Source organism: Chlorocebus sabaeus, chromosome 5 (genome assembly GCF_047675955.1).
Source record: "Chlorocebus sabaeus isolate Y175 chromosome 5, mChlSab1.0.hap1, whole genome shotgun sequence".
NCBI lineage: Eukaryota > Metazoa > Chordata > Mammalia > Primates > Cercopithecidae > Chlorocebus > Chlorocebus sabaeus.
In genome coordinates, this window is record NC_132908.1 from 43,738,861 (window position 1) to 44,892,293 (window position 1,153,433).

Sequence of the window (1,153,433 nt, forward strand, 5' to 3'; positions counted from 1 at the left end):
ATCATTAACAAATTTGGAATCAGAATTCAGAACTCCCTGATCTGGATTTTTCCCAAAGAGACACACCCTGCACATGGTCCTGCACCCGGATTTCTCAAACTTTAGTGCATATCAGAATCCTAATTACAGGAACATTCCTGGGCCAACCCACCCCTGGAATTTCAGAACCAGCAAGCGTGGGGCAAGACTCTGGAATCCGCATTTTAAGCAAATGCTCAGGTGATCCTTGGACACTTTAGAATCACTACCCTGGACCATGAGCCAAGGCATTTGATTAATTACATACTATTTTTTTTCTTTTCTTTTTTTTTTTTTTGAGACAAGTTCTTACTCTATCACCCAGACTAAAGGGCAGCGGCACAATCATGCTCGCTGCAGCCTAGAACTTCTGGGTTCAAGTGATTCCCTGGCCTCAGCCTCCTGTATAGCTAGGACTATAGGCACACACTACCACGCCCAGCTAATTTTTTAATTTGTAGAGATGGGTCTTGTTATGTTGCCCAGGCTGATCTCCATCTCCTGGCTTCAGTGATCCTCCTGCCTGGGCATCCCAAAGAACTGGGATTACAGGTGTAATCCCACCTGTACAGGTGTAAAGCCACCACAGCCGGCTGAGAGCACTAACTTCCATCAGGCTCCATTGGAAGCAAGGGACTAAGAGTTACCTTTGAAAGAGTTCCCCAAGCCTCCAGACCGGTGCGATCTGGCATTCTGGGAGGTTACCGTCCCTCCTTGCCAGCCCCACGGTGCCCACCTGCTCTCTCAGAAGATTCTCTCACTTTCTGTTCTGCTCTGTGGTTATTTATTAACAGCCTTCACTGCCTCTAAGGACGGGATAGTGCATTCTTGGGGGCTTCCCTTAGCATAGTTACCTACGCCACTCAGCTCCTGCTGGACTACAGATATCTGGAGAGCATGGACCTTACAGAATCTACTTCCATATCCATTCAACATTTTACTGAAGACCTGTGTGCCAGGTAATATGCTGGGTGTTGGGGACACAAAAGAACCTATCCACTTCCCATCCCCCACACCCTGGTCCAGGCCAACGTCAGACCTTGTTGGAGTCACAATTAATCCTCCTGCAACCTCCCTTGCACCCCTCCAATCCATCCTCCATGCAACATAATTTAAAACAGAAATCTGATCATGTCACTCCCCTGCTTTAAGGCTTCCAGAGGTTTCCATTTATTCTTAGGATGAAGACCAAAATTCTTACATTCAGGACCTGGCCTACCTGTCCTGACACAGCTCACCTCACTGATTCCCGTTTTGCTTAACTGTTTGCCCTGCAGTCCCTCTGGCCTTCTTGGAGTTCCTCAGGGTCTTCAGTGGTCCCAGACTGGGAAGCCATCCATCTCACCACTGACACTGAGATGGGGTGTAAGGTGCAAAATGGGCATTAGGGATCAACTCTTGCAAGAGGAAGTGGGAGAAAGTAGGATTGGGCAGAGAATGAAAAATAGGCCTGACAAAGCCTCAGGTAACCTGCTGGGGAAGCCCTGGAGCTATGGAAACGGCTGGATTCTTATATGCTGAGTACCTGCCTCTTCACTTAGGGCACCACGGCAATCCCAGGCTAGGCGCATCTCCACACTGGCCAGGAGTGATGTCTCTTATCAATCTTCCAGGGCTGGGGTGGGAGCAGCTCATGGACCACCTCATTTGGGAAATCTTTGCACAGACCTCTGAACGCTCAGAAAACTCCATCCTTTTTATCCCCAGGGGTTATGACAGTTTGTAATCACTTGTGATGACCTCCGCCTTTCCTAAGAAACTGTATGTTCTACACAGGTAGGAACAGTCGGCTTGACTCTTCGTAGTCCCAGAACTCAGCCTCATGCCTGGCACAGGATAAGTGCCCAAGAAGAATTAGTTACATTATGGAATAAAGATGGGTATTATGTCTTGCAAACATATGACTCTCCAGCTATGTGGGTTGACGTTGACGGGACCTTGCTGTGTATTTGAAGCTCTCACTCAGCTTACAGGAAGGGCTTTAATGATCATTTCAATCAGGTTTTAGCTTTAATATTTAGGAGCCAGCTCCTATCCATCCCCACCTGGTCTAGAGGGCAAAATAAAAGCAAATCATTAGGCTGGGTGAGGTGACTCACCCCTGTAATCCCAGTACTTTCTTTTTTTTTTTTTTTTTTTTTTTTTTTTTGAGATGGAGTCTGGCTGTGTCGCCCAGGCTGGAGTGCAGTGGCCAGATCTCAGCTCACTGCAAGCTCCGCCTCCCGGGTTTACGCCATTCTCCTGCCTCAGCCTCCCGAGTAGCTGGGACTACAGGCGCCCGCCACCTCGCCCAGCTAGTTTTAATCCCAGTACTTTCAGAGGCTGAGGTGGGTGAATCACTTGAGGCCAGGAGTTCGAGACCAGGCTGGTCAATATCGGGAAACCCTGTCTCTACTAAAAATACGCTCCCCCCCAAAAAAAAACAAATTAGCTGATGCACGCTTGTAGTCTCAGCTACTCAGGAGGCTGAGGCAGAAGAATTGCTTGAACCCAGGAGGCAGAAGTTGCAATGAGATTAAATCGTGCCACTGCATTCCAGCCTGGGTGACTGAAAAAAGACTCTGTCTCAAAAAATAAAAATAAAAATAAAATAAAAATAAAAATCAGACAAGAATAACAAAACAAAATGAACACACACACACACACTCTTGGACTGGGTTAGATGTGTAAATAAATAAAAATAAAAGCAAAGTTTATGCTATTGCCACCATCGTCATCACAACCACCACCCAGAAACTTTTCAAAGGCTTTGTTCATTGTAATGGCAAGCTTGAATTTCCAAACCCAGAGAGCTACACAAGACTGGTCCCTGCAGGCATGGGCTGTAGCACTGGGTTAGAAATCACAATTCCTGCTCTCCCATTTGGCTGCACCACCTGAACAGGTCACCTAACCTCTCTGAGCCTCATCTATAAAGTGGGAATAATACTGCCTGTGCTTTGGGGTAAGAAAGTGGTTTGCAAATTGTACAGTGGTTCACAAGAAAGCAAGGAAGCTTTTCTCCTCAAGCAATCTCAGATAGATGGGTTGGCAGAGGGCATGTTAGGCACTTGATGTGTTTTTCACAGTGACGATGTGGGAGCACACATAAGAAGGCTGTGTGCTAGTTGTTGTTCCCAGTTGTGGAAATAGATTTGTGATCACCTCTCTAAGCCCCTCCTCCCCTGTCCCTACTGATCAGAGACAGAGACAACGGAAGAGCATAGCACACTGACCTGTGGGTGGACAGCAAGGGACTGCATGGACATCACATGCAAGTCAAGGTCAGCGTTTTTTGGAGGTGGAGGGTTATGTTTGTGTCTCCTCAGCTGGGCAGTCGATAATGACGACACTGAAGGAGGAGCTAAGCTCACTGGGGAAGACTTTTACCTGAAGACTGAATGAATACCCAGCCATCAAGACCTAGTGTAGACAAAGGTGCGGGGGTGGAACCAGTACATGAGAAGCCCAAATATCCTTCCAGGGCCTTTGGTGGACCAACCCACTTTGCTGACATAGGAATACTCAAAGATATCTTCGGTTTCTGTTGTTCTCCCTACCTCCTTTCGCCTTTTATTGGCAACCAATGTATTTAATCACAGTATGAGGCAGGTGTTACCCTGACTTTACTCATAGGAAAACTAGGCTTTACCAAGACGAGGTAGTACAAACTCAGTTAAGCAGTGCACAGCTGTAAGCAACTGTGGATATTCCGACTCAGGTCTACCTTCTCCCCTACACTGCTGCCCCAACTTTCACAAACTGTGAGTGTGTGTGTGTTGGGATGTGGGAGCTCTGGGATGTTTTTCTGCTTGAAGACACCCAGACTCACAGAATTTCCAAGAGAAAGGACCTTAGAGGGTATTTAACCCAATTTATTTTGCACATGGAGAATCTGGGACCGAGACGGGATTTTGTAGATTCTGTATTTGTATTTTTTGATTTTGTAGATTTTGGTGTCTCCATTAGACCCCGAGTCTTCCAGAACTCCCTTTGCGCCACGCTACACCTCCTCCTAGTCTTGCCCTGCTCTTGGTCTGGGCAAGCCAGGAAACCTTTCGCCAGCAGACACGTCACCAAACATAATAGCCCCCTTGTGCTGGGCATTCATTCTTCAACAAATATTTACTGAGTGGCTCCTCTGTGGCGGGAACTGTTAGAGGTGCTGCGAATGCCATGAACAAGAAAGACACTACCCCTGCTCCTCTAGAGCTCGCACGGTTAGTCGGGGGAGGTAAACCATAATCCAATAAAAAGTAACCGAAGATAATTTCAGATGCTAGGCAGAAAATAAAACGTTAGTGATGGAGGTCGGGGGTCAGACGGAGTGGTCGGGAAAAGCTGATCGCTTGGCAGATGGTCCTTGAAGTCTCACAACAACCCTCAGAGGCCGTGGGCAGATCCCCGTCTTGCTGAGAAGGAAACTGGTGTTCGGGAGTCAGGGCGGCGTGGCCAAGTCCCAGACTCCTCACCCCGCTTCCTGCCAGCTCCGGTGGGCAGCCGCAAGCACCGTGTGGCCTTGGATGATGAAACTCAGGGCGATGACTACACCATCCAGCAGCCTGCGTCCTCGCAGGTGCTGGCAGTGAGGGCACTGGGGGGCGGACGCGCAACTAGGGAGAGGCTGCTAACAGCTCTAGCTTCGCAGACGCGACAGATAGCACGGCCCCTGCCGGGCCCCTCCGGGCTCTCCAGCCCCTCAGCTGGGACAATGAGCCCGCCCAGACCCCGCCACGTTCGGACTAGCACTCCCGCCTACTGTCCGGTGCCCGTCCGGCCCCGCGCGGGGTGCTGTGGGACTTGTAGTTCGCTTCGCTCTCCGCAGCCGCTCCAGAGCGGCCAGGAGAACTACAGGGCCCAGGAGGCAGCGCGCAGGCCCGGGGCGGCCCCGACGGCGGTGGGTGTGCGAGCGCAGGGGCCGGGCGGCGCGGGCGCCGGGTGCGGGGATGCGGCTGCGGGCGCCGGGGCTGGGAAGCTGCTCCAGGCGCGCGAGCTAACCCGGCGCAGCGAGGGCCTACCAGGGGCGACAGGCACGTTGCATGCATGCCTTGGGCGCAGCCTTTGCGAAACCCGGCTGGGTGCGCGTTGGTGCTTCAGCGGCGCGGTGGAGGGTCCCGGTCGCCGGGGGACCGAAGCCAGGCTGGCACCGCTCGCTGAAAGAGCCCTTGGCTGGGCTTGTGTGTGGGACTGCTGCCCGCCTAGGGCAGTGCGCGACGTGTTTATTCTCTTTCTCTTTTTGTGCCAAGGTTTCCCTCCGCAAGCGCGCGATGCAGCGGGCGGCGGCGCTGGTCCGGCGGGGCTGTGGTCCCCGGACCCCCAGCTCCTGGGGCCGCAGTCAGAGCAGCGCGGCCGCCGAGGCCTCGGCGGTGCTCAAGGTGCGGCCCGAGCGCAGCCGGCGCGAGCGCATCCTCACGCTGGAGTCCATGAACCCGCAGGTGAAGGCGGTGGAGTACGCGGTGCGGGGACCCATCGTGCTCAAGGCCGGCGAGATCGAGCTTGAGCTGCAGCGGGTGAGCGCGCGCCGGGCCTCCGGGAGGCTGGGGCCGCTGAGCAAGGGAAAAACCGCAGCAGACCCAGCTGGGGTCCTCCCCACGACGTCCACCCCCATGCCAAGCCTGGCTAAAACGAGAGAATGCCTCCTCCCGCCCCTTCACTCACTGGTGCCCAGCACCCGGCACTGGTGAGGCCTTGCAATACGGTTCACTTGTTGAATTGAATTCAATTGTTGAGCAGCCGGTGCTGCCAGGCACCGCACGTTGTGTGTCTGCCCTACCCCCGTGGAACCAAGGTCCAGTGGAGGGAGGAACATAAGCGAATGAAGAAAGAAGCAGTAGAGTCTCAGTAATAAGTTCTTGGAAGAAAGTAAAAAGGAAGAGGGTTGGAATGGGGGTGGTGGGAGGGAAACCATTTTAGGTAGGAGGGGAGATGGGGGGCGGGGGGGCGCTCTGCGGAAACTCGGGTCTGTTCCCCAGTCTTTCTCCGTGTCTTTGGCCCTTAGGGTCTTTGCCAGTCCTGATTCCCGGAAGAGTCGGCAGAATTCCTTCCTGTAGGCCCCTCTGGAGCCTTGGCCGACCAGCCACTTCTCTGGTCTGGTGACAGTCACCGAGGTGGGGAAGCAGAGGGTTGGGCCTGTCCAGCTTTGGTAAGGGGGCCCTGGGACTTTCTTCACCTTGGTGGCCAGCTGGCTGGCTGGGATCTTGGCTTGAGTTTATAGCTTCATGTAAGGTGACCCCACAGCCAGGAAGGATTTCTGCCTCCCCACAACCAGGATGTCTGGGGTTGGGGTGATGGGGGGTCCCTGTAGGAAAGAGTTCTAGCCTAGGTGGAATTCAGGAGGCAGAGCCGAGAGGGGTTATCTTAAAAAGTAAATACTCCTAAGATTTGTAAGAAGCTAATAATCACCCAGCTGCTTGCTAGAGAGAGTCTGACTGAGAATTGAGGTGGGAGGGGGTGTTACTTGATCTTACCCTCACCTTGATCACTTAGTGCCCCATGAATGCATGGCAGTAAGCTTCAGGGGGATCATGACACTTGACCCCATTCCGGTGGGAACTTGGGGGTTTTAATGAGCTCCTGGCCTCCTGAGACCTGGTTGAGACACTCAGTTCTGCTGACTCAAAACAGTGAGCTGGACAAGTCAGAGTCCAGTCTCCTGCGGACTCCTTGCAGGGCTAAGTTTGAAGCTGGCCGGGAGGAGGCTGGCTTTGTTTCTGTGCCTCCCTGGCCCAGAGGTGGGCCCGGCAGAGAACACGGGCTGTTGTTGTCTGGCAGGCTGGAGTTGGCCCTCCTTGAGGCAACAGCCTCCCTGCTAAAACACAGCTGGGATTAACGTGTTCCTGGTTTATCACGTTACAACTGATTTCTCTGGTTCCAGAACTGGCAGGGGTTCCAGGAATTACCTCTGCCTTTTGCTAAATAGCAGCTCCTGTGTTGGCTCCATGAGGCTTGAGGATGATGGGGACAGAAGGGCACTGTCTTTGCCTTGAGGAATCTGATTGCTGCGTTATTCTCTGAGCCTGAGTCCCCCTCCCCCGATTCTTTAAGAATGTGTTGGGATTTTTTAGCAGGCAGAATATGTGAGAGCCTTCCAAGTGGGAGCAGTGCTGTGAGCAACAGCAGGAAGTTGGGGAGTTCTGGGCATTTGGGGAAGGGGGCTGGTGCTTTAGTGGAACACTAACAGAGAGACGTGGGAGGTGAATGAGACAGAAAAGGTGGACTGGAGTTTTGTGTGCTGGGATTAGGATGTCATGGTGCGTTTTGGTTGGAGGTGGGAACCAGAAAGGGTTTCCAGCAGGGGTGTGGCTTGATGATTGCAGGTGGGCAAATATCTTGGTTACTGGGCCAGGGACATCTCTGATTTCTGAGACAGAAGCTCCACACCCCCATATCCTACTCCTGAGTTAGTTGAGTTTTTTTGGCCACCTACATTCTGGTACTTTCATTCAAGCGCATCCATTCTCATTCTCTTCTCACTGTGAGTCTCAGTTCGCTGGCTGTGGGTGCTGGCTAGACCAGCTTAGATAGCCTCACTGAAACCCTTCCTTCTTGGGAGACAGCCTTGCTTCTCCTTGCCAGCTTAAACAGTGCCCTTCTTGCAAGAGCCACATTTCCTCAGTCCTTTCTTTTTAGTTATTTCTGGCTTGCCTTCTCTTTGTGCAGCTTTGGTTTTTCTACTTCTGTTTTGAACTGTCGTGCTCAAAACTGGTTGGTTAGAGGCCGGCCACGGTGGCTCACACCTATAATTCCAGCGCTTTGGGAGGCCGAGGTGGGTGGATCACCTGAGGAAAGGAGTTCGAGGCCAGCCTGGCCAACATGGCGAAACCCTGTCTCTACTAAAAACACAAAAATTAGCCGGGCATGGTGGTACACACTTGTAACCCCAGCTACTTGTTAGGCTGAGGCAGGAGAATCGCTTGAACCCGGAAGGTGGAGGTGGCAGTGAGCCGAGATGCACTCCAGCCTGGGCAACAAGAGCGCAGAACGAGACTGCATCTCAAAAAACAAACAAACAAAAAAACTGATTGGTTAGAGATTTGATGGGCTAGGATTTGTAGGGAGTAGGGTGACTTAGGGTGAATCCTATATCCATTCTGGACCTCAGGTTCCCTAGAGTATAAACAGATGTGGCCTGGCTGGGCCAGGGTTCTCCCTGTCCTCAGTTTTATACCTCCTTGTCCATTCAAAACTGTCCTTGGGGACTCAAGGTGACTCTTGGTGGTACCAAGGCCTTCATGCTGGCTATGAAATTCTTTCACCAGGTGTTCTGCAAACAATGTGGGCTGTTTGGGCATGTGGCTCTGGTGTTTGACTTTGGGTGGCTGGCTGAGCTGAATCCCTGTCCTTTCTGCTTCTCTGGCAGTGGAGCCTGAAGGAGGCAGGGAGGTGGGCTAAGGGCTGTGAAGAGGGCCGTTCTCCTGCAACCCCAGCTCTGTGCTCTTAGAGGGGCCTTGCTTCTCCCTGAGAGCAGCTCCAAAGGGGAGAACCTATCTTAGCTTTTCAGATCCTGGTGTTCACTGCAAGCAGCACTTAAAAATAAGCTGCAATTAAAAGGAGTTTTGAAAAGATCTGACAGTTCTTTCTCAACCTACTTTTTCCCTTGCTTTATTGGGGGATGGGGGTTGGGGATTGGTACAAGTGGAGACAGGAATGGCTTTGCTTCTAGCTGTAAGGCAACAGTCAGGGCAGATATTCAGAACTGAGGGAAAGAGTGACGGTTACTGGTCATGTCAGTATGTGTTGCATCCAAACAAAGGTAAAAGCAGAGAGTGCTAAGGCACGTGGCTATAGTTAGCTAAGAACTAAGATTGGAAACCCTGTATGTGCCAAGCACAGGTGGTGAATCTCACTCATTTTCTGTGGCATTTAGATGCTTATTTATTTATTTATTTATTTGTTTATTTATTTATTGAGACTGAGTCTAGTTCTGTCACCCAGGCTGGAGTGCAGTGGCACGATCTCGTCTCACTGCAACCTCCGCCTCCTGGGTTCAAGCAATCCTCCTTCCTCAGCCTCCTGAGTAGCTGCGATTACAAGTGCCCGCCACCACACCCAGCTAAATTTTTTGTATTTTTAGTAGAGACGGGGTTTCACTGTGTTGGCCAGGCTGGTCTTGAACTCCTGACTGTGATCTATCTGCCTCGGCCTCCCAAAGTGCTGGCATTACAAACGTGAGCCACTGCGCCCCACCAGATGCTACTTTATTTTTTAAAAGACAGGGTCTTGCTCTATTGCCTAGGCTGGAATGCAGTGGCACAATTATGACTCACTGCAGCCTTGAACTCCTGGGCTCGAGCCATCCTCCTACCTCAGCCTCCTGAGCAGCTTGGACTACAGGTGTGCACCACCATGCCTGGCTAATTTTTAAATTTTTTGTAGAGACCAGGTCTTATTATGTTGCCCAGGGTGGTCTCAAACTCCTGGCTTCAAGTAATCCTCCCACCTTGGCCTCCCAAAGTGCTGGATGGGTGGGCATGAGCCACCACACCCAGCTACTTTTTCTTTTGTAATTATTATTACATAATAATACTAATTATTATTGTTAATTATAGCTGTTCAGCCAAACAGCCCATACTGTTTGCAGAGCACCTGGCAAAAGGATTCCATAGCTCTATCATCCAGGCAGGAGTGCAGTGGCGCAATCTCAGCTCACTGCAGCCTCGATTTCCTGGGCTCAGGCGATCCTTACACCTCAGCCTCCTGAGTAGCTGGGACCACAAGGTGTATGCCACCATGCCTGGCTAATTTTTGCATTTTTTTGTAGAGACAGGGTTTGCCATGTTGCCCAGGCTATTAATTTTTTTTTTTTTTTTAATGAGACAGGGCCTCACTCTTTCTCCTAGGCTGGAGTGCAGTGGTGCAATCATAGCTCACTGTGGCTGCAAATTCCTGGGCTCGAGTGATCCTCCTGCCTCAGCCTCTTCAGAAGCTAGGACTACAGGCGTGTGCCACCATTCTGGCTAATTTCCTTTTTTGTAGAGATGGGATCTTGCTTATGTTGTCTGGGCTGGTCTCAAACTGCTAGCCTTGGGTGATCCTCCCATCTCAGCCTCCCAACGTGCCAGGATTACCTGTATGAGCCACTGTGCTTGGTCTAGATGCTACTTTAAAATTTGTAGTGCAGGCTTCCAATAGGAGGAACCCTCCATCTACCCAGCCTGCCCAGGTCAGTCACCACACATATGCTGGGCTCTGCCTTTGTGTGCTATGGGCCTCAGACAAGTCATTCAGCCTTGGTTTACTCATCTGCAAAATGTGACCGGTTTATTTCTCTGAAAGACTAGTTTGAGTCTTTGATACTTTGATGATAATACTTTGAACAGCTGTGAAGCTAATTAGAACTGCCAGGTCTTCCTTCTCAAGCTAATGAGAGTGGTCTAGGGATAAGAAGTTCTGAGGGTCGCTTGTCTTTCCTACCTCCTGAGGCTCTGGGTCTTGGAAGTGCTCTGTGGGACTTGCTCTTTCCTCCTGGGCAAGCTGCTTGCTGTTTTGAGCAACTCCCACTATCCTGTTTGGAATTTATTCAGCTTTCACCCCTGCTTCTGCCTTGCGAATCTGGGCTTCTATAGTTGACCACCCCACGGACGCCCAGAGTTCAGGGGCCTACACCCTGCCTTCCCTGCCTCAGTGATCTGGCAGCTCAGCCTTGGGGACTCTGGCCTATGCTCTCAGTCACAGACGTGTGTAGCTGCAGCTCCGGTTTCTTCTGGTTTCACTTGTCTTTCTGTTTTGGGACCGGATCTTGTGCTGAGCCTCAGCTGTGAAATGGACCTGCTTTCTGGGACTGTGGGTCTAGTTGGTGTTTGTCTCTGGGACCTCTTGTGGGAGCTCTCTGTAGGACTTTCTGCCCGCCCTCGCCCCAGTCAGTGCCCTTTTTGGGATCAGGAGCCCGGGAGCACTTCCGCATCATGCTCCTAGGGCTGGGGCCTGCAGGTCCTCTCTCCCACGCCCTGCCCTTCTCCTTCCCCGCACCCCATTTTTATTCTTCACCAGCCTGAGCTCTGGAGGGTGGCGGTCTCATCTGTGCTGCTCATGGCTGTCACTGGGGCATGGGTGACCAGTATTTGTTGAATTGGAGGAAAGTTCTCTGTCAGCCTTGCTGCCCACAGGCCATGTAAAGTGACCAGAGCCATCCCTTGCATAAGGAAACAGCCTTGTGCCTGGTTTTTTCTCCCCATTTTTATTGAGGGGGAGACAAATATAATTGACAAAGAAAAATTGTATATATTCAAGGGACACAGTGTGGTGGTTTGACATTTATATACACTGTATATGTAATATGACATGGAGATGATTACCACAGTCAATTATTAATACTCCATCCTTTACCACACAGTCACCATCTGTGTGTGTGCACCTGAGACATTTCAGTCCTGTTCTCAGCAAATTTCAAGTAAAAAATACAGGTTTTTTGTTTTGGCTTTTTGTTGTTGTTGTTTGTTTTGGTTTTGAGATGGAGTTTCGCTCTTGTTGTCCAGGCTGGAGTGCAATGGCGTGATCTCGGCTCACCCCAACCTCCGCTTCCCCGGTTCAAGCGATTCTCCTGCGGAGTAGCTGAGATTACAGGCATGTGCCACCACACCCAGCTAATTTTGTATTTTTAGTAGAGATGGGGTTTCTCCATGTTGGTCAGGCTGGTTTCGAACTCCCAACCTCAGGTGATCCATCTGCTGTGGCCTCCCGAGGTGCTGGGATTACAGGCATGAGCAACTGTGCCCAGCCGAAAATGCAGTGTTATTAAGTATAGTCACCATGCTGTACATTAGATTCCCAGAACTTATTCATATTTTTAAAAATTATTATTTTTTTGAGACAGAGTCTCGCTCTGTTGCCCAGGCTAGAGTGCAGTGGTGCGATCTTGGCTCACTCAAACTCCTGACCTCAGGTGATCCTCCTGCCTCAGCCTCCCAAAGTGCTGGGACTACAGGCATCAGCCGCTGTGCCCGGCCTGCATTTTTTTTTTTTTTTTTTTGAGACGGAGTCTCGCTCTGTCGCTCAGGCTGGAGTGCAGTGGCCGGATCTCAGCTCACTGCAAGCTCCGCCTCCCGGGTTTATGCCATTCTCCTGCCTCAGCCTCCCAAGTCGCCTGGCTAGTTTTTTGTACTTTTTAGTAGAGATGGGGTTTCACCGTGTTAGCCAGGATGGTCTCCATCTCCTGACCTCGTGATCCGCCTGTCTCGGCCTCCCAAAGTGCTGGGATTACAGGCTTGAGCCACTGCGCCCGGCCTCCGGCCTGCATTTTTTAAAGAAACAATGAAATGAAAGTTTCTGGAGGCTAAATTCAGCCCCCTTTATTGTAATCTCAAGACAATGTTAAAATTGCCTTGAGCCACCACGCCTGGCCTAAACATTATTTAATTTTTGTGGGTATGTGGTAGGTTTTTTTTTGTTTTTTTTTGTGTTTTTTTTTTGAGACGGAGTCTTGCTCTGTTGCCAGGCTGGAGTGCAGTGGCGCAATCTCAGCTCATTGCAGTCTCCACCTCCCGACTTCAAGGGATTCCCCTGCCTCAGGCTCCTGAGTAGCTGGGACTTCAGGTGCGTACCACCACGCCCGGCTAATATCTACTGACCTACTGACGCCTGTCTCGGCCTCCCAAAGTGCTGGGATTATAGGCATGAGCCACTGCGCCAGGGCGGTAGATGTATTATTTATGGGGTACACCAGATATTTTGGTGCAGGCATGTAGTGTATAAGAATCACATCAGGGTAAATGAGGTATCCATGCCCTCCAGCATTTGTCCTTTGTCTTATAAACAATCCAGTTATATATACTCTTAGCTTTTTAAAAAAATATACAATTATTGACTATAGTCACCCTGTGTGGTGTCAAATACTAGATCATTCCTTCTACTTTTTGGTACCCGTTAACCATCCCCACTTGCCCCCACCCACCCCTCCTGCCCTTTCCAGACTCTAGGAACCATCCTTCTACTCTCCATCTTCATGAGTTCAGTTTTTAAAATTTTTAGCTCCCACAAATAAGTGAGAACATGCAAAATGTGTCATCTTACAACTGAAAGTTTGTACCCTTTGGCTGACATTGCCTCATTTCCACTCCTGCAACCCCGTGGCTGGCAGCTATCACCTCTGCTTTTATTAGTTCAACTTCTAGATTAGTTTAACTTTTTTAGATTCCACATATGAGTGAGATCATACAGTGTTTGTCTTTCTGTGTCTGGCTTTTTTCACTTCACATAGTGTCCTCCAGGTTCATCCATACTTTTGCAAATGACTGGATTTTCTTATTTTTTAAATGACTGAATAATAGTCCATTGTGTATATGTACCATATCTTTATCCATTCATCAACCTGATGGACACTTAGGTTGGTTCCATGTCTTGGCTCTTAGAAATAGTGCTGCAGTGAACAAGGGAGTGCAGACATCTCTTCAAGATACTGATTTTATTTCCTTCAGATCTGTACCCAGCAGTGGGATTGCTGGATCTTAGGGTAGTTCTATTTTTAGTTTTTCAAGGAACCTCCATACTGTTTTCCATAATGGCTATACCAATTTACATTCCCACCAACGGTGTGCAGGGTTCCCTCTCCCCATACCCTTACCAACACTGATCTTTCAACTTTTTATAATAACCATGCTAACAAGTATGAGATGATATCTCATTGTGGCTGTGATTTGTGTTTGATTAGATGTTTTGCGTCTTTTTCATGCATCTGTTGACCATTTGTATGTCTTTTGTGGAAAGTCTCTTCACGTCCTTTGCCCATTTTTAAATCAGGTTTAATGTTTTTTTTTCCTTGAGTTGTATGAATTCCTTATTTGCATATATTGGATATTTGGATATAAGGATCCCCTTATCAGATATTTTATTTACAAATACAGTTGTCTCTCAGTATCCAAGGAGGACCTCCCTCAGATACCTAAATCCAAGGGTACTCAAGTCCGTGATATAAATGGCATAGTATTTGCATATGACCTATGCACATCCTCCTGTATAATTTAAATCATCTTTACAGCCTCTATAGATTACGTATAATATGAGTACATATTGTGTAAATATGGTTCAACTCTATTGTTTAGGGAACAATGATAAAAGTCTGTATGTGTTTAGTCCAGGTGCAGGGTTTTTCCTGGATTTTTTTTTTTTTTTTTTTTTGAGACAGAGTCTCGCTCTGTCACCCAGGCTGGAGTGCAGTGGCGCGATCTCGGCTCACTGCAGGCTCTGCCTCCTGGGTTCACACCATTCTCCTGCCTCAGCCTCCCAAGTAGCTGGAACTACAGGTGCGTGCCACCATGCCTGGCTAATTTTTTTGTATTTTTAGTAGAGACAGGATTTCACAGTGTTAGCCAGGATGGTCTCGATCTCCTGACATCGTGATCCACCCGCCTCAGCTCCCAGAGTGCTGGGATTACAGACGTGAGCCACTGTGCCCGGCCCTTTCCTGAATATTTTTGATCCGTGGTTCATTGAGTCCGCAGATGCTGGAGACACGGATGCAGAGGCCGACGATGTTCCCTTCCGTGGTCCGCCTTTTTGTTGATTGTTTCCTTTGCTGTGCCTTGTTAGAATCATCCATCCGCCTGTGACCCTCATGCTGGTGAGAGGTCTGTGGGCTGGGGAGGACAATTATTCTACCTGCTAACACCCTATGAAATATGCCGTCCCCCGGGCTGGGGGTGGGGGGATGGTGCCCTCCCCCGATCCCTGCTTGAACCAAAGTGGCGGGAGGGGAGCCCTCCCTGGGAAGGACCTTCCGTCCATCTGTGCCGCACAGGGGAGGTGGCTCTGGGCGGGATGTGTGCAGGTGGATTCGAAGGTGGCTCTAGAATGCCGTGAGAGGAATCAGGATGATACAGCTCCTTAGCCCCTCTGAGCTGGCAGGGCCCTGAGGGCAGGGCAGGGGCAAGGTTCCCATGGGTGCTGTGCCTGTGGGCTCTGGACAAGTCACTGTGGGAGTCACTATCGCGAGTCTACCCCAGGCTCTTGGTATTTCCCGCCCCACGTAGACCTTGAGTGCCTGGATGCAGGAGTGTGCTCAGAACAGTCTCTTCTGCATGGTGGCCCTTAGCTGGATGGGCTGGTTTCTTCACCCATTCAGGGTAGCCAGTGTCCTGACCCCCAGCTCATCCATCATAGCAAAATGTCCAGGGTCTGCAGGCACTGAGACCCAAGAATGGAGATGCTGTGTTCCTAGGCTTCACCGCGGTGGCCCTGCGTTGGTTGAGCAGTGCGGCGAAGGGCACGGGAAACGAACATTCAAGGCTCTGTTCCAGGCATTATACTCTCCCTGTGTTAGGCTGGCCCAGGGCCCACAGCTGTGTGTTGGTTCCTGGGTCTCACAACTGTGACAGATTTACTCCCTATGAAGAATGGGCTGTATCCACACCCCAGAAATCACCCAGGTTCAGCGAGCTAGGCCTGGGGTCTGCAACAATTCAGTCAGGCTGAGCAAGGACCCCATGCCAGGAGTCCAGGCCAGTGCCAAGCAGTGGATTGGGCCCGCCCCTTTGTACACAGAGGCTTGGGTAACTGCCCATACGCTCAGCCTCTGGGCTCCTGGCTGTGGGATGAGTGTGGGGGCTGCACCCTTGCAGCCAGAGCCTCTCCAGAGTGCCTGTACCCCCATGCAGTGGGCAGTGCCGCCCTGGCTCTCCAGATACAGTGGCTACGTCTGGATGCCACTGGGAATCTTTTTTTTTTTTTTTTTTTTGAGATGGAGTCTTGCTCTGTTGCCCAGGCTGGAATGCAGTGGCGTGATCTTGGCTCACTGCAAGCTCCACCTCCCAGGTTCACGCCATTCTCCTGCCTCAGTCTCCCAAGTAGCTGGGACGACAGGTGCCCGCCACCACGCCTGGCTAATTTTTTGTATTTTTAGTAGAGACAGGGTTTCACCGTGTTAGCCAGGATGGTCTCGATCTGCTGACCTCGTGATCCGCTCGCCTCAGCCTCCAAAAGTGCTGGGATTACAGGCGTGAGCCACCGCGCCCGGCCGCCACTGGGAGTCTTTATCCATGTTGGCCAGACACTGAAGAACTCAGCAGACGGGCCACAAGGGGCTTAGAGGGCCCCCTTCCCCTAGAAACAGCTTGTAGGACTTAGGCCCTGTTTATGATGGCCCAGAGCTACTTCAGGGGCATCTTCCTCAATTACTCATGCCTCCTCACATAGGGCTTAGGGGTGGCACACTAGGGCCAGAAAAACGTGTTTGGCTTCTGCTTTTGTCTCTCCAGCCCACTGGTTTGTTGTTGTTGTTTTTAGGAGACAGGGTCAGGCCAGGCGAAGTGGCTCACACCTGTAATCACAGCACTTTGGGAGGCTGAGGCGGTGGATCATTTGTGCTCAGGAGTTCGAGACCAGCCTGAGAAATGTGATGAAACCCCGTCTCCATTAAAAATACAAAAATTAGCCGGGTATGGTGACACTTGCCTGTAGTCCCAGCCACTTGGGAGGCTGAGGCATGAGAATTGCTTGAACCCGGGAGGCGGAGGTTGCAGTGAACCGAGATCACACCACTGCACTCCATCCTGGGTGACAGAGGGAAACCCTGTCTCAAAAAAAAAACCAAAAAACAAAAAACAAAAAAAACCAAACCCAGGGTCTCACTCTGATGCCCAGGCTGGAGAGCAGTGATGTGATCATAGCTCACTGCAACCTTGAACTCCTGGTCTCAAGTGTGATACTCCCACTTCAGCCTCCCCCAGTAGCTGGGGCTACAGGCATGTGCCACCATGCCTGGCTAATTTTAATTTTTTGTAGAGATGAGGTCTTGGGCAACTTGAAAGTGTTGCCCAGGCTGTTGTTGAACTCCTGGCCTCAAGGCATCCTCCTGCCTTGGCCTCCCAAAGTGCTGGAATTACAGGTATGAGCTACCACTTCCAGTCACTAGTTTTTACTTAAGATGTACATTACTGATTTTGGAAAGGCCATGTCTTCTAAGGTTGCTTTTATTCACACATTGCGTGAAAAGGAGAAAAGACAAGTATCACAAGCACAGAGTTATATCTATAAAATTTGTATTTGGGGTACCTTTGGGGAAGGGGCAGCTGGAGACAGGACAATGGCCAAGCCCTCCCACCCGGGCTGTGGCCACCACCTTGCTGAGCCCGCTTTTCCTCCCACTGTGACCCTGGCGACCTTGTTCCTGGGCTGGCTTTTGTAAGATGATATTTGTACTCTGCTAAGGGCTTTCACACTGTTTGTTTCAGGTAATCCTTTCAGCTGCCCTGGGAAGTCCTTGAACCTGTTGTTGACTGCACTTCTCCCAGTGGCTGATTGGGTTTATCAGGGAAATGTGCAGGATTCCTACATTTCCAGGTCCCTGTAATTCTCTTCATCAAATTCTGCTTTCGCCTTTGCAGCAGCCAGGGTGTCCTTCCATCATGTCCCCAGTGACGTCGCAAGGGTCTTGGACTTCTCTCTGTGATCTCTCTTCTGTGCTACACACATTGCTCAGGCAGTGGCCTCAATTTGCTCTTCAGTCAGTCTTTTTATCCCTGATGCCTTTTTTTTTTTTTTAAATGTGAAAATCAGCCCACATTTTTCATTCTGCAAAGAATGGGTTGCAAGAAAATGACCCTGAGGATTCCCTGCTGATCCATGTCTTATGGGGAGGGTTTCCTCAGTGTCCCTGGCCAGTCACTTAGGCCATCGCGGTAGAGCTGTGCCTGGGGTAGGATGCAGAGGAGTCTGGGACCCTGTGTCCCTGACATTTGTCATGTTCTGCTGCTGACTGCTGCCTCCCTCCCACACAGCTGGCCTGGAGCTGCCTTTTAGACTTCCCTGTGTGGTGGCGGTCAGGCAGCAGAGTGGCAGCTGTTTGGGATGCTTGGGCAGCCAGGAGAGCTCTTCCAGCCCTTCTGGAAAGTGGGAGGCAGAGGAGGAATATAGTGGTTAAGAAGAGTGACCTTGGAATCCGGCTTCCTGTACTTATATTCAGTCCCAGCACTTACATTAATCAGTCATGTGGTTGGGCACAGTGGTTCACCCCTGTAACCCCAACACTTTGGGAGGCCAAGGTGGAGGAGCCCAGAAGGTCGGGGATGCAGTGAACCATGATCAGACCACTGCAGTCCAGCCTGAGTGACAGAGTGAGACCCTGTCTTTACAAAATAGTAATAATAAGTAATAAATAAAATTATGTTGGCCAGGCGCGATGGCTCATTCCTGTAATCCTAGCACTTTGGGAGGCCGGGGCGGGTGGATCACATGAGTTGGAGACCAGCCTGGCCAACATGTTGAAATCCCGTCTCTACTAAAAATACAAAAATTAGCCAGGCGTGGTGGTGCACGTCTGTAATCCCAGCTACTTGGGAGGCTGAGGCATGAGAATTGCTTGAACCCGGGAGGTGGAGGTTGCAGTGAGCCGAGATGGCACTACTGTACTCGATCTTGGGCAAGAGAGCAAGATTCTGTCTCAAAAAAATAAAATTATATGACCTTGAGCAAGTTTTCTAACCTTTTAGAGCCTTGATTTCCTCATCTGTCAAATGGGATTAATACTAGTTCTTCCTCATGGGATGGCTGTGAAGGTTAAATGAGACAAGGCATGTCAAAGGCCTGGCACCAAGTCAGATACTTGGTAAGGCTCAAAATAGGGTTGTTTATTAATATCCTGCGGGAACCTTGCCTGGCCTCTGGAATCCAAGGTTTAAGAGTTTCTAAGTAACCACCTGTTGCTTTCTATCTGCCCAGGGTATCAAAAAGCCATTCACAGAGGTCATCCGAGCCAACATCGGGGACGCCCAGGCTATGGGGCAGCAGCCAATCACCTTCCTCCGGCAGGTGAGCCACCCCCAGGAGCAGAGGCTGCAGGAGGGCAGGGCCCTGGGCTGGGCCCGCCGTCGTAGGGACCATCCTCTGCCCCCTCGATGTGCAGGCCCTCCAGGCCTGATAACCTCTGGCTGTCTCCCTTAGCCTCCTTCCTGCCTTTCTGAGGTTGTTGAAAATTTCCAGACCTGTTTTGGGGTTGCTCCGGTGTAGGAGGCTCCTGGGGAGACTCTTCCACAGGGTAGGGTCCTGGGACCTGAGTTAGGAACTTGGTGGGCAAAGGCAGTGGTGGGGTAGGTGGCAGCCCAGGGGACAGGAAAGGCCGGCTGGGCTGGGAGGAGGCGTCGGGGGGCAGCAGGAGGTGTCGTGGCGGGGCAGGATGTGGCTTCCCACTTGAGGCCCTTCTGGGTGTGAGTGTGGGCTCTGCTGCCTACCAGCTGGGTGACTTTGGGCAGGTAGAAGTTGGCAGATTGCTGGGCCTTGGTGAGGCGAAGAGTGCAGAGGCCTCCTGGGGCCCAGCACAGGAGCTCCAGATTGGGGACGGCCGCTGTGAGCTGCTGCGCCCCGGCTGCCTCTGCAGTGACCCAGCTCCCTCCTCAGGCTCCAGGAGAAGGTGGCTTCCACATTTCAGTCTGAGCACTAACCTCAAGAGTGCCGCCTGGGCCGGGATTGTGGGATTGTGGGATTGGTGGGCTGGAGGTGGTGGGGTGGGAGATGCCCCAGAGCAGAACAGAGGCGGGAGACCCGGTGTGTGACAACTTTTTCTAGAAGGACTGAGGCTGTTTTGTTTTATTTAGGTTTTGGTTTTGTTTTTGTGTTGAGATGGAGTTTCTCTCTGTCGCCCAGGTTGGAGTGCAATGGTATGCTCTTGGCTTACAGCAACCTCCACTGCCTGGGTTCAAGCAACTTGCCTGCCTCAGCCTCCCGAGTAGTTGGGATTACAGGCATGCACCACCACGCCTGGCTAATTTTTGTATTTTTGGTAGAGATGGGGTTTCACCATGTTGGCCAGGCTGGTTTCAAACTAACTTCAAACAATCCGCCCGCCTCAGCCTCCCAAAGTGCTGGGATTACAGGCATGAGCCACCGCGCCTGGCCTGTTGTATTTAGTGTGTGTGTGTGTGTGTGTGTGTGTGTGTGTGTGTTTTTGAGACAGGGTCTTGCTCTGTTGTCCAGGCTGGAGTGTGATTGTCACGATCTCTCTGTAACCTCAAACTCCTGGGCTGAAGCAATCCTCCTGCCTCAGCCTCCTGAGTATCTGGGACTACAGGCGTATGCCACCACACCCGGCTAATTGTTAAAATTTTTGGTAGAGACAGGGTCTTGCTGTGTTGCCCAGGCTGGTCTCGAATTCCTAGGCTCAAGTAATCCTTTCTTGTCTCAACCTCCCGAGCCACTGGGATTGAGGCCCATTTTGGATCAAAATGCAGTGCTGTGTGTGGTTAAGGTTCATGGGCTAGGGCCATCAGGGAAGTCGAGCCCGGGAACCACAGTTCCCTGTTCCTTGCCTTGCTCTCTGGGGCAAAGGGCTGGGGAGGGGCTGGAAGGGCTCAGTCCACAGTCCCTGAGGGAGTTGTCACAGGGCAGTGAGGGAGAGGAGCTGAGGCTGGGCCTGGTATGGGGGGCGTTCACTGGACCTCCCTCCCACGGCCACTGCTGCTGACCCTCGGAGCAGGCCCGCAGCCCTGGATGTTAGAGTCCCTATGCGGGGCCCAGGAGGGGGAAATGAATCAGACCACACAGAGTGGCTCTACCAGGGAAACGAGGTGGGAGGAGGCCAGAGGACCCTGACTTCCCTGGAGCGTGAGCTTTGAAGGGGAGGGCCAAGCAAGAGTGACCTCTCAGGAGAGGTCCCCATATGGGCCTGGGTTTAAGTTGTGGCAGGCTTCAGAACAGGCTTCACTCAGCCTTATTTGCTGGAACCGTGTTCTCAGGTCCAGCCCTGCCACTGTGCATGGCAGGCCCAGCCTCTCCAGCCTAGTGCCAGCTGCCTCCAGCCTTCACACATCTCCTCTGATCTGCGCAGGTGCCCCTGGGAGGCGGGCAGGCCAGCTCACTGCCCATTGTGCAGATGAACAGAAACCGGGCTCCGTGAAGCCAGGCGCTCGCTAAAGTCACCCCGCTGGTGTCAGAGCCACAAGTTCTGACCCCCTCAGTGCACCTGGCTTGGCTCCTCAGTGCCAGCCTCAACTTGCCGGGCGAGCTGGGGTTACCGGCACTTTTGTACACGTTTGCTTGCTTAATCCTCTTAATTTGTGGGGTTGGGGTTATGTTCTCTGTTACTGAGAAGAGAAAGCTAGCCCAGTTTTCATCTGGGGAGGAAAGGGGGTGATGAGGAATGCAGGGGGAGGGGGCCTATGGCATTGGGGGAGCTCAGGCTGGGAGTAGGGGGGGTCTGCAGCCCTGCTCCACCCAGCTGGGCATCGATCGCCTGCCCCCTGCTCTGCGGGCCCCCGATTGTGCCTTGGGTGTGTAAGCCCACTGTCCCTAGTGGAAGAACTTGGGCCAGGGGCGGAGGAACAGCCTCACTCTGATCATCGACTCCTCTTCCAGCAGCCCAGGTCATAGTGCATCCCAACTCTCAACTTCTCCCTTTCTGCTGCAGAGAGCCCAGCGTCTTCCCCTCCTGCCCCCAAGCTCCCACAGGCTGAGTCCTCGCAGAGAGGCTTGTGTCAGCCCCATCCCTGGGAGCTGTCGTCCTCCCAGTGGCCTCTGTGCCCCTCCCGGAGCTCTGGGAGTCGGGGTGCTGGGAGCTCAGCCTGCGTCTTGTTCCCCCAGGTGATGGCACTGTGCACCTACCCAAACCTGCTGGACAGCCCCAGCTTCCCAGAAGATGCTAAGAAACGCGCCCGGCGGATCCTTCAGGCTTGTGGCGGGCACAGCCTGGGTGAGGCCCCAACTTGCCAGGCCCCGGGACGTGAAATGAACGAGTATTCCCGGGGGGGCCCCAGCCTCAAGCGAGAGTCATGCATGCAAATGGGTGTGTGAATGTGTGTGGGTGGCTGACAGCATGCAGAGTAAACAAAAAACAGCGTCCTCATCCCACTCGCGCCTTGCTGGCCTCCTGTTTATTAAGCGGGTGGTGCTGGCACCACCTTTAGGTGCAAGTGCCTACATCATGCTGGGTGTGGGTCCTACTCCCTGGAGCCAGCCTCGTTGGACAGCAGCTGAGCCTGCCTTTGTCACAGCAGGTTTCACCCAGCAGCTGGAGGCTGGGTAGAAGTGCAGTGCCCAGTTTGTTCAGCATCCTTGCCTCTCTGTGGCCCCCAGCTCTGAACATGTCCCTGCACTGTCTTGGAGATGGCAGCCAATTGCTGGGGAAGGGAAGCACCTTGGGACCCCTTCGGCCCCTTTCTGTGGCTTTCTTGTGTCCAGTGGTGCCAGTACCCCCAGGTACTTCATGGTGTTCCCCTCAAACTGGCCCTCACTCCCCTTTTTGGGGACGCATGCCCCAATGTCTGCCTCCCGACGTGGCACCAGGCTCCGCAGAATGGACCTGGAACTTGGCCCCTGTAGATGTGAAGATGATTCTCTCCCCCTTCCCTGCAAGGATGGAGTTCCAGCCTCTGGGCCTCCAGCTGTTTGTTCTGTCATTTTCTTTCCTCTGTTTATTTCTGCTGGTTCCTTTGTGCAGCACCCACGTTGGGAATCCGGCTTCCCTCGCCCTGAGGAAAGCTGCTGTTCTTAGAATCTTCCTAGGATATGAGCCCTGATGTTCCCGAAAGTGGAGCTGAGGGTGGGGACAGATTCTGGCGACTTGTTCAGCAGGGAAGTGGCCCCCCCCTTGTTGTCTCTATCTCCTGTCACCCCCCGCCAACTTTTTCTGCTCTGTCCCTTATTGACGGCCCTGTGCTCACCCTCCTGGGTGTGGCCCCACTGCTGTCCCTCTGAGTCTGGGCACTGTCTCTCTCAGGAGGGGGCCAGTACCCCCTTGCTTTTCCACCTGCCAGCCTGGATGGGGTGTGGGCTGGGGCCTTGTGTGCCACGACCTAACCACAGGCTGGCAGAAAGCAGCTCTGCAGCCCAGAGGCCCAGCTGCCAGGCTCCTTTCCCCCCTGCACGCTCTGCCTGGCCCCAAGGGCAAAGGTGTTTCTCAAAGACCCCCATGGCTATGGGCCTAAAACTCCTGGAAGCCCCCAACTGAGAGGCAGGGGGAGGGCAATGTGCCTTTTGTGTGTCTGATAAGAGTGTCTGGGGACGGAGTAGGGATTTTTCTTCCACATACTAAGCCTCATCAACAGGTTTTTGCAACTTCATGTCAGCCAGAGCTGGAGTAGTGGGGCTGAGAGACTGTGTCCCTGGGAGTTCCCTCGTGGGGTGTTACAGCAAAAGACCAGTTGGCCCTCATGGTTTTTGGGACCCACTCTGAGCCCTGTTCCAGGACCTCGTGAACACAGGTGAGGTAGGAGTGCTTGGAGTCTCCCTCATCCTTCAGCTAGGAAGTACTTTGTACCCACCTTCTGGGCTTGTAAGGAAGGTTCACGTGTGCTAAATCCGCTTGTTAGCTGTAGAGAAGCCCTGCGCGTTCCAGGGGGCAGGACAGTGTGGTCCTTGGCATGACAGGGACATAGTGGTGTCGCTCTCTGTTACCTACGCTCTGGGCAGCCTGAGCACTTTTCTGCCCACAGGAGTAAAAAGAAATGGAGCATGTCACTATGCTCCAGGGCCACCCTGACCCACAGGGAGATTATTAAATGTGTATACAAAGTCTTGAAGCTCACCCAAGAGATTTTTGTTTGTTTTGTTTTTTTGAGACAGTGTCACTCTGTCGCCCAGGCTGGAGTGCAGTGGCGTGATCTTGGCTCACTACAGCTTCTGCCTCCCGGGTTCAAGCGATTCTTCTGCCTCAGCCTCCTGAGTAGCTGGTACTACAGATGCACGCCACCACACCTGGCTAATTTTTGTATTTTTAGTAGAGATGGGATTTCACCATATTGGCCAGGCTGGTCTTGAACTCCTAACCTTGTGATCTGCCCACCTCAGCCTCCCAAAGTGCTGGGATTACAGGCGTAAGCCACCGCGCCCGGCCACTCAGGATGTGTTATTATCATGCCCTTTAAAATTATTTCTTGGACTGGGCATGGTGGCTCACGCCTGTAATCCTAGCATTTTGGGATGCCAGAGCAGGTGGATCACCTGAGGTCAGGAGTTCGAGATCAGCCTGGCCAACATGGCGAAACCCTGTCTCTACTGAAAATACAAAAATTAGCCAGGCATTATGGCAGGCGCCTGTAATCCCAGCTACTTGGGAGGCTGAGGCAGGAGAATTGCTTGAACCCAGAAGGTGGAGGTTGCAGTGAGCCGAGATTGTGTCATTGCATTCCAGCCTGGGTGATGAGAGTGAAACTCTGTCCCCTCCAAAAAAAAAAAAAAATATATATATATATATATATATATATATATATATGTGTGTGTGTGTGTGTGTGTGTGTGTATATGTGTGTATATATATATACATAATTTCTTAGCAGGGCTTCATTTTTTTTTTTTTCTCTTTTTTAAGAGTTAGGGTCTTGCTCTGTCACCCAGGCTGGAGTGCAGTGGTACAATCATAGCTCACTGTAACCTTGACCTCCTGGGCTCAAGCAATCCTGCATCAGCCTCCCAAATAGCTGGGACTACAGGCATACACCACCACACTTGGCCAACTTTTATATTTTTTGTAGACATAGGTTCTCACTATTGTCCAGGCTGCTCTCGAATTCCTGGGCTCAAGCAATCATCCTGCCTTGACCTCCAGAGTAGTTGGGATTACAAGCATGAGCCACCACACCCAGCAACTTCATTTATTTTCTCTTTGATGACCAGTTTGGTTCTCAGGTGTGTCCTGGATCTTAATGGGGTTGAGGTACAACCTAGCACCTGCCTGGGGCAGGGCAGGAGCTGTGTGCCCTTGTCCAGCCCCTCCCTGAGCACGTACCAGGCTGTGTTCTAGACATCAAAGACACTAGTGAGCAAGGTGGGTGGAGCTTCTGTGCTCACGAAACTATCAGATTTGGGAGGAACAAACATGGAAAAGAATTTCTACGAACGTGTAATCACGATTTCTCATGAGATCTTGGAGAGAGCTGCGGGACTGTAACAAGGGGCTGTATGGAGAAGAAGAGGTCATGGGGAGGATGAGTAAGAACCTGCAGATGCATGCTGGACCAGCGAACAGTATGTGCAAAGGCCCTGAGGTCGGGACCTCTGTGTGATGAATGAAGGGGCCCTAGGGCAGTGGTGTTCAGTGAGGTGGGAGTTCGGCAGTGGGTCCTCAGCAGGGTGTAGTATAGCGCAGCCTGCAGTGGGCGAGGTGCTCTGGGAGAAATGCACAGAAGAAATGGGTAACATCCCCTGCTCAGGAGGAACCAAGAGTCAAGAGTCAGCATGGGGAGGGCAGGGCTGCTTCTGTACAAAATAACTGGAGGGGCCAGCACAGTGGCTTACACCTGTAATCCCAGCACTTTGGGAGGCCAAAGTAGGAGAACTGCTTGAGCCCAGGAGTTCAAGGCTGCTGTGAGCTATGATCGTGCCGCTGCACACCAGCCTGAGCAACAAAGTGAGACCCTGTCTCTTAAAAAAGCAACAACTAATAAATAGTAAAGTAACTGGATAAATTATAGGCTGAGACTGGCTGGAGGTGGAGCAGAATCTTTAAGGCAAGCCTCCTGGAGACAGACTAGAAATGATCCTAGAAAGATCAGTGTGTTTTGGAGCATAATGTGAGATCTGAAGAAAAACCCAGGAACCTCTTTGGAAGGGCAGAAAGTCTGTGACCGCGGAAGTGTGACTCAGAGAAGCAGAGGGCTTGCTAATGGGTGAAGGCCTGGGCGTTCAGGGAGGTGGATGCTCTTAGAGGCAGGAAGAGGGGAGGCCCTGAGGAGAAGGTGGGGCATTGAAAAGGGGTGAAGGGAAGCAAGGAGTCCTAGAAGGTCTCTCTTACAGAAGCTCAGAAATACCAACTAAATCACCTAGTGGGGGTGGGCTCTAACACAAGCATCTGCACCTCCCCTTTTTTAAACTTACAAAATACTCCAAATGTATTAGAATACTGAAAATAGCATGACAGAAGCCCATGCCTACCACCCAGAGTGACACCAGTTAATGTTTGCCACTTGGCACCTTAGAGTATTGGTCTGGCTGCTCCTCTTACAGCTGTGCAGAGCCCAGTGCTGTGCAGAGAGGCTGAGGCAGAGCTGGGGGATTCCAGTCCAGGGCATTTTTTTTTTTTTTTTTTTAAAGACGGGGTCTCAATCTGTCACCCAGGCTGGAGTGCAGTGGTGCGATCTTGGTTCACTGCAACCTCCACCTCCCAGGTTCAAGTGATTCTCCTGCCTCAGTCTCATGAGTAGCTGGGATTACAGGCACCTGCCACCACACCCGGCTGATCTTTGTGGAGATGCGGTTTCACCATGTTGGCCAGGCTGGTCTTGAACTCCTGACTTCAGGTGATCCGCCTACCTCAACCTCCCAAAGTGCTGGGAGTAGAGGCGTGAACCACTGCGCCTGGCCCCAGTTCAGAGCATTTGACTGTTCCTCCTTGATGCCAGGCCTGGACTGATGCATGCTGAGGCCCCAGAGGAGAATCTGCTACTTCCATTTGCCATCCTGCCTCCTGGGGGTGGTTTTTGCAGTAGCCACAGAAGGAATAGTCTGGTTTTCTTTAAATGTGGTGTATAATTCAAAAGGTCTAAAAGAATATACAATGAAATGTCTGCCTTCCACCTCTGACCCCCAGCCCCCATGCACTTCCACAGGGAATTCACCTCACTAGTTTGAGTCTTCTTCCAGAGAGATCTTGCACCTGTACAAATACATCTTTCCAGTTTATTTTCAAAAACCTAAATAGTGGCCTGACATTTAAAAAAATCTTTTTTATGGAGGTAAAAATGTTAATGTACAGCTGGAATACCTTTCACACATGCAAACATCGATGTCACCCCACCAGACTCTGGATACGGAGCTGCCAACACTCTTTCGTGCGTCTTTCTAGTCGATACCGCCACTCCAGAGCAGTTAACCACTGCTCAGCTTCTGGGACCATTCATTAGTTTTACCTGTTTTTGAACTTAGTATAAATGACTTTCAACCCTAAATGGCAGCGGGAGGGTATGTTCACATGGGACTGGGGGCTGGAGGACACCTCACAGTCCCAGGGATGCTGGTCAGAGCCCTGGGTGCCTGGGGCTGGCCGGTGGTGCTACTGTGGGGTTTTTGTTTTTATTTTTATTTATTTTTTCGAGACAAGGTTTCACTCCAGGCTGGAGTGCAGTGGTGTCATCATAGCTCACCGCAGCCTCTACCTCCTGAGCCCAAGTGATCCTCCCAGCTCAGCCTCCAAGTAGCTGGGACTATAGGCGCATGCCACCGCACCTAGCTGATTTTGTGTTTTTTGTAGAGATGAGGTTTCGCCACATTGACCAGGCTTGTCTCAAACTCCTGGGCTCAAGTAATCCTCCTGCCTCGGCCTCCCAAAATTCGGATTGCAGGTGTGAGCCACTGCACCCAGCCCAAGGGGTGCTATTTTGGAGCCTAAGTGTTGGCCCATTCTCTCAAGTCCATGTGTAGGCAACCATCATAAAAGCATGGGAATCCCAGCTCTAGTGACTGACAGCGTCACAGAACACATATAAATCCCAGGAGAGTGGGTGGAACAGGTTTGGGCACCATTTGAATAGAAGCCAGGGCCTAGAATAATGTGTGACACATGGTAGGTACTCAGTACTGGGTGAGTGTGTGGATGAGTGGATGGGTGGATGGATAGAGGGGTGGGTGGATGAGGCCCAGACACGTGGTTAAGCAGCTTGCCACAGTTCCAAAGCAATGGGAGTTGGGCTTCACCCGAGACCCTCATCCCAAACAGGCATCCCTCTAATTATATGGATATTAATTATATTGACCCTGTGGAGCCAGACATCCTGCCTCTGTTGCTATCTTGCCTGCTGTCTTACAGGGTCCTACAGTGCTAGCCAGGGTGTCAACTGCATCCGTGAAGACGTGGCTGCCTATATCACCAGGAGGGATGGCGGCGTGCCTGCAGACCCCGACAACATCTACCTGACCACGGGAGCTAGTGACGGCATTTCTGTACGTGTGAGAGTGGCTTCTTGTTATGCGGTGTTTACCCACATGAAGAGCAGCCTTGCCTGTTAGGGCCCAGCATTGGAACTGGCTAGCAGGGAGACAGGCTAGCAGGGAGGGTGGCAGCATGGGTGGCCACCTCTGGCCCCCCTGCCGTGGCAGCCTGCAGTCTTTGCCTCTTTTAGTCTTCATGAGCCTGGGCGCTATTGCAGCCTTGATTTCCATCCGGAGCACACACCAGCAGGTCCGGCTGCAGAGGAGCCAGGGGCCACCCGAGGGTAACCATTGGCCTTTCTGTGGTTCTGCACGTACTGGTGTTCCTCCTGTGCCAGGTGCTGAGGAGACAATGGGAAACCAAACACATCATTTGGCCTCTGCCTACACAGGCAGAGCAGATCAGCTGATACCACGAAAATAAATGCACATCACAAGCTTTTAGTTTCTCTTCTGCAGTAGAGAAGGACAGGGTGTTATGGGAGGGAGCAGTGGGAACTCCGACCTGGTGGGGCAGGGGCAGGAAGTCTCCAAGGAAGGCTGAGCAGACACCGACCTGAGGGACACACAGGAGTGAACTGGGAGAGGGGGTGTGCTCTGAGCTGAAGGTCACTATGTGCAGAGGCCAAGAGCTGGCAGGAGTCTGAGTGCTGGGAACTGGAGATGCTGGGGGATGAGTGCACAGCGAGGGACGGAGTTACCAGGCGTGGGCTGGCAAGGCAGCTGGCGTCAGTACAGGGCCTTAGAGGCCACGCTGAGGATTTGGGTCATTGTGCTAAGAACAACAGGGAGCCACTGAAGGGTTTGAAGGAGAAGGAGGTGGGGCAGTTAGATTTCTGTTCCTAAGTTTAAATTTTGGCTGCGAGGGGCACAGGAGGCAAGAGGAGGTGGCTCAGGTTGGGGTCAGCTACCAATGGGGTCGGGGAGGACTGGGGCCAGTGGTTACTTGCAGTTTGGAGTGCAGTGGTTACTTGCAGTGGAGTTTGCAGTCCTGGGCTTGGGGGACTGGTGGAGCCTGCAGTCCTGGGCTTGGGGGACCAGTGGAGGCTTCAGTCCTGGGCTTGGGGGACTGGTGGAGCCTGCAGTCCTGGGTTTGGGGGACCGGTGGAGTTTTCAGTCCTGGGCTTGGGGAAGTAGTGGAGCCTACAGTCCTTGGGGGGACTGGTGGAGCCTGCAGTCCTGGGCTTCGGAGACTGGTGGAGCCTGCAGTCCTGTTTGGGGGACAGGTGGAGCCTGCAGTCCTGGGCTTGGGGGACTGGTGGAGTCTGCAGTCCTGGGGTTGGGGACTGGTTGCCTGCCTGTCCCTTTCTGCACACCCCTCCCAAGGCCTGGCTTGGTGTTAGGTGCTGTTGACTCATCTATTCTCAGGGAGCCATGTGCTGTCTGAACTTTTCCTTCTTTAATGGGGCTGTCTTTGTTTCCTGACCTGTAAGGCTCTTGTTTGTTGAGTGCTTTGTTCCTTTCCCAAAGCCTTTCCTACACATTAAGCTCTTATTGGAGCCCATGAGAAATGGAGGCCCGGAGACGTTAAGTGGTCTGCCTGCCTTGAGTCAGTTCATGTGACATTTGGGATGCTAACACTGGAGCTCCAGCAACCAATCACATCATCTTCCATTGCCCTCTGCTGTCAAGGCCTCTCTTGAATCCCAGAAATGCCCAGTGTGGGAAGAGGTTCCAGAGTAGAGAAGGGGGCGTGTCCACAAGATTCAGCGGAAAGAATCAAGTCATTGTACTTCAAAATCTCGTGACATTTTTACAGCAAGGAACTGAGTCTGGAAAAGGACCTGTGCCCGTGTTTAAGGTGGAGACTCTCCCTGCAGAGGGTTTTGGCTAATTAATTCAATGAATTACTGGCACCTCCACCAATACCCCACAGGAATCGCATGGCCTGGTTTCTCAGAAATCTTAAACAAGCATCCTGCTCAGCTTGGAAAACAGGTCAACGCGCCACCTGGTGGCAGTAGATGGGCATTTTATCCCATTTTAAGAGTCCCTTGTTGGGGTGGATGTAGAGTGGGGTCTTTCCAACCTTGGGCACTGATACTGATAACACATACTCCTGGGCCCCACCCCTGACATAGGGAATCAGGATCACAGGAGCGGGGTCAGAATAATTCTGAGACAGGGCTAGTATGGGAACTACTATTTTAGAAGTATTAAAAATACAAGTATTGAGTCTTTTTAAAAATACATTTTTTTAAAAGAAAAATATATATTTTTAAATTTTTAAGTAGGGAGGTGGAGGTCTCACTGTGTTGCACAGGCTGGTCTCGAACTCTTGGCCTCAAGTGATTTGGCTGCCTCAGTCTCCCAAAGTGCTGGGATTTTAGGCGTGAGCACCGTGCCCAGCCTAAGTACTGAGTCGTTAACTACATGTTCTGCACTGTGCCGAGAACTTTAGAATGCTATATTTTGCTTACTCCTTGCAGCTTCCCTCATTTTACAGATGAGGAAACTGAGACTCGGGGGAGTAAAGTGACTTGCACAGAGTTGGACTGGAGGCATGCAGTGGGGCCACAGGTGAAAGGCTGGGTCAGGGATGGGAAGTGGTGCTGGCTTTCTACATGTGACTTCTGCGTTGCAGACAATCCTGAAGATCCTCGTCTCTGGAGGCGGCAAGTCACGGACAGGTGTGATGATCCCCATTCCACAGTATCCCCTCTATTCAGCCGTCATCTCTGAGCTCGACGCCATCCAGGTGAACTACTACCTGGACGAGGAGAACTGCTGGGCGCTAAATGTGAATGAGCTCCGGCGGGCGGTGCAGGAGGCCAAAGACCACTGTGACCCTAAGGTGCTCTGCATAATCAACCCCGGGAACCCCACAGGTCTGCACTTTACTTCCTCGCCAGTTTCGTAGAGTGTGGGGGTGGCTGATACACTGGCTGTCTAGAAACCAAAGAGTTAAATAATTAAAGGTTCTCTCTGCCCCTAGTTTCCCTTCCAGATTTGCTAACCTAAAGCCATAAAATTTGCCACAGGCCACCTCAAGAGGTGAGTAGGCCAGGTGTGGTGGCCCATGCCTGTAATCCTGGCACTTTGGGAGGCTGAGGCAGGTGGATCACTTGAGTTCAGAAATTGGAGACAAGCTTGGCCATCATGGCGAAACCTCGTCTCTACTAAAGACACAAAAATTAGCAGGGCATGGTGGTGTGCGCCTGTAGTCCCAGCTACTCAGGAGGCTGAGGCGTAAGATTTGCTTGAACTCGGGAGGCAGAGGTTGCAGTGAGCTGAGATCATGCCACTGCACTCCAGCCTGGGTGACAGAGCAAGACTTTGTCTCAAAAAAAAAAAAAAAAAAAAAAAATTAGCCAGGTGTGGTGGTACATGGAGTTCCAGCTACTAGGGAGGCTGAGGTGGAATGATTGCTTGAACCCAGGAGGCAGAGGTTGCAGTGAGCCGAGATTATGCCACTGCACTCCAGCCTGGGCAATAGAATAAGACCTTGTCTAAAAAAAAAGTGAGTAGACCGGGCGCGGTGGCTCACGCCTATAATCCCAGCACTTTGGAAGGCCGAGGTGTGTGGACCACGAAGTCAGGAGATCGAGACCATCCTGCCTAACACGGTGAAACCCTGTCTCTACTAAAAATACAAAAAATTAGCCGGGCGTGGTGGCGGGCACCTGTAGTCCCAGCTACTCAGGAGGCTGAGGCAGGAGAATGGTGTGAACCTGGGAGGTGGAGATTGCAGTGAGCCGAGATCGTGCCACTGCATTCCAGCCTGGGCGACAGAGCAAGACTCCGTCTCAAAAAAAAAAAAAAAAAAAAAAAAAAGTGAGTAAATGCAGATATTTTCTTGGGCAGTTTGAATAATTATTATTATTTTATAGAGATTGGGTCTTGCTCTGTGGCTCCAGGCCTGGCTGAAGTGCAAGTGGTATGATCATAACTCACTGCAGCTTTGAACTCCTGGTGATCTTCCTGCCTCAGCCTCCTGAGCAGCTCAGACTACAGGCAGCGCCACCACGTCCAGCTCATATTTTAATTTTTTATTTTTGTAGAGACAAGGTCTTCTGTGTGTCCCAGGCTGGTCTTAACTCCTGGCCTCAAGCGATTCTCCCAAAGCACTGGGATTGTAGGCATGAGCCACTGCACCCAGCCAGGGTTGTATTATTTTCGAGACTGGTTTTTTGTTCGTACGTTTGCAAAGACTTGCCTCCTTGAGATTATTTACTCACAAACTTACCATTAATCATAGGCCTCATTTTACCGTCCCTCCTCCTTATTTTTTGAACCAGTTTTGAGAATGCTGGTGTGTGTGTTGGTTTTTCTTTGATACAGCACTGCTGTGTCCCTTTGAGGCCTGAGAGGAAAAGTCATTTTCAAAACAAAAGCTACTAAACCAAAAAAGCCACGAATTTCCAGAAATTGAAAAGCACTCCCAATTTTGCATATTTTTCTTTAAAAAAAAGTCCGCAGTCCTGTCTGTTTTGATATTTCTGGGCTGCTGGCTTCATATGCCCCCAGTGCTATTTGGACACAGGGAACAAGGGCTCCTCTCTCCTCCTTTTTTGAGATAAATTGGGTCAGGGCCAAAATCCGTTTGAGTTGATTGTGGAATCTGTTTCTCGGGAACATCAAATGATGCTTCAGTCAGCTGAAAACATCCCTTGAATTCCCGCATGCAGAAAATGGGTGCAGCTGGCAATACCGCTGGCTTGTTTACCCCAGCTCCTGGGAGCGGGCAGATAAAGATTCAGTAGGAAAATAACATAGAGCTGGCTTCTCAATCCTAGTTGTACATTAGAATGCCAAAGGGAACTTTGAAAAATCTCAAAATCAAGGCCACACCCTAGGATCTCTGAGATATCGGTAGCCTGTGCTGCCGAGGGTGAGACCCACTGCCTCAGAAGCATGGTGCCCAAGCTGCAGGGCCCCACTTCAGACACTTGGATGTAATTGGGCCGGGGTATGGTTTGAGAGTTTGCATCTCTAACACATTCCCGGGTGATAATGATGCCAGGCCCAGGAGCACACTTGCGGTAGCAAGTTCTACAGCATCTTGGGAAAGACACTGTACCTAATCCACATCACAGAGTCAACACATTCTTGGCCAGGTATTTACATAAATCTTTTCACCTGACTGAGAAGAAGTCACTGTTCCAGAGACTCTCCTGCTCTGAGTAAAGAGGTCATTTTCTGTTAATCTGATATATTAACGTAAGTAATTTTTATAAAGTACTTTATGAGTGGGCAGGACCTGGCCTTGCTCCTGCGGTCTTCACTGTGTGAGAGTCAGTCAGCTGTAAGAAGAGGGTCTCTGGAAAATAGAAACCCACCTGTGGTGACCATATGTCTTGTCTGGACCACACACTGTGACCAGGGTAGCTTAAAGGTGTCCAAGTGGACTGGGTTCTTAAACCAGGGCCCTTTTGGTGTCAAGACAAGACCCAACTCGAGACTGAAGGGATTGGAGGGTGGAACTGTGGACTGCGGGGGTGAAGCAGTGCGCCTGAGTCAGAGTCCGTGTCACAGGAGCCTCAGTCCTTCCTCAGCTCTACCTTCCTCTGGGTTGGAGTCCTCAGGAAGAATCCATCCTTGGAGTGACTTCAGCACTTTCAGCCATTGCCATCAGCTGAGGTACCTTACAGCAGAGCCTCTTCCAGAGTTTCACCAGGCTGAGGTTGGGTCACCTGCCCATTCCTGAACCAGTCAAATCCCTGGGACTCTGATTGGCAGCTCTGTGTCCCAGGCCTCCGGCTGAAGTTCCCCATAGGCCAGTGGTATTAGGCCATTCTTGCATTGCTATAAAGAAATACCTGAGACTGGGTAATTTTTAAGAAAAGAGGCTTGATTGGCTCACAGTTCTGCAGACCGTACAGGAAGCATGCTGGTATCAGCTTCTGGGGAGGCCTCAGGAAGCTTCCAGTCAAGGCGGAAGGTGAAGGCGGAGCAGGCACATTGCATGGCAAGAGCAGGAACGATAGAGAGAATCAGAGTGGGGCGGGGGATGCCGCATACTTTCAGGGTCCGCCCCCATTACCCAAATACCTCCCACTAGACCCAGCTCAACATGGGGATTACATTTCAACACAAGATTTGGGTGGGGACAGACATCCAAACTACGTGAACAGTCGTGATCTGTCACTCAAAGGAGGATGCTCAGTCACAAGCTACAGATCTTGCCATCAGCTTTTGGAGAATTACTTTGGCCCAGCCTTGAAAGGTACTTGGGAGACCCCTCTCCAGCCTTTTGGCCTGCATCAAAGCGGTATCTCATGTCACCCCCAGCTGGGCACAGCTGTGCCCTGGCCCCTCTAATGCCATATATGACATTCCCTCCTCCTGCGCCGCTGTTCATGCACTTGTCTGTTCACTGGCTCAGTGGGCATGCTCTGAGGTGCTAGAGAGAAGTAAGTTCTGCCCTTATCCTCATGCTGACGTGGTGTGTAACAGCAGAATTGTTTGTACACACTGGGTCTCATTTCCTTTACTGGGCTGAAATCTTTTTAAGGCTCTGGTTCTTGCTTAGTCGCTTGTGTTCCGTTTAGTATTTAGTGAACACAGCTTTTCTGGTGCTCAAATCCTGGTTTGCATTCCAACAGGATACAGTTTGTGGCATCACAAGCATGGAAGGGCAAGACCAGGAGGAATTACAAGCAGGCTCTGCTGTCCTCAGAAGCCAGCCCTTCTCTGTGAGAATAGTGGCTGGTTTCTTATAGAAACTGGTGCCTGCCACCCTCCTGGCATCCCACAACCCTGAGCTTTTTAAATAGGAAGGCTAGTTGGTGCTTTCTTGGAAGAAGAAAAGTTGGTCCCTTAGTAAAGGAATTGGTTCATTGCTTAGCTAGTTCAAGATAGAAATTTTGGTGGAATCATGCCACACTCTTACAAGATACGTGTGTATGTTTTTTCCAGGCATATTTATATTTTTGCATAGACCAGAATATAGGTATTATTAACAAAAAGGTAAGATACTCTACATACTGTTCTGCGCATATATATATGTGTATATACATACACATATACACATATATATATGTATGTGTATATATGTGTATGTATATACACGTATATATATGTATGTACACACACACACAATAATAGGCTGGGTGCAGAGGCTTATGTCTGTAATCCCAGCACTTTGGGAGGCTGAGGCTAGAGGATGGCTTGAGCCCAGGAGTTTGAGGCTGCAGTGAGCTAGGATCATGTAACTGTACTCCAGCAAGAGTGACAGAGCAAGACACTGTAAAGAATATCCATGCATGCATGTATAGACATGTATGTACACACACTCAAGATATCTATGTAATATACACAGACATATAGTAAACAAACATGACCCTTGTTAAGAAGTTAGCAAGCCTGATTGTAGTGGTGGTTTTCCGGAGGATATTGTGAGCACATCAGATATTCCCGGTGCCACACTCAAAGCAAGTCTCAGGAAATACTGAGGGAAGGTCCCATTTCTACCTCGTTGTGTTTACTCCTTCTCTCACCTGTACCCATGGCATTTCATGTGAACGGATGGATCACCATCTTGCTGTTTGCACTCATTTCTCTAAAATGCGGGTGCGGTGCGGTGGCTCACGCCTGTAATCTCAGCACTTTGGGAGGCCGAGGTGAGTGGATCACTTGGGGTCCAGGAGTTCAAGATCAGCCTGGGTACATGGTGAAACCCCTTCTCTTCAAAAAATAAAAAGTTAGCTGGGCATGGGGGCTCACACCTGTAGCCCCAGCTATTCAGGAGGCTGAGGCAAGAGAATCACTTGAACCCAGGAGGCGGAGGTTGCAGTGAGCCAAGACTGTGCCACTGCACTCCAGCCTGGGTGACAGAGTGAGACTCAGACTCAAAAATTAAAGAGAAATAATAAAATGTGTTGTAAGTGTTCCCTGTTAGTGTTGAGTCCTGCAGCGTGCTCATCTTTAGTGATGCCGGGTAGCAGCTGACAGGAGACACCAAAGCTGGTGCCCGGGCTCATTCACTTAGCATTTATTCTGCAGTTATTTATTGAGTGCCTGTTGAGTGCTGTCTTTGAGGGCAGATCATGAGCGGGGAGAGGCCTTGTCCCTGCCTTGTGGAGCTCATGGGTGCCTCTCTGGGGAGAAAGGAGCTAACTCTTCACCCGGTGACCATAGCCAGTGCGAGTCTCTTCACCATCTGCTGCTGGTGTGCAGTAATGGGGGGAGGGCACTAGCTGATAGATTTAACTCCTGCAGTTGTATTTTCCCGTTCTTTGTTTTATTTTTGAGACAGAGTCTTGCTCTGTCACCCATGCTGGAGTGCAGTGGAACAGTCATAGCTTACTGCAGCCTCAAATTCCTGAGCTCAAGTGATCCTCCAGCCTCAGCCTCCCAAGTAGCTGGGACTACAGCCATAAGCCACCACACCTGGATAATTTTTATTGTAGAGATGAGGTGTTGCTGTGTTGCCCAGTCTGGTCTGGAGCTCCTGGGCTCAAGCGATCCTCCCACCCTGGCCTCCCGAAGCACTGGGATTACAGGCGTGAGCCATTGTACCGGGCCTTTTCTCCCTGCTCCTTATGATGCTTCCATGCCTCTCTGTTCTGAAGCGCAGACATACCACACACCACATACACACACACACCACAGAGACACGTACAACACACACATACTACACACACTGCACACAAACACCCACACATGCACGTGCGTGCACACACACCCCAACACACCTACACATACACCACATACACACACCCCACCACACCTACACATACACCACATACAGACACACACCCCACCACACCTACACACCAAATACAGACACACACACCCCACCACACCTGCACACACACACACCCCTACACACGCAACACATACCCCACCACACCTACACACAGACTCACACACCCCCACCACACCTACACACACACTACAGACACACCCCCACCACACCCATACACACACCTGCACACGCACCACATACACACACACACCCCACACACATACCACACAGACTTAGATACCATACCTACACACACACCACACACAGACACACACAGACTCACCACCACACCTACACACACACTACAGACTCACCCCCACCACACCCATACACACATACCACACAGACTTAGATACCGCACCATACCTACACACACACCACACACAGACACACAGACTCACACACCCCCACCACACCTACACACACACTACAGACTCACACACACACCCCACCACACCCATATACACACCCACCCACACAGCACATACACACACCCCACACACATAGCACACACAGACTTATACACCCGACCACACCTACACACATACTACATAGACACACACACCACACACACAGCCCACCACACCTACACACATACCACACAGACACACCCCACACACCACACAGACACACACACACACCCCACACCCACACACATACACACCACACCTACATGCACACCACACAGACCACACCCCCCCACCACACTGACACACATACCACACAGACACACCCCACCACACCACACACACACCCCACCATGCCAACACACCACACACAGACACTTGCACATGCGAGTGTATGCATGCACACACACCACCACACCTACACACAAAGCCTTCATAAAAATAAGAGAGCCAGGCTGGACGTGGTGGCTCACACCTGTAATCCCAGCACTTTGGGAGGCCAAGGCGAGTGGATCACCAGAGGTTGGGAGTTCAAGACCAGCCTGACCAACATGGAGAAACCCTGTCTCTACTAAAAATACAAAATTGGCCAGGCGTGGTGGCACAAGCCTATAATCCCAGCTACTCGGGAGGATGAGGCCGGAGAATTGCTTGAACCTGGGAGGTGGAGGTTGCAGTGAGCCGAGATCATGCCACTGCACTCCAGCCTGGGCCACAACAGCAAAACTCCATCTCAAAAAAAAGAAAAATAAAATAAGAGAGCCGGGTGAGAGCCCCTTCTTCCTCGCATAACTGGCTGAAGAGAGTCAGACACGCAGGCAGCTCTTCTGGGTGTCCCTGGAGGCCGACGACACCATCATGCGTGGCACTGCGGAGGGGGTCTCTGGGGGGCTTGAGGGGACACAGGGCACCGGAGTGATTCAGGATTGGCTTCTGACCTGGGGACAATTTAAACAGCATTACAACCAACATTTTGGTTTTCTTGGGGATTCTATAGGCCAGGTACAAAGCAGAAAGTGCATAGAAGATGTGATCCACTTTGCCTGGGAAGAGAAACTCTTTCTCCTGGCTGATGAGGTAAGAGTGTCCCCACTCAGAGGGGATGGGCACTAGCTTTCTCTTCTAGAGGGAGGTACCCAGCCGCCATTGTTCTGCAGCCAGAGAGCTGTCTTGGTGTTGGAGGAATGATTCTGGCCTAGGGTGAGGATGTTCAGTGTTACAACTTGTGAGACTGTGACCTAAATTACCCCTTTATTGGTTTGTACTCTTGGTTGTAAATTTCAGAAATTCAGCCCAAATCACTTAAGTTCCAAAAGAAAAAGGAAAAAGGAAAAATGCTGGTGGGGTCACAGGTGTGCAGCTGAATCCAGGGACTTGGACTTTATCTTTCAGGTCCTCTTTCCCTTTTCCACCCCTCTGTGTTGGCCTCATACACAGGCCTGTTATCTTCCCAGCCTAGAGATTCCCAGCATAGAAAGAGGGCTTTTGGCCCTGGTGGTTCCAGCAAGTCTCAGAATTGAGCCTTATTGGTTCAGCCTGAGTCTCACGCCCATTGCTGAACCAATCACTGTGATGTAGCGGTTCCAGTATGCAGATTGACCAGGCCCAGAGCCTAGGGTGGGCCATCTGCTTTCTTTTCCCAAACCTCCAGATAGAGAACCAAGGAGGGTTATTCCTTGAGGGCCAGCTGAGGGGCTCCTATCCAACAAGGGAGGGTGGGTTCCCAGTGGCAGAAATGACTGACACCCACTCCTCATAAAGCTGTAGTTCTATGCCTCCCAGCGCTTCTGTATCTACTGTCTCATTTAATTCGCTTACATCTTAGGAAGGGATCTTAACCCCATACCTGTTGCTTCTTGAACTACAGTTCTGGAACCAAAATCTGCTCATTCTTTTTCTGCTTTGAAAAGAAACTGAGGTTCCATCAAATCCTCTTTTTGTTTCTTCTTCATTTCTGCATGGTTTCCAGTGAGCTGCAGCTTCTAGCCTGCTGCCTTCATTTCTTTGCTCCTTGTCACCCCCCCAACACATGCCGCACATACAAATGCAGACACACACACACGTATACACACACAGACATACACACAGACATATACGTACGTACATACAGACACACATGCGTACACAGACACGCACATACATACACAGACACATACATACACACACAGCTTACCCATCAAATTGTTGCCTTAATTGTAGATGGGCGTGACATCTTCATTTCTAAAGGAGAGAGAAGGCAGCAGAGAGACCCATGGTTTTCCTCATGACCTGGTACACAGAACTTCCCTCTGGGTCTGGGAAGAGGAGGATGAGGAGGACAGGGCCTGGCTTGGCGATGGAGGCAGCTTGACCCTCCGACTGATCCCCAGGGCCCCAGAAAGGCTCAGTTTCTCTGATCTCCAAAACAGATGGGGAATTAACCTCAAAGGCCAGGGTGGGTGTCTGCCATCTGTGAGTGCTGGACTCTGGGACTGGAAAGAACCAAACGGGTGTAGGTGCTGCTCTGGCAGGGAAAAGTGGGCGGAAGAACACAATGATTCCACTCTGGGGGGTTAAGTGTTGCAAAGGAAACCCAACAGGGTTAGCTCTTCAAATAGGAGATCAGAGGAAAGGGGCACTAATGCCGTCATCACAGTGTTGGTAAAGCAAGGAAGCACCGTGCTTTAGGAGGAGAGTCTGCTTGGGAGGATGGGCGTCTCGGCACCATCACTGGTCAGATGGGGTGGAAGGGAAGTCTGGGGAGTGGGCGGGGATGAGTGTGAGAGAAATCAAGTGAGCTCCTGAGCTGTCTCAGCATCCAGCCTGAGGCCTTGCCTCCTTGCTTATTCTAGAAAGTTCCTTCAGGCACACTTGGCTCATCCCTGGAAGTGGCACAGGAGGCTGGGCCTCATGGCCTACAGCACCTGTGCCCTCCCTTGCCTTGGCCACACTGGGCAGCAGCCTCTTTGAGGGCCTTTTGGTGACCATCCCTGCTGTGCCCCTGCAGGTGTACCAGGACAACGTGTACTCTCCAGATTGCAGATTCCACTCCTTCAAGAAGGTGCTGTACGAGATGGGGCCCGAGTACTCCAGCAACGTGGAGCTCGCCTCCTTCCACTCCACCTCCAAGGGCTACATGGGCGAGTACGTGGGCCTCCCTTCCCTCCCGCCACTGCTGGGCCCACCAGATCCTCACGCTGCCGGCTCCTCTGCCCTGCGCCGTGGTCTACTCACTTGGATGGAGAGAAGGCTGCCCTTATCTGTTGCTTCTGCATCTCCCCAGCGGGAGAGCCATGGTGTGAGAACAGCCCTGGTGCCGGGCTCAAATAAGGACGTGCTCAGAGAAGCCAGACAACGGACAAATGATGGAGTGGAAACAGGACTACATGGCAGCTTGTGACACCTAGTGTTTTCTCTGTCACTGTTGTTCTGAGGTTGACTGATGTCTGAGGGGTCAGGGAGGGCGGATGCTGTTGCGCTGACGGGCCGTGCTCTGGATGCAGGGCTGCCTTAGGCACTGCGTGACCTCAGAGGCTAAAGGTCAGCTGTAATCCTGTGTCTGTTCATTCAGCTAATATTTACTGAGCACTTACGATGAGTCCGGCACTGATCTCAGTGCGGGGGATGCCACAGCGAACACCCTCCTGCCAGCACAAAGCATGGGTTCTAGTGAGGGGAGAGAGCTGTAGGCAAATGAGTAAATCGTGCATCCAACGGAGAACAGTCATTAGGAGAGAGGTAGGGGTGAGGTCGAAGGCTGAAGTGGTACAGCCTCACTGAGGAGTTGGCTTCTGAGTTAAACCCTGAAGGAGTGTGGTGGGGAACTGTGCAGATATCTGGGGGAAGAGCATGGCAGGCAGCGGGAGCAGCCTGGGCAAAGACCCTGTGGTAGCAGCACACCTGCCGTGTTGGTGGAACACACCTGCCATGTTGGCAGAACAGCCAGGAGCTGGAAAGGAGGGATGAGGGGGCAGTGGCAGAAGTGGAGATCTGAGAACCATAGGAGGCCGGGTCACCTGGGCCACTTTGGTGATTGTATTTTTCACCTGTGCTCAGCATGAGATAGGAGCTTTTAGAGGGGGTGTGGCCTTGCTTAGCTGGTGTGTTGCTCCTTCTGGCTGCTGTGTGGTAGGGGATGGGGTACAGATGGAGACAGAGGCCAGGAGGCTGTTACAGTCTCACAGGTGAGATATTGTGCACCAGGCAGAGATGGGGAGAGGATCCTGGATGTATTTGAAGGTGGAGTTGATAGGAGTTGTGGATGGAAAAGGCAGGTGTGGGAGAGAAGAGTCAAGGATGAATCCTGGCCAGGTGCGGTGGCTCACATCTGTGATCCAAGAACTTTGGGAGGCCGAGGTGGGAGGATCACTCAAGGCCAGGAGTTTGAGATCAGCCTGGGTAATATAGCAAGACCCCTTCTCTACAAAAAAATGTTTTAAAACTCAGCCAGGTTTGGTGGTGCACGCTTCCAGCTACTCAGGAGGCTGAGGTGGGAGGATCGCTTGAGCCCAGGAGTTCCAGGCTGCAGGGAGCTGTGATTGCGCCACTGCACGATGAATCCTTAGTTGTTTGTTCAAACAACGGGAAGGATGGTGTTGCAGTCAATAGATGAGGAAGACTGAGGGTGAAGCAGGTTTAGGGAGAAAGAGCAGGAGTTTGGTTTTGGACCTATTAAAGTTAAATTTGCCAGCCAGCTTGGTGTCCAGGTGGAGAGAGATGTGTAAGTCTCCAGGCAAGCTGACATCTGGTGGGTGGTTTAAGTTTGGGAGACATCTGGGTGTGAATTGTAAGATTGTTGGAGCTCTGAGCCTGGACATGTCTCATACTCACATGGAGTGAGGCCTGGGCCTGGGCCCCTACTGCTGGGAGGTTAGGGGAAAGAGCAGGAAGCCACAGAGACTGAGGAGAGACCAGTGGGTTTGCAGCAAAGGGCATGCGTTCCCAACGTGGTGGGATCCTATTCTGTGCCAGATGTCGGCATGGGGAGGGCTCTTGGTTGTTAGGCTGGAACAGTGTAAGCGTGAAGCTCAAAGGAATACTTCTGCCAGGTCAAGGGAGCAGCCCCCTTGGGATGCCTGCGAAACTGTTCTTGGGCTTCTTTGATCTGGGCGCAGGCTAACGTAGACTGGTCTTTCTGGTCTACACTGTAGCAGTCCTGGCACCTTCTTCACTTCCTTTTGCTCTGTAGCTCTTTTCCTAAACAAATCTGTTCTCGGTGAGCTCAGTTTTCAAACTCAAGCGTGTTTACTACACACTTATGCATTGCCCCATCTCAGTTATTGATTATGCTACCAGTCAGTGCCCTGATGTTGGGGTCCTGAGTCGTGTCCCGTGTTCTCAGATCTGGATGAATTAGGGTCTGACTGCTTTACTCATTTTGATTCTCTGCTCACCAGCAGAGGATTAAGCAGAAAGTTCTTTCTTTCCATTTTTGTTACGGGACACTTTTCTGAGATGTTAGAATTTATCTTCCCACCTTGGAATGTCCAGTCAAGGGATCAGATGGGAATCTTTGCCAGTTTTGTTCAGCAGTGTGATCCCAAAAGCATGTTTTTTTTGTTTTTTGTTTTGTTGAGATGTAGTCTCGCTCTGGAGCCTAGGCTGGAGTGCAGTGGCGCGATCTCAGGTCACTGCAACCTCTGCCTCCTCCCAATCTTGGTTCAAGCAGTTCTTCTGCCTCAGCCTCCCACGTAGCTGGGATTACAGGCATGTGCCACCATGCCAAGCTAATTTTTTTGTGTTTTTAGTACAGACGGGGTTTCACCATGTTGGCCAGGCTGGTCTTGAACACCTGACCTCAAGTGATCTGCCCACCTTGGCCTCCGAAAATGCTGTGATTACAGGGGTGAGCCACCGCACCTGGCCCCCCAAAAAACATGTTACTAAGCATCTCATCGTGTCAGGTACTCTGAGGCTGGGGGTAGGGGATGCATGGAAGAAGGTGACCAGGTTCCTGCCTCTGGGCACCTGCGTTCCTGTGGTAGTTAGTGTGAATGTTTGCAGCCACACACTGGAGAAGAAGATGTATGTTGCTGATTTGGTTTAGAAAGGTTTTTTTGTTTTTTGTTTTTTGTTTTTAACTCATTACATGTCCTCAGCTTATTTTCATATGATTTGAGTGTATCATTGAGGATTCTTTTGGCTATAAATTACAGAAACTTGTCATGGTGACTCACACCTATAATCCCAGCACTTTGGGAAGCTGAGGCGGGAGGATCGCTTGAGGCCAGGAGTTCAAGACCAGACTGAGCAACATAGCAAAATCCTATCTCTACATACATAAAAAGTAAAAAAATGAGCCATATGTGGTGGCACACACCTGTAGTCCCAGCTATTTGGGAGGCCGAGGTGGGACTATTGCTTGAGCCTAGGTGCTTGAGGCTGCAGTGAGCTATGATCATCCCACTACACTCCAGCCTGGGTGACAGGAAAAGGTCCTGTCTCTTAAAAAAAAACAGGAATTTGTACACAATCATCTCTATTGTTCACCTTCCATTGGCAAGAACTCAACCACACCTGGCCGTTAGGTGTTGGGTGTGGGGATGCTTTCGATTCTGGCTGTCCGAATGGCACTCTGTTGAGGTCTTTCTGTAACCGGTGGTCCTCTCCCTCTCTCCGGCCCTCTAGGTGTGGTTACAGAGGAGGTTACATGGAGGTGATCAACCTGCACCCTGAGATCAAGGGCCAGCTGGTGAAGCTGCTCTCAGTGCGCCTGTGCCCCCCAGTGTCCGGGCAGGCCGCCATGGACATCGTCGTGAATCCCCCGGTGGCAGGAGAGGAGTCCTTTGAGCAATTCAGCCGAGTGAGTCCACTGTGATGCGTCCACATCCCTGCAGCCAGGGTCACGAGAGTTCCTGCTGGGCCAGTGGCTGACCTATCTCCAGATGGCCAGACGGCAGCCTCCTGGGGGTGTGGCCTGCAGGGGCACGCATGGCTCCTCGGAGCCTAAACCACCCCCTTGAGTTGAAGTCCGGAGGTACAGCTGGGCATTGTTTGGAAGTAGGAGAACTGAGAGTGTGTGTGGGCAGGTGAACCCTTCCTCTTCCTCACGGCGAGTGTCGAGGAGGGAAGGGCGTTGTTTCCCGATAACACACTGGGGGGGACTCATGAAACTGAAAAGAAGATGAGGAGGTGGTGGGGCGCAGCATGGATCCCAGGCCCCCGCCTGCCTCTGCTAAGCCGTGTTCTCACAGCTTGACAGAGTCCTCCAGCTCTGACCAGCTTTGATCCGTTGATACAAAGGAATTTATGGGTCAGGTAACCTAGAAGTCAACTCCCAACTGGTCCAGGCTCAACTCTTTTTTAAAAAATTGTGGTAAAATGCACATAAAGTCGACCTTTTTAACCTTTATAAAGTACTCCGTTCTCTGGCATTGAGGACACTCACACTGTTGTGCGGCCATTACCACCATCCATCTCCAGAGCTGTTCCATGATCCCACACTGAGCTCTGCCTGTTTCCCACTAGTACCCCACCCTGCCCTTCCCTTAGCCCGGCAGCCACCCTTCTACCCCCTTCTCTCTGCACTCACCTCCTCAAGATTCCTCATATAAATGGAGTCATGTTGGCCGGGAACAGTGAGCGGTTCACGCCTGTAATCCCAGCACTTTGGGAGGTTGTGGCGGGTGGATCATCTGAGATCAGGAGTTGGAGACCAGCCTGGCCAACATGGTCAAACCTCATATCTACTAAAAATACAGAAATCAGCTGGGGATGGTACATGCCTGTTATACTCAGGAGGCTGAGGCAGGAGAATCACTTGAACCCGGGAGGCGGAGGTTGCAGTGGGCCGAGATTGCGCCATGGCACTCCAGCCTGGGTGACAAAGCGAGACTCCGTCTAAAAAAAAAGCAGAGTCATGTCTTATTTGTCTTTTTGTGGCTGGCTTATTTTCTTAATCATGAACCATGCTCCCCACGCGGACAGGCCACATAGTGCTTATGCCTCTACCTGCAGCCCACACCTTCCATGCCACTTGGCCAGCAGCACCTGTGGAAGCCCTGGACAGCGACTCTGCTCCAGCCGTGGACACATGCCCAGCTCAGGCCCAGTCACTGATCCTGACTTGCTCTGCCTGGGTCCTGGGCTGCATGCACACCACACAGACAGAGGGTGGGGCGTACTGGCCCCCAGATGCATTGGTGGGGCCTATCTGCAGAAGAATGGGCATGTGTCCTAGAAGCATGTTCTGAGGAATTCCCTCCAGAGCCGAGTCCATACAGACTGACAGGCAACAACTGGGTTTTCTCATTTTCTGGAAGGACATCCTGGTACGAGAATAGAACCCATGACACAGGCTGCCGGGCTCTACCCTTTGGCCTAGAACTCCCTGGTGTCTGTGTGCCCCACACCCCAGGGCATGTGGCAGCATCCCAAGGTGAGCCCTGTGGAAGAATTCCTGCCGGGAGGCCCAGCCACCTCCCTGTTTTGCTGTGCTTGGGCTCACGCAAGCTCTTCTTTGGTCAGTCTGTCTGATACCCCAGTGTCGAAGGAACACACCACCCCACCCACTCCGTCTGTGTGGCGTGCATGGGGCATGTGACCCAGGCAGAGCAAATCCGAGTCAGCGCCTGGGTCAGAGGAGACATACATTCAAAGCTGGAGCAAAGTCATCATCCAGGATTTCTGCAAGTGCTGCAGGAAAGATCAGTGGCTGGAGTGAATCTTTATCCAGAGACACTGACTGCTGTGCTGTTTCTATCTCTCATCAGGAGAAGGAGTCAGTCCTGGGTAATCTGGCCAAAAAAGCAAAGCTGACGGAAGACCTGTTTAACCAAGTCCCAGGAATTCACTGCAACCCCTTGCAGGGTGCCATGTACGCCTTCCCTCGGATCTTCATTCCTGTCAAAGCTGTGGAGGCTGCTCAGGTCTGGGGCATGGGCCGGGCTGGCTCTCTCTTACCAGGTTCACCTGAGACGCTGGGCTGGGGGCCCCTGCTTATTTGGGGAGCAGAAGTGCTGGCTCTGGAGGCTGTGAACTGTATGCACCTTTCGACCAGATGGTGTTGACCATGTAAAGATGACAGGTTCTCAGAGGCCCAGGCATGGGCTCTGATGATGGGCAAACATGAGGTGGGCCCCAGGAGAGAGGAGCTGATCTGGACTCTGTCAATGCTGCTGCTCCCAAGGGAGGTGCCCAGGTGAGATGCCTGCGGGGGAAGCAGCAGGAGCTGCCACCTCCACCCAGCCACTGCATCCTGGAGCAGCGCTTCCCAGACTTCAGTGTGTGCACCCATCACCTAGGGCCTTTTTTTTGTTTTTTGTTTTTTGTTTTTCCTTTTCGTGGAGAACGGGGTCTTGCTGTATTGCCTAGGCAGGTCTCAAACTCCTGGGCTCAAGCTATTCTCCTTCCTCTGCCTCCCTAAGAGTTGAGATTACAGGCTTGAGCCACTGTGCCTGGCTTATTTGTTTTGTTTTAATTACATTCTTATACAGAGAGATGGGGTCTTACTTTGTCACCCCAGGGCTGGCCTCAAACTCCTGGGCCTCAAGGGAACCTCCCACCTCAGCCTCCCAAAGTGCTGGGATTGCAGGCATAAGCCACTGTGCCTGGCTTGTTTTTTTTTGTTTTTGTTTTTTTTTTCTTAAAGGGTCTTATGTCTGCAAGGGACATAAGAGTCTGTGGTTCCACCAAGTTCTCAGGTACCACAGACCCCACTTGGAGGCTCACAGGGAGCGCAGTTTCTGCAGGTGACGTCCTCACCCACCCCCAAGCCTCCTGAACACCTTGTTAAACACCCAAGTCTAGGCCCCACCCTAGACCTACAGAATCAGAATTCCTAGTGTTAGGCTGGGTGCAGTGGCTCATACCTGTGGTCCCAGCACTTCGGGAGGTTGAAGTGGGAGGATCATTTGAGCCCGGGAGTTTGAGACCAGCCTGGGCAACATGGTGAAACCCTCTCTACAAAAAATTTAAAAATTAGCTGGGTGGTGCAGGCCTGTGGTCCCAGCTACTTGGGAGGCTGAGGTGGGAGGATTGCCTGAGCCTGGGAGGTTGAGGCTACAGTGAGCTATGATCATGCTACTGCACTCCAGCCTGGGCGAGAGCAAGACCTCTTAAGTTTTTAAAAAATCCGTGGGCCAGGTGTGGTGGCTCATGCCTGTAATCCCAGCACTTTGGGAGGCCAAGGTAGGTGGATCACCTGAGATCAGGATTGGAGTTCAAAACCAGCTTGGCCAACATGGGTTGGCCAAGTAGAGATGGGTAAAACCCCCATCTCTACTAAAAATATAAAATAAATTAGCTGGGCATGGTGGCCTGCAGTGTAATCCCAGCTATTCCAGAGGCTGAGGCAGGGAGAATCGCTTAAATCTGGGAGCCAGAGGTTGCAGTGAGCCGAGATCACGCCATTGCACTCCAGCCTGGGTGACAGAGTGAGACTCAGTCTCAAAAAAAAATTCCTGCTGTAGTCTGGGTGCGTGGTGGCTCACACCTGTAATCCCAGCATTTTGGGAGGCTGAGGCAGGCAGATCACTTGAGGTCAGGAGTTCGAGACCAGCCTGGCCAACATAGTGAAGCCCTGTCTCTACTAAAAATACAAAAATTAGCTGGGCATGGTGGCGCATGGCGTGCCTGTAATTCCAGCTACGCAGGAGGCTGAGGCAGAAGAATTGCTTGAACCCAGGAGGCAGAGGTTGTAGTGAGCCGCAATTGTACCACTGCACTTCCAGCCTGGGCAACAGAGGGAGACTCTGTCTAAAAAAATAAAGAATTCCTGGTGATAGAACCTGAGAATCTATAGTTAACAGGCTCCCTGGGTGGTCATGCAAACCAGTGTGTGAAAAGCAGTGTTGAGACTGCCTCAGAGAAGCTTGTTCCATGAAAATTGCATGCAGACCCCAGGGCCCCATTTTCAGAGAATTATGCGGCTTGACCTGCAGGAAGCCACCACTGATGCCTGTTGAGTGGCTGCCTGGGGATGGGCACTCCCCGATGACGGGCAGGAGCACCGCTACACCTGGCTGTCCTGCAGTAGTTTTCAGGTGTCTGTGCCTGGCACCGGCCACCAGCAGTATCCCAGCGTCTGGCCCTGGTCCTCTAGGAGTGGAAGAGGAGAAGGGCACTGCCGTGAGAGAGAGACCTGCCATTTAGATTACATTTGGCTTTGAGGGTTGAATGGTGTGTTTGCAAAGCCAGGAATGATCTTGAGCTCTGTCTGCTCCCATAGGCCCATCAAATGGCTCCAGACATGTTCTACTGCATGAAGCTCCTGGAGGAGACTGGCATCTGCGTTGTGCCCGGCAGTGGCTTTGGGCAGAGGGAAGGCACTTACCACTTCAGGTACGACTTCGTCTCTGCACCAGGGGCTGGTCCGGGGCTTGTCCAGGGAAATGTGGGCTTCTTGACATGGAGCAGAGGACTACTTCGGAGAGAGACGTGCGGAGACCCTGTCCCCCCTTGAGTCACCCCTCTCTGTCCTGCTGCAGAGCCAAGCTCAGACCCTGCCCAGGGAGTAAGAAAAACTGGGTGGGTGTCTGCTCAGGGTCGTATTCCCTGAAAGGTCTTCCTTGACTGTTCTGTCCCTCCCCTCCATCAGCTGTCCCATCGTCATCTGAAATGTTTCCAGTAGGGTGTTTTCTTATTTCGCTGTCCGTTTTCAACTCTGTGACGGCAGTACACAGCTGCCAGTGCCTGGAGTGGTGCTGGCACGTGCTCGGTAGCTCTTGGCGGCACCCTGGGCCGCAGCGCTGCCTGTGATCCCGGAACCTGCTGAGGAGCTGCAGTGGAATTCGCTCCACTCACGCCCAGGGCGTACCCCGTTCTGGCCCTGCGTGGACGGGAATGCCAGTGCCCAGAGCTGAGCTGGCTGGAGCAGAGGTTTTCCACTGAGGCCAGTTCTCTTCAGAACAGCATCTTTCCCGCGCATGTTGCTCTCGGATGTCTCTTGCGGCAGATGCTAAAAAGAAGAAATGGCATGAGCTGTTAGCAACCGGACCCAAGTCCTGACTTAGGCAAGGTCGTGGGTCGTGTCCCCTGGATGGACAAACCTTGTCCGGTTGGCCTTCCCACCCCTGGTCAGGCTCATCTCAGTGTTTGATGGCTCGGTCAGAAAGTGATTTGAGCAAGAAGGCTGCCGGGAAGGCCAGGGAGCATATTGGTGGACGAGAGGGAGGTGTTAGTTACTGTGGCAACTTGGGAATTCCTTTGGAGGCAGAGTTGTGACTGGAGGGTGTCTCACTGTCGACTGACTGGAGATAAAAAAGGCCCCTCAGGTGGGAGTGAAATCTCTCTCTCAAACTCTAGGAAAGAGCAAGAGTCATGCTCTAGAGAAAGTTCTGTTCAGTGGTCAAAATATTCCAGAGTGCTGAATGCAGTGGCTCGCACACTTCGGGAGGCTGAATTCAGGATTGCTTGAGTCCAGGAGTTCAAGACCAGCCTGGGCAACATAGCAAAACCCTGTCTCTACAAAAAGTTGCTTAAAAACTAGCCAGGGATATTGGCATATGCCCGTAATCCTAACTACTCGGGAGACTGAGATGGGAGGATTGCCTGAGCCCAAGAGTTTGAGGTTGCAGTGAGCTATGATCACTCTATTGCATTCAAGCTGGGGCAGTAGAGTGAGACCCTGTCTCAAAAAAAAAAAAAAAAAAAAAATGTGACCGGGTGCAGTGGCTCATGCTTGTAATCCCAGCACTTTGGGAGGCCAAGGTGAGCGGATCATGAGGTCAGGAGTTCAAGACCAGCCTGGTCAACGTGGTGAAACCCCCGTCTCTACTAAAAATACAAAAATTAGCAGGGCATGGTGGCAGGTGCCTGTAATCCCAGCTACTCAGGAGGCTGAGGCAGGAGAATTGTTTCAACCCGTGAGGTGGATGTTGCAGTGAACCGAGATCATGCAATTGCACTCCAGCCTGGGCAACAAGAGTAAAACTCCATCTCAAAAAAAAAAAAAAAAAAAAGTGATGCAGGCCTTCTGCAGTAATGGGTGGATATATCTTAGCCTAAATGCTGCTCCAGTTTATTGCTTTTGTTCACGTGTATTACTTGGGTGAAAAAACCAACATATGAATGAAGGGAAAAGTGGTCCAAGTGCTGGGTGCTGTCCGGTCTGGAGCTGTGGAAGCGGACCAGGTAGACCTCCCTCCTCCAATCCTAGAGGCAGTTGAGCTGCTGGATTCGTTCCTCTCCCATCTTGCAGAGCAGCCAGGCTGACACTGTTGTCTCTCCTGCCAGGATGACCATCCTCCCTCCAGTGGAGAAGCTGAAGACAGTGCTGCAGAAGGTGAAGGATTTCCACATCAACTTCCTGGAGAAGTACGCGTGAGGACGCCTGAGCCCCAGCGGGAGGCCCGTCCTCAGCTCTTCCTCCCAATGCCCACCAGGCTGAACTCGCCTCCCCCGTGACTCTGCCTTGGGCCTCACAGAGGCCGCTGGTCACTTCATCATCATTTTGCCCCCGGAGACGTCTTTCTTTGTGCCTTGATGTTGACAGCGCCTCTCTTTTGAGCAGACAAGCATTCTATATGCAACCAGAGTAGAGGGGACCTGCTCAGCAGGTGTGGCCAGGGTTCTCTGAATCTGTTACTGTTTTTGCTTCTGGAAAGTTTATTTGGGGTTTACAACAACTAGGGTGTGTTGGGTGAGATGTTTAAGATCTGGAGAAATGAGCAGGTGTCGGGAAATGTGTGACTTAACCGTGGTGAGGGCTGGAAATCCAAACTCACCACCGTGATCTGTGAAATAAAGCCCTTAGCGGTATGAAGCATCCGGTCCTTTGAACAGAAGGGCCTGGAAGGCCCCTGGGGCTGAGAGAGGTCCGCCCGGTGGCCTGGAGGCAGGCGGGGAGCACAGTAGCACGTGTACTGGGCAGGATGCTGCACTAGCTTGGGGTAGATGCTGGGGGCTGCGGCCACCGTCAGAGGGCCCCACGGTGAGGCATGGGGGTGAACCAGGCTGCAGAAGGAACCGGGTCTCCGCTTCCCAACAGCGCAGCCAGGCCTGAGAATTCTGTGCGCCCGGCTGGCTTTGGGAATGAGGGGTTCCCTTGAACATGTGTAGGCTGGAACCCCATCGGAGAGGTCTCTCTGAATTTCAGGGACACAAGGTGCAGCCCGGCAGTGTCCCAGTTCCGTGGAGAGTCCCACTGGAATGGTGTGGACCCATTCCGTGGGTGACCGGTGCCTGTTCTCCCGAGGCCCTGACCCAGCCTGTGTGCACATCGCCCCCTGCTGGCAGCAGCGGGGAAATGAGGGCTGGAAATATCCTCCCCTCAAGGGCAATTGCCGGACCTGCAGAGCAGCCAAGGCCCTGTCCTTTGTTGAATGGTGGCGAGCTGAATCTGGTCGGTTTCCTTGCTTTTAGGTGATAAAATTGCCTAGCAGCTTGGCTGCTGTGGAGGAGTCAGTGAGTCGTGATTGGAGGTTCGTTGGTGTGCTTTCATGCAGAGTGTTGCCTTCACGTTAGTTTCCAGCTCCCCTCCCAGGCCGCAGACTCTGACCTGTGGCATCAGTCCTCTCCCAGGCCAGGAGGGTGCCATCCCCCAGCATGCGGCTTCCCTGCCATTAGCAACCCTGGGCGGGCCGACCACACTCGAGGCTGCGGTGCTATGGGCTTAGCCCTCGCCTCCCTCACTAGGAGCCTCCCCATCCTCCCTGCCTTCCCCAGTGGGAAGTTAGGGAAGCTCAGGAGCCTGGGACCCGGCATGTCCCAAAATGGGATTGGAGGAGCTGGAGAGAAAGCGGAAGAGGCCGAGGAGTGAGGCTTAGAGCAGTCTCTATGCTGTGATTTCCACACCGGGTCCGTGTAGAGGAAACAGTCGGAAACTGTCCTTACCCACCGACATCACAGCCCCTATGAAGAAAATAGCCACAATCTCAAATAACAAAAGGGAATGTTCTAAAACTTTTCCTTCCTTAAAAAACGGAAAAAATTGCGCTTGCGCTTGCTGTGTGGTATATAAACCAGGATGAGTCCCAGAGTGGTGAGGTTTCTGGTGGAAAGGTTAAATCGTAGAAGCTAGTATATTTTTTATATTTTTGTAACAATTGCTTTTTTCATGGGGGAGGCTGGGTTAGTATTTATAGTCCTAACAAATCCAGTAATTTTTTATAAATCTCTTCAGATTATAAACAGCCCCTAAAAACTTTACAATATTTGCACAATTTTTTTAAAAGAGATTGTATACACTTGATTTGCTTTCAAAATAAATAAGGTCAGCTAGTTTAGGAGGTTAACGTCGGATAGGAATGCTGATCATGACAGGTTTGGTTTTCTACAGATTCTGTTCTGGTGCTTTTCCTGTCCGGGCACCACCTGAGAAAGTTGTTTGTCATTTGAGGTCGCACTTGGAGGTTACATCTGTGAAGTTTCTGTCATTCGTCCAGATCTGTGTGTGTAGCATCTGCTGAGGAAGCATGTGCTGGGCTGTGCCTCAGACAGCGCATCACTGCGCACCCAGAGGCTGGCCTGGCTGTTCCTGTTCTGGTGTGTGTGGAGTTTTGGGAGGAACAGACGCAGATTAACTTGTGGCTGTTTTCCCATCGAGGTTCTCACAGGCATCTCCTGACAAAGGTACTTAACAATGGCTCTGCTGGAAATTTCTATAAATAAAATGTCCAAAATGGTGACTGTGTTTAATTTTCATTGTAGTTTGAATCTAAACATTGAGGACATTACTAACTTTACAGCTTCACTCTTTGTAATTTTTGTTCCCAGCACGATAACGGGCATTTCCCTTAAACATGACAGAACTCCAGGCACAGCTTCTAAGCTTCCATGTCTTTTTTTTTTTTTTTGGAGACCAAATTTTACTCTGTTGCCCAGGGCCCAGGCTGGAGTGCAGTGGCGTGATTCTGGCTCACCGTAACTTCCGCCTCCCGGGTTCAGGCAATTCTCCTGCCTCAGCCTCCCGAGTAGCTGGGATTATGGGCGCATGCCGCCACACCCAGCTAATTTTGTATATTTAGTAGAGATGTGGTTTCACCATGTTAGCTAGGCTGATCTCGAACTCCCAGCCTCTGGTGATCTGCCTGCTTCAGCCTCCCAAAGTGCTGGGATTACAGGCGTGAGCCATCTCACCCGGCCTCCATGTCTTCTTAGGGCTTGATCCTAAGATGCCTGAGCTGCTATTTTGTTCACTTGTGGTGGAGAAACTTCATGGATTCTTTGAAATAGAATGTGATTAAAATGAACACAGACCGTGGCTCCCTGGTGGAAGAGAAGTAAGAACAAACAGCCTCTTCCCCAGGGCTGGGGAGGTGTGCGGGTGAGGGAGCACTGGGGGCTCATGGGCAGAGGGGGAATTGTCTATGCGAGGGAGTTCGTTCATTTCCCATATCGACATTTGATTTTGATGTGTGATTTTGGAATTCAGGACTTTTTCTCAAAACTAAAATTTCTGTGTCTTCACTAAAGAAAATTTGGTGGCCAGGTACAGTGGCTTATGCCTATAATCCCAGCACTTTGGGAGGCCACAGTGGGAGGATCGCTGGAGCCCAGGAGTTCGAGACCAGCCTGGGCAACCAAGAAAGATGCTATCTCTATAAAAATTTTAAAAATTAGCTAAGCATGGTGGTGTGCACCTGTGGCCCTGTCTGCATGGGAGGCTGAGGCAGAAGGATCAGTTGGGCCCAGTAGTTCGAGACCAGCCTGGGCATCATAGACCCTATCTCTACAAAAAAAAAATTGAAAAAATTAGCCAGGTATGGGGCACACACCTGTAGTCCCAGCTCCTTGAGAGGCTGAGGTGGGAGGATCACTTGAGCCCAGGAGGTTGAGGCTATAGTGAGCCATGATCACACCACTGCATGCTAGTCTGAGTGACATAGTGAGACTCCGTCTCTTTTTGAGATGGAGTCTTGTTGCCCAGGCTGGAGTGCAATGGCACATTATCGGCTCACAACCTCTGCCTCCCGGGTTCAAGTGATTCTTCTGCCTCAGCCTCCGAAGTAGCTGGGATTACAGGCGTGCACCACCATGCCTGGCTAACTTTGTATTTTTAGTAGAGACGGGGTTTCTCCATGTTGGTCAGACTGGTCTCGAACTCCTGACCTCAGGCGGTCCGCCCGCTGTGGCCTCCCATAGTGTTGGGATTGCAGGCGTGAGCCACTGTGCCCGGCTGACCCAGTCTCTTAAAATATGGAAAATATAAAAGGAAAAAATTACTTTAGTTGAAAGTGATAGAAATCCACTCAGAGTAGCATCAGCAGAAAGAGGAAGTATGGCCTCGTGCACCTGGGAAGGAAGCCTGTTTCGGTTTTCAAGTTCACTCTATTAAATGCAAAGTCTGTCTTGTCCAGCTTCACGTGGAAAAATCCCAAGGGAGGATCCTGATTGGCTGCCTGGGCCTGTGTGCCTTTCTCTGAGCCCGCCTCTGACCCATGAGAATAGGGAGCTTTGGGTGGCCCTGTTCACAGAGCAGGAGGAGGTGGAGCCCACTGGAGCCATAACACTGAAGAGGAGAAGCTGCTCCCCATAGGAAAGGGAGTTGGATGTGGTGCTGCCCCAGCAAAACCCATTTACCACAGGGCCTTTTCAGAGAGGGATGGAGGAGAGATAGGTGAGTTCAGGGTGGGTTGAGGGGCCGGGGGTGGTGGCTCACACCTGTAATCCCAGCACTTTGGGAGGCTGAGGTGGGAGGTTTGTTTGAGGCCAGGAGTTCAAAACCATCCTGGGCAACAGTGAGAACCCATCTCTACAAAAACTTTTTTAAAAAATATTACCCAGGCATGGTTGCACATGTCCGTGGTCCCAGCTACTCAGGAGGCCAAGGACAGAGGATCGCTTGATGCCCAGGAGTTGAATCATGATGGCACCACTGCATGTCAACCTGAGCCACAGAGCAGGACCCAGTCTCTTTAAAAATGTGGGGTGTTGGGGGGAGGGAGGAGGGATTGCATTGGGAGTTATACCTGATGTAAATGACGAGTTGATGGGTGCAGCACACCAACATGGCACAAGTATACAAATGTAACAAACCTGCACGTTATGCACATGTACCCTAGAACTTAAAGTATAATAATAAAAAAAAAAAGTGGGGTGTTGGGGACAGAGGTGGCAGTGAGCCAAGATTATGTCACTGCGCTCCAACCTGGGCAACTGAGCCAAACCTTGTCTCAAAAAAAAAAAAAAAAAAAGAATGTGGGTGATGCGTAGAAGGGAGGAGGGATGATGCTGTTTTCTACTGGTGGGCGCCTGCCCTCTTAGTGCTGTCTGCCGATATCCTGTCACTCTGCCCCCCAAGCCGGGAGAACTCCAAGAAGGAAGATGAACCTTACTGCCAGCCATCCATCAGCTCTCTTCCTTAGGAGGCACAGGTCAGCTGGAGAGTCATATAGAGATTTTATTTTCCACTTTAAAAAAAGACATACTGACTTTTTGGTTCTCCTCTCCAATTTCATCTGTGTTTGCTCTGAATGCAAATATTGGGGGCATCATTTAAACTCCTTTTGGAGATACTACATTTTAAAACTTTTTTTTTTTTTTTTTTTTTTTTTTTGAGACGGAGTCTCGCTCTGTCGCCCAGGCTGGAGTGCAGTGGCGTGATCTCGGCTCACTGCAAGCTCTGCCTCCTGGGTTCACGCCATTCTCCTGCCTCAGCCTCCCCAGTAGCTGGGACTACAGGTGCCTGCCACCAGGCAGGCTAATTATTTTTTATTTTTAGTAGAGACAGGGTTTCACCGTGTTAGCCAGGATGGTCTCGCTCTCCCAACCTTGTGATCCACCCGTCTCAGCCTCCCAAAGTGCTGGGATTACAGGCATGAGCCACCACGCCCAGCCAAAACTTTTAAAATGGATTCATACACAGTTTAATAAAAACATCTACTATCTCTCTTTAAAAAACTCAGGAGTTCGAGACCAGCCTGGCCAACATGGTGAAACCCCGTCTCTACTAAAAATACAGAAAATCAGCTGGGCGTGGTGGCAGGTGCCTGTAATCCCAGCTACTCAGGAGGCTGAGGCAGGAGAGTTGCTTGAACCCAGGAGGCAGAGGTTGTAGTGAGCCGAGATCGCACCATTGCACTCCAGCCTGGGCGACAAGAGCAAAACTTCGTTTCAACAACAAAATTAAAAACCAATCCACTTAATACCTCTAATCCCAGCACTTCAGGATGCTGAGGCAGGTGGATTGCTTGAGCCCAGGGTTCAAGACCAGCCTGGACAATATGGCAAAACCCTGTCTCTACAAAAATTAGGCATGGTGGCACATGTCTGTAGCCCCAGCTACTCGGAGACTCAGGTGGGAGGATCACTTGAGCCCCGGAGGTTGAGGCTGCAGTGAGTTGAGATCGTGCCACGGCTTTTAAGAGAGACCCTATCTCTTAAAAGCAAAAACAAAAAGCAACCCAGAGTCCCAGTAATGTTTAGAACAAAGTCAGACCATAAAAGGGTACATAACATAAAAGTGTGAAATTCTCAAAAAATATTTTATCAAAGTAAACGTTTATATGGAAAAACCAGAAAAAGTCAAAGAAAATGTGAAACCCACTGTGATCCTCTAACCAGAGTTAATCAAGTCTAACATTCTGGGAATATTTCTTTCCTGTTCTTTTCCTGAGAATATTTTTATGTGGTTGACGGGAGTGCATAGTTCTGGGTCCTGTTTCCCCTTGAATGTTACAACATATTAATAAAAATGCCTGATGAAAAACAAAAAATAGCTGGGTGTAGTGGCAGGCTCCTGTAATACCAGCTGGTAGGGAGGATGAGGCAGAAGAATTGCTTTAACCTGGGAGGCAGAGGCTGCAATGAGCCGAGATCACGCCATTGCACTCCAGCCTGGGTGACAGAACAAAACTCCGTCTCAAAAAAAAAAAAAAAAAGCCTGGTGGGCAGTTTCTATGGCTGCCTTAGCCATTCCATGGACGACTGTCATTTAGTTAATGGCACCTCCAGCATTTAGGTTGTATATAGTTCTTGGTTTCTAACATAATACCAGCCAGGTGTGGTGGCTAGTGCCTGCAATCCCAGCACTTTGGGAGGCCGAGGCGGATCACGAGTTCAGGAGATCGAGACCATCCTGACTAACACAGTGAAACCCCGTCTCTACTATTTTTCTTTTTTCTTTTTTTTTTTTTTTTTTTTGAGACGGAGTCTCGCTCTGTCGCCCAGGCTGGAGTGCAGTGGCCGGATCTCAGCTCACTGCAAGCTCCACCTCCCGGGTTCACGCCATTCTCCTGCCTCAGCCTCCTGAGTTGAGACTACAGGCGCCCGCCACCTCGCCCGGCTAGTTTTTTTGTATTTTTTAGTAGAGACGGGGTTTCACCATGTTAGCCAGGATGGTCTCGATCTCCTGACCTCGTGATCCGCCCGTCTCAGCCTCCCAAAGTGCTGGGATTACAGGCTTGAGCCACCGCGCCCGGCCCCGTCTCTACTATTAATACAAAAAATCAGCTGGCCGTGGTGACACACACCTGTAGTCCCAGCTACTCAGGACACTGAGGCAGGAGAATCGCTTGAACCTGGGAAGCAGAGGTTGCCGGAGCAAGATCGCGCCACTGCACTCCAGCCTGGGTGACAGAGTGAGACTCCGTCTCAGAAAATAATAATAAAATAATGCCATATAAGGAACGTTCTTACATAAAGAGGGTATTTCTCTTTCCCACCCTTGTACTTAGGATCACTGCAGGCCATTCTTAGCAGTTCCATTGTTAGTGGTGGAAGGTGCCACCACGCCCAGCTAATTTTTGTATTTTTAGTAAAGACGGGGTTTTACTATATTGACCAAGATGGTCTCGATCTCTTGACCTCGTGATCTGTCCACTTTGGCCTCCCAAAGTGCTGGGATTACAGGCATGAGCCACTGCGCCCAGCCCACCATTTTATCTCTTAATGCATGTGCCCAGGAAGTTGCTTCTGCCTGGTGCCTGCGTTCAATTAACACTTTAGTGCAACAGGTGTGGATCATCAGGAAATGGCCTCTCCCTGGCGTGGGCTCCCAGTTTATCCCTTTTAGAGAGGCAGTGTTATTATCTGACATTCCTAGTGGGTGGGAGACAGCCCTCTGCTGCCCCCACTCAGCCCTAACTACCTGTAACACCATGAACTCTTCCAGGCCGGTGTTCCCTACCAGGGCATGGCACCTCTTCTTCACTATGGTCTGGGAGGCAGAACACCAAAGGGACTGTCCCAAGAGCAGTGTCCAGGGTAGGTGGGCCATGGCGTGCACCTTGGCTCTAACCCTTACTAGCTATAGGATCACTCAGTGTTAACACTGTAAAACGGGGCTAACACCCACTCATTGGGTAATAGAGTAAGTGTGAGTGACTGGGCATGTGACTCATGTCTGTAATCCCAGCACTTTAGGAAGCTAAGGTGGGAGGATTGTTTGAGTCCAGGAGTTTGAGGCCAACCTGGGTAACATAGTGAGACCCATAGTGTATTATTTCCAAAAAATACAAAAATTATCCAGGCATGGTGGCACATGCCTATAGTCCCAGCTGCTTGGGAGGCTGAGGTGGGAGGATCCTGCACGCCGGGGAAGCAGAGGTTGCAGTGAGACAAGATGGCACCACTGCATGCACTCCAGTCTGGAGAACAGAGCAAGACTCTGTCTCAGCATAAAGAAACACAAATAGAATAAATATGAGAATTAAATGAGAGAAAAAAGTGTGTGTGTGTGTGTGTGTGTGTGTGTGTGTGTGACATAACTTAGCATAGTTCCTAGCAAGCAGATATGTTTGTTGAGCACTTTAGCTGATGATCTTTGGTTTAGAGCAGTGCTGATATAAGTGTGCAATATATGTTCAAATTGAAGGAAAAAATATGCCCTTAGTATGCCAAATACATTGTGAAAATGACATTTAGAGACAGCTAGGGCCATTTCCCAACATTTCCAACACATGAACGTATTCTGCTAGCCAGAGTGTCAGAGGCATTTGAAGCAGGGTGACTCTGTCTTGAATAGGGACTGGGTAGAAGAAGGCTGAGACCTACTGGACTGCATTCCCAGGAGGTGAGGCATTCTAAGTCACAGGATGAGATAGGAGGTCGGCACACGGTACAGGACACAAAGACCCTGCTGATAAAACAGGATGCAGTAAAGAAGTGGCTAAGGGCCGAGCGCGGTGACTTACACCTGCAATCCTAGCACTTTGGGAGGCCGAGGCAGGCAGATCGCTTGAGGTCAAGAGTTCGAAACCATCCTGGGCAACATGGTGAAACCCCATCTCTACTAAAAATACAAAAAAAAAAAAAAAAAAAAGTTAGCCTGGCGTGGTGGCAGGCGCCTGTAATCCCAGCTACTCAGGAGGCTGAGGCAGGAGAATCACTTGAACCGGGAGGCGGAGCTTGCAGTGAGCCAAGGTCGCGCCACTTTACTCTAGTCTGGGTGATGGAGCAAGAGTCCGTCTTAAAAAAAAAAAAGAAAAGAAAAGTGGCTAAAACCCACCAAAACCAACATGGCCATGAAAGTGACTTCTGGTGGTCCTCACTGCTCATTATATGCTAGTTATAATGTATTAGCTTGCTAACACTCCCACCAGTGCCATGACAGTTACAAATGCCATGGCAACATCATGAAGTGACCCTATATAGTCTAAAAGGGGGAGCAACCCTCAGTTCTGGGAATTGCCACCCCTTTCCCAGAAAACTCTTGAATAATCCACCCTTTGTCTAGCATATAATCAAGAAATATTCATAAAACTAGCCAACTAGCAGCCCTGGGGCTGCTCTGACTGTGGAGCAGCCATTCTTTTATTTTTTACTTTCCTAATAAACTTGCTTTCACATCACTCTATAGATTCACCTTGAATTCTTTCTTGCAGGAGAATCAAGAACCCTCCCTTGAGGCCTGGATCGGAACCCCTTTCTGGTAAGACAAGTACACAGGTTAGTTATTTTTTTATTTAGTTATTTAGTTCCTTTTTATTTTTTTGGAGACAGGGTCTTGCTCTGTCCCCCAGGCTGCAGTCATAGGTCACTGCAGCCTTGACCTCCTGGGCTCAAGTGACTCACCCACCTCAGACTTCTGAGTATCTGGGACTACAGGCTCATGTCACCATGCTTGGCTAAGTTTTAAATTTTTTGTAGAGACAGGGTGTCACCATGTTGCCCAGGCTAGTCTTGAACTCCTGGGCAGTCCTCCCACCTCCCACCTTGAATCCACTCATGCTAGGATTCAAGCATGAGCCATCTTGCCTGGTCTGCCTTTTTTTTTTTGATCCATTACACTATAATTGCAAAAAACATGTTCTTAAATTGAACCTACTGGCCATACGCAGTGGCTCATGCCTGTAATCTCAGTGCTTTGGGTGACTGAAGTAGGAGGATCACTTGAGGCCAGGAGTTTGAGACCAGACTGGGCAACATAGTGAGACCCGGTCTCTACAAAAATAAAATAATTAGCTGGGCATGGTAGTGCATACTTGTAGTCCTAGCTGCTTGAGACTACTTCGTGAGGCAGGAAGATGGTTTGAGCCCAACAGTTGGAGGCTGCAGTAAGCTGTGATCACACCACTGGACTCCAGCCTGGGTAACAGAGCAAGACCACATCTTTAAACCAAATGAACAAAGAAACCCAAACATAAATTAATTGGGCCTATCTAATGAAGACTAGTGCCATGGACATTTGTTTTTGGTGCAGATCTGTATTGATGTGTTGGCTCCAGTTAGGAACTAGGACCATTTGGACTTCTTGGCATTTACACAAGGTAAAGTCCTCCCCCAAAAGACCTTTGTGGGGCTTTCTTCTTTTATGGGGTAAGCTGCTGTTTGCCATTTCTAAACTAAAGCTTTAAAGCAAAATGACCCCAGTCTTTTGGGCCAGCATCATGACACACATTGGGTGTCAAAACCCCACTCACTCAAGGAAATATGGTGTATAAGTGTGAGTGGCTGGGCACATGAGCCACTGCACCTGACTGCCTGGAGTTTAAAGGTCTCATCTTTGTTACCTACCAGGACATCTGAATGAGTGTTGGCACATTTACAGATATGCTAACGCCTCATGTTATTCATTCATCAAACACTGGCTTAGCAGCTGTGCACCAGACACAGGGTTAAGTGATGGGGACACAGCAGTGAATAAGACATGGTCCCATGATTCATAAGGTTGATAACACCCCGTGCTGGTAAGAGAGGGGAAGCCAACACTGATACACTGTTAGTAGCGGTGTGACTTTACACAACTTTTTTTTTTTTTTTTTTTTTTTTTTTTTTTTTTTTTTTGAGACGGAGTCTTGCTCTGTAGCCCGGGCTGGACTGCAGTGGCCAGATCTCAGCTCACTGCAAGCTCCGCCTCCCGGGTTTACGCCATTCTCCTGCCTCAGCCTCCGGAGTAGCTGGGACTACAGGCGCCTGCCACCTCGCCCGGCTAGTTTTTTGTATTTTTAGTAGAGACGGGGTTTCACCGTGTTAGCCAGGATGGTCTCGATCTCCTGACCTCGTGATCCGCCCGTCTCGGCCTCCCAAAGTGCTGGGATTACAGGCTTGAGCCACCGCGCCCGGCCTTTTTTGAGACAGAGTTTCACTCTTGTTGGCCAGGCTGGAGTGAGATGGCGCAGTCGCAGTCTCAGCTCACTGCAACCTCCACCTCCTAGGTACTGCAGCCTCCACCTCCCGGGTTCAAGCGGTTCTCCTGCCCCAGCCTCCCAAGTAGCTGGGATTACAGGTGCCCGCCACCACACCTGGCTAATTTACAAGGTTTCACCATGTTGGCAAGGCTGGTCTCAAACTTCTGACCTCAGGTGATCCACCCACCTTGGCCTCCCAAAGTGCTGGGATTACAGGTGTGAGCCACCATGTCCGGCGGAATTTATACAACTTTTTGAGAGAGCATTTTGGTATCGTCAACATTCAATATACATATGCCTGTTCCAGGCCATGTGCAGTGGCACTTTGGGACGCCAAGGCTGGTGGATCCTTTGAGCCCAGGAGTTTGAGACCAGCCTGGGAAACATGGGGAAACCCTGTCTCTACAAAAGATACAAAAATTAGCTAGGTGTGGTAGCATGTGCCTGTAGCCCCAGTTACTTGGGAGACTGAGGTGAGAGGATCACTTTAGTCTGGGAGGCAGAGGCTGCAATGAACTGAGATCGTGCTACAGCACTCCAGCCTGGGTGACAGAATGAGACCCTGTCTCAAAAATAAAATAAATAAAACCATAGTACTCAGGACAGTCTGGTATTGCTGAAAAGGTAGACAAATAATGGAAGAGAATAGAGTCCAGAGATAGACTCCCATGCGTTTATCACTTTGGTGTAAAATAGACCACACATGTATGTGTGCATGCAATCACACACATGCACATATCTTTCACACACTTATATTGACAAGTATGCCAAAGTAACACAACAGGGAAGGAAAGTCTCTTTTTCTTTTTTTTTTTTGAGATGGAGTCTCGCTCTGTGGCCCAGGCTGGAGTGCAGTGGCCAGATCTCAGCTCACTGCAAGCTCTGCCTCCCGGGTTTATGCCATTCTCCTGCCTCAGCCTCCCAAGTAGCTGGGACTACAGGCGCCTGCCACCTCGCCCAGCTAGTGTTTTGTATTTTTTAGTAGAGACGGGGTTTCACTGTGTTAGCCAGGATGGTCTCGATCTCCTGACCTCGTGATCCGCCCATCTCGGCCTCCCAAAGTGCTGGGATTACAGGCTTGAGCCACTGCACCCAGCCTCTTTTTCTTTTGAGACGAGTCTCACTCCGTTGCCCAGGTTGGAGTGCAGTGGTGTGATCTCGGCCCACTGCAAGCTCCACCTCCCAGGTTCATACCATTCTACTGCCTCAGCCTCCCGAGTAGCTGGGACTACAGGTGCCCACCACCACACCTGGCTAATTTTTTGTATTTTTAGTAGAGACGGGGTTTCACCGTGTTAGCCAGGATGGTCTCGAACTCCTAAATTCAGGTAATCTGCCCGCCTCTGCCTCCCGAAGTGCTGGGATTACAGGCGTGAGCCACCACACCTGGCTGGGGAAGGAAAGTCTCTTCAATAAATGGTGTTAAAACACTTGGATGCTAAAGCATCCATATGGGGGAAAAAGTAAGCCTCAATGCCTACCTCTACATATGCAATATTTTAGATGGATTGCAGACCTAAAATTTAAGAGCTAAAACTATAAAGCTTCTAGAAGAAAACCTATGAGAATATCTTTGCAACTGAAATACACAAATCCCCTTCCCCTTCCCCTTCCCCTTCCCCTTCCCCTTCCCCTTCCCCTTCCCCTTCCCCTTCCCCTTCCCCTTCCTTCTTTCTCTTTCTTTCTCTCTCTCTCTCTCTCTCTCTCTCTCTTTCTCTTTCTTTCTTTCTTTTGGCAGAATCACTCTGTCACCCAGGCTAGAGTGCAGTGGCACTATCCCAGATCACTGCAACCTCTGCTGCTGGGTTTCAAGTGATTCTTCTGTTTCAGCCTCCCAAGTAGCTGGGATTACAGGTGTGAGCCACCATGTCTGGCTAATTTTTATATTTTTAATAGACATGCGGTTTCACCATGTTGGCCAGGCTGGTCTTGAACTCCTGATCTCGGGAGACCCACCTGCCTTGGCCTCCCAAAGTGCTGGGATTACAGGTGTGAGCCACCACGCCCGGCCAAGAGACATGCAAATATTTTTTAGGACAAAAAGGCACAAATTGGCCGGGCTCGGTGGCTCATGCCTGTAATGCTGGCACTTTGGGAGGCCGAGGTGGGCAGATTGCAAGGTCAGGAGTTCAAAACCAGCCTGACCAATATGGTGAAATCCTGTCTCTACTAAAAATACAAAAATGAGCCGGGCATGGTGGTGCGCACCTGTAATCTCAGCTACTCGGGAGACTGAGGAAGGAGAATTACTTGAACCTGGGAGGTGGAGGTGGCAGTGTGCTGAGATTGCACCACCACACTCCAGCCTGGGTGACAGAGTGAGACTCTGTCTCAAAAAAAAAAAAAAAAAAAAAGGCACAAATCATAAAACATTGATAAATTGGACTTAACCAAAGTGACAAAGAGAGAGAGGCTCTCTGAAAGAAAAGATACTTATTTGGGAATAGAGCATTGCCATGGGAATACACAGGCCACAGTAAACTATGTACATATGCAGGGAAGTAAAGAAATTCAAAAGCTTTTAAAGGAAAAAATGAGGATGATTACTTGTTTTGAAATAATTATCCCTGGCTACAAATATCAATAGCAAGGTTGATACCAGTCTGAGGTTGGACACGCAGCTGCTAGGTAGACATCCTTGCAGAAGTATTTGTTGTGTAAAACATGATGGCTTTTGTGCAGGGTTGTGGTTTTTGCTGTCTTCTGTGATAGTTTTTGTTATCAGGCATACCAACATGAAACCCTCTCTTCGTGACTTTCCCTGGCTCCATTCGTCAGGGATTTTCATTTTTACTTAAAAATATTTTAAACATTTTTTTCAGAAATGAGGGTCTTGCTATCCTGCCCAGGCTGCTCTTGAATTACTAGCCTCAAACAATCCTCCCACCTCAGCCTCCTGAGTAGCTGGGGTAATAGGCATGAGCCACCATGCCCTGTTTCTCAGGGATTTTTTTCCCCCCACAGACATTAGTGACTCCATTTTGATTCTGACAGCATTAACAAGTTTATCAAAATTAAGAATTTCTGGCCAGGCCCAGTGGCTCACACCTGTAATCCTGGCACTTTGGGAGGTCAAGGAGGGCAGATCACTTGAGGTCAGCCGTTCAAGAGACTAGCTTGGCCAATGTGGTGAAACCCCATCTCTACTAAAAATATAAAAATTAGCCGGGTGTGGTGGCAGATGCCTGTAATCCCAGCCACTCAGGAGGCTGAGGCAGGAGAATCATTTGAGCCTGGGAGGCGGAGGGTGCAGTGAGCTGAGATCACGACACTGCACTCCAGCCTGGGTGATGAGAGTGAAACTCTATCTTAAAAAAAAAAAGGAATTTCTGATCTTTAAAAGACACCAAGAAAATGAAAAGACAAGCCACAGACTGGGAGAAAACATATTTAGAACATCAATCTGATAAAGAACTTGTATCCAGAATACATAAAGAACTTCAACAACTCCATAACAATAAGAAAAACAACTGTAGAGCCAGGTGCAGTGTTGCAAACCTGTAATCCCAGCACTTTCAGAGGCCAAGGCAGGAGGATTGCTTGAGCCCAAGAGTTCAAGACCAGCCTGAGCAATAGAGCAAAACCTCATCTCTACAGAAAAATTTAAAGCTTAGCCAGGTGTGGTGGTGATGTTACCGGAAATGGGTTCCAATCCAGACCCCGAGAGAGGATTCTTAGATCTCATGCAAGAAAGAATTCAGGGCAAGTCCACAGAGTAAAGTGAAAGCAAGGTTATTAGAGAAGTAAGGAAATAAATGAATGGCTACTCTACAGATAGTGCAGCCCAGAGAGCTGCTGGTTGGCTATTTTTGGTTCTTTCTTTCTTTCTTTTTTTTTTTTTTTTTTGAGTTGGTGTCTCACTCCGTCTCATAGGCTCGAGTGCAGTGGTGTAATATCAACTCACTGGTAGCCTTTAACCTCTCAGGTTAAAATGATTCTCCTGCCTCAGCCTCCTGAGTAGCTGGGATTACAGGTGCACACCACCATGCCAGGCTAATTTTTGTATTTTTAGTAGAGATAGGGTTTCACCATGTTGCCCAGTATGATCTTGAACTTCTGTCCTCAAGTGATCCACCTGCCTCGACCTCCCAAACTGCTCGGATTACAGGCATGAACCACCGCGCCTGGCTGATTTCTTGATTACATGCTAGACAAGGGGTGGATTCTTCATGAGTTTTCCAGGAAAGGGGTGAGGATTTCCTGAACTGGGGGTTCCTGCCCTTTTTAGACCATATAGGGTAACTTCCTGATGTTGCTATGGCTTTTGTAAACTGTCACGGCACTGGTGGAAGTGTCTCTTACATGCTAATGTATTATAATTAGGGTATAATGAGCAGTGAGGATGACCAGAGGCCACTTCTGTCACCATCTTGGTTTTGGTGGGTTTTGGCCCACTTCTTCCCCACATCCTGTTTTATCAGCAGAGTCTTTATGACCTGTGTCTTGTGATATCAGTCTTGCCGACCTCCTGTCTCATCCTGCGACTAAGAATGCCTAACCTCCTGGGAATGCAGCCAGCAAGTCTCAGCCTCATGTTACCCAGCCCCCATTCAAAATGGAGTCCCTCTAGTTTGAACACCCCTGACAGTGCTGTGCACCTACAGTCCCAGCTACTCGGGAGGCTGAGGCAGGAGAATCACTTGGGTCCAAGAGTTTGAGGCTGCAGTGAGCTGTGATCACGCCACTAAACTCCAGCCTGGGCAACAGAGCGAAACCCTCTCTCTTAAAAAACAAAACAAAACATTTTAAAAAAGAATAGGGGAAAGACTTGAACAGACACTGTATAAGAGAATATGTACACAGGACCAGTAAGACTGTGGAAATATCTGAGCTTCAAGTCAGGGACATGTAAAAAAAATTAAATGGAAGCATGGAAAGATGCTCAACATCAGTAGTCCTGAAAAGGAATGCAAATTCAGAGCACTAGGGACCAGCCGAAATGACTGAAATGAGAAAGCTTGACAATGTTTTTTGTCCACAAGAATGTGGAGCAATCGAAATACTTACTGGTGGTGGGAATGAAAAAATGATAAATTGGCAGGGTGCAGTAGCCCACACCTGTAATCCCAGCAATTTAGGAGTCCAAGACGGGCGTATCTCTTGAGGTCAGGAGCTTGAGACAAGCCTGGCCAACATGGTGAAACCCCATCTGTACAGAAAAATACAAAAATTAGCTGGGCATGGTGACTACAAGTCCCAGCTACTTGGGAGGCTGAGGCAGGAGAATCACTTGAACCCAGGAGGCAGAGTTTGCAGCAAGCCAAGATTGTGCCTCTGCACTCCAGCCTGGGCAACAGAGTGAGATCCTGTCTCAGAAAAGAAAAAAGAAGAGGAGGAGGAGGAAGAGGAGGAAGAAGAGGAAGAGGAAGAGGAGGAAGAAGATGAGGAGGAAGAAGAGGAAGAAGGAGGAGGAGGAGGAAAGAGAGAGAGAAAGGGAAGGGAAGGGAGGGAGGGTGGGAGGAAGGAAGGAAGGAAGGAAAGAAGGAAAGAAAAGAAAAGAAAAGAAAAGAGAAAGATTGTTAAATGGCTGGGCAGGGTGGCTCATGCCTGTAATCCCAGCACTTTGGGAGGTCAAGATGGGTGGATCACTTGAGGTCTGGAGTTGGAGACTAGCTTGACCAACATGGTGAAACCCCGACTCTACTAAAAAAATACAAAATAGCCAGACATGGTGGTGCACACCTGTAATTCCAGCTACTTGGGAGGCTGAGGCAGGAGAATCGCTTGAACCCAGGAGGCAGAGGTTGCAGTGAGCCAAGATCGCACCATTGCACTCCAGCCTGGGCAGCAAGAGCGAAACTCCTTCTCAAATGGTTAAAAAGTTGCAAGCCTTTATTTGTGTTTAGAGCATTGCTAAATTAATCAGACTTGGTATTTAATTGCTTAATGTAACCTGTGTTACAAAGTGTGTACATCAGGCCAGGCGCAGTGGCTCACCCCTGTAATCCCAGCACTTTGGGAGGCTGAGGTGGGCGGATCACTTGAGGTTAGGAGTTCATGACCAGCCTCGCCAACATGGTGAAACCCTGTCTCTACTAAAAATACAAAAATTAGCCAGGTGTGGTGGCAGGCACCTGTACTCCCAGCTACTCGGGAGGTTGAGGCAGGAGAATTGCTTGAAGTGGAGAGGGGGAGGTTGCTGTGAGCCGAGGTCATGTCACTGCACTTCAGCCTGGGTGACAGAGTGAGACCTTGTCTCAAAAAAAAAAAGTGCATCAAAGAATTTTAATTTCTTAATTGTTGCTTTTAATTAATTAATTAATTTATCTTTTGGGATAGGCTCTTGCTCTGTCACCCAGGTACAGTGGCACAATCTCAACTCACTGCAGCCTTGAAGTCCCAGGCTCAAGGGAGCCTCCCACCTCAGCCTCCTAATAGCTGTAACTACAGGTGCTCACCACCACGCCGGGCTAATTTTTGAATAGTTGTTGCTTTTTAATAATATATGTTATGTTTATTGTAAAAAATTAGAAAAGGCAGATAAGAAAAAGAAGGGAAAATCACTCATGAAAATGTGAAATAATCTAAGTAGTGCAGAATACGAAGCGTTTATTGTTTATTTTGTTGTATTATAACGACATCAGAAACACATAAGAAATGTCCTTCAAAAAGATGCATGTTGACATTATGTAGGGATAAAAATCAGTGAGGTGTAGGATTTGCTTTAAAATACTTGCAAGCGGCAGGGCACGGTGGCTCATGCCTGTAATCCCAGCACTTTGGGAGGCCAAGGCGGGCGGATCATGAGGTCAGGAGATCAAGACCATCCTGGCAAACACGGTGAAACCCCGTCTCTACTAAAAATACAAAAAAAAAAAAAAAAAAATTAGGCGGGCATGGTGGCGGGCACTTGTAGTCCCAGCGTCTCGGGAGGCTGAGGCAGAATGGCGTGAACCCGGGAGGCGGCGGAGCTTGCAGTGAGCAGAGATCGCACCACTGCACTCCAGCCTGGGTGACAGAGCGAGACTCTGTCTCAAAAAAAAAAAAAAAATATTTGCAAGCCAGGGTAGTGGCTCACTCCTGTAATCCTAGTGCTTTTGGAGGCCGACACAGGAGGATCACTTGAACCCCAGGAGTTTGAGACCATCCTGGGCAACATGGTGAAACCCCATCTCTACAAAAAAAATACAAAAATTAGCCAGTGTGGTGGCCCACACCTGTAATGTCAACTACTTGGGAGGCTGAGGTGGGAGGATCGCTTGAGCCCAGGAGTTCGAGGCTGCAGTGAGCCAAGATTGTGCCACTGTACTTTAGCCTGGGCGACAGGTGAGATCCTGTCACTAAATAAATAACATACTTCAAGAGAGAGGGGACAGTTTGCAAAAATAATAATAATAATAATAATAATAATAATAAATAAAACAAGTGTAGCAAAATAAGAAATAATTAATGAATCAGTTGGGGCAATGGGCATATAGAGGTTCATTATATTATTCTCTCTACTTTTGTGTATAATTTTTTTTTTTTTTAATGTTTGAGACTGAGTCCCACTCTGTCACCCGAGCTGGAGTACAGTGGCATTATCTCAGCTCACCGCAACCACCTCCCGGTTCAAGTGATTCTCCCACCTCAGCCTCTCGAGTAGCTGGGACCACAGGCACCCTCCACGATACCTGGCTAATTTTTCTATTTTTAATAGAGACAGGGTTTCACCATGATGGCCAGGCTGGTCTCAAACTCCTGACTTTAAGTGATCCACCTGCCTCGGCCTCCCAGAATGCTGGAACTGCAGGCATGAGCCACCATGCCCAATCTGTGTATAATTTTATAATAATTTTTTTTTTTTTTTTTTTTGAGATAGAGTCTCGCTCTGTCGCCCAGGCTGGAGTGCAGTGGCACAATCTCTGCTCACTGCAAGCTCCACCTCCCAGGTTCACACCATTCTCCTGCCTCAGCCTCTAGAGTAGCTGGAACTACAGGCGCCTGCCACCATGCCCAGCTAATTTTTTTTGTATTTTTAGTAGAGACGGGATTTCACCATGTTAGCCAGCATGGTCTCGATCTCCTGACCTCGTGATCTGCCCGCCTTGGCCTCCCAAAGTGCTGGGATTACAGGCGTGAGCCACCGCACGCAGCCTCAGGCATATTTTTTATTGATATATAATAGGTGTTCATGTCTTCAGGGTCTCTGTGATAATTTACATTTGTAAAGATCAAACCAGTGGAACTGGGATATCCATCACCTTCAATATTTGTCTTTTTTTTTTCTTTTTTTTTAGACATAGTCTTGCTCTGTCACCCAGGCTAGAGTGCAGTAGCATGATCTCGGGTCACTGCAACTTCCGTCTCCTAGGTTCAAGCAATTCTCGTGCCTCAGCCACCCAAGTAGTTGGGACTACAGGTGTGCACCACCACACCCAGTTAAGTTTTTTTTCATTTTTTATAGAGACAGGATCTTGCCATATTGCCCAGGCTGGTCTCAAACTCCTGACCTCAAGTAATCCTCCTGCCTCAGCCTCCCAAAGTGCTGGGATTACAGGCGTGAGCCACCATTCTAGGCCACTGGTCTTTTCTTTACACTAGAAAAGTTTGAATTAATAGGCTGAGTGTGATGGCTCACGCCTGTAATCCTGGTGCTTTGGGAGGCTGAGGCAGGTGGATTATGAGGTCAGAAGTTCAAGACCAGCCTGGCCAACATGGCCAAACCTCATCTCTACTAAAAATACAAAAATTACCAGGGTATGGTGGCGGGCGCCTGTAATCCCAGCTACTCGGGAGGCTGAGGCAGGAGAATCATTTGAACCTGGGAGGTGGAGGTTGCAGTGAGCTGGGATCGTGCCATTGCTCTCCAGCCTGGACAACAAGAGCAAGACTCTGTCTCAAAAAGAAAAGAAAAGTTTGAATTTTTGAATTATTTTCTTTTAGCTGTCTTGAAATATATCTCCTGGGTTCAAGTGATTCTCCTGCCTCAGCCTCCTGAGTAGCTGGGATTACAGGCGTGTGCCACCATGTCCAGCTAATTTTTTGTATCTGTAGTTGAAACAGGGTTTCACCATGTTGGCCAGGCTGGTCTTGAACTCCTGACCTCAAGTGATCCACCCGCCTCAGCCTCCTAAAGTGCTGGGATTACAGACATGAGCCACTGCACCTGGCCCTCCTTGTGGTTTTGATTTGCATTTCCTTGATGACTGGTGATTAGCATTTTTTCATACACCTATAGGCCATTTGTAGGTTTCTTTTGAGAAATGTCTATTCAGATCTTTTTGCCCTTCTTAAATAATTTTTTTTTGCGATTGAGTTATTTGAGTTCTTTATACACTCTGGTTATTAATTCTTTGTCAGATGGACAGTTTGCAATATTTTCTTCCACTCTGAGTTGTCTCTTCGCTTACGTCTTTATCCATTCAGCCACTCTGTGCTTTTTTGTGTTTTCTTCACACAGGGTCTCAACGTTACTTTTTAATAACTACATAATATGCATTGAATGGACATAACAAAATTAAGCGGGAGATGTTCAGGTTATTTCCAACTTCTCACCATTATTGACAATCTTTCAATAACCATTCTTGTGTTCAATCTTGTTGCATAGCCATACTTCCCCATGATAAAAGTCTAAAAAGGAAAATTCTGGATGAAAAACTGTTTAAGCACCAGGGGGAGCTGGTCACCCATGTGATCCCCACCTGCAGTGCTGTGGGGTTAAAAAACAATTTTTTTTTGAGACAGGGTCTCACTCTGCCCAGGCTGGAGTGCAGTGGCACGATCTCTGCTCACGGCAACCTCTGCTTCCCAGGTTCAAGCGATCCTCCCACCGCAGCGTCCCAAGTAGCTGAAACTATAGGTGTGTGCCACCACATCTGGCTAGTTTTTGTATTTTTAGTAGAGACAGAGTTTCACCATGTTGGCCAGGCTGGTCTGGAACTCCTGGCCTCAAGTGATCTGCCTGCTTTGGCCTCCTAAAGTGCTGAGATTATAGGCATGCATCACTGCACCCCTCCTTTCCCTGAGCAGTTTCAGCTTTGGGCACACAGCTCGTAAACAGTACCTGGCATCCAGAAATGCTCAACAGAGCCTTTCATCTTTGAAACCCTACCCCTCCTTGCTGCATTCTTTAATGTGGACAATAGTTGTTTCTCCAATGCATAAATTGCTGTGTCCTTCAAGTCCCAAGCCCCTTTTACATGGAAAGGCTGGCACTGCACTGTCAGATCATTTAGAAGAGAATAGGCCCACCTCAGCCTCATGGTTGGGCATGTGACCCAGGCCCTGCCATTCAATGCACCATGTGCACCTTAACCACAGTGATTGGTGCGAGGATGGCACAAAACCCACACCAGACCAATAAGACCCTACCCAGGACCTTTGCTGAAGTGTAGAGAAAAGAGTTGCTACTTCTTCAGGGTTTGTTGACTTGGTTGTAAAGTATCGTGTTGAAGCACATGAGCTTGGGAGTTTGGACTTGAATTGGAACCCCCTCTCGATCACCTCCTGGCCATGTGAACTTTCTGAAATTCCTCAGTATCTCAGATATTTGGTGTTTGTTTGTTCGTTTGTTTTGAGACGGAATCTCGCTCTGTCTCGCCCAGGCTGGAGTGCAGTGCCATGATCTCAATGCAGCTTCCGCTTCCTGGATTCAAGTGATTCTCCTGCCTCAACCTCCCAAGTAGCTGAAACTACAGGCATGTGCCACCACACCCAGCTAAGTTTGTATTTTTAGTAGAGATGGGGTTTCACCATGTTGGCCAGGCTGGTCTCAAACACCTGACCTCAGGTGATCCTCCCACCTCAGCCTCCCAAAGTGCTGGGATTACAGGTGTGAGCCACCGCCCGGCCAATATCTCAGATATTTGGCTTCCTCATCTGTAAACTGGGGCAGTAATAATTTCTGCCTTACCGGGTTGTTGTAGATTTTGTGTGACATAACACGTGTAAAACACTAAGTGCTGAGCCTGCTACAGACAAATTATTCCATGATGCTGGCTGGCTGTTGCGACACAGTCCACACCCCAAGATGTGGAGGCAGCCAGTGTCCATCTCTTGCTCCATCTGCTGGTCCATAGTGCTACTGCCCCCTCACCAAACACACACACTTGTCCTTTTCTGCTATCAGTACATAAATGAGGCATCACCAGAGGGTGACCATAACCTGGCATTTTCTGGGAAACTTCCTATTTCAAATATTTGATTGCATTAGCAGGAAACAAGCTGCAGCTTCTGGGGAAAGGAACATAATTCCTGCCCATCTATGATGCCATTTCTTTGGGTGGGTGTTGTATTTTTTGTTTGTTTGTTTGTTTTTCTTGAGATGGAGTCTTGCTCTGTCACCCAGGCTGGAGTGCAGTGGCGCGATCTCCACTCACTGCAAGCTCCGCCTCCCGGGTTCACACCATTCTCCTGCCTCAGCCTCCCAAGTAGCTGGGACTACAGGCGCCCGCCACCATGCCTGGCTAATTTTTTGTATTTTTAGTACAGACAGGGTTTCACCGTGTCAGCCAGGATGGTTTCGATCTCCTAACCTCATGATCCGCCTGCCTCGGCCTCCCAAAGTGCTGGGATCACAGGCGTGAGCCACCGCGCTCAGCCAGGGTGGGTGTTTCTTTAAGCCAGGCCAGGAGAAAGAGTGCTTTCTGCTCAGCCAACCTTGTATCAGGTAGGACTCAACTGTTTGCCAAGTGACAGAAAACCTAACTCAAACAGAAGAGGAAATGTGTTAATGGGTAAATTATAAGTTAGTTCTAATTCACAAGGATTGAGAGTCAGTGAGGTTGTAGTCCCCTAGAGCAGAAGTGTTAAACCTTTCCTTATAAAGAGCCAGATAGTAAATATTTTAGGCTTCGCAGAACATATGGTTTTGTTGCAGCCGCTCAACCCTGCTATTGTAGCATGCAAGCATCATAGTAAATATGTAAAAGAATGAGCATGGCTATATTCCAATACAATTTATTTACAGAAGCAGAGGGTAGGCTGCGCTTGGCCCATGGGCTGTGGTTTGCTGACCCCTGACTTTAGAGGAAAATCAGAATGCAATTACCCAAAGAAGGGGAATTGAATACAGGTGGCAAAAGTACAAAAAGCACGCCCATGTTAAGCTCCAATTTCTCCTGGTGTAATCTTTTCTGTCCTCTTAAAGCAAATAAAGGGAAGTGAGATGACCAGTCTGGTCTGGGGATCCAGTTTATTTGGGTGAAACGAAGTTCTTTCTCTCTGTGGATCTATCTAGTATATCAGGGGTTTAAGCCCAGGACCTTGAAGATAAGTATGGTACATGCTGGGGAGCTCATGTGCTGAGGTTTTGCTTCTTCTGTGCCCACTCTAATTTCTTAGGCCAAACTCTGGATTTTTTTTTTTTTTTTTTTTTTTTTTTGAGATGGGATCTTGCATTATCACCCAGACTGCAGTATGATGGCGCGATCTTGGCTCACTACAACTTCTGCCTCCCGAGTTCAAGCGGTTTTCCTTGCCTCAGTAGCTCCTGAGTAGCTGGGATTACAGGTGTGCACCACCATGCCCAGCTAATTTTTTGTATTTTTAGTAGAGATGGGGTTTTACCATATTGATCAAGCTGGTCTCGATCTCCTGTCCTCGTGATCCGACTGCCTCGGCCTCCCAAAGTGCTGGGATTACAGGCGTGAGCCCCTGTGCCTGGCCCTAACTCTGGATTTATGATTGTCCATGATTCAAGATCATTGGACTTTCAATGATACAAGATAATGCATTACGGATTCCTCACCTTCCAGATGTGCCTCACTGCTGTTATGATGGGCGTGCTTTTATTCACTGGATTCACAAGATGTCTTAGATGTAAGTATGTACTGATCAATGTTAGCAGAATGTTGATGAACCACTGTATACTCATGCTTTAGAATGTCTTGGTCAGATAAAACCTTTGCCAATATAGCATTGGCAAAGGAATTGTAAAGATTTTATGCTGACCAAATATTAAATAGTTTGAGGGATCTTGTGTTGGGCAAATGTAGTCAGTGGTCCTCTGTGAGTCAATATAAAGAACATAAGGAAACTGTGGATAAAGTCTTTGAGATCTAAGCCACCCTAAAGGTGAGGAGTCAGAGCGTTTCTTTTTACCTTTTTTTTTTTTTTTTTTTGAGACAAAATCTCTCTCTATTGCCCAGGCTGGAGTACAGTGGCATGATCTCAGCTCACTGCAACCTCTGACTCCCTGGTTCAAGTGATCCTCCTGCCTCAGGCTCCCAAGTAGCTGGGATTACAGGCACACAACACCATGCCTGGCTAATTTTTTTTTTTTTTTTTTTTTTAGTAGAGACAGGGTTTCACCATTTTGGCCAGGATGATCTCGGTCTCCTGACCTCATGATCCGCATGCCTCGGCCTCCCAAAGTGCTGAGATTACAGGCATGAGCCACCATGCCCAGCTGCCTTCCTTTTTTTTTTTTGAGATGAAGTTTTGCTCTTGTTGCCCAGGCTGGACTGCAATGGAACGATCTTGGCTCACCACAACCTCCACCTCCCAGGTTCAAGTGAATCTCCTGCCTCAGCCTCCCTAGTAGCTGGGATTACAGGCGTGTGCCACCACGCCTGGCTAATTTTGTATTTTTAGTAGAGACAGGGTTTCTCCATGTTGGTCAGGCTGGTCTCGAACTCCTGACCTCAGGTGATCCACCCGCCTCGGCCTCCCAAAGTGCTGGGATTGTAAGGCATGAGCCACCATGCCCGGCCTTTTTTTTTTTTTTTTTTTTGGACAAAGTTTCACTCTGTTGCTCAAGCTGGAGTGCAGTGACGCGATCTCGGCTCACTGCAACCTTCACCTCCTGGGTTCAAGCAATTCTCCTGCCTCAGCCTCCCCAGTAGCTGGGATTACAGTCACGTGCCACCATGTCTGGTTGATTTTTGTATTTTTAGTAGAGACGGGGTTTCACTATGTTGGCCAGGCTGGTTTTGAACTCCTGACCTCGTGATCCACCTGCCTTGGCCTTCCAAGGTGCTAGGATTCCAGGCGTGAGCCACCACGCCTGGCCGAGTCAGAGGGTTTCTAAAGGAGGCTGGGCGCGGTGGCTCATGCCTGGAATCCTAGCACTTTGGGAGGCTGAGGTAGGAGGATCGCTTGAGTCCAGAAGTTGAGACCAGCCTGGGTGACATACTGAAACCCCATCTTTATTAAAAAATACAAAAATTAGCCAGGTGTGGTGGTGTGCATCTGTGGTCCCAGCTACTCAGGAGGCTGAGGTGGTAGGATTGCTTAAGCCTGGGAAGCAGAGGCTGCAGTGAACCAAGATCAAGCCTCTGCACTCCACAGCTGAGGCTGCAGTGAGCCCAGGAGATCAAGCCTCTATACTCTGTCTGGGCAACAGAGCAAGAGTGGTAGTTTATGCCTGTAATCCAAACATTTTGAGAGGCCAAGGTGGGCAGATCTCCTGAGGTTAGGAGTTTGAGACCAGCCTGGCCAGCATGGTGAAACCTTGTCTCTACTAAAAATACAAAAATTAGCTGGGCATGGTGGCAGGTGCCTGTAATCCCAGCAATTTGGGAGGCTGAGGCTGAAGAATCATTTGAACACAGGAGGAGGAGGTTGCAGTGACCAGAGATCGCGCCATTGCACTCCAGCTTGGGTTACAAGAACAGAACTCCATCTCAATCAATCAATAAAAAATTTTTAAAATGTTGAATCTCTTTTCTTTTTTTTGAGACGGAGTCTCGCTCTGTTGCCCAGCCTGGAGTGTAGTGGCGCCATCTCGGCTCACTGCAAGCTCCGCCTCCCGGGTTCACGCCATTCTCCTGCCTCAGCCTCCCGAGTAGCTGGGCCTACAGGCGCCTGCCACCTCGCCTGGCTAGTTTTTTGTGTGTTTTTTTAGTAGAGATGGGGTTTCACCGTGTTCGCCAGGATGGTCTCGATCTTCTGACCTCGTGATCCGCCCATCTCGGCCTCCCAAAGTGCTGGGATTACAGGCTTGAGCCACTGCGCCCGGCCGAATCTCTTTTCTTTGACAGCAAGTAATGAAGCATTCAAAGCCTAAACTTCTGTAATGAAGCCATTGTCATGAACATCTCTAAACTGTCAGGATACACATGGAAGATCCAACACTGTTTCTCTGTTATTCATGGGAGGATGATTCTGGGTATCCAGCTACTGACTGATGTCCAGGATCATGCCAGACCTCTCTAGCTCAGAGGGCTCTGGTCCTAAGGCCAGATCTTAGGACCTAGAACCTAGTGAGTTTCAGCCATGAGACATGTCCCTGAGCCGTTGAGGTGAGAAAATAATTGAATGGAGTTTCACCATGTTGTTCTGTCATGCCACTGCTACTCCCATTAACAGGCTTGTTTGGAAAGCCTGGGCATCAGGAGGGCTCGGGGCTAGGGACAGGCTATACACCTTCAGAAGGATTAGCTCAACTCTCCTGATGAGCTCTCTGGAATCGAGCTTTAGTTGCCTGGGCAAGGCCAGAACATTGTAGATGAGTCCAGCTGGAATCAGTTGCCAACAGGGGAACCCAGCTTCCTAATGACATCAGGATTGGTATTCCCAATGACATAAAGCTTGGTACTGGGTTGTCTTCGGGTGGATGTTTCCTTACAAGAATACCTGTATGTTTTCAGGAGGTGTCTATACAGGCATTCTCCTTCACTGAATCTTGTGTTCTCTAGAATTAAGTAGATCACCTTTAAATACAGACCCCCATTTTATAGGCTTGATTTTGCTGTGGGTCACATCATAGCTTTCAGGACTTAAAATTGTGCCTAAATAGGTAAAAACATTAGCCGGGCATGGCGGCACGCACCTGTGGTCCCAGTGACACAGGAGGCTGAGGCAGGGGGATCACTGGAACCCAGGAAGTCGAGGCTGCAGTAAGATTTGTTTGTGTCACTGCACTCCAGTCTGGTGAGCATGAGACCCTGTCTTCTTAAAAAAAAAAAAAAAAAAAAAAAAAAAAGTAGAAATGTAAGTAATCATTACTTGTTTGCCAAGCGAAATATTTCTGCATGAGGTCCTTGGTGGTGAAGAAGAAATCACTAGTGCCCTCCCATGTTGCACTATATTCTTGTAAAATATATTTTGGTTCTGTCCCCTAATCCTCATGTGCTAACAGGGATGTATTGTTTTTTCTAGAGTTCTTTCCAGGGATTTAGATCATTATTTCAGATCTTCCAGATCTTAGATTTGGTTCAAGAGGTCAAGGAGCACTTCCTTCATTCATAAATATTTATTTAGGTTCTACTATATGCCAGCATTCTATGCACTAGAAGCTTAACTTTGTAATCTGGTTTGATGCATTGTGTACAAATTCACAAAGATATGTATGAAGCTGTTATCCACAGAATTGTTTGTGTAACTGGAAACAATTCGAACATCTATCAATAGGTAGGAAATGGTTCATTCAAACAACAGAACTTTAAAATCATTAAAAGATCTTTATGTATTAGTATGCAAATATGTCAAAGGAATAATAAGACCAAAAGTTGTAAAAATAAGTTATTTTATCCCATTTTTGCATACACACACGTGAGAAATTGGTAAAAGTGATTGTATGTGGGAATAGGTTGGAAAATTTACTTCTATATGTATTAAAAAAAAAAAAAAAAAAAGACCAAAGCCCGGCGTGGTGGCTCACACCTGTAATCCAGCACTTTGGGAGGTCAAGGTGGGTAGATCACTCGAGGTCAGGAATTCAAGACCAGCCTGGCCAACATAGTGAAAACCCGTTTCTACAAAAACACAAAAATCGAGCCAGCCGTGGTGGTGCATGCCTGTAGTCCCAGTGACTCAGGAGGCTGAGGCAGGAGAATCGCTTGGACCCAGAAGTCAGAGGTTGCAGTGAGCCAAGATTGTACCACTGCACTCCAGACTGGGAGACAGAGGGAGACTCTGTCTCAAGAAAAAAACAAAATGAAACAAAACAAAAACAAAAAAATAGCTTTGCGTTGATAGTCTCATGAGCAAGTGATTTGGATGGGGGGGAGATTCATTTTTTAAAGTCGATAGTTCTGTTTTTTTTTGCTTTTTGGTTTTTTTTGAGACGGAGTCTGGCTCTGTCGCCCAGGCTGGAGTGCAGTGGCGTGATCTCGGCTCACTGCAAGCTCCGCCTCCCGGGTTCACGCCATTCTCCTGCCTCAGCCTCCCGAGTAGCTGGGGCTACAGGCGCCCGCCACCACGCCCGGCTAATTTTTTTGTATTTTCAGTAGAGACGGGGTTTCACCATGTTCGCCAGATGGTCTCAATCTCCTGACCTCGTGATCCGCCCACCTCGGCCTCCCAAAGTGCTGGGATTACAGGCGTGAGCCACTGCGCCCGGCCAATAGTTCTGGTTTTTTTAATGATCATGTATTGCCTTCCTAATAGAAAAAAATAATTTGTACACTATTTGTAGATTATGGAAAGGGATACCTATTCACGCATAGAATGTTAAGCTTTATCACTGAAGATTCTCAACCCGCTGCTGGTATAAGCTTTCTCAGGTTCTTTTCTTCCTATAGCTGGGAAGTCAGATTTTCTTTTTTCTTTCTTTTTTTGAGACAAAGTCTCACTCTGTTGCCCAGACTGGAGTGCAGGGGCGCAATCTTGGCTCACTGCAACCTCCACCTCCTGGGTTCAAGCGATTCTCCTGCCTCAGCCTCCCAAGTAGCTGGGACTACAGGCACGTGCCACCATGCCTGGCTAATTTTTTGTATTTTTAGTAGAGATGGGGTTTCACCGTGTTATCCAGGATGGTCTCAATCTCCTGTCCTCGTGATCTGCCTGCCTCGGCCTCCCAAAGTGCTGGGATTACGGGCGTGAGCCACCGTGCCTGGCAGAAGTCAGGTGTTCTAACGTGTTTAGCTTGACTCATAGTGGCACTGGCTACTGGTTCACTTTGACCAGAGATTTAACTGAACTTTTGGAAATTAAAAACAACCAACCATACTTAAAATGTTCCCTAGAAGTCTGTGCCAGGTGATGTAGGCTTCCTAATTTTACCAAATCTTTTGCAACTGAAGATTAATTACAAGACTTTTGATGGCCGAGCACAGTGGCTCATGCCTATAATCCCAGCATTTTGAGAGACCAAGGCAGGCAGATAATCTGAGGTCAGTAGATCGAGACCATGCTAGCTAACACGGTGAAACCCTGTCTCTACTAAAAAATAGAAAAATTAACTGAGCGTGGGGGCACGTGCCTGTAGTCCCAGCTACTTGGGAGGCTGAGGCAGGAGAATCGCTTGAACCCAGGAGGTGGAGGTTGCAGTGAGCTGAGATTGCGCCACTGCACTCCAGCCTGGGCAACAGAGCAAGACTTCGTCTCAAAAAAATAAAAAAATAAAAAAAATTATGAGATGAGATCTCTGTTTCCCAGGCTGTTCTTGAACTCTTGGGCTCAAGCAGTCCTTCTGCCTGGGCCTCCCAAAGTGCTAGGATTACAGGCATGAGCCACCACGCCCAGCCTCAATTATTATTTTAGAAAAAGGTTTTACAAATGTAGTGTATCCTAAGTGTACAGTGCTTACAATCTCTACAGTAATGGCCTATGCCTTCATATTCACTCACTGACTCAACTGAATCAGGACTTCCAGTCCTGCCAACTCTATTCATGGTAAGAGCCCTATCCAAGTGTACCATCTTTTTTTTTTTTTTTTTTTTTTTTTTTGAGATGGAGTCTCACTCTGTTGTTACCCAGGCTGGAGTGCAGTGGCATGATCTTGGCTCACTGCAACCTCTGCCTCTGGGGATGATTCTCTAGCCTTAGCCTCCGAGTAGCTGGGATTACAGGCTCATGCCATCACACCCAGCAAATTTTTGTATTTTTAGTAGAGACAGGGCTTAGCCATGTTGGCCAGGCTGGTCTTGAACTCCTGACCTCAGGTGATCTGCCCACCTTGGCCTCCCAAAGTGTTGGGATTATAGGCGTGAGCCACCACGCCAGGCCCTTTTCTCACATAAGGTACTTTTACTGTACCAAAAGGTAAACAGAAAACTACTTACCATTGTGTTACAACTGCCTACGGTAACAAGCTGTACAGGTTTGTAGTCTAGGATCGATACACTACACCATATAGGTGTACAGTCGGCTACACCACCTAGGTTCGTGCAAGTACACCGTTTGCATGATGAAACCGCCTAACCATGCACTTCTCAGAATGTATCCCTGAGATTACTGTGCAGATCTATGCTGTCAACAAGAATAAATCCTGAAAACATTAAGCTAAGTGAATGCATCACTAAAGGTCATGTATTTTGATCTAATTTATACAAAATGTCCAAAATACGCAAATATTTAGAAGCAGAATTAGCTATTAGTGATTACACCAGGAGTTGAGGAGAGAATGGAACAGAAAGTGACTTAATGGATTGGGGGTTTCTTCTTTGATGAAAATGTTCTGAAATTAGTGGAGATGGCTGAATATACTGAAATCAACTGAATTGTGGCAAATTTTTTAAAATGGTAAATTTTATGGTATATAAATCATATCTTGAATAAAGCTGTTACACAAAATTATCTGTGCTGGTGACCCTGTATGGTTGGTTCTCTAGGCAGGTGCTCTACAAACTAGAGCAAGGAGACCAAGTGAAATAACACACCTTAACAGCAACTCTCTTCCAAATAGTTTTCTTGCCTACAGTCAAAACACCTGGGTAGAAATGAAAGACAGACTACACTGAACAACTGTTTTATAAACCTTTATTGGAAAGGCTACAAACTTTATATTGCCACCGCATTTCTTATGTTTAAAGTGGTTGTGGGGAAGTAACCTTGGATACAAAACTATGCTGTTGAATCTTGCCCAGGCTTGTAAAATATTTTTTGTACAATGGAGGTAGAGTGGATAGGTCAATAATTTAAACCTCACAGGCCTTGATTAGTGTCAGCACACCTTTTTCATTCAGGTTTTCAGCTTCTAACAGACCTAGAAATAAACTACAAATACTAGATTTAGGCTCAGGGATGGCATTTAATACATTAAAAATTTTTCGTTTTCAGTTTTCCCCATTTGTTCCTTTATAAATGTAAAATGTGCATCTTCCCTCAAATAAATGTGTTCTACAAATACCTACTGAGAGTGAAATGGTAAAAACCAGATGATGGAAAGAGAAACACAACATCCTTTTCATCAATTTTACCTGATTTTTCTCATTTTCTTTAGTTTGAAATATAAATAACTACAACAATGCATATTTCAGTTGCCTTCATTCTTAAATTCTGAATAAGCATCTTTTCTATAAAACATTAAAGAAAATCAAAATAATAATCAATGGCTTCTCCAATTCCAAATATTCAACGTAATGGAGACAGAGCGTCTTCTACATTTAATGAAAACAGGATTTGAAGACGTTCTATGCAGACATGGTTTTACTATAGATTTGCTGTTACCTTATTTTTTTAAGGGGGTGGTGGTGGGGAGATACAGAAGTCAGGCTAGCCCATTGCTCAGGAGTTACAGCACTCAAGACACCCTGGCCTCTAGAGAGCATCACTGAAGCCACTGAAGACTGTCTCTACCAGCCTTTTGTCTACCAAGACTATAAGATGGGCACAGGCCTGAGATATAAGCTTCAGGCCAATGGGTTTTTATGGGCTGTTTAAGAATCAGTACTAAGGATACATTCTTTATGTTTTTCCCTTCTAAAAATGTGACACAAAAGAATAATTTACACCAACTGCTTTTTATTATCGAGTTTCAGAAACCTTTCACAAGATGGTAAAAAAAAAAAAAAAAAAAGAAACAAAAAGAAAAAAAAAAACCCAAAAACAAAAAAACTTTACAACCACAGCTAATGTAATTTTTTCCATTGTTCCCAGTCAGCTCCAAACCCATTGTGTGCAAAGCCCATTTTTTTCCATGCATCTAAATGATAGATACAGGCTATGAAATTCTTTATTCTATTTGTAGCAGCTTATGCAAGTGCAGCCAAACACAAAGCTTCAGGACAAATTATACAAACTTTACAATGTGGGATTTAAATTTAAAATATGAAACATAAAAATCTACACAAAACTGATAAAAATCAAGCACAGATACCAGGATTGAAACTTATAATATCCACATGTGAAAGGGAGTCTTGTTTCCTTTCAAGTGCTTTATTCTGCTATGGAACAGTCGAAATGAAGATGTAAAGCTTTGTGGTTAGTTTAAATTATACACTCTGTAGATACTATACCAATTTTAAAAGTTATACATAGACCAACAGATGTCCCTCAGTTCATCTGGATTGATAAGACATTCCAGCTGGATTGCTGAGAACAAATCAGGCAAATGTGGAAAGAAAATCCACCTGTGCAATTTGTTTGCAGAGTTTACTGATGGGCACACTGCACTCCAGGTCCATGATGGCTGCTGCTTTCTTCATCAGAGCTATCATTATAGGCTTCACGCCTCTGACCACCTCCTGAGCCTCGAGTGCTATCAAATTCCTGAAGCTCTACCTCCTCTGTTTCTCCAATTATGTTAGGAACTTCCGGTCTAGATGGCAGAAGATCTTCTAGTTCCTTTATTAAAAACAAACAAAAACCAGGTTGGTTGTAACAGTTTCATCAACTTTCCTTTTGATATATACAATCCAGTGTCGTTTCTTTAAGTGTTAAAAAAGGGGCTGGGGGTGGTGGTTCATGCTTATAATCTCACCCAGCACTTTGGGAGGCTGAGGCAGGTGGATGAGGAGGTCAGGAGATTGAGACCAGCCTGGACAACATGGTGAAACCTCGTCTCTACTAAAAATACAAAAAATTAGCCGGGCATGGTGGTGGGTACCTGTAATCCCAGCTAGTTGGAAGGCTGAGGCAGGACAATTGCTTGAACCCAGGAGGTGGATGTTGCAGTAAGCTGAGACTGTGACACTGCACTCTAGCCTGAATGACAGAGCAAGACTCCATCTCAAAAAAAAAAGTTAAAAAAAGGAATGTGGACTGGACTTTGAACTCTAAGTAAGAGATCACAAACTCATCACTCACAAGCCAAATCTAGACATCTTTTGTGCAACCTATTGCTTTAAGAACAACAAAAAAAAAGGTCATTAGCTGCCAATACCTTAACATTAGAAAACTTCTACAGGAGACACGCAGGAAGGCATGGACACCAGCTGATGAGAAGGGGGTAGTGGTCCCGCCCTCTGCAAGTGAGGAATCTGCTCTCTTCAGGGAGTGCTAGTCCTCACCACCACCCACACCGGATCTACTTTACTTCTCTACAATTCCCTGCTTGACCCCATCAACATTTACACTAGCAATACTCTATTTCCTAACAACTAGGAAAGCCTACCAATCACACAAATATACTTTAAAATTGAATGTTAACATGACTATTAAGAAACTTGAAGTCAGCTGGGCACGGCGGCTCACAACTGCCATCCTAGAATTTCGGGAGGCAGGAGGATTGCTTGAGACCAGTCTGGACTCATAGCAAGACTCCACCTCTATGAAAAGTTTTGAAAAGCATTAGCACAGTATGGTGGAGCACACCTGTAGTGAACCATGATCATGGCACTGCATGCTAGCCTGGGCAACAGAGCGAGACTCTCTTAAAAAGAAAGAAACTTGGCCGGGTGCAGTGGCTCACACCTGTAATCCCAACACTTTGGGAGGCCGAGGCGCGTGGATTATGAGTTCAGGAGATCGAGACCATCCTAGCTAACATGGTGAAACCCCATCTCTACTAAAAATACAAAAACAAAATTAGCAGGGCGTGTGGTGGGTGCCTGTAGTCCTGGCTACTTGCGAGGCTGAGGCAGGAGAATGGCATGAACCCAGGAGGCGGAGCTTGCAGTGAGCAGGGATCTGAGATCGCGCCACTGCACTCCAGCCTGGATGATAGAGAAAGACTCCTTCTCAAAAAAAAAAAAAAAAGAAAAAGAAAAAGAAAAAGCCGGGCGCAGTGGCTCAAGCTTGTAATCCCAGCACTTTGGGAGGCCGAGACAGGCGGATCACGAGGTCAGGAGATCGAGACCATCCTGGCTAACCCGGTGAAACCCCGTCTCTACTAAAAAATACAAAAAAAAAAAAAAAAAAAAAAACTAGCCAGGCGAGGTGGCGGGCGCCTGTAGTCCCAGCTCCTCGGGAGGCTGAGGCAGGAGAATGGCGTAAACCCGGGAGGCAGAGCTTGCAGTGAGCTGAGATCTGGCCACTGCACTCCAGCCTGGGCGACAGAGTGAGACTCCATCTCAAAAAAAAAAAAAAAGGAAAAGAAACTCACCAGGCATTGTGGCTCACGCCTGTAATCCCAGCTACTTGGTTGGCTAAGGCATGAGAATCACTTGAACCTGGGAGGCGGAGGGTACAGTGAGCTGAGACTGCACCACTGCACTCCAGCTGGGGTGACACAGCGAGACTGTGTTTCCAAAAAAATTTTTTTTAATTAGCCAGGCATGGCATCACACACCTGTAGTCCCAGCTCGTCGGGGGGCTGAGGTGAGAGGATCACTTAAGCCCAGGAGGTCGAGGCTGCAATGAGCCACGATCACACTACAGCACCCCAGTCTGGGCGACAGAGACCCTGTCTAAAAAACCAAAATCCAAACCCCAAACTTGGAAGTCAACTGTTGTTTAATTTAAAGAACACTTACGGAAAGCTTGTCTGGGTTGATCCAGTTGTTTTCAGGAAACTGCACATCAAATTTTATGTAAAGATCACCTTTTTCAAAGGGATTACGATACTGCGGCATCCCTTCACCTCGCACTACACGAACACATCCTATTAAGAGGAATGATGCATAATTTTACCCAAAAGAGGGGTTCATTTGTTTTTAGAGTTATGCAGTATAAAAAAATTACAAATTGTAAGAATACCTGAAAACCAGAATCAGACAAAATCAAGATTTACCTGGTTCAATTACTTTGCCAGGGGGGTATTTCACCACAATCTGACGTCCATCAAGGTGCTTAAATGTGAACTGAAATCCACATAGAGCTTCAACAAGTCCTATTTTATATGTCATGTGCAAATCATTCCCATCTCTCTGAAATACCTATAAATAAAGCACGAAAGAAATACATTTTCTTAAAAATTATGCAGCTACACCCTGCAGCATTATGTTTGTTGACTCAAATTCCAAACCTTATTTCTACCACTCATTTCCATGAGGAAGGTTTACTGGAACTGGTAAACAATGGCATATATAAGAGCAACAGAACTGGGGCCCCCAAAACAGGGCCAGGTGTATTCTGCAATTATGGCTCACTTTCAGATTCTGCCTCTGGTGAAAAAGGTATAGAAAGCCTAGAGGGCTTCTACAGAACAAGCTCATCCTGGAGTGCTCCCCAGACATGATCATAACAGGGAAGTGGGGGAGGGTCCAAGGTCAACATAAAAAAACCTCAACCAGTAACACCCAGCCAGCAAAGTCAAGTGGCTCAATTCTATGCTTCACACACGTACCAACAAGTTTCATATCTCACTAAAATGTAAAACTGGTTCATTCAATATTACACTATAAGCCTATGGACTAGGTAATGCAAAAGGTATTGAGAATAAGCACAAAGAATGTTTCTGGGCCTTCAATGTGTAGGAAAAATATATCCAATTTCACATGCCCAATGTGCAATTTTTGCTTAGGTTTTACAATGGTCACTCTTCTTGTAAAGAACAATCCTGGCTGGTTCACTTATAGAAAATCTGGTAGACAGGTTCTTTTCCTATGTTACTCTCCTAAATTTACCCATTAAACAAAGTTAAACCATTACCTTAACCAATGATTCTCTAAGTGTGGTTCTGGACAAGCAGCTTCAGGAAACTTGTTAGGAACACATATTCTTGGGCCCCACTTCCATTCCTGCCAGAAACAAGGCAGGCAGGACCCAGTATCTGTAGTCCTAACAAGCCCTCCAGGCATTCTTGCGTGTGCTAGTTTGAGATCCAAAAAGGTATATTATCTATGCACATTTATTCAAGTGTTTCTCACAACGGGACCAATAGTTTCTTTAATACAGGGTTTTTCAACGCATTAAAAATGCTAAGTACGCCAGGCGCAGTGGCTCATGCCTGTAATCCCAGCACTTTGGGAGGCCAAGGCAGGCGGATCACAAGGTCAGGAGTTCGAGACCAGCCTGGCCAATATGGTGAAACCCCATCTCTACTAAAAACACAAAAATTAGCCAGGCGTGGTGGTGGGCGCCTGCAGTCCCAGCTACCTAGGAGGCTGCGGCAGGAAAATCACTTGAACCTGGGAGGCAGAGACTACAATGAACCAAGATCGCGCCACTGCACTCCAGCCTGGGCGACAGAGTGAGACTCCATCTCAATTAAAAAAAAAAAAAAAAAAAGAAAAAAATTTTTTAAAAACCTAAATATAGGGTCAGAGCTTTGGGAGGCCAGTTCAAAACAGCAACATAGGGAGACAAAAAAATTAAAACATAAAATAGGCTAGTTGAGGCAGGATGATCCCTTGAGCCCAGGAGTTGGAGCCTGCGGTAGTAGTCCCTCCTCAATGACCAAGCCACTGCACTCCAGCCTGGATGACAGAAGGACATCCTGTCTCTTAAAAATAATAATAATAAATTTAAAATAAAATGCTAAGTATACTGTAAAATGCGAGTGTTCTAAGAACCATCTTACCAAATATCCTTTGTTAAAGTCATATTATTTTAGGACGGAAGCAGTAGCTCATGCCTATAATCCCAGCACTTTGGGAGGCTGAGGCAGGTGGATCACCTGAGGTCCTGGTCAACAAGGCGAAATTCTGTCTCTACTAAAAGTATAAAAACTAGCCGGGTGTGGTGGTACAGGTCTGTAGTCCCAGCTACTTGGGAGGCTGAGGCAGGAGAATTGCTAGAACCTGGGAGGTGGAGGTTGCAGTGAACAGAGATTGCGCCACTGCACTCCAGCCTGGGTGACAAAGTGAGACTCCGTCTCAAAAAAAATAAAATAAAAATAAAAAGGAGGGGCAGGGCATGGTGGCTCACACCTACAATCCCAGCACTTTGGGAGGCCGAGGTGGGCAGATCACTTGAGGTCAGGAGTTTGAGACCAGCCTGACCAATACGGTGAAACCCTGTCTCTACTAAAAATACAATTGCGCCACTGCACTCCAGTCTGGAGGACAGGGCGAGACTGTCTCTTTAAAAAAAAAAAAAAAAAAAAAAAAAAAAGGAAGAGATACGTATCATGTTCTTGTACAGGAGAGTTCAACTGAAAGTGATTTCAATAAAAAATGATTATCAGGATGGTTGTTGCAGTGGAGGGGGAGAAGCTAAACTGGATGCTAAAAGTTTAAACAGAATAAACAAGCAAGAATGCCAGAGTGTTCCTGAAAAACAAAAGTAATGAGGAGGGACTACCAAAGCCCTAGACCAGAAAACACTTAAAAGTCATAATTTTTGAATAACAAAAGCACAGGTTATAGAGGCGTGACTAACATCACCAGGTTCTGTAGTTTGATGCTGTATAACTGCATTATGGTAACCAGACCACCGAGACACACAAATGGGCACACTGACAAGTGACATGGCAAGATGATGACTATAGATGATACAGCACTCCCAAGAAGGAACTAGACAAACTTCCATTCTAACTTTTACCACCTTCTATTTTCTACCTTAGACAACCAGTTACATCTGCCTTCTGTTGAAAATTCCATGCCAATTCCACTGCTGCCAACAACTTTCAGAGACGACTTACTTCCCAACACCTCCCCACAGGCCCTAAGAAAGAAGCTTATTCATAATCTCATTTGACTCTTTAATATCCGAAAAGTCCAGGGAAGCCAAAGCTAGTAAATGGGGCCCAGACCTTACGTCCTTTGCCTCGAAATCCAATGATCTACTTTTAAAAAACCCAACTTATTATGCAGCAACATTAAAAACCAAACTTAGGAATAAAAAAAGGTTTTACCATCAGTTTGACATGCCTCAAACCAAAAAAATCATCTTTCTTCTGCAAATAAGCATTCCTTTTTCACTTCCTCACTACCGTGCTGCTGCACCTGCCAGACATCATTTGACAATGAACCCCAAACCACTCCAAGGATTCTATCAATGAAAATGCCTAGGCATTGTCTGTACCATTTTACAACACAGTCTAACCCACATCCAAGCAGAATTCCCAATTATTTAGTTGTCTTGCTAGCTTTCTCCCTCATATTCCTGGTATGGTGCTGTGCACAGCAGCAAGACTGAATGAACAAGGAAGTAGCTAAAATGTTAACAAATGGCAAATCTTGTATATATTTCATCCTATAAGACCCAAAGGCAGAATTCTAAAAACTACTCTTATTTTTTGACAACCTAGGAGATGTTTGCTATTTGCAGGGTTGGCAATTTCCACAAAAAGCCAAAATACATAATTTGTAGCTTTGCTGAGTCATGAAAGCTGACTAGCACGCCCTGATTGTCCAGGAGATCAAGTCTGACCTTGTGAGGGATTACAACCAAATTCCTAAAACATGGATCTCAATATGGCTTTGTTGTTCTCTATTGGATTCTTAAAGTGATTTTTAACATTTACTCTATTTGAAGAAATGACCACCACAGACGGATGATCTCCTTCTTTATCAAATATATAACCTTTAAATTACAAACAGATAATCAGCTTGCCCACCTTTTTAGAATTAAAAAGAATAACCTTTCACTGAACATAATACAAATTTACCATTTCTCTGTGTTGACTGGACTTATGCACAGGAGAAAATTTTAGGGCAAACTAAAAAGGTAGTTAACCTGTGATGTAATGACTTTCAGAGGAAAGCATGAGTAAATGTGATCAAGTACAAAGCTAGAGTCCTACCAAGTGCTTCTAACATTCAATAATTTAGGTGATTACTGGAGGGGTTTTTCATGACTAGCTCCAGATATATTCTTTATGAGTAAGGTCTACAGTATACAATATGCACATTAAAAATATACAAGTGCAATGCTAAAATCAAAATAACATATACTAGGCTGGGCATGGTGGCTCACACCTGTAATCCCAGCACTTTGGGAGGTTGAGACAGGAGGACTGCTTGAGCTCAGGAGTTCAAGACCAACCTGGGCAATATGGCAAGACCCTGTCTCTACTAAAAATACAAAAACAAAACAAAACAAAAAAAACAAACCCAAAAAAACAGATGGGCATGATGGTGCGTCAGCTGTCCCAGCTACTTCGGAAGCTGAGATAGGAGGATTGCTTGGGCCCAGGGGCAAACGTTGCCGTGATCCCAGATCACGCCACTGTACTCCAGCTTGGGCAACAGAGCAAGACCATCTCAAAAACAAAAAACCCCCAAAACATACACTAGTGACCACATTCTTCAGAAACTTCTAAAAAAATGTTTTTGTTTTTGTTTTTTTAAATCCCAGAACTCTTTCAAGGATAGCTCACTTGGCTACCCAATAAGTAAAAACTGAATCAACAGAGCAGCAGAGTTTCACAGTGAAAAAACAGGCTGCCTTAGTTAGACCAACTGGTCCAACGCCCAATGCCCTTATTTTCATAAACAAAGAAACTGAGACAGTAAGACTACCTACGGTTAAAGTGCTAATCAACGACCAAGCTAGAGGAGAACCACTTGAACTTGGGAGGCGGAAGTTGCAGTGAGCCAAGATTGTGCCACTGCACTCCAGCATGGGTGCAGTCAAAAAAATTCCATCAAAAAAAAAAAGACCAACGCTGGGTGCAGTGGCTCCCGCTTTTAATCCCAGCACTTTGGGAGGCTGAGGCAGGCGCACCACCTGAGGTCGGGAGCTCAAGACCAGCCTGACCAACATGGAGAAAGCCCGTCTCTACTAAAAATAAAAATTAACCAGGAGTGGTAGTGCGCGCCTGCATTCCCAGCTACTCAGGAGCCTGAGGCAGGAGAATCGCTTGAACCCGGGAGGCAGAGGCTGCAGTGAGCCGAGATTATGCCACTGCACTCCAGCCTGAGCAACAACAGTGAAACTCCATCTCGGGCGGGGGGGGAAAAAAAACAAGCCAGGACTAAAACTGACTCTTATAGTGCTTCTAACTGCACCTGCCTTGTTAGTCTTTCCTACACAAGCCTGTCATAGGAATGTGCCATGATTCCCTTAACTTCTCCAGTGTGCAGTGTTGCTCCAGGGACTCCAAACAGATCTAACCTATTTCTCACAAACAAGAAGTACTTCTGAATAAAACAAAACACAAAAAACTAAAAAAAGGAAAATCACCTCATGTTCTTTCTCCTGTAGCAAAAGAACAATGTCTCCAGGTTCCACTCCTGGGGCCTGGTCTGCTTCCCCAGTGAATGTAATTCTCTGTCCATGTTTCATGCCTTTGTCTACGTGGACTTCAAGAATCTTCACTTCTTTAATCACCTTCTTCCCTTCACATTTTTTACAGCGGTCTTTTTCATTAATTACCTCTCCTGGAAAAAGAAGTCATTGAAACTTTCAGCAAGAGTACTATACTGTACTCTTTAATACTCTTATCCTTTAAATATACTTTCTGAATTTCTTTTAATCGCTACCTAAATTTTTATTCAAAGCAGCATTCTGAGGCCAAGCATAGTGGCTCAAGCCTGCAATCCCAATATTTTGCGAGGTCAGGGTGGTAGGATCACTTGAGCTCAGGATCTGAGACCAGCCTAGCAATACAGTGAGACCTTGCTTCTACTACAAATAAAAAAGTTAGCCGGCATGGTAGTGCACACCTGTAATCCTGGCTACTCGGGAGGCTGAGGAGGGAGGACTGCTGGAGGTCGAGGCTGCAGTGAGTTATACTCATGCCACTGCACCCCAGTCTGGGTGACAGTGTGAGGCCATGTCTCAAAACAAAACAAAAAAAAGCATTATTCTGAATAACAAAAACTTACATCTTACTACTGCAGATTGCCTGAAGGACTCAGCTTCCCACTATTTCAGAATGTAATGTATCCATACCATGTTTAGGGCAACACGGTTTTTCTCTTCTATATATTCTTCTGAAATATTTAATTATGGTATAAAAAAGCAAAACTGTGATTATACATAGTATAGTGTGAAAAAATTGCGTCACTTTCTAATGGCTAATTACTGGCACATTTGAAGGCTTAGAAAGATGTGTATAACTGATTATTTAGGGGCTGTTTCTGTAACAGTACTTTTGCAAAGTATGTTCTGCGAAACACCAGTTCTTCAAAATGGTAATGGTGGCGGGGCATGGTGGCTCACACCTGTAATCCCAGCCCTTTGGGAGGCCAAGGTAAGAGGATCACCTGAGGTCAGGAGTTTGAGACCAGCCTGGCCAACATGGCAAAACCCTGTCTCCACTGAAAATACAAAAATCAGCCGGGTGTCATGGCGGACGCCTGTAATCCCAGTTACTCAGGAGGCTGAGGCAGCAGAATCACTTGAGCCAGGGAGGCAGAGATTGCGGTGAGCTGAGATTGCACAACTGCACTCTAGCCTGGGCAACAGAGCAAGACTCTGTCTCACATTAAAAAAAAAAAAAAAAAAAAAAAAAAGGTAATGGTACATGAGAAAAGATTTCAGTTAACTTTGGTTTCTTGATAGTAGGAGTTAGCAATTTTAATAAAATAAAAGGAGGCCAAGAGGGGTGGCTACACCTGTAATCCCAGCCCTTTGGGAGGCTGGGGCAGGAGGATTGCTTGAATCCAGGAGTTCGAGACCAGCCTGGGCAACATGGCAAAACCCCGTCTCTACAAGAAATACAAAAATTAGCTGGGCATGGTTGCAAGCACCTGTGGTCTCAGCTAATTGTGGGGTGAGGGGCTGAGGTGGGAGGATTGCTTGAGCGTGGGTGGTGGAAGCTGCAGTGAGCTGAGAATGCGCCACAGCACTCCAGCAAAACCCTATCTCCAAAAATAATAATAATTTTAAAAAATAAAGTAAAATGCCAAGATTCTCCAGGAAGCAAATATCATATGTAGCTTCTCATAATTATCTCATCACTTCCAATAGCAATGTGGAAAAGGATGCCCTTGAACTATACTGTCTAATGTGGTAGCCACTATCTACCTGTAGCTACTTATATTTAAATTAATTCAAATTTAAAATAGTTCCCCAGTCACACTAGCCACATGTGAAGTATGCAGTAGTCACAGGTGATTAATGGCTACTGTACTGAACACTGCAGATACAGAACATTTCCATCAACACAGAAAAAAATTCTATTGGATAGCACTGCTCTAGAATGGCAGGGGTGGGAGGAGCTACTTGTTTTTATAATTAAAATTTTAATCAGAACACAGCCATACCCATTTGTCTGTGGCTATAAAAGCACTAAAAGGTTAGAGGTGAGTAGCTGTGACAAAAACTATTTGGCCCACAAAGACTAAATTATTTACTTCTGTGAGGACAGTTTCAATCTCAAAATCAATTCTTTAAAGCTAACTAAAGGTTACAGTAAAATCTTCCACTTATCAGAGTAACTAAACAAGTAATTGTTTAGTTACTTGTTCACTAAACAATTACTTGTTTAGTTATTTATTATTTATTTGTCCCTTTGTAGTTTAAAAGGTTCTATTTGAGAAAGGAGATAGTCCTCCCATGGTGGTCATTTCTACAGAGACAGTATATAAAAGGTTATATTTGATAAAGAAGGAAATAGCAAAGGAACAAATAATCACCTTGCCCCTCTTTTCAGAATTAAGGAGTCACCTTTCACTAACACAATACAAATCTACTGTTTCTCTACGTTCACTGGGCTTAGGCATAATGGAGTAATTACTTTCATGCTTTTATTTTTTGCAACAGGGTCTTGTTCTGTCGCCCTGGCTGGAGTGCACTGGTATGATCACGGCTCACTGCTCCCTTGAACTCCTGGGCTCAAGCAATCCTCCCGCCTCAGCCTCCCAGGCAGCTGGGACCACAGACATGCCCTGAGCCCCTGATTACATATTTTTCTACACTTTTTTTCCTATAGTAATGAGGTCTCCCTATGTTGCCCAAGCTGGCCTCCAACTCCTGGGCTCAAGCAATCCACCTCTGTCTCCCAAAGTGCTGGAATTATAGGAATAAGCTAACGCATCCGGCCTCCTTTTTCTTTAATAAGATGTAAACAAATACCCTTTGAAATAAAAAATTGTAAACCTCTCCAATATCTGCATTCTCAATCCATTTCAACATAAAAGCAGAGAAGTACTGGCACACATACCTTCTCCATTACAATCAGAGCATACAGACTGCATCTGTTGTACCATTCCTGGAGCCAGCTGTCTGATCATGATGCGCACACCCCGACCTCGACAAGCACTACACTTCTGGACCGCTCCAGACTTTCCGCCTTGGCTAAAGCAAACACAAGTTATGCATTAGGTTTTTGTCCACAGACCACTCCAATAAGCTATGACACACAGAAATTGTGCTTTTACCTTATCTTGAACCCCAATAACTTGTATTTAAACACAATAACTTGTGTTTAAATTGACTTTCAGAAGTATCAGAAAACGTTCTGCTAACATTTATTTATTTATTTATTGAGATGGAGTCTCACTCTGTCACCCAGGCTGGAGCGCAGTGGCGCAATCTTGGTTCACCGCAACCTCCACCTCCTGGGTTCAAGTGATTCTTCTGCCTTAGATGATCCACCCACCTCGGCCTCCCAAAGTGCTGGGATTACAGGTGTGAGCCACTGCACCCGGCTGTAAGTTTTAACTCATAACAATTTTTACCTGGTACAGACAATCAGTGTGACACTTAAAGAACAGACGAAATGTACCCAATAAACCAGAGGACACACTTACCCACTGCATGCACTACAGAGTACATTCTTGCTAAGTTGGAGTTTGGTTGTCTTGCCATTATACAGATCTTCTAATGATACTCTGGAAAGAAAATAATCAGCTTCAATCAAATTTTGCCACATTTGCTCAAATACAAGATGTAAATAACAGCTGATATAGCAAATTCATTATCAACTTTTAAAACAGAATTCAAAAACACCTCATAATCTCACATTAAATCAATTCAACTGAGGTTTATTTTATGGCTGAAATTAACAGAAATATTTTATGACTACAGACAGTATATATGCGATACTCAAAGTCAGAGCCCATAGCATCAGGTCAACGATTTGCTGTGGTGGAATTTCTGATAAAGCTGATGACTTCACAAACTCAAACATCACAACTTTCTGTTCTGAGGCATAAGCCCTCCACCCAACTCCTAAGAAAAACACTTCAGAAGAGGTACGATTATTATTCTCATTTTATGTGATAAAACTGAGGCACAGAACAGTCAAGTAACTTGCCCAAGATCACATAGGTGTCTGGCTCCAGAGTCCCTGTTTGCTCCATGGACAATTTAGAAAGGTTACAAAGTTGTATTTCAGCTTAAGGGAGTCACTTAGATGGCATATGTCTTAAAAAAAAAAAATAAAAGTGGCCCTACCAATAGTATGACAGAAAGGAGGGAAAGAATCGTTTTTCATGCCAGGTGCAGTGGCTCATGCCTATAATCCCAGCACTTCGGGAGAATGAGGAAGGAGGATTGCTTGAGCCTAGCAGTTCAAGACCAGCCTGAGAAACTTAGCGAGACCTCATCTTTACCAAAAAATAAAAAATAATTAGCCAGGAATAGTGGCATGTCTGAAGTCCCAGCTACCCAGGAAGCTGAGGCAGGGAATTGCTTAAGCCCTGGAGATTGAGGCTGCAGTGAGCTGAGATTGCACCACTGCACTCCAGCCTGCGGGACAGAGTGAGACAAGTACTTATGTGTGGAGTTTTCTACTTGTGGCATCATGATGGTGCTCAAAAAGTTTCATATTTTGGAGCATTTCAGATTTCAGATTAGGAATGGTCATCCTGTAACGATTTGCTTTAAAATCCTGGGAGTTGCAGGAACAAAAAAATAGTTAAAAGTATTTTACAAAGCACCTATACTATTTTGTGATATTCAAACTTTCTCAAAATTGTTATTCTCAGAAATTTAAAACTGTTGTAGACAGGATAAGAATACCACATGTAAGGACAAAACATTACCAATAACACCGTCAAATAATGACCTATCTACAGCTGAGTCTTAGACAAAAAAGCTTGTTGCATCTTCTATACTCTCTGTAACAAATCATTTTTTAAAAATCGGCTTTTCCCCCCTACATATTAAATTACAACTGAGATGCACAACCAGTACACTAAGCCAGAAAAAAATACACATTTCAACAAAGAAGGCCAAGGAAAGAAAAATGAAGGTAATGGTTTGGCAGGGCTGGCACTCTCCACTAGTGGGGCCTAAACTGGCACAATCCCTCTGCAAGGCAATTTAGTTGTATTTATCAGCCTCAAAACACTCATACCTGCCTAGGAATCTCTGCCAAGGAGAAACAAAGCTCTACATAAAGATACTCATAGCAGCACTATCTATTACAGAAAAAAAAACCTGGCAATACCCTATATAAAAGGTAAACGATTAAATCATGTAATGCAGTATTATAAACACAGTATTTGTAATAACAGGAAAATGTGAAATGTTAAAACAGCAGAAAACTGTTTTACTATATAGCATAACATTTCTTTAAACATGAAGAACTATAAAGTACAGACAGCACTCTTTTGATCCTATTTTCTTTTTAGATCATTTCTATATTAAAGAAAAATATAAACGAATTAACCTGCACTGCACAAATATTACCATTGGAATGGTATTCAAATGTTAATTTCTGAGGGCAAATTCTTTTAAAAAACAAATTTAAGGATTCAATGAGACTCAAGTTAACAGATAACATGACTTCCTCTAATTTACTCAAGTGTATAAACTAGGATATTATGAAATATTTTAAGTACCTGAACTTCAGGCACTGACATTTGCTAATAAAATAATTTATCGGTCCACGAAAAAAAGAATGGGAAAAAAGACCTCCCAGATTTTGCAAAGTGAAATAGCTAATTTCATACTGGAGAGGGCTTGTGGATTCACAGTCTAAGATCAAGGTCAGGCACCATTCATGTGTTGGCAGGTTAATGTCAGGCTGGAAGCCAGCAAGCTCCATGGAAACCAACTTAGGAGAGTTCACACTGAGGATCAAGTAATGAGTGACTCTAACATGTACACAAAGTAGGCAGACAGTCACTCATTTTTAGTTTTTAAATAAAAGGTAACTTGGAAGATTCATATACTTCAAAGAAAATAGGCTGGGTGCAGTGGCTTATGCCTGTAATCCCTGATCACCTGAGCTCAGGAAATCAAGACCAGCCTGGCCAACATGGCAAAACCCTGTCTCTACTAAAAAAATACAAAAATTAGCCCCGCATGGTGGCGGGTGCCTGTAATCCCAACTACTTGGGAGGCTGAGGCAGGAGAATTGCTTGAACTTGAGAGGTGGAAGTTGCAGTGAGCCTAGATGGTGCCACTGCACTCCAACCTGGGTGACAGAGTGAGACTCCATTTCAAAAAAAAAAAAAAAAAAGATCAGGCATGGTGGCTCACGCCTGTAATCCCAGCACTTTGGGAGGCTGAGGCAGGCAGATTACCTGAGGTTGGGAGTTCGAGACCAGCATGACCAACATGGAGAAACCCCACCTCTACTAAAAATACAAAATTAGCTGGGCGTGGTGCCACGTTTGTAATTCCAGCTACTCGGGAGGCTGAAGACAGGAGAATCACTTGAACCCAGGAGGCGGAGGTTGCAGTGAGCCGAGATTGTGCCATTGCACTCCAGCATGGGCAACAAAAGCAAAACTCCATCTCAAAAAAAGAAAGAAAAGAAAAAAAATGATCTTCACACTTGAAATTTTAAGTCCTATAATAACAAGCAGCCTCAGAACCATATAAAACCACCTTCCTCTCATTAAAAAATATCTACCATCCTTTTAAGAGCTACAGCAAAATAGAAAAACAGTCAGATAATCAAATTCTATTTAGTCACCAAAAGAAGACAAGGCACATGAAAGTTTTTCTAATGAAGGACAGAACATTCTATGAGTTTTTTTTCTTCTACTGAGTCAATATTCCACTTGACAAAAAGTACCTAATTTTTTAACACAACAAAACAAGATATTCACTTGAGTGGATGCATCATGTCCTCTCCTCTTCTTCTGCCATTTCGACTTCTACTCTGATTGCCCATGAAGCCGAACAATCCCCCACCAAAAATGTGAGAGAAAATATCATCCATGCCACCACCTCCGCCGCTGCCTTCCCGAAGACCTTGCTCTCCGTATCTGTCATATAACTCACGCTTCTCAGGATTTGATAGTACTTCATATGCAAAACTTATTTCTTTAAACTATAAAGAAAAGATAAAAATAAAAATAATTGCATTTTCAAATAGAAGAGTGGGGAGAGGCTATAGGAATCCAGAATCCATTTAATTCTAATAAAAGGGACAAGTTACCTTTGACTTGATTCTGCTTCTATTTACCACCCACCACTCCTCAGAATGGTAGTACTCTTATTCTAAAACTAAAATACTCTTTGACATTATGAAAATGTGGCTGTGTGGGCATAGTTGGATTTTTTTCCTGCAACATTCCTTTTTTTTCAAGGAGGGCAATTTAAGTTAAAACTAAAACCCCTGGAATAAAAAAATCGCAAATAACTTACTTTGTCTCCTGCATTTGGATTCTTATCAGGATGATATTCCTTGGCTAACTTTCTGTATGCCTTTGAAAATGGACAAAAACAAAGGTTATAACTAAACACCAGTTTAAAGTTTTGTAATAACTTAACATCCACTTTTCTGAAAAGTAATGTTCTAGAGTTATAACCTTCCAAAAATATTTTCTATTCGTATTCTTGGGCACTTCCTCACGACACTGTTTACTAATGTAATATAACCAAGTAGACTGTAGCTATACTTGAAAATAATTACAGTGACGTGAAAATCAGATAAAACAATGAAGCAATACCATAGGGAAAAACAAAACGTTCAAACATTATCCATATTTTCCCTATCGTCAAGTGTCTGATGGCCAAGTAACCAGACCAAGACCACCCTAATAAATTCGAGATAAATGACTGTCAAGCTTTACGGACTGCAAAACATTACTGTAAATCAAGCTAAAGTCACAATTCCTGCTCCCGATGGCTCATGCCTTCCTTCTAACTGTAACATCATGAAAAAGTCAAGGTGGTCCCAGGTAGTGTCTTTAGGTGTTTTATTCGCACGTGGTGGTTAACTGGGGTCGTGGTGGCAACTTCGGTGGTAGTGAAGTTGCACACTCTCAACTAGGTGTTTGGGTCATACAGCACTTAAATCTTCATTCACGGAGGCTCGTGAATTATATAATACAGACTAGCATTTCCGGTAAGGTAACAGGAAGTCCACTGCACTCTTCTCACTGCCTAAGGAGCATTCTCATTTTTCTCGGCTTACAAATCCGGATGCTCTTAGCCCGGTGAGGATGCTGTGGGGCTTAAATGCCTCGTGTGCTTTGAAATCCTGAGATGAAAGATATCGCAGCATTGCAAACAGCGATAATAAGGCCTTCTATTCATGTTTATTGAACACTCAGACGTTTGGCTGGGACGACGGCTTATTCCTAAGCAGGTACAGGACATTAGCATTACCTGACCACAGAACAATGCATCCAAACACAGACCCACGCTACCTCCGGTCAATGGGCGAGGGAGGAAGAGAGGGAGGAGCTCCCGCAGCCCGCCGCCGGGGATCCCAGGAAACAACCCCATCTGCCCGAGGCGCTCTGTGGGGGCGGCCTCGACCTCCCCGCCGTTTTTCCCCGCGGAGCACCAGACCCGGGGCCGACGGCCGCGGGGTGGACAGCTTCTCTCCCGGGGCCGGGATGCGCTGAGCACCTCGGTCCAACCTGTTTTTCCGGGGTGGTGACCTCGACGCGGAGAGCCGGGCGAGCTGCTGCCTCCTGGGGGAGACCGGCCACCGGCGCTCGCCCGAGGAGGGAGGAAGGGCTACCGTCGTGTTTGCGCAGGAGTGAGTTTTATTTGCTGCATCTGCGGGCGGGCGGGGCCGGCGGCCCAAGGTCAGCCGAGGCCGGAGTGCGCGGCTCGCCGCGAGGCCGGTTCCGCCGCTGCCGCCGCCGATCCCCAGCCCGGGCCCGTCACGGCCGGCGCCGGCTCGCGGGCCGCCCAGTAGCGCGGCCTGGCTGAAGAAGACATCCCCGTCCGCGCAGGCCCCGTGCCCCTCACACCCGCCCGCCTGGCCCGCTCCCGGATACCTTCTTCAGCTCGTTCTCGCTGGCGCCGGGCGGGACGCCCAGGATGTCGTACAGCTTCGTGTCAGCCACGTTAGCCATGGCGGCCGGCCGGGCAGTGCTCAGGAAGAAGGTGGCGGAGCAGACAGAGAGGAGCCGGGCCCACAGGCGGCGTCGGCAGCGGCACAGGCCGAGGGAGACAGTGAGGGAGAAGCGGGGGCGGGGCTGAACTTTGACCGGGCGCACGTTGCGCCGTGACGTCGCAGTGCGGAGCCAGCCCCCGAACGCCCGAGGCGCGGCCACTGGGTCGGGGTAGTGAAGAGTGTGGCTGGTTCTCTGATCTCCTCTGGGTCCAGGCTGCTGTGCTGGGCAGACGTAGGAAATGAACTCTACACGGCGCACCCCAGGAATTCAGCTTCCTCTCAAAGGCCATGGTTGCGACGTCGCACTGGGTACTGAGGGGATTAACAGGCCTACGCGGCAGCTTCGTTAGCTTCGAGTCGGTCGGGAAAGAAAGTGGGCCCCGGCTCCTGCAGGCGGCCAGCCTGGCGCGCAGAAATCGTTCTCAGAATCCAGGACGTCGGTGGACCCTCTGGGTCTGGCTCCCTCGGGGCTTACGATGAAAAAAACTGGGGAGCGTGTGTGTGTGTATGTTGTGTTTTATGTTATGGGAATAATGAAACATTCAGCAAAAGCAGTCTATTACACCCCGTAGTGCAGTTAGCTACATTTTACCAATTTTGTTTCATTCGCTCCCCCATACATCTCTAGTGTTTTCAGGGAAACCGTTTCATTCATAAATACCCTGAGTGTATATATTTAAGACAACTTTTAAAAGCATGACGACGTAATCTCATCTAATGAAATTAACAATTCCTTAATCTAATTCCCAGTCTATATTTAGGTTTTTCAAATGATCTCATGGCCTTTTACAATTGGTTTGTGGCATTCCAGTCCAAACCAAGGTCCACATGTTGCTTCTGGACCACGTGTTTAAGCCTCTTGATAGCTTTAAAATTAGCTAATACCAGAGGTTTAGATGGTGTAAGGCAACTCTGGCCACCAGGTGACTTGATTTACATTCGTTTTAGTTTCGCTCAGAAAGTGAATGCTGTGCATCTACCACGTGCTATGATGTACAGAGGCCTGGTCCGGAGAGAGGAGTGTTACAAAAGTGCCTGCCTTCAACCCATTTACGGTTTACGGAGACAGAAAAGTAAGATTTTCTGATCCCTTGGAACCCGAACTGATAGCAAAGACTTCAGTATAAGCATCTTACTCAGGATAATGTTTCTTCCTTGGCGTTCCCCTTGACCTAGTTGTGGAGGGCCTGAATACCATGACAAGGACTCTGAAATTTAGCCCGAAAACCCTAAGAGTAATCAGTGATAAGTCATTGATAGTCCTTAAACCCTTTTCCTCAAATCCCATCTGAAATCCTGCTCCCTCTGTGAAGTTTTCCTTGACTGGACACTGGTGAACACTGCTGTCTCATTCGAGTTCCCATCACCCTTCGTTTATACCTTTTGTGGTACAAAAAATGTGCAACAATGTGGTAGGATCCCGAACTCTTTTTTTTTTTTTTTTTGAGACAGTGTCGTTCTGTCACTCAGGCTGGAGTGCAGTGGCGCGATCTCAGCTCACTGCAACCTCCACCTCCTGGGTTCAAGTGATTCTCCCACCTTAGCGTCTCGAGTAGCTGGGATTACAAGCGCCCATCACCATGCCCAGCTAATTTTTGTATTTTTAGTAGAGGTGGAGTTTCACCATGTTGACCAGGCTGGTCTCGAACTCCTGATCTCAAATGAACCACCCATCTTGGCCTCCCAAAGTGCTGGAATTGCAGGCCTGAGCCACTGCCTCTGCCAACCACGATTCCGTATAAATGCTGACATCCTCCTCATGCATGGCTGTGAAATCCAGTTCTCTACTTTTCACATTTTGAGATGTTCATAAGAGAAGGTGTAAAGTTGTGGCGAAGTTAGATTGTGTGGGTTGGTAGTCTGACTCTGTCATTTAGGAACAATGTGACCTTCAACAAGTTAACTTTTCTGAGGTGGTTTCCTCAGGTTAAGATGGGGCTTATTATTTTTTATATCGTTGGTTTAAAAGAGTTAATACATTTCTGTTACTTAGGGCTGGGCGCCGTGGTCTATAATCCCAGAACTTTGGGAGGCTCAGGTGGATGGATCACTTGAGGTCAGGAGTTTGAGACCAGCCTGGCCAACGTGGCAAGACCACCTCTCTACTAAAAATACAAAAATTAGCTGGGGGTGGTTGCACACCCCTGTAGTCCCAGCTACTCGGGAGGCTGAGGTGGGACAATCCCCTGAGCCCAGGAGGTGGAGGTTGCAGTGAGCCAAGGTCACACCACTGCACTCCAACCTGGGTGACAGAGTGCAACCCTGTCTCAAAATAATAAATAATTAAAATTTTAAAAATTACTTAGAAGCTAAAACAAATTAAGTATTAACTATTGTTTTTGGCCTATTTGCTTACATTGTCTTTACTCATTTAAATTTCTGGCTTTTCTACTGGGATTCCCTGACTTCCTCCATTACCTATGGGAAATGCCCGTCTGTCCCTTTTCATGACCTCGTCTTCCCAGATCTCCTCGCTTGTCAGTCTCATTTCTCTGTTAGTTCCTGCTCCACGTGAGAATATGAACTGAAAATCTGTCTTTATTGCAACCTTCATATTAATTTATCTTTTTTATTTCATATTGTTTTATCTTATTTTCCTTCTGCCCGTGAACAGTTTAAAAGGGCTGGAGTTTCCTATTTGTTTCAGTTTTACTCAGTTGTTTTTTTTTTTTTTTTTCCCAAGGGGAAAAAATTCTCTCTTGATGCCATTTTAGCTTCTCATATTGTAATGAAGAGTAGCTGGGTAAATTCCCTCTTTTGTTCTTGTTATTATTATTATTTTTTTTTTACCTGACTAGACCAGTAACCACAGTAACTATTTTTGAATTTCATTTTCATTTCTTTGCAATATTTTCTCCACTTCTGAGTATTAATTGTAGTCAGCATAATTTGCTAATTTTATGGCTTGAGTTATTTCCGAAGAACTTTGTGTGTTTAAACTGACACAGGCTCTTCTCCCAAGAATCAGAGACTGAGGTAAACCTGTGTCACTGTAATGTTTCAGCCACTAACTGTTTTGAGGTAGCATATTTATTTTGGCTTCATATTTAGCCAATGCTATGAAGGGAAAAGGACCTTTATATCATTTCATGTCTCAGGCACTGTAAAATGCTGAGTCACAGTGCACCTGAGCTCTGCAATGATCTAAAGTTTGAGGCGGCAGTGATTTCAGATTTCTGCCAGGCTTATATTGGTGTTCAATTCCTTTACTTTGATTTAGTATGCTTGTGTAACTGTGAGGGGTTGGGGTTGAGAGGAGGTGGATATGGACTGGGGCAGGGGGTATAGGAACTGTAGTATTTTTGAAGACCATTCATACTGTTCACAAGTAATTGGGAACTGTGTAATACATTACTTAGACAACTCTAGATATATCATTCAGGCAGTTCAGAAAGTGGTTTTGCTTTCTGCCTTTAGGTTTGAATGTATAGAGTAAGTGATGCAGGTTAAAATATTTTGGGGGAATACAGAAGAAGGTACTGATGGTTCTTGTTATGAGGGTGTCAGGACCACGTCATTTGATGATTGTTAGTGCTCTGGAAAGAAAAAATTGTGGGCCGGGCGCGGTGGCCCAAGCCTGTAATCCCAGCACTTTGGGAGGCCTAGACGGGCGGATCACAAGGTCAGGAGCCGAGACCATCCTGGCTAACACGGTGAAACCCCGTCTCTACTAAAAAATAAAAAAATAAAAAGCCCCAAAAAACAAAAAAAACTAGCCGGGCGAGGTGGCAGGCGCCTGTAGTCCCAGCTACTTGGGAGGCTGAGGCAGGAGAATGGCGTGAACCCAGGAGGCGGAGTTTGCAGTGAGCCGAGATCCGGCCACTGCACTGTAGCCTGGGCGACACAGCGAGACTCCATCTCAAAAAAAAAAAAAAAAAAAAAGAAAAAAGAAAAAATTGTGGGACTTGGATCACTGAATAATCTCTGAATTTCTTTTCAGTGCTTAAAGTAGATCATTCAGTGATGGGGCAGCACAGTTGTATGTGGTATTTCTAGCCCTGCTGCTGGCCTTTCAAACTCAGTCGTGTCAAACCCTGCCTCATTAATTAGCATTTTCCAAAGGTTCAGTTTGCTTATATAATTGCAATGGTATAGTAAGCAGAGAAATTGACCCAATAAATTTGGCCATCTAACAATTAGTGTGGGAAAAATAGTGGAGAAGATATGTCTATTGTGATGGGATATGAATTATATATATTCACATATATGTGTATATGTATACACATACACCTCATATTACTACTATAATATATACATAATATACATAAAGGCCGGGCACGGTGGCTCACGCCTGTAATCCCAGCACTTTGGGAGGCCGAGGCGGGTGGACCACGAGGTCGGGAGATTGAGACCATCCTGGCTAATACGGTGAAACCCCGTCTCTATTAGAAATACAAAAAATTAGCTGGGTGTGATGGCAGGCACCTGCCCAGCTACTCGGGAGGCTGGGGCAGGAGAATGGCAAGAACCCGGGAGGCGGAGCTTGCCGTGAGCAGAGATCACGTCACTGCACTCTAGCTTGGGCAACAGAGTGAGACTCCGTCTCAAACCAAAAAAAAAATTCAATTAGCCTGGACAACATAGCAAGACCGGTCTCTACAAAATTTTTTAAAAATAAGCTGGGCTGGGGAATGGTGGCTCACACCTGTAATCCCAGCACTTCAAGAGGCCGAGGTGGTAGGATAGTTTGAGACCAGGCTGGGCAACATAGCGAGTTTTTTTTTTTCTTTTTTTGGGGGGGTTGTACAGAGTCTCACTCTGTCACCCAGACTGGAGTGCAGTGGCATGATCTTGGCTCACTGCAATCTCTGCCTCCCAGGTTCAAGTGATTCTCCTGCCTCAACCTCCCAAGTAGCTGGAACTACAGGTATTTGCCACCATGCTCGGCAAATTTTTGTATTTCTAGTAGAGATGGGGTTTCACCATGTTGGCCAGGCTGGTCTCGTACGCCAGACGTCAAGTGATCTGCCCGCCTTGGCCTCCGAAAGTGCTGGGATTACAGGTGTGAGCCCCCGTGCCTGGCCCGCAAGATCTTATCTCTAAAAAAAAAGAAGAAAGAAAAAATTAGCTGGGTGTTGGCCACCTGTCATCCTAGCTATTCGAGAGGCTCAGCTGGGAGGATCACTTGAGCCCAAGAGTTCAAAGTTACAGTGAGCTATGATTGTGCCACTGCCCTCCATCCTGGGTGACAGAGAGAGACCCTATCTTTAAAAAAATACTTTTAATTATGAGAAGAAAAGAAATTCTCTGACCTATCTTGTCTGATTATAGGTCATGAGACTTCCATTTCTGAAGGGGTCCTGCCTCATATCCTCAAGAAGGGAGTGCTGTACAGAGAGGCCATGAGGAATCTCAGTAGACAGTCCTTGCTGGGTTTCCCCACTCAGTCTGTTAATATTAGATCATACCTTTTTGTCCAGTCACATTTTTACATGGTTGTCAATTATGCCTGTCCATTTAAGTATCCATAAAAGGACCAAGAAGACAGAGTTGGAGTTCCTGGATAGCTGAACATATGGAGGTTCCTGGAGGGTGGGGCACCTGGGCATAAAAGCTCTGAGCCCCTTCCCTCATACCTTGCTGTGTGCATCCCTTCATCTGTATCCCTTGTAACATTCCTTATAATAAATTGGTAAATGTGTTTCCCAGAACCACTCTAGCAAAATTAATCAAACCCAAGGAAGGGTTCATGGGAACCCTGATTTCTAGCCAGCTGGTCAGAGACACAGGTGAAACAACCTGGGGCTTGCTATTGGTATCAGAAGTTGGGGGACTGAGCCCTCAACATGTGGGATCTGATGCTACCAAGTAGGTAGTGTCAGAATTGAGTTGGAGGTCACCTACTTGGGGTCTACTGTATAATTGATTGCTTGCTTGTTGGTGGGGAGAAATCCCCACTTATTTGGTCACAAAAGTCGTCTGTGTTACTTGTCGAGTGCGAGAATCTGAGTTTTTTCCACTTATCTGTAGATTCATTCATTCAACAAATACGTGTTGTGGATCCTCTTTTGTGGCAGGCACTGTTTGGTAGGATAGGGGACAGCCATAAATGAAACAAAATCGCTGCCCTTACAGAATATACATCTAGTGGAGAGGGCAGGCAGTAAACAAGTAAATACATAGTGTATCAGATGGTAGTGTGTGCTGTGGAGAAAAAGAGAGTATTGGGGTTGGGAACCATTTTTATTTAAGGTGTTTGAGGAAGGTGACATTCAAACAGTGATCTAGAGGAAGCAGGGCCACGAGGATATGTGAGAAAAGAATTTCTCAGGCAGTGGGCCTGCAAAGGCCCTAAGGCAGAGCATGCCTGGTTTGTTAGAGGAAGGAGGCCAGTATGGCTTGGTAGCAGCAAGGTGGGGAGATCTTGGAAAGAGCTTGCATCAGAGAGGTTGTGGGGGACTCAATGAGGTCCACTATAAAGACTTTGATGTTTAATCTGAGTGAGCCGGGAAACTGTTAAAGGATTTTGATTTTTTTTTTTTTTTTTTGGAGACAGAGTCTTGCTCTGTCACCCAGATTGGAGTGCAGTGGCACCATCTCCACTCATTGCAGCCTCCACTTCCTGGACTCAAGTGATTCTCCAGCCTCAGCCTCCTGAGTAGCTGGGACTACAGGCATGTGCCACCAACACCTGGCTAATTTTTGTATTTTTTGTAGAGACAGGGTTTTGCCATGTTGCCCAGGCTGGTCTCAGAACTCCTAAGCTCAAAGGGATCCGCCTGCTTCAGTCCCGCAAAATGCTGGGATTACATGTGTTAACCACCGCTCCTGGCTATGCTATTAGAGGATTTTGATTATAGGAGAGACATACATGCATTTTAAACACATCATTCTGTTAGCTTTGTTGGGAACCTATTGTAATAAAACCTAGGTGAGAGGTGACTTGGGCCAAGATAGAAGAGGTTCAGTTGCGAGGAATCGGCTTCTGAATATATTTTCATCTTTGAACTGATAGACTTAGATGTTGGGCAGGAATGAGGGCAGGATGAAAATAAAAGTTCATGTTAATTTATTAACATTCAAGGAGAAATTTTTTTTTTTTTTTTTTGAGATGGAGTCTCGCTCTGTTGCCCAGGCTGAAATGCGGTGGCTTGATCTCGGCTCACTGCAAGCTCTGCCTCCCGGGTTCATGCCATTCTCCTGCCTCAGCCTCCCGAGTAGCTTGGATTACAGGCGCCCACCACCATGCCCAGCTAGTTTTTTAATATTTTTAGTAGAGACAGGGTTTCACCGTGTTAGCCGGGATACTCTCAATCTCCTGACCTTGTGATCCACCCGTCTCAGCCTCCCAAAGTGCCGGGATTACAGGCATGAGCCACTGCGCCCGGCCGAGAAATTTTTTAAATTAAATTTATTTTTGAGACAAGGTCGCACTGTATCACTCAGGCTGGAGTACAGTGGCAAGATCATAGCTCACTGAGCTCAAGCAGTTCTTCCACCTCAACCTCCTGAGTCACTGGGACTACAGGTGTGTGCCAACACACACTTGGCTAATATTTTTGTGTTTTGTAGAGACAGGGTCTTGCTGTGTTGCCCAGGCTGGTCTCAAACTCGTACAATTTTTTTTTTTTTTTTGAGACAGAGTTTCACTCTTGTTGCGCAGGCTGGAATGCAATGGTGTGGTCTCGGCTCACTGCAACCTCCGTCTCCTGGGCTCAAGTGATTCTCCTGCCTCAGCCTCCCAAGTAATGGGGATTACAGGTGCCTGCCACCATGCCTGGCTAATTTTTGTAATTTTTTAGTAGAGACAGGGTTTCACCATGTTGGCCATGCTGGTCTTGAACTCCTGACCTCAGGTGATTCGCTCACTTTGGCCTCCCAAAGTGCTAGGATACAGGTGTGAGCCACTGTGCCCGGTCCAATGTTTTAATATATGTATAATATACATTGTGGAATGATTATACCAAACTGACATATCCATCACCTTACATACTTATTTTTTTTGTAGTGAGAACATTTAAAATCTGTTCTTTTAGCAATTTTGAAATATACAATACATTATTGTTGACTATGGTACCATGTTGTACAACAGATCTTAAAACATATCTTCCTGTCAAACTGAAACTGTACACTTTGGTCAACATCTCCTCATTCCTCCTCTCCTCACAGCCTCTGATAACCACAACTATATTCTACTTCCATAAGATTTTTAGATCCCGTATGTAAGCAAGATCATGTGGTATTTGTCTTTCTGTGCCTGGCTTATTTCACTTGGCATAACGTTCTCCAGGTTCAATTCTTTTGTTACAAATGACTGAATTTCCCTTTTTGGCCGGTGTGGTGGCTCACACCTATAATCCCAGCACTTTGGGAGGCCAAGGAGGCTGATCACCTGAGGTCAGGAGTTTAAGACTAGCCTGGCCAACACAGTGAAACCCCATATCTACTAAAAATAAAAAAATTAGGCCGGGTATAGTGGCTCAGGCCTGTAATCCCAGCACTTTGGGTGGCTGAGGCATGTGGATCACCTGAAGTCAGGAGTTTGTGACCAGCCTGGCCAACATGGTGAAACCCTGTCTCTACTAAAAATACAAAAATTAGCTGGGCATGGTGGCACACGTCTGTAATCCCAGCTACTCGGGAGGCTGAGGCAGGAGAATCGCTTGAACCCGGGAGGTGGAGGTTGCAGTGAGCCGAGATCGTGACATTACACTCCAGCCTGGGCAACACGGATGAAACCCCTGTCTTCTCCACCCCTGTTGACCTCACCCTAACCCTTATAGTTTTTGCATAGTTCTTATTTATTCTTCCATTGTTTCTTTTTTGGGGGGAGGGGGAGGGGGAGGGGGAGGGGGAGGGGGCGGGGATGGGGATGGAGTCTCCCTCTGTTGCCTAGGCTGGAGTGCAGTGGCGTGATCTCAGCTCACTGTAACCTTTGCCTCCCAGGTTCAAGCGATTTTTCTGCCTCGGACTCCTGAGTAGCTGGGATTGCAGGTGCCTGCTACCACGACCAGCTAATTTTTGTATTTTTAGTAGAGATGGGGTTTCACCATGTTGGCCAGGCTAGTTTCTAACTCCCGACCTCAGGTGATCTGTCCGCCTTGGCCTCCCAAAGTGCTGGGATTACCAGCGTGAGCCACAGTGCCCAGCCTTAACATTTATATTCTTATCCCCAATACAAAAGTAGCATATATACTGTTCTGTTCTGGCTTCGTTCACTTAATGAATCTTGAAAATCTTTTCATATTGGTACATAGAAATTTTTCTCATTCTTTTTTGTTGTTATTCACTCAAAAAAAAATAGCAGGCCGGGCGCAGTGGCTCACGCCTATAATCCCAGCACTTTGGGAGGCTGAGGCAGATGGATTACGAGGTCAGGAGATCAAGACCATCCTGGCTAACGCAGTGAAACCCCGTCTCTACTAAAGAATACAAAAAATTAGCCAGGCATAGTGGCAAGCGCCTGTAGTCCTAACTACTCGGGAGGCTGAGGCAGGAGAATGGCGTGAATCCAGGAGGCGGAGGTTGCAGTGAGCGGAGATTGCGCCACTGCACTCCAGCCTGGGCGACAGAGAGAGACTCCATCTCAAAAAAAAAAAAAAAAAAAAAAAAAAAGCAACATGCATTGTGAAGATGTACCATGGTTTATTTAATCCGTTCTTTATTGCTAGGCACTTAGCTTGCTGTCTGGTAATTAAGATATGTATCTGTGCCAGAGATGAAAATCCCTTAGAAGTTATTCTTTATCTCCCAGCTTTTAGAAAACAGGATCTAATTCATTGGGGCCTTCTGCAAAGCTGAATCAAATTCTGAATTTATTTTTAATACTTTAATTTTTAAAGAAAGTTGCTTTAATCAAAAAATTTTGAATTTTCTTTAGAACAGAAGGAATTAATTTCAAATTATTGCAGAACTAAAGAGCTCCCAGTGGACTATCTAGTCAGCAGCCATCAGCATCAGTACTTGCCATTTGAGCTCAAAGTCATTAGCTTTCTCCTATGGTTCAGGGAAAGATACCTCGAAATCGTAAGAACGGTAGCATTGAATTACAGTTTCTAGGTCAAAGTAATGGAGACATTACTCTGGCTGTGGTTAGCTGTGAACTTGGCTGGTAGATTTTCCCTACTAAAGAAACAAGCTACTCAGGTCCAGCTGGAAAAATACACAGAAATCCAGACTGTTGGCCTTGGTAACGGAAACCCTATTTTCTTCTGAAAGAAAGAACAGTAAAATAGTCTTTAGACAGATCTTGGCTGGGCGTGGTAACTCACACCTGTAATCCCAGCACTTTGGGATGCTAAAGTGCGCGAATCGCTTCACTTGAGTCCAGGAGTTCAAGACCAGCCTGGGCAACACAGTGAAACCCTGTCTCTTCAAAAAATACAAAAAATTAGCCAGGCATGATGGTGCACGCCTGTAGTCCCAGTTATTTGAGAGGCTGAGGTGGGAGGATCACATGAGCCCGGGAGGTCAAGGCTGCAGTGAGATGTAATCATGCCACTGCACTCCAGCCTGGTTGACAAAGTGAGACCCTGTCTTAAAAAAAAAAAAAAAAAGATCTCCATGAGGGATGAAGCACAGTGAAATGATTGTAGTGTAAGTCTGTCTCTCCTTGGGAAAAAGATCGCATTCTGAAATTTTCTTTCAGCAAACTAAAGCTAAGCCATTTACATACTCTTTTCCTGCCAGATTGGTGGACTGACTAAGAGGAATGAATAGCCCTCCTTATCTAGAAAACCATCATTTAATGGTGGCCTTAAGTGAAGCAGCATGCCTCAACTTCTGCAAGAACTCTTTATGAGTTTTTGTGTCTCTCTTCTCAGCAGGACTAATGAAGTTCTAAATATTAGTTGTGACTACTCTTTTAAATGCCACTCTGGGGAAGGCCACATGTTGTGGCTCTTCTCCTTTGCTGAGCGAGTCAACAACTCACATTTATTATACAATAATAAATTCCCTATTTGCCAGGCACTGTAGAATAGGCATGGTCTCTTTCCTCCAAGCCCCATGCACAGTGAAGGCAACTTTCAACACTGCCAATGTTTTATAGCAATTGGATTCCAGATTTGGACAGACATTGAGAAGTGAGTGTGGTTTACCACTAATAAGATTTCATTGCTCTTTAGAGATAGGTGATAAACAATACTATAATTGTTAGGTTTCAAGACAGTCTGTAAGGGTATATAGATTTGTGCAGAATTTAGGTTTTTTTTTTTTTTTTAAGAGGCAGTCTTAGCTCTGTCACCCAGGCTGACATGCAGTAGCACAGTCATAACTCACTGCAACCTCAAACACCCAGACTCATGTGATCCTCCTGCCTCAGCCCCCCAAGTAGCTAGGACTACAGGCATGTACCACCATGCCTGGTTAAAGAACTTAGGTTTTTATGTCTGGTTGTGCAGTAAATTTTCTGAGTGTGAAAATTGTTTAAAGATTCATTCTCACTTTTCTGTAAGTTTCATGGAAGTGCAAACTATTTCTCTCTTATTTCCTCTCCTTTAAAAAGTGCTTTGTACATAATAAGCAGTCAGTAAATATCTATGGATTGAATAAACGAATTCCTTGTATAAAGTATTTTTGTGTTTCTCCATTTGTTCATTCCACAAAATTAATTAATTGATTAATTAATTTTGAGATGGAGTCTCACTCTGTTGCCCAAGCTGGAGTACAGTGGCACGATCTCGGCTCACTGCAACCTCCATCTCCTGGGTTCAAGTGATTCTCCTGCCTCAGCCTCCTGAATAGCTGGGATTACAGTCACCTGCCACCATGCCCAGCTAATTTCTTGTATTATAGTAGAGACAGAGTTTCACCATGTTGCCCAGGGTGGTCTCGAACTCCTGAGCTCAGGCAATGCACCTGCCTCGGCTTCCCAGAGTGCTGGGATTACAAGTGTGGGCCACCTTGCCTGGCCTATGAAATTTATTAAGTTAAATATATAGTTTTAGGCACTTGGTAGAAATATCAGTGAAACACATCTATATTTGATCTCTGCCCTCATGGAGTTTATTGGTAAACAATAAGTGTATAATAAGTGAGATAGTGATCAATGCTAAGGGGAAAAATATCAGGAAAGAATAGGAAACGTTGGGGGAGGGATATACAAGTTTATCCATGCTATTAAAATTTTAGATATGGTGGCCAGAGATCTCTCTAAGATGGTGACGTTTGAGTAAAGTCCTGGAGGAAGTGAAGGAGGGAGCTATAACATATCTGGGGAGAGAGCATGCCAGCCTGAGCAGAAGGAACAACAGGTGAACAGACATTGAGGCAGAAGCAGGCCTCTTGTAAGTAGAGCAGGAGACGAGGACAGAAAGGTAAGTTAAGGCAGGTCATGTAGAGCTTTCTTTTTCTTTTATCTGAGACAGAGTCTCGCTCTGTCACTCTGGCTGGTGGTCAGTGGCATGATCTGGGCTCCCTGCAACCTCCGCCTCCATGGCTCAAGCGATTCTCCTGCCTCAGCCTCTCCAGTAGCTAGGACTACAGGTGTGTGCCACCACACCCAGCTAATTTTTTGTATTTTTAGTGGAAATGAGGTTTTGTTATGTTGGCCAGGTTGGTCTTGAACCCCTGACCTCAAGTGATCTGCCCACCTTGGCCTCCCAAAGTGCTAGAAGTTGTGAGCCACCACGCCTGGCCATGTAGAGCTTTCTGTGCATTGTACAGACTTTGTCTTTTACCCAGGGTGAGATGGGAAGACATTTCTAGAATTTTGAGCAGTGAAGTAATGTGACGGGATAGACAGTTTCAAAGGTTTCTCTGACTGCTGTTTTGAGAATAGATTGAAGAGCAGTAAGTGCAGAAGTTAGGAAGCTACTACAATCATCCAGGCAAGAGATGTCCAGGGTGGTAGTGGTCCAACATATTTAGCAGTGGCTGAATTCTGTATGTATTCTGAATGCAACACAGAACATAACAGCTTATAGATCTGATGTGAAAGAAACAGGAGTTGAAGGGTGAGGACCAGTGTGGGCAAATGCATGTACGGTTGATATTGAGTTGTATCTGCAAACATACTCAGTATGTTGTATTGAAACAGTGTTCATATATGTAAAGCAAAAATATAAGACTTCCTGGAAAAAGTTAGTGCAAAGTAGCATGCCCTGTTCAATGTCTTGACTTTTGTACTTGTGCAGCTTAGCACTTCCCACACTGGAATATGTGCAACTTCAGGCTCCTTATGAGTAGGGTTTGTGGCTTTTGTCTTTATTTCTCTATTTCCTAGCAAAGAACCTGACACAGAGTAGACACTGAATATATGTTTGCTGAATAAATGAAGTTTTCTGAATATATTATGTTCCCAAGCATTTTCCATATCAGTTTATTTAAAAATCCTTGTTTGCAAAACAGGAAGGTTTTTAATGTTTAAACACACACACACACACACTGCAAGTGATAATAGGGTTCTACTCAGAAACATCTTCTGTGCTTTTTATTTATTTTTTTCTTTTTCTTGTGCTTTTAAAATACATATTATAATTCAATAATGATTTCTATTTATTTATTTATTTGAGACAGAGTCTTTCTGTGTCACCCAGGCTGGAGTGTGGTGGTGCAGTCTCAGCTTACTGCAACCTCTGCCTCCTGGGTTCAACAATTCTTCTGTCTCAGCCTCCTGAGTAGCCGGGATTACAGACGAACACCACCACGCCTGGCAAATTCTGTATTTTTGGTAAAGATGGGGATCCACCATGTTGGCCAGGCTAATTTTGAACTCCTGACCTCAGGTGATCTGCCCACCTTGGCCTCCCAAAGTGTTGGGATTACAGACATGAGCCACCGCATCTGGCCTATATGCCTTTTTTTTTTTTTTTTTTTAAACCTGCAATTGGTGTGTGACATAATAAGAAATAAATATTTGGTCTCTGCCCACCTTTCCTGGCACACTGCTCCTAAAACCCTGGAATCTCTAAAGTGAGAAGGGCCTTTGTATGCTAGTGAGATGACTGGTGGCCTGAAGTTCCTGGAGAGCCTCAACATTGGGACTGGTGTTCAGGGAACCAACCATGTGATTAGAGTGTGGGAACTTTCAGCATCCCCATCTCTGTAGAGGGGAGGGGGGTGAAAGTTGAGTTGACCACCAGTGGCCAATGATTTAATCAATCATGCCTGTGCAATGAAGCCTCTATACATACCCCAAAGGACTTTAACAGATGAATGGTTAAACTGACTATGGCACAACCATACTATAGAATACTGCTCAACAATAAAACAACAACAACTACGGACACACACAGCACGAGTGAATCCAGACACATTATGAAAGTAAAAACATGCTGGTTTTGTATATGGAAAGAAGCCAGTCTCAAAGGGTAAAACAGGGTTTAGAGAGTTCCTAGTCAGTGAACACATCCAAGTTATGGGAAGGTGGTGCACAGCAGCTCCACGGGGACAGAAGCTCCTGCACCCCGGACCCTTCTGGACCTTGTCCCCTGTACCTCTTCAGCTGGCTGGTCCTCTGTGTCCTTTATCATATCCTTTATAATAAACTAGTAAACATTACATAAGTGTGTCAGCTAGGGTTACTGGCTCACACCTGTAATCTCAGTACTTTGGGAGCCAGAGGTGGGTGCATCGCTTGAGGCCAGGAGTTTGAGACCAGCCTGGGCAACAAAGTGAGATGCCATGTCTACAAAAAATTAGCTGGGTATGGTAGTGGGCACCTGTAGTCCCAGTTACTCGGGAGGCTGAGTTGGGAAGATCGCTTGAGCCCAGGAGGCTGCAGTGAGCTATGATCACATCATCATAGCAAATGATAAAACCCGAGGAGGGGTTGTTGGGAATCTCTGATTTGTAGCCAAATTGGACAGAAGTGTGGGTAACTGGGAACTGATGTTGTAATTGAGGGCAGTCTTGTGGGACTGAGCCCTTGCCCCATGGGATCTGCTAACTGCAGGTAGTTAGTATCATAATTGTATCCTTGGTCACCTGTGTCCAGAGAGTTGGGGAACTGGTTGGGATGGGAAAACCAGCACACAGCTGGTGTTGGAATGGAAATTCCGAAAGTGTTGAGAATGGTAGTAGAATAGAGAGGAAGCACGAGTTTGCTTTTTCTTTTAAATGTATAGGAAAATTGGCCTTAAAACATGTTGTGGCAATTTCAAAAAGGCAGAACGGCCCCCTACCCTAAATTTGTTTTGGATATCATGACTGATGACATCACACACACACACAAACACACACACACACACACACACACCCCACAAGAGGGTATGAACATTTTATTGCTCCCATAGTAAGTGTTTCTGAAGAGAGCAGGGCAGGCTTCCCAAGATGGTCTGAAAATGACCTGAGAGATCAGAGGCAGGAGGGTGGCTTGGGGATTTTTTAATGGTTATGGAGTGGGGCCAGGGTGTCTCCCTGTGGTGTTTGAACCAAGGGAGGGAGCACCTGCTTTCTTAGCTTGCTCAGATGTGGGGTAGGAGCAAAAGATAGCAGCAGCCAAACACAAAAAGTGAAGTCAGACTCTTTCTTACAAAATAAAACAAGCAACATAAAAATATCACAAATCTGCATGACCCTGGCTTCAATTCAGGACCTATGTGGAAGAAATGGATGCATTTCTAGACTAGGAAATTAGAGTAGACACTAGAAGACTGTTTTGATTCAAACGATTGTAAACAATGAACATTATTTATATTTTTTGCCTTTTAACAAATAATACACTAGTATTATAAATTATAATATTGTTGTAAATAATTCAAATAGTACAAAATTTTTAGAGCCCTGGCTGGGTGCAATGGCTCACACCTATAATCCCAGCACTTCGGGAGGCTGAGGCAGGAGGATCACTTGAGTCTAGGAGTTCGAGACCAGCCTGGGCAACATGGTGAGATCTTGTCTCTATAAGAAATACAAAAAATTAGCTGGGTGTGGTGGTGCACACCTGTAGTCCCAGCTACTTGGGAGGGGAGAATCACCTGAGCCTGGGAAGCCAAGGATATGGTGAGCTGAGATTGCATAACTGTACTCCAACCTGAATGACGGAGTGAGAGCTTGTCTCAAATAAATAAATAAATGAATAATCCTAACAGTGGAAGTTCCCTTTTCCCCACTCCCTGGCCTCTGTCTCCAGCTTCTTATCACACTGTGACTAATTCCTGAGATAACTACTTTCAGCAGTTTGGTCTGTATCCTTCTGACCATTCTCCACAAATATAATTTTGTCTGTTAAAGGCATTATATTCTTTATATTATAACTATATTGTCTTAGTCTGTTTGGGTTGCTATAACAAGATACTTTAGACAGGGTAATTTATTTTTATTTTTTTCCTCTGCCACCCAGGCTGGAGTGCAGTGGCCTGATCTCAGCTCACTGCAACTTCCACCTCCCGGGTTCAAGCGATTCTCCTGCCTCAGCCTCCCAAGTAGCTGGGACCAGGTGTGCGCTACCATGCCTGGCTAATTTTATGTGTGTGTGTTTTTAGTAGAGATGGGGTTTCGCCAGGTTGGCCAGGCTGGTCTCGAATTCCTGACTTCTGACAATCCACCTGCCTTGGCCTCCCAAAAAGCTGGGATTACAGGCATGAGCCACCACGCCCAGTCATAGTCTGGATAATTTATAAACAATAGAAATGTGCTCTCAGGGCCGGGCGCGGTGGCTCAAGCCTGTAATCCCAGCACTTTGGGAGGCCGAGACGGGCGGATCACGAGGTTAGGAGATCGAGACCATCCTGGCTAACACGGTGAAACCCCGTCTCTACTAAAAAATATAAAAAAACTAGCCAGGGAGGTGGCGGGCGCCTGTAGTCCCAGCTACTCGGGAGGCTGATGCAGGAGAATGGCGTAAACCTGGGAGGCGGAGCTTGCAGTGAGCTGAGATCCGGCCACTGCACTCCAGCCTGGGCGGACAGAGAGAGACTCTGCCTCACAAAAAAAAAAAAAAAAAAATTAAAAAAAGAAATGTGCTCTCAGCCCTAGAGGCTGGAAAGTCCAAGGTCAAGGTGCTGGCAGATTTGGTGTCTGGTGAGCGCCAGTTTCTCCTAGATGGTGCCTTTTATGTGTTCTCACATAATGGAAGGAACAAACAGTTCTCAAACCTCTTTTATAAAAGGGCATGATTCCCATTAATGAGAGCAGAACCTTTATGACCTCATCACCTCCCAAAGGCCCCACCTCCTAATACTATTGCACTGGTCATTAGGTTTCAACATATGAGTTTGGGTGGGGCACAGACCTTCAGGCGATTGCGTGTGTTTTGCCATGTGCACCTCCACTATTAAAGGATTTTGAAAGCCTTTTAAAAGTTCACTGGCTGGGTTTGATGCACGTTGTTTGCATGAAACATCCTCTGGATTCCGGAAGCTCCAGAATGTGACCCACGTGAGTCTGATGATTCTGGATGTTGGTTGCAAGTCTGAAGTTGAATTATTGTGGCAATATAGCCAACTCAGAGACACTAAAGAGATTATTTAAAAATAGGCTTAGCGTGTAATCCTAGCACTTTGGGAGGTTGAGGCAGGCAGATCACTTGAGGTCAGGAGTTCAAAACCAGCCTGGCCAACATGGTGAAACCCCGTCTCTACTAAAAATACAAAAAATTAGTGGGATATGGTGGTGCATGCCTGTGATCACAGCTACTCCAGAGGCTGAGGCATAAGAATCACGTGAACCCAGGAGACGGAGGTTTCGGTGAGCCAAGATCGTGCTATTGCACTCCAGCCTGGGGGGCAGAGCAAGATTCCGTTTAAAAAAAAAAAAAAATGGGCAGGACGCGGTGGCTCAAGCCTGTAAGCCCAGCACTTTGGGAGGCCGAGGCGGGCGGATCACGAGGTCAGGAGATCGAGACCATCCTGGCTAACATGGTGAAACCCCGTCTCTACTAAAAAATAGAAGGGCTGGGCGCGGTGGCTCAAGCCTGTAATCCCAGCACTTTGGGAGGCCGAGACGGGCGGATCACGAGGTCAGGAGATCGAGACCATCCTGGCTAACACGGTGAAACCCCGTCTCTACTAAAAAATACAAAAAACTAGCCGGGCGAGGTGGTGGGTGCCTGTAGTCCCAGCTACTCGGGAGGCTGAGGCAGGAGAATGGCGTAAACCCGGGAGGCGGAGCTTGTAGTGAGCCGAGATCCGGCCACTGCACTCCAGCCTGGGCGACAGAGCGAGACTCCGTCTCAAAAAAAAAAAAAAAAATAAATAAATAAATAAATAAATAAATAAATAAAAAATAGAAAAAAAAAACTAGCCAGGCGAGGTGGCAGGTGCCTGTAGTCCCAGCTACTCGGGAGGCTGAGGCAGGAGAATGGCGTAAACCCGGGAGGCGGAGCTTGCAGTGAGCTGAGATCCGGCCACCGCACTCCAGCCTGGGCGACAGAGCGAGACTCCGTCTCAAAAAAAAAAAAAAAAAAAAAAATTCAGAAAAATTAACAGGTGTGGTGGTACACACTTGTAGTCCCAGCTACTTGGGAGGCTGAAGAAGGAAGATCACTTGAGCCCAGGAGGTCTAGCCTGGATGACAGAGTCAGATCTTGTCTGAAACAACAATAAAAAGCTGTATATATAAAATTATAAAAGTAGGCCAGGTGCAGTGACTCACACCTGTAATCCCAGCACTTTAGGAGGCCAAGGCAGGGCAAGCACTTGAGGACAGGAGTTCAAGGCCAGCCTGATCAACATGGTGAAACCTCATCTCTACTAAAAATACAAATATTAGCTGCTGGGCATGGTGGTGTGAGCCTATAGTCCCAGCTATGCACGAGGCTAAGGCAGGAGAATGGCTTGAACCCAGGAGCCAGAGGTTGTAATGAGCCAAGATCGTGCCACTGCACTCCAGACTGGGTGACAGAGTGAGACTCTGTCTCAGAAAAATAAAAAATAAATGTTTTGTTTTTTCTCTTTAAAAAATTTTGCCCTGTCTTATGGTGCTGAAAACATAATGTTTTTAAGCAAGTACACCAGAACATAGACCCTGAATGAGTGCTGGTTTCCAGACCGGTCATCTGGGTGGTGTAGGGGTATGGTGGGTGGGGGAACGTGCATTTGTTTCAGTGGTGCTGATGCTATTTCTACTTAAAAAGATTTTTGTGTACTGTTTCAAAATGTCCTCAAGAGGCAGTTATCCATGAAAACCAGACTTTAGACTCAGGTTTAAAAAAAATCCAAAATAGTATTGATTGACTCAGTTATATTTATTTCAGATTGTAAACATAACCACAATTCTTCATTCCTTCCTGCCTTCATCCCCCTTTGCAATGTGACTTTGCAGTTCCTCCCATCAAAATGTGGGTTCTGTTTTTTCATCCCTTGAATCTGGGCTGGTCTTCTGTGTTGCTTTGGCCAATGAGATGTGGTAGAGTGATGTTCCAGTTCCCTGTGTAGCCCTTAAGAAGCCCTGGCATGCTTCTACTTTCTTTTTCTTTCTTTCTTTTCTCTTTTTTTTATTTTTATTTTGAGATGGAGTCTCACTCTGTTGCCCAGGCTGGAGTGCAGTGGCGCGATCTTGGCTCACTGCAACCTTTGCCTCCCAGGTTTAAGCAATTCTCCTGCCTCAGTCTCTCCAGTAGCTGGGATGAGAGGCATGTGCCAGTATGCCCAGCTAATTTTTGTATTTTTAGTAGAGATGGGCTTTCACTATATTGGCCAGGCTGGTCTTGAACTCCTCACCTCAGGTGATCTGCCCAGCTCGGCCTCCCAAAGTGTTGGGATTAAAGTCGTGAGCCACTGCACCCAGTCTACTTTCTTATTTGGAACCTGCTGAGCTGCCATATGAACAAGGCCAGGCTAGCCTACTAAATAATGAGAGACATATGGCCTTGTCACCCGTGTCATCTCAATCAAAAGTTAAGTCAATTGTTAGACATATCAATCAGGCCTGCCCTCAGACTAACTGCCATGATCATTAGCTGTAGATTTATGGGCGACCCTGGGCAAGAACAGAAGGACCACTCAGCTCAGCCTGAATTGCCAACCCACACAATCGTGCACTAGCTATGACTGCTGTTTGGGGTAGCCACAATAGATAACTGGTATACCACTGTATACCCCAATCTTGTCCTGTAATACATTTTGTTGTTTTCAAAAAAAATTAACTCTTGGCTGGACATGGTGGCTCATGCCTGTAATCCTAGCACTTTGGGAGGCCAAGTTAGTGGGATCGCTTGAGCCTAGGAGTTCAAGACCAGCCTGGGCAATATGGCAAGACCCCATCTCAGACAGAAGAAAGAAAGAGGGAGAGAGAGAGAGAGGGGAAGGAAGGAAGGAAGGAAGGAAGGAAGGAAGGAAGGAAGGAAGGAAGGAAGGAAGGAAGGAAAGAACGAACCTTTCAATCAACTCTCATCCAAGGAAAAAGATTTATCAGTTGGACTGGGCGCGGTGGCTCATACCTGTAATCCCAGCACTTTGGGAGGCCGAGGTGGGTGGATCATAAGGTCAGGATCCTCAGACCATCCTGGCTAACACAGTGAAACTCCGTCCCTACTAAAAAAAAAAAAAGAAAGAAAAATACAAAAAATTAGCCGGGCATGGTGGTGGGTGCCTGTAGTCCCAGCTACTCGGTAGGCTGAGGCAGGAGAATGGCGTGAACCCAGGAGGCGGAGCTTGCAGTGAGCTGAGATAGTGCCACTGCACTCCGGCCTGGGTGACAGAGCGAGACTCCATCTCAAAAAAAAAAAAAAAAAAAAAAGATTTATCAGCTGGATGAGATGGCTAATGTCTGTCATCTCAGCACCTTGGGAAGCCAAGTTGGGAAAATGGCTTGTGTCCAGGAGTTCAAGATTATCTTGGGCAACACAATGAGAACACATCTCTACCAAAAAAAAAAAAAAAAAAAAAAAAATTAGCCAGGCCTGGACATGGTGGCTCGTGTCTGTAATCTCAGCACTTTGGGAGGCCAAGGCAGGTAGATCGCTTGAGCCTAGTAGTTTGAGACCAGCCTGGGCAATATGGGGAAATCCTGTCTCTACAAAAAAATACCAAAAAAAAATAAAAAGAAAGAAAAAAATTAGCCACATGTGGTGGCACATACCTGTAGTCCCAGATCCTTGGTAGGCTGAGGTGGGAGGATCACTTGAGCCAGGAGGTCAAAGCTTCAGTGAGCTGAGGTTGCACCACTGCACTCCAGCCTGGGCAACAGAATGAGACTGTCCAAAAAAAAAAAAAAAAAAAAAAAATTCGGCTGGGCATGGTGGCTCACGCCTGTAAGCCCAGAACTTTGGGAGGCCAAGGCAGGTGGATCACTTGAGGTCAGGAGTTCAACACCAGCCTGGCCCACAAGGTGAAAAATACAAAACTTAGGCTTGATTGTGCCTGCCTATAGTCTCAGCTACTTGGGAAGCTGAGGCATGAGAATCGCTTGACCTGGGAGGTGGAAGTTGCAGTGAGCCATGATTGCATCACTGCACTCCAGCCTGGGCAACAGAGTGAGACTCTGCCAAAAAAAAAAAAAAAATTTATGTACAGTGTTGGCACACGCCTATAGTCCTAGCTACTTGGGAGGCTAAGGCAGGAAAATCACTTGAGCTTAGAAGGTTAAGGCTGCAGTGAACCATGATTGTGCCATTGTACTTCAGCCTGGGTGACAGAGAGAGACCCTGTCTCAAAAAAAGAAAGACTTGGCCGGGTACGGTGGCTCAAGCCTGTAATCCCAGGACTTTGGGAGGCTGAGGTGGGCGGGATCACCTGAGGTCAGGAGTTCAAGACCAGCCTGGCCAACATGGTAACAACCCATCTCTACAAAAATACAAAAATTAGCCAGGCGTGGTGGTGGGCACCTGTAACCTCAGCTACTGGGGAGGCTAAGGTGGGAGAATCACTTGAACCCAGCAGGCAGAGGTTGCAGTGAGCTGAAATAACACCATTGCACTCTATCCTTGGTGACAGAATGAGACTCCATCTAAAAAAAAAAAGACTTATCACCGCTAAAGATATTTAAAATAAAATTTAAATAAAGTGATACGCTCTCAAGAAATCTAAAATTGGCACTTTCAGATTGTTTTATTCAAGTAGAACATTGTTAGCATTAAGTGATTGTCCTAAAACATTGCTGTGGTTAAGTTAGAGAGGAAGATAATCAGTAATTGGTATGTTGAAGTTCTTGTTTGTTGAAGTGTGTTTGTCTTGCACTGCTTTGTAGGCACCCCTTGTGCTTCCATAGAATTGTCGGCCTCTGCAACAGGAAAAAGCAGCTCTGGGGAAGTCGCTGGTGCTGACAACCTTTGCTCACGCCCCTACTGGGTCCCCCTCTGCGTCCTCTATCACCCTCATCCTGCTTCCTTTACCTAGAGTTCATTCTCAAGGAATCTTTTGGCCTGATAGTGAGGCCTCCTGCAAGGAGAAGGAAAGTCAGTGTCTGAATCTGTTTGGGCAGCTATAACAAACACCACAGGCCAGGTAATGTATAAAGAGCAGAAGTTTATTTCTTACAGTTCTGGAGGCTGGGAAGTCCAAGGCACTGGCATGTGGTGTCTGTTGAGGGCCTTCTTGCTGCATCCTCCCTCATGTGGCAAAAGAGATTGGAGGGCAAAGAAAAGGGCACAAATGCTGTGTTCTTACATGGTTTCAGGGCAGAAGAGAGTGAACACCTGCCCTCACTCTATAAAATCCTATAGGGTTTTACAGGAACCCTAATGCACCCCTGAGGGCTTCATCCTCATGACTTAGTCACCTCCTGAGGCCCCACCTCTCAATACCATCACATTGGCCATTAAGTCCCAACGTATGAATTCTGGCAGACAAAAGTAATTGGCAAAAATCACAATTACTTTTGGACCAACCTAATATCTATCTATATTTAGCTCTGTGTACATATAAACACACATGTATTTTTAAAGTTATTTTTTTATTATTTATTTTATTTTATTTTTTGAGACAGGGTCTCACTCTGTTGCCTCAGCTGGAGTGCAGTGACACAATCATGGCTCACCGCAGCCTCAAACTCCTGGGCTCAAGTGATCCTCCCAACTCAGCTCCCAAAATAGCTGGGACTACAGGCAGAAAGTTATTGTTTTATATAAGACATACTGATTCATTATAGAAAAATTGGAAAGTACAGATAGGCTTTTTTTTTTTTTTCTTTTTGAGACGAAGTCTTGCTCTTGTCCCCATGCTGGAGTGCAATGGCATGATCTTGGCTCACTGCAACCTTTGCCTCCCAGATTCAAGTGATTCTCCTGTCTCAGCCTCTCAAGTAGCTGGGATGACAGTCACCTGCCACCACCATGCACAGCTAATTTTTGTATTTTTAGTAGAGACAGGGTTTTGCCATGTTGGCCAGGCTGGTCTCGAACTTCTGACCTCGGGTGATCTGCCCACCTCAGCCTCCTAAAGTGCCTGGCTTACAGGCGTGAGCCACCACACCTGGCCCAGATAGGTTTTTTAAAAACAAAAATAAATTACATTGTCACACTCTTGCATTTGTACTTTATAACCTGAATTTTTACTTTATGTATATTTTTTGGTATTGATAAATGTACTTCTATTATTTTGAATAATTAATGCATTTACATTCTTCAGAATGTAAAATGTTTGTAAAGGTACACAGTGAGGCATCACTTTCTCACTCTAGCTCCCTGCTCCACCCCACTTCCAATACACTGCATTCCTTCTGAGTTTCTTTATGGATATACCAGAAAATATAAACATATGTATTCTGATTTTTTTCTTTTTTTGCATGGAAGGTAAATACCACATGTCTTGTTCTGCACTTAACAATATATTTTGAAGCGCTCCTTGTATCACAACATAATGTGTTTCTTCTTTTTTCCTTTTTTTTTTTTTTTTTTGAGACAAGGTCTGGCTCTTTCACCCAGGCTGGAGTGCACATCACAACTTACTGCAACCTCCACCTTCCACCTCCCAGGCTCAAGTGATCCTCCCACCTCAGCCACCTGAGTAGCTGGAAACACAGGTGTGCACCACCAAGCCCAGCTAATTTTTGTATTTTTGTCGAGATGGGGTCTCGCCAAGTTGCCCAGGCTGATCTCAAAATCCTGGGCTCATGTGATCCGCCTGCCTCAGCCTCCCAAAGTGCTGGGATTACAGGCGTGAGCCACCGTGTCTAGCCGACACCTATTTTTTTGTTTTTTTTAAGTTAAAACATACCCCTAGGAAACCCCATCTCTACTAAAAATACCAAAATTAGCCGAGCATACTGGCACACGCCTGTGGTATCAGCTACTCAGGAGGCTGAGGCAGGAGAATTGCTTGAACCTGGGAGGCGGAGGTTGCAGTAAGCAGAGATCATGCCACTGAACTCCAGTCTGGGTGACAGAGTGAGACCATGTCTCATAAATAAATAAATAAATAAATAAATAAATAAAATTAAATAAAAACATAAGCCATCGGGCGTGGTGACTCACACCTGTAATCCTAGTACTTTGGGAGGCCAAGACCTTCAGGCGATTGCGTGTGTTTTGCCATGTGCACCTCCACTATTAAAGTATTTTGAAAGCCTTTTAAAAGTTCACTGGCTGGGTTTGATGCACGTTGTTTGCATGAAACATCCTCTGGATTCCGGAAGCTCCAGAATGTGACCCACGTGAGTCTGATGATTCTGGATGTTGGTTGCAAGTCTGAAGTTGAATTATTGTGGCAATATAGCCAACTCAGAGACACTAAAGAGATTATTTAAAAATAGGCTTAGCGTGTAATCCTAGCACTTTGGGAGGTTGAGGCAGGCAGATCACTTGAGGTCAGGAGTTCAAAACCAGCCTGGCCAACATGGTGAAACCCCGTCTCTACTAAAAATACAAAAAATTAGTGGGATATGGTGGTGCATGCCTGTGATCACAGCTACTCAGGAGGCTAAGGCAGGAGAATCGCTTGATCTCAGGAGGTGGAGGTTGCAGTGAGCCAAGATTGAACCACTGCACTCCAGCCTGGGTGACAGACTGAGACTCTGTCTCAAAAAAACAAAAAACAAAAAACATATCCCAACGCTTAAAGACATAACTAGAAATGTATCATGAGAAAATAACCATGTATGTGCACAAATATTTAAGTAAAATCATGTATACAGCAGTACTAATTATACTAGCAAAATAGACACAGATGCAATAGGGATTTGTTAAATAAATAATGGGGTACCCATACAATGAAACATAACCCCACTAGTTTTTAAAATTGAGGAAACAGGAGAAGCATGGTGGCTCACACCTGCAATCCCAGCACTTTGGGAGGCTGAGCAGGCAGGTTGCCTGAGCCCAGGAGATTGAGACCAGCCTGGACAACATAGTGAGACCCTGTCTCTACAAAAAATAAGAAAAAATTAGCCAGATATGGTGGCACATGTTTGTAGTCCCAGCTACTCATGAGGTTGAGGCAGGAAGATCTCTTGAGCCCAGGGGGTTGAGGCTGCAGTGAGCTGTGATTGAGCTACTGTACTCTAGCCTGGGTGACAGAGTGAGACCCTCTCTTAAAAAAAAAAAGTGTATCAAGTCTATTAGCTATTTTTTTAGTGCTTACCCGTGTCCTTTGCCCACTTTTCTATTTGGTTGTTTAAGTTTTCATACAGATTTATGAGTGTTTATATATAATTAAATATATTAATGCTTTGTCTTATATATCCAATTATTTTCTCAGTTTATTGCTGGCCTTTTAGTTGTTTTTTTTTTTTCATATTCAGAAATTTTATGCAGTCAGATCTTTTTATCTTTCCCTTTAGTGGTTTTTGACTTTGGTGTCTTGCTTACACGATTGTGAATTTCAGGGATGCTGGTAGAGTGAACCTGAGATCTCATAGCGCATTACAAGCCCATGGAAGTTGATTTAATTGGCCAAAGTAGAGAAACTGGGCTGGGTGCAGTGACTCGCACCTGTAATCCCAGCACTTTGGGAGGCTGAGGTGGGAGAATTGCTTAAGCCCAGGGGTTCCAGACCAGCCTGGGCAACAGAGCGAGACCCCCTCTCACTTAAAAAAAAAAAAAAGGTAGAGAAGCTGTCAATACATGAGTTTTGCTTTCATTTGTGCTACCTTGGTATATGTTTTCATTTGGAGGAATCTTAGCAAAATCCCAGCCCTTTGGGAGGCTGACGTGGGCAGATCACTTGAGGTCAAGAGTTCAAGACCAGCCTGGCCAACATGGTGAAACCCCCTATCTACTAAAAATACAAAAAATTAGCCAGGCCTGGTGGCATGCACCTGTAATATTCCCAGCTACTGGGGAGGCTGAGGCAAGAGAATTGCTTGAACCCAGGAGGCAGAGGTTGCAGTGAACTGAGATCACACCACTGTATTCCAGCCTGGGCGACAAGCAAGACCCTTTCTCAAAAATAAAAATAAAATAAAAAATAAAATATACAAAATAATAAAAATAAACGAATGTCCAGAAACATAAAGTGATAGGCAATCAGGGCAGGGAACTCCTGTCTGACTTTATACAAAGGCATTTCCCTGAGGCTTTTCTAATGTTTCTGGTTCAGTTTCACTTTCTTATAATTAATTGATAAATATCTCCTGTGTGTTTGATGGATAAAACAGAGTAAAGGAACAAAAGCAGGGAGGCGACAGGGACAGTTCCAAGGGATCAAGTGATAACAAACAGATGCAGAGAAGAACCCAGTTGTGTGCTGAGGGAGTGAATTCAGCAGGATTTTCTGGACCTACAATGGGTGCTCAACTGAAATCAGAGTCAGCGACATCTCTGTGTAGAAAGGCATGTGTGGATTTCTCCAAGTTCAGCTGGGCATGTCTAGTCCCTTTTAAGGGCTCATCTGATTAGACCAGGCCCACCCAGGATAATTTCAAGCATGCAGTGAGTCCATAAAACCCATCCAGGTTGTTTTGCAACTGTTGATCCTGGAACTCTGCACTCTGCACCTCTGCATTTCTTAGTTATCCTCTTCTCCTTCTCCTTCTCCTTCTTCTTCTTTTTGTTTTTGTTTTGAGACAGAGCCTTGCTCTGTCACCTAGGCTGGAGTGCAGTGGCATGATCTCGTCTCACTGCTGATCTCGCCTCTACTTCCTGGGTTCAAGCAATTCTCCTGCCTCAGCCTCCCGAGTAACTGGGATTACAGGCACCCACCACCATGCCCAGTTAATTTTTGTCTTTTTAGTACAGACGGAGTTTCACCATATTGGTCAGGCTGTCTCAAACTCCTGATCTCAGGTGATCCACCCACCTTGGCCTCCCAAAGTACTGCGATTACAGGCCTGAGCCACCATGCCCAGCCATCAGCTAATTATTATAGGTCTGAAGTTTGGGCACAGGGTAGCTGGGGTGTTTGCTCAGGGTCTCACCTTGCCATCAAGGTGGCAGCCAGCAGCCTTCATCTGGAGGCTCCACTAGGGAAAGATCCACTCCTGGTTTCCCTCGGGTTGTTGGCAGAACTCGTATCCTTGCAATTGTAGGACTAAGGCCCCCATGGTCTTGATAGCTGTTGACTAGGGACCACTCCTAGCTCCTAGAGATTATTCTGTTATATCTGCAACGTGGCCTCTTCTCACACTTTAAATCTCTAACTTCCAAAAGGACTCAGGCCTTTTAAGGTCTCAACTGATTAGGTCAGAGCCAACTAAGATAAATTTTTTAAATTAACTCAAAGTCAACTGCTCAGGCACCTTAATCGTATCTGCAAAACCCCTCTTTCTGTATAAAGAAACATAATCATTATTGTGATATTTCATTATATTCATAAGCCCACTTGCAATCAGGCTGTGTACAACAGTGGGTGGGAATTTGGGGACCATCTTAGCATCTGCCTTCTGCAATATAGCATGGCACAGTGGAGTGGCTAATAGCAAGGGCCCTGGAGGAGGCTGCAGGAGTTCAGGGCTGAGCATGATTTATGAGCCATGTGACCTAACCTCTTCATGTCTTGGTTCCTCCATTTGGGAAATGAGGGAGTGATAGGTACCTACCTTGTAGAATTACTAAGAGTAAGTCAATGCAGGTAAATCCCTTGAAACAATTTCTGATGCTTAATAAGTATTGACTCTTATTAATACAGTTTACATAAGCATTTGTAAGAGTTATATATTCTGAGATGTTATTACTTTATCAAAGACTTAAAAGTAAGAAACACAAACATAGTAGAATAAAGTTGGACACATTGGCTCATGCCTGTAATCCCAGCATTCTGGGAGGCCGAGGCAGGAGGACAACTTGAGCCCAGGAGTTCAAGACCAGCCTGGGCAATACAGTGAGACCTCATCTCTTTAAAAAAAATTATTATTAAAAAAAATAGCAGAATGACATGTAACAACTCTGAGAAGCCATGGAAGAAATGCTAATTAGAGGAAATATCAAATAGTCTATGAGACTCAAGTGAAACACCAAAATGACATAGAGTGAGAACACTGAAGGAGAAGAATGACTAGAAAAGGAGAGAGTAAAATGTTCTAGGACTAATCAGATGCAAATAATCCACCCACCATTGCTGACCTAGAAACAAGATACATACATCCCAAATTGTCTGTATAAATATGTTCTTCTTGTTCAAAAAAGAAATCTTTCTATATATTTAAGTGTTTCAATGACTGTCTTAGTCTATTTTTTGTGGCTTACAACAGAATACCCAAAACTGGGAAATCTAGAAAGAAAAGGAATGTATTTCTTATAGTTATGGAGGCTGAGAAGTCCAAGGCCAATGGGCTGCATCTGGTGAGGGCCTTCTTGCTAGTGAGGACTCTCTGCAGAGTCCCAGGGTGGCGCAGGGCATCACATGGTGTGAGACTGAGTGTGCATGCTCAGTTCCATCTTCCTCTTCTTATAACGCCACCAGTTCCCATATAACCCACTCATCCATTAATCCAGTAATGGGTTAATCCACTCATGCAGGCAGGGCCCTCATGACCCCGTCACTTCTTAAAGGCCTCACCTCTCAGTACTGCCAAATTATTTGAGATTATATTTCTTTTTTTTTTTTGAGACTAAGTCTCGCTCTGCTGCCCAGGCTGGAGTGCAGTGGTGCGATCTCGGCTCACTGCAAGCTCCGCCTTCCCTATTCACACCATTCTCCTGCCTCAGCCTCCCGAGTAGCTGGGACTACAGGTGCCCGCCACCACGCCTGGCTAATTTTTTGTATTTTTAGTAGAGACGGGGTTTCACTGAGTTAGCCAGGATGGTCTCGATCTCCTGACCTTGTGATTTGCCCGCCTTGGCCTCCCAAAGTGCTGGCATTACAGGCGTGAACCACTGCACCTGGCCTGGAGATTATATTTCAACATGAGTTTTGGAGGGAACAAATATTTAAACCATAGCAATGACTGGGAGAGTTTTCTTATTATTTATTTATTTATTTATTGTTGTTGAGACAGGGTCTCACTCTACTGCTCAGGCTGGAGTGCAGTGGCACAATCATGGTTCATGGCAACCTCTATTTCCCAGGCTCAGGTGGTCCTCCCATCTCAGCCTCCTGAGTAGCTGGGACTACAGGCAAATGCCACCAGGCCGGTCAACTTTTTTGTGTTTTTTGTAGACACGGGGTTTCCCTATGTTGCCCAGGCTGGTCTCAAACTCCTGGGCTCAAGTGATTCTCCTGCCTTGGCCTCCCAAAGTGCTGGGGTTACAGATGTGAGCCATCATGCCCAGCTGGGACATAGGTTTGAGAAAACTTAATCTTCCAAAGCCTACATTTAGCCATTGACAATATACACTGTCCTCTTGGGAATTCGATTCTTGCTCTCCCTGTGGGTGCTTTTTATTTTGTTTGCAATAAAATATATCAGAGATCAGCAAAGTCTCTGATATATACTCTCTTTGGTCTGTGGGCCAAATCCAACTCTCTGCCTCTTTTTGTAAATAAAGTTTTATTGGAATACGGCCATGCCTATTCATTTAGTATTGTCTGTGGTTACACAGCACAACAGCAGAGTTGAGTAGTTGTGACAGAGCCCAAAGGCTTGCAAAGCCTAAAATATTTACTAGCTAGCCCTTTACAGAAAACAAATTACCAGACCCTGAAATATATTAATAAGTAAAATGCACCATCATATTAGCAACTATACAGATCTGCCAGAACAGATCGTATAAGCCACATGATACAGAATTCAGCCCGTCTGTTAGAATTGTGGCCAAGGGAAGGCAGGCGAGAGGCATCTTTGAAGCCCAGCCATAAACGGCGAAAAACACAGAGTAAAAAATGAATCCAATTCTTCCTGTTGCTAATGCGGAAAGCTGGTGAGCTGGAAGTGCTGGTTGAGACATCTCGTTTTCAAATCAGCCTTCCTTCCCAAAAGATTGATGACTTCAGTAAGGGCTCTTTGGATGGTAAGGAGCAGAGATCCCCTGGAGCCTACCCGTGTAAAGGTTTCGTTGGACTGCGGTGCACGGCGGTGAGCGGCGTGGAGAAGAAGCGTGGCCCTCTCGCTATGCTACCTCCCTTTCTCAGGCCCCAGGACATCCTCCCTGGTTGGCACCCGCGGCCTCAGGCCTGGGTCCCGCCCGCGGGTCCAGCAGACCCTGGCTCTCCGCGCCTGGATCCTTCCAGGGTCCGTCTCTGCTCAGAGCAGCCCACGTGCAGCGACGCGGCCTCCAGAGCGCATCCCCTGGGCGGGAGCCAGAAGAATAAGGAGAAAACCTGAACAGGGCCTCTGTGGCTAAAGGAGGCCAGAAGGCCCCAGAGAAACCCGCCCCAGAGGAGGGTCTCCCAAGCGCTGAGGCCCACGCGCCGCCGCTGGCCCAGAAACTGGCCGAGTGCATGGAACAGGTGGTGCAAAAGCGCATCCTGAAACAGGGAGAGCAGGCTATTGTGGCATCCGAACCCTGGCAGCGAAGGAACTTCCTGCCCCAGAAGAGACAGGGTCTCCCAGGCTGGAGTGCGGTGGCGCCATCTGGTCTCACTGCAGCCTTCACCACCCGGGTTCAAGCGATTCCCCCACCTCAGCCCCCTGAGTAGCTGGGATTACAGGGGTCTGACACCACGCCGGGCTAATTTTTGTATTTTTAATAGAGATGGAGTTTCACCATGTTGCCCAGGCTGGTCTTGAACTCCAGGGCTCAAGCGATCTGCCCACCTTGATCTCCCAGAGTGCTGGGCTTACACGTGTGAACCACCGACCCCAGCCAGGTTCAATTTCTTTTTGCTTTTCCCTTATCCTGGAACGATCCCCCTCCCTCGGGGTGGCCTAGGGGCTTGTCTTGAGCACAGAGCCTTTCCAGGACTTCCCTTGGCAGAGAACCCTGGAGTTGGCCTGTCCCTGGCCGGACCCAGGGTCTGGGATTGTTGGACAGGTGTGAGACTGTCAGACGGGCACAAGACCCCATTTATTTGCTAATGAAATGTCCCTGCTGCCAGAAGGAAGAGAGGTACATTTAGAAAAAAGTACAACAAATTGAAGTGAGTATTCAGTGTGTTGTAGAAAGAATATTGTACTCTATCTTCAGGATTAGATTAAGTAGCTGTTGGTAACAAGGATTAGTGGGGAAGCTATATAATCATACACTGCTTTTCACTTTTGAAAGGATGCCCTGTCAAATGCTTTAGTGCTTTATGCCATTATGTCACATTGACCTAATAAATCTCTATGTTTGATAAAAATGGAAAAAAATAATGTTTTGTTACAGGATTTACAAGGTTTGAACTCTGGGATCCAAGACTAGAAACCATCATACTATGGTTAGAAACTTTGTGTCCTCCCCAAATTCACAGGTTGAAGCTCTAACAGCCAAGGTGATGTTGGGAGATGGGCCTCTTGGGAGGTGATCAGTACTCTCATACAATTGGCCTGAGGGAGTTCATTCAAATACAGCAAAAAGTCATCATCGGTGAATCAGAAACAGGCGCTTGCCAAACACCAGATCTGCTCATGCCTTGATCTTGGACTTCCCAGACTCCAGAAATATAAGCAGTACATTTCTGTGGTTTAGAAGACATCAGTTTATGGTATTTTGTAGCAGCCAAAATGGAGTAAGACACATCACCGGGAACCTGGAACCAAAACTGTAGGAGCTGCGTGCCCGCAGTTCTGGCATCCTCCTCTGTCCTACTCTTTGCTCATGTGCTTCCTCAGCCTACTTCCCTAATAGTTTTGATCTACAGATGACCTTGGCTTTTTCTTTGGCTAATTGCTGATGTTGCTTTTAAAATTAAAGTAATACATGCATAAGTAGAAAATAGTTTCTTCCCTACTCTGGATTCCCAGTTCCCTCTTCCAGGAAGCAATTTATGTTAATAATTATCTCTTAGACATCATCTCAGATATTTTCTATGCGTATATATCCCCATTCTATTTACAAATAAGGGCGTGCAATGTACATCTTTCCATTCTCATCAAATTTTAATAAAAATTATACCCAAAACAGACAGGTTTATTATTTTACCTTCTGTGGCCAATGCAGAGTTCATATTAGAAAAAAATCCGATAAAACAGTTTGTACTTTTTCTGTAGTCTTATTCATTCTTTAGTTGTTCTTTTTCTTTTTCCAAATCAGATGATCCCTTGGGATGCATATTAAAGGATTTAAATTTTAGATCATAAAATAAACCACTCATTCCCAATAAGTAATACAACACCATGCGTTATTCAGACACACTGACCATGGTGTGTGTGGCAGGGAATGTTTTATGACTTAAATTCACAGTGCTGTCATTCGTGGCCAAAACTAGACCAATTTCTACTTTGTGGTGGATATACAGCTGAGGTGTTCAAGAAATAGAGCATTTTCTATTGTTCTATAATCTATTTATTTATTTATTTATTGGGATGGAGTCTCGCTCTGTTGCCCAGGCTGGAGTGCAGTAGTGCAATCTCGGCTCACTGCAGTCTCCGCCTCCTGAGTTCCAACAGTTCTCCGGCCTCAGCCTCCTGAGTTGCTAGGATTACAGGCATGGACCACCATGGCCGGCTAAGTTTTGTATTTTTTTACCAACCATGTTTGCCAAGTTGGTCTCAAACTCCTGACCTCAGGTGATTGGCCAGCCTCTGCTTCCCAAAGTGCTAGTGTGAGCCACCACACCCAGCCTGTAACCCAATTTAACTTCTACTTAGAACCGCCAATTGACTAAGGTTGAGGAAATGTGGCATTCTTCCCTGTCCTGGGGTATTGTCTAAGCCCCAGGGCTTCTGTAATACCAGGAAGTCGGGGTTTGTCCTCCATGTTGCCTACCAGGTGTCCACACAGCCATCCGTCCACGTCTGCCTGGTCAGGTCTGGTGGACTGGTCCATGCTGTTGTGAATAGGGTCAGGGCTATTCTTCTGTGGCCTCCATGGCTGTGCACAGGTGTAGGAAGTAACTGTCACCCCCTGTGACCACATCCCCCTAGACGCCTATGTGGTCATTTCCTCTCTGGGGTTTTGCAACTTTCCCACACAGGGGAACACAGGCCTCCTGTGCTCTCAGATCCTTTGCTTGCAATGTGTTTTCTTCCACACTGTCTATGGGAAAGCACTGGTTCCCTTTATCCACACTCATCACTTTCCCTCTCTTCTCTTTTATTGCCCCACCCAGTCTGCCAGCCCCTCAACCAAGGCCTCTTTTTCTTTTGTGTGGGATAAATGCAGGCAGGGGGTAGGGAAGGGCAAAGGTGGACTTTCTTCTACTACAGTGTTATTATTCTCTCCAGGAGGCTGAGGCCGGAGAACTGTTGGAACTCAGGAGGCGGAGACTGCAGTGAGCCGAGATTGCACCACTGCACTCCAGCCTGGGCAACAGAGCGAGACGCCATCCCAATAAATAAATAAATAAATAAATAAATAAATAGATTATAGAACAATAGAAATAAATACAGTGTTATTTATTTCTTTAGGTCTTAGTTCTGGGAACTGCCCGCCTGGTCTTCTCCTTCACCTGTGTCTGGTCCCATCTGGTTCCAGCAATAAGCCCTTCCTGTGACATCATGTAAAGAATAATCCAGGCTGGGCGTAGTGGCTCACAGCTGTTATGCCAGCACTTTGGGAGGCTGAGGCAGGTGGATCACCTGAGGTCAGGAGTTGGAGACCAGCCTGGTCAACATGGTGAAATCCCATCCCTACTAAAAATACAAAAATGTTTGCTGGGTGTGGAGGCACGACCTGTAGTTCCAGCTATTCAGGAGGCTGAGGCACAAGAATCACTTGAACCTGGGAGGCAGAGGTTGCAGTGAGCCAAGATCACGCCACTGCACTCCGGCCTGGGCGACAGAGTGAGACTCCATTTTCAAAAACAAACAAATAAAAAAAAAAAAAACAGTAAAGAATAATCTAGTAGAAATATGCTACCTGGTGCGCATTTAATTTTCCTGAGCGCTCTATGTCCTAAAGTTTGATCTTCTTTCTATCCCGTGTCATAGGGTTAGAAGGTGCAGGGTTTTGGCAAGCCTGAAGCAGAGGGTATAGATTCTGTTCTTTGTCTGCCCGGAGAAGAGAAGCCCTAAGGAGGGCAGCTCAGATGGTCCAGGCGGGTGGCAGAGCCACCAGGTCCAGAAGGTGGCCTGGATCAAGCCTGTGGTCTCAGGAGATGGAGTAGTTCCAGATGGGGTGTTTGAGGTCCCTGTGTCTCCCGGGCTCACACTGGTCCTCTCTCCCTGCTGGACAATTGGCCTTTGTGATTTCCCACCTCTGACTCCACTTTCCAGATACTTCTCTACCAACTCCCACTGACTGTAGACAGATAGATATAAAAGATTGTGAGTCCAAGACATAGTGTGTATGGCTCTTGATTTAGGGCTGTAAAATGTGGGGGATAAGGGATAATTTAGAAACACTTAAAACAAAGAAAAAATTTATTATAATAAATACAGACTAAAGTGGGATATACATTCTATTAGGCTGAAAAAAATCAGGTCCTTTTTTTGCTCTCTAGTGTTATTACAAAGTTTTTAGGAAAGAAGTGACAACGTGCCGTTTTGCTTAAGGCACAGACGTTAGAAAGTCAGTGTCCGACATAGCCTGAGCAGTTGGGATGTGGATGACTACGACATGCTCAGGTGCTGCCTGCGGTCGGAATGCCGGGGTGCGCTCTCAGTTGTGTTGCACCACTCTGCCTGGAGCAGGCTCTGTCATTTTCACAGCAAAGTTTCACATCTCTCTAGCGGTGCTGTCACTATGGTGAAGGAGGCAGTAAAGGCACTCAGATATCTGTTTCCCTCTTTCAACACCATTGATCATGCTTCATCGTCTGAGAACTGATGTTTTCTAAGCCATCAATACACCTCAAATTTAGGAAAACACCAAGTATATAATTTAAAGTTGCTAAGAGGCCGGGCAGGCGGATCACTTGAGGCCAGGAGTTCAAGACCAGCCTGACCGACATGGCCAGACCCCGTCTCTACGTAAAATACAAAAATTAACTGGGCGTCTTGGCACATGCCTATAGTCCCAGCTACTTGGGAGGCTGAGACAGAAGAACTGCTTGAGCATGGGAGGCAGAGGTTGCAGTGAGCCGAGATTGTATCACTGCACTTCAGGCTGGGTGACAGAGCGAGACTGTTAAAAAAAAAAAAAAAAAAAAAAGTTGCTAAGACTTCATAAGACTGGGACCACGGGGACTGGCTGGAAAGTGACTTTGTTTCTTGCCCTGAGTAGTGTTGTATCAAGAACCCCAATTTTGGCTGACAGCTTCGAAAGTATCATTTCAAAAGCAGAACACTTACAATAAAATGGTGTTGGGCCAGGTGTGGTGGCTCACGCCTGTAATCCCAGCACTTTGGGAGGCCAAGGAGGGTGGATCACTTGAGGCCAGGAGTTCCAGAGTAGCCTGGGCAACATAGTGAGACTCCCATCTCTACAAAAAAACTTTTAAAATTATTATTTTATTGTAGAAATGTGTAAAGTAATGGCTTTAAGCTTGTTTTATACAAGATTTGTGCAAGGTTCATTTTGCTTCACGTCTTTAGTGATTTTCTTTTTCTCTTTATGACATTTTAAAGGAAATCATTTAAACCAAGAAGGTATTTGATATTCTAGATCAGGACTGGGAAATTCGATGCACTGCAGAGAGGCACGTGCGGGGCAAACTGGATGTTGTACAATTTGGATCGAAGAGGACCGTGGTGTTCTGGAGGGCCCATATGTCAACTCGATGAGGAACCCTCTTTTCAGGTCCAGCTAGTTGTAGCCATATGGAAATGTGAGCCCCGGGTTGCCAGAACTGCTGTTTTAAGAGAATACAGAAGTCCAGATTTTCATGTAAAATTGTTTGATTTTTTTTTTAAAGTTACATGGGACTTACTAAAATAAACCTGTGTGCCGAATTTGGCCTGTGGGTTGCCAGGTTGTGACTTATTTTAGACTCTGGTTTATACTTCTTCTGTTATAAAAATGAAAGCATGAGACTACATAGGTAAGTTTTGGCAGCTTATACCAAATAAATACAGACAGTAGAGAGATTATTTTTAATCCAGTGAGAAATTAAAACTCCTTCCAAATGGTGGCACTGTTGGCATCTTTCTTCAGAGAACAAGCATAGAGCACAAATTTGCGCTGAAAAAACTTTGCACGTGGAGAAAATGCCTTTTAGAAAAGGACATGAATGACAACAGCTGCGGAAGGAGCCTTGGAAAATTGGAATGCATTCCAGGCACTAAATGCAGAGGAAATGCCTCCAAGGGTATTGATGGGATATGATATTTTTTCTTTTCCTTTACTTTTCTTTTTTTCCTTTTCTGTTGCCCAGGTTGGAGTTCAGTGGCAAGCTCTGCCTCCTGAGTTCACGCCATTCTCCTGCCTCAGGCTCCCAAGTAGCTGGGACTACAGGTGCCCACCACCATGCTCTGCTAATTTTGTTTTAGTAGAGACGGGGTTTCACTGTGTTAGCTAGGATGGTCTCAATCTCCTGACCTCCTGATCTGCTCACCTTGGCCTCCCAAAGTGCTGGGATTACAGGCGTGAGCAACCGCACCTGGCCAGGATATTTTTTCTTTATAATTTACACTTAATTTAAAACAAGCCTTGGCAAATTAGCACATTAGCAAATTAGCAGATGTTCTATTGATTTATTATTAGTCTTTTGTTTGTTTGTTTTTGAAACGAAATCTTGCTCTGTCGCCCAGGCTGGAGTGCAGTGGCACAATTTCTGCTCACTGCGACCCCTCTACCTCCTGGGTTCAAGTGATTCTCCTGCCTCAGCCTCCCGAGTAGTGGGATTACAGGCATGCGCCACTACACCTGGCTAATTTTGTCTTTTCAGTAGAGATGGGGTTTCACAACGTTGGTCAGGCTAGTCTTGAACTCTTGACCTCAAGCAATCCACCCTCCTTGGCCTCCCAAAGTGCTGGGATTATAGGTGTGAGCCACCATGCCTGGCCTTTATTATTAGTCTTTTTTTTTTTTTTTTTTTTTTTTGAGACAGTAGTCTTGCTCCTCTGTTGCTTAGGCTAGAGTGCGGTGGCGCGATCTTGGCTCACGGCAACCTCTGCCTCCTGAGTTCAAGCAATTCTCCTGCCTCAGCCTCCCAAGTAGCCGGGATTACAGGCGCCTGCCACTGCGCCCGGCTAATTTTTGTATTTTTAGTAGAGACGTGGTTTCACCATATTGGCCAGGCTGGTCTCGAACTCCTGACCTCGTGATCCACCGCTTTGGCCTCCCAAAGTGCTGGGATTATTATTAGTCTTTTTAGCATACCTTAAACTTGTAGTTGCTTCACAATCATTTTTGTTGTGCTTCAAGAAATGATAAAAATAAGGGATTCTATATTCCACATTCTGCTTTTAAAAAATAAAATAATGAAAAAAGCACCAAAGCCTAGAAGACAATGGGATTGTAAATAACAAACATTAGGACCATATGACCTAGAACCATTTGAGAGGAATAACATAGCACTTCTCCTTAAAATTACAAAATAGGCTGGGTGCAGTCGCTCGCGCCTGTCATCCTGGCAGTTTGGGAGGCCAAGGCAGGAGAATCACTTGAGGCCAGGAGTTTGAGATCAGCCTGGGCAATATAGCAAGACTCTCTCTTTACAAAAATTAACAATAATGAAATTTAGAAGTCTGGACATGGTGGCTCATGCCTGTAATCCCACGCTTTGGGAGGCCAAGGTGGGTGGATCACTTGAGCCCAGGAGTTCAAGACCAGCCTAGGCAAAATGGTTAAATGCCATCTCTATTTATTTATTTGAGATGGAGTTTTGCTGTTGTCACCCAGGCTGGAGTGTAATGGCATGATCTCGGCTCACTGCAATCTCCGCCTCCTGGGTTCAAGCGATTCTCCTGCCTTAGCCTCCTGAGTAGCTGGGAGTACGGGCGCCTGCCACCATGCCTGCTTAATTTTTGTATTTTTAGTAGAGACAGGGTTTTACCATGGTGGCCAGGCTGATCTTGAACTCCTGACCTCAGGAGATCCACTTGCCTTGGCCTCCCAAAGTGCTGGGATTACAGGCATGAACTACCCTGCCCAGCTCTCTGTTTATGTAAAAAAAAAAAAAAAAAAAATTCTTGTTTTACGTTTTTGTTTTGTTTTGTTTTGTTTTGTTTTGTTTTTGCACAGAATCTTGCTCTGTCACCCAGGCTGGAATGCAATGGTGCCGTCAGCTCACTGCAACCTCTGCCTCCCGGGTTCAAGAAATTCTCTTGCCTCAGCCTCCTGAGTAGCTGGGACTACAGGTGCGTGCCACCACACTCAGCTGATTTTTGTACTTTTTTGGTAGAGACAGGGTTTCACTATGTTGGCCAGGCTCGTCTCGAACTCCTGACCTCGTGATCCGCCTGCCTCAGCCTCCCAAAGTGCTGGGATTACAGGCGTGAGCCACCGTATCCGGCCAATTTTATTTTATTTTATTTTTTGAGACAAGGTCTCAGTTTGTTGTCCAGGCTAGAGTGCAGTGGTGTAATCATGGCTCACTGAAACCTCCACCTCCTGGTTCAAATGATTCTTGTGCCTCAGCCTCCTAAGTAGCTGGGATTACAGGCACACACCACCACACCCAACTAATTTTTGTATTTTTGTAGAGATGGGGTTTCCCCAGGTTGGTCAGGCTGGTCTTGAACTCCTGACCTCAAGTGATCTGCTTGCCTTGTCCTCCCAAAGTGCTGGGATTACAGGTATGAGCTACAGTGCCTGGCCTATTTTAAAATTATTTTTTTAAAAAAGAAGGAAAATACTAGGTGCAGCCCATATAGAGTGGGATGGAGGTTAAGCTCCACTTCCTGGCGGGGAGCATCAACATGAATTCTTCTTCGAGGAAGATTTGCCTCTTCTATTTATTAATCTTTTCCATCATAAATAAATTATCTTCAATTATAAATAAAAAGTGTATTTATATCAGTATGGACGCAAGTGTGTTTATGTTATATTTTAGGTTATAGTCCAAATACTATCATTATTTTGTTGCTCAGATTATTCCAGCTTTGGCTGTTGGGGTTCTTTCGGGTTGGCCCTGGGCTCCCTGTGATCTGCCCACATGCCCCCATCTTTTTTGTTTTTTAAGCTCTTTTAAACTTTCTGGCATTGCGAGATGCTCCAGGCTTATCTTGTATTTGCCTTGCTTTACTTCTAGCATCAACCATTTCTCCAAGGAGCCCTGGTCCCTTACATTGGAGAACATGGTTTAGCAAACAAGACCTGGATATTGGCTGTGGTCATTGCTACTGAGGCCCACTCAGTGGGCAGAGCTGGGAAAGATATACACACATACCAACACAAGCATGCACATAAATCTGTGATTATTTCTGTGTCTAGGTGTTTGTGTCTATATTAAGCTAAATATGAGCTCAGAATCATGTTAACCATCCTGTCTACTGTGTTCCTCTAAAACAAGGACAGTGAGCTTCCTGTTATCCAACGTGGTCAAGGAAGGCAGTGTTCTGGTTCATCAACTCGTCTAGACAAATGAGTTACCAGATGTGACTTTTGTGTATGATCACTCTGCCAATAATTAAACTATAACATTAAAATAATTTATTTTATTTATTTTTTTGAGACAGAGTCTCACTCTGTTGCCCAGGCTGGAGTGTGGTTGCTCGATCTTGGCTTACTGCAACCTCTGCCTCTTGGATTCAAGTGATTCTTCTGCCTCAGCCTCCTGAGTAGCTGGGATTACAGGCACCCACCACTACACCCGGTCAATTTTTGTATTTTTAGTAGAAATGGGGTTTCACCAAGTTGGCCACGCTGGTCTCAAACTCCTGACCTCAGGTGATCTGCCAGCCTTGACCTCCCAAAGTGCTGGGATTACAGGTGTGAACCACCACACCTGGCCTAAAATGATTTCTATGAAAATAGCAAAACTTTATATAGCTATGTGCCCAGAATTTATATTTATTCACTCCTGTAATCTCTGCAACCTTTCAAGTAGGTACTGTTATTATTATTATTCTAGTTTTACAGATGAGGAAACAGATACAGAGAGGTTAATGTGTCTGGTGTTTGCAGCAAGTGGCAGAGCAACTTGATGTCGGAGTCCACTCACTCCACCTCCTTAGCAAGCTTCGTCTTTCTTTGAGGATTCAAGGGACACCTCAGAGTCATGATTCTGTGTATCTAAGTACTCCGTAGATGCATGACCAAGGTTATGGTTTATTGAACATCAAGTAACCAAGAGTTTTACTTTCTTTTTGGTTATATAGAGTTGTCATATTTTCTACAACTAGTACCTATTAATTTTATACTAAGAAAAAATGTAAATATTATACACACATTTAGAATAACAGGAGCTGTCTACTCCTCCCCACCTAGAGATTCTCCCTCTATTTCCAACACTGGAAGATCAGGGTTTAATTTTATTAAGGTAGGGCAGGGCACGGGAGGTTCACTCCTGTAACTCCAGCACTTTGGGAGGCTGAGGCAGGAGGATTGCATGAGCCCAGCAGTTCAAGACCAGCCTGAACAACATAGGGAGATCCTAGCTCTACAAAAAATGTAAACAATTAGTAAACAATTAGCTGGGTATGGTGGCAGGCGCCTGTGGTCCCAGTTACTTGGGATGCTGAGGCCGAAGGATTGCTGGAGCCGGGAGGTCAAGACTACACTGAGCTGTGATCGTACCACTGAACTCCTGGGCGACAGAGTGAGACCCTGTCTCAAAAAAAAAAAAAAAAATTGTACTAAGGTAAAAAGTAAGTTTTTCTTACACTTGACAATGTTTTCTTCTTTTTGTGTGTGTGTGTGTGTGTGCGTGTGTGTGTGTGAGAGAGAGAGAGGGAGAGAAAGAACCTTGTATATATCTCATTTCCCTTTGGCTGTCAGGAAGCTCCATGTAACAATTACACAGTTTTTTCTTTTTTTGGACAGAGTCTTGCTCTGTTGCCCAGACTGGAGTGCAGTGGTGAAATCTCAGCTCATGGCAACCTCCACTTCCCAGGTTCAAGCAATTCTCCTGCCTCAGCCTCCTGAGTAGCTGGGATTACAGGCGCGCACCACCACACTCAGCTAATTTTTGTATGTTTAATAGACATGGGGTTTCACCATGCTGGCCAGGCTGGTCTCGAACTTCTGACCTCTTGATCCACCCACCTTGGCATCCCAAAGTGCTGAGATTACAAGTGTGAGCCACTGTGCCCAGCCAATTACACAGGTTTTTATGGCCTACTCTAAATTTTTTTGGTCTTATACTACTTAAAAAAAATAATGACTCTATGAGTTTCAGAAGGTGATACAATGAACTAATGTGGATCACCCTCTTCCTGCCAATAATAAATTTAAAAATATATTTTTTAGGCCAGGCATGGTGGGTCACACCTGTAATCCCAGCACTTTGGGTGGCTGAGGTAGGCAGATCACTTGAGGTCAGAAGTTCAAGACTAGCCTGGCTAATATGGTGAAACCTTGTCTCAACTAAAAATACAAAAATTAGCCAGGTGTGGTGGCAAAAATTAGCCAGGTGGCACCTGTAATCCCAGCTACTTGGGAGGCTGAGGCAGAGGTTGCAGTGAGCCGAGATTGGGCCACTGCACTCTAACTTGGGAGACAAAGCAAGACTCTGTCTTAAAAAACAATTATATATATATTTAAAAGTTCAAATCCATGGCCAAGCCATAAAGAAAATAATTTCCCAGGTACCAGCCATGAAGGCAGCTCGCACCAGAGTGGTACCCATGAGAACTGGTGCTATGATGGCTTAGGAAGAGGAGACCCAGCCTCCAGCATGCAAATGATGGGGAGCTGTAACTGGCCCCTGCTAAAATCTGGGGCCTGGAATGGCGGGACCACTGTGTCGAGGGGACTGGAAAACATTGCCTTCCTACCCAAGCATGGAAGTTAATTTTGCCCTAGCTCTGGGTGAGAAAAGAAAAAAAGCTTCCTTGAGACTCTGAACCCCCAAACCTGTACCACACAAGGATGTGGAATCCAAATGGACTCTTCCTGCTTGCTGTGGCCATAAGGAGCCAATAAATGAACATGAAAATGAATCATAGTGTGGTGAAATACTGGGGTCCTCAGCAGAGGCAAACCTAGAGCTGCTCTGTGGGTCCATTTCCACATACCAGAGCTCACGGGACACATGCTTGTGCCCACACACACACGCACACACACACACATGCAAGCACACACACACATGCACTCACACGCGCACACGTGCATGTACACGAGCACACGTGCATACAAGCACACACACACATGCACACATGCACACACACGGGCTCGTGTACACATATGCACACACATACACATGCATACATACGTGCTCGTGTACACATATGCACACACATGCACACGCACACACATACATACACACGCACATGTGAGAAAGATGCACTCATACGAGAAATGGACCCACCATCAGAGGGGATCAGCAGACACAGCATCAAAAGGACGAGTGCCCTTGAGAATTTGAGATAATTGAACACTGTGAAGAATGACCCTATGGAAAAAGAAGAGTCAGGTTTGCTGCAACACAGGAATCTCCGATTGAAGAAGCACTCTGAATGCTGAGTAGAAGGCATAAAACTTGGTGCACCCTTGAGGTATTTGTTTTGTCAATTCAGATTTTAATAAATGGAGTGTTCAAGTGGGGCCCACGGTACACAAATGGTGCCATCTGGGAGGCTCTGGGAATGTCTTCCAGCAGCCTTGACAAAACAGGTCACTGCTCTCCACAGGCCTGGATGAGGACTCAGGCCGCTGAAGCTCCATCTACCCTGGAGAATTTGCCACAGTCCCTGTCCCTAAGGGCTTGGTGGCCCACTGCACGTGTTCTCCCCCTGGTCTGCACAGGACGCTGGATTGAAAGGTGGTGGGTTCACACGGGAGGAAGGAGTAAAGGAATTGAAAATGAGTACTCGGTGGAGTGACATATACGAGCTCACATGACAGCTTCCTGCAAGGAGCTGTGGCTGACAACAGGCGGATCATCCTAATGAGGAGGGAGACAGGCGCTCCCAGTCACCACCGCCACCAACAGGCTTCACGGACCGGTCCACCGGGTTAACAAAAGCAAACACAGAAACTGAGAAAAGGAAAGTCGAGGATGTGTGCCAGGGAACTCTTCTGCCAGAAACACTTTCCTCAAGAGGAGATGACTTTTGCAAGCGAGAGGACGCCCCATCACGCAGGTCACACAGCATGTAGTGAAGGGCTGTGCAGCTATTAGCTGGTTGACTCAATCCCTACAGACAGTGTGACCTGCCACTTGTTCTCCTGTTCATCCTACAACACATGGCTGCAAAGTCCCCTCCTGTGAAACCTCTCTGCCTGTTCCTACCCCAAACTCAGTTGTGCCTCTTCCTCAGTGTGTAATTGGTTTATATCCGTATAGTATCTGTATGGACTAAAAGGCCACAGTGTCTAAATGCTCCGAAAGTGACCCTGAGCATCTGTGGCCCCTGGGGCCAGCAAATGCCTGGGCCTGGAGTAGGGGCTCAGGAAAGGGTGTGGAGATGAGCAAGGCCACACCCCACATGTTACTCAACCAGGGCCAGATGAGCAAGGATTAAGTCAATTGCACTAACCAAAGTTGATACACGCATCATCTTGATACCAATCAGGCAAATCACAATTCAGTGGAAAAGGGCTGAACAAGCTCCCTTCCTTCCCTCGCACCCTCCCTCCCTTCCCTCCTTTTCTTTCTTTTCTCTCTTTCTCTCTCTCTTTCTCTTCCTCTCTCTCTTTCTTCTCTCTCTGTTGCCCGGAGTGCAGTGGTGCCATCTGGGCTCAAGGCAACCTCTGCCTCCCATGTTCAAGCAATTCTCCTGCCTCAGCCTCCCAAGTAGCTGGGATTACAGGTGCCTGCCACCACCCCTGGCTAATTTTGGTATTTTTAGTAGAGACGGGGTTTCATCATGTTTGCCATGATGGTCTTGAACTCTTGACCTCAGGTTATCTACCAGCCTTGGCCTCCCAAAGTGCTGGGATTACAGGTGTGAGCCACTGCACCCAGCCAGCCTCTTTCTTTTTTAAGTTAGGGTCTTGCTCTGTCACTCAGGCTGGAGTGCCGTGGTACAATCACAGCTCGCTGCAGCCTGGAACTCTTGGGCTCAAGGGATCCTCCCGCCTCAGCCATGCCTGGCTGTTTTCCAGTTTTTGTAGAGAGTCTCGCTATATTGCCCAGGGTGGTCTTGAACTCCTTGTCTCTAGCGATTCTCCCAGCTCAGCCTCCTAAAGTGCTGGGACTATAGGAATCAGCCATTATGCCCAACCCAGACAGGTTTCTTAACATGGCATAGATGAGTTAATTCACGGAAAGTTCTACTCTTTATTCAACTGTTTTGGCATCATTTATACTGCTGATATTTTATCTGCCTTTTCCAGATTTAAAAATAAATTCTGACCGGGCATAGTGTCTCATACCTGTAATCCCAGCACTTAGGGAGGCCAAGGTGGGTGGATTACCTGAGGTCAGGAGTTCGAGGCCAGCCTGGCCAACATGGTGAAACCCATCTCTACTAAAAATACAAAAATTACCCAGGCATGGTGGCGAGTGCCTGTAATTCCAGCTACTCGGGAGGCTGAGGCACAAGAGTTGCTTGAATCCAGGAGGTGGAGATTGCAATGAGCCGAGATCATGCCACTGCACGCCAGCCTGGGTGACAGAGTATGACTCTGTCTCAAAAAACAAAACAAACAAACAAAAAAACCCTGCAAGTCTTAAAAAAAAAATCTTTTCTGGCCAACTCTGCAGAAAAGAGGCTCAACAGGAGAGCCAGCAATTTATTTTTAAATGTTTAAATATGGCTATATGACTATATATATATATATATATTTTTTTTTTTTTACAGAGTATTTAAACACTTACTTTTGCCACTAAGTTATTGCTCCTTAAGGCTTTCTGTGCATGATAGTTGAACACAATAGGGTTATAGTGTTTTATAGAGAGAAATACAGTCCTTATGAAATAAGCTACTATTTAGATAGACTCTTTGGCTTAGTAAAAGTGGTTCTTATCTAAAGCTCAGTTTCTGAATCGGGAAAGGCATTTGTTAGAAGTGTCATCTAGCACGTTTCAGTGCTGGAAACAGAAGCTGGGCAAGAAGTCCATAAAAAATCCATTTCTAAGCTCAATGAGTCTTCTTTTCATAAGCAGCAACTTGTCTCCTGAATTGGTTCAGACTCACAGTTCTGACTGTAGAGATAGTTCTGCTCTAGAAAGCTCTGACATGATTCCAGTCTATTAGTGCCTTGGAGTGCACAGAACTGTACCTTTAATGCAGCTTTTGGTCTAATCTTCCTGCCAGAAAGGAACCTGCAGAACGCCAGGAACCAAAATTGCTGCTATAAAGGTTGACTAGGAAAATGCCTTTTCCTATCAAGTCATATGTGCTGGGGTAAGAAACGTTTTCAATGTCTTTCTGTGCAGGGTGAGATGATAGGGGCTCAATTTCTGTCTCTAGAAGGTTATAGTGTGAGAAGAGCACAGGGCTGGAGGGGTCTGCAGTGTTTGTAGTCATGGAATAAGTGCTCTCTTAGAATACAGAGATTTCGTCAATAAATAAAGGACTTTATACATTGAGGTGCCAAAACCCTTGATTTGAAATAACATCAGGCATGATTTATGAGTTAGACACTGACTTGTTAGCCTATTGTGTAAAGCCAGTGGTTAAATTGGGCCAAGGCCACAAACAGCCTCATGGGGCCATTTTGTTTGGATTTAGCGAAACAATGGCTTCCTATAAATGGTAAATAAATGTAGCTGATCTTCAGGGTTGCCCAGAAAACTTTTAAAACACAAATTCTCAGACCCGTTCCCAGATGTACTGAATGAGGAGTGAAAGGATGGGGTCCAGGAACCCTGAGTTTGGGATTCAGGTCACTGGATGGAACCTTGGAGAAAGAGTTTAGGCCAGGCAGATCTGGTTTTCAATCTTGCCTGTGTGATCTTGAGCAACTTTCTTGACTGTTCTGAGATTCAGAACCTTTAAGAAGAGTAACTTTGGAGTGAGTTGATGAGACAGCACATGCCAAGTGTCTCAAAGGGTTAGCACCAAGGATGCTTTGCTCCAGCAAATGAACTAACAAGGGAAGATAAAGCACTCAGTCATTAGGAAACAGAAGAAGTCATTATCATCTCGTGGATCTACAGGTCAGGGAGGAAGACACTGTCAGCACACAGAGTTGCAGCAGTACCAGGAGTGAGGCTGCCTCACAGGAACTATAAACTTAATCAACGCAGCTACCAGCAAACCTTTTCACAGCAGGTAGGAATGAATATTCTGACATCTCCCCAGACATAGATATCATGATCTCTCTCTCCTGTGTTCCCCAGTCTCTCACAATGCTTCCATTGGCCATTGGTAGTCTGGGCCACTGACGCCACCGCCCTTTGGGATTTCTGTGGACGTGATGCCCAAGTAAACCATAATCAGATTGCCACAGAGCAGGTCAAGCCGCTGGCTGAATCTCAGAGAGGAAGTGTTTGACATCCTGGTTCTAATAACCTACAATTGAACCTAATTAAATGTGCGTCTGCCCACTCAAAAGCCAACAGTAGGCCATGCATGGTGGCTCACACCTGTAATCCCAGCACTTTGGGAGGTCAAGGTGGGCAGATCACTTGAGGTCAGGAGTTCAAGACCAGCCTGGCCAGCATGGCGAAACCCTGTCTCTACTAAAAATATAAAAGCTAGCTGGGTGAGGTGGTGGGCGCCTATAATCCCAGCTACTCAGGAGGCTGAGGCAGGAGAATCGCCTGAACCCCGGAGGCAGAGGTTGCAGTGAGCATGTGCAGATCATGTCACTGCACTCCAACCTGGGTGACAGAGCAAGACTTCATCTCAAAAAAAAGGCCAACAGCAGGATGGAACAGGTTGGGCAGGCTGGTATAGGCCTTGGGGCTTCCAATTGACTTGAGGGACATCACCTGCCCTGGGTCCCCCCAACATGTGATAATCATGCTTTGTGTTTGTAGGCCTCAATACCTCCAAGGCTCACTGGCTTCTCACTATAATTGGGTGAGGGGACTGCCTGTAGGCAATGTCCCCCAGACAGCTCCTGGCTGGCCTGGGATCTTCTTCAGCGATCAGAAACTAAGGGAAATTAGGGGCATTTGGAGGCACAGGTTAAAATGGCTGAGCTTCATGGATTGACAATTGTACTGGAAGCTTGGAAGGAACAGCTAAATTACTTATTTAGTGTTTGCTTTGTGCCAGGCACTTTTTTTTTTTTTTTTTTTTTTTTTTTTGAGACAGAGTCATCTCACTCTGTCACCTAGGCTGGAGTGCAGTGGTGCAATCTCAGCTCACTGCAACCTTCGCCTCCTGGGCTCAGGTGATCTTCCCACCTCAGCCTCCCGAGTAGCTGGGACCAAGGCAAGTGCCACCATGCCCAACTGATTTCTATATGTTTTTATAGAGATGGGGTTTCACTATGTGACCCAGGCTGATCTCAAACTCCTGGGCTCAAGCAATCCTCCCATCTCAGCCTCCCGAGTAGCTGGGACCACAGGTGCCATCCACGACACCTGGCTAATTTATTTATTTATTTTTAAAATTTGTTTTTGATAGAGGTGGGGTCTCACTATGTTGCCCAGGCTAGTCTTGTACTCCTGGGCTCAAATGATCCTCCTACATCTGGCTCCCAAAGTGCTGGGATTACAGGTATGAGCCACCCATTGCACCCGGCCTGTGCCAGGCACTTTTATCTGAGTAACGGTGTGATGAGGAAGCCCTGTGAGGTAGATACTATTATTATTCTTGTTTTACAGATGAGGAAAACACAAGAAACAGAGAAGTTAAGTAGCTAGGCAAAGAGGAAGCGGAAGGGACTGAGGAATTTGAGAAAAGCATTCCTGGCAGAAGGCACAGCATGTACAAAGGCCCCGGGGCAGAAAGAAACACAGTGAGTTTGAGGAAAAGAAAGGCCAGTGTAGCTGACCCACAGAGAGAAAGCAAGCAAGGCTGTTACATCATGCAGGGGCTTGTGGGCCATGGTGATTTTGGCTATTATCATAAAAGCAAAGGGAAGCAATTGAAATTTTGTTTTTAATTTAACTTTTAATTTTAATTTTAATTTTTTTAGACAGTCTCGCTCTGTCACCAGGCTGGAGTGCAGTGGTGTGATCTCGGCTCACTGCAACCTCCACCTCCCGGGCTCAAGCAGTTCTCCTGCCTCAGCCTCCGGAGTAGCTGGGACTACAGGTGTGTGCCACCACGCTCAGCTAATTTTTGTAGTTTTAGTAGAGACGGGGTTTCACCATGTTGGCCAGGATGGTCTTGATCTCTTGACCTTGTGATCTGCCTGCCTCGGCCTCCCAAAGTGCTCGGATTACAGGTGTGAGCCACAGCGCCCAGCCCCATTTTTAATTTAACTTTTTATTTTACTTTTATTTATTTTTAATTTTCTTTTGAGACAGAGTCTCACTCCGTCGCCCAGGCTGGAGTGCAGTCGTGCTATCTAGGCTCCCTGCAACCTCCACCTCCTAGGTTCAAGTGATTCTCCTGCCTCAGCCTCCCAAGTAGCTAGGATTACAGGCACGCACCACCACGCCCAGCTAATTTTTTGTAGTTTTAGTAGAGATAGGGTTTCACCATGTTGGCTAGGCTGGTCTCGAACTCCTAAACTCAAGTGATCCACCCGCCTTGGCCTTCCAAAGTGCTAGGATTACAAACATGAGCCACCGCACCCAGCCTAATTTGAGTTTTTAAATGGAATGTAAAAAAAAGACACACAGGGAAACTCAGTGAAAGGAATGAAACACACACTTCAGAAGGATGAGGGAGCATCATTCACCAGCCAAAGGCTGTTCCTGGAGAGTTCTAACTTCCTGACACCTCCAGTCTGCCTTGCCTAGGAAGAATGGCTTTTCCTGGCTTCCTTGTACAGATCCTGGTGGTTGGGCGTGTGCCAATGCCATGAACAAGGTCAGTCCTGTGGCATGTGGGCCAGGCACCAGCAGCATCTGCTATAGAGGCTGAGGATGAGGGAGGTGTCTCAAAGCAGACACAGGTAGGTGTCTGTAGGTTTCTGGGTTTTGCACTGGAAGGTTGGGGAATCCTTCCTTGAGACAGGGAGCACTGGAGGGGTAATCGGGAGGGGCAGGTGGGGGAAGTGTCTGAGTTTAGTTTGAACATGTTGAGCTGGGCTTGTCCACATGGAGATATCAAGATGGCAGATGGAGTTTTGGGTCTCAGGCTCAGGGAAAAAGTCAGGAGTTCGAGACCAGCCTGGCCAACATAGCAAAACCCTGTCTCTACTAAAAATACAAAAATTAGCAGGGCGTGGTGTCGTGCGCCTGTAGTTCCAGCTACTTGGGAGGCTAAGGCAGGATAATCACTTGAACCAGGGAGTCAGAGGTTGCAGTGAGCCAAGATCACACCACTGTACTCCAGCCTGGGCAACAGTGTGAGACTCCATCTAAAAAAAAAAAAAAAAAAAAAAAGAAAAAGAAAAAGAAAAGAAAAAAAGAAACCCTCTGACTCCCCACCTTTAGGGTGGCTTAGATCTCAAAGACTTTATCCACAGAATTTCCTTATCTTCCTTACATTGACTCACAGAGGACCACTGACTACACTTGCTCAACACAAGATCCCTCAAACTATTTAATATTTGGTCAGCATAAAATCTTTAGAATTCCTTTGCCAATGCTATATTGGCAAAGTTTTTATCTGACCAAGACATTCTAAAGCATGAGTATACAGTGGTTCATTAACATTCCGCTAACATTGATCAGTACATACTTACATCTAAGACATCTTGTGAATCCAGTGAATAAAAGCACGCCCATCATTACAGCAGTGAGGCACATCTGGAAGGTGAGGAATCCTTAATGTCCAAGGATCTTGATCCATGGGCAATCATAAATCCAGAGGTCGGGCTGGGTGCTGTGGCCCACGCCTGTAATCTCAGCACTTTGGGAGGCCGAGGCAGGTGGATCACCTGAGGTCAGGAGTTTGAGACCAGCCTGACCAACATGATGAAACCCTGTCTCTATTAAAAATACAAAACTTAGCCGGGCATAGTGGTGCATGCCTGTAATCCCAGCTACTCATGAGGCTGAGGCAGGAGAATGGCTTGAACCTGGGAGGCAGAGGTTGCAGTGAGCCGAGATCGTGACATTGCACTCCAGCCTGGGCAACACGGATGAAACTCCGTCTCAAAAATAAATAAATAAATAAATAAAAATTAAAGCAGAAAGTGGCTCCCAGCAGCCTGGCAAGTGAGGCGGGCACTTTGCCCCTTCAGGCCTCTAGGTTTGAACCATCAGACAGCAGGGCAGCTGGAGCCATCCATTCCCCGGCTTCTCCTATAAATGACCTCTGGTTCAGTGCAGCCCCCAGTCCTGTCCTGGCCTTGGTAGAAGCAGAGAGCAGACGGTCTAAAGTCCATCAGGGTCAGGCTGACCTCCACTGGCTCCCTCCACACACATGGCCCTCAGCTGGGGTAGAGGCAGAAGGAGTGGGAAAGAGATGTTCTAAAATACGTGTACAAGCATTGAAATTGTTTTTCCATCCTTATCTCCAGTTTCTGTTTCATGGGTCTTTCTATGGAAATAAAACTAAGTTTACTGGTGTGATTAAAACAGTGAATTTCCCCCTCCAATGGAGACAAGTGCAATGGCTGGAGTTTCAGAGTCTAATTACCAGGAGCAGTTAGAGTAGCTTAGTAATGACATAGATGTTCTTACATATTTCAATATCTATTTAAAGAAAGGGTGCCCAGCCTCCCTTAACATCCAGAGATGCTCCTAGAAGCCACCCTCTTTCCCATCATTAAGGTCAATCTGAGTTTCTAAACGAAGAGCAGGATAAATGAATTGGACCTGCCAGGCCCAGGCAGCCCTGGGCTCCTCAGCCCAGCAAGGGCTCCCAGTGTTGTTCTTTCTCATTAAAATGAAGGTCAAAGGAATCATGTGTCCTCTGGCTTTGAGAGAAAGAAATCTTCCCAGGGACTCCTGAGACAGAGAAGGGAAATGTGAGCCCACCATAGCAGAACAGGACAGACTCAGGCTGTGAGTCAATCTTGCACTTTCTTTTTCTTCTTCTTTTTTTTTTTTTTTGAAACAAGGTCTTGCTCTGTCGCCCAGGCTGGAGTGCAGTGGCGTGATCTCGGCTCACTGCAGCCTTCACCTCCTGGGTTCAAATGATCCTCCTGCCTCAGCCTCCTGAGTAGCTGGGACTGTAAGTACTCACTACCAGGCCCAGGTAATTTTTTTTTAATTTTTTGTAGAGATGGGGTTTTGGCATGTTGTCCAGGCTGGTCTCGGACTCCTGAGCTCCAGCTATCTGGTCACCTCAGCCTCCCAAATTGCTGGGATTTCGGGCATGAGCTAACATGCCTGGCCTCTTGCACTTCATGGCCTTACTTCAGGTCTTATTGGGCAGAATCTTTCTACTTTCTTTTCTTTCTCTCTCTCTTGTTCTTTATTTTCTTCTTCTTCCTTTCTTTTTTGAAACAGTCTCTTGCTTTGCTGCCCAGGCTGCAGTACAGTGGTGTGATCATGGCTCACTGTAACCTCCAATACCTGGGCTCAAGCAATCCTCCTCTCTCAGCCTCCCGAGTAGCCAGGACTACAGCCACATGCCACCAGGCCCGGCTTTTTAAAAGTTTTGTAGAGATGGGGTCTTGCTGTGTTGCCTAGGCTGGTCTTGAATTCCTGGCCTCAAGGAATCCTCCCACCTCAGCCTCCCAAAATGTTGAGATTACAGACATGAGCCACGGCACACAGTCTTTCTACTTTCTTCTGTGCTTATAAAGAATGTATACATATCAATTATCTCCTAAGCTTTGGTGTGGGCAGGTTGAAGTAATCTGAAAAAAAAAAAATGGATTGTGTATCTATATTACTGTAAAGCATTTAGATGGAAAGAATGCAGATGAATATGTTCTCTTTGCCATTGTGGAAAATTACATACCTGGCTTGCTATAAGAGTTTTGCTTTTTCCTTTTTCTTTTATTACAGGCATGAGCCACTGCACCCAGCCTTTTAAAAAACTTTTTGGCTGAGTGGTTTTATAGACTCATGCCTATAATACCTGCACTTTAGGAGGCTGATGCAGGTAGATCCTATGACCCCAGGAGTTCTAGACCAGCCTGTGCAACATAGTGAAACCCCGTCTCTATGAAAATATACAAAAATTAGCTGAGCATGATGGCATGCACCTGTGGTTCCAGCTACTCAGGAGGCTGAAGTGGGAGGAGCTCCTGAACCCGGGAGGTCGAAGCTGCAGTGAGCTGAGATCACACCACTGCACTCCAGCTTGGGCAACAGAGCAAGACTCTATCTCGAAAACAAAAACAAAACCAACTTTCAAATCCAGCTCTTTTGGCATGGCAAGGCGCAGACTGAGAGATTCCTATTTATTATAATTTCATGGCTGTTTTGCTCAGGAGTCATTTTCAATTTGAACATCAGATTTGGCATGAACACCAGCCAAAAGCAGCCAATACTATCTATGCGGTTTGGGTGTACTGGCTGATGGCAACCCCGGGCCTTTCAGCGGGAATTTCCTTTTGTGCTAATGCCTTGCTGTCAACAGGAGGTGAAACGATGCTGGTGAAGAAGCCAAGTGTCAGGTGTGCCTGGCATGTCCTGAGAATCTGATTCCTGGGGCTTACGCCTCCCTGGCTGCCGGGACCCGGGGCAGGCCTGTTGCTGTTCTCTCGGTCCTGGTGCAGGAGAACACAGATGCCGAGAACTTGGAATCTGAAGATGGATCATTCATGATATTTAAAATGACACTCCAAATCGGTTTCAAGTACAAGGATATTTCGTGATGGTGCTGGCGCTGATTGTCTCACCTGGCTTCATGCTTCAAATGTTTTTCGGTCAAATTAAGAGGCCTAGTAGCCATCAAACTCTTGTCCAGTGCAATGACCAGAAATCATTATAAATGAGTTCGAATACTGCTAGGGACATAGATGCACAGCAGTGGTCACGGGGAAGTGAGACCAAGAGATTGTTTCACCGAGGAAATGCCATTATCACATCACTTTCAGAGCCCGCGCCTTTGCTCAAGGAAGGGAAAGAAATCCCCCCAAGATGTCCTGTAATTGTTACAGATGCCACGAGATGTGGGAAAGAACTAGAATGCTGGAATTCCAGGAGAAAAATTAGTGGAGCTATCTATTGCAGTAAGTGCTGTTTGAGCAATAATAATAAAGGTTAAGGGCTCATATTTATGCAGCATTTACTATGAGCCAGCCATTGTTTCAGATACATCTATTAACCACCTTATAAGGTATGCTTAGTTATTATTCCCACTTTAGTGATGAGGAAACTGAAGCATGGAGAGGTTGCAGAACCTGCCTGAAGTTATGTGGCTGGAAAGCAGCACAAGCAGGCTCCACCTGGGTCACAGCTTTTTCTCTCGAATCAATTCATTTCACACCAAGTATTGATGCCCTCTAGGTGTCATGGGGGAAAGCGTCCCAATTTCTGTGCTTAAGGGTGGGGTTGGGGTGATTAATTTGGAGGAAATCTTCCAAGCGCTGGGTGTGTTCTGCAGACACAATTGTGAAGATGCTAGAGAGAGCGCCCCCTGCGGTTGGAAAGGCTAGAGAAAGCAACATTTTAGCAGAAGCTTGAGGAACAGGCAAAGTTTTCCTTGTTTTCACCACCCCTAGATGAGGTGGCTGTTAAGTTCCATGTAAAAACGTGAAGTTTGCATTACTGTTCTCTTCTCCCTGGCCTAAACTGGATTTAGACTCAGCCCTCCTGCCTTGCCCCAGACTCTCTGAGGACCTCTACCCATTCCCTCATTCCCCTAGCCCCATTGTGTTCCTATGGGTTTTTCATGGCCTTGACTCCACCCAGCTAGAGTTGTCAAATTTAGCAAATAAAAATAGAGGTCCGGGAGCGGTGGCTCATCCCTGTAATCCCAGCACCGTGGGAGGCCGAGGTGGGACGATCACTTGAGCCCAGGAGTTTGAAGCCAGCCTGGGCAACATAACAAGACCTTGTTTCTACAAGAAATAAAAATAGCCAGTTTCGTGGTGGTGTATGCCTGTAGTCCCAGCTACTCAGGAGGCTGAGGTGGGAGGATCGTTTGAGCTCAGGAGTTTGAGTCTGCAGTGAGCCAAGATCGTGCCACTGCACCACAGCCTGGTGACAGAGTGTGACCCTGTATGAAAAAAAAAAGGAGGCTGTCAGTTAAATTCAAATTTCAGATAAACAATGGAAAAATTTTAGTGTAAGTATGTACCATGCAGTATTTGGGACACACTTCATTACTATTTAGAAATACATACATATGTAAAATTAAATTTCTGTGGAGATGAGGTCTCACCATGTTGCCCGGGCTGGTCCTGAGACTCCTGGGATCAAACAATCCTCCCGCCTTGGCCTCCAAAGTACTGGGACCCCAGGTGTGCACCGCCGCGCCCGGCCGGGGCATACTTACACTAAAAAAAAGTACTTGCTCTCTACCTGAAATTCAGATTTGGGTGGGTCGCCCTGTATTTCTCGAGGCAACCTCTCAGCGTCCCTCGGAGGGGGGACTCCCTCCGCACGCCAGGCCGTCGGGTGGCGCCTTCGCTGGTTTATCTGTGGTTCACTTGCACCTTCTTCAGAAGTGGCCGAGAGCCCACCGCGAAGACTGCCCGGTGCCAGACTCTTCTCTGGGGATGAGACTCCGGGGATGCGCCTCTGGCGGGATCTCCCCTAGAAGAATCTGAGTCCGGTGGGGAGAGGAACACGTCCCGCAGCTGCCCCGTTCCACGGTGGGAGGTGCCACGCGGCCGGGGACACAGGCAGGCGGGAGACTCCGGAGGTGGCGGCCGGGAGGACCCCGCGGGAGGGCTCCGGGGAAGCCGGGAGGACAGTGCCGGGGGGCCTGCGCCCAGGCGAGCTGCGTCCCTCCGAGGCGAAGACAGGAAGCTACCCTGCGGCGCGCGGTCCCCAGGCAGGGCATTTGGGGGCAGTGTCAACATAGCCCAGCCTCGGCCCCGGCTCAGGCCGCCAGAGGGCGCGCGGGTTCGGGAAATGGCTTCCCCGCCGGAGGAGGAGGGCCGAGCTCCCCGCGGGGAGGGAGGAGGAGGGAAAGCCGCGGACAAGTCCGGGCTTTGGTGCGGAGGGTCTCCACCAAAGCCCCACGCGAGCACAGGCCGCCTGTTTCTGGTGAGAGGGGTCTCGATCGTGGCACCCACCGCGAGGCCCGACGCCCAGCGGCGTCCAGGAAGCAAGGGAGGGTGGGCGGGGAGCGGGGACACGGCCGTTGCCACCCGGCTCCTCTCAGGAGACCCGTGACAAATCGCTGGTCAGAGAGAGAGTGCACGGCCCCAAGGAAGGGAGGCACTCAGAGCCCTGTCCTTCCAGACATTCAGAGTATTGACTGATGGTTGGTCTAGAGGGGACAGGACGGCAGAGAGACAGAGAAAGCTGGCGAAGGACGTGCAGGATTTCAGATGTACTGCGTGACTCGGAGAGATTGCATAACTTCTTCCAGGCCTCAGTTTCGACGTCTGTCAAATGGGAGTACATTTTCCTTCAGCGGGAGGATCGTTTGAGTCCAGGAGTTTGAGGCTGCTGTGAGCCCAGATTGTGGCACTGCAGGACAGCTTGACGACAGAGTGAGACTGTCCCCCCTGCCAAAAAAGAGGATGTCAAAGTTAAATTCAAATTTCAAAGAGACAATGAATTTATTTTATTTTATTTTATTTTAATTTATTTTTGAAACGGAGTCTTGTTCTGCCCCCCAGGCTGGAGTGCAGTGGCTCAATCTTCGTTGACTGTAAACTCGGCCTCCTGGGTTCAAGTCCTGCCTCAGCCTCCTGAGTAGCTGGGATTACAGGCGTGCACCACCACATCCAGTTAATTTTTGTATTTTTAGTAGAGACAGGGTTTTGCCATGTTGGCCAGGCTGGTCTTAAACTCCTGAACTCAGGTGATCCATCCGCCTCAGCCTCCCAAAGTGCAGGGATTACAGGCATGAGCCACTGCGCCCGGCCAAAAAAATTTTTGGTATAAGTATGTACCATGAAGTATTTGGAACATACTTCATTACTATTTAAAAATATATACATATATAAAATTAAATTTATATAGGGACGAGGTCTCACTATGTTTTACAGGATGGTCCTGAACTCCTGGGCTAAAGCTATCCTCCCGCTTCAGCCTCCAAAGTGCTGGAACTACAGGCGAGTGTACCTCCGTGGTCAAATGAGAAAATCCACTCCTCAGGTGACTGTGTTGGTAAACCGTGAGGTGTGCAAAATAAGGAGCTGTTGCCCTCTTTTTCCTTCCCTTTCACCACTCTCTTTCCTCCCCTTCAAAAACATGGGAGGTGGCTCACTCCTGTAATCCCAGCACTTTGGGAGGCCAAGGTCGAGGGATTGCTTGGGCTCAGGAGTTTGAGAACAGCCTGGGAAACATAGTGAGAGCCCCCTTCTCTACTAAAAATCAAAACAATTAGCTGGGTGTGGTGGTGCCTGCTCATGGTCCCAACTACTCTTGAGGCTGAGGTAGGAGGATCGCTTGTCGCAGATCCAGAAGGCAGAGGTTGCACTAAGCTGAGATGGCTCCACTGCACTCCAGCCTGGGCAACAGAGTGAGACCCTGTTTCAAACAAAACAAAACAAAAAACCAGGGGAGAGAATATGTGTTGAATAAAAGAAAGGAACGAAGGGAGGAGAGTGGGAGGAGAAAAGACAAGAGGAACACAGTCAGGGTGGGCTCTGCCTTTCCTCCTTCTCCTCTTCCCTTGTTAAACAGTCCAGAGACACCGGGCCTTTAATTTTCTTATTTTTCAGATGAGAAGATTCTTTCATTATTCGGCAAGTATCACCAAACCCACAGTGTCTGCCCTCCCAAGAGAACAGAATCTAGCGGGGCCATAGTCCTGTCCACATAACATTTCCTCATGTGTCTACACTGCTTCAGATTTTGCAAAGCATTTTTACAGCCACTTTCTAATGTGTCCTCCAGGCAACCTTGGCCAGGTGCAGAGACAGGATTAATTTAATTGTCTTCCATTTTACAGACAGGAAGCAAGGTTCAGAGACACCAAGCGCTGCCCAAGGTGCTTAGTAGTGTGGGGGTCAATACGGCTTCTTTCCCAACAAATGCTTCAAATGTAGAGTTGAAAAACATAGCAGGAGGAAGTGACCTTGTTGTTGAATAAAAGAGCGAACGGCGAAAACTGGAAATAAGCTCCGTGTCCTTCAGCAGGGTGAAAAAGCGGTGGTCCGCGGAAGGCTATGCAGTTGTCCTTGTGGCTGGCTCATTTTGGAGGTAACAGTCACAGTTGCCATCATTTAGGGTCCTCTCTGAGCCGCGTGCTCTGCCAAGCCTCCCATACAGATGATTACTTAACCTTCACATTAGCACCCAAGGTAGGTACTCAGGCAGGAGGGTGACCTCCTCAAGGTCACATGGCTGTGGAGCGTGGAGGTGGGCTCTGGGCCCGGTCTCTCTGCCGCTAGAGCCTGCCCAGCACTGCAGGTGTTTGCAAATGTTTGTGGAAAGGCCAAAATGTCTTAGGCTGACTTGGTTCTCCTCTCTGAGCAAACCTTCGTATTGATGAGGCTGCTCTCTGTGCACTGGCTTGGGATAGGCCCTTGAGGGCTTGTTGAGTGAGTGAGAAAAAGAAGTACCTGTGTGTGATTAAAGAAAACACAATTTCATGTGGGCTCATATTTTTGTCTATGTCCAAGAATAACTCTAAGAGGATGCTAACCTATTTTCAGTGGTCACTTCTGTGGAGAGTGGAACTGAAGTCGGGGTGGGTTGAGGGAGAATTTCTGATACAATTCTATGAACTTTGTTATTGTCTGAATTTCTTGTAACAAGTATGGTGCTTTAAAAATCTCGGAGGCCGGGTGCAGTGGCTCATGCCTGTAATCCTAGCACTTTGAGAGGCTGAGGCAGAGGGATCACTTGAGCCCAGAAGTTTGAGACCAGCCTGGGCAACACAGTTAGAGCCCAGTCTCTACAAAAAATTTAAAAAAAATTAGGCCGGCATGGTGGTGTGTACCTATAGTCCTAGCTGTTCAAGAGGCTGAGGTGGGAGGTTGGCTTGAGCCCAATAGTTCAAGGCTGCAGTGAGCTATGATCGCACCACTGCATTCCAGCCTGGGTGACAGAGCAAGACCCTGTCTCTAAAAATAAAGTAAAATAAAATAAGATAAAGCAATAAAAACCTTGGAAGTGCATTATTTGTAATAGCAAAAATTTATAAACCACCTAAATGTTTCCCACCAAACCTGTGAATCCTTCCCAGCCCCTCCAGCCTAAGGCTGCCCTCCCAGCTCAACCTGGGGTGGGATTGAGGATTAAGGCACATCCAAGAATGGGAGTTGGGTTAGGTTTGAGTTCAAGGAAAGGGGGCTGGGTGTGGGGGCTCACGCCTGCAATCCCAGCACTTTGGGAGGCTGAGGCAGGCAGATCACTTGAGGCCAAGAGTTCGAGACCAGCTTGGCCAACATGGAAAAACCCCATCTCTACTAAAAATACAAAAATTAAGTCTGGGTGCTGTGGCACACGTCTGTAATCCCAGCACTTTGGGAGGTCGAGGCGGGTGGATCACTTGAGGTCAGGAGTTTGAGACTAGCCTGGCCAACATAGTGAAACCCCATCTCTACCAAAAAATACAAAAATTAGCTGGTGTGGTGCACACCTGTAGTCCCGGCCACTCGGGAGGATGAGACATGAGAATTGCTTGAACTCGGAAGGGGGAGGTTGCAGTGAGCTGAGACTGCACCACTGCACTCTAGCCTGGGTGACAGAGCAAGACTCCGTCTCAAAAAAAAAAAAAAAAAAGAAAAGTGACTGTGCGGCTGTGGCAGGACCACTCCCTCCCCCAGCGGTTGCCGGACTGAAGATGGAGGTCTGTGTGAGTGTGTGGTCACACTCATACAGACGTATAACCCTCCACCCCGCCCACACAATCTAGTCAGGCCTCTGCTCCACAATCCATGGAGACCCCGCCATGTGCACGGAGGTCTCACCTCCTCCTAGAAGCCTGCTCAAGGCTGAGGGGAGTAGATGTGGTCCTGCCTCTGTCGCCATCCCGAGGACCCTCACAGCTAAGCCTTCTTCCTGACTCGCTCCTACCCCTGACCCTGTTGGCAGGGATGGGCTGGGAGAGGGGACACAGGCTGGTTTGGTGTCCTGGAAGATCATCGCTCCATGCAGCTAGCAGTGGTCCCAGGTTCTCTCTCATTTTCTTTCTCAAGGAGAAGAAAGTCTTCCCCCGCCTTGTGGCCTCCACAGGCCTCCTCTTCTCTGGAGTAGCTCAGGAAGCGTGAGCTCCGTCTACGTGGGATCCCAGTTTTGTGGTGAGCATGTTGATATGTGTGGATATGTGACATATGTGGCTATGTCTACAGAGAAAACTTTGGGGAGATGCTGACCAAAATGTTCACTGTGGTTATTTCTGGGTGGGGGGATTGTGGGTGATCCTCGCTTTCTTCTTTTCTCACATGCGTGGTGTGCATGTGTTTAGTTTGTTTTCTAAAGTTTGCATACAGCCCCAGAGATAAAATCATCGAGAGAGGAAGAGAGAGAGAGAGATCTGCAAAAAGCCAGCAGGAAAGGCGAAGTGGTGAAGAGAGAGTCAAGTGAGAAAGAGGAGGTCTAGGAGAGGCAGACGATACCTAATGGGGAGGCAGAGGGCAGAGGGGACAATGGCTGTTTCCCAGAGGCCTGGGTGTGGCCCTGGACGGGAGCAGCTGGTGCCCTCAGAACCCAGTCTTTTTGGTTTTTTTGAGACAGAGTCTCTCTCTGTTGCCCAGGCTGGAGTGCAGTGGCACAATCTCTGCTCACTGCAACCTCCACCTCCTGGGTTCAAGCAATTCTTCTGCCTCAGCCTCCCAAGTAGCTGGGATTACAGGGATGTGCCACCACACCCAGCTAATTTTTGTAGTTTTAGTAGAGACGAGGTTTTACCATGTTGGCCAAACTGGTCTTGAACTCCTGACCTCAGGTGATCCGCCCTTGGCCTCCTAAAGTGCTGGGATTACAGGCATGAGCCACCGCGCCCTGCCAAAGCCCATAGTCTTTCCAGGGCCTACAGGCCTGGTGGTGATTGGCCCCACAGCTGCTCATGGGCTGCCTCCAGATGGCACGACAGTCTCGCTTCCCAGCCCTCCCTCTAGCCCTCTGGCTCTATAGGCAGCTGCGGCATCTCTGCTGGTGATGGAGGCAGCAGATGTTGGATGTGGCCACAGCCCAAAGTCCAGGCTGGGGCAGCTGTTAGGAGACAGGACCTCCATGGGCCTCACATGTCTGCACATCTCGTGAGCAGAGGCTGCCTTGGTTCCAGGTGATCTTTCTAGGATGTTTGTACAACAAACACCTTAGAGGCGAGTGTTAGCATTTCCTCCTGGAGCAAAAAGCAGATGTGCCCACTGCCCGTTATAAAATATTCTGCTCCCTGGCTGGGCACGGCGGCTCAGGCCTGTAGTCCCAGCACTTTGGGAGGCCAAGGCAGATAGATTGCTTGAGCCCAGGAGTTGAGACCAGCCTGGGCAACATGACGAAACCCTGTCTCTACTAAAAATACTAAAATGAGCTGGGCATGGTGGCACATGCCTGTAATCCCAGCTACTCAGGAGGCTGAAGCATGAGAATCACTTGAACCTGGGAGGCAGAGGTTGCAGTGTGCCGAGATGATGCCACTGCACTTCAGCCTGGGCGACAGAGTGAGACACCGTCTCAAAAATAAATAAATAAACAAACACATAAATACATAAATAAAAATAAAATAAAATATTCCGCACAGCCCCTAAGGAGGCCTAAGCTCAGGGCTCCTTTTCAGGAGGTTTATACTGCATACAACTTTATGTGGTATATTAGACTCTTCTCAGAAGCAGAGAGGCAGTGTAGCCTGGTGGTTAAGAGTGCAGACTCTGACAGGGAGCCTGTGTAAGCTCAAATCTCAGCTCTACCACTGCTGGGCACGTGGCCTGGAACAAGTCACTTAACATGACTTCCCTGCAGAAGGTGATCTGAGAGTAGACACTCAAAAGAAAGGGTAAAGCCAGGCGCAGTGGCTCACGCCTATAATTCCAGCGCTTTGGGAGGCTGAGGCTAGGAAGATTGACGCCAGGAGTTCAAGACTAGTCTGGGCAACATAGTGAAACCTGTCTCTCCAAAAAATTACAAAAATTAGCCAGGCATGTGGATGTGCACTTACAGTCTCAGCTACTCGGGAGACTGAGATGGGAGGATCAGTTGATCCCACGAGGTTGAGGCTACAGTGAGTCATGGTTGCACCACTGCATTTCAGGCTGGGCAACAGAACAAGACCTTGTCTCAAAAATAAATAAATAAAACATAAAAGAAAGAAAGAAAAGATGGGATGAAAACCGTTTGGCACTTGTTCTGTTAAAGATTAACACAGCCAGGCTCAGTGGCTCGCATCTGTAATCCCAGCACTATGGGAGCCCAACTCAGAAGGATTGCTTTAGCTCAGGAGTTTGAGACCAGCCTGGACAACATGGTGAGACCTCATCTCTACAAAAAAATAAAAATAAAAATAAAAAGTTAGCCAAACATGTTAGCACACACCTGTGGCTCCAGCTACTCAGGAGGCTAAGAGGAGAGGATCACTGACGCCCATGATTTCAAGGCTGTGGTGAGCCTGTGTGACAGAGCAACATTCTGTCTAAAAAAAGGAACATATGACTACCGTATGAACCAAAAATTGTACTCCTAGGCAGATACCCAACAGAAACACAGCCCTATGTGTGCCAAAAAACATGGACTAGAATGTCCAAGGCAGTGTAGTCATGACAGCCAGACTGGAAACTACCCAAATGCTCATCAACAGTAGATGAAAAACAATTATTTCCACAGGAAAGACTATGATGAAACAATGAGAATGATTATCTAAACTACATACAACCACGTGACTGAATCCTGCAGACGTCATGTGGGGTGGGAGAAGCTGAGCGCAAAGCATCTGTGGTAGGACTCCATTCACAGATACAGAAGCAAGCACGCATGTCGGCCATTAGAGGTCAGCTTTGGAGACAGTGACTGGAAGGGAAGTTTCTGGGAGCTGGGTGTGGTCTGTGTCTTGAACCAGGTGTGAATGTTAATGATGTACTTTTCTGTATGTAAATTATTTTCCAACGAAAATTTAAAAAGTGGAAGGCGATGGTTTGAATGGATTTAACTCAAGATAACGGGAGTAGGCCGGGCGCGGTGGCTCAAGCCTGTAATCCTAGCACTTTGGGAGGCCGAGACGGGCGGATCACGAGGTCAGGAGATCGAGACCATCCTGGCTAACACGGTGAAACCCCGTCTCTACTAAAAAATACAAAAAACTAGCCGGGCGCGGTGGCGGGCGCCTGTAGTCCCAGCTACTAGGGAGGCTGAGGCAGGAGAATGGCGTAAACCCGGGAGGCGGAGCTTGCAGTGAGCTGAGATCGGCCACTGCACTCCAGCCTGGGCGACAGAGCGAGACTCCGTCTCAAAAAAAAAAAAAAAAAAAAAAAAAAAGATAACGGGAGTGGGTTCTTTGGAACCTGAAAGGATTGTTTCAGAAAATTCCACAGGCTCCTGTTCTCTTACAAGCCAACAGTGCTGGAGCAGAGAGCATTTAGATGCCTTCCAGGAAGTGCTGTCCATAATGGGACTAAGAGGAACGGGTTTAATAACCTTCCTGTGCTGGCCGTACTTTGTGGTTTTCAAAGCACTTCCCCACATATCTGATCTGCATTTACTGAGTGTGGAAAAATTGTTATTTTAGTGGTTCCCACTTCTAAAGAAGGGCGCCAATTTAGGAAGTAAATTTCCCTCTCCTCTCCTCTCCTTTTCTTTCTCTCTCTCTCAGTCTCTCTCTCTCTCCCCCAACCTCTTTTATCTCTCTCTCTCTCCCCACATCTCTCTCTCTCTCTCTCTCTCTTTTTTTTTACCTCAGGGCTTCACTCTGACACCCACTCTGTCTGCTGGAGTGCAGTGGCATGATCACAGCTCACTGCAGCCTCGACCTCCCCAGGTTCTGGTGATCCTCCTACCTCAGCCTCCCTAGTAGCTGTGACTGCAGGTGCATGCCACCATGCCCAGCCAAGTTTTGCATTTTTTGTAGAGAAGGTATTTCACCATGTTGCTCAGGCTGGTCTTGAGCGCCTAGGCTCAAATGATTCACCTGTCTTGGCATCCCAAAGTGCTGGGATTACAGGCATGAACCACTATGGTGGGTCTGGATTGTCCAGTTGCTCAATAGAAATGAAAAAAAAAAAATTGAGTGAGGCTGGGTGTAATCTCCAAGGATTCACAGAAATCTTGGGGCACAGGGATGTCGGATTTCCATTAACAAGGGATCTGAGGTCCCTGCCAGTTTCATTTAAATTTCAAGAACAGGCTGGGAGCGGTGTCTCACGCATGTAATCCTAGCACTTTGGGAGGCCAAGGCGGGCGGATCGCGGATCACTTGAGGTCAGGTGTTCGAGACCAGCCTGGCCAGCATGGTGAAACCCTGTCTCTAATAAAAATACAAAAATTAGCAGGGTATGGTGCCACATGCCTGTGATCTCAGCTAGTCGGAAGGCTGAGGCATGAGTCTCACTTGAACCTGGCAGGCAGAGGTTGCAGTGAGCCGAGAGTGTGCCACTGCACTCCAGCCTGGGTGACAGAGCGAGACTCTGTCTCAAAAAAAAAATTTTTTTTCCCAAACAACAGCATGACTGCAGCAGGCTCACACCTGGGTATGGGGAGATGGGGAGAAAGGCTTTATGGTCCCGATTACACAGGATAAATCAACCCCAGAGAGGTTAAGAAACATGTCCAAGGTTACACAGTGAGTGTGGCCCTGCGGGATTTGAACCACTGGGCATAGAACACCTGGAGAGGATTTGGGCCCTGAAAGTCCTGCTCCTGCTGTCAGGTTTCCAGGCTGGCCTGACTCCTGCCCTCCTCCAGGCTGGGAAAGTCCATGCAGCCCATTTTTTCATCCATGAGCTGCCTGGAGCCTTCTGATGAATCACCTTCTCTGGCCTTGATAAGTTGGGGGAGGTTTCTGAGCTTGTCCTTGAAGCACCCATCTCACAGATGTGACGGGGCCTGCCCTGTGCCCAGCCTCAGCCTGGTCCTGGACATGCGGACCCAGCCCCTCTCCTAGAGGAGCTCGCAGTCAGGAGTGGAAGCAGGGGGCAGCTGTCTTCAGAAGGGGATGTGCACAGGCTGCCAGCTGCATGGTGCCTGATCCTGGGCTTGGCCAGTGACCACCGCCCTCAAGGAGCTGGGGCTGGAGTAGTGGAGGATGGGGAAGGAAGAAAATGTCCCTAATTTGCAATGACGGGCCTCTAATCTATAAATAGCTATCGGAAATAGAGCAGAGAGAGAGAAAGAGAAGTCATTTGCAGGCTTACATTCAATTCAACAGCAGCCTTTTTCTTCCTTCTGAGACAAGCTATTTGAGTCTATTCAAACTGAAAAAAACAAAAACCACTTTGAATGACCGAATAATCTATTCAGCCATCTTGATGCCTCTCCCAGCTGGGAATTCACATTTTAGGCAGCCTTTGTCCCAGGGGTGGGTGAAGGCAGGTGGGTTCTGAGTGTCGAGGTGGAACAGCGAATACCCAGTCCCCTTTCGGCCCCTCCCTCCAAGAAGTGTACCTGTAAACTCCTCAGCACCAGCAGCCGCCATGGGAGAAATTCATTAGCAGATCTGGTTTTGCATAATTTAGTAGCTAGCATTCACAAATTAAGTCTGCTGGCTCCCCTCGTGGTAATGGCCTTTAGAGAGATGTGAGGAAACACAGGCTTGTAATCCCAGTAGTTTTCTGGAGATGATAATTAATAATAACAGTAAACTGCTAATAAGACACATTAGTTTTTCCTTCCACTCATGTCTTCTTGCTCATTCCTCACCACTGTAGAAGAGGAAAGCAGGTGTGATGTCCTCCATCTGATAGGTAAGGGAACTGAGATCTGGGGAGGTGTGCCCAGTTGGGGAGGAGGCTGTTCTGGAAGCTGCCTCTTCAGCCAGACTGGGGAGGGTCCTGGTGCCCGCTGAGCTCAGGACCGTGGCCCACTCAGGAGGCCGTTGGGGGACCATAGGAGAAGCAGGGCTTGGGAGCACTAAGGCTCTACCCACAGTCTGCACAGCAGGAACCTCAGTCCTTGCTGGAGTCCTTGGCAGAGCAAATCCTTCTATTAGCAACACCATCAACAGCCGCCATAATCAAAGCTAATCTTTGTCAAGTCCTTTCAGCCACCAAACACTCTTTATGCATGCACCATCTCATCAATAACTCACAGTCACCCATGAAGAAGGTACCTGTCACCTTTTTGTTTTGTTTTGAGACAGTGTCTTGCTCGGTCACCGAGGCTGGAGCACAGTGGCTCAATCAAGGCTCACTGCAGCCTCAAACTCCTGGGTTCAAGCGATTCTTGCACCACAACCTCCTGAGTAGCTGGGACTACAGGTGGCACCACATACCCAGCTAATTATTTTTCTTATTTTTTTGTGGAGATGGAATCTCACTATGTTGCCAGGCTTGTCTCAAAGTCTTGGCCTCAAGCAATCCTCCTTCCTCTACTCCCCAGAGCACTAGGGTTTCAGTTGTGAGCCACAGAGCTGGCCAAATATCACTTCAATTCACTGGTGAGGAAACGAAGGCTCAGAGAGGCTCCAACAGACCCCAGTTGGAGTGGCTTCCTGGTCCCCAGAGTGTCTCCTTCTCTGGGATTGATCTGGACACAAGTAAGCCCGGTGGCTCTGCTTCTGACACATGGCCTTGTCCCCTTGCCAAAGCTGATTGGGCCAGGAATGGGCTACTGATCTCTGTTCGGCCAACCACAGCCTCTGTCTGGGACGCGTTAGGCTGGTGCTAAGGCAAGGGAGGCAATACCCTTCTGGCGATGGCTGGCGCCATGGCAGCCCTGCTCTTCCCCCGTGCAGGAGACCAGGCAGCAGCAGGAAGGCACCTTCAGAGATGGGGAGTGCAGGGACAGGCAGCATCCTGTGGTGTTTGAGTCCTTTATTCCAGTTGTCCCTGAGGTACCCCAGTGCTGACCAGCCCCGGTATCCTCTGAATAAGCCCCCTTTACTTGAGTTGGTTGGATTCAGGTTTCTGTCTCTTGAAACCATGAGTTGTAACCCAGGACCTTGGCTGGGGTCCCCCGGGAAGCATGACGTGGCAGGGACTGGAGTCTTGTCCCCTGTCCACCAAGGCTTCCAGGGCCTCCTGGGACTTTCTTCTTTGTGGGTCTCTGCGGGGACTGCGGCAGCCAGGGAAGGCCCTGTTCTCGATGCCCACCGCAGAGAGCGCCAGTGAAGGGCAAGTAGTACTGAGACTACGTCCTCTTTGAATCCCCAAATCACAGCACCAGTGTGGCACAGGGCTTATTCATACCACCCCTGTGTTCTGGGCAGGACTGGCCGAGCAGCAATGTGGGGCCTTGATTTTTTGAGGGAGAGGAGGCCATGGCCACCTTGGAATTGGAGGAGTTCGGGAGGCAACGGTGTCCATGAAGTAACCCCTGGCCTTTTGCCCTGGACAGGACTTGGAATCCCTGGAGGCTCTCACTCCAGGAATCAGGGTGGAGACGTCCCCTGCCTTCTCCCCACTCACCCTGAGGGCCTCCCTGAGTGATGAGGAATCCAAAGAGTGCTTTCCATGATTTGTGTCTCCTCTCCATCCCCCAATCCCTTGCAGAAATGTAACAGGCTCCCACTGCGCCAAAGAATCCCCCAGGTCAGCGCATGGGCAGCCCGCGTGTGCAGGACTGTGGTTGGACTGCCTGGGCTCACACCACGGCTCTGCCCACTGCCAGCCTTGGACCTTTAGATGCGTTCTTCAACCTCTGCATGTCTCAGCCTTCTAAATCCATCATGAAAAAAGATGACAGTAATAACAAGTAATAACCTTATGGAATGATTGTTAGGACTCAAAGACGTATTACAAGTCAATTGCAGTACTCGGTGAGCTCAGTAAATGCTCGCTAGAGGTAGCAGGCCAACAGAGGGAAAGGGATTCGCCCAAGGTCCCACTGTAAGTCAGGACTCAGCTGGTACCAGAAGCCAGACCTCCTGGCCACTGGTTGATCTCCTCTAAAGACCCAGAAAGCACCGCATTCTCTCCCCCGTGCCCACCCTACCACCCACCCGAGCTGCCAAAGTCTCGCAGAGGCACGTGGGATGCCCAGAATCGGGGCTTTATGTTTGCTGCCTTGGGAAGGGAATGCACTGGGGAAGGGGCAATGGGTTTCTGTGGATTGGAATTTATTTTTTATTTATTTATTTATTTATTTTTTTTGAGACGGAGTCTTGCTCTGTCGCCCAGGCTGGAGTGCAGTGGCCAGATCTCGGCTCACTGCAAGCTCCGCCTCCCAGGTTCACGCCATTCTCCTGCCTCAGCCTCCAGAGTAGCTGGGACTACAGGCGCCCGCCACCTCGCCCGGCTAGTTTTTTGTAATTTTTAGTAGAGACGGGGTTTCACCGTGTTAGCCAGGATGGTCTCCATCTCCTGACCTCGTGATCCACCCGTCTCCGCCTCCCAAAGTGCTGGGATTACAGGCTTGAGCCACCGCGCCCGGCCGGATTGGAATTTATAAAGTAGCAGTTGGTTCTGGTGATTCAGGCAGTGATTTGTGACTTATTGACACATCAGAAAAAGTTGTCAACCCACCCCAGTCAGCTCCTTCTCTGGAAGGCACCACCAGCTGGGAGCCCCCACCCTCACTCCACCCCTAAACCAATCCTTTGGAAGTGGGAGTGGGTGGCAGCCTCCCTCCCTCCCCCAGCAGGGGGATTGACGTTGCTGTCCACAGATGACCAAGGGACAGGTTGGATGTTATTTACTGAGGGGTGTGCGCTGTGAACTCTTTCCTTCCCTATGAACATTTCGGTGAGGCTGATGTTGCTCGCTCAAGGGTGTGCATGCAAGCTCATTTCCGTGAGTGGGGCAGGTGGGCACTTGGGGAGGTCTGGGTGTTGAGTCCTGGGCTGTCTGGGAGAACAAGGAACTGGCTTCTCAGATGCGGGGCTGAAAATGTAGGGTGGAGAGGCTCCAGCTGCCATCTGGAGGATGCGGCTGATGGGAAGGGAAACCTCTCCTTTTCCTCTTCTGCCTCCAAGACCTCTTCAATTTTTGTTCAGATCAGGACCGTTGGTTATCTTTATAATAACGGTTTTAAAAATCAATAAAGAAAATTTAGCAGCAACTGAGAAGAGGTCTTGAAGGCAAAATAGCTGGACGACGGAGGAGCAGATGACAAAGGGGTAGAGAGTCCGAGAGCACAGCCAGGTCCCAGGAGAAGGCCAGGAGTGGCTCTGGCATGTGGGAGAGCTTAGGCCATGACCACAAGGACAGCCTGGGAGTTGTGCCTTCTGTATGCAGGCCAAGGTCTCTGTGGTTCACACAGTCTTACATGTGGCTGAACCATATACACACCTGCAAGGAGGGTGGAACAAATGTCCCCATACTCCCATGTCACAGGGGAGAAAACCAAGGCTTGAAGATGCCATGACTTTCCCAAACTCACACAGGCGAGTCACGGCAGGGCCTTGATGGGCCCCCAGTAGCCCATCTGGCACGTTCGGGGAAACCCAGGCCTTCAGGTGCACAGCTGGCAGCTGAACTCTGCCAGACAGACATGGGGCACAAGGCACACAAGTGCACCCAACAGCCCTGGCCTGGGCTCGAAGCGAGGTCTCTGAACTCCGAAGGCCCAGCTCCTTCTGCCCTGCAAGAGCAGTCCCAGGAACGATGAAGGAGGACGAAGAAGGGCCCGGAACTCCATGATGGGCAGGCCCCTGGAGCACGCACTGAACCGTTTGGTTTTCTGCTGTCTGGTCCTGGGCCGGGCTTTTCTCTGGGTGGAGGTCATCGAGGCACACGCTGAGAACTGCCATGGGTAGGAGTGGCCTGCACTGTGTGCCTCTCCTCGACATGTGACCAGCTGATGCCCAGAACTTGGTGGAGACTTCACACTGTTTCTAAAACAAACAACAAAGCATCTTCTATAAAACGTCTATCTCCTGGTGTCATGAAGCCACAGACAGCACCAGAAAAGGGTGGCCTGTGGAATGTGGCCTTCAGTCAGGCACTGCCCTGGGAAATTTGTCCTCAACTCTATCCTTTTTTTTTTTTTTTGAGACGGAGTCTCACTCTGTTGCCCAGGCTGGAGTGCAGTGGTGCAATCTCTGCTCACTGCAACCTCCGCCTCCTGGATTCATGCCATTCTCCTGCCTCAGCCTCCCGAGTAGCTGGGACTACAGGCACCCGCCACCACGGCTGGCTAATTTTTTGCATTTTTCGTAGAGATGGGGTTTCACCGTGTTAGCCAGGGTGGTCTCGATCTCCTGACCTCGTGATTTGCCTGCCTTGGCCTCCCAAAGTGCTGGGATTACATGTGTGAGCCACCGCTCCCCACCTTCTATCCCCTTCTAAGTGGTTAAGTACTACAGCTGGAAAGGGGTAAGGCCAGGACCCGCCCCAGCGAGGACAGGCATTCTTTCCCCACTGTATGAAGCTTACTGCATCTGTCCCTGCTGCTGGACTCCAGCTCAAATGGTCAGCAAGAGGCCGGGTACAGTGGCTTACGCCTGGAATCCCAACATTTTGGGAGGTGGAGGTGGGAGAATCGCTTGAACCCAGGAGTCTGAGACCAGTCTGGGCAATGTAGCAAGAACCCACCTCCACAAAAAATAAAAATGTTGGCCGGGTGCAGAGGCTCACGCCTGTAATCTCAGCACTTTGAGAGGCCTAGGCGGGCAGATCACAAGGTCAGGAGATCGAGACCATCCTGGGTAATGCAGTGAAACCCTATCTGTACTAAAAATACAAAAAATTAGCCAGCCGTGGTGGCGGGCGCCTGTAGTCCTAGCTACTCAGTAGGCTGAGGCAGGAGAATGGCATGAACCTGGGAGATGGAGCTTGCAGTGAGTGGAGATCGCACCACTGCACTCCAGCCTGGGCAACAGAGCGAGACTCCATCTCAATAATAATAAAAAAATAAATAAATAAATACATAAATAAATAAATAAAATAAAAATGTAGCCAGTTGTGGGACAGCGCATGCCTATTATCCCAGCTACTCTGGAGGGTGAGGTGGGAAGATCACTTGAGCCCAGGAGTTGGAGGCTGTAGTGAGCTGTGATTGCGCCATTGCACTCTGGGCGACAGAGCAAGACACTGTCTCTAGTTAAAAAAAATAAAACAGCCAGCAAGAACTTTGTGAGCAGCCCCAGGTCCTGGCCTCCAGCCAGTCCTAGCAGGGAGAGGGGAAAAGGCTGAAGAGATGGCACACATGGTGGAAAAGGCTCAGTTTTAGGGGCCAGACAGGAGGCTTCAACCTGCCGTAACACTTCTGTTTGCCTGTGTGTCCATCTGTCCACTCATCCATCCAATACCCAGCACCTGCTTTGTGTAGAAGTTTCTGGTGGAAAGTGCTCGCAGACAGTGAGGAGAGAGGCTGAATCCAGGTAGCAGTTTTTCCCTGGTGAGTTCACCACAGTTCCTGGTCCAACCCTCAGCCCCAGGCTCACAGTCTCTACCTGGTCAGCATCTCAGACTCAGGAAGGTCAATGCACCTCCAAAGCCCTCAGAGACAGAGGCAGAATATGTTCTCACCAAGAGATCACCCACAAAAATGAACACTGCCGGGCAGACCAGAGATCTGTGTGGCCTGACCAGCCCTCTTTCCTTGCTGGCCAATGACGTGGCAGGCCTGGCTTCATGGTGGGCACATGTGACGGGAGTCGGTTAGGGATTCCAGTGACTTGTGCACTGGGAAGTGGTGGTCTTCTCCTACTGTGGCCCTGCCTTCCCCTGGAGCCCATCAGATCAAGCATTTCTTCTTTTAATGAACTGAGGCAGGGCCACTCGCTCTGCTGGACACTGTTCTGGTCTGTCTCTGGTGCTGGTTCTCCTCTCCTCTGCTTGCAGAGCTGGCCACCCCCTTCTCATAGACACATGCTGCCTTTATTTTTATTTATTTTTTTGAGACAGAGTCTCGCTGTGTCGCCTAGGCTGGAGTGCAGTGGCCACAATCTCGGCTCGCTACAACCTCCACCTCCTGGGTTCAAGCGATTCTCCTGCCTCAGCCTCCCAAGTAGCTTGGATTACAGCTGTATACCACCAGGCACCACTAACTTTGTTTTATTTTTAGCAGTGACAGCGTTTCACCATGTTGGACAGGCTGGTTTCAAACTCTTCACCTCAGATGATCCACCTGCCTTGGCCTCCCAAAGTCCTGGGATTACAGGTGCGAGCCACTGTGCCCATCCCTCCCTGTTTGCTAGTCTTCGAGGGCACTTAATTCACTTCAAAATGCACTCTCTCGGCCCAGGGAACACAGAGGTGAACAGTACACATCTCTCCTGGCCTTCCTTACTGGTTGGGAGGGAAGGAAAGCCATGCCCTGGCTCATCAGGGCTTCCTTTCTGTGCACTGCAGGCAGATCATTTGCTTGCAAGGATGCAGGCTGCCAAGGAAGCCATGGCCGGGCCTGGTGGCGAGCAGATGCCGGGGATGTTGCTGGGGCCACCGCTGTGGTATTCTGGGGTGCGAGGGCTTTGGCTCTCCTTTCCTTTGGGTGTCTTTCATTCTCGGGCTGTCCCTTCTGGGGAAAGGGAGGTCCCACGATTACTGATACTGTTACAGGATCTTTGAGGAGGATGTTGATATTCTTCCTGGAAACCTCTGTGGCCCGTGGGCCTTCACCTGAGTTCTAAATGAGGTACTCAGACAAGTGAAGGATGAAGAAGACAAAGAGAAGCTTTATTCAGTGTTAGAACAGCTTGGGAGGTCTGCAGTGGGTAGCTCATCTCTGTAGGCAGGTGGCCCATCCAGTTCAGCTCTCAGCAGGCCCTGGAAACAGTGGCTCGTCTCCAGGAGGCAGGTTGTTCCCACGTCTCTGCAGGTGTCTGAAGCTCTGAGCAGAAAGGATAGCTTCTCTCTGCAGCTGGTCTTCCTGTCCTCTCTCCGTCCTCCACCTTCTCTGCCTTGCTCTGACCATCCTCTCTCTTGCTCTGGCTGAGCCCAGGGCTTTTATGGTGCTCAGAGGGGAGGAAGTGCATGCCGATTGGTCCATGGGTGGCCATGGGTGGGCCTGGAAGAGGCACCATGAGTCCCCACTCAGGTCCGCAGTACTGGCAGCCCAGCCCCCAGCCTTCAGGCCCTCCCCGGCCTGAAGGTGGGGCCTTACTGGGGTCCCTCGCTTCCACCCAAGAATCTGTCTCCCGCTGCCATTCATGACCCCTCGGGCTCGGCCCCAACCCCTGCTCCAGTATCGGAGTGGGCGCTGGGAGAGGAGAGAGGCCAGGTAGCAGGAGCAGGGACAGGAGGCTGGGCGGTCTTCCCCAGCCGCCTTGAGGATGCAGGCTGCAGAGATGCCTGGGGCCTGCGCCTGGTAGGGTGACCGCAGCTGCATCTGGGAACTCCAGTCCCACCAACCCGGAAGGGGCAGGACTCCCGCTTGATTCTGGCTCCAGCCTGCTCTGTGAAGCGGAAGGCCCAGGTCTGCAGCCACAGTTTGGGGACTGCGGCTGCACCCGCAAGGGCAGATCCTGCCTGCTCCCGGGTCCCCCTCAAGAGTACAGCGAGTCTCGGATCCACAGCCGCAGTTTGGGCGACTGTAATCCTGCCCAGGAGGGCGGGGCTTTTGCCTGCTTCGTAGACCGGGAGGTCTGGGTCTGCGCCGCGGTTTGGGCAGCTGCAGAGGCAGCCGGGGAGCCAATGCCCCAGCTCTGAAGGGGTGGGGCTCCCACCGGTTCCTTGGAGTGTGCAACCCCCCGCTGCGCCTCCCTGCTGCCATCAGTATCTCCAGGTAAGGCGGGTCGCACTGGCTTTTGTGCCCTTCGTCCATCCTATACTCAGCCTAGAGGTCTTAAGGGCTGAAAATGGAGTCAATAATTTGCCTTTTAGTGAAATTTGTGGCTAAGTTCCTAATGGTGCACTTCCAGCGAAGTGGGCATGCTTAAGTCTTTGTTAGAGCTTCCAAAATTCAGTACCGTAGAAGTCTCTCTCTCACTGGGGGACCTAGGGCAAGTAATTGAGCCCCATCTGAGCCTCAGTTCCTTTGTAAAATGGGGATGAAAAATGCCAGAACCTATCCTACAGGGTCATTGTACGGGGCTTAGAACAGGGGCTGGCGTTGGCAGCCGGGCGCGGTGGCTCACACCTTCAATTCCAGAACTTTGGGAGCCAGAGGTGGGCAGATCACCAGGTCAGGAGATCGAGACCATCCTGGCCAATATGGTGAAAGTCTGTCTCTACTAAAATACAAAAAATTAGCCAGGCGTGGTGGCACGCGCCTGTAATCCCAGCTACTCGGGTGGCTGAGGCAGGGGAATCGCTTGAACCCGGGAGGCGGAGGTTGCAGTGAGCCGAGATCACGCCACTCACTCCAGCCTGGCAACAGAGCAAGATTCTGTCTCAAAAAAAAAAAAAAAAAAAAGAACAGGGGCTGGCGCTTGGGGCAAGTGCCCCCTAAATGTCAGCTCTTCTTATTACTTGGCCTCTCCTGGAAGCTGACTTTTTAAGGGAGCAGCTTTCTCTGCCTCTTTCTTTTTTTGGTTTTTATTTTCACCCATTCAAGTTGGAGGAGTAACTGTCTTTCTTTCATTCTTCTCCCTCCTTAGCCTCTGCCACATTCCTTGGGAACCCAACTCACTTTCTTCAGGAAAGGAAGCATCTGCAATGGGGTTTGGAAATCCCATTGCTTGGGGGCCACTGGGGGTGCTTGGGCAGTGATGCCCCAGCCCAGAGAAGACCCTGCTTTCTTCTTTGAATTCATTGAAATCTCTGCCTCCCATGAGTTCTTTTCAGGAAAATTGCTCTCAATCACTTACAGCTATTTCCCTTTCCGAGGGCCTAATTCCCCTAATTCCCAGAATGCTGCCCTAATTGTATTGTAGTTTCTGAGAAGGTGACCATGGTAGGGGCTGGGTGTATATGTGTGTATCTGTGTGTGTCTGTATGTGTGAGGGTGTGTCTGTGTGTGTCTCTGTGGCTCTCTGTGTGTAAGGATGTGTGTGTGTGTGTGAGAGAGGGTGTGTGTGTCTGTGTGTGTATCCGTTTGTGTGTGTCTATGTGTGTCTCTGTGTGAGAGTGTCTGTGTGTCTGAGAGGGGGTGTGTGTCTGTGTGTGTATCCGTGTGTGTGTCTATGTGTGTATCTGTGTGTCTGTGTATCTGTGTGTCTGTATGTATGAGGGTGTGTCTGTGTATGTGTCTCTGTGTAAGGGGGTGTGTGTGTGTGTGTGAGGGTGTGTGTGTCTATGTGTGTATCCGTGTGTGTGTGTGTCTCTGTGTGAGAGTGTCTATGTGTGTCTCTATGTGTGTCTGTGTATTTTGTGTGTGTCTGTGTGTGTGCGTGTGTGTTTCTGTGTGTATTTGCTGAATGGGGTTCCCAGCACAGGGAATAGGGATCTCTTCATGACTTACTTTTAAAGCCTGCATTTTCCTGGACACTGAAGGTGTCCCAAAGACCCTGGCCTTCTTCCCGAGCCTCATCCACTGACCTGAGACAGTGGCTGGGAAACAGGCCTGGGGGTGAGGATGAGGCCACCAGGTTTGACCAGGAATGAGTCAGAAATGTTGTGGACTTGAAGAAGGCCAGCTGGAGGCCTTGTTTTCAGCAGTCCCTGCGGAGGGCAGGAAGGTTGGCAGAGGAGATGGCATGAGCTCATGCCCAGTAGGACCACCGTGGCCCAGTAGGTCCCACAGAACAATTTCCTCTCCTGTCTCCTGCCTTTACTCAGGCCTCATATGGCCAACTACTGTGGCCTCATCTGAAGCAATGTCTGCGTGCAGGGAAAATTCCAGTTCTCTTCCACAGCTCACACAGAACTTCTGGCACCAAATATGTGGGTTTTTCCACACTAAGCAATTCTCCAATTCTCTGCAGATACCAACTGGGCGTCCTGTAACTCAATCCAACTCCCTCAGGCGGAGGGCTGCTGCATTATTCCATAAGACCATTTCCCATGTCAGACACCAACTGCAGGTGGTTGGTCCCCAGGTTACCCATGCTTCTGTCCCACTTGGCTATAAATAAGAGGTTCCCAGAACCCCCTCCTTAGATTCAATCATTTGCCAGAATGGTTCACAGAACTCAGAGAAGCATGATTACTGGCTTATTATAAAGGATATTACAGCTGGCTGGGCATGGTGGCTCACGCCTGTAATCCCAGCACTTTGGGACACTGAGGTGGGTGGATTGCTTGAGCCCAAGCGTTGGAGACCAGCCTGGGCAACATGGCGAACCCTATCTCTAGAAAAAATACAAAAATTAGCCAGATGCGTTGGCATGCGCCTGTAGTCTCAGCTACTTGGGAGGCTTAGGTGGGAGGATCACCTGAGCCTAGGGAGGCTGAGGCTGCAGTGAGCCATGATCATGCCACTGCACTGCAGCCTGGGTGAAAGAATGAGACCCTGTCTCAAAAAAAAAAAAAAAAAAAAAAAAAAAAAAGATATTACAACAGATACAAATGAACATCCGGATGAAGAGGCACGTAGGGTGAGGTTTGGAAGAGTCCTGCGCTCGGGAATGTCTGTCCCCGTGGAGTTGGGGGGGGGCCCTCCCAGCATGTGGATGTGTTCGCCACCCTGGAAGCTCTCCAAACCCGCAGCTCAGAGGTTTTTATGGAGACTTCATCACATAGGCATGATTGATTTTTAACTCACTCTCTAGCCTCTCCCCTACTCGGAGGATGAGGGTGAGGTTCAAGGTTCCAAGCCTCTAATCATGGCTTGATCTTTCTGGTGATCAGCCCCATCCTGGCACCAACCCAGAGTCATCTTGTTAGAACAAAAGATGTTCCTACCACCCAGGAATTTCCAAGAGATTAAAAGCTCCATGTCAGGAACCTGAGTCAAAGACAAATACAGTTGTCCTTCTGTGTTCATGGGGAATTGGTTCCAGACCATCCCCTCCCCCATAACCAAAATCTATGGATGCTAAATTCCCTGATATAAAATGGTGTAGAATTTGCATATAACCTATGTACATTCTCCCATATACTTTAAATAATGTTTAGATTAGTTATACCTAATACAAGTAAATAGTTGTTATACTGTGTTGTTTAGGAAATAATAACAAAGATCTATACAGTGTTCAGTACAGATGCAACCATCCTTTTTTTGTTGTTTGTTTGTTTCTGAGGCAGGGTCTTGCTCTGTCACCCAGGCTGGAGTGCAGTGGTGTGATCTCAGCTCAGTACAGCCTCGACCTCCTGGGCTCAGTGGATCCTCCCACCTCATCCTCCCAGGTAGCTGGGACTACAGGCGTGTGCCAACACACCTAGCCAATTTCTTTAGTTCTTATAGAGATGAGGTCTTCCTATGTTGCCCAGGCTGGTCTCAAACTCCTGGGCTTAAAGAATCCTCCCACCTCGGCCTCCCAAAGTGCTGACATTACAGGTGTGGGCCACCACACTCACACCTAGCCCATTTTTTATTCTGTATATTTTCAATCAGAGATTGGTTAAATCCATGGATGTGGGACCCATGGACATGGAGGGCTAACTGTTTAAGACCAAAAAAGATATATCTAGCATCCCTACCACTCAGAAATTACACGGGTTTTAGGAGTTCTGGCTAGGTGCTGGAGACAAAACACAAAATACATACTTCTTATTATATCACAATTATCACAGTCTGTGAAATCATGTATTTGATGAACTCACTGTATTTTTGTTTTGAGATGGAGTTTTGCTCTTGTCACCCAGGCTAGAGTGCAATGGCGTGATCTTGGCTCACTGCAACCTCCGATTCCCTGTTTCAAGCAATCCTCCTACCTCAGCCTCCCGAGTAGCTGGGATTATGTCAGCTAATTATGCCAGCTATTACGCTAGGCACACGCCACCACACTCAGCTAATTTCTGTATTTTAGTAAAGACGGGGTTTCACCATGTTGGCTAGGATGGTCTTGATCTCCTGACCTCGTGGTCCACCCGCCTCGGCCTCCCACTTTTATATTAAATATGTAACTATTGAAACAAAATAATTCTGTTGCATTTCACCTATAACCTCCCATCTCCCTAGTGGCAGCTGCCATTCTTTGGAAACTTAGCTTGAGCTTTGGGAGAGGGATGAGGGCTGAGTGCACATACAAAGTCCTCTTTGCCAGACTGGGAGCTGGGCAAGGACAGACTGTGCCCAGTCCTGTGCCTGGCACACAGAAGGTGCTTGTGGTGACACGGTGTGGGCAGAGGAAGAAGCACAGCCTCACATTCAGATCCGGGTTCAAAAACTGGCTGTGCTCTACCATCTGTGCAATTTAAGGGAATCTAATCTTGGTTTTCCAGACTGTACAATGGGGATACCATCTGTCTTACAGTAGTGTTAGGAGGCTAAGTGGGATGCTATATCCAGGACTTAGCATGGAGCGAACTCTTAATAGATGCTAATTTCCTCTCTTTCTCTCTCCTGGTATTTTATTAACCAATTGGTGCTAAGCTAGTGAGGTAATACGGCCATCTCCTTTCCCAAAGGAATCTACATGTGGCCTCAAGGATCAATCTGTAGTTCTGGGATAGCAGGAATCAGCACTATGGTGGAGGGGCACTTAGGCTTGGCAGGTGGCGCCTATTGGGACCAGAGTCTCAGTTCTCACAATGGCGGATCATGGCTGCTGCTGGCCAAAGAGGCAGGAGTTGCAATGGGGACCGCCTGCTTGTGAGCTCGCAACCTCAATTCTTCCAGGGGCAGGGTGGGTACTACAATCCGGCAGCAATAAAACTGATCACAGGACTGAACTGAGACAGTAGGGAGTGGTGGTGCTTGTGGCAAACTGGAGAGTGCCTAACACATTCAAGCCCATCTGAAAGCAACACCACCCTTACACTGGCTGAATGAGGAAGTCTGACCAGGCCAGGTGCCTCTAGTTGGAAACCCTGGAAGGGCTATTCCAGGCAGGAGTAATATTCACAATATTTGCCCCCCAGAAGACCTGGTTCAGAGACACCAGTAGCTCCCCATTTCGAGCCTCTCCACCACCTAAAACTCTGGGTAGAGGCAGGAACGCACTTTTCCCTGGGCCCTGAGGCCTGAAGCTGCCACGTTCTGCAGCCGTTTTACCCCCAGTCCATAAACAGTCAGCGCCTGCTGCACCCTCCCTGGGCTACTCTCTGGGCCTCCTTCTCCGAGGTCCAGCAGCTGGGAAGTGACTGCTTCCAGGCTGTGTGGGATCCTTGGCATGTGTGAGCTGCTCCCTTTACCCCTGGGAAGCCACATCCAACCCAAGCTGGCCTGGGCTGACCTCAAACCGGCCACCCTGCCAAAGGCAGCTTCCAGTCCTGGTTCCTGGAGCTCTATCAGGGGATCCGGATCCTTTTACTTCCTGCCTCTCAAGCTCGTGCCCGTTCCTGAGGGGAGGTCGGGTTTAGCAGGTGTGGCAGAAGCAGGCTAGGTGCGACCTTGTCTGAGACTTGGCCTCCTACACCCGGGGTCACTGGTAGGACTGAAGGAGATGCGGATCTCCTTGGCACAGTGCAAGCTCCGAATGTCGGAAAGTGAATCATGTGCGGCTTGCAAAGTCTCACGATCCACCCAGCTCTAATCATGCCACCAGGATGATCTGGCCCCTGCCCTGACCTCGTGCTGGGAAGCGTCCCTTACCCCTGATGTGCTCTGGTTTGGAAAGTGCTTCCACGTCTACACTCTACGGGATCCTGTTCACTGCCTCCAATGTAGGCAGGGCAAGAAACGTTCTATTTGTGTTTTAGGGACAAGCAGTCAAGGGGCTTACTTAAAGTCACACAGAAAGGTGAGGACAGAGTCAGGATGAGAACGCAAATGTCCTGGCTCCCTGGCTTTCCTCACTGCCTTCCACCCCTCATCCCACCTAAGCCTCCAGCTCACCTCTGACGCTCCCCTGCTGGGGAATGCGGGGATAGGAATAGGCACACTCCTCCCTATGAAACTGGTGAGCGGTGGAGCTAGAAGAGGGAACAGTGAGCATTTGAAGCCCAGTAAAAGACTCATATTTCAAGACTCACAGAGCACATCGTGTGTGATGCTCAGAGTACATCACCTGTGATGCAGCCTAGCCAAAAATGTGTAACTTGAATTCATCAAGTAGGGGATCCAACTAAATGACGCCACATGGAAGCAACCAGAAGATGGGGTGCTCTGCAAGACAAGTGGCCCACCCTCTCCATGTTTCATCTCATAAAGGGAACACCGTGCTAGACTAAAAGACAGCAAAGGAAGGTATCCACTAGGTGCAGTCTGTGGTACTGGATTGGACAGTGGTGTGGATGAAGTAGCTGTAATCAGGAAAGTCTGACTGTCGTCTAGGTATTACATGGCAGGAACATGTATTAAAATGGAAGGGAGACTGTGGACTGAACAGAGTTAGGAAGCTCCATGTTATCAGACAAATCCAAAAAGAGGACGCTCTGCAAAACAACTGCCTGGGCCATTCAAACATGTTAATCTCATAAAGGATAAAAAGGCAGGGGAAATCGCCATAGACAGAGTGTTCCTGTACCCCAAATTAATATTTTGAAACCTAATCCCCACCGTAGGGTATTTGGAGGTGGGGACTTTGGGAGGTAATTAGGTCACAAGAGTGATGTCTTTATGAATGGGATTAGTGTCTGTATTAGTCCGTTTTCACACTGCTGTAAAGATAATACCTGAGACTGGGTAATTTATAAAGAAAAGAGGTTTGACTCATAGTTCCACATGGCTCAGGAAACTTACAATCATGGGGGAAGGTGAAGGGGAAGCAGGGCATGTCTTACATGGCAGCAGGGGAGAGAGAGCAAGCAATGGGGAAGTGCCACACTTTAAAACCATCAGCCCTCATGAGAACTCACCTGCATGGCATGGAGGAAACCGCTCCCATGATCCAATCACCCCCAACCAGGTCTCTCCCTTGACACATGGAATTACAATTTGAGATGAGATTTGGGTGGGGACACAGAGCCAAACCATATCAGTGCCCTTAAATAAGAGGCCCCAGAGAGATCCTCCACCCCTTACACCATGTGAAGACATAGTGAAAAGACAGCCATCTATGAACCAGGAAGAGGCCGTCACCAGGTACCGAATCTGCTGGTGCCTTGATCTTGGACTTCTCAGCCTCTAGAACTGGGAGACATACAGTTCTGTTGTTTATGAGCCACTCAGTTTATGGTATTTTTGTTATAGCAATCCAAATGGACTAAGAAATGTTGTAATTTAAAGGAGACTGAAGAGATGTGATGACAATGTAATATGTGACCCTTGATTGGATCCAGAAGATATGGAGGTGTGCCACTCAGATACCCCCACAATGGGCTGCCTCCTGCAGAGAATGTGGCCAGCAGATGGCCTCTGCTGTTCGCTCTTTGGGATCTGCTTCGGCTGGAGAGCTGCCTTGCCCAAGGTCAGCCCCATGCATACTGATTCAGGAGGGGCCATCAAGGCCCTTCTGGCTCCATACAGGACAATGTGATGGGCAATTCTCACTTCAGAGCTTCCCCATCAAGTGGACTGAGGCTGTGTCAGGCCTGTGTGGCAGTTCTTCCTCTGCTTAGTCCTGCTTCCTTTCCCAGGCACAGATGCCTTATAAATATTTTGTACCCCCAGTCCATCTTGGTGTGAACTCCTTATAACCCAACCTTTAGTGCCAACTGTAAGGGACAGGATTAGGAGGTAAGGATTAGGCAATTAAGGGACATTGAATATCGACTGTGTATTAGTTAATAATGTTGTATCAGTGTGAAATATTTTTTTTGTTTTTTTAAGACAGAGTCTTGCTCTGTCACCTAGGCTGGAGTGCAGTGGTGTGATCATAGCTCACTGTTGCCTCAACCTTCTGGGCTCAAGGGATTCTCCTGCCTCAGCCTCCCAAGTAGCTGGGACTGTAGGTGTGCACCACCATGCCCAGCTAATGAAAAACTTTTTCATAGAGATGAAGTCTCATTATGTTGCTGAATTGGTCTCAAACTCCTGGACTCAAGCAGTCATCCTGCCTTGGCCTCCTGAAGTGCTGGGATTACAGGCGTGGGCCACATGCCCGGCCTAAATTTCTTGGATGTGATAATTGTGTGTGGTGTAGGTGTAGGTGAACATCCTTGTTCTCAGGAGACACATGCTGAGGTATTTAGGGGGGTCATGATATATGCAATTTAGTCTCAAATGGTTAATCTCTCTCTCTATTACTTTATCTATATGGGTCTCACTATGTCTGGATATAGATACAGAGAAATCTTTGTAGACATTGGGGAGACAGACAAGACGAATGTGGCAAAATGGCACCAATTCATGAATGGGAGCCATTTTTCAATTTATTTTAGGTTTGACAGTTTCACAATAAAAGTTGAAAGGAAAAAATCAATATGGTGTGACCTCATTTTAGTAAAAACAATACACACATATATTAAAACACAGAAAAACCTGGAAGGATGTAGATGGAGCTTATAGTGGTAATCTCCGAGTGGTTGGAAATGTGTTATTTTTATTTGGGGATCATCAGTATTTTCTTGTTTTCTAAAATTCACATATATTGCTTTAGTAGTGAAAGATTATTAAAATAATTAATAAAGGCCTATGGTGTAGGAAAAGCTGGCCTCCTTTTGATCCAGGAGGGCAGTGTCCTGGAGCAGGGGCTGACGTCTCTGCTCCTCCCAACGAGTGACTTTAAATCCCAATAGAGTCACTTTCTCCATTGGCTGTTCCAGCCTCAGACTGAATTGGCACTGGCTTGAATCCACAGCAGGGAACTGCTGAGGTTGGCCTCATGGTGGAAGGTGCTGGGTTAGTCCAGGGCTCAGGGCGCCCAGAGCTTGTCTATGGCCACAGTCACATGCAATTTTCAATTTCCAGTTCTGCTGGTGTGGGAAAAGTGTATGAGTATTGCTTTGAGTTATAAGTATAGTTGAATTTTTTGTTTTTCCTTTTTGAGACGGAGCCTTGCTCTGTTGCCCAGACTGGAGTGCAGTGGCGCGATCTTGGCTCACTGCCACCTCTGCCTCCTGGGTTCAAGCAATTCTCTTGCCTTAGTCTCCTGAGTAGCTGGGATTATAGGCGTGTGCCACCATGCCTGGCTAATTTTTGTATTTTTAGTAGAGATAGGGTTTCACCATGTTGGCTAGGCTGGTCTTGAACTCCTGACCTCAAGCGATCCACCCACCTTGGCCTCCCAAATTGCTGGGATTACAGGCGTGAGTCACTGCACCCAGCTTATAGTTGAAATTTTTAAAACCCTTTTTTTATTGCCTCTAGAAGGAAGATTTTTTTAAAAATCTTTTTTTATTTTTTTATTTTTTTTAAGAGTCATGGTTTATGTTGCCTAGGCTGGCTTTGACCTCCTGGCTTAAGCGATCCTCCCGCCTCAGCCTCCCAAGTAGCTGGGATACAGGCGTGCACCCCCCATGCCCGGCTTTTTCCATTCCTCTTGTGTGTTATTAGCCATAATCAGTTCTGATCTTTTTGTAAACTTGAAAAAAATCATCTCCTTCTTATCACATGTATTTCAGTCTGAGAAAGCTTTCTCTGCAATCCTTGGTTTACAGGGGAGATTACATTCAAATACTCCCAGTGTGAACTCCAGAACTGTGGGAAACTTCAGCAGTTTCTCAGTCCCCCACCCATGGCTGAGGCCCATCTGGAGGGCTCTGGTGAGCCTGGGGGTGGCACCACCCGTAAGGGAAGGACTCAGGGGGGCCCAGAACTGGGTCTGGGAAGGGCTTAGGGGGGCCCAGAACTGGGTCTGGGTCCAGAGAGCCCAGATAATCAAAACTGTCATTAAGAGGAGCAAAGGCTGGAGGAGGAAAGGGAGAAAGGAGGAGGAGTGAGACTGGTGGCAAGGAGAGGTAAAAGCCAGCCAGGAGAGGGGACAGAGGCGGGAACTTCGCTATGCTGAGCTCATGTGCCAGGCCCCCCGCCAGCGCCGCCCCGCTCGTCTCTGCTTCTCACCCCTTTCTTTGGCCCCATGCCGCTTGTTACGCCTGCCTCAGTTAGAATTCTTGTTTTTGTGGCCCATCCCTGGGAACCATCATCAATCAATCAGCAAATATTTGCTGCCCCCTTCTTAATTGCTTGGTGCTTAGAAGGAAGCTTTTTTGACAACTCAGCATGATAAGCACAGCGTGTAATTCTTGGCTTCCCGCGAGCAGCTCTTGTTTCACACAAAGCATCTTTTTAGCTCCCTTTCATCTCTTTTGCTGGCCTGGAACATTCTGATGACAAACCTGGATGTGTCAGCGTCACGTTCAAGGTGAACTTGGAGAGCATGGGTCCCTTCAGGCCTGTGCTGGCTGCGTCCCTGGGCACTGGGTCCGGTCTGGGTGGGAGAGTGCTTGCCCAGAGCAGCAGCAGGCCACACAATCCGAAGTGCGAGGCACTCATCTGGATGTCTCCAGGCCCTGCACATGCAACACGGCCCACTTTGCACTCATCATTTGTTCTTCAAACTATCTGCTGTTCACAGAGCCCTTCTCTGAGCACTAGACTGGTTTAGGGTCTTGCCACGTGCTCTTGAAGGCCCTTCTAATTCCTATCAGTCATCAGATTTTTATCTTATTTTATTTATTATTATTATTTATTCACTGATTTTTAGAAATGGAGTCTCATTCTGTTGCCCAGGTTGGAGTGCAGTGCTGCAATCATGGCTCACAGCAACCTCAAACTCCTGGGCTCAAGTGATCTTTCTACCTCAGCTTCCCGAGTAGCTGGGACTGCAGGCATGCACCACCGTGCATGGCTAACTTTTTAAAATTTTAGTAGAGATAGAGGTCTCCCTATGTTGCCTAGGCTGGTCTCAAACACCTGGGCTCAAGCAACTGTCCCACTTCAGCCTCCCAAAGTGCTGGGATTACAGCTGTGAGCCACCGCGCCTGATCTCGTAGTATTCTAATTGCTTACCATCAACCTTCTCTAAGGGCACCTAAGTTCACATGGACAGGGACCAGGTCTACCTTGTTCAACACGGACCCTTCCTACCTGGCGGTTGGTATTGCCCTGGCAATATTTGTGGAATGAATAACAGAATAAAAGTTCAAGCTACAGTTGAAGAGGGAAGCCAGAAATCTGTTCAGAAGGGAAGCAGCCTCACATACAGGCCCATGGGCATAGCCAGAGAGAAAATGGGGGACAGCGAGCCACGGTCAGGTGTGGGCTGGGAGGTGACACCAGGCAACCGTGGTTTGGGCCATAAACTCTGGGCAGGGGAGAGCGCTGGGATGTGGTCACACAGAGAACATACCTCACGGTGAGCTGGGAGCCTAGAGACACACTCCCACTGATCACCAGCCAGGTGTGGCTGAGTCCAGGAGACTGAGGCAGCAGCTATAATCATGCCATGGCACTCCAGCCTGGAGGGCAGAGTGAGACCCACCTCTAAAAAATAAAAATAAAAATGAGAAATAGAAATAAAAAACCCAAAAAACTGAGTTGTGTTAGGCTGTTATTATTATTATTTTCAAGTCAATGAGTCTTGACTAACACAAATGCTTTGTTTTAAAGGAGGGAAGGTGATTGTAGTTTTGTCCGTTCTGTCTTGAATGAGAAGGAACATTATCCCCAAGGGCAGACTGACCAAGATCAAAGGAGCCCCCATATCGTGGGGCTCGGGCTCATCGATCTCTTCTCGGGGCGCTCTGCAGCTGCATTCCCGCTGCTGACATGAGCTGTGGATTCTTTCCATCAAGTAGAATCTGAGTCTCTCAAGTCTTTGGAGTTATTTGAAGAAACTGTGGTCCTTTCATCTCTTCTGGTTTCCTTGGAGCTTGTTCTATTCCCTTTCATCTCCGACTCGTTAAGATGGAAAGGTGTAATGGTGTGAGATCCTGGAGTCTGGATGTGCATGAAACGTACACAGGCGATTTTGAGCAACCTCAATAGTCATCTGTGTTCTGCTTCCTTCAGCATCACAGGCTGCTTCTCCTTTTTTTTTCTTTTAATATACCTGGGTGAGTGGGACACCCCCAGCCCATACGGTCTGCTAGAGGTGCAGGAAAGGGGCTGCTTACATTTAGTCAGAGGCACAGTGGGTTCCTTCTTCCTTTCTTTCAGCAAAACCTTCATTTTAGCCCACAGTTCCCAATTTGTTGTGCACCTGAGGAATCCCCCTGCAATCTGAGTCTTATGGTTGTTAGGAAGCGTGCTTACCTCCTCCTCAGCTGGCCCCTCTCCTCCTTCAGAAAAGCGCTGCAAGCGCTGCAGGGCCTCCCTGCTTGATTCCTTCCCGGTCAGTCAATCCAGCATTTGTTGTTTCTTACCTGCTCTTTTATTTCTTTGAGTCCCCAGTGGATGATACATTAGTTGGGGGCAAGAACAGTGTATCCCTAGGTTTCCTTTAGGGACATCACAAAGGCCAGGCAGTGATTCAGGGTTTTAATCCCAGCTGCTCTGGAGGCTGAGGTGGGAGGATCTCTGAAGCCCAAGAGGTGGAGGTTGCGGTAAGCTATGGTCGCGCCACTGCACTCCAGCCTGCGCAACAGGGTGGGGCCCTGTCTCATAAAAACAAGTATAGGAAAATAGGGAATGAGGGGCTCAGGGCAGTTTAATGGATGCTGGGGCGTGTCAAGAGTTTTATCATCAATGTAAGAAAACTGAGCTGGAAGAAACTTACGCTGCAGTATGTACTTCTAGGTTACAAAGACTTAGAGCTGTGACCCACTCTGGGTTTTCTCTTCACACAATGCATAAGAAGAAATAAAAGATGATGTTTCTCTAGTCTCTACTTAGTTTGTCTTTGCTTTAATTTTTATTATTTTAATATAATATTATTTGATAATATTTATATTTCCTTCCTTCCACTAACTTTGGGGTTAACTTGTTCTTCTCTTCCCAGTTTGTTTAAGTGTGAAGGTGAAGTTAGGTAGCTGGTTCTTTTTAAAATTTTTTTTTAATTTTTGGAGAGGGTCTCACTTTGTTGTCCAGGCTGGAGTACAGCGGTATGGTCTTGGCCCACTGCGTCTTCTGCCTTCTTTGTTCAAGCAATTCATGTGCCTCAGCCTCCTGAGTAGCTGGGATTACAGGCATGCACCACCATGCCTGGCTAATTTTTCTATTTTTAGTAGAGAGAGAGTTTCACCATGTTGGCCAGGCTGGTCTTAAACTCCTGGTCTCAAGTGATCCAACTGCCTTGGCCTCCCAAAGTGCTGGGATTATAGGTGTGAGACACTGTGCCTGGCCTAGAGATCTTTATTTTTAAAATGTGTTTACTACTGTAAACCTCCCTCTGAGCACTGCTTTCACTACTTCACATACGTTTTGGGATGTTGTGTTTTCATTTTCAGTTTCTGTTTCAAGATAATTTCCAATGTCCCTTGTGATTTCTTCTTCGACCCACTGGTTAAGAGTGTTCATTTCCACATATCTGTGCATTTTCAGGTTTTCCTTCTATTGATTTCTAGTTTCATTCCATTGTGGTTTAGAAAAGATACTTTGTATGATTTTAAACTTCTTAAACTTGTGAATACTTGTTCTGGGTGCTAATGTGTGTTCCAGCCTGGAGCACATCCTGTGTGCCCTTGAGAGGAATGTGTATCCTGCTGTTGGTGGTGACAAAGACTCCTTAACTAAGCATCAGATTCCTCCAGCCTTCTAGGCCTCAACCTTGGAGTCTGTCCTTGTTCAGGCCTCCGTCACCCAACTGTAGCAGAAATCTTCATAAGTCAATGTGGAGGACCCCCATCCCCAACCTCAGTATCTAATCACCCTTGATATTGGCTCGAATTCTTCACCCACCTCCCACCCCAGGTAATACTGGCCCACTCTAACCTGCCTTTGGGGAAAATCCTGTTACATCAGATGAACCAGAATCCCTCCACACCCCTTGCATAATCTCCATAATTTTCCACCCGCTGCCCCCACCCTGCTCCTGGCCACCATCCCTACTTGTCCATGCTGTATTTGGAAGTGAGCCCAGTTCCACACGGAGAACTCTTTCCCCCATTGCAACAGTTCCTGAATAAAATCTGTCTTTACTGCTTTAACTACTGTCAGGCGTGTTTTTTTTTTAAAATTCGGAAGAGGATGGTTTTGAATATTCACATAAATGTGCCAGTGCCCACACAGGCTCTTTTTGGGCTTATCTGTTAGCATTTGCAGATAAAAATGGTACTACGTAACTTCACCACAAACTAGTCAACCCGTCACATCTGAACACAAAGTCAATGGCGACTTGCAGCCAATGCTCTGGGGGGTCTTTCTAGAGCTCCAGGGGGTTGGCAGGAGTTGTGGGCCCCAGGAGGATGTGAGATCAAACTGAAGCTCTTGATGGTATCTCTCTCATACTGTTGAAATGACCTTCTGGAAGGACAAGAGCCTCGATTGCTTCTTGATTCAACAAAAATAAACCATTTAGAAAAGATTTCAGGACAAATAATTTAAACAGACATCCCTCAAAAGAAGACATACAAATGCAACAGGTATATGAAAAATTGCCCAAAATAACGAATCATCAGATAAATGCAAATTAAAAGCACAATGAGATACCACTTCACACCTGTTAGAACGGCCATTAAAGGAAAACCTGTACACTGTAGGTGGGAATGTAAATCAGTACAACAATTATGGAAAACAGCATGGAGGTTTCTCCAAAAATTAAAAGTGGATCTACTATATGATTCAGCAATCCTACCCTGGGTATTATCCAGAGGAAATGAAATCAATATGTTGAAGAGATATCTGCATGCCCATGTTTACTGCACAGCACTATTCACAGTAGCCAAGATATAGAATTTACCTATGTGACCATCCGTGGAAGGAAGGATAAAGAAAATGTGGTGTGTGTGTGTATATATGCATACCCCCATAGGATAATAGTATCCCATTACATATATTAGGATACTACCGAGCATTAAAAAAGAAGGAAATTGGGCTGGGTGCAGTGGCTCATGCCTGTAATCCCAGCACTTTGGGAGGCTGGGGTTGGCGAATCATGAGGTCAAGAGATTGAGTCCAACCTGGCCAACATGGTGAAAACCCGTCTCTACTAAAAATACAAAGATTAGCTGGGCATGGTTGTGTGTGCCTGTAGTCCCAGCTACTCAGGAGGCTGAGGCAGGAGAATTGCTTGAACCTGGGAGGCAGAGGTTGCAGTGAGCTGAGATCGCATCACTGCACTCCAGCCTGGTGACAGAGCGAGACTCTGTCTCAAAAAAAAAAAAAAAAAAAAAAAAAAAAGGAAGGAAATCGGCCGGGCACCACAGTGACTCACGCCTGTAATCCCAGCACTTTGGGAGGCTGGGGTGGGCAAGTCACCTGAGACCAGCCTGGGCAACATGATGAAACCTTGTCTCTACAAAAAATGCAAAAAATAGCTGGGCATGGTGGCATGTGCCTGTAATCCCAGCTACTTGGGAGGCTACGGTGGGAGGATCACTTGAGCCCAGGAGATCAAGGCTGCGGTGAACTGTGATGGTGCCACTGCACTCTAGCCTGAGGAACAGAGCAAGATCCTGTCTAAAAAACAAAAACAAAAACAAAAAACAAAACAAAACAGTTAAATTGGTTAAAGAGGAAAAAAAGAGAAAGAAAAACAAAACACAGGAAAAGAAACCACTGAAAAAGAACAGGCAAATTTTTTAAAGAAGTAGGCCAGGTGCAGTGGCTCACGCCTGTAATCCTAGTTTGGGAGGCCAAGGCGGGTGGATCGTTTGAGCTCAGGAGTTCGAGACCAGCCTGGGCAACATGGCACAACCCCATCTCTTTAAAAAGAAAAAATTAAAGGAACTAAATAAGATTTCTGGAAATAAACAATATAATCATTCACATTAAGTACTAGTTGGGCAGTTATACAGAAGATGAGACGTGGCTAGAGAAAATGTGTATCACAATGAAAATATGAAGACATGGAAATATTGAAAGTTAAGAAACATGAAATAATTTTCCAGAATGATACTTATCTTTAGATTGAAGAAGCATATGGAATCACAAAAAATATATAAAAATAAATATACATGTAGACATACTGTAGTGAAATGGCAAAACAATATTGTGGAATCAGTTAAGTGGGAAAAGACAGATTAAAGATACAGGAACTTAGGTTTATAAAAGAAGTCAGATAATCATGAAATAAGCACTGTGGGAAAGGAACTGTCAATGCAGGCTTTCATAGCCCGATAAACTGTCATACAAGAAGGAGGAAACAGGGATTTTCCAAAAAGCAAAAACTGAACAGATCACCCAGCAGTGTCAATAAATAATTTTTAAAAGACGGCAGAAGGAAAGTGATGCCAGATGTAAGATCTGGAATGCAATAAAGTATGGAGAGAAAATGAACAGGTACACATAGAGAAAAATCCATTTACTGTAAAAACAAAAAACATTGGGGTGGGATAGTGGACTCAGCTCTGTCTGCTTAATGCCATGAGAAGTACCCGAATGCATAAGCTTTTTAATGCTGTAAAATATAGTAGCTGAAATTAAATGCCACTTTTTCAGAGGTGAATTAACGGACAGTCTGGTGAAATTCGCAAGCTTTCTGATGTATAAAACTTGACAAATGGAACAATTCCATCAATAGGCAAAAGTGTAACAACCTATTTAGATGGATACTATGTAATTTCTGCACAGGTCTCTGTTTAGTAAATATATCACTGTATACCTATCAGGAATCTTGCTCTAATAAAGTAACATAAAGATTTTAAAAAATTGGCCATTTTGGGGAAATATAAAAAACAAGTAACTAAAATATAGAATGAAAATAACATAAGATGGAAGAGGGGTGAATATGGCTCAGGCATTGTATGGTTCTTGTTTTGTTCAGAAAGAGGGTAGAAATAGCAGTTGTAGATTTGATGTATGCATGAGAAACTCTGAAGATCAGCCACAAGTGTTAGAGAAACAGCGGTTAACTCACTTCTAATACCCGCATGGGAACGATCACCACCACGGTCAGGATCTCTGGAGGAAAGTGAAGCCAGGAGAGGACCGCAGTGGGGTGTAATTGTGTTTACAGACATAATTTCTTTAGCAGGGTCCAGGTATGTTGGTGCTCATTGTTCTCCATATCCTTTCGTAAGTTTGAAATATTTCTTTAAAGTAGAATTCAACAGTTTTTAGTTTAGTTTTGTTTTCTATAGCAGTGATTCTCAACTGGACTTGACTTTGCCCCTCTCCATCCCTGTATCACCTCCTTGGAGGAGACACTGGCCATGTCTGGGGACAGTTTTGCTCATCACGGCTGGGGGTGGTACCACTGCACCTTGCAGTGCACAGGCTGTCCCCTCCCACCGTGAGGACTTACCCAGTCCAGAACATCTGCAGTGCTGAGCCTGAGAAACCCTATCCTTTAGGACAAGAATATGCATTTTTTCAAAAGTTAGATTTTCTCCTCTGCTATTTAAAAATAAATGGAAAAGCAGAAATAACACATGGTGACTTTGTTTGCAGTACTTTTCATGCACATAATCACTTTCAGAAAGCAAAAAATGCTCGATAAAGTCATCAGGAAAATCCTCAACTTCATAAATGGGCAGCATAATATTTTAAAGTGTTAAACATTAATCTTTGGTTGATTGCTAAAGTGGCATGAACATAGGCACAACTATGGTGGGATGCTCTTGATTGGAGGTTCTTTATAAGATGAAGTTTCCAAGAAACAGTTAATTGCTTTCAGTTTCTCCATCTTCAAGAAAGGGACAAAAAGGTAACTGATAAAGAAGCTGTTTCTGTTTTCTTGCTAGTGGAACATTAGTATTCAACAGTAGTACTGTACTAAATTCTGGGGCTGCTACTGAAATGTCATTAAATTCCAACTTTACACATCTGGCATGCTGCCTAAATGCAGCTCAGTGTGTTAAAGTGTAGATTACAGTCCAACAAATCAATGCTCTTGAATTGTGGGTTTATGTAAACCTGCAATTAAAAACAGTGTGCAATCACTTTCTTTGCCTACCTGATGAGGGAAAGAGAAGCATGCTGTTTTTTTTCAGGGCGAAGAGGTGAGAATGCCAGCTTAAAATAGAAGCATTCCCCGGCACATGCTTTAAGACGTGGCTTTGGATAAAGGCAGTTTCTGGCTGGGTGTAGCGGCTCGCGCCTGTAATCCCAGCACTCTGGGAGGCTGAGGCAGGTAGATCACCTGAGGTCAGCAGTTGGAGACCAGCCTGGGCAACATGGCAAAACCCTGTCTCTACTAAAAATGCAAAAATTAGCTGGGTGTGGTGGCGCACACCTGTAATCCCAGCTACTTGTCACTCCAGCCTGGGTGACAAAAGGAGACTCCATTAAAAAAAAAAAAAATCTGTGAGTTATTTGTGGGTAACGGGGAGAAGCCAAGAAAGGAGGCAGTGGCCAGGCGTGATGGCTTACACCTGTGATCCCAGCACTTTGGGAGGCCAAGCCGGGTGGATCACCTGAAGTCAGGAGTTCGAGACCAGCCTGGACAGCATGGCAAAAACCTGTCTCTAATAAAAATTAGCCAGGCGTGGTGGCGGGCACCTAAATATTCCAGCTACTCAGAGGCTGAGGCAGGAGAATTGCTTGAACCGGGAGGTGGAGGTTGCAGTGAGCAAGATCACGCCACTGCGCTCCACGCTGGGTGATAGACTCTGCCTCAAAAAAAAAAAAAAAAAAGGAGGCAGTAGCAGCAGGACAGGAAGAGCGAATGGAGTGGGGTGTGCTTATTTTTAAATGATGGCGAGAACACCCACAGGGCTCCTGCGGAAAGGCAGGCCTTTCTCCCACCCCTGCAGAAGAGCAGCTCAGTGAGGTCCTTCCAGAAGCAGAGACTGCCATCTAGCAATTAAAAATGGCAGGATGGGGGAACACCAGAGACTCATTTGGTGCTTCTCTTGCGGAGACTGGAGTACAAAGAGGTGCTTCCAAAGTAACAGGCGCCATACTATTTCTAGAGGCAAAGAGCTGACAGATTCATATTAGCAAAGGACTTAGGCTAGGCCGGGCATGGTGGTTCACGCCTGTAATCCCAGCACTTTGGGAGGCCAAGGAGGGCGGATCACGAGGTCAGGAACTCGAGACCATCCTGGCTCACACGGTGAAACCCCGTCTCTACTAAAAAATACAAAAATATTGGCTGGCCCTGTGGTGGCAGGCGCCTGTAGTCCCAGTTACAGGAAGCTGAGGCAGGAGAATGGCATGAACCCGGGAGGCGGAGCTTGCCGTGAGCCGAGATTGTGCCCCTGCCTGCACTCCAGCCTGGGCGAGGGAGCGAAGACTCCTCTCAAAAACAAAACACAACAAAACAAAACAACAACAACAACAAACAGAAAAGGACTTAGGCCATAACTATATCCACAGGGCAAAACAATGTCAGCAATAGCAGCTTCCTTCAAATGCAAAGGAAAAATTTATGCACTGATAGTTAAAGATACAATTTTATCTTTTATAGCAGGTAGCTGTGGCTGTCAGTCAGCTATCAAAAACAATTCAGAAAGAAAAACTTTCCTGATTTGGTCTTTTAATCATTTTGGCCAAAGCAAAAAAGAGCATTCTCTTCCAGGAAATCTTATTTATGTATATATATTTTTTCATAATAGAAAAATCTCTGTATAGAACTGCTTTCACTACACTTCTCATCTTGAGGGTAGAACGTGTTCTGGACACAAAAGGCTTTTCTTTCTTTTCTCAGTGACACACCTTTTTGTTGTGTTTTTAAAAAAATCACTTGTCCCAAGAATCTTCTCAATGATTGAGTTGTAAATTAGCCATGCCTTCTAGGAAACCCAACGTTAGTATTATATGATTGGAAATATGAAAGAACATAGAATCAGAATAAGAATTTTATCCTTTATTCATTTTTAGATAATTTCATCTTAAAGGAGATTTGGTGACTTAAAAGGGACAGTATTCAAGAGTTAGAGTTTAATTGTAATCTGGTTTACATTTCAAATACAGAATCATCAAATTTCAATATCTTTTGCTGTCCTTGAGAGAGATAATGTATTTGGTTAAGTGTTTTTATTTAAGGTAAGACTAAGGTAGCTGACAGGTGCTCATGCGGGAGGAAGACCAATTCTCCTTATTTCAGTTCTTCAGATGCTGGTAGCCTCATTAAGATCATGAAATTTGTATTATGCCTTTTTCTTTTTCTAGCTTTGTACTAGTTATCTGTAACTGCATAAAAATTACCCCCAAATTTAGCACTTAAACAAACATCTTGGTTTGTCTCTCACAAGGCTGCAATCAAGGTGTTGGCTGCAGTCATCTCAAGAGTTCCACTGGGGTGGATCCCCTTCCAAACTCATGTCTCGTTGGTAGGATTCAGTTGGAGGCTATTGGAATGAGGGCCTCAGTTCCACGTTAGCTGTTGGCTGGAAAGTTCTGCTTCTCGTCACATGGGGCTTTCCAAAGAACACCTCACCTTCCGAGCAGGAAAGCACAAAAGTAAGAGAGGGCAAGGAGACAGAAGCCACAGACTTTCTGCCACCAAACCTCACGAGTGCTCTCTCCCTTCCTGCTTCTGTTCTACTCCTCAGAAGCAAGCCACTAAGTCCAGCTCACACCCAAGGACAGGAGGTTACACAAGAGTGCACACCAGCGGGCAGGTTTCACTGGGAACCATCTCAGAAGCTTCCTACCACTAGTTTTGTTGTTTCAGATGAAAAGCTAATGACTGAGGAAGGGACTGCCTCTTCCTACACACATGGACTTGCAGGCTGCAGGACTACACATCGGCACCCGCTGCACATTTCCTATCTGTTCCTTGTGCTCATTCTCAGAGCGGAACTTTCTTATGAGGTGTACACATGACAGTGATAAAATAACTCAAGGGTACAGAAAGAACTCCCTGACTATTCACATAATTTTTTGGATTGAAATTTGTGAATACTTCACTACAGCACAACTTAATAGGACCAATATTATCAGTGGAAGAATAAAACAAGATTGGGAAAGCATGGCTGAATACCTAGATTTCTGATGAAAATTCCTTTAGCAATCAACAACTACTCAAAATCTTTCAATATGCTTGTAATCCCAGATCTTTGGGAGGCCAAGGCAGGATTGCTTGAGCCCAGGAGTTTGAAACAAGCCTGGGTAACGTAGTGAGACTCCATTTCTTAAAAAAAAAAAAAAAAAAAAAAAAAATCAGCTGGGCCAGGAGCAGTGGCTCACTCCCGTAATCCCAGCATTTTGGGAGGCCTAGACGGGCAGATTGCTTGAGCTCAGGAGTTCCAGACCAGCCTGGCAACATGGCCAAACCATCTCTACAAAAATAATTTTAAAAAGTTAGCCTGTGGTGGTGCGTGCCTGTAGTCTCAGCTACTAGGCAGGCTAAGGTGGGAAGATCTCCTGAGCCCTAGAGGTTGAGGTTGTAGTGAGCTGAGATTGCGCCACTGCACTCCAGCCTGGGTTACAAAGCAAGACTCTGCCTCAAAAGAAAAAAAGTTTCAATAAAATATGTACTGGCTCAGAGGCCTAAATGGCATCAGATATTGTGGAGTATGACAAAGGTTGGAGGGTAAGAGGACTTTTAAATAACACTTGTTTCTCAATCCTAAATAACACAAAGTAAAATTGCTCTGTAACTATTTACAGAGACAGACCAGTGGTAACTACCTTCTTTCTTCTTCCTTTGTGCCCTGATCTGTGCCTGATGCCTGTGAAACTCAGAGGAGTTTCTGCCTTCTTTTGCTTCCTACTCCGTGTTCACCTATCTTGAGGTCTACTCATCCATGTTTCTAAGCTGTGCTATGGCTGGGGCACTGTGCACCCTGAAAGGACAGCTTGGCTTTCCAGCCCACCCCGTGCCAGTCCTCACTGCCTCTTCAGTGACCGGATGCAGCAGACTGGAACCTGCAGGCAACCCGGGACAAAACCCATTTTTTTTTAGTTCATCTTCACTCAAAGATTAATTTGAAAACATAAAATGGTTCTAAGTGTAATAAAATAAGGTTGCTCTTATTATCATAACTAGGATTACTTTATTTTGGAAGCTAGTAGATAGGAAATGCCAACTTTGCCCTGGAAGGAAATACAGATTCTGTGGGCATAAGTGATCTAAATTCTTTGCCACTTCTAGACTTTAGAAATTGAGGCAAGCAAGGAAATCAGAACAAGTTTTAAATTCTAGTTCAAGAGTCAAAATTCTTTTCTGTAAAACGCCAAATCTAGGATTAAGCATATTCTCATATGGCCTGGAAGTTAATCTCTAATAAAAATCTACTGCTTTAAAAAAATTTACACTAGACAGTGCATACTAAACATGCACCTAGTCATTAGCTTTTTAGGCTTTTGTAGTAATTAAACCAATTGCAAAAATACATTTTTAAAAAGTTAATAAAGTAAAGCAAATTCAGAGTTTTGAATTATTAGCAGAGGTATATAAAACATAAGTGATTTTGCAGAAAGCTAAAAAAGATATCCAAGATAATCTTGTCATTTATAGTAGCTCGAGCTCCAATCGTTCTCCAAAACTCAAGAGATATGGCACACAAATGTTTAATTTCTAGAATACACGTCTCCTTTAGATTTAAAAAAGATCGGAAAAGCAAGAACACAAGAGCTCTTTCTGCCTAGTATCAAGCCTGTATACTGTTAACAAACATTGCTCAGTAAGAATTCACAGGTGCCAAGGAATCATGGCAACAAAACTGTAGAACAGTGTTACATACATTTAAATGGGAAACATAATGCATTGAAAAAATTATAGAATTACATTTCAATTCAGAATGACTGATAAGCTTACATGGAACATCTGGGCTGCTGTTTAGAAGTGCTTGACTTTTAAAACCTACAGCTGACAAAAGCAAGAGGCAGCAAAAAAAGAAAAGAGTACTGGGGTTCTTGGGACCCTGGGGCTGACTTCACTTCTGTGGGCTTCAGTCTTCTCATTAATACACTTGGGCCAGACAGTCTTTCTTGGATCTTTAAAACCACCAAAAACTCAATGATCCTTCTGGGTCTAATCAGTGTGGTTCAAGGCATATTATTTTTAATACTTGCAATAAAGTGACATGAACAATACATAGCAGACCCCATTTTGCAATAAGAGCATAATCTCCTTTGAGAATTATTCCTGAAATCACAACCAGGCTTCTCCCATCCCCTCTCATCAGTGAACACACTCCTGAAACAGAGAAGAATTCTTCTCATCAGACATTGGCAGAACCATACAAATGTTCTGAGGCAGACTTTTCAGGAGGTTCTTTTAAAGTCTAACAATTCTATGAAACATAGCAAAGACACTGACATAACCGCTGTCGGGTTAAAGAAGTCTTTGAAATCTTTCGTGATGTGAAATGTGAACATTCTCTGCTTTTTGTTAAACCTTTAGATTGAAACTCTCCCCACACACAAAAGGAATATCACACCTTATTCCTACATGCTTTAGATGTTGGGATTAGTAGGTTTCCTGCAATAGATCTGTGGGCATTTGAGGGATGATACGGTGAACTGTGGATGGAAGGTGATGGTGACAATATTCTACAGATATACTTAATACTGTTTCCGAATTGAAGATATTTACGCCTTCCAGATTTGCATCTTGTGTTAGATGTGTTTAACACTGGGGTACTGTGTGGGGTGACCTGTGGACAGTTAATACTGTGTAATGACTTCCACAAGATGGCTACATTTCATGTCTTGTTATTAAATTTTATGGCTTTCCTTTTAGTAAGCAATTTGTAAAGTTTTCTCACTGATCTCAAAGATTAAAGGCTATATATACAGCAATTAGCATTATTCTGGCAATAATGTCTAAGATGTATTAGTTCCATTCTCACCTCTTCCAAAAGCATAGACAACTTTAAGAAATAAATGAGATCTAATGCCCATCTATGATTCAACGAAGGCGTATAACATGTGATAGGCTAAGGCTGGCTTAGCTATTGATCATCTGGTTCTTTAGCTCTATCCCCGAAAATACAGACTGACCCCAAACCAGTGTTCCCAGATGACATTAAGTTGTGCCTTCACTGGGTGTTAAGATGCACCATTATAATCTCTCTCTGCATTCTGCATCTTTTTTCCATTCTGAAGAAATGTTCCTATATACAGACCCTCATGCTGTAGTTCAAGAGGAAATTAGCCTCTGCACATAAGTTTGTTTTCTACTGTGAAAAGCAAAAACTGTTTGTTTTAGCAGCCAGAAAATTCAGAACGAAACTTATTATCTCAACTTTACTTGCTACGTTGACTCATATAAAACTGTGTACTTCTGTTTTACTGTTACATGTCTTCTTTAAAGGCTCTGTATTTTGCAGGTATCTTCAAGACCTTATAAAATAGAAATCAAATTTCAAAAATAAAAAGTTACAAGTGACTACAGATAATACAGTTTAGCATACTGTATTATTTGTTACTATAAAGATTAAATATAGGTTTAACGGCTATTTTAAAAAATGAATATAATTTTACGTAGAAAATATGCTAACTTCCCTTTTATCATCATGAATGAGATCATAGTTGTTATATTAAGTATTTATTATGCTGTTCAAATGTTGGCTGGCATAAGTTACCTACTAAAATGCTTATTCAGCATAACTATTGAAAAAATTTAGCTGTCTCTGGTATTAGTTCATTGAATATTATATGCATCAGGTCTTTTCATGTTTCCAAGTTGTATTTTTAAAATAAGAAACTATGGTGACTTAAAAAAAAGTTTAAATCATGAATACATTACGTATAGGTTTTTCCGTCTCCTAAATACTATCTACTTTTTTAAAAAACATAAACTTTGATATAAGAAAGCATTCTGAGGCAGTGTATATCATATTTAAGGTCACAATTTTCACTAATCTGAGAAAACACATATATGTAATATTTAAAAGTTAATGAAATCCAGTGAAACTTCAACTTATTTCATTGAGAATTTACTACCAAAATATAGAAAACAAGAATTTACCTCTTTTAAATGGCATGTCTGTATTACTTACAATTTGATAAATGAGTTCCTTTCCATACATACCTTAAGATCCACAACCTCAGTAGCATAAATAACATGATTAAAGGGTCAGGTACAATGTATATTTTAATATAGGATTTGTGTAGTGATTTAGAGCAATAAATATCACACAGTGAAAAATTTATCACAAACTAAATACAGTAACAAAAGGAAAGAAAGAGCTTATGTCCACATTACCAAGGTCTTTACAATAAGTTACAGCGTCCAGGTCCAACACAGCATATTTGCATACAAAGCCGCTGATGTGAACACTGAAAGGAATCTGTCCTGTAGGTCTTTCATCTTGATTTAATAAAGTTTGTACAGTATCAAATAATATCAAAAGTCTAAAAAAACACAATGAGCATTTATATTATGTTTATAAATTATTGTTTATATACCATAAAAAAAGTCAAAAGTGCAGTTTAAAAAAAAGTGGAAGTTGTTATTCTTGATAAGAGCTAGAAAAATGTCCTGTCCCAGGTAAGAAGCAATCTCAAGGCTCATCCAGTTTCTAAGGAATTTTAACTCGCATCTAACCTTGGTTACCATATGTGGTAAGCAAAATCAGTAGAACAGGAGCTATGTAACAATCTAGCGAAGAGAAACATTGCAAATAAACGTAATTATAGGCCTCTCCCAAAGTGAATGAAATGACTTTGTTTACTGGAATGAATGGGCTGTTACTGAATGTGACTATACTTGGGAAACTTCAAAGGCTTGCTAGAAATTTTTATCTTTTTCAAATTGTTAGTCATAGTGGGCAATGGTACCTATATCCCAGGATTATGAAATTTTCCAGTATAACTGAGAAAAAATGTAATTGAAAGGTGACAAATACCATCTATTATTTCTCACAGAAAATGAGGAATGAGGGCCCAGTAATTAAAAGGCAGAAGCACAGAGATTAGCCAAGAAGAAACAGATGGATGAGATACAACTGGGTCTTAATTGGCACAGTAACTAGCTGTATTTTGACACATTCAAGAACAAATGCCTATATTGAAGTATGTGGTACATTAACCACTTGTATTTATGTAAGAAACTGAAATGGTAAAAGTATAGGCTTATAAAACAAATTAAATTTAGAGAAAGGAAAAATAAAATGTAAAGAAAAATCTTAAAGTTTATTGTGGCATCAAAATATTGACAGAGCTGTATCAGTCAAGAGCAGTCTTCCCGTTGCTAAAACGAATAGGCAGCCTGAGTCTGGCTCCATCCAACCACCTCTTCCAATGCTCTTTAACTGGCAGTGCTTCCTATAAATGATACCAAGCAATAGAGATGATTATTGTTTCCACTGAATAGAGTAAGTTCCTTGATTGGTTTAACATATATAGACTGCCTGAGAGAATAAAAACATCACCATACAATAGGTTAACGGTAAATCAAGGTCTTCGTAGTTGTGATGGGAGAAAAGGGTTGGCTGCTGGAAACAGTATGGTGCCCTGGAGGCCGCGTACATACATACTTAAGAATTCACGTCACCTTTAGCAGAAGATTAGAAGTCAATGGATATGGATGCTTGTGCAGAATCTTCTCGCCCCCTGACATAAATTTCACAGGGAATCTCCTCCATTACTCGGTCTTCCAGGGCCTGCTCAGGGCACTCATGTCCCTGTTTGAAAGTGTAACTACTTTTCTTGAAGGTGCTGTAAAATGTTTTCATTGGCTGTGGTTGTGCAAAGTCATTTCGGAAAGGAAGTTCCATGGAACTGAGGTTGGTCCTGCTTTGTTTGACGCTGGAGGCCTGCGACCCACAGTGGTGGTCATGGATGCAGCGGGAGGCGGTGGAGGAGCGCCGCATCTTCTGGTAGTTGTCCAGTTCTTCCGACAAGTCTGCCAGGTCTGCAGAAATCTCTTTGTCCCTTAGTGAAAACAGTTCATAATGAGGAGGATCAAAGACTTCTTGGAACCCGGTTTTATTAAAAGCAGTTTTGCAAGCCATGACCTTTTTTCGAGGCTGTTTCACTTGTACCAAAATAGAAATAATGAGAAGGACCAAGACAATCCCTGAAGTAACGCCAATAATTGTCCCATGAGTCTTAGTGATTTGTTCAAATACTCCTGCTTTTTTCTTTTCTGTAGAACGAAAATGAGAAATGTTAAGTGTTCAAAATACATTAATATGAATCCTGGTACAAATCAGTAAGGTATTTTTAGGTAAAGCAGAATACTTGGGCCAAATATACTACAGACAATGCAGTTTACAATTAGGTTTTTAAACAAATAAAACAACCCCATTAAAATTTCTGTCTAAAGTTACCAATCACAGTATAGATGGATAGATTACAGAAAAGATAAAGTTCTTGGTCCGTTTCTTCAGAAGACACACAGATACACACATTCTGCAAATCAAATCAAATACATAAATACAGACTATGCCAAATAAATACTCTTGTTCTATCAATTTTAGCTTTCTGCTTTATGGTAGGTTTGACCAACTGCCGTGTTCAGGTATACCCACATCTACTGATGACCACAGGGAGAGCAAACTAACAACGTCAGACTAACCCATCCAGTATATTATCATGACCTACTGTTTTTGAATGATTAACTGAAAACACTTCATGTCAAGTATTTATAACAGCCATATCAGATTGCATCACCTTTTCACAGTAAGATATTTATTGAACTCTTACAGCAGGGGTCCTCAACCCCTGGGGCCACAGACAGGAACTTGGTCTCACTGCAGGAGGTGAGCTGCGAGGGAGCGAGTGAAGCTGCATCTATATTTGCTGCTGCTCCCCATCACTCACATGACCCGGAGCGCCGCCTCTTGTCAGATCAGCAGTGGCATTAGATTCTCACAGGAGCAGGAGCCCTATCGTGAACCGTGCATGTGAGGGATATAGGCTGTGCATTCCTTAGGAGAATCTAATGCCTGATGATCTGTCACTGTCTCCTATCACCCCTAGATGAGACGTCTAGTTGAAGGAAAACAAGCTCAGGGCTCTCACTGATTCTACATTATGGTGAGTTGTATGATTATTTCATTATATATTACAATGTAATAATAATAAAGTGCCCAATAAATGTAATGCGCTTAAATCATCCTGAAACCAACACCCCTACCCCACCCCTGTCCCGTGAAAAAATTATCTTCCACGACACCAGTCCTTGGTGCCAAAAAGGTTGGGGACTGCTGTCTTAGAGGATAAAAGGTAGATCATCTTTAGTTCTGACACAGTGACCTGACAACCAGCTTGCAGACATTCAACCATTACCACAAGCTGCATTTATCTTTCAGTGAGTACACACTGGGAATACAGCATAGGAAATATTATGAAATAAAAAAAAGCAGTTCATAGAATGTTTGTTTTTATGTTGTAAGACAGAATCTGCAAGTTGATTTTTATTAAATAGTGTTTCCACATACTTCAGGCTAACCTCTAAATTATTTTGACAACTAAATAAGGTATGTTTACAATACAAATGACAAACCTCAACAACAGTAACAAAAATAGGGCAGGGCATACCACTATATCTTTTTTTTTTTTGAGACAGAGTTTTCGCTTTTGTTGCCCAAGCTGGAGTGCAATGGTGCGATCTCAGCTTACTGCAACCTCCGCCTGCTGGGTTCAAGTGATTCTCCTGCTTCAGCCTCCCGAGTAGCTGGGATTACAGGCATGCGCCACCACGCCTAGCTAATTTTTTTGTATTTTTAGTAGAAACGGGGTTTCATCGTGTTAGCCAGGTTGGTCTCAAACTACTGACCTCAGGTGATCTGCCTGCCTCAGCCTCCCAAAGTGCTGGGATTACAGGCATAAGCCACTGTGCCCGGCCACAATACACTTTAGAACTTAACAGTTTGTAGACAAAAAATGCTTTTGTTTAGAGTATTTTTGTTTTCACCACATCCCAGGTGTATGATCCATTTATATGTTTCCATTTCTGTCAAAGCAGCTATGCTAAGCACTGTCGTAGAGAATAACATTTTAAGTTCTTAATGAAGGGTAATAGCCACTCTTTTCTCAAAAAGGTTGGCCTTTACACCAAACTCACCTTTACAATGATTTTCATCCCAAGGGTATGCACAATTTTGGACACCATTGCAGACTAAAGAATTATTGATGCACATGTTGCTATGGCAAAAGAAAGTGCTGCTTGTGCAGGGAGCTGCAGGAAGAGAAAACAGTGTTGCGAAGAGCAGGCATACCACCCGATTTTGATTTATTTCATACATAACAAATCTGACTTTATGAGTACTTTCTTACCGCAAAGGCCTTTCTTTGAGTAAACTCTGTACTATTCAAACAATAAGACAAATGTCAATATTCTCTGATGCTGGCTCATTCCAACTTTTTCTTATGCTAGGCCCCAAAAGGTCACTTTTAATGTAATGATAATGAATGTATTTTCAATGGTTCTTAAGAAACCAGTATACAGTCTGGTACATTTTTTTTCAAAATTTTGGAAGGCAGTGTTGGCAAGGATGTGGAGACACTGGAACCCTTCTGTACTGAGGGTGAGAATGTAAAATGGTGCAGTCGTTGTGGAAAATTATCTGGAGGCTCCTCAAAAAGTTAAACATAGAATTACCTTATGATCCAGCAATTTTACTTTTAGCTACCTACTCCAAAGAACTGAAACCAGGAACTCAGTTACTTGCATACCAATGTTCACAGCAGCATTATGCACAACAGCCAGAAGGTGGGAACAAACAAAATGCCCATTGATGGGTGGATGGATAAACAATGTGGCATCTACAAGACAATGGAATGTGATTCGGTCATAAAAATAAATGAAATTATGATACATACACCACGGACAAAGCCACATATTTCACTTAGCATAATTATTTCTAATTACATTTTTTTTTTTTTTTTTTTTTTGGAGATGGAGTCTGGCTTGTCGCCAGGCTGGAGTGCAGTGGTGTGATCTTGGCTCACTGCAACCTCCACCTCTCGGGTTCAAGTGATTCTCCTATGTCAGCCTCCCGAGTAGCTGGGACTATAGGCACACGGCATGCCTGGCTAATTTTTGTATTTTTAGTAGAGACGGGTTTTCACTATGTTGGCCAGGCTGGTCTTGAACTCCTGACCTCGTGATCTGCCCGCCTCAGCCTCCCAAAGTGCTGGGATTACAGGGGTGAGCCACCGTGCCCAGCCCTATAATTACATATTAATTATTGTATGAGAAATATTGTATGATTCCACTTATTGAGGAGCCTAGAAGAGGCAAATTCATAGAGACAGAAAGTAGAATAGAGGTTACCAGGGTCCAGAAAGAGGCAGGAATGGGGAGGTGATGTTTAATGGGTACAGTTTCAGTTTGGGAAGACAAAAACTTTCTGAATATGGACAGTGGTAACAATTGCACAATAATGTGAATGTACTTAATGCTACTGAACCATACACTTAAAATGGCTAAAATAATACATTTTGTTATGTATATTTTACCCATAATAAAAAAATCCAATCTTCTGGATTCAAAAAAATTGTTTTAAGGACACTAAAGGTATATGGAATATATACCATATAATTTCCTACTTGTGTAAGTTGTTCTTTCAGCCTGGAATGGCTCCTTCTTTCTCTTCGTGGCGGCCACCTACTCATCTTTCAGTATCATCTCAAATGTTACCGTCTGTGAAAATCCCCTTGCTTCTCTGGGGTAGCCAGTCACTGCTGTGTGTTCCTGTCACACTCCACATACTCCTCTACTTGGCACCTCCCCTTGTATATGTAAACCTTTGTTAGAATGGATTATTAGTCAGTGTGCTTACTTCTGTTAGGAAATAAACTCCTAGCTTGGAGGCAGAAGTCCAACAGAGTAGTATTAAGTATTTCAGTGTAAAGAAAGAAACAAAACATATGAAAGTCAAGAAGTGAGGCAGCTTATTATTTTCCCATTCAGTACGACAGTAGCCCAAAAACCTTAGCCATTTTTTTTCGAGATGGAGTCTCGCTCTCTTGCCTAGGCTGAAGTGCAGTGGCGTGATTGCAGCTCACTGCAGCCTCTGTCTCCCAGGTTCAAGCAATTCTCCTGCCTCAGCCTCCCCGAGTAGCTGGGACTACAGGCACATGTCACTACACCCAGCTAATCTGTGTATTTTTAGTGGAGACGGGGTTTAACCATGTTGGCCAGGATGGTCTTGAACTCCTGACGTTATGTGATCTGCCCGCCTCAGCCTCCCAAAGTGTTGGGATTACAGGCGTAAACCACTGTGCCTGGTCCAAAAACCTTAATAATTTTGACTTCTAAAATTAGAATTGGACAAAATGTATTTCCTGCCTAAAAGGTTCTGTACTTGTGATTTTCAGAAAATATTTGCTGCACCAAGGAGGGAGAATCGAATATTGCTCTATATTATACTTACATATCTCAAATATTTTTTAGTTTTCAGAAGGTTTTTCAAGATACAGTTAGTATCTAAAATTTTACTTGACTAATGAGATTTTTTTCTAAATATTATCTTTCTTTTAATAAATATATAATAAATGTAATTTAAAAACAGCCATGAGCATTATTTGTTTTTTTCCCCTCCAAAGAGAAGACTCTTTAGAATCTTCTTCATAGGAAGAATTCATAGGAATTCATCCAAACTTCATAGGAAGTTTGGAATACCTGACCACATTCTCCAATTGCAGTACATTATTAATAATAAAACCGACAGTTTTTCATTCTTCTGTCTTACCCACTTTGTCTATTTCTCAATGGGCTGTGAACATGGGCTGAAAAAACAGGCATTTATTAGGTACCTAGATAACTCCAAAACATAATCTGACAAATATAGGTCCATAGTGAATATCCAAAATTGCTTTGCTATTAAGAGTATGACTATAATCTCTCTTTAAGCAGAATGCCCTAAATGGTATTATTCACCCAAGTTCCAGTACAACAGGTTAAAAATTTATAGTCATTATGAACTAGGGTTCGTTTATCCCCTCCCCATCCTCACTGTAAGCCAACCTGCAGTTGAGTTCAGATTTCTTTTTCTATATACAGTTCAACAGTCTTCACACTAAACTGTTAAGCTTGTTCACCTGCGGAGTACTCATCCGCTGCAGTTCAAAAGTATGAGAACCCCTTGCGGCTGACATGACTGAAGGAGTCCACAATAGCTATAAACTGTGAAGGAACTTGGGAAATAGCACCATGGAGCAGAAAGCAGAAAAAAACAACGGATTAGTAATCAACAAAAACGGTTTCTATCATCAGTTAATCCACATTTTAAGGTATTTAACCTCCTTGGGCCTCGGCTTCCTCTTTTAAAATGAAGGGGATGGAATACAGTGTATCTCAGACTTCCAGTTCTAAAATTTGATGAGATTATGGAAGTAGTGGTCTCAATCATGATACTTCTGTTTTAGATTTAAGTTCAAATGATGTATATATCTAATAAGTAATTTATCCAGAAATGGCTAACCTGTCAAAATGGTATCACTAAAACCACTGAAATAATTACTTCATGATTCTCAGATAACATTGATGGTTCCAGCTCATCGGAAAGACAACAGGTGTCAGTTACACAAACATGCCATCATATTGAGGGCTGGGGAGTGTATGGTGGTGTTTTATTCACGCTACAAAATTAGCTAGTGCATCTACTTGGGTTTGTCATAGATATCATAAAACTGTATTATACTGATGGGGGCACTGAAAAATATTAAAAAATGGCCAAGAGAAACATGCACCATTTTTGATTTCCTCATTTCTACAAACTGGAGTTTTTTTTTTTTATTTATATACCACACTGTAATTCTATTACATACAATATAATTGCATATTATGTTCTATTCTACTACTATTCTTCTATTTTGTGAACCTATTTTATCTAGTTCACAAAAAGGGGATGTAGGAAAGATAAGTAATTTTCAAGACAGGCTGAATGAGGTAATAAACAGCACTGTGGGTCCCTGGCATTCGGATTTCATGAATAAAACTGTCATTGGTTTTTAAGGTTTATCTACAGAACATTATGTGACCCCCTCTTTGATGGCTCTTTATAACTTCAAAGGTGGCCTTAAAGACAGGTTTACCACTCCATGTTCATCACTGATTGAGCAGTGAGAGGAAAATGTCTTCAGTTTTTATTATAAATTCTTTACAACTGCTCTCCATATTATTTAAAGTGGTTAGAAAACAGCACTGATATTGTCAGATTTTGTTTCACAGAAATGTGAGTTATATTAATAATTACACCTACATTAACCTTTATGGCTTTTCACTGGGTAAGCATGGCTGGTGGAAATGACAATCAAGCATCAGTTATTGATATAGGATTTTAATGGTATGCTTCAATTCAAATAATAACATGATTGAACTACAAGTCTTTATATAAATAAAAGACAGCAAAAATAGTGCCAGTTATTAACTCCACTTATAGCCTGAGGACTCTCCACTTTCTGCTGTTCCTCACTGCTGGGTCACGGTGTGGAAAGGAAGGGGAGGGCTGGGATTTTGTGTCTCCCCCAATTTCAAAGAGATATGGCAATGATGCTGAAGGATGGCTGTCCTTCAACAAAGCCTGCAGGGGGTCTGCGGGCAGTATGTCACCGAAAATCATATTACGGGTTTATTCTAATAAAAATGTCTGCTGCTGCTTTCACAGTTCTAGTCCTAGAAATTATTTTCCTAAAATCATATCTTTCTTAAAGAGTGAGGTATGTATTAGTATTCAGTGCCTGGGAAGAAGCCAAATATATCCTGATTGCTATTCTGTATCATCCATTTTAGCAAAATTATTCTATTTCAGTTATATCTGCAATCTACAATGGGTAGGCATGAACTGAATCTCTCATGCAGAATTAGCCCACTTATATAAATCTCTTCTGAAATACTAATTGTTTCCATGGGTGAAATCGTAACAATTACAAATCACAGCTTAGAGGAGAACAAAAGAAACAGTTCAATAATTTGAATTAGTGATAAGCATGAAAAAATTTACTAATTGGAGCTCTGAAATTTGCTTTCCAAATGGAAGTTTTTCCAGCTGGCTCTTGTTTTTAAAAAACTCTGTTAAATCCCTTATTTTAATCACACACACTTTTTCTGAAGGGGCGGCTTTCTTCTTGTTCTTGGGTGATAAAGCTAAATTTGGGATACAAAGTTAAATCTATTGCAGCCTTACAATTTAAACTTAAGTCTTACATTTGGTGATTAGTTAATATAAAGATATCACTTGAGGGAGGCTTTTCACCTGTTTAATTATCAAGATTTGTATTAACAACAACAAAAAAAAATTAGTGTATACAGAGAAAATACCTTAACTGAAACACATTAAAGAAGAATTTCTCATCATGGATATAGACCAGTGCTGTCCAAAATAAATATGTGAGTAAAAAATGTGAGCAAGTAGCCACATTAAAAAGTAAAAAAGAAATTGGTGGAATTAATTTGACTTATATAGTTTATTTAACCCAACATATCTGCACAGAAATAGTTAACATTATAGCAGGCCTGAGGGTGCTTGCTACCTTTGGAAGGTTCTGCTTGCAAGACTGGCCCTTGGGTGCCATCCATTCCCTAACTTCATTGTACCTAGACTTTGTATAAAAGATGTCATTTATGCCAAATACTTGCTTTCCTGATAAGAGTTTGAAATTTTGATACATGCAAAGCAGAGGGTGCCTATGTGACCAGATCCTGATAGGAAACTTGGGTGCTGAGTCTCTAATGGGCTTTTTTTTTTTTTTTGAGACGGAGTCTGGCTCTGTCGCCCAGGCTGGAGTACAGGCTTTTTTTTTTTTTTGAGACGGAGTCTGGCTCTGTCGCCCAGGCCAGATCTCAGCTCACTGCAAGCTCCGCCTCCCGGGTTTATGACATTCTCCTGCCTCAGCCTCCCGAGTAGCCAGGACTACAGGCGCCCGCCACCGCGCCCAGCTAGTTTTTTGTATTTTTTAGTAGAGACGGGGTTTCACCATGTTAGCCAGGATGGTCTCGATCTCCTGACCTCGTGATCCGCCCGTCTCGGCCTCCCAAAGTGCAGGGATTACAGGCTTGAGCCACCACGCCTGGCCTTCTAATGGGCTTCTCTGGGTAGAAACACTGCATATGTGCTACTGCATTTTTATTTTTTTTCGAGACAGAGTCTCGCTCTATTGCCCAGGCTGGAATGCAGTGGCATGATTCATAGCTCACTGCAGCCTCAACCTTCGGGGTTCAAGTGATCCTCCTGTCTCAACCTCCAGAGTAGCTGGAACCACAGGTGTGCACCACCATGCCCAACTTATTTAAAACTGTGTTTTTTTTTTTTTTTTTTTTTTTTTGTAGAGATGTTGTCCCATTATATCGCCCAGGCTGGTCTCAAGCAATCCTTCCACCTTGGCCTCCCAAAGAGCGGGGATTACAGGTGGGAGCCACTGTGTCCAGCCCATGCACATTTGCCATTGTTGGAGAAACAGGCATACTCAGAATGCCCCTCATGGAAAGGACGCGGTATGAGGACCTGCGCAAGGATAGGTCCAAACCCTGGCAGCTTGTCCCTGGTGGCTCCCTTTTGTTGTCGTCCATCCCAGCTGTGAGTGTAGTACAAATAAATGCTGGGTCCTAGAGTCTTCCAGCAAGGCACCTAACATGGGGGTGCTGCTGGAAGCCCTGAAACAATTTCCTAAATATTCTCATTTTAACATATAGCATAAAATACTGTTAGTGAGATACTTTACATCCTTTATTTCATACCAAGCCTCTGACATCTGGGAGTCATTTTTATAATGATAGCACACGTCAGGTTAGACGGGCCACGTTACAAGTGCTGAGGCTGCAGGTGGCTGGCGGACCCTGGACCGGACAGCACAGGTGCAGAGGCTGGGCACACAGAAACCGAGGGAAAAATAAGAAGGCTAAAAGGCTTTCTTGTTAGCTACGTCTTTGTATAAAGCACTGATTTGTAATTATTTGACATAGTGAAACAGCCTCTGCATAGTTTTTTAAGTCTGAAAACTTCTCAAATTTAAAAAAGTTTAGGAACATGCTTAGGTTCTCTCCCTGGTAAAGGAAGTGGCAGCAGCAAAGTTCACTCTCAGCAAATGCCACCATGAGCTCCTGACATTTCCAGCTGCCCAAGGAGCTCACCATGTCCAAAACATGACACTTTCCTCATCTTGTCTGTTCAGTTTTCATTTTCCAAGTCAGTCAGACTCAAAATTGTAGGTGTCTGACTCATTCTTTTAGCCTTCATTGAATGAGTCATTGAATCCTGTGGATTCCGTTTCCCCACTCTTCTTTGTCCTCACTGCCCCTGCTTAGGTTCAGACCTCCAGGGCTTTCCACTGTGACTATGGAAGTAAACTCTTAACTCATCTCCATGCCCCAGCTAAGGCACAGCGCTAAAGATGTTACTTTATAGTGCCAACTCCCTGATGCCTGTAAGATGAGTCTACATTTTCCCTTTGATTTTTTTCAAAGGGCTTTGTATTCCCTTTTTTTTTTTTTTTTTTGAGACGGAGTCTTGCTCTGTCGCCCAGACTGGAGTACAGTGGCGCGATCTCGGCTCACTGCAAGCTCCGCCTCCTGGGTTCACGCCATTCTCCTGCCTCAGCCTCCCGAGTAGCTGGGACTACAGGCGCCACGCCACCACGCCCGGCTAATTTTTTGTATTTTTAGTAGAGACGGGGTTTCATCATGTTAGCCAGGATGGTCTCGAACTCCTGACCTCGTGATCCGCCCGCCTCAGCCTCCCAAAGTGCTGGGATTACAGGCGTAAGCCACCGCGCCCAGCCCATATTCCAGTTTTAATCTACCTTTCCTGCCTCCTTTCTCTGCCACTCCCTCTACCACACACTTCTTGTAGCCCACCTTAGCTCTGCTTCAATGCTTTGCTCATTTTATTGCTTCTGTCTAAAATAACAGCCTCCATGAACATTTCTACCTTCAAAATATACCTACTCTCAAGGACACACTCAAAGGACCTGCACTCAAACACCATCTCCTCCATAACTGATGCTGCCTGTTCGAAGGAACTTGGATATTTAACAGGGGAACACTTTGTTTTATGTCTCAAAGGGTCTTCATTACGGTCAATCCTGCACTGTCACTATTTGCCTATGCCACCTTACCTAACTGACTGGAAAACCCTTTAGGGCATAGGGCAGGTCCTGTTCCATGCATGTTTGTATCTTCCTAGCATCAAACACAGTACCTCACACGACAAATGCCAAAGAAATGAATGGAAAGCAGGTAGGAAGGCTAGCTGACCAAACTGGCTTCATAACCCAATTGACCATTTGGCATCTCATGAAGACCTTTAAATTTCTGGATAGAAGAGTTCAGCTATAAGAAAACCTGTGTATGGTCATAAACAGTCTTGATTTTAATACAGAATCCATGGAATAATATAATGCCTTGAAATTATAAGATTGAGAAAAACAATTTTCAAATTTATCAAAAATATCTGATATCTTACTGTTACACTTTTGTATTTACAAACTCTGTATTTGCACAAATCATACAGCTTACCATTACACCACATTCATCAGTCAGGATATAAAAGCCAAAATATTTGTTTTTTTCATGACAACAGATAAGATACACCACTTATAATTTTAAAATAAATGTGAACATACAAACTTAACTATACCTGGGCAGTTCAGATGGGTCTTAAAATGGTATTTTTCTTCATATAGGAGATGAATCTGAGGAAACAGACAGTTGGGAGAGGCTAACCAGCCCTGCCCAAATGTAGATTAAAGTTAAGGGCCATTCGAATTCAAGTAAAAAAATGATGTTATATTGGAAAGCAGATTTTGCCAAAGCTACTATAATATGATCTGCATTTATGATAAGCAAAATTAAAAAAAATTAGTAAGTACTGATGCATCCCTTGGATTTTTTTTTTTTTTAATCCTTAGCTAATTGGCTGAGGAGTTTAAGGAGATAGAAAAGCAAAGAAATATAGCAGAAACAGTTTTTCCTGGTGGTATTTTATTCACTTGATTTTTCAGGAACCTAAAGAAAGGTTTTGTTTACTTATTTATTTTTTTTGAGACGGGGTCTTGCTCTGTCACTCAGGCTGGAGTGCAGTGGTGCAATCTTAGCTCACTGCAACCTCTGCCTCCTGGGCTCAAGCGATCCTCCCATCTCAGTCTCCTCAGTGGTGCATACCACCACGCCCAGCTAATTTTTGTATTTTCAGTAGAGATGGGGTTTCACCATGTTGGCTAGGCAGGCTGGTCTCAAACTCCTGAGCTCAAGCAATCCACCCGCCTCGGCCCCACAGAAGCTGGAATTACATGTATGAGCCACTGTGCCTGGCGTAGGAACCCAAAGAAGAATCCTAAAATCTGTCCTCAAAATTTCTCCACTTTTAAGTTGTGGTGGTTGTCTGTATATGAGCTACAACTTTTAATAAGAAAAACTTCCCACATGCTTACCAAATAGTGAAGATAATTTTTAAAAACTTAAGCAGTTCATAAAAACACAATATCCACGGTAACCACAAGAACATATTTATAAAATATACACAAAAGGAAATGTGAAGGGAATCAAAACTTATCACTACAAAAAAATCAATTAAAGAAAAGAAGGCAGTAGTGGAGGAGAGACAACAAAGCTACAGACACACAGAAAACAAGTAGCAAAGTGACAGAAGTGCTTCCTCATCAGCAATTAAACATAAATAAACCCTCCAATCAAAAGAAGAGACTGCAGAACTGATGGAAAATAACAAGACTCAACTATATGCTGCCTGTAGGACACTCACTTTAAAGATACAAAAAAGTTGAAAGTAAAAGGATGGACAAAGATATTCCATGCAAATAGTTGCTAAAAGACAGCTGGGGGGTGGCAATACTAGTCTTGGATAAAAAAGAACATGGTATATTTGGATAAAAAAGGACATGGTATATTGATAAAAGGGTCAATTCACCCAGAAGATATAACAATTATAAACATATATGGACTAAAAACAAAGGAGCCCTAAAATATACAAAACAAACATTGATAGAACTGATGGGAAAAGTAGATACTTGTACAATAGTAATTGGAGACTTCAACACCCCACTTTCAATAAAGGACAGAATGATCAGGCAGAATATCAATAAGAAAATAAAGGACCTGAACACCACTATAGAGCAAATGGACCTAACACATACAGAAAATTCCACCCAGTAACAGAATACACATTTTTCTCAAGTACACATCAGACAGTCTCTTGAACAGACTACGTATGTTCAGCCACAAAAGAAGTCTTAATATATTTTAAATGACTGAAATAATATAAAATTTATTTTCAAATCAAAATGGAATGAAACTAGATATCAAAAACTGAAGGAAAATGAAAAAATTCACAAGTCTGTATAAATTAAACTACACACTGTTACAAAACTTTTAAACTTGTGATTTCGAAAAAGAAATCCAAGAGAAATTATAAGATACCTTGAGACAAATGAAACCCAAAACATGCCAAAACTTATGGGGAGCAGTAAAAGCAATAGTAAAAGGGAAATTTACACCTATAAATGCCTACGTTAAAAAAGAAGAAACAACTTAGATCAACAGCTTAACTTTATACCTTAAGGAACTAGAGAAAGAAGACAAACTAAATTCAAAGCTAGCAGAAGTAACAAAATAATAAAGACTAGAGTGACAATAAATAAAACAGAAAACAGAAAAAGAGCAAAAACCCAAAACTTGGTTCTTTGAAAAGATCAACAAAACTGACCAACCTTTGGCTAGAATTAAGAACAAAAAGACTCAAATTATTAAAATCAGAAATGCAACTGGAGACATTACTACAGATCTTACATACATAGAAAGAATCATAAGTGAATACTAAGAACAACTGTATGCCAACAAACTGACAACCTAGAGGAAATGGACAAATTCCTAGAAACACACAATCAAACAAAACTGCAAAATGAAGCCAAAGAAAATCTGAATAGGCCTAAAACTAACAAGGAGATTAAAAAAAGAACCCAGAACTTCTCAACAAAGAAAGGCTCTGGATCCCATGGCTTCACTGGTGAATTCTACTAAACATGTAAAGAATTAACACCAATCGGTTGATTCCTGGGCAACATGGCTGAATAGGAACAGCTCCAGTCTGCAGCTTCCCATGAGATCAAGGCAGAAGGCAGGTAATTTCTGCATTTCCAACTAAGGTACCTGGCTCATCTCATTGGGACTGGTTAGACAATGGGTACAGCCCACAGAGGGCAAGAAGGAGCAGGGTGGAGGGTCACCTCACCTGGGAAGCGCAAGAGGTTGGGGCACTTCCTCCCTTAGCCAAGGGAAGCCACGAGGGATGGTGCATTCCAGCCCAGATACTAAACTTTTCCCATGGTCTTCACAACCCACAGACTAGAAGATTCCCTTGGGTGCCTACTCCACCAGGGACCTGGGTTTCAAGCATAAAACTGGTGGCCATTTGGGCAGACACTGAGCTAGCTGCAGGAGTTTTTTTTTCATACCCCACTGGTGCCTGGAACACCAGCAAGACAGAACCATTCACTCCCCTGGAAAGGGGGCTGAAGCCAGGGAGCCAAGTGGTCTAGTTCAGCAGATCCCACCCTCCCCGCCACCCCCATGGAGCCCTTCAGACTAAGATCTACTGGTGTGAAATTCTCACTGCCAGCACAGCAATCTGAAGTCGACCTTGGAGCTTGGTAGGGGGAGGGGCATCCACCATTACTGAGGCTTGAGTAGGTGGGTTTCCCCTCATAGTGTAAACAAAGCCATCGGGAAATTTGAACTGGGCAGAACCCACTGCAGCTCAGCAAAGCTGCTGTACCCAGACTGCCTCTCCAGATTACTCCTCTTTGAGCAGGGCATCTCTGAAAGAAAGGCAGCAGCCCTAGTCAGGGGCTTATAGATAAAACTGCCGTCTCCCTGGGACAGCACCTGGGGGAAGGGGTGGCTGTGGGTGCAGCTTCAGCAGACTTAAATGCTCCTGCCTGCCAGCTCTGAAGAAAGCAGCAGACCTCCCAGCACAGCACTTGAGCTCTGCTAAGGGACACCGTGCCTCCTCCAGTGGGTCCCTGACCCCCGTGCCTCCTGACTGGGAGACACGTCCCAGCAGGGGTCGACAGACACCTCACACAGGAGAGCTCCAGCTGGCATCTGGTGGGTACCCTTCTGGGACAAAGCTTCCAGAGAAAGGAAAAGGCAGCAATCTTTGCTATTCTTCAGCCTCCACTGGTGATACCCAGGCAAACAGGGTCTGGAGTGGACCTCCAGCAAACTCCGGCAGACCTGCAGCAGAGGGACCTGACTGTTAGAAGGAAAACTAACAGAAAGGAATAGCATCAATATCAATAAAATGGGCATCCATACATAAACCACATCTGAAGGTCACCAACATCAAAGAACAAAGGTAGATAAATCCATGAAGATAAGGAAAAACAGTGCAAAAAGGTTGAAAATTCCAAAAACCACAACGCCTCTTCTCCTCCAAAGGATCACAACCCCTCGCCAGCAAGGGAACAAAACTGGATGGAGAATGAGTTTGACGAATTCACTCACAGACGTAGGCTTCACAAGGTGGGTAGTAACAAACTTCTCCGAGCTAAGGGAGCATGTTCTAACCCAATGCAAGGAAGCTAAGAACCTTGAAAAAAGGTTAGAGGAATTGCTAACTAGAACACCCAGTTTAGAGAAGAACATAAATGACCTGATGGAGCTGAAAAACACAGCATGAGAACTTCGTGAAGCATACATAAGCATCAACAGCTGAATGGATCAAGTGGAAGAAAGGATATCAGGGATTGAAGATCAGTTTAATGAAATAAAGCAGGAAGACAAAATTAGAGAAAAAAGAAAGAAAAGGAACGAACAAAGTCTCCAAGAAATATGGGAATATATGAAAAGACCAAACCTACGTTTGACTGGTGTACCTGAAAGTGACAGGGAGAATGGAACCAAGTTGGAAAACACATTTCAGGATATTATCCAAGCAAACCTTCCCCAACTTGGCGAGGAAGGCCAACATTCAAATTCAGGAAATACAGAGACCACCACAAAGATACTCCTCGAGAAGAGCAATCCCAAGACACATAATCGTCAGATTCACTAAGGTTGAAATGAAGGAAAAAATGTTAAGGGCAGCCAGAGAGAAAGGTCGGATTACCCACAAAGGGAAGTAAGTCCATCAGACTAACAGCGGATCTCTCTGCAGAAACCCTACAAGTCAGAAGAGAGTGGGGGCCAATATTCAACATTGTTTTTTTTGTGTGTGTGATAGAGTCTCGCTCTGTCACGGCGGCGCAATCTTGGCTCACTGCAACCTCTGTCTCCTGGGTTCAATGGGTTCAAGCAGTTCTCTCAGCCTCATGAGTAGCAGGGATTACAGGCGCCCTGCCAGCACGCCCAGCTAATTTTTATATTTTTAGTAGAGATGGGGTTTCACCATCTTGGCCAGCTGGTCTTGAACTCCTGACCTTGTGATCCACCAGCCTTGGCTTCCCAAAGTGCTGGGATTACAGGTGTGAGCCACCGTGCCCAGCCTCAACATTCTTAAAGAATGTTCAACCCAGAATTTCATATCCAGCCAAACTAAGCTTCATAAGCAAAGGAGAAGTAAAATCCTTTACAGACAAGCAAATGGTGAGAGACTTTGTCACCACCAGGCCCCCCTTACAAGAGCTCCCGAAGGCAGCACTAAATACGGAAAAGAAAAACTGGTACCAGCCACTGCAAAAACATACCAAATTATAAAGGCTATCAACACTATGAAGAAACTGCATCAACTAATGGGCAAAATAACCAGCTACCATCAAAATGACAGGATCAAATTCACACATAACAATATTAACCTTAAATGTAAATGAGCTAAATGCCCCCAATTAAAAGACACAGACTGGCAAACTGGATAAAGAGTGAAGACCCATCAGTGTGCTGTATTTAGGGGATCCAACTCATGTGCAAAGACACACATAGGCTCAAAATAAACAGATGGAGGAATATTTACCAAGCAAATGGCAAGAAAAAAAAAATCAGAGGTTGCAATCCTAGTCTCTGATAAAACAGACTTTAAACCAACAAAGATTAAAAAAAAAAAAAGACAAAGAAGGGTATTACAGGGATCAATGCTGAAGGGTAAAGGGATCAATGCAACAAGAGCTAACTATCCTAAATATATATATGCACCCCATACAGGAGCACCCAGATTCATAAAGCAAGTTCTTAGAGACCTACAAAGAGACTTAGACTCCCACACAATAATAGTGAAAGACTTTAACAATCCATTGTCAATATTAGACAGATAACGAGACAGAAAATTAACAAGGATATCCAGGACTTGAACTCAGCTCTGGACCAAGCAGACCTAATAGATATCTACAGAACTCTTCAACCCAAATCAACAGAATATACACTCTTCTCAGCACCACATCACACTTATTCTAAAATTGATCACATAATTGGAAGTAAAACACTCCTTAGCAAATGCAAAAGAACAGAAATCATAACAAATAGTCTCTCGGACCACAGTGCAATCAAATTAGAACTCAAGATTAAGAAACTTACTCAAAACCCCACAACTACATGGAAACTGAACAATCTGCTCCTGAATGACTACTGGGTACATAACAAAATTAAGGCAGAAATAAGTAAGTTCTTTGAAACCAATGAGAACAGACACAAAGTACCAGAATCTCTGGGACACAGCTAACACAGTGTTTAGAGGGAAATTTATAGCACTAAATGCCCACAGGAGAAAGTGGCAAAGATATAAAATTGACACCCTAACATCACAATTGAAAGAACTAGAGAAGCAAGAGCAAACAAATTCAAAAGCTAGCAGAAGACAAAATAACTAAGATCAGAGCAGAACTGAAGGAGATAGAGACACAAAAAAAACCCTTCAAAAAAATCAATGAACCCAGGAGCTAGTTTTTTGAAAAGATTAACAAAATAGATAGACCGCTAGCCAGACTAATAAAGAAGAAAAGAGAGAAGAATCAAATAGACAATAAAAAATGATAAAGGAGATATCACCACTGATCCCACAGAAATAGAAATTACCATCAGAGAACACTATAAATACCTCTATGCAAATAAACTAGAAAATCTAGAAGAAATGGATAAATTCCTGGACACATACACCCTCCCAAGACTAAACCAGGAAGAAGTGAAATCTCTGAATAGATCAATAACAAGTTCTGAAATTGAGGCAGTAATTAATAGCCTACCAACCAACAAAAGCCCAGGACCAGATGGATTCACACCCGAATTCTACCAGAGGCACAAAGTGGAGCTGGTATCATTCCTTCTTAAAGTATTCCAAACAACAGAAAAGAGGGACTTCTCCCTAACTCACTTTATGAGGCCAGCATCTTCCTGGTAACAAAACCTGGCAGAGACACAACAAAAAAGAAAATTTCAGGCCAATATCCCTGATGAACATTGAGGTGAAAACCCTCAGTAAAATTCTGGCAAATTAAATCCAGCAGCACATCTTATCTACCACAATCAAGTCAGCTTCATCCTTCGGATGCAAGGCTGGTTCAGCATACGCAAATCAATCACATAAACAGACCCAATGAGAAAAACCATATTATTATCTCAATAGATGCAGAAAAGGCCTTCTACAAAATTCAACACTCCTTCATGCTAAAAACTCTCAATAAACCAGGCATTGATGGAATGTATCTCAAAATCATTAGAGCGATTTATGAGAAACCCACAGCCAATATCACACTGAATGGGCAAAAGCTGGAAGCATTTCCTTTGAAAACTGGAACAAGACAAAGATACCCTCTCTCACCACTCCTATTCAACATGGTATTGGAGGTTCTGGCCAGGGCAATTAGGCAAGATAAAGAAATAAAGGATATTCAAACAGGAAGTTAAATTGTCTCTGTTTGCAAATGACATGATTGTATATTTAGAAAACCCCATTGTCTCAGCCCAAAATCTCCTTAAGCTGATAAGCAACTTCAGCAAAGTCTCAGGATACAAATCAATGTGCAAAAATCACAAGCATTCCTATAGACCAATAGGTGTACAGACAAACAGAGAGCCAAATCATGAATGAACTCCCATTCACAATTGCTAAAAACAGAATAAAATACCTAGGAATACAACTTACAACGGATGTGAAAGACCTCTTCAAGGGGAACTATAAACCACTGCTCAAGGAAATAAGAGAGGACACAAACAAATGGAAAAACATTCCATGCTCATGGATAGGAAGAATCAATATCGTGAAAATAGCCATACTGCCCAAAGTAATTTATAGATTCAATGCTATCCCCATCAAGTTACCATTTGACTTTCTTCACAGAATTAGAAAAAACTAGTTTAAATTTCGTATGGAACCAAAATGGAGCCTGTATAGTCAAGACAATCCTAAGCAAAAAGAACAAAGCTGGAGGCATCATGCTTCCTGACTTCGAACTATACTACAAGGCTACAGTAACCAAAACAGCAAGGTATTGGTACCAAAACAGATATATAGACCAATGGAACAGAATAGAGGCCTCAGAAATAACGCCACGTATCTACAACCATCTGATCTTTGACAAATCTGACAAAAACAAGCAATGGGGAAAGGATTCCCTATTTAATAGTATTGGGAAATCTGGCTAGCCATATGCAGAAAACTCAAACTGGACCCCTTCCAGAAACTGGACCTTATACAAAAATTAACTCAAGATAGACTAAAGACTTAAACCTAAGACCTAAAACCATAAAAACCCTAGAAGAAAACCTAGGCAATACCATTCAGGAGATAGGCATGGGCAAAGGCTTCATGACTAAAACACCAAAAGCAATGGCAACAAAAGCCAAAATTGACAAATGGATCTAACTAAACTAAAGAGCTTTTGCACAGCAAAAGAAACTATTACCACAGTGAACAGGCAACCTACAGAATGGGGGAAAATTTTTGCAATCTATCCATCTGACAAAGGACTAATATCCAGAATCTACAAGGAACTTAAAACAAGTTTACAAGAAAAAAAAATCAATCCCATCAAAAAGTGGGTGAAGGATATGAACAGACACTTCTCAAAAGAAGACATTTATGCAGCCAACAAAGATATGAAAAAAAGCTCATAATCACTGGTCATTAGAGAAATGCAAATCAAAACCACAATGACATACCATCTCACACCAGTTAGAATGGCTACCACTAAAAAGTCAGAAAACAACAGATGCTGGAGAGGATGTGGAGAAACAGCACTTTTACACTGTTGGTGGGAGTGTAAATTAGTTCAACCATTGTGGAAGAGTGTGGAGACTCCACAAGGATCTAGAACTAGAAATACCATTTGACTCAGCAATCTCATTACTAGATATATACCCAAAGGATTATAAATCATTCTACTATAAAGACACATGCACACGTATGTTTATTGCAGCACTATTCATAATAGTAAAGATTTGGAATCAACCCAAATGCCCATTAATGATAGATTGGATAAAGAAAATGTGGCACATATATACCATGGAATACTAGGCAGCCATAAAAAAGGATGAGTTCATGTCCTTTGCAGGGACATGGATGAAGCGGGAAACCACCATTCTCAGCAAACTAACACAGGAACAAAACCAAACACTGCCTGCTCTCACTCCTAAGTGGGAGTTGAAGTATAAGAACACATGGACACAGGGAGGGGAGGGAACATCACAAACTGGGGCCTGTTGGGGGGTGGGGGTCTAGGGGAGGGATAGTATTAGGAGAAATATAGATGATGGGTTGATGGATGCAGCAAAGCAGCATGGCAGGTGTATACTTATGTAACAAATCTGCACGCTCTGCACATGTATCCCAGAACTTCAAGTATCGTAATAATAAAAAAAGTTAACACTAATCCTCAAACTCTTTGAAAAAGTTGAAGAACAAACACTAGTTACTCATTCTAAGAGGCCAGAACACTAGTTACTCATTCTATGAGGCCAGAATTACTCTGATACCAAAGCTAGAAAAGGTACACACAAAAAACTAAAGACCAATATCCCTTACGAATATTAACATAAAAATCCTCAAGAAAATTACTACTTCAGAATTCAGCAACATATAAAACGATTATACACCAAGAACAAGTGGGATTTATTCCCAGAATGCATGAGTGGTTCAATATACAAAAGCCTACCAATTTAATACATCACATTTACAGTAAGGGAAAAAAACTACATGATCAGCTCAATGAATTTTTAAAAAAGCATTTGACAAAATTCAACAGCCTTTCTTGATAAGAACATTCAATTAACTATGAATAGAAAAAAAAAACTTCCTTCACATGACAAAGGCCATATATGAGAAACCCAGAGCTACCATCATAATCAGTAGTGAAGGACAGAGCTCCACTGAGATCAAGAATAAGACAGATACCCAATTTCACTTCTATTGAATATATACTGGAAGTTCTGGTTGGAGCAATTAGGCAAGAAAATAAAATGAAAGGTATCCAAATTGGAAAGGAAGATGTAAGATTTTCTCTGCTCACAAATAACACATTCTTACATGCAGAAAACCCTAAAGATCACACCCACCCACCCACCCACACCCCCTGTTAGAGCTAATAAACTAAGTCAACAAAGTTGCTGGATGCAAAACCCACATACACAAATCCGTTGCATTTCTAAATGCTGCCAATTAACAATTAGAAAAGGAAGTTAAGAAAATAATTCCAGTATAATAGCATTAAAAAGAATAAAATATTAGGAATAAATTTAACCAAGGAGGCAAAACATTTTGTATGCTGAAAACTACAAAACATTGCTGAATGAATTAAAGATGAAAAATCATTGGGAATATACATCCTGTGTTCATGAATGGGAAGACTTCATACAGTTAAGATGACAATATTATTCAAAGTGACCCACAGATTTAAAATGATCCCTTTGAAAATCCCAACAGTGTTTCTGCAGAAATAGAAAAAGTCATCCTAAAATTCATGAAATGTGAATGAACCATGAATAGCCAATCCAATTTTGAAAAACAAGAAAAAAGTTGGAAGATTCACACGTCCTAATTTCAAAACTTATTACAAATTTACAGTAATCAAAACAATTACTGCTGGCATAACAACAGCCATATAGACCAATGGAATTGAGAGGCCAGAAACAAATCTTCACATAAATTTTTTTTTTTTTTTTGACGGAGTCTAGCTCTGTTGCCCAGGCTGGAGTGCAGTGGCGCAATCTCGGCTCACCGTGACCTCTACCTCCCAGGTTCAAGCGATTGTTCTGCCTCAGGCTCCTGAGAAGCTAGGATTACAGGCGTGTGCTACCACGCCTGGCTAAATTTTGTATTTTTAGTCGAGATGGGGTTTCGTCATGTTGGCCAGGCTGGTATCAAACTCCTGATATCAGGTGTTCCACCCACCTTGGCCTCCCAAAGTGCTGGGATTACAGGCATGAGCCACTGTGTCCGGTCTTTTTTTTTTTTTTTTTAAAGAAAAACAGAGATGGGGTTTTGCTATGTTGACCAGGCTGGTCTTGAACTCCTGCCCAGGCTGGTCTCAAACTCCCGGACTCAAGCAATCCTCCTGCCTCAGCTTCCTGTATAGCTGGGACTACAGATTGGCTATTCATGGTTCATTCACATTTCATGCCACTGTGCCCAGGTCTAACTGATTTTTGACAGGGGTGTCAAGACCATTCAATGGGAAAGGACAGTGTTTTCAAAAAATGATCCTGGGAAAGCTGGATATCCACATGAAAAAGAATGAAGTTGGAGCCATAACTTACACTATATACAAAAATTAACTCCAGATAGATCAAAGACCTAAACGTATTACAAAAGCTAAAACTATAAAACTCTCAGAAGAAAACGTATGAGAAAAGCTTCATGACATTGGTTTTGACAGTGATTTCTCGGATTATCACACCACAAACAACAACAAAAACCACATTAAATTGGGCTTCATCAAAATTAAAAACTTTTGTACGTGAAAGGACACTGTATCAAGGGAGTGAAAAGGCAACAAACAGAACGCAAAAGTCTGCTAATCACATACACAATAAGGGACGAATATCCAGAATATGCAGAGAACGTCCACAACTTAAAAAAAAAATTCAAAAGCGGGCAAAGGACGCGAAGAGACCTTTCTGCAAAGAAGATACATGAATAGCCAAGAAGCCCATGGAAAAATGCTCAACATTACCAATCGTTAGGCAAATCAAAACCACAATGAGATGCTACTTTACACATATTAGGATGGCTATTATCCAAAAGTATGAAAAACAACAGGTATTGGTGAAGATGTGGATAAACTGGAACCCTCTGTGTGCTGCTGGTCGGTGTGTAAATAAAATGGTGCAGCGACTGTGGAAAAGTTTGCTGGTTCCTCAAAAACTTAGACACAGATTTGCCATATGATCCAACAATTCTACACAGCAGCATTACTCATCATAACCCAAAGGTAGAAACAATCAAGCATCCATCAACAGATGAATGAATGTATAAAGAAAATGTGGCATTTACTTATGGAATACTTAGCCTTAAAAAAGAATAAAATTCTGATACATATGACCACAAGGATGAACCTTGAAATCTTTATGCTAAGCGAAGTAAGCCAGATATAAAAGGACAAATATTATATGATTCTACTATGAGTTACCTAGAATACGGAAATTCATAGAGACAGAAAGTAGAACAGAGGTTACCAGCGTGGGGAGAGAGAAAAAAACGGGAAGGAACTGTTTCATGGGTATAGAGTTTCAGTTTGGGATGATAAAAATGCTCCAGACAAAGTGGTGATGGTTGCACAACAATGAGCATATACTTAATGCCACTGATTTGTACATTTAAAAGTGACTGAGGGTAAATTTTATACCATGTATATTTTGCCGCGGTTGAAAAAAAAAAGCTACAACCCTCCTGCAAGGGTATTTGGCAATATCTAACCAAACTACACAACTTTTTTTAACCAAACAATCCCACTTCCAGGAATTTATCCTGATGACATGTCTCCAACAATACAGAAAGACATACACATAACATTATTCACTGCAGCTTGTTTATAACTGCAAATATTGGGAATAACCTATATGCCCAACATAAGTAGAAGATAAAATAAAGTTGGTATATACAATGCTCTACTATGCAGCTAAAAAATAAAAATGTGCTTTATGAATTGATATGGAATGGTTTCCAGGATATACTTTTTTTTTTTTTTTTTTGAGACAGGGTCTCACTCTGTCACACAGACTGGAGAGTGCAATGGCCTGATCTCAGCTCACTGCAACCTCCACCTCCTGGTTTCAAGCGATTTTCACGCCTCACCTTCCCCAGTAGCTGGAATTATAGGCGCATGCTACCATGCCCTACTAATTTTTGTATTTTTAGCAGAGACAGAGTTTCGCCATGTTGCCCAGGCTGGTCTCAAACTCCTGACCTCAAGTGATCCGCCCACCTTGGCCTCCCAAAGTGCTGGGATTACAGGTGTGAGCCACTGCACCTGACAAGGATATACTTTTAAGTTGAAAAAATAAAGTGTAAAAGAATAATGCTGTCCTTCAAGTAAGAAAAAATGTCACATAAGAAAATACACATGTATCTGCTCATTTGTGCAAAAAGAAATCCAGAGAGAGGGTAGAAATGGAAGGCAGAGAATGAAGGAGTCAAGCACACTTCCAAGTGTCCCTCTTGGGATGTGGGCTCTCTAGGAACAACAGTTATGTTCCCAGAACCCCCACATAAAAACAGTGTATAGAAACCATGATGTGAGGGCACAAAATGAAATAGAAACCACTAGCCTGAGTAACTGGAAAACAGTATCTTGACAGTAAAACTAAATACAAAAAGAACTGTACATAAGGTACTTTGTTAGGAAATTTCTCAAAGGGATATGGATTAGCAATTGTGAAGTTACTTTTTGTGTATATTAGGATTAAACAAATTAATCCATTTTAGATAAGTTAGTCAGGTTTCTCTCTGTAAGATGAAGAAAGGGCTCCTTGGAAATACAGTTGATCTAGGGTTGGGTCAGAGAAAACACAAGTTGAGCCTGGTTCATCCAGAATTGCCATAAAGTAAGAAAATAATTAAAAAACTATTAATTGGGTATGTTGAGAGGACACAGGAGGCAAACTGAAGGAGCTTCCAATGGCTGAAGCTTGGGTTTTGAGCAACAAAATAATGTTAGTATCATAGAAAAATAACTTTTTTTGAGACATTCTCACTCTGGTCACCCAGGCTGGAGTGCCGTGGTGTGACCTTAGCTCACTGCAGCCTTGACCTCCTGGGCTCAGGTGATTTTCCCACCTCAGCCTCCTGAGTAGCTGGGACTATAGGCACCTGCCACTATGCCCAGCTAATTTTTGTATTTTTAGTAGAGACGGGGGTTTCACCACATTGCCGAGGCTGGTCTCGAACTCCTGACCTCAAGTGATCTGTTGCCTCGGCTTCCCAAAGTGCTGGGATTACAGGCGTGAGCCACGATGCCTGGTCATAATAATATTATTATTAATATTATAACAACAGAATAAAATAAAATATCCATAAGCCCATACTGATGTAATTATTAATAACTGAATAAGTGAGGAAAAGGGATAGTTTTTCTTAGAGCAGAAAGTTAATTAACGTATACAGAAGGAATGATGGAAATAGAAAATCATGATCAGGTAAACCCTACAGTAGTAACTGTTACAGGCAGAAGCCAACAATGGATGCTAAAATTAGTGGGTGAGGAGATGTCGGCATAGACTCAAAGAGACTTATTAATTAGAAAAGAAAAAAAATAGCAATTTTTTAGTGAAGAAAACTGGCAGCACCTTAAGGAAGTGATCAAAGTTAACATTACCAGCAATAAGACAAAATGATACCATGTACCCCTGCTTCACTGACACGATGTAGTTAGAAGAGCACCACCGTTTCTGTGGTATTCCTGACAGAAATACACAGCCTCGGTGGAATCCCTAGGAAACATTAGACAAACTCAGACTGATGGACGTTCTACTACACTGGCTAGAACTCTTGACAATGTGCCAAGGAAAGACACAGACAGAGTAACCGTCACAGATGGAGAAGGCTAAGGATACTTGACAACTAAAAGCAATATGGGAAACTGGATCATAAAGAGGACCTTCATGGCAAAACTAGAGATACTGGAATTAGGTCTATAGCTTAGTTAATAATAGTGTTATCTGTGTTAATTTTCAGTTTCACTCTGGCTTTGAGAGATGTTGGCATTAGGGGAATCTGAGTGAATGGCACATAGGGAACTCTATCATTTTTATAATGTTCTGTAAGTTTAAAGTTATTTAAAAAGAAAAAGATCTATGGCATATCTAAATCTTTGATGACCATAGTTTCATGGATTCATAACTATTCACCAAGCTAAATTAATACTACTACTAAGTTAGAAAATCTTGAGAGAAAGTGTAAGTCTTCCCTGTCTGCAATCTCTACCACTTGTTTATACCTTTATAATGAGTGTTCCAATTGATATGCTAACATGGTTTTTTCACCCATGACAGTCCATTCCAAGAGAACAGGGACCAAGATACAGTTGCTTCTACCATGTGACTTGCATATTTTTGTCAAAAGTAAATGCTGTCTGGTATAGTGCCATGTGCCTGTAGTCCCAGCTACTTGGGAGGGTGAAGCAGAGGATCGCTTGAGCCCAGGAGTTTAAGGCCAGCCTGGGCAACAAATCAAGACCCCATCTCCAAAAATTAAATAAAATTTAAAACATTTTAAATTTAATATTCTTGCATTAAAAAGAGCTATAATAAAACAAAAAAAATACATCCTAAAATATTTTTAAAAAGTAAATGCTGAGTGCATTGCGAATGAGTGAACAATATGTAAAAGATCTCAATACTATAGGAATTATTTACTTACGCTCCACAAAGGAAGTAAAGAGCATTCGAAACCTGCTAAGCCGACTACCTTCATCTGCCCACATTCGAATCACTCCAATTCCTGTTTTAAGCATTACATCATTGGCCACAGTGCTGCAAAACTTGGCCTTCAGGTTTTCAATAGAACTGCTTCCATCATAGACTGCAACGAAGTTTCTCTTGCATTCATTTGAGTGCTCCATTTGATAATCTAGGAACCTCAAATAAATCTGTAGTATTAACACAAAAACACTGCTTTTAAAAAGATACATTAATTTGAATTTTTCTATTTCTATTTTCCACAGACAACATGGTACACCCAATAATAACAGCTGACAGAAAACCATAATAGATAAATGGCTGATGCCTAATAGTTAGAGGAACTAAGATTAATGATCTGTTTCTTTGGTTGTCTTAATAATGGAACCAAGCATTAAGGAACTTACTTTGTGTTTTGTCTATAAAGAGAAGAAACTTTTTGTTCACAAGGCATAACTATCTCACATTTTTCTCATTATAAAAGCAATCTCATGGTACTGGACAGGGGAGAAAATAAAATAATCACTCATAATTCTATTATTCCAACAATGCATGTGATTAGTGAATTTCTTTTCAGTTTTTCTGCACATTTAAAAAACCTGTGTTTAATTGTAAGATATACACATCCTACTTTGGCTGTATCATATAAAAATGTTTTTATCTGTATTCTTAGCCATACCTATTCCCAGATGTCCTATTATTTATTTACACAATAACCTACTGTTCTACATGGTTGCTTTATGATTTCACCTCTTAACAATATCTGCATTTTCAGACAGGCAGACATCAACTGTACTATCAAAGGAAGCTCTGTTAGCATCCCCCCATTCAAATTTTATAGCTAAATGGTACTAAGTTATTTCCTAAACACTCTCGATCCATTGTTGTTTGACAATTTCTCTTACATTGTGAACTTGGATTTTAAACATTAATCTCCAGAAGAGCCTAATGAAGTAGGTATCACGTTTTTTTGTGGGCAGAGATGAATCTGTTATTCGGTGGCAAGGATTAAACCCAGGTTGGTCTGACTCTAAATGTGCGTCCTTCCCATTCCATGAGGTGCTTTACATACTCACACAGTGTTCCCTGTTTGGGCTCTAGTTGCTCATATGTGACTCTACGATTAAAATAAAATTTGAGTGAGTAAATAAAGATTACCTTTGAATTGCCATTCAAGACATCTAATGAGTATTCACTTCCTAGCTATTACTCTGAGGGAGCAGTATGCCACCCCTATCCTTTAATTCAAAGGGATTAATAAAACAAAAATGTTATGTCATATATTCTCCCCCACTCCACCAAATACCTTGATGGCATAATACTAAGAGAGAACAACTTACAAAATACAGCTTAAAGAATTAAATTTTGACTAAATAATTTTGGTTTCTTTGAAATGACTGGTTCACCACTTCCGTGAGAGTGGTGGAAAATTAGTAATGAAAAGAGATTTCCAGTTCAAAACTTTACAAACTCTTCATGCATGTATTTTAACATAGAAGCAATATGTTTTCTTAAATACATCATCAGTTCTCATTAGTTTTCCATCACTTATATAACCCAAACCCTCTGCTCACACTCTGTGGTAGGGAGCACTAATGCTGTAATAACTTCCCTTTTCCACTAGACTGTGATGTCTTCCAATGGAAGGTCACTGGCTCAGTTTCATCCAGCATAATTCTTGCTCATGGCAGGCAATGAGAAAGTGACTAGGCTTGTAAAATTATGACTTGGTAGAAGTATCAGTAAAATAATCAAGCTGTCTCAAGTATTTATATTTACTCTCTGCTTTTCTTTTAATCCAAATAAATACGGTATTATATAAGGCTATAGTAAATGCTCTTCAAAGACATATTTTTTAAAAAACATGAAGATAAATTATAACAAATCATAGTACTTTTCTATTGTAAATATTGAATTAATTCAACAAATTTTTGGGAAATATTCATAACGTAAATCTGACAAATTGAAATGTTGGGAGAAGAGCATGAACTACTTTTCTTTTACTCCAGATTGCATGAGAAGGGATCTTTTATCAAGTAAGTGACCTCTTACCCTATCCCTGTATCCTACCCAGGGAGGCAGGGCAAGTTACCTGGATGGTGGGAGTTTGGTTTCTTTCTCCCTCCCCCCATAGGAAGTGGGACTGGGTAGGCCGGTCTGCTCTGCAGATGTGAACTTTCCCTGGAGTGGAATGGGCTGTTCTAGACTTCGGTGAGAGGTAGAACTGGTGGGTAAGGAGTTGGCAACACTAATTAGATCATCTCTCTGCGTTGCTCTCTCTGTCCTAGCTTTCACTATGGTAAAGAGGCTTTTCCGACTCCCTACATGCTGACACTTTTATTTCTCAATTTGTTCAGCACTCCAGCAGAGAAAAGGGATGCTATTTATTGGAGCCCCTGAAGACCCCAACAGAAATGAAATCCCCAGAAAGCTACTATCATGAAAAGGCCACTGATGAAAGTGGACTAAAACACTAATGTATACTCTTAAACACCAATGCCTTCTTTTGTATATTTATTTTTTAAATATATTTTTAATTTAAAAAATAGAGACAGGGTCTTGCCATATTGTCTAGGCTGGTCTTGAACTCCCGGGCTCAAGTGATCCTCCTGCTTTGGCCTCCTAAAGTGCTGGCACTGCAGGCATGGGCCACCATGACTGGCTTCCTTTTCATATTTATAAATGGATATTTTTCTTAAACATCACCCATTAACTAGTTTCTCACATTTAGTATTCAAGGGTTTTGGTGACCTTTACCATTTAATTTAGATTTCTTAAATAAAACCATCTATTTACACTTTTTTTTTTGTTTCCTTTTTTTTAGCCAGAGTCTCACTCTGTCTCCCATGCTGGAGTTCAGTGGCATGATCGCGGCTCTCACTGCAGCCTCCATCCCCCAGATTCAAGAGATTCTTGTGCCTCAGACTCCTGAGTAGTTGGGACTACAGGCGTGCACCACCATGCCTGGCTAATTTTTTGTATTTTTAGTAGAGATGGGGTTTTGCTATGTTGCCTAGGCTAGTTTTGAACTCTTGACCTCAAGTGATCCACCTGTCTCAGCCTCCCAAAGTGCTGGGTTTATAAGCATGAGCCACTGTGCCTGGCCTATTTACACATTTAAACATTTAAAATTTTAAAATTTGATCCAATTCCCATGTCAACTGTATAATTTTTTTAACTTTAAATAACTGATTTACTTTAATTAAAAGCAATACAACATTCTTCTATAGTCAATATTCCAGGTAATACTCCTAAAAAATTTGTGAATATGGAATTATCTTTTCATGAAATATTTCAATTTGGAGTAAGGAGATCTAATAAATATTGTTTAATTTCACTTAGTTAATGCACATTTAATATTTTCATACTTACATATCTATAAAAACATGTTGTATTGTTCCATATATTTTAAAACCTCATACCAATAATAGAAATAAATCACCGTGTATCCATTCTCCTATTGGGCATTTAGCTTGCTTCTACTTTTATAATTAGCTAATATTGCTGTAAACATTGTTGTCTTCTCATTATGCATAGGTATGACAATTTCATTTGGGTATAAATCTAGAAGTATACTCGTGTGGTAGCATGTGACTATTTTCAGCTTTACCACAGCACATGTGAAATAGCTCTCCAAAGTGGTTGTACCAATTTATATATATTTTTTCTCTTTACAGTTGAATCCTAATGAGACAATTTATACTTCTAAAGCAAATTCTTTGAGTCTGCTTGCTTTACTCAATCCACTACTCAGTCCTTGCTGACACTTCAAGAACAGTTCCACAACTCACTCAAATTCTCCTGTGCTGTTACTGTGCAGTCAAAACCCATCTCCAGTCTTCATCCCCGGTAAGCAATGATCTGTTCTTTGTCCTGTAGTTCACTTTTTCCAGAATTTCATATAAATGAAATCACACAGCATGTATCCTTTGAGTCTAGATCATTTCATTTAGCATGATGCATCTGGAGTTAACGTAGCTATAGTTTGTCCCTTTTTATTGTTGACTAGATTTTACTATATGGATGTACCACAGTTTATTTATTTCTTTATTTTTTGAGATGGAATTTTTGCTCATCATCCAGGTTGGAGTGCAGTAGTGTGATCTGGGCTCACTGCAACCTCCACCTCCAGGGTTCAAGCAATTCTCCTGCCTCAGCCTCCCAAGTAGTTGGGATTACAGGCACCTGCCACCAGGCCCGGCTAATTTTTTGTATTTTTAGTAGAGATGGGGTTTTACCATGTTAGCCAGGATGGTCTTGAACTCCTGACCCCAAGTGATCCCCCCGCCTCAGCCTCCCAAAGTGCTGGAACTATAGGTGTGAACCACCGTACCTGGCCTATTCTTTCAAAAGCTAAAGAACACTTGAAACATTTCTAGTTTTTGGTTATTACAGATAAAGTTGTTATGAATATTTACACACAGGTTTTTTCCATGAACATAAGCTTTCATTTCTCCCGGGTACCCATCCAGAAGAGACTGCTGAGTCACACAGTAACTTTATAGGAAACCACCAACTTGTTTCCCAGAGCGGCTCTATCATTTTGCACTCCTACCAGGAATGTAACAGAGTTTCAGCTGCTCTACAGAGTTCCCAGCACTGAGTGATTTTTCTAAATTACAGTTATTCTAACAGAGAATAGTGCCATCTCATTGTGGTTTGAATTTGCATTTTTGTATTGATTAAATCTTCTGTGGTGAAGTATCTGTTAAAATCTGTTTTATAATTGGGTTTTGTTCTTATTGTTGAGTTTTGAGTTCTGGATGAAAGATATCTTTTCATAGGTGATTTTTTTCCCTCCCAGTCAGTGGCTTTTTTTCCCCCCCACTCAACAGTGTCTTTCACATAAAAAAGCTTTTTCATTAGTCCAATTTATAAATTTTTATTTTTATTTTTCTTTTCTGAGATGGAGTCTTGCTCTGTTGCCCAGGCTGGAGTGCAGTGGCGCGATCTCGGCTCACTGCAAGCTCCACCTCCTGGGTTCACACCATTCTACTGCCTCAGCCTCCCGAGGAGCTGGGACTACAGGTGCCCACCACCACGCCCAGCTAATTTTTTGTATTTTTAGTAGAGACGGGGTTTTACCATGTTAGCCAGGATGATCTCAATCTCCTGACCTTGAGATCCGCCCGCCTCAACCTCTCAAAGTTCTGAGACTACAGGTGTGAGCCACCGTGCCCAGCCTAAATTTTTCTTTTATGGATACTCTTTTGGTGTTGCATCTAAGAACTCTGTCTAACCCAGTAAGATTCTTTTCATATATTCTCCTCTAAATGTTTTATAATTTTACATCTATGTCCATGATTTATTTTGAGTTAATTTTTAAATACAGTGTTGGGTGTAGGTGAGGGTTCATTTTTTTTTTCTTTGAATATGGAGGTCCAATTGTTCCAGCACCATCTGTTAAAGACTATCCTTTCTCCACTCAATTTCCTTTCAATGTCAAAAAATCAATGAACCATATTTGCATAAATCTAATCTCTGGACTATCCTATTCCATTGATCTGTGTGTCTGTCCTTTGTCAGTACCACAGTCTTGGTTACTGAAGCTTCACAGTAAGTCTTGAAATCAGGTAATGAGTCTTCCATGTTTGTTCTTTTTCAGAATAATTTTGGCTTTTGTAATCCCTTGCTTTTCCATTATGTTCTAGAATCAGTTTGTCAATCCTTACAAAAAATATAGCTGTGATTTTGATTGAAATTGTATTCATCTGTGTAGATCATTTTTATAAGTGACATTTTAGCACTACTGGGGGTCTATTAATACATTGACACAGTGTATCTATTTATTTAGGTCATCTCTGAATATTTTCATTATGGTCTTCTAAGTTTTCAGTTTACAGATATTACACATTTTTTTTGGTAGAGTAATATTTTAAATGATACTGTTTTCTTAATTTTGAACTCCAATTTTCATTGCTAGTATGTACAAATTCAATTGATTTTTTTTTTTTGAGACAGGGTCTGTTTGTTGTCCAGGCTGGAGTGCAGTGGTGTGCTCTTGGCTCACTGCAGCCTCCGCCTCCTTGGCTGAAGTGATCCTCCCGCCTCAGCCTCCTGAGTAACTGGGACTACAGGTGCAGACACCATGCCCGGCTAATTTTTATATATATGTATATATACACATATACAATTTTGTTTTTTTATAGAGGCTGGGTTTCATGAGGTTGCCCAGGCTGGTCTTGAACCAAGTGATCTGCCTGCCTTGGCCTCCCAAAGTGCTGGGATTACAGGCAGGAGTCACAGTGCCTGACCTGCAATTGATTTTTGTATACCGGTGTTCCATCCTGCAATCTTGCTAATCTGATATATTTGTTCCAGGAGCTTTTTAGATGCTATGGAAATTTTTATATAGACAATGATATCTTCAAAAAGATTGATTTCTTCTTTTTCAGTCTGTATGCCTTTTTGTACTGGCTACAACTTCTAGTATAACACTGAATAGGACTTAGCTTGCTACTGATTTTGAAGGGGAAAGAATTCAGGTTTTCACCATTAAGTATGGTGTCAGCTGTAGGGTTTTCTGCTGCTTCTTTTTTTTTTCCCCCCTAAGAGACAGGGTCTTACTATGATGTCCAGGCTGGCCTTGAACTCCTGAGCTCAAGCGATTCTCAATCCTCTTGTGTCAGCCTCTTTAGTAACTGGAACTATGGGTGCTTGCCATTGTGCCTGGTTTAGCTAGTAGGTTTTTGTAGATACCTTTCATCAGGTTATGGAAGTCCCATCTGTTCCTATGTTTCTGAGGCTTTTTATCATGAATGGGTGTTGAATTTCAATGAATGGAGACAATCACAGTTTTCTTTAGTCTTTATAGTGAATTACATTGATTTTTCAAATGTTGAACCAGACTTGCATTCCTGAGATAAACCACGCTTTACTATTATGTATTTTTTTATATTGTTGAATTAGATTTGCTAATATTTTATTGAAATTTTTGCATCTATTTTCTTGATGAATACTGATCAATAGTTTCCTTATAATATCTCTTTGTCCATTGGTATCAGGGTAATGCTTGTCTTACAAAGTAAGTTTAGAAATGTTCCCTGCTCTTTCATTTCCTGGACGATACTAAAGAATTGGCATTGTATCTTCCTTGAATGTTTGGTACAATTTGCCAGTGAACCCATCTAGGCCTAGAGTTTTCTTTGTTAGAAGATGTTTATTAATTCATTTTTGAATAAGCATAGGATGATTTGGGTTGTGTATTTCTACTGGGATATGTTTGGGCAGTAGTGTAGCTCAAGAGATTTACCCATTTCATCAAAGTCATCTGATTTTCTGGCATAGAGTTGTTCCCTGTATTTTCTTACTCCTTTTAACATTGGAAGGGTCTGTAGTGATATCCTCTCTTTCATTCCTGATACTGGTAAAATAGTTGAAATTTACCCAGATATTTGCCATTCGTTTCCCTTTAGTCATGAAGTTTCAAGATTTTTTCTAGTATCATTTATTTTATCTAAATAACTTCCTTTATAGCGAGTGCATAGGTGATAAATTCTCTTAGTTTTATCATTCTTGAAAGAAGTTTTGCAGGGTATAAAATTTGGACTTCACAGTTCTCCTTACTGCCCATCCGAGCATGTGAAGATTCTGATCCACTACCTTTGGCTTCCATCATTTCTAAAGAGAAAAAATAGTCATTCAAATCACTGCTCCCTTATACAAGATGCATCATTTTTCTCTGGTAGACCTCAAGATCTCAATTTTTGATTTCAAGTAATTTGATTTTGATGTGCGCAGGTATTGCTTTTTTTGTTTATCCTGTTTGGTGTTCACTGAGCTCCTTAAATCTCTAGATATATGTCCTTCATCAAGTTTGGGGCTTTTTAGCAATTTTCTTCAAATATTTATTCTGTGCCAATCTCTTCTCCCGCTAGGACTTAAACACCACAAATGTTAGGCCCTTTGAAACTGTCCCATGGACAGTTTTCAATTACTTTGTTTTCAATCTTTTCTCCTCTGTACTTCAGATTGGATAATTTCTACTGACTCATCTTCAGGTTCAGTGACTTTCTATTTTCTCCATTTTTCTATTGAGCCCATACAGTGATTATTTGTTAAAAATTCAGATTTTTCTTTTACTTCTAAATTTTTCACTTAAAAAATTATTTTATTTCTCTGCTGAGTCCTATTTTCCTACTCTGAGAGTGTTTACTGCTATCTCATGAAGCATGGTTCTATCATTGCTTTAGAATTTTTGATAATTCTGGCTGGGCATGGTGGCTAACACCTGTAATCCTAGCACTTTGGAAGGCTGAGGCAGGAGGATCACTTGAGCTCAGGGGTTTGAGACCAGCCTAGGCAACACTGTGAGACCCCATTTCTATTAAAAACATTTTTTTTTATTAAAAAAAGATTTTTGGATAGTTCTTAATATTTGGGTTAGGGTTGGGATCTATTGATTGCCTTTCATTAAAAATTAACCAGATTTTCCTAGTTCTCTGTAATTTTTCATTGTATCTTGGACATTTTAAATATTATGCTGTGTGACTTGGATCCTGTTAAAAATCCCTGGAGGATGTCGTTTTTTGTTATTTGTTTTGGTTCTGCAGACAACTAAGTTGCGTTCAGACTGCAAATTCTGTCTCTCTTTGTTTGGGTGGTGGTCCCAATGTTCAAAGACCTTGCTGTGCTGGGTAGGCTTGCCCAGTGTGTGACCCACTCAGGGACTTGGAGGTGGTTTATACTGTAACGTGGTTCCTAACACTGCTGCCACGTTTCCCTGGATCTGTTCCACACGCAGGCACCTCAGAAGGAAAGCCTGCATTAGTGCTTCCCTGCTCTAGCTCTCTCCTCTCCAAGACTTCCTTCATATTCTCCAGATGACAACATGGTCTCTTGTATCTAGTTCCTCTGGCCAGAAAGACAAGTGGTCCTTAGAATTTTAGTCTCCTAACCTGTTGTGAATTCTGATTGAGAGAGAAAAAAACAGGGATTCCCTCCATACTCTCCAAACATCACCATTTATACCCTTTACAAATCTACTGACAAATCATTATTTATAATATTCTCTTATTTTAATTATCTATTAAAATTAATTATTTTAATATCTCTAAAACATTTATTAAAATTTCAAAATATGTAAAAACAGACAAAATATATCTGTGTATCCAACTTCCAACTTCAGTAATTATAACCTAGCCAATCTTATTTTATCTGTCTTTCCTCACTTCTAACTCTTACACACTAGAGACAAATCTCAGACATTAAATCATTACATCTGTAAACATTTCTGTATCACTAAAGCCACTTAAAAAATAACCTTTATCCTATTATCAAACCAAACAAATGAATAATATTAAATACCAGTGTTCAAACTTCTACACGCCTCTTAATGTCATCAGTTCCCTCCATTTACAGTTTGTTTGAATCAGTAAGTTCACTTGACTTTTATATCTCTTTTAATCTATAGGTTCTTGTTTTTCCTTTCCCCCTCATTGTCATTGTCATTTATTTATTAAAGAAACACAGTTTCTTTCCTCTCTTGTTTGGCAGGTCTACTTTCTAGTTGGTTCGTCTCATAATAGTTTTAAAGCCTTGCTGTAGCTGATTTATAGCTTTTCCATTTCTAATATTATTTATGTCTTTTTTTTCCTTTTTCTTTTTTTTGAGACAGAGTCTTACACAGTTGCCCAGGCTGGAGTGCAGTGGCATGAACTCGGCTCACTGCAAGCTCCACCTCCTGGGTTAACGCCATTCTCCTGCCTTAAGCCTCCCGAGTAGCTGGGACTACAGGCGCCCGCCATCATGCCCAGATAATTTTTTGTACTTTTAGTAGAGACAGGGTTCACTAAACCAGTCTTGATCTCCTGACCTCGTGATCCGCACGCCACCAGGATGGTCTTGATCTCCTGACCTCGTGATCCGCACGCCACTGCCTCCCAAAGTGCTGGGATTACAGGCATGAGCCACTGTGCCTGGACTATTTATGTCTTTTTTTTCTAGATCAATCTTGGCAGAAGTCTGCCTGTTGTTACCTTTTACAAAGAGCCCATGTCAGGTCTCATTGATTTATTCTTTTTGTATCTTCATTTTTTAAAAAAATTTCTGTTTTATGATTGCCCTTTCTTTGGATTTTTCTTTTAACTTCTGGAGTCTTAACTAAATTTCAGTCTTTTTTCTCAAAGTACGGTTTTAGCTGTACCCCCACAGTTTTTTTATATGTAGTATTTTCATTAATGCATTTTAAATGTATTCAAATTTTCACACTGATTTCTTCTGTGTCTTACAAATTACTAAGTGGTATATTATTATATTTCCAAACATATGGAGTTTTAAAGTAATCTTTGGTTGCTGATTCTTGGTTTAATTGCATTTTTGTCACAGGATGCTCTGCATATACGTTCAGACTTCCTTTGTTAGCTGAGCACGTGTATCTGTTTTGATAATGTTTTATGAATGCTAGTAGAGAATGCCTATTCTCTGGATGTTGGGAGCAAGATACCATGTCCATTAAGCACATACTGTGTTATTTAAATCTTTTGAGCCATATTAACTTTTTGTATGCTTGACCTGTGAATTACTAAGAAGTAAAAAAAAAAAAAATTACTGACTGTGTTGTGGATTTGTCGATTTTCCTTGACAATCAGCAATCTATGTTTTGTGCATTTTAAGGCTACATTAATACCTGAGATTTATCTAGTGAGATAGTGACATTATTGATTTCTGTTTTAATAGTTACATCAGCTCTTTTTTGACATTTGTCTGTTATTTCTTTCCTAGTGTTGTATTTTCAAAACTTCCTGTAATTATCCTGTAAACAAGATACATTTGGATTTTAACTGTAGCATTTAATTCAGGTATTATTTTGCAGAGAAACACCTTAATTTTGCCCTCATTCTTTTATTTTTTATTTTTACGGGTATATAATAGATATATGTATTTATGGGGTGCCTGAGATATCATGATACAGGCATACAGTACATAATTACATCAGGATAAATGGGGGATCCATCATCTCAAGTATTTATCATGTGTTACAAATGACCCAATTACGCTTAAACTGTACAATAAATTGTTGACTGTAGTCACTCTGTTGTGCTATCAAATACCAGGTATTAATTTAATTTTATCTAATTATACTTTTGTACTCATTAATCATCCCCGCATCCCCGTCACTGCCTTCAGTCTTAAATGACAATGAACACTCTTAACACTATGAAGACATTATTCTATTGTCTCGGGCTTCTATTTTGCTATTGATAATTCTGGTGTCAATCTTAATAGCATCCTTTTGTAGGCTATTTTCTCTGTTGTTTAAAAACTTTTCTCCTTGTCTGTGAGGTACAATGCCAGTGTCACTTAAAATTTTTTTTCCTGCTTGGGAGTCACCCTGTGTCATGCTTTTTATCAGTTCTTGAAATTTTCTTTTTTTCCTTTTCACATCAGATAGGCAATGTGCCGACATGGTAACAAGGCTGGGGGGAGGCGCACATCACGTGTTTGCGTGAAGACCTGGGCATCAGGCTTACTTACACACTACAGAGTATCAGTTATGGAAAATCCTAATAAACTGCCACCTCTTCCAGTGATACGCTCTGGGTAATTTCCTCAGATACATCTTTTAATAGCCACTTTTAACTTATAGACCTCCTATTTGGTTATTTTAAAAATGGACGTGGTCATTTTTCTTTCTCATCTCTGTTTCCTTCTTGGAGGATATGTGAAACACTCTAGTTCTTGGGGATCTAAGGAACTCCTTCCTGTTTATGTTGGTGAACTCGTACCCATGGTGGGCTGTGAGCATAGGGGTTTCAGAATCTGGGGGCTGTGAGCTGACCTGCAGCAGTGTTTCATCCATGCCAACCCTGCAGCTTTCTTGGTGACTTTTAGATTTATTTTTGCCAGGTGACTCAAAGGTTTAATGCACCCAGGACCATTTTGTTAGTTTTTGGACTTAGTGACTCCTGGGTTGAGCAGGCAATGTAAATCCATTTCTCAAACCCTAATAAAGGCAGGGTTTCTAAGTATAAAGCTAGGGGGGACCCCAGCCTCACCCCCAACCTCACCCTGAGACTAAACCCAGAAAAACAAGCTTCTTTGTCATCAGTATGTGGCAGTGAAACATTTTTTCTAATCTATGCTTTCATGTGAGTTGCCACCCTTTGAGGGCTCCAGCTTCATGTGAGTCTCATAAAGGCCATGTGAACCCCAGGACTCTTCTTTTCTCAGTATGGGAATTAAAAGGGAGCTCTCAGTATGTCTACCCCTGTGCCGTAACAGGTTATGAAAATCAGCCAGGGGCATTTGTAACATCAATTTCAATTTATTAATTTATAGTTCTGTCTCTCCATTTCTCACCCATAAACATTACCCTCTTTTTCTCCTTCCTGGAGCCTACACATATGCTTTTAAAAGAATTATTTGTCATATTTTACCCAATGTTTCCATGTGTCTTCTAGCAGATGGGTTTTCAGGTTACTTATCTATCATATTACCTAATCTTTAAATCTGATTTTCATGATTCTTGAGAGGTATGTTTTCCCACCCTCTCTCCTCTTTTCCCTCTTTTTACATAATACACATTAAATATAATTTTAACTCTGTTGATATTCCTAGAAGTATAAATTAAATGCAGACGTAGTCAGTATCCAATCTCAATCTGTCGGAGTTATTTAAAAACATCCTTCCCTGCAGTTCTTTCCAATAAAAGCGCCCCATGAGTAGCAGAGGACAGCAGGGTAAGAACAGACTTGACACATTTGGGTTTCGTTTTTAGATTGCTACGACCAACTCTGTAACTTTTGAGAACACACTTTCACCTCTTGTGGCCTATTTTCCTCCTCATAAAGATGTTAATGAATCTATAATCATGCTGATCAATATGCACACCCACCAATTGGGAACTGACAGGTCTTAAGAATCTTAATCTTTTATAATTGAGAATCTTAATATACATGTAATATTCCTGAATAATTTCAGGAATTCCAGTTTATTTAACTATAATAATGCTGGGATCTTCGTAGGTGCCAATAAAGTAAGCGAAATAAAATACATTTTTAAAAAGTTGCAATATCAGTTTATGTAGTCAATAAATATTTTCCAAAATAACATATTTTGCAAATCATGCCTTATCATGATATTCTTCTCTGAAGAGACTCAACACATAATAATACCTTAGCTTTTGGAGTGGCTTTAATGGTCCAGATGCAATCAACGGCTTGGCCTGGTTTTGTTTTCTCCTCTTGTTCTACCTGACTAGAGCGCACTATTCCATCAGCTCCCGAGAGCTCAAACTGACAATCTAGAAGGAATACATGAAAGGTGTTCAAAGGAACATAAGACTGATCAAAAATGCCAAGAGGAACAAGTGGTAATATACTAAACCTGGAATGGGATTTAAAATACCTCCTAGGTAAGTAAAATCTGGATCTGTAACAGAAAAAAGAAGAAAGTCATTGGTACTGAGATAGTTACTTTAAGCTTTGATGTCTTACATTACATCTAACGCTCCATTTCATAGCAAGGTAAGAGAAGCTTTCATTGGTGAAAACGACACATTATTGCTCATTTATGAGCTCACTTACAGGATTGACATTTATTTAATCACATTTATATTTTTGATTCCATAGTGAATAATTTATTTATGCTACTTGAAAAGTCACATCAGCTATCAGAGCTGAACAGGTAAACAGAACATCACATATACAATATAATAGAATATTATTCGGCCTTAAAAAGGAATGAAGTTCCCTTCTCCTGAAGCATGTTAAAATTTGTCTTCTAAACTTTGGCATGGATGGTGGTGATGCTTGTGTAATACTGTGAATGTACTTAATGCCACTGAATTACACACTTAAAAATGATTAAACAGAGCTGGGCATGGTGGCTCATGCCTGTAGTCCCAGCAACTTGGGAAGCTGACCTGGGAGGAACTTTTGAGCCCAGGAGGTTGAGAATGCAGTGAGCAGAGAGAGCGCCATTGCTCTCCAGCCTAGGTGACAAAATGAGTCTTTTAAAAAAAAAAAAAAAAAAAAAAGGTTAAAGGGTAAATTTTGTTATGGATATTCACAATAAAAATAAATTTTTAGAAATTACAAACACAGGTATCTTTAAACAATTATTTTAAAGTTCAGATAGAACCTGTGTATATATCCAACTGCCAGAATAAAAAAAAAATTGCTGGGTAGTCTAAAATGTCTCAGATTTCTGGAAAATCTATTTCTTTATTTTTGTTTTTGTTTTTTTTTTTGAGATAGAGTTTCACACTGTTGCCCAGGCTGGAGTGCAATGGCTTGATCTCTGCTCACTGCAACCTCTGCCTCCCGGGTTCAAGCGATTCTCCTGCCTCAGCCTCCCAAGTAGCTGGGATTACAGGTGCCCACCACCACGCCCAGCTAATTTTTTATATTTTTAGTAGAGACACGGTTTCACTATGTTGGTCAGGCTGGTCTCAAACTCCTGACCTTGTGATCTGCCCACCTCGGCCTCCCAAAGTGCTGGGATTACAGGTGTGAGCCACCGCACTTGGCCTGGAAAATCTATTTCAATTCACAATTTAATTGTGTACAACTAGAGGCTCAATTCCTGTTAAAACTGTTGTCTTTAATTCCAGACACTTTAGGAAGTCATCAAATTACATATTTTAAAAAGAGGAAAAAAATTATTAGCTTATGTAGAATATATTTCAGCAACTGTTCTTTTTTAACTTTATAAACAAAACTTGTCCTTGCTAAAAGAGGACAACAGACGTTTCGGCTCTTTTGCAGAGAAATGTCAAAGAGAAATTGAACTCTTAAACAGCATGGCGGAGGGGAATCACAGGAACTGTCTGGCAAATTAATCAGAACTAGTTCACATGTATTCCAGAAATCTAGGATATTGTCATTATCGCATTAAAATGTCCATAATTATCCCAGTTACATCCAGGAACTAACAATCCATTAAGAGCCTCTGCCTCAGTAAATATCACCAATAGCTTAGAGAATTTCATTAAAAAAATACGAACTTCTCACCATTGTTAATAGGTTTCTTCCAGAATTACCAACTCCTAGACAAAACTTATTTTATTAACATGACTTGAAATAACATCAGACAGAGATATATTTAGCTAATTATGCATTGCCTATTTATTTTGACATGTGTTGGCTTTCTCTTTTAGTGATAAAATTGTGGACTTCTCATCCACATTTTTTTTTAATAAGGCTTTTCTTCAATGTGACCTCACCCACATTATAAAGGTGACATGAGAAGAGTAGGAAGTATTGCCTAGTGAATTGCAATCTAGTCCTCGATTTGCCATTCTATGAACTAAGAAAATCACTTAATCTCTGACTCAGTTTCCTCATCTGTAAAATATTATATAATCCTCCTGACATTACTGTCATTAGCACAAAATTAAATATAATGTCTATCAAAACTGTGAAGCACTATAAAATGCAAATGAAAGGTGATAAACTCTAGAAATCCTAACCATTTTGTTATACTTTGTCTATATTTTAACTATAGGCCATTTAAAGTTGCTCTCATGATCTATAACATGAATAGAGGAAAAAGAGCTACTTGACTCCAAAGTAAGTATATTTACATATGAAGTTGGCTGATCTTGTTTTTAAATATTTAAAAACACTATTCAAATAAGTGTATTCTTTGGATGTCTTTTTCTGTCAAGTAGTCCAAACTTATGTACAGTCATCATCTATTGTAAGTGTCTTCATGACACTAATGTTTCAACTACTTCAGTCAGTTGATTTAGTTAATAAAAAGAAAACACCTAACCAATTTAATCCAATCAGTCATTTTGATATAAACTATTGGTTCTCAAACTCCTGTGGACGATTTCACAAGGCAGGGCATCCTGTGTATCTTTCTTTTCCCTGCCACTGTGAAAAAAACAGCTTACTAGCTACTAGTTTTTTTTTTTGAGACAGATTCTTGCTCTGTTGCCCAGGCTGGAGTAGAGTGGTGTAATCTTGGCTTTCTGCAACCTCCACCTCCCAAGTTCAAGCGATTCTCCTGCCTCAGCCTCCCAAGTGGGTGGGATTACAGACACGCACCACCACACCCAGCTAATTGTTATATTTTTAGTAGAGATGGGATTTTGCCATGTTGGCCAGGCTGGTCTCAAACTCCTGACCTCATGTGATCCACCCACCTCAGCCTCTCAAAGTGCTGGGATTACAGATGTAAGCCACCGCACCCGGTCACTACTACTTTTTAATTGTGGTAAATTATACATAACATAAAATTCATAATGTTGCCCTTTTTTAAGAGACAGGGTGTTGCTCTGTCACCCAGGCTGGAGTGCAGTGGTGCAATCATAGCTCACTATAACTTCGAACTTCGGGGCTCAAGCAATCCTCCAGCCTCAGCCTCCCGAGTAGCTGGGATGACAAGTGTGCACCACACGCCTGGTTCCACCATTTTTAAGTTTACAATTCAGTGGCATTAAGCATATTTACAATGTTGTACAACCATCACCATTTTTTTTCAGAATTTTTAATCATCCCAAGCTGAAAGTCTACACCCACTAAACATTAACTCCCCTTCCCCCTTCCCCAACAAACCCTGATAACCATTCCACTTTCTGTTTCAATGAATGTTACTACTTTAGATACCGTATATAAATGGAGTCATATTTGTGTTTTTGCTTCTGGCTCATCTTATTTAGCATAATGTTTCAAGGTTCATCCATGTTGTGGCATGTATTAGAATTTACTCAAATGAATTAACTCATGTCCACACAAAAACCTGCACATGAATAGCAGCTTTATTCATAATTGCTAAAATGTGGAAGCAACCAAGATGTCCTTCAGTAGAATGGATACACAACCCATGGTACATCTAGACAATGAAGTATTATTTGGTGTGAAAAATGAGCTATCAGCCACAAAAAGACATGGAGGAAACTTATATGCATACTGCTAACTGGAAAAGGCTCCATACCGTATGATTCCAGTTACATGACATTCTGGAAATACCAAGACTAGGGAGATACTGAAGAGAACAGCGATTGTCAATGGTTTGGGGAAAGGGAAGGATGAACAGGCAGAGTACGGGGGACTGTTAGGGCAGTGGGACTGTTCTGTATGGTTCTTTAAGGGCAGATACATGTCATCATGCATTTGTCAAAACTCACAGAGCACACCCTACCGCGAGTGAACCCTAATGTCAACTATAGACTATAGGCTTTGGGTAATAATGATGCATGGATGTTGGCTCATCATTGGTAACAAATGCACCACTCTCATGAAAGATGCTGATGGAAAGGGAGGCAGGAGGCTTATGGTGACTCTACTTCCTGTGTAATTTTGCTGGGAACCTAAAACTGTTCTAAAAAATACAGTCTATTAGACAAATTTTACTTTTTGGAAATATCCTTTTGGCATTGAGCAAATAAATACTTGTTTGGCTATGGGGATTATAGAAAAAAAATTTAAAAAGAGCAGATATACACTGAAGCAAAGCTTAAAATTTCCTACATGAGTACTGACAGGGAAAAAAAGGTTGTTTATGTTTTTCAGGCAAAAAAGCAGATAATAAAGTTATATGTGTACCATAATCCCAATCTTGTATAACAAACAAAAGAAACAGATACAGAAAAACACTGGAAGGGATATACACCAAATTGTTAACACTGATTTCATATACAGGGTGGAAGAATTATGGATATTTTCTTTTCATTTCAATGTTTTAATTTTTTCCAATTAAATTTCTTGCATGAAAAATAAATAAAAGCAAAAAGATCATACAGTTGTTTTACTGTTATTTTTTCATATCGTTAGTGTGTAAGCTTGGTGAAGACAGGAACAGTAACTTGCACATCTCTGTGTTTCTGCACTAGGGATATGTACATGCCATAATGGACAGGGCTTCACAGTTCTCAGAGTGTTCTCACCTACTGTGAGGCAGGTAACAAGGTGGAGGAGGCTGATGGTACAGTAGCCCCCCAGTATACACACACTGGAATCCCCATAACCTGTGAGTAGTAGGGTGTATATATATATATGTGTGTGTGTGTGTGTGTGTGTATATGTATAGTTTTTAAAAAGAGTAAATGTTACAAGGTAAAAGATGCCATTAGGTTAAGGATCTTGAAAAGAGTAGAAAGAGCAGTGAAGAGGGAGGCTGAGACTGAAGTGATGTGGCCACAGCCCAGCAAGGCTGGGGCACCCACTGGAGGCTGGAAGAAGCAAAGACCAGATTCTCCCCCAGGTTCCTAAAGGGAATGAGGCCTTGTTCAATTTTGGACTTCTGGTCTCCCCAAATGCAAGAAAATCAGTTTCTGCTGTTTTAAGTGGCCAAATTTGAGGTAATTAGTTATGGCAGCATCAGTAAACTAATACAGCAGGCGTTCCCATTTTACTAATGGCAAATCTCAGGCATAATTCTGTGCTTAATAGTCTCATAGCTATTAGGAGGCAGAGAAAGAATTCAAACTCAGATTTTTGACATCCAAGTGCAGAGCAGTGTTCTTTCTATTGCTCAATATATTCTAGAGTATTTATTCAGTTGAGTGGTTAATTATAACAGCTAAATGAGAAAAATCATACAAAACAATTTTTGTGGAAATTCTGAAAACAAGACAATTTGTTGAATTATTTTTAAAACTGTATTTATTTTTAAATATATTTTAAATGTTAGCCTGAGCATGTGCTATAAGACAGAAAAAAATCTAAGAAAATGTGGCACCATCTCTGATATGCTTCAAATTTCAAGTGATACGTTTCTATGTCCAATTTCCATTAACTTCTTATTTGTTCATGGACTAATTTCCCTTTGACTTTGCTAATTTATTTAAAATCTTGACTTGATTAACTTGACCAAATTAATCTCTTTTCTAACCTTAAGATTCTAAAATCAGAGTTAGAGTGAGATGCCCAACCACTTAAAAGATAACTTATTCTTTACCTGGAATAAATGAGTATTTTGCTCGAAATCCCAGTCCTTCAAGCTCTTCATCAGAACTAAACTTAATCCACATGAATCTCCCTGTTGATCTAATTAATGGAGGGCTTTTCACACCACAGTAACGATCTATAAGAGGAGAGAAACCAAATGGCCCATCTCGAACTTCCAAGTGATCAAACCGACACTCAAATGATGGTTCTATATAATAATGTTCATCAAAGGTCAACTCTATTCTTTGACGTGGAGCAGCTAGAAAATAAGAGTAAGCAAATCAGGGCAACACAAACAAGAAAAAATATAAATGTATTGACACAAATGAGAAAAGCAGAACAACTGTTCTGCTAACTGCTTCATAGACAAAGGTTTTAGTGAGAATTGCTATACAAGTCATGATAAATGTTGTATCTTACAATAAAAATAATGCTACTCTGTAGAAGTATAGTAATCTTTTCCTTTGGCACATGCTATCTACTAAATTAAATATTTTTGAGTGATTCAAACTGAAGAGTCAAGAAGCTAATACTTACTTAGTTCAAGATACAATGTACCACAATACACAGAAAAATAAACAGAAGAAATGAAAGGAACTCACTTATGTGGACATAAATTTGAATTAAGCCTTATAAGGGATGCCAGTAAGTTTAAGTTTCTTATCAAAGAAGTTTTTCATATATACTAATGTACCTAGTTGAATTATACTTGGGGAGATTCAAACTTTCCCTAACATTTCTGCTAGTATCTTGTAAATGTATTCTATATGCAGAAATACTTATCATTACTACAGTTTAATTCAAATACATGTTAAATCTCATTCAAACTGGTTTACATAGGTCATTTTACCAACATATTTAGTTTTACAATAAAGTAAAAATTAATCCAAGAAAATAAATTGGTCAAATACCTTCCAAAATGTAGATACACTCCTTGTTTGGTGGATATGAGTCAGGATAATTTGGTGAAGCGAAATGACCTCCATTGCTGGTTCGAACCCAAATGCCACACTGGGTTGCAGGAATGTGCTTGATTCCAATATTTTGTCCATCTTAGGGAAAAACGGCATTTAAAACACTCGTTACAGCAAAAGAGAATCATTTTTCTCTTTCCCCATCAGTTTCCAAACAACTGCTCACTCTATGCTACATATATAAAATTTTGTAAGAACCACTGTCAAATTTAGCACAATAAATTGAGTATAGAAGTGAAAGAGAGGGAGGTAAAACTTGCTGGGAGAGGACAAGTTTGCCGTGTAAAATAACAGGGAAATAAAGGGCTTATACGCACTTAACAAACGGCAAAACCGTATGGGGGAACCTGCTAAGTCAGTAAGATGCAATACAATTCAGTTCTAACCTAAAAATGAAGGTATCCCAGGAACTGATCTCTGAGATGGGGCCCTCATACTTAGTTTAACACAACAGTAAAAGAAGATTCAAAGGTTACAGTGGGATTTTAGCCGAAGATTGTAGACTAAACACATGCACTTAGCTCTGCTCCTTCCTCAAACTCCACTTAAACAACAATAAAAGCATTTTTAAAAGGATATAAACTCTTAAATACAGAGGGGTAGATATAGCAGTAACAACTGGCTGTACCAGGAAGTTGGGTGGGGGGGTGGTAAGTGAAACTGGGCTTTTTAAAAACACAAGACTAGTTAAAAGTTTGTTTAGAATGAGTTGGATTTTCAGTACCCTTTCCTCCTCCACAAATCTAGCAGCTCTACAACCACATCAGAACACTAAAGGTGATTTCTTTGGAGAAGGTAAAACAGGGTTACTGGACTAGGGGACACCAGGCACAGCTGAGAAGGAAAACAGGGAGATGAGTGAATGTTAGCATATGTTCCAGCCTTCATTTCCTGCTGAACTCCCACAAAGGCCTCCTGATCAGATATTGAGCCTTTAAGCAGGAAAAGAAAAGATTCTTCTCTGTGAATCGAAACAGCCCCTAGGAAGGGCTTGATGCAGACGCAGAAGTTCCCCAATGTCAGATCTGTCAACAGGAAGAGCCAGTAACTGATCCTTGCCCACACCTGCAGACAGTTAATGATCAGTTTTTAGTGTCCCTCTTAAAATATGAGCCCTCAAGGATCACCAGACATTGGAGGAAAATCACTAATATAAATAAATAATTAATTTAAAAAAAAACTGAAGAAAAGCAACTCTGAGAAGATAAAGACTATGCAAGAAAAATATTTAAAAACCACCACCACCACAAAATAATCATTTAATATCCTGAGAAAGAAAAGCAAGTAAATCCACAAGACAAAAACAAAGTGTACAAACAGAATATTATATTCAGAAAACAGAACCAAAAAAAGCTTCCAAAGACAGAAGAAATGAAAAAATCAGCAGAATGTTTAGAGCAGAGTTCAGCAAACTATGACCCTGTTCCAAACATGACCTGGAGCCTGCTGTAAATAAAGTTTTACTGCAATATACCCATGCCCATCATTTGTGTGCTTTTGTTCCAGGACAGAAGAGTCAAGGAATTCGAAGAGTTGCTTCAGAGACTGTAGGGCCTACAGTGCCTTAAATACTTTCGATCGGATCCACAGAAAAAGTGTTCTAACTCCTGGTTTAGAGGTAAAGTTGAGGAAGTCTCAGAGAATGTGGAGCAAAAAGATGGAAAGCAGAAGAGCTAGAAACAAAAACCAAGAGGGCCATAACCAAGTAAAATTAATAGAATTCCTGAAAAGGCAGAAGAGAGAAAATGGAGGAAAGGGAATTTTAAAAATTAAAACAGAAAAAAAAAAAAAAGAAAACTTCCTAAAGACAAAATTCAGCTGAATGAGTGACTTAATGTAAATCCTGAATACTGAGTTAACCGGAATTATGACAGAACTGTGTTGAGAAGGGTGGTACAAATGCAACGTACAAGAACACTCATATATGGATGGAGTGGACAGTAGGTGCGTGAAAGAGCTAAATTCTTATCTTCCACGGTGAAAAATCATTATCTAATTTCTAAAACTGAAATAACCAAGAAGTAGCAATACAGCATGTTATTTAGAGAAAGGAAGGGAAATACCAAAAGAATCAGCTAAGAGTGATTATTTCCATGGAGCAGGAAGTTAAGTAGGGTAAGATGGGGAACTCATTTTTGCTAATTAACTTTTTAGGAATGCTTTGATTTTTATCATGTGTATGTATTACTTAGATGAAAATAAAAACAAACAGGGTTACACTGGAAATGTACTAAATTCAGACATAAAAATCTGGCTCAAAAAAAAAACAATCACACTAGCTAATCATCAATCATAAATCAAGACAAAAGAACAGGACCAAAGGACTTTGAGTAAGATATTAATTGAAGTGTTTCATTTGTTTAAATTAGAAAAAGGGACTTTTATTTTTGCTTAGTGATAAAATATAAATCTCATTTAATTTTTGGACATAATACACAGTATGCTAGGAGCTACTAGTGATGTCAATTTTTAAAATTCATCAGGGCAAGACTTTATGCTGACAATTTACTCTAGTTAACTGCAGCTAAACCCAGTAAAATTGAGGCTGATGGGTTGACAGAAAGCCTTAGGTCACTGGAACACCCCAAAGGGATTATGGAAATAGTACCCAAAAGTTGCAATCCTTTCAAATAAGCCATTCCATTGTCTCAAACATGCAGTAAGTCACCAATGTAAGTACTTTACCTTGGGTTTTTTGGGCCACCGCAATCCCTTCCACTACCAGTACTGTTATTAACAACACTAGAGAAATAACAGAGAAGAAAAGTTATGAAATTGAATCTATACTACATTTTACTAAGTCAATAAAGAAAATCAGATGACAAAAAAAGATGAACTAAAATCACTATTTATTAGTAAAATTCACTATCAAGATCTTTAAGCATTAAATGTAATGCTCTGATTTGCTACCTAACCCTTAAGATAACCCAAGAAAAGACAAGTGGTTTTGTACTCATTTATACAAGCATTTAATAATACATGGCATTTAAAGCATTTTTCAACTTAATAGCTTTAAAAAAAAAAAACACTTAGTTTTTGCAACAGACCTTGCTCATCCTAACTATTCCTCTATTTACTGTAGTCCATCTCAAAGTTTACATGCAGTATAGCTGGCTCTGCAATGTGCTATGGCAGTGAAAGTTCAATTAGATTATATCTGCTTTCTGAGAACATTCATAATCAAGACAGAAGTAAGGGGGCAGCAGTCTCCTAGAAATCAATTCAAACTGTCTTATCATCTTGCAGTTCTATGCTGTGCTCTGTGCTACAAAGGCTAGCCGTATTTAACACTGAAGCTTTTTTTCCATGTTGAACATTTCTGAGACCCAATGAACAACATACTGAATTGTTTTGTGTATGTGGTTTGAAGATTTAAAGAAACAGTTTTATGGGTGGTACACTCTCCCTTTCAATGGAAACCACACTGCCAGTCTGTGCTGAACTACTGCTGGAGTTATTCATTCAGTGAATAGGCACTTACAGAGTATCCACTGAAGAGTGGGCACCAAGGATGCACAGGTGTGGAGAGACAAACAGAGCAAAATGGTTAAGAGTGTGGACTTAAGGAGTTTCATGAATCTAGGCTAGGGTTCAAGTTTTGCCTTCTACCAGCTGTGAGGCCTTTCCAGCTCAGTTTACTTATTTGTAAAATGCAGATGACGTATAAATAGGTCAACCTCATTGGTGGCTGTGAAGATTAAATGAGGGAATGTGTATAGTACTTTTATGTGCCAGGCATTCTGCTAAATAAATGATGGAGATTAGGACAAACCAGCATCCACAAGGAATCAATGTATTGTTGAATCAGTTTAACTGGAGATATGCAGAAGGCATAACGGAAGCAGAGGGTCCATTCTGCTGGGGGTTAAGGGAAATAGAATGAGGAAAACTCCCAAAAAAGAAGGCATACTCTGGTTGGACCTTATAGTACTTGAGCCCAGGAGAAGGAGAAAGAAACAGGTTAAATAAGAACATGGAGGGCAGGGTGCAGTGGCTCATGCCTGCAAATCCCAACACCTTGGGAGGCTGAAGCGAGAGGACTGCTTGAGCCCAGGAGTTACAGAGGCCCTGTCTCTATGAAAAAAAAAAAAAAAAAAAAAATCAGCCAGGCATGGTGGCACGTGCCTATACTCCCAGCCACTTGGCAGGCTGAGGCAGGAGGATCACTAGTGCCCAGAAGTTAGAGGCTGCAGTAAGCCATGATTGTGCCACTGCACTGCTGCCTGGGTGAAAGTGTGAGACCGTGCCTCAATAACATAACATAACATAACACAACATAACATAACATAACATAACATAACATAACATAACATAACATAACATAACATATAAAATAAAATAAAAACATGGAGGCATGAGTTCTAACCTACAGCAGGTTTTGGGGAACTCTGAGTAATACGGTGTGGTTGGCAAGTGGAAGGCTACAGCGGTATAGTAGGTTAGAGAAAAGTTGGGTGAGATCTGATTGTAACAAGTTTTGAATGGCATGCTAAAAAGTTTGGACTTCTAACTATAATGAGAAGCCCTTGTAGGTTTTTAAACAGGTGTACGGCATTATCACTTCTGTGTTTTAGACCAATAATCCTAATGGTTGTGTGGAGTCTACACTTTTAATGAGAAGAGAGAAGACCATTGGGAAGGAAAGGTGATCATGTTTGCATTACCATCTTTGAAGCAGAGTGGTGGCAGTGGAAAGGGAAAGGAGGAGAAACTAATGACATGGTTCAGATGTACAGTCAAGTGCAACTTACAGGACGAGAGCGGTGAGGGAGGTGGAGGCACTGGAGTCTGCTAGTGCAAGTGGCTAGTAGACAGTTACCACTGTTCACTCAGCATGTACTGGGTGTCTACTACCAAAGTCACCAATGTAGAAATGGTTAAGAGGTAGCTCTTGTTATTCAGTTCACATCTTAAAATCTAATTATTTGACCTCTTCATCCTGGGTTTCTGGCATCCTTCCTGATCTCTGTGTCTCCTCTGTCTTTTCTCAATAACATTAATTTCCCCCTTCCCTTTCTTTGGTTGACGGTAGTGTTGGAGATCTCACGTTATGCTGAGATCTTTAACTCTTCACATCTCTACACTGGATCTGATTAGAAGAATGGAGTTGTGAAACATTTTTTTAAAACAGAAGATTTATGACCAAAAAGAAAAGTCAGGTAATAGTAGGTATTTGATAATTCAGCAAATAACTCAACCATTTGTATCAATTTATCTCATTAGAAGACACTATCTCCCCATATCATTCAGATCATATGCCACTGGTCAATATTTCGTGCTCAGTATACCGTTCCTCCTTAATCACAGGTGTAACTATTTACCAGTTTGACATTTACAAATCTATCTATAAGCAAATAACCACACAAAGCCAGCAGACAGGGCATGTAAGAGGCCAATAAACTGAAGGCAAGACAGCAATGGCAACTATGGCAAAGGGATGAACTGTGGCAGCACAATTATGGTATACAATGACCAATAAAAATGTACCTGTATAAAATAACTGCTTTATGAAATTTGCACAGAATACACAAGTAAGATAGAACAATCATACTGAAAATAAAGTTGCAAGGCCAAATAGCCTATTATATTCTTTTCCACTTTATTTAGAGGGCTGTGCAGTTTTCTTTTTTTCTCAAGTAATTACTAGCTATTCACAACTCAATCGACCAAATGAGCTGAGCCACTAAATATAAAAACGACGTATAAAGAATAGGGCGAATCTGCACGGCAATTAGGGATAGAAAGATTTACTGATACAGTTTTTGGTAATAGAGTTGTGACTATTAATCCATTCTAAATTCTGTATCATTATAAACACAGTTTCCTGAGTTGTATAACAAGGTCTTTGTATACTGCTTGAGTTATAACCAGGCTGAGATATTAAAACAAATTCCATTAATGCTAAACCCTGCCATTATTTAGCACATGAAGCAGTTCTGTGGTTCTTTGTTCTGTCTTTATTCCCAATCTAGGTGCCACTGTTCCCTCTTACCAAAAGGATCAATAACATCTCAAATACAGGAATATCTCAGACTTTGAATTCAACGATAATGTATATAGGAAGGCACTAATTCTACAAGGCAGAAATCTACACAAAAATAAAAATTCTAAACTCTTTAATCTGCAATTTGATTGTACAGAGAACTGCTTGTGATTTGATGCTTGAGAAAGATAGTGCCCACCATTTATGACATTACTCCTGGTTCGAGAGTTGAATTTACTCTTATAATAACCTGTGTACAGATCTGACCTAAAATGAAGTCACTCAGATGATAAAGATAGGTGCTATTCAGGCTGTAAAACAATCCTCAAAGCCACTCCCTTTATTCCTCCTCTTTTTACCCTGAATCACTGTCATTTTAGCTCTAAGCAGAGAATCCTGTTCCTAGACCTTCCAGTTTTAAGGCCTACTTTCCACTGTTTAAAAAAAAAAAAAAAAATCAAAGTCACATTTATTCTTTTCACTATTACTTAATAGTGGCAATTCTAGTGAATGCAATAAATACTGGAAAGAAGACAAGATTATTATTTATAGATTTCAATGTTATTGAAAACCTAAAAACCTCAAGAGAATTACTTGAAATATTATTACAGTTATTGAGGGAAGAAAGTAAAACTAAAATAAATAAACAACAAATATACTGAATGAAACGGAGCAGTAACATGTTTCTGAGTAGTAAAATAATGCTGCAAAGATAATGAGTCTTTCCAATAGGCCACACATTTAATAGTGGGTCCTGTTTTTGGACTTAACAAAATGTTTCTGATGCTCATCTTGAAGACTTTGTTATATTGGCCAAAGAAAATTTAGAAATCACATAAAATAAATAAAAACAATATATGATATAGTTATTGTAAAGCTACAGTATTTTAAAAATGTAGCAATGACATAGGAAGAAACAGATGATCTGTTAAACACATGCAGCAACCTATTGTCTAACAGGTAGTGATTCACTTCCTGGTGGCAATGAACCAAACAGACGAGGTCCTTATTCCCCAGCACCTTATAGATAAGAAAATGGGAAAAAATTAAAAGCTCATAAATAGATATATATATATATCCAAGAATTAATTTTTATTTATTGATTGATTGACACAGAGTCTCACTCTGTCACCTAGGCTGGAGTGCAGTGGCGTGATTTTGGCTCACTCAATCTCCGCCTCTGGGTTCAAGCAATTCTTGTGCCTCAGTTTCTTGAGTAGCTGGGACTACAGGCATGCGCCACCACAGCCAGCTCATTCTTTCTATTTTAGTAGAGACGGGGATTCACTGTGTTGGCCAGGCTGGTCTCAAACTCCTGGCCTCAAGTGATCTGCTCGCCTCAGCCTCCCAAAGTGCTGAGATTACAGGTGTGAGTCACCACACCCAGCCCCAAGAATTTATTATGATATACACGGTATTTGAAATCCTTGGTGAAAGGATGGATTTAATAAGTGGTTCTGGGATAACATATTAATTCCTTGAAATAAAAATAGATCTCACCTTCAAGCTAGAAACAAAAAATAAATACTAAATTGGAAAAAAAAAAAGGTGAATTATGTATATACTTTGGGGTGAAGAGCACCTTCATTTACTCACGATAGACACATAAATAAAAACTAATAATAACTGGGGGAGAAAAGACTAGACCATCATTAAAAACATGCCAAAACCCAAAAACTTCAGCCTTACAAACACACATACATATATATATATATATATATGTATGTACAGATTCTAGTGTTGGTCAGGCTATATATAGGAAGCTGACATACTCATATAATGCCATCGGATTGTAAATTGACACAACTTTTTGGAGGTTAATCTGGTAGTATATATTAAGGCTCAAAAATGTGCAAATCCCATCAGCATTTCTACTTCCAGGTATGGGAACTGAATCACTGTGATTGTGGTCCTCAAAATTTAATGTGCATCATAATCACCTTGGGTTTATTAACTCACAGATGGGAGTACTTTCAGAGACTCTGATCCAGTGGGTCTGAGGCAGGGCTTGATAATCTGCTTTTTTGACAGATTCTCTAGTGATACAGAAGCTGCTGGAGCCAGGACCACACTGTGAGAACCACTGCAACAGGAGCGTGGCAGATTACTGAAAGCAACAGCCAGAGGTGGCCTTTTCCCTCCTTTGGTAGTGGCAGGAGACATGTTTGGACCAATATGGATTGGGCAGGGCAGGGGTGGGCAAAAAGGAGTTGAGTCGATTTTGGAAACGTTGAACTTGAGGTGAATGCTCTACTAGCTATTCTTATGAGGGTTCTAACAAATACTTCTTGTTTCTGAACATCTGCACTTGCCAGGGACCTTGGACCTCTTTGCTTCCATGAAAGTACACTGTCTAAAACCTGCTTTCTCCAGGAACCCTTTCCAGATTAATTTCACTTGACAGCATTCAGACTTTTCACTTCTGATCATTCAACAGCTCTCATCTCTGTTTTTTATTTTTTTTGTTCTTATACTGATTACGCACACTTCTATGTTAGCATTAGGTTTGGCATGAGTAACATAAATACCTAAACTAACAGTTTAAAACAGGATAGAAACACATCGCTCTGTCATATGAAGAAGCTGGACATAGGGAGTCAGGCGTCAGAATGAAGGCTCTATCAATACCAGGACCTGGGTTCCTTCTGTCTCATTACCCAGCTGTGAGAGGCTCATTTCCAAGGTTACCCTGTGGTCCAGTATGAGGCTGGAGTGCTAGCTATTCTATCTTCACTATAGCTCCCATGTCTGCATTTTAGTCAGCAAGAATGATGACTTGATAAAGGGCATTCCCCCTTTCTTTAAAAACACTTGCGCAGGGCCAGGCGCGGTAGCTCACGCCTGTAATCCCAGCACTTTGTGAGGCTGAGGTGGGCGGATCACGAGGTCAGGAGTTCAAGACTAGCCTGACCAATATGGTGAAACCCTGTTTCTACTAAAAATACAAATATTAGCCAGGCATGGTGGCATGCACCTGTAGTCCCAGCTACTTGGGAGGCTGAGGCAGGAGAATCGCTTCAACTTGGGAGGCAGAGGTTGTGGTGAGCCGAGATCGTGCCACTGCACTCCAGCCTGGGTGACAGGGCAAGACTCCATCTCAAATAAAACAAAACAAAAACACTTGCCCATAATCTACAATGATTTCAAAATAAAAGTTTAAACAACAAAAATAACAATTCCCCTAAGTTGCACACATCATTTTTTACTTACATCTAACTGGCTAGACTTAGTCACATGGTCACCTAAACCAACAGGAAACTGGGAAATAGTCTTCATTTTGGGGAACTATGCACTCAGTTAAATTCAGAGAATTACTGACAGAATTAAACGGATATTTGCAGACAACTGGAAGTTTCTGCCACAGTCCCTATAGTGTACTATATACACAGCAGGCAGTGATCTTTTCAAAATACAAATCAGATCACATCACAGCCTTGCTTAAAATCTTCCAGTAGAGTCCCATTATAGTTAGAACAAATCCATGCCCCTTACTCTGACTTTGGAGGTCCTGTGTGACCTGGAGCCTGTGTGTCTCTCTGGCCTTCCGAGTACTCTCTACCAGAACACAAGCCTTCTTCCCATCACTTAAAACACATCAAGCTAATTCTTGCCTCAGGGACCAGCTGTGCCTTCGGCCTAGAATCTCCTTGGCTGATTCCTTCCTGTTGTTCAGGTCTTGTGAGGCTTTCCCAATTTCTAAATAAGCGCTACATTTTCTCCTTCGTTTTGCTTTATTTCACTATTATATTACCTGGTATTTTGAGGCTTGTTTGTTATCTGTTTCTTCTTACTAGAAAGAAGGGCCTTGTCTGTCTGATTCACTGATGCATCTCCACAGCCTAAAAGACTGTCTGGCCTCAACAGTACTCAATACAGACACGATGAACACATGGGGGTGACTGAGAGTGACTCCAGTGTATCTTCTTTGTATCCGCAACACATAGCACAGTAACTGACAGGCACACATTTTGGATGAACAAACAGTAGCCACACATGTGACCTCGCTTTTTAAAATGTAAGCACAAAAAATTTTAAAATGTGGGAATGGGAAAAGAATTGAGATTCCCCCCCACCCTCCTGAGATACCCTGCCACCACTGTTATTTTCAAGGTGGCTCAATTTACCTTTGCTAGTAATTAAATGTGTCTCTTTCTACGTCTTCCTGTGTTAAGCAACTCAGTGGTAAACATAAGGCTTTTAATATCCAACACAAGATGCTAGAACCACCTACCTGGTCTCTCTGCTCATTGCCATTTCCTATAATGACAGCAGAACAGAGTTCAATTAGAGTCCACATACTATTTGACATGGCAGTCACTTGTTTTTGATAAACTATGTTCCAAAGAACAGAAAAAGTACCCAAATTTAATCAAACTCAATCATACTTTACTAGTTAAGAACAAAGATGGATGGTGAACTTTGGGATTACTCCAGCCTACATATGCTAATCACATGCCAATCACTTTAGTAAGAAAGAGTAACTCTGTAGCAGAAGTGCTTTCTCTTTCCTGCAGAATGTGACAAACTCCTCCTTAGTGGAGCTGATCTGAGATGGCACTTTTGTAAGCTCTATTTTAATTACACATCAGTCCTCCTGACTGCACAGTGACTACCATCACCTTCTAACATGATCAGGTCATATTTGAAAGACTACTTGGTATCTTCTAGTACTGTAATTTCCAATGTTACTCCAGGCATATTTAAACCAACATGTCTTAACGTCATTTTCATTAGAAAGGATTGAACTTTCAGATTACGATACCCTGTGATTTTGGAAGCAATATAACAAACACGTTGAAGTGTCAGTTCTTGGTGCCACCCTGGTGTTGGAGGTGATTGAGAGGGCAAGGCCTCCCACCAATCACAGCAACTCTGTTCTTTTCTGTTGTCCTTTTTTTTTTTTTTTTTTAGTGCTTCCTCACAAGAGTTCCTTTGAAGTTTGGAAACCACTGGATTAGACCTCTTAAGATGCTCCTTTCCAATTCAAAGATCATAGTAATTTGAATCTCCAGTGCCTCAAGCAGATGTATTTCTAAGTATCAATAATTATTCTATAGAAGCGTAAGTTGAAAAATGATAGGAGATCATGCTGGATGGGTGGTACTCCAAGAGAAGGAGGTAGTCTATCGTTTTAAAATTTCAGATATGAACTTTATTTATAGTCTATCATTTTTCTATCTTTTCTAAAAAGGACTGAAAGTGGCTTTGATTTCAACTTGTTTTGTCATGCAGGGTTTTTCCTAAACAGTGATTGTAATTTCAAAATGAAAGATAAACCAGATTGCAGTTGAGGATTTACTACAACAAAACCATTATTTAATAAGAGTTTTCAATTAACAGTGTTAAAACAGTTCTTCCCAAACCCTGGAAGGAAAAGTCAAAAAGTTGATTTTTAACAAGGCTTTAGTATTAAAGGACAAGTTTTTCAGTACCACACTTATTTCTGTATAACTAGTTTATGTTCTTGGGTGAGATGTAAGAATGAAAAACAGGAGTTAATACTTGTACCGTCTCAGACAAGATTTTTAAATACAGTGCCAAGGAATATTTTTGCTCTGTTACAACACAAATTTAACCAGTTTCTACAGCTTTAAAGATCGCTGAGTTGAATAGATTCTCTTGAAGCAAGTGTGCAGAATAAGAACAAAAATGGATTTATAATCCTCATGTAATATTTTCATGGGACTATAATGCTTAGTTAACCTTGACAGGTTAACTCAAATTCTGTGAGGCCTAGAGTGATCACAAACAGTTAAAAGTGAATTATTTAGTTTCCACAACATAGGAAACGTTTAAAAGCCTAGTAAGGTTATTCTTTTGTCTTAACGGCTGAAAGTAAAACAAGAATAATCAGTGGCATCTTAAAGAACTAAAATTATTTTCTACTTAAAATCTCACACACTCATTATGGCTGATTTATTTTAGTAGAAACTGACCATAATATTCCAAACAAGGCGTCCGTGGGTAATATCTACAATTATGTAAATGTTAAATAGCTGCTTCAGATAAGCACCTCTTTGATGTTGAAGCAATTCACTTTATAGGATAAAAGGAAAACTTCTTCATGCCTTGGGGCACACAATGAGTAGTTAGTAATGGGAAAGCCCCAGTATCTTTTTAAAAGGCAATTTTTAAAAATCAAAATATTGATTTTTAAATAGGTTATACATGTGTTTGGTTAAAAAAAAAAATCAAGTGATACTAATGGGTGTGCAGTGAAACCAGTCTTCCCTTCATTCTTGCCTTTCAATCCCCTAGATTTCTGTATTAGAATCAACTACTGTTAACAATTTCTTGAATCTTTCCAGACGAGTTCTTGGCATTTATAAGTTAATACCACAGAAGACTTTAAAAATAGCTTGCTTTCTCTCTAGAAAGCCGCCACCAGCAGCAGCAACAACAACAACAATAATTCAGCTTGAGCTTTAAAAATACTCCAGCATGTAAAAATAGTGTAGGCTGACTAACACTGAAAAAAGAAAAGCCAGACACTATATTGTTTTCACCGTAGCTCTGCCATCATCAGAATCCTTTCCTGAAAGGTGCAACACTCAACGCTTCACCACGACGGCCACAGAGGGCAGTGTGCACCCACGGCAAAGGCGAAGGCAGAAACGGTGCAAATCTCACCATTGGAGGAGGCTCTACCAGCCTCTACCCTATCCAGCTCGATTTTAGCAAGTTCTGCAGGTAAAGTGGTGTGACAGATCTACGCGACTTCATCCGGGGGCTGCTCTCGGATGCACGGTCAGTAACATGCTGACAACCTTACCGTAGTGAGGGCGCCATCCGACAACGGCAGAAAATTCAGATAAGCAGCACGATCAGAAATCCTAGCGTGCATACGATTTATCACGAAAGAGTAAAACAAAACATTCCTTTTTCAGGAATTAAATTACTGAATCTCAATTACGAATTCAGGAATAACTGGAGAGTAGACAATATGTCCGATTAAAATCAAAAGCAAAATTATACTGAACTTTCTAATAAAACAAATTTGAAAAAAGTGTTGTTAGGGAGCAGGAAAAACACCATGATCTGTCACTCTACAGATATTAAGATACAGTGCTGAGTTACACATGCCACCGTCAATAACGCCTCAGCTGTACTCTCCATAGTTTTAAAAAAGAACATGTCAAAAAAGAACATTACAAACATGTCAACTTTCAATTTAAATCAGCAGGGGGGAAAAGGGAAGTCCTTTACTGAGTGGTGGTGCTGTTTTTCCTCTGAAAATTGAAAAGACGATTTATTCAGTCCGAGTTTCAGGAGCAACTTTGTATCCCATCCCTAATTATCTATGTATATAAATTTTCATCTAAATTACCGCCTCCTGGAAAATGCAAAGCGGGTGGAGTGTGTTTTAGAGCTCTGTGCTCTTGGCAAGCCAACTGTTTTAATTCCCGGTACAACAAATTAATAAGAACCGAACACTAGCGGCGGGGAATTCTGAGACCTCTGGGGAGCGCGAGGAGCGCGGTTCCGGGGAGCGCCGTGTCCCGGGAAGCGCCCGGGCTCAGCCCGAGCAGCAGCGCTCCCCGGGGGCCTGGCCGAGCCGGGTCCGCGGCGCCCGCGCGCCGCCCCCGGAGCCCGCAGTGGTGCCGCAGCCTCCGCGGCCGCAGCAGGTGGGACCCGGCCGGCCCGGCAGGCCCCGTTCCCCGCCGCGAGGTGCAGGCGCCGCGGAGCTCTTCGAAAACGGCTGCACGACGTCACGGCCGCAGCTTTTATTGTTCGCGTGGAATTACTTCTTGCCATCACATCTGGAGAAAGAGCGGCCTTCGCTCCACGACAGGAATCTCACAACTTTGCAAACGGATGCGCGGAATTCTACCGAAGCAGCGCCAGGGCGCCGCTCGGAGGGCCCCCCTGGGCCCATGGGCCTCCTGGCCGCCTTCCCGACCCGATCCCCCTTCCCACTCGCGCCCGCGAACGTCGGCCAGACTCGCAAGGGTCGGAGGAGGCGCGACCGGAGAGCCGGTGGAGCCGGGCAGGGCGCGCGCCCCGCGGTCCGCTCAGAGTAGCCGCGAGCCCCGCCAGACAAAGAGGCGCGTCGGGTCCCAGGCGCGTATAAGGGACGCAGAGGCGCGGGCAGGGCGGCGCGCTAGCCTCGGCCCGCAGGGGGCGCCGTCCGCGGCCCCAGCGCCGGTCCTTACCTTTGAGGACCGAGCAGAGCCGCTCCAGGGCCATGTTCCCGAGCTGCCCGGCGCTTCGCGAGGGGCTGAGGTGGCGGCGGCGGCGGCGCAGCGCTCACGGCCCGGCGCGGCGGCGGTGGCCCCGCTCTGTCCCCATCGCCGGCCAGCAGCTGCCTCCCCGCGGGGCAGGGCTCAGGTCCTGCGGCCCGCCATGCCCGAGCCCCCCGGTGGGCTCCCGCGCGGCCCGAGCCCCCCGACGGGCGCCGCCTCCTGCTCCGCGGCGCCCCGTCCCATCGACCGCCCGAGGGCCGAGGAGTGCGGGCGCGCGGCGCGGGACTGGCTGGCAGCTCCGCCCGCGGCCCCGGTGCGGGATCCACTGAAGTGGCGGGCGCGGGGCGCCCAGGCTCATTTAAGCAGGGAGCGCGAGCGCCGCGTGCCGGCCGCGCTGCCTGTGCGCATGTGCCCGACCTGCCCCGCCCCGCGCCTCGCGCGCCCGCCGCGGCCTCGCGCCCTGGGACGGCGTTGCTCCCCGCGGGCTGCCGTTAGGGCTGGGGGCCGGCGGGCCGCGGGGGCGCCTCTCGCTCTGCCTGCGCAGCGGCCTCCTCCGAGAGGCTGGGCGCCGGGGCAGTGCCCGGCCTGTGCCCAGCCGCCCGCGCAGGGCGCCCGGGGCAACTGGCCAAGCCCTCGAGGCCTCTGGCCTGACGGAGGCGCCCGGGAAGCGCCGCCCACCGCGGCCCCGCGCCCTTGCCGGCCTGCGCGGTATCCGCCAGCCCTCGCAGACAGAGGGGCGCCGGCCCTTGGTCCCCTAGACCTCCATTGAAGGTCAAAACTTTGCTCGACCCCGGGCAGGGAGGCGCGGACCTCGGCAGAGGGAGCCCGAGGCTTTCCGTGCTCTTTGCGCCGGTGAGTTCCCGACCCGCGGCGCTGCCGGCGTTTCCCCGGCGCCCGCCAGGTTGACGGACACTTTAGCACCAACTCCTGAGACTCCCCCTCATGAAGTAGGTTTTAGGGAATGGGAAAGTCGAGGCCAGAGAGGTGAAACCATTCGTCCAGAGCCACACAGCGAATGAGCGGCGGGGCTGTGCACCCTCCCCACGAGCTGCCCTCTTAGCAGCTAGCCACTACGCTGGGCAGCTTCGCCCGCTGATGGGAGTCTCCAGGTCTGCCAAGAACTGCCTGGCTCTTGGTGGTATTCTTGATCCTGCTTTATTTTCTCCATAGCGATTATTACACTGATATGACATTCCTTATTTATTTGTTCATCCTTTATATCTCCTTCACCCCCATACCATTAAGATGTCAGCTGCTTGCAGTCAGGGAGGCTGCATTCATTTTTTTCACTCTACACATATGTATTGGGTGTTAATTATGTGCAATAGACAATGATGGCCGGTGCTGGAGATACAACCGTGATCAAGGCCTTATCATAATAGACTGTTTATGCCTGTCTCTGTGTGTAGTAGGAACTCTATAAACGTTTGTTTAACCAATTGTAGCGAAAGACAATGTCAGGCAGCTGAAACATTTTTCAAGTATTAAGCTCTATTCTCTTACTTTGTATTCCTCCAAGAAAGACACAAAAGCATAAATCACGAGATTTACAAAGGAAAAACATATTTAACACCAATTAATACCCAGGTGTTTCTCCCTTTGCCGTGTGCTATGGATGGGGGTATAAAAGATGGGTACGTTTGGGTTCCTAAAGGTAACCACCTACTACAGTTAAGATCGCGTGCAAGAATCAATTAGGAAATTAAACATTTAAGAACTTTTTCCCATGGATATAAAAACGTGGCTCACGCGTGTAATCCCAGCACTTTGGGAGACCGAGGCAGGTGGGTCACTTGAGGTCAGGAGTTCGAGACCAGACTGGCCAACATGGCGAAACCCCGTCTTTACTAAAAATACAAAAATTAGCTGGGTGTGGTGGCATGTGCCTGTAGTCCCAGCTGCTAGAGAGGCTGAGGCAGGAGAATCACTTGAACCCAGGAGGCGGAGGTTGCAGTGAGTTGAGATCACACCACTGCACTCCAGCCTGGGCAACAGTGAGACTCCATCTCAAATAATAATAATAATAATAATAATAATAATAAGGTAGCATATTAGTAGAATAGGACAGTAAGAAGACCATATTAAGTATAAGTCACAGACAACAGTGAACCGAAAAAATTTGAGAGGAAGGGGCTCTCAAATAAGGGCCTCTTAAATTAAGAACATAGTAGGTTCTTAATGTGAAGTTGTTGACTGAAGGAAAAAAATCTGTGTGTGATGTCATCAGAGAAGGCTTCCTGAAGGAGGTGACACACAAACCGTGGAAATGCTTGGGGTGGCGAGAGGAGAGGAGGCAGAAGAAGAGCTCAGCAGGCAGGGAGCAGGGTGAGCCTGGAACGTGGGGTGAGTGTTGTGTTTTCTATTAAAGATGAGGTTGGACATGGTGGGCTTTGATTATGGAGATAGGTGCTCAAATGCTAGTTAGGTGAATGATTACTTTTAATAGTGGAGTAATGGAGTTCTGGGAAGATTCTTTTGGCAGTTGAGGTTGTAATAGAAGGGGAGAGATTAGAGCAACCACAAGAATACCAAAAGTAGATCTATAATACTTCTACATTTACATTTACTTTAGAAGCTCTTACTTGTATTATTTTGATTAAACCTAAAAAGTCTTTTCCTTTAGAATGTTGGCTTGGAAGTAGATTCCAACTGGGAATGTTCATTTTGTGGCTCCCTTTTAAGACACCTACCTTTTAGATGTGCTGGTGGAATCGTCTGCAGTCGATTTTTCGAGGAATGTAGGAAAGCACAGATCATAGCTGAGACTACTGTGTGGCCATATGTTAGCCAAATCAAAAGGGAAGCAGTTTTCATATCTCTCACTTGGGCGTTCTGTATTTGAATTATTATTTTCCTGGAAGATCACCCAGTGGCACCCCGTCTGTTCCCAGATTACCTGGCAGTTTCCGGGTGACTGAGGACTCGGCTTTCCTTGTGTCCTGCCGGTCTCCCAGGCATCCATTCAGGCCCTCCAACTCCTCACAGTCATTCCTATAGCTGGAATTGGGTTTTCTCTAAGTCTCATGTAGTACTTGAATGGTATTGCATGGCATTTACTTGTTACTAGAATGAATCTTTTTTTTTTCTTTTTTTTTTTTTTTTGAGATGGAGTCTCACTCTGTCACCAAGGCTGGAGTGCAGTGGCTCCATCTCTGCTCACTGCAACCTCTGCCTCCCGGGTTCAAGCGATTCTCCTGCCTCAGCTTCTCAAGTAGCTGGGATTACAGGTGCCTGCCACTACACCCGGCTAATATTTTTCTTTGTATTTTTAGTAGAAATGGGGATTCACCATGTTGGTCAGGCTGGTCTCGAACTCCCAACCTCAGGTGATCTGCCTGCCTGGGCCTCCCAAAGTGCTGGGATTACAGGTGTGAGCCACCACACCCGGCTCAATGAACCATTTTTTAAAAGGAAGCATTGCATTGCCATTGTTTATACACTTAACAGATTTTTGTTGTGTCTCTGTTTTGCTGTTGTTTGGGAGTGTTAACATTTTATTACATTACAGCCGAGGAAAGCAGGTTGTTGCGTTTGGAGATTGTTACTGTCTGTGTCCCCTCCTAGTTCATATGTTGAAGCCCTAACCCGCAGTGAGGCTGTATTTGAAGAGGAGGGCCTTGAGGGAAGTAATTAAGGTTAAATGAGGCCGTATGGGTGGGTCCCTGATCTGAAAGAAATAGTGTCCTGTTGGGAAGAGACATCAGAGAGCCTGCTGTCTCTTCATGCACAGGCACCAGGAAAGGCCACGTGAGGACACAGCAAGAAGGCAGTCATCTGCAAGCCAGGAAGAGCGTCCTCATCAGAAACTGAATTGGCTCCTGCCTTGATCTGGGACTTCAGCCTCCAGAACTTTGAGGAAGTATGTCTGTTGTTTCAGCTACCCAGTCTATGGTATTTTGTTGTAGCAGGCTGAACCAGCTAATACAGAGATTATAACTAAGGAAAGTAGAGGAATTTTAAAAGAACCAAACTTTTATGTGCAGAAACTATTTGTATATAATATGGATCTTGAACATTACAGGGTGCAAATATGGCTACAGCAATGGTGATGTTTAGTGAAAAACAATCAGGTGGGTTCTCAGTATATGAAGATTTCAGTGTTTATTACACAACTGTAGGTTTTTTAGGGGAGGAAGATTGTAGTTTTTAAAAAGTGCGTTCTATTAGTCTGCTCAGGCTGCCGTGGCAGAATTACAGTGTAGCTATAGACTGGGTGACTTACAGTGTAGAAATGTATTGTCTCAAGTTCTGAAGGCTGGTTTCTGCTGAGGCCTCTCTCCTGGCTTGCAGACTGTCACCTTCTCACTGTGTCTTCAGTGGCCTTTTACTCTTTCTGTGCGTACCCTGGTCTCTTCCTCTTCTCATAAGGACACCAGTCCTATTGGATTAGGGTCCAACCCTTCTGACCTCATTTAACCTTAATTATTTCCTTAAAGGCCCTGTCTCCAAAAAGTTATATAGAGGGGTAGGGCTTTGACATGTGAATTTGTGGGAAATGCAGTTCAGCCTATAAAATGCATGAACCGCAATGATTCCTGTGTTATTGATTTTGAAGAAGAGTTATCAGGGAGTCAAAGAGTTCTTTCAGTAACACTGTCCCCCAAACTTCTAAATTTCTGGTTAGCATAATTTTAAACAAAGAATGCTTTTAAGAAACATTGCTTTCTACTAATACTAAAATATTTCTTCTTTACCAGGAAAATTTCAAATTGTTAAGAAAATTTCTGGTCATTAGGAGAGAGGCCTCAGCAGAAACCAGCTTTCATTTGATTGTGAAAAACTAAGAAATGCCCTAATTTTAGTCATGTGCTGCATAACGACCTTTGGGTGAATGATGGACCACATACACAACTGTGGTCCCATAAGATTATAATACCATATTTTTACTGTACCTTTTCTATGTTTAGATATAATTAGATATACAAATACTTACCATTGTGTTGTAATTGCCTACACTATTCGGTACAGTCACATGCTGTACAGGTTTGTAGCATAGGAATAATACGCTAAACTGTAGAGCCTAGGTGTGTAATAGGCTACACCATCTAGATGTGTGTAAGGACACTCTATGAAGTTTGCACAATGATGCATTTCTTAGAATGTATGTCTGTTGTTAAGTGACATATGACTGTATATTTCTAAGAATAAAGTTACTAACATATGTGGTATCTTTTTTTTTTCTTTAAAACCAGAATCCCATGTTGAAAAGAGATGTGTTTTCTTAAACCTGTTTACTTTCTAACCTGGTGTTCTTTTATCAAAAAACAACACCCCCCTCTAAAAAAACCCGTATTTACTAAAAGCTGAAACAAATGCTATTTTATTGGCACAATATGAAACCATAAAGTGTAAATTCTTGATACAGTTATTTGGTAATGTTTGTTAAATAATAAAAATTTCTTATAAATTCAACTTAAGGGCTTAATGAACTATGAATATCTGTGCTGGCTTATATGCTTACGCTATTTAAAACAAACATGACTGGAATGCATCTATTCAACTATATGTCACTGTTATTTAATTGTTATATTTTGGAGAAAGGTATATCTAAATTATTGTACCGTTAACAAATCTGAAACTATTTTGTGCTATAAAATATGTAATCTAAGACTTGTAATGAAACTTCTGTTTCTGGATATATGATCTACAAAGGGATCTTTGGGAAAGTTTTATAAGATTTTTTAAAAAAATTGTGAAATATAATCCATATTTAGAAAAGCACCTTAAACAAATACGTATGTACAATTTAATAAAGTGAAGGGCCATGAAGATACTACCCAAATCAAGAAATGAAACATCGCTTATGTACTAAAGTCCTCCATGTGCCTCTGCTTGGTCATAATCTTCTCCCAGTTCCCTAGAGTTTATCACTGTTCTGACTTTTGTTCTTTCCTACCTTTTCTTTGTAGTTTTTAAAATAAGTATATCCTTAAACAATATAGTTTAATTTTTCTTGTTTTGGAACTTTATATGTATGAGTGGATCATGATGTGTGTATGCTTTTGTGTTTTGCTTTTTGGCTTAACTTTGTGAGATTAATCCATGTGGTGTGTGCAAGTATAGTTCATGAAATGTCATGGCTGTATAGTATTTCATTGTATAAAAATCCATGTAGATGGATATTTAGGCATTTTCTAGATTTTGGCCATGCTGAACATAGTTGCTATGAATATTTTTATACCTATAGCCTGGTGCATGTGTGTGAGAATTTCTTAAGAGGAGAAGTGACACGTAGATTTAGAGTATGCATATCTTCTACTCTAAATAAAACCAACCACTGCTTTTACTTTTTTTTTTTTTTAAACTTTGTCCCACTAAGAGTATATCAGACTTTTGTTGTGCCATATCCATACCAACATTTGGCTATTGTCAGCAGTTAATGCTTTTTGTCAATCCTTTTGCTCAATTTTTTATTGAACTGTCTTTTTCTTTCTAAATAATTTTGTAGGATTTCTAGATTTTGAATACAGTCATTTTTGTTGAAAATATCTTCTTTCATTTGGTGACTTGTCTCGTCACACTTTCAAACTTCTTACAGTTCTTGTGGATAGAGTTACTAATTTTAATATACTTCAATATATCAGAAATTTCCTTTATAGTTTTTTTTTAATGAATAGGAAACCCACCCTCACTCTAGTATCATGAAGTTATTAAATTAATTACTAGAAGCATTCGTATTTCACCTTCAATCCACCTGGAATTTGATTTTTCTGTGCGATGGGAGTGCCGTTATCTTTTAGTTAATGAATTGTCTCAGCTTATTTATTGTTAAAAGGCTGTTCATATTCCTCTGCTCTGTGGTGTTACCTCCTTCCGGAATCAAACGTCCATGTATATGAGTCTTTCTCTGCACTCTCTAATATGTTCCATTGGTCTGTGTCTTCACCAATACCACACTCTGTAAATCACCTTAACCCTTTTTTTTTTTTTTTTTTTTTTTTTTCCCCAGAGACAGAGTTTTGCTCTTGTCCAGGCTGGAGGGCAATGGCATAATTTGGCTCACTGCAATGTCTGCCTCCTAGGTTCAAGCAATTGTTCTGCCTCAAGACTCCCGAGTAGCTGGGATTACAGGCGTGTGCCATGATGCCAGGCTAATTTTTGTATTATTAGTGAAGACAGGGTTTCACCATGTTGGCCAGTCTGATCTCGAACTCCTGACCTCAGGTGATCCAACCATCTCGGCCTCTCAAAGTGCTGGGATTACAGGTGTGAGCCACCATGCCTGGCCTCATCACCCTAACTTTATTATTTTGTTACCTGGTAGAGCAGGTCCTTGTTCTTTTTCAAGATTATCTTGGCTGTTCTTGTTCTTTTATATTTCCGTATACATTTTAGAAACCTCTTAACAAGCTCAGCAACACAACACCCCATTGGGATGAGTGGAGTTGGGAGGGCTTCGACATCTTTACCATTTTGAGTCTTCCTGTCCATTAACATGGTACAGATGTGCATTTATTGAAAATTTCCTTAGTGTTTCTCAGAAAAGTTTTATAATTTACCAGAGATGTGTACCACATCCACATTAGCACTTTGAATTGTCAGCATTCTTTGTTTTATCCGTGAAAGCATTCTTTATTCATGATAGATATGTAGTGGTATCTCTTCATAGTTTAGTATTCATTTCCCTAATGGCTTATCCTGTTGAACATCTTTTCATATGCTTATTTGCTACCCATATATCCTCTTTATTGAAGTATCCTCAAATTATTGCCCACTCAAATTGTTTTTTATTTTTACTGGTGAAAAGATGTCTATTTAGAATTAGCCAGCTGGACTCAGTTTAGATGATTCCAATTTTGTTGGCAACATCCAAAGCATCATAAACAGGAGCCAGTCAAACACACGCCTTCTCTCCACTGGGCCTGATTGATCAGGCCACATCAGTGTCACAGATCTGCTCCACATCCTGTTCGCTCTGCTGCTTGTTGGCTTTGCCATCCACAATGACCTCAAGTGTGTCGTTATCTTCTGTCTTCTTCATGGCACACTCAATGGTCAGGGGGAACCAGGCAGAGTGGTCAAGCTTGTTTCTCCTGGAGGCACTCTTCTGAGGATATCTGGGTTGTCTCTAGAGCTGTAGTGTTTTGAGGTGCTGGAAGGTGGGTGAAGTGCAGACACCCCTTTTTGTGTGTGGCTGTGGATGCTTTCCAGCACTGCCTTCTTGGCCTTCAAAGCTTTTGCTTTGGTTTCAGCTTTGGGAGAGGCAGGAGCTGCCTTAGGTGTCATCTTGTCCGAGTTTTTGTATTGTTGAGTTTTGAGAGTTCTTTATAGATTCAGATACAAGTCTATTGTTGGATATGTGATTTGAAAATATTTTCTTGGCCGGGCACGGTGCCTTATGGCTATAATCCCAGCACTTTGGGAGGCTGAAGCAGGTGGACCACTTGAGGTTAGCAGTTTGAGACCAGCCTGACCAACATGGTGAAACCCTGTCTCTACTAAAAATACAAAAATTAGCCAGGCATGGTGTCACACACCTGTAGTCCCAGCTACTTGGGAGGCTGAGGCAGGAGAATTGCTTGAACCTGGGAGGCGGAGGCTGCAGTGAGCCGAGATCACACCATTGTACTCCAGCCTGGGTGACACAGCATGACTCCATCTCAAAAAAAATTTTTTTTTCTTTGCACATATAGCTTGTCCATTCTCTCAGAAGTGTCTTTGTCAAAGCAAACATTTTTAATTTAGATGAAGTCACATTAGTTTTTAAAAAGAATCATAACTTTGGTGTCATTTCTAAGAACTCTGCTTAACCCTAGCCTATGAAGATATTCTATGTGTTCTTTTAAAGTTTTACATTTTATATTTAAATTTATGACCCACTTTGAGTTAATTTTTGTGTAAGGTGTGAGGTTTAGATCAAGGTTCTTTTTTTCTCCTTTGCCCTTTGTATTTATGGCAAATACCGATGATCAATTTTTCTGACACTGTTTGTTGAAAAGACTGACTTCCACTTAGTAACTTCTACATCTTTGTCAAACATCAAATGTCTGTATTTGTGTGAGTTTATTCCTGGACTCTATTTTATTCCATTGGTCTATGTGTCTCTCTTTGCCAATACCACACTGTCTTTATTACTCTAGCCTTATAACAAGTTTTAAAGTCACATAATTTGATTTCTTCAACTTTGTCTTCTTTTTCAACATTGTTTTAAACTAGTCTATTTTCTCTTTCATATAAGTTGCATAAAATCTTGTCCATGTCCACAAAAAGATACTGCTGGGATTTTGATAGGGATGGCGTGAAATGTACAGATCACTTTGGGGAGTATTGGCATCTCCTAATCCATGAACATACTGACTTTCTATCGAAGTCTTCCTTGGTTTCTTTCATCACGTTTCTTCTTTAATATGTGCATCTAATGTTATAAATACCACCCCCCAGCACTGCCTCCTACAAATTTTGTTATGTTTTATTTTTCATTTGGCTCAAAATATTTTAAAATTTCCTTTGAGGCTTCCTGTTTGACCCTATGGTTATTTAAAATATCTGGGTATTTTCCATGGATCTCCCTAGTTCAATTCTATTATAGTCTGATAATCTACTTTGTATGATTTCTATTCTTTTAGATTTGGTAGGACTTGTTTTATGGCCCAGAATATGGTCTGTCTTGGTAAGTGTTCCATGTGCACTGAAAGAGAGTATTTTGCTGCTGTTGGTGAGTGTGTTATATAAATATCCACTAGGTTAGATTGACTGAGTGCTTTTCAGGTCAGCTCTAAGCTTTCTGATTTCCTGCCTACTTTTTCCTTCAGTTACCGTAGAAAAGTGTGGATGTCTCCCACTTAAATCGTGAGTTTGTCTGTTTCTCCTTACAGGTCTGTCGGCTTTTTAGTTTATGAACACTTAAGATTTTTATGTTAAGAAGAGGGGACTGATCTTGGGTGAGTCTGCTCTCCAGATGAGGCTGGCAGACGAACAGTGATGACACACCCAGAAATTAGGATAGTAAGTCCTTTATTCTTGATGCTGGATCTGGACACTACACCACAGCATCCACCAGAATATTTAGGGTTTGTTTCTTTTTATGTTTTAGTGATATTTTCCTAGGAATTGTTCCATTTTGTATAAACTTTCAGATACATTGGTATAAAGTTATTCTCCAAGTCTTCCTACTTTTAATAAATAGATTATCTGTAATTATACCCTTTTCATTTTTGATACTGGTTATTTGTACCTGTTTTCATTTTGTTAGAGGCCTTTGGGGCATCCTGTGCCCTGTAACTGATGAATGTGGGAATGTAAAGGCCCAGCCTTCATATTCTAACTTGGGACAGGTTAGGAGATAGGAGAGGTCATCCTATCTCAGAACTCGATGTAGGGTTGTTATGAGGCATTCCATTGAGAATGCATCACAATTTGATTTTTCTGCCTAATCTTGTTTCCTTCCTTTCCCTTGTACAGTTGTGGATCAAAAGCACTCCCTAATCTACTATCTATTAGCCTTTTAAAATAACTGGTCAGGTGCAGGTAATCACAAGGGCTGGTTTTAATTCATGTTTATCCTGAGGAGTAAGCCCTTAAATATCCTAGATCAATCCCAGGTATACCATCGAGGTCTGCTGGACACGATTTAAGTTTTTGTTTCTTTTTATGAGGTATTCTAGCTACTTGCAAGGATGGGGAAATGTAAAGGGCTAGTTCAAATAAATGGTGTATTAACGTATTTACAGTATCTTCAAAATGATTATTAATTCTTAATTACTCTTCCTAGCTCCCCAAAGATGGATAACACTAACATATAGTCAGTGGGAAAGAAATCTCAGAAAATGTTCATTTGTCACTGTAATGGGAAATGGGAAGGAAGAAAAACAGCACTTATCAAGCATCTTCTATGTACAAACTGCCATTTCAGACTCAGAGCAGTCCTTGAAGGTAGGTATCACTCACTACCTTTGTTTTACAGATGAAGAAACCAAAGTTCAAAGAAGTGACTGATTCAGAGTCATGAAATCGGGGAGTTGGGCCCTGAATCTAGATTGGTCTGACTTCAAAGCCTTGTTCTCTTTCCACTGCAATATTCAAAATTAAAATAAAGGTCTTGTTAGTGATTCTCAATGTTGTGACACTTTTTTTTAATCTGCTGTCCCTTAATAAATGATATTGAAGTTGCATTTGGAAATACAGAAACAGTATTAATGTCACTGATTGTAGTTTTAATTGTCATTAACATTTTATTTGTCTTGTAAACCCTGACTCCACATGAGTTTTAAGACTCAGGCTATATCAATAATGAGCCCAGTTGTCTTTGGGAAAGTGTCACATAGTGCCTAGGAGAGTGCTGTGGGTTGATAACTAGTGAATTTAACTGCGTATTACAGTCAGGAGAGTCCTATCTTGCCCCTGACCCACAGAGAGGCAGTGGGCAAGTCACCTTACCTGTCTCCCAGTCCAGATAAATGCTTTCGAAAGCTCTAAGGTCTCTTCATGCTCTGAAATAATTATTTAAAAACTCACTGAAATACTTTGTTTCAATAAGGAATATTTATTAAGAAGACATGTTAACATGCTTAGATACAAAGTAAAAACACATGCCATTCTCAGTAAACTGAAGAAAAAAATAAGAACAAAATTGTTTTCAGAGAAATTTTTGTGTTTTATAGGCATCACATGTCCATTTGCATATTAGAAAATTATTAGCATTGATAAACTTTTTTTCTCAGTCTTAAAGTCTTTTTAAAGTAACTTTTTGGAAATGTGAAATTCACAATATAAAATTTGCATTGAAGTCTGAATGTAAATTATAGACTTCTCCAAGCCTTTGAGAATAGAAATGTGATTGAAGATTTGCATTCCCAGATGCTGCCTACAGCAGTTTCCTTTCAAGAAATCAAATGTTCTTCATTATCACATGATAAGGATCAGTTTTCAGAGGAAAATTTTTAGGACACATTAATTCTTGGAGAGTACTATAATTTTTAGTTAATATGAGCAAGTAAATCTTTATATGTCAGTCGCCAAAAATTTAGCTTTTCCAAAGAATATTTCTTCATGCCTGAAAATAAAATTCTATCAAATCTACATATTTCTATAATTAGATGTATAAGTCTAATAAGATCATCTAAAATAGTAATAATGACAACTACCACATATTGAGTACTTACTCTGTGCTAGGCACCAAGCTAAGCACTTCACATACATCATCCCATTTAATGTTTACAATAACTCAAGCAAGTATCATTAGCCCCACTGAATAAACAAGAAAACTGAGGCTACACAGGTTAAATAAGAGTCAAGTTCAAACAATGACTTTGTAAGTGGTGGAATTAGGAGTTTAAGGCAAGTCTGTCTTACTGTGCTACCAAGTCAGAGCCCGATCACTATATTGTATGTCATCAGTGAGAGACCCCTGACCTGCTGTGATGAAGCTGAATGCATAATGACTCTGTGATATATTCACAAAAGTATAATTTGCATCATTAGAATAAGAAGCAAGACCAAGTCAAGTGGACACAAAAATTCCTGCTCATTTAATTATTTTTATTTACACACATCTTTTTCCATCATCATGACACTAATAAGATTATAAATACACAAACACGGGAGTACATGCAACACATTCCACAAAGGAACAGAAATGTACAGCACTACGGAATAAAGAACCCAAACTTTTTATATACAAAGTGCTTTAAAAAAAAAAAAGGACTTTGTGACATATTCAAACCATATTTATTTGAATACTTTCCAATAATTACCATGGGATACATCATTTATAAATAATATTTAATCTCCCCTATTTTTAAAGCCAGAATTTGTGTTTCAACTAATCAAGTGAACAGCCATTCCATTATGTAACATTAAAGGCAAGTCACATAGCATCAAAATGAAACCGGTGGGCTTCTTGTCGTTTTTCTCTATCATCTGCTTTCTGAAAAAGAATTTTAGACTCGTTTATAAATGGTAGAGAAATGTTACAAAAAGATTCATTTCTGAAATACACTGATTCATTTTTAAAAGTCTCCAGCAATTAGTAGATAATAGATATGATTTCCTAATTCTAGTATTTTTTGTAGTTTATAGTAGCTGTTTTATAATTAATGACTAATTGAATAAAAAACAAGAAATACTTGAATACTTAGGGCACATTAAATACTTAAGGTCCTTAAACACTTAGCTTCTTATCACTTACTATCTACTTGAAAATAGGAATAAGCATTAGATTCTATAAGGATAAATCAATGATTGCATTTTTCTCTCATTCTTAACACTGATGTTTAATAAACAAATCTAATGGCTGGGTGTGGTGGTGGCTCATGTTTGTAATCCCAGCATTTTGGGAGGCCAAGGAGGGCGGATCACTTGAGGTGAGGAATTCGGGATCAGCCTGGCCAACATGGTGAAACCCTGTCTCTACCAAAAAAATACAAAAATTAGCTGGGTGTGGTAGTGGGCACCTGTAATCCCAGCTTCTTGGGAGGCTAAGGCAGGCGAATCGTTTGAACCTGGGAGGCAGAAGTTGCAGTGAGCCAAGATTGTACCACCGTACTCCAGCCTGGGTGACAGAGTGAGACTCTGTCTCAAAAAAAAACAAAAAAAAACCCACACAAACAAAACCAAATCTAAACTAATTATATTAAAGTACTAATGTACTAATTATTTTTTCATTAAATTGTTAATTTAGCAGATATTCATTGGCCCTTTGCTTCCAATACTCCCAATACCAATACTGTGTTTGATATTTTAATATTAAAAAAACCTCAGTTTTGTATCTTGTTCTCCAAAAAGACAAACACAAAACATATTGTATAACTGTAATTCAAGATAAAAAGTGAAAAATGTTACCAAGTCTAAGAGACTACTTCTAGATCTGGGTGAGGAGAGGGAAAGCTTTGAAAAGACATGGAGAGTATTTGAAAGCATGGAAATGGGGAGAGTGGTATTCATTCCATGCTGGGGTTACAACATGAGCAATCATGAGAAGGCTGGAAGGAGCACGGATATGTGAAAGGAGCTGGTAAAAAGTAAGACTGTGGAGTCACATGGAAGTCATACGCAGGCCAGGCCAAGGATTTTATACATAAAAGGCAATGGATATTCACCAGAGCTTTTTGAGCAGGGGAGTGACATGATGAAGGCTAAACTGAATGATGAGTGTGCTAAATGGAATGGAAAGGGGAGAGAACGGAAAGAAAGAGACCAAGTAGGACGTAAGAAGGGGCTGGGTTAAAGAGTGCAGTAGGAATGTAGAAGTGGAGTCAGCTGTAGAACTCACAGAGGCAGAGTCCATAGGCAATTGATGAAATCTTGTAGGCAAGTAAGATAGATGAAGCTTTAGAATGCTGGTTTCGAGGTGGTGTAAGTCATCTAGGTTGAGCTATCATGGTGATAGTTGGAAATGGGGAAGGACCTTTAGAGATGAGAGCTGGGGATATCTGAAGCCATGATTTTTGATGAAATTGGCAGGTAAAGTGTTGAAAGAAGAGGGGCAGGGACAGACACTGGGGAAAGCTTGCAGTGAGAAAATGGTAGAAGGAGCCAGCCTGCTTAAGTAAAAAAGTGGTTAGAGAGGTTCTACCTCTTTGAGATACCACAGTGCCACAGGAGACACAGTATATACATGGTCAAATATATACTTGTACTTAAAACTTTAATTTTTGGCTACTGCATAATTATTGTTATAAGCATACAATGTTTATGCTGTAATCAGATCTACTGAGGAATTAATGAAATTAATTTCCTTTGCTTCATAGGTCAAGAACTATGGAATCTTTCAGTTGATATTCTGATACTCCTGGACAAAGTATGTATGGTTGTCCTTGATCTTACTCTTAAGTTGCAGTCTTAAGGTTAACTGAATATGTAACTGCATGTTACTGTTTTTGATATGTAAAGGAGTGATTTTTTAAAAGCGACGAAAGTATGAAAAAGAGAACATTTATGGAACAACTAATATGTTCTCTTTTTCATACGTTAGAAGAAAAAAGATGGTAATTTTAGTTAGCAAAAAATGATTATGATGGCATGACAATCCAGAGTGTAGGTGCAAAAAAAGAAAAACACCTTTCTTTGGGGCCACAAAGAAGCCCTATTTTGAGGGCACTGATTGGAACCCATATACAAATAGAAACTAGCTTTTTCACATATATCTAAACTGCTAATAAATTTACAGCGATAGCCTCTTTTTTCTTCACATAAACATTGCATAAAAATCTTTTACATATTTGGGAGTTTTGTTTTCAATTATTATTTAGAGTATTATACTAAAGAACAGAAATCAGTTTAATGCAAAGAATACTTAATAGATGAAAAAGATGTTTATGGCTTTTTTCTTTTTTGAGACGGGGTCTCACTCCTTTTGCCCAGGCTGGAGTGAAGTGGTGCAATCGCAGCTCACTGCAGCCTCAACTTTCTGGGCTCAGGTGATTCTCCACCTCAGCCTCCTGAGTAGCTGGGATTACAGCTTGCATCATGGTGCCTGGCTAATTTTTTTATATTTTGTAGAGATGGGGTTTCACCATGTTGCCCAGGATGGTCTCAAACTCCTGAGCTGTAGCAATCTGTCCACCTTGGCCTCCCAAAGTGCTGGGATTACAGGCATAAGCCACCGTGCCTGGCTGTTTATTGCTTTAGTTGTTACCTTCCACCTAAACCCTGAGAAAATAATTTAACCTCTTTTTACTCTAATTCTTTTCAAAGAGATAGCTGTTAATCCTAGCCAAAGAATGTCCATGACTTTATCAGTAGATACTGAACACAAGTTCATTTTTTAAAATCATTATTATTTTTCAGGTCATTATGAAATTGTTTCTAAATGCCTTTTGATTTCTGAATGATCACTTTATTACTATTGTACAGCATCAAACTTTTAAAGTAGACATCTCCTGTGATTTGTATGAATTGATAGGAGACATTAGTAACTTCCAGGGACAAAATAATCATCAATAAAATGATGCTTTGGACAGAACTTGAAAAATGATGAAATTCTAGTCATATGAAAAAAGTTTAAAATAAACATAGTGTTTTTAAAGAGCAATGTATGTATTACTAGAATCAATTAACCAAAGTTAATGTTTCATTTAAAGGAACAAACCTTTTCCTGCCAATGTAAAATGCCAATTATTGCCAAGATGAAAACACAGACACCGATGAGAGCTATGGCAGTAAGCAGAACAATGTTACTTGGTGTAAGATATAGTTTGGCACTCCAACTGTAGATAAAAACAGAACAAATTAAAATTACAAATTTTACTTAAAAATAACAAAGTTATATTGAGACCCCAAAGCAAAACAACTTATTAATTAATGAAACAGTCAATGTATTCATTAAACCATTCATTCATCTGTCCATTCATTATAAATAAAACAAAAGCAATTATAAATCAGATAGTGCTGAGAATATTGATGATGCTGTGGTTTATATTTCACCTAGACAACTGAAATAGAATTTTTGATGAAATATTTCAATGTTTTTCATCTTCCAAGTTTGATCCTGTGAGAATTATTCTTAGTAAACATATCCAAGGGTACTTTGGACAATCATGGACATTTTTTTTACATCTTGATTTACCTGCTTAATTTGAAATCCTGAACTGTAAAGCAAGGGAGTCACATGATCCTAGAAGCCTTCTGTATCATCTCATTTTTGACCTGTGTCACATATGTAATATGACCAACTAAAACATAAATATTTTGAATGTTGATGGCTTGTGCAGAACTTCTATAATTTTTGTATCATGTTGGAGCGATTACTACAATGACTTTTAGGTTCAGATCACTTACAAAATCATCTTTAGTCCCTCACTGTTAATGGCAATATATAGACTAGAGGTCTTCAGTAAACAGAACTAGCTCTTTCCTTCTAAAACAGTCTGTGTAATAGTATTTGCACACCCTGAAAGCCTAAAACTAAAGACTGTATCACCAACTCTGCAGGTTGTTATATACACATAACTTTTTGTTCTCCCTAGAAATAGGTAATGGCTATATTTTTATTTTAAAAGTTTAATAAAGGTAAGACTGTTCTGGTAAATAGCAAGTAGCTATTGACTTATTCTGGGATAATTAAAATTTATTGATCCATAAGTTAGCCTCTAGTCAATAAACCTCAAAATATACCTCAAAAACTAAAATCAATTTGGTTTTTATTACGAACATAAATTTGAAAAGAACATTTCTTTGGAAAGAGTAAGAGAAACATGAAAAATGTTGAGATTATGGAAAAAAGCTATGATATAATTTTCTAGAAATTCAGAAGAGTAAGTAAACCTTAAAAAACCAAATACTGTTAATTAGTTGAAAGCTACTCTTAGTGTTGTACTCATACTTAAGAAAACAGTTCTTTTATGAGATGTTTTTGCTAGTTATACTTTTAAAATAGATTTTTAACAAATCAGGAATATAAGTGTTTTGGTAAAAAAAAAAAGACAAAAGTCAATCCTCAGTTTTCTACTCAGAGGCAGTCACTCTTACCAGTTTCCTGCATATCCTTTCGGAGATATTTTATACATGTATGAACATGTATGTGTAGATAGCTTCTTTTTTAATCACAATGGCTGCTCATTACACATACTCTTCTACATTTTGCTGTTGCTTCTTTTGTTTGTTGTTTTGCTTACCACTCCATCTTAAGAGACTGTTCTATGTCCGTGGCAGTGAAAAAAAGTCATGCTACTGAGTTGTATAGAAGTACCCTACTTTATATAGTTTCCTACTCATGGTCCAGATTTTCTAGTTTTACTGTAAATTTCATCTATAGAAAACTAACACATACAATATAGGCTCATTAAAAAAATCTGAACCAGGACTATAACTGTTTCAATGATGTCATCTTATTCCAAGCATAAGGCTGCGATAAAGTTTATTTTCTTAAGTAGTTTGGTTCTAAAGCCCATTAATCTACCATAAAGTGCATCTGCTGGTATGCTGGTAAACTGGCTCTGAGGTAGAGAGGGGTTGGGGAAGCCCTGTTTATGGTACTTGCCAATTTTCATGGAGTAGATTCTCCCACCATAACTGATTTCAGTGTGACTTCACTGAATAGAGATGCACAGAGTCAGCTCATGAGGTGGCATAAGATGGTTTCGGCACTCAATACATTCGATCGAGATGTTTAATAAAGAATGATGAAGCTGGTATCTTCAGAGGGAATGTAACAAGCAGGGGACCCCACTGGTTACATATTCATAGATAAATTCACCATTTCTCTTTGGTTATTTTCTCATGTTGATATTTGTCTAGCATATTTTTCCCTATGAAATTTAAATGTTAGTGAATACTTTTATCACCTAATTTAAAAAGAATAGAATCAATCTAGAAATTTAAATAAAAATGAACAAAGATTATTTAAGGATTTAGAATTAAATGCTGTATTATGAAATGAATGTATTCTGTTAATAAGGATAAAAATACCTACCGTTCGTTTACCATATGCTCGGCACTGTGTTAAGTGTATTTCACCCTCAGATGCAGAAATTGAGTCTTGGAGAGGACAAGGACTGGCTCCTAGTCTTGCAGTCAGCCAGCAATGGAGCTGAGTTTTTAGCCTACATCTATTTAACTCCAAAATTTGTGCCCAACTACCGTGGGATATATAGTACTTCTCAAGTAATTTATTTAAAAGATCAGTGCTTTATACAAAGATTTAGTATCCTGAAATTTTGAATTTATAACTAGTAAATGGAAGAGCAGTTTATTTAAGCAGGATATGTATAAATCCCTAATTAGTTAACCTGCTGTTTTTCTCATAGGATTGAATTTGTTCTTCATGAAAAATGTCTGGAACCATTTACGTAAGTATGTTTAGTCATTTAAAGTTTGCCATAAGCAAATTAAGGATGGGCACTCATGGGAACACAGCAGGAATATGAGAGAGTTTAAAAGACATCACTGTATCTATAATTCAGAGTTAGCAGTGTCTTTACCAAATCAGTTCAAGCAAGGACATTACCTTCGAGGGACATTGTGAGGGTATGGAATGACAATTAGCTGGGAATTTGGAATGATTGCAGTCCACTCTTGTTTTCGTATAGACTGGAAGAAGAATTTAAGAACATTTAACATTTAGCACATTTAAAAAACACAATTACTATTCTAAATAAATAAGGAAAAATGTAGCTTCTTTGAGAAATTCAAATTCTAGGTATGGATGAAGCTATGTTTACCAGTATTAAGCCAAAAATAAGGCTTTTGTGCCATCTGTTGGAAAATTTTCTCATCTTTTCAAGGAAAGATTATATTTGTGTTTTATGAATTCATTCATTCAACAAATATTTATCAGACACTTATGTAGCAGGCACTGTTCAAAGGGCTATGTACAAATGCTGCTTGGAGCTAAAATTCAAGTTAAGGGGAAACTGACAACAAAGCAAGTAAAATAATATGATTACACATATTATATAAAGAATACACATATGTATAATAGTATTTATGTTAGTAAAATATTTATGTGCATGTTAGGTGGTGGAAAATGTTAGGATGAAAAAGCAGGATAGATGGATAGGTGAGGTTTATGGGCGAGGAGAGGGAAAAACTACACGGTATCTTAAAATCATGATGTGCTCTATGTAAGATAAACTGAGGTCACTACCAATACATTTTTCTTTATTCTTTAAAGGGAATAAAAATATTTGATTTATTTGAATTAAAATTCAATTACGTTCACATTATTTAATTTAAATACTTAAATAGTGAATATTAAAACATAGATTAATTGTAAACAAAATGAATTTTCACTCACTTTTTCTCCAGATGGACGGGGAATACCAACATACAGATGGTCAAGAAAATTTGCGCTCCGACCTAAACCAAGCACGTTGTATGGTAGTTGGAGAGCTAAATGTGCAGATTGGCTGAGTTGACCAGCTAGAATTATTCAATTAAAAAAAAACATTAAAAACATCTCTGGAAACATTGCTCCCATCAAATATTAAAATGATAAAATGTTAAAAATTTAGGTACTGGAACGTATCATGTTTCAAAATGTGAAGTGAAACATAGGACATTAATATTAATGATTCACTTTTTTCTTGTTCTGAGACATGGTCTCACTCTGTCACCCAGGCTGCAGTGCAGTTGCACTGCACTGAGCCTTGACCTCTCAGGCCCGAGCTATCCTCCTTCCCAGCCTCCCAAGTAGCTGAGACCACAGGCATGTGCTACCAGGCTTGGCTAATTTTTAAATATTTGTGGAGATGGGCTCTTACTATGTTGCCCGGCCTCCAACTCCTGGGCTCAAGTGATTCCCCTTCCTTGGCCTCTCAAAATGCTGGGATTACAGGCGTGAGCCACCATGCTCAGCCAATGATTCACTTTTTAAAGAAAACAGATTTACTGAGATATAATTCACATACCATACACATCACCCATTTAAAGTGTACAGTTAAGTGGTTTTGAATATATTCAAAGAATTGTTCAGCCATCACCACAATCTAATCTTAGAACATTTTTATCACTTGAGAAGTAACTCCATACACATTAGTAGTCATGTCTGTTTCCAGTCCACACACTTCCAACTGTATGTAATCACTAATCTGCTTTCTGACTCTATAGATTTGTCTATTCTGAAGATTTCATATAAATTGCAATCATACAATGTGGTCTTTTGTGACTGGCTTCTTTCGCTTAGCATGTTTTCAAGGTTCATCTATATGGTAGCATGTTTCCATACTTTATTACTGTTACTTGCCAAATAATAAATACTCCACTTTGTTATATATACATTTTGTTTCATTAATTAATTTCATTAATTGATGGACATTTCAGTCATTTCCATTTTTGGTTACTAAGAATAATACTGCTGTGAACATTCATATACAGGGTTTATTTTTGTATTTACTCTTGTTTTCCTTTCTCTTGATTATGTAGCTAAGAGTGTTTAACATCATTGGGAACTAACTAACTGTTTCCAAAGTACCTGCACCATTTTATGTTCCCACCAGCAATGGATAATGGTTCAAATTTTTCCACATCCTCAGTGACACTTTTTATTGTGTCTTTTGTATTACAGCCATGCTTGTGGTTGTGAAGTGGTATCTCATTGTGGTTTTTACTTGCATTTCCCAAATGACTAATAGTCGTTAGCCATGAAAATGGTCAATAAACACATGAAAGATGCTCACTACACACACACACACACACACACACACACACACACACACATCAATTAAGTAAAGCACCTGGCCCTGTAGGCACATTTTCTGTTGTCTTTTTTTTTTTTTTTTAAAGAAATGTGTATTAGCCTACTTTCCTGTTTCTTTGTATGTCTTATAATTTTTGTTGAAAACTGGACTTTTAAGATAATATTGATAACTGTGGTATCGCTTAACCCCACCCAAGGATTTGTTGTTTTTGTTACTGTTTGTTTAGTGACTTTTTTTTTTCATTTAGTGAATTCTGTGGATTCTGTATTCCCTGCAGTGGTTGTCCCCAAGGTCTTTTTAATTTTTAAAGTTTTTATTCTACATCTGGCTTCCTACTTGGCATATCTAGGTCAGTATTATTTAGTGGTCAGCCAGTGATTTGTTGTAAGATTTCCTTAAATCTCTTGCCTGTACATCTTCCACCCTTTGTCAAAGTGATTTGTGTGTGAAGGCGTGCCTTCAAAGTTCAGATGGTTTAAAGGACAACCTTAGTTTTAATTTCCTGCTTACGCAGGGCTTCATGGTGAAGCAGAAGGGAGCTGAGTATTTGAATGAGGTGTTTTCCTTTCTAGGAATTTGCAGTCTTCTAGATCCCCAAGAATATGCTGTAGCTTTTTAAAGCTGCCTATGTTTTCCAGTTTTCTAAGAATTCGTTTTATATTTTGACCAGTTCTTGTTTCCTCCACCTTTAATCACAGGCTTAGGTAGCTAAGATGTTGCCAGCAGATTACTGTTGTTTTTGGTAATGCCCTAGTCAAATGAAATAGCCAAGATGCTGAGAATGAAGATTTTCCAGGGAGTTGCTAGTTCAAAATGTTGATAGTAATAGGGATGGAGATTTTCATGCAGCTCCAAGGAGGTCAGTCATATCCATTGGCTGTGAAGCCGCTGGCTTTCCATGGCTACTGCACTACTCAGTTGAGAAGGGAGGCAGGATGGGAATAGCTCCAAGTTAAAAATGCCATAGATTCAGTGTCTTATCAAGGATCAGTAGTTTTCCCTGGAATAGACAATATTCAGTCCATTGTGTGGCTTTCGTTAATTTCCAGAGTTCTGATATGGTGGATACTATATGGTTGGCCAATATTTTTGTTGTTGTTCTTTTTGGGGGCTCTGGGAGAGCAAGTTTGTGTGGTCCTTACGCTGCCATTCCAATAGTCAGTCTTTCCCTATTGTAATTCACTTTTATAGAATGTATGTATTTTCTAGGTATTTTTCTACGTGCTTAAACTTAACATTTAAATGACAAAATTAATATATAAATATTTTAATATTCAAGGGGACTCTGCTAAACATCACTAATGTTATCTAAAAATATGCAATCACTGGAAAGTATATTTACCTGATTATATAGTTCTTAAGTTGGAAACAGTAAGGTATAATGAAAAGAAACATGAATTTAAGGATAGGCATTAATAATGTGTATGAAACTGAAAAGCAGTATAGTGAACAGCATGGGCTGCAGAATTAGTTCACCTGATTGAAAGATAATGTTTAAAAGTAGAGTACCTCACATAGTAAATAATCATGTTAGCTATCTTTATTAAGATAAAATTTATTCTTACAGAGTAGAATTAAAAATTAAACACAGGCCATTTATGCCTGTAATCCCAGCACTTTGGGAGGCCAAGGCAGGTGGATTGCTTGAGCTCAGGACTTTGAGACCAGCCTGGGCAATGTGGTGAAACCCCGTCTCTACAAAAAATACAAAAATTAGTCAGGCACGGTGGTGCATGCCTGTAGTCCCGGTTACGTGGGAGCTGACATGGGAGAATCACCTGAGCCTGGGGAGGTTGAGGCTGTAGTGAGCCATGATTGTGCCACTGCACTCCAGCCTGGGAGACAGAGTGAGACCCTGTCTCAAAAACAAACAAACAAACAAACCCAAAATTAAGCACAAGCTGATTTCATGACACTACTAGCAAAGACTGACTTAACAGAAGTAAACCAAAAATAAAATTCTAACTGTTGGACCCTCCCCTCAGGCATTCAAAAGTTAACCTGAAAAACTAGTTCAGGCCATGATGGGAAGTGAGGGTCAGATATGCCTCATTATACTCTCCTTTCTGTTGGAATTCAGGCACCGCTGACCAGCATTAACATCAATACAAAGCCCTTAAGACTGACAGAAAAGACTGTTTAAGGCTGGTAAGAAGCATTTACAATCTACTCTCTCTGAAGCCTGCCACCTGGAGCCTTCATCTTCATGATAAAACCTTGGTCTCCACAACCCCTTATATTAAAAGACTTAAAGTTTGACTCTTTTTGTCTACATGACATCAAACTAGGCTTCTGTTTTCCTCTTTATACTATTAAAATTGCCTATGCAATAAGCAAGCTTAAAAGTATTAAGGAGAATAATCAAAGTAAAATTATCCAGCAACTTAAAATGAAGAGATAATCATTACTACATTTTAGCATACTTTTGGTCACATGCTTTTCTTCTCCAAGGCAAGTGCATGCACAAATACATTTTAGCATAGTTTAGTACTATTTTCACTCAGTATTATTTATGAGTATTTAGTCATCATGAAAATTCTTGAAAAATAAATAAGCAGGGAGAAAAATGATGGAAACACCAAAATCCCATTAAGAGAAAGTCAAAGGAAACACAGTGAAAAGACATGTATTAGTATGTATACCTCTAAAATTATTTTTCTAAAGTGATATCTACCCAAACATTACAAAAATATAATTTTCCTGCCTATATAATATCTTATTTAAAAATTAATTCCTTATTGTTGGAAATAAAGGAATTTTCCTAATCCTTCACTATTAAAAAAAAAAGCTTCAGTGAACAACTCTGCAAATCAATATTTGTTTGCACCCAGATTAGTTTGTTTGATTCCTATATACAGAACACTGGATCAAAGAGTAGTAAGTTTAAAACTTATTGTTAAATATAGAAACCCTGTTTCCTAAAGAGAGGGTGCATCACTTTACATTTCCATTAGCTTTCAATGAAAGCATCCATTTCAATCCATTCTTATTTTCTAATTGAGCTGTAATTCAATTAACTATTTTAACAATTTACTATTTTAATAAAGTGTAAAATCAAATGGCCTTTAGTGTATTTGCAATGTTGTGCAACTATCAGTTCTCTCTCGTTTGCAAACTTTTTCATCATCCTATACCAACACCCTGTACCGGTTAAGTAATTACTTCCCCTTTTCTCTTCCCCCAGTAACCTCTAATCTGCTTTCATTCTCTATGGATTTGTCTACTCTAGATACCTCATATAAAAGGTACCATACATGTGACCAACTGTGTCTGGCTTCTTTCACTTAGCATAATGTTTTCAAGGGTCATATAAGTTATAGTAAGTATCATTACTTCATCTGTTTTTTATGGAAAAATAGTATTCCATTTTATGTATGTACTTTGATTTGTTTATCCATCCAGCTATTGATGGATGTTTGGGTCGTTTCTACCTTTTGGCTATTATTAGTAGTGCTGCTATGAACATGGATGTACAAATACCTCTTTCAGACCCTGCTTTCAATTCTTTTGAGTATATATTAAGAAGTAGAAATCCTGGATCATATGGTGATTCTAGGTTTAATTTTTTGAGTAATTGTCACATTGTTTTTCACAGCAGCTGCACCATTTTACATTCCCACCAGGAATGTATGAGGGTTCCTATTTTTCACAGCCTTGCTGACATGTCATTTTCAGTCTTTTTAATTAAAACCATCTTAGTGGTTTTGAAGTCTAGTTTTGATTTGCATTTCCTTCATGACCAATTATGTAGGACATCTTTCACTTTGGGATTCTTTGGAGAAATGTCTAGTCCTTTGTTCATTTTATAACTGGACTGTTTGTGTTTTTGTTGCTGAATTGTAAATTCTTTTTATAGTCTGGATACTAGAACCTTATCAGAGATAAGATTTGCAAATATTTTCTCCCTTTTCAGTTTGTTGAAAAGAAAAAAAAAATTTCTTTTCTTTTGAGACAGGCTCTTGCTCTGTCACCCAGGCTGGAGTGCAGCAGCACAATCCTAGCTCACTGGAGCCTTGATCTCCTGGGTTCCAGTGATCCCAACTCAGCTTCCTGAGTAGGCTGGGAGCACAGGCCTGTGCCATTGCCTCTGGCTAATTAAAACTTTTTTTTTTTAAGAGGCAAGCTCTCACTACATTGCCCATGCTGGTCTCAAATTCCTGGGCTCAAGCGATCCTTATGCTGTGGCCTCCCAAAGTTCTGGGATTACAGGCATAAGCCACTGCACCTGGCCAAAAATGTTTTTTAATGCAAAAAAGCTTTACATTTTTGCAGAATCTAATCTATTTTTAAATTTTGTTACTAGTGCTTTTGGTGTCAAATCTAACAATCCATTGTCAAATCTGAGGAAATGCAGATCTATTTCTATGTTTGCTTCTAAGAATTTTGTATCACTTATATTGAGGTCCTTGATCCATGCATGAGTTAATTATTACATATGAGTTATGATCCATGAATTAATTATTATATATGAGTTAATTATTTTATATGGAGTCCCGCTTCATTTTTTTTTTTTTTTTTGCATGTTATTATACAAATAAGGCACTCTTCTTTCTCCACTGAATGGTCTTGGTACTCCTGTCAAAAATTAATTTGCCATAGATGTTTGGATTTATTTATGGTCTCTCAGTTCTATTCCATTGGCTTATATGTCTATCTTTATGCCAGCACTATGCTTGTTGATTACTGTAGCTTCGTAGTAAGTTTTGAATTTGGAAAGTATAAGTCCTCTCAGCTTTGTTTTGGTTTTCCAGTATTGTTTTGGCTTTTTGAGGCCCTTTACAGATCCATTATCAATTTGAAGGTTGGCTTTTTATTTCTGCAAACAGACCACTTGAATTTGTAGATTGTTTTGGGGAATATTGCTATCTTAAAGTTTTCCAATCCATGAATATGGGATGCCTTTCCATTTATTAGATTTTCTTTAATTTCTCTCAGCAATGTTTTTAGTTTTCAGTGGATAAATCTTTCCATTTCTTGCTTAAATATATTCCTAGGTGTTTTACTCTTCTAAATGTTGCAAATTGAACTATTTTTTTTTCTTTTTTAAAAATTTCTTTGCTGGTGTATGGAAACAACTGATTTTTGGGTGTCGATCTTGTTCCCTATAACTTTGCTGAATTTGTTTATTAGCTGCAGTAGTATTTTTTTTAGTGAGTTATATGAGATTTTTCTGTATACAGAATCATGTCATCTGCAAATAGAAATCATTTGCATCTTTCTTTCCAATTTAGAAGTTTTTATTTCTTTTTCTGGCCGAATTGCTAAGTGTAGGAATTCCAGTAAAAAGGTGAAGAGGAGGAGTGAAAGTGGGCATCCTCATCTTCTTCCTGATCTTAGAAGAAATGCTTTCAGCTTTTCACTATATAAGATGATATTAGGTGTGATTTTTCTTATAACTGCCCTTTATGATGTTAAGGAAGTTCCCTTCTATTCCTAGTTTGCTGAGTGTTTTCATTATAAAAGGATGTTGAGTTTTGTCAAATCATTTTTAGTATCTATTGAAATGATCATGTATTATTTTTCCCTTAGTTCTATTAATGCCATGTATTACATTGATTGACTATCTTATGTTGAACAATCCTTGTATTCCTGGGACAAATCCCATTTGGTCATAATATATAAACACTTTTAATATGCTGTTGGATTTGCTTGGTAGTATTTTGTTGAAGATTTTTGTATCAATATTCATACAGGATATTGGTCTGTAGCTTTCTTGTGGTATCTTTGTCTGGGTTTGGTATGAGAGTAATGCTGGCCTCACAGAATGTGTTAGGAAGTATTTGCTCTTCTAGTTTTTGTAAGAGTTTCAATAACAGTGATGAAATTCTTCTTTAAATTGTTGGTAGAATTTCACCAGTGCAGCCATCTGGTCCTTGAGTTTTTTTTTTTTTTAGGAGGTTTTCAATTACTGATTCAATCTCTTTACTTGTTACAGTTCGGTTGACATTGTCTATTTCCTCTTGGGTCAGTTTTGAATTGTCTGTGTTTCTAGGAAACACTTTTTTTTTTTTTTTTGAGACAGAGTCTTGCTCTGTTGTCCAGGCTGGAGTACAATGGTGTGATCTTGACTCGCTGCAACCTCTACCTCCTGTGTTCAAGTGATTCTACTGTCTCAGTCTCCCGAGTAGCTGGGATTACAGGCATGCATCACCACACTCAGCTGATTTTTGTATTTTTAGTAGTGACGGGGTTTCACTATATTTGCCAGGCTGATTTCAAACTTCTGACCTCAGGTGATCTGCCTGCCTCAGCCTCCCAAAGTGCTGGGACTACAGGCACATCTTTGATTCATCTAGATTATCTTTTTTTTTTTTTTTTTTTTTTTTTTTTGAGACAGGGTATTGCTCTGCCACACAGGCTGGGGTGCAGTGGCACAATCATGGCTCACTGCAGCCTTGAACTCCTGGGCTAAAGCCTCCTGAGTAGCTAGGACTATGGGTGCATGCCACCACACCTGGCTAAGTTTTAAATTTTTTTGTAGAGACAAGGACTCACTGTGTTGCCTGGGTTGATCTCAAACTCCTGGCCTCTCAAAGTGTTGGGATTATAGGTATGAGCCACTATGCCTGGCCTAGATTGTCTAATTTGTTGATATGCAGTTGTTCATAGTGTTATCAATCCTTTTAATTTCTATAAGGTCAGTAGCAAAGTCCCACTGTTCATTTCTGATTTTAGTTATTTGCCTTTTCCCTTTTGTTTAAAACTCAGTTTAGCTAATAGATTGTCAATTTTGTTGATCTTTTCAAAGAACCAACTTTCGATTTCTGTGATTATTATTCTCTATTTCATTGATCTCTGCTGAAATCTTTATTATTTCCATCCTCCTGCTGGCTTTGAGTTTAGTTTGGTCTTCTTTTCAAGTTCCTTATGGTATAAAATTAAGTTGCTGATTTGAGATCTTTGTTTTTTTAACATTGCATTTACAGCCATAAAGTCCCTCTGAGTACTGCTTTCGCTTCATCCAGTTTGTTTGGTTTGGTTTTGTGTTTTGTTTTTAGTTATCTCAAGATATTTTTTAGTTTTGCTGATATATGTCTTATCTTCCTTAAGTTAACCATTCATGCAAAGTAGTGGCTAGATTACCTAAATACTCAGAGAGCATATAAAACATATTATATGAATAGTTTTGTATCTGCTTGCTAATGAATGTTTATTTCATTAATGTCTTTATTTGCACAGAATTTGGTTAGAGATTTTCTTTTATGTTTACTGATAGTAAGAAAAGTAGTTACTTTTCTTGGTAAAAAAAAAAATTGTAGTTACCAATGCTTGGTAACTACATTCTTTGATGGCTACAATAACTGTAGTTATTTATAATAATAATACAGTTATTGTATATAACTGTATTATTGTGTATATAGTATATTGTATATATTGTATATAATAATACAGTTATTGTAGCCATCAAAGAATGTAAGACTTATATGTAACTAACTTGACTTAAGTTAGTCCCCAACACTCCCAAATGTATAATTCCAGTATAGACTGCCAATCTCTGAACTCTAGGCTCTCATATCAAACTAAATGCTAAACATCAATATTTTCATGTCTAACACATATTACCAAATTAATATATTCAAAACATAATCTCTGGGGCTGGGTGTGGTGGCTCACACCTGTAATCCCAGCACTTTGGAAGGCTGAGGCGGGTGCATCACCTGAGGTCAGGGGTTTGAGACCAGCCTGGCCAACAGGGTGAAACCCTGTCTCTACTAAAAGGTGCAAAAAAATTAGCCAGGCGTGGTGGCGCACGCCTGTAGTCCCAACTACTCGGGAGGCTGTGGCAGGAAAATCACTTGAACCCGGGAGGCGGAGGTTGCAGTGAGCCACAATCGCACCACTGTACTCTAGCCTGGCCAACAGAGTGAGACTCCATTTCAAAACAAAACAAAACAACATAACAACAAAAAAAAACCCCATAATCCCTGATTTTATTCCCCCTACCTGCTCCATCTCAGTTATGGCCACTCCAACTTTCCACTTGGTCATGCCAGCAACCCTATAGTTATAGTTATAGGCCTCTCTTTTTCTTGTATCCTATATTCAATCTGCCAAGAAATTGAATATATATCTACAATTTAAAATGTGTACACACTCTAGACACTCATTTCTATTTCTACTGCTATCACCTTGGTCCAAGCCACCACCAACTTTTGCCTGAATTATTCTTATTTTTTACCCCAAATAGTTATGTTCCTAAACTGAAGTATGTTAATAGCTTCTAGTTAGTTTCCTTGCTTTAACTGTTGTTCCTCCTGTAGTCCGCAGTTTCACTCAGAATACAATCTTTTCCTATGTCCTACTTAGTGTACACTCTCCACCTCCCATTTAACTGTGGCTTCATTTTCTACTCTGTAACCTCCCTCTTTCATTCTGCTGTAACTTACTGGCCTCTTCACTGTTCCTTGGAAATTCTAGGAGTGCTTATATCATAGGGCCTTTGCACTGGCTTTCTTCTTTGCCTAGAATAGCCTTCCAAAGATAACTACATGTCTCACTCCCTTACCTCCTTCAAATCCTTGTTCAAATGGCATGTTTTCAGAGAGGCTTGCTCTGATAATCCTACATACAATCGACGACCCTCTGGCCCAGCAATCCCAATCCCTTTTACTCTGCTTTATTCCCTCTTCCTCCCACCCACAGTACTTAACACTGGCTAACACTAGAAAGTATTAAATAACTTACTTACTATGCCGATTGTCTGTCTTCCCCCACTAGAATGCAATCTCTATGAGGGCTGAAATTTGAGTCTGTTTTATTCACTTTTATATTCTAAGAGCCGAGAACAGGTCTGGCATGTATTAGCCACTCAATATATTTTTGTTAAATTAATGAATAATTGAAAGAAATTTTAATCCCCCAAATGTGTCAGACCTAACACTTGTAACATATTCCAGTTGAAATAAGGTATTACACAACAAAAAATACTACATCAATTTATACCACATAAATATTAGCACATCATGACTGTCTACCCAAAGGTAAAGTATCTGTGATACGTTTTTAATATTTTATAATACATTAAAGGCATTTGTGATATCAGACACTCCAACCACCAGATTCAAATGCCTGTGTTCTTTTGTCCAGGCTTGCATTATAGTCTGATTTTCCAATATACTTCAAGTACATGTTATTTATATAATTTTTAAAAAATAACAGTTTTCACCGGGCGTGGTGGCTCATGCCTATAATCCCAGCACTTTGGGAGACTGAGGCGGGTGGATCACTTGAGGTCAGGAGTTCAAGACCAGTCTGACCAACATGGTGAAATGCCGCTTCTACTAAAAACACAAAATTAGCTGGGCATGGTGGCACATGCCTGTAATCCCAGCTACTTGGGAGGCTGAGACATACACTATCACTTGCTTTCCTTTGCTGCTAGTCTAACTGCATTGCTAATAGGGTTTCTCATACATCTTCGTCTCTTCATCTTCTTTTTTTTTTTAAACAGAGATAGGGGTCTAGGTCTGTCACCCAGGCTGGAGTGCAGTGGTGTGATCATAGCTTACTGTAGCCTTGAACTCCTGGGCTCAAGTGATCCTCTTGCCTTATCCTCCAGAGTAGCTGGGAGTATAGGTACATGACATCATATCTGGCTAATTTATTTTTGTTTTTTAAATGTTTTAAGGGAAGAAGTCTCACTATTTTGCCCAGGCTGGTTTTGAGCTCTGAGCTACAAGTGATCCCCCCACTTCAGCCTCCTGAGTAGCTGGGATTACAGGTGTGAGTCACATCACCAGGCTGATGTATCTATTAAAATCTTCTCAGCTACAATTATCATACTCCCTTGTTTCTAAATGCCACCTTGGGGTAATAATTTGTGTTATTTAATGTGATGAGGCTCATTACAAATGTATATCAAATCAGATGATCTAGCCAGAAAAAAGTCTAGCAATTAAATTGGAGTTTATGGTCTACTCTGATAATGCGATTATTTCCTTGATATGTTTCAAAAAAGTGTTCCATATATCAAACAACTGACATGTAAACTTTTAGAAAAGAATATGTATGTTAGATGCTGCATATACATATTGTAATTCTATATATATCAATTAACATAAGGTGATTTTAATGACTTTTTATTTAAATATTTGTTTTGCTCTGATAACCCAATGCCCTGAATATTCTGGATAACAGAAGATCATAGTTGTTATACTAATTTCTAGTAATATCCTAGGGACCACCTTTTAAATAAAAATTATCAACTAGGCTAGAATATTGGCCGAAGAAAGCAAGTGATGAAATGTATTATAGCAGTGATGATTTTTAACATTTAAATTAATTGCTGAAGTATTTAGCTATTTGGATAACTAATTCCTATAATATAGAGTACAGTAATTGCTGAGGTTATTTATTGTTAACAGGATAAACTTAATTGTACAATATCATATTATAATTTGACCCCCAGAATTCAGAAGTGAAAACAAAAAAGGACAAAATAGATTTTGAATGTAAAAATAAGCCAAAGGATATTATGACTGAGAATAAAAATATTAACATTTAATTTTAAAATTTGGAGATGTTTTAGGCTATAGTCACTTGACATTTAAGACACTTGTTAAATCATACAGCTTATCCTCTTATTTTTCTGTTTTAAAATTCACTGACTTTAATTAAATGGATGGTTACCCACATAGAAAAAAGAACATAGCAGCTGGTCCCTGCCTGATGGTAAAATCTTCTCCTGGCCTGTACAACTAAGGCACATCATTTTACTTGGACTTTGGGAATATCTAGTTTCCAATGTGAGTGAATTCTGTGACAAAATTACAAATGCAAGACCTGTGTTACTTTAGTGTCACTATGTAAATGTTCCTGGTTTTAAAACAGTCCTACTTAGTGCTCAGCATAAAGACAAGAAATAAGCTGTCTTCACCGAAAGCCGTAATCCATGAGACAAGTAGTTATAATACCTTTTAAAAGTATGTGGTGGTACTAGGATCTCTAGAATGTGGCTCCAGAAAGATCTCAAATTACCCTAAGTGAATAGTATATGGGGAATTTGTGAGGCTCCATGCTGAAATGCTGAGTTCTTACATTTTGGAAGTTAGGATCATCACTGTTCATGGAAAACTTCTTAAAATGACAGTTGTCCTCTTTTCCTAAAAGTTGAGTTATGATTGTGAATAAAGGAATCCACTGACTGTTACTCCTTTGGTGTATTTTAAATTATATCTGAACTCAGTTTATAGATAGCTGATAGGATGAAGTGATGAAATATGTGGTAGACAGAAAAATGTTTCATTAAAAGAGGTGCTTAGGTACTTCCAGTCTAGGTAATTATTCATTTTCATGCTCTATTCCCGGGGAATACAGCATAGTGGCTGGCACACAGTAGGCACTTAGTAGAGATGTCTGCTGTAATAAACTGAAGGTTTGGGAGTAAATAAATTTGTGCAGTTGTTTAACTTTAGTTTTCCTTGAGGTCTTACAATATGCCATGTCAATGATCACTGTGGAAGACATCCACTTGGGCTTTGAATAATAACATGATATCAGCTTACCTAATGGGGCTTGAACAAATGTGTAGGGAACACAGGAGACTTGTAAATATGGTATTATGGGAAACACATGGGATTTGGATGCCAAAGGTATGTACTTCAACACTGATTTATTTGATCTTTAGTAATCCCTTGAGCCCCTTGAGCCTTAGTTTGTGTATTCATTCATCTAAACATTTAGTGAATGTACACTGTATGCCTTTTACACAGATGAGAGACAAACCTTGATCTGGAGATGCTTAAAGGTACAAAAACGAAAATATAATGGAATGTTTCCTCATTTGTAGAATTAGAATAACTATACCAAACAGTATCATCTACTGCATGGATTCAGTGAGGAAATTACCAGATGATAGTACTTAACTTCTAATGTATTATAAAAGTGCTTTGTAAACTACAAAGCAGTGCAGTGGCGCTATCTTGGCTCACTGCAACCTCCGCCTCCTGGGGTTCAAGCGATGCTCCTGACTCAGCCTCCTAAGTAGCTGGAATTACAAGTGTGTGCCACCACGCCCAGCTAATTTTTGTATTTTTAGTAGAGACAGGGTTTTGCCATGTTGGCCAAGCTGGTCTCGAACTCCCGACCTCAGTGATCCACCTGCCTCAGCGTCCTAAAGTGCTGGGATTACAGGCGTGAGCCACCACACCCAGCCCCATAAAAGGTTTTTAATGGAAGTTCTAATTTCTTTTTTGGAATAAATGAAGAAACTTGGAACCCTTGTTCAAGCTCTGTCAACCTACTTCCTAGTTATAAATTTAGAATGTGAGTAGTTTTTGTGTCTCTTCTTTTGTGTTAAATTGGTATATAATTCACATACCACAAAACCCACCAGTTTAAAGTGTACAATTCAGTGGTTTTTAGTACACCGACAAGGCTGTGCAACTGACACCAATTCCAGAATATTTTCATTACCACAAAAACAAACCCCACACCCAAGAGCAGTTACTTCCCATTTCTTCCTCCCTCCAGTCCCTGGTAACCACTACTGTCCTTTCCCCCTCTATGAAGTTGCATATTCTGGACCTTTCATATAAATAAAGTTGGACAATATGTGGCCTTTTGTGTCTGGCTGTATTCTCTTAGAATAGTTTAGCATGGTTCATCATATTGTTGCACGTTTCATGTTTTTGTGACTGAATAATATTCCACTGTATGGATATACTATATCTGTGGTTTATCCATTCATCAGTTTGTGGGCATTTGGTCTGTTTCCACTTTTTGGGCAATTATGAATAATGCTGCTATGAACATTCATGTACAAGTTTTTATGTGGACATGTTTTCTGTTCTCTTGGGAATACACCTAGGAGTGGAATTTTGAGTCATATGCTAACTTTGTGTTTAATTTTTTGAAGAACTGAGTAGTTTGATTTTGTTAACTGCTTTTCTAACCTTAATTCACAAAAGCCTCTAATGAAGGAATGGTAAAAAGCCATTGCAAATGTCTGTGAAAAATAATGCAAAGGGAAACAATAAAAGAAATCCACACAGCTCCCATAAAACTAAACTGTATTAGGTGTTATTGCTTGTGGAGTTCCAATTTAATGGTAGGTGTTCCTTTTGAGTTGCATTAGGGTGGTCAACTTTTCTGAGGTTATGTGCAATTATGTTTCAGCTGTCATCCTCTGGATTAAAAAAAAAAAAAAATCCCTCAGGTTCCAAAGTGAACAATGTTGTATAAATGAGCTAAATGGGAAAGCTTGACTTATGACTTAATGCACTCAATTTTCCATGTTGGAGATCTGTACCTCTCTGAGAGGGAAACCAATGGTCATTTCACTTATTTATAAGAGACCTTTTTTTAGTAGGAAGGAAAAAAAAAAAAGAAAAAAAGACAACGGAGCAAAACTGCTTAGTACTGGGACATGGATAAAAGATGCTTAACTACTTTAAAACCAAAGGTGAGAAGAGATTTTTTTAGTCCCAAATTGCAAGATAGGTTATTTTTACTGAAACATGTGATTTTAAAAGAAATGTTTATTAGACTAGGTAGCTATTATTACATACATGTGACTCAACCTGGAGAGACCTAGAGGCAATTACTAGCTATCAATAGACATAAAACACAAAAATACCTTCGAATTTTTCCTTTAGCAAAGTCAGTTCTCTCATGTGTACCTTCTTGCTAGAGGACATGATTAAAGTTGTGACTGTCAGTATGCATGTTCTTTTAAACTTTTAAATCATCACCTTCCGCTTCTCTACGTTTCTATCCCTTTCCTATCCACTCATGCCTGAGCTGCCCAAACATATGTCTTCATCAGTGTCAGTACTTCCATCTTTGTAAATTCGTTTATATTTGGCTCATGAAGCAAAGCAGAATACTACTTTCTTTCTTGCAATTATTGTTGTGTAACAAATTAACCTAAAATTTACTGGCTTACAACTAGAATCATTTGATTTCTCATGATTCAGTGGGTTGACTGGGCAGTTTCTGCTGGTTTTGACTAAGTCATTCATGTGGCTGCACTCAGCTGGTGTGTTACCTGGGGTTGGGGTTTGGTGGGTTGACTGCACTGGCCTGCCTCTTCATGGTCTTTCTTCCTGAAGGAGACTAGCCTGGCTGTTTTCACATGCTTTCTCAGGGCCACACTCCAAGAGGGCAAGTCCCACAGTATAAGGGCTATCAGAGTTCTACTTGGGTCATGTTTGCTGATGTCTCCTTGGCTGTAGGTTGGGGCTAACAATGGTACGAATACTGGGGAGGCATGAATTATTGGGGGCCATTAGTGTAGCATTTTATACCTGAATGTTCATTAAGGTAAACTGTATTTTTCTTTTTTCTCCTCACTTTTCAGTTGACGTATTTTCAAGGTCACTAATTCTTTCCTTGGCCATGTCTAAGTCCATCAAAGGCATTCTTCATTCATATTTACAGCAAGTCACTTGTCCAGCTCACAGCCCACAGGCCACATGTGGCCCAGGGTGGCTTTGAATGTGGCCCAATACAAATTCATAAACTTTCTTAAAATATCATGAGTTTTTTTTTTTTTTTAAATTTTTAGTTCATCAGCTATCATTAGTGTTAGTGTATTTTATGTGTGGCCAAAGACAATTCTTCTTCCAAGTTGGCCCAGGGAAGCCAAAAGATTGGACAGGCCTGTATTACAGTGTTTTTTATTTCCAGTATTTTTTCCATAAGAGCTCTTAGCATATTAATCACAGTTAATTAATTAATTTAGAGATGGAGTCTCACTCTGTCGCCCAGGCTGGCATGCAGTGGCACTATCTTGGCTCACTGCAACCTCCAACTCCTGGGTTCAAGCAATTCTCCTGCCTCCGCCTCCCAAGTAGCTGGGATTACAGGCACATACCACCATACATGGCTAACTTTTTTGTGGTTTTAGTAGAGACAGGGTTTCACCATGTTGGGCAGGATGGTCTCAAACATCTGAACTCAGGTGAGGCCAGAGGTCACTCTGGCCTCCCAAAGTGCTGGGATTACAGGCGTGAGCCACCGTGACTAGCCTTCATTTATTTATTTATTTATTTGAGACAGGGTCTTGGTCTGTCGCTGGTCTGGGCTGGAGTGCAATCTTGGCTCACTACAGCCTTGATATCCTAGGCTTAAGGCCCACCTCAGCCTCCTGTGTAACTGAGAATACAGGCAAGCACCATCATGCCTGGCTAATTTTTGTATTTCTGTAGTAATAGGGTTGCCTCATGTTGCCCACCCCAGTCTCGAACCCCCGGGCTCAAGCAATTCGCCTGCCTTGGCCTCCCAAAGTGCTGGCTTACAGGTGTAAGCCACCACACCTAGCCCACAGTTAATTTTAAATTCCCTGTCTCTATAATTTGACAGTCTTGTCTTTGCCATAACTGAGTCTACTTGCTTTATCCATTCAGAGTGTGTGGCTTTTGTTTGTTTTGCCTTTTAGTGTGACTTCTAATTTGTTGTTGAAAGCTGTACATGATGTATTGCATAAAAGGAACAAGGTAAATAGGCATTTAGTGTGAAGTTTTATGTTTATCTAGCTATGAGTTAGGCTGCATTTACTGGTAGTTGCAGCTGTAGATGTCAGAGGCGAAAACATCATCTAATGCTTATTTTTGTTTCCCCTGTAGTATTTGGGTTTCCCTAGAGACTCGTTTTTATTATTTATTATTACTGACTTCTTCATCCTCTCATTATGGAACACTAGAGATTCCTTCTGAAATAGGGCCTGAGCTTTTTTCAACTATAATCTCTATTATATAGCAGACTGATTAATGTGGTGGCAAAGTGTCGGGGGAGGGTAAGTGTTTAATGGTCCTTTAACTATTAGTCTTGTCTCCCCAACCACCCACCTGCCACCTTAGGTGAGACAGGCTAAAGGGGGCTAGAGTTGGGTATTTCACTTCTCTCATGTCAGTTAGACTCTGGTAAAACGCAACTTGGTTAGGTGTTGGTAAAATAGTTTCCCTTGAGGACAGGCCTTTGTTAAGGAGAGCAGTAGCTCTGGAAGTTTGTTTGTTTTAAAATGTTTACTCTCTTCCCTCTACACACACAGAAACACAAGGGCATTTTCCCCTCAGCTTTTGACTCTGAGAACTTGATAGGTACTCTAAGACTTGGCCTTCAGGAGTTTTTAATGTTTTAAACTAGTCTCAATCTCAGTCTCTAGCAATCAGTCAATCACCCTTGAAGTGTTCCTATCAGTTGCTAGCTCCAGCTGTGGCTTCCACTCAGTAATCTGTGATTCTCTGTATTTGCCTGTTCTAGTTTTGGGGACAGTGGTCTGTCCCGTGTCTTCATTCTTTGATGGATCTAAGAAGAGTTGTTGATTTTCAGTTTGTTCTTTTTTTTTGGTGAGGATAAGAGTACAGCTTCCAACCTCTTTACATGTTGGATGGAAAACCACAAGATCTCAAAACTGTAGTGGTTAAAATATTTTGTAAAATTTTAATTTTATTAAAAAAATTTTTTTTTTCAGATGTAGGCTTGCAGAGGTTAAAATATTTTTCACTCATCATTCATTCTTTTGTTCTTTCTTATCTATCCTTTACATTTAAGTGTATTTCAAAAAATGGGCAACCAGGCCTATTTTATTAAAAAATTTTCGTTTCTTCTGTTTCAACAAAGCCTACATTCAAAAGGCCTATTTTAGATTTTTAAAATGTAAAATATAGCACTTTGGGAGGCCTAGGCTGTATTTTGAGCCCAAGAGTTCAAGGCCAGCCTGGGCAACATGGTAAAATCTCACCTCTACAAAAAATAAAAAATAAGCTGGGTGTGTTGGTGCACACCTGTAGTCCCAGCTACTAGGGAGGCTGTGGTGGGAGGATCTCTTGGGCCCAGGAGGTTGAGGCTGCAGTCAGTTATAATCACACCACTTCACTCTAGCCTGGGTGACAGAGTGAGACCTTGTCTCAAATAAATAAATACAAATAAAGTAAAATCTTGAAATAAAGGAGGACTAATCTTCTCAATTACTACTTCTGGTGAATATACATAATTAAGTCAAATGCATTATTATAATGGTTAATAAACTGTTCACTAAACTGTAATGAAAAATAAATGTTTTGTGTAAAGAACAATTACAAAAATAAAATTCCAGGCTATTTACCAAGTTATTCAGAAATTCTACAGCAACTAAGTGAAACCAGTGGGAACATCTGTCTAGAATATGAGTTTTTCCTCAATGAAGTTAAGAAATAAAGAGAAAACATTTAAAGATATTATAGCTTTTGTGTCTCCTATAGAGTTAAAAAACCAGAACAGGATTTTTCTTTTTTGATTGTTAAATTATTTTTTTGTGTGTTCTCCTAATAAAGTTACATTTCTCATTATGTTGACTTTGCTAATGCTACATCTGCATTTCTTCTTCTTCACTTTTTCTGGTCCATGCATACCAATCCTTCAAATGAAGACTTCCTTCACAAAGTGTTACCCGATCAATTCAGCCAATAATGGTCTTTCTTTGAATTCTATTACACTTATTGCTTTGTAATGACTATTTACGAGGGTATTTGCAAATGTATATGTCTGGCTCCTAATATATAAAGTTCTTGATGATGGTAACCTCATCTAAGTATATTCTCATATTCACAGCACCTGGCAAAGCATCATGCACAGTTATCCAGCAAACAAGGTCAAGGGTATCAGATTTCTAGGAAGTCTTATAGAATATGGAATCCTAGTTCTTTCATAAAACTGCACTATGGACACTTAAGTTTACAGAAGAAAGGGCTAATGAATAGTGAAGTTAGTCATCTTTTAAATGCCCTTTTGAGAAATCTTTCATTAGTGGCTTATCTTATTCTCTAGTTTTTTTTTTTTTTTTCCTTATTTCTCGCTGCAAATAAATTATAGACTCTTTAGGACAATAAATATATTTCACACTTCTCCTCAATGTGCCTGGGATTACAGCTTGTATTTGGTAGATGTTCAATAAATACTTTTTCTACTCTCTATATATAATTTTAAGTTCCGGGATACATGTGCAGAACGTGCAGGTTTGTTACATAGGTATACATGTGCCACGGTGGTTTGCTGTACCCATCAACCCACTATCTAGGTTTCAAGCCCCGCATACGTTAGGTATTTGTTCTAATGCTCTCCCTCCCCTTGCCCCCCACGCCCCTCAATAATTTTTAAATAATAAAAAAATCTTCATAGAGTAACCCACTGTGGAGTTTGCTGTACATGTGCACTATCCCCCACACCTCCACAGCTAACACACACTTTACAAATGATTCCGATGCTCTTAAACTTTTTGTGTGTCCATTTTCTATGACTCTCTTAACAATTTCTATTTATTCTCTTGCTTTAATCTTTCTTTCACTTGCTCCTACTTATTTTATAGATTTGTCCTTATAAGTTTCTTTTTATTTTTACTACCCCTTACCCTTATTTAACCTCATCTCTTCTTTAGTTCTTTATAAATGTGTGGTTGTGTTTGTATGTTGGGGGGGTGGGTGGTGGTGCTACAAAATCACTCAATTTTGAAGACATAGGTTATTAAAGTTTTATAGCCCATTATTGTTTCACTGGAAGAGTCATCACATAAAACTGGTAGAAAGGAGACTCTTGATTGTCATTTCCAGGAAATAACCAGTTGGAGTAAATAACAGAGTACTCCCAATTTTCCCTTCCCATCTCTATGGCATTCCTGTCTCTCATGTCATTTATCCATATGCTACAATCACCTAGTACACTGCTACTATTATTACTTTAAACACAGTTTTTTTTAGATCAATTAAGAGTAAGAAAAATAAAAGACGTTATTTTACATCCACGTATTCCTTCTCTGATGTTCTTCCTTCCTTACGTAGATACAAGTTTCTGACTTATCATATTCCTTCTCCTTGAATAACTTATTTCAACATTTCTTGAGTGGTGATTAATTTCCTCAGTTTTTGTCTGTCTGATAGCCTTTACTTCTCCCTCACTTTTTTGTTGTTGTTGTTGTTGTTTGTATTTCTTCTAAAAAACAAAAAACAGGATACATGTGCAGAATGTGCAGGTTTGTTACATAGGTATACGTGTGCCATGGTGGTCTGCTGCACCTATTGACCTGTCTTCTAAGTTCCCTCCCCTCACCCCGCACCCCCCAACAGGCCCTGGTGTGTGCTTTTCCCCTCTCTGTGTCTATGTGTTCTCAATATTCAACTCCCACTTATGAGTGTATTTCTCACTCACTTTAAAAAGATAATTTTGCTGGATACAGAATTCTAGGTTGGTGGTTTTTTCTTTTGGCATTACAACATTTTAAATTTTTCACTGCATTTTCTTTTTACTTGCATGCTTTCTGACAAGAAGGTGGCTGTAATTCTAACTTGTTCTGCTATGGGTATTTTTTCCTCTGGCTTATTTCAAGATTTTTCTTTGTCTTTGCTTTTCTGCAGTCTGACAATGATATGCATAAGTGTAGTTTTTTTTTTTTTTTTTTTTTTTGGTATTTATCCTGCATGGTGTGTGGTCTGGGTGTCTCAAACCTGTGGTTTGGTGTGTGTCATTACTTTTAGAAAATTCTTGGCTATTAATTACTTCGCCTATTTCTTTTGCTCTGTTCTCTCTTCTCCTTCTGATACTCTGATTTTCCTTATCATCTGCTCTTGCAGTTTGTTTACTTATAATACTCCAGTATTATATTGTGCCCTGGGGGTGTGGTGGTAAAGTGCTGGGGTGGGGGGAAGCATTCTAAAATTTTATGATTTTAGAATAGTCAGTCTTGAAAACCAAAAATAAAATCCCAAGCCCCGCAACCAACTGAACTGAGCCCCCCTGGCCACAGGAAACCTGAAAACTGAATTCCCATTCAAGATGGGAAGGGAGGTTGCCCATGCTTTGCTGTACGCCCTCCCTTTTGGAGTTCAGGCACAACTGATCAGCATTAACATTAAAATAGGTATCCTGGCCAGGCGCCATGGCTCAGCCTGTAATCCCAGCCCTTTGGGAGGCTGAGGCAGGTGGATCACTTGAGGTTAGGAGTTCAAGAGCAGCCTGGCCAACATGGTGAAACCCCATCTCCACTAAAAACACAAAAATTAATCCCAGCTACTTGGGAAGCTGAGGCAGGAGAATCGCTTTAACCCAGGAGGCAGAGGTTGCAGTGAGCCGAGATAGTGCCACTGCACTCCAGCCTGGGTGACAGAGCGAGACTCCGTCTCAAAACAACAAAACAAAACAAAAAAACAACAAAATTTAGAGATCCTAAGGCTGACAAAACACATTCTCTGCCAAAAAGTTACCAGATTCCAGCCTGAGTCTGGTATAGTATCACATGACAGATAGCAGGCCCTGAAGGAAATAGAAGTACTTTACTCCAAAATATTAATGTATTTCTTTAACACATTTTGAAATGGCCATGCAAAGCTGTCTTTTGTGGAGGAAATGTTACATCTGTAGAGAATCTCCATTTATGCAGCTAGGCTTTTCTCAGATCTAGGAGAGATTAAGGGTCTGACATATTTTAAGGTCTGAAAACAGTTATTTACCTTCTAGTCTCTGAAGCTTGCTACCTATAGGTTTATCCACATAACAAGAACCTTGGCCTCCACAATCCCCTTTCTCTTAACTCGAGCCTTTCTTTCTACTAAGTTTTTAGCTTAACTCTTTCAACCAACTGCCAATCACAAAATCTTTGAATCCACTGTGACCTGTAAGCCCCTACCCTTCGAGATGTCTTGCCTTTCCAGGCCAAATCAATGTATATTTTACATGTATTGCTTTATGTATTTACCTATAACTTCTGTCTCCCTAAAATGTATAAAATCTAACTGTAACTTGACCGCCTTGCCACACTTGCTCAGGACATCCTGAGAATGTTCCCCGGACCATGGTCACTCAAATTGGCTTACAATAAACATCTTTAAATAGTTGACAGAGTTTGGCTTTTTCATCAACAGTGTTTTGGTAGCTCTACGTCCCTGGTCTGAGTTGCACAACACCCACTTGGGTGAGACAGGAAGGCTGCGGGCTTGGAGCCAGGTAAGTGCCTTGGCCTGAGTAAAGTCTGTTCCCTGGAGATGGAGAAAGCCTTGGCCACATTTCAAAATGGTTACTGTTTCTCACCCCTGCCAGAAACGTGAGGGGATCTTTTTTGTTTCTTCATCATGAGAACTACACGACAAAATAATTTTCTCTGACTTTACTTCAGTATGTTTGCCCTACTGATTTTGTATTTCAAATTAGGGAATGCTGAGATATGATAAGCTCTGTAGCATAATTTCTTCTTATAGGGCTCAGAAATTACATTGTGGTAGGTAGTGAAATGAAACTATTATTACAGATTGAACTTTAAGAAAACAGAATACTGGTTCTGTTGCAATCAAATCTTATAAGAAAATAGCAAAATTATTCAGCCATCAACCACAAAACTTTCAAATTATTCAGCCATCAACCACAAAATCTTTTCTCTATGTTTACTTGAAACAGTTACAGGATGAGTAACTTGAGCTCAATATTAGTTCCCAGCTTTGCCAGTGTATTAGAATGCCACATCAAATTACCATCATGCACTGTAACGACATTTCAGTCAACAACGGACCACATAAAAGATGGTGGTCCCATAAAATTACAATGGAACTGAAAAATTCCTATGGCCGAGTGCCATCTTAACTGTCATGATGTCACAGTGTAAGGCATTACTCACGTGTTTGTGGTGATGCAGGGGTAAACAAAACTACTGTGTTGCCAGGTGTATACAAGTGTAGCAATATAATTATGTACAGTACATAATACTTGATAGTGATAAATGATATTACTGATTTATGTATTTAGTATACTGTACTTTTTATCATTCTTTTAGGGTGTACTCCATCTACTTTTAAAAACAAAAAGTTCGCTGTAAAACAGCCTCAGGCAGGCCACTCAGTAGGTATTCCAGAAGAAGGTATTGTCATCATAGGAGACGGACAGCTCCATGGGTGTTATTGCCCCTGAAGACCTTCCAGTGGGACAAGATGTGGAGGTGGAAGATAGTGATGTTGGTGATCCTGACTTAGTGTAGGCCTCAGCTAATGTGGGTGTTTGTGTCTTAGTTTTTAACAAAAGGTTTAAAAAGTAAAAATAAAAAATTTAAAAAATATTTTTATACAACTGTACAATGTCTTTGTGTTTTAAGCTAAATGTTATTACAAAAGGGTCAAAAACTAAAAAAATTAAAAGTTTACAAGGTAAAGAAGTTACAGTAAGCTAAAGTTAATTTATTATTGAAGAAAAATATGTTTTAAAACAAATTTAGTGTAGGCTGGGCACAGTGACTCACACCTGTAATCCCAGCACTTTGGGAGGCTGAGACAGGTGGATCACTTGAGGATAGGAGTTCAAGACCAGCCTGGGCAACATGGTGAAACCCTATCTCTACTAAAAATACAAAAATTAGCCGGGCATCATGGCTCATACTCCCAGTTACTTGGAGGCTGAGGCAGGAGAACTGCTTGAACCTGGGAGGTAGAGGTTGCAGTGAGCCGAGATCACGCCACTTGCACTCCAGCCTGGGCAACAAAGCAAGACTCCAAAAACAAACCAAAACAAACCAAAACAAAAAAACAGATTTAGTGTAGGTTAAGCATGCAGTGTGTATAAAATATACAATAGTGCACAGTAATGTCCTAGGACTTCACATTCACTCGACTCACCCCAGAGTTAACTTCTAGTTGTACAAGCTACATTCATGGTAAATGTGGTAACATTTAAAAATCTTTTATACCCATTTTCACTGTACCTTTATCTTTACATACACAAATACTTACCACTGTGTTATAACTGCCTACAGGATTCAGTACAGTAACATGCTGTACAGGTTTGTAGCCCAGGTGCAATAACAGGCGATAGCAGCAGTCCCCAACCTTTTTGGCACCAGGAACTGGTTTTGTGGAAGACAATTTTTCCACGGACCGGGGATGGGGGATGGTTTTGGGATGATTCAAGCACATTATATTTATTGTGCACTTTATTTCTATTGTTATTACCCTGTAATATATAATGAAATGATTACACAACTCACCATAATGTAGAATCGTGGGAGCCCTGAGCTTGTTTTCCTATAACCAGGTGGTCCCATCTAGGGGAGACAGTGACAGATGATCAGGCATAGATTCTCATAAGGAGTGCACAACCTAGATCCTTGGCAGTGCTGCACAGTTCACAATAGGGTTTGCACTCCTATAGAACCTTATGCCACCACTGATCTGACAGGAGGTGGAGCTCAGGCCATAATGTGAGTGATGGGGTGCGGCTGTAAATACAGATGAAACTTTGCTTGTTCACCTGCTGTTCACCTCCTGCTGTGTGGCCCCTTTCCACCAGGCCAGGGACCCATATGGTCCAGGGGGTTGGGGACCCCTGGGCTATACCATCTAGTCTAGGTGTGAAGTAGGCTATACCATCTAGGTTTGTGTACGTACAATCTATGATGTTTGCAGATGAAATAGCTTAACAATGCATTTTGCAAAACTTCTCTCCCTGTTAAGCTATGCATGACTATACTTGAAAGTTTCACTAAATCTACCACACAAAAAATTAAAATGGCATTTCAGATTTAAAGGGACCACTGCTCATTATTCATTTGTACATTTCTACATAGTAGGGATTAAAAATCAGAAATAATTTGATAATTCTCTTTACCCCAGGAAAATGATATACCCTGAACAGATATTAACAAAAGTGATGATGACAATGATTAGTAACAATAACAGAAGTTTATTTCCTGCATTATATGTTTAGATGTCATTATACTTGACAAAAACTTTCAATTATGGGGATATGGAGAAGCTGAATGACTTATAGGTTATTTAGGTCAGTGGCTCCTAAATACCTATTAAACTTTAAACCAGAGAAAAAAGAGAAAACATAGTATGTATACTTCAACCTTTGTGTATAATTATAGTTGTAAAAAGTCCTTATCTGAGATTTCTCAGGCTCCTTGAACTCCTGAAGGAGCCCCTGGCATGTTGTTAGAAATGCAAATTCTGTGGCCCCACAGCAGACCTACTCAGCTGAAACTTTGGTGGTGGGGCCCGGAAAGGTGTGTTTTAATTAACTCTGTAGGTGATCTGATGTATGCTGATGTTTGAGAATCATTATTCTAATCAAAGCCAAAAATGTACTAAACAAACAATATATGCATCAAAGAGAAAGCTGTAATACATCACCAATTTACTAAATTCCTGCGTCATTTTCCCAATAATATGTTTTAAAAGTCCTACTAGATAATGACAACGGACATCAGGATTTTTATAAACAACAGAGTTTGAGAACCACTGCCAATAAGGAGAATATTTGTTCTCTACAGATTTAATGACAGCTGTACTATATACCTGATAGTGGGATCCAAACACTTATTTTCAGAATAATTGTATCATCTTTTCTAAAATTAATGAAACTTCATGAGAAGAAAGAATTTGAATTCATATTTAGGATAATTTTTTTTTTTTGAGACAGAGTCTTCCTCTGTCACCCAGGCTGGAGTACAGTGGTGCAATCTTGGCTCACTGCAAGCTCCGCCTTCCAGGTTCACGCCATTCTCCTGCCTCAACCTCCCAAGTAGCTGGGACTACAGGCACCCGCCACCACACCCGGCTAATTTTTTTGTATTTTTAGTAGAGACGGGGTTTCACCGTGTTAGCCAGGATGGTCTTGATCTCCTGACCTCGTGATCCGCCTGCCTCAGCCTCCCAAAGTGCTGGGAATACAGGTGTGAGCCACCGCGCCCAGCTAGGAGAAAATTTTTTTTTCCCCTTATTTAGAACTAAAAATATCTTACTGAATTTATATTTGTATCAAATCCTTATTCTCACAGTTTCTTGATTGTAAGACAACATGAATAAGGAGCTAACCAGTATGGTGGGATGAATTGAGGACCCATGAATTCCTACTTCAGTCAAGTTCTCAGTCAGCAAAAAAAGAAATTTATTTCACAAGGGTGCTCTATATATGTTATCTTACAGTTAATCATGTTATCATCTTTTCTGACAGTGGTCTAAAGTTTTATACAAATCTTAGCAGTAATCTCACTAGCCCTTTAGCAAAGGGGCTGACCTTGTATTGTTTATCTTTGTATCCTCATCAAGGGGTCTGGCACAATACCATATATAAACAGATTTTTCTATTAAATTTATCATCTTGACTGTGTATCTGATATTCAGTATGTTTAAAACTTTTCCATATAAGTAGAACTACTTTTAAAAGGTTTTCAGTGATACAAAATACTAAGTCTTACCATAGTAAGCAGACATAGCAGTGTTACTTACAGTCCCAGGTCAGAAATGTAGGGCTAACTCATCGGCTGAACGCTAAGAACTAAATAGTGCTCCCTGTTACATGTTTATATAAGGCTATTGTTTTTCTTTTATGTTGAACTAGATAATAGGCGACATTCATTCTTTAATTAATAAATAGTTTATAAGTTCTTTTAGTGATATCCAAATAAAAGTTGAGATCAGGTGGCTATTTATTATTAAGAGGTAAATTATCTCTTTCACCTAGCAAGGTACCATTTAATATACTCTAGTAGTTTAGGAAAGGAGAAACTAGTGGTCTGAAGAATTTAACATCGAAAGAAAATTACGCCACAACATTGATAAACTCAGGATTGGTTTTCAGATTAGAAAACTAAATATTAGAAACAAAGATGGCATAGATAAAATGTTAAAACCCCTTCTCATAATTATTTTTAAAATGTCTGCTATTCCTTCCCTGATACACACTAATCAATATTCTTTAATGTTCTCCTAGCATTAATTCATTCCATACTCTACCTTGTGAATGTGTAATTATTTGAAAGGCTGCTGTGCAGGTGTAACTTAAAAAAAGAAAAAAAAAGAAACATAATGAGAAAGCACTTAGATAACAGGTATTGCTTCAAGCAGAAATCTTAAAACATCTGGGGGTGCTCAACAACAACAAAACAGAAAAAAATGGGCCTAGGTCTTGAATACATATTTTTCCAAAACAGATATACAAATAAATGGCCAATAAGGAAATACAATATGCTCAATATTACGAAAATGCAAATCAAAACTACAATGGGCTCCCACCTCACACCCAACAGAATGGCTACGAAAAAGTAGAAGTAACTAAGTGTTGGCAAGAATGTAGAAAAGTGCACCCTGTGTACTGTTGGTGGAATATAAAATGGTGTGTAGACCCACCATGGAAAATGGTATGGTGGTTCTTTCAAAAATTACACAGAAGTATCATATGATGCAGCAAGTCTGCTTTTGGATATATGCCCAAAAGAACTGAAAGCAGGGTGTCCAGGTGATATTTGTACACCTATGTTTATAGCAGGATTACAACAGCCGAAAGGAAGCAACCCAAGTGTCCATGAACTGGGGAATGAATAGAAAAAAGTGTGGAATACACCTAAAATGAAATATTATTCAGTATTCAAGCACATTACATTTATTATGTACTTTATTTCTATTATTATTACATCGTAATATGTAATGAAATAATTATAAAACTCACCATAATGTAGAATCAGTGGGAGCCCTGAGCTTGTTTTCCTGCAACTAGACAGTTCCATCTGGGGGTGATGGAAGACAGTGACAGATCATCAGGCATAGATTCTCATAAGGAGCGTGCAGCCCAGATCCCTCACATGAACAGTTCACAATAGGGTTCATGGTCCTAAGAGAATCTAATGCAGCAGCTGATCTGACAGGAGGCAGTGCTCAGGCTATAATGTGATTGATGGGGAGCAGCTATAAATATAGATGAAGCTTTGCTTGCTCACCTGCTGCTCACCTCCTGCTATCTGGCCTGGTTCCTAACAGGCCATGGATCGGTACTGGTCTGTGGCCTGGGGGTTGGGGACCTCTGACCTAGAGTACTCAGATTCATAGAGACCGAAGGTAGAATGGTACATGCCATGGGCTGGAGCGGGAGGGAAATGGGGAGTTAGTGTTTAATGGGTACAGAGTTTCAAGTCTGCAAGGTGAAGTGCTCTGGAGATTAATAATGGTGACGGTTGCACACAATGTGAATACACTTAGTATTACTGAACTGTATACTCAAAAATGGTTAAGATGATATATTTTATGTTTGTATGTATTTCACCACAATTTAAACCAAAAATGAAAAGTCCCCACCCCTGCCAAATATGGGGGTGATGCTAAGAAAAACTGTCCATGGCCCCATATAAAAATATAATTTTGTCCAATACATATATTATTAGCATTTTTATCCCCAGTACAATCTTTCCATGGCATCTGACAGCCCACTTGTTATAGCTAAATCTTATCAACCACACCTATACCAACCCTGTCGAAGATTCACCCTTAGTAACCAGCTTCCATAATAAAAATTTCAAAACAACTACTTTATGATTTCAAAGTTTGAATTTCTGTGAGTCATTGCTTCCCTCAGTGACTCCAATAGGTACTTTAAAACTAGATGACTTTATAAGCTTAGAGTATTTCTAAGATACACATCATATTCTCTTTTCTTCCTAAACTGCTTCTAAAGATAAAAAATTCAGCAATTCAGCTAATATAAATGCTTTTGTATTCTGTTAGCTTTTGGTTTTTAAAACATCTGTTTATATTTCTATTATAGCTCTTTTAACTATTTCTTGTCTGACCGTTATGCTAAGGAGTTATGCATACACACATCATTTGTGCCAGGTGGTATTAAAAGTAAAATAAGGTTTAATGAACCACTGACAGGCAGAGCAGTAGCTGAATGCCTGGGTCCCTTTCCCCTCACCATCCTGTATTATTAAGGTGCACACATCAACTGCAGCAGATGCATCATGAAAAATACTCAAGTGCCCCAGTCTTTGTGGCATTTTAAATTTTATATGGACATTGGAAGAAGACTGGGAATATCTAGAAGACATGAGAGCTTCCTGGTTGAGAAAACTGTCTTTGTTACAAAGGAGGAGTGTCAGGAATTAAGCTTCAATTATTGGGCTGTTGTATTCTCTAAACTCATGTGCTGAGCCAGCACTTTGCCAAACTATCAAAAGATAGGTCCCAGGACCATCAGATGTATCTCTCCTGCCTCTCCAAATCTTTTCCCAATTCATCTGTCTGTTTACAGTGCCATATGATGCCTGGCAAATAATACTACTATTTACATAGGAAGGTGAGAAGGATTTCCAAATATCCATAGAAGTTTGGAATCATAGCTGAATATTTATAAGTTTATAAAGTTTCATGATATTTGTGAGTTTTATAGTCTGTATCAGGATTTCTCAAGTCAGCACTGTTGATATTTTGGGATGGATAATTTTTTTTGTTGAGGGAGCTGTTCTAGTTTGCTTAGCAGCCTCCTGGCCTCTATCCACTGGATGCCAGTAGCACCCTCCCAGTTGTGACAATCAAAAATGTCTGCAGACATTGTCAAATGTCTCCCGTGAGTCAAAATCACCCCTGATTGAGAACCACTGGTCCAAAGACAATTCGTACAAATTTTCAGACTCAGATTCTTACTGCACTCAATGAAAGTCAGTGCATTTCTGAATCGGGATGAGAAAAAGTAAATTAGGGGGTAAAAAGCCCTCATTTCCTGCATAATCAGCCTGGGAGAGCAGAAAAGGATCATTTTTATTGATCAAGGTTTTCTATGCTATGTGATTATTCTAATAAAGGTATGAGCTTCTAGCCTTCTGAAGAAATTTTCTGTGAAAGAAGTTATCTAACTACAGGAAGTAACCAGGCTTTCAGGATTGGAGCAACCAGTGAGAACTCCATACTTCAACAGACTTCATCCTAGGAACATACACAGAGATTGAACATCCACTCCCATCGTATCATCAACCAGTGTGCAATTCCGTTTAATTAATCAGAGTCATAGTTGTTTGTTAATTTCACCAGCTGGAATTAAATATCTATCTATCCATCCATCCATCCATCCATCCATCCATCCATCCATCCATCCATCGAGACAGAGTCTAACTTTGTTGGCCAGGCTGGAATGCAGTGGCATGATCTTGGCTTACTGCAACCTCTGCCTCCTGGGTTCATGCAACTATCCTGCCTCAGCCCCTTGAGTAGCTGGGACTACAGGCGCCCACCACCGTGACTGGCTAATTTTTGTATTTTTAGCAGAGACTGGGTTTCACCATGTTGGTCTGGCTGGTCTCAAACTCCTGACCTCAAGTGATCCACACAACTCGGCCTCCCAAAGTGCTGGGATCACAGGCGTGATCCACCAGGCCTGGCCAGGCATTAAATATTTAATAATAGTTAATATTTACTATCTAAGCTATAATAGCAACTTGATCTCTCCAGTTGGATCCAAAGGAACACATGATTACCTACCGCACCCCCGTCTAAACTGCTCCTTACCAGTCATCTTTCTCAGTAAGAGACAGCTACCCTACTACCTATGGCGCAAGCCTTCATATCCTGTGATTTATTCTTATTGAGATATAATTCACATGCCATAAAATGTACCTTTAATGTATACAACTCAGCAGTTTGTTAGGATGTTCACAGAGTTGTGCAAACCTGACCACTATCGAATTCCAGAACATTGTCATCGACTCAATACGAAACTCCATACCCATCAGCAGTCATCCCATTACTCTCACCAGCCCCTGGGAACCAGAATCTACTTCCTGTCTCTATGGATCTGCTTATTCTAGGCACTTCCTATAAATGGAACAATACCACGAAAACGACCTTTCGTTTGTGGCTTCTTTCATTTAGCAGGTTTTCAAGGTTCCTCCTCAGATTCACTCTTGATTTTCCTTTTTTCACCCATTCCATGTTAGTCCACGAAGAAGTGCAGCTGAGGCCATCTCCCTAACATATCCCTAGCCTGCCCATTTCTCCCCATCACTGCTACCATGTTAGTGTGAGCTGTGGGCATCTTGTGCCTGAATGCTTTCTATACTTCACCTGACTGACATACCAACAGTCATAACTCAACTCCTAAGTTTTCTACCCAAGAGAGGCCCTCCCTGACCAACCAACTTAAAGTAGCACTCAAACCACTCTCCATTACATGGACCTCTTTTTGCTTTTATTTGTTCATTCAATTATTCAACAAATTATGATAGTATTTCTCTAGGTGCTGGGAATACAGAAGTGAACAAGACAAAGATCCTTGCTCTCTTATATTCTAATGGAGGTACAACACAATAAAATAATTAGAAGGTGGCAAGTGCTTTGGTACAAGATGAAGTACAGAAGGGGAATAGTGAGGAGTGGGGAGTGTTGTGGTTTTCAAAAAAGTGATCAGAGAAGTGCTCAGTGAGGTGACAGCTGAACAAAGACATGAAGCAGGTAAGCCATGAGGATATCCAAAGATGAGTGTCCCAGGGAGAGGAGATAAGCTTGGTGAATGCAGGGCAGCAAAGGGGGCCTGTGTAACAGATGCAGAGTTAAGAAGGTGGGAGAGTAGAAGCAGATGCTGTCAGAGAGAGAACAGAGATCCAGAACTTGCAGGGCCCTGGGGGCCATAGGACGTTAACTCACTACCTGGTATTTTTCCATTTTCTCTCTCCCCACCCTCCTGCCCCTTCCACAGAATGTAAATGCGTTGAGAGCAACAACATTATCTGGGTTGTTCAACAGTATATACTTACTCAGCCAAGAACTGTACCAGACAGTGAACATTCAATAAATGTTTACTAGATGCATTTATTGAATAATTACTATGTACCAGGCATTGTATAAGCTCTTAGTATGCATTATCTCATAATTATTCTCACCATTTTACAGTAAGAAAACTGTAGTTTGGGGAGGTTAAATAATTGCCCAAGGTAACAAAGCAGGAGACTGGAAAAGCCAAGACTTGAAATCAGGAGTGCTGACTCCAGAAACTTTATTCCACTACCTTTAAAATCACTTATAAATACGAGGTCATATTATCACTTATTATAAAAGATGGCTAAGACTAGAGAACCTGGAGCCAGGCTGCCTGGGCTCTGCCTCATACTAGCTGTGTGACTCTGGGGAAGTCCTTAACTTCTGTATGAATCACATTCTTCAGCTCTAAAGTGAGGATGACAATAATGAACTACATTACTGGCCATTGTGAGACTTAAAAAAACTAATCCATATATAAGAACTTTAAGGTGTTTGGCACATTAAAAGTACTTATTAAGTGTAAGCTATTATTTATGCCCAGAGTCTTTAAGCCTTATATATCTTTCCAGCTATGAGACTAGTATGAGGCACTGTATCTTCTACAACCTGGAGCTGTACTTCTAGGACAAATGAAAGCACCTGACATAAGGTGGTTAACATCAGTGGGCACCAGTCCCTTACTTTAACTGTATTGTTTTTATCTTAGAAGTCAAATATTAATATTTTCTGTTGGCAACCATAAGAAAAAGTTTTGGTGGTAATCAATAACTTCTAATGTGGCTCCATGTTTCTCCTGTTTGAAAAATACAGGAGAAAGTAATTTCAGAAAAAGCTGATCATCTTATCTGGAATCACTTCTCATCCTACATAAGTGGGATACCGTTAGAGATAACCAGCTTCTCTGTGTTTGTTATTAGGTTTCTAAAATCAAGGTTAGCACATTTGTAAGAGTAAAACCTTTTGACTGAGGAAGTCAGATGATCAATCTATCTTCCTTCCATGAGTGCAATGCAAGGAGGGGAGCGGAAGGAAGTGAGGGTGTATGGGAATTGAGAGACAAGACAGATTTAAAAAATATCCTTCCTTACAATTATTCAATACTTTAATTCAATTCCTCATATTATTCAAATACTTTAAATGTGTACCATGGTCATCCAACTTAGAATAAGAAGGGGGAAAATATAAGGAAGATTGAAAAAACTGAGAATTAAAAATTGAGCCATGAGAAAAGTATTAAAAATCAAGATAGCCAAAGTTCAGTGAAATCTAATGAAGTGGTTCCCACCTACTTTATCACTAAAACTCTTTTACATGTTTCTTTTATAGACTTGAAATTGGAATACATTTTGTCTATCAAAATATATTTGATTTCTAAAATGTTTTCTATTTTAATTCAGTTGTAACTGTGAAATAAATCATATCCCAAGTATTCATTTAATATTATCTATCTGATCAGAACTATTGATCACTATATAACCAATATTACCATAGTATTGATATAATTTCAATAAAAGCAAAGAAGCATAATATATTGTTACTCTATGGAACCTTATACAAAATATACAATGGTATTTTAGGCTGCGAATAGTTAGATACTATTTTTACCACCACAGATCTTACAGTGATTTTTAAATTAAACTTTTTGAGATAATTTTAGATTTACATGCAGATGTAGAAATAACGCAAAGATCCCATGTACCCTTTATTCAGTTTTCACCCATGGTAGCATCTTACAAAATGACAGCATATTATCAAAGCCAGTAAAATACCGATTCTGAGGCAGTGAAGTCCCGAACATTTCCATCACCACAAGGATCCCTCATACTGTCTTTTCATAGCCACAACCACTTTCCTGTCACTCACACCTACTCCTAAATCCCTGTCTAACTCTAATTTGTTCTTCATTTCTATATATTTTTTTCACTTCAGAAATGTTATACAAATAGTATATAAACTTCTATATGAATCATATAGTATATAAACTTCTGGGATGGACTTTTTCTCAGTGTAATCCTCTGGAGATTCATCTGGGTTGTTCTGTGAAAAACAGTTTGTTCCTTTTCATCCCTGAATAGTGTTTCATGGCATGGATGTACCAAAGATTTTAATAAGCCACAGGAGGATGCCTGGGTTGCTTCTAGTTTAGGGCTATTATGAGTACAGCTGGTATAAACACTCGTGTGTAGATTTTTGAGTGAACATTTAACTTTTCATCTCTCTGGGATCAATGCCTTGGGACTGCAATTGCTGGGTCATACAGTAGTTTCATGTCTACTTTTTAAAGAACTACCAACATTTTCCAGAGTGACTAAAACATTTCACATTCACACAAGCAATATATAAGTGATCCACTGTCTCTGCATCCTCATGAGCATTTGGTGTTGTCACTTTATATTTTTAGCCATTCTGATAGGTGTGTAGTATATCTCATTGTGGTTTTAATGTGCATTTCCCTAATTCAATACTGTTAACATCTTTTCATGTGCTAATTGCTACCTATGTATCTTCTTCAGTGAAATGTCTCTTCATGTCTCTTGTCCATGTTTTAATTTGACAGTTTGGAGGAGTTATTTGTATGTTATAGATAATGAACTTTTGTCAGATATGTGATTTGCAAATATTTTTCTTTCAGGCTGCAGACTGTCTTTTCATCCTCTTATGAGGGTCTTTCACAGAGCAAAAGTATTTAAGTTTTGATGAAATCTTATAAATATTTCCTTTAATGGATCTCGCTTTTGGTGTAAAGTCTAAGGACTCTTTGCCAAGCCTTAGATCCAGAAAATATCCTCATGATTCTTGTTAGAAGATCTATAGTTTCATATTTTACATTTATGTCCATGATCCATTCTGAATTAATTTTTGTAATGTTGTGAAAAAATCTATCTTTCCTTTATTGCTTTTTGCACCTTTGTCAAAAATGAGGTAGGCATGTTTATATGGGCTTATTTCTGGGTTCTGTCTTCCATTTCATAATCAATGTGTCTGTACTTCTGCCAATACTATGCAGTCTTGATTACTGCAGCTATAAAATAAGTCTTGAAATTACACACACAAATTTCACCTATTTTATTCTTCTTTTTCCAATTGTTTCAGTTCTATTAGGTTGGTGCAAAAGTAATTGTGGTTTTGCCATTAAAAAATGACAAAAAGCACAATTACTTTTGCAGCAACTTAGTAGCTCCTTGGCCTTTCCATGTATATTTTCTAATGAAATTGCCTATAACTACAAAATATCCTTCTGGGGATGTGGAAAGGAATTGTGTTAAACCTGCAAGGCAATTTATGGAAAACTGATATATCTCTCTGTTAAATCTCCCAATCTATGAAACTTGCATATTTCTTCATTAATTTAGATCACTGATTTTTCTCACTGGCATTGTGTAGTTTTCAACATATAAGTCCTCTATATGTTTTGTTAAATTTATACTTAGGTATTTCACATTTTTTGAGTGATTGTGAAATGTATTTTTAATTTTGGTGTCCATGTATCCATTGATAATGTACAGACATACAACTGATTTTTGTGTTCTTGTATCCTGCAACCTTGCTGAATGTACTTCTTGGTTGCAGTAGTTTTTGCTGAGTGTGTGTTTTTTATTCCTGGAGGTCGTCTATGTATACAATTATGTCATCTGGAAATAGTGATGGTTTTACTTTTTTCCTTTCAAGTTGGTTGCCTTTTGTTTCCCTTTCTTGCCTTATTCCAGTGAATTTACAATTAGAGTGGTTAGAGGAGATATCCTTGCTTAGTTCCTAATCTTCGATGCACACCATTCAGTCTTTTATCATTAAGCATAAATTCAGCTGTAGGTTTCTTGTAAACATTCTTTATCAAATTCAGGAAATTATTATCTATTCCTATTTTTATGACAGTTTTTATCATGAATAGTTTAAACTTCAGTGCTTTTTCGGCATCAGTTGATATGACGAGGTGATTTGTTTTCTTCTTTACTCTATCAATGTGGTGTACTACAATGATAGATTTTTGAATCTTGAACTGGCATTGTGTCCCTTGCACAACCCCCACTTGGTCATGGTATATAATTCTTCTTATATAATGCTAAATGTGTTCTACTCACTAATTTTTTTTCCTTTTTTTTTTGGTAGAGAAGGGATCTTACTGTGTATCCCAGGCTGGTCTCAAATTCCTAGGCTCAAGTGATCCTCCCGCGTCGGCCTCCCAGAGTGCTGGGATTGCAGGCATGAGCTACCATGTTTGTCCCACTAATATGTTTTTCATGATTTTTGTATTTAAATTCGTGAGGAATATCTGTCTACAGGGATTTTGTACTGTCTGTCTGGTTTTGGTATCAGCGTAAACCTACAAACTAGAAAATGTTCCTTTTTTTCCAAAAGAGACTGTACAGAATTTGAAGTTAACTCTCTTATTTTTTTGAGACAGGATCTTGCTGTGTCAGCCAGGTTAGAGTGCAGTGGTGCAATCATGGCTCTCTGTAACCTCGACCTCCAGGGCTCAAGTGATCCTCCCACTTCAGCCTCCTGAATCGCTGGGACTACGGGCACATGCCACTACATCCAGCTTATTTAAAACATTTTTTTTCTAGACACAGGATTTCACTATCTTGCCCAGGTTGGTCCCGAACTCCTGAACTCAAGTGATCCTCCCAGCTTGGCCTCCCAAAGTGCTGGGATTACAGGCATGAGCCATCGCATTCTACCAGTTAACTGTATTTTAAGTGTGTGGTATAATTCTCACCACTTGGGTCTACCTATTTCTTTTTTGCAAGTTTAAAAATTATGAACCCAATTTCCTTAGTAATTTTAAGATTATTCAAATGATACATTTTATATTGGATAATTTGTGATTGTGTTTTTCAAGCAGTTTGTCCATTTCTTCTAAGATGTCCAATGTATGTGCATATTATTCCCTTATTATCCTTTTGATATCTTCAGGGTCCACAGTGATTCATCTGATTCATTCCTGACACTGACAATTTATGTCTCCTCTCTTTTTTTTTGTCAGCCCTGGTACCGATTTGTCAATTTTATTTATTTCCTTTTTAAATGATTTTATCTTTTGTTTTTCTGTTTTAAATTTCAATAACTTCTGCTCTTATTTCCTTCGTCTTGTTTATTTATGTTTGCTTTTCTTTTTAGGTTGTTGAGGTAGGTGCCTACATTATAAATTTGAGACTTAACTCTTTTCTATTATACACATGCGTTGTTATAATTTTCCTCTCAGCACTGCTTCAGCTGTGTCCCCAAGTTTTTGACACGTTGTATTTTTCTTTTCATTCAGTTCAGTGTACTTTAAAAATTTCCCTTGAAAATTTCTCTTTGACCCCTGGATTATTTAGAAATATGATGTTTAAGTTTCAAGTGTTTAGAGATTTTACTATATTTCTGCTGTTGATTTCTATTTTAATTTCATTGTGGCTGGAGAATACTCTCTATGGTTTCACTTGTTTAAATTTTTTGAGGTTTTTGAATTAAAATTTTTTTAATTGCCCAGAACTCAGTCTATTTTAGTATATGTTCCATGGGCATTTGAAAAGAATGTATTGCTGTTGTTGGGCAGATTATCCTGTGAATGTCTACCAGATCCTGTTGGTTGATAATATTGCCGAGTTCTGTATCCTTGCTGATTTTGTTTGCCAAATCTTGAGAGACAGATATTGAGGTCTCCAACTATAAATGTAGATTTGTCTATTCACCTTTCAGTTCGATTTTTGCTTCATACATTTTACAGCTCTGTTTTTTGATGCAATTAGAATTGTTATGTCACGGGAGGGGAGAGGGGCTGAAGGTTGAGCGGATTACTAATGGCCAGTAATTTAATCAACAATGCCTCCAAAATGACGCTTCTCTAAATCCCAAAAGGACAGGGTTGGGAGAGCTTCTGGGTTACTGAATACATCCATGGGCTGGGAGTGTGGTGTACCCCAAGTTCCACAAGACTTGTGCTCAGGACCCTTCTGAACCTTGCCTTATGTATTTCTTCATGTGGCTGTTCATCTGTATCCTTCATAATATCCTTTATAATCAGCCACTATATGTAAGTATTTCCCTGAGTTCTGTGAGCCATTCCAGCAAATGACTGAACTTGATGAGGGAGTGAGTCATGGGAAATGCCAATTTATAGACTCTCCATCAGAAATACTGGATGCCTGGACTTCTGATTGGCATCCAAAGTGGGGAAAATCTTGTGAGACTGAGCCTTTAACTGTGGGATATTAGTCTGCCTCCGGATAGTGTCAGAATTGAATTAAATTATGAGATACCTAGCTTGTTTTGGAGAACAGGTTGATGTGAGGCAAAACCCTACACATCTGGTCACAGATGTGTTCTGTGTTCAATGAATGCGTGTCGTAGGACACTTATTTTTTCCCCTAGATCACAGCATGTGATTGCTTAACATCACTTCTTGCATAGACTAAGGGCACACAGAAGACAAAGGTTACTTATGTTTTTCTCAGATATATTAACAAATAGTAACCACAGAGGAAAAAGGAAAATGATTTTGCTCTGGATTTAAACAGTAGGGCCAAATAAGTAATTTATGGGGTAGAAAAGCAATTCTTGGTCTAATAATGTTATTATTCATAAATGACCAACAACTCACTAGTCTACAAAATTTTGCCAATGTACTCCATTCTACTAAGTTCTTATCAATATTGTTTAGGCAATTTGGATGCCCATTGTGGATCCCTGGCTAATTTACAAGTGTAGTAAACAAAATCCTAGATTCAAAACCAGAGGAGTTTAAGCTCCTAAAAAGTTCATAATAAAAATACTTCTGTTTTATTTTTTAAATCTGTTACAGGAACTATTATTTAGAAAATTAATGACTCCTCTGTAATGTAACTCTCTAATAATGTTTGACCATTCAGGCTTTGCTAGGAAATGGAGTAAGACCACAGAGTAATGGGTAAGAATGATAATCTATCTGTAAGCAATAGTATAGTTGGGCCAGGCCTTTACTGAATAATATTAATTTATGATGTTGTTGTTGTCTCTCTTTGGTGACAACAAACTTTCAACTTTTCAAACTTTTCTGATCACAGCCCACAATAAAAACTACATCATATGTTATTACCCAGTGTGAAAACACACACACACACAGACACACACACACATACAACTAAATAAAAATTTCATGAAATAATACTTTACTATTTGGGATGTACTCTGATCATTATATTGTTTTCTATTGTTCTCTTTTATTCTATTAAGTAAAATACCCTAAAAGCTACTACATTAATTTTATGACCCGCTAATGGGTAGTGAGTGACTCTCAGCTGCTCTAGGAGAAAATCTAGGCTGCAGTTTCTGAAATACATAAATGTAGTCATCGTCTTCCTACAGTGGAACATTCTCTGCTGATGGGGTAGGATGGGATGGAAGGTATGGTTTAACCAAGTAATGTTTCCTTGGAGTTCAACATGCTTAATATTTAAACTGGGAATTTTCATCCTTTAAAATTTGGGGCAGGGTTTCATGATGGCACCCCCTTAGTCAATTAAATTAAGTGCTACTTCCTTGCTTAGAATACATTTTTATGCATGAAATACAGCACGTTTGAAATATTTTAAAAGCTTTTTCTTAAAAAGCAATATATATTTAGTAAACAAAAATGCAAACAAATACATAAAATCCAAAACCCAAGAGATAATCATGGTAACATATGTTATTTTGTTTATATATCTGTCCTACACACAGACACACTTAAAAATCACATACATACAATTTGCATTCCCATGACCAAGATATAATTGTGGTAACATTTTATGCGTCATTTTGTTTAGATATTTTTCCTATACACAGACAAACTTAAAATAATACACATACAATTTGGATTTTACATGCAGATATGTCTTCCTCCAACTATTATAAACATCAAAAGGTATCTTAAAATATTTTGTAGGCTGGAGAATATTATAAAATGAGATAATTTATTATATCTCTATTTATACACATTTAGATTTTGTTCAAGTTTGTGAGTGCTTTTTATTTTTGTTTACGGTGTTCTGCCATGAAAATTTATGCATTCATTTGATTTATGCACTCAACTGCATTTATTTTTACCTTAGATATTTTTTCATTTCCTTTTATGCCTACAAATTCCCTCCTAATTTCTACTCCAATCTAGAGACAGGTAAATATTAGATATAGTAAGAATAAATCCAATGTTCCCTTACTGTTTTAGGGTAGATTTTTAAAAATCATGCTAAGTAAATATTGTTCCATTCACTTAAAAAAATAGTAATGGGTAGTGAATATTACTGAATGGAGTTCAATACCAGGTGCCAATGCCTAGTTTGCAGTATAAGTTTGGTGAAAATTTTGTTGACTGAATCAACAATCATATTTTTTTTTGTTTGTTTTTGAGATGGAGTTTTGCTCTTGTCACCCACCTGGAGTGCAATGGCGTGATCTCAGCTTACTGCAACCTCCGCCTTCTGGTTCAAGTGAACCCTCAGCCTCCCGAAGTAGCTGGGACTACAGGCATGCGCCACCACCCCTGGTTAATTTTTTTTGTATTTTTAGTAGAGACGGGGTTTCACCATTTTGGCCAGGCTGGTCTCAAACTCCTGACCTCAGGTGATCTGCCCACCTTGGCCTCCCAAAGTACTGGAATTACAGGCATGGGCCACTGAACCGAGCCCATCTTTTTAAAACAATGAAAAAGAACTGAAAACTAGTCAACAGTTATAGAAATGTACAAAGTGGAAAGTGAATCTCTTGAAATTGTGTTCCTCAAGATAAATGTTAATTTAATGTTTATCCTTCCAGATCTTTTTCTATGAAGTGAGAATTATTTTTTTATTTTATTATTTATTTATTTACTTTTTTCGAGACAGTCTTACTCCTTCACCAAGGCTGGAATGCAGTGGTGTGATCTCGGTTCACTGCAACCTCTACCTCCCGGGTACAAGCGATTCTCATGCCTCAGTCTCCTGAGTAGCTGGAATTACAGGCGACTGCCACCATGCAAAACTTTTGTATTTTTAGTGGCAACGGGGCTTTGACATGTTGGCCAGGCTGGTCTTGAACTCCTGACCTCAAGTGAACCACCCGCCTTGGCCTCCCAAAGTGGTGGGATTACAGGCATGAGCACCTGGCCTGAATTATTCATTTAACTGCACACAAATATATGTAAATAGATGTTTACTGTTGTACTGTTGTATTATATAGTAAAACAAAAAATAGAGGATTGGCTAGAGTAGCTATTGTATCTTTATACAAAATAGCCCCCAAAGAAATCAGGATTATCTGTATGAACAGACATGGAGAGATGTACACAATATATTATTATATGAAAAAAAAAGAAAAAGAAAGTATTCAAAAAATTGATGCATTGCTATAACAATTAAGAGATTTTCCCATTTTAAACCATCAGTGCATTCCTTAGATAATCAACTTGATTATGTTAAGTAGGCAATTCTTTAAAAATACAGACAAATTTAAGTTGTTAGTTTTTAGATAGGATTTTCACTGATACCCTACCAGTGAACTTAGTTTTTGGTTTTGAGTATTCTGGCTCTACCCGAGTTATACTAGCTTCATGAAATGTAATAAATAACTTCATCTTGTTGTCCTGTATTCTGGAACATCTTACCTAGCACTGAAATCATCTGCATCTTCAAAGTCTAAAAGAATTAACTGATAAAACCAGCTGGTCCCAGAGCCTTTTTTGTAAAGGTTTAATATGTACATGAATTAAAAACATAAGGAAGTAATTTGTTCAAATTATCGATATCCTTATTTATCTTCAACTACAGTGACTGATAGTGGTATATTAAAGTATAATTGTGGCCGGGCATGGTGGCTTACGCCTGTAATCCCAGCACTTTGGGAGGCTGAGGTGGGTGGATCACGAGGTCAGGAGATCGAGATCATCCTGGCTAACACAGGTGAAACCTCATCTCTACTAAAAGTACAAAAAATTAGCCAGGCGTAGTGGTGGGCGCCTGTGGTCCCAGCTGCTCGGGAAGCTGACGGAGGAGAATGGCATGAACCCGGGAGGCGGAGCTTGCAGTGAGCCGAGATCGTGTCACTGCACTCCAGCCTGGGCGACAGAGAGAGACTGCGTCTCAAAAAAAAAAAAAGGTGTAATTGTGTTTGTCAATTTCTCCTTGAATATTAAAAAAAAAAAAATTGTTATATGGAATGTTTCTGTGCTGAAGCAAGCAGTACAACTGAGACTCTTAAATGTGTGCAATTAGCTAAAAAAGTAAACTCACTCTGGGGTATATTTGATTTAGTAAGGCCATTATATAACATGGCAATGTTCATATAATGAGTTCTTCCTTTTTTTTTTTGGCCAAAAAAATAGAGGGGTGACAGCAACTCTGCTTATACTTCTTCATGGTTAAAACTCTAGGCATCTTAAAAGAAGCATATTCAGATTCCTTTTCTTATTTAGATAACTAAAATTATCACAGTTGTATTTACTGTAATTTGGATCTAACCTCAGTCAGTCAGCCATCTGTTAAAAGCAGACATCCTTTGCTCAATCTTATTTCTTTTTTGTCTTAACTGCATTTTCCTTTATTATTTATTTAAATGTATAACCAGATTTTTTCTTTATAACAATTTATCAAAAAAACCCTCTCTATATATTGCAGCTTCTATTCTACATATAAAAAAACCAGTAGTAGTTTATATCATAGTATTAATTAGATTCTTAATTTTTACTTCTTCTAAGATGAACTTAATTAACTAATTTGCACTTCACTCTCTGACCAAGAAAACACAAGTAATTTCACCCAATCTCTCTGCTACTTCAACTAAAAAATAAGGATAATGAGTTGGCTCCATTGTAATAGGGATCTAAGAAGAACTGAAAGTGAACATTTTTTGTCATAAGAACCTTTTATAATCTACCAATGTAAGTCTATGGAAAGACTAAATATAATGAAAGTGAAGATTTTTTTAAGGAGTGTGAAAACAATTTTTTTCCACCAGTTTACCTTGCCAATATATTGACTGCAGAAGTTTTTATACATTATGGACATATATTATTGTATCTGGTCTTACCTGATCCATTTTTCAGATACCCATTTGCATCAACAGTTGTATACATGATATAAGGTCCAGGTTGATTCACTCCAAAGGGCTGCAATAGAAAAAAAAATAGTTAAGGCTTGGAAAGTAAGTGAATTACTGGAAGTTTCAGGCAAATCTCTTTCAAAGCAAAAAATTCTTACACAGATGACAGTTACCTAGAGACCCCTTTCATAAACAGATAGTACATCAAAAGAAAGCCTGCTGTTTCCTAGGATCTTAGAGTTAAAAAATAATACACAAACAAAAAGAAAAACTGATTAGTAGAAAATTCTTAAGACTTTAAATGATTTAATAGTTGCATTTATTTAGTTCATTATTTAACTGGGTATTTCTAAGATCAAATATTCTGTTGAATATAGCATTGCTTTTTCCCTCCAGGGAGGGATTGGACATGGTTTACATTTTCCCACTAAAATATCAACATAAATAAAATCCATCCACAATAATTACAATAGAATAAAAAATACTGATGATTAGTTCTACCACATTTAAACTCCTGCACATTTAGAGAATACATTATTTTTCATTTAAGAAAAATCTGATGGATTGACAATGCCTCAATTACAATGGTGAGATTTATCTCTATTTCCTATTTCTGGAACATTCCTCAAACCTTGAATAAAATGACATACTCCTTCTCTTTAGAAACCAAGGCTAATTAAATAGAACATAAAGAAACCAAGGATTGCAATGGACATCCTAAGATGACAGAATGTTTAAGAAATGCTTTAAGTTCTTTTGAATATTTTTCACAGCATCAAAATTCTACTGATCTTCCCAGAAAAGTACAGAAAAGTTAATAATGACATTTAGATAGGTTACTGATGCTTCAAAAATGATTTTTCTCTAGGATGATAAGAAGTAATATGATTTCATCAACACCACAATTGCCTGACTGATATTTTAAGATCTTTAGAAGTCCATATGCTTCCAATGGCTATGAGAAAATAGGTTGCTATAAGGATGGAATTACTCATAAGACATTACTAATTGATTAGATGATTCATGAATAAATCACACAAATATGCAAAATAAACTTATTAAGAAACATTTTTATGTGGAAAGATGAATATTACACTTTGTACTACACACTACTTTCATGACAGAATTAGCAAAATGTATCTACATTCTTATTTTGCAGATGGGCAAGGAAAAGCATTGTTCTCTCTCCTACGTGTATTCAGTTAAAAAAAAATCAGGTCAGCATGTGTCTGATAGAGTCCTAAAGCTGAAGTTCACCTATCATCATGAACCAGTCATTCTGATATTTGAAGACAAGGTCTAGAGATCCTGATCCAGTTCCTCTACACAGTGGTTCTCAAAGCATGTTACAGGGAAACCCTGGGGGTCCCAGAACACCTTCAGAAGGTCACATTAGGTAAAAACTATTTTCATAATAATACTAAGACATCATTTGCATTTTACACAGTGTTAACATTTGTATTAATAGAGCAAAAGCAAAGATGTGGGTAATTAGCAGTGGCACCAAACAACGGCTATTCAGACTTGGGTATTTAGCTAACATTTTCTTGAAAATGGACAAAGTGAGTCTATCACTTTCAGAAAACCAAATGAAAATGATAAAATTTGAGCTTGTAAGTGAATATTGTAATTTTGAAAAACTTGCATCTGCCACTGTGAGCCTGATATCTTTCCAATACTTAAGAAACTTATGATTCAATCAGTGGTAATATTAACAAATATTATTTAAAAATATTGTACAATAAAATGTGTTAACATGAGGAAGATCTGCATAACTCAGTAAACCAAAATTTCCAAAATTACCAATGCATGATAGTACAAAACCATTCATGGGTGAAAGATCCATCTAAAGTGCAAGGTAGACAAATACATCTTAGTGTAACATAGTAGTGTAGAATCACTTCTGGAATGGTTAGTAAGGACCTCAAAAAAATCTGCCCCTCAATAAAAGCAATGAGAATACTGGCAGAAAGTTGTTGAAATCAACTTTTTCAGAACTTTGCAAAAATCCAAGAAGCACTGATTTAAGAAAAATGCTGAATTTTGGTAAGAACAATTACCTCTGTTGTGTTTTAAATTGCCTTATTTCCATGCCTCTCTCCCCAGCACTGAACTAGCCTTGAAAACCAACAGCTTTGCAACTAAGGTAGCTATGAAAATGAAGAGCCTACCAGGTACTGGAGGGGGCAGAACAGGTTTAGAGCTCCCCAGATATCCATTCCCCGAGAAATGTCACTATATGACCTTTCCGGAAGCTCCCTGAAAAGCTCTATTCTCAGGTTGTGTCTTTTTTTAATGGACTGAGAGCTTGCTCTGTGTGAACAAGCTCCATCACTGTAAAGTTTCTTGAAAAGAATCATCAGCAATTGTTTAACACTGCAGTTGCCTGAGGCAGTGATTATCAGTGGGGGTTAATGAGAGGTTGACCAAATCTTAAAAGGAAAAACGGAAATGAGATATTCATAGGGGACTCTAAAAAGCTCTGACTTATTTCTGGGAATCTAGAAGTTCATGAACATATGCAGCACTATGTTCATGCCGCAAAAGACTGGAGAAGGGCCTGACCTCTCATTTAAGGAAATATCTGGCCATCACGGCTGGCCATTAAGCTGAGTGGCAACTTCAGTGGCCACACACAACAAAGAATGAAGACTACAGTATTAGTCTGGGAAAGTTACTGAACAAACAGCAATAAGAGCAAAAACCACAAACCCAGGCAATGGGAGAAATCTGGGAAGATTTCTGGAGTTGATATATAGTTAAAAATGTCTAGTTTTCAATAAAAAAAATTATGACATGCAAAGACACAGTATGGCTCATACATCGGGGAAAAAATAACAGTCAAAATAACTGCCTCCAAGGAAGCATAGATGTTAGATTTATTAGGTAAAGACTTTAAATCTGCTATAATAAACATGTTCACCAGTCTGGGCAATATGGGGAGGCCTTGTCTCCATGAAAAGTTAAAAAAATTAGCTGGGCGTGGTGGCAAGTGTCTGTGGTCCCAGCTACTCAGGAGGCTGAGGTGGGAGGATTGCTTGAGCCTGGGAGGTTGAGGCTGTAGTGAGCCATGACTGCACCACTGCACTCTAGCCTGGGCAACAGAGTGAGACCCTGTCAAAAAAGAAGACTGTTCAAAGAATTAAAGGAAAGGAAATCATGTCTAAATAACTGAAGAAAATTATGAGAACACTGTCTCACCACAGTATCAATAAAGAGAAATCACAAAATAGAACAAAACTGAAATTCTACAGTACAATAACTGAAATGAAAAATTTACTAGTGAGGCTCAATAGAAGATTTAAACTGGCAGAAGAAACAATCAGCAAAATTGAAGACATGTAAATTCATATTATCTAGTCTGAAGGACAGAAAAAAAGGGAATAAAAAAATGAACGGAGCCTCTGAGACATATGGAGCACCATTAAGAATACCAACAATAATGGGAGTCCCAGAAGAGAGGAAAGAGGTAGAAATAATGTGAAGCAATAATGGCTAAAACCACCTAAATTTAATGCAACATTAACCTGTACACCCAAAAAGCTCAATGAATGCCAAGTAGGGTAAACTCAAAGAGATCCACGCCAAGATACATCACAATCAAACCCTACCTATCATATCATAGTTAACATTTTGAAAGCCAAAGAGTGAATGTTGAAAGCAGCAAGAGACAAGCAATTCATCATGGACAAGGTATCCTCAGAAGGATTAACAGCTCAATTCTCATCAGAAACCCAGGAGGCTAGAAGGCAATAGGATGACAAATTCAAAGTGTTAAAAGAAAAAGACTGTCAGCCAAGAAGTCTAAAATCCAGCAAAAATATCCTTCAAAAATGAACAGGAAATTAACATATTGCCAGATAAAACCAGAAAGAACTTGTTATTAGCACACCTGACTTGTAGGAAATACTAAAGGGAATTCTGGCTGATCTGAAAGGACACTAGACAGTAACTTGAATCCACACAAATAAATAAAGAGTACTGTTAAAGGTAACTGTAAATATTCTGTGAAGACAAAGTTGGGGGAAAAAAAAAAAGGAACTGTAGGTAAATATGGTATAAATACATTTTTGTCTGCAGCTCTTTTCTCCTACCTGATATAAAAAGACTATTGCTTGAAACAATAATTCTAAAACCATCTTGCTGGTCTCATAATGCTTGAAGATGTAATTTGTATGGCAATATTAGTACAAATTGAGATATGTTAGAGCAAAGTTTTTATCAGCTACTAAAATTAAGCTGGAATTAATATGAACTAGAGTGTTTCTAAGTTATGATGTTAATTGTAATCCTGAGAGCAACTACTAACAAAATGACTTTTTTTGTGTGTGTGTGAGACTGAGTATCGTTCTGTCACCCAGGCTGGAGTGCAGCAGCTCGACCTCGGCTCACTGCAACCTCCGTCTCCTGGATTCAAGCAATTCTTCTGCCTCAGCCTCCCGAGTAACTGAGACTACAGGTGCGTGAGACCATGCCCAGCTAATTTTTTTTTTGCATTTTTGGTAGAGATGGGATTTCACCATATTGGCCAGGCTGGTCTCGTACTCCCGACCTCCTGATCTGCCTGCCTCAGACTCCCAACCAAAGTGCTGGGATTACATGCATGAGCCACCGCACCCAGCCCAAAATAACTTTTTAAAAATAGAGTGAGGCCGGGTGCGGTCTCTACCAAAAATACAAAAATTAGCCGGGCATGGTGGTGCATGCCTGTAGTCCCAGCTACTCAGGAGGCTGAAGCAAGAGAATCACTTGAGCCCAGGAGGTGGAGGTTGCAGCAAGCCTAGGTCATGCTACTGTACTCTAGCCTGGGCAACAGAGTGAGACTCCATCTCAAAATAAATAAACAATAAATAAATAAAATAAAATAAAATATAAAAATAGAGTGAAAGAAACAACAAAAGAATTAAAATCATATCCTAGAAAATGCATAGTATAAAAGGATGCAGTAATGGTGGTATTGAGGAACCAAGAAAATATGACATATAGAAAACAAAAAAATGACAGCCATAATCTGCCTTATCACTAATTTCATTTAATATAAATGAGTTAAATGCTCCTATCAAAAAGGCAAAGATTAACCAAATGGATAGAACAATATAACGAACTATATTCCACCTATGTTATATACACGTTAGATTCATAGACAACAGATAGGCTGAAAGTAAAAGCATGGAAAGGTATACCATGGAAAAAGAAACCAAATGAGAAACGGAATGGCTATACTGATATCAGACCAAATACACCTTAACTTAATACAAATTGTTTCTAGACACAATAAAAGACATTGTATAATGATAAAAGGGTCAATCCATCAAGAAGACATAACAATTATAAGCATGTATGCACCTAACCAGCAGAGCCCCAAAGAATTTGAGGGAGAAACAGATAATTCAACAATAATAGTTGAAAACTTCAGTGTACTCGTTTTAATAATGGATAGAAAAACCAGATAGAGGATCAACAGGAAAAAAAAAGATGTGAACAACGCTGTAAACCAACTAGACCTAACAGACATGTAGAGAACACTGCATCCAACTCTAGCAGAGTACATATTCTTCTCAAACACACATGGAATGTTCTCTAGGAGAGACCTGGAGAACATAAAACAAGGTTTATGTTTTATGGTATGCGAGGCCATAAAACAAGCTTTAGTAGATATAAAAGCATTGAAATTGTACAAATGATATTCTCTGATTACAACAGAATTAGAAATCAACAATAGAAGGAAATATGTGGAAATTAAACAATATTTTAATAAACAAATACCAATGAGTACCATAACAAAGTAGGAACAACTCATTGATAAAGTTTCAAAATCCACATTGCAATCAACCTTAAGAAACTGTCACTTGATGACTTTTTGGTATATATCGATTATCTGAATAGGATATTAAAACACTCCCTTTTATTTTCTTATTTTTGAGGCGGAGTCTCACTCTGTCACCCAGGCTGGAGTGCAGTGGCACAACCTCGGCTCACTGGAAGCTTTGCCTCCCGGGTTCAGGCCATTCTGCTGCCTCAGCCTCCCGAGTAGCTGGGACTACAGGTGCCCACCACCACACCTGGCTAATTTTTTGCATTTTTAGTAGAGACTTGGTTTCACCATGTTAGCCAGGATGGTCTCAATCTCCTGACCTCGTGATCCACCCGCCTCAGCCTCCCAAAGTGCTGGGATTACAGGTGTGAGCCCCCGCACCCGGCCCAACACTCCCTTTTCTATTACATAGTTATGTGAGGCTGAATTTTTTTCATCTATTTCAACCAAGGCAACATACCACAAAAATCTGAATGTAAAAGGAGGTAAGGGAACATGCTATCTTCTATTACACTAAGCATTAAAGAGATTTAAAATAACATAAAGCAATGCCTCTCTTTTCCCTAATATTTTAATATGAAAAATATAGTGTTTTAAAAAATAAAATAGGTTATGTTAATATAATGGGTTATCTTTTAAAAACAGTATCATTTAAAATTATTTCAGTTTTAATTTCAAATAAAGTAATGTCAGTAGATGTATCTCACATAAAGAAAAGCTCTTTGGGGTCCATAGACCAAGAAGTTTGAGAATTGCTCTTCTACACCATCTGTATAATGAACACTTCAATTCCCAATTTCCTTTCCCAACTGAAATGATACAACTGATACCTGGACCTATAAGTCTTTTGGTTTCTTATCCCATATGTCATAGCATTAAGCTTCATTTTTTTCTTCTAAAATAGTGTGATTTATCTCCATATGAATGTTTAATACAAAATACACTAAAAATAGCTATGCTCATAGAAAATGCCAAGAGATCTGGAATAATTTTTACTTTGTGTTTCTTCTATACAATAAAGGTACAAGGAGTATTGCTGTATCTTTCATACCTTTTACATAGTTGGGTTATATTAGGGCGTCCTTTTAAAGTCACATCTGATGCTTGTTCAAAAGAATTCACGGAAGTTAAATTTAAACATATTAGTGATGGTTCAATTTTTCATACTATCAGTAAAAAAAGACTATCATTGGCACCCTTTTTCTCATTCTAGGATGTGTCACACTGATGTAATGCAGTTTAGGTGTTGTATCATATAGATTCTTTCTAACTAACCTCATCTCTTGTGTGCCTACTATCATATAAAATTGGGGTTGGAATACCTCTGTTTTCTTTAGAGACTTTTAAAGTAAGCCAAATCTTGGTGGTTTCTATGTTAGTGTCAATTATCTGATTATCTAAGGGTTTGTTTCAAGGTCTTGGGCTCCTACAATGGAGTGCAAATAATACTTTAAATCATTGGCTCTGGATGATGAAATAAAAATGGAAAAACATATAAAAGATATTGTATTAGGTATAATCAATAATTAGGTATTATATGATATAAATTCATGATTCTAAAATATTAGAAAAATAGTTGACTTATAGAATGGACTTAACTTTTCTCAAGGGTAATTCTTAAAAATCCTGTTTATTTTTTAAGTGACCATTCACTGGCATTTGTCTTTATCTTCATTAACATTAGCTGTAATGCTCAATTTAGTTTAATATTGAAAATTTTATATTGTTTCTTACTCATTTCTTTAAGACATTAAATCAAATATCATTTCCTTTAATTCTGGTTATTTTCCTATGAAAACTACAAGATATTTTCCCTCTGACTAAGGTAAGTAAAGGACTGTAAAAAGGCATATTATATGCAGAAAATATCTGTTATCATCGTTTTTTCTATCTTTGGTACAGGAATCATGATATTACCAATGTCAGGAGTGACAAAAGAAAGGCAAACAGAATTAAGGAGTGAGTAATATTTTAAGGAATGTCAGATAAATCAGTTATAATCAATAAATACTGGTTGAAGTAATGCCTGCTATACTTTAAAGCATGGTAAAACTGTACCAAGTCAGATCATTCACTTCACTAAAATAAAGATAAGAGGGTTTTTTTTTTTTTTTTTTTTTTTTTAAAAGACAAGCTCTCACTCTGTTGCCCAGGCTGGAGCCCAGTGGTGCGAACACAGCTCACTACAGCCTTGACCTGTGCTCAGGTGATCCTCCCACCTCAGCCTCCTGAGTACCTGGGATTACAGGCGTGTGCCACCACATGCAGCTAATGTAAAACATTTTTATTCTGTAGAGACAGGATCTCACTATGTTGCCCAGGCTAGTCAGACTAGTCTCGAACTCCTGGGTTCAGGCAGTCTTCTGCCTCAGCCTCCCAAAGTGCTGGGATTACAGGTATAAGCCACAGTGTCTGACCCAAAGATAAATGTACTTGGCCTGTGCTTTGTCAGAATGTTCCTAAATAGAATAGGTAAAAGCCTGAGACCCCTTCTGATTGAAAAGATGAAAAAGTTAAAGTCACCTTGTTCTGTTGCATATATTAAAAATTAATTGTTGTAACAACGGAAAGAATTGTGTTTCATTAGGAGATATTTCTGTGAGCATTAATAGGGAATGTTTTTCCTTTGCATCAGAGCTTTTCCAGAAGGCATTTCTCCTGTAAATAGCTTGTAATTTATTTTTCAAGTTTTCATACTTAACAGTGAATATGCTATTGGGGTGAGAGATGCGATGGTAAACTTATCAACGAGGGCCCATTAAAAAGCAAACCAAATTCTAGAGAAAGCTCATTTATTCATACCTCAAATATTTATTATGTAACTGTGTCAGGCACTGTGCTGGGGAGTAAAGACTGAATAATCAATAAGACACAATCCTGAAGGGACTTAACACAGATACTCACCCACTTTAAACTATAAGTGACAGTAGCAGGACTAGGCATAGGGTGCTAAGAAGCAACAGAAGGTGCATCCAATTCTGTGTCAAAGGGAAGCCAGGGAATTCTTTCTTGGAGGAAATGTTGTCTGAGTGCCAACTCGAAGGTCACACAGAGCAAACTAGGAGAAGGTGAAGAAGACAAGGCTTCGGTACAGAGGCAGGTGTAGGAGCAGGAGGTGATAGAGGTGACAGAACATAGCGGTTCAGGGAGCTGATTATAGAGTTGTGGGGCGGGGCGTGAGGAAAAACTGCAAGAGATAAGGCTAAAGGGGTAAACCAGGGCTCTATCTCAGGAAGCTAGATTTAGATAATCTTTCAAGGGTACAGGGGAGCCACTGAAGGTTTGTGCTTTAGAAAGATCACTATTGTAGTATGTTTTTGAAGGATAGCTTAGATAACTGCAGCCGTCGGAAAAAAAAAAAAAGGCCTGAAATACAGTAACAGGACAGAGAGAAGGGACAGTTGTGAGGACAGAATGATAATCTAGTAGATTTGGGGGACAAGGGAAAGGAAAAAGTGAGCCAGGGAACATGGGAAGAGGACTGGGTTTTGGGGGTGGGGAACGTTAGATTTCAGGGTCCTTCCTTGTAAGTGACTCAGATACAAAGGTCTGATATTCAGAAGAGTGGTTGACATCATTTAAAGAGTTTAGAGTAGTCCCTGCTCATGTGCAGTTTCGTGTCCTGTGGTTTCAGTTACTCATTGTACAATACCATAATGTATTTTGAGAGAGAAATATTCACATAACTTTTATTACAGTATATTGTTAAAACTGTTCTATTTTATTATCAGTTATTATTGTTGTTAATCTCTTCTGTGCCTAATTTCTGAACTAAGCTTTATCATAGGTACGTATGTGTAGGAAAAACAAAGTGCATAGGGTTCAGTACTATCCAAGGTTGCAGACATCCACTGGGGATCTTGGAATGCGTCTTTGTGGATAACGGGGGACTATTGTATATACAGTGAGAAGAGAATCTAGGATGGAACCTGAAAATCACCAACATTTAAAAGATAGGCAGAAGAGAAGTCCATAAAGAAACCTGGAAGAATGGCCAGACAGGTAGGAGGAGAGCTGGGAAGAAAGAGCATGAAGGCAGCTGAGAAAAGGGAGTGTTCCTGTAAGTGTTGGCAGTATCACATGCAGCTGCAGTGGCATAAGCTCAAAGGCTAGACGATAACAGTGGGTTAAGGATACTGAGGTAAGGAATTTGAGAGATCCAAATGCAGGCCACTCAAGCAGTTTGGCTGAGAAAAGAAAACAGAGATGGGTAGTAGCTGGAGGGGATGTGGGTTTCAGAAGGTACATATGTATATATGTACAGATAAGAGACTTAGACATCCTTGATTGCTGAAGGAAAGACACCAGCAGACAAGTGGAGGCCGGATACATAGGTCAAATAAACAGTGGAACAAGGCCCATAAGGTTCCTGGAGAGGAGGCAGGTGTGACCTCACAGCACAGCTGGCACATTGGTTTTCAGTTAAGAGGAAAAGCAATGAGAATGGGTGTGGAGGAAGGGATTATATTTAGTGCTGCAGAGGTCAACTGACAAATTGTTATTATTATTACTATTATTTTTGGGATGGAGTCTCACTCTGTAGACCAGGCTGGAGTGCAGTGGCACAATCTGGGCTCAGTGCAAGCTCCGCCTCCTGGGTTCACGCCATTCTCTTGCTTCAGCCTCCCAAGTAGCTGGGACCACAGGTGCGCGCCACCACACCCGGATAAGTTTTTGTATTTTTAGTAGAGACAGGGTTTCACCGTGTTAGCCAGGATGGTCTTGATCTCCTGACTTCGTGATCTGCCTGCCTCAGCCTCCCAAAGTGTTGGGATTACAGGCGTGAGCCACCGTGCCCAGCCCAAGTGACAAATTATTAAACACCAGGCCCTCTGTTAGTTTCTAGGATATACTGGCAAGAAAAAGAGATACTGTTTTCTGCCCCCATGGAGCTCTGTCAAAGGAATGTGCACAGAGTCTTTTTGAATATGGGGAAGTCAAAGACTACTTTTAAACCATCTGCTCTCCAAGGGGAAAAGTACTTATCTGCCTGCTTCTAGATTCATAATCCACAAAGTGGAAAAAGTCACTAGGCTTTGGTGAAAAGAATTACCAAGTTACAGAGAAAAACACCATTATCTCCACTGACATAGTGAAAAGTCAGAATACGCCTTATACTAGGATTAAAAGATTTCAAAAATTAGTTGGATATTTGAAGGAAAAAAAATCAGAAAACAGGAATATAAATACTCTTTTGAGTCCCAGATATTTATGGTAGCACTCACTAATAATACTGATATTTATCATATCAATATTTCACAAATGTGTGATGTTTAAAAAGATTTACACAGTAAGAAAAAGTCAAGAAGTCTAGTATACCTCTAGTCATATCTGAAACACAAATGGAATACCAACATTTCTCAAAACATTTGGAACTTACTATCCCTACCAATACAGGGATATTATAGAGGCAGGGGTATAAACAATAACATTGACAAATAATAGCAGCTAAACTTTTTGAGTGTTGATTGTGTATTAGGGCCTCCTATGGTCTATCTACATTAATTCTCTAATTTTAACAATAACCTTAAGGTAGTGTGATAGGCAGAATAATGGTGCTCCAAAGATGTCCATGTCCTAATTTCCAGAGCCTGCTGAATATACTGCCAAAAAGGACTTAGCAGATGTAATTAAAGATCTCAAGATAGGGAGAGTATCTTGCAATATCCAGGTGGGGCTAACGTAATCACAAGGCTCCCCATAGGAGAAAGAGGAAGGCAGTATGGGTTAGTGTCAGTGATTTGAAGATGCAACACTGCTGGCTTTGGGTATGGAGGAAAGGGCCATGAGCCAAGGAAGATATGCAGCCTCAAGAACCTGGAAAAGGTAAGGGGATGTATTCTCCCCAAAACCTCCAAAAAGGAATGTAGGCTTGCTGACAACTTGATTTTAGTTCAGTGAAACATGGTTCAGGCTTCCAACCTCTAGAATTGTAAGAGAAAAAATCTGTGTTGTGTTAAGCCACTAAGTTTATGTTAATTTGTTACAGCAGTGATAGGAAACTTACACAGGTTAGTTTTACAGACATGGAGAATGAGGCTTAACAGAAGTGAAATAACTTCTCCAAAATTACTGTAGATAGTTGAAGAGATTTGCATTTTATGGATTATTTTCTTTTTTGAAGTAGGAGGGAAGGTTAACTACTGAGAACTGGAAACTGGGAAAGTAGAAAGGGTATTAAATAGTTCTTATGAAGAAAGAGAACTTCTGGTATGACAAGTAAAATGTGTATTTACAACACACGGAAGTATTTAGAGATGATGGATTAGCCTTAAAGTACTCTAGAGGGAGGAGTGGGTGGGATGGGTAGTAGGTGGTGGTATGGGTGAAATAAAATTGGGCATATAATGATATTGTTGAAATTGGGTATGGGCACAAGAATTTTATGTATTTGTTCTTTTTTTTTTTTTTCTTTTTTTCTTTTTTGACAGTCTTACTCTGTTGCCTAGGCTGCAGTGCAGTGGCGTGATCATGGCTCACTGTAGCCTCTACCTCCCCAGGCTCAGGTGATTCTCCACCTCAGCCTCCCGGGTAGCTCGGGTACAGGTGCACACCACCACCCAGGTAATTTGTGTATTTTTTGTAGAGATGGGGTTTCAGCACGTTGCCCAGGCTGGTCTCAAACTCCTGGGCTCAAGTGATCCTCCTGCCTCGGCCTCCCAAAGTGCTGGGATTACAAGCACAAACCACTGTGCCCAGCCAAGGAGTTTTATTACACTAATTTATACTTTCATAGATGTTTACAAATTTTTAAAAAGTTAAAAAAATCAAGATAGAGAGCAATAAGTGACACACAGGAAGATACACTGATAAAAGCCAGGAAGTAAAACGGACAAAAACAAACTTCAAATAAAGCAAAACCAGTAACAATGCAAGGAGAGCTTCCAGTTTCTGGTCTGACATATAAAGTTCTTTAATGTTGTCACTCTAGTTCTCATAATAAGAAAAAAGCAAAGAAATAGAAAATCAACAACTTTTTTTAGATCTTTCAGAGAACTAAGGTCACAGGACAAACTGCTACTCTGCAAACTGGAGAGACAGACAGGTGGAAACAGAGTCACAGCTTACAAGAAGCAGACACCCAAGAGCAGAAGATCAAAGATGGAGCCAATACAGGTAAGAAGACTTAACTGAAAAACTGCTGGAGGCTCAGTGTAGACTAGCTTGAGTGTTCAAAACTCCAAGGGTTCAGGGCAGGGGGGAACCCTCACACTTACATTTTTGTGAGTTTTACCTCCAGGAATTCAACCAGATTCTCACTGTGAAGACTGGAGAAAAATACCTTCATGTTTCCAGCAGCAGCATGAGAAGGTAACCATTCTGAAACATGCCCAGAGCTCTCTGTTCTCCCTAACAGCCTGCCTTCAAAGAAAACTTTTACTAGAGCTTAACTGACTTGGGTTTAAAAGCCTAACTGACCTGGGGAAAGGGAAATACTCAACTTCAGCTCCCTCTCATCTTCCTGTGTCACCTAAGAAGACAGGGAAGCTGAGAAGCACTTGTGAAGGTCACAGCCCAGGGACACAGGTTCACTAAAATAGTGAGACCTAATGACAAGATGACAGAACACTTTTTCTATCCCAGTACTTCATCAACTGGGCTCCTGTGTAACAGGGAATTACAGTCCAAAGCACTGCAAACATTATCTTTCATTTTTTTTTTTTGAAAGTATAAGTATAAAAAACCTTTAATTATGTTAATTATGAGATTTTTAAACTGTATTACTGGAGAAAAGAGACCAAGTCTCCTCGTAATACTTTTCTTTTTCTTTTTTTTTTTAAATTATACTTTAAGTTCTAGGGTACATGTGCACAACATGCAGGTTTGTTACATATGTATACTTGTGCCATGTTGGTGTGCTGCACCCATCAACTCGTCAGCACCCATCAACTCATCATTTACATCAGGTATAACTCCCAATGCCATTCCTCCCCTGTCCCCCCTCCACATAATAGGCCCCAGTGTGTGACGTTCTCCTTCCAGAGTCCAGGTGATCTCATTGTTCAATTTCCACCTATGAGTGAGAACATGCGGTGTTTGGTTTTCTGTTCTTGCGATAGTTTGCTAAGAATGATGGTTTCCAGCTGCATCCATGTCCCTACAAAGGACATGAACTCATCCTTTTTTATGGCTGCATAGTATTCCATGGTGTATATGTGCCACATTTTCTTAATCCAGTCTGTCACTGATGGACATTTGGGTTGATTCCAAGTCTTTGCTATTGTGAATAGTGCCGCAATAAACATATGTGTGCATGTGTCTTTATAGCAGCATGATTTATAATCCTTTGGGTATACACCCAGTAATGGGATGGCTGGATCATATGGTACTTCTAGTTCTAGATCCTTGAGGAATTGCCATACTGTTTTCCACAATGGTTGAACCAGTTTACAATCCCACCAACAGTGTAAAAGTGTTCCTATTTCTCCACATCCTCTCCAGCACCTGTTGTTTCCTGACTTTTTAATGATTGCCATTCTAACTGGTGTGAGATGGTATCTCATTGTGGTTTTGATTTGCACTTCTCTGATGGCCAGTGATGAACCTACAAAGAACTCAAACAAATATACGAGGAAAAAACAACCCCATCAAAAAGTGGACAAAGGATATGAACAGACATTTCTCAAAAGAAGACATGCATACAGCCAACAGATACATGAAAAAATGCTTGTCATCACTGGCTATCTTTCATTTAAGAAGGAAACCGACACACCAAAGGAGACAAAAACAAGGACACTAGGGGAAATATTTGTCTCCAACACAACAGCTACTGCAAACAGTAAATACAGCCTAATTCCTAGTCAGATCAACCTTAAAACTTCCACAGTAAAGGTCTGCTACCTTAGTTCCCTTCACTTAACACATCATATCCAGCTTTCAATAAAAAATTACAGGGCATGCTGAAAGGCAAAAGACAAAACAAAACAAAAAGTCCGAGGAGACAAAGCAAGTATCAAAACAAGACTCATATATAGCAGACGTTTTGGAATTATCAGACCAGGAATTTAAAATAACTATGATTAACATGCTAAGGGTGCTAATGGAAACAATTAGACAACATACAAGAACAGATGGTTAATGTAAGCAGAGAGATGGAAACTAAGAATCAAAAGGAAATAGAAATAAAAAATACTGTAATAAATGAAGAATGCCTTATTGGACTCATTGATAGATTGGACATGACCTAAGAAAGGATCAGTTAAGCTTGAAGATGCCAAAGGTGTAAATACACATAGTAGGAATACAAGAAGAAGAAAGAGAGAAAGGCAGAAGAAGAAATATTTGAAGTAATAATGATTGAGCAATTTCCAAAATTCATGACAGACCTCAAGCCACAAAACCAGGAAGCTCAGAAAACACCAAGCAGGAGAAATATTGAAAAAATCTATACCCAAGCATATCATATTTGAACTGCAAAAAATCAAAATCAAAGAGAAAATCTTGAAAGAAGCCAGAAAAAAGAAATGGAAGAAAATATGACTGGGATTCCATATAAAACTGTGATATAATACAAAAAGTGCTCATGTGAGGTTGAAAACCATGAATTAGGGTGATATGGTTTGGCTGTGTCCCCACCCAAATCTCACCTTGAATTGTAATCCCCATAATCTCCCCATGTCATGGGAGGGACCTAGTGGGAGGTAACTGAATCACGGGAGCGGTTTCCCCCATGGTGTTCTCGTGATAGTGAGTTCTCAGGAGGTCTGATAGTTTTATATGCATCTGGCATTTTCCCTGCTGGCACTCATTCTCTCCCCTGCTGCCCTGTGAAGAGGTGCCTTCCACTATGATTGTAAGTTTCCTGAATCCTCCCCAGCCATGCAGAACTGTGAGTCAATTAAACCTCTTTTCTTTGTAAATTACCCAGTCGTGGTTATGTCTTCATAGCAGCGTGAGAATGGACTAATACAGAGGGGGCCGTGCCAATACGTAGAGCTACAGGTTTTTCTTCAGAAATGCCCAGTATCTTAGGCATAGGAGGGAATAAGAGATAGCTGGACTAACCCAGGGCTGAAATTCTCCCAGGCAGGTACAGTGCAAAGTCAGTGCTTTATAGGAGTTCAAGGTACTGGCAGAAGTAATGTTGGTGTGTGGTAACTAAATAAGGAGGTGGGTAAAGACAATAGTGGGCTGATACAGGTTGAGAGACTAATGGTTTTAAAGTGGAACAGGTATAATTAGAGTAATAGAGTGGGAGAGCTGGAAAATAGGCTGTGGTCAGAGTTGGATAAATGAAATTAGGGTTTCAGAAGTGAAACCATTCTGGTAGATTAGGTTCGGGCTATGGCCATGGGAGTGAATAGCTAAAACTGAATATGAATAAAACACTCTGAAGTTTTCAAAATGGAGATGAAGGAATATGGGTGGGATCGGTTCATGAGCGGAGTAATTTTTTCCTCTTTCTATACACCTGATAGTCTGCCTATCAGGTGTGACAGAACACGTAACCAGCAGAAGAGCTATTCAACTCATGAATTAACTCAAGTGGAAGAGAATACTATATTGGATGTACATTTTCTCTCTGTTTCACACTGGGTCACATCCATTATAACACTTTTTACTATGATCTGATGTCAAAGGAATATGAAGAAGAACCACTTTCTCAAGAAGTAAATAATTTCACAAGTGGGCATACATTTGACATTTGTGATACTGGGTAAGTACACTGTGCATTTGTTTACATGCTGATAAAATTGTGATCTATGGTATCAGTAAAATATCAGAGAGAAGGAAAATGATATATGTGAAGGGCAGCTCAACACGATCTTAATTTCAAAGAAAGTCATAAATGAATTAATGGGAGGCAGATACATTATCTGCAGAAAAGCCCAAAGGTGCTGGGTGGTAAGGGTAGTCATTACAAAGGCAGCTCTGCATGCTGGACTTTACTTATGTGACTTTCCAAATGGTTCTGTTCACTGTAAGATAGAAGTGGCTTAATATTTTAAGATAAGGAGACAGGAAGCCTTATGGATCTTAGAAGTGTCACCTGCCTGGCCGGGTGCAGTGGCTCGCACCTGTAATCCCAGCATTTTGGGAGGCTGAGGTGGATGGATCATGAGGTCAGGAGACCGAGACCATCCTGGCTAACACGGTGAAATCCCGTCTCTACTAAAAATATAAAAAATTAGCCAGGCATGGTGGCGGGTGCCTAGTAGTCCCAGCTACTAGGGAGGCTGAGGCAGGAGAATGGTGTGAACCCGAGAGGTGGAGCTTGCAGTGAGCCGAGATTGCGCCACTGCACTCCAGCCTGGGGGACAGAGCGAGACTCCGTCTCACAAAAAAAAAAAAAAAAAAAAAGAAGTGTCACCTACCTTGGCTATACAGCGCTTACTATCAAACTTTCATCTAGAACTTGTAAGTAAAATCAGTGGTTTCAACTATAACTTTTTAAAGTTCTTTGCATGACCATGCAATAATCAAAGAGCCACAGAATGGAAATATGGTTAGTTAGAGGGAGAAATGTAGGTCTGAATGTTTCACAAAGTAGGTAGATAATATCTGAATGACCAAGTTAATCTTTAGGCTGATGAATCCCATCCATAGTTTTACAGTGATATAAAAGTATATGGGTTGGACCAAACATTCACATGCACATGGCAGTGACTGTGGTGATGCCTCATCCAGATCTTCTCTTCAGGACCTACACACTTATTCCTTGAGCTGGCCTGTGTTGGTTGCTAATAGCTCACAGCAGGGTTCCTACCTGGAGATTGTTCTTAGCCAAAGGGAGCTGCCTCATATAAATGTTAACACTTTCCTGGAGGCCTGTCTGGATGTGATGTGTGATTGATGCAAGAGTTCAAAGGCTGGGCCCCTCTGGCTCAGTTCGGGCCACATTTGAAGGATCATCTTAGCTCCAGAGCTCCCCATGCATCTTCTCCTTCTGCCACTGCTGCTTTCTTCACTACTTCAGAGGTGTTGCCCCCAATTTGAATCTAGATTATACCCCTGTGTCAGGGTCTGTTTCCACTTCTTAAATATGGGAAGTTTCCCAACTATACATAAAATATTGTCAATGTAATGTTTAATGACACTGTAAGAATATGAGACAATAATGAGAACATCTAGTTTGTATTGCACTTCCACTATTTAATAGCTCCATGACTTTGGATAATTTAACTTCTCTGTGTCTCAGTTTCCTTATCTTTAAACACTGGCTAATTTCTTTTGAAACAAGGATTACTACAAAGACCCCAAACAGTTCCCTGTACACACACACAAACACATGCATACTTTCAAATACAATATTCTTATTTCAGTTTACATGAATTGGTTCTGACAAAAACTAATTATTTTCACATTTGTTATTTCACTGAAACATTCTATTAGACAGCAAGTCAATATTAAGACTACACACAAAAAAGTCACTAATTGCCTACTATATGCTTGGCTCTGTGACCTATACCAGGTACACAAGATGACATGGTTCTTGACCTCAGGGGGTTACAGTCCTGTGTGGACAGGCATCTAATCTAAACAAGGGTAATGAAATATTATAAATGCCAAAATGTCTTAAAACAATTGGAGGGGTAGTCACTCCTCTAAGGATATCAGAAAAGACTTCATAAAGACGACCCTTCAGGTAAGACTGTTTTTAGGAAAGGTACTTTACTTTCAGCACAGTTTTCTTGAGTAATGAAGGATTCTTTACTGCCAAATAATAATGATATTTGATTATAATCTATAACAACTATTTTGTGTGAGTCTACTCATACAGAGAATTTTCATAGACACATTTATAACAGAGTTAAGTTTACTTACTGTTATCTTACGAGGACAGTCATTAGAACACAGACCACTAAGAACTGTGGAAAAATAAACAACAGGCAATTATTACTATTATAAGTTTATATTTAAAGTGAGCTCTAATTTTCTCCCTAAGATCCATTAATATACTCTATTGATTCATAATCACAAGCAGAAACCAATTCTATTTCTTTAGATCTGAGCAAATTAAAGTTCTGTTGTTCACTTTATACCAATATTTCAAAAACCTAAACTGTCAAGATGCTACTATTTGTGAACTATATAGGTAAGATGAATTATGATTATATCATACCATACCTAAAATAGAACCTTAGATTCTGACAGAGGGGTGCTAAATGAGAACCAACTAAAATGTATACTAAGAAAAACAAATAGAGCATTCAGCACTTTATATCTCAAACTAGACTTTTCCCATTATGTAATTCTGGGTCAAAGATTTTGGGTACCCTTGATAACTAATATAGAGAGCATAATTATAAAATAATTGATGAGTCTACAACAAATAAACAAAAATAACTTTGTGATACATTTATTCTATAATCAGCAAAAATAGGTTAAAATATCTGAACAATCTCTATCTAAATAATATGAGTTCTGAAATAAAACCATATTTGTACCACTTTTGGTGAAGTGATAGCTTTGATAAGAAAGCAGACATTATATGCTATTATTTAAAAATGCTATATGTTATAAGATAAAGAGCTGATAGTTCTTGGTAAGCACAAATTATTTTCATAATTATGAATATTTGTCTGTATATTACACATATCCAGAAGAAAATGGTTGGTTGATTGTTTATATTACATGACTATGGAATGACAATCATTCTAATACAAATGTTTGTCTTAGGCAGGGTGCGATGATTTGAATGTTGGTATCCCCCCAAATTCATATCTTGGAACCTAATACCCAATGTGACAATGTTAAGAGGTGGGGCTTTTGTGAAGAGATTAAGTCACAATGGTTACATCCTCATGAATGGGATTAATGCCTTGACAAAAGAGGCTCCAGTAATTTCTCTTGACCCCTTCTGCCATGTGAGGACATGGCAACAAGGTGCCATTTCTGAAGTAGAGGTGAGACCTTACCAGACACTGAATTTGCCAGTGCCTTGACCTTGGACTTCCCAACCTCAAGTACTGTGAGCAATAAATTTCTGTTGTTTATAAATTACCCTAAGGTTTTTTTTCTTTTTTTCTTTTTGAGACAGAGTCTCGCTCTGTCACCAGGCTGGAGTGCAGTGGCATGATCTTGGCTCACTGCAACCTCTGCCTCCTGGGTTCAAGCGATTCTCCTGTCTCAGCCTCCCTAGTAGCTGGGACTATAGGCGCATGCCACCACGCCCAGTTAATTTTTGTATTTTTAGTAGAGACGTGGTTTCACCATGTTGGCCAGGATGGTCTCAATCTCTTGACCTTGTGATCTACCTGCCTCAGCCTCCCAAAGTGCTGGGATTACAGGTGTGAGCCACCGGGCCCGGCCAGGTTTTTTTTTTTAATGTTAATAGCAGCCTAAATGGACTAAGACACAGAGGATGTAAGGTAAAAGGCACCAAGAAATGAGCATGACATATTTCATCACAAAAGAGAATACCTGTTCATTTACTATAGAATATTTGCATTAAATTCAACTTGAGGAAACAGTGAAATAAATATTTTACACTAGCAAGCAGTTTTCAATGTTTAAATTTCCTTCCCCAGCACAGTGCCTGGTTCTCACTCTTTTTTTTTTTTTTGTACTTAGCTATTTAATGAGGTTCTTAAGACATTTAGAACACCAATTTGTGTGAGGATAAATTCCATTCGTCAGGGCAAACACAGATCGCAGGCAGCCCTGGAGCTGAGGAACAGCTTTGATTTTTGGTAGAATTTGTGAGTCCACAGCTTTCTGATCAATCTTGTGCTGTTCTGTAATCTCGTATTTCTCTTTTTGTGTGTCGAAGATCTCACCTTCCTGGTGTCTGGGCTTCCACAGCTTCTTCTTTTTGAAGTAAGCATCAGTAAGATGTTTTGGGATTTTGACATTGCTGATATCGATTTTGGTTGAGGTGGCAATGACAAATTTCTGGTGTGTTCTTCGTAGAGGAACTCGATTGAGGACCAGAGGTCCAGTCACAAGTAACAAGCCACTAGCCAGCTGCTTCAGGAAAACCACCCTCTTGCCCCTATGGCGTCCAGTGAGGATGATCAGAACGGTCCCGGGGGTAATGCTGACTCGCAGTTTTCTCTCATGCTGACTGAAGGGTTTTTTGCCGTGGCTCAACAGCTTTCAAGGCACATCTTCAGTAGGATAATATCTAGGCATTTTGCGAAGTTTAACCACCCGGGTACCGCCGTTCTTGTCACCACCAACTGGTTTTGTAAGAGCTGCAAGAACCTTCTCCTCCTTTTTCTTTTCAACCTTGGATTTAGCAGCTGAGTACTTCCTCTTGTACATGGCCTTTCTGGAATACATGGCAGATCGGGAATACCTGCCAATTCCTCTGACAAGGACAGGGTTGCGGCTGCAATGGGGCTTCCCCTTCTTGGGCTTCTTAGCCTTGAGGTTACCCTTTTTCACCTTGCCACCAGCATCAGCCTTCTTGGCTTCGGGTTTCTTTAGTATCTGGCTTCTCAACTTTTTCACCCGCCATCTTGCAAGATGGGAAAGAGAACTAAGGTCTCGGCTTCTGGTCTATAAGCAATCCGGTTCTCACTCTTTTATTATGAAAACCCTCACTTCTCACTCTCCTTTTATCTTCTTCCCTAAAGTTTAGGTAGATATTGGTAGCTCTTTTCCAATTGTTCCAAAATGATTTGCACAAGCCTTCATTTAAACCATTATCTTGCTGACCCACAGTTATTTACGCACACATATGTCTTTGCACACAGATGTTACCTCTGCATCATTTTATTCCTTATTTTCTCAGGGTCTCAGCCAACATATTTGCTCAATAAATACTTGTTAAAGGATGAAAAAAGATGGTTTATTCAGGCTAGGCACAGTGGCTCACGCCTGTAATCCCAGCACTTTGGGAGGCTGAGGTGGGTAGATCACTTGAGCTCAGGAGTTTGAGACCAGCCTGGACAACATGGAGAAACCCTGTCTCTACCAGAAAAAAAAAAAAAAAAAATTAGCCAGATGTGGTGACATGCATCTGTGGTCTCAGCTACTCAGGAGGCTGAGGCAGAAGGATCACTTGAGCCAGGAAGCAGAGGTTGCAGTGATCTGAAATCATGCTACTGCACTCCAGCCTGGGTGACAGAGGGAGATCCTGTCTAAAAAAAAAAAAAAAAAAAAAAAAAAAAAAAAAAAAAAAAAAAAAAAAAAAGGTAGATTATTCAGTAAATGGTGCTGGATAATTGGTTACCTGGAAAAAAATAAAGTTAGAGTTTACCTCCCTATATAAAACGCATATTTGACAAAGACAAAATAATAAAAGAACTCTTAAACTTGAAAAATAAAAAGAAAACCCAGTTGACAAATAGGAAAAGGATCTGAATAGGTATTTCTCCAAAGAAGATATACAGATGGCCAATAAGCTCATGAAAAAGATGCGCAACATCATTAGCTATCAGAAAAATATACAGCAGAACCATTATGAGATGCATGCCCATGTTCATGGCAGCATTAGTCACAATAGCCAACAGGCGGAAGCAAGCCAAATGTCCACTGACAGATGAATGAATAAAATATGGTAAATACATACAATGGAATATTATTCAGCCTTAAAAAGGAAGGAAATCTTGTCATATATTACAATATGGATGAACCCTGAAGACATTATGTTAGGAGAAATAAGCAGTTATTGTATAATTTCCACTTACTGTATAATTTCATTTAATGAGTTATCTAAAGTAGTCAAACTCACAGAGACAAAGTAGAATGGTGCTTAGTCAGGGCTACGGGGAAGGGGAAAAACGGAGCTGTTTAATGGGTATAGAGTTTCAGTTTTGCAAGAAGAAAAAGGTCTGGAAATGTGTTTCACCACAATGCAAATATACATAACTCTACTGAACTATACCTTAAAAATGGTTAAGATGGCAAATTTTGTGTGACACGTTTTTAACCACAATTTAAAAAATGGTTAAGATGGTAAAAAAAAAAAACCCACAATGAGTTAACATTTTATACACACTAAGATGGTTGTAATAAAGAAGTCCAAGAATAACAAATATTGCTGAAGATGTGAAGAAACTGGAACTCTTATACATTTCTGATGGAAATGTGGAATGGTGCAGCTGCTTTGGAAAACAATGTGGCAATTCCTTAAAAGGCTGAACATAAAGTTCTCCTTTGACTCAGTAATTCATTTCCAGCCATAGTCCAAGAAAAACAAACAAGCAAAAATCCAAACAGAAACTTGTACATCAGTGTTCATAGCAGTATTATTTATAATAGCCAAAAGGTGGAAACCATCCAAATGTCCATCAAATGATCACTGGATAAACAAAATCTGGAATATATATGCAACAGAATATTATTTTGCAATTAAAAGGAATAAAGTACTGAATGCATATTACAATATGAATGAATCTTGAAAACATTATGCTAAGTGTAAGGGAGGAGACCATCCCTCATATTGTCTTATGCCCAATTTCTGCCTCCAAAGAAAGAAGAAGTAAAAACTAAAAGGCAGAAATGAAATCCACAGGTAGACAGCCTGGCGCCGCACCCTGGGCCTGGTAGTTAAAGATCGACCCCTGACCTAATCGGTTATGTTATCTATAGATTACAGACGTTGTATAGAAATGCACTGTGAAAATCCCTATCTTGTTTTGTTCCGATCTAATTACCGGTGCACGCAGCCCCCAGTCATGTAACCCCTGCTTGCTCCATCAATCACGACCCTCTCACGCACCCCCTTAAGAGTTGTGAGCCCTTAAAACCGACAGGAATTGCTCACTCAGGGAGCTTGGCTCTTGAGACAGGAGTCTTGCCGATGCCCCCAGTCGAATAAACCCCTTCCTTCTTTAACTCGGTGTCTGAGGAGTTTTGTCTGCCGCTCGTCCTGCTACAAGTGAAAGAAGCCAGTCACACAATATGACCCCGTTTATATGAAATGTCCAGCATAGGCAAATCAATGGATACATAAAGTAAATGAGTGGTTGCCTGGAGCTGGGGGATGATGGGAGCATGACAGACAATGGGTACAGGGTTTCTTTCTGTCGTGATGACTATATTCTCAAATGATTGCAATGATGGTTGCACAACTCTGAGAATATGCTAAAGCCATTAAATTTTATACTTCAAATGGGTCATGATATGGTATGTGAATTACATCTCAATAAAGCTGTTACAAAATAAGAAAGATACCATAAAATTTTAAAAGACTACTGACAAAGGGGGTGAACTTTTTGTGATGTAACAGTATAAAGAGATACTATTGCTAATATAAAAAGAATTTCTAGATATCAGAAGATAATCCAATAGAAAACAAAGGATTTCAAGAAGCAATATCTAGAAGAGAAAATGCAAATAATCAAAAAACACTGAGAAAGACACTCAACTGCACTAGTTAGGAAAAAACCAATATTATTCCCAAGAGATAGGTGAAAAAGAAAAGCATGATAAAATTGTCTGTAGGGAAAATAATAAATATATTCACAAAGGGTTCTTTAACATATACTGCAGTACATTTACAAATCCATTAGAAAATAAGAAAGGACAAGGACTATAGATAGAAATAAAGATACAAATGGCTCTTAAATATATGAAAAGATGCTGAACTTCATTATAAGAAAAACATGAAATAAAAATAGGACATATTTTTCACCTAACTGGCAAAGATAAAAAAGTTTAATAACCCCTTCGGTTGTTGAAGGTGTTAGGAAAAGAGCATTTTCATATATATGGTTAGGTGGAACTAGGAAATTATACAATTTCTGTGAAGGGATATCTGTTAAAAAATACAATATAACGTTCAAAACAAGGCAGAATTAATCTGTGGTATTGGAAATTATAGTAGCAATTACTTTAGGTGAACTGGGTTAGTAACTAATAAAGGGGCTGGAGGGCACATTTTGGATGTTGGTAGTATTTGTTTCTTGATCTGGGTGTAATTGTACGGGTATGTTTACTCTGTTAAAATTTATAGACCTGTGCACTTATGTATACTTTTCTGTATGTTATATTTCAATAAAATGTTTATTTAAAAATATATATGTTTTAACAATTCCATTTTTAATAATTTATTCTACAGGATATTCATTACAGTGGTATTCATAATAAGAGACTGAAAACCACATGATATATGTGAATAAGGAACTCATTAAATTATGTTGTAACCATACTGTATGATACTATTCAGTAAAGAAGTTTCAATTGCTTCTTTAACTACTGAATGTATTCTATATTGTACATATATATATATTTGTATATGCATACAATATCTTAGATACAAAGAGGTTGTCTCTGGGAAGAGAACTGTATCACTGGGAGATGAGTAAAAGGGAGACTTAGTTTTATCATACACCCATGAAATTTTTAATAGACCATCTGCATTACTTATTTTAAAAACAAATTCATTAGTGAAATAAAAATTTAGGACTCTCAGATGAGTATGTGGTAAATTGGATAGTGTTATATGCTGGTGAAAATATAAATCCCTACAACTTTCAGGGAAGATAATTTGTTATTATTGATTAACATTAAAAACACAGTCTCTTCAACTCATGTCTATGAAATCCGCTAAGAGATAAAGCAAAATAAATTGTGGAACATATATAACATTATGGAATAATACGGAGGTATCAGAAGAATGAGGGAGGCCTGTACGTGCTGACTTGTAAGGGGGCTTATACTTTATTAAGGTAAAAAACCCAAGACGCATGCAAATATGTTTCATAAAGTTCCATTTAAAAGTATGTGTTGGGCTGGGCATGGCGGCTCACTCCTGTAATCCCAGCACTATGGGAGGCCGAGGTGTGCGATTAGGAGTTCGAGACCAGCCTGGCCAACATGGTGAAACTCTGTTTCTACTAAAAATACAAAAATTAGCCGGGAGTGATGGCAGGCACCTGTAATCCTAGCTACTCGGGAGGCTGAGGCAGAAGAATCGCTTGAACCTGGGAGGTGGAGGTTGCAGTGAGCCGAGATCGCACCACTGGACTCAAGCCTGGGCGACAGAGGGAGACTCTGTCTCTAAATAAATAAATGTGTTCAATGAATCTCAGACATAGTGTTGAGCAAACGAAGCCAGGTGCCAAGAGCACATCCTGTATGATTTCATTTACATCATGTTCAAAAACGGCCTTATGCATACCCAGCCCCGTGCATCTCTTCCATCTGGACGTTTGCCTGTATCCTTTGTAATACCTTTTATAATAAGCAGGTAAATGTAAGTAAATTGTTTCCTTGAGTTCTGTGAGCTGCTCTAGCAAATCAAACCCAAGGAGGCGGTCATGGGAAGACTGATTCATAGCCAGTTAGTTAGAAGTACAGGTCCTGACCTAGGACTTGTGATTGGCATTTGCAATGTGGGGCAATCTTGTGGGGCTGAGCCCTCAACCTGTGGGATCTGACAGACTATCTCTTGGTAGACAGTGTCAGAATTGATTGGTTGATGTATGGAGGGGGAAGGCAGAATCCCTACATATTTTGGTGACCAGAGATGAAGTATTCTGTGTGGTAGTGATTGTGTGAGAGTAGACAGAACAAAGTTTGGTTTTGTCCTATCTCTTACATTATGCATAATTATGCATAATTGCATGGTATTCCATCGTGTGTGTATTTACCCCTCTTTATGTTATGGATTGAATGAGTACCCCCTCCCTCAAATTCATATGTTGAAGCCCTAACCCCCAATGTGGCTGTTCTTGGAGACACGGCCTCTAAGGAAGCAATTAAGGTTAAATGAGGTCACAGGGAGAGGATCAGTGTCTCCTAATAAGTGAGCTTGCTGTTTCTACCTCAATGCACACGAAGAGAACATGTGAGCACACGCTGAGATGGCAGCCACCTAGAAGCCAGGAGGCGAGGCTGCTCGGAGTGAATCTACCTTCCCAGCACTTTGATCTTTAACTTCCTAGCTTCTAAAACCGTGATAAATAAATTTCTGTTGTTGAAGACACTCAGCCTGTGGTATTTTGTTATGGAAGCCTGAGCAGACTAACACATACATACTTCTTTTAAAAAAATTTTTTAGGCTGGGTGTGGTGGCTCATGCCTGTAATCCCAGCACTTTGGGAGGTCGAGGTGGATGAATCACCTAAGGTCAGGAGTTCAAGACCAGCCTTGCCAATGTGGTGAAACCCTGTCTCTACTAAAAATACAAAAAAATTAGTAGGGCATGGTGGTGCGTGCCTGTAATCTCAGCTATGACGGTGGCTGACGCAGGAGAATCGCTTGAACCCAGGAGGTGGAGGTTGCAGTGAGCTGAGATCGTGCCATTGCATTCCAGCCTGGACAACAAAAGCAAAATTCCGTCTCAAAAAAAAAAATTATGTAGATGAAATCATACTACATATTATTGTGTAATTACCCCACATCTATTACTTCAACCACATAACTGCATGGTATTCCATTGTTTGTGTGTGTATTTACCCCTTCTTTTTATTAGGATCTTTAGGTTCGTCCCCTCCTCATACCCCAATTTTTTTCCTCCTAAAAACACCATTGGCAAGATCAGCTTTATGGACCTGGTACATTTATACATAGATCTTTGGCACATCTCTGACAATTTCCTTGGGATAAATGCATAAAACATAATTTCTGGGTTCAATCTTAAAGCTTTTGATGTACACAATGAAACTATTCTCCAGAAAAGACTATCAAACATCTAAAAAGACCATTTATTGATCTTCTGCTAAGTGCCAAGCTGTGAACACATGAATTTTCTTTTACAAATGCTCTTCCTTAATCTTCATATAAAGACCGTGAAATAATTCTAATTGTCCCTTGCCTCCCGCCTCCTCTTTTTTTTTTTTGAAGAGGAAACTGAAGAACTGAAGCGTTGGCCCATATTCATGGTCACAAGGTGAATGGAACTCTTTTGCAAGACTATGTGGCCACTGCTTTCAACAAGCAACAAGAAACTAACTCATTTAAAGAACACATTATCCTACTATGATAGAAGATGAGAAATGGATGAATCATTGGGTTATTTTCTGTATAAGATAAAATGTCTGTGTCTTGGTTAGCATAGAGTATTACATAATCTATGCTATCATATAATCACATTAGTATTAACCACATAATGCTAATTCAAAAATCATGTAATAGTTTCTTTCATTTTGTATATAATAAGCTAAAAACTCGGTTCTTGCACCTGTTTTTGTTTTTTCACAAGACCTCCTGTCAAATTTGAAGTTTCACATTACAACATTAGGATCACATGATAAGACTTAAATGTAACCTTAACTTTGCCACATCTTTTCTCCACTAAGAAATTTTATACAATAAAATCAAACTAGGTATTAAACATGAAAAAAATATGATACATATTTGCCATAGATATGTGTTATAAAAAGGGGTATCTACATAATACAAATAGAGTATGCATTTCCTTGTTTTTTGCAACCACAGATTCAAGGAGAAACAATACTAACCCTTGATTAATCATCATGCTGGTTCATAATATTGCTTAATTAGGAATTCTGAACTCTCAACGTAGTATTATAAAGGTTATTCTGTGTCCACTCAGAAATTATTTTACCTACAGAACGACTTGTCCTTTTCCCAGTGATATCTATATGACTATGCAGCAGGTGAGGCTGACTCAGACTGTGTGGCTTCTGGGCTCTACTAGCTACATATGTTTGATGTAAGGTAGGAAAATATGTCTTTAGCTATATTCAGTCATGATACTGCTTTTGTTAAGGAATGCTACAGAAGTAAGGATGAAATTTTACTTTTAGCTTTGGCTTTACCACTCAAATCCTCTGTGACCCACCCTTTAGTTTTCTTTTCTTTCTTTTTTGAGACAGAGTCTCACTCTGTTGTCCAGGCTGAAAGGCAGTGGCACCATCTTGGTGCACTGCAACCTCTGCCTCCTGGTTTCAAGTGATTTTTGTGCCTCAGCCTCCCAAGAGCTGGGATTACAGGCACCTGCCACCACACCTGGCTAATTTTTGTATTTTTAGTAGTCATGGAGTTTCACCATGTTGGCCAGGCTGGTATCGAACTTGGGGCCTCAAGTGATTGGCCTGCCCTGACCTCCCAAACTGCTGGGATTCCAGGTGTGACCCACCATGCCTGGCCTAGTTTTCTTATAAGAAAAAAAGAGGACACCTACTCTCATACTTATTATCTTCTTTGCCTCCTGAGTTAATGAAATTTGAAAATATCTGAAAAACATTAGGTTTCTTGAAATTTACAGACCATGTAAAGAAAATTTTTATTCTCATTTTTTCCCCTCTTATTGCTCAGCATATTAAAGGGACAGACTCATCAGGAATATGGTTTCAATCACAGTTTATTACAATTAGATATAAATTCTTCACAAAAGGCAGAACTGAATTAAATATTGCTGGAAAACACAACAGAGTATAAGTTTTATATGTATGTTAGTAGTTCATCCTCTGTTATTAATAATCTGCTACTAACAGAAACTAAGTCTTTAGGTCATGAGTGTTGATAAGCGTAAACGTCAAGGCAACTATCTGACACCAACGTTGGCTCAAAGTCATAAGCACCACTCCTTTCAAGCTTCCTATTCATTCAGCACAGAAAATCTCATCAAGTAGGGCCACGTCTTGCTGTATTAGCTAATGAAAGATGTGATCACGGACAAATCACTTCACCTCTCTCTCTTTTATGGTTTTACAAAAACATTTAAAGTAAGAGAGTTGGATGAAATAATTTATAAGGTTTATAAAAACCTCTAAACTGGAGTTTTTATAAACCTTATAAATTATTTCATAATTATTTGATTCCAAACTGGGTTCTACATTGTTATCTGGTAGTTTCAGGTACTTAATACCCTAGCTCAGAGGGAAGTAGCCTGGGTTTAAAGGGCTCTTTGTGTAAGTTTGCTCACATGTAACAAAATTATCTAGAGAACAGAGAGCCTTGAACAGTCTGGGTCTGAATGAATGAGGCTGGATCATGGAGGATGCATCCTCTCAATCTCAGAAATGCAGAGCAGAACCAGAAATGGAACTTGCTATTATGTAAGCTAATTTTCTACATTCTCTTTGTCCTTATAGCATATGTAACATTACATACATACTCACATATTTTCATCTAAATCTTATATATATGATATGATTATAGGAAGCAATCGTGTAAAGCAGAAGGCACATGATAAACAATAAACATTAGCTATTACTGTTTTGTTTTTAAAACAAACTATATAGTCTATCATTCTGTATTTCAGGATTTAGAGGCATCAGCTTTCATTGCTGCAGCTTCTTTTGGTGTGCCTGAAACTTCAGGAACCAGCAGAAGCAGGCGGAGAATGCTTAGTGCTCATGGTGGTTATATCTACTAAGTGGCAAAGAGCATAGCTTTTCTAAAATACTTTTCCAGACTTTCCAAATGTTTTACAATAGGCTCTCTTATTTTTGTAATCAGAAAACAAAACTAAATAATACTAAACCAAAACCTTACCAATAAAAAAAGAAATAATGTGTTAAAGTTCTCTTGCATAATCAAAAAAGTAAAAGGATAGACTGATGGTGTTTCTACAAATGTCACCCTGAAATTATAATTTAGAAACTCCATGTCAAGCTTATGAACAAGTAAAAATTATTTAAAGTAGTCTATTAAATGAGTGCAAATATATAATTTCCCCAGTGATATCAGAATAAAAATTTCATCATCTGTGCTTCAGTTAGGTTAACAAAAAAATAAATAAATAAATAAAAGCACTATTAAATGCTCCAAGGCTAAATTTACTGTGATTACAGCAAAAGCCCATTTTTTAAAAGTGGGACAGTTATATTACTGGTATAAAAATATGGGTTTATGGATGAAGTAAAATTTATTTTTTTAAGTATAGTAACTGGGAAGGTATGCTAAAATATATAAAGGGCCCATTATGGAAAAGGGAAATTTAACAGGACAGACAGACACCTGTATGCAATTCCAGCCTTCTACTATTTGTGTTCTTTGCCCCTGTGAGCTTTGTGAAGGCAAGAACTGTTTTTGTTTGATTTTTAAGTGTCTCTCTGTGTTGCTTAGTTCAAGTGTTACTGAATGTTTTTTAACTAGCTAATTTTGGCTAACTCTAGAAGTTTAAGAATTTTTAACCATTTCATAAGCTTTTGTAATTATATATTATTTGTAATCATATTACAGGCTGGGTGCAGTGGCTCATGCCTGTAATCCCACCACTTTGGGAGGCCAAAGTGGGCGGATCACTTGAAGTCAGGAGTTTGAGACCAGCCTAGCCAACATAGTAAAACCCCATTTCTACTAAAAATACAACAATTAGCTGAGCATGGTGGTGTATTCCCATAATCCCAGCTACTTGGGAGGCTGAGGCAGGAGAACTGTTTGGACCCAGGAGGCGGAGGTTGCAGTGAGCTGAGATCATGCCACTGCACTCTAGCCTGGGTGACAAAGCAAGACTGTGTCTCAAAAAACAAACAAAAAAAATTACAAAAATTGTACACAGGATTATTATAAATACCCTTTTAAATGAGCTGTTCCAAAAAGTAGTTTCTAATACTTCTAGGGGCTTTTAAAACCAATGGAATACTATGCAGCCATAAAAAACGATGAGTTTGTGTCCTTTGTAGGGACATGGATGCAGCTGGAAACCATCATTCTCAGCAAACTATCACAAGAACAGAAAACCAAACACCGCATGTTCTCACTCATAGGTGGGAACTGAACAATGAGATCACTTGCACTCGGGAAGGGGAACATCACACACCGGGGCCTATCATGGGGAGCGGGGAGGGGGGAGGGATTGCATTGGGAGTTATACCTGATGTAAATGATGAGTAGATGGGTGCTGACGAGTTGATGGGTGCAGCACACCAACATGGCACAAGTATACATATGTAACAAACCTGCACGTTATGCACATGTACCCTAGAACTTAAAGTATTAAAAAAAAAAAAAAGATTAAAAAAATATGAAAACAGCCTATTCACAATTAAATAAAAAGCAGTAATTAAAATACTTGATGAGCTATGTGAAATACTGGTTATTAGGAGATTTAACTTGTAGTTTAAAACATGGACAATAGGATGTGCAATTCACAAGTTTCTTTTAACAGGATAACGCTTAGGATTTTTATCATTTCATGTTAAACCATACTGTATATTATAGTCCATGTATTTTAAAATATATTTAAAGTATAAAAATTTGGCTTCTAGCATTGTGATTCAGTTTATATTAGCTATTTCACACAAATATCAAAACCAAAACCCAAATATGGCAATAACCGTGCATAAATACTGTAATGCTAAGCCAACGTGCAGGTTGGGAGAAGGATGAGTTAAATAGCCAAAGCTGTAAAGGTCAATACTGTATAATGGTTTTTGTTTAAAGTAAAACATTCCTGCCTGGATTCTGAGTGACTATTCATATTCCTTCTCTGAAAATGTCTTTAAGTTTGTTTCTTTAAGACACATGAACACAAAAACATTATCACCTCTCTAAAAATTACTCAAGCTTTGAGTACATGTGTAAAATCAAGTACCTGCCTCCAGACATTCTTGTCATTTAGACAACATTATTTTAGATATTCTGTGGAAGATTTTTTGGTCTGTTGTTGATTACCTTTCATTCAGTATTTTATTAAATTGTAAAATCATATGCTCTTTGTACAAAAAATACAGAAACATATAATGTGCTTTGAAGTAATTTTAATCTTGTTCTTTATGTGTACAAACATATTAAGTATCAAATATGGTAGTTATACAATTTATACCTATATAAATATATGTACATATATTTCATACACATATAAATTTGTTAAACTTTTTGCTAAAGTCAGGAGCAGTTTGACCTTTAAGAACAGACCGAATAAAAAAATGATAAGTATGTGACATGATGGATATGTTAATTTGCCTGATTTAATAATTTCATAAGGTATACATATACTAAAATATCACACTGCATCCCTTAAATTAAAAAAATGTTAAAAAAGGAATTAAAAACAGAAAACGTATTGGTTCCAGGTCAGTATGTTTGAAATAATTTCTAGTAGACAATTTCAGAAACAAATTATTTACCTTCCTTAATTCCCTAAATGTCACTGCAATGTTCAAAAATAATAAATGATAGATATCTTAAGACATTCTTAAAGGATACTGAATAGGTAAGATTGAGAAAGAGCTAATTAGTGTTGAGCAGGTCAGAGAGCTACTGGGGCAACAGGGGTGGACCCCCCCAGCAGCCCACTGGGAAACCTTTCAGCTCAGAGCTGCGGCAGCCGAGAGGGGAAGCATGCCAGGGCTGAATGGAGGGTCTCTGGAAAGCAGGCCCGAGGCTTGTGACAGGAAAAGCTGCATTTGTTACTTGCTAGTTCTTGCTAGCAAAGTAAAGTGGGGGATTTGCTAGTGCTTCTAGTCAGTGCCCTATATAACTTCAGTGTTGCCCAAAATACAAACTTTTTAGCATACAGGATGAAACAACACAAAAAGGCTCAGCAAAGCAGTGAGTTCCTCCCTGTAACATCCTCTCATTATTTCCCACTGGAAAGCACAAACGTGTTCAGACTCAGAGAGCCTGTCGACGCCCTCAGTTGAGGCCACAGGAGTAAGTCAGGGCTCTTGGGTCTCTTGCTAGTGACTTTCACAAAGAAGGCAGTTGGAGTTCAACTCTAAGGCATCACTTCAACTCTCCTGTCTGAGAGCCCCCAAGCCACCACTTTGCTCAAATATAGCTTCCACCCCAGGTGGGCTCCCAGCTTGTGAGCCCCAAAGGGGAAAGGAAAAAGGAAGCAGTGGCAATTGTCTGATGGACAGAAGTGTATAGTGACCCACCCCATCCGCACTACCCACCAACACTGATTCTTTTAAGAAATGTAAGCAGAGAAAAATCCTCATGCACAAGAAGAAAAGCAACAGCTTAAGAGAAGGAAGACTAACAGGAGCAACCATATAAATGGCCCCCCACCTAAACAGAACATGCACAGGAACAGGAGGGAATTTCAAAGATGACCGTATTACAGTAGCCCCCACTTATCCAAGGGGACATGTTCTAAGAGCACCAGTGGGTGCCTAAAACCGTGCAGAGCACTGAATCCTAAATATGCTGTTTTTTTTCCTATATAGACATACCTATGATAAAGTTTAATTTACAAATTGGGCATAGTAAGAGACTAACAACAATAAACTAGTAATAGAACAATTATAACAATAAACTACAATAAAAGTTATGTGAATGTGGCTTTTCACTCTGAAAATATTTTCTTACACTGTACTCACATCTTTTCAGAATACAGTTGACTATGGGTAACTAAAACCACAGAAAGTGAAACTGTGGATAAGTGGGGACTACGCCATATGCAAGAAGATAATAGAGCAATGTTTATAAAATTCTATAATAGCAAACTTAGTGTTAACAGTAAGAGCAAGAGAAAGATATTCTAAGACATACCAGTACTCAGAAAATATATTAACCTAAGTACAACTTTTCTGAAAATAACTTCAGAAAATACTTCACCAGAAGAAACAGGAGCTGGAATGAAGAAAGGGGAAAATGTGGTATATAAGAAAAAAGGTGGCAATAAAGCTGGTAAAATTTGTTTAATTACTGATAATATGGTTGTGAATTATTAACAAAGGATTTATAAAATAGAAGGCACAAAAAGTAAAACAAAACTAATCATCCAGAAATTAAACTTCCATATTATTTCAACAAAACCGGGAGGCAGGCAAGGGGAATAAAAGCTTTCCCATTACATGTCTGCTTTTGGTGAAAAAAGAAAAAAGAAAGCTTTCCCAAAGGAAAGGTCTCGTCTTGTTTGGTAAGCAAAGGTGAAGATACTGTTACAATTTTAAAAGTGCTAGGGGAAACAGGGTTCATCCAGGTTTGTTAGAAACGAGTTAAGTTCTAGACTAGAATGAAGATTCAGAACCTCCAAGTGTATCTGACAGGAATAACAATAAAAGATGAGAGCCGGTAACTAGTCTTGATTCAGGGGACAGGGGATCCCACAATTCTGTAATACGCAAGGTCCCTGTCTTCATGCAAGTGCCGTGGATCTGCTGTGCTGTGTGTAAGAGAGGCAGAAGAGCAGTTTACATTGCCGTGGCCACATATAAAAGCTTAAGTATCCCCAATTTCCTTAACTGAAAAACAGTGGCATTTAGTATAGGCTGGTTTGAAATTAGAGTAACAGAATAATTTAAGAGCAAAATATGCTGTGGACATTGCTGATGGCTGTGAAGGGTAATTACGTTCTAGTAACTGACTTAAGGCAAACAACTGATAATCAAAGGAAAGAGTGGAAGAGCATCTCAAAACAACTAGAAGGTTATTTTTCTTCCAAATGATTGCTTTAAATTGGGATCTCATTTCCTGTGACCTTTCTGTAAATTACATTATTAATATTTATGTTAATATCGTTAATGCAAAGTTATCCTGTTTTCTAAAACTAAAACCTCCTGCACCAAATTGGCTATCCATGGGTCTCAGCTTGGAGATGTGTGGAGAATCCTCTCCTCAGGATAATGTTACTGAGACTGCAGGGTGATTTGTCCTGATTTAGGCTGGGAAGCTGAAGGCCAGGGATTCCTAAACTCTCCAGATTAGAGATTCTCAAGACTCTCTTAGGTTTTTTGTTTTAACTTTTTACTATGGAACATCTCAAACAAAAGTACAAACATATATAAAACTATAATAGCAGAATGAACTTCACACACATTTCTCACAATTTCAAAAACTGTCAACAACACATGGCCAACCTTGTTCCATCTATACCCAGCTTCCACATCCCTGGATTACTTTAAAGAAGGGCTCAGACATGTCATTTCGCTGTCAGGTAGTTTGCTGTCTCACTATTTAATGATGTAAAGAAGGTTACGTTTTCCTGAGCAGGACCATGATTTGTTCTCAGTATTTTGTTACTATGATTGTAAGTTAAGGCAGTGGTCCCCAACCTTTCTGGCACCAGGGATGGGTTCTGTAGAAGAAAGACAATTTTTTCATGGATGGGGGTCAGATGGGAGATGGTTTCAGGATTGTTCCACCTCAGATCATCAGGCATTAGATTCTCATAAGGAGTACACAACCTAGATCCCTCACATGTGCAGTTCACAACAGGGGTCGCGCTCCTATGAGAATCTAATGCTGCTGCTGATCTGACAGGAGACAGAGCTCAGGCAGTAACGCCAGTGATGGGATGCAGCTGTAAATACAGGGGAAGCTTTGCTCACCCTCCGGCCATTTACCTCCTGTTGTGCGGCCTGGTTCCTAATAGGCCTCAGACTGGTTTGGGGACCCCTACGTTAGGGTCCGCTTTAACAATAAAAACTAGAGTAATTTTATTGGAACAATTTTTAAAAAATTCAACAGATACCTATAAAGGGCCTACTATATACCAGACATGAGTATCAATGGACAGAACTAACTAAATATGCACATTTTGACTTGAATTTTCTAACAACTAAACTGATTCATAAAAGAAGTCTGTGTTGCATTATGAGGCGGTGAGGTCTCCTTTAGAACAAAGCATTCAAGCAGAAGATGACTAAGATGTTGCATTAGGTTAGACGTGGGCAAGATGCCTTTTGAGATTTTCCCCATCTCTAAGATCTTGTTTTTGTAATTTAAAAAAACGTAAATGAATAAATGCCAAGGAAGAACTTGGGACCCTAAATTATATGCAAACATTTTTCCACATGGATAATTTCTAAATGATCAATATAAAAAAAGCCAGACCTTCTTTTGCTTCACCCTGAGAACTGCCTACTCTCTTTAGCATATTATTATTACAACTGGGAACTGGAATATCTTATCAATGTTACAAAAACCCTATGCTCTGATTCCCATCCATTCTACCTGGCTGGGGACCTCTGTGCGAGCAAGAACTTGCACACTTGAGCATGGAAAGCAGTGGAGTCACAGGCCCTCATGCTAGTCAGCAAAACTGTCACAAGTATAGACAGTTCAATCACATTCTATTGTAAGAGTATAAAACAGAACTTTTAGTATAAAAGTAGTTTCAAGGCTTGAATAAAAGAACTTGCTGAGCACAGGGAGAACTTGATTTAACAATATACAGATTAATACCTCTTGCACTTAAAATTTTCCTTAGTACTTAATGCCTAACATCTGTTCTAGAAAGAATTAATCTTAAATCTTTCCAGGTATGCACATGCACATACCACATTCAGATGAACTAAGTAGTAAATATATGTTATTTTTGTTGTTGTTGTTTTGTTTTTAAGCTTCAGACTTGAGCAAATAGTTCCTTTAAAGTACACTGGCTCCAGCCTGGCCATCACGGCAAAACCTCATCTCTACTAAAAATACAAAAAATTAGCAAGACATATCTGTAATCCCAGCTACTGGGGAAGCTGAGGCATGAGAATCGCTTCAACCTGGGAGGCGGAGGGTGCAGTGAGCCGAGATTGCGCCACGGCACTACAGCCTGGGCAACAGAGCGAGACTGTCTCAAAAAAGTTTACTGAAGTACACTGCCAAAATTCAAATGAAAGAAGGAAAAATCCCACAGTTATCTCATTAAACAGAAAGAAATATTTTGAAAGAGAATTATTAATTTAAATTTTATGCATATTTTTGAAGCAAATCACACTTATTCTAGGTTGGAGCAAAACGGTTAGTTTTACAGGATCCCATTAAAATAATGAGAGGAAAAACTCACTGTTACTCATCGTGTGTTACTCTTTCTGTGCATTTTTGGTGTAAGCCTGAAAAATTATGTACATTAGAGTTTCTAGTCACAGAGAATCTGCAAAAGATGGGTAGACTTGAGAAGTTAAACTAGGAAAGGCATTTCAATCTTTTCAAGAAATGAATGACTGACTAGTTGTGTCCCTAATAATCAGCAAACAGGTCAAGGTAGAAATCTGACTTTGAATTGGAGCTTCACCAATTTTGATAGAATGCTTTTTAGAGACACAGATGAGTCAGAGGCATCAAGTGTCGCTTAGGTACTAGAAAAGAAGGGAACATTGTTAATCAAGGTAGGCAATCCATGACTCAAAATATAGCTGGACATTTATTTGACATAAATTTCCTGAATGCCTTCTATGTACCAGACCCTGTGTTAGGCACCCAGCAATCAAAGACAAATAAGACAGATGATGCTCTTAAGTTACTTAGATCATTACAGTATACTAGGAGTAAGAGAGATGCTAATGTGAATGACACAAATAAATAAGCCTAGATTTCAGAGTGCTTGCCAAGTATTCTGAAATGGATGGAGGAAGGAGAGATTAAATGTGATATTAAAATAAATGAAGACTAAAAGTGTGCTGCTTTTCACCAAAAAGGATGATGCTCATGAGCAAAGGTAAAATAAGTGATTTTAGCTTTTTTTTTTTTTTTTGAGACGGAGTCTCGCTCTGTCGCCCAGGCTGGAGTGCAGTTGCACCATCTTGGCTCACTGCAAGTTCCGCCTTCCGGGTTCACACCATTCTCCTGCCTCAGTCTCCCGAGTGGCTGGGACTACAGGAGCCTGCCACCATGCCCAGCTAATTTTGTATTTTTTTTTTTCAGTAGAGATGGGGTTTCACCACATTAGCCAGGATGGTCTCGATCTCCTGACCTCGTGATCTGCCCGCCTCAGCCTCCCAAAGTGCTGGGATTACAGGCGTGAGCCACCGTGCCTGGTCCTTTTTTTTTTTTTTTTTTTTGTTTTGAGACAGAGCCTTGTTCTATATCCCAGGCTGAAGTGCAGTGGTGCGATCTTGGCTTACTGCAACCTCCGCCTCCAAGGCTACAGCCTCAGATTCCTAAGTAGCTAGGACTACAGTCACGTGTCACCACACCCAACTAAATTTCGTATTTTTTGTAGAGACAGTGATTTCACCATGTTGGCTGGTCTGGTCTTCAACTCCTGACTTCAAGTGATCCGCCTGCCTCAGCCTCCCAAAGTGCTGGGAGGACTGATTTTTTTGAGATGTTTTCATACTAGAAATTATGTGACTTCTGTTTGGTTCCCCTGGGAACCAAAATCTGCCTCAGTCAAATGACTGTATTGGATTTAGTAGTTTATCCCTAAGGAATCAAATTCCAAACTCTTACTCCAATATCTCTTTGTTTCAACTAACCAAACTGGGTTATTCTAATTACATACACAATTAGTGTTAGCGAAAGTTTCAAGAATTTCTTGCCTTCTTATCTAGAGGTGTCCAGTTGAAGAAGGACAGAGATAAGAAAATGTACTTCAAACTCCAAAATTAACAGCATACCAAATAAACAGCGTATTTAATTTTTTTAGCTTTAAAATAGCCAAATAAAACTTTCTTGAAAATGGCAAAAGAGAGGAAATTGATAATAAAAAGTATAGAAATGATTAGACTCATGTGTCAGTATTTTGTGGCTGCAGTAATAATGAAGATGGGTGAAACTCTTAGTTCAATTAAGACAATCTGCTGTTTAGAAAGGAAGGATGCATGTTATATCAGTTTCATCTCTCAAAAGAAATCTCAACACTAATACATTATTCTGTTGCTTTTCTGTGTTCAGCTATTTATGCTTATTTCAAAACTGTAATAAATATTTCTACAAAGTACATGTGTCATTTTTTTGACAAACAAATCAATATGGCTCTCTTGCATCACAATAGTAATGCAAAAACAGTCACCTCTCAAACACCAGTTCAGCACAGAAGTCTCAGCAAACTAGGAATAGGGAGAACCTCTTTAATATGATACAATAGAGCATCTACCAAAAAACTCTATAGTTAATATAACACTTAATGGTGAAAGACAAAATGTTTTCCTCTTAAGACTGGAAACAAAACAAGTATGTCCACTCTCACCACTTATTCTATATAGTAAATGAAAATTATAGCCAGCACAAGAAAAATAAAAGTCACAGGGATTAGAAAGAAAATTATCTCTCTTTGAAGAAGACAAAGTTGTCTATGTAGAAAATCCCAAGGAATCTTCAAAAAACCCTCCTAGAACCAGTTAGTGAGTTGAGCAAGGTCACTGTATACAAGATCAACACACAAAAATAAATTTCATTTCTATATACTAAAATATGTGGAAGCAAAACTTAAAAACACAATATCCTCTACAGTCATCTTAAAGAAAATAAAATCCTTAGGCATGCACTTAACAAAACATGTACAGGGTCTTTATGACAAACATGGGCTTCAGGTGGAGGATACTACTAGCATGGGTGGGAATCGGTTACAGTGAACAAATAAGTAACACAATGAGGAAAACTGAAGTCACATTTCTCACTGCTGGAAAAGATATCTACAAAAATAGACAAGATTAGATTGAACCCTGAAGTGCTCCATTTGGATTAAAAATGAAATTATTGCAACGAATTAATGGTTATATAGTTAGCATATACAAATATAAACAGATGTAAACATAGTTACAAATGTGTACATTTGTGTGTGCATATGTGAATCCATACCTGTAGTCTCCTAGCTGTGTCCACTGAGAGAACCTGGAAGAAATGACAACCCAGTAGCAAAGAGCACACTGGGCAACCATTTCAGAATGTGGTTTTGAAATACTGTTCTCTACTAAAAGAGAGAAAGGTCTGATTTCTTGGAGAAATGTCTGATTCCAGGTTTGGGACAAGGAGGGTACAAGATGAACAGTAGAATGTCAATTGATGGAAATACAGAATCACTATTTGACAAATGTAGAAGGTTGATTCAGGCAGTTGTCAATGTACTCTAAGGGTGCTAGGCAAAAGTTTCATAAAGAAAATACTATTAATGTAATATCTGAATATTGCCCCCCAAAACACTAATGAATTACAAAGGGGAAAACAGTGAGTTTAGGGTAGAGAAACTTGGTGATCATCAACATGATCAGGTGAGCAAGGTTAAGGTCATGGTGGTAGGACAGGTCAACAACATGTGCTTCCTGACATGATGCACTGAGAAATGCACAGCATCAATTCTGCAACTCCTTGCAGCAGAATTTCTGCAAATAATTCATGACCTAAGTTGGGTAATCAGGAAACAGTGCTATCTCACAGAATGCAAAGCCTGGATTCTTTAAAACTGATAAGGACATGAAAAATAGGAAAAGAGTGAGGAACTGGTCCAGATTGAAGAAGTCTGAAAAGATAGGACAATTAAATGCAATAGATATTTCTGGACAGAATCCTGGGCCAGAAAGAAAAAATATTGTTGGGACAGCTGGTGAAACCTGAATGGGATCTATGTATATAGACAGTATGGTGTTGTACCGGTTGATCTGATCTAGAGGGTTGTACATCGGAGTGTGTCCTTGATCTTTGGAATACGTGGAGACAGGGGAAGAGAAAGAGAACAAAATTAAATGTTAGTACTTTACTCACCAATAACTTTAACAAAATAAGCATCTGCTTCAAAGTTATTTTTTAGTGTATGGATGGCAAAATCATTCTTTGTATATCCTTTACTTAGCACTACAATGTCCAAGATTCCCTGGAGAGGGAACAAAAAAGCAAAAATGGTAAGAACAAACTATTAGACCAACTAAAAAAAATGACCATTAAAATGCATGTCACATTGTTTATAAAGTAAATGTAGTCTTATTTATTCATCCTCATGTTTAAAATAAAATCGCTATTAAAATATGTAGTATATGCACACAAGTTTCAATAGTAAAATATAAAGAAAATAAAAAACATCTGTAATTTTAGTCTCTGGAGATAATTATTAGCATTTTGGTATGTTTCCTTCCAGTCAAATTTGCATGAAGTTTCAAAGGCCCATGATGTGGACTTGCCAGACCCTTTCCAACCATCAGGGGGAGTATCTTTTTATCTCCCCTTGCCACCACAGCATTTTACCATTTGCTTTCAAAAACAAGGAAGCTTTGCCAATTTTGCCCAAGGGAAAAAATGTATGCTCATTTAAACTGATATTCCTCTGATTCTTTTCATGAAGTTGATCATTTATCATATTTTTAAACATGTCAGCAACTTGGGTTTTTGTAGTAAACTATGTTCTATTTTTGCAGAGTATTTTTGATGATATCAGTTTGTATAAGCCCTTTTAAATTATGAATATTAACTATTTGACTCTTTCATATAAAATTTATTTCCCAGATTTAAAACAATTTTAAATTGTATTCATTATGTTTTTGATGTACAGAAATTAAAAATGGATTTGTAGTCAATTCTCTTGCTTTGTCCCCTCGTGATATTTCTGTCAATTACTTTTATGGTTGGAATCTGCTAACGAAAAGTGAAATAACACAAGATCTGATTGCAGGAGAAACAGGGGAAAACAAGGACCTGAATAATTCATATAATTGAGAATAAGCCTCTTATAAAAAACAAAACAAAATAAAATCAAAAATGGGGTAAATGGGGACATAAATGTCCTATTGGGCATTTAACTTTTAAAAATAAATTATCTTACTAGGATACACTGTGATACATTAATTCTGGAATTTAACATTGCTTTTTTCAGAATTTATTATTTTTCAGAGTGGTAAACTAGCATTTCACTTTAAAAAGGGGAAAACCAGAACCTTGAAAGCCTTTCACAAGGTCACCTGGCAACCAAAGTCAGAGTCACAAGAATCTGTGGAAATAGATGCTACTCTGGTTCACAAAGATAAAAGTCAGCACTAAACTCATTCTTCTGTGATTTTGTGCAGATTCAAGGGTCTGTTATCTGTTGGCTGTAATTTTTTCTACTGTTGAACATTCAGATTTGTCAGTCTTAGAGCATGATGCTTTAGTGGTTTAATCCAAATATGCACAAAATGAGATAAGAAAGTTTTTCATATTTGACTGTACTGATCAGCCAATGTCGTCAATAGATTTGTTTCATCTGCCATTTAACATTAAAAGAGGCTTTCCTTAATTAACTCATTTGCTTTTGTTATGTTGTCCACATTTTCTGGTCAAATGGAATGAAGCTAAAGTGTGACAAGGTGAATGGCATTTAAACTTCAAACACACAGTGCAGGTCTGAACTCACATCTTCGTAAATGTCAAAGAAGGTGGCAACCATGGCATCCTTAATTTGATTTAGGTCTGTCAGCTCCCAGTAGACTTTGAACATTCGACGCGCCTCTTCACAGCTTGCATTATTACAAGGGACGTTCTCCAGTAAAAAGGCCTGCTGGTTGCTGTGCGCCAAAGGAAAGGCATTTTGTTAATATAAGCATCAACACTCTATAGCATCGGCTCTGTAGTATTTCCTAGATTCAAAGGAGATGGTAAATGGTACACACTGAAATTATATGAAAAAATCTCTACATTTTTTGTTTACAGTACTGTCATTAAAAAATTGTTGGCTATCCCTTTTCAACCTTTGGCAAAAATACTCTGATTTTGTAGGTGAATTGATTGCTGGCTTCTTTCCTTTTCTATGGAGTTTCCAAGTCTATCCCTTCTTCCTCATTTACTACTCTATAGTCATCGACCCTGAGTTCCTGGACACTGTCATTATCTGTTTAGATGTGTATTACTTTTCAATGAATATCTGCATTTTAACTAGAAAGTCTCATAAACTCAAAGCAATGAATCTATAACAACAGAATTTCAGCAGCTCTCATAGGCGGTAGGGCAGATATTGCCAAGCATCTCTCAGATAAAGTAAGCATCACATGTTGCATAGCCATGAAGTCTTCCCTCTTGAATCCTACTCTAGAGGCAAAGTATTTATGAGCTTAGATTCTGGAGCTAGATTACCTAGATTCAAATCCTGGCTCTGTTATTTGGCAGCTCTGTGGCCTTGAGTGAGTTATTTAACCTCTAAGACTCATATCCTCATTTGTAAGCTGTGTAGTAAGAGTACTTACAGCATAGGTTGTTAAGATGAAATGAAACACTGCAAGGAAAGTTACTTAGAACAACTCCTGGCATCCAGTTAGTACTCAATGAAAGTGTTTATATTATCTTCATTTTTACTATAGAGTGCAATACAATGCCATGTAAAAATATTTTCTTTAGATACAGAAGTAACTTTGTAAAGTGTGATTTTATGTAATAGCTCCTATTTATACGTGTTTTCCCCAAATATGTATATTCTTTCACTTTTCTCTATGCATATAGAAAATAACAGATGATAGGGCTTAAATTTTATTATTGTTTAATTTTTTCTAATAATGATTATTTTTCATTTTATTTTTCTTGAGACAATCTCACTCTGTCACCCGGGCTGGAGTGCAGTGGTGCGATCTCGGCTCACTGCAACCTCTCTGCCTCCTGGGCTCAAGTGATCCTGCCACCTTAGCCTCCAGAGTAGTTGGACTACAGCTGCGTGCCATCATGCCCAGTTAATTTTTGTATTTTTTTTTTTTTTTTGAGACAGAGTCTCGCTCTGTCACCCAGGCTGGAGTGCAGTGGCCGGATCTCAGCTCACTGCAAGCTCCGCCTCCCGGGTTCACACCATTCTCCTGCCTCAGCCTCCCGAGTAGCTGGGACTACAGGCGCCCGCCACCTCGCCTGGCTAGTTTTTTTGTATTTTTTAGTAGAGACGGGGTTTCATTGTGTTAGCCAGGATGGTCTTGATCTCCTGATCTCGTGATCTGCCCGTCTCGGCCTCCCAAAGTGCTGGGATTACAGGCTTGAAGCCACCGTGCCCGGCCAATTTTTGTATTTTTTGTAGAGACGGGGTTTTGCCATGTTGCCCAGGCCAGTCTCGTGATCTTCCTGCCTTGGCTTCCCAAAGTGCTGGGATAACAGGTGTGAGACACCATGTCTGCCCTCTAATAATTATTTTCAACAAATCTGTAAATAGAGATTTCTTTTGTTCACATAAAAATATTACTATGGCTCTGGGTGAGTTTGATTATAAGAAAGCAAAATTTATAAGTGTTTAACACAGAATAAAAACCAATGTTCCAAATATTCAACTTGGACGATGTCTAATAAATACATGATTGGCTTCGAACTATTTTTCCAGAGGAAAAATTCCAAAACAAATAGTTTACCAGGACGATTCTTTAACAAATGAAAAAAATCTTTCAGACCATAATGTTTACTTGGAAAACTCCCAGGTGACTTTGTTCATGGCCTATTATAGAACAGTATTCATCCACTAGAAAGAATAAATGATTTCTTCTTTGTCTCCTGTCTAACAGTGAATTTTAAAATTCTAATTTATAAAAATTTTTCCTGGTAACTTACCTATCCTACCCTTTTAGCTAAAGAAATTTTCTAGATATTTCACAGAGAGGCAGCACACTCTGTTATTAGACTGTATTAAAACATGAGAACATGTGATAAAAGCAGACTTTCTACAACATTCTATAATCAATGCATCATATGGTCAGCATTTGAGTGAGCATGCATCCTTACTTCCCTTTGCAAAACTACAGCACATATCTCATTATTATAAGTCTGGCCACAATTTCAAATATACAACAACCTACAACAAAAACTCTTTTGCAGTCATGCAATTTAAAATGTTATTCCTTCTTTTGCCCACACTAGACATGGTGCTGGTCAGCTTGTTGGAGAGGCTGCTACTTGTGAACCAGTGCAGGTTTTCTGGACTCAAAGTTTTTGCAGATCTCCTGGATCTGGGTCCAGGGAGTCCCAGGGATGGGCTGATCCTGGCCATGCCCAGCTGGGGAGTCTCAGATGAGCAGGGAATCAAAATGCTTCATGGAATCACCACCCTGGTCTTCAAGTTCTGGCATGGAGTCATAGTTGCAGCAGGTGGGTGCTTACATTGCCTCCAGATGGTAAAGAAGGTGGCACAGATCAACCCCTACCCGAAGCCATCATGGCTAGGGGCACAGCAAATTGTAGCTTCTGAGAATGGCTGTTGGCTCAGCAATGTCAAATGTATGAGCTTTGAAATAAGGAATGCATCTCTGTAGCAGCTGCCTTCCAGCTGCTTGCCAACATATTGCACCAGTACAAAGGCAGGGGGCTATCCATGGGCAACATGATCTGTGGCTGGGATAGGAGAGGCCCTGGCCTCTGCTACACGGACACTGAAGGGAATCAGATCTCGGGGGCCATCTTCTCTGTAGGTTCTGGCTCTGTGTACGCTTATGGGGTTATGAATCAGGGCTATTCCTATAACCTGGAAATGGAGCAGGTCTATGATCTGGCCCATGAAGCGAGCTACCAAGCCATCTATTAAGCCACCTGCATAGATGCCTACTCAGGAGGTGCTGCTAACCTCTACCACGTGCAGGAGGATGGCTGGATCCAAGTCTCCAGTGACAATGCAGTTGGTCTTCATAAGTATGACGGATCTACCCCATGAGAGAGGGTGATATGGCTGTTTGCATTTCTTGGGTGACTGTCATTGGTAATACAGATACAGTGCTCCATCTTATCTCTAGTGGAGGGGTCTTCAACTGTATCAACACTTTTTTTAAAAACTCTAGAACACTGACCTCTATGTGTTACCAGTCGTTAATGAGCTGCTGCAGAAGTGGCTATTTTACTTTCTTGGATGTTAACATACTCTACTCATTACTTTACCTGAATGAATGAATGAATAAATAAATACGTAAATAAATGAATAAATAAAATGTCACTCTTAATTTCTGATATCAGCTTGAAAAGATTATAAATGTCTTAGAACTCACTAGCTACTTTGGTCCTGTATTGTGAAACATGAGGTTCGTAATAGTTCAGTTCTTTAAAATTCTACTGAGCTCTACAAATAGAACCCAGCATCTTGCCTTTAAAAATAAAATCTGATGTAAGCCAAGGGGGGAGAAAACCTTGATCCATTTGGTTTAGAAATCCTTGGGGACAAAGACTCTTGCTTCTTTTTAGTCAATTTCTCTGGGTGTTCTTGGCAATTATAACTAATATATCTTAAATTTTTTTAATTCAAATTATTACAACAGCTATCGTAACATTCAATATGGAGATTTAAAAAGTCAAAATCCTTCCTTTCCAGGAATAATCAATGTTAATAATTTGGTGTTCATCTTTCTAAGCCTTCTTCTAGGCACATATAAATATGTAAATACATATATCCTTAAAGAAAAAAAAAACCTAATTGGGTTCTGATACATATATTTTTCTATAATATTTTTCTTTCCACCACATTATATAGCATACACAAGGGGGAAAGGGATATAGTCTGATTGAGGACTTTTGATCCCTATATTGAAAACTCCCCCTACAAGAAGGTGTACCAATTTAAGTCTCCAATTAGTAGCCTATCAAATTGCCTGTGTCTCCACAGTCTCATGTTTTTCTAATGGTTATTCCATTATATGGCTAAGCCATTATTCATTTTAACACGAGGCTATTGATGGTCAGGTTATCGCCAACTGTACTGTATTACACACACACACACACACACACACACACACACACACACACAGAGAGAGAGAAGAGAGATAAAGAAAGTTTTTCTTTGGGAACTTGTACAAGAAATTCCAGATGACAGTCATCTGGTCAAAGGATATGGATATTTTAAATGTCAACAGTTAAAGCTAAATGGTCCTCTGAAAAGCTATACCAATTTATATTTCCAATAATGTATGAGTGTCTTTTCATATCTTGCCAGTATTAGTACCATTGCTTCTTAGTCTTGACAGTTGAAGAGTTTAAAAATGACTTCATTCTTCTGATGATGACAGCAGTTAAGTATTACATTTATGTTTATAAGCCATTCACATTTTTCCGAAGAACTGCCAATTAAAATTATGTTCTCACTGATTTTTAGATCTCTTATTGTTAGAGACTTTAGCCACTTATCTGTTAGTCTCATATCCTTGTTTGTAAGATGGGAGTCATAATAGTACAATACCTTCAAATGGCTGTTGTAAGGATTGAATGAGAAAATACATCATAAAGTGTTCAGTATAGTGCCTGGTATAGCACAGTCCACATTTAATAACTATGGTTATTATTATTATTATTATCTACTGCTGTTATTATTACCTGATATGTTATAAATACTTCTTCCCAGCCTTTTATTTTTTTTTAAATTTTGTTTATGGTACCCTTCACTAAAAGGTTTTTAATATTTATATAGTCATTTATGTCTATATTTTTCTTTACAGTACTATAAGAAATGTTAAAGGAAGTCTATCAGGCTGATGGAAAATGACACCAGATGACACTCTAGATGTACACAAAACAAGGAACACTGAAAATGGCAAACATGTAGGCAAAAAGAAAAGTTTTTTTCTTACTACTTAAATTTATTTAAGGAGAATCAACTGTCTAAACAAAAACCAACATAGTATGGTGTTAATAAGGTAGCAGATGTAAAATGTGTGACAAAAACAGCACTAAAACTGAAGGGGAGAAATAGAAATATACTATCATAAGGTTCTGAAACTACACGTGAAGTACTATACTACTGTTTGAAGATAGACTAGGATAATTTAAAGATGTATAAACCCTACAGTATTCACTAAAATAAGATTTATAATGAATAAGTCAACAAAAAAGATAAAATAGAATCATAAAAATACTCAATTAATTTAAATGAAAACAGAAAGAGGACAAAAACAAGAAAGTATATTTTGACCATATCAGTACTGACACGAAAGATAAAGGGTCTAAACACACAAACTACAAGCTGTATGTTGTGAGATTGGATTAAAAAATGAAGACTCAACTATATATTGCCTACAAAAAAACTACCTTCAATATAAAGATACAAATAGGTAAGATGCAAAAGCAACGATAAAAGATAGATCACCCCAACGAAGGCAAAGACAACCCACAAAATGGGAGAACATTTTTGCAAATTATATCTGACAAAGACTTGTATCTGGAATATACAAGAAACTCTCACAATTTAATAATAAAAGACAACCTAATTTAAAAAATGCACTAAGTATTTGAATAGACATTTTTTCAAGGAAGATATACGAATGGCCAATATGCACATGAAAAGATGTTCAACAAAATTAGCCATCAGAGAACTCCAAATCAAAATCACAGTGAGACAACACTTCATATCCAGTACAACAGGTATAATTTTTTTGTTTGTTTGTTGTTGTTTTTTGTGACGGAGCCTCACTCTATTGCCCAGGCTGGAGTATAGTGGTGCGATCTCGGCTCACTGCAACCTCCGCCTCACGGGTTCAAGTCATTCTCCTGCCTCAGCCTCTGGAGTAGCTGTAATTACAGGCGCCTGCCACCATGCCCAGCTAATTTTTGTATTTTTAGTAGAGATGGGGTTTCACCATGTTGGCCAGGCTGGTCTCGACCTCCTGACTTCAAGTGATCTGCCCACCTCGACCTCCCAAAGAACTAGGATTACAGGCATGCACCACCACGCCCGGCCGGACAGCTATAATTTTTAGAAAAAGATAGATAATAACTAGTGTTCAAGAGAATGTGGAGTAACTGGAAGCTCATACATTGTTGGGAGACATGTAAAATGGGACAGCAGCTTTGAAAAACAGTCTAGCAGTTACTCAAAAGATTAAACATAGAGTTAAAATTTGACCCAGGATTTTATTCCTAGATATATTCCAAGGAAAATGCAAACATGGCTACACAAAAACTTATAGGGAAAAATGTTCATAGTAGTATTATTTTTAGGGGCCAAAAGGTAGAAACTATCCAAATATCTATCAACTGATGAATGGATAAACAAAATGTGGTATATTTACATAATAAAATTCTATTTAGCCTAAAAAGGAATCTATTATACAAAGACATGGCTGAACCTTAAAAATATGCTAAGTGAAAGAAGCCAGTCACAAAGGACAACATATATTCCACTTACATGGAATGTTCAGAATTGGAAAATCTATAGTGATGGAAAACAGATGAGTAGTTAGCTGGGGCTGAGAGAACTGGAGGAAAGGGTGAATGACTGCTAATGGGTAAGGGTTTCATTCGGGGTAAATGAAAATGTTCTAAACTTGAGGGTGATGGTTATACAACTCTATGCATATTCTAAAAACCATTGAACCGTATACTTTAAATGGGTGAATTGTATGGCAAGTGATTATATCTCAACAAAACTATTACATGGGTTAAAAAAAGATATAGCAAGTTAAGGCAAATAAAAAGAAAGCTGGAGTGACAATAAGAGAGAAGGTGGACTTCAGAACAAAGAATACCACCAGAACAAAGACAGTCATGTCTCTTTTAATAATTGATAAACTAAAAAGACATAAAATCAACGAGGATAAAGAAGACTGAAACAATAATAACCAATTTCACCTGATTGACATTTATTGACCACAACCAGCAACACCAGAATATATAATCTTCTGAAGTAACATCAAATATTTATCAAGATAGAGCATATTCTGGATCCTGAAATAAGCCTCAATAAATATAAAATAATTTAAGTCACACAAAGTATTTTCTCTGATCATAATGGAATTAAATGGGAAAGCAATTAACAGTTATTTCCAAAATTTCCAAATAGTTTTAAATTAAAAATAAAACACTACTAAATAAACCGTGAGTACAAAGAAAAATTCAGAAGTACTCTGAGCTGCATAAAAACGAAGCCATCAAGATTTGTTGTATGTCACTATAGTAGTATTTAAAGGGTTATTTATATCATTAAATACCTATAGTGAACAAGAAGAAAAGTCTCAAATGACCTCAGTTACTTTCTTAAAAACCAAAAATAGAAGAGCAAATAACACGTAAATTAAGGAGAAAAAAGTAAATAGTAACGGAGAATATCAATGAAATAGAAAACAGGAAAGAAATAGAGAAAAATCAATGAAAACAAAAGCTGGTTTCTTGCAAAAAACAATAAAATTGATAAGCCTTCAGTCAGAATGGCCATTAAAAAAATAAAAAGAAGAAAAGGTAAAAAGTACCAATATCAGAAATGAGACAGTTAACATCACTACAAATTTTAGTGATTTCAAAAGGATAAGGGAATGTTATAAAAAACTTTGTGCCAATACAATTGATGAGTTAGATTAAATGGACGAATTCCCTGGAAGTCACAAAATACCAAAGCTTACTCAAGAATAGATAAATTGAAATTGCAGTGTAACAGTCTCCAAAAAAGAAAACTCCAGACTGAAACGGCTTCACTGATGAATTCTACCAAATATTGAGAGAAGAAATACTACACGTACTATACAAACTCTTTAAAAAATAGATGAGAAAGACATAGTTCCCAACTCATCCTATGAAACCAGCATTAAACACCCAAATGAAATACATCATAAGGAAACTACAGACCAATATTCTTCATGAGGATAGAAGCAACATTTTAAAACAAAATTCTAGTCAATCAAATTCAATAATACAGTCATATCTTGATTTGACTGTATCTTGAGTCATATCATATCTTGATACAGTTCAGTGTTCATTGAAACGTGTGCAGTTTTTGAACCATGTCTCTGCTCTGTGATTACCAGCCAATCACATAAAGAGGACATATTTCTGATACGAGCGTGTTTCAGTGAACACTGTAGGAATATCAGAAATACTAAAATCATGACCAAGTTGAATTTATTGCAGGAATGCAAAGTTGCTTTAATATTAAAAAATAAATCAGTGTAATTCATTAGTTTAACAAACGAAAAAAGGAAAATAATACAATCATCTAAATAAAAGGCAGAAAAAGGATCTGACAAAATCCAAAACCCATTTCGGTTCTAAACTCTCAGCAAACTAGGAATAGAAGAAAAATTCTCAACACTGTAAAGGGCATCTACAGAAGACCTACAGTGAACATCACAGTGGAAGACTGAATGCTGTCCTCCTAAGGTCCCTGTTCTTACAAGGCAAGAATGCCTGCTCTCACCACTCAGCAATGTATATACAAGTTCTAGCCACTGTAAAAGGAAAGAAAAACAAAAGACATCCACATTGGAAAGAAAGAGGTAAAACTGTCTTTATTTGCAAGTTATATGGCCACGTACTTAGAAAAATCATATGAAATCTACAAAAAAATTACTAGAACTAGTAAGCTTGGCTAGGTGGGAAATACAAATACAATAGTCAAGAACAATGAAAACTGAAATAAAAAATACTGGCCAGGTGCAGTGGGTCTCACCTGTAATTCTAGCACTTTGGGAGGCCAAGACAAGAGGATTGCTTAAGGAGCCCAGGAGTTTGAGACCAGCCTGGGCAACCTAGAAAGACCCTGTCTCTATTTAAAAAAAAAACAAAAAAACAAATTTTTTTAAAAAAATATAAAGTACCAGGGATAATATCATCAAAAATATAAACTACTTAGGTATAAATCTGACAAAAGATGGGTAAGACCTGTACAAAGAAAACCAGAAACACTGTTAAACAATTAAACATCTAAAATAAAAGAGCTATATATGCACTACATTCATAGTCAGAGGATGCAATATTGTTAAGATGTCATTTATCCCCAAATTGACCTATCGTTTCATTGTAATCCCAGTAAAATTCTCAGCAGACTTTTTATTTTTATTTTGCAGAAACTGACAAACTGACCCTAAAATTCATAGGAAATGCAAAGAAACTAGAACAGCCAAAATAACTCTGGAAAAGAAGGAGAGCATATACTATCTGAACTGACTACTCATTTTAAACAATAGTAATCAAGTGTGGTACTGCCACAAAGATGGACAACAGATCGTGGGAACAGAAAAGAGAATGAAGAAATATACCCAAACATATATTGTCAACTGATTTTCATCATGGATCAAAGGCAATTGAATGTAAAATAAAAGTATTTTCAATAAACGGTGCTGGAACAATTTACAAAAAAGGAACTCGGATATAATGGATCACAGACCTAAATGTAAAATTCAGAACTCTTCAATTTCTAGGGCAAAACATTGTGTTAGGTAATGATTTCTTAGTTATGAAACTAAAACCATAACTATAAAAAATTGAAATACGGTACTTTCACAAAACTAGGTACTTCTGCCCTTTGAAAGACATTGTTCAGAGAATGAAAAGATAAGCTAGATATCTGCGAGAAAATATTTGCAAATAACATATCCAATAATAAAGGACTTGTATCCAGAATAAATAAAAAACTTTCAACATTCAATCATAAGAAAACAAATATCCCAATTTATTAAAGAAACTAAAATTAAAACTATAAGGAGATCTACTACAAACAGAATAGATAAAATTAAAAAGACCAACCATACAATTTTGGAGAAAATGTGGAGAAACTGGCATGTTTGGCATTTTCTTAAAAAGTTAAACATGCATCTTTCAAAAGACATAGCTACTCCATTCCTTGGTATTTACAAAGGAAAGCATATGTTCAGACAATAACTTGCACATGAATGTTCACAGCTATTTGTAGCAGTCAGACTTGATATAGATCTAATTGCTCATCAACATGTAAATGGATATAAGCAAACTGTGATGCATCCATACTATGGAATATTCCTCAGGAATAATAAGCAAAGAACTAAAGATACATGTAAAAACATCGATAAATCTCAGTATTATTATGCTGCGTAAGAAAATCCAGACATAAAGGAACAGATATTGTGTGATTCCATTAATATAAAATTTAGAAAATGCAATCTAATCTACAGTGACAGAAAGCAGATCAGCAGTTTCCTGTGGGATGGGGAAAGTGTTGATTACACAGGGTTAAGAGGAAACTTTTGTGAGTGATGGGTATGTTCATTATCTTGATTATGGTGATATTTTTATAGATGTATTTGTATAACAAAACGTAACAACTTACAACTTTTAAGATAAGTAATTTACTCTGTCAATTAAACCCCAATTAAGCTATTAAAAATACACGAAACTCTCTTGATAAAAGCACAAATAACAACAACAAAAATAAACTTGACATCACCACCAAGTTTGTGCTTTGAATACTATCAAGAAAGTAAGACGACAACCCCCAGAAAGGGAGAAAATTTTTGAAATCATATATTTAATAAGGGACTTGTATCTAGAATATATTAAAGAAATTTTACAACTCAATAGCAAAAAGACAACCCAATTATTAAAAAAGCAAAGAATCTGAATAGTTTTCCAAGGAAGAGATACAAATGGCCAACAACTACATGAAGAAAGCTCAACATCATTAGCCATCAGACAACTGCACATCAAAACCACAATTAAATAACACTTCACACATACTCGGATGGCTAAAATAAAAAAGACAGGTAACACATGTTGGTGAGGATATAGAAAAAAGAGAATACTTGTTTAATTTAGATGGGAATGTAAAATGGCAAACTGCTTTGAAATACAGTCTGGTGGTTCCTCAGTTAAAAACAGAGTTCTGGCCAGGGCAGTGGCTCACGCCTGTAATCCCAGCACTTTGGGAGGCCAAGGCTGGCAGATTACGGGCAGATCACGAGGTCAGGAGATAGAGACCATCCTGGCTAACACGGTGAAACCACGTCTCTACTAAAAATACAAAAAATAAGCCAGGCATGGTGGCGGGCGCCTGTATTCCCAGCTACTCCAGAGGCTGAGGCAGGAGAATGGCGTGAACCCGGAAGCGGAGTTTGCAGTGAGCTGAGATCACACCACTGCACTCCAGCCTGGGCGACAGAGCGAGACTCCATCTCAAAAACAGACAAACAAACAAACAAACAAAAACACCTCCCCCTCTCAGAGTTCCACCTCTAATGAATATTCTACTCCTAGGTATATCTCAAGAGAAATGAAAACATGTCTACATAAAAACTTGCATATGAATGTTCACAGTAGTATTCGTAATAGCCAAAAAGTGCAAAAAACCCATGTGTCCATCAACTGAAGGACGAATAATGAAATGTAGTATATCCATATAATGGTCTATTAACTGACAACAGAAAGAAAGGAATATTGCTACACACTACCACATGGAAAAATCTTGAAAACATTATACCAACTCAAAGAAACCAGTCATAAAGTACCACATATTGTACAACTGCATATATAAAATGTTCAGAACAGGTCCAGTTATAGAGAAAGAAAGCTATAGAGACAGAGATTAGTGGTTTCCTAGTCCTGGTGGCAGTGGACGAAGTCATAGGGGAATTGGAGAGTAACAGCTAAGGTGAGTGGGACTTCTTTTTAGGGTAACAAAATGTTCTACAATTGCTTGTGATGATGGATGCACAACAATATGAATACTTTTTTTTTTTTTTTCCTGAGTGAAGTCCGGCTCTGTCGCCCAGGCTGGAGTACAGTGGTGAGATCTCGGTTCACTGCAACCTCTGCCTCCCAGGTTCAAGCGATTCTCCTGCCTTAGCCTTCTGAGTAGCCACCACGCCTAGCTAAATTTTGCATTTTTAGTAGAGACGGGGTTTCACTATGTTGGCCAGGCTGGTCTCGAACTCCTGACCTCAAGTGATCTGCCTGCCTCAGCCTCCCAAAGTGCTGGGATTATAGGCGTGAGCCGCTGTGCCCAGCCTGAATACACTTATAAAAGCCACTAAATTGTATACAGTAAATGGGTGAATTGTATAGTGTGTGAATTATATCTCAACAAAGCAGTTAATACAAAAGTTAACTGCAGAACATTTCAACATATTTAAAAAACCCATGGTAAATGTTTAAGTGACATAATGTGTAAAATGTACATATTAAATGTTGCTTCTCTGAATACCCCAATATTTGTATATCTAGTATGTACTTTTTTGAGGCTGGTTTTAATTTATCTTCAAAGGCTATAACATTGGTGGTGTTACTCAATGCACTACCACTTGACGAGGTCTGGGTTATTCTAGGTTGTTAATGTGCTGTGAGCAACTGTCTTATTTCTCATTAACAGAGGTAGCTGATGGATCCTTTAACTTAAAGTTTGATTTTCTTCTTGGCTGCCCTGAGAGCTCATGTCCATTTTAGTCATTTCTATATTCAGTGAGTTCTCCTCTTCTAGATTGTCTTTAACTTTCTTCCTTAATTCCCCAATTTCATTATCAGCCTAGATTCAAATGAAAAGAGCTTCAATGTGGGGATATGTCTGACTTACTATGTAAACCTTGGGAAAGCCAGTTTTACATGGAGAAGAAAAACAAATTAAGAAGAAACACAAATAAGGCCATTAGGAATCCTCTAAACATGAAACATTAAAAACAATGATGCTCTGAAACCCATGCTGCTATGGTAAGTGCAGAATGCTTAGCTAAGCTGATAGAAAACTTTCACTTTGAAATACTAAATATTATTGAAGTGTTTTGCAACACATGCTACTGACAACGAGAAATAGTCAAAGGCAATTAATTGATATTTACAATAAAGTTCACTTTATCTCTGGGCAAATGCAATCCATTTATCCCCAGTCAGTGTCTAGGATATGTGACTCAGTGAGAGTGATAGTACATGTTACCTGAATGAAAAAAGGAAGTGAGCATCTTTTGTAGAGGAAGGCCAATAGAAAGGGAAACCTAACGGAATATAACACTGTGACTGTTGAAAAGTTTCTGTCAAATAGGTGAGTAGAAAATATTTTGTCATGTTTTAATTTATCTATATTCAAAAGAATCTATTAGATTATTTATTTATTTATTTATTTAGAGATGGAGTCTCACTCTGTTGCCCAGGCTGGAATGCAGTGGTTAGATCTTGGCTCACCGCAACCTCCTCCTCCAGGGTTTCTATGAAATATTCATTAGCTCATAAAAGGTAAGAAATCCATGTACTTTAATAACTACGAGACATAAGAATTAATCGGCTGGGCGTCGTGGCTCATGCCTGTAATCCCAGCACTTTGGGAGGCTGAGGTGGGTGGATTGCTTGAGGTCAGGAGTTCAACACCAGCCTGACCAACATGGTGAAACTCCACCTCTACTAAAAATACAAAAATTAGATGGGTGTGGTGGTGGGTGCCTGTAATCCCAACTACTCGGGAGGCTGAGGCAGGATAATTGCTTGAACCTGGGAGGTGGAGGTTGCGGTCAGCCAAGATCAAGCCATTGCACTCCAGCCTGGAGGACAGAGGGAGACTCCATCTCAAAAAAACAAAACAAAACAAAAACAAACAAAAAAAAGAACTCACCAAATTTAAGATTCAATCTTACCATCTTGAGAAAAGTTTGACAACATGCTGAGTTAACAGAATTGCACACCTTAAAAAGGGACATTTACCCTATCAATGGAAGTGTATTAAAGTAAGATTAAACCAGGAAGGTATATAAAATCAGCTATTAAATCCTTTGTTAAGAAGAGAACAGAACATTTAGACAATTAACTAAAACTTGGGCTGAAAGAAAGAACAGATATAACACAATTAGGCATTCTAGTATAAAAAACTGAAAACTTTTTTCCTTTTCAGGTCACTGTTGGCCTTGGGTCACCCCAAGTGACCCAATTTAAGATTTAAGCTTCACATGCTATGAGACGAAATTCTCTCTTCTTATTATAATGGTAGCTTTAAAACTGCCAAACAATAGAATACCTATGATAATGAAAATTTATAGAAAATATCAGTAATAAACTCACACTTCTATATAAGGATACTCTGCTAACAAGCTGTTGAAGACAGAGAGAGATGGAACTACAGTGGGAAAGGCCATGAGTCCAACATACGTTTTGTGGAACAAAGTTTGAGTAAGTCTGCTTAAATACCTTAGCCATAATGAAAAAGGCTTTCAGAAAGTCCACGATTGCTCCTTCACTCTTTAGAATTCTATTTCAAACTCTGTGGTATGTAAAAAATTGAAATGTAATTCAAACTCTGTTCACTATGGGAAGAAGGGGAGGGAAGGAGTTTCTAAGACAATAGAATTTTGAAAGTGTGGCTAACACAACCAGTGATTTTATCTGGTGAATATTACATATCACATGTCTGTTATTTTTAACAATTTTCTCTGCTTGGGTTCATGTTCGTAAATCTTTTGCTAAATTTCTACATGTACCTGACATGTATGAACCTGTTATTCTACTCTGTTTAGTTGACAATGAATGTCTACTTCCTGAAAGGACCTGGAATAATATATTTTCTTTGGATTTGAGAATCCCAGTCCTCTCCCTTGTTATTATATTTCTCCAACTGCTGTTTTTGTATTATACAGGACATTGTTTGTGAAATGTCACTTATGGGGCTAAATAACAATCCTATTAAGTAAATACACAATAATAGGTATTTATAAAATATAGTTATACAAAATACAGTACATTTTATACGAGATAGTTGCATCACACAAGCATAGCTTCTCAAGGTAGTAAGATAAAAATCACGTAAATACTGGAGTTAATCCACATAGACTTAACGTTCTGAATCCAACTGTATGCTTGGCATGCTATATGAGATCAATATATAATCTGTTTTTCACCAACTGTAGAGGTATAATAAAAAGGCTAGAGAATTGTGTTTTCGTATATAATCTTTTCCATTTTATCTTACAATATATATTACTGTATCTGTATAGGGAAGATGACACAAATCCATATATGTATATTTTAACTTGTGAGTGATTTAATGGATTTTAAAGAGTAATTTTGCCATTTTTAGACTGACTTTAAAACCTAATTTGTGATTCTACTACATATCCAAATGCAAACAGTGATCATCTCTGGGTGATTTTTAAGCTTTTGAAATTTGTACTTCCTAAATTGCTATAATCTGTGCTTATTAGAAGAATAAATAAAATAAAAATGCTGTACTACATTTACATTCTATTAAATCATACATGGTTCTGTTACACAATACAAAATAAACTCTTCTCAATAAAAAGAATGTATGGTCATGAACAAGTCAATGATACCAAATAACACCATGACTATTCAACATTGTAGTGAAGGTCCTGGCCAATGCAGGAAGACCAAAAAAGAAAGAAGAGATACAATACTTATATAGCAAGAAATCTAATTATTTTTATTTTCAAATGAAATAATTATCTTTACAGGAAATCCAAGAGAACATGCCAATTATTAGAATAAGAGAATAAAGTCAGATTGATGAATATAAGATCCACATACTAAAATCAATATCCTCTTTAAATCTCAATAATAATCATTAGAAAAGTAATAGGAAAAAAATCTCATTCAATAACAATGAAATCTCTAAGTTATAAAAAATAATCTAGCAAAAGCTGTGTAGGAGTTTTATGAAGATAATGGCAAAACATTACCAGGGGAAAGGTAAAGACAATGTGAATAAATGTTATTGAATGGAAGATTCAACATCACAAATATGACAGTTTCTCAAAAATTAATCTTTAACTAAAATGTAATCAAATCAATCAAGAAGCCAACAGAATTTTTTTGGTCAAATAATTAATTCTAAATTCATGTGAAGGGACAAAGGGACAAGAATAGTTGAGACAACTCTGAAGACAAAATTACATGGGAAGGTATTTCCCTATCAGATATCCAACATTATTTTAGAGCTAGAATGATTAATACTATGTGACATCAGTGCAGAGACTGATAAACAAGGTAAGGCATCAAATAGAAGGCACAGAAATAGGATCACACACACAGAGAAACTGGATACACACAAACGTGGCATTATAAGTCAGTGGGGAAAAATACACTACTCATTAAACATGGGGACAACTGGTTATCCAAGATAAATGAATGAAACTAGGTTCTTTTGATGCAATACACAAAAATAAAGTTTAGGTACATTAAAAGCCTGCATATGAAAAGTAAAATTCTAAAACTTTTATGACAAAATATAGGAAAATATCTTTATGACCACGAGATAGATGATTATTACCTAATAAGGTCAAGAAAAACTGAGATTGCATGCAAAATAACCTGTATTCATTCTGTGCACATCTGTAACATTAAGCTAGCTATAATTATCCCTATTCTCTCCCATTTTGTTTTGTCACATGAGAAGAGCCTACTGAATACCATTGGTTATCATTAATATTGTGGCAGTTAACACACAATTACATGTAAAAATGTACTAGATTATAATTTCAATTGAGCTATATAGATGATCAAACACATTATATTATCTTAAAATCAGTTTGCTTCTTTTATTGGAAATATAATCCACGCATTTTAATTTCCCAAATTGTAAAAATCAAATATAATTGTCCCTAGGTATACACAGGAGATTGGTTCCAGGACCAGCTCCCAGTCCCCATACCCAAATCCACACATAGTGAAGTCCATAGTCAGCCCTTTGGGGTCCAATGCCATAGGAAATATGTACAAGGGTTTGCATCCCACGAATACTGTATTTTCCATCAGTGTTTGGCAGTGGATGTGGAATCGGCAGGTAAGGAGAGCTGACTGTATTTATTGAAAAAATTCCACATAAGTGCATTAGCACAGTTCAAACTGGTACTTTTCGTGGTCAACTGTTTAAGAATATATTTCCAATATGGCAGTGAACACAGTACCTTGAAACTTGGCAAAAGAAAATTAGATATGACCATTTTAATATGCAACACAGGAGGAACTATTCACGTTCGGCTACTAAGGAATTGAAATGTGGCTATTCTGAATTCAGATGTGTTTTAAACTACAGAGTGGATTTTGAAGAATTAGTATGTACACACAAAAAATACTACAACAATACAACTGTGCTTTGAAGAATATGCTACTAAATTCCTTATTCTGTAAGGAGATGGCTGTGTGTGATATGCTAGCACATAAACTTATTTCAGCTGTTATATTTGTTAGAGACAAGCTTATGTTCCAGTTCAAGCTCAGAATTGCCCATAATCAGAACAAATATCTTGGGCAAACAGATAACCTTTAAAGTATATCACAAAATTATATATAAAATATAAGGCAGAAGAAATTTGTTTCAACATTAAACAAATTATTTATTCAAATATCTACCTCTCTGTGTTCCCTCATACTCCTATTGTCTAAAGGGGAGATTAAATTTATATCTGTTCATAGGTCGTGAGGTCTGCTTCCAGTCTTTATTTAAAGCAGTCTTACTTAACGAAGATTACAAATGGAGATTCTGTGTATAAAAGTGTCAGTGTTTAACATGTTTTCATGTAAACAGAAGAGACATAAAGAATAGTGGTGGCGGGGGAGAACACAAGTCACAGGCGTCTCAGTTGTATTGGAATAATCTGAACAAATGTGACCAAAAGTTAAGATTTCTCAGAGTGGTGGTGATTTGAAAGGTGACTGGAAGAGGTCACTTACAAATGGAGCTTCTTTCCAGGCATTGGGACTGGGGCTGAGTCAGTCTGGGTCAGGAACAGAAGGGGCAGCTGTGCTACCTTGCTCCACATTTCAGATGGCAGAGCATTATGCCCAAGTGTCCATGGTCCAGGCAGCATGCGAGAGATGAGAAAGCATGCGAAGCAGGCTGAGTTGTTTCTGCTCTTTCTATTCCTGCCTGGACCAGCAATTTCACTGTGATTCTGTGACAGATCTGTCACATACAGACTTAAATAAAAAATATTTCTGTATAGAAAAAAAAGTTGTGAAAGTGATATTTTTGAATTCCTAATGCTGTTACTCTAGGGAAAAGCCAGTAGTGGCAATGGGGAGGAAGGGAGAGACTTACCATATGTGAAGGGAAAATAATTCAGCAACTGGAGTGGAAATGATGATTATTATCAGCTAACAGGAATTATGTCAACCTAAATATTACTCACTGACAGCATAGCTATGTACAATTTATGATAAGGGAATAACTTAAGCAATGGTGAATACTTACGAAAGACTTGAAATTCTTACATTTCCTCTGCATTTAAAGTTTAACCTTCATAAAAAATTACGAACCAAGTTACATTCAGAATCTTCCTGTTTTTTTATTTTTTATTTTTGAGTTTAGAGTTTTTTATATATTGTGAATACAAATCCTTTGTGAATGAGATTTGCAATTATTATTTCTCCTAGTCTGTGGTTTGTTTTTTTCATCCTCTTTGCAATGTCTTTTGAAGAAGTAAAGGTCTAAATTTTGATAAAGGTCAACTTAGCCTTTTTCTTTTGTTGACTGTGTTTGTAGTGTCATGTCTCAGAGCTCTTCAACTAACTCAATCTAGGTTACAAAGACTTTCTATGTCTTCTAAAGACTTTCTATGTCTTCATAGTTTTATGTTTTACATTTAAGCTTGTAATGTATTTTGAGTTAGTTTTTGTGTAAGATACGATAAACCTCGTCAAGGTTTTCTTTCCCTGCTAGGGATGCCCAGTTTTTCCAATACCATCTGTTATAAAGACTATCTTTGCCCCATGGAACCATGACTACACTTTTCTCAAACACCAGTTAGCTGTACCAGTAAGCTGTACTTGTTAGGCAGTCTAAGTTATTCCACTGATCTGCGTGTCTACTGCTTTGCCAATACCACACTGTCTTGATTATTGTAGCTATATAGTAAAATCCTTAACATAGGGAGTGCGATTTCTCTAATTTTATCTTCTTTTTCAAAACTAATTCAGCTATTTTGGTTCCTTTGTCTTTTCATAAAAATTATAGAATCAATTTGTCTGTATCTACAGAAAAACTCTACTGGGATTTTTATAGGAATGACAATAACTCCACATATTGAGAGAAATGGTATTTTTGGATGTTGAGTCTTCCAGTGCCTGAATATGGTATGTCTCACCAATGGTCTTCTTTGATTTCTTTCATCAGCATTTTGGAGTTAATGACACATAGATACTTAATATGTTTCATTTATACTTAAGTATTTTGTTTCTTAATGCTGTTTTAAATTGGATTGCATTGATTTATATTTCTAGTTGTTCACTGCTAATGTATAGAAATGAGTGATTCTTGTGTATTGATCTTGTATCTTGCAACTATCTTAAATTCACTTAATAGCCACATGAGTTTTTTTTCCCTAATTCTTTGAAATGTTCTACACCAACAATCACGTCACCTGCGATAGGGGAAGTCTGACTTCTTCCTTTCCAATTTATATGTCTTTTATTTCATTTTCTTGCTTTACTGCACTGGGTAAGACTTCCAGTACTAGGTTCAATGGGAGTAGAGAGAGAACACAAACTTGCCTTATTCTCAGTACTAAGAGAAAAGCATTACTTTTATTTTCACCATTAATTATAAGGTTGGCTGTAGACTTTTTGTAGTTCTTTATCAAGTTGATGAAGTTCCCTTGTATTCCCATATTTCTTGAGAGGTTTTAGCATGAATGCATTGAATTTTGTTAAAGGATTTTTCTACATTAATTGATATGCTTTTTCCTTTATTTAAAATACTAAATGGAGGAATCAAATGATTTTTAAATATTAAATAACCATACATCCCTGGAATAAAACCCACTTGGTTGTGGTGTATTATTTTTGATATATTGCTGGGATTCTTTGGTATAATGAGAAATATGTATTTGGTCTTGGTCCCCAGTTCCTGGCATGGAGCTCCTAAATGGAATTTCCTGAGCAATAGCAGCATCTTTTGTTACTCATAAGAGGCCCTTCCAATTATCTGAGTTTATGCTAATGAGATGACTCCTAGAAGGTCCTTAGATAGCTTCAGGATGAGGCCTTTCACCAGAAAGAGCAATCTTTGATCAGAGGGTTGGAACTTTCAGTCTCACCCCCTAATCTTCCCAGAAAAGAGAGGATGAGCAGCTTGAGTCCAATGACCAATGGCCAATGACTGAATCAATCATGCCTATGTAATGAAGTCTCCCTAAAAACTCCTAAATGACAGGATTTGGTGAATACATGCAGTTGTGAGGGTGGCACACTGTAACTCCATGGGGACAAAAAGGCCATGCTTGTGACCCTTGTGACCCTGCCTCAATGTACCTCTTAATTTCACTGTTCACTTGCTTCTTTCAGAATAAACTACAATAGAATGTATAGCATTTTCCCGAGTTTGGTGAGTCTTACTAGCAAATTATCGAACATGGGGAGGAATGAGGACTCCTGAATTTGTAGCCAAGTTGGAGACAAATTTGGGTATCCTGGAACTGAAGCTTGAGATCGGGATGTGAAGTCAAGGCAGTCTTGTGGAACAGAATCCTTAACAAATGTGGAGTTGCAGGCTAACTCTGGGAATTTGGTGTCAGAGGCTTGGATCAGAGAATCAGAGACTCAATTTGCTAATTTGTTGTTGGGTAATTTTTCATCTCTGTTCATGAAGTATTAGTCTGTAGTTTTCTTTTTTTGTACTGTTTTTGCCTGGTTTGGCATTAAGGTTAATGTCAGCCTCTTAAAATTAGTTGAATTGAGAAGTGTCCCTTAGTCTTCTATTTTCTGGAAAAGCTTATGTAGAATTGGAATTATTTATTCTTTAAAGGTTTGGTAGAATTTGTTAGTGAAACTGTCTGGGCCTGGAGATTTCTTTTTCAGAAGGGCTGTGGGAAAAGTTTTAATCTCTTTAATAGTTATACAATGGTTCCTATGATCTATTTCACTTTGAATGAATTTTGATAGTTTGTGGTTTTCAAGGAATTGTTAAATTAAGTCTAAGTTGTCAATTTATGCATGGAGGGTTGTTCATAGCAACAACACTGATCCTTTAAGCATCTGAACATCTGTAGTAAAATCTTCTGTTTCATTTTTGTTATTGTTTAAAAAATAACAATCTTCTCTTTTTCCGTGAGTCTTGTTAGAGGTTTAATGATTTTGTTGATATTTTCCAAAAACCAGCTTGTGATTTGCCTTTGTTATTCTTCTGTTTTTACTATTTATTTATTTTTATAGATTTAAGGGCTATAAGTGCAGTTTTGTTACATGGATTTATTATGTAGTGATGAAGTCTGGGCTTCAGTCTGTGTGTGTGGGAGTGGTCTTGAGGGCGGAGCCCTTAACCTGTTGGATCTGACACTATCTCCGGGAGTGTTGGAACTGAATTAGGGGACACCCAGCTGGTGTCTGCTGCTTTGTGTGTGGGGATAAAAACCCCACACATATGGTCACCCAAGTCTTCTGTGTTAGTGACTATTGTGGTGTGAGAGTAGAGGAAAAACATAGGCAGAGAGAGTTTTTCCTACACAATTATATTATGTAAGAGCTGTAGAAAACAGTGGTAGTCAATTCATAGAATTTTGTAAACACGCGTTATAATATTGCTTATAATTCTTTCATGTACCCTCTGCCTCCGATCATGTATGCCTTAGCAAACGTTGCTCTCCCTGAAACGCACCCCCCAACTTACTCACTGCTAAATTATTTGTAATTCCTTTGACACTCAGTGTAAGTACCACCTTCTCTCAAAAGCCTTTCCTGATACTCCTCCACATGGCAGACTACAGAGGGAAGGGGCTCAGTACAGGGAGATTGGAAGTAACATCATTGCTTGGGGCAAGTTGGGCTCCCTGGGAAGGAGATTTGAGATGGAGACAGGACAGCAGTAAATTTATTACACTGAACTCTACATAGGTAGAGGGAGAATTTGGACTGTGATGCAGTCCTAACAAAGGCCTCAATCTACCCCACAGGAAGCTCTGAAGTTGGGATGGCCATTCCAAATTGTCCTCCATTATGGGTCCAGGGGCTGGGACTTAAACTGCCCAGTCAATTATATGATATGATAAAGGAGGCATACCACTGGAAAAAGTGGCCTTCTTTGTTAAAGATAATTGCCAGAGGCTGGGCGTGGTGGCTCACATCTGTAATCCCAACATTTTGGGAGGCCGAGGCGGGTGGATCACCTGACATCAGGAATTCTAGACCAGCCTGGCCAACACAGTGAAACCCCGTCTCTACTAAAAAAACAAAAATTAGCTGTGCGTGGTGGCGGGCGCCTGTAATCCCAGCTACTCAGGAGGCCGAGGCAGGAGAATCACTTGAACCCGGGAGGCGGATCTTGCCATTGCATGCATTGTGGTTAGCCGAGATCACGCCATTGCATTCCAGCCTGGGCGACAAGAGTGAAACCCCGAATCAAAAAAAAAAAAAAAAAAAAAGATAATTGCTAGAGAGTGTTAATAGCAAATGGCTGTCAGATGGCAGCCTTCTCAGCAGCCCAGGAAATAGGTCCTTAAGTCCTAAAGAGAGATCTGGGGGTAGCACCACACTGCTTATATACTATGTGCTAGGTACTGAGCTTTAATACATTATACAATTTAATTCCTCCAGTCTTGTGAGGTATGGATTACTATCCCTATTGTATTCACGAGATAAGCAAGGCTGAGAGAGGTTAAAAAACTCATTGAACATCTCACATTTAATATATGGTAAACTTACAAAATCTATATTCTTTCTCTTAATCACACCTTCCTTTCTGGTAGTTCACATTCAAGGAATGTTAAGATAATACATTTGTTCAAAAGTTTGGCTTTTTGAGGCAAGCAAGACCTTTATCAATATACATATTTTATATATATATAAATTACATATATAAATATATATAAAATTTATATATATAATATACATATTATATATATTTACATATAATTTTTTCTTAAATTAGAGGTGGGGATCTTGCTCTATTGCCCGGACTGATCTTGAACTCTTGGCCTTAAGTGATTCTCATGTCCTGGCCTCCCAAAGGGGGATTACAGGCATGAGCCACCAAGCCTAGCTGCTCTATTTTTTTTTTCTTTCTTTCTGAGGCAGGGGCTTGTTCTGTCACCCAGGCAGGAGTGTAGTGGCACAAACACAGCTCACTGCAGCCTTGACCTCCTAGGCTCAAGTGATCCTCCTGCCTTAATCTCCTGAGTAGCTGGGACCACAGGCACCCGCCACTATGTCTGGCTATTATAAAAATTTTTTTGTAGAGACAGGGCCTCACTATGTTATCCAGGTTGGTCTTGAACTCCTGGGCTCAAGCGATCCTCTCACCTCAGCCTCCCAAAGTGCTGTGACTACAGGTGTGTGCCACCATACCTGGGTTGTCTCAGTTTATTTTGGCCATCCTAGTGAGTATGAAGTGGTATTTAATTATGGTTTTGTTTTGAATTTCATGAATGACTAATGACGTTAAGTAAATTTTTATGTGCCTTTTAGTCCTATGCATATCTTCTTTGGAAAAGCGTCTATTCACTAAGGTGAAAAGTGAGAATTAACCTCTTCTGTTAGAATGCATGGCAAGAATAAATGTCTCAATTTACTCAATTATCTTCTGCTTTATACAGTGTCATCCACACATAAGAACTTCAACTGCTGACATTATTTCCTCCAGGAAGTCTTCCTATTTGCATCCCTGTAAAATAGGAGAAATGGTCCTGCTGTACATTTTTATTTTTTGAGAAAGAGTCAATTAATGCTTGGCGTTCACCTATTCCACCATAACCTCTATTTGAAGTAACAACTATTCTACTCCCTACTTCTGAGATAAACTATTTTAGCTTCCACATGAATGAGAATGTGGCTATTCACCTTTCCATACTTGGATTATTTCACTTAATATAAAGTCCTCCAAGCTCATGATGCTGTTATGAGTGACAACATTTCCACTTTCAATGGCTAAATATTTTCCATTGTGTTTATATACCAAATTACAAAAATCAATTCATCTCTTGATGAACAGTTAGGTTCATTTAATATCTTGGTTATTGTGAACAGAGTTGCAATAAACATGGGGGTACAGATATCCTTTTGATTTTCCTTGGGATAAATACTCAGTAGCGGGGCTGCTGGAACGTATAGCAGGTATGATAGTTCTATTTTTTGTATTTTTTGAGCAACCTCCACACTGTTTTCCAAAATGGTTGTATTAATTTACTTTCCCACCATCAATGTATAAGAGTTTCCAATTTTCTGCATCCTCAACAGCATTTGCTTTTGGTTTTCTTTCTTTTTTTTTTTTTGAGACAAAGTCCTGCTCTGTCACCTAGACTGAAGACCAAGATAGGAAGATTAATTGAGCTCAGGAGTTTGAGACCAGACTGGTTAACATGGTGAAACCCCGTCTCTACCAGAAACACAAAAACTAGCCAGTGTGGTGGTGCACACCTGTAGTCCCAGCTACTTGGGAGGCTGAGGCACGAGAATCGCTTGAACCCAAGAAGTGGAGGCGGCAGCGAGTCAAGATTGCACCACTGCACTCCAGCCTGAGTGACAGAGCGAGACTCTTAAAAAAGGTGAAGTAAAATGGGTATCCTTGTCTCGTTCCAAATCTTACAGGAAAAGCTTTCAACTTTTCCTCGTGTAGTATAATGTTGGCTGTGGGTTTGTCATATATATCCTTTACTATGTTGAGGTATATTCCTTCTGTACCTAAATTATTGAGAGTTTTTATGATGAAGGATGCTGAATTTTATCACATCCTCTTTTGACATTTATTGAGATGATCAAATAGTTTTTGTCTTTCATTTTGTTAAAGTGGTGTATCACATTTATTGATTTGTATAGTTTAACCATCCTTATATTCCTGGGATAAATTCACTTTGAACATGGTAAATGATCTTTCTAATGTGCTGCTGAATTCAGTTTGTAAGTATTTAGCTGAGGACTTCTGCATCTCAACTAACCTGACATAGTAAACTGTACTATTCTTTTTCTGTTGCATCCTTGTCCTGTTTTGATATTAGGGTAATGGTGACCTTGTATAAAGAGTATGCAAGAATTTCCACTTCTTAAATTTTCTGAAATACCTTAAGAATTGATATTAGTTCTTCATTTAATGTTTTATAGAATTCAGTACTGAAGCTACTGGGTCCTGGGCTTTTCTTTTATGGGAGACATTTTATTCATGATTAAATCTCATTACTTCTAATCGGTCTGTTCAGGTATTCTCTTTCTTCTTGGTTCAATCTTGGTGGATTGTATGTGTATAGGAATTCGTCCATTTACACCAGATTTTCTAATTTGTTGGCATATAGTTGTTTATAATAGTCCCTAATGGTCCTTGTATTTCTGTGATACTAATTTTAATGTCTCCCTTTCAGTTTGATTTTATTTATTTGGGCCTTTCCTCTTTTTTTTTTTTTTTTTTAATCTTGATGAGTCTAGCTATTGGTAAATTTATGTTAATCTTTTCAAAAACCAACTTTTTTGCTTCATTCATCCTGTTGTTTTGTAGTCTCAATTTGTAAAATTTCTGCTCTGATCTTTATTGTTTCATTCCTCCAACTAATTTGAGGTATGGTTTCTTCATGATTTTCTATTTTTGACATGCATTGTTAGGTGGTTTATTTAAAATCTTTCTAGTTTTTTGATGTTGGTGTTTCTATCAGCTTTTGCTATATCCCATAGGTTTCGGTATGCTATTTTCCTATTTTCATTTGCTTCAAAACCCATTTAAGACACCTTCTTAATCTCTTCACTGACCCATTGGTCATTCAGGAGCATACTGTTTAATTTCCATATATTTGTACAATTTCAAAAGTTCCTTTGGTTACAGATTTCTAGTTTTATTGCATTGTGTTCAGAAAAGATATTTAATATAATTTTAATTTAAAAAAATGTGTTGAGACTTGTTTTGTGGCCTACTATGTGGTCTTACCCGGGAGAGTGCTGATGGAAAGAATGTGGATAAAATGTTCTGTAAATGTCTGTTAGGTCCATGTGGTCTAAAGGACAATCCGAAAGCAATGTTTTTGTTGGTTTTAAGTCCAGATGATCTATCTAATGCTGAATGTGGTTACTGACGTCTCCATCTATTATTGTATTGAAGTCTATCTTTCCCTTTAGATCTAAGAATATTTGCTTTATATATCGGAGTGCTCTGGTATTGAGTGTATTTACATTTAGAATTGTTATATCCTGTTGCTGGATAAGTTCCTCAATAATTATATAACAATTACTTTGTCTCTTTTTAGAGTTTTTAAAAAGTCTGTTTTTTAATAAATAAATGTAGCTACACCAGCTCAATCTGGCCTCTGTTTATGTGGAACACCTTTTACCATCTCTTCACTTGCAGTCTATATGTGTATTTACAGGTAAAGTGAGTATCTTGTAGATAGGTATAGATGGGCCATGTTTGTTTTTAAATCCATTCAGTCAGTCAGTGTCTTTTAAGTGGGAAATTTAATGCATATACATTCAAGGTTATTACTGATAGGTGAAGACTTACTCCTGTCACTTTGCTGAATGTTTTCTGTTTTTTTCTGTATATCCTTTGTTTCTCTATTCCAATCTTGTTTATTAATGTGGTTTCATAGTTTTCTGCGGTGACAAGGTTTAATTCTTGTCTCTGTTTTCTTTTAATATCTGTTCTATTATTTTTCTCATGTTTTCATGATGGTGAATATTGTCTTCTGGCTGTTAGATCTAGAACTACTTTGACTATTTCTTGTAAGGCTGATCTAATAGTAATAAATTCCCTCATATTTTTTTCTGGGAAAGACATTATTTCTCCCTCTCTCTCTGCTGAACTACAGCTTTGGTGGTTATAGTATTCTTTGGTTATTACAGTTACAGTATTCTCGGTCATATCATGTAAAACAATTATTTTTTCTTTCAGCGCTTTGAATACATCATCCCATTCACTCATAGCCTGTAAGGTTTCTGCAAGAAATCTGTTATTCTAACTAGGATTCCTTTGTATGTGACTTGACAATTTTCTCTTGCTGTTCTTTTTTTCTTTTTCTCCTCATTCTCTTGCTGTTTTTAATTTTTTTTCTGTCTCTGACATTTTACCATTTAATTACAATGTGCCTTGGGGAGGACCATTTGCAGTTGATTCTCTTTGGAGACCTTTGAGATTCCTGAATTGAAACGTCCATCTCTCTCCACTGACATGGAAAGTGTCATCTACTATTTCACTAACCAGATTTTCAATGTAATTTGCCTTCTCCTCACCTTCTGGAATTCTCATAAGATTACTATTTGTGTGCCTATTGATGTAACTTAAGTTTTGTAGGCTTTCTTTCACTCTTTTGCATTCTCATTTCTTTTTATCTGTGACTGGGTAATTTGAAATGATATATCTACATATTTAGAGGTTTTTTTCTTAAGTTTGATGAAGCCTGCTACTGCAGCTATTTTATTATTTATTTTATTATTATTATTATTTACTGCAGCTATTTTATTATTTGTTTCATTCATTGAGTAATTCATTGAGTAATTAAGCTGCAGGATTTCTGTGTGGTTTTTATTTTTATTTTTTTTTTTATGATTTCTACCCCTTTGTTGAATTTCTCATTTAAGTCTTGTTTTTATGAGATTGTTGTCCACATGTATTTTCTTTTGTCACACTGAGTTTCTGTAATATCATTATTTTGAATTCCTTTTCTGGTAACTGTTGATTTCTTTTACATTGGGATACATTATTAGAGTTACGACATGGCATTCACGATGCCATTTTTCCTTGCTTTATTTTTTTTTGAGACGGAGTTTTGCTCTTTCTTCCAGGTTGGAGTGCAGTGGCGCGATGTTGGTTCACCGCAACCTCCACCTTCTGGTATCAAGAGATTCTCCTGCCTCAGCCTCCCAAGTTGCTGGGATTACAGGCACCTGCCACCACGCCCAGCTAAGTTTTGTATTTTTAGTAGAGACGGGGTTTCACCATGTTGACCAGGCTCGTCTAGAACTCCTGACATTGTGATCCGCCTGCCTCGGCCTTCCAAAGTGTTGGGATTACAGGTGTGAGCCACACGTGCAGCCTTTCCTTGCTTTTTAATGTTTTTTTCTGTGCCCCTATACTGATGTCTCTGCATCTGATGAAATAATTAGCGATTCCAAATTTCCTAGTGTGCCTATTCTAGAAAAAGACTTTAGAGTTTCATTTTATTGTGCCAGTTGGGAATAGTGTGGTGATTGTGCTTATGGATAAGTGTAGTAGTATAGGTTCTACGCAGACTTTTCTCCCTTTTATTTACTCATAATACTCAAGGCTACAAGTGCAGTTGTTTTACTTGGGTATGTTGCACAGTGGTAAAGTCTAGGACGTTAGTGTAATGATCACTTGAATAGTGTACATTGAACCCATTCAGTAACTTCTTATCCCTCAAACCCCCTCACCTTCCTTCCCTTCCAAGTCTTCAGTGACTATTATTTTACAATCTATGTCCATTCTGCATATTAGAAACTTCCCTTTGTTTCTGAGTTGTTTAAATTAAGATAATGGCCTCCAATTCCATCCCTGTTGGTGTAAAAGACAAGACTTCATTCTTTTTTATGGTTTAGTAGTATTTCATGCTCTCTATATACGATATATATAATATACAAATACACATATATACATTATATTATATACAAATGATATATAAATATATAATATACAAATGATATATAATATATACAAACATGATATAATATATATCATACAAAAATGATATATATTATATATAATATATATATTAGTCTCTACTATAAATATAAAAATGATATATATTATATACCATATAGAAATATGATATATCTCATATTTTCTGTATTCAGCCATCTGTTTATGAACTTAGGTTGATTACATATCTTTGCTAGTGTGAATACTGCTGCAATAAATATACAAATGCAGGTATCGTTTTGGTGTAATGATTTATTTTCTATTGAGTAGATATCCAGCAGTGGGATTGCTGCATCGAATGGTAGTTCTATTTTTAGTTCTTTGTGAAGTCTCCAAACTGATTTCCATACAGATGTACTAATAAACATTCATACCAACGGCATATAAGAGTTCCCTTAATTCTGTATCCTTGCCAACATCTATTATTATAGGGTTTTTGGTAATAGCCATTCTGACTGGTGTAGGACGATGTCTCATTGTGGTTTAGATTTGCGTATCTCTGAGGGTTAGTAATGTACATTTTTTTATGTGCTTCTTGGCCATCTATATGTCTTCTTTTGAAAAATGTCTATTTGAGTCCTTTGCCCACTTTTAAATGGGGTTACCTGTATTTTTTTTTTTTTTTGGTGGTTGTTCTTGGATTGAGTTATTTATAAATTCTGAATTAAGTCCTTAATCATTAATCAGATGTGTAGTTTAAAAATATTTTCTCCCATTTTGCCAGCTGGTCTGTTCACCCTGTTGATTATTTCTTTTGCTGTGCAGAAGCTGTTTAGTTCAATTAAGTCCCATACGTCTACTTTTGTCATTGTTGACTGTGCTTTTAAAGCCTTAGTCATGAATTAGCTGCCTTGTGGCCAGAAGAGTTTTCTCTCAAGGATTTATTCTACTATTTTTATTTCAGATCTTACGTTTTAGTTCTTGATCCATGTTGAGGAAATTTTTATGTATGGTGAGAGATAGGGGTCTAGTTTCATTCTTCTGTATATGGCTGTCCCATTTTCCCAGCAGCATTTACTGAAACGATTGTCCTTAGTGATTGTTTTTGTCTTGACAAAGATCAGTTAACTGTAGACTTTTGGCTTTATTTCTGGTTTCCATATTCTGTTTCATATTCCGTTTCATCGATCTATGTGTCTATTTTACTTAATACCAGTATTATGTTTTGGTTATTGTAGCTTTGTATTATAATTTGAGGTCTGATAATATGACTCCAGGTTTGTTTTTACTCAGGAGTGCTTTGGTCATTTGGGCTCTTCTTTTGTTCTACATAAATTTTAGGATGTTTTTCTAATTCTGTGAAAACTGACACTGGCATTTTCAGAGGAATTGCACTGAATCTGTATATTGCTTTGGGCATTATGGTCATTTTAATGACATTGATTCTCCTGCTCCAGGACCATGGGATGTTTTTCAATCTTTTTGTGCCATCTACAATTTCTTCCATCAAAGTTTGGTAGTTTTCCTTGTAGAGATCTTTCAACTTATTAGTGAAATATATTCCTAAGTATTTTATTTTGTCTTTGTAGTCAGTGTAAATGAAACTGCCTTCTTGATTTGTTTTTCAGCTTGATTTGTATTGGTGTATAGAAACGCAACAGAGTTTTGTATGTTGATTTTCCATCTTGCAACTTTACTAGATGTGTTTATCAAATCTATGAGTTTTCTGGAGAAATCTCGAGGATTTTTCCAGGTATTAGACCATATCTTTAGTGAATACAGATAGTCTGACTTTCTCTTTTCCAATTTCGATGGTTTTCATACTTTTCTATTGTCTGATTTCTCTCATTAGGACTTCCAGTATTATGTAGAATAGGACTGGTGAAAGTGGGTATACGTGTCTTGTTCCAGTTCTTAGGGGAAGTGCTTTCAATGTTTCCACATTCAGTATGATGTTGATTGTGGGTTTGTTGTATATGCATTTTATTATTTTGCGGCATGCTCACTATGCCTAGGTTTTGAGGATTTTTATCATGAAGAGATGAATTTTATCAAATGCTTTTTCTGCATTTATGGAGATAATCATATGGTTTTTAATACTGTTTATGTGGTGAATCACATTTATTAATTTGCATATGTTGAACCATCTTTGTATCTCTGGAATAAATCTTGCTGTGCTGTTGGATTCGATTTGCAAGTATTATGTTGAGGATTTTTGCATGTATGTTCACCAGATTTTCTCTTTTTGTTGTGTACTTGTGTAACTTTGGTATCAGGGTGATAACAGTTTCAAACAATGAGTTAGGGAAGATTCCCTTCTCCTTGATTTTTTGGGATAGTTTCAGTAAAATTGGTACCAGTACTTCTTTGTATATTTTGGAGAATTTGATTGTCAATCCCCATAGTCATGCAGGTCTTTTGTTGTTGTTTTGGGGAGATGTTTTTATACTGATTTCATCTCACCACTCATTATTGATCTGTTCAGCATTTATATTTCTTCCTATCTTGAGAAGTTATGTTTCCAGGAATTTACTCATTTCCCCTAGGTTTTCTAGTTTGTGAGCATAGAATTGTTCATAATATTCTCTGATGATCTTTCACATTTATGTTGTATCAGTTGTAATGTCTTCTTTTTCATTTCTGATTGTATTTATCTGAATCTTCTGTTTCTTGGTTATTTGAGAGAGTGGTTTATCAATTCTGTTCACCTTTTCAAACAACCAACTTTTTGTTGCGTTGATTCTTTGTATTTCTTTGGTCTCAATTTTATTTAGTGCTACTTTAATTTTTATTATTTCTTTTCTTCTGCTAGCTTTGGGTTTGGTTTGTTCATGTGTTTCTAGATCCTTCAGGTGTGATGTTAGTTTGTTAATTACCTTTGTTTTTGGAGGCGGGGTCTCACTCTGTTGCCCAGGCTGAAGTGCAAGTGGCACAATCGTGACTTACTGCAGCCTAGACTTTCTGACCTCAAGCGATCGTTCCACCTTAGCCTCCCAGGTAGCTGAGTCTACAGGCATGCATCACCATGTCCTGGCTAAGTTTTTTTTTTTTTTTTTTTAATTGTTTGTAGAGGTAGGTTTCACTATGTCGGCCAGGCTGGTCCTGAACTCCTGGGCTCAAGGGATCCTCCTGCCTCAGCTGCCCAAAGCGCTGAGACTACAGACATAAACCATCAAATACAGTCTTTTTTTTTTTTTTTTAAATGTAGGTATTTAACACTATAAACTTCCCTTTTAGCACTGCTTTTGCTATATCCCAGAGGTTTTAATATGTTGTTTCCATTTTCATTCTGTTCAAAAAAATTTTAATTTCCTTTTTAATTTCACCGTTGATCCAAAGACTGTTCTGGAGTGTGTTGTCAAATTCTGTGTATTTACATAGTTTGTTTTGTTTTTTTGAGATGGAATCTGGCTCTGTTGCCAGTGGAGAGCAGTGGCACAATCTCGGCTCACTGAAACTTCCGCCTCCTGGGTTCAAAAGATTCTCCTGCCTCAGCCTCCTGACTGGCTGGGATTACAGGTACACGCCACCACGCCCAGCTAATTTTTGTATTTTTAGTAGAGATGGGGTTTCGCCATGTTAGTCAGGCTGGTCTTGAACTCCTAACCTCAGATGATCTGCCAGCCTCAATCTCCCAAAGTGCTGGGATTACAGGTGTGAGTCACCGTGCCTGGCTATTTAAATAGTTTTGAAAATTTCTGTTGGTATTGCTGTCTAGTTTTATTCTGCTGTGATCTGAAAAGACACCTGACATGAGTTTGATTTTTTAAAAATTTTTGAGACTTTGTGGTATAACATATGATCATTTTGGAGAATGTTCCACGTTCTGATGAGAAGAATTCTATGGTTAGAATGTTCTACACGTGTCTATTAAATCCATTTGGTCTAGAGTCCAATTTAAGTCTAGTGTTTGTGGTTTTTCTGTCTCAATGTTCTGTCTGTTGCTGTGAGTGGCATGTTGAAGTTCCCCACTATTATTGTATTATTGTCTAACTTTGCCTTTAGGTGTAGTAATATTAGTTTTATGAATCTGGGTGCTCTGGTGCTGGGTGTATATATATTAGGATTATTATATTCTCTTGTTGACTTGATTCCTTTCTCATTATAAAATGACATTCTTTGTTTTCTTTTTTACTCTTTTCGATTTAAAGTATGTTCTATCTGATATTAATATAGTTACTCCTGCTTGCTTTTGGTTTCCATTCATGTGAGGAAAATATTTTTCCAACTCCTTTAACCCACAGTCTGTAAGTGTCTTTACCAGCTGAGTGGATTTCTTACAAGCAGCATGTAGTTGGCTGAGTTTTAAAAACCCATTCCACCAATTTTTATCTTTTAAGTGGAATATTTAAATCATTTACATCAAGGTTAATATTTTACGCTTTCCTGTGCTTTTATGGTGGTAAGTATTGACCCTTTGTTTCCATGTTTAGAATTCCTTTGAGTATTTCTTGTGGGTCCAGTCTATTTGTGACCACTTCCCTTGATGTTTGCTTTTGTGGCAAAGACTTTATTTCTACTTCATTTATCAAGCTTATTCTACCGGGATATAAAATTCCTGACTGATAGTTCCCCCCCCCCCCCCCTTTTTTTTTCTCTTTAAGAACTCAGACAAAATGCTCTCAATCCATTCTGGCTTGTTAAGTCTTATGCTGAGAAGTACACTGCTACTCTGATAAGGTTTCTCTTATAGGCAGCTAGACATCAGATTTTTTCCTACATGTTGACTTTATACAGTTTAATGACTATATTTCTTGGTGAGCTATGTCTTGCAATGCACTTTTCTGGTATTTGCTGGGCCTTTTATATTTGAATGTATAAATCTTTTGCAAGACTAGGAAAATTTTAACGTAATATTTCCTTAAATAGGTTTTCTAGTCTTGTTGCTTTTTCTTCTCTCTTGGAAATGCCAAAGATTCATAAGCGTAATCATTATTATGTAGTAACATAGTGAAGTCTTTGTTCATTTTTTTCTTTTTTTCTGACTCTATTAATTTAAAAGATCTGTTTCAAGCAGTGAGAGTCTCTCCTTTGCTTGGTCTAGTCTCTTGTTGAAACTTTCAACTGTCTTGTTTAATTCCTTCAGTAATTTTTTTCCTTTCTAGCAGTTCTGGCTTTTTTAGAAATAATGATATCCATCTTGTTGGTACACTTGTCATTCATACTCAAAATTAATTTACTGATTCATCAGTACTGGTTTTCAGATTTGTCTTTTATTTCCATGAGATTCTTTACAATCAATAATTTAATTGGTATTTTGGATATTTCTTTCTGGTTAGGATCTATTACCAGAGAATTATTGTTTCTTTGGGGATACCATAACCCTTTGCTATTAAATACTTCTGCATTATTACACTAATTTCTTTGCATATGAGAAAACAGTTGCTGCTTCTTGCTTTTGCATTTACTTTCTTTGGGGGGATTTTTTTTTTTTTCTCTTCAGGATGTGACTATGATGTTGTTGAGTAGGGCTGTTTTGGCTTTGCTTCTGGGTATGTTCAGTAGCAAAGACTGTACAATATTGGTTATAAATAGCTTTAATTTGGTGGATTTCTAAAATGGCAGTTGTAGGGTGGATGAAGAAGTCACTTCAGAATACTGAGAAGCCAGGGTGGCATGGGTGATGGTGGATGCAGAGGTCACACGAAGCCTGTCTCCTTCCTGAGTGCTGTGCATCTTTTTCAGCAGATTTGCCTTGTGTTTTGGAGGCTGACCTGGTCAGTAGGTGGTACATGCCAGTTACAGCAGGCGGCCATGATAGCAGTAGGGTTTATGTATGGTCTTTGTTAACACCTGGAGAAGTGCTTCAGTGTCCCAGGTGGTGGGTTGGGCCCTGGAGTGCTCAAGGGCTTGAGTCACCTTCACTCTAGGATGGGGTGGTAAAGCTGGGTAAAGCCAGATTGGGGAACCCTGCACTCAGGCCCCCCATGGCAGATGTACACACCAGCCCTGAGTGGGGTGGTGGGGGAGTCCTCAGGCCCCTGGTAAAATCTGCTGAGGTCTCCGCTTGGGGAGTGAAGGGCGGTACCAGCACCATGGCTCTGATAGGCAGGAATGGGATCTGCTACCTTTACTCGTCTTTGTCTGATGTTCAGAATATTCTGTTAGGTTAGACAATGCTGTTCCCTTTTAGGCTGCAAAACTATTTACTTCTAGGATGAAACTGTATCAGACTTTGTAGTGGTTGTGCAGGTTGATCTCCTGGCCAGTAGGTAGTGCTTGCTGGTGAGAGCCAGCTGCAGGGGTCGTATTAGAGTCAAGGCTTGACCTTTGTTAACCTGGAGATGTAGTTGGGTTTCCCAGGCAATGGGTTGGGCCCTGGAATTCTCAGTGGCCTCAGTCCTGTACTTTGCTTCCAAGGTGGGAAATAGAGGGGAAAGCTGGTGGTGTTGGGTAGAGGAGAAAGCAGGGTGGGGCTGAGACGGGCAGGTCTATACCTGGTCCTCCTAATGGCCAGCACAAGTGCCAGTCCTGATGCGGGTTGGAGGACAGTTCTCAGGCCACTGGAACAATAGTTCAGGGAGAAGTGGAGCAACTCTTTCTGTTCCAACTAACCAGCATGGGGAAGGTGGGGTGGCTCAGTTTCCATAGCCTAGCAGGTGGTAGTGAGATCTGCCTTGCTCTCATGCTCTCAACCTAGTGGAACACCATCCTACGGCCTGCCACTGGCATCATGCTGAGGCAGCCAGCCAAATCACAGGCTGTTTGTCTTTGGACTGCAAAACAACCCCAGGCCATAAAACTGTGGCTCCCAGGTGAAACCCCTCCCAGCCCAATTCCATGATGGGGAGGTTCCTGAATCCCATACCTTTGGCTGGAGCCAATGACACACTTGCTTATCAGTTCTGGCCTGGTTCCCAGGACTGTGCATAGTCTGCTAAAAGGTAGGATCAAGAGTGGTATCTTACGGTGGCCACTTATGTTTCAGAAAGGGCACAGGATGTTCTTTCCCTGGAACAGTTCCTTCTCATAGTCTCCTGGCTACTCCCTAAGTTAGATTCAGGACTTGAGAGGGACATGGTACTCTCCTATGGTCTGGATTGTATGATTCCCCAGTGGGAAAGTGGACTGCAGAAAGAGTCTCATTCACCTTTTCCTGTATGGGGGAATCACTCCCAGTTCCTGGCCCACTCTGGTCAAATAGGCTTCCTGTTTTCCTTCTTCTTCCTATTTTTTTCTTGTTTCTTTTCTGTTGACTTCTTCATGTTCCTTCTTGGAAAATGTATTCTAAGTGTAATAGTCTACATGCTGTTTTGCTCTTCGAAGTACGAGGTGTGCTTGAAATGCTTCTAGTCAGCCATCTCTACCACTTGGTCACAAGGGTGTGTTGGAGAGCTCTGACATGAATGGCTGAGAGAAGGTCCAGTTCTTCACACCCCTGGGGGCAGCAGGTAAGGGAAGAAGGATAAGGTCCCTGAGTAAAGAAAGACCTGGAGGAACTGGAGACTACTCCACCTTTCCTAGAGTGACAGTTCTGAATTCCAATGACTGTTACTTGGTGGTGAAATGGTATGTTTGGATAGCCATGGAGGCAAAAGCTCACAGCTGAAGGGCCGCTGCCTATGCGTCTCCAAGATTTTAACAATAAATTTGGCTTTAATGATTCTTACAATATACGTTAAAATAGAAGGCAGATGGCTTAAAAAGAGTTTAATATAAAAAAGACATCTTGAAACACTCGATGGAATTTCTGAATACAGAATGCTAGTGCTGGTACAGAGTGCCGAATTTCAGTTATTTATTTTCAGATTCTAGCATAATGCTCCTTCGTAATTATAGACAAATTATTGAATAAATACGTAGCACAGTGAAAAAGACTGTGCAATGAACTAGATCTACTTTTGAGTGATCCACTCAATTCTACTACTGAGTGATCTTAGACAAATCACTTAAGTTCTCTGTGCCCTAATTAATTCATAAATAAGTAGACTATGTGATTTTATATTTCATTTCAGCCCTAAAAGCCCAGGAGTATAATTTTTAAAAAGTATTGAAACACAGAAATCTATGTGCCTTAATAAAAGTAAATAACATTCACGACCAGAGAGATTTACTAAAAGACAAATGAGAATAAAACACAGATCAGTGAACAAAACAACCACCATTAGACAATCCTCCTTCCCATAGGAACAGTGTTCAAGATGATTCTTGGTGCAGATTTTCACTGAGAGACAACGGACTAAAAACTAGAGAAAATGTAAATTAATGTATTATAATATAAAAAGGTCAAACCTGTAAGTGCCTTATTGAGTCTGTGTTGATTTAGAGTGAAAATGAATTCTATTTCAAACTGGCAGTATTTCCAATGTTTCTTTTTCTTTTTTCTTGAGGTGGCGTCTCACACTGCCACCCAGGCCGGAGTGCAATGGCACGATTCAGCTCACTGCAACCTCTGTCTTCCAGGTTCCAGCAATTCTCCTGCCTCAGCCTCCCGAGTAGCTGGGACTACAGGCGCCCGCCACCATGCTGGCTAATTTTTGCATTTTTAGTACAGACAAGGGTTCACCATAATGGCCAGGCTGGTCTTGAACTCCTGACCTCAAGTGATCTGCCCACCTCAGCCTGCCAAAGTCCTGGAATTACAGGCATGAGCCATCGTGCCCAGCTATTTCCTATTTTTTTCGAGCTAAATATTTCATGACTGACAAATGATAATGATACAGGGAATGCCTGATTTGACAGATGATCAATTATAAAATGATTTTATCTATATCTGGTGCTTATTAATCTATTCAAAAATCCTCATTAAAATTTTGTTTAACAGGACTCATTTTATTGGCTGATCAAAATCAACCAGGTTTTTTATTATTAGACTATAGCACTGGATAGACTCAAGACTTAGCCCACTAACTCACTTCATTAGGTATTTTCTCAAGGATGCCAGATGCTGAAGAGGCAGCCAGCCATATAGATGTGACCTTGTCTAGTTTCCCCAATGAGTTAAAAAAAAAAAGTCTTTATGTTTCTGAGGTTTCTGATTATAAAAGCAATGCTATGGTGTAGTAAATGTGAAAAGCAGCACAAGAAAGAATAAGTACCTGCTACTAAAACAGAGAGGGAATTATTCTGGTTCTTTAAGACTCCTGCTCTCAAGGAACTTGTATTTGTTTTTTTTCTATTAACAGAAGGGTTACCAGTTACTTTTAAGAGTCAAAATTTGTATTCATATTTAAAAGACTAGAGAAATCTGTCTTTTAAAATAAGTCACGCGCACTGCTCCAAAATACTTCAGTTAAAAGAAGGCCTGCTGAGGAAAAGACCTCTTCTTTAGGTATGACATTTTCGGTATTCTTTTTTTTAGCAATGTTAACAACTAATACGTAGTATATTTAAATGATTATACTATGTCCAAGATCTTAATGCTGCAATCACTAGATGCAGGCAATTTAAACATTGTAAAAACTTACTTTGTGGGAGTAAAAAGCTGTTACCAATAAATTAAAGACATATAAAGCCTAATTTAATGGGACACCCTGTACTTTCCTCTCGCATTTATACTCTTATTTTGACAACTTCTCCGTAATGCACCAGAAGTATATGCTTCATTTCACAGATGAAGAAATTATGACGCTGTCAGGCTTTTAAAGCAAATCTTTTTATATCAAATCTAATTCTCATGCCACTGTACCACGTTGCCTTGCTACCTGACTTACATTTGTTATGTTTGCACATCGGTATGAAGAAAACACTTAGATCAGTCTGAACCAAGCTTCTTTTCTGCAAAAACAGAGACAAGGTCTTGATATTCTATTTAGATTTAGTGACAAATATATGATGAAAAATAGGCAATAGGCTGGGCGCAGTGGCTCACGTCTGTAATCACAGCTTGGGAGGCCGAATCACAAGGTCAGGAGATCGAGACTATCCTGGCTAACACGGTGAAACCCCATCTCTACTAAAAATACAAAACAACTGGCCGGACCTGGTGGCGGACGCCTGTAGTCCCAGCTACTTGGGAGGCTGAGGCAGGAGAATGGCGTGAACCCGAGAGGCGGAGCTTGCAGTGAACCAAGATCGCACCATTGCACTCCAGCCTGGGCGATAGAGTAAGACTCTGTCTCAAAAAAAAAAAAAAAAAAAAAAAGACAATAATGCTGATTTATATTTTCCTTATACATTCTTTCTGTATAGTATGTATTCTTTATTTCTGTTTTTGCTTATGAAGAAAGTGAGAAAAGGTCATGGGCTTATGTAAACAGATGTATCTTGCTACCAAAGACTTATTATGTGTTTTAAAAATTCACATACACAACACTGAAAACAATTATCCAATATAGCACTTAATCTACCAGTCTTAGGGGGAAAAGGTTACAAAGTGAGGATCTGTAAAGATTTTGACATTTTAAGCTACCTCCTGAAATCTACAGAAACACACTTCCTGCTGATACCTTTTAATTCTCCCTTTTAGTGTTAGTCATTTTCTTTTTCCTTGTTTTTTGTTTTGGTGATGGAGTCTCGCTCTGTCGCCCAGGCTAGAGTGCAGTGGTGCGATCTTGGCTCACCGCAAGCTCCGCCTCCCGAGTAGCTGAGACAACAGGCGCCCACCACCAAACCCAGCTAATTTTTTGTATTTTTAGGAGAGATGGGATTTCACCATATTAGCCATGATGGTCTTGATCTCCTGGCCTCGTGATCCGCCCGCCTCCGCCTCCGCCTCCCAGAGTGCTGGGATTACAGTGTGAGCCACTGTGCCCGGCTTCTTTTTCCTTTTATTTCCTTAGAGACAAGGTCTGGCTCTGTCACCCAGACTGGAGTGCAGTGGTGTAATTATAGCTCACTGCAACCTCCAATTCCTAGGCTCAGGTGATCCTCCTACTCAGGCCTCCTGAGTGCCTAGGTACCTGCCACAATGCCTGGCTAATTTATTTCATTTTATTTTTTGTAGAGATGGGGTCTCACTATGTTGCCCAGGTTGGTGTTGAACTTCTGGGCTCTACTGATCCTCTCACCTTGGCCTCTGAAAGTGCTAGGATTACAGACTTGAGTCACCACACCTGGCCTGTTAATAATTTTCTGTTGCAAGGGTTCAACTTATTCTACCTTTACTTAAATTAGTCTGATCTAAGTCACTGGGAGTTGGAAAAAAAATATTCTTAGATTGATACATTTTAACTTACATGTTTTAAATGTTCTGAAACATAAACAACCCTTTGGGATATATAGTTGTAGAAAAAGAAGAGAAATGAAATACCCATCAGTTCTTTCCGTATCAATAATCTGTGTAGTCTACAGTTGGTAGGAGGTGACCGAGCTGTTCACAGATCTCTCGGAATTAAAGTCATCACTCACATTGTGCCAGTCTAGCTTAATTATAGGTTTCTTAGTTAAACTTAAGAGGGAAAGGGAAATGAATGGTATTTCAATCTTCACAAGGAACTTTCAGGGTAGGTATAACCACCTTCATTTTATAAATTTACAGATACATAGACAGGTCAAATAAGTGACAAAAGGAAACAGAAGTACAAGTGGTGGCACTGGCATTTCAACTGAGATCCAAAGTACATGATCTTTATTTAATTCTCTTATCCAAAGGTGCATTTAACAGTAAACTTTTAACTGTATGTGAGAGATGATGCAGTGCATGTGTTTCACAATTTGAGCATAAATGTTGTCTGTACATTTGTAAAAACAATCTCCATTTGTGTTTTATTTCTCCTCTTATTAATATATGTGACTGAAAGTACATATATAACAAGAGAGGCCTGAATCTAAGTCTTGGCCTATTCACAGACTATTAGGAGAGGGATTTTCCATCGTGTCATCCTGGTGATTCCATACACAATAACCACTAGTCTGATTCATATAGGTAGTTAAGATATACCAAAAAAGAGTGCAGAATCTTCCACATCACTATTCTTTTGAAGAGGACTGCTAACTATTCCTTAGCAGTCATAAAACTTTGTGGCCACTATTCTTTTAAAAAAGCTGATTGATATTAAATAAAATGGATTTAAGTATATTATCTCAGAATGGCATTCTCCTTTCCCAGCATTGCCCTACAAAACACAAAAGTTAACCGTATATGTTGATGATTCAACACTAAAAAGCTTACTTTACTTTATCATAGTATAATTTTATGTAAAAACAAATTTAGAAGTGCACTCATCAGTGGACTTCATGGACATCATGGAAAATGATGAAATTTATCTTGGTACCACTAGTGTGTAAGTAATGAAATTTACCAACATAATTTGTATGGAAAGACAAGTATATACACTCATATATCATTTACTACTTTCTCTCTGTAATTAATGATGTGCTATCTTATACACATAAACTGCTTGGAAAATGATACTTCTTACCCAGTGTCTGTAAGTCATATTTTCTGGGTTGCTTTCACAGTGGTGACTAGTACACTTTGTAGTGAGTAAATTTCATTTCTGTCTTGTTCACTTCTATAATCAAGGTAGTCAATGAGCTGAATAAAGACATTTTTCCAGAACACAGCACAAAAGATACAAGTTAAAAAATGTGCGCGTATCAGGAGAGAGACAAGGAGGACAGACCTATATCTTCCCTCATGTGTTCTAATATAAGCTTTAGAAACAAATTAACAAGTAAACAACAATAATAAAAAAACTAAGAGAATGAAAGAGAAGACAAAAATAACAGAAATTTACAGGAGTCACAATTCAACTCCACATGATAACATTTCAAACTACTATGGATAAAGTACAAATCCAGTATCTTAGAACGTAAGAGGTTACCTGCAATGAACAATCAGATTATCACCAGACTTGACTAGCAAAAGTGAATATTGGAATTTAATGGCGAAGTGTCTTTAAGGATATGAAGTAAAATAATTTTGAATCTAGAATCCTGTACTCAGCCAAGTTAGCAATTCCGGCTGGAGGAAAATAAAGAAAATTTCAGACATGCAAAGTTTCAGAAAGAGGCTGCAGACTCTCCCAGATAGAATTACTTGATAATGTGTCCAGAAAAATGGAAACTGAAGAAAGAATGAAAGATATAATATTCAATGGTGATCAGAGAAACCAGTAAACCCTGTAGCTAAGTGTAAATAACTGTAGCAACAAAACGTGAAAATCATTCCATCAATTGATAATACCACCGAATGAGAAGTAATTGGGGTGGGGAGAGAGAGAACTAGAAGTGTCCTAAAATTCTTGCCTTACATATTAACTCCAGTAGTTCATTAAAGGTAAAATTTAAGTATAGGTATTAATATTTAAATGTAACCACTATGACAAAAACAAAAATTTTAATATGTTAACCCCCTTAGGAACTATAAAAGAAAATGTTGAATAATCCAACAAAAGGTAGAAAAGAAAATAAAAATAAAGATTTAAATAATATAATTAACAGGAATGATATTTCAGATAACCATTCACTGAGCTATTAAACTACCAGAAACATTTCAACAAGTTTCTAAAAGTATTGCATAAGCCACATTTATATTTGCAATGCCATACTAAAAGAACAAAAAATGAAGAGATAGACTCAAATCCAAAAAACAACAATAAATGCAACTTCCCAAACATATTTATGTGAACTCTTTAAAATACCTTTCTAAATAATTCTGTGTATATGTAAAATTTTAAATAAGAAAGAACAAAGAAACCACATAGTATCAAAATATATGACCTGAAGCCAAGCTCACAATATTTAGTCTTAAAAGCACTTAATAGAAAACAAGAGTAAACATCTATTAGTTTAGTATTCAATGAAATAATGTAAAAAATAAAAAATAAAAATAAACTTGAAGAAAGCAAAACAGGAAAAAATGTAAAAACAAACATAAAGAAAATATTCATAGAAGAAATTCATCTTACTGAAAATAAAGGTGATTCTTTGAACCTCTACAATACCAACAAAAACACAGACATGACTGAAATAATAAGACGGAGGAAGAAGCCTTTATCAAGTCTGATGAAAGAAATTAAAAAGGCAAATAATACTAAAAATGTGAAGGAGTCGTATCTAAAGACTTAAAGAAAATTTAAGAAGTATAAAGGAATGCAACTTTACACCTATAAATTTAGTGTGTAAGGGTATTTAATACTTTAAAATTGATTGCTGACAAAATAAATAATGTGTAATATATCTTTTAATGTATCTCCATTGGGATTAACGGTAGAATTAACTCTCACTGTCTACAAAGGTTTCTTCCCTCAGAACTAATTAGTGGAGTTCTTTTTCCATTTTATTATGGGACTAAGAATTTTAATATGGAATTCATTATAGTAGATGAATAGGCAATATTATTGAAAGAAAATTTTTTGATCTTTACAAATTCCAAGTTATGAAGTTGGAGTTGGTTAAGTGAAGGCTAGCCAACATAGCAATATGAGGTCTTCTTCAATAATGAGACACAATGAGTTTACATCCAGGACAATATTTCTTTCTTTCTTAACATTTATAATTTCAACTTTTATTTTAGATTCATAGGGTACATGAGCAAATTTATTACATGGGTATACTGCATGGTACTGAGTTTTGGGGTATGACTGATCCCATCACCCAGGTACTAAGCACAGTACCCAACAGTTAGTTTTTCAACTCTTGATCTTCCTCTCTTCCCTCTCTAGTAGTTCCCAGTGTTTACTGTTGGAATTTTTATGTCCATGAGTACATACTGTTTAGCTCCCACTTATTAGTGAGAACACGCAGTATTTGGTTTTCTGTGCCTGTGTTAATTTGCTTAGGAAAATGGCCTCCAGCTGCATCCATGTTGCTGTAAAGTACAAGATTTTGTTATTTTTCATGGCTGCATGGTATTCCATAATATATTTATACTATATTTTAAAAAATCCAATCCACTATTGATGGGCACCTACATTGATTCCACGTCTCTGCTATTGCGAATAGTGCTGCAATGAACATACATGTGCATGTGTGTTTTCGGTAAAACAGTTTATTTTCCTGTGGGTATATACCCAGTAATGGGATTGCTGGGTTGAATGGCAGTTCTAAGTTCTTGAAAAAATCTCCAAACTGCTTTCCACAGTGGTTCAACTAATCTAGATTCCCACCAACAGTGTATAAGTGTTCCCTTTTCTCTGCAGCCTCACCGGCATCTCTACTTCATAGAGAAAATTAAAAAGAATAGTGGCTAGAAATGTTCCCACAGATCAACCTCTATGCCTTTTTTTAAAAAGTAGAACATCTGCAACATAATGTAACCTTTCATTGATGAGTCAGGGTCATTAATGTAAAGGTAAATTATTGTATAAAGCTGAGGATGCGGATGAAAATGCAGATTATAACTGAATTAGGAATTCCAACTTACTAGCTGTATGATATTGGGTAAGTTGTCCGATTTATCTCAGACCATTTTCATATTTGTAAAATAAAGATAATAACTAACCTATGAAAAATGAGGCTAGAGTAATACAAAGTAAAATTATTTCATAAACAAAAACCATTTTTTCCCCAGCATTAACTAACAGGCAATATATTACATTTGGCCATTTACAGATGTACTTGCCATTTTATAGGTTTGGGATGCTCTCATAGCTGATACTCAGACTTCTGAGTGTGCTTCTTTGCCGCCAAAAACGTTTTTTATTTTTAGCTACTTCTAGGCTTGGAACTCCTATAAAAGCCCAATGGAAGCTCAGGTTTTGCTATCCAGTTTCATCCAGTGACTTGCAATATATTAGTAACAATAAAACTCTTCTTAAATATGTCAACATTTTGACTGTATCATACAAAGGTGATAGGAATAGTCAGAATGAAGACTAAGAGTCACACTCTTAAATGCAGTCACTAGATAAAATTCTCAAAAGAAGGAAGAAATATTCACTCTATGTGCTTGACATGATGATACATTACTAACATAACTTCTATAGTACCAGTGTTAAACAAATATTTATTTATTACTAGGAAATTACAATCTGTCCTTGAATTTTAGAAAATGACCTAACAAGGTCTAGAGCATTAATTTTAATATGATTTGTCAAATTTTCCAACAGAAATGTAACAGCAACTCTAAATAATATTCAGATTTAATTTAAAGTTAGGGCTACTTCTCATCTGTGATGGAATGAACACTGAGATGAACTGAACTCTATCCTTCAATTTTCATCTACCTTAAAAGAACAGAAAAGAAATAATTGATTTTTACACAACTGCTTTTATAATGGTATTAAGACTTTCATAAAAAAGTACAACTGCCTTTAGTACTTATTTTTCCTGCAGAACTAAAGTGTTCACTGCTGAGTTAGCAGTTGATACCATCTGTATTGCTAAATGGCAAAGGAATTGTTAACAAAAAACACTGTTGATAAAGAACTTTTATAGTAAAATATAAATTATTTAAATATTCTAAGGATGAGTAATCACAGGATTAAATGAATTTAAAATGTAATTTCTTATTCTTCTGAATAGACCCAATGTCTAAAATAAAGTAATTTTGCAGTTCTTTGTTTTTATGTGTCACTATGCTTTCAAAAGAAGTAACACTCACGTTCCATTCAGAAGTTTGTTTTGGCTATATCAGATCTGTTTCACACACGTAGGTTATAAGTACATATTAAACTCTGCATAACACCATGATCATGTCCTTGGAAAACTCTACAAACACGATGCAGAGACATTATAGTTTCAAACCAACGTGCTTAGGAAAGTTAACATATAGACTCTCCACGCTTTTCTATAAATAGTTTAGGAACACTCACTAATGATAAATATTTCTCTAAATATCAGATTTCCAGACAACACTGGTGTTAAAAGCAATAATAGGTCTGACTTTTTCTGAAGAAGTTGTTTTGTATCATGAGCCTGGTTCTGAATATGGAGCTGAATCACTAGTAATTCCAGAGTCAACAAATAAATTAATGCTCAGAAAAATAATGTAAAAGGAAAGAAAGAATAAGGGCCAAGGAATATCATTAATTGTGAGATGAATAAAACGATAAGGTATTAAAATTTAGGAACAGTCATATTTATGGCATCTGTCAGGATTCAAGCTAATTATGAGTTTAACTATATTGGTTTATCTATTGGTACTTCTATTTCAAAAATTAAAGTAATTGCAGCATTAAAAGTCACTGCTAATGCAATAAATGTACTCACAGTTTACACATACAGAAAGTATCAATAGTCATGGTGGAATTTCCAATGTCATTACAAAACAAGCAATAATAATGTAACAACATTTACCAAATGTAAAATCAATACGCCAAGAGTATCTTTCTAAGTCATTCATTTACTTTTACCTTATTTAATCTTTACTATAACTCCACGACAGAGGTACAATTATTACACTTATTTTACACATGAAGAATTTGAGTAATATGACCAAGGTCACACAGAGGGTAAGTGGTTGGACTGAGATCAAAGCCTAGAGTCAGTTCTTAACCACCAGTGTCTTCGGTCTCAAAATGTAATTGGGTCATTTGCCTATAAAAACTTTTGACCTCTTAAAGATTAAGTTTTACTGAGTGAAATATAACTTTTTACTTCAGACTGGGTGTTCATTTTTGTTTTACAGATAATGAATCTGTGGGAAAAAAATAGGTATTCTAAGCAGTTGTGAGAAGTGTAGGGATCAAATTAAAACACAGGAACTCAGCTCATCATGTTCCTTATTTAAGAGATTATAACATATTTAGGTACTATTCAGTTGCAAAGCACCATGGTTTGCAAATATTTCTCACACAGTTTACAAATATTTCTCAGTTAATTTTCTTACCTTCCAGATGTGTTCTTTAGTATGACCAGAGCATCTGGATAGCCATCCATATTGTAGTCTCCAATATGAAGGGTAATTGGAATTGGTATTTCAGTTGGTTGCTGTTTATCCACAAACGGCACAAAGCCCCAGAGTGTGCCCTTATTACTGAAATCTTGTAGGACTGGAACCCACTATGGATTAAGAGAAAAGGATCAGACTTTATAGTTATGAAAAAATTTACAATTTGCAAAACAAATGATCCATTAAGTTTTCAAGATAAGCATTATTTTACTTAACGTCTTTATCTCTACAATATGGTAGGGTATCATAATTTACTCTGGTGAATAGGTGACACTCTGGGGAAAGAAAAAAAGTGGTCTCCGTTAGAATTTATCCTAGTCATTTTTGTCTAACTGGCACAGAAAGCCTTAGAAAGTTTTTCACAATATTGCACGAATCTTAGGATTGAACTGATTTTAATACACATCTAGTCAGATTACATAATTTAAAACTGTGTCACATAGAAACACTCAAATGAATATTTTTAAAAAACTAGAGCAAACTGTAATATCATCTAATACTGATGTCCTTTTGGGAGGACCAACTTAGGAGGAAAGTTAGAACATGACAGAGACCCCCTTGTTCATTCTGCTGCTGTGCCTCTTACACATGCAGATGACTTCAGTCATTACCTTCCAGCCGAGCAGTTCCTGAGGCTTTGCAAACAACACCAGGCCTGACAGGCTTCATCAGTAACTGACAGGCAATTCTCAGCCAAGAAGAATGAGCTCTGTCACTAAAATGGCCGGAAGCTACATTTTTAGTAAATTCCTTTATTTCTATATTAATGGCCATGAAGAGAACAGAAAGAACAGGCTGATTTCAAAATAGGCTTTTAGAAATCCCTTTCTCTTCAGATAACATAAATCTTCACTTTTTAATAACTAGAAATCTGAAGAGTAGAAATCATGCCATTACAGTTATAGATGTGCCCACAATTTGCTGAGTATGAATGCTGGCACATAACCTGAAGATGTCTGAGCAGAAGCAGGCACAGCTGACTTGAGATGGCAGGAGACCAAACATGCCTAGAGATTCCTTTCCTTTCCTTCTAAGCAGGTGACTCATTTATATGGCTGCAAGTCAAATTATATTAAAGACGGTTTCTTGAAAAGGGGTTAATAAACAGAGTATCTGCAATAATTTATATATTTTCCAAAGAAAGTATAATTTACCAGAGAAAAAGGGAAACTTGGAAAAGACATATTTACAGAAAATGAGTGTTTTAAAAAAATTGGTATGCATCTTTAATAATTTTTCAATCCTTCTTTAAGCAAAACAGTATTATTTTATATATCATTAAAATGTTTCAATGGTTTCACTTGATTTTTAAAAAACTGTTGGGTTTTATTTTAGCAGATGAGATATTTCAATGCCACGTTATCACAAATTTCTGAAGAGGCTGACAGGTTATTAATGAGGATAAACCACACTGAATAAAGTATTCCTGTTAAAGTAAATGTATTAAGGCCTAAAATGTAAAAAGATTTTTCAGTATCAATATGACACTGATAATAGTCACCAAAGAACTGTGACATTTATCTTCCCAGAGAGAGAGATGACTGTATAATTTGAAAATATTCTTACAGTAGTCTGTCAACAGGCAATAATTACTAGGATTACTAATAATTATGAACCAATGATTAAGTGTTACTTGATCTAAAGTTTTAAGTGATTCAAAACCTTAAAAAAAGTTCAAGATAAAACTTATAGGTAGAACAGTTAAATGCTTTCATTTATTTTATTTTAAGGCTAGTAAAGTGAAGCAGTGGGGGTGGAGAAGAAACAAGGACATCCATAACTGGCTGTGTATACTTAACACCACGGTATTCAGACTGGTCAGTTAAACGCTTTTAGAATGTTGACTGTTTGAAGATTTGTTTTCACATAAAATATGATGCTCCCTTTCCAAAAGGGCTATAAAGTCAGTATGTTACTCTATCATTTATTACCCTCCAAAAGAAAATAAAACAATTCTAATAAGATTGTTCCAACCTATCATTCCCATATTAATCCTCCACTGTGACTGTCAGATTCGAAACTGCTTACCTACAAGTTACAGGTAAAAGTCAGCATGAGGTAATAAAATAGGTTTAGATAACACAAATAAAAACAACATCAGCTGCGAAAATAGATATAATGTTCTTCTACGTAACCTTTCATTATAGTGTGTTCTGTCATATTCCTGGCATATAAAAAGCTAAAAGATCATTTAATTATAGTATCCAGAATGGGTTTTCTTCACCAGAAATAATTATAATGATGCTTCTCCCTCAACAAATTAAAAAAATAATAGATTTAAATGCATTTCATTAAGTTAAAATGAGGAAGTTGGTAACTTAATTTTGGGGTTCCCTCTGTTCTGATTCTACAGGTAACTTTTCTAACCTTTGAAGATTTTTTTCCAAGCACATAAAAAAATGTTTACATTAAAAAGCAACTTGATATACCTGCTTTGTCCCAGATCTCACTAAGTAGATGGTACTTTTTTGGCAATTTTTATCTTCACAGCCTGGCAGTAAATGATCCATGTGTCCATCTCCATCTGCCAAAAGAAACTTCAAGAGTCCATTAATAGTCACAAAATAAAGTGTTCTTGTATGGTATATTACATTTATTATTTGTTCAAAGTCTACATCAATCTGGATACAACAGAAGAATTTGACACGTGGCTTCAAAATGAATATGATTTTATTCATATTCTGGCCCTTGCAGCTGATTATCTGGACTATGTCTTCTTCTAAATTGCACACTTTTGTGTGGTTAAGTATTTCTATAGGAGGGAGGGGGGCAAGGGCTGAAAAACTATCGGGTCCCAACCTTCAGCATCACGTAATATACCCATGTAACAAACCTACATATGGACTCCTTGAATTTAAAATAAAAGTTGAAATTATAAAAAGGAAAATGTATAGTGTTAGTAAGAGCCCCCATTTCAGCCTGTAATGTTAAAATCATCAATTTTTAAAAATGTAGTTTTGACTTATTTAAGTAATTATCACTGCTGCCATCGAAGAGAAAAATAAGCATTATCAATGGTAGTCCATTATTATATGGAGTATTTTAAATGTGAGACTCTTATCTTTATACACACGTAAGAGCCTTTATTCTGGATGAACTTCGATCCAATAGTTATAAAGTTCTCAGCACTCTGGCTTCTTAAAAGCACCAATAAATTTTTATCAATGAAAAAGCAAATGAAGGGAATATAGATATCCTTTCCAAGTGACCGTTTTTTACAAAGTTGCACAGTATTTAGCTAAGGCCTATAGAGGTGAGGTTATGGAGGAAGTTAGTAAGTTACTGAGGTTACTGAGGAGTCAGCTCCTCTAGTGCTCGCTCCCATCTAATGTCCCCACTACCTGATGGGGTTTACAGATTTTGATGTTCCAGAGTTAAGTCTCTTTATGTGGACATTCACAATGCACAGTCACTTAGCTTTTTAATTTGGGGACTGATTTTGTATTGTTTTAATCACTGAGTTATTTCCTATTGTTTATATTATTTAACTTGTACCTGAGGTAGTATATACACTTGGAAGAAAATAAAAGGATAATTAATACAGAAATATGCTTCATTGTATATTTAGTGAAGCATACTTACGTATTGAGAGCTATGTAATTATTGAAAGCCTATCGAGTCTCCAATAATGTATTCAAAAGGAAATAAAAAGAATTTCAGGCTGAGTGGAATTAAAATCTAGCCAATGGAAATTCACTTCAGCATGGAAAAGTAAAAATGCACAACAAAGTAAAAAATGATTTTTCATTTAATTTCATGATTTGATTACTTAGGATCCTCATGATTAACACCATTTATGATGATAAACTCTGCCTTAGAGGAGTGCAACATTAAATACAATAGTTGAATTAATAATAAAACACGTAGAGAACATCTGTAATTTGGCAACATATGGATTTGGACTACTGAGAATTACGTAGGTTGACAGATAAAAATGCAATTCTAGGCAGGAACACTTGAAAAGGAGAAGGTTTTCCAAGGAGATAAACATATATCATGGCTTAAAAAAAAAAAAAAAAGAAAGAGCTAGCCAAGTAAAAAAGAACTAATACAAAAATGTGATTTACAAACTGGCTCGAGTGATAACATAGACTTCATCAAAACCAAATCACTCTACTGTAAATCAATGGGAGAACAATTTGAAGAGCATTACCACAGTTTTTCCCTTCATTTTTAGCCCAATGACAAAATGCTCATATTAGAATCTTATTCATACTTTACTTTTCCCCTAGTTTCTCTTTCTTCCAAGTAGTTTCATATATCTCATGAATCTTTTGACAACCAATTGGTTGGTATTTTTTCAAGTGCTCTAACAAATATCTAGTAAACATATATCTAACTCATGTGTTAATGGCATAATCATGCATTTTAGTATAAATTATCAGTAATATTTTATAGATATGGTCACAGAAAACTAAACTCAATCACAAAATGTGTTTCTTGTGCTATTCTAAATGCTACACACACACACACACACACACACACACACAAAATTTATTTATTTATTGAGACAGAGTCTTGCTCTGTCGCTCAGGCTGGAGGGCAGTGGCATGATCTCAACTCATTGCAACCTCCCGCTCCTGGGTTCAAGCAATTCTCATGCCTCAGCCTACTAAGTAGCTGGGATTACAGGCGTGCGCCACCACGCCCAGCTAATTTTTGTATATTCAATAGAATGCGGGTTTTGCCATGTTGGCCAGGCTGGTCTCAAACTCCTGGCCTCAAGAGATCTGCCTGCCTCGGCCTCCTAAAGTGCTAGGATTACAGGCATGATCCACTGCCTCTGGCCTTATTTTAAAAAAATATTTAGGTGAAATGACAGAAATGGTTTTTGAGAGTACAATTTCAAGAATACAATTTCAAAGGAAATTTGCTCTTTTAAAGGAGAGAAACTTTTAAATTTACATATTTCAGTTTTCTGTACTTTTTTAAAAGCTTTTTTATTTGGTAGTAATTTATACTTAAAGTTGCAATAACAGAAATAGTAAAAGAAACATCTATTAAGCCTTTAACCACATTTGCCTATTGTTAACATTTTACCCCTTTTACAAAATCATTTGTGTTCTTTCCCTCTTTGAAATACATTTTTTTTTGAACCATGTATATAAGTACATACATTAAGGTCCTTTGCCCCTAAATGTATCAGTGTGCATTCCCTAGGAGTAGGGATATTCTCTTATATGACCACAATACAGTTAACAATTCACAATTTACACACAAACAATGCATTTATCTAATGTGCTATCTATATTTCAATTTTTTCCACTGACCTGTTGTCCCGTAGAGCATTTTTGTCCCTGCAGCACAGAATACAGTGCAGGACTAGAAATTGCATAAAGCTGTTACTTAATAGCCTCCTTTCATTTGGAATGTTTCCACAGCTTTTCTTTGTCTTTTATAATTTGCGTATCTTTTTAATCTCACACTACAGGAATATTTTATGTTTTAATATATTATTATGCCTGGGGAAGAAAGTATTTTTAATATGGGAAAAATCAGAGGTGCAAGGCTAGGAGCTAGAATTACTTTAAGCAAATTCTCAGAGAAATAATGTCTCTTTGTGAGTAGATTATAAAGAAGGGCATGCTGATGGAGGTGCTGGCCTGTGAACTTGGCATAGTACTTAAAGAACCAGGAATTTATAACTTCGGATTGTCTTTTCTTTGGGACTTCAGTAAATACGTATCTCAAGTTTTCTTTAAGGCCAAAATTCTTTCTCAAAAACTCAAGAGAAACTGCAACAGAAGGAACAGCATTTTGATTTACTTATATTTACAAAAAACAGTGTAAAAATCAGCCTTTTTCAGGACTGATCATCCTAAACTAACAAACATATGCTAACTTCCCTTTGATGGTAACTTTAGCCAAATTACAAATGAAATTCTTCTCTAAAACATATAAATACTTTATTGAAATATAATTAAGGGTTTAAAACGAATTTAGAGAAACTAAAACTGATTTAGAGAAAATTTTAAATTTTAAAAGCAAAACTAAAGTGTTACTGTTCTTATAAAAATGGATTACAATGAATTTTTATATATAATTTTGTTTTTAATTAAGCAGAGAACAAAAAAAGATACACATAAAAAAGGTTCACATATATCACTTATTCTCTTAAGCATTCTTAATATTTTCAGTCTAATGAAGTTAACTGACCTGTGGAATTGTTTAAGCAAATTAGAACTCATTGCTTTGCCCCCAGATTACCTTTCCAACTTTGTTAACCACAATTTCTCTAATGCAGTGGTTCTGCAGCCTCTGAATCAGCTGGGAACTTGTTAGAAATGAGAATTCTTAGGCTCCTGCCCAGATCTAATGAATCAGAATCTCAGGAAGAAACTAAAAAAAAAAGCCGTTTTACTCCATCCTGTGCTCCCCTCCAGTGGCAACCACTATAGCAGTTTCTTGTCTATCCTTCCAAGACAGTCTATGCAAATACATATACTACATATAATTTTGCACAAATAGTGTACTCTACACACTTTTTGGCATCCTAAATTTCTGACTTAATAATCTTTGAGATGGTTTCATAATGGTAAATCTGTATCTGTGTCATATAGATAATATAGTATTACATTGTATGAAGGTATCTCAGTAACTGATTCTCTACTGATATGCAAATACTGGGTTGTTTCCAGTCTTTTGATAATCCAAACAATCCAACAGTGAATAATTTTGAATAATATCACCTTTGTGAGATTATATCTCTAGTATAAATTCCTAAAATGAAAATCATGGTTTCAATTGTTACATTAAATTAAAATTTATATTTTACGTTCCATAGCGGAATAGTTCTCAAACTTTTAAATACTCTGAAAAACTGAAGACCCCAAAGAGCTTTGTTTATGTGACTTGTATCAATGCTTACTTACCGTATTAAAAATTAAGACAGAAATAGTTCAATATTTATTAAGTTAAAATAACCGTAAATATATTACATGTAAACACAAAGAACAATTTCATGAAAAATAACCATTTTACAAAACAAAAAGTTTTTGAAAAAAGAGTAGAACTGCCTGGCTTTAAAATAAAATTACATTTTAACACTGATTTTATATGCAATCTGTTGTAACATGTTGTTTTGGTTGACAAGTAAGAAAAAATGTAGTTGGTAGAAGTATTAAAATAGCCTTTTCAGATAACCCTGGGTATTATCCCATCTATCGCCAAACTCAACAAGTAATTTTTTTAACGGTTATTTGCAATGAGGAATCCAAAGCCATATCAATGAATTTTCCCTACTCTGTTAATTAAAACCATTGGTCCATCTTGCACATTGAATGAATGTTTCATATCCATCTATGCATTCATGTAAAATGTATGACTTTGTAAAATCACACATTGATCCTTTGAAAAATATTGGTTATGTGAACCTTTTAAATGTTGATACACTTCATGATACTGTATCGAAAATTCACATTTGTTGATATCACTGCAATCTCATCACAAGTCTTTAGATGTTGGGAAGCTGTCAGTTTATTGCAGATAGAAGTTTTCCAAAATTCAAATTTTTGCTTGAAAGCTCAAATTTTATCACTGACACCAAATACTGTCAGTTGTTTTCCTGATGTGACAAGCTCACTTCATTCATTTTAGAGAAAATGTCCATCAACTACAGAAGCTGGAATAACAGTAGTTTGTCAGTTGTTCTTTCAAGTAAGAAATGGTATTTTAAGAAGTAGCTAGTTTAGTTTGCAACTTAATCTCACCACTGCTTTTCGTCAACACAACCAACATACTTGGTACGCAGATGTGTTTCACGCATATTTTCCAACACAGACTATGATAAAGATGTATACTCAAGGGTTGAGACTTATTAAAATTATTGTTTTTTGTAGATTCATCAAAAGAATTACTAAGTGAAACTGACCATGTTTCTTGTTCCCTTCCTCCTCCTCCTCCTTCAGTTTAAAATTGTGAATGTATGGTGATGAAGAACACAATGAATACTAGTGAAGTTTGGTGCTACTACTTTGATTTGTGCTACACTGGAAGCAGCTTTATCCACCATTGTTTTGCTTTGTCATTGTAAATGTCAACACGTGAAAAAGTCAAATAATATTTTAGTATTAGTGTAAAAATAATTTTCACCTTGTGTAATCCTTGAGTTTCAGGGAGTCGCCCCTCCACAGGCTCATCTTTTTTTTTTTTTTTTTGTGAGACAGAGTTTCGCTCTGTCACCCAGGCTGGAATGCAGTGGCGCCAGCTTGGCTCAGTGCAACTTACGCCTCCTGGATTCAAGCCATTCTCCTGCCTTAGCTTCCCAAGTACCCGGGATTATGGGCGCGTGCCACCACACCCAGCAGAGGCCCACAGTTTGGATCACACAGAGAGGTTGCACCAATACCTCAATTATCAACTGTTTTAATTTTTTGCCAATCTGATAAGTGAAAATGGTATATCACTGTGGTTTTCATTTTTGTTTTCTAATGAATAACGCTGTTGGTCTTTTACCTGCCAGTGTGTAGCAGCCCTTTCAAAATTAAGAAAATTATTCTTTATCTGTGATTTATTAATATTTTGCTTTATGGCTCCCACATTATGCTTATATTTTATAAAGGCTTTTCCATTACACACATATAACTCTGTTTCCCCCACCCACACCCTGTTTTGTTCTAGTACTTTTGAGCATTAGTTTTACTTTTAAGTCTTAGATAAACCTAAAATTTATTTTGATGTACAATTATGAGTTGTACTGTACTTTTCACACATGGATGTCTCATTAGTTGTTTCACACCAATTACTGAATGATATATACTTTTCAGAAAAGAAACTAAATCTCTTTTGCTTTGTCTTTTATCTGTAAAATGATTAAAAGGAACAAACTTAGCTACCATATGTGATCACTTTAAGGATTAAATGTGGAAGAAAGAATTTGGAAAAAAAACTTAAAGCAGTAAACAAACATAAAGGAGTCCATTATCCCTACCTAGCCCTATCACCGTGGTATTCTGTGTATTTCATACAGTGGTGTGCTCTGCCTAGGACATAGGCAAAAGAGTAAAAAAATGCATTAACTCCTGGAAGGACAGAAGTACTTTTCCTACAGGGTTCTCACTTCAAGAACCCACTGCAAAGTTGTCAGTGGAAATACTAAAACACTTGGTCATGAAAAATGAAACTAACAATTTAGAATTTGACAAATGTTGCTCCATGGATGGAGAAAAAAATTGTAAGTGGAATGGCTAAATATTTCTATATACATTCTGGAACTCTGAGTTCAAAAACAAAAATAAATCAGTGATTTCTGATTACAGAGTAGAACATGGCACGACAGCTCACACAGGGAACAAGTCAAAATGCCTCCTTCCACCATCTGGAAAATCTACTCATGGATGACTGTAGCATAGATGAGATATAAATACCACAAATCACATGACTAATTAATGGTAGAAGGTTTTAAATAGAATTCAAGGCTTTTAATATGTGAGACCCAGGGCTGAAAGATTTCTACACAGGATCTCTGAAACTGCATTTCTTGCTAAAATGGACTCTGAATATAGACAGAAATAATGGCTTTCTCATTACATTTGTCAAGAGATAGGAGATATCTGACAGATAATGTATTTACATATAAAATGACATTTTCTTTTGTGATTCATTATTAATATAAAGTTGGAAATACAGGCTGAACTTTTTACAAATCCATTTCCTTTTTACTTTTGAAACAGTGAAGAATATAACTTTATATTTTTCAGAAGAACACATCATTAACATAACAGAAATTATTCTAACAAATATACAGAGTGGGGCATGGTGGTACACGTTAGTCCCAGATACTTGAGAGGCCAAAGCAGGAGGACTAGTTGACCCCAAGAGTTGGAGGCTGTAGAGCACTATGACTGTACCTGTAGATGGGCACTGCACTACACTCTGGGCAACACAGCAAGACTCCATCTTTTACAAACACACACAATGCTACATTTTTTATATCATAGGATACAACAATTATTATATAAACCAGGTTAGACACTTTTAGAGAATAAAATTAAGAATTTTAAAATAATTGAATAGTACAAAAATAGATGGCATGCATGAACATATTTACAATTCTTGATTTTTAAAATGCTCATAAACCAAATTATGACAATGTGAAACAAGTACTAATACAAATTGAAAAAAAGATAAAAAAGATCATATCATCTACATTACTATGTGGAAGGAATAAACAATTTCTTCAAAATATTAATTTGTAAATGGCATAAATGAAAGAATTATGAATATGTACATGGGTTTACTTACTCTACTTCAGATGTTAAATAGCATATAGGTTGATTTTAAAGTTCTGCACATATAAATATAGAATTAATGTACCTACATTATTGAAGACAAGTCCACAAACTACTAGAGCCTTAGTGGAACTTTAAAAATAAGAAATATATACTATTAAATAACTTGAGCATGATCAGAAAAGAAAAGCTATACTTCTGTAAGATGCTGCCAGTCACTGTCAGACATAGTAACGCTGTAAAGTGTGACACGGTACCAAGGATACACAAAGTTAACTAAATTAGCTTTAAATTTTTGTAAAAAAAATTATTAATTTTTAATTGACAAAAACTTAATACCTTTATGATCTACAATGTGATGTTTTGAAATATGAATATAGGCCAGGCGCGGTGGCTCAAACCTGTAATCCCAGCACTTTGGGATGCCAAGGCGGGTGCATCACCTGAGGTCAGGAGTTCAAGACCAGCTTGGCCAACATGGCAAAACCCAATCTCTACTAAAAATACAAAAAGTTATCCAGGCATGGTGGCAAGCACCTGTAATACCAGTTACTTGGGAGATGGAGGCAGGAGAATTGCTTGAACCCGGGAGGTGGAGGTTGCAGTGAGCCGAGATCACGCCACTGCACTCCAGCCTGGGCAATAGAGTGAGACTCTGTCTCACACACACACATAAAAGAAATATGAATACACTGTGGACTGGCTAAATCTAGCTAATCAGCACATGCATTTACTTACATATTTAACATTTTTTCTGCGTGTTGACAGAACTTAAAATCTCATCAATTTTCAAGTATATATTGTTATTAACTATAGTTATCACATTGTATTTAATATAAACTTAAGCTTTGTGAATACTTGGCCATCAGAAAGGACATTCAGGATGATTGTTTTTCTCTTGCCAAGGTCTGAGATAAATCATTCTATTTATTTTTCTGATTGATATGAATATTTTTGTTATTTAAATTCCCAAATAATTGCCAAGCTTCAATAATATCTCATGGATACTTATCTAGTGATGCTTTTCTATTTTGCTGAGTATACCGATTCTTTTACTACCATTATGATTTGAATATTTGTCCCCTCCAAAACTCATGTTGAAATTTAATCCCTAATGAGGCACTATTGAGAGGTGTGGCTTTCAAGACGTGATTGGGTCATGAGGGTTCTCCCCACATGAATGGATTAACTCATTCATGAATTAATTAATTAATATGTTAATGAATTCATGGGTAATCATAGTAAAGAACATGGGTTATCATGGGAGGAGAACCATAGAATTTTATATTTGGGAAGAAGATGATAATCAAAATCAAAATGCCATAAGAAAAGGAAGAGAGGCTGTAATCCCAGCACTCTGGGAGGCCGAGGTGGGCAGGTCACGAGGTCAGGAATGGAGACCATCCTGGCTAACACAGTGAAACCCCATCTCTACTAAAAATACAAACAATTAGCCGGGCGTGGTGGCGGGTGACTGTAGTCCCAGCTACTAGGTAGGCTGAGGCAGGAGAATGGCGTGAACCCGGGAGGCAGGGCTTGCAGTGAGCCAAGATCGCGCCACTGCACTCCAGCCTGGGTGACTGAGTGAGACTCTGTCTCAAAAAAAAAAAAAAAAAAAAAAAAAGAAAATGAAGAGAGGCCTGAGCTAGCACATTAGCAGGCTCAGCCCCCTAGTAATTTGATTCTCTGTGCTGCCTTGACTCTACAGAGTCCCCACCAGGAGGAACGCTATTACCAATAAGCAACAATGGACTAAGACAACTACTATACCTTGATGATTTTTTTTCCTAACTCAGAATTTTATCAAGCAAAGTCATGACCTATTCTTTGTCCTGTTCTGAGATTCCTCTGTTCTCTCTAATATGTGAATCAAGGTAAAAGCTGACTATCTCAGTCAGTTGGGGTAGTAATGGGGTGGACTGAGATTGGGTCTCAGTATACCCAATTCCAGCCCAGTCACCTGATGATGATGGAAATGTTTCCTAAACATTCCACATGGCAACAGCCTTGTTTATTTTACTTTCTGAAGTCTGGAAGAGAACAGGGAGAGGAAGATGGGACTAGATTATTCTTAAAATTCTTATGACTAAACCTAAAACTCTATGGCTATTGTTTTATATGAAGTATTAAATGTGCTATGAAATTATAATCATTTTAGCTTTCCTTACCAAAAATAAATATGTGTATATTTAACTATGCACAGATATAGTATAACTTTTCTATAATGTTCATATGTCAGAAAAAATGAAGAGAAATTTTTCTATCAATAGTGCTTTAAAATTTTGGGGTATATCTTTAAAAATCAAACCATATATTATTTAAAATTTGGAGTAAATGTGATAGCTGAGAAGAAGGAAATTTATATACATTTCCTACATACGGTGTTAAAATAGAAGAAAAACACTTAGTATATCCTTGTTGTATAACTAATTAGCTTAAACATTCTTATTTTCTACCAAGCAGAGTGATACTTAAAGGCTAATACTTCTTTTGTCTGTTTACTTCTGAGTGCTCTCAATATAACAGAAAATAAATTCCATTGGGGAATCATTTTAAGATTAGCACATTTAAATGAAAGAGATTAAACTTTTTTCTGTCAATAGTCTCTCATTTTACTAATAAACTAACCTATTATGACAAACTACTAGCTAACTCAAACCCATAATCTGAATTCTAAAAATAAGCAAGAAACTGAAATAAAATCCTATTTTTTGCTTTATATATTTATTCACACCCACCATACAAGGTAGGGAAAGGTGGCTGCTAGTCTCTTCGTCAGTACAATCCTGCATTCAAAATAAAGCCTAAGATCAAAAGAACAGAAACGTATGTAAATATAAAAATCCACACTTAAGGCAGCAAGGACCGAAAAATGGTTCATTCTTATTTTGATTAGAATAAACAAGCACAAAATGATGGTAAAGTAATATTATTTTAAAATGAAATTTTTGCACACAAAAGCTTTCATTTAATCCTAACAATCTAGGATTTTATATTTGGGCAGAAGATGAGAATCAAAATGCAAATGATTAAAGCTATTCTAAAGAATTCCTAAGAAAAGAAGCCATGCTTGGGGGCAGCAGAAAGGACAATGGGAAAGATATTGCTTTCAGGATTGTCTGTTACTGTGGTGCTTAGTCAATTCAGTATTTTTTCTATCTACAAAATGAGAAGGTTAGATTCCATGTATGACATTCCAAAATGCTACCAGCAGTCCACTTCCACTAAGGCCACAGTCCAGTTTAGGAGCGTGGGCTTAAGTCCATCATAAGGACTTGAGGTCAAATCTTGGCCATCACTTGCTAGTAGTGTGGCCTTGGGAAAGTCATTTATGATTTCTTAGCCTCAGTTTCTTTATCTGTAAAATGCATACTATCCCAATGTTTTCTTGTAAAGATTAAATGATGATGATGATGATGACAATGATGACACTAATAAGCAATCACTGAGTGTTTACTATGTGCAAAAAAGTTATGAGTTTTATATATGTATTACCTCCTTTAATCTTCATAATAACTCCAATTGTGTTATTATCCTATATTACGACCTCCATTTAACAGAAGAAGAAATGGAAGTACCAAGAGGTAAGTACCTTGCCCATGAACACAGATTTAGTAAGAGGCAGAATCAGAATACAAACTCAGGCAGCCTGTGTCCAGAGCCCATATTCTCATCCATGGCCCTTTGCATAGTTCTTGGCACATAAGAGCTAAATATGTGGTAGTAATTGTTAGAATAACAAACACTCAAAAGTGTCAAATGGTGACACTACATAAGCCAAATGTCAACATTTGGGCAGGGATGGGTTACAGATTCTTAGTTTCTTCTGGAGAGCATAAATGAAAGGGTGACCTTCAAAGAGGGTTGAAAATGCCTGGTACTGGTAAGAAATAGACGGGCAAGCCAATGGAACAGAATAGAGAGCCCAGAAATAAAGCTGCACACCTATAAACAAACAATCTTTAACAAAGTTGAGAAAAATAAGCAAAGGAAAAAGGACTCTCTATTCAATAAATGGTGCTGGAAAAACTGGCTAACCATAGACAGAAGAATGAAACTGGACCCCTACCTCTTACCATATATAAAAAATAACTGAAGATGGATTAAAGACATAAATGTAAGACCTCAACCTAAAAAATCCTAGAAAAAAACCTAGGAAATACTCTTTGGGACATGTGCCTATGAAAAGAATTTATGACTAAGTCCTCAAAAGCAAGTAAAACAAAAATAAAAATTGACAAGTTGAATCTAAATAAATTAAAGAGCTTCTGCATAGCAAACCAACCAACCCAAAAAACAAAAAACCCAAACTATCAATAGAGTAAAAAGACAACCTATAGAATGGGAGAAAATATTTGCAAACTGTGCATTCTAAAAGGGACTAATATCCAGAGTCTATAAGGAACTTAAGCAAATCAAAAAGAAAAACAAAAATAACACCATTAAAAACTGGGCAAAGAACATGAACAGATACTTCTCAAAAGAAGACGTACGAGCAGCCAACAAACATGAAAAAATGTCCAATATCACTAATCATCAGAGAAATGCAAATCAAAACCACCATGAGATACCATCTCACACCAGTCAGAATGGCTATTAAGAAGTCAAAAAATAACAGATGCTGGCAAGGCTGCAGAGAAAAGGGAAGGCTTAGCACACACTGTTGGTGGAAATGTAAATTAGTTCGGCCACTGTGGAAAGTAGCTTGGAGATTTCTCAAAGAACTTAAAATAGAACTACCATTCGACCCAGTAATCCCATTAATGGGTATATACTCAAAGGAAAATAAATTGTTCTACCAAAAAGACATCTGCACTTGTATGTACATTGCAGCACTAATCACAATAGCAAAGACATGGAAACAACCTAGGTGCTCATCAATGGTGGACTGGATAAAGAAAATGTGGTACCCGTGGAATACTATGCAGCCATAAAAACGAACAAAATCATGTCCTTTGCAGCAGCATAAATGCAGCTGGAGGCCATTATCCTAAATGAATTAACACAGAAACAAAAAGCCAAATACTGCATGTTCTGATTTACAAGTGGGAGCTAAACCCTGGATACCCATGGACATAAAGATAGAAACAGACACTGGGGACTCCAAAAGGAAGGAGGAAGGGAGGGACAGAGTGAAGAGGGCAAGGGCTGAAAAATGTCCTACTGGGTACTGTGTTCACTATCTGGGTAATATGATCAATAGAAGCCCAGATCTTAGCATCACGCAAATATACCCATGCAACAAATCTGCACATGGACCCTCTGAATCTAAACTAAAATTAACAATCAAATGAAATAAAACAAAAACCCAAAGGAAATGGCTCCATTAAAGTGAACATTGATAAAAACTGCGAATAAAGGTTATCCTAACTTCTGCTTATACTCTTCTTTCATTGAAATATCTATCTTTGGGAGATTTACCTTTCAGATCCTTTTATAACCCACAATATTCTAAATAAACATGGGTTAGTTTAAAAGTAAAGGAAGGGACAAGTTTCAGAAACAAGTAGACTAATTTGAAATAGTCTTTTGAAAAATGAAAGAACAGTCTCGTCATGCTAATTTTGAAATTTTCATGAGAAAAATATTTTACATGTTGTAATTTTTTTGTATAATCAATGAGCTAATTAGTACTTTTACTCAGAAGATAAACATCTTTAATTCCCTTCAAAACTGAAATTATAATTTCCACTTGCAGGTATTTTTGATCACCTATGAAACAACCAAATACATAATTTTCTCAAATACCCCAAATGTTATTAGGACATCAAATTCTTAGGTCAAAGCATCTTTAAGAGCTCATTTTGTCCTTTCAATAAGACTCTTACATATGAAATGTCTGAACCAGTGTGGCAGTTTTCTCACTCTAAATCCTTGTTTCACAAGTAGCTGTGAACTTTTTGCCAGAAGGGTAGAGGTGGATGAAATCAACAGCTGCTAACAATGATATTCCACGGATTTCACAGAATATTCATTTTCAGTGTTAAAATCTTTATTATCCATCCTTTCAAGGGAAAAATAGGGAATCAAATATTATGAAGCTGCTAAGTTCAAAAGCAAAGTGCACAAGGAATTCTAAGCTTTTACCTCTACAAGCACTTCACGGCCACTAAAAGTAAAATGTTCTAACTAATAACAAGTATAAAGATCCCTGTAACCTGGTGTTTCATTTACATATTTTGTTTATATTTTCCTAATGATCAATCCTTTTAATTTAAATAATCAGTCAACAGAATATAACAATCAGCTTTGACTTATTTCTCACTGATTTCAAATTATATGTTAGAACTATAAAGGGCCATAGAAATTATGTCCTTTATCTCCATCATTTTATAGATGAGAAAACGGAGACCCAGAAAGGTTAAGCCATTTGTCTGGGATCAGATAGACAGGGAGAGGCAAGACTTGATTCCAGTCACGGGGTCCTTGAACCATGCAAGCTCTATCTAGGAATGGCCCAGAACCAGGTAATTATTCAATTTGTTAGGCATAAGTCACTGAACAACATCAGGATTTTCATGTCAGGCTTTCCAACTAACTTCTGCATTACAGCGGCAGTTTATTCAAAGGTACTAGAGCAATTTAAGAGGTTATTCATGTATGAAATAATTGAAACATTTACTATCATATTTATAAACATACTTTAATTGTGTTCATAAGCACTGAATTAATCACTGAAGGGGAGAAAAACACCTACACATGCAGTTGTCTCAATTTTAATAAATATACAGTGCCCAAAGCTGTCATTCTCATTTTTTTTTTCCCCCTATTCCTATACACATGAAGGGTACGTCCTGGGATGGAAGAAGGAAACTGATAATTCCTGAATATCTACTAAGTCCTAGTAGAGGTTATTTTATATGTACTACATTACTATTTAATTCTGACAAAAACTATGAAGCACATAATATTATGCTTAATTTACAGATGAGGACATTGATGCTTGGTAATATTAATCACCCAGGGAAAAAGCCAATAAGTGGCAGGCAAAAGTGGAATTTTAACTCAAGTCTGTCTAGTTCATTATCCAAGGATGTCTCTTCTCTTCCTGAAACTGAAAAGTGTTTGTCAAAGGTTCACCCAGAATTAGAGACCTAGCAAGCAGCTGAAAAATACGTTTTTTCTCTGGATGGAAGGAAAATGGCCAATACTGGAGAATATACCCTTAAATATGACTTTGTACCTTGAGTTGATCAGTTTAGAAATAAGAAAAGCAAACATTCGTTATAAAATTTTTCTTTTAATGAAGTATATTAGCATTGTATTAAACATAATATAAAATGGCCACATAACTTTTATAAGTTCGTGAAGATAGTAAGGGGTAGAGCTGGGGTTCATATCAAGAACTGTTTGGCTTTAGGACTACAGGTATGTTATTGTACTTCCCTATGGTCAGTTTTCTAATTCACAAAAGAAGCAGAGCGGACATAAGGCCTGCTTTGTGCTTTAAGGAACTGGTTCTTTTTACCTTGGTCTTCAAGCAGGAAAACAGTCTTCATCATAGGCTAGGTCTTTACTAAGCAATATTAAATGTTGAAAAATATAATGATTTGAATTGAGATTTTAAAATTCAATGAACTGTGATGCCACGTTTACATGACTTCATTTTATATGAAATAGTGCCTTATCAGTTTAAATACCCACAATAGCATCTGGCACACCATTTACCATATTGGTATTTTGGCTCACCAGTAAGAAAGTCGTAAAATAATAGTGTTAGTATGTGTAAAGGCTTTTAATCATGTTCTATTTTATTAATCATTGATTTTGCTAAGTACAATGAAATCCATGAATGTTACTCCCATTCAAAGAACCTCTCAATGCATGAATATATTTCAGGCTAGGTACAGTGGTTCACACCTCTAATCCCAGCACTTTGGGAGGCTGAAGTAGGTGGATGGCTTGAGCCCAGGAGTTCAAGACCAGCCTGGGCAACATGGCCAAACAAAGTTAGGGTGAGGCAGTGTGTGCCTGTAGTTCCAAATGCTTGAGAGGCTGAGGTGAGAGGATTGCTTGACCTGGGGAGGTTGAGACTGCAGTGAGCTGTGATCTCACTACTGCACTCCAAACTGGGTGAAAGAGTGAGCCCTGTCTCAAAAAATAAAAAAATAAAAAATAAAAGAATAAAAAAGAAAATAAAATACATTTTATTCTATATTAAACAAACACTTAAATGTAGGAGCAGTGAACCTCAAAAAATTCCTAGAGCAAGTGATTTCTGAGATTTTGTTTCATTTTGTTTTGGGTCAATGATTCATTGCTTGGTTGAAGTCCTGTGTCAAGGCAAATTACACAGTTTTATATAGGTGGAGAACTGTCAGCTGGATTATAATGCTGACTTTTGGGTCTATATAATTTCAGCTCTGACAAACAATAAGTTCCTGCAGCTCCTTTCCCACCCTGAGCTATAGCAAATAATCATCAGTCAACATTAGACTAATTTTTCAGATAGGTCCCATTTTATGATATTACTCTCTATACATGCAAATACTATAATTAGAAAATATTCTAATAGTGTCCTGAGATGAGAAAAATTTTTTTTGATAACTATCAAGAATTTATTTAAAATTAATGCAAAATGACTCATAGACTTACAGAGTTAAAATCAGAAAACTTATAGAAGAAACTGGAAAAAATTTTTCTGTCCTTAGGTTATTAAGCAAAGAATTCTTAGATATGACATGAGAAACATGATATTAAAAGCAAAATTGGATAAACTTGACCTCATAAAAATTAAACATACACGCTTTTATAAAAACCTATTAAGATGGCTGGGCACTATCTTAATACGGCTCACGCCAGTAAACCTAGCACTTTGGGAGGCCAAGGCGGGTGGATCACCTGAGGTCAGGAGTTCAAGACCAACCTGGCCAACATGGTGAAACCCTGTCTCTACTAAAAATACAAAAATTAGTTGGGCATGGTGCGGGTGCTTGCAAGCCCAGCTACTCGGAAGGCTGAGGCAGGAGAATCACTTGAACCTGGGAGGCAGAGGTTGCCGTGAGCCCAGATCATGTCCATTGCACTCCAGCCTGGGTGACAAGAGCGAGACTCTAAGGAAAAAAAAAAAAAAAAAAGACAAAACAAAACAAACCCCCAAAACAACAAAAAACCCTATTAAGAATATAAAAAGACAAGCTGCAGAGTAGAGAATAAAAGAACTGCCAATCATGTACCTTATAAAGGATTTGTTTGAAGAATATATGAAGTCCTATAACTTAAGATGACACACAATGAGTTTCTAAAACATGGACAAAGAATTCGAATAGACATTTCATAACAGAAAAACCTACAAATGGCAAATAAACATATAAAAAAGATGTTCAGCATCATTAGTCATAAGGGGAATGCAAATAAACAGCAAAATAAGACACCACTACACACCAAATAAAATGGTTATAATGAAGAATGACAATACTAACTGTTGACAAGAACGTAGAGAGAATAGAAATCTCATACATTCCTGGTAGTGACAATATGGATAGCCACTTTGGAAACATAAAATGTTAAGCATACACTTATCATATTGACCTGGTATTTCCACTCCTAGGTATTACGAAGAAAAAGGAAACCATATATCTACACAAAGTCTTTTAAGCAAATGTTCACAGCAGTATTATTCGTAGTAACCCCAAACTGGAAATAATCTAAAGTCTCCATCAACAGTTTACAGATAAATAAAATGTCATATACTCATACAACGGAATACCACTCAGCAATGAAAAGGAACAAATTATGAATACATATTACAATATGAGTGAAACTTAGATGCTAATAAGTCGGAAATACAGTATGATTCTATTTACATAAAAAGTCTAGAATAGGCCAAAGTATAGAGACAAAAAGTAGATCAAATGATGTCAGCAAAACGGCAGAGTAGGTAGTTCCTGGATCCCTCACAGACACACAGAAAAAACAAGCTGAAACTATCAGAAATAACTATCAGAAATAACTGTCAGAACTCTGGAAAATGGTCAAAGGTTGACAGCAACCAAGCAAATGCTGGATCAAGAAAAAGGCAACTTGAAAATGGTAGGAACACTTGACAGCATTTTCCCTTGCCCTTGTCCTGCTGCTCTCGATTGTGGTAGCAGTACTGAAGCAGGGACAGCACTGGTCCCTGGATTCTGAGGAAATACAGCAGATCTTACTTATAAATCATTGTGTATTTCTGTTCTAACGTGTCTAGGTACTATCTGGAAGATGCACAGAAGGTGCTTGATTCTCTTTTGGCTAACTTGAAACTAAGGACAGAAAAGCAGCAGACATTACTCAAAACACTCCAAAGCCCACAGATACCTGAGGCAAAAGATGATGGATCAAGATATACAACTGGCATATAAGGCACTGAAGGAAAAGCTAAGGGAAATTCGTTAAGAAATTAGGGGCTGGCCATGGTGGCTCATGCCTGTAATCCTAGCACTTTGGGAGGCCAAGGGGGCGGGTCACTTGAGGTCAGGAGTTCTAGACCTGCCTGGCCAACATGGTGAAACCCTGTCTCTACTAAAAATACAAAAATTACCCAGGCATGGTGGCACATGCCTGTAATCCCAGCTACTCGGGAGGCTGAGGGAGGAGAACTGCTAGAACCCAGGAGGCGGAGGTTGCGGTGAGCCAAGATCACATCACTGCACTTCAGCTTGTGAGACAGAGCGAGGCTCCATCTCAGAAAACAGAAAAAGAAAAAAAGAGGCCGGGTGCAGTGGCTCATGCCTGTAATCCCAGCACTTTGGGAGGCCGAGGTGGGCGGATCACCTGAGGTCAGGAGTTCGAGACCAAAGTAGCCAACATGGTGAAACCCCGTCTCTATAAAAATACAAAAACTAGCAGGGTGTGGTGTTGGGCACGTGTAATCCCAGCTACTCGGGAGGCTGAGGCAGGAGAATCACTTGAACCTGGGAGGTGGGGGTTGCAGTGAGCTGAGATCATGCCATTGCACTCCAACCTGGGCGACAAGAGTGAACTCTATCTCAAAAAAAAAAAAAAAAAAAAAAAAAAAAAAAAAAAAAAAAAGAAAGAAAGAAATTAGGACAGCTGATGAATGCTGAAGATATAGATACTTGATACCCTCTTGTGGAAATTTTGATGCCAAACTTTCAGCTGGAAGGTCAGTGGAATAACTTTAAAAAAAGAATCACAGCTGGGCATGGTGGCTCATGCCTATAATCCTGGCACTTTGGGAGGCCAAGGTAGGCAGATCATGAGGTCAGTAGTTGAGGATCAGCCTGGCCAATGTGGCAAAACCCTGTCTCTACTAAAAATACAAAATTTAGCTAGGCGTGGTGGCAGGAGCCTGTAATCCCAGCTACTGGAGAGGCTGAGGCAGGAGAATTACCTGAACCTGGGAGGTGGAGGTTGCAGTGAGTCAAGGTCACGCCACTGCACTCCAGCCTGGGTGATGGAGCGAGACTCTGTCTCATAAAATAAAAATAAAAAAAGAATTACAAGGCATGGCTTTTTAGATTTTTGGTACATATGTTAAGGATTGTGAACAAACTGAAATGTCTGTGTAGTGATCCTCAACACAACCAATAAAATCGCGATTGCGACAGAAGGAAAAAAAAACACTTGTGTATGGTGAGATGTGGTGGGGGAGGGTTGGGGAGAGAGGTACGGTGGGGTTTAGAAAACCACATGCATTGCCAGGGCAAGATGTGTGCTCAGAAAGGGACCAGAGAAGACCCTGAGTTTTCACCTGGGCTGCTCCCTAGACTCTGTGCGAGCCCCAGTGCAAGTGCTGAAGAAGGGTCCTAGCACAGAGCCAGTCTGCAAAGACTGGGAAATATGACTGCTGTTTGTTTTATTTATTTCTTGGTTTCATGTTTGTTTGTTTGTTTTTACTTCCTGCTATTCCAGGAAATCTCTGTCAAAACATTAGATGAACACGCACTGAAGGAACAGAAATTTCAGTGACATACATGACAAGGAATACAGTGTTTTTAAAAAATAGTTTGGAAAATTACTAAACAAATGGCACTATAGGCCAGGCACGGTGGCCCACGCCTGTAATCCCAGCGTTTTGGGAGGCCGAGGTGGGTGGATCACCTGAGGTCATTAGTTCGAGAACTGCCTGGCCAACATGGTGAAACCCTGCCTCTACTAAAAATAAGAAAATTAGCCAGGCGTGGTGGCAGGAGCACGTAATTCCAGCTACTTGAGAGGCTAAGGCAGGAGAATTGCTTGAACCCAGGAGGGAAGTTATAGTTGAGACCACGTCATTGCACTCCAGCCTGGGCAACAAGAGCAAAACTCCTTCTCAAAACCAAACAAACAAAAAAACAAACGGCACTATAAACAATGAAGAAAAACCCCTAGCAAAGGGTGGGAGTGGGTGAGAATCTGATTTCCAGAGTTACATTATAATATCTAAATGTCGGTTTACAGCAGAAAAATCACAAGGCATAAAAAGAACAAAAAAAATTATAGCCTATTCAAAGAAACAAAATTAATCGACAGAAAAAATCCTGGAAGCAGCTTAGGCATCAGACTTACCAGACAAAAACTTTACTTTTTTATGTTTTTTTTTTTTTAAATTTTTAATTTTTGTGGGTACATAGAAGGTGTATACATTCATGGGTTACATGATGTATTTTGATACAGACATACAATGTGTAGTCACCTCAGGCATTTGTCCTTTGTGTACAAACAATCCAATTCTACTCTTCTATTTTAAAATGTAGAATTAAATTATTATGGACTATAGTCACAATGCTGTGCTAACAAATACTAGGTCTTATTCATTTTTTTCTATTTGTTTTTGTACCCATTAACCATCGCCACTTCCCTACTGCTATTCTGCCCAGCCTCTGGTAACCATCCTTCTATGATTTCCATGAATTCCATTGTTTTAATTTTTATATCACATAAATAAGTGAGAACATGCCAAGATATCACATAAATAAGTGAGAACATGCCAAGTTTGTCTTTCTGTGCCTGGCTTATTTCACTTAACAGATTGAACTTCAGTTCCCTCCATGTTGTTGCAAATGATGGAATCTCATTCTTTCTTATGGCTGAATAGTACTCAGTTATATACATGTACCACATTTTCTTTATCCATTCATCTGTTGATGGACTTCCATATCTTGGCTATTGTGAAGAGTGATAAAATAAACATGGGAATGCAGATATCTCTGTGATATGCTGATTTCCTTTCTTTTGGGCATATACCTAGCAGTGGGATTCCAGGATCCACATGGTAGCTCTATATTTAGTTTCCTGAGTAACCTGCAAACTGTTCTCCATAATGATTGTACTAATGTATATTCCTAGACAAATACTTTAAAACAACTATCTTAAGTATGTTCAAAGGGCTAAAGAAAATACAGGCAAATAACTAACAGAAATCAGGAAAATGATTTATGAACAAAATGAGAATATCAATAAAGAGATTATAAACGAACCAAACAGATATTCTGGAGCTGAAAAGTATAACTGAAACACAAAGTTCCCTAGAAATGGGGGGCCTCAATAGCAGATTTGAACAGGCACAAGAAACAGTGAACTTGAAAACAGGACAAATGACATCAAGTGCAAGGAGCACAAAGAAAAAACGATGAAGAAAAATAAATAGAGCAGAAGGGACCCAAGGGACACCATCAAGCGGATCACCATACGCATTACAAAAGTACCAGAAAAGAAAAGAGAACAAAGAGAACACTTGAATAAATAATGGCCAAAAACCTTCAGAAATTTGAGAAAAAAACATGAATCTACAAATCCAAGAAGCTCAAAAGAAGTCCACATAGGATACTCTCAAAGAGACACACACCAAGACACACAGCCAAACTGTTAAAGCTGAAGAGAAAATTTTGAGAAGAGAAAAAACAAACAAAAAACCAATTCATCATGAAAAAGGGATACTCAAATTAATAGTCCATCAGAAATGACAGAGGCCAGCAGGCAGTGGGGATGATGTATTTAAAGCACTCAGAGAAAAACAGTCAACCCAACATTTTATACAATGTAAAAATTTCCTTCAAAAACACAGAAGAAACTTAAGATATTCCCAGATAAACAAAAGCTGAGGGAGTTTTTTTTTTTTTTTCTCCACTATCAGACCTGCTATATGATAAATACTAAGAAACCATATGAAGAAAAAAGATTATTGGTAAAGGCATATACCTGGGCAAGAATAAAAGCCAGTATTATTGTATTATTTATCTGTAACACAACTTTTTATTTGCTATATGATTTAAAATTTAAAAAATAAATGCATAAAAATTATGCATTGAACACAAATTATATAAAGATATATTCTGAGACATCAATAACATAAAGAGGAAGAACACAGCTATACAGTAGCAGAGGTTTTGTATGGTATTACATTAAACTGGTTTCAACTCAACTTAGAAGGCTACAACTTTAGTTGTTAAATGTAATACCCATGGTAACTACAACACGAAAACATAGAATATGTGCAAAAAGAAATGTGAAAAGAATCAAAACCACTCACTACAAATCAACTAAACATAAAAGGAGGAGGAAATGATGGACAAAAAAAGTGAAAAAACATATAGAAAACAAATAGGAATCAACGATTGTGGAAGACAGTGTGGCGATTCCTCAAGGATCTAGGACTAGAAGTATCATTTTACCCAGTCATCCCATTACTGGGTATATACCCAAAGGATTATAAATCATGCTGCTATAAAGACACATGCACACGTATGTTTACTGCGGCACTGTTCACAATAGCAAAGACTTGGAACCAACCCAAATATCCATCAATGACAGACTGGATTAAGAAAATGTGGCACATATACACCATGGAATGCTGTCATAAAAAAGGATGAGTTCATGTCCTTTGTAGGGACATGGATGCAGCTGGAAACCATCATTCTCAGCAAACTATCGCAAGAACAGAAAACCAAACACCGCATGCTCTCACTGATAGGTGGGAACTGAACAATGAGAACACTTGGACACAGGAAGAGGAACATCATACACCAGGGCCTGTTGTGGGGTGGGGGGAGGGGGGAGGGATAGCATTAGGAGATACACCTAATGTAAATGACGAGTTAATGGGTGCAGCACACCAACATGGCACACATATACATATGTAACAAAGCTGCACGGTGTGGACATGTACCCTAGAACATAAAGTATAATAAAAAAAAAAACCCAAAAATATTCCAAATGAAAAAAGTAAAATATTTTATTAATATTTTTGTATTTGTTATATGTTGAAAAATAATATTTTTGATATATTGAGTTAAAATTAACTGTTTAAATTATTTTTACCTCTACTTTATTTTTGTGATGTGGCTAGTTGAAAAATTAAAATTCTCATCTGGTTTTCAAAAAATAAAAATAAAAAAAATAAAAGAAAACAATAGGAAAATGGCAGAAGCAAAATCTTCCTTATCAGTTAATCATCTTAAGTGTACATAAACACTCAAATCAAAAAGGAGATTGGCAGAATGAATTTTTAAAAAACATGGTCCATCTATATGTTGTCTATAACAGATTCTACATTGAAAAACACAAATAGGTTGAAAGTGAAAGAATGGGCAACAATGCTGGAGAGGTTATATTCATATAGACAAAATAGAGTTTAAGTAAAAAATTGTTATGAGAGACAAATAAGAACATTACATAATGACTAAAAGGACAATTCACCAAGAAGATATAACAACTGTAATCATACATACACCTAAAAATATAGCCTCAAAATATAAGAAGCACATTCTCTAATCACAGTGGAATTAAGCAAAAAAGCAATAGCAGAAGAGAAACAAGAAAATTCAAATACATGAAAATTAACATTCTAAACAACCAGTGGGTCAAAGAAGAATCACTAGGGAAATGAGAAAGTACTTAAAAGCCAGGCATGGTAGCTTAGGCCCATAAACCCAATACTTCGAGAGGCTGAGGCAAGAGGATTGCCTGGGGCCAGGAGTTTGAGACCAGGCTAGGCAACAAACAAAGCAACACCCCAACTGTAAAAAATAATAATAATAATAATAATAATAAAAAATTAGCCAGGTGTGGTGTGCACTTGTAACCCTAGCTACTCTGGAGGCTGAGGTGGGATGACCGCTTTAGCCCAGGAGTTGGAGGTGCAGTGAGCTAGGACTGTGTCGCCAAAAAAAAAAAAAAAAAAAAAAAATACAAAGGGAAGCCCCTCAGACCAACAGTGGATCTCTCGGCAGAAAGTCTACAAGCCAGAAGAGTGGGGGCCAATATTCAACATTCTTAAAGAAAAGATTTTTCAACCCAGAATTTCATATCCAGCCAAACTAAGCTTCGTAAGTGAAGGAGAAATAAAATCCTTTACAGACAAGCAAACACTGAGAGATTTTGTCACCACCAGGCCTGCCTTACAAGAGCTCCTGAAGGAAGCACTAAACATGGAAAGGAACAACCAGTACCAGTCACTGCAAAAACATGCCAAATAGTAAAGACCATCGATGCTAGGAAGAAACTGCATCAACTAACAAGCAAAATAACCAGCTAACATCATAATGACAGGATCAAATTCACACATAACACTATTAACCTTAAATGTAAATGGGCTAAATGCTCCAATTAAAAGACACAGACTGGCAAATTGGATAAAGTCAAGACCCATCAGTGTGTTGTATTCAGGAGACCCATCTCACATGCAGAGACACACATAGGCTCAAAATAAAGGGATGGAGGAAGATCTACCAAGCAAATGGAAAACAAAAAAAGCAGGGATTGCAATCCTATTCTCTGAAAAAACAGACTTTAAACCAACAAAGATCACAAGACACAAAGAAGGCCATTACATAATGGTAAAGGGATCAATTCAACGGGAAGAGCTAACTATCCTAAATATATATACACCCAATACAGGAGCACCCAGATTCATAAAGCAAGTCCTTAGAGACCTACAAAGAGACTCAGACTCCCACACAATAATAATGGGAGACTTTAATACCCCACTGTCAACATTAGACAGATCAACGAGATAGAAGGTTAACAAGGATATCCAGGACTTGAATTCAGCTCTGCACCAAGCAGACCTAATAGACATCTACAGAAGTCTCCATCCCTAATCAACAGAATATACATTCTTCTCAGCACCATATCACACTTACTCCAAAACTGACCACATAGTTGGAAGTAAAGCACTCCTCAGCAAATGAAAAAGAACAGAAAATGTAACACACTGTCTCTCAGACCACAGTGTAATCAAACTAGAACTCGGGATTAAGAAACTCACTCAAAAAATCAACTACATGGAAACTGAACAACCTGCTCCTGAATGACTACTGGGTACATAACAAAATAAAGGCAGAAATAAAGATGTTCTTTGAAACCAATGAGAACAAAGACACAACCTACCAGAATCTCTGGGACACATTTAAAGCAGTGTGTGGAGGGAAATTTATAGCACTAAATGCCCCAAAGAGAAAGCAGGAAAGATCTAAAATTGACACCCTAACATCACAATTAAAAGAACTAGAGAAGCAAGAACAAACACATTCAAAAGCTAGCAGAAGGCAAGCAATAACTAAGACCAGAGCAGTACTGAAGGAGATAGAGACCAAAAAAAAAAAAAAAAACCCTTCAAAAAAATCAATGAATCAAGGAGCTTTTTTTTTTGAAAAGATCAACAAAATTGATAGACCACTAGCAAGACTAACAAAGAAGAGAGAAGAATCAAATAGATGCAATAAAAAATGATAAAGAGGATATTACCACTAATCCCAAAGAAATACAAACTACCATGAGAGAACACTATAAACACCTTTATGCAAACAAACTAGAAAATCTAGAAGAAACTGATAAATTCCTGGACACATACACCCTCCCAAGACTAAACCAGAAAGAAGTTGAATCCCTGAATAGACCAATTACAGGCTCTGAAATTGAGGCAATAATTAAGAGCCTACCAACAAAAGGAAGTCCAGGACCAGACGGATTCACAGTGAAATTCTACCAGAGGTACAAACAGGAGTTGGTACCATTCCTTCTGAAACTATTTCAATCAATACAAAAAGAGGGAATCATCCCTAACTCATTTTATGAAGCTAGCATCATCCTGATACAAAAGCTTGGCAGAGACACAACAAAAAAAGAGAATTTTAGACCAATATCCCTGAGGAACACTGATGCAAAAATCCTCAGTAAAGTACTGGCAAACTGAATCCAGCAGCACATCAAAAATCTTGTCCACCACGATCAAGTCGGCTTCATCCCTGGGATGCAAGGCTGGTTCAACATATGCAAGTCAATAAATGTAATCCATCACATAAACAGAACCAATGACAAAAACCACATGATTACATCAATAGATGCAGAAAAGGCCTTCTATAAAACTCAACAACCCTTCATGCTAAAATCTCTCAATAAACTAGATATCGATGGGACATATCTCAAAATAATAAGAGCTATTTATGACAAACCCACAGCCAATATCATACTGAATGCGTAAAAACTAGAAGCATTCCCTTTGAAAACTGGCACACGACAGGGATGCCCTCTCTCACCACTCCTATTCAACATAGTGTTGGAAGTTGTGGCCAGGGCAATCAGGCAGCAGAAAGAAATAAAGGATATTCAATTAGGAAAAGAGGAAGTCAAATTGTCCCTGTTAGAAGATGACATGATTGTATATTTAGAAAACCCCATATTCTCAGTCCAAAATCTCCTTAAGCTGACAAGCAACTTCAGCAAAGTCTCAGGATACAAAATCAATGTGCAAAAATCACAAGCATTCCTATACACCAGTAACAGACCAACAGAGAGCCAAATCATAAGTGAACTACCATTCACAATTGCTTCAAAGAGAAGAAAATACCTAGGAATCCAACTTTCAAGGGATGTGACGGACCTCTTCAAGGAAAACTACAAACCAGTGCTCAACGAAATAAAAGAGGACACAAACAAATGGAAGAACAACCCATGCTCATGGATAGGAAGAATAAATATCATGAAAATGGCCATACTGCCCAAGGTAATTTATAGATTCAATGCCATCCCCATCAAGCTACCCACGACTTTCTTCACAGAATTGGAAAAAACTACTTTAAACTTCATATGGAACCAAAAAAGAACCTGCATTGCCAAGACAATCCTAAGCTAAAAGGACAAAGCTGGAGGCATCACGCTACCTGACTTCAAACTATACTACAAGGTTACTGTAACCAAAACAGCATGGTACTGGTACCAAAACAGAGATATAGACCAAGGGAACAGAACAGAACCCTCAGAAATAAGACCACACATGTACAACCATCTGATCTATGACAAACCTGACAAAAACAAGAAATGGGGAAAGGATTCCCTATTTAATAAATGGTGCTGGGAAAACTGGCTAGCCATATATAGAAAGCTGAAATTGGATCCCTTCCTTACATCTTACACAAAAATTAATTCAAGATGGATTAAAGACTTAAATGTTAGATCTAAAATCATAAAAACTCCAGAAGAAAACCTAAGCAATACCATTTAGGACATAGGCACGGGTAGGGACTTCATGACTAAAACACCAAAAGCAATGGCAACAAAAGCCAAAATTGACAAATGGGATCTAATTAAACTAAAGAGCTTCTGCACAGCAAAAGAAACTACCATAAGAGTGAACAGGCAACCTACAGAATGGGAGAAAATTTTTACAATCTACCTATCTGACAAAGGACTAATATCCAGAATCTACAAATAACTCAAATTTACAAGAAAAAAAAAATCAAACAATCCCATCAAAAAGTGGGCAAAGGGTACAAACAGACACTTCTCAAAAGAAGACATTTATGCAGCCAACAGATACATGAAAAAATGCTCATCATCACTGGCCATCAGAGAAATGCAAATCAAAACCAACCATCTCACGCCAGTTAGAATGGCGATCATTGAAAAGTCAGGAAACAACAGGTGCTGGAGAGGATGTGAAGAAATATGAGCACTTTTACACTGTTGGTGGGACTGTAAACTAGTTCAACCATTGTGGAAGACAGTGTGGCAATTCTTCAAGGTTCTAGAATGAGAAATACCTTTTGATCCAGCCATCCCATTACTGGGTATATACCCAAAGGATTATAAATAATGCTGCTATAAAGACATGCACACATATGTTTATTGCGACACTATTCACAATAGCAAAGACTTGGAACCAACCCAAATGTCCATCAATGATAGACTGGATTAAGAAAATGTGGCACATATACACCATGGAATACTATGCAGCCAAGAAAAAGGATGAGTTCATGTCCTTTGTAGGGACATGGATGAAGTTGGAAACCATCATTCTGAGCAAACTATCACAAGGACAGAAAACCAAACAGCACATGTTCTCACACACAGGTGGGAACTGAACAATGAGAACACTTGGACACAGGGTGGGGAACCTCACACACTGAGGTCTGCCGTGGGGTGGGGGGAGGGGGGAGGGATAGCATTAGGAGATATACCTAATGTAAATGACAAGTTAATGGGTGCAGCACGCCAACATGGTACATGTATACATATGTAACAAACCTGTACGTTGTGCACATGTACCCTAGAACTTAAAGTATCATAAAAATAAATAAAAATTAGCCAAAAAAAAAAGAAAAAATAAAAGAAAATATTTAAGACAAATGAAAATAAAAATATAACATATGCAGATTTACAGGATTCACAAAGACAGTACTTTGGCGAATTCACAGCTTTCGAAGAAAAAAGATCTCAAATCAAGAACACCTTGAGAAACCAGAAAAAGAACAAAGTCCAAACAGCAAAGATGAGGAAAGAAAATAATACAACTAGAGAAAGATAAAGAAAATGGGATAGACAGACCATTAGAAAAGATTTAAAAAACAGATGAACTTTTATCTAGATTGACAAAAAGAGAGATGTATATAACTAAAGTAAAAAATGAAAGTGGGTACATTACTGTTGACTTTAGAGAAATAAAATGCATTATAAAAATATTAACAATTCTGTGACAACAAATTAGATAACTCAGATGAAATGAACAAATTTCTAAAAATAAATTACCTAAACTGACTCAAGAAGAAATTAACATTCTCAGCAGACCTATAACAAGTAAAGAGATTGAACCATGAATCAAAAATTTTCCAACTAAGAAAAGTCCAACCAGATGGTTTCTCTTTTGAATACCACCAATCATTTAAAGAAGAATTCGCAGCAAACCTTCTCAAACTCTTCCAGAAAAAGAAGAGGAAGAAATACTTCCTAACTCATTTTATGAAGGCAGTATTACTCTGGTATCAAAGTGAGATAATGACATCAAAGGAAAATCACTGAGGAATAGATACAAAGAAACCCTCAGCATATTAAAATGGTTATACACCACAACCAAGTGGGATTTATCTCAGAAATACAAGGATGATTCAACATAAAATTGATCAATGTAACACATTACAGTAATGGAACGAAGGAAAAAGACCCACGTGATCATCTCAAGTGGCACATAAAAGGCACATGACAAATTCAACACACTTTCAGAATATCTCTCAGAAAAATGGAAGTAGAGTGAAATTTTCTGAACATGAATTTATAAAGAACCCACAACTAATACACTCAATGATGAAAAACTAGAAACATTCCCCCTAAGTTCAGGAAGTTAAGGATGCCCACTTTAACCGCTGCTATTCAACATACTGGAAATTCCAGCCAGAGTAATTAGACAGGGAAAGAGATAAATGGTATAAAAATTGCAAAGAAAGAAATAAAACTATTTCTATTTAAAGATGACATGATGCTATATTTAGAAAATCCTAAAGAATCCAAAAGAAAGTTAATGGAATTAAAATCAATGTATTCAGCAAAGTTACAGGTTCATCTTGTAATCAACACACAAGAAAAAATCAGTTGTGTTTCTATAAACGACCAATGAACAATCCCCCCAAAATTTAGAAAGCAATTTCATTTACAATAATATCTAAAAGAACAAAACACCTAGGAGTAAATTTAACCTAAGAGTTGAAATGCTTGTAAACTATACAACATTGCTGAAAATTCAAATTAAAGACTTAAATAAATGGAAAGGTAATCTGTTTTCACAGGTTGGAACTAACTAAATATTGTTAATTTGTCAATACTACTCAAAGCCATCACTTTCAATCCAATCACACTCAAAATTTCAATAGCCTTTTTAGCAGAAATGGAAAAGAAGATTCTCAAATTCATGTGGAATTGCAAGGAGCCTTGAATAATGGAAACAATTTTGAAGTAGAAGAATACAGTTGGAAGACACACTTCTGAACTTTAAAACTTACTAAAAACTACAGTAATTAAAACAACATAGTATTGGCATAAGAACAGACACAGACCAATGGAATATAATTTACAGTCTAGAAATAAACACACACACATATGGCCACCTGACAAGGGTACCCAACTCACTCAGTGGAGAAAGAATAGTCTCCTCAACAGATGTGAGAACTGGATTTCCACACAAAAAAGGACCAAGCATCCTTTTGTACTCATACCATGTACAAAAACTACCTCAAAATAGATTCTAACAATCTCCATTTAAGCGCTAAAATCATAAAACCCATAGTGAAAAGACAATTAACAGAATGAGAGAAAAGATTTTCCTATCACATCTGTTGACATAGATATGTTTAAATATCCACATAAAGGACTTAATATGTAGAATATATAAATAACTCGAAAATTCAACAATAAAAAGACAAACCACCCAGTTAAAAAATAGGTAAAGAACTTGAATTAAAATTATCCAAAGAAGATATAAAAATGGCCAATAAGAACTTAAACAGAAGATCAACATCAGTCATTAGAGAAACAAATGAAAGCCACAATGAAAAACCACTTTACATCTACTAGGAAGGCTCTAATAATTTTTTTAAAAAGAAAAATAGGACATGTTAATGATGATGTGGAGAAACTGGAACCATTATGCATTGCTGGTAGGAATGTAAAATGGCTATAGAAATAGTTTTTAGTTCCTCAGAAAGGTAAACATATAATGACCTTATATCCCAGCAATTTCCCTCCTACTAAAAATAAGTGAAAGCAGGGATTCACATAGACTGCAGCATTATTCACAATAGGTAAAAGGTAAAAACAACCCATGAGTTCATCAACACATAAACAGATAATCAAAACGGAAATGAAGTTCTGATACCAGGTAGAACATGGATGAACCGCAAAAACATTATGCTAGGTGAAATTAGTCAAACACAAAAGGGCAAATATTGCAGGATTCCACTTATATGAAATACCTAGAATAGGCAAATTCATTGAGACAGAAAGTAGATTAGAGGTTATCAGAATGAGGAATTATTGCTTAATGGTTACTGAGTTTCTACTTAGAGGGACAGAAAAAGTTATGAAAATACATAGTGGTTAATGTTGCACAACGGTGTGAATGTAATTAATGCCACTGAATTAATACACTTAAAAATGGTTAAAATGGCAAATTTTATGTTGTACATTATTTTAATCAAATTTTTAAAAAAGTAGATTAGTAGTCATCTGGGACTGTGGTAGGAGTGGAGACTGACTATATGTGGGCAGGAGGGAACTTTTTGGGTTAATGGAAGTATTCCAAAACTGAGATTGTTGTTATGGTTATACAACTGTCTCATAGTTTATTAAAACTCACTGAACTCTCCACTTAAAATGGGAGACTTTTATGATATGCAAATTTTACAATAAAACTGTTATAAACTTAAAATACTTTATTTATGCAGAGTTTTTTCCAAAGGAATTATTCAGTAAACATTTATTAAGGGTTACTATGTGTCATCCACTATTCTATTTTTATTTTATTTAAGTTTTAATGTTTGTGGGTACATAGGTGTACATATTAAGGGGTTACCTGAGATATTTGGTGCAGGCATTAACCATTAACCATCCCCACCTCCCCCACACCCCTCATTACCCTTCTCAGCCTCCGATAACCATCCTTCTACTGTCTATGTGCATTTCAATAGTTTTCAGTTTTAGATCCCACATATAAGTGAGAACATGGGATGTTTGTCTTTCTGTGCTTGGCTTATTTCACTCAACATAATGACTTCCAGTGCCGTCCATGCTGTTGCAAATGACAGGATCTCATTCTTTTTTATGGCTGAATAGTACTCCATTGTGTCATTTTCTTTATCCATTCATCTGCTGACGGACACTTAGCCAGCCACTATTCTAAACACTGGAAATAGAAATATGAAAGTTTATGGTCTCTGTCTTCAAGGAACTCACAGGTAAGTGGGGGAAAAAAGAAGTAAACAAATAATTACTATAGTGTTTAGCAAGGGCTAAAACAGTAGGTAAGGTAGGACAAAAAAGGAACTAGCAAGTCATCTAACTCAGAGGTGTCCAATCTTTTGGTTTCCCTGGGCCACATTGGAAGAAGAAGAACGGTCTTGGGCCACACATGAAATACACTAACACTAGTGATAGCTGATGAGCTGAAAAAGAAAACAAAATTGCAAAAAAACTCATTTTTTTTTTTTTTTTTTTTTTTACAGTGTTTCACTCTGTCGCCCAGGCTGGAGTGCAGTGGCACCATCTCAGCTCACTGCAACCTCCGCCTCCTGGGTTCAAGCAATTCTCCTGCCTCAGCCTCCTGAGTAGCTGGATTACAGGTGTGCACCACCTGGCTATTTTGTATTTTTAGTAGAGAAGGGGTTGGCCATGCTGGCCATGTTGGCCAGGCTGGCCATGTTGGCCAGGCTGGTCTGGAACTCCTGACCTCAAGAGATCCGCCCACCTTGGCCTCCCAAAGTGCTGGGATTACAGGTGTCAGCCACTGTGCCCAGCCAAAAAACTCATGTTTTAAGAAAGTGTATAAATTTGTGTTGGGCTGCATTTAAAGCTGTCCTGGGCCACACGCAGCCCACAGGCTGCAGGTTGAACGAGGTTGTTGTAGGCAATTGTAACATCATGATGAGTATTTGTGTGTCTAAAGATATGCAAACATAGAAAAGGTACAGTAAAAAAATGGTACCATAATTTCATGGGACCACCACTGTATATGTGGTCCATGGTTGACCAAAATGGCGCAATGTGGAATATGACCATATATGCACCCAACATCGGAGCACCTAAATATACAGAGCAAATATTAATGGACACAAAGGGAGAAATAAATAGTAATACAATACTACTAGGAGACTTCGGTACTCCACTTTCAATATTAATAAGGAAATGCCAGAATTGAATTTCACTTAGAACAAAACAGACCTAACAGATATATACAGAACTTTCCATCCAACAGCAGCAGAATACACATACTTTGCTGGTATACATGGAACATTCTCCAAGATGTGCACCATTGGTTTCGATATCAGAGTAATTCTGATCTTACAGAATGGGTTTGGAAGAATTCCTCCTCCATATGGTAGGCCGCAAAACCAGTCTTAATAAATTAAAAAAAACTGAGATTGTATCAAGTATTGTTTCCAACCACAACTGTATAAAAATACACATCGATATAGGAGGAACTTGGAAAATCATATAAATACATGGGAATTAAACAAAATGCTCCTGAAGAACTAATGGTTAATGAAGTAGTTAAAACATTTCTAGAGACAAATGAAAATGGAAATACAACATACCAAAACCCATGGGTTATAGCAGAAGCAGTAGTCAGACGGATGTCTACTGCAATAAACACGTATATCAGAAAAGACAAAAGATCAATAAAGGGAAGAGTTGGTTTTTTGAAAAGATATGCAAAATCTACAAACTGTTAGCTAGACTAAGAAAAAAAGAGAATACTTAAAATCAGAGAAGAAGCAGGCATTATAACTGATACTACTGAAATACAAAGAATCATAAGAGATTATTATGAACAACTATACGCCAACGAACTGGAAAATCTAGAAGACACTGATAAATTCCTGGATAAACACAACCTAACAAGATTGACTCATGAAGAAATATCACAGAAAATTTGAACAGGCCAATAATGAGTAATGAGATTGAATCAATAATAAAAAGTATCCCATCAAAGGAAAGCCCAGGACTTGATGGCTTCACTGCTGAATTCTACCAATCCATGTAAAGAATAACTAACACCAATTCTTCTCAGAGTATTTCAGAAAAGTGGAGAGGAGGGAATTCTTACAAACCTATTCTACAAGAACAAAATTACTCTGATACCAAAACCAGCCAAGGACACAACGACGACAACAAAACAACAGGCCAATGTCGCTGATAAACATAGATCAAAAATTCCTCAACAAAACACTGGTAAACCAAATTCAACAACACATTAAAGAATCACCACGATCAACTGGGATTTATCCCAGAGGCATAAGAATGGTTCAATACACACAAATCAATGAATGAGACTGACAATATTAACAGAACGAAGGACAAAAACCATATGGTCATTCAATAGATGAAGAAAAAACATTTGACAGAATTCAGTATCCCTTTGTGATAAAACCTTTCAACAAATTAGGCATAGCAGGTATGTACCTCAACATAATAAAAACCATATATGATGAACCTACAGCTAACATCATGATTGAAAAGGAAAAAGTTGAAAGAAAGCTTTTCCTCTAAGATGTGGAAGAAGACAAAGATGCCCAGTTTCACCACTTCTATTAAAAGAAAATACTGGAAATCTTAGCCAGAGCAATTGGGTGAAAGACAGATATTAAAAGACATTCAAATTGGAAAGGAGGCAGTCAAACCATTCTTGTTTGCAGATGACATGGTCTTATACAACCCTAGACTCCACCAAAAAAAAAAACCTTTTAGAACTAATAAATGAATTCAGTAAAGGTGCAGGATACAAATCAACATGCAAAAATCAGTAGCATTTCTATACACAATAATAAACTATCTGAAAAAGAAATCAAGAAAAAAAATTCCCACTTACAATAGTTACAAATAAGATACTGAGAATAAACCTAAGGAGGTGAAAGATCTTTATAACAAAACTATAAAATTGATGAAAGAAACTGAATCGGATACAAATAATGAAAAGATACCCTGTGTTCATGAATTGGAAGAATTCATAAATGTAACCGAAGGAATATGGTTAAAATGACCACACTACCCAAAGCAATCTACAGATTCACTGCAATCCCTATCAAAATACCAATGCCATTCTTTACAATAGTAGGGAAAGAAATCCTAAAGTTTGTGTGGAACAACAACAGACTTTGAATAGCCAAAGGAATCTTAAAATGACCACACTACCCAAAGCAATCTACAGATTCACTGCAATCCCTATCAAAATACCAATGACATTCTTCACAATAGTAGGGAAAGAAATTCTAAAGTTTGTGCAGAACAACAACAGACTTTGAATAGCCAACGGAATCTTAAGCAAAAAGAATAAAGCTGGGGGCACCAGAATACCTGACTTTAAAACATCCTACAAAGCTTTGGTAATCAATACAGCATGATACTGGCACAAAAACAGAAACATAGACCAACAGAACAGAATATGAATACAGAAATAAATCCATGCATCTACAGCCAACTGATTTTTCACAAAGGTACCAAGAACACACACTGGGGAAAGGACAGTTTCTTCAATAAATGGTGTTGGGAAAATTGGATTTCTACATGCAGAAGAATGAAAGTCAACCCCCATTTCTCATCATATTAAAAAAAATCAATTCAAAATGGATTAAAGACTTAAAGGTAGGACTCAGAACTCTGTAACTACTAAAAAAATACATAGGGGAAATACTTCATGACACTGGTCTCACCAAGGATTTTTAAAAATAAGATCTCAAAAGCACAGGCAACAAAAGCAAAAGTAGGCAAATGAGATTACAGGATTACAGCAAACTAAAAAGCTTCTGCACAGCAAAGAAGTAAGAGTGATGAGACAACCTAAAAAATGGAAAAAGATATTTGCGATCTACACATCTGACAAAGTGTTAATATCAGAATTCATAAGGAACCCAAACAATTCAATGGCAAAAAAAATTCTGATTAAAAAATGGGCAAAAGACTTGAATGGACATTTCTCAAAAGACAACACAGAAATGGACAATAAGTACATGAAAAAATGCTCGACATCATGAATCATCAGAAAATGCAAATCAAAATCACAATGCGACATCACCTCACTCTAGCTAGAACGGCTATTATGAAAAACTATAACAAGTGTTGGTGAAGAACTGGAGAATAGGGAACCCTGACATATTGTTGGTGGGAATGTAAATTAGTACAGCCATTATGTAAAACAGTATGGAGTTTCCTCAAAAATAATTACAAATAGAACTATCATATGATTCAGCAATCCTACTACTGGGTATATAGCTAAAGGAAATGAAATCAGTATTTCAAGAGATATCTACATCCCTATGTTTATTATAGCACTATTCACAATAGCCAAAAAGGAAACAACCAGAGTCCATCAAATGTATGAATGGATTAAAAAAAAAATGTGGTATGTATATACATACAATGGTTTATCGTTCGGACATGAAAAGGAATGTAGTCCTGTAATTTATGACAACATGGATGAACCTGGAGGTCATTATGTCAAGTGAAATAAGCCAGACACAGAAAACAAATACCGTATGAATTCACTCATATGTGGAATCTACAAAAGTAGATCTTATAGAATTAGAGAGAATAGTGATTATCAGAGGCTGGGGAGAGGATATGGATAGAGTCTGGTCAAAGGGCACAAAGCTACAGTTAAGATTGGCTGAATACTTTCTGGTGTTCTATTGCAAAGTAGGTGACTATAGTTAACTGTGATGTATTGTTTTATTTCATAATAGCTAAAAGAGATTATTTTGAAAGTTCTCACCACAAAGAAATGAAGTTTGAGGTGATAGATTTGCTAATTACTCTGACTTGATCATTATACAATGTATACATGTATTGAAACATCACATTGTATCCCACAAATATGTATAATTATTACATGTCAACTAAAAATTTACAAAAACCTGCAAAAATTTATATTCTGAAAGCCTGTTTTATTCCAACAGAAATCAATTTTAAATGAATTTTATATCAAAATCACCACTGTTGGGTTTTTTTTTCTGGAATCCATAAACACTATATATTCTACAATTACAGATACTTATAATCATATTTTTGAGATGGATGACTTGGGAGAGTGGTCAAAGAGTATAAAAGTTCTAAAAATAATACGTGAAAAACAGGGAGCAGATGGAGAAGATTCACTATCAAAATACATGGTTCTAAAGGCAAACAGCATATTCTAGTGGGTCACACTGTTGGTGACCATTATTGAACATGATAACATATTTTAAAATGTAAACTAATGCAGATGAAGAAGGAGTGGATAGTGTTTAAGGATGCAGCTTGTGAGACAGAGCCAAGGATCATGTCCCGGCTCTGCCACTTCCTCCCTAGCTATGTGCCCTTGGTCAAGTTTCTTGTTTCTTAACCTCTCTGAACTCCTATAACCACACTCTATAATGTGGCTGAATAATATTGTTCACCTCAGAAAGGTTTGGAAAGATTACTCGAGATAAATGTAAAATATTCCCTATAAAATAGTTTCTGCCAAAAATAACTATTTTTAAGCATTATGAAACAGAAGCAAAGAGACATCTGCAATACACAAAACTTGTAAATCCTTTCAATGTCACTGATTAACAAAAACTTGAAAGCTTTCTCTTGATTAAATTCAACATACATTAGTTACAGAGGGTGATGTGATGACAGGCAGGGGCTACTTAAATACACAGAATGTCCACTTGTCTGTGTGTAACAAGGACTAAAAGGGAACTGTCTTGCTACTGGGGAACAGAACAGGAAAACAGGATTGCTTTGTGAGAGAGGCAAAGGGAACGGATTGCTGTGAATAAGTGATAAGTAGTAAAGGGTACTTTCACCCATTCAGTCACTATCCATCCATCATCCACCACGCATTTTCCACCATCCATTCAACCCATCAATCCATTTTTCAGCTCTTCAATGGGTTAAGGTTAAGCACAGAAAAGCTGTGTGCGTGCCTACATCCAAGAAGCACAATTATGACTTTGCTTATCAATGAATGGGGCATTTACACAGAGTGAAAATGTGGAGTTGCAGAGGGGAAAATACAGGGTTGAAATGGAAGTCAGATGTGTTTGAAAATAGGGCAGGATATTTTCTGCTTAGGCATGGCACTAGGCTCTTCATAATGAGCTTCTATGCCACTCTGACTCATGGCAGGGAATTCCTCTCAGGTGTAATGTGCTACAGAGAAATAAATCTCACCACCTTTTGGTCCTTCCTAGGTATATGTATCTGTAAGGTCTAACAATAGCCAAGTTGTCTGCAATAATCACTTTCATAGTACTGTTGCAATAAAAAAACGAAGAGCTATGCATAGTTAACAGAACAGTTTAATGGGGTGCTCCATTTATCATAGATCAATTATACTAACTAGGGTAGGCTTAGAGTGACAAATATTCCAATTAATTTGTGGGTTATATTAGAAAGTATTAAACATACCATCTATTAAATTACAAAATATCAATATAATAATGTAAAATACAACATTATCCCATAGCATTTTTAAGTACGTTAAATTTAATATTGAAAAGGCCAAGTATACATTCAAAATACCATGCATCATAAAAAAAATTAAATGCGGCCGGGTGCAGTGGCTCACGTCTGTAATCACAGCACTTTGGGAGGCAGAGGTGGGTGGATCACAAGATCAGGAGATCGACACCATCCTGGCTAACACGATGAAACCCCGACCCTACTAAAAATACAAAAAAATTAGCCGGGTGTGGTGGCGGGCACCTGTAGTCTCAGCTACTTGGGAGGCTGAGGCAAGAGAATGGCATGAACACGGGAGGCGGAGCTTTCAGTGAGCCGAGATCATGCCATTGCACTCCAGCCTGAGCCACAGAGCAAGACTCCGTCTCAAAAAAAAAAAAAACAAAACTGAAAAAAGTTAAATGCGCAGTACAGTCTTGAGAATACAATATGTCAGAGATATATTTAGGAAAAAAACACTCTTACCTAGAAAGGCAAGAATTTATTATATTCAAACCTGTACAAAATGGCTTCAGGGATATAGAGTCCTAGTTTTTCCTCATATTTGTATACCTTAAAAGAAACTAATATAGCCTAGTCTGCTTTAGATGTTGAATATGTATAAAGTCAAGACTATGAAGCAGCCATTTTATAATTTTTACATAAATTATAATTTCCAATCAAAATGCATTCAAAATATTTATCAGAATCACATCTGGCATCCATGTCTCACCAAGATAGATGTCTCAGAGAAGTCTGCTACAAAGTAGAAACCCAGGAACTAATCACTTTTGCTGTGGTAACTATTGCACTGCAATCATCACAGATATGGAATGAAAAGGAACTACTAATGAACTGGGTTCATTATTTGTTTGAAAGAGTATTGCAAATATTAGAAGAGTACTCTAAGAACACCTCACCACTTTGGGTGCTTTATGGCAATGAGTGCACATAAAATATTTGTTTTACCAAAAATTTCTAATAGCATTTTCTTTTTTTGATGGGATAGGGGCAGAGCAGGCTGAGGGAGACAAAGGTCCTACAGGTTAGAGGGAGAACTGCTTAAACTGGTTATGATGACTTCAAATACATGGAAACAGAAGTGGCACTATAAAAAAAAGGATATTAAGAAGCTGTGCAAATACAGTTGTCTATTTAAATGCTAAATAATAGTAAATACTGTAGATAATGTAGGTTGTTATCTACTGGTCAGAATTTATGAATTAGAAAATGTAAATAGGAAGACTAAGAATTAACAATGTATAAGGATCCAGGATGTCTCCTACTGAAATCAGCACCCATGCATTTTAGATTCAGAACAATTTTTAATCACTTAACTTTAATCAAAATAAGTAAAAGTAATGATATGTTACTCTTTATCATACGAATGACTCAGAAGTTTTGGTTTAGGATTATAGTTGAAGGTCTTAAGACATCCTAAACTTGAGCTCAATTCTTAAAAACCATTTATAATATTTTAAAATTTTCAATGTTGATACTGAATAGTTAATATCCAATTGAATATTTTTCATTTAATTAAATAATTCATTTAAAATTATTCATTAGTATTTATAATGTGACTGGCACTGCTATAGGCTTGAGAGAGACAATGGTGGACAAAACACACCAATGGAGTTCTGGTGAGGGCACATGAGTGGAATGAACACCAAGTGAGCAACAGTCTGTAATGGAGAAAAACAAAGCAGGAAAGTGCGGCAGAAGTGCTGGGGGTAGGGTTTACAGTTTTACATAGTGTGGTCAGGGAAAGCCTCCAGGAGACAGTGATGTGGCAAAACCAGAAGGTGGTATGGGGTTGAGTCATGAGGAATATCATGCAGAGGGATAAGCAAGGGCAAAGGCCTCAGGAGGGACAATTTGCAGAACACCAAGAAGGCAGTGTGACTGGAGCACAGGTGCATTTATAATGTTAGAAAGAAAGGCAGGACGCTTTGGACACGCACTCCTTCATTTATCCATTATTTGTCTTCTAAATGGCAGTTAAACAAGGACATGCTAATATCCAACTCTGTGTCTCTCCAGAGCTTGTATCTCCTATATGTATTTCGTTTTGTCTTCTAATAGACATCTCAAACTTAACATGTCCCAAACAGAACTATCAATTAACAGAACTCCGGAGTTCCTCTTCCTACTCCTTTCCTACCTCATCAAATGGCGCTGAGTTGTTCAAACCAAATATCTAGAAATCATTCTTCTTTTTCTCTTCCCACCAACATCTAATCCACCAGCATTTCCTGTTAACTTTGTCTCCAGTATGTCCTAAATAAGACTACTTCTATCCATTTCCTGGTGGTTTCCCTGGTCCAAGTCACCATAGTTTTTCCCTCTTAACTAGTCTCCTTGAAGTTTCCAATCACATGTAGAATAAAATCCAAACTCCTTGTTACCTTTGTCTACAAAGCACTACAAGACCTGGCCAAGTGCCAGCCTTTTTATTTTTATTTTTTATTTTTTTGAGACGGAGTCTCACTTTGTCACCCAGGCTGGAGTGCAGTGGCGCGATCTCGGCTCACTGCAAGCTCCGCCTCCTGGGTTCACACCATTCTCCTGCCTCAGCCTCCCTGGCAGCTGGGACTACAGGCGTGTGCCACCACGCCCGGGTAATTTTTTGTATTTTTAGTAGAGACGGGATTTCACTGTGGTCTCGATCTCCTGACCTCGTGATCCGCCTGCCTCGGCCTCCCAGGTACTGGGATTACAGGTGTGACTCACCGTGCCCGGCCTTGCCAGCCCTCTTTTTGTTCCTTGAACATCAAGCTTATTTTTGCCTTAGAATCTTCACTTATGTGTTCCTTCTGCATGGAGCATTTTCCCCAAAAACCTTCTACAACTTCATTCAAGTCTCAGATCAGATGTAACCTCCAATGAGCTACTTAAAATAGCCCTTCTCATTTCCTATGATAGCCCTTTGTTTAATTCCCTCAGAGCTCTTACCACTTTCTTACAATTCCTTATTAATTTAATTATTTTTGTCTTTCTTCCCTCAATAGAATTTAAACTTCATGAGAACAGGGTTTTTGTATGCTTGAGGCTTGGCTATATGCCAAGCACCGAATACACAGCCAGTCCAAAGAGTAAGAACTCTAAAACTATTTTTTGAATTCATTAACCAATGCCTTGTACACAATAGAAATATTTCATTATAAAACAGAAAGGAAACTAAACGGAAGAAAAATGAATTGCTCCACAATTTTAAAGAATAAACAGACTGAACTATTTGATTGAATCCTGTGTATGTACCATACAATTCAAAGAAAATGAAAGTATTACAATGCAGCACTTATGTCTAATTTGCCCATATTACACATATTAAAGTACTCTATATTTGTATTTACTTGATAATTTCTGACTAGTAAGGATAGTGCTATGGAATAGTAGTACATTTAAGAAAGAATATCTGCAACTTCAAACACTTTTCTGCTTTATTGATTTTTGACTAGTGTTCAATGTCCCTTTTTAATGAAAAAGGGGCTACTTAACAAAAGAGCAGCCAATTTTCAACTATAAGAAACAAACACACACACACACAAAGTGTGCCATTAATGTAAGACTGTGGACCAAAAGCCAATCTTAAATGACTTACATAATAAGACCAAGTACAGAAAGCACAGCACCCAGAATTTTCTGCTTTCTAGCTTCTTTTGTAATATAATCGTCACCTATTTGAAGGCATTTGACTTTTAAAATTCTTTTGTGAGAGAGAATATGAACATTCAATTACCAATTAGCATTCAAACTAAATATAAAATTTACATTTCCATACACGGCTCATCCGATTTACTTTCCAGATCAAACATGAACAAAAAACAATTTTAATTTGTCAGATGGTTACTGAATACACCTAGCCATAAAACAAAGGGAGTCTAACTGCTATAAATGCTTTGAAATCAGCTCTACGATGGTTAATTTAGAATTAACATCTGAATCTTTACCAAATACTATAAGACTTCACAAAACAACTTTAATGTGGGGTGTCCCTACCTTTCTCCTTTACTAAATGTCATTGATTACTATGCTAGGTACTGGGTGTACTCAATTGAATCATATTTGGGGTTAACCATCAATGAGACTATCTTTAAGTTGTTCAAGATTTTCCAGTATGTTTATAACTTTCACGAATGACAGTTTTCCATTTTCATTAGCTCCTTTATTTTTTATAGGATTATCTAGATCTGACTGACAATTCCAAGTCCCAATTCATCATGCCCAGTATTCTCCCTTTACTTGAAGAAGAAAGTGTGATCTCCTTCTGAAGATGTGATACACAGCAGTTAGCATGAGATATGTATAATTTATAAATAAATTTATATGACATTTACAATAATTCAATCTATAAAAAATGATGACATTCTGTATAAGGTTTCTGTTTTTCCTTCAGTTTTATAGCTTTTATTGATTTCCACTACATCTAGTATTACATACAAAATTGATACCCATTTTCTGTAAGTCTAATTTCTATTGACTTTTTGTCCTATATAATTTAATAAGAGATAACACCTTATTTATAGGAACTCTAGATTTTGATATTCAGAGCCTACGTAGAAAGAGACTCAAGATTAACATACAGTTTAAAAGGATGATATAGTAGGGCAAGACAGAAAACATGTCTTCCAGAAGATACACCTTCCTTGATGATTTCTTAGCTGACAGACATTTATGGGTTGCAGATGTTCCAAATATGAGACTAGAGCCCAGAACCTCATCTGACACTTACCAGTAGCAGCAAGTATTTATTGGGTAATTTCTATGACTCAGGGACTGCTGTAAGAATTCTGCAAATGATAACTTTTAGGCCACTAATACACTGCTAAAATGAAAATCGAAAGGTCTTTTTTTGGTCTTCTTTCGCATTATATTTTAATACATGCCGATGGTTTCTGACCACCTTTTAGCATCCATTTTTCTCCCTCCTTAGCCCTCTGTCCACCTCCATTTTACACCTTCTTCTTTGGAGGGCTCATCTCAGTCTTGACCTCTTCCCTCTTAAAGGGCTCTCACAACTGCCTTGGCTTTTTCCCTCAGCTTAGGTCTGCTAAATGTGATGGTTTTGTTGTCTTTACAGCACGATTAATGTGATAAATTTAAAGTGTTTCAGTACCTAATTCAGCTCTCTCTCCTGATTCACCTATCTTTGTGAATGGTATTGCCCTTCTTTGGGTTATTCAGAGTCAGTTTTTTACTTTTTACTCTCTCTAGTGTCAAACCAATTAGAAATTTACTGATTCCCTCCACATACTGATGTAGTTCAGCTCCGGCTCGCACCATCTCATGCCCTGACCTGTCTCCTGAGTGGTTTCCACCTTTAGAAAATACTGTATTTCAAGATTGTTTAAATCTGCTTCTCTGTTAACATCAAAATCTCAGGCACCTCAGAGGTTCTAATAATCTTCCTCTGAACTCCTACTGCATGCTCAAGAAGCATTACATTATGCATATCCCACCAGACCAGAAGATTTTGTTCAACTTTACTCTCTGAAGTTAATAAAAAAGGTATTAACAGATGTTCAAAATTGTTCCACTACTTCCCATCACTTCTACAGAATAAAATCAACATTTGTTCATCTGTTACTCATTTGGTAATCCAATGGGTTCCCAGGCCATTTATTATGCTTCTATATTTTTACAGAAACTGTCGATTCAACCCAAAGTGATTTATTCACTAGTCACTAACCAAACCATTTTTATATCTCCACATATTTTAAGCAAACCTTAGATTTGTTTCAAAGTCCAGTACAAAATCTCACCACTTCCATGAGACTTTTGTACCCTTTCTCAGCTTAAGATGATCTATGTTGCTGCAAGACTTAGCACTTTTTCCATGGCATTAATTTCATAATCAACAATGAAATGCAGTTTGGTTTCTCTTATATCGTGGTAGCTTGTTGCTTTACTCTTGTATTTTTTTTTTTTAACATATTCATATTCTGTCTTCCCCAATGGACCCTCCCTCCTTCCCTCCTTCCCTCCCTCCTTTCCTTCCTTCCTAGGTTGGAGTGCAGTGGCACGATCACTGTTCACTGCAATCTCTGCCTCCCAGGTTCAAGTGATCCTCTCACATCAGTCTCCTGAATAGCTAGGATCACAGGCTTGTGCCATCATGCCCAGCTAATTTTTTTGTATTTTTGGTAGAGACGGGGTTTCATCATGTTGCCCAGGCTGGTCTCAAACTCCTGAGCTCAAGTGATCCTCCCGCCTCAGCCTCCCAAAGTGTTGGGATTACAGGTGTGAGCCACTGCACCAGGCCTGTAAAATTCCTAAAGGCAAGGACTTTACCTTTAAAATCAGTTTTCTTATATAGTATTCAGCACAATATTTAAAGCATAATAGAAATTCAATGTTTTTCTCAGCGGTCTAACTTTTGCATTTTATTTGGTGTTAAAGACCCTGTGAAACTACATAACCTCTTCTTTCATTCTTCAAAAAAAATTTTTTTAGAGATGAGGTCTCACTTGTGTTGCCTACGCTAGAGTGCAGTGGCTCGACCACAGCTCACTGCAGCCTTGACCTCCTGTGCTCAAGCAATTCTCCTGCCTCAGTCCGAGAAGCTGAGACTACAGGTACAAACCACCACACCAAGCCATACATGACCTTTTCTAAATGAGTCGTTCACGCCACTCAAAAAATAGTATCAATTTTACATGAACTCAAAAGTTCTAAGATAAAAATTCGAACACTTTTTTTACTCAGCAGTTAGTATATACTTTGGTTTCTTTCTTGCCATTGTTGACTACTACTTCTCTACAATTTACTTTTTCACTATTAAATTAACATATTATTCTAGCCACATAACAAAATTTGGAAAATAGGGAATAAGATAACCTATTTTGCTACTTTAACAAAACCATTATTACCCTTTGGCTGTGTTTCTTTCTAGTCTTCTCTCTTTTTTTTAGACAAGTGAGCTGGGAGCCTTTAAACACTTCTCTTTGGTACAGACTTCTTGTCACGTATATCATTTATTTTTATTTTTATTTTTTTTTGAGACGGAGTCTCGCTCTGTCGCCCGGGCTGGCGTGCAGTGGCCGGATCTCAGCTCACTGCAAGCTCCGCCTCCCGGGTTCACGCCATTCTCCTGCCTCAGCCTCCCGAGTAGCTGGGACTACAGGCGCCCGCCACCTCGCCCGGCTAGTTTTTTGTATTTTTTAGTAGAGACGGGGTTTCACCATGTTCGCCAGGATGGTCTCGATCTCCTGACCTCGTGATCCGCCCGTCTCGGCCTCCCAAAGTGCTGGGATTACAGGCTTGAGCCACCGCGCCCGGCTTATCATTTATTTAAGCATGTGCACTCTTTATCAACTGAATGGTAAATTTCTGGAATCATGCTGACTTCCTGGCTGTCAGTCACTTCCCTTGTTTTGGTTCAAATGAAGTAGGTGGAAAGGAAGACAGAGGGCTGGATGCAATTCACAAACGCATTCAAATGTACACTTTTCACAGGAAGAATGCATATTTTCGATATGTTAATATTCATATTTTTGAACCCAGCAGTCTTTTTTGCCAATATTCAACTAAAATGCCAATGTGTGATATTTATTAAAAGTGTACTAATACATTAAAAAAAGTTTACTGATAAACTACCGAAAACTAATAGAAACAGGGAGCAATAGTTATGTTTCTTAATCTGACTGTGTCTTATAATCTGCATATCTTAAAAACACTAACGTGTAAATGTTTATGTTTATCAAAATGTAAAAAATCCTCAAGGCTACTGATAATTTTGTTAAAAGTAAGGCATGTTATGATATAAAACACACGATCACAAAAGATATAACTTTAATTTGGAGTTTTTTTAACCAGGAGTTAAGGGGGTCAGAGACATCTCTGCACTCCCTGAGAATTATATAGTACATATATACTTTTTTCCTAAAGAGAGACTTGCAGAGAGAGCTGTTATTAATCTAGCTAATCAAATTAGTCAGCAAATTCGAAAAAATAATGTCATGTGCTCTACCACTTGACTATTGGCATTAAAAGCTGTAAAAGCAATAGAAATTTACTCAAAATTAACATAATATTCAATATAAAGATTCAGGTTAAAATTTCCATGATATGACATTATCAAAACTCCTGATGTAGCCGTGTCAGGACACATCCATATGACACTGAACAGTGAGTTGTTTTAGTCAGCTGTATAAAGAGCAGCAGAGGCAACAAGAACAAAAAACAGGTAAGTCCAATGAATAGACTCAAACTACAATTTGAGATGACGTTCCACTAGGTTGCCCGGGATAGTCTTGAACTCCTGAGCTCAAAGAGTCCTACCAAGTAGCTCGGGCTACAGGCAAGAGCCACTGTATCCAGCTCAAACTCTAACTTCCTGTGCTCTTGCTATAAGCCTGTCACTGTGCTTTATTTACATTGTGCTGTTCATAATAGCCTTTAGAGGTGGATATTATTGTCATTTCCACATTATATATGAGGAAACTGAGGTATCTGAACATGGTGATGTCTCATCTACATGTTGAGGAAAGCCTACGGTGTTTACTGGCATAATGAAGGATCGGCGGGACGGGAACAAGCACTGAACAGCTTTTAGGTAGGGGTCACCCAGACCACTTTCCCATCTAATATAATTACTTTGACAAATGATAAAAAGAGCCACACGTGCTTTGGAAGTTCCTGACCAATGTGAACTTAATTGTGCAGAATCTTACGGAAAACAGAAATTCATATGTCCTCTTTTGGGTAATTCATAATAGATATTACTCTGCTTTAAAATTAAGTTGTAAATAAAAATGGCTTTTAGTACTGGTTTTAAGAGGTCAGATTAACTCCTTCACTTCTATTTGTTCCGTATGTTGGATGTACATGAAGAATTTATGGTAACTAATACCTGGTATTCTTTAGAAAAAGTCTCAGTAGATTTTCTTGTTTTGCATATTACTTCTGCAAACAGTATTAAACTATTTTTTAAATACATCATAAATTTCTCCTTATTTCATTAAGGAATTGACATGTCATGTACCGTACTATTATAGAATAGGCATCTTTTGAAGCTATAATAGTTATTTCCTGCTATGGGGAATTAATATAAATAGATCAAAAAGAGGGAGAGAATTGGAAAGGCAAAAGCCATTTTTTTTTTTTTTTTTTTTTTTAACCAAATCTTACCAAAGTCTGCAAATGCTGACTGTCCAACCACCATCATATTTTGAGGTTTTTCCAATATAGTACTGACAGAGAAGTTTCCATCCTGTTAAATGAAGAAAACTTTGAATTAGACCATCTTAGTCCACTCATTTGTTAAATGTAAAACAAAGCATTCTAACTGAACTAGGGAAATAAATAACTTCAGGATTTTGTTGTGTTGCACAAAAATTATTCCAATCTCCTGTTCCACTTTTATTTTGAAGCAAAGGAAACTCCTGTGCGTTGAAGAAGAAAATATGAATCTGGTATGCTTTCCTTGCTGTCGATTCTGGTATCTTTTACCATTTCATCATCATAATTTCAGAGAGTAATAATTTCAAGTACTGTGGAAGCCTTTGGAAATATAAAGAATTATAAAACTAGTTCCTACCCTCAAAGAGCTTACAGTCATTTGGGAGATAGAATACAAGTCAGAAAGAAAGCTTTTCTGACGGTAACACATAAACAGTATAAGTATAAAGACATGTTTTGCAGATTTTAAGGGAAGAAGATTCTTTTGGGAACAATTAAGAAAAGATATTGAAATGAGAGGAGAATTCCATTGATCCTTAAAGTGACAATCCATCATCAACTCAAGCTTACGTATCAATTAGAAGGGAAGCAAAGGATTACAACAGCAGCCACATGCTAACTGAGAAGCAGGGGTGCCTAAGCTAAACAGAAAAGGAGAGCTTATTAGCGATCCTTTGTTTCACTCACTCTTTCCAAACAAAAACAGCACACATCTCACTACCAAAAACAATACGCATTTCTTTAAATTATTGTCTTTCCCTTCTATAATTTTAGATTATTACACAAGAAAAAGAAATCAAAACAATGAATTTGAAATTTTGAGCTCTCAGGTTTGTACAGAGTTCTTATCACCGACCTCTCTATTTTCTGTTTGAGATACTGACTCAGATTCCTACATACTGTATACAGGATATCTGTATACTTTAAAATGCGTTTTTCCTTCTTTGTTCCTCTAAGGATACTGTAGATCTGTCTGAGTGAAAAAACGAGCACTGGTTTTCTCCCTTATGCTCTCACACAAGAATCAACAGACATAAGACTTCTGTGACTACATGTGGGGGATTTTTCCCCGCTATAAACAAGCAATCATTTCTGCAGTGGATATCACCTGGCTGTCCTCTAATTCCACACGTTGAGGGCTCAGTTCCCCAAATTATCCTAGACACCAGTCCCCCACGTTATTTGGACCTCCAGTATTTCTGCCTGACCAGCTTCAAGTTGGGACTCACACCACCTACTCTTTGGATTCACAGCTGGAGTGGCTCGCAGAACTCTGGGAAACATGTTTACTGAGGATATTATAGAGGATATTATAGAGGATATTACAAAGGATACAGATGAAGGGATGAGTAGGGCGAGGTACGGAAGGGTCACAGAGCTTCCATGCCCTCTCTGGGCACTCCACCCTCCAGGAACTTCCCCACCTGTTCAGCTATCAGGAAGCTCTCAGAACCTAGTTCTTTTAGGTTTTTAAGACGGCTTCATTAGGTAGGCATGATTGGTGAAACCGTTGGCCACTAGTGATTACTTTAACCTTCAGACTCTCACCCGTCCCTGGAGGTTGTAGGGAGGGGCTAAAAGCCCCACTCCTCTAATTATGTATTGGTCATTCTGGTGACCAGCCACATTCTGAAGTTATTTTGGGGTTGCCATCCACCATTCAACTCATTAGCATACAAAAAGACATCCCTTTGGCGATTCTAGGTCTTTCAGAAGTTGTATGTTAGGAAATGGGGACTAACATCAAATATGTATTTCATAATATCACAATCTGCAAGTCAGTTTCTTAAGAAATCATTGCTGATCTTTACAGAGAAATGCACTGCTATAACAAAAGCACAAAACCCAAATGCTTGAGAACCATGAGTAAAGAAATAAGATTTTTCTTGTGACAAGCAATGTTCCAACCACTTTAACACTCCATTATCCCTGTGCAGAAACATGTTTCCCCTTCCATTATTAAATCATCTGATGTACTTTTCAATGATTTTCTACAGACATCTTATTTAGTAAGGGTATTAAGCCTTAGGCTTTCCCTCCAGTCTTACCTAGAACCTGAAACTGCATTAGAGATGTGTCAAAGTTGCCAAATCCCTAGCTGAACTGTCAAGTGCTTTTGCATTTTAGAAAGACCACAGCATTGGCTGGGTGCGGTGGCTCACACCTGCAATCCCAGCACTTTGGGAGGCTGAGGCAGGCAGATCACTTGAGGTTAGGAGTTCGAGACCAGCTGACCAACATGATGAAACCCCGTCTCTACTAAAAATACAAAAAAAATTAGCTGGGTATGGTAGTGCACACCTGTAATCCCAGCTACTAGGGAGGCTGAGGCAGGAGAATCATGTGAACCTGGGAGGTGGAGCGAGCAAGTGAGCCAAGACTGAGTCATTGTACTCCAGCCTGGGTGACAGAGCGAGACTCCACCTCAAAAAAAAAAAAAAAAAAAGGGAAGACAGATCACAGCACTGTGTAGAGTGTATACAGTGTTTCATGAATGAATGGAAAAATCTCTCTTAAAATATATCAGCCTCCTATGAGATAAAGCTGAATGTCAACTCAATATACTAACTGGAAGTGAACAAATTACCCCACTGAAGGTCTATTAATTTTGGTAAATATATCTAGAATTATATGGATATAACCTCATGATTTATCTCCATCAAGAAACATTGAAGTAACAGCCTTCCATGTCTTCTAAGATGCCACTTTTACACTGAACATCAATAGAAGAGCAATGCCCACTTCTAATTGCTGGAGGAAAAGAATACATTCTGACCACAGTGAGAGTAAGCAGAACACATTATACATATGACAGAGTTGGGGGAAAAGACAACACTTTATTAGACAACTTTTCCATTATTATCATTACTTGTTCTTTACTTTGCTTAGCAGTATAGACATATATAACTTCATTTGCATTCAGATTACTTACATATTTAATATGTAACAAAATGATTTAATAAACTGCATCATCAATATATTTTATCTCAATAGATAACACATTTTAAAGTGTAGCACAACTACACTCATTTTCAAAGATGAAGCTGCTCTGTTGCTATTAATGAGGGAAGAGAAACATGATAAATACTGTTTTCCATTTTGTACATATTCTGGGAGAACAGTCTGGTGCAAAGAACACCAGACTTGGAGGAAGGTGAGGTGAGTTCCAGTCCTGCTTTCATTGAAAAGTTATGTCACTTTGGGATAGCCACTCACTGTTCTAGGCTTCAGTTCTTCAGTTGTTAGAAGGGGTTAAATGTACTGTCTACTTGCAGGGTTCTGGAGAGGTCAAATGGAATGAAAGATAACAAAGGGTTCTGCAAAATGCAATGTATCAGGCACCTACATGGTACTGTCATAATGGCAGTCCTGTGCTTATGATTTGCAAGTACTTTTTTCACAGGCTGCCATTTGGTCCTCATTTACTCCATGGTCTGACTCTCTTTTTTACTTTTGGATTGGAATCTCCACCTATTTGTATATTTATATTCTTTAGTATGAGAGTAATTTTGCTATGAAACAAACAACATTACTTTTTTTTACACTGTACTATTTTTTAAAAACTGATAAATAATAATTATACATACTCATGGGGCACACAGTGATGTTGTGATACTTGTAATGTATAGTGATTGGATCAGGGTTATCAGCATATCCATCATCTCAAACATTTATCATTTCTTCCTATTCAGAATACTCAATATCCTCCACCTTTTTTTTTTTTTGAGATGGAGTCTTGCTGTGTCGCCCAGGCTGGAGTGCAGTGGCACGATCTCGACTCACTGCAAGCTCCGTTTCCTGGGTTCACGCCATTCTCCTGCCTCAGCCTCCTGAATAGCTGGGACTACACGCACCTGCCACCACACCCAGCTAATTTTTTTGTGTTTTCAGTGGGGATGGGGTTTCACTGTGTTAGCCAGGATGGTCTTGATCTCCTGACCTCATGATCTCCCTGCCTTGGCCTCCCAAGGTGCTGGGATTACAGACGTGAGCCACCATGCCCAGCCTCAATATCCTCCATCTAATAGTGGCAGGAGACAGACAAATTCCTAGGCAGATAGGGATGGGTCCCCAGTGAAACCCCACCTTCAAACCAAAGAAAAACTAAAGCCTGAATCCATGCAGCCAGTTTCGAGTAAAGTCCCCGACCAGAGTGAGAACTTCCTCGATGCCTCTTAGACAATAAAATGGTGCTTTTTCCAGGCCGCCATGGACCAATCAACATGCACTCCCCCATTCTGAGCCCATAAAAACCCCAGACTCAGCTACATGTGGGGATTCCCTGCCTTTGGGTAGGGGCTGCACACTTCAGGTCCCCTCTCCGCTGAGAGCTATTCTGTTGCTAAATAAAACTCTTCTTCACCTTGCTCAATCTCTGGTTGCCCACTGTAACACCCACTTTAGGGCCCTGCAGTTGCTGGTGTCTCCAAATTTTTCAGGCACCACCGTGCTCCCCTCATCCAAACTCTGGCACCTAAGTCAGAAGCTGCTTGTGGTACGCCTGGTTGTGCCTCAGCCTTGCATGGAGTCGGTGCCTGGAGTAGCTGCCCTGCACTCACTTGCTCATACACCCCTCATCACGCTGTGCCTGGCTTGCCCACAGTGGGTGTGAGACTAGGGCTGGTAGCGTGAGCCAAGCACAACCTGCCAGGTCGCATGGGCAGAGCCAGCCCAGCGGTTGTAAGTGAAACTTGAGCAGAGGCCCCACCAGCAGTGGAGGTCTCTAGCTGGTGAAGTGGCACTGAAAAAATCCTGTGTCGATTTCCAGTCAATTCCAGTTATTTGAAACTATATATTATTGTTAACGGCAGCCATCCTGTCAACTGCAGTGCTATGGAAGACTAGAAATTATTCCTAGTTAGCTGCAATTTTGTATCCTTTGACTGCAGCATTTTTTTACTGTGGTGTTCTTACCGATCTGCACTGTTTCCCTGCAATCGAAAATTCAACGAACTCACTAGGGGCTCTATTGCAGCCATCTCTTTACCTTTTCTTTTCCAAGTTGATTTCTGGAATTATTGTGTACTAATTTCAATGACTTAAGGGTAGAAGGTTTAGAAACAGATTTCCTAGTTCAACTCTCAGCTCCACTGTTTGCTAGCCATGAGGCAGGAATAAGTTAGTCCTTCTCTAGGCATTCCTTGACTTACTAAAAAATGTATTTTTACAAGGATTTTGAGGATTAAGGAGATAATCCATATAAAATGCTCAGTATAGTGCCTAGCACACAGCATGCATTTAGTTAACATTAATAATAGTGTAGTAGTAGTAGGAACACTAGTAGTAACTACTGCTACCACAACTACCAAAACCACTGAAGCAGTTAACCCACAGCTGTTGACAAGGAGACTTTCTCCCATTTTCTGCTTGAATTCCAACCAAAAGTGTCATGTGGTAGCAAGTAGCCTTTCATGGATGACTACCATTGCTTTGGCTTTCATGTTTAATATTTAATGTTAAAATTGCCATATTTATAAAGGTAAAAACTGACCATGAAGCAGTATGTAATGACGACTGCATGTTCCTATCTTTATTCATGTAAAGCAATGGTTCTCAACTGAGGCAATTTTAGTCCCCTGAGAACATCTGGCAATGTCTGCAGACATTTTTGATTGTCGCAACTGGGAGGTGGTTACTATGAACTAGTGAGAAGAGGTCAGCGATACTGCTAAACAACCGACAATGCACAAGACAGTTCTTCACAGAAAGAATTATCTGGCTCAAAATGGTGACAGTGCCAAGGCTGAAAAATTCTGACATAAAGGGTGTCCAAGGATCTGGTTTTGCCATTCTTAACTCTTTCTTCATGACACTTATCTACTTTCTTCCTTGAGTTCTGTTCCTACATTTCCAACCACTTCGTTGTCTCTGTTTTTTGCTTTTTAAAAAATAATTTTAATATAGAGATGAGGTCTTGCTCTGTCATTCAGGCTGGAGTGCAGTGGTGCAATCATAGCTCACTGCAGCCTCAAACTCTTGGGCTCAAGCAATCCTCCTGCTTCAGCCTCCTGAGTAGCTGGGAGACATGTCTCTATTCTAAAATAATTTTTTTTCCTGCCCCAAATTAGTTACTTCTTTTGTCTTTTCTATTTCTCTCTCTTTTAAAAAAATTTTTTTGAGATGGAGTCTTGCTCTGTTGCCCAGGCTGGAATGCAGTGGCATGATCTCACTGCAACCTCTGCCTCCCAGGTTCAAGCGATTCTTCTGCCTCAGTCTCCCAAGTGGCTGGGATTACAGGCAAGTGCCACCACACCTAGCTAATTTTTGTATTTTTAGAAGAGATGGGGTTTCACCAGCTGGCCAGCCTGGTCTTGAACTCCCAACCTCCAATGATCTGCCTGCCTCAGCCCCCCTATGTGCTGGAATTACAGGTGTGAGCTACTGTGCCTGGCCTCTATTTCTCTTATTGCTCACCAGAACAAAACGTAAGTAAGCATTGTGTTAATGGTCATCCTGTATTCTCATATCTAACCCTTCTTGTCTATTCTCAACATTTCCTTCTTTAATCATTCATCTCTTTCCCACGTTATTATAAATTCCTCCTAAATTTATTATAAACTTTAATCTCTCCACCTCCAGATGTTGCATGCTAACCTATCTGATATATAGTGGCCAATTTAATTGTAATAATGAAGGTTCTATTCATCTCATTCTCAGTCCTAAAACAACAGCTTCTCAGTAGATTTTTAAGAGATCAAATTACTTAGTTTAGAGATCAAAGCTCTTGCTGATCTTGCATAAACCAATTTTTCTAGTCTTACATTCCATTATCTCTTTTATGTTCTGGCCTAAACCAGCCACTTTCCACCATCTGGATGTGTCCTGTGTCTCCTGTGCAATTCCTTGCCTGCCTTTTCCTCTTTCTTTCTCACTTTCAAATCACTAAAATCCTTTAATTCATACTAGCCATGTTGAATACCACATCTTTTTTTTTTTTTTTTTTTTCCCTTTTGAGACAGAGTTTTGCTCTTGTCGCCCAGGCTGGAGTGCAGTGGTGCGATCTCAGCTCACGGCAACTTCCCCCTCCTGGATGCAAGTAATTCTGCTGCCTCGGCCTCCTGAATAACTATGACTACAGGCATGCACCACTATACCAGGCTAATTTTGTACTTTCAGTAGAGAAGGGTTTTCACCATGTTGGCAAGGCTGGTCTTGAACTCTTGACCTCAGGTGATCTGGCCGCCTCAGTCTCCCAAAGTGATGGGATTACAGGTGTGAGCCACCACTCCCGGCCTAAATACCACATTTTTCTTGAGGCCTTCACTGATAATTCTGCAATCAAATAGAAGCAACTGCTCTTTGAATTCCTGTAGCATAATGTATATCTCATCATACCAGCCAGGGTCATCCATACTCACATCCCAGCTCCTAGTCTACAAGCCCTATTCACTTCTGTATCTGCCAGAGCACTACCATGGGGCTGTATAGATAACTGACTGATATGTAAAAAGATTTGTTGCAGCTTTCATTCTTCCACTGGCTAATGTGGTTTTATAGGCTTTGAGGTTTCTTTGGCCAATTAGTATGCGACTGCAAAGTCTCTGTTCAATCTTTAATTGAAAATGATCATTCATTTTATGAAAACCACACTTTACCTATACTAGTTAATTCTGAATCTACTAATGATTAACTATTGTCACTGTGGAAACTGAGAAAGATTATCTCCTTGACCAAACTTTGGTTAGGCTCCTCTGAGAACTCTGCTTAACTTATCCTTACCACTGCCCAAGTAATTTCCCTTCCATTGACCCCCATCTTGCTCACTGGTTAAAACATCCTGATTTTCCTTGTTGTATTTGGAGGTGAGTCCAATCTCTTCCCCCTACTGCAAAACCCCACTGTACGAGCCCTCTCAAAGAAAATCTGCCTTACGATCTTTAACAAGAGTTTAAAAATACTTTTTTTTTTTAAAGTTACTTACTGACCCGGTCACTTTATAAGAACAGTCCTTAGTCCCCATTTCCTAACAGTGAATTTATTAGTTTTCTTTAAAGAAAACAATAATAAAAGACCCAACCAAAATCTGTTCTCTTCATCAAGAATCTTCTCCTATTGAGTTGCTTCACTCCATTACGTTTAATTCAGCCTAGACTGAAAGAACCTCATATACTTAAGGGTGCTTCATTATGTTCTATAGATATCCTACCTATTTATAATGAGGCTTCCCCCGACCCCCAGATACAAGTTAATCAAATACACCTCTCATTTTCTAATACTACAAGATTCATTTGTGGTAGCAATGAAAGACCACTTGCAAACAAACTTCCCCCAGCAGTGGGGACTTAATGTATGGCAGTCATAAAAATATAGCAACCATATTTCTATCATCAGAAAAACAAATATAACTACATTTTTTAAAAAAGTAGTACATTAGTCTTTTTTGATTTAGATGTCTTACTTTCCCTTGCCCCATTTAAAAAAAAAAAAAAAAAAGAATCAAATTGCTGAGCTTAGAAGTAGTCGGAAGCTCTGATCTCGTCTAAACAAAGCAACCCCCCATTGTAGTTTCCTTCCATGAAGAGATCTGAGTCATGACCAGCATCACCTACCACATTATGAGGCATGGCTAATAATGAGTCTCCTTCCATAAGTTTGTGCTTTACATTTCAAAAATTTGCTTATTTTTTATCAGCATTTTAATAAAATTTATAAAAGGTTACGGGTTTAATTTGGATTGAATAAAATACAATCAGGAGTTGCAGATGGGAAATAAACAGACCTAAAATTAAAATTCAATAAATGCCTACTGCATGTCAGGCATGATCTTCAAAAAGATCCTGCGAAGCACAGGCTCTTACGCCAATTTTGTGTGTGTGGAAAGTGGGGTTCGATACTTCGCCAATACTTCACGAATATCACTGTGATGGCCAGTTTTGTCTGGTAATTAACCCATCATATAACTCACATCAAGCTAAAAGTGAAATAAAATCATGACATCAGTTTGGGAATCTTCTACTTAACAATTAAACAAAACAAAACAAAACCCTATTGGGAAAGATTTCTTAATCCTAGTCAACCTGGCAGTAAGTTTGGTGTTTGTTGTCTTATTTCTTTACATAAGCCTAAAGGCAAAGGGGAAAAATTAGTCTTTCTAAAATAGTTTTTTTCATAAACCATCATGCTGACAAATTAAGTGACAGTAACCTCTCTCAACAGCTGACAGCATAGCAGGGGTCCTGTTAACATGCACATTAGGGCAGCCTGATTGGTTTAATTGGCAGTCATGCCTAAAAACCTGCAGAGGAATTGATGCTGAATGAATCACTTCCTCCAGCAATATTCAGTAGTTTTGAATGCAGCAATGCAACCAAAGGCTCTTAAAGTTTTCTATTTATTGTTGAAATCAACCAAGTGATTATTTTCATTTTATTTTCTAAAATTGTGTGCTTTTACTGAAAGCCATCATTTTAAAATGCTTCAAACAAAAGATTTCTTACCAAATTTTCCCATATCTCAAACTGGAAGGTACTAGAGGTGGCATTCAATGTCGTCAGGAATAAATCTACAAGGAAAAATAATAAAAAAAGTTTTGTAGTCTTACTGATGTGTACATTTAAAAACAGAAAAAAACTGCAATACATTAAAATAATACAATTCTACTTAAACATATTTTAAATTATATTTTAACAAGTTTCATCCCATCAAATAAAATAACATAAAAGCGGATGACCCTGTATTAAAGAAAATGTATTTAACAAGGATATTTGGTATTAGTCCTTCAAAAGCATTCCTTATTTTCAAGAATAGTTATGTGTAGCACTTTTTAAAATCGTATGCTTTTCAATCTTTTTTATTCCAGAGTGTACTATATTTTTTAAAACAGATATTCTGATCGCAATCATATTTGCTTTCTCACCCTGAAAGCAACACTTACCTATATATTATAGTTTTCAGCATTATTTTAAATCACAGTATTTCACCATCCAAAAGTTTTTGCACTCATGTTAAATGAACAATAAACTATGTTTCAAATTTTCAGTAATAGAATTGTCTTCATAAATTCCAGCTAACAAAAGGTTGTTTTATTGAAAAGTACAATAATTTTAATAAAATTTCTTTGGGGAAAAAAAAAAAAACAGGTTCACAGTCAAATCAAACATCCTGTTATTGCAAAGGCCTATTACTGCAAATAAATCTATTCTAGTAGCAGCATTTATTTATTTATTTATTTTATTTTTTATTTGAGACAGAGTCTTGCTCTGTCACCCAGGCTGGAGTGCAGTGGCGCGATCTCGGCTTACTGCAAGCTCAGCCTCCCGCGTTCAAGCCATTCTCCTGCCTCAGCCTCCCAAGTAGCTGGGACTACAGGCGCCCATCACCACACCCAGCTAATTTTTTGTATTTTTAGTAGCGACAGGGTTTCACCGTGTTAGCCAGGATGGTTTTGATCTCCTGACCTCGTGATCTGCCTGTCTCGGCCTCCCAAAATGCTGGGATTACAGGCGTGAGCCACCGCACCTGGCCAGCAGCATTTACTATGTTTGCATCATGGCAATTTTACTTAGTGAATATATAAGGTATTAAAATGATGAGGTGGCTTATAGGAATATTAAAATAACAGTACTATTTTATGCTTTAAAACACAAATTACTGGCCAGGTGCGGTGGCTCATGCCTATAATCCCAGCACTTTGGGAAGCCAAGGCAAGAGATCAAGACCAACCTGGCCAACAGAGTGAAACCCCGTCTCTACTACAAATACAAAAATTAGCTGGGTGTGATGGTGCACGCCTATAGTCTCAGCTACTTGGGAGGCTGAGGCAAGAGAATCACTTGGACCCAGGAGGCGGAGGTTGCAGTGAGCCGAGATTCTGATCTCCAGCCTGGCGACACAGGCAGACTCCGTCTCAACAACAACAACAACAACAACAACAACAACAACAAATTATTCCAGAGTGATGTGAAGGCCATAACTACTGAAAAAAAAAAAAAAAAGTTTTTTTTTCCTTTATTAGATATGCTCAGAAAACGATCATTCACATTTTAATGTGTTTTCTGTAAGGGTGTCATATGAATTTGATGAAGCTAATTTATCTAATACTTGTAATAATAAAGATTTTCATGGAATCACCCAAAAGCTAAGGAATTTATTTTTATAATTAGTTGAACTCAAAACTCCTCATTCCAAGTGGAACCATTCTTTTGTCCATGTATCAAATAGCTCTGTATTTACTTCCACAACAAGGAAAATGCTTTGCCTGTGGATATACAAATGTAGTTCTCTATGAACGTGATTTGTTTACTGTTACTGATGCATTCCCAATGATGTGTTACTTCCAAAGTCATTTGACATCATTCCTTTTCTTTCAAGATGAAGGGCAAATTCCTCAGTTGTTATGTGAAGGCCACCTTACCTACCTTTCCAGCCTCAAGTTTGTGCTACTCCCTCACAAGAAGATTGTGTTCAGACAGAGCGAAGTAGTCACCAGATTTTATCATGTTTTCTGACATCTGTTTGCCTCTGTACATGTCATTCCTTGTCTCTGTAGTGCCTTTCCACCTCACAGCCACCTGGTGAATGGATTCTTCAAAACTGTCTGAAATGTCCTCTTCCTTCCAGAGTTCCTTCCTCTCCCTAGACTAATAGCTTTCCCACCACTGTTATTCTCCTGTGCTACCTCTGTCATGGCGGTGATTACAACCTACCATGGTATTCTGGCTTCACATCTGTCTGTTGGCTCCCTGAGGGTAGGAATCATGCCTAACGAATTTTTCTATCCCTGCTGTTTCTATGAGCCAGGAAATATAACATGTTCAAATGATTGTTGGATAATTATGGACAACATGCTATATGTATACCGTAGTTCTTGCAAATTTGCTTGGACATCTAAAAATAACTGCTCTATTATGTCTTTAAATGGAAAGTCTTGGAAAAAGAAGGGTCTATGTTAAAGTGTTTCATTAAAAATAATCACACTGACTACTGTAGTAAGTATCTTTAAAAGGTGTTACATTTTTATAGCATCTAAAAATGTGAATAATCAGCATAAGAAAGTGATTAGGGATTAACAGCCAAAGAAAGTTCTAGGAATCACTAAGGGAGGCATGAGTGCAAGTTCTGAGCTACTTGAAAGAAGTAAAACCCAGAAAAGGGGCAAGCATGCTACTATATTACAGGTGAATTTGTTCAAACTGAAAATATCCAACTTTTGAAACTCTTAACCCATTTGAAAATAGAATAAATGTGGAGACATGTTTTCAACAAGAAATCAAAGGCTTGGTGTCTTGATAAGGCAGTTAGCATCATGGGATTAGAAGAATGACTCTGTGACCATATATGGTTAGGATATGGTTAAGGGGGATAGTTAGAGCAAGTAGTGTAACTACCAGCAATTTATCGCCACTCCTTGAAAAACAATTAAAAAATTTTTTTTCCACTGGTGTTCTATTAGTCACAATCTATATTTGCATAAAGGTGAAAATTATGCCCTGTTCTTTCATGCATATTTAAATAATTTAGGAACTATAACACACAATGCTGATTGTATTGCCATGGCTTCACTAGCTATTCATTAAAACTTTGAAAAGTAGTAAAGCTAGATGAGGGATTGGAAGTATCTTGTAAAATAGATTTTTAAAAAAATCTCGTTTTACTATTCAATTATGTAAAGGGGCCATAGAAAAAATAAATGATTCATTACATGGAGAAACAAAAACAGAGAAAACTATTAGTAATTAAATATAAAGAATCATGCCTCAGACTTTGAATGAAATGGGAATGAAGAAACTCCTAGAAGAAAATTTTTAATCAATGAAACAATAAAGTTCTCACCCTCTCACATGGCTAAGAGTAATTCACAAAATAAAATTAAGGAAATGTACTGCAGAAACTGTCATGGATATGACATGCCACCCAGATGCCCTTGTGGGAATTAAGGATTTATTGTCTCAGCTCCTAGAAATATTTCTGGTAGACAATCCTAAGTGGTTAGCCCTCTTTGGAACAACTTTGGCTGAAAAGGAGCTACCTTGCAGAAGGTTGCATCCCTTTCTGGGCTAGCCTGCATCCAATCAATGGTCAATTTGGAGGTACAAAGGCTGGACTCACTCACCACCGCTCAGGACAACTCTACAAGGCAATTTCACATTCAGAGCTTCCCAGGGGTCACGTGAGGCTTTTACTGACACTGAATCGCAGCCCAACTCTGTTTCTGTCTCATGCCTTCCACTGGTTTTGACTATAAAATGAAACTTCATGCCCGTGAATCTCAAAGTCTGCTTCCCAAGAAACCCAACCAACAACAGTTGATACCAAAAGTGATCTGAGAAAACAGACACTAAGATGAGATTCTGGACCAGGCGTGGTGGCTCATACCTGTAATGCCTGCACTTTGGGAGGCCGAGGCGGGCAGATCACCTGAGGTCAGGAGTTTAAGACCAGCTTGGCCAACATGGTGAAACCCTGTCTCTACTAAAAAGACAAAAATTAGCCAGGCAGGCGTGGTGGTGTGCACCTGTAATCCCAGCTATTCAGGAGGCTGATGCAGAAGAATTGCTTGAACCCGGGAGGCGGAGGTTGCAGTGAGCTGAGATGGCACCACTGTACTCCAGATTGGGTGACAACGGCGAGACTCCGTCTCAAAAAATAAAAAAAAGATGAGATTCTGTAGTTGGATCACCTATCATGGGGCAGGCAATATGGGTTCCTTCACTGGGGATAAGGCAGAGACAGCCCCCAAATAAAACACCTTTTCCCCCACTTATGTTTTACTGTTGCTGTCTTGTGACAGTATTCTGGTGAGAGGAAATCCACTAGTGGGGGTGTGATACTTTTTTTTTTTTTTTTTTTTGAGAAATATGAGGCAAACACTAATGCTAAGGACAGGGCAATTAGACAGCTATTGCTAAGCTCAACTGAGGAAGCACAAGACAGATACAAAGGCTGAACATGACTGATCAGAAATTAAAACCTAAATGTGAAAGGAAGAGGGTCTCTTGGGTAGCAAATAGAAGAGAGGTTCTTACATCCTGCACCAAAAGGGCAAGGAGGACTTTGACCCCAGTAAGAGTAGAAGAAGAGAACCCAAGAAGGTTAAATTTTCAACCACAGCAGCTCTGCTATGCTAAGGTTAGGCCCTATAATGGAAACAAAATACATGATCCATGGAAAGGGAACATCTAGGTTGATGAAGCAGAAACTTTTGAGTCCTCAGATTCATGCAAAACTTCACAGTCTGTAGAAGTAGCCCACTCTTCGCTGTTAACAGCTAGTGTTCTTTCTTGTTTGATGATGATGATGGAGCAGTTTCTGCCCTCATTATGTGATTCACACCCCCATTCCTATGCTCTGCCCACCTTATCTCCTGACCACTAAGCCAAAAAGTAAGGTTAAATTACAGTGTAAACTTAGCCAGGAATGTGATGGACAGGTAGGAGAAAGGGACTGCACTCTGAATTAAGTCCAGGACCTAGTGGACATGTACTGGCAGGAGCCAGGAGAGTGTGCACGAGACTAAGTTCTGCATGTGTTTGATGAAGGCAGGGTTGGGGGTTGGAAGAACAGGGTTGGTATGGGGAGAGTACGGTGAGGTGTGGTTTGGTATAAAGAGTTGGTGGCATGGCGACTACATTGGACCCCTTTCACCCTGGACGTGGCAGCAATTCATTTACAGGGACCATATATATTTTGGATATGAGTTTGTCTTTCCTGTCTTAAAAACTAACTTTAAAAATGCTAATAGAAACAACATAATGATAGCTGACATCACTGATATTCACTTGAACAAATACTCCATAACAAAAGATCACATCATGATTTTGTGAAAAATTCAGGATTTAAACTCCAAACTCAATTAAGTTCTTTCCCATTAGATTCATTTAACAAGTAAAATAGTGAAAATATTAAATGCACATGTAGTTTATTCCTCAGAAACTACATAGACATAGACAAGTGTGTATAAAAACATTAAATGGTTTATGCTTCAATTATCTCCATTCATAGCTTGAAAGGAGTAAGCTACTGCATTTTAATCTTTGTCAACTGCAGAGCTCTCCGGTTACAGCTGGCACTAAAAGGAAGTCTCAGGAGTTTTAGAAACTTAAATTGGAAGTCTAAATGAACTAAATCATGTTAGAAAAACTCAAAACAAAGCTTAATGATTAATCATGAGCATGTAATATCCTTTTGATATACTATGGTATAAAAGAAGATGTTGAAAATTGTGATTTCAGGCACTATATCCTTCAGTGTGATGTCTCAAGTTTTAAGAAAAATATTCCAATGGAAATTAAAAAAAACTATTCATAATATTATTTTGAGTTCCTGCATGAAGAAATTCTCCTTGGGTAATAACAGTTACTATTCACAAAGGAGTAATATTACGGGTTATTTTGGAAAAACATAGTTAATAAAACATTCTCAGTATTTTCTGTAAGGTGAAATGTCTGGAGACATTTCCACAAAGAATGGCTCAAAGCAGTATCATAACTTATACTGTTTCTACGCTCAAGCTAGGAGGCTATGCCAACCTCACGTTTATATTTGTTCTATAGTACTATTCAGTTTCTCTTAGGTCCAGTTATATTAGTGGAAGGGCAGCATAACAATGTAGAATAAAAAATCTTTAAAATAAAACACCTTTCCTCCCACTTACTCATTAAAAAGTATACTGAAGGCCATATGACTGCTGAAATCACTAAGACAAACCAGTTCATGCCAGCTTTCACTCTTTGCAGCAACAGTTTAATTGCATTCTGTAGCTCAGAGGTCATCAATTGAAATGCTATAAGGCATAAGGCCTTAACTTAAGTAAGTTAAGAGGGCCTGGTACAAACAAGATGATCAAATAGTAAAAAGGCAAGGGCATACAAACTGAATACACATCTCAGGATAAGAGAGACAGTAGTAAGTGAGGGAACTGGATGAAGCAAAAGATATCATCACTGACCAGAGGGGACAGAATTAATTAGCTCCAGACAATTGTTGTTGTTACAGAAATATGATTTTTAATATGAAAAATCATACTTTTAAAATACTGAAACTTAATTCAAAATATTTGAAACACAGCATGGGTCAAAAAAACTCAAAACATGTCTCCAGGCTGATTTTGCTCACAAGTATTGGCTTGAAACCTCTGATAGAGATGATTGCATTAGTCATATTTTTGTTTGCAGAAGATCAACCCTATTTCCTATATTTCCCTATATCAAATAATTCTGCCAGATCATATTCTATAAAGATGCACTAATTTGGTAAGATGATATGAGAAACGTGCTTGAATTGTTCCCCATTCACAAGTCTACATTTCTAAGAATCATTTTAAAATTTCAACTTCTAAGTTCATTATCTTCTATCTAGACTTTCCTTCTCTTCATTTCCTGAAACACGGGGACCAAAATGAAGATTCACCATACTTAGCAGACAGCTCTGATGATCTCTAATTCAAGAAGGTAGACAACAAGATACAGAGAGACGCAGACACCACACTCTGGAATCCAAGCACACAAGGCTGAAAGCCACTAATGATAACAATGAACACACTCCTACCCTGTCTTCCCTCGTCAGTCAAATCATGATCAGAAGTATTTTTGTTCTAAGTGGGGGAAAACAAACAAACAAACAAACAAAAAACACTGGCTTTATTTATTTCAGATTATATATAAACTAAAAATTTTAGGCAAAACCAATAAATTCCAAGTAACAGGCTGCTGGCAGCAAATAATGATAGGAACCTGTTAACCGCACTGAAATGGAATGTCTATGGGGATTATAAATTTCACTTGATGAGGGTCATTAAGAGGATTATTAACAAATGAGGAGTAAATATTTTTTAATTACAACATTTTTATCATAGGAATTTATTTTTCATAACTTGTATGTTGAATTGTTAGGAGAAATGCAATCAAGACAATTACGGTAAGTTAATGGTCCCCAAAGACTTAGCAATATTTTGACTTCTGGTGTTAAATGTATGTATCAAGTGAAGTCACATATTTCCTCTACCCCTGTGAGGTCAGGACCTTAAGGAATTTCAGGGAGATTTTGTAGCTTTAATATTTTCAATATTGGAATGTTTATATGGGTTAACAAACATTAATTCAAACTTCAAACATAAGACTCTCCACTTGCTCAAAAAGTCCTCTATGTTCCAGAAGGTAAAGAAGTCAACAGAGATAATACTTAATGATGTAAAAAACGGGAGAACAGGACCTTGGCATCAATAATTGCTAAGATTTTCTGATTTCCCATCAACTTTCATTTATGTAAATTAACTTAAATGAAGGTTTTAAAATATAAATTTTAGAATTATATTTGCCCTGATGTGTTTTTCTTGGGGCAATGAAGTCAGTCTACAATAATTTGGTTTCTGCACTAAGGTTACTAACTTCCTTTCATCCCTTTCATTCCAAAATCCTGATGCTTTCTTATCTTGTCCACCTGTGCCTCATTACAGATTTATAAAGATATTACACTTTCTAGTTGCTCAACAGCTGCCTACACAAGCGTTACTATCCAAAAATGTTTATTTTATTTTATTTTTTAGCAGCTGAAACATGGCATGTTGGATTTCTGAGTATTTATTTCCTCTAAATGAAAAGACTTGGCCAGGTGTGGTGGCACACGCCTGTAATCCCAACACTTTGGGAGGCCAGGCTGACCAACATGGTGAAACCTCGTCTCTACTAAATACAAAAAATTAGCTGGGCATGGTAGCGCATGCCTGTAATCCCAGCTACTCTAGCTACTCGGGAGGCTGAGGCAGGAGAATTGCTTGAATCCAGGAGGCGGAGTGAGCCAACATCCATGTTGCAGTGACCCAACATCGCGCCACTGCACTCTAGCCTGGGCAATGAGAGTGAAGCTCCGTCTCAAAAGAAAAGAAAAAAGAAAAGACTGTATGTCAGTTTATGCTGATGTTAAAGGACTTCCAAAAATTACATTTTTTAATGCATTTCTGTCTCCTGAGAGAAACATTTTTGACAGAACTCTAAATTTTCACTACATGATGGACTCCTAGTCATGGGGTATGTGTTAGAAAAAAACTCTTAATTTTATTCACAAAAATTGTGGCCACTTAAAATCAAATTCAACTTGCAAGTGATTTATTTCTTAAGTGTCACAATTCAATCAAGGTGATAATGCTCCAAGAGTTATAAGTAGAAGTTGCTGGTCTCTCTAATAACTGCTACCTCAGACTGAACTGCAAAACACAATACAGGTGGTCAGCTAAGGTCAGCAGTTTATTTATCTTGTCAATCCAAGGGAAGGATGGTTAAAAATACAAAATTAGTTATTTAAAATGATTTAAACTCATTGTAACTGAAAATCAAACCTCTAACAGTAGGCACTGACGCTCCATCCAGTCTGGAAACCTGATTTGTGTACTGTCTTCTTTTTTTAACTATTCTTAGTTCACTTTCTACACACCAGAGAGGCATTTTCTGCTAGAATAACCCTGGTCTTAATGAAATAACCTCTCTCTAAGGTTTCTACACATTATTTCTGGAACATACTGGAAGAGAATTATTTTTCCTGAATCTACAGCACTGTAGTAATAAAATGCCTGAAGTAATACAGTATGATAACTTGGAAAAAGTAAAGCAAAATGTTACCTTTCTGGACTTCACTTACTTGCCTATAAAATGATGTGAAAGAATGATCTTAAAAATTTTTTTCCATGTCATATCCACCAATGGATTCAAACGTCTTTTAAATACCTCTGACTGCGTGACACTCAACTAGGTATTTGAGAGATAAACACAAATCATGGTAGGGCATGGTGGTTCACGCCTGTAATCTCAGCACTTTGGGAGGTCAAGGTGGGGGATCACCTGAGGTCAGGAGTTCGAGACCAGCCTGGTCAACATGGTGAGGTTACTGTCTCTACTACTCCTCTCTACTCCTTCCTTGAGGAGGCAGATGTTGACAAATACTATGTGGTAATGGCTCTGCTAGAATTATGAATACATACTATTGGAACAGCTGGCAGAGGTACTCTCTTGTTGGATGAATTTGAGGAGGGCTCACTGAGGAAGTGACATTTGCACTGGTCAGAAACTAAATGGGCAATTCGTTTTTAGAAGTTATTATATTCACATTAGTGAAATGCTAATATTACCAACACGTGACATTGTGTTTATAAAGGTTTGTATGTTTTAAGTAAGTTAAAATCAAACAATCAGATTATTAAGAAACTTCAGGTTAAAGTAATTTATTAAAATAATGAAGTATACTCACGGCCTCTAATTTGCTAAAAAAAAATTAAAGTTTATTAATGTAAAATACATACTAAATACATTTAACAATTATAAAAATTGCTCTTATATGCATTCTAGTTGTACACAATCTGAAGTTGGTAATTCTGAGAAGTAAATAATTTCCTTAGCGTATGGCATTTGATTAAAGTAGTCCCTAAACTTTATATGTGATACTATAAAAAAATTTCTCTTGAAGCAGAAACAAGTATAATAGTGATTAAACATGAAAATGAAATGTATATTAAAAATATTAAAGCTTCCTTTCAAAATCTACATGAAATAATTTTAAAAACAATGTTAACTCTGAAAGTCTATCTTCAATCATTCTAATGCAGCAAAGAGTAAACCTTACAGTGACTAATAACTTCTAACGAGCCATCTTTTTCCTCAGTTTCCTCTGCCTGTTGTAATAGCAGAATGCTATTTATAGGTCATGCTGAGTGCTCACTTCAATGAGAAGACTTCAACCTTTCTTTTTTAATGTTAAAGGGCCTTACATGAGAACCAAAACTTTGAGCTTTTAAAACTGAAGACTTAAAAACACTGCACTAAAAACAAGGAAAGGCTGTTAAGCTAGACAGGAAAGTTCTAATGCTGTTTTGTAAATTGATCTAACATGGCAGAATATTCCTTTGGAGCATACATGATAAAACCTTCATCCTAAAAAAGCCACAGCCAAAAACAGTGAACAAAATTCAAGGCCACTCACTTAAACAAAAAACCATCTGTTATCCGGCATTAGGACTGATGACTTTCAAGTCAGCAAATGCCTACCAATTGTAAAAATTCCCTTCTGGAATGACAGTGTGAGAAGCTCTACAGACCTGCTCTCCAGTAAAACAAGCATAACTGGGGGAAATTATTTTAAAAAAAATTTACAGTCTCTGGAAATTGTTCTGAGAGCATTCAACAAATGAAGAAACATTTATTCAAGAAAATATACTAAAATCAGACAAGAAGAGCGAGAGCCTGTGACTTCTGAACCACTACCTGATCTTTCTCTTCTCCTCTTAGCTCAGTGTGATGGAAACTCCGCGTCAGGAAGCTGCAGCCAAAAACACAGGGCTCCTGCTCCACCCAGCTACTAGTCAATGACTGTGGTAACTTCTTGTGGGGCAGGCCACCATTTGTAATCCTCCCCGCTATATGTTGTAGAGGCTAGATTCCAAGAGAGTGAGGCCAAGAGGCCGGGGACACCCCTTCTTCAACCCAGCCCCTACTCACAAAGGTGGAGGATCTATCTCTCGTGCAGCACACTAAGAATAGCAGGGGCCTAGCGACTCACACACCAGCCCTTTTGTAGGCCTTTGGTTCAATGCCGGAAAGGGAAGCAAAGATCAGAAGCTACCACTCCAGTGCAGTGCTGTGTGCCGAAAGCAGGGATGCCTCTCTGGGGAAAGCGTGTCACTATCCTCACTCTCACCTCTGGAGCCATGCTCAGGAATTTTGCCCAGAAGTGTCAGGCTGTAACAGGCAGCTACAAAGCTGTCCCCTGATATTTAAAACAGAGTGTGGGGAAGTTCAATCCTAAGGGTATATTCAAAACAAATGGAGGTCTGATGGAAAGCAACAGAGAAGGCAGTCAGCCTCATGAAAAAATCAAACTAAATCACAGACCAGGGCTTAACAGAGAGAACTAGGGAATGAAGAACTACAAATAACCTTCCTGAAGTCTGGACAAACCTACAACTCTAACCTACAGAACAAACCTGAAAAGGAATCCAAACGTAATTATATCAGACCATGGAGCAATTTATGTCCCCAAGGAATTGTCAAAACTGGAGCAATCAGCTGGCAATTACTGAAGTCTAACAGCTGAGTGTGATCCAGAAAGAGAAAAAGAGAGCCCTGCTAAAACCACTGTCATCCCAGGATGACAAGGAACGTCTCTAAAGCTGTAGCCTCTGAGGAGCAACATCAAAGGCTTCACACTACAGGGAAAATACTCTTCCCTGAAATAATGTAGCCCATCACTACACAAATGAACAAGCAAACAACAGTAACAAGCTTTGGGGAGTGGAGGGCAGTATCCAAAGTTGCTACAGTATATTACTGTAGAAAAGAATCTGGCTACATTTTTAAATATTTGTCTGTTGACAGCTTTTAAATCTTACCCCTCCCTTTTCCTCTTGTGCCCTATATTTGGGCAAGCTGGTAAAAAAGCCAGCCTCCTTTGGTGCTGGTGGGAGGTTCATGCCCCTTAAGCCCTGCTCACGCATAGGAACCTCACCCAGGCCCCACCTCCAAACAGCACACAAATAACCTTCCAAGGCAGTCTCCTGTCCTTGATCTCGCAAACCATTTTCAGACCAGTTTGGAAGGCCTGCCTTGCAGTACCCACAAAGCCTCTTTATGTGATTAATAAAACTTCTCATACTTCTTGGCTTCTGAGCCAAATTTTGGAGGGAAGATTGTGCACACTTTTTCTGTGGAATGACCACAACAATTACCTAAATGTCCAATAAAAAATTATGAGACCCATAAAGAAACAAGAAAGTATAATCCATATACAAGAAAACAGAAAACCAAAAACCTGGCAACAGACAGTGCTCTGAGAGGAACCAGATGTAAGTTTCACAGACAAAAACTTTAAAGCAGCCACTACAAATATGTTAAAAAACTAAAGGAAATTATGCTTAAAGAAGTAAAGGGAAGTATGCCTTATCAAATATAAAATATCAGTAGATAGAAATGATAAAAAACCAAATGGAAATGATGGAACTGAAAGTAAATATACTGAAATAAAAAATTCACTTGAAGGGCTCAACATCAGCTTTGAACTGCCACAAGAATTAGCAAACTTCATGATAGATTATGCAGCCTGAAAAACAGAGATAAAAAAGGATAAGGAAAAAATGAAAAGAACCTCAAAGAAATGTGGGGCAGAATTAAGTACACCAAGATATATGTAATGGAAGTTCTCCAGTAGAGGTGAGAGAGAAGACAAAGAAAAATTTGAAGAAATAATGGCTAAAACCTTCCCAAATTTGATGCAAAACACTAATATTCACATCTAAGAAGCTCAATAAATGTGAAGCAGAATAAATGCAAAGAGATCGAGACCCAGATAGATAAATCATAGCAAAAATGCTGAAAACCAAAGAAAAATAAAATTTTTGAAAGAAGAAAGGGAAAAACTATTCATTATGTAGAAGAGAATCCCAATAAGTTTAATGGGTGACTTCTCATCAGAAACAATGGAGGCCAGAAGGCAGTGGGATGACATAGTCCAAGTGATGGAAGAAAAAAGCTCCTGTCAACCAAAAGTCCTACATTCAGGAAAACTAATTTTAAAATTGAAGAGGAAATAAAGACATTTCTAGATAATGAAAACTGAGATAATTCGCTGCTAGCAGACTCACCTTGAAGAAGGAATTAATGAAATCAACTAAAACCTAATAGTAGTAGTAACAGAAATTTTAAAATCCTCTTAAAGTTGCTGTGAAGTGTGACCCTGCCTTACACTCAAGTTAAAAGAGAATATTAACAGCCTGTCTTCTCTCTGTGGACAGTGGACCTTATCCATACTCCCCAACTCCACGTTCCTCAAAGTTTATTACAGGCCCAGCAAGTTCCTGCACAGCTGCAGGGTCACAAGACCGGTAAGTTTAGGTTGCAAGACATGTTTCCCTGAAGATGTAAGGAATGTTGTAATGCTGCCGTTGTTCCTTGCTTCTGTAACTCGCTTCCCGCCTCACGTAGTTCCCACCTTAAGATGTTTAAAAGTAGGAAAAGCCCTCTGTTTGGGGCTCAGACTTTCTGGACATATGTCTGGCTGAGCCAGCGATCACCTTAATTTTTTTTATTTTTTATTTTTATTTTTTGAGATGGAGTCTCTCTCTGTCGCCCAGGCTGGAGTGCAGTGGCGCGATCTTGGCTCACTGCAAGCTCCGCCTCCCGGGTTCATGCCATTCTCCTGCCTCAGCCTTCAGAGTAGCAGGACTACAGGCGCTCACCACCGCGCCTGGCTAATTTTTTGTATTTTTTTTAGTAGAGAGAAGGTTTCACCGTGGTCTCAATCTCCTGACCTTGTGATCCGCCGATCACCTTAATTTCATAAACTCTTTAGAACCTTTCTCAATCTCTCCAGTCTTTGATTGTCCTGCAACAATCCTATAAAAAATACTAAAGTTACTGAGGATGAAAGCAAATGACCCCGAGAGTAATTCAAATCCATAGGAAAAAACAGTGCAATTAGTATAGGAATTATGTAGTTATAAAAGACAGTTTAAATGTGTATTCATTCTCCTTTCTTAACTGATTTAAAAATGCAACTGTAATAAAACAATATGTATATAATTGTATCACTAGGCCCATAATATATAGAAATGTAATATATTTGCCCGCAAGAGCACTAAGAAGATGAGTGGGAGCAAAATTGCAATTGACCAAGAAAATGACACCAGATGGTAACTTGAATTCACAGGAATAAAGGAAGAGAACCAGAAACAGTAACTAAGAAAGTTAATATAACAAACACTGTAAATAATATCTGCTCTACTGTCTTCTCTAAGCTTCTTTAAGGGACATAAAGTTATATAAAGTAATAACAATGTATGATGGGTTTGTAACATATATAGACGTAATATGTATTACAATAAGGGGGAACAGAATAGAGCTATAAACGAGTGACATTTCCATATCTCACTGGAATTAAGTTAGTACATATCTGAAGTAGATTCTGATGAGTTAAGATATATGTAGTAAGCCCTATAGCAACCACTAATCAAAATAAAAAGTTAAAAAAGTTATTAAAAGGATTAAGATGTTACCATAGAAAATATTCACCAAAAGCAAAAGAAAGCAGTAAAGTAGGAATAGAAGACCAAAGAAAGACTGGGACATAGTAAACAAAAGGCAGATGTAAACTCAACTGTTGAGATAAGAACGTTAATAGCTTGTCAGTGGATTAAACAAGTCCACCAAGAGACAGAGCTTGTCAGACTGGACAAAAAATGTCTACCAAATGCAAAGATTTTAGTTTGGGTACAAAGCTAATGCTCTCCTTAAGCCATTTTCAGGTCCATGAACTTCCACGTGGAAAGAAAAGCAGCATGAGATGTGTATGGAGAAGCATTCCTTTCCAATCTGCTAAGACTGGAGCTCATCCATTCAGTTCACCAGATGGACAGTTATACACACTTAGATAAAGGTGGTAATCACTGAGAATCAGGACTGAATGTGACATAGGCATGGCATGGGCTGACATTAACAGTCATTGTGACAGAGAAGTCCTAAGGAAGTATCATTAGCTGAAAGTTTGTTGTGAGGTTTTAAGTCTTTGCTTTTCATTTGGTAATGAGCTCTGTATGTGAAATCAAGGGCAAAAGACAGATGAATGTTGCAAATAACCTTACATCAACTGACATAACTTCAGAATGAAGTAAAACCAGATATAATAATTCTTATTTATTTTTTGAGATGGAGTCTTACTCTGTTGCCCAGGCTGGAGTGCAGTAGTACGATCTTGGCTCACGGCAACCTCCGCCTCCCAGGTTCAAGCGATTCTCCTGCCTCAGCCTCCCAAGCAGCTGGGATTACAAGCACCCACCACCACGTCCGGCTAATTTTTAAATTTTTAGTAGAGACAGGGGGTTTTACCGCGTTGGCCAGGCTGGTCTCGAACTCCTAACCTCAGGTGATCCGCCCACCTCGGCCTCTCAATGCGCTAGGATTACAGGCGTGAGTGACCATGCCTGGCCAATAATGCTTATTAATAGAAAAATTTTGCCTGAACTGTACAAGGTATTACTTTAAAAATCCAATACTGAAATAGGCTCATTTGCTCTCTTAACAAATATTTAAGGAATATAACTGCATATAATACATTATACTTAAAGAAAAATCTAGTTCATGAGTGATTAGACAATTATTTCAAATACCTGTAATTCAATTTTATATAATTTTTACGTAAAGTTGAAGTGAAAAATATCATTTAGGAAGAGACAAAGTCCATGGGAATCCCAAGCCCACAGAGAATCTTAGCAGCTGGGGGGCATTAATAAAGTTTCATCAGGCCTTGAAGCACAGGGACTATCTAGACACATACAGGTACATGGAGAACCCACAAGCAGAGGCACAAAGGTGGGAAAGGGACATGGTAGAGAACTTCAGATCAGGTTACTCATGGAAATGTGTAGACTTAGTTATAATTTAATATTATGTCCTCAACTACTATACAAGGTACTTATACATAGTATACATTTGAGCAAAGTTTCTGAATGTTTTATAATCCTACAGTTGAAGATAGACTATATAAAGACACCTATATTTTCACAGAATTGAAGTTCCAAGTAAACGTATCTCTGTAGATGAATGTGGGTACTTTCTTCTATGAGACATCAAATAACTTTCCTTTTTTATCTTAGCTAACAATTTACTCAGAGTAAAATTTAGTGCACAAATTTTTTTCTTTTTTTTGAAACAGAGTCTTGCTCTATCGCCTAGGCTGGAGTGCAGTGGTGCAATCTGCACTCACTGCAAGCTCTGCCTCCTGAGTTCACGCCATTCTCCCGCCTCAGCCTCCCAAGTAGCTGGAACCACAGGCGCCCGCCACCATGCCCGGCTAATTTTTTGTATTTTTAGTAGAGACGGGGTTTCACTGTGTTAGGCAGGATGGTCTCAATCTCCTGACCTCATGATCCACCTGCCTCGGACTCCCAAAGCGCTGGGATTACAGGTGTGAGCCACCACACACAGCCTAGTGCACAAATTTTTAATGTTGCTTAAATGTTTAGGTTGTATTTAATGCCCAGGGCCTAACAACTCTTGGGATCTTTCAGCTCATCTCTGAGATGTTTTAAATTTTTTGTCCATATTTTGCAGCATGTATAGTGTTTCAAGTTGTTTCAAATTCTTTCAGAAACAGTAATAAAAACACTAAGAATGATTCTGTTATACTTATGTGACCTACATGAAAGGGTTCTGAAGACCCTTTTTGAAAGTTAGGATAAACATTAGAAATACATATGTGCATGCACCTTGTTAGATTACTGAAGGATTTGGTTATTAAATTATTTTCTGCCCACTCTGACACTCTTATATGGGAATCAGAACTGAGTTATATTACCTCTGATGCATTAATATCCTAGGAATTATTTCATTATTGGGACATATATGCATAGACATATACACCCATTCCTTTGTCCATTTTTCAAGGAATATTTATTGGGTGCTTAATATATGCCAAGTATTGTTCTAACTGGAAATACAAGAGTATTTCTTGGCAGAAACTTTTGCTCCTTTATTTTCATGTATAAGTAAGTAAAATAGGTCATGCTAAAGAGAAAAATAAAGATAAGAAGTGTCCATGTGGGAGGGGTGTTGGGAGGGGTGTTTGGAATTTAATGAAAGCAAACTTACATAGTGATACTGAGTAAAGATCTGAAGGAGGCTGGGTGTGGTGGCTAATGCCTGTAATCCCAGTGCTTTGGGAAGCTGAGGCGGGAGGATCATTTGAGCCCAGGAGTTTGAGACCAGCACCAGGCAACATAAAGAGACTCTGTCTCTACAAAAAAACCCGAAAACAACAAACGCCCACAAAAACCACAAAACAAATAGATGTGAAGGAGATGAGGAAGTGAGTCCTGTGGATGGATATCTGAGTGAAGAGCGTCCTGCCGGGCCTCAGACATGTAAAGGCTGGAGGTGACAGTGTGTCTCAGGAACACAAGCCATGGAGGTCTGTGTGGCTGGACAGGGAAATGGAGCAGGAGAGGAGGAAATCAAAAAAAATGTGAGGGGTTAGGCCGTGCAGAACCCTGCGATCCATTGTAAGGAATTGAGTTTTACACATTATGGTACAGACTGCAAAGAACACAGGTTTGGGAATCAGCATCAGTTGTGCCAGTCATTAGCTGTGTGACTTATGGGCCTTTGTTTTCTCTACTTCTTAATTAATTTATCAATAAAATGGGTATAACATCACCATTTACAGTAAGTTGATTTCACGCACGAATCGGAAAAGGGTGAAATAAAATAATGTAGGGAGACTGTCTAACACAGTGCTCTGTTGTAAGGGGCTTCATAAATCTTAGTTTCTTTGAGGTGCTATCACACGTATAGTAAGGAACAATATCTGACACTGGTCTCACAAAATTTACAGAGCCCTCCGGGACAAAATATTTAACAACCTAAAAGTAAGTAATAGAAAAATCACCCAGCCACAGGTTTTTGCTCAGAAAAGTAACTACTGACTAGCTCACAGGTATCTTCATCTAAGGCCACCCCTCCACAACTGACAGGTAACTAAAGAAGAGGCAAGCATGAAAAGCTATGTCCAAAGATGGATAATAACTATTTGTTGGACCAGAATTCTAAATGGAGAAAGACAGACGGCCGGGCGCGGTGGCTCAAGCCTGTAATCCCAGCACTTTGGGAGGCTGAGGCGGGCGGATCATGAGGTCAGGAGATAGAGACCATCCTGGCTAACACAGTGAAACCCCGTCCCTACTAAAAATACAAAAAAATTAGCCGGGTGTGGTGGCGGGCGCCTGTAGTCCCAGCTACTCAGGAGGCTGAGGCAGGAGAATGGCGTGAACCCGGAAGGCGGAGCTTGCAGTGAGCGGAGATGGAGCCACTGCATTCCAGCCTGGAGGACAGAGCAAGACTCCGTCTCAAAAGAAAAAAAAAAAAAAAAAAAAGAAAGACAAATTTGACTAGCTAGTAGAGGGAGGAGAAACAAATATCAAGAGATGCAGAGCTAGAAAAGAGGTAGCACTGCCATTTTAGGGCAACTAGAATTTAGATGCTTAGGAAGAGATAGGGATGGTGACATGGTCCCCATAGTTTTCTGGCCCTCTAACAAGAGCCAGCAACACCCCTTAATGTGTGTGCTTTTCTGACTACACTGTACTCTAGGGTGCCTGAGCCTGTATTCTTTTAGCATAATTAGATAACTAGCAGTGTGATGCTATGAGGCCGTGCACCATACACTATCCAAGGGGCTATACTGGCATTGAACTCCTAGCTGTTAAGGAGAAGATCCTTGGTAGATTGGAAAGATCCTTCAAGAATGAGCAGTGGCAGCTGAGTGTGGTGACTCATCACTGTAATCCCAGCACTTTGGGAGGCCAAGGTGGGAGAATCACTTGAGGCCAGGAGTTCGAGACCAGCCTGGCCAACGTGGCAAAACATCATCTCTACTAAAAATATAAAAATTAGCTGAGCGTATTGACATGGGCTTGTGGTTCCAGCTACTAGGGAGGCTGAGGCACGAGAATCACTTGAACTCAGGAGGTGGAGGTTGCAGTGAGCCATGATCGCACCATTGCACTCCGGCCTGGGCAACAGAGCAACTCTGTCTAAAAAAAAATTTTTTTTTTTTTTGTTTTTCTACAGCGACAAAGTCACTAAATACAAGACCACATAATTGTAATAGACTTCATCAAACATTTGGCTGTTACATGTTTTGGAGATTAAGTGGTTGCCTATAGGCAAACATAACACACTAACGTATCAGTGTCATTTAAAATGTATGTTTTAAGTCTCTTTATGTGAATTAAAATTTGGTCAACAGAATAGGTTACGACTCATCCTAAAGGATAACTCAACTTTTTAAAATACTTTGCTCTGTACACTGGAATTAGCATTAATTTCAGGATACTGCTAGAAATGCTTGTGAGCAATGGGAAAGATATACTCCACAGCAGCAGAATTTAAGAACTTAAATCATGTAGTACAGACTCTACATGTTTTTATAAGAGACCCCTTGTATCATGCTTTTAACGTGCACAAAAGATTCATTGTGGCCTAAGAGGACAGAAAAATTTAAACCTAGATTTATCAAAGCCATCTTGAAGATATAGTCTGTGCTGCTTTTAAGAAGAAAAAGTGTGTGTGTGTACATTTAGCATACTGATCAGAATTACTAAATCGATGAGAAAATATTATATACTTTTAAGTCAGCTGAGCAATTCTAAGGTGTTAAGTTATACCTGATGTAAATGACGAGTTGATGGGTGCAGCACACCAACATGGCACAAGTATACATATGTAACAAACCTGCATGTTATGCACATGTACCCTAGAACTTAAAGTATAAAAAAAAAAAAAAAAAAAAAAAAGTACCATCAACCTTAGCTCGCTTTGCCCTCCTGGTAGATTTGATAATTGCTCATGACTCATCGACATACATTATTTCCACTTTTTAAAGCTTTTTCAGAAACAAAATTCTATTTCTCTTTAGGTAAAGGCCACAAAAACACAAACACACACTGTCTTTGAGAATTCCGACAAAAGTACCGTGTCATGTGGACTATGTTTTCCTAGAGCAGAAAGGCCAAGTTTTCATTACTCGCCAGAAGCACTATAATTAAGGTGCTTCTAAAAATCTAAATGGAAAAAAAAAGATACATCTCTCTACAAATCTCTCAATTTGTAATAGGTCATCCTACATAATTTCAGCTCATTTTATCCCATATTTTATTAACTTGTATTTCTAAAAATGTGTACTAAAAACATTCTCAAGTAATAAGCACCTGATTCCTATGAATGATATCTGAGATCCTGAGTGCTAAGGGTGAAATGAGATCTCCAGTAATTAAAGACTAAAGTTTCATGTTACTCCATGATTTCAGTTAGTTTTCAAAAGACCATTTATGAAAAAAGTTACTTCTGTTGGTATTGGGAGATAGACAGGAGTGGTGCAGCTAAATAATACTTTTTAGATATTTTTTGTTTTTCATGCCAATATACAATATGAAGAGTCCATTATGATTATGGACAATTTCTACTAACAGAAATGTGAACATCTTAGACAAAACATTTTTACATGGCTTACTGAAGTTGAATGCTAATTTTATTTCCTTCTTAACCACATCAATGGTCTAGAACATTTAGTATTAATAGACCTTAGTTCATAGTAAACTAACTATATTGGATAGAAATAGACTTAGTTCATCTTCAACCTGACTAGATAAGAATTCAAACAATTTAAAGCTATTTACCATATATTATATTATATATTAAAATTATGATGACATTTTGCTCCACAATATATACAGTTCATTAAAGAGTCTAATTAGATAAAAATAAAAATAGAAAATGAAAATATCAATGAGACACCATGATCATTTATGCTCATTGGCATAATATATGCTGCTTAGGGATGCCGTAAATTGTCATTCTGATGAAACGATCTGGCAGGTCACACTGTCTAAATCATGTTTCATGCCCAGGCAAAAAGCTTCATTCAAAAAAATCTATATTACAATCTAAACTCATGAAAAAAGTAACTAGTAAAAGTTAAAACGTCAGAACAAATCTATCAATTATGATTGAAAGCAATCCCCTTAGGTGACTAAGAATCACTGTTCGGGGTAAATTAATAGATGGGAAACACTATAATAAAAGCAAAACAGTAATTCCATTTTGTTATTTAAAAAATGTGTCCTCACTTTATAGTAAGAGCTGAGTATTTACCAGCACCATATACCGTTTTTAAATGGAGTTTCTCTTCTAGAGTTCTCTTAATAATGAAAATATTCAATTTCAAAATGTCAAAAAAGTTTCAAAAACTTTCATGCATTTATGCAGAAAATACAATGTTATTGCCTCATGTCTATCGTCAACAGTATGCAATCCTAGATATCAGATTAAAAACACATCTATATTCAGAAAGCAGGTGTGAAGAAATATCAAACCATGTAACACAATCTGCTACTAAATGTCATATCAGTCTCTTGGTAAAAGCCTGCCTAATGTTTAGATATCTGAAGACCCAATTTACATCTACTCTGTTACCCAAAGGATATTCCTTTACTTTAGTCTATGTGATAGTAGCAGAAAACACTCATCTATCCCTTTCCATTTTCTTAAGTATACTGCGGTGGGTGGTCAGGAGAAGGAGAGATATAAGTCTACATTTGCCTCTGAAGAGAAGTTAATCTGCTGCAACTCAGAGCAAATACATTGTTAAATGCCAAAATGGAGCAGGTACAGCTGTTAGCTGTTGCTAAAATGTATGCATTGCTTGTTTCTCCAATGGGAGCAAAAGGGAGGGAGGAAGTAGAAGGGGAGAGGAGGAGGAGAGTAGAGGAAAGGAGCAAGACAGACCACCTGCCATACATGAAGATGAGAAAGGGGACTTCGAATTCAAACTGTGACAGAAATGAAGAAAAAGTTCAGGAACTATGAGAAAGAACACAATAAGGACTTGAATTTAGAATGTCAGACTGAGATCAAGGACAGTCTCCTAACCTAATATACTCTGTGTGTGTGTGTGTGTTTGTGTGTGTGTGTGTGTGTATGTGTGAGAGAAAGAGAGAGAGAGAGAGAGAGAGAGAGAATGAAGGTGGCAGGGTTTACCTAGAATTAGGGTGTCTGAATGTGAGAGAATGAGAGAAGCCAAGCATATCTGCAAGAGAGGGTTAGTAATAATTTACCACGGATAGGAAGGAAGTGGAGGCTGGATGGGGGATGAGTAGATATAAAGTAGCAGGATCAGTGGACTGCAGGCCCCAGTGAGATTCAAAAAGTGTTGTAGGGAGGGCACTCAAGCATGTAATCTAGAGAGATAAGGGTGGTAGTAGGAGAGAGGCTATGTGACTAGTGGTTTTGGAGATGGTATATTTTCTGGTACCTACAAGGTGCAGGAAAGGAACTGAGCTGGCTGAGGTGGGGAGGTCCTGGTGCTGGGCTGACTCATCTCCACAGACACTGAAATCACCTAAAATTATAGCAAGAGTTAGACAACTGCCCAGAAGATGTTATGTCTCCAGTGAACTAGAAATTGATAGATGCTAGTAATAAAAAAAAGGAAGATGACGCTTGGTGTAACTGGGTGGCAGAAACCTCCATAGGAGGAGGAGATCTGTAGACATTTCGGGGAGAAATAATTTGAAAGTGGTACTGGGGATTAAAGTTGCTGATCTCTAAACACTAAAATATGAGGCATGTGGCATATCATTAGAGACAGCTATGGGGGATACTTCCACAAGTGTGAAAGGAACTCTGTGAAAAGAAGCAAGACTACAGATGAGAGCTGATGGTGGAGCTGGCGTTCTAGAAGACAGAGTGGAAGTGTGGGGGAGGGAGCACAGGGGTCAGGGATGGGTAAGTTAGGAGACAGAGCTCAAGGGAATGGTCACTCTTACTGGGCATGGGAAACAGAGTGGCTAACAAGATAAGTAAGCAAAGAGAAAAGAATAACAAGTCTTAGAGGAAATAGCATTTGGGATAAAGCTTGAAAGAAAGACAAGTATGATGCAGACAGGTTGACAGCTTACTAGGTAGAACAATGATTCTCAACCAGGGACTATTTTGCCTTTTAGGAGACACTGGACAATGTCTAAAGACATTTTTGGTTGCTACAGGTATTTAGATGGTAGAAGCCAGGCACAGTGCTAAACTAAACATCCTACAATGCATATGGCAGCTCCTCAGCACAAACAAGGATCCTGCTCAAAGTGTCAACAGTGCCACGATTAAGAAACCCTGAGGTAGAGGAAGCAGCAAAGGCAAGGCAATGAGGAAAACTAGAGGAAACTGGGAAAAGGAGAGTTTGGCTGAAGCACAGGATGCCAGCAGGGGACCAGGAGAGAAGGCTAGAAAGGAAGAGAGGATCACACTGTAGGCAGGCAAGGGAACTAGTGTCTACCTTAGAGGATGAAGAGGAGCCACTGAAGGTCTTTGAGCAAATCAATGTTACAATATCACCGAGTTGGGAGGCTTTACGTACGCTTGGAGCCTTATCAATAATTTATCTTTTCAGTTTACAAGCACTCTCAAGTATGTCTTTAACCATTCTTTAATGCTTTATTAATGGCTCATCTCCTTATTAGAACAGTCAAGCCCTGGATGAGACACATCATGTCCCACATTTGACCGTGCATACAGTAGGCTAGCCTAAAATTCAGACTTTAAGCTGCATGGCTTTTAACAGCTTGTCACACACCTCCTTCAACTACTAAAAACAGAGAAAATACGAAACTTTAATTTCCTCTCTCTTCATCCCCAGTGACTATTTAGAGGCACTGATGAACAAAAGAAGCGGCAGAAAAAGAAAAAAAAAAGGCCCGAATCAAGAAGTATCTGGATTCCTCCTGAAAAAGTGAGCATAAACCATACTGCTAGATTTTGGAAATATTCACTAAAGCTAAAACATGGCTCACTAAATTTCTTCAATTATTTTAACCCTCCTCTTCAAGAAGGAAATCATTACTAACAACTTAAGCTTCTGGATTTGTACCAGTTTTTAGCTGCTCTGTAAGTTTGTCTGGATCACTTCAGTCAGCATTACTTTTGGTGATGATGGTAATTTATAAAAAGCAAGGCAATCTGTTTCTAAAAAGAAAATATTAAACTTGATTTAAGTTTCCTTTCCTGTTTTCTCTCTGAAAATAAATTAGACACCAAACAAGGTCAGCAAGGCAATAATGTCCCAAAGTGAATCAGATCTTTTCTGTCAGGTAAAGAATTTAATCTGCTGCCAGGTTTTCTCTTCAGAATGATACCACAATACCAAAAAGTCACTTACTCTTTCTCTAGTGTACCAAATGAAGCCCTAGTGACGTTAAAGAGCTAATACTATTTCAACAGCACTTTGTTTATACTTTGGGAAGGCTTATTCACCAGGCAATATTTCAGGGAACATTTATTAGAGATAAGCCCAATTCTTCAAACCGCACGCATGGATCAAGCTAGATAAATCCTACAATGGGAAGAATCTTCTATTATCAGGAAGGAGACAAGAGGACATCTCTCCCTTTACCCTTAATTAGCTCTGAGAAGTGCTTCCCTCTCATTACAGTCCAAAAGGAGGGCTAGAGGCACTCAGAGAGATTGCAGAGTATAAGAAATGTTACCAAAGGGTAAATAAATTAACTGGCATTATCTATTAATAGATAATAAATTCAGCAAAAACGAGATAAAGGCTAATGGAAGGATTCTATTAAGTGAATTTTTACTGAGATAAAAATAAAAAATTTTTATTTTCCTTCTTTAGGAAAGAACACTTTAGGAGATACACCTTTGTAGACAGTGGTTTCTGTCACAGAAAGTTAAGAAAGTGGCCAGGTGCAGGGGCTCACGCCTGTAATCCCAGCACTTTGGGAAGCCAAGGCAGGTGGATCCTGAGGTCAGGAGATTGAGACAATCCTGGCTAACATGCTGAAACCCCGTCTTTACTAAAAATACAAAAATTTAGCTGGGCGTGTAGTCCCAGCTACACGGGAGGCTGAGGCAGGAGAATGGCGTGAACCCAGGAGGCAGAGCTTGCAGTGAGCCGAGACTGTGCCATTGCACTCCAGCCTGGGCGACAGAGTGAGACTCCGTCTCAAACAAAAAAGAAGAAGAAAAAAAAAGAAAGTTAAGAAAGCTCACATTCTTTCCTATCTGTTATCGGTTAAATAAATTCTCCCTTCCATTTCATGCAGTACACACTTATAAAGCATATTTTTAATTTAGTTGAGTCTGACAGTCCTCTATAACGAGTAAAGATTTTGTCTCATATAATAATTGTATTTTTATCCAACTGGGAAATCAGTTACCTTTTAAAAATATTTTCAGGGGTTGAAGGCCATATATAATAACACGCCTCATATCTTAGGCAATCTCTGTCAGTGGGGTCATTTATTTCTCTACATATGTATGCTTTTATTGTAAAAAATAATACAGTGATAATTGGAAGGCTTTTGGGTTCTATTTGTTCATAGATCAGAATGGAAGGAAATCACAGCTAACCTTTATGATACACTGATTATGCTCCAGATGCTCTACTGGATACTTTGCGTGTGTTCTCTCATTCGATTCGTCACCTTGCAAGGCAGAAACTACTAACAGCCCCATTTCTACAGATGAGGCTAAATTTGCCCAGCTGGTCAGTGGTAGAACTAGGATTGGCACCCAGATCCACCTGACCCCAGAGCCTGCATTCTTAACCATGAGACTCCATTGTCTTCCTTTGCAACTGACTTGCTTGTACTTTCCCTCCTTCCTTCATTGAAATATGTACCACTAGAGACCAGGTGCAGTGGCTCAGGCCTGTAATTCCAGTGCTTTGGGAGGCCAAGGTGGGGGATTGCTTGAGTTCAGGAGTTCGAGGCTATAGTGAGCTATGAACATACCACTGTACTCCAGCCTGCGTGACAGAGTGAGCCCCATCTCTCTCTCTCGCTCTTTCTCTCTCTCTCTCTCACACACACAAACACACACACAAGCATCACTAGACACCAGCACTGTGTCAGGACTTGGAGCAAAACTAGTTAACAGGGAAGGCAGAGTCACTTTCCACACACACACACACACACACACACACACACACACACACACACAAAGGCATCACTAGACACCAGCATTGTGTCATGAGTTGGAGCAAAACCAGTTAACAGGGAAGACAGAGTCACCTTCCCCAAGAGCTGATATTCTACTAGGGGTCAAAGATAAGCAAATAAGCAAATACACAGAATAGTGGTTACTGTACTGGGGGTGAAAGTAGGCTTCCCAGAAAAAAGAGGTGTCAGTTGAGACCTGAAGGGTATGTAAAAGTCAGTTCAGTGAAAGGAGGTAGGGGAAGCAAAGAGGTAGGGGAAGATCTGGGGCACAGGAAACAGCATGTAAGCTCCATGTGGTAGGAGCACAAAGGAAGAGATGGGGGCTCAAGAGAACTACAGCTGGAGCACTGGGCAGGGACCAGACCAGAAAAGACCTTACGCATCATGACAAAAAGCATGTGAGTCTTTCTGTTGGTTATAAGGTACCACACAAAGATTTTAAGAAAGGGTGTGGTAAGATCCGATCTTTAATTTAGATGTTAGGATGTTGGCCATCTGGAGATTGAAAAGGAAGGGAAGGAGACTAGTAGCTATAAAACCAGTCTGGCAATTGTCATGATAAAGTAAGCAGGAGGTACCTGCAGTCGAATCCAGAGTAGCTGCAATGGAATGCACAGAAGTTGATGGTTTCAAAAGGTTTTTAGGAGCAGGAATCATAAAGATTTGGGAACTGATTGGATGTGAGAAAGAGAGGAGTCAAGAGTGACTCTTGGAAATGACCTGACAACTGTGAAGATGGTGTCACCCACTGGGATAGGAAACAGGAGAATGAAGAAGTTTTAAGGAAAGATCACCTGTTGAAATATCTGTGGGATATGGGGTGAAATCCGTGAGAGGTCTAGAACAAGATATATAAATTTGGGAGCTGGTGGCATAACTAATGTAACTGATATAAGCTGTGGAAGTAGCCAAGTCAATGAAGTGCTCAAGGTGAGTGTTTTACATAAAAAAGGAAAAGGGCTGAGTACAAAAATCCTGAGTTTTACCCACACTTATGGGACACTGAAAAGAAAAAGGGACACAAAAGTAGGAAGTGTCAGATGCTACCTAGAGGTTAAGTAAGAGCCAGAAGGGCAGGAGGTTGTGAAAAGTTCTGGGAGGTAAGGAGTTGGTATGTCCATGGGACTGGGTGTCTGAAACAAGGTGGAGGTGATTGACAATGCAGGTAACTATTAAATGGAACAGATAAGTATTAAAAACAATTTGGAAAATTATCTGTGCAAAGCACTCTTTATGTGTTTGATTATAACACATTCATTAAAAAAAAAATCAGAGACCTCTGGAGGCACGACTTAAAGCACAATTCTCAAGCTTGTCTGGTCACAAGCATCCCACTGAATCTCTCCCCCATTCTCACTCTGGTTCCTTTGGTTTTTTCCATTCTGGCATCAGCTGACTCCCACTACCCCCCATCCCATGTCCACTCTAAAGCCAATCCTCCTTGGTATTCTTTCATGGAGCCCCTTATGTGTTTTTTCACAACTCAGAATACTCTTCATGACGGCATATTTTCTCGTTTATTTCCTCTTCCCCAAGGGGCTGCAAACTCCACAGGGTAGAGACGCCTAGTTTTGTTCATACAGGCACATGATAACCATGCATAAATGTCTGGTGACTGAATGACCAAAATGGCAGCATCATTTTTGTAGCAGAATCTGAAACTCATCGAATCTTTATATAGTGTTTTCAAACTGAGGATGATTATCCTTCAGAAGGTCATGAAATAAATTTTATCAACATCTAAAAATTCACTTGTACCACAGTATAAATAAGCATTGTTATATAAAAATGTTTATATGCCTATAAATATATATCTGTAAAAGTGCATGGTGTAACTATGTGTGTACAGACTGTGATATAAAATATATTCTTATTATAGTTCTGTCAGTAACATTTTAAACCGCTGCATCAAATTACATATTATCCCCACTTTTACAAATTAGACAGGCTTAAAAGGGACTTGCCCAAAATCAAGGCTGTGGGGAGAACCTAAACTGTGCCATTTGGATGTCACAGCCCTTGCTCCCCACAGCATCCCGGCTCTTGCTGCCTGAGCCAGTGCACATGGGGGTTCATGTTCACTTATCTCTCTGGGATGACAAATATCTGAGAACTATTTCCATTTGGTATCAAACGCCCAGTTGACTAAAACGATTCTGTCTATCTCAACAGCTTTTATAGACTCAATTTGCTGGTCAGTGATTTAAATGACCAAATTAATCATGCACATAAAGAGACTATGTTTTTATTTCTAAAATTATATAAATGTGTTTCACATATCTTTGCATAGGACCAAAGAATAAATGTACAACATTATTATCTTGGATGCTAAAATATAATTCTTTTAAATACATGGGAAAAGAATCATACTTCATGCGACAACTACAAACTACCTGCACCAAAGAAAGAACCATAGACATTCCAGTGTTATTTCTATGCAATAACTAATACACTGCACAATTATAATAATAAGAAAAATAACAATATAAACTTACTGCTTTTTAAAAGATCACAAAGAAGGTCTATAAATGCTTACGGTCAACAAACTGCTGCCTGCAAAATTATAGTAATGCAATACGTACTCATTGTACTTGATAAATTTTTTTAAAAAGATGATACTTGAAGTATTTATAGAATTTTCCCCCTCCCTTTCCTCCTAACACATAAAATAATTGGTTTAGTCACTTAATTACACCAATTCCAAGCTCACTTACCTTTTTTTTTCTTTAACTGTAAGTAGGGTCTCAAACACTGTGTGGAAACAACCAGATAAAGCCAGAATGTGGGCCGTTCCAGGGTCCGTTGTATTATATTATAAGTGGCCCATATGGGCCAATTCTATAATACAAGTGTCCTGGACTCTTCAAAAAGTCATTTTCATTAAAAAAAAAAAAAAAAAAAGGAGGTGGAGGGGGTGAGGCTATAGCTACATTAAAAGAGACTATGGAGAAATAACCACTAAATGCACATGTATATTTTCATTGGCTCCTAAACACAGAAGAAAAGTTGTGAAAGATATTTTTAAGATAACTGGGAAAATATGAATATATGTTGGTTATTAGATGACATTATGCAATTACCATTGTCTTAGATGTACTAATGGCGCTGTAGTTGTACAGGAAAACATCCTTACTCTTCAGAGATGCATGTGCAAGTATTTTCTAGGTGAAGTGTTAAGATGTTTAACACTCACTTTTAGACAGTTCAGGGAAAAAAAAGTTGATTTTGATCTCTCTTGGTACACACACACACACACACACACACAACACACACACACACACACACAGAGGGAGAGAGAGAAATGCTTACTCTAGGTGGTTTCTCTAGGTCAGGGGTACCTAACCCCCAGGCCACGGACCAGAATTGGTTAGGAACTGGTACATCTGGTTGCAGGAAAACAAGCTCAGGGTTCCCATTGATTCTACCTTATGGTAAGTTGTATAATTATTTCATTACATATTACAATGTAATAATAATAATAGAAATAAAGTGAACAATAAATGTAATGCCCTTGAATCATTCTGAAACCATCACCTAGGCCTTGTCTGTGGAAAAACAGTCTATCAAGAAACCATTCTCTGGTGCCAAAAAGGTTGGGGGCCAGTGCTCTAGAGACAATATAAAAAATCCTCAAGAACACCGAGAGTCCCTTTATAGGCCAGATTATGTTAAGTGCACTTATTACTGGGAGACTCTCCAATCTGCCTTTAATGGCAAGGCTTAATAAGTTAAAAGAAATATACATAACACATAAGGGAGTATAATTCAGCTATGATCTAAATAAGGCACATCTAAGTACTGGGATGGAATGACTTCTAAGAAATTTGGTGAAAAATGAAGTTACAAAATAGTATAGGGCCCCCTTTTTTGGTAATCATTTAAAAAATGTGGAATAACTCATATAAGCTAAACAACATATTAGAGATATAAAGACTAATAAATACTCACTCTATTCCCTTAACAAACAGGTGGCCCCTTTGCCACTCAAATCTAGTATGTGTCTGATAAATCTTTTTTCTTCTTCCTCTACAAAGGTTACTTTAATTATTTCCCCACTGTTCTCTATAGTTTATGACGCATACACGTATGCACACACATGTGCATATATATGTATTATTTAGTTTTGCATGGGTTTGAACTTTACCTAAATGTTATCACTCTTCTGAAACATTTTTGCTCAACATTGTTTCTGAGACTCATCCATGTTAATGTGTTTAAGCTTTAGTTCTTTAATTTTGTCCACCTGTAAGCAAAGCAGTCTTTCCAATTAATACTTTCTGCAAATGTCACGAATGCAAAATGTTACCTTGTGGTTTTCACTTAATTTCTCAGATTTCTATAGATGTTAAACACATATGTTTATTAGCCTGTCCTATTTCTGATTTGCCCGTTTATATTTTTTCCCATTTTTTTCTAGTAGTTTGTCTTATTTTCTTGACTTATAGGAGTTCTCCACTTTGGAACTCAATTCATGGCTGGTCATATAATATATGTCACAAATATCTTCTCCCAATTTGTGGCTTTCCTGTCATTTTATTGTAACAACATCCTCTGATGAAAAGTGGTTTTATATTTTGATATACTCCCTATATCATTAAAAAAAAAACCCATAAAACCAAAACCTCATATAATTTCTTGTATGTAGAGAATACACGTAGAAGAACAATCTGGTATACACAGACCAAAGCAGTAGCTATATTAATATCTAAAGTTTCAGTTACTATAAAACTTTTGCTTTCTGCACCATATGTCTGTAACGTCTTGAGTATTTAAAGTGAGCATGTATTACTTCATTCTTAACCAGGTGACCACCTAGGGAGTTTAAACAGGTTTTAGGCTGTTTATGAATAGAACATTTTGTTTTTATGGGCAACATATATCCACATTTTCCCAGTTGTCTTAAAAATATCTTTCACAACTTCTTTTCTTCTTTAGGAGCCAATGAAAACGTGCATGTGCATTTAATGGTTAAAAAAAATTTATGTTAACATTTACTTTATATCAAATGAAAGTTTAGAGGCAGAAAGGCCCTTGGGCTCCATGGAGAAGTTGCTGAACTTCTGTATGTCAGTTTTACAATATGTGCACTGAGGTTCATAACAGAACTTACTCTGTAAGGTGATTGTGAGGATGAAAAAGCAAATACATATACAGTGCTTAGAATAGTGCTAGACTCATCTAAACGCTCAACAAATAGTAGTTATTATTCTCATTATTTATTCGGGACTGTATTTCAGATAAAGACTAAACATTTGTTGCAGGTTTGATGCTCTGATAGACTTTTTGGGGGGATGAATAAGGGGGGTTATTTCCTGGATTAAGTCCTGGTTCTAATAATAGATACTTATAACTATGAAATAAGCAGGTGTAATATAGCCACAACACAATATCTCTGTGAAGTTTCTCTCAGAAGTGTTTAGTCCAGGAATATATGTGTGTGCATATCACAGAAGTTACAGTATACTTGAAATAAAACATTTTCCATTACTTTGTCTCTCTGGTGCCCCTTCCTTATCAGAGAACATAATGTAACATTAGAAACAACTGCAGTTTTTAGTAAACAAGTCTTCATCTTTGCTGATAAAGATCAACTATTTTTTAGAACAGAATTTGAATCAGTTCAAATGATGCATTTCGAAGCGATTTGTACGATAACCTTACGATATCTTAAGGTTGGAGTGGTTTAATTTGTATTTTTAGAAAAAGAAACAAAATTCTTGAAATATGTGTCTGTTATTTTCTATGTCTGCTTAGATAAAATTCCCACAGCCAAAGTTTCTAAGCATTGTACATATTTCTGAAAATGTTCTGGAGTTTTTAAAAGGAAGCTCATTCAATAGTGTATGTTTGAACTTCTGCAAACTAACGCCAATTTCATCAAGAGTTCCTTTTGTTAGTTGTTAAATCTTTAGCTGAAAAAGGCCTACCAATTAGGGACAGTTTGAGTACTTAAAAATATGCTAGCTGTCCTTAAGGTTCTCTCCTTCCCCCAAAATGTGGCTATTCAACAGATATCTGTCAAGTCCCTATTTGGTGGCAGGCACTGTTCTGGGCACTGGAGAAATGACAGTGAACAGAAGAAACAAAAATCTATGCCCTCATGGAGTTTGCATTCTAGTATGGGAAGAAGCAATGAAAATATTAAGTATATAGTATTTTAGCAGGTGAAAGGGCAGGTGAAGCAGGTAAAGTATATTTAGAGAAATAACTTGAAGGAGGTGATCTGGATATCTGGAGGAATAATATTCTAGGCAGAGAAAATAGTTATTCAACCCAAGTCCTAAGGTTGGACCTTGTATTTAAGAAACAAGAAGGAGGCTGGTGTGGCTAGCTCAAGGCACCAAGTAGGAAAATAGTAGAATGGAAGGTCAAGGAGATAATGGCGGGCCGAGTATGTGTGGCCTAGTAGGCCATTTTAAGGACTGTGGCTATTTATCCAAATGTACTGAAGAAGCCACTGGAAGATTTTGGGAAGAGTGATTTACATTTATAACAAATAACGGGAGACAAGGGTGGAAGCAAGGAAACCAATAACTGAAACAATCCAGGTGAGAAATTATGGCGATTTGAACCAGGAGGTTACAGTGGAGGTGGTGAGCAGTGAACAAATTGTAGAAATATTTCAAAGGAAGAATGAACAGGATTTCCCCGCAGACTTGACGTTGGGTGTGTTAGAAAGAGGCAGCAAGGATGACTCCAATGTTTTTTATGTTTTGAGACAGAGTCTTGCTCTGTCACTCAGGCTGGAGTGCAGTGGCGTGATCTTGGCTCACTGCAACCTCTGCCTCCTGGGTTCAAGTGATTCTCGTGCCTCAGCTCCCCAATAGCTGGGATTACAGACATGCCTGGCTAATTTTTTTTTTTTTTTTTTTTTTGTATTTTTAGTAGAAATGGGGTTTTGCCATGTAGGCCAGGCTGGTCTCGAACTCCTGGTCTCATGTGATCCGCCTGCCTTGGCCTCCCAATGTGTTGGGATTACAGGAGTGAGCCACCGCGCCCAGCCAACTCAATGTTTTGACAGAATTGGAAGGATGGGACTGCCATTTAGTGAGACGGGAAGTTTAAGGGTTGAGCTGGTTTGAGAGGAAAGATCAGGGATTCAGTTTCAGAAAAACAGTCTGAACTGTCCATCAGACATGGACATAAAAGTGGACATGGCTAGTAGGTGGTTGGATATGTGGCTTTGCAGCACAGGGGGATGTCTAGCTTGGACATATATATGCATATGTTATTAGTATGCAGGTTATGACCCAGTAGATGGTGCTTATTAAAGCCATGAGATCACCAAGAGTGAGCAAAGAAAGAAAAACAAGACTCCCGTATAGCTCCACTAAATACACTACAAACAACTGATACTCGGAGTATTACTGTACATCTGGATCTGAAATTCCACCGCATTTTAAAATGCAAATCAGTGTCTTTCAAAATCAAGTTTAAAATTTTCAATACAGAATAAATAGAGTGATGCCAGGCTATAACCACGTCCTTGAGGTTCATACGCTTTAGTATTATTTAAGTCTGGTGATCTTGTTTTTCATCTTTGATTCCTAGCACAATGTTTGGAAGAGTAAAGTCTCAGTAAATAATTTGAATTTGATGAATGAATGAATGAAGAGTATGTACGATATTAAAGAAATTTTCAGGTTATGTTTCCCTTGACCAATGACATAATACTTGCCCTTTTAAATGCCCAACAGGTCCCATCCACTCTGCACAAAGAAGTTCCTAGGCAGGCATTCTGAGTGTGAGCTTTCAAGTTCTAAAAGTAAAACACATGCTTGGCTTGACCAATGAATGTGAGGCTAAAGGCCATGTAAAGAGACATCTTTCCAGTTTTATAAGAAGTAGACAAATGATCTAATAAAGAAAAAGGTAAAGAGTCCCTGGAGTCAAGGACTATATATTTAATATCTCATCAATAGACAGACTCTAATTCCTTTATCTCGGGGCCATAATCAGAACCATGATAACTATTTTCAAAAAAAAAAAAAAAAAAGCAAGAACAGGAGTGGTGCTCAGAGTGACAGTTCTAATTAATGTGACTTGTCACAGCCGAGATCTTATCTTGACTTGATGTATGTATATATTGAAGATATTAGATTATTCTTTCTCATTATTTTGGACAGTGATATCAATCAGCCAAAGGTAACTCTGTGTAGGGCAGGAGCTTGCAAGCATTTTAGTTTTAGGACCTCTTTATACTTTTAGAAATTATTGAGGACCTCAGAGAGCTTTTGTTTATGTAATCTATACTTGTTGATTTTTACCATATTAAAAATTAAAAGACATTTTTAAAACATATGAATACATACACATATACGTAACGTGTCAGAGTAATGAAGTCATTAAATGTTATAAAGTCTCTCGAAAATGCTAATACATAATTGTGAAAGAAAAACAGTGAAAAAAGCAAATAATTTTTTATGGGTTTTATGAAAAATTATTTTGACCTCCTGGATCCTCTCAAAGGGCTTGTGGCCTAGGGGAAAACTAGGGTCATCATAGAAAGACTGCAAAAAGAGCCAAAATTCAGCTTTTGACTTCTGCACTGAAGTTTTTGAGTCTCTCGAGAGAAAAACTATGGTAAAATTAGATCTGTGCTGCTAAATAAGGAATCCTCAGGGTCATCAAAACAGAGATGAATATCTAAAGATATAACCAAAATACCAACAAAAAAATCCAACTGGATCATAGATTTAAATGCAAATACATAATGACACACATACACTATATATATATAAAATATAATATATATATTTTTTATATATATATACACATATATATTTTTTTGAGACAGAGTCTCGCTCTGTCCCCCAGGCTGGTGTGCAGTGGCACGATCTCAGCTCACTGCAACTTCCACCTCCCAGGTTCAAACAATTCTCCTGCCTCGGCTTCCCGAGTAGCTGGGATTACAGGTGCACGCCACCACGCTGAGCTAATTTTTGTATTTTTTTTAGTAGAGACGGAGTTTTACCATGTTGGCCAGAATGGTCTCGATCTCCTGAACTTGTAACCCAACCACCTTGGCCTCCCAAAGTTCTGGGATTACAGGCATGAGCCACTGCGCCTGAGCCCCCCAAAAAATATTTTAAAACTTGTTTTAAAAAATCTTACATATAAATGGCACTTTCCAAGCATGACAGAAAACACAGATACCATGACAGAAAAGATGACTTTGATTAGTAAATATTTAACAATTCTATATAGCCAAAAAAACCTCTTACTCAAAGTAAAAAGTTATACAACAAGCTGCAGATATGTAGAGCATATATCAAAAAGCAGGATTAATTTCCTTAAGACACAAAGAACTTTTAGAAATAAATATTACTAAAGGACAAGAAAAAAACTTAGGTGGACGCAGTGGCTCATGCCTATAATCCCAGCACTCTGGGAGGCCAAGGCAAGAGGATCGTTTGAGCTTAGGAGTTCAAGACAAGCCTGGCCAACATAGTGAGGCCTCGTCTCTACTACAAAATAAAAAGAAAAATTAGCCAGGCATGGTGGCATGTGCCTGTAGTCCCAGCTACTCAAAAGGCTGAGGTGGGAGGATTACGTGAGCCCAGGAGGTTGAGGCTGCTATGAGCTGTGATGGTGCCCCTGCACTCCAGCCTGGGTGACAGAGCCCCTGCCTCTAAAAAAAAGAAAACACTCTAACAGAAAAATGGGCAAAGTATGTAGTAAATAAGCAATTCCAAGAAAAATAACTGTAAATGGCCAGTTAGTATATGAAAAGCTATTTAATATTAGTTATATAACTCAGGACATGCTAATCAAAATACGATATAGAGTGATTCAGCACAAGACGGCTGACTAGACACAGTCAGGAAGTGCCTCTTCCACTGAGAGACTAAAATATTGAGTAAATCAACATACTTTGAACAAATCTTTTGAGAGAAAACACTGAGAGTTGGCAGAGAGGTGATGCAGACAACAGGTCTGAAGAGGGGGGAAGCTGGGACCCTTGCATGGCCTTGCTGAGCACCAGGACAAGTTCCTGGCCCTAAACAGCTCCTAAGGAAGCTGTGAGAGAAGGAACTGTGGCGCAGCCCGCTGTCACCATGAACCTCTGCGATCTTGGCTACAAGACATCCCACAATCCCCACAGACATTGGAAGTGGCAGGCAATCTACCTGGAGAGTAGGCAGAGACAGATATTGAGCCTGCGCAGAGGTTGAGGGGTTTTGTGTGCAGGGCATCTGCAGCAAAACATAGCAACGGGGATCCATTCCCCAAGGCTCTCCATCTTCTTCTGGGTAGCTCTAATCAGGGCCAGGGAAAGAGCAGGGCTGTCTTTCCTGTGGGACCAGGGTATGTCTGTTTGCCCCCCAATCCGCCAGCCTCTCCCAAGGCCCCTGCCTGGCAGCTCCCACCAGAGCATGCCCACAGCACAACCTCCACTAAGCAGCCCAAGTTCTTTGCTGGCAGCCCTACCTGCAGGCTTGCTGGTGATCCGGGGACAGAGGACAAAGCTGCAGGATCAGGCTCCAGGTTGAGAGCACACAGCTCAGAAGTGCCAAGCTGATATCTGTGGCAGGCACTTGAATGGAGGAGTAGCCCTCACTCTCAGAACACTGAGAAAAGTGAGACACAGATTTGTGGACTGGCATGGGAACTGGGCATGCTTCCTTCCACAGGCATGGGCCAGGAAGGGTGTGACCCACATGCCAGCCACAGTCTGTGACTGCCGTAGTCCTACCACCAGAACACAACACCAGTGATCTGGGGGCAGGAGGCTTGGAAGACAAAACCAGCTGGTTGGGGCAGATACCAGGGAGGCCACCAAAAGGAGACTGGTGGAGGGAGGGTGTGCTGGGCAGTCCCAAAAGCTGTCTTGCTGAGTGACAATACCTTGGGCTGTGGGTGCTATACCAGCTGCACACTCAGGGCAATACCACCTTGCCCAGAGATCCCCTGCCCCTTGACCACTTGCAGACACACCCCATAACCTGCTCTGACTCTGCCAAGCACAGACGGATGACCAGCAGGACTCTGAATGCTGGTCTCATAGTGACCAACCTTCGACTCGGACAACCATTAAGGGAAGGGGAGGTACAGCCCATCAGGACCCCCACTAAAGCCAAGGAAAGATGGGTGCAGTCCTAATGATTGGAGATGGCTCCCATACGGCCTGGGAACAGGTCTGGCAAGGAGGTCATCATTGCCACCCTAGTCTCCCCCATCACAGAGTGCTCTTGCAAATGTAGTCAAACACAAAAGAGGCGCACTGCTGAGTTAAGTTTACCTGCTACACATTACTCTTAAGTGCCATCTACTGCATAGCAACCTATATTACACCACCAAAAAAACCTCTTCCAGCATACATTGACTGTGAAACCCAATGCAGAAATCTAGCCACAAATAAAGATCCCGTACATAGCTTTGGACCTCAGAAATAACCCAGAAACAAAGCCAATATTCAACTTAAACCACAGTCAAACCCTCAAAGGAAATACAGACTATAAAAACAAAAGGCACCATTGAAACAACAGCAAATTCAAAAAGATAAAGGAATACCAGCTCTCTCAGATGAGTAAAAATCAGCACAGGACTCCGGTAACTCAGTCAGAGTGTCTCCTTACCTCCAAATAACTGCACTAGATCCCCAGCAACATTTCTTAACCAGACTGAAATGGCTGAAATGATAGTCATAGAATTCAGAATCTGGATGGCCAAAAAAGCTAAATGAGATTCAGGAGAAAACTGAAACCCAATCTAAGGAATCCAAGAAAATGATCCAAGAGTTGAAAGATGACACAGTCATCTTAAGAAAAAAACAAACTGAATTTCTCAAGTCAAAAAATTCACTACAAAGGCTGGACACAGTCGCTTGAGGTCAGGAGTTCAAGACCAGCCTGGCCAACATGGCAAAACCCCATCTCTACTGAAGACAAAAAAGAAAAAGAAAAAAAATAGCAGGATGTGGTGGTGTGTGCCTGTGGTCCCAGCTACTCGGGTGGCTGAGGCATAAGAATCACTTGAACCCAAGGAGGTGGAGGTTGCAGGGAACCAAGATTTGCGCACTGCACTCCCTCCTTGGTGACAGAGCAAGACTCTGTCTCAAAAAAAAAAAAAAAAAAAAAAAAAGGAAAAATTCACTACAGAAATGTTATGAAACAGTTGGAAGAATTAAAAACAGAATAGAACAAGCTGAGGAAAGAATCTCAGAGCATGAAGACTGGTCCTTCAAATCAATTCTGCTAGATAAAAATAAAGAAAAAATAATTTAAAAAAATGAACAAAACCTCTGAGAAACATGTGCTTTTATAAAGAAACAAAACCTACAACACATTGTCATTCCTGAGCCAGTAGGAGACTGTAAGCAACTTGGAAAGCATATTTGAGGATGCAGTCCATAAGATTTCCCCCAATTTGGCTAGAGAGGTTGACAGGCAAATTCAAGATATTCAGATAATTCCTGTGAGATACTATACAAGATGACCATCCCCAAGACACATAGTTGTCAGAATCTCCAAGGCCAACATGAAAGAAAAAAGCAGCTAGAGAGAACGGTCAGGTCACATACAAAGGAAACCCCATCAAGCCAGCAGTGGACCTCTCAGCCGAAACCTACAAGCAAGAAGAGATTGGGGGCCTATTTTCAGTATACTTAAAGAGCAGAACCAACCAAGAATTTGATATTCTGCCAAACAAAACTGCTAAGTGAAGGAGAAACAAAATATTTTTCAGACAAGCAAATGTTAAGGTAATTCATTCCTACTATGTCAGCCTTACAAGAAGTCTTTAAGGGAGTGCTAAATATGGAAATGAAAGAATAAGACCTGCTAACCACAAAAACACTTAAGGCCAGGTCAAATGGATCACACTTGTAATCCTAGCACTCTGGGAGGCCAAGGTGGACAGATCACTTGAGCCCAGGAGTTCGAGACTTGCCTGGGAAACACGGAGAAATCCCGTCTCTAGAAAACGTTTAAAAATTAGCCTGGTGTTGATGGCACACACCTGTAATCCCATCTACTTGGGAGGCTGAAGTGGGAGAATCACTTGAACCCAGAAAGTGGAAGCTGCAGTGAGCTGAGTTGGCGCCACTGTACTCTGGCCTGGGCAACAGAGCAAGATTTTGTCTGAAAAAAAAAACACTGTAGTACATGTCCCACAAACACAATAAAGCAACTCCAAAATCAACTAAAATATCATTTGATTTGCAAAAAAATAAAACTGTAAAGTGCAGGGACTGTCTAATACTCCTAGGATTGCACAAGAACATAGAGATGTACTTATTCTCGCTCTTGTTCCCCAGGCTGGAGTGTGATGGTGCGATCTCAGCTCACTGCAACCTCTGCCTCCCAGGTTCAAGCGATTCTCCTGCCTCAGCCTCCCGAGTAGCTGGGATTACAGGTGCCTGCCCCCCAGCCCAGTTAATTTTTGTATTTTTAGTAGAGTCGGTATTTCACCATGTTGGCCAGGCTGGTCTCGAACTCCTGACCTCAGTTGATCCACTCGCCTTGGCCTCCCAAAGTCCTGTGATTATAGGCGTGAGACACCGCGCCAGGCCAAGACGTACTTATAAAAAGGTTTAACGGAGCAATGCTGCAAACAAACAAAAAGAAATACACAAATGCCCACCAAGAGATGAATGTTTAAATTTTACAATCTGTATGTAACGAAATAATACCATGGGTCTATTTTTTTTTTTAACCCAGTTCTGGGGGGCACAAGTGGGCAGATCACTTGAGGTCAGGAGTTCAAGACCAGCCTGGCCAACATGGTGAAACCCTGTATCTACTAAAAATACAAAAAAAATTAGCTGGATGAGGTGATGCATGCCTGTAATTCCAGCTACGAGGGGGGCTAAGGCAGGAGAATCACCTGAACCTGGGAGGCGGAGGTTTCAGTGAGCTGAGCTCCCGACACTGCTCTCAAGCCTGGGTGACTGAGTGAGACTCTGTCTTAAAAAAACCAAAAACACAAAAAAATCCCAAAACAACAACAAACACCCAGGTCAATCCATATGTGTCAATATACTAATATATCTGAATTAAGAAAGAATCGCAATTCTATACACAATTCCATTTGGATAAAAAAGGAAAATGTGCATGTATCTGCAAAGAACATTTCAGGAAGAAGAAAATGAAGATAGTAGTTGCCTCTCCTTTATACACTTTTGAACTGTTTTAATTTCTTACCGTAATTATACTACTCTTAAATAATTAAAAATAAAATAAAATAAATATTGAGTTCATAGCCTTCTGTCCTTACCACTATAAGTTCACCTCATTGAAGCTCAGCCATTTTCATGGCTTCAACAATCTGGAAGAATCCTAGACTTTAGGCTCTGACCTTGATCTGTTTTTCAGGCTCTCGGGACAAATTGAAACCGGTTGCCTGCATGAATATCCCATCCATTCCCTCAAATACACTGTTGTCTAAAATCACATTCTTCAAATCAAAAATATCAAGGGATATTAATGTTCCCATGTGTCTGCAGTGTTTCAACCATAACAATCTTCATTCTCAGCTGTCCTTATGATACATATATTCCATTTTTGGACAAGAATCTGGATGCTGATATTTTGTCATTGTTTCCTCAATGGAGATGCTTATTCTTTAGTTATGAAATTAGGTGAAAAGATGATAAGGTTGAGTTTCTTTTGCAAGAATAAAGGAATATAACAGAGTCTACTTTAGGTAACAGCCATTTCTGCTGTGCATGGAAGAGTGGGGTAAGTTACTAAAAGCCAGAATTTATTTTCTTAGATTATCGAAGAAAGTGAGATGGTCAGAATAACATGATCAAGTTACTATAAAGAATGGGGTATTAAAGAACTTCAGTTCTTGAAGACTATTTGGAAAGCTGTAGCAGAGATGAATCAGAATTGCCTGTGGTTGTATATAAATGCCTTGGTTGAAAGAATAACAGAATTTGCAAAGCAGAGAATTTAGGAAAAGCCAACAATCAGTAATAGAAAAAACAGAAATGGTTTTCACACATGAAAAAGGAATTCCGTTTCAATAATGTAAGATATGCATATCAAAATCATAATGAAATACCATTTTTTTCAATCATCAGTGATTGGATCCAATCATCCAATGATAATTCAAAAAAGGTAATACCTAGTGTTGGCAAAAATGAGAGAAATAAGCACTCTTATGAGCTATTCTTCAGGGCAAGATAAGTGTTTCACCTCTTTAAAAATATTGCCATGCACAGTGGCTCATGTCTATAATCTCAGCACTTTCAGAGGCTGAGGTGGGCGGATCACCTGAGGTTGGGTTCGAGCCCAGTTTGGCCAACATGGGGACACCCCGTCTCTACTAAAAATACAAAAATTAGCTGGGCATGGTGGTGGGTGCCTGTAATCCCAGCTACTCAGGAGGCTGAGGCAGGAGAATCCCTTGACCCAGGAGGCAGAGGTTGCAATGAGCCAAGATCGCGCCATTGCACTCCAGCCTGGGCAACAAGAGTGAAACTATGTCTCAAAAAACAAAACAAAACAAAACAAAACACACACACACAAAAACAAAAAAAAAACCTTTATACTTGTTTAACCATTTATTTTATATGCAGAAACTCTGTGAGATTATGAGCAATGTCCACAAAATCAGGCACCAGAGGAATAAAAATAAAATAAAAATTTAAAAAACCAGAAACAACATACATAATTGTTCAAAAAAAAAAAAAAAAAAAAAAAAAAAAAAAAAAAAAAAAAGAGATGTTAAATAAATTGTTATAATCATATAGTGGATAAGTCATTAGAAGTCATATAGGTTTGACTATTTAAAAAATTAAGAAGTAAAAACATTTAAAAAGAAAAAAACTAAGAATTCATATATATTACTTGTTTTTTCTTCAATAGGAAGTTCTCCTTATATTAAGAATTTCAGCTAAAGCTTATTGTTTGCAAAAGTTGTATATGTCTGATATAGTTTAGATGTTTGTCCTCTCCAAATCTCATGTTAAAATCTGAGCCCCAATGTTGGAGGTATGCCCTAGTGGGAGGTATCTATCTGGGTCATGGGAGCGGACCCCTCATGAATGGTTTGGTGCCCTCCCCATGGTTCTGAGTTCATGCAAGAGCTGACTGTTTAAAGGAGCCTGGCATTCCCCGCTCTCTCTCGGTTCCTGTCTCACCATGTAATGTGCTTGCTCTCCCTCTGCCTTCCAACACTGGTGAAAGCCTCCTGAGGCTTCCCCAGAAGAAGCATGGAGAACCATGAGCCACAATAAACCCCTTCTTTATAAATTATCCAGTCTCAGGTACTTCTTTATGTCAACACAAAAGGACTAACACAGTGTTCTAAGGAATGAATATATTCTGGACAATGAGAACTGTGTAATACCATTTAAAAAAAATTGGCCAAATTCTTAGCTAAATTTGTAGGACATGAGTCCCAAGATAGCGGGACTACTGCCTACTCTTACCTCTGTTATTGCTACATAGCAGTTTTTAACTAATATGCACTTATTTCATTCTGCAACGTATAATGGCTAGACTTGTCAGCTACTCCCAGTAAACTAAATTGTCTTTGATGGCTGATGGCACTTCTTGTCATCTTTATATCTCATACAATGAACAGCAGAGGCTTTGCATGAGGCAGGTACTCTGAATGTTTGCTGAAATGGTTTCAAAAGCAGAAACAGGATTCTATATAACCCAACTATAATAATTAAAATTCTAAAACTTCCTCATATAATTTAATTTCTGAAAGATCACTCATCAAAGATAATTTCTATACATTTTACACAACAGATTAAGCAAATGCCTCTGATACATATGTATAATATATAATGATCAAACTAGGATATTTAGGACATCTATCATCTTGAATATTTATTTCTGTGTGTCAGGAACATTTCAATTCTTCTCTTCTAGCTACTTTAAAATACACAATATACTGTTGTTGACTATAGTCACCCTAACGTGCTATTGAATGTTAGAACTTATTTCTTCTAACTGTATATTTATACCCATTAACCACCCTTTTTTCATCTCCCACTCTACACTTAGCCTCTGGTAACTATTACTGACTATCTGTATGAGATAAACTCTTTTAGCTCCCACATATGAATGAGAACTTGGGATATTTGACTTTCTGTACATGGCTTAATTCACTTAATATAATGACCTCAATACACATGTTGATGCAAATAACAGGCTTTCTTTTTTTACGGCAGAATATGATTCCATTGTGTATATATGCCACACTTTTTCCATTCATTAGCTGAAGGACACTCAGGTTGATTCCATATATTGCCTATTTTGAGTACTATTGCAATAATCATGGGGGTACAGATATCCCTTCGATATACTGATTTCCTTTCCCTGGGATAAATACCCACTGGTGTGATTGCTGGATGGTATGGTAGTTCTATTTTTAGCTTTTGTGAGAAACAGTCATACTGTTTTCCATAATGGCTGTACTAGTTTACATTTCAAACAATGTATAAGTGTTCTCATTTCTCTGCATCCTCAGCAGCATTTGAGATTTTGTTTTGTTGGTCTTTTGATAACAGCCATTTGAATAACAGTGAGATATTTCATTGTAGTTTAAATTTCACTGATGATTAGAGATGTTAGGCATTTTTTCATAAACCTATTGGCCATTTCTACGTCTTTTCTCGAGAAATGTCTACTCAGATCCTTTGCCGTCTTTTCAATAGGATTATTTGCTTTCTTACTGTTGAATTATTTGAGTTCATTGTATATTATGGATATTTGTCCCTTGTCTAATGAATAGTTTCCATATATTTTCTCCCATTATATAGGTTGTCTCTTACTCTGCTGATTGTTTCCTTTGAGGTGCAGAGGCTTTTTAGCATGATGTAGTCCTGTTTATCTTTCTTTTTGTTTTTGAAACTTTTTTTTTGTCTGCTTTTGAGCTTTTGAACTCTTAGCCGTAAAATCACTGCCCAGACCAACATCCTGAAGTGTTTCCCTTATGTTTTCTTCTAGTAATTTTATAGCTTTGGGTCATTCATTTTGAGTTGATTTTTTTTGTGTATCATGGTGGTGGGACTAATTTCTTTCTTTTTCATACTGATGTACAGTTTTCCCAGCACTAATTATTAAAGGAAGTTTCTATTCCATGATGTATAATCTTGGTGCCTTTCTCAAAATTCAGTTGGCTGTGGAATTATTTCTGGGTTCTCTATTCTGTTCCACTGGTCTTTGTGTCTGTGTTTGTTTTTATACTAGTTCTATTTTGTTTTGATTACTATAGGTTTGTAGTATATGTCTGTAGCACATGTTAAACTCAGGCAGTGTGATGCCTCCAGAATTGTTCTTTTTGCTCAGTATTGTTGACTACTCAGTGTATTTTGTTCTTTCATAACAATTTTAGGATTGTTTTTCCCATTTCTGTGAAGAATGCCATTGTTATTTTGATAGAGATTACACTGAATTTGTAGATTGCTTTTGGAAATATGGTCATATTTCTTATGATCCATGAGCATATCTATTTTTATCTACTAATATGCATATGTTGAACCATCCTTGTATTTCTGAGATAAATCCCACTAGTTCATGTTGTATTTTCTTTTTGACATGTTCTTGGATTTGGCTTGCTAAGTTTTTTTGTTTGTTTTTAGAGACAGAGTCTGTCGATGTTGTCCAAGGCGGAGTGCAGTGGCTAGTCACAGCTGCAATCATAGTGTATTGTGGCTTTGACCACCTGGCCTTAAGGGACTTCTTTCTTAATTCTTTTTTTTTTTTTTTTTTTGAGACAGGGTCTCACTCTGTCACCCAGGATGAAGTGCAGTGGCATAATCATTGCTTACTGCAGCCTCAGCCTCCCGAGCTCAAGCAATCCTCCCATCTCAGCCTCCCAAGCAGCTGGGACTGCAGGAGCATGACACCAAGTCCAGCTAATTTTTTAGTATTTTTTTTGTAAAGACAGGGTTTTGCCATGTTGCCCAGGCTGGTCTTGAACTCCTGACCTCAAGCGATCCACCCAACTTGGCCCCTCACAGTGCTGGGATTATAGGTGTGAGCCACTGCACCTGTTCCCTTGCACTTTCATGGCCTTACTTTAGGTCTTTTTTTTTTTTTTTTTTGAGATGGAATCTCACTCTGTCACCCAGGCTCAAGTGCAGTGGCACAAAGCTCACTGCTCCCTCCGTCTTCCAGGTTCAAGCAATTCTCCTGCCTCAGCCTCCCAAGTACCTGAGATTACAGGTGCCTGCAGTCACACCTGGCTAATTTTTATATTTTTAGTACAGATGAGGTTTCACTATGTTGGCCAGGTTGGTCTTGAACTCCTGATCGCAAGTGATCTGCCCACATCGGCCTCCCAAAGTGCTGGGATTGTAGGTGTGAGCCACCACGCCCGCCCTACTTCAGGTCTTATTGGGCAGATTCTTTCACCTTTTTTTATCTCCTCTCTCTTTTTTTTTTTTCCTTTGGAGACCAGCTTTTGCTTTGCTGCCCGGGCTGCAGTACAACGGTGCAATCATGGCTCACTGCAGCTAAATTCCAAAGTACTGAGATTATAGGGATGAGCCACCATGCCCTGCCTTAATCTATTGAGTATATGGTTGATCAAGAGCATGTTGTTTTATTTCTATGTACTTGTACAGTCTCCAAAGATCCTCTTGTCATTGATTTCTAGTTATATTCCACCATGGCATGAGAAGATGCTCGATATGATGTCAATTTTAAAAAATTGGTTGATTTTTTTTATGTGGGCTAACTTTTGGTCTATCCTGGAAAAGTACCCATATTCTGATGAGAAAAATACATATTCTGTAGCTGTGGGATAAAATGTTCTGTAAATGTCTGTTAGGCCCATTTGGTCTAATGTACAGTTTATATCTAATGTTTCTTTATTGACAGTCTAGATGATCTGTGCAACAGTGAGAGTGTGAGACTGAAGTGCTCAACTATTAATGTACTGGATGGAGTCTGCTATAGTTTGGAAAGCATGCTGACATTTGATTCACAATGTTGGAGGTAGGCCTAAGAGGAAGTGTGAGGATCATGGGGGCAGATCCCTCATGAACGTCTTGGTGCCATCCTCAAGGTAATGAGTAACTTCTGCATTAATTTCCATAAAAATATCCTCCAGATCCGGCTGCTAAAAAGAGACTGGTACTTCCCTCTCTCTCTCGTGTCCTATCTTTTGCTACATGATCTCTGTGCATATCAGCTCCCTTTCACCTTCCACCACAAGTGGAAGCAGTCTGAGCCCTTTACCAGAAGCAAATGCTGGTGCCACGTTTTTTGTAAAGCATGAAGAAATGTGAGCCAAATGAACCCCTTTCCATTATAAATTACACAGCTTCAGGCACTCCTTTATAGCAATGCAAATGGATTAAGACAGAGTCTATCTCTGCCTTTAGAAATAACAATATTTTTTTTTTTATGTATCTGGGTGCTCCACTGTTAGATGCATACATATTAAGATTATATTATCTTGCTGAATTGTTCTCCTTATTATTATATAAAAACCTTATATGTCTCTTTTTTGTTCAATTACCTTTCATCGAATATACGTATAAGAACTCTTGCTCATTTCTGGTTTCTGTTTTCACGGAATATCTCTTTTCACTCCTTAGCTTTCAGTACATGTTTTTACAGGTGAAGGGAGTTTCTTGTAGGCAGCATTAAGTTAGGTAGGTCATTTAAAAGAATCCATTTAGCCAGTCTAAACACACATATATATATAATTTTTGCTTTGTTTTGTTTTGCTTTGTTTTTTGAGATGGAGTCTTGCTCCGTCGCCAGGCTGGAGAGCAGTGGCGTGATCTTGGCTCACTGCAACTTCGGCCTCCCGGGTTCAAACGATTCTCCTGCCTCAGCCTCCCAAGCAGCTGGGACTACAGGCGCGTACCAGCACGACCAGCTAACTTTTTGTATTTTAGTAGAGACAGAGTTTCAGAATGTTGGCAAGGATGGTCTTGATCTCCTGATCTCAAAATCTGCCCGCCTTGGCCTCCCAAAGTGCTGGGACTACAAGGGTGAGCCACCATGCCCAGAGGAGCCAGTCTATATTTTTAAGTGGAAAATTTAAGCCATTTACAATTAATGTTATATTTGAAAAAAAGTTACTCCTTTTTAAATTATACGTTAAGTTCTAGGGTACATGTGCACAACGTGCGGGTTTGTTACGTAGGTATACATGGCCATCAATTTGTCATTTACACTAGGTATTTCTCCTAATTCTATACCTCCTGCAGCTCCCCAATCCCCGGACAGGGCCCAGTATGTGATATTCCCTGCTCTGTGTCCACGTGTTCTCATTGTTCAACTCTCACCTATGAATGAGAACATGCGGTGTCTGTCCTTGTGATAGTTTGCTTAGAATGATGGTTTCCAGCTTCATCCATGCCCCTGCAAAGGACATGAACTCATCCTTTTACATGGGTACACAGTATTCCATGGCATATATATGCCACATTTTCTTAATCCAGTCTATTATTGATGGACATTTGGGTTGGTTCCAAGTCTTTGCTATTGTGAACAGTGCCTCAATAAACATACACATGCATGTGTCTTTATAGTAGCATGATTTACAATCTTTGGGTATATATCCAGTAATGAGATTACTGGGTCAAATGGTATTTCTAGTTCTAGATCCTTGAGGAATTGCCACACTGTCTTCCACAATGGTTGAACTAATTTACACTCACACCAACAGTGTAAAAGTGTTCCTGTTTCTCCACATCCTCTCCTGTATCTGTTGTTTCCTGACTTTTAATGATCGACATTCTAACTAGCATGAGATGATTTGCCAGTATTTTATTAAGGATTTTCACATCGATGTTCATCAGGGATATTGGCCTAAAATTCTCATTTTTTGTTGTGTCTCTGCCAGGCTTTGGTATCAGGATGATGCTGGCATCATAAAAAGAGTTAGGGGGGATTCCCTCTTGTTTGATTGGAATAGTTTCAGAAGGAATGGTACCAACTCCTCTTTGTACATCTGGTAGAATTCACCTTTGAATCTGTCTGGTCCTGGACTTTTTTTGGTTGGCAGGCTATTAATTATTGCCTCAATTTCAGAGCCTGTAATTTGTCTATTCAGAGATTCAATTTCTTCCTGGTTTAGTCTTGGGAGGGTGTAGGTGTCCAGGAATTTATCCATTTCTTCTAGATTTTCTAGTGTTTCTTTTATTATTATTATTATACTTTAAGTTCTAGGGTACATGTGCACAACGTGCAGGTCTGTTACATATGTATACCTGTGCCATGTTGGTGTGCTGCACCCATAAACTCGTCAGCACCCATCAACTCATCATTCACATCAGGTATAACTCCCAATGCCATCTCTCCCCCTCCCCCCTCCTCATAATAGGCCCCGGTGTGTGATGTTCCCCTTCCCGAGTTCAAGTGATCTCACTGTTCAATTCCCACCTATGAGTGAGAACATGTGGTGTTTGGTTTTCTGTTTTTGCCATAGTTTGCTGAGAATGATGGTTTCCAGCTGCATCCATGTCCCTACAAAGGACACAAACTCATCCTTTTTTATGGCTGCATAGTATTCCATGGTGTATATGTGCCACATTTTCTTAATCCAGTCTGTCACTGATGGACATTTGGGTTGATTCCAAGTCTCTGCTATTGTGAATAGTGCCGCAATAAACATACATGTGCATGTGTCTTTACAGCAGCATGATTTATAATCCTTTGGGTATATACCCAGTAATGGGATGGCTGGGTCATATGGTATTTCTAGTTCTAGATCCTTGAGGAATCGCCATACTGTTTTCCACAATGGTTGAACTAGTTTACAATCCCACCAACAGTGTAAAAGTGTTCCTATTTCTCCACATCCTCTCCAGCACCTGTTGTTTCCTGACTTTTGAATGATCGCCATTCTAACTGGTGTGAGATGGTATCTCATTGTGGTTTTGATTTGCATTTCTCTGATGGCCAGTGATGATGAGCATTTTTTCATGTGTCTGTTGGCTGTATGCGTGTCTTCTTTTGAGAAATGTCTGTTCATATCCTTTGCCCACTTTTTGATGGGGTTGTTTGTTTTTTTCTTGTAAATTTGTTTGAGTTCTTTGTAGGTTCTGGATATTAGCCCTTTGTCAGATGAGTAGATTGCAAAAATTTTCTCCCATTCTGTAGGTTGCCTGTTCACTCTGATGGTAGTTTCTTTTGCTGTGCAGAAGCTCTTTAGTTTAAATAGATCCCATTTGTCAATTCTGGCTTTTGTTGCCGTTGCTTTTGGTGTTTTTAGACATGAAGTCCTTGCCCATGCCTATGTCCTGAATGGTATTACCTAGGTTTTCTTCTAGGGTTTTTATGGTATTAGGTCTAACATTTAAGTCTCTAATCCATCTTGAATTAATTTTCGTATAAGAAGTAAGGAAAGGATCCAGTTTCAGCTTTCTACTTATGGCTAGCCAATTTTCCCAGGACCATTTATTAAATAGGGAATCCTTTCGCCATTTCTTGTTTTTGTCAGGTTTGTCAAAGATCAGATGGCTGTAGATGTGTGGTATTATTTCTGAGGACTCTGTTCTGTTCCATCGGTTTATATCTCTGTTTTGGTACCAGTACCATGCTGTTTTGGTTACTGTAGCCTTGTAGTATAGTTTGAAGTCAGGTAGCGTGATGCCTCTAGCTTTGTTTTTTTGACTTAGGATTGTCTTGGCAATGTGGGCTCTTTTTTGGTTCCATATGAACTTTAAAGCAGTTTTTTCCAATTCTGTGAAGAAAGTCATTGGTAGCTTGATGGGGATGGCATTGAATCTATAAATTACCTTGGGCAGTATGGCCATTTTCATGATATTGATTCTTCCTATCCATGAGCATGGTATATTCTTCCATTTTTTTGTGTTCTCTTTTATTTCACTGAGCAGTGGTTTGTAGTTCTCCTTGAAGAGGTCCTTTACATCCTTTGCAAGTTGGATTCCTAGGTATTTTATTCTCTTTGAAGCAATTGTGAATGGAAGTTCATTCATAATTTGGCTCTCCGTTTGTCTGTTACTGGTGTATAAGAATGCTTGTGATTTTTGCACATAGATTTTGTATCCTGAGACTTTGCTGAAGTTGCTTATCAGCTTAAGGAGATTTTGGGCTGAGAGGATGGGGCTTTCTACACATACAATCATGTCATCTGCAAACAGGGACAATTTGACTTCTTCTTTTCATAACTGAATCCCCTTGATTTCTTTCTCTTGCCTGATTGCCCTAGCCAGAACTTCCAACACTATGTTGAATAGGAGTGGTGAGAGAGGGCATCCCTGTCTTGTGCCAGTTTTCAAAGGGAATGCTTCCAGTTTTTGCCCATTCAGTATATTGGCTGTGGGTTTGTCATAAATAGCTCTCATTATTTTGAGATACGTTCCATCAATACTGAATTTATTGAGTGTTTTTAGCATGAAGGGCTGTTGAATTTTGTCAAAGGCCTTTTCTGCATCTATTGAGATAATCATGTGGTTTTTGTCTTTGGTTCTGTTTATATGCTGGATTACGTTTATTGATTTGCCTATGTCGAACCAGCCTTGCATCCCAGGGATGAAGCCCACTTGATCATGGTGGATAAGCTTTTTGATGTGCTGCTGGATTCGGTGTGCCAGTTATTTTACTGAGGATTTTTGCATTGATGTTCATCAGGGATATTGGTCTAAAATTCTCCTTTTTTGTTGTGTCTCTGCCAGGCTTTGGTATCAGGATGATGTTGGCCTCATAAAATGAGTTAGGGAGGATTTCCTCTTTTTCTATTGATTGGAATAGTTTCAGAAGGAATGGTACCAGCTCCTCCTTGTACCTCTGGCAGAATTCAGCTGTGAATCCGTCTGGTCCTGGACTTTTTTTGGTTGGTAGGCTATTAATTATCACCTCAATTTCAGAGCCTGCTATTGGTCTATTCAGGGATTCAACTTCTTCCTGGTTTAGTCTTGGGAGAGTGTAAGTGTTCAGGAAATTATCCATTTCTTCTAGATTTTCTGGTTTATTTGCGTAGAGGTGTTTATAGTATTCTCTGATGGTAGTTTGTATTTCTGTGGGGTCGGTGGTGATATCCCCTTTATCATTTTCTATTGCGTCTATTTGATTCTTCTCTCTTTTCTTCATTAGTCTTGCTAGTGGTCTATCAATTTTGTTGATCTTTTCAAAAAACCAGCTCCTGGATTCATTGATTTTTTGGAGGTTTTCTTGTGTCTCTATCTGCTTCAATTCTGCGCTGATCTTAGTTATTTCTTGCTTTCTGCTAGCTTTTGAATGTGTTTGCTCTTGCTTCTCTAGTTCTTTTAATTGTGATGTTAGAGTGTCAACTTTAGATCTTTCCAGCTTTCTCTTGTGGGCATTTAGTGCTATAAATTTCCCTCTACACACTGCTTTAAATGTGTCCCAGAGATTCTGGTATGTTGTACCCTTGTTCTTATTGGTTTCAAAGAATGTCTTTACTCCTGCCTTCATTTCGTTATGTACCCAGTAGTCATTCAGGAGCAGGTTGTTCACTTTCCATGTAATTGAGTGGTTTTGATTGAGTTTCTTAGTCCTGAGTTCTAGTTTGATTGCACTGTGGTCTGAGAGACAGTTTGTTATAATTTTTGTTCTTTTACATTTGCTGAGGAGTGCTTTACTTCCAATTATGTGGTCAATTTTGGAATAAGTGCAATGTGGTGCTGAGAAGAATGTATATTCTGTTGATTTGGGGTGGAGAGTTCTGTAGATGTCTATTAGGTCTGCTTGCTGCAGAGTTGACTTCAATTCCTGGATATCCTTGTTAACTTTCTGTCTCGCTGATTTGTCTAATGTTGACAGTGGGGTGTTGAAGTCTCCCATTATTATTGTATGGGAGTCTAAGTCTCTTTGTAAGTCTCTAAGGACTTGCTTTATGAATCTGGGTGCTCCTGTATTGGGCGCATATATATTTAGGATAGTTAGCTCTTCCTGTTGAATTGATCCCTTTACCATTATGTAATGGCCTTCTTTGTCTCTTTTGATCTTTGATGGTTTAAAGTCTGTTTTATCAGAGACTAGGATTGCAACCTCTTCTTTTTTTTGTTGTCCATTTGCTTGGCAGATCTTCCTCCATCCCTTTATTTTGAGCCTATGTGTGTCTCTGCATGTGAGATGGGTCTCCTGAATACAGCACACCGATGGGTCTTGACTCTTTATCCAATTTGCCAGTCTGTGTCTTTTAATTGTACCATTTAGCCCATTTACATTTAACGTTAATATTGTTATGTGTGAACTTGATCCTTTGTGATATTAGCTGGTTATTTTGCTCATTAGTTGATGCAGTTTCTTCCTAGCATCGATGGTCTTTACATTTTGGCATGTTTTTGCGATGGCTGGTACTGGTTGTTCCTTTCCATGTTTACTGCTTCCTTCAGGATCTCTTGTAGGGCAGGCCTAGTGGTGACAAAATCTCTAAGCATTTGCTTGTCTGTAAAGGATTTTATTTCTCCTTCACTTATGAAACTTAGTTTGGCTGGATATGAAATTCTGGGCTGAAAATTCTTTTCTTTAAGAATGTTGAATATTGGCCCCCACTCTCTTCTGGCTTGTAGAGTTTCTGCCAAGAGATCTGCTGTTAGTTGGATGGGCTTCCCTTTGTGGGTAACCCGATCTTTCTCTCTGACTGCCCTTAATAGTTTTTCCTTCATTTCAACTTTGGTGAATCTGACAATTATGTGTCTTGGAGTTGCTCTTCTCAAAGAGTATGTCTGTGGCGTTCTCTGTATTTCCTGAATTTGAATGTTGGCCTGCCTTACATTCAAATTCAAAGGTTGGGGAAGTTCTCCTGGATGATATCCTGAAGAGTGTTTTCCAACTTGGCTCCATTTTCCCCCTCACTTTCAGGCACCCCAATCAGACATAGATTTGGTCTTTTCACATAATCCCATACTTCTTGAAGGCTTTGTTCATTTCCTTTTTTTTTTTTTTTTTAAATTTATTTATTATTATTAAACTTCAAGTTGTAGGGTACATGTGCACAACGTGCAGGTTTGCTACATATGTATACTTGTGCCATGTTGGTGTGCTGCACCCATCAACTCGTCATTTACATCAGGTATAACTCCCAATGCAATCCCTCCCCCCTCCCCCCTCCCCATGATAGGCCCTGGTGTGTGATGTTCCCCTTCCCGAGTCCAAGTGATCTCTTTGTTCATTTCTTTTTCCTCTTTTTTCTTTAGACTTCTCTTCTTGCTTCATTTCATTCATCTGATCCTCAATCGCTGATACTCTTTCTTCCAGTTGATAGAGTCAGTTACTGAAGCTTGTGCATTTGTCACATATTTCTCGTGTCATGGTTTTTCTCTCTGTCAGTTCGTTTATGGCCTTCTCTGCATTGATTATTCTAGTTATCCATTCTTCCGTTCTTTTTTCAAGATTTTTAGTTTCTTTGCGCTGGGTATGTAATTCCTCCTTTAGCTCTGAGAAGTTTAATGGACTGAAGCCGTCTTCTCTCAACTCGTCAAAATCATTCTCCATCCAACTTTGATCCTTTGTTGGCGATGAGCTGTGTTCCTTTGGAGGGGGAGATGTGCTCTGATTGTTTGAATTTCTAGCTTTTCTGCCCTGCTTCTCCCCCATCTTTGTGGTTTTATCTGCCTTTGGTCTTTGATGATGGTGAGGTACTGATGGGGTTTTGGTGTGAGTGTCCTTTCTGTTTGTTAGTTTTCCTTCTAACAGTCAGGACCCTCAGCTGCAGGTCTGTTGGAGATTGCTTGAGGTCCACTCCAGACCCTGTTTGCCTGGGTATCAGCAGCAGGGGCTGCAGAAGATAGAATACTGCTGAACAGCAAGTGTTCCTATGTGATTCTTGCTCTGGAAGCTTTGTCTCAGGGTGTACGCAGCCATGTGAGTTGTGGGATGTCGGTCTGCACCTAGTGGGGGATGTCTCCCAGTTAGGCTACTCAGGGGTCAGGGACCCACTTGAGCAGGCAGTTTGTCTGTTCTCAGATCTCAACCTCCATGTTGGGAGATCCACTGCTCTCTTCAAAGCTGTCAGACAGGGTCATTTGCATCTGAAGGGGTTTCTGCTGCTTTTTTTTAGCTATGCCCTGTTCCCAGAGATGGAGTCTACAGAGACAGGCAGGCCTCCTTGAGCTGCTGTGGGTTCCACCCAAAGCTTCCCGGTGGCTTTGTTTACCTACTTAAGTCTCAGCAATGGTGGGCGCCCCTCCCCTAGTCTCGCTGCTGCCTTGCAGTTAGATGGCAGACTGCTGTGCTAGCAATGAGGGAGGCTCTGTGGGCGTGGGACCCTCCCAGCCAGGTGTGGGATATAATCTCCTAGTGTGCCGTTTGCTAAGACCCTTGGTAAAGCGCAGTATTAGGGTGGGAGTTACCCGATCTTCCAGGTGTTGTGTGTCTCAGTTCCCCTGGCTAGAAAAAGGGATTCCCTTCCCCCTTGCGCTTCCCAGGTGAGGCAATACCTCGCCCTGCTTCAGCACTATCTGGTCAGGCTGCACCAGCTGACCAGCACCGATTGTCTGGCACTCCCCATTGAGATGAACCCGGTACCTCAGTTGAAAATGCAGAAATCACCCGTCTTCTGTGTGGCTTGTGTTAGAGCTACAGACTGGAGCTGTTCCTATTTGGTTATCTTGCTCCAGGATTTTCCAGTTTTTCTGCATAGAGGTGTTTATAGTATTCTCGGATAGTAGTTTGTATTTCTGTGGGAGTGCTTTACTTCCAATTATGTGGTCAGTTTTAGAATAAGTGTGATGTGGTGCTGAGGAGAATGTATATTCTGTTGATTTGGGGTGAAGAGTTCTGTAGATGTCCATTAGGTCTGCTAGGTCCAGAGCTCAGTTCAAGTCCTGGATATTCTTGTTAACCTTCTGTCTTGTTGATCTGTGTAATATTGACAGTGGGGTGGTAAAGTCTCCCATTATTATTGTGTGGGAGTCTAAGTCTCTTTGTAGGTCTCTAAGGACTTGCTTTATGAACCTGGGTGCTCCTACATTGGTGCATATATATATGTAGGATAGTTAGCTCTTCTTGTTGAATTGATCCCCTTACCATTATGCAGTTGCCTTGTCTCTTTTGATCTTTGTTCGTTTAAAGTGTTTTATCAGAGACTAGGATTGCAACCCCTGCTTTTTTTTTTTTTTTTTTTTTTTTTTTTTTTTTTGCTTTCCATTTGCTAGGCAGATCTTCCTCCATCCCTTTAGTTTTAGTTTGAGCCTATGAGACGGGTCTCCTGAATACAGCACATCAACGGGTCTTGACTCTATCCAATTTGTCAGTCTGTGTCTCTTAATTGGGGCATTTAGCCGATTTACATTTAAGATTGATATTGTTATGTTTGCATTTGATCCTGTCATTTGATCCTTTTAGCTGGTTATTTTGCCCATTAATTGATGCAATTTCTTCACAGCATCAATGGTCTTTACCATTTGGCATGTTTTTGCAGTGGCTGGTACTGGTTGTTCCTTTCCATGTTTAGTGCTTCCTCTAGGAGCTCCTGTAAGGCAGGCCTGATGGTGAAAAATCTCTCAGCATTTGCTTGTCTGTATAGAATTTTATTTCTCCTCCACTTATGAAGCTTAGTTTGGCTGGATAAGAGATTCTGGGTCGAAAACTCTTTAAGAACGTTGAATATTCTCCCCACTCTCTTCTGGCTTGTAGGTTTTCTGTCAAGAGATCCGCTGTTAGTCTGATGGGTTTCCCTTTGTGGGTAACCTGACCATTCTCTCTGGCTGCCCTTAACATTTTTTCCTTCATTTCAACCTTGGTGAATCTGACAATCATGTGTCTTGGGGTTGCTCTTGTCGAGGAGTATCTTTGTGGTGTTCTCTGTATTTCCTGAATTTGAATGTTGGCTTGCCTTGCTAGGTTAGGGGAGTTCTCCTGGATAATATCCTAAAGTGTGTTTTCCAACTTGGTTCCATTCTCCCCGTCACTTTCAGGTACACCAATCAAACGTAGATTTCATCCTTCACATAGTACCATATTTCTTGGAGGCTTTGTTCGTTTCTCTTTACTCTTTTTTTCTCTAACCTTGTCTTCTCACTTTATTTCATTAATCTGATTTTCAATCACTGATACCCTTTGTTCCACTTGACTGAATCGGCTACTGAAGCTTGTGCATGCGTCACAAAGTTCTCATGCGATGGTTTTCAGCTCTATCAGGTCATTTAACGTCCTCTTTACACTGTTTATTCTAATTAGCCATTCGTCTAACCTTTTTTCAAGGTTTTTAGCTTCCTTGCGATGGGTTAGAACACGTTCCTTTAGCTTGGGAGAAGTCTGTTATTAACGACCTTCTGAAGCCTACTTCTGTCAACTTGTCAAACTAATTCTCCATCCAATTTTGTTCCCTTGCTGGCGAGGAGCTGCGATCCTTTGGAGGAGAAGAGGTGCTCTGGTTTTTGGAATTTTCAGCTTTTCCCCTCTGGTTTCTTTTTTCCCCATCTTTGTGGTTTTATCTACTTTTGGTCTTTGATGTTGGTGACCTACAGATGGGGTTTTCGTGTGGATGTCCTTTTTGTTGATGTTGATGCTATTCCTTTCTGTTTGTTAGTTTTCCTTTTAACAGTCAGGTCGCTCACCTGCAGGTCTGTTGAAGTTTGCTGGAGGTCCACTCTAGACCCTGTTTGCCTGGGTATCAACATCAGAGGCTGCAGAACAGCAAATATTGCTGCCTAATCCTTCCTCTGGAAGCTTTGTCCCAGGAGGACACCTGCCTGTTTGAGGTGTCTGTTGGTCCCTGCTGGGAGGTGTCTCCTAGTCAGGCTACCTGGGGGTCAGGGACCCGCTTGAGGATGCAGTCTGTCCGTTCTCAGAGCACGGATGCCATGCTGGGAGAACCACTGCTCTCTTCAGAGCTGTCAGACAGGGATGCTTAAGTCTACAGAAGCTGTCCGCTGCCTTTTGTTCTGCTATGCCCTTCCCCCAGTGGTGGAATGTAGTGGCAATAGTCCTTGTTGAGTTGCAGTGGGCTTCTCCCAGTTTGAGTTTCCAGGCTGCTTTGTTTACACTGTAAGCTACTCAAGCCACAGCAATGGCGCATGCTCCTCCCACTGTCAAGCTGCAGCATCACAGGTTGATCTCAGACTGCTGTGCTAGCAGTGAGCAACACTCTGTGGGCGTGGGACCCGCCAAGCCAGGTACGGGAGGGTATCTCCTGGTCTGCCATTTGCTAAGACCGTTGGAAAAGCACAGTATTTAGGTGGCAGTGTCCCAATTTTCCCTGTACAGTCTGTCATGGCTTCCCTTGGCTAGGAAAGGGAAATCCCCTGATCCCTTGTGCTTCCTGGGTAAGGTGACACCCCACCCTGCTTCAGCTCGCCCTCCTTGGGCTGCACCCACTGTCCAACCAGTCCCAATGCGATGAACCAGGTACCTCAGTTGGAAATGCAGAAATCACCCATCTTCTGCGTCGATCTCGCTGGGAGCTGCAGACCAGAGGTGTTCCTATTTAGCCATCTCGGAAGCAACTCTCCTTTTCTCTTTTTTCAGACAAGGTCTTCACTCTGTTACCCAGGCTGAAGTGCAGAGGCATGATCTCAGCTCACTGCAACCTCTGCCTCCCAGGATCAAGTGATTCTCCTACCTCAGGTTCTTGAGTAGCTGGGACCACAAGCATGTGGCACCATGCCTGGCTAATTTTTTTTATTTTTGATAGAGACAAGGTTTCACCATGTTATGTAGATTGGTCTCAAACTTCTGAGCTCAAGCAATCTGCTTGACTCAGTCTCCCAAAATGATGGGATTACAGGAGTAAGTCACTGCACCTGACCTATTCTTTTCATTTTATGAATTGTTTTCTGGTTGTTTTGCATACGTATCCGTTGTTCATTCTTTATCTCTTATTGTTTATCAATGAGATATGGTGGTTTTCTGTACTGGTAACATTTGAGTCTTTTCTCTTTTTTATTTGTGTGTCTGAGCTACCAGTGAGTTTTCTACTTTTGTGTGATCTCATGATGGTAGATATTGTCTTTACACTTCCAAATGTAGGGCTCCCTTAAGAATTTCATGTAGGGCCATTCTAGTGGTAATGAATTCCCTCAGTTTTTGCATGTCTAGGAAAGACTTATTTCTCCTTCATTCACTTTGCTTGTGCAGATGGGTAGCAGCAGCCATGGTGGCAGCTTACTTAAATGCAAAGTCAGTATTGTTTAAGGAAGTCTCATGCTATTGAACTAAAAGTACATTTCTAAAACTTCATTAAGATAGATTTTTCCTAAAAAGGAGTTGTAAGAAACAAAAGTTTGGATGTGTGTGTATAACAAAAGTAAGATTAAAAAATGAACCTATAAATATAGAATGTTCTCATCTTGAAAAGCAAGCTTCTAAGACAACTTTCATTGCAATGTAGTCAACACCTTATTATTGAGGTTTCCATGTGATTTGGCATACCAGATAAACCACACTAAAAATAATCTGTTTTCTTTTCTTAAATTCTCCCCTCTCTTCCCAACCAAAACATACAAAACATATTCAAGTACCTAGAATCTTAGATTCCTAAAAAATTTACTAGATAAAAGGTTAAGTTTGTGGTTTTAACTCAGTAAAATCGACAGTGTATTTGGGCAATAAATATTTTTAACTTTGAAAACTATGTCAATAATGAAAATGTTGTAGCAAAAGTCATAATCAATCCAGAATTAAGAAGTTTAAATTATGCAATATTATTTTCTACCTGTTTCTCAATGAAAATTTGGTTTGCATCATGGAATACTTTTAAAGAAAATAAGTTCTATTGCATCTCACAGCCACCAGGCCTGCTTTACTCACTTGCAATTAGTACATTATATAAAAATGTAACTGTAAAATCAGACTGTTAAGTGTTTGAATGCTGACAAAAAATGGTGGGAAGTGGGAGCGGGGGTGGGGAAATCTATAATTTATCTTGCCTGTCTCAACTGTACTGCAGGTGACTAAAGAAGTGAGCATGGCAGGTCCCTCTTTTAACAGAAAATTTAGCTAATTATACCTGCAGTAGAGTGATAGATTCAGTGTGTCACAATTTTGCAACTCCTATTGAAATAATGGGCCTGACAATAATCATTCATACCTCCTAACCATTACAGAATACTGTAATGGATGATCTATGCTGAAGAAAACTGAACCTACTGATCAATTTTAATATCACATAAGAGAGAGAACTTAAACTACATCACCTAATGAGCTGAAACATACAGCAACACCTAGGAAATATTCTTGATATTCCCACTCCCACCACCCACAAAAGAATTCTGATTCTGTGGCTGGGCGCGGCGGCTCATGCCTGTAATCCTGGCACTTTGGGAGGCCAAGGTGGGCGAACTGCCTGAGCTCAGGAGTTCGAGACCAGCCTGGCCAACATGGTGAAACACCATCTCTACTAAAATACAAAAAAATTAGCTGGGCATGGCAGCATGCACTTGTAGTCCCAGCTACTTGGGAGGTGGAGGTTGCAGTGAGTGGAGACAGTGTCACTGCACTACAGCCAGGGCAACAGAGCAAGACTCTGTCTCCAAAAAAAAATTAAAAAAATTCTGATTCTAGGAACACAGTAACATGTAATATGTTAACTCCATTGGGATACAATCTGAAAAATCCACACAACTGTACAGCACAGATGTGTACAGCACAGATGGTTTCTCTACTTCTGCATGAACCTTGTTTAACTTCCTGATTTGATAAAAACATGTAGGAGAAAATCTGGGCATTTGAATAACGACTAGATATTCAATGACATTAAGAAATTGTTGATTGGGTGTGGTGGCTCATGTTGGTATTCCCACCATTTTGGGAAGCCAAGGTGGGCAGATCGCTTGAGCCAAGGAGTTCAAGACCAGTCTAGGCAACATGGGGAAACTTCATCTCTACAAAAAATACAAAAATTAGCCAGGTATAATGGCACATGCTTGTAGTCCTAAATGGTCTCGAGGCTGAGGTGGGAGGATAGTTTGAGCCTGGGAGGCAGAGGCTGCAGTGAGCTGTGATCGCATGCACCACTGTGCTCCAGCCTGGGGGACAGAGTGAGACTCTCTCAAAAAAAGAAATTATTGTTTAATTTTTTTAGATTTCAAAATGATCTGGCAGTTTTAAATAAAAAAGTCTTCACAATTTGAGATACAGATGGAAATATTTAAAAATGAAATTATACGTTTGGGGGTTAATTTAAAATTTTCTTGGATAGGAGGAACTTGTAGGTGCATTTACAGGGGAAACAAGATTGGGCCATATAATAATTGTTGAAGCCAGGTGATGGTTAAAGGGGCATATATTATGACATTCTGTCCAATTTTCTGTTTACAATTTTCCATAATAAGTTTTAAAAGTCTGTGAAATTCTTCTTGTACATAAGCTAAAGATTTTTCTTATCATTAAATTTGTAGCACATATTATTTTTTTTAAATTTTAACAAAAAAGATAAAGAAACAGCAGGCAAAATGTGGTGAAATTATCATGAATTCATAAAAAGTAGAGAATTCAAATTCTGAGGCAGTTATTAACAAACAACAAAAACGACAATAGCTAAAGACTTACTTATTACAGTCAGTACTTTTTCCATGTTTCCAAATCACTAACTTTCTAACGTCCTTTTAACATTAATTTCAACATTTACTTCATTAGCAATTAAATACGAAGTGTAGAGTAAATAAAACCCCATACTTCTTTGGCAACTCAAAACAATTCCAGATTCATGTGCAACTCACCTGCTGTAAAATCTTCAGTCAGATCAATAAATGCATGAGAATGTGGAATTCGCATTTTACTTGTAGTGGTCAATGCTGGATGCCATGATAAATTCCTAAAAAATAAAATAAAAATACTTTTCTTAAGGTAAACATCAAATGAGCATTATTTTAAAATAAAAATTTCTGCATGCAAAACACTTAAAAATTTATTTATTTTTATTGATACATTCAAAATACCATACAATTCATTCTCTTAAAGTGCCTTGAGTAGTTTTTAGTATGTTCACAGTGTACAATCATCACTACTATTTAACTCCAAAGCATTTTCATCACACCAAAAAAGAAATTGTGTACTCTATTTCCCTTCACTGGCAACCACAAATCTGCATTCTGTCTCTATTCAGGACATTTCACATAAATGAAATCATACAATATGTGGTCTTTTGTGTTTGGCTTCATTCAGTTAGAATAATGTTTTCAAGTTCATCCATGTTGAAACATGTATCAGTGCCTCAGCTCTTTTTATGGTGGAATAATATTCCATTGTTTGGGTTTTTACATTTTGCTTATCCATTCATCTGAAGATTTGGCTTGTTTCCACTTTCTGGCTGCTACAAATATTAATGTACAAGTCTTGATGTGGACATATGTTTTCAATTCTTTTTGTTATATACCTAGTAGTGGAATTGTTGGGTCATAGAGGAATATATGTTTAACTTTTTGAGGAATTGTTGAACTGTTTTTCCACTTCACCATCTTACATTTGTACCCAGCAATGTAGAATTCCAGTATCTCCAAATCCTGTCTTATTCTTGTCCATTTATTTTATTATAGCTATCCTAGAGGGTGTGATACAGTATTTCACTGTGGTTTGATTTGTATTTTCCTGCTAGCTAATGATGCTGAACATGTTTGCTGTGGTTACTGGCCATCTGTATATATTCTCTGGAAAAATGTCTACTCAAATTATTTTTCCATTCTTAAATTGTGTTATGTATGTTATGTATTGCTTTACTGCTATCCATCCCTCCCTCCCTCCCTCCCTCCATCCATCCATTTTTAGAGACGGGGTCTTGCCTTTTTGCCCAGACTGGTCTTGATCTCCTGGCTTAAAGGGATCTTCCCTCCTTGGCCTCTCAAAGCGCTGGGATTACAAGACCATTGCCCTCAGTCCCTGTTGGTGCATTTTAAGAGTTCTTTATATAATCTGGACATTAGGCCTTTAGCCAGTATATGACTTGTCTCCTAGGTTGTGGGTTGTCTTTTTACTTTCTTTTTTTTTTGGAGACAGAGTCTCACTCTGTCACCCAGGTTGTAGTGCAGTAGTGCGATTTCCGCTCACTGCAACTTCCGCCTCCAGGGTTCAAACGATTCTCCTGTCTTAGCCACCCAAGTAGCCGGGATTACAGGCATGTACCACCATGCCTGGCTAATTTTTTGTATTTTTTTTTTTTTTTAGTAGAGATAGGGTTTCACCATGTTGGTCAGACTGGTCTTGAATTCTGGAGCTCAGGCAATTCGCCTGCCTCGGCCTCCCAAAGTGTTGGGATTACAGGCATGAGCCACTGTGCCCGGACATCTTTTTACTTTCTTGATAGTACAAGTTCTTAATTTTGATTAAGTCCAATATATCAATTTTTCATCTTTTTGCTTGTTCTTTTGGTATCATATCAAGAATCCATTTTCCAATGCAAAGTCATGAAAATTTACCTGTTTTCTTCTAAGAGTTTTATAGTTGTAGCAGTCATATTTATTATCTTTAATCTTTTTTTAAATGAATCAGAAAATAAATGATTAATGTTATAGAAGGTTTTCTAATATTGTGGAAAATAATAATGAATCTCTTTTACAAATTTAATTCTAAAGTTTTGGACCATGCAGAAGAATAAATTTACGCCCCTACTTCACATTACATACAAAATTTAACTCAGAATGGATGAAAGAACTAAAAGGATCTCTGGAAAACAGTTTGGCAGTTCTTCAAAAAGTTAAACACAGAATTACTATATGATCCTGCATTTCTACACTTAGCTATATATCCAAGATAATTAAAAATAAGTAAACAAATACTTGAAAAATGAATGCTCTTAGCAGTGCTATTCACAATAGCCCACAAGTGGAAATAACACAAATTCGCAATAGTGGATAAATGGATGAACAAAAATGTCATATATCTATACAATGGACTATTATTAAGCCTTAGAAAGGAATAAATTACCAATACAATACAGACTAGTACAAAATGGATGATCCTTAAAAACATACTATGTGAAAAAAGGCAGAAACAAAAAGTCACGCACTGGAGAATTCCATTTACGTGAAATATTCATAATAGTTAAATCTATAGAGACAGAAAGCAGATTTGTGGTTGTCAGGTGCTGAGACACAAAAGGGAGTGACTGCTTAATGTAGGATTCCCTAACTCTTGGGCTGTGGACCACTACAGGTCCATGGCCTTTTAGGAACCAGGCTACACAGCAGAAGGTGAACGGCAGGCAAGTGAGCATCACCTCATGAGCTCTGTCACCTGCCAGATCAGCGGTGGCATTGGATTCTCAAAGGACTGTGAACCCTATTGTGAAATGCGCATTCAAGGGATCTAGGCTGTGCACTCCTTATGAGAATCTAATGCCTGATGATCTGAGGTGGAACAATTTTATCCCGAAACCACCCCTACCACCTGGCCTCCGACCCTGTCCGTGGACAAACTGTCTTCCACGACACTGGTCCCTGGTGCCAAAAAGGTTGGGGACTGCTGGCTTAGTGGATACAGGGTTCCCTTTGGAGTAATAAATGGTATGGGATCCAGATAGAGCAGATGGTTGTGCAAAATTGTAAACGTACTAAATGATACTAAATTGTACACTTTATAAATTATACAACTAGGGATTCTATGATAAATTTAAAGTTTTATGTTATGTGAATTTTATCTTACTAAGAAAAGCCCATAGCACAAAGTTTCCATTTATCTCTCATTCGACTTCCATTAATCTTAACATCTTATATAACCACAGTATAAATATCAAAACCAGAAGGTAACACTGGTAGTACCTCTATCAACTATAGAAGAAAGAGCAAGTTTAAATAAAGTCATTCCCCTATAATTTCTCACTAGGTAAGAAAACTCCCATTTACCAAGGCTCTACTCAAATCAGCTTTCTCCAAAAGATCTTCTCTCTTCTCTTAACTGTTTTCCTGCTACACCATTCCTTCCTAATAGCATTCTGGTTTGCATTAAAGTTACTTTAGGAACTTTCTCTTTGATGCTGTAAAGCTCCCCCAGAAATCCTGACTCATTAATATCTGTACCCACCATGCCTAACCAGGACCTGGCTCCCATGAAATGTCAGTGAATGCCGGCTAGACTGAACCTCAGTCTCAAGCAGCATTTCCGATTCTTCTCTACAGCAGTTAGAATTCACTACCGTTTTCATAATAATACGTTCCAGTCCAATATGAAACCACAGATATGTCATCTCCATAGAGCAATTTAAGGCTATTTAAGTCCAAGTTAATTGTCAACGCAGTATCCAACTGACTGGATAGCAAACAAGGTTTATAACTGTGAATCTGGTTTTGATGTCTTTGGAAATCAGAAAGACACAACGGACTAATTTGTTCTTGGCAGGCGGAATCTGGGAAAAAGAATAAGCATTCATCAGGAGAAAATTTTCTCTACACAAAATGTGTTCTACAAACAGCAACCTCTTTCCAACAGCCTTCTACACATATTTTAGCACAAGCAGGGCCTAAACACACTTTAACCTAAATAAGATAGTAAAATCAAAACCAAGCAGTATTCATACAAACTAATTTCATTATTTTAACCTGAACTCTATAATATAAAGTCATGGTAATAAGAAAGTATTAAAATGAATTGAGAAATTGCATTTAGCATATGTTGTAAGGTAATTCACGCCAAGCAATGGATTTGATTATTCTTTCACCATATATAAGGTTAGAAATCTTTAAAATAGTTTCATTTATATCCAATTTAATAATGACTGATTAACTTATTTTTAAGATAGACCATTTATTCATTAGTTCAATAATTTCTAAGAATTAAAGTATTTTAAATTACTAACAAAATAATCAAACTCGGGTTAAAGATTCTCTGACAAGTTTAACCCAAAGTCATTTCAGAAAACTTTCCTAATGTTGCCATCAAATTCATGTTATAGGCCAAGAATGATTAAAAACAGACTTTTATAGAGTAAAGCTCAATGAGGTTGATCATGTGGCTCTGTCTCTAACCTGAGCAGTTATTGATCTCATTCCCCATAAAATTTTTAGTAGGCTTACTATGAAATAAGGTATAGCTAGAATTTTGGAAAACCTCAACTACCTTGTGATATTTTTTCCTAGGAGCTATTTAACCAAATGTTTATTTCAAAGGAAGACTCTAGAAAAGTGATAAATCGAAAGTCATAAAGGGACAGACCATCAGCCAAATTGAGCATAAAGATGTGTTTTATTTGGCCCATATACTCCTTTAAGAATCTTGAATTCATTGCTATAACTTAAAAAGAAAATCTGATTTCATATAAAAGTCTGGATTTCCAGCTTCTCTTGAAATATCAGAAATATCAGACGGTCTGGCAATCAACTGGCTTTGTTGAGACAGAGCTAGTGTCTAAAGACAACCCTAGTGTTAATTTTCCCAAATTGCTTCACTCACTCTGGTTTCCTTGCTGACTCCTGACAAATATGAATTTGTCACTCCTAACAATATATTAATTGCAATCTTGCCTTTTTGAACATTTAAAATCAACATTTAAGTTCTTCACAGTATTTTAAGCTTTATACTTAGTGCCTATGCTTTGCTATTTTACAGTTACACCTCTTAAAAGGCAGCAGCTGATCCTTAGAGTTTATTTTATTCAGTGTCTATTTACTGTTCTGATGTTTACCAAAGGTGTACAGAAAATGAAAGAACAGTTGTTTGTTTTTGTGACGCATTTTAAGATGAATAAAAACTGAATATATATATACACACACATATATATAGCTGTCAATAAGAGCTGAAGTGAATAAAAAACTGAATATATATATATATAGTTGTCAATAAGAACTAAAGTGTTAATAGATTTATAGTAGAAAATAATATTCATTAATCCTTCTACCTTTGACGTTGCTCTTTGGAACCGGCTAGCCACATTCAGAAAATGGAAACTGGACCCCTTCCTTACATCATATACAAAAATTAACTCGAGATGGATTAAAGACTTAAAATATAAAACCCACAACTACAAAAATCCTAGAAGAAAATCTAGGCAATACCACTCAGGACACAGGCATGGGCAAATATTTCACGATGAAAACGCCAACAGCATTACAACGAAAGTAAAAATTGACAAAAGGGATCTAATTAAACTAAAGAGTTTCTGCACAGCGAAAGAAACTATCATCAGAGTGAACTGACAGCCTACAGAATGGGAGAAAATTTTTGCAATCTATCCATGTGACAAAGTTCTAATATCCAGAGTCTACAGAACTTAAACAAATACAGAAGAAAAAATACCCCATTCAAAAGTGGACAAAGGACATGAACAGATACTTCTCAAAAAAAGACATTCCTGTGGCCAAAAAACATGAAAAAAACACTCAACATCACTGATCATTAGAGAAATGCAAATCAAAACCACAATGAGATACTATCTCATGTCAGTCAGAATGACGATTAATAAAAAGTCAAAAAACAACAGATTCTGGCAAGGTTATGGAGAAAAAGGAACACACTTTTACACTGTTGGTGGGAGTATAAGTTAGTTCAATCATTGTAGAAGACAGTGTGGTGATTCCTTAAAGACTGAGAGGCAGAAATACCATTTGATCTACCAATCCCATTACTGGGTATATACCCAAAGGAATATAAATCATTCTATTACACAGATCCATGCACACATATGTTCCTTGCAGCACTATGCATGATAGCAAAGACACGGGATCAACCTAAATGCTTGTCAGTGATAGACAGGATAAAGAAAATGTGGTACATGTATACCATGGAATATGACGCAGCCATAAAAAGAATGAGATCATGTCCTTTGCAGGGACACGAATGTAGTTGGAAGCCATTATCCTCAGCAAACTGACACAGGAACAGAAAACCAAACACTGCATGTTCTCACTTGTAAGTGGGAGCTGAATGATGAGAACACATGGACACATGGGGTGGGGGGAACAGCACAAACTGGGGCCTTTCAGAGGGAGGGGTTTGGAGGGAGAGCATCTGAAAGAACAGGTAAGGGATGCCGAGTTTAATACCTAGGTGATGAGATGATCTGTGCAGCAAACCACCATGGCACACATTTACCTGTGTAACAAACCTGCACATCTTGCACATGTATCCCTGAACTTAAAAGCTAAAAAAAAAAAGTTACTCTTTGTACAAATTATAGTTTTTCAGCAATAAAAAGCAGATACCATATTTTTCAAGCAACTGAACTCACATAAAGTATAACCTTTTCATATATGTGCCCAACTCCATTTGAAGGCTAAGGTCAGAAATAAAAACTGCTCTGATTACAAAAAAAGAGAAACAGAAGAAAAAGTGGGCCATTCTAAGCCATGTTGAGTGTATTCATTGACATTCCTTGACCTCTGTGGAAAATTCCAATTACTAGCTTTTGCCCCACAAGAAACAAAATTATGTCAAAGTGTTCTAATTCGTGGGCATCATCTCCCTTAATCTCAAAGAATAGCATTTGTCAAATGATGAATTTAAATGTAATTAATGCCAACTGTAGCTTTTGGTCGCCTATAGTAACTGTTCTTTGTATGACTGCTAATCTGCCCACTTTTGAATGATCAGCTTATATTGAATATCATTATTTAAGATATCCAGGTAAAAGCAGTTACTAGGAAATGGCTCTGGCATGAAGAAGAATCTACTTCGACAGGCTGCCTAGTTCTTTAGTCCTGTGGTCTTCAAACATCTTTGCCCTAGATATGCTTCAAAATAATTTTGAAAAAACATATACCAGCTAACACATTAAATAATTTCTAAGAAAACAATCTAAATGTTTTCATCAGCACAAATAGCTGCAAAATAGGTAATATCTGAATCTATTAGAATTATTAAAATTTTAAAATAAAATGATTACTTTAAAAATGCATCCAATAGAATATAAACATAACTGAATTGTCATCCATCCCCCATCATCCACAAAAGAATTTCAAAACAAAACAAAAAAAAAACATGAAGGTCTTCCTGAATATTCAGAAATTGTACATCTTTCCCTTGTATCCTTAAACTTATACTTCCATTCCATTTTTCTCAGAAAACTTTATCATGATGTAAAATGATTTTATATGTGAAGTCTTTTTAGTGATGGTTCTGGGATAATTTTCCAAAGAAAAAATATATCTATGAACTGCTGTACAAAATACAGTTTGCATTTAATTGGTTTTGTTCATGGATCTCAGTGTTTAAAAAAACTCTCTTTGAAGTTGAATTATTTAAACTATTAGCATACAATTGATGAAAATACATATTATTACTGTGATAATTAAGACAAAGGTAAAATTTTATTGGAAATGCATTTTTAAGAGTGATGAATAAAGCTTTAAAATATATTAATTTATTTATCCTTAAAATAATATGCGTTCTTGCTAGAATGAGACAGTTTCCAGGCATACAGTCTATTCTCACTTTTCGTTTTCATAGATATAAACACTAAGAAATCTTGCTCATATAAAAAGGCAGATTAGAATGAAAGGAGGTTTATTACAGCAAGGATTCCCAGTTTTTTGAACCTCTCTGTAGTCAAATATAAAAAATCACAGTTACTATCAACAAAAATAACTTGCAGGGCTCTATTCATTAGGTCTTCTTCCTTTAAGCTGTTCAAAGCAAGCAGCTGGAAAGCCCTTGAGTTGTAAAAGGATGCATAATCCATTCATTAGACCCATTTACTTTCTCAATTTTTGAGAAGTAAAACAAAAGCATTACGTACGTTTATCAAATAACTATAAGCACTATTAAAAAAAAAACTATTAGCTATAGCAATTACTCTTCATTTAGAGGCACCCCATTTAATCAAGTAAAAGTATGCTAATAAAGAGTTTGAAAAATCTTTTTATTGTATCTTTGCCAATAATATACTGCTTAATAAAATATTTCTACATTATTGTATGCTTTAATATATTTTGATCAAAATATTACTGGAAATGTAATAATAAGAAATTACTCTCAGTTTTTTAGGTATGATGAACATGTTGTGATTATGTATTTTTGAAAACAAACCTTTAGCTGGGTAAGTGGCTGGCACCTGTAATCCCAACTTGAGCCAAGGGGTTCAAGACCAGCCTGAGCAATATAGTGAGATGCTATCTCCAACAACAATTTTAAAAAATTAGTCAGGCATGACAGCATGCATCCATAGTCCTGGTTACTGAGGAGGCTGAGGCAGGAGGATTACTTGAGGCCAGGAGCTCAAAGCTGCAGTGAGCTATGATCTTACCATTGCACTACAGCCTGGGTGACAGAGACCCCATCTCCAAAACACAACAACAAAAAAATGCCTTATCTCTCTTAAGGATATATGTTGAAATATTTATAGATTCAAAATATCCAAGGTGTAAAAAAAGGAAAATGGAAGAAAAGGTGTGGATGAAAAAATAACTGGGTATGAGCTGGTAATTGCTGAAGCTGGGTGACATGTACATTCTATTAGAAGCATATTCACTATCTCATTCAGCTACCTTTCTATATGTTTGAAATGTTCCATAATAAAATGTAAGGAAAAAACAAAAACAAATTTAGAACTGCTGATCTATTTCATTCAGTTTACAAAAAATGTCTGCCATATAACCCAATTAGCAAAGCCAGTACTTACTATAAAAGCTGTTTCCAAATGAAAGTTATTTTCTGCCAGAAAGAGTGTGAGCTTGTTTTTTATTTTCAATTCAAATAAATGTGCTAATATGTGTTTCAAGGAATATTATAAAAACTGCTGAGAAATAACTCAATGTATGTATATTGTAGGACACATTGTTAAAAGCAGTCAAGATTACAATAATGTAAATCAGATAAAATTGATTTATCTACTTTTATAAAATAGGTTATAAAAATAAGATTGTAAAGCAACATGCTATTTCTCATTAATTAACTTACAGCAATGCAATATAATGCAGCTAAAATAATTTATGTTACAAGAAATATGATAAAAGATGTAATAGTTCTTCAGTAAATGTATGTGCATAGTCTACTCTGGGTCTGGCTTCTGGAGTACTTAGTGTATTAAAAAAAGAAATAACACCATATCTTTCTCATTTCTTCAAATGTAACAAACTTTTCCTATGAATTTAATAAAAGAAAAAGGTGGCTGGGAGCGGTGGCTCACGCCTGTAATCCCAGTACTTTGGGAGGCTGACGTGGGCGGATCGCGAGGTCAGGATATTGAGACCATCCTGGCTAACACGGTGAAACCTGGTCTCTACTAAAAATACAAAAAATAAAATAAAATTACCTGGGCGTGGTGGTGGGCACCTGTAGTCCCAGTTACTGGGGAGGCTGAGGCAGGAGAATGGCGTGAACCCGGGAGGCGGAGCTTACAGTGAGCCGAGATCGCGCCACTGAACTCCAGCCTGGGCGACAGAGCAAGACTCCATCTCAAAAAGGAAAAAAAAAAAGAAAAAAAAAGAAAAAGGTATATACTGCAAAAAATTATTTGGCTCAGAAGCCAACATATAAATTTATTTATTAGGCGATAGCATTATTACATTAACAGGATACAGAAAATAGTAAAAATAAAATTTCATAAGATGCTCGACTTTAAATGGAATTTTCTTGATATGATATGATTTCTTGATATGATTTCTACAAAAGCATACCAAATATAAAACAAATTATGTAAAAGCTTTATCTACGAGTTTGATAGTCCTAGAGAATATTTCAGTCACATCTGCGACAATCATTGTCATCTTCCAAAATCACCTGGGCATGAAAGTTACCTTCTTTCCAATTAATGATGTGTCCTGGGATACAGTGCTAAGAACAGCTGTAAGATCTGCTTTTTGGAATTTGGTTTTTCTTATGGATGCTCTCTTTTCTTTGCTCTCCCAAGGGTCTCTCTCAACAATAATGGAATTTTTGACAATACTAAAGTAATGAAATGGCAAAGTCATTAAAACAAAAACTGTCATACTACCACAACTCCACTCCAATGCATCCGAATTCAGAATATATCAACGTGGACCATGACGCCTGCTTTTGTATGCAAGCTTCATGTTAAGAGAAATGTACATTAAAAAAAAAAAAAAAAAGAAGAAGAAAAACTGAAAGTTCTATTAGTTTGAGATATCTTAGTTAATCATAAGAGATTCCGGAGCTGTAGGGAAACGCAGGGCCGGCTTCTAGGTGCTGCCACCACCGCCGCCGCCGCTGCCGCCGCCATCACCACCGCCGCCTCGGAGCCCAGGCCTGGGGGGCGGTGGGGCCCTGTATGGAGACCCTGCCCCCCGGAGCTGCCAACATTGCCAACGCCACCGCCACGCTACACACAGGTACCCCTGGGATGGCGTGAGCACTCCCCCAGCGATGGACCCATCTGTGACGCTGTAGCAGTTTCTGCTGCACCTGCTGAGAGAGCAAGGCAATGGCCACATCATTTCCTGGACTTCACGGGATGGTGGTGAATTCAAGCTGGTGGATGCAGAGGAGGTGGCCCGGCTGTGGGGGCTACGCAAGAACAAGACCAACATGAATCACGACAAGCTCAGCCGGGCCTTGTGGTACTACTATGACAAGAACATCATCCACAAGGTGAGCGGCCAGAAGTTCGTCTACAAGTTTGTGTCCTATCCTGAGGTCGCAGGGTGCTCCACTGAGGACTGCCCGCCCCAGCCAGAGCATACCTCCGCCATGTCAAATGTGGCCCCTGCTGCTGTACATGCCGCCCCAGGGGACACTGCCTCTGGAAAGCCAGGCACACCCAAGGGTGCAGGAATGGCAGGCCCGGGTGGTTTGGCATGCAGCAGCCGGAACGAGTACATGCGCTCGGGCCTCTATTCCACCTTCACCATCCAGTCTCTGCAGCCACAGCCACCCCCTCATCCTCAGCCTGCTGTGGTGCTCCTCAATACAGCTCCTGCAGGAGCAGCAGCGCCCCCCTCGGGGAGCAGGAGCACCAGTCCAAGCCCCTTGGAGGCCTGCCTGGAGGCTGAGGAGGCCAGCTTGCCTCCGCAGGTCATCCTGACCCCACCCGAGGCCCCAAACCTGAAATCGGAGGAGCTGAATGTGGAGCCAGGTTTGGGCCGGGCTTTGCCCGCAGAAGTGAAAGTGGAAGGGCCCAAGGAAGAGTTGGAAGTTGCCGGGGAGAGAGGGTTTGTGCCGGAAACTACCAAGGCCGAGCTTCCACTCAGCCCGAGCCTGCTAGGTGGGCCAGGACTCGAACGGACCCCAGGATCGGGAACTGGCTCCGGCCTCCAGGCGCCTGGGGCAGCGCTAACTCCGTCCCTACTTCCTACGTATACACTGACCCCGGTGCTGCTGACACCCAGCTCGCTGCCTCCCAGCATTCACTTCTGGAGCACCCTGAGTCCCGTTGCGCCCCGCAGTCCGGCCAAGCTCTCCTTCCAGTTTCCGTCCAGTGGCAGCGCCCAAGTGCACATCCCTTCCATCAGCGTGGCTGGCCTCTCGACCCCCATGGTGCTCTCCCCAGGGCCCCAGAAGTCATGACTACTACCACCACCACCACCACCACCACCACCACTTCTGGGGTCACTCTATCCATGCTCTCTCCAGCCAGCCATCTCAAGGAGAAACATAGTTCAACTGAAAGACTCACGCTCTGATTGTGGGGGGGTAGGGATCCTTGGGAAGAATTACTCCCAAGAGTGATTCTCATTATCTCCTTCACAGAAAACACACAGCTTCCACAACGTCTCTGTTTTCTGTCAGTCCTCCAGTGGCCACCCTTACACATCTCCTACATCAATGGTAGGGGCGGTTTATTGATTTATTTTTTGAAGGCCACTGGGAAAAGCCTGACCTAACCTTTTAGGGTGGTTAAGACATCTCCCCCACCTCCCACTTTTTTCCCCAAGACAAGACAATCGGGGTCTGGCTTGAGAACGACCTTTCTTTATTTCTCAGCCTGCCCTTGGGGAGATGAGGGAGCCCTGTCTCCATTTTCAGATGTGAGTAGAAGAGTTAGTTTTGTTTTATTATTCCTGGCCATACTCAGGGGTCCAGGAAGAATTTGTACCATTTAATGGGTTGGGAGTCTTGGCCAAGGAGGAATCACACCCTTGGAATAGAAATTTCCACCTCCCCAGCCTTTCTCTCAGACAGCTTATCCTTTTTCAACCAACTTTGGCCAGGGAGGAATGTCCTTTTTGTTCTTCTTCCCCCTGAAAAGCCATTCCTTTGTCTGCTGACCTCCCTGGGGTCCTGCCTGTTTCCTCCCAATGGAGGGTTTTTTTGGGGGGTGGTCCCCATCTGGGGGGCCCCTCCAGCCAGTTCTCCAGGTCTCCCTGTCTCTCCCCCGCTGCCATTTTGATAGGATAATCTATTTTTAAATGGGACTTTTCAATAGGGGAGAGGGAGTCATCTCTTCCTATATTTGGTGGGGTGGGTGGGAAGCAAGGGATTTGGGGGGGAATATTCCTGCTGCCTCCCCCCTCCAAGTGTTTATTTTTGATACCAAACATGTATTTTCAGTTCCCTCCCTCCCAGCCCCCTAATTTCCTGCGGGCGGGTACAAAGGACCCTTTCAATGTCCCTGGAGTTGGGAGGGAGGAATGGGGGACATAAAGCCTGTCCTATCTCTATTCTAGGCAAGAGAGACTCCTGGGCTCACCTGTTAGCGCTGGCCCAGCCCAGGCCTCGGGACCTGGGGATTGGTGATTTGGGGGACGGTGCTACACTCATCTCCACTGTTTGTTTTACTTCCCCAAAATGGACCTTTTTTTTTCTAAAGAGTCCCAAAGAATGGGGAATTGTTCCTGTAAATATATATTCTTCAAAGTGAAAAAAAAAAAAAAAAAGAGAGATTCCCCAGGCCAGGCGTGGTGGCTCATGCCTGTAATCCCAGCACTTTGGGAGAGCGAGACTCCATCTCAAAAAAAAAAAAAGATTTCCCCTGTGTTTGATATTTATGGGTTTTTACAACCCAGCAAATCACCATTAGTAAGATTTAGGAAATTTAAGGAAGATGGCATTCTCATGTGAAGGAGAGTTACAGTGAAAATAGGTACATTCTCGGGCACATCAATTTTAGCTAAGAACACCTATGAAGCCTGAGATTCTAGAAGCTGACATGCTTAAAATGATCTGTATTTCCATATTCCTTTGCAAGTCTTTACTTATGGTAAAGTAAATAAACACAGGCTACTATGTTGTGTTTTCAAAGATGGTCACATTATTTCTCATCTCACATGCTCTTTCGCATTCAATTTTGCCATGCCTATATCAGGAGGTAGAGTCTATATTAATCTACTAACTTCACTGAATTTTAGCTAGTCCTATGACCTATTTTGACCAATAGAATATAAAATAAATGACACTTGTTTAACTTCCAGGATTGGGTCTTAAGAGACGCAGTTTCTGCCTACATTTCATGGAACGCTTCCTAAAAAGCATCCATTATGAAGTCCAAGCTAGCCACGGAGAGATAGGGGGAGGTCATATGAAGGAGTACCACTAAAGGCCCCCAGTGACTATAATAATGATGGTAATGATGGTACAAGAATGAAGGCAAAAGCACAGGTTTTAGAACTTGGATGATCCAGATTCAATTCCCAGATTTAGCATTTATTTACACATTTGTGAGCTTGTGCTAGTCCCTTAACCTTTGAATTAGACTCTTCAGTCACTGTTAGTCACACAAGCTATCTGTTGTAAGAAAGAAAAAAAAAGAGGCAACTGATGTTAAGTCCCAACCTCAGAGTTACTTAATAAACATTTAATGAAACAACAACAAGCTTGTCTGAGATACTCTTTGTCCTCTTCGTTCCCCATCCAACTCTGAGCCTCCAAAGGGACAGAAAAGCTGTACAATTCCGTGGTGTGCCTCCTCTGCAAGATATACAGGAGAAGACTGGGAAAAGCATCACTAGAGAACAAAGTCACCTGGGTAAATTCCTCATGAATCACTCACTCTGGGCCTCAATGAGAACAAAAAGGTGCGGTTCTGGATAAATCTTAAGGACTTTCCAGCAATAATGTCTCAGGTACATAAGAGAAAATATGAAGATTTCTTGCATAAGAGAAAATATGAAGATTTCTTTCAGTCATGTTTTTATTATACTTTGCCCAATACTCCTACCTTCCTAGGGTGTGCAAAAGTAACATGACACCTAAGAGACAGCACTGACTCCTAAGACAGGCAAATACAGTGGAAGAACAGGCAGTCTGAAAAGAAGCATGCGTCCCACAGTTGAACACACACCTACATTCAGGACTACTGTGAAACTCACTCAGGAACTGGAACTCAGAGCTTAGACCTCCGGGGTAAAAATCAAGTATTTGCAAAGCATTTTCAACAGTTTATATACACTTTGAAAAAATGCAACTGGAATCTAATGAAAGAGGACTTAATCTATATTTTCAGAAATTATTATTCTGATTCATTTCACCCTAAATTGAAATGGTAATATATACTAATCTTACTCAAAAACTGCTATATACATGGCTTTTTTAACTATATTAGTTTTTTTTTTTTTTTTTTTTTTGAGATAGGGTCTCACTCTGTCGCCTAGGCTATAGTGCAGTGGTGCAATCAAGGTTCACTGCAGCCTCAACTTCCCTGGATCAACAAGCTTCTCACTTTAGCCTCCCAAGCAGCTGGGACCACAGGAGCGTACCATCATACCGGATTACTTTTTTCGTTTTTTTTTTTTTTTTTGTATGTAGAGATGGGGTCTCCCTATGTTGCCCAGGCTGGTCTTGAACTCCTGGGGGGGCTCAGGTGATCCTCTTGCCTCATTCTCCCAAAGTGTTGGGATTATAGGCATGAGTCACTGCCCCTAGCCTATACTAGTTTCAATACATACACAAGTATTAACAGTAATGAAATAAAGCAAAATGGTTTCTCCCTGAACAAGGAAACAAAGTTTTAATATATGCCAATAAAAGGAAATGTTACTATCATTTTTTGCACAGAAACTATAACACTATACTTTTCTCAAAAGAAGCTGATCTTTCTGAATAATTACAAATATATATCTAAAAATTATTAAGATTTAACTAAAAGCAAGGTGAGTAAATTTTGATAACATCTTAAAACCATTTACTTAGAAACAATTTCACTTAAATATAATACTACCAATCAGAACATAAAATAAAGCAGTATAAGTTGCCAGGAAATCTGAGGTTATTAATTTTTAAATTTTTATTTATTTATTATTTATTTATTTATTGTTTTTGAGACAAAGTCTCACTCTGCTGTCACCCAGGCTGAAGTGCAGTGGTGTGATCTCGGCTCACGGCAACCTCTGCCTCCTGGGTTCAAGTCAAAATCTGAGGTAATTTAATTGACCCCTCCAACACATCTGGTGGGACTATAGGAAATAAAATTATAGACCCTTAAGAAATGAACATACCACTTGAAATCACCACCACATAGGTCATCTGCTAAAAGTTTTTCACTATTTCTGCAGTTTAACTTTGAAAAGAAAAAAGGTCTGGGTGAGAAACACTGGGAAAAAAAATTAATGTATCTCTAATAGCACAGTTCCTTTAGGAAAAAAGAAAAGTTAGAAAACTGATGTAATGTTTCCATGGAAACACTGATTAGAAAAGAATACCTGATCACTCAGATTTTAATAGATTCCTTTTAGCAACAGTATTAAAAATATGAATGTTGTACGGCATGAGAGGGAAGGAGGGTGCTGCCAGGGGAATTTGAAGAAAATATAAATCATCTCAAAGTTATCTTTTTTTGTTATGGGTATTAATGCTGATTACAAAGTCAAAAGCTGCCTTGAGTATTATTTGGTTTTATTTTGTGTTATAAATCTCATCATAATTTTCATATTCTTACTAAACAATAGATTTAAGTGATACAATATCATACTTCATTAAAACAAATATTTATAATATTTTCTGTAATGCATCAACAAACAAACAAAATCAACAGTAAAAATGAAGGGTGATTTAATAAATCAGTCATTGGTTATAATGTGAGAAAATATGAAAAGCTAAATGGAAAAATGGAGATTTATTTCTTCTGGATTGATAGTAGCTGACTACATTTAAATAGAGAATACAGCTTTTTTTAATAATGGAGGGGCAAAATCCACCCACACAACAGTTAAAAATGATTGCTTTCAGTGCTACTTATACTACATTCAATATTTTCATGCGATCACTTGTGATGTAAACAGTGTATGGCAAAGTATATATCTGTCACATACCTACATTAATATCTCCAACTATACAACCTGGGCCTGACCCAGAATGTATTTGAACTCAGTACGTGAGTCAGAAAATTTTGACAGACCAACATTGTATTTGGTTTTGACTAAAATTACAGGTACAAGTGTTTCCACTTCAACATTAAAAACAATACTCTGAATGAGTATCCAACATCAGTTTCCAATGTCCTCATAGAAAATGCTCATTAACAATAACGTCACATCACTGCAGAAGCAGTTGTGACACTTAATAGCTAGGTGTTATTTCTAAGTAATATGGCACATTATTACATTATTTCAAGTCATTATAAGTGAAGTTGAAGATCAAACTAAAGTCTCACCTTTGACCATTTAACACACTTCAATTATCTCCTGAACCTCATTAGATGCAGTGAGTGCCCTTCCTGTTCCTGTTAGATAACCCCACTGTACCAATTATAAGGAATTCTTCTGCTCATCACCACTGCTATTTAGACTGATCATCTGCACCTTTAGTCCAGCCAAACTGGTTCTGCTATCTCAGATTTGCATGTCTGCACTAGGCCAGGTTATAGCATGGGCTTTCTGCTATAATTCTACAGAAGCATTTCACACTCAATTTAAAGATCATTGCATGCTTCCCAAACCAAAGTCCTGGTCAAATTCAATTAAAGATAATCTTGGGTATGGCATACCCATAACGCATAATATTTAAGTAGTAAAAGGTAGATTTCTTGATAAATAAGATTAGGCTGCCAATCAAGATCACGTGAATAGCCCAAAATGTCAATGCTGATGACTTTTTCACTTATGCACCTATGCACATATTTTATCTGTTGTTTATAAAACTGACATGGCTTAAATTTATTTTTCATATTTTAGTAACATATTAATGTTTGCTCCCACAGGGGCATATTCAGCTTTCTGTTGTCTGAACCATGATATTGTTAGACTGCAATCATTCTAAACAATGCTAATTTCTGTCAGCTTATATATCTTCAAACTGGCATCAGGACAAATCTTAGATGCAAACTTATCACTTAGATATGGTTAGCTACTATTGTTTAATTTGTAACTGAGGTTCGAATGACAGATATCCTAAAATACCAGAGTATTATTACTGTAGTATATTGGATCGAATATAACATATAAAAAATAAAGCTGGACATGTCTTCAGGCATAATGTTTAAAATCTGAACTTGTTCATGAAGTAGAGAAAAAAAATCTAATACAGAATTAAGAACAAATAAAGAAGCTATGGCACTATCCCATAATATTCTAAAATCATTTTCTCGCAGATTAAGTAAAAAATATGTACAGGTAATAGAAGTTTCATTAATACTTTGTGAATATCAACAATAGCTGTTTCACTTTCAATTTCTAAAGGTCAAACTACATCAAATTAAAGATATTCCAATTATTCCCCTGACTAAAGTGAAGTTACCACAAAATAAAACAGGCCAGAAGTCACCATCACAATCTCAATCACATGTCTGCCTTTGAAGAGAGGAAAAGAAAGGACAAGGTTTTCTGAGCAGTCCCCATTTGCTGTGGAAGGAGTGCAGAGGCGGAGGGGAGTGGCCTGTGTTTTCCCCGCACCCCACCTGCACTCAATTCCTATTGGATACGGCCACAAAAGCAAATCAGGATCTCCTTCCAATTTGTCTCTAAAGCAAGACTCTCTTCAAGGTATTTTTCAAAGTTTGGAGAAAAAACAGGTTTCTCATTCAGGATTCACAATAATTATTTCAAAGTTCACTATAACTAGCATCAAAGTGCCCATATTCTTTATTAAAAATCTACAGAAAAAGTAATGGGGGATCTCCCAACCAAGCACTAACCAGGTCTGACCTTGCTTAGCTTCCAAGATCAGAAGAGATTGGGCGCATTCAGGGTGGCATGGCCGTAGACCAGAAAAAGTAATAGGAAATGTGAAAGTGTCTCTTCAGAATACCTTAAATTTTGACAATTTACTCCTCTGCATACCTATAAATCACATTTCAAAAATGAATCATAAAAACAAACTACTTCCACAAAACACAAAGAGAAAAGTCACTAGAGTTCCAAGTAGCTAGGAAAGACAGATTGACAAGGGTGGTCCTTTGTATTTTCAGAAAGACAAAAAAGTAAATAAATGTGTTCTGTACTCTTGAACTAAACTTTATCTTATCAGATACAGAAAAAAATTAACCAGGTTGAAGGTATCTTATGAAAAGTATCTTGCTATCATGAATTCTTGTGTTATGAGACCAGTTCTATTTAAATCCAGAGTAATTACAATGGATATCTTGGAATTGCAAGATTCCAGGCACTTTTCCCTAAGAATTGCACACTTAGGTAGTAAGAGAGGCCTAGCACACATACTGGTGAAGGACAATGTATATACACTGACAAGTTTCCAGAGCTTAGAGGAGGGCTTACATTACTAGACCATTATTGACCGCTCACTGAACAAATGACAGAAAGAAACAAATCTTATCAATTAAAGTCTAGCAGCTAACATGACTAAGGTAGGGAGGATCCACTCAAGACTGCGGGTATCCTCCCTATTTACGTGAAATCTATCCATTTCAAAAACATTTAATGAACCAATATGTAAATGGAGACCTGTAAAGTTTCAATCTCTAATTTTCAAAGAGATAAAAGGACTAAGCTGGCCCTTGGAAACCAGTTGCAGGCCAAATCCAAACTATTTGAGAAAGCTTACACATATAGAGCAAATGCCCATTTAAAAATCTTTAAAAACAAAGATATCCAATGAGCTATTTTTTCTCCAATGGTTAAAGTAGCAGCAATATATATGATTAATTACATAGTTATAATCATATTTACTTACCCTCCTAATAGTATCTGTGGCTGGTTGGATTCATTTGTGATACCAAAAATATCAGGAATTAGATCACCATTGAAACTGAAAAAAATTAAAACAATAAGCAGCTATTTCATTAAATTCTTACTTCTAATTTAGCTTTAAAAGAAACAATAACTTTTGGGAAGTGTGGTAGACATTACAATGCTTGCCAGTATCTAGTGATAAGTAGTAAGTCAAATGTCAGCACAAGTGACATGTGTCACTTTTACACCAAAGTGCATAATTTCTGTTACCGGCCCCTCCAGCCCTCTCCAGGTTTGCCATGGCAATGAGAAGACATTGTGATTCAGATGGACTAGCTACAAAGACAGTGAGGTCTCAGATGGCCTGACTCTAAGCAACAGCACAGAGCAGAGCCTGTTGTTGACCCACACTGGACATATAGTAAGAGCAAGAAAGATTCCTTTTGTGAGATTTTGGGTATGTCTGTAATCTTTGCATTATCTAGACTATCCTTGAATGATAAGGATATAGCACTAATTCCTAGAAACTTACTTCAGAATCATAAGCCAACTCATTTATTTAGATGGGCTTAGGAGAAATAACCCAGAAAAATAATCCTAGTTGGTATAAAACTTCATACTGGCCATTGAATATTTTAACAACAATGAAAAAATACACAACTATGAAAGAAATCTAGCGGGGCACCATTAAGAAGATTAATCCATGGATTTACAGTTCAGACTTCTAATGGCCACTGACACACTGCTGTATGGGTATGATTTCAATAACTCTAAGAAAGACAGTACTAGAAAAAAGAATGCGGCCAAACTTTGCTCTAGTCTCAGGAATGATCTCGACCTCTACCAAGATATACTGTCAGAAATTTATAAATCCAAATTTACATCAGTTATTTAAATCAATTATCCTGGTACATGAGTCTATACTGAGAATATAAATAATAACACAAAGGAAGAGTTATAAAAAGAACAAAAATTTCTCCTTAATATAGGAATCTTTCTAAATTTCTAGAGGAAATTGTATCCTACATACTAAACATAACAGTTATACTCAAAAACAGCTATCTTAATTCTTTCAGTAATGACAGCATAGATCCATAATGGACACATCTGAAGCTACTGAAACAAAAACACAAATCTCTTCTTTCCAAAATAATAAATTTCATTTTTCTTTGTCCTATCTGATGGCAAATAAATACAATATAATCAAAGGTACAGGCCTCTGAGTGAATTTAGTGTTTATATTACTAAGCAAAGTAGCTTCCTATGTGAAGATTTTATTTTATGTTTAAGTTTAAAATCATTTCAAAGGAAGCAAGCACATACTTACTCCATAATTAGTGGCTCATCTTGAAAAGTCCTATTGAGTATGGTCATATTGTTAGGATCTGCAAAAAGATATATAGCAGTCTTTTTATATTACTTTTGATATCTACACTTAGGAAAAAATATTCTTCTACTCTTTTCAAGATTTATCTCGAATTTATTCCAACTATTATTATTAAAGAGATACTATAAATCTAGTTCAAATGAACAAGCTTGCAAAGACAAAATATTGGGAAGTACATTCTACAGTGAAGACTAGCATTACAGTAACTTCCTTTTGAGGTACGCATCTAAATATTTGCTAGCTGAGTCTTTGTCTTTACACAATTTAGTACTAGAGAGGCTGACAATTAACAAGGATTTTGTGTAAAGAAGGCCATATATGCAAAACTTCCTGGCTCTAAAATGTACATGCTTATATACAAGCTTTGTACATGGTACTCCTTCTGTAAATATTTATTGACTTAATGAATATAATGTATTGAGGTTACTGTTTACATTCCCAAATGGTGCAGACAACACGACTGAAATTTGACTCCATGAACAAAGTTGCCTATTTAGGTATAACTAATTGGCTTTTCAGATATGGCTTGATGATTTGTGACTAGGGAAGGTAGACTGACTCTCCAACTATACTTCAACTTTGTTGTGCTTTCCGTGCTGAGGAGACTAGAAACCAAAAATAGCATTTTCCAGATATCGTTGCATCTGAGATGCTGAATAAAAGTTAAGCCTTGCCAATCAGATACACTGTGAGTCTTAAAGGCATGAATGAGGCAAAGGCTGTTTCTCTGCTATTTCTATCTGTGTCTGCTCACTGAATTTGGGAGTATCAAGAGACCAGGTGCAGCATTCATTTTGCTAGGAGAATCACTGCAGGCACAGCAAGCATCATTCTGGCAGCAGTTGTGTAACTAGCCACTTCTGATAGTGGAAAGAGGCAGAAGCTTTTCTGATGATACTGGGATTGCTCCTGAAAGCTTCTTCGTTAGCCATCCCAATAATTCTGTGAGCCATTAAAACCCTTTAATAAATCTCTGTCCTCTTTAAGCTAGTAAGAGTGAAGTTTGTTAGTAGAAGTAACCCCTGCCCAGTTCAGGGTTGAAAAAGAAAAATCAGGAAATAAACTTTGAAAAAAGTTTTTACAATTATTGACACCCAAGAACAGTATTTTTGAACTGATTTCAGAACAATATTTTGTTACATTTACCTTCATATTCAATGAGAAATATTAAAAATTTTAAAACAAATTCACCTAACGTTTGATTTTGTCCCCAGAAGATAACAGCTCCTAATTCACTCTTGGCATAATTTTTGGGAAGATATGTCAGAAGGACATCCATTTGAGAATCTCCATCATAATCCCCAGGGACTACACTTGTTATCAATGCACTGTGATTCCTAAAAGAAACAAGCATTTACAAACATCAGACAAGTTGTAATGGAAAAGGACAACTCTGTATTTCTACCATAAAAAAAATTTTCAATGAAAAACTTAAAACTTCACATAACTGACCGATTGCCTTCTCTTTCCAATCTTTTCACCCCAGATGTATTTAGACCTCTTTGGTTTACAAAAGAGTTCAGAATGAATGCAGAAGAGTCTCAAGAAACAAGAGAAAACTGAAATATGTCAAGAGAAAACGTGTTTATTATGTTCAAGCAATGGCTAGTATAGTCCTTCTATATAGTTCCTTTGTCAAGGACACTAAGACATTCGGATGGTGTTTCTAACAACTGGAGGCTCATAATTGCTAAAGCAGTAAGCAATATCACTGGGATTTTTTCAATTAAAAGATATTACTTATAAAATATTGAGTTTGGATTTTAACATAAATTCAAAATTTATAGTAAAAATTAAAAAATCATTTTATTTCTGAAAGCTAGTAAATTAAGAATGGAATTTTTTTTTTTCCAAACTTGGCAATCAATACAGCATCCAAACATATATATCTAATTTTATACACATATTTTTATTTTTTCCCTTGTCATAGGTATTGATACATTTTTATTAACAAAATAATTCTAAAATTATTTATATGAATCTTGAAAACTTAACATCCGGCAGTCTTGTTGTCTGAGTGACCCAAGCAAAAAGTAGGCCTTAAATTCATTTTATATTTAATACTACTCAGATCAAATAGCAAGACAACAAATTTCCAAGTAGACTATAGAAAAATACTTTCTTAATGCATCAATGGCAGTCCTTTCTCCCTCTCACTCAGCAAGGTAAGAACCAAGTGGTGCATTTCTTGAAAGTCTCAGGAATTAAGGATTTAAGTTACAGTAACGGGTAAGGTTTTGGCCTTAAGCTAAACACAGGAGTTAACTAAAAGTCTACAAAGGAACAATTTAACACTTGCCCACAGCTCTACCTATTTCTAGAATGTTAGTCCATCAAGAACATACATGCAGGGCAAAAGACAGTAGACAAGTCCCACTAGGCAATGCATTTCCAATTATTTCTTTAGCACCTTACTTGGAAATATGAGTAGACACCTGCCTTTTGCCTTCTGAAGAAAACTTTTGACTATTAAAGAGAGCTAAAACAAATAGCAATAAGGAACCTGAAGAAAACAGAGCTAATGCAACAAAAGAAAACTTCAAAATTACACTTTAGAAAAGAGAAAAAAGTATATATATATAAAGAAAAACAGTATGCTAAAAGACATCATAAGAATGATCGTAAAACATCAGTAAGAAAACAAAACAAAACAAAAAATCTCGGAAATTAAAAATGTGACACCTGGCTGGGCACGGTGGTTCACGTCTGTAATTCCAACACTTTGGGAGGTGGAGGTGAACGGATCACTTGAGGTCAGGAATTTGAGAACAGCCTGGCCAACATGCTGAAACCCCATCACTATTAAAAATACAAAAAGTAGCAGGCATGGTGGTGTGCATCTCTAATCCCAGCTACTTGGGAGGCTGAGGCAGGAGAATCGCTTGAACCCAGGAGGTGGAGGTTGCAGTGAGATTGGGCCAATGCACTCTATCTAGCCTGGGCAACAGAATGAGACTCCACGTCAAAAAAAAAAAAAAAAAAAGGACTTAGAATTTAGAAGAGAAAGTTGAGAAAACCTCCTGCGAAGGAAAATAAAACAAAACAAAACAAAACAAAATGATAAAATAAGAAACAGATAAGATAAAGGAACAAAGGATGAACCCAGGAAGACTAATAATCAATTGATAGGCATTCCTAAAAGAGACAAACAAAAAAATTTTTCAAAGAAATATTTAATAATGCAAGAGTTTCAAAATGCCCCCAAGGATAGACGTCTCTAGCTGGAAAGGGCCCACATAATGCCTAGCATAATAAGTAAAGAATAATCATTCCTGTAATTGCAGCATTTTGGGAGGCGAAGGTGGGAGGACAGCTCCAGCCCAGGATTATGTGGTTACAGTGAGCTATGATCATGTGACTGCACTCCTTTGTCACCTGGGTGACAAAGACCCTGTCTTTATCAAAAAAGAAAAACAAATCTATACCAAAGCACATCATCATGAAATCAGAACAAAATGGAAAAAGAAGAGACTCCAATAGCTTCCAAAATTAAAACAATTTACATTTAAAAGATTAGGAGAAATAATAGGATTGAATTTTAAAACAGCAACCCATGAAGCTAGAACACAATAAGCTAATTACAGTGTTAAGAGCGGGTAGAGGCTGGGTGTGGTGGCTCAAGCCTGTAATCCTAGCATTTTGGGAGGCCATGGCGGGTAGATTGCCTGAGCTCAGGAGTTTGAGACCAGCCCAGGCAACACAGTGAAATCCCGTCTCTACTAAAATACAAAAAAATTAGCCAGGCGTGGCACTGTGCACCTGTAGTCCCAGCTACTCAGGAGGCTGAGGCAGGAGAACTGCTAGAACTAGGGAGGCAGAGGTTGCAGTGAGCTGAGATCGTGCCACTGCACTTCAGCCTGGGAGACAGAGCGAGACTCCGTCTGTAAAAAAAAAATAAAAAATAAAAAGTGGGTAGAAAAAGGTTTTAGACATAACAGGACTTATGCATCCTTTCTGAGGAATTTCCTGGAGGACACACCCCCGTGAAGTAAACGAGGAAATTTCTTTTTTTAAATGGGGAAATTCCCCATAGAGTAAGTCTGCAAAAGGCCTGGAGAATGAATCCAGACTGGATAGCAATGCAGAGGATCCAATGGGAAAAAGAAAAATGCATGATAGGTATATGGCAGATATGACAGAATATCTGCAAATAAATTAAGGATATGTACATAGAAAACTATGCAATCTATTTTTTAAAAAGCAATCATTTATCCCAGCAGGACAAGCTCCACAAAAAATTAAATACTGTCCCAGCACGTTGGGAAGCCAAGGTGGGTGGATCACCTGAGGTCAGGAGTTTGAGACCAGCCTGGCCAACATGGTGAAATCCGGTCTTTACTAAAAATACAAAAAATTAGCCAGGAATGGTGGCGGGTGCCTGTAATCCCAGCTACTTAGGAGACTGAGGTGGGAGAATCGCTTGAACCCGGGAGGCGAAGGTTGCAGTGAGCTGAGATGATGCCATTGCACTCCAGCCAGGGCAACAGAGTGAGACTCCATCTCAAAAAAAAAAAAAAAAAATACTGTACATTATTTGGTTTTGAAGTACATAGACACTACATGGTTAAAATGTAAACAATGATTACTGATTCAACAAAAAATTATGATTTAACTACACTGGGACAATGTAGATAAATTAAGTTAATAAAAAACAAGAAATGAATAACAATGATAATTCAAGAAATTAGTGTAAAATTTTATTTTAAAATATGGTAATAAACACTAGAAGAATCAGCTACAGGTTTTAAAAGTGGTTGCATCTGAGAGAGAAATAGGGGTGTGGGGGAGTATAAGGGTGAAGAACAGATTATTTTTCCTTTGAAAAATATTCTAAATTAAAACACAAACAAGAGTTTCTAAGTTTTGAAAGTACATTGCATTCATTAAAAATTTAATTGGAATATTTGTTTTAACTTATCAGAACATACGCCATTTATATCCTTTAAATTTCCTTAATTTCTAATCAGAAAAAAAATCACCTCTATGCAGTTAGTCCACTTCTCATATACACTCATCAGCTTCAGTTTCTTCCCCACTCCAAGCATGCTGACATTCACTACCCAGGAACACTTCTCAAGGGAAATAAGTTCCTGTTTATCCATTTATAACTTTCCCCTCAAAGTTCTTGTTCAAGGCCATTTTTTTTTTAACATGAGTTTGAGTTTACTTAAAATACTGTAGAGTCTGAGAACTAATTAGTCCACACAGGGACTTTTTAAAAACAGTTTCCTAAGTAGTCTTGTAATCTTCTACAAACCAATTCATTCTGGACCTAGTTTACAAGGAAATCAATTTAAAATACTGTTTTCATCATCTCTCCTTTGCACAAGGACCTGATGATTCCCCTCTTCTAATGGGACTGCGTTCAAAGTCTTTTTGATATTTCTGAAGGCTACCAGTCTCATGAAAGCCTCTTATCTCATGTTCTTAGTCCTTAACTCCCTGAAGTGTACCTTCCACTTTCGTCAGGCAGATCTTTCTACCTCCTATTCACAACATGCTGTTGTTACTTTTACCTCTTATAAATGCTCTGTCCCCAAAGTTGAACGTCTTCATCTAACTTTTTACTTATACTAAGGTCAAGCTCAAGTTCCACGACTCTGGAAGCTGCCCCTTTGGCCTGCACTGACCCATCTCTTCTTGCTTGAATTCAGACTGTCACAAATGCTTGCTCCAAATGTAGTTTGTAGTTTCAAATGAATGTAGTTTCAAAACTGTGTTGGGTCACTATCATGGAGGTAGAGGTGTGGGAGTGGTCACTGTTTCATGCAATGCCAACCACAGAAAAGAAAAATAACTATTACTTGAACATTTAAAAGATTCAGATAACCAAACTTGAATTCTTTCCAAGTCAACCTTAAAAACTCACCATCTATCAGTCAATTAAACAAAAAAAATTAGAACACTGACTTTTTCCCCACTGCAAAATAGGCCACTCTTCCACAAAACACAACACATGGCTAACACAATGAGACTACTGTGAGTAACTGCTCCCTCAAGATGAGGCACAGAACGAGACACATTCAAGAAGGGGTATGAGATTGCAAGGAAATAAAGGGTGTTTATATAGAAACAAACCTGGATCCACTTAAATTTATTTCTTTAAAGTCATTTTTAAATTTTGGTATTTTCACTATTTTTCCAAAAAAATCACTTCCTACTCATCTCTCACAACTAGTGGTTTTGCATCCCAACATTACAGGTAAGGCTGACTTTAAAGACAATCCAATCAGCTACGGCATATCCATTATTACATTAATGACTAATTTTTATCAAAATAATCATATTGTACTTACTTGAAAGATACCTTTACTTTAGGTTTAAAATAGGGTGCATTCTGGTCTGCCAAAAAGACGATTAAGTCATTTCCTAAAGGAAACAAATATATGATATTAGAAAAACGTTTCTTGGTAAGATATCCCATCAGTGGTTACAAGAAGGTTTCTGGGCACTGTTTTCAACAAGAAAACTTTTATTCTACTCCAGTTCATCTGCCCTCTCAAGGATAGTTCCACTAGGCCAATGGAGAGGCCTAACATTATATCACAAGTTCAACGTTCAAAGTAGCAGAGGAATAGAAAGGATGAACATGGGAAAAAGCAGCTGATCAAGAGAAACTGAAGCCAGTGGATTCTGCAAGGAGTCAGATTGGTTGACTTAAAAGAACCATATAAAGAAGATGCCTTATAACTATACTACATGTCAAGACTTGTCTTCCCCGAATCTAGCAATGCTGCCTCTTGTAAGGCTGTTTGGTTCATTACACAGATGCATCACACCAAAGATGCAGGGACTCCCATGGTAGATATCTGACAAGGACATAATTAAGCATGTGAGCATAAAACGCTGAATCCTCCAAGACCCTCCTCCTATTGGGCCATCCTCTAGAGGCTGACACATTCTTGGAGCTCAATTAGCACTCATCGAGACAGACGTTTGGAATTGTTTAATCAAACACAGGCCATCTTTAAAGTCAAGGCTACTCTCTGTATCCAGTTTGGACAGAGTGGCAACAAGTTTTTGGCAGTACATTGCAAAATGAGGAGTCAAAAAGATTAGGAAAATATTCAGGGTCCGTAAGAGGCTCCTGCATCCTGGCAAGGGCCCCAAGAAGTCTGGTTCAGGATCCTATCAGACAAGCTCTGAGTAGCTCTTTCTTCCTTCCTTCCTTCGTGGCATTGATCTTTAAGCAGCACCTGCTTCTGTAGGTACTCAAGAACGCTAAGACCCCCTAATGCCCACCGTCAGCATTAAGATTTATAAAAAAGTTAGTTTAATGATGGTCAAAGGAAATAATTTCCAAGAACAAGTTAGCAAAGAAAGTAGAGATTTGGAACACTAAAGTGATGACCAAGGTGAGGAAAGTGTACACGAAAGAACAGGCAGCTCAAGAGAGAAATTTCTGTAGTTTGAGACTGCTTTCCCAAGGAGGCATTGGTTTTATCAGTGGTCCCTGCAAAATGCTGTGTGAGCTGTTGAGTGTTTACGCCCTTGGAAGGGTACATTTGCTTCAAAGAAAGCTGTGGCCTTGACAAAGGGGGGGGGGGCGGGGGGCGAATTAGGTAGGTGGGGAGGCAAGAAGCCCCCTATGAGAAGAGATTGTCAAGCTGCACCTTTTCCTGTTCATCAACGGGGAAGGAAGACTGAAGCAAAATAGAATGGAATGAGAGGGCCTTAGGAGCGAACGTTGAGGCAAGCTACAAAGATTCCTAAGAATCAGGAAGCACTTTGGAAGGCAGGTGATTCCATGGGGAGGAGGGGGAAGGGTGACTGGGCGAAGGCTGCAGACTTCTTAGGAAAAAAACTGGGGTGCTGTCAGAGGGTAGGTCAAACTGTAGGGTGGCTGGGTCAGAACTTGGGGTTGGAAAGGGTAGTGCAAAAGGACAAACTGTCAATAATGCTAAAGGGAAGGCCACAGGGCTGGGAGAGAAAGGCCAGGAAATGCTAAAGGACCGGCCACTGGGCAATGGGTTTGGGGAACACCGGGAGGGGCACACGGACAGCGAACAGAGGGAGGGCCCGGCAAGCACTGACTTTCCCGCAGCACGAAGAGGTCCGTCTGCTTGTCGGAGTTGAGGTCCCCGAAAGCCGCAAGGGTGCCCCAGGCCTCGGCCCCAAAGAGCTCGGCCGTGACGTTGTGCAGCGCCCGCGCTGGGACCGGCCCGACTCCCAGTAGTGCAAGCCCCGTGAGGAGCGGCGACAGGAGCGCCCAGGAGCTCGGCAGCCGGCCCGCCGCCGCCATGGCAGCCCCTCGGCCCCCGCCCGCCGGCCCAGCGCCGCGCTTGACGGCAGCCGTAAAGCACCGCGTTACCGGCCGAGAGAGTGGCTAGCAACCCCGGGACGCGTAAGAGCCGCTGCCGGATCCTTTTTCTCTCTCCCACTAGGGCTACCCTTCCGACGCTAAAAAGACAGTGGAGCTAGGGTGAAAGCCGCCCTCACGCTCACTTCCGGCAGGCGCGCCTCCCGACAGTGTCGTGCGGGGGGCGTGGCCGAGCGGGCATTGCTGACGGGCGGCCCCGGGGGCTGTGGCCAAGGCGGCTGCGGGAGCGCGATGGCGGGGGCGGCGGGGCTCGCGGCCGAAGTGAGCTGGAAGGTCTTGGAGCGAAGAGCTCGGACCAAGCGCTCAGGTTTGGCTGGCTGGGGCGCCGCCCCCCTACCCGAGTACCTGGGGTGGTGCTTCTCCTCAAGCACCTTGGTGGGAGGCAGGTGGGGGCCCTGGGAATGAACCTGTGCCCCGAGTTCTCCCTTAGAAACAGTTGGCGGCCCTGACCTTGCTTCTGATATCTTCATCCACCTCTAAAAATTAGGTGGCGGTGCCTACTCCATTGTGTGTGTGCCCCCGACTCTATTCAACTTATGATCCCCACTCGGAAAGTAGGCAGCGGTCCGGACTTCCCTTAGAGTCTTCTAACTTAAAAATCTGGCGGCGGCACATTCCTGGGAAGGGGAATGTGTCCTCCCTGTGAATGTTCTCCCCAAAAGTCAGATAGCTTAATCAGATCAAGTCAGATGTAACTACGATCTGGCTGCAGAAAGCCGGCGTCTGCTCCTTGCCTTATGTCTTATATCCCTTTTACATTCCCACAGGTTCTAAGCAGTAGACCTGTCATCTGTCTAGCAGAAATTGAAGGAGACTGGGCCTCAGGTCTTGAAGTGCATAGTTAGGGCTCAGAAGGAAAAGGGGCTCCTTAAGTGGTTCCAGGTTGTGTGGTTACCAAGCCAGAAAGCGCAGAGGTCAGAAGGTGCCTTGCAGGCAGTTTTAACAGTTTCAAGTGTCCCGAACTGACTTGTTCAAACTGCAAGTCATGACTTGTGGCATTATCAGCACTTATGGCTGATGACTCCTCTAAAAGCCGGGATTAAAACTTCCCGTATTCCTGGCTGGCTGGATATAATCTTGAGCAAAAAGCATGTACTTAAACAGGAAAGGTGGAAGGCAGAATACAGGTTTTCAACTAAGGAGCTTCCCTTTTAAAGAACTGTCATCATTGGGGGGGCGGTAGTGTGAAAGGCCTTAGCTAGGAAAATTAACTTTGCACTTGCATTGATATTAAGAAATTATTTTCGGCCGGGTGCGGTGGCTCATGCCTGTAGTCCCAGCACTTTGGGAGGCCGAGGTGGGCGGATCACCTCAGGTCAGGAGTTCAAGACCAGCCTGGCCAATCTGGTAAAACCCCATCTCTACTAAAAATACAAAGCTTAGCTGGGCGTGGTGGCGGGCACCTGTAACCCCAGCTACTCGGGAGTCTGAGGCAGGAGAATTGCTTGAACCTGGGAGGCAGAGGCTGCAGTGAGTGGAGGTCACACCACTGCACTCCAGCCTGGGTGACAGAGGGAGACTCCGTTTCAAAAAAAAAAAAGGAAAAAAAGAAATTATTTTCTCAGCTAATATGTCCCCCTTATGTTTTGGGCTTTTCCCATTTATGAAGTTCTTAGTTGTCTGTTGTGCACATTTTTTTTTTTTTTAATTTGGAGAAAATAAATCTAATTTCTGAAAATCTAATTTCAGAAATCATACACCCAACATTCTGTTTTTTATACCTTACAAAAAGTTCAGCTTTATTTACTTAGGGTTATAGTAAAATTACCAACTGTGAAGTATGAGGTAATTTTTTCAAAAAGTAGTCCTTAGTACTACTAAAAATCAATAAAGTGACTTGGAATAGTCAGATGTATTTGTTTCACACTTTTTCTTAAATTGTTTTTGAGTCATATAGAAATACTGAGTTGGCTACTAACAATGTGGCTATCTGGATATAAAAGTGTTATTGGATTGGTTATGTCTAAACAGAGAGTAACCGGAGTTTTCTTACAGGGACCTGAGTACTGCCCCCAACATATATTTTTGCAAGATTTCTCTTTTCCTTTCATAAGCACGTAGAGTTTATTTTCTTCGTTAGTCTTTGTTTCCTCTGAAATGCATGTCATTAACAGTAAGCTTTGAAAACCTTACTTCTCTTTTCTTAGCTGAGAAAAAAAATTTTAGTGTTAACTGTTGTTGAATGCAGTTATGTAAATCCACTTTTATATGCAAAGTGCATAGTATCAATGTTGAATGTTCCTGTATGTTTACATCCTAGTAGTAAAAAGAGATACCACTTGAATTCATTCCTCCAAATTAGTAGTTAAATTTGAGGTTTCAGATTCTTGTAAGTATATGAAGTACAGATGATAAAGTTAGTAACTCGAGTTAAAAACTTCCTGTGTCATTAAAAGCAATCAACTTGATTCTGTTTGTTACTTTTAGAAGAATATATAAATGGAGCTTTGTTAGAAACCGACTAACCTGCCTGGAGCATAGATTCCTCCCCACAGAGTTCTGAGCATTGTTACATAGTAGAATAATTACTTCACTGCACAATAGAGGATACTACTTTTATGTAATATTTAATAAGTGGATATTATATAGTTCCTGTCTCATTCATATGAGCAAGTGTAATTTATCAAAGCAAAGAAAATCACATATCCAAGTCATAAAAGAGAAAATAAAATTATAATGATCCTCAGTTACTGCCTTCGTTGCGCACTGCATCATGTTAATAACTGCTCACACTGCTTTCAATTAATTTAACACTGATTGCTTCTAACCTTTACTAAACAGTTTTAAAATTGCTGTAGCTTAGCCTGCGACGCTTATGATTAGAGCCAACAATTTGAAATGGCCTGCTCACCTGATGCAGTCGTCTCTTCGTCTTCTACTTTCTTAAGGTCTGGTAAGTGTTGTAGACCCCAAAAGGGTCACTTGGTAATTTTAAATACCTTTGTTTCTGACGGTTGATTTCACTATAAGATATCATTATGTCTTTATTTCTTGTTTGGTGGGCCCAGGCCTGAGTACCAGGCTGGTGTTAGGTTTAACTTTACATTGTGTTTTGAATGTGGCCTATTGTGTTCTTCTCATGTGGGGTTTGAAAAGGACAGAAAGTGGAGTGCCTGCCCTGATACTTGCAAGCTGTTTGAGCAGAGGCAGTTCCTCAGTGTCTGGGAGCTCCCATTGTCAAATGTGCACATAGTGTATTTCTTAAATGATTTTTGTCTTCTTGCCACAAAGGAAGTAACTTTTACAAATTAGGAATCTTTGGTCAACATCCCACTTATCTATTCTTCATCAGCTTACTGTGAAGCAGGTTATTAATATATACGTTTTCATAGACAGGAAGGGAATATTTCATAGACTTACCCCAGGGAATATTTTAAGGACACGTGCTTTGGCCTTTATCCTGTGCCATCCTGGTGTAAGGGCTGGAACAGATGTTGGCACAATGGCTCTTTGACCGTTGTGTTGATGCACCCCTTTGAGAGCTGGATGAAAGCTATGGAATTGCTCTCCAGATGTGTGCACAGGATTTTGAAAACAATCTGAGTGATTCATGGACCCAGACATGATTACCTATGCATTCCCATTAGGAACTAGGTCTTTGGATGTATTCAGTCTCACTTTAGGGAAGAAGACACACATTTCGTTCGGTGGCCACATAGCTGAAATGAAAACCGAAACATTTAGAGCACTTTTCTGTAGTTATGGCTTAACTTGGGCCATTTAAAACCTATTATGTGCTAGAAAACCCGGAGAAGGCTACTGGTAAGAGGCTACTTTTTCTATAATGCCTTTTAAGCAGAATATTTCAAGCCTCAGGACTCACGAACAGGCAAATGTGAGATGAGCACCCCCAAACACAGTGAAAACTCCTTGGCTTCACCATAGCCTTTCAGAAGTGTTTCTCCCTCTTCATTCATTTTCATTTATATTTCAAGTCCTGTTCTGGCAAGATAGAGGAGGAAAATCTTGAAGAAAATAAATAAGAAATAGCTTAAGGAAGAATCAAACAGGAGAAAACAAAAGCTCTTTAAGGAACTAAAATGATTTCTATCTCTGGGTGTCATCTGCTAAATGAGAAAATATTTTATGTAACAATGCCAATTGATTTCTGATTCTTTGAACTAAAAGAACAGCAGGACATATATCTCTAGACTCTGCTTTCTTTCATTATAAGCACTGAGCTCTGTTTTCCATCTTGGCTTTTCTACTAAGAATTAAAGTGGTTTTAAGCACTAGCAGAGTCATTCAGTAGTAATGGGGAAATAGAATGTTTAAAGACAGCTTTTATGCATCAACAGTCCTGAAAATTTCTAAACCCAAGAACTGTGCTTTAACATTACATAGAGTGTTTGAAGGCATATACAAGAAGCTTTTCCAGTACTGTATCATCAAATTGAAATAGAATGCACCAAGAAACAGACTAGAAAAATATCAAACTTTAGTGTTATAATCCATTTTAAAGAATGATTCTTTATAAATTACTTTCAGTGTTGACACTTTTTTGGGAGTTCATCTAACCAAAACTTACTAAAACTATAAAGACACACTTAAAATTTATATCTGTTAAAATAATAAGTACCATTCCTGCTGGTGTTTAGGCTTAACTTTGCATTGTGTTTTGAATGTGGTCTGTCGTGTTTGCATTTAAGTACTCTGAGTGGTTTGCATTTATAATTTCTTATTTAGAAATACTCCATTTATATTGGAAATGATTTGCTTTCCCCTATTGTAGTTCTTTAGACATTATCTTTTAGGCATATGTTTTATTGTGCGATTTCATTTGACAATTATTTTAAAGCATGTCCTTGCTTCACAGCTGAGCTTTTCATTGGTACTTTGGCCAGAAACTATCCAGTATTGCCAAACGTGAAAGCCAGTAGTATCTTGATTTTGAAAAATTCATTTTCAATGTACCTGTGTTGTTTTATGTATTTTAACACTTCATATTCCTTTTGGATATGTTTCTTCTTTTGGTTTTTTTCTTTATTTCTCCTCTTTATGGAATTTAGCGTGAGTCCTATATTTCTGTGTGTGCATACTTGAGCTGTGCTCTGACTGCTAATGTACTAGTATTTGCTGCGGTTGAAAGAAATTTGTTTTGACTGCTTAAACTGAAAGAGGGATCTAGATATTCAGGTTTTTCTTTAAAGACCTTTGAAGTAAAATGTACAAGACCATGAATTTATAAAGAAATTCAACAGCCAAAATAAATTAAATAATTATTAGAGAAGGGATGTAACATTCAACACCTTAGATTGCTTCCATTTCTCATGTGGCCACTACGGTTATATTAAGTTAGCAGAGTTGGTCAGCTGTAGCAATCACCTTGGCAATACAGTTCAATTACTTGGAATAATGGTTATAGCATATTGTGATGTGGTAAAAAACGGCTTGGCATTTTTGCTTTTATTCTTAAATGACAAAGATAATTTAAGAGATTATTCCTTTTTATAATGCCCCATGAGCTTATCTACCTTGGCTCCCTAAGTTTATCAGGCAGCTGATAAGTGAGCTTCAACATAGTACTCGAGTCTTTTCATTTACTTGTTTCTCTTTATGTTCTTTGATTAACTTTCTTTTGTTAATTTAATTTGATGGGCAAATCAGTACCTGTTAAAATTTTATTGTATATTCTGGGCAAAACAAAACTTTGAATTGTATATGCCTGACATTGTTTTTTTAAGGAATTTATATAGCAGCCTTGTTTTCAGTTAACTAATCTAACCGTCAACTAATCAAAAAGATGATTCTTGTGATTGGAAGAGAACATAGGCCCAAGTCTCCTGGACTCTTGTGGGTTGTGGCCTCCTTTAAGAGCCTAATGAAAGGGTGTACATTTGGTGTTCACCTACACCTGGGTCTGATTCAGGCTCTATTGTTTACTACCTGTATGATCCTGAGGAAGCTATATCTTTTTGAGATTCAGCTTCCCGCTTTGTAAAAATGATGTTAATAAAACCTACCCGGAGAGATTATTGTGAAGATCAAACAAGATGTTATATGCAAAACACTTGATATTTAGTAACTGCCAATAAATTTTAGTTATCTTTCCTAGAAATATGTGTCTTTTACAATATTGCTGATGTGTATTAAAGACTAATGACTTATATACAACAAATATGGTTTCTTATCTCTCTCTCATTTTGATATGTATGCTCAAAATAGCCATTTTAAGAAAATCTGTCATGCTTAAATACAACTAGCTTCAATCAGATTACTCAGAATTTAATATTAATAGAGCTGTGTTATTTAATATGGCCCATTCCATTTTGTAAATTTAGCTCTTATTTTACTCTATGTCCATCTTATTTTTGTCAGTAATCACTGTAACTCTAAAGAAATTGTTTCTGACAGTTTCCATGGAAACTCCTATTAGATAGCAGGTAGAGCAGTTGTTATTTTATGTGTACTTAAAAGATATTTTTGTCTCAGATATGCACTGGGCTCCCTTCATGTAGGATGGAATTCTCAGAAGCACTCCTTGATTGTATCCTACTTGGAACTCTGACCTCTTACTAGTACCTGCCCTGTAATCTTGTAAGATTTAGGAAATAGAGGCCATATCATATGACTTAACCCCCTTGGCATGAGTCTCATTGACCCTCAGGCTTACTCTCTTTCTGTGTCATTATGCCCAGCAAAAATTATGCTTCACATTTCATAAGTAAAGTGGTTTCATGAAGAGCGCAGCAGCTTGTCTCACTGCTTTAGATTATCACCAATACTCACATTGTGCATTCTAAAAGCTATTTTCCTCATGCTGTTTTATCTGCAGTGTCTTATGAAATCAGAGAAAGAGTAAGAAGAACTCCCTAGAATTCCTGATTCTGATCCGGGTACCTATGCACATTTCCAAATGGGTATATGATGGGCATTTCAAATGTAACCGGAACAAAACAGAACTCTTATTTTCTACTCCTATTCTTATCCCAATCATGTTCCTCCTTAAATATACTTTATTTCATTAAACTAAACCATTATTCTTCCAGTTACTCAAGCTAAAAATACAGAGGTTATTCCTCTCTTTCCTTCAACCTTTTTATTCAGTTAATCTCTAAAACCTTTCTACTCTACCTCTAAAACACATACCAAATCTGTTTTTCTCCAGCTGTACTCCTACCTCCCTAGTCCACTTTTATCTCTGGTCTACACTACAGAAATAGCCTGATTTCCTGTCTCCTCATTCCTACCTCACTACAGTCTGTTCTCTGCCCAGCAGTGAGATGGTTCTTTAAAAATTGTAAGTCAGCTCATGTTACTTTCCTGCTTAAAGCCCTCCCATTGCATCTGTCATTATCTTAGCATAAAATCTACATTCCCAGGTTCACACCTATAATCCCAGCACTATGGGAGGCCAAGGCGGGTGGGTTACCTGAGGTCACAAGTTTGAGATCAGCCTGGCCAACATGGTGAAACCCTGTCTCTACTAATAATACAAAAAATTAGCCGAGTATGGTGGCATGTGCCTGTAATCTCAGCTACTCAGGAAGCTGAGGCAGGAGAATCGCTTGAACCCAGGAGGCAGAGGTTGCAGTGAGCTGAGATTGCGCCATTGCACTCCAGCCTGGGCAACAAGATGAAACTCTGTCTCAAAAAATAAAATAAAATAAAATAACTAACTAACTAACCAACTAACTAAATAATAAATTCTACATTCCCTTCCCTTGAATGACAAAGTCCCAGGTGACATGGCTTTTGCCTGCCCCTCTGACCTCCTCACAGAATGCTCCTCTTCTTCTCCACTGCTATCTTTGGGTCCATAAGATGCAATCTCATTTGCACTTTAGGCTCTCTGTAGTATAGCTATTTAGGCTCTCTGTAATAGCTATTTTCTCTGCCTGGAAAGTTCTCCGTACTGCTCTTTAGGTAGCTTGTTCCTTCTGGTTGAGTTTTAGGTTATCGTCTTAAATGTAGCCTCCTTAGAAAGGCTTTTTCTGCCCACTCAATCTTAAGTAGCCCCCAGACACATCACTCTTAATTTTAATTCTCTGTAGTGTCCTTATTATTAGGTAATTTTTCCCCCTTCTTAGTTTTCCTGTTCATCTTCATCCACTAGAATATAAGCTATATAAAAGCAGGGACTTACTGGTTTTGTTCACAGCTGTATCCCTAGAGTCCAGAAGAGTTCTTGGAACATAAAAAATGTTCAGTAAATCATACAGTATATATCACACTGGAGACTGTCCTTCTTTTGAGAGACAATGTCATAATGTGGTTATTATATGGATGTTAGACTCATACAACTAGGCTCAAATACTGGTATTGATACTTACAAATTGTGTGAGCTCAGTAGCAAAGACATAGAATCAACCTAGGTGCCCAATAACGGTGGGTTGGACAAAGAAAATGTGGTACATATATACCAGGGAATAATTCGCAGCTGTGGAAAGAATTAAATCATGTCCTTTGCAGCAACATGAATACAGCTGGAGGCCATTATCCTAAGTGAATTAACACAAGAACAGGAAACCAAATACTACTGCATGTTCTCCTAAGTGGGAGCTAAACATTGGGTACTCATGGACATAAACATGGCAACAGTAGAAACTGGGGACTGCTAGAGGGGAGAGTGAGGAAGAGCGGCAGTGGTTGAAAAACTAACTGTCAAGTTCTTTGTTCACTGCCTGAATGATGGGATCATTCATACCCCAAACCTCAGCATCACGTGATACCTAGGTAACAAACTGGCATGTGTACCCCTAAATCTAAAACAAAATTTGAAATTATTAGAAATAAATAAACAAAATGTTTTCCCCCCAAATCCAAACAAATTGCGTCAACTGTTTTGCAGTTAATTTTTTGTACTATGGAATGGAGATAATAGTATATTCCTCATAAGTTATTTTGTGAAGATGAAGTAATGTCTAGGAAGTACCTAGTGGTGGTAGTAGTAGTCCTAATGATAATAATGATTTTTCATGCTATGATGATAGTGACAACTTTTTAAGCAGCTAATCTTTATTGATTACTTAATGTGTTACGGGTAGTGCTTTACATTTAAATCTCACCGAAGTCCTCTTTTGTAGGTGTTATTACTGTCCCCTTTTGAAAAACTCAAAGCACAGGAAAGTAAAGTAACTTACTTAAAGTCACCCAGACAAACTCTGGCAGACCCTATTCTCCTAGCCACTGCTGCCTTCCTTCTCTTCTTCATCTACAGTGCCTAGTACTCCATAACTAAACAACAGTGGTTACTATTGATGTTTTCTTGATGTTTACTGTTCTTCTTTCATTCATTTCTAATTAACTGATGTTTATTGGACCTCTCTGATGTAGGAAGTTTGTAATAAATAATACTGGTTGAGAGAGCTAATAGCCTGATGGAATTTATACAGAGCTCAAGGAGACCAGTGCTTTTGTATACATTCACTATGTGTCTCTCCTGGACTCCTCCCGTTGTTTCCTACTGAACTTTGCTACTAGAGCCATCACCTCTCCTTGTACTATCTCCCTAGTCAATGCACACTATTGTTGCCTGGGTGATTTTTCTAAAATGAACTAACCCTTAAGTGGTTGCTTATCTCCACTCATCAGCTCTCTATCTCCTGCAGGGTTGGGGTAGGGACTTCAAGGAAAGGGAGCTTAAAGTGATCTTTAACTCTTAGAAATAGGAGTCAGCGGAGAAGTTGGGGTAAGGAGGGCTCTAGGCTGAGGATCCTGGGGCTAGATAGAGCTGGGTATTTAAAGCCTACTGAAAAGGCCATTATGGGTAAAGCATTGTGAATGACAGGAATGGGTGAGAGGAGGGGCTGAGATGGGCAGGGTCTTGGGAGCCTTGAAGATGTTTGAATTTTATTATAAATGCAAGGGAACGTGAACATTTGAAGCAGTGGAGTTGTAAGGCTAGATTAGTATTTTATGATAATTCTCTGTTATGTAAAAATAGACTGGAAGGTGACAAAAAGGCAGGGAGCAACCTCATGGCAGAAGCTGTGTGTCGTATATCTCTATGTTTAACACACGGCACCATGCTGGGTGCATAGGGACACTCAATCTATGTTTGATAGTGAATGGCTGTGAAGACACAGATACTGAGTATATCATCATTCTGGATTCAGAAGATGTGGCCACCTTGATTATGCATTAGAACCTATATATCTCTGACTCAATAAACTCACTTTTGGAGGAATATTCCTGTGGCCCATTTCCTGTTAAGTGAGAATAAACTAACTTTAGACAGTGAGTTTATTGAGTCAGAGATATAAATGGTACGTAGGTTCTAATGCATAATTTAGGTGCATATATACAAATATAAAATGTATATGTGCGACGAGGTCAGGAGATCAAGACCATCCTGGCTAACACAGTGAAACCCCGTCTTTACTAAAAATGCAAAAAAATTAGCTGGGCATGCTGGCAGGCGCCTGTAGTTCCAGCTACTTGGGAGGCTCAGACAGGAGAATGGCATGAACCTAGGAGGCGGAGCTTGCAGTGAGCTGAGATTGCGTCACTGCACTCCAGCCTGGGCGACAGAGCGAGACTCCATCTCCAAAAAAAAAAAAAAAAAAAAAAGTATATGTATGAAATATATGTGTGTGTGTATATAGTAAAATGTTAGATACAGTTAGTTTTATGTCATTATGCTATTTTGTTTTCACATTTTAAAATGGCATATTGACCATTCTATTCCGAAGAATAGTCTGCAAAGCTACACAAGGTCCTTGATTCTTTGCTTGATTCAGGCAGAAGGATGCATTTAGACATTAATTTACCTCTTAAAAGATAATAGACTTGTGGAAAATATATGCAGTTAGGACATATCTTTTATGATTTTGGGACACATCTATTTTCAAATCCCTGTTTAGAAAACAACTGCCCAGTGTGGTGGCTCATGCCTGTAATCCTAGCACTTAAAAAGGCCAAGGCAGGTGGACTGCTTGAGCCCAGTTTGAGACTACATGACGAAACCATCTCTACAAAAAATACAAAAATTAGCCAGGTGTTGTGGTGCCTGGGATGGCTGGTTGGAGGTTGTGGCGGGAGGGATAGCTTGAGCCTGAAAGGTTGAGGCTGCAATGAGCTGAGATCGCATCACTGCATTCCAGCCTGGGTGACAGAATGAGACCCTGTCTCAAAAATAAATAAAAAGAAAGCAAGTAATAGAAAATTGCAACTGCTTATATTACGTATTTAGTCTTGAAAATGCTTTCTGATGGTTCATTGTAGCTTCTAGGATTTTTTTTTTTTTTTTTTTTTTTTTTGAGACAGGGTCTTGCTCTCTCACCCAAGCTGGAGTGGAGTACAGTGGCACTATCACAGTTCACTGCAGCCTCGGTCTCCTGTGCTCAAGCATTCCCTTCTGCTGGGCCTATAGGTGTGCACCATCATGCCTGGCTAATTTTTTTTTTTTTTTTTTTTTCTGTAGAGACAAGTCCTCTCTATTTTGCCCAGGCTGGTCTGGAACACCCGGGCTCAAGCACTCCACCCGACTCTGCCTCACAAAGTGCTGGGATTATAGGCGTGAGCCACTGCACCTGGCCTCTATAATGTATTTTGAATACATTCATACTTGTTTTCATTTTTTTTTCACATTAGGCCTTGGTTGCCTTGATTAGAAATAGTTTTCAAAAGATGAAAAAGTTGTTGCTGTTTTTTATTTTGTTATTTGTTAGCTTTTTCTTATAGACTTTATTAGTTTTACCAACAATCACATGATTATTAGTCCATGAAAATTTATTCTTTATATTTAACTTCTTGGTTTTATAGCTTTCTTCTCTTTCAGTTCATATTTCACAAATTTTCTTGAGGATGTGGGTTTGTGTAGATGAATGGATGTGACCTAAACATTAAGTGATTTCCAACAGCCTTAATGAGAATTTTTTTAATGTTATTTTTAATTGGCAAGTAGTAATTGTAGATATTTACAGGGTACAATATAATGTTTCGATATATGCTTACAGTGTTGGATAATTAAATCACACTAATTAACAAATCTGGCCCCTCACATACTTACTATTTTTTCATAATGAAAACATTTAAAATCTACTCTTTTAGCAATTTTGAAATATATAACGCTTTATGATTATAGCCACCATTCTGTGCAGTAGGTCACTGAAGCTTTTGCCTCCTATCTAACTGAAATTTTGTACCCTTTGGTCAACATTTGAGAATCTTGTGTAATAATTGAAATTTGTCATTTTTATACATTCTGATATATGCCATATATGCTCTTTTTTCAAAATATATATCATTGATCTTTCATTTGTCATATAAAATCTTTAAAAGTTTATTGTTTTACTCCCTTTGTTATCAATAGCCTCACAGTGTTTACATGGCCTTCCTTTTTGGCCATTTAAGATTCAAGTCTTGTAGCTCAGGACTGAAATAGGCACCCGACATAGAGATGAACACTTATGCTGTTATTTGGATTATAGATCAAGTCTTATTGCTAAAGCTGTGGATGGAGACTAGGAAGGACAGACACAGAGTCTGAGATTGGGCTATTGAGCTGTGGATAGTTCCTCTTCATACATACTTTAGCTTCCTGGTATGTTTTAAAAATATACTCATCAGGTGCTTAACTTGTATTCTTTATTATATTTCTGTCTTCCTCCAATAGTTGAACCAGTGAAGAATTTTCTATATATTAAAAAAATGTGGTACATTTACTTTGTATATTCACTTTGGTTACATTAACTTTGTCAGCTTGCTTGTAAATATCTGATGATTGATTAGTTATAAATCAACAATATGTCAAAAAGAATTAGCTTGTTGTGACGTCAGTCAGTGGACTATTTTCTTTCTTTCTTTTTTTTTGAGATGGAGTTTTGCTCTTGTTGCTCAGGCTAGAGTGCAATGATGCAATCTCAGCTCACTGCAACCTCCACCTCCCAGGTTCAAGCGATTCTCCTGCCTCAGCCTCCCAAGTAGCTGGGATTACAGGCATGCGCCACTACGCCCGGCCAATTTTGTATTTTTAGTAGAGGCAGGGTTTCACCACATTGGCCAAGCTGGTCTTGAACTCCTGACCTCAGGTGATCCGCCTGCCTCGGCCTTCCAAAGTGCTGGGATTACAGGTGTGAGCCACTGCGACCTGACTGTTCCGTTCTTGGGGTTTTCTGCTTACAGGACAGCTTATTGCTTACTTTTTATAATTCACATCTAAACTTTTAATGGCTTCTGATTTAGGATGATTTCAGTCTCATCTTTTTTTCCCTGCCTCCTAAATATGTTTTGTCGTGAATTTCCATCTTTGTAACTAAATGGGAGTCAGGCAAGTCTAACTCTTCACAAATTCAGGACAAGAGACTAAACCTTTAAATTTACTGTGATCTTTGATTTTAAATATTTTGATTTAAGTGTTTATGGATACATTTTGAAGATGGAAGTTGGGACATCTCAAGTTCTAGCACGCTTTTTCTTTCTTTTTCTATCTCGGTAACTTGACCACAGATCTCGATGTCTTAATAGAGGCAGCCTTATTATTTCCTGTGTCCTTAAGCAAAAACAATATGTTTAATAAGTTTTGAGTAACAGAACCTTCTATGGCTAAGTGATTCCGAAGTGGGCATCACTCCTAGGCTTTGGCCAACTTGATGCTATAGATTTGATTAGGGGACTTCATCTGGAAATTCGTAGTGAGAAACCTGGATGGAACTCTAGAGAAAATATCCTGTGTATCATAAGATTTTGCTAAATGTAGGAAATAGAACCATGCCCCATTTGGTGACATTTTTCTTATCAAATTCCCATGCTTCCAAATAACATTTAAAAATACATCTTATTTTTAAAATAATTATTAAAAAAATCTTAATTAAACAGCTTTATTTGGTATTGGGGTAAGCATTGATAGAGAGTGTTAATCATTTCTATTGATGTTCTTCCTGCTTTGACAGTTTTCCTGTTCAAATGGAGCTCCTTTTAACTGTGGCTTGTATAAACATGTTGATTTTATTTTTAGAGTCAGGATCTTCCTCTGTCTTCCAGGCTGGAATGCAGTCGTGCGGTCATAGCTCATTGCAGCCTTGAACTTCTGGGCTCAAGTGATCGTCTTGCTTCAGCCTCCTGAGTAATTGGGACTACAGGCATGTGCCACTACGCCCAGCTAATTTTTTTTTTTTCTTTTTTTGGAGACAGGGTCTTGCTGTGTTGCCCAAGCTGGTCTCAAGCTCCTGTCCTCAAGCAATCCTTTTTTCTCAGCCTCCCAAAGTGCTGAGATTATATGAGTGAGCCTTGATTTTAAAATGTAAGGCCTTAACTTTCATTAGTGTCAAGCAGATTTTATGTAGTCCACTGATAAAGTAGTTTTCATGATAAATATCATTAATATAGAGGCTTTTAAAATAAAAGCGTGTTTTCTTAACTTATGTATTTCTGAGGGAAATTATTTTTGTTTTGTGGAATCTTTTTATATGAATTTCTCTCTGTACCCATTCAGAGATCCTCTTGGTTGGTTATCTGTTTTTCGTGGAAATACACAATAAAGCCCAATTAATTTGTTAATACCCACTTTATCCTAATTCTTAATAGGCTTGTAGCTTTGATAATAATCATTTACTCAATGACCTCAAGGATAAAAAGATCTATCAGGATATAAGGTTTTAATTATTATAATTTGAAGAAATAAAAAAACTATTTAAGGGTTAGAATTTATCAATGCACTCTTTCTCCTGCTCTATTTCGTTCTTATTATATTGATACTTGTACCTAAGACCTATACCAAATTTAAGTCCTTCTTAGGTTTTTAAATTCTACTATTTAAATATTTCTTGAATATTTCCTTCCTTGTGCATTACTGGTGTCACTGTCTTAATTGAAGGCCCTAGAATGATTGTTTTTACCCAAACTAAACTTTTATGCCTAGGGCTTACTCCCTGTCTTACAGTCCTTTGCTCTGCCAACAGATATATCTTTTAGAGTTTGGATCATATGATGCCCCAGTGACTCTTCAGTATCTAAACGATAAAATGCACACCTGGAATCTGCTGTTCAGCATCCTCTCTATTAGACTTCTGGATACCTGTCCAGCCTCCTGTCTTCCTCACATTCTGTGCTGCAATGTTATTAATGTACCTGGTAGTTCAAAAGTGGGTCACTCTCTTTCTGGCTTCTGTACCTTTATCATGAAGTTCCCTCTGTAAGCTTGGTGCACTCCATAATCTTTTATTTTGCTCCAGTGATCTCTTGTTTTTACATATTTTCTGACAACTCCCTTCTCTGCATTTCAGGTTTCAATTAATTGCTCTGCTTGTTCCCATGACATTTTATACAGGCTTCTTTTAGCTCTGATGTTACTACATTGCTATTAGATAATTATATATCTTTCTTCTTTACTAGGCTATGAAATCCTTCAGGTCACCAACAAGATCTGTTGCAACTTTGTATAGCCCCTGATACAAGGCTTGGTGCTAGGGACTCAATGTTGAATAAGAATACAAGTTGAATGAATTAATTAATCATGTTAGAAGAATTAGTACAATTTTGGTTCAGAATGAACTTTCTAGCAGTATGTGTTGTCTAATAATTTAACCTTTTTACTTGGTGAATAAGATTCAATTTATTTATTTTCCTGCAGGTTTTGAATAAGAACATATTTTCATAGTAAAAAAAATCTTCTACTGGTCAACTCCAGAAAGGTTCAAAATTCAGGCTTATAAACTAAATGTAATAAATAAAATAGTGACCTGGGTTTATAATAGCTTTATGACATGGTGAGGGCACTTTTGATTTTTCTCTTAAACTGTGGGCAGCATCTCCAAGGCCAAAGTATGTGGCTCTGATTGCTTTTGCCCCTTGTATACAAACTTTGAGCCATCTCTGTGTACTGATTTTTTCTTTCCCTGAAGAGAAAATGGAAGAAATCACATAGATTATTCATCTACATAGTAATCCAAATGTAAGTCATCAGTAGCATGTTTATTCCTTCATGCATAGGGTGAGTCAGTGCTATTTAATGGGCCTTGTGTGTCATAGTGTAAACTTTACCAAAGATACCGAGGAATTTGAACTTAACCATTTCAATTTCAGGAATATGGTAAAGAAAAAGAAAATGATATACTTTTAAATAAAATAGAGAAAAATTTCCTAAATCTTGCCATCTAGAGTAAGTTTCAGAATAAGAAGTGATATAGCATCTATTTCTGGAAAAGTCTTGAACATAATGCTAAATAATGCACTAGAGAAAAAATCTATGTTTTTACCTTAGACTTCTTTAGAGCTAAGTCTAGCAATTATCATGTATTTAATTTACACGATGAGAGTTCTTTTTATTCTTGTGAACTGCAGTTGTCTTCAACTAATATGGTATTGAAATGGAAATAGAAAGAAGTGAAATCTAGGTAAAGGATAGATGGGTCAAGTAACGTGACAACTGAAATGGTTCATTTACGTGGCTGACATGGACAGAGTGCAGTGATCCAATACCAGAATTGCTTAGAAACCCCTTCATATTTTGGGGAAAATTGTCATTAAAGCAGTATTTCTGATTTAAATGTTACCTTGGAAGCAGGTTATGTATTACTGTGAACTTTTTTTTTTTTTTTTGCTTTACCTGAGAAAAAGAAACAAAGCATATTTCAGTGTTTAAATCCTAGGTCTTCCACTTGCTACCAGTGTGACCTTGGTTAAGTTACTAAACCCCATTAAAAAAAAACCTTTAGAATGGTAATAATAGTACCATTATTATTAGGAGAGTTATTGTGAGGATTAAATGAAATCATACATAAAAAGCTGTCAACACAGTACTTTGTGTGTGGTAAATGCTCTGATATTGTTAGTTCTTATTAGGATGCTGATAATCATACTATAATGATACTATTCTTAACCTTTTAGAGCTCTTCGGTTAAAATTAAATTTATGTGTTTGTATTCATTCTGGCATGTTGCATATTGACAGCACCCACTAAGCATGGTGTTCTGGGTACACTGGTGAATTATAGTAGCATAAAGCAATGTCCTTGTCCAGAACAAACAGACCAAAATAATGAATGTATTTTAAAAATATCAGATCCCTGAATAGAGTCTGGAGATCTTGTTTTTGGTGTTGGTTTTATGCTTAAAAAGCACTGCATCCTTGAGCAAGTTGTGAATTTCTTCCATGAAATAAGAGACTTAGACCAGAAGCTTGTTAATATTTTTTTCTGTTTCAAAATATTATGGCACTCAATCATTGACTGTCAGGGGAGTTAGGGGAAAGTACTTATATGGTTTTAGGGCTGAGGCTGGATGATTTCAAGGTAGATCTTACAAGATGGAGAACTGGTTGTGATTGTGAGAATTGAGTTGATGAGATAATAGCTTTGGATTTTTCAGTACAGTGATGCAAAGACCTTAAAGCAAGCTTTGATGAACAAGATGTTAGTTTTGATATTTAAGCTGTTTTAGTTGGTTCATGGCCTTACTTTCTAGGGATTGTAGAGCTAGATTTTCCTAAGACAACAAAGCTGCTGTTTAATTTTGATCTCTGGCATCTTCAACATCTTACACCCTCTCTTGTTCTCTCCCCTCTTCTCCCTCATTTTTTTTCTTTTTCATTTTTTTATTTTTTACAAGATAGTAGTACTATCACTGTAGAGCCCTGGATCTACTTAAATGCAGATCCGATTCAGCAGGTCTGGGGTAGGGCCTGAGAAACTGCTATTCTAACAAACTCCCAGGTGAGGCTCGTGCTGCCTGTGGATGGCCTGCACTTTGAAGAGCAGAAGTCTATCTACAGCACCATATTTGTTGAGCAGCAGTCCTTTGTGCCATCCTTATCTCTTCTCTGTCTTCTAATTCAGATTGCAGATCTTGGGCTCTGAATTAAGCATCCTCCTGTTCCAAACTTGAACTTATTCTTTGAATAAATATGTCATTATCTGCGTCCCTGATTCCCACTGGGCATAAACCCACAGTTCCTGGGTGTGATCCATGGCTGTTTTTGCAGCTTCCTTTCACTGGTCTGGCACTTTGCTTCTGTCAATTTTCTGGTGTACTCCAGGTTCTGACTTCTGGCCTGGATTTACCTGGCCCAGATCCTTTTACTTGTCTGAGCCCATTTCAGGGCTTCCATGTTGAAGCCATCGCTGTACATTCCTATAAACGTTAAAATTTCCAACTGTTGCTCTTGGAAATGAGTATATATATATGTCTGTATCTCCTGTCTCATCTGTTTATCATACATAATTGGTAATTGGTGATCCCTTCTGTGTCCTGAGGATCATGTAGTCCTTTCAGTAGGGAGCTCTGCTTCAGGATGTAATGACTGCCTCCATTTTCAAACAGTTGCCTAACCAATTGAATGGAAATGAGAGGTATAACTGGTTAGCACTGGAAGTTAAGCTGATTTCCACTGAGTCCAATTTATTTTTCCACATTTGTATCTTTGAGAAACTGATGTGCTAATTGCTTAAAGGTCTTTGTGGAGGATCTTGCTGGTGCTGGTGGGATTTGGTTCCTTTCAGCCTCTTTCATATTTCGTGCAGCTTATCATTTAAAAGAGAACAATACTATTAAACACTGGCTTTAAAAGTTCTTTTTTTCCTAGGTATCCTTGTAAGATTCAACAGTATTATGGAATGACCATAAAAATAGGGGTAGGTGCTTCAAGAAATATAATTTTCTTTGAAAAGTAGAGGAAACAGCAAGCAGTCTTCAAACTAACTACAAAAAACTGACAAGTTCAAGGCTGATTTCCATTATAGTTTCATGTTACAGAAATAGTTTAGTTTCATTTGCTGTAGTATAAGCTGAGTACCTTAAATATCCATTGTCATAACTTCAGTTTTCATTTCAATTTTTTGCTACAATGAAATTCTTATAACTAAATTATAATGCAAATTAAAGTACTGCAAAATTTTAATAGATGTAATGTTCACCCATAGTCACGTTCTTTCAGTTTCGTATTACATAAAAAACTAATAGTCCATAAAAATATTATAAAGTTAAGCTACACTTAGAATAGACATGAAAAAATTTTAAGCCAAACTAGATGGTCTGAATAGCATATTGAATGATGAATTAGAACTTAAAGAATGCCTATTATAGCTTTCCAGTTCTGTAATTTTAAATGTATTTATTAGAAAGTAGATTAATTTACATTTTGTTGTCTTCATTATAGTGTGGGTGTGGAAACTTCATACTCATTCTATACTTCTCTATGAGATATTTGATTCCACAACCAAGGGTCCTGAGTTTGCTTTGTCTCCCACAGAGACAGCTTGCTTTTCTGGGATGTTTGACAACTGGCTTTAGTTAGGCATGACGGTTGTTAGTGACTTTTGGTGGAATTAAGGTTAGCTCTGAATAGTCATGCTTCAGAAATAATCATTCATTTTGGTTATAAAATTTTTCTTGAAGACTTATTAGCATCACTCCTGTGTAGCCCAGGGTCATATTTTATTGGAGCTTTTATCCCTCATCTAATGTAATTAATGTTCTTCCCTCTGGCATGGTTAGAAAAAGTGGTAATCTTGTTTTTCTGCAGCTCCTGCTCATAATCACTGAACTACCTGTAGCAGCCCAAGGCTGCTTTAACTTCACATTATTTCACTTAGTTGTCTTTTTCTGTTTCTTAAAAATTACTGATTATTTAATTTGCTGATTTAAAAATCATTATGTGGGTCATCCATTTTTGCATTGATCAAGAGGATTCTTACATTAACCTGACAAAGCCAATTAATCCAGAAATCATTGTTTTCCCACTTTGTGCCCCAGTCCTGTCCTAAGTGCTGAGGTAGATGACAAAATTTAAGGCAAAGAGATGACAATTCATATTTAATATGCACTGTGTGTTGCTTTACTTAAAATATTTCACTTAAGCCTCACAATATCCCTGTGAGGTTATATAATTTTCTCCACTTTTCAAATGAGAAGACCTAGCTCAGAGAGAACCCAGGTCTTGAAAGTTACAAAATGATACAGCTGTGATTACGGTCCAGTTCTTCCTGTTTTCAAAATGTCATTTCCGTGACGTTTTTAGCTATGAAGACGTTCTCCCCTCCAGCAGTTTGTTGATACTCTGAGGGCTGGGGTAGGGGAAGGCAGTTTCTCTCTTTTACTTGATTTAACATTGGGTTTAACCTTATTCACTAAAGAATGAAAGTTGGCTTGTGAAAAATGTGGCTTGAATTCCATATGAGAAAGTTTGGTCAGTTAATGATTATACTATAGGTAGGTCTTTGCAAGGCACTTACTCACACGGATTCTCAGGACAGCATTGGAGCAAATCACTGAAGTCTAAGGGTTGTACGTAAGTATAGTGTGGGAGAGGCTAATGCCATCTCTTCCCTGTTTCACTTAGCCAATGAACAAAACTTCACTGTGTTTCGATTGGAAGAAAATTAACTAGCATTCATTACCTGCAAACTCTATACTGTCCTTCAGAAGTATGTCTAGTTTTATTCTGGTTTTTATTTACAGTCTGCTTGCTTTGCTAATTTAGAGTTTATTGTGATTTTTTTCTGCTAACATTCAAGACTTCCCATACTCATTTTAATTATACAGATTATAATTTCTATACAATTCCTAATTGTAGTAATAACATTCATATTAAATGTACTGCTGAATTTTGCCAAGACAAGAGTATAGAACAGGCTTCATCAAAGTGTAAATGAAAAATGGGAATAGTTTGGGTCTATTTTTCAAAATGCTGAATGACTTGAAAGTATTATTTCTGTAGGGCTTGTGTGGAATAACTAATGTATGACACAATAAAATGCCTAATATCACATCTGTATCACTATAATAACAAGACATGATACAAATACATTTTTTTTTTTTTTTTTTTTGAGACAGGGTCTGACTTTATCACCCAGGCTAGAGTGCAGTGGCAGTGATCTCCACTCACTGCAACTTCTGCCTCCCGGGCTCAAGCGATTCTCCCACCTCAGCTTCCCATGTAACTGGGATTGCAGGCACACACCACCATGCCTGACTAAATTTTGTATTTTTGGGAATGATGGGGTTTCGCCATGTTGTCCAGGCTGGTCTTGAGCTCCTGGGTTCACATGACTCACCCACTTTGGCCTCCCAAATTACTGGGATTACAGGTGTGAACCACCAAGCCTGGCCTATTAAGTAAGTTCTTTTTTTCTTTTTTCTTTTTTTTTATTTTTGGGACAGAGTCTTGCTCCATCACCCTGCCTGGAGTGCAGTGGCATGATCTTGGCTCATTGCAACCTCCACCACCTGGGTTCAAGCGATTCTCATGCCTCAGCCTCCTGAGTAGCTGGGATTACAGGCGCCCACCACCACACCCAGCTAAGCTTTGGATTTTTAACAGAGATGGAGTTTCACCACGTTAGCCAGGCTGGTCTCAAACTCCTGACCTCAAGTGATCCACCCATCTCGGCCTCCCAAAGTACTGTATTACAGGCATGAGCCACTGCACCTGCTTCTTTCTGTAAAGATTTAGAGTAGTATATAGTGAAGTTCTTTTCCCCTCTATGTAATTCAATTAATATAGTGAACTAAGACTCTGTCATTTAAGCCTTTGAAGTTTGGAATTTTAAATTTTTACTTGTAGTACAAGTATGAAATAATGATGCTGAGTTTCTCTTGAGAAATCTTATTATATGTTCAGATTAGTAGTATTCTCTATAAAGTGATCCACTTGTAAGGCTACATACGTTTATTCTAGTGGTGCTGCCATTGCTCAAATCGTTTTTTAATCATCTCTTTTTATTTCATTCCCATCTCCCTTTATAAGCAATAGAATAACAGAACATAAGAGAATAGAATAGAACACACTCAACATAAGAGAACAATGAATTACTTTGTAGTTACAGTTAAGGTTATTGATGAGTGAGTCTTACTTCACTTCATCTGCACTGATTCATCACCTTATTCATTGTGGCTGAGTCACAGTAACTTTTGGCAAGGTTTAGACATCAGTATAGTGATTTCATTTTGTTCAGTAAATACTTATTAAGCACTCACTATGTGCCAGGCACTGTTGGCACTGGGGTTACTTCAGTGAATAAAACAATTGCTATTTATAACATTAAATAACCACTTCTAAATGCATTTGTTTCCTAAAATGGAGTTCCAAAAACTTTGTAGAAAGATTAGAATTGTTGGAATACAACTCTGACCTCACAGAAGTCATACAAAATCATAGTATATTATGCAAGGTACTATAAATAAGAAAGGAAAATGAAATATCTAATTGAGTGATTGCTATTCATAAGGTCAACACATGAAACATCAACCAGGTTTAATATCCTGAAATAGATTTTATAGGCCATGCTCCTTCTCTAAAGGTCACTGGAAGAACTTAATACCTTTTTATTAAAAATAAAATGGGAATGGTGGAATGGCCTTTTCACATCTTATTTGGATAAGTTGAATAGGCAAATTTTACTTCCTTTTTATGAAGTTGTGTTATTTCATATTTGCCATTTCATATTTTACATGTGAAATATATTTCTTACCCACCTTGCTATCCATCATGGAGAAACGTAGACTCGAAATCTTGAGGGTTCAAATGAAGTATAATAATAAATAGGAGTTGTGAAGTAAAAGTACATATATATGTATGTATACATATACAAATAATTTTGGAGCAATCTCCTGTTTAAAGCAGAAAGTGAAAGCAAGGATTAAAGGCTCAATGCTTCTCAGTGAAGCATTTTTTTTGGTGAGCTTTTATGGTATAAGGAAAAGTACACATGTACAGTTTTTCTTCACAGAGCCCTGTTTTCAAATCAGACTGCCATTGAATAACTTCTGTGTGCCTCTATGTGGTATGACAAAGGTGTGATACCAGTCTCACAGCTTTGTCAGGATGATGGGATGGAATAACGTATATAAACTATCTTGTGCAATGCATAAGTAGTTAGGCATTCAAATTTCCTTTTTCCATTTAAAAAATTGCACAAGTAGTAAATGCATATAATATTTTCATATAGTATTTTTACAATCAGAACTATAAAGAATAAAAATCACACTCCTTTCCCTAGTGGTAATCATTTTTAACAATGTGGTGTGTATCCTTCTAGGCTTTTAAAAGTACTTAGCTATCTATATATGCATATACATTTCAAACGTTTTACGTATATAGTTATTGTTGCTTAGCTTTGCAACACCTAGGATCATGCTAAACATGTTTTCTTCTGTAACATTACTTTTCCACAGTTTAGTCTTTCATAATACTTATAGAACTACCTTATTCCTTAAACTGTTTTAAGATACTTCATTGAATGAAGGTTTCATAATTTATTTATTTATTACTCTTTTGAGGGCACGTTTATTCCATAATGTTTTAAATTTCTATGTATGGTGGAACTGTGCAGAGAATAAATCATGGTTTAAGTTTTGTTTCTTTTGTTCTCAAGGAGGTATCAGTCATCTTGAAGATGCTCACAGTGCTGAATCTATGTATAATATATTCAAATCCTTTTAACTATGGAAGTTAAGATGCATCCATTCTAAAGTGAGGAAGACAAATTTTCCAACTTGTCTAATCATGGAAATCTTTCTCAGGAGGTGGAACTACATTATTAAATCAGAGAATGTGTATGGGACAGTAGCAGGAGATAGGGTAGCCTATGAGAATAAATTTGTAAACTGGTCATCAAAAGTTTCCTGAAGCACTGCTTCTGGGTCAGGGTTTCATACATAGTAGAGCAACTCCCTTACTGCTTTCTTTGGTTGGTTCATATTTATTTATCGAGAGATAAGGTCTCACTCCGTCACCAGACTGGAGTCCAGGTGCATGATCTTCGCTCACTGTAACCTCTGCCTCCTAGCCTCAAGCAATCCTCCCACCTCAGCTTCCTGAGTAGCTGGGACTACAGGCGTGTACCAGCACACCCGGCTGATTTTTAAATTTTTTTTTGTAGAGATGGGGTTTCACCATGTTGCCAAGGCTGATCTGGAACTCCTGGGCTCAAATGATCCTCCTGCCTTGGCCTCCCAAAGTGCTGGGATTATAGGCATGAGCCACTGTGCCTGGTGCCTCACCACTTTCTGTTGAAAGTGAGGGTTGACACAAGATTAAAAACAAAAAGTAGTAAAAAGAAAAAAAGAGTTCCCTGAAACATATTTTTTCAGCTTCTCTCCTTTTTCTTCCTTCCTACTAAACATTTACTGTCACCTACCATGTACTAGATATTGTCCCTGTTATTGATCGTCTTCCAATGTAGTATGGAAAATAACACATTAATCAAATGCCAAAAATAAAATGTATTGTGATCACTTTTGATAAACAAGCACTGTGATTAAGGTTGCAGAAGATAGAACAATTAACTCTGCTGTGGGAATTAAAGAAGGCCTCCCCTGATAATGTGGATGACTCAGTTCAGTTCATAAATATTTACTGAGAACCTCCTATGTGCCAGCATTAGAGATCCAAAGTTGAGGATGTATTGGAATGACTTGTCCTTTCGCTAGTTTGTATCAGTGAAGGAGTAAACGGGAATTTTAAGAAGAAGAAAATATTGCCTGAAGATGATGTACTTTATATTTCAAAACTGCTTGAAAATGTATTGTGTCTTGTATACATGAGTCATAGGACAAACGTATAGACTGTTGTTCTATGGGAATGCTTGCTGTCTCAGCAGCTCAAATATTAATGTATTAATAATTTACTTAATAAGCCACAGATGTAGTTTTGCTGATAGACTGTGTGTTCATATACAAGCTAGACTGTGTGTTCATATACAAGCCTCTTTCCTCTGCTCTCCCATGCCTACCCTGTCTGCAACTTTCCTGCCTTCCTCATCCTCCTGTGTGCATGTATGAGTACCCGGAATATACAAACCTCCTGGAACTATGGGACTCTTTGACCCTCTATGATAACAGATCTTCAGATTATGCTTAGTTCTTGATTATTTTTTGGGGGAACATCTCAGCCCAGGGATTTGGATTATACACTGCTTCTTTGTACATACTTTCTTCTTAGTTTGTTAACTTCTGCAATGCAGTCTTCAAAAATTGTACACCTCAGCTTTCAGAGATTTATTCCTGATTCTGAAAAATTACTACTCTTTACATGTCCCATAACTGGAAGATTATCTAATTACAATTAGCTAAGGCAGGAGGAGAATCTGAAGTTGGAAATTAGAACTGGTAAATTTCAAGTTGCTCAGTTCCCAAAAGTAGAGAATCATTAATGAAACACAAATGGTAAACACTGACTCTGATTCCTTCCCTGGGGTAAGATTCTGTTTTCACAGATTTGGTGTATTTTTCTGCTAGAACCCAAAACCCAAAGAAATCTGAAAGTATATTGTTTGTGTAATATTTTTAACTTTCAGTATCGGTATCCAGTAGGCAGTGCTATATAAAATGTTTTTTAAATCAATATATTGCTTCAGGCAATAAGGATTTTTGCAGACATTAATGCGACTATCCATAAAACTCTGTTATCTAAGGTATTTGTAAACATCATACCATCATATGCCTGTGATAGGTTTGAAATCGTGCCTTAAAACATTATGTCTATGAGAAAACATACATAGGTCAAATGTTGTATTATTAGATACTAGAGTTTGTGTGTATATATATATATATTTTTTTTCTTTCCAACTTTTATTTCAGGTTGAGGGAGTACATGTGCAGATTTGTTACGTGGGTAGATTGTGTGTTGCAGCAGGGTTTTGGTGTATAGATTATTTCATCATCCAAGTAATGACCATAGTACCCAATAGGTAGTTTTTCGATCTTCACCCTACCCTACCCCTCCACCCTCAAAGAGGCCTCCATGCCTATTGTTCCATTCTTTGTGTCCACAGGTATTCAATATTTAACTTCCACTTATAAACGAGCATATGTGGTATTTAGTTTTCTGTCTTTGCATTAATTTGCTTAGAATAACAGCCTCCAGCTCCATCCATGTTGCTACAAAGGACATGATTCCTTTTTTTTTATGGCTGTGTGGTATTTCATGGTATATAGGTACCACCTTTTGAATGAATCCAATGTTGATGGGCTCCTGGGTTGAGTCCATGACCCTGCTATTGTGAATAGTGCTGCAGTGAACATACACATGCATGTGTCTTTATGGTAGAATGATTTATATTCCTTTGAGTATAGACTCAGTGATGGGATTGCTGGATCGAATAATAGTTCTAAGTTCTTTGAGAAAGCTCCAAACTGTTTTCCACAGTGACTGAAATAATTTATATTCCCACCAGCAGTGTATAAATGTTCCCTTTTTATCTGCAACTTTGCCAGCATCTGTCACTTTTTTGACTTTTTAATAATAGCCCCTCTCACTGGTGTGAGATGGTATCTCACTGTGATTCTGAATTGCATTTCTCTAATAATTTGTAAGGTTGAGCATTTATTCATATGCTTGTTGGCTGCATGTATGTCTTCTTTGAAGAAGTATCTGTTCATGTCCTGTGCCCATTTTTTAATAGGGTCGTGTAGCTTTTGCTTTTTTATTTGTTTAAATTGCTTATAGATTCTGAATATTAGACCTTTGTTGGATGCACAGTTTGCAAATATTTTTTCCCATTCTTTACATTGTCTGTTTGCTCTATTGATAGTTTCTTTTGCTGGGCAGAAGCTCTTTAGTTTAATTAGGTTCCAATTGTCAATTTTTATTTTTGTTTTTGTGGCAATTGCATTTGGAATCTTTGTTATAAATCTTTGCCATGGCCTATGTCCAGAATGGCATTTCCTAGTTTTTCTTCTAGGGTTTTTATGGTTTTAGGTTTTACATTTAAGTCTTTAATCCACTATGAGTTGATTTTTATACACGGTAAAAGAAAGGGATCCAGTTTCAATCTTTTGCATATGGCTAGCCAATTATCCCAGTACCATTTATTGAATAGGGAATCCTTTCCCCAATGCTTGTTTTCTTCAATGTTGTCAAAGATCAGGTGGTTGTAGGTGTTTAGCTTTATTTCTGGTTTCTCTAGCCTGTTTCATTGGTCTGTGTGTCTGTTTTTATACCAGTACCATGCTGTTTTCATTACCGTAGCTGCCTTATGGTGTTTTTGAAGTCAGGTAGTATGATGCCTCCAGCTTTGTTCTTTTCTTAGCATTGCTTTGGCTCTCCTTGGTTCCATATGAATTAAAAATTTTTTTTTTCTAATTCTGTGTAAAATGTCATTGGTAGTTTGATAGGAATATCATTGAATTTGTAAATTGCTTTGGGTAGTATGGCTGTTTTTTTATTTGTATTTGTATTTTTTTTGAGATGGAGTCTTGCTCTGTCACCCAGGCTGGAGTGCAGTGGCATAATCTTGGCTCACTGCAATCTCCACCTTCCAGGTTCAAGCGATTTTCCTGGTCAGCCTCCCAAGTAGCTGGGACTACCGGCGTGTGCCACCACACCTGGCTAATTTTTTGTATTTTTAGTAGAGATGGGGTTTCACCATATTAGCCAGGATGGTCTCGATCTCCTGACCTCGTGAGAACTCTGATAAGTTTAGAACTTAATGACAAATGTATGATATGTTTTGAAACATAATTTATCTTCCTCCAGTACTCATTTTTGTTAAAAGAAAAAAATCATGATAGGACTGAGTTGTTTGCAAAATAGATTTTAGTCTTATACTTGTCTTGATTATTTGCATTAAGTACAGCAAGAATAGCTATTTCTACATAGGCTTTTTAGATTGGTTTTGATGGAGCTCTGTTACACAAGGAATCTCAGATAAGACCTTTTAAAGCTGAGCCCAGCCATGGGTTTGTATCCTCAAATACCTGTGAATTGGGTGACCATCTCCTCTTAAGGTCCCAAGATAAACTTGGAGCTCGTAGGCCTGTTAGAAAGTGACATTCTTTACCAACCACAGGTCAGGAGCACTGTACAAGAACTGCGTAGGCAATGGTATGAGGCCAGTTTTTACCATGGGGCTTTTATTAGCTATGCAAGTTGAGCTTGACTCTTTAAAGGGAAGCATACCCTTCCAGTGAAATCTTGGTAAAACAACCAGTTTCTCCAACTGCGTCCTGCTGCAAAAGAAAAATGGATTCTTATTGCACTGATGCAGAAAACTATATTGCCATAAGTTAAGAATACTCACAGATAGTTTCCAAGTTCTCGAGGAATCAGGCAGAGAGAAACAAACAGGTCCAAATTTTATTCACAGGAATATACTTTACTCAATTATTAAAGACTGTAAATAATTTTTAAAAAGTTTCCTTAACACTGAAAAACAAAACAAGGATCAGCAATATTTCAACTAAAAGTCAAAAATGATTGCTTCAGCTTTCTGAATTCAGTCCATTTAGTTCTTGATTTCTTGAAATTCATGAACATTTCAGCTCTTCATGAGTCCTGTACATTTTTTCTTTATTCCAATGTTACAATCTACAAAGTTATCAGAAACCTGTATTTGAGAGCACCTGTCAAAGTTCTATCACTTATTGTAAACCATCCTTTGAAAAGAATTAAAGGAAGACAACAATTGTCTGTGAACAACAAAATGTCCAGGGTAGTTACAGTTAGAAACGTAATTGTCAAAGAAGTTTGGTCATCTCTGTGGTTTACACTAACTTAACCTTACTTATGATTGCTAACATATACTTAGATATTAGAATTTTAGAAATTCCATATAGTTTTGGAACAAATATTAGTATTATTCACCAAAATATAACCTTAAGAAGATTGAACATCATTTTGGCAATCCCATGTAACTAAACATGTCAAATGATCCTGTTTACCTCTTTTCTGGAGGTTCCAGGGGCGCTCTAAAGCCTCCCAAAAGCCAGGTGTCAGGAAAGGCAATTTTGAGGCTCAAGTTTGATTTGGGGAAGCCTGTTAAATATGTTAGAGGATTAAAACACTTGATGTTATGAAATTGATTTCCAGATTACCATAAATTATTTATTTTGCCAAAATGAAGACTCAGAAATTTTAATGAAGCAAAATCCTTTTATAACCCTTTCCAAATTTTGCCAAAGGTCAGATCAGTGCCCCAGGAGTACCCTGTTGTGCTTTCATTCCAATGCTCAACCTGCAGAGAAACCACATAATAACCCCTGGAATCTAGTCAATATGTTCACACAGAAAGCCTCTTCTGCAAGAATCATTTCCATGATTCTTCCACCACTTGTTTGAACCTTCAGCTTTATCTTATCTAATTCAAAACAATCCTTTAACCCTAGCCAATAATTTACATTTTCCTATCTTATAATAATCTTTCATTGAAAACACATTTATTGTTCTTATACACCTAGCATGTAAATCTATTTCCAGTAGTTTCAATTATGTGTTTTAATGGTAACTCCTAGCAATTTGAACTTTAATGTAAACCCTGGCAAGTTGTTTTAATTGTGTGCCAGATACAGCCAAGGTCCTTCCAGCATAATTAAGGATGTGGTTAATTCTATGTGTCTGTAAGGGGACAGACATATAGTTCTATATGTCCCCTTACAGACATATAGAACTATTTCTATATGTCAGTTGCCTTACCAGTTGTGGAGCAGGCAAGTCAAATGGTTCTTAAAACCCAAAAGGCAGTTTGAAACCTTAAAACATTTAGTGAGCCTAGTATCTAACCTGCATAATTTAGTCCTCCTATTTACATTTTGATGACATCTGCATTTTACTAATAATCTTTAAGGCTGTTGTTATTTCTCGAAGATTAAAGCCACATGAACTAAAAGGTACCATAGCTTTTATCTTCCCTTTAAAAAATATTTAATCCAAGCCCTTTTCTTCCTTTAGGCCAATTATTCAGAGCTCTTTTTATAGACATCACACTCAACACATATATAGCTACACAGACCGGTAGAGAGAAGAAGATTCAGTAGTTGCAAGACCTTTCATTTGCCAGTCTTTACATTTCTCTCATAATGTGAAGTAATTTCTGATCCTCCCCAAAGTAAAAAATTCTAGATAACACAATGTAAAACAGAACAGAACCCTAAATTCTGAGAGGGATTTATCTACTTCCAGTTCCTGTGGTTTCATGAGGAAAACAGAGGTGTTTTGCAAAATGGGATATCTGGCGCCCCCTGTTTTTCCCAAGGAGTCCCAGGCTGTTAGAGCTTGAATAGCTGGTTTTAATTAAACTGACTTTAGCCATAGCACTCTTTAATAAGGTCCTTTTAAAATTTCTTAATACCTAACTTTAGCCAGGCCAAATGACTGATATTTCTGGCTTTCAAACTTTACTAAAGGCTCAGAGAAAGGAAAATCCAAGGCAGTTTGTGGAGGGGCAGGGAATCAAAAAATGGCAAATGTCATGCAGATATCAAACTCGAAAGAACTCATTCCCTAAGGCCGGATTGAACTCCTGGCTACCATTGTAAGATGGCGAGGCTAGAACAAAACATTGCCACGTGGTTGTAGGCCTTACTCCCAAGGATGTGAAACAAGATGGAGGCCTGCTGCAAAGTTTGCTATGGAAAGATGCAGAAAGTACACTAGATTGACTACAGGTTAAGACCAGCCTCACAAATGCTTTTTCATAATTAAAACTCTACTGAGAATATAAACAGTGATCCTTATCACTCCTAGCTTAGTTAAAATGTCTTCTAAAAGGAAAAAAAAAAAAAAGCTCATTTAAAAGTCAACTCCTGATCTGGTGGAGAAAAGGAAAGAAAAAACCAGTGTAAAATGCCTAAAGAGGAACCTCTTATTTTTATGCAAATAGATTCCTCCACCAGTGAGAAAGACTTCATTACTGTCCAAGGGAGTGGGACCTCCTGGCTGGGGGAGTGGAAGGCTCCGTGGATGTGTGGCAGGGAGAGCTGCCTGCTGTTGGGCACCTTTGGTTCATGAGTCCCAGCCCTGGCAGGGAGGGGAGGGTGGCAGGAGCCCCTGCTCACCCTTCCATCACAAAAAAGAAAGGAAAATGCCATGGAGACTGAGGCTGACCTTCTCAACACCTGGGATTGATGGGGGTGGGGGCATGGTTTCCCCTACCCTCAGAAGTCTGAGGATGAAAAGGCTTAGAAATGAGAGAAAAAGAGATTTGGTTTGCATCTCACTCACCCTTTCTTAAGCCCTATGTTGGGTGCTAAACTGTTGTAGGACTTTCTCCTTAGTTCACCTAAAAATGGGGTCCTTGTCACATAGCCATGAAAGATTAGGCTTGCAGACACTTTAAAGGGCAAGAAAAATGGAATTTATCGGGCAAAAAGGAAAACAAAGGGAAACAGAGAGTCTCAGCAAAGCCAAAGTCCTGCTAGCTGGCTTCCTGCCTCATAGATTGAATCCTAGGTACCACCCTGGAACAGGGGAGATCAGGCTCCTCCCTGTGGCAAACAGTGTGAACTTCCTGAGGCTCCACCCACTGCACACTCCTCTCAGTGTGCAGGCCAGTTGGAGGTTCTCTGCGGACCTCTTTACACTTGCTGTCTCATTCCTGAAATGAGGCCAGTACACCAGGAGCAGGAGGAGGGAAGGGAGGAGCAGTTAGAATAAAGAATAAACAGAAAAAGGAGGAGGAACAATTTCAGCAGCATTTTTCATTTTAAAAGTCACTTTATACAATTTTACATTTTCCTTTTGCAAAGAAATAACTTTGTCAGAATCTCTTTTAGAAACTTCTAAGTATCATTGAAAATAGCTCTGCTCGTTACTTTATTTTAGAGCTAGCTTTTTAAAATTGAGAACACAGATAAACCAGTTGAGGTGTTTTAAAAGTATACTATTTCAACCATTGTAATTTGGGGTCATCTTTAGTTTTGTGTGACTAGTTTTCTAAATGGTAGCATGAAGAGGCACCATAAGCATTAAATATAAATCCAGCTGGTGTTTCTAATGGTGGGTGACTCCTTAAGGACAAAGTCTAGGTTTTAGAGATAGTTGTCCATAATTTTTGTTTTCCTTCCCGAATGACCAGAAACCTAGTGGGACACATAGAGAGCCTTTTATTATTTTGGTCACTCAAGAAGATTTTAGATTTGTCAGTTTTTAAAATTACAAGTTTTCCACTTAAGCCACAAAGATTCACTCCCTCTTTTCAAAGACCAAAGTTTAAACTATAGAAAAAGTTGAAAAACTCCAACTAGTAGTTCAAAATAACATCAGAGAAAATGAAAGTCACAGATCTGACTGAAAGTCAGCAGATCTCTAGAGAATAACAAATGAAACTCTTACCTTTTATAGAGCTTCACTTCCAACCTCAACTAGTTAAGACTATGTATGAATTGAATAAAGTCTTAATCCACAATCAAGACAGGTGGATTCACATCCCAACAGGGGCCTTACCAGAGAATCCTGCTGACTTTGGCAAGGTTGGGTGAAGGAGGACTTACCGCGTTGGTACCAAAGTGCCAATTGCTGGTAAAGTGGTGGTGGGGCTCTCTGGAGGTCCACTTCCGATCTCATCTAGGGTGCCAAAATGTTAACCTTAAATAACTAGATTCAGAAAATGTGATTCATTATAGAGTTTATTCAAGCCTGAATCTATGTGGAAGCATAATTAGAAGCTGCCCTGAATATATCCTCTGATTAGCATCAGTTACAAGTGAATTGTAAAGGAAGGAAGAGGTGACTTCTAAGTTGTTTACCAATAACTTGTAGTAAAATAACAAAAGCTATTGATTAGCTATATATTGTTCTTTGTATCACAGATTCCAGTAACTGGAAGATAATGGGTAAGGCAGCTAGTCAGGAACAAAAATGCCTGTAAACATAGCCCTTGGGTGTGGGTGCATAGGAAAGTGTGATTAAAGTCCCATACTCTTGTCTTCTTGAGCCTGGTAAGTTTTGCATACCTCACCTAGCTCAGTCTGCTCTGAGCTCTTTTTCTCCTGTCACTGATAAGTTTTATTTTACTTTATGATGCTTGTATATAGACATAATTCAAATGGGAAAAGCATGGAAAAGAAAAGTTAACATTTTACCATATCATTTCAATTGGAACTAATTATTTAGTAGAATTTTCTGTTATTTTGTAGCTCTTTAATTTGCTTTGGGAGTTCATGCTCTATTAATTGCTCTCTTCACATTTTTACTGGCATTGATGCTTTCCAGATGTTGTATTTTTGTTTAAAATGTTAACATTGATTACTTTTCCTTTGACTTAGATTTGTGGTATTGTTTACCATAAATTGTGTAGAACATCCTTGTTTAATTTTATGTAGTTGCTTTAGAAACAATACAATGATGATCACTAAAATAATAACATTTATCTAACCAAGCTGTTCTTATCATAGCCGTTCTTTGAATGTGTAATTTAGATGATTTTACTTTTACCCTTTCTGCTATACTTTGAACATCTTCTAGTTTTCCTATTACTGAATAGATTCTTATTTTCTTGAGAGGCCTGATTTTCCTTTTGTTTATTTGTTGTTGCCTCTAATAAAACTCTTTTTTTTTTTTTTAAGAAAAATTAGATGACAGAATCACTATAGTCCCTTAGATCTTAAATATCATACCACTTTTAAAAATAAATACTTTAAAATCTAAAATCTTGATTAAATATCATTAAAACAATCTTTCAAAATCAATTTACCTACCATTGTGATGCAGGTTGATTTCAGTTTGCATATTCTGTATCCATATGCTCATGTATCATTTAATTGTAATGGAATTATATACTCAACTGTTGGTGATATATTTTTTGTATATAAAGCAAAATACTACCTCTACTAATAGAGATCTAACTAAAAACAGAAATGTTACCCACAATTCTTCCACCCCAGCAAAGGTGTCCCCTTTAGTTTTTATATATACATATGCACAATTTATAAATTATGATTATTTGTACCTAATTTATTTTCTTTCATAGTGAATGAGCTTCACTGGGAGTGTATAGACTCCTAGAGCTTATTACCTTATGCTCTAGCAGTGGCATATTGTTCCTTTCTGATTGCTGGGCTACCCATATACTTATACCTGCCGGGAGCTAGTTAAATACAGGAAGGCAAGGGGCATGGCTGGGGGGTGGCTGGGTCCTTTCCTTTGAAGCAGGAAAGGAGTACTGATGCTCCATCTGTTGATAGGTCTTTCTGTTCCTCACTGTGGACCCATTCCTGTTGGTGCCATTGTGAATACTCTTACAAGAAAATCTTCTTTTCACTCAGAGCAAGCCTTATCTACAAATTACCTATCTTTTCAACAGAAGATAATGAGACTGTTGCCTGAATGTATAGGCCGTTTCTTTACTTTCTTAATGTTACTATCTGCCTAAACATAAATGCTTCCCAAAACCTTGGCTATAAACTAGCATGTTGGACATAGCAATTTTATGAGCATAAAGGCTTTAATTTTCTTTAAAAACAGAATCTTAATCTGTGCCAATGTGATTTCTGCCACTAGGTAAATTATAGGTTCATTTTTGTGCTGTGTTCTTAGACTATATGGTATACATTACCTGAATCCAGAGATGGATTAATTGTGACTTTGAGATGTTTATAATTTCTGAGTGCTTTTAGTACTTAGTCTGTCTGTTCAACAGAAGATAATGAGACTGTTGCCTGAATATATAGGCTTTTTCTTTACTTTCTTCTTAATGTTACTATCTGCCTAAACATAAAGGCTTCCCAAAACCTTGGCTTTAAACTAGCGTGTTGGCCATAGCAATTTTATGAGCATAAAGGCTTTAATTTTCTTTAAAAACAGAATCTTAATCTGTGCCAATGTGATTTCCCTCACTAGGTAAATTATAGGTTCATTTTTGTGCTATGTTCTTAGGCTACATGGTATACATTACCTGAATCCAGAGGTGGATTATTTGTGACCTTGAGATGTTTATAATTTCTGAGTGCTTTTAACAAGAATGAGAGACAGTACTTAGTCTGATGGCTGAAGGTTCAGATGTCTTTCTTTCAGTTAGCAGTTGAGAAAGTGCACTAGTCAAGTGAACAATTTTCTGTATCCATTTCGTGGTAAATTATCATGATTATTGTATATTTTCTAGCTTTTGAGTAGCTGACTCTGCTAATACCTTTGAGTAGTTTCCGAGGTTGAAAAGTAGAAATGATCTGCTTGTAGTCCAGATAATAAGGCAAGAATATCATCTACCTGGGAGAAAGTAAAGGATTAAGAATTCCAGCATGGAACCTAGCTGAATATTCGTGGAGTGGATGGCTTTGGAGTATGTGAACATTATCTTCTTTCCTTGAGGGTTTGGGGGTATGATCATTTGAGAAGAAAATGTGTGATGAAACATTAGCATAAGGAATAAAGTTTGGATTTATGGTCACCTAATTAGACATATTTCTTAATAACTAGAATCTATTGACAAATTGTTACCACCTGAGTATTAGTGACACTTAGTTGTTTGGATCATATACACATCAATTAGTTGGACTGAGTGCTGGAGGTAAGGGTGGGAATATCCCATGACATTTCAAGTTCTTCTGTATTTATTGTCAAAGGTACTTTATTCCCTCTTGTTCCCCCAGCAAAAAGATTTACAAGTAGTAAAGTATGGTACTTCACATAAAATAATGAAAATTAGATTAAGCACTGCTTCTTCATTTGTTTAGAGTTTTTCTTTGTTTATCTTTCTGAAAATGACTGAATTTGATGGGTTTTTATTTTTTCTTTTAGGCTCAGTTTATGAACCTCTTAAAAGCATTAATCTTCCAAGACCTGATAATGAAACTCTCTGGGATAAATTGGACCATTATTACAGAATTGGTGAGCAAAACCTGAGGAAAACATGTCCTTAGGTATCTGCGATTAGTATTCCCTTTGCCCTAGTTAAATCGTGTACATTATATGGATGATATTGTTCTGTCATTGGGATGTTGGGGTACTTTCAGTGCTTAAGTAGCTGTGTATTCCAATTGTATGTCAATACCAGGACTATAAAAGGAATCTGGCAGATCATATCTGGCCCTCGAATAATTTAAAAACTGTTGCCAATATCTTCTGTGTTTTTTAAACCTTACTAAACGTTACCAGATTTGAGACCTTGAAGATGTTTTTTGATTAATACACAAATATTTCACATAAGTATTAATTTGCTTATTTACCTAAACATGGTTCCCAGATAGTCCTAAACTTTTTATATCCATTTCTAATTCATTGAGATACAAGAGATAATCACAGGTTAGTATTATTAATATCAGGGCCCTGGTGTTTTGTTTATTTTGTTTTTCCAGGACCAGCCTTACAAATTTTGTTTTTCAATGTGAGTAAGCAACTTTCAGATATGTGTATATGGGCCTCCTCTTTGTTTGTCAGACCATATATTAGAATGCATATTAATCTTTTTGTCAGTTTACATTTTATGCCATTTTACTTGTATTAGTATGGCAGAAAACATAAAATTTGATTTCTCTCCCCCTAAGATAATGGATTTTTCATCTATTTCAACTTCATATAAAACTTCAATCTCACTTATTTTGGTCAAGATTCTTGCATGCATTAAGTTGCCCATTTTATTATCTTTTTGGCAATAACTAGCTAAAGATAACTTTTTTTAATGTAAATTGTGTACTTTGAACTCTTAGGACTAATTCTTTACACTGGGAAAAATAATAAATACCCTGATTTTCTGAAAGAAATTATTATGATAAGCTCAATTTAGAGGCCGGGCACAGTGGCTCACGCCTGTAATCCCAACACTTTGAGAGGCAGAGGCGGGCGGATCACAAGGTCAGGAGTTTGAGACCAGCCTGACCAACATGAAGAAACCACGTCTCTGCTAAAAATACAAAAATCAGCCGTGTGTGGTGGTGTGCTCCTGTAATCCCAGCTACTCAGGAGGCTGAGGCAGGAGAATCACCTGCACCCAGGAGGCAGAGGTTGCAGTGAGCTAAGATTATGCCACCGCACTCCAGCCTGGATGACAGAGTGAGACTCCGTCTCAAAAAAAAAAAAAAAAAGATAAATTTAGTCTGAGAAAAACAAAAAGAAAGTTTAATTCTTTAAATCTCTGTGACAGAACAGAATGTTTTTGACCTTTGAAAAACTATCCCAAAAAGTAGATAACATGGCTGGGTGTGATCTCTCATGCCTATAATCCTAGCACTTTGGGAGACCAAGATGGGAAGATTGCTTCAACCCAAGAGTTTGAGACCAGCTTGGGCAACATAACAAGCCCTCCTTCTCTACAAAACATTTAAAGATCAGCCTGGCGTGGTGGTGATTGCTTGTAGACCCAGCTACTTGGGAGTCTAAGTTGGGAGGATCACTGAAGCCCAGGGGTTAGAGGCTGCAGTGAGCTTATGATCATGCAACTGCACTCCAACCTGGGTTATAGAGCGAGACCCTGTCTCAAAACAAAAAGGTAGTTGCCAATCTAGATAGGGTTAGTGTAATGCGTTTTAGGAAAAGCATTACCCATCTATTTATAGTTAGATAGCAATAAAACAGCTTTTAGTAAATGTAATTTTAGTGTGTGTGTTTTCCTATTTTAAAGCCCATTTATAAAAGATAATAAAACATTAATTTCAGACTTATTTAAGTAAAATGTTCATAAAAAATTATTTATTTGCTGCTGTGTTCATGTTATATATGGATGGAATTCAGTTTTAAAATGTTAAACATTTTCCTAACCTGTACAATAAAGTAAAATGAATACTGTACACTCCTCTGAAGACCAGGCACAATTTAGCCATCAGTGAAACACAGGATTCCAGCCTGTTCTGTGATCTTCCCCTCGCCCTTCCTACATTGTTGATCATTTATTGTAGCAGTTGAGGTGGCTTTGTGATTTACTAAATGTATGCTACTCTTTCTTGTGCAGTTGCTTTAAGTTTACCTATTGAACTGATTTTTAAAAATTATTATACTTAGTCTTTTGCTTGATCTCTTTTTCCCTCTGTACCTGATGTTGTCCTAATAAGATTTCTAACACACATTGACATTACCGGGGATGTGCTAAAGGCTTTTTAAGTCCTAATTAGCTAAGTCTTTTCCTAAAAACTGGAAAGATTTCTTTGTGTAGGATGGATTCCCACCAAGGCTGGAATGACATGAAGTTGTTTCCATGTCTTCAGAAGTATTATACTATAGCAAGTTTAGAAACAAAGTTGTCAGAAATGGGATGAGGAAACCAAAGAAGATTAAAACATTTAGCCCAAGGGAAGTCGCTGGCTGTACAGTTCATTCTTTGTCTTGTCCTCAATTGCAGTCAAGTCAACATTGCTGCTGTATCAAAGTCCAACTACCGGTCTCTTTCCCACTAAAACATGTGGTGGTGACCAGAAGGCCAAGATCCAGGACAGTCTATACTGCGCTGCTGGGGCCTGGGCTTTGGCTCTTGCATACAGGTGAGCTGGTGTGTGCTCTCCTAGTAACTTTGAGAATGGATAATAGGGTTTTGTAGGACCAGGACTAATTGAGCAGCCATCTTTTGGCTCTACTGCTGACTTACTGTGCAACCTATGGCTGCTCACATCTCTTTTTAGGCCTCTAAACATTTTCATTTTCTTTTTCTTTTTCTTTTCTTTCTTTTTTTTTTTTTTGAGATGAGGTCACCCAGACTGCAGTTCTGCGGCATGACCTTGGCTCACTGCAACCTCTGCCCCCTGGGTTCAAGCAATTCTCCTGCCTCAGCCTCCAAGTAGCTGGGATTACAGGCATGCACCTACCACGCCTGGCTAATTTTTGTATTTTTGATAGAGATGGGGCTTCTCCATGTTGGCCAGGCTGGTCTCCTAATCCTGACCTCAAGTGATCCGCCAGCGTTGGCCTCCCAAAATGCTGGGATTACAGGTGTGAACCACCATACCCAGCCTAAACCATTTCATTTTTCTAAAAGCTTATATCAGACCAGTTCTAAGATTTTATGACTTTGTGAACAAAACTTTTTGTCTCTGGGTTTCTAAATCAGCATTATTAGTCATTGGTAGAATGAACTACCTACACACTCTCATTGTGTTGATTGGTTTCAATCAGGGAGAGAACTAATGATGACTAAATTTTGCAGGTAATAAAATTAGAGCCCTGAGTCCTTAACAAATTTGTTCCAAATGATGCAACTCGTTAATGATAGAGCCAGGGTCAGAATTCTTTTCCCTTACCCAGTTTCCGGTTTTATCACTGCACTTCAGCGAAGTATCTGTTATTAGGTCTGGTCGTAAGTGAAAAAATTGTGTAAAGTAAAAAAAGAAATAGTTTGACATTACAAAATTTCTCCTTTATTTATTTCATTATATGTAGAAAGCACTGAATGTGGATGCTAACACATAGTCAGTGGTAATACATTTTAACCATAATTAAGATTAGTAAGATTAACTTTCTGAATATTAATTTTCTGAAAGTGACCCATAGTTATGTTTCTGATTTAAAAATTGTATCTTCCACATGAACATGATTTATCTGTTTGAAATTACTGATGTGTTGGATTTTAAAATGAAAAACACTGAGATAATATGTAGTCTTCTTTAGCACACTTGAATGCTGACATCACTAAAAGCATTTCCTTACATATTCTAGGTAAGGACAATATGGCTTTATTAAATGTAAAACTGCTACTGATCTTAGGAGTACAGGGAGCATCAGTAGCACCTTCACCAAGTGGTGAAGCCAATAATGAGACAGACTGATGTTAATTGCTGTTCCTGGTTTGACACAATGGGAAATACACCTTGTGCTAACATCTTACCAAGTTATCTAACATGAGTCTACATATGAACAAAAAATTGGACAAAGCTGAATTGTGGCTATTTATAAGACAACTTGCCTGGGCTCTAAAAATGTCAGTACTACAGATGACTAGGAAATAGGTATGAGGATGGCTAGGTTAAAAGAGACTAAAGAAATACAACAGCCAAATGCAATACATGATCGTTAATTGGATCATGCATTTAAAAATACTGTAAAGTAGGCCGAGCGCGATGGCTCAAGCCTGTAATCCCAGCACTTTGGGAGGCCGAGACAGGTGGATCACGAGGTCAGGAGATCAAGACCATCCTGGCTAACACGGTGAAACCCCGTCTCTACTAAAAAATACAAAAAACTAGCCGGGCGAGGTGGCAGGCGCCTGTAGTCCCAGCTACTCAGGAGGCTGAGGCAGGAGAATGGCGTAAACCTGGGAGGCGGAGCTTGCAGTGAGCTGAGATCCGGCCACTGCACTCCAGCCTGGGCGACAGAGCGAGACTCCGTCTCAAAAAAAAAAAAAAAAATCCTGTAAAGTACATTTTTGGGACACTTCAACATTTGAGCCAAGACTATGTATTAGATCTTATAGTATCAGTATTAAATTTCTTAGGTATAATAATGGTATTATGGTTATGTAGGTGAATCTTGTTTTCTAGAGATACTTCTGAAGTGTGTAGGAGTGAAGGGTCATGATGTTCGTAGCTTACTTTCAAACAATGAAGAAAATGTAATAGAGAATGCAAGCTAATGTTAAGATGGTGAATCTAAGTTATAGCATCCTTTTAACTGTTTTGTAGATTCGAAATTTGATTTTTTTTTTTTTTTGGAGACAGAGTCTTGCTCTGTCACCCAGGCTGGAGTACAGTGGTGCGATCTCAGCTCACTGCAAGCTCTGCCTTCTGGGTTCTGCCATTCTCCTGCCTCAGCCTCCCGAGTAGCTGGGACTACAGGTGCCCGCCACCACGCCCGGCTAATTTTTTGTATTTTTGGTAGAGACGGGGTTTCACCATGTTAGCCAGGATGGTCTTGATCTGCTGACCTCGTGATCTGCCTGCCTTGGCCTCCCAAAAGGCTGGGATTACAGGCTTGAGCCATCGCACCCGGCCGTAGATTTGAAATTTTTCTAAATAAAATGTTTACATGAAAATTGCTTTAACAAATACAGGAGTACAGGCAGCATATGGACAAAAGTCAGATATTAACCTTTTCCCAGAATGCTTCTAAATCAGATAGAAACTTTAAAGTCCTTACTTTGCAGGCACACTGTCTATGTAGAATATGTCTCTATTAAAACACTTATGTCTGACCTCAATGGAAAAAGTACTGTATAGAGCAAATTCATGCTAATTTTTGTGCAGTGCCAGCATGAAAAAGAAGGTATGATGTGCTAATTATGAATAACTTACTTTTTACTGACATTCACCATACTGTGTCAAAATAATAATCATTCTTCCCAATAGTGAATGGTATATGTGATCTATGATTTAACTGGGAGGTAATTATAGTATACTTTTTAAGGAGAGAAGTGATACTTTTCAATGATGTGAGAATGATTATCAGATATTTTTAGTTAAGATTAAGTGAAACAATGAATAAGTAACTTATATGTTTTAGTAGTAGTTGACTCTCGTCCACCTTTGAAAAGTTACTGATATATAATAAAAAGCAACTTGTGGACAGAGGTAACATCTTAACCTAGTTTAATAGTTAGATTTTAGCTGTTCTTTATTTTTAAAAGCAAGAGATGTAAAATACTCTCAATTGATTTTAAATTAAAACCAGAGAATATAAAACTTTATGCCAAAATACGTCATGTATCATCCAGGATATGTGCTTAGTTGAAGGCATCCTTGACTGTGACTAAATGCCTGCCCTGACGGTATTGAACATACTGCAGAGCAAAGAAAGCCAGCACCTACCTTAACTTGTAGCTGCTACTTACATCCAAGTGGCCATTGCATAACCTACAGGGATAGGTAATAAAAACTGGCTTTATTTCATAACAGTGAGTTTAAAACAATCTGTTGCTGGGTTTTTTTCCAATGGAAATATTCTTTAAAGTTTTAGCCAAATCACTGTAGAAATATTGTATACTATTTTTAAAAGGAGTTGGCTTACCTCCTTGAAAGAAGGAAAAATCTACCTAAGTTTCATCATAGGATTTTTTTTTTCATTGCAGCATTTCTACTTTTGCTGGGAAAATGGAGTTTCACTGTGACAGAATTGGTAGATGTCACCAGAACACAGGATTAGCAAGATAGTTAAATACTTAATTATCAGAAGTTCTGCTTCCTTTTCAAATGCATTTCCAATTTGTTTCATGAGTTATCTCTCTCACCCAGGCGCATTGATGATGACAAGGGAAGGACCCATGAGCTGGAGCACTCAGCTATAAAATGCATGAGAGGAATTCTCTACTGCTATATGCGTCAGGCCGATAAGGTAAAACACTGTGGTGTGGACGGGAATTCTCCTATCATTCTGAAGGATTAATTTAACTAGTATAGCAATGGCTTCTTCTGAAGAAGAATGTGTACTTTTCAAAGGGAAAGCCACATCCTAGGGCGGACTAGATAGGTTAAAACAGCCTTTGCCATTCTAGCCCAGGGTTTGAAATCCTGAGATTGAAGGAACGAACACCTGAAGCAAGAGGTGATTGAGAATTGTTATTTAGACTTTGATTTGTTTGCGTTTTGCATCTGGTGTTGCTTGATAAAGACCCAGTTTCTCAGGAACCTCACAATATCAATAATTCTAACCAGTATTTTTCATTAGTTAAAGAATATCCTTGTCAGAATTACTTTTGGACACGTGAATTGCTCTGGCTTAAATGAACTTTAGTTTAAAAATGTAACACTTCGTTCATTTACATACAAAGAGACTAGGAATTATAGGCTTAGAAAACAGCTTTACAGGCCGGGTGTGGTGGCTCTTGCCTGTAATCCCAGCAGTTTGGGAGGCTGAAGCAGGCAGATCACGAGGTCAAAAGATCGAGACCATCCTGGCCAACATGGTGAAACCCCATCTCTACTAAAAATACAAAAATTAGTCAGGCATGGTGGTGCACACTGGTTTTCTCAGCTACTCGGGAGTCTGAGGCAGGAGAATCACCTGAATCTGAGAGCAGGGGAGGTTGCAGTGAGCCTTGATCATGCCAATGCACTCCAACCTGGGGACAGAGCGAGTCTCCATCTCAAAAAACAAAAAGAAAACAGCTTTAGAGGAATATGTGGAAATTAAAGAAAATAATATACATAACATTTTAAAAACTATAAAGCTCTATACAAATATAACGGCTATTCTGTTACTTATCTACATCTCCGTGATCCCAGGTCCTAATATAGTAAGTGCACATAGGTATACATCAATGCATCATGGGTCCCTAAGACGACCCACAGGTTTGATGCTTCACTAGGAGGACTCACATGACTCAGCAGATGATCATAATTGTGGCTGTGGTTTATTACACGAGAGGAAACAAAGCATAATCAGCAAAGGGTGAAGGTGCAAGGAACACAGTCTGAAGGAAGCCAGATGCCAGCACCTAGGAGTCCTCCCCAGTGGGGTCACACAGATGCACTTCATTCCCCCAGTAACGGATTGTGACTAATTGTAACATGTGTAAAATGTCTATCAGGGAAGTTCAATAGAAACGAGGTTTTTATTGTGCAAGGTTTTTATTGGTGGTTGGTCATGTAGGTATCCTCTGTCTAGCACTCACCAAAGTTTCAGACATCCAGAAGGAAACCAGGTGTGTAGTATCAACCACATTGTTAATGTAAACACTTTAGGTATAGTGAGCCACTCTTGTGAGGGAATAGTGGAAACCCTTTCATAATCTGAGTATCCACCTATCAGCCAAGGGGCAACCTTACAAACAGTTCTTTCTGAGGTTAGCAGTCTCAGGCCTACTATATTAACTCTTTTCGGGACAGTCAACATAAATGAATGTACTGGTTTCCAGTCTGTTTCCAGCTGCGCGATGTTGGACAAATTATTTAATTTCCATGTGCCTCCGTTTTTTTCATCTGTTAAATACGGATACCAACAATACCACCCTTATTAAGTTTTGTAAGGATTAAGAAATAAAGCACGTGTGAGTCAGTGTTTTGCAAGAAAGCTGCCTTGGCGCAGTGAAGGTGAAGGCCGGTGCACTCACTGGCTGAGATGGGATCCCGAGGCCTCTCCGGTCCCCTGAGGGCGCACCACTGGCCCATCTCACCCAGGGCAGTGCCCCGGAGGTGGAGCACCAGGGCACTTGTTAGGATCTGAAAGATAGTGAACTGTGCCTGTTCAGGGCAAAGCTGGAGGAAACTAGTGGAAGTCCCTAGCGGTCCTGAAGTGTAAATCAATCGGTCATTAGACCTGGGTATATATGGGTGAAAGACTGATGGAACCATCTAGTAGCTAGTTCCCTCTGAGGTTTCCCTCAGGATGGCTGGCACTCTTCCAAAACCCACCCCACGTGGTTTCATCCATAAAGCAAATGATTGGAGGTTTTAGGACCCGAAGGATCTCCACCTACTCTCACACTTTAAGTGGGTAAGAAGCCCGGCTTGCTGGTGTGTGGAGCTGGGTATGGAATGCGAGTGCCTAGTGGGCTACTTCTGGTAAGCATACCTGGCACTGTGGGATGAACTGAATGCCTGATTAAGGTGCTCAATGCCCACACACTCATCAGATCCCGAAAAAGGTTTTGGTTGATACAGGGGGAGGGCGGCCACGGAGATCAGAATGGGTGGGGGTGGAGAAGGGCAGATAATGTATAGAGAGAACATGGTGTCTGCCCCCATACCACCCTGAACACCCTATCTCATCTGATCCCAGAAGTAAGCAGGGTCAGGCCTGGTCAGTACTTGGATGAAAGAGAGCACATAGCACAAGGGCTGGTATCAGGTGAACATACAGTAAATATTTGTGTCGTTATCATTGGTAGTTTTCCCTCTCCCTTCTAAACTATGTGTTTCAGATGCGTTTCCAACTTCTATCTTTTAGCAGAGATGCACACAGGGAAATTTGCAGGCAGTTTTGATCACTTAATATTTTGTATTTTTTTATCACACGAATGTATTGTTTTAATCTACACTTGAAAATAATAGGCCAGGCACGGTGGCTCACTCTTAAAATCGTAGCACTTTGAGAGGCTGAAACGGGTGGCTCGCTTGAGGCCAGGAGTTCGAGACCAGCCTGGCCAACATGGTGAAACTCCGTCTCTACCAAAAATACAAAAATTTGCTAGATTTCGTGGTGCGTGCCCATAGCCTCAGCTGCTCAGGAGACTGAGGCACAAGAATCACTTGAACCCTGGAGGGGGAGTTTGCAGTGAGCTGAGATTACTCCATTGCTTTCTAGCATGGGCAGCAGAGGGGAAACTCTGTCTCAAAAAAAAAAAAAAAGGAAAAAGAAAAGAAAAAGAAAATAATAGGCTGGGCATGGTGGCTTACGCCTGTAATCCCAGCACTTTGGGAGGCTGAGGCAGGCAGGTCACGAGGTCAGGAGTTCGAGACCAGCCTGGGCAACAGAGTGAGACTCCGCCTCAAAAAAAAAATAATAGAAAGAGTGATAACAAATCTTCTTCTTCAGGCCTGTAATTCAAGTCAAAATAAAAAAAAAAATCATTAATATTCTGCCACCAGAATATGGCAACAAGAAAATGTTATAGAGAAAAAGTAAATAGAGACATATGAAAAGCCTTTAATTTGTCTACTGAAATTTGACTGTACAAATCAATATTGCAAAGGTTTTTCAGATGCTTGAAATGAAGTAGTATGTCACAAATTGACATACTGGAATTAAACTAGTATGTCATATGTTATGTTGAAATAATTGTGATTAAAGTTAATTTTTTCCTAAGTGTGAGATGTTATTGTTTATTTCATTTGTATCGTTTCATAAATGCATAACGTCTTTATTAATTCAACTTTTCTCTCTAGGACACACTGTGAAAATCATGATTTTCATGGGTTTGCCAAACAAGCTGACAAAGTAGAATTATCAGAAGGAAGTCTAATAACAGTTTAAGGCAGGGGTTTCCAATCTTTTGGCTTCCCTGGGCCACATGGGAAGGAGAAGAATTGTCTTGGGCCACACACAAAATACACTAACACCAACTGTAGCTGATGAGCTTAAAAAAAATTGCAAAACAAATCTCATAATGTTTTAAGAAAGTTTACGAATTTGTGCTGGACTACATTCAAAGCTGTGAGTCTGTGAGTTGGACAAGCTTGGATTAAGGTTTTTTCCTTGTGGCATGGTTAGCCAGTTGCTTTTTTTACTGTTGTTCGGCCGGTTTTTTGAGACAGGGTCTCTCTGGGTCGCCCGGGCTGGAATGCAGTAGTGTAATCACAGCTCACTGCAACCTTGACGTCCCAGGCTCAATCAGCCCTCCCACCTCAGCCTCCCAAGTAGCTGGGGCTACAGGCGTACACCAACACACCCAGCTAATTTTTGTATTTTTTGTAGAAACAAGGTTTCTCCATGTTTCCCCAAGCTGGTTTTGAAATCCTGGGCTCTAGCAATCCTTTCACCTAAGCCTCCCAAAGTGCAAGGATTACAGGCGTGAGCCACCATGCCAGGCCAACTTAAGCTATTTTAAATTCCTTAAATTATAAAGGATTATCATTTTTTTTCCTATGTAGCTATGATGTGTAGACCATTAGCACCTGGCCATTAGCCAATTGTTAGTGGCTTTTCTGCTGAGATTTGACTTTACAAAGGCGTTTTGACTTTATAATGGCATTTCTTACTCAATGTTACTAACTAGCATCGTAATTGTAATATGTTTTCTTCTAATACAGTTTGAGTGTGACCTAAGGTTGTTTTTGTTTTTTAATTTTAAAAATAGAGACAGGGTCTCAATATGTTGCCCAGGCTGGTCTCTAACTCCTGGGCTCAAGCAATCCTCCCACCTCGGCCTCTGAAAGTGCTAGGATTATAGGCATGAGCCACCATGCCTGACCGAGTTAAGCTATCTTAAATTCTGTAAATTACGAGGGATTATCATTTCTTTCCTGTGTAGCTATGATATAGGCCATTAATGTAAATATGAATTGTAAGGAGTATATTATTCTAGTGCATATGAGTGTGAGGGACTGACTCAGGGAGATTGAAGCATGCACCCAGCTCAAAGCCTCTCACCATACCTTCACATCTTATTGCTGCTCACTGTTCTTTTCCTCCAGTCTTGGCCATTTCCTTTACAATACTGTTGCAAGAGGGAATATAAACGTATCTTAAAATGTGAAATATTTCTCTGTTGGTCTTCCCTTGAAACTAAAGCAAAGCACATTTGTAGTGTTCATTCACCGTTTGACCTCTAGCCTCATGTTATCTTTTGAAGTAAAACCATGACCTAGAAAGTCTCCCTTCTCCACTTCTATTGATTTCTCATCATAAAACACGCTTCCTGATGTATTTTCTAAAAATATTAGCTAAAAGATATTTTAAGTTGATTATGAATTTGAGTGAATACGTGGACTTTTTCTTGATTTATTTACAGAATTTAGAGCAGTCTGTTTTCTGGGTTTTATTGTCTTGACGCTTATCTTAATGCCTGCTTGTTAGTGTCAGCTATGTTTTACCTCTCAGTGTGCAGATACCTATTCTCTTATTTACTATCTATTATAATTCTGCTTACAGAGAGGCATTCAGAGTTTTTCCGAGTTGATTCAATCTGCGATTAGTTTAGAGGACAGACGTTTGCTTTGTAATAGGCTATAAATGTTTCTGTATCTAATTATTTACTTAAATTTTTTTTGTTTGAAATGCTAGTTTCTAATTAATGAGAAATCATTAAAATTTTATAAAATTTGTTTTTCCAGGATTCCCTTATGAGAAGACTTTTTTTTCTCTAAATGCATGTTTTAAGGCTATAAGTTAAAAATGGATGGCAAAATACTCAGTTACCTTTTCCCAAATGATAAACTGTTTATTCACAATGATAAAAGTTTTCAGGAAAAATCTGAGCAAAATACAAGTGGAAGAGGCATAATTCTAGATTTATTTTAGTCTAGAAAATTTTGCTTTATTTATTATCTTAATTGCCAGATGCCAGAATCGTATAAAATACTAATTAGCATCCTCTTGTTTTTGTCTGCTTTCAAGATGACTTTTTGTTTGTAATTGACATACAGCATGCCCCATTAATCTACAAAGCTTATACTTTCGACCTTATTTTTTTCTGAAATTTTAAATTACTTGTCTTTTTAATGGCTTTAAAACTCAAAATGTACTTATATAATCCCCCATTTGGGTATCTTTAATCATTTAGTAGTTGCTTTTTCCCTGACATAGTGATTGAATATAAATTGTCCTGCTGGGTTCTTGCATGTCTTGAAGACAAATGACAAACACCACCTTGTCAACTGCAGGAGTCACTTTATTAAACTGATAAAACCTTATCCTTTTAGATCTGTATCAAGTGGTTAAAATGTGTTTTGCTTCAGTTTTACTATTTTTGTATAGGAGTTAAGAATAATATTCCGGACTTTGAGATAATAGTGTGAAAAGAGTGACCACATTGGTTTCTATTTGTGTAGGTTCAGATTACTACAAGCAGTTTCAGATATTGAGAAGGGATAGTCATCTTCTCTGAATTAACACCAGATGACTTTGTCACTTTATCAATAGAGAACTTACATCCCTAACTGTACCCATTCTCTAGGTCCTGATTATGTACTGATAGGTTCAGACTTTTATTTTGCTGATTAGGTTCTTTAATCATAGGGAGGGCTGTATTTGTTTATGTAGGGCTCTTGGAGACAGTAAAGATGTAACATCCCTCTAGAACAATATTGCCCAATAGAACTTTTTATGAGCATACAAATGTTCCATGTTACTCTTGAGCAATACAGTACCCACTAGTGACATGTGGCCATTGATTTCATGAAATGTGGCCATTGTGACTGAAGAGCTTAATTTTAAATTTAATATAATTAATTGTAATTTAATTTAATTAGTCACATGTAGCTAGTGGCTACTGTGTTGGACAGCATAGCTTGTAGAAGTTTACAAGATAGTGGGACTCTACAGCAATACTGTTTCTCTACTCACAACACTTCTGACACCAAATGTATGGATTTTCCACACCAAGCAGTTCTCGAATTTGAGACACCAACTGGGTATATACAGTTTGTTGCAATTCTTCCAGTAATGACCTGAAGTTAAAACAGATCCTACAGGTTAAGACTCAGTTCCACAAGACTACCCCCAACTTCAGACACCAATTGTAAGTAGTAGATCCCCAGGCTACCCACAATTCTCTCTGACTTGGCTACAATAATTCCTCGGCATCAATACTTTGTTACAGCAGCTCACAGAACTTGGGAGACACTTTACTTACTGTTACCAGTTTGTTTTAAAGGATATAAAACAAACACCAGATGAAGTGGTAGAAGGTGCAGAAGGTCCCAAGCACAAGAGCATCTGTCCGCATAGTGTCTGGGGTGCACTACCCTCTTGGCATGCAGATGTGTTCACTGACCCAGAAGCCCTCCAGATACCATCATCTAGGGTTTTTATAGCAATCACATTATGTAGGCATGATTGATTAAATCACTGGCTATTGGTGATTGACTCAATCACCAGCTTTTCCTTTCTCCACGTCCCCTGAAGTAAGGAGTGGGAGCGAGGAGCTGAAAGTTCCAACCCTCTGATCACTTGGTTGGTTCCTCTGGCAGTCAGTCTCCCATCTTGAAGCTATCTAGGGACCTATCAAGAGTCACATCATTAGCAAAAACTCAAGTATGGTTGAAAGGGACTTACATGAAAAAAAGACATTCTTTTTGTGCCTGTTGCTCAGGAAATTCAAAGGGTTCTTAGAGCCCTGTGCCCAGAACTAGGAAGGTAGACCAAATGTGTATTATGCCATTTCACAGGGAAATACACACAGCTAGTAAAAGTACGAAACAGGAAAAATAATTTTGAGTGACAACTACACTGATGTGGGAGTCCAGAGGAAGGAATTTTGGTGAGGGTTCAGAAAGTATAAAAGAAGATTTTTTAAGATGGTATTTTAAGGAGAAGAAGAATTTTTAAAGATGGAGAAGAAAACATAGTTCTATATAGTTTCGTAGTGAACTGAAACAAGGCAAGATTGCAACGACTTAGGTATTATCATCACTTATTTCTCATATTCCTCTTTAAAAGAGAATTATTGCATTTACATAAAGCTATATATCTTTCAATTCATTTTTTTTGTTCCTATTTATCTCAGACTTCCAGGAATTAGCACAGTATTTGTCACATAATTGGTGTCAGTAAATGTTTGCCACGTTGAATTGAACAGGCCCTAAAGAAATGGGTGGATTTTTTGTCCCCAGAGTTTTTCTGTTGGATTATTTAGGTATTTACTTATTCTAAAATGGTAAAATTTTTTGTCTAGCTAATAAATCATGGTGTGGCCTATATTCTCTTAGAGTTGATGTCTTAGTAATGAGTATACAATATATACGGAAGGGGAAATGAAAGCATGTTAACAGCAGCATACATTAAAATTTGCGACCCTTGGAGAAAGAAATTGTATTTGAACTTTGAACACTTACTGAACTAGAATTGGCCTGTGGTCCTTTTTCATTATGAGTGTCATGTAGGCATTTCCAAATAACAGTGCAGTGGAATACAATCACTGAAATCCTGTCTCACAACATAAAGCAGAATTGTACTCTAAAACAAAGTAAGATGCAAAACATTGCAAAAGCTATTGCTACTACGTTAACCTGCTCCATACAATACCTGAGTTGCTGTGCATGTGAAATATCAATTGAGAATCATGTTAACTTTATCAAGTTAGTAGTTATGAACTTTTTGTATTGTTTGTTTCTTGAGAAAAGGTAACATTTCTGCTTTGTTCGGTCCTCTACCTTAGCTTTGTTCATTAAACAGTTTCGTGAAAAATAGCTTATATAATCTATAGTCTCGGATAAGTTTATGAATTACTAACGTTGTTTAAATTTTATATTTCATTCTAGGTCCAGCAGTTTAAGCAGGATCCACGCCCAACAACATGTCTTCACTCTGTTTTCAATGTGCATACAGGAGATGAGTTGCTCTCCTATGAGGAATATGGTCATCTTCAGGTAAAAAGATATTGTAAATTTTATTCTCCTTTTATTCTGTAGCATAGAACAGTGATCCCCAACCTTTTTGGCACCAGGGCCCAGTTTTGTGGATAACAATTTTTCCATGGATGGCGTAAGGGCTGGATGGTTTTGGGATGAAACTGTTCCATCTCAGATCATCAGGCATTAGATTCTCATAAGGAGAGCACAAGCTGAATCCCTTGCATGTGCAGCTCACAATAGTGTTTGCGCTCCTCTGAGAATCTAATGCCACTGCTGATATGAGGGGAGGCAGAGCTCAGGCGGTAATGCTTGCTCACTGCCGCTCACCTCCTGCTGTGCAGCCTAGTTCCAAACAGAACGTGGACCCATAGCAGTCTTTGGCCCAGAGGTTGGGAAGCCCTGTCATAGAGGATTTGAGGCTGTTTAAAAATAATTTTTAAATTAGATTTTATAAATTGTTCAAAATAGAAGTACAGAATCAACCCTGAAATGGAGAAGAAAGTGAAATGGCAGCCACCAGGGCTGAGTTAATTGTGGCAATTGAACATGAAATCCGAGTAAATTCTTGGTCTTCAAGCAAAAAGGGTAAATGGATAAATTATAATATTATTAATGTGCAAAAGAAGGAAGCCTACAATTATTTCAGTGATGAAAGTTTTTACATGTTATCAAATTTAGAAGAATTTCAGCATTTAGGAACTAGGGGACAAAAGACAGTTGACAGTGGTGTAATAGCAAATCAGTTTTGTTTAACAGCAGTTCATTTCTTAATGTATCATCCTTCAGTAAAGCTAAAAACATGTCACTGAAATGTAATTCCAAAAGGTATTTCTGAAGTCCATAAATTTTGTCTTATATAATATATTAAATTTTATACCTATGCTTAGAACACACTGTGAGGTTTTATTTATTTATTTTTTTTCATTTTATTCCCCTCTCACATCTGTGTATTGTTTTTTAGCTGCACATTCTGTTGTTTCTGGGATACAAATATATTCTATTTATGTTTAATCGATTTTCTGCTCATCATTTGGTTCTCTGTCTTTGGGACAGAATACTTACTATTCTTATATTTCTTACTAAATTAAGAGTATCTCCTTTTTATAGTCCCTCTCACTCTAGAGATCTGAAATGTCTTACTTCAGTATATCTTCTCTAAACTCAGAAAGTGCGGTGCTCTCATTTCTATGCAGCAGAAACTCTTGTACTTATTTGTAAATAGCTCCTTGGAGAGTTAGTGTTGTATGAATATGTAGTTTTTCAACCTTAACCTTATAACTATAGCATAATCAGATTGTATGTGCCTTTTCCTTTGATAAATATGTTTGCTATCAGAAGTAGGGTTTTCAGAAAATAGCAGGTTATTTATCTTTTTATCCCAGAATTCAGCTCAGCACTTGGTACATAGTTGGCCTTAAATTTTGGTCAACCTGTTATATGGTAGTCCCTTTGCAACTTACGATGTACTAACATTTTCTCACAGAAGCATCCCACAAGTCAGAGCAGAGAGCTCTTAGAGGTGTTCCCTGTAAAAGGCTGCCCATAGGAATGAAATTTCTTCGAAGTCATTTTTGACAAGTTAGTGTCAATGCTGTAAGAGAACATCTGGGGGAGCCTGGCAGTGGGATGAAACCCTTCTCACCATACAACCATGTTTTAAGAAGAGTCACTAAAATGTTAGTGTAAATCTGAAAAACCTAAAACCAGAATACTGCATCTTCTTGTGTGGCCCACTTGGACCTTGATAAGTCCCTGACATCCAATGGACCCTTGAGTGCTGGAAAGTCAGGAGACACCTGGGATCAGCCTGGTTCCTGAGAGGGTCACCAGCAGTGCCAGGCCCTGGGCTGCTCTGCCCAAGGCCTCCAGGGCACCAATAATTTTCTGCCCCAATTTTCCATCTATTACTCAGTTGGGCCGGAGGAGACTCATGGAAGACATAGCCACTCGAGCTGTCAGAGGGAAATAATCTATGTTAGAATTCTATGGGAATAGAATTACACCTTGCTCTCTCTCTGTTTTTAACTCAGGCTTACAGTTTCCTGGCTGAGTGAAAGTTTTTCACTGCCTTTTTTTCTTATTTACTTATTTAATAACAGTTTTATTGAAATATAATTCACATAACATGTAATTCACCTATTTAAAGTATATAATTTGATGGTTTTTAGCATATTCAGAGTTTCTCAACCATTATCCCTATAAATTTTAGAACACTGTCATCACCCCAGGAAGAAACGTTATACCCATTACCTGCAAAAATAAACTTTGTAATCCCTATATTCTCCAAAGCCCCCCAGCTCTAGGCAGCAGCCAGTCTTTCTGTCCCTGTGGATTTGCCTACTTTTGGCATTTGATATACAATAAATGATCTTTTTGTGACTGGCTTTTTAAATTTAGCATTATGTTTTCAAGGTGTATTGGTCAGGATTCTTCAGGGGAACAGAACTAATAATGATGAAGAGAGGAGAGGGACAGAGAGAGAGAGGGAGGGAGGGAAGGAGAGGTTAGAGGAATTGACCCACACAATTATGGAGGCTGAGAAGTCCCACGGGAGGCTGTCTGCAAGCTGCAAAAGCAAGGATGCCGCTAATGTGGCTTAGTCCACATCTGAAAGCCTCAGAACCATACAAGCCAGTGGTGTAACTCTCCGTTGGAGGATGAAGGCCCGAAAGCCCAGGGGGCCACTGATGGAAGCTGGTTAACGTGGAGTTCTGATGTTCAAAGGAAGGAGAAGAAGGGCATATGAGAGCAAGAATTCACCTTTCCTCTCCCTTTTTGTTCCATCTGGGTGGCCCCCAGTCATTTCGGTGGTGCGTGCCTACCTTGAGGGCAAATCATCCCCACTCAGCCAGCCAACTCACATGCCTGCTTCCTCCAGAAACATCCTCATAGATGCACCCAGAAACAATGCTTTGCCAGCTGTCTAGGTATCCCTTTATCCAGTCAAGTTGACAGCTAAAATGAACCAACCAAGGGTTGTGCCTGTTGTGGCACTTATATTTCCTGCTTCTTTACCTGAGACAACTCACACATCCCATTCAGGATTCTGTGAGTATCCTTTTTTGTTAAAGTGGATATTAGTATTTTTTTGTTTAGATCATAAAATATCTATTTTTAATACACTAAAATAATACCTCCTTTGTTCATAAAACTAATTCATTCATAAACATATTTTAAATTATGTTATACCATTAACATTAATATGTTCCTGCAGTTGTTTACAGAAATTCTGTATTCGCTGAATATAAGACTGTTTTCAAGATGCACTGCCTATTGTTTATGGGGTACTGGCCTCATCATAATGTCTTGCTTACCAAATAACTTTTCTCATTTCCATATATTGGAGGTGGATTGGCATTTCATACTGCCTGTGGGGCAAAGTAGAAGTACTTTAGACCCAAAGCTTGAAAATAGATCTTAAAAAGCAAATGATATATTCCTATTTTTTCAAAGTTCTTTTTGCCATGTAAAGAAAACAAATGATGTAGAAACAATTGTTAACAGTTTTATTTGAAGCTGTTTCGGTAATCCGGTGTTTTCCATTACAATGAATTTGAGAATTTAGAATTTTGCATACAAAGCTGGGATTTTATTATGAACTAAATTCACAACACCTTTCTTTCACAGTAGGAAAGGAAATAGTTTTATGACACTATTAGAGCAAATGACTTGTAATTTTAGCCTTAATTAATTAATTTTAGAACTTGTTTTGGTTGTTTCCTTTAACCTTTTAATGTTTCTGTTTGTTGCAGATAAATGCAGTGTCACTCTATCTCCTTTACCTTGTGGAAATGATTTCCTCAGGACTCCAGATTATCTACAACACTGATGAGGTATCATTTCCCCAAATTTTCTACTACTAAATTTCACTTCTGAAAATATCTATCTTTTTTTTTTTTTTTTTAGTTTTCACAGCTATTTTTAGTTTACAAAAAATGTATTCCTATTACATTTATATAATCAGATATAGATGTTGGTTATTGAATGAAAAAGTCTTTATATCTTCAATGCATTGCACTTTTAAAATGAACACAATGTGTAACAGGTTGTAAAACTTTACTGCCATGAAGACTCTTATTTCAGGTGATCTAAAATAAAATCATGTAACTTTTACAAAATTTTAGTAACAATGAAAGCAAAATCGCATTTGCAGATTTTCTCAATTATTGTCTTTTTGTTTTGTTTTGTTTTTTTGAGATGGAGTCTTGCTCTGTTACTGGGCTGGAGTTCAGTGGCACAATCTCAGCTTGCTGCAACCTCTGCCTCCCAGGTTCAAGCGATTCCCCTGCCTCAGCCTCCAAAGTACCTGGGATTACAGGCATGCGCCACCACGCCCAACTTATTTTTTGTATTTTAGTAGAGACGGGGTTTCACCATGTTGGCCAAGACAGTCTTGATCTCCTGACCTCATGATCCGACCACCTCGGCCTCCCAAAGTGCTGGGATTACAGGCATGTGAGCCACTGCACCCGGTCTCCTTTTTTTTTATTTTTACATAGTTGCATTTTGTAACTTACCCTTTCAAAAGTAAAGAGAAACTTTTATCCTCTTACATTATTTTTATTTGTAGGACCTCAGTAGGGTTCTTCATGTTTTTCAAAAGACAAATACCATATTCTTATTCTTATTGGGAAAATTGTAAAGAATTCATATCCCAAAGATGAGAAGCATTTCTTTCACAGGCATTAATGCTTGAACAAACACATAGGCACATGTGCTGATATACTTTGAAATGTGCCACAGTGGGAGCAAAAAAGCTTTTATTACTTGGTACATGCAGTGAGAACTCTGTGAAAGAGTAGATGTACTATATATGCTTGTTACTATTCCTCACCTGTGATCCATGCAAGGGAGAACAGTTACATCAGACACTCAACACCAAAATTGTCATTGGACTGTGCTGAGGGTGCTTGCTACAAAATAGGTGCATGTAGCCCCGCCCTCTAGTAGTTTATATTCTCATACACACTTATAGTGTTTGAGTTTATAGTCTCATACAGTAAATAAATTCTGTTTAGAAGTGAACATAAATAATGAAGAAGAAATTATGGTAGTAAGAAAGTAATAATACCCAGTATGGTGTTTCTTCTATTTGATTTGTCAAAGAATTCTATGGTTTCATTTAATCCAAATAGTTGTTAGTGTTTATAATATTGTAAAGTGGGATTATTCAAGCATTTGGGGTCGGGGAGGAGCTAGGAAACTCCTGTTTTAGTCCAATTTTAAGGAGCATGCTAAAATATAAAACAAATAAGGGAGAGGAGCTGGGAAACTCCTGTTTTAGACCAATCTTAAAGAGCATGCTGAAATATAAAACAAATAAAAGAGGCATGACTCTGACTGAGGACAGGAGGCCTTCCAGAACCAGCCCACTTAGCTTCTCATTTTTTTCTACCCATAACATCTCCAAAGTACTGAGAGAAATATCCTAAATCCCTGTGGAACATCTTATGATAACCATTTACAAATAGTGGCAACTAATATTGCTTGCAATTGCTTTCCCACTAATGTTACTGGAGGTAAAATGGTAGTGTTGAAATTGCCTTAGTTAGCAGTGGCTTTGTTTTGTTCAGTAATTTTTTTTTTTTTTTTCCTGAGACAGTGTATCACTCTGTCTGCCCAGGCTGGAGTGCAATAACACCGTCTCAGCTCATTGCGGCCTCAACTTCCTGGGCTCAGGTGATTCTCCCACCTCAGCCTCCTCAGTAGCTGGGACTGCAGATGCACACCACCGTGCCCAGCCAATTTCTGTTGTATTTTTTGTAGAGATGGGTTTTACCATGTTGCCCAGGTTGGTCTCGAACTCCTGGGCTCAAGCAGTCAGCCCACCTCAGTCTCCTAAAGTGCTGGGATTACATCTGGGAGCCACCGCACCTGGCCTTGTTCAGTAATTTATTTTTAATTGTAAAAATTTTACTTTTTACTTTCTCAATTTATGTCATAATTCATTTTATATTTTTATTTGTCAACTGCCATTTTTCATGAATATTATATTGCTTTAGCCATTCCATTTGGTTTTATATAGCTTATGTAAGCTTTAAAATTTTTAGATATTTACTTTCCTTCTTAAACTCTTTTTTAAAAAATTTCTTATTTGTGGTTTTTCTTGGCCTTATGGTTTTTATTTACTATATGTGAAGTTTTTATGTAGCTAATTATCAATAGCCTTCAATATGTACACTTAAAAATCCTAGAGTAATAAAACATGTCGTTTCTGCTCACCATCTTTTTCCTTGAGATTCTATATAATGTGTTGGATCATATGGAGAGGCAGTAAATGGACCTGCATAGAATCAGTTAATGAAATTCTTTTTATCTAAAGATCTCAGATGATTTAATTCTTTGAAAAGTGGTATGACTTGGAAGCCTTTTCTTTTTTAACTGTATCTTAGGCTCTGGTTTGGCTAGTTCTTAACCCTATCACATCTTCAGTTCCTAGTTACATTTACATTTTAAGGCAATCTAAGGACCCAGAATGTCAGTGGGGTTATCATTTATTTTCTTCTCTATTTACTATAAAATGTAAAATTTGCCATAATGCTTATTTTTCTTAGGATTGAAGAATTCAGGGTTTGGAGATAAACATATGCGTGCACACACACATACACATACATACATACATATGTAATAGAATATGGTACTGCATTGTCTGGACTTTGGGGTTTTTGATAAGCCTTTCTTTTGCAGGTCATCATATCTTTACCAGTTCTGTTGTTTTTATAAACTTTGTATCTATACTGTAGTTCCTTTGGGAGAGGGCTATGGTCTTAAGGGTCATGTGCACCCTTACAAAGGGGCAGTGAACCTACTGAGTGACCATGTTTGTGGTGATGAACTTTGCTGGAGAATGTATTTCCTAAGGGCGGACGCAGTAGTGTATGCTAAATTTTCTAACATCTTTCGTTGCCCACACAGGTGTACCATGTTTCCTTGGTATCAGTATTTCCTAGTGTCTATAAAAGGCTTGCTGTGTACATTGGTCATACTCATTTTTTATTAAAAATAAAAACTTTGAAAATGACAAAGTTACGTAGTTCTGCCCTTGTACTGCTGTTTGCTTTCTTTATCTAGAGAGAAACTCATCATATATGTTAAACTTAGACCTAAATATAAATTTACCTAAGTCAGTCCTTCTAATAGAGATAACTTATTTACATCTCTTGGAGGGAGGCAAAGTAATGAACTGCTACATGGTGTTCCGTGTCTCATTTCGTGACATTCTCCATTAATAAATATTCTAAAAGTAGATTCATAGAGATAAGAAAGAAATCGTTTACAAGTGGGTCCAGAGAAACTTACTTCATTTAAAGTCAAAGTACCCCCTCAAATTTGTGTAACAATGAAATTTTGTTTTGTGTTTGAGATACTTTTTTATGTCTCTTACGGAAGTTATTAAGAGCACATTTAGGTTGCAAGCCTTATAATAAAAATTGTGCACAAAACTGTAGGTGCTCGTTCAACATAAGACCTGTGGAAGTCCCCTTTATGAACTCATGTGTCATTTACTTTTTTTTGCAAAGATGTTTTCTACCGTATGACCTAGCAGCTCTTTTCAAGTATGTCATGTTTCAGATTGGATTGACACATGGAATTTCTCTCTTACTGTATTAATCATCTTTTGCTATGTAACAAACTACCTCAGAACTTAGTGGCTTAAAAGATTAAACATTTATTATTTCACAGCCCATAAGTCAGGAATATGGGAGCGGCTAAGTTGGGTGGTGCTGACTTGGGGTCTCTTATGAAGCTGCACTTAAGATGTCAGCTGGCTCTGCACTCATCTGAAGGGTTTACTGAGACTGGAAGACCCACTTCTGAGATGGCTCACTCATATGGCTGTTGGCAGGAAGTCTCAGTTTCTCCCCAGCTGTTATTAGCAAGAGGCCTCTTCAACTGAGCTGCTTTGAGTGTCTTCATGACGTAGCAGGTGGCTTCCTCCAGAGCAAGTGATCCAAGATAAAAAGTACAGTGCTTTTTATGACCTAGCCTCAGAAGTTACATTTATTCAGTATCCTATTTATTACACAAGTCAGTGTTACTTAGTGTAGGCAGGGTTTTCACAAGGGCTTAGATACTAGGAGTTATGTATGATCGGAAGCCAGCCTCCTGTTTTTAGCAGTGGTTTTTAGTTCAACTTTGTTAGAGAGATTTTTTAAGGTGGGATTTTTTTTTCCTTGTATACTAAGACTTTTATTTTAAAGATAGGTATTTTATTCTATTATTTTCTATTACTATTTACTAAGTTGTTGTGTACATGTTTTCTCTTTAAAATGTTAAAAATTTTTTCTGGCTTTTATTTATTGTATGGAAACTTTGTGTCCTAGATTCTACCTTTTGCTATGAGGTGGTTATCAGGCTGAACTTGAGGGGTTTCTATCTCAAAAGTTGGAACAAATAAATCTTTTCTATAAGTAATCTTAGAGGCATTATAAGGTATTCTTAGCTCCTGCTTGTCATCAATTTACAGAGAAATAAGTAAGTTGCTCAAAACTATTTATGGATGGTTTTTCCTCTAAAAATAGAAATATAACACTGTCCTTGTTTCTAAAATTATATGTAGCAATAGTAATAATGACTTAACATTATATAGAACTTATGTGCTGTCACTGTTCAAAGTGCTTTGCATATATAAAAACTTATTTAATCCTTATAGCAACTCTGTCAGGTAGGTACAGTTACTATCTTCATTTTACAAATGACCAAAATAATGCAGAGAGTCACTAAGTGGCTTATTCCAGGTCGTACATGTAGTACATGGCAGGGCTGGGATTTAAACCAAGTAGTCTGACTCAAGAGTTCATTTTCTACGCTGAAAGTGTTAGATCTCTGTTTAACCTGTACAGATATGAGTGACATATATGTCATGTGGCAACATCATATTCAAGCTTCGAAGGCAGCCAAAGAGACCTAAGGCTTGCAGGTTTGTTCACGTATAGTTATTTGTATTTGTTCATGTATCCTTGCATGGATTATACAACTATCTGAAAAATATTTATTGAGTTTCCATAATGGGCTAAATAGTGAGAATATAAAAAATGAAAAAAGAGATTAGTCTGTAACATCATGCAGTCCATATTATTGTGGGGAAAACAGAGAATGGGTTGTGTTTTCATTTTCTTGATAATATCCTTTGAAGCTCAAAGTTTTTTATTAATTTTGATTAAGTCCCATTTGTCTAAGTTTTTGTTGTTGTTGCTTGTGCTTTAGGTGTCATAGGTCTTTTAAAATTTCTTTTAATATGGTTTTGGAGTTTTTAATACATTAGTCTTTCATTCTTTTAAATTATTTCTGCATATTTAATTTTGTATACTAGGTTAAATGGAGCTTCTTAATTTTATTGTCAGAATGTTCATTGCTACTATATAGAAATTCATTTGATTTTTGTAAATTGATCTTGTGTTCTGCAATCTTGAACTCGTGTTTAAGCTTTAATCGTTTTTATGAATTCTTTAGGTTTTCATACTACGTAGAAAGTACACTAGTAATAGTGTACTTCTTCATATCCAATATGGATGGCTTTTAAATCTTTTTCTTGCCTAATTTCCCTGGATAGATGCTCCAAATACAATATTGAAGATAAGGGATGCGAGTGGACATCCTTGTCTTGTTCCTGATTTTAGGGCAAAACCTTTTAATCTTTCACCATTACGTGTTACCTGTGGGCTGGGTGCAGTGCCTCACCCTTGTAATCCCAGCACTTTGGGAAGCCAAGGTGGGTGGATCACATGAGGTCAGGAGTTCAAGACCAGCCCAATCAATATGATGAAACCCCATCTCTACTAAAAATACAAAAATTAGCCTGGCGTGGTGGCGTACACCTGTAATCCCAGATACTGGAGAGGCTGAGACAGGAGAATTGCTTGAACCCAGGAGGCAGAGGTTGTGGTGAGCCAAGATGGCGACATTGCACTCCAGCCTGGGAAACAAGCGAAACTACATCTCAAAAAAAAAAAAAAAAAAGAAAAGAAAAGAAAAAAAAAGAAAAGCGTTACCTGTGGGTTTTTTTGGGAGATGCCCTTCATCAGATTGAGAAAGTTTGCTTCTATTCCTCATTTCTTGAGTGCTTTCATCATGAAAAGTTGTTGGATTTTTAATACTTTTTCTATATCTGTTGAGATGATTATGTGATTTTTGTTTTTTATTTAATTGATACGTACTACTTCGTTGATTGATTTTCTTATTTCGAACCTACCTAAAATATCTGGAATAAATCCTGTTTGGTCATGATGTATAATCCATTTTAAATGTCACTGCATTCATTTGCTGATACCTTGTTGAGTATTTTTACATTAATGGTCATAATGGATATTGATATATATCCATTCTGTATTTTGTTGGTTTATATATGTGGATGAGGTACCTTTGTCTGGTGTTGGTACCAGGGCCAATAATGGGCTCCTAGGATGGGTTAGGAAATGTTTTCTCTTCTATTTTTTGAAGTATTGGTATTAATTCTTTAAATGTTTGGTAGATTTTATCAGTAAAGCTTGCTGGGTCTGGGATTTTCTTTACGGAAATATGTTTGATTACTATTTCTCTTCAGATTTTCTATTTCTTCTTCAGTCAGTTTTAGTAGTTTATGTTTCTCCAGGAATTTGTCTATCTAATCTAGATTATCTAATTTATCTAATTTGTTGGCACATATTAATTCATAGTATCCTATTTCAATCCTCTTTATTTCTCTAAGATTGATGTTGATGTCCCTTATTTCATCCTTCCTTTAATAGTTTGAGTCTTATCCCTTTTTTTCTTGGTCAGCCTAGCTAAAGTTTATTGATTTGTGTTAGCCTTTTCAAAAAATCAACTTTTGGTTTTATTTATTTTTAGAATTATTTTTCTCTTCTCCATTTTATTTATTTATTTATTTTAGTCTTTATTTTTTTTTTTTCCTTCTGATTGGTTTAGGTTCATTTTTCTCTTATTTTTTCTAGTTTCTTGTGCTGAAAGATTAAATTATTGACTTGAGATCATTCTTCTTTTTAAAATAGAGGCCTCTTCAATTATAAATTTCCATCTACACTTTACTTATCTGCATCCCATTAGTTTTGATATTCTGTGGGTTTTTTTTTAATTCATTCATCTCAGTGTGTTTTTTGATTTCTCTTGTGAGTTTTTCTTTGACCCATTGTTTAGTAGTACAGTGTTTTAATTTTCACATATTTGTGAATTTTTCAAATTTCTTTCTGTTACTGATGTATAATTTCATTCCATGATGGTTGGAAAACATACTTGGTATGATGTCTGTACATTGTTGAACATGGTTGTTCACATTATTGCCCTTTTCAACTCAGAATTTTTTTTTTTTTTAGTAATTTCTATTGATCTTGTCTATTTGGTGTGACGTCTTTCTCAGGGGTTCCTTTTGTTCTTTGTACATGATTTCCTTCAGCCCTTTGAGCATATTGAGAAGAGTTGATTTAGTCTTTGTCTAGTAAGTCAAGTGTTTGGGCTTTATCAGGAACAGTGTCTATTAATTTCATTTTTCAGGTATATAGACCACAATTTCTTGTTTCTTTGCACATCTCATCTTTCTTTGTTAAAACTGGACATTTAGAATAATATATTAACTCTAGAAATCAGGTCTCCCTACTTCAAAGTGTGGTGGTGTTGATGTTTATATTTGTGGAGTTGCCTGTTTGTTGAGCATCTTTCCTGAAAATTTTCTGCGAATTATGTATTCTTTTGTCATAGGTGGCCATTGATATCTTTGCTGAGTTAGCTTACTGGTCAGTTAATGATTGAACAGAAATTTACTTAAATGCTTTGAACCAATCGGTCTCCTAGCCTTTGCAGAGGTTCTCACTGTGTGTGTTAGGCATAACTTGAAAGCTCTCATGAGAAGTGCCCAATTCTACTTGAGCTTTCACTTCCCGCTTTTGTAGAGCATCCAGTTCAGCCAGAGGTGTGAGAGTATTATCTCAGGTCTTTACTTATCTCAGGGTCTTTACTACAGGCCCACGCCTATGTGTGTGCATAGCTTTCTGACTTTCCAGGAGTATGTTGGAGATTTTCAGTGGCCCCTGTGGACACTTCATCCCCCAGTTTTAAGAAAATTTGTTTTAGGCGGCTGCAGTGTTAAATGGTTGCAACTGATTATTTCCTTTATATGCCTAGATAAAAAGGCCATTTGCATCTGTGTGAGCTCTGAGGTCATTTAAAGAAAAGCTCTGAATGCCTGTGTTCAAGAAGCTGTCAGACATTCAAATAGTAACAGTTTACTAAGATGGTGATTTGGGAGAGTTCTAAAGCTGTTCTGTTCCTCCTTCCTGTTTTTGCTAGTCTGCTGTTTTTCATGTGTACTATGATTTTGTGGCTGTTGATATATAAACCTACTACAGAGTTGGGGAGAAGGGTTGAGAATAGGGCAATTTCACATACCCCAAGCTCACTCTGCTTACTGAGATTTCAGCCGTTTTTCTTGATTTAATGTTTGGATCGTTGCATGCTCTTGTTTAATTTCCAGAGTTTTGAAAAAGTTTGATGATTTTTGTCAGTATTCTTACTGCTTGTGTGAACAATTCGATTTCCTGAGACCTTTCCTCTGCTATTCCATGATTTGAATTTCTATTAGTTGTTTGTTTTTTCATAATTATTGTTTATGTAACTTTACATTTGTACCTTCCCCTACTGCCAAAGAAAACCCTTTTATCCTGCAGTTCAGTCATTTTATAAGATCAATTAACCCTGGAGTCCTAATGTATTTTTTAACTCCCTTTAAAAAAAAAAAAAAAAAAAAAAAAAACACTTTAATATGCTGCATACATTTTGCTACATTTAAACATCTATTATACAATACTTTTAATGGCTACGTGACATTCTGTAACATGTGTCAGAAATATACAATCAGGCTGGGCGTGGTGGCCCATGCCTATAATCCCAGCACTTTGAAAGGCCGAGGCTGATGGATCATCTGAGTTCAGGAGTTCAAAACCAGCCTGGCCAACATAGTGAAACCCTGTATCTACTAAAAATACAAAAATTATCCAGGTGTGGTGGTGCACGCTTGTAATCCCAGCTACTCAGGGGACAGAGGCAGGAGAATCGCTTGAAGCTCAGAGGTGGAGGTTGCCGTGAGCCGAGATCATGCCACTGCACTCCAGCCTAGGTGACAGAGTGAGACTCTGTCTCAAAAAATAAAGAAAGAAAGAAAAGAAAAGAAAAGAAAAAAAGAAATGCACATCCAAATGCCTCTGGTTCATTTATTCTCAAAATATTTAGTGAACCCCTGTTGTGTACCAGGCCTTTGCTAGTACATTTAGGCTTACTGTAGTATATTTCTATTGTAAAAGTAATGCTGTCATGCTGCTGAATATTCGTACCCATTTTTGCATAGTATTTTTATGAAGTTCTTAGAATTCAGCTCTTACGTTGAGATTTCTGTAACTCCATTGATTTTACAATTGGGCAGTGAATTTATACTTATATCTGAATTAGTGTCTTTGATTTTTTTGAACTAAAGTTAAACTCTCAAGTATTTATGTAGAAATGTTTTTGTAATTTTTGTTGGATACATGACTTACCGAATAAAGTTTAAATTAACATATTTAATAAAGCTTATCATATGAATGACTGAAATTTATTTTTCAACCTGGCCCTTCTAAATTATACTTTGTTATGAAATGTTAGATTAACTCATCCCATATCTGTTGGGAATGACTACAGTGGCTTAAATAAAAAGGTGCTTATCTTTCTCATCTAATAAGAAGCCTGGAGATAGCTTACTGGTTAGTTGGTTAGTTTTCCTTTTCTTTATGACCTCAAAATGGCTGCTCTAAAAAATGCTAACAAAAAAGTTAATAAAAGAAGAGTGTTAGCTCCTTTTCATCAGAAGTCACATTTTTATTAGACATATCCAAAGTCTGTAGCAGTCCTCTGCTCATGCCTTATTGGACTGTGCTATTATAAGGCCATCTCCAGTTGAACCAGAAAGCTGGGAAAGTATGTATTTCTTTTCTAGCTTCTTACAGTTGTGCTGTTCAATAGAAATATAATGTGGACTATGTGTGTAATATCTAGTAGCTACATTAAAGAAATATGAAATCATTATTTTATATATATATATTTTTTGAGACAATGTCTTGCTATGTCACCCAGGTGGGAGTGCAGTGGCTTGGTATCGGCTCACTGCAACCCCTGCCTCCTGGGCTCAAGTCGCTTCTCATGCCTCAGCCTCCCAAGTAGCTGGCAGTACAAGTGCGTGCTACCAGGGTTGGCTAATATGTTTTTTTTTGGTAGAGATGGGGTTTCACTATGTTGCCCAGGCTTGTCGAACTCCTGAGCTCAAGCCATCTGCCTACCTCAGCCTCCCAAAGTACTGGGATTACACGCATGAGCCACCACACCTGGCCCAAGAGAAGATGAAATTATTATTATTATTTGTTTTGAGACGGAGCCTCACTCTGTCACCCAGGCTGGCATGCAGTTGCGAGATCTCGGCTCACTGCAAGCTCCACCTCCCGGGTTCACGCCATTCTCCTGCCTCAGCCTCCTGAGTAGCTGGGACTACAGGCGCCCACCACCAGGCCCAGCTAGTTTTTTATATTTTTAGTAGAGACGGGGTTTTACCGTGTTAGCCAGGATGGTCTCGATCTCCTGAGCTCATGATCCACCCACCTCGGCCTCCCAAAGTGCTGGGATTACAGGCGTAAGCCACCGTGCCTGGCCGAAATTGTTTTTAATAACATTTTATTTAATACAGTATAATAATGTTTAAATGTGTAATAAGTATAAAAGATTTTCAAGGAAATAGTGCACATTCTTTGTTTTTTTGCTGAATCTTCAAAATCTGGAATATGTTTTACATTGAAAGCCCATGTCATTTTTGCTTAGCTGCATGGCAACTGCTCAGTATCCACATGTAGCTAATGGCTACCTCATTTACTGCATGTGGTTGTTTGCTTTCTTTACCTGTCACTTATAAATATACTGAACTAAATTTTCATAATGCAAATGGACAGGAATCAGGAAATTTTTGTTAGATATATGGCCATTAATTGAATAAATTTAAGGTTTTCATGTTTATTAAAGCTTGTCATATGAATAATGGAACTTTATCTTTGGACCTTCAAAGTATACTTCATTATGAAATGTTAGATTGATTTATCCTGTATTTGTTCAGGATGAGCACTGTGAGATGTAGTCACTGAGATGTTTCTGCATTTCTGAGATGTTTCTTCATTTTTCCTGAGTTATCTGTTTTTTAAGTTACCTATTTTTTATTTTTCCTTAGTCATTTCTTTGCAGTATCTGTGTATTTTGAATCAGTTACTATTGACCACATATTCTCAGCCACCATGGGAATGAAGCTACTGATGATAAGATTGGGGCTAACATTAGTATTCATTTGTTTGATCTGCTAATAATACTCTTTGAGGATATTTTTTCCAGTTCTGAAATTCCTTCGTTCAGTGTCCCCTTGTTGCCTGACTGGGAAGTCTTAAAAGGGAACACTTTAACTATTTTTCTTTTACTGTATCATGAACATTCTACTTGGCTCCCTTAAGATTTTTACAATTCTTTTAAAAATTTTTTAAAAATTCTTTTGTGGGAATTTTAAATCAAATTATATTATTTGGTATCTAGTGTTATTGAAAGTGGCTATTACTTTTTAGTTGGCTTTAGTATCCTGAATCAGGCAAAGTTTGTGAATTTTCAGTAGAATTTTTATTATAATGATATACATTATCCATTTTTTCCCTAAAATCTTGAAATTCTTGGATGAAAGTTCTTTAGTATTGCATAGGGTTCTCTTGTCACCTGCAGGAGAGGGAGAACTCCTCCCCAAGGACGAACTATTTTAATATTTTGAGCGGGAGGCAGGGTACAGTTTAGCTAAGAAAAGATTTATTCTTTGATTTTAATATGTCTGGAGTTTTTGCCCACAAGTGATCACTGTTTTAGGAAGAGCGTGGCTTTTTCTTCAATAATGCCAGAGCATTAAAAAGGTAACTACTTTCTATCAGTGTTAACAGATGTATAAATAGGGAAAATGTATGAAATAAGGTAAATCTATTTCAGAATGGAGGGAATTGGGGAAAAGCACTATTTGAAGAGATGATGACTATCAATCTGAATTGAACAAAACACATCTTGTACAAAATAGATAAAAATAACTCTTTTTCTCCCCTGCCCAAGAAAACTCCTAGGGGACAAGAGATGGAAGGAACTTGGGTCCCTAAATGACCTTTGGCATTAATCCATTAATCTGCCCCTCCAACCTGTGTTTTATGAGCTTTAAGGGTTTTTTTTTGCTAGCGGAAAACAACGCAATGACGAAAAGCACAAGTCTTTGTTCATCTTAAGTGAAACGCCCAACTCTTCATTATTCATCTTTAGATGAAATTCACTCTCTTTGTTATTTATAGCTGTGAATGAGAGAAAGCCCCCATGTAGGACCACACAAGTTTATGCATGATGAGGAGGGGAGGGTTAACTAGGTTTCTTGGGCTCCCTATGGTTTAGCTAATTTGAATACCTTTTGTGGTTCCTGTGTATGGGTTTTCTCACTTTGCAGGATAGCTGGTCCTGGGGTAGTTAGGGTAGATACATAATGGTCCAGTGTGAGAACTAATCCAGGAAGTAGTTGGGGTATAGATCTGCTACTCAAGAAGAACTAACCAGCCTCTAACCAGGGCCTCAAAATTGGGTTAAAAAAAAATGACTAGGCCATCTGGGTGCGGTGGCTCACGCCTGTAATCCCAGCACTTTGGGAGGCCAAGGTGGGTGGATATCTGAGGTCAGGAGCTCGAGACCAGCCTGGCCAACATGGTGAAACGCCGTCTCTCTAAAAATGCAAAAATTAGCTGGGCGTGGTGGCGGACACCTGTAATCCCAGCTGCTCATGAGACTGAGGTGGGGAGATCTGCTTGAACCCAGGAGGCAGAGTTTGCACTGAGCTGAGATCACACCATTGCACTCCAGCCTGGGCAACAGAGTGAGATTCTTCTTAAAAAAAAAAAATTATTCACCGTTGCTGATAAGGTCAACCTTCAGTTCCTGTTTCCTTCCTGGAGGCTGAGAGTTGGGATTGAAAGTTTCAATCCTCTAATCATATAGCTGGTTCCCCTCTCAACCAGCCCCCATCGTCAAGAGTTCAAGGCTGTAGTGAGCTATCAGGACACCACTAAACTCTAGCCCGAGTGACAGAGCAAGATTCCATCTCTTAAACGACAAAGCAAAAAGAAAAAAAAAATAGCTTTTATTTTATGGTTTTCAAGAAAAAATGAAAATGGAAATTGAGAAATACTATGAAAGAAAAGTGAAAACACATCATATCAATACTTGTGGTATATAGCTGAAGTGTTTTTGGTGAGCAGTTTTTAGCCTTGAATGTTGTATTAGGCCGTTCTTGCATTGCTATAAAGAAATACCCGAGACTGGGTAATTTATAAAGAAAAAAGGTTTAATTGGCTCACAGGTCTGCAGGCTCTGTAAGCGTAGCACTGACATCAGCTCAGCTTCTGGAGAGGCCTCAGGGAGCTTTTACTCATGGCAGAAGGCAAACCGGGAGAAGGCAAGTTGCATGGCCAGAGCAGGAGCAAGAGAGAGTGGGGAGGGAGGTGCCACACCTTAAACCACCAGATCTCGTGAGAACTCACACACTATCTCCAGGAAATCACCAAGGGGATGGTGCTAAACCATTTTTAAGAAATCTGCCTCCGTGAATTATTCTGAGTTATTTGCCTCTAACCAGGCCCCACCTCCAACACTAGGAATTACAATTCATCATGAGATTAGAGGGGACACACATCCAAACTATATCACATGCAGATAGTAGAAAAGAGTTATGATGGGAAAATTGTTAAGTTAAATATTAGATTTTAAACGTTAGAAAAAGTATGCCTTCGTAAGCACAAGTAGAAGGAAGAAAGCACTAAAGATAAAAATAGGAATAATGGTATCAAATATAAAGGTAGGATAGAGACTCTCAAAACCAACAGCTTTATTTTTTTAAAAAAGATTAACAGTATAAACTGACCTTTTAAAAAATTTACCAAGCAGATAAGGAAGAGTTAAACAGAGAAACAATATTCACAATGAAAAGGAGAACATAACTGTAAATAAGTAGAGATTAAAAGAGAAAAAAGGAATCTGCTATAAGAAAGTACATGGCAATACATTTTAAAACTATCCAAATGGAATGTGTTCTAAAAACACCATAATTTACTGTTTTGGGTTGAATTAGGTCCCCTCAAGATTCATACATTCAGAATGTGACTGTTTGGAGATATAAACATAGTGTTTTAAAGGTAGGGTCTTTAAAGAGGTAAATTAAAATGAGGCCCTTGGGTGAACCCTAATCCAGTCTGACTGGTGTCCTCGTAAGAGAGGTAAATTTGGATGTAGAAAGGGATACCAGGGGTGTGTGTGCACAAAGGAAAGGCCACGTGAGGACAAAGTAGCAGGAGGATGGCCTTCTGCTAGCCAAGGAGCAAGGCCTCAGGAGAAACCAGACCTGCCAACACCTTGGTCTTAGACTTCCCACTCTCAGAACTGTGGAAAGAGAAATTTCTGTTACTTAAGCCACCCAGACTGTGGTATTTTTTATATGACAGCCCTAGCAAAGAAATAGTTACTATAAGTGACTTAGAAAGAAATAGAATAATGAAATAGACTTATAACAGTGTTTCTTAAGCTTTTTATTGTTATTTTTGTTGCCTCCAAGGAAGGGAAAACTATTTCATTTAAATTCTCCCTAATGTGAGAAATTAAATACTAAAGAGTAAGATTTTGTTGGGTAGAATTGAGCTTTGAGGGGCCAGACCTTATTGTAATAGCTAAGATTTTTTTTGCTCCTTGCTCTCTTGAACCTCCCTAGGAATGCATGATCACAGTAGCCTTTAAAGAAAGTAAATCATTTTTCAGAAATCTTCCTTTTTCTCTTCATCTTCTCCAAAAAGAGAATAACTCTCTAGCTAGTTAATAGGCACATTTTTATCAAAGCTTAAAGGAAGATATAACTCCTGCCTTATAAAATAGGAAAAACTCCTGAATAAATTTTATGAGATTGGTATAATTTTATAAAAGTTGATGAGGTTAGTATGAAAAAATCAAATTTTAAACCAGGCTCAATTTTTTTTTTTCATGTATTCTTTTGGAAACATGCAGTATGAGAATGTAAATGAGTCATGGATAAGGTGTCATTTAACGTTTCACTTGGCTACAAATAAAAGAAAACCCAACCAACAGTGGTTTCAATAAATAGAGGATTTTTTTTTTTTTTTTTTTTTTTTTTGTCAGAGTCTCTGTCACCCAGGCGTAAGTACCACGGGGCGATCTCAGTTCACTGCAACCTCTGCCGCCCAGGTTCAAGCGATTCTTCTGCCTCAGCCTCCCGAGCTGCGATTACAGGCACCTGCCACTGCACTGGATAATTTTTGTATTTTTAGTAGAGACTGGGTTTCACCATCTTGGCCAGGATGGGCTTGAACTCCTGACCTCGTGATCCACCCACCTCAGCCTCCCAAAGTTCTGGGATTACAGACGTGAGCTACCATGCCTGGCCAGGATTTATTTTATACACCAAAAACTCTGGGGATTGGAAGTGTTTTCCTAGGCTTTAACGGTCATCAAGGATATGGATTCCTTTCCTATCCCTCTGCTGTATTTGGCAGGAGACATTTATCCAAATAATCATAATATAGCTGGTATTCCTTTAGGTATCGTGTCTACACTTGTATGTAAGAATCAAAAAAGAGGAAGAGGCTTTAAAAACGTTTCTAGGCCAGGTGCAGTGGCTCACATCTTTAATCCCAGCTCTTTGGGAGGCTGAGGTGGGAGGATCACTTGAAGCCACGAATTTGAGACCAGCCTTGGCAATAAAGCAAGAACTCATCGCTACAAAAATCTTTAAAAAAAAATTTTTTTTTTTTTTTGAGACGGAGTCTTGCTCTGTCGCCACGCTGGAGTGCAATGGCGTGATATTGGCTCACTGCAACTTCTGCCTTCTGGGTTCAAGCGATTCCCCTGCATCACCCTCCTGAGTATCTGGGACTACAGGCACACGCCACCATGCCCAGCTAACTTTTTGTATTTTAGTAGAGACAGGGTTTCACCATGTTGGCCAGGATGGTCTTGATTGCCTGACCTCGTGATCCACCCACCTTGGCCTCCCAAAGTGCTGGGATTACAGGCGTGAGCCACTGCACCCAGCCACCCAGCCTAAAAAACATATTTTTTAAGTTTCTGGAAGCTTGGTCCCATGACATCTGTGTAATCTCATTGACCAGAACTTGGTCACATAACCATTCCTGCTGCTGTGAAGTCTTATGAAGTTAAAATCAGGGTTTTTTTAAGAAAGGAAGAGAGACTGGATATTGGTGGTCAGCTAGCATCATGTGCCAGGACCAAGTAATGTTTAATCTTAGAAATGCAAGGGTGATTTAAAATGAGAACATCCATTAGTGTAACTCATCACATTAGCAAATTAAGAAAGAAAGAAAAACCATATAACCATTTCAGTAGGTGCAGAAAACATATTTGGTGAAGAATTCATCACCTATTCATGAAAAGCATTCTAATAAAATGGAATTTTCTTAATCTAATAAAATATATCTACCAAAAATCTACAGCAGATATCCCATTAGAAGCAGACCCTTTAGTTTGAGGGACAAGAAAAGGAGATACTGATAATATAAACTCCTTTTTTTTTTTTTTTTTTTTTGAGACAGAGTCTCGCTCTGTCACCCAAGCTAGATTGCAGTGGCATGATCTCAGCTTACTGCAACCTCTGTCCCCCGAGTTCAAGCAGTTCTCATGTCTCAGCCACCTAAGTAGCTGGTATTACAGGAGTGTGCCACCATGCGTGGCTAGTTTTTGTATTTTTAGTAGAGATGGGGTTTAGCCAACCCAGTAGAGATGGGTTTTGCCCAGACTGTTTTTGACCTCCTGGCCTCAAGTGATCCACTTGCCTCAGCCTCCCAAAGTGCTAGGATTACAGGGGAAAGCCACTGCGCCTGGCCAATAAACTCCTGTTTAACATTGTACAGGTGACCTAGCCAAAGCAATAAGGCAAGAAGTAATAGGTGTGGATGACGATGGCAGAATTGAAAAAGTTTTCATTTCTAGTGAATTAAAATGAATTTCTAGTAAATGTCTAGTAAATTGAAATGAATTCTTAGATAAACTACTAAAAGTCACTAAAAATATAGTTGCAAAGCTGGATACATGATCAACATATGGAGAGCAATAATTTGTCTATAGAGCAGGAATAACTAGTTAGAAAATTGGTCTAATGTAAAGTAAATATTACACTCTAAAGTACCTGAGAAGGAACCTAATAGCAGATGGACAAAATTATAAAACTTTGATCATAAAATGAAGATCTAAATAAATATTAGCATAAATAATGTCAATACACAAGAATGCTTAATAATGTAAATATATTGATTTTTGCTATGTTATTAATCTCTAAACTCAACAAAATTTCCATAGAAGTCTCAACAGAATTTTCATGGAATTTGACAAACTCATCCTAAAGTTTATTTAGAAGAATAAACTGTAAAATACACAAGGTGATTTTGGAGAAGGAAAAATATGAAGGGAGACTTACTTTACCAGATATAAAGCCATACATCCATGGAAGTTCAACAGTGTGATATTGATATGGTGCTAGACATGTTGTCAGTAGAACAGAATTGAGGGTCCAGAAATGACTTATATACACCCCCCGTGCACACACATACATATATAGAGTTAGATTTATGGAAGTGTAGGCTTTCCAGAGCCATAGGGTGGCCTCGTCAATAAATGGGTTTCCATTATTTTTATAAAAGATATTGGAAGCCTCTTTTTATGTGACAATCAGTTCCCAGGTGTGAATTGTGAAAGGCACAAAGATTATACTTTTAGAGCAAGGGTGTTCCTTTATATTCTTAAAATTTTGAGAACCCCATAGAGCTTTTGTTTGACCTTGTATGTTTATATTTGTTTTGTGTGTGTTTATATCTGTTGATAGTTATTATATTAGAAAGTAAAAGATACATTAAGTGTATTTATGTTATTAATTTTAAAATAATCCATTACAGGCTAACATAAATACTTTAATAAAAATAACATTTCCAAAATAAAAATAATTGAGTGAAAATAATAGCATTGCTCTATATTTTTGAAAATATCTAAATTTTGGCTTAATAGAAGACACATGGATTCTCTACCTGCTTTTGCCATCAATCTATTGCAATATTATGTATATAATGTAGCCACTAGAAAACTCATGTTACGTTTGTGAGACAATGAGAGGCAAAATAGTTTTAACTTCGTTGTCTCTTAATTTTCCTATATCATAATCTGAGAACTACTATTGGAGAAGAAACTTTAGGACAGTATATGTTTCTGATTTTAGGGAAGGGAAGGCTTTCTTCAGTAAGACATAAAAATGTAAAATGCATACACACTTAAAATCAATTTGATTCATTAAAGTAACAATCTTCTCATCAAAAAACAACAATGAAGGAGTTGAAGAGAAAAGCCAAGACTTGAGAGAAGACATTTGTAACACATGTATCTGACACAAGATATGTATGTAGAATAAAGGACTATTACTTACCAATTTAAAAAACCCTCGTTACGGGAAATTAGGGTACCTAATTAGGGAAATTCAAATTTAAACCCTAATTGTATGCCACTTCACATGCATCAGACTTGCGTAACAAGAGTTAGATAACAGGATACAAAGTGTTGATAATTCCCTGCCCTCTTGAGGTGGGCATCAGTTCTTATAACTACTTTGGAGAGCAATTTGACAATATCTAGTAAAATTGAAGGTGCACTTGTTATACAATTCACCAGTTCAGCTTTTAGATGATACCTTAGTGTTATGGGATCCTTGGGGTGTTGCTTTTCTGGCCAGAAACCTCTGTGACCAGTGGCACCTTTGCCCAAGGTTTGCTCTAGCCCGCTGGGCTCATTCCACTTGGCTCACACTACTGGACTGGATCCCATGCCTGCCAAGGATGAGCCAGATGTGGAGCAGTGAGGGGTGTGTGAGCAAGTGTAGGGTCTGGACACTACACAGTCAGACATGCTGGCTGCTGCAATAGGGTGGGCAGCTCCAGGTGTTGGCATGGATTGTCAGCTCTCTGCAAGGCTGCAGCTGTACCAGGTGCACTGTAAGCAGCTTCCACAGCTGGCACTGGGGAACACGGTGGCACTCAGAAGCTTGGAGATGCCAGGAACCACAGGACCCCAAAGAGGGAGTCACAGCCCTGGCTCAGGGAGCTCCCAGGTCTGGGCTCCCCAAAGGGCCACAATGTGGTGGGCAAGGGGCATGTTTCAGCCCTATTTGTGTTACAGCTCTTTTAGCCCCACCATTTTTCGGGTCCCAAGTTCTTATCCTGTGATTGGGAAGAGTGAGGTATGCAGTCAAGTGGAGGGTGAGCAAAATGAAGAGGAGCTTTATTGAACAATGGAACAGCTTAGAGGAGATCTGCAGTGGGTAACTTCTTTCTGCATCCAGGTTATCCTGGTAAGTGTTCAGCTCCTAGCAGGCAGGAGACCATGGAGTGGGAAGCTCCCCTCTGCAAGCAGGTCATCCCATCATCTCTGCAGCTCTCAGCAGATGCAGCTCTCAGCAGAGAGGAGGTTTTGGAGTGGATTGCTTCTCTCTTTCAGCAGGTCATCCCATCATCTCTCCAGCTCTCAGCAAAGAGGAGACCCTGGAGTGGGGGAAGTGCATGCCCGTTGGTCCATAGGTGGGCTCAAAAATGGCACCACATGTTCCCACTCCAGTCCACAGGAATGGCAGTCCAGCCCCCAGCCTTCCACTCTCCCTGGCCTGAAAGTGGGGCCTCACCAAGGACCTGCCCCCTTCTGCCCAGGAACCTGTCTTCCTCCTGCCTGTTCATGGCACCTAGGCTATAGGTGCCAAGGAGGGCCTTCAGGCCAGCGCCAAGCCACCCTCAGCCCTGCTTTGGCTTCCCTTAGGTACTTATCAATGCCCAGAGTCTGGAGGGGGCCAAGGCTGCAGGAGGCTGGCATGTTTGCATAGCCCTGAGCTTGTGCACACCTGGCTGGGCTGTTAAAGCATCCGGGCTTGACCCTGACTTTGCTCCAGGATCATAGTGGGCACTGACAGCAGGGAGAAGCCAAGCAGCAGGAGCAGACACCTCCAAGCCTGCGAGGGCAGGGAGGGAGTTTCTTGGGCCCCCAAGAGTATAGAGATGCCTGGGTCTATAGCCACAGTTTGGGTGGCTGCAGCTGTGTCAGAGGTGCAGGGCTCCTGCCTGTCTCAACCCCCCAAGAGCACAGAGAGACCTGGGTCCACAGCCACAACTTGGGCAGCTGCAGCTGCACCTGGGAAGGTAGGAGTCCTGCCTGCTCAGTGGAGCAGGAGACCTGGGTCTGCAGCTACAACTTGGGCGGCTGCAGCTGCACCCAGGATGGTGGGGCTCCCCACTCTTCCCGGGCCCCAAGAGTACAGAGATGCCCTGGTCTTCAGCTGTAGCTTGGGCGGCTTCAGTGGCATCCGGAGAGCTCCCACCCCAACTCAGAAGGGGTTACAGATTTGCCATGGTAATGAGTCTTCATCCTAAAGGTGTTGGTGGGGCCTGGACTTAGCCATACCTCCCTGGCTGATAACCTCTGGCTGCCAGGAGTCTTGCCTAGTTACTTCAATGTATGTATAGAAATATTATTTCTATATGTACCATGATGTCAAAATGATTGGGAAGCTCTTTCGTAGAGACATACTAAAATTTCATTGCAGCACTGTTGCATTAAAAAACTGTTAGGATAGGATTTTAATTCATAAATGTAGAAATAAACAGGGAAATAGAAAATAAGCTTTAGGCAAGATCTAGTGATAATTACTGTAAACAAGATCCACTGATAAATGCTGAAATTAGTGGATAAAATTATGAGGAGAAACAGGATTTATACATAGTTCCAAAGCATTTTCCTCAAGATATTTATTAGCTACCAAAGGAAAGATGACAACATTATAAAGTAGGAGCTGCTGTAACTAAGTGATCATGGTTGTTACCACCAGTGAGAAGATACATTGGCATCATGAATCCTGTGCTATGATGCTTTAAGAAAGTCACAGCCTTATTCTGTGATATGCTTGCCAAAAAATGCATTACTTCTGTCCAATCATGGGCAAGTATTAGACAAATTGAAATTGAGGGACATGTGACAAAATAACATAAAATTTATTGAGGTCATAAGAAATGAGGAATGAGTGAAGAAGAAATAAGCTAAGGAGAAATGACAGTGAAATACAAAGAGGACTAAAACTACTTCACTTTGGGTATCAGGGAGGGTGTTTTTGAAGTAAATTAAGGTTAGGCAAAGCTTTGTTATTCTTGAGCAGCTACTGACTGCAGGTAGGGCTCAGTTACACTAAAGAATGTGTGAAATCATAAAAACCTTCAGTATTTAGCTGTATAAGACACAGGGGAGAAGACGTTTCAATCAGCACTTACCTTCATTAAGCCAAATTAACTGACAAATATCTTTTTGAAACTTGGGGAAGAGAAATCCTGAAATATTTCTAGTGGTAAAGGAACAGTAAATGGAAATCATTTGTACAGTACCCAGTATTACTAATTTAACATGTATAACAAAAATTTCCTTTAAACTTAACATTTGTGCTTGGTCTGAATTGTTTTACTTTAGTGAACATTCAGTGGTCATTTTTAAATTCAGTATCTCCTTATCTAATTTCTCCATAATAAATTTCTTGTTAACAAATTGTATTACCATAGATGTTTTTAAGAGCCTATCCCTCAGAATTGAGGAGTTACTATACAGTTTAGTTAATACTGATTTAATATACTGATTTATTATACTGATTGTTTTTAGCAATATATGGAGAGAGAGTTAAATAATTGTTTGCTTTGGAGTTTTGGTGAACTAACTAAAACTGTATTTTATACAATATAAGTCCCTCTCAATCTCTAACCTGTTTCTTAGCACACATACCTTAAATTTTATAAAGTCCATTAAGATTTTGATTTTTAGTACACTATTACTCTAATTCAATCTCAAATATTACTGTATTTGCATTTAACTCTGTTTTGAAAGTATTTCAGATATTGGCATTATTGTTTTAATGATACTCTTAAAATATCCTGAAAATACCATAGACGACGTTTGTATCTGGCTATTCTAGCTCTTTAAAATTAGAAATATTTCTCTACATACTTTTTGCAGAAGTGAATATCAAAAGTACATGCTTTCAAAGCAAGGTAACAGAAATTAGAAATTGGTATGAAGATGGAACAATGGACAAACAACATTGAGTACATAATAGAGTCAGAATTGAAAATAATACACAGAATATCCTGATCTCGGAAATGGTTATGATATTTTATTTATTTATTTATTTATTTATTTATTTATTTATTTAGAGATGGAGTTTCACTCTTGTTGCCCAGACTGAAGTGCAGTGGTGCGATCTCGGCTCACAGCAACCTCTGCCTCCCGGGTTCAAGCGATTCTCCTGCCTCAGCCTCCCAAGTAGCTGGAATTACAGTCATGTGCCATCACGCCCAGCTAATTTTGTGTTTTTAGTAGAGACGGGGTTTCTCCGTGTTGGTCAGGCTGTTCTCGAACTCCCTACCTCAGGTGATCCACCCACCTCAGCCTCCCAAAGTGCTGGGATTACAGGCGTGAGCCATCGCGCCCAGCCGATCTTTACTCTTATATTCTAGCAATGTTATACTTCCTCAACAGCCCAGTTCTTACTAAATCATAGTATTATTTGTGTGAGAACTACAAGAAATTTACATTTCTGAGTTCAGAGAAGTTATACAGGACCACAGTTTCTTATGTGAAGAAACATTTTGAACCAAATATGTTTTAGATTTTAAAACTTGCTGGATTTTAAAAAAACTGTTTTGATATCTTTTATTATATAATAACCCCAGCATGACTTAGGGCAGAATCTGCACCTTAATATTTTTGCAGTAAGACATATACATACTCACGCAAAGTGAGGAACATAAGGCAGCTAATCTCATCTCAGTTCTGGATTTTGCTGACAAATGAGTTAAGAAAAAACAATTGGATTTCAGAACTTGGGGCATTTTAGAATTACAAATAAGGGACGGTAGACTTGCGTACTAATTAGAGGTGAGGAAAAAAAAACACACATGGAACAAAAATTAAGAGCTGTGGTCTTGGCTGTAAGTATAGTGAGAGTTAGGAGAAATTAGAGACTTCACCAAGAAAAGTTCTGAATGGGGGCTGAAGGAAGATTCATAGAAAAGTGTTACATTTGGAAATGAGCAAGACTAATGGCCAACCAGCCCAATTAGAACCCAGGTTCCTGTCAGAGGATTGTGGAATGAAAAGAGTTCTGTGAGGACAGAGTGGGAAGATTATATAGAGGGTTTGAATGTCAAATATGAGAATTGTAATACTGTGTCAGGATTCACAAAACTTTTTTGATCAAAGAAGCAATGTGAAAAATAGCAGGCTTCCTGTGGAATGAATATGGGGTTAAAAGGAAACAGTAGTGTCAAAAGACAAAATTGCAACAATTCAAAAGATCTAATTGACTTTTATTAGTGACTCGTGAATCGATGGCGTTTCTTCCAAAGATCTAGTAAAGGCTCTCCAATGAGTTATGCTCAAGAGGTTGGCTTCATAGGCAGAAAAGAGTTGAAGAAAGCAGAAACGGAACAAAAAGCTGATTGGTTATTTCAAAGTTACTTTCCTTACAGGGTTAAAATATGGAGGACTTCCTTATCATGCCAGCTCAGGGAAACTGGGCCCCTTCTGATTGGCTGCTGGGAATCTCCTGTTTTTGTTTTGTTTTGTTTTTTCTTCAGAAAACTGGCCCCTTTCAACGTTTAGTTTGGCTGTGTGTCACCTAGCATAAGTGACTGCATTCTGGTTTGGTTTGGTCTCTTGGGCCTACTGCAGGAGCTCAGTACAAATCAATGTTGTCTTATAAATTTTATTGAACAGTAGTCAAAATTGATCTCAAGATTTCTAGACTGAGAGCCTGGAAAAGAGTGGTCTGATGGGAAAAAAGCAGAATTGAAAAGTTCTTCCAGGTGGAAGGGTTTAGAACATATTGTTTAATGGGAAATTCAAGTGGAAATATTTCATAATTGAGTGTAAAAGCAAAGGTACAGGTTATACATATTCAGGATTAGAATGGAAAAATCACTGAATTTTAAGCAGGCATTGTAAACATACATGGAAAATCTCTCTCTCTCTCTCTCTCTCTCTCTCTCTGTTTTTTTTTTTTTTTTTTTTAAGTTGAGACAAGGTCTCTCTGTCATCCAGGCTGGAGTGCAGTGGCGCAATCACAGCTCACTGTCCTCAGCCTCCAAGGATCAAGCAATCTTCCCATCTCAGCTTCCTGAGCAGCTGGGACCACAAGCATATGCTACCATGCTCAGCTAATTTTTTTTTTTTTTTGTACAGGTCTTGCTTTGTGGCCTAGGCTGATACTGAACTTCTGGGCTCAAGCGAACTGCCTGCCCCAGCCTCCCAAAGTGCTAGGATTGTAGGCATGAGCCACTGCACCCAGCCATGAAGCTTTAAACTTAGAGACGTGACAAACTATCAAGTATTTTCTGTATGTGTTTTAAAATCCAAGTAACTTTTAAGACCATGAAATAGCTAACATCATGAAAGTGAGCAGGTTTTTTACACAAGAAGGTTTCCCTTAAGGTATATAGGCAAGGTAGCCTGAGTCTGGTAAGCTGAGGGGACCCTGATCAATATTCAAAATTTTAAAAAGTTTACTGTGGGATGTACTGTTCTACTCTTGGGTGAAGTGGTCCTGGAATAGGTGCATGTTTTGGAGAAATCTAGAAATAACTCACACACTCTTCTATTTCTGTGAGGCCTCAACACCCTGGTTGCTCTTTCCTTCACTGAAATGAGGGAGGTATTCTTGCCCCTGAGGGCAGATGTCTCTGTTGGGGAGGAGAGTGTAAACATCATGGATTCAGGTGCCCCAGCCTTTCATCCTTCATGAGATAACCTGGGTAGACTGATCCCTGATCAACTCTTTATGTCTGTGTTTGTTGACTCTGAGCTTGTTTCTTTCTTAAAAGTATATACATTATATTAATTACATGTGTGTGGGGTGAAGGTGAGACATGTATATTGCCACTTCAGAAGGGTTTTGTGTTGAAGGGTGGGCAGATGCATGTATTCAGTTTGCCATGTTGAACCTAACACGATGACTATTGCATCCCCTGTGACTTGCATGTATATGCCCAGATGGCCTGAAGTAACTGAAGAATCACAAAAGAAGTGCAAATGCCCTGCCTCCTTAACTGATGACATTCCACCACAAAAGAAGTGAAAATGGCCAGTCCTTGCCCTAAGCAATGATATTATCTTGTGAAATTCCTTTTCCTGGCTCATCCTGGCTCAAAAATCTCCCCCACTGAGCACCTTGTAACCCCCACTCCTGGCCACCAGAGAACAACCCCCATTTGACTGTAATTTTCCTTTACCTAACCAAATCCTATAAAACAGCCCCTCCCTTATCTCCCTTCACTGACTCTCTTTTCCGACTCAGCCCGCCTGCACCCAGGTGAAATAAACAGCCATGTTGCTCACACAAAGCCTGTTTGGTGGTCTCTTCACACGGACACGCATGACATAGCCCACATAAGAAACTGTCCTTATGAAAATAAAGGAACTTTATTAACTAAGAATTTACCCTAATCTTTGTCTTCCATAGTTTCTTTTGAGAGTGTAAGTTTTGTCACATGTCTGAAATCTTTATATGGAAGCTCTGACTCCTGGCCCTTTGGTTGGAGCCCACTTCTACCTGTGAGCTTTGAGTACCTATAGCTATAGAAAAGGCAGGAGGAAGATTGGATTTCAGGCTTAATGAACAGACTCAGAACTTAAGGTGGACCCAGCATGGAACTGGCACTTTACAGAACAGATAAGTACTTTTTTTTTTAATCTCTGAAGTTTTAGACTAACATTTCTTATGGACATTTCAGATTATACATATTGTATCTAGTATAAAAACCGTGCTTTATACTTTTCTTAGTGCTTAAGATGTATAGTCCTTAAAACAATAATAGATACATTGTTGAAGAATGATAGTTGGAGCATTGAGAGGATTTAAATTTTATTTCTATACTGTATAATACTGGATTCTAAGCTTAAATGAGCTTAATATTAGAAAAAAATAGTATTCATAGTAATGTAATAATCACACAAATTTCAGCATATTGAAAATGTGTTGGGAGACAAGTATGTATTTGGTATGTAATTTTTTAGTATTTAAATGTCTGTTTTTTGTTTTTTGTTTTTTGTTTTTTGAGATAGAGATTCACTCTTGTTGCCCAGACTGGAGTGACAATAGGGCGATCTTGGGTCACTGCAACCTCTGCCTCCTGGGTTCAAGTGATTCTCCTGCCTCAGCCTCCCGAGTAGCTGGAATTACAGCCATACACCACCACACTTGGCTACTTTTTGTATTTTTTTAAATTATACTTTAAGTTCTAGGGTACATGTGCACAACGTGCAGGTTTGTTACATATGTATACATGTGCCATGTTGGTTTGCTTCACCCATTAGCTCGTCATTTACATTAGGTATTTCTCCTAATGCAATCCCTCCCCCATCCTCCCACCACACAACAGGCCCCAGTGTGTGATGTTCCCCGCCCTGTGTCCAAGTGTTCTCATTGTTCAATTCCCACCTATCAGTGAGAACAAGCGGTGTTTGGTTTTCTGTCCTTGCGATAGTTTACTCAGAATGATGGTTTCCAGCTTCATCCATGTCCTTACAAAGGACATGAACTCATTCTTTTTTTTTTGGCTGCATAGTATTCCACGATGTGTATGTGCCACATTTTCTTAATCCAGTCTATCACTGATGGACATCTGGATTGGTTCCAAGTCTTTGCTATTGAATAGTGCTGCAATAAACATATATGTGCATGTGTCTTTATGGTAGCATGATTTATAATCCTTGGGTATATACCCAGTAATGGGATTGCTGGGTCAAATGGTATTTCTAGTTCTAGATCCTTGAGGGATCACTACACTGTCTTCCACAATGATTGAACTAGTTTACACTCCCATCAGCAGTGTAAAAGCATTCCTATTTCTCCACATCCTCTCCCGCATCTGTTGTTTCCTGACTTTTTAATGCTCCCCATTCTAACTGGTGTGAGATGGTATCTCATTGTGGTTTTGATTTGCATTTCTCTGATAACCAGTGATGATGAGCATTTTTTTCATGTGTCTGTTGGCTACATAAATGTCTTCTTTTGAAAAGTGTCTGTTCATATCCTTTACCCACTTTTTGATGGGGTTGTTTGATTTTTTTCTTGTAAATTTGTTTAACTTCTTTATAGATTCTGGGTATTAGCCCTTTGTCAGATGGGTAGGTTGCAAAAATTTTCTCCCATTCTGTAGGTTGCCTGTTCACTCCGATGGTAGTTTCTTTTGCTGTGCAGAAGCTCTTTAGTTAAATTAGATCCCATTTGTCAATTTTGGCTTTTGTTGCCATTGCTTTTAGTGTTTTAGTCATGAAGTCCTTGCCCAAGCCTATTGTCCTGAATGGTATTGCCTAGGTTTTCTTCTAGGGTTTTTATGGTTTTAGGTCTAACATTTAAGTCTTTAATCCATCTTGAATTAATTTTTATATAAGGAATAAGGAAGGATTTCTCTTCTCAAGGAGTATCTTTGTGGTGTTCTCTGTATTTCCTGAATTTGAATGTTGGCCTGCCTTGCTAGGTGGGGGCTCCTGGATAAATTCCTGAAGAGTGTTTTCCACTTGGTTCCATTCTCCACATCATTTTCAGATACACTAGTCAAACGTAGATTTGGTCTTTTCACATAGTTCCATATTTCTTGGAGGCTTTGTTCATTTCTTTTTACTCTTTTTTCTCTAAACTTCTCTTCTCACTTCATTTCATTCATTTGATCTTCAGTCACTTATACCCTTTCTTCCACTTGATTGAATTGGCTACTGAAGCTTGTGCATGTGTCATGTAGTTCTTGTTCCATGGTTTTCAGCTCCATCAGGTCATTTAAGGTCTTCTCTACACTGTTTATTCTAGTGAGCCATTCATCTAATCTTTTTAGCTTCCTTGCAATGGCTTCAAACATCCTCCTTTAGCTCGGAGAAGTTTGTTATTACCAACTTTCTGAAGCCTACTTCTGTCAAATCATCAAAGTCATTCTCCATCCAGCTTTGTTCCATTGCTGGTGAGTTGCTGCGATCCTTTGGAGGAGAAGGGGCACTCTGGTTTTTAGAATTTTCAGCTTTTCTGCTCTGGTTTCTCCCCATCTTTGTGGTTTTATCTACCTTTGGTGTTTGATGATGCTGACCTACAGATGGGGTTTTGGATTGGATGTCCTTTTCATTGATGTTGATGCTATTCGTTTCTGTTTGTTAGTTTTCCTTCTGTCAGTCAGGTCCTCAGCTGCAGGTCTGTTGGAGTTTGCTGGAGGTCCATTCCAGACGCTGTTTCCCTTGGTATCACCAGTGGAGGCTGCAGAACAGCAAATATTGCAGAACAGCAAATATTGCAGCCTGCTCCTTCCTTTGGAAGCTTCCTGTCACAGGGGCACCCGGCTGTATGAGGTGTCAGTCGGCCCATACTGGGCGGTGTCTCCAAGTTAGGCTACGGGGGGTCAGAGACCCACTTGAGGAGGCAGTCTGTCCGTTCTCAGAGGACAAACACTGTGCTGGGAGAACCACTGCTCTCTCTGAAGAGAGAGAGTTTAAGTCAGACAGAGACATTTAAGTCTGTAGAAGTTTCTGCTTCCTTTTGTTCAGCTACACCATGCCCCCAGAGGTGGAGTCTACAGAGGCAGGGGGCCTCCTTGAGCTGTGGTGGGCTCCACCTGGAGCTTCCTGGCTGCTTTATTTACCTACTCAAGCCTCCGCAATGGCAGACTCCCTTCCCCAGCTGGGCTTGCTGCCTTGGAGTTCGATCTCGGACTGCTGTGCTAGCGGTGAGCAAGGCTCCGTGGCCGTGGGACCGCTGACCCAGGCACAGGCATCTCTTGGTGTGCCGTTTGCTAAGACCATTGGAAAAGCGTAGTATTTAGGTGGTAGTGTCCCAATTTTCCCTGTACAGTCTGTCACAGCTTCCCTTGGCTAGGAGAGGGAAATCTCCTGACTGCTTGTGCTTCCCGGGTGAGGCGATACCCCACCCTGCTTCAGCTCGCCCTCCATAGGCTGCACCCACTGTCCAACCAGTCCCAGTGAGATGAACCAGGTACCTAAGTTGGAAATGCAGAAATCGCCCATCTTCTGCGTTCATCACGCTGGGAGCTGCAAACTGGAGCTGTTCCTATTTAGCCATCTTGGAATGGACCCCTAATTTTTGTATTTTTTAGTAGAGATGGGTTTCTGCATGTTGGTCATGCTGGTCTCAAACTCCCAACCTCATGTGATCCGTCTGCCTCAGCCTCCCAAAGTGCTGGGATTACAGGCGTGAGCCACTGCATCCAGCCTATGTCCTGTTATTGAGTATGTCCTTATGTTTCATTTCTTTTCTTTTAGGTCTCTTTTATTCAAAACCTTGTATTTTGTGTGGAAAGAGTTTACCGTGTGCCTGACTTTGGTGTCTGGGAAAGAGGAAGCAAATATAATAATGGCAGCACAGAGCTACATTCAAGGTAATTTGCTGATTTCTGAGATTTTTTTTTTTTTTAATTGTGTGGAATTTGAATATGGAAAAATACTGACGCATTAGATTGGAACTGTGATTTATATGTTAATTTGCGACAATTTTTTTTTCTACCTACGATGCAGATGGAAGTCACTTAAAATTAACACAAAAGAGCCCATTCTCAGTGCCCATAAACAGATGCAAGACAGGAGTAGGTGTCTTTCCCAACCTGCCAAGGTGTCATTACATGCATATCAGCCTTCATCATTAATCCACAGCTTGGCCTTTCTGCTCAACCAAGTCATTTTCTTTTTCCTCTTTGAAATTACCTCATTTGAAATGTCAAGTACATTAAAATTTTCAAACACCAGTTGTATATGCACTGAATATAAAATTTCCTTCCATGTTATAGAACTGATTTTTATCTTGACCACAGATTCTTACACTGTTCACGTAAAACTTAACATTCATTGTCATCTGTAAGATCTGTGGTCAACATCTTGAGCTGTGGTTTAGTGCATTTGAATAAGCAACAATAGCTAATAACTGATATTAGTAGTTTATGAATTTCTTTTAATCCTTAGGGTTAAGAAAATAACTTTAGTGACTGATTGCACCTTTCCTAAATCCTAATTTTATGCCAAGGAGATTATATTTTAATAACAATGTAGTTCAATAAGTCCTATCCATGTTGCACTAAAAGATGTATGAATTTAAGCTAAAAGTTATTACTGTAGGTTAGTTTGGATTATTGAGACTTAAATGAAGTAAAGAAACAGTCTAGAGGCCACGCATGGTGACTCACGCCTGTAATCCCAGCACTTTGGGAGACTGAGGCAGGAGGATCACAAGGTCAGGAGTTCGAGACCAGCCTGGCCAACATGGTGAAACCCCATCTTTACTAAAAATACAAAAAGTAGCTGGGCATGGTGGTGCATGCCTGTATTCCCAGCAACTGGGTAGGCTGAGGCAGGAGAATGGCTTGAACCCGGGAGACAGAGGTTGCAGTGAACCAAGATCGTGCCACTGCACTCCTGCCTGCATGACAGAGCGAGACCCTGTTTAAAAAAAAAAAAAAGAAAAAGAAAAAAGAAACACTCTAGAAAACACTGGTTAAGAGGAATCCAAAGTGGTCTATATTTTTTGATAGACTAATCACACACACAAAAATAAGTTGATATATTTAGTAAACTAAAAACTGGCTCCAGATCACTAGCTATATAACCCTCAGCAAGTTATGTGACCTTCTTATGATTCAGTTTTCTCATCTGTAAAATAAAGATGATAATTCTATTTTATTTCATTGTTGTAATAATCGTTGTCATTGTTGTAGTAGTGTATATAAAGCATTTGAATGCCTAGCATAAGTAAGCACTAGAATGCTAGTGTACTTACACATTTAAGAACATTTTAATAAAAAATATTTAAATTAAAGGGACTTTAAGATTAATCCTTAACTAACATGGAAACATTTTTCTATAGGTTTTATGATTCATGTGAGGAATTTTTACAGTATAGACCAGAATAGTATCAATCAATGAAAAAGTCAGTGAAGTAGAGGAATAATTTGTGGTAAAGTTCATTTCAGACATTAAACAGATTCTGGCAAATACTGAAATTAGATAGATGATGTTATAATTCAGCCCTCATTAAAATTAAGTGCTCAGCATTCCAGATTATCACTCAAATAATAAGAAATTGGATCTAATTAGATACAATGATTTTTAAAATTTACCTTTTCAGTACGTATGATTATCAGATCTCTTCCTTCTTTTTAAATAAGCTTTTAATATATCAGTCTGACCCTGTTGCCATTATTTTCAGCGTGAAATATTTAGACTAGAAGTTTTTCTGTTTATAAGAACTATAGTAGGCCAGGAGCAGTGGCTCACATCTGTAATCCCAACACTTTGGGAGGCTGAGGTGGACAGATCACCTGAGGTTGGGAGTTTGAGACCAGCCTGACCAACATGGTGACACCCCATCTCTACTTAAAAAAAATACAAAAATTCGCCTGGCATTGTGGCATGCGCCTGTAATCACAACTACTTGGGAGGCTGAGGCAGGAGAATCTCTTGAACCTGGGAGGCAGAGTCTGTAGTGAGTTGAGATCGCACCACTGCACTCCAGCCTGGGTGACAGAATGAGACTCCATCTCAAAAATAAAAATAAAAACAAAAGTAAACTGTAGTAAACTCAGAAAGAACCTTAAATAAAAGTTACTACTGACCCTAGAAAGTAAGGGTGTTAGAAGGTGCCTGGTGACAAAACAGGCTCCAACTTGTATTCCTATAACTGAGGTGCCAGTCTTTAAATTGATTCATTAATGTTTTTGTTTGAAGGCTTGAAAAATCATTGTGTGATGTTCTTTGCCATCTTTTGCATGCAAAATTAATCTTAATTGTAGTCGGCCGATTTTGTTCAAATGGATGAGAGATGAAGTTTGTCATTTAAGTTTGGATGATGGGTTTTATACTTTATTTGACATTGATCTTGTAATTGTCCATAGTATAACACTTTAAAATTCCCAAAAAGAACTTTAACCTTAATTTTTTATCTGAAAGTTTCCAAGGTCAGGTCTTCTGTTTTGAATCTATCACCTCTGATGTCCAAAGGACACATTTTGAAACTGCAGGAGAATTGAACTCCATGTGCTCACGGAGGCAGTGACGGCTGTGGTAGTGGGCGGCCAGTATCTTTCTGCACTTAGGCCTATGTAGTGGAATGTAGGATCAAGTCACACCTCTTAATCTGTCTCTGCTATAGGATACCCCAGAATTATTTGGGGTTTATTGGATCTATTCTTTACTGCTTAATGCAGTATCCTTGTTATATCCTGAAGCTGTTCTCATAATTTCAGACAGCTTGAATTAATACATAGTAATACTTACCATAAGTACTTACACTTCCCTTCGTAGCCTGACACTTTCTCTACCACTCTCCTTTCTCTGTGCTGTACAGTCATCTGTACCAGGAGTCAGAGAGAGAACAGAGCATAATCTGAGTGTTGCCTTGGTGCTCACTAGGGCCTCAGTTGAAGTGACTGACTCTTCCTTTCCTTGACACATTGAGTACATCCCTTCTAAGTTGCACCTCGTATCAAAGAAGATTTCGACCCCTGGGCCCCAAAAGACGCACATGTACTCTTCTGAAGTCAGAGGCTATCTCTTCAGCATCCATGTCCAGCTGTCCTTTAATAATTGCAATCTGTGACACTGAACAGTTATGGAATATGTTTAGGCCAGGCCAGGAACCTTACTGCATTTTATATAGGAGGAAACAAATGTTTAGAAGACTTTGGGGTCCCCCCACACCTTACATCATATAACTCAATGGGTGGTAGAACCAGAACTGGATTCCATGTCATTGGCCCACAACTCCAAAATCATTTTTACTATGTCACATTGTATTTCAAAGTCATAAAAAGTTTCTCTAAAGTGTGAAAGTACTGCATGGTGTAAACGCTCTATAAAATTGTGATAAGTTTCAAAGATGATATCGTAGCTTAGTAATCAGTATAGCTTGATTCAGCTTAATGCTTTGGTGAGACCCTGTTTGCCCTCCCATTTCAACCCCAGATTGGCTGGTACCCTTTTAATTCAAATTCTTGAATTGTTTAGTATTCTTAGATAAACCCCAGAATTTTTTTGTTAAGAATACTCTCCTTACATTGATCAAAACCTCATTCTAACAGCAGCGTCACCCTTTCCAGGGCTTCAGTTAAGGGTCTATTGCTCTGATCTCACTATGATTATCTTGAAATGTTTCCTAAGTAACCATTCCCTATTCTTCTGAGTTTTCTGTTTGCTTTTCCTCAAATAACACACGCCTTTCAATTTTTCCTAAGGTGTCTGGAGCTATATTGGATAATGTTCTTCTTTTTTCCTGTTAAGTCTCTTAAGTCTTTTAATGCATGCCCATACTTTCTTAAATTCTACATTATCATATTTAATTCCACTTTCTTCCATATATCATTTTGGTACCTATTTATTATAGCAGTAATTCTGAATCTCCAGAGTTGTACGTCAGAGAAGTCCTCTCAATCTCTACAAATTTAATGCAAATATTTTAATCTTTAAATTTCTCCCTCCTCATTAATGTAAGGTTATTTCTACTCCTTGGGCTACCTTTAAACCTGTACCTGTGTGTTTTGAAGAAGAGATGAGTCTTTGTTACAAAATGTGAATTGAATTCCAAACCCTAATTTTGATTTTTTTTGGCTACTGGGAAACAAAAAGGAAAACTCTACTTAATAATTTACTAATGTGCATATGTGTCCAAATGTACAGAAATAAACTCCTAAGTAGAACTTTGTGTTTAACAGCATAATTTCCTGTTTCACTTTGTTAAGTCTTGTGTTTGTGATGTATAGAGGACTACAGAAGCAAAAGGAATTGAAGTCTGATTTTTTTTAGCTTTTTCATTATACTTAAAAGTTCTGGGGTACATATGCAAAATGTGCAGGTTTGTTACATAGGTACACATGTGCCATGGTGGTTTGCTGCACCCATCAACCCATCATCTACATTAGGTATTTCTCCTAATGCTATCCCTCCCCTAGCCCCCCGCCCTCTGACAGGCCCCGGTGTGAGATGTTCCCCTGCCTGTGTCCATGTGTTCTCATTGTTCAACTCCCCCTTATGACTGAGAACATGCGATGTTTTGTTTTCTGTTCTTCTGTTAGTTTGCTGAGAATGATGGTTTCCTGCTTCATCCATGTCCCTACAATGGACATGAACTCGTCCTGTTCTATGGCTGCATAGTATTCCATGGTGTATATGTGCCACATTTTCTTTATCCAGTAGTCTATCATTGATGGGCATTTGGGTCGGTTGCAAGTCCTTGCTGTTGTGAACAGTGCTGCAATAAACATATGTGTGCATGTGTCTTTATAGTAGAATGATTTATAATCCTTAGGGCATATACCCAGTAAAGGGATTACTGGGTCAAATGGTATTTCTCATTCTAGAACCTTGAAGAATCGCCACACTGTCTTCCACAATGGTTGAACTAATTTACACTCCCACCAACAGTGGACAAGCATTCCTATTTTTCCACATCCTGTCCAGCATCTGTTGTTTCCTGACTTTTTAATGCTCCCCATTCTAACTGGTGTGAGAGGGTATCTCATTGTGGTTTTGATTTGCATTTCTCTAATGACCAGTGATGATGAGCTTTTTTCATATGTTTGTTGGACGCATAAATGTCTTCTTTTAAAAAGCGTCTGTTCATATCCTTTGCCCACCTTTTGATGGGGTTGTTTTTTTCTTGTAAATTTGTTTAAGTTCTTTGTAGATTTTGCATATTAGCCCTTTATCAGATGGAAAGATTGCAAAAATTTTCTCCCACTTTGGCTTTTGGCTTTTGTTGCCATTGCTTGTGATGTTTTAGTCATGAAGTCTTTGCCAATGCCTATGTCCTGAATGGTATTGCCTAAGTATTCTTCTAGAGTTTTTATGTTTTTTTTTTTTTTGAAATGGACTCTTACTCTGTCACCCAGGCTAGAGTGCAGTGGCGCAATCTAGGCTCACTGCAAGCTCTGCCTCCCGAGTTCACGCCATTCTCCTGCCTCAGCCTCCCAAGTAGCTGGGACTACAGGCACCCGCCACCCTGTCTGGCTAATTTTTTGTATTTTTTAGTAGAGACGGGGTTTCACAGTGTTAGCCAGGATGGTCTTGATCTCCTGACCTCTGATCCACCCACCTCGGCCTCCCAAAGTGCTGAGATTACAGGTGTCAGCCACTGCACCTGGCCAGTTTTAGGTCTTATATTTAAGTCTTTAATCCATCTTGAGTTAATTTTTGTATAAGGTTTAAGTAAGGGGTCCAGTTTCAGTTTTCTGCATATGGCTAGCCAGTTTTCCCAACACCGTTCATTCAATAGGGAGTCCTTTACCCGTGGCTTGTTTTTGTCAGCTTTGTCAAATATCAGATGGTTGTAGATATGTAGTGTTATTTCTGAGGCCTCTGTTCTGTTCCATTGGTCTATATCTTTGTTTTGGTACCAGTACCATGCTGTTTGGGTTACTGTAGCCTTGTTGTATAGTTTGAAGTCAGGTAGCCTGATGCCTCCAGCTTTGTTCTTTTTGCTTAGGATTTTCTTGGCTATGCAGGCTCTTTTTTGGTTCCATATGAACTTTAAAGTAGTTTTTTCTAATTCTGTGAAGAAAGTCAATGGTAGCTTGATGGGGATAATATTGAATCTATAAATTACTTTGGGCAGTATGGCCATTTTCACGGTATTGATTCTCCCTATGCATGAGCATGGAATGTTTTTCCATTTGGTTGTGTCCTCTCTTATTTCTTGAGCAGTGGTTTGTAGTTCTGCTTGAAGAGGTCCTTCACATCCCTTGTAAGTTCTATTCCTAGGTATTTAATCAGCAACTAGGATTGCAATCCCTGCTTCCCCCCCCCCCCCCAAGAAATTGTGAATTGTAGTTCACTCATGATTTGGCTCTCTCTTTGTCTATTATTGGTGTATAGGAATGTTTGTGATTTTTGCACGTTGATTTTATATCCTGAGACTTTGCTGAAGTTGCTTATCAGCTTACGGAGATTTTGAGCTGAGACTATGGGGTTTTCTAAATATACAATCATGTCATCTCCAAACAGAGACAATTTGACTTCCTCCATTCCTATTTGAATACGCTTTTTTTTTCTCTTGCCTGATTGCCCTGACTAGAACTTCCAATACTATGTTGAATAGGAGTGGTGAGAGAGGGCATCCTTGTCTTGTGCCGATTTTCAAAGGGAATGTTTCCAGTTTTTGCCCATTCAGTATGATATTGACTGTGGGTTTGTCATAAATAACTCTTCTTATGTTGAGATACATTCAATCAATACCTATTTTATTGAGAGTTTTTATCATGAAGGCGTGTTGAATTTCATCAAAGGCCTTTTCTGCATCTATTGAGATAATCATGTGGTTTTTGACATTGGTTCTGTTTATGTGATTGATTTGTGTATGTTGAACCAGCCTTGCGTCCCAGGGATAAAGCTGCCTTGACCGTGGTAGATAAGCTTTTTGATGTACTGTTGGATTCAGTTTGCCACTATTTTATTGAGGATTTTCACATTGATATTCATCAGGCATACTGGCCTGAAATCTTTTTTTGTTGTGTCTCTGCCAGGTTTTATTATCAGGATGATGCTGGCCTCATAAAATGAGTTAGGGAGGAATCCCTCTTTTTCTATTGTTTGTAATAGTTTCAGAAGGAATGGTACCAGCTCCTCTTTGTACCTCTGGTAGAATTCAGCTGTGAATTCATCTGGTCCTGGGCTTTTTTTGGTTGGTAGGCTACTAATTACTGCTTCAATTTCAGAAGTTGTTATTGGTCTATTCAGGGATTTGACTTCTTCCTGGTTTAGTCTTGGGAGGGTGTATGTGTCTAGGAATTTCTCCATTTTTTTCTAGATTTTCTACTTTATTTGCGTAGAGGTATTTATACTATTCTCTGATGGTAATTTGTATTTCTGTGGGTTCAGTGGTGAAATCTCTTTATTATTTTTTATTGTGTCTATTTGATTCTTTTCTCTTTTCTTCTTTATTAGTCTGGCTAGTGGTCTATTTTGTTAATCTTTTCAAAAACCCAGCTCTTGGATTCATTGATTTTTTTGAAGGGTGTGTGTGTGTGTGTGTGTGTGTGTGTGTGTGTATGTGTGTCTATCTCCTTCAGTTCGCCTCTGATCTTATTTATTTCTTGTCTTCTGGTAGCTTTTGAATTTGTTCGTGCTTCTCTACTTCTTTTAATTGTGATGTTAGGGTGTCGAATTTAGATCTTTCCCACTTTCTCCTTTGGGCATTTAGTGCTATAAATTTCCCTCTGCACACTGCTTTAGCTATGTCCCAGAGATTCTGGTACATTTGTCTTTGTTCTCAGGGGTTTCAAAGAACATCTTTATTTCTGCCTTCATTTTGTTATGTACCCAGTAGTCATTCAGGAGCAGGTTGTTCAGTTTCCATGTAGTTGTGTGGTTTTGAGTCAGTTTCTTAATCCTGAGTTCTAATTTGATTGCACTGTGGTTTGAGAGATAGTTTGTTATGATTTCTGTTCTTTTGCATTTGCTGAGGAGTATTTTACTTCCAATTATGTGGTCAATTTTAGAATAAGTGTGATGTGTTGCTGAGAAGAATGTATATTCTGTTGATTTGCAGTGTAGAGTTCTGTCTATTAGGTCCGCTTGGTCCAGAGCTAAGTTCAAGTCCTGAATATCTTTGTTAATTTTCTGTCTCGTTATCTGTCTAATATTGACAGTCGGGTGTTAAAGTCTTCCACTATTATTGTGTAGGAGTGTAAGTCTCTTTGTAGGTCTTTCACAACTTGCTTTATGAATCTGGGTGCTCCTGTATTGGGTGCATATGTATTTAGGATAGTTAGCTGTTCTTGTTGCATTGATCCCTTTACCATTATGTAATGGCCTTCTTTGTATTTTTTGACCTTTGTTGATTTAAAATCTGTTTTGTCAGACACTAGGATTGCAACCCTGTTTTTTTGGTGTTTTTTTTTTTTCCATTTGCTTGGTAAATACTCCTCCATCCCTTTATTTTGAGCCTATGTGTCTTTGCACATGAGATGGATCTCCTGAATACAGCACACTGCTGAGTCTTGAGTCTTTATCCAATTTTCCAGTCTGTGTTTTTTAATTGGGGCATTTAGCCCATTTACATTTAAGGTTAATATTGTTATGTGTGAATTTGATCCTGTCATTATGATGTTAGCTGGTTATTTTGCCCGTTAGTTGATGCAGTTTCTTCATAGTGTCAATGGTCTTTAGCATTTGACATGTTTTTGCAGTGGCTGGTACCAGTTTTTCCTTTCCATATTTAGTGCTTCCTTCAGGAGCTCTTGTAAGGCAGACCTGGTGGTGACAAAGTCTCTCAGCATTTGCTTGTCTATGAAGGATTTTATTTCTCCTTCGCTTATGAAGCTTAGTTTGGCTGGATATGAAATTCTGGGTTTAAATTCTTTTCTTTAAGAATGTTGAGGCCCTGGTGGCTCACACCTGTAATCCCAGCACTTTGAGAGGCCAGGGCAGGTGGATCATGAGGTCAGGAGTTCGACACCAGCCTGGCCAAGATGATGATACCTTGTCTCTACTAAAAATACAATAAGTAGCCGGGCATGGTGGCAGGTGCCTGTAATCCCAGCCACTCGGGAGGCTGAGGCAGAGGATTGCTTGAACCCATTGAAATCAGGAGGTGGAGGTTTCAGTGAACTGAGATTGTGCCACCGCGACAGAGCAAGACCCCGTCTCAAAAACAAAAACAAAACAAAAAAACACAAAAATAAAACAAAGAATGTTGAATATTGGTCCCCACTCTCTTCCGGCTTGTAGGGTTTCTGTAGAGAGATCTGCTGTTAGTCTGATGGGCTTCCCTTTGTGGGTAACCCAGCCTTTCTCTCTGGCTGCCCTTAACATTTTTTCCTTCATTTCAATCTTGGTGAGTCTGACGATTATGTGTCTAGGGGTTGTTCTTCTCAAGGAGTATCTTTGTGGTGTTCTCTGTATTTCCTGAATTTGAATGTTGGCCTGTCTTGCTAGGTTGGGGAAGTTCTCCTGGATAATATCTTGAAGAGTGTTTTCCAGCCTGGTTCCATTCTCCCCATCACTTTCAGGTACACCAGCTAAACATAGGTTTGGTCTTTTCACATAGTCCCATATTTTTTGGAGGCTTTGTTCATTCCTTTTCATTGTTTTTCCTCTAATCTTGTCTTCTCACTTTATTTCATTAAATTGATCTTCAGTCTCTGATATCCTTTCTTCTGCTTGATTGATTCAGCTATTGATACTTGTGTATGTGTAATGAAGTTCTTGTGCTGTGTTTTTCAGTTTTGTCAGGTAATTTATGTTCTTCTCTAAGCTGGTTATTCTAGTTAGCAATTCCTCTAACCTTTTTTCAAAGTTCTTAGCTTCCTTGCATTGGGTTAGAACATGCTCCTTTAGCTTGGAGGACTTTGTTATTACCCACCTTCTGAAGCCTACTTCTGTAGGTTCATCAGACTCATTCTCCATCCAGTTTTGTTCCCTTGCTGGCAAGGAGTTGTGATCCTTTGGAGGAGAAGAGGCGAATGGTTTTTGGAATTTTCAGCCTTTTGAACTGGTTTCTCCCCATGTTCGTGGATTTATCTACCTTTAGTCTTTGATGTTGGTGACCTTCGGATGGGGTTTCTGAGTGGACGTCCTTTTTGTTGATATTGATGCTATTCCCTTCTGTTTGCTAGTTTTGCTTCTAACAGTCAGGCCCCTCTACCACAGGTCTGCTGGACTTTGCTGGAGGTTCACTCCAGACCCTGTTTGCATGGGTATCACCAGCAGAGGCTGCAGAATAGCAAAGATTGCCACCTGTTTCTTCCTCTGGAAGCTCTGTCCCAGAGGGGCACCCACCAGATGCCAGCTGGAGCTCTCCTGTATGAGATGTCTGTCGGCCCCTGCTGGGAGATGTCTCCCAATCAGGAGACACAAGGGTCAGGAACCCACTTGAGGAGGCAGTCTGACCCTTAGCAGAGCTCGAATGCTGTGCTGGGAGGCCTGCTGGTCTCTTCAGAGCTGGCAGGAAGGGACATTTAAGTCTGCTGAAACTGTGCCCACAGCTGCCCCTTCCCCCAGGTGCTCTGTCCCAGGGAGATGGAAGTTTTATCTATAAGCCCCTGACTGCGGCTGCTGCCTTTTTTTCAGAGATGCCCTACCCAGAGAGGAGGAATCTAGAGGGGTAGTCTGACTACAGTGACTTTGCTGAGCTGTGGTGGGCTCCGCCCAGTTGGAACTTCCCCATGGCTTTGTTTACACTGTGAGGGGAAAACCACCTACTGAAGCCTCAGTAATTAATGGTGGATGCCCCTTTCCCCACCAAGCTGGAGCGTCCCAGGTAGACTTCAGACTGCTGTACTGGCAATGAGAATTTCACACCAGTGGATCTTAGCTTGCTGGGCTCCGTGGGGGTGGGATCTGCTGAGCTAGACCACTTGGTGGCCTGGCTTCAGCCCCCTTTCCAGGGGAGTGAATGGTTCTGTTTCCCTGGCATTCCAGGTGCCACTGAGGTATGAAAAAAGCTGCTGCAGCTAGCTCGCTGTCTTCCCAAATGGCTAGCCAGTTTTGTGCTTGAAACCCAGGGCCCTGGTGGCACCCAAGGGAATCTCCTGGTCTGTGCGTTGCAATGACTGTGGAAAAAGCTTAGTATCTGGGCCAGAGTGTACCATTCCTCACGGCGTAGTCCCTCATGGCTTCCTTTGGCTAGGGGAGGGAGTTCCCTGATGCTTTGCATTACCCGAGAGATGACGCCCCACCCTGCTTCAGCTTGCTCTCAGTGGGCTGCACCCACTGTCTAACCAGTCCCAGTGAGATAAGTCAGATACTTCAGTTGAAAATGCAGAAATCACTCGCCTTCTGCTTTGGTCTTGCTGGGAGTTGCAGACCAGAGCTGTTCCTATTTGGCCATCTTGCCAGACTCCTGACTTTTTTAGCTTTTTAAAGTGGTTTTATATTCTATTCTCTTGGCTTTTCTAATAAAGAAAGCCATCACTAAAATATCAGATAAATAACAATCATAGCACCACTTTACTCAGTTTAAGAAGCTTTCAGTGACCCTTTTATTCCATATGGTGCTTATCACTTAAAGTAATGACTTAGTCTTCTTAAGTCATTTTTTATATTTTCATCATGGAACTATGATAGAAGCTACCGTCCAACCATTCTGCTTCACTTTATGTATCTTTGCCATACTGAACAAACTATAGTACCGTGAAGTCCTTGTTCTTCTAGGAAATATGATTGGGTAGCTCAGGGATTTAAAACAGTGTTAATGAGCAGAAGATTGTGAATTTAGTTCTCATGCCTGCCAGTTACTTTTGTGAATTACATGGTAGGTGTGAAATTAAATAGTAAGACCTATCTTTTCTATAACAGCTTTGATTTATGCAACAAATCACTATCTCTCAAACAAATGTTGCTTTATTTTAGCTCTCTTCAGTGAATATTAGAATAAAGATGTTAAGGTACTATCTTGCAATAATCAAATCAGCAAACATTCTGTTGATATTAGTCATCTACTATTAATATGTTCAATAGCTAATAATAGAATAATTTAGTTTCCTGAGAGTGTCTTGTACCCTTAAAATATTTTTAAATTCTTACAACAATGTATATTGCCAACAATAGAAATTGCCATTAAAATGTAAGATCATGTTATGATTGTGGTTGGGTTTCTAAATAGCTTGCTGTTGCCAGATATTTGAATAACTAGTGGATAATAAATTAACATATTTGTGAATTTTACTCTAGTTCAGGTACAGTATTTGTTTCTTTTTGTTTTTTGTTTGTTTTTGTTTTTTGTTTTTTTGAAACAGAGTCTCACTCTGTTGCTCTGGCTAGAGTGCAGTGGTGCGATCTTGGCTTACTGCAACCTCTGCCCCCGGGTTCAAGCAAGTCTCTTCTCTAGTCTGGGATTACAGGCATGTGCTACCAAGCCTGGATAATTTTTGTGTTTTTAGTATAGACAGGATTTTGCCATGTTGGCCAGGCTGGTCTTGAGCTCCTGACCTCAAGTGATCTCGCCCACCTCGGCCTCCCAAAGTGCTGGGATTACAGGCATGAGCCACCGTGCCCAGGCTTGTTTCTTTTAAAATGCCACATTTAGGTGACAATTTCCAAATTCATCCCATAGCTGTTTTTTTGTACCATTAAAGACAGAACCTTGGGCTAGCTACATTGTGTTTCTAAGTACTGAATTTCATGTGTGTTTGCCTTTTGAATAAGTTATTTTCTCTTTACATTTCAAAATATTGTAAATATTTAATAAAATATGTACCTCATACTGTAGGAGGAATTTTTCTGGTATTACTGGGTTAACTGAATGTAAATTTTTGTGCATTGGAGCCTAAGGGAGCTCCTGGGTCATCAGGAACATATTCTTAAGGAAGAAAGCCAGTTAACAATGAATGTTTTTACACAAACAGTCCAAATATACAACCCCAAGGGACTTTTCTAACCCTTAGGGTCTAAGGCTCTAAAATTCTTGTTCAGCTACTATGGTAATTTGGTTGCTATTTTACAGTATGCAAAATTATGATTGGCCTAATTGTTCTGGGTACTTGGTAGAGTTTGCAATCTGACTTAGATTTTTTTTCCAGTTACCTATTGTTGCAAATAATAACCCAAATTGTTGCAAATAAACCCAAACTTAGAGGCATAAAGCAACAACAATCTTTTATTATTATTGTCTTACATTATTATTTATTATTAAGATGGTAGACTGAGTTAAGCTGGGCAGTTTGTGTGCTCAGGGTCTCTAATGTGTTTGTCATCATTGTGACTGGGGCTGGGCTTATCTTGAAGGCTTTGTCACTTGGGTATCTGAGTGTTGACTAAGACCTTGGCAGGACTTGTCCCCTGGAAGGCCTATGTGAAGTTTTTCCATATAGGCTTTCTCACAGCACAGTGGCTGGGTTCCAAGGCCCAGAATCCAAGGCAGAGAGTTAGGTGGGAGCTGTTTTCTTATCTGTGACCTAGGCTCGGAAGTCATGCAGTGTAAATTCCACCACATCCTATCTGTTGGAGTCACTAAGACCGGTCTGTATTCTAGCAGGGGATATTAGACTCCACCTCTTGATGGGGAGGAGTGTCAAAGAATTTCAGACATGCTTTAAACCACCACAGGTCCTTCACTTGGATTTTATTCCTTTAGGTTCCAGCCCTTGTTATTTCTCTCTAAAACAACTTTGGACCTGCAAAGAGCCTGCTGCCATTAGTATGCTAGCAGTACATGTGAATTGTCATGAAATTTGTTTAACCTGTGGAAGCATCAAGTACTTCCTTCACTGGCAGGGAACCTTCACTGGCAGTGATATGCTAGGCTGCAGATTAGATTCATTAGGATACTATCTTAAATCCAGATTATTGGCTCAATTGCTCTTGAAAATCAGGGTAAATTGGTCAGCATAGATGCTAGTAGGGTACAAAGTTTTCACCAAAGAGCAGAAGTAAGGATGGATTTTAAAGCTGCTCTGATCTTGTTTCCTCATCTTAAAAGTAGAGGGGATTAACAAAATAAGTGTAACACTTGCATAGGTTCTTGTACTTATACATTGAAAACTACAAAGAAATGTTAAGAGATATTAAAGGAGACCTAAATAAATGGAAAGACATCCTATGTTTATGTAATCTATGTAAAAAATCCAACTGTCTTTTTTGCAGAAATTGATGAGCTTCACATGGAAAGGTAAGGGAACCAGACTAGCCAAAACAACATCGAAAAAGAACAAGATTGGACTCACACTTTTCAATTTCAAAACTTACTACAAAGCTACAATAATTAGAATAGTGTGGTTCTGGCATAAGGACAAGGAGATCGGGGAAACAGAAATAAGAGTACAGAAATAAATCCACACATCTGTAGTCAATCGATTTTTACAAATGTGCAAAGACAATTCAGGGGAAAAGGATAGTTGTCAACAAATAGTGCTAGGACAACTGGATGTCCACATGCAGAGGAATGAATCTGACCCCTATTTCACACCATATACAAAAATTAATATGAAATAGATCAAAGACCTATATGTAAGAGTTAAAACTGTAGAATTCTTTTTTACTCCAAAATGTATACATTTATTTTATATCAATGGAAAAGTAATAATACAATATGATAGGGATGGAAAGATAGAAGGTATATTTTATGGGAAGATTTTTGCAAATATGTATATATGGGATAAGGAAAAGGAAAATGGGATGAGCTGGGATGTTGGAAGGTGCTCGTTCAGTGTTCAACTGAAAACAAGTGATTTAAAAACATGATCCACAGTGGTTGTCTTAGTTTAAGGTGCCACATGTTCATTCTTTTGCCAAGAAATTTACTTATTTTTGGAAAGAACCTGAGGATTTAATCCAAATTCTGCAGACATTTTGGGAAAATTGTTCTCAGTGGAACACTTAAGGAAATGAAAGAAAAGGAAGAGTCAAATGGGCCTATGGAGATTTGAATCTTCAGTAACTGGACAGGTAGCTGGGTGGACCCATTCCAGATGGGCCTGGGCATCATTCTAGAGTTGTGATTTTCTTGTAAACCACCGTGACTCTTACTGGCTTGGATTAAAGAGGTTGCTCTGTTTTCACTGAAGCCTTCTGGCTGTTATCACAACTCTGAGTTCTTCCCAAAGTGGGAAGTGATGTCTTTTCCAAATATCATGAGGCAGTTTTCAATGAGAAATTGTACAAGAGAAACCTTTTTTTTGAATTCTCTTTTTTAAAATCAGAGTTATCACACTGGACTTTTTGTGAATTCATTTTCTAGTTTTGAGCTGCAGGAAGTAGACAGCTGAAGAATGCTTGGGGCTATACATGCTGATAAATGATAGGCTATTATCTGATTGGGTGAGGAATGTTCTATGTGTACACTCCAAAAAGGTATCTCAAGAGAACAACACTGGCTTTTGGCAGCTGGTCTAAAAGCCTCTGGATAGCAATTATTTTCTCCTATTCATTCCCTTGATGAATACACTAAGCCATTCATCATAGAGATTGGATGAAAATATACTTCCTTGGATATTCTTTCATTTAAGAATGATGTTTCCAGAAGAATAGACTCATTGTCCAAGTTCACTTTATCTCCAGAATTTAGTTTCTCCTTTAGGGTTCGATATGATTTTATATTTGCCGATTTTCTGAAGATACCCTCTGTTGAGTGGCCCTTTGGTTGATTTTAAAAGGCATATCCAGAGAGGGGTGGGTATGTTGTCATTCTCACAAACATCTGTGAGAGAAGCTCCAAAGAGCTGGCCCAGCTTTAAGGCTGGTAGAGTCGTGCACAGATTGTCCTGGCAAGTGTTAGAACCCTGCCAAAAGAAGGGCTCCTGAAAGGTGGAAGGAGAGGTGGAGTTCCCTGTCCCTGTGGCGGGAGTATAGTGGCTTGGGGATGGCTTATTTTAATTCCGTGAGAATGCATGCCCAGCGAGTGGACATGGGGCCTTTTTCATGCCAGAAGTGACCCACAGCTGGTAATCTTCAGAGTCCAAAATGTGGCCATGAAGCTCGCCATGGGCCAGCCCAGTAGAGATGTGGCCATTCCCCACTTTGTCCACATAACTAGCTGTCCACAGGTTATTCAGCAATATTTTATTTTTTATCTTAAAGGATTTCCTGCACTTGGTAGACAAAAGCAACAAATTGCTGAACAAAAAGAGATGTAGCTTCTGCCTCCTCCAGCCTATTTTGAGTTGAGAATCAGCAGGGTGAGATCAGCACCCTCCAGTGATGTGGTTTTGTCACTGTGGGTGTCCATCTTGGAAAAAGGACTTTGCCTTAGTTAAAAATACATTATTGCTTAAAAATGCTAACAGTCATCTGAGCCTTCAGTGAGTTGTAAATTTTTGCTTATGGAAGGTCTTGCCTCAGTCTTGTTGGCTGCTGACTGATCAGGCTGGTGGTTGCTGAAGATTGGAATGGCTGTGACAATTTCTCAAAATAAAACAACAGTGAAGTTTGCCACATTGAATGACTCTTCCTTTCACAATAGATTTCTCTGTAACATATGATGCTGTTTGATAGCATTTTATCCGCATTAGAACTTCTCTCAAAATCGGAGTCAGTCCTCTCAAACCCTGCCACTGCTTTATCGGCTAAATATATGAAGTATTCCAAATCCTTTGTTGTCAACTCATTAATATTCACAGCTCTTTACCAGGAGTAAATTTCATCTCAAGAACCACTTTCTTTTCTCATCCATAAGAATTAATTCCTCATCCATTCAAGTTTTATCATGAGGTTACAGGAATTTAGTCTCATTTTAGGGTCCACTTCTAATTCTGGTTCTTTTGGTATTTCCACCACATCTGCTTGCTCTTCTTCCATTGAAGTCTTGAACTCCTCACACTTATCCATGACAGTTGGAATCAGCTTCTTCCAAACTCCTGTTAATACTGACATTTTGACTTCCTCTCATGAATCTTGAATGTTCTTAGTGGCATCTAGAATGGTGAGTCCTTCCCAGATTTTCAATTTACTTTGCTCAAATCCATCAGAGGAATCACTATCTATGGCACCTATTGCCTTGCAAGACATTTCTTAAATAATAAGGCTTGAAAGTAAGATTACTCCTTGAGCCATGGACTGCAGGATGAATGTTGTGTTAGCAGAAATGAAAACATTAATCTCCTTGTGCATCTCCATTAGAGCTCTTGGATGACCAGGTATATTGTCAATAAGTAGTAATATTTTCAAGGGAATCATTTTTTTCTGAGCATTAGGTCTTATCAGTGTGCTTAAAATATTCAGGAAACCATGCTGTAAACAGATGTGCTGTCATTCAGACTTTGTTTTTCCATTTCTAGAGCACAGAGTAGGTTTAACATTCTTTTCAAATATTTGAACCCTACTTTCTTTTTTACTTTTTGTTTTTTAAATTGTATTTCTATTTAGGGATAGAAATGGCTTTTGGTTACATGAATGAATTTTATAGTGGGGAAGTCTGGGTGTTAAGGGTACCCATCACCCAAATAATGTACATTGTACTCAGTAGGTAATTATTTATCCCTCAACGCCCTCCCACCCTCCCGCCTTCTGAGCCTCCAGTGTCCACTATACCACTCTGTATGTCTTTGTGTACCCTTCGTTTAGCTCCCACTTATAAGGGAGAACATATGGTATTTGGTTTTTCATTCTTGAGATGCTTCACTTAGGATGAGGCCCCCAATTGCATCCAAGTTGCTGCAAAAGATATTATTTCATTCTTTTTTTTTTTGGCTGAGTAGCACTCCATGGTATGTGTGTGTATATGTGTGTGTGTGTGTGTCACATTTTTCAAAATCCACTTATGGGTTGATAGGCACTTGAGTTGATTCCACATCTTTATAATTTTGAAATGTGCTGTGATAAACATACACATGCAGGTATCTTTTTTATATGATGACTTTTTTTCCTTTGGGAGATATCCAGTAGTGGGATTGCTGGATCGAATGGTAGATCTACTTTTAGTTCTTGGAGAAATTTCCATACTGTCTTTCATAAATATTGTACTTTCATTCCCATCAATAGCGTATAAATGTTCCCTTTTCACTGCATCCACACAAATATCTGTTGTTTTTTGACTTTTTAATAATGGCCATTCTGGCTGGGGCAAGGAGGTATCTCACTGTGGTTTTGATATGCATTTCCCTGATGGTTACTGACATTAGTGGCATTTTTTTCATGTTGGTTGGCCATTTGTATATCTTTTGAGAAATGTCTGTTCTTGTCATTTGCCCACTTTTTAATGGGATTGTTCCTTTCTTGCTGATTTGCTTGAGTTCCTTATGGACACTGTAGATACCCTGTAGCAGGATTGCTGGATCCAATGGTAGTTTAGTTACATGTCATTTATTTATTTTTGTTACATTTGCTTTTGGGGTCTTAGTCATAAGTTCTTTGCCTAGGCCAATGTCCAGAAGAGTTTTCCCAGGTTTTCTTCTAGAATTTTTATGATTTCAAGTTTTAGACTTATGTTTTTAATCCGTCTTGAGTTAATTTTTGTATATAGAGAAAGATAGGGATCCAGTTTCATTCTTTGCATGTTGTTGTTCAATTTTCCTAGCACCATTTATTGAATAGAGTGTTCTTTCCCCAGTGTGCGATTTTATGTGCTTTTCTAAAGATGAGTTGGTTTTAGGTATTTGGCTTTTTTCTGGGCTGTTTATTCTGTTCCATTGGTCTCTGTGTCTTTTTTTTTTTTCCAGGAGATGGTGAGTTTTATTTTGTCTTGGCTGGATAGAGGTTTGATTTGCTCTCGAATGTTCCAGGGTGGAGAGAAAGTAGGAGAAAGCCCAGGATGTTGAGGTCTATTCAGCGTTATCTTCTCTCTTGTTTTCATTTTCACCATCAATGGAGACAGTAGCATACTTGCTTGCAGAACTGAACTTGGAAGCTGGATTTTCCTCAGGTTTCTTTGGCTCAGGTACAGATCTGGACTCTTGATCCTTTTTGCCATCTTTCATGTCTGACTCCATCCAGTGGTCTTTGTTCCCTCTGTCTCCTGGACCATGGCTAGAGTTCCCAGTTTGGCTTTTGGGACATTCATCCCATCTGCTTTATTTCATTCCTTCCTCAGATAGTTGAGCTGGAGCAACTTTTCCCCCAACATTTGTAGGGATTGCTGCTCTGTGTCTGAGCTCTGAAATCGAGTAGGAGGGTTAGAACTTCACTTCACCCAAGTGTTCTCCTTTGGTGGACTGGCTGGCATTACCTTTAGGGGCTGATCAGGTTTGGAAGGTTTAGAAGCTGGAGAGTGACAGTCTTCCTCCTTATTGGGTGTTTCATTTTCTAGAAACTTCTCACTCTCCTTCATGCATTTCTGCTGGATGTGACAGAGGTCCCAGTCTGTGATGACTCACTTCCTGTCCTCAACCGTTCCTGTTCCTGAGTTTCTTCACTTCGCCAGCTTGGGTGTCTCTCCCGAAGCCATCGTTCTAGTTTTGGCTCATCCAGCTGACGCTGCAACTTCTTGTTCCTTCTGTAGCCATTCTTCTACTTCTCTTTCTCTAGCACCTGTGTCAGTGGGCTTTGTCCCTCCAAAGATAGGAGCAGCTCGACTGAACTGGGAGGTACTAGCAGAGGAATCATCTTGCTTAGTAGTACTCCGAGGCTTTAGATTCAGTCTGGGTCTTTGGGGGGGACCTCTGTCATCACGCCTGTAATCATCCCGAGGGTAATCATCCCTGGAGCTCCACGACCAATCATCCTGTCTGTTGGATCAGTCTTCATAGCGGTCCCCACCTTCTGTGTAGTCATCATCCCTGCAGTACCCACTGCTAAATGCTTTTCTGCCATTGCCTATCTGGGAATCATAACCTCTATCATAATCTCTGCCGCCTTGGTCATCACAGCGTTCCCGGCCACCATATCGATCCATATCCCTGGGTGGGCCTTCCTGATACTTATTACGATACCGGTCCGAATCATAACGATCTCAATACTTGTCTCCAGAGCTGTCATCACCTCTTCTAGGTGAGTAGTCACCAAAGCTGTCTGTGGCAGGACGAGCCCTCCAGTCTGTATCTGTTTTGTCACAATCCCAATTTCTGTCACAGCCATAAGAACGATCGCCCCGTCTTTATCCTGTGCTTGATTAGCAATGTCCACTCGAATTATCTTGTTACCTAGAGACTCTTCATTGAGACTCAGGGCACTGAACAGGGAATCCAGGTCCTCAAATTCAGCATAACCAAACCTTTCAAATTATCTGGATTGCTGGGTTCATGTGTTAAACGCACTGCACTGATATTTAATCCTCTAAAGAATTCCTTAATGGACTCTTCTGTCACATCATAGGGTAGGTTCCCTAGAAAAGCAATGTAGGGTAGCAATTTGGGAATATGGCTCCAGTTGATATTGGGTTCCCGAGCAGCCCGTGAAGCAGTGAGAAGGATGGAACGGTCAATTGGAGGTGCCCTATACACATCTTCATCATTACTGTTACCTCCTTCCAGGTCATCTGTTTCATCAGCCCAGCTGACTGGCTTAGAAACATAGGTGCTTCCTCTACCAGTCCCCCCATCCTCAGCCAGAAAGTCTGTGAGGGAGATAGTTTTCCCCTTCTTATTATTCTTTTTTGCTTAGTTCTTGAAGGTCAATAATAGATCACACTGGAAACTGGTATTGTTGAGGCCGCCATGTTGGGAGAGGCTTTGTGTGTCTATTTGTGTACTGTTTTAGTTACTATAGCCTTGTAGTGTTTAAGTCAGGTAATGTGATGCCTCCAGGTTTCTTCTTTTTGCTTTGGATTACTTTGACTACTCAGAATGGTTTTTGGTTGCATATGAACCTTAGGATTATTTTTTTCTAATTCTGTGAAAAATGACCTGTGAAAAAATAATTAGTATTTTGAGAGGAGTTGCATTGAATCTATAGATTGATTTGGGCAGTATTGTCAGTTTCACAATATTGATTCTTCCAATCCCTGAGCATGGCATGTTTTTCCATTGTGTCATCTTTGATTTCTTTCATCACTGTTTTGTAGTTCTTTTTTTTCTTCGCAACTATTGTAAATGGGATTGATTTATTGATGTGATTCTCAGCCTGTTCGTTATTGATACATAGCAGTGCTATGGATTTATGTACTTTGATTTTGTAACCTGAGACATTACTGAATTTATAAAATCTAGGACTCCTTTGGAAGAGTCTTTAGAGTTTTCTAGGTATAAAAATCATATTAGTAAACAGAGATAGTTTGACTTCCTGTTTTTCAGTTTACATGCCCTTTATTTCTTTCTTTTGCCTGATTGCTCTGGCTAGGACTTCCAGTGCTATGTTGAATAGAAGTGATGAAAGCAGGCATTCTTGTCTTGTTCTAGTTCTCAGGAGAAATGCTTTCAACTTCTCCCTATTCAGTATGGTGTTGGCTGTGGATTTGTCTTATTTGGGCTTTTGTAATTTTAAGGTATATTTCTTCTATGCCTAGTTTGTTCAGGGTTTTTATCATGAAGGGATGCTGGATTTTATTGAATGCTTTTTCTGCATCTTTTAAAATAATCATATGGTTTCTGTTTTTAATTCTGTTTATGTGACGAATCAATTTATTGACTTGCATTTGTTGAACCATCCTTGTATCTGGGGGATGAAGCCCAGTTGATCAGGGTGAATTATCTTTTCAATGTGCTGTTGGATTCAGTTTGCTAGTATTTTATTGAGGCTTTTTGCATCTGTATTCATTAGGAATGTTGGTCTGTAGTTCTTTTTTGTTGTTATGTCCTTTCCTTGCTTTGGTATCAGGGTGATACCAACTTTGTAGAATGAGTGAGGGAGGATTCCCTCTTGCTCTGTCTTTTGGAATAGCTTCACTAGGATTGGTACCAGTTCTTTGAAATTTCTGGTAGAATTCAGCTGTGACTATGTCTGATCCTAGGCTTTATCTTGTTGGGAGATGTTTTGTTACTAATTCAATCTCACGCCTTATTACTGATCAGCTCAAGATTTCTTTATCTTCTTGATTCAAGCTTAGGAGGCTGTGTGTTTCTAGGAATCTTCCATTTCCTGTAGATTTTCTAGCTTGTGCACATAGAAGTGTTCATAGTAGTCTTGCATGATCTTTTGTATTTCTGTGGTATCAGTTATAATTGCTGCATTTTCATTTCTGATTCAACTGGTTTGAATCTTCTCTCTTCTTTTCTTGATTAGCTAGTGATCTGTCATTTTTGTTTATGTTTTCAAAGAACCAACCTGTTGTTTCATTGATCCTTTGTATTGTCTTTTGGTTTCATTTTCATTTAGTTCTGCTCTGATCTCTGTTGTTTTTCTTCTGCTAACTTTAGGTTTGGTTTGTTGTTTCTCTAGTTTCTTGAGGCATGGCATTATGTTGCCATTCTTTGATCTTTCTGTCTTTTTGATGTAGGCATTTAGCATTATAAACTTTTCTCATAGCACTGCTTTTGCTGTATCCCAGGAATTTGGGTAACTTGTGTCACTGTTGTTATTCATTTCAAAATTTTTTAAAATTTCATCTTGATTTTATTGTTGGCTCAAAAATCATTCGGGAGCATATGGTTTAATTTTCATGTATTTGTATAGTTTTGAGAGTTCCTCTTCGAATTAATTTCTAGTTTTATTCTGCTGTAGTCTAAGAAGACACTTGGTATGATTTTGATTTTTTAAATTTATTGAGATTTGTATTGTGTCCTGTCACACGGTCTATCTTGGAAAATGTTCCATGTGCTGATAAGAATGTATACCCTGCAGTTTTCAGGTCGAATGTTTGTGAATGTCTGTTAGGTCCATTTATTCTAGAGTCCAGTTTATATCCAGTATTTCTTTGTTGACATTCTACCTCAGTGATCTATGTAGTGCTGTCAATGGAGTGTTAAAGTCTCCTACTATTATTGTCTTGCTGTCTACCTCTCTTCTTAGGTCTAGTAGAATTTGTTTGATGACTGTGGGTGCTCCGGTGTTAGGTACATATGTATTTAGAATTGTTATATCTTCTTGATGAATTGTTCTGTTTGTTATAATATAATGACTTTCTTTGTCTTTTTATTGTTTTTTGTTTAAAGCCTGTTTTTTCTCATATAATAATAGCTACTCCTACTCTCTTTTGGTTTCCATTTGTGTGTAATATATTTTTTTTCATATCTTTCCTTGAGTCTACAAAAATCTTTATATGGGCTAGGTGGGTCTCTTGAAGGCAGCAGATGTTTGGTCTGTGTTTTTTAAAATCCATTCTGCCAATCTGTATCTTTTAAGTGGGGCATTACACCATTTACATTTAAAAATAGTATTGCTATGTGAGCTACTCTTGCAGTTATCATATTGATTGTTACCTAGTTGCTTTGCTTTCTTTATTGTGTTATTGTTATCAGCACTTTCATTTATGTACTTGCCTATGTGTGTATTTGTTGGGACAGAGTCACTCTGTCACCCAGGCTGGAGTGCAGTGGCATGATCTTGACTCACTACAACCTCTGCCTCCCAGGCTTAAGCGATTCTCCCACCTCAGCCTCCCAAGTAGCTGGGACTTACAGGTGCATGCCACCACACCCAGCTAATTTTTGTATTTTTAGTAAAGACGGTGTTTCACCCATGTTGGCCAGGCTGGTCTTGAACTTCTGACCTCAAGTGATCCACCTGCCTCGGCCTCCCAAAGTGCTGACATTACAGGCGTGAGCTACCACACCTAGCCTAGCCCTTTCATTTAGATGTTTAGAACTCCATTGAGCATTTCTTATAGGGCTGGCCTACTAGTAATGGATTCCCTCAGCATTTGCTTTTCTTTGATAATCTTTATTTTGCCTTCATTTCTTAAATTTAGTTTTGCTCTATGCAGAATTCTTATCTGACAGTTGTTCTGTTTGAGGAGACTAAAGATAGGACCTGAATCCCTTCTGGCTTGTAAGATTTCAGCTGAGAAGTTAGTCTGATAGTTTTTCCTTTATCATTTATTTGATACTTTTATCTCACTGCTCTTAGAATTCTTGCCTTTGCATTGACTTTAGATAGCCTGATGACCATATATGCCTTGGTGATCTCCTTTTTTCACTGAATCTCCCAGGAGTTTTTTGAGATTCTGGTATTTGGATGTCTAAATCTCTAGCAAGATTAGGGAAGTTTTTCTAAATTATTCCTTGAAGTAGGTTTTCTAAACTTTTGGCTTTTTCTTCTCCCTGAGGAACAACTTTGATTCTTAGATTTGGATGTTTTACATAGTCTCGTATTTCCTGGAGATTTTGTTTGTTTCTTTGTATTCTTTTTTCTTAATTTTTGTCTGACTGGTTTAATTTGAAAGCCTTGTCTTCAGACTCTGAAATTCTTTCTTCTACTTGGTCTAGTCTGTTGTTAAAACTTTCCACTGTATTTCGTAACTCCTTAAGTGAGTCCTTCATTTCCAGAAGTTCTTTTTTTTATTTATTTTAATATTGACCTCTCTAGAAAATTTCATTCATATCCTGTATTTTTTTTTAATTTCTTTATATTGGTTTCAACTTTCTCTTGAATCTCATTGAGTAACTTCATGATGAACATTTTGACTTCTTTATCTGGTATTTCAAGGATTTCATTTTGTTTTGGATCCATTGCTGGAGAGTTAGTGTGTATTGGGGAGGGGGTGGTATTGTAAATAAAACTGTTTTTTCATATTGCCAGAATCATTTTTCTGGTTTCTTCCCATCTGGATAAACTATTTCTTCTTCTTATTATTATTGAATTTACTTTTGATTTGACTGGGTTCTATTTTTTTTTCCCCCGTGAGGATGTGACTTGAGCGTGTATCATATGTGGTCACCTAGCTTCAGCTCTGGGTGTTTTCAGTGGCAAAGTCTCTGTTGAGTTTCTTGGTTATAGAGAATCTGTGTGCGATGGCTTTCTCGGGTGCTGGTTTTAGTAGCAGTGTACTTAATGTGTGGGAAGGTTCACTGTCTCCTGTGGGGCCAGAATGGCAGAGGTCTCAGGAAACTTATCCTTTTCCCCAGTAATGTGCACTACTCTACTTCCCAAGTCTTTTTCTCGCTAGGTTGAGTAGTTCAGCCTTCAGACCAGTAGGAGGCGCCCATGGGTGAAAACCAGCTGCAGCTGAAGCAGGTGGTGGGTATATGCAGTACCCCAGTGGTGGACAAAAGTCTCAGCCTTGACAGAGGCAGCTTTTCGGGGCGGGGGAGTGGGGTCCCAGTGAAATGCACTGAGGTCTTCACTGCAGGAGGGGAGGGAGCCACCTCAGCTTCACTACCAGGCCAGCAGGAAAGCAACCTCCCTGTCATGCCTCCCCCACCCCCCGTCCCTATATTCTAGATATTTAGATCAGACAAGCACCTCTGTCCATCTGCAGGAACACTGACATTCCACGTCCAGAGACAGTGGGACTCTTATCTCTCATGAAAGCCTGAGCCCAGAGGGCACTCCTCCCAAGGGGATGCAGTCACCCCAAAGTGCTTGAGAAAGGTCCTCCGTAGGTCTACCTTCACCGAGCTCCTGTGGGAGAAGCCCCAGCTGTATCTGCAGTGTTGGACAAGAGGGAGGAGAAACCCCTTCACAAGCACCGTGGCTCCTCCACTGCTAGGGTAGAACCTTAGTCTTTCCCCACTGAGCCCTGTACTGCACCTGTTCCTCTGCTGAAAGAAACTTCCCACAGGTGGGAAGTCGTGGTACTCAAGGTTCATACTTTGGTTTCTTTTGTCCCAAGGAGCGTTCCCTTGGTGTGGTGAACTGCCTGTTCCTGTGGGAGTGGTGATCTGTGTGGGCCAGACTACTGTGAATCCGGCTGCTTATCTGGGTTTAGCCGCCTCAGGGACTGCCATAATCCAGGCCTGTGCTGGAGAATTTCGGCAAGGGATATAGTCATGGGGAAGACACAAGGGCTGAAGGTCCTTAAGCAAAACAAAAGATCACAATGGATGCACGCCCAGTATGGTGCCTGTTACTACAACTCAGGACCAGTGGGAAAGGGAGGGGACTTTGTGTGAGCAAGGACCCAAGAAGTCCCCAGATTGCAGCCCACTCCAGCATTTGGACTCATGAGGGCAGAAAAGTTCTCCTTGAGTTTAGATACTAGCAGTCAAAGACTAGAGAATACCCTTTCCACAGAATACTAAATCTCTCAGGATTTGATACTCTGCCAGCTTCTTGTTACTATCTTTTGTGTGCGTGTTGTGGATCCTTCCAGTGAATTCTCCAATGGACTCCAGCCCTCTCCTTGTAACACTGTATTTGGGATGTGACTATTTATTTGTGATTTTGTTTCTTCCTTCTGAGGAGAATTGGTTACCAGCATCTCTAGGCAACCATCTGGAGAAGCTCTTTAGTGCTTCCGGCTGTGGACAGGTCTGTGGGATGTGTAGTGGTTTGGGCCCCGCTCTTAGCTGCAGAGGTGGGTGATGTTGGGTGGAGCTGGACAAGGCTGACCTGTCCTCTCATCTCAAAGGGGCCTGTGCAAGCACCAGCTCTGATGGTGACAGTAGGGGAGTGGCATGAACTCTGTAAGATTTCCTTGGTTATAAGTAGCCTTAGTGCAATGACTTTCTCAATTGCTAGATGTAGTAGTAATGTACTGGGCACATGAACAGGCCCAAGGCCTCCTGAACAGCCTGAGTGGTATGAGTAGTGGTGCTAGCTGAGGTCATGTAAAAGTTTTCTCCTTCCTGAGCACTGTGTTATTATGTTAGCAGACATTGTAGAGGGCTGTGTCAGTTGACCTCCAACTGCAATTTAGGGACTTGTTGAGGCCATTAGCTTCCTCAGACAAGGTCCCTTCCCTTTCTGGTCCTAAGCTGTAGTAGTGGGCGCCATACTGGATGCGTACCCATTGTGGAAGTTTGTTCTGCTCAAGTACCTTCAACCCTTGTGTCTTCCTATCACTAGATCCCTTGCAAATATCCCCCAGCACCAGACTGGCTTGAGACAGCTGCACAGGATAGGCAAATTCAGAGGAGCAGTAGGATTCACAGTGAGGTGGCACTAGCAGGAGAGAGCCAGATGCAGTGGTGACCATGGGGATTTATACTTGGCTTACATTGCCCTGGGGAAACACTCATATCCCAGGCAATGGGAAGGGTCATGGAACTCCCTAAAGTCCCTATCTGTGGCGTTAGGCTACCAAGATGGGCATAGGGGCATAGCCTGTGGGGCCTGGATCAGGCAAGTCCTCACTCTGGCTCACCAGGTGCGGACTCAGGCTGTGACCCCAGTAGGGATCCAAGGGCAGTTCCCCTGCCACTGGTGTAATGTTCCATGGAGCAGTGGAACTGCCTCTGTCGCATAAAAGAATCCTCAGGGAGGGGAGAGGGGTAACAGGCAGCAGGGAGACCCACCCAGCACTCACTTTCTTAACATATTGGGTCTCACACTCACAGACTTCTGGCAACAGCTGGCTGGGTCCCAGGCAGTCTGCACTCAGAATGCAAAACTGCCCCAGGTTGTAAGTTCTCCAGCCCAAGACAAAGACCAAGGCTTCCAGGCCACACCCCTCCCGGTTTGCCTGCAAAGCAGGGGCTCCCAGCTGCTGCCTCTGTGGCAAGAGCCTGCATCCTGCTCACCTCTCATTTCTGATCAATGGGGTTTATACATACTGTAGATTAGATTGCTTATTTTAGTTGGCAGCTTCTTCCAACCTATGACCACTGTCTGAGTTAGCTGGCAGAATTCTGCGAGGTCCCTTATGAAGTAGGATCAGCAATGGCTTCCCTCCATTCCTGCTAGAGTGTGGGAGTGCACGCAAAACAATTTTTTTTTTCTTTTATATATGGAGTCTTGCTCTGTCACCCAAGCTGGATTGCAGTGGCGCGATCTTGGCTCACTGCAACCTCCGCCTCCCGGGTCCTAGCAATTCTCCTGCCTCAGCCTCCTAAGTAGCTGAGATTACAGGCATGTACCACCACACCCAGCTAATTTTGTATTTTCAGTAGAGACAGCGTTTCGCCATGTTGACCAGGCTGGTCTTGAACTCCTAACCTCAGGTGATCCACCCGCCTCAGCCTCCCAAAGTTCTGGGATTACAGGCGTGAGCCACCACTTCTCATATGCTCCTTGCAGCACCAAATCAGCACCAGTGCTTGGTAGGGTTGAGACACTCCCCTGTGACCTGGATTGCCCAGCTCCCCAGTGTAAATGTGTATCACACCCTGGAGACAGATTTTCACCTGACTCACCATGCAGGTTGCCACCCACAGCTTTCAAAGTGTATGAAGTTTCTTTCACTTTTTCTGTTGAGTTTCTGTGTTTCTTCTTGGATAAAAGTTTACAGCATAAATCTCTGCATGTTATTTTGCTCTTTCCAAGTGGGTGAGGCATTCTAACAAAGCCTCCAATCTGGAGCCTGGGTGGTTTATAAAGAAAAGAGGTTTATTTGGCTCACAGTTTTGCAGGCTGTATATACAAGAAGCTCAGGAGAGAAGGCTAAGTGGAGCCGGAGTATAGAAATCACATGACAAGAGAGGGAATACGAGGTGCCAGGTTCTTTTTCAACAACCATTTCTCCAGGGAAGTCAGACTAAGAACTCACTCAATCCCATGGGAATGACACCAAGCCATTCATGAGGGATCTGCCTCCAGGATCCTGACACCTCCCACCTTGCCCCACCTACAACATTGGGGATCAGATTTCAACATGAGACTTGGCAGGATCAAACAAACCATATTCAAATCATAGCATATGTCATCTGCAAATGTATTCAAGTCATAGCATATGTCATCTGCAAATAGACAGTTTCATTTGTACCTTTCTAAGCTATATTCTTTTTTTTCCTTTTCTTGCCCTATTTTACCACGTAGAACTTCCAGTACTATGTTAGTCATGGTGAGAGCAGACATTTTTGTTTTGAGAGGCAGCATTCAATTTTTCTTTCACCATCAAGTAGAGTTAGCTGTAGAATTTTTGTAAATCAAATGGCAGAATTTGTACAAATGGCCAACAAGCATATGAAAAAATGCTCAACATCATTAATCATCAGAGAAATGCAAATTAAAACCACAATGATATATTGTCTTACACCCGTCAGAATGGCTGTTATTAAAAAGTCAAAAACTAACCTATTGGAAGGGTTTGGAGAAAAGGGAACACTGATACATTGTTGGTGGGAATGTAAATTAGCACAACCTCTATGGAAAACAATATGGCGGTTTCTCGAATAACTTAAAATAGCACTACCTTTCAATCCAGTAATCCCACTACTGGCTATCTACCCAAAGGAAAGGAAATTAGTACATCAAAAAGATACCTATACTCATATGTTTATTGCAGCATAATTCACAATTGCAAAGATACGGAATCAACCTACATATTCATCAGGATGATTGGATAAAGAAAATGTGGTGTATATGTACACAAATAAATACTGTTCAGCCATAAAATATATGAAAACACATCTTTTATAGCAACATGGATGACACTGGAGGCCATTATCTTTAGTGAAACTAAACTAATTCAGAAAGAGAAAGTGAAATACTGCATATTCTCTCTTAAAAATGGGAGCTAAATAATGTATACACATGGACATAGAGTGTGGAATGATAGACATTGGAGACTGGAGAGGGTGGAAGGGTGGGAAGAGTTTGAAGGATAAGAAATTACTTAATAGATACAATGTACATTATTCAGGCGATGGTTACACTGAAAGCCCAGGCCTGACGTGGTGGCTCATGCCTGTAATCCCAGCACTTTGGGAAGCCAAGACGGGTGGATCACCTGAGGTTGGAAGTTCAAGACCAACTTGACCAACATGGAGAATCCCTGTCTCTACTAAAAATACAAAATTAGCCGGGTGCGGTGGCGCATGCATGTAATCCCAGCTAGTCAGGAGGCTGAGGCAGGAGAATTGCTTGAACTCAGGAGGCAGAGGCTGTGGTGAGCCGAGATCGTACCATTGCACTCCAGCCTGGGCAACAAGAGCGAAACTCTGTCTCAAAAAAAAAAAAAAAAAGGCCCAGACTTCATCACTATGCACTATCTCCATGTAGCAAAACTGCACTTGTGCCCCTTAAATTTTTATAGATTAAAAGAAAGACACATCATTAAAAAAAATTGTGGAATTTCCCTCTATTCCTAGTTTTCTGAGAGTTTTGTCATAAATGGATGTTGGATTTTGTTTGATGCATTTTCTGCATCAATTGATATGACCATATTATTTTGTTTTGCTTTAGCCAGTTAACATGGTAGATTGTATTAATTGGGTTTTTATTATTGAACCGGCCTTGTTTCCCTGGCATAAAACCCTACTTAGTCATGGTGATAATTCATCTTACATATTGCTGAATATTGTTGCAAATGTGTTTTTAAGGATTTTGAATGTCAATGCTCATTTACTTCCTCTGTATCCTTGCTGGTTTCCTGTCTAGTTGTTCTACCAATTAGTGAGAGAAAAGTGTGCATGTATCCAACCATAACTGTGGTTTTATCTGTTCTTTCAGTTCTATCAGTTTTACTTCACACATTTTGCAACTCTGTTGTTTGGTGCATACACGTTTAGGATTGCAATGTCTTCTTGGTAGATTGACCTTTTTTATTATATATTATAATACCCTTCTCTCTTTGATAATTTTCTTTGCTCTGAAGTCTCCTTTATTATTAATATGGTCACTCCTGCATTATTTTGATTGTTTGTGTGATGTATCTTTTTCCATTCTTTAACTTTCAACATGTCTATATTGTTATATTTGAGGGGACTTTTTTATAGACAGTACATAGGTGAGCCATATTTTAACTCTGCAAATCTCTTTCTTTTAATTGGTATATTTCATGCTTTTAAGTTTAATTAATTTCCCATATGTTTGGGCTTAAGTCTTCCATTTTCTTTTTTATTTATTTCTTTTTAATGTTATTTTTAACTGTTTTCCACCTTTTCCTAACTTAGCTGATGATTTTTTTGTTTGTTTATTCTATTTTTCTTCTTTCTGTTTTATTTTTCCTACCTTCCTGTGGGTACTTTTAAGATTTTTTAAAATTTATTTTTGATGTATCAATAGTGGTTTTGATTGTATCACTTTGTATAGCTTTTTAGCGATTGCTGTAGGTAACACTTCAGTGTAGTGATATAATCATTTTATTAGGTCAAGTGAAGTATAGAAAACTTACTTTCATTTATGTCTTATTACCATTCTGAATTTATAATAGTTATCTTAAATATTTCCTCCATGCACATTTAGAATCATATCAGACAGTGTTATAATTTTTGCTTCAACTTTCAACATAAAATTCAAGAGGAGAAGAAACATCTATTGTATTTACCCATATTTATGCTTACCATGCTTTTTGTTTCTTTTTGGTGTTCTGATACTTGTTTTTTCCTCTTTTTAAAAAATTACCTTTCTGTTTAGAGAATGGAGTTTAGCCATTCTTTCAGGGTAGGTCTGCTGGTGATAGAATCTGTTTTTTTCCTTCATCTGAGATTGTCTTGGTTTCTTCCTGATTGCTAAGTGATGTATTTACTGGTATAACTTTCTGATGGGGTAGTTTTTTTCTTTCAGTCACTGGAAACTCTTGTGCCACATCCTAGCCTTCATGGTTTCTAATAAACAATCCATTATCATTCTAATTATTTTTCCCCTATAGGTAATGTGTTATCTCTGGTTACTGTCCAGATTTTATTCTTTGTCTTTAATTTTCAGAAGTTATGATGTGTCTTAGCATGGACATTTTAAATTTTATTCTGTTTGTGTTTCACTCAGCTTCTTGAATCTGTAGGTTTATGGCTCTTGCTAAGTGGGAATTTTTCTGCTTTGCCCTCTGTCTCTCTCCTTTAGGAATCTAAGTGACATGAATGTTAGATACTTTGTTATGATCCCACAAATCCCTGAGGCCCTAATTTTTTTCCATCCTATTTTGTTTGTTTTGTTTAAATTTCTGTTGTTCTGTCTTCCAGTTTTGTTATTCTTTCCTCTCTCCTCATCATTCTGCTGTTGAGCCTATCTACTGATCTTTTTATTTACACTATTATATTTTTCAATTTTAAAATCTTTGCTGATACTTTCTGTTTCTTAAGGATTTCTGGTTTTTTTATTTGTTTCAAGCATGTTTGTAATTGCTTATTGAAGCATTTTTATCGTGACTGCTTTAAAATCTTTGTCAGATAATTCTAACAACTCTTTCTTCTTAACGTTAGCATCCGTTGAGTGTATTTTTTTCATTTGGTTTGAGATCTTTCTGGTTCCAGGTATGAGGAATGTTTTTTGATTGACATATGAGTATTTTCGGCATAATAGCGTAAGACCCTAGATCTTATTTTAACTTTCTGTTTTAGCTGTATTTTTTTATACCACTCTGGTATAAGAAGGGGTGAGGGCACATCACCTCATTACTGCCAGGTAGGAATATAAGGCCATTATTTTTGTTGACATCCAGCTCCCCAGTAGGCCTCCACTGATACCTCATTGGCCGGGAAATACAGGAGTGCTTCATTACTGGTTCTCATTTGACCTTCTTTTATAGGGCAGGAGAAAAGGTGTGACCTCTTGATTGGTGATGAAGTGGTTTCTTATCATCTATTGGAAATGAAAGTGTTGACTTCTTCCTTGTAGTTTTCTGACACCACCATGACTGAGAGAGTTGGGAGTTGAACGTTGTGCCTCATGATAGACTCATGAATGTAGAAGTCTTGGTTTCTACTCAGCCTTTGCTGGAATGGTTGGGGGTAGGGTAAAGTTTTTTCTGAGTGGTTATTGTCTAAAAGTTTTCTTTTTGCTTGGCTGCTCTTTTCCTGTCCTTTGGCTAGAGAGACAGGCTTTTGCTGAGGATTTTTTTGTACGCATGTGCTGGCATTTCTCAGTAGTTGGCTCCTTTGACTTTAAGGCAAAAAGGAAACCTAGGGCACTTACCATAGTGTCGTTCGTAGAGTCCTGAAGTTCATAGCTAAGCTGCCTTCTTCTATCCATGTTTCTAAGTCTTTTTATGTTTGTTTTATATGTAATGTCCAAGATTCTTGGTTGTACTTAGTGAGAAGACTAGGGAAAATTATGTCTACTCCATCTTCCCATCCATGTATCTTTAAAATAAGTGTCTGACCTATTTATTGTCCTGCAATAAAAGTGATGATTTCTTAAAAACAGGTTATGAAACAACTTATAGGGTATAGATTATGATGACATGAATAGCTTAGATCAGTAGCTGTCAAACTTAAAGTGCATTCAAACACCTGGAAGGCTTTTTAACACCGATCATGGAGTCCTACTCCCAAGAAGCAATGAGAACTAGCATTTCTAACAAGTTCCCGGGTAATACTGAAGGTACTGCTCTGAGGACCATAGTTTGATAATCTGTTTCAGAGAAATGCTGAATAGATGACAGATCATTAACTTTAAATAATATTAATGGCAAATACAGTTGCTTTGAGTAAAACAAATAACAATTTGTGATAATTAAACTGGGTATTAGATATAAAATATTTAAAGGTAGATACTTAAAAGATGATATCATATTTTTAATGAAATGGGTCTTCCCATTTTCCAGCACTATAGTATATGGCATTTGAGAGGCCAAAAGAGTAGGACACTAAGGGAAATAGTATTCATTTTATTATAAAGGGAAGAATATAGCAAAAAATGAGAGATAAGGTGATCAGTTGTTCTGTGAGCATAAAATAATGCCTATTTTTTGGATCTTAAGCAAGAGTATTTGAAGAATACCTTAAGCCACACTCTGATAGTTGTATGATATGCAAGATCTTTCTTAAGACTCAGATTTGATGTCAGAAAAGCTCTGTTACATTGATCTGAACTAATGATGCCCAACCTGCTAATTACTGCACTTATCATCATAATATACTTTCCTCTAAAGTTCCTCTTTTTTTCTTGAGTTAGTGAATAAAAATGATTCTGGAATTAAAACTACTCCCATCAATAGTATGACCATTAGTTTAGATCAAGGTGAACCTAAAAATATTTTTCCCAGGTGATCACTAACTATAAAAAAGAAAAATTAAAATACTGAAATGTCAGAATGAGGTCTCTTAGACATTATTCTTACAGAATTTGTTATAAATGTTAATAAAGAAATTTGCTTTGAATATTCATCAGATAACGGTTCTTGTTTTGTAGCCACATACATTAGAGTAATTAAAGTATTTCCTTTTCTCTTTTAGCTCTGTTGGTTTAGCAAAAGCAGCTCTAGAAGCAATTAATGGATTCAACCTTTTTGGCAACCAGGTAAAAAATAAGAGCCCCAGAATCTTTGATTATTTGAATTGCACATTTAATTAATTTGACTATTCATTAACAAAGTCATTTCCGTATAATCAGAGAATGTCCAAAATTTATGTAGAAGCTCATGCTTGAACTTTTCCTTTGAAAATGATTTGCCAGTTAAAATTTAGTTTTCTAACTAAAGGCCATTGCTTAATTTCTTTAAAAATAAAAAGAAGAAAAAATTTTGATAAAAAATTCTGATTTCCTTGGTTCAGTGACTTTTCCCTCAAGTCTATTACTTACTTTGTAGAGAGTTTCACATTTTTAAATTTATTTGGCGTTGTATATTTATATTTTTATGTCAGTTTTCATGTTAGTTTCAATTTAATATGTTTCAATGTATATCTCATGTAGAAGAGAATTTGTGTGATGTGTTTAGCCAGATAGTTGGGAGTTTTGATCCTAGCTTCACCTTCAACTGGCTACCATCAAATGTCTAAAATCTCATTTTCTCTGGGGATGAAAAAGAAACCTTGAAGGTCGTCTTAAATTTTCATTAGACCTTTAGCCAGTTTTTGTGCTGAAAGAATCTAATCAAGTGACCATAGATTGAGTTGTCAGTGGAAAGGAATAAAATGTAGGAATAGAGGTTACTACTCTGGATCAAGAAGTAGGCTAATTTTCTTTAGCAGTTTTTATAAAGATTCCTAAGATGGTGAGGTAAAGTGGAGTCTCTAACTGATATTATAATTAATCTTAAGCTACTGAAATGCTAAGTCAGTAAAGAAACATTTTAGGAGGTTACACAGTTGTGCAAAAAAAATGACATGGTTTTTGTTATGGCAATTATAATACTATTTACTCAAGTCTTGAATTTAAGAATATTTTTAATTGTAGTATATTAATGCAGCCACCTCGCTTCTCCTTACATGCACAAGCACTCTTCTCACCCCAACTCCCTCTGGAGGATACATGGGCTCTGTCTACATGAAGGTTATGAGGAATTACCACACACTTTGGATCACACATTTTCATATTCCTGGATGGATGGATGGATAGATAGATAGACAGACTGACAAACAGACAGACATACAGGAGTAGGAGGATAAAATGACTTTAAAGAATGGCATTATATTAGGGGTCAGGAGACAGCATCACTGTATGCTCTGTGCTCAATTCCACCAGTGAGTTTAACTATTTAACTCAGCCTCAGCTTCCTTGTCTAAAAAAATAAAGATAACGATAATAGGACCTGACTCAGGAGGTTTTCATGCAAATAAAAGTTAATTAGCATAGTGCTTGGCAGAGATTAAACTTTTAATAAATGCCATCTCTTGTTGCTATTATTTATGAAGTAATGGTAATATAAAGGAAGAGAAATGAAGAGAAAGAACTGAAAGCTTTCTAGAGCATATATCAAGGAGACTGAGAGGAGGCATGGATTAAACCAGAGGTAGTGTTATCAGCAGTCTGGAAAGGTACAGGTCTTGCTAACCTGGCTTCTGTGACATACCAAATACTGAGCTGAGTGGAGCTGAGTGTCTCTTGGTTGGCTGTTACATGGTAGTAGCCAGCTCTTTTTTGCAATTGTGTCATCTCCTTTGAAGTACCTGAGTCTTAGTTTGTGTTGCTTACATACCTGTATGCACCCCTTCCAATTATGTGTATACTCACACACATACATACAAGCTACATTTCCTAACTCTACCCATCTTTCAGTGCTCTACTTTTCCCAGGAAGCTTTCATAGATTGCTCAGCTATAATTCTAAAATCAGTAAATTGCTTTACTCTGCATTTGGATTCTGAGTTATAACTGTATTGCTGATACTGTTCCTCAGCCAGTTTCTCAGTCTTGACTACACATAGGAGTCATTTGAGGAATTTAAAAAAATACTCATATATGAGCTCTACTTCCAGGGATTCTGATTTAATTGGTGTAGGGGGAGGCCTTGGCATTGAGATTTTTTTGGAACTCCTCAGGAATTCTAATATACAAGCAAGGATGAGAACAACTGCTCTAAGCTGAGCTAATTTTTGGCCTTGTTCAGGTCATGTCTATTTCCAATGGAGCTATGCACCAAATATTTGCTGAATTGACTACTACTTGATTATTTCAGATAGAAATATGGACAGATAATGTCTTATTTCTTTTTTTTTTTTTTTTCTGAGACAACTTCTTGCTCTATCACCCAGGCTAGAGTGCAGTGGCATGATCTCGGCTCACTGCAACCTCCACCTCCTGGGTTCAAGCGATTCTCCTGCCTCAACCTCCCAAGTAGCTGGGAATACAGGTGTGTGCCACCACACTAATTTTTGGATTTTTAGTAGAGGTGGGGTTTCCCCATGTTGACCAGACTGGTCTTGAACTCCTTACCTCAGGTGATCCGCCCACCTTGGCCTCCCAGAGTGCTCGGATTACAGCCGTGAGCCACCACGATGGGCCATGTCTTATTTGTTTAGCCACAAGAATATCACATGTTGCCAGTAAAGTCTCTTCATCTTCCATTTTTACAAGATAGTGTCAGTGTCCTAGTTTTACAAATTCCCTTTCATCTCTTTTTCTGATGTGGAGAATTGCAGAAATATGACTTTGAAAATGTTACTATTCCCACCTCTACACCAGTTAAATTAATAATGTGCCTGCTAAACAGTAGCACATTTAAAAGTGCATGTGATCTTTTTAGTGTTTAATCATTTTATAATGTCATTGTATATACTTAAAAGATCTGTGATCTAATTAAAAGTCAGTTGCTGGGAAAAGAATTGACATAAAAAATGCTTTATTCAAATGAAAATCCATAGAAACCACCTCAAGACTTGGGGGAATTTCAGATCATATTGATATTCACAGTTCTTTCTAAAGGCCCATTGGTATAAGGTTTTGGAAGACCTGATTGTGTATCTTTAACTGAATTAATTTAGAACTTTGAAAAAGTACATTCCCTCTTGGTGGCAACTTGAGAGTCATAGATCTTTGGAGATGGTAGAGCCCCTCTCTCAAAATGAATGATCAGAAGATTGAGGTAGTGTTTCTCACATCACACCACACAGGGGCAAAACCAGGAATTAAACCAATGCCACTCCATAATGAATCTGTTAATAGAAGATCAACTTGTTGGTATGGGAAATTTCAGCTGTTGGACACTTTCTACTTTTAGAACTGGGAGCTGTGCCTTTTCTTTGAAAACTCTTAAGCTGTTTTTTGCTTAATAATTATTGAGCTTCTGAAAGAGGTATCCATTTCACAAATAGTGTGAAAGGCTTGCCTTTTGCCCCTGGCTTCAGCATGTGAGATAAAATAAAGATTAATTTTATTTTTATGGGCAGTTGTTGGGTGGGAAAGTTTTTCGCTTTGGTTGTGGTTATTATGCGTTCCTATACTTCCTCCTTTTTTTCCAATAACAACTTTCCTTATTATTCAAGGGGAAAAAAAAACGCTTTAAATCTTCATTCTGAAACTATTTTCCAAATTTATTTTTCTTTGGGACACTAAGAATAAAATGTGATAAAATGGCCTAGTTTCCTTAATGATTTGTTTACAATAAAGGCTAATTTGGGGCAGAGCTACATTTAGAAACATATATAATCCTCAGTATGGGAATCACATATTTCATCATGATCTCAAATATATTCTGTATAAATTTCCTGACAAATATATTTAAATATTATTTAAATAATGTCTGATGATATTTAAACAGTAATATTTTAGTCTATCAGAATTTGTTTTCATCAAATATCATAGTCATAGTAAGCAACAGTTTTGTGTTTCCTGGGTTCAAGTGTCAGCTCTACTCTTTTGAGACCCTGAAAATTAATGTTCAAATTTAATCTTTCTCTGTAGTTTGAGAATTCCTTTTACAGTATGTGCGTGAGGACAAAGAAGCTTGGGTTGTGAGTAGGGCTGCTGGAAAGAGCTGTTGGGTCAGTAAGCAAAAGCTGGCTATTTACACATCTATTGCCACCATAGCCTTGGTGCAGAAGGGAAATTCCCATCAGTAAATACCCCTTCTGGAAGAATACATTTCTCCAGGATCTGCTACAGAGCTCAGTGGCAGCCTCATAACTGAACTAGGGGAGAAAATCTCCTGACCATAGTTTTGTGGTGTGGTTTTGTTCCAGAATAAGAATGTGAAGATCATGTACAGTAGGTAGATCTAATGACCAGTTGTACCTTGTTTTATTTTTTGATTCTAGATAAGGGTAGCAAGTCCCTTAGCTCAGGCTCCGAGAAGTGGTTAACGAAGAAAAGAAAGATTAGACAGTCTTTAAATTGTTTTCTTTTGAATTGAGACCAGTGAGATCAGCAAAGTCTTATGTTTACAGTTGGTACCCTTCGCCTTAGAGACTGTCTCAAAAGTGGTTGTTCTGGTCATGGGATTAAGGGAAGTGCAGTGCAGCCCTTCCCCACCACTGGAACTCAAGTCCCCATGACAGTGGTCAGGTTTCAGAATCATCTTCCAGTCCTAGCGCATTTACTAGAACTAAGACAATTATAGAAACTTGATTAGGGAGTAAAGTTTGAGCTGTCAGTCTTAAAATAAGCTCTTTAGGTGGAGTCAGGATATTATGGCAGAATTATAATGATTTCAGGAAATGGAAGATGAAAATAAAATATCCAAAGTTAATCAGATACTCTGAAGTGACATATACATGTAAAACATCCTTTCATATTCCTGTCCTTAATTGGGGAAATCAAGATACTGACAAATGAGCCGAGGCCAGAATCTAAAAGGTAATGACTAGAGAGATTGCTCATGTTATGTAAAGTGTTCAAAGCAGTTCAGACATCTAGCTTCCTTTGAAATTTCCAGGCCTTAAATTAATGTGTCTGATGATTTAAAGTAGGTGATAATTAATTCCATGTGTGGGTTCTCCTTGACGACTTTTAAAAAGACTTGCTTCTGGATTGGGAATAGCTGCCCATGACCTTGGGTGATTTTACCCTCCTGGAAATCTGGACCGTAATGCCTAAAGCATGGAATATTTTTGTGAGAAGACAACCACACAATATAGTTAATCACCCTTTGATCTCGGTGTTAAAATATGGCAACATTATGAGATTATTTTTCCCTTTGGGCATATTTCTTAGGTTGGCAGAGAAAAATTGAGAGCTGAATAAATACTTTGATGAATTTAGACAAATAAGCCACTTATTTGTGGCCAGAAAATAGAAGTTGACTGTTTACATTAATCAAGTAACGTAGAGAATTGCCAAATTTGCCATTTCACTTCGTTATTTATAAATTATCCTACTTAGATTGAATCTTTTGAAAATTTAATTCCAGGCCGATAGTTTGGTATGCAATTGACTTTATTAATTCTTGGCCTAAAGATAAATTATAGCTCTTATTTTTTGTGTATTCATAGGCTCCTAACATATTATGTCCATTTATTTCTCTGCTCTTTTGTTGTAACTACCCTACTTGCTCCCATTTCACCAAAATTCAGAGCCTAGCTATGGTCCTCACCTTCTCTATGAAGTGCCCCAACTTCCCTGGGGGCTTATTTTATAATCTTCTTCTCCCCCTTAAACCACTAACTTTGATGAAAGTAAGTCATGTGTTGCGATGTGCTGCCTTTTTGTTTTCTTAATAATCTTGTTCAGGACTGTCGCCTGGGTCAGCTCCTTGAGAGCACAGGTCAAATTTGATCTTGTTTGTTTTCCTTAAAGCAGAGTGCACAATACCTTGCCAGTGGCAGCTGCTGCATGAACCAGTAGAGATGGGAGGTTGGAACCCCGGAGTAATAGAAAGGACAGTTTACCATTCATATGGTGGTTGAGAGACAGCCTCACCGAATCACTGTTCATTTATTAATTTACTTGTCAGATTTTAAAAAGGTTTTAAAATGATATTCTGAATGAGAAATCATTCTATTTTATGAGCTAATTTTCATTAGCTCATAAAACATGGGCTACTAGGAAACAAATGCCTCTAGTGAATCTGACATCTGGATATGGGGTCTGGTGCTGCTAGATTTTGAAGTTCAGTCTAGGTGATTGGTTGTAGATATTTTTGTTTCATTGTGAATGCATCTGTGAAGTTGGTGAGAATTGGGATGAGATTCAGAAAATAGTATTAAAGTAACTTGAAATTTATAATTCTCTTCTCCCTTTCCCCATGTATTTTTCTGAGTATTCTCCTTATTCCCATCCCGTTCTATGTGATTTCAAATATTTAACTCCCCAGTAAAGCTGTTGAATATGGAATGCAGTAGTTTTAACCTGATTAGCAGATAGATTAACATTTTGTTACACCTATTCGTTTTATTCAAGCTTTTTTTTCTTTCTTGAAATACATATATATGTGTGTGTGTGCATATATATATATGGGAGAATTGTATGAAATATGTATATATATGGGGGAATTGTATAATCTAGTGTTTAAAGAATGGGCCTCTGTGTTAGAGACTTGGTTTTGGACCTTTGCTCTGTTAAAGTAAGGTTTAATGTCCTTTTCACTATATTAAATGAGACAATCCAGGTGACACATAAAGCATAGTGCTTGATGCAGTGAATATTAGTTCAGATTAGTTGCTTTATTGTTATTTGAGATTCTCCTGTCTTCATATTTTAATACAGTATTCTTTTACATTCATCTAGATTATATCTAAATTTGTTTAGTTTGATCATATAGTCAATATTCTTTATGAGGAATGTATAACTCAGATTTTATGAATCTGCATTCTCATTCTTTGTCATGTTAGCTAAACTAATTGTATTTTCATTAAAATAAATGTCACTAATATAGTGGCTATCTTGTAATCAGTACATTTCGATTGATAAGAAAAGTCAAGGAAAACTAGGGAAAACATAAAAATAACATTTTTATGATTATAAAGTTAATGTTTATTACAGGAAATTTGAGAAATATTCAAAGTACACACAAAATTTAAATCTTTTGGAACTCCACACTCAATGCAGTCAATGTCAGTATTTTTGTGAACTTTTCACAGTCAAAATGCCAAATGTTCTCCAAGTCTTTTTTTCTTAATTTAGGAAATGTTTTTCTTTTTCTCTTTCCAGGGCTGTTCGTGGTCAGTTATATTTGTGGATCTCGATGCTCACAATCGCAACAGGCAAACTTTGTGCTCTCTGTTACCCAGAGAATCAAGATCACATGTGAGACATTTAATAAAGATCATGAACTATTGTTTATGATTTCTATGTAGTTTTACCTTAATTTCCAATAAAGTACTCTAAAATGTTAGTGGTCGTCCGAAAGGGATAAGAAGACATGATAGATATTGCCCCTTACTCCTCTGGCCTGGGGAGGTCTTAGGAAATGGATGCGAGTTGTGGACAGGGCTGCTTTGGCCTTTGAATCTCTTGCAGGAGACTACAAAAATAGACTTTTCTTTTGGGGGAGTAGCAACATTAGGCCAAGATGAATTATTTTTTTGCCATGGTATATTAGAAAAATATTTTTCATAATGTATTTATCTTTTGGATAAAATAACCTTCCATTCCTTATTTCTTTTCTCTCATTCAATACACTTTTAGCCCCTTTCCTGATGAACTTTTGTATGCTTATCCTACCTGATTGTAGAATTTTCTAGGGACTGTCTGTGGTTCTGTTATTTAGAAAACACCCAAAATGGAATAATTTATTCAAAACCGTTTTGTATAAGTAATGTAAGATTATCATTTTTTAAAAAAGCTCCCCAAATAAGCAAATAATATAATACCCACTCATGCCACCACTCTGATACAATCTTGACAACATTTTGGTATATATGTTTTCACTTATTTTTAGACATATATAATATTTGTATTTTACAAAGCTATGAGTACTTTTTATATTGATTGATAACCTAGCTCTGTGAGTGGATATTGTCCCATACCAGTAAACGGATTTCTACAATATAAATTTTAATAGTTGCTAATTTACTCAACTAATTGTTAGATATTTCGGTTGTTTCCTCTTTTTCATTATTGTAAGCAAATTGTTGTGACAGACTAAGTTGTGACAACTATTAAATTTTTGCGCACCATTTTAATTAATATTTTGACATTTGAGCCCATTGAACCTTGAAAATACTATCAACAAATGAAGTTTTATCTCTTCTGTAAGGTTTCCTGGAACATGCCATAGAAACAGCTGTCTGATCCTGGGAGCAGAACGTGCTCACTTTTGACTGCATAACCTCACTGGCTTTTCATCTCTATCATTCTCCTTGGACTGTGTTGATCACATCACTGTGGACACTCACAGTCTCTCTTTCCCGTTGCCTCCAGAACACAGATGCCGCCCTGCTCCCCTGTATCAGTTATCCTGCATTTGCCCTGGATGATGAAGTTCTGTTTAGCCAGACACTTGATAAAGTGGTTAGAAAATTAAAAGGAAAATATGGATTTAAACGTTTCTTGAGAGATGGGTATAGAACATCACTGGAAGATCCCAACAGATGCTACTACAAGCCAGCTGAAATTAAGGTATTAAAAAATATTCCATGGTAATCGCATATCAGAGCAATCAAAAGCACAGATTCAGGAGACTGACCATTGGGTTTGAATTCTGGCTCTGCTGCTTACTGGCTATGTGGCCCTGGGCCAGTTAATTAACCTGTCTCTGTGTTTAATTTTTTTCATTGGGGTAAAATAATAATAGTACCTATATCATGAGGTTCTTATGACGATTAAACAACTTACATAAAAGTGCTTAGAATAGTGCTTGGCACATGGTAAATGCTCAGTAAGTGCTAGCTCTTATTACCAGTGAGGTATTTACTGATAATGGGCCATGCTGATTTATTGGGTGAATAATTTTTCTACTGCGTTTTCAGTCCTCTGCTTGCCTGATCCATACTCTTTGTCTTCTGTAATATTAAATATCTGTTTGCAATATTCCTTTCAATCTTTTAAGCAAATTCTTTTATTAAAACTGATAGGCCATTCCATCTTCCTTTATCTGTTTCATTTAGATACTTTCTTTTAAAATATAGTCCTCTGAATATTTAGTTTTAAAATATTTTGTATTTCAAAACACACATACCACTATATCTAGTTTTATACTAGCTGCCTTTAAGCCATCTAGAAAATAGCACCCCAAAAAAGTAAGAAGTCATGCACATTGCTGAGGACTTTGCTTTAACGTAGGGTATTGAAAGGTATTTTGTTTTTTTGTTTCTTTCCTTTTGAGATGGAGTCTTGCTCTGTTGCCCAGGCTGGAGAGCAGTGGCATGATCTCAGCTCACTGTAACCTCCACCTCCCGGGTTCAAGCAGTTCTCCTGCCTCAGCCTCCTGAGTAGCTGGGATTACAGGCACATGCCACAATGCCCAGCTAATTATTTTGTATTTTTCATAGAGATGGGGTTTCACCATGTTGGCCAGGCTGATCTTAAACTTCTGACCTAAAATGATCTGCCCTCCTCGGCCTCCCAAAGTGCTGGGATTACAGGCGTGAACCACTGTGCCCGGCTGAAAGATATTTTGTATGCATGGGCACAATTGGCTCACTCACTGAAGGTAGGTAAGGTCCCTAGGAATCTGTATATAGAAAATGTATAGGCAACATTGTACCTTTTAAGTTGTTTGGCAATTAACGTACTGTTTTAAAATTTGACATACACTTTTGCAGAAAAGCTAGACAAGCTATTTATCATTTTATTTAACTTCTTTTTTTTTTTTTTTTCCTTAAATAGAGACCAGATCCCACTAGGTTGCCCAGGCTGTACTGGAACTCCAGGGCTCAAGTGATTTTCCTGCCTCAGCCTCCCAAGTAGCTGGGAGTACAGGCATACACCACCACACCCAGCTTTATTTTATTTAATTTCACAGTTGACTATCACTTGGAAACCATTTTATTGTGTGCACTTTTGAAATTTTCAGCAGTGTTGGCAGTGTTACAATCTGTTAGGTTGGACCAAAAGATCCATTTATCTCTTAAACATCTTCAAATGTTTCTTTCCTATTTAATACATTTTCTGTGCCAATATTTACAGCACTTACATTTGAATTGGACCACCTGCAACTAACTACCACCTTGCACACTTCCAACTTTGGATCTGTCCAGCAAGTTTTCTGCACCTTCTGCTGAGCACCACCAAGGAAAGCCACAGCACTGTGGGTAGGAGCTGCCCCACAGACAGGAGATCTGTCTTGGTTCACCCTCATAATTGCTGTCAGTTCTTGTCAGTCCTGCTATCTGACTCTGCCAGGAACTCCCCTTGAAAGCTTTTCCAGCTTTTTCCTATTTGTACTCAAGTTTGCAGACTTTCCTTTTTATTTTCTACTTGATAGCCTTTCATTTCTGCATGGTCTCCTCCACTGTGTCTTTCCTTCATCCATACTTCCTTCTGTCTCTCTTGCCTCACAGAAGGAGCTCTCTGTTCTTTCTAAGGCTAACCCGTCCTGTGTATACCCCATCCTATTCTCTTTTACTTTCTTGACACCCTCACTTGTTTTCTTCTGTGATAGAAGGATATCTATTTCTCTTTCTTTTTTCTCCTCATCTTCCCCATTTCTACCTTCTCTGTCTTGGTTCCCCAACTTAAATTAGCTTTTTTCCTCATTAAGCATATTGATGTTTATCATTAAGAAACCAAACAAAACCTCAACCCTTTCCCTGTCCACCTCCATCCTCTTTCTCTTTGTGCCACACATCTGAAAAGCATGGCCTCTACTTGGTGTCTCCTTGTTTACATCCTGCTTACTCTTTCCCCTACAAACTGGCTTACTTCCCAGCACTCCCCAGTAGCTGTGCTGGCTTCAATCCGCTTACATTACTGAGTCGGAGTGGATGCTTTTCTGATTTCATTTCACAGAACTTCTTGGCATTTGAGTGTCTTTGCTGAGTCTTCTTTGTTGGAACATTCTCTATTGGCTGTGACCCCATTCTTTATTCTCCACTTCTCTCACTTCTTATTCTACTTTGCAGGTTCCTCTTCTTCTGCCCCCTCTTAAACATTGCACTTCTCCTAGGGTCCATCCACAGCCCTAGCCTCTCTTCATTCTGGCTGTGAACTCTCAGCTTCAGCTATAGCTGTTAACCACAGATCTCCATCCCTAGCTCATACCTCTCCTCAAGTGCCCACCCTCTGTACGCAGCTGCCTTGTGGACATCCTCGCTTAGGTGTCTTACAGTCTGCTTGTATTCAGCTTCCACTCCTGTGCCCAGGCCCTATACCTGAGAGTCATTCTAGGCACTTCCTTTCACCCATCTACCTTTGTCAATCACCAAGGCTGGCAGATTTAGCCTCCTAAAAATCCTAAAATTCTGTTTCTTCCTCTCTATTACTCCCTGGTTTAGGCTAGTGGATCTGGGGTGATTTTGCCCCCCAGGAGACTTTTGACAATGTCTGCAGACATTTTGGGTTGTCACAATATGGTAGGTACTACTGACATCTGGAAGGTAGATACTAGGGATGCTACTAAACATTCCTGCACCACACAGGGCAGCCCAACAACAAAGAATTATTTGGCCACAATGTCAGTAGTGCCGAAGTTAAGAAACCTCAGTTTAGGTTGTCATCTTTTCTCTTTGGATTTTGCTCCAGCAGAATTCCAGCTGGTCCTATCTCTTGCCCTACAACTCTCTTCAGTATTACCAGCTGCTCAGTCTAGCAAGTAAATATAATGAGTAAATCTGATCCTGCTGAGTATTCACCTGTGGTTCTCTTTTATTTCCAGACCAAAGTCTTAGCCACTTAGCATGACCTGCAAGGCCCTTCCTGATCTGGCTGGCCGGGCCCATCTGTTGGGTTTCAGTTTTTACTACTTTGTCCTTGCTTATTCCAGAAATACTGAATTGCTGGTAGATTCTTTAACATACTTTGCGCTTCTATGCATCTGTGGTTTGTAACTATTATTTCCTTTGCGTTGAGTTACTTTAGCTCATCTCCCCATTGAAGTCCATCTAGTGTTAGCTGAAACATCTCCTTTCTTATAAACATTCCCTGACTCCAAGGCAGACTCCGGTGTTCCACTCCCTATGAGCCTGACATACCATGTGTAGATATTTCCTACTGCATAGTAGTTGTTTATTTACATGCTGGCCTCCCTATTAGACTGTGAGCCTCTGAGGGAAGTTCTCTGTCTTTTTGGTTCCAGGCATTAGTAAGTATTCAGTAAATATTTATTGAAGGACTGCAGTTTGGTGGACTGAATGAGTGAGCTTTTGAATAATAAGACCTGAGGAAATTTTTTTTTAAAAAAAGAACACGGAAACTGCTTAGAAAATCAGTTCAATTTTATTGCTATAAGCAAATCTTTGACATATCACCTAACTATAGTTCTTCTAATTTAATTGTTAGTGGCTGGGCACAGTGGCTCATGCCTGTAATGCCTGTAACCCCAGCACTTTCGGAGACCAAGATAAGAGGATCTCTTGAGACCAGGAGTTTGACCAGCCTGGGCAACACAGGGAGGAGACCACATCTCTGAGAAAAAAGAAAGAGAGAGAGAGAAACAGAGAGAGATAGGCAGATACAGTGGTGTGTGTCTACAGTCGCAGCCACTTGGGAGGCTGAGGCAGGAAAAAGGATCCCTTGAGCCCAGTAGGACAAGGCTGCAGAGAGCCATGATTGTGCCACTGCACTCCAGCCTGGGCCACAGAGTGATATCTTGTCTCAAAATAATAATAATAATTTAATTGTTAGTGAAAAATATAATGTTTTGTTTTCTGTTTTAGCTATTTGATGGCATTGAATGTGAATTTCCCGTATTTTTCCTTTATATGATGATTGATGGTAAGTAAGCTTTTTCCTGAAATTTAAGCTATAGGATTTAAGTGGTTTAAAGAAGAGCAGAAATGAAATATGACTTTTTTCAGCTAGAAAAATAGACTGCACTTCAGTGATGTTAATTGCCCTGCATTTGTATATGTGACTCTCTTGCTTTCTGAGTGAATGCTAAATCATTTAAAGAATTAAAAAAAAACTTGGAAGCATTTAAAAAATGATACCATATATATTATTCATATTTACATAGAAAAATTTTTATTAGTAGAAATCATTAATACTGTAATCCTTGATAATGTGAGTGTATGTAACATTTATACTTAGGAATAGGGAAAATTCAATTAAAATTCAGTTTTCAATTCTAAATGCTAACGTGACTTTCTAAAACCAGTTTCTTGAAAAAATATCACACAGATTTGCATTACTTTTTTTCAATTTTAATTTTACCATTTGCATAGAAAATTACCAAAATAATTGTAACTGGGTTAATATATTTTTTCTAAGGTAAAATTTTTGAGATCCTTATTAAGCTCAGCTGCTACTGGATTTTATATTTTAGGAGTTTTTAGAGGCAATCCTAAGCAAGTACAGGAATATCAGGATCTTTTGACTCCAGTACTTCATCAGACCACAGAAGGTATAGTTGTCTTTTTAAGAAATTCTTCCTACCAACATTTCCTTAATGTTTATTTAAAATGTATAAATGAGTCCTTTGTAAAACACAATAATTTATATTAAATTGAAAAAATAAGTGATCCCTAAAATGAAATCAGAAAGAAGATTAAGCAAGACAAAGATGGAGATGAATCTAGGTGGGCATGGCTATAGTCATTCCAAAATGGTTTGTCAGGTAGACTGAGCTCCTCCATCTGTTACTTACTATGTAACTCCATTACTCTGAACAGTGTCACAATAATAGAAAGTGACTAGTTTTTATCCAGGTCACTAAAAATGCTATAGTCAAGTGAGTGCCCCCCGTGGAGGGCTACCTAGAGAGGTTCTGCCCTTGTCTAAAGGCACTAGAATTGCTGAGAATATTCTGGCCTCTTCTTTAGAGTTTTTTCTAGAGTCCTTAGCATTGTATTTTGAACATCTGCCATGGTGCTAAAACATCATCCTTTGAGGATGGATTTAATATTTTAGAAATGGTCAGAAGGCCCAGTCTTAGGAGTAAGGGTATATTGGTTTCAGTCAGACACCAGCAGGGACCCTCAAAAAACATAACTGAATTTTCTGTATAACTGGAAAACCAATTTTCAAAGGAATTCCAAATGAGATGTTCTAGATGTCTTTGGGTCTTAAAAGTACTGACAATCATAGCACTGAGCCCCATTCCTATCTCACATGAAATTTGTGATATTCTTTGGGGTTTTCCAGAGATATCTCAGAGTAAATACTTCATATTATATGCTCACTAACATGCTTATAATGTTAAAAGTTGTGAAATGTTTATGGATAAACATTGATTTCAAAGTGAATATTAATTTTTAAAAGTTAATTTTGTCTTTATGCTACAAAGAATCACTTGTCCAGTGTGAGAAATAATGCATTAAGTTTTGTAATGCATGTAATATTTGAAATCCTTTGAAGCAGATCTTTTAATGTTTAGTGTTAGATCATTGATGCATTAAGGTGTAGCAGTTTAATGTACCTCGCTTCAGGTTTCATCGTGTTCAGAGAGTGATGTTCAAAGTATTATCTGTATATCATAGACCTTCTTACTGATTTTAGACACAAATATTGTTGATTGTCTGATACGTAAGGAAGCAAAATTTTAGGGAAATCTATATTTCATTAGAAAAATTAAGTTTACTGTGGGCTAATATTGCAAAAAGTCTTCTGTAGCATCCTACATAGGTTGTTGATTATTTTCCCATTTTATCATCCACAAAGATTCTACTCTTAAATAATAATTTTAGTTCCTACCAATCCATTTTTAAATGGTCACAGAGAAGATGGCTTTTTCTCTTCAGTGATATTGAATGGTAGATAATGGGCTTAATGCTTAAATGGGGATTTCTTTGCTCTAGCAATGGCTCAGAGTTATAATTCTTCATTTAAGATTACACAGTATCTCATTTGTGAAGCTTCTGTAGACTTATCCTATTAAAAATAGCTTCCTCTATGGCTCTAAATATTTGCATACTGTATATTTGTTGATTCATTTAAAGGTATTAAAATTAAATGTTGTTGAGGGAGATTATGTACTCATTGTTAGCCAAAGCATAACAATCTGCTGTTGAATTAGTGTTTTAAAGTCAATTTTTTTTCTCCATGATTTTCACTGGCAATATCTGAAAGGAACCAGAATATCCGGCTTTCTATAGCTTATCAAATCTGTTGCCTCCTGCACAACAAGTCTTCCTCCCTGCTTTCTAATCATTACAGTGTCTTGAAGGGAACTTTTGGGAAAGACACTAATTTTGATATGGTTTGGCTGTGTCCCCACCCAAAGCTCACCTTGAATTATAGTAATTCCCGTGTGTCAAGGGTGGGGCCAGGTGGAGATTACTGAATCATGGGGGCAGTTTCCCCCATACTGTTCTCATAGTAGTGAATAAGTCTCAGGAGATTTGATGGTTTTATAAATGCATAAGCCCTCTTGCCTGCCACCGTGTAAAACATACCTTTGCTCTTCCTTCACCTTCCACCATGACTGTGAGGCCTCCCCAGCCATGTGGAACTCTGAGGCCATTAAAACTCTTTCCTTTATAAATTACCCAGTCTTGGATATATCTTTATTAGTAGCATCAGAGTGGACTAATACAGATTTGTTATATTTTAAATACTTATTTTTAAACTCCATAGGATATCCTGTTGTACCAAAGTACTATTATGTGCCAGCTGACTTTGTAGAATATGAAAAAAATAACCCTGGTAGTCAAAAACGATTTCCTAGCAACTGTGGCCGTGATGGAAAACTGTTTCTTTGGGGACAAGCACTTTATATCATCGCAAAACTCCTGGGTAAGTGGAGAAGGTTGGGAATGGTATTTTTTTCCTTGGTATTTAACTATTAGAAATAAATATGCCTTTGCTGATGTTTATGTTGGATTTGGGTGGTGTTTCATGCTCTTAGGAGGTCTTTGGGGAGTTTCTTAGTATCTAGTGGTATATTAATATAACTATTTCACTGAATGATAATGGACAGTTTCTGGGAAGAAAGCGCAATAGGTATGGGTACCATTTGTGATCATTTAGGGGGCTGCATTTGGCTTACTATATAGGTTTCCTGCAGAAGAGTATAGAAACTTTGAGTTACTTTTATATGATATATTAAAAATTCTGACTTAACAGTAACAGTCATGCTTGGTCATACCTTTAGTAAACCACTTGCCAAAAGGTATTGGTCATCTCAAAGTTCTCTTCTTTCCAATAAATACATATTGGCAATTTTAGTTGGAGGCTTAATAGGGCCATTATTCATTATTCTTTGAAGAATTATTTTTCATCTTCTACAACTTGAGCTGAATCATAGCACTCTTGGACGCTTTGAAATGAAGACAAATTTGATAAACACAGAGAAAGCATTATGCATCTTCCTGCAACATTCCTTGTTCAAATTTTAAATGTTATTAGCATTTACATCAAAAAGGCTATCACTTTAGAGTCAGAATTCCTTTATGGCAAAAAGATTATGAAATAGGCTAACTGTAAATACTGTACCTGCACTAAAAGAACTGCCTACTGTATAAAATACTGTTATGATTTTTGTTGTTTCTAGCATTACTGCATAAGTTCTAATAAATTTGTACCATAAGAGTAATCATCTTCAGTTTTTAAAAAATATTCCATTAGGGAAGAATATTTCACAGGACAGATTTCCAATTTGAGCTTTACGTAAATGATATGTAAGAGCAGGCAGAAGCTAACCAAATAAGTGAAAACTAAGTTAATGCTGTTTTCAGTTTGCTCCTTTCCTAACTCTATTTTCTGGGTCTCTATATATACCTAATGCTAATTTAAAAACATGAAGAAACATTTTCTTCCTCCTTTAAAGGGACAGCTTTTTGACAAGGTGTTGATATTATTTATATAGGCTTTGCTTTTAGAATTTCCAAAGTGGGGGGAAAGACACATGAAATAGTTTTCTTATAATCAACTCAAGTTTTGAAAGTTATCTCTGGTTAGATTGTTATTTCCATCTCACTAGCATAATTACAAAGAAGCTTTGTTGATACAGTTAAGTAAAACGTGTTTTAGTAGAGGACTAGTTAACTTTATGTAAGGATAAGAATTTTAACATTAGAATTTTTTAAAAGTTTTTAAAAATTTTAAAAGTTTTTATGTACTACGTTTGGAAATTACAAATGAGCATGAGGAATTTTTTCTGTGATTCTGAGGCTGAAAACTGGAACCTGGGATCTGGGATATGAAATTAAAACCTCCTTCATCCTGCTTTTTGCCGTATGTCCAGCGTGGGTTTAGTGCAACTAGAAAGAATGTTGTTTGAGCAAAGCCTCTAGATAAAATTGACAAGGCTAGTGAATTGAGAAGGTGGAATTGACCACACCCTACATAAGCAAATTGAGCTTTAAAAAAAGAAAAAGATTGACAATAGTATCAGTAAAAAAGCATCGAACTTTCCAAAATAAATGTGTTGAATGTAGACAGGTCTTGAGTGAAGATAGTATTTTCTCATATTAAGACCAGAGTGAATAGAAATGGCACAGGTCATGCCTCCATTTCTGTTTCTTGACCAAAAAGAATAAGAAATACTGCAGGGCTACTGTTAAAGAAAGTCAGTTTCTCTTTTCCCTGCTGATCTTCTGAAAAGGCAGCAAGAACATGCAGAAGGTATGTTGCATACTATGAAACCACATACTTATCTCCAGCTGAAAAAAAAAATATTGCATATTCATTAGTAGTCTAGCCTAGCTTTGTGTCATCTGGTTAACAGCTCACTGGTTAAGACGAATAACATCTCAGAAGACTGAATCATTTAGTTGCTCTTAACTATTGTATACTACCCCTAAGAACCATCACTTCTATGGATTTTCGTTCAGATTCCAGATACAACATTTACTTAAATTGTCTTTATTCATTAAAGGAGCCTCAGTTGGATATCTGCTTGACAACATTTTGTGGGCAGCTAATTGTGGTTACTGTTTTTACATGAAAATAATATAATAGTGAATCTTTAAAAATACTCTATAGTATGTGACTTTCACTAATTCGGGCCAGTTTGTATCTCAATGAAGTCTAATAATGTTTTGCTTTATGTGTGCCTAACTAAATAATTATATAACAAAACTGTGACTTCTATTCAATTGTTAAAGAAAAGACACAGTATGCTATATCCTGAACCAAGGCCTGAACTCCCCACTGTGCTCTTAAAAAATAAGTTCATTATTCACAGTATTTCCTTTTCTCTTATGAAATTTATACTTTTAGAAAATCAATATTTTCTATATAACTGGTAAATATATTATAAACATGTATACTTTAAACCCCCTAAGACATATCTTAAGATACATCGACATGTCTTAGAATAAAATGATCATTAGTTATACCTTCAACTGTTACTCAGATTTGCAAGTTTAGAAACCATTCATGTAAGACCAGTCTAAAGAAATCAGAGTACCTTTTTGAGCTCTTTGCAAAAAAACCTTAAAAGTACAGCCATTGATTGCTTAATGGTAGGGCTGTATTCTGAGAATTGTGTCATTAGGTGATTTTTAGCCTACAACATACCTAGCCTATAGCCAATTGCTCCTAGACTACAAACTTGTAGAACATGTTACTGTACTGAGTACTGTGGACAATTGTAACACAATGGTAAGTATCTGTGTACCTAACATATTTAAACATAGAAAAGGCATAGTGAAGATACAGTATTGTAATCTCATGGGATATCTTTATGCATCATCACGTGACTGATTTATTGCATTTAAAATCACTTGAGGCTGGGTGCAGTGGCTCATGCCTGTGTCCCAGCATTTGGGGAGGCTGAGGCAGGCAGATTGCTTGAGCCCAGGAGTTCCCAACTAGCCTCCCTAGAAGCTGGGACTACAGGTGCACGCCGCCACACCTGGCTAATTTTTTGTATTTTTAGTAGATACGGGGTTTCACCATGTTGCCCAGCCTGGTCTGGAACTCCTGAGCTCAGGCAATCGGCCCACCAGGCATGGTGGTGCATGGCTGTAGTCCCAGCTACTCAGGAGGCTGAGGCCAGAGGATCACCTGAGCCCTGGAGGTTAAGGTTGTGGTGAGCCGTGATTGCACCACTGCACTCTAGCCTGGGTGGTAGAGTGAGACCCTGTCTCAAAAAAAGGATTAAAAAATTGCTTGAAAATCTTGGTGTTTGGATTGAAATTTTTTCTTTTGAGATTCAGAAAACTAAAGAAATATAAAGTTAATGATAACATTACTCTAAAACCATTAGAAAACCATTATAAAGGCCATTATATAACTTTAATATATGTTCTTATTCAGTATGTCCTAAAAAGAGATACCAACATACCAGCTTTTAAAAATCTGACTTCTAGGGCCAGGTGCGGTGGCTCACGCCTGTAATCCCTGCGCTTTGGGAGGCCGAGGCAGGCGGATCATGAGGTCAGGAGATCAAGACCATCCTGGCTAACACAGTGAAACCTCATCTCTACTAAAAATACAAAAAATTAGCCAGGTGTGATGGCACGCACCTGTAGTCCAGGAGAATCGCTTGAACCTGGGAGGCGGAGGTTGCAATGAACCAAGATCGCGCCACTGCACTCCAGCCTGGGTGACAGAGCAAGACTCCATCTCAAAATTTAAAAAAAAAAAAAAAAAAAAATCTGACTTCTAGACTTCAGCTTGTCTATTCCATATGTGCAACTAACTTTTCTTATCCTGTACATCAGACATTCATAGTGGTGATCTTCATTCAGGTACTACTACATGATGCCGGCTCATTAAAGATTATAACTTTACATACTGTATAATTTAAGGCAGGTGAATACAATAATTTTTAGGGTGGATATTTTGAAAACATTAATAAACATTAATGGTTAAAACAAGATATATTCTCTTGGTAAACTTGAATATTAAGCAATTTTAGTTAACTACAACTTTCTCTCCAATATACACAAATGCCCAGAATACTCAAGTTAATGAAAATTTGCTTGAATCTCACAACAGAATTTTTTTTTTTGGGGGGGACGGAGTCTCGCTCTGTCCCCCAGGCTGGAGTGCAGTGGCGCGATCTCGGCTCACTGCAAGCTCCACCTCCCGGGTTTACCACATTCTACTGCCTCGGCCTCCTGAGTAGCTGGGACTACAGGTGCCCGCCGCCTCGCCCGGCTAGTTTTTTTGTATTTTTTAGTAGAGACAGGGTTTCACCGTGTTAGCCAGGATGGTCTCGATCTCCTGACCTCGTGATCCGCCCGTCTCGGCCTCCCAAAGTGCTGGGATTACAGACTTGAACCACCGCGCCCGGCCAGAATTTTTTTTAAGAGACAAGAGGGTTTCACTCTGTCACCTAGGCTGGAGTGCAGTGGTACGATCATAGCTCAGTGGAGCCCCAAACTCCTGGGCTCAACTGATCCTCCTACCTCAGCCTCCTGAGTAGTTGGAACTACAGGCACAGATCACGACACGTGGCAGGATCTGTTTCTTTTGGAGATGGGTATTATTTAATTTCTTTGGAACACTAACAAGCCACTTTTAAAGTGATAAAATAGATATAGAAGTACTTTCAAATTTCCAAAGTGTTATGTATATACAAAGTTCCCAACTTAATTTCTTGGGTTCCCAAAGTTCTTTGGTAAGTCATTGTTTGGAAGCCAATTTATTTTCCTGTGGAAATTATATTTTAAATGATTATTAACACCCAGCAAACTTGTAACCGTGGGGTTATGAATTATTTCTCTGACATTATCATCTTTTTCTTCTTTCTCCCTCTCTAGCTTCTCTTCCCTTTTTTTTTTTCTTTCTTTTTTTTGGGGGGCGGTTTGAATGTAAGATCTGCCACTTACTACCTGTGTGATTCAAGTTTTCTTAACTTCCCTGAACATTAATTTCTTTATTTTTATGTTATAAGGCTTAGCTGGCAAGGAAATACACATAAAGCATTTACTATGGGACAAATACATGTTTAAATGGTTCTTCCCCTTTCTGTTCCTACTTTACCATTCATCTACTTGTTTATCTCTGCTTCTATTTATAGAGGCCTACTCTTTGATAGTGACTATGGATATCCAGTAGCTCACTAACAAGAGTTATAGGAAATACTTCTCTCTGTCTGTCTCTCTCTAAGGGCAACCTAATTATTCTGACATACTACTTCCTAATTCCAGTGTTTGTCACAAAAATAAGCCCTTTTGCATTTGATTTTATTCATGACATTTCTTGCCTAATTGATCTCAAATATAAAATCTACAGATTAAAACTGGAAATCTAATGCTTTTTAAACTTAAAATCATTGATCAAGTGTCCCCTAGTGTATATAAGGACATAAGAAACTGAGGTCTTGATTTTCTTTGGTCTGTTGTCTTCAAATACAGTTGACTCTTCAGGATAGCACGTGATTTTGTTACTGCTCAGTTCAAGATAAAATGAATAGATAAGAATGTACAGTATATTTTTACATGTTGGTTGCTAAGAGATTTCCCAGTTGTTGCACTTCAGGAAACTTCAAGAATATTTTCATTATCTTTCTCATGTTACCCATGTGATGGCTAGTGACCTAAAGTGGGATTTCTGTGCAGCAGGCATTATAAACATCTTGAAGCACATGTAGTATTACTTTAAAGGCTTCACCTGGGAAGACTTTCTTTCTTTAGCTTCATGTATAAATAACTGACTTTCTTTTTTTTTTTTGGAGATGGAGTCTCGCCGTGTCACCCAGGCTGGAGTGCAGTGGTGCTGTCTCAGCTCACTGCAGTCTCTGCCTCCGGGGTTCAAGCAATCCTTCTGCCTCAGCCTCCCGAGCAGCTGGGACTACAGGTGCATGCCACCACGCCTGGCTAATTTTTTTTATTTTTAGTAGAGACGGGGTTTCACCATGTTGCCCAGACGGGTCTCAAACTCCTGAGCTCAGGCAGTCTGCCCGCCTTGGCCTCCCAAAGTGCTGGGATTACAGATGTGAGCCACTGCGCCCGGCTGATAACTGACTTTCTTAAAGCTAAAATGTTTTTGTTGAATTAGTACAAGTGCTAGAATATTTGCATAGACATTATTCTAATCCTTACATATATTAGTAAAGTTGAATATGAGAGTAGTAATAGACTCTTTGAGAGGGCTTTTCATACATGTTGTCACACTGATTTTCAGAAACACTAATAAAATATGTCACATTCTGTGCTCTGCCTTTTACAAACATCATCCTAAGTAATCCTAACATCTCTTTGAGATGGGTACTACGTGGCGTAGGTGAGGAAACTTAGGCCCACAAGAGTTTAACAACTCACCCAAGGTTACAGAGCTCATGAGTAACAGAGTTTATTGATTTATTCAGGAGTCTACAGGGTGCCTGTGTCACCTGTAACCTCTGTGGCATTAGATATTCCTATTAAAAACAAAAACATTGCTAACCTAATAAGATAATAAATCGAGTCTTGTTTTCATTTACATTCTGACTATTAGAAACATATTTCTTAGTCACTCTTCTGTGAATTGTCTAGCAATTTTGTTTTGCCCATTTAATCTTGGTTTTATGGTTTTTCTTATCAGTCTACATGAATGTTTTATATATTAAGTGTATAAAACCTCTCTGATATTTTCCTAGTTTGTCTTTCAATTTTGCTTTTGCTATATTTTCATGAGCAGAACTTAAAATCTTTACACACTCAGATCTACCAGTGTTTTCCTATTTAATTTTTGCTGTGGAATTTACCATTTAATTTTAGAAAGTCCATCGTTGTTGATCAGTTGAGTAAAATTCATACACACACACACACAGAAACACACACACACAGACACACACACACATACATATTTGGAATTTTTTGCTATAATATGAGGTTAAGGATCTGCATTTTCTTTTTCTCCAAATAGCTCATTTCATAATTCATGTGTTACTAATATGTGTCACCATAGCTGAGATTCAGCTAGGCTTTAAAGTACATAATTTTACCCTATAAATATCTGCTGAGCCTATTTTAGTATGTCCTATGTAATTTTTGTGTCATGATAAAAAATATTTGCTCTGTTAAATTTTCTTTAAATTATTATTTCATTAAAGAAACAGATTTTTCTTAATATTTTCTTTTTATGCTGGACAATTTTTGCTTGAGGTAAGCCCAGGGTATATTTTATAAACCTTCTGTGAAAAAAAAATTAATTAACTTAATTCCTATCTTCTAAGGAGTTAAAGACAGATATCTCTATTTTATAGAAATTCTTGATTATCTTGGAGGTGTGGTGCTATACTGTAAATGTAGAAAGCCATTGATCTCTTACCCTCGCTCTTTTATTTTCATTTTGAATATTCTGTAGTTTGTTGGATATAAGTTCCTTCAGGATTGTCACTCTTCACCAGAAAACCAGTTTCATTGAATTGGAACAACAAAGACCTCTATTTTTGCCTCCTGAATAATAAAAATCAATGCAGTGGGGAAAAAATATGCCCATAAACTTGAACTTTTAATGATATTTGTCATTTTTATACCATTATGGAAATTAAAGTAATGATTATGGCAATTAGCGTTTCTGTATTTGCTAACCCACTAATTTATTATTCTGCTTTATAAGTGTATTGAGAGCCTACTAGGTGCTGGCGGCTGTGCTAGGTACTGGGGCATCATGTATAAGAAGCATACAGTCTATGAGGTTATAGATGAGCACGTGGTGTAAGTGGGAACATCAATCTAGGTATAGAAGTGTGGCACAAAGAGAGAAATATGAAGGAAATGCAAAGAAATAAGCTTTCAAAAGACTTGGTTAACCATTTGATTCTTACCAATTTTAATAGATTAGCATTTATGCTTTACAATGATATAAGGTTTCTTAATTTATCTGTCACTATTTATAAATAACAAAATACTGTAATAAAGATAGAATTTAATTTCTGTAGCATGACAGTGAAAACTTGTTGGTTTTAGAAATTTTTTCACATCTTGGCGATCATATAATTGAGATAGGGAAATAATTTACTGCCTGTTTAGAATATCAGTGTGTTAATCAACCCTGTATCATGAGCTAAACTGAAATTAATACATTAAAATTATATGTTGATATCTGCTTCTTTTATTGATTTGGTTTAAATTTTTAAAAAGTAAATTTTTTTTCAGAGAGAAAGGAGAACATTGGTATTATGCAACTTGATTTAGATAAGAAAAATGCAGCATGTCTAAATAGTTTTTTTTATTTCATCCTCCTTCTGGTATTATTTTCACCTATGTAGTGTAGAATGTCAGTGTTCTTAAAGGGCAGGATTACTATGTGATTAAGAGCCCAGACTCTGGAAGCCAACTGACTGTGTCTCAGCTTTGCTGTATACCAATCACAAGAAAGTTGCCTAAACACTCAGGTGCCTCTGGTTCATCATCTGTAAAATGATAAGGTGGTTGTGAGAATTAATGAATGAATATATGTGAAATACTTAAAACAATGCCTGGAGCTTAATAACTGTGTAGGTATTGCTGCTGCTGCAGAGGCCGCGGTGGCTCTGGCAGACTCTGCTGCTGCTCTTCCTCCTTCTTCTTGTTATTCTACTATTAATACTACTTTAATTATTATTGGAAAGATCTTCCAAGAGTCACTAAAATCCTTTGGTGATTTTGTCTCAAATAACAATGCAGATGTGCCTGGAAGGTACCCCAGGATAGAAATCTAATGTAGAAATATTCCTAAAGCTGCAAAGAAATTTATAACCATTGATTCCCTGCTCTGTCATATTCACTACCTAAAAGCAATATATAAAAAGCTATGGAAAATGAACTGTTATCTTTTTAGTAAGTATTATACACAGGTACATTTATACAAAACTCAGCATAGTATTGTTTTTAAGTGATCAGCGTAGAGCCAAAGATCAAGAATGAAATGAACATGTTTTATGGCTTACATGCAGTAAAAATGAAGAAGTGTGCTGACTCACTTTAGAAGTTGGATTTTTTTGTTGTTTTTTATCAATTAATTTGCACATGTGTGAGCATAACTAAGATAACTTTATAGATGCAGACTTGCTGGGTTGGAAAATATGCTCACTGTAAATTTGTGTAGATAACTGACAACTTGCACTCCAAGGAGGTTTTGCAGAATTGCATTTCAGGGACTTTTCCTACCACCACCACCTCTCCCCCGCATATTCTCTTCCAGGCCCATGGAGAAATCCTGCTGTAGTGAGTGAGTCTCTGGTGCTGATGGGTATCCTTCAAGTGTGTTACAACAGAAGGCAGCAGAGAACCACAGACTTAGTGCCTTCCTCCCCACTGCCTTTCACTCTAAATTTCCGTCCATGTTATATCCTTGGATTTTATCAAAAGTTGCCATAAGGAACTACCATGTTAAAAGGGCTTCCATTTTTACAGTGCAACAGCAATTGAGGACGTTGCCTTCATGTTGGTCATTGCCCCATAAAAAAGGAATGCCCCTTCTCAGAAATCTCTTTTAGAATTTTGTATCAGGAAACACTGCTTCTTAACAAACTGATTTCCTTCGTTTATTTTTCTGATTTTTCTGAAAGAAATCTAACTGACTTCTTTCCTATTATTTTTAAAATAGCTTTATTGAGATATGATTTACATACCATATATTTTACCTATTTAAAGTTTACAATTCAGTGATTTTTGATATGTTTATAGAGTTGTGCAACCATCACTGCAATCAGTTTTACAATGTTTTCATCATCTTCCTGCCAAAAAACCTCATGCCCAGTAGCAGTCACTCCTCATTTCCCTCTCATCACTTCCCCCTTTCACCCAGCACTACACAATGGCTAGCCTACTGTCTAATTCTATAGATTTGCCTATTTGGGACATTTCATATAACTCGAAACTGATAATGTGGACTTTTGAATCTGGCTTCTTTCACTCAACGTAGTATTTTCAAGGTTTATCCAAGTTGTAGCATGTTTCAGCAATTCATTCTTTTTATGGCGGAACAATATTCCATTGTATATATACATTACATTTTATTTACCCATATCATCAGCAAATGAACATTTGGGTTGTTTCCACTTCTTAGCTGTTATGAATAATGCTGCTATAGACTTTATATAAAATTATTGTTTGACATATTTTTCATTTCTCTTGGGTGTATACTTAGGCATGTAATTACTGGGTCTACGCTAACTCTTACATTTAACATTTTGAGCAACTTCCAGACTGTTTTCCAAAGCTGCTGTATCATTTTTCTTTCCCATCAACACTATGTGAGGGTTTCTATTTCTCTACATCTTTGCCAACACTTGTTCTTACCTATTTTCCTTTTTCAATTGTAGCCTTCCTAATAGATATAAAGTGATACCTCATTGTGGTTTTGGTTAGCATTTCCCAAATGACTAATGTTGAGCATTTTTTCATGTGCTTATTGGTAATTTGTATATCTCCTTTGGAGAAATGCCTATGTAGACACTGTGGCTATTTTTTAATTGGGTTTTTTTATTTTTATTATTGTGGTGTTATGAGTTTTTCATATCTTCTAGGTTTAAATCCCTTACAAGATACCTGATTTGTGAATGTTTTCTCACCGTTCTTCGGGCTGTTATTTCACTTTCTTGATGGATCTTTTGTGGCACATAAAAGTTATAATTTTGATGAACTCCAGTTTATCTCTTCTTTTATCACTTTTGTTATGATGTCATAGTTTTGTCTAAATCAGTCACAAAGACTTACTCCTATAATTTCTTCTAACAGTTTTATTGTTTTAACTCTTACATTTAACTCTTGGATCTATTTAGAGTTGATATTTATATATGGTGTGAGGAAAAGGTCCAGCTTCATTCTTTTGCATTTGAATATCCAATTGTCTCTGCACTATTTGTCAATTAAAAAAAACATTTTTTGGCTGGGCATAGTGGCTCACGCATGTAATCCCAACACTTTGGGAGGCTGAGGCTTGAGGCCAAGAGTTTAAGACCAGCCTGGCCAACATGGCAAAACCCTGTCTCTACAAAAAACACAAAAATTAGCCAGGCATGGTAGTAAATGCCTGTAATCCCAGCTACTCAGGAGACTGAGGCACCAGAAGAACCTGGGAGGCGAAAGTTGCAGTAAGTTGAGATTGTGCCACTGCACTCCACCTGGGTAACAGAGCAAGACTCTGTCTCAAAACAAAACAAAGAAAAATCCTTTCTCTCCTTACTGAATTGTTTTGACACCCTTGTCAAAAATCAGTTGACTATATATGCAAGGGTTTATTTTTGGACTCTGTATTCTATTTCTGTGTCTATTCTTATGCTAATACCACACTATTAATTACCATAGCTTTTTTCTTTTCCAATCTGATACTTTTTATTACTTTTTCTTTCCCAATTTCCCTGGCTGGAACCTCCAGTTCAATATTGAATAGAAGTGGTGAGAGTGAACATCCTTGTCCTATTCCTGAACTTTGGGGAAAAAGCATTTAGTCTTTTACCATTGAGTGTGATATTAGCTGTAGCTTTTTCGTAGATGCCCTTTATTTGGTTGAATACATTTTATTCTGTTCCTACTTTGTTGAATGTTTTTATTCAAGGATGTTGAATTTTGTCAAATGCATTTTCTCAGTCTGTGGAAGTGATCATACAGTGTTTTCTTCTTTATTTTGTTGGTAGGGTCTATTAGTAATTGACTTTGTGATGTTAAGCCATCCTTGCATTTGTGGGATAGATTCTACTTGGTTATGATGTGTCATCCCTTCTTTATGTTACTGGATTTGGTTTGCTACTATTTTGCTGAGGATTTTTGTGTCTGTAAAACAGATTTTGCTTTGTAATTTTCTTGTGATACTTTGATTTTGGTATTAGAATAATATTGACCTCTTAGAATGAGTTGGGAGGTGTTCCCTCTTTTTTGGGAGGGGGAGCACCGTTTGTGAAAGGTTGGTTTTAATTTTTCTTCAACTGCTTGGTAGAATGCACCAGTGATGCCATCTAGTCTTGAGCTGTGTTTGTGTGTGTGTGTGTGTGTGTGTGTGTGTGTGAAGTTTCAATCACTTTATGTACTTTTTACAAATCTGTTTAGATTTGCTATTCCTTCTTGAGTCAGTTTTGGTAGTTTGTGTCTTTCTGGGAATAATTCATCCATTTCATCTAGGTTATCTAATTTGATGGCATATATTTGATGTGATATTATTCTCTTATAATCCTTTAGTTCTCTAGTAATGTTTCTTTCTTACATTCTTTTTTCTTTTTTTTAAATTATACTTTAAGTTCTAGGGTACATGTGCACAATGTGCAGGTTTGTTACATATATATACCTGTGCCATGTTGGTGTGCTGCACCCATTAACTCATCATTTACATCAGGTGTAACTCCCAATGCCATCCCTCCCCCTACCCCCTCCCCACAATAGGACCTGGTGTGTGATGCTCCCCTTCCTGTGTCCAAGTGATCTCATTGTTCAGTTCCCACCTATGAGTGAGAACATGTGGTATTTGGTTTTCTGTTCTTGCAATATTTGCTGAGAATGATGGTTACCAGCTGCATCCATGTCCCTACAAAGGACACAAACTCATCCTTTTTTATGGCTGCATAGTATTCCATGGTGTATATGTGCCACATTTTCTTAATCCAGTCTGTCACTGATGGACATTTGGGTTGATTCCAAGTCTTTGCTATTGTGAATAGTGCCGCAATAAACATACGTGTGCATGTGTCTTTATAGCAGCGTGACCTATTATAATCCTTTGGGTATATACCCAGTAATGGGATGGCTGGGTCAAATGGTATTTCTAGTTCTAGATCCTTGAGGAATCGCCACACTGTTTTCCACAATGGTTGAACTAGTTTACAGTCCCACCAACAGTGTAAAAGTATTCCTATTTCTCCACATCCTCTCCAGCACCTGTTGTTTCCTGACTTTTGAATGATCGCCATTCTAACTGGTGTGAGATGGTATCTCATTGTGGTTTTGATTTGCATTTCTCTGATGGCCAGTGATGATGAGCATTTTTTCATGTGTCTGTTGGCTGTATGAATGTCTTCTTTTGAGAAATGTCTATTCATATCCTTTGCCCACTTTTTGATGGGTTGTTTTTTTCTTGTAAATTTGATTGAGTTCTTTATAGGTTCTGGATATTAGCCCTTTGTCAGATGAGCAGATTGCAAACATTTTCTCCCATTCTGTAGGTTGCCTGTTCACTCTGATGGTAGTTTCTTTTGCTGTGCAGAAGCTCTTTAGTTTAATTAGATCCCATTTGTCAGTTTTGGCTTTTGTTGCCGTTGCTTTTGGTGTTTTAGACATGAAGTCCTCGCCCATGCCTATGTCCTGAATGGTATTCCCTAGGTTTTCTTCTAGGGTTTTTATGGTTTTAGGTGTAACATTTAAGTCTCTAATCCATCTTGAATTAATTTTCGTATAAGGAGTAAGGAAAGGGTCCAGTTTCAGCTTTCTACTTATGGCTAGCCAATTTTCCTAGCACCATTTATTAAATAGGGAATCCTTTCCCCATTTCTCGTTTTTGTCAGGTTTGTCAAAGATCAGATGGCTGTAGATGTGTGGTATTATTTCTGAGGACTCTTTTCTTTTCCATTGGTCTATATCTCTGTTCTTTCTTGCATTCTTGATTTAGTAATTTGAGTCTTCTCTCTTCTTGGTCAAAGGTTTGCAAAGCTAAAGGTTTGCAAGTTTTATTGAGCTTTTTAAGAAACTACTTTTGATTTCCTTGATTCTGTATTGTTTTTCTATACTTTGTTTCATTAATTTCCACTCTAATCTTTATTATTTCCTTCCTTCTGTTGCTTTTGATTTAGTTTGCTCTTTTTCATCCACTGTCTTTTTTTTTTTGAGACAGAGTCTCTCTCTATTGCCCAGGCTGTAGTACAGTGACACAATCTTGGCTCACTGCAACTTCCGCCTCCCGGGTTCAAGTGATTCTCCTGCCTCAGCCTCCTGAGTAGCTGGGATTACAGGTGCACACCACCACGCCCAGCTATTTTTTTTTTTTTTTTTTTTTGTATTTTTAGTAGAGATGGGGTTTCACCATGTTGGCCAGGCTGGTCTCGAACTCCTGACCTTGTGATCTGCCCACCTCGGCCTCCCAAAGTGCTGGGATTACAGGCATGAGCCACCGCGCCCAGCCGTCTCATCCACTGTCTTAGGGTGGAAAAATAGGTTATTGATTTGAGATTTTTCTTCTGTTTAATATAGGACTTTATAGATATAATTTTTTCTCTGAGCATTGTTTTACCCACATCTCATTGATTTTGGTGTTTGTCTTTATTTTCATTAATCTCCTCAGAAAGTATATTAGAATATATTTTCTCATTTCCCTTTTGATTTATTATTTGACCCATTAGTTATTTAGTAGTATGTTTTCATTTCCACCTATGTGTGAATTTATAAGATTTCTTTCTGTTATTGATTCCTAATTTCATTCCCTTATGGTCAGACAATATACTTTTTATGATTTCAGTCCTTTTCTATATATTGAGGCTTATTTTATGGCCTAGTATGTGGTATATCCTGGCAGAGGATGTTTCATGTACACTGAGAAAAATGTATATTCTGCTCTTGTTGGAGTATTTTCTAAAAGTCTAGTTGGTTTATAGTGTTATGCAAATGCATTTTCAGTAATGTCATTCCCCTTCTTTTTTTCAGCTGATGAACTAATCAGTCCTAAAGACATTGATCCTGTGCAGCGCTATGTCCCACTAAAAGATCAACGTAACGTGAGCATGAGGTTTTCCAATCAGGTAAAGAGATATTGTATTTCTTAATTTAGACTCGCCCAGAGACATTTAAGCTTAATTGAAGAGTATATTTTTGTTCTGAATAGGTTTTTTTGGTTCCTTCTGAAGGAAAGGTTTCTCCCTCTTCTGGTTAGTTAAGATTTTCTTGTGGTAAAGGGCTATTTGTTAATGAGGAAGTGCATTTCAGATGGGTCCAACAAAGTGCCTTCCAGGTAAACATTTCCATCTTCAGAATATTGAGTTTAAGGTGTCAAGTGTCTTTGAGAAGAAGCAGTGCATCTGGGTGGCAGGAGGACCAGTGATCGAAGGGAGTGAGATCCCCCGAAAGTCCTGTGCTTGATGTCTCCCCTGCACTGTGGCTCCATGACAAGGCTGAGTGACTGACAGAGTTGTTACAGCAACAGCGACTTGGTGACGTGTTGGGGAAGGAATACTTTTCCAATTTTTACATTTAGTAGCTATGGATTCAGACTGTGTTGTGTCAACAAAATAAGTGTTTGTAGGATCAGCAAGATTGATATTGACTTGAGCAAACCCTCAAGCATTAAATGATACCAGTAATGAGGACTGTTAAAATGAGAATGTTGTGGATTGCGGAAATTGCCTGAGGAGAAAGGGAATGAACCTGCATGTGTGCCTTGGATTCTAAGCAGTGAACATGCATTTAATAAGATTGGTATCAACACTTACAGAAGATAATCTTACAAATGGAAATGTTCCTTATATTAAAAAAAATACGTATTTTACACACACACACACACACACACACAGAGAGCAATAAGTGCTTGTTTTAATAAGAGAAAGGGAGAGCCAATGGCCCCATTAGATTGTATTGCACTGTTTCTCTGACTCTTTTGCTGGTCTTCAGCAAAACATGTAATGACTCTGAGTTATTTATGGATGAGAAGCTATTTGAGAGACTTGTAAATAAATGCTATGGTTTTCTCAAGAACATAAAATTCCTGTGTTAATATGTGATGGAAATTTCTCACTGGCCTGTTAGCTCCTTATATAAGAGGGGATTTGGCCTTTATCTTAGTTACCGCTCATGTTGGTACAATTGGCAGAGTTGTTCTCAGCACTTGGTGACGTGTTGGGGAAGGAGTCGTTTTTAAATTTTTGCATTTAGTAGCTATGGATTCAGACTGTGTCGTGTCAAGAAAACAAGCGTTTGTAGGTGCAGTGCAAGTGTACAGTCTGTACCGATTTGAAATACACCATTTTACTTGAAGACATGGCAAAATAGGGAATTTATCCAACTTCATATTACCAGTGCTGGGACTGAGCCATTTTAAGACTAATATGTATCACTTAAATAGTATTCCACATGTGTGACCCACTTCTCTAGAGTGACAAAACCTCAAAGCCTTTTCTTAGAAAATAAATTAATAGGTCACAGATTTGAGGTGTGCGGACAGGAGCCAGAGAACATCAAAGCATTTCATAGGCATATGGCTAACAAAATCATCAATTTAAACAGTTGTTTCATGCTTGACACATATAATGATGGCTGTGGGTTATGTGTAAATTTTGGTGTACAACATACTGCTTGCAACTCTTTCTCTCCTGCTCAAGAAAGCTTATCAGGATATGAGTGACTGAGAGTGAATTTTAAAGAGAATTCACTCTGCAGGTAGGTTTTATGTCAAAATTACTTTGTACTGCTGCTACTGAATTATCTGTATCATGCCTCCCAAGTGGAGCCACATCCTAGCTAAGAGAAATGTTCTTCTCCTGTAGCCACATGGCAGAATACCTCTGTGCAGTGTTGTATAGAGTTTCTGAGAGGGAGGTGATGGGGATATTTGCAGCAGAAAACTACTGGGAGTGGATATGTCGCCACGTGGTTGTGGTGATATATAAAATATTGAAGCTGCCTTGCCATTTTCTCAGCCATTTTAAGCAGTAGGCAAGACCTGGCATGCACATGTCTGTTCCCGGGACTGGGCGAAGTAGACTGATGAAATAGAGGGGCCAGACATATCTCCAGATGTGCAGCCCTCTGTTTGAAATGTTGGTGTCAGTAGCCACTTAGTCATGATTGAACAGGTGAGATTTTGTAACTAACTGATCTGTGGGAATTCACTAGGTGCTTTAAACCCTGCCACAAGTTAGGAAAGTAAATAGGGAGTAGTAAAGTCCAAGCAGTTTCTGAAAATGGTAGAAGTGCTTACCCTCGAAAGAAGGTATGTCAGGGATCCCATGACTACCCTCAGCCACTGTAATTCACTAGAGGACTCACAGAACTTAGAAGCTGTTAAACTTACACTTAGGGGTGATTACTGTGAAAGGATACAGAATAAAATCGGCAAAGGGAAAAGGCACATGCGGCAAGTCCTGAGGAACTTCGGCACAGGCTTCCAAGTGTCTTCTTCCAGTGGAGTCAAGTGAGATGCACTTAATTACTCTAGCGAGGATGTGTCAACACATGCATAGTGTTGCCAACCAGGGAAGCTTGCTCAAGCTTTGTTGTGTTTAGTTTTTACTAAAGGTCAGTTATGTAGGCATGCAGCATCTCAATTGTTTAAGCACCAGCCCCACAGGGAAAACCCAGATGTTCACTGTAAATCACATTGTTAGTGCAAACTCTCTGGACAAACTGGTACACCGTGGCCCAAGGCCTCAGGCATGCAAAACACTCTTATCATCTTGTGAGTCTCTTAGTTTTTCTCAAATGTTTTCTGTTTCTTTATTTTTGACTATATTTTACATTAATTGCATTTTATTAAAATTTTGTGTAATTTTGTGTAACCACCATCATGGTCAAGATACTTAATTGTACCATCCCATATCACCATAAGGCTTCCTTGTGTTACTCCTTTATAATCATACCCACTTCCTTCACCCCAATTCTTAACCCCTTGCAACGACTAATATGTTCTTTATTTTATAAATCTGTCATTTTAGGGGTGTTATAAAAATTGAACTGTACCTAACCTTTTGGGATTGGCTTTTTTCACTCAACATAATTTCCATGAGATTCATCCAAGTTGTTGCATGTATCAACAGTGTATTAGTCCATTCTCAACTGCTATAAAGAAATACCTGAGGGTGGGTGATTTATAAAGAAAAGAGGTTTAATTGGCTCATGGTTCTGCAGACTGTACAGGAAGCATAGCAACTTCCATGCTTCCAGGCTTTTGGGGAGGCCTCAGGGAGGTTTTACTCATGGAGGAAGGCAAAGCAGGAAAAGGCGTCTTATATGGCAGGAGCAGGAGAGTGAGGGGGAGAGCCTACACACTTTTAAACAACCAGATCTTGTGAGAACTCACTATGCAGTACCAAGGGGGAATGGTGCTACCATTCTTGAGAACTCCTCCTCCATGATCCAGCCACATCCCACCAGTCCCTACCTTCAACACTGGAAATTACAGCTAGACATGAAATTTGGGTGGGGACATAGATCAAAACCATATCACATAGTTTGTTTCTTTTTATTGCTGAGTTGTACGCCATGGTATGGTGGTACCTTAGTTTGTTTAACCATTCACACATTGAAGAAAATCCTGCAGGTTATTTGAACATTTTTTAGAATTCCACTTTAATTTATTCATAATGTTCATTTATAATGTTTTTTCATATATCACTTTTTAAATTTTCGTTAGTTGGTTGCTCTAGGAATTACTGTATACATTCATGTTATCAAAAGTGTAGTGGTATCATTTTGCCACTTTAAGTGAATTATAGAAACCTTACTTCTTCCATTAGTTTCCCTTACCTTTTTCATTTCTTAAACATAATTTTTAAAAATATTTCCTCTGTCTTCATTGAGCAGCACATCAAATTTTTGAAAATTTTTGCTTCAACCATAAACTTTGATTCAAGAAGTTCACGGGATGAAGGATAGTCTATTGTGCTGACCTCAGTTTTTACCATTTCATGTTCTTTCCTATCTGAATGTCCCAGCCTTCTTCTGTTATTTTCTTTCTGTTTGGAGACCTTCCTTTAGACATTATCTATGGGTAGGTGTGCTAGCAACAAATTTCTTAGTTTTTCTTTGTCTGAGAATATCTTTATTTCACCTTCATTCCTGAAGGGTAGTTACGTTGGATATAGGATTGCTAGTTAACAATTGTTTTATTTCAGCAGTAAGAAATATTGTGCCACTTCCTCTGGCTTCTGTAGTTTCAAATGAGAAATTCCCTGTCAGTTCAAATTTGTGTTCCTCTACAGGTAATGCCCCATTTCTTCTTGTCTTAAGTCTCCTTATGCCACTGGGTGGAGGGCCAGAAGCTACCCAGCTCAGCTGACATGGGAGGATCAGCCTAATTGCTGTTGCCCCTGGTGTGGAGCAGGGGTTGAGTAGGACTGTCATTGCTTTGAAACCTCTGCAGGTGAATTGGACTGCCCAAGGGTACCTGAGTAGTAGAGCACTGTGGGGTCAGGAAGCTCCCTGGGGCTGCAAATATGTTGGCCCATTAGTGCTCTGGTTGTGAAGCAGAGGTTCGGTTGGCTCACCAGGACTTTGAAGTTGCTGCTGAAGACAGATTGGCCAACTGGTATCTCAGTTGAAGAGCTGAGATTAGAGCTCCCCACTTGGTCTCTGTTGTGCTTTCCATTTCCCAGTCCTCTGGTGAGAGAAACAGATTTTTCTTTTTTCTATGCCTATTGGTTATTTCAGGCTGCAGACTCCTGCCCTGCCCAGCCTAGCATATATGTAGTCTCAAGAATCTCACTGTATTGCCATTCTTCAAGTGCTGAGGCCTCTGGCCAGCCCGGTCTGCTTTCTTTCCAGCTTTCAGAATCCTTTAATAGTTATCTGTCTAGGCCATCTTATTCCTACTTCCAATTTTTATAGTGGATAATGTATGTTCATAAGTCTTTCTACAAGTAAAAAGATTTCTTCTGTTCCTTTACTCATCTTTTTTCTTCAGAGTAATTTTTTAAACAATAATGGCTATCATTTATTGAGCACTTATTTTTAATAGCAGCTTTATTGAGGTAGAATTGCATCCCATACAATTCACTAATTTAAAGCATACAATTAAATGGTTTTTAGTATATTTACCAGAACCAATTTTAGAACATTCAGAACTATTCGGATACTATGGTCATTTTTTAATTGATTTGTTTCTTTTATTATTGTATTGTAACAGTTTTTTATATATTCTGAGACCTTTATATGATTGTAAAAATTTTTTCCCATTCTGTGGATTATCATTCCAGTTTCTTCTTGGTGTCATTTGGAGCACAGAAGTTTCTAATTTTGAAGAAGCCTCATTTATCTATTTTTTTCCTTTAGTTGCTTGTGCTTATGGTATCATGTCTAAGAAACCATTGCCTAATCCAAGGTCATGAAGATTGGTGTCTGTGTTTTCTTCTAAGAATTTTATAGTTTTAGCTCTTATATTTAGACCTGTGATCCATTCTGAGTTAATTTTATATAAGGTATGAGGTATAAAGCCAGCTTCATTCTTTGCATGTGGTTATACAGTTGTCAACATTTGTTGATTCTTCACAGTACATTTTTTCTTTTTTTAAATTAAAGTAAAATATATATGATGTATATAAATATTATATATTGCCGAGACTAGCTTGGCCGTAGAGACCCTAACCTAGCGGCGCTAGAGGAATTAAAGACACACACACAGAAATACAGAGTGTGGAGTGGGAAATCAGGGATCTCACTGCCTTCAGAGCTGAGAGCCTTGAACAGAGATTTACCCACATATTTATTGACAGCAAGCCAGTCATAAGATTTACTAAAAGTATTCCTTATGGGAAATAAAGGGATGGGCCGAAATAAAGGGATGGGCTGTGGCTAGTTATCTGCAGCATGAACATGTCCTTAAGGCACACATTGCTTATGCTATTGTTGTGGTTTAAGAACACCTTAAGCGGTTTTCCACCCTGGGTGGGCCAGGTGTTCCTTGCCCTCATTCGGTAAACCAACAGCCTTCCAGTGTGGGCGTCAAGGCCATCACAAGCATATCACAGTGCTTCAGAGATTTTGCTTGTGGCTGCTTCTCCCACTTCCGACCTGTCCTCCATTGTGCTTGCAAACCAAGTGCCCCTCTGGGTCTCTTCTAGTTGGTGGGTCAGCTCTCATACCTGCTGCAGCACTTTGGTGATACTCTAAGTGGTATTGTTTGTTTTATACAGGTTTTCTCTGCTCTGCTTTATTCATTAATGTATTTTTATTTGCCATCTTTTACACTAGAAATGTGTTTAAATACCTTGTTATCTCATGACCTTCTTTCTTTTTGTCATTGCTCTGGCTTAGTCTTTTTTGTTTATTTTAAATCTGTAGCCGGTCTTTTCTCTGGGATCTGAAGAGAGATGAGAACTGAGAGCATATATGCACTCTGCTCTCTGGAACTAGGAGCCCAGGCCTCACCTCCTCTGCTTAAGTCTTTCCTCGTTGTTTCTGTTGAGTGTCTTTTTCTCCTTCTATACCCAATGTTTCTTCAGTTGTTACGGAATAAACCGAACACTGTGATATATATGAGTAGAGGTAGATATTTACTAAATAGTTGTGATGGCCCCAAATAGATACAAACCAAGTAAATTAAACACCAGACTTACTAAATTGTCTGGGAAAGTCATATTTAAAGGAAAATTTACCACAAACTCTTCATTGGACCATCCTTTATTCTTATAAACAGGGTAACAATGTCTGCTTTTCTACCCCCACTTTTCTATGGCACATTTGATTTGGGGAAAATAAATTATACAAAATACTATATTATCCCATCCTACAAATTACTCCCGGGCAAGAAGTCACGTGTTTAGAAGCTGTGCCATTAAGACTGACTTCTTTTGCAAACTTCGTGTACAACACATGTCACTATTGCAGTTGTTGGTTTACATGCCTCACTTCCTCAAAGAGGTCCTGAAAGTAGAGAATGTGTCTTACTCTTGTCTTCTGTTATCCTAGTTTGGTATTTGACAGGACCAGAGAATAGAATTGATAGATACAATGATAATTACTATTGATTGTGTTTCTTTTGTTTATTGGCAGTGTACACTCCACTTTTATACACACTATATCTGATTTTAACATTTTTTTTCTGAGACAAATATTATATCCATTTTACAGGTAGACAACGTGAGTCTCAGAGAGGTTTAGTAATCTCTCCGAGGTCACACAGTTGTCAAGTGACAAAACCAATATGAAGGTGCTAACTGAAGAAGGAAGGAGGGAATGTCAAGCATTTGGAAGCAGTGATTTTTGTAATGGTGTGAAGGAGTTAACAGGAGAAATAGCTTGTTTCTTGAACAGCCTGGCTGAATATCACATCATAGGAACACAGTTGCACCTGTGCCTTACGATGCTGAGAGGCCTGTGGAAGTGATCTGAAAAATTAAATACAAAGATGCCCCATCAGTACAAAATGTATGCTGGGATTCATTATATCATCATGTTAATTATTTCCTTCTTTCTTCTTCCCTGTTATGCTAGGGTGAAACCAAGTCCACAGATCTATAACAGTCATTTTAGTAGGGATTTTCTTCTTCCTTATCCAAAGGAAAACACTTTCAGGAGGTGTTTACTCCCTCTCCCTGTTCACCCTAACTTGTTCCTATTAAAGGACCCATCATCTTCTGTTGCCTAGGTAATTCTGGTGCCAGGTACCCACTGATTATCTACGAATGAGACCTTCGTCGTTCGTACTGCAGCGCCTCTGCCGTGCTAATGTGAGATAATGGTTTCTTGAAGACTGTTGTTTCCAGCCTTTGCAGCTCATTCAAACTTGGGAGAGCTCTGGTTGCAGCAGAAACTGCAAGCAGCTGGCCATATGCATTTTATTGATTTATTGTATTTTGCATTACAGTTGTCCACTAGGGATAAGGTGATCCCTAGAGAACATCTATTTATAGTAACTAAGGGGTGGGTTTCTGGAGTTCTATAGCAAATGGACTTATTTTTACATGTGTATTATACTAATTAGAATACAGAAGATTCCTGGTTAAGTAGGAAAATACACCTCTTACCTTTTTAAATGTTTTTGGAATATTGTCTGAAACTATTATATTTAACAGGCAATAGCCAGCCAGGAATTGCTTTTTTCCCCCTTCATTTTGTTTTTAAATCAATTTAAGAAAAATTGATGTTTCTCAAAATTGATGTTGTTGGATAAAGCAGTATTTTTACATAAATAAGCCATTCTAGTGTCAAGGGAAGAATCATAGAAAAAAATTCTGATATGAAAATACTATTTCAATATTCAAGAGTACAAATAGGAAAGGTTTCATATTGTTTGGATGTTCTGCCTAGCAAAATGGTTAAGAATACAGGAGGTACACTGCATGCTTCTGAATCCAACCTTGGGCTTAGCCATTGTTGTTACTTGTATTTTGATAGTTCCAATGCAGACATGACAATTAATTGAGGTGCCCAGTAGTTAATATAAATAAAAGATGTAAGATGGTGTTCTATTGAACATGGTTCGTGGTGGAAATTAACCTATGGGAGCAGACAATTCTTAGAAGGCCAGGCTCCAGGCTTCATTCTTTCCCACAGTATAGGTAATGCGGATGGTGGAGTAAAGAGATGTTCTGGCCGGGCTTGGTGGCTCACGCCTGTAATCCCAGCACTTTGGGAGGCCAAGGCGGGTGGATCACAAGGTCAGGAGTTCAAAACCAGGCTGGCCAACACGGTGAAACCCCGTCTGTACTAAAATACAAAAATTAGCCAGATGTGGTGGTATGCACCTGTAGTCCCAGCTACTCAGGAGGCTGAGGCAGGAGAATTACTTGAACCCAGGAGGCAGAGGTTGTAGTGAGCCAAGATCATGCCACTGCACTCCAGCCTGGGTGACAGAGTGAGACCCTGTCTCAAAAAGAAAAAGAAAAAAAGATGTTCCAGGAAGGGCAGGACAGAGTAATCTAGCAAGAAGATTGAAACAGTGTAAGGTGTAAAGAATTTTGATGTATTGGTTCAGGAAGGCTGACTACCTCATTGGCTGGGAGGAGCAGCAAAGCACTGGCAGAAATTCAGGTGCTAGTTCTTTAGACCTTGTGTGATTTACCTGCAGTATAATCTGAGGAAGGACTCCTAGCATCTCTGGAGTGTAGTTCTCTAATCTGTAAAATTATTTGGCTGGGTTTAATTCGTAAATTCCCTTTTAGTGCTTCTGTTGCTGGCTTCCATAATCTAGGTTTTTGGTAACCTTTGAGTGACTTTAGTGGAGTAGCGTGCCCAGAAGCCAGACTGTAGGGAGTTAAAGAGCAGTTATATGGTGGAAGACCATGTGCTCAGAAAGTTGAGTTTACTGCAATCCAAGAAAGGTTATAAGCCCCTCCTAATTTAGTAGATACTTTATATAGCACTCCTACAATATGGACTTGTAGCTATTTCCGTTTTTAAAGTTTTGTTCCAAATCTATTCAGTTTTTAAAGATTTATTAGTCTTTAAAAAGATTTAAGGAAATTTAAGGTGGTTAAGGAAATTTTGCATGTGGCTCTGTTTTATTTGGCTCAGTTTATTCTAATGTTCTCAAATAGTTTAACCAATTTGAGACATAATTTCTACTTAAAAGATTAAAAGATAACAACAACAACTTCACTAGCTTGGCAAAGAAATAAAGTGTTCATGTGGGTCCAAAAACCCAAATTTATCTACAAGCATGGGAGTGAATTTCAGTACTGAATAGAAGTTCTTATGATTATCATAATAAAACAGAATAAAATAGTCAAGGCATCAAAGATGCTTCTGAGAGAGCCTAGCCTAAATATGCCACAGCCACACAGAGTTTCTCCTCAGGTAATTCTGTCTGCTGTCTTGAAGGGTAGTGAAAGGTTTCTTATCAATTGGTGTTTATACCTGAGCCAATTAAAATTCAATGCCTTGATAAAAAAAAATCCAGAACTGAGAAAACTTGAATTGGAAGTCAAAAAAATGAGCTTAAACACATTTAATAACGTAATTCTAATTAACCCACTTAACCTATTAAAATTAAAAGTTTCAATAATAGGCATGATGTATAATAAAATATTTCATCTACAGGATGGAAACTTCTTATACTCATGGCTAAAATGTAAAAGAAGGAAAAATAGAAGTGAGAAAGCAAGATTAATGGTCCAGAATAAAGACGTACAAGGATTATTGTGATCTAGTATTGTTTTAATGAATCTGTATTTCTGACATTTTTCTCTGAAGAAAGAAATCTCAGTTTTTCATAAATATGAATAAATTTATGAATTTAACTTGAAATTTACCTACTTCACTTTTTTCCTGTTTTGAATCCATTCGCAGTTTTTAAAGGTCTAGCGATCTTTGAGGAAAACCTATCAATTAATGCCTTCTAGCTCCACCATATTTAATAATCTATATCCTGACAAGTTGCCCCCTTCTAAGCCAGAGGATTGGGCTTTGGGAGCCCCTACTTTCTTGAGGAATGATTTTTCTCTCTGAAGTCCTTGGAGAGTTCCATGTATTTTTGCCGTCATGCAGGTGAATAAAATACAAGTATTTTTAGTCAGCTACTTAAGGCAATATTTTACATTAATGGCAGAATTATCATGATAGAGCAGATCATGTGTATTGACACACCCTTGAGAGAATTCAGTTTCATATTCAGTGACACCCAAGCTTTGACTCTGCGAAGTAGACTAGCCCATTTCATATGCCAATTAAAATGGATTGATCTACTTTGACAGTCTTTGGAGAAAAGGCCAGTATGAAAGGAATGCTTTTTAGTCATAAGAGCTTATTTTCTGTGCTGCAAGTTTCCAAATTGTGGATGAGAGTCAGTACTTGTTTGCTAAATCGTGTACATATTTATATAGATCTCAGCTAAAAACGTATATAGTACACTTGGTCTCTCATTTTTCAAATTAATGAGAAAGAGGGAGTTTCATGCTTTCTCCTCTAAAAATACAGATGCATACAGTTTTACATGAATTACTTTCTTAAAGATCAAAGAACACTGCGTATATATGTAATAAATTTTTATTTTTAAGGAAGTAATATAGTATAGTGGCTTTGCATCTCATACAGGCCTAGCTATAAAACCTGTCTCTTCCACTTATTAACTGTGTGACCTTGGACAATTAATCTTTCTAAGCCCCTCTTTTGTCATATTTTAAATGGGAATAATGATCCCTAAATCAGGGTTGTGTTTATGATGAAATGATAGTATCTGTAAACTTCTTAACCAAATGTCTGACACATTATGCAAGCTAAATAAATAATATTGCTGTTTTTTATTTCAATAATTTATTATATAAGTAATATTTCTTTCTCATTAAAGAGTTGAGAAAAAATCCTAAAAAGTCTGGAGGAAAACATTATATTTTCAGCGTTTTGGATATATTTTTTAGACTGTATTCAACTTAGAAAGAAATTAAATGTTTAGTATTTAACCTGTTAGATTTCTTTTATCCCTTTGTGTATCTCTGATTAAGACTATCACTGTATAGACAGAAGCCATTGTTTTAATGGCTTTTGAACTTGGTTTTTTGTTTTTTGGGTTTTTTTTTTTTTTAATTTGGTTCCATTAAAAAATTAGCTCCATATATTGACAGTTTTGATTTTTGTTTTGTTTTGTTTTTCTTAAGACGGAGTCTTGCTCTTGTTGCCCAGGCTGGAGTGCAATGGCACAATCTTGGATCACTGGAGCCTCTGCCTCCTGGGTTCATGCGATTCTCCTGCCTCAGCTTCCTGAGTAGCTGGGATTACAGGCACCCACCACCACTCCTGGCTGATTTTTTTTTTTTTTTTGTATTTTTAGTAGAGACGAAGTTTCACCATGTTGGCCAGGCAGGTCTTGAACTTTTGATCTCAAGTGATCAAGTGATCACCTCGGCCTCCCAAAGTATTGGGATTACAGGCGTGAGCCACTGCGCCCAACCTGACAGTTTTGATTTGTTATAGACACAGCTTAATTGCTTATTTCCTCTTCTCAGATTACATTATTCTGTTGTATCCTATACTTCTTAAGAATGGTGTTGAATTAGAAATATCAGAATATAATGCCTAAGAAACCTGCCTTTTGAAAATGATTTTCAGAAGCTCAATGAAGGCTACATATTCATATAATTCATATAATTTTTTTATATTTTCATGAATAATTTTCGTAAACTTTATGAATCTTCATGAGTTTTGAGCAAATATTTATATTTTAATGTTCTCCTCATTTATTTCTGTGAGCATCTTTATTGTTTCCCCAACCTTATTTAAAAACATCTTTTATGGGAGCCTGTGTTTTGTAGGACCAACTGATTTATGAAGATGAATTGAGAGGGACACTGTAACATGGTCAGGTATCTGGACACTGATTATGGCTCCTAATCATATCATTAATCAGAAGAAACTATGAATTCAGCCCAAGAATATGAATTTAGTATGGCAACAAAGAATGAATAACCCTATGGAGCAGAACATGAGCCCTTCCTTGTCAAAATTGTGCAAAGTGGGAGATGGAGCTTTAATTTCTCAGAAGGGTTTATAAAAATAAAATTAAAATTAGGCTAATGGATTCTAATACATGCTAAGATCATTGCCTCTAATTACAATTGGATCTCTTCCTCTGAATCCCAGAAGACTAAGATAAACCTCCATCCCCAGGCATTAACTCACCCAGCTTTTTTCCCTCTCCCTTCAGCTGTTCCAGTTGATATTCATTCTTTCCTCTATATTTTGTACCTTTTTCTCTACTTCTTTCCCTGACTGTATTTAAGTGCTCCGCAGCTATTCACCTCTCTCAAGGGCCTGTCTTACTTCCCTTCTTTCCTTCCCTTTCAGGCAGCTTAGAAAAATGCTTGCACCATCTTCATGTCCTCAATTCTCAGTCACTCCTTGTAATGCACAGTCTGGCTTCTTACACTGCCATTCTACAAAAACCACATGCAACGGGTTGTTAATCTCCTCCTAATTGATAACTCCAGTGATCTCTTTTCAGATGCCCGTCTATTTGACTTCAAAGACATTCAGCACAATTGAACACTCCTTCCTCCTTTAAACACTGTAAAAGCATAGAAGTAATCTTTGATTCCTCTCTGCCTGCCTCACCTCTTCTCTTCTAAATCCAGTCCTGTCAGAATTCTGTTTTCTAAATAGTCCCCAAATGTTTTCCCTAGCTCCCTCTTCCCACCTCTTCACTTCACTATAGTCCAGGTCACCATAATCTCTCAACTGCAGGCTCCAACTAATCTCGATATGTATACTCTGCCCCGTGTAAGTCATCTCTATATGGCAGCAAGAGAGCCACCATCATGTGAGTTAATATGTATGTAAAGTGCTTAGGCAGGGCCTGGCCCATATAAGTACCATATATGTGTTTATTACCATTGTTGTAGACATGTAGATTATATTGAGTCTTTTCCTTGTTTGAAACCCTTTTAATAGATTTTCATTCCACTTAGATGAAAGCCAAATGCCTTGTTGCCTGTAGGGCCCTGTGGGGCCTTAGGTGTCTCCACCCTTATCTCTTGTCACTCTTTTGCTTGCCTATTATGCTCCAGACACACTGGTCTCCTCTAAGTTTCTCCAGCACTTCAGGCTCTCTCCTTCTCAGGGCCTTTGCACACTTTTGCTTCTGCCCGAAGTGCCTGTTACCAGACCTTAGCACACTCCTTTTTGTCTCTAAGTCTCAGATTTAATGACACCCTCTAAGAGAGTTATTTTCTGACCATCAATCTAAAGTAGCCTCTATCTTTAGTCACTCTAATATATTACCCTTTACTTTTATTATGTTTATTTATATAAATTTAATCATCTCTCTCACTGAAATGTAAGTTTAATTAGAGGATTTTATTGTCTTAATGACACATAGTAAATGATAACTATTAACTGAATCAGTTCATTAATGGCAAGTTTTTATCTTCCAGAACAGCTCAGATACCTTTTCTATAAAGTCCTTGTCAATTCCCTGAGGCTAAGTTGGATGCTCCCTCTCTTGCCCTCAAAGTGCCCATTAAGAGCATCGTATTTAATATCCTATTGAACTCCATATGTAGTTGTCTTCTGTCTTACATGGTGAGTTCATAAAGAATAGAGAAAATGTTTCATTCATCTTTCTGCCATGCTAGTGCTTACTGAGTCTGGATGCATGAAAAAATTAGCAAACTCTCAAAGGTTTCTCGCTAGCAGAAACCTTTCTAGTGTACAAATTGTAGTGTTGGATTATCTCATTGATATAGAAAACCCTTATGTTTACTTGCAAAGAGTGATGGTAGAGTATCTCCTCTGCAGTTGGGTCCCCTGTGTGAATCCGCACTAGAAACAGTTTGGCCTCAACTCAGTGAAGATGGCTCTGCGGTGCTAAAGGCTCGGTGGATTCTAGAGTCTGCTGGGTGCCTCTGTAGTTGTTGGGTTTGACCCAGTGATGACAAATCTTGCCTCAAGTTGGCCCTTGCATTATCTTTCCAGCCCAGTCTTTTTGTCATTCAGATGATTGTCAAGTGCCAAAAGGAAAGTAGAGCAGGTTTTCGTGCCCTTCCCCTCCAGGGCCTCTCTTCTTAGGTAGCTTTCACACTGTAGTAACTTCTCATATGGCCTTTGTATTCATTTCCACTCCTAAGTGGAATGGTGCACTTGGCAATTCTCTAGTGAACTGAAAAGTTTATGGTACAGCCGGTAAGATGCAGCAGCCTGACTTAGCGAAGAGAACTCTAGACCAAGTCAGTCCAGAAACAGATTCTGCTTCTGGATCTGCCACTAACTTGCAAAAGGACCTGGGCTATTTCCCCTCTGTGGGCCTCAGTCTTCTCATCCATCAAGTGGATTACTGATTTTATCAAGGAAAGCCAATTTTCAGATAAAATCTTAAGTAGATTTTCAGCATATAAAATAGTTGTGCTGCTCTGGCTGAAATGGAGTCCTGCCACTAGTCTCTCTCATAGACCCCTCCTACAGCCAAATGATAGAAATGCCCCCCCTCCCATCTCTGACATTTTCAACTCAAATCCCAGGGAACAGATCCCATTGGTACAAGCACCCAAAGGAGAAAAATTAAAAACACATTGGTTTACTGGACTTGCTTCTTTTTCCCCCATGTTTCTAAAACCTGATTTCTTATGGTTTACAACTGGGGACCTTTCTTTGCTTATAACCTACCACCTGAGGTGTTTCTAAATGACCAAAAAACCTGAGAGTTAAATGCCTAGATTCTTGGCATCTATTCTTCCCTTTCTGCCTCTTCCTGCTCTGTTTCACCCTCATCTTACTCATCTTTCCTGCTGTTGATCTTTCCTGTTGTGTTTCTATGAGCTTCTCATCATTTGTTCTTCCCCTTTGTCATGATTAAAGCTATGAGAACACCATAGGTCAGAGTTTCTCCACCTGGGTTTATGTGGCCATTTTGGCATTGTTTCTAGGCAGTAAGCAAGACTGTTAGCACTGTCATTTCCTTAAGATAAAAATATAGAAAGACCAGTTACAGCAAGTACTTAGGAAGGGGTGAAAACAGTTTTACAAATCAGTTCGTTGTGACAAAGTGTTCGGTATTCTCTTCCACTATAATCGCAGTCATTGAAAGAACTGCTGTCAAAAAGCATTGCCTGATTTATTCATTTCGGTGTTTGAAACTCTGTGTTTGAGGTCTGGGAATACTTTTAAAAATTCATTTGTTTTCCTCTTAAATAGAAAGCTTATGTAATCACTAATCCAATATATAAATACACAGGGCCTAAAGGACCATTTTCTCCCAGGCCAAGTTGACTCTTGAGTCAAGTTTAGCTTTTTAACCATGCTTGATGTTGTTATTCCTCTGATATTTCTACTTAAGTTTCCTCTGCTTTCCTATTAATTTTCACATGTTGCTGCTTTGGCTTGGTTGGAAATGTCAGAATAAGATGCCAGTGTGTCTCAGTCAGGACATGGCTGTGCTCAAACTGCTGTAGCCTGTTACTTGGCTCCTATGGGAAAAATACTGGGGGTGCAGTGTTTCCAGTTGGAATTGAGATGTATAAAGCATCTGCCTGATATCTTCAGCTAATGAGGTTTTGCTGAAAAATGAGTGTAATGAAAAAATGCTGGATGTTGGCAGGACCTACTGATGAAGTCTAATGAGCATAAATGAGTGTTCTGTAAGGCCCCAAAGCAGAGGCATAGAATGTTTCAAATACACTGCCCTTGAGGCAAGACTAGCCTTGGAGGACCCATTTATTTGTTGGCTCCTTTTTCTTTCCTTCTCTCCCTCCTCCCTTGCCTTTCTTTCAATAAAAGACCTATGTAAGCCAGACACAGTAGATTATTTTATGCAATATAGGGCATATTAAAAATAAAACTACTTAGACCAGGGCTCAATACAATTGCAAAAATAAGAATTATGAGCTTTACATGCTATGTGATTTAATAGAAAAGGCAGTCATTTTTGTATTTGCTTGTCAAGAACTAAAGAACTATATTCTATCAAAAAGCAGATAAGGCCTGTAATCGCAGCACTTTGGGAGGCTGAGTTGGGCAGATCACCTGAGGTCAGGAGTTCAAGACCTGCCTGACCAACATGGTAAAACCTTGTCTCTACTAAAAATACAAAAATTAGCCAGGCATGGTGGCACGTGCCTGTAATCCCAGCTACTCAGGAGGCTGAGGCATGAGAATCGCTTGAATCTGGGAGGCAGAGGTTGCAGTGAGCTGAGATTTTGCTACTGCACTCCAGCCTGGGCAACAGAGGTAAAACTGTCGCCAAAAAAAAAAAAAAAAAAAAAAAAAGCAGATAAGAAAATAGGTGTTTTGTAAACAATGCTTGGAATTGAGTTTTCTTAAAACCTGATCTCAGGTGGCTGAAGAAGAGACTGTTGGTGGAATTTTGCAGACTCTGCTCCCCATGAATGTTACATGTTCCTGCACCCATGTTATTGTTAATTTATGCATCAACTTGTCTGGACCACAGGCTGCCCAGCTATTTGGTCAAACACTACTCCGAGTGTTCCTGTGATAGTGCTTCTGGATGAAATTAACATTTAAATCAGTAGACTGAGTAAAGCTTATTTCCCTCCGTAATGGGAGTGGGCCTCATCCAATCAGCTAAAAGTCTGAAAAGAACAAGGCTGACCCTCCACTGAGGAAAAGGAGGATTCTGCCTGCGAGACGGCCTTCAGGCTGGGACATGGGCTTTTTTCCTGTCTTTGAAGTTGAACTGAAACATCAGCTATTCCTGGGTCTGAGCCTGCCAGTCTTCAGACTGGAATGACACTGTCTGCCTTCCTGGGTTTAGGCCTTCAGACTCAGACTGGAACTAAACCGTCAACTCTCCTGGGTCTCCAGATTACCAGCTCACCTGTATATCCTGAGACTTGCCTGCCTTCGTAATTGTGTGAGCCAATCCATATGACAAATCTCTTTCTTCTTCTTCCTTTCTCTCTCTCCTGTTTCTCTAGAGATCTCTGCCTACTATAGCAAGCAGCACATAATCTGTGAAATACATACTGTGACATGTGCCATATTGACTTCAGACCTGGACATACGTGTGGTCAGGTTAAACTCTTATCACTGACTAGATGTGTGACCTTTGACAAATTATTTAACCACTCTCCACCTCAGTTTCCTCATCTTTACAATGGGAGTTCTTGTGAGAATACACAACAAAGCTCTTGAGTAACGTGTGGCACATAGCAAACTGTCAAGATGTATTAATTCCTTAACATTCCAAACCAGACTGCAAAACAACTGTAACCAAGAACATAATGAGATAATTCTTTTTTTTTTTTTTATTGTACTTTAAGTTCTGGGATACATGTGCAGAATGTGCAGGTTTGTTACATTGGTATACATGTGCCATGGTGGTTTGCTGCACCCATCAACCCATCGTCTACATTAGGTATTTCTCCCAGTGCTATCCCTCCCCTAGCCTCCCACCCCCCGAAAGGCCCCAGTGTGTGATGTTCCCCTCCCTGTGTCCATTTGTTCTCATTGTTCAACTCCCACTTATGAACGAAAACATGCAGTTTTTGGTTTTCTGTTCTTCTGTTAGTTTGCTGAGAATGGTGGTTTCCAGCTTCATCCATGTCCCTGCGAGGGACATGAACTGATCCTTTTTTATGGCTGCATAGTATTCCATGGTGTATATGTGCCACATTTTCTTTATCTGGTCCATCACTGATGGGCATTTGGGTTGGTTCCAAGTCTTTGCTATTGTGAACAATTCCACAATTAGTTCAACCAGTGTGGAAGACAGTGTGGCAATTCCTCAAGGATCTAGAACAAGAAATACCATTTGACCCAGCAATCCCATGAGATAACTCTTATCTACAAGCTGTCATGTATTTCCACATGTTGTAAATGGACATCTGTGCTTCTTTCTTTGTTACCCTCCTAGAAAAGACTCAGACACTTCTCACTGCCCCCTCCCCAAACCCAAACCTACTGACTTTTTCTTATAACAGTCATCTGGTTACCCATATAATCCAGTGGTAGCAATGCCTCTGAATGATTTAGTTTGAGTGCTTATTCTACTCTCATAAGCAAAATTAAAACTTGATATTTAATGGTGCCACTATATAACCATAACCATTTCCAGAGATTTTAGTGTAAAAGGTTGACTAGCCTTAATTGATTAAAACGGTGTAAAGATGACATTAATATATATGGTACATCTACAGAATGGAATACCAAGCAGAGTGAAAATGAGGACGTGTTCTATGTGTTAATAAATGAAAAGAGTTCCATGATATATAATTATTAACTAGAAAAAGGTGCTGAGAGTAACTTTTGTGTAGAAATGTAAGAAAATAAGAATATATATTTGCATTTGCTGTTGTAGGCATGAGGAAAGTGTAGAGCAAGACATAAATAATCATAGCAGTGACTGGTTGTTTGATGGAGGGGAACTGTGGGGATGAAGGCCCCAGATGGGAATGACATGTCACTGAAAACTTTTTCATAATTGTTAAATTTTTGAACCTTATGAATGAATTATCTATTGAAAAAATTAAATTAGAAAAAAAGAACAAGGAAAAGGAACACTATTAGGGCACATTCACATTAAGTTTTCTCTGTGTGCCCTTTGAAAGTTAGATTACAGTGTTTTATTTATAGCCCCCAGCTGCAGATCTCCTAGCTTTACTACTTTGACCTGATTGGAGTAATTTTAAAACTAGAATCTAGACAGGTAGACTTGCAGTGTCTTAATTACTGTAGTTTTAAATTTTGAGCATGATGAGTTGCAATATTAATATAGTTAGTGCCCAGCTTATAGAGAAGTTATACTATAAAAGTTCCTTTTCCACTGTACACTTAAAAATGGTTAAGACGTTAAATTTAGGTTATGTGGGGGTTTTATTACAATGAAAAAATGTTAGAAAAACACAATCTGACTTTATAGAAATGAAAAATTTGAATGAGACTGTTTCTCACTACAGGGTTTTGGTCCTCAGTCATATTGTTACTCTGACGTGTACACTCTTTTATAGTGTATATAAATGTGTACATTTTACTGATTATTTTCTTTTGTTAAAAATATCCTTGTTTACATTTGCAAACATTTGTTGGGTATTCTCAAGGGAATATTTGTGTATTGCTAATGAATGTAACCAGCAATACTAAAAAAAAAATGTTCTTCCTCCAGACCATCAAATGAATAACAATTGCTTTTCTTTTAGTATGAGGTATTGCCTACATCCTAAGTGAGAAAATTAAGCATGAGGGGCCCCTGTAGTTTCACAGACCACTCATAGACATTCTAAAAGCTAAATAACACTTTCAAAGGCATGGCATGAGGTGGTCCAAGACTCGTGCAAAGTGTCTCATACAGGCAGTGCCAGCTATTTCTAGTAGGGACAAAAGATATTTGGATACCCTGATGTTTGGGGGAGTTTGGGAGGAGACTAGGTTAAAAGAGTGAGTCAAGATCTGCATAGATAAAAGAATGGAGAGAGCAGTCCAAATGTAAAGGGACAGTGGACAGAAACGTGAGATGGACATGAGTGAACTGTTTTTTGATGGAGTGCTCTAAAACAGATGGGAGACCAACAGGAAACAGTAGGTCATCCCTGAGTTGTAAAAGTCCTCGAGAAGTTTGGGCTTTATTTGGGAAACATTAGTTTTGGGGTACAGTGGTAATATCCTAAATATTGCATAACTATATCTGTTTACTAACTCTTCTCTCTTCCCTTTCTTCATGCATTCGAGAAATATTTTTTGACCACCTCCTTTGTGCAAATCATTGATACAAGAAAATGAACCTGACCATAAAGCGCAGACAACGGGCAAAGGCAGGTGTGGAGCAGAAAGCTGAGGAAGCCTATTGCAGTGACCCAGGGTTGTGATTATGTTACTGGCATTGATAGATGGCTAATATTTTTTGGACACTTACTTTATGCCAGTGTTAAATGCTTATATATTATGTATTATTCTCATAAACCTAGGAAATAGATATTTTTATTATTCCCAATTTATAGATGAGGAAACCGAGGCTTATTGAGGTTAAGTGACATAGTGAGTCACACAGCAAATAATAGTGTAAGTATCATTGTGTAACAGATCAAAGTTTGCAAATATTTTACTTGCCCTCTTTTGTTTGATCCTCTCCTTTTGTGGTAGGCACTGTAAATATTTTTCCCATTTTACATATAAGCAAAGAATTGAGAAACTTGCCCTGGCAGTCATTCATCAAATACTAAGGATGACTACTATGTTCCATGCGTGGGGAGGTGGCAGTAGACCAGCTAGATCAAGTTCCCTGCTCTCAGGGAGTTACTTTCTGAAGGGAATGAATAACAATAAATGATATAATTTCTGTATCAGACAGGTACTATGAGGCAGACAAAATAAGGTAAAAAGTGGTAGACTGGGGTTGGAGATGCCTGAGGAGAACAACTTTGGCCATGGTGGAGAGAGGAGCCCTGTGTGGCAAGGATGATGGTTGAGACCTGTATGACCAGAGAGCATTTGTTCTGCAACCTGTAGGAGAAAACATACCAGACAGCTGTAACCAGTGCACTTGATGGGAACATAGTTGGCATGTTCAAGGGACAGAGAGGACCCAGGGTGGCTAAAACATGGTGAAGAAGAGAAGAGAGAATAAGAAAGAAGAGGCAAGCATGCCAGAGCTAGATTATGGAGGGCCTCTTGGGCCTGATAAGCAGTTTTGTTCTCATTCTACAGGAAGTTACTGGAGAGTTTTAGGCAGAGTGTGCATATGCATGTGCATGTGTGGGTGGGGTGTAGTAGTAGTGAGATGATCTGATTTACACTTTTTAATTACTGTTTTCAGGATGGACTGCTGTGAATGGGTGGAATGGGGTTTAAGACTGAGGTAAGTAGACAAGTTAGTTGACCAAGTAAAAGATCATGGTTACTTTAAGTAGGGTGGTATTAGCAGTGAAGAAGGAGAGAAGCAGTATGTTTGAGACATATTTTGGAGGTAGAGCCAATGTGATGACTTGGTGAATTAGCAGCACGTCACAGAGGCAGACAGTATACTATAATGGATAAGAAGTAGATTGGATTGCACATGTTTGAATCTCCATGTGGCCACTTAATAGCTGTATATATTAGCTTATGATGTTGGGTAAGTTTTTTAACCACTCTTTGCCTCAGTTTTCTCATCAGTAGATGAGAATAATTATAGTAACCTACCTAATAGGGATGTTTAAGAGTATATAATTTAATATAGCCACCTGATTCTCAATAAGTGTTCTCAGTTTTGGTCGTTGTTTTGTTTTGGTTTTTTTGCTGTTATTGGTTATGGGTTTTGAAGGAAAAAGGAATTTAGGATGACTTACACATTTTTTGGCCAGAGCAAATGAGCTCATAATATGGGGCCTGATAGAGATAAGGAGTGCTTTGGGAGTTAGTAGATTTAAGGATGGAGATCAGGTCAATTTTGTCCACAGTAATCTAAGGCACCCATCAGATGAGCAGGATCATTGCTAGAGGAAGTGACAAGATAGGACTTGTATGTAGATCTTTCAATCTAAAGTCTGCCTTCTTTCTGCTCTTTGAGAGGCAGGATAAGTGAGTGATTATGAACACAGAATCTGCAGTCAGACTGCCTGAGTCTGAATTCTAGCTCTGCTAGGTCTGTGTCCTTGGATAAATTGCTTAAACTTTCTGTGCCTCAGTTTTAAACCTGTAAAATGGGATAATAGTTTGATAAAGCACCGAAACAGTTCCTGGCATATGGAGTATAGTTATGTAAAGTGTTCGCTGTTGTTGCCACTTTTAAATCCTGAACATTGCTATGGAAATGCAAAGAAAACAACATTTAAGATACTATGCGAAGGAAGGATTCACAGGATTCTGGTGACTAATTGCAGATGGAGGTTACGTAAAAGAGAGGCATCAAAGATGATTCTGAGGTTCTGAGCTAGAGTGACCCATTGAATGAGGATTAAAGAATAAGAACCTGTTTGGGATGGAGGTGGGGTTGATGATGAGGAGTCGAGTTTTAGATCTATTAACTTTGGAAATAGCCAAGAGAAAATGTCTGGAAAACAGTTTAAAATGTGGGAACTAGAACTTAAGAGAAAGGTCAAGACTAGAAATATAAACATGGAAACATCTGCTTATAATAGCGGCGGCAACCTGTCTAGAGCAGCCACTGCAGGGACACCAGCTACAGTGTGGCCAGGGCTGCACACTCCATGGAGCCAGAGGGGGCCGGGAGCAGGCAGGAGCCCCACTCCCTACTGAGTTGGTGGGGTAGGAGCCCCATGCTCTCAGGTGCAGCTGCAGCTGTCCAGCCGCAGATCCAGACCCAGGCATCCTTGTACTCATGGGGGCTCAGAAGTGCCTGCTCCCGTTCCCTGGCCTCTCCCCACACCCAGCACCTGCTGCAGTATGGAACAAAGTTGTGACTGAGCCTGGGTGCTGATGCAACACAGCTGGGTGTGCACACGCTCAGGGCAGCATTGACATGCCAACCCTCTGCTGCCTCAGCCCCCTCTGGGCTTTGAGCACAGAAGGGAGGCTGGTGGGGCTAAGGGCAGCTTGTCGTGGGCCTGCAGGTACCCCTTGGCACAAACAGCCTGGGCACCCTGGACAGCATGTTGATGATGGCAGGAAGCAAACAGGCTCCTGGGCAGCAGGCGTGGCAGGTCCCTGGTGAAACCCCACCTTCAAACCAGGGATTACCTGAAGCCTGAGGGCTAGTTTGCCACCCCTGGGTGGAGTCTGCAGCCCAGAGTGAGAACTTGTGCTTTTTCCAAGCCCACCCATGGCCACCCATGGACCAATCAGCATGCACTTCCTCCCTTCTGAGCCCATAAAAACCCCCAGACTCAGCCAGACGTAGGGACTACCAGCTGCAGGAAAGAGCTACCCACTTCAGGTCTTCAGGTCTACTTGACTCATTGGGATGACCTGCATGCAGAAAGGAGCTACCCACGTTGGGTCTACTGAGAGCTATTCTGTCACTCAATAAAGCTCCTTTCTGCCTTGCTCACCCTCTAGTTGTCTGTGTACCTCATTCTTCCTGGACATGGGACAAGAACTTGGGACTCACCAAATGGCAGGACTGAAAGAGCTGTAACACAAACAAGGCTGAAACATGCACCGCTCCCCTCTGCCCGGCTCACCACATTGCTCACCCACATACCCCTCACTACCCCACGCCTGGCTCACTCTTGGCAAGTGTGGGATCCAGGCTGGTAGTGCAAGCTGAGCACAGCCTACCAGGCCACATGGGTGGAACGAGCCCAGTTGGTGTGGACCATATTCAAGTAGAAGGCTCCACTGGCCACAGAGGTTTCTGGCTGGCAAAGTGACACCCCAAGGATCCTATGACACTTAGAGATAATAGCTTAAAGCTACTAGAGTGGATGAGATTTGAGAAAGAGAATGAATAGAATGAATATGTGACCATAGACTTGTGTTAGGATTATATATCTCCAAAGACAGGGCAGGATAGATTGTAGAGGGCAGAAGTTCAGAGGCAAGAAAGGTAAGGACATAGTTATAGTCTTATGTTTGAGAAATGAAAGGAAAAAAAATGGGTAGTAGCTAAGTGTCTTAGTTTGTTCAGGTTGCTATAACAAAATACCATAAACTGGGTAGCATATCAACATCAGAAATTTATTTCTCGCAGTTCTAAAAGCTGGGTGATCCAAGACCACGGTGCTGGTAGATCTGGTGTGGGCCTGCTCTCTGGTTCATAAATGGTGCCTTCTCCCTGTGTCCTCACATGATGGAAAGGGTGCAGGGCCTGTTTTGTAAGAATACCAGTCATGCTCATGAGGGTTCTGCCCTCATGACCTAATTACCTCCCAAAGCAGCCCTCTCCATTCCCCAGCCCCTTATCCCTTGCCAATACCATCACCTTGGGGGTTAAATTTTCAACCTGAATTTCAAGAGGAACATACAATTCAGACCATAGCATTAAAGAAGGTGTTAAGTCACCTGAGGATGTCTTTAAAAAGACGTTCAGAATCATTTGGGGAAGAACTAGCCATATAAAAAAATAGGATGATGGATAATCCAAATGTCTTAGAATGGTGGAAGCCAATGGGATCTAGGGCAACATAGGCATTATAGCAAATCTAGACGAGGAGGGCAGCAGCTGTCCAAGGATAGGTGTGAAGATAACAATAAGCAAATGTGCAACTACAGCAAGAATTAGTGCCCTTTATTGAGTGTTTTTGTGTGAAATACTGTGCTTAGCACTTTGTTCTTTCCCTAAATCTTCAGCAGTTTTCTGAGATAGGGACAATTATTATATTCTCTGTAGAAATGAAAAATTGGAAACCATTTAAATGTCCATCAACATAAACATTTTAAAAATAAAGTATGGTATATCCACAGAATGTCATGTCCTGCAGTCACTTTTTTTTTTAATGAGGTAGATCTGCCAAAGAAAGATACCAGTAAAATACTTCTATGTGATAGTAAACACGTGTGTGAAAACTTATCTGTTATCCGTCTCTCCTAGTAGACTGAACTCCTCAAGGAGAGATATTGGATCATATTCATATTCTAACATGGAGTCTTGTGGATTACTGTCCTCTTGGTCAGTTGAATGAGTCAACAAATGTCTGTAAAATGAAGATTACTAGTACCACACAGGGCTTGAGTATGTGTATATATGTGTGTGTGTGTGTGTGTGTGTGTGTGTGTGTGTGTGTGTGTGTGTGTGTTTGTCTGTGACCTATGAGCAGAAAGTATTACAATATTATTAGGAAAAATGCCATTCAGAAAAGAAGGTATTAATTACTATTAGGAAATTGTCAAAGAGACTTCATGGGTTTTGAACAACAGTGGTGGTGGTTTGCTGGATGCAGTGGCTCACACCTCTAATCCCAACACTTTGGGAGGTCGATGTGGGCAGATCGCTTGAGCCCAGGAGTTCAGGAACAGCCTTGGCAATATGGTGAAATCTGTCTCTAAAAAATATATATAAAAATTAGTCAGGTGTGGTGGTGCTCACCTGTAGTCCCAGCTACTTGCGAGGCTGAGGCAGGAGGATCACCTGAGCCCAGGAGGTCTAGGCTGCAGTGAGCCAGGATCACACCACTACAATCCAGCCTGGGCAACAGAGTGAAAACCTGTCTGAAACAAACAAACAAACAAAGAAACCAATGGTGGTGGTTTGAGGAAAATGGTAAAAACAGAACAGATGGTTTCAACTTTGGCAGTGAAAGGAAGAGTTTAGGAGTGGGGCTGTCCGAGTTGAATTCTTTCTCTCAGTGGTGAATGGGGCAAAGGGTCCCATTTGGGCTGCAGTTCTAAGTCCAAGCTCATTGTGGTAGATGGTTTGTGAACCAGACTATCTGAAATGCTTAGTTTTTACAATGAAAGAGCTCTTCAGCTCTCTAATAGTCCCCTAACTAGATGCTCAGTATGATTCAACATGTATAGTGACCATTTTAGATCTGAGTACTCTGTTACACAAGTGGAAACAATATCCTAGACAGACCTATGATTCAAAAAGAAGATTCCAGTTTGCCAATTACAATCTATAAGTTGCCTTATTTATTGTTATTGAAATATCATCTGTATTCTAGTATGTTTTCATTTGCTTTTTATTTAAGAATCCCATAACTGTCCTGAAGATTGTACATAATGGCCTATTCTAAGGTTACTCTTCCTTTTGAAGCAGTAAATACTAGATCTCATCCAAGAGAAAGAGAGCTTAATTTTTTCATTTGTTGTTAGAAATCTTGATGAGGCTTTGAAAACTTAAGTTTTTTCTCATCCTTTTGAGAAACATTTAATTGTAAGGTCTTTATCAAGTAAAAACAGAATTTATAAAATTTTAAATGGGTATTTGTTTTTGTTGGATTGTTGAATCACATTTTCTCTTACACATTCATTTAAATCAAATGAAAGTCTGCCTGAAATGGCACTTTCACGATGATTCTGGGAACCATCCCTTTGATTGTATGGTATTTACTGCTGATATATGTATGCCGGTGTTTCTTGCCTTCCATCATACATAAATTTCAGTGGCATATTGAATACCATAGAGAGGAACTGATTGATGATAAATCAAATGTTTTACAGCATATTATTGGGACTGTTGGATTCATTACTATAAAAGAGTTATGTTTGATCAGTATTTTCAGAGCTCCCTAATACTACAATTTATTGGTGCTTCTTAATATTCTCTGTTAATTATATATAGGTTCCAAAATTGGGTTCAATTTAACATGTATAATACATGTTATAGTGAATCTTTATCACACAAAAAATGAGTAGCAAATATCCAACACTACCTTTGATTAGAACTATTAAGTCCAACAGCTTGTATTTAATGAACATAATGTTAATTACATAGTCAACTGGGTAGTTCATGATCTATTATAAGAATTATCTATTAGAATAAAGCTATTTAGATGTAGAAGGTGCCAAAGGAAAATTGGCTAACAAGAAAGGGAATAACCTTATATGTGGTTAAGATGTCAGATGAACAATTTTAACTCACGGTCCTTTTCTTTTTTTACAGAGAATACATAAATTGGGTTTTTATTTTTAGTTCCTCCTCTTCCCTTTAGAGTTAAATGATGGAAAATGACTCTCGGTCCCCAAACTACTCTTATGCATCATTCAAAATAGCCCTGACAGGCTAGCCCCTGTGGTAGTGATGAGGTTTACGGCTTTCCATTCCTTGGTGTTCCATTACTCTGTCTACACCATCAAATTGATTAGTAGGCAGTGGCGAGCAAGGAAAGAAAGGTGGCCGCTGAGAGCCAGCTAGTGCCCATCATTTTAATGAACTGCTTAGAGATGGTTAATATTGTCCTTGATTCTCATTGTAGTTGATGATGACCAGATCTTTTAAAATGTTTTCCCCCTCCCTTATTCTACATTACAGGGCCCACTGGAAAATGATTTGGTAGTTCATGTGGCGCTTATAGCAGAAAGCCAAAGGTATGAAATCCAAGTGGGTGGTGTGTTTTTTTGTGGGGAGGGAAGGGGAAATGATTGCTTTATGTTTACAATATTGAGTATGGTAGAAGAGATTAACTTCAGAAACTCCTTTACAGGCTTTCAGGGATATCATTAATGTCACTTTAAATGGCCAACATATTATTCTTTTCATGTTTAAAAATAATTTTGTTTTAGTTGTGAATATTAAAGACTGTGACCAGTGCCAGTGTTGCCTGGGTTGTAGTTTTGAGAAATTCGTGCAAACACATGGGATTACCAAAATCAGTGCTTACCCTCCCTGCCAGCCCCTCATGTTTCCATCTGATGCTTTGTGGAGGATCCATAAGGGCCTCTGAAGTCTAGTGCAGATGGCAAATTGCTAATACTAACAAATTAATAATGCCCTTCAAGTTAACATGTTCCCTTTTATCCTCCTCCTTCACTGCTTCCTAAACTGTAAATGTGTTTTCTAAAAACATCTCTTTTTTTCCCTATGATCTTTAGACTTCAAGTTTTTCTGAACACATATGGTATTCAAACTCAAACTCCTCAACAAGTAGAACCCATTCAGATATGGCCTCAGCAAGAGCTTGTGAAAGTAAGTGATTCTGCCTTTTACTTTCCTTACTTTGTAGAGGTACTAGAGCTTGATGGCTGGACTTAGTTTACAGACAAGTCGCACAGTGGAAATCTGATTCTGATATAGGACCAGTAATCCAAAAGCTTCTAATTAAATTGAGAAGTCCACTTTAGTGGACATTGTTACTAAAAAAACTTTGCACTCTGTGTGTGTGTGTATACATTATGTTTATACACACATAATGTATGTTGATTTCTACTTCTTTCTGAACTCTATTACTAACCTAGGATGAGCAGTTAAACAACAAGTTAGTCTTAATTTTAATAGAAATAAAATTATTCTTATATTTTGATTTGATTTTTTTCTCTTTTATCAAAATGTATTTTTACATTTTGATTTGATTTTTTCCTTTTATCTTTGATTTTTTTGTCTTTGATTATCAAAAAATATTTAGATGTGAGAAGGTTTGTTTAAAAGAAAACCTTCTCATACCTAAATATTTTTGATATTTACTACTTTCCTTTTTTGTCTTGCCTTCCTGTTTGGTGTCTGAAGTAATTTCAGCCCCTTTGGTTTGCTGGGTCTCAAAGCAATTATAAAGTAAAAGTAACATCTGTATGTATCATTGATGTAGTTCCATACGTATTTGGGATGGAATTAAAAGGTAACGTTTGAGGCCTTTTGCATGCACTGCTCTGTAGATGGATCTGTTATTGCCTATGCTTGTGAATATTCTTGCTCATTAGAGACAGGATATTGTTGACTCCCACCGACTACTTATTTATAAACTGCCATTTTTATTTAGTAATTGTTAAAAACAACATAAGAACAAACTGCTCAGTGTGTAGTAGAAGTCTTTATAACAGTATATCTCAAGAGGACATGATTAAGTTTATTAGCTTAACATAAATGGTTGTAGTCAAAGTCTTGTTGCTATGACACAAAAATGAAGGCTTAGAGAAGAAAGGTACATATTACATGGGAAAATGCAGGACTCTGGTATCAGGGCTGGATCTTGACATTAGGCAACACAAACCAGAACCTGGGTGTCAGGTCGCCAAGAGCACCAGCTCTTGGAGAGTCCTTACACCTTCTCTAATAAATTTAACCACCGCCACCCTGCCAAGAGATAAAGCAGAAAATACAAGGATCCCTAGAGTAGGTAACAATTTAAACTCGTACCCAGATGTACATAATGTTACAAGGCAAGGATTGGAAGCAACATGGAAGGAGAGGGAAGGATGCCAAAATCTAAGGCTCCCACGCTGTGCTCTTAGTATTTAGCTGCAGGCTGTCGGCTACTAATACACTTTTATGCTCTCCTGCTGAAAGCTCTAGAGAACGCCAACAAAGCTTATTCTTTGATAAACATACTCTTAAAACAAATTAACCCAAATCTGTTTTTTCTAGTCTAATTAATATTAGCAACTTATTTTAATAGTAGGTGAGTTTATATCCTACCAGACAACATGCAATCAAGATTTAAAAGGCTAACATGGAGAGCAAATAACTTGAATGTGATATTCATTCATTCAGCAACAAACACATGCTATATGCAGAGCACTGTGTAGGACACTCAGATGAAATGACTTTGTCCCTGTTCTCAGTGACCTCTGAGTTTACTGGTTTGACAGAAAAAAACAGTGAATTACAGTTCACTTTGGTAACTGTTATAATAGATGTTCATACAAAGTGCTTGTGGAATCAGAGGCAGTAGAAGGCCTTCTGTTACAGAGCAAGTGAAGACTTAAAACAGTTCCTGGCTTATTTTATATCTTGTTTTAAAGATGGTGTTAACAAACGACTTGCAATTTTGGTGTCGTGTGGCTAAAAAGACAGACTTGTGAGCAAGAGCCGACCTTCCTGTGCGTGTGTTGAGATGGAAGATTGTTTTTTGGTTGTAGCTGTAGCGTCTGTGTTCCTAAGTAGCTACTCTTTGGAATTCATCCTCTAAGATATATTGCCTAGTATTCTGCTCCTTATAAGTCTGCCTTTACCAAGTAAAGGTGTTCCCTCAAATCTTAGCTGATGCACATATTCTTATGCTAGCGGTTGCTCCCTTTCTTCTGAGAAGCCACTCCCTCCTCTCTTCAGCCCACTGAAGAGAATGTGAAGACAGACAGCTGAGAGCAGGGTTTTTACACGGCATGTGGTTAATATTCATGATGTGATGACTGCAGTGTGATTTGCTTCATGGGGATCGGAATACAGAAATCTGCTCTGTGGTACAGACCTAGTATGAAGTACTTCTGTATTTCTGGATAGTTTGGCCACTACTATGTCTTTCGGTGCACTAAATGTTATGAATGTGTACAACATGGGGGCAGTGTTATATGCACCCTGGAATGTGGGGAGCACTAAATAGTCACAGACCTGCCATACCATGGTTCAGAAAGTTAAGGAGAATCCTTTTACTGTAACAAAGAGTAGTATTTAAAGGAAACCCACCTAGATCAACACATTTTACTATACATTTATTTCTGAAAATTTGAAACTATTAATATATGAGGTAAAGGGGGCTGCATCTAGTGTTATGTGCTGTGGTTTCAGTGCAGCTATCAACATAATGCTTATAAAGCACCGTTTCTGGCCAGTTGACTTTGTCTAAAATCACTGCTATTCCAGAATCAATATTCACAGCACGTGTGGCTCAGGAGAATATTCAGTTGCTCCCTCATTCATCTATCAAGTATTTCCTGAGCACCAGCTACATACTAGGCACAGTGCCAACTTGGGCTGCTGTTCTACAGGAATGTACAAGTCGAAAGGAGAAAGAGATACAAACCCAACTCTCACATAGATGTGTGCACTATGTCAGTGAACAGAGAGCTCTGGCAACACCACTAATTTTGTATACAATGAAGTTATTATGTGAAATCGGTCCAAATCACAATCACTAGATTGTGTAGAGATAGTTGGTTTAATTTTCCATTTAGGAAAATATCGGTTAGATTTATTTCTCTCATTAAATGTAAAAATGCAGACAGATCAAAAATTGAAAACTTTTAAAATTATTCAAATATAAAAGCACTAGAATAAAAAATAGGAGAATATGTTTTAGCTGTTGGGAGGGGAAGTCCATTTTTAGAATGATACCAATGCCAAAAAGCCATTGAGGAAATGATTGACAAATACTGTATAACTAAATATAGCAAACAGCCTGACATATCAAAGGTGCTTGTGAAATTTCCTAGTAGAAAAATGTTTATATTGAAATACCACATGTTGAAATGAGATTCCACCTACTGTGCAGTCATTCTCACATTTCATAACAACACTGAAGAGGAGCAAACTGGGCAAAGTATTTGATTTAAGGGGCAATACTCTTAATATACCAAGATTTCTTAAAACAAAAAAGGATGCCAAATTCCCCCATAGAAAAGGGAACAAATGAAAAAAGTTACAAAACATACAAATAGTCATTAAATATATTAGAAAATACTAAACCACAAAATATTTTAATATAGTAGTTTAAAAGAAAAAACAAAATATTATTTTGACCCAAGAAGGTGGCAAGGCCTGTACACAGTTAATACCAGTATAAATTGGTACATTATTTCTAGAAGGTGACCCACCTCACATTATATTTCAAAGAGAATGTATTCTCTTTGATCCAGCAAGTCTAGAAAATTATCCTGCAGATATAATGACACACTGTCCAAAGATGTTTATTGAATTATTTTTAAAATAACAAAAAAAATGGGAGCTGCCTTTATCAGGAGATAGGAGTTAAAAAAGGTAAAGGGGCTTCTTGATTAGATTAAGTGCTCAGCTCTGACACTGATTAACTCTTAATTCATTCCAAGACTGTTTTTAACTTTCTAGAAATTCTAGAAGTTTCTGTTCCACTGTGTCACCCTTCCCTATTTTGTAATACTTCTGCAGACTTTTCCCCCTCAGTTTTTATTTATTTATGTATTTATTTTTGAGATGGAGTTTCACTCTCGTTGCCCAGACTGGAGTGCAGTGGCGCCATCTCGGTTCACTGCAACCTCTGCCTCCTGGGTTCAGGCAATTCTTCTGCCTCAGCCTCCCAAGTAGCTAGGATTATAGGCGTGTGCTACCACGCCCAGCTAATTTTTGTATTATTAGTAGAGACTGGGTTTCACCATGTCAGCCAGGCAGGTCTTGAACTCCTGACCTCAGGTGATCCACCCGCCTTGGCCTCCCAAAGTGCTGGGATTACAGGCATGAGCCACTGTAGCCAGCTTTCCCCCTCAATTTTAATATTTCTTCAGTCATTTCAACATAGAAATGTACAGAAAAAGTATAGACTCATTTTAACATCTTTTTTGTTTGTTTGTTTGTTTGTTTGTTTGAGACAGAGTCTTGCTCTGTCGCCCAGGCTGGAGTGCAGTGGCACGAACTCGGCTCACTGCAAGCTGCACCTCCTGGGTTCGCGCCATTCTCCTGCCTCAGCCTCCCTAGTAGCTGGGACTACTAGGCACCCGCCGCCATGCCTGGCTAATTTTTTGTATTTTTAGTAGAGACGGGTTTCACCATGTTAGCCAGGATGGTCTCGATCTCCTGACCTCGTGATTTGCCCACCTCAGCCTCCCAAAATGCTGGGATTACAGGTGCTAGCCACCACACCTGGCCCATTTTAACATCTTGAAACTGGAATACCACAATATTAAGTTTAAAAAATGGGACACAGAATATATGTTATATGAACCCATTTATGGAAATATACACACATATTGACATGTGTATAATATGAGTATATATTTATTGATGTACTTTTAAGAGTCTTTAACCCTATCTATACTCTTGGTGCCCCTTAGGGATCATACAATAAACTATACTCCTTTCAGCATATACCAGAGAAATAGTTGTTGCAAAAGGGATTGTGAAAATAAACAGGAACATTCACTTTGAGTGTATGGTTTGAATATTTCATAAAATGTATATAATCAGAAAAAAATCAATGAAGACATTTTCATTTTGGTGGGAAATACTTGAAGGTGGAAATTTAGTAGGAGATTATGGGCCTAGTTTTAAAAGTGTTAAACAATTAGATTTTTTTTAATGATACAGGAAGCCTTAGCCTCTTTGTGTTCTTTTACGAATCAGAGCCATGCACGTTGTACATTTCCAAATTTAAGAATGTTGCTAAGTAGATATGCAAAAGTTTTGCTCTCAAATCTCTCAGTAATCCAAAATCTAAGCTAACATCTTTGGCTAGCTTGTCTTCCTACAAGTTTTTGGATTAGGGTTCCCTAGCTTCTTTCTCTCTGGAAAGATAAAAAATTAACAGGGCAATACTCAGGGGCAAGAAAGTGACATGGATTCTTACCTGACTCTAACTTACAAACTTGTGTCTTACAGGCTTATTTCCACCTGGGTATCAACGAAAAGTTAGGACTCTCCGGAAGGCCAGATAGGCCCATTGGCTGCCTCGGTACATCAAAGGTACTCATGAAATGTCCTCAAAAAGTAGTTTTTGGATTCTAATACCACATACTGAAATGGTGTTTGACCTGCTATGCATCCTTTTTCATTTTCATTATGTACTCAGACTACTTATCTGAAGTATTATTTTCTGCTAGTAAATCTTATTTGCATAATATCGTGGAAGTCTTATCTAAGCTTTGTAAAATATCTAATTATAACGATATTTACTCACAGACTTTTTCTATCATATTAGAGGTAGACTGCTTTAAGTTTATTAGTATACTGATTCAATCAAGAAACTAAAATTTTTAAATATTATATGGATGTCACAAGCTATTAATTTATGTGCTTATTCAGAATTAAACATCAGTTTTTATTTTTATTGAGACTTATAGTACTGCACCTTTGCCTTTGGTATGTTCTTTAGTTATTTGTTTTAAAACTTTTTCCCTTACAGATTTATCGCATTTTAGGAAAGACTGTGGTTTGTTACCCGATTATTTTCGACCTAAGTGATTTCTACATGTCTCAGGATGTTTTCCTGCTGATAGATGACATAAAGGTAGCTTCGGAACACCTTTCTTAAAAATGGAATGACTTTGTTTCCACTGATTTTATCATATGTTACTATATTGAGTACTCCCAGATATCTGTGATACTAGGTTAACACAGTGTAAAGCATGACAGTAAAACCACCTGCATAGCTTTGGAGAGTGTAAATTACTTGCAGCACTGGCATAATAGATGACCTCTGTCTTATATACAGTTGTATGACTGCTCATTGTGCCTTTCTACAAATGAAATGAAAGGATACAATTCAGAAAAACAGGGGGACCTATTTTGAAAAATATGTTCATATGACAGTTTATCTCTTTTTGAACAAAAGGTAAATTAGCAAAATAATTTTATTCATGAAGAATATCCAGTAAAACCTCAACTAACTCATAACTCCATGAGTTAAAATCTTCACTCCCTTTTCTACTTACAGAGCAGAGAAGGTTAGAATCATGATTTAAAGCATGAAATTTGGAGCCTGACTTCATTTGTTAAAATCTTGGCTATGCCACTTGCCAGCTGTGTGTTCTTGGGCAAGTTACTTAACTCCTCTGTGCCTCGTTTTCCCATCTGTAAAACTGAATAATAATTAAGGGGTGTTCTGAGGATTAAATGAGTTAATATATTTAAAGTACTAAGAATAGTGCCTGGCATATGATGAAGTATTATATAAGTTTTTGATGTGATGATGATGATTATATTTAAGTCTTTGAGATGACTGATTGATTGACAGATAGATAGAGAGATAGATAGATAATTAGTCAAAGAACTCCCTCTACATTGCTAATGGTCTGTATAAATTCAGTCCAGTCTTCTCCACCTGCTGTAATATAAATCCCTAGTAATATGAAGTGAGTTAATCTTCTGAATGGCTGGCATGATTGTTCCCCCTGAGGCCATTCTTGAACTGTACATTTTAGGCTTTTTAAAAAAAGGAGGCCAAGCACGTTGGCTCATACCTGTAATCCCAGCACTTTGGGAGGCTGAGGCAGGTGGATCACTTGAGCCCAGGAATTCTAGACCAGCCTTGGCAGTCTCTAAATAAATAAACAGATAAATAGATTAAAATTTTTTAAAAGAGGGGAAAAAAAACATTAAAACAAATGTAGTGTGATTACTTTTAAGAATGAAGTTTGAAATCATTGAACTCCAAGTGGTGTTCAGCGTAACTTGCATGTACCCAGGGAACCTGCTAGAGCACTTCTACACCTAAGTAGTCTAAGTTATTCAGGGTTGGATTGTGAACTGTCTTGCTACATAAGAATTTTGTTGGCTCTTTGGTACTCATGGTTGAGCATCCTGTTCGTCTTAGATACTGTGTCATTCTGTTTTGACAGAATGCACTGCAGTTCATTAAACAATATTGGAAAATGCACGGACGTCCACTTTTCCTTGTTCTCATCCGGGAAGACAATATAAGGTAGGTTGATACAAGAAGTAAGGTGCAAGTATCTCACTGCCATGAACGCAGTGAGCCCTTGGGAAGAAAGGCCTCCTTGGATTTTTTTGTATACTTCTTAGTAGGTGGTAGAATACTTTGTATATATAAGGGGCACTTAGTATTAGATTATTAATTCACCATTCTGATGTTAATCTGTACATTTTGTTTATTTATATTTTTTAGAGGTAGCCGGTTCAACCCCATATTAGATATGCTGGCAGCTCTTAAAAAAGGAATAATTGGAGGAGTCAAAGTTCATGTGGATCGTCTACAGGTAGCCTTCTGATTTTCAGTGTGCTTCTATTTTCAGGACAGTTAATCTACAATACAGCTATGTTTCTTAATATATGTTCTATTTAAGGTTTTTGTCTTAAGGTTTTATTCTCTACCTATCTTCCTATTCCTATTGTCACCTTTCCAGTTTATCTGATCCCACGAAGTCAGATGCTTAAACACTTGCAGCGATTTCCTGTGCAGAATTTTAACTTCAGTAGCTCATCTCTAAAAGCTAGGTCCATAGTGGTGAAGTGACCTGCTTTATAACCTTGGGCTTTTAGGGGCAGACTGGCTGACCGTTGGTCCAGTGCTCTTTTTCCTGCTTTATACTAACATCCAACCTGGGAATAAACCTTGTTCCGTTCAGAACTTCACAGCATTATCTTCACAGCTCCTAAATTACAGAAACATTCTTTGGTTCACTGCTGGTCATAACAGCCTCTCTGTCCACAGTTCTCTCTTACTAAACACTCTTTGTGCTTCAGCCAATACAATAATTACTGTGTCTTGAATTTTGTGGGGTTCTGTCCCTCTGCTCACACCATTTTCTCTGCCTGGAATATCCTTCCTTCTTTCAGGGTTACTGGGCTTTGAGGTCTTACCAGACTTTAAGGGCAGCTCTACAAAATCATCCAGACCACAAACATACTTCTATTCTTCAACATGCTTTCGTGACCTTTAACTACTAAGATTGCGGTCTATTATATAGGCTTATATAATTTATTTCTGTAAAATAATAATGATTATTCCATGGGGTCTTTCACATAGTAGGTGCTCAATATTAAATAAGAAAGAGGAAAGTTTATAAAGAAAGACCTACATAGTGTTATAAATGGCATGTTTGCATACTCATTCACTAGTGATTGTATTTTGCATACTTGATTTTCACCTAGGCATTTATCTTTTTTCCTTTATTTTCTGTTGCTTTGTCTTTTTGTAACGCCTCCTGAGGCAATTTCTTTGATTTTTATCTTGCAGTTCTTCTATTGAGTTTTGCATGTTGGCTATCATGTTTTAAATTTTCATTTTTCATAGTATCCTGTCCTATGGATATTTCATGGATGTCATATTTTATCTTTTCTGAGGATATCACCTAGAGGTTTTTTTTTCTTCTTCAATTTTCCTTTCCTCTGCATTATGACTGTCAGGGGTTTTCCCTCAGTCTTTCATGTTGGAGGCATTTGTCAGATGTCCAGTATTTAGCTATTTATTAATTTTTAAAAGTGAAGGAGTAAAAAGTTCATGGGAAGCTGTGTGCTTGGGTACAAAGATTCTCTTTTTCTTTTGTTACTATTTCAGCTTTTGTTTTTGGTTCAGGGGGATACATATACCTGGGTATATGCATGATGCTGAGATTTGGGATGTAAGTGGTCCCATCATCCAGGTTCTAAGCACAGTTCCCAATAGTTTTTCATTCCTTGCCCTCCTTCCTCCCTCCCTGCTCTAGTGGTCTTTTTTTTTTTTTTTTTTTTTTTTTTTTTAAATACTGCCCCAGTATTAGGATTTGCTGGGTTGAATGGTAGTTCTGTTTTAAGTTCTCTGAGAAATCTCCAAACTGTTTTCCACAGTGGCTAAACTAGTTGACATTCCCACCAAACAGTGTATAAGCATTCCCTTTTCTCTACAGCCTCACCAGCATCTATTGTCTTTTGACTTTTTAATACTAGCCATTCTGACTAGTGTGAGATGGTGTCTCACTGTGAGTTGTTTTTTTGTGTGTGTATTTCTTTGTTTGTTGGTTTGTTTGTGAGACAGGGTCTCACTCTGTCACCCAGGTTGGAGTGCAGTAGAGTGCACAGCTCACTGTTCCCTCAACCACCCAAGCTCAAGGGACCCTCCCACCTCAGCCTCCCAAGTAGCTGGGACTACAGGTACATGCCGCCATGCCTGACTAATTTTTTAGTTTTTTGTAGAGACAGGGTCTTGCTGTGTTGCCCAGGCTGGTCTCAAACTCCTGGGCTCAAGTGATCCTCCTGCCTCTGCCTCCCGAAGTGCTAGGATTACAGGCATAAGTCACTGCACCCAACCTTATTGTGGCTTTGATTTGCATTTCTCTGATGCTTAGTGATATTGAGCTTTTTTTTTTTTTTTTTTTTTTTTTTTATGTTTCGTCCTGTGTTTAGGAGAAAGATTCTTGATGAATTCACTTACAAGGTGATCTGATGGCAAAAGCTCCTTTTTGTTGTAGAAAGCCTCAGATGCCAATATCTGGAATTCTTTTCTCTAAGGCTTTTCAGTCTACCCAGAAAGTACATCTCTAACATCATGACCAAAGGACATACACTTTGTTTCCATATCCTGAGAGCAGGGTGAAGGAAGGAAACCAGGGATCCCACTGTGAAGTATGCAGTCTTCAACCAAATCCACTGTTTAATCCTTGTATCTCCTGCTCTCCACTGTGCCTTATACTCTTGAGTACAGTGTTTTTAACCAGAGAAAAAGCCTTTTGTCTCTCAAAAATCAGGGAGCCGAAAGCAGATAGTAACTCCCTAAGTGTTCAGGGAATGGAAAGGAACTTTTGGACCCAGTCTTCCTACGTGGAATGTCCGTGAATCCCAGCAGTGTCTGGGTCTCAGGGTCCTGAGGCTCTTTCCTGTTATCTTTGTCCTAATGGATTTATACCTTAGTGGGTTTATACCTTACACTTTTTTTTCCACTATTATTTGAGGGATTTTAGGAAAAACAGGAGTTAAATATATATCTTGGGCATATTAACCAGAAATCTACTTTTGATTTTATACTTAAATGTCCCTTCCATTCCAGGATGTAGCTAGGCATTTTTCTATTCCTTTTAAGAAATAAGTGGGCCTATATGGAAAAGAAAAAAGACCTAGATAATTTTGAAGAGAAATATAAGATTTGAATAAATGATGGGCTATACCATATCCTTGGATAAAAAGACTGTTACAAAAATGTGAGTACCTCCTAAATTAGTCTACTAGTTCATTATAATCATGGTCATTTCAGTGGAGTAGAGCTTTTGGCAATTTCATATGGTTAAGGGCCCACCAGGGAAGAGGGATTTCAGTAAATACTTCAGACTTTCAGATGACTCTCTTGAAAAGCTATACCTTTGAGTAAAAGAGAATCAGAAATAGTTCACTCCTCACAAAGGGTAGTGGATAACATCCAGAACCTCAAAGTATTTCTACAAATATGTGCAATGTCTGTCTTTCATTCAAAATTATCAGGCATGCTAGGAGTGATCAACAACAGAGAGCCACCTACATTGGTTCAGATATTAGAGTTATTAGACATAGACGTCAAAATAACTATGATCAATGTGTTTAAGAAATTAGATAACAAGTTGGAGAATTTCATTAGAAACTTCAATAGTATATTAAAAAAGAATCAAATACAAATTCTAAATGAAAAATTCGGTCACCAAAATTGAGGTCAGTGAAACAGTGTAGTACTTATTCACTATAATTGATGGCAGAGGATAGGTAACTCAGAAAAACACCCCAGTATACACACAAGAACTTAAAATAATATGTGATCAAGGAAACAATGAATTAAGGTGGATGTATAGATTATTTAATATATAGTTTGGGGAAAATTAAGGAAGTTAGAGTATCACCTCACATCATACACCAAAATACATTTCAAGCGGATTACATGACTTAATTTTAAAAGATGTTTATTTTAAGAAGAAATCAAAATACTTTCAAGCTTTTATTTTGGGCATATCATAAGCTATCAGTTTTAGCCCTTAATGTTGACAAATTCTTAGTTTTGTGATGACTTCGAGTTGAAAATAATTTTACTTTACTTTGAAGTTTAATATTCTGCCATGTTGTGGAAAGTTTTCATTTTATTTGAAGAGTCATAGACAAATTATAAAGACAGTGCAAAATGCGGTGATTTTCTCTCAAGTTAATAAATTGAAGGTTTCTCCTTTTCTTTTTATTTTCTTTTGATGTCAAGCACAGCATAGCGTTTTAAAGTTAGAATGATATCCTTTTTAATCCTGCATCATCTGAAATTGGGAAACTTTTTGCTTATATATCCTTATACACAAAGCTCAAGTTGGTCAAGACCTTAAGATATTTCATCTAATCCCCTCCTTTTACAAACAGAACTAGAGCTCTTTGTAGGACAGTAACCGTCTGTAGTCCTAAGACTAGTTACTGCAGATAGGAATAGAATTCATGGTTTCCCATTCCTAGTTCACTACTTTTTATACTCAAGCACCTGAACTTTCATCACTTTCTTTTCAGCAGCAGAGTTTAATGTCTACTACCTATCTCATTTTCCCATTTTTAGTTGTGTTTCAGAAATTATAGGAGAAAGAGGTCAGTAGTTTTGTCATGATTCAAATAATTTTACTTTTTTTTTTTTTGAAACAGAGTCTCACTCTGTCACCCAGGCTGGAGCACAGGGGCGCGATCTTGGCTCACTGCAACCTCCACCTCCTAGGTTCAAGCGATTCTCCTTCTTCAGCCTACCAAGTAGCTGGGACTACAGGCATGTGCCACCACACCCGGCTAATTTTTTGTATTTTAGTAGAGATGGGGTTTCACCGTGTTAGCCAGGATGGTCTCGATCTCCTGACCTCATGATCCACCCGTCTCAGCCTCCCAAAGTGCTAGGATTACAGGCATGAGCCACTGGGCCTGGCTGAGTTTTACCTTTTTTAAAAAATGTAAATGGAAGTTTACCATTTGTGTTTTTACTTTTTCCTTCTTTTATTTAAATTAAAAATATTTATCAAAAGCAAAATGTAAGTACATAACTGTTCTAGACTTATAGTCATCAGTAGCCCAAAATGTCAATGATATTTTTGAAGGTCTTCTGAATTTAAATATGTACTTTGCCATCTCTAAAAATTGTGGTAAAACCTACATAACATAAAATTTGCAGTCTTAATCATTTTTAAGTGTCCAGTTTAGTGGTGTTAACTACATTCACCTTGTTGTGCAAACAATCTCTAGAACTGTTTTCACCTTGCAAAACTCAAACTCTATACTTATAAACAACAGTTCCTCATTCTCCCCACACTCCAACCTTCTTTTTTTTTTACTAATATCATCAATGAAAATGGCATCTATATGCTCCTCTTGGGTTTTATTTCAAATCCTTTCAAATTTCCGTATCCCCTGATCCAGTTTTACTCATTACTAGGATCCCAGCCTCTTCTCCCAGCCCCATTACCCAGGACATCTCTCCATGCAGTTTGTTGCTAGCCATGCTTTCCATGCCCCAAATAGACTTGGTTTCCAAATCTCTAAATGTAATTGGAGTTTTATGACCTCATGCCATGATGGTATTTTAGAGTTGCCTTTTCTTTTTTTCTTTCTATGTCATACTTTAATTTTACAGCTTAGGTGAATGTTTCGTCTTTAGTGAAGCCTCCGAAACTGGAATTAATTTCTCCTTTCATTGTCCTTCTATGACATTTTGCTTGAATGTTTACTATAGCTCTTGTTTCATTTTATGTTTAGCTAGTTTCTTCTGCCTGCCTTGCTCTGTGGTTTGTAATCTTTTTCAGCTCAAGGTTCACTCATCTCTGCATCCCCAGAGTACTCTCCTCACTACTGTTATCTGTGGGAAATATTTAAATATTCCCTCATTGATTCAACAAATATTTATTGTGCTCCGACTGTAGGCACTAGGGATGTAATGATGAATATGATACACAAGGTTTTTGACCACGTAGGACTTAAATTCTAAAGGGAAAGCCCAACAGAAAACAAAGGTAGGTTGGGAGAGTGATGGGTAGGAATGCAGTCTTGGGTAGGATGGTCTGTTGGAAAGGACCTGGTGGGATATAATTGAGTGTTTTAAATATTATATTGCATTTGACACATACAGTATTATTTAATTACCATCAGAAATAGAATACTAATGCCTAGCAAATTTGTTAAGTTTGCTTTTTCCAATACTAAGATAGGAGCTTCTACAACCAACTGAATTTTTTTTAATCAAAAGCCCCATAGATTATTAATGGAATTTAGCATTTGTCTATTAACTCAGAGTAAATATTTATTTTATGGGCTGAATTAGAATATAAGGGTGAGTAGGCTAATAAAATGGAAATTATTAAATACAATTTTTTTCTGTTTCAGCATTAGCTATAAGCTTTAAGAATTAAGTAATTCTTGACTCTCTCTTGTCTCTCATACCCTGTGTTACAATTTATTATTAAATCCTGTTGTCTCTATCCTCAAATTGTATCCAGAATCTAACCACTTCCCATCACCTTCAGTGCTATTATCATGGTCCAAGCTACCATTATCCCTCACCTAGGTTTTTACAGTCATCTCCTAAATTCCAACTAGACATAAGACAGCCTGTTCATGCTCTACCTGGTCATAGGCAGTTTATGTCATATATCATAAGCCTCCAATGATTTCCTCTCTCACACAAACTGGAAACCACTGTTCTTCAAATGGTCTATGTGCTCTCCATGGTCTGGACCTACATCTCTTATTTCATTTCCTACCGGCTGTCCCATCTACTCTATTTCAACCACATTTTCCTCCTTACTGCTCGCAAAGACACTAAGCATGTTCCTGCCTCAGGACCTTTGCACTTACCACTCCCAGCCCCGTACACTCTTCCCCCAGATCCATATCATTGACTATAGTCCTTTCTTCAGTTTCTGATTACATGTTACTTTATTAGAGAAATCCTTTCTGATCACCTATATGAAATAGCTAACAACCCTCATCCTACTCCCCTGCCCTGGTACTCCCCATCCCCTACCTTTCTTATTTCTACTTTGCACTTATCACCATCTGACATAATAAATACATATATGTAGTAATAATATATATTATAATTATTATATACGTGGAGTCATATGCCACAAAACAGCATTTTAGTTAATGATGGACCATGTATACAGTGGAGGTCTCGTAAGATTTTAATATTGTATTTTTACTGTACCTTTTCTATCTTTAGATACACAAATACTTACCATCATATTACAGTTGCCTACAGTATTCAGTACATGTTTGTAGCCTAAGAGCAATAGGCTGTGCCATATAGCTTAGTGCTTAGTAGGCTATACCACAGTTTGTGTAAGTACACTCTATGGGTGTTCACACAACAACAAGATTGCCTAATGATGCATTTCTCAGAATGTATCTTGGTCATTAAGCGATGCATGACTGTGTGTGTGTGTATATAGCTTTTTTATTGTCTATCCGCTACACATACCTTTAAGAACAGTTTCAAGAAGGCAAGAATGTTACGTGTTTTGTTCATGCTGTATCCTCAATACCTAACATAGTACCTAGTAGGCCTTCAATAAATATTTGTCTAACAAATTATTTAACTGAATAGCAAGATGTATACATGCTAGCCTACATATTAGGAAATATCATTCGATGAACCTGCCTAGGCACAGACCCTGCTCTTAGGGAACTTACTGTTCCAGAGTGACCTGACTATAGCCAGGCTAGTAAAAATGTGCAGATCAACTGCATAGTCGACCTTTCTCACTCAAACTCAAGGAAACTTTATTATGATTGCTATTAATATGTCCATCCTGTCATCTGTAAAGGGACATTTGTTGATCTACTTTGTTTATGAGTTTCCACTAGAGGAGAAGGCACTACTACTCTGGGTAGTTAGCCAACAAAAGCAACATTCCCAGTGTCCTGTTTCTTCACATTTGAGATGAACAGTGAGAAAATAGAGAAAATAATATATGTTATAAATATTGTATAAATATGTAATAAATATTGCCTTATTTTTAAGTAATAATTTATGCCTTGTTTTTTATGAGTACATTTCTCAATTTTCTCTGACAATTCATCAGATAATTAGAAGTGACACATAATGTTAAAAATCATTGTAGGTTTATCATTCATTTATACTGTTCATACTGTTCACCGTGAACCACTGACAAACACAAACAATGTTTCAGTTCAGACTCATTTAGTTTGTTCAGCCTATAATCAGAAACTAATGGAAAATAAAATGACCAAATATGGGTAGCCATACGCCAGAATGTAGAGAAGCATTGGCCTGGATAACCGATACCTTCATGTTCCTGAAAAAAATGGAGTCTTGTCAGTATCCTATCATTGGATGACTCAGAAATACATTACAGTAGCAGAATCCAAAGTGCAATTTCACATCTTTTCCCAAAACAATTTTAGTATTTTATGTGTTTTCTAATTTGGATATTTTATTTTACTTTATTTATTTTCTGAGACGGGAGTCTCGCTCCGCCAGGCCAGAGTACAGTGGTGCGATCTTGGGTCACTACAACCTCCACCTTCTGTGTTCAAGTGATTCTCCTGCCTCAGCCTCCCAAGTAGTTGGGACTACAGGCACATGCCACCACACCGAGCTGATTTTTGTATTTTTAGTAGAGTTGGGGTTTCACCAGGATGGCCAGGATGGTCTTGATCTCTTGACCTCATGATCCGCCCGCCTTGGCCCCACAAAGTGCTGGGATTACAGGCATGAACCACTGCCCCCCAGTCAGAAATGCAAATTTTTTTTAGCATTTTAATGGTTACTGAATTATTTTAATTCCAGCTTAAAAGTAAATGCCTGCAATTCTAAGAACAGAGAGTTCATCTCATGTTGACCTATTTATAATGACTCATAAACTTGTAACTTGATGTGTATATTCTATTTAAGGGGTTTGTGTGTGTGTGTGTGTGTGTGTGTGTGTGTGTGTGTAGAAACCTGTGTGATTTTCGAATGTTCATTTAAGAATTACTTCAGAATTGTATATATTTTTAAGCAATTTTTTGAAGTATTACTTAATTACAGAAAGGTATGCACACAGGCCATAAGAGTATGGCTTCATGTATCTAAGAGTTTCTAATCCTTTTTTGATCACGTTTCAGACCCTAATATCTGGAGCTGTAGTAGAACAACTTGATTTCCTACGAATCAGTGACACAGAAGAGTAAGTCCCTTTGGGTTATTTCATTTTGAGTTTTTTGAAATTACATTAGAAAAGTAGAAAATATGAAACCTTTTCTTTTACTTTCTAGGCTTCCAGAATTTAAGAGTTTTGAGGAACTAGAACCTCCCAAACATTCAAAAGTCAAACGTCAAAGCAGCACCTCTAGTGCTCCTGAACTGGGACAGCAGCCGGATGTCAACATTAGTGAATGGAAGGACAAACCCACCCACGAAATTCTTCAAAAACTGAATGTGAGACAGATGCAGTTCCCTCATGGCCCTTGGTTGCTGGGGCAGAGGCTCCCAGACTCAGACCATATGTCTTTTTGTCCTCTCAGTGAAGGTAGCAATTAATCTGGAGGTGGATGACTTGTCTACACCCAGGGCAATCATGAGAAGTTGTTATCTTGGTCTAACATCTGCATAGATATCTTTAAAAATGCTTAAGAATTGCAGGTGAATATTTGTCTTGGATACACAAGTATGGTATGAGCCATTAAAGAAGTCAATGATAGTTGCCTGTGGGTTCTCCAGATTTCTCTTTCAGAGCCCTCTTTCTTCCTTTTTGCCCCCATCTTGTCTCCTGCCCCAGTGTTTAGGTGTAATGCTTGCTTTAGGTCAGTCCTGTCACTGAGTAAAGCAGTCCTTTCACTGCATTCATACAAATATTTTAGCAAATGAATATTTATCTTTCCTAAGGTTACTTATGTTTCAGAAGAGTAAGGGTGGATAGGGTGTAGTACTGATTCAAGGAAACGAAATTCTCCCAGTAGAGCAATAAACACTGTGACGTTTTGTTTGGGGCATACAAATTTGAGCATGTAGACCAAATATATATCCTTCCAGATGTGACCAATTCTTGTTGATGGATATTGTATAGATCTAAATAAGCATGACTAAGATATAATATGGCATAAAGCACATAGCACAGTGCCCTAATATGTAATAAACACTCTAAACAAGTCCCCTCCTATCATCTATCTCTTCACAACAGTTTGCTAGCAACGTGGTCTCCCATTTACCAATAAGAAGAATCAAGAAGGGAGTGGTTAAATGACCTGGCCAAGTCTCTCAGAGAGTGGCAAAATTAGTATTATTGCTTGTAGATAAAATATTTTCTGTTCATTGCTTATCTTGTTTTCTGGCAAATTTAATTATTAAATCCTACCACCCCAGGAATCCAGCTTGTCACTTGTCTACCCTCTATCTCTAAGATATCTAAGATAAGTATGAATTGCTGTATAATGTCATCTTATGCTTTATATTATATCAATGACAGTTTATCTTTCCTCAGTTCATAGTAAAGTATTTCTTCTCTGCATCATGTGGTTTTGTGATTAGTTACCCTCTGTGGTAACTCCTGTACCCATTTCATTTCAGTTCCTCACCGTGATTTATATTTTCAGGATTGCAGTTGTCTGGCTAGCCAAGCCATCCTGCTGGGTATACTGCTCAAAAGAGAAGGCCCCAACTTCATCACAAAGGAAGGTAAGAGTGCATGTCTAAGAGAACATTTTAAATAAGAGGACCGCTGTAGCCTTGAACATATATCAAATATGCATAAGCTATCCACTAAAATGTTGCAAGTTATTTCCCCCTTCATTAAACCTTCTTTTTCACTTTTGAATGGAAAATGTTCATTCATACCCCCTAAAGTGGAGGAGACTGATGTATGAACCCCTAACTGGCTTTCATGCAGTGATGCTTGATTGTTTCTCTGATTATCTGAAAAGTATTGGAGCTTGGATTGTACCTGTGATTGTTAACCTCTGATGAATTCCATAGTTATTTATTGACAGTTTCTATTTCCAGTTTTATCTTCTCTAATTTTTCAAGAATAACATCGAATTGTTATGTCTATAAAAATTAGCTTCCTCAAGATAGCGCCACTGCACTCCAGCCTGGGTGACAGAGCGAGACTCCGTCTCAAAAAAAAAAAAAATTAGCTCCCTCATGATCTGCAGCAGCCATTTGGAATGGAACATGGCATTTAATAGAATTGTGCTCTGAAGATGGTTAATAAAAATAAATCATTTGTAATTATATCTATGTGCACTCTGCATTAAGGATGAAACCCAGTTATCCCCCAGATTCACACTTGCATGTGGAGTCACCACTGTAAGGAATCTTTAAGTTCTCCACCATGGTCCACTTCTGACATTTTGTAATACAGAATAATGCAGAATACAGTTCAAGTACTTAATGTCTAGCTATTCAAAAATCTTTGGCTTATTTGAAAGTACTCTGTTAAGAGGTGTGTGTTGATATGGTTAGAACTGAAAAACAGCAGTGGAATTAATAATACATATAGTTCTGGTAATTAACCGAGCATAGTTATTTATTCAAATGAGATCTACTTAGTTTTTGCCTTATTATAGCTAAGAGATAACCTTCTTGAGTATTATATATGTGAATTGAATCGTTTTCCATTTCTTAGCTTGTTAAAGGCAGAGGAACTTTTAGCAAATTTCAAACAGAATCTTGCATATGTCTAATTAGTCTTAAAACTGTAAGTATAAGCAGAATCTCAGTTGTATTTAGGACATTCACTGAAATTTGCACTTTATCTAAAACAGTAGGATTTTTAAAAATCAAACATTTCATTAGAAACCTAGAATTCAGAATGGCTGTTTTTTTTATTGAAAAGTTTTAATGCTTTTAAATAAAAGAAAATGTATATAAAATAGTTTATAATGAAAATGCTAAGGGAATGATTTTTTAAACCATTTTTATAAACTTGAGAGTAATATTCATTAAATGTTTTAAATCTATAAAACCTTATGTGAAACATTGAAAATCATATGCATCTACAGAATCCGAATATAATTTTATCTAATTTGTTAAAAGGCTATAAAAAGTTTAAAGTAAAATGTTAAAGATCTTGTTCTTTATCTTTGTTTTGTTTTGGTGCTCTTTCCTGTCACATTGTGATTTTACGGACAAAATCGTGGCCAAATAATGAAACCCACTGGTGTCTTTTGAGCAGTAGCATATGTTGGAATGATCATAGCCCCATGTACATAACAAGGCCTCAGTAAAGTTTTATTGAACAAATAAATGAAAAGTCATATATATTAGAGTCTACAGTATTTGTTCAATTGCTAATTATTTTACTATATTCTCTTTTCCTCTTTTCTGCAGTAAATTAAAATAGCATTTGTATTGTTAAAAGTTTAGATTGCATATTAATTAGGAAAATAGTTGAATTTCAAGAAATAAAGTACCAAAATTATATACTCAGACTAAATAGTATCAAGTGCTGGAGATAGTCACACTCTATATATTTGAGTTACATATTTAAATATGTCAGTTCAGAACATTAATGAATCGATGTATCAACTCTAGTGAAGCACAGTGAAAATTTGAGTACTTTTAAGAGGAATAAATGTGATGCATTTAATTAAAAGTTTTGTTCAACAAAGACTCTATTATCCAATGTCTAGGTACCGTTTCTGATCACATTGAGAGAGTCTATAGAAGAGCTGGCAGCAAAAAACTTTGGTTTGTATTAGTGTCCTTGTTGTTACGTTTTATTTTTGTGTTGTCATATTCGATAGCCTAAAGAAAATGGACCAGTCTTAAAGATGGTTATTCATCCTAATTTTTACTTTGAACCTCCAAAGTTACAGCACTTCCTAAGAATGTGCCTATGTAGCATGTCTCTCCCCGCACCTCCTCCACCAAAATTCTGAAAACAAAGACACTGTAGGGATTGAACCTGAAGAGTATTCACTGGAATGATATGCTAAGAATTCTTTCCTACTCTACACCTTCTCTGCCCCAGCAAGGTGCTTTAAGTTCTGTTTTTTAATTTAGGCAACCTGTTCTGCCATTATAGAAGGCCATGAAAAGAGACCAGTGATTTATCTAATCACAAGCAAAAATAATATACTGAGAAGGCTATTCTCTTGTCACTTAAGTTGAATGAATCCCAGTGATTGTAGCTGCTTCATGAAAAATAACCAATTTGTTCTACAGAGGTAGTCTCTTCCCAGAGACTGAAAAAAAAAGAAGTAGGAAAGTTTAAATAAATAAAGTTGTTTAAATTCACAATTGAGTAGGAATGCCTAAATGCATGGCCCTCTGCATTTTGATGTAATTCTACAGAAATGTTTTACTAGCTGAATCTAACAAATATTGAAAGTCAAAGTGTATGTATAGATATATATACACACGCACACATTTTTTAATGATACGTTATCCACTTAAAAAAAAAAAAAGTCTCAGGAATGTCATAAGAAACTCCCTTAACCTCAATGAGCCTCAGGTTTCTAATCCCTAAAATAAGGGGATTAGACGAAACAATCTCTTAGAATATTTCAATTATATTTTTATCATAAATATACCATTCCTCCTCAGAAGAAATAATGTAATAATCCTATAGTTAAATCTTTCAAATTTTCACTGTAAATTCTTAGTACAGTAAGACATCAAGCCAGTAAGTGATAGTTCTGGTAAACTTTCTTAGCCAGTAAGTTTCAAGTGTGGTCTATAGTCTTATTTTTGATTAAGCACATCTGTTCTTGCTTTATGTATTACACTTTATGCATTTTAGATAAATCATCAGCTAGCAAACATTTAGAATGCTGACTGTTATGTTTGGAAGAACTGGAAGTTGTATTTACTCTATTTTCCCTTTTATGGCTTTCCACTGACACACCCAGGTTGGCGGTGCGCTACGGGGCTGCATTTACCCAGAAATTTTCTTCCTCTATAGCCCCACACATTACTACTTTTCTGGTACATGGGAAACAGGTAACATGCACAGAATTTGAAAACCCAAGCTGCTTGAAATGTGTGGGCTTATTTGCACTCTGAAGGTTAAACATGTCTTTTGGTCTTAGAGTGTGTGGGTGAAAGCTTCTCTAGAAGTAGGAAGTGTTTGTTTCACTAACTTTATTAGTTATTGACTGAATTTTCTTTTAGTCATCTATGTTGAAATTAAGAAATATAAATGTTTTTTATAAGTCAGCTTCTGTGGATATCCTGAAATACCTAAAGATTGCAGCCAGTTTCAAACCTACATTTTTATTTTACTTTTTCTATCTAAAAGTTCCACGTGAATTTTTACTTTTGAGGGAAAAAATTATCTGATGTATTGCATGTGCTGTACTTTAAAAAAAAAAAAATCTGTTCTCCCTAGGTTCTAAGACTTTTGCAGTAATATAAAAATAGCAGTGTGAATTTCTTCCCCCAACATTATGACTTTATCATGAAAAAGAAATACTGGTATTTCATTGTAGCACTTTCTAAAATTCAGTACTAAGTGAATCCTCTAATCCAGAGATTTGGTTATCTAGGCACCAAAAGAAACATGACTTAGAATGGTTATAGAAATAGGTCACATGTACTAGTGACAGATTTAGTAATGAACTTGTTAATGCAAAATCAGAATATCCTCTTGATTCCTCCTATACACCCTCCCTCCCTAATCAAAATAATAACTAGGTTTTCTTTTTTTGCTTTTTAAATCGATAGTGTCATCAGTAATATTTTTGTCACAGCTTGGCGGCAGGGATGAGGTGGAGGGATCCCTCCCTATTTCTGAATGGTCCTGCAGTCTGGGAAATTTCAGCTGTTAGGTTCAATGTCCTGGGCAGTGTTTCCTCCAAATGATGATGTGAGGATTCAACCGTGTATATTTTAAAGATTACCCAGTCAGGGCCCAATGCATTCCTCATATTTTAGATTTGTGAACATCTGGCCTGCTCTCTTCTTTGCCCCCAGGTCGGTTGTACGCCGTGCAGCAAGTCTTTTAAGTAAAGTAGTGGACAGCCTGGCCCCATCCATTACTAATGTTTTAGTGCAGGGCAAACAGGTAAGTATTTACTTTTCAGATACTTATTTGGTCCCAGTGGCAAAGATTTCTGGCTAGGACCCTTACTTTTAAGTCTGGCAAGCCTCAGTGTCATAGGCCTCTCACTTTCAGATTTATAAGGGCTCAGGCATTGCTACGAAAGTCTCCTTCCCCAAGCAAAATCTAGTCAGAAAGATATTAAATAGGCCTTCCCCTTTTCCTGCTGCACCTTAGAGCTGTAATCTTCAACTCCTGTGTTGAGATCAATGCAGATGCTAATGTAGAAAATGGACCAATAACTACTAAAGTACTCCAGACAGGTTTCGGATAGGCAGAGCAGAGGTATTCCCTTCCGCTCCACATAAAATCTTCCTCCTTAGACAGCATGGTGTTCGTGCCAGTCAGGGTCTCTGCATGCCAGTGCTGCTCCCCAGATCCCCTGCCCCAGGCCATCTCTAACCCCAGCTCCTCCCCATTCACCAGGGCCAGCTCTGTCACCTCCTCCTCACGGAGCCATCTCCTGTTAGCAGTGGTCTCTCTCTCTGGATTCTCACAATAGGTCTGTGACAATTCCCACAATCTGCCCTGGGTCCCAGTTCATTTGAATGTGTGTCTCTCACCTCATGGTAGGCTGTGAGCCCCCAGGGGTCAGAGTCTGAGTCTTGTCCAGTACACATCCCAGTGTGCCCAGCATGGGGCCTTGCTTGGAAAAAGCACTTGGTGAATGTGGGTTGAATTGAGCCTGTGCATGTGGGGTGTGGCTGCTTATTTTCTGTTTTGTTTTTTATAAGCTCTAATTTACCTGGCTGAATCATCCTTTGATTAGAATGAAAACCTGTTCACTTACTCTCCATCTCTTCTCTGTGAATATATGTGCTTTATTGTGTTTTCCTGAGAGTTAATCTGGGGATACAATAAGCTTTAGTAATATGAAGTACTTTAACGCTCTTCAGTGGAATCAACCCATTGGTCATATTTCAGGGCTCTTAATTCATTAAGATTAAAATTATTCATCCTTATATTTAGCTTTTGAAATATTAGAATAATAAGCTATTTATTGTTTCATGTAATATTTAATAATTAAAAATAATTGTACTAATAAAAGATTCCTGCTGGGCATGGTGGCTGACACCTGTAATTCAAACACTTTGGGGGCCAAGGCGGGAGGATCACTTGAGGCCAGGAATTCAAGACCAGCCTGAGCACATAGCAAGACCCTATCTCTGCAAAAAAAAAAAAAATAGCTGGGCCTAATGGCACATGCCTTTGGTCTCAGTGCCTTGGGAAGCTGAGGTAGGAGGATTGCTTGAGCCAAGAGTTTGAGGCTGTAGTGAGCCGTGATCATTCCATTGCACTTCAGCCTGGGCAACAGAGCAATACCCTGTCGTTTAAAAAAATTAAAAAGAAAAAATACAAAAAATCCTAAGAAAAAGTTAAATCACTTCATATATGTTATTTTTTCCAAATTGTTGAGAGGTAGATTTTTTATCCCTGTTTGTTGGCTAAAACAGACCAAAATACAGGAAGTAACTTATCTAGTGCCTTTTCTCACCAGAATTCTTGCCTCCAGCGACAGTCTCATATTTTTGCCCTGAACCAAGCCACCTCTGAAAGAAAGTTAAACAGGCTTTGAGAAGATATTTTTCCTTGGATTTTAGATCCTTGTAGCATATCTGAAAAGAGAGTTAACTCTGCATATGAACATTCAGAAACTTTTGGAGATATTCAAGGTCATCGGCACCTGACACTGGGAGAAAGGGTGGGTTAGGGTTGGTCCTGTCCAACTACACAATATCTAAAGGGAGCTTGCAGCCTGTGGTCCTGAGATTCTGCTCCCACATTCTGGAAGCCTCAGAGCCTGCCCTAAGGTTGTGCCTGGACCATTGCTCATCACACTAGTATGTCTCCCAGGATAAATCACTTACAGAGCTGGGCAAGACTTGGAGGCCAGTAGCTCAGCTTCATTACCAGAGGCATGAAGTCCATTCTCTGACCGCACCTTACTACTTTACAATAAAGAAGTAAGAACAGAGCATTCAGAATTTTCTGAGTGCCCTAAGCACTGAAGTAATATTGTTTCTGCCAAGCACATTCAGATCACCTCAAGCTCTGTGGAATGAAATCATGGCTTAGTCATCATTGCTTCCAGAGGCAATGATGTGCCTTCTGTTTGTTTTCTTCTTTACACACTGACATATTAATGAAAGTATTCACACTCAGACTAACTGGTTCATGCCACTTGTGATATAATAAACCAGCAGTTCGCAGTTTTCACTCCATTATAAAATTGAGGTAATAGACTCCATGTTCTGCTCTCTTCCCTCATCTCTGTGGCCTTTGATATGCTATTCTTTTTTCCTGCCTTTTATGATAGCATACTGTACATGGAAAAGAGATGGGAAGGGGTACTCAGGGAGAAGGGTGGCCTGCAGAGTCCCCTGGGAGCAGAATGCCAGGGATAGAGGAGAGAGAGAGACCAGCCTATTCCCCTTGCCAGCTTCAGCAGCATTCTGCTCAGAGTTTTTTTTGGCCATTTCGCTCTGTGCTCTCTGGTGTCCCAGGCTGTGAACAGCCTGTTCCTTCCCCTCCACAGGTGAGAGATCTGTCACCACATATTTTAACCCTCACCAGGCACCTTGCATTATGCCTGGAAAAATGAGGACAACACAGGAACTGGGTGGCGTCACACCTGCCTTTGAAGCGTTGTAGTGTTGTTGAGGCAAAAGAATCTGCCTGAGAAACTATAAAAGAATCAAAAAGTGTATCTCTCAAATACCAAATTGTGTAGACTGTGCAGTAAAGTGAAACTCTTTAACCTATTCTGGTTTCTCTGGGGAGTTTCTAGTGCTAAAGTCATTCAGAATAATTTTAACTTATTAGTTATTTATATTCCTCCCTGCTTTTATCCACTCACCTCCACTCCCCTAACTGGAACCCTCACCTGCCCTTATATTTGAGACTAGACTGTGAACCATCATGATTTCCAGTGGGAGTCACGCTTTGAAAGCCATTTTAATAAACAGCAGGAACAGTTATTCTGCCTAATTCCCTAGCTTATATAGAGTAATTTCAGCCTGCCAGTCATCCTGAGCCTTGAGGTTTTTTTATTTTTATCTTTTAGTAGCTAGGAGAATTTTACAATAAAATTCTGTCACTCGTAGGTAACTCTGGGTGCCTTTGGGCATGAAGAAGAAGTTATCTCTAATCCTTTGTCTCCAAGAGTGATTAAAAACATCATCTATTATAAGTGTAACACCCATGATGAGAGGGAAGCGGTCATTCAGCAAGAACTGGTCATCCATATTGGCTGGATCATCTCCAATAACCCTGAGTTATTCAGTGGCATGCTGAAAATACGAATCGGGTGAGTGAAGTCCTTTGCATTTGCATAAAGAGAATTGTTCAAGTTGTCCTCTAACAGACCCAGCCTCTCCAAGTGAAGCAATGTTCCTGGTGTCTGGTGAGTATTCAGCAAAGTGCACCTGTTCTCTAAGCCATGCAGGCAATATCTGGGGGTATGCAAAATAAATGCTACTAGCCTGAAAGAATCCTTAACATTTATTTCATGCCTGAATTAGATATAGTGAAGTAACTCTGTTGTCTGGTAAAATCAAACCCCAGAAATTTCAACAGCTGTGTCATGTAAAACACTAAGCACAGTACTTGCAAAAATTCCTAGAAATAAAATGAATAGGCCTTAAGAGAGGAATGATTTTCAGTAAAACTGTCAGGAGGACACATTCAGATAAAAATTTGGTCCTTTTAAGAATATTCTATACCCATTTTCTACCAAAATCTAACTATTGATTTTTAATATTGTTGTTCTTGGAGAAGAAATCAAAAGTAAGGCTCTGATGATCTTGAATATTCGTAATCAAGAATTTTATGAGGCAGCATGTGTAGGAAAAGTTAACCAGGCTCTGGGATTCAGCAGAACTGAGTTCAAGTTCCGACTGCCATTGTCATCTCAGTAACCTCGGATAAATGACTGAACCTCTCTAGCCTCGCTTTAATACCAGTTTCTTTGTTTTATATGAAAATGAAATGAGATATGTTTTAAAAGTCTATGACAAGCTAAGAAAGTATAAATGTTTCTTTTTTAAATACATTTTTGATTGTATAAGTATCATGTGAGTATGTCCTGATTGTAAAAGAGCCCAATGGTATCTGAGCTTATAATGTAATCTAACATGTGGCCAACTTTGGAGGGTGTTTCTCAAGTGTTTGAAAAGAATATACATTCTCTGTTGGATGCAAACATACATGTATGTGTATGAGTGTGAAATAAGTGCTAACTGTAAAATTGAAGTTTTATTATCTTTACTATCTGTATTTGATAATTGACTGCTGATAAAAGTCTTAATTTCTCATTACAATTGTGGTTATATCAATTTCTCCTTGCATTTTTATTTTTATCAGTTTCACTTTATGTAGTTTTTTGTTTTTTGAGATGGAGTCTCATTCTATCAGACAGGCTAGAGTGCAGTGGTGCGATCTCAGCTCACTGCAACTGCCACTTCCCAGGTTCAAGCAGTCCTCCCACCTCAGCCTCCCAAGTGGCTGGGATTACAAGCATGTGCCACCACACCCAGCTAATTTTGTATTTTCAGTAGAGACAGGGTTTCACCATGTTGGCCAGGCTGGTCTTGAACTCCATACCTTTAGTGATCTGCCCGCCTCAGCCTCCCAAAATGCTGGGATTACAGGCGTGAGCCACCTCACCTGACCACTTTATGTAGTTTAAAACTTTGGTTTTGTCCATGTCACTTCATAACTTTTACCAATATATCTTCATGTCATTGATTACTTTTCAACTTTTTTTTGAACTTCAAACATTTACAAGAATACAGAGACTGATATAATAAAGACTTACGTGCCCGTACTATCACCCAGCCTCAACAATACTATCATCTGGTCCGTCTTACTTCACCCATACCCTCATCTACTACCCACCTGTCCCCACAGTACCCTGTCAGTTTTGAAAGGCAAATCCATATCTTCTAATCTGTAAATACTTAAATTTGTATCTCAAAAACATAAGAACTTCTTCAAAACATAAACGCGGTACTGTTACCATGCATAAAAAACAATTGAATTATGTTTGTCAAATATTACTGCCATACCTTTCTCCATCTGTCATTAGAAGGGTTGGGGAGCATGAACTCTGCATCACTCACACTAGTGACTAGTTCCAAATCCTGGTTCTTGGCCCATGATCTTGGGAAAGTTATCTAATTTTGCAGAATTTCAAGCAGCTTGTGTGTAAACTTACAGAGTTTTTGTGAGGATTATCTGAGATAACCCAAAGGGCAAGCACCTAGAAAATGGGCCCTCAGCAAACATTAGATCTCTTCCTCTGAACATAAGAAAGGAGAACTCATTTGCCTGGGATAGTCACTTAAGTTACTGGCAGAAATGGGAATAAAATTCAAGGCTTTCCACTTGTAACTCTCAAATTAGTGGTATCCAGAGAGCTGCATTCAGTGGCAGGGGTGGTTTTGCCTTAGGGGAGGTAGAAGATTTTCTGTGGAGGAGTTACACGGCAACTGTCTACCGTTTGTCCTTATCCCAGTGTCTCTACCTTTGCTGGTTCCAGTAAACAGCACCAAGGGCTCAGTGCATATTCACTAGCTCACACATTTGGCTGGCTATTAACTTCGAACAACGACATCTGCCCTGGTCCTACAAAGAAGAATTAGTCTTCAGGAAAATATTATTTCCTCTGCAAATACTGACATTGAAAGTATGACAAAATATAATTTCAAATTATTCTTATGCTTTGCCTCCTAAGCCAAAGTTGATGCAGCAACAGGCAGGCAGGTTTGTGTTTCAGAAAGCTTTTTTTTCTGTGGTTAACATAATGAGGCGCTCTGTATTTGACAGAGGTATCCTAGAATATTACAAGGAAGTGAAAAGTCTGCTCTAGACTTTTCTGAACTTTTCATAGCATCTTAATATTAGGTTGGTGCAAAAAGAGTTGTGGTTTCGCCCACTACTTTCAGTGGCAAAAACCATGATTACTTTTGCACCAACACAATATATCTACTGTAGTATACAAGCAGCCAACTTAGAATCATCCCATTTTCTCGGTCTTGTGATGAATTAAGGTGCAAAATCTCATTTATTTGGTCTGTTAACTTGTACCTACTCAAGTTCCTTACACTATAAAATGCTAAACAGTACTGATCCTAGATTGGAGGCCTGGCAGACAAAAGAACAACAACAACAACAAAAAATCTGACATCTGGCACATCATAGTTACTACATGAACTCGAATACAATATGGATCATAAATTAAAATCATGTATGAGAAGTCATAAAAGCCATAAAGTTTTAGAAATAAACACTAAAGCCTGTTTCTGTGAGATAATGGCAATGGTATACAGAAGCAAAAACATGCAGAAGTACGTAAGACTGAAGAATAAGAACACTGGAGTTAGGCAGACCTGGGTGTAAATCCCAGTTCTTCCACTTACTGACAAAAACAGCCCATGTACACTCTCCAAATCTCGGTTTCTTTGCTGTAAAATGGTGGTTCTAGTGCCTACTTCGAAGTTGTTGTAGGGATTAAGTCAGATAATATATGTGAAGAATTTTTATTTTTCTTCTATTATTCATTGCTTAGCATATAATAAATATTCAATAAATAGTATTTGTGGCTACAGTGATGGAGGAAGAGGATGGTTTACTAGAGTGATCTTTTGAGTGCAGTGATCACGTTTTTTAAACTTGACTCCTCTTAGATCGTTACTGGAAACACTGCTAAGAGATGTACGATTGTAAGGCAACCTGTTGTATACTCTGATATGATTAACTACACCATTCCATTAATAACTCCATGGAGAAAAGTGCTACATCCTGATATCTTCTGTATATATGACTGGACTTTCATAAAAACAAGGCCCTGTTTAACTTGGTCATTTCCTGAAGGACATGATTTAATTAAATCTTCTTTTATACTTAATTCCAATATCATGTGGCACAAAATCAAGTATGTTTATCAAAATTAAGAGCCATTTACTTCTCTAAGAGTACAGAGACATGCTTTCCTTTTGCTTTTCCTAAATCCCACATTACTAGCTCAAAGCAAACCACCTGACTCTGCTTATATACCATATGTTAAACAATCCAATGTTTATTGAGCATCTCTGATGAACGAAACTATAAGACAGGAAGTAATACAAGATCTAGTTCCTATCCTTAGCAGAAGTAAATTTCTTAAATAAATCACTCCTTAATAAAAAAAAAAAAAAAATACCAGATTGCTCCCGAACTGAAATTGTCCTAGTGATTAGAACTGATCTTGTGAGATGCACATAAGAGTGAAATATACATCATAAGTCAGGCAGGGACACTATTAATACTCACAATGAGAATATAATGCCACAATCCCAGAATGAGTTTCAGGACGGTGAATAATTAAGGTTTCATAGCAAATTTCTTTATGAGTCAGTTGACTGTTAAATACTAAGTCACATGCTGCCACGGGACATTTTTACTTTGGGTGACACAGTATAAGGAAAAATGGTATGTCATTTCTCATGGAAAGCACTGAACATACAGAATGGTAGATATCAAAACGGAAAGAACACTATTTTTAGAATAAATACCCATTCCCATGAATAGAAAGAAGCATCAGGTTAGAGTTGAATTCAAGGAAGGGAATTACATGAGACTTATAGAGGACCTAAATTAGCTTAAAATGCTGAATAAGCAGTAAAGGAAAAACTACTATAGACTGAAAAACACAGCAGTGTAAAATCTTGGGAAACTGTTTGCCTTCACTCTAAGGCTTTGTTTAAACCTCTGCAAGGATGGCTGTCACTTGAAAAGGCTCCCCGAACTAGAACACTTATTACAAAGAATGTGCTTTGGAAGACTTATAACCTATACTTCTCAGTCTGTCTCAGATCAGTGCCTGAGTCTGTGACAATAGAGTACTTTTATACCGTGTACAGAGATGGAGAATCACATTTCTTTTCATTTAGAGTTAACTCACATGAAAGAACCATTTCTTTACCCTCATATGGAGTCAAGAGGTTGGAGTTGAAAATATCAGGGCAAACAGACTGAACAAATCAGGATATAACTCAAAGTTCTTATAACTGATTCAAAATAGCTCCAAATCTTTGAAAGAAACTATTTTAAGGGATAAGAGTGAAGGTCAAATTCTATGCAGGTAATTTATTTTCAATCAAAAGAAAGAAGAGACAAAGAAAGATAAGGAAATTTGACTGAAATATACCGTAGCTGAAATCATGCAAATCACTTAAAAATAATAAGCTAAAGTAATTTATAAAATAATACTGAAAAATGTAACTTAGAAAGTAGAAATTTCCTAGAGAAAGTAACTGACACCAATTTGATGTATATGTCTCAGATAGTTTTGCACATGTACATTACACAGATATATATGTATGGTATTATTGTTGTTTTATAAAATGTGGAACAATACACTGCATCTTTTTCTTACATTTAATTTATCTAGGACATTCATAAATGTCAGTATATAGGACTTTATCTTGTTCAATGTAATAGTAGCACAGCATTTTATTATATGGCTAAAAACCAATTTATTCAAACTATTTTCTACTAATGAACATCTAGGTTGTTCCCAATGTTTTCACTATTTCGAAAAATGAAGACTGCTGCAAAATATATCTTTATGGTACTTGTGTGAATACTGTAAACTCCTTGGATGAGAACTGATGAATTACGATGTATGCAGATATTGCCAAATAAGCAATGCGTTTTTCACATGCGATTTTGAAGGAAAAACGGGTAATAATGTTTAAAAAAGTACTTCACATTTACATGTAAAACTAGTAGAATGGGCTGGGCACGGTGGCTCAAGCCTGTAATCCCAGCACTTTGGGAGGCCGAGACGGGCGGATCACGAGGTCAGGAGATCGAGACCATCCTGGCTAACACAGTGAAACCCCGTCTCTACTAAAAAATACAAAAAAATAGCCGGGCGAGGTGGCGGGGGCCTGTAGTCCCAGCTATAGGGAGGCTGAGGCAGGAGAATGGCGTGAACCCGGGAGGCGGAGCTTGCAGTGAGCTGAGATCCGGCCACTGCACTCCAGCCTGGGCGACAGCACGAGACTCCCTCTCAAAAAAAAAAAACTAGTGGAATGAAAAGGAGCTCAACCCGACAATAAACAGAAAAGGAAAAAAGTTACCCTGGTTGGTAACAGTGGGGCTATCCCTGCTTTGGTGTCCTCGTTGGATGTGGTGATTCTAGGTAAAGAATGTGAAGATGTTTTGCAAGGGCAAAGCTTCAACATTATCACTGTGGTATTTGATAATTTGAGGTCCTCTCCCCATGACATTTGGAGAACAGCTCCATCTGGGGAGTGCTTTTTACACACCACAAATCTCAAGGTGCCATAGGAGGAACCTCCCCCTTCTCCCAACACACACATTCTCTCTCTCTCTCTCTCTCTCTCTCTCTCTCTCTCTCTCTCTCTCTCTCTGTCTCACTCACTCTTGTCTTCTGGTCCTAAGTTTGCAAAGGCCATGTGCTCTCACAAGAGAAGTTCACCCTGGAGGGGGGGGCCCTTTCAGCCATGGTTGAGTCCCCTGTAGGCCCAGTGGAATGATCCCAAAGCATCTCTTATGGAAACTCCATCTCAGAATCCTGTTGGGGTTGTATCTTGCAATCTAACATGATGTCACCTCTCCGTCACCTGGTAGACACTCATGACACCTGTGGCAAATACCCTGAAATCCCCTCAGACCTATGCCCACAGCACTCTCCCACCACAGTAACAAAGATTTGGGAATGCTGTTTCTTCTCTAGGGATATCAGACAATTTAAGGTAACTGTCATCCTATCTGTGGGGCTTGTGATAGTACCCCTCTGAAGAGTAAAAAGACACTTTTGTGTCTTCTATGTTTTTATTAGACTTCATCCTTAATAAATTATACTAAGACCTGAGCCCTTTTAAGTGAATGGGCCACTTGCATATTTGTTTATTAGCAGCAGCAAATACATACTCAGTATGTTTCTTTACAAATTTTACCTTGAATTAGTCCGTGGAAGGTTTTTCGTTTGCTTAAAATTGGTGAGCAAATTACTCATTTATAGAGTCCTTGAATGGCAAATTTCCTATAAATTGTTGAACATATAACTGCTTCTGAGTTAGTCCTTTGTGTATTGTACTGGTTGTGGCACAATTTTAAAAGAAAGATAGGGAGGGGATTTATAGAATGTGTTATTTTTTTACTGCCTTATGGTACAATAAGCACATCAGACTCATTCTTACTTGGCTTTTGGGTATTGTTTCTCTCTTTTAAATGTTAATTATGATTAAAGAGATTGATTGATTGGTCACGTTTGATACCATATTCTTCTTGGAATGCCAGCATTCACTAGGCTGAATGGACATAAGAAATAAGAACATTTGCCTTAACCATGGTACCTCTTAACCCAGAATTCCCTTGCACTGTGTATACTTTTATCTCTGGTTTAACTACTCACTCTCTCTCAGTGTTTTTTAAATTTTATTTATTTACATTACCCACTACTTCAATTGCTTTTAAACCAATAGCACCATGTCCCTTTTCTCTTTTTTCCAAGGTTAATCTTGCCAATGCAATTTCTTCAACTTTACTGCTATCAGGCACTCCAGTGAACAAAATTAACCTGCTCACAGGAATGGTATTCTGGTCTGATAATGATTTGATTTGCTGTCTCATTATTGATTTGTGCTCCAGCTTTCCTGTTGAAATAGATCAAGTTCCTGACAGGCCCATTACTGTAAAGACCTCCAATCAACTGCTTTCTGCTGCAGGTCTGTCAGTCAAGCTTTACTTAGAGATAACCCCGAGGATATATGTTATCAAGCCTTTTTCATCTTTGCTTTTCATACTGCCAGGACATCCTCTGTAAGCAATTATGATCCAGACATACCTTGTCCTCTGATGCCCAAAACTGTATCTGTGGATCACACATTCGAAGCTTAGAGAGAGCCATCGTTGTCGTAGATAGCAGACTATAACATTGCTTATGCACTAAAGGAAAGAGAAAATAATTACGGCACCAAGTTCATTAGCACGGTTCTAATACTCATTCCGAGGTCTTTGCTTTTGACATTTGATATGAGATAAGGAGGTGAGGTGATGAAGTTCCCCTACCTCTATTATATTGTGATTAGATCAGTGATAGAGTAAGTCCACATCCTTCAGTCACCAGAGAGCTCAGTTTGCCTCATCAAATTGTATCCCTCTCCATATTAATATGAATCAAGCCAAAAAAGTCCCTTCTTGCAACTTTCCCATCTTCTATCATTTGGTGTGTCAGCTCTGGCTGATAAACTGTGTTTAGTTTTAATAACTCAAGTTAGTGGAAGACTTTAAAAAGTAAGCCTTTTAAAAATAAAAATGTTATTTATTTTAGAAGATACCTCCTGAAGTTAATTGACTGATACTTGGCTTAAGTGACTCCAAGACTTCAGTTAAAAATTTGCATTACCTTCCTCTAACCTGAGTTTAAGAAGTCACATAACAAGAGTTTACTAACATTTTTATGACTCTTTAACATTTCAGAGCCTTTTTATAGACATTATTTGTTCCTCAAAATAATTTCATAAAGTAAGTTCAATGAGTAATAGTAGTATTCCCATTTGGAAAATAACCTGCCAATGGGGCACAGTTGGTAAGTGACAGAATTAGTATTTAAGTCTGTCTTTGCTTTTCGTTATGACGAATTTTAAGTGTATAATGAATTATGTGGTGCATTCCCAAATACTCATTATTTAGTGGATATAAGTAGTGCTTAGCTATTTGTATTTGCTATATTTGCTTTATCTTTTATTTTGCTATAGTATATTATAAAGCAAATCCCAGACATTTAACTTTTACCTGTGAATATTTTAGTGAGTATATATCTCAAAAAAGGACATTATCTCAATAATTCCAATACCATTATCATAGCCACCAAAATTAGCAGTATTTTTTTTAATATCACAAGATACTCAATTCTTATTTAAATTTCTCTGGGTTATCCCTGAAATGACTTTTTATAGTTGGTCTGTTTTTGAATCATGACATAAAACAAGGCTCATGGTATTAGTGGTTGTATCTCTTAAATCACTTCATCTACAGCAGAAACTCCCACTTTGCTTTTCATTCTATTGACTTATTGAGGAGACCAACAGGCAGATCTTTCGATTTTTAATTCAGTATTCCTTCTGTTATTCTAAGCTGCCTCAAATGTAAGTTTTAAATCTAAGTAAAGAAATGAATAAAATAAATAAATAAAATAAATAGAAGACAATTCTATGCCTAGTCTATAAAATAAAAATATAAATTTTTAATTTAAAGAAAAGGCCCACTGAGTAGTTTATTGTAACTAAAATGTTGCTGTACTAGCTAATTTCCTAAGCAGCTTAAACATCAAAGCATCCAAAAGAACTATGTTCTTGTTACTTTTATGCTTGTGTAACATTTTCGCTAAATACAGTCAATAAGAATGAGGACTATATAAAGAAAACCTAGTCTTTGCCAGTAACATAGGTGTAGTCCAGTTTTTCTTTTCAACTGACTAGAGAAATATAAACGGTAAATCTTAATTCTGTTACATATTCTATTGTTGTATATAACAGGAAGCTTTCAGGCATTTGTTGTTTGTAAATACTTCATCTTTATTGCTCTTACCAATGAGCAGCTATTAAATATTCATTACATAGTATCAATAGTAATAGTATTGATTTCTAAAATATTAGTATGTTTCATCCTTGTGTATCTTTCATGCCTTTATAATCCATCTCAGTGTTACCCTAGACTAAACTCCCAACTTCCAGAAATGGCACCAACAAACAATAGGGGAGAAGGTAGGAAGAGCTGAGAGTTGTCTGAGCTCAGGGCAGTAGAGGTTAGAACTGTCATAGAATTTGATACATGTTACCCTGTGGCTTATGGCCTGGCCCAGCAGGCCTGGTTGACACCCTCTCTGGCTCAACCAGTAAGGCTTAGCATTTTTTCTTACTGTTCTCTACATCGAGGGACATTAGTCATCCCATGAGGATGCATCACTGTTGTTTTACAAACCAGCATTGGCAGAAAAAAGAACTTTAATCTTTTGAATACATCTACTCTAACATTTTCATCTCTGTACCTGCAATATCCTTGTAGGTTGCCTTTCAAGGAAGTGTATCAAGAGAAAGAGAAGGCATGGGGGAGAAAGGCAGCATGGGTGAATAAAGATGCATTATTTCCAGATGCTCAGTTGCACTGCCTGTGTTTGTTATGCAGTGTTCGCTAAAGGATTTAAGGATGAAGCATAGGAATCTGCTGTGTAAAACTAATTCCCTGGCTTTTCCTAATGGTGTATAAATTTCTCATTCCCTAAGGCACAGTATTATTTCCAGAGTTTTCTTTGGTTTTCATAACTAGTTTATCTGAGTTCTGTCCTCAGAATATAGTAAATGAAAGAAATGAAATGAATCTACAAAAATGCTTTTTAAAATCTCCTCAAAAAATTATTTACACATAAAATAATTAAATATTTTGGCTCTTATGCAACCTGTTGGTTAAAGTACATCTTTAACGTACATCTATAACTAAGTTATAACTAATTGTATCCTTGTATTTCAAAGGCAGGTACTTGTCTGGCTCCTCTCACCCCAAAGGAATGACTACAAAGTAAAGGAAATTGGTTTTTAAAAAAAGCTTGAGATTTCAGAGAAAGGAACATTTACATAATAGCATATCTCAGCCTATTTCTTGAAATGTATTGTTTCTCTTGCTCTCTTTCCTTTTTTTTTTTTTTTTTTTTTTTTTTTTTGCATGTATCTAGTGTTAAGAAAATATAGTGTGGCAGCTGTTTGTGTACAGAATAACACCACAATGGATGGGTAAAATCTCACTTGCTAAGAACCTAAGTACTTACCTATTTTAATGTTGTACAACCTCACCACCTGTGCAAGGGCAGGCCTCATTTTTAAGAGTCTGATCATGTCACATAATCTTGATGGAAGTAATTGTATCAACGGTTCAGGAAATTCAAATGGCCTCTTCTTCATTCTCCTTTGAATAGGTCAGTGGTGTAAGGGCATTACTGACAGAAGCAGAAGGTGATTTTATTTCAAGAGTTATTGATTCATGCTTCCCTGTTTTATTTCAGGTGGATCATCCATGCCATGGAGTACGAACTTCAGATCCGTGGTGGAGACAAGCCAGCCTTGGACTTGTATCAGCTATCACCTAGTGAAGTTAAACAGCTTCTGCTGGATATTCTGCAGCCTCAACAGAATGGAAGGTAATGAGGGCCCCTTGTTACCTACGTGATACTCTGGATTTACAATAACTTCATAATGTTTAGCTTGATATATCTATGAAATTGATAAGATATTAATAAGAAATAAAATGCAACAGAGTATCAGAGGCCACCCCACTAGATAGAAAGTGTAAATGGAAAAACCAATCAAAATGTCTCTCTTCAATTATTATTTTGCATTGATTTTAATTTTATACTTTTTTCCCAATGTAGTGTATAAGCATTTCTTCATTTTTATTATTCTGTGCAAAATGTAACACCTCATACCACTTTCTGAAGTCAGTTTCCTTTTCTGAACCTTTGTGGCACTCACCATTTCCTCCCAGCATTTTGGCAGATAGGATTGGGTTTGGTAACATTATTTAAATATGTTGCCTGTGGCTTTGTCTCCCTAAATAGACTTCAGTGCTAAACCCTTTCCTAGACTTGTGCTAAGCTTACACTAAGAACAAAACAAATACTGGTGGACTGTGTTGACTTGAAGAACTTTTTCATTACAGAAATAGCTTTAATGTAAGTATTTAGGGAAGTATTTATTGAGTATGTTTGTGCCTGGCATTTACCAAAGTGGTATAGTTATATGCATAGAAAAATCTGCGTAGGCCTTTTACAAAAGCTGTCCTCCACAAAAGTAGATTTGAATAAATGGAAAGGCATCCTTGTTCTTAAATAGGAACATTCATGTTATAAAGATGTCAGTTGTAAATATAATTCAATTCCAATAACATTTCAACAAGCTCTTTTTATGAGGTTAAGACAAGTTAATACAAAACTTCATATGGAAAAACCAAACATATAAGAATAATCAGAAAAACACGAAAGAACGACTTGCCCTGCTAGACATTAAAACATACTGTAAAGCCTCTGTAATTAAAACAGTATGATATTGGTACACAACAGACAGAAGAGTTGAACAGAATAGAAAGTCCAGGAATAGACCCCCAAGTATATATGGAAATTTAATGTGTGACAAAGGCCAAGGATGGACTTTTTAAATAGTCATGAGACAACTGGATAGCCATTTACAAAAAGATAAAATCACACCTGTAGTTTATACCACACATAAGGATACACTCCAAATAGATTAGAAATCTAAATGTAAAAAATGAAATAATGCAAAACAAGAAGACATGATGAAACTCCTTTTTACCCTTAGTATGGGAAAGACCGTCTAATAATGGCTCAACCCAAGGACAACAAAAGAAAAAGTTAATAAGACTATGTGAAAATTAAAAACAGCACTTTGTATGGCAAAAAGTAGACAACCAATGTCAAAAGACAACTGAGAAACTGGAACAAAATATATGCCACAAAGAGCTTATAACCAGGAATTCTTAAAAATTGAGGGGAAGACAACCAAAATCCCAGTGGAAAATAGGAAGAAACATTCTTACATACCCATGAGTCTATGCTGATATAAACAGACAAATGGGAGTGAAGAGACCCTTTCTTATAATAGAATTCCAATTATAAGTGTAGATAGGATGACAGAAATAGACAAATACAACAGTTATTGTTGCCGGCAAAAACCATCATTGCATGGAAGTATGATGAAAAATGGAGAATTTCATCATTCCAATGTGTTTCCACTCAAGATACTTACTAATTGTAAAGGAGAAAATAGTAACTTTACAGTGGAGAAACCCAGCTGACTCTACCTTAACCAAAAGATTAAGGTGAACATCGCCAGTAATAAGACACATGAACATCATATAACCCCTGATATGATGCATTGAAAGGGGTATGATGGGCCAGGTGTGGTGACTTAAGCTTGTGATCCTAGCATTTCGGGAGGCTGGGGCAGGAGGGTCCTTTGAGCCCACAAGTTTGAGACTAGCCTGGGCAACATTCCAAGACCCCATCTCTATAAAAATAAGTAAATAAATAAGAAAAGTGCACAACATCACTTCTAGATACTCTTGCCAAAAATGCATGTCAGTCCATTCATCAGGAAACATCAGACCAACCCAAACTGAGGTACATCTTACAAAATAACTGACATTTCTAAAGTGTCAAAGTTATGAAAGAATAAAGGACAACCAAGAAACTGCTAGAGGAGCCTCAGGAAACATGGAAACTAAACACCAATCCTGGACTGGATTCTGAACCAAAACAAGAATATTAGTGGTAAAATTGACAAAATTTGAATTAGATCCATAGATTAATTAATAGTATTGTATCATTGTTTACTTCCTGGTTTTATACTATGGTTATGTAAGATAACAAGAGTAGGGGAAGGCCAGGCACGATGGCTAATGCCTGTGATCCCAACAATTTGGGAGGCTGAGGCAGGCAGATTGCTTGAGCCCAGGAATTTGAGACCAGCTTGGGCAACGCGGCAAGACCCCATCTCTACAAAAAACACAAAAATTAGCCAGGTGTGGCAGCATGCGCCTGTAGTTCCAGCTACTCAGGAGGCTGACATGGGAGGATCACCTGAAACCAGTAAGTTGAGGCTGCAGAGAATCGAGATCACACCACTGCACTCCAGCCTCAGTGATAGAGACCCTGTCTCAAAAAAAAAAAAAAAGGGGAGAAGGGAAGTCAAGTAAAGAGTATACAGGAACTTTATGGTTTATATTCATGACTTTTCTGTAAGTCTGAAATTTTTCAAAATGAAAAGAAAAAATGAAAGGATCTTTCAAAATAATTTTCTACCTCCATTGTGAGTATTCTCACATTTCTACTTTTTCTGTTGTCCTACCAAGTATCTCCTTTTTAAAATATTAATCATAACTTCATATAACTCCAAAAACATATCTTTTAATTGCCAAACAAAGGGAACGAGGTGAAAATAAAATGCAGGCAGTGGGGTATCCAGTTATCTAAAGTAAAACATCACCAAGGAACCCTTTGAGCTTTGTCAATTTGGTGAAACACTAAAACCAGCAATACAAGGCTGTGCCTATTAAAAGAAATTTTATGTATCCAAAAATGGATGCCCGTCTTACCTATGTAAGGATAAATTTTCATTGGTCCTCTTTTTCCAGAGCAAAAATGTTTTTTTCTGTTTACTGTATCCTGCATAGCTATTGTCGTACCTAGAAATAGTGTTGGTCATGACATATTTCCCTTGTAATTGAGTATACATTTCACTCTGCTGTCTTTTAAAATACTAAGTGTAAAAAACGTGTATCTGGGTTGTGTGCTGTGGTTCACGCCTATAATCCCAGCACTTTGGGAGGCCAAGGCAGGAAGATTACTTGAGGCCAGGAGCTCAAGACCAGCTGGACAACATAGCCAGACCCTGTCTCAACAAAAAATTTAAAAAGTAGCCAGACATGGTAGTGCATGCCTGTAATCTTAGCCACTGGAAAGGCTGAGGTGAGAGGATCGCCTGAGCCCAGGAGTTAGAGTTTGCAGCGAGCTATGATTGAGCCACTGCACTCCAGCCTGGGTGACACAGCAAGACCTTGTCTCATAAATAAATAAATAAATAAATAAATAAATAAATAAATGTATCTGTCCTTTCTTCAGCTTTTGCAAGAATATGTTACTTTGTCACTGTGTGTTCTTTTTAAATTATTCAAATTCTGCATTTTTAGCAGTTTGTGAATGATGTATTATATCTTTAAGATTTAATACTTAAATGCTTAATCCATGAAAATAAAAGATCTAAAATTTTGGTGTATCACTACATTCTGTTATTATAATGTAAGATTTTATATCTTTTTTCAGCAAGAGAACTTTAGCTATGTTTAAATGGCAAACTTCTATAAAGTTTAAAATAAGGTAATTTTATTCTATATAAAATGCTTTTTTGAACATCACTTATTCGTTCACTTTTTAATTGTTTACTAAGCACCTTTCTGGGAGAGGTGTATAGGAGTGATCAAATTATATGATTTCCATGCTTTCATGGAGCTTACATTTTATTATATGTGAAAACAACATAAAGTTATTATGAAATTCACAGCCGCTGCATTTTTTAAGGGAGCTGCTTTGTATATTTGAAAATCATTTGAGCATGTACTGAGCAATTCATAGCTTACTTAGAGAATAACATTTTGTCTATTAAATTTTTTAGAATCTTAGAGACTTCCTCCTGTCCTGCCAGCCCTGTTTTCATTATGAAATATTTACTAGCCTCTGTAACACACGGAGATATGCATCATTGATGGGCTTTGGCTTTCATTGCTTACCCTATCGGAACAATTAGTTCATATTGAAAGCCCTGCTTTCCACCAGAACAAGCTTGTTCTTCAACTCTGAGACATTTGCCTTTTGTTACAGATGTTGGCTGAACAGGCGTCAGATCGATGGGTCTTTGAATAGAACTCCCAACGGGTTCTATGACCGAGTGTGGCAGATCCTAGAGCGCACGCCCAATGGCATCATTGTCGCTGGGAAGCATTTGCCTCAGGTAAAGCCCCACCATGTTCACGTAAAGAAAGGGGATTTTGCAAAGGATAGGGAATCCTTTCCTCCTGCCCTGCAAATAACTTTTCTCCTTTTCAGCATTCTAAGAGTTTTTTCAAAGAAGGGATGAAATACTAGAAAATAAGTCTAATCAATTGGATTGAAAATTGTTTTCCCCAATCTGAGTTACTTTTATTTTTCAAATTTAGTGTCCCTATAGGCAGAAAAGGCTCACTTTACCAAATGGATATATTGCTGAAAGTTGTATTTAATAAAAAAAATTATTGGTATTGTCATATTTTAGATATTTTGAGGATATTCCCTTTTAAAAAACCACGTGGCCAAACCTCTTGCTGAGCAAGCTGTCCTTCCTTTGTTTACTTACCAGCTTAGAGTTTCCTATATTGGCTTTACTTCAAGCATGGGTATCCCTTCACTACCCCAAGTGGTGGTGGGTCAGTGTTGGGGGGCCTCACAAACAGTAAAGCATGCATTGGAAAGACAGAACCAGAGCAGACCTAAGAAACAGTGGGGCTTAGTAGTGTTGTGGATGAGGAAATCACCACTTAGGAATTGTGTTGAATGTGAAAAATGCAATAAGGTTTTAGGTCATTGGACAGATAATCACTTATTTTATTCCAAATGTACCTTACCTGTGGTCCAAGTGAGTTAGTGCCCTCTCCTTCTGATGGTTTCCCATGTGATGTACACTGGCCTGCTTCCTTGATATGATTATTTAATCCTGGCATCTAAGTCTTCTACTTATACATAAAAGAGAAGGATTAGCCTTTTGGAAATAGAGTACTGTAATTGTTTTTAGTGTTGAAATCTCAACCAAATAAATTTTGATGTAGCTCTTTATACAAATAAAGTATTCTCAAAGGCACAGACCCACACTCATTTTGCTTGTGTCTACCTAAGAGTGTCTCTGGAAGGACCCATAGGAAATTGGTAGTATTTTTTTCTTAGTCTTTGGTAAAAGAAACTGTGTGACTGGGAGGACGGTGTGGGCTCTTCCCTGGAACCATTTTAAACCTTTCAAAGTTTGAATGCTGTGAATATATTACTTATTCAAAAAAATGCATAAAAATTTTGAAAAGGTATTCTTTATACTGTTCACAGACTGCAAGTAGTTTCATTTGACTGTCAGTGCAGGGCCCAACCTTCTCCTGGGTGCCCTATGATTACTGTTCAGGAGCAGCACCATCTCTTGAGAGCAGAGAGCAGCGCCTCGTTGCTGGAGTTCGAGCCCTCTGGCAAGGCCTTCTCTCTGCCTACCTGGGCAGTGCCTGCTCACAATCACTTGTTAGCTTCTTTCTCAGCCCCCACTAATACTTACCAGACTTTCATTTAATTGTCTGGCAGCCTGGGCCACTTAACATGTAGTATCCTTGCTTTGCTAATATCCTCTCTTTGCTAAAAATAACAATAATGACAATAAATACATGTTAAGTATTTTTATGCACCAGGCACTTTTCTAAGTGCTCATTTAATCCATTAGACAATCTTTTGAGGCAGATGCTTTGTTGTTAGTATTCCAGTTTGACAGAAGAGGACACTGAAACACAGCTAAATGATTTTCTTAAGGTCACACTTGTAGTAAGTAGCTGCCCCAGGGTGTGACCCCTGGCAGTGTAGCTGCTGAGCCTTTTCTCTTCTGGGCTACACTACTTACCCTAAGTCCTTTCAGAAGAGTAGGAAATAAGGCAAGCTTGGTATCTCTTCTCTAGTTGCACAGTAGCTAGGTTGACTTTTTAAATGAGATCTATTAAGAAGAAATTAATGTGAAACCAAGAAAGGGTCTTCCTTTCCTTCTGTAACTCCATTAAGCCCATTGCTAGAGATCTAGCCAGTTATAACTATGTTTAGCAATGGGACTTTGTTTTCCCCAAATTAGGTACTACCTGTAAACATTAATAATAAGTTGGATTATATTGACTATGAAATACAATAGTTAGTTGTATTGAATATCTATTGAATATAGGACTAAGGCATTATTATACCAGGCTGAACAATTTTGCTGTCACTTGATTGAAAGAGAATATTGGGTCCCATTTTGAGTGGTAAGTAGATAAACATGGTTCTGAACCTGATTGAGTTCACTGTATATTATCACTGAGGTGAAAACAAGTATGTCTTATCATCTCTGCCTCTCTAGTAATGATCTAGTGACCCCATCTGCTTTCCACCATACAAGCTTAATGTTCAGAGCCTTCCCTTCCATCCTCTGAGGAATATTCCCCAGATTTGGATTTGAATTTTAGTTTATTTTCTGCTTTCATTTGGATTGTTAAAAATGAATGGAAAACTACACAATGTTCTTGTTTTAAATGAAAGATAAAGGGCAGAGTAGAGGAAACTCTTTTAGCTTCGCTTTTTTCCTGTTTCCTTCCCAGTTCTGCACATAATATTGTTTTTGCTTGTTTGTATGCATTTTTACGCTGCCAGCTCAGAAAGGAGCTACCACAGAAATGATGTAAATTCAATAGCAAGTGACTTCCATGCGGGAGCCTGACAGCAAGCCTAACTTCTCATGTAAATTCTGAAAGCAATATGTATACTATTTGTTGTCTCAGTGTTTGGCTATTCCTTTTGTGTATTGAAGTGGTCTTCTAATATAGTCCTTTTTCTCAAAAACATTAATATAGTGAAGGTAACTACTAAAAATGGAAGGTTTAACTTATCACAATAGTCAGCTGGTTGGCTTTAGTAGTTTGACATATATAAAATCCAGTTGTGTAGCTGAAAATGCTCCCCAAGGTTTTATAAAAACTGAAAACTATTAATGATTAGAAAATGAAATTCTTCTGTTAAATGAGAACCAGAGCATAACAGTTCAGCATGTTAATGTGGAGTTATTTTTTTCAGCAACCAACCCTGTCAGATATGACCATGTATGAGATGAATTTCTCTCTCCTTGTTGAAGACACATTGGGAAATATTGACCAGCCACAGTACAGACAGATCGTTGTAGAGGTGAGTAGTAAGAAATGAAGATTGCTGAAGAAATGCCTTCTCTCTGCTCCCTGAAAACTAGTATAAGGGAAACTGCCTATGAGACCCAGAATCCTATTCTTTCCAGAATGCTGATCTCTCCTATGAGACGCAGAACCCTATTCTTTCCGGAACCCTGATCTTTCCCAGCTGAGTCCTCAAGAAGATGGCCACCCCTGACCCAAGGCAAGGCACACGAGCAATTCAGACACCTCAGGCTCCTCCAGGAAAGGAGAACCAACCCCTGCTTTTCAGCCACACACTCACCCCTCAGCATCAAGTGCAGCAACATCATAAAAGTACAGGAAGTGACCTTTTTCTATCCACTTTGTTTTCATTTTTGTTTTCTATTCACAGAAATAATGCACAACTATTGTAGAAAGTTTCAGCAGTTTAGAAAATTATAGAAAATAACATAAAAGTTTACCCCACACTCACTAGCAAGAGATCATTGCTGTTAATATTTTGAGGGACATCTTTCTAGACATCTCCATATGAAGAGAAGACATGTCATTGCATGCTGTATCTCTGTCCTGTATAAAGTTACATGTAAAATTAACAGAACACATGTGCCCTCTTGTCATGTTAAACATCACCCCAAATACATAGAGAAGCCACCAGTTGATGGGTTAATATTTAGCTCATCTGCACTTTGTCTCTTTCCCCAGGAATGTAGCCCTCCAATTTTTGTGTTTCTCAAGGGTAGATAATATGTCTTATTGCTACAGAAGCTCTGTGTGACCGCCAACCTGGACATGGCACCTCCTAAAATCTAGCATGTCTGGAGCTGCAGTCAGAGCTGAGTAGATTCAGCCTCCTCTTTGATGTCCCAGGATATGGAACAGTATCAGCCAATCATTTTCACAGCATGAGGCGGAATGGATTGGGAAAAGATGGGGTTTTTCGACAGGTGAATGCCTTCCATGTCTAGTACCCAGCATCTGGGACATACAGTGGACATAGAGATCCTTCTTGTTGACCACAGTGAGGTCATTCCCTCTGCAGAAGACATTTTCCTTTAGACCTACAGCAAAACTTCATATTCTCATGGCTAAAGCCCTGCCCTAAGGTTTCCCACATTGTGACCCCTGGATTTCACTGTGTTTCCTTTGGTTCTTTCAGGGGGTTTTGGAAGCATCTAGATAAAATACAGTCAGTAAGAATCCCAAATTGGGAATTATGAGGCGTGTTTCCTGTTCAGTGTACAAATTAGGAGCCATAAACATCATCAGAGAGCCTTTACCAATTATTGCATATGCAGATACTATTTTTGTTTATAGGAATTTGGCATCTAAAATGAACATTACCACTTAGGATGGGTGTATGTGATGGCCAAGCAATAGGGTGATTCATTAAACTAAGATCGTTTATACAGACGAAATAGGACTCTTGTCACAGGGGTCACAGTTAAATGTATTTTTTTAAAACATGGCCATCCCTTGAGAAACTACTGTGGCATCACAGACTTATACTCACTTGGGCCCTGGGCTCCAGGTCATTTGATCCTGAACCTAGGTCCAGAGTCTCCATTGAACACACCTGGCTTCTCTGGCTTTGGTCTCTGACCCTTCTCTCCACAGACAATGTTTTGGTGTCTTGCCAACAAGGATTGACACCCAAAGGCCCAGAAAGAGTTCAGACACTTTGGGTGAATAGGGTATCATGTATTATGTACACGATGGGTTAGGAAAGTCATTTTTCTAAGTTAATGGTTTTATTTAACTGACTAAAAAACATTTCTAGGGATACACACAATGAAAAAATAAAAGGTGCACTTTTCAAACAGAACTTATGCAGATAACTTGCAAAATTAGGAAGCTTCCTTCCATAGGTGATCCTTGAGCCTCTCATCATACAGAACATCCTTTGGATCACCCATCCTTCTGATGAAAGAGTGAAAACATGTCACTATTATGGTTCATATAATTGGCTTTCAATGTCTGTCTCTCCTAGTTACTTATGGTTGTATCCATTGTACTGGAAAGAAACCCCGAGCTAGAATTTCAAGACAAAGTAGATCTAGACAGACTGGTCAAAGAAGCATTTAATGAATTTCAAAAAGATCAGAGTCGGCTAAAGGAAATTGAAAAACAAGTAAGTAAACAGCGTTTTTGTTGTTGTTGTTGTTGTTGTTGTTTTGTAGAATTTTTTCATTGTCTCAATTCTTTAAAATATCCCTAATGTATTTTCATTTACTTTATAAAACAGATTCACAGGTGCAAAATAGGATACCTGAGGGGCAGTCTGCCTTTTTTGAGGAATTAATGTTACTTTTTAGTTAATTATAGTCAATTCAGCTGTGAAGTTCTAACAAAAAAGAAATCTAGAAAGAGATAAATTTCCTTTATATGGTTAGTGTAAAAATGTTTTATCAGAGAGGAAGCATAGACTCCAGAAGGCTATAAAATTAAATTCTGGGGACAATAAGAATTCAGTGACAGGCTACGTTGCTGCTGTGTACTGCCTAATATAGGCCCTTCCAGGTTCTCTGTTTAATATTTTATGTTCAACTGTAAAGAGGTTCTCTAAGTAAATAAAAATTATCAACGAAGGAGAGAATACTGAAAATGTCTTTGTTTTATGTGCACCTCAGGAAATGAAAGAAAAGCTCAGGAATCTCATATTTTCCATAGGGAAATCTTTATGTGAATTTATTTTTCCCCCTAAGATGACACTGATTTTACCTGTCAACTCTTTACAAACAGAAGATCAAATGCCTTGCTTACTGTTTTCCTTTGTAGGATGACATGACTTCCTTTTACAACACTCCTCCCCTGGGAAAAAGAGGAACATGCAGCTATTTGACAAAGGCGGTGATGAATCTGCTGCTGGAAGGAGAAGTCAAGCCAAACAATGATGATCCGTGTCTCATTAGCTAGTGGGGAAGGTGTAGGAAGCTCTGTTGAGACATATGTTCTGAAGTGTGTTGTGTTTCGTGTTCAAGCTTAATCAAGGCAGCCATTAATGTACAAACTGAGCATGCTGGGGAGCTGATTGCCACATCCTTGGCAGTTTTGTGGACCTCTTGCATGTCATAACCAATTTAATGGTAATGGTAAATGCTTTTAATCACACATGAAAAAGTTCTCATGATTATGCCAGCTATAATAGTAATCCTCACTGAGTGATAAAAATAGTTTATGAATTGAAAATTTGCCACTACATGTTTTATGATCAAATAGTTCATCAAAATGAATCTTTGCTCTTTGGAATGAATTATTACCATACTGCCATTAAAATAAATTTGCCAACTAGTAATGCATACTGGAAATCAAAAGATATTGAAAGAATGGTGAACTTCTCTTAGTGGTATTGTCATGCTAAAAGATGTTAATATACATCATAAAAGCAAAGTCAGCCAGCTGATATTTTGGTTCTCAAAAACTGCATTATTAATAATATTTTAGTATACAGAGATATTCTACAATTTTTACATTGTAAACATGACTATGGTTTTGTATTTGCTAAATATAGGGGTTGGACTAAAATATAATAAATCTGTACCTTATCAAACATTTTCTTTGAGCTCCTGCTAAAAATAGGACATGTCTATGATTGTTCAGAAATATGTTAAATTTAGGTTCGGCACGGTAGCTCACACCTGAAATCCCAGCACTTTGGGAGGCTGAGGCAGGTGGATCACTTGAGGTCAGGAGTTCGAGACTAGCCTGGCCAACACAGTGAAAATGCTGTCTCTACTAAAAATACAAAACTTACCCAAGCATGGTGGTGCATGCCTTTAAACCCAGCTACTGAGGGGGCTGAGGCATGAGAATTGCTTGAACCAGGAGATGGAGGTTGCAGTGAGCTGAAATCATGCCACTGCACACCAGTCTGGGTGACAGAGCAAGACTAAATCTCAAAAAAAAAAAAAAAAAAAGAAAAAGAAATATGTTAAATTTAAGGACTGTTAACCTACTTTGTACTAGTAAAAACAACATTAAGAGTCATTAAATTTTATTTCTGAATTAATGAACGTATCTGGACACATTCTTTGTTCCTAGGTTCACAAGATTGAGCTTAAAACTCCTGAGTGTTTTCATTTAATTGATTTAGAGGTAGAATGGAAGAGAATCTATGGTACCTACCATTATACACATTTAGTTGCCCAGTTTACTTAAACTTTAATAAAAGTAAAAAGTAGATTAAACATTTAAATTTTCTTTCTTTCTTTCCTAAATAGAAAAAAAAAAAAAGGTCCATGAGTGTGAGCCCTTGCCCCAAACAAAGTTGTTTTTCTGATCAGTCTTACTGGTGTTTCACCTGAGAAGATAGATTTGCCACATGACAAAATGCAGCTTATTTGTAGAGTTTTGAAAGGATGTAAGAAAGAATGAGTGGCTTCAGTATCGAGTCAATTGATGTCAAATAAATGGATGCATGAGTACATGGAAAAATCTGCTGTCAGTCACATTTCTCACAACATTGCGGTATAGTGCCGAGATCTTGCATAAAAAATTCTATGGATATTAGTTGGCAAAATTGAGATGAATGAGACACAGTTGGACCCTAAAGAACTAAGGAGGGGGATATGACAAAGAATAGAATTAAACTACCTGACTCAATGCGTTAAGGGAGTTTATGAAAAGATACTCATGAAGGGTGAAGCTAATTTGTGAAACTTACACCTGAAAAAACTTAAGCATGAAGCCCATGGAGAGGGAATTGAGAACTGACACTTCATAACTGGGGAAAGTGGAAATTAAAGAAAGGAAAGACTTAAAATTTTTGTTTGCCAAAATTTGTAGGAAAGTAAACTGTGTTGTAATTTTAAGAATCTTTTTTAAAAATCTGATTAGCTGAGCAAAGTTACCAGAAAACTGTTATCCTAGTTGAAATCAAACATTATTTGCAAATGTGTTTTCTGAGTGATAGCTTCCTGCTTAAATGTTACATATGCAAAATTCTGAAGTTTTCCTGTGCTACTACTGAAAGCATTCAGAATCTGTGACATGTATTGACTTTGTGCTTTGATATTCAAAATTCATTGTTCTGAAAGTTATATTTAGAATCAGTAAATCTTGATGTTCACCTTTACAAAAGCCAATGCCTGTTTTCTAATTAGAAAAGCAAAAAATAATAAGAATTAGAACACAGAACTCATATGAAATTTAGAAGTCTCATTTGGTCTACAGAGCCCAAAATGCTTTAACAGCTGCACTAGAGACCGACAGAAAATATTAGCACATTTATTTAGGCATGACAAGATTTAAATCTGATTTAAAGCCTCCTCTATCACAATGGCAGATTCACTGCATAAGTTTATTGTACAAGCAACGTCTGTTGGAAACTCTTGACTGAATATCAAATTCAGCTACATTTTCAGAGCATTATTTTAAGAAACAGGGTGTTTTCCAGATTTTCTGCCATGTTATTTAAGCCTGAAAACATCATATTTCAATTTTTAAAAATCAAAATGGGGAAACAACCAATAACAAAAACCACATGATTATCTCAGTAGACGCAGAAAAGGCCTTCGATAAAATTCAACACCTCTTCATGCTAAAAACTCTAGATAAACTACGTATTGATAGAATATATTCAAAAAAATAAGAGCCATTTATGACAATCCCACAGCCAATATCATACTGAATGGGCAAAAGCTGGAAGCATTCCCACTGAAAACTGGCACTAGAAAAGGATACCACCTCTCACCACTCCTATTCAACATAATGGAAGTTCTGGCCAGGGCAATCAGGCAAGAGAAAGAAATAAAGGGTATTCAGATAGGAGGAGAGGAAGTCAGACTGTGTCTGTTTGCAGATGACATGAGCCTATATCTAGAAAACCTCATCGTCATCTCAGCCTAAAAGCTTCTTAAGCTGATAAGCAATTTCAACAAAGTCTCAGGATACAAAATCAATGTGCAAAAATCACAAGCATTCCTATACGCCAACAATAGACAAGTAGAGGGCCAAATCATGAATGAAGTCCCATTCACAATTGCTACAAAGAGAATAAAATACCTAGGAATACAGCTAACAAGGGAAGTGAAGGACTTCTTCAAGGAGAACTACAAACCACTGCTCAAGGAAATAAGTGAGGACACAAACAAATGGAAAAACATTCCATGCTCATGGATAGGAAGAATCAATAATGTGAAAATGGCCATACTGCCCAAAGTAATTTATAGATTCAATGCTATTCCCATTAAACTATCATTGACATTCTCCATAAAATCAGAAAATACGTACTTTAAAATTCATATGGAACCAAAAAAGAGCACATATAGCCAAGACAATCTTAAGCAAAAAGAACAAAACTGGAGGCATCACGCTACCTGACTTCAAACTATACTACAAGGCTACAGTAAGCAAAACAGTATGGTCCTGGTACACATAGACCAATGGAACAGAGTAGAGGTCTGAGAAATAAGACTGCACATCTACAACCATCTGATCTTCAACAAATCTGACAAAAACAAGCAATGGGGAAATGATTCCCTGTTTAGTAAATAGTGCTGGGGAAACTGGCTAGCCATATGCAGAAAATTGAAATTGGACCTCTTCATTGCACCTTACACAAAAATTAAATCAAGATGGATTAAAGACTTAAATATAAAACCCAAAACTATAACAATTCTAGAAGAAAATCTAGGCAGTGCCATACAGGACATAAGCATGGGCAGAGATTTCATGATGAAAACATGAGAAGCAATTGCAGCAAAAGCAGAAATTGACAAATGGGATCTCGTTAAATTAAAGAGCTGCTGCACAGCAAAAGAAACGATCATCTCACACCAGTCAAAATGACGATTATTTAAAAGTCGAGAAAAAACAGATGCTGGCGAGATTATCAAGAAAAGGGAACCCTTATACACTGTTGGTGGGAGTGTAAATTAGTTCAGCCATTGTGGAAGACAATGTGATTCCTCAAAGACCTAGAACCAGAAATACCATTTGACCCAGCAATGCCATTACTGGGTATATACCCAAAGAAATATAAATCATTCTATTATAAAGATACATGTACGCCTATATTCATTGCAGTGCTATTCGCAATAGCAAAGACATGGAATCAACCAAATGCCCATCAATGATAGACTGGATAAAGAAAATGTGGTACATATACACTGTGGAATACTGTGCAGCCATAAAAAGGAACAAGATCAGGTCCTTTGCAGGGACGTGGATGGAGCTGGAAGCCATCATCCTCAGCAAACTAACACAGGAACAGAAAACCAAATACTGCATGTTCTCACTTATAAGTAGGAGCTGAACAATGAGAACACATGGACACAGGGAGGGGAACATCACATACTGGGGCCTGTTGGGGGTGGGGAGGAGGGAGAGCGTCAGGATAAATAGCTAATGCATGTGGTGCTTAATACCTGGGTGATGGGTTGATAGGTGCAGCAAATCACCATGGCACACGTTTACCTATGCAACAAGCCTGCACTTCCTGCACTTGTGTTCCAGAATTTAAATTATTTTAAAAATCGGAATGTGGGATCAGCTTGATGTCATCTTCAATATGTTATAAGCCTGTGGTGACTTAATCACACCAAATAACATTTATTGAACAGCTGAATACATTTAGCTTTTCACCAAAACTCTTAAACAGTAAATTCAGGGCCAGGTGTGGTGGCTCACACCTGTAGTTCCAGCCACTCAGGAGGCTGAGGCAGGAGGATTGCTTTAGTCCAGGAGTTGGAGGCTGTAGTGAGCTAGGGTCACACCATTGCACTCTAACCTTGGTGAAAGAGCAAGACTCTTGTCTCTTAAAAAAAAAAAAAAGTGATTCAGATACTTTAAGCCTTTGTGAGCATGTATATTAAATAGATGGCATATGAAAGTGCATATTCACACTTCACAATGTGGAAACAGTTATAGCAGCACAGAAAGACCACATTTAAATCAAGAACAGGTTGGAAGTAGCATGTAGCAGTATGCAGCCATATAATAAAAGTCCCCCATCTCAGAAACTAAAATCATGAATGAAAAATGAGGCAGAATGGACCAGCAAAACCATACCAGCAGCATTCAAACAAAGGAAGCGGGTAGTACAGCCTCACGCCATAAACTCTGAAAAGCAGCAGTGGACAAAAGACCTACTAAATTAGAATTTGACTCCTATACTCTGGCTTCCTAGAAGCTGTGCATGGGCAAGGACAAGATGAGTTAATTTGTGAAAAATCAAATGCATTTGGAGGGAATCAGATGCCTGTTGAGTCGGCACCTAGGGGAAAAGTCAGAAAGTGTTTCTTCAAGGTGGAAGCTCCTCCCCCACCACACGTACCATCATCCGGCATCATATAGCAGGGCTACTGCCAGCCCATGCTCAGCCCTGTGTGTGAGTGAGTGGCATCTTTGTACAGAGAAAGGTCCTTTCTCTGAGCATATGTAACCCCACACCAGGACACATGGCTCAGAGTAAACTGGATTTCAGCCCCCAGCTGCATTCTCACTGGCTCCCTTATGCAGTGCACCGACCTCATGACTGTCTCAGACCTGCTCCCCAAGGAAGGGAAAGCTGTCGGGAGTGGCATTCTGACTCTGTCTGGAAGGGAGGCAGATGAGGAGCAAGGCTCCCCAGAACTCACTGTGTCCAATGGCAGGTGGTCCGGGAGCTGGTCCTGACCTGGCTTTTATTACCTGAGAGGGTGGAGCTTATGAGGAGTGGTGACTGGAGTTGACTGTCCCTTCTTCTTATTTTTTTCTGTAATGTTTAAAACTGGACAGAATTCACTCTGCCTAATCCGGAGCATATCCTGTTTCCCAGGACAGCATCTTCCAGTGTGAGTGTTTCTGCCAGACAGGGTAAACTTTTTCACTTGTGACAGAAATGCTTAGCCTCAGGGATAAATCCCACCTCCTTCGATCACATCTCTCCGGAAGTTTCTTCTCCTCTCCTCCTAGTCAGGGAAGAAAAGTGGGGGAAACAGATGGCTTTGGAGCTTTCCTCCTCACGGGAGTGGGGAACTTAGGGCAGGGCTGGCCATCAGTCCCTTTCCCCTCTGTTCGGTTGGTTCTTGTGCTGGTGCTTTTTCTCTTTGAGTTCTCTGTCTTCTGAGGACTGCATATTCCTGACTTGTGTCTATACTGTCTAAAAGGAAGGGACTCAGCTGGAAGCAGCTTGGAGAAGACCGAAGAGTTCAGGGTGGGTGGGAGAGTTTCAGAGAACACCCACACTGTAACTGTGGACCCACAAGGCTGCTGTGCAGCCATGAGAAAGATGCAAAGAAACTGTCCATCAACTATTTATTTGTTTTTTGTAGAGACAGGGTCTCACTATGTTGCCCAGACTGGTCTCTTACTCCTGGCCTCAGGCGGTCTGCCCACCTTGGCCTCCCAAAGTGCTGGGATTAGGTGTGAACCACCATACCCAGCCTTATGCCTGTAAACAATGTAAATAATACACAGGAAAAAAAGGATAGATATAGAACCCATTCTGAAAGAAAATTTAGGAAATAGAACATCCTCCACATCAAATGCCCGATAGTCTAAAAGAAATTGAAGAGAAAAGGGATCAATGAAAAAAGAAGTCAAAGACAAAATAAGACACCACAATAAAATAGAAAACTTAGAGCTAAGGAAATGAGTTTCACAAATTAGAAATAGCAAAGAACAAAATACACACAGCTAAAAAATGAGTTGCCAACACACAGAACCCTTGAGATAATTCAGTCAAGTGCTTACTGACATCATCTATATGCACCTGACACTGTTCTGGCACAGGTTAAAAAAAAAATCCCTGTCCTTGTGGAGCTGTGTTCTCACTGGGGTGAGGACACGGGTGGCATGTACGGATGATAAATGCTGTGGAGGAAAATAAGGCAGTATGAGGAGGAAAGAGTGACATAGGTTATTAAGTTTCCTGGAGTTGTGGGAAGGCCTCTGATAAGGGGATATTTGATCAGATGGAAAAAAATAGAGATGGAGGGTAGACAAGATTGATAAACATTAACAAAACTGGTAGGTAGAGAAGCATACGAGATTGGCACAGAAAAAATTCAAATAAATGATGTTTTCCCTAAATAAAGAACTAAATCTGCAGATCAGGGGAACACATCATATTTCACAAAAATTTAATACGGAATGAGCAACATTGAAACATATCTTGGGATAATTTACTTGGAAAAGTTTATGCCAAAAAAAGTCATCTATCACTCAATTTCTCCACATCAGTTCAATGTTGTATAATGTGACCCGAGATTTTTTTCCCCAAACACTTATAAAGGCAAATCAAGAATTCTTAAAATATGCAAGGACTCAGGAATCATAACACCTGCAAACCTCTCTTGAAAATAATATTTGATGAAATCCAGTCAACCAAGAGAATCAGTGTGAAGAGTACAGTAACCAAGAAGATACAAAACATAAGAAGTAGTTATGGGCTGGGCGCAGTGGCTCATACCTGTAATCTCAGCGCTTTGGGAGTCCGAGGCAGGCAGACCACTTGAGTCCAGGAGTTCAAGACCAGCCTGGGCAACATGGCGAAACTCCGTCTCTACAAAATAAACATTTAAAAATTAGCTAGGTGTGGTGGTGTGTGCCTGTAGTCCCAACTACCAGGGAGGCTGAGGTAGGAGGATTTCCGGAGCCCAGGAGTTCAAGGCTGCAGGGGGCCGTGATAGCACCACTACACTCCAGCCTGGGCCGCAGAGTGAGACCCTGTCTCAAAAAAACCAAAAACAACAACAACAACAACAAAAAACTATGAACTATGGCTCCATCAAACTTTAAAATTAATAATGAGATTTACAGTTACAGCAAAGAATGTAAGCATGAAAGACAAGCTTCACAATTTAAAATACTGTAACTAATGGGCTGGATCAAAAATCCTAAAGCTTGTTGACAACTCAGTAGGGGCTGAGCGGCCAGTGTAAGTGAGCTAATTTCCTTGTCTTTCACAGCAGGAAGTCAATATTCACTTCGTTTTTTAAAGTTAATCAAAATGTTAGAAGTTTTTAAAGTTTATCCTTTAAAATACAAAAGTGGCCAGGTGGAGTGATATGCGCCTGTAGTCCTAACTACTTGAGAGGCAGAGGTGGGAGGATCACTTGAGCCCAGGAGGAGTTCAAGACCAGCCTGGGCAACATAGCAAGACTCGGCCTCTAAAAAAATAAAAATAAAAATTTTAAGTAATTTTCAATTACCAGAAGGGTGGCAGGGGTGAGAATGCATCAGAAAATTGACCATATAGCTCAGGATAAAAAAATAGAGAAATGACAGTCTCTAGATCCAATACAACTGGGATTCTCCACTTTAATATCAAATGGCGCTGAAATAAAGGTAAAAAAAAAACAAAAAAGTGTGCATCTGTAACAAGAATGGAAGTGGCCTAAATCTCTATACAACACAAAACAGCATTCTGGCAGAAACTGCTAGCTGTCCGCCAAAACCTATGCTCCCCTTACATGACCCAAAATTACAGATAAGCACATGGCCGTTCAGATACACCCTGCATTTGCTTGGGACTTCAACGGAATGTGAACAGAGGTGAGTGCCAGCCCAGGCCTGGCCCATAAACCTTCCTGCCTGCCCTCTGTGCTTGTCCCCTTCCCCGTAGGTTGGAATGACAATGACCAAGGTGATGCCATTGGAGATGGCCACATGGCTTCAGCCCAGCTTCCTAACTGTGAGGCTGTCTCTATTTTCTCCACACCTACTCTGCCTACAAGATCAGCTCTCGTTGACAATTGAGCCAGGTTTCTATCAAAAGGCAGAAAATTTATCCCAGTTATCTGGATGGAAAGAATTCAAAGAATTGTTTAATTAGATCTAAAATAGGAAACGGAAAGCATAAACTATTATATTTATTTGGGGGCAGGGAGGCAAGGATTTACTTGTTCCAGCAGTTTACACAGTATAAGTATCAAAACATATAAAGTGGGCAGGTGCAGTGGCTTGAGCTTGTAGTCCCAGCAACTAGGGAAGTTGAGGCAAGAGGATCGCCTGAGGCCAGGAATTTGAGGCTGCAGTGAGCCATGATCACACTACTGCCCTCTAGCTTGAGTGGCAGAGAGAGACCCTGTCTCTTGAATAAATAAATACATTAATTAAATATATACACACACACATACAAGTACCTGCAAATCCAAAGAGAAACAAAAACATAATCAGAGAGACTTTAACGCCTATGACAAATAAAATCCATGAATATAAATAGTGATATAGGGGATGGGAATAATATGTAATTATTGTTACATATTAATATATAAATATTTAATTCCATAGCCAAACAAAGATTCCATTTAATTCCATATTCAAACAGATTGTATCTTCTATTGCCCCTGAGACATTTCTTGAAACTGATCGTATTTTGGGTGCCAAAGAAAGCCTCCATGAATTGCAAAATTAGAAATAGTACAGATTGCATTCTCTTATGTCAAACAAAAGAAAAAAAATCCACAGTTTAATAACCAAAATAGAAAAAAACAAAACCCCACCTTTTGGAAATTTTGAAATTCCTTTCTAAATTGAAACCAAAACTAAAATTTCAGAATACCTAGACTATGATTGAATTTCTATATATAAGATGGCTAAAACCATCTTCAGAGAAAAAAATCCACAGCTTTAAATGTCGTACTAAATAAGACAGAACGGAAATAAATTGACTAAATGTTAATTTCAAAAAAAAGCTTTTAAAAATTATGACAAAATAAACATAAGCACAAGAATGAAAATGATGAAGTGAAACAGAAATCAATTTAATAACAGGAAAAGAGAATAAATCCAAGATCTGGGTTCCCCCCAGCTTTATTAAGGTGTAATTGACAAAAATTATATCTATTTATGATGCACAATGTGAAATGAATCAAGCTGATTAACATATCTATCACCTCACATTTTTTAACGGTGAGAACATTTAAGATCTATTCCTTTAGTAATTTTCAAGTAGACATTATTATTAACTATTTAGTCCCCAAAAACTGTTTTTTGAAGAAACTGTTAGATAGCTATACCCCCAGTAAGCCTAATTGAGTAATGATGGAGACTAATAATAGCTTTGAACACCTAATATACTAGACACTGGGCTTAGTGCCTTATGTATATCAGCTCTACTTTATGAGTTAAGAACTATTATTCTCATTTTGCATATGGGGAAACTGAGGCACAGGGTTTAAGCATTTTGCCCAAGGTCTCACAAATAGTAAATGACTCAACAGTCAGATTCCAAGTCACCAAATTAGAGCTCAAAAGAGGAAGTCATCACAGATGTAGAAGACATTTAAAATTTTAATGATACATAGCAACATTAGAAAATTCTCAAACTTGTAACATGACTGCCTCAAAGGTGCTTCATGAAGAAACAGGCTCATCTGTTTTCCAAGAGCTGAGAAGCCTGGGGTAGGGCTGGAGGGACCCGCTGTCACCAGGTCTGTGCCCCCTTTTACAATAACCTTGGCTCCTCTGTGACAGGTACGGTATCTCTTGGACAGCAGAATGGGGGCAACGGGGAGCAGCTTCCCTAAATGAAGAAGCCAGCAACCTTGCAGCTCTGAGAGAAGTGTATTTATTCTGAAACCTGGCTTAATCCTTTCTTGCAAAAAGATTACCTGAGGCAGATCTGACAGAAAAAGCGAGCCCCAATTCCATCTTGTGGAAAGCACTAAGAGCTACTAAATAAGCCCGACGTTCCCAGCATGAGTGTATTTCATTCCCTTTGAGATCCCACCATAAAATGAAAGTGAAGAAACTCAGTAACATCAGTCGCCCACTGTCAAGTGCCCACCCTACCATGGTGGAGGAGAAACAGAATGCAAGGTAGATAATTAACGGCCCCATCTTATGTCATCAGTACAGTGTACTACATGGGGCAGGTTTAAGAGGCAATTTTGGCTCAAATGCCAGCTGAGCCACCAGTAAAGATGATGGGTTCAGAAGGGTTGGGATCATTTGGAGAAGTGTTTGTTTTCTGAGGTTGAAAGTGGGAGCTGTAATCAGAAACCTTTCATGAAACACGTGTTTCTGGTTCTTCAGATTCAATTGTTTTTTGATAGAGACATTGCAAATTATGAAAGCACAGCTCATGACCTAGAAGTTTTGCAGCACAATCGTTTCCCTTCTGGACAACTTCCTACAAGACTCTGGGTTGAAAACAGCAGGATGAATCCAGGCAGAAAGGAGATGCTTTGAATCTGATTTTTTCCTGCAACTTCTTTTTCCAAAAAAGAAAAATAGCAGAAAGATTCTGCAGCCATTGAAATCATTAATCTGGCCTCAATTAACAAGACTGTGTTTAATTTTAAGATTTCTTTCTGGTTTGCTTTTATGTGTGTGTGTTTGTTTACTGACCTATGTGAAAGGAAAAGGTGTATTCACATTTTTAGTATTCACAATTTCTTGACTCATAAGTTTATTTTACGCCAATTTAGACCTGCACGATCACCAGTTTCATCCTGGTGATCAACATTAATTAACTTTCACTTGCAAGTAGCCATGTCCAGGTCTCCAGTGGGAAAGGACAGAGTCTGAGAATTCTGAGAGTCTGAGAACACGGGTTCAGGCACCGTATCTCCCTTTTTCTGGACATGGTCAACCGTTCGGCAAATTACTGATACTCTTTGAACCGCAGTCTCCTTATCCTTTAAGTGAGTGAATTGGACTGGATTTTTGCAAAGTTCCCCTCCACCTCTACCTTTTTATCAGTTTGTCTTCCGTTTCCGTAACTGCATCCCTTTCCTTTAAGCGTTTCACTCCCCTGTGTCTGTCTTTCGAAGAGCTTCTCATTCCCTTGCCTTAAATTTCCCCTCTGTGCTGATAACTCCTACACACATACATCTCGATGTATAGATACATCTATATAGATATGAATAGATATGGATCCTATATTGCTGTTTAACCACCGGAAACTTCACTTAATCTCTCCTACTATCTTTCATCAAACCTCTATCCAAATTTTGTAGAACTTGCTATTTCCTCCCAATATAGTCAGTTCTCCATTCTGGATTTAAGGTCTCTTCGGCCTCCCCATTATCCCAGAACCTGTACTCATACGTAATATCCTTCTTCATCAATTGCCAAGTCCTACTGTCGTCTCCTGTCTTCAGAATCCGGCATCTCCTTTCTGCTCCCACTCCCAGGACCCAGTGGCCTCGTTTCTCAGTAACCACCCACTTGATATCTGGCTCGAACCAGGAAAAAGTTCCCCAACAGGGAGTGGGGACTGCTCACTTGCCTGTCTTGCTGTCTGTCATTGAAAACCACAAATGAGACAAAGAAATAATGTGGTTTAGGACTCAGCCTTCAGTTCAGAGGAATGGATGCCTGTGGCCCCAGGAAGAAATTGAAAAGCCAGGGAGCCAGATGCATCCCATGGAACCCTGCCTGGCCACCCACTGCCCGGGACACCTACCCCAGTGTCCATCAGACCCTGCCCATAGCCTGGCCACCCACTGCCCAGGACACTCACCCCAGAGACCATCAGACCCTGCCCATAGCCTGGCCACCCACTGCCCAGGACACTCACCCCAGAGACCATCAGACCCTGCCCATAGCCTGACCACCCACTGCCCAGGACACCCACCCCAGTGTCCATCAGACCCTGCCCATAGCCTGGCCACCCACTGCCCGGGACACTCACCCCAGTGTCCGTCAGACCCTGCCCATAGCCTGGCCACCCACTGCCCAGGACACCCACTCCAGTGTCCGTCAGACCCTGCCCATAGCCTGGTCACCCACTGCCCAGGACACTCACCCCAGAGACCATCAGACCCTGCCCGTAGCCTGGCCACCCACTGCCCGGGACACTCACCCCAGTGTCCGTCAGACCCTGCCCATAGCCTGGCCACCCACTGCCCAGGACACCCACTCCAGTGTCCGTCAGACCCTGCCCATAGCCTGGTCACCCACTGCCCAGGACATTCACCCCAGAGACCATCAGACCCTGCCCGTAGCCTGGCCACCCACTGCCCGGGACACTCACCCCAGTGTCTGTCAGACCCTGTGCAGGGCCTGGCCACCCACTCCCTGGGACACCGGCCCAGTGTCCGTCAGGAGTTTTGGCTCCATCTTTGCTAAACGCTTTTCCTGATTGATTTCATTTAGCCCTGACACCGTTTCTGTGAGGAAGGGACTGTTGCTGCTTCTGTTTGAGAAATGACAAAGCTGAGTAGCTAAGAGGTTAAACAGGCCCATGCCAGGCCAGTGGCAGGGCGGGGGTTAGGACCAAGGTCTGCAGGATTCCAGATCTGGGCTGTCAACAACCTGCCCTCATCTGCCTTACCTTTTTAACCAGCTCCTTTTGGTTTATTTTTTTAACTTCTACATTCTTTTTTTTTTTTTTTTAATGACAATCGTGAGACAAGAGAGCAAACATAAAAAGCCATGTTTGCTCATTTCTGCTTGAACCCCTCATGTGATGAAATGCAGTCCTCTGGAACAATGCCTTGAGGACAAAGCAGGACAGAGCCGGCAGCCACCCACGTCTCTCCCTGAGTCACTACATCCTTGAAAAGATAAATGACCTGAACCTTTGCCTTTGCCTGCACATAAAATAATGTCTGAAAGGGTTAGTTATTATGCTGTTACGATCTCTACCCAGAGGTACTTTAGTCATCTAGAACCAGATGTACTCTCACATCCGAACTTTGATGTGATTTTGCACATACTCAACCCCTGCCACTTGCATATAAGCTGTGGCTGAACCTGCTTTGGAGCAATCTGATCCATCTGCTCTGGGCCCTAGGTCTCAGCCTATTGTCCTCATTAAGACTTCTGAATAAAACTAACTTTAATTCTTTAAAAGCTTAATTGTTGTCTTTAGTCGACAACAACAATGCCTAAGTGGTGGGAGAGTCCCCCTGTTCTTCTGTTTTGTTTTTGTTTTTGTTTTCAAGACAGACTCCTGCTCTGTCTCCCAGGCTGGAGCGCAGTGGTATAATTTCAGCTCACTGTAACCTCTGCCTCCAGGGTTCAAGTGATTCTCATGCCTCAGCCTCCCAAGTAGCTGGGAGTACAGGCGTGCGCCACCATGCCAGGGTAATTTTTGTATTTTTAGTAGAGATGGGGTCACCAGGTTGGCCAGGCTGGTCCCGAACTCCTGAGTTCAGGTGATCCGCCCACCTCAGCCTCCCAAAGTGCTGGGATTACAGGTGTGAGCCACCACGCCCCGCCTGAGAGCCCCCTGTTCTAAGAATGGAAACGTTCTTCTATTTCTGCTGCCTCTGCCTCCATGGCATCCTCCCTCCCCATCGTTAATGGAGTTCTCGAGCCCAGTTCAGGATGGCTCTCCTTAGAATTCCAGAGATTTGGTTGTGGGAGTCGTCTCTCAGGTCATTTCTTCCCATGGGCATGGCACCCTTGATTGACAAAGATAGAAGGGCTTATAAACATCTCTTCCTGTCCAGGACTCAACACCTTTTAAGATCCATGGTTTCTAAAGAAAAACCTGGATTTGGTTGAAACCATGCAGTTTGTATGCCATGATTAGGAGGAGGGACAGGGGCTTCTTCCCAAGCTGTGCCCTGCCCTGATCCTGGTGAGGACCCACATGGAGTGAAACCCCTTAGGGGCACTGCAGAGGGGTCAGGGGAGGTGGGAGGCAGAGACTGCAGGCAGGCCCTGGCATTTCCAGGGTTGTACTCAGGCGGGATGGTTCTTTTGAACCCAGAGGTTTAGTCCCTAACAACTCAGACCTCAAAGATGTACAACTCAGAGTACATCTTCCGTAGGGGGGGGTACCTTTTATTTTTACCTTAGAGCCCACCTCCCAGTCCCCACCCTCCCTGGACCCCACTAAAAAGAACAGCGACCTAGACTGGGTTGTCATGATATTTTTCTTGCTGCCTTGGAAAAGAATGATGCTATCCTGGCGAGTCTAGAATCCTTGAAGGAACACATGATCAAATGGTGGGACCGCTCACATTGACACTGTCGGGAATGAATGTGCCCCTTCCCTTTTTCTCCCATACCCCGAATATCCTTGCGGATTCCTTTGTTCCTGGGTTCTTCCACTGGCAGGGACTTTCTGTTGCTAAGGGGATCTATCCCACCGATAAATACCATGCCCTCTGCCCATCCATTTGTAGGACTTGAGTCTCACTATCTGTTCCCTACACCAGGGAGCTGCCAACTAAAACAGCTCTCATTGACAATTGAGTCAGGGTTCTGACAGGAAAACCTTCTATCCACTGCAGCAGAATTGAATATCTATAATCACCTCACTCATAAACCTTCATTGGCTCCCTATTGTCTGCCTCTGAGTCATTCCCGGCTATTCACAGCCTTCAAAACACACACACTTTGGAGGGGGTCCCCTTGTCTGAAATGCACTTCTCCTTCTGTCTTATTCAGTCCTTTCTTTCTTGTTTCCTCTTGTCTTCCAGAACTCTAGAGGTTCCACTGGGTTTTATCTTTGAATTCAGGGATTCCACATAGCTCCATACAATTATAGACCACAGATGATTCCCTGGTGAATTAATGATTCAGAAGGTCAGCACTTTCTTTAGCTGAAGTAGAAGCCTTCTGAGGCCCAGCATCCAATAAAGGCTAAATAAGTTGGGTGTCTTCACCCGGTGCCCATTACAGAGCTGAACATTTCGTAGAGGCTAAAAAAAATGCTTGCTAATTGATAAAAAAAAAAAGAGAGAGAGAGAGACTGAACAATAAATATCTATTACTAATGGGGATTTGCCTAAAGGGAGGTAGAATTATCTGATTGTCTGAAAATAAGAAAGAGACTAAAGGCTGTTTTGGTAGTTTTATATGTGAGTGTGTAATCAGAATTAGAGCAATTCAGTAAACCTGTGCATGTTGCTCTCCTCTGAAAAATGGAAGGTTAAAAAAAGTTGTAAGCCTGGCATTTATCTGAACCGTTGATGAATGACTTTAGTAATTTGTAAGCAAAAAGCTTAGAATTCCAGCTTTGCTTTGTAAAAATAGCTTGAGTCACATTCTGAAGCTGGAAGGTTTTACGCAAATTAATAACACAGATGATTTTTCAACTTCTGTTGAACAGGTAAGTAAATAACCTGAACTAGCAGAATCAGCAGTTAGCTAAGTGATTATCTCAGATGCATCAAGGACTGTGTCATTAATTTTCTCTGCTGTGGAGGTGGAGGATGATCCCAACACAATTCCTTCTTCCTTTGGCTTGGCCCCTTATATACTTGATAGAATTTAGTCGCAGCTCTTTGATTAAATACATTGTACTGTGAAAGTTTCCTGGGATTTATCAACTAAAACTAAAATCCTAAGCCCCTTACTGATGGAACAAACCCTCCCTAGGCCAAGGGAACCCCAGAAAAAAACTTAAAAATGGAATTCCTGGGCCAAGCATGGTGGTTCATGCCTGTAATCCCAGTGCTTTGGGAGGCCAAGGCAGGCAGATCACCTGAGGTCAGGAGTTTGAGACCAGCCTGGCCAACATGGTGAAACCCCATCTCTACTAAAAATACAAAAATTAGCTGGGTGTGGTGGCACATGCCTGTAATCACAGCTACTCCAGAGGCTGAGGCGGGAGAATCGCTTGAACTTAGGGAGGCTCAGGTTGCAATGAGCCAAGATTGTACCACTGCACTCTAGCCTGGGAGACAGAGCAAGACTCCATCGCAAAAAAAAAAAAAAAAAAAAAAAAAAAAGAAAGAAAAGGAAAAAGAAAAAGGAGTTCCTGGCAATGATGGGAAGGGAGGAGATTGGACACACCTCATTATCCCCTCTCCCTTTTAATATCCAGCTGACCAGCGTTAGTGTTAAAATAGAGATCATAAGACTAGCAAAATGGACTCTTTGTGACAATAAGATACCAAATTACAGACAAGATCTAAGGCCATGCAAGGCAAGGGTTAAGTCATACCTGCAGGCCCTCAATATTGCTACATAGCATCCTTATCTTAATTTAAAACATTCCTTTCTGCTGACTCCAAGTTTTAGAAAGAGCCTCACTGTTTTAATCAAGTAATGTCTGAATCCACTTATAACCGCTAAGCCCCTGCTTCAAGATATTCCACCTTTTTGGGCCAAACCAATGTATTGGTTCCTAGTGCTGAAGTATGTCTCTGCTTATAACTCCCGCCTCCCTCATTATAAAGCCAAAGTGTAATCCAATCGTGTGGGGTTCACTTCCTTAGGACTCCTTGAGACTGTCTTTCCCTGAGCCGTGGTCACTCCTATTGGCCAGAATCAACCTCCTTAAAACATCGTATAGAGTGGTTTTTCTGTTAACCGAGAAGAGGCCCAGAGCAGCAATGCAGAGTGTGAGGTGAAGCAAATGGCTGCCTGCCCTCTCCGTGCTTTCCCATCAGCTGGAGGAAAAGTGCTCTTCCTTAGATCTCTCGGCTCCCTCTCCTCCTCAGAAGTGGAGGAAAACCAGGAGTGACCCCAATCAGAGTCTGAAATTAGGATAATACATAAGAAAAGACCCTGAAAAGTATTATAACACTTTAATATATGGTACATAATTATTAAAGATTGCTTGCCGTAAGACAGCAGGTCTGCAGGGTGGTTATCCTATCACACACTGCATAAAAATGAAGCTTGACCATTTTTGAATCTTTTAACAGACATTGCATTGTTGTACATGTGGGAGCCTGACTTCAATATGTCCATGTTGGTATGAAGGAGAGTGATCACATGGGCCTCGGGCTGACCTCAACCCTCCCACACAGGAATCTTGGCCAAATCCTCCCAATGTTAATGCTGCACTTGATGTGTACAAAAATATAGTTAGAGAGAATGAATGAGCCTTCTTCTTCTTCTTCTTCTTCTTCTTCTTATTATTATTATTATTATTATTATTATTATTATTTTGAGACCGAGTTTCGCTCTGGTCACCCAGGCTCGAGTACAATGGTATAATCTTGGCTCAGTGCAACCTCTGCCTCCCAAGTTCAAGCAATTCTTCAGCCTCAACCCCCCAAGTAGCTAGGATTACAGATACCCATCACCATGCCCAGCTAATTTTTATATTTTTAGTAGAGACGGGGTTTCACCATGTTGGCCAGGCTTGTTTTGAATTCCTGAGTTCAGGTGATCCGCCTGCCTTGGCCTCCCAAAGTGCTGGGATTACAGGCATGAGTCACTGTGCCTGTCCTATTATTATTGCTATTATTATTTTGAAACAAGGTCTCACTCTGTCACCCAGGCTGGAGTGCAGTGGCACGATCATGGCTCACTACAGCCTTGACTTCCTGGGCTCCTGCCTCAGCCACCCAAGTAGCTGGGTCTACAGGCACACAGCGCTGTCTCATGTACCCCATAAGTATATATATGCCTACCATGTACCCACAATAACTTTATTTTAAAAAGGAAAATGCAGAAAACAAATTCCAAAATAACAGTTACGATAATTCACCACATTAGTTCCCTGTTCAAGGATCCTTCACAGGCATCATTCCCTGTGTCCTCACAATTACTGGGTTCCTGCTCTGGGGCCCAGGTGGTTCCCTTCCTCCTAAACCTGTGGCCCAATGTCCAGCTCAGTCCTCGCCCCTGCCTGACCATGCTGCAGCTGCACTGAAGGCCAATGCACTTGACCTCTGTGGCCAGTGCCGGGCCAAAGTGCGCCCAGTGGCGGGTGCAGGTGGAAGTGATGGGGAGTGACCCCCCTCGCAGCTCAGGCTTGAGGCTTCATGAACCGCATGAACCAGAAGTGGGGCAGGGAGTCAGGCAGCAGCTGCTTTCTTCTGTTGCCACAATCCCTTTCAAGGCCAGTCTTGCTGCACTTGGGGAAATGATGTCTTGGGGTGACATTGCCTCTCTGGAGGGATGTGATACTTCCGACACACCATGGGGTGTGGCCATTTATTTCTATCCTGAGGAGGTGAAGGATAGAAGCTATGAACTCTGAGGGGCAGGAGGCATCGAGAAAGGGTATTTTGATGTGTGAGGCATAAGCTGAAGTCTCAGCTATGCAAGGAGGCAGGAGGTAGATATAGATTCTCCATCCATGAGGTTCCTGGATGCCTCTGATGTCCTGTTGTCAAAACATGTGTTTAATGCAAGAGAGAAAGAGGGAGTTGTGTTTGGTGAGCGGCAAAGAGAAGATCTTTCATCCCACCCCCAGTGGCATGGCGAGTAGGTGAATAGCAGATAATGTCCAGTGAGGCTTCTGGAGAACATCCCTGCCTCCAGCGTGGCCCGGGTTCAGTGCTGGCTGTAGTGAAACCAAGGTTTGTTGCTCTAGGACCCACCACGCAAAAGCAAGTTTCCCTTCCAACTAACGCCAGTTCCTGTGGATGTGCTGGGGTCTCAGGGCCACTCTCCCATCTCAAGCACCTTACCCAACAGTCATCTCTCTTACCTGCTTTTTCAGTGGCTCCTTTCTATTAGCATTACAGTTTGCTTATATCGCTGCCATCTTAAAATAACTCTTCCTCCCTCACTGCAAATGGCCTTCCATCCAGGCAATCTTCCTGCTCCCATGTGCAGCCACATTTCTCAGAAGAGTTTTCTGCATATGTTTTCTCCATTCTTCCACCAACTGCTCTGTCACTGAAATGACTCTTGCTAGGGGCACCAATAATTTTCATGTTACCAAGTTCAAAGGACATTCTCTTAGCCTTCATCTCTCAGCAGCTTTTAAACAAATAGCCTCTCCCCATTTAAAATACCATCTTCCCTTAGCTCCAGATCATTGCATGCTCCTGGTTGACCTCCTCCTCCACGGCAGCTCTCCCTCAGCCTCTTTACCAGCACATTCTCTTCCATTTACCATTGACATGTTGGAGCTTCCCTTGGCCTGGCCTGAGGCCCCTTCTCTGCTTTGTCATCTCTCCCTGGGTGGCCTCACCTACTTGCAGGTCATCAATGGCTAATGTGCAACAATGACTCTTACATTTATTTCTTCAGCCCAGATCTCACCTCTGATATCAGAGTCATATTCAACTGCCTACCTGACAGCTCAGTCAATATATCCAATGTTGAGCCTGTAACCACACCAGATCAATCTGGCTCGGCTTTTTGTAACAAAGCTGTGAGTTGTTTTCTGGATTAAGAAGTGGAGACCACATGACAGGATCTAGGATCCAATCAGATCGAGCTCTAGAGTCACCCCACGGCAGAATCCAGTCAGACCATTCTTCCCAACATTACCTCATTGCAAGATCTAATCAGATCACACCTCATTAACCTACATTTATAAAACCCAACCAAAACTCCAGCTTGGGGAGACAGATTTGAGCATTTCCTCCTGTCTCCTTACTGGTTGATTCACAATAAAACTTTTCTTTTCTCAAAAGCCAGTACATGGTATTGGCCTCTGTGCATTGGACAGTGAACCCATTAATTGCTTGGTCACAAACCCTGATGATCTCTACCAACTCCAAAAATCTTAATTTTCTTCCAGTTTTCCTTCTATAACCCATATACCCAGCAGTGGCAGCATCAAATTTAGAAGCCATCACTCCTCCCAGTGAATCAATTACCAAGGTCTTTCAGTTCTGTTCCTAATAAATCTTGAATGAACTCACTGCCCCCATTTCCACTGTCCTGATCCAGGCCACTCTCATCTCTTTGCTGGACTTCTGTGATGGACTCCTGACTGATCTTCCTGCTTTCAGGCTTGCCTCCCTCCAATCCGTTCTCTCACCCTCAGCAGGAGATACTTTTTTGAAATGAAAATCTGGACATGGAAGATGGGAGTAGATAGGAAGACTTAATTAAAACTCTTAAAACAATAGAAAACCCATTGTTCTAAAATAAAATTAAATGTCCTTTTCTCAGTTCCACAGATCCACCAAAAAGCCTAATTTACACCTGTGTTTTTGCCGCCTCCTCCTGTTCACTTCACTCCTTTTGCCTGGCTTTCTCCGGCTCCGCCATCAGCTCTCAGTGCAAATGTCACTTTGCTGAGAGCCTTATTGAAACCCCAAGACCAAAGGCCCCCTCATGTTACATGCTTTATTCTTTCAGGGAAGTAGAAGGAATAATCATGATTGCAACTCATTAACTAAGTGATTAGTTCCTTAAAACCTTGTGTTACCTTTTAGGATAATGAAAATATTCTAGAATTGATTATCGTGATGGTTGAACAACTGTGAAAATACAGAAAGCCTTGAATTGTATACTTTCAGTGGGTGAGTTGTGTGGTGTGTGAATTATATCCCCAAAAAGCTGTCTGAAAAAGAAAAAAAAGACAGGCTTACATGTGCACTAAAGCTCTAGAAGAGGCAGGGAACTTGTCTATTTTGCTTACCATTGATTACCTAGCATGCAACATGGTGACTCGTATGAGGTATGTGCTTAAATATTGGTTGAGTGGTGTGAGGGTGAGTAAATGACAAGGCTGCCCTTCCGAGTGGGTGTGGCTTTGTCAATGTTTTATGTTTCTTAAATTTGAGAAAGATTGGCTTTAATGTATTACACCCTACTATTTTAATGCTTTTTATGGAAATGCCTTGAGACCTCTGTCATGCTGAAAGCAGTCACCTGAATCTAGAGGCTCCAAGCCCATCAGAGCCCTGGAGCTGTCACCTGGTTTCCCCTCCCAAAGCCTTCCTCTTGCAGCACATGGCCAGCTTCAGACCTGCAGACACAGCCAAATGATCCCCCGTGTCACAGTCCTCATACCAAGGGAACATTCAAAGCTCTGTGCACAACTCACTCCACAGAGTTATTACCTACAATTTCTAGGGGAAGTAAATTCTACAGGGGAGAGTTCAGCCTGTCCATACTTTCTTCTTTCTATAAAGCACTGACCTTTATTTATTTTAGAACGGCCCTAAAGGGAACCTAACTCAGTCGATGTGTTTGGCCCCATTTGGTTTCATCTCATTCTACTTTCCTTTCCAGACCGATGACTGAAGATGAAGCAAAATATGCTCCAGTGAGCATGGTAACTGGAAAAATTGCCTTATTTTTGTGTTCCCTGGGTGTGCGTGTGGCAGCCTGGGACAACATTTCAATCGCTGTGTAAGAAGAAAGGGTAGGTAAGTGAACTTCAGAAGGAGGGTTCAATTCCAGTCTCTTTTTAATGGCAGACCCCTTTTCCCAAGTAGAGGCATCACTCTGGCTTTGAGATTACTGCCTGTGTACAGACTGCTTGAGACATTATTTTAAAGACTTTCAACTGATGCTCCTTGCTGCTTGTTTATGTAAGATATTAATGGGCTGGCTGCAGGATGCATCTCTGGGTAAAAATACCCATAGTGCATGTCAATGGCTCTGGGGAGCAAAAACTAGAACTCCTGATTTTGGCTATAAAGCGAGTTCCTACAAATTCTGTCAAGTGCCAGCCAGGAGCACAGGGCTGGCTGGAGTTTCAGTGGTGGCTCCCATCCAAACGCATGCGGAATTCCCTCTACAGTATAACTAGACTGGCACCACATGGACTTGCTTGATTGCTGCAAGATTTTTAAAGACTTGGTTCTGAATTTTCAATTATTTGTGACAGTGATTCTCCTAACAGATTGACTGATTCATTCATTCATTCATTCATTCAAAAATATTGATTGAGTACTTGTTCTCGGTTTTAGGGATTTAGTAGTGGCCAAGATATGCAAGGTCTCTGTTCTCAAGGAGCTTCTATTCTAGTGTGGAGAAACAGAATAATAAACAAATAAAGATACATAATAACATTGGAGGTGGATGACAAAGAAAAATAGCAAGGTAGTGGTTAGAAAGTTACAGAAGGAGCAAGGGATAGTGCTCCTGACACAGGGTGGGTCAGAAAAGCTTCATGAACAGGTAACATCTGAGCTGAATTACAACAAGGAATCAGCCATGCTCTGAGTGAAGAGCCATCCAGGAAGTCAGAGCTATAATTGCAAGGGTCCCAGGCAGGAGCAAGTCCGTTGTGTTCACAGAAAGAAGTCCACAGTTGGCCGGGCGCCGTGGCTCAAGCCTGTAATCCCAGCACTTTGGGAGGCCGAGACGGGCGGATCACGAGGTCAGGAGATCGAGATCATCCTGGCTAACACAGTGAAACCCCGTCTCTACTAAAAAATACAAAAAACTAGCCAGGCAAGGTGGTGGGCGCCTGTAGTCCCAGCCACTCGGGAGGCTGAGGCAGGAGAATCACTTGAATGCAGGAGGCAGAGGTTGCAGTGAGATGAGATCCGGCCACTGTGCTCTAGCCTGGGCGACAAAGCGAGACTCCGTCTCAAAAAAAAAAAAAAAAAAAAAGAAAGAAGTCCACAGTTGCTGAACTGGAGTGAACACAGGGGACTGGGTAGATGTGAGTTTCGAGGGTAGGGCAGGAGCTAGCTGGGAACCCTGCAGGCCTTGGCTAGAAGTTTGGGTGTTGATCTAAGGCAGTGGGAAAACGTTGGAGGTTTTTAAGTGTGCAGGAGGTGGAAGGGTCGACATGAATGCCTTGGTATGGGGAAGAAGAGTATAAGGGACTCTGAAGGGTTGGAAACAAAGAGGGACAGCTCCTGGTAAAAGGCTCATGGGGCTTTGTGCAGTATCTAAGCCAAGTCACAGAGTCACTAGTTCTCAGCAGACCACCACCCCTCACCCCAGTTAGCCACTTGGCCTTTAATCTATGACTAGCTTTAAGAAAAGGCAGCTAGGCCAGGCGTGGTGGCTCATGCCTGTAATCCCAGCACTTTGTGAGGCGGAGGCAGGTGGATCATTTGAGGTCAGGAGTTCAAGACCAGCTTGGCCAACATGGCAAAATCCCATCCCTACTAAAAATACAAAAAATAGCCAGGTGTGGTGGTGTAGCCTGTAATCCCAGCTGCTTGGGAGTCTGAGGTAGGAGAATCGCTTCAGCCCAGGAATGCGGTGAGCTGAGATCATGCTACTGCATTCCGTCCTAGGCAACAGAATGAGACTCCATCTCAAAAATGGAAAAAAAAAAAAAAAAAAAAGCCACTGAAAATCCCACATGCCTTTTGCTGCATCGTCAGCCCATGCCCTCCATCCTTTCCAATTCATGGTGGCAACTTAGAGTGAATTTCTGAACTCAAACGCCATTTCTTTTTAATAAAGTGATGCTGGCTTTAATTAAGATGACTTGGCCACATTAGTAGAGTTAGCTCTCTACCTTTAAAACTGCTGTCATCCAATCGCTAGGTGCCTGAAGCCAGCCAGCCTACTCCAAAAGCTGTTTTCCCCATCCTCCCAATCAGGGCGCAGGCAGGCACCTAAGGGCTTCCAAAGGACTTCTTGCCGAAGCGCTGGCCGAACCCTTCTGCACCATTTGTCGTGGTCCTCAGCGGCAGAGAATTGCCAATTACCCACGTCATCTGCTTTTGGAATCCAGTCCAAACATCGTCTGCTGAAAATGAGCTAAATTATACATTTTTTTTCCTGCTGATTGTGGATAAGCGATCAGAGCATTTCTAAAATATATGGCTCTTTTCCAGGGGAGGAGTGAGAATCCTGACACTTAAAACAAATAACAGGGGCTAACCATCGCAATGTTCTTCCTAAGATACACAGGAGCAAATCTTTCTGTTCCTCACAAACAAGGGTTATTGTCTTGGTTAGAGTGGAGAGTGGGAGGTGAAAATGGCTTCATGGTGAATTTTGATTCTACTTTATTCTCCGCCCACTTGTGACTTCAACTCCCACCAGCGTTTTCTGGTAAGCTAATGCCGAATTATAGCATTCTTTTCTGTAACAAGGTCTCTCGACAGCTAGAACTAAGGTTATACTAATGGGGGGTGCCGGAGGAGGTAATGGATCTTTACAGAGTTTTTATGTTTGTAATAGATGAAGAAAGCAGAGCACAGGGTCAGCTCTGCAGGAAGCCCAGGGATAGGGCTGGGTAATAGAACTGACAATTTAAAAATCTATTCTGCACATTAACAAAAGGTAACCATCAAAGTGCTTTTCTAATAGTCTCTCAGAAGCAAGACAGGATTCTGCCTGCTTTTCAGGGGACCAGCAAGGTGGTTCTGGTGGAACAACACTTCTGAGTTACAACGTGGGCACAAGGGGAAGAAGAGAAAAGGACACCAACGATGGAACAGAACAAAAAAAAAAAATATCCCTGTCTTTTCATTTCTCATCTGGTTGATGTGGTTGAGAAAGGTGCTCTCTGGTGATGGGGAGCTAAGGAAAGCAGGAGTCGCTTTGCCAGGATTTGAAAGGCTCCAGTGCCTTCCTTCCCAGAAAGATGCTCTTTCCCAGCGACTTACTGGGGTACACTTCCCACCATAATAGGCCTTTGGCTTGAAGCCATCATCTCTAGGAGAGTCTTGCTAAATGCAGGCATTGGCCTAATGGGACTGTACCACACGACCACATCTACGTGGATTCACCCTGCAGGCTGTCTGAAGGTAGGGCCCTGTTTCTCTTTCCACTTTCAGCACCTCTCTTTGCTACCTCTCGTCTTGACTGCTCCACATCTTCCCACCAGCTTTTCAAACCTGAGTTTTGTCTTCCCAGTCCAGCTCCCCTCTAAGCATCATATCCAATCAGATTCTTCTGTTCAGAAACCTTTTGTGACTTCTCCACTGTTTACAGAAGAATGTCCACATGTCCTAACCTGTGCCTCAGGGAAGCCTCACAGTGGTGCTCTGCCTCGCTCCCTGTGGTGGAGAGGGTCAGGCGGCCTCTGGTTCAGCTGCAGAGCAAGGGCGCTTTCGAGGAGATGCATCCCTGTGCGTGAGGAGATGGCAAGGCTGCAGACACCAGAGAGCTTCTTTCATTTTCCCATGTTACTGTCTTTAGATGTGTTGAAACATCAGTTTTCATGAACACATCCTAGTTTCTCTATGTATTTACCCATTTCCGTCTAAATTCCATAGGGGGACAGGAAGAGAATGCGCAAACACATCACACTGACTCTTTTTCTGTCACAGTTTCATGTTCCTCTCTGTAAAACAGGGAAAACAATACTTAGCTCAGGGGGTCACTATGAGGAAACGTACATGACAGTGACTCTGTCAGATCTGTGTCCGACACTGTGGCATTATTCCTCTCCCTGCCCTCTGGCGGGTGCTTCTTCATCTCTGTGTGCTCAGCAGCAACCAGAAGGGCGCCTTGTATATTGGAAGCTCTCGTTTCTCTGCTTGAGGCCAAACCGTGGTAACATTTCAGCCCAGCGGTCTTCCTCGATGATCTGCCTGTCTCGCGTCCTGCGGTATCTCCTGCCCATGTGCCATCCAACTCCTGGCTTTTCCCTTTCGTTGTTGTTTTCATGGTTTGTAGCCTCTTAGGCCTGGGAAGGATTTTGAAAGATTCTTGTGAGCTGTCACAATGGTAAGGAAATCAGTCCTGTTTTTCATTTCCCATCCATTCAGTCACACTCCTGGGTTTAACTTCCTAACGATGAAGAGTTTTGTTCCTCTAAATCTGTATAGATTCTAGTCCTAGCTCTATTTCTGACCTTGGCTGTGAAACCTTACAGAAATTGGTTAACGCTCCCGAGCCACGGTGGTCTCACTCATAAAGGGATGGAGAAAGAGGGTGAGACCATAACCAATCCCCACTTTCCAAGCCTGGGTTTATTTATACTCCTGTCTGTGCCCCCGTGGAGATGAACAGCACTCTGACAACATTCTTCCCGTAGAATGTCTCTACTCTGCAACATTCCATAGAGGTGGAATCAGCAGCAGCCCCACTACCGAGTGATGAAACACATCGCTGAGCTGCAAGCATGGTTACGACAGAAGTCCCTGGCTAACTGTTTGGCGAATGGGCTGCAGCAAGCACAGGTCACCTCTGGGCTGTTTCTCTGCATTTCTCGCTAAAAGAATGCTGTATCTTGTAGTCTTGCTTTCACGCTCAGGCTCTTTGGTGTCTTTCACCTATGTCAACATAGAACATAGAATGTGGAACAATGACAAGAAACACTGGGGCAGCATCACCTTGGGAGAGAGAGCATCCTCAGCCTCTTCTCCCTCCCCTTCCCTCTCCATGGTGCCTCTGGATGGGACTGGATGCTTCCTTTGCTTCTGGTCCACCTATGTCTTTCATGATGGCTCTCAGATCCAATCCAACCCCTTTCATCTCCATGCTGTGGGTGAATTGTGCTGCTCTGAAGTTTGGGCAGTGGGCTCACATATAATTCTTTTTTCTTATTTTTGGTTACTCTTCTAACTCTTTGAAAAGTTTTTCATGCCCCTTCTGGTTTGGGAAACTTTGAACCAATAGAGATGTCATCATACTAACAAGATACTGATTCCTTTCATGCACTTTGCTGTAGGATGCTGTCTTTCCCCGAGGTCCCTCTACAAGAACACAGAAAAGATGCATCTTTTCCAGCTTTGCAGTCCGCCTGGTTTCTGCCTCATTAACACAGAATGGTCTGCTCTCTAAATGGCCATAGCCTGCCAGTCTGCCATCCTTCACTGGTTTCTTAGGAGTGGGGGAGAGATGCTGCAGCAATTTAATTTCATCCCTGCTTCCCAACTGAATAAGGCAGATGGCTGGCCCTGGAAGCCAGTGGACTGAAATGGTGTCTCTTGCAGCACTCTGTGTTCAAGATTCATCTTGGTCAAGGGTGTAGTGCAAAGAATGTAGTCTTAGGCCGGGCACGGTGGCTCATGACTGTCATCCTAGCACTTTGGGAGGCCGAGGCAGGCGGATCACTTGAGGTCAGGAGTTTAAGACCAGCCTGGCCAACTCAGCAAAACCTCATCTCTACTAAAAATACCAAAAAAATTAGCCAAACATTGGGGCACGTGCCTGCAGGTAGTATGAGCTATTTGGGAGACTGAGGCAGGAGAATTGCTTGAAGTTGGCAGGCAGCAGTTGCAGTAAGCCTAGATTGCACCACTGCACTCCAGCCTGGGCAACAAGAGTGACACTCCATCTCAAAAAAAAAAAAAAAAAAAAAAAAGAACACAGTCTTAACCAAAGTGAAAACCATAGGGCTCCCCACCTCCACTCAACTCCTCCACATCCCTGTGCCTCCAGCTCTAGTCTTACCATAAGCAGAGCTCTTCCTCTGCTGAGAAACCAATAGGCTGGATTTCCTCCGGGATCTCTCCTGCCTGGTTGAGTTTGGGTGGTAATTCCAACTTAATTAATGCTTCATCACCATCATGGCAAACGATCTCCAGTTGCTTCTTAGGTCCATCTGTTAGAAGTTGTTTTACCTAAAGCTCTCAAGCTACTTCGGTAAGAGACTGAAAGGAGATTAAACCAAGTACAATTGTTCCATAAATAATAAGAGCCAGCATCAACTGAATACGCTCGTCACGTCAGATACTGCACATACATTCTTACTGCATCTCATCCTCACTGCAACCTTTTAAGACAGAGGGGAGTTTTTCCATCTCAGAGATGAAGAAACTGGGGCTCAGGGGAGGTTCAATAGCTTTGTCAAGGCCATGGAGCTAGAAAGCAATAAACACAGAATTCAAACCCAAGTTGATCTGCTTCTGGAGTCCATGCTCCCAACCATGTCTCACTGTCCTCTGAGAAGAAGTGGATGGAATCTGGCCTTGTTTTCTCTAATTGTTCAACAACATTGTCTTATTCTGCAGTTTACCTCCGGTCTGTCTGTAAGCACGTTATTTACTCACTCTGAATGTCAAGGTCCCCATGTAGGGCAACTGAGATTAAATGAGATCACGGGTACTGAGTGATTTGTGTTGTTGTGTCAGAAAGTCTTGGTTACATTTCTCAAGAGAAGTCTATACAGGGACTCTTGGCTTTTATTTGTAAGGAGACATTTGGTTGCACTCATTCAGTAAAAGATCCCTTTTGTAGGTCACTTTATCAAATGTAAAGAATGGCCTTGCTAGTAGATGATATAGTCAGTTAAGTGAGCTGTTTCCTTGCAAAGATTTATGTGCTAGCAGTCAAGGTGAGGCCATCCAGCTTGGTCAGCCTCGAGGAAGAGAAACAACTGGAGAGGCCAGACGTAGCATATCATGAAACTGGGTGAGCAGCTTCGTGTTTACCTCCTTCAGCTGAGCTGTGTTTCCTTCCTGTTGAAGGTCATGCAGGAGATTAAGAATCTTGTTTCATTTCTGCTTATTATACACCTAGGAGCAAACTGAAGCCTTTGTGGTTAGAACCTATTGAAATCCTGGGGCTTCCTTCTTCAGTTGGATTTTTCCTCCTGGCTTTCATGGGGCTTGTTTTAAGAGAGGCTTGAGAAATCATGCAGTGTAATTGGATGATTGGTATACTTTAATTAAGGCAGCAAGATGCAATGTGCAGCACATTTCAGGTTGATTGTAGCATGGCTAGGCAGTGTCTGCTGGATAAGGCTAGAAGGAGAGGCTCGTTTTAATGACCCACAAGGTAAAATTGCCATCTATAGGTTGGTCTGCACTGCTAGGACTATGGGGTCAAATTTATATGGAAAAACTAGTGAGGTCCCTGAATGATCATCCCCTAATCTAACTGCATGTGGGTTGTGTCTTAATGAATAATGATGACCAGTTTCCTCACACTGCAGGCAATGCTTATTGCGTGGAATTAAATCATCTCTTGATAAATTTTAAATCAGCCTGGTTTCCTTCCAGTCCTCACAGCTATCCTCTCTAATCATGCAGTTTGTGCCTAGTTGAATACTTAACTAATTTTACTACTAGATTCGTCAGAGCACAATTTAGGAAGTAGGAAGAGAAATATCCTGAAAACCTGACATATTCCTAGCTCAGATGTAAATTGAGATTACTTGGCATTTTGGAAAATGTGCTACAATTGTATTGAAAACCAACTGTGTAAAGATAAAGTTTTTCTTAATTTTTAAAAATAAAGGCTTGGCTGGGTGTGGTGGCTCACACCTGTAATCCCAGCACTTTGGGAGGCTGAGGCGGGCGGATCATGAGGTCAGTAGATCAAGACCATCCTGGCCAACATGGTGAAACCCCGTCTCTACTAAAATACAAAAAATTAGCCAGGTGTGGTGGCATGCACCTGTAGTCCCAGCCACTCAGGAGCTGAGGCAGGGGAATTGCTTGAACACGGGAGGTGGAAGTTGCAGTGAGCCGAGATTGCGCCACTGCATTCCAGCCTGGCGATAGAACGAGACTCCGTCTAAATAAATAAATAAATAAAATAAATAAATAAATAAATACAGGCTCATAAAACTCCCAAGTTTTATGAGCCAATGATATAAGATATAAGCATGGCTGGAGTGGAAGCAAGTGCTATTTTGTCATAATGGTAGTTATGCATCCAGATGGTGCCTGATGGAAAGCTTTCTAAGAATTGCTATTCGTAAAGACGTATCAAAAGATGCTTTGTCGTGTGCTCCTGATTCACATGTCTGGGTTGCTCTCATCTCACTGGTAACATTGGGGCCATTTCCTTCTCTAGGAGCTTACCTGTCCCAGGTGGTGTCTAGCTCAAGATACTGTGAAGAAATGACAACAGCGACCTACTACACAGCTGTCTCTCCTGAGACTCTCAGTAGATGGGTGGTTTGATGGGACAAATACAGCATTATCGTGTGTGTGTGTGTGCGCGTGTGTGTGTGTGTGTGTATGAACGAGTCAGCCAGCCAGGACCTACTTCTAGAGGAGTAGTTAATGTGTATGAACGAGTCAGCCAGCCAGGACCTACTTCTAGAGGAGTAGTTAATAAACAGCATGCTCAATCTTGCCATTGATTTCTTGACTTTTTTCCTATGACCTTCCATGACTTAGCCAGCTCACAGCATAGTCTTGTGTCCTCTAGCTCTGGTCACTTGGGTACCATTCACCATCTGAACCACACCTCTTGAAAGTATTGATCTACATGCCTTATTCTCAGATATGACCATCGTGTCTCCTTAACCAGATTGTGAGCTCCTTGACAGCAGTCACTGCATGGGAGATGGCTTCTTTATTCCTCATAATGCCCAGTACAGAGATCCATAAATACGCCATGTGCTTGGCTTGTCAACCTCACTATTAAGAGAAAAATGCAGTTTCCTTCATTAGTCTTGTATTTACCTGGAACTGAGGCTTCTATTTACCTCCTGAAAGTAGATCTGGCTTCTCAATACAAATACTGTTCATCTTTGCGCTATCCTACGATCTGGGGCAGCCACCGGCCTTCCTCAGAAACTATGAATGACCTTAGAATAGGATTATGTGGCTGATTCTGTTCACTTCTTGGCAAATCAAGTCAGCTATGAAGGCGAGGAGAAGTTTGCGGAAATCCAGCCTTAATCCTATGTCACAGGGAGCTACAAGCAGAATAATTCTCTCGTCTACAAAGCTGCCTACTGCCCAAGGATTGAACACTACTTCTAATTTGTTAGAGGAGAGAGAAGACTGAGTCTGTGATGCATATGGTATCTTATAAATGCTGACTTTTTTTTCTTTTGCCATTTGAGCTAGATTTTAAACTGATTTTCTAGCAAGAATATTGAAAGCAGTTTCTTATGAAACAGTTCAGTTTTCTTAGGAAGTTTGCAGAAAACCCTAGGACATGTGATGTTTTCATCTTTTTGGAAATCGTACTCAGTCATAAGAATTATCTAAGGAATCCATAAACGTGACGTTATTCAGAACATGAACATTGTTCATATTTAAATTTGGTCTTCAAATTACAATGCTCAATAATTTAGATGAAAATATAAAAGGAGCAGTAGCGGAGGTGGAATTAGGAAGTGGATAGGAAGTCATTGTCAGATGCTGGCGCCCAGGACATCCTCTCAATATGTACCTCCTCCAACCAGCTGGCCTCAATTTTGCTCAGCTCCTTGAGTTAGCAAAGTAACACAGCAGTCCCTAAATGACTCAATGGAGGAACAAAATTGACAAAAGAAGCTTATTCTTTCCTTAGTGTTCCCTAGTTTTGCTTAACTATTTTCCAGTTATTTCTTTGGACTCCATTTCTTTAGAACATTAATGTTTAAATTGAAATTCTCTAGGCTGGGTATGTCCGTTAGCTATTGCTATATAACCAATGAAGTATTTACTTAAGTCACTATGCTGTGGGCCAGCTGGGTGATTCCTCTGACCTTGACTGGGCTTGCTCATGCATTTTTGGTCAGCTGTGGGTTAGGCAGGTGGCTGCTGATATTGGTGGGGCTTTCTCAACTGTTGGGGGTCGGCTGGCTGTTGGGAGCTCTAGGAGGGCCTTGGGTCTTCTCCAAATCCAGTGAATCCAGCTTGCTTACTTTGCAGTAGTGATGCTCCAGGAGAGAGAACAGCAGCATGCCAGGTCTCTTGAAGCTTAGGCTCAGGACTGGGAGCACAGTTTCCACACATTTTATTGGCTACAGGAAGCCCAGATTCAAAGGACGGGGTGAAAGACTCTACCTCTTGAGGGGAGGAGTCACAGATCACATTGCACAGGACACTGATACAGGGGGGATAAAAAAATTGGGGGTTTGGTTTTTGTATGTAGTTTATCACACTGGAAGAATTTTATACAGACACTCAGATACAAACAAAAAGCTTGTTTTAGCTGCTGGAATGTATTATAGAAGCAATGATCAGAGTGGTGAGACGAGGGCTCAGAATATAAAAGAAGATGTTTTTCCTGCACTCTAATTTTAAGCATCCTTTCTCTCAGGGTTCAACCTTGGTTATTTTGCTGCTGTTATTCTCTCCCTTCTTATTTGGCCACATTTTCAAAGAACTGGGATTTTCAGAAGCCTAAGATCATTTAAGATACAGGTTTAAGTCCTGTGTGTTTGGAATCTTTGTACTGTGCAATTGAGTACTTTTAACTGTAAAAGTTATTTTTCTAAGATGTTCATACTCACTGGTTCTTTGTGGCATTTGAGAAAGTCCTGTCTTCTAATTTAGGATCATTAAATTAAAAAAAAAATTGAAACGCCCTTCCCCACTCCTCTCCCAAAATTATCTTTTGGCAATATTTGTGGAGCTACATCTTGCACCTCCTGTGAAAGTCTTGAGACTCCAGACCTGGAGCTGCCAATTCAGAAGCCAAGGCAGCTAAGGTCTGAGTGAACTGTTGGACAGTACCTGGGAGGCAGTAGGAAGTGGTACTGGGTCGTGTGGTAGACCAGCAGTTCTTTACATTTACATTTGCTACCTGTTAACATCACCCAGAGAAGGGTTTTGTTTGTTTGTTTGTTTGTTTGTTTTTGTTTTTTATGCCCAGGCTACATTCCAGACTGATTAAAACAAAATCTCTGGGAGTGGAATTGACCTATTAGTATTTTTTTTTTTAAAGTTCCTTGGGCAGTTTCAATATGCAACCAAATTTAGGAACTAGTGAACCAAGCCAGAATTTCTCAATCTTTCATGTGCAGAGAAATGACCCGGGGACTTTGTTAAAATACAGATTCTGACTCATCCTGTTTGGGGTAGGCCTGAGATTCTGCATTTTTGTTAAGTTCCTGAGTGCTGCTGATGCTGCAGGTCCTCAGACCACAGTACGACTAACACGATGTAAAGTAGAGAGCTCAAGCAGCCTGCAAACTTTTTTTGCAGAGGGGGAGGGGGCTGGTCTACTGCATATTTAAACATAATTTGAGTCAACAGTTCAAAATTAAGAGATTTGTCACAAAAATGGTTATTTCTGGTTTCTCTTGGAAAAAAAAAAATTGAAAGCACCTACAATCCCCAGCTCTGCCTTTCCACACAGGCTTGTGCTAAAGAGTGACCGCCCCACAGGAGGGGGTGCAGATGACTCACCAGGGCAGGCTCTGAAATACCTTTCCCTGCATTTGTTTATGAATAGGATGAATCTGTCTTTCATGTTTTCTATATGGACTGGCAAGTCGATTTAGAATGCACAAGTGTACATGTGCATCCACAGCAAAACCACGAAGGCAAAACACCAGATGATAAAGTGGAAGATGCAAACAGAGAAGAGAAAGAATAACAATTCTTTAAAAGTTACATGTGTTTATCAGTAAGGAAGTTTTTGGTTATATCAGAAGCTCACTTGAGCTGTTTTAAGGGAAACAATAAATGAGGGCGAGGCTGGGTGCGGTGGCTTACAACTGTAATCCCAGCACTTTGGGAGACCAAGGCAGACGGATTACTTGAGGTCAGAAGTTCGAGACCAGCCTGACCAACATGGAGAAACACCATCTCTACTAAAACTACAAAAAATTAGCTGGGTGTGGTGGTGCACACCTGTAGACCCCGCTACTCTGGATGCTGAGGCAGGAAAATCACTTGAATCTGGCAGGTGGAGGTTGCAGTGAGCTGAGGTTGCACCATTGCACTCCAGCCTGGATAACAGAGTGAGACCGTGTCTCAAAAACCAAAAACAAAAACAAAATAAGTAAGGGAGAATTGTAAGCATAGAACTGTACTCATGGACCCATGATGCAGCAAGGCTTTCAGGGAAGAATGGAACCAGGGAGGGGCCTGGCTGTCAGCAAGGGGGACCCTTTCTTTGCTTTCATCTCACTCTTCTCTGCACATCCTCCTCCTCCTGTGTCTTTGCTTCCTCGTTCTCCAGTTCACACAGTAGAAAACACAGCCAGCAGCAGTACCTGCGTTTACATACTAGGGGTCTTGCTATACATTCTCAATCCATATTCTTGAGGAAGAGATTATAATGGCTCAGCCTGGTGGAGGAGGAGGGGCACTGCTGTTAACTGGGAGAATTGGAGAATGTCTGGCGAAGCTTCTGCTATGTTAAGGAAACGTATTGCAATTAAGCATAAACTTCGAGCCATCCTATGTGGAGAGAATGAATGCTCTGAAATTCTAGAATGGTCCCAGCCCATCCCAGAGGCAAGGGATAGACAACGAGGTGTCTCAACTCCTTTGTTTCTATGGCATCTTTGCCTTTTGAAGGAGAATCTGTCCAATTGCAGAGTCAACTATTTCTCAATAATAATAATAATAGTAATAATGCCTGAAGATGCAGCAAGACCAGCAGTGCTTCACTGATTTTTTTTTTTTCCTTTCCAAAAGACATGCAGAGCATGATAATCACATGAAGGCAGCAGCTCCTGACAGCCGGCTACAGGCCAGCTTTCATGTTGTGGGTGGCATTAGGTAGATAACCCACAGGAATCGTCTCTGGATCTGAGGTCAGGAGAATACAGCCAAGGCTACACAAGACAGAGAAGATTCCGCTGAATTTCAAAAGGTAGGAAACTCGGTTAAATGTGAAAATGGGAAGAGAGCAGAGGAAGATATTCATAAACCAGGTTATTGAGAAAGGATGGTTTATAAGAGTGTGCACTTACTCCCCTATAATGAGGTCTGGGATTATCCGTAAAAACATTTAGCTCTGATTGTTTTAAAGAGAAAAGATAAAATGTTTAATATGTGGCACCCTGGAGTGTGCCTTTTTGTGTGTGTATTTTAAATGATCATCCTAACGAAACACCTTTAATGTACAATGGATCGAATTATACACCTTCCCATCAGAGAGTGTGAGGGAGAACAAAGCCACAGATGTTGTACATTCAGACGATGAGGTGAGAGCAGATTTGAGGATAAGAGGAACTGAAGTGCCTCATATAAGCCTGTATGAATGCTCCCATCTGGTCCTAGGACTCAACTACCTGACGTCAGCAAAGATGTTTCATAATACACAGGGCCAAATGCTAAGTCTACCTTATAATTAAAAATATCCCCTGGGGCTCTTCCTTGAGATCTGAGAAAATGTGATTGTACTAAAAATTATATCCTATATAGGAGGAAATAGCAAAGTAACTCACCCCACTTGTCCTGGGGTGCAATCTTCAGTTAAACTTGTCAGAGATCCTAAATGTTATGTTTAGTCTTTCTGTGTATCTATTAAATCTGTAGGTGCTGGTCATTCTCTCTGGAAAACAAAAAATGGCCCATTCTTCCAGATACTCTCAAGTTAAGTGTGATTGTTACAAAGGCCTGGTGGACTCACATAGAGACAGACAAGGAAACTTCTGGGCTCCTTTCTCTCACTCCCCCCCTTCCTCCCTTTTACTGTGGAGTCAGTCTATTGTAACAATGCTTTAAAATACATCTGAGTGGTATCAGAGCAAGAATTCATTTGTACTGAGGCATGGCTTTTATCTGTAAGGAAGGCTATTTGAAAAACCAGGCCTTGTGTGGTGAGGGCTCTGAGGTGAGAGCAAAAAAAGGACGGTCTACCTCTTATCACCTGGGCTGGCTTGGCTGGCTCCTTTCCCAGAGCCTCTGTTCTGTTTACCCTCAACTCCCTTTTCAACAGGCTGAGCTGGCCTCTACTTAATTAACATTTGCATTAAACACTTTCTGGCTGCTCCTTCAATTTCTGCCTTCACTCCTGGAGATTTATTTCTTTTTCATTTTTGAGACTGAATTTCACTCTTGCCCAGGCTGGAGTGCAGTGGTGCAATCTCTGGTCACTGCAACCTCCACCTCCCGAATTCAAGCAATTCTCCTACCTCAGCCTCCCGAGTAGCTGGGATGACAGGTGTGTGCCATCACATCCAGCTAATTTTTGTATTTTTAGCAGAGATAGGGTTTTGTCATGTTGGCCAGGCTGGTCTCAAACTCCTGACCTCAGGAGATCCACCCACCCAAGCCTCACAAAGTGCTGGGATTACGGGCATGAGGCACTGCACTCGGCCCACTCCTGGAGATTTCTGAGTCTCTCAAGGAAGAGAAAAACCTCCACTTTCCCAGACTGGAAACAGATCTTCCCACTCTTCTGCAGAAATCAAGGGATAGAAAGACAGTTTGAATCGCGATCTCTCTTCATTAACGCCTTCTTCAATTGTTCATAAACGTCAGGATTCCTTTGGTTTCTGAAGTAGTGAAGGGTTTAAAAGTGGATATAAAATGTTAAAAAAGAATCTAAAAATATTCTTTTTATGCAAACGTTGGTGTATATCACCCACATGCTCCATCTGAAGAAAATAGTTAAGAAATCACTAACCGCCCCCCGCAAAGAACAGAGAACTCAAGTTGTGGGAAACCAGAAAAATAAGGCAAATAACAAAAGCACTATGGATGGATGTGGAGAGGTTGCTGTCATGAAACACGAGCGAGCAAAGGCAAAAATCCTTGAAATAGAAGGGATGTGGGGGATTCTAATAAGTATTCAGCAAATTTATGAACTGGGCGGTGGGGACACAGGTTAAGCAAAAAAGTTCCCGAAGTCTTAAAGTTGTGGACTCCAAAGTAGTCTATGATGAGGAGAGAAGGTGAATGAGTACCAAAGATGCCACTTCACTGTGGCCATGCAGAAACCATGTGTGCCATGGGGCTGCTAAAATAGCCTTATTAAAATTAACATGAGATTTAGGGGAAAGAGCACTGAACAACATAAAAAGCTACTGATAAAAGCTATGACGTGTGAATAAGTCAAATCTGTGTGCACCAAAAACAATAGCAACTAAATATGTAAAGCAAGGGAGAATTGATACAAATGTAATTAAATGGACTTCTCAAGCACCTCTCTCAAAATTGCAAAGATGTCTTTCTAAAAATAAACTTGGCCAGGCGTGGTGGCTACTAAAAGTACAGAAATTAGCTGAGTGTGGTGGCTCACACCTGCAGTCCCAGCTACTCGGGAGGCTGAGGCAGGAGAATCGCTTGAACCTGGGAAGCGGAGGTTGCAATGAGCCGAGATTGTGCCACTACTATAAAGCCTGGGGGACAGAATGATACTCTGTTTCTAAATAAATAAATAAACTCTAATTTTAGCACAGTTTTAGATAAAAATTGCAAAGATAGTACCCCATGGGCAGTTTCTGCTATTGTTAACGTCTTAACAATCGGAAGGTACACTTATTGTGATTAATGAGCCAATGTTGATAGATTATTATTAAGTAAATACATACTTTTTTCACATTTCCTTAATTTTTCTATTACATGATCCCATCAGGATCCCACATTATAGTAAGTCATCAAGCGTCCTGAGTCTCCTCTTAGCTGTGACAGTTTCTCCTTGTTTTTGATGACAGTTGTTTATTTTTTGGTAACATCTTTATTGAGATATAATTCACATGTCATACAATTCATTCATTTGAAGTTTTTTATTCACAGAGTTGTGAAATAATCATCACAATCAATTTAAAAACATTTAAATCACCCTAGAAAGAAACCCTGTACCCTTTATCACCCTCCAGTCACCTCATCCCCTCAGCCTTGGGCGACAACTAATTTACTCTCCATCTCTATAGAGTTGCCTAATCTGGATATTTTAAATACATATGATAATATGATACGTAGCCTTTTGTAACTGGATTTTCTTCACTTAGCATAACAGTTTAAAGACACATTCATAGTATAGCAGGTATCATACTTCAATCCTTTTTATGGCTGAATAGCATTCTAATTTGTACATGTATATATACTATATTTTGTTTATACATTCATCAGTTGATAGACATTTGGGTGATTTTCACTTTTTGATTATTAGGAATAATTAGGCTAATTTCTTTCATCATGTTTTATAGTTTTCAGTGTACATATCTTGCATTTCTTTTGTTTGATTTATTTCTAAGTATTTTATTCTTTTTTATGCTATTGTAAATGGAATTGCTTTTCTTAATTTCACTTTCGGATTTCTCATTGGAAGAGTACAGGCCAGGCATGGTAGCTCACACCTGTAATCCCAGTACTTTAGAAGGCTGAGGTGGGTGCATCACCTGAGGTCAAGGGTTCGAGACCAGCCTGGCCAACATGGTGATACCCTATCTCTACTACAAAAAAAAAAAAAAAAGAATTAGCTGGGCATGGTGGTGGCCACCTGTAATCTCAGCTGCTTGGGAGGCTGAGGCAGGAGAATCACTTGAACCCAGAAGGTGGAGGTTGCAATGAGCTGAGATTGCACCACTGCACTCTGGCCTGGGCAATAAAATGAGATTCTGTCTAAAAAAAAAAAAAAAAAAAAAAAAAAAAAAAAAAAAGAATGAAAGAAAAGAGAAAGAAAGGAGTAGAGAAACACAATTATTTTTGCATTTTGATCTTGTATCCTGCACCCCTGCTGAACTCATTTATTAGTGCTAATAGTTTTTTGTGGATGCTTTAGAGTTTTCTCTAAGATCATGTCATCCATGAATAGAAATCGTTTTAATCCTTCCTTTCCAGTCTGGTTGCCCTTTGTTTCTTTTTCTTGATCAATCACCTGGTTTGAACCTCCAGTACAATATTGAATAGAAGTGGTGAGAGTGGGCATCCATGTCTCATTTCTGATTTGGGGGAAAGCACTCAGTCTTTTGCCTTTAAGTATTGTGTAAACTGTGGGTTTCCAGATGCCCTTCATCAGGTTAAGTAAGAGCCCTTGTATTCCTAGTCTAGGGGCAAAAAGACTATTCCTTTCCCCCAACATCATAAGGGTCACAGCCAACACTCCTATAACAAAAGACAGGTTAAAAAGAGAAAAGCATAACAGACTTATTTAACTATAGTTTTATATAACGCTGGAGGCTTTAGAATAAAGACCCAAAGATACAGGGAAAACTACCCATTTTTATGCTTAGATTTGATAAAGAAAGAATAGCAGTATAGAAATATGATTAAACATCAAGGCTCTGATGTAATGCTAGTAGATTGAGGTGGGGACACCCAGCAAGGCCTGTCTGTTCAGATTCTTCTTGGCCTCTGTCTATACAGAATTAATTCTTCTCAGGTATGAGGCATCCCTTTCTGGAATAGGGGTCTTATAATCTACTATCAAACAAGGTAGGTTAGATAACTTCTTTATGGCCAGCTTTTACACAGAAAGGTGGGGGGAAGATTAGAGTAATGTTTTTATGTTTTATAACTGGCTTCCAGGAAAAAGGGTTCTATGATCCACCTTGGGAAAGAGGAATTCTACCCATGGCTTGCTGGAGAGAAAGAGGGCAGAGAGAAACCTTCCTTCTGAGGCTGGCTCTGAGGCCTTCACTTTGGGGTATCATTTTCTGAACCCTAAAACTAGTTTGTTGTGAAAGGGTGTTGGATTTTGTCAAATGTTTTTCAGCATTTATTGAGGTAATCATTTGGTTTTTGTTTATTATTCTATTGATGAAATGTATTACTTTGATTAATTTTCAGATATTGAGCCAACCTTGGATTCCTGGGATAAATTCTAGTTGGTCAGGATTTATAATCCTTTTTATATGCTGCTGGATTTAGTTTGCTACTAATTTTTTGAGGAACTCTGCATCCATTTCCACATAATTTCCTTTTATTGTGATGTCTTTGTCTTGTTTTGGTATTAGGATAATGAATCTTCCTTCTTTTTTTTTTTTTTTTTTTTTTTAAGAGAGACAGAGTGTTGCCCTGTCATGCAGACTGTAGTGCAGTGGCACAATCATAGCTCACTGCAGGCTCAAACTCTTGGGCTCAAGTGGTCTTCCTGCCTCAGCCAACTGAGTAGCTGGGACTACAGGTGCTTGCTACCACATCTGGCTAATTTTAAAAATTTTTGTAAAGACAAGGTCTCACGATGTTGTCCCGGCTGGTCTTGAACTCCTGACCTCAAGCATTTCTCCTGCTTTGGCTTCCCAAGGCACTGGATTACAGGTGTGAGCCACTGTGCCTGGCCTCCCTCTTCTATTTTTTTGAAAGACTTTGTGAAGAATTGGTGTGAATTCATTTATTTAAACGTTTAGTAGAATTCATCAAGGAAGCCACCTGGTTCTGGGCTTTACTTTCTGGTAAGTGTTTTGGTTACCAACTCAGACTCTTTATTTATTATAGGTCTATTCTGATTTTCTATTTATTTTTGAGTCAGTTTTGGTAGTTTGTTTTTTTCTACAAAGAGACAAACTTCCCCTAAGTTATATAGTTTGTTGATATACATTTGTTGATAGTATCCTCTTATAATTCTTTTGGTTTTGTAAGGTTGATGGTAATGTCCCCTCTTTCATTCCTGATTTTACTAATTTTACTCTGTTTTTCTTGGTCAGTCTAGATCAAAGTTTTCAATTTTGTTGATTTTTCCATATAACTAGTTTTGGTTTCATTGATTTATATTTTTTTCCACTCTTAATTTAGTTTCACTTTAATGTTTATTATTTCCTTCCTTCTGCTATTTCTCTCATCAATGGCAGAATTGTTGGAGATTTCAATACTCCATTTTCACTAACGGGTAGAACAACTAAGTAAAAGATAAAAAAGGAAATATAAAACCTGAACACCATTATAGACCAACCAGACCTAACATACATTTATATAGCTGTCCACTCAATGACAGCAGAATACATATACTTTGCCAGTGTGTGTAGAGCATTTACCAGGATAGAATACACGTTGGGCCATAAGATAAGTCTCAGTAGATTTAAAAGAATTGAAATCATACAAAGTATGTTTTCTGACCACAATGGAGTGAAATTAGAAATCAATAACAGAAGGAAATTTGAAAAATTCACAAATATTTGGAAAGTAAAAAACACATTCCTAAATAAGTTGTTACAATTTGTCTCTAGTAATAGTATTGTCTTAAAGAATATTTTGTCTCGTATTGGTATAGCAACTCCAGCTCTCTTTTTGTTACTGTTTTCATGGTTTAGCTTTCTTTATATTTTACTTTCAACCTATTCGTCTTTGAATGTAAAATGAGTCTCTTGTAGGTAGCATATAGTTGAATCATATTTTAAAAATCCATTCAGCCAATCTATATCTTTAATTGGAGCGTTTAATCCATGTACAGTTAATGTAGTTACTGATAAGGTAGGATTTATGTCTGCCATTTTACTACTTGTATTCTATATTCCGTGTATTTTTTGGTTCTCATTTCCTTTATTACCTCCTTCTTTTGTGCTAGATATTTTCAGTGAATCTTTTAAATTCCATTGTCACTTCTTTTACTATAGATGTTTTTAAGTTTTGTCTTGGTGGTTGCCCTGAAAATTACCGTTAAAATCTTAATTTATAACAAGAGAATTCAGCTTAATACCAACTTATTTTCAATAATGTATACAGACTTTGCTCCTATGTATCTCTTTTCCCCTTTTCTTTATGTTTTTGTCCAAAATTACATCTTTATACACTTTGTACCCATTAACTCAGGTTTATAATTATTGCCTTATGCAGTTGTCTTTTAAATCAGACAGGAAAAAAATGGAGTTACAAACAAAAAATACATTTAAAATGTCATTTATATTTAACTATGTGGTTAACTTTACTGATATGCTTTATTTCTTCATGTGGATCTGAGTTACTGTCCTACGTCCTTTCATTCCAGCCTGAAGGACTTTCTTCAGTATTTCTTGTAGAGCAGATCACTAGTAATGAACTCTCCCAGTTTTTGTTTAACTGGAAATGTCTAGAATTTCCCTTCATTTTTCAAAAGAGTTTTTCTGGATATAGAATTTTTGATTAACAGTGTTTGTCTTTAGCATTTTCAATATGTCATCACATTGGCTGCTAATATCCAAGGTTTCTGATGAGAAATCAGCTATTAATCCTATTGAGGATTCCTTGTTTGTTAAGAGTCACTTTTCTCTTGTTGCTTTCAATATTCCCTCTTTGTCTTTTGACCGTTTAAGGTGTGTCTAGATGTGAATCTCTGAGTTTATACCATGTAGAGGTCACTGAGTTTCTTAGATGTGTAGATTCAATGTCTTTCGTTAAATTTGGGAAGTTTTCACTAGTTATTTATTCAAATATTTGTCTGCCCTTGCCCATCCCTTCTTCTCCTTCTTCCTCTCTCCCTCTTTCCATCTGAGACTCTCATTATGCTTGTGTTGGTGTGCTTGACAGGGTTCCACAGGTCTTTGAGTCTCTATTCATTTTTCTACATTCTTTTTTCCTTCTATTCCTCAGAATGAATAATACTAATTTAGCTGTTTTCACATTTACTGATTCTTTCTTCTGCCTGCTTACATCAGCATTACATCTTACATTGAGCCCATCTAGTGACTTTTCAGTTACACTTTTAACTCCAGCTTTTTTACTTGGTTCCTTTTTATAATTACTGTCTTTTATTGATATTTTCTCTTTGCTGACACACTGCTCTTCTGATTCCTTTTGTTCTTTAGACATGATGTTTTGTTTGCTTGTTTTACTCTTTGAACATATTTAAAATAGCTACTGTAGTAAGTCCAATGTCTGGATTTCCTCAGAGACAATTTTCATTTGATTCCTGTGTATGGATCATAGATTCTTTTGTGCATCTCATAATTTTTGGTCAAAAATTTGACATTTCAAATAATAAATATGGTAACTCTTGAAATCAGATTCTCTCCATTACCCAGGGTTTGCTGGCACTGCTTGTTGTAGTTTATATTACCTATTTAGTGACTTCTGAATGAATCCTCTAAAGTCTTTTTCATATGTGAACACTGAAGTCTCTACTTGATTAGCTTAGTGGTCAGCTGATTAGACAGACGTTGCCTTAAATGCCTGGAGCCAATAAGTCTCGGTGTATTTGCCAGTGGGCTCTGAGTGCATGTTGAAGCACAGCTTCAAAACTCAGCGAGGTAATTTACAACTCTGCCTCAGCTTTCACTTGCTGCTTTCACAAAGCCTCAAAATCATTCTGCTTTGAGAGCTTAGAGCCTTGTCTCAGGTCTTTCCTGAGCATATGCGCAGCCCCATGTCTAGTCCGTGGTCTTTTGGCATCTATGGAAATCTCATTCCTCAGCCTTTCCTTTTAAGCTATGGATTAGTCTATTGTTTGCCCCAACTGTTATCCATTGCCTGAAGCAGCCACGATTTTAAAACATTTGACAAATGTCTTCAAGAGAAAAACTTCTAGCACTGGGATAATTCTAGTGAAGTCAAATGAAGACAAACCTTTGAGTGGGGTCTTCCAAGAAACAACTAGAATGGTCAGATAATGACTTCTCTTTGGTACTGAGGCTTTGAGAAAGAGTTCCAGCCCCATTCTTCTCCTTCTTTCTTTTTTTCTCCAACTTTTATTTTAAGTTCAGGGGTACATGTGTAGGATATGCAGGTTTGTTACATAGATAAACATGTGCCATGGTGGTTTGCTGCACGGATCATCCCATCACCCAGGTATTAAGCCCAGCATCCATTAGCTGTTCTTCCTGATGCTCTCCCTACCCCCATCCCCTCCCCTCAGACAGGTTCCAGCGTGTGTTGTGCCCCCAATGTGTCCATGTGTCCTCATCACTCATCTCCCACTTACAAGTGCATTCTGCCCCTTCTTACACCAGGAGTGCAGGCTGTTATTGTTCAAGGCTTCCCCAGTGCTGTGGAATGGGGAATGGAAATAAGAAGCTAAAATGCCACAAAGCTTGCTATTCTTATTGAGATTCAGAGTTTCTGTTTGTTTGTTCTTAATTTTGGCTAAATGCTTTCAAAGTTGCTGCAAGCCTGACACTAATTTCCAGGGTTTTGAAAGAGTTGACTTTTGACGATTTTTGCCAGTTTTAAAAATTGCATTTATGGAGAGAGAGCTTTGGCAGGTCCTTATTCTGATATTTTTGCTGATGTGTCAACCCTGACAGTTTCGAGTGCTAGTCAGATAGTTTGCAGGGCCCCTCCAGTGATATTTGTCTGATATTTTTTCTCGTGATTAGACTGGAGTTTTTGGGAGAGTACTGCAGAGGTCAAGTGCCACTCCCAGTACATTATACCAAGGGGACATATTATTAGCATGAGTTATCATGCGGATGCTAACCCTGATCACCTGGATGAAGTAGCATCTATCATGTTTCTCCACTGTAAGGTTGCTCTCCATCCTTCCCCCGTCTGTTCTATACTTTGTGGAAGGAAGTCACTAGGCACAGCCCACACTGAAGAGGTGGGTAGTTAGTTTCCATAGTTTCCATATATACTCAAGGCTAGAGTTGCCATGTAGATTATTTGGAATTCTCCAGGGAGAATTATCTATTTTCCCCCAATCATTTATTTATTCAATCATTTATTTATATCAGAATGAATTCATGGTTATTTATTTTACACATTAGGCTATCATTCTATACTACTTTATTTATTTTGTTGCTCAAAATGTTCCAGCTTTAACATTTTAGTGCTCTTCCGGTTAGTTCCAGTGTACCTTTGAGCAAAATTAAAAAAAAAAAAATCATTTGAAAGGGAATTTGGGTCACACTCAATCTTGATATGATAATTGCATGTAGAACTTTGCATCATTTGAATACAAAAGGAGTTTTTTCTATGTCTGAATACGTGTTTAAAAAACGGTCTTGACCATGAAGAAAACCTTAAATTTTTCTGACCGTTCTCTGATTATAATGTTATAGATAGAAGTGGGTTCTCATCACACAACCAGGAAAGATTAGGCTCGTGAACACACAGAAGGGTGAGGAGTGGAATCTATTGGGTGAAAAAGAACAAGGAAAAACAGCTTAGCAAAGTGAGATGGAATCCTCCTAACAGGCTCTCCACCTCAGCGAATGAATCTCAGGTCACCGCCCAGTAACAGGAGAGGCCAGGCTCCTCCCTCCTGCAAAGCACAAACTTACCAAGGCTCCACCCCATCCTCTTAGTGCTCAGCTGGGTGGGAGATTCTCCAGGGACCCCTTTTTACTTGGCAGTTCCAATAATGCAATAAAATTAGCAATAAATAATAGAACAATAATAAAGAAAAATCTTATTTGGAAAGTAAAAGCATATTTTTAGAAAACCCTTGAATTAGAGAAGAATTTTTTAAAAAATCACAGACAAAATGAAAGAACCCATCAAAAGCTGAACTCTCTAAAATCTAGAGCTTTAAATACCTTCATTTTTAAAAAAGAAAGCCAAAAATATGAAAGGAACAAACTATTCATTACATAAAGTTAGAAGAAGGAATGTAATAAACTAAGGAAGAAGAGGAAATTAATAGAGATCAAAGTTCAAATAATGAAACAGAAAAAGGAAAAGATAAATCCAAAAAATAGTTTCTTTGAAAAAAACCAGTAAATCAGAAACATTTGCAAGCTTAATTAAGGCAAGAAAAAGAGGACAAAAATAGGCAAGATTTGGAATGCACAAGGGACTATAACCATTTTTAAAATTACAAAATAATACTGTGTGCAACTCTGTTATCCAGATTTAACACCCAAAGGAAAAAGATAGTTCCTAGCAAAATAAAAATCACTAAATTTTACTCAGAAATTGGAAAACTTGAATAAACTAATGGCCATGGGAAAACCTCAAAGTTGATTCAAGTTCTATAATTGGTACCATTATCAAGATGAATTTATTCTTTAAAGAATAGATCATTCCAATGTTATTTAGATATTTCAGGCCACAAAAAATGCAAACCTCGTGCATTCACGTTATGAAACCAGCACAATTTGAACACCAATGTAATTGTGATAATTCTTATATAAAATTTATTTAAACCAATATTCCTTATGAATATAGAAGTATTGCTAAACTCTATTTGCTAATACTTTCAGAATTTGTGTATAAAATAATAACTAAAAATGATTTATTCAAGGAATGCAAGGTTAATATTATAATCTATCAGTGTAATCCATTATAATAATGCAGTAAAGGAAAAAGTCATATTATATTAACAGGTACAGAAATATTTAATAAAATTCAGTAGCTATTAAAATTCTGAGTGAAATAGCAAAAAAAAGAAACTACTTGAATTATGAAAATAAATCATAATCTAAAAATTCCAACAGCAAAAATGAACAGCAAATAAACTCATTTTGATTAATCTGACAATTGATAAGCGGTACATGGTGTGGTCACTATTTAGTATTAAGTCTGTATAAATGGCAACAATGCAAAGCATGAAATAAAAGTGGTATAAATATCAGAAAAAAAGAGTTATAGCTATGTTTTGCTAATGGTTATCTATAAACTCAGAAAATTCAAAGGCTGGTTTATGAGGATTTTTAAATTGTTTTTTAAAAAGCTATCAAATTTTGGAAAGATGACTGGATATGAATAATATTAAAAAAAATTACATTTCCCTAAAAAGAGGTACACAAAAATGTGAAAGCATTATTTATAAAAGACAGGTTATATAGTGTTTAGAATAAAATTTAGGCTATTTTAAAGGTTCAGGACCATTTGAAGATAATTAGAAAATCATATTGATAATAGGAAGGTCTCCCCAAGAAACTTGTTCTTGAAAGGGATGGCTTATTTTAAGTATTAGTTTTTTCTAAATAAATATGTAAACCTCATGTAATTCCAATTACTGCTAGAAATATTTTTAAAAATCTGGATGAATAATCCTAGGATATGTATTTAAAAAAAAAGTACCTAGGAATAAACTAGAAAGCTGTGAAGAATAACCATGATGGAAAATTCACCTTTTTTTTTTTTTTTACAGGCGCCCGCCACCTCGCCCTGCTAGTTTTTTGTATTTTTTAGTAGAGACGGGGTTACACTGTGTTAGCCAGGATGGTCTTGATCTCCTGACCTCATGATCCGCCCGTCTCGGCCTCCCAAAGTGCTGGGATTACAGGCTTGAGCCACCGCGCCCGGCCGGAAAATTCACCTTTTAAGATTATACAGGAAGTCACTGTTTTAAAATCAATGTTATAGTTGTGTTGGAATAAACAGACCAGGAAAATAGAAAAGAGACTTTAAAATAAGTACCAGTACTTGAGAATTTAACATATGACAAAACTGGTTAACTCCATGGGGAAAAGATAAGTTATGTAATAAATGTGTTAGAACATTTTGCCATCCAGCTTACTGACTCTCATCTAATACTCTTTCCAAAAATACATTTCTCCCCAGTCCAGGTTCCAGTTATGATGGATGAAGGCCAAGCTGAGTAACCCACCCACCCTCCCTCTTATGGGGCAGCAGGTATTAAACCTGGACATAATACAAACGTAATTGCCTGAAAGTGTGGGAGAGGAAGAGAAGCAGACAGACACCAATGTGAAGTGTCCACCTACTTGGAGAGGTGAGATGACAAGTTGTCCAGGAAAGGTCCTGTCCCTGTGGCTCCATACAGTGCACACAGCAGCTGTTGGGGTGCATGTGGACAAACCTCCCTTCTTTCTGGCCTGGGGAACCAGAAAATTGAAGCTGGACTACCATGAACACTTAAGAGAGTTGTGGTGGTGGGGGTCATTCTGTGTACCCAGTCTGACAGACTCTCAAACCACACCTATGCAGAAGACTCAAAGCAGCTCAGTTAAAGACGAAAGATCTGAACTGAGGTTACAGCCACTGACACTGTTCAAGAAGCAGAGTTTGAAGGTTAAGCCTAGGCAACAAAACTATCTGCTAAAACAAAGGAAAAAACACTTATAAGAGAACAAATAACAGAACCAAAATTTTTCACCTAACATTCATAATATCTAGGATATAATCCAACATTAACATACGTAGAACTAAGAAAATAGAACATATTCTCAAGAGACTGTAACTCTTCTAAGTATTCTCAGTGAAGTAAAACAAAACATACTGTCAATGAAAATCTCAGCATAGAAAAAGAACTCTCAGCAGATAAAGAGAAATAAAAATTCTAGAAAAATACAACCTCTGAAATAAAAAAAAATCACTGAATGAAATGAAAATCCAAATGGCTATGACAGAGGAAAGGGAAATGGATTTGAAGACAGAATGAGAAATAAAATGACAACAAAGATGAACAAAAGAAGATGGGAAAAAATAGTTCAATTTGAGTGTTTTCTTATCTTCCATGTCTCTACTTATCATGTTCAAGCTTCTCAAACATACGGAACACAGTTATAATGACTGTTTTAATGGCCTTGTCTACTAACTCTATCATCAGTGTCATTACTGGGTCCATTTGATTGACTTTTTTCTCTATTATGGTTGCATTTGTCCTACTTCTTTGCATGCCTCGTTATTTTTGAATGTGTGCCAGGCTTCTTGAAATTTCTCTTGTTGAGTGCTGTACATTGTTGTATTCCTATAAATATACTTGAGTTCATTCTAGGATGTAGTTAAGTGACTTGGAAACAATTTCATCCTATTGGGTCTTCCTTTGAGCTTTGTAAGGAGAGAGTAGAGCAACATTTAGTCTAAGGTAAAATTTTCTCCACTTTGAGGTAAGACTCTTGAATATTCTACCAATCCCTGTAATTATGAAGATTTTCCACTCCAGATGGTATGAACAGGCACTATTCCCACCCCGGGTAGGGATTTTTCCCTCTAATCCTTTTGATAGTTTTCTTACATGCACATGCTGAAGAGTATTGAAACTTTTGTAGATCTCTGGAGTTCTATTTCTTTGCGGCTCTCTTCTCTTCAGTATCTTGCCTTGCGAATTGTAGCAGCCTCAGTCCTGGGGCCCCCCATGCACCATCCTAGTTCAGCAGAGGGAGACTCTTGTGCTCCTCCTGGGTTGCCTGTCCGTGTGCTGTGTCTGGAAATGCTCTCCAGGCCATAGCTAGGCGAGCATCTCAAAGTTTGGGCTCATCTAATTTGTATCCCATCTCTCAGGTATGCCTGTTCACTTTACCTGATGTCCAGTGTCTTGAGATACTTTCTTTAATATACTTTGTTAGATTCATCAGATGCTTCAAGCAGGAAGGCAAATCCCCTCCTTGTTACTCCATCTGCTCTGGGGTCCCTCAGTACCACATCTCCCCAGTTCTGGACTCTGCATCTGGGATGCTCCTGGCTCTGAGAACAGTAAAAACCAATAGACTTTTGGAAGAAATTGACAAGTAGATTTAAAAATTTACATAAAAAGAATTTAGATAGCTAATATAATCTGAAAAAGAAGAATCAATTTAGAAGACCTAAACTATCTGATTTTATGACTTACTACAAATCTATAGCAATCAAGACTGGCAGAAAGATATTCATAGGCCAGGCACCATGGCTCATGCCTGTAATCCCAGCACTTTGGGAGACTGAGGTGGGTGGATCACCTGATGTCAGGAGTTCAAGACCGGCCTGGCCAACATGGTGAAACACCGTCTCTACTAAAAATACAAAAATCAGCCAGGTGTGGTGATGCACGCCTGTAGTACCAGCTACTCAGGAGGCTAAGGCACAAGAATCACTTGAACCTGAAAGGCGGAAGTTGCAGTGAGCTGAGATTGTGCCACTGCACTCCAGCCTGGGTGATAGAGCAAGACTTTGTCCCCACTCCGCAAGAAAAAGGACAGGGAGGAAGGTTTTGTAAAACAAGGACCAAATTTGTGAACAGACATTTTACAAATGAAGATATGTGAATGGCCGATAAGCATATGAAAAGATTCAACATCACTAGTCATCAGAGCTTATTAAAAACTACCATGATTCGCCTACCAGGATGGCTCAACTGAAAAATACTGACAATACCAAGTGTTGATGAGGATGTAGAACAATTGTAAGTTTCACTCATTGCTGATTAAAATGCAAAATAGTTCAGTCACTTTGGAAAACAAGGTATCTTGAACTTCATGACACACCCTTACCATATGACCCAGAAGTTCCATACCTAGGTAGTGGCCCAAGAAAAATAAATACATGTTCACAGAGACATGTATTTTTATATGTTTATAGCTGATAATTTACAATAGACAAAAACTGGTGAACAGATAAACAAATTGTGATTTCTCTATACTATGCATAGTTGGTATGTACTAAGAAATAACAGAAGATTAATGTACTCAAAATCATGGATGAATTTCAAAAACATCATTATGCTAAGTGAAAAAAATCAAACATAAGTCTATATTGAGTGATTCCATTTATACAAAATTCTAGAAAAAAGCAAAGCTGTCACAATGGAAAGCAGGTCAGTGATTTCCTGGAAGGGGGTGGAGGTGCAGGGGGCAGAGGAAAACATGATCGGGGAACTGTTTTAACTCTTGACTGTGATTACTCGATCTCATACAATTACCACAGTCATCAAACTATATGTCATGTGCGTCCATGTGAAGAGACCACCAAACAGGCTTTGTGTGAGCAATAAAGCTTTTTAATCACCTGGGCGCAGGCGGGCTGAGTCTGAAAAGAGAGTCAGCAAAGGGAGATAAGGGTGGGGCCGTTTTAAAGATTTGGGTAGCTAAAGGAAAATTACAGTCAAAGGGGGGTTGTTCTCTGGTAGGCAGGAGTAGGAGTCACAAGGTGCTCAGTGGGGGAGGATTTTGAGCCAGGATCAGCCCAGAAAAGGACTTTCACTAATGTCATCACTTAAGGTAAGGACCAGCCATTTTCACTTCTTTTGTGGTGGAATGTCATCTGTTAAGGCAGGGAAGGGCATTTTCACTTCTTTTGTGACTCTTCAGTTACTTCAGGACATCTGGGCAGACGTGCAAGTCACAGGGGACGCGATGGTTTGGCTTAGGCTCAGAGGCCTGACATTCCTGCCTTCTTATATTAATAAGAAAAATAAAACAAAATAGTGTTGAAGTGTTGGGGCGGTGAAAATTTTTGGCAGGCGGTACGGAGAGAGAATGGGCGATGTTTCTTAGGGCTGCTTCAAGCAGGATTAGGGGCGGCATGGGAACCTAGAGTGGGAGAGATTAAGCTGAAGGGAGATCTTGTGGTAAGGGGTGATATTGTGGGGTTGTTAAAAGACACATTTGTCATATAGAATGATTGGTGATGGCCTGGATACGATTTTGGATGAACTGAGAAACTAAATGGAAGATACAAGGTACGAATAAAAGAAGGAGAAAAAACAGGTATGAAAGGACTAAGAATTGGGAGGACCTAGGACATCTAATTAGAGAGTGCCCAAGGAGGCTCAGCATAGCCCTGCCAGCAAAGATTATTTATTTACTTTAAGAGGGAATTTTGAGTGGCAGTTTGGGATAGCGACAGGAGATATCAGCTGTGATGGCTTGGAGAAACAGTGTAAACTGGCAGTGTAAACATGAGCAGGGCATTTATGAGTAGTTGAGAATGGTGAATAGAGGTATGACTAGACAGAAGATAGGAGGGATGACAAGTTTTTTGGGATGCAGTCCAAGTTGGTCTGGTGTCTGGAATGAGACTGGGACCTAATAAAAAGGAGTGTCCACCCAGGAGCTCAAATGGGCTGTAACCTGTAGCATTCTGAGGACAGGCCTGAATTCTGAGAAGGGAAAGTGGTAAAAGTATCGTACAGTTCTTTTTAAGTTGGTGACTGAGCTTAGAGAGGTGTGTTTTTAAAAGACCATTAGTCCGTTCTACCTTTCCTGAAGATTGAGGGCGGTAAAGGATGTAAAGTTTCACTGAATACCAAGAGCCTGAGAAACTGCTTACGTGAATTGACTAGTAAAGGCTGGTCCGTTATCAGACTGTATAGAGTTGGGAAGGCCAAACCGAGGAATTATGTCTGACAGAAGGGAAGAAATGACTGCAGTGGCCTTCTCAGACCCTGTGGAAAATGCCTCTACTTATCCAGTGAAAGTGTCTGCCTAGACCAAGAGGTATTTTAGTTTCCTGACTGGAGGCATGTGAGTAAAGTCAATTTGCCCATCCTGGGTAGGGGCAAAACCTTGAGCTTGATGTGTAGGGAAGGGAGGGAGCCTGAGAAATTCCTGAGGAGTAGTAGAATAGCAGATGGAATATTGAGAAGTGATCTCCTTGAGGATAGATTTCCATGATGGAAATGAAATGAGAGGTTCTAAGAGATGGGCTAGCAGCTTGTAACCCATATGGAAGAGGTTATGAAATGACGACAGGATAGAATGGGCCTGTGAGGCTGGAAGGAGATATTTTCCTTGGTCTAAGAACCACTTGCCTTGTGTGGGAAGAGATTGATAGGTAGAAGTTTCAGTGGGGGAGTAGATGGGAGTGGCTGATGTGAAGGAGGAAACTGCCATGAGTGATAGAAGTTGGAACGTTAGCTGATTTTTTAGCTAACTTATCAGCATAAGCATTGTCCGAGCGATGGGATCTGATGCCTTTTGATGGCTGCTTTTTTAGCTACCTTATCAGCATAAGCGTTGTTTTGAGCGATGGTTGGGGAAAGAAAATAGATTCTGGAAGTTATGAGAACTGTAGCGAGTTGAGCATAATTTGTGATTTTTAGGGCCTCTAAAAGTATTAGGATGATAGCAGCAGCTGCACGGAGACATGATGGCCAGCCTAAAACAGTAAGGTCAGGTTGTTTGGACAGAAAGGCTACAGGACGTGGTCCTGGCCCTTGTGTAAGAATTCCAACTGCACTAACCATGCCTAGCAAGGAAAGGAGTTGTTGCTTTGTAGAAGGGATTGGGGTTTTTGGACAGGTAAAATGGGGGAATTGTAAGGAGAGTTTATAGGTTTTAGGAGCTCATGCTGTAGCCGGCGAGTGATAACAGACTTTAATCCTTTTAACGCGTGCTGCGGGATGGATATTGGGGTTGAGTGGGGTAAGGGTCATTAGGTTTTAATGGGATGGTAAGGGGTGTATGATCAGTTGCCAAGGAGGGAGTAGAGGTATGCTATACTTGTGGGTTAAGGTTGGGGGATACAAGAGGAAGACGCAAAGGAGGCTTTGGGTTGGGGAGAAGGGTGGCAATGAGATGTGGCTGTAGCCCAGGAATAGTCAGGGAAGCAGGTAATTTAGTTAAAATGTCTTGACCTAATAAGGGAGCTGGGCAGGTGGAGATAACTAAAAAGGAGTGTATAAAAGAATGTTGTCCAAATTGGCACCAGAGTTGGGGAGTTTTAAGAGGTTTAGAAGCCTGGCTATCAATACCCACAACAGTTATGGAGGCAAGGGAAACAGGCCCTTGAAAAAAAGGTAATGTGGAGTGGGTAGCCTCCATATTGATTAAGAAGGGGACGGACTTACCCTCCACTGTAAGAGTTACCCAAAGCCTCTGTGATGGTCCAGGAGGTTTCCGAGGCAATGGGGCAGCGTCAGTCTTTAGCTGCTAAGCTGAGAAGGTCTGGAAAGGAGTCGGTCAGAGAGCTTTGGGCCAGAGTTCCAGGGGCTCTGGGAGTGGCTGCTGGGTTGGACAGTCTGATTTCCAGTGGGGTCCTGCACAGATGGGACATGACTTAGGAGGAATCCCGGGCTGCGGGCATTCCGTGGCCCAGTGGCCAGATTTCCGGCACTTGTAGCAAGCTCCTGGGGGAGGAGGTTCTGGAGGAACCCCTGGCAGCTGCGGTTCAGGCATTTGGAAGTTCTTGTGCGCTGGAGATGTGGCTGGAGTTTGTCTCACAGTGGAGGCAAGGAATTGCAACTCAGAAATAAGTTGCTACTTGGCTACCTCTACTCTATCATTGTACACCTTGAAGGTAACGTTCATTAAGTCCTGTTGTGGGGTTTGAGGACCAGAATTTAATTTTGGGGATTTTATTTAATGTCAGGAGCAGATTGGGTAATAAAATGTATATGAGAATAAGACAGCCTTTTGACCTTTTAGGGTCTAGGGCTATAAAGCGTCTCAGGGTTGCTGCTAAACGGGCCATGAACTGGGCTGAGATTTTCATATTTGATGAAAAGGAGCCTAGATGCTAACTGATTTGGGAGAGATTGGATAAAGAAAGAGGAACACTAATCTTGACTATGCCTTTAGCTCCAGCCACCTTTCTAAGAGGAAATTTCTGGGCAGGTGGGGGAGGGCTAGTCGAGGAACGAAACTGTAAGCCAGACTGGGTGTGAGGAGGGGAGGTGATAAAAGGATTATAGGGTGGGGGAGCGGAGGCTGAGGAGAAATTGGGACCTAACTTGGCCTGGCGAGGAGGGGAGAGGTCAGATGGGTCTGTAGAAAAGGAAGATTAGAAAGACTCAGCGACGCTTGGGGTTGGGATTGAGGGGACAGGCGGGAGGGAAAGAAAGAAGATTTGGGACGAGTTGCATTGGGAACAGAGACTAGGGAGGGACCGATGTGGAAAAGAATGCCAGGACGTCAGGCACCTCAGACCATTTGCCTATTTTATGACAAGAATTATTTAGATCTTGTAGGATGGAAAAATTGAAAGTGCCATTTTCTGGCTATTTGGAACTACTGTCGAGTTTGTATTGGGGTCAAGTGGCATTGTAGGAGAAAATAAGGCATTTAGGTTTAGGTCAGTTGAAGTTGTGAGTTGAAGAGGTTTTAAGTTCTAGAAAACACAGGCTAAGGAGAAGAAGGAGGAATGGAGGGCAGAAGGTTGCCCATAGTGACGGAGGCAAGTCCAGAGAAAAGAGAGAGTAGAGACATGGAGAGAAGGAGTTCAGGGGTTCTTGCCCTCCAGAAAAGCGGGAAAGGGTCAGGCATGGAAACGAGGAGTTGGGGTGCAAAGATAAGAGGTCGGGGCACAGAAATAAGGGGTTGGGGTGCAAAAACAAGAGGTCAGGGCATGGAAATAAGGGATTGGGGCACAAAAATAAGAGGTCTGGGCACGGAAATAAGGGGTCAGAGGTTCTTGCCCCCCAGGAAAGCTGAGAAGGGGTAGAAACAAGGAGAGAAGGGATCGGGGTTCTTGCCTCTTCCCCAGAAAAGCAGGACTTGCTGCTAAGGGTGAAGGACCCCAAGGCAGGTGTCTCTGCAGCATGGTCAGACACCTCTGAAAGGTGGATGAGTAATCAGAGAGGCGTCCCTGCAATGATTAAACACCAAGGGAAGGCTGCCTTCCCGAGTCCGTGACTGGCGCCGGAGTTTTGGGTCCATGGATAAAATGTGTCTCCTTTGTCTTTACCAGAAAATGAAAGAAATTGAAATTAAGAGAAGGGAGAGATTGAAGGGTGGCACCAAGATTGAAAGGAGAAAGACGTTGAGGGACAGTGAGAGAGGTTAGAGAAGAGAGTAAAAAGGGGCCGCTTACCTGATTTAAAATTGGTGAGATGTTCCTTGGGCTGGTGGGTCTGAGGACCTGAGCTCATTGGTGAATCTTTCTCATGGAGCAAAGAGGAGGAGGACAGGAGATTGATCTCCCAAGGGAGGTCCGAGTCATGGCACCAAAATGTCATGCACGTCCGTGTGAAGAGACCACCAAACAGGCTTTGTGTGAGCAATAAAGCTTTTTAATCACCTGGGTGCAGGCGGGCTGAGTCCAAAAAGAGAGTTAGAGAAGGGAGATAAGGGTGGGGCCATTTTATAGGATTTGGGTAAGTAAAGGAAAATTACAGTCAAAGGGGGGTTGTTCTCTGGCAGGCAGGAGTGGGAGTCACAAGGTGCTCAGTGGTGGAACTTTTTGAGCCAGGATGAGCCCAGAAAAGGACTTTCACTAGGTAATGTCATCACTTAAGGCAAGGACCTGCCATTTTCACTTCTTTTGTGGTGGAATGTCATCTGTTAAGGCAGGGCAGGGCATTTTCACTTCTTTTGTGATTCTTCAGTTACTTCAGGTACTCTGGGCGGACGTGCAAGTCACAGGGGATGCAATGGTTTGGCTTGGGTTCAGAGGCCTGACACCGTACACTTAAAATAGTTGCATTTTATTTTATATAAATAATATCTTAATTTTAAAATAGTTTCTTAGGATTGAAATGCGCAGGTGTAAAACCTAAAACCAACCAAACAAAAAAAACTCTTTTAAGAAAATCTTGTAACATAGGCATCAGTGAGTTTCTTAACAAGGACAAGAAACGTAGATGCCATAAGAGAAATGATAATGACCGAAAAGATGCTTAAATTCACTGGTAGCCAAGAGAATGCAAATTTAAAGAGCAGTGAGATTCCAGTTTACATTCATTGGAGAGAGCTACAACACTTAATGCTCTTAGGGATATAAGAATATAATACTCTCATATTCCTGGTGGAAATGCACAGTGTCATAGCCTTTGGCTAAAGTAATCTTGTGGCATGTATGAAAAATAAAAACACATGTATCCTTTAACCTTACCAGGCCTCTCCTGAGAATGCCAATAGAAATAAAAGTAGATGGCCAGGCGTGGTGGCTTATGCCTATAACCCCACCACTTTGGGAGGTTGAGGAGGGTGGATCACTTGAGCCCAGGAGTTTAAGACCAGCCTGGGCAACAGAGGGAGACTCCGTCTCTACAAAAAATACAAAAACTAGCCAGGCATGGTGGCACGTGCCCACAGTCCCAGCTACTTGGGAGGTTGAGATGCGAAGTGGAGGTTGCAGAGGGCCATGATCATGCCACTGCACTCCAGCCTGGCTGACACTGCCAGACTCTGTCCCAAAACAAACAAACAAACAAACAAACAAACAAACAAAACCCATGATGTAAAAGTAGATGTATTAATGGATGTATTAATGCACTAAGATGTTTACTGCAGCATTGTTTTCAATGCCACAAAGCTAGATCAAAGTGGAAGCCCATAATGGGGGAATACTGGTTGAATAAATTCTCCTGCATCATGCGTACTGCATTCTGCTGGGCAGTCAGTAAAATGAGTGAATCAGAGTTGTAAGATGGGTTCCACTTACGGAATAAGAAACACAGAGAGATACAGAGACAGGTGCAAAATAGTCTACTTTCTTTTTGTAAAACAAAGACTAGGATCCCACTTTACATACACACTATGAATATTTCTATAGTATTATGAGTATAAAGGAAAAATACAGAAAGATACATATCAGATTTTAAAACCCTTCTACTAAGATGACCTATGTCATGTGTGTTGATATATGTGTAGGTAAGGGTAGAGTCAAGCAACTTACAAACCAACCAACCAAATCTGCATTTGAAAGATGTGTCTAGGATCATACATGTATATATCATATCACTCAGGGTAGGTTAGATTATTCTTATTCTTAAACAGTCCAATATCACAATGCATTAATGTAAGAAGCATTTATTTCTTGCTCAGGTGAAGTCTCAGCCTCTGGAAGACTCTTCAGGTAATTTTCTCAATAGTTTGGCTTCACCTTCCAGGACATTTAGGTCTTATGGACTCTTTCTGTCCACACATGTTTTTTGGATGGCTGCAGCCAGGGAAGAGAGAACATGAAGTATTATGTACCAGCAATTAAAGGTTTTCATCTGGAATTGATGCATGTTAATTTGTTCTCCCCATACCCCAAACCCCAAATCAAAGCACATGGTCATAGACAAGTTCAAAGAGTCAGGAAAATCTGTTCCTCTTGTGCTCCTCTAGAAGGGAAGAAGGAATGGAAATACTGGTGAATAGCAATAATATATACAATATATACTATATACTATCTGTATGCTGGACTCACATTTATAAAATTATTTATTTATATAAGAAACTAAGCTTTAAAATGATTTTGAAATGGTTTATACTTGATAAGTCAGCAACTTACCAAATATAAAAAATGAACAATAAAAATGAAACTATGTATATGTCAGCAGATTGGCTAAAATGATAAAGATTGATAAAATCCAGTGATGATGAAAGTGTGGGAGAGAGAAACTCTTACATGTTCCTAGTGTGAGAATAAATTTGTACATTTCTGAAATATAATCAGGCTGAAGATATCAAAATGTAATATTTGAATTCTCATTTGGCTCAGTAATACGACTTAGAAGAACTTATTTTTGAAAACAGATACATATAGATAAATGTAAAGAAATATTTGTTACGGCATAATAACAATGGAAAATAGTCTAAAAGTACATATATTGAGGCTGAGTTAACATAGGGTAAGTGCATATGACAGAACACTATGAGAGCTACTTAAATAGGTGAGACGGATTTGTTTTAAAATAAAAAATGCTCAAACCATGTGTTTTGGTTATTTAAATGTCAACGGTGCAAACAATGCCAGAACTTAAGGGCTTAAAGTAACTCTTTTATTCTGCTTCTGCTTTAATAGATCAGTACTCAAGAAGGGTTGGGTTGGGTGGTTTGTGTTATAGTCAGCCGGGTCAGGTGGGAGAGAAGGATCTACTTCCAAGATGGCTTCTTCACTTACAAGTCTTACATGTTGTGTGTGTTGATACGTATGTAGGTAAGAGTAGAGTCAAGCAACAAACCAACCAAACAGACAAATCTGCATTTGAAAAGCATCTCTAGTGCCTTGGCGCACTTTGATTTCATTACTTCTCAAAAAGGAATCTCATCTTTCAGTTCTTCTTAGCATGGTGGTCTCAGGATAATTCTATTTCTTAACATGTCTACCTTCCGAAAAGCAGGAAGTGGAAGTTGCCAGGCCAGTTAAAGACCATACACAGAATTAGTATAACATTGTATCAGCTCTATTCTATTGATTGAAGCAATCCAAAGTCCTGCTGAGATTCAGGGAGGAGGCAAAATAACATTTCTTGATGGGAGAGTGGCAAGGAACTTGCAGAGAAGCATGCAGGATGAGGGATATTGTTGCGACCATCTTTGGAAAATTGTCTGCCACAGAATCATATGATTCAATTTATGTAAATATTCGTGTTTTTAATATTTAAACATTTAGAAAAATATAGAGATAAAACAATGTTTCTGTGGGTTATAGCAATTTTGGATAGAATTTTGGGAAGCTACTTTCTACTTCAGATTCTTCAGTGTTTGATTTTCTTTTTCACAGTAAACATGAATTACTTTTGTAATTAGCAAAATTTTTTGAAATCTCAATTTTGATCTTAAAAAGAAATAGGTTAAAATCGCCTTCTTACAGAATGTGTAGTGTCTGAAGAATGCACTTAAATGGATGACATGTTCTTTTCCTGTGGAAAATTTGAAGAGGGACCTTTACATTTAAATTTTCATATTTGCAGATGGAGTAGGAGTGATAACTTCTTAGAAAAATTGAATTTGAATAATGGATTTAAATAATAGAGGCCATTATTCAGGATGAGCTTAATGCAGTCCCCATCCAGATGAAAGATTTAGGCAATGAGCAGATAAAAGCCTTACAGATGCCTAATGGAAATTATGTCATATGAAAAACTAAAACAAACCATTTAAAATAAAGCAGACCAAAGACTTCAAGAAGGAAGGACTTAGGGGTTAAGCATCCTTTTTAGCCGTCAGAAAAAAATGACCTCAGCCTTTAGTGGACATCTGTCTGATTCCTAGTCTCTATTTTCAGCAGCATCATTCCTGTGAGTTATTGGGATCATAATAAATGTGTACACTTAAATATTTTTCATTGCTTTCACCAATCTTCTCAAATGTACCCAGAAGTCATAATGCTGGAATTACACTGATACAATCATCCCCATGGAAACAGAGGCTGGTGTCATAAACATGGCATTATGACTTCTCAGCAGGAGGAGGCAGATGCAAGTTTGGCACTGAATGTGCAAGATTTATTCAAAAACACAAATGTCTTGGAGAAGAACACCAAGCATAATAAATAAATAAATAAATAAATAAATATAAATAAATAAATGGGCATGGAGTTGCCCCGACTACATGCATTTCAAAAGATGTTTTCCGAGGATCTGTTCGCCTTTGGCAGGACTTGCTTGTGCCTATACTTTCTTTTTCATTGTTATGTTTGGTATGGCACGTTCTCATCTTAGTCTTGGCTGTTCAAGCTGTCAGGGGCTGCATTTACCAATGGAGAAGTTGAGATCCAGAGAAGGGAATGGACTTGCCCAACTCACCTAGCAAGTAAGCGGCCCTGGGGAAGCCAGAGCCCTTCTCCTGACACCTAATCCACATATTTGAGTGTCCCTTTCAACATCTCAGTTTTGTTATTAGAACACGTGTGCATCAATTAGGATACTGGTTCTAATGAGACTCCCCTGCCCGCCACCCCGAAAAGTGTTTTAAATAAGATAGAAGTTTTTCTCTCTCTTATAGCAGTCCATGGTGTCAGGCTGTGTGTGTGTGTGTGTGTGTGTGTGTGTGTGTGTATATATATATATATTTTTTTTTGCTGTCTCTGCTGTGCCACCCTGATACACTAGTACAGCGCATCACACACTGTATTTATTTTCCAGACAGAGTAAGGAGAGGATGTTCTCCTCTCTTTTAAGAGCACAACTGGAAAGCTGCACAAATCACTTCTGCTTACATTCCACTGGCCAGGACTTAGTCATATACCTTGTTTCAAGGAATGCTGAATAGCCATGTATTCTGCAAATGTGGGGGATCTATTATTACAAGAGAAGGAGAAAACAGATTTGGCAACAACCAGTAATCTCTGCCACACTTGCATCCCCTATGACAGAGCATTGTTTCCAGAGGACTGTCAACTGATTTCCTTTCAGCTAATGCAATGGCTGAAGACTGATTGTAGTATTCATTTACCCAAGGGTAATTACAATTGTAATTATCATATTGGTTATAGAAATCACTGAATTGGCATAAAGATTGGACACCAGGCCTAAGATCAAGATAGAAGTTAATTGACCATTAGGGTATGTATTAGGATTGTGAGAGAAACCCTTTAAGTTAGTGGCTTTAAGAACAAATAAGTCTATCTCTTTTTCTCCTAATTATCTGAGATGTATGGTCCAATGTTGATGAAGGCTTGCTTACTATGGGAGATGGGAGCATGGATATTAGTGGGCAGCTAGTGGTTTTCTCTGCAGGATAGCCAGCTAGAGTGACCGAGCTCCAACCATTTCTTTCATCCTATCACCTTTGACTAAAAGATGAGAGAGACAGAGAGAGAAAGAGAAATAAGAAAGAAAGAAACAAAAAGAAGAAAGAAAGAAGAGAGAAAGAAAAAGAATGAACAAAAGAAAGAAGGATGGAAAGAAAGAAAGAGAAAAGAGGGAGGGAGAAAGAAAGAAAGAGAAAGAGAGAACGAATGGAAAGAAAGAAAGAAGAAAGAAAAGAAAGAAAGAAAAAGAAAGAAAGGAAAGAAAGAAAAAAAGAAGAGATTTTCCAATCAGTTAGGCTTAGGCCATGTACACACTCATTAATAGCTGTTGGGGAGGTAGGAAAAGGATCATGAAATCTCTTTTTACATCTGGATTTACAGTCCCACTGAGACTGTTCCCAGTGCAATATTGGCCAGGAGTTTCTCTCAAGGACCTTCTGGTTCCAGAAATATTCCTTCTTGTTCTTGTTATTGTAGCAGCACCCCTATTTCCTCTTAAACATTAGAACCAATTACCTCGACCAACACAATAATTTTTTTGGTTGTTTATCCAGCAGCATGAAGAGGTCAAAATGATCGGCTGGAATTTTCTATTTTCAGCTTAATGGAAGTGTTGCTGTAACCTCCTGCTAGAAGTATTTTCCTCTTGAATTCTAAAACCTCTAAATTAACCAACTCTGAAGTTACAGAGATGGGAAGAAAATTTTCTAAGTCCACACTTTGACAAGTGGATCATAGTGCCCTCTAAAATTTCCCAAGAACTAGTGCTTACTCACAGTCAGAGTCTAATTATTTCTGAATGGTTCTGGTGTTTTCACTTTCTTAATCATCAGTTACTCTGGTCTCTAGTCCTCTTGGCCATGGCAAGGAAGAAGATTCTCAGTATACATTTGTGTTATCTTACTATTCTTACTTAATGTTTACCTGGTTTTCCCTTTGTTCCAAGGGCTCTGGGTCTATGAATTGACTCAGGCCTTGGAATTGAGTAAGGGACTGTGATTTTTTTTTTTTAATAATGACTCAAAAGAGTCCCATTCGCTAGATCCACAGCATGATCAATCACACAGAGCAGGTAGGACCATAGAGTTACTCATCGTTTTGATGTTAGAGAGTCCAATGATTAAATAACTCCCACCCAATGTTATTTCACATATTTCTAATTACCTTTTGGGCTCTGCTGCCAATTACAGAAACTGTGCCCAGCTTGCTTCAGGTCTTTAAGTGCTGCCACTTGTCTTCTGTGACTCCTGGATGGCATCATTCTAATTGAAAAAGGAAGATCTCATTTTATGAGTGGCCGTTATCTTAATCCCCTGCCCACAAAGGATAACTTCTAAGTCTCTTTTCAAAAATAAATGCATTCTGAAATAACATCTTTCAAAGCAACAAAGATGGAACTGAAGGCCATTATCTGTTTTCTTTCTTTTCTTTTTTTTTTTTTTTTTGAGATGGAGTCTCACTCTGTCTCCCAGGCTGGAGTGTAGTGGCACAATCTTGGCTCACTGCAACCTCCGCCTCCTGGGTTCAAAGGATTCTCCTGCCTCAGCCTCCAAAGTAGCTGGGATTATAGAAGCCCACCACCACACCCAGCTAATTTTTGTACTTTTAGTAGAGACAGGGTTTCACCATGTTGGTCAGGATGGTCTCGAGCTCCCGACCTCAGGTGATCCACCACCCTCGGCCTGGAGGCCATTATATTAAGTGAAACAACTCAGACACACAAATACCGCATATTCTGACTCCTAAGTGGGGGCTAAGTAACATGTACACATGGAAATTGAGTGTGGAATGATGAGCAGTGGGGACTCGGAGGGATGGGAGTAAGTGGGAGGCAGGCAATGATGGAGTTACTTGGTGGGCACAATGTGCATTGCTCCAGTGATGGACACACTGAAGGCGCTGACCTCACCACAATCCTATATGAATGTAACAAAATGGCGCTAGTACCCCATGAATATACACAAATTTTAAAAATAAAATCAATGCAATTCACTATATTAAAAAAAAGAAGTGAAAAAAATCTCAATAGATACAGAAAAAAAATTCTTGTGTAAGAAATGAAAAGCTCATTAAATATTTGAAAATTGAACTGTAATTCACCTTATAAACACTTATTAACAGAAAAAGAAAACACATGACATGATCATTTCAGTAAATATATAAAAAGCATTTGACAAAATCTAACATCTAGTTATAATAAAAATAATAACCTCTCAGCAAACTTGCAATAAAAGGAACTTAACCTGATAAAGAACAACTACGAAAAAATCCCACATACAACTAATAACATACTTAATGGTGAAAAACTGAATACTTTCTCCATGCAATACGGAACAAAGCAAGAATGTCCCTCCTCACCACTTCAGTTGAACATTTTGTTGGAGGTCTAAGCCAGCACAAGAAGAAAGAAAAAGAAATAAAAGATTGAAAAGGAATAAGTAAACTGTCTTTATTGGCAGATGACATAACCATCTATGCAGAAATTTACAAAAATCTGTTAGAACAAATAAATGAGTTTAGCAAAGTTGCAGAGTACAAGATCAACATGGAAAAAAACTTTGTTTTTATATGCTTAGAATAAATTATCACAATTTAAATTTAAAAACAAATACCAGCCCGGCATGGTGATTCATGCTGGTAATCCCTGCATTTTGGGAGGCCGAGGTGGGTGGATCACTTGAATTTAGGAGTTCGAGGCCAGCCTGATCAATGTGGTGAAACGCCGTCTATACTGAAAATACAAAAATTAGCCAGGCATGGTGGTGCATACCTGTAATCTCAGCTACTCCAGAGGCTGAGGCAGGAGAATCATTTGAACCCGGGAGGTGGAGGTTGCAGTGAGCCGAGATCATGCCACTGCACTCCAGCCTGGGTGACAGAGCAAGACTCCATCTCAAAAAAAAAAAAAAAGATACCACTTAGCATAACCCCAAAATATATGAAAACACTTAGGGATAAAATTGACAAAGGATATGAAGACCTGTGCCCCGAAAACTACAAAACATTGCCAACAGAAAGAAATGGGGTCCATACCCACGCACTGGAATACTCAATATTATTTGGACATTACTTCCTCCCAAATTGATGTATATAGTCAATGCAATCAAAATCTACAGGCATTTTTTGTTGAAACTGACAAACTGATTTCAAATTTATGTTAAAATACAAAGGACCTAAAATAACCAAAATTATTTTGAAGAAAAAGAACACAGTGAGAAGACTTTCCTACCTATTTCCAGACCTATTATAAAGCTGCAAGAATCAAATACTGTGACACTTGTCTAAAGACAGATGTATAGAATAGTAGAACAGAGTCCAGAAATAGACCCATAGACATATGGCCATTTAATATTTGACAAATGGTTCTTGAAGAATGGAATGCCTTCATGGGTGGGGGAGACCCTTGACCCTCACTTCATGGCATATACAAATACACAGCAATGGATTGTAATACAAGAAAGATCATAGATCTACATGTAAAACCTACAATGTTAAAACTTTGAAAACATTGACACAAATTTTAGTTACCATGGATTTGGGAAGATTTCTTAAATATGACACAAAAAGCACACCAAATTATAAATTGTACTTCATCACAATTAAACCCATTCATCTACTTTTCAAAAGACACTCTTAGAAAAAGACCACAGACTGAAAGAAAAAACTATAATAAAAATATTAAAAAAGGACTTGTAGTCATAAAAGTCATAAAACATCTAGTTAAATATAACTGGATGTTAGATTCTGTCAAATGCTTTTTATACATACAACTCAATAAGACAAATGTAAAAGTGGTTCTTCCATATCTGGGAAGATGGAGTAAGTGTACTTTTCTCTATTCCTCTTTCTTTTCTTTCTTTCTTTCCTTCTTTCTCCCTCTCTCTCTCTCTCTTTCTTTCTTTGGCAGAGTTTTGCTCTTTTTACCCTGACTGGAGTGCAATGGCGTGATCTTGTCTGACCACAACCTCTGCCTCCTGGGTTCAAGTGATTTTTCTGCCTCAGCCTCCTGAGTAGCTAGGATTACAGGCATGTGCCACCATGGCTGGCTAATTTTGTATTTTTTTAGTAGAGATGGGATTTCTCCATGTTGGTTAGGCTGGTCTCCAATCCCTGACCTCAGGTGATCAGCCTGCTTCAGCCTCCCAAACTACTGGGATGACAGGCATGAGCCACCGCTCCTGGCCCTCTATTCCTCCTTCTAAGTACAATTAAAATCCCTGGACATTATATATAAAATAAGAATAAGAAGACAAAGAAACATGAAGAGAAGCAGGGAGGCCTGCTAGGGAACTCTGGGACTGATGAACAATATGATGATGGGCACTCTGGGCTTTCTTTTTGCCTGATACATCCTAGACTTGGAGCTGAATAAATTGGCAACCTATAAATAATAATAAGTGCAAACAAACAAACCAACAAAAGCCTCGGTGAAGGTCTAGGAAAGGAGTAGCTCATGAAGATAGAAAATATTTAGACAACCAAGCAAAGAATTTATAGCTCAGTCCTGAAAAGCAAATGCAACAAAAACAAATATTGACAATTGGGAATTAATTAAACTAAACAGTTTCTGCACAGCATGGTGGGGTGCACCTGTAGTCCCCAGCTACTTGGGAGGCTGAGGCAGGAGAATCACTTGAACCTGGGAGGCAGTGGTTGCAGTGAGCTGAGATTGCACCACTGTATTCCAGCCTGGTGACAGAGTGAGACTCTGTCTCAAAAAAAAAAACAAAACAAAAAACCCAGAAAATTTATAAAACAGGAGAAAATATTTGCACACTAAACATCTAACAAGGGAACAGTCCAGAATCTATAAGGAATGTAAACAAATTGATAAGAAAAAACAAACAACTCCATTAAAAAGAGGGCAAAGGACCTCAACAAACACTTTTCAAAAGAAGATGTACAAGTGACCAACAAATATATAAAAAAACTGCTCAATATCACTAATCATTAGAGAAATGCAAATCAAAACCACATTGAGAGACCATCTCACACCAGTCAGAATGGCTATTATTGAAAAGTCAAAAAAGAACATATGTTGGCAAAATTATGGAGAAAAGGGAATACTCAGACATTTTTGGTAGGACTGTAAATTAGTTCAGCTCCTGTGGAAAGCAATTTGGAGATTTCTCAAAGAACTAAAAATAGAATTACCATTAGACTCAGCAATCTCATTACTGGGTATATAACCTAAAGAAAATACATTGTTCAATCAAAAAGACATCTGAACTTGTATGTTCATCACAGCACTATTCACAATAGCAAAGACATCGAATCAACTTAGATACCCCAAAACATGTGGTATTTGGTTTTTTGTTTATGTGTTAATTTGCTTAAGATAATGGCCTCCAGCTGCATCCATGTTGCTACAAAGGGCATGATTTCATTCTTTTTTATGACTGCATAGTATTCCATGGTGCACGTGTGCCACATTTTCTTTATCCAAGATTGGATGAACAAAAAACAAAACACAGAAACAAGAAACCAGGTATCACATGTTTGCACTTATAAGTAGGAGGTAAACATTGGGTATACACAGACACAAAGATGGGAACAATAGACACTGGGAACTCCAAAAGAGGGAGGAAGTAGGGCAAGGGTTGAAAAACTACCTATTTGGTACTGTGGCCACTATTTGAGTGATGGGTTCAATTGAAGCCCAAACCTTAGCATTATGCAATATATCTATGTAACAAACCCACCCTTGAATCTGAAAAGAAAAAGAAATTTAAAACATTTAATTTGTTTATTAAATTATCAGAACCAGCAAGTCTTTCAAAAGAAAAAAAATATTCAGGCAATGATCTCTTCACTTCAGCCAAACACCACGAAAAACATCTATGGTCTCTGTCCTTCCCTGCACCACCCCTGCCCCGCCCTGCCATGCCATCACGGGGCAAATGGAAACTTAGACTTTCACCCTTGTGTGGCTGTAGAAAGAAACCCCATACCACCCCAAAAAGGTGGTGTCAGAGGAAGACAAGCAGGGAGCTGGGACCGTATACTTTGTGTATCAGCAAAGATTATGTGGAATACCTGAGCTTACATCACATTCAGCAGTTATGAGGTAGTCATCCTCTCCCCATTGGTTAGGTGTCAAATCAAAACTAGAGGAGTCAAGACCTTTACTATAGCTTAGTGATAATGCGGCCACCCCCACTAGTGTCAGTGGAGACCATGTGAGGAGCTGAAAATCACAGTCCTGCTGAGCAATAACAAAGAGCCCTCAACACACGGGTGTCAGTGGAGGTTGAGTGAGAAACCCAAACTTCTACTCTCATCCAGTAGTAACGGGGCAGCACCCCTACTTCCCCTTTCAGAGTAGTGTCAGAAAAATACAGCTTAAAGAAGTTTTAAATGATATCTTGAGTTTCATTACATAATATGAAAATGTCAAATTTTCAATAGAAAATTACTTATCAAAATAAGAAGAACCAGAAAGAGCTCAAACTGAATAAACAAGATAATTAATACATATTAATACCAGATGACAGAAATTTTAGAATTATCTGACAAAGATTTTAAAGGAGTCATGATAAAAATACTTCCATGGGCAATTATGAATATGCTTGTGATAAGTAAAAAAAATAAAAAGTCTCAGCAAACAAATAGAAAACATAAAAACCAACCAAATGCAATTTTAGAACTGAAAAACACAATGACTAGAAAAACCCCCAGTGGATGAGATCAACATCAGCTGAAGAGAATAGAGGAGAAAATAAGTGAAAAGAGGACAATAGAAATTAATCTAAACAACAGAGAGAAAACAGAATTAAAAAACTTAATAAGATTTCAGGACATAAAAGACTATCACAAAAGATCTAATATTTGTGGCATTGGAGTCTCAGAAGGAGGAAAAAGAAGAGTATGGCTGAAAAAGTACTTAAAGAATAATGACCGAAAATGTCCCCAAATTTGTCAAGAGATATAAACCTACAGATCCCAAATAAGATAGACCTTCACAATTCATTCCAAGATGCACCATGATTAAACTTCTGAGAACTAAAGAAAAAAAATCTTGAAATCCAAAGGAAAAATGACATTTTCACTATTAGGAAAAAATTAGAACGACAACATTTTTCTGAAAGAAATAATGAGTGTCAGAAGGAAGTGGCACAATATTTTTCAGGTGCTAAGAGAAAACAAAACTGTTAACCAACAATCCTATACCCAGTGAAAATATTTTTCAAAAATTAAGGGGAAAACATGATATTCTCATACAAGGGAAACCTAAGTAAATTTGTTGCCTGTAGACCTATCCTCAAAGAATGACTAAAGCAAATTCTCTAAACAGAAAGGAAATGATAAAGTAGAAATCTAGAAACATCAGGAAAGAAGAAGGGACATGGTAAGGAAAAATATGGCTAAGACAATACACTTTGCTATCCTCTTGAATTCTAAATACATAGAGAGAAAATACTTAAGACAATTATATTATAAATAGAGGAGGGTAAAAGAAAGTAAAGGAAGGTAAGATTTTTGTATGCCACACAAGCTAGTAAAACAATGACTCTAGTGTATACATATACACACATACATATATATGTGTACACATATGCACACACACATAATACCTAGAATAACCATTAAAGAAGTTATAGTAAGAGATACACTGAAGATCACCATAGATAAATCAAAATGGAATTCTAAAAAAAGTTCCTGTGACCCATAAGAGAACATGCAAAGGAAAGCAGAATGGAGAGAACGAACCAAAAAAAAAAAAAAAAAAAAAAAAAAAAGAAAAAAAAGAAAAAAAAAAAAGAAAGGTAAATACACAGACCTAAGCCCTAACATATAAACAATTATGTTGAATGTAAATGGTGTATATCTACTCCAAGTAAAAGATAAATTTGCAGAGTGAATAAAAAACAGGACCTAAGTATACAAAATCTATTAGAAACTCATTTCAAATGTAACAAAATAGGCAAATTAAAAGTAAAAGTAAAATGGTGGAAAAATATACCACGTAAGCATTAATCAAAAGAAAGCTGATGTGGCTGTATTAATATCATACAAAGTAGAATTCAGAGCAAATAAAATTATCAGTGACAGAGAGAGGCATTATACAATGATAAAAGGGCCAATCCACTAACAAAACATAGGAATTCTAAAACCATATGCATAAAACAACACAGCTGAAAAAGATATGTAGCAGAAACTGATAGAACTGAGAGGAGAAATACACAAATCCACAATAGAACAACTAGACAGAAAAGCAGCAAGTTATAAAGGAACTGAACAAAACCATCAACCAACAGGATCAAATTTATAGCATATTCTACCCATAACAGCAGAATACAGATTCTTTTCAAGTGCCTTTGGAACATATTCCAAGACAGTTCATGTCCTGAACCATAAAACAAATGCCGGCAAAATTTTAAAATTAAAATCAGACAGAACGTGTATTTTCTTATTTTTTCTTTTTAGGTTTCAGGGTACATGTGAAGGCTTGTTACATAGATAAACATGTGTCACAGGGGTTTGGTGTACATATTATTACATCACCCAGGTATTAAGCTCAGTACCTAATAGTTATCTTTTCTGGTCTTCTCCCTCCTTCCATCCCCACTCAAGTAGACCCCAGTGTCTATTGTTTCCTTCTTTGTGTTTATAGGTTCTTATCATTTAGCTCCCACATATAAGTGAGAATATGTGATATTTGGTTTGTCAGTTTGCTTAGGATAATGGCCTGTATCTCCATCCATGTTCCTGCAAAAGACATGATCTTGTCTTTTTATGGCTGCATAATATTTCATGGTGTATATGTACCACATTTTTTTTATCCAGTCTGTCATTGATAGGCATTTAGATTGATTCCATGTCTTTGCTATTGTGAACAGTGCTGCAATGAACATTTGTGCATGTGTCTTTAGGGTAGAATGGTTTATATCCCTCTGGGTATATACCCAGGAATCGGATTGCTAGGTTGAATGGTAGTTCTGCTTTTAGCTCTTTAAGGAATCGCCATACTTTTTCCACAATGGTTGAACTAACTTACACTCCCACCAACAGTATATAAGGGTTCCCTTTCCTCCACAACTTTTCCAGCATCTGTTATTTTTTGATTTTTAAGTAATAGCCGAAGAACATATTTTCTAACCACAATAGAATCAAACTAGAAATCAATAAGATAAATATAACAGAAAAATTGCCAGGAGTTTGACAACTAAACAATATATTTCTAAATAACTCACACATCAAAGAGGAAGTTCTTAGATAAATAAAAAAATACACCAAACTAAATGGAAATGAGAATATAACATATAAAACTACATGTAACAAAGCTAAAAAGGTGCTGAAAGTTAAATTTATAGTACAAAATGCCATTAGAAAAGAGGAAAAGTCTAACACAAATAATCTAAGCTCTCACTTCAGGAGCCTAAACTTTAAAAAGAGCAAAATAAATCCAAAACATGCAGAAGTACAGGAAAAAAAGGATACATCACTAGAAAACTCCTCAAACTGAAATACAAAGGAAATAAAGAGTAAAAAATGAAGCAGAATATCGAAGAACAAGGGGGCAATTACAAAAGGCATAACATATATGTAATGTGAATTCTAGAATGAGGAGAAAACAACAGAATCATTTGACGCAATAATGGTTGAGAATTTTCAAAAATTAATGACAGATATGCAAAACCACAGATTCAGGAAGCTCAGGGAGGGCCTAGATCAAAAGTGTCTACATGTAGGGATATCATATTTAAATTGGAAAAACAAACAGGTTGCATTCCAAGATGGCTGAACACAAGCAGCTCAGGTCTGCAGCTCCCAGCGTGATCGATGCAGAAGACCGGTGACTTCTGCATTTCCGACTGAGCCTCCGCTGGTGATACCCAGGCAAACAGGGTCTGGAGGAGACCTTCAGCAAACTCCAACAGAACTGCAGCTGAGGGACCTGACTGTTAGAAGGAAAACTAACAAACAGAAGGGAATAGCATCAGCATCAACAATAAGGACATCCACACCAAAACCCCATCTGTAGGTCACCAATATCAAAGAGCAAAGGTAGATAAAAACACAAAGATGTGGAGAAACCAGAGCAGGAAAGCTGAAAATTCTAAAAACCAGAGTGCCCCTTCTCCTCCAAAGGATCACAGCTCCTCATCAGTAATGGAACAAAGCTGGAGGGAGAATGACTTTGAAGTTGACCGAAGTAGGCTTCAGAAGGTGGGTAATAACAAACTTCTCTGCGCTAAAGGCGGATTTTTGAACCCATTGCAAGGAAGCTAAAAACCCAGAAAAAAGGTTAGATGAATGGCTAACTAGAATAAACAGTGTAGAGAAGACCTTAAATGACCAGATGGAGCTGAAAACCATGGCATGAGAACTTCTTGATGCATGCACAACCTTCAATAGCTGATTTGATCAGGTGGAACAAAGGGTATCAGTAACTGAAGATCAAATTAATGAAATAAAGTGAGAAGACAAGGTTAGAGACAAAAGAGTAAAAACAAACTAACAAAGCCTCCAAGAAATATGGGACTATGTGAAAAGACCAAATCTACATTTGATTGGTGTACCTGAAAGTGACAGGGAGAATGGAACCAAGTTGGAAAACACTCTGGAGAATATTATCCTGGAGAACTTCCCCAACCTAGCAAGGCATGCCAACATTCAAATTCAGGAAATACAAAGACCAACATAATATACTCCTTGAGAAGAGAAACCCCAAGACACATAAATTGTCATATTCACCAAGGTTGAAATGAAGGAAAAAATGTTAAGGGCAGCCAGAGAAAAAGGTCAGTTTACCCACAAAGGGAAGCCCATGAGACTAACAGCAGATCTCTCAGCAAAAACCCTACAAGCCAGAAGAGACCGGGGACCAATATTCAACATTCTTAAAGAAAAGAATTTTCAACCCAGAATTTCATATCCAACTAAACTAAGCTTCATGAGTGAAGGAGAAATAAAATCCTTTACAGACAAGCAAATGCTGAGAGATTTCATCACCACCAGGCCTGCCTTACAAGAGCTCCTGAAGTAAGCACTAAACGTGGAAGGAACAACCAGTACCAGCCACTGCAAAAACATGCCAAATTGTAAAGAACATCAATGCTATGAAGAAACTGCATCAACTAATGGGCAAAATAACCAGTGAACATCATAATGAATATTAACCTTAAATGTAATGGACTAAATGCCCCAAATAAAAGACATAGACTGGCAAATTGGATAAAGAGTCAAAACCCATCAGTGTGCTGTTTCAGGAGAACCATCTCACGTGCAGAGACACACCTAGGCTCAAAATAAAGAGATGGAGGAAGATCTACCAAGCAAATGGAAAAAAAAAAAAAAAAAAAAAAAAAAAAAAAAGCAGGGGTTGCAATCCTAGTATCTCAAAAAAACAGGCTTTAAACCAACAAAGATCAAAAGGGACAATTTTAATTTACATGACGGTAAAGCGATCAGTTCAACAAGAAGAGTGAACTGTTCTAAATATGTATGTACCCAATACAGGAGCACTCGGATTCCTAAAGAAAGTCCTTAGAGGCCTACAAAGGGACTTAGACTCCCACACAATAATAATGGGAGATTTTAACACCCCACTTCGATATTAGAAAGATCAACAAGACAGAAGGTTAACAAGGATATCCAGGACTTCAACTCTGCTCTGGACCAAGCAGGCCTAATAGACATCTACAGAACTCTCCACCCCAAATCAACAGAATGTACATTCTTCCCAGCACTATATCACACTTATTCCAAAACTGAACACATAGTTGGAAGTAAAACACTCCTCAGCAAATGTAAAAGAACAGAAATCACAAAAAACTATTTCTCAGACTACAGTGCAATCAAATTAGAACTCAAGATAAGAAACTGACTCAAAACCACAAAACTACATGGAAACTGAACAACCTGCTCCTGAGTGACGACTGGGTAAATAATGAAATGAAGGCAGAAATAAAGATGTTCTTTGAAACCAATGAGAACAAAGACACCATGCACAAGAATCTCCGGGACACATTTAAAGCAGTGTGTAGAGGGAAATTTATAGTACTAAATGCCCACAAGAGAAAGTGGGAAAGTTCTAAAATCGACACCCTAACATCACAATTAAAAGAACTAGAGAAGCAAGAACAAACACATTCAAAAGCTAGCAGAAGGCAAGAAATGACTAAGATCAGAGCAGAACTGAAGGAGATAGAGACACAAAAAACTCTTCAAACAAGGAATCCAGGAGCTGGCTTTTTGAAAAGATCAACAAAATTGATAGACTGCTAGCAAGACTAATAAAGAATAAAAGAGAGAAGAATCAAATAGATACAATAAAAAATGATAAAGGGAATATCACCACCAATCCCACAGAAATACAAACTACCATCAGAGAATACTATAACCCCCTCTAGGCAAATAAAGTAGGAAATATAGAAGAAGTTGATAAAATCCTGGACACATACACCCTCCCAAGACTAAACCAGGAAGTTGAATCCCTGAATAGACCAATAACAGGCTCTGAAATTGAGGCAATAATTAATAGCCTACCAACCAAAAAAAGTCCAGGACCAGATGGATTCACAGCTGAGTTCTACCAGAGGTACAAAGAGGAGTTGATACCATTCCTTCTGAAACTATTTCAATCAATAGAAAAAGAGGGAATCCTCCCTCTCATTTTATGAGGCCAGCATCATCTTGATACCAAAGCCTGCCAGAGACACAACAACAAAAAAAAGAGAATTTTAGGCCAATATCCCTGATGAACATTGATGCAAAAATCCTCAATAAAATACTGGCAAACCAAATCCAGCAGCACATCAAAAAGCTTATCCACCATGATCAAGTGGGCTTCATCCCTGGCATTGCAAGGCTGGTTTAACATACACAAATCAATAAGCGTAATCCAGCATATAAACAGAACCAAAGACAAAAACCACATGATTATCTCAATAGATGCAGAAAAGGTCTTTGACAAAATTCAACAGCCCTTCATGCTAAAAACTCTCAATAAACTAGATATTGATGGGGCGTATCTCAAAATAATAAGAGCTATTTATAGCAAACCCACAATCAAAAACTGGAAGCATTCCCTTTGAAAACTGGCACAAGACAGAGATGCCCTCTCTCACCACTTCTATTCAACATAGTGTTGGAAGTTCTAGCCAGGACAATTAGGCAGGAGAAATAAATAAAGGGTATTCAGTTAGGAAAACAGGAGGTCAAATTGTTCCTGTTTGCAGATGACATGATTCTATATTTAGAAAACCCCATCATCTCAGCCCAAACTCTTTAACTGATAAGCAACTTCAGCAAAGTCTCAGGATACAAAATCAATGTGCAAAAATCACAAGCATTCTCATACACCAATAACAGACAGAGAGCCAAATCATGAGTGAACTCCCATTCACAATTGCTTCAAAGAGAATAAACTACCTAGGAATCCAACTTACAAGGGATGTGAAGGACCTCTTCAAGGAGAACTACAAACCACTGCTCAACGAAACAAAAGAGGACACAAGCAAATCGAAGAACATTCCATGCTGATGGGTAGGAAGAATCAATATTGTGAAAATGGCCATACTGCCAAAGGTAATTTATAGATTCAATGCCATCCCCATCAAGCTACCAATGACTTTCTTCACAGAATTGGAAAAAACTACTTTAAAGTTCCCATAAAACCAAAAAAGAACCTGCATTGCCAAGACAGCCCTAAACAAAAAGAATAAAGCTGGAAGCATCATGCTATGTAACTTCAAACTATACTACAAGGCTACAGTAACCAAAGCAGCATGGTACTGGTACAAAAACAGATATAGACCAATGGAACAGAACAGAGGCCTCAGCAGTAATACCACACATCTACAACCATCTGATCTTTGACAAACCTGACGAAAACAAGAAATGGGGAAAGGATTCCCTATTTAATAAATGGTACTGGGAAAACTGGCTAGCCATATGTAGAAAGCTGAAACTGGAACCCTTCCTTACACCTTATACAAAAATTAATTCAAGATGGATTAAAGACTGAAATGTTAGACCTAAAACCATGAAAACCCTAGAAGAAAACCTAGGCAGTACCATTCAGGACATAGGCACAGGCAAGAACTTCATGTATAAAACACCAAAAGCAATGGAAACAAAAGCCAAAATAGACAAATGGGATCTAATTAAACTAAAGAGCTTCTGTACAGCAAAAGAAACTACCATCAGAGTGAAGAGGCAACCTACAGAATGGGAGAAAATTTTTGCAATCTACTCACCTGACAAAGGGCTAATATCCAGAAACTACAAAGAACTCAAACAGATTTACAAGAAAAAGACAAAAACCCTATCAAAAAGTGGGCAAAGGATATGAACAGACACTTCTCAAAAGAAGACATTTATGTAGCCAACAGACACATGAATAAATGGTCATCACCACTTGCCATCAGAGAAATGCAAATCAAAACCACAATGAAATACCATCTCATGCCAGTTAGAATGGTGATCATTAAAAAGTCAGGAAACAACAGGTGCTGGAGAGGATGTGGAGAAATAGGAACACTTTTACACTGTTGGTGGGACTGTAAACTAGTTCAACCATTGTGGAAGACAGTGTGGTGATTCCTCAAGGATATAGAACTAGAAATACCATTTGACCCAGCCATCCCATTACTGGGTATATACTCAAAGGATTATAAGTCATGCTGCTATAAAGACACATGCACACATATGTTTATTGTGGCACTATTCACAACCCAAATGTCCATCAGTGATAGACTGGATTAAGAAGATGTGGCATATATACACCATGGAATACCATGCAGCCATAAAAAAGAATGAGTTCATGTCCTTTGTAGGGACGTGGATGAAGTTGGAAACCATCATTCTCAGCAAACTATTGCAAGGACAAAAAACCAAATATCGCATGTTCTCACTCATAGGTGGGAATTGAACAATGAGAACACTTGAACACAGGAAGGCGAACATCACACACTGGGGTCTGTCGTGGGGTGGGGGGAGGAGGGAGGGATAGTCTTAGGAGATATACCTAATGTAAATGAGGAATTAATGAGTGCAGCACACCAACATGGCACATGTATACATATGCAAGAAACCTGCACGTTGTGCACATGTACCCTAGAACTTAACGTATAATAAAAAAATAAATAAAAGCAAAAGCAAAAAAAAAAAAAAAAAAATACGGCCGGGCGTGGTGGCTCATACCTGTAATCCCAGCACTTTGGGTGGCTGAGTTGGGCGGATCACCTGAGGTCAGGCATTCAAAACCAGCCTGGCCAACACATGGCGAAACCCTGTCTCTACTAAAAAATACAAAAATTAGCTGGGTGTGGTGGTGGGGGCCTGTAATCCCAGCTACTCAGGAGGCTGAGGCAGGAAGAATTGCTTGAATCCGGGAGGTGAGGTGCAGTAAGCTGAGATTGTGCCACTGCACTCCAGCCTGGGTGACAGAGTGAGACTCTATCTCAAAAAAAAAAAAAAAAAAAAAAAAGGACAAAGGATTTGAATAGACTTTCCCCCAAAGATGATATGCAAATGACCAAGAAGCATATGAAAAGATGCTTGACACCATTAATTATTAGGGTAATGCAAATCAAAAGCACAATGTGATATCACATCTACTAAGATGGCTATCATCAAACAAAACAAAACAGAAAATAACAAGTGTTGTTGAGGATGTGGAGAAACTGGAACTCTTGTACACTGTTGGGACTATAAAATGGTGCAACTACTATGGAAAGAAGTATGACTGCTCCTAAAAACATTAAAAATAGAACCACTATATGAACCAGTATTCCACTTCTAGTTATATATGTAGCAGAATTGCAAGCAGTGTCTCAAAGAGATATTTGCACACCCTTGTTTACAGTGGTGTCATTCATAGTAACCAAGAAGTGGAAGCAATCTAAATGTCCACTGATACATGAATGAATAAACAAAAGGTGAATATATACGCAATAGAATATTAGCTTTAAAAAGGAAGGAAGTCCTGTCATGCTACAACCTGGATGACCCTTGAAGACACTATGCTAAGTGAAATAAGCCAGTCACAAAAAGACAAATGCTGTGTGATGCCATTTACATGAGGTATCTAAAGTAGTCAGTTCATAGACATAGAAAATATAGTGGTGGTTACTAGGAGTTTGAGGGAGGGGGAAATGGGAGTTGTTTTTTAATGCAGCATAGAGATGAAAAAGCTTGGGAGATCTGTTTCACAAGGCTGTGAATATACCTAGCGCTCAGAACTGTACAGTTAAAAATTGTTAAGATGGTAAATTTTATGTTGTGTTTTTTAACCACAATTAAAAGAGAGAATAAAAGAATGGAGGAAAACATATTATGCCAATCAAAAGAAAGCTGGAGTAGCTATATCAATTTCAGACAGACTTCAGAGTAAGGAAAAAGATGTATTACAGAATGATAAAGGGGACATTTCTTAATGATGATATAACAATCCTTAATGTACATTTTCCTAACAAGGTATCATAATACCTGAGGCAAAAAAAAAAAAAAAAAAAAAAAACTGGATAGAGAGAGTGATGTAAGATGTAATATTCCCCCCCAACAACAAAGATTCTATGCCCATCCACAGTAAAAAATCTCCTGCAAGAGCACCAGAATGCAGGCCTATCTAGGCTGGAAAGCCACATTAACTTGCAGTCCCTGCAGAACTCATGGCAAGCCTTGGGTTTGGAGAATCCTCCAGTGCTAAGATGGCTGCAGCAGTCAAAAGCTCAGGGAATTCAATAGTCAGTCTGCTTAGAATCCCTGGAAAACCCTCTGAAGAAGGACAGCCACAAGCCAAGCCAGACTGCAAAGACTAAAATAGATATTAATCCCTCAGTGTGCAGATATTATCCCATATCCATAAGCATCAAGAACATTCAGCAAAAAATGACATCACCAAACATACAAAATCAGGTACCAAGGGCTGACCCTAAAGTGATAGACATGTGTGATCTCTCAGAGAAATAATTGAAAATAACTATTTTAAGAAGCTCAATAAACTTCAAGAAAACACACAGAATCAATTAAAAATTTATTAGAGACATTGAACAGAGATATCAAAATAATTTTAAAAAATGGAATGGAAATCCTAGAGCTAAAAAATGAAATGAATGAAATAGAAAAAAAAAAAAGAAACAGAGAACATCAACAGCAGAACTGATCAAACAGAAGAAAGAATCAGTGACCTTGGAGACAAACTATTTGAAAATAGTTTTCTCAGAGGAGAGAAAACAAAAGAATATAAAGGAATGAAGGAAGCCTACAGGATCTACGGGACATTAAACATTCAGATTATTGGAGTTAGGGAGGAAACTGAGAAAGACAAAAGGGTGGAAAGCTTACTCAAAGAAATAATAAAAGAAAACTTTCCAAACCCGAGAAAAGTATAAATATCCAGATACATCAAGGTTTCAAAGGTCACCAGTGCAAGTTTGCCCAAATAAACTACTGTAAGATATACTATAATCAAATTCTCAAAGATCAAAGACAAAGAGAGGATCTTGAAAGATCCATTTTATTAAAATGATAAACAAAATTGACAAAACTTTAGCTAGACTAAGAAAAAAAGAAGAAGACCCAGATAAACAAAATCATAACTGAAAAAGGAGACATTACAACTGAGACCACAGAAATACAAAGAATCATTAGAGACTATTTTGAACAACTATATGCCAGAAAATTGGAAAACCTAGAAGAAATGGATAAATTCCTGGACACATACAACCTACCAATATTGAACTATGAAGAGATAGAGAACCCAAACAAACTAATAATGAGTAATAAGATCAAAGCTATAATAAAATATTTCCCATCAAAGAAAAGCCTAGGACCTGATAACTTTACTGCTGAATTCTACCAAACACTTAGGAACCAATGCCAATTCTACTCAAACTCTTCAAAAATATTGAAGAAGAGGGAATCTTTTCAAACTCATCTTATGAGCTTGGCATTACCTAAGTACCAAAATCAGACAAGGACACGACAAAAAAGGAATATCTGCAGTGAATACATACAAAAAAACCTCCACAGAATACTAGAAAACCAAATTCAACAACACATATGAAATGATCATTCACCATAATCAAGTGGGATTCATTCCAAGGGTGCAAGAATGGTTCAAAATATGCAAATTAATAAGCATGATATATCACATCAACAGAATCAAGGACAAAAAGCATATGACCATTGCAACAGATTTTTTTTGTTATACTTTAAGTTCTAGGGTACATGTCCACAATGTGCAGGTTTGTAACATAGGTATACATGTGCCATGTTGGTGTGCTGCACCTATCAACTCATCATTTACATTAGGTATTTCTCTTAATTCTATCCTTCCTCCAGCCCCCCACCCCTGGTGTATGATGTTCCCCAACCTGTGTCCATGTGTTCTCATTGTTCAACACCCACATATGGGTGAGAACATGTGGTGTTTGGTTTTCTGTCCTTGTGATAATTTGCTGAGAATGATGGTTTCCAGCTTCATCCATGTCCCTGCAAAGGACAGGAACTCATCCTTTTTATGGCTGCATAGTATTTCATGGTGTGTATGTGTCACATTTTCTTAATCCAGTCTATCATTGATGGACATTTGGGTTGGTTCCAAATCTTTGCTATTGTGAATAGTGCCACAATAAACATACGTGTGCATGTGTCTTTATCGTAGAATGATTTATAATCCTTTGGGTATATGCCCAGTAATGAGATCACTAGGTCAAATGGTATTTCTAGTTCTATATCCTTGAGGAATCACCACACTGTCTTCCACAATGGTTGAACTAATTTACACTCCCACCAACAGAGTAAAAGCATTCCTATTTTCCGCATCCTCTCCAACATCTATTGTTTCCTGACTTCTTAATGATTACCATTCTCACTGGTGTGGGATGGTATTTCATTGTGGTTTTGATTTGCATTTCTCTGATGACCAGTGATGATGAGCATTTTTGCATATGTCTATTGGCTGCATAAATGTCTTCTTTTGAGAAGTGTCTGTTCATATCCTTTGCCCACTTTTTGATGGGATTGTTTTTTTCTTGTAAATCTGTTTAAGTTCTTTGTAGATTCTGGATATTAGCCCTTTGTCAGATGGGTAGATTGCAAAAATTTTCTCCCATTCTGTAGGTTGCCTGATCACTCTGATGGTAGTTTCTTTTGCTGTACAGAAGCTCTTTAGTTTAATTAGATCCCATTTGTCTATTTTGGCTTTTGTTGCCATTGCTTTTGGTGTTTTAGTGATGAAGTTTTTGCCCATGTCTATGTCCTGAATGGTATTGCCTACGTTTTTTCTGTGGTTTTTATGGTGTTAGGACTTACAGTTAAGTTTTTAATACAGCTTGAGTTAATTTTTGTATAAGGTGTAAGGAAGGGATCCAGTTTCAGCTTTCTACATATAGCTAGCCAGTCTTCCCAGCACCATTTATTAAATAGGGAATCCCTTCCCCATTTCCTGTTTTTGTCAGGTTTGTCAAAGATCAGATGGTTGCAAATGTGCGGTGTTATTTCTGAGGCCTCTGTTCAGTTCCATTGGTCTATATTCCTGTTTTTGTACCAGTATCATGCTGTTTTGGTTACTGTAATCTTGTAGTATAGTTTGAAGTTACATAGCCTGATGCCTCCAGCTTTGTTCTTTCTGCTTAGGATTGTCTTGGCTATGAGGGCTCTTTTTTGGTTTCATATGAACTTTAAAGTAGTTTTTTCCAATTCTGTGAAGAAAGTCAGTGGTAGCTTGATGGGGATAGCACTGAATCTATAAATTACTTTGGACAGTATGGCCATTTTCACAATATTGACTCTTCCTATCCATGAGCATGGAATGTTCTTCCATTTGTTTGTGCCCTCTTTTATTTTGTTGAACAGTGGTTTGTAGTTCTTGAAGAGGTCCTTCACATCCCTTGTAAGTTGGATTCTTAGGTATTTTTTTCTCTTTGAAGTAATTGTGAATGAGAGGTCACTCATGATTTGGCTCTCCGTGTGTCTATTATTGGTGTATAGGAATGCCTGTGATTTTTGCACATTGATTTTGTATCCTGAGACTTTGCTGAAATTGCTTATCAGCTTAAGGAGATTTTGGGTTGAGACGATGAGGTTTCCTAAATATACAATCATGTCATTTGCGAACAGGGACAGTTTGACTTCCTTGTTTCCTAATTGAATATCCTTTACTTCTTTCTCTTCCTTGATTGCCCTGCTTGTTTCCTAATTGAATATCCTTTACTTCTTTCTCTTCCTTGATTGCCCTGGCCTGAACTTCCAACACTATGTTGAACAGGAGTGGTGACAGAGGGTATCCTTGTTTTGTGTTGGTTTTCAAAGGGAATGCTTCCAGTTTTTGCCCATTTAGTATGATATTGGCTGTGGGTTTGTCATAAATAGCGCTTATTATTTTGAAATACATCCCATCAATACCTAGTTTATTGAGATTTTTTAGCATGAAGAGCTGTTGAATTTTGTTGAAGGCCTTTTCTGCATCTATTGAGATAATCATGTGGTTTTTATCATTGGTTCTGTTTATGTGATGGATTATGTTTATTGATTTGTGTACCTTGAATCAGCCTTGCATTCCAAGGATGAAGGTGACTTGATTGTGGTGGATAAGCTTTTTGATGTGCTGCTGGATTTGGTTTGCCAGTATTTTACTGAGGATTTTCGCATCGATATTCATCAGGGATTTTGGTCTACAATTCTCTTTTTTTGTTGTGTCTCCTCCAGGCTTTGGTATCAGCATGATGATGGCCTCATAAAAAGAGTTAGGGAGGATTCCCTCTTTTTCTATTGATTGAAATAGTTTCAGAAGGAATGGTACTAGCTCCTCTTTGTACCTCTGGTAGAATTCGGCTGTGAATCTGACTGGTCCTGGACTTTTTTTGGTTGGTAGGCTATTAATTATTGCCTCAATTTCAAAGCCTGTTTTTGGTCTATTCAGAGATTAAACTTCTTTCTGGTTTAGTCTTGGGAGGGTGTATGTGTCCAGGAATTTATCCATTTCTTCTAGATTTTCTAGTTTATTTGTGTAGAGGTGTTTAGGGTATTCTCTGATGGTATTTTGTATTTCTGTAGGATCAGTAGTGATATTTCCTTTATTGTTTTTTATTGCATCTATTTGATTCTTCCCTCTTTTTCTTCTTCATTAGTCCTGCTAGCAGTTTATCAATTTTGTTGATCTTTTCAAAAAACCAGCTCCTGGATTCAGTGATTTTTTGAAGGGATTTTTGTGTCTCTATCTCTTTCAAATACTAATGGCCAGTAGATATATGAAGAATGGCCAACATCCCTAATCATCAGGGAAAGCAAATTGAAACCACAATGAGATATCATCTGAGTTAGAATGGCTATTATCAAAGAGACAAAAACTAACAAATACTTGTGGGGATGTGGAGAAAAGGGAACATGCATACACTGTTGGGGAGGAAAATAGTACACAATTATGGGAAAAGTATGGAGGTTCCTACAAAAACTAAAAATAAAGCTACTATATGATCCAGCAATTCCATTGCTGAGTATATATCCAAAAGAAAAGTAATCAGTATCTGAAAGCGGTATCTTTACTCCCATATTTATTGCCTTATTATTCACAATACCCAAGATAAGGAATCAATCTAAGTGTCCCTTAATAAATAAATGGATAAAGAAAATGTACATATGCAGAATGGAATATTATTTGACCATGAAAAATCTTATCATTTGAAGCAACATAGATGGAACTGGAGGTCATTATGCTAAGTGAAATAAGCCAGGCACAGAAAGACAAACATCATGTGTTTTACTTATATGGGAGAGTTTAGAAGGTGGATGTCATGGAAGGAAAGGATAGAATGGTGGTCACCAAAGGCTGGGAAGGGAAAAGGAAAGGGAGGTACGAACATAAATGTATTAAGGCATAAAAATATACAGTTAGATAGAAGAAATAAGTTCTAGTATTCACTAGTATAGTAGGGAAATTATAGTTAACAATAATTCATTGAGAAGAATTCTAACATTTCTAACACAAAGAAAAGATAAATGTTTGAGGTGATATATATCCCAATGATACGAATTTGATTATTACACATTGTATAAAGGTATAAAAATATCACACATACCCCTAAAATATGTACTACTATAACATATCAACAAAACATTTAAAAAAATCTACAAGAAGAAGAAGATCCATTTTAGTGGAGGGAATTAGATAATAAAAAAAACACATACTATGCAAGGTGGTGATATGTGATTTGGAGGAAAATAAAACAATGGAGTCTTAGAAGAGAGTCACAGTTTAAATAGGGAGGTCAGATAAGGCCTTACAACTCAGATGATCTCTGAGAAAAGGAGAGAGGGATGGAGCCATCTTGATTTCTGGGGGCAGAGCGCCTGGTTAGAGGAAATAGCAACTGTGCAGAACCTGTAGTGGGAACCTGCCTATATTATTTGAGGCCTTTGTGGCTGGAAGGGAGTTAGTTAGGGGAAGGGCAGGGGGACCAGAATGTATTGTTTTATGGGCCATTGTGGGAATCTTGGCTTGTACTCTGAAGGAAATGTGGATTTTGTACAGAGTTGTGACATACTATGGTTTGTGGTTTAGCCGAAGGTGATATAAAAAATACATGTGGTCTTCATCTCCAGTTTCTGGCACAGAATTCCTAAAACCTTTGGAATTTGCTGAGTGATAGGAGTGTCTTTTGTATGTAAACAAGATGATTCAAGGGGTGGAAAAGCCCTAGAGAGTTTCAGGATGGGGCTTGTCACCAGAAGAACCAACCCATGCTTAGAGGGTTAGAACTTCCAGCCTTACCCCCTAGCTGCAGTGAGAGGAGTGGGACTGGAGATGGAGTTCATTCACCAGTGGCCAATGATTTAATTAAACATGCCTATGGAATAAAAGCTCCATTAAAACTCTGGAACTACTAGGGTAGGGGAGCTTCCAGGTGGATGAACATATTGATGTGCTGGGAAGTTCAACTGCCTGGAGAAGGCATGGAAGTTCTGCACACCCCACCCTTAATCTTCCAATGCCTTCACCTATGCATCTCTTCCCTTTGGCTGTTCCTGAGTTATAGCCTTTGTTTTCCTTAGTTCTGTGAATCACTCTAGCGAATTATCAAACTGAAGGAGACAGAGAAGTAGTGGGAACTCTTGAATTTGCAGTTGACCAGGAAGAAGTGCAGGTAGTCTGGGGACCCCATATGTTGCTGGGCCCTTGTTTCTGGGTCCTGAAGTACAGGCAGTCTTGTGGAACTTGTAGAACCCTTAACTTGTGAAGGTCTGTCCTAACTCTGGGTAGTTATTGTCAGTAATGATAGGAAACTCAGTTGGTACCAGAGAACTAGAGAATTGGTTATTGGAAAAGAAACAACACAGAATCACTCTGACTATTGTGTGGAGGGTAGTAGGAAGGGGACCAACAGCAGAAGAGTCAGGGAGATAAACCAGCCACCTAATGTAAGTAACCGGGAGAGATAGCAGCAGTTTTGATAAGACATACTTGTGATGCAGGGTGATCAAGCCCCAAATTTGGGGCTTAGCCAGGGAGAGTTCTTAGCTTCACCCAGGAAAGAATTAAAGGGTGAGGTGGTAGTGGTAGCAGCTGTTATTGAAGTGGCAGTGTATGGCCACAGCAGAGGTCCTGCTCCTTGCAGAGCAGGGCTACCCCATAATGCAGTGTGCCTAGTGCAGCGGCTCAGGGGCAGTTCTGCAGTCACATTTATAACCACTTTTAATTATATGCAAATTAAGGGATGGGCTATTCAGAAATTTCTAGAAAAGGGGCAGTAACTTCTGGTGTTGCCATGGAAAGGGGCAGTAAATCTTAGGTGTTGCCATGGCAATGGTAAACTGACATGGAACACTGGTGGGGTGTCTTATAGAAAGCTGCTTTCACCTTGACCCTGTCTTAACTAGTCCTCAATTTGGTCCGGTGTCTGAGCCCTCCTCCTACCTCACTTGGATTATAGATGTATTTTGAAGGGAAAATCACTGTGATTTGCTTATAGTTCCATCTGGGATGGGAAGGAATTGAGTCTGATTCAAGGAATTGGGTATGTGGAAATATAATGTAACTCTCAATGCCCCAGTGAAGGAAGTGTCTCTGGAGCCCTCTGGAAACATATTGTTAAGGGTTGGGTGAGCAGGTCACACATGATTGTCAAAAGACAAATTACAACAAATTCAGTTTAAAGATCTTAATTGGTTTTTATCTGCAATTCTAGAATAAGACAACAACTCATAAAACACAATGAGTGTTCCATTGAGCCAAGCAAAGGAGGTTGGTTTTATAGACAGAAAACGGCTGAGGAAAGCAGAAATATAACAAAAAGTGGGTTAGTTGTTTCAAAGTTACTTTTCTTGTAAAGCAAAAATAACTTTTTAAAATCATGCAGGCTAAAACTGGCCTCTTTGGAGATTTGGTTATTCTCTCTCTCTCCTGATTTCTTGGAAAGTTCGATTAACAGCTTAGTTTCAGCTTGGTGATGTGGAACTTCAGCAAGAGTGGCTCCAGTTTGGTTCGGTTTGTTGGGCCTGGTGCAAGAGCTCAGTTCAAACAAATAAGCAGCCTCCTCTAAATCTTATTTAGCATAATAAGTCCCTTCCAACACTTCCATCCTCTTATGTCTGTGAATTTCGTCTCCTATATTGTACCAATGAATTTCTGGCATTTACACTACATTCAGTGTAACTCACTATTTAGTCCAGTCTCACTCAACCCAATAAGCCAGTTAGAACCACAGCTGTCTCCAACACACTGAATCCAGAGAGTCTAGTAAGTGCATTCACACTGACGGATGCAGCTGGAACTACAACTGCTTCTGCCTCCTGTGCACAGTGCTTTCAGTATCCATTTAATACATTTCCCCAGTTTTTACTGATGAATCTGCAAATTTTGCAATTATTTTTAGTGTTATGCCCTTCCCCTTATAGGTCTGACTTTGAGTTTGATCTGACTCTAGAGTCTGGAGTGCAGCCTAAAGGCAATGGGAGATGTTGGGTATGGGATATGAGGAAAATTAATGTTCCTGTGCAATGTAACCACCTCAGGTGAGGTCAGTGTGGGCTCTTAAACAGAGGCAGCATCACACTCTTCGGATAGAGTAGGAATGGCCATTTCCACTGCAAAAGGGTCATCAGTGGGATTTGGGAGTTTAGAATACTGAGAGTCAACTAACTCCTCCAAATATTATCAATTTAATTCTCAGGGTACCATTTTTTTTTTAAACCAGTCTAGTGCCCTAATTTGTGCTCAAAGCATCATAAATGGTTTTAAGAATTCTGCAGCTTATAGGATCAGATTTTGATTCTCATTTTTGCTTATATCTACCCTGTGGATATAAAAAATAGGATTCATTTGTAGCAGTTATAAAAACTCCCTAGTTCTCCTATTGTGCCTTGAGCCAAAGATGTATAACCCAGAGCCTATAACATTTTTCCTTTAAATTTTTTAATGCAGTGAGAAATACCTAGCATTCTGCATTCTTCATAAGCCCATAATGATGCATCTCATCAGCCATTCTATCCACCTAACAGTTGATTTCAGTAGGCCTTTGATTCCAAGTGACCACATAACTTCTACCCTCTTAAAAACCAATGCACACTCTCTACTCTCTTCCTAAAGTCACTCACATATGACACATAGGTAAAATTTTGTGAGTAATTTCAGGGATTTTAGAAATGCTCTGGGTCCATCCATAGATGAGTCCCCATCAAGAGGTATACAAACCCCTTCATCTAAATGATCTCTATTCCCACTTAGCAGGCTGGAAGTGGGGGATTCTTTTCAATGCTCCACTTCTCTGGATTGGAGCCCACTCAGTCATGGTTGTCCATGAATAGCACCTTGTAGCTGTCATACCCAAGGCCTTGTGCCCCTATGCTTAAAAGGAGGGGCTGACACAGCCCACATAGAGCAGCAAGAGGCCAGCTGAGTTGAATATTGGGGGCAGCAGCCTTATGGTCTTTGACACATTTTTCCCAAGGACCTGGAAAGAGATTAACTTCTGTAAAAACAAACAGACAAACAAACAAATGAACGAACAAACAAACAAACAAAATTCCTAAGAAATAAGGCTCTTGCCAACCACATTCAGTGTCAGTAGGGCAAGGGGGTCTTCTAAGAGGCCAGGATCAAGTGACTTTGCTCAGCACATGCCTACGTAACTTCTCAAGCTGTTGAAGATTCTCATTAAAAATCACCCGTGTGACCTGGAGGAAAAAGTTTTTTGAGTGGCTTCCTCTCAAAGGGGCAGGGTGGTAAGCTTCCATTAGGAACCATCGTGGGGTTAGGGAAAGCAGTGAGCCCAGTCGCCGGGTGATCTGAGTTCTAGTCCCTTGCAATCACAACCATAGCTGGAGTCTGTTGGCTGCTTATCTCAGGTAAAACTGACACAATCCTATGAGACCTATTACTCCTGTTGGCAGATACAGACACTGGGGCTCAGAGGGGTAAGGTGATATGCTCCAGGTCACATAACTTCAAGGCAGTGGGTCAGGTCAATCCGACTCTGTCAGGAAGTTCTCATCTGTGGTACTGAGAGACGCTGGATGTTTGAATGGGCGAGTGATTCAGGCTCCACCTCCTCAGGTGAGTCATCCTTGGTTGTGAAGCAGGGAGGAGGACAGGGCAAGCTGCCAGTCAACTCCTACAGTGGCTCTGCTGCTGCTCTTAACCCAACACCATACAACAGGAACTGGTGCCGGCAGGAGGAAGGGGTCTGTCTCCTCACTGCTGCCCTCACCCTCCCAGACACCCCCCTCTTCTCCTCCCCAACTCCCACTTGCTTGGACCAGTGCTGTAGCTTGGCTTTGAGCCCCCACTGTGGCCTAGCCAGTAGCTACTGGAGTCCCCTGACTTTGAGTCCCCAGAAGGGACTCAATTCAGAACAGGAGCAGACACTCAGCCTAGACCTCCCTCTGAAGGTGGGAAGACCACAGGCTGCAACTCAATGACCAGTTAGGTTAACTCAGCACTGTTAACTCCCACGGTCCCTTCTCTGACATTATTTTATTCCCCTCAAACATCCCTGGGACACTGTACATCGTTTCATCCACTTTTCTGTTTGTATGATATATTTCACAATAAAACAGTTAAAAAAAACATATATGCAATTCAAACTGGACAGCTGGTATTAGTCCCTATTTTTGCAGATGGGGAAACAGAGGCACAGAGGTTATGTAATTTGAACAGAATTGCCACAGGAAGTTGTACAGGTTTTTCACTGTATGAGGAACCCAGGAGGAGCATGACTTGAGCTGAAATACAGCTTGTGCTAGATTTTCCAAGAGGTCCCACAGCTTGCATTTGCCTGGAGGAAGGGGTAGCTTTTTCTGTTTTGCACAAAGCCACCTTTAGGGCTAGAGGCAGTCGGGTGCCCAGGGTTGGGAGGTGGAGAGGCAGTATGACTGGGAAGAGAGGCCAGGTCTCCAGACTCTGGCAGCCCTTCTATCCCACACACTGTCCATTCCCTCTGTCTCTGTCCACCTCCAACCGCCCTCAGTGTCTGACTGTCTAGAACTGTCCTCCCCCTCCTTCTAAATCCAACAGCCTTGGAGAGAGAAAGAAAACCTTAGGCAAAGGGCAGTCAAATGGAAGTGAAAACAGCCATGCAACGAGCTTTAGAAAACCATCAGCAGCTTCCCCAGGTGGAACAGAAAGATGTGCAAATAGAGGAAGCGGGGAAGGACTCTCCCTGTGGCTCCTGGGGAAGAGCTGCTTCTCCTCTCTGCTGATGCCTCTCTGCACCTGGCACCCTGCCGGGTGCAGCTGAAAGACTTCTCTTTAATGAGTGGTTTGCTGGTTTCTTTTTACCTCCTTATTCCCCAGGAGTAGGTGCATTCACTTCACCATGGTGAACCTTCCTTGGGTCCTTTCTTTTTTGATTTTTTATTAATATTTTTTATTATGCTTTAAGTTCTAGGGTACATGAACACAACATGCAGGTTTGATACTTAGGTATACATGTGCCGTGTTGGTTTGCTGCACCCATCAACTCGTCATTTACATTAGGTATTTCTCCAAATGCTATTCCCCCCGCCAGCCCCCTACACCCTGACAGGCCCTAGTGTGTGATGTTCCCCAACCTGTGTCCAAATGATCTCATTGTTCAGTTCCCACCTATGAGTGAGAACTTGCAGTGTTTGGTTTTCTGTCCTTGTGATAGTCTGCTGAGAATGATGGTTTCAGCTTCATCCATGTCCCTGCAGAGGACATGAACTCATCCTTTTTTATGGCTGCATAGTATTCCACGGTGTATATATGCCACATTTTCTTAATCCAGTCTATCATTGATGGACATTTGGGTTGGTTCCAAATCTTTGCTATTGTGAGTAGTGCCACAATAAACATACGTGTGCATGTGTCTTTATAGTAGCATGATTTATAATCCTTTGGGTATATGCCCAGTAATGGGATTACTGGGTCAAATGGTATCTCTGGTTCTAGATCCTTGAAGAATCACCACACTGTCTTCCACAATGGTTGAATTAATTTGCACTCCCACCAACAGTGTAAAAGCGTTCCTATTTCTCCACATCCTCTCCAACATCTGATGTTTCCTGACTTTTTAATGATCACCATTCTAACTAGTATGAGATGGTATCTCATTGTGGTTTTGATTTGCATTTCTCTGATGACCAGTGATGATAAGCATTTTTTCATGTGTCTGTTGGCTGCATAGATGTCTTCTTTTGAGAAGTGTCTGTTCATATCCTTTGCCCACTTTTTGATGGGGTTGTTTGTTTTTTTCTTGTAAATTTGTTTGAGTTCTTTGTAGATTCTGGATATTAGCCCTTTGTCAGATGGGTAGATTGCAAAAATTTTCTCCCATTCTGTAGGTTGCCTGTTCACTCTGATGGTAGTTTCTTTTGCCATGGAGAAGCTCTTTAGTTTAATTAGATCCCATTTGTCAATTTTGGTTTCTGTTGCCGTTGCTTTTGGCATTTTAGTCATGAAGTCCTTGCCCATGCCTATGTCCTGACTGATATTGCCTAGGTTTTCTTCTAGGGTTTTTATGGTTTTATGTCTAATATTTAAGTCTTTAATCCATCTTGAATTAATTTTGTATAAGGTGTAAGGAAGGGTTCCAGTTTCAGCTTTCTACATACGGCTAGCCGGTTTTCCCAGCACCATTTATTAAATAGGAAATCCTTTCCCTATTGCTTGTTTTTGTTAGGTTTGTCAAAGATTAGATAGCTGTAGATGTATGGTGTTATTGCTGAGGGTTCTGTTCTGTTCCATTGGTCTATATCTCTGTTTTGGTACCATTACCATGCTGTTTTGGTTACTGTAGCCTTGTAGTATAGATTGAAGTCAGGTAATGTGATGCCTCCAGCTTTGTTCTTTTTGCTTAAGATTGTCTTGGCAATGCAGGCTCTTTTTTGGTTCCATATGAACTTTAAAGTAGTTTTTTCCAACTCTGTGAAGAAAGTCATTGGTAGCTTGAGGAAGATGGCATTGAATCAATAAATTATCTTGGGCAGTATGGCCATTTTCATAATATTGGTTCTTCATGCCCATGAGCATGGAATGTTCTTCCCTTTGTTTGTGTCTGCTTTTATTTCATTGAGCAGTTTGTAGTTCTCCTTGAAGAGGTCCTTCACATCCCTTGTAAGTTGGATTCCCAGGTATTTTGTTCTCTTTGTAGCATTTGTGAATGGGAGCTCCCTCATGATTTGGCTTTCTGTTTGTCTGTTATTGGTGTATAGGAATGCTTGTGATTTTTGCACATTGATTTTGTATCCTGAGACTTTGCTGAAGTTGCTTATCAGCTTAAGGAGATTTTGGGCTGAGATGATGGGGTTTTCTAAATATACAATCACATCATCTGCAAACAGGGACAGTTTGACTTACTCTTTTCCTAACTGAATACCCTTTATTTCTTTCTCTTGCCTGATTGCCCTGGTTGGAACTTCCAACACTATGTTAAATAGGAGTGGTAACAGGGGCGTCCTTGTGTTGTGCTGGTTTCCAAAGGGAATGCTTCCAGTTTTTGCCCATTTAGTATGGTATTGGCTGTGGGTTTGTCATAAATAGCTCTTATTATTTTGAGATACATTACATCAATACCTAGTTTATTGAGAGTTTTTAGCTTGAAGGGTTGTTGAATTTTGTCAAAGGCCTTTTCTGCATCTATTGAGATAATCATGTGGTTTTTGTCCTTTGTTCTGTTTATGTGATAAATTATGTTTATTGATTTGCATATGTTGAACCAGCCTTGTATCACAAGGATGAAGGTGACTTGATCGTGGTGGGTAAGATTTTTGATATGCTGCTGGAGTCCGTTTGCCAGTATTTTATTGAGGATTTTAGCATCGATGTTCATCAGGGATATTGGTCTGAAATTCTTTTTTTTTGTGTGTGTGTGTCTCTGCCAGGCTTTGGTATCAGGATGATGTTGGCTTATAAAATGAGTTAGGGAGGATTGCCTCTTTTTCTATTGATTGGAACAGTTTCAGAATGAATGGTACCAGCTCCTCTTTGTACCTCTGGTAGAATTCAGCTGTGAATCCATCTGGTCCTGGACTTTTTTTGGTTGGTAGGCTATTAATTATTGCCTCAATTTCAGAGCCTGTTTTTCATCTATTCAGAGACTTAACTTCTTCCTGGTTTAGTCTTGGGAGGGTGTATGTGTCCAGGAATTTACCCATTTCTTCTAGATTTTCTAGTTTATTTGCATACTGGTGTTTATAGTATTCCCTGATGGTAGTTTGTATTTCTGTGGGATCAGTGGTGATATCCCCTTTATCATTTTTTGTTGTGTCTATTTGATTCTTCTCTCTTTTATTCTTTATTAGTCTTGCTAGCAATCTATCAATTTTGTTGATCTTTTGAAAAAGCTAGCTCCTGGATTCAATGATTTTTTTGAAGGGTTTTTTTGTGTCTCTATCTCCTTCAGTTCTGCTCTGATCTTAGTCATTTCTTGCCTTCTGCTAGCTTTTGAATGTGTTTGCTCTTACTTCTCTAGTTCTTTTAATTGTGATGTTAGAGTGTCGATTTTAGAACTTTCCCACTTTCTCTTGTGGGCATTTAGTACTATAAATTTCCCTCTACGCACTGCTTTAAATGTGTCCCAGAGATTCTTGTACATTGTGTCTTTGTTCTCATTGGTTTCAAAGAACATCTTTATTTCTGCCTTCATTTCGCTATTTACCCAGTAGTCATTCAGAAGCAGGTTGTTCAGTTTCCATGTAGTTGTGTGGTTTTGAGTCAGGTTCTTAATCCTGAGTTCTAATTTGATTGCACTGTGGTCTGAGAGACAGTTTGTTGTGTTTCTGTTCTTTTACATTTGCTGAGGAATGTTTTACTCCCAACTATGCAGTCAATTTTGGAATAAGTGTGATATGGTGCTGAGAAGAATGTATATTCTGTTGATTTGGGGTGTAGAGTTCAGTAGATGTCTATTAGGCCTGCTTGGTGCAGAGCTGAGTTCATGTCCTGGATATCCTTGTTAACCTTCTGTCTTCTTGATCTGTCTAATATTGGCAGCAGGCTGTTAACGTCTCCCATTATTATTGTGTGGGAGTCTAAGTCTCTTTGTAGGTCTCTAAGGTCTTGCTTTATGAATCTGGGTGCTCCTGTATTGGTGCATATATATGTAGGAGAGTTAGCTCTTCTTGTTGAATTGATCCCTTTACCATTATGTAATGGCTTTCTTTGTCTCTTTCGATCTTTGTTGGTTTAAAGTCTGTGTTTTCAGAGACTAGGATTGCAACTCCCGCCTTTTTTTTTTTTTTTTTTCCGCTTGCCATTCCGCTTGGTAGATCTTCCTCCATCTCTTTATTTTGAGCCTATGTGCACCTTTGCACATGAGATGGGTCTCCCGAACACAGCACACTTGATGGGTCTTGACTCTTTATCCAATTTGTCAGTCTGTCTTTTAATTGGGGCATTTAGTCCATTTACATTTAAGGTGTTATTGTTATGTTTGAATTTGATCCTGTCATTATGATGTTAGCTGGTTATTTTGCCCATTAATTGATGCAGTTTCTTCATAGCATCGATGTTCTTTACCATTTGGCATGTTTTTGCAGTGACTGGTACCAGTTGTTTCTTTCCATATTTAGTGCATCCTTCGGGAGCTCTTGTAAGGCCGGCCTGGTGGTGATAAAATCTCTCAGCATTTGCTTGTCTGTAAAGGATTTTATTTCTCCTTCATTTATGAAGCTTAGTTTTGCTGGATATGAAATTCCAGGTTTAAAATTCTTTTCTTTAAGAATGTTGAATATTGGTCCCCAGTCTCTCGTGGCTTGTGTCATTTCTGCTGAGAGATCTGCTTTTATTCTGATGGGCTTCCCTTTGTGAGTAACCTGACCTTTCTCTCTGGCTGCCCTTAACACTTTTTCCTTCATTTCAACCTTGGTGAATCTGACAATTATATGTCTTGGGATTGCTCTTCTCGAGGGGTATCTTTGTGGTGTTCTCTGTATTTCCTGAATTTGAATATTGGCCTGCCTTGCTAGGTTGGGGAAGTTCTCCTTGATAATATCCTGAAGAGTGTTTTCCAGCTTGGTTCCATTTTCCCCGTCACTTTCAGGTACACCAATCAAACATGGTTTTGGTCTTTTCACATAGTTCCATATTTCTTGGAGGCTTTGTTTGTTTCTTTTTACTCTTTTTTCTCTAAACTTCTCTTCTTCCTCCATTTCATTAATTTGATTTTCAATCACTGATACCCTTTGTTCCACTTGATCAAATCGGCTATTGAAGCTTGTGCATGCGTCATGAAGTTCTCATGCCATGGTTTTCAGCTCCATCAGGTCATTTAAGGTCTTCTCTACACTGTTTATTCTAGTTAGCCATTCATCTAACCTTTTTTCAAGGTTTTTAGCTTCCTTGCAATGGGTTCAAATGTGCTCCTTCAGCTCACAGAAGTTTGCTATTACCAACCTTCTGAAGCCTACTTCTGTCAACTCGTCAAAGTCATTCTCCATCTAGCTTTGTTCCATTCCTGGTGAGGAGTTGTGATCCTCTGGAGGAGAAGATGCACTCTGATTTTTGGAATTTTCAGCTTTTCTGCTCTGGTTTCTCCCTATCTTTGTGGTTTTATGTACCTTTGGTCTTTGATGTTGGTGACCTGTAGATGGGGTTTTGGATTGGATGTGCTTTTTGTTGATGTTGATGTTATTCCTTTCTCTGTGTTAGTTTCCCTTCTACCAGTCAGGTCCCTGGGCTGCAGGTCTGTTGGAGTTTGCTAAAGGTCCACTCCAGACCCTTGGGTCCTTTCTGACCTGCTAGTTGCTTCCTCAGACTACAGTTTCACTCATTGTTTACCCCCTTCCCTCTAACCTTTTGTGCCTGGACTGACAATAGTGCCTTGGGTAAAGGGACTTGCTGTCCCCCAGAGGCTCTGGGCATCAGCTGAATGCTCTGGGCACTTGGACGCAGGCTTCCTCTGCAGAGGTGGCCAGGGAGGATGGGCTTCTTCTCTGCAGACTCCTGTCTCGGGCTCATTTGCATCGACATCAAAGTGTGCATCTCTCACCTTTGCCTGCCCAGAATTCATCTCCCTGCCCAGCGGCACTCAGATTCCTTCAGGCAGTTTTCTCTCTCCCAGTGTTTGTCGCCTTAGGTGAGAGAGGACTATTCCAGTCCTACTCCCACTGCAGCAACTGGGGCAGACAAAGCCCTCTTTCCTCTCCCCATCTCTGGTTTGTTGGGAACCGGTGGTGGAACAGGATTTCTTGGAGGTTAGGCTCTGAGCGGGGGCTGCACACACAGAGGGGACACTTGGAAGTCCCTGCTCAGGTGTCTTGAGTGGTTGCTGAAGCATGCAGAGGAGCAGTGCTTCCCCAGGCCTTGCTCGACATCAAAATGTCCTCATTTCCTACCTTTTCCCCAGATTCCAGGGTCCTGATGCGTTCAACAGACTCCCTGTGTTTTTGTTGGTCGCCACCAAGAACCTGGGCTGATCCAATCCCCAAATTCCTAAGCAATGTTTCCTGGTATTTTATGGAAGGGTAGGAGGTGTTGTGGCTGAGGCTTCTCAGTGGACCCTTTCCTCCTGGTCGATGTGTCACTTATCTCCAGCACTTCCCCACCCTCACTGTGCCTCAGGTGTTCCTCTCTCCCCAACACCTGCCTGGAGGTAGCACCACCCTAGCTCCCTCCTTCTGGTTTCCCAGGACAGATCCCCAAACACTTATTTAGGAGGGCTCAGGCAGGAGGTACCAATAGCAAGAAGCTCCATGGATTTCCAAAAGCCTGAAAACTCAAGTTCTCTCTGATCCAGTAGGAACAGCTCCCTGTTGGGAAATTTCCTAGCTGTATTGTCTTGGGCACATTATTTAATTCTTCTGTGCCTCTGGGTTCTCATCTGAAATATGGGGTAATCTTATCTACATTCTGGGAATCAGGTGAAGATTACTGAGATAAACGTGAGCTGCTTACTTTGTTGCTTCACACATTAAGTGCTTAAGAAACACTAGTTGTTATCTCAGTGTTACCATTATTATAGTAGTGTTTGTATTTGGGGAGTCTTTTCACTCCCTCCTTACCCATGATCTTTGAGGAATCAGGAAGATCTCTTTCCAGCCCTCTCCCACCCACCCTGCAGTCCCCGAAGTCCCACATGCCTAGGACTTCGCCCTTTTGTTGGGAACAGTCTCCTGGTGTGGTTCTCAGTGCATCGGTACCCCCTGTGCGCCCAGCTGGCCACACACATGCAGTTGAACGTGCCCTTCGGAGTGCCCTGCACTTGGCAGAGGCTACAGTGACCTCGGGGGCTCCCTCTGTGCCTGGCATCTATTCCCTTGGCCTCTCTATTTTCCAGGGACAAAGTCCCCTCTCCTTAGGACCTGAGCGTTTGGGGCTCCTTGACTTTCTTCATTCATTCTTCTGTCAAGTTCTCTGGTGGCTTCTTGCTCCTGCAACCCACCTCCTCCAGGAAATGTTCCCTGAGTCATTGCCAGCACAGTGATAAGCTCCCCAGAGAGGCAGCCCACTCGTGAACCCAGCTCACTTATCTCATCTTCCTGCGCTGGGGAGGAAACTGCCTCCAGAGACTGGAATTCCTGGGGCCTGCTGGGATACCCCCGATGGTGCAGGGGGAGGGACAGAGCTCCCAGGCCCCTTCCTACCAGAATGTTCTGCAACCCCCATGTAAATTCTTAGAATCCAGAGTTCCACGGAACATGGAACAGTCACCTGCTTTCATTTCATGTTGTTGAAATCATGTGACATCACAAGGTCACAGGGCTGGACCAAGAAGGGAACAAGACTTGGATCTCCTTCCAAGGTGTGCAAGAGGGCCATGTAACATATTAACTGACTCTTTCATAAAAGAGGGGAGAAAGCCAGTGGTGATGAAGAGAGATTTTTTTTAAAAAGTTTTCAGTTAAGGAACTTGGAATTCTGAACATTTACATGTGAAATTCAGCTGCAGCATATCTGGATATAAATAATACATTGAAAATTTTATGTAGTTAAGCTTTACAGGAGTCGGACAAGCTCTGAAAGGATTTGCATTTCATTCTGGTTTTTAAAAAATGTGTTAACTAAAAATAAAATAATTTCAGGCATATAAAGTAACTAAGTCAGTAAGGAGAATTTGCAATAGAAAATGAGTCACATTTAATTCATTGCCTGTGTCTTAAACCATTCATGGGATTAATTTACAGGATAAGGTCACCCTGGGGGTGGGAGAGGGAGGAGGCTGCTCTGAATTATAAGCCGGGACATTGGTTCTGGCCTCCGGATTGGTTCCATCTTATTCTTCCTGGCTCTTCCTAGAACCAGCTCTCCTTTTTGTTTAAACAGTGCCTGATAATTCTTTCAGCAGCTGGAGAGATCGCAGGTGTGGCAAAGAAGGACAGGAGGTGAGAGGAGAGGAATAGATGGGGAGGCCCATAGGCTGGGCTCTCTCCACATTAATCTTCTCCTTGATCCATTGCTTAGGGCTGCTTCTCTCCTGAGCGTTCAATTCTGAGCAGGCATTCGACAGCCTTTTGGTGATTGTATGAGTCTCCTGAGTGGCTATAACAAAGCACGACAGACTGGGGGCTTCAGTGAAGGAAAATTTATTTGTTACAGTTCCGGAGGCTGAAGTCCAAGAGCAAGGTGCAAGCTGATTCAGTGCGTGGTGAGGATCTGTTTGCTGGTTCATAGATGGCTCCTTCTTACTGTGTCTTCACATGACAGAAAGGGCTAGGTAGGCTCTCTAGCATCTCTTTTTAAAGAGCACTAATCCCAGTTATGACCTGATCGCCTCCTAAAGGCTGCTAATACAATTACTTTGGGAGTTAGGTTTCAACATATGAATTTTGAGTGGGGGGCACAAACATTAAGACCATGGCAGTCGGTTTTCAGTTCTCTTGAGACTGTGCTGAAGAGTGGAATTTCTGGGTTGTACGGTAACTCTGTGGTTCATGTTTTGAGGAACCACTGCTTTTTTTTTTTCTCATTTAGCGTGTAAGGAAATGGAGGCTTGGAAGGTTTAGGTCAACTGGCAAATGCAGCTAGTAAGCCAAAGAGCTGGGAGTCCACGTCAGCAGCTCTTACCCGGACCCCGTCCACGGAACTCCTCCATCACACTGACTTGCCCTGCATCCGGAAGGGCTGGAAGTTATTTTGGTGAATGAGGGCAGGAAGGACTCCTGGGAGAATGTGTTACATCCTAGAAGTATGGGAGGACTTTTTGCATTTATGTGGGAGGAGAATAACTAGAGCATGCATTTAGTGGGATGAACTGACACAACAGAGGTTGAAGGCGCTGTTCCTCGAAGGGCCTTGCATACCATGCTCAGGAATTGAACGCAGAAAGATTTTAAGCAAAGAGTAAGTATGAAAAATATATGCATGTAAAAGAAAAATGAAACCCAGCCTCATATGAAAAGGCAAACACAGAGGAAAAAATATTTGCAGCCACATGACATTGGGTTAATAGCTTTGTTATATAAAGGACTCTTAAAACTGATGAGGAAAACATTTAAACCCAACTAGATAAATGGGCAAAGGACACGAACAGATGATTCACAAAATAAGAAATGCAAAGCAGTAAACAAGCATATGGAAACATGTTCAACTTCCAGTATAATCAAAGATATGCAAATTTAAACAACAGTAAGGGAAGCAATTCTTTGCCTATCAGATTAGCAAATGTTTGTCAAAATGATAATAGTCGATTCTGGCAAAAGTGAGCTGTAAGAGAGGAATTCCTGCACATCCTTGGTATGTTCAAATCCTGGATACCAAATGCTCCCTTCCTCATAGCTCTGTAATTCTGATCTGGCAGTTCCCTCAGAAGCTTCATCTATATACTGTTTACAATAAAGACAAAAATTAGAAACAAGAAGGCAGAGGTTGTAGGAGATCAAAGTTCAGAGCATCATCTACATGTGAACGTCAGTGGGGTCACTCTAGCCCTGACATCTCAAGGAGCTCCAGAACTATGCAAGTCAAATTTGATTGTTTACTCCAAATTTGCTTTGCCACACTGATATTTTCTTTCTCTCCAACTTTTAGTTTGGGTTCAAGGGGTACATGTGCAGGTTTGTTACATGGGTAAATTGCATGGAGTGGGGATTTGGTATACAGATCATTTTATTACCCAGATACTCAGCATAATACCTGATAGGTAGTTTTTCTGTCCTCACCCTCCTCCCATCCTCCACTCCCACATAGGCCCTGGAATCTGTTGCTCCTTCTTAGTGTCCATGGATACTCAGTGTTTAGCTCCCCTTTTAAGTGAGAGCATGTGGTATTTGGATTTCTCTTCATGCATTAATTCACTTAAGATAATGGCCTCCAGCTCCATCCATGTTGCTGCAAAGGACATGATTTTATTCTTTTTTTTTTTTTTGTGGCTGTGTAGTATTCCGAAGACCACACCCATTCTTATGTTTCCTTAACAGTATCACTGGCTGAATTGTAATCCATTTCTCTCCTCCTCTTTTCCTTCATTTAATCTATTCCCCTCAAATTTTATCAGTTACACCCCGGAAACCCCTTTGAATCTGTTCTCTCACCTTCTTTCTAATTGCCATTGCTTTAAACCATCCTTTATTTTTTCACTCCTCAGTTATTTCCAGAGCCTACTCTCACAGGCTGTATGTACCTCCTGTCTCCTGTCCCAGGGAGTAAGGAGTGAGAAGGAAGGGGAGGTATCAAGGAAGAGACATAACAAGGCCTTCAACAGTGTCTGTATGCTGTTATTTCTTATTTTTAGACTATCTGAAGCAAATACCCCAAAAGGGTAGGATTTATTGAATCTATTATATGAACCAGATATTCATTACATTCTCTAAATTTGGAATATTTAATAACAAAATGTTTCATGTCTCTTGTCTGACCTCTGATTTGGAAGCTCCCCTTCACTCTCTTTCTTCTTTCACAACTCCATTAAATATTTTAATAATAAATAAATCTGATTATGTCACCCTTGACTTGAAAATCTCTATTAGGTTAGTTTTCTGTTTCTTACAGAATAAAATCAAACTCATTAGCTTGACACAGTGGACTCTTCATACCCTATACCCAAGCCATGCCACACTCTATAGTTCCCCAAACCCTAACCTAAATGACTCTAGCCCCTGCCCCGCACCTCTGCACATACCCTGCCTAGCACTTCCACTCTCCAGCTCCCCAACCTGCAGCTCCCAACCTACTTTCTTTTTTTTTTTTTTTTTTTTTTTTTTTGAGACAGAGTCTTGCTCTGTCACCCAGGCTGGAGTGCAGTGGCCAGATCTCAGCTCACTGCAAGCTCCTCCTCTCGGGTTCATGCCATTCTCCTGCCTCAGCCTCCCGAGTAGCTGGGACTACAGGCGCCTGCCACCTCGCCCGGCTAGTTGTTTTTTGTTTTGTTTTTTTTTTTTTTGTATTTTTTTTTTAGTAGAGATGGGGTTTTACCGTATTAGCCAGGATGGTCTCGATCTCCTGACCTCGTGATCCACCCATCTCAGCCTCCCAAAGTGCTGGGATTACAGGCTTGAGCCACCGCACCCGGCCTCAACCTACTTTTCAAAGTCAAGGTCAAGCATCTCTTCCAGAAGAAAGCCTTCTCTGATGTTCTCAAAGCAGAGATTGGTCATTCCTTCCTTTAGCTTCTCAAAAATACTTTGTTCATGACATTTATAATTGCTCTTACCACATTGCTTTGAAATGTGTCTTCACTCTTTCCTGTAATAACAGACTGTGAGTTCTGCAAGGACAGGGCTGGTGTCCTATTCGTCTTGCAAGTCCCAGGCTGACTGCAGTGCCAAGAACATCGGGAGCCCCATGAGTGCCATTAGAATGGAGGAAAGAGGAGAAGCAGAGAGTCCATGTGCACCAGAACAGGTTTTTCCCTCCTCAGTGGAAATGAGAGTGCAGACCAAAGTGTGGTAGACTCAATTTGGATAACTGGTAGAGTCAAGCCAGTGAACAGAGAGTACCATTGGAAGAGAACCTATTCCAACGGCAGAAGGTGGATGGAAATGTAAAAGGTTTGAGGGCATTCCGTGAGGGCAGACCTGCATGCTGGACCAACCAGGCACACCGCTGGCCTTCAGTGATACAGCAAATGTGGTGGCTTGATGCTCAGATATGCTTTAGGTTTGAGGCATCTGTTCCCTTAGCTGCAGAGAGGGTGGCAACCAACGGCTCTTGGTTGAGTAGCTTTGTAGGACTTGCCCTCAGCCCAAGAAAGCCACCTCATCTAAGTTCATGCCCCTTCCTGAGGTCAATGACAGGCCTGGCCAATGAGGGATGCAAAGGTCCAGCCTGCTTACCTCCAGGCTGGGCAACTAAGGGTCACTCTAGCACCAGAGTTCCACATGGGATCAGTTGAGGCTTTTTTGTTTCTGCAACGAAGTTCACCTTTTCTTCTTACCCACTTCTACTTTCTTCACTCCCAAACAGGTGCTAATTCCTATGTCACTCTTCAATAAAATTCTGGCATGCAAATCTGCATCTCGGTCTGTTTCCCAGAGAACTGACCTAAGACAAATGATGTTGCAAGCGTTTATATTTCTACTCCAATCTTTTTACTACATTGGAAAATACTTCCTTATACACAGCTACCAACATTTGCTCCCCAGGTTTTTGAAGTATTTCTTTTTTGTCATTTTGTTATTGGTGCCAAGGTTACTGACCAGTGATCCCACTTCCTCATCTTAAGACCTGAGTAAATGTTTTCTTGTTTTTGCTTTTGTAATGACTGCTAAGGTGTCACTTATTTACTTACTTGAGTTACACTATATTTCATCATATAGAGGTTTGAAATTAAAACAAATTGGCATTGAACTTGGAAAGTATAGACAATTTTGACACTTTGGTCCCCCTCTCTATTAGCTAAATTGTTAAGGAAAAAACCTTTTAAAACTTCTTAGGAATACTCCAATTTTAAAGGAAAAATAACTTTGACCAGACATATTTTTATTACCAGTGAGTTGACTTTGAGGGATGAAGGCCCGTCTATATCAGCTCAGTGATCGGCTGTGGTTTGAGGGAGCTGGCTATAAAGTATGTTTGAGATTTTTAATTCATGGGTTGGAATGCCAATTGTTTATTTGGAACAGCAAAGGCTGAGATGGTCAAATATCCAAACACTGTGGTATGTGCCCTTGAATGGCCCCTTTCAACAACCTCCTTCCTTGCTTTGAGGATGTGTATGGCTATGGTGTTGCATTGGAAAGCAGATAGAATCTGTGGGAGGAAACTTTGGAAAGCTGTTAGAAAATGGACCCTCCTTCCTCCTTTTTCTCTTTAGAATGAACTTTAGTCCATTTTTTTCCAACCCTCCCTGGGACTTGGTCCTCATTTTTGAGCCCCAATCCAACACAGTCCCTTCTCTCCAGCAGTCTCTACAGTTCTGCTCCTTCACACATATCCTATTCATGTCATGGCAGATTTTCTGTGTGTTCCACAACTGATTGTTTCATAGAATTGTTCTTTAGTATTTGTGAATTCATTTGGCATGCAGACATTGCAATCATGGGTAAGACTGACTATTAGGAGAAATCCTCTCTCCTCCCCTCCCTTGGAGCAACTGAATAGCATGCCACACATCAAATCAAATGAACAGGCATTAGCTTCATTGGTAAACAGTTTACACTGCAGAGCTACTGCCATCTTGCCAAATCGCCTAAGAATTAGATGTGGATTCCAACTCACCTTGCTAATTATTTCAGAATGAGAAGATATTCCAAAAAGCAACATTCTTTTATACCGGTGGAGAGTCACAGAGACATTTAAAAATGCTTGAAAGCTGGGGTGGGTGGAATATCTATCCTGCTTGTTATTTTTAGCTTGAGAAGATTTCTTTGCCAAAGTCTGTTTCCAAAATTTTATCACTTTCTGAGAAAAATAGTGTGCATAAAAGCATATGGGTATTATTGCTGACTGATTCATCTTTGAAACACCAGCACCTAGCATAGTTCTGGGCATATTGTAAACATTCGGTTGTTATGATATTGAATTAAATCCTAATGTGCTTCTATAGCGTGGTAGCCAATTCAGGAATTCACGGGGATAACTGAGATGAATTTCAGTACATTTTCAAGTAATGTTTACACCATGTGCTTTGTAACAAACTCTCTAAGAATGGAATTTACCTAAGGGCCCACTGTTAGAAGGCAGGGGAGCTAGAGGACCAGATTTTGAATTTAGCACTGGTGAATTCCACAGTTTGCAATCTCTCCTCGTCCTGCTGGAGAATCTGTTTTCAAGACCTGCTCTTGTCAGTTTTGTTTGGTTTAAGGTATATGTATATTATTACTGTTTGAAACACATATGCCTGTATTCAGAGCCCTTAGTCAGACATCCAGTGATTTCACTCTTCCTGGACTGTGATGAGAATGGGAAAAGAGGGTATGATCGATAGACTTTTATTAAAATGCTACCCTCATGAGGGTGTTTGCATTTTAAATGGGAATCTGGAAAAGAAGACTTTTAAGTTACTAAAAAATGTACACTCAACAGCCTGAGGGATCTTTTAGAAATATACATAAAGTCATGTCCTTTCCTGTCTTAAAATCCCCCAGTTGGCCTCTCATTGTATACAGAAGTGTGTACCAAGTTCTGTACCACGGCCTGCAAGACCCCACATGATCTGGCCTCTGCCCACCTGCCCGGTCCTATATCATCCCACTTGCACCTTGTTTCTAAACTTTCTGGTTCCCTGAAAACTCTGAGCTCATTCACAACTCAAACTCTCTACAACTCACTGATCCTTCTGCCTGGAATACTCCTCCCTCAGATATTTTTCATGTCTGCCTTCTTCTAATTTTTCAAGTCTCCTTAGATAAGCTTTCCTTTTTCACCCAATCCAAAGATGCCTGCTTCCACCCAATTCCCAGTCACTCTTTCACCTATGGTCCTCTTCTAATTTCTTTATGGTACTTATCGCTTTCTCATCTATTTGTGTGTTGTCTGTCTCTTTCATCAGGATATAAATTCCCTGATTGCAGGGACCTCATCTGCCTTGTTCACTGCCTGTATCCTGCATGCCCAGAATAGTTTCAGGCACTATTTTTTTTATTACATTTCTGAAAAATGAAAGAATGTCTTTGAAAGTGAAATTTGGGTTTTTGTAGGAGTAGAATGGAGGACAAAGGGGCTTTAGGGGTCAGAAAACATCTCTGGAGGCAGCCAGTTCCCTCTCCCCATCTCTAGATGGGCTTGCCCCCTCTTGCCTCTGGTTCTGAACCTTATTGCTGACCCAGAGCTGTGATTGGAGTCTGGAAGCTGATCTGTGTGGGTGGCTGTTGCCTACAAAGTGCTTGGCAACACTGGCAACTACAGAGGGAGATTAGTGGGTGGGAGGTTGTACAATGCCAATGGCTGCATTGTGCTTTAGAGCCCTTTATTATATCGGGTACATGTGAAGCAAGGAACTACATTTTGGTGAGGATTTAGAGTTTGGGGATGCAGGAAGGGTAGTTCTGCTGCTGTTGAGAGGATAAAGTTCCTTGCATGTGTCCCCTCCTCTTTGATTGTGAAGCTTCCAGTGAACCATGTGCATGGAGAGCACTGGACAACAGCAGAACAGTACCGGCTGTCCCCTATTTTCACCAGAGGTAAAAGGAGTAGATGTTTATGGAGGGGGGAAAGGAGAATTTTAGTAATTAATTGGATTGGCTAATCACTCTGCAGCCATTTTAACGAAATAAATTCTTGAGTTAACTGACACACTTAAAAGCTAGTTTAAAACATTGTTTGCCTTTCTTCCTTTAAAACATTTTAAAATTTTTGTGGATACATAGTAGGTGTATATATTTATGGGATACATAAACTATTTTGATACAGGCATACAATGCATAATAATCATATCAGGGTAAGTGGGGTATCTACCTTAAGCATTTATTCTTTGTGTTATAAACAATCCGATTATACTATTTTAGATATTTTAAACTATATAATTTCTAGTGACTATAGTCACATTGTTGTACTATCAAATAATAGATCTTATTCATTCTTTCTAATTTTTTTACCCATTAACCATTCCCCACTCCCATGACAACCCACCCCCCGCCACCCCCACTACCTTTCCCAGCCCCTGGTCATAGCAACGAGGCTGTCTTGCTGTCCGTGGTGCTGAAACCATTTTTCTTTCCACGAGTGCCTGAATGGAAATAACATTTCTGTGGTTTTCCGCTTCTTTCACATTACAGGGAAATTTATGGGTTTCAGACTCTTTTCACACATTTCTTATGCTTTTTTCCTGAGAGTTCTCTAGACTATGTAGGGAAGGTATTATCCTTTCCCCTCATATTATGGATTAAAAATCCTTGGCTTGAATCTAAAAATCTCTACTCTTATCAGAATGTCTCTCATTTCCATGGATGTTTTGTAAAACAAATATTTTAATATATGTAAACAAAGTTAATTGTGAGAATTTTTCAGAAATGCAGATAAACAAAAAATAAAATGAAAATATGGCCCCATACCCATAGATAACTACTAACATTTTGGTAAACATTCCTTGATATAGATAGATAGATAGATAGATAGATAGATAGATAGATAGATAAATAGACGATACATGATATAATACTGCATATATTTTTTCCAGTTGTTATATCAGCCTTTTATTTTTTCTAAATACAGTACAATTTTATAAACCATAGTCTTCATGTTATACATTAGCTCTCTAGTCTTGTTCATCCTACATGTCTGCTACTTTGTATCCTTCAACTTACATTTTCCCATTTCTTCCTGGCTACCAGCTCTTGGAAACCACAGTTTTATTCTCAATCTTTATATATTTGACTTTTAAAAAGATTCACCACATAACTGAGATCATGCAATATTTTTTATCTGTGTCTGGCTTATTTTACTTAGCATGGTATCTTCCAGGTCCATTCATGTTGTGGTGAATGGCAGGATCTCTTTTTATGAGGCTGAATAATATTGTATTGTTTGTCTATATGCACTGTGTGTGTTTATGTGTGCGTGTTTATTTTTACTTATATCTCACATTTTGTTTATCCATTCATTCATTGATGAACACTTAGGTTTTTTTCATATCGTGGCTACTGGGAATAACACTTTAATGAACATGAGACTGCAGATATCTTAATGAGGTGTGATTTCATCTCATTTGGGTATATGGCCAGAAGATAAATTGCTGAGCCATATGGTAGTTCTAATTTTAATTTCCTTAGGAACGTCTATACTTTTTTCTGTAATGGCAGTGCAAATCTATAGTTCTATTAACAGTGTACTAGGGTCCCCTTTTCCTCACACTATCACCAATATTTTTGGTTTCTTGCCTTTTTGAGAATAACCATCCTAATGGGTGTGAGGTGATATCTTATGGTGTTTTTAATTTGCATTTACCCAATGATTAGTGATGCTGAGCACGTTTTCATATACCTGTTGGCCATTTTTATGTCTCCTTTGGAGAAATGTCTGTTTAGGTCCTTTACTTATTTTTTAATTTGGTTATTTCTTTTACTGCTATTGAGTTGTAAGAATTCTTACTAAATTTTCGACATTAACCTCTTATCAGATATATGGTTGGCAATTTTTTTTCCAGTTCGTAGGTTGCATTTTCATTTTGTTGATTGCTTCCTTCACTGTGGAGAATCTTTTTAGTTTGATATAGTCTCATTTATTTATTTTTCCTTTTGTAGCCTGAGCTTTGGTGTGATACCCCAAAAAGCATTTCCAAGAACAACATCAAAGAGCTTTCTCCTTATGTTCTCTTTTAGGAGTTTTATGGTTTCAGGTGTTGCATTTAGGTCTTTTATCCACTTTGAGTTAATTTTTGTTAGTGGTGTGTGATAAGGGTCCAATTTTGTTATTTTGCATGTGGAAATCAAGTTCTCCCAGCACCATTTATTGAAGAGACTATCCTTACCCCATTGTGTCCTTTTGGTGCCCTTGTCAAAAATTAGTGGACCATATATATTTGGATTTATTTCTGGGTTCTCTATTCTGTTCCATTAGTCTATGTTTCTGTTTTGGTGCCAGTATCATACTGTTTAGGTTGCTATAGCTTTGTAATATAATTTTAATTCATGTGATGACTCTAGCTTTGTTTTTCTTTCTCAGCATTGCTTTGGCTATTTATGTTTTTCTGTTATTCTTTGATTTTTAGAATGTTTTTGTCTATTTCTATAAAGAATGCCATTGGAATTTTAATAAGGTTTGCATTAAGTCTGTATATTGCTTCGGGTGGTATGGACACTTTAACAACATTAATTCTTTCAATCCATGAGCATGGGATACCCTTCATTTTCATCAAGATTTTAGAATTTTCAGTGTACATATCTTTCACTTCAATTAAATTTATTCTTATCTTTTTTGATGCTATCATAAATGGGATTATTTTCTTGATTTCTTTTTAGCTAGGTTATTATTTGTTTATAGAAATGTTACTGATGTATGCATGTTGATTTTGTACCCTGCAACTTTACTGAATTAACTTATTAGTTCTAACAGTTGTTTTGTAAAATATTTGGGGCTTTCTATGTATAAGACCATGTCATCTGCAAATAGAGATAATTTTACTTCTTTCGTTCTGATTTGGGTATCTTTTTTTTTTTCCTTGTCTGATTGCTCTTGCTAGTGCTTCCAGTTCTATGTTGAAAAGAAATGGTGACAGTGGGCATCTCTGCCTTGTAATGAATCTTAGTGAAAACACTTTCAGTTGTTCCCTGTTGATTATATGTTAGCTGTAGGTTTTTAATAAAACACCTCTATTCTGTTGAAGGACTTTCCTACTATACCTAAACTGTTAAGAGTTTTTATCAAGAAAGGATGCTGGGCTTTGTCAAAGGCTTTTTCTGCATCAGTTGAGATGATCAAGTTTTTATTTTTCATTCTGTTAATGTGATGTATTACATTGATTGATTTGCATATGTTAAACCAGCCTTGCATGCTAGAGATTTATCCCACTTGGTTGTTATGTAAAATCTTATTGATGTATTGTTGAATTCAGTTCACTAATATTTTACTAGGATTTTTGCATCAATATTCATCACAGATATTGACCTGTAGTTATCTCAGATATATTGGCTTATAGTTTTATTTTCTTGTAATACCTTTGTCTGGCTTAGGTATCAAGATGATACTTGCCTTGTAAAATGTGTTTGGAAGTATTCTCTCTAGCTCTATTTCTTTTTTGCAAGACTTTTATTAGTATTGGTAATAATTCTTCTTTTTTTTTTGAGACGGAGTCTCGCTCTGTCGCCCAGGCTGGAGTGCAGTGGCCGGATCTCAGCTCACTGTAAGCTCTGCCTCCCAGATTCATGCCATTCTCCTGCCTCAGCCTCCCAAGTAGCTGGGACTACAGGCACCCGCCACCTCGCCTGGCTAGTTTTTTTGTATTTTTTAGTAGAGATGGGGTTTCACCGGGTTAGCTAGGATGGTCTCGATCTCCTGACCTTGTGATCCGCCCATCTCGGCCTCCCAAAGTGCTGGAATTACAGGCTTGTGCCACCGTGCCCGGCCATAATTCTTCTTTAGATGTTTGGTAGATTCAACTGTGAAGATGTACTAGCTCATTCTCATACTGCTATAAAGAACTACCTAAAACTAGTGTAATTCATTTTTAAAAAGAAGGTTTAATCAGCTCATGGTTCTGTGGGCAATACAGGCTTCTGCTACTGGAGAGGCCTCAAGAAACATACAATCATGGTGGAAGGTGAAGGGGAAGCAAGCACGTCTTCATATGGCAGCAGGAGAGAGAAGGGGAGGTGTGACACACTATTAAACAAAGAGATTTCAGGAGAGTTCTATCACAAGAGCAGCAAGGGGAAAGTCTCCCCCCATGATTCGGTCACCTCCTACAAGGCCCCTCCTCTAACATTGAGGATTACAATTCGACATGAGATTTGGGTAGGGACACAGAGGCAAACTATAGCATTCTTTCCCGGCTTTTCCCAAATCTCATGTCCTTCTCACAGGTCAAAACACAATCAAGCCTCCCGAACAGTTTCCCAAAGTCTTGACTGATTCCAACATTAACTCAGAAGTTCAAAGTCCAAAGTCTCATCTGAGACAAGGCAAGTTCCTTCTTCCTATGAGCCTGTAAAATGAAAAACAAGCTAGTCACTTCCAAGATACAATGGGGTTACAGACATTTGGTAAATGCTCCCATTCCAAAAGGGAGAAATTGGCCAAAACACAGGGGCTACAGGCTCCATGCAAGTCCAAAACTCGGGAGTCATTACATCTTAAAGTCACAAAATAATCTTCTTTTGACTCCATGTCAAAACATCCAGGCCACACTGACACAAGGGATGGGCTCTCAAGGCCTTGGGAAGCTCTGCCTCCATGGCTCTACAGGGTATAGCCCCCATGGCTGCTTTTACAGGTTGGTGATGAGTGCCTATGGCTTTTTCAGGCACACGGTACAAGCTGTCAGTGGATCTACTATTCTAGGGTCTGGAGGATGGTGGCCCTCTTCTAACAGATCCACTAGGCAGTGCTCCAATGGGACTCTGCGTGGAGGCAACAACCCCACATTTCCCCTCTGCACTGCCCTAGCAGAGGTTCTCCAGGAGGGCTCTGCCCTACAGCAGACTTCTGCCTGGACATCCAAGCATTTCTATACATCCTCTGAAATGTAGGTGGAGGCTCCCAAGCCTCAACTCCTGCCCCCTGTGCACCCACAGGCTTAACACCATGTGGAAGCCACCAAGGCTTTCTGCTTGCACCTTTTGGAGCAGTGGCCTGAGGTGTATCTGGGCCCTCTTAGCCATGGCTGCAGCTGGAGTGGCTGGGATTCAGGATGTCATGTTCTGAGGCTGCACAGAGTAGCAGGATCCTGGGCCTTACCCACAAAGTCATTTTTCCCTCCTAGGCCTTCAGGCCTGTGGTGGGAGGGGCTGCAGCTAAGGTCTCTGAAGGCACTTTCCCCATTGTCTTGGCTATTAACTTTCAGCTCCTGTTATGCAAATATCTGCAACCTTCTTCATTTCCTCCCTAGAAAATGAGTTTTTCTTTTCTACCACATGGTCAGGCTGCAAATTTTCCAAACTTTTATGCTCTGCTTCCCTTTTAAATATAAATTCCAATTTCAGGTCATTTCTTTGTTTATGCAGATGAATGTAGGCCTTTAGAAGCAGCCAGGTCACATCTTGAATGCTTTTCTGCTTAGAGATTTCTTCTGCCAGATACCCTAAATCATCACTTTCATGTTTAAAGTTCCACAGATCTCTAGAGCAGGGGCCTAAAGCTGCTCGTCTCTTCACTAAGGCATAGCAAGAGTGACCTTTACCCCAGTTCCCAAAAAGTTTCTCATCTCAATCTGAGACCTCAGCATGTCCACATCACTATCAGCATTTTGGGCACAACTATTTAACAATTCTCTAGGAAGCTCCAAACTTTCCCTCATCTTCCTGTCTTCTTTTGAGCCCTCCAAACTGTTACAACCTCTGCCCATTACCCAGTTCCAAAGTTGTTTCCACATTTTTAGGTATCTTTATAGCAATACCCTACTCTTAGTACCAGTTTTTTTGTGTGTTAGTTTATACTCACACCGCTATAAAGAACTACCTGAAACTGGATAATTTATTTATTTATTTTTTTAAAATAGGTTTAATTGGCTCATGGTTCTGTGGGCTGTACAGATTTCCACTTCTGGGAAAGCCTTAGGAAACATAAAATCAGGCAGAAGGTGAAAGGAAAGCAAGCACATCTTCACATGATGACAGGAGGGTGGCCGGGGGGGGGGTGCTACACACTTTTAAACAAGCAGATGTGGGGAGAACTCTATCAGATGTGGGGAGAACTCTATCAGAAGAACAGCAAGGGGGACGTTATCTCCCATGATTAAATCACCTCCCACGAAGTTTCTCCTCCAACACTGAGGATTACAACATGAGATTTGGGTGGGGACACAGAGCCAAACCATATCAGAAGCCATCTGGTCCTGGGCTTTTCTTTATTGTTACTAGTCTGTTCTGGTTTTCTATTTCTTCCTGACTCAATCTCAGTAAGTTATAATTTCCCAGGCGTTTATTTATCCATTTCTCTAGGTTATCCAATTTATTGGCATATAATTGTTCATAATAGTCACTTATGATCCTTTTTATTTATTAGGTAAGTGTTGTAATGTCTCCACTTTCATTTCTTGTTTGAGTCTTCTCTCTCTTTTAGTTAGTCTAGCTTCTAGAAGTTTTCCATTTATGTATGTATTTATTTATTTAGAGATGGAGTCTCACTCTGTCACCCAGGCTGCAGTGCAGTGGTGCAATCTTGGCTCACTGCAACCTCTGTCTCCCAGGTTCAAGCGATTCTCCTTCCTCAGCCTCCCAAGTAGCTAGGATTACAGGCGTGTGTCACCACACCTGGCTAATTTTTTGTATTTTAAGTAGAGATGGGGTTTCACTGTGTTAGCCAGGCTGGTCTCGATCTCCTGACCCCATGGTCTGCCCACCTCGGCCTCCAAAATGCTGGGATTACAGGCATGAGCTACTGCACCTGGCCCAATTTTGTTTATTTTTTCAAAAAACCGACTTCTGGTTTTATTATTTTTTTCCTATAGTTTTTCTGTTCTCTCTTTGATTTATTCTCTTCTGATCTTTATTATTTCCTTCCTTCTATTAGCTAGTTTATTTTGTTTGTCTTTTTAAATTTCCTTGTGATACAGTGTTAGGCTATTCATTTGGAATCTTTCTTTTTAGTGGAGGTATTTATTTTTCTAAACTTCCCAATTAGAATGCTTTTGCTGGCCAGGCACAGTGGCTCATGCCTGTAAACCCAACACTTTCGGACCCTAAGGTAGTAGGCTCACTTAAGGCCAGGAATGTGAGACTAGCCTGGATGACATTGTAAGGTCCCCTCTCTAAAAAAATTGAAAAATTAGCTGGGTGTGGTGACGCATTCCTGCAGTCCTACCTACTCAGGAGGCTCAGGTAGGAGGATCACTTGAACCCAGAAGTTGAGGCTACAGTGATCCATCAGTGAATCACGATCACATCACCACACTCCAGCCCGAGTTACAGAGTGAGACCCCCTCCAAGAGAAAAAAATGATTTTGCTGAATCTTACGGGTTTTTGGTGTATTGTATTTCTATTTTCATTTGTCTGAAGATTTTTTTATTTTTCATTTTGATTTATTCTTTGACTCATTGGTTGTTCAGAAGGATATTGTTTAATTTACACATATTTGCAAAATTTTCAAGATTTCTCCAGTTATTAATTTCTAGTTTCATACCATTTTGATCAGAAACAATGGTAGATATAATGTTAATCTCGTGAACATGTTTAGACTTGTTACGTTTCCTATATATGTTCTATCCTGGAAAACATTCCATATGCACTATAGAATATATATTTTGCTGGTATTAGGTAGAAAATGATATATATTTCTGTTAGGTCCATTTGGTCTAAAGTGCAGTTCAAGTCCAGTATTTTCTCATTAATTTTCTGTTTATTGATCTATTCATTGTTGAAAGTGGGATATTAAAATTTCCTACTATTATTGCATTCTATTTATTCCTTCATGTCATTAATTTTGCTTTATTTATTTGGGTGCTTTCATACTGAGTGCATATGTATTTCTAATTTTTCTGTGCTCCTGAATAATTGACTCCTCTATCACTGAATAATGACCTTCTTTATTTCTAGTAGTAGTTTTGACTTGCAATCTATTTTATCAGATATTAAGTATAGCTACCCTTGCTGTCTTTTGGTTATTATTTGCATGGAATATCCTTTTCCATCCCTTCACTTTTAGCCTATGTTTGTCCTTAAAGCTAAAATGGGTCTCTTGTATGCAGCATATGATTGGAGCTTTAAAAATTTCTATGCAGCCCCTTTATGTCTTAAGAGTTTACACAATTTACATTTAAGGTTATTATTGATAGGTAAGAACTTATACCTGCTATTTTGTTGTCTTATGATTGTTTTGTAGCTCCTTTGTTCCTTTCTTCCTCTCTTGTTGTCTACTTTTGTGATTTGGTGATTTTCTTCTAGTGCTAAGTTTTAATTCCTTTCTCTTTCTTGTTTGTGTATCTGCTGTAGTTTATGCTTTGTGGTAACCATGGGGCTTACATACAACTTCTTATAGTTGTAGCAGACTATTTAAACTGAAAACAACTTAATTCAGTCACATAAAAATACTCTAGACTTTTACCTCTGCCCCAAAATTTATATTTTTATTGTCACAATTTACATCTTTTTATATCGTGTGTTTCTTAGCAACTTATTGTAGCCATAGTTATTCTTTTACCATTTTGATTTTTAACTTTTATACTACAGATTGGAAAGATTTACACACCACCATTAAAGTAATGAAGTATTCTGAATTTGACAATGAATTTACCTCTACCAATGAGTTTTACAGTTTTATATGTTTTCATGATAGTACTGTCCTTTCATTTCTAGTTGAAGAATTCCTTCCCTTAAGAATTTCTCATCGATAGTCTAAATGGGATTATCTTGTGCTACTTGACACTTTTCTTTTGTTGCTTTTAAAATTATTTGTCTGTGACTTTTGACATTTTGATTATAACGTCACTCAGTGAGGACCTCTTTGGGTTGAATCTGTTCCCAACTTTTGAGCTTTATGCATACGAATGTCCATATCTCTCCCAAGACTTCATCGTTTTCTATTTATAGCAACTATTTCATTAAATAGCAACTATTTCATTAAATTCATAGCAACTATATTCATCGCAACTATTTCATTAAATAAGCTTTCCGTGCCTTTCTCCATCTCTCTTCTCTCTTCCATAATATGAATATTTATTTGCTTTATGCTGTTGCATAGATCCTGTAGGTTTTCTTCACTCTTTTTCATTCTTTTATTTTCCTCTGACTGGGTTATTTCAAAAGATGTGTCTTCAAGTTCAGAGAGTGTATCTTGTTCTTAATCTATCTGTTGTTGAAGTTGCCAACTGTATTTTTATTTCATTCATTGAATTCTTCTGCTCCAAGATTTATACTTGGTTCTTTTTATGATGTCAATCTCTCTGTTGAATTTCTTGGTTGGTCATGAATTGTTTTTCTGATTTTATTGAATTGTCTATCTGTATTCTTTTGTATCTCAGTGCATTTCCTTAAGATCATTATGTTGAGTTCTTTTTTTATTTTGAGATGGAGTCTCGCTCTGTCACCCAGGTTGGAGTACAGTGGCGCAATCTCGGCTCACTGCAAGCTCCACCTCCCAGGTTCATGATATTCTCCTGCCTCAGCCTCCTGAGTAGCTGGGACTACAGGCGCTCACCACCACGCCTGGCTAATTTTTTGTATTTTAGTAGATACAGGGTTTCACCATGTTAGCCAGAATGGTCTCGATCTCATGACCTCGTGATCTGCCCACCTCGGCCTCCCAAAGATGTTGAGTTCCTTTTCAAGCAATTTGTAAATTTTCATTTTTTGGAGAGTGGGTCAATTATTGGATAATAATTGTGTTCCTTAGGTGGTATCATATTTCCTTGCTTTTTCATGTTTTCTATGTCCCTGCATTAATGTCTGCACATCTGGTGGAGCTGTTACATCTTCTAAAGAAAACTCTCATGAGGAAATAATTTCACCTGCAGATGGGTCTAGGATACGAGTTGGGAAGGGTGTAGTGGATCTGTTTCTAAGTGAATGCCATGGCATAGCTTCTGTACAGGTTCTTCAGCTGAGATCAATTTTGGTGCTGAGTGTGGGTGTCTCAGTGGCCTAGATTGCAGGAGTTTATGGCTGAAGGGATCCCCTATGGTGTCAGTTCAGTTATGGCTCATAGGCAGCCACAGTGGTTCTGGTGTCCAGGGTGCAGGTGCCCGGATCAGCTATAGAGTGGAGGTTCTAGACTCAGGGTCCCACCACTCTGCTATGGTATCTGGCACTTCAGGTGTAAGGTCACTGTCTCAGGCATGAGTAGATGCAGACTGATCACAGAACTAGAGTCTGCAACTCTGAGGCCACTCCAGCCACTTGGACATAAGGAGCTAGGTTGTAGCTATGACTCTACTCCAGTTTTGGAGAAGAAGTGCTCCAGAGGTTCAGGCTCCAGGGAACAAGGCACAGCAGCAATTCAAGAATCAGAGTCAGTAGGGCACAGTGGCAACTCAGGCCTTGGGGGATGAGGCACCACATAGTGGTGACTCTAGACCCTGGGATGGTGGGACACAGCAGTATCTCAGACTCTGTGAGGCTAAGCGCAGTGGCAGTAAGAATCCAAGAATGGTGTGGCATGGCTGTAGCCTGCCTGGGTCTTGAGGGACAGGGGACAGTACAGCAATGACTCCACTACCCAGGGAGGTGGGGTGCCTCAACAGCTCAGACCCTGGGGACTAGTCCAGTTCCGGGGAAGCAGGGTACTATCGCTGTTTGGCCTGGAAGGTGAGGTGTCCCAGCTCAGTTAGTGCTCTGTTTCCCTGGGACAGAGTGCCACATTGGCCCAGCTCTGAGAGGTGCAGCTACTCAGCTCAGCCAAGACACTGATAACCTCATGAAGCAGGGCACTATTTCAGCTCTGATACCAAGGGGTGTGACTGCCATGGGAGGCAAAGGCACTGTTTCCCTAGGGAGTGGGTGCTGTTTCAGCACAGGTGTCAAGAGGGCAGGGTGCAGCAGTGACTGGGAGGGGAAAGGCACAGCTGTCTGGCTTGTTTGTATATGGTGAGCCATCAGGCAGGGGTGTTCAGTGGTGACAAACCCTCTCAAATGGAAAGGTGCAATAGCTACTTGCCCCTGGAGCAGAGCACACTCCAGCAATGGTTCCGGTTCCAGGATGGTGCAGCGCAGTAGCCACGCAGGCCAGGAGGGGAGGAGAATACCACTGGCTACGCCTCTGGGAGGAGCACAGCTATGTGGACTCCAGGCAGCTCCTTTAGCTGGGCTTGGCACCTGTGAGGACTACAGGAGTCATCAATGGTGAAGACTGTGACCAGGGTGGTGATGGGGGATACTGGGTTCCTTTTGCTTACCTTTTCGCCTCAGGTTCCAACTCATCCTGACTGGGGAATAGGATGGCAGAGGTAAGTGTTACCTTCCCTTTGCTATACTGCCTTCCTGGGTGTGCATGTGCTACAAGATTTCTGCTACTCCTCTGCTGTACTTTGGCACTCTCCTTTAGTTATTTTCATCAAAATAAAGTTGTTCATTCATTACTTTGGATATCTTGTAGGCGGATGAGTGCAAAGGGCCATCTTGCTGACATCACTCTTTGTTTATTTTATTTACAGCCAGTTTCTCACTGAGAAAGTTATTAGGTACTTTTCCCTGTGTTAATAAACATAGTTCTTCAGCACTTCAAAATAGGAAGAGTATATAATTGTGGGTTTATACCATGATTTATGGCCAATTTTTTTGTTGGACATTTAGATCATTTTTATTGTCTTTGCAATAAGCAATACTGTAATGAAAACTCTTGTAGTTAAATGTTTATGCATGTACTTCTTTAATTCTTCAAGATAACTCTTAGAATTAGAACTACTGGGTCACACAATATAAGGCCTTTGATCCAAGTTGCTAAATAGCCCAATTTGCACTCCCATCAGCAGCCCATTTTTCTCTACACTCATACACACTGAGTATTATTATTTAAAAACATACTTTTCTTCATTTTATGAGTGAAAAGGCATCTTGCTGTTTTAATTTGCCTCTCTTAAATATTAATAGTGAGATTGGAATTTTTCAAGCATTTTTTGTCATTTAAATATTTTTAACTTCCTTCTCATAATCTCCTATTTTCCTGTTTGAGAGGTTTTAAATCCAGATCTTCTAACTCTAAATTCAATGCTATTTCCTTGAACTTCCAAGCGACATCTGATATGAAAATAAATAGGTGTCCAAGACTGGTCCGTAGGGTGTAGCGTGGTTCTCACCTTTCAGGACACCTCTCCCTCAGACGCTGCCATAATGTCTGTGTCGCTTTGTTACAGACATATCACCTCATTCAATTCTTACAAGTGTTTTGAGAGGCAGATGGGGTAAACCATGATGTCTGTACAACAGGCAACAGAGGCACATTGAGGCTAATGGATTTGGCCAAGATCACAAACTATTGCATAAGCCAAGGTAAGCCTTGAACCAGGTTCTCTCAGGGGTCTAGTGGGAAAATTATCTGATAAGCTAATCACACTTCTGTTTAATGACTCTCATAATGTATTATCTTTTCCAGAGTTATTTGCATTTAAATAGAGGAACCTGAGGCAATCTCTATTTAATGTGCTCCATCAAGCCAGGAAGGAGCTATATTAGGATCTGGAGCCTGCCCACCCCTTAAATCACAGTGTGGGTGCCCACCTACTTCATCTATGCGTGGCCCTCACACTTCTCAACATGAGTGGCTTGAAACACTGACTTTGATGATCTGAATATACACAATGTAAGGCCAAAAACAGAAAGAAAATAAGAGGCACCTCTCTCTCTTTCTCTCTCTTTTTTCTCTCTCTCTCCTTCTCTCTCTCTCTCTCATTTTTAAAGTCTTCTATGTTCAGAAAACTGTTTATTCATTTTCTTCACAAATTATTCAGAACCACTCTCCTCTTTTCTCTGAGGTTAGCAAGTTAGTAAGCACCTCTCAGAGATGATCTCTATGCACCTGGAACAATAAGCAGCTGGCTTAAAAGTCATAGAACTCTGAGCAGGGATAGCTCCCCTCACCGACTCACTGTCTGATGAATCCAGGCTTCAGTTTGTTGCAGCTCTCCAATGACCTGATGTGGCAGATCTACTATAGACTCACAGTGGACACCAGGCCTCCTCATCATAGCGGGTGAGGATGACCTGATTACCACCTCTCTGGTGCTCTCTCTGCATGGTGACGTTTCACATTGTACAAAATCAGAAAGATGCACCAAGACATTATCAGGGCACATTCCTCCCTCACCTTAGATGCTGGCCTTCCACTGACATCACTGCCTTAAGTTTCTCCTTGGTGAAATTCACCTGCAGTGACTTCAAATGTTTTATGAAAGAGGCATCTTTGTAATTTTTGGTGATATTTGTATAGATTTTTTTTGTAATATTGTGCTCATGTTCTTTTAATAATGATTGAAGATAATTGCTTATTTCAATGACCATATAGTGCCCTGCCCATATTCCCTCTATCTCTGTACCACTTTTATGAGGGATTTTCTAAAGGTCTTTGTTGGTACTTTAATTTTTTGTCAATTGACACACACCCATGTTAAGAATCCTGAGGCTTGGATACAAAATCATTGTGCAAAAATTGCTAGCATTCCTATACATCAACAACGGCAAGCCCCAAGCTAAATCACAAATGAACTCCCATTCACAATTGCCATAAAAAGAATAAAATACCTAGGAATACAGCTAATAAGGGAAGTGAAGGACCTCTTCAAGGAGAACTACAAACCACTGCTCAAGGAAATGAGAGAGAACACAAACAAATGGAAAAACATGCCATGCTCATGGATAGGAAGAATCAATATCATGAAAATGGCCATACTGCCCAATGCATTTTATAGATTCCACACTATTCCCATCAAACTACCGTTGATATTCTTCACAGAACTAGAAAAAACTATTTTAAAATTCATATGGAACCAAAAAAGCCTGAATAGCCAAAGGCAATTCTTTACATTTATTTATTTATTTATTTTTGAGATGGAGTCTCCCTCTGTCACCCAGACTGGAGTGCAGTGGCCTGATCTTGGCTCACTGCAACCTCCACCTCCTAGGTTCAAGCAATTCTCCTGCCTCAGCCTCCCCAGTTAGCTGGGACTACAGGTGTGCACCACCACACACCTGGCCAGCCAAAGGCAATTCTAAGAGAAACACACACACACACACACACACACACACAACCAAAATAAAACTGGAGGCATCATGTTACCCAACTTCAAATTATATTACAGGGCTACGGGAACCAAAACAACATGGTACTGTTACAAGAACAGGCACATAGAGCAATGGAACAAAATTCAGAACCCAGAAATAAGATTGCACACGTACAGCCATCTGATCTTTGACAAACCTTACAAAAACAAGCAATGTGGGAAAGGATTCCCTATTTAATAAATGGTGCTGGGAAAACTGCCTAGCCATATGCAGAGAATTGAAACTGGACTCCTTCCTTACACCTTGTACAAAAATCGACTAAAGATGGATTAAAGACTTAAATGTAAAACCCAAAACTATAAAAACCCTAGAAGAAAACTAAGCAATACCATTCAGGACATAGGCACAGGTAAAGATTTTGTGACAAAGACGCCAAAAGCAATTGCAACAAGAGCAAAAATAGACAAATAGGATCTAATTAAACTAAAGAGCTTCTGGACAGCAAAAGAAACCATCAACAAAATAAACAGACAACCTACAGAATGGGATAAAATTTCTGCAATCTATATGCATCTGACAAAGGTCTAATATCCAGCATCTATAAGAAACATAAACAAATTTACAAGAAACAAATAACCCCATTACAAAGTGGGCAAAGGACATGAACAGACACTTCTCAGAAGAAGACATTTATGTGGCCAAGAAACATGGAAAGAAGTTCAATGTTACTGATCATTAGAAAAATGCAAATCCAAACCACAGTGAGATATCATCTCACACCAGTCAGAATGGCTACTATTAAAAAGTCAAAAAATGGGGGCGGAGCAAGATGGCCGAATAGGAACAGCTCCAGTCTCCAACTCCCGGCGCGAGCGACACAGAAGACCGGCGATTTCTGCATTTTCAACTGAGGTACTGGGTTCATCTCACTGGGGAGTGCCAGACGATCGGTGCTGGTCAGCTGCTGCAGCCCGACCAGCGAGAGCTGAAGCAGGGCGAGGCATTGCCTCACCTGGAAAGCGCAAGGGGGAAGGGAATCCCTTTTCCTAGCCAGGGGAACTGAGACACACAACACCTGGAAAATCGGGTAACTCCCACCCCAATACTGCGCTTTAAGCAGACAGGCACACCAGGAGATCATATCCCACACCTGGCCGGGAGTGTCCCACACCCACGGAGCCTCCCTCATTGCTAGCACGGCAGTCTGTGATCTACCGGCAAGGCAGCAGTGAGGCTGGGGGAGGGGCGTCCGCCATTGCTGAGGCTTAAGTAGGTAAACAAAGCTGCTGGGAAGCTCGAACTGGGTGGAGCTCACAGCAGCTCAAGGAAACCTGCCTGTCTCTGTAGACTCCACCTCTGGGGACAGGGCACAGTAAATAATAACAAACGCAGCAGCTCTGCAGACACAAATGACTCTGTCTGACAGCTTTGAAGAGAGCAGTGGATCTCCCAACACGGAGGTTGAGATCTGAGAAGGGACAGACTCCCTGCTCAAGTGGGTCCCTGACCCCTGAGTAGCCTAACTGGGAGACATCCCCCACTAGGGGCAGTCTGACACACCACACCTCACAGGGTGGAGTACACCCCTGAGAGGAAGATTCCAAAGCAAGAATCAGACAGGTACACTCGCTGTTCAGAAATATTCTATCTTCTGCAGCCTCTGCTGCTGATACCCAGGCAAACAGGGTCTGGAGTGGACCTCAAGCAATCTCCTACAGCTACAACCTACAGCTGAGGATCCTGACTGTTAGAAGGAAAGCTATCAAACAGGAAGGACACCTACACCAAAACCCCATCAGTACATCACCATCATCAAAGACCAGAGGCAGATAAAACCACAAAGATGGGGAAAAAGCAGGGCAGAAAAGCTGGAAATTCAAAAAATAAGAGCGCATCTCCCCCGGCAAAGGAGCGCAGCTCATCGCCAGCAACGGATCAAAGCTGGACGGAGAATGACTTCGACGAGATGAGAGAAGAAGGTTTCAGTCCATCAAATTTCTCAGAGCTAAAGGAGGAATTACGTACCCAGCGCAAAGAAACTAAAAATCTTGAAAAAAAAGTGGAAGAATTGATGGCTAGAGTAATTAATGCAGAGTAGCTCACAAACGAAATGAAAGAGACGAAAACCATGGCACGAGAAATACGTGACAAATGCACAAGCTTCAGTAACCGACTCGATCAACTGGAAGAAAGAATGTCAGCGATTGAGGATCAAATGAATGAAATGAAGCGAGAAGAGAAACCAAAAGAAAAAAGAAGAAAAAGAAATGAACAAAGCCTGCAAGAAGTACGGGATTATGTAAAAAGACCAAATCTACGTCTGATTGGGGTGCCTGAAAGTGAGGGGGAAAATGGAACCAAGTTGGAAAACACTCTTCAGGATATCATCCAGGAGAACTTCCCCAACCTAGTAGGGCAGGCCAACATTCAAATCCAGGAAATACAGAGAACGCCACAAAGATACTCCTCGAGAAGAGCAACTCCAAGACACATAATTGCCAGATTCACCAAAGTTGAAATGAAGGAAAAAATCTTAAGGGCAGCCAGAGAGAAAGGTCGGGTTACCCACAAAGGGAAGCCCATCAGACTAACAGCAGATCTCTCGGCAGAAACTCTTCAAGCCAGAAGAGAGTGGGGGCCAATATTCAACATTCTTAAAGAAAAGAATTTTAAACCCAGAATTTTATATCCAGCCAAACTAAGTTTCATAAGTGAAGGAGAAATAAAATCCTTTACAGATAAGCAAATGCTTAGAGATTTTGTCACCACTAGGCCTGCCTTACAAGAGACCCTGAAGGAAGCACTAAACATGGAAAGGAACAACCGCTACCAGCCATTGCAAAAACATGCCAAAATGTAAAGACCATCAAGGCTAGGAAGAAACTGCATCAACTAACGAGCAAAATAACCAGTTAATATCATAATGGCAGGATCAAGTTCACACATAACAATCTTAACCTTAAATGTAAATGGACTAAATGCTCCAATTAAAAGACACAGACTGGCAAACTGGATAAAGAGTCAAGACCCATCAGTCTGCTGTATTCAGGAGACCCATCTCACACGCAGAGACATACATAGGCTCAAAATAAAGGGATGGAGGAAGATTTACCAAGCAAATGGAGAACACAAAAAAGCGGGGGTTGCAATACTAGTCTCTGATAAAACAGACTTTAAACCATCAAAGATCAAAAGAGACAAAGAAGGACATTACATAATGGTAAAGGGATCAATTCAACAGGAAGAGCTAACTATCCTAAATATATATGCACCCAATACAGGAGCACCCAGATTCATAAAGCAAGTCCTTAGAGACTTACAAAGAGACTTAGACTCCCATACAATAATAATGGGAGACTTCAACACTCCACTGTCAACATTAGACAGATCAACGAGACAGAAAGTTAACAAGGATATCCAGGAATTGAACTCATCTCTGCAGCAAGCAGACCTAATAGACATCTATAGAACTCTCCACCCCAAATCAACAGAATATACATTCTTCTCAGCACCACATCGTACTTACTCCAAAATTGACCACGTAATTGGAAGTAAAGCACTCCTCAGCAAATGTACAAGAACAGAAATTATAACAAACTGTCTCTCAGATCACAGTGCAATCAAATTAGAACTCAGGACTAAGAAACTCAATCAAAACCGCTCAACTACATGGAAACTGAACAACCTGCTCCTGAATGACTACTGGGTACATAACGAAATGAAGGCAGAAATAAAGATGTTCTTTGAAACCAAAGAGAACAAAGATACAACATACCAGAATCTCTGGGACACATTTAAAGCAGTGTGTAGAGGGAAATTTATAGCACTAAATGCCCACAAGAGAAAGCAGGAAAGATCTAAAATTGACACTCTAACATCGCAATTAAAAGAACTAGAGAAGCAAGAGCAAACACATTCGAAAGCTAGCAGAAGGCAAGAAATAACTAAGATCAGAGCAGAACTGAAGGAGATAGAGACACAAAAAACCCTCCAAAAAATCAATGAATCCAGGAGTTGGTTTTTTGAAAAGATCAACAAAATTGACAGACCACTAGCAAGACTAATAAAGAAGAAAAGAGAGAAGAATCAAATCGACGCAATTAAAAATGATAAAGGGGATATCACCACCGACCCCACAGAAATACAAACTACCATCAGAGAATACTATAAACACCTCTACGCAAATAAACTGGAAAATCTAGAAGAAATGGATAATTTCCTGGACACTTACACTCTTCCAAGACTAAACCAGGAAGAAGTTGAATCCCTGAATAAACCAATAGTAGGCTCTGAAATTGAGGCAATAATTAATAGCCTACCAACCAAAAAAAGTCCAGGACCAGATGGATTCACAGCTGAATTCTACCAGAGGTACAAGGAGGAGCTGGTACCATTCCTTCTGAAACTATTCCAATCAATAGAAAAAGAGGGAATCCTCCCTAACTCATTTTATGAGGCCAACATCATCCTGATACCAAAGCCTGGCAGAGACACAACAAAAAAAGAGAATTTTAGACCAATATCCCTGATGAACATCGATGCAAAAATCCTCAATAAAATACTGGCAAACCGGATTCAGCAGCACATCAAAAAGCTTATCCACCATGATCAAGTGGGCTTCATCCCTGGGATGCAAGGCTGGTTCAACATTCACAAATCAATAAACATAATCCAGCATATAAACAGAACCAAAGACAAGAACCACATCATTATCTCAATAGATGCAGAAAAGGCTTTTGACAAAATTCAACAGCCCTTCATGCTAAAAACGCTCAATAAATTCGGTATTGATGGAACGTACCTCAAAATAATAAGAGCTATTTATGACAAACCCACAGCCAATATCATACTGAATGGGCAAAAACTGGAAAAATTCCCTTTGAAAACTGGCACAAGACAGGGATGCCCTCTCTCACCACTCCTATTCAACATAGTGTTGGAAGTTCTGGCTAGGGCAATCAGGCAAGAGAAAGAAATCAAGGGGATTCAGTTAGGAAAAGAAGAAGTCAAATTGTCCCTGTTTGCAGACGACATGATTGTATATTTAGAAAACCCCATTGTCTCAGCCCAAAATCTCCTTAAGCTGATCAGCAACTTCAGCAAAGTCTCAGGATACAAAATTAATGTGCAAAAATCACAAGCATTCTTATACACCAGTGACAAACAGAGAGCCAAATCAGGAATGAACTTCCATTCACAATTGCTTCAAAGAGAATAAAATACCTAGGAATCCAACTTACAAGGGATGTAAAGGACCTCTTCAAGGAGAACTACAAACCACTGCTCAGTGAAATCAAAGAGGACACAAACAAATGGAAGAACATACCATGCTCATGGATAGGAAGAATCAATATCGTGAAAATGGCCATACTGCCCAAGGTAATTTATAGATTCAATGCCATCCCCATCAAGCTACCAATGAGCTTCTTCACAGAATTGGAAAAAACTGCTTTAAAGTTCATATGGAACCAAAAAAGAGCCTGCATCTCCAAGACAATCCTAAGTCAAAAGAACAAAGCTGGAGGCATCACGCTACCTGACTTCAAACTATACTACAAGGCTACAGTAACCAAAACAGCATGGTACTGGTACCAAAACAGAGATATAGACCAATGGAACAGAACAGAGTCCTCAGAAATAATACCACACATCTACAGCCATCTGATCTTTGACAAACCTGAGAGAAACAAGAAATGGGGAAAGGATTCCCTATTTAATAAATGGTGCTGGGAAAACTGGCTAGCCATAAGTAGAAAGCTGAAACTGGATCCTTTCCTTACTCCTTATACGAAAATTAATTCAAGATGGATTAGAGACTTAAATGTTAGACCTAATACCATAAAAATCCTAGAGGAAAACCTAGGTAGTACCATTCAGGACATAGGCATGGGCAAAGACTTCATGTCTAAAACACCAAAAGCAATGGCAACAAAAGCCAAAATTGACAAATGGGATCTCATCAAACTAAAGAGCTTCTGCACAGCAAAAGAAACTACCATCAGAGTGAGCAGGCAACCTACAGAATGGGAGAAAATTTTTGCAATCTACTCATCTGACAAAGGGCTAATATCCAGAACCTACAAAGAACTCAAACAAATTTACAAGAAAAAAACAAACAACCCCATCCAAAAGTGGGCAAAGGATATGAACAGACATTTCTCAAAAGAAGACATTCATACAGCCAACAGACATATGAAAAAATGCTCATCATCACTGGCCATCAGAGAAATGCAAATCAAAACCACAATGAGATACCATCTCACACCAGTTAGAATGGCGATCATTCAAAAGTCAGGAAACAACAGGTGCTGGAGAGGATGTGGAGAAATAGGAACACTTTTACACTGTTGGTGGGATTGTAAACTAGTTCAACCATTATGGAAAACAGTATGGCGATTCCTCAAGGATCTAGAACTAGATGTACCATATGACCCAGCCATCCCATTACTGGGTATATACCCAAAGGATTATAAATTATGCTGCTATAAGGACACATGCACACGTATGTTTATTGCAGCACTATTCACAATAGCAAAGACTTGGAATCAACCCAAATGTCCATCAGTGACAGATTGGATTAAGAAAATGTGGCACATATACACCATGGAATACTATGCAGCCATAAAACAGGATGAGTTTGTGTCTTTTGTAGGGACATGGATGCAGCTGGAAACCATCATTCTTAGCAAACTATCACAAGAACAGAAAACCAAACACCGCATGTTCTCACTCGTAGGTGGGAACTGAACAATGAGATCACTTGGACTCGGGAAGGGGAACATCACACACCGGGGCCTATCATGGGGAGGGGGGAGGGGGGAGGGATTGCATTGGGAGTTATACCTGATGTAAATGACGAGTTGATGGGTGCAGCACACCAACATGGCACAAGTATACATATGTAGCAAACCTGCACGTTGTGCACATGTACCCTACAACTTGAAGTTTAATAATAATAAATTAATTTAAAAAAAAAAAAGTCAAAAAACAACAGATGCTGGAGAGGTTGTGGAGAAAAAAGAATGCTTTTACACTGTTTGTGGCAATGTAAATTAGTTCAACCACTGTGGAAGACAGTGTGGCAATTCCTCAAAGACTTAGAGGCAGAAATACCATTAAACCCAGCAATCCTTTTACTGTGTATATACCCAAAGGAATATAAAGCTTTCTATTATAAAGACATATGCATGTGTACATTTATTGCAGGACTATTCACAATAGCAAAGATATGGAATCAACCTAAATGCTCACCAATGATAGGCTGGATAAAGAAAATGTGCTACATATACACCATGGAATGCTATGCAGCCATGGAAAGGAATGAGATCATGTCCTTTGCAGGGAAATGGATGGAGCTGGAGACCATTATCCTCAGCAAACTAACACAAGAATAGAAAACTAAATACAGCATGTTCTCACTTATAAGTGGAAGCTGAATGATGAGAACACATGGACAGATTGTGGGGGTGGGTGTGGAACAACACACACTGGGGCCTGTCAGAGGCCGGAGCGGGGAGGGTAAGAAGAGGGAGAGGATCAGGAAGAATAACTAGTGGACACTGGGCTTAATACCTAGGTGATGGGATGATCTGTGCAGCAAACCACCACAGCACACATTTACTTATGTAACAAACCTCCACATCCTGCACATGTTCCCCTGAACTTAAAAGTTGGAAATAAATTAAAACAAAAAGAATCTTGAGCCTTGAGGTAGACTGATAACATTATGAGTTTTTTCTTCTTGTGAAGTCATGAGGATTGACACACAGTTACTCAAAATTGGCTGATGATTGCAGGAAGGAAGGGGGTCACTGATCCATACTTTGATTATTAATACAGTTAACTTTTTTATCCAGTGATGGAGTAACCATGGTCAAGGTAAGGAAGGACTAGGAGCGATCTCACATCTCCAGGATAAACAATCAGATGGTGGATAATAACTACTAATTGACACCTCTCGTGTGTGTGTGTGTGTGTGTGTGTGTGTGTGTGTGTGCAGAGTAACAGGGAGGTCATACTATCTGTATAAGTTAGCTGACTCATCTTGCAGCTTTTCATGATCCACAGGTTTTTTTTTCTCCATCAAACGGTGATAATAATCCCTGCCTTATAAGTGTAATAGGTGAAAGTCAAGTTTAACATGGAAGGACTTTGAAAAGCAGATAATGCTACACAAATGCAAAGGGATTTTATTTCCTGCTGTATATTGGAGTGAATGGGCTCCTACAGGGATCCAGAGCACATGTTTAGCAGGTCTGCTGGAGCTGGAAAACTGACACATCAGGTGTAGAGCTGTGAGGCCCCACCCTGAAGCATCTACACCTTTGAAGAAGACGTTTCAAAAGCTAGAATGACAGGTGCCTGAGAATCGATTTTTAAAACACAGCTGTTTTCAAGCAAGAAAGGAGCCCACATAATTTGTTTCAGAGAAAGACGTGTCCTAGTTGCAAGAGTCAGCTCCTCCAGGTGTCTTGGGATATTTCACATTCATGGGCACAGGGGTTAGAGCTGCCCAGGTGAGTGGGCAGGGCATGGCAGGCAGATGTTCCTGCTGGAGCCAGAACCATACTTTCCTCTTATTTTGTCAGAAACAGTGTGTTATTTTGGTAACTATTTTCCACACTGTGGCTTCCCATGTAATTATTGATTGCAATTAGGTATTCCATCTTGCATAATTAACTATCTGTGTCTCTGAAATATATTAAAATAAATGATCACAAAAGTCCATGCTGAAAAGCCTCCATCCAAAGAATAAACTCAGGCTTTCTACCTACCTGACAGTGTGTCTGAATCAGGCAAAAACCAAATTTAAACATCTTGGTTCCTTCTCCATCTGCTATACACATGAATGAAATTTAGCATTAGCAAGCAGAGCAAACTGTCTTTGTTGACTTTTCTTTGTCATTTTAAGCTATGGTTTTTTAAATTCTGGTTTGTGCAGGCATCTAAATAAAACCTCTCTATGGCATGAATAAAGACGTGATGGATGGATCAGTGTCCAAGGATGATCCATAAATCCAACTTAACTAACCAGTACATAAGGTAGCTGCAAGGTCCTGCTTTTTCTCTACATCAAATTTATTCTTGTGCCCAGAGGAAAAAACTAGCAAGGCATACTCGAGTGAGAGCTTTGCATTTTATACACATCTGTATTAACCAGGATACTTTTGATTGCAAGTGACGGAAACCCAATTCCAGGCAGCTTAAGCAAAGATAGGAATTTATTGGTAAGTTACTGGGGTATCTCAGAGAATAAAAATGAGCTGCAGGACTGTGTAAAGCTCAGAGACTGGAACTGGCAACTTGATGACACCAAGGATCTGTATATCTCTATTCATCTCTCGTCCTTGGTTTTCTCCCTGTCTTGGCTTCATTCTCTTGTAGAGCAGACACGTCTTCTCCGTGTGGCTGTGATCACTGCTGGGATCTCATTTCTGTAGCTTTTGTCAAAGGAAAAGGAGTGTCTTCCATATTAGTTCTGTTAAGAAAAACAACAGTGAAATTCTGTGAGTGATCTAGATTGGGTCAAGCATCCCTATCACCCCAGACCTGTTGCTGGCTTGAGGAGCAGGGAAAGGTACTCGACTGGTCCATCTTGGATCATATACTCTGTCCTGTGCAGGGAACAAAGTTTGTGACCAGAAGAAGGTGACAGTAGGGACAGGGGAAGCGTGCTGTGTAGATGGCAGCAGTAGCTCTGGAGAATCCATACATGATGGGATGCACATTTGAGGAGCATCTCCAGGACCTGAGAGAATAACCCAAAGTATACAGAAGCGAGACTATTCTGTATAAAACCTTAGAATTTTGTTTTCTATTCCTGGAACTTGTGTTTTCTCTCATGACCAGGACCCTTTACTCTCCAGTGAGGCTATGTGGAAATGCATAAAAATTTCTTGTCAAATTATTTTCTGAAGAAACCCAGTATCAAAATCCCAGATATGGCGGCAGGAAGTGGTGATGGTGAGGATAGTAAAGCCTCGGGGGACGGGGGTGAGTGCTGATGCCTTCTTGGCTTCAAGTCAAGCAAGACAGCCGTGGAAGAAAGAACATTGGTTATCTTAGATATCTCAGTCATAGGGAGGGCCATGTCTTATCGTCCTCTCATTTCACTTAAAGATTGAAGATTGTTTGTTTTGTTTTTAGAGACAGAGTCTTGCCCCGTCATCCAGAGTGGAGTGCAGTGGCAGAATGAAAGCTCACTGCAGCCTTGAACTCCTGGGCTCAAGTGATCCTCCCACCTCAGTGTCCTGAGTAGTTAGGATTACAGGTGCGCACAAATGTACTCGTCTAATTTATAAAAAAGACATTGCAGAGACAGGGGTTTTGCTGTGTTGCCCAGGCTAATCTTGAACTGGCTTCAAGTGATCCTGCTCCCTTGGCCTCCCAAAGAATTGGGATTACAGGTGTGACCCACTGTGCCTGGCCACTAAGATCATTTGTGAAGAGGAATTTTATCTCTTTCTCTAGATAAATAGATAGCTAGACAGACAGACAGGCAAAAGTGAATGCTGAATGATAATGCCCCAAATAAATGTCCAACAATCATCACAAACCCAACAGAGGACTCTGGGTGTTTCTATTGGACTATAAATGAATTGTCACATTGTCTGATTTGTTCCATGGCTTTTCCCAGTGTCTTAGCTTAGTATCCGCAGAAAGCAAGGCTTGAGGCAAAGCTCATGTGTTACCTCTTTATTAGGGAGTAAAATCGCAGGGACAAGGGGAGCGAGCCAGAGAAGGAGGGAGAGCTGTGATAAGTTGGCCACTACTTGGTAAGCGTAACTGGTTGCTCTATTGCATGGGGCCATCTTCTTCAAGACCAAATAAAAAGATAATCCTTAGCGTAGTCCATCTGATTGAGTAAGGGAAGAGAGTTTCTGCCAGATCCCATCTCTCATTGGCCTAACCTTTGACCTACAGGGCATGAATGGCCTTGTACTTTGTAGCCTGGGTGTTCATGCCTCAGTGTCAAATGAGAGTGTCCCAGGATAATGAAGCTAGAGGTGGGTGCTGCAGGCCCAAGACAAACCACTATCGGGTCGTGTGCCTGTGAGGCTGAGGTTGAGTTGGGCTGAGCTGCTCATCACAGTGCTGGCTGGGGCTGGAACAAGTGACCCAAGGCCCCGAGACAAAGGCCCTGACACAGGTGAGAGCAAGAGGACAGAAGGGACATGTGGAAAACACCTCTTTCCTTCAGAATCAGAATTTCAAACCTAAGAGAGACCTTTGAGATACTTTTCAGGTAAGCAAATTAAAACCCAGAGATCGTAAGAAACTTGCTAAGAAACTCACAGCAAATCACTCCAGCTAGTGATAGAGCTTAGAAAGTGCCCCGCTCCCAACTCTTTCATTTCGTTGCTTCTTCATGGCTCCTCCAACATCAGACCCCCCACTTGTGAACATTTATGGCAAAATTTCCCAAATGCCTGATGAGGTGAGAAGCAAGTCAACACCTCCTAAATATGCATGAGCTGTTTAACGGTTCAGTCTCAGTGGGTAGCAATATGTCTATCAGGATCTATTTATTCTCATTACTTCAGTGCTGTTCTGGAGTGATGCATTATAAACAATTTATGGTGTGTTGACAGGACAGATGAATGCTAGGAGAATAGGCTGAAGGGGAGAAAATCTCACTCTGGCAAACGGAATGCAGAGGTGTGACTCTGAGCAGGCGGAAGGAAGAGAATGTGATGGTTCGCGCACTTAGCCGTTTCTGTGCCAGCCTGCAGCCTTGTAGTTTTGTGCCACAGACTCTGCTTGCATTGCGTGTCTTCACAACAGAACCTGCAGTATCTCCCCTTCCCCAAAGGACAGCCCTACAGCTGGGGAGGTGCAGTTTTCAGCAGCCTGTAAGCATGAACACCCTTGTATTCCTGATGCCTTAGTGACTTTTGGACTTTGGATGGAGATGTCACTTTGTTCACTAAGCCCCAAAATCATCTCACTCAAGTTTTTGGTGAAGATTAAGTTTCCGAACGTCAAGGCTAAAAGCTGTGGCTATGCTGTTTGATCATTTAGAGCTGCTTCTTTGGAAAGTGTGTCTGAGATGAGAGCCAGTAAATGGTGGGCATTCTCTCCAGCGACGGGCATCTGTCCTTCTCTGCCATTTGGAACGATTATCTATGTTTAATGCTTACCCAGAGTCGGGGCAGGACACTGCTTTCCTCTTAACCCTACATACCTCGCCTATAAAAGCCCCAGACAAGTTTTAAAAAATCGTATTGAGCTTCTTTTTTTTCCCTAGTATACTACATTATGGAAGAAATGTGTTAAATACCTGTTAGGTGTTATCCATGTTTTACAAAGGAGGAAAAAGATGTAAAATGGGGTTAAGAAATTTGCTTAAGGAGACGAAGGTGGCACGTGTTAGAATCTGAAGTCGAAGTCGGATTGCTCGGATTCCCCCGTCTGGCTTTCAGCACTATCCTGCCCCCACATGACCTTGCGAAATGGTGTTTCCCTCTCAGTGCTTTGTACTCCTCATCTATAAAAGGCAGATTCAGATAAATTGCCTACATACCTCAAAGGCGGGTTCTGAGGATAAAATAAATGGTTGTAAATCTGAAAGCACATTGAAAAATGTTACAAGACGTGGGGAAGACAAAGGAAGAACTTCCCCCCTTTGTTGTTATTGTTGTTGATTTGTTTTGCTCCAAATTCATTTTTTTCAATGTCATTTATTTAATTTTTATTATTTCTTTTTAGACAGAGTCTCTGTTGCACAGGCTGGAGTGCTATGGCATGATCTCAGCTCACTGCAATCTCCACCTCCCTGGTTCAAGTGATTCTTCTGCTTCAGCCTCCCAAGTAGCTGGCGCTACAGGTAAGCGCCACCACGCCTGGCTAATTTTTATTTTTTTTTAGTAGAGACGGGGTTTTGACATGTTGGCTAGGCTGGTCTTGAACTCCTGACCTCAAATGATCCACCAACCTCGGCCTCTCGAAGTTCTGGGATCACAGACATGAGCCACTGTGCCTGGACTATTTTTAATTTTAGATCCAGGGGTCCACGTGCAGATGTGTATGGTATAATGCTGGGGTTTGGGCTTCTATTGAACCCACCACTCAAAGACAGTGAACATAGTACCCAATAGGCAGTTTTTTAAACCTTGACTCCTTCCCTCTCTCCCTCATTTCGGAGTCCTCAGTGTCTATTGTTTCCATCTTTACATCCACATGTACCCATTGTTGAGCTCCCACTTATAAGTAAGAACATGTGGTATTTGATTTTCTGTTTCCACATTAATTCATTCAGAATAATGGCCTCCAGCTGCATCCATGTTGCTGTAGAGGACATGATTTTCTTCTTTTTTATGGCTGCATACTATTCAATGGTGTAGCTGGACCACGTTTTCTTTATTCAATACACTGTTGATGGGTACATAGGTTGATTCCATGACTTTTCTATTGTGCAGTGTGATGATAAACATATGGATGTGTATGTCTTTTTAATATAGTGATTTCCTTTCCTTTGGGTAGATATCAAGTAGTGTAACTGCCGAGTTTAATGATAGTTCCATTTTTTGTTCTTTGAGAAATCCTCTGTACTATTTTTCATGGGGTTGAATTAATTTACATTCCCACTAAAAGTGTATAAACATTCCCTTTTCTCCATGGCCTTGCCAACATTTGTTATTTTTCACTTTTTAATGATAGCCACCCTGACTGGTGTGAGATGGTACCTCATTGTGGTTTTAATTTGCATTTTTGTGATGATAGTGATGTCATCACTCCAAATTCTTGAGTGTTAGTTGGGTGGTCGCACCACATGATTTCTCAGATCTACCACACTATGAACTACAGTGTGAACTACAGATCTACTATGAGTGTGAACTACAGTGTTCTGAAGAAACACACGTATGCATATATGCATTTGATCTGAGGAATCCTGTGAAAAGACAAGGATGGTGCCCTTTTATTTCAGGGCAAACTTGAATCTTCTGCGGACTTATTGCCCAGAGCCGGTGAATGAACTGCTCTATACTGCAGAGCAAGCAAGGGGCTGAGCTGAGCTCCCCATCGGCCCATGTCCTTTTGTACATATCACACAGTCTGGTTGTGCCCCAAATAAATTACGGTGTAAGAAAATCTTGGCATCAGTGCTGGTGGTGTGTGCTGGGCAGGTTCTTGGGGCTTGGGGCAAAGGCGAGAGGATTCTGTAGATTTCCTTGTCGGCTCTTCTTTCACTCCTATGCTGCCATCCACCTCTCTGAAGCACCTTTTTCACTTTCTCAGCCTTGGGTTTTGTTCTCCTCTCTTTTTCTACAGTACCCAACTCCAGAGTGACACACATCGAGAGAGGGAAGAAGAAATCACAGCAATCCCATGTTGTTATCTAAACATTTTCTTGATTTGGTTATTGTACCTGTACTTGCAACAATTTTTAACTGTTGATATTTATGTTGTATAAACAATTGAATGGCTTTCAAGGGGCACTAAGAAAGACTTCGAACAGTCAAGTTCACCTGCAAATGTATGCTTCTCATGAGCTGAAGCTGACTGATGGGTCTATAGGTGTTCATCAGATCAGTGGTCAGTATACTATTTGTTAAAGGGCCAGACAGTAAATATTTTAGGCTTTGCAGGCCATATGGTCTCTGTCACAACTATTCAGCTCTGCCACTGCAGCATGAAAGCAGCATAGACAATATGTAAATGGATAAACGTGGCTGCATTCCACTAAAACTTTATTTACAAAAACAGGTGGCAGGCCAGATGTAGCCCATGGGACAAAATTTTCCGACTCTGCCTTATTCTATCTAGTTTAGTAGACGTTTCAAAATTTCCATGCTAAAACTTTAAACTATTTGTGCTTGAAGTTATATGTGACAATTTCTTAAGGAGTGAGATTGTAATTATAAAATTATTACCCTATATTGCTATGCATAGTGTGAATAGTCACTCAACGACAGTAATTACTTTTTGGTAAAAGCAAGCTTTTTCCTTGTGAACAAGATAGAATATTTGGCAATTATCTAAAAAATGTTGGAGACAACTAGACAGTGTTTCTGCAAACTCTGGGTTAAAAAAAAAAAAGCACCCTAATTTTGCCTGAATTGTTTAGACTGACTAGTGAGACTTAGCTGAGGAGTTAAGCATCAAATTTGGCAGAACTCTCCTTTTTACTTTCCAAAGCCAATAATCTACAAACTCCAGCCATGTACCTTATGTCTCAGGCTGGGCAGGTGTGATTTAGGAAGTGACAGTCCTGCTTTTGGGCAGCAATTGTTTCTGACGCTCACCAAAGCCAATTTTCACTCCTCTGCTGCTACATCTGTTTCCACAGAAATGGACACCAGCTCAGCTAAAACAAGGTAACTGAAGTTTTAAAACAGAGATTATTTGGACTCTCAGTTTCTATGAAAATCACAGTTAGCAATCAGGGTTCACTGTTTAGATCGTGATTTCTTTTTTCATCTCCGAGATAAGATACCAGACTTCGTGCAACAGTTTCGTCTGTCAAATGGGGATGATAATAGAACCTGCCTTATAAGAACATCACGTGGGTTAAATGAGGTTAGCACAGGGCCTGACATTTGATAACTCTCCAGATGACTAAAGACAAGTGGTAAATAACGGTTTATTCCACAGCTATTAAAAATAGTATTATGGAGTGTGATGAATAGCGGGTAAACTTCTTACATTAAAAAGTTAAGTGAAAAATCAGGCCAGGAACAGAGGCTCACACCTGTCATCCTAGTCCTTTGGGAGGTTGAGGCAGAAAGATTGCTTGAGGCCAGGAGTTAGAAACCAGCCTAGGCCTCAAACCCAAGACCACATCTCTACACAAAAGATAAAAATTAGCCAAGTGTGGGCGAAGTGCAGTGGCTCATGCCTGTAATCCCAGCACTTTGGGAGGCCGAGGCGGGCAGATCACATGAAGTCAGGAGTTTGAGATCAACCCGACCAACATGGAGAAACCACGTCTCTACTAAAAATACAAAATTAGTACATAAATAAAAATAAAAATACAAATGATGGTGCATGCCTGTAATCCCAGCTACTTGGGAGGCTGAGGCAGGAGAATTGCTTGAACCTGGGAGGCAGAGGTTGTGGTGAGCCGAGATTGCGCCACTGCCCTCCAGCCTGGGCAACAAAAGCAAAACTCCATCTCAAAAAAAAATTAGCCAAGTGTGGTGGTATGCACCTGTAGTTCCAGTTACTCTGGAGGCTGAAGTGGGAGCGATGCTGAGCCCAGGAGTTTGAGGCTGCAGTGAAGTATGATCATGCCACTGCACTCCAGCCTGGGTGACAGAGCAAGACCCTGTCTCTTAAAAATATTAAGCAAAAGAAAAACGATAAAAATAATCCTATGCTCTTTTCTGAATAACAAAAATATGCACAGAGAAAAATTAGAAATAATGCTGTAAATGGGAATCTCATTAGTAAACTCAAATTATTTTCATCTTTGCAAAGTAAGTCTACGTTCAACGTTTAATACTAGCTTCTAGCATTATGAATTGGTTTATGCGACTACATTTTGTGAGTGGTTGATTTTTGTATGATTTGATGTTGCAAAGAGAACCTGTAAGTGTGTTTACTATGAGCAAAAAGCTGTTTTTTGTATATACAGTATAAAATGCTGTTTTGAATTCAATCACTTAATAGCATTTCCCACGGGATCTAAAATGCCTTAAAGTAAAATAAAATGAGCATTCTGTGTTGTTTTGGGCAGGGATGAATTCTGCTGGGCAAGACTGGGGTTCCCAGTTTCCTCCACCTGCAGGATGGAGCAAGTGGACTAAGTCCCAGTGGAATTTGTTGTCTTACTTGTGGCCGGGCTTAGAAGGTGGTCCTAAAAGTAAGAGAAGTGACATGACTGCTGCTACAAAAAGTAGTTGGAAAACGTTTTCTATTAAGGAAAAAATTAATTTTGTTCTCTTTGTCTTTCCTGAAATCTGATTCACTCAGTAATTGCCCACTGTGATATTTTAGTTGGGAGTACAATGCATTCTCTTTTTCTTCCCCTCCCCCCTACCATTCTCTCTCTCTCTCTAGCATACTATATTTTAGACAAATTAAATGACATTTTTTAGAGTTCCTCTCTGAGCAACGTGAAATAGAAATTAGTGAACTGTTAAAATACAAAACTTTCAAATACTGACAAAGTGCTCTCATGTATTGTCAGTTGAAATGACCTAATACTTCTTTTTTTACAAAAAAAATATACATTCAACTTTTAGATTCAGGGGATACATGTGCAGGTTTGTTACATGGGTAAATTGCTTAATATTGGGGTTACAAGTACAATTGATCCCATCACCCAGGTACTGAGCCTAGCAGCCAATTCAACACTTGCCCCCACTCTCTCCTCCCTTTACTAGTCTCCAGTGTCTGTTTTTGCCATTTTTATGTCCATGAGTACCAAATGTTTAGCTTCCACTGATAAGTGAGAACATGTGGTATTTGATTTTCTGTTGCTACATTAAATCACATGGGATAATGGCTTCCAGATCCATCTATGTTGCTGCAAAGGACATGATTTCATTCTTTTTATGGCTGCATAGTATTCCACGGTGTATATGTACCACATTTTCTTTATCCAGTCCACCATTGATGGGCATCTAGGTTGATTCCATGACTTTGCTGTTGTGAATAGTGTTGCGGTGAACACATGAGTGCGTGTGTCTTTTTGGTCGAACGATTTATTTTCTTCTGAATATATACTTAATAATGGGATTGCTGGAAATGACCCAATATTTCTGAAGAACAATAAGGTAAAACATACCAAGAGTCTCAACAACGTTTGTACCTTTCAATTCGCTGATTACTCTTCCAGGAATTTATTCTGAAAAAACAATCCAGAATGTTGGCATGGATGTTCCTTGAAGTGTTACTTTTCCATCCAAAGAGGAAAAACTGAAACTAACTCCAATGCCCATAAGGGGCAAACAATTTAGTGAATTATAGTAGATGGGACTTTGTGCAATCATTAAAGATGCTCATAAAGTTTTCTTATATAAAGAAATCTTTACATCATAATTAACTTAAAAATCAAAATTTTAAGTTGCAAATATAGTCTACTCATATCTATGTAATGATATAACATATAAATATACAATGTATACAATGGAAAGAAATAGCCCAACAAGAGGCTCATTTATTTTAAAGTTAATATTTAATTATATAAAATGTATGAGTACATTTTTATTTAAAAAATTAAAATATTACACTAATGCTCAATCCCCTTCAACAACCATGCCCAGTTCTACCTATCTGTCCTTCCATTCTAAGATAACACCTGGTGTTTGTTTGGTTATTGGAATTTTAAAACAATCTTCTTTATACTTTTCTATTTTCCCCAATTTTTCTATATTTCTATAATAGCGTATGTTACTTTTAGAGTGTATATATATTTGTGAGGTCAGAAGATAATTTCAAAGAGAAGTGAAAAATAAAACAATCATATGATGTCATTTCACACCCATCAAAGTGAAAAATTTGTTTTTAAAAATCTGACGACACTATTTGCTTGCAAGGATGTAGGAAAGGAGTGAGGAATGCTAAACGATTTCCAGAACAAGTGTTAATTGATACAACTACTTTAGAAAGCAATTTGGTAAAACACAGGATATAGCTTTCTACTCAACAATGACACCTCCAGGTGTATGTCCTGGAGAAACTCTCACACGTGGACAAGGAAACACGTACAGGGATGTTCATGACAACATTGCTTGCAACAGTAAAAATCCAGAAGCAAACTAAATATTCATCAATAGGGGACTAGATATAGCAGTTGCTATATTTGTATTATTTAGATCTATGTGATAATATAGAATTAGATGAAATATTACATTGTGAATAATATAGTCTGATACAATTTCTATAAAATTTAGAAATACACAAACCACTTTCAATTCCTATTAAGGTGGAGTAAGCACATTCTATTCTGTTTTCCCCAAGGAATGCAACTAAAAGTCTTGAAAAGAATATGTGGGGCAACTATCTGAGGACTGAGAAGTAAATGTGGATCAGGCAGATTGGGGAGAAAATCTGAACTTGAAATATGGCTGATGTAGCTGTGAAGTCCCTGCCATTTCCCCCTCTATATATTCTGGTGTTAGCTCAAAGGCAAGAGAATCCTGGAACAGCTCACTAAATGTGGTGTGGGGTCGGGGGAAGTCAGGCTGGGCGCAGTTGCTCATGTCTGTAATCCCAGTACTTTGGGAGGCCGAGGTGGGCAGATCACTTTAGTTCCGGAGTTCAAGACAAGCCCAGGTAACATAGTGGGACTCTGTCTCTACCCAATAAAATAAAAAAAACAGCCAGGCATGGTGGTACACACCTGTAGTCCCAGAGGCTGAGGTAGGAGGATTGCTTGAGCCCAGAAGGTGGAGGCTGCAGTGAGCCAAGCTCATGCTACTACACTCCAGCCTGGGTGGACAGAGCAGGATCCTATCCCAAACACAAGCAAGCAAGCAAGCAAGCAAGCAAGCAAGCAAGCAAGCTAGCAAGCTAGCTAGCTCCGAGGGAACCCCTTTTTAGTCAGAGAAGTAGGCAGAGGAGCCCTTAGCAGACAGAGAGAGCAGAGAAAGGTGTGGGAAATTTTTGTGTGTTTTTTATTTCTCTCCTTATTCCTGAAAGTTCCCAGTGACAATGATGGCAGCAGTGGCCAGGCCAGCACCTAAAATTCTAAGGAACATAAATCCTTCTCTCTGGCTATAACTGCTGTCTGAAGAATTGGGGAGATCCTCATTGTTTTTTTCTCTCTCTAGACTGAAACCACTTGACCTCTGAGGTGGACCCAATGGTGGGAAGTGCATAGCACTTTAGGGAGACTAAAGCCCAGGGTTTCTAGCCAGAGGACAGGAAAGGAGCCCCCAGGAGAGAGTGTAGAGATCAGATTGTGGAGAGGGGAAAGCTTGAGAAAAGGATTCCATGAGGTTGTGGATGAACCCATGGGTTCAGTCCCTAAGCTGCACATGCTGATTGTAAACAGCATGCTAATGATTTTGAGAACTGAACTATAGGGGTAGACCACCACCCTAGGCTCCAGTGGGCCTAGGTGTGGGTGACACACACACACACAGCATATGTCTGAATAGCATTGCAAATAATTTAAAAACAGAACTGACGTTGAAACTACAGTTGATCAAAGCTTGTGGCTGATCCTAACTGGGTCTGGGTCTATTGCCTCCTAAACATAAATAAACAAACAAATAAGTATCCTCCATAGGATTTAAATAGGACTGGGAGTCTCAACACAATATTCAAAATGTTCAGTATACAACCTGAAATTATTCAGTATACAAAATACCAGAAAAAATAAAACACTATGCAAGAAGAAAGACCACAAATGCCCTCTCCAAGATGATTCCAATGTCAGAATTATTAGACATAGTCTTTAAAGTGGCTATTAAAACCATGCTCCAGGAAGTAAGGTTGAATGATCTTGAAACAAATGAAAAGTTTCAGCAAAGAAACACAGCTATAAAACAAAAAAGAGCCAAATGGAAGTTTTGGAACTATTTAGAATATCAATGTATGTACTGAAATAAAACATTAACTTAATATCCTTGGTAGCAGAATGGCGATTACAAAGGAAAGAGTACGTGATCTTGAAGATGGATAGAGAAGACCCAATCTGAAAGACAGAGGAGAAAAAGATTAAAAAATAAAATTACCCATGAGATAATATCAAAAGGTCTAACATTTACATCATTGGAGTTTCTAAAAAGCAGCAGAAGAAATGTGAATAAAATATGTTTGAGGAAACGTATTTTATGTTGACAACTTCCCAAATTTGGTAAAAGATATAAAGTTACAGATTCAAGAACCTCAGCAAACCTCAGACAGGACAAACTCAAAGAAATATACACACAAACACATCATAATTAGACTGATAAAATCCAAAGATGAAAAAATTGTGAAAGCAGCCAGAGAAAGGCAGACATAAGTAACCTGAATAACTTTAGATTTCTCATTGGAAACCATGGAGACCATAAAGCAGTGGAACAATATTTTTTAAGTGCTCAAAGATCCAGAATTCTGTATCCAGTGAAAATATCTTTCTTGAATAAAGATTTAAAAAGGACACCCTTGGGTGAAGGAAAATTAAGATAATTCATTGCCAGCATACCTGCTCTAAAAGATATGTAAAAATAAGTTTATGTTTGTCAAGTGGAAGAAAAATGATACTAGAAAGAAATTCAAGGTTAAAGTAAGAACAACAGAAAAGCTTTGTTGGCAAATGTAATAGACTGTTTTCTCCCTTTAAGTTTTTAAGTCAAGATATGAATGATGGTTGAAAGTAAAAATTGTAAGGCCGGACACGGTGGCTCATGCCTGTAATCCCAGCACTTTGGGAGGCTGAGGCGGGCAGATCGCCTGAGGTCAGGAGTTTGAGATCAGCCTGGCGAATATGGTGAAACCTCGTCTCTTAGTAAAAATACAAAAATTAGCCAGATGTGGTGGTGGGTGCCTGTAATCTCAGCTAATTGGGAGGCTGAGACAGGAGAATCGCTTGAACTCAGGAGGTGGAGATTGCAGTGAGCCAAGACCCAGCCCATTGCACTCCAGCCTGGGCAACAAGAGTGAAACTCTGTCTCAAAAAAAAATTGTAACGTTGTCCAGTAGAATTTTCAATATACATCGATATACTACATATAATTGCAGGATAAAGAGGGAAGGGTAAAGAGATCTGTAGGGTGGTAAAGTTTTGACATTCCACATGAAGTGATAAATACTAATTCTAAGTAGACTGTGAAAATTTAAGTTCAGTTGATTCTTGTTACTTAGTACTTTTGTTCTATAAAATCTCCAGGAACATTGAATTAGCAAATATTAAACAATTACTCCTAGGGTTAGGTTCCTGTAAGCCTTTGGTCACAAAATTTTTAGCAACTGATCAATACATAACCTTGCTTTATGTATGTTTCTGTTTAAAGGTGCTTTATTTAATATATTTTGTTGATTCACTGACATTGAACTCACAGCCAGCAGCACTTCAACTTGTTCCTGAATAAAGCTGAACTAACACACATCTTTTCTTTGTAAGGCACAGCACAATCTTCTTGTGCTTAAGGACACAAGATAGTACTTCAGGATTGGAGGCCATTTTAAACATTGAATTTACAAAAAAGAGAGCATAAAAGTGTGAAAAATGTGGCACTAAGTAGACCATGAAAATGATAGTTGGCTACACTATGAAAGCTGAAACAAGGAAGTGACGGTCACCTGGTTCAACTTCAGCTGAGAATGTCCTCATTGAGTGACTCAAACTTGTCACCATTCTGTGCATGTCTGCAAAGGACTGCAAAAGAGCCTGCCACAAATATTGACTCTGCGGTGAACAAATTTTAGTTAGTAGGGGAATTCACAAATACAAAATTCATAAATAATGAGGATCTGATATATGTTTATTATAATCCCTAGAGCAAACACTTAAAATTATATAATAAGACGCAGTGAAAGCAGTAGTTATATCTCAAAACAATAATATTTTCAAATCACCAGAAAAATACCACAGTTCCAAATTTGTATGTTCCTAAAAACATAGCCTCAAAATGTATAAAGTAAATTATGACAAAGCTAGAATAATAAATGAAAATCTATAATCATAATGGGGGATTTAAAAGTCTTTCCTTCTGCAACTGCTTGAAAAGGCAGGCAAAATATCAGTAAGAATATACAATATTTAAATAACCTGTGTTTTCTAAAGATTAAAAGACTACACTCAAAAACGCAAAATATTTATTCTTTTCAATCATACACAAATCATTTGTAATAATTTACCATTTTTAGTTATTCACTTGCATTAATGAATCTTTAAAAAGTGCGGTGGCTCATGCCTGTTATTCCAGCATTTTGGGAGGCCGAGGTGGGCAGATCGTTTGAGGCCAGGAGTTTGAGACAAGCCTGGTCAACATGGCAAAACCCCATCTCTACTAAAAATAGAAAAATTAGCCAGGTGTGCTGGCACATGCCTGTAACCCCAGCTACTGAGGCACAAGAATTGGTTGAACCCGGGATGTGGAGGCTGCAGTGAACCAATATCATGTCACTGCACTCCAGCCTGGGCAACAGAGTGAGACTGTCTCAGAAAAAAGAAAAAAATTCTACATTCAAAACTGTCTTGTGGAATGTAACTAAAGCTATGCCTAGAGGAAAAATTATAATTCTAAATGCATATTTAAAAAGAAGAAGGGCTGTTATCAATGAGCTAAGCATCCATGTTATGAAGTTGGAACAAGAATGTGAAGTCAAATGTGAAGAAATTAGAAGAAAGAAAATAATAACTCTAAGAGAAAAATTGATGAAATATTAAATTATTAAGGAGATTAATAATATTTGATATATCTGATGAGGCTGATTTAAAAAAGAAGGGAATACCCAAATAACCAATGTCAGATTGAACAAAGCAGGCATCACTTCAAATCCTACAGACATAAAACATTAATAGATAAAATAGCAAATTTTCTTTAAAATGCAACTTACTAAAAATGACACAAGAAGAGATAGAAAATCTGAATAGTGTACTGTTCTGTATATGTGATATATGTCACACTAAAAAAGGTTACAAGTTTGAAAATGAAGTTAAGAATTACAGGGCTGGAGGGTCATCTAGTAAGTCAGTTGCTTTATTAACTGCTTTTAGGCAGATGAATATGTGGATTCAAATTTTGTGAAACCCTAAATATGCAACATAATTTAAAAGGATAGGGGCTACTTACCTTTAATTTCAATTTAGATAAATAAAAAGTCAATTTATAGCTCTTTCAGTATGATAGTGCTTGAAAAACTGGGTAACATGATGTTAGAACTTGATAAAAGTCCTAAAAGGTTAATAATCAAAAGAAAGGTAGACCCATCTATGTCTTCTTGACATAGCTTTCATTCGTCTTTTATTCCTCTTAATTTCCTTGACACTCAAACAATTCTTCCTATTTTGACATCAGTACATTTCATTCTTATGTGAATTAAGGAAAAAACTTGTCTGTATCTGCCTTGTAACACCTTCTCATGGAAGAAACCAATTCACCCATTTTTCCTATTTTTTCTAAATGAATATCATACTTTTCACTTGTCCTGGGATGACACGCTAGTACACGATGAATACATTTTTGGGGTCCTACGCTGAGTTTTAAAAAGAGTTTTGATTCCTTATAAATCAAGCTGGATTTAGGCTTCATCACAATGCAAGCACTTACTGCCTGTTGTACTTACGTTAGCTGCTCCTTTTAGAACAATGACTCCATTACTTCACCAATCCCTGTCTCTACAGAGTTCTAGCCAGAGAGCTAGGGTTTTGGGAATGATTCTGACCTCTAAGAGGGGAAATCCAGGTTGCTCAGCACCCAGGCTACTGAGATGCTGCTAGTGTGACTCTGTCTCTTTTCTACTTTGATTCTGTGACTGGTTCCTCCCTCTACTCCGTTTATGGTATTTATGCTTTCGTATGTGAATCTCAGCCATTATAGCTTTGCCATATGCTTCAGTTTCTCACAAAAACCTTCCCCTCTCCTCCCCTGTCCTCTCCCCTCTCCTACCACTGAAAGACTGTTCCCTAGTCTTGGCTGAGTGACTGTGTTCCCATCTCCTGTTCAGAGGCTTCCCATTGCAGACCATGGTGCTGAGACATTGCCAGTCCCCCTTACAGGGAAGGGCAGCATGAAATATTGCAAGGGGCTTAAAATCAAATAGATGTGGATTAAGAATCTTGACTTTGACATGTATAGGCTTTTTCCTATTACTCAACCTCTTTGGGTCTCATTTTTCTCATCTGTAAAGAGAAAGTGATGATGACTATCATAAAATTGTAGGACAATTAAATGAAAACTTGTAACAAGCACTCCTTTTGGCCCATATTCCCACCCTTTCCTAAATTTCCAACACCAGACCTACTTGTGCTGCCTGTGGAGTAAAGTACTTTCATGCTCCCCAATGTCCCCCACTAGCCCAGTTCCTTCCTATCTGGTTCCTTATGTTACCTCCGAAGACTTATGTTCTTAGTCTGTAACCCTGGTTTCCCCTCATCCTTGTCAATATTTTGTGGTCCAAACTTTCATAGAAGGGAGAGCCAAGACACAACCTATCCCATTTAATAACTTTGTGCTATGGCATCCATTCTATTTCAACCACAACTTGCCACCCAGAATTAATGTTCAACTCTAGAGATTTAAGGGCTCAGTCCTCCACAAGACTGTGCTGACTTCAGATACCAACCACTCCCTGGGGGTTTCCAGGCTGCACTTCTGATGAACTGGGTATAACTTTAGGCGTCCCCATGACCCTCTAAGTTTTGATAGTTCACTAGAATGACTCACAGAACTTAGGAAAGCAATATACTTATGAATACAACTTTATTTTAAAGGACACACATAAGGGAAGGGAAGGTCTTGAACACAGAGCTTCCATGCTATTTCTAGGAAGTAAGGTATGTGACTTTCCTGGCACATCAGTGTGTTTACCAACCAAGAAGCTACACTGAGCTTTGTTATCCAGAGTTTTTATTGGAGTCTCATTACATAGGCACACTTGATTAAATCATTGACCATGTGATTGAACTCAATTTCCAGCCCCCATTCTCTTCCTGGAGGTTGATCTGGCCAAAAATCCCAACACTTTAATCACCTTGTTGGTCTTTCTGGTGACCAGTCCCCATCCTGAAGCTATTTAAGGGCCCACTATGAGTCCCCTTATTAGCATAACAATGACACCTATGGCTCAAGAAATTCCAAGGGTGTTAGAATCTCCTATGACAAAAACTAAATTCTGTATTAAACTTATGACATCTAATAAGTACTCTTTGATTAGGATGAGAGACTTTCTCCTTCCCAGAAGATGAAGGACATAGTTCAATGCCAGAAGGTGTAACAGATTAAAACCTAGAAGGCAGACATATTTTGATACATTTTGTTCCAGAACTCAATTCAACTCAAGGTGCACATAGCTAAGCAATTCAGTGAATGCCTTTTTAAAATAATAGCTTACCAAGTAGAGCTTTCTTTGACTTCTCAAGTATGAGTTTTGTAGGGATTGGTAGCATGTGTACTAGAAATTCCTTTCCATGATTCGAAAAACATAGTTTCAGGATCTTTGCTTTGCAAATGCCATGATCCACAAAGCAGACTTCCAGCTGTAGTAGCTGTTCTGGCTAATTTTTGATGTTATCAAATTATTTTTCTGTAAGGAAATGCTAGGAATAAAAAAGAAAACTATAGTATTGAATTCTATGGTTGGTCAAGTCCTCAAAATTCTTCTAGCTCAATCCCTGGATATGATATCTGGGTTATTTCACAATATTTCCAACAAGTCATTGTCCAGCTTTTACCTGGATATCTCCTGTGCTTGGGTATTCACTACCTCCAGAGCAGTCTATCTCATGATTGGACAGCCCTGTCTGTGAGAAAGTTCTGTTACATTGAGCTGACATCAGCATCCTCATATTTTCCACCTGGTGGTTCTAGCTCTTATTCTTGCAGGTTGACAAAAGGATGAGGTGCATTCTATCAAAGATGTATGAAAACAGATATTTCTGCAGGTAGAAAAGGGGTCTTGATATCTTGAGAGTTTTAGCTCCAGGAAAGAAGGTGGTCAAAAGTCTGTTTTATGGCTCCCTTTAGATGTTAATCTGGGAATTTCATCACTAGAAATTCTGCTAATAATGATATTGAAGTCAACAAAATAGTAGCTAACATTTTTTAGTACTATTATATGCCAGGCACTATGCTAGGAGCTTTCTTTGCATGTTAACTTAATTTTCAAAACAACCCTATTGATAGACAGTATTGCTTTCATTGCTTTGCAGATAAATTGATGGAGACTCAGAGAGGTCAAATGACTTGCTCAAGATCTCTCAACGAAATGGGCCAGTTCCAAACCTTGCATCTTAACTCCAGAACCCATATTCTTAGTGGAATATTCACTGTCATCTTGCACAGGGATAGGGCAGTTTGGGTAGCCGGAGTCCAAGCATAAGATGGTAGTGGCAGCATAGGGGGAAAATAATCCAAAATAAAAATAAAATGTTCCTTGGTACCAGAATCTAATTCTGTATTGTTGGCCTAAGAGTCTATTTTTGTAATCTAGACAACTTTCCTGGAAACAACCCACCCCAGGGCATGTTACTAGCTGGATGTCATCTCACAAATGGTTTTACAGATAATCAGTACCACCAAGAATGTTGGCCTGAAATTGCTTCATGGGTTAGTAACCGCCCAGGGTCACAGTAACTCAATGAGTGAAGGTTCCTCTGGGCTGAGGATAACAAATAGCTCCACAGTAAATGACTTAGGGCTGAGGCAATGAAAGGAAGGTTTCAGGGAGTCTCATCAGCAAATGAATCCAGGGACTCTCCCCATTTTCTTACCCTCAAAACCTCCATGAGATATCTGACTACACTTGCTCCAGATGCCACCATTATTAAAATACACACAGTTCCTGCCCTATGCATTTTCTTTGATAAATCCATCCAAGCTAGGACTGAAGACATAAATCACCTGTGGTGTCTGCCTTGGAAATCCAGAGATCCATGTGAAAGATAAGATGAATGCACAAATCATGGCAACACAAGGCATGCAATGAATGGTCTAAGGGGGAAATAAGCAAAATGATGTGGTGTCTAAAGGAGTAGTCATTTTTTCTTCTTGAGAATCAAAGAAGGGTTAACCAAGAAGGTGGTATTTTAATACAGCAGTCAAAACTGGACGCCACCATCTGAGTCTACCCCATAGATGTGTGGTAAAGCAAAGGATACCACTTGTGTAAGGTAACATATCAAACAAGCATGGGGGTTATATGGGAAAACTCTTTGCTAGATGTTTATTGTGATGGGAACTGAACAAGACACATGAGCGGTTGAATTTAGAAGACAGGCCAGGACTAGATTATGAAGCAACTTGCCAAGAAATGTGAATTTTCTTTTTATTGAATATGTGCCATAATGGGATCCTTGTGGGATAGAACAGTCCTGTGTCTCTCTAGCCCTTCTCTCTAGGAGAACACTGAAGAAGGATGGAGGTGAAATTGTCAAAATACTCATGAGTCATTCCTACTTATTTGGTGACAGTATTATGTGCCAAGGGGGGTTATCATTATAGGACTGGGAGGACTCTAAGAGGATTAGCAGATGAAATATTTTTGTGTGGTTAAACCAAGAAACAAGCACATATTACATGATACATTATTGGGAATAAAGTGTATTGTGTGTGAGCTTCATTTTATACACAACACACAGATAAGGAATCCTGAAGAAGCCAGTTCTGAACTATGGCTGCTTCAGAATCACTAACAGCTGCCATCCTTCTTCCTGCTGTACTCCAACCAGTCAGACTCTGTTTGCCTCACTCTGAGTACTGTAGGTTGGAAGGATTCCATCTTTAGTCTTCACTTTATTTTCATCTAATACGGCAATTATGGATCTTGCTGATCTGTTCATGGGCAGCTTTCCAGAAGGCCTGTCTCACTTTGTATAGATTAAATCAATTATGCAGACTCTATTCTATTGACAGCACATGGAGGACAATTATTATTCAGGTTCTCTACTTCTAATTCCTGATTTGGATCTACAGCTTGTTCCAGCAATCATCCCTTTTCTTCTTGTACCCTGTCTCTATCTGGACACAGATCCTGGAGTTATTTCTCTCTCCCTGCCTGAGTAATGATGAATTTAGCATTCCCACTTTGGAGTCATCACAGAATTGTTTTAATGCAAAGCTCTATTGGCTACATCTTGCTATCACAGAGCCTTAGCTGGCACCGAACCTTTCCAAGAATGTGATGAAACCATTGACCTACAGCCAAGAGACCTGAGCTTCAGCCTTGACTTTGCCAGTAACTTTCTTGGGTGGACTTCTGTGTATTGTACCCTTAGCATCGATTATCTTCTCCCCTTCACAATAGCATCCAACATTTATCAGCCATGAGATTTTGGTGAACTGATCCTACCTCCTGTTCTAAGGCAAAGCCCTGTTTTGCTTAAGCCAATCTTCACATCCCATTCCAATGGCCACAGTGTTGGGTTCAGAGATGTACTATGTCCCAGGGCAGGTGAATCAGGCTGATGAGGCTAACTTCCGGAGCTTCAGTTGAGTTGTAGGGGAAAATGGAGTCCTAGGAAGGAAGCATGTAGGATGCCTCAGTGCCCATTTTGGTTCTACAATGGGAGATCCAGAGGGAGAGAAAGAGAGAAAGATAGAGAGAGGGAGAAAGAGAGACAGACAGAGAGAGAGAGAGGAAGGAGGAGGAGGAGAAGGAAGTGAAGAGAAGAGAAGAGAGGTTGGCAGGAGAGAGAGAGAGACTGACTTAATCCAAATCTCATTATTGGGGTCACAGATCAAGTCTGATCTAAAGCTAGATATACCTCTAGACTGTTCATTTATATGAACTAACCAGTTCCTTTTGGTGTAAGCCTGTTTGGATTGAGATTTTAATTTCTTGCAATCCAAAGCATCTGAACTGTGTGGTGTATGGTGAGCTACTTTCCTTCTCTGAACTTCAGTTTCCTCATCTGCTGCACAAGGGGCTGGGCTGGCTAAGGTCCTTTCCAGATCTGAGATTCTGAAACTCTTTGTTTATTTTTTGCCCCCATTTCTTTTTTTTTTTCTTTTTTCTTTTTCTTTTAATTATACTTTAAGTTCTAGGGTACACGTGCACAATGTGCAAGTTTGTTACATATGTATACATGTGCCATGTTGGTGTGCTGCACCCATCAACTCGTCATTTACATCAGGTATAACTCCCAATGCCATCCCTCCCCCTCCCCATAATAAGCCCCGGTGTGTGATGTTCCCCTTCCAGAGTCCAAGTGATCTCATTGTTCAGTTCCCACCTATGAGAGAACATGCGGTGTTTGGTTTTCTGTTCTTGCGATAGTTTGCTGAGAATGATGGTTTCCAGCTGCATCCATGTCCCTACAAAGGACACGAACTCATCCTTTTTTATGTTTGCCCCCATTTCTTTATAGTGCACCTAGTGTTTTACCTGATGAGAACAAAAAAAGGAAGGGTGAGTTTGGACTTTCTCACCGTATTGTAGACTGTGGTAGGAATGCATCAGGAAAGGCCACTCTGAGGAAAAGATGTTTTATTTAGGCCTGAAGAATGAGAGACAGTGAGCATGGCAAAACATGATGTGTATGTTCCAGGAAGTGGGAGAAGCCGGTTGTAAATGGATGATTTGGGGACAGATTGGCTTCGCTGCAAGTCATAATTGGAAAAGCAAGCATCTACCCAATCTAGAAGTGCACATGCCCATTCCTCTGCTGTGTCTACCTTCATAAAGATCTTCCTTTCGCTCATGTAAACACCTTGTATTTCTATTGTGAATGCAAGTTTCTTGAGCATGGAAGTTGTGTCTTAATCAGCTCAGTGCCTCCACAGTGCCTAGCATGATGCTCTCTCAGCACAGTGGGGATTCCAAGTGGCAGAACAGGGTGAGTAAGGTCTCAAAAGTGACAGACAGCAAGACAAGCTTTGACAATGAAGAGGAGACCAAGCTGGCTGAAGTGAGGACTTAGTTGGGAGACAAGAGGAAAGGGGTCTACAAAATTATGTTTGGAGAACACCTCAAATGCCAAGATAAGGTATTCAGGCCATAAGTTACTTTTATAGAAGGTATTAAATAATAAAGTAATCAGAGGACACATCTGTGCAACCAAAATGCATTCAGTCTCTTTAACAATCCAGGCCATTGATAGACCATTTGGCAATGGAGATTTGTGTGCGCTGAAAATACATTATGCTCTGGAGACAGCTTGGGAGGTTTCTGGCTTTTGTTTTTGGCAATCTTCCAAGAATAATCAATTATATATTTAGGCTCATTCCCCTCACTGATTGGACAACCAGAATACTGGTAAGAGGGCTAATTCACGGTAAGGATGCGGCACATTCAGACAGTTATTGGGGTGGACCCAGAGCAAGCCAAGCATTGCTTAGCTCCCTTGACCAAAGACACACACATACATGCACACAGGTACACACATACACGAACACACATATACACACAAACACACACTGTGTCTAGCATCTCTTATTATCCAAATGCTCATGGGGACCTGGAATCTGAACATACTGTGAACTACTCTATCAACTCAATATTTCCACAAAAACAAACTCATTCTTTTACTTCCTCAACCCTAATCTTCTTCCTGACTTATGCATTTCTATTTCCCTTCTTTTTCTAGTAAGGCACCAACATCTTCTCAATCTTCCAGGCCTGAAAATTTAGTGTCGTCTTAGACACTACCTGCTATCACTGCTCCCTCATCCAAACAGTCTCCAAGTCTTGCCAATTTCATGCTCATCATCTTGCGTTTACTCTGATAAGGGCTCTGATAATTTCACATTTGTAATTGCATTGAGACTTATCCGAATAAGTGTTACAATTGTTAGAGTAGCCTTAATTTTTGAAACAGTCTGAAACTTACATGAAGCTGTAAAAACAATACAAAAATTTATTTTCTCTTGAACCATTTGAGAATAGGTTGCTAATATTAAGCTCCATTACCTTCAAATAATTTAGTAACCACAGTAACCACAATACAATCATAAAATTCAGGAAATTAAAATTGATACATTACTCCAATCTAATCTATACTCTCCCAGTACATGGCTTGACTTTTTCTGTTACTCAATTTTTCTTTTAAGGTAAAATACATACAACATAAAATTTACTATCTTAGACATCTTTTCCTTTTAATAGAATCATTTGAAGAGCAGAAGTTTTAAATTTGATGAAGCCCAGTTTATCAATACAATTTTTATGGATCATGCTTTTGGTATATCACATGTAAAAAATCTTTGTATAACCAAGGTCACAAAAATTTTCTTCTAGGATTTCTTCTAGAGGTTTCATAATTTTAGGTTTTACAATTTGGCCTATAATTCAATCAAATAACTATGATTTATTTATTGAATTACCTTTTTACCTCTGTCAAAAAATCAATTGATAGGGGTGACATCAGCAAGATGGTGGACTAAGAAGCTCAACATCCTTATTCCCTTACAGAGATCCTGAAATAATAGCAATATATGGATGAAAATATGTTTCTGAGTATTCTGGAAACTATTTGGGAAGCTACAGGACCCAGGGAAATGCACAACCAAGAAAATAAAAAAAAAGCTGAAAAGTGAAGGAAAGTTGAAGGCAGTTTGCTCACCCTAGCTTCTCTTCCTACCCGGTGCAGTGTAGCACCACTGGGAGGAAACCTCCCAATTACTGTCTCCTCCTTTGGGACAGGAAGAAAAGAGTGGAACTTGCACTCAACATTCCGGCTTACTGGGGGCTGCTTGAGTGACTGGTTTCTGTTTCTCCTAACTTGGAGTGCTAATGGCAACAGTTTAGATACCAAGGACAGTTTAGATACCAGGTTGGAGGCCACAGTGAAAATAGAGGCAAACACTGCATCATGTTATTAGCAGCAGGGAGTCTGCAGTTCCACTGACAGGCATTAGGGAAGCAAGAGATTATGGTCACAGGAATATAATAGAAATGGAAACCAAAAGCTCCTGCGAAGAAGCAGGGTCAAGCTTATTAGGGAAATTAAGACAGTTAAAAGCAGCCATATATACTGGAATAAAAAACACACTCACAAGTACAAAGAAGACATATGACCAGAAAATGTTTGAGAGGTCTCAGAGCCTCTAGCCAGACTCATTGGTGAAGGACTTTTTCTGCACAAAGCCAGCCTCTAAACACTGGGAGAGGTATGTTTTTATTCAAATCCCCAAATATCAACAAAAGATCACAAGACATACAAAGAAACAGGGAAACATGACTCAATCAAAGGAATGAAATAAATATTTGGAAATGAATGCTAAAGACATTCAGATACCTGAATCACCTGACAAAGCATTTAAAATAAGTGTCAGTGGTTTTAAAGGTGCTCAGCCATATAAAAGAGAACATAGGCAGATGAAGAGATGAAATCAGGAAAAGGATGCATGAATAGACTAGGAATATCAACAGAGAGGTAGAAACTATGAAGAAGAACTAAACAAATTCTGGTGTGGAAAAATACAATAATTGAATTGAAAAGTTCCTAGAAGGGCTCAATAGCAGACTTAGTCAAGCCAAAGAAAGAATCAGTGAACTTGAGGACAGGTCATTTGATATTCTCAAGTCATAAGAACAAAAAAAAAAAAAAAAAAAAAATCACAAAAAACAAAAAAGAATGGAGAAAAGTGAAGAGAGCCTAAGGGAGTTACAGGATGCCACCAAGTGGACCAACACAGGCATTATGAGTGTTCCAGGAGAAGAGAGAAAAAAGGGAGAAACTTATTTGAAAAAAATGATGGCTAAAAAATTCCCAAATTTGAGGAAATAAATGAATATGCAATTCCTTATTATCCCAGCACTTTGGGAGGTTGAGGATGGTGGATTGCTTGAGCCCAGGAGTTTGTGACCAGCCTGGGGAATACTGTGAGACTCCTATCTCTACAAAAAAATACAAAAATTAGGCCAGGCACAGTGGCTCACGCCTGTAATCCCAGCACTTTGAGAGGCTGAGGCGGGCGGATCATAGGGTCAGGAGATCGAGACCATCCTGGCGAACACAGTGAAACCCTGTCTCTACTGAAAATAGAAAAAAATTAGCTGGGCGTGGTGGTGGGCGCCTGTAGTCCCAGCTTCTAGGGAGGCTGAGGCAGGAGAATGACATGAACCCAGGAGGTGACAGAGCTTGCAGTGAGCAGAGATCGTGCCACTACACTCCAGCCTGGGTGACAGAGTGAGACTCTGTCTCGGAAAAAAAAAAAAAAAAATTAGCCAGGCATAATGGTGCATGCCTGTGGTCCCAGTTACTTAGGAAACTCATTGGGAAGATCATTTGAGCCCAGCGGGTTGAGGCTGCAGTGAGCTACGATTTCACTCCTGCACTCCACCCTAGGTAACAGAATGTGACCCTATCTCACTGGGTCTCACTTTGTTCTTTATTATATTTCTGTGACCATAATCTCTTGCTTCCCTAATGCCTGTCAGTGGAACCGCAGACTCCCTGCTGCTAACATGCTGCAGTGTTTGCCTCTATTTTCACTGTGGCCTCCAACCTGGTATCTAAACTATCCTTGGTATCTAAACTGTAGCCATTAGCTCTCCAAGTTAGGAGAAACAGAAACCAGTCCTTCAAGCAGCCCCAGGGGTGACGTCAGCAAGATGGTGGACTAAGAAGCTCAAAAAAGAAAAGAACAAATTCAGGAAGCTCAACAAATTCCAACTAGGATAAGCTGAGAGAGACCCATACTGAGACACATTCTAATCAAATTGCCACAGGTGAATCACAAAGAGAATCTTGAAAGCAGCAGCAAGAGAAAAGTGGCTCACAATGTACAAGGGAGCCTCTATAGGATTATCAGTTTATTTCTTAGCAGAAACCTTACAGATCAGAAGGCAATGGGATTCAAACTGCTGGGAGAAAAAACTTGTTGACTAAGAATAATCGATATTGCAAACTGTCCTTCAAAAATGAAGGAGAAATTAAGATTTTCCCCAATAAACAAAAGCTGAGAAAGTGTATTACCACTAAACCTGCCCTTCAAGAAATGCTAATGAGTCTTCTAAGTTGAAATGAAAGGACACTAGACAGCAATGTGAAGACATGTGAAAGCATAAAGTTATCTAGCAGAGGCAAATATATGGACAAATATAGAAACCTGCATCATTGTAATTTTGGTGCATAAATCTACCTTAAATTCTTGCAGAGAAATTAAGCTATTGTATAGCATTTAAAGACAAAAGCATAAAATAGCTATAAAATACATGAAATAAACTAGGATTAGAAGAAAACTACCTCAACATAATAAAAGCCATTTATGAAAAATTCACAGTGAACATGATACTCAATGTTTTGTAAAAGAGTGAAAGCTTTTCCTCTAAGTTCAGGATCAAGGCCAGGATACCCACTTTTGCCACTTCTGTTCAGTGTAGTTCTGGAAGTTCTATCCAGAGCAATGGGCAATAAAAAAAATAAAAGTCATCCAAACTGGAAAAGAAGAAGTAAAATTATCTCTGTTGACAGATGATATCTTATATGTAGAAAACCTTAAAGATTCCACACACACAAAAAAAACCTGTTGGAACTAATAAACAAATTCAGTAAAGTAGTAGGATACAAAGTCAATACACAAAAATCATTGCATTTCTATGTGTGAACAATGAACAATATGAAAATGAAATTACAAGAATAATTCTATTTACAATAGCATAAAAACAATTGGGAATTAACCAGGGAGGTGAAAGATTTGCACATTATAAACTACAAAACATGGTTGAAAGAAATGGAAGAAGACATAAATAAAGGGAACTATATCATATGCTCAAGGATTGGAGGACTTAATATTTTTAAGACATTACTCTACTCCAGATGATCTACAGATTCAATGAAATCCCTATCAAAATCTCAATTTTTTTTTCAGAAATAGAAAAGTATATTCTAAAATTTGCATGAAATTTCAAGGGATTCTGGATAGCCATAACAATCCTAAAAAAAAAAAAAAAAAAAAAAAGAAAAGAATACAGCTAGAGGATTCATATTTCTTAGCTTCAAAACTTACCAAAAAATTATAGTAGTTGGCCAGGTATGGTGTTTCATGCCTATAAGCCCAGCAGGGAGGCTGAGGTGTGAGGATCACTTGAACTCAAGAGTTCCAGATTATTAGCCTGGGCAACACGGTGAAACCCTGTCTCTACAAGAAAAAAAAAAAAAAAGAAACAAGAAAAAAATACAAGAATTAGCTGGGCATGGTGGTGTGTGCCTCTGTCCCTGCTACTCAGGAGGCTGAGGTAGGAGTATCACCTGAGCCCAGGGATGTAGAGGATGCAGTGAGCCATGATTGTACCACCTCACTCCAGCCTGGGTGACAAAGTGAGACTCTGTTTCAAAAAAAACAATCATAATCAAAACAGTGTGCTACTGGCATAAAGACAGATATATAAACCAATATAATAAAACAGAAAGCCCAGAAATAAACTGGCCAGATGATGGTCAGGGTGCTAAGACCATTCAATGGGGAATAGTCTTTTCAACAAATTTTGCTGAGAAAACTGGATATCTTCATGCAAAAGAATCAAGTTGGACCTTTACCTAACGCCATATACAAACATTAGCTCAAAATGGACAAAAGATCTAAATATAAGACCTAGAACTATAAGACTCTTAGAAGAGGCCTGGCGCGGTGGCTCAAGCCTGTAATCCCAGCACTTTGGGAGGCCGAGACGGGCGGATCACGAGGTCAGGAGATCGAGACCATCCTGGCTAACATGGTGAAACCCCGTCTCTACTAAAAAAATACAAAAAACTAGCCGGGCGTGGTGGCGGCGCCTGTAGTCCCAGCTACTTGGGAGGCTGAGGCAGGAGAATGGCGTAAACCCAGGAGGCGGAGCTTGCAGTGAGCTGAGATCGGGCCACTGCACTCCAGCCTGGGCGACAGAGCCAGACTCCGTCTCAAAAAAAAAAAAAAAAAAAAAAAAAGACTCTTAGAAGAAAACAAAGGGCAAAATCTTTACTACATTTGATCTGGTCATGATTTCTTGGAAATGACCTCAAAGGCACAGGTAACAAAGGAAAGAAACAGACAAATTAGGCTTCATGAAACTCTTTAAAAATTGTGCATCAAAATACAATATAAACAGAGTAAAAAAAAACAACCAATAGAATGGGAGAAAATATTTGCAAATGATATACCTGATAATGGATTAATATCCATAATATATAGAAAACTACTAAAACTCAACAACAAAAAAGGAAACAACACAATTCAGTAATGTGCAAAGGACTTGAATAGACACTGAATCTCCAAAGAAGACTTACAGATGGCCAATAAGCACATGAAAAGATGCCCACTATCACTGATCATTAGGGAAATGCAAAGAAAAACTACAATGCGATACCACCTCACGCAGACTAGAATGGCTGCTATCAAAAAACAAACAAACAAAAGACAAACAAACAAACAAAAAGCAAAAAACAAAAACACAGAAAACAACAAGTGTTAGTGAGGATGTGGAGAAATAGGAACCCTTGTGCACTGCTGCTGGGAATGCAAAATGGCACAGCTGCTATGGAAAACAGTATCAAACGTCCTCAAGAAAATTAAAAATAGAATTACCATATGATTCAGGAATTCCACTTCTGGATATATAGCCAAAAGAATTGAAAGCAGGGTCTTGAAGAGATCTCTGCACACCCATGTTTACAGCAGCATGATTCCCAATATCCCCAAGGTGGAAGCAACCCCAATGTCCACTGACAGATGAATGGATACACAAAATGTCATACTTACATATTTATTAATTGGTTAGTGCTACATAACCAAATATCACAAACTGGGTAGCTTAAACAACAGAAATTTATTCTCTTACAGCTGCGGATGCTACAGGGTTGGGTTATCTGAGGCCTCTCTCCATGGCTGGCAGGGGACTGCCTTCCTGTCGTGTCCTCCCATTCATCCCTTCTCTGTGTTAAGTGCCTCCCTGGTGTCTCTTCCTCTTCCTGTAGAGACAGTAGATTAGTCCCATTAGATTAGGGCTCTACACTTATGACTTCATGTAACCCTAATTACCTCTTTAAAGGGCCTATCTCCAAACGTAGTTATATTGGGGGTTAATTAAGGCTTCTACACTTGGATGAGGGCACAATTCAATCTATAACAGCTTGTAATAGAATATCATTCAGCCTTAAGAAGGAGGAAGTCTGTTACATGCAACAATATGGATTAACCTTGAGGACATTATCACCAAGTCTACACCAAACACCCCCATAATTTGATTTTTAAAAACTGTCCTCTCTCCTACCACCCAGAGCACCCACCCCTTCTGCCTGCATCTTCCTGTCACACACCTCTGAGCCTTTGTACACTGCTGCTTTCTCTCCTGGAACGTCTTCTCTTTGCTCCCCTCATCAGAGTGAATCTCGCTCACCCTTCTAAGCCCAGCCAAAGTGCTGTGTTTGAAGTTCCTATTCCTGAAGTAGAGTTCACGTCTCTTCTGTGCTCCTCCAGCTCCTTGTACATGCTAGAACACATGCTAGATCACAACTCTCTGTCTTTCAGCCTCCTCCACCAAACTGTAAGCTCTCAAAGGCACAGAGTCTCTCCTCTCTTCTCATTCATGCCTTGTAGAATGCCCATGCATAGTAGATAACAATGTTTGTTGAATGAATGCAGGCACAGGTAGGCAAACAATGGTAAGGGAATTAAGACTAGCATGGCTCAATCATATCTGGTTACCTTGTCCATTCACAGTGTGGTGGCAAAGTGTGCTATGTGTATCAACAGTGGCCCACAGAATGACTTTAGGTAGCACCTGGATGAATCCATTTTTAAATAGTTATGTAACTGCCCAATGGGTTAATTTTGCCTGCTGGCCAGGTAGAGCTAACTTATTAAGATGGGGGAAATGCATTAGAGTAAGAGTTTAATTCAAGAAGAGCCAGCTGAATGGGAGACTGGAATTTCATGACTCAAATCACTCTCCCTGAAAATGTGGAGACTAGGGTTTTTCAAGGATAGTTTGGCAGACCAGGGAATGGGTGCTGTTGATTGGTTGGGGATGCCATCATAGGGGTATGGAAAGTGATCCTCCTGTATTGGCTCAGTCTGCTTCTGGGTGGAACCACAGGACCCCTTGGACCTTGGAGCCATCTGTCATCAGAAATGAAAGAACCTGAAAAGACATCTTAAGAGGCCAATCTTAGGTTCTACAAGAGTGATGTTATCTGCAGGAATAGTTGGGGAAGTTGCAGATCTTGTGAACCCCAGCATACTGGCTAGTAATCCTTTACATATTAGCAGAACTCAGGCTCCTGTCATCCTCCTGACCTGGTGGTCTTTCATTAGCTTTACAAAAAAGCAGTAGAGTTTCGGGGAAGGGCTATCACCATTTGAAGTATAAATTAAATGTCTCCCAAAGTTACCTTGGACCAGGCCCAGGAATAATTAAGGGCAGTTTGGAGGTAAAGGCAAGATGGAAGATGGAAGTGAGTTAGATCAGATCTCATTCACTGTCATAATTTTCTCACTATTATAATTTTTCCAAAGGTGGTTTCAGCTATAAGCTTACATTAACGTGTTCTAGAAAAGATATAACTACATCTCAAACCTGCGATTTCATGGATCTTATTGCTTCTTGAAGGAAATAAAGATATTTTACTCCAAAATCTATTTCTTTGACGTATTTTGAAATGGCTACCACAGAGTCAACAGACAGAAGTGGCTTGCAGAGCTGTCTTTTGTGGGGGAAATTTGCATCTGTAGAGAATCGCCATGGATGTAGACAGGCCTTCCCTTTCTAGGCCTTCCCTGGATCTAGGGGAGATTTAGAGTCTGACCCTTTAAAGGTCAGACATTTACCATATATTCTCGAGGGCTGCCACCCAAGAGGCTTACTCTACATAACGAGACCCCCTTTGGTAGCCAGGCCCCTTCCTCTCCCCATCTCATAACCTGCCTTGGCACTAAACTTGATCTACCAACCTAACCTGTTTTGGGCCATGCTCTAGGCATGCATTCTTTCTATAACCTCGAGATGGTATGCAAGCTTTGGAACCTCACCAGGGAATTGCATCATCATTCTCAAGGCTCCTGTGTATACCCATTACACACATTTGTCTGTCTTTTGTGAGTTGACTTTTCAGCAGACCTTCAGAGGGTCAAGGGGAAAGCTCTTTCTTGGCCCTCAGTTCTCATGAGGCTAAGTAAGAAGTCAATTTAACTAAAACCGAGTAAGTAATGCTACAGGTGGCTCACAGGCGTGGCGAAAATCTGAAATGTTGGAAGGAGGAGAAACACGGGGCTAGTCTTTAGTCTCACTTTTAGGCGAAAGTATAGACTGATGTTCCCAATGACATTTGGAGAATGGTATTTTCCATGATTCATTCTACGTTTCAATCTTCACTAGCAGGAAGCGGTGGCGTGAGCTGCGGAGGGGAAGTAAAGGCGTCCTTAATCGTGTCTCCACCTGCCTTCCAAGATGCTGCCTTCGATTTTGTTTTGAGTAAGGGATGATGAGCCATCCTCTCAGAGAGCATCAGCTCATTCCTTTCATAGTCAAGCTCATCAGCATTTCTGGTGATTGTGTATTGTGGCATCTGCAAACAAGTGATGTATATTCTGCAGGCTTTTCAACCAGGATATTTGTAAGATATATGATAAAAAGATGGGTCTTTGGTTTGCTTCCAAGTCACAAAAATGTGAATCCTCTTTAAAAATGGTATTTCTACCTAAAGCTGACCTATGGAATGGAGTGGAGGTGGGCAGGTGGCAACCAGGAGATGGCAAGGGGAGGAAGAGCCAGATAGGGGCAGGTGGTAGTATTTTTTATATTACAGGAAGATGTTTTGCCTTACAAAAGGATTAATCACAGGGTTCCTTTTAAACAGAAAGTTTCATGCATTTTAAAAGAGGATTTGATTTACAAGAAACTTTTCAGGAACACAGCTGCTGGGCAAAGCAAGCTATTTACACTGACTTGAAATCCATTTTATGAGCCAAGAGTCTGGGGTGTCAGGGGGAGTGATAAAACTCCTTTAGGTTTTAATTGACAAGTGATATTGACTAGCACAGTTAGGAGCCCAGGTACTGGGCCTGGTCCAGCATGTTCCCGTAGTAAATATCCGCGAATGTGCTGAGTGCTCGAGTATTGATTCATTTATGTACCTGTTTGGCTGTTGCTGTGAAAGGCTTTGTATTTTGCAGCTTTGGAGCCAAGCTGCCTTTCACAGAATGCTATGTTAGAATGTACTAGATTGTTCAGCATGAATCATCTGGCTCGATGGCCTCTGGGGAGGGTGCTTGGCCTCGTACATCACTGCAAGACAGAGACTCAAAGAAATCTGTGGAGGGGAGGCACACAGGGGGTTAGGGAGCCACAGGAATGAGACGATGAGATCTTTGTCTCGAAAACAAGCCTTAGGGTTTCTTTAAAGCCCCCTTTTCCCTTTTATTCAGACTGCTAATAGCTATCTCCCTCCCAATTGTCCCACTCCATTGAGTCTTTATTATCACCTCTCTCTTGCAGAATTTCCACAGGAGCCCCAGGGTCCTTAAGTGATTCTCTATTTCCCTGCTCCCTGCTGCAGAGACACAATAACAAAGCGTCCGGTTGACAGAAAGAGAGACCCTCCTACTGCTGAGCCTCAAATATCCACCAGGCAAAGAAAACAACAACAGGCTTTGGTGCCACAGGTTCCAAGTCCCACCCTGAACACCATCCTTGAACCAGCAAAGTCAGGGTATCACACATAGAAAAGAGTTGCTTTTCCTTAGAGGGTAAAGATGTTAGAAGCTCAGTCATTGCCAATGGCAGATGTTTACTGAGTGTCGAAAGAGGTGGACATTTTTTGGGCATTGTAGTTGTGGAGTAGTACCCCCACTGAGTCCAAGCCCAGGGAGGGCACCGTGTCTGACAGGCTGAAGAAAAGACCCAGAGACCGTGAGCAAGCCATAAGTTTTATTGGGGAACTTGAACATGCAGGGAGTCCAGGAGTGGCTGGATGAATGGGGTAACCACTGTGGTTTGTAAAAAGCACCCAGTTAATATAGCAGTCTTTGCTTAGCAACCACCACCTGGTCACCTCTGCCTGGCCACCTCCACCTGGCCACCTCCACCTAGCTCAAAACAAAGGGCCTTGGTTCCTCACACATCCTGTTCCAAGAAATGGGCCAGGGGTTCAGCTATGCTCCATAGATAAGGAGTAAACTTCGGGTTGGCAGCTCCCGGATTCCTTAGTTCGGAGCTCAAAACCACCGTTCTTGGACTATAGGGTAACTCTTAGGTATACCTGAGTTATTGCTGTCCGGCACACCTGTCATACGGTAGTTTGCATATAAGGAAAAAAAACCCATGGCGACTGACTTTGGGTAGCTTACAATCTAAAAGGAGAGAAGGACAAAAGAGCATGCCTGTTACTGTGCCTGGAGGACTGTGGAACTGCTTTGACAATACCTGCTTCCCCTCCTTGGCCCATGTGACTTCCTTTCACCCAACTACACGTGAAAAGACTGATATGTTGTGTGCTTCGCTGGGCTCTCTCCTTTCCCTCCGGCAATATCCAGGGGGTCTCTGTTCACTGGGCCCTGGAATAGAACAACAAAGAGGACACTGTCTATGGGGATGCAGGCACAAAGCCCCCAGTTCATCTGTGGTGCCTATATCGTGTAAGCAAGAGATAAACCTCTGTAGTTTTAAGTTCCAAGATTTTAATGATGTTTGCTACGATAGCATACACTAGCCCCTGACTGATACACTTCGGCTCAGTTCTGAGTTGCTACAGAGCTTAACCTTAAATTGATCTTAGCTGACCAATGTTAACTTATCTTAATTTTAGAGTATCTGAAAAATACTTAGAAAATCAACATAAACACATAGAATTCAGGGGAATGAAAGGACCTTTGAAATTTTTCCAACCCAGGCACTCTGCTATTGACATTCTGCTGTATTTTCTTGTTCACATACTTCTCCACCTGTCATCCCTCTGTCCTTCCATTAATCTACTTTGGATTGTGCATTTCATATATGCTTCGACTGTAACATTTAAAATGCTTATAATTCATATTACTGATTTTGGCCTGGGTTGGACAATTGTTACTGTTGATTTCATGTAGCTGTAAAGCTCAAATGAGATGACTATTTGAAAAGTTAAAAGCAGCTCGCAAATATGATTATCTGATCAGTGTTTATTGAGAATGTTAGTGACTGGCACAGTTTTTTGTGAGAGCTTGAGTCTGGACACAAAGATCAATCACTGTCCTTGGATTGGAGGTATATGGATACTTCACTTTAGTGGCAAAGTTTAGGTTTCATTTTACTGTACTGATAACTGTAATTTCAATACAGCTGTCAAGATCACCAGTGACAATCATTATAATAGACATATTCACAGACACAGGGGTTCGTGGACCTGGGCACAGTTGCTCCTGCCTGTGGGAAAATCACTTGAGCTCAGGAGTTGGAGGCTGCAGGGAGCTATGACCATGCCACTGCACTCCACCCGGGGCGACAGAGTGAGATCCTGTCCCCCTGCCCCCTCCAAAAAAAACTTCTTTAATTTGCCTCTTAGTTACCTCTCTTCAGACCTCCAAGGCATTTAATCATAAGTAGTAGTGTAGCTACATACATTCTAGGTACACCTGTACTCACACACACAAGCTCCCACTAACATGAATACAGCTAACATGATGTGCAACAGAGATGGAAAAATGTAGTTTTGAAAAAGATGACATGGGATGGAGTGAGCTCTCCCCAGCTCTGAGTCCTCAAATGCCTTTTGTGCTTTTGGAACCAGTTTTGGGAAGTGAGGAGGAAAACCCTCTCTGCCAGGGCTGAAGAGCACAGGCAGCCTCAGAACCAAGGGGCAGAAGAGGCGTCATGCTGGTCGGTAGTATCCATGGCAACTCGAGTGCCTGGTGGAGTTAATTACCCTGTTTTTTGGATCTCCGCTGCTCTCCTTTGGTGGGGGAAAAGGGCCGGGCTTGGCTCCTTTTTCATTTTTATGAATGCCCCAATTAATGCATCGTGTCAGAGACACTAGACCCTTCTGACTCAATGGGACGAGTCAGGCCTGAATGGGACTGGGCCTCTGTGAGGGCTTTGGGCTGCCTGTGGGGTTTCCCACGGGACACAGAGCAGTGTTTGCTGCAGACAGCCTCCTCCTAACAGAAAGAAGACTATCTCCTCTTGCTACACCTCAAGTCAAGTTTGCCTTGGTCTTGCCGCACCTCCTCACCCCACCTTCCTTTCTTGGCATCTAAGTTGATGGCCATGAAATGCTCTGAGAGGTTTAGGCTCTGGGGTTGGACGACCTATATTCAAATTTCAGCTCGGCTACTCAAAACTTATTTATTCTTCTTGTGCTCAGTTTCCTCACTTCTGAAAATACATTTTTTTTTTCATGAAAAAACTTTTTTTGGAGTGATAGGGTCTTGCTATGTTGCCCACGCTGGCCTTGAACTCTTGGCCTCAAGTGATCCTCCCTCCTGGGCTGCCTCAAATGCTAGGATTATAGGTGTGAACCATTATGCCCTGCCCAGTTTCCTTATCTCTAAAAATCACAGGAACGCCAACCTGGTAAGACAATCTGTGTTTAGAACGCCACCTGGGGTGTGTTTTAATGGTGCTGCCAATGCTGCTGCTAAGGGGCTCGCTGAGGGCTGAGGCAGGCCTGTATGTGTGTTGGTGGGGCAGGGGCAGGGTTATGATCACTGCTGAGTGGTGGGTGAGGTTGACACAGGAAGATGAACCAATGATTCTGGGACTGGAAATAGCTCAAGCTTATCAATTCCTCCCTAATTCTGCCCCAGCCTGCAAACCTGCTCATCTTCCAGGCTTCCCCATCTCAGCAAATGACATAAATTGGGCTTCTACTGTGATTTTAGTTCTAAGCACTTGGATCAGTGAACAGAACAGTCAAAACATCCTTACCTCCCTGAAGCTAGAAGGGGAAGACAACAAAAACATAGCAAACAAGTAACGCACATAGGACTGTCAATGTTCTCCAAGCAAGGACCACCAGGAACACAGATGCTACTGCACGCTGCAATGACTGCAATGAGGGAGGCACCCTCAAGTCCCCTGGTATGTGATCTCCTTCACTGCAACAGTGAGAAACTGAACATGTCCAGCTGCGTGTGTGTTCCTGGTGGGCTTTGGCCAGAGGGCATGTACAATATGTTAGGAGATAAGGGTTATAGAAAAAGCAAAGCAAGATACAAAAAAGAGGGGGATTAGTAGTACCATGGGGAGCAATTTTGAGTAAAAAGTAGGTGGTCCTCGTAAATCTCCCTGGGAAGCTAAAATCTGAGCAAAGATGGAGAGGTGATGAGGGAAGAAGAGACAGCATTCCCTCTAGAGGCTCAGCCAGGGTGGAGCTGAATGGAGTCTTCCTACCTGGTGCAGTAAAGCCAAACGTCCACACTGAGTGTCTGCAGTGAGAGAAAGAGCTGCATTCATTTGCAGGACGCCAAACAAGGAGAATCAGGCAGCTCACACTTAAGACCTCACCTCCCTGATGGCTTGCATGCAAGGGTTTTTTTTTTTTTTTTCAGGCAGGGACAAATTTCAGGAAAGCAGAAGTTACAGGTAAAATCATAAATCAGCACATGGGAGTTACACATTGGTGTGGCCTAAAAAGGTGGGATATCTGAAGTCATGGGGCTAAAACTCATTAGTTCAGACTCTCTGATTTGTGATTGGTTAAGGAAGAGAAGTTTTGTGTAAAATCTTGGGGTCAGCAGAAAGGAATGATAAGATCTGGCCCATGGGCACGACTTCCTCCAGGCCCCTCAGAAAGAAATTCAGAACAAAGGACAGGTGGTCAGAGCTTTGTCTTGGTTTCCCCTGGTCTGAGGTCTGTGTGCCAGTGGATCCATTTGTTGGATCTATCTGCATTTCTCCTCACTTCTCAGGTGGCTCTTTTACTTTTCAGGAAGGGCTGGGTGCCTGGACTCTCCTGTGAAGGAACTAAACATTTTTCCTTTATTTTCATACTTGGGTGGTAGGGGTGGGGGTGGGAAGAGGAGTCCCTGTTCCATCTCAGTCCTAAGTGGGAAGCCTGTCATTCCAGGAACAGCCAGGCCACTGTGGCTGGGGTCATCTCATTTAGCGGGTTGGTGAGTGGGGTTGCCTGAAATGAGCAGGGAGGTAATGACCAGGTCACTCAGGGCTTTGTGAGGACTTTGGCTTTTACGCAGAGGTAAACAGGGAGCCTCTGAAGGGTGCTGAGCAGAGGCGCAGTGGGATCCGATGGACATTTTAACAGGATTGCTTTGCCTACAGAGTTGAAATAAACTGTGGCGGGCCAAAGGACCAGCTGGGAGGTTACCGCATGGAACACCCATCTCTCTTCATTTCCTCTCCCCCACACAGTTGCCCAGGGCCCTCGGAATGAAAAGCAACCCCCTTGGCATGGTGGGTGAGGTCCCGCCTGACCTGGCCCCATCTAAGCCCACGCTCTTCTTTGTTCTTTCTCTCCTCTCCCCAAGGCATGTTGTTGGTACAGCCACACTGAATTTGTTTTGTAAACACATGGAGATGGCACATCCTCCTGAAACTCCCAAATCCAGTATTATCCCTGGGAGGTGCTGCCATCCCCACAGCGTCTGCCTTTTTTCCATTGTGTGGTATGTGGTCACTTATTCTCTTTATTTCCCAAACCCCAGCACACAAACACACACACCTCCAACACACATACACACAACCCCAACACACACACCTCCAACGTACACACACACAACTCCAACACACACAACCCATGCACCTCCAACGCACACACAACCCCAACACACACACACCTCCAATGCACACACACAACCCCAACACACACACGCCTCCAACGCACACACACAACCTCAACACACACACACCTCCAACGCACACACACAACCTCAACACACACACACCTCCAAAGCACACAAACCCCAACACATACACACACCTCCAACGCACACACAACCCCAACACACACACCTCCAACACACATACACACAACCCCAACACACACACCTCCAACATACACACACACAACCCCAACACACACAACCCATGCACCTCCAATGCACACACAACCCCAACACACACACCTCCAATGCGCACAAACCCCAACACACACACACCTCCAACGCACACAACCCATGCACCTCCAATGCACACACAACCCCAACACACATACCTCCAATGCGCACACACAACCCCAATACACACACACCTCCAATGCACACACACAACCCACGCACCTCCAATGCACACACAACCTCAACACACACATACCTCCAACGCACACACACAACCCCAACACACACAACCCACGCACCAATGCACACACAACCCCAACACACACACACCTCCAATGCACACACACAACCCCAAAACACACATGCACCCCCAACACACCCACAGAATCCCAACACACACTCAGGACACACACACCACCTTAACATACACATGCCTCCAATGCACACACATGCACAGTCCCAACATACACACAGAATTCCAACACACACACAACTACAACAGACACCTCCAGCACACACACACACACCCAGCACACAAACCCCAACACACACAATCTCAACACACACACCCGCAAAACACTCACATAACCCACCACACACAATCTTAACACACACACAAAAACACACACACAACCCCAACATATACTCAACACACACACACCAAACACACACATACCCAACACACAATCCCAACACACATACACATCCCAACACACACCACACACACCACACAGAATCCCAACAAACAAGCCCAGCACACACAATCTCAACACACACACACCCAACACACCCCCAGCACACACACACAACACACATGCACACCCCCAACACACACCCAACACAGAGAATTCCAACACACACACACACCCAGCACACACATACCCAACATACACACATCCAACACACACACAACCCCAACATACACAGACACACAGAATTTCAGCACACACACACCCTTGACTGTAACTCTCTACAGTCTGCCTGGCTGAGTGTTGTAACTTAGTACCAAGCACTATGCCTGGAGTATAATAGATGCTCACTAATTATTTTAAAGTAATGAATGCATACAAGGCACCAGGCCAGCACTTTACACACAGTTTCTAAATTTCACAAAAAACTGGGGAGACCTGTACATGATCCTCATTCTACAGAGGATGAGATGGATGCTGAGAGGCCTTGTCTGCAGTCAGTCATCAACCTCTGTGAGCTTCAGGCTCTTCCTTGGAAAGTCAGGATAAAGATGTCAACCTTCAAAGTGGGGCTGGAAGCAGCACCAGATGTGCTGAGCACGTGGTTGTTTCTTCCCTGACCTCCCTTCATGCACCTCACTGGCCCCAGCCCAAGGAGGGCAACACATAACCCTGGGACGCAGAATCAGCTGGGGGCACACCCCTGTTCTGAGAGGAGACTGGCTCAGAAGCAGCCAGGGTGGCAGGTGTTAAAGATGCTGGGAGGAGCAGGGAGAGGCCCTGACCCCTGCAGGATGGGTCAAGATGCCCACCAGGCTGGTGGAGGATACAATCACATTCATGGGGAGCACAAGGTGTGCCTGAGTCTGGAGCACAGCTTCCCAGTCCCAGGCCCACTTGGAGGTCCCTAGGGTCCAGCGGGCTCTAGTGCACTCTGGACCCATGAGCTCCTGTGTGTGTTAGGGTTGTGTGTGTGCGTATGTGTGTGCGTGTTCAGAGGCCCCAGTGGGCTGGTAAGGCCGCTGCAGAATCCGGTCCAGCTGGTCTTTTATCTTGCCGTTCGTTCTCCATGATGTGACCTCTGACATACTGCCTCTGTGGGCAGGGCTCCCCAAACACCAGGTGGATGTTCTGCCTGTAGCTTTCCCCATGCTCATCGCTCACCTTGGCAAATCCCTTCCCCACATTGCTCCACTCTACCAATAACCATCCACTCTACATGTCAAGAGACTTTGATGTTTGAAACCCTACTCCTCCTTTAAGGTGGGAGCTTCTTTCTCATTTCTCCTTCTCCACCCAGGGGAACTCATTGCTCCTCTCTCTGCACGCTCACTGCCTCTTCTTTGTGCTCGTTCAAACTTCATTTGTGCTGCTCCCTCAGCAGGTAATGTCAATGAGTAAGGCAGCCTTGGTATAAGGCAATAAGGAATGAAAGGGACTAAGGCAAACTGGAGAGCACACGCCCCCCCAAAGCAGCAGCCTGTCCTCTTGTCAGTTACCACTGACCTTTGCCATGTAAGAATCCGGGCTCTGTACTGCCACATTTGATATATTTAGAAGAAACCAGAAACATGGCTTTGAATGTGAAATAAAAGTCCAATCTTTTCAGTATTGGCAACAAATCCAATTCAGAAAAAATATTACAGGGACCAAGCACACTTGGTCTGTGACCCTCTTTTTATTTTTATCTTACCTAGATGGTAAACTTTTTGAGAGTGAGTCAAATGGGTAGGGCAGAAGTTGCAAATGGTGACTTATTCCTCTTTGGAAAGGTTCTGCTACCCAGAATTACCAGATGAGCCATGTGTCTCTCGAGAGACCAGGGTCCTACTATTACCAGGTGAGTTTCCAGAAGGGGTCCATGTGGGGCTTGAGGAAGTTGGTGTCTAGAGTGCTGAAATGCCCCAGGAATCTTCCAGTCATAACCTGTCACTGCACAGAGCAGTGCCTAATTATGTCTATGGAATGAATGCACATTTTATGAGACAGCTCACTTACTCTGCAGCTGCAGGGAGATGGGCCATTTTGGCACTCTGATAGGGAGTCCTGGAGAACTGGGCCAAGATTTTAGTTTCTCCATTTGGGGGATGTGAACTTGAGCAAGTTATTTAACCTCTCTAATCCTGTTCTATCGCTTGAAAAATGGGGATACTAAATAGATATGTTTCATTTTGTTGTGAGATGAGCGATAATATAGTTGAAGACTTGGCACATAGTAGACAATAACAGCTATTAACATGGGGATCACGTAAGGGTATTATTATATACCCCTAGCTACAGAGGTTGGGTCCTGGGTAGGCATGAGACACAGGCAGGGCCACTCAGAGACATGGCCATCCTTTGCTAAGATTTTTGCTGGAAATAATGGCAAAGCAAACCTCACTTCCTGGGGAGGCTAAACTGGTAAGATTTACATAAGATATAAGATGTAGGTAAAATGGTTTTATATATATATATGTATCTATATGTCTGTGTATATATGTGTGTGTGTGTGTGTGTGTATATGTGTATATATGTGTGTGTGTGTATATGTATATATGTGTGTGTGTGTGTGTATATATATAGCTGGACAACGTGAGCTCAACAGAGTGAGATGGGGTCTCTCTTTGTTGCCCAGACTGAAGTACAGTGGTGCGATCATAGCTCACTGCAACCTGGAATGCTTGGGCTCAAGGCATTCTCCCACCTGTGCCTCCTGAGTAGCTGGCATTACAGACGAGGTCACCCATGACTGGCTAATTTATTTTTTAGTCTGGCCATCTTGCCCAGGCTGGTCTCAAACTCATGGTTCAAGCCATCCTTCCACCTTGGCCTCCCAAAGTGCTAGGATTATAGGCATGAGCCCCCGCAGTTGGCTGGAAATATTTTTTTGACATTTGGATCCTGCTGTGCCTGAAGCTGAACTACCCCCAAGTGTCTGTATCCTGGAAATAGTACGTCTTCTTTTGTGCTTAGGTCAATTTCAGGTGAGTTTCTGTCATCTCTACCCAAGAGTCTTGACCACTATAAACCTCTCTAAAGGGAAACAGGGGACCAGTGAAGTACAATGAGTTGTTTCTAAATGCCTATACATGGTGGGGATTTGTAGGAGAGATTTCTGTGTCAGCCAGAGGTCTGCATCTGTACAGTTGATAATTTATGGATGGAATACAGTGGTTTTCAAAAGAGTCCTATTTATCTCATGTGAGGCTTAACCATATGATAATACTGCCTTCCTGGTCACAGCAGGGAAGCAGAGGCAGGGGAAATGGTGTGTTTGTGGAAACTTGAAGTGAAATTGTTTTTTACAAATTCTTGACTCCAAGACCTTAGGAAGCAGAAGCGTCTCTGTTTTACAAGATTCATATCAAAACCAGGAATGACAAAGGAGCTATGATAATTTGGCAATAAGGTTTGGCAGCCACCTGCTGCCCCTGGCATCTCAGATCACTCTGAAGGACCTGCTTCAAGGTAGATGGGTGTCCTTGTCTGCCCTTAGTTGCTCTGATTCCTGATAAGCATGCAGAGTTTCACAAGCCATGACTCAAAGTCAGCCACGAGGGCACAGCAGCCATAACCCTAGCGTCTAGCACCTGGTGCAAACTGATGGCATCTCCCAGGCATTTCTGAACCATTTTCACGTGCCTCTACCCTCAGGCCTTCTCCACACCACCCTGTGTTCTGCCAACAGGAGCTAAAATGAGCCCTATTTTACCAAACCACTCAAGCGTGGCTGACACAATGTGTTTCTGCAGAAGGGTTGGGTTGGGTGGGAGTAGGGATAGTGCAGGGAGAAAGGAAGCCCATGCATGTTTCACCTTGTTTTGACAGTTCCGTGCCAGGAGTCATGACTGTAGTTGTAGAAAGCCCAAGAAACACATTTTTGTTATCCCATCAAAATCTTCCCGGGGAGCTACATTGTTGGGGCAAGTTATGTGTCATCATTGGCACCAAAAGAGAAAAAGAAGTAAATGATCTGGCTCAGGTGCCAAAGCTCTTGTCATGAGGAGGGAAATGACATTTATTGAGCCCCTGCAATAGCAACAACAAATTATTATTATTGGGCACTTTGCATGTGCCAGGCACTGGGATAAAACACAGGCATGGACTCAGCAATCCCCATGAGTGTCCTTGGATGCAGGCTACGCTAATCATCCCCCTTTTAAAGACCAGGCAGTGGAGGCGCAGAGGGGCCAGGTGATGTGCCCGAGGCTGCCTGGCAATAAGTGGCGAAGGTGGGATTCGAACTGGTTTGCCTGTCCCAGTGCCCAAATCCTTCCTTGCAACGCAGAGCTGCTGTGACTGTAAGGAGTCGGGGGGTGTCTCTCCTCAGAGTCCCAGATACTCAGGATCTCATTTAATCTTCACAACAACCCTGAGGCATAGGGGTTTTTAGATCTGCTTTACAGATGAAGAAACTGAGGTCCAGGGAGGCTTAGTGATGCCAAAGCCACACCTCCAGAAGCAGCAGGATCTGCAGGCACAACTGGGTGTCCTGGCCCTGAGTCAAGCGACTTTCCTACTCATTTCTACCCACAAGGGCTGCATGATGGTTAACACTGAGTATCAACCTGATCAGACTGAAGGATGCAAAGTATTGTTCCTGGGTGTGTCTGTGAGGGTGTTGCCAAAGGAGATTAATATTTGAGTCAGTGGGCTGGGGAAGGCAGACCTACCCTTAATCTGGTGGGCACGATCTAATCAGCTGCCAGCCAATATAAAGCAGGCAGAAAAACGTGAAAAGGCGAGACTGGCTTAGCCTCCCAGCCCATATCTTTCTCTCATGCTGGATGCTTCCTGCCCTCGAACGTCAGACTCCAAGTTTTTCAGTTTTGGGACTCTGACTGGCTCTCCTTGCTCTTCAAGCCTGCAGATGGCCTATTGTGGGACCTTGTGATCGTGTAAGTTAATACTTGATAAACTCCCTTATATATATAGATCCATATATATCATCTATATATATCTCCTATTAGTTCTGTCCCTCTAGGAACCCTGACTACACAGGCGGCCAAAAGGACCAGTCGAATTCATATAGAGACAATCAGGCAGTCCGTATTTTTTCTTTTTCTGTCTGATTTTGATCCTTTTCTTAGCGCAGAAAGATATATAAAGCAGGCTCTTTTGGAGTCATGGTGTGCTGAGAAGGGCACTCTCTCAGTCGGGGGCTTTGCTTTCTAGCAATGGTAGCACACCTGAGCTAAACCGAGTAAGAGGGATTCATTGGAAGGATATGGGCTTTATTATTTTTTTCATTTGACAACCATTTATTGAGCACCTAATATATGCCAGGCACAATTCCAGGTGCTGAGATACTTCAGAGAACAAAACAGAGATCCTTGTGCATGTAGAAATTGGCTTCTTGTTCAGCAAGGGGGAGGGGAAGGGGAAGTGTGGGTGGACAGACAGTAAACGATAAAGAAAAGGCATTACAGCATCTCCTCAAATAATGTAGTTTCATTATAACATTGATAAGAAGAAAAAAAAAATCAATTCCAGGCCGGGGCCCCTGTCTTTGTGGAGTCTTCCATATTCTTTCCATGTCTGCATGGGTTTTCTCTGAGCACTCTGTTTCCCGCCACATTCAAAAGCTGTACACATGAGGTTCACTGGCGTGTCTAAATGGCCCCAGTCGAAGTGTGTGGGTGGGTGAGTGTGCCCTGTGATGTGATGGTGTCCTGTCCACTGGGACTCTGAGGAGAGACACCCCCCGACTCCTTACAGTCACAGCAGCTCTGCGTTGCAAGGAAGGATTTGGGCACTGGGACAGGCAAACCAGTTCGAATCCCACCTTCGCCACTTATTGCCAGCCTGTCTTGTGCCCTGAGCTGCTGGGATGAGCTCTAGCCACCTGTGACTCTGAATTGGAATAAGTGAGATGGGAAACGAATGAATGAATGAATGAATGAATGAATGAATACAAATTATTGTAAAATAAAAATTGTCTAAGATCAATGATAATCCCACAAATACATGACACTAAATGATGTGGCATGAACGCGTTCGGTGAACCTGTCATATTTGTGATTGTTTGTGAACTTTGTGGTGGCTGGAGGTGCTCCTGAGACATTTGCTTTGCAAACATTTATTCCCTGGTTTAATCCACTATAACTACCACCACTGCGACTCACTGATTCACCAAAAATTGGGTAAATAGAATGAATAGGATCTAGTATTTGGTAGTACAAAAGGACAACAATAGTTAATAATAATTTATTGTATATTTAAAAATAACTAAAAGAGTGGACTTGGAATGTTCCTAACAGCAAGCAATGGTGAATGTCTGAGGTGATGGATGCCCCAGTTCCTCAGATCCGATCAGTATGCATTGTATGCCTGCAGCAAAGCATCACATGCGCCCCATAAATATATACAACTCACAGGCAGCCGTAATCAACAAATTAAAAATTGGGTAAATAATGATCTTATTTGTTTTCCTTAATCATTCTTAAATGGATGTATAGATCACATTTATTTCAACGTTTAACATCAGAAGAGTTTTAGGTCCTTATTTAGGAGACTGGTGATGTTTTTGTGACCAGAAATATGCTGTACGAACGTCACTCTTGTTTATATCAATTAGCCTATGGTAAAAAATGGTTTCATTATACGTCATTTCGCCTAAAAGATGCAGTTTCCATGAACCTATGGAAGGTGTTAAGTGGGGAATTACTGTAAGCTATGGGATATGTGAGAAAAACAAAAGCTGAGCGAAGCAAAGGTATTAGGAGTGCCCGAGTGGTTGGACAGCCACCAAGGGAAGGGGAGACCTGAGTTGGTGAGGGGTTAGCTGTGGGGTCTCTGGGTGAAGAGCTGTCAGCCAGAGCTTCTGAAGGCAGACACATGCTGGGGTGTTCTAGAAGCAGCAAGAAGGCCAATGTGCTGGTGCAGACTGAACTGGAGGAGTGGCAACAGAACAGGTCAGAGAGGCAGAAAGGGGCCCGATATCACGTGGGCCACTGAGAGCTGTGGCAGGCACTTTCAGTCTTACTCAGAATCGAATGAGGCACTTGCAGGATCTGAATGGAGGACTGACACACTCTCATTTTCTTTTTTGAGACCGAGTCTCACTCTGTCACCTAGGCTGGAGTGCAGTGGTGCGATCTCGGCTCGCTGGAGTGCAGTGGTGCGATCTCGGCTCGCTGGAGTGCAGTGGTGCGATCTCGGCTCGCTGGAGTGCAGTGGTGCGATCTCGGCTCGCTGGAGTGCAGTGGTGCGATCTCGGCTCGCTGGAGTGCAGTGGCGTGATCTCGGCTCACTGCACCTTCTGCCACCCAGGCTCAAGTGATTCTCCTGCTTCAGCCTCCCGAGTAGCTGGCATTACAGATGCACATCACTATGCCTGGCTAATTTTTGTATTTTTAGTAGAGACAGGGTTTCTCCATATTGCCCATGCTGGTCCCCAACTCCTGACCTCAAGTGATCTGCTTACCCTGGCCTCCCAAAGTGCTGGGATTACAGGCATGAGCCACCACGCCCGGCAAGCATGCTCTCATTTTCGTTTTGGAAGATACATTCTGGTTTCTGGGGGGAGCAGACAGTAGGAAGTGATGGAAGAACCAGGAGGCAAATCCTGCAGGAGGTGATGGTGGCTGGGAGGTGGGAGAAGTTGGGTCCTGAATCAATTTTGAAGGGAGAGTCCATAGAATTTCCTGGCAGGTTGCATGTAGAACGGGAAAGCCAGAGTCAGGTGATTCCAAGGTTTCTGTCCGAGTAACTGCAAGAATAGAGTTGCCATCTGCTGATGGGCATGGCTGTGGCTAGAACAAGTTTGCAAGAGAGACCAGGGGTTAGATTAGGAGTCTGGGTGCCTGCTAAATATTTAAATGGAGATGTCAAACAGGTCTTTGGATATATGAGGCAAGTTGGAGACAGAAGCCTGGGTGGGAGCTATGATTAGTTCACAGAATCCAAGGTAACTAGGAGGAAATAGATAACCCCAATGATTTTGGAAAGGACAGGAATCACAGCAATTTCTCAGTAGGAAGAACACCAGGGATTTTCTCCAAAGGAAAATCAGAATGTTCTGAGCAAAGTAAGGGGGAAATGAGACAGGGCACAAGAAACAACCAGAGGCGTCCGCTGCAGGGTCCTATCCTGGGTGCTTCTGACACTTCTTTCCAGGTCTTCCTGCTGTTGCCAAAATGAGGGTAAGTGATGTTCCTGACAGCCTGAGTTCCCATCTGCCTAGAAAAATCTCTATGGCTAGGTGAAGAGTGATGGCACGTTTAGCCTATCTTATTAAACACTGCTTATCTACTAAAAGCAGTGAGCAGCATGTTTAATCAAAGTCAGGGTAGATGTGGCTTGCAACATCCAAAAGTCATTTTTCATCCTGTTCTCTCTTCCTTAGAGAAGATCAACCTCCTACCCTCGCCCTGAATCCCAAGGAAGGTGATGCATTCATAACAAGGGCATCCCAGTCCTGGGGAAGGGCAGGAAGGACCCACCCTCATTAGTCCCTGATGACTCCCACCCTTGTCCTCGGTCTCCAGGTACTTTGGAAATGAAAAGATAGGTGGGGAAACTAGAATAGAAGTCCAAGAAAGTCTGAAGTGATCTCATTTTTACACAGATAGGGAGGAGGTCATTTAAGCCAAGGAAGAATCAAATCACTGCTTTTCTCATCTTGGCACTTCCCACTAGAGATCATTCAATGTTGAATAGACAGGTTTCGTTTTTCTTGGGTTTTCAAGAGATGATAGCTTTTTACTCTGGAAAAAAAGTTGTCCATGAGCCTGTGATCCTGTGTCTTCCATTCCTGCCCAGAAATGTCCAAGGAAATAAACTGTACCCTGCTGTTATGGGCTGTCCTCCCAAATTCATCTGTTGAATTCCTAACCCCAGGTATCTCAGAATGTGACTGTATTTAAAGACAGGGTCTTTAAAGAGGTAGTTAAGTTAAAATAAAGTCATTAAAGTGGCTCCTAATCCAACACGACTGGTTCCTCATAAGAAAAGAAAATTTGGACACAGACATACAGGAGACAGGACTATGTGAAGACCCAGGGAGAAGGTGGCTATCTACAGAGCCAAGGACAGAGGTCTCAGAAGCCAACACTGCCCACACCTTGATCTCAGGCTTTCAGCCTCCAGAACTGGGAAAATATAAATTTCTGTTGTTTAAGCCACTCAGTCTGTGGTAGTTTATTATGGCAGCCCCTGACTTGAGTGAAAGATTCTTTTAACCAAACTCTAAAGTTTAACTCTTTTGCCTTTCCTTATCAGAGATGAAAAGGGCAACGATTTCAAATGGAGTCGTGAAACGAAGGACACCCTTCATATCCAATTGTATTGGAAAGGAGAGGAAGGAAGGGCAACAAATTATTAGCAAACACTTGTGACTTAATGTTTAGAAAGTGTTTTCAAGATAATTTTGTCTTAATAGGCTAACTGCAGAAAATATTTATAGATATTCCCTGAGTGGGCAAGCCTGTGGGACATCTTTGGCAGTATTTAGACACCTCTGCAGCTTCACAGCAATGCTTCATTTTCTTCTGACAGTTGCCTCATCCACTTTTCTTTAGGAAATGTTTGCCAAGGGAAAAAATTCTTCCTCCTGAAACTAAATGATTTAGTGTTCGGGAAGCCAGCCAATTAAATGTGGCTCCAAGAATATATTTAACCTTGAAAATGTTTTCATTTCAAACAGAAATGCAGCCCTAGGGCAAGAGGGTAACTTAATGCCCCTGGGAATGCTGTGCTGGTCTATATACCTTGCTCATTCATTCATTCAATGGATATTTATTGAGTTCTTGCCATATATTATACCAGGCACTGTGTCAGGTGAGCAGTATTCAATGCCAGCTGACATGAAGTCTACTGGGAAAAGACAGACCACTGAATGGACAATTAGAATCTGCTGCGATAGGTGCTGCGCTAGAAGCAGACACAGGGGTGGGGAAATTAGGGTCCTTGGAGGAAGTAGCATCTCAGCTGACTGTGAAGACTCGCAGAAGTTAGCAAGTTAAGGAGGAATGGGAGATCATGGCATACAAGGATGTGCAAACAAGGAGCACAGTTCAGGGGATTCAATATGGAGCAATAGGGCTGAGCGTGGCATTGCTTGGTAAGTCCGGTCCCATTCGAGATGCCTATTGGTGAGTGTTTCAAGTCCAAGTCTGAATTTCCAGTAAGCAGCCTCATGTACCTAAGGGAATAGCTGAGGCACTTATTTCCCTTTCTTCTAATTTTGTGAAGTCTTCCTTCCCTCTCGTCATTTTCTGTTTAGACCCGAGGTTCTTTGTTGTTTTCACTGTGCTGCTTTAGGTACAAACAGTTGCAAGTCACCATCCACGCAGGGTCAGTAATTGAGTCTATCTCAGAAAGATATACTTTCTCAAGATAGATTTGAGCTTCACTTCATTGTCTTCTGTTCATCCTTCACTTTGCAAGATTCTTAAATACTGATTTTCCTTGCCAAGAACAGCCTGTTGTTAAGAATTCTCATCATTTTCCTTCTTCCTTTCTCTGCCCGAGGCAGCTTCCTCTGAAAGTGTGAGCACAAAGGAAAATGGGCATTTTTCTGCCTGACTCAGAGGCTGTGGGTTTTATTCCTAACATTCAAAAGAACTGTGCACAGCAGGGCTCCCGAGAGCCAGCCATGGCTTTCCAAAAGCATCCAAGGGTAGAGGTACCCTGTGTTAATATTAATAGGCTACAGTTGGCTCTCTAGAGGAATTTTCAAAGGGCTCATTTTCCTGCCTCCTTTCTTCTCCCTAGACAGCATTGATTTTTTTTTTTAAGTTTGGATTGCTTAAAGCAAATATAGAAAAAGCAAATTTGTTTCTGGGAAGATAGTTTGCCTTTCTCGAATCTTTCAAGTCCTCCTGGATGGGTGTTGCCACCAAGGAAAGCTTCAGCATTTCTTTTCTCTGCTCATTCTCTGTAGGAAGAGTCTGGGTATGCAAGGGCTGGTAGAGTCAAGAAGTCAGTCTGCTTTCAGAGAGGAAGACAGGGCATTTTCCCTCAATGTCCTTTTGCAAAGTGGAAGGAGAAGGCCACTCCCACTCTTGATGCATAGGTTTGATGTGGAAGACCTTTCAGAAATATGAAAGTATCTGCTGTTGAGGCCCTAATATTTGTGAGAATGCTGTGTGTGAATTGTTTATGTTCTGATTCTTCTAAATTACTTAAGGCTAGAATATAGCTAATACGATGTAAAATAAATCACCAAAGTACAAAGATTTCGTTGAAAAAATTTAGAGTGTTTAGAGATTTCTGTAGGGCAAGGCTGTTAGAGGACATCTAAATTGTACAAGATTGTCTCCACTTCCTGTAAGCACAGACATTCAACAAGTATTTACTGAGCACCTATTTTGTGTAATAATTTGCAGGTGATTTGATCACCTACCTAGAAAATCCAAGAGAATAAACCAAATAACTATTAATTCTGATGAGTTTAATAATGTAGTGAAATATGAAAGTCACAAGTAAAAATTGTTAGTTATCCTATGTATCATTAATAACCAATTAGAAGACATAAAGGGGAAAGGCTCCATTCACAATAGCAAGAACAAACTTAGTAAGATACAAAAGACCTATGTAAAAGCAACACTAAAATTAATGATGGACATAAAAGAAGATCTAAACAAGTAGAGACATATACCATATTCTTAGTAAATCTTATTAATTCTTGCCAATTAAACTATAAACTGTTATCAAATCTCAATTAAAACCACAGTAGGAAAGTTAAACTATTTTGTTTATTGTACAAGTTGAGCATCCCTAATCAAAAATTCTGAAATCCAAAATGCCCCAAAATCTAAAACATTTTTAGCACTGACATGATACTAGAAGTGGAAAATCCCACACCTGACCTCACGTGATGAGTCACAGTCAAAACACAGTCAAAACTTGGTTTCATGCACAAAATTATTAAAAATGTTATATAAAATTGCCTTCAGGCTATGTGTGTAAGGTGTATCAAACATAAATGAATTTTATGTTGAGACTTGGGTCCCATTCCCAAGATATGCCATTACGTATATGCAAATATTCCAAAATCTGAAAAAATAAAAATTTTGCAACACTCTGGTCCCAAGCATTTTGGATAAGGTATACTCAACCTGTATATGTGGAAGACATAAATGTCCAAATGGAGCCAAAAAACAGTCTGAAGTGTCTTGCCATATAACATAGCTAAATTGATATTACAAGCCATTTAAAATAAATGCCATAGAGGCACCACAAATCAAAACCAATGGGAGGTGGCCAAAGTGGTACTCAGAGGAAAATATATAGCTTTAAGTGCATGCAATGGAAAGCAAGACATATTGAAAATTATGAGCTCATCTTCAACACAGAAAACTGGAAAAGGTAACAAAATAAACCAAAGAAAGTAAAAAGGCTAAATAAAATTAATAAAAATTTATATTAATAAAGTAGAAAATAAACTAATTAAATTTGATTGATAAAATCCAATTGACTAGACTTTAGGAAAATAGTTGAGAAGACCAATAATCAAGCAAGCAATTGAAGAGGCAAATCAAAGATATAACCCTAGAAATTATTCATTCCTTAATGGTTTTATAGAACTCAGTAAATTAACCCTAGATCCAGTAATTTACTAAGTGAGTTCTATAAAACCATTAAGGAATGGATAATTTCCATATTGTAAACATTATTTACCTACCTACTTATAGATACACATACAATTTCTGGATAAGAAAATGATTAAAAGGCTCTAACCTACTGTATGAGTTTTTAATCATATTACTAAAGTATGTCATGTAATATTACATAATATTATAAAGAAAGAGATATGTCAACATCCCTCATGAACGTAAATGCAGAAAGTCTGAGTTGGGGATTTGACTGGGAGAAATCAAAACAAGAATGATAATAGAACCCATCCCTCTACAAAATTAAGAATTGAATTAAAGGAACATTACACCACCACCAAGTATGGTTTATGATGACTCAGGATATCTAATTAACTCATGAAAAAATAAACACTATGTGATTATTTCAATCAATTCAGGAAAACAATGATTTACAAAATTAACACCTGTTCCTTATTTTAAAAAAACTCTTAGCTATGAATAAAAGGGAAATTCTCAGCTTAAGAAGTATATACATTAGAAGTCTCTAACATGTATCCTACTATTGGTGATATCAGAGGATTTCCAATAAAATTAGGAGCAAAGTCAAGACATCCACTAACACTGTGGCTAGTCACAGTGGAAGGAGGCGTGGAAAGTGAGGAGCAGGTGTGGGAGGTAAGGAGGTAGACTACATAGAACCTATTGGATGTAGAGCTAAGCAGGGAGCTAAGTAACCCCAGGAGGAGGCCAAGCTTCCTGGCCTTGGCACTGGCAAGGGTGGGAGCAGGAGCTGAGATCAGGAGCACAGTAAGAACAGGTCTAAGGGGTCTAAGAAGGTCAACATTGGAAATGCTGACATGTTCACTTTGAGAGCCCCATTGACTTTGAGAGCCCCATTGAGATGGCATGCTGGAGCTTGAGAGAAGTCTGAGTTGGAGCTGTAAAATCAGGAGAAATCAGCACAAAGATGATAAAGACAGCCATAGAAGGTGCTGAGATGGCCCAGAGAAGCAGAGGAACAAGGTACTGCACTCCACACTCCAGCTAGAGTGAACAGTGAGTCTGTTCCAAATCTACTGGCTCCTCTCTCATCTCAGTGCATTTACTTCTTCCATTGGAGCTCCCCACAATCCTCTGCCCCCTATCCCACTCTCTCAGCCAACTCCTAGTCATCCTTGATGACTCAGTTTAGTTATCAACACCTCCTTCTCAGATCAACCCCTGTAAGGCTAGATCCCACTCTCTGTGCTCCCAGAGGGTCGGCAGTCCCACACAAACAGTCAGGGTTCTGCTATAATGTTAATATAACAGACAACTGACAAATCTCAGTGTCTCACAACGAAAAATATTTCATTTTTTTTGCCCATGATGGGGCACCAGCTGGGGAAGCTCTGCTGCAGACTGCAGCTCATGATGTCTGTTCCTCATGTCTCTCATTCTAGGACATGCTGTTATTTTTGCAGGTGGTGGAAGTGCAAGAGGCCAAGCCTAGCTGTAAGCACATAGAAGGCCTCTGCTTTGTCACATCTGCTTACATTCTGTTGGTCAAAGCAAGGAACCTGGCCAAGCTCAAAGTCAGAGGGGCAGGAAAGCAGACTCCATAGTACAGATTCACAAGGCAGAGGTCATAGGCATGCAATTTCATCATAGGAAAGAAGTGAAGAATTAGGGACAACAATCCAACCCAGTCCACCTCTGAGTACCACCTCTGAGTGTCAGGCTTTATGGCCTTGGCCTAGTTGTTTGTCTTCCCATTAGGTTCTCAGTGCCTTCAGGACAGGACCCTGGCCATCTTACTTATGATTGTATCTCCAGTTACGACCACAGTGCCTGCTCTAGTGAGTCATGGTGATCCATACACATCTACTGAATGAAAAATTAGATGTGAGGGGTCTCAGCCAAGGTGGAAGAGTGTTTCAGAAAAACAGGAAGTGATCAACATCCGAGGGACCTCAAGACTGGAGAGTGTTGTTTAGATTGAGTAACTTGACGTTCATTGCTAACCTTGGAAAATACAGCTTCAGGGAAGTGCCAGGGCTGGGGAGCCAGAAGTCAGACTACAGTGGGATGGGCAGTGAATGAGTGGTGAGGAAGTACAGGCGGTGAGTGAAGACCACTTTTCCAACTCTTAGGGAATAGGTTATAAGCAATGTATGGTAAAGGAGAGATTTTAAATATAAGAGAGGTTCAAAGTGTTTACAGGCTCAAGGGAAAAGGAAAGTAGGGAGGGCACATTAGTCTGTTTTGTGTTGCTATGAAGGAATACCTGAGACTGGGTAATTTATAAAGAGGTTTATGTGGCTCACAGCTCTGCAGCCTGTACAAGCATAACACCAGCATCTGCTCAGCTTCTGGTGATGCTTCAGGAAGCTTTTACTCATGGCAGAAGGCACAGGGCAAGTAGGCATGTCACATGGTGAGAGAGGGAGCAAGAGAGAGGCCAGGCTCTTCTAAGCAACCTTCACACAAACTAATAGAGCAAGAACTCACTCATTACCACAAGGGCAGCACAAAGTCATTTATAAGGGATCCACCCCAATGACCCCAAAACCTCCTGCCAGGCCTCCTCTCCAACATTGGGAGTCACATTTCAACATGAAATTTGGAGAGGACAAATGTTCAAACTATATCAGAGGGAGATATTGAATATACCTGCAAGAGAGAGAGGGTAACTGAGAGGGAGTTGCGTTAGGAAGTGCAGCAGGGATGAAATGCAGCATAGGCAGGTGTGTGTGCGTGTGCGCTGTGTGCGTGTGTGCTCTGTGTGTGTGTGTTTGTGAACATTTGACATGTTTGGGCTGTTAAGCATCCACCCCAACCCTCCTTGTTAGAGGAAATCCCTACTGAGTGTGGTCTTGCAAGGAGGCAGGGCCTGGCTACTAGCTGTGGGAGCTGAGGGGCTGTGCTTTCCTCTTTTGTCCCCTGGCAGCAACATACCAGCTTGTGACTTGGGCTCAGCCAGTCAAATACTCTCAACAGATTTTGCACACACCAATGGATAGTCAGTCAGGGCCCTTTCGTGGTAGTGGTGGGTGCATCCCACTGAAAACTCCTACGCTTCCTCTTTTTGGTCTCCAGAGGTCACTGCGTTGCCCTAGTTTCACACTTCCTCTTGGTTCTATGAGTCTTCAGTCCCCCTCCAGTAAGTGTGTTTTGTTTCTCTTTTTTGTTGTTGCTGCTGTTTCGTGTTTTTGTTTATTGCTTGTTTTTTGTTATTTTAGGGATGACAGAGTCTAGCTGATGGAGGATGGGGTCAACAAGCCGGGACAGGATGATGCGAGACTCTCATTCCTGGCATCTCACTCAATCTGTGCCAGGTGGAGATGAACGGATTAACTGTACCTACAGAAAAGCTTGACCCACGTTTTCCGAATGTTAGTCATTCCCGTAGCACCTTCCCAATGTTTTCCATGTCCACACAACAGCACCTTACATGGAGCTGCATTATGCGCTACTGCCTAATATTTTCTTCCAGTTGACTAGATTTTGATTTAAAGACATTGATTTAAAAAAATCACCATTTCAAATGAAAAACCAGAATAATTTGCTTTAATTTAATATATATATATATAACAAAATAATGTTAAGTTCTGGATGAATACTATTACATGAGGAGGGTTCTCATCCAAAACTGTTTGTTAAAAGGGGAGATTAGCAAATGTTGTGGTTGTTAAAGACACGTTACTCCCAAGCTGGGACTTTCTTCTTGATTTAATCAGACACGCTGAAGCAGAAGCAGAAGGGAGTGACTTTCTCACTTTGCGATTGAATGTTATTTAAGACTGCGTCAGTTCACCCTTAAATCATCTCAAATGTCAATGGGGCGCATTTCCTGCCATTGCTAGGCAGGGTGCAGCAATATGGGACAGAGCATGGAAAGTGCCAAAGGGAGGCACCAGAACATTTATGCTGTTGGAGTTTCAGGGAAGGTTTTATGGAGAAGGTGAGGCTTGAGTTCTGAAATATACACAGGAGAGCAGAGGCCATTTCAGTCATGGGAAACATAAAAATAAGGAGGTGAAAGTAAACAGTGGGATATAGGATGGTATAGACCAGCTAGGCTAGAGGGCAGAGGTTGGATGCAAGCTCAGAAAGGGTCCTATCTGTTCCCCCGCACCATAGGTCCTCCCCAACTCTACACTTTGGGGAGGGCAAAAAAACGCCCTGCTTTTTGCCATTGCCATATTCGACATACACTACTCCTTAATAATTACTCAATAATGAAAGCAACTCGTTGTTTAAAGGTATAAATAAATTGGCTTTAAAAAGATACTTCATATTACTATCATAAATGCAAATCCAGCATCAGTTGCCATAAACGAGACAATACTTTAAAATAAATGCATAACTGTTAAAATAATGCTTTCCAAGTACCATATAAAATACATGCTGATACTTTATCTCACTGCAAGAAAACCCTCAGCTTCTAAATGAAGCAGGCCCATTTTTGGTAGAAAGGGGAAAATCTTAGAGCCTCAGAGCTGGATGGAGCCCCAGTAAATATCTAGGTCATGGATTGCAAGCTGTTTTTCCTCACCAATAATGCCCTTTGTCATCCTCTCTCTTTCTCTTTGTCTCTCTTGTTTCCCTGGAAATGATGCATAAAGTAGCAAAACACAGGACTGAACCCTTCATGGGCTGTTTCTCTGGAGAAACTCAAAGAAACCCATTCTGCAAACCTCAACCTTCATCCCTTCCTCCCTCTTGTGCCATGCTTGCCCCCGTACACAGAGAAGTAGCATCAGTGCCCTCCACCACCCACCTCAGCAGCTAGGGGGAGGCAGAAGCACGTCAATGGCTGAGGAGTGGAGGGTGGGCTGAGAGCTCGCTTAGCTTTGTGACACCAGTGCACCCCCATATTGGATAGCACCCAAGGCCCTCATCAAACGTTGAGTGTCATGCTTGTTGGCTGCAAATAATACCCCATGAGCCACCAACTTCCTTTCCCAGGCACATCTGCCTGGACTTCTGTTCTCTTTGATACCAAGGCACTAGGCAGGCTTTAAAGAGCAGGCTGTTGCCTTTCTCTACATGTGCCTTCAGACCTGTCTTACCCTCCCCATGGTCTCCCTCATACTCCTTTCCTGAATATCATTTCTTTCCCTTTCTCCTGCACACAAAAGCTCAACACGGAGTTCATTCCGTGAGCCTAACCTTTTGCTTCCTGCACTTGGCTGACTCAAATGCCACTTGCAAAAATGTAAATCTCAGCGGGGCTGAGCTCAGTTCCTGCTACCCCTTTCCAAGTTTTTGTTTTGTTGCAGAGCTCTAAACCAGTGTCTCCCTCTGTGCTTGGGCGTAAGAGCAGCATCAGACCATTGAAAATCTACTGGATTGGCTGATACTCATTGACTGGATGGAGATTTCAGAGGCAAACCTAGGCTTCTCCAGAGGAAAGCAAGACTTCAATCCCAGTCCTGCCGTTTTCTATGAAACTACTTGTAATCTTGGGTTTCTCTTCGTTATAAAGATAAGAAATGATCTGAATTTCCAAGCTCGTTGTATTGTGGTGAGGACCAATCGGGGAACATGCATGAGAGTGCCTTGTAAACCTGCCCCGCTGCAGCAATGAGGGCATGGCTTCTGCTAAGCACCTGTAAGCCCTTTCTGAGGGAGTTGAGCAGTTCCCTTAGGGAAAATGTCTTAAATGTTGACTGAATTCTCCCCTCTCCCCAGACCTCCAAATGCCAGCAACTGATTTTGTGGTGGTGGTAGGTAAATAAATGTTTATGCAAATTGGGCCCTGATTAGATGCAAAAAAAAAAAAATGTTGACTGCTTTTGAGGGTGTTCATTGTTATCTGAGAGTTTTGTTTGCACATGAGATGCATACAATGTGATTCACATCATTGGCCTCACCCTGTCTTATTTGCCTTAATGTAATTGTCTGTTCGGATCCACTGATGGTGAAAATTACATTTGTCCTTATCAGTGGAGATATTCTAAAAATGAGAAGTTCAAAGAAGGCAGAGCCTTTAATGCAGAGAAAATGTGTTTATTTTCTTAGCTCCTTTGAAACAGTTTTATCCCCTGGAATGGGGTAATTTCTCTGCAGAACAACAAAATGGATGGTTCATGGTAACCCCTCATCAGGGAAGGTGCTTAAAAAAAAAGTGGCCTGATTCAGAACATCTCCGTCAGTTCAACAGTGCGTGCTTGGGTAACCTTGGAAGATTTGGAGATTTTCTGAGAAATCCACAATGTGTGGTTTTGCTTGAATGCCAAGGTCATTCCAAGCTCTTTCTTTACTGAAATGCTCATGCTAGGAATTGTCCCTCAGCTAGGGAAAATATATAGGAAGACAGAGTTTAGATGTGGAGGAAAAGAGTGAAGTTTTCACCTAGTGGAACAGGTTATTTTTTTTGGTCAAAGTTTAATATTGAAAGTCCGTATCTATAGGATTTTTTCAGGTTGGAGTGCAGTAGCAGTAGAGCCCAGATCAGAGGGATGTTTTGAGGATTAAACAGCACGATATGTGTTGGGCCTTTAACACAGTGTCTGGCATATGGACACCCAAAGAATGCTAGCTGTTATTTTTATTTTATGTAGTCTGGCAAACCTATACTTGTCTGATAGCTGATAACTCCACATAAAGCTACAGCCTTGTGAAGGTAAATAAGGTTGAAAGGGAGCATGTAACCAAATGTTTTGTACTGGGCAGAAAAAAAAATACAAAAACCTTATAAATCTGAGGCTGGGCATGGTGGCTCACGCTTGTCATCCCAGCACATTGGGAGGCTAAGGCAGGAGGATCACTTCAACCTAGGAGTTTGACAAGCATGGTGAACACAGTGAGATCCTGTGTCTACAAAAACGTTTTTTAATGAGCTGGGTATGGTGGCACATCCCTGTAGTCCCAGCTACTTGGGAGGCTGAGGTGGGAGGATCACTTGAGCCCAGGAGATTGAGGCTACTGCTATTATCCCCCGTGTTTTGAAGAGGGTAAATAACTTTACTCCAGGTGACACAGCTGGTGATTGGGGAGCTGGGACTTGAGCCCAGGTGTGTCTCCCCCTCTATGGCAGTGATCTAATTAACAACAAGGCCAGGACTTCCTGAGCATATGGTGTGGATCAGGCTCACCCAGGAAAGGTTTTGGAAATACAGCAGGTCCTTAAATAATGTCATTTTGTTCAATGCCGTTTTGTTATAATGTTGATGAGGAAAAGAAATTGATTCCCGTCAAGGGCCACCATTTGTGTGGAGTCTGCAAGTTCTTCCAACACCTGTGTGATTTTTTCCAGATACTCTGGTTTCCTTCCACATCCCAGTTGTGCACGGGAGGCTCACTAGAGGGTCTCCTAGTCCCATTTGGAGTGAGCGTGGGTGTGTGTGCTTTGCCATGGGATGGCATCTTAGCCAGGTCAGTTCCTTCCTTGTGCTCTGAGCTGCTGGGATGGGCTCCTGAAATCCTTAACTGGAATAATTGGGTAAATCATTATCTTATTTGTTTTCAATTAATCTTTCTTAATGTATGGATAGTTCACGTTTATTTCAGTGCTTAGTATCAGAAGTGTGTTTGTTGTTGTTGTTGTTGTTGTTGTTTTTCTAGAGGTTTGGTGATGTTTCTGTGACCAGAAACACAGGAGCTTAACTCTTATTTCTATCAATTAGCCTATGGTAAAATTGGTTTTGTTATACGTTGTTTTGCTTAAAGTTGCAGCATCCAAGAACATACTGGCGAAGTGAAGTTGGGATTTGCTGTACAGTGAAATAATGATGAGGTGTCGCTGGAGGCGGAGTCCGTGAGTGTGTGCTCTGAGATGGTCCTGCCCAGCTTTGGTTAAGACCACACCCCAAGCCAAGCAGGCTGGCATTCCATAAACTTGCCTGGCTCCCAGAATAACCCAGAGGCATTTGCTGTAATACATAATACGTAGATTCCTAGGCTCCACTTCAGAGCTCCTGAGTCAGAAAAACCCCAAAAGCACCTGGGACATTTATATGAATAAAGCGCTTGTCTAAGGCACTAACCCAAGGACCATTCATCCAAAGGTGCTCAGCACAAATGTATTGAATAAACTAGACCATTCATATGGAAGGTCACTTTTGAATTGTTGTGGAAAGTGCTTTGGACTAAGACCTGGCTTCCCCTTCTGCTCTGCCCTCATCTGCTGAGCAGTCTCTGGCAAGTCACTTTCTCTCTCTGGACCTCAATTTTCCCAGTGGTAAAATGAAGAATAGCTGAGGAGACCCTTTCTGGCTCTCACGCCTTTGAACAGCATATTTATTGAGTGCACCTTTATAAGAAACATCCAAACACAGGGCTACAGGCTTTGATTTGGATCTCCCAGCACTAATGTTTAAGGCAAAACACCTTAATTTGCTGTGAGACATGAATCTTTGTGAACGGGAGTCCTTTTTGTCTAACAATTACTAAAGCAAGCATCTCCTCATTCTGGGTAAACACTGAAGACATTACCTAACCACTTCATCCTGTGTGATCCCAAGACGCAATTGTTCCCCTCCACATGGGAGAGGCCAAAGAGACAGACAAAGCAAGTAATAAACATGCCTTAACTTAAAGAGTCCTTCAGTTTCCCAACTCCTTCCACACCTGTGGTCTCATCTGACTTCAACACACATCTGTAAGGTGGGCAGGTCAGGGGCGTTACCCTCATCTGGTCAAGTCAAGCTGGAGCTGCATTCTCAACTTCTCCAATGTGGGTGCGTGTTCCCCTGAAGAAGGTGTTTGTGAATGAGAAAAGGGAGCTTGCTGGTTCACCCTCAGCACCTAGAACCATGCCTGGCATTCAACACTAGTCATTACCTGCTGAATGAATGAAGGAGTCTGGTCCTCATTCCCTGGTTATGACCTCTCAGGAAGTTTAAAGAGGTGCAAGGTGGTCTGTGACTGTTTAGAGAATCACTTTTATTGCTACCATCATTTTTATTGTTCTCATGTCTACCATTAAACTACATTTTAGGATGCTGTTGAAAGGCTGTTGAGAACAGAATTTCCTAGTGTGAAAGTTATTAGAGAAATAGGATCAAATGGCTGCTACTCACCCTTGAGAAATTTCTATCTCTGGTAGGTGGGAAAAGAGGGGGAAAACACTGTCTCTCTAGAAGCCCTGATCTAAGGCAGCCACCTCTGATAAGGCTCACCTGAAAGAGGTGGCACCATCATAAAACTATCAGGTGGATCGTCAGAAAAGATGACAGCTGGGAGACCCTAGTATCACAAACTAGCTGTGATGCCTTCAGCAAAGTCCTTGACCTTGAATTCTACCTCTTGGGTGGGACAACCTGAGATGTGTTCTATGCAGTAACCTCGCTCAGAAAATGAGTTCTTGCCTGGGATGTGATGAAGGGCTTGTGAGGTGGCAGCTGGAAGGCTTTCAAGAAAGGAACAAGTGCATTACCAACACTGAGCAATGGTATCAGGATCTCTTATATCAGAAGCTACAAACTGGGACCAGCACATGAGCTTGTGTAGCCTGCAGCGTTTTAAAATTTTTCAATTTGCTACCAAGACATCTGAAAATCTAGGGATTTCTAATACAATTTAGATTTGTAGTTTCTCTTGAATAATGGCTCCAAATTCTTGCATGGCCAACAATTGGCTGAAGCCAAGTAGCTTCTTCAGCTTCTCACTGACACCTTTTCCCAGTAGAGAAACAGTTTTCTGTACCCGTGGCAGGCACTGTTGGTGCCTAGCCCTCCTCCTCTGTTACCTCCAATCCCCTTGCACACCAGCCAGGTGGCTTCTGACTGCAGTTCCCTCTACTTCTTTCCCTGGGGGGTTTCTTTGGCCACCTGAGTATTCTCAGCCTACCCACAGGATGGACCAGAAACATCAGGGAGCTGCCCCTGGGAGCAGGTCTCAAGAGGTGATGTATAGGAGGTGGTGAAGAAGTACCTGGGCTCTGAGGCACACTCTACATTGCCCCCTGGAGGTCCTGAGCAGGGTTGAACCCTAAACGCCTCCAGCAAGAGCCTACCCACGAGCATGCTGTCTTGGCTTCCCTCTCCTCCTGGTTTCCTGGAATCACCTACCAAATAAGCAACTTGCACTTAAATAGTTGCCTCAGGGTTTGCTTCTGGGGACCCCAACCTAAGACAGTACGCTGGACTCCTTTCAAAAAAGGAAATTAAAAAAAGACCTTGCATCTGACCTCGCCCTGCCTAGCATTTTCTATTCCAGTGCCCTGTGAGATGACATTTCAGCTAATATTCGAGACGACAGGTGACAAACCACTCTTTCCAGTGCAAAAGTGGCCTTGGGCATCACTGAACAACATGTGGCTTGTCTTTGGGGTCCTTGTACCCTGAAATGATCTCTCTTAATTCCCAGGTTCTCAGAAGGCAGTCACATCTGGACAGTGTTCCTTGACTACCCGTCAATCTCCCATCATGTTGTTGCTGGCTGTGAGGAAGAAAGTGACCTCCTAAACAAATCCATGCACGTTTAAATGACAGCTGCTGGTTTGAATCTGTTTCTTCTCCACGATTTCCTCTTCTGGTCAAAGAGCCCACCTTTTCATTTGGAGGAAACATTTCTCAACTGGCCTCATTCTGTGAGGTTTAGAGGTACGAATTGAACTCAGCTCTGTCTAGAGCCAAAGCTACTCCAAGAGTGTTCTTAACCACTACGGGTGGTTGACAGTACAGGCTCTAGAGTGAGACTTGCCACAGCTCAAATCTCAGCAATACTTCATACTACAATTCAAATCTCAGCCATACCTCATACTAGCCATGAGGCTGGGGTAAATGCCGCTCACCTTTCTAGCCTTAATTCCTTTCTCTCTCTCACGAGCTTATTGTGAGAATTTAGAAAATATAACAATTAGAAAGCACTTAGTATAGTTCTTGGCTCATTAAAGTGCTCAACAAATAATAACTATTAATGTTTAAATTATTAAGACTCTAGTTGGCTGAAGAAAAGTGATAGGAAAGTTGCAGCCTCTGGTCTTTACTCTGGGAGCTTCTAGAAAACTGAGCTTCTAGAGAACTAAGACTTTGGTTATTTCTCTCCTGTCCCTGAGTCCTACCCACACTGTAAGAGTGAGTAAGTGAGTGAGTGACGATGGTGTGTTTGTAGAATTCATTGAAAATGCTTCCTGAAGCTTAAGTGAGCTCCCTGCCAGGAACTTATGTGTGGCCAGGCAGGAATCGTGGCATCAAATAATATTTAATTTCACTTCTTCCTAAATATTACTGAATTCCATTCCTAGTAACTTTTCCTTTTGAAGTTCTCTTTTTGAGGCAGTTCAAGTGGAAAAAGAAATAACCTACAAGCAAGTAAAACAACCTTATTCAACAACAAAAAAAATCCTTCAGCTAAGTGTAAGGAACTGGGCCCTTTGTGTTTTTTTGTGTAAATTATTTAGTATACTGATTATCCAACATGTCCTTTATTATTTTAGAGACTGCTTCTTCCATCCCCTAGGGAGAGTGTTTTTAGCTCCATGGAGCATGAATTTTTTTCACTTATCTAGTGATTATTAGGTATAAAAATCCTTTTTGGTAAGAGGTTCCACTTTTAATGGTCTCTTCAGTGAGCAGTTTTCTGTAAATATTGCATAAGTCTATTCAGGGAAAAAGAACGCCCTCGCCGCTGGATTCTTTATAACTCCACTCTGATGGGGGCATCTGCTGAGTTCCAGCTTGTGGATTTGTCAGGCTGATGTGGACTCTAGTTCTGGAATCTTCTGCTTGGACTTCCTTTTTCATTTTTTCTGTTTTTGATTTGATGGCATTTGCATTTCTACATGGCCCTGGAGTCAAATTGTGACACTTGGTAGCTGTGTGACCTTAAACAAGTTATTTAATTTACGCTCATTTTCCTTATCTATAATCTGAAGATAATATCAGCATCTACTTTTTAAGGCTTCAGTACAGATTAAATAAATATCACAGCACTTACTGTGTGCTGGACGCTGCACTGTACTGCCCAGCACACAGTTAGTACTTCATTTATCAGCTCATCATCACCATCATCAATCATCATCATCACCATTATCATCATCATTGTCATAATCATCAAGGTCATCATCATCATGCAAGTGGTTTCTTTACTTTCAACATACACAGGCTGCCAAGGGGATAGCCCTAAATATAATTGCCCTCATATAGAATCTCTTTCTGACAACCCAAGGCCCAGCAGGCTGACTTCATTAGTCTGCTCACCTATAACAGGGGTAATAATAGTATTTACTTCACAATGTCATGAGGATTAGACAAGTTAATAAATGTAGGGTGATTAACACAGTGCCTCACACATAATGGGTATTCAATGAACAATAACTCTTGTTGGAGTTCCTGCTTTCAGTTTAGCTCTTTGAGGGCTAAATAGGCAAAGCAAAAACCCAATAAATTTATTTTCTCATTCTTAAAGAAATATTGAGTGCCTTCTGTGCGCCTGGTACTGTTCTAGCCTCAGGCAAAGATAAAGTAGTCATAGTAAATGCAACTAACAAGTGACAAGGTTCTCACCCCATTTACTGTTATGGAAGATGACTGACAACTACTATAGCTATGTTGTATAATAATAAATGCTAATGGAAAAAATAAAGCATGGCAAGGGAATAGAGAATAAAGAGAGTCAGAATATGAGGTGGGATTGTTAAAATAGATAAAATGGGCATGGTGGCTCATGCTTATAATCCCAACACTTTGGGAGGCCGAGATGGGAGGACTGCTTGAGTCTAGAAGTTCGAGACCAGCCTGGGCAACATAGCGAGACCTCCATCTCTACAAAATTTTTTTTAAAAAATAGCCAAGGATGGTGACATGTGCCTGTGTAGTCCCAACTACTCAGGAGATAGACGTAGGAGAATTGCTTGAGCCCAGGAGGTGGAGGTTGCAAATGAGCCATGATTGCACCATTGCACTCCACCCTGGGACACACAGCAAGACCTTGTCTCAAAAAAAAGAAAAGAAAAGAAAAGAAAACTCATTAGCAAACTCCCCAAGCCACACGTTGGCCAGGACATTCACCTTTAGAGGCCATAATACTTCCCAGTCAACCTTCCCATGTAGTTCAGAGAGTAGACAACTGCAGTCTCTAAACTACTGATACGGCACATCAGCTAATTAAATTACTGCACGTTGCTGGTTGCAAGGCTACAGTCAGTAGAGTGATTTGTTATTATCCTCTTGAAGAACAATCGATGGGCAAAATATTATTAGATTTCATTTTTCTAAAAAGCTGGGAGTAAAGTTATTTAATTAAGATTGTGTCAAAGCGTGACTCTGGTTTCCCCTTTGGCCCTTTTCTTTTCATTTCAACTATGAAAGGGTTCCTCTTAGAAAAATGTGAAGAAACTAGTTTGTCTCCATTATTGCCAAAATACAAGTTACATTTCGTTAACTTACTCCCAATCCATATTTTAAGTTGCTACCAGGGCTCTTTGTGCAAGAAAAATCTAATCCAATACAACCCATGCTAGAGTGTGGTTGAGCTTCATTTCATGCCGAGAATCCCAAGGAGGGACTATAGTCTGGGTAGGGACTTTGGCTATAGCTGTCCATTTATTCATTAAACCCACTCATTCACTATGAATTAATTCAGCTCCTCACTTGTGCAAGATACTGTGTTAGCAGCAGAGCATACAATTGAAGAAAAGACAAAATTTTGATGTTTCTTCCTCAAAGCTCTTGAACAAACAATGGGAGACTGTTAAAAAGAAATGACTTGATGCCACCAAATTTTATTTGTTTCTCCCTAGGAATGGCTCCTCTTTCCCACTTGTTCAAAAGTAATCTGTGCTTTAAACTCTTGCTTGGTTGAGGTCTCTTCCATGAGGCCTTCCCTGAATACACCATTTCTTACTTGGAATTCCCCACCCCCATATTTTTCCAACTGAGTTTCCTTTGAACAATCTGTACCATATCATTTTTAATCAAATGTGTATTGTTATTTCTATTTTGTCTTTTTCCAAATAAAACTGCAACTTTTTTGAGGGCATGGACAACATCTTCTCCTTTGCCTCAAAACATCTACTTCGTTTAAAAGAATCCATTACATGAAAAAGATACTTGCACATGCATATTTATAGCAGCAAAATTTGCAATTGCCAAAACGTGGAACCAACCCAAATGCCCATCAATAAATGAGAAAAAAATTGATTTATATATATACACACACACACATATCTATGTATATATGATGGAATACTACTTAGCCATAAAAAGGAATGAATTAATGGCATTTGCAGCAACCTGGATGAGACTGGAGACTATTATTCTAAGTGAAGTAACTCAGGAATGGAAAACCAAACATCATATGTTCTCACTAATAAGTGGGAGCTAAGCCATGAGGATGCAAAGGCATAAGAGTGACACAATGGACTTTGGGGACTCAGGGAGAAAGGGTGGGAAGGGGAAGAGGGATAAAAGACTATAAATAGGGTGCAGTATATACTGCTAGGGGGATAGGTGCACCAAAATCTCACAAATCACCACTAAAGAACTTACTTATGTAACCAAACACAACCTGTTCCCCAATAACCTATTGAAATAAAAAAATTTTAAAAAACAAAAAGCGAAAACAAAAATCCATCTACTCCCTTGATCTCTTGCATAGAACAGGTGCCAGTTTAATTGGAAATGAGCAAACTTATTGCTGATGTTCCTCAGATGATTTGGTTTGACTCCAAGAGACTATTCACATCCACCGTCCATTCATCCATCTATCCACCATTTATCTTATCTATTTCTTCATTCACCCATGGTTCATCCCTCTGTTCACCATCCAGCCAGCCATCTATCACCCATTCATCTGTCCCTCTACCATCCATTCGTTCCTTCATTCACCCAGTAAAAGTTCAATTGTGGGAAAACCTAGTTTTTAAATCCTTTTATTTTATGACTGATATTAATTGCTATATCCAAAATGTCAAGAGAGAATCAGCACAGAAAGTGAGTGTTAGAAATGGAAACAGATGCACATGATTGGCCTTGGTATCTGCCATTTCCTCCCACCCAGATGCCCTTTTGTTCTTAGAAGCCAAAGACAGTCACCTTAGAAGCTTTCGGGCAACAGAAATCATGCAGCCTTTGGAACTAAGAATTACTAGTCTCTGCTTTCTAATGGCTTAGTAGTCAGTGGACATATATAATTTAAGCCATTTAATTTGCTTTCACGTGTGATGTTTTAGAAGCAAACAATTTGTGCTAATACAATTGTTATATTAAAAATGGTACTACTTTAAGCTTTCCAAGAATACAAATGTACAGCTCATAACTGTTCTGTTGCCATTAGTCACACACACAAGAGAACATGACACAAGGTAGGTATTTTGTCTCTCAGAAACAAAAACAGCGTGAAAGAACAAAAGCTTGTATATCAATTCCCTGCCAGCCAAACGGAGTGAGTCCTGTAAAGCATTCAAGATAAAAGAAAGATGGGAGAGAAGGAGACAGAGACAGAGGAGGTGGGAAGGTGACAGAAAGGGGAAGGAGTGAAGGAGAAGGCTTTCTGAATGGTGAAGGAAACAGAAGAGAAGACAAAGAGAAAGAAACCTCTAAGGAGGAGAGAGAGTGCTGTGATCTCAGGAGGGAGACCTGATCTGCTGGCTGGGAGGAAGAAACTCACTGAGCTGAGCTAGCTCCTTTTGGCCACCTTGCCTTCTCTGCATCATCATTCAATTCACACCTGGGCCTCTTGGCTGGTGGGCTGTCTTTCACTGCCTTCCCCGTAAAACCATCTAATCCTCTTTCTCCCTCTCTGAGACTCTTTCCTCGGAATCAAGCTTGCAATCCTCTGCTGCCTCACAAAACACAAGTCCCGCAGCATCCAAACACAATTAACTGACTTAATGCCCTCATCCATGGCCAAGCAGGTCTGGATAATAAAAGAGCCATAAATAAGCAATGCGGCTATCAAATGCACAGAAAATAGGACCATTGGCATCTACTGGTAGAAGCCGTTGGCTTGAATTGCATCAACAATGACTCCAAATCTTCCTTCTAAAATAAAACAAGAAAATGATCCATTTGTTGTTTGGGAAGAGAATTCTATTCATATATTTATTTGGGAGGAAAAAGAAAATGTTGGTGGTTTAAGACCAGAAGCCAAAAAGAAAAAAAAGCCCAGTTTTATTCTTGAAAGATCTGATTACCAGCCTTTGCAATGTTTCAGGAAAATATTTCAGGACACACTGATAATTTGCATGAGTTTGAGAGGTGTTTTTGTAGCTTTTCCAAAACAGAAAAGAAATAAAAAGAGAGGATGGTTTGTTATTCCAAGAGGTAGAAATGCAAAAAAAGTCAGACTATCTTGAAGAAAAAGGAAATGTTTTGACTTTCTGGCTTGTTGCTGTGTAATTATTTTAAAATATTTCAAATGACTACTTTGCTAAATTTTCTTTTCCTATAGCAGCTTAAGATTGTTCTGACTCTTGTTCCCCAATTCATGTTTACTTATTTATTTTGCTAAATATAACTGTATTTAGAGAAAACCCAGGATTCTCTTTGTAAGTTCCAGCCAGAACCTTAAAGCCTCTGAAAAGGCATCAAGGGAAAAAACAAAACAAACAAAAAAAAACAAAACTCAGCCTTGGTGATGGCCATACCCGAAATGATGCCTACCTTCTCCCTTCCCAGAAAAAAAAATTTGGATAAGCTCTCAAGCTCTTTCTTATTCTAGTGAGAACCTTTAGCTAGTCCTCCTTAAACTCCCTTTCTCCTAAGCCAAATGGATAGACCCCTATAAAGAGCAGAGTCAAACAGCAACAACTCTGGAACTCAGACAGGAATCCCAGATCTGATTTGCTGTGTCATCTTGGGTAAGACAGTTAACCTCTCTGCCATAATTTCCTCATCTACAAAATAAGGATTATAAATCTACATACTCCTTAGAGCTCACTGAGTGTTCACAAAAACTACTTGTTCACAAAAAACCCCACCCGCTTACAAAAAGGCACTCATTAGTTATGTACCTGGCACATAACTAATACTTGATAAAAGTTAACAATTATTGGTTTCCTAAATGCAAACTCCTACCTCTAAATGTAATACCTCTTCTAGGATACAGATTTTGTAGTAAACTCTGTAAATTTCCTGTTTCCAAAATTGTTTATATTTTTTAATTATTCACATTAGGAATATTTTGTTTTCACATCACAATTTTTTTTTGCAGCCATTGCTTAAGTGAGAACCAACTTATTCTTGATCACCTTTTTTGATGTAATTGCTTCTCAGTAGCCCCTGAAGAAATCTAATTAAAAAAAAAAAAATCTTCAACATCTATAGCTGTCTATGTTGGATTTATTTGTATTAGCTATTTAGATGAGTCTCTCTAGCTTGACATTTGTCACCTTTTGTTTAACTATTTTTCATCCCAGGAGATCAACATCTTTGCATCCTTCTATCGTACTTTGAATCTTGTTTTCGACTTGAATGCCCACCCCCACATCAGCGATGAGATATTGATTTCTTCTTGTTGTCATTTAACATTCTCATGGAGACCCTGGCAGACCAATTTACAAACGATTGCTAAAGTGCTTTGGCAAACCGTGTTTTTGACAGAGAAAGAAAAATACACACTATGAAAATTTTGCAACTTTCAATGGGGTTCACTTAATACCATGCAGCCTTTCTCCTAATGAGCGTTTTCAGTCACCACTAAACATCCCGTTTGGCTTCTTTGATCCTGTGATGCACAGGGCTCCCTCCTCCAGGCAGGATGGCTCATCTCTGGACTTTGTAGACTGGCGTTGATTCTTTCATGCCCAGGCGGCCTCACCTCCGGGCCTGCTTTCTTAGAGGTTAGTCTTTGCCTGAGCAGGCACACTTGTTCTGAAACCACCGCTATGGGGTTAATTTGCAGGTCCTCAACCCAACAGGCAGACTCCACTTTCTGACCCCATCTGTCAGGCCCTGAAATTCATAGTTCTTCCCAGGGCAGAAGCCACGAGCCACAGAGCAAAGCTGCCATCAGTTTGTATATTTCAGGGTTATTTATTAGGCCTTGGCTTGGAAGTCTAGCCAGGAGGTTTTCATTCAGGGTCTGTTTGCCTTACGCAGTCTGCCTCTGAAGTACAATTTGGAGATACAGAGACGTCAGGGTAATTTTCCGTCCTCCGGTGACAGTGTTATTATCGAGAAGGAAGGATGAGGGCTGCTTGCTGTGCTAATGACTGCTTCTCATTTCATAGGCTCCAGGAGACGCAGGCTGTAAAGGACTGTGCATAGCCAGGTTCCCCTAGAGCCTCACCTGGAGTTCCTCGCCCTGGGGAAGTGATGTTAATGATTTTCTTTGCAAATCCCTCTCCCACTCCCTCTCCTGGCAGGATTATAGAATCCCTGTGTTTAGACACCCTGGGAGCTCCGAGGATTTCCTGAGCCTGTTTTCACTCGTTCATTGTGATATCTCCTATGGAGGCTGAGTCAACACCCAGTATTGTGAGTGCTGGGGGTGTAAAGGAGATGTCAAGATCATACCCTAAAAGCCCCTGCCTCCTACCTGCAGCCCCCTTCCTGACCCTGTGACCCATCATGCTAGCCTTCCGCACCCTTTGATTCTGCGCTTTTCAGAGCCCCGAGAAAGCTCCGAGCCTGGAATGTGCTCCTTTCCCCCTCTTCATCTCCTCAATGTCCACCAGTCATAAGAGAAGCCTCTGTGCCTCCACCCCAGAAGAGGTCAGGCTGGAAACTCTTAGAACCTCTGGTTTGCTTCCTTCAGTGCCTTTCTTCTGTTTCATTTTTGCGTGAGAATGTGCCTGGCCTCTTCCACCTGAGGAACCTGAGAGGCTCCTGTGAGCCAGGGCAGGCTTGAGGCTCTGCTCACCAGCACAGTCAGCAGGGAGGAGAGGCTGGCACATGGAAGTTCCTTTCCTTAGTCATCTTTATTGCATGCATGACTGCCTGGGAGCAGCCTTGGGGTATTCAGTGGGGAACTATGAGTCAGTAGAGGGGTATATAATAGGTGCTCATCTGAAAATGGTCTTTTGTCTTTCAGTTCACCCCTGGGAAAAGGGTGAAAAAAAGGAGCTGCTACATGGTGGGTTACTTGAGTGTAGGAAGGAGAACAGGCATAGGATCCATTCACATTTACTCTTCTTGAGGTGACATACGCATGTGAATGGCTTTTAGGAGCAAACTCAACACTCAGCTAAATTGCAGTGCATGTCATTTCCAACAGACCCTTGGACTATTAGAAAGGGCAAGATGATTGTCTGTTTCAGCACTGATGTGTGTGTGCACACAGAACTCTTGATGTAGAAGATATAAAGTACCAAGTGGACTAAAAAAATGGAATCACTGAAAAAAAGATTATGTTTTTCCATGGAAGGGTATTGCCCAAAATAGAGCACAGATCAAAACATCTTAATTCTTTGCCATTCTCTTTTTTATTATAAAAATCCCTGTACTCTCCATATTTGCCATGTCAATGACCCAAATGCCTAGGCATTGCAGGAATGTGGCAGAGTTTGAGTTGAGTCTTATGTATTAATTTAGAAAATACTTACCAGGCAGTGGCCACGTGCTGGGTACTGTGACCATGTTTCAGGGTCATGCAAGACACAGTTCCTGTCCTCAGATGGCGTGGGGTGATGTGAAGAGTCTGGGGTTTGGAATCACACCACACTAAATTGGAATTACAAATCTACCATTTACAAGCAGCATAAACTTGGACAAGATGTTTGAACTCCCTCATTCCCAATTCCTACATCTGTAAAGTGAGGTTAATGCTGCTTATCTCATAAGATAGTTTTGAAGACTAAATAAGACACAACCATATATAAAGAAAGTCAGATTTGCCGCATGCCCTCACTCAAAACCCTCCAAAGGGTTGTTATGAAATTGGGAATAGAGTTTGAAGTTCTTTGTGCTGCTACATGATCTGACCTTGGTCTGCCCCTCTGTCCACCACTCCGGTTTGTTGCTGCCTTGCTCTGTGTGCTCCCAGTGTGCTGGCCTCCTCCCTGCATCTCCAGCCTCCCAAGCATCTTCCTGCCTCAGGACCTTTGTGCTGGCTGTTTTCTCTGGTGGAACAATTTTGCTTCCAATAATCACAAGCCTTTTGCTCACATTAATCAAGTCTCTGCTCCAAGGTCATCTCTGCAAGTGTCTTTCCTGCCCTTCAGCCTGAAATATCTCCCATCACTCCGAATTCTTTAACCTACTTTCTTTCTCTTCATAGCCATAATTCCTATCTGACATTATGTGATATGCCTATTTGCTCCCTGTCTGAAAACTCTGATGAAGGCTGGGCACAGTGGCTTGTACCTGTAATCCCAGCACTTTGAGAGGTCAAGGAGGGAGGATCACTTGAGGACAGGTATTGAGACCAGTCTGGACACCATAGAGAAACCTCATCTCTATGAAAAAAAAGAAAAAAAAAAGACAAGACATGTGGTTGTGCCTGTAGTCCCAGCTACTCAGGAGGCTGAGATGGAAGGATCATTTGAGCCTAGGAGTTTGAGGCTGCAGTGAGCCATGATTGCTCTACTGCACTCTAGTCTGGGTGACCCTGTCTGAAAAACAAACCAACGATGACAACGACAACAACAAAACTCCATGATAACAGGAGTTACTTTTCCATTGCTGTCTCCCCAGTTCCTAGAACAGTGCCTGGTACCCAAGTATTTCCTGAGTAAATAAAAGATGAAGATTTACTTGCCCAGTGCTTGGAGTATAGTAGGAACTCAATGTCAGTTCTCTTTCTTCGCCTTTCTCAGCAAGAAGCTTAAACTTTAGAGCTGAAGATAAGACAGTGTGAGATGGATTTTTTTGGATTTAGTTAAGCCACTTGGATCTTTTTATATCCCAATAACGACACACTGCAGAGCCTAAGAGAAAGTGAATTCTCATTTTATGTTTTAATCAATTTGTTCCATATAAAGTATGTCTGGGGTGATAAGAGCAAGAGTTAGGGAAAAAAAAGGGACTAGAACAATTCATGGAATTTGCTTATTAGTTCTTGTCCTCTCTAGCAGGGCTTGCCTTGAAAGAAGGAGCTGACTAGAGAGAAACAGCTACTACACTGACTCTGCAGGAGTAAATGTCACAATTAAAAGTGTCCTTTAATGAATCCTGTGTGAACCTCCCTATTGAAAGATCCACGAATGGAAGCTATTTCTGTCCCTTGCTTTATGAATGAATTGTATGGAGATGTTTCTTTGCTGTAGTGAAAGGCATCCCACATAGAGCACATGCTTCGTGTCTGCACCTCACTAATCGACTCATGAGTTTATGGAGTGCCAATTATGTGCCTGGGGTGGTGGGTGGAGAATGGGGAAATGGGGAAGAATCACCTGGCAGGTACTCTGAGAGTGCTAGGGGAACCTGGATCAGATAGGAAGAGGATAGGTCAGGGAAGACTTGCCAGAAAGTATGTTTGAGTTGAGATTTCAAAATTAATAGACATTAACTCGGCAGAGGGTGGTGTTGGGATGGTGGTTCAGAATGAAAGGCATTCTAGGCAGAGGAAAATTTGAGAAAGTTGGTCCTGGGTTCATAACCTGTCTCTGCCACTATGGAGACCCATCCCTCTCCATGCCTCAGTGTCTCCAAATGTAATAAGAAGGGCTGGATTAAGTGGTTTTTTGAAAAGTTCTATCCAGATGGGAATTCTGTTTGATCATACAGTGCACTATTTTCCTTTTCCTCTACCTTCTGGTGTCCTTCCCCTCCTACTATGTGCATTTTCCCTTTCCTTCCTTCTTTGACCCTTCTCTGCCCCCTCTCTTTTATTCTTAGTTATGTGGCCAGTCACCAAGGGCAGCAGGGAATATTATTTCATATATTTGAGAACACGTTGGGCAGAAGGAGTGGCAGATTGCTTCATTAACATTTATTCTCAAATTTGAATAGGGAGAATAAAAATTTTAGACACAGAATAGTAAGTGGGCACACTAAATCTTAGGGTGGTAAAAAGGAAAATTGACTTCTATAGTAGCAACATTTGGGTAAAGAGGTGATTCTTTTATTGGGTGAATAATCATTCTGTAATTAATCAGTCTGTTAGTATAATCATTAACACTGCAAAGGGGTTCAGAGTATGCAACTCCCAAATATGCCACTTGAGCATGAAGATTATTTTGAGCTGAAGGCAATTCAAAAACAGCAGGTGCAAACAAAGCTCTCTATCCTCCTCCTTTCTGCCTACATGCAGGGCATAAATTTCCATTTGTGAAGGTGTCCCACTCATTTCTCCCATACCAAAAATAGAAGATTCTTATCACGGGAGATGGCACTGACTTGAATCTGCACAAACCAACCTTACTGAAATAATCCTTATTTTCCATTAGTTTTCCCTGTATATTGACCTTTCCAAAATATACCATCCCTAAAAACCCAAACTCTTTTCCTTTGTCCAGTCACTTCTCCACACATTTATCCCTCTTTGTTAAAATGGTATGTAAGCTCTCAGGCCTAACTACATCTTTGGTTTGTCACTTCCTTTTCTATGAGAGGTACCTATAAACATAAAAATGTTAGTATCAATATAATCCACATACCTTTTCTCTTACTAATCTGTCTTTTGTTAGTTTAATGTACATGGTCTCAGTTATTGAGCCTGAGCCTAACTGGTTGAGTTATTGAGCCTAACTGGTTGAACTATTCCTATATTACTCACAGATTTCTCACAACAGGTATCAATTAATAACCCCAATTTGTAGGTAGCAAAACTGAGGCTCTAAGAGGATACTCAGCTAGCAAGTAGTAGAACCAGGCTGGGATTTCTGGTAGCCAGCCCTCAGAGTTCATGCATCTCCACCTCACAGTGGCTGACTCCAGATCTGCTGCATGCTGACTATGTGACCTTGGCTCAGCTGCATTTTCTCTGGGCCTCAGTTTCCCCAACTGATCTCTGCACTGCTTTCATCAGCGCTTTCTGATTTGGTCACAAACCCCTGTTCTTTCCCTGCATCTGAAGTCACCATGAGACAAAGGAGAAGAAAACAGAAGACTTGTGAGTTCTGTGGGAAATACTTCGAACTCACTCATTCAAGGACTGGAAATATCTTTAACTCAAGGGCAAAGTAAAGGACAGGTTGAGTTTTGGCATACTGGGATAGAGAAGAGAGTAAATTTGGAGTGCACTGCAATTTCTAGAGTGGCAAAGAGAATAATAAAAATCAGATGGTGCAGTGGGGAAAAGAAACCTCCCATTCCATCTGGGCCAGATTTACACTTGGGGAGTAATTTTGGCAGGGGTAGAGCCTTGGTTTGTTAAATATTAAACAAAAAATATTAATAATCTGGCTCCTCCTTCATGTCTGCCTCTGGTGGTACAATTACTCCTAATTCGCTTTACCTCTGCATTCTCTCTTAGTTAGGTTGATATTTCATTCTAGCAGAATTTATTTTGTAGCCAGTGGTAAGCCTCCAAAAGGTATGCCGAAAACTAGACTTGTAACAACTCTTCCTCCTTTCCTTGAGAATTCAGGAGTGGGGGATGGGGGAGAGAATGAGAGACTCTGAAATACTTCTTGGCCATAACAGCAGAAATTGCATGTAGCTCTTCTTTCCCCTTTGCCTTGGTCTTCCCCCATGAAAAGGCCTAACTACATCTTTGGATTGTCACTTCCAATCCAATCCATGATAACATGCTATCAAAAAGACAGGAAGGTGGACCAGATTTGAGAGTATAATTATGCATATAAAATCCAAATATTCTGGGGCTGGCTTCTCAGAGGAAGGAGAAATACGCTGCATTACCCTGAAGTCCTACAAGATCAAAGTGACGGAGTGAAGGAGGTAATGGGAAGTGTCTGAAATGCTTGAAGAAACAAAGGTGTAAGAAAGATCGCTAGGAGAACAGATATGAAAGAGATTGAAATTTAGCTTGAAATATGGTGTAAGACTGTGGCTAAAAGTTTCTGAAAGCGTAGGGCAGTATAAATAATCTATAAAGACATTAGTGCCTATCTTACTTATTTCTCATCCATATTTAAAATACACCAACCTCCTCCATTGTTTCATCGAGCACCATTTACAAAATGGGGACAGCATACCCAGAGAGTTCACTGTCCCTCCGGATGTAATTTTACTGAATTCGCAGTCACATTTTGTTTTCCATTTCTTATAGAAATGCTTGAAAAAAATCCCTAAACAAAGAAATACTTAGCTGACATTTTAAAACACAAACTGTATGCCAAATAAAAGGGCAGGTTGTTTGAAGCTCTTCAGTAAATGATTACGCTTTAAAGGTCTAAATGTACACACTCATTTTCAAGCACATTTTGTAAAATAATTTACTCCAAGTCTGTTCTGAATAATTGTACAAAAATAGTTCATAAGCATAATCAATCTTTCCACACCATCTTTTTGCATGCTGTTCTTCAAAGTCTCAATTTGAAGATTATGCTTAATGGAATTGTCTGTCAATTTCAATCATTATCATCTGGGGCAGATGGTTCTTTGATTGTGCATTTAATATGCAGGAAAATCCTGTGCTGCTTCTGCTTTGGAGTTAGCCTTCCGACAATTCACATTGTGAAGGGTACCTTTCTGCTTAGAGAATTGTTTCTCTTAAACACCAGACCTCATGTATCATTACAAATAAATATATTCAGAGATGAATTTTTCATCGTTAATTTGCTCACCTCATGTATTCACACTTGAAATGGAGCTCATTTGGGATTTATTACATAAATGATGAATTTGAGAGGAATACGTGACAAGCTGCCACGGAAGCTGGAACCACCAAGGCAGCTGATGGCTCATGAGGACAAGTTTGTCCAAAGCAGGGCCAAATGCACAGGGCCTGAGTTCAAGAAGCCACATCATTCCTGGGGCCTTACTCTTGGAATAATGGATTTTCTCTGAGAAGGTACTGTCCCCAGTGGGTGAATTTTTTGGTATAACTCCCCGACTCTTGTGGAATGAGTTTTTCTCTCAAAATTCTGCCTATATCATTATTTCCATCTTAATCTACCATGTCTCCAGGATGAGTGGAAGGAGCATAGAGAACATAGGTCATAAATCTCACTTGTGATGGACACTAAGTCAGATAGAAGAATTCAGTGAAGAACATTTTCTACCATTTTAATATGCCCTCAGCATCAACTAACACAGCCACTACTTGTGTTAGTGCCCCCTTCTTCTTGGGGACTTGTTCCAAGACCCTCAGTAGTGGATGCCTGAAACTGCAGCTAGAACTACCAAGATAGCTGATGAATAATTGCACAGGCCGGGTGTGGTGGCTCACGCCTGTAATCCCAGACCTCTGGGAGGCCTATGTGGGTGGATGACCTGAGGTCAGGAGTTCGAGACCAGCCTGGCCAACATGATGAAACCCTGCCTCTAAATACAAAAATTAACTGGGCATGGTTGCACACGCCTGTAATCCCAGCTACTCGGAAGGCTGAGGCTGGAGAATAGCTTGAACCTGGGAGGTGGAGATTGCTGTGAGCTGAGATCATGCCACTGCATTCCAGCCTGGGTGACAGTGAGAGACTCCGTCTCAAATAATAATAATAATAATAATAATAATAATAATAGTAATTTTACAAAAATAGTTCATAAGCACAATAAATCTTTAACATACTGTCTTCTTGAATGCTGTTCCTGAAAACCTCAATTTGAAGATTACACTTAATGTAATCATCTGTCAATTTTAATCATTATCATCTGAGGCACTGGATAGTACTGAACCCTACATATCCTGTGTTTTTCCCATACAATCACATTGTATAAGGTGGGTAGCTTATATGGTGTGAATATGCTGGACAAAGGGATGGTACATATCCCAGGCAGGGCTGAGTGGCATGGTGCTAGATTTTATCATGCTACTCAGAACAGTGAGCAATTTGAAACCGAGGAATTGTTATCTCTGAAATTTGCCATTTAATATTTTCGGACTGTAGCTGAACATGGGTTACTGTGGAAAGTGAAACCACGGATAAAGGGGCACTACTGTCTATCAGTATAAGCAGATAAAAGTGTATAATATCATTTGTGAAGCTTGTGTAACTCTATGACATAATAGCAAAAACATAGGTTTTGGAATCATAGGACTCAGGTTTGGATTTTAATTCCTCCTCCTGGGAGGGAGTGTAGAGTTAAGGCAAAGAGGGTGCCTGTGGTAGCTGTGTGACCCTGGGCAATTCACTTAGCCTTTCAGCCTTAGGTTTCCCAGTTATGAAAATGAAAATAATATGCCTACCTCATAGGACAGTTGTGATGACATACTACCAGCAGAGCAGGTAGCCTATTTGTGATTATTAATAAATTTAGCACACACTACTAAAAACCTGTGCTTGCCCAGAGCTTGCTCTGCAAGGCTCCAGCACAAGGAGCCCTCCCTTGTCCATTCATATATGTACCTAGGGGCCATCAGCCACCTGGCAGTGGGGAGGGGAGTATGGGGGAACTGTCTGCTGAGGCCCTGACAGACAGAAACTATGACTCTCCAACAATCGTGTGAGTCCAGAGGAAAGCAGCATTTTATTCACAAAAGTTAAATTTACGTGCAATGTTTTCCTACCGCATGAAACCATCTGCATAGTGTTCATCTGAGCAGCAACGCCCTGTGTGTGAACCACACATTATGTCGCAGATGCATCTTCATTAGCGACCAAAGTGGTATTCAAAATGGTTAAATTAGATCATTTAATATCGTTGCTCTTACCTCCAGAAAAAACGAAATTGAGGTATTTTTTCCCCATTAGAGTTAATAAGACTTGAAAGCCTAGATTTTCATTAGGAAGGCAAAAACAGTCTTATAAATCCTGTCTCTCTGAAGAGCTGAGGATGAAGAAGCCAGAAACCTCTGGCCACCGTCACTACCTTCCCACAGTGAGACTGTGGCACTGCGGACTCAGCTTTTTTGCTCTTTAGGAATCACAGCCCGGAAGGACTTTTCTGAGTGGCCAATCACATCCCTCTCCTTTGAAACACAATTGAGAGCTCACTTCCTCCAGGAAGCCTCTTGCTTTATCCACCCTGGTTACAGCTCTGTGAGCCCACTTCCTCAGGCCACTTTGGAACTCAACATCAGTGTTTCCCCAGAAGCAGAACCTAAGGCAAGACTTGGTGGGGGAAGGGCTTTATCTGGGAAGTGATCCCAGGGAGCAGATGTGAGAGGCTGGGGATAGGGAGACAGGAATGAGGAGAAGCCACTGTAAGGATGCGACACTGAGGCTACTGCTGTGGGCCCTGGGGCCTGGATCCCACTGCTCCAGGGAAGCCTGCAGAAGGCCTCAAAGGGCGGTCTGCCTGAAGCATGGAGGGAAAAAGCAATGGCTTTTGTAATACCTCCATTGGTTGTATGTTTCCTCTGGGAACATTAACCTGACACTCAAGGGCGGCCCGTGGGTTCAGAGGTAGTGGAATCCTAGGACATTAAAGACGACCCTAGGGCAGAAAGAAAAGTCTATGAGTGCTTGAGGTGAGAGCCAGCCAGCAAGAGCTGAATAATTGGGGCTGCCATGGGACTGTCCACCCAGCTGTGGCTAAAACCAGAGGTGGGCTGGGCAATAAGAAGAGGGGCACCTGAGCCACCAGCCACATAGTAATTGTCAACTCAAAAGTGGTAAAAGACCAGACTGCAATCCAATATGAGAAGGTGTTTATTGGAGTCTTAAGAACTGCAATTTGGAAGACAGATAGGCTAGAAACCAATTTGTGTTCTGAAGAGAGGGAAGAGGGAAGAGAGTCTTTTTTTTTTTAACGAAGTCTCACTGTGTTGTCCAGGCTGGAGTGCAGAGGTGTGATCTCAGCTCACTGCAACCTCTGCCTCCCTGTATCAAGCAATTCTCATGCCTCAGCCTCCCAAGTAGCTGAGATTATAGGCGTGTGCCACCACTCCTGGCTAACTTTTGTATTTTTAGTAGAGATAGGGTTTCACTATGTTGCCCAGGCTGGTCTTGAACTGCTGACCTCAGGTGATCCACCCGCCTCAGCCTCCCAGAGTGCTGGGATTACCAGGCATGAAACACCACATCCAGCTGGGGTATGGATTTTTAAAAGGAAGCTGAGGGTTGGGCATGGTGGTGTTGTAATCCCAGCACTTTGGGAGACCAAGACAGGAGAATCACAGGAGCCCCAGAGGTGGAGGCTGCAGTGAGCTGGGACTGTGCCACTTTACTCCACCCAACTTGACAGAACAAGACCCTGTGCCTAAAAAAAAATTGTTTAAAAGGAAGCTGAGAATGATTACACAAGTAATGTTTTTAAAAAGATATCACTGGTAGAGGCAGTTGGCTTAGTACACAAGTTCATTGGTGGTTTCTGTTCAGAAGTTGCAGCACCAGGGAAATTCAGCTGCTTTCCAGAATGCCGCTGTCCAGGTTGTTTGGCCTAGCCCAAAAATTCAAGGCAAGTTTCTGGGTCTTATTTTTGGTTGTTGTCGTTTGTAGGGTTGCAGGTCATGCTTAGAATGGCTTCCTGACTTCACTTTAGAGCTCTGAACCCGAGGGACACCATTTTGTATATCACATTTCACATAACACAGGAAATTAACGTTTGTTGATGTTATGTACCATTCATTATCATTATAGATCATTCATTCATTACGAAACAAAGAAATTATATAATTTAAGGTAGGGGTATTTTACAAAAAAAAAGATAAAACAAGGTGAGGGAGAGTAGCAAGGATTGCACATTTTTATTGATATTTATGGGGCACATGTGATTGTGTTGCATGCACAGAATGTGTAACGATCAAGTCAGGGCATTTGGGCTAGTATCCATCACCTTGAATATTTATAATTTGTATGTGTTGGGAACCTTTGAAGTCCTCTCTTCTAGCTACTTTGAAATACACCACACATTGTCATTAACTGTAGTCCCCCTACTCTGCTATTGAACCTTAGCACTTCTGCCTAACTGCATGTTTGTAACAATTGGTCAGTCTCTCTTCATATCCTCCACCCCCCTCCCCATTTTTCCCAGCCTCTGGTATCTATTATTCTACTTTTCACCTCCATGAGATAAACATTTTTAGCTCCCACATGTGAGTGAGAACATGAAAAATTTGTCATTCTGTGTCTGGCTTATGTTACTTAATATTCTAATGACCTCCAGTCCCATCCACGTTATTGCAAATGACACGATTTTCTTCTATTTTATGGATGAATTGTATTTAATTGTGTAGGTATACCAGGTTTTCTTTATTCACTTCTCTGCTGATGGATATTTAGATTGATTCCACAGCTTCACTATTGTGAACAGCACTGTAAAATGTGAGTGCAGACACTAAAATGGAAGATGGCCAAATAAGAACAGCTCCGGTCTGCAGCTCCCAGTGTGACTGATGCAGAAGACGGGTGATTTCTGCATTTCCAACTGAGGTACCTGCTTCATCTCATTGGGACTGGCTGGACAGTGGGTGCAGCCCACGGAGGGGTGAGCTGAAGCAGGGTGGGGCATTGCCTCACTCGGAAAGCACAAGACGTCGGGGGACTTCCCTTTCCTACCCAAGGGAAGCTGTGATAGACTACCTGGAAAACATGGGGCACTTCTGCCCAAATACTGCACTTCTCCCAAAGTCTTAGCAACTGGCAGACAAGGTGATTCTCTCCCACGCCTGGCTTGGTGGCTCCCACGCCCATGGAGCCTTGTTCACTGCTAGTGCAGCAGTCTGAGATTGATCTGTGAGGCGGCAGCCTGACTTGGGGAGGGGCGTCCACCATTGCAGAGGCTTGAGTAGGTAAACAAAGTGGCCAGGACACTTGAACTGGGTGGAGCCCACTACAGCTCAACAAGGCCTACTGCCTCTAGGCTCCACCTCTCTGGGCAGGGCATAGCTGAACAAAAGACAGCAGACAACTTCTGCAGACTTAAACATCTCTTTCTGACAGCTCTGAGGAGAGCAGTGGTTCTCCCAGAATGGCGTTTGAGCTCTGAGAACAGACAGACTGCTTCCTCAAGTGGGTCCCTGACCTCTGTGTAGCCTAAATGGGAGACACCACCCAGTAGAGGCCAACAGATACCTCATATAGGCGGCTGCCCCTCTGGGACAAAGCTTCCAGAGGAAGGATCAGGCAGCAATATTTGCTGTTCTGAGATATTTGCTATTCTGCAGCCTCTGCTGGTGATACCTAGGAAAACAGGGTCTGGAGTGGAGCTCCAGCAAACTCCAACAGACCTGCAGCTGAGGGACCTGACTGTTACAAGGAAAACTAACAAACAGAAGTGAGTAACATCAACATCAACAAAAAGGTCATCTACACCAAAACCCCATCTGTAATCACCAACATCAAAGACCAAAGGTAGATAAAACCACAAAGCTGGGGAGAAACCAGAGCAGAAAAGCTGAAAATTCCAAAAATCAGAGTGCCTCTTCTCCAAAGGATCGCAGCTCCTTGCCAGCAATGGAACAAAGTTGGATGGACAACAACTTTCACAAGTTGACAGAAGTAGACTTCAGAAGGTCGGTAATAACAAATTTCTCCGAGCTAAAGGAGCATGTTGAACCCATCGCAAGGAAGCTACAAACCTTGAAAAAAGATTAGATGAATGGCTAACTAGAATAAACAGTGTAGAGAAGAACTTAATGACCTGATGGAGCTGAAAACCATGGCACGAGAACTTTGTGATGCATGCACAAGCTTCAATAGCCGATTTGATCAAGTGGAACAAAGAGTATGAGTGACTGAAGATCAAATTAATGAAATAAAGCAAGCAGACAAGGTTGCAGAAAAAAGAGTAAAAAGAAACAAACAAAGCCTCCAAGAAATATGGGACTATGTGAAAATTCAAAATATACGTTTGATTGGTGTACCTGAAAGTGACAGGAAGAATGGAACCAAGTTGGAAAACACTCTTCAGGATATTATCCTGGAGAACTTCCCCAACCTAGTAAGTCAGGCCAACATTCAAATTCAGGAAATACAGAGACCACCACAAAAGTACTCCTCAAGAAGAGCAACCCCAAGACACATAATTGTCAGATTCACCAAGGTTGAAATGAAGGAAAAAGTGTTAAGGGCAGCCAGAGAGAAAGCTCGAGTTACTCACAAAGGGAAGCCCATCAGACTAAAAGTAGATCTCTCGGCAGAAATGGTACAAGTCAGAAGAGACTGGGGACCAATATTCAACATTCTTAAAGAAAAGAATTTTCAACCCAGAATTTCATATCCAGCCAAACTAAGTTTCATAAGTGAAGGAGAAATAAAATCCTTTACAGACAAGCAAATGCTGAGAGATTTTTGTCACCATTGGGCCTGCCTTACAAAAGAGCTCCTGAAGGAAGCACTAAACATGGAAACAACTGGTACTAGCCACTGCAAAAACCTGCCAAATGGTAAGGAACATCGACGCTATGAAGAAGCTGCATCAATTAACGGGCAAAATAAACAGCTAACATCATAATGACAGGATCAAATTCAAACATAACAATATTAACCTTAAACGTAAATGGGTTAAATGCCCCAATTAAAAGACACAGACTGGCAAATTGGATACAGAGTCAAGACCCATCAGTGTGCTGTGTTCAGGAGACCCATCTCATGTGCAAAGACACACATAGGCTCAAAATAAAGGGATGGAGGCAAATCTACCAAGGAAATGGAAAGCATAAAAAAGCAAGGGTTGCAATCCTAGTGTCTGATAAAACACACTTTAAACCAACAAAGATCAAAAAAGACAAAGAAGGCCATTACATAATGGTAAAGGGATCAATTCAACAAGAAGAGCTAACTATCCTAAATATATATGCACCAATACAGGAGCACCCAGATTCATAAAGCAAGTCCTTAGAGACCTACAAAGAGACTTATATGACCACACAATAATAATGGAAGACTTTAACACCCCATGTCAATATCAGACAGATCAATGAGACAGAAGGTTACCAAGGATTTCCAGGACCTGAACTCACCTCTGCAACAAGCAGACCTAATAGACATCTACAGAACTTTCCACCCCAAATCAACAGAATATACATTATTCTCAGCACTGCATCACACTTATTCTAAAATAGACCACATAGTAGGCAGTAAATCACTCCCCAGCAAATGTAAAAGAACAGAAGTCACAACAAACTGTCTCTCAGACTACAGTGCAATCAAATTAGAACTTAGGATTAAGAAACTTACTCAAAACTGCACAACTACATGGAAACCAAAGAACCTGCTCCTGAATGACTACTAGGTAAATAACGAAATGAAGGCGGAAATAAAGATGTTTTTTGAAACCGATGAGAACAAAGACACAACGCACCAGAATCTCTGGGACACGTTTAAAGCAGTGTGTAGAGGAAAATTTGTAGTAATAAATGCCCACAGAAGAAAGCAGGAGAGATCTAAAATCGACAGCATAACATCACAATTAAAAGAACTAGAGAAGCAAGAGCAAACACATTCAAAAGCTAGCAGAAGGCAAGAAATAACTAAGATCAGAGAGAAAATGAAAGAGATAGAGATACAAAAACCCTTCAAAAAAATCACTGAATCCAGAAGCTGGTTTTTTGAAAAGATCAACAAAATTGATAGACTGCTAGCAATACTAATAAAGAAGAAAAGAGGGAAGAATCAAATAGACACAATAAAAAATGATAAAGTGGATATCACCACTGTTCCCACAGAAATACAAACTACCATCAGAGAATACTATAAACACCTCTACACAAATCAACTAGAAAAAAGAGAGAATCCTCCCTAACTCATTTTATGAGGCCAGCATCATCTTAATACCAAAGCCTGGCAGAGACACAACAAAAGGAGAATTTTAGACCAATAACCCTGTTGAATATCGAGCAAAAATCCTCAATAGAATACTGGCAAACTGAATCCAGCAGCACATGAAAAATCTTGTCCACCACCATCAAGTTGGCTGCATCCCTGGGATGCAAGGTTTGTTCAACATACTCAAATCAATAAACGTAATCCATCACATAAACAGAACCAATGACAGAAACCATGTGATTATCTCAATATAGGCCTTCGACAAAATTCAACAGCCTTTCATGTTAAAAACTCTCAATAGACTAGGTACTACTCACAATAGCAAAGATTTGGAACCAACCCAAATGTCCATCAATAATAGACTGGGTTAAGAAAACGTGGCACATATACCCTATGGAATACTATGCAGCCATAAAAAAGATGAGTTCATGTCCTTTGCAGGAACATGGATGAAGCTGGAAACTATCATTCTCAGCAAACTATCACAAGGACAGCAACCTATCTCAAGGACAACATGTTCTCACTCATAGGTGGGAATTGAACGATGAGATCACTTGGACACAGGGCAGGGTACATCACACACTGGGGCCTGTTGCGGGGTGGCGGTTGGAGGAGGGATAGCATTAGGAGAAATACTTAATGTAAATGAGTTGATGGGTGCAGCAAACCAACATGACACACGTATACCCATGTATCAAACTCGCACGTTATGCATATGTACCCTAGAACTTAAAAGTATAAAATAAATAAAAAATTTCAAAAAATAAATAGATAAATATGTGAGTGCAGGTATCCCTTTGATATGCTGAAATCTTTTTCCTTTGGATAGATACCCAGTGGTAAGACTGCAGGATTGTATGGTAGTTCTATTTTTAGTTTTTTTGAGAAATCTCCATACTGTTTCCTGTAGTGGCTATATTAATTTACATTCTCACCAACAGTGGGCAAGGGTTTCCCTTTCTCCACATCCAAACCAGCAACCACGGTACATTTTTATTCTAGAAAAAGTGGTCAAGGAAAAGACGACATTGAATAGACTTAGGGAATAAGCCCAGAGAACAGTGGTAGTGGTGAAGGGCCTAGGGAGGCGGTGAGAGCACTCAGGATGGAGAGGCAGAGAGAGTGGTGGTGCTGCAGTGGGAGGAAGGACTCTGTGTTTGACCAGAAGTCATCCAGCGTGACTGAGGCTGAGTGAGCAACGGTGAGAGTAGGGAAACCAAGACCACAGAGATGGCAGGGGGAGGTTGTGCAGTCCTATGAAGGGAGGTTGGGTCTTTTTCCCTCTGGGACTGAAAGCTGTTGGCAGGCAGTAATGTGAGATGGTTGAGTTTTTAAATAAGAGTTTCAAAAATCAAGACTGTACTGAATACTTTTCATATTCAGATTTTTCCTTATAACTACCCTATGAGGTTTTAAGGATAGGGAAGGAATGCAGTTTCTCTAAGATCATACAATTATCATGCAGACAGGATTCTAACTCAGGGACTCTGGCTGCAGGGCCCTAGATTTTATGTTATTTGCCTTTAGTGCCCTGAAGTTGTTTCTCTAGGACTATACCCTGGATCCCTCCAAGACAGCACAGTCTTCCAGGTCAGAGGTATTCTTTTACAGTCTTTCTACCTCCCTCAGCAACCAGTGACGCTCACATTTGCTGTTACTTGAGTGACAGAGCTGGCCTGGGTGGGTGCACAGCCTGGGGACAGAGAGGCACAGGTGCTGGTGGAACACTGTGGTGACATTTTGTCCTGTCTTAATCACTGCACTGGAACAGACATTTCTGAAGGAGCAGCGCTTTTTGCATCAGTGTGTCCAGATCATGCCTGCTTAGTGGGGAGGGCAGTCAGCCTGGAAGATTCTGAGGCCTCAGAGCACATCCATGTAATGGCTGAGTGAGAGACATAGACAGAAGGAGGAAGTAGGATGGACTGACGTTTTCCAGTTTTTCTATCTATAAAAGTAAATTCAAATGGCTCCCACAATTTGATTTGATTTAAGCCAATATTCTGACCTATTTGTGGCCTCTTTCATCCCGTGTCTGAAAAGGAAAGTGTTAAGTATTTTTCTGCATTTGGAAGAAATTTCTTTGACCATCAAGGACATTGGGTCAGCTTACCCTTTAAAGGTGGCAACTCCAATTTAGAAGATTTAAGTTTGGGAAAATGTGCACTTACTAAGAGCCCAGGAGCAGAGTCATAAAGAACTCGCCCGTCCTTTCTGCAAGCAGTGGTTTATGTGGGTTCATTCCAGAACCTTTCAAAGGCTGTGATCAAGGCAGGAGTGACTCTGCCATTCACTGGGAGTGCAGGATCAGCCTCAGGGGCTGACCTGAGCAGCTTGCTCTGCCCCTGCTTTGAGGAAGGACAGCACCTGGTCAGAGAGGTGTCTTGCTCAAGGTACAAAATAGGTAATGGGTAAAGCACTCCAGAAAAGCTCGTTAATGAGGGCTTCAATGTCCGACTTACCATAGCTTGGTGATTTCAGAGGTCAGCCATGGGGAGGGCCAGAGTCAATTAGAGTGAAAGGCCAGAGGCCAGGTCAACTTCCCTGTGATCTGGGTCCTAGCATTGTGGAGAGAAGTGGATATATTTTACTCGCCGATTTTCGAAACACCAATAGCAGACTTCCTTGACTCATGCTAACACCAGCCTGACCTGGCGTTATTAGCAATGCAATGCCACAGGAAGGAAATTCTAACTGAAAACATGAATAACCTCCAGGACGGCTGAAATAAGGTAGTCGAGAGTAACTTCCTTTGTGGTTTGGTGTCCAGGAGAAGAATCATGATAACACTCAAATGTACCGTAAAACTTTCATCAGCATGACAGTTCCTCAGTTGAGTGGACTATGGAACTGACCCAAGAGAGAAATTTCAATCTCCTTCATATCTGGTGTAAGCTACTGTGGCTTGAGTTGTATGTGGCTTTCCTAGATCTCAGGGTGCAGAAGTAAGTACGCCAGCATGAGCTGGGGTCAAATTCAGGACACTTGAAGTTTTCCCTGAATAGTAACAGAGTCTCGGCAGTTGTCATTAGTAACGACAGTCAATATTTTCTGCACACTCGTGTGTCAGGCCTTGTGCTGAGCGCTTGTCAGACTTTCTCGCATCAATCTTTGCAGTCATTCCATGAAGTAGGTTTGGATCTTTAGCCCTGTTTTATGGGTGAGGAAACCGAGGCACAAATTCACTGGATTGAGTCTGCCCTGGTAGGTGGAGGCAGAGCTGGGATTTGACTGCAAGAGTCAAGATTCCAGAGCATGCTCTTTCGAACTCCAGGAAGAATTCCCTCTCCAAGGCAGGCACATACATGACCTAAAAGAATGTTTGCCTGAGGGACACTGGCATTGAGTCATGCCTGCTTGGGGTCTGGAAAATGACCAGAGTGCCGAGGGGTGTGGAAAATGCCTGAGGTAGAGACTGCAGTAGCTACACTCAGACTCCTCAGGCCAGAGAAGTTGACAACAATGCCACATGCACAATCTGCTTTCCCAGCTGCCATGGTTACGAACAGAAATGCTACAAAATCCTAACCTGTTTGAATGTGGAGTGGAGTTTAGGGAGGGCTGGTGACTTGTCTTTGACTCACTGAATCCCTCTCAGCACTTTTTGACAATCATATTTTCTGTCTTTACTGTCTCTGAGGCTTGGGCTTTTCGTTTATTTCTTTTATTTATTTCTAGAGATGGGGTCTCACTGTATTGCCCAGGCTGGCCTTGAACTCCTAGGCTCAAGCGCTGCCTCAGCCTCACATCTGACCTTCTTTTTTTTAGGGTTGGTTTTTCTTTTCTCCTTTTTTTTTGCAGAGTCTAGCTCTGTCGCCCAGGCTTGAGTGCAGTGGCACAATTTTGGCTCACTGCAACCTCCACCTCCCAGGTTCAAGTGATTTTCCTGCTTCAGCTTCTCGAGTGGCTGGGATTAAAGGCGCCCACCACCACGCCTAGCTACCCATTCATTACACTTGTTTTGGGAAAGGAAATAAACCAGTGACGGATGGAGGGCAGTGGGAAAATGAATAATCTGGCTAATAGTGAACTAACCAAGGTCAAGCTGCTTGGAATCAGAGGAAGACAACTCCTGCCTCCTCCTCCCAAAACCCAAGTCAAGAGTTGATTTTAATCCTCTGCAGAATCTGTCCTTCAAGTCAGACCTGCTTTTGGGGGAACAGAACGGCCTACATAGTTTCTCAACATTTGAGAAAAATTATAATTTGATGAAGACATTTTATATTCCTGGTGGCAGCAGTTCATCTATAGAAATGATTTGAGGTGTGGGCGAAAATAGCTATACTGAAAAAAGAGTTGCTGAGATGCTGAAAAGGACAATGTGAACAAAACTTAATTAGGAGTACGGGCTAATGGAATGGAGAGGGAAGCAGGATGAGTTCATTATATTAATAATAAACCTGAACTTAGGGAAGTGAGAGCAGATGGAAAGAAAGGAACGCATAATGCATTGTTTCATTTCTTCTGAATAAAGTGTGGTGTGCTGAAATGTGATGAGATTATCTATCCATCTGCTTTTGTCTAAATAAATTCAGGGTTTTCACAAATGTAGTGAATTTTCAGCTTGTAATTTGCCATTTCCGGTGAGCATGGTGCTGAGAAGACCGGTGATGCTCTCTTTGAAGTCCATTTGAGGCGTGCCCCAGGCCTGGGACCTCCATTAAGCACCAGGACCTTGCCAAGTACCGGTGAGAACGGTGAGAACGTCGGAGTCATAGGGCTCTGAGCCTGGGTGGGATGCTCCATCACGGCGGCTGCCCGGGGGCTGCATGGCACAGGGTAGTGGAGAAGGAGAGTGGTCTGGATTTAAGGGATGGGGCCAGGGCTGCAGGATGACTCTCTTCATTTGCATACTTTGGGAGTAAGATGAAAAGCTCCTCACACCTCATTCACCACTCATTTATACCTTTTTGCTTTTATTCATGAAGATTTCTCTACCAGAAATTCCATCTCTCCTATACTCCTCCTCCCTAAATTGTATAGTTTTTAAAACTCACTTGATTTCCAAGTGCCTTCTTCAACGGCGTTGCAACACACAGATTTATTCCTCTTCTCCCGGAACTGTTGCTCTGTTACTTGGTGAATTCAACCGTTTGAGCAGTTATTTAATTCCTTTCTTTGTTTCTTCACTTTCTGTGTGTGTATGTTTTTATTTTTCAATATGATTGTAAGTTCCTCCTCTTTCCTTTCCTTAACAGGTATTTGTTGAGACCTTCCATTTGCTAAATACCGTGCTTTGAAGGCACTGGGAATTCAATGATGAGCAAAGCAGACATGGTCCTTGACCTCATGGAGCTTGAGGGCAAATGAGGAAGACATACACCCAAATAAATAATTGCAAAATTTAATACATCAAATTTAAGTCAATATTATTGAGATATAATTACATACAATAAAATTCACACATTTGAAATCTATAGGTCAACGACTTTTGACAAATGCCACCATTTATGTAACCACCATCCTAATTAAGGTATAGAACATTTCCATCATTTCCATCTCTCCAAAAGCTTCCTCATACACCTTTCCAGTCAATCTCCCCCTATCTAAATCCTACTCCCAGCTTATCACCTCTGATTATTTTTGCCTACTTTAGAATTTCATATAAATGGAATACAGCATACATTGTTTTGTGTATGTTTTTGTTTCCTCAGCCTAATGTCTCTGAGATTCCTCCATGTTGCTGTGTGTAGCATGACCTGTTCCTTTATATAGCTGAGTATGTACATAAGGATGTACCACAATTTGTTTATCAATTTACCTGTTAATGGACATTCGGGTGTTTACAGCTCTTGTCAATTGTTAATAAAGCTTCTGTATATGTTTGTGTTCAAGTGTTTTTGTGCCATATATTTATATTTTTATTGAAAACATACTTAGGAATGGAATGGCCAGGTTATACAGAAAGTACATGTTTAAGTTTATAAGAAACTGTTGGGGTTTCTCAAGGTTTCCAGCATTTTTATACTCCTACCAGCATCACTTAAAAATTCCAGTAGCTCTATGTCCTTGCCAATGTTTAATATTTTTATTCTTCATTAGTCATTCCAATGGATGTGAAATAATTATTTCATTGTGGCTTAAATTTGCATTTCCCTGATAACTAATGATATTGCATATATTTTTATGTAGTTATTGGCTTTTCAATATTATCTTTCATGGGGTACCTGTTCAATCCAGCAATATATATATATATATTTTTTTGAGATGGAGTCTCACTCTGTTGCCCAGGCTGGAGTGCAGCGATGCAATCTTGGCTCACTGCAAGCTCCACCTCCCAGGTTCACGCCATTCTCCTGCCTCAGCTTCCTGAGTAGCTGGGACCACAGGTGCCTGCCACCACGCCTGGCTAATTTTTTGTATTTTTAGTAGAAACAGGGTTTCACCATGTTAGCCAGGATGGCCAAGATCTCCTGACCTCGTGTTCTGCCCGCTTTGGCCTCCCAAAGTGCTGGGATTACAGGCATGAGCCACCGCGCCCAGCCCAATCCAGCAATATTTTTAAAACATAATGCCTCATGACAAGGTGTGGCTATCCCAAGAATGCAAGGCTGGTTTTATATTCCACAATCCATCACTGTAATTCACTATGTTAATTAAACAAAGGAAGGCAACTACAAGATTATTTTCATAGATGCATAAAAAGCATTTGATAAAACTCAACATCAATTTATGATTAAAAAAACTCTCATCAACCTTGGGGATAACTTATATTTTTAAAATATTAAGTCTTCAAATCTTATTAGCATTATATATCTCTTCATTTTTAGATCTCAGATTTCTTTAAGAAACATTTTATAGTTTTTATTGTACAGGTCTTGTGCATATTTTCTCAAATTTATCCCTAGGTGTTTCACATTTGCTATGTTACTGTTAGTTGTTTTATTAATATCAATTTTCAATTTCGTTCTTTAAATAACAAGGTTGGAAGACTCAACTACATGACTTGAATACTTACTATAAAGTTGCAATAATTAAGACAATGTGACATTATTATAAACATATACGTCTGAAAAGGAATAGTCTAGGAAAAAAACCAGGAAAAACCTTACACATATATGGTCAGTTGAGTTTTTTGACAAAGAAGTCAAGGAAATTCAATGAGAAAAGTATAGTCTTTTCAACAAATTGTGCTGAAATTTGGGACAATTGGAAAAAACAGTATTTTGCACTATAACCAAAAATGAATTACAAATGTATCAGAGACTTCAACAGGAGAGATAAAATCATAAAGATTTTTCACGAAAACATAAGAAAAAGCTTCATGACACTGAGGTAGACAAACTTTTTTTGGAGATGCTCTGCTTTTACACAAAATAAGTTTTCAAAAACTTGACAAATTGGATTTCAATACAATTAAAAGTATCTGCCCCTCAACAACAGCAGCAGCAACAACAATACAAAAAAAAAAAAAAAAAAAAAAACACCATTAAGAATTTAAAAGGTCAAGTCACAGACTGGGAGAAAACATATGGAAAACATATATAAAGCATATTTGGCAAAGGAGTTCCATCCAGAATATATAAGAAATATATACACCTACACACACTCAATAAGGAGATACAGATACAATACAAAGTGTAAAAACTGGGCAAATTATTTGAACAAACACTATATAGAAATGACCAAAAAGCACGTGAAAAGATGCTCAGTATCATTAGCCTTCAGGGAAATGCAAATTAAAACTCCAGTGAGATACCTCTTACATCCATCAGAACATACTACAAATAACAAAAATCCCAAGGGTTGGTCAAACTGTAGAACAACAAAGTAGTGCAACCACATTGGCAAATGGACAAATTTTGTAAAGTTAAACATGCACTTACAATACGACCCAGAAACTCCAGTCTCAGACTATTACCCAAGAGAAAGGAAAACATACTTCCTCACAAACAGTTGTATACAAATGTTCATAGTAGCTTTATTTATAATAGACCAAACTGGAAACAATCCAAACGTCTCTCACGCAATGAATGGATAAACAAAGTGTAATTCATCCATGTTACGGAACACACAGAGCCATAAAAAGGGACAAAAACTGATACACACAACATGGATGAACCTCACAGACATTTGCTTAGTGAAAAATGCAGACATGAAAGAATATGTGACATGGTTTCATTTATATGAAACTATAAAAAGGGGAACTCTAACATACATTGACAGAAACAGATCACTGATTTTCCAGGGCTGTGGGTTGGGGAGGAGTTAACTGCAAAAAGTCAGAAGGAAAATTTCTGGGGTAACCTTAATGTCCTATATTTTGATTGCGTTGGTTATGTGGGTGTACACCTTTGTTAAAGTTACTGATCTGAGCACTTAAAATGTATGCAATCTTTTGAATGTGCATTATGCCTCAATAAAGTTGAACAAAACACCCCCAAACAGGCATGGACTCACCAGAGATGAGTCTATGCACAACTCCTCTCTTTCCTTCTACTGTTTTCCCAGTGAGAAAATGGAATCAGCACAGGCACGTGTCCTTCTGGAGATTCTATTCATCCCGTGGAAGCATGTTAGAAACTTGCTGGGGTGCTGGTGATTTAGTTCTGCATTATGCTGCAGAAAATTAAATAAGAAGTGGATTCCATGAGACACCTGCGTTTATAAGGAGAGAAAGAATGGATCTACTAAGAAGAGTGACACCCCCATTGTGTGGCTGTCACTTCTGATTGTCAAGTTGCAGAAAACATTCGGCTAAGTCCCAGCTTGTTAAACCTGAAAGATCTGTTTACAGGTTTTGTATTTTCCTCATGTGAACTATTAAGCATTCCATTTAATTTGCAAAGGCAGAACAGGTTTTCTTGATAGCTTTGTTCCTTTGGGATGATTGCTGAGAATCAAGTTTAATAGTGCCTATGGATCTGGTCCTTTCTATTAAAGACAGTTTGAGTTTTAAACTGGGGGCATCCAGAGTGCCAAGAGTTGCAGCACATCCAAATTATAGTGCTACGTCCACTCAAAGATACCCAGTCATAACTCCTCCAAGAGAGGTTAGAAGAGAGCTCAACATGGCTATCCCTCTTTGTAGCAGATACTCCACTGTGAACAAAACTCTATTTCCCTGGCTACCCATGCCTTTTTGCCAGGGTCAGGGGTAGCATAGCTCTTTGGACATGCCAGGAAAAGGGAGACAAATCTCACAGAGGAGTGCAGCCACAGTGTCAGTGACTGGAAGTTGTATAATACTGCCTGAGTAGAGAAATGAACAGCAGAATAACTCACTAGGAATGCCGGGTCTCTTGGAGTCTAAAATTTTCATCCAAAGCTAATTTTAAAGAGCAAAATATCAGATGTTGACTACTGAAGGGTCAACTCTTTGATTTTAGGAGTGCAAAACCTGGAAACAGAGATAACTCAAGGGGATCTGCACTGTAGCTGGGGTTTGGACGTATTGAATGATGTCAGATGATGAGTCTCTTAGTTTTTCTGATGCTGTTTCCTTCCTTATGAATTAGGTTAAAACCTGATACTGCAAACCAGTTGGCAGCCATTTCCTCATCCTTCAACTCCCCCGGCTTGAGATTTCTGCCTTTGCTTACCGCCAAGGTGGAAATAAAACCTAAGTACCCCCAAAGAACTCACTCACATAAAGAGTGTAATGAGTGTTGATGGAAAAAAACCAAACTCTGTCAAATATTTAAAGGGTCTGTTCTGAGCCAGTATGAGTGACCATGGCCTGGGGAACAATCTGAAGAAGTTTTAAGAAAGTGTGCCTAAGGCAGTTGGGTTACAGTTTGGTTTTACATGTTTTAGGGACACAAAACATACAGGCAAAACAATAAAACAATACTTGTAAGATATAGATAGATTTGGCTGGGAAAGGTTATTTTGAGGTGGGAGTGGGGGTGGGGGTAAAGTAGGGGAGTGGATGGGGTGGGGGTGTGTCATGACTTATAGGCCATAGGTGAAATCAAAGGTTTTCTGATCAGTAATTGGTTAAGCTTTGTCTAAAGATGAAGTCAATGAAAATAAATGCTTGAATTAAGATAAAGGAGGTTGTAGAAGTCAAGGTTCTTATTATGTAGATGAAGCCTCCAGGTAACAAGCTTGAGAGAGAATAGATGGTAAATGTCTCCTTTTGGACCTTAAAAGGTGTCAGACTACTAGTTAATCTCTCCCCGACAAATGATGGCATTGCACAGCCATTTAAAAACATGTCAAATAAATATATTTTGTTATAAAATATTTTGATTTCCTTCATGGTCTGCTATCCATCACATGATGCTATACCAGAGCCAGGTTGGAATTTTGTATCTAACTGCCACGAAGAGTCTGTTTTGTGAGCCTTATGATCTCTATTTCAATGTTGATGCTGGTCAATTGTGCCTAAACTCCAAAACAGGTGGCAGGAGTATAATGAGATGTGTCTGACCTCCCTTTCTGTCTTGGGCAGGAATTTAGTTTTTCAGGTTTCTCTGGGAGCCCTTTGGCCAAGAGGGGTGTCCTTTCAGTTAGTTGGGGAGCTCAGGATTTTATTTTTGGTTTACATGAGCAATGGCAACTTTACTGAAAATCCGGTAAGAAAAAGGAGAAAGGGGTTTCATTGCACTTCCCACGTTTAAGGAATATTCCACAGGGACTGTGTTTGAGCGAGTACATGGTGAATTTGTGTGTGTGTGCACATTCATGACAGTGCATGTGTTTAAGGTTCTTGCGCTCCTTTCCTCTAGTACTCAGAATCCTCACTTCTCTCTTACCTCCTGGTATTCCACCCAGGACTTCACAATTCTCTATCCTCTATCAAGCACAGCAATTCTGCCTACGCTTCACCCCATCTTGTATACCCAAACTCATCTGGGAGCTCAGCAAATCAAATGACCTCCAGGCAGCAAGACTTCCTCATTTAGAAGATGGCTTGGTGATCATCTTTTTGTAGTTGGACATGATTTTGTGTTTTCTCCTTGCATGTTGAATAACTTATAAAAAATTTCTGTATTTCATCAATTCTAAGACAGATTTTCTCACATTTTAACTTCTCTGAAATTAGAATGCAACTTATAATAAAAGACATCTTATAATTATAAGTGACAGCATTTTTACTTCTTAGCATTTTAGGTTTGATTGCATATGGCATTTCCTCCAGCTGAATACAGGGCTGTTTCTCTCCAAGAGCAATTATGATTGTTATAAACTTATTATGTAAAATTTTCTCTGCCTCAAAGCAAAAAATAACTCAAAGTCCATGGAGTTCAAAGGGCTGGTTAACAAATTATATACATAGCTATGTCCATCCCTGCTCCTCTCTCATTCACTCTAACTCTTATACTGGAAAGGACAGAGACAGACAGTTCTAAATAAGGGCAAGACATTGTCTGTTTGTCTAAATTAAGTAAGATTCCATTCAGGAGGAAGGAGTCATCACTGGAATTGAGACTTACCTAGTAAAGAGGTGATTCTTGAAGAATCTTCTGGCAAACTTGTTAAAAAGTGTGACATTCAGGCCCGTATTTCTGATCACTCCAGTCACATCTCTGGGGATGATGCCTTAGAATCTGTGATGCAAAGAGGGGATTTTAATTCGTATGAATGTCTGAAAATTAGATTATTACTTTTGGGAAAACCCATCATAGACCAGGCACTTCCATTTAAGCTATCAATAAAAATTCTCCAGACTCTTTAAAGATATGCGTTAGTCCTATGTTTGCAGTGGGGAAATTGAGGCATAAATAGCTTGAATAACTTCCCACGTCATCACTTAGGAAGTGGTGGAGACTGAATATGAACTCTACCTGTCTGACTCCAGGGCTTTCCAAACCCCATCTGGTCTGCATTGAACACAAAACATGATTTGTGCAGCCTTTTTGAAACACAATTTAAAAAGCCTGTTGAAACTTAGCATACCTATTTCCCTAACTCAGCAATTCCATTTCTAGGGGTTATACTACAGAAATAAGCATTAGTACAATCACACACACACACACACACACACACACACACGAATATTCACTGTAATATTAGTTGTAATAACAAAAAAAATCAGAAATAATCCATAGGCCCACCAATAGAGGAGAGTCAAATTATGATACTTTTATACTACGAAATACCAAGTAGCTTTTTAAAAAATGTGCATCTATATGTGACAATATGGAAAGATATCTGAGACATATGATTAAATGTAAAAAGTGAATTTAAGTATAAAAGTGTAGAAAAGAATGCCCTTTATGTAAAGTTTTAAAAGCCTTTATATGCTGTGTCATAAATGTGAAAACATCACGAGAGATAAGCGGCACTGGAGGTGGCTAGGGGTGGAAATACGGAGGTGGACATTACTCACAAGTTTGTCTGTACTGCGCTAATCTATAACCATGAGAATTCAAGTGCCAGGTAAAATTTAAATGTAAAGAAAAGGCAAACATGTTTAATAAACTGCTCACACACTCCTTTTAAACCCTGAGGTTAGGTACAGACAGTGACTGAGGACTGCAGTCTCTGCAGAATAGCACATAGAAAGGATCCTTGTTATTTCTTGTTATGAATTATGTACTCTGCCTAATGGGTGGCTTGTTTTTTTCCTTATCCCGAATCAGAACTGCGAAGTATAAAAATATAACTCAGCAAAATCTACAAGTGCAACCTGCATTGGTGAAACGTTCCTATTAATGGTAATGCCGGGCTTGTTGGAAACTAATCATATTTCATTTTATGCTTGGTTGCTCCCAAGTTTTAATAAAAAGCCCATAATATTTGTGATTTACCAAGAGAATTTAAGAAAGCTCATCAAAATGTATACAAAAGAACAATGATGAATTGCATGCAATGAACTGTTGCATTCTTCTTGGTATATTAACTAAAAATGACAACTTTACTAAAAATTTCTGTCCCTTGTGTCCTTTTCCTGTTTTGAAAAACACAAATTGGCTCATAGCAGAATATTTCAATACCTGTGCCACTTGTCTGGAAAAGATCTTTAAAAGATACCTGTAATTACGGGCTTTGTGCTATAAATCATTCAATTCTCAATAAAGAATAGATTCACTGAGGGAATATTGCAGTAATGTGGCTTGAAGTATGCGCTGGGCAATTTTTCATGACTTACCCTGGGCAAGGAGACGAAACAAATTTTCATTATTCTCAGCACAAATGACTCATCTTGCACTCCTGGATGGGTAGTTTCACTGGTTTCATTACTTTACCACATGGTCTGGTTGGGTCAGCCCACTAGAGGGAAGGAGGTATATCCACTAACAAGCTGTGTGATCTTGAATGAGTTAACCATTCACTCTGAATCTCATTTCCTCATTTATAAAATGAAGGAATTGCACAAGGTAATCATGCATGTCAATTCTAAAATTAAGAATTTACATCTTCTTTCATGAAAAGGTCAGTGGGTAATGTCTTTTCCCCTTCCTTAAGTCTGGGCTGGCCTTGGGACTTGATTTAACCAACAGAATGTGGTAGAAGTGACCGTGCCAATTCTAAGCCTAAGCCTCAGGAGACCTTGCAAGCTTCCAAACTGTCTTTGGAACCCTGCCAGCTTCCATGAGAATGAGCCCAAGCTAGTCTGCTGGAAGATAAGAGACAATATGGAGCAGAGATGAACCAACCCAGCATGACCTGCATGAGTGACCTTCAAGACAGAGGAGCCATCCTGCTGAGCCCATCTTAAATGGTCAGCCTGCAGAACTGTGTGTTAAATAAAGTGGTGGTGGTTTTCAACCACTGAGATGGTTAATTTGTTTCAATTTAACTGGACTAAGGAATGCCCAGAGAGATGGTAAAATGTTATTTCTGGGTGTGTCTGTGAGGCTTTTCTGGAAGAGATTAACACTTATATCAGTCGACTGAGTAAAGAATATTGCTGTCACTAATGTGGGTGGGCACCATTCTGTTGAGGGCCCTGCAATTTCCTTTAATATCTAAGTCTAATTTACCATCTGGTGCAGACATTCCCATCATGACTTTCTGTCACTCACCCTGGGCTTACGGAACATCTTATAGATAGCTCATTAGTTGTGCACATAGTGTATCTCAAAAGACCTTATATTGTGACCCATATATATAATATGTACTTTGTTGTTATATATTTTACATATACATACATGTATATAAATAATACGTATTGTATACACATATCTATGGTATACATATTTTACATATATATGTTATACATATTTTACATGTATATATCTCCTCATCCCTGATTTCTGGCACAGAGTTCCTAAAACCTTACAATTTCCTAAGCAGATACGGGTGCTAGGTGCATCTTCTGGTATTTGATCTTTCATTCTGGCTCCTGACATAGAGCTCCCAGTCCCTTGGAATTTCCTGAGTGATGGGAACATATTTTGTTATACTGAGGTGACTCCTGGTGGGTTTCTGGTTGAGGGCTGGTCACCAGAAAGACCAAGCCATGATAGAAGCTTGGAACTTTCAGCTTCATCCTCTGGAAAGGAAGAGGGGCTGGAGACTGAGTTAATGACCAATCATGCTAATGTGATGCAACCTCCATAAAGTCCCTGAATGGTGGGATTAGGTGAGCTTCCACATTGCTGAACATGTAGAAGGCACCTGGAGAGAGCGTGGAAGCTCCTCACCCTTCTTATATACCTTACCCTATATATATCTCTTTATCTGGTTGTTCATCTGTATCCTCTGTAATATTCTTTATAATTAACTTGTAAACATAAGGAAATGTTTTTCTGAATTCTATGAGCCATTCTAGCAAATGATCATTGAACCCAAGGAGGAAGTCATGGGAACCCCAATTTATAACCAGGAGGCCCAGGTTGGTATTTGGCATCCAAAGTGAGGGGCAGTTTTGTGGGACTGGGTCTTTAACCTGTAGAATCTGACTGTAATTCCAGGTAGACAGCATCAGAATTGAACTGAATTCTAGGTCATCCAGCTGGTGTTGGATAATTTGGTCAGTGTCAGGGAAAAGCCCCACACACCTTGTCACAGAAGTGTTGTGTTGAGAGTACACAATAGTATGCAGTATACAGAAGCAGGAGAAAATGTTTTTCTTACTCTGCAATTGATTCGATTTCCATGTAACCTGCATGTGAGCTGAGAGAGGATCCCCAACTTTGGAGATGATCTGAGGCAGGGAAGCTGATAGGTTAAGAGTCAGTTGGCCTTGAGGGAAACGTTCATCTGTATGGAACTTGAACTTTCCTCTGTGTCTGTATGGAACTTGCCTAACTGCAGCTGAAATCATGGGTGGGCTGAGTGGAAATGACGACGGGCCACAGAAACCTGCCAGAGTGTCCTGCCCAACTCCAGATATCTCATACTCTTTGCACTCTGTCCTTTTTCTGGGTGTGGGCATAAGCAGTGTCAGGACAGCCTGCACATTCTAGGTAACTGTCCTGTAACCCATTCCCACAGGTCCTTGCTTTGGGGGAGACGTCAAGCCTTAGTAGACACAATTCAACATTTTCCATATGCAGGAATTCTTAAGTTTTAAGACAGAACTCTGGAAAAAATCACAGGGGTTTCAGAAGCTGTGTCACGAATCAGGGAAGACCAATATACGTGTATATCTCTTATTGTAAATTACAGTATCACACGGGTGCAGCCCAGTAAAGCACCTGGCTTCTCATCCTTTGAAGGGGCAATTCTGAAGCATATTTTATACCATTTCCTAGTGAATATCCAGTGGGATTGAGCCCAGCTGCCCACAGCAATGGTCAGCTCAAAGATGTGCTTTGTGTCAACTCTTCCTTCTTTTGTATCACTCTTCCCACCCCCTCTCTCTCACTTATTGGGGTCACCTCCAACTAAACTACCTGCACTCAAGTCTTTGTCTCAAGTTGTTTTGGGGACAAGCCAATACACTTCCTCAACTTTTCTCAGCTTTGATTTTCTCATCACACATATATATAAATGTGTGTGTATATATATATACACACACATCTTTGAGACATATGCATATATAAGCTTATGTGCCTATACACGCATATCTAAATACACACGTGAAACTAAATTTCTATTACCTCTATCATTTATCTATCTATATCTAGCTAGCTATCCCTATTATCTATCCAACCATACATCATCTATCTATATCTAGCTAGCTATATTTAGCTGTCTATATGTATCTTCTATCTATCTGTCTCTGTATTTATCCATCTATTTCTATCTACCTTTCCATCTATCTATACCTGGCACATTGTAGACGTTCAATAGTAACTAGTCCCCAGCCAGTGACCATCTTTCCCTCAACCTTGACCGCCATCTGCATCTCTGTTTGTCTGCGAATCTTTGCTCTTTATCACTGGAGTTTTGCCTTGTATAAGCAAAGGCACAGCAGGACATGGAAGCTGAGTTAGTAAAGCATGTCTTCGCACTCAGAATTTATCATTTGACCTTCAGCCTTCTGCTGCTGTGCCTTGCAAGTTTCATTTATGTGAAGAAGAGCAAGCTTTCCAAAAGAATGCTAGAGGAGCCGCGGCAATGTGCCCAGTTTCACCATGTTGTCCTGACTTTTAGGAAAAAACCTGCTCAGCTCTCCAATCAGCAGCCCTGCTGGTGGCCCAGGCAATGGTTCTCAGAAGCCAGCAGTAGGAAATCCGAAGAGAAGCCACTGTTTATGTAGCGGAATAAAGGAAGCAAGTTGTCTGTTTATAACTCATGACCTTGGCAGGTAGAACAGAATTTGTGCTGGCCACATTAATCTTCTTACTCCTTCTTAGTAACTAATGAATCCCAATGTATTTCTTTTGAAAAAATGCTCAGATTTCTTCATTGGAACAGCCATTTTCTAGGTTTTTAGTATACTGTGAAAGTAACTTCAGGTATATGAGAGAGACGGGTGTGGGCAGACAGAGGAGAATGGTTCATCGGTAACTTTTCACCTCTAGAAACTCTGATCTGTGGTCCTTCTTTCATGTTTTCCAAACCACACTTTGTGTACTCTGGAACTTTAATAACTTTCTGTGCTGTATCAGTATTGTTTACAGTCTGAATGAGATCTCAGTAGGGAAGTTATTCCAATTTTTATTTCCCCATACTCCAGCTATTCCTTTCTCCAGCCCCAGTGCCTAACTCAATTCACCCAGGAGAGGCAGAAAAATAACAAAATGTCTTTTTGTCAGCCATTCTTTCTGCAAGTGGGAGATCGGGTGAACTGCAATTGTCCAGTTTCTGTTGGACATAGTGATACAAGAGAGCCACTTTCCTGCCCTGGGACCTGATCAACACAGACTCCTTAAGGTATAAAGGAAAGGACTTGGTCTCTGCATTAAATATGTCAAGATGGAGGAAATTTGTGACTGAATGGGGACCCTGTGCCCTCACTCATCTGGAAAGAAAGAAACAGTCCTAGAGTACAAAAGGTCTTACTGACTCATGGCCTGATGTAAGTGTGTGGTTTAAAAATGGAGCACCTGTGACTCTCTGATTTGATCTAAAGCAAGACTCAGATGTCAGGCACTCAGGGTGGATGTGGATGGAAGCTTCCTTCTGACACCTGGATGACAGCATCGTGATCGCATACACATAGCCTGTCACTCTTGATGGAACAACCTTGGGTCTGAGATGCAATAAAAAAACACAATATGAACTCAGCTCTCACCACCTGTTACCTGGTGTTGCGGCAATGCTCTGAGCTGCAAGTGCGCAGACTGGGAATCGAGTCCTGAGAGCCTAGCTCGCTTCTACAAATGCAAACATTGGTGCTTGGACATGAGAACTGCTAACGTCCCCTTCCAGCTCTACTGTTCTATGAATCTAAGTAGGAGACCTATGAGTCTTCCGTCTCTCTCCTGTGGAGAGGGATTTGTGGCAAGAGAGATGGTTAGTTTTACCCATCAGCCTGGGTGGCAATGACTCCATGCCTGCTCTGTGATGAGCAACATCAACTCTGCCTTTTTCATAGCACATGATCCAGATTACGGGTGTTTCAGGTACTCGGGGTTTCTTCTTGTTCTCTTTTCTTTCTTGATACTTTTAGGCCATTTTAAGCTAAGTGTTAATGGCAGCCTAATAGAAACATGGGACGGGATGAAATTGATGATCTAGGAATTACATTTCCTGTGCAAGTGGCCTCTGTAGTAGACTACTTAGTTTCAAATTTGCTAGTTTTGGGGAACCAGCCTCCACTAGACAGTGTTATACTACTATATATTGGAACAGGAATGGCTCTCAGGAGATCTGCTAGCACAGCCCCAGACATTAGGCAGTGAGAATGTATTCCCATTTCACAGATGAGGAACTGATATTGGATTATGAAGTCAAGAGACTAGAGAAAATGCCTTTTCTTGGACTTACTCATAGAAAACATTTGCCTTGAAGACACGGACTCAGTTCTGTAAGAAGTGGTAAAGTAGAAAGATGCATTAAAAACTTTTTCCTGATTTTTGCTACTCACATCACACACAGCCGAATCCCTGCATAAGTCTGTAGATTATAGTATTACATTACTATAAAGTCACTTTTTTTCATTCATTAAATAATGTTTGAGTGAATTTTATCTGCCAGGTACTATGCTAGCCGCTACAGATGAGATGGAGCAGGGACCCCTCTTATGGGCCTGTCCGGTTCCTCTCTGATAGCATAAATTTTTTTTTCTCCCCTCAACACAAATTCTAAGCACCTGGATAGCCGACCACCTAGCGATTTAAAAAGCAAATAAAGAACCCATTAAACAAAAATAATAAGGTAAACAATAGCCACCCAAGAACGCCAGATTCACAAGATGTTTGGTTCCCTATAAAACCTAAACATAACATCTAGACATACGTCCCTGAATTGTTTTTCAGAAACCAGGACCCCCAACATCCCCATCAGATGAAAAATTCTGACCACTGACACAAATATCACAGAAAAGCAAAAACTGAGGACTAAATTCTGGCTGTCTTCTTCTAATTTCTTTATGAGAGGCCTGCAGAGTCATGCCCACAAACCAAACCTTAACATTCCTTTCTGCTTATCTCAAGGTTTTATACAAAGCCTTATTTCCTTAACCAATTCCAAATGTAAAAAAAAAAAAATCTCCAAATCTACGTTTTGTGTTCCTTTTGCGGGTTCTTGGTTTCACTGACTTCAAGAACGATGCCAAAGACCCTCGCAGTGAGTGTTAACAGTTTTTCAGCTGTTCAGATGTGTCCTGAGTTCCTTCCGGAGGGTTCTTGGTCTCACTGACTTCAGGAGTGAAGCCGCAGACCTTTACAGCGAGTGTTACAGCTCTCAAAGATGGCGTATCGTGAGTTGTTCATTCCTCCCGGTGGGTTCGTGGTCTCACTGACTTCTGGGGTGAAGTCACAAACCTTCCCAGATGAATGTTACAGCTCTTAAAGAAGGTGTGCTTCATTCCTCAGAGTGGGTTCCTGGTCTGCAAAACTTCGCAGTGAGTATTCTATATATATGAACAGTGAACTCGTGAAGGTACTTACAAACGTAGTCAGCAGCAGCCAGAGTTATTGCGACAGCGAAGGAACCACACTTACACACAGTGCAATCGCACCCCCCAGATTGCACGGCTTGCTTGGGTGGCCAACTTTTATTCCCTTATTGCGCCCTGCCCGTATCCTGCTGATTGGTCCATTTTACAGAGCGCTGATTGGTCCATTTTACAGAGAGCTGATTGGTCCATTTTACAGAGCCCTGATTGGTCCATTTTACAGAGTGCTGATTGGTCCATTTTACAGCATGCTGACTGGTCCGTTTTTACAGAGTGCTGATTGGTGTGTTTACAATCCTTTAGCTATACAGAAAAGTTCTCCGAGTCCCCACCCGGCCCAGAAGGCCAGCTGGCTTCACCTCTCACTCTGACTTGTAAGCGCCTGCTTCAAGATATCCGGCCTTTCTAGGCCAAAGCAGTATGTAATCTTCCTGTATTGATTCATGATTTTGCCTGTAACGTCTATTTTCCTAAAATGTAACTCTGCCTTTAAAAACCCTCCCTTATAATCCATTGAGGAGTTCAGATTGTGTTAGCTGCCCAATTCTCCTTGCTTAGCACCCTGCAATAAACATTTCAATTTCTCTCACTACAAATCCTGGTATTGGTGTTTTCCTTTTTCTGCATGCTGAGTGAGTGGATCCAAGTTTGGTTCGGTAACAGAGAGTCTCCTAACAGTGTTAGAGAGATATATATTAAACATCACCAAATAAATATATCACCATTCTGGGTACGATAAATAACACAAAAGAAGAAAAAGAGGATGCAAAAACAGAGTATAATAATAGTCTAATTATTTGGTTTGGGGAGGTAAGAAAGGTCTTTTGGAGGAAGTGATGTTTAAGTTGGAGTCTGAAAGGTGAGTGGGAGTTAGTGAGACAGGGAATGGGGGAAATGTTCAAGGCAAAGGGAGCACCTTAAGTCAGTCCCTGAGATAGCAAAGAGTTTAGTTTGTTTGAGGAAATGAGAAGAAGCCCAGTGTGCCTGGAGTTGGTGATGGTGGAAGAAGAGGCAGGCAAGAAGGTTGGAAAAGAAGCTCAGATTTAAACAAGATGGCCTTGTAGACCTCGGAAAGAATTTTGGCTTTATTCAAATGCAATGGGAAGCTTTTGAGGCAGCACTATCCAATGAAAAGTTTTTGTGTTCTGTCACATGGGCTGTCCTATATTAGCTGCATGACTATTGAACATTTGAAATGTGGCTAGTGCAATGGAGGAACTGAATGTTTAATTTTATCTCATTTTAATTAATTTAAATCTAAATAGTCACACGTGGCTAATGACTACTGCATTAGGCAGCACAGCTTTGAAAGGTTTTATGGAAGAGAGCTACAAAATTGTATTTTATTTTTGAAAAAATCACTTTGGCTGCAGCTTGGAGAGTGAATTGGAGGGGGCAGGGGCAGGGGTGGGAGTGGAGTGACCAGTTAGGAGCTTGGCCTGGAATGGGGGTAGTGGATGTGGGGAAATGTGGATGCACCACAGGCCTCAGTTATGGAGAGAATCTAGAAGGAAGGAGAAGAGAAGGGAGATCAGGTGGGGTCTGGAATGATGCCCAGGATCTTGGCTTGAGAAACTGGTAGATGAGGGTGCCACCACTCACCATGGCAGGATGGGCAGGAAAGGAGCATATTTGAGAGTTGGGATGGAGGAGAGGAAATGTTTAGCTTTGTTGCTGGTGTGGTGTACATACTGAGGTGCCACTAGGCAGTTGAATATTGGAGTCTGGAGCTCAGAACACATTTCATGGACACTCTAGGCCTCAAAGACTGAGTATCAAGAGAAGGAGGCTGAACATTACATTGGTCAAGTGTGAAAGAATTTGAGATAAATGGGGTCAAGCAGGGAGATAAATTGAGGTTTTCAATTAACAATGTTCTCATTGCCTGTATTTTTCTATTACAAGCAATTAATGGGATATTAGAGAAACAGTTTATCCTGACATATCTACTCACACATAACTATTTATTAAATATATAGTTGGGTAATTGTTTTCCAGTGTTTCCTAAAGCATGGACCAAACACTATGAGTGGTAACAGGAAATGATTTTAGGAAAACACAAACAGTATTAAATAACATGAAGACATATCATAAGAAAGTTATTCTTTTTAAAAAATTTATTTCCCCCTTCCAATGACAGAAGTTGTTGTAAGAATGTCCGGAGACTGGGCGCAGTGGCTCACGCCTGTAATCCCAGCACTTTGGGAGGCCGAGGCGGGCAGATCACAAGGTCAGGAGATCAAGACCATCTTGGCTAACATGGTGAAACCCCGTTTCTCAAAAACAAAATTAGTTGGGTGTGGTGGCGGGCGCCTGTAGTCCCAGCTGCTCGGGAGGCTGAGGCAGGAGAATGGCGTGAACCCAGGAGGCAGAGCTTGCAGTGAGCCAAGATTGCGCCACTGCACTCCAGCCTGGGTGACACAGTGAGACTCCATCTCAAAAAAAAAAAAAAAAGCCCTGAACACTGAACACTTGCTAATCTCTATTTCAAACAAGGGGAAAGTAGGTCTCAAGCTCCCAGCCCTTCCCTTGGTAGGCAATAGAATCTAGCTAGTTAAATAAAGTGTTGTTTTTTTTTTTTAATTTTTTATTTTTTGAGACAGAGTCTCACTCTATCGCCCAAGCTGGAGTGCAGTGGTGTGATCTCGGCTCACTGCAACCTCCACCTCCTGGATTCAAGCAATTCTCCTGCCTCAGTCTCCCAAGTAGCTGGGATTGCAGGCACCCACCACCATGCCCGCCTAATTTTTGTATTTTTAGTAGAGACAGGGTTTCACCCTGTTTGCCAGGCTGGTCTTGAACTCCTGATCTCAGGTGATCCGCCAACCTTGGCCTCCCAACATGCTGGGATTACAGGCATGAGCCACTGCACCCGGCCATAACGTTATTTTTTATTGTATTTATTTTATAGCGAATTTCTTTTTATATACTAAAGATAATTATTTTTTTATTTTGAAACAACTTCAAGTTTACAGAAAAGTTTAAGCAATTTACAAAATATTTTTCCTTGACCATTGGTGGGTGAGTTGCTGATATGATGCCCATCACCCCGATGGTTGAGTGTGTAATTCCTACAAACATGAACATTCTCTTCATAACCACAATCAATCATCAAAATAAAGGAGTTACCATTCAAGCCACAGACCCCATTGAAATTTTACCAGTTATACCACATGTCCTTTATAGCAAAGTAATCCAACCTAGGACCACTAGATTTAGTTAGATCTCTTTGGTCTTCTTCGATTTGGAAGAGTTTCTCTTTCTTTGACTTTTATGACCTTGACACTTGTCAAGATCACAGGATAGTTATTTTTAGAATGTCCCACAATTTGCATTTGTCTGATATTTCTTCATGATTAGACCAAGATAATGCATCTTTGGCAAAATGTCACAGAAGTTACACTGTGTTCCTCCCATTGCATCATATGGAATGGCATATGATATTGATGTGTCCCATTACTTTAATGCTAACTTTGATTACTTGATTAAGGTGGTGTCTGTCAAGTCTCTACACCATAAAAAAGCTACTCTTTTATTCTTTGTAATTTATAAGCATTTTATAGGGAGATACTTTGATACTATGTAAATATCCTGTTTCTCCTCAAATTTTAAGGACCGCTTTTAGCATCCATTGATTTTTTTTTTTGGATGAATTAATCATTACTCTGATAGTTGCCAAACAGTGAATTTCTAATTCTATCATTCCTTCTGCTGGGAGGAAAAGCTTTCTCTTTTTTCCATTTATTTATTTATATCTATATAGACTCATAGATTCCTATTTTATTCAACTAGTTATAATCTATTACTGTCATTATTTATTTTGATGTTCAAACTGCTCCAGGTTTGACCAGTGAGAGCCTTTCTGGTCTGTCTTTTCTCCTTCTCTCAGGTTTCCATCATTCTCTGAGCACTCCTTGCTTTCTGGCGCGAGGTTCTCCAGGCTCTTCAGCTCCAGCCTTGATACCTGCCACTTCTCCAAAGAATCCTGGTTACTTTTGGTGGAGAATGGTATTTAGAAATTGTAAGAGCTGGGTGTTAAATGTGCTCATGATTGTTGGCACATCATTGATTTACGTAAAATCATTGTTGTGTTTACCTAAAATCATCTCCACACACACACACACACACTCTTATAAATACATACAAATATAAACATCTATATTTATTTTTAATTCTAGTTTTCTCTCTACCTATCATGAGTTCATACTGATTCCAACCTAATGCCACAAGTTTCATTCTCATTTCTCTCTTTCCATATTCTTAACTCCTCCAACCACGAGAAACCTGGCTTCCATGAGCATTGTTTTGGAAAAACTCTCATACTATATTTCTCCTCTGCTCTTACACCAGCGTTACAACAATCAACATAGAAAACTTTTATGACTCCTGAATATGTGGGGATTTCTCACCACCAGCAAGAAAGCAAATTCTGCAGTAGACATCAACTGGATGTCTTCCAATTGAATTCTGACCCTATCTACCTGGCAATGTGTCAGACACCACAGGCTGAGGGCTCAGTCCCCAAGACTGTCCCCCTTCCTTCAGACACCAATCACAAGTCTGGGCCTAGAGAACTTCTGACCAATCAGCTTCAAGTTGAAGTTCCCATGAACCCCTCTATGGGTTCAATTAATTTGCTGGAGTGGCTCACAGAACTCTGGGGAACAAATTACATTGACTGGTGTATTAAAAGGATTTAATGAAGAGATGTATAGAGTGGGATATGAAGAAAGAGGTGTGGAGATTCCATGTCCTCCTGGGTTCACCACCCTCCAGAAACCTCCCCATGTTCAGCTCTCTGGAAGCTCTCCAACCCTGTCCTCTTGGGTTTCTATGGAGGCTTCATGATGTAGGCATGATTAATTAAATCATTGGCCATTGGTGATCAACTTGACCTTTAGCCCCTCTCCCCTCTTCCCTCCTAAGAAATTGGTGGCTGGGGCTGAAAGTCCCAACCCTCTGATCCTGCCTTGGTCATTCCAGTGACCAGCCCCACTTGAAGCTATCAGTTAACATCAACATACAAAAAACAAAACAAAATAAAACAAAACAAAAAAACAGCACTTTGGAGAGTTTAGGAGTTGTATGACAGGAAGTGGGAATGAAGACCAAATATATATTTCACAGTATTACAAGCTTCAATACATTTACTTTTGGGAGCATTATCCATTATACATGGCCAATCCCCATAGCAGCCTCAATCACAGATGCCCTTCTCACCATACTTGGGCTCTGACACCTGACACTGGGCAATCACTCCTGTATTCCCGTGTGTTTTTGCTTCTCACCCTGCTCAGGCTCCAACACTTCTTGTCAGCTCCTGCTGCCCTCACCCCTCAACACACACAGCTGCCCTCCCATCTTGGACCTGACACCCTGTGCTGGCTGCTGCCATCTCTCCCTTGGATGTTCTCTTTGCCAAGCTGGGACTCCAACACTCCACACTGGATTACACGGTTGCCCTCTTAGGGTACCCCATGGTCCCTGTTGTTACTGCCCCTCCCCAATACATGGCTGTGTTTCATTCTTCTCAAGCTTCAATACCTTGCACTGGGGCATTACCACCACTGCCTGCCACCCCTATGCACTGACTCTGACATCCGATCCCATGCTGCAGGGATGTCCTTCTTCTTTCACTTGTGACACCTCGCATAGGGCTGCCTGACTACCCACACAGACCTACCTCGCTTGGGTCCACCTGGTGGCTTTTGGACTGAATTTTTCAGAAAGGAAGGAAGGAGAGAGGAAGAAAAGAGGGCAGGAAGGGAGGGAAGGAGGAAAGAAGGGAGGAAGAAAGCTATAGCTACTTTCTGTTCTAAAAATGAATAGCTAACATTCATTTATCACTTACAGAATATATACTGTACTTTTTAAAAATATATACTTTATTTTTTAAGAGCAGTTTTAGGTACACAGCAAAATTGAGAGGAAGGTATGGAGATATTCAATATACCTACTGCCTCCGTACATGTAGAGTCTCCTCATTAACAACATCCTGCACTAGAGTGGTACGTTTGTTATAACTGATGAACCTTCATTAATTCATCATTATCACCCAAAATCCATGGTTTACATTAGGGTTCTCTCCTTATCATGTACATTCCATGGGTTTGAAAAAATGTATAATAACATATATTCACCATTATAGTTCTTGTGGAGTCAGTTCATTGCTCTCAAAATTCCCTGTCTCTGTCTATTTATCCCTCCCTACTCTCAACCCCTGGCAACCGATCCTTTTATATTTCTGTAGTTCCGCCTTTTCCAGAATGTCATATAGTTAGAATCATACAGTATGTAGCTTTATAAGATTAGCTTCTTTCACTTAGTAATATGCATTTAAATCTCCTTCATGTCTTTTCATAGCTTGATAGTTCATTTCTTTTTAGATCTTAATAATAATCCATTGTGTGAATGTATTACAGTTTATTTATCCATTCACCTACTGAAGGACATCTTTATTGCTTCTAAGTTTTGGCAACAGATTGTAGAGAATTGGTATAATTTCTTTCTTCAATGTTGGTAGAGCTCACCAGTGAACTCATGTGGACCTGGTGCTTTCAGAGTTGGCAGGTTATTAATTAGTGGTTTAATTTCTTCAGTAGATAAAGGCCTATTCCGAATGTCTATTTCTTCTTTTGTAAGTTTTTGAAGATTATATATTCCAAGGAATTTGTCCATTCACGTAAGATATAAAATCTGTGAGCATAGAGTAATTCATAATATTTCTTTATTATCCATGTAATGGCCACAGGATCTATAGTGATGTCTCCTCTTTCAATTCCGATAGTAGTGATTTATGTAATCTCCATTTTTCTTAGCCTAGCTAGAGGCTTATGGACTTAATTAATCTTTTCAAAGAACCAACTTTTGTTTTTTCTTAATTTTCTCTATTGATTTCCTGTTCTCAATTTCATTGATTTCTGCTTTAATTTTTTATATTCTTATTTTGAATATGTTTTATTGTTATTGAGATGCAAAACATCCTAAACTCCAGTATCTTTTTTTTTTTTTTTTTTTTTTTTTTGAGACGGAGTCTTGCTCTGTTGCCCGGGCTGGAGTGCAGTGGCCGGATCTCAGCTCACTGCAAGCTCCGCCTCCCGGGTTTACGCCATTCTCCTGCCCCAGCCTCCCGAGTAGCGGGGACTACAGGCGCCCGCCACCTCGCCCGGCTGGTTTTTTGTGTTTTTAGTAGAGACGGGGTTTCACTGTGTTAGCCAGGATGGTCTCGATCTCCTGACCTCGTGATCCGCCCGTCTCGGCCTCCCAAAGTGCTGGGATTACAGGCTTGAGCCACAGTATCTTTTTTTTAACAGTGAATATATGAAACTGTTGCACTATTGTTGAAAAATACACCATGCATATTTGAAAGAAAATAATCATTAATTTTTTGTTTTTACAATAGAGACATCTTTGCCAGAAGCAATGCAATAACAAACAAACTTTAAAAGATAAAAAACACTTGAATCTTCTTCAATATTATTGTTAATATTATTTGTCAATTCATATTTATATTATTTGTCAAATTATATTGTCGATATACAAACATGGCTTAAAACTTGGAAAGAATATATTGCTTGTTTATCTAATCATTGGAAAATTCCTCAGACGATTTTTCTGTGACACAGAAAAGACTGAATATTTGAAACAACAGTTCTTTGCACCTACAAGATTATTGGCATGAAAATGAAGTTGAGATTTAGGTTGAGGGAGTTGACCATGAGTACCGTGAATTATTTGAAGATTGTTTATTTACATGTGATGACAACTGCTAAACAGGCAATAACGTAATGAATAGTAAAGGCCATCCAAAAAAGTGGGGATAGGAAAAAAGAAAGAAATTTGGAAGAATGGATCAGAGACACCTTCACCATATACCACATGTAATTGGATCTTGCAGCAAGACGTCACACTTATCAACATAGGCTGCATCAGGAGTTTTCAAACCTAACCACATCCCACAAACCTCTTTGGTGGTAGAATTCTAGATACTAGTCCTCAGTGACTGTGCTGACATAACTTAAAGCAGAAATCTATCTGTGTGCATTTATTTTATGTAAATCTGAATTTTGAAATATTGTGACACAGAAAAGTGGATTTCTTCCATTCTGATCCTAATGTGAGGTATCAATGCACTAATTCAGTCCATTTTCCAGAGTGTGAGAGTCTCAATTCAATAGCACTTTGTCAGTTATGAGACTGTTACAGAACTAGTTTTTCATTATAAATTATATTTTACATTATTAAATTGAAACAAACATATCATGGAGGTGAGTGAACATATCCATTACTTTTTTTAAGTATGACTATATTTTTAAATTTTTTTAGAAGAAGAGAAGAGGTATTCATATATTGTAACATGGAGACTGAATAGAATTTGAGTAAGGAATATCCGATTTATGAGCAAGATCTTTAAAAATGTAACTTGGCAGTAGAAATTCAATGGCAGTTTATTATGGCATGTATTACAACTTGATGGAATTAATGGTAGATTATATTTTGGTCTTTTTTTTAAAAAATGCGTTATCAATTTTAAAAATTTAGATTAAGGGGAGACACGTGCATATGCCTTACATGGGTATATTGCACAATGGTGGGGATTGGGCCTCCAGCATACCCATCACCCAAATATTGAACACTGTCTTCAATAAGCAGTTTCCCAGCCCTCACTCTCCCTCACCTTATCCCCTCCTGTAGTCCCCAGTGTCTAATATTTTCATTCTTATATCCATGTGTACCCATTGTTTAGCTCCCATTTATAAGTGAGAGCATGTGCTATTTGATTTTCTGCTTCTGAGTTAGTTCACTTAGGATAATGGACTCCAGTTCTATCCATGTTGCTGCAAAAGACAACTTTTATTAATTCTTTTATTCTGCTTACTTGAAATTAATTTGCTCTTCTTTTTCTAATTTTCTCACATGGAAGCTTAGATTATTAATTCTGGATCTTTCTTCATTTCTAATAATATATGCATTTAGTGCTATAAATTTCCCTTGAAGAACTGCTTTTGCTGCATCCTACACATTTTGATAAGTTGTATTTTTATTTTTATCTTATTCAAAATGTTTAAAAATATCTCTTGAGATTTCTTCTTTTACAAATGTGTTAAAAATGCATTTTTTCATTTTCAAATATTTTGGGATTTTCCAGCTATCTTTCTGTTGATTACTAGTTTAATTCCATTGTGGTTTGAGAGTAGACATTGTATGATTTCTATTATTTTCAATGTGCACAGGTGTGTTTTATGGTTCAAAATGTGGTCTAACTTGGTAAATTTTCCATGAGAGCTTTAGAAGACTGTGTATTCTGCTGTTGTTGGATTAATTAGTCTATAGGTGTCTATTATATCCACTTGATTGATCTCTAGCATTACTTTTTCATTCTTTCCTAGGATTTCCATCTTCTGCTTACATTGCCCATCTGTTCTTGCATGCTGTCTACTTTGTCCATTAGAGCCTTTAGCATATTAATCATAGTTGTTTTAAATTCCCATTCTGCTCATTCTGACATTTCTGCCATATGTGAATCTGGTTCTGATGCTTGCTCTGTCTCTTTAAACTATGTTGTTTGGCCGGGCGCGGTGGCTCAAGCCTGTAATCCCAGCACTTTGGGAGGCGGAGACGGGCGGATCACGAGGTCAGGAGATCGAGACCATCCTGGCTAACACAGTGAAACCCCGTCTCTACTAAAAAAAATACAAAAAACTAGCCGGGCGAGGTGGCAGGCGCCTGTAGTCCCAGCTACTCGGGAGGCTGAGGCAGGAGAATGGCCTAAACCCGGGAGGCGGAGCTTGCAGTGAGCTGAGATTCGGCCACTGCACTCCAGCCTGGGCGACAGAGCTAGACTCCTTCTAAAAAAAAAAAAAAAAAAAAAAAAAAAACTATGTTGTTTGCCTTTTTGTATGCTATGTAATTTGTTTTTAGAAATAGGCTCTTGTTCTGTTGCCCAGGCTGGAATGCAGTGGTATGATCACTGGTTCAAGCAATCCTCCTACTTTAGCCTCCTGAGTAGCTGTGACTATAGGCATGTGCCAAAATGACTGGCTAATCTTTTAATTTTTTGTAGAGACGGGGTCTCACTGTGTTGCCTAGGCTGGTATTGAACTCCTGAGCTCAAGTGACCCTCCTGCCTCAACCTCCCAAAGTGCTGGGATTGCAGGCATGAGCCACTGCACCCAGCCTGTAATTTTTTTTTTTTTTTTTTTTTTTTTTTTTTTGAGAGCCAGACACGATGTACTGGGTAAAAGGAACTGTAGTAATTAAGCCTTTAGTAATGCAATGGTTAAGGTGTAGGGGATAGGAAGCATGCTCTACTCTTATGATTAGAACTGCTGAGTCCTATGATTAGTCTGTTGGTGAGCTCGTACCCCTGGGAGGTAAGCTTCACAAGTGCTTCTCAGGCCCCCTTAACTCTACCCTTAGGTAGGACACACTGGCCAGAGTAGGCTGGAGTTGTATATTTTTCTTCCCCCAGGTCAGTTAGGCTCAGATAAAACTCCAGAAGTGTGAATTCTGATAAACTAGTTTCTCCTAAGGACAGGTCTTGTTAAGAAGAATGCTCTGGCATATTTCAGAATGATTCATTTTCTCCTTCCTCTGTTGGAAGCACAAGAGGATTTTTTCTCCAATATTCACTGTGAGAAACTGATACTGCTGCTGGATGTATAAAACATACAAATGTGGGGTCCCACATGACTAGGTCCTCCTGGAGGTTTAACTTTCAGACTTGTCCTCAAGGAGCCTCTAGCAATTTTTCAGTTACAGTTCAGGTTTTTCTATCCAAGTACTGGATTCTGCATAGGTTTCAGGTCATGGGTTTCTGCTCCGGGAAGTTTTGATTGTTTGTATTCACCTGTCTGTCTCTCCAAATGTGGAGGGCAACAGTCTGCCCTCTGGCCTTACTTCTCTTACGGATCTAAGAAGAGCTGTTGATTTTTCAGTTTGCTCAGATTTTGGCTTGTTGGGACAGAGTGTCAATTTCCAAGTTCCTTACATGCCAGATCAGTAGTGGAAAGTCTAAAATATTTTTAAAAATGTATTTATTTGCATGGTTCAACATATGCAAATCAATAAATGGGATTCCCACATTAACAGAATTAAAAACAAAAAGAGTATGATCATCTCATAGATGCAGAAAAAGTATTCAATAGAATTCAACATCCATTCGTTATAAAAAGTCTCAATAAACTAGGCATCAAAGGAACATACTTCAAAATAATAAGAACCATCTATGACAAGCCCACAGCCAACCTCATACTGAACAAGCAAAAGCTGAAGCTATTCTCCTTCAGAACCAGAACAAAACAAGGATGCCCACTCTCCCCACTCATATTCCACATAGCCCTGGAAGTCCTCACCAGAGCAATCAAGCAAGAGAAGGGAATAAAGGGCATCTAAACAGGAAAAGACGAAGTTAAATTATCTGTTTGCTGATGATACAATTTTTTACCTAGAAACTTTAAAGATTCCTCCAAAAGACTCCTAGACCTGAAAAACAACTTCAGCAACATTTCAGGATACAAAATCAATATACAAAAATCAGTAGCATCTCTATTCACTAATAACATTCAAGCTGAGAGTCAAGTCAAAAATGTGATCCCATTTACAGTAGCCACATACAAAAAGTACCTAGGAATTCATCTAATCAAAGAGATGAATGACCTCTACAAGGAGAACTACAAAACACTGATGAAAGAAATCACAGACAACAGAAATTCCATGTTCATGTTTTGAATCAGTACCATTAAACTGTCAAAAGCAATCTACAGATTCAAAGCAATTCCTATCAAATTACCAATGTCACTTTTCACAGAATTAGAAAAAGCAATTCTAAAATTCTGGTTTTTTGAGATGGAGTCTTGCTCTGTTGCCCAGGCTGGAGTGCAGTGGTGCAATCTTGGCTCACCGCAGCCTCTGCCTCCTTGGTTCAAGTCATTCTCCCATCTCAGCTTCCCGAGTAGCTGAGATTACAGGCATGAGCCACCATGCCCAGCTAATTTTTGGTATTTTTTAGTAGATACGGGGTTTCACCATGTTGGCCAGGCTGGTCTTGAACTTCTGAACTCAAGTGATCCTCCTACCTTGGCTTCCCAAGGTACTGGGATTACAGGTGTGAGTCACTGCACTTGGCCAACAATTCTAAAATTCATATGGAATCCAAAAGAGCCTGAATAGCCAAAGCAATCTTCAGTAAAAAGAACAAAGCTGGAGGCATCACGTTACCTGAGTTCAAACTACACTACAAAGCTGCAGTATGCAAAACAGCAAGGTACTAGTACAAAAATAGACACATAGACCAACAGAACAGAATAGAGAACCCAGAATTTAAGCAACACACCTACAACCAACTGATCTTTGACAAAGTCGACAAAAATAAACAATGAGTAAAGGAGAAAACTGTCTAGACATGTACAGAAGAGTGAAACTAGACCACTACCTCACACCATATACAAAAATTAACTCAAGATGGATTAAATACTTAAATGTAAGACTTCAAACTCTAAAAGTCCTAGAAGAAAGAGTAGGAAAAAGTCTTCTGGACATAGGCCTAGGCAAATAACTTGTGAGGAAGACCTCGAAAGCAAATGCAACAAAAACAAAAACTGACAATTGGGACCTAATTAAACTAAATTTTCTAAATCTTCTGCACAACAGAAGAAACTATCAACAGAGTAAACAGACAAGCTACAGAATGAGAAAAAATGTTTGCAAGCTATGCATCTGACAAAGGACTAATATCCAGAATCCACAAGGAACTTAAATCAACAAGAAAAAAATAAATAACCCCATTACAAAGTGGGCAAAGGACATGAACAGACACTTCTCAAAAGAAGACATTTATACAACAAATAAGCATATGAAAAATGCTTAACATCACTAATCATTAGAGAAATGCAAAACCAAACCACAGTGAGAAACCATCTCACACCAGTCAGAATGACCATTATTAAAAAGTCAAAAAACAACAGACGCTGGTGAGGATGCTGAGAAAAGGGAACTCATATATTTTTGGGACTGTAAATTAGTGTAGCCCTTGTAGAAAGCAGTTTGGAGATTCCTCAAAGAGCTAAAAATAGAACTACCATTAAACCCAGCAGTCCCTTTACTGTCTATATACCCAAATGAAAAGAAATATTTCTACCCAAAAGACAGCTGCACTTATATGTTTATTGCAGCACTATTTGCAGTAGCAAAGTCATGGAATCAACCCAGGAACCCATCAATGGTGGATTGGATGAAGGAAATATGGTACATATACACCATGGAATAGTACGGAATTATGAATAAAGAACAAAATCACGTTCTTTGCAGCAACATGGATGCATCTGGAGGCCATTATCCTAAGTGAATTAATGTGAAAACAGAAAATCAAATAATGCATGTTCTCACTAATAAGTGGGAGCTAAACATTGAATACATGTGGACATAAAGATGACAATAGACACTGGAAATTCCAAAAGGTGGGAGAGAGGAAGTGGGGCAAGGGCTGAAAAACTATCCATTACGTACTGTGTTCACTATTTGGGGGATGGGTTCAATAAACGTCCAAGACTTAGCATTATACCATACACCCATGCAACACATCTGCACATGGACTCCTGAATCTAAAATTTAAAAATATATATGTATTTGAATTAAAAAGTGAATCTGAATAAAAGGACAGTTTTATGAAATAATAGTACAATTCATACTCTAATAGTTTAAGTTTGGGAAACTGTGCTGCTGCCCAAGGGGGGTTGGGGCAGAAATAATCTCTTCCTTTGTTAACTTCAGCTTTCTGGCCCAGTAACCACTCCACTGTGCATATGTAGTTCCCTAACCACACAAAGTCCACATGCGTATTCCAGTGACCATCTGTGCCTGAAACAAAAGGTGTACACAGCAGAGAGCCCCTGCCTCGTCAGCTTTGATTTATGAGCTCCTGTGTTTGGAGGAGCCACTGTTGCAGGCCGCACTGACTCAGCACCTGAGGGCAGCCTGTTCTAACGTTCTAGCCCCTCCTGGGAAACGCGTGTCTATGTACTCCCTGTCCAGACCTGGAACCTCAGGAGTGCTTTGCTTCTCGCTACATGCCTATTTCACCCCCAGTATTTCTCTCCTTTCTCCTCCTCAGTTTGGAGGAGACGCCCTCCGCTCCCATCCCATCCCAGATAGCCTCCCTTTTCAGGCCAGGCCAATTTGACCGGCCTCAGGTTTCCCTCTGCACAACCGTGAGGCTTACCTGGGCACACTATTCACTTCCCTTTTGGTGCCTCTTTTTACCACAGCTCCCCTCACTTTGCATGAGTTTGTCTTAGAAGGGTGGGAAAAAAGATGATCAGAAATCAAGACTTCAAGTTGTCCTTGACTGCTACAAATATGTATGGGTGTGTGTGAATGGGAGCTGTTGTTAAATGAGCAAGTCACTAAACATCCCCAAGTCTAATTCCTTTGAGTGATCCTCTAGACTTCTAGGCTGTCCTGAATCAAATGTCCTTTATCCTATTATCACTCTGATATCCATTCAGGAAACACCTCATTGTACACTTTTGAAGAAGGACAGTGCTTATGTCCACCTCTTACCATGGAAGCAGAGGCTCTCAAATCCTTCCTCCACTTTCCCTCCATCCTCTATCCCAGTCAGGGGACAGAAGTATGCTGTAAGTTCAGTCCATCAATTTCTGTCTTCTATGACCTTGGTGATTGAGAAAAGCTGGGAGACCATCTGGCAGCTGGCTCCCTGCCCGTGGCGAAAGGAAGCATAGGCCAGAGAGGTCCTGTGGCCTGACCCACCCAAGCCCGTTTCTCTGACCTCTCGATGATTCTTTGAACCTCCAGTATACTTTCATTACATTCCCTTTTTTCCAAAGAGACCAAATATTTCTGCTTTTTTTCTGCAACCAAGAGTGTGATTGACATAGCCTTTGCCTGTAAGACAAGAATAATCATATCTACCTCACAGGGATTTTGTGATTATTAAATGAGAAAGCATGAGAGCATGCCAACACTCCTAGCTTGGTGCCTGGAATATGCAAACTGATTTACAGAAAGCTTAGGATGTGTCAGGCCCTGAGATAAGCAATACATAACCTTAGCTCATGGAGTCCTCACAATGAACCTATAGAGAAAATATTACCATTTTGCCAAGATGGAAACTGACACATGGGGAAGTTAGGTAACTGGTGAAGGCCATTCTGTTGTAAGACAGGATTGGGTTTTGTTTCCAGGCCTACCCAATATTAAAAATTTTGATCAACTCTCCTCCTTCTTCATTTCTGTGTCTTCCTGCTCAACTCAGCTTTGAGAACTATCAATGCGGATTTGGAAGTGAAATAAAAAACAGTGGTAGGGGCTAGAAACCCAGAATGCAGCCTCTGGTAAGGTCCTTAGGCACCACCTCCAGTAACTCTGATGGTAACACCTCTCATATGTAGAGTAGGAGCGTGTTTGCCTCATTCTCCTACCCTGAGATGTCTCCTGAACATGAGGCCATGAGCTGGGACAAAACTCAGCCAAGGAGGGCAGCCAATGTTGCTTTGGGGCTCACAGGCTATGAGCATCCTGAAAATGTGGCTTGGATGGAGGCTAGGCACAAATGGAAACACAAAGTGTGGGGCAACTGGAGAAAGATCCCTGCAATGGTTTTGTGGTGTTTTTTTTTTTTTTTTTTTTTTTTGTTGTTGTTGTTGTTGTTTTTTTTGAGATGGAGTCTCGCTCTGTCACCCAGGCTGGAGTGCAGTGGCCGGATCTTAGCTCACTGCAAGCTCTGCCTCCCGGGTTCATGCCATTCTCCTGCCTCAGCCTCCCGAGTAGCTGGGACTACAGGCCCCCGCCACCTCGCCCGGCTAGTTTTTTTTTGTATTTTTTAGTAGAGACGGGGTTTCACCGTGTTAGCCAGGATGGTCTCGATCTCCTGACCTCGTGATCCGCCCGTCTCGGCCTCCCAAAGTGCTGGGATTACAGGCTTGAGCCACTGTGCCCGGCCCCTGCAATGGTTTTGAAGGTTGTTGGGAAATTTCCGTGGGACAGAGTTGGGGAAGAGGAAGGAGTAGGGGGAGGGGGAGTGAGGACAAGGAGGGTGGGCTGTGTGAGTTTGCAGCCTCTACTCAGTTCCCACTGACTAGAACAGAAAACTGGCCACTGAGAGGCCTCAGCTCAGTTCTGCAACATCCCTGGAGTCTACAGAAACCCCTCCAGCAGCTCCAGGGCCCTCAAACTTCTGGTACTTGTGGCATCTGCCTTGGTATCAGTCAGAACTGCAACGAGCCGACTTACAACCAGCTTTCAAAAGGAGAATTTATAAGCCTAGCCAGCAGGCAACTGAGGGATGGACTGCCTTCAGGCACAACTGGATCCAGGTGCTCAGATCGTGCCTTCAGAACACTCTTTTCCCAAGGCTTGGTCTGGCTTTCCTCTGTGGGCTTCTTTCTCAGCAGGATCCCTCATGATGGAAAACGCCCCCAGCAGCTCCTGGCCATCCCCTCCAGCAGAGCAATCAGAGGGAAAAGAGAGCACCTCTTTTCCAGTAGTTCCCAGAGCAAGTCCTAGGCCTGATTCTTATTGGTCCAACCTGATTGTGTGCATGCCTCTGAGCCAGTTGCTGTGGTCAGAGGTATAAACTGCCCTGTTGGCCATGCCTGTGAAAGGGAGAGGGTGGGATGAGGTCAACTCACACCGGGAGGACTAAGCCTGGAGCAGAATCCAACAGTCTTCTGGATTTCTGTACCACTGAAGGAAGAGAAGACTGGCCTTCCCACTCTGCTTCTTCCATCAGCTACCTTGCCCATGCCCAGCTGAACTCTGGTGCAATTCAGAGAAAGGCAGAAGGGGCTTTGTTCTGAGGGCAGAAGACCAATATTAGATTTTTGCATAGTGGCCCATTATTATTTATTCTTCTTTTTCTTTTTCTTTTTCTTCTTCTTCTTCCTCCTCCTCCTCCTCCTCCTCTTCCTCCTCCTCCTCCTCCTCCTTCTTCTTCTTCTTCTCCTCCTCTTCTTCTTCTTCCTCTTCCTCTTCCTCTTCCTTTCTTCCTTTTTCCTTCTCCCTTCTTCCTTCTTCTTCTGAAACAGGGTGTCACTCTCTCACCCAGGCTGGAGTACAGTGGCACAATCCTAACTCACTGCAAGCTCTGACTCTTGGGCTCAGGAGAACCTCCTGCCTCAGTCTCCCATGTAGCTGGGACTACAGGCACATATCACCACACTGGCCAATTTATTTATTTATTTATTGTAGAGGTGGGGGTCCTGTTGTGTTACTCAGGGTGACCTCAAACTCCTGGTCTCGAGTGGTCCTCCTGCCTTGGCCTCTGACAGTGTTGAGATTACAGACATGAGCCACCACACCCAGCCTCATCTGTGCTCTTGAAGCCTCCCCGTGTTTCCTGAGAGCTGTCTTTTTTTTCTCTTTGTATCTCTTGCCCTCTTCCCTGGTGACTTGCACATAGATGCTCAGCAAGAGCTGTTGAATTTGATGATAGAATATTGAGGGAAGAAAGGAAAAGAAGGCAGTGTCTGCCAACTGACTTTCAGCCTCTTCTATTCAAAGCAGAGTGGACATTCCTCTTTCAGTCCTGGAACACTGCATTTTCCTGGACAAGACCATTGTCATGGCCCCTTCCCCACCTGACCCATGTTGCTGGGTGCTGTGGAGTGGACAGAAGCAGAGGACAGAGGAGGCTGGGTGCTGCTCTGTCCTGTGGAAGGCAGAGCAGAGATGATGTGCCCCTCAGGGATGGAGTCAGGTCCCAGGCCCTTGCCCTCATCTTCCTCCGCAGAGCTCTGGGCTATAGAGCTGGCTGCAAATGTTAATTGGGCACAACTTAACTTTATTTGACTGCATTATCTCTGCTGTAATAATCCATAAAGCACAGAATGTGCATCAGTTGCAAGTTGATTGTGTAAAAACTATATCTTAATCATATTAATTGAAGTTTCAGAGAAGATGGGTTTCCTTTTCAAGTCACATTTTATTACATTTCATTAGCATCATGTTAATAGCAGCACAATAGCACAAACTCTGGACATTAGAACAATTTTCTGATGGTTCAACTAAATTTTCTGTGCCGTTAACTCGAATGCTAGCCTGGTTAGGCGGCATTTCTCTGCTGGTAGAAATATGCCTTCTTCCTTTGTGTCTGCAAAATCTTGCAGCATCAGACAAACCCAGCCTACAATATTTGGACTGGTTTTTACCAACTTAATAGTTTGGCCTCCAGTGAATTTTGGTCTAGAGATGTAGCTGGTCCTGAGCCCAAAAGTGTGCCTGCTCCCTGCCTTTCTTCCTTCCTCACGTACTCCAAAGTGGATTTGAAGTGGCTTATTAAAATATGGATAGCAGGATAAAAGTAAATATGATCAGTGTGTGCAGCGATGTTTGGATTCAAATCCTGACTCCATCACCTCCTCATTGTGTGGCTTCATACAAATGACTTCTCTAAGCCATGTTTCCTGCCTGTGGGATGAGGAGTCCCCTCCCCATAGGGCTGCTAAGGGCTGAATGTAAAGTTCTTGGGTGGCCTGTGTGGCTGGGGTGAGTGGGTATGGGGTGGGAGTTGGGGGTCAGGGGTCAGCGCGGCAGGTCCTTCAGGTCCATGGCAGGTCTTGGCTGTTACCCTCAGGGAGAAGGAGGCCACTGGGGGCTTGTGGAGTGACAGGGGGCCCTGAGCTGACATAAACTGTGAAAAATGACTCTGGTTGTTTTGTGGAGGGTGAACTGCAGCGGGGCAAGGGGAAAGCGGGGCCAGGGAGGAGGCTGTCGTGATCATGGTGGTGGCTTGGACTAGTGCAGGGGAGGATGGTCAAGGCGGGGTCCATTTTGAAGGGGAAGCCAACAGGGTCTGTGAGAGACGGGGTGGAGACACTGGTGAGGGAGAGGGGCTGAGGGGTGGGTGAAGGGATAAGAGAGTGAAAGTGCTTACACTGTCAGCCTGTGTCATCCTAGAGCCAGTGCTCCCTCCGCTCAGCACCCCGTCTGCTTCCTTACTGAGCAGGCTCATAGGGCTTCATTGCTTCCACTTCTGAGGAGCATGGCCTAAGTCTCATCAGGACGGGAGGCTCCCAGGCACTCTCGAATGTGCTGGGAGAGTCAAGCAGACTGATATCTTGGGTTTGTTTATTGGTTTTCCTGTTCTTCAAGGGGCTCCCACATAGGTTACCACACTCTTCTCTCTACACCAGCCCCATGCATTAGACAGAACATAAGTTATCTCCTTCCCAGAAAAGCAAACTGAAACCACGAGATAAACCACACGTTCAAAGGCAGATGCTCAGTCGTTACTCACTGCTATGTTACTCATGAAGGTGAGTGAAATAACAACATGGACACTTCGGGACCCTAGTGAGAACAGGTGTTAGAGAAATCCAAGACTTTCTGATGGTAGGAAAAGGTTTTTGTAAAATCTAGTGATAAAGTTTAAAATGTTTAAATCAATATAATTCTTATCTCCCCAGTGATCTCTTGATTTGGGGCTAAAATTTTCTAAATAAGAAACAGGGCTGGCCGTGGTGGCTCACACCTGTAATCCCAGCACTTTGGTAGGCCTAGTCAGGAGGATCACCTGAGGTCAGGAGTTCAAGACCAGCCTCTGGTCAACATGGTGAAACCCATCTCTACTAAAAAATACAAAAATTAGCCGGGTGTGGGGGCACACGCCTGTAATCCCAGCTACTTGAGAGACTGAGGCAGGATAATCGCTTGAACCTGGGAGGTAGAGGTTGCAGTGAGCCATGATTGTGCCACTGCACTCCAGCCTGGGAAACAGAGTGAGACTCTGTCTCAAAAAAACAAAACAAAACAAAAACAAACAAACAAACAAAACAAAACAAAAAACCAAAAAACAAAAACAAAACAAACAACAACAACAAAAAAAAAACAGAATGAAACTAGTGTTTGATCTCCTCCTGTTCCCAATCCCAGGAAGGACCCAAGAATACATGTTATTATCCCCATTTTACAGCTAAGTTACTGAGGCAATTTTGGCCCTCAGATAGTTTATATTCTATAACAAGCCAGGTGCATTGTCTCATGTTTCTAATCCCAGCTACTTGGGAGACTGAAGTGGGAGGATTGTTTGAGGCCAAGAGTTCAAGACCAGCCTAGGCAACATAGTGAGCCTTCCATCTCTAAAATGATAATGGTAAGAATGATTTATATTCTATAGGATGCCTGAGTCTCCACTCAGTCATAAAAGGTGAGCCGAAATCTCAGTTAGACAGGAGGAATAAGTACAGGAGATTGTTCATACAACATGGTGACCACAGTTAATGGTAATGTGTTAAGTACTTCAAAATTACCAAGAGAGTAGATTTAAGTGTTCTCACCACAGAAAGAAGTATGTGAGGTAATACATATGTTATTAGCTTTATTTAGCCCTTCTACTATATATATATATATATCAAAACATTATGTTGTAGATCATAAATATATACCATTTTTATCAATTAAAAAAGCGGCTGAGCCAGCCAGCAGTTTGTCATCTACTCAGAAGGGATTTCACATCAAGGCTTGTGTCTCCAGAAGCCTTCTAATGCCAGCCCTAAATACAGACATCAAAACACACCACCCTCCATGGAGACTGCTCCCGTCTCAGGATCGCATGTGTAAATGACTCAAGCAAAAAACACAGCTCTTGGATTTACAACCAAAAGCTAAAGTTTCATCTTGGGGAGAGCTGTGTGTCAGGCAACCAGCCAGGGATGGGAGAGGCGGCCAGTGCTCCCCACACTCCCGGGAGGACCCTTCCAGGAGCAGTGGGCCGAGCCTGCGGCAGGAATCTGTCCCAATTGTCAACTCCCTGTGTCGTCGTTTGTCAAGCAAACAGGCTGTGTCACAGCAGATTATGCTGGTGTTGAAGAGAACATTCTGGCTGAAAACACATCTGAGGCTGAAAAATGTTCCTCCTCAAAACATTGAGTGGTTTTGAGGGAAAAAATGTTCCAGAGGGTTCGTAGGCAGGTGTGGATGTAAATTTTCCCTCCGTTAACGACACAGGGGCAGGTGTCCTTCAGTATTGGGTGTGTTGGCCCCAAGACAGGGACACCCGCTGTGACTCCGTACCAGCAGGACAGCCTGGAACCATCTCAGTGAGTGGACAGTGGGTCAAGGACAGAAAGGTTAAAACAGAGGTGGTAAATGGTTTCTGCTGGATCAAATGGGGCCCACAGGTGTATGGGGGCTTGTGTGGTTGTTTGGCTGGCTTAGTGTTCAAAAAATATTTATAGCCAGGCACAGTGGCTCACACCTATAATCGCAGCACTTTGGGAGGCAGATCACGAAATCAGGAGTTTGAGACCAGCCTGGCCAATATGGTGAAACCCTGCCCCTACTAAAAATGCAAAAATTAGCCAGGCGTGGTAGCACGTGCCTGTACTCCCAGATACTTGGGAGGCTGAGGCAGAAGAATCACTTGAAACCAGGAGGCGGAGGTTGCAGTGAGCCGAGATCGCACCACTGCACTCCAGCCTGGGCCTCAGAGTGAGGATCTGTCTCAAAAAAAAAAAAAAAAATTATTATTATTATCCAGGTATGGTGGCCCATGTCTGTAGTCCCAGCTACTCACGAGGCTGAGACAGGAGGATCACTTGAGCCTGGGAGGTTGAGGCTGCAGTGAGCTATGATTGCACCATTGCACTCCAGCCTGGGTGATAGACCAAGACCCTGTCTATGAAAGAAAAAAAAAATATTTAAATTGTGCACTCAAAAGAAACTGAAAATAAAAATCCAGATGTTTACCTTTTCTGGAAAGATGGAGGATCTGGCAAATCGGGGCTGGTGTTCCAACATGAGGCATTGTCTGCATTGAGAAGTAGCTGCCCCCTTTTGGGCAGAGCATGAACTCGCCAGTTTGTTATGTTCTTCACTCATTTAAATTACCTGCCTCGACCAGTTGGCACTCAAATTTGCAGTCCTGATTCAATGCAGGGTCCCAATCACAGTTCTTTAAAGGGGCTCCCATTCGGCTCTCCCCATCTGCTCCCCAGTGACTGCTTCCCCCTCCTATTTTCCTTCCTGTCTGCTCCTGAGTGAGATGGAACTTAGGGTCAACATTTAAAGAGAAGCCATTTCCTATTTGTTTTGAAGCTGCAGAAACCCCCTCCTCTTCCCCTGTTCCTTCTATCTATTTTGTTCTTCTAATAGCAGGAAAGGGCAGAATTTTAATAATCTCTCTCTAGAATGACTTTCTTCATGCATGAATTATTTCTCATTTACAAAGGTTTGGGAGATGCTTTTCCCCCCCTTCCCTTCTCGCTGTGGAAAATGATGACTGTTTTCATTGCTAGACACATTACTGTCAGAGCTCATGAAGCTGATGGCCCAGCCCATTTTCCCACGGAGCCCCTCTCCAGCAGCAGGCTCAGCTCGTCACGTCCCTGAAATAGCAGCTCTTGTCAAGGTATGCACAAGACTATCGCAGTCACGGTGGCTAATGGCAGGTGACTGCTGTCATGACTCTGCTGGCGTAGAACAAAGGCGGATGAAAGGCCGTGGAAGGCCAGCTCCCCTCCATTCATCCTCATGATAACCTCTTGGAAGTAGGCATTATGGTCATTATTTTTACAGATGAAGAAGCAGAAGCACAGAGAAGCTGAGCCACTTTCCCAAGGTCATCCAGCCAGTAAATGGAAGAACTAGTACTTAAACTTGGCTCTGCCAGTTCCCAACACTGTAACCAGTGTTGTTGTTTTTTTTTTGTTGTTGTTGTTGTTGTTGTTGTTGTTGGGGGTGGGGGCGGATTTCACCCAGAAGCCTGGTTCACGTTGAAGAATACAGGATGATTTCTGAGATGTGTGGGTAGCAATGGCAATCCTTTGAAAACTCTACATACCCTTGAAAGCATCTGTGGTTTCGTGTCCCTGCAGCCTTTACCACTGTGCCCAGCACTTTGCAAACTCCATTCCATTTAATCCTCATAACACTCCTTTGAAGTAAGCGTTGTTTATCCCCACTTTACAGATGCAAAAACTGAGGCTTACAGAGTTTTGTGACTTCCCAAAGATTGAATAGCCCAGAAAGGAAATTGTAACTGAGTCCTGTCTGACTCCAAGGACCACTGTCCTTTGATATCTTCTTTACTGAGACCTCCTGAGGGCAATGGTCCCAAAGTGCAGGCCTCACATCACTGGGGGATGTGAAATCATTTCAGGAAATCATGAACAAACTCTTTTCTCATGTGATGGCATGCCCTTATTATAATCTTGGATAGAAAAAAATACTTTATGACTATTATTGCTTAGGCCAAGGCCAAATTTTACTTAAATAAAACGTGTGTTGATTTTTTAAAGTTATGTAGATAACTGGAGAGGGTACTCAAAGATGGCAAGAACTGTCACGATGGTTTATGGGGCCTGGCATGGTGGCTCACATCTGTAGTCCCGGCACTTTGGGATGCCAAGGCGGGTGGCTCATTTGAAGTCAGGAGTTTGAGACCATCCTGGCTAGCACGGTGAAACCCCATCTCTACTAAAAACACCCAAAAAATTAGCCAGGCATGGTGGCACGCACCTGTAATCCCCGCTACTCGGGAGGCTGAGGCAGGGGAATCGCTTAAACCCTGGAGGCGGAGGTTGCAGCAAGCCCAGATCACGCCACTGCACTCCAGCCTGGGCAATGGAGTGAGACTCCATCGCAATAAATAAATAAATAAATAAATAAATAAATAAATAAGATGGTTTGTGATGACTAACCTTGGGGAGCACGGAGCATGGAGGAGTCACCGATGACATTAGAGAGCAGGATTTCATGTACTCAGTACCCACACCAGGGCGGCGTGCAGGGCAGCCTGGTGGTTGTCTCCCAGTCACTGCGCGATTACCTCCTCTCTGAGAACTGCCCCTCCCCGCCCCCAGCTTCTTCTGTGCAGTGAGAAGGGCCATGTTCGTGTGGTGCGGCAATGCCCCATAGGCCAGTTGGTTGCCAGTCCATGGTGGCCAATGCCAGTTGGGTTGATTAGTCACCTCCTGTTAGAGACAGATGGAGCTAAGGGATGGAAGAGAGGCGCCACAGGAACCAGGAGCTGGTGGCCCGTCCTGCTACCTTGTAGATAGGAAAGGAGTGCTGGCTGCTCTGTTGGGTGGAAAAAGAATGAAGTAGGCATGCTGAGGACTCAGAGATGAAGTGCATACAAACAGGGCCCTGAGCTCCCTACGGCGCTTCACTCCTTAGCTTCTTGCCAGAGCCAACTCCAGACAGGATCTGTTCGGAGTGTAACCTACATAAAGGCAATCTGGATGAGCTTCACTGCTGAACACTCGCCCTTGCCAGCTCACCCCGGCACCTTTCTGCCTTCTCCTGGGTGCTGTTGTAATGCTCAATCACCAGGAGAGACAGCTGGGGCACAGACAGAAGCTGCCGCTTCCAGCATGGGCCCTTCCAGATGAGACAGGTTTGCTTCGCTTCTCAAAATGGCAATTAGGACCGGTTGATGCAGCCCCATCTGGAGGCCCGGAAATCTCAACGTGTACCTGCCAGTGCTGTCAGGAGATGTGAAGGCCTCTGCCCCTGTGGGTTGCAAGGAAGTACGGTAGCCTCTGTAATGAGAGGAGGCAGGCTATTAGGCTGCTCACACCTGCATTTCTGTGCATGGAGAGCCGTTCTGCAGCTCAGCCCTGGATTGCTTTGTGTTTGCTCTCTGTGGTCCTCATGCTTGGAAAGGCATTTCTAAGAGGGATACAGGATAGCCGCCCTGGGGAACGTGGAGCCCAATATTAAAGTATTTCTAGAGCAGAGGCTCTTTTTTGCCTAAAAGATACTGTGCATGACCCTGCGGGGCTTTCAGTTGGTCCAATTCCTTTTTTTGTAATCAAATTAATTTTTAGTTTTTATTTAATTTCATTTTTTGTAAACTTTTAGGTTCGGGGGTACACGTGCAGGTTTGTTACATGGGTAAATTGTGTGTCATGGGGGTTTGGGGTGTAGATTATTTCATCATTCAAGTAATGAGCATAGTACCTAAGAGGTCGATTTTCGACCCTCACCCTCCTCCACCCTCCACCCACAAGTCGGTCCCAGTGTCTATTGTTCCCCTCTTTGGGTCCATATGTGCTCAATGTTTAGTTCCCACTTACAAGTGAGAACATGCAGTATTTGGTTTTCTGTTCCTGCATTAATTTGCTTAGCATAATGACCTCTAACTCCATCCATGTTGCTGCAAAGGACATGATTTTGAGAGGTGAAGCCGGCTGGGCTTCTGGGTCAGGTGAGGACTTGGAGAATTTTTTTGTCTGGCTAAAGGATTGTAAACACACCAATCAGTGCTCTGTGTCTAGCTAAAGGTTTGTAAACGCACCAATCAGCACTCTGTAAAAACGGACCAATCAGGGCTCTGTAAGATGGACCAATCACCCCCTGTAAAATGGACCAATCAGCAGGATGTGGGTGGGGGCCAAATAAGGGAATAAAAGCTGTCCACTTGAATCAGAAGTGACAACCGGCTTGGGTCCACTTCCACATGAAAGCTTTCACAATGAATCTTGCTGCTGCTCACCCTTTGGGTTTGCACTATCTTTATAAGCTGTAACGCTCACTGGAAAGGTCTGCAGTTTCACTCCTGATGTCAGCGAGACCACAAACCCACGGGGAGGAACAAACAACTCCAGACTCTCTCACCTTTAAGAGCTGTAACACTCACTACAAAGGTCTGCGGCTTCTCTCCTTGGGTTAAACGAGACCACGAATCCACCAGAAGGAAGAAACTCCGGACACATATGAACAGCTGAAGGAACAAACTCCGGACACACCATCTTTAAGAACTGTAACGAACACTCACCGTGAGGGTCCGCAGCTTCGTTCCTGAAGTCAGCGAGAACCCACCGAAAGGAACCAGTTCTGGACATGGTTTCACTCTTACTTTTTAATTCTTTTTAATGCAAACCCTCTATTCTGGTGCAGGTGCTTCCCCTTTTGGGCAGAGCATGAACTCGCCAGTTTGTTGTGCTCTTAACTCATTTAAATTACCTGCCTAGCCTAGTTGGCGCTCAAATTTGCAGTCCTGATCCAATGTAGGGTCTCAATCACAAATTCCACAGCATGCGCTGTCGTTGATACGTCCATGAATGTGTCAGCCTAGGCGACCTCCTCTTCACCACCATGGAAGTAGATCCCCACAGCCTCTTAGCATCTCCCTTGCCATAGCATAGCTAATGGGACCATAATACCTTCCAGACTAACTCTGCTACTAACTAGTGTCTCTGTGAGATGCTGCAGATCCACTCTGCAGTTAGGCTGGAAGGTATTATGAACTGTGTGGCTGTGGGGATGAGTTGGGGGTATCCGGACTGGGCTGTGTGTGTGTGGAACAAATGCAGCTGGTCTGAGAGAAGTTCAGCTTGGAGAGAGCAAGAGTTAAGAGGCCATCCGTCCAGGATCTTGCTAACATTCCAGGTACTTGGTCCTGTCTGTCTTGACAACCTGCCAAGTTTCGTATGTCTTGCATTGTGGGAGATAAATTTATAAGAAGCCTAATTATTAATTGAGTTATAATTTGTATACAATAAATTGCTCCAATCTTGAGCTGTTTCTGGATGCCAGATGATGCCTGATGAGCCACTTCCCCACATGATGACTGTGCGACAGTCTTCCATTTGTTTACTATGCTCCTCCCAAGCCAGTGGTGCTCTCAGTCATGTTCTTTGCTTTCTTGAACCCTTCCCATCCACCATGAAACCCTCATTGACTTCCCCAGCCCAGAAAGTTCTGCCTACACTTTGAGCACAGCCTTGACTCCACAGTGAGGCAGTGCAATTAAACAGGCTGAAGGGAGCTGCTCATGCCAGGTCTGGACTGGGTGCTGGAGACACAAAGATAGACACAGTCCGGCCTCCAGGGGCTTGCCACAGAGGAGACAGCCGTGTAAAAACCCCAACAACAATGAGGTGAGACAGGTGTTAAATGAGACCCTTTCCTGCTGTTGGGGGAGGCCAGGGTCCTTGAGGATAGATGGAAAACAAGGTAACGGTGGAATTTAAGGATGGGTGAAACTTTACCAGGTGCAAAGAGACAAAGGCTCTTCCACTTTTCATGTTTGCTTGCTAAAGAAAAATATATTTAGATGCTTGTTAAAATAGTAAGGAAGACTTTATTTAAGATTGTTGCAATAGAAGTGTTGTAATAGGAGAGAGAGATTGAGCTCAGCTCCAAGTACAGCAAGGAAAAGTGGGGATTTACGGCCAAGAAGCAGGGTGAGAGGGTCAGGGAATAGAAAATTACTGAGGAGAGACATCAATGGCAAAGAACTTGCTAAACTGACTGCCTTAGCTTGGACTGCCATAACAAATGCCATAGACTGGGTGGCTGAAACAACAGACATTGATTTTCTCACAGTTCTGGAGGCTGGGAGTCTGACATCAGGAAGCCAGCAAGGGCAGGTTCTGGTGAGGGCTCCTCTCCTGGCTTGTGGCTGTCTTTCTGTGTCCTCATATGGCCTTTCCTGTCCATATGAAGAGAGAGTGTGAGTGAGAGAGAGAGAGATCTTGTCAGTTCTTTCTCTTTTTTAAGGCCATTAATTACATCATGATGGCTATATCCTCACGACCTAATCTAACCTTAATTACCTCCCAAAAGGCCCTTCTCCAAATACCATCACACTGGGGGTGAGGACTGACACATATGACTTGGGGCAAGAGGACACACACATTTGATCTCTAACACTGGCCTGATAGGATTCTCGCTAAAGGCAGGCCAAGGATTTAGACACCGAAGGTGAGGGATGAAGAACTTGATCAGATATCAAGGGTGATCAGTAGGGGATCAGTAGCAGGACTCTTTGCTAAGACTAGTTGGGGCAGGTACAAGACAAGACCTTGCGGTTGAGGACCGGTTGAAAAAAGAGCTCAGAGGAGCCTGATTAGTGTTTGTTTAAGGAGAGAATCTTTGTTGTAGTCCAGATTCTTATTATTACGTGCAAAAAGGACTTCTCTCCTTCACTGTCCCTGGCCTGGAGTGAAAGAACTGTCGACTCTCTAATCCAGGAGGCATCCCTCTTCACTCACTTTCTTCTCTCCCTGACTTCACCCTCTTTCTTTCCCCAACTACTTTAATTTCCAGAGATCTAGAAGTCTCAGCACCTGGAAATCTCTCTCTCTCTCTCTCTCTCTCTCTCTCTCTGTCTCTCTCTCTCTCTCTCTCTCTCTGTCTCTCTCTCTCTCACACACACACACACACACACACACAATGGTAATGAGACCATCCTGGAAGTCTATTCAGATGTAAAGAAGGAAGGGGTAAAAACCCCACTTCCCAGTCGGCTGCAGTGGCTCACATCTGTAATCACAGCGCTTTGAAGGTTGAGGTGGGAGCCTTGCTTGAAGCCAGAAGTTCAAGACCAGCTTGTTAAAATGGTGAGGAACGTAGTGTCATCCCATTTCTAAAAAAAAAAAAAAAAAAAAAAAAAAAAGAAAATAAAAGAAAAAAAATTAAAAAAAAAAAAAAAAAGCTAGGTGTGATGGTATATACCTGTAGTCCCAGCTACTCAGGAGGTTGAGGTAGGGGGATCGCTTGAGTCCAGGAATTCAAGGCTGAAGTGAGCCGTGATTGTGCCACTGCACTCCAGCCTGAGTGACAGAGTAAGACCTTGTACCTAAAAAACAAAACCAAAACAAATAAAGCGAAAATACCCACTTTATGTAAAGTCATATTATTAGGGAGCTAGGAACCAAAGTGAGCAGGACTGGAGGTAGTCAGTCCTCTCAGATAGACAAAGGCTGGTGAATAAAGAAACCCACAGGCAGCAAGAGCAAGGGTCAAGGTGGTGGCTCGGCATCAGGATCAAGGTGCGGAGGCAATGCTGACTGCTCCAATTTTGCAGAAAAGAGGGAGCAGGCTTGACTTATTTATGAGACACTGTAAACTCTACTCCATTTGTGTCACAGCCTTCTCCATGGCCCCTCCGTGCTTTGCACAGAGTTGTGTCTCAGAAAATATTTGTTGTAGAAATGAAATTTAATTAGAAACCACTGCTTAGTTACCTTTATCACAAACGTTAGCATGATTTATCACCAGGATGCCCAGTAAATTGAGTGACAGGTCAAAGATATATTGTAAGGTGTTAAAAAGAATTCTGAATGGCCTGCCCTTCTTTTCAAATACCTTTTCTTCTATTCTTTTTCCTTGACAAGAGTTTTGAAATCATGAGTGCAAGTAGGTGATATTTGAATGCCCTTGATTTCTTATAGCTATGAAAAATATAAGGAGCTTGGCTTAAAAAAATCCCATCTTTATTGTCATCTACCTTTGGTGGATATGTGAATTGGTATAGCCTTCAAGGAGGAGAATTTGTCATTATCTGTCAGATTGTAAGAGCACCTTTCCTTCTATCCAGCAATCCTCGTTCGAGGCAGTCTATTCTGGTTATCTATGACTGCATAACAAACCACTTCAAAACTTAGTATCTTAAAATAGCAATTTATTATTATGGCTCACAATTCTGCATGTAGAACCGGAGATTCTTGCTTAGGGTCTTACGTGGTCACAGCCAGATGAAGCCTCGGCTGGGCTGGCCATCCAAGGTGGCTCACTTCCGAGGCTGGCAGTGGGTGCTGGCTGGCAGCTGGGCTCAGTGGGGGCTACTGGCTGGGCCACCCTTCCATGGCCTCTTCATGGGACTTAGAGTTTTCATGGCTTGGTGGCTGGGTTCCTAGGGGTGGTATCTCCTCAATAAGTGTTCCAAAAAGCAAAAGCTGGAAGAAGATTCCAGGTCAGCTAAGGGCAATTCCCAGAACCGGTCAATTGTCCCATCTGCCCCATTCTGTTGGTCACAGCCATCAGTGGGTTCCACCAAGGCCCCTACTCCCATTATATGGTCTTTGAAATGTTTTCCCAAATTCCTTCTCCTTGTTTTATTAAGTATCAGAACTCTTTTATATACTGGGTTATTTTAGTTAGGGTTCTTCAACTGTAAGCAAGAGAAACTGGTCACAAGCAGTGGAGAATTCACTGGATGGGGAGTGGTTGAGGAATGGAGCTTGGAAAAGGCGGGAAGTGTTCAGCACCGTCTTGTGGGTTCTGCTGTGGGAATGAATGAACTCGGTGATTTATTTTGTCCTTGTTTCTCTGCTCAGGGGTCAGTATCTCAGGAGAGAGATCCTGGTTGGTTGAGCTTAGATTAGGAGCCAAACCCCTCTCCGCGGGGAGCAGAGGAAAGATCTGGCAGAAGGAGCTTCTGGGGACTCTGATAGTTTCCCCAGTGGGAGAGCAGGTGCCCAGATTTCCATCCCAGCATGATTTAACCCCGTGGGTGAGGGGCAATCTCCTGAAAGAGACAATGGACGCTGGATGTCCCCTCCACTGAGTTGTTTTTTTTTTTTTGTCTTTGTTTTTGTTTTTGGAGACTGAGTCTCTCTCTGTCACCAAGCTGAAGTGCAGTGGTGTGATCTCGGCTCACTGCAACCTCTGCCTCCTGGGTTCAAGCGATTCTCCTGTCTCAGCCTCCCGAGTAGCTGGGACTACAGGTGTGTGCCACCACGCCCAGCTAATTTTTGTACTATTATTATTGTTCTTTTTTTTTTTTTTTTTTTTTTTGAGACAGAGTCTTGCTCTGTCTCCCAGGCTGGAGTGCAGTGGCACAATGTCGGCCCACTGCAACCTCCGCCACCCGGGTTCAAGTGATTCTCCTGCCTCAGCCTCCTGAGTAGCTGGGATTACAGTCGTGAGTCACTGTGCCCAGCCTAATTTTTGTATTTTTAGTAGAGATGGGGCTTCACCATGTTAGCCAGGATGGTCTCGATCTCTTGACCTCATGATCCACCCACTTCGGCCTCCCAAAGTGCTGGGATTACAGGTGTGAGCCACCGCATCGGGCCTCCTCCACTGAGTTTCTAACACCTCCTCCCTATCTCACACTCTGCATCCATAACCAAGTATGAACCCAGGGTAAGGTCCAAGAAGGATGCACTTCGGAGCCAGACATACCTGGCTGGATCAGTTATCGGTTGGGTGACATGGGCACTCACGATTTCTCCCAGACTCAGTTTCCTTATCTGTAAAATGGAGATAATACCTAATTTTCAGAGTTCTTGTGAGCATTTGAGATAACCTATATAAAGAGTTTTGCAGTCTATGGCCCACAGTAGACCTTTAGTAAGTGGCAGCCATTGCATCATTCTTCATGATGGAGAAACAACAGACCTGCCCCTCCCTATCCCTCCCTGCCACCACCATGGAACCTGTCTTCTTCCTCTCCAATGGGTGTTGAACTTACTAGCTATCCAAAGGTGAGAGGCATGCTTAGGTCCAATCATTGTGTGAATTTGGTGTGCATTACAGATCCCCAGCACACACCAGAGAGGAAACGTGGCTGACAGAGAGGCCCCTGCCCACCCCAGCATGATGGTAATTGCCTGCACCCAGAGTTTTGGAAGAAAGGGCTCAAGCCTCACATCCATGTGACAATGTGTTTGAGCACAGATGCTCTCATAGCTATTGCTACTTCACAGGATGCCAGGCACACTGTGTGCTATTTTAAGCTGAGATTCCACGTGCAGTTACAATCCTCCTCTTTCATTCCTGGGTTTTTCTGTTCTTGAAACAGACCTTTGTTCTTCTTCATTTTTTTTAATGTTTTCTGTCTCACTAAGAGTAATGGGATGAGTTCATGACTCCTGCCATCCTCAGAATTGCCTGGCTTTGAGTGTGTATTCAGAATCCTTTAATGGTGCTTTAATGTCAGGTGCAAAACGAAGCCTTTCCCAAGTCTTTATAACATGCTTGAAAGGACAAAGTGGTCTTGTCAGAGGCTGCTGCGATGCTCTCAGAGCTTTGCCACAATTCATCTTGTAACAGATGGACTCTTCATTAGGTGCACATTGCACCCACCTGGGAATTCACCATCTTTGGATGAGACAGAGATTTGATTTTAGCTGCAGATAATTACTCTCTTTCTTATCTTGATCCATAGATCAAAGATTATCAACAAATTCAGATTCTTTTGTCTTTTTTCTTCTGCTGAATTGGAATGCTAGAATAGGTTGGATGAGTGACCACCTTTTTTTTCAAACAACTTGACTTGAACTCAAATAACAAGACCAAGGTTTTGAGTGGTGAGGGCTGCAATGTGAGGTTTCTGGCGTTTATGTCCATGAAATTCACTGATGACAACAGATTATGTTTCTATTGCTTTATTGCCATTACTACATGGCAAAGCTCAGCTTAGGGCCCAGATGACCCCATGTTGTAAATCCTGCTTTAAAACACTCCCTGTCCCGTCCTGACTTTCCTCTTACCACTCTGACCATGATGTCTGTCTATTTATAGGTTCATCTTGGCCATTAAATATTGAGGAAGCTCTGGCTGGGTGCAGCGGCTCACGCCTGTAATCCCAGCACTTTGGGAGGACGAGGCAGGCGGATCACCTGAGGGTGGGAGTTTGAGACCAGCCTGACCAACATGGAGAAACCCTGTCTCTACTAAAAATACAAAATTAGCCAGGTGTAGTGGCACATGCCTGTAATCCCAGCTACTTGGGAGACTGAGGCAGGATAATCGCTTGAACCCGGGAGAAGGAGATTGCAGTGAGCCGGAGATTGCACCATTGCACTCTAGCCTGGGCAACAAGAGCGAAACTCCATCTCAAAAAAAATAAAATAAAATAAAATAAAATAAAATAAAATAAAATAAATTGAGGAAGCTCAAGACTTAGTCCTAGTCCCTATTAGCATTCCTTTAATTACCCCCTAAAGGTAGATGCCTCATAAGCCTCAAGTTAGAAAAGCCCAAGCTTGTCCTTTGAATCCCAAACCCATACACCCATCTGCCTTCCTGACATTTCTTTAAGGATGTATCAAAGTTTCCTCAAACTCAGCCTGTTAAAAGCTGAACTCAAGAGTTTCCCTCAGAAGCCATCCTCTTTCAGGATATTCCCATCTCCATGAATGGAAGCCCCATCCACCAAGCTGCAAATGACACAGTGAGGTATCTCCCCTGACATGTCTTTCTCCCATCCTCTTCCATTCACTCCATCACGAATCACGGCAACTGTATGTCTTGAATGTCTCCCATTGGCCCACTTGTTTGAACTATCCCATCAGCATCCCGGCCCACATCACCTTTCTTGCTGAGTCTCCTGGTCTACTTTGTTCATGGCTCCCATCTGTTTCCCATGATGTAAGCTTTCCGAAACTTATAACTTATGATGTTACCTTCTGCCTAAAATCCTTGAGGGTTTTCCAATTGATTTTAAGATAAGAACCCAAATCCTTCACATGTCCACAAGGCCATTCACAGTATGACCCCTCCTGCCTCTCCGGCCACACCTCCCATCACTTTCCCTTCGCCTGTGTCTGTTTCTGTGGCCTTCATGGAAAGACTTTTGCTCTGCTCTCTCCTCTACTTCCGTTTTTTTTCCCAGATAGGACCTCACTCTGTCGTCCAGGCTGGAGTGCAGTGGCTCAGTCACAGCTCACTGCAGCCTCCACCTCCTGAGCCCAAGCCACCCTCCTACTTCAGTCTCTCAAGTAGCTGGAACCACAGGCGTGTGCCACCATGCCTGGTTAATTATTCTTATTTTTGTAGAGACAGAGCCTCCCCATGTTGCCCAAGCTGGTCTCAAGACCCTAGGCTCAAGTGTTCCTCCCACCTCAGCCTCCTGAAGTCTTGAGATTACAGGTGTGAGCTGTGGTGTGCAGCCCACCGTTTCCCTTTCTAAGATAGTATTTACTTTCATTCAGGTTTCTGCTCAATGATCACTTCTTCAAGGCAGGCTTTCCCTTACCTCCTGGACAGGTCACGTCCCCTCGTAAGTGCTCTTGGCATTGTGTACCTCTCGATCACAGTACTTCTCGTGGTAGAATTGTGGGATTCTTTGATTACGTGGCTGTATTTCATGACAGTGGGGACTGCATCTCTTTTTCTCCTCGTGTTGCAGCACCTAGCACAGTGACCATACACAGAGTAGGTGCTCAATAGGTATTTTAAATGCATAATAATAGATAGAAGTCCAGAACAAACTCATGCCATTCAAGTATTGAACAAGATAAGCCTCCACAAGACCTCGGATTTTGGATAGAAACAGATGAAAAAGGGACAAGTTAATCAGAAAGTCAGATTTGAAGAGGGTCACTGAGGTCTGTGCTCTTTATCATGAGTGTCTTTGCAACACCTACTCTGTCAGTCTGCTGCCCAATGGGGTTCCTTCAATTGCACAATCTGGGTCTGTGATAGGAAGGAAAGTTCTACCAGGGCATAGAGTTCTGTCTGAGGACTCCTCTGTTAGTTTTTAAATGCTTAGTTCTATACACAGTCTCATTCCTCTGCTCACCGAATTCAAGGAACTTGTAGTCTAGTGGGAGGGCCGAGACTACCAGGCATGAACAGCATGGATTGCAGCATGAGGCTAGAGAACTAGGTTTATAGTCAGTTCTTCCAGTTTCTGTAAAAGATGTGGAACTTTTAACACATTCCTTAACCCCTTTGAGCCTAAGTTTCTTCAGCTGTGAAGTAAGGATGCTAAAACCACAATTATCAAGGTGGTTTTGAGGCTTCAATAGATAATACCAGTAGGTGCTGTGCACAGTAAGCAAAGGCTGGTTCTTGTTCCAAGCACTTAGCTTGGCTGCATGGGCTCTGAGAAGGCAGAAAGGAGAAAGCAGGGAGGAGATGGAGCCACAGGAGAGCTTGGGCTGGGCCTTGGAATATGGGAGGGTATAGGATGGGGAAGAGGAGAAATGGGAGGAAGAGGAGAGAGGCAGGTAGGTTTCAGCGAGAAAAAGGCACAAAGGCAGAAAGAGAGCTTGCCTTGAGCCAGAGGAGAAAAACATCAAAGACCCAGTGAAGAGACCTGCAGAGGCTTAGGTTTCATGCCTTGTGTGAGCCTTGGGTAGGGTTGTTAGCCTGGGAGGAACTTATTTCTTACAACGTGTCTCTTTATTAAACATCAAGAGACAAGTCAAATTGTCCTTGTGGAGCTCAACCTTGGGTTTGTTAAGTGTTTGTATAATGCAAACAAAATAGTGAATCACTTGGGACCTCTGCTGAATATTTCAGCACTTGATTTTAGAAACAAAGAAAAGAAGACACACAGGTTTTGGAGTGTAACTGTTCCATGAGAGCATAACATTCTCTTTCAACCTCAGTTTTCTCATCTTTAAAGTGGAATTAAAATGCCCTCTGACAATGATAAATAGCCTATATGTGCCAGGCACCAAAGCGTGTTAAGTAATTGAGATAAACTGAACACTGTGCTACGTGCTTTACGTGAACTTGCGACTCAGGCTGCTCATTGAGATAGGATGGTTATTATCCTCATTTTACTCTTGAGGCACAGAGAGGTTAAGTAAATTGCCCAGGCAGAATCCAGAGCTCAGGCTTGTGAAACTGGATTGCCCTAATTACCACCTTATAGGATTGCACCCAAAACATGAGGGACCAGGTATGGAAAACATCTAGCCCACTGCCTGATTTGTAGTAAGCACTCCATAGACCTCAGTTTCCTGTCACAGTTGATAGTATTTAGCTCAGTAATTTATTACATACTGTTCTTTGTTTGTGTCAGGTGTTTCTCTCTTATCTACCAACAATGGTAAATAAATTGCTTAAAGAAAGGAAAGGCATTATAGCTTGATTTCTTTTGTAGCGTTGCCAGTGCACCTAGAAATTCTTAATAGAAATGTCTTAAAATGAACTGAATAAATGCCTACTGATTGAATAAATGAAGGATTCCGTAAAAAAGCAAATGTAGAATATGACTGATTGGCTTTTATAGCTTCTTATTTATTTTACCCCACTGAATTCTAAAACAGGATTTGAGGAGGATTATACAAATATGTAAGATTCAACAGGATAAAAGCAAACAAGTGAGAAAATTGGAGTGAAGGGAAAATAAAACCAGGGTGTTTATTTCTTTGTCATTTCTTGATAGAAATTTGTTGGCAAATCTCCAAGATGAAAGCACAAAATTTGCCAAGAACTAAAACTTACTCCTGTAGGGTGTTCCTTCAACTTTTTGATGGGACACAGCTCAAATCTCAAAGGGAAAGGGAGTCATGAGCAGAAAATGGAGGGAATTGGATATTGTCTCTGGTCTGGCTGCTGAGAAAATACCATGTTTTCCTTGGGGCCAATGCACCCAGACCTTTGCACCTAGACCAATGCACCAAGACCTTTTTCGAGAAAAAGATAGTTTTCTCAAATGTAGAGAGAATCATGTTCTACAGGCTCATATTACCACATCAAACCTCCCTCATTTTTATTTCTACTTGATCTTTAAGATCTATCAACACATGTCTGGCAGTCTTGGAAGAGCCTCACTAATCACCCCTCTTCTCTCCTGGACTTGGTATCAATTAAGAATAGGAACAAGAGAGTCCTGCAGAAACCAAGGATGGTGGAATAGGGTTAAAAGGTTGTGTGTAAGGCTCTCTGCCCCTCCCATCCGACTTGGCCTCTCTATATAGTGATCTCCATATCAATGGTTTTCAGTTTTGGCTATGCATTAGAATCACCCGGTAGCTTTTTAAAATTACCAATGCCTGGGCCTGGCACGGTGGTTCACACCTGTAATCCCAGTGCTTTGGGAGGCTCAGTTGGTGGATCACTTGAGCCCAGGGGTTTGCGACCAACCTGGGCACCATGGTGAAACCCTGTCTCTGCAAAAAAATGTGAATATTAGCGGGTATAGTGGAACGTATCTACAGTCCCAGCTACTCAGGAGGCTGAGGTGGGAGGATTCTTGTGCTTAGCAGGTCAAGGCCATGGTGAGCTGAGATTGCATCGCTGCACTCCAGCCTGGGCAACACAGCAAGACCCCCATCTCAAGAAAAAATAAATATAATAAAATAAAATTACCAATGCCTGAGCCCTATCCATGGTGAGTCTGATTTAATTGATATGAGTGGGGCCAGGCATTATTATTTTTTAGGATCCTAAAATGATTCCAAAGTGCAGCCCAGGCTAAACAGAATTCCCTGGAGAGCTTGTTAAAACACAGATTGCTGGATCCCACCCCAGAGTTTCTGATCCAGAGGTTTGGGTGTGGCCTGAGAATCTGCATTTCTAACAACTTTGCAGGTGACGTTGTTGCTGCCGGTCCTGGAGCTCCATGTTGACAGCCATTGCTCTAAACCAACAAGTGGACCACGGAACGTAAATGCTTGCAAACATGCCATTATAATATACATGTTTCTTTATTATTATGGAGTTTTTTTGTGTGTCTTGATTTTTATTTATTGAACAAGTAATACGAAGAAAAGAACAATGGGACTGGAACACTCATAAGCCCACAGCCTTTACATATATACCGTTGCACTGTGTAATCACAGTAGTAACAGTAGCTAGCATTTATGGTACGTTTGTTTCAGGCTCGAGCTGAAAACTTTAGGGGCATTCTTTCCTTTAATTCTTATGGCAACTCTATAAGGTAATTAATTTACTATCCCATTTTACTGATGGAGAATTTGTAACACAAAGATTATAATGGTTATTTTACACACTTGTAACCAGAGCATAAAGTCTACTTTGCATTCAACTTCTTTTACTTAGTACAATGACATATTTTCCATGTTGAATAGACCATTCCATTGTATTCACATATCAGTTTTCTTCTCATTAGATATTTAGATCATTTCCATTTTCCAGAATCATGTTTAACAGAACAATGATCAATTTCATTTAGTGCTTGTCTTAAATTATTTTTCTTAGAATAGAGTCTCAAAAGTGATCTTCCTCAGTCAAAAGGTGAAATTGCCTAGCTTTGATTTATAACATACTAGAACAAAAAGCTTTAAAAAAAAAAAAAATTTCATCCACTTTTTTCCAAACCAAATCATTCTCTGGATAGGTTTAGGTAGTCACACATTTAAAGTAAGGTACTGTAATTTAAAAATTATGAAGGTATTTTTATATAATTTAGTTCCATCGCAAAAATCACTCCAGTGGAAATTACCTTCCAGGCAGCCAAGTTCTTCAAGAAAGTTTCCAGGTTTCTATGAAGGCAAAGAAGTTTCTGCCCTCTTCTATGGAAGTCACCCCCAAACAACAAGAGCATGGGAACCAGAACCACAACTCCCTTTTGGACAACACCAGAAGATATCTGTTACTCACAACCTGCTTGTACAAGAGGGCAGTGGCAGGAAAGGTCAAACCCAGTGCCCCATTAAAGGCTCAGGAACCCATGGCCCCAATGACGGCTGAAGGTGAGCCGGAAATGCAGGCTGCAAGCAAGGGAGGGATGTGGGTCTACTTAAGGGCCAGAGTCCCCCAATCCGATTGCCAAGAAGTGGGAGGGAATTCTTCAGAGAAACTGAACAGAAAGCCTCCGGATATGCAGATGTCAGGTGCAGAGGAGGGCTGTGTACCAAACCAGTCCCAGGGGACTGGGTGCAGGTCTGCATCTTGAATGCGGAAGCCTCCAGTCCCAGCCTGTGTAAAATCATGTTATTGAGTTTCCCTAATTGGTTCAGCAGTGAGCCAATATTTCCATGTCCTTAATGAAACATCATAATCCATAAATAGGATTCATTCAAAAGTTGTGATACACAGTCATGTGTCACATAATGACGTCTTGCTCAACAATGGGCCACGTGCATACTGACAGTGGTCCCGTAAGGTTATATTGGAGCTGAAAAATTCCTATACCCTAGTGATGTCTTGGTGATTCTGACCCTGTGAAGGCCTAGGCTAGCGTGTGTGTCTATGTCTTAGTTTTTAACAAAGAGTTAAAACATATTTAAATAGGAAAAACGTTATAGAATAAGGATATAAAGAAAAAAAATTTTTGTACAGCTGTATGATGTATTTGTCTTAAGCTAGGTGTTATTGCAAGACTCAAAAAGTTTTAAATGGTTTTAAAGTTTATAAAGTGTAAAAGTTATAGTCAAGTCAAGGTTAACTTATTGTTGAAGAAAGAAACAGTTTTTATAAATTTAGTGTAGCCCAAGTGTACAGTGTTTATGAAGTCTACAGTAGTGTAATGTTCTAGACCTTCCCATTCACTCACCACTAGCTCGTGACTTATCCAGAGCAACTTCCAGTCCTGTAAGCTCCATTCATACTACATATTCTACCGACCTGTACCATTTTTAATCTTCTATATCACATTTTTACTGTAACTTTTCTATGGTTATGCTTAGATACACAAACACCATTGTGTTACAACTGCCTACACACAGTATTCATTATAGTCACATACTATACTTGTCTGTAGCCTCAGAGCCATAGGCCATGCCAAACAGCCTAGGTGTGTAGTAGGCTCTGCCATCTGGGTTTATGTAAGTGCACTCTGTGATGTTTGCACAAGGACAAAATCGCCTAACAACATATTTCTCAGAATGTATCCCTGTCATTTAGTGGTGCATGACTAAATGTTGCATAATCATATTAGGAGGTTGAGTTTAAGAGAGGCAAGGTGTGAAGAGCTTTATCTACCCACTTTAATAGGAAATTGTAGGTAATGTGGAGATATTTGAAAATATGAAGGTAAATAGAAGATATAAAGCAAAAGTTGCTGAAAGTGGTTGCCTCTAGGAACCAGGGAGAGGGAGGGCTGTTGTATGTGTGGGGATTGATGTTTCTTGTTAAAGCTTTTAAGCACTAATTGACTTTTTAATGATGCAAGTGTGTTTCTTTGATAAAATTAAAGTTGAGGGAAAAGGGAAAATTGTGTGGGCGCTTCTCTACTACTTAATTTATGTACCTTATGAATTGGATTTTCGTAAATGGGTTTTGTCCAAGCAGGCTACTCGTGGAGATTGCAGATCATAAATAAGAATTGCTGATATTAGGGAGGTAATTAATTGGCCAGTAGCCAAAGAGAGACCCTTCATTCCTAATAAAGGAGTCCAGGCTTCAGCCTGAAGAGTTAGGATCTCTACTGTGGGCTTCATTCTTGCCAGGATTTGAAGAGAAACCCTTTACTAATCCACCCTTTGCAATACAATCCACCTGATGAGTCACTGATGCTGTTGGCAAGAGCCTAAGTAATCGTCATTCCAACTAGGAGAATGCTCGTGCTTGCTCTCTGTTGCCATAGAAACAGTGCAGCTCCAGTTTCCCTGTTGCTTTGGTAACCCACCCCCATTTCCTCACATCACTACTGCTGGGGTATTTTGCTGCCAAGATAATGGTCTCTATTATGGATTGAATGTTAATGGGCAGTCCTCTACCCTAGCCTACACCCAGCCCCTTCTGCAGCTCCACATTTGAAGGCCTTGTCTAAGTGGCATCTCAATGAGACGGTAATAGATACTTGAATCAGATGGAGAGGAGCTGTAGTATTGGGGGTGGAAGGGGGTACAAGAAGGGTTCAACTTCTAATCTTGAAAAGGGAGGACTGGGAACTTAGAGAGGAAAATGAGGAAATCATCCATTAGAGTGCCTCAGCTGTGTATGAGGCCCTAAAGCCATTTCTTCCAGTCAATAAAAGGTAATGCTAAGTAAGGCTTATTGAGGAATGAATATATGCTGGATACTGAGTTAAGTACTTTTTGCCTATTTAATCCCTGTTTTACAGAAGAAATGGATAAGGAACCTGTTCAGTGTCACAGAGGTTCAGAATTCAAGCTCAAATCGTAGTCACTGCACTAGGCTACTGCTCACTTGAGAATGGAGCAAGCAAAGGTGGCATCAGAGAGTGTCCTTACACTAAAAAAGCTTACTTTTCTACTGGGAAAAGACATTTAACACAAAAGGGGAAAAATGAGAAGATGATACCTTATAGACCATGTGAAGTGCAAAGTTCCTGTGCCATGTTCACAAAGAGGCGAAAGTGGGCAGAGACATTGTAACGGCCTTTCCACAGGAAAAAAAGAAAGAGGGCTCCTGCAGACACTGAGAGGAATCTAGGGGATAGGAGATGCCTGATTTTTAGTTTCAAACCTGACACAGCAAAAATCAGGGGCAAGTTCAGGCATCAGCCCCAGAGCAGGTGTTTAACCTGAGTCACTCCGGACTGATGATGGGTTTTCAGTTGCTCAACAAAGGGAAATTTTGGCTCCTCTCCTCTTTGTTTGAGATTCAAATTTTCCTGATAGTGCCTGACTCTTTTACTTTGAAATTCAAAAAAAGGTTGAAGTTTCATATGAAATTGTTTTAAATTTTATGGCTCTCAATTTCACAATCCAATAATCCTATTTGCTTTACAAGTAGATTTTTTTTAGCTACCTCAAGTCCTCATGGCATTAAGTGGAGTATAAATCTTCAGAAATAGAATTTTTATGGTGTCCTGATTTTTTAAAATCAGAATTATGATGCTTCAGCTTGTCCTTCTGTATCTTCTAATTCTGCCCCCATTCTCCTCATTTAACAATCCAGGGCATGGAAGTCATCCAACAGCTGCTGGAGGGACTGTGCAGAGTTACGACGGAGAGAGTGTCTCCTCCGAAGGGGACTCGAGGGTGAAGCATCTTGATGTCTTTATCTGCAGGGTCTTTTCAAGCTTGTTCTAGTCATCTCCAACAACAAACATGTGCAACTGTCAATGCCAAATCAATATATATTGGTTGAAAATGTTTATAATACAGATGTATGTTGTCAGGAAATCTTAGAGGGAGTTGAAGGCCACAGTCCACCTGAGTAATATCAATTGTTGACTAAGATGGTAGCTTGCACGTGAGACTGTCTAGATTCAAATCCAGTCCAACTTCTCTCTGTCTCTGTTTCTTCTCTTTCCCAGTAGCTGTGTAACGTGGGGTAAGTCATTTCACATCTCAGCTTCCTCATCTACAAAATGGAAAAAAAGGAAAGTCATATTTTTGTGCAGATTAAATGAGACTACGCATGAAAGAGATTATAGTGGTACCTGGAATGTAATGCTTAATAGATATTAACATTTTTATTCTTAGAAAAACAAATCCACTAGATGTTTAAAGTCCTCAGAAGACTCATCTCTCTTAGAGACTGGCCTTCTGTGCTTTTTTTTCCTGTTTCAGTTTGTGAACTTTGGAATACAGGATTTTCTAACACGTCCTGCTACTGCTGTCTTAAGCTTCTACATGGATTTGGTCATTGAGACGCTGATGTCTCCAGTTTTTTACCTTGCTTCATCCTTGCATCTACCTACTCAGCATCCTACATCTTGATTTCTATGGCTCAGCTTCTAGACCTAGGATAGACCCTGATCTTAGTTACTCCCTTGCTCAGGAATAAATTTCTTGTATTCTCGATGGTGGACTTGAGTGTGATGGTGGATCCAGGATTGTAAATAAAAAGAGTAGGGAAGGAACCTAGGGCCTTTGTAAAAAGAAATCAGATGTCTTAGCATCCTGCGAATTGGAAACTGCTGCCCCAGAATGCAGAGGAAGATTTGCTCATCAACTATACTGTGTCTGGTGTAGGGATTGTAATTTAGAAAGTTCTAGCAGGAGTGTAAGTTTGTTTTGAATAGTTTTGTTGAATAACAGTCCCCTCATATATAAGAAAGCCTTTATCTGTAACAGAGCATGCAGTCTGGAGCGATGAGGAAAAGGAGAACCTACCTAGCCACTAGAGTAACTGAATCAATTTTGGGGATCCCCTGGGGTGATAGGTGGTAGTACCTCAACATGCCCACTACGGTTGCAACACTATGGGTTGCAAAACAAAAAAAAGAAAAAGAAAGATTAAATATCACCCTCAATGAATGAATGAAATTGTTGAGGCTGGGCATATAGAATTAGATAATTTTATAGAGAATATGTATGCTCTATATATATATGTATATATGTGTGCATATATATGTGTGTTCGTGTATGTGTGTGTGCATGGGTAGCAACCTATAAAGACAACAGAGTTTGAAAGATAATTGCCAAAATATGGCAGAGCTGAAACAGAGTGGTTTGGAAGGTAAGGTGGGGTAGTACTAAAGGTAATCATTTATGTTTGGTGCTTGAAAGGCATCCAAATATCCTGGAAAGACTACACCAACTTGGAGCATTCCAGTTGCAGCTCAGTCCTCACCTTGCTGTGTGAACTTGGAGTAGACACTTTCTCACCTGCATGATGAATGAATCTCCTATAGTTGGAGAAAAACAGATAATGAATGTGAAGGTGATTTGTAAACATACAGTTGCTGTAGAGTTGGTAATTCAATAACCATTATGAGCCTATGTCTTGAGTTTCAATATATCTAGCCACTCTTTCTACTTGAAAATTCATGATCTTATTGAATAAAAATGTACTGATCCCATTAGTTTTCACAGAATGGTGCCAGTATGGTGGTGGGCTATGGGCCTGATCTCAGACCTTCTGGAGTCTGTAAAATGGAAGCTTCCATCTAGGAAACTGAAACAGCCCCCTAACTAGTCTCACTGATTCCACTCATGCACTCCCCACATAGTAGGCAGAACGAGTCCTTTTTTCTTAAATATAATAATTGATACATGGAAATGTTGTATATTTCTTGTTTTTTTTTTAAATTTCTTCCATCTATACCCAGTGTGATCTTATAATCAGATCATATTGGTCTTCAAGTGAAATACTTCAGTTGCCTCCTATTAAATTTATATAATGAACGCTCCAAAACCCATCATCCAACTTAAGGACTAGAACATGCACCTAGTAACTACTTTAAGTACTTCTGTGTCCCCTACCCCACCCTCTTTTCTCTTCCCAGAGGTAATCACTATCCTGAATGTCATCTTTATAGTTCCCTTTTACAAATACTCTTTCGTCCCATCTATGGGATGAAATACATTATTATCCCAAATAATGTATTGCTTAGTTTTCTTGTTTTTGAGCTGTATAAAGATGGTATCTCACAGTACGTAGACTTGTGGGGCTGTTTTTTAAATTCATTATCTTTCTGAGATTCTCCATGTTGTGTGGTTTTGTGCTTTCATTTCTACCATGTATATCCAGTGTGATCTTTATAAAATAATCAGATCATATTGCCCTCCAACTGAAGCACCTTGGTCACCTTCCGTTGCATGTGGGGTAAATTCCAAACTCCTTACCTCCACTTACAAGGCTCTCCATGACTTACTCAGGTACTTACAGCCCTCAAGCAGCCTCCTTTATTCAAGGGATCTGGTTATCTGTGGCAACTTTGGCCTGTAAATTTCAGAGTGTGCTACCTCCCACCCTCTCCCACTGCCTCTCTCCAGTTCCTACCTGGCCTTGGTAATTCAGAGGCTGCTGCCTGCCACTCCAGGCTCTGCACTGTTTACTCCCTACACTTGTTTTCTGTTCTGAGCACACTGACCTCACTTTCTTGTTCCTCTTACATTCCCACTTCAGGGCTTTGCACAAAATGTACCTTCCACCTGGAATGCTGCTGTCCCTTACTCTCAGTCCTGTTACTGCCCCTCTACTAGGAGATCCTGCCTTCTTATCTATGTCCTCTCTCTTGACTAGGTCAAGTAGTCTGTTCAAATCTCTCATTCTCCCCTATTCATTCTCTTTAGTGTATTCAATAAAGTGTGTAACTTAATTATATTTTCTTATTTGAATGATTATTTAGTTACTGTTTGTTTTCCTTTTGGAAATCTGATGAGGTCAAGCACTACCCAAGTCATTCACCACTGTACTCCTAGAACTTAGAATAGTAGTTGGCAAAAAGCAGATACTCAGAAAACATTTGTTGACTAAATAAATGCTTGAATGCATAAATTAAATAATGAATAGATTTGTTAACAGGAATCTGTATAGAACCAGCATTTTTTAAAATGAGATCCAGTGCTATTGGCAGCCAAACATCTCAACCTCTTCCTGTCCCAAAGGGCTCAGATGTTCCCGTATCCCCACTTCTGAATTTCAGAGAGCTGTATTTGTGTCTGTTGCATGAGTCCTGTCCCCACAAAAAGCCATAATTATGTCACGTAGCTTAAGTTGTGCTGAAGGACACCCTTATACCAGCCCTTAGCTCCTGGAGCTCAGTGGCCTCTCTCATCTTCCCATGTATGTGCCTTGATTGAGTCAGTTTCCTCTCTCGAAGGTGCTGAAATTTCCTTTCTATTTGTACTTACGCTCTTTGGAAAAAGGGTGTGTAGGTATACTGAAGGTTAATTTGGCAGATTCTCTTACTGGAGGCCAAGATGACATTGATGACATTTCTGCTTTGACCTGTCAAGTCCTTGTGACTTTCCAGAAATGGATTTGGGTAATGACTTGTCATTATGAGTGATTAGCATTTGTGGAAGTCTGAGAAAACCTGCCTTTTTTTTTTTTTTTTTTTAGCTTTAGAAACTTTACTACCCTTTTGACACTTCCACTGAGTTTGCACATTTGGTAAGGGGTCAGGTAAAATCATAGAAATGAAAGGTTATCCATAAATGCCTGTAATTAACCCTTCACCATCCTGAAGGAAGTGGAAGTGTTTCTATTTCTAGATGTATCTAGGTGTAATTTCCAGACTAAATCAGATTGCCATTACACAGTTCAAGTTAAAATTAGCATTTGTAAGTTAATATTTGAAGCAAATAAGAGAGAGACAGTTTTCATTCCTTACTCAATATGCTTGACCATGCACCAGAGGGACCATGACTGATTACTGCTCCTAGGTATTCTTGCTGACATATGAGATGTTGAAACTAGAATAAACCTTGTTCAGTCCTCTCATTTTACAGATGAAGAAACTGAGGCCTCTCAAAAGATAATGTGGCTTTGTTTTTCAATATTTAATTTATAGCTTGGAGATTGAACTAGTTGACCTTTAAAATCTTTTCAAAATATGTGAAGTACAGAGCAATGTGTTATAAACAGCGTCAGCACTTGTAGAGATTTTCTGGATTCACCATAGCATTTTTCTTATTTAATTCTATTACAGCAAATTCTGGCATATTCACAAATGGGCTGTCTCCATTTAAACATAGTAACTACCTTATCTGTTCTATTATCAGGGATGCGTTGTGCTGGAGTCTCAATCAAGTGCCTGGAAGCTGAATGTGAAAAACAGTGCTGCCAAGATTATAGAGATATTGACCATAAATGCATTCGTGGGCTCTCAAGAAGCATCAGGGATGCCATGAAGGAGGGGCAATTTTACTTTGTGTCCTACCAAATTCAGTTAATTATACATTGCAATGAGGAAAGTATGGGCGACAGCAAATCTGATCTTAATGTCCCTTTGACTAATCCAACCTTGTTGTTTGTGAGTTACTATTGTGAAATGATCTCCTGTGCATATAATGCAGTTAGCTTCCAATAAAAATCTGTGACTTCAGACCTCTCTTCCTTCTTTGCTTCTTTTCTTCTCCCTTTCTTCTTTTCTTTTCTTCTTGCTCCTTCTTTCTTTCCCCTTCTTCCACTCTCTCCCTCCCTTCCTTCTTGCTTTTCCTCCCTCATCTCTCTCTGTCTTTTAAATCTTTCCATTTTTATTTCTGCATATGATGCTGGGCTTCCTTCCCTGAGGTTCCCAAACTAGAAGAGCATTTATTAACCCCTGATATAACGTAGGGCTTCCCAAAGTGGAGTGATTGCAAGATGATCCATTACTATCAAGAATTAGAAATTCTAGTTATATTTATTGTATCTACAATATGAAAAATAAGATTTTACAGATACATAATTCTATTTTTACTAGTGCCACAGGTGCTACAAGATAGTGGCATGAGAGCAAAGATATTTGGGTTTGGATTTCCTAGGTTTGATCAGAGCAATAAGGACTTGATAGAAAGTAAAAAAAATGTGTAGTTCTATTCCTAGATCTGAACAACTTGCTCTGTGATCTTCACCAAAACACTCAATTTTATTATTGCAGGTTTCATGCTAGATGGACATGGGAATAAATCAAGAGTTTAACTCTCTTCTTGCAATATGCCTTTGTACTTTTCTCCAGCTGCCAAGTCAACTATGGCTTTATGAAGCCTTCCTTCTTAGCATATTGCAAAAGCAGATATTCATCCCAGGCACCATGTAGTGGGACAGAGCTAGGACCAGCTTTTTCCATGTGAATACAGTAGATGACAATGACGATGATGATGATGGTGATGATGACAATGATGTGTGTGTGTGACTAATGTGGAGTTGTGCACATCTTCCTATACCTGATACATGTTTACCTCATGTCTCTGGTATGGCACTATGTGCCAGAGACAATGAGCTACAAAGATGAATAGGAGTGGGTTCCACTGTCTGGTAGTAGACACAGACAGCTGCAATCGAGTGTGATAAGTTCCTCGACAGAAGTATCATGGGTGTGGCCATCACACTGGGATTCCCAGAGGAGGTACGCAATACAATCTCCCCCAGTACACCAATGCTTTTCAAAAAATGTACACGGACCCTGGGAAATTTGCCCAATGTGCATATTCCTGCCCCCCACTCCAGAATATGGAGTATAGAATATCTGAGGAGGGAGACTGGGAATGTGCATTTTTGGCAAGCTCCTGGATAACTAATAAATGATCTAATGAAACATCTTTTAAAGTATCTGAAAAGTCTACCATTTGAGATGCATTTTTATATCTTAGAGCCTTTTTGGGGTTGAACAAATTCCAATTTAAAGTGCAAATACAGGCCCCTGGAGGGGCTTGTGTCTTATTCTTTCTGAATGTGCCTCCCAACACTTACCACCGTGTCCAACATCCTCTAGGTATTCAGTTATCAACGACTGCATAGAAAAAAATGTGCCAAGTAGTATTTTGGGGAGTAGGAGAAGAGGGAGTAGCACAGACAGCTGTGTTTAAACAATTGGAAGCAAATTGAGGATCCTGGGTGACAAAATAGGGCAATTTGAATGGAGAGAAGGGCCCCAAAAGGAAAAATGAGAAAGAGGTGGGGAAAAACATAGCCTGTTTCAGGATGTCCAACAGCCTTCATTAGGTGAGGCTAGGGGCAATGGAGGACAGAACTTAACTTTATATTCTATCACTTCCACCATTTTTATTAAGGTGTAACATGATTTAAAAATAAATGCATATTTTAAACTTAAGGATGAGTCTTATCAGGTGTGATATTCTGACTCCATAACCCAATAGCTGCATAACTTGGGTAAATCTTTAACTTCTCTCCGGTTTAGGTGGATGGTCTATGAAGTAGGGGTACTGATACCTTCCTGCCTCAGAAAATTATTATAATGATCAAATAGCAGTTCTAGAAGAGCAAAATTGTTGTCTGATGTTCATGGATGTGTTCCCAGCTCCTGGGACCCTGCCAGCACACTGCAGGTCCTCAGATAATGACAGATGAATGACTTCCAGTGACTTGTCTGATGAGGAAGCAGAATGTAGGAGGGCGAGTGTGCACTTCAGATGCAAGCAGAGGTGGGTTTAGATTACAAGCTCTACCTCGGATTTCTGTGTGACCTTGGGCAAGTGACTGAGCATTCGTGACCCTCATTTCTCCGTAACATAGGAATGATCATGTCTACCTTATAAGGTTGCTTGAGGACCAAAAGACAATACATGTAAAGTTCCTGGTACAGTGCCAGGCACTTAGGTGATAGTCAAGAGCAACTGTATTATTAGCCAGAAGCCTAAAATCTGAAGGTATAAGAAATGCAGAGGCGGGGCACAGTGGCTCACACGTGTAATCCTAGCACTTTGGGAGGCTGAGGCGGGCAGATCATGAGATCAGGAGATCGAAACCATCCTGGCTAACACAGTGAAACCCCATCTCTACTAAAAATACAAAATAAAATTAGTCAGGTGTGGTGGCACGTGCCTGTAGTCTCAGCTACTCAGGAGGCTGAGGCAGGAGAATTGCTTGAACCCGGGAGGCGGAGCTTGCAGTGAGCCAAGATCATGTCACTGCACTCCAGCCTGGGCGACAGAGCGAGACTCTGTCTCAAAAAAAAGAGAAAGAAATATAGAAGACAGAGAACTACACTCAGGAGTCATGAACACTTTTGATAACTTGATGAAAATAAGACACATTTTCTGGAAAAAAATGTGCACATACGTGTATATATATATAATACTGCATATCACTTTAGAGTTCATCTTGAAGCTATCCATGGACCCCTAGTCACGGACTTGTTTTGAGTCATAATTTCATTTTTTTATATAAATACAGTACATGCTCATGGTAAAAATGCAAACAAGGCAGAAAAACACAAATTTTGAAACAAGTTAAACTTCCACTGTCTAGTATTAACACTTGGTAAACATGTTTCCAGACATCTGGAATGAATGTATACATGGAGCAAAAGACAGAAATACCCTTTTAAGAATTGAATTAGGACAGGCATGGTGGCTCACACCTGTAATCCCAGCACTTTGAGAGGCTGAGGCAGGAGGATCGCTTGAGTCCAGGAGTTTGAGACCAGCCTGGACAGCATAGCAAGGCTCCATCTCTACAAAAAATATAAAAATAATTATCCAGGTGTGGTGGTCCATGCCTGTAGTCCCACCTACTTGGGAGCCTGAGGTGTGAGGATTGCCTGAGCCAGAGTAGTCAAGGCTGCAGTGAGCTGTGATTGTGCCACTGCACTCCAGTCTGGGTGACAGAATGAGACCCAGTCTCAAAAAAAAAAAAAAAAAAAGACAGGAATTGCACTATACATACTTTAAAAAAAAAAATAAAAATATTTAAATTTAACTGTATGAACTCAACAGACGGGAAAGAACTGATGAGAAACTGAAGAAATTTCCAAATGTCTATCAAACACTTCTTATTACAAGTATTATTAAATTCCGGCTGGGCGCTGTGGCTCACGCCTTAATTCTGGCACTTTGTGAGGCCAAGGTTGGAGGATCACCTGAGGTCAGGAGTTCAAGCCCAGCATAGCCAACATGGCGAAACCCTGTCTCTGCTAAAAATACAAAAATTAACCAGGCATGGTGGTGCAGCCTGTAGTCCCAACTAGCCGGGAGACTGAGTCAGGAGAATCATTGAACCTGGGAGACGGAGGGAGCAAGTGAGCCGAGATCGCACCACTGCACTCCAGCCTGGGTGAAAGAGCGAGACTCCGTCTCAGAAAACAAACAAACAAACAAACAAAACAAAACAAATATTATTAAATCCCAAAAGGATTTCTCTCTATGATCAAGAAAATATATTGGGAAAGCTTTTGAATTGTTAACTCTAAAGCTGTCGTTAACTCTATTTTCTGTTTCTGTTGTTAACTCTTATTTCAGGTTCTGAAGTGGATTTTGACTCTTACTATGGTGGATGAGTCCTTTATTCTGCTTACGTTTTTGTGTCCCTCCCCTTGCCTCCTGATTTTTGTTGGTTATATTATTTTCAGTTTGTCAAGGTGTTGCCTCTTTATATTCCGTAGTGGAACCAGAAGCCTCTCAATAATTTAGTGTTTATTCTATGTTGGTGAACTTTTGTCAGATACTTTGGGTACAGCACTTGTTCTGTGTTCTAGAAGGCTGGCTTTTTGCAGGAAGAGGTAAGTATAGTAGGTGAGAGTATCATGATATAGGCACCAATTATCTTCTTTTCAAATGGTCCAGGGAATTAAAAGTTAATGTAGAATTCTTGGCTGGGCACGGTGGCTCACGCCTGTAATCCCAGCACTTTGGGAAGCCAAGGCAGGAGGGTTGCTGGAGGCCAGGAGTTTGAGACCAGTCTGGCAACACAGCGAGAATGCATCTCTACAAAAAATAAAATGATAATTAGCCAGGCATGGTGGCACACGCCTACAGTCCCAGCTACTTGGGATGCTGAGGCAGGAGGATCACTTAAGCCCAGGAGTTTGAGGCTGCAGTGAGCTGTGATTGTGCCACTGCACTCCAGTCTGGGTGACAGAGTGAGGCCATGTCTTTAAAAGAAAAGCAAAAGAATAAAGGAAAAAAAGTCTTGGGCCAAGACTTCCATCCTAACCAAGATGTTAAGATGGAGTCCAATCAAACTACTCGAGTGATATGGTAAAGGCCTGGAGCATGGGCCTACTGGTCAACCATGCAAGTTGGGCCCCAGATCCTAGGATAAGCCATTGCCACCACATATCCGGAGAGGACTGCCTTGTTGACTTCATCCTCAACCTGCTCCACCGAGCCCCTTGGCCATCCTTCAAGGCTAGTCACAGGGGCCCCTGCAGCATGGGATCAAGTTTACGTCTAAACCTCTTCCTTGCATGATGCTGCTATTCTTTTCAGGGTGATGGTCAGTGGGGAAAGGAGATCGTCCCTCTTTTCCACAAATGCAGTAAAACATTTAAAAATGAAGCAGCAAGGCTAATCCAGCCTCTGCCACGTAGGTGCTGAGTTATGTCTACTCGAAATGAAGGCAGAAGTAGCCATTTGGTGTTTCAGCAACATTTCGCCAGCCAGCCCTTGAGGTTTAGCTCAAGCTGTATCAGCTCTTCATCAGCATGTCCGTGGGGAGGACCTGGCATGTGAAGTGAGGTAAGAGTGCCCGCGTGGGGAGAGGAGGCAGCCAGAGAGGTGGGTTGAGGTCACTGACAATGGAGCTTATGCTCTGCATTAGGCTTCGAGGCTGCTGCTTCTCATCAAGAAGGCAAAATACATGCTGTACACTGAGGCGTTTTTGCTGTGCAGCTGCATAAGCAGACAGCTCATTTTGCATGATTTATAGGACCTTTCTGCTTTGCTCTTTTTAACCTAGCTGACTCTGTGGGAAAGAGCCCCATGCCCATGGGAATCATAACCCAGGTGTCCCTCACAATAAGGATATCTCCGTGGACGCAGGCATCTGGAGAGGCATCTGAGAGATCATTGCATCCGGTGGTCTCAGCGCTGGCTGCGCTTGACAATTTCTTGAGGTGTTTTTAACAATACTGATGCCTGGGCTCTACCCCTAGGAATTACATGTTATTAGTTTCTCTGTAGAAGAGACAAGGCATGTGTATGTTTAAAAACTCCCCCTAGGCTGGGCACAGTGTCTCATGCCTATAATCCCAGCACTTTGGGAGGCTGAAAAGGGAGGATTGCTTGAGTTCAGGAGTTCGAGATCAGCCCGGGGAACATGGCAAGACTGTCTCTACTAAAAATACAAGAATTAGCCAGGCACAGTGGCGTGTGCCTATAGCTCTTGCTACTTGGGAGACTGAAGCAGGAGGATGGCTTGAGGCCAGGAGGCTGAGGCTGCAGTGAGCTGTGATTTCATCACTGCACTCCAGCCTAGGTAACCTGTTTAAAAAAACAAACAAACAAACAAACAAACTCCCCCGACTGATTCTAAAATGCTGCCAGAGTTGAGAACCACTGAACTATTTCAACCCTGTCATGATACAAATGAAAAGTGCAGCTCAGAGAGAAGGGACTTCCGCAGTATTACTAAGTTATGTTAGCTGTTCAGTTGGAACAAGAACCCGGCGATTCTGGCTCCCAGCTCAGTGTTCTCTGGAATACCATCCTGTCCCACTGTAACTGGCCCTTTGGAAACAGGAGTTAGCTTCTTTTCATGGAACTCAGAAGAAGTGAACTTCAGCTTGTGCTAACAGACAACTGTTTGTCTGCTCCTGCAGGGGGTATTTTGATGAAATTAACTTCCGTTCAGAGTCCTACTGTGAGTTTATCAAGAAATGAACAAATACTCTATCTTTCCCCCTAAGAGAAATGACCAAAGAATGTCATTGTTTGAGAAAGAATTTGTGATTCCCTTGAGCTTTGAAGAGTCTACTTAACAAATCCCGGAAGGTCTCATTTTGTCTGACCTTTGCATGGGGTGTAGTGTGCAGCTGTGGAACAGAGTGAAAAGCAAAGTAGTCCCTACGTCTTGACAAATGTGGTGTGTTTTTAAAATCAGATGTTGAAAGCAGGTACTTTGTCATGGTTCCTTTTTTTGCTTTGCATGTCAGGAAGCTCAAAATAAAATTGTTACTTAATTGTAGTCCAGGTTTCTGCAATAATATTTTCAGTTTTGCTTTTTTTTAATGCCTATTTCTTTTCATTTGAATCTTGTTTTTATGGGCTTAGTGTAGGCTTGGTTTTTGGTGTAAGCCACCTCAAGTCTCTTGGAAATCAGTCAGAGGTATAAATAATAAATCGTTCATAATGAGTTTGACTCAGCCATGGTCTAGATCCCAGAGATAGCAAGCCCCAACCCACAGCATCACAGCACAGGCGTGAGTGTCAGCACCTTCCCTCTGAACTCTGTCCTTGCTTGCTGTAATGTGACTATTTGAATTATTTGTTCTCTGTTTGCTTCTTGGATAATAGAGGAAACTGGAAGAAACTATTCTCTCCACTGAAGAGTTAAAATTCTAGCCCCCGCAGTCAAGCTTTTCAAAGGGGATTTCCCTTAACTCATCTGCACAAACGCCTTCCATGCCAGTGGAGGACAAAAATGAGGGTGTGGGGCAGCCTAGGAGAGGAAAAGAGCTGCAGACAGAAGACAGGTGTTGGGGAGAGCTCTGTTCTTACAGCTCCAGATGCCGGGGCTGAGCCCTGTCAGGTCATAGTTACCCATTTATAAGGAGGCCACCACCTCCTAGAATAATGACAGTTTTTCTCATTTGGAAAGTTTTTGTGCTGATTAAGCCAAATAAGCTTCCTCTACCCTTCCTCACTGAACTTCTTCCTTGTGAATTTAGAAGCAAGGGCACAGACCATCTTATATTTATAGTAAAGTTTTGTGAGCAAACCCAGTCTAGGAGAGGCTCCTGACCAGAATTTTTTCTTGTTTTCTTCTTCTTCTTTTTTTTTTTTTCAGTGTCATCATGGCCGGTAATAAAAGTCAAGAAGTGATGGGGCAAGAGCAAACTCCACACTTCAAATCCCCATTCAAAGCAGTTGCTGGCTAGTCTTTACCCTCTTGGTTCCATTACTCTAGAATGATCAGTAATAGTAGGTGACAGGAGCATCTGTCTTCTGGGAGGTGGAGCTGTCAGTCTAGGTAGCAAGTAAGAGAGAAAGTAAAGCCTGGGGTAGGTGTTCTTTCCTCTGTTGACTTGATTCTCTAGTGAGGCACTCTCTCCATATTTGTCTCAGAACCTTTAAAGTGACCAATATCCTCTTTAATGAGGTGGGATCTTTGCCAAGAACAGCGAATGTGATGCTTCTGTCTTCTCTTGCAATACTGGGCACATGAAACTGCTTACTGTCACATCAATTTCTTTCCCAATCTGGGTGACAGCAGCTTCTTTGGTGAGGAAACACGAGCACCCCTCCCTCCTCCTGCCTCTTTTACAAAGTCCTGAAAAGCAATTAAGAGTTCGTTCCTATGGATGGATGTTACTGGATGTATGACAAGAATTGTGCTCTGTTAACTAAAGGTATATCATATTCCTGGGACCTCATTAAAAGTGCTTTTCATGTTAACGTAGATATTTTCTTCTTGGAGTAATGAGAATGAGAGTTTTGGAGGCAGACAGATCTAGAGTGAAATCCCATCCTCCCCCAGTATATAAACTGTTTACTAAGAGTGCAGCCTAGAACAAATGACATGTACTCTGTGAGCCGACTTGCTCTTCTATACCATGGGGATAATCACAGAATCTGGCTCTCAGGGATGCTGCATGGAGATGGATTAAATAAAGCAGGCATGAAAAGGCTCGGCAAAGTGGCTGGCACATAGTAAGTGCTCAATAAAGGGTAGTGGTTATTACCTAGCTTGGGTGGAAACAATGCCCAAGGCACTAATCTGGGAAAGCACCTAAGAATAGAAGCAGTCAATTTTGGCAAACAAATTCCCAGGGGACTTTACAAGCTCAGTTATCAACCCTCCACAATCTGCAAAACAGCAGCTCTGAAAACTGATATCTGATTTGCTATGTCCACACAGCTCAGCTGAAGACACAACATGCAGCCTTAAATAGACCTAAAGAAAACTGAGGAGTGTATTAAAATTGGCCACAGAAACAAGCAGAAATCAAGCTCTATAATTAATGCTCAGCCTTCTATAGACTGGAAAATTTAACAAGATCATCTAAAGGTCAGGAGGGGACTCAGCTAAACCCAGAGAGAGAAAGAGAGAGAGAGAGAGAGAGAGAGAAGAAAACATCTTACTGCATGTCTACTTCCACATTCTTTAACACGAGACCTCGTGTTGGGGAATTAGAGGATTCCAATTAAGCCCTTTCATTTTGATTTCTCATTAGATTCTTAGAATATCTGCAGAAAATTAAATCGAACAAGAGATCTCCAGCCGGGAGATTTATCCGATTTAATGTTTTGAAAGAGACTTATTATCTTGTCAGGAATAATTTGAAAATCCAAATAAGAGCAATTGAATCAGCAGAATTTAGGCCTCGAGATAACAATCACTTTGCAAGACCAACCATAGCATTTAAACAACTCAGCCCTTCCTAACAGTTCTCCTCTCTTTCTCTGTCTTGCCTACCACCACCCACAATCTTTTGAAGACCACAACCAGAGACCACAGCAATCATGTTGAAACGAAGCCTGTATCTGGGATCTTCACCCTGTCTTTCTCTGCATTCACTCAATGCCACTTCTAATTTGTGTGCAGACAGGCTGTAGCCTGGTGACCTTGTGAAATACTTCTTCTCCCAGCCCACTGGGTGTCTTTGGCGGGCTTTGTTCTCCATGGAAAATAGCAGCTGACTCCCTCCTCATGATCCCCTGGGATAGGGGCCTCACTGCTAGAAATAATCATACAGATTTCAAAATAGAGTTGGGATTTTTCTTTTTAATAGCCTTCCAGCTACAGGGAGCCACAGTCTTGGGAGATCTGAAGGGGCATGACGTTTCATTAACAACCAGATCATTCAGGTCAGGGTAGGAGCTGTGCTCCATCGTGGCCTCCCTCAGAATCCTGGTTGAGGCTATGTGGATGTTGGGATTTAGCCCCATGACTTGTGCCTTGCTTTTGAAGGGCTGGGTCTCTCTGAGCATCTCCAGTTGCTCTGCGTCTGCCAGACCCTCACAGGTCTTCAGCTATCTCTGCTGAGCATGAGATAGGGGGCAGGCAATGCACATTAAACTTGCCAAATCATGGTTTCACCAACTCTAGCATTTAAACAGCAAGTCTCTATAGAGTAAATATTTGGTCAGTTCAAAGCCATTGATTCTTTCCTCCTCCTTCTGCCTTACTTCTGGATATGGGGAAAATTTTGAGTCTTCCTGGCATGGGGCTCATGACACCTGGTCCATATGCTGTCCTCTTCCTCCCATCTTTGCTGTTGGCTGGCTCAGCTGGTCCAATGGCTGAACTGCCATTTGCTTGGGTACCACTATCATGGCCTCTGGTCGTCAAGTTCCCACCTTTTATTTTGAGACAGAGTTTTGCTCTTGTTGCCCAGGCTGGAGTGCAGTGGCGAGATCTCGACTCACTGCAACCTCTGCCTCCCAGGTTCAAGCGATACTCTTGCCTCAGTCTCCTGAGTAGCTGGGGTTACAGGCGCTCGCCACCATGCCCAGATAATGTTTGTATTTTTAGTAGAGACAGGGTTTCACCATGTTGGCCAAGCTGGTCTCGAATTCCTGACCTCAGGTGATTTGCCCACCTCGGCCTCCCAAAGTGTTGGGATTATAGGCATGAGCCACCATGCCCAGCCAAGGTCCCACCCTGATGGCCCCCTCCTCCTGACCCAGGCCTCCACTGCACCAGTTGTCCTCTCTGCACCTGTCATCTTCACAGGAGCATGTAGGAACTTCTGGGCCCCCAGGAGTTCACATACAGGCCTGACGGAGTCAGAAATGGCGCCACGGGGCCTCCTATCTGACTTCACTCTGAGATGCCACATCATCACCCTGGACCACCTTGAATATGGCCAGGTAAATGTAGTTTTTACCCAGGCTATGCCCACTGAAGCACGCTACTGCCCAACCCCCTGCTCCACAGTGATCTTGACTCTCCTTTACCTGTTGGGATATTTCTGCCAATCTCAGGAAAGTTTCTACCAGATGAGGGAGAACGTGACGACGCGTGCCTGAGATTGTCACCTGACTTCTTCCCACGCTTCACTATGGTGGAAAGGCTGTTTCATCTCATACTTTTTCTCTGGAAGCCTCTTAGTCTATTTCCCAGGGCACTGAGAATTATAGCTCAGCAATGAAGAGCAGAAGGGGGCATATTATGCCTACATCCTAGAAGAAACTGTGATCTGAGTCTGCCAGGCATGGTTCTTGATGTGGGAGTCTACAACAGCTTGGAACAAAAGATTATTAAAACCAAAAGTTACACAGGTTTAATATGCCTCCTTGGATGTGATCTGAGAGACCAAAATAGACACCCCTTTGTCAACTAAGATGGGCCCAAGGTTAAGGAAGCAAAGGTACCTACGGGTTGAGAATTCAGGGCCCACCTGCCATGGTACATTTTTAAATTCCTACTGTAAGAAATACTACGGCCTTACAAAACTTACAAATGGGAGCTATCGGCCATTACAACTCTGAACAGAGGACCAGCCTTCCAAACATTCTCTTTTGAGAAGCTACTGTAGATTTTAGGCCAGTTTTGGCAGCTTATAGAGACTGCACACAAACTGTCTTTGCATCCTATAGTTCACCTTTTGATGTAAAGAGCCAAATTCCACCACCTTTTGATGCTAAAACCCTGCTCCAAAGTGAACATGAGATGTATGTTACATACACGTTTACCCAATCCACATGCGCTCAGCTCCTCTCATAAATATGCATAGCTTTTCCTTTAAACCTGCTGAATATATATGATACCAGCCCTGCGAGGCATAAAACGTAACCCAACATTCCCCTCTTCAAAGAGAGAGCACCTTCGGTCCACCATGGAGACTTTGTCTTCTGTGCTTGCAAATCAATATTGCCAATAAAGCACTCCTTTCTGTTCAGCCATCTTGGTCTTTTGGACGACAAGGGGACGTGGAACCCAAGGAGGAGCCTTTGTTGTGGATCAGGGACTGAGTGTGAGGATGTGCCCTGGAGAAGGAAAGAGTGAACCATACTCCTTATCCAAAGAGAGAAAGGTGGACACACAGACATGGGCAGCCCCTGTGGGAGGGAGGCTGGGTCTGTCTTGGTTTCGGAGTGGAAGGGCTACTCTGGAGGAGAAAGAGGAGATCTGTTGGCTGGCATCAAGAGAGGACTTTGGGGACAGAGCAGTGCAGTTTAAAGATGTATTTACCACAATTTGGCCACACGGTATGAAACACAAACTTCCAACCTCCTGGAAATATAGCACTGCATATTTGGATCTAATGACATACCATTGTGGATTTGGGACTAATTCTTGAGTGTGTGGAACATCTGAGCCCTGCTTCAAGCTGGGTATGGGGTGAGAACCAAGTTACGCACAGGGAGCTGGTCACACTGAAGTCTCACTCAAGAGGGACTCAGGAGGTTGAGGTCTTGTGGGCCTTCCTACCTCCCCTTAATCACTCCTCTTTTCTTTCTTCAAAGAGTTTGCCCACACTTTTTGTTGAGATGTTTTTATTTTTATTATCCTTCTTTTAGATAATGAGTTATTTAAATCTCTTTCCCCTTATTAGTGAGTTGCTTGACAAATATTTATTGGATGCCCATTTTGTGGCAAGCAGAATTCTGGGTCCCTAGGAGAGAGATGGACTCAGCAGGCACAGTGACTGCCACCATGCAGCTTTATGGGGAGGGCACACATTAAAGAATTACTAGATGATTTAGGGGATAATTCCATGTGTGTGAAGTGCTGCGGGAGAGTAGATGTGGGGGGAATTACCCCTAGATGGGGTAATTGGGAGACTCTACCACTTCCAAGGGGTCAGGAGAGAGGTTTCCTGGAGGAGGGGGAATTTAATTGAGTTGTCCTGAAGGATGAGCAGACATGAGCTAGGGAAAAAAGAGGAGGAAGAATGTTCCAGAGAAGAAGAAGAAGCCAAGTGCAAAAGCTTGGAGGTAAGACAGAGCATATCTATGACTGAGGGTGGCCGGCATTGGCAGAGAATAGGGAGTGAGGGAGGCAGTGATGAGAAGCGAGGCTGGAGATATTCCCAGGGTCTGTCTTGATGGAGACAGTGGGACAGCAGTGTGCTAAATATGCATGGTCTATGAGACAGGAAGTCTGATGGCCTTGCCTCCTGGGTGGGTGGCCTTAGGAATGTTACTTAACCTTCCTAAATCATAATTGACTCATCTCTAAAAACTAGGATAATTTATCTGCCTCATAGGTTTATTCTGAGGATCAAATGAGTTAATCCACAAAAATCACTTAGCACAGTGCCTGGCACATCGTAAGCACATGATAAACACTACTTGTAGGCCATAATGAGGAATTTGGATTATATTTGAAATGTAATGGGAAGGCTGGGCAGTGGCTCGCTCTTGTAATCCCAGTGCTTTGGGAGGCCAAGGCAGGAGGATTGCTTCAGGTCAGGAGTTTGAGGCTACAGTTTGTTATAATCATGCCACTGCACACCAGCCTGGGCAACAGATCAAGATACTATCTCAAAGAAACAAACAAACAAAAAAAAGAAAGGAAAAAAGAAAAAAAAAACAAGCAATGGGAAACCACCAATGACTTTTCAGGAGGATTTCATAATCTGTTTTGCGCTTTTAAAAGCCTTGTTCTGCTAGGGTAGCAGTTCCCCTGCTGGGCCTTTTCTGTGATGCTGTTCTGGATGTTATTCCAGGAAGCTTAGCCCAGAGCCTTCCAGTCCTTCAAGGATTGTGCAAGCAAACTCTTTATTTCCCATATTAAATCCGTTTACACTTAAAAGGTAAAGTGATTTCCATTCCCTACAACTAACCCCCAATAGATACAAAAATTTTTAAAATACTGAGACAAGAAATAATGATGGCTTAAACTAGCATACTGTCATTGGGGAATGAATGGAAGGAGATATATCTGAGAGACATTTAAGACATTGAATTATTAGGACTTGGTGATTGATTGAATACAAGGTTGGAGAGAAATAACAACTGACTCATAAATTATTGACTTGAGAAATTATGTGGGTGGTGATGAAATTTCTTAAGGCTATCAAGATTGAAGCTGCAGTTTTGGTAGAAAAAATATGCATTTAATTCTAGACATATTCTGTTTAAGGCATATTTGAAGTATCCCCATGGAGATGTGACAAAGACTGTTGAATATATGAGTCTGGAGTTCAGAAGAAAGACTTGGGCTAGATATTTAGGGATCTATTTCACCGACGTGGTGATTAAAGCCTTGGAAATGCATAAGGTTGCTTAGGGCAGGCGCAGAGTGAAAAAAAAATCAGCTTCCAGACAGAACTATGAGAGATACAACATTGAATGGGTGGTTAAAGGTAGAGGAACTGAAAGGGGAGCCAAAAAGGGGCAGTGAGGCAGGCACGAGGGATGCAAAGACAGAGAAGCCAAAAAGAGCAAACACAGCAGAGTGGAGGAGAAAAATCAAGTGGGGCGTGCACTGAAAGATGTCCAGTGGATTTAGCAACATGGAGGTCAGAGGTGAAATGGCAGAAGAGGAGACCAGATCGGAGTGGGTTAAGGAAAGAGCAGAGGGTGAGGAAATGGAGGAGTTGCATGTAAACAGTGCCACATCAGGCAACATTCACTAGCGTAGGTACCAGAAATGCTCAAAATAACAGTAAGAATGGCAGGTACGTCCTCAAAAGGCTCCCTTCTCACCACATCTTGAGGTCTTCCAAAATCTCTAATCCTTCCACAATGTGGACTCTTTATGTTCTGCATATGACGGGGAAAGGTAAGCATAAAAGAAATTATTTTAAAGCTTCAACAACCTTATGCTGAAGTTTGGCTATGGAAGAGAAGAGAGAGAGGGCAGTAGCTGGAAAGGAGAGAAGGTTAAGGGAAGATTTGGTTTTTTAAGATGGGAGAAGCTTGAGCATATTTTAATCCTGATGGGATGGAGCCAAGGGGGGAAACACATAAGGATTATTGATTGTGCAAGGTTCCTGGGAAGACAGAACAGCATGAGGCCCAGAGCACAGGAGGAGGCATTGGCCTTGAATAAGATCACTCAGCTCCAACACAGGGGGAAAGGAGGAGCAAAAAAGATGGTTATCTGAGGTTAAATTCCCTAAGCAGAGCCCGATATGGGGATTTTTGTGCAAGTGATTTGTTGAGAAGTGTTCTCAAGAAAAATGTGTAAGAAAGGGTGGGGAAGGAGGATGTCGTAGGGTAAAAGCTAGGCCAAGGTGTAGCTTCAGAAACCAAACTTTGGCCTGATCCCTCAGGCGTTCTGGAGTGTGAATTGTTTCCACAGAGTTTGTCCTTCCAGCAAGCGGGCTTGATTCCTGTATTTCTGCATCAGTCTGTAATTGGCCATTGACTGCCCTTCTGGAAGGGGAGTGGGGTGCACAGCCTCCCTGCAATCTCTGGATAAGGCAGCTTCTATAACCTAAGGACGATCCTCCAGAGAAGGGTGACAACTCCTGCAGCAGCTGGGGAAAGAGTGACCCTACCTGAAAAGAAGATCTGGGTGGGGCCCAAGCAGCAGATGCTATAGTGCTAGTTTGGGAACTTTTGCATATTTGGGCTTGAGGATAAATAATAAATGAGAAGGTAAGGGAACCTAAGATTTAAGGAGATGAGAAAAATTGGAAAATAATAAAAATGTGGATTGACCGGGAAATGGTAGGCTTCCTGGACAGTCAAGGCTGGTGATCATGAATTTCTAGTGATACCAATGAGTCCACTTGTGTAATTTTCTCCAGTGGTGCTTAGCAATCCACATACAGCCATGGAGGGGGCAGGTAATCAAAGTCATTCAGGATTGAAGTCAGGGTAGGTTGTTGAAAGGACAGAAGAGAAGGGACGTGTAGGCACGAGTTGTGGTCCTTTGGGTCTAGCTAAAATAGGGAGAAAAATGAGAAAGGGGTAGAATGTTGGAGACTGAGGGAAAAAAAGGGGTCAATGGCCAGAGGTCTCCATGAGGTTGGAGAGTAGTGTGCTGGGGGGTTGTTGAGTAAAACCAGATCAAAAGATAGAATTTCATAGGCAGATAGAGAGTGCTTTGCACCATTGATCTGATAGGGTTGGCCCTGGGGAAGGACGACTGACCTGAGCCAAATACCTGAGTCATTGATGAATGAGGCTGCAAATGACTGAGAAATAGTGAAAGGGATGTATAGGGCATTGCAGGCACAGGGCACATGCCTCCAAAGTTGCAAGACTGTAGGAGACTATTTTTAAGACGTTGGGGGATCCCGTAAATCTTATAGCAGAATTTGGTCAGCAGGGCAACTTTCCCATGCAGCTCAATCATTTCTCCTCACAGTCTTCCTTATTCCAGACTGAATAGGTCTCTTACATACCAGGTTTCTTCAATAAGCTTTAATAATTTGTATTTCCATTTCTAGTGTTCTCTAGAACTTCTCAAACTCCATCATGTTTTCTGTTTTTCCCTTGAACTTAGCTGTGTGTTGTATACAAAAGAAAGTCACAGGGCTGTGGTTCCAAGTGGGCATTTCAGTCTTGTGTTTTCAGGGTCAGAGAAGCTGGAACGTTGTGTTCTCAAGGCTTGTGTTGAGCCTTGGATTCTCAGACTGAAGCCTTGTTCTCAACATCAGTGCCAAAGCAGCATTGCTTTAGGAAGCTGTCAGAGAGAGAGCAAACCCGGTTTTCTTTGGGGAATAATTTGATGTAAAACACTATGCCTTCTGGTCCTTTGGAGAGTAGGTAACACTACCTCCTTTCTCTTCACCTTGGGAGGGAGGCAGCATGGCTCAGTGGCTCAGTGATTGGACTTTCGGAGCTGATGTGCCTCATTTCATCCCCAACTCTGAGATTCTAGCTCTCCAAGTGTGTCTTCTCCCTCTGTAAAATAACACTACTTTTCTAACTAGTTTTTGGTAAGGAATAGATGCACTGTGATTCAGCATAATTTCTGGGACACAGAAACTCCTTAATAAAAGTTAGCCATTACAAGAGAAAGAAGCAAAAGGAATATGCATAGGAAAGAAGGAACTTATCTATATTTGCTGATGACATGATCTTATACATAGAAAACCCTAAAGACTCCACCAAAAAAATTATTCAAACTGATAAATCTAGCAGAGTTGCAGGATACAACATATAAAAATCAGTAGTGTTTCTATTATATATACTAATGAACTATCAGAAAAGAAAATTAAGAACACAATTCCCTTTATAATAACAATAAAAATATTTAAATACTTAGGTGTAAATATAACCAAAGAGGTAAAATATCTGGATACTGAAACTATAAAACACTGCTTAAAAAATGGAAGAAGACACAAATAAATGAAAAGATATCTATGTTCATGGATTAGAAGAATTAATATTGTGAAAATGTCCAAACTACCCAAAGTGATCTACAGATTCAATGCAATCCCTATCAAAATACTAATGTCATTTTTTCACAGAGATGAAAAAAACTCATCTGAAAAAAACTCAGATTTAAAAAACTCATCATTTTTCATAGAGATGAAAAAAAGCCACACATCTGACAAGGGATTAATATGCAAAATATGTAAGGAACTCAAATAACTCAATAGCAAGAAAACAAACAGATTAAAAAATGGGCAAAGTACTTGAACAGATCTTTTTCAAAAGAAGACATATAAATGACCAATAGGTACCTGAAAAAAAATGCTTACCAACACTAATCATCAGAAGTATGCAAAGTATAACCACAATGAGATATAATCTGACACGTATTAGAATGACTTTTATAAAAAAGATGAAAGATAAGTGTTGGAGAAGATGTAGAGAAAAGGGAATTCTTATATGTTGTTTGTAGAAATGTAAAGCATTATAGAAAATGGTATGGATGTTCCTCAAAGCCTGAAGGTAAAACTACCATATAATTCACTAATCCCACTAAGTATATATCCACAGGAAAGAAGTCAGTATGTCAATGAGTTACCTGCACTTCTATGTTTATTGCAGCATTATACACAATAGCCAAGATATGGAAACAATATAGGTGCCCATCAATGGATAAATAGATAAAGAAAATGTGCTATATACACATGGAATACTATTCAGCCTTTAAAAATGTGAAAATCTTGTCATTTGCAACAACATGGATGAATCTGGAGGACATTATGCTAAGTGGAATAAGCAAGGCACTGAAAGACAAATACTGCATGATCTCAGTTGTATGAGGAATCTGATAAAGTTGAACTCATAGAAGTGGAGAGTAGAATGATGGTTATCAGAGGCTGAGGGGAGGGTATAGGGAGGGAAGGAGTGGGGATTTGCTTAGCAAAGAGTACAATGTTTCAGATAGACAGGAGGAATAGCTTTTGAAATTTATTGTACACCAGGGTAACTATAGTCAAGAATAATGTATTATGTATTTCAAAATAAGTAAGACAGTATATCTCAAATGTCTCACCATAAAAAAGATAGGTAAGTAAAGTGATGGGTAAGTTAATTTACTTGATGTAATCATACCACATTATGTACATGTATCAAAACATCACATTGTATCCTGTAAATGTATACAACTATGATTTGTCGATTAAAAAGTTAGCCTTTAGTGTTTTTACAACAGTCCACCTCCCTTTATAAGTAGTAAGATATTATTGGAATACTGGGCTTTGAAGTCCAATATAGGTTCAAACTCTGGCTTCTCCACTTGTTGGCTGTATGATCTTAGACAAATTACATACATTTTGGAACATAGGTTTCTTTATTAAATGAGGGCAAAGGGAGTTTGATAAGGATCAAATGAGATATGAGAAAGTGGGTGGTCAGCTACTTTTGACGCTGTTTGTTATTTGTTCAGAAATGTAACAACGTTAACATTGCTGAAAAGAACCAGTTAACTGTGCATTTGGTACAAAATCTAAGGCTTTTCGACCAAAGCAGCTCAAGCTTTTTCAACATTAAGAGTAGATAGAGGAAAAAGAGCTTGTTACTCATATGTTCAGAGTTCAGGAGGAAATGAATTTATACAATGTGAAGCCTTTTATTATTGTTGAGTATAAAAGCTACAAGAACTTTCAGTCTATCCAGCTTGTCCATCCTCGACACCTGGGGATCTCTAGCCCTGGAAGATGATGGGGCTGCCTTAGTGCTGGAGTTGTACATGCACTGTGATAGTTCACAATTTAAAGGTGTATCACGACCACATAAGCCTTGCCAATAAGTGACCCAGCTCTGAAAGGAAAAGAGGCAATTTACATCTGCTAAGGAGGAAATGACATGGATATCACTAAGTCAGAGAAATCTTCTCACCTAAGGCACTGGACATTGAGCAAGTTGTTGGCTGGATTTGTAATCACCTGGTGGGTTCATCTTGTCTGCTGCCTAGAAAAACTGATACACTGAGAACAGCAGGTTTTTGCAATAGAGAAAGAATTTAATAAACACAGAGCCAACTAAGTGGAAGGACAGGAGTTTATTGTGACTCAAATTAGCCTCCTTGAAGATTCAGGGGCTAAGGTTTTTTAAGATAGTTTGGTAGACAGGGAGTTAGGTAATAGAGAGCGATTGAGTTGGGCATGAAGTCACAGGGAGTCAAAGCTTATCTTCTTGTGCTCAGTCAGTTCCTGGGTGAGGAGACCACAGGACCAGATAAGTCAGTTTACCAGCCTGGGTGGCACCAATTGCAGTGTGTGAAAAACACCTCGAACACCAATCTCGGGTTTTACAATAGTGATGTTTTCTACAGGAGCAACTGGGAAGGTTAGTAATCTTGTGATCTCTGGCTGACTCCTGAGTCATAATTTCTAATCTTGTGGTTAATTTGTTGGGTTTAGAAAGGCAGTATGAACCCCAAGCAAGGAGAGGGTTTGTTTTGGGAAGAGGTTGTTATCTTTGTTTCAAAGTTAAACTATAAACTAAATTCTTCCCATAGTTAGCTCAACCTACACTCAAGAATGAACAAAGGCAGTTTAGAGATTAGAAACAAGATGGGGTTGGCTAGGTCAAATTTCTTTCACTATCATAATTTTCCTATGTCAGATTTTTCTGTCTCAATTTTTGCAAAGGTAGTTCTAAATTTCAGTGCCTGTTTGTCTATTAGTTCTTTGGGACTGTTCCCCCTACCTGATAGGTGTGCTACAGGCATGCTAGGCTTTCAGCATGGAGACCCATGGAGATTTCTGATCCAAGGGGAGAGTCTAATTGAATTTCATCCCAGAATATAAGAGTGGAAGATATCTTCACAGTCAGTTCAATTCTCACCTTGAATCTTTTGTTGGCCTGAGTTGTAGCTCAATAGAAGAATCACCACAAAAGCAAATCATATTTATAGATTCCCTGGCAGGAAATATCCTCTTTGAAGGCTCTAATTGTTTTATTTTTCTTCACCCAGAATAGGCCGTGTCACTCAAATCAGTCCACACACACTGCATGTCCAAATCATCTCCACGCCTCATTGTACTCTACCGCCACAATGTTTATTCATCAGCACCTGCTTCTCTGAGTGTCAACGACACTTGTTTTGCTCAAAGTAGTTCCCTGTCAGTCTTTCATCAAATAATCTCCACTCCCCATTAATAATTCGTTGGGAAGAGGCTGGAGATGGTGTTCTCTGTGGCGTGACAAATGTGCAAGTGATTTCATTTGAATTACAGCAATGGAGCATCTACCTTTGCAATCAATGAATTTTCTTCCTTCCTTAGATGATAATAATTTTTTATTGTAAGTAGTGTTCAACAAACTCAATAACAGTCCCTGGTGATTTTCTATAACAGCAGCCATATGGAACTGTAGTTTCAAAGTCCCTCTGATCTCATTCAGTTTAATGCTGTTGGATTAAATGTCAAAGTTGTCTTTGTACCATCTGCAAGATTTCTTCTATTCCAAATACTCTTACTTTGCACTCAGTGATCTAGTGAATCATTCTGAACATTTATCACTAGTATTAAATTTCTAACTTAAAGGAGACTGTTCAACATAATTTATTTTGTTACCTCCAGTTTTGACAGTATGGTAGTAAAATCGATTCCCAAGTGTCAAGAGCTATAAAGGTGGGTCAACAAGGGAGAAAGTTTAACTTAAAAAAGCATCACACATATTCCTTAGGGTCCTGACTAATAAAAACATCTCATAGTGTCCTAAAACACATTGGTTCATGTTTTCTCTTTTTCTTCGTCAACACAACAGAGTTGAAAGTAATATGCCTAAAGAGGTTTAGGATAAAGAGCATTGTTGAAGACAGCAAAAATTAAAAACAGTTCCAATATCTATCTATAGAGGAAAGGTGAAACATATATAGTGATATAATAAGAAATATATGTAGTCTTTGTCGCCAGTTCCTGGCACAGAGCTCCTAAAACCCTTAGAACTTCCTGAGTGATATCAGTGTCTTTTGTTATTCATAAGGAACATCTTTTTCTTTTGAGATGGAGTCTCACTCTTTGGCCCATGCTGTAGTGCAGTGGTACAATCTCAGCTCACTGCAACCTCCTCCTCCAAGTTGCAAGGTATTCTCCTGCCTCAGCCTCCCAAGTAACGGGGATTACAGGCACATGCCACCACGTTCAGCTAATTTTTTATATTTTTAGTAGAGGCGGAGTTTCACCATGTTGGCCAGGCTGGTCTCAAACTCCTGACCTCAGGTGATCCACCCACCTTGACCTCCCAAAGTGCTAAGATTACAAGCATGAGCCACTGTGCCTGGCAGGAACCTCTTTTGATTACCATAGAATTTACGCTAATGAGATTACTTAGGATGGGGCCCCTATATAGCCTCAGGATGGGCACCCCCACCTCCAGGAAGGGGACAGAGTGCAGGAGAGAAAACTCTAAAAAGGTTATTGAACAATTAAATTGAATGCGCTTCCATGTTAGTGAACACATGGAGGTGCTAGAAGGTGTCCACGTCCTCCTCCCCCGACACCTTGCCCATGCATTTCTTCCATTTGGCTGTTCCTGAGTCATATCCTTTATAATAAACTGGAAAACGTAAGCAAAGTGAGTTCTGGGGGCCATTGTAGCAAATGATCAAACCTGAGGAGTGGTTTTGGACCCTCCTGATTTATAACTGGTTGGTCATAAGTACAAGAGGCCCAGACTTGCGATTGGTATCTGAATGGAGGCAGTTCTGTGAGACTGAGTCCTTAACCTTTGGGGTCTACACTAACTCCAGGTGGTTAGTGTCAGAACTGAATTAAATTGTAGGACACCAACTTGGTGTCTGCAGAGAGTTAAAGAGTTGCTTGGTGTGGAGAAAACCCACCCCTTTGGTGTTAAAAGTGTTGTGGGTGCCTACTTTGGTATCAGAAGTGTTGTGACTAGAAGAATAGTTTTCTTTCAGGAACAGAAGAATTTTTGTTAGCAAAAAATATAATATGCAGAGAAGAAAATAATAGATATGAATCTTTATGCAACAAACAACTAATCAAGAAGATATGTATAGCAGAAATGTTTAGGAATATCTGAAGAATTTGACAGAACCATATTAGTATTGGAAGACTTTGATACATCTCCTTTGAAATTTGACAGATCAATTAAACAAAACATTAAAAAGATATAAATGAGAAGAGTAACACAATTAACAACCTTGAAATATATCTGATACCCTATAAACAGGGAATACTCATTCTTACTTTTTTTTTCTGCTTATACCCACAAACTTTTTATAAAAATTGGCCCTTTACGGAATTACAAAGAAAAATTAAACAAAAGCCTTAATTAGTTATTCAAACCATAAACTTTTTAGGCCACATTTTCAGACCACAATGCAGTAAAAACATAAATTAATGAAATTACAACCTTCCCCTGCTGCCCTCCCAAAAAAAATCCCACTTGGAATTCTTTTTTTAAATAGTGTATTTAAAATAACTTTTTTTGTTCAAAGAGAAAGTTGTAACAAATAAAAACTTGTTTGGTATTAGTGGCTTATCAGCTCTTAGTTTCAACAGCTTCAGAATGATCTTTTGGAGGTAGAATCAGAATCATTGCCACCCTGTGTAAAACACCTTGGTGGATTTCCACAGCAATTGGCATAAAGAGCCGCGGTGGTCAAGGACCTCTATGGCCTGTTCCCACCTAGCTCTCCAACCTCCTCACTTATCTCCGTCCCCTCACTCAGTCCCCTTCAGCCACACCGCCTTTTTTTCATCCAGCAGAATGCCAAGGTAGTTCCTGTCTTACCCTTTCCTCTGCCTATATACATCATGGCTTCGGATCAGTGCTGTGTAACCGAACTTCCTGTGGGGATGGAAATGTTCCACGCGTGGGACATCCCATGCAGTAGCCCCTTACCACACAAGACTGCAGAGCACCTGAAATGTGACTATGACAACTGAGGAACTGAGTTTTAAATTTAATTTTAATTTGAATGTATAAATTTTAATCAATTCAATTTGGTTATCTAGTTGCTACCTCTTTGGATAGTGCAGCTATAAACCTTTGCCTGGCTGTTTCCTTTCATTTATAATTCAACATAAATGTTGTCTACTTTAAAAAGCTTTGTTGAATCACCTGCCTGAAGCAGTTTCCCAAGTCACTCTCAATCCCATTACCTATTTTGTTTTTTCATTGCACTTATTGGACCTGTTTATTTTCTTCCTCTCATTTCCTCTGGAATGGAAGTTCTTTCAGAGTAAGAAACTTGTCTTTCTCATAATTGTATTTTAAAGGTAAGTAATAGATCCTCAATAATTAAGCATTGGCTGACTAATTGACCCATGGGATAAAGTTAATTCATAGAAAAATTCAAACTTTAAATGTTTTTATAATTAGAAAACTCTAAGAATAAACTACTCAGTATTCAACTTAAGAAACCAGAGGAAGAAGAACAAAGTAAGTCCCTTCCTCCACCAAAAAAAAAAAAAAAATTTGAGGAGAGAATCAATAAGACCATTAGTCAATTAATGTACAGGTGGCATAGTAGTCAATTAATATACATGCAGTATAGTAATATACAGTAGAATAGTAGAAATTCATGACATTCTTGATCTTGAGTGGAGGCAGAGGCTGAAAATATTGTTTTAACTTAGGTCAATCTGTGGATGGATCACTTCTGGTTTGTTTACATGGGCTTCTAGGGTTCTTGTGAGGCTCCCCTACGATCATGGCACAGGCCATGCTTCTCCAGCCTATCTATAGATGCCCGTCAGAAGGGATCCAGATCTCTGGGCTGGGGGACTGTTGTTCCCATCTGTGTGACATGGCTATGTCCTTTAGCCCTTCACTTGTCCACACTACCTAGCAGGAGCTGAGCTTATACTCTAAATGTGAATTCTGCCTGGTTATTGGGAAACATCAAAGAACTTCCATAAAGGATGGCTTTGGGGAATCCAGGATAAACTATTTCAAACTTAATGGGATCTGAGCATCTTTCAATTTTCTTCTAGTTCATGGGTCATCTTTAGAACAGGAAAGCTTCTCTAAACACAGGCCAAAAGTCACTCACTCATTCATTCAGCAAATACTTTTTTAAGTTCCTGCATTGTTCCAGGTGCTATGGTAGTTGCTGGCATGGGAAGAATAGTGGTAATTTATAAAGTATTTCACCATTTACAAAAACACTGTTGTGGGTAAGTAGTATCTTAGGACAAGTATTCTATTCAATTAACAGATTATAATTGAATATTTGGTACTTTATTCATTTACCAAACAATATAAGACATTGTCCCTATTTTGATAAGCTGAAGAAGCTAATAGCCTTATTGAAAATAGAAGATTAACATTCTAACTGTAATTCAATAGATCATGTGTGTGGTGGAAAGATCATAACCTCAGGGGATAAACTGCTGTGATAGATTCCGGCTCCTCCACCTCCCAGTTGTGAGGCCTTGAACAAATTTCTGGAGTTTGGCCTTTCTAAGCCTCTACTTTATTTCTCTACAAAACAAGGAAAATATCTTCCTTGTAGGATTGTTGAATTTGGAGGAAAAGCATATCTCTTAGCACAGGCTTTGATACACTATCTACTATTGTGGTTGTACTAATAAGAGCTACAAGTTAATTTATTAGTATAACCACAATAGTAGATAGGGAAAATGCATATTAAAATAAGCATAAATGTTCGGAGGACTGAGCAAATAACGCCAGTTGAGTAGTTGGAGATGAGGTAGAATTTTTCACCTACCAGATTGGCAAATATAAAACATTTTGATAATACCCATTTTTGTAAAGGTTGTAGGTAAACAGTGCTTACAAATAATCTTGGTGGAATGTAAAAAGTACAACTTATTTTAAAGACAATTTGGCCATGTCTGGCAAATAAAAATGTACATATCTTTTTCTTAACAATTCTTCTAGAAATTTACTGAACTTGTTGGTGTATACAAAATCATGTACAGGGATGGTTTATAATGACATTCATAGGGGACTGGTTAGATAAACTATGGTACCCAATACAAGGAGATTTCAGGTGGCCATTAAAAAGGCTGAAATAGATCTATATGTACAGTTAAGAAATGCTCTGCAAAATATATTATTAAATGAAAATAGAAAGTTGCAGAACTATGTGTATGGTATGCTTCCATTGTTAAAAACATGTACAAATGGACATGTATATAAAAATCTCTGGAAGAATATATAAGATATTATTAACTCTAGTTTCCTCTAAACAGAACTGGGTATTTAGAATGAGAAGAAAACTCTTTCCATTGTTCATTATTTTATATTATTTGAAGTAGTAGAAACTGTACCTCTTTTTTAAAGTAAATAAATATTACTGAAACAAGTGAATCTATACAATGTCTATTATGGGAGGTCAGAGAAAAGAGTGATTAGAGAGGTGATCCTAAGTTTCAAACAGAGTCCTTCCAGGGAAAATAAAGCCATACCAGGTAGCCAAATAAAGATAATTTATTTTGGGGGACTCATTACAAAGATATAGCCATGTTGGAAGGCCTGGGAAACTAGACAGGGTTAGTGAAGCAGCCCAGAGATCAGTGACAGCAAAAGCTATTACCAGAGCCCAGAAGCTAGAGTTGACCACGAAGGAGGGAAGTCACTCCTCAGAGATGCCACTCTTCAGAGATGTCTTCTGGATCTCACCTCTTAATGGATGAACCTACCCGGAAGCCAGTTAACAAGAGTGCCTGGGAATGGAGTTTGCAGGCACAAGCTCCCTGCATATGGAGCAGAACAGAAGAAAGGTGGCAATGAATCGAGAGCCAAACGTAAATGACTGATATGTTCTGTGACACTTGGTAGTCCTCTACAAAGATGAAAATGGAAGGGAGCTTTCAACAGTGGAGGATGTAGGCCGGGTGCTGTGGCTCATGCCTGTAATCCCAGCACTTTGGGAGGCCGAGGCAGGTGGATCTTCAGGTCAGGAATTCACGATCAGCCTGGCCAAGATGGTAAAACCCCGTCTCTACTAAAAGTACAAAAATTAGCCAAGCATGGTGGCACATGCCTGTAACCTCAGCTACTCGGGAGGCTGAGGCAGAGAACTACTTGAACCTGGGAGGCGGAGATTGTAGTGAGCCGAGATGGTGCCACTGCACTCCAGCCTGGGCAACAGAGTGAGGCTCTGTCTTAAAAAGAAAAAAACAAAAACCAAAAAACAACAACAAAACCCAAATATATATAAAAGTGGAGGATGTTTAGAGTAAGTTAAAGGGAGACGAGGATGCCAGAAATGAAGATGAGCATGAAGCTTTAAGGGTTGAGGAAGCAATCTCAGATGGAGTAGTTGGAGATGAGACTGGTTTAGGAAGGTGGATCCGCATTGAGTGTGGTTTTGAAAACCACGAATTTATGGAAAATCATAGTGAAGTAGTAGTGTTTTAGGCAAACAAGCCAGGCATCTGTGCAGAGGACAGGTTGAAAGGGGCTAAAATTGGAGTTGGGGATGTCTTTAGAAAGGCACTTCCTCACAATTGAGCACTTCCGAACAATTGTACCCAATTAATAGTGGATATAGAAAGCCTGAACAAAATCAATCTGATCTAATGTTTTTTATTTCTCTTTTAAAATTTGGAAGCAGAAGAAACTTCATGCTCACAGAGCATTATATTTCCCAAAAACAAATCCATATTTTCTTTTTATTTTTCTAAAGTAATTTTTCTTTGATAGGCCACAGGAATATGGGCTGTGCTACTAATTCATAGCAAAGAAAAAAAAAAGTTGGGAGGCTACATTCTGGATACTCGTGGTCAAAACATTCCCTTGAACTATTCCAATAATTTAGTGTGAGGTCAGTGTTTTTCTGAATTAGTCATAAAATATCTTCAACTTTTCGCTTTATTTTGTAAGAAACAGTTCTGGCTTCCAGACCCAGGGTCCTACCTGGATTTCTTTACTGAGGTCATCTTTGTTTTGTCTGCCTCACACACTGTCTTCTTTTGAGGATCCCACCTTCTTTCTTGGGTGGTAACTGTTTGTGGTCTCAGTTCTCTGCTCCTATGGCCACATATGTGAGCCCACACCCACAGTAATTACAGTCCCTTCCTCAGATATTTTTGAGCTGGAGCTGGGGTGAACATGTGGTTTCTCTGTCTGAAATGAGACTCAATTTCACCCATGTTGTTTATCATGAATCAGAGAGAATGAAACTCATGTGTTAAAAGAGGCAGAAAAAAAAAGCAAAATCAAAAGGCCTTGTCCCTGGTTCCAGTTGTTGGTAGGACCTGGCTGCATCTCTGCTCTTACCACAGTTATGTAAACCAATACTTTCCCCTTTTTGAGCAAGATGATTTGAATTGGGCTTCTGTCACTTGAAATCATAAGAACCTTGTCATATATAACCCTGTAAGTATATACAAACTTTTGGGGATAGTGGGTCCATAGCTTTCATCAAATTCTCACAGGGGGCCAGGGACCCAAGGCAAGTTAAGATTTTTTCTTCTAGACACCCTGGTGGGCTGTTAGCCTTTTTTGTGGTCCTTAAGCTCTTCATCCAGAGATCAGCCTACTGTAAACCTAAAATAAAATCCTAAGTCCCCATTGATTGAACGAACCCCTCTTTTTGCCAAGGAGACCCCAGAAGAACCTTAAAAAATCAACTTTCTACCCAGAATGGGACTGGAGGTCAGATGTGTCTTGTTATACCCCTCTCTTTTGCAGACAGAACAACTGACCAGTATTAATTTGAACGCGGAGATCGTAAGACTGACAAAACACTCTCTGTGGTAATGAGGTAGCAAATTACAAATGTGACCTAAGGCCACGGCAAGCAAGGGTTAAGTCATGCACCCCTACACTTAAAGAATAAACTATGTTCTAACTGATACAAGGTTTTCCTTTTTCTCTAAAAGCTAAATAAGTGCTGGTCCTGAGATAAGCCATATTAAAACAATTTGCAGCTCCATCAGATGCTGATTGACCCCCAGCCCCTGCTCCACCAACCATAACTATAGCTTTCATTGGACAAGAGGCTGATTTCCATCACTTTCTCCAGATGAGAAGACCACTGACCATGGACTGGTTCTGGCTGATTTACAGAGATTGCGCACTTGCGTGCCTTCATGTCCTGAAAAGACCTTTTGACATACAGGGCCTAATTGTAATACATTTAAATGTTAAGTCTCCGCTCTAAAGCAAACATGGGCCCTATGTTACATGCATGCTTGTTCAATATGCATATGTCAGGGCTATGAACATTCATGAATACTCATAGCTCCTCCCATAATCTGTTGACTATTTATGTTTAACCAACCTGTCAGCACAAAGATCCCACCCCAATCCCTCCTCCTTGGACTTGCCAGACTGGGGGCTCATTGCCAAAGGCTCGCTTCCCAGCCTATGGGATGGCCACCTTGTAGGCTGTAACCCTTTATAAGAAATAAAGTCTATTGCTCTCCTTTTCTACCTGAATTTCATTCTTATGAATGGCCCCCAGGGGAGGCCATTGCCAGGCTGGAGTGCAATGGCGCTATCTCAGCTCACTGCAACCTCCGCCTCCCGAGTTCAAGCTATTCTCCTGCCTCAGCCTACTGAGTAGCGGGAATTACAGGCGCCCGCCACCACGCCTGGCTAACTTTTTGTATTTTTAGGACAGACAAGGTTTCGCCATATTGGCCAGTCTGGTCTCCAACTTCTGACCTCAGGTGATCCACCTGCCTCGGCCTCCCAAAATGCTGGAATTGCAGGCATGATACACCGAATTGTGGTGTGTGTATGTTTTCTCTTTCCTTCTTTCTCTTTTTTTTTTTTTTTAATTAACACTACTAACCTATGGTACGCACCAAATCCAGAGATCATCATCTCTGGCGGATCTTAGAGACTGGTCTGGAAGGGGTCTCTTCCTGGAAAAATGAGCTTTGAGGAGTGTGAAGAGGTCCCTGTTGGCTGGCAATGAGGGTGGATGGATTGTATGAAAGGTTCTCATTACCACAAATAGTCTGTTCTGCCAGTATTATGATCTCTGTGTTAACATTAGTGCTGGTCAGTTGTTCTGTCTGCAAAAGAGAGGGGGTACAACAAGACACATCTGACCTCCAGTCCCCTTATGACTGGAAAATCAATTTTTAAGGTCTTCTGGGAACACTGGGAATCACTACAGCATGGATTCTGGAACTAGGCTGTTTGGATTTGAATCCCAGCTCTTCCTCCAGCTTACTTTGTAACCTTAGATGAGTTACTTAACTTCTCTGTGCTCTAGCTCTCCCATCTGCAAAATAGGGACGTATGGAACCATCAGATATCCCAGATTGCCCTCTTGCCAGCTAAACAGCAGACAGAAAGACCAAGGCTCTTTCCCAATAGTCCAGTAAAAGACCCACAAATTAGTTTGATTGGCCAGTCATGGGTCATGTGCCCATTTATGAGCCAATCAGAAGGATGGGGCAGTCTGATTGGTTAGCTCTGAGTCATGTGACCATCTATGGAATTTGGAGCCCTCTCATTATAAGCTGCATAATTTGAAAATGTAGCAGGAACTGTTCTCCAAAGGAAATCAGGCATCTGTCAGCAGCATCAAGGAAAATGGACATTGGGCAGACACAAACAGTGGTTATTTACTAATGGCTCCACTGTGGTGCACTGTGAGCCTCCTGAGGGTGGAGACCACATCTTCAGCTTTTCTGAGCACAGTCTTAGGCTTTGTGAGTCTGTAGTAAGCACTCAGTAAATGACTTTTGCTTCACCCTGGCTGGTCCCAAACCTAGCTCATATTGAAAACTTCTTAACTATAAATGCTATGATTCCAACTTACTTTTTAGGCAGAAAAGTCTGGAGCAATACTTGTGGCCAGAAATATATAGACTTTAAACATCCCTTTTCTGACTTTTCTCAAAGTTGCAAACGGCATTTCAATAGCCTCAGACGGAGCAGCAGACCTCAAAAATGTCTTTGGAAACTCTCAGTTGGGGATAAGGGTCTTTAAAACATATGAGGGACCATCCAGGCCCAGTGGTGTTATTTTAAATGCACTCTTACATGGACACCATGGAGACCTCTGACCTGCCTCTGGAGTCTGGTGAGTGCTAAGTATCTCTGGGGATGTTTGTGGGGACCCTGCTGCAGCAGATTTATGGCCTTGGCTGGCCTTGGATGGAGGCCTCGCAGGATGCAATTGGTGTTTCTCCTCAGCTAACATGCTGGGGGATGAAGTGTTTGCCTGCCTGTAAATCTGCTCAGCCCAAATGCCGAGACAGTTCTTTAAAGGCAAGGATAATCTGACCAATATAAAAACGCAGATGGAGCCTGCCTTGTTAAATGTCACAAAACGAGGGAATTAGGATAATAACAAGAGGAGAAAACCTCCCTTTGTCTTCTTGCCAGCAGCTCAGAGGCCATTCCAATGGGGAAGTGCTGCTGGGCAGGCTCAAGAAAGAGGATTAGGTGACCAGATGACTCCCATCCCACTGTGAGCAGTGAATTTGGGGTAACCACCCTTTAGAAGGTTTTGGTCTTTTTTGTAAAGTACAAGAATACCATTGGGGAAAAAAATCACATTTTAAAATCCTAGCAGGTCATCTTTTATTGGGATAAAGAGAGAGAGAGAGAGGAAGGGAAGGAAAAGGGAAAGGAGAGAGGGAGAAAGAGAGAGAGAGAGAGAGAGAAAATGTGTGTACTGTGCCTGGCACTATACAGATGATGACCTCATCATCTCCTGTTGCTAGTAAGAAAGAAAGATCTGGAGAAGGCAGTACTTCCTGGAGAAGTCTTGTCACCATGAGGGAGTGGGAGCTAATAAGTGCATAAATGGCTTTGAAATACAGGGACAGCTGGTGGAGGAAGAAGAAGTGAAGGAAACTAGGGCCAAGGAAAAACTTCCCCTTCATCCTCTAAAGTTTTGGTGAAAAATCACTGATAAGAGGCAGGTCAATAGGAGAACAGGCACACAAATTTACTTGATCATACTTTTATGTGACACAGAAACCTTCAGAATGATGACCCAAAGATACAGGGGAAACTGTCCATTTTTATGATTAGGTTCTACAAAGTACTAAGAGCCATGTAAAAATACAATTGGACAAAGATGGTCTGATCTAACACTGATAGACTGAGTAGGGCTGAGTAGGGCGGCCCAGCAAGGCCTGTCTGTTTGGATTCTTCTTGGCCTCTCTGAGCAGCATTCCATGCTTCTGGGTATGGACCTACTTTGTTTTGACTGGAGGTCAAATCGTTTCATTCTCGGCTCACTGCAACCTCCGCCTCCCAGGTTCAAGTGATTCTCCTACTTCAGCCTCCAAAGTAGTTGGGAGTACAGATGTGCATCACCACACCCAGCTAGTTTTTGTATTTTTAGTAGAGATGGGGTTTCTCCATGTTGGCCAGGCTGGTCTCTAACTCCTGACCTCAGATGATCTGCCCACTTCAGCCTCTCAAAGTGCTGGTATTACAGGCATGAGCCACCGCACCAGCCACCTTCCCCCCGCCCCACAGAAAAGGCCAAAGGGAAGTTAGACTAATATTTTAACATTATTTTAATTATTTTAATATTTTTTGGCTGACTTTGGGGAAAGGGGGCTCTGGTTTCTATGGCTTGCCTTGGGGAAGAGGAATTCTAGTTTCTATGGGTAGCCATGGGGGAGAATGGGACTGGGAGAAAGGAAGGCAGGAGAATGAGAAAAACTTTTGCTTCTGAGGCCTTCATTTTGGGATATTGTTTTTTGAGTCCCAGCAGCATGATAATGAATGCCTTCTGTTACATCCTCCCAGCACCATTGATGTTTCTGCTGGAAACTTCTTCAGCTCCTCCCTTTACCTAGATTGTTCCCATGGGATCTGTCATTGTCTTCCATGCCCCTCTCCTAACCATAGTTGATTGGTCAGAGGTGGGCACGTGACTTAAGCTGGGCCAATGATAGCATCCCTACCATCCTGGTCATGGCTAATTGGTCCAGGCCTGCACGTCTGATCTACTTGACTCAGTAAGCCCCTTCCCTAGGAATTTATGTTGGAACCAAAGAGCTTGTCAATCCAGTGTCTCTCTGGTGGATGAAGTTAATATGAAACTGCTGGCAGCCATATTCTCTGCCTTGTAGAGAAAGCCTGTCTGCAGAAGGAGGGAGGTGGAGCTGAAGTGTGGAAAGAAGCAGGGGCACAGGATAGGGCAGGAGTTTGATGGCATTTAAGGCCTGGGCTCCATTAGTTCCTGAGGCCTGTCACTGCCTTTCTTGTGGCGGACTGCTCAACCCCTCCTTGGATTCTCTTAAACCTTTATTGCTTTCGCAGTTTCCAGTGCTTCTGTTACTTATGACTCAAAGAGCCCTAACAGCACAGGCACTGAACATGATGATCCTAAGACAGAAAGTAGAGGGTGGTTGCCAGGGGTTGTAGAAGGGGGAATGGGGAATTGCTGTTTAATGGGGACAGAATTTCAGTTTTGCAAGAAGAGCTCTGGAGATTGGTTGCACATCAGTGTGAATGCACCTAACACCACAGAACTGTACACTTACAAATGGTTAAGATGGTACATTTTATGTTGTGTGTATTTTACCCCAATACCTAAAAAATGCTCCTGAGAAGAACAAAACAAAAACACCTCTCTCTCAAATCTCTGAATCAAGGGTCAGCTTTGCTGCGAGTTCACCGCCAATAATTTTATTGACATCAGCTCTGTGTCTGAGCCTGACATCAGCTTTTTGTCTAACCCCAGTCTGACTCTCCCCTGCCCTTGTAGATTCCGTTGTTAGTTGTCCCTGCCTTGTGTGACCTCATTTTAATAACGTGGAGTATCTTAGGCCAAGCTGTAACAAGTAACCCAGAAAATAAATTGGCTCCATCAGAACCATACTCATTCAGTTCCCTCCAAAGTCATGTATAAATAATGTGGGATCCTCAGCTCTGCTGCCAACCAGCTCAGATAACTAGCAGGTGCCTGAGCAGATGCACATGTGTGGGAGGGAGGTCTTCGGTCTGGATATGAGTCCCACTTAGAGCAAGAGAAAGGCTTTGATCACAGCTCAATTTTAACATCCTTTTGTGTAGCTGAAATTGAGGGGAGTGGCTTCTAATGGACACAGTCTGGTCCTGATCCATACAATGCATTCTCTCCCAGAAACAGACTCCTCAGCAACTTGGCTGCATGAAGACGATGAGGGCGATAGGACAGCACATCTTCCTGCTTTGGGGAGCTTTTCACCAAGAGCTGAGCCAGAGGCAAAGCAATGAACAAAGACAGGATTTCAATAAGGAAAACTCAAGAGCTGAATTATGTTGAAAAGACCTTGCAAAACCAAATGCCTAGCTTTGTCCTCCAGACCTCAAAATATTTTGAATTTGTGTGTGTAATATTCTTATCCACAAACTGACAAATCCTTTGCTTTTACAAATATGCTATTAAAAATATACCAATCTTCAAAATTCATTCAAAGGGAATTGACTTGTAGAGGTGAAAATCCCCCAAAAGAGGTGAATAGAAAGAGATTTTTATAACATATTGTGAGGAAGGGAGTTTGAGTTTTAAAAGACATGGAAGAAGCAATGGGGAGGAGGGCATGAGACCAGCCTGCTGAAACATATTTCTTTTTCTAAGCTAAATGCAGAAGGCGTTTTAAAGTGCAAAGTGTAAATTTTTAAAAGTCCTTTGGCTTTAAATATATGCATGTGGGTATCTGTGAGAATGCCCTGACAAGCCAACTCCTCTGCCTGTGCCTCACATTCGCATTCTGGGCAGCAGCAAAATGACTTGATTATACCCAATACGAGAAGCTACTAATAAAAACAGAATTGAAATAAATCACCAGCATGAGAACGCTGGCTGCTGGACTTTGAGGGAAGGCAAGATTCATGAAACTGTGCAGCATGAAAAAAAAAAAAATTACACACCGGGCGCGGTTGCTCACGCCTGTAATCTTAGTACTTTGGGAGGTCAAGGCAGGTGGATTGCCTGAGCTCAGGAGTTTGAGACCAGCCTGGGCAACATGGTGCAACCCCATCTCTACTAAAATACAAGATATTAGCTGGGTGTGGCAGCATGAGCCTGTAATCCCAGCTACTCAGGAGGCTGAGATAGAGCAATTGCTTGAACCTGGGAGGCGGAGGTTGCAGTGAGCTGAGATCACGCCACTGCACGCTAGCCTGGGTGACAGAGCAGAATTCTGTCTCAAAAAAAAATAAAAATAAAAATGACAATAGTTCCCTTCTGAACAACCCGATTGGGAGGCTGTGGTAAAACCGCCAGCTCTCTCTGCTGGAGTCAACTGTCTGCTGGGTGTCAACTGTGCTTGCCACTTGGTGCTGCTTGGGTTCAGATGAGCCCCTACTCTACTCTTGCTTTTTGTATCTTTTTCTTCTATTTCAGAAGACACATGCAGGCACTGGAGTTTATCTGTAACTACCTCCAAGAAAATGTGATTCACCTTTGCAAGATGGCCAATAGCTCTGAAAGAAGTTGTTTAAGGCTCAGAAAAATGGACAGAAATATATATTCTATTTACAAACTCTTTAGAAATGGACTTGGACAAAGTTATGGAATAGACAAGGTCAAATCCCGTTGGCATCACCCTGCCATGATCTCTTTGGTGTACTTTCCTGTAGCTCACTCTGGCACCCTGTGAGCTATAGACTTCTTAAACCTCTTTTCCATTCTGCAGATCCCTCTCCTTTCTAGGAAATAAGAGGAGATAATGGTTTAGTCACCAGATAACGGACCTCACTTGGTTGCCTTTCTAAGGAAGAAATCTCTAATTTAGTTAGAACACACATATTTTGAAAGTTCTTGCAGTCCGGTTGGCCATATTGGTAAGTATTTAAAACACAGAGGAATCCTGTGAGAGAGGGAGTTGGAGGCAGTTGGGTGTCATGGCACCGTCTCTGTCTGTGGGCTGCTGCTGGTTTCAATCTTGGTATTTGACTAACTTCTTTTTCTCCAGAATATACCAGTGTATTTTTTTGCTCATGGGTTTGCTGAAAACAAAAGTTACCACTTGATATTTAAATAAGGCAATCATTATTACTATATTAGTCAGTTACTGCATTGCTATAAAGAAATACCTAAAACTGGGTAATGTGTAGAAAAAAGGTTTGATTGACTTACAGTTCCACAGGCTGTACAAGAAGCATGATGCTGGCATCTGCTCGGCTTCTGGGGAGGCCTCAGGAAGCTTACAGTCATGATGGAAGGCAAAGGGGGAGCAAGTACATGTTACATGGCAGGAGCAGGAGTAAGAGGAGAAGGAGGAGGTGCCACACACTTTTAAACAACCAGATCTCAGGAGAGCTCACACACTATCATGAGAACAACATCAAAGTCAAGGTGCTAAACCATTCATGAGAAATCCACCCCCATGATCCAATCACTTCCCGTTAGGCCTCACCTCCAAACATTGGAGATTACAAATTGACATGAGATTTGGTGGGGACACAGTTCTAAACCAAGTCAACTAACTTTAACCAAAATGACAGTACTGCAGCAAAAATAGTGTGTCCACCAACCAAGACGGTGCCCAGCTTCTGGGGGTCTCACTGCCGTCTTCCCACTTTACATTTCCTAATGTTACCCATGTGGCTCAGGTTTGTGTGGAGCCAGCCTACCGGAACACAGCTGGGGAAAAGGCATTCTGGCCCTATCATTTTGATGCCAAAGAGACATGCAGATCTGTATCACAAGCCCTGACAATTCTAACCTTTTTAGGGAGTTTGGTTTTATATGACAAACTGTAAAGCTGTCATCCAGAATGAACCCTGATCATTCATTCATTAGTCAGGTTAAGCATGTGCGATGGTGGTTCTTTCAATCACTAGTCCCAAGAAGGAGTCAGCTTTTGTTTGGTTTTCAGGTAGCTAGGAAGATCCAGGATTACACCAAGGACACATACTCACCCACATATGCACACACATAAGCATGGATACACAAACACACTTGAATGGGATCGATGCAAAGGGATTGATGCGATTGGCAGCTGCTATTGCTACAGTATTTGGTGTAACAAAAGGATTTGGAGAGAGCAGATTGTTAAATTTAACAAACAAACAAAAACCAACCAAAGAAGTTATTCAGGAATTACATATCTATATATAAGATACTTTCCCAGTATTTCTCTGAACCAAAATCCAGGTCTACTTCCTTTGTTTAAACAGGCAGAATGGATGTGCTAACTTAGGCCCTGAGCAAGGGTCACATGCCGGGCTTGTGTGTGTGCATTATACATGAGTCCTAAGCCTTCTGAACAGACTTAATGGGCTACTAGAAGCACATAAAGTGCATTTTAGGTCAATGCCATCAAGCGTGTTTGTGTGTGTATATGTGTGGTTATATGTTGGGAACACTATAAAAACTGATGAAGGCCAGGCACAGTGGCTCACGCCTATAATCCCGGCAGTTTGGGAGGCGGAGGTGGGAGGATTGCTTGAGCCCAGAAGTTTGAAACAAGTTTTGGCAACAAAGTGAGACCCCATCTCTACAAAAAGCTAAAATTAGCTGGTCATAGTGGCACATGCCTGTGGTCTCAGCTACACGTGAAGCTGAGGCACAAGGACCACTTGAGCCCAAGAGGTCAAGGCTGTAGTGAGTCATATTTGTGCCACTGCACTCCAGCTTGGGCAACAGAGCAAGATCCTGTCTAAATAATAATAATAATAATAACAACAATAATAATAACAACCACCAGCAACAACAAAAAACCTGATGCAAAGCAGATTGACAGCAGCATGGAGATGTCCTCTTCCCTGGCAATGCCGAGTCACCTATCATTCCCCAAAAGGCGCCATGCATGTCTGCACTACCTGGAATGTCCTCTCCTGTTCATCATTCAAGGCTCAGCTCGGGCATCCCTTTCAAGCTGTCCCTGCCTGTATCAGGCAGTTAACCATGTCCTTCTTGGCGTTCACTGTACCTTATATCCTTCTCTGATAGAATGTCAACTTTTGTAACCAGTATTTATTTATTGTTTTCTCTCTTTTGCTGGGTCAGTGAGAGCAGGGAGTATGCCAGACAAGAGAGCTTACTGTGGCCATAAGCCTGCACTGTGTGGGGCATGAAGGCACTCAGCTGTGGGGAAAACATTAATGCAGGATAGCTCCTGCCCCCCAGGCACCCATCTATGGAATGCTGTTTGTGTGCATTGAGCATTTGACTGTAATATAACCCCAATGTTTCTGGCCTTCTTAGGAGAATTTCTGAGGGCTTCACAGCAAAATCTCAAAACAAGGGAGAGAATCCAGTTTCATTTGAAGGATAATCTGATGTTTCAGAAGGATTTTTTTGAAAATGAAAGATCCTAGTCCAGGTATGATTGATTTTCTTGATGCTATTTGCTTATGAGACAGAAAATTTTAATTTTGCAGCTCATCTTGGTTCTTGCTATACCTCAATTTACTCGTCTGGCTAATGTTTATTAGGCATCTGAACTTCAACTCCTAAATTATTTCATGCACCTGAACATGACACCAAAATCTTTAATCAGACGTGTTGTAATGTGGGATTTAGAAATTTTGGAAATAAGGTCACTATATTAACCATATGTGGTAACCCTTGCCCCCAGCTTAATTTTTCCTCCAAGAAGCCCTGGGACTCCACTCATGGAGTGACCAGCAAGCTGCAAGCTCTGTCTTCTCCATGCAGTGAGGGAGGAAAAATATAGTGGGCTCTGACAAAGAAAAAGGAAGCAGGCAACAGTCGCTGAGTGTTTATTACATACTTGATAAAGGATGATGAGAAGAAAGCAGAGTATTGTCCTCAATGAACCTGACTCTATCCTGACTGGAGGGAGATAGGTACAAACAATAGAAGACAGCTCATTCCCTCTCAAGCATCTCCAAAACTCCTTCTATAGGATCGGGGCTGGGGGAGCCCCTGAAAATGTAGATTAAAAGGTTCAGTCCCTGTCCTCAAAGGGCTCAAGTTCTAAGGGCCATATACACATAACTCACCACCGAACAGTGCAATAGGCTGTGGCCATGGCGTTTAGGAATTGCCCAGTAAAGCAAATCCTGAGCCCACTGGAGGACAGGGCAGCCTTTCAGAAGGGATGATGGGAGGAACTGGGACAATTAACTGCTATTGACACATAACAGTCTAATTGAGGTCTGACATCAAAATAAGTAGAATCAATAGCAAGTTGGAAAGAGGGAGGAGTGTGAAGCTTTACCACCCCCATTCATTTCTATGATACATCTCAAACTAAAATGGCTCTGAATGGAAACACAGCAACATAAAGGATTTTCTTCGTTGTCTTCTTTCCTATTCACTTACTCATTCATTCAACAAACTGTTTTGAAGTCCTAATTTCCAGGCAGGATTCTAAGTACTGAGGATATAGAGGTGCACAAGATGACATCACTGCTTTCAAGGAGATTAATTAAAATTTTATTTTATTTTATTTTATTTTTTGAGACAAGGTGTTGTTCTGTCACCCAGACTGGATTGCAGTAGCATAATCATAGCTCACTGCAGTCTTGAACTCCTGGGCTCAAGCCATCCTCTCACCTTAGCCTCCTGAATAGCTGTGACTATGGGCATGTGCCATCACACTCAGCTAATTATTTATTTATTTATTTATTTTCTAGTCTTACATTTACTTATTAGAAATATAAAAAAGATTGAAAAGCAAAACAAAATAAAGCCAAGTAAATAGTAAGAAATAAATTAATATGGAAGCAGAAATTAATGAAACAGGAAAATAACTCAACAAAATTAATCAATAAAACCACAGATTTGCTTTGTTTTAAGGTAAAAATTATTTGGCTAGAATAGTTAATAAAAAGAGAAACCAATATTGCCTATTGTTTAATAGGCAATATTAGGCATGGAAATGGGATTTGTACAGATATAAAAGATCGCTTAAAAGGAGCATTATGCACAATTTTATAACAAGGAATTTGAGACCCAGATGAAAAGGATTTTCTTTTTTTTTCTTTTTTTTAATTTTAATTTTAATTTTTATTTTATTATTATTTTTTATTATACTTTAAGTTCTAGGGTACATGTGCATAACGTGCAGGTTTGTTACGTATGTATACTTGTGCCATGTTGGTGTGCTGCACCCATTAACTCGTCAGCACCCATCAACTCGTCATTTACATCAGGTATAACTCCCAGTGCAATCCCTCCCCCCTCCCCCCTCCCCGTGACAGGCCCCGGTGTGTGATGTTCCCCTTCCCGAGTCCAAGTGATCTCATTGTTCAGTTCCCACCTATGAGTGAGAACATGCGGTGTTCGGTTTTCTGTTCTTGTGATAGTTTGCTGAGAACGATGGTTTCCAGCTGCATCCATGTCCCTACAAAGGACACAAACTCATCATTTTTTATGGCTGCATAGTATTCCATGGTGTATATGTGCCACATTTTCTTAATCCAATCTGTCACTGATGGACATTTGGGTTGATTCCAAGTCTTTGCTATTGTGAATAGTGCTGCAATAAACATATGTGTGCATGTGTTTTTATAGCAGCATGATTTATAATCCTTTGGGTATATATCCAGTAATGGGATGGCTGGGTCATATGGTACTTCTAGTTCTAGATCCTTGAGGAATCGCCATACTGTTTTCCATAATGGTTGAACTAGTTTACAATCCCACCAACAGTGTAAAAATATTCCTGTTTCTCCACATCCACTCTAGCACCTGTTGTTTCCTGATTTTTTAATGATTGCCATTCTAACTGGTGTGAGATGGTATCTCATTGTGGTTTTGATTTGCATTTCTCTGATGACCAGTGACGATGAGCATTTTTTCATGTGTCTGTTGGCTGTATGAATGTCCTCTTTTGAGAAATGTCTGTTCATATCCTTTGCCCACTTTTTGATGCGATTGTTTGTTTTTTTCTTGTAAATTTGTTTGAGTTCTTTGTAGGTTCTGGATATTAGCCCTTTGTCTGATGAGTGGATTGCAAAAATTTTCTCCCATTCTGTAGGTATTTATTTTTTTTAACCAGGGGCAGGGGATCATTATGTTGCCCAGGCTGGTTTCAAACTCAAGTGATCCTCCTGCCTTGGCCTCCCAAAGTGTTAGTATTACAGGGGTGAGCCACTGCACCTGGCCTCAAGGAGCTTTCATTACATTACGGAAGCAAATAAATAAGATTATACCAGATTCCTAAAATTTATACCTGCTGAAGGCATAAAGTGATTGGGAGGAGCTTCTTAACACATTCTGATCAGGGAACTCCCCTGGAAAAGGTGATATCTGGGCAGAGACCTAAAAGATAAAGACTGAGCCATATGATGAGTTGGTGGGTAGAGGAGAAGAGAATCTTCTAGGCTGATGGAGTTGAGAAGTCTCCATTGAACAAATGTTCCTCCAGGTCTCAATCCACTTATGGCCCATTTGTTAAAAGGATTTGACCATTGGTCTGGACAGGCTGGGTTATGACACAATAATAGCAACTCCAAATCTCAGTGGTTTATTAATGAGGGGGGTTTGCATTGCATTCATGGCTCATGGAAGAGCAGAGGTGAGGTGCGTGTTGGGTTGGGCTCTGCTTCAGGTGTTCTCACCCCAGAACCCAGGCTGATGGAGCAGCTGGATCTTGTGGCAGAGGGAAAAAAAGGAAGAGAAAACATGATCAGCCACACACACCAGCTCTTACAACTTCCATCTAGAAGAGATCATACACATTCCCTTGGCTGACGAGTGCTACCTGTGCACTCCTAACTGAAAGGGGATAGTGAAGTACAATCCTGCATTGTACCAGTAGAATGGGAAATCTTAGTGAGCAGCACTAATGACTAGCTCATATGGGAAAGGTAAAGAATTTGCTTCTCACTTAGCTGGTACATGAAATCAAGAATTTCAGATTTCGAAGTTTGGTCACAGCTTGAGCTCTCTACACAAATGAAGAAAGTTGGCTCCTGTTGATAATGTATGTGTCTTAGTCTGTTGGGGCTTTGTATTAGTTTGTTTTCACATTGCTATAAAGAACTACCTGCAACTGAGTAACTTATAAGCAAAAGAGATTTAATGGACTCACAGTTCTGCATGGCTGGGAGGTCTCAGGAAACTTACAATCATGGCAGAAGTCAAAGGGGAAGCAAGGCAAGTCTTACATGGAGGTAGGAGAGAGGGAGAGAGAAGAGGGGATGCATTGCACACTTATCCAACAACCAGATCTCATGAGAACTCTATCAGGAGAACAGCAAGGGGGAAATCCTCCTCCATAACTCAATCACCTCCCACCAGGCCACTTCCCCAACACGTGGGGATTATAATTCAACACAAGGTTTGGATGGGGACACAGAGCCAAACCATATCAGGCTTCTGTAACAAAATAGCATAGACAGTGGCTGGAAGGACAGGAATTTATTTCTTACAGTTCTGGAGGCTGGGAAGTCCAAGATCAAGGTTCTGGCACATCCCATGCTTGGCAAGGGCCTGCTTCCTGGCTTGTAGATGGCAGCCTTCTTGCTGTGTGCTTGTGAAGGGAGAGCTCTTGTGTCTTCCTCTTCTTACAAGATAAACTAATCTCATTATGAGGGCACCACCCTCACAGACTTATCAATACCTAATAACCTCCCAAAGGCCCTACCTCCAAACACCATTACCCTGGGGTTTCTGCTCCAACTTATGAATTTAGGGGTGAGGCACAAACATTCAGTCTCTAATAGTCCTTCCTATCATGTGGCCTTTCAGAGCCAGCTTTATTTCTGAACACTCTCAAATCACCCTGCAGTAAAGGAACTATAGACAATAAGATCTCCAAAGATTCTGCCAACCAAATAAATGTGCCTTAATTTCCATTACTTTAGGACCGTAGGAGCCACAGCAGGAGACAGGTCCCGGGAGCCAAAGTAACCACAAAATTGTCTGGAAGTTAAAAGAAACAAAGGATCAATGAGGGATGAAGTAAATTCACACTGAGGGATGGCTTGTCGTGAGCCTGGAGGAAGCATTGGGAGGATGAGCGGAGAGAGACAAACTTGGTATTCCAGATCACGCAGCTGCTGTGCTCCCTCAGCAATAAAACCACAAAAGAGAGATGCTTAATCTCCCTGAATCTCAGTTCCCCAAAGCACATGCCTGAAAATGCTCAGAGACCCATCAAGAAAATCTTCTGGGCTCCTGTGTACCCAGACTAGGGACACAAAAAACCCTCAGAAGGCAATCGAGAAATCAGGACTTTGATTTTTAATGACGGTGGGAAAATGCCAAGAGAAGGAAGAGCAGAAAAAGAAAGATGAAAGATTTTAGGCATCTCTAATGAAAGAGCCTGAGTGAGATGCATGTGAAAAGAGGTGGATGAGAGACACAGAAAGTGAAGGTAATGAGGCAGTGCCATTGCAGGTGGGGAAGAGAGCAGGCATCAAAAGAGGAGGGTGTCCTGTGAAATGCAAAGGTGGGGAAGTGCGTGCCAGAGACCAGCTAGGCATGGCTCCCACTGGCTGGCTGCTCCCTCCTTCGAGAGAGGAGAGATTGGCTCATCTCTGTGTCCTGTACGACTCGGGCCTCCGAGTGGGCAGAAGGGATAGGTGCAGGATTTGGCTAATGACTGTCTGGTCTTCACCATTTCTTTGTATATTCTGGAGAGCAAGGGTTAAGGGGAGCTGCTTTATTTTGCCTACATAGGATCCATTTCTTCCTCCTCTGCTCACAGCACCCTGATTTCCATCTACGAGCCCCTCTTACCAATGCTTTGCTTCCTCCCACCATTACTCCAAAGCTGGGCACATGACCCAGGTTTTGTCCATGAGATACAGGATCAACTAAATGGTTGGTTTGGGAGTTGACATGGGACCCAAACTGGACCAATCATGCCAACATTATCAACTCCAAGATTTGGCTAGAATGGTGGGAAACAGGTCCTTTTTTTCTCCTGGGGCTAAGCTAAATAGGATGTCATTCTGAACCTCCTACTGCTTGAGGAGAGTGTGAGAATGCAACAGGAGGAACCTGGGCTGGGCTTAGCTTGGGGGATTGAGGGCCTAGATTCAGCTGTGCTGGAGGCTGGACATATCCTTGGGCATCTCCGAATTATGGGTCCCCACATTCCTGTTGTTCCTGAAGAACGCCTGAGCTGCATTTCTGTCATTGAAAGCATCTTAATAGTTTCCACCTCTTCCAGTGGCAAGCTCACTCTCTACCCAGCTTTCTTTGAGAATACTAGTTTGATTTCTTCTGGTGGCCACAGCCCAAATCCAGGGTCCTGATGTGTGGTTTGAATTCTAGCTCTTCTGTTTCCTAAATGTAAGGCTTTGAGTAAGTTACTCAAACTCTCTGTGTCTGATTCCTTGTCTGTAAAATGGGGACAACATTATCTCATCAGGTTGTGGGGAAAACTAAGTGAGTCCATTGATGTCAATTGCTTAGAAATGTGTCTAGCACATAGTAAGCACTCAATAACCATTAGCTAGCTGGTGCCATGTCTTATCCTGTATGCTGACCCAGGAGGAGATGCAAAACAGTTGCCACTGCCAAATGGTCTCTCCCACTGAGCCTGCACTTAGAATGCTGGGCTGATACAAACTTGGCTTTCCTCCCACACCTCCTGTTACTTTTAAAGCATGCAAAGCGCGAAGTGAGTGAGTGTTGACATGTGGGCCAGGATCCCGGGGTCCTACCAGCCATGGCCCCAGGGAGATAGGGGGATCCACCCTGCCTTTCTGGCAGCAGGAAAGGCATGGGCTCTGAAGGGGCACCACAGCCTGCAGGGCAGAGGCTGTCAGTCAGTGGGAAGAGTTTTCTGAGGCTGGGCATTGAGAAGCTTCAAAAAGGGCAGAACATCAATCCCTTTATTCTCTGAAACTTCTCTGAGATGCCTGGAGCCATATTTGAAAGTTATTTGTGGGTCTATTGCTTGCATAGTAATTAACTTATGCACCCCTGAGAATTCAGTCTCACTATGGTTTTCCACCTCTTTATCTTAACTTTTGAAGTCTTAAATTGTCCTTATTTAAAAAAAAAAAAAAAAAAAAAAAAAAAAGACAGCCTAGGCGTGGTGGCTCACACCTGTAATCCCAGCACTTGGGAGGCCAAAGCAAGTAGATTGCTTGAGCCCAGGAGTTCAAGACCAGCTTGGGCAACATGGTGAAACCCCATCTCTACTAAAAATATGAAAACAACTAGCTGGGCATGGTGATGCATTCCTTGGTCCCAGCTACTCATGAGGCTGAGGCGAGAGGATCACCTGAGCCTATGAGGTCAAGGCTGCAGTGAGCCAAGATCATGCCAATGCACTCCAACCTGGGTGATAGAGCAAGGCCCTATTTCAAAAAAAAAGACAAAAGGCAAACTTTTGGGGAAGATAAGGTAAGAAACTCTGTCGTCTCAAATACTCTATTTGCTGGGACTATTCCTGCAGTGATGAGACCATTTCTTTTTGACATATGGCAGGGTAGCCCTCCAAATGTCCTGGATTCATTTCAATTCCCTTCATGTCAGAACACACATGAGTCCTTTCTTTATGGACCCTCCACTCACTCTGTTACCATAGAAACCACTGCCTGTGTCAGCACCTCGGAGAGGGTAGGAAGGAGGCATGAGCCGCCGTCATAGCAACACGCATCTCCACAGCAGCAGCCCACGCTACGTGCCATCGTGTCTCCGAAGAGGAGGAATGGTTCTTGGGGATACCCGAATACTTTCCCCAGTCTGGGAAGAGACAGCTCAATAACTTAACCCTTGCCAGTAATTCTGGCAGCTCTGTCTGGGATGGAATAATCAGAAAGTTCATTTTCAAATGTTAAGATGACCATATAGGCCAGAATGCATCGGAAGCCATAAGACCAGCAAGGCTGCCTGTCATTGTTAAGAGGGTTCAGGTGTTCATACTGATGTTTATGCTAACATTGTGCTCACATGACTAATACACACAGCATTGCAGTTAAGAGCATAAGCCCAGCAACCTGACTCCCTGGATTGGAATTCTGGCTTTGCCACTAACTGGCTGTGTCACTGTATGAGTCCATCTTCACATTGCTATAAAGACATACCTGAGACTGGGTGATTTACAAAGAAGTGAGGTTTCTTTACAAGTTGGCTCACAGTTCCACAGGTTGTACAGGAAGCATGGCAGCATCTTCTTCTGGGGAGCCCTCAGGAAACTTAGAATCATGGCAGCAGGCAACGGGGATCCAGGCATTTTACATGGTGGAGCAGGAGCAAGGGGTGGGGGGAGGGTGCCACTCACTTTTAAAACAACCAGATCTTGTGATAACTCACTCTCTCCCTATCATGAGAACAGCAGTGAGGGGATGGTGCTAACCCATTCATGAGAACTCCACCCCCATGAGCCAATCACCTCCCATCAGGGCCAACCTCCAACACTGGGGATTACAATTTGACATGAGATTTGGGCGGGGACACAGATCCAAACCACATCAGTCACTTTGGATAAGTCAACTTTGTGCCTCAATTTTCTTATCTGTAAAATGATGATAGTCATAATCATCCCTGCCTTACAGGGTTATTGTGAGAACCAAGTCACCAAATTAATGAAAAGCTCTAAATGCTGTCCTACAGTTACCCCGCCTCCCCAGTAGATGTTAACTGTTATGATGATCACTAACAATAGTGAGAACAAATGAGTGCTAGTTTATGCCAAGCACTGTGCTAAGCACTTCACTTGAAGTGTGGGCTTTAGTTCTTGCAGTCACCCCAAGAGGAGGTGCCATTGTTCTGCACTGTGTGCAGATGAGGAACTGGGTAAAAGCACCCCTAAGGGAGCAAAAATTGGCTCCTGATTGGGGGGTGGTAAATGCAAGAAAATTACCCTTTTTATGGATGAAGCACAGAGAGACATATAGTCCGTAAACGACTGTACAGTGGAGCTGCGCTATTAACATCTCATGAGCAGGGGGAGGTGGAAGGCAATAGGGGAAAAATGTCTGCAAAGCCTCTTTAGGAAGGTGATGATGAAAACACGGTTGAGAAATTGGAAGTCAGATGGAAGGTTTGGGAAGTCAAATTGCAGGCAGATCCATCCCCAGCCCATACCCCATGCAGGTAATCAAGGCTAGAACTTCTAAACTAGCATCCATTCACCCCACCCCAAGATCAGGAACTGGCAGGGAGAACCATACCTTCCATGGTGACCTTGGAAGAAATGAGCCCAACATCTAGGAAATTACTTTGAGCTTAGAAGAAAGGCTCCATGCAGACCCAGAGGGGGGTTGTTATTCTTGACACCGATGGTACAGTCCCAGATTGTCCTGGGAATCAAGTCCCAAGCTCTTCTTTGGCCTGTGAAAGAACAGGGGAGCACAGACCTGGGGGCCAGAGCCTGTAGATGCCCACCCTGCTCTCTGTGAGAAGTTGAGAGACTGCTAACGGCACAGGTGAGTTGAGGTCTTGGTTAGCCTTCAGATGTCTGGGGAAAGGCTGACAGGGCTAAATCCTCCTGGAAACACTTTCCAAAGGACTGAAAGCTTTTCCATCCCTGTCCCCTTAGCTGCTAACCTCTGGGCATTGAGCTTCTAATTGGAGGAAGGGGTGCTCTGAGGGCTGGCAGGCTGCAGCCATAAGATGGGAAACTCCACTGGAGCTGCAGTGATGGTCCCAGAATGACTAACTCCTGCCACCCCACCCCCATGTATGTGAACAAAACCATCCAGCAAAAGTAAAAATCAACCAGGAACTAACTTACAGGCAACATTTTACAATATGCTCAGCCATTTTATATCCATCATAGCCGTGAGACATCATTGCCATCAATATTATTATAATTAGAAAAGTCAGGGAAGAGGGACGGCAGAACCTCAGCTCAAAACAGCTAGGGGTTTTTCTCCAGAGGGACCCCGTAGACTAGAGACTTTCAAACTGTTTTTGGTTGTAACTAAACTTGAAGATACATTTTATGTTGTAAACAGGTACATGCACATGTGTATATGTCAAACTAAATAAAAGTATCCTGAAATAATACTTGTCCTTCATGTGAACCATGCACTTCGATGTTTTCTATGATAGTTGAGGGTAGACTATTTTTAAGGTGCTCATGATCCACTAAAATGATTTCATGGGTCACAAGTCTAGATTCAAACCACACTGTCAAAGAACACCAGTTACTCCCTAAGACAGTGAGACCCAGGAGGAAAGAAGCTGCATTCTGTTGTCAGACCTCCGTGGTCCAAGCTCCAACATTAACAGTCACTGCTATGGAGATTTCAGCCAAGTTCTTCACTTCTCCAATCCCGATGTTCCTTACTAGCCAGATGAGAATAATGTGTGTGTAGGGCCCGGCCCCCAAAGACTGCTTTGAACGTGCAGTGAAATAATGCCTATGAGGCACTTAGCACATGCTTGACATACAGAAAGCAGCCACTGCATTGTTATTGTCATCACTATTACTGCTGCTATTGTGGTTGTGTTGCCTTTAAAGAATATAGAAGGTGGCATGTGCACCAAATTGTGGTCATTTGGGAGCTCAAGGCTGGATAAAGTGGAGGTAGAAATAAAGCCAGGCCCAAAGAGAGAGGAAGGTGTGCCCCAGTAAAAAGCAAGAACAAGGAAAGCATCTAGATGAAGAGAGACATGATGAGGAGCCCCAGGGTGAATGAATGGAAGGGGTTGTTATCCCCACCACAAGGCTGTGTGTGTGTGCGTGTGTGTGTGTGTGCGTGTGTGTGTAAGAAAGACAGAGAAAGAGAGAGGAGAGAGAGCAGAGAGAGAGGTGAGTGTGTGACTGAGGGAAATATTTGGCCTCAGAAATCCTCACTTCCAAATATTTTTCTTTTGTTGCAGGAGTCCCGGGCCTGTTTGTTTGTAGATGGCAGCAAGTTGCATAACAAATTCCAGAAGAGACTGCTGTGGCCCAGGCAAACCTGGACGCTTGTAATGCGCTAATCAAAAATTATACACTTCGTTTTCTGACCGCCAACTCCTGTTCAAAGATGATCTTAAATACGGTTCTGGGCGCACATCTTGCCTGACTCCTGACTCACAGGCTGTATTTACCGAGCAGCCGAAATTGTTGGTGAACCTGCCAAAATAGCCCAGTTTGACCTGCAAATCACTGCATTCAGGCCGGAAGCTGCATGCCAGGCCCTCGCCTCTGCCCTCACCCCACAGGACAGACGGTCCAGGTGCTCCTAGGAGCCAGGCTGTCAGGGACGGAGAGTGCGAGTGTGCATGCATGGGTGTGGATGTGTGCATGCATGTGTGTACATGTGCTCTCACACGCCCACGTGGAGAGCAGCAAACACAAATGGCTCCCAGGAGCAGTGAAGGAGGAGGTTGTTTTTCACTGAGTGAGGTGTTTGCTGCTTGTACCTGAGGCACAGGACTGGGAAGGAAGAACTGAAAATCCCAATGATCATCGTCATCATACTAATATAAAAAGGACCAGTGTTTGTTGAGTAATTATTTGGAGCCAGGCACGGTGCTAAACTCTTTAATTGAAAAACGCATTTACTCTTCCCAACAACTGTATGAGACAGCTGCTACTATCACTCCCACTTTATAGAAGAGGAATCTGGGGCTCAGAGAAGTTAAGCAACCAGCCCAAGGTCAAGCACCTGGTCAGTGGTCAAGCAGGGATTTGGACAATTTGACTGAAAGCATTGTCTTCAGGGAGGCAGCCAACAGATGCATTTTCCATCTGGGAGAAGTTGGTTTTTCTGAACTGGGCTCAGAGCTGTTCCCGGTTCCATCTTGAGATGCAAAGAGGTTGCTGACACCTTCAGGCAGGTTCCAGCGGTGGGGCGGGCAGGGAGGAGAGCCAACAGAGCTTGCTAGAATGCTGTCCTTCCAATACACACAAACAGGACAATAACTGAGCTGGAATGGCTCTTTGGCTTCTCAGACAGGGACAAAATTGAGACCCAGAAAGGGAAAGTCAGTTGTTCAGGGGCACACAGCAAGTAAGTGGCTGAGCCGAGATGAGAATCTACGTTGACTCCCAGTCATTCTAGACTCCCAGTCTAGAATGTTCCCAGCAGCATAACAAACATGGATTAAGTACGTATTATTCACAAGAAGCTGTGCTAAGTATGTGGTATTAACTCAGTTATTTCTCAAAACAATCTGATGTGTCCCATTATGATCCCTATTTTACAGAGGGGGAAACAATAGTACAGAGAGGTTAAGCAACTTTCTTGAAGTGGCACAGCCAGGGAATGTGCTACATCTTTCAAGGCCAAAATAGGAGCTGTTGTCCTACCCTGTTACCTTCCCATCTCATTTGTCCACAGCTGCCTGGTGTCTCCCTACCCCTACCTGCTTCCTGGAGAAACCACATGGTTCTCTCCTGGCCTTGATCTCAAGGAATTTGGGCTGAAGGTCTGGACTGGGTGTAGAAGGAAGCCCAGAAGACTCTAAACAGATGCAGTTGTCCCCATTCCTCATCACGCTGTGTAATGCTGGCCACCCAGTGACCTCGAGGCCAATGTCAACCGGATCTGATAGGCTCGGCTACATGTACAGTTGGACGTTGCCCTGGGACTCATCTGTAAGACATGACTAACAGCTTCGCACTCTTCCAAAGCATTCCATTTTGAATCTGGTATCACCTGAGATGGAAAAGGCTTTTGTTTAACTTGGGTTATCTGGGTGGCAGTCATATTTTTTTGACTTCACCCTACCCTTTTTTATAGCTGTAGATAATCTTTCTTTCTATAGATAGGCCCAGAAATGTAACTGTATTTATGGGTCAGGCTTTGCACACAGTCATAGCTCAGAGGGCAGAGACAGAGCAGTAACTCATGGAGCAGGCATGGCACCCTCGCAGGCTCAATTTTTTCTCACCAGAGCTCATGGAGTGGAGGGTGGGTGAAGGTGACACCTTCAAGAGGGGAATAGAAGATGAGATTTTAGCCCAGGTACAAGGAGAGCAAAAACAGAATGAGAAGGAGTGTGTGGAGGCTGAAGACGAACCTGGGAGAGGTGTTTAATGATGTCTCATCTACCTCAGTGTTTGACCTGCCCAGTGCAGGAGACAGAAGCAAAAGGTTCCTTCGGGCCTCAGGCTCTGGAGACACAATTGAGCTAAAATCATGATGATTAACTTACTAGCCATGCTACTCTGAGCAAGTGACTTAGCTTCTCTAGGTCTCCATTTTCTCGGCTACAAAATGAGGATATTAAAAACACACTATGGGATTATTACAAAGATACATAATTTAAACATGGTGCCTGGTACACCAGGAATATTAAAAAATGTTAGGTGTTATTTGCACGCATGTGGATGAGATTCAGAACATCATGCTGAGTGAAAGAAGCCAGACACAAAGCAGGGCATTGGTTTCAAGTTCTAAAAGAGGCAAAACTAGTCTATGGTAAAAGAAATCACAACAGTGGTTATCACCGAGGTAGGAGATGGGGGGGGGGGTTGACTAGGAAGGGGTGCAAAGGATCTCCCTGGGGTGATGGTACTGTTCTGTCTTGATAGACGTGTGCATGCATTGAACTGCATGCTTAAGATCTGTAAATGTTACTATACATAAATTATACTCCCATTAAAAATTATCAGAAAAAAACACAATTATTATCTATTTATGCTTAACATTTTGTGTCCCAGTATAACATCCTTTTTTTGCTTTAAATAAACAACCAAGGAAAAAAAAAGAAATAAAAAAAAGAAAAGAAAAGAAATTTATTTCTCACGGTTCTAGAGGTTGGGAAGTCCAAGATGAAGGTACCAGCATTTGGCTTCTGGTGAGGGCCTTCTTGCTGTGTGATCCAGAGGGAAGGAGTGCTATGCCCCCATGTGCCAGAAGGCAGAAGGGCAAGACAGCCGGGGCTGTAGGAAGCCTCTTTTGTAGGGGGCTTAATCTCATTCATGAGGAGACCATTGCGACCTAATCACCTCTTAAGGGCTCTACTTCTTCATATCTTTACATGGCAATTCAGTTTTTGGAGGGGACACATTCAAGCCATAATAAACAGTGTGCTCAGAGAGTAGGGAACATGGAGGGAGAAGCTAGCAGGACTGTGTTGTCCTGGAGGCAATGTGGCACTTTACAAGGTATGTGGATAAATAATGCTCAGAGTTGCATCTGAGAAAAGTAATGTAGGAGCACAGAGGACTGATTGGAAAAGGAAAGACTGGGGTGTGTAACAGTCCAGGGAAAAGATGGCGATGGCCTGGACAGAGTGTTTTCCTCACTTCCCCTGTGGCCAACACCGACTCCCTCTGATCACCTGGGCACAGCCCTGGCACCTATTTAATCAAACTCACACTCACATGACCAGAATAGTGCAGCTTGAATTCTCAGACTTCCTACACTGGACTCCCAGATCCTAAAAGGGAGACCTGAAGCATGGCCCATACTCACAAATGTGTTGTTGAATGAGCATGAACAAGTGAATGGGTGAGTGAATGCATGTCACACACACATGCACAGGGAAGCATAGATAAGAGACACATCCGAAGAGTAAGGTGGCTTACAGGTACGTTACAGACCAAATCTGGGTCTATGCACAGAACTGCCTGATCCCAAAAAGAGCAATAGTGTCTAGCCTTTAGTGGGAACCTACTCTACACATGTACACAAATTCTACTTAAATTCCCCCAGAATAGGTGTATGTTTTATTTCTGATAGAATATTGGAGAGCATCTCCTAACCCCACATTTCACTGAAGCAGAAATCAGTCCAAAGCTCATATCTAATACATGAATAAATGAGCTCATTGTTTGCTCACAAGTAACTGGGACTAGAGAAGTGTGCCACCACACCTGGTTAATTTTTTTAAAAAACTTTTTTTTTTTGAGACAGGGTCTCACTATATTGTCCAGGCTGGTCCCAAACTCCTGGCCTCAAATGATCCTCCTGTCTCAGTCTTTCCTTTTTAAAGGTATCCTCAATTAGTTTCAAAAATCCTCTTCTTATCTATTTTGCTGTTAAAGAAAATCCAGTTTCCTAATGAGGAATCCTTCAGTCATGGACACCAAGCTAGATTAAACATAAAGAGGGATGCATTGACTCTCTTAGTTGGAAAGTCCAGGGGTAGTTTGGCTTCAGGAACAACTGGATTCAGAGGCTCCCTCCATCTCCCAACCTGCTTTCCATCACATTGTCCTCATCCTCGGGGAGCTTTCCTCTGCATGGTGGCCAGAGGGCTATTGTGGCTCTGGACTTACCAACCAGCAGGTCAGCACAAGAGTGGGGGCCTCTTTGCAGAGTGCTTCTGTAAAACTCTAGGGTTGATTGATGAGTCCTCTTGGATGGGGAATGAGAGAAGGGTTTTCTAAAGAGCCATCAGTCAAAAATGGTGTCGTTTCAGGAGGTATTTTTATTGTTGTGGCTGCTGATCTTGTTATCAAACCCTCCAACCAGTACAAGTAAATGAATGGATTGAACTGTAATTGAGAACCAACCCGAACAAAATCGAATAAATTTCAAACCATCAGTGGTCTTTTTAGGTGAGGCAATACTTGAACTGTCCTAAGCTCCAAGCTAAGACTCAAAGGACACTCGTTTCTTATTGGTGTCTCTGCTGCCTCGTTTCTCTGTCCTGATGTCTCTTCTCCAGTCATGCACTAACTTCAGTTGTTTGGAGACCCTCATTTGGGGGCCAAAATAACTTATTGCAGTTTTGACACCAGATAAGTTTTACTCTCTTTTCCTCCTAAGACAAGATACATATTGCATACCCTAAAGATATTTTCACCCTTAAAAAGTCTCTCTAGGTTCAATTCTGGTTGTCTTCCCCCTGCTCACTGGGTATAGTTGCTTTCACTTCTCCTGATGAGTGTGACAAGTGTGTGACCTCAGGTTGTCATTAACTTCTCTAAAAAGGGGAAGAATTTATCTTTCCAGCCTGCCTCATGGGATCGTAAGATCCAGAGAAGCTAATGCAAGTGAAGATATTTTGAAAATCACAAGTCCTTGGAGTAAGAGTTACAAGAAGGAATTCCAAATGTACCGACAGAAAGACCCTCATCTTGAACCTTAGCCCTGTGCAGGCTGCCAAGGTGGGTTTTGTTGGCTATGGCCCTGAAGAGAAACTTGCTGAAGGAGAAACTTGCTGAAGGAGAAACTTGCTGAAGGAGAAACTTGCTCTCCTTATAAACCCCAACCCAAGCCTGAGCAGACAGATGTTCATTTAACTCTGTCGGGTCAAGGTGGGGGGAGGGTTGTGGCCTCGAAAACCCTGTCACTCCCCATGGCCTCTGTCCAGCTCCTACAAGGTCCTTTAACATATCCAGGGCAAAATTTAAACTGTATGTACCCTCCAACTCAGAAAATTCCCCTTACTAAAGTACTCATTTGTGCATTCTGAGACACAAGTAAAAGAGGGCTCATTGCATCACATATGTAATAAAAACACCACACAATGCATTTATTAAGCATTTATAATGTAGGAGAGTGTTAAATACATTAAGCATTTATTAAGAAGGAGAGGGTTAAATACATTAAGGTATGTCTGAATTATGAAAAGCTTGGCAGTCCCCAAAAAAGAATGAAGCTTAGTTCTAAGATCTGGTATGGAGCAGGGCCATACAATGTTTATTTTTTTCATGGAAAAAATAGGTTTCATAAGAAATCATTCATTTATTCATTCAACATCAATAAACGTGGTTGTCCATCTACTAATGCCAAGCCCTCTCCCAAGAATGCAACAGCGAACAACATAGACACAGTCCTCATTCTCAAGGGGCCTATATTTGGTGTAAAAAACTCTTGGTGCCACATTCTCAGAAAATGCCTGCTTGCAGTGACTACCCCAGAGAGAGATTCAAGGAAGAGCATAGAGGCACGGGAGAAGGAGGAGGGTGGAGTTTTCACTTCGTCCATTATACATTTCTATGCTGTTTGAATTATTTTTATAATGTGCATTTGTCAGTTTGTAATTTTTGTAAAACCAATAGAGGAAACAAAATAAATGAACTGTGTACATACGTGAGCACACACCATCCATAAAGAGCCAGGCTGGGAGAAGACCAGGAGAGGGCAGGAGAGCATCCACGTGAGAGACCGATTCCCCGCGACCGGCAGCTGGAAGGGAATTGCTCCTGGAAGGAGCAAGTTGCTGAAGTGCTCCTTCCTCTGAGTGCTGGAACTCAGGCCCCTGGGGCCCTGCATACAGAGGAGGCAGACACCAGCTGGCATGTCCTGTGCCCGTTTTGCAATAGGAGGCAGGTTCTGCCCAAATCTGAGAGGGAAACTCTCACCTGGACTCCATCATCTTGTCCTGGCCCCATCCCTGCTCCTTCCAGACACAGGACAACCCGTGCCCCTTGCAAAACACAGAGGTCAAGAGCTAGCCATGGAACCCCAGGCAACTCCCTTCACCTCTCTGGGCCTCAGCATTCTCATCTATAAAATGGAGAGGCTGATGATGATAGTTGTGGTGAGGATTCAGTGAGTTAAAACATGGTAAGGCCTTAGAGGAGTGCCCAGCACACAGCAAAAGTTCAAGAAGTGTTTGGCATCCTCAGAGCTGCTGTTAGTATTGCCTCCCACCAGAACTATCCTCCAAAGACATAAATAGAACAAGATTTCTAGCTGTTTCCACTGGGCCCCAGTGGCTTTGGGATATCATTAGCCTCCAGTAAATCTGCCCTCTGCATTGGGCATCTCAGATCCAGAGGGCCTTGGAGATCCCACAGTCCAATCTCCCACTTTACAGATGCAACCACTGAGGCCCAGAGAGGCCAAACTTGAGCTCCTGAAACTCACTGTGAATATAGTGGTGAAGGTGTATGTGGGTGGACTCATCCCTCTGCCTCTGCGTTGAAAGGTGTGTTGGTAGAAAGGGGAGCTCTGAGCATGTACTTAGTCTGATTTCTGCACCAAAGCAGTCTTGCTGGGATAGGTGGATTTTAAACACCATATCCTGTAGTGTAATGATGCTATTAAAATTTTCCTGTGATTTAGTAATATTGTCCTGTGGATATGCTTAAATGCAAATTTCTTGCTGTTACATGAATTTACATGTATTTTATGCACTTTTAAAAACTTTTTATTTTGAAATAATTTTAGACTTAATGAGTTACAAAGATAACAGAGTTTCTACCTACCCTTCTTCCAACCTCCCCTAACATTAACGTCTTGCATAACCACATTACAATGATCAAAACTAAGAAATCAACATTGATGCAATATTAGTAACTAAATTACAGACTTTTTTTGGATTTTCTTTTCCAGGATCCAGTGTAGGATACCATTCAGCACGCAGTCCTCATGGCTCCTTAATCTCTAATGTGCACTTCACATATGCCAATATTTTAGGACACAGGGCAGGGCAGAAAAAAACAAGGAGTCGATTTGCAGGGGTAAGTGGATATAGCCTGGCTTACTGCCCAACCTAAACTGTGTGCACTGCCCTCCCAAGCCTGCCATTTTGCCATTTCTCCTCCGCCACATCATACATTTACCATGATCTGATATGGTCTTGTTTATTTATTGCTCGTTTATTGTTTATCTTCCCCCAGTATAATGGGATTTCCATGGCAGAGAGACCTGGACCATCCCATCAACCACTGTATTCATAGTCCCTGTTCACAAAGTAGACATAGTAGCTGTTCAATAAATATTTGTACATGAATAAAAAAATGAATCAATCAATATTTAGAGGCCAAACCCAGTGTTGAGCTCATGAAACCCACAGCTGTTTTTTCTCCCTTCAGAACGCTTCTGTGGCTGGGATAATTTGTGCCATTCTAGAGTGAGAATTCCTCATGTCAGCCTCTGGTCAGCACCTCTGGTTCACCCAGCACCGCTCCTCCTCATGCTCCCCATCAGCCTGGCTGAGCTGACTCCTGGAACTGCGTGGGGTTCACCTACTGGTGCTTCTGCCATCTTTCTCAAGCTCCCATCTTCAATATCCGGCCCCGCCTGCTGCCCCTGGTGCCTCTCTGGCGTCAGCCGCCCTTCCTACCCTTGTCATTCCTCTCTGCAGGCAGGTGCCCCTTGACTCCCAGGGCTCACCTATTTCTCTAGACCTATACTGTCCAACGTAGTAGCCGCTGGTTACATGTGGCTGCTAGGAACTTGCACTGTGGCCAGTCGAATTGAGATGTGCTGTGAGTGCAAAGTACACACCTAATTTCAAAGAGTTAGTAGGAAAAAGGAATATAAAAATCTTGATCACTTGATTATAATTTTAGTATTAACTGATAACATTTGGGATGTATTGGGTTAGACAAAATATATCATAAAAATTAATTTCCCCTGTTTGATTTTACTTTTTAAAGATAGCTACTCGAAAACTTAAAATGACATATGCAACTCACATTATATTTCTATTGGACAGCTCTGCTGCGGACAAAATGTCTCCACAACCATCCATTTCATTTGCTATAGAAACCCCAGAACTGGGACTGAGCTTGGCATGTAGTAGATTTTCCATAAATACCTGTTGAATAAAGGAGCATTTCCTACTGGGAGTCTTTTTCCTAGGAAGATTGTGAGTTCTTGGAAGACAAGGCAGAGATCCTTCTGTCTCTTCCATAGGCTAAGCATAGAGTGAGAGTCGCGTAGGGTACACTTTTGCTGAATGAAGGTCATTTGGGAAGTTGAAGCCTCACTGAGGCTCCAGAAATAAAACCTAGCAGGGCCTGATGTGGGATACAGGTAGGGAAGTCAAAGTGCCAGATGGAAAATAAATGGTGCTACTTTTCTAATACCAACAACCTGCTCAAGAGTCTTTAGAAGAACACAGGACTCAGAGAAGAAGTGCAGGACCCCGGTGACCTGTTTTGCTCAGCCAGGAAGGTTGCTACCCGCCAGTTTTCTTGACAGGAAGATGCTAGCATCTGCTGGCTCTGCACATTTTTATCTGGAAAAGGGGGAGAATATGTAACCTTTTCTGCTACAGGAGGCTGTGAAAGGAAGAGATATCTGCCTCTCCCCAGAGGCAATGCTTGAGCCAGACACTGTCATGAGCACTGGAGGACTGTTCTTTCATAAATCCCTTCCTGTCTCTGTGGGGTAGGTTATTATCAACTCTGTTTTACTGATGAGAAAAAGGAAGCTCAGAGAGTTGAAGTAACTTAGCCGACATTTCAGAGGGATGGTGGCAGAGTCAGCACCAGAACCATGTTCTCGACACTTTATCCAGTGCTCAGTCGATTGTACCACACTGCCTGCATATCTAAAATGAAGGATGGGAGAAGGAGGGCAGAGAGGGAGAGGGCAGAGGTGGGTAGAGAGGGAGAGTTAGGCAGAGAGAGAGAGGAAGAGAGCTTTGGGGTCTGTAATTAGTTTGTTCATGTAGATCTTTGATGATAGAATTTTTCAAAGCGGTGTAGGTGGGCTCTCTTTCTGAGCATAGTTGTGTGATGGAAGTCCAGTTATAGAATTCTAAAGTCAACACCCATAGCTGCCTCTGTCTCTATCCAATCACTGGCTGAGTCCCCAAGGACAGTATTTCCCTGTTCCATGTGTGCCTCTTCCCTCTGTAAGATGGAGAATTGAGATGCTGGGAACCTTCACATCACCCAGTACACGTAGAACAACTCCACCACTAGCTGTTTGACCTTGAGCAGGTCACTGTATTAGTCAGTTATTGCTGTGTAACAAATTACCCCCAAATATATGCCCACTCACATATGTGCATATTGCTAGGGTGCTCCCACTTCACTGGTCTCAGCGTAGGCCCAAGACTGAAGGGTCATTGGCCATCCAGGGCATATTCTTCTCATGTTATGGCCAGAGTGCAAGTGGGTAATACCCATCACTCAAACATACCTCAAGAATCTACTATAGTTGGCCAAAGCAAGTGACATGGCCAAGCCCAAAGGCAAGGAGTGGGGAAGTTCATTCCTCCCATAAAGATTGATTGAATAATGGAGGTGAGAGGAAACATTTTTCAAGAATAATCTAAACTGCCATGTTCCTTCACTGACCTGGGCCTCAATGACTACTGGTTTCAATGACTGTTTGGTCAAGGAGTGGAAACAAATATCATGCTTAAAAGACAATGCTGGGTATGTTCTTGATTTTTGAAGTAATGAGATAGCAGATATCTATTACATCCTAGTTCATTATTTCCTTGATTTGAGTATTCCACAGGTCAAACTGTATCTCTAAATGGAACAACTACATTTGATCTGACGCAATCAGCCTGTGTATAAATCCCATTTCTCATCACCAAGCTGGCAGTATTTCCATTGCATGACTATAGAAATGTACCCATAGCAGTAAGAGCAGGTTTTTTCCAATTGTAGTTTTCTCCCTGCATGAATTATTAATGACAAAGACTCTCCTTATAAATCTACTCACTTTTCTGTGGCCTTCCCATATTTCAGGGCTTGCTACTTTTCTAATTTGCCCTTAAATGCAGCAAACCCTCTTTCCTAAAAGGGTTTCAGAAAGGTTTTTGCATCTAAGGGCAATTTAGTTGGGTGTATTTATCAATCAAGTGGTTATAAGTATTTAGGCACCAGTTATGCACAAGGCACTATGGCAGGAAAGTGAAAACAGACTGAAGGGTGAGAGACAGCGTCTATTCACATGCTGCTTAGAGTCTGGTTGGAAAGTTGAGATACTCACTCACATTGACATAGACTAACCATTTCACTGAAAATATCACCTTAAATTTCACGGCTGAGACTACGGCATAGCATGTTTTTGAACATGTTTCTCAAACCTGACCTCTGTAGCTTGGGTCTCAGGGGCAAATTTGAAATGTCCGTTTTCTGAAATGACAGCTCTCAAATCTCTGATCAACAATAAATAGGCTGCTCTAGCACTCCTTTCAGCCGAATTTCTCATCTCATGAAGGATATTTTTAATCAGTTTATGGGGGAAGGCTAATTTTATTTGATAAAAGAAAAATGGAAGCACTCGATGATACACATTTATCTTGCTTTCACGTTCTACCCCGATGACGGATTCCATCGCATCTGATGCTCTCACATTAACAAATCTTCGGATACACCATTTTGGAGTTAAGACAATAATTTGCCTGCAAATTTGACAAAAAAAAATTGGTAATGCTGAAGATTCATCATATAGATATAATTTGCTGCTCTTGTGATCATTTTCAGTAAAGTGATCCAATTAGATGCCACATAGCCTGTCATTAGGTTCTCTACCTCAGCCAACTGAAAAGGGAAACAGAGTCATGTTATCAGTAAATAACTAAAAGTTTGCTTTGTGCAACTCGAAGTCTGATTCTGACAATGTATTCCAGGGACGTCAAGTTCCAAACCCTATTTACTCAACAAATACATGTTAAGCACCAGCACTCTGCAAGACACTGTGCTAGGTAGGAAGAGGAGGAGGATCTACACCAAAAGTGTAAGACAGAAAGATCCCAGACTTACGATGACACAAATAACTGAGGTGAGTATAGGAAAGCTGGGCAAATGGGAGGCTGCGCATTCTGCCTACTCAAGTCCAGTGACCTGTTACATGGTACAAAAGCATGAATGACTGGTGGAGCCAGACCATCTGAACTTTTACAAGAAGCCAGAAACCTGGGCATTTTGTGAAATCTCATTATTTGAAACACCTGTCTATTGGCCTATGGGCTGCTAATTAGGACCCCTACACAGTAGGATTCTGGCCTTCAAGACACTTCTGGTGTAGTAGAGAAGGCAACAGTGGACACTGGCCACTTTGACACAGGGCACAGTAAGATTAGTGCTGTGATAGATATAGCCCCAAAACAAAGCAGCAATATGGAAAAAGAAACTCCAACTCTAAGTCTCAGAAAGGGCCTTCTCACGTGAGACATCTGTAGGCCCTATGCACTATTTCCTTTGAAGACCCCACCCCAAGACATAGTAATCATATTAAAATACATCCAGTGCCCAAATTAACTAAATGTTTTGTTGTCAAAAGCATTTTTATGATTTTGTTTTTAAATATTATTATTTAAATTCTGCAATTTTCATATTTTGGAGTTGATTATTTCTACCCCCTTCACCGCAGGTCCCAAACATTGTCACAGGCTCCTGAAAATCCTATGAGGCCTAATAGTCTTGATAAATGACAATGTTTCCCCCAGCAGAGGGGAAGCTGAAGGGCTTTACAGAAAGAATAAACAGGAGAGAACGTTCAGGAGCAGTCTGGAAAGGATGAAGCCTTCAGCTCTTGACAAAGGCAGGTCAGAGAGGGGTCTGGAAAGATAGGTAGTAAACAAATTTTGGAAACTAGATGTGGATTTTAGACTCTTCTCCAGGCCATGAGAGCCACTAATAGTTTCTGAGAGAAGCCCGACCTGTCTAGAATACTGTTAGGTGGGACTTGTCTGGAAAAACTTCAAGGAGGTAAGTCTAAAACTTGGCTTTGAAAAACAAAACTCAGGACTGAGCTTGGTGTAGAACTCACATACTGTCTGCATTGACGCTACTCATCTTTCTCTTGATTTTTTTTCTGGCCACTTTGCTTTTCGAGTCTCCTTTCCCTGCCTCCAAGATCCCCAGAACCATGTTCTACCCCTGCTGCCTGGTCTTCAGCAGTCCTGACGCTGATGTGGCTCTCTCTGGCCTTCTTAGTCCACATTTCATTCATTATTAAATGTGCTTTCTCCCAAACATACTTCCATATTATTCACACTATACCTTCTCTTTCTACCATAGAAAGGAATTACTTTATCGAACTGTAATGCTAAACAAGACATTACAGGCTAACCACCATTTCCCTTAAGTTTACAGGAAAGGAAACTGGCTTAGAGAGGTAGAATGACTTGCCTAAGGTCACCAGAATCAGAGCCAGAGTTGAAACAAGAATCCATGTCACCTGATTCAAACAATTCTGCTTCTCTGCACCAGGCCACCTCCTCTGGGCATCACCTGGAAGTTAAATGGACAACTATGCAAAGGTATTACCATTCAGATACTAAAAAGAGACACAACTATTCTCTGAATTAAGATTGGTGTCCTTGGCAAAAAGAAAAAAAAAAATACATCCCATGTTTATAAATTCCAAGAATAAACATTGGAAAAATAATTATACTACCAAAAGCAATCTACAGATTCAATGCAATCCCTATCAAAATACCAACGATATTCTTTACAGAAATAGGAAACACAATCCTAAAATTCATGCAGAATCACAAAAGACCCCAAATAGCCAAAGCAATCCTGAGCAGAAAGAACAAAGCTGAAGGCATCACACTACTTGATTTCAAAATTCACCCCAAAGCTATGGTAATCAAAACAGTATGGTATTGGCATAAAAACAGACACACAGACCAATGGAGCAGAACAGAGAACCCAGAAATAAACCCATGTATTTACAGCCAATTGATTTTCAACAAAGGTGCCAAGAACATTCACTGGGGAAGGGCAGTCTCACCAATAAATGCTACTGGGAAAACTGGACATCTAGATGCAGAATAATGAAACTAGACTCCTTTCTCTCACCATATACAAAAAGCAAATCAAAATGGACTAAACTTAAATGTAAGACTTGAAAGTATGAACCAACTAGAAGAAAACACAAGGGAAATGCTCTAGGACATTGGTCTGGGCAAAGGTCTTATGAAAAAGATCTCAAAAGCACAGGCAACAAAAGAAAAAAATAGATGAGTGGGATTATATTAAACTAAAAAATCTTCTTCACAGCAAAGGAAACAATCAACAGTGTGAAGGGACAACAGTAGAATGGGAGATGATATTCACAAATGATTCATCTGACAAGGGATTGAAATCCAGAACTCAAACAACTCAACAGGAAAAAAAAAAAAAAAAAATCTGATTTAAAAATGGGCAAATGAGCTGAATAGACTTCTCTCAAAAGAAGACATACAAATGGCCAACAGGTGTACTAAAAAAATGCTCAACATCACTAATCGTCAGGTAAATGCAAACCAAAACCATAATGAGACATCATCTTACCCCAGTTAGAATGGCTATTCTCAAACAGAGAAACAAATAACAAATGCTGCTGAGGATACAGACAAAAAGGTACTCTTACACAGTGTTGGTGGGAATGTAAATTAGTTAGCACAGCTGTTATGGAAAATGGCATGGAGGGTCCTCACAAACTAAAAATAGAACTACTATATGATCCAGCAGTCCCACTGTTAGGTGTATATCCAAAGGAAAGGAAATCAGTACGTCGAAGAGTTCCCTGCACTCCCATGTTTGTTACAGCACTGTTGACAGTGGCCAAGATATATAATCAACCTAAGTGCTCATCAACAGGTTAATGAATAATGTGGTATATATACACAATGGAATACTATTCAGCCATAAAAATAATGAAATCCTCTCATTCATGGCAACATAGGTGAACCTGGAGGACATTATGTTAAGTAAAACAAACCAGTAAAGACAAATACTGCATATTCTCACTCCTATGCAGAAGCCAAAAAGTTGATCTCATAAGAGAGTAGAATATTGGTTACCAGAGGTTGGGAAGTGGCAGAGGTGTAGCTAAACGTTGGTTAACAGATACAAAATTACAGCTAGATAGGAGAAATAAGTTATAGTATTCTATAGCATTGTAGTGTGACTATAGTTAATGACGGTTTATTGTTTTCTTTCAAATAACTACAAGAACAGATTTTGAATGTTCCAAACACAAAAAAAATTAATGTTTGAAGTGACAAAGATACTAATTACTTTGATTTGATCATTACACATGGTATACATGTATTGAAATATCATACTCTACCCCATAAATATGTACAATTATTATGTATCAGTTTAAAAGAGGGGAAAGATTGCTGTACTTGGAGGCAACCTAAAAATACTTTTGGGCACGGGACCCCATGGTTTGTGGACAGACCAGGTTGTCATGGTGCCAATTAGACTGACCCATGGAATGCACAGTGTGTGATTTACTTTCTCTTTTCAACTAAGAATAAATGAAATAAAATTTGGGGCTGATGAGCCACCCTTTTTTTAATCCTCTGAGAGAAAATGTCTGGCCTGGAAATAACCATTTTTAAAGTCCTTTTTAAAAGCCCAGTCTTGGAAAAATAGTGATGTCAAACAGCTGCTTCCTAGCCTTCTATGCTTGTTCCCACCATTTTAATGAAGAGGGCTTCCCAGACATCATGAATTTTGCATGAAATCCTCATTTCTCTTTAAAGGGATTTAGTGCCAAAACCTTCTGTGACAGCCAAAACCCACGTTTGAGTTATATTGTTAGTGTCAATATAACTCACAGTGATGTGTTGTGTTGTGGAGGCAGTGGACAAAATAGCCATAAATTCCATCCTAAGTGTACCATCTCCCCAACGTTTCTGGCATTGTCTACTGGATGGTTATGCCATCTCTTCCTACAGACCCCCAGGAAGGGCAACATCACTTCCTGGCTCCAAAGCCTCAACCTGATGCTTTAATAATAGATCCTGATTGTCCTATCAAAACTACAATCCCTTTGACATTCATTTAATCTCTTCCTTTTTCAGCTCATTTCCTGAAACATGAAAATCACTGCTCAGTTTTGTCCTTTTCCTTCCTATTTTTGAAGATGTCATTGTTTCTGCTCAGACCAGCACCAAGGGTGCTGGATGATAAAGGTAGCTTGCAGGGAAGGTTTCCTTGGGCACAGGGCCCTAGATTCTCACCCTGAACTGGATTTCAAGTAGTTGTTAGCTCACTTGAAGAAGTTGTTAGCTCACTTCCCGGCTGCCTCTTCATTTCTTTGCGATGCCAACAAACCTACTGCAAACACAATGAAAGTTCTTCTTCGCTCATTTGAATCTGTGCTTACAATCTCTAATTAAATAATAACTTTCATAACACTCTGCTTCTCCAAGCCTGAACGGTATTTCCATTACCTCCTCTACTGAAGTCAAAATTACAGACCTGTCATTTTTTGATTTTTCTCAAAAACGCAAGCATTAAATTATACCTACATTCACCCATTAGTAATTTCTCTTTGTGGTGGGTGTTTAAATGTATTATAATGACTCTACTATCTCTTCAACTTTCCATCCCTCTCAGAATATTGATGAATTCTACCTCATTTTGGACTGCCTGCCTAATTTTGTCTTTTAATTTCTTGATGAAACATGAATTTGATTTTATAAAGTTCTTTTTTCTTCATCTTTGGGAAAGGAAAAGAGAAACATCTTTCTGATGTGTAGTTACTATTCCTCTCTCAGGGTGAAAAACTGATAGAAGAGGAATTACCTTTTAGGTTTCAAACTGTCTTTGAGCAGCAGTGGCTCTTCAGTCGCAGACAGATTGGGCCCCTTGTTCTGGGGTGTGTAATCATTTTTTGCCACTCACTCACACTTTGATGACAGTACATGTTTTTTGTGCTTTATATGTATTGATTCTTTTAATCCTTGCAGCATCCTTACAAGGTAGTGTATTAGGCAGTTCTTGCATTGCTATAAAGATATACCTGAGTCTGAGTAATTTGTAAAGAAAAGAGGTTTAATTGGCTTGTGGTTCTGTGGCTTTACAGGAAGCATGGTGCTGGCATCTGCTCAGCTTGTGGGAGGCCTCAGGAAAGTTACAATCATGGCAGAAGGTGAAGGGGGAGCAGGCATGTCACGTGGCCAAGCAGGAGCAAGACAGAGAGTGGGTAGAGGTGCCACACACTTTCTTTTCTTTTCTTTTCTTCTTTCTTTTTTTTATTTTTTGAGATGGAGTCTCACTTTGTTGCCCAGGCTAGGGTGTGATGGCACCATCCCGGCCCACTGGAACCTACACGTCCCGGGTTCAAATGATTCTCCTGCCTCAGTCTCGCAGGTAGCTGGGATTACAGGTGCCCATCACCACGCCTGGCTAATTTTTATATTTTTAGTAGAGATGAAGTTTCTCCATGTTGGCCAAGCTGGTCTCAAACTCCTGATCTCAGGTCTGCCTGCCTCAGCCTCCCAAAGTGCTGGGATTATAGGTGTGAGCTACCGTGCCTGGCCTCATTTTTTTTTTTTTTTTTTTTTTTTTTTTTTGAGACAGAGTCTCACTCTGTCACCCAGGCTGGAGTCCAGTGGTGTGATCTCTGGTCACTGAAACCTCCGCCTCCTGGGTTCAAGCAATTCTCCTGTCTCAGCCTCCTGAGTAGCTGGGATTGTAGGTGTGTGCCACCACACCTGGCCGTGCCACATACTTTCAAACCACTAGATCACGTGTGAATTCAGATCCAGAGCTCACTTATTACCGAGGGATGGCCCAAGCCTGTTGTGAGGAATCTGGCCCTATAATCCAAACACCTCCCACCAGGCTCCACCTCCAACACTGAGGATGACATTTCAACATGAGATTTGGGTGGAGGCAAATATCCCAACTATATCAGGTAGGTTCTATTATTGTTCCCACTTTGCAGATGAGAACACTGAGACAGAGAGGCTAATGAACCTTCTGAAGATTGCACAGTGAGCCAGTGTCAGATGCAGATTGAACCCAAGTCGTAGTTTGGCTCCAGAGTCCACATCTGTCAGGTTTTTTTGAGTCACAAGTAACAGAAGCTCAACTCAAAATAGGCAGAAAGGAGGAGTTTGTTTCCAAACATTGAAAAGAACGGAAGTCTCTCTGAAACAACTGAAGCTGGAAACTTGAGTGACCTCAGGACTTTATCTGTGATCTCTTTGTGTGCCGCAGAACCCTGAGGCTGGCTTCTTCCTGAAGGCTGAAGCCAGGGACACCAATTATTCCTTAGCTGACACCCTCCCAGCCTTACCGATGAAAACTAGGCTCTTGCTCCCAAGGTCCAATTAACAAAGAAAAAAAAAAAAAAAGAGAGAGAGAGAAACAGGAAAGGATACTGAACAGGTCACATGCCCCGGGGCTGGATTAATCACTATGGCCAGGAGGATGAAGTATTAGGATTGGTTCAGCCTGGGTTAAGTGCCTGTCCTTAAATAAGTTATTGTGATGGGGGAGAAAAAGTAGCCTCCAGCAAATCATATTTTAAAGTCATGAAATTAAAAAAAAAACAAAAAACAAATAATTCCCTAAAAGATGGAGGATGGCACAGTTTTGCCGCTGGAATAGTTACTGCAAGCTGAACAACCACCCTGAAGAAATAGAAAACTCAGAGAAAAATAAAGGGCAAGATAATGACTGTTCCTGAAGCCAATGAACAGGTGCACAGATTTGGTGACACCATACCTTCAGGTCAACTGTCAGCTGGTGCTGAGGACTGGGATCCCTCTGTAGGTGGGACAGGGACAGTCCACTTTGCCAAAGTTCCCATCAGGCCTGCTTTGCTCATTTATGTCAGCTGCCTGGCCCCCACAGGCATCTGAGTTTGAGACCTGCGGCTTAGTGTGTTGCCAAATAGCATAGTCAATCACGGGGAAGACCAATTAGAGCATCCGTTTCCTCCTTCACATTTGGCCAACAGCCAGTGAAGGTTAATGCTTTGAAGACGAAATAGCCAAGGCAAAGGATCCAGTCATTAAAAACAGAGTTTTCTTGACAGAATGGCTTATGGCATTTGACAGATTTTTTCAAGGTGCAGAAAAACACATTTGACAGCATGTGTTTTAAGCAGAGATGCGTATATGACACGTAGAAAGTCAATCACAGCCAGCCTTTGTGTGGGGAGGAATCAGGAAGGGAGCGAGAGGGGCTTCGTTTCTTCCTCCTTCTTCTTTCCATGCAGAGCCTCAGTCTGCCCTCTTTAGATGGTTGTATGAAATAGGTAAACCCATTTGTCTCTTGCGCCCTTTAATTTCCAGATGTTCCCTTGTGCTAATGCCCAGCGGCTCCTGGAAAGCCTCAGGCTCCACACGACTCCAAGCTTTTTCCACTGTGGCCTGAGAGATTCTTTCCTACATTAGGCAGGAGATGATTTTTGGCAAGAGGACTGCTGAAAGCTTTCTAGAAGTCAAAGAAGAGATTGTGTTTGTAAAGTAGCCTCTGGAAAATCATGAAGTGATGAAATAAGAAAAACCAAACAATTTTCTAAAAGATAGGGGATGGCACAGCTTTGCCACTGGAGTAATTACTGCAAACTGAATAACAACCCTGAAGAAATATAAAACTCAGAAAAATAAAGGGCAAGATAATGATTGTTCCTGAAGCAAATGAATAGGTGCACAGATTTGGCGACATCAGACCTGCAGGTGAACAGTCAGCTGGGGGAGAACTTGGTCTCCCTGCAGGTGGAATGGGGACAGGCTGTTAGGACAGGGGGGTTGGTGGTGCAAACACAGGATGAAAGTTTTAAATTACACATTCAGTCTTTATTTTTCTCCACATCTGAAGCTGCCAAAATATAAACAGCCACCGTAAGGAGGAGAGCACAGGGACCCTGAGCTGGGAAGTGGAAGGTGAGGGAGCAGGAGGTGGTCATTGAGGAAAAGATGTCACACTGGTCAAGCAAAAATGGTTCTCTCCATTCCCATTTCACTGAGTGCCCATAAGAAGATGAGTCTCTTGCCTCTTTTTATGGGATTATTGGTTCCATTATAGTATTTGAGGTGGAGAACAGACTTGGCTGCCAGTGACTGTCTGTCTCCTTTAGCTGTCCCTTTTGGAATAACAACCCATATTTATGCAGCGAATTCAGTTTTCCTGACCGTTTTGCTGCCCCTCTAGGCACCACTGTTCTCCCTGTGCCTTGTGTAATCATTCCACCACAATTCTAAATGATTTCAGTGTTTATTTGTATATTTTCCCCTCATTTTGTTGAGAAAGAAGAAAACAGTTTGTTGCTCCCTTGTTGCACTCCTACAAAATCTCAGCTTCAGCTTGTATTAGGCTAAGATCATCTTATTCAACTCCTTGTTGTGCTGATTTTCTAAAGGCAAAAAAAATATTGCCTTTATCAAATCCAGCTATTGGACAAAGGTAAGCAAGAATGAGTTTCAACTTTCTTTTTTTTTTAAAAAAATTTATATAACTTGTGCTCAAGGTAATCCTTAATCTAACAAGCGATTGTCTCTCACACCCGATTAATTCATCCATTCATTCACTATCCATCCATTGACCCATCATCCATCCATCCATCCATCCGTCCATCCATCCATCTATCCATTAATTCCACCATCCATCCATCCATCCATCATCCATCCATCCACCCATTGTTCCATCATCCATCCATCCATTCACAATAGATCCATTCAGCATCCATCCATTGATTCATCCATCCATCCATCCATCCATCCATCCATCCATCCATCCATTGATGCACCATTCATCCATTGATCCACCATCCATCCATCTATTCATCATCCACCTATCATCCATTCATTGATCCACCATACATTCATCCATTCACTATCCATCATCCATCCACCATACATCCATTTATCCACCATCCATTCATTCACCATTCAATCATTCATCATCCATTTACCATCCATCCATCCATCCATCCATCCATCCATCCATCCATTTCATGCATTCAGCATTTTGTTGAGTGACTAGTGTGTCCCACTCATGAACAGAATCTTTGCTTTTTTCAGCTGCAAGTAATATTTATTCAGGTAAAAATATCAGATCAAAACACCATCTCTTTGACATTTACATTCATCCCAGTGATGATATGGGATCAGCTGCATCACAAAACATAGCTACTCTGCAGAAATCAGTTTTTAAAACAACCAAAGAAGCAATTTGACTAGGCAATCATTAAGTGTATCACTGGGCTTATTAGATTTCTCTGAAATCTTTGAAAGTAATTTTTAGTTGTGGAGGTAAAGTATGACTACGTGTCTTTTAAAAAGAAGAACAAAAGGAAGGAAAGAAGGGAGAGACAGAGGATAGAGGTGAGAACATCACAAATGTCACTTTGCTAAGATCGCTTTTCTTCCTAGGCCTAACCATGGTTCCCTCCTTTTGCCTAAGGCCACCATTGTTATGAGGTAGGATTTACAGACTTTTTATATGCGTTTATATGCTTATATACAGTATAATATAATTTATATTAAAATACACACAAAATAATGCCCCACATTTCTCCATGGGTAATTACATATACAGGCATTCGCTGATATCTTTCTGGAAAGCAATTTCAAAAGTTTCTCATGGTTTTAGTAGAAATGGACGGGGAATGTTGGTCATTTGTTCCCTGCTTTACAGCTTAAATTTAAAATCCCTGGTTAAACATCAGTGCTTTGGTGGCAGCAATGTCTGGTCTTGGGGCAGAATGATGGCATAAATTTGTAGAAATATAATTTTTCCAGATCAATTAAAATTTAAAACCTCCTGCTTTTATAGAGGGTACTGCATTATCAATTTTCTCCAGTGTTTTTTTTCTTAGTAGGGGCTGGGAATTAGGAAAAGCAGTGTATTACCACTCTGGCTTTCACAAGCCTAGCCTTTGCCCAAAACCCACTTGCTCTTCGTTCACTCTCCCTGAATTGAGAGCAGAGAAATTGCTACCTGGGGAAAAATAACTTGAACAAGCGAGAATCTTAAAGCATGGGGCTGTCACTATATCAAGCCCAAACTGGAGGTGGTCGGGGCATAAAAACAGGGCCTTAAGTCACAATGTTAGGCTTGCTGTCACTCTGACAGGAACCTTTCTGTGTGGCTGCTCTGCCACATCATTAGTTCATTGCCTGTTCCCTTTAGGCTGCACTCTGGCGGTACCGATCATAATACATTCATTTGCTTTTAATACAGAGAGTTCATTCTTACCCCCTCTGCCCCAATTTTATCCCCAGCTCTGCTCCCAGCTCAGCATACATCAGTGAACTCCAAATGTCATACTGTAACAGTGATACCACCATCCATTAGCAGACGGACGAACTCCTAAATTGGAAATCTTTAAACTTAAAAAATATGCGTCCGAGTTATAAGTCAGCAGGATTTCTAGATATATTCAAATAGTCTATGTAAACATGAATAACTATGCATGTTACCTAAGAATCCATGTTAAATTATTCATTCATATAGCAGATTTTCCAATTAACCCAGAGTTCTCTTCTATAGGATGAATGCTTTTTTTGAGAGTAATGATTATATTTTTAATAGTTTGTGTTTATTATCAAGATTTGAAGTAATGCCAAATCTATAAAGAAGAAAGTAAAAGAGTTACCCTGAATCTAGCCCCCAGAAATAGATATCATTAAAATAATGTGACTATTTTAAAAGTTGCAAGAATATCACTCTACATACCTCTTTCTCTTTTGCATATATACAGATAGGAGGGCAGACGAATCAACTAAAATACATTTCTCTGAAGTAGGTGATGCATACTATTTTTAAAAATAAACTTAATTTAATTTTACTTGAATTTAGGAAAACAAATGGTGATTAAACTGAAAATATTTATGAATTTCAAGTAAAATTTTCTAAACCACCAGAGGTATTAATTGCTGAAAGATTCCTCTTAGCTTAAAATGATAATAAGCTGGGCATGGTGGATCATGCCTATAATCCCGGCACTTTGGGAGGCTGATTTGGATTGATTGCTTGAGCCCAGGAGTTTGAGACCATCCTGAGCAACATGGAGAAACTCTGTCTCTACAAAATACAACAAAATTAGCCAGACTTGGTGGTGCATGCCTGTAGTCCCAGCCAGTTGGGAGGTTGAGATGGGAGGATCCCTTGTGCCTGGGAGGTCAGGGCTGCAGTGAGCCATTATGGCACCACTGTACTCCAGCCTGGGCAACACAGCAAAATCTTGTCTCGAAAAAATAAAAATAAAAATAAATAATATGATAATGACAATGAAAACTGGAAAAGGTTGAAATCATATTTTTTAGCTATGTATACAAATTTAAAATAATGTTTATACATTTCATTCTATGGAAGACATGGAAATTAGCACTACCTCTCTCTATTTTTGTTAGCTTTTTTTAGGTTTTCAAGATTTATGACATTCACAAGTTAGTCTGTGATTATGATTTCCAACTTACTTAGTCCCGGTTGATATTTGTGTGGCTCCAATGCTCAGAACCTGCCCCTTTCCTGTTTTTTCTCCACCGTTAGTTCTTTATCTGGACTCCTCTCTTAAGTGGCTGAATTTTGTTGTTGGGTGATCTTTTCAAAAGGTCTCAGGAGTGTTGCTCTTCCATGGTTCTGTCCTGAGGAGAATCTCTGCTACTGTGACATTAGAAGGACATGGTATTAGAAGGCAATAGATTGGGAAGGTGCGTAACATCCAGCCCCTGTGACCAGAGAGGATAGAGATGCTGCCAGCATCTTACTCAGCCTGCTGGATTGCAGGGGTCCAAATGTAGCTGCATTTAGGAGGAGAAGGAGGCAGAGGAGGGGGAGAGAGAGGGAAGAGGAGGGGAAGCAGGAGGAGGGAGGGGAGAGGGAGGGAATGGAGGAAGAGTAGGGGGAAGAGAGACAGGGGAGGAGGGACAGGGAAAGAAGGAGGAGAAGTGGGAGGAGGGAGAGGAAAGGCAGAAAGAGGAAGAAGAAGAAGAGAAGGAAAAGGAACAGGAGGAAGGGGAGGTAAAGGAGGATGACGGGAAGGAGAGGAAAGAGGAGAGAGAGTGGGACCATGAGTCAGGGTGGGCAGTGACTCCGCAGGAGGAAAGGGTGCCCTGGACTGGTCACTTGTGGGTGCTGGAAAAAGGCTGCCCACCAGAAGGTCACCCCCACATTCATCCCAGCTCTTGGAGCAGCTGCACGTAGAATGCAAAGGAGGAGGACAAAAGCCCCCATGAAATCCCAGAGGCCAGGAAGTGAGCTCAAACAGGCCTGCCAGGGAACTAATGAGGAAATCCTGCCACCTGAAAGCCAAACCCTCTGTGGAATAAAGCAGGGTGAAACTAACCAAATCAATCAGAGTCAAAGCAAATGCAAAGGCGGTGAGGGTGGGAGGAAATGAAAAGCTGGTGAACAGGCACAGCTGGTCCATTCAGAGCAAGCTTCGTATCTCTCAATTGCAGGACGTGCTTTGCTCTTCAAGAACGTCCACACCTGTTTCCTCATTCAGCCTCTCAGCAACTCTGCAGAGTTGACAGGACCCACCCCATTTCACAGAAGAAGGCACCAGGCTGGAAGATGCAGGGCTGGTGGTACCTGCTAATCCAGGGGGGGGTTTCTATGTGATGCTGCCTCTATTACATTCAAAAGACAATAAAAGAAAAAAGGCAAACAGGATGAAACTAGGAGAGTTTGCACACTTTCCACTGTGTGCTTCTTTTGGTTGCCTTTTGCAAGGGGGAGGCTGGGGCCAGCTAGGTAGTGGCGCCCCATCATCTTTGGTTACCTGGCATCCACGCTTTCCCTAATAGCCTGCCTCTTTCCCACTGGGGAATTACTTCCTTTCCCTCCCCACTGTGGGCAATCTTAGTGCAAAATAATTTTAGATGTTCACTTTTACTGCAGAGATGAAGGGAGCCAAACCCATCCCAGGACATTTGGGAGAGGTGTCTTCCCCACAGACTTTGAATGTTGAGGAAATGCTAAAAGCAAAACTGCAAATGGTTAGAGGTCATTCATCATAGCAATGGTGGAGGTTGTAAGGGTCATGACATCCTCTTTGTGGTAGAACAGCTCCTGCCTGTTACATCTTCATTTATATAAAGAGGCTAAAGTTGCTTTCTGTCACATGTAGCCCAGAACCCTAACTGATGCAAAGGGGTTTGGCAGACTCATAATCTTTCCAAAGCTCCAGCCCCATACTTAGTCATCAAGGCCCTAATGGACAGCCAAGGAATTAGGATGGGGGCAGAGAGGAAGAGATCCTCCCTTCCTCACTGGGCCGTGCAGCTACAGGTGAGCAGATCTGAATTTGGCAGGTGCACAGCAGTCATCAGTGAATCACATGAGAAGCTCTTGGAGCCTCCAGGATGGTGGATTGGTGGCTGCTAAGATTTTAATGTAGATATCCATCCAAAATTCATGTTGGAACTTAAATCCCAAAGTGATGGTGGGAGATGATTAGGCATGAGGGCTCCATCCTTGTGAATGGGATTAATGCCTTTATAAAGAGGCTTCAGAGAGCTGGCTGGTCATCCCGTCCCTTCTGCCAAGTGAGGACACAGCATTGATCCTCTCTGGAGAACACAGCAACAAGGAAGCAACTGAATCTGCTGGCACCTTGACTTCAGACTTCCTAGCTTTTGGACATGGATGAAGAAATAAACTTTTATCATTTATGAATTACTCCATCTGTGGTATTTTTCTATGGCAGCAGGAACAGACTAAGACAGGCCAAGCCTGGAGGACCTTGAGTCTAAAGGCTGCATTAAGCTGGGGTTGCCTAGGGACACAGGCTTTGTATAGGAACATTCCAGAGATGCATCTCTACCACAAAGTCATTCAAGATGTCATTTCCTCCTGCCAGCAGAGTGCCAGGCTCCCTGTAGAAAGGCTACCCCCCAATTCTCACTGCTATTGTGGCAAAGAGATGCTTGGAAGCGCCTGCCTGGGAAATGTCTGAGTTAAGTGTGAAGCTTTCACCCTTGGACTCTGTATGGGAGCAGAACATCCACTCCTGGGGCTGCCCATCAGCATGCATCTTCCACTTGATGGCAGAGCTTTGCTACCAGAGTGCACACCACAGCAGCCCCACAGGCAAGCCTCTGTAAGCCCCAAGGGGCTCTTTCCTGCTGCCAAGTAAAACTTCCCCTCTGCAGGTGAAGGATGGCTGCCTTCCTGATGCTACTTCTCTCCTCCTTTTACTCCTTTTATTAGAGTAGGTAGTTAGGAAGACATAAGCAGGGCAGGAGGGGGCCCCTCCACCAGGAATGTCAGGTGACCATCAGGCGATGGTCGGGTAATTATTAAACTGTCTCTCTAAAATAATCATTGGTCACAGCCAGCATCAGGGAAAGGCAGTATCTCAATAGATAGAAAACACCTGAGGCCGATGATCGGCAGCTTCCTGATAAGATCTCAGGAGTTGGGCTAGTGGACTCAAGCATGCGCATTAAGAGGCAAATGGTGGAGATTACCTGGCATATGACCTTCCTCTAGGAACACTCATCTGGTAAGGGAAGGATGTCTCAAGTGAGCACGCGCACAACTTCAGTTAACACACTGTGCACGCGGTCCCTCCCAAGTGCTGGCAGGCCACTGTGCATGTGGACAGCCTGCTCCAAGGGAAGAACCAGAGGACAAGAGATGCAAGACCCCCAAAGCATGCCAACGTATGAAACCCCAAGTCAAAGGTCAAACCACACATTTGATCTCTCAAGTCACCTGCTTGGCACTCTTCCAAGTGTACTTTACTTCCTTTCATTCCTGCTCTAAATCTTTTTAAATACACTTTTATGTCTGCTCTAAAACTTGCCTCAGTCCCTTACTCTGCCTTATGACCTTCAGACAAATTCTTTCCTCTGAGGAGGCAAGGACCGAGTTGCTGCAGATCTGTATTCACTACTGCTACCACTCTTACAGCAGAAGAAAGGGAACACGGTTGCTCATTGTGGAAGTCAGTGGTAAGTGAAAGACTCTAGTAGAAACCAAAAAGCTTTTATTTTACTTTATTCATTCCCTCCTTCTTAAGAAGGCTGCTTGCAAAACAGAGATGAGAAAGCACAATGGGTAGGGCCACAGCAAAAGAAGAAGCAAACCCTTCCCTCTGTTACTGGTGGAGGGTGTCTAGGTTCTTGGTGTCCTGAACAAAGAATTGGACAAAACGTACAAAGCAAGGAAGGGATGAAGGGATTTATTGAAAATGAAAGTACACTCCACAGTGTGGGCACGGGCCTGAGCATAGGTGCTCAAAGGCTGTGTTACAGAGTTTTTGAGAGTTTAGCTACCCTTGACTTGGGGTATGCCCTATGTAAATGAAGAGGATGAAGTAAAGTTACAAAGTCATTTACTTGGTGTATGCTCTATGGAGAGGATATTTCCTGTTGTAGGTGGAGTGTGAGTTGGCCTTATGCTCCCTGCCTCCAGACCCTATTTTTCTGTGTCACCTCCTGCCCTTTTGTAACCACCCAGGGGGTTCACCTTGCTCACTGACTAGACAGAGCCAATTCATCAAGACAGGGGAATTGCAATAGAGAGAGAGTAATTCACACAGAGACGGCTGTGCGGGAGACCAGAGTTTTATTATTACTCAAATAAGTCTCCCCAACCTTTCAGGGAGTAGAGTTTTTAAGGATAACTTGGTGGGTGGAGAAAAGCCAGTAAGCAGGGAGTGCTGAATGGTCAGAGATGAAATCATAGGGAGTCGAAGCTGTCTTCTTGCACTGAGTCAGTTCCTGGGTGGAGGCCACAAGATCGAAAGAGCCAGTTTGTTGATCTGGGTGGGCCAGCTGATCCGTCAAGTGCAGGTTCTGTGAAATATCTCAAGCACTGATCTTAGGAGCAGTTTAGGGAGAGTTAGAATCTTGTAGCCTCCAGTTGCATGACTTCTAAACCATAATTTCTAATCTTGTGGCTAATGTTAGTCCTACAAATGCACTCTAGTCCCCAGGCAAGAAGGAGGTCTGCTTTGGGAAAGGGCTGTTACCATCTTTGTTTAAACTATAAACTAAACTAAGTTTCTCCCAAAGTTAGTTCAGCCTATGCCCAGGAATGAACAAGGACAGTTAGAAGCAAGACGGAGTCAGTTAAATTAGATCTCTTTCACTGTCTCAGTCATAATTTTCCAAAGGTGGTTTCACTTTCCTCTGGTTCATTCCCTTTCCAATAACTCCTCATCTTGTAACCACCCAACAGGTTCTTCCTGCTCACTGAACAATTAAAGACCATGGCATTGCAGTAAAGAAAGAGTTTAATTGACACGAGGCCAGTTACACCACGTGGAAGATGGAGTTATTACTCAAATCAATCTCCCTGAAGGCCCATAGTTAGGGGTTTTCCAAAGGCAGTCTGGGAGAAGAGGTGAGGGCAGCCAGGTAATGAGTGCTTGCTGCTGATTGGTTGGGTCAGAGATGAAATCACATGGGGCTGGGAGGATGGAAGCTGTCCTCCTGCATGCTGAATTGCTTCTGGGTGGGGTCACAGGAGTGGGGTCGGTGGGTTGGGTTGGAACCATAGGTGTCGGACATTCAAAAAACCTGAAAAGCTACCTCAAAAGGCCAATCGACAATAGTGGTATTATCTGCAGGAATGGCTGGCAGTCTGTGTCTGGACCTTAGCAGAATCAGGCTCCTTTCCACCCCCATAGCCCCATGGCCTTTCATTAGCTTTACAGAGGGACTCGAGTTTGGGGGAAGGGCTATTATCATTTAAACTATAACTTAAATGTCTTCCAAAGTTAGCTCAGCCCAGCAACAATTAAGGGAAAGGCAAGATGGGGGTGGGTTAGATCATATCTCTTTTACTGCCATAATTTTCTTACTGTTATAATTTTCGCAAAGGTGGTTTCCATCTGAGTGGGCCAGAATGCTGCAGGTTAAGATGCTCGCTTATGGGTTCCTCTGTTTTAAGTCTTTTCTTTTTAGAATGGAATCTGCATGCTTGCTCATGTCGCTGCAGCATCTCTAGGGCCAAGGGATGTCCCTGACATGGGGGGCTTGGAAACTGGTGGAAAGGAAGGACAGAGGGGCCGAGGAGGGCAATGTGGCAGCATTTCTTGTTCCTTCCTTTCAGCATCAGGAATAAAATGTGGAACACAAGCGGCCTTAGTGATACACCCCAAGGGCCTCATTTCATGATGAAGATGCCCACCCCACTCACCAGAGATGGTTAGTTAGAGATACAGATGGTATTCACACTTAAGACACACAGGTGATTCTATCCAGACCACAAAAGTCCCCCTCAATTACTCATTTTTTCAGGGAACCTTGGAAATATAGGGTCCTGTTTGATTGCCAGATTTTAAGGAGGACTTATTCAAATTTTCATTCAAAATTATTCCATCAAATATGTTTTTGAATGAAATGATATTAAAGAATTATTTTTGACAACATGGATGAGCTGAAGGACAATGACAAAGGGGTCTGGAAGCCATGTCATTCCAAGAACTGGCTGAGACACCTGAAGTCGGGAGAAGGGAGAGAATGGGCCACAATGCAGGGGTCCTCACACATGTGTCTCTCCTCCCCATGGACACATAACACAGAGCGAGCTCCCCACACACATTTGTTGAGTGAGTGTGTTAATTGCTTTGCTTGGAGAAGAGAGGGCTGACAATACACACTGCTTCGGAAAGCTCTGTGACAGCTGATGAGAAGGAAAGTTTTGGAGAGCTGGCTGTCTTTCGGGGAAGTAAGAGAGATCAGTCAGAGCTGAAGGACAAGAGCACTTCTCATTCTTGATTACACTCTTGAATTATCTGGAGATCTGGCTGAAAGGCAGATTCTGATTCAGTAGGTCTGGGGCGAAGCTGAGATTCCGCATTGCCAGTGGGCTTGCAGGCAGTGTGGATGCTGCTGTTCACAGACGACCCTTTCACGTCAATAATCATTTCGGGTTGCTTCCATTTCTAAGAGTCCCTGTGTGCTGAGCCTTCCATAAAAAAAGACAAGGTTGAGAAATCTGGTCGGGTGTGATTTCCAGATGTAGGAGAGTAAAAAATGGCTCCCTTCAACCTTCTAGGTTCCTTGGCTGGGCTGCTAATTTAATTGACATAAGACAGATTAACAAGACAAAAACTATATTCAATTACATATGATGCACAGAGTCCCACAGACATATGTGACTTGAAGAAGGGCCAGATGATTGAAGCTTATATAATATCCTGAGCTATAGAAAGGAATAGGAGTTTGGGATTTCTAAGGACTGGTGGAGAAAAGCCATGAGAGGGTGAAGGGAAGAAATGTGTCTTGAATAAAGGTTGTGTTTTTATGCAGCTAAGAGGTCTCTCGGGTAGTAAAAGTTGTCTCAGAGCAGCCCTCAGAAGAGTAGATGAGAGTTGGGGTGTGGTACCAACCTCCAATCTTATCTCCTGTAGTCCAAGTTAATCTTCACTGGTTGCTAAGATTCCCAGGGAGAAGATTCATGACAGTTGAGTTCCTTTCAGAGGATCAGTCTTTAGGCACATCAATAGAGCGCAGAAAAAGCCCAGATCTTCTGTTCCCCAAGTGCCTTCAGTTCAAAGTAATCAGAAATACCAAAGCATCAGATTTGGAGGTGGCATTTCCTGAACTCCTTCATAGACATACAAATTCGTCTTTATATTTATGTAAATCCAGAGATCTCTGTGCTGTGAACTGATCAAAAGAAGGGGAGGTATTTCTCTTTGTATTTTCACACAAGAAGAAAAAGCATTCCTGGTGGCTATGATTCTACTAAAATACTCAGCATATGTTTACTGCATTTCACAACAAATCTGCTCAGTTTGATGCATTTAAAACCTGTCAAATGCTTTACAGGCAGAAAATACATAACTCATGCAGAATCCATAAGACACTTAAAGCCCTGTGCTGTTACTGTCAGCAAAATGAAGTCTTTCATACTCCCACAGCCTCTCCATTCAGTTTATTTATCCAGTTATCAGCTTTTCTTCCAGATTTTCACATTCCTCATGAGGCTGCTCTGCAGTCTGGCCCTGGAGAGCCCAAGGAATTTGCCCTCCAGCCCCTTGAGCTGACTACACTGGCCTTGCCAGAGAGCCAGAGCCACGGGGCAGCAGTCTTGGGCTCACTGAACTGACAGCTTCTGGTTAGGGAAATACAAGTCCACAGGGAAGCAAGGAGTAGCGAATCATATTTGTTGAGCACCTACTGTGTGCCAGATAATGAACCAGAATCACTCCACCCATTTCCTCTAATGCTTATTGCACCATCACTGGAGAACTATGGAGGTTAAAGAGAGAAAAAGAAGTCTCCTCACATTCATGGACTTCAGAGACAAGTGAGCATGTCCCAGACTACTCTCCTATTGCTTGACAGACAGGTCCTGACTCTCATTCTGTGTCCTGAAATCCTCTACCATCTTTGGGGAGCAGGACACCAAAGCTTGCCTAGATCAGGGCTGCCTGGCCACGTGAGGAGAATCTAGTGGTGATGGTTCCAAGTTGTTTGTTTTTCTTCCAGTGTTGTCTGCTCCCGGGGGAAGGCTACAGACAGTGAATGCAGAAGTTCTGCCTGGAGTCTGCCCTCGCGAAAAGTGCACATCCTCTCCTGGAGCCTGAAGAGCCAAACTATGGGTGCCAGAGTCCAGGCCAAAATGGTGCAGCATGAAGACCCCATTATTAAGGCTGCTGATTTCAGGCCTATTTCCAATCAAGGAGGAATGGGGTTTTGTTTTGCATTTTGTTTTTTCAGATAAGCAATGATGCATGGCCTTCATGGTCAATTGCTCACACTAGCAAAAAATGTTCAAGATAAGAATCACAAAAATAATAAGGAGAGTAACAATGCCACCATGACCTTTTAGCAACATGGAGGAAATCACTCTTCAGCAGGGATTCATTTTTCTAGTTTTCTTGTTTTTTTAGCCACAAGAAATAAAGAGTGCACCCTACCCTTTAATTCACTGTTTCCCCCGTTCATTTTCTATTTCCTGGTAAATTAAGTAGGGGCAATTTACAAGCCTTTCTTATGTTCCCAGCTCCTGTGGACCCTGATTCTAAAAGCCTCTCTACCCTATCCCTACCACTCCCTCCCCATTTCTAACCCAGCTCTTCCAAACAGAGTATATATAGGTACTGTGGAAGCAGAGTAAGATATCCTGCATATAATAGGTGCTCAATAAGTACTGAGATGAATTAAACTGAAACACTGACAGTTCTTTATCTGTATCTTAGTCTCATGGAGAATTGCAAAATCTGAGAAATGTGCTATCATACCATGCCTCCCCAATCTAGTTTGTTCTCTTCCACGTTTGTTACCGGAAACTTGGAACTGAGAATGCAACACCCATCTATCCTTGGAAACCTTCTCCAGAGACAAGCGCTCCTTCTCCCTGGGAACTGTGTAGGAAATGCAGCAGGGAGCCTAGCCCAGCGTATGCCCGTCCTAGCAGCCTGCACCTGTCAGCGCAAGGTCTACGGATCAAACGGAGGGGACTTTCTGATGGAGCCATCCTGGCAGGGCCACTGTGTAAGAAAGAAGTCACATACTTGCAAAATGAGGGTAGGGGCCAAGCGCACTCCCCAAATCCTCTGAAATAACAAAATTATTCATGAACTGAAATAATCACTGCTTTGTATCTTTTCGTTTTCCCTCTTTGTAAACAGCGCTGCTCTTGGTCCTCCTGCCTAACCACAGCAGCCCCTAGTGGCAACAAGCTGGAACACGCAGGACTGTTCCGAAAATGTCTCCAGCCGTTCACCGGAGCCTAAAGCATCCCCCACCTCCGCCCTCCTCTCTCACTTTCATGGATCTGATATTTATTTCTTAGGGGCTGAGGTTAGCCTATTGGTTTTTCAACACACACGAATGCACACAAGCGTATGCATATACTGATACTGTGTGGGGTGAGGCGAGACACGCCGGTCAACGGGCCCCTGGGGTGGGGAACGCACAGGAGGGCTGGTAGGAGCTGGGGGAGCTCTCTGCACACCCCCACGTCCTCTGGTCCAGAGTGCCCATGAAACCAGAGCCCAGCTCTGACTTGACTTTTGTCGAGAAGAATCAGTCGTCAAAGAGTGAGGGGTGGGACGCCCCACTCAGGGGTTCACATCTCTGCTCCTATCACACCCCCAGGAGCAGCTGCCACCAGCCAAGGTGAGAAAATCATAATGGCACCCTAGAGAGAGAGCCCTTTATGAAACAGCTAAATATCCTCTCTCTTCCCAGGGAATGACTTAACAAAACCTCAAATGCCACGCTTGGATGTCAGCTGAAACAACTTTTCTCAAAAAAAACCTAAATGCAAAAAAAAAAGCTTATTTGAAACAACATCCAGAGGGAGTCCTTGTATACCTAAGTCCAGGTAATGGATTTATGCCCGGACTGCTTTCCCCCGCAGGGAGTCCAGTCCCTCCACGATCTGCCTTCCCAGAACCAAAGGCTAGTGGAGCACCAGGCCTATTTTGGAAGGGCTGGGAAGGGAGGGGAAAATGGATATGTAAATGTCTAGTGAGTGCTGAGACTGCTGGGTGCTTCCTTCACCAACCTGAACTCACTTCAGACTCACACAGAAAAAAAATAGCACGTTAAGAATTCCTCTGGGAAGGAATTGACTGTTAAGAACAGAACTGTTTAACTCTTGATCCTGCCTTTAATTGACTCTGCAAGTGTTTAAATGGATTCAAATACAACTGAAATGGAGTTGGGTGATTTTGACATCAATTAATATATTCCGATGAAGTTAGCAGGGGACTTTGAGTTAAGTGCAAGGAATTTTTAAAAATGGGGGGGGGGGAGAATATGACCCTTATACTTTGTTTTAAATTATGATAGAGCATACAGGGCAATTCCCCCAGGGCTTATTACAAAGACTCAGAAGATGTTAAACCCACTGGGAAAAGCCCAAAGCTCTGGCTTCTACAGGGAAATGTGAGTTAGTCGATGCAGACACCACAGATGCTTTATTGGTTATTGTGTGTGTTTTTATGTGTGATATTGGGCTCTGTGCTATGTGCCTCTCAGCTGTTTGAGGGACAGATGTCACGAGGAGTAGTCCTGGCACTCACGGGTTAACTCAAGCCCAGACCCCAAGGGACCTAGGCATTTTAAGAGCAGAGCCTCCTCCAGTCATGGCCTGCCCTTACCCCTTCTAAAATCTTGAATGTGAAAAAAGACTGTCCGCCTTCCATCTGATGGGGGTTGCTGAGTGGTTACTTCACCCAAGTCCCAAAATGAGGCACACGTTAGCTGTTTCCAGCCCCTCACCTTTCAGCAGCCTGCGTCCACTGAAACGGCTTTTGGGGGGCTCACTAGAGCCCTCTCCACATCCAGATTCCCCAACCTCTTTCTAGGTGTCCTGTGGGGATCAGGACCCTCTCTGAGCTGCGGTCCTTGCTGAGCTCCTGCTCAGGTCTCCTCTCCTCCTGGAGTCTCCTCTCCTCCTCTGCTTTTCCTCGAGTCCTTCCAGCCAATCCCCTGAAAGTGTTGATGCCCTTTCTAGTTTAGGACCACTCCTTATACCAAAACAGTGTTCACTTCCCTTTTATTCATCCTACGAGTATCTACTGAGTGCCTACCATCTACCAGGCATTCTTCCAGCACTGGGAATACAGCCGTGAATTTAACAGACAAAAGTCCCTGCTCTTACGGCCTTAGAGTCTAGTGCCAGGGTTGGCAACACTTTTCTGTGAAGGACCAAATAGTAAATATTTCAGGCTTTACAGGCCATATGGTCTCCATGGCAACTACAGCTCTGTGGCTGCAGCTCTAAAGCAGCCATAGACAGAACATAAACAAATGGGCATGGCTGTGTTCCAATAAAACTTTATTTACAAAAAAAAGTTGTAGGAAGGAGGAGGGCTTTGGCCTGCTGGGAAAGACATATTCTGTTTCTGGTGAGATATCTTTTCTTTTTCTTTTTTTTTTTTCTTCTTCTTCTTTTTTTTATTTAATTTTATTTATTTATTTATTTATTTATTTATTTATTTATTTTGAGACTAAGTCTTGCTCTGTTGCCCAGACTCCAGTGCAGTGGCACGATCTTGGCTCACTGCAGCCTCTGCCTCCCAGGTTCAAGGGATTCTTCCGCCTCAGCCTCCTGAATAGCTGGGATTACAGGTGTGTGCTGCCACGCTCAGCTAATTTTTGTATTTTTAGTAGAGACAGAGTTTCACCATGTTGGCCGGGCTGGTCTCAAACTCCTGGTCTCAAGCGATCCACCCGCCTCGGACTCCCACAGTGCTGAGATTATAGGCGTAAGCCACCCGTGCTCGGCCTCTGCTGAGATTTCTAAACTGACAGAATGAAGCTCAAGGGCCATCTTTGCTGCAACACAGGGAGAAGGTGCCTGAGAATTAAGCCATCCTGGGAAGGCAGAGTGGAGAGTCCTCATGGCATTCATGACCTTTTTTTTTTTTTTTTTTTTTTTTTTTTTTTTTTTTTTTTTGAGACGGAGTCTCGTTCCGTCGCCCAGGCTGGAGTGCAGTGGAGCAATCTCGGCTCACTGCAAGCTCCTCCTCCCAGGTTCTCGCCATTCTCCTGCCTCAGCCTTCCCAGTAGCTGGGACTACAGGGGCCCGCCACCACGCCCTGCTAATTTTTTGAATTTTTAGTAGAGACGGGGTTTCACCGTGTTAGCCGGAATGGTCTCGATTTCCTGACCTCGTGATCCTCCCTCCTCCATCTCCCAAAGTGCTGAGATTACAGGCGTGAGCACTGCGCCCGGCCTCATGACATCTTTTGACCCCCCTGGATTCAACCAGGTAATCATGTCTGTGCCTTTGGTTATTTTAAATCAATAAACATTTCTCCCTCCCCGCCGCATTTTTTTTTTTTTATTTTTGGCTTAAGCCAGTTGTTTTGGGGTTCTGTCACTTATAACCAGAGTCCTGACCCATACCAAACCCAAACCCATTCTTGAGCTCCTTTTCTCCTTTCTCCATGTGTTTTTTCTGGGCAATATCACCCACCTCCCTGAGTTTCTGCTGTCACCTCTATGTAGATAACTCTGGCATATTTTTTATTTTATTTTTGAAATAATAAAACAGGATCTTTAGAGTAGAATTTTTATAATCCTGTTTTTTTTTGTTTTTGTTTTTTTCAGATGGAGTCTCACTGTCACCCAGGCTGGAGTGCCGTGGTACATTCTTGGCTCACTGCAACCTCTGCCTCTTAGGCTCAAGTAATCCTCCCACCTCAGCCTCCCAAGTAGCTGGGACCTCAGGCCTGTGCAACCATGCCTAGCTGATTTTTTTTTTTTTTTTTTTTTTTTTGTATTTTTAGTAAAAATGAGGTTTCGCCATGTTGCCAATGCTGGTCTCGAACTCCTGAGCTCAAGCAATCCACCTGCCTCAGCCTCCCAATGTGCTGGGATTACAGGCATGGGCCACCATGCCCAGCCTTCTATTTTATTTTATTTTAAATTTAGAGTTGGGGTCTCACTATGTTGCCCAAGCTGGTCTCAAAATCCTGGACTCAAGCAATCCTCCCACCTTAGCTTTGGGAGTAGCTGGGCTTTTATAGCTGTGAGCCACTGTGCCCAATCCTGACATCTTTATTTCAGGCTCTAACTTTAATCCTGAGCCCGTATTTTCTCTGGCCTACTAGACATTTTGCCTAAGATATCCAGGAAGTATAACATGTCTAAAACTCAACTCAGTACTCTGGTTTCTCTTCAGATGGTATAAATCTTTCACCTTTTAAAACTCAGCTTATTACCTAACCTCTGTCCCTTCAAACATTTTTCCTGTGTTTCATAATAATACTAAAAATAATACCCAAGAGGCACTGTGACTCATGCCTGTAATCCCAGCACTTTGGGAGCCTGAAACTGGTACATCTCGTGAGCCCAGCAGTTCGAGACCAGCCTGGGCAACACAGCGAGAACCCGCCCCACCAAAAAAAAAAAGTTAGCCAAGTGTGGTGGTACACACCTGTAGTCCTAGCTACTCAGTAGGCTAAGGTGGGAGGATCAACTGAGCCCGAGAGATGGAGGCTGCAGTGAGCCGAAATCACACCACTGCCCTCCAGCCTAAGTGACAGAGTGAAACCCTATCTAAAAAATAAATGAATAAATAAATAAATTAATTAATTAATAATATCAACTGAGCCATTATTACTCTGGGCAAGGTCTTGTGGTAGGCATCATATTATCTCAAATCTTCCTAATTAGCATTCAAGGCAGATATTATAAGTCCCGCTGTACAGATGAGGAAACTGCATCTGAGAGACTAAGCTAATTGGATCAGCAGGTGACTAAGCCATAGTTTAACTTCAGGCCAGCTGTCCTGAGCCTTGATCCTCCCCTGTACCAGGCTAGCTGCCCTTCCTTGTTCAGTTAATAGCAGCATCAGTCGCTCAGTCACCCAGGCCAGGAACTCTTCTTCTAGAACATCTCTTGTATCTTCCCCTTTCTATACAGCCACTGTTTTATTCAAGATTCTCATTCCTAAGGTAACAGATAGTCTTCTAGATGCCTTCTTTTCTCCCAGGCCCTTCTCTTCCACTCCAGTCCATACTATATTTCATTATTTTATATGGTTGACCCTTGAACAACACGGGAATGAACTGCACAGTTCATTTATAAGCAGATTTTTTTCAACCAAAACACAGTATTCACAGGATGCAAAACCCGCTACGGAGGCAGGGGTACTTTTTGTAGACTCAGGTTTTATAGGACCAACAGCAGGGACTTGAGTATGTATGGATTTTGGCATATATGGGGGTTCTGGAACCTATCCCTCACATATACTGAGGGCTGACTGTAAATACAAACCCCTAATGAAACAAAAATTTCTGCCTCTTCTTCCTCCTCTGCTCAGAAACCAACAGCTCCTCCTACAAGATAGAAGCCAAGCAGCTTAGCTGGCAGTCAGGGACCTTTTCAACCCAGCCCACAGCCTACCTTTGTAAACATAGTTATCCATATTTAAGGTATACAACATAGTGTTTTAATATACAGATACATAGTTAAATGCTGACTACAGTCAGGAAAATAAGCACATCCACAACCCATCTTTTTTATCTTCTCTCTTCCTAATGCTCCATTTAATACATTCTTGATCTATCCACTGCTTCCAGAAAATAGCAAGTTTAATTTGCTCTTTTAGAACGATTGAAACTGTTTCTGCTTGAAGTGATCCGACAGCTCTCTGACTGTCTTTTGGGTCCGTTCTCAATTTCCAATTCTTCCGTAAAGCACTCCTGAATACTCTCACCTCTCTCATCTCCCTACTTTCTGAATCTTTTTGTTTCTCCCACTCATCCAGTGATCTCTCTCTCTCTCTCTCTCTCTGTCTGTGTGTGTGTGTGTGTGTGTGTCAGTTATCTGCTACTTTGAAAGACTGTTGTCTTATTTCAATTGTGGGTGTCTTGAATTGTTGTCATATGTCATTATTTAACATATACAATGCATTGCTCTTTAACTGCATCTTATTTCCCTAGCTAGGCAGTAAGTGCCTAGAAGTCAGGGGATGGAACTCTTTTTTAATCCCTCCATAGTTGCTAGCACATTTCTTATTATAGATCTTCTCAACACTGGCTGCATATTAGAGTCTCCAATGGAGCTTTATAAAAAATACAAATGCCTGGTCCCACGACCGGAGATTTAGATTTAATCATTCTGAAATGAAGCCAGGCATTGGTATATTTTAAATCTTTCCAGATGATTCTAATGTGCAGCTAGGCTTAGAGTCAGTGATTTATCACATCACAGATACTCAGAAAATGCTTGATGGATGTTTGATTGACCTGAGTCCCGATGTGGGCCCAAATTTCCTAATTGACTGCCCAAATATATTTGGCTGCCAGAACAAGGTGGCTAACCCAGTAGACTTAATAAATATTGTTTTGAGCTGAAGATAGTAATCTTGATGTTGACAGTGATGATGGTGATGATGATAAAAATCTGAAACAAATTCTGGCATTTCTAGTTTCAGCACGGGACAACAGTTCCCCAATAAGAAATCAGATCAGCCCGGGTTTGACTTTTGCAAATTCTTTTCTTCCCTAATAGGTGCCTTGTGCCTTTCCAGTCACTCTAGACAGGACTCTGCAAGACAACACGCTTCCTGGATCAGTGGAGCAGACTCACTGGGAATAACCTAGTTCCTCCTCATTCCCAAGGCCACAGTTTATAAAAAACTTAGTTAATTTGTCATTGTGAGAAAGTTTTGGACAAACTAAGTTCTTTTCTTAACGAGGCCTTGTTCTCAGGGAATGGGTAGGGACACAGCCTTTTAGTCTATGGCCTAAAAAGTTTTGGGAAGGACAGAAGTTTGCATCAGTAGTTGTTGCCAGCTATTTAGAGACATTTACTCATTTGCGAATGAGGCAAGAGTCATGGCTGTATCCCCTCATTTAGTATGGAGCTTTGCTTCATTCTGTGAGTGGGGTTCACACCTAACCTCACTCAGTCTTGCAAATGCCATTGGAGTATTCATATAGATGGTGAAAGAGGGGGAGGATTGGAGAGAGCATCTTTATCCATAAAGTGTCACCACAGGTATAGCCCAAGCATTTAGGACATGGGGCTGTTTCATTTTATAGCAGGTCTGATTTAGAATTATCTTGGCTAGAAGGTAATATGGTTTGGCTCTGTGTCTCCACTGAGATCTCACATCAAATTGTAATCCCTACATGTTGGAGGAGGAGTCTGGTGAGAGGTAATTGAATCATGGGGACAGACTTCCCCCTTACTGTTCTCATGATAGTGAGTGAGTTCTCACGAGATCTGGTTGTTTGAAAGTGTGTAGCACCTCCATCTTCACTCTCTCTCTCCTGCTGCCTTGTGAAGACGTGCTTGCTTCCCCTTCCACCATGATGGTAAGTTTCCTGAGGCCTCCCCAGCCATGCTTCCTGCACAGCCCGTGGAACTGTGAGTCAATTAAACCTCCTTTCTTTATAAATTACCCAGTCTCAGGTAGTTCTTTATAGCAATGTGAGAATGGACTAATACAGAAATCAAATGATATTTAGAATGGAAAAATTAAGCCTGTTTTTTCTTCATCTTTAGCTTAACTTTTATTTAAAGCCTGAAAAAACTAAGATAGGACTGAGCAGATCAGAAACAGAGGGCCTTGGGTGGTGCTTATTTTTTGGGCCACATTCAGAATATATCAAGGAGGCAGAGTAGTGCAGTATTCAGGAGCAAAGCTCTGGAGTTGAACTGCCTATTTCCAAACCCCACATTGATCTTTGGAAATTAAAGATCTCTTGCCTCTCGAGGCTTCAGTTTCCATATTTGTAAAATTGGATAATAATAGTAAGTAATAGTAACAATCTCATCAGGCATGAGAGAGATTGGGTTTGTGGGAGCCATGGCATTAAGGATCCCTGTGGCTATTGCAGGTCGTGGTGTGGACCCGTATCCTTATTCCCCACAGCCTGGCTTCTGTTTAGCACACTTACTTAAGGGAACCAGCTTTTCATTTCACTGGCCAATGGAAGGTAATAGGGACTTTTTGTCCACATCCTAATGCTATATTCATTGGGTTTTAGTCAGAAAAGCAGAAACCATTTCAGGATTTCCAAACAGCAGCAGTTTAATATGGGGAACTGGAGACACTGGTAATGCAAGAGTCAAGAAGTCAAGCAGAGGATAGTGAGGAGAGCCAGAAATTAGCAAGAGCACCAAGTCACTATCACCTATGAACTGCAAAGACAATGGGAGGAGTGGATTGCAGTCCAGGAGCCGGGTCTCCAGGGGGAAGCTAAAACCATGGCAGGGGCTGCTGGAAAGAACCTGGGGCAATGGAGGGAGGGACTGACTGGCTCTCCTCACTATCCTCTGCTTGGCCTCTTGGCTTTTGCATTACCAGTGTCACCAGTTCCCCATATTAAATTGCTGCTATTTGGAAGCAGAGGCTGTGGAGGGGACACAGTCACTGCCAGAGACAACACAGTCAGCACCGAGAAGGTATGATTTTCTATGATACCACTTGGTCCCAAGGAGCAAGGGAGTCTGGAAGATGTGGTTTTCTATGACACCGAAAGAGATAGAGAATACAGGAAATGAGTCCACGTAGGTGGCTCATGCCTGTAATCCCAGCACTTTAGAAGGCTGAGTCAGAAGGATTGCTTGAGGTCAGGAGTTTGAAACAAATTGGGCAACACAGTGAGGTCCTGTCTTTACAAAAATAAAAAATAAATAAAATAAAAATAATAAAAATAGCCAAGCATGATAGCATGCACCTGTAGTCCCAGCTACTCAGGAAGCTGGGGTGAGAGGACTGCTTGAGCCCAGGAGTTTGAGGCTACAATAAGCTATGGCTGTGCCACTGCACTCCAGCCTGGGTGATGGAGCAAGACCCTGACTCTAAAAGAGAGAGATTGAATGCAGGAAATAGATCTGAGGGAAGACAGGTAGACAACAAGCACAGCTCTTTTCCCACTTCCTAATCTCTCCTGAAACCAGCACAGAATTGTGTCTCTTTGGCTGAACTAAAATTCAAAAGGGCACTTCTCACCTGGGAAGTGTCAGAAGGCAGAAGGGTGCTGGAACCATGGTGCAGACCCAGGACTGTTCTGTCGGGGTCTGGAATAACAGAGAGAGCAGCAAGGAAATGCTGCTGAGATTGTGGGGATTGCAGTGGCTTGTTTTCTTTCATTTTTATTCCCTGACAACTGCTTCAGTTCTTTTCATTATTAATCTGGGATTTTTTTTATGTTCTCTGCACATCTTTGGAAGATTAATTTAAGCCAAATCTTCACTACCACAGGGGCTAATTCATTTTTCTGACTCTTTGAACAAAGAACAACTATTATTTCTTATCAACAGAAAAGCACAACTTTCTGAGTTAAAAGCCGGAAGAATTGCAAGCCTCCTTGGCAATTTGGAGCCTTGAGACAGTCGGGGAATCTCAGCACAGGCTGTGTTTCTTGTGGGACTTTTCATATTGTGGTAGAGGAAGGAAGGAAGAAGATGGCCTTTGCCACATCAGACAGACTTCAGGACCGTGGGCCTCTCCTCTCCCTTGCCCTCTTGCCACCTCAGTTCTGAAAAAAAGAGGTTTCCCTTCAGCCAATGGGCAAATGCATAGTGGGGTGCCCAGTTCTGCTGGTGGGTAAATGAAATATTTAGTTTGTGAGCTGAAGGGAATCTTTTATCTTTTGTCCAAAGTTCAGAAGCTGGGGCCTTCAAGCAGAAACTAAATTATGGCAGAAGCTCTCCAGGGGGATCTGAGAGACAGCGAATTCTGGAAATGCCACCTAAGCATGGCAATTACAAGAGAAATAACCCTGGATTTCCTCCTCTCCTGCCCTTCAACTCTGGAGGAGAAATCAAAACAAAGATCTTAAAGCCACACAATCTCAGAGCCAGAATGTGTAGGTTTCTATCAAATGTCCGCTCTCCAATGCCTCCCCAAGCACACACAGAGAATCCTGGATGCTGCTAGAACACTTCCATCACTGGAAAGCTCAGGACCCTCCATCCCGTCGGTGGCTGCCCCAGTCATTACAGATTTTCTTCCTTTCACTGAGCCAAATCTGTCCACTGGCTTCCAGGAAGAGGAGGCCTGGTCTGCGCCCCTGCCTGGCAAAGTCCTGTAGACTTTCCACTATCTTTCAAGGGTCTTGTTTATCTTCTATCCTGCTTATAACATAAGCACCACATTCAGTTTTGGGTTTTATATGCCCACCTGCTAAATATCTGAACCAGGTTTATCCAAAATTTGTCACAGTATGTGAATTGATATTCTTTGAAAAAGAACAAAGGAAGTTTTGTGGTCAAATAAGCTTTGAAAATGCTGGGTTAATAAGCTTTGGTGGTCACGCTAAGTGTTCACTCACATCCCTGGCTTTTCCCACTTTGGCACCCACCAGCCCCACTGCCACTGTCAGCACTTGCATTGCTTTACCTGAGGGCCCTGTCTGGTCCTTGGAGCCCACTTTGCCTGCACAGGCAACAAGAAGTGTGAAGGAATCAAAACTCCCCAGGAGCAGCTCTCAATCGGAGACAGATTGGAGTTGGTGTGTGATATGGTTTGGCTGTGTCCCCACCCAAATCTCATCTTGAACTGTAGCTCCCATAATTCCCATGTGTTGTGGGAGGGACCCAGTGGGAGGTAATTGAATCATGGGGGTGGGTCTTTCCCCTGCTGTTCTCATGATTGTGCATAAGTCTCATGAGATCTGATGGTTTTATAAAGGGAAATTCCCTTGCACAACTTCTTTCTCTTGCCTGCTGCCATATAAGATGTGGCTTTCACCTTTTGCCACCCCAATGCCAAGATTGTGAGGCCTCCCCAGCCACATGGAACTGTAAGTCCATTAAACCTCTTTTTCTTTATAAATCACCCAGTCTCGCGTATGCCTTTATCAGCAACATGAAAACAGACTGATAACAGAGTGTAAATACCCCGGCTGTCCCACACCACCCTTTGGGAAGGATGACACTGAGGCCCTTATTTTGACGACTGCCAAAGTTCTCTTCACCATGGGAACTGGCTCCACAAAACATCCTTTATCCCCTGCTTTCCTTCCTGATCTCGTTCTCACACCTTCCAGGAAACAGGAATCTTTGTCTCAATAAATGCCTGTGGGGAACTCAAACAAAGACACAGTCAACTTGAAATTTCTAAGCAAGGGCTATAGTCCAAGCCCTTCCCAAAATGTATTTGATGGAGAAACCCTTTTCTCATAGTTCATCTGGAGGGACTAGGGTTCTGGAGGAGATGTTTAAGGAAGCTCGGTTCTGGCCCCTGGGAAGGATGCAGACCTGTCATGGAGTTCCTAAGAGGGAAGAAGTCAAGGACAGCATGGTAGCATGGATGATCAGGGTGTGAAGCAAGAAAGACATTGAGTAGCAATATCCGGCCACCCAGAAACACCTGGAGCTGAGACTCCCCAGGGGTAGAGTCCTCTCAGAGACAGTCTGAGAGGAAGTGGCCGATGTGGGCATTGAATACGTTAATCTGCTGCTACAGATTTAAATCCTGGTTCTCACGCTTCAAGTGCAGTGTGCGGATTAGGCTAGTTCCTAGTGGATTCACGCTTCACAAAAAGATAATACTGTAGCTGTCTGTGCAAGAATTAACCCTCCTGCTCTTCTACCTGTAAGGAAATGGTACCAATTTCCTCAAGCTGCAAGACTGAGAGGCAGAGACACCCAGGATTAGGCAATTATGTTAGGAAATTCAACATTCGAGATGAATGGAAAATGACTAGGGACTTTTTCTCAACAACTTGACTTGAACGGGATTGATTCCAGGACTAAGAAGTATTCAAGCGACTCAGTGTCTGCAGTGATATAAAATAGGATCATCTGGTAGCTGGAAAATCTAAGGTGTGCCCTCTCATCAAAGCACAGGCATTTAATAAAGTCGATTAAGGATGTTGAAGCAGCAAGGAGGGAAACTAACCATGAAACATTGGGTCAAACCCACATTAGGAGTCCGGAACATCACAGAGACACAGGGAGATGTCCTCTAAATTTCTGCATGGACCAGGAGACTTTATCTTCCCCTGGAAGGACATGGAATGTTCTTTCTGGAACACCCCCCAGCACTGGCTCAGGAAGTCTCTGTGAGGGTTCATAGCGGACTCAGGGAATGCTGTCTGCACCTGCACACACAGGTGTATGGGTTTCCTCTGGGCATTGGCTACATGTTAGGCATTTGGTGGTCTGTCCTATACATGACTGGATAAAGTGTTTAAGAGATAAATGTTCCCAGACCTTCCTGATCTCCTACCCACAAATAAGCATCCTGACTGGGCCTGCCCTCCACCCCCTGAGAAGGGCACTGCTTGGCAGACCCTTTATACTCAGAATCTGGAGAAAGAAGGAGGGAGGAAAATGTAAGAGGCCTAGGGAATATGGCTTGGAAAACGAAGTTTTTCAAGGTAGTTGGGGGAAAAAATGAGTTCAGAGTTACAGTGGCACAAGAACAAAATAGATGAGAGAGAATAAGGGACTGTGTTCAGAATGGCTGACGTTGGCAGGGCATGGGGACTCATGTCTGTAATCCAAGTGTTTTGGGAGGCCAAGGCAGGAGGATTGCCTGAGGCCAAAAATTTGAGACCAGCCTGGGCAACATAGTGAGACCTCACCTGTACAAAATATAAAAAATATTAGCCAGGTGTGGTGTTGTGCCTGTAGTTCCAGCTACTGGGGAGGCTGAGTTGGGAGGATTGCTTGAACCCAGAAATTTGAGGCTGCAGTGAGCTATGATCATGCCACTGCACTCCAACCTGGACAACTGAGCAAGACCCTGTCTTTAAAAAATAGAATGGCTGAGGTCTATATGTGTCCTTCTTGGTGTTTGAAAAATGTTAGTCAAGGACAGAAGAGCTTGCTTTGAAATTACTCTTCATTGCTGGACTATACTTTCTTGACCTCAAATCCACCTTGGGACTGGATATTGTGAGTCATGGCTTAACGTACTATTGAGATGTACATCCAGACCCTGAGCCTTTAAACAAATCTACCCACTCACCATAGGTGCAACTAAAGACCGATAAAAATGGGGGGACTGTCTTGGATCTTCTCTCTCCTTTCATCTTTGCTCCTCACTGTCTACTCCAGTCTTCTGTGTTGACTTCTGACTTTTCAGTAGTTCTCCCATTTTTGGCTACAAAATTGTTCTTTGAACTTGAATACAGAAATTGACTTTCATGCTATTGATTCTTGCTCTCCTGAAGAAAAATATTTTCCTCCCTTCTGTTTCTCCCCTATCCTAAGCCTCCAGGGTGAGCACCAGCCCAGCCTGGCTCCAGTTCCTGAACCACCCCAATGCCTGTTAACTGGGCTTGTTCTGCATCTCACTCCCACCTTGCAGGGCCATGAGACTGTGCAGTGTATGTCTATTTCCCTGGTAGACTGAGCTATGTCTTATTGTTGCATCCTTCCCTGCTCCTAGCACTGCCTCTATTCCATAACAAGGATTCACTGAGTATTTGTTGACTCCCAGACACAAGATCAGCTGTAGGTCTCAGCCTGGAGGAAATGTTAATAAGAACTGTGACACTTGGAATTTACCATTGAGATGCTTCAATGTGTTAACAGAAATTCCAGAAAGCTAGAGAGGCTCTTGGATAAATTAGAAATCATGAGGAAGAGAGATGTTATTTTCTGGTCAACAGCCAATTCACTAGTGATTTAACCAAGTCAATAGTTCATGGGACCTTCGTGACCTTAACACACTGAATGGCTATTTCTCCTTTTGCTTTTAGAGGTCAGTCCTCTTCTGGCCCAGCTAATTTTTGCCCAGCTGGGTTGCACTTTCTTTTTTTTTTTTTTTTTTTCTTTTTTTTTTGAGACGGAGTCTTGCTCTGTCGCCCAGGCTGGAGTGCAGTGGCCAGATCTCGGCTCACTGCAAGCTCCGCCTCCCGGGTTCACGCCATTCTCCTGCCTCAGCCTCCCGAGTAGCTGGGACTACAGGCACCCGCCACCTCGCCCGGCTAGTTTTTTGTAATATTTAGTAGAGACGGGGTTTCACCGTGTTAGCCAGGATGGTCTCGATATCCTGACCTCGTGATCCACCCGTCTCCGCCTCCCAAAGTGCTGGGATTACAGGCTTGAGCCACCGCGCCCGGCCAAGGGTTGCACTTTCTTGAGGCCCCTGGACTCCTGGCTGCGTAGCTTCTCCCCTCTGTCACCTTCCTCCTCATCTCACCCAGAAACTGGAGCCAGTTAGAACACAGGTTTCCTTAGGTCTGTGATTAAATCTTGAGTTGTTTCTGATTGGACTGCTCACATTTCCCGTTTTTCTTTACTTTTTTCACAAATTGTTTTGTAACTACTATCAGCCAAGCCCTCTGGCAGGCATTAGGACTACAGTGAGTCTCTGACATCAAGAGGCTCCAGCATGATGGAGAAGACAGACAAGCCAGCAGAGAATTGCAAAATGCTGTTCTATAGGGTGCTGGGGCATTGCAGAGGCAAGGAGGTGGACCACCAACCTAGATGAGGCTGGGCTATGTTTGAAGTGGGGGTTGAGGAGGGGAATGGAGTACAATAAAACACCCAGTACAATAAACGTCTTCCATTGCATCATTACCATGGACCCATGACCCTGCCTCCTAGACAGATGGGCAGACCCTGTTTCTTGTTCATCTCAGCAGCCCCAGGGCCTAGCACAATGCCTGGAGCTTTGTACTGTTAGGGCCAAGGGGAATTTTTCCCTGAACCCTCTGAAGATTCACTGAAAACTCAACTATGAAAAAAGGCATGTTAATTGGAAAAAAGGTACAAGAATGTGTTTAATGTGTACACATGAGCCTTCAGAATGAAGACCCGAAGATACAAGGGAAGTCATCCGTTTTTATGATTAGGTTCAACAAAGTCTGGACAGCCACGTAGAAATGTGATTGGACAAAAAGGGTTTGGTCTAATGCTAATAGACTGCTTGGGGAAGCCCAGCAAGGCCTATCTGTCTGAATTCTTCTTGGCCTCTCTGAGCAGCATTCCTTCCTTCTGGATGTGGGGCAGGGCCCTCTCTGGAATGGAGAGTCTTATGCCCTACTGTCAAACAAGGTAGGTCAGAGAATTTCTTTATGGCCAGTTTTTGCACTAAAAGGAGACGGTAATATTAGGATAGTATTTTTAGGTTTTATGGCTGGCTTTGGGGAAAAGGGTTCTGGTTTCTATGATCCACCTTGGGGAAAAAGGATTCTAGCTGCTGTGGCTACCCTTAGGGGAGAATGGGACAGAGAGACAGGGCGGCAGGAGAAGGTCAGAGAAAAACTTCTGCTTCTGAGACTCCTTCTGAGGCCTTCACTTTGGAGTATTGTTTTCTGAGTCCCAATAATAGCTACTCAATAAACACTTGTTTAATTTGAATAATTGAATCTTAAGACAGCTTAATGATATCATAATGCTTTCACAGGTATTAGCTAGGTAGCACATTAGTCAGAATGTGCTAAGCCCTGCTGCTGTAACAAAATCTCAGCCCAACAATGATTTATCATCCATTTAATGTGCCAGAAATTGACTTCTTGCTCATACCATCTGTTCTATTCAGATCAGCTAGTGGTAGGAGTCAGGAGGAGAAGGGAGGATTCTTCACACACTCACTTGGGAGCTCAGGGTGATGGATGGAGGCTCTTCCATTTGAAATGTCATCTGTAACTAAAGCAAGGAAAGAGACATCTAGAGGGTTTTGCACTGGCTCTTCCATGCATCCATCCTCACTGACATGTGTCAATTCCATTTAAGCCTGTTAACCGAAATTGCAAGATAACTGCAAAAAATCCCTTCCCTAACAGCAAAGGGGCTGGAAATGGTGAGGGGAGAAGTAGATGGAATGTTTGGTGAGACCACTGACTCTGTTACAGGTAGGAATATCATTTCCTCCACTTTTCTTCACTGGATGAGGAATAGGGGCACCACTGAAGGAGAGACACCAACCCATACTGTCAGGCCTGAGATCCCATTGCCCCAGCTCCAATTCATTCACAGGACATTGTGAAGCCTGAGTCCTTAGGAAACCATTGTGTTAGGTTCATTTTCCTTGGAAATGATAATCACTGCTAGATCTGACTGATCCTGGTCTTCTTTTCATAGTACAGGTACTGTCACCATCAGGAGACAGTATAGGGCAGTGTTCCCCTGACATGGCATCCATCAATGTTCTAGGTCTTTTCCCAGTGAACTCTGCCCCCAGGGGGTTCACTTTGCTCCCAGTCGCAAAACACAATCACGTAGCAGCATACTCTTCACTCTTGATATTTCAGATTTTCCTTCACTCTCATTTTCATTCTCTTCTGTGATGCCAGTTCCTTGAATTACTGCCATGTTTCCGTGTTTCGGTTTAATCAGATAGCTCATCTCTGGGGTTGCTGTCACCAGGGGCTTCATACAAACCACTTTTGGTAATCATTTTTCAATGTCTTCTCACCCCTCCCTGACACCTCTCCTACACACTAGTGTCCTAGGCATGCTCTTTCTGTTCTCACTTTGGACTCATTTATGAACGCTGTTTTAATTTGTTTTCTGCCTAGGTCTATTAATACAGTGCATGTCAATGCCATTGCCTTCCTTAATTCAACATGTGCTGTAGACTTTGACTCAGGGGATATGCACCAGTCCACACGTGTTAGTTTATTGCAAGGGGGAGGGGAGAGGTTTGCCTGAGCAGTGGGAGTTTGAATGGCCTCTGCAGACTGGCTTTCTCCTTACTCCTCCAGTGCAGGTGAGAGTTTGCATCCACGTGGGTTTCTCTTTTTCGTCTCCTCTTATGAACTCCCCTTGGCTGCAGTCTCCCTCCAGGCAGGCACCATGTCATCTCTGTACTCATGAGAGTGTACAGAGCCTGCTGACTGTTGAATTGATCAAGCACTCCACCCCTGACTCCTCCACTTCCCCCTCGCAGATCTTCCCAATTTATGAGGGGCAGGAGTAGCCAGGATGCCTCTCAGCAGCCCTGGAGGGCAGAG

At 40.7% G+C, this 1,153,433-nt stretch overlaps 5 protein-coding genes, 1 long non-coding RNA gene, 1 other non-coding gene and 5 pseudogenes across 15 annotated transcripts; 6 read left to right on the forward strand and 6 right to left on the reverse strand.

Annotated features, from left to right (window-relative positions):
- Positions 1-4,899: 4,899 nt before the first annotated feature.
- GPT2 (glutamic--pyruvic transaminase 2) lies at positions 4,900-52,417 on the forward strand. Its single transcript, XM_007992145.3, has 12 exons — positions 4,900-5,027; positions 5,244-5,507; positions 18,646-18,735; positions 21,499-21,607; positions 27,655-27,788; positions 30,361-30,604; positions 37,870-37,949; positions 39,859-39,995; positions 43,479-43,653; positions 45,563-45,718; positions 48,019-48,131; positions 50,025-52,417. Exons 2-12 carry the CDS (start codon positions 5,265-5,267, stop codon positions 50,113-50,115), a joined length of 1,572 nt encoding a protein of 523 aa, XP_007990336.1. The 5' UTR covers positions 4,900-5,027; positions 5,244-5,264; the 3' UTR covers positions 50,116-52,417.
- A 28,432-nt stretch (positions 52,418-80,849) lies between these two features.
- DNAJA2 (DnaJ heat shock protein family (Hsp40) member A2) lies at positions 80,850-99,382 on the reverse strand. The gene is made up of 9 exons (XM_007992154.3): positions 99,178-99,382; positions 97,589-97,648; positions 97,048-97,271; positions 93,793-93,873; positions 93,204-93,337; positions 90,278-90,474; positions 84,999-85,143; positions 84,742-84,869; positions 80,850-82,672 (listed from the first exon to the last, which is right to left on the reverse strand). Exons 1-9 carry the CDS (start codon positions 99,253-99,255, stop codon positions 82,481-82,483), a joined length of 1,239 nt encoding a protein of 412 aa, XP_007990345.1. The 5' UTR covers positions 99,256-99,382; the 3' UTR covers positions 80,850-82,480.
- A 54,988-nt stretch (positions 99,383-154,370) lies between these two features.
- On the forward strand, positions 154,371-156,480 carry LOC140711746 (uncharacterized). Its single transcript, XR_012093039.1, has 3 exons — positions 154,371-154,453; positions 155,407-155,539; positions 156,085-156,480. It is a non-coding gene; the product is annotated as an uncharacterized lncRNA (long non-coding RNA).
- Positions 156,481-179,951: 23,471 nt separating this feature from the next.
- Positions 179,952-181,488, forward strand: LOC140711720 (zinc finger protein ENSP00000375192-like; annotated as a pseudogene).
- A 15,501-nt stretch (positions 181,489-196,989) lies between these two features.
- Positions 196,990-259,098, reverse strand: NETO2 (neuropilin and tolloid like 2). Of its 5 annotated transcripts, none has more exons than XM_038008034.2 (10): positions 258,685-259,098; positions 247,234-247,290; positions 244,486-244,626; positions 243,585-243,710; positions 238,062-238,106; positions 237,851-237,978; positions 224,698-224,926; positions 201,641-201,730; positions 201,030-201,143; positions 196,990-199,106 (listed from the first exon to the last, which is right to left on the reverse strand). In XM_038008034.2, the coding sequence occupies exons 1-10, from the start codon at positions 258,716-258,718 to the stop codon at positions 198,526-198,528; spliced, it is 1,545 nt and encodes a 514-aa protein (XP_037863962.2). In that variant the 5' UTR covers positions 258,719-259,098; the 3' UTR covers positions 196,990-198,525. The 5 variants fall into 5 exon arrangements, with proteins under 5 accessions (XP_037863962.2, XP_037863960.2, XP_037863959.2 ...); XM_038008032.2 differs by having other exon boundaries at positions 238,083-238,106; positions 243,585-243,833; XM_038008031.2 differs by having other exon boundaries at positions 243,585-243,833; positions 258,685-259,097.
- Positions 236,118-236,224, reverse strand: LOC119627787 (small nucleolar RNA U13). Its single transcript, XR_005244018.2, has one exon. It is a non-coding gene; the product is annotated as a small nucleolar RNA U13 (small nucleolar RNA).
- Positions 259,099-271,170: 12,072 nt separating the features above from the next.
- Positions 271,171-558,875, reverse strand: ITFG1 (integrin alpha FG-GAP repeat containing 1). The gene is made up of 18 exons (XM_007992185.3): positions 558,625-558,875; positions 556,887-556,959; positions 551,782-551,927; positions 550,531-550,588; positions 549,205-549,279; positions 530,046-530,140; positions 469,497-469,561; positions 460,009-460,090; positions 412,711-412,805; positions 410,219-410,391; positions 363,820-363,970; positions 362,202-362,310; positions 339,852-339,895; positions 321,260-321,338; positions 278,387-278,511; positions 277,598-277,680; positions 274,742-274,859; positions 271,171-271,579 (listed from the first exon to the last, which is right to left on the reverse strand). The coding sequence occupies exons 1-18, from the start codon at positions 558,830-558,832 to the stop codon at positions 271,520-271,522; spliced, it is 1,839 nt and encodes a 612-aa protein (XP_007990376.2). The 5' UTR covers positions 558,833-558,875; the 3' UTR covers positions 271,171-271,519.
- Positions 341,630-342,504, reverse strand: LOC103232277 (large ribosomal subunit protein eL6 pseudogene; annotated as a pseudogene).
- Positions 365,357-368,370, forward strand: LOC140711747 (proteasome subunit beta type-5 pseudogene; annotated as a pseudogene).
- Positions 539,181-542,637, forward strand: LOC103232256 (ETS domain-containing protein Elk-1 pseudogene; annotated as a pseudogene).
- A 213-nt stretch (positions 558,876-559,088) lies between the features above and the next one.
- Positions 559,089-783,316, forward strand: PHKB (phosphorylase kinase regulatory subunit beta). 5 transcript variants are annotated; one of them, XM_007992243.3, is made up of 32 exons: positions 559,096-559,217; positions 561,709-561,803; positions 594,239-594,328; positions 596,772-596,910; positions 600,586-600,685; positions 609,211-609,318; positions 613,056-613,136; positions 642,757-642,872; positions 676,869-676,932; positions 683,937-684,032; positions 685,149-685,346; positions 689,543-689,600; positions 690,151-690,228; positions 692,400-692,558; positions 707,252-707,346; positions 734,481-734,536; positions 735,041-735,134; positions 740,445-740,528; positions 740,968-741,072; positions 742,403-742,485; positions 742,690-742,780; positions 751,596-751,657; positions 751,746-751,908; positions 753,063-753,144; positions 755,100-755,157; positions 757,384-757,474; positions 760,615-760,817; positions 771,582-771,716; positions 775,968-776,097; positions 778,962-779,069; positions 781,041-781,181; positions 781,829-783,059. In XM_007992243.3, the coding sequence occupies exons 2-32, from the start codon at positions 561,749-561,751 to the stop codon at positions 781,964-781,966; spliced, it is 3,261 nt and encodes a 1,086-aa protein (XP_007990434.1). In that variant the 5' UTR covers positions 559,096-559,217; positions 561,709-561,748; the 3' UTR covers positions 781,967-783,059. The 5 variants fall into 5 exon arrangements, with proteins under 5 accessions (XP_007990422.1, XP_007990467.1, XP_007990434.1 ...); XM_007992234.3 differs by having other exon boundaries at positions 559,110-559,217; positions 561,692-561,803; positions 781,829-783,316; XM_007992231.3 differs by lacking the exon at positions 561,709-561,803 and having other exon boundaries at positions 559,089-559,217; positions 781,829-783,316.
- On the reverse strand, positions 660,791-669,790 carry LOC103233508 (eukaryotic translation initiation factor 4B pseudogene; annotated as a pseudogene).
- Positions 783,317-1,153,433: the final 370,117 nt, after the last annotated feature.

Excerpts from the sequence above, each read along its gene's own strand:
- GPT2 (XM_007992145.3), top strand. The coding sequence starts at position 5,265 with ATGCAGCGGGCGGCGGCGCTGGTCCGGCGGGGCTGTGGTCCCCGGACC. Across the intron at positions 39,996-43,478 it reads TCCAAGGGCTACATGGGCGA|GTGTGGTTACAGAGGAGGTT; the intron begins GTACGTGGGCCT and ends CCGGCCCTCTAG. Across the intron at positions 45,719-48,018 it reads AAGCTGTGGAGGCTGCTCAG|GCCCATCAAATGGCTCCAGA; the intron begins GTCTGGGGCATG and ends CTGCTCCCATAG.
- DNAJA2 (XM_007992154.3), bottom strand. The coding sequence starts at position 99,255 with ATGGCTAACGTGGCTGACACGAAGCTGTACGACATCCTGGGCGTCCCG. Across the intron at positions 97,272-97,588 it reads ATCCAAATGCAGGAGACAAA|TTTAAAGAAATAAGTTTTGC; the intron begins GTAAGTTATTTG and ends TTTTCTTTATAG. Across the intron at positions 85,144-90,277 it reads TACAGGAGAAAGAACATGAG|GTATTTCAGAGAGATGGGAA; the intron begins GTGATTTTCCTT and ends CTTTATTTATAG.
- NETO2 (XM_038008031.2), bottom strand. The coding sequence starts at position 258,718 with ATGGCCCTGGAGCGGCTCTGCTCGGTCCTCAAAG. Across the intron at positions 237,979-238,061 it reads TATTTTAAATCCCATTCCAG|ATTGTCAGTTTGAGCTCTCG; the intron begins GTTTAGTATATT and ends TATTCCTTCTAG. Across the intron at positions 224,927-237,850 it reads AAGCCACTCCAAAAGCTAAG|ATTTATTTGAGGTTCCTAGA; the intron begins GTATTATTATGT and ends TTAATACTACAG.
- ITFG1 (XM_007992185.3), bottom strand. The coding sequence starts at position 558,832 with ATGGCGGCGGCGGGCCGGCTGCCGAGCTCCTGGGCGCTCCTGTCGCCG. Across the intron at positions 412,806-460,008 it reads GTCAGCATTTGCAGACTTTG|ATGGAGATGGACACATGGAT; the intron begins GTAAGATTTGGT and ends TTCTTTTGGCAG. Across the intron at positions 410,392-412,710 it reads TGAGATCTGGGACAAAGCAG|TGGGTTCCAGTCCTACAAGA; the intron begins GTATATCAAGTT and ends CTTAATCCATAG.
- PHKB (XM_007992231.3), top strand. The coding sequence starts at position 559,142 with ATGGCGGGGGCGGCGGGGCTCGCGGCCGAAGTGAGCTGGAAGGTCTTG. Across the intron at positions 685,347-689,542 it reads ACAAGCCAGCTGAAATTAAG|CTATTTGATGGCATTGAATG; the intron begins GTATTAAAAAAT and ends TTTCTGTTTTAG. Across the intron at positions 742,781-751,595 it reads TTCATGTGGATCGTCTACAG|ACCCTAATATCTGGAGCTGT; the intron begins GTAGCCTTCTGA and ends ATCACGTTTCAG.